At 45.3% G+C, this 1,153,433-nt stretch overlaps 1 protein-coding gene across 1 annotated transcript; it reads right to left on the reverse strand.

Moving 5' to 3' along the window:
• Window positions 1-5,207: 5,207 nt before the first annotated feature.
• LOC138300838 (rap1 GTPase-GDP dissociation stimulator 1-like) lies at window positions 5,208-528,155 on the reverse strand. The gene is made up of 14 exons (XM_069240650.1): window positions 527,949-528,155; window positions 394,891-394,995; window positions 185,282-185,404; window positions 119,164-119,289; window positions 117,944-118,072; window positions 111,091-111,216; window positions 87,878-88,021; window positions 67,741-67,872; window positions 35,348-35,482; window positions 30,640-30,765; window positions 28,326-28,465; window positions 18,430-18,556; window positions 14,255-14,383; window positions 5,208-7,275 (listed from the first exon to the last, which is right to left on the reverse strand). Exons 1-14 carry the CDS (start codon window positions 527,950-527,952, stop codon window positions 7,124-7,126), a joined length of 1,698 nt encoding a protein of 565 aa, XP_069096751.1. The 5' UTR covers window positions 527,953-528,155; the 3' UTR covers window positions 5,208-7,123.
• Between the last annotated feature and the right edge of the window lie 625,278 nt (window positions 528,156-1,153,433).

Consider the following 1,153,433-nt stretch of genomic DNA (forward strand, 5'->3'; position numbering starts at 1 on the left):
GCCTCCACTGAACCGGAGTGAGTTGATAGTTCCACCATGTCTGAACTCTTCTCACCGTTTTCACATCTCCGGGGCAAGCTGTGAGGTTTTTTCATGCATGCCCGAGTTATGGTGTGTGACCAGGACCATTCCAGGGATCCAGTGGTAGCCACAAGCTCCTTCCCTTTGAGTACATTGGCTCGCCCGGACACCTGAAGGACATGAGATCTCATGCAAACTGCCTGTAGAACACGGTGACGTTCCAGAAAACAAAACACACAAACATTCCCCTGATGCCCAGTAGTCCGGACACGCAATTGTTCTTTATGTTTTGTATTTCAAAGTTGTGATTGTTAGCAGACCTTAACTCCATGCTTTCTTACCTCGACGACACTATGCTTTGTCGAGGTAAGAAAGCTGGTAGTGGGATTCACAGACAAGCAGAAGGCAACCTACATCCGGTTCGTTAATGCTATGTTTGAAAGACTGAATTTATAGGTCAACTTTGTGTCCCATGCAGAGAGTTGATGCTGGACACTGGAGGCGCAGCAGGCATGCAAGGACCGATTTTCAACCACCTCACGCCCCAGCAGCCAAAACAGAATGTTTCCAGCTGGAGCCTTCCCCCTACACTGAAAGCAACCATTGACAACGCCAATAAGTTTGACATCTGTATTATGTACGGAAAGAGACACATAACACACACAATCACATACTGATATAGATGATACACGCAAGCAGATTATATATATATATATATATATATAGAGAGAGAGAGAGAGAGAGAGAGAGCAAGCGACCTACAGATATCCATGTCCAAGCAGACAGAGACATCTCCAGGTATCCAGTAATGTAAACTAGCAGACAATAGTATGCATAGACCATTCAATATAGATTCACTCTCACATAGACTGAGAGACATGTTATCCTGTGTTAGTTGCTTTTATGCACATTATGCTTCTCTAAGGTCATCTCAAAATGCTAGATATGACGAGTGCCCAGGCCGAAACAAGAAAAAAGGGAGCAAGTAAGGAACCTTATCAATTGAATGCTCTTCCCTAAAACGGAGAAATGGGCAACAGTCTAATACATCTATTATTTAATTAGGAATCAAGCAATGGAAACAGGATTCAAGAAAAGGAGAGAAGACATAAATGAAGGGACGCTGTTTAAATATGACACTCTAAATGCAATGTGATGCACAGATGTGGGTCCAATGCTCACTGTGCTGTGAGATCAAAAGTGTACCTTACTGATGAGGGTGCAGTAAGGCTGAAATCTGTCTGGGGTTGCTTGTCTTGCTGTTGAGAGTAGACATATCTGGTGGTTCAGACTGGGCTCTTCCTATGGGAGTATTACCAAGACTGATTTCCATACGGCTGCTCCCCATCTGAAGTGGCGCACTGGGCAAAATGATGATCTGAAATGCGGCCCAGATATTGTCCATGGCTGAGAGTCTTGTAAGCATTTCACCTAATATGTTTTGTTCTTTTACTGTTCTGGCATGAGTATATCCGTTCAAGAGGAGGGAATAAAAGTTTAAAATCTGTTTATCAACTCACTCTGAGTAAATGCTGTGTTGAATACTTGTTGAACTAACAATAATCAAGGCCACTTAATTAGGCATCGGATATTCTCTGTGCTCTTTCATCAGTGGACAAAACATCTTACGTTCCAGCATGGGGCATTTACCAATGAATTGACCCTTGGCCCTGACTTGCACCAAAACACACCCTCAGTGGGTGTGACTGTTAAAAAGCAGGAATGTGTGACGATTAAAAAAAATGCCTGATGTAAAGTGCAAATTGGAAAGGTAAAGTGGTGTTTCAGTCACTAATGTGTGTGGGAGGGGAGGCACTACCCCACGCATTGATGTCGGCATGTTTAAAGGGGTTGCAGTGATGTGCTGCAGCCGCACTTGTAAAAGCCTTCTGTGCCCTCCTTCCATCAGGACTCAGACTGCATGGACCTCATGTGGAGACATTGAAAACATAATTCCTGTCTTTGCTTGTTCGCCCCAGCCTTCCATTGAAGGGATGTTTGGAACACCCACATGAAAGGCATAGGCCCCCTCATTACGACTTTGGCGGTCTTTTCACAAGACTCCCAAAGCCGCAGGCGCCGGAAGACCCTAGTGCTGGCTGTCTTCCATCACCATATTACGAGTACTGCAGGATTCCTGCTACATTTTGGTGGGAAATCCTGCAGTAGTCGTGCTGGTGGTCGGAGGCACCTGGGCGGTTGCACCACTGGTCCCGCACCTCCAAAAGGACTCCACTAGCCGTATTAAAACCTGTAATACAGCCTCGGGAGGTGGGGGTGCTGTTCTGGTAGGGGGAAGGGGGTGCTGTTCTGGTGGGGCGAGGGGGGTGCTGTTCTGGTGAAACGAGGGGGGATGCTGTTCTGGTAGGGGGTGCCTTTCTGGTGGGGGGTGCTGTTCTGGTAGTGGGGTGGGGGTACTGGTATGGAGGGGGATTTTGGGCTTGCAGGGGGAGGTGGGGGAGTCATCTGCTGGTGAAAGGATAGGTAGTTCCTGCCACCGGTAGCCCTTCCGCTAGGGTTTTCGTGTTTGTGCTACCGCCGCAGAAACCCTGGTGGAAAGCTGATTCCTAATGCCACCCGCGGTCTTTATTGCATGTCTGAATGTTGAATGAATGCATGTGTGAATGCGTATATGAATGTTGAAGTGAGTGCATGTATGGATGCATGGATGTGAATGCGTGTATAGATGAATGTGAGTGAATGCGTGTATGTCAGTGTTGGTGAATGAGTGTCTGCGGGGTGTTTGTGGGTATTTGTGCGAGTATGCGGGGAAGGGGTGGAGGTGCTGTTCTGGTAAGGGGGTTGGGGCGGGGGTGCTGTTCTCCTACGGGTATGACCCAGTTAACCAATTTTTCCCCCCTCACAGGTACTCTGATTGGGAATTTTCTTGCTAATATCAAATCGGGTTCTCCCTTGGATCCGGCCCCTCCTTCTATTCTTTTGAAGGCAGCAGATATTGTTGTTGGTCCTTTGACAGAAATACTTAATAATTCCTTGTCCGCTGGTATTCTTCCCAGTTCCCTCAAACATGCAATCATAAAGCCTCTCTTAAAAAAACCTAAGCTGGATCCCTCTGTCTTGGATAATTATCGACCCATTGCCCTTCTTCCTATATTGGCAAAAATCCTGGAGAAGCATGTGAACCTGCAATTGACCAGGCATCTTGAGAGCCACGATCATTTACATCCTTCTCAAATGGGTTTCAGAACCCATCACAGTACAGAATCAGCACTCCTTACTGTAACTGAATCTGCTCAGCAACTTCTAGATCAAGGTGGTTATGCTGCTATTATCCTCCTTGATCTTAGTGCAGCATTTGACACTGTCGATCATACTCTTCTCCTTGATAGACTTTCCAAGATAGGGTTAGGAGGTCCAGCCCTTGCCTGGCTCTCCTCCTTCCTCACGGGAAGATCCTTTCAAGTCTTGGATCGCTCTTTTTTGTCTGACGTCAGGTCTCTATCTTGTGGAGTCCCGCAGGGTTCATCTTTAAGCCCCACCTTGTTTAACATCTATCTGTCATCCTTGGCCACAGTAGTCGCTCCTTATAACCTCTCTATGGTCACTTATGCTGATGATACGCAATTGGTGGTTTCCCTCTCTAGTAGTAGGGACTCCCCCTCTGCCAACCTGGCCGACTGCATGAAAGATATTGGAGACTGGATGACCCTGTCGAAACTGAAATTTAATGACAGCAAATCAGAGGTAATGATTATAGGTAATGGCGCCCCTACCGCCCCTCTGGCTATGTACTCTGAGGCTTTTAACAGCCTGCCTCCTCCAATAACACAAGTAAAAAGCCTCGGCTTTCTGCTTGACCCATGCTTAACTATGGAGCTACAAGCTAAAAGAATCTCCTCGATCTGCTTCGGCTTAATTAGAAGTGTCAGGAAGATTCTTGGACTTCTGCCATTCGCTGCCAGAAGAATTCTTGTACAAGCCCTAGTTCTCTCCCGCCTGGACTACGGGAACTCTCTATATCTTAGTTCTCCAGATTATGTAATAAAGAGGCTGCAGGTTACGCAGAACGCGCCAGCTAGACTTCTCATGTATACCCCAAGGCATCTTTCCGCTAAACCAGCACTTGCAGCTCTTCATTGGCTCCCGATTAAGCAGCGCATTCAGTTTAAAGCTCTGTGTCTTATTCACAGAGCCTTACACAAAAAGGGTCTTCTTTCCCTTAGAAAACAGATCTTTCTTTACTCGCCCCTTAGACCTTTTAGATCTCGTTCTTCTCAACACGTTTACATCCCTTCGGTCAAGAGATCATGGGGAGGTAATTCGTTCTCCATCAGGGTTGCTCGGCTCTGGAATGCCCTGCCCTTTGAATGCCGTCAGGAATCCTCTGAACTTCTCTTTAGGAGGAAGTTGAAAACCATTCTCTTTCCCAGTTAATCTGCTTTCCCTGGCTCTTCCGACATTCATGGTGTACTTTAGAGCTGGGATACCCCCGGGTAGCCATGCGCTCTACAAATCTATAAACTAAACTAAACTAAACTTCTGATAGGGGCGGTGGGGGTTCTCGTATAGAGGGGGGTATTGGGATTGTAGGGGGGGGGGAGTCATCTACCGGTGACAGGAAAGATATTTCCTGTCACCGCTAGCATTTCTGCCAGGGTTTTCGTGTTGGTGCTACTGCTGCGGAAACCGTGGTGGAAAGCCAACTCCTAATACCGCCGGCGGTCTTCATTGAACCGCTGGATCGGAGATGCGAAGGTGTATGGGTGAAGGTGTTATCACATTTGCAGGGGTCATGCCCTGTACAACTGAGGAAATGCTCACATTGCACTGAGTAGGTGCTAATCCAGAGCCCATTTTTCAGTGCTACATGTAACATTATGAAACAGTTTTTTCGCTGTTCTTAGCTTAAGTCTGCTGGAGCTACGGGAAGCAGAAGATGTTGTAAAACCCTAGTACTATTTATCTTTGGGCAGCCATCTCGGTCACGGGTCCTTCATTGCTGCAATGTTAATTTGTTTATCGTTATGATAAAGCAGTCATTTGCATTCTTAGGTGACGAAACTGGTAATGCGAAGGAAACTGTTTAAAGTTTATAACATGATGTCATTCATTTGAAACACCAGCATGTGACATCACGTACACAGCTAGGTCATTGATCAGGCCTTGTTAAAGTAAAGCATGGATGCCGTCCGATGACAAGGTATTTCAGATTGAAGCAATTTGTTCGAAAATTAGGAGATAGTTTTTTATTGAAAAATATTATAACATGCACCTTAATGACTACAGTGGTTCGTAAGATCACGAAATAAATATCAGAGGGGAGATTAGGGTTGAACAAATTTGCATCAGGTAGTCAGCTGCATCTACAAAGTATTTGCCATGTGATAAAAAAACATTGCATGCTTTCCTGACGAATTGCGTAACAAAGATATGGGGGTGATGGGTAATAAACTGCTATTTGTGGTTTTGGGGTAACAAGAACACTTTTTATTCGGAGATAATAAGATCCCTCCAATTTGTTTTGGTATAGAGCCTGTAACCGAGCCTTTAATAGCATTGACTAATAAGCATAAAAATACATATTTTTTCAATCACAAGTTGATATGAGTTGGCCCATGAGATGAGGTCACAGAGTGAGTGAGTTAGTTGGTTTTGTTAATTATTACTCGAGCAGTTTTTACATTATATAGGAAATTCATTTGTTGGGCAAACAGATATGAAACAGCACTGTTTTCATTTAGGATGTCTGCCAAATAGTCACCCTTCTCTGTCTAGTGTGTGAAGATATCACATATTTGATGAGAAAGCAAAATTCGACACTATGGTACACAAAATCTTTAGTCCCCCATCCTCAAATAGATAAATTCAACACCCTTCCAGACACCTCGTACAGTGTTCAAGGTTTGGAAACACTTTGGACCTGATTTTATATACTTCATGAAGAAGGGATTGAATGGAGTTCATAGTGACTATTTACTAAAAAGAATATTGTTTTCGGACCAGACCATCCAACAGTGCACCACTGCTCATCGCACAATATCAGTTCTTTTGCCATTGTTGCCAGGTGAACAGTCAATATCATACAGTGAAAGAAGGTGAGCTCGAAATCCCTACGTAGAGTTTTCAGCTCGGTTTTGTGGAGTCTTCACCTGTTACAGTTGTTTTCCTACACGAGACATAGGTGGCTGCATTTTAAATCTGTATTTGTCTGGAGAGGGTAAGAGAGGCTACTCAATCCATGATGGGCTCTAAGGCCAGCCCCCTCTCTGTGGCCCCGCCCCTCCGTGGCCTTTCAGACAGAAAGAACTCAAAGCTTCACTCCCCTCTTAGCCCAACCACCTCTTTCCTGGTGAAAAATGTTTCAAGGTCTGCTTGACTGTTTCATTGTTAATTATCTTGACATTTGGCCAGGGGCGCCTTCTCCATTAGGGCGGAGGAGCGCCACCCCCTGCCAGCAGCAGCAGTCAAACTTCTACAATACAACGATAATAAACTATGTTTATTATTGCTGTAATGTAGAAGGAGCGGGCCACAGGCCGTGACGAGCACAGAGTACGCATTTATGTTTGGCCATCCATCTCAGGCCGGCCAAACATACATGCCCACTAAGCTCTGTCCAACCCGGCAACTCAATCTGCCTGTGAGCACCTTGGCTGGGCTCTGCAACCAATCTGAACGCTGCTTTCATGCTGCCAGCAGCATGACAGCAGCGCTCAGATTGGCCGCAGGGCAGGCTGGGAGCCTGTGCCTGTGGCGAAAGAAAGGAGAGCTGAGCGGTGGTGGTGGCGGCATTCAGGTAGTTTTTTTTATTTTTTATTATTCATTCTTCTTCACCCTCCCTCCCTCCCCCCCGTGACCCCCTGCCATGCGCCGCGAGCCGCTCCTGCCTTTGGCCCATCATTAGTGTCTATGGATTAAGGACAAATACTTAGCAAGAAAACTTACTGACAGCCTAATGGAAATCACCAGTTTTTCTGACTTTTATGAATTGTACACCAAAACATTTTTTGACAACTGACTAAGGTGCAGGTATGTTCTACTTTGTAGAGAAATTAGTTCTGTGGTTTCTTTGTGGATAATTTCAGATTTTTCATTTGAAAGACTGCAAGTATATAATAAAAAGGAGTCAGAGTTGAGCTAACTATCCAAAAAAGTGACTGCGGTGCTGGTTCTCATCACTGAGTATTTCTAGAGCTGTCACTGCCTGCTTGACCACGTTGGCATTACTGTGTCTACAGAGTCTCTCCAGGGTTTCCCTCATGTTGGATTCATCCACTTGCCGCCTTAGCTCCTCTGTGGGAAAAGAAAGAGAGAACTTTAGTCGAGCAAAGCCAAAACCTCTTAATAACAAAGTTCAATTATTCCTCAGTAGGTTGGTTAACAGGTTGGTCAGGTGAACAAATATTAACATTTTCTCTTCAATTTCTGTTGCATTCCTAAAATGAGCAGGACATCATGAGAATTTTGGGGGCCCTGGGCCAAATGGATTTTGGAGTCCTCTGCTCAAAGCAGCTATGAATTTATGATCTAATTTCATCTCTTTCCTGCTCTCTTTGGCCAGGTCACTGACAGTGCATAAGCACATGTTCCAATTTTTAAATGTTTTTACATCTAATATTCAGGGATAGTGACGTGTGTTTTCAATATTGCAACACAGCATCAGGTCACTTATATTATTGCAAGTACTCTGTGACGTGGTCCCATTTCTTATGTGTAAGGTCCTGTTTTGATCTAAAAGAAACTTTTTATGGATGTTGCATGAAACACACACCTTTCTCTGAAAAATGTCTGTAATAGACACACACCACCCACATTAAAAATAAATTAAAGGAAAACGGTATGTAAAACAATTTGTTAACAATTATGCAAGACCCTCTGTAGAACAGAGCTAGCTCTATAATGGGGCCCTCTGAAAGGCTGGGGCCCTGTGCCAGAGCTCACTTTGCCCCAAGCCTTAAATCGTCTCTGACTACGAGGTAAAGCCTTAAGGTAGACTGAACTCAGATGGGGTCACCCTAATTATGCACTAATGATACCTTGTACTCTTAACACTGCTCATAGAGATCCCAATCAGCACCATATCAACAGTAAAACTACTGCTAACCATAGTAAAAGTCCACTAGCAAGCAAAGTAAATCCTTCTTACAAGGCAAAAAATGATTTCATTGTACCCATCCACCCCATCAATCTCAACATTCCATTATCGCAATGACGTGCAGCAGTTTCATCACTATGTAGTTGGTTGTAAGGCAAAATATAAAATATGGTTAGAGAGAAACCTTCTGTGTGCAGTGATAAAACTCGTCAGGATGATGTACAACATCATGGCAGAAATTCTAGAACAGATATACATGTTCCACACACATACAGAATCCAACACACCCTCCTCTGTTTCAGATGCACATAACCTCTAAAACCCTCATGTATCTATCTGCAGTTCAATAAAGAAGGACTCTTCATGCACCTAGACCTTGATAGTTTCCTTTTTTATCTTCAGTCAGCATCTTATCCAGGGGTATGATCTGATAGAAACTCTTCTGTGGACAGGAGACTGGATGCCTCCCTCTTCTTCATTCCCCTGGTCCTGGCCAGGCTCAGAGGGTGGGGAGGTCCTTTTTTGTGACATCTTGAAAGGTATTTTTGAAAGGATGAGAAGAGACCTGCATTGGCCAAGAACCACTTACTTATGCATGCTGATATATGAACTCACCTGTGCTACTTTATTTTTTTCTAATTTACCCTCCAACCTTGTGTTTGCGCAAATACGGAGGATGAAGGAGTAAGGCCCATACTTAAACTTTTTGGTGTAAAACTACACTAACGTAGTTTTGCACCAAAATGTTTAACGCCAGCTTGCACCATTCCTGAGCACCAGCCGGGCACCATATTAATGGAATGGTGCAAGCTAGCGCTAAGCTTGGGCTAGCGTCAACTAAAATTATGCTAGCCGGGTGGGGGTAGCGGGAGAGGAGATGGAGGTTGAGCGTCAAAAAAAATGACGCTAGGCTGGTTAGAGGCATCAAAATGCCTCAAACCAGCCCATCGTCATTTGCTGACACACAACCATCCATAACACATGACTCCTGTCTTAGAAAAGACAGGAGTCATGCCCACCACCCTGATGGCCAGCACAGGGGACCCAGTGCCATGCAAGGGCCCCCAAGTTAGGGCTCCCGATGGCACTTAAAAATAAAAAATACTCAACAGGGATGGGGTCCCCCATCCTCTGGTGTCCCTCTGGTGTGGGTGGGGGCTTGGTGTTTAACCATGGAAATGGGTCCACAGGTCCCCTAACGCCTGGTCTGACCCAGGTGTTAAATAATGGTGCAAAGCAAGCTTTGACCCCCCTCCTCCCACCTGTGCATCATTTTAGCACGGGGATAAATACAGGGCTATGGGGATAGCACAATTTTTTTAATGGGAAGCCCTACCTTGCATCTCATTGACGCAAGGTAGGTGCATGCATCCAAAAAAATGGTACATGCTCCAAATTTTTGACGCTAGACGTGTCTAGCGTCAAAATATAAATATGGAGTTAAGATTGCACTGAATTTGCGTAAAAAAATAAATGACACAAATTCGGTGCATAGTATGTATATATATATATATATATCAAAACGAAGTTGTCCTCATGTGAATTCGCACTCCCAACAGGTTTAAATAAACGGGAAGAGAAAGCAAAGCCAGCAACTCACAGTGAATTCTTTAAGCAGTTTCATTATTCCAGGCCTTAAGTAATAAAATCATCTCCAGCACTGGCTGCACCTACGAGGGTGAAACACTTTTATATTTTTCTCTGCTGAAGAAAGGACTGACCTTGAAACACGTGTCCAGAGATGATTTTATTACTTAAGGCCTGGAATAATGAAACTGCTTAAAGAATTCACTGTGAGTTGCTGGCTTTGCTTTCTCTTCCCGTTTATATAACCTGTTGGGAGTGCGCTTTCACATGAGGACAACTTCGTTTTGATAATTAACCGGCATGTCCAGCCGGGAAGGCAGCACCACTGCACATCGAAGCAGGTCTGTGAGACTAAAAATGCATTGTCTCATATATACCCCTAAGTGTCTACAATGCATGCACCCAAGGGGCAAATGCACATTTTTTAAATTAATTGTTTGGAATGGGTTAACCATATTTTTTATTGAGACATCTGGAACAACAAAAACATATAGATATATATATATATATGGTGAATGGGCATTAGACATTCAGATTTTGCTTTATACGTCAGGAATATTCACCAAACCCAAAAAGCCATCAAATGATGGAAACGTTTGCTGTGCAAATAAAATGTGATTGCCTAAATTAGGCAAGTGAAAACCCATGGGGAAACTCGTGTGTACCCACATTTAAGAGAACCAACACACTGGTGGTGAGGGGATGGCAAACACAGCGCCCACGCTCTCTCATTTTACTCATTACCTTTGGGTAAGGTGCGGGGGTTAATTCCCCCTGAACATGCCAAACGGAGGGGAGGGGATAGGACGATAATGGCAGGGGTCAGCTACCCTGAGCAACATATTTGCCACCTCCACACCCTTTTGCAAAGTGGGGGAGTATTGGCCTTCCTCCTGGCCCATTGGCAAGGCGCTGGAGGGGGCTGCACCTCAGCCGATGATGGTCAGTACCATTGCTCAGGCTACTTGGCAAGCTGGTGTTTTTTAGGTTTTTTGCTTCCCCAGGCTAGAAAGACCAAGGTGTATTTTTTACGCCCTTGCCCCAGCCAGATGAGAGGGATATGGTGGTGAAAGTTTATTTTTGTTTGATCTCTCCTCTCATATGACAGGACAGACAAAAATATGCGTAAGTGGGTGGGCCAATACCCTTCCACTCTTGCATAATAAAGCTTTGTGTCGCTCTCTCTTTGTGCTGCTGTTTTTTTAAATGTCTTTTTCTCCTACTGTCCGTGAACATTGGAAGGAAGCAAATATCTATTGTGCATGAGTCCTTTGGGCCATTGCCAATTTTATCTATTGTTCGTAAAGAGTTTGCAATAATGTTCTAAAGACTGCAAACATGTACAGATATATACAGGGAGTGCAGAATTATTAGGCAAGTTGTATTTTTGAGGACTAATTTTATTATTGAACAACAACCATGTTCTCAATGAACCCAAAAAACTCATTAATATCAAAGCTGAATATTTTTGGAAGTTGTTTTTAGTTTGTTTTTAGTTTTAGCTATGTTAGGGGGATATCTGTGTGTGCAGGTGACTATTACTGTGCATAATTATTAGGCAACTTAACAAAAAAAATATATATACCCATTTCAATTATTTATTATTACCAGTGAAACCAATATAACATCTCAACATTCACAAATATACATTTCTGACATTCAAAAACAAAACAAAAAGAAATCAGTGACCAACATAGCCACCTTTCTTTGCAAGGACACTCAAAAGCCTGCCATCCATGGATTCTGTCAGTGTTTTGATCTGTTCACCATCAACATTGCGTGCAGCAGCAACCACAGCCTCCCAGACACTGTTCAGAGAGGTGTACTGTTTTCCCTCCTTGTAAATCTCACATTTGATGATGGACCACAGGTTCTCAATGGGGTTCAGATCAGGTGAACAAGCAGGCCATGTCATTAGATTTCCTTCTTTTATACCCTTTCTTGCCAGCCACGCTGTGGAGTACTTGGACGCGTGTGATGGAGCATTGTCCTGCATGAAAATCATGTTTTTCTTGAAGGATGCAGACTTCTTCCTGTACCACTGCTTGAAGAAGGTGTCTTCCAGGAACTGGCAGTAGGACTGGGTGTTGAGCTTGACTCCATCCTCAACCCGAAAAGGCCCCACAAGCTCATCTTTGATGATACCAGCCCAAACCAGTACTCCACCTCCACCTTGCTGGCGTCTGAGTCGGACTGGAGCTCTCTGCCCTTTACCAATCCAGCCACGGGCCCATCCATCTGGCCCATCAAGACTCACTCTCATTTCATCAGTCCATAAAACCTTTGAAAAATCAGTCTTGAGATATTTATTGGCCCAGTCTTGACGTTTCAGCTTGTGTGTCTTGTTCAGTGGTGGTCGTCTTTCAGCCTTTCTTACCTTGGCCATGTCTCTGAGTATTGCACACCTTGTGCTTTTGGGCACTCCAGTGATGTTGCAGCTCTGAAATATGGCCAAACTGGTGGCAAGTGGCATCGTGGCAGCTGCACGCTTGACTTTTCTCAGTTCATGGGCAGTTATTTTGCGCCTTGGTTTTTCCACATGCTTCTTGCGACCCTGTTGACTATTTTGAATGAAACGCTTGATTGTTCGATGATCACGCTTGAGAAGCTTTGCAATTTTAAGAGTGCTGCATCCCTCTGCAAGATATCTCACTATTTTTGACTTTTCGGAGCCTGTCAAGTCCTTCTTTTGACCCATTTTGCCAAAGGAAAGGAAGTTGCCTAATAATTATGAACACCTGATATAGGGTGCTGATGTCATTAGACCACACCCCTTCTCATTACAGAGATGCACATCACCTAATATGCTTAATTGGTAGTAGGCTTTCGAGCCTATACAGCTTGGAGTAAGACAACATGCATAAAGAGGATGATGTGGTCAAAATACTCATTTGCCTAATAATTCTGCACTCCCTGTACAGTCAGAGCTTGCAAACTGAACTTTCACATTTTGATTATACATTTAAGACCTAAAGAGAAACGTTCACCAATCAAAGTAAAGGCATGAATGATAGAAAGGCCTACGTGACAAACATTTCTTCAATTTTCGAATAGTGGTTTCATAGTTCTGGTTGGATAACATTTTCTCTGAAAATACCATTATATCACCAAGTTTTGGGGCCCACATAACATTTCATTTATTTCATCAAGGTGTCCCAAATTTGACATGCTCAAAGGCAGCCCACAAGATTGTCGGTTCTTCAAGGTTTGGTGCAAATTGATCAAAACGGCGCAAATGTATTTGGACCAAAGAAGTGTATTTCCGATTAAGTTAGGTGTCACTGTTATGTTGATATCTATACCTACATCTACATCTGTACATACACACATATATATATATATATATATATATATATATATATATATATATATATATATATATACATATATATATATATATACATATATATATATATATATATATATATACATATATATATGTATATATTAATAATATGTTGTTCATTAATATTGCCTACTGCGAAGCAGTGCTTCACTCACAACACAAGAGAAGTCTCGAGTGGCTCATGAGGCCACTTCCCTCTTGTCAACAATGGACATAAATAAAAAATCATAATCGTCTCATCTGTATATATAGTTTGTTGCTTGCTGTGGTTTCACTGCTGATAATGTAGAACAAAGATATACAATTAAAGCCAAGGCACAAGAATAAATCCATGCAGTGAATCAGAATAAAAAGGCATTTTAAGCATTAGCTACGTTTTTATCCAATACACAGTGTGTTTGTGACGAACTAAACATTGGTCCTCACATTAGTTAGTTTGTGTTAAGATAATAACACATAATTTTACCTTTGCATTATAACACACCCATTATCTATTGGTGGCTAATGAAATGCAATAGTGCTGTAGCGTAGTATATGTGTAGGACTGCAAGGAGTGTGCGTGCACGAGGCTGCAAGGGAGGAATCTAGGTTACCTGGGATACCTAAACAGGAAGGACTCTTTTCCATCTGGAATGTTGGTCGGTCTTTGGCTTTGCTATTTTCAGCTTATGCACCACACTAGGTTTGCAGGCCTGATCTCTGGTACTGCACACAACTACATGTATTTGCTTGGTTCACTTCACTAGCACACTTCACATGTGCCTCGCTTTTAACAACATCCACGCTGCTTCATTACCTGAGGGAACTCTAACCTTCTATTTCTACTGCCCACAAGGACTAGGATTATATGAAAGATCATCTCACACGGTGCAATGTTTATTACAGGCAACATTTTTGGTTTTCTCAGTGATTTTGATTGTGCTGGATAGATGGTCTTCAACCTTGGTTTTTCCATGATTTTACAGGTTGGACAGAGATTTTACAGAGTGAACGTTTGTCTCTTTTGTTTGGCCATTCACACAGAAGACCCGTATGAATAAGTAAAAAATTCAGTGTGCAGATTTAGGCCGGGTAAGTCATGTTTGTTTCGCATGAGTAGTCAATAGCAGCTGAATTGGTCCTGGCAACTCTTATCCATTTCAAATTGTCAGTTTTTGTTTAATTACAAGGACAGTGATAAACAATATGAGAAGGGGAAATGCAATAGTGCTCATGATCGTGCATTTGAGGTATAGGCTAATTACCTGAATTCAGAAGGCTGCAAAGTAGTCCCATGCAGTTGTATTTCACCTCTGGACCCATGCTGTCATCATCAAGGACCTTCTGTAGGACTGGAATGAGCCCTGCGTCCATGAATGACTCTTCTACAACATCTTGGAGCAAATGAAATAGTTGAATTAGTGATGCTGTGGAATAAAGACTATAGATTTTGGGCAATCCGTTTTGTTTAACTGCGTCCATACTTTTCTTCTCTGGGCATCCATCATTATTCATTGGGGTGTAAGTACCTAGTTACACCTCTCTACTGATGCTCTCTGTACTGCAGACGTACTGCACATATATATATATGTATTGCATATGTGGCTACCATTGAGACTACAAAAACTTGTTTTTTAAACTTTGCATATATTTTCAACTTCCTATTTTGTAACTTTTCTGATGATACTAATCTCAAAATACATTATTTCACTTCATAATTTCAAGGACATTGCATGTGTTTATCCCTTAAAGAGCCACTTACCGTTGAGTGGTGCCAAAGCATGTAATGCAAAAACTAATTCCATTGGGGACCTGTTTTATATTTTGTACGTTGCCTAGGGCAGGACATTTTCCACTGACATTTCGTGTCCTGTATTGCCATTTAATACATGGCCGGGCAGGAGAGGGGGAAAAAAGCGATTGAAGTACAGGAAGGAGTATTTCCTGTGCTATAGTTTTTTAATTGCCACAAGTAGTTAGATCTCTAGCATGTTTATGAATAGATCCAAACACAGGAAACACTGTTCTTCCAAAGTGCCAGGATCCACAGCAGCGAGAGGTTGCCTACCGTAGTGCAGTGCAGAGCTAATGTTATTGCAATGTTTAATTAGGCAGCGAGATGCAAAGAATGGCATCAACAATTAATTTCCAGACAGCTCACATCCTAAGACCAGCAAATAAAATGGACCAGGTTGGTACTAGACATGCGCATTTGTGCTTGGCAATGCAGCCCAGGATACAATAGAAAGTTGTCCCTTGACTTTGGTACTTTTTAGCAGGTGCAGATATCCTTAAGGGGACCATTGGTCCACTCTCAGGACAGGAGGTGCTCGGTGGAGAGGGGTGAGCACAGCAATGTAAAATCATCATTCACTTTTCTCTCGGAAAAGAACACTGACTGTAATAAGCAAGGTGCTGCAACATTCACAAGGTCGGTGGTTCCTACCAAGTGGGCTGCAGGGGTCCTCTTCATCCAGTGATAGCACTAGGCCCAGCAGTCATCAAACAGCGCTGTGTACATCATGGATCCAGGGACATACTGCAGGGGTAGATGCTGCAGCTACAGAGGGCAGAGGTCGACAAAAGTGTGTCTATGTAGTGAGCAAGGTAGGTTCCTCTTCATCCAGTGATAGCACCAGGTCCAGGAGTCATCATACAGTGCTGTGCACATCATGGAATCAGGGACAACCTGTATCGATAGATGCTGCAGCAACACGGGGCATACTCTGAGAAAAGTCTGTCTTTGTAGTGGGCAAGGTGGTTGCTATTCAGCATCCCAAACGTCATAGCACTTTTTGTTTACTTTTAGCTATACTATATAGGAGTTACACTGCTGCACCACATGGCTAAAACAGTGCAAAAGTAAATTCCTCACCTGGGTGAGACTTGTTGTCTTTGCCAATGCTTGTCTAACGATGTTAGGAAATCTCTGTTTGCCTCAGTACCAAAAGTGGCAACCTAGGCAATGCAGGATCCAGATTTAAGAGGAAGGGAATTCAATAGGTAGGAAGGAAATGGTTAACATGTTACAGATCTAAGATCTTTCATGCACCTGAAGTGTACTGGTGTCTTAAAGAACACACAAGGGGAACACTTAGTGATGTGACTGTCTAGATGCCAGAGGGTACTGTCATTTTGTGAGAAGTTGAGTCCTAATTACAAGCCGAGGATCCATAACCCTTATATTTCACCTATCACTGTTTTATGCATTGTTCTGGCAGACATCAGTGCATGGTGCAGCAACTGTTAGTCATGATAGTGGTAAAGCTGTTACTCAGTTCACTGGTTAGCCTCATTGTTAGAAAGGGACAGTTCAAATGGGCTTTGAAACATTATTGGTGATCAAATCAAATAAGGCCAGTATTGCCAATTACTTGACCTTATTAATGTGTTTTCTGGACAAACAGGGGATACAATTAAATACATTTCCATCAAGTGTAGAACGGATTGTTTTAGTAGGTAAAACTCGGGTAGTGATCATAGGGCAGGGCAGGGCAGCTTTGTCAGATTACTGTGATTATTGAGTACACACTCAGATCAACTGACCTGAAGAATACCCTAGCAACCTTTCATCTGTGAACCAAGCAGCGTCTGAGCTGAAACCACTTGCAGGGAAGAACTAAACCACATCATGCTATGTTATTTAAGCTCTTAAAGTGCACTGACACTCAAGGTGCCCTGCCCTGAATAACAACTAATCATCAAATCGTTATCCCTAAAAGGGTACCTCAGAAAGTTAGAAAGATCAGGCAGGCAGGACTCTCTGCTAAATCGTCGAAGTGTCAATTTCCAAGGGCCACGTCACTTATCCTTAGTTAATGATAGGTCAAAATGATATGTTAAAGTTGAGGGAAGCTTGGTTTGGCTTTTCCAGGATTTAAAAGCTTACTAAACTCACAGAGAGAAACCAGAAGTGTCAAAGAAGGCGCTAATCGTGACCACTGGTAGATACGGGGGACGATGAGAGGTTATCCTGAGGTCCCTCAGAATAAATATGGGGTTTATTTTACGTTATAGTCAACAGCTCCCATTATTTCATTGCTTAAATAGAACATACTATGATATCCCTAATGTAATCTTCAGGGCCAGAAACTCCTCTACGGTTAGGGTGTGCTGCACCTATAATTATCATTTTGAACTCCTTTGCAGGCAATACTGGAAAGTTTCTTTGATGGTCCATCGCCCTCGATGGGACGCGCTGATTTTTAAGCACACACCAGGAATGGGAAATGCAATTTGACTGGTCAGTTTTGTGTGCTGACTACAGCTCAGCAAAACAGTTTATCTGTAGGGTTACAGCCTGACAGAATACCCAACTTGGGCAAAGACCTCAGTAAGGCAGACTCACAGGTTGGTGGATTTGTGTTTTTTTCTCAACTTGGGTTCCTTATTCGATACGTAGACATATTCATACCCTTATTTTGCCTATCATCGGAAGAGTTAATGGATGTGGATATTGAGGGGGCTGGAGAGAGAGAGAGAGAGAGAGAGAGAGAGAGAGAGAGAGAGAGAGAGAGAGAGAGAGAGAGAGAGAGAGAGAGAGATTGCGTGTGTGTGTCTGTGTCTGTGTAAACTTTCAACCCAGTTAAGATTTAGACCATAGAGTCTTCTCTTAATATGGGTTATTTAGCGGTGGGTGAACATAACACTGTTTCAAATAGTTACCCAATGCACCGGAGATGGCATGGGTAGCTGAAGCAGTTGCACTCAGACATATTCTCTTTAATCCCATCAATAACTAATGTTTCTCTATTCGAGGCCATAGATTGGGAAGTGACTAACTTATAAGATAAGTCATTTGAGAAGGAGTTATACACTGGCTGTATTTCTTGCTTTCCTGCTCTACATTAAAAAAGCAGGTCATTCTTTGATGGTGCTCTGATTTCAACCCCTGCACTAGATGCTTTCTCTGAGACATCGCCTTGGACAATGTGAACAATCTGAGACAATGAAACTGCATAACTCATCTGTTGTTAAGAGTATGGAACTATATTAGAAATGAATTATGCATTTTGTAGACCTGGAATTATTCGAAATTTTGTAAATAAATACAAATATTTTTTATAACTATCTAAGGTGTGTTTATTGTTTGGCTTCCAGTATTGATTTTTATCTATCCCAGAAAATGTACCTGGGTGTTAGCGTTTATAGCCCAGGGATATCTGCTCATGGGACAGCTTGTCACACTACCAGATGACTCTGTGTCAGAGCTCTCATCCACCGGAATTAAAGTTGGTCTTTTGCCATAATGTGAGTCTGCAACATATTTATTAGCATTAATCAATAAACTGCATGTGGCACACAACAGATGAAAGCAGATGAAACCATGGATTGCCCAAATATACTTTGGCTCTTCCATGCCTCAGTAGAATCGGGCATCAGACTGGCAACTAGAACCCCTCAACACAAAGTAGCCAATTGTCAAGATAGCCAAGGTTACCTAGACTAATAGCTGATGCAATGGCCAGAGCTATGAGGGCTTCGTTCTGCATAATGACGTGTGCGCTTGTTGTCATGGAGACCAGATGTTTGACGCCGTGTGCTTCCTGTACAGCTTTCACCACTTCCTGTAAACACCAAAACACAATAGCACATACATGAATAGAGAGCTCAAGGAATTATTTGAAAAGAGATGCCAGTGATGATTACAAAAACTTATATCTGCAGAATTAAGTTATAATAAAGATGAAAATGGTGACAGCAGCACCCTTTCCCAATTCTCTATTTGATATCAGGCTCCATCTAAAGGAAAAGATACGCAGAAAAGAATCAATTAAAATCCTTTCAGTTGAAACAGTATGAACCAATATGGAGTCTGCCATTTATTGCAAGTGTTGGAATAGAAAAGGGCCCTGCATGGTGACGGGCGTGCACCCCTGCCCTAACTGTCAAGATACATGGTTATCTGGATCCTGGTAGTAATTTTTGGTCAAAGGTGAACAAGGACCTAGGTCTGTCTCGGGATAATGTGGTCTTGTTAGATCTGGAGGGGCACACGAAGTGCTACCCCTGTAGTGGTAGAGGGGTATGGCCCTTGGAGGTGTTAAGTGACATGAGTAAAATAGTGGCAGTATAGCTATTTTGTGATTAGTAATAATCAGTGGTGTGAACATGCCTTTATATCTGTGTCATGGGAGTGATGCCCACAGACTACTCATGTCAAGTTTCGCTACAGGGTACTTAACCCATCCTTGGCCTACATGGTGAATGTGTGCAGCGCTGACAATGTGTGACACTTAGGTGTCTGTGACCAGATGTATGTGCACCTGATACATATCATGGAGGTCTGTAGGTTTCATTTTTTAAGCCCCAGGGCCTGGAAAAGTTAGGGGAGGAGAAGACTGCAACCTCCAGAGAGATGTTGACATTCCTTAGGGAACACATACTGAAGGAGGGGAAGCAGACAGTCTTTTGTGCATATACATATTATGGAGGCCTGTAGGTTTAATTTTTGAAGCCCTGGGGCTGGAAAAGTTAGTGGAGGTGAAGACTGCAACCCCCAAACAGATGCTGACATTCCTTAGGGAACACATACTGAAGGAAGGGAAGCAGATAATCTTTTGTGCACATCAAAGACCTCTTTGATTCCAAAAAGAGTTTCTGATTGGTGGGGCTGGGCTCATTGAGTGGGAGATGGTGGGTCTGATAAAGCTGGCATTGTAGGTGCAGGGAATATTTATATAGAGGAAAGCTTAGGCCTTTGAACCTTTGTGAGGCATATTTTAGTGGAGGCTGACAGTCAAGTGTGACCCCATGTCACTCTCTTGACTGTGTTGTAGGTCATTGAGAACTATATACATCCCAACATTTTAGAACAGCTAAGTGGGAAATTTTGAAAACTAAATCAGGAGAATGGATTTTCACCATTGATTAGTACTAAAAGAGAGGAAATTTCCTGCGTGAGACAGCTAAACTGAAGCCATTTTGGGCTTATCAGGGGTCTCCCATCTGAATTGAATCTACTTGCATGTATGGCATTGGAGCCACTACTGTTAAAGCAAAGTATCCCTTTGACAAAGGGCAGTGCAGAGGAAATAGCACTTCAAAATTCTGACATCCACAGCCTGAATTTCAAAAGACCAGACAATAAATCACATTTGTGTTTGGATTTGGACTATAAAGAAGGGAACTTGAGTGCCACAAGTTGTTCATCACCACTGTCCTACAGCAGGGATCCACAGCTCTGTCCCTCGGCATAAAGACAAGCTCGCTAAGACTTCTAGCTGCTTAAACCAGGACTAGTGAACCCTTTGTGCTAGTTTCTAATCTGGTGAAGAGGCTATCGCCCAGGAAATCAAGAACACATGCCTGTGACTGGAACATCAGTCTTCTGCCTGCCTGTTGAGTGCAGTGTGCTGTGTGAGGGGGTAGAAAGAATCTGGAGGGAGCAAGGCACAGAAGGGGTCCTAGTGAATGAATCCTGGTGAGCAGAGTGTAAGGTGCCTGGTCCAGTTAGGACCGCCGCTGTTGCCAGAGAGACGTCCACCATGTTATGGAAGTCTGTAACTCCCATGGGTCTGCTGTGAAGTTGCAGGCTGTCAACCAGTACAACAGTTGTGGCTCGCTGACCTGTAGAGGGGTGGAGCAGATGCAGTGCGCAGGGGGCGTGGGGTAACATTTAACAACAACAAAAAAAACGTACCTCCTCCGTTCGCGCGCTGCTCATCGCTCCCTCGTCATCACTCCAGGCTGCAGGCAATCCTGATGCTGCTCAGAGCAGCATAAGGATTGGCTGGGAGTGCCCAGGCAGACTGGGAGCTTTTGCAGGCTCTCTCCAGCCTGGCAACACAGTGCCGGTCTGTAGGGAGCACACTGCGCATGTATGTTTGGCCAACACAAGACGGCCGGCCATACACACAAATGCACTCTGAGGGAACTGCACAGTGCACTCCCCTCACTACCCATCACCTCCATGCCCCCCCTTTCAGCGTGAAAGGATAATAAACATAGTTTATTATCCCTTCATAGTGAAATGTTTGCAGCTTCTGCTGCTGGTAGGGGGGTGATGCTCTTCCGTCCTAATGGAGAGCCACCCCTGCAGTACTACTGGCATCTTTGAGGCCGTAACCCATGTCTGTGACTCCTGTATGTCTGGAGGAGGCCACTTGGACGGATGGAGCTGTTACCTGGTACAAATGACAATATTGGATCCATTCTCCAAATCCTCGGCCACTGTATGCCAGGAGGGCTGCCACTACAACTGTTGGGGCTGTTGCCCAGTACAACCAACCTTGTTGGGAAAGTCACTTGAGCCTGTGATCCTCGTATGCCAGGAGGGGGCTACTAGGACAGTTGTGGCTGTTGCCTGTGTCAGAAGAGTCACTGCAACTCGCATAAGGACTCGGGATAAAGGTGAGAAGCCACCCTGCAGCACCGCTGCTGATTCCTTACCTTACTAGCAAGAATTTGAAAGTCGTCACTTCAGCGTGGGGCCTCGCCAATCACTGAAAATGTAGTGCAGCTTGCTTGTAGCTGGAGCTCCAGAAGATGCACCAGGCTCCTGAACATTTTCCCAGTCCACAGTCAGGTGGGACTGGAGCATAACTGGTAGACCCTTTTAAGACTTGCACAAGCTCAGCAAATTAGTTCCATAGTCAGCTCAACACCTAAGGTTATGCCAGACTTTGTTGCACATTGCCAATGAGCGTAGCACCCGCATGGTCACCTCCAGAGACCTGCCATTGATACGGTGGTTAGCATGGAGGAGGGAAGGAGAGGATGCACAGAAGACATTGCCTAGACTGGCGCTAGTTTGCTAGCTTTGACAGATATTTTGTTCTATTATTTAGTGTGCTGTGTTTTTTGTGCGTAATAAATATTGCTTTTCTTACTAAAGGTAAGTAATGAACTGGACAGTTAAACTATTGCGGTCACTGTAGGTATTTTGAGACAAGCTTTCTCATACCTTGCACCTATCCCACCCTGAAGTGCCTCAGATTGTTTGACTCTCGCCACCACTCTCAAGTGATGAAGGGGTAGTATTTGGCCTAGTTGCTCAGCACCCATAATAGGGCAGACCAGGGACAGCAGGAGTAAAAGGCCACAACCCCCGTGTTTGGCTCAGTAACCCTTGCTTGCCGCATGGACCTTTAGAAGGGGTCCTGAAAGATAGTACAGGTTTGTCTGTTTAGTTAACCCCTACTGTGCCCAGGACGAGGTGATCTCGTCCAAGGCGCCGGTTCCCCGGTGCCTTGGACGAGATCACCTCGTCCTGCTATGGGCCCCCGATGGCCAGGCACACCCCTCCCTTAGGCAGGGATGGAAAGGAAATTGCTTCCCCTTCCACCCCTGCCCCCCGTTACCCACCAGTGGCATCTGATGACGTCAGCGTGCATTCGTGCGCTGACCTCATCAGACGCCTTCCCTCCGGCCAGCGCCCGATCAGAGGAGAAATGCAAAGCATTTCTCCTCCGATCACCTGGAGGGGGCAGAGAAGCCTGAAAGGAGAGGAAAGGCCTTTCCTCTCCGTTCAGGCTTCGCTGAGCATTTCTGCTGCCCGATCGCGATGCGATCGGGCAGCAGAAATGCCACTAGACACCAGGGATTTTTTTTTATTTTTATTTACTTGAATAAGGAGAGCGGCCCTTTGGGCAAGGGCCGCTCTCCAGGGGGGCAATTTGTTTTTTGGCTGTTTCTGCCCCCCCCCAAGGGCAGATCGGGCATCTGCCCCCGGGGGGGGCAGAGACCCCCTAGACACCAGGTATTTTTTTTTTTGTTCGTTATATGTGGGGAGTGACCCCTTAGGCAAGGGTCGCACCCTGGGGGCAAAATTAATTGCTCAGCCTATTTTTATTAGGCTAATCTGCCCCCAATGTGGGCAGAAAACACTAGACACCAGGGATTTTTTTTTGTCAGTTTCTCTTGAAGGGAGCGACCCCTTAGGCAAGGGTCGCTCTCCTGGGGGGGGGGGCAAATTTGTTTTAGGCCATTTCTGACCCCCTTGGAGACAGACTGGCCTATTGTATTTAGGCTGATCTGCCCCCGGGGGGGGGGGGGGGCAGAAACCTCTAGGCACCAGGGATTTTTTTTTTTGGTTTTGTTTTATTTTTTTATATGTGGGGAGCGACCCCTTAGGCAAGGGTCGCTCCCCTGGGGGCAAAATTATCTTTGGGCCATTTCTCCCCCTCTTGGGGGCAGATCGGCTTATTTTTATTAGGCCAATCTACCCTCAGGGGGCAGAAGCCACTAGACACCAGGGATTTTAATTTTTTGGCGAAAATTTCACGCAAGGGGAGCGACTTCTTATGCCTGGGTCGTTCCCCTGGGGAAGCAAATTTATTTTAGGTCATTTCTGCTCCTCTTGGGGGCAGATCGGCCCATTTCTATTAGGCCGATCTGCCTCCGGGGGGGCAGAAACCACTTAGGCACCAGGGATTGGTGTGTGTGTTTTGTTTGGGGGGCCAGCCCCTTGGGCAAGGGTCACTCCCCATGGGGGCACATTACTGTTGGCCATATCTGCTTATTTTTGGAAGGCCCATCTGCCCCCAAGGGGGGCAGAAATCCCACCAGAGACCAGGGAAGATTTTTTTTTCAAAATAAGAGGGTGGGGGTATGGCCATACCCCCACCGCAAATAAATGGGGCCCAAGTTGTTCTGCCCACAAGTGGGCAGATGGGGCAATTACCCCTGATTCACACCCCGGGGGGCAGGAAGTCTACTAAATGCCAGGGAATTAAAAAAAAAAAAATAGTGGGGTGGTGGCTTCCAACCAGTATGGGCATGGTTATGCCCCTACCCCAACTGAAGGGGGTAACAGTCTTTTAGCTCTCCCCTACACACTAAAACATCTTATCCCATGGCAAGCAAGTGGACATTTGATTATTTGGGGTTTTGGTTTTACATTTGGGCCATGAGAACTTGGCTAACTCTCAAAATCGTACCACTTGGAATGGTGAGGGCTGCACTTTTTGAACTTTGGGACGCTGCATTGTAGAAAAATCCACAAGACCTAGACACATCTGAAAACGAAACATCTGGGTGAGTCCAGGGTGGTGTGCTTCAAATGCACCCCGCACCATTTTCTTACCCACAATGCCCTGAAAACCTACAACTTTGCTGGAAATCACACATTTTTCCCACATTTTTGTGATGGAACCTACCGGAATCTGCAGGAATCCACAAAATTCCTACCACCCAGCATTGTCTCATCTATACCGATAGAAATTCTGCCCCACTTGTCAGCCTAAAATTTTTTTTTTCCAAACTGCCCTTTTGGACCCGCTTTGGTTCCCCCTTAATTTTGACATGTTTTTGGCTCTTCCCTGTCACAGGCACTTGGCGCACCTACACAAGTGAGGTATCATTTTTACCACAAGACTGAGGGGAAAGTTGGGTGGTAGGAAATTTTTCCCGGTGCGGTGATCCTACACAGAAATGTGGGAAAAATTTGATTTTATAGCTAAATTTGATGTTTGCTGATGATTCTGGGTAAGAAAACACTGGGGTATCCACGCAAGTCACACCTCCCTGGACTCCCTCGGGTGTCTAGTTTTCAGAAATGTCTGGGTTTGGTAGGTTTCCCTGTATAGCTGCTGAGCCCACGACCAACAATGCAGGTGCCCCGCGCAAAAACAGGTAGTTTTGTATTTGATAATTTTGATGTGTACATGTTGTGTTTTGGAGCATTTCCTGCCGCAGGCGTTATGCCTACCCACACAAGTGAGGTACCATTTTTATCGGGAGACTTGGGGGAACGCTGGGTGGAAGGAACTTTGTGGCTCCTCTCAGATTCCAGAACTCTCTGTCACCGAAATGTGAGGAAAAGGTGTTTTTTTAGCCAAATGTTGAGGTTTGCAAAGGATTCTGGGTAACAGAACCTGGTGAGAGCCCCACAAGTCACCCCGTCTTGGATTCCCCTAAGTCTCTAGTTTTCAAAAATACACAGGTTTGGTAGGTTTCCCTAGGTGCCGGCTGAGCTATAGGCCAAAATCCACATGTAGGCACTTTGCAAAAAACACCTCTGTTTTCTTTGGAAAAACGTGATGTGTCCACGTTGTGTTTTGGGGCACTTCCTGTCGCGGGCACTAGGCCTACCCACACAAGTGAGGTACCATTTTTATCGGGAGACTTGGGGGGACATAGAATTGCAAAACAAGTGTTATTGCCCCTTGTCTTTCTCTACATTTTTCCCTCAAAATATAAGACAGTGTGTAAAAAAGACGTCTATTTGAGAAATGCCCTGTAATTCACATACTAGTATGGGCACCCCAGAATTCAGAGATATGCAAATAACCACTGCTCCTCAACACCTTATCTTGTGCCCATTTTGGAAATACAAAGGTTTTCTTGATACCTATTTTTGACTCTTTATATTTTAGCAAAAGAATTACTGTATACCCGGTATAGAATGAAAACCCACTGCAAGGTGCAGCTCATTTATTGGCTCTGGGTACCTAGGGTTCTTGATGAACCTACAAGCCCTATATAACCCCGCAACCAGAAGAGTCCAGCGGACGTAACAGTATATTGCTTTCAAGAATCTGACATTGCAGGAAAAAGTTACAGAGTAAAACGTAGAGAAAAATGGCTGTTTTTTCACCTCAATTTCAATATTTTTTTATTTCAGTTGTTATTTTCTGCAGGAAACCCTTTAGGATCTACACAAATTACCCATTGCTAAATTCAGAATTTTGTCTACTTTTCAGATATGTTTAGATTTCGGGGATCCAGCCTTGGTTTCACACCCTTTTCTGTCACTGACTGGAAGGAGGCTGAAAGCACAAAAAATCGTACAAATGGGGTATGTCCCAGTAAAATGCCAAAATTGGGTTGAAAAATTGGGTTTTCTGATATAAGTCTGCCTGTTCCTGAAAGCTGGGAAGCTGGTGATTTTAGCACCGCAAACCCTTTGTTGATGCAATTTTCAGGGAAAAAAACACAAGCCTTCTTCTGCAGCCTATTTTTCCCATTTGTTTTAAAAAACGAAATTTTCACTGTATTTTGGCTAATTTCTTGGCCTCCTTCAGAGGACCCCACAAAGTCTGGGTACCTCTTGAATCCCTAGGATGTTGGAAAAAAAGGACGCAAATTTGGTTTGGGTAACTTATGTGGACAAAAAGTTATGAGGGCCTAAGCGAGAACTATTCCAAATAGGCAAAAAAATGCCTGCCACAGGAGGGGGAAAAGGCCTGGCAGCAAAGGGGTTAAGGTCAGTGTCAAGGCCTAATACTATATTATTTGTGGTAACATGGAGATATTGTCGCTCCCGTTCTCCAGCACTGCACGAAATAGACAGACTATTATTGTGTCATTATATGCTAGTGACTGATAGTGGCTACAGAAAGAATGTTCAGAGAAAAGGAACAATGGTCATTGCAGAGGTTTGCTAAAATGAAGCTTTTTATAGACATTTGCCAGGAGTTACTTTGCTACATTGGCATCAAAGAATGTATTCAATCCAACATGTGAAGGGTATGTAGAGCATTCCCCCACACTTTACTCTATCTTTCATTCCAACGGCATATCTGATAACAACCCCCTTAAATACAACTCTTATTTAGAATGAAGCCATCAACGTAGGTGGTGTTACTTTAAACACGAAAACAAAGACAGTAAGCTCTCATATCCTTCAGACATGTTTGCCTTGGTCTGGAATATTTGGCAAAACACTCCGAGTGATGCAAATGGTTATTTCATATAGTACCATTTTCAATAAGAACTATGTTATAAAAAAAACACAAAATCTAATTTGATTTCAAAGTTATAGAACACTATTGTTTATGTTTTAATGTTTTTAATACTTAAGGCACTAAAATTGTTTGCACTCTTCAAGGAATATCAATGGGGTGTTTTCAGAAAGTAAAGAGGGTCAAGAGGTGCTAATTCAACACAATTTCAAAGCTGTAATGGGTTTGAAAAGTCTATATTTTTTTTACTTTCATTTGCTGCAGAAAGCCCTGTACATTGATGTCTTTAGCCCTCAAAATCAGGAGCAGACATTATGTTTTGACCTGGCCTGGAATAAGCTTTAGTTGTTTCACCAGCCTCATATAATAAAAAGCCTTAACTGGAGTTTCTTGCCACATAAATTGAAAATGAAAAGTAAAACAGTTGACATAAGCAAGTCATACAAACCACCAAGTCTGCCATGAGCATCAGCACGAAGGAGACACAAAAAAAAAAAGAGATTTGCTCACAATCAAACGTATCTGGAATCGTGCAATTATCCATGTAACAGGGGCAGTTTGCAAGGCAGTAACAAAACCACCCCCAAGGCTGGACAAACATAAAACACTTAGCAATGATGATAAAGGATTTTTGAAAGGCAAGCCCACGAACAAGTGAGTGATGGGTGTGCGATGGGCGCAGTTAAAAGCCCACAATACTTACAACAGGTCAAAGCGCTTGCGCGCTCCACCTAAAAGCAACTTACAGGGCGGATCATCACAGATACTTACACTGACGTCCCTAGTTCATTGCGGCTTTGGTGTAATGTTTCTGCACTGAAGTCGGGGGGTAGCGAGGGGCTAAACATAATTGTTTACCCAGCTCAAAACAGAGGTGGCAGACTTTTGGTGGACAGCGTACTTAGCCATGTTTGGAGTGTAAAGAGTACTCTGTATGTCAAACTCTAAATAAGGCCCCATGTCTTAATGTGATGTGCATTAAAACTAAAAAGGGGTCTTGCTAGGAAGCACTGATACTGTTGTAATTGAATTGTATGCAGTGTTTTTTTAATTTAATATTTTCATACAAGCACACTGTTTTCCTTTTTTCTTCTCTTTCTTTTGTGGTATATTTTGCTTGCAGTAAAAAAAATGAAAAACAAAGTATTAATATCACCAGCTTGCCAAGGCTATACCTATTGGCTTTGCTACTGCTTGGTTTATTTTTGGTTACTGGAACAGTACTAAGGTGTCAATTTGCCACAATAAAAGATGGTGTGATTTTCATAAGATTTACATTTATGAACGATGAGTCACTTTTTCTCACTTTATGTTTTTTTTGTACAAGTCAAGTAGTTATTAGCAGCGAAATGGCTAACTTTCATGAAAATTGTGTGCATGGTACTTGGGTGAAACGGTTACTGTTAATATTCTTAAGCAGAATACAAAGTTAACTTAGCATCTGCCTTTTTTCACTTTGCTCAAGACGCTCAAATTTATTAATATCTTAGGTTTTGGAAGCGGTACAAGATGCCTTTTTGCGCCCAGGGTTTCTTCAAATTACAAATTTGAATGACTTGAATATTCTTCCAAACGATTATCTGCATTTTGCGACCTAAGGGAAAACAATACGTCTCTGCACCATACCACGAGCTGAAGTGCCCACATTTGGTAAAACCTAAAGGCGCTGTTTGAGTGGTGCGAGCATTTCTAGAAAGCGTGTGTCTCTCACCTGGGATTTACTGTGACGCAAGAGGGATGCCAGTAGACGATTAGCTTCTCCCCGCACACCCGCGTGATCCTTGGCTTCACACCACTGCACAAGCCTTCTCAGGAGAGTGCGGTCCTGTCCCAGTATCCTCGCTGCGTCAGCTTTTTGGTACAAATAGATATTTGAAGAGAAAGATTACACACTTCCCTTTCATTATATGTAACCAGGCTGAATCTATCTGTGTAGGATTCAAGAGGCAGTTAGGCTTTCGGTGATAATGGTCAAGTTGCTTCAATCAAATAACATAGTTGTTTGAGTATTTACTGCAAAGATCTGTCTGTAGCCTGCCTATCACTAGTCTGAAACACAAAAGGGCTGAAATTGACTCTTCCAGTGTCAACACATTTAGCACAATTGCATTAAAACGTTAGTTAACACATTACCAGTACCAAAATATCACCTGGGCCACAACAGCCTGCTTGCTGAGCCTTGAGCTGTAATATGTCATTATCGTCTCTTTTGGTTTGTATATTTTGCGAGGCTTCTCTTTACACCAGGGCGTGAGTCATTACAAGGCCCATGGCCATAATATACATGCACTAAATTGCCTTCAATTGGAGAACCCCACATTTTTTCAGGAGGAATGTATCAGTAGCAGCATCAGGGCAGGGTCAGTGACAGTCAGCCGGTATGTACTCCACCGATACATACATCATATTTTTACATACTCCGGCCTAAAGAAATTAAAACGTCGAAATGGTCTTGTAAAACTGTGGTAGCTTAGTGTAGTGATCACAAACCGGACGCATTTAACAAAAGTCCACTTTTCTTTCACTTCATTTGTTCAAATTGTGTTAAAACAAACTCGGTCATGTTTTGATAGAAACACTTACGGCATAGCAACAACAGATTGTCAAACTTGGTTGCTGTATTCAGAAGAAGGTTTGATGGAAACTAAAGGGCAAACCTGGCTACATTACTGTGGAGCTCTATCACGCAACCCACCTCCAAAGGACACCCTTGAATTTCGACTTTGGAAATTTAAAATATCCTGCATTATACTTAACAATTAGCCTAATGGTGGGGTAGCTTTTCCTAACTTCTACACAAATAAATAGCCACAATGGTTTTAATCACGAGTCTTAATTGAATTGGTATCCGTTATTAGCCTTCTTATACTATTCTAATAAGTGTATCTCTGCTTGTCTGTGGCTTGGAGTCAATTTATAATCCCAATCCTACACCACAAATAATCGTTGTGACAAATCATAGTCGATAAAGAGCATTTTTCATACTCGAGGCCTATTGCAAGAATAGGCTTTGTTGAGCCAAAAACAAAATCTACATATTTTCCTCAAGACTTGTATTTAGCTGTGAGGTGGCTTCTTTGCCAAACAGCATAATCGAACTGGTATAATTTTACTTGTGCCCAACTCCAGGATTCGAATGGTGGATCAGTATTATAATTCTTCAAGGGAATTTTGACTCTTGACTTTGACTTTCTGACGAGAGGTGTGTGACCATGATCATAGGCAGATCGTTGTGTCACCACTTCCAAATGGACATTTTATGAAGTGACCTACTAGTACGTAGATTACGCGGCAAAATAAATGGCAGGTTTCAAAAAGTAGATGCACAATTAGCAGGCTCTATTTGTGACCTCCCTCTTCTAACATCGGGCCTTATGTTTTTTTTAGAATGAATCTGTAATATTTATTAACTTTTTTTTGGAACAATTCTTTAAATAAACTTCCTGAGTCTTTCCCTTAAAATCAATTTTACTTTCGGTAACAATTTCGAAAATCAAAAGGCAAACTACAGGGTTGACTGCAGTTGTAGGTAAGGAGGGCGGGGGGCGGACCTGTGCTTTCAACGCAGAAGAAAAGCGCAAGGTGACAAGGCAAAGAAAAATAGCCGTTCACCTGAAAAATACAATTTAACAAATGTGGAATAAAGCAAGTATGGGCTGTTCTTCGTCAGTCCCCTAAACGCGAGAGGAAAAACAAATCTACTTTGTCTCTTGCTACCACCCAAAAATGTTTTTTGCAATTTTGATTAAAAAAAATAATAATCTAAAGTACATTCTTGTATTTCAAGTGATATCACAGCCTAGAAACATCAGACAAGTGGTCAAGATGGAACTAAAATTACAGAAATCCAGTCACAAATAAGAAAGCTTATCCACAAAAGCCCGTCTTCTTTTATTTACTTTCCTTTCAATTCTTTTGCAAGTTAGAATTGTTCAGATATTCAGTCGGATCGCTTTTAGAACACTTAAGATTAGCATTCAAAACTTCAAACTTCCATCCGGCCTGTTCCAGTTAATCATACTTACCTTGGCCATCGGTCAACATGCGCAATGTTCCCAGTAGTTTGAACTGCACTGGAGGCATCTCAGACCTGAGCAGCATCTGGATCCGGTCTGCCACGCCCTGCTCCAGCATCCTAACCTTGTTCATGACTGCAGCAGGAAAGATAAAGAGACACCTTTTACACAGGGAGAGCTAACCAAAGGCATGTTGAGCAACGGAGCAAAGATGGAGAGAAAGGGAGACATACCTACAGGCCAATTCAGATATTACCTTATGGGCCTGTGTCTTTGAGATGCCGGGATAGATGTTAAACAAACTAATCAGGCCTGGTACATTTAAGCCTCTCAACCCTGCACCACAGGCCTATCAGGAAAACACTTAGCGACTGGATTTGCTAAGATTTTGTGTCAGGGTTGCATCACTTTTTTGGCACATCACATTTCAAAATTATTTTGAGATTTACAAAGCCACTCAAATCCTGATTTGCATGGCTCTGAGATAAAAAAAAAAGTAATGCAGCAAATAGTGCTGCCTTGTGTTACCTTGCATCAAGTAGGCTTTACAAGTGTGGTGCATGGGCGTTTTGTGTATCCATCCATGTATTTTAACACACACCCATTTGTACAAAGACTTGTAAACATTGGTTTGTGCTAAAATTGTGTGCCTTCTGAGGCTGGCGTTAATGAGGAAAAATACATTTATGTTTCCTGTTTTTATCCTCTTTGGATGTTTGCTGCAGAGGGAATAGCCTGAAAGGATAGTTTTTATGCAGGAAGGTATTCTTTCCTGCATAAAAGTATCCTGACCGCAACACAGACACCCTTGTGACATGATGCAAGTGTGCCTGTGTTGGCACTAGGCAGCAACAAATACACCAGCATGGGGAGAGAGCAGAACTGAGCTGTATCTTTGAAAATATGCAACTTCACTTACTGCTCTGCGTTGCTTGAAATGTTCCTGGTTGTATGGTGTTACACAATACACCTGACAAGACCCAAAATCCACATGATTTGTAAAGTAAGCTTGAGCAATTATTTTTTGTGTTTGAGGAGTACATTAATTTAACAACTGTGGTTTGTGGAATTTATCTTCCACAAAACAGAGCAAAAACGCACCAAAAGAAATGTCATGAACATGAAAATTTGTGAACGTTTTGTTGTTTTGTTGTGGTTTGTGAACCTCACGAACAACTATGAAACAAAAAGCCCCAAAACAACAAAATGTCCGAATTCTGCTGAAATTTGAGAGGTGTGACATCAACCAAGAATCCCTTTGTGAATCACTTCCATGCACACAATTACTTTCAGGGGGATTTTGCACTTTTTGAATTTCGGAGAACGTTTCGCCCAAAACTATTTCAAAGCTTAATGCGAAGATCTCAAGTCTGCTTAAAATTCAGTGCTAAGTAACAAATGTCAACCAGAAGGAGCAAAATTTTAATGGTGGCAATAAGCCATTGATGACACCTTCTTTGTAATTTTAGGTCACACTCCCTGGTCAAAATCTTGAATCTTGTATAGCCCATCTGTTTCATTGCAAGTCACTCAATTTGTGTAACTCTAACCCAACGGATTTGCTGTATAGGGCATACTAGTCACTTACCAGCTGGTTACATGCGACAATAGATGTGTTGTGGTGTGTTTGGACCTCATGCAAGAAATAGACCTATGGGGAGGTTATACGCACTCGGAGATTCTGTAATCTGATGAGCACTCCTCTATTATGAAGACTTTTAGAATATAGAGATACAAAGAGAAGATTACTCTTAAAAAAGTCATTTTACAAAACAGACTCAAATAGAAAACCAAAACAACATATTCCTCGTGAGGGTATGTGCACTCGAGATGCTGTAGCCTGATGAACACTCCTATATTGTCAAGATTTAAAAGATACAGAAACAAGAAGAAAATTACTTTTACAATTCATATTCACAAAATACACACAAGCAGAAGATAAAAACAAAACAGTAACAATTGGGTCATTGGTAAAAACCTCCTCTAGCTAGACCTTTTCTATTTTCTGTCGTGAACACCAACAATACTGGAGTAGTGCAATTTTGGCTGCTCCCCTACACATTACAGAAGTAACACAACAATGTATTCAACAACAAATATTCTGTGTGATTTAACCTATTAATGTAAAGTAAAGCATTCAACCTTGTTACTAAAAGCACACTCACTGTAGAAACTAGAGTTTTCATTGATATGTGTGAGCTCTAATATTTGCAAATTTGTAGTTCTCATTCCCATTTACGCTCGTAGTTTGAAATGTTACATTTATTGAAAAGTACATTGCATATGTAATCATGAATTCATTGGTTGTGTCTTGCATTTATTCTGGTATTATGTTTGCAAATATAATCGACTGTTTAAAAATATACATTAACAGTGATTTACTAAGTTAGCACGAGTACACCTTCATTTTAATGTGTGGAATGTATTTTCTGTGCATTGCATGTTTTTCTTTCAGGTGCACATGATTTCTTATTCAGTGAAAAGATTATTGTGTATTGGAGATAGGAAGGCCTGAGGAAGGAGATCTTTTGATGATTTAATGAGCAGAAGAAGCCTCCTGTTCATTGTCTATCTGAAGAGAAGAAACTCAAGGCTATCATGGTCGTTAGTGTTCCATGGGATGGGATAATTACCCCATATTGCGAGTGAGCTCTGTGAGAAAGGGAAATTATTGGGTTTCTGGTGGCATGTTCAGAAGACACAGATGCTCCTGGAACTTTCCATTTCAAGTTACTGTTCACATTGATAGACTTTCAACAGAATCTTGTAGACTTGGAGAGGTACAGACTTCTCAGACCCTTTGGCCCTTACAGGGCATAGCTTCATGCTAACATGGGATTCTTTATTTATGAAGAATCCTACTGGAGTCTTTGCGATGCGGCCTTGCTCTAACCCATACTGTCCTATTTAGTTTAGATCTAACTAGATGTCTTTAATTTTCTTTTTGCTGAGGAGGAAAAATCCAAATTTCTTTGAGGAATATCAATTCCTACTTCTTAGTTTCTGTATTGCTGTGACTATATTTACTGTATGCCATATGCTGAGGAGACTGAACTTATTTCAGTGTTTCAGATTGCAGGTTCTGATTCTGTACCCTTGTAATCTGATTGATTCTTATTCCTCTTTGTGTGGCTAAATTGGCTTCATGACTGAAAATTGTAAAGTTGTTACTAACTCACTTGCTTTCCAGGACACCTCAAGAATCATCGCACAGAGACTAACAACCATTTCTGTATGCATCGCTTCACTACTAAGCCCAGGTAGATGAAATAAAAGTAATCACTTGGGACCTCTGAGCGTTCATTCTGCACAAGGGAGCCACATTTCAAAGGCTGCACGCCAAAGTGTTATGGGTTAAGAGTTTAATAAAACCAGCTAGTGAAACTTCCTGCCTTAAACATTGAGGGGCATATTTATGAGCCACATGGTACAAGAGGGACACAACTTATAAAAGAGATTTATGAAACCACGTAAGGCCACTTTGCATTGCCCTGAGTGGCTCCATAAATCTGGAGTAAGGCAATACAGCGCAAATTACTGCATTGCTTTACTCTACCCTGAGAAAGCATTCCAGGGGTGTTGCATTGGTGTTCTCACGCAACTCCCATGGTTTTTGACGCATTCACAGATTTACCAGAAGTTGTAGACCTGGGAATGCACCAAAAAGATACGCCTTTTCAAGTGTGGTGTAAATAGGAGAAATTTCTTTGTTTATCCTCATTAGTTCCTCTTTCTATGTGTACTGCATTCTACAGCACACATGGGAAGAGGAATATGCCTTTCAGGATTGCTTTTGTGCAGGAATATGCGCCTGTGCACCAGGGTGCAAGGATGCCTGCGTTAGCGCTAGGCATTCAGTTGTGCGACTGGATAGAGGAAGGGCAGGAATGTGCTGTATTGCCTTAAACACAGCATATTTCTGCCTGTTCATTGTGACACAGTGTAGTGAAGCAAGGTGATGTGCTGCACTGCATCACATTCTCATCAATAGGCCCCTGAGATTGTGCCCATAAAGGCACCTGATGGTGGTTCACTTGAGAGGACCTACAACACCACTTAATAGGCACAAAATAAACAAAGCGAGGAGGTCTGGCGTTGCTTGCGAGCTTTTTGGCCTTGTCAATGCCTGTTTTCTTTTGACATGGTTTTTGTAACACTTTACTGCTATGTGGACCTACTATGCCCTCTCCAATGTACAACAAAAGACATTGTCTACAAGCAAAACAAAAAGCACACATTACCTTTGTAGCCCTGACACTGAAGGGTATTACTGTGCTCCTTATGAAAATGAAGAATGCTTTCACTCATATTAAAGTTAGCTAGTGGGAGAAGTGGCGCAACCCACTGCCTCATGGTTTATGCTGCAGTGGGTAGAATTAAAATGTGAATGACACAACTACTAATCACTATTTGAAAAAGGCTTGTTGAAAGCCTCTGGATGAATATTATATATACAATTTTAGTTAAATTAAAAAGTATTGTCTAACACCAGACCAAAAATTGAGTGGCATAGTGAAATAATCGAGTTTGGAGCAGAAAGAAAATCCAGAGGCAGAGGTAGAGTTTTCTAACACACACTTAAAAGCCTCAGTACCCCCTTCAGTTGGCAAGGCCAAACAAGTTGGAGGTGAGTCCATTGAAAGGAATTTATTTCCCAGTGCGCTAAACACCACCTTTTAGCATCTGCTTAACGTTCATTGGTCACAGGTGCGCGTACCTGGGATGGCGAGGTTCCGTAGTGCACTCAGTGCAGCATGCTGTACCGAGACATCTCCATTTTCCACATGCTGCTCCAGCAAGTCCAAGAGTTGATGCACCACTCCAAGTTCCACCATTCGGGCACAGTTGCTGTCTGTAGAAAGGGAACAGAAAATTAGAATGGAAGACATGCAGTCCTATCAAGGCATGCCTACATAGCCTTGAGAGAAACGTTGCCTCTAGCTTTGCATGCTGACTTCCAAGGTCAGGAAAGCCAAAAGTACATCAGTGCAGGGGAAAAGGCAGGAATGAGCAGTATTGACAATTATTGAACATTCCTGCCCTTTTCCTGTCACGCAGTTTCCCACTTGGTTTGTGTGCTATTCAGTACCGGACACAGGAAAAGTCTTCTTGATGGGAAATGGCCACCGCCAGCTGTGCTGTGAGGAAGCCTGATCCAATGGAGCATTTATAGTGGTCAGCCTACTGAGAATCATGGTGCAGTCATCCTCAGTGCTTAATCTGTTTAAAACATAAGGTCCGGGTCCCAAAACTTTGGTCAGAAGCCAGCAGCTGACACTACAAATACAGGGGGTGTTGAATTGCAAAACGTCATAGCTTAATTCCACTTTATGCCTCCTTCATACACCAACACAAAGCCCTGCTCTTTTTCTCACTCTTGCTGGTTCCTTTTCATCCCTGCTTTCTCCCTTTGTCACTGTTTTTCCATCTTTCTCATCCCCCGTTTATGTTTTTCTTTCTCTTACTCTGGGTCATAGTCTAATGAAGGAAAATAAGTGATGGCCCCCAAAAATGAGTGCAGGTGCTTCCTGGTGCCCCTTCCTATGCAAAAACAATCCTGCTTACAATGCAGGCACCCTTCCACTAAGATGCAAGGGTGCCTATATTTGGCCTATGCAGCACATTGTGCGTCAGTGCAGGGAAAAGACAGGAATGCACCTTACAATGTTAAGTATGGCACATTCATGCCTTTTTTCCTATGATGCAGTACAACCAGGTGACTTGTTACACTGTGTGAATTTTTGATAAATATGCCACTGGGTTTCTCCAAAGTAGCACAGGAGAAAGATTCCTACTGTAAATAAGGAAATGTACAATTAGACCAAATTTAAGGGAAGAATTGTCAACACTTTGGGGGTCATTATGACCCTGGCGGTTAGAGGTAATGTGGCGGTAGTACCGCCAACAGGCTGGCGGTACTTACCGCCACATTATGACATTGCCAAACCGCTAATGTACCACACCGACTGCCACTGTGGAAATGACCGCTGGGCTGGAGACTTCACTCTCCAGCCCGGCAGCCGTCACTTGCGCTTGTGCAGGGTTATGACCCCGCCTACCGCCATGGTTTTCGTGGCTCCCTTACCGCCACGAAAACCATGGTGGTAGGCACTATCAGTGACAGGGAATACCTTCCCTGTCACTGATAGGGTCTTCACCACCCCCTCTCCCCCTCCACAGATTCCCACCCACCCCCACTTCCTCTCCAGACCCGCCCATTACATACACACACCTTACTTCATACAGAAACACACGCATTCACACTCTCATTCCCACATTCATCCACGCATGCATACATCCATTCACACACACATCCACACACACTGACATACATACAAGCACACACGCATTCACACTACACAACATACATGCACTCACACATCCATACATGCACACACATGCACCATGCAACACACACCTGCATACACGCACTCACAGACATACACACACACACACCACACACACACACAACATCCTCCACCCCCCTCCGTTGTTGGAGCACCCGACTTACCTGTTGTCAGGGGTCCTCCAGCAGGAGACAGGATGGGGTGCTGCTGCCAGCACCAGCGTCCGCCAGCAGAACACCGCCAGGCCGTATCATGGGTCATGATATGGTCTACGGCGGTCTACTGGTGTGGTGCTCCTGTTGGCAGCAGCGCCACCTGACCTCCATCCGCAGGCATGACCACAGCTGGATTGCCGCCATCCTTCTGGCGGAAATCCGTCTGTGGTCATAATAGGGCGGACGGCTGGTAGCCGTGGCGATGATCTTTTGGCGGCCGGCGCCGCGGCGGTAGGTGGTTTTTACAGCCGGGGTCGTAATGTGTCCCATTGTGTCAATTAAAGTCACCAAAAGTGACACAAACTGGCGCAAATTGTTAAGTTGCTATTTACTTTCTAGCACAATTTTGGAAATTTGCCTAAAAGTAACACAAAGTAGTAGCTTGTGTTATTGTGCATTCCTTTGAGTCAAGGGTGTCCTGTGTAGTACATGTGGGTTCCGCATGCTACAACACATGTTTTTGATGCAAAATTGAATATACTAACCTTTGTAGACAGGACTTTACACCAAAATGAACACCTCCTCAACTCAAACCTTAACTTGGAGAAATGTTTTTATTTCTCTAAACTTTAAATGTGTGTTGCACTGTCCAGCTCATATACAATTTTTGAGAAATTTTAAAGTACTCGTTAGCATATTTTTTGTAATGAAAGTATACCCTTACAATACAAAACCTATGCTAGCAATCACACATACACATTTTCTCTATGAATACAAGGAATGTGTGTGGCGCTAGGCAGCCTTTATAAGTGTCAGCAGAGGAGCTGAAAGCAGCAGTGCCGAGTCTTTGAAGATTTGGGGCCTCATTTACAAGGTCCTAGTCATTTTTTTGATGCTCCAGTGGCGCAGTGTGCCAGCCCATATTTGCAAGGCCACACAAAGCCACCCTGTGTGGCTTTTCATGGCCTTGTAATTATGGACCCCTTTCACGCATAACACTGTGTGATAGGGCATTCCATGGGTGTTGCTTGGTGTGTTCCCACACAACACCCATGGAACCCGAAGGAATCTTATGCATTCTCAGATTTACAAGTCTGGGAATGCAACAGATTCCTATGCCACTTCAGGAGTGGTGTAAGAGTGATAGAACGGGGAGAAATATCTTTATTTCTCCCTGTTTTTTCCTCTTGTTATTATTTTTGTACCGGAAAGTGTCCTTTACTGCAGAAAAACAATCATCCCCACTACGCAGGCACACTTGCACCATGGTGTAAGGGTGCCTACGTTGGTGCATTGCAGCAATTTGTGTGCCAACACAGGGGGAGAGGACAGAAATGCACCGTATCTTGTAGATATGGCACATTTCTGCCCTTTACCGGTGGTGCAGGGTGGCGTAGCAAGGCACGTGCTGTGCCGCCTTGTGCCATGGGCCTTGTAAATGAGGCCCTTGGCTATGTGTTTTTCACCTTGCAAAACATAGCATTGGCAAACTTTCAATAAACCTTTTCCATAGTGTCATAGTCAACAATTTGAAAACAGCCTCTTTCACATGTGTAGTGGGCATGAAACTGGGGTACTCACTATGATTTGTTCTCTTTTGCGTGAGCACAAAACAGCCTACCCATTTGGAGAAGACATTTGTTTCAGCTCTATTGCTAAGGGACAAAGGGCCATATGTACGAACACTTTTTCCTATAGACACAGAATGGGTATAAACCTTTGCTACATCTGGCCCAAAGAAACATAACTGATTCTATTTTTGGGCAATTTACTCTTTTACCTGTTGCTGGGAATCCCAATGGCAGGATGTGGAACTAGAGTGAGCTGTGGCCATAAAACGATTTTTTCACAAAGGGTTTCTTCTTGTTTGTAGTTCACTACTGAAACAAGAGACCTTTTGAAATAAGTTTTAAGACTCTCTTCACAGCCAAAATAGGTGTCTGACTTCTTCCCAGTAGCATGCCTGCTAAGTGATATTTCTCACACTGTTCAGTGGATTCTCCTACATGAAAGATCTAACCAGTGGTGGCTGGAGTCAGGGCAAAGTGGTGGGGCGGGGGGGCACAAAACAAAAACGACAAGCAAAAAAAGAACAAAAAAAGCTTGCCTGCCACATCATCACCAGTTCGCCGCTCTTCTGGGTCCCTCGCTGAAGACACAGGCTCCCAGCCTGCTCTGTGGCCAATCTCAACGCATCTCTCATGCTGCTAGCAGCATGAGAGCAGCATCAGGATTGGCATGAGCACTCTTGATTTGAGCTCCCAAGCATACAGAGAGCCTGTGCCTGCTCTCTCCAACCCGGCAACACAGTGTCGAATTGGAGAGAGCTCAGTGAGCATGTGTATTTGGCCGTCCTGAGACGGCCGGCCAAACACACATGCACTCTGAGGGAAGTGCACCTAGCACTCCCCCCCTGGTTCCTGTCATACCCATGGCCCCACCCTGAAAAATAAAATGATAATAAACATAATTTATTCTTGTTTTATTTTTCAAGTTCGCAGCTGCTGCTGCTGCTGGCAGTGGGGTGACGCTCCTCCACCATACCGGAAGAGGCGTGCTGGTTCTGACCATGCTTCAGCTTCTATTAATACTCTCTAGCAGGCAATCAAGCTGTCCCCAACAGAGGCAGACACAAACATTCCTTTGGTTGAATATCAGGGCCCTACACTAGAGCAAGGTTCAACTGGAAGGCACACTCCTATAGGGATTCACTCAGAAGCAAGCAGTGAATCACCTTGCAGTTCCAGCCATATTCTGAAGGTCCAGTGTGCTGAGCAAGGATACCAAGATTGTAAATCAGCATGCCTTTGATAGCTGCCCTAAACTAAAACCTTACTATTTTCCACAGGTATCCATAGATCCTATTCCTGCTTTTTTGATAGTTGGAAGGTTTCCTATGTTGCATCAGGAAGAATTCTCCTGAGTCCTCAGCTGGCAAAATACAGCATGGCAGAAGGTTTATTGATCAGGGCAAAGATCATAACAACTTCTTAATCTGATTCTTGGTAAAAACAAAAACTTGTCTTCTTGATGACAAAAACATTCCAGATCTGATATCCCATCGCCAAATATTCAAAACAGAATGAAGTCAGAGAGTCTGAAAGGGACGTGATTGAATATCTGTTCAGGTCTGTGAGCATGAGACCACATATGACAGGTTAAGTGTCACGTAATAAAGTAGTGACATATACTACATTAAGAGGTCCACTCAAATCTTTAGACCCGGACAGGAGTAAGAGAACATCCAAACAAAAAATATAAGCCAGAAAACATCAAATATATCATCCAATAATCAAAATATTATATTTAGAGACAGTAAATTAAACACACCATGACCTATGTGGCCATGAATCACCACAACATTTTAGTAAAGTTTAAACATTTATTGCCTGCAGATTAACAATGCGAAAGTCATGTAAGTCAGGTACAAAACCAAATGATAGAGATATAAAAACAACACAGGCTGACCAAAATGTCAAAAGAATTTCAATCTAGCTAAAGCATTTATCATTAGACATTCCAGAATAACAATGCAGAATAGTAACAATAGTAAGTAAAAAATAGAAAAAGTATACACTTAGTTTATGCAGATTAATTAATCACAATCAATTAATAAACAATCAAATTTGGACCAACCATCTCTATTACTTTAATTCGATAATCATGTTTGTACTTCATGCAAAAATAAAAATAACACAAACATTTATTTGGAAAACATCTAGCTATGGCAGTAACCACAATAAGGGGTTGGATTTTCTAAAAGAGAAAAAGCCACATGAAAGACAAATGCACATTGATTATACATCTCCTTAATGAGACAGCAGACAGCAGGATCTTGATCAACAGAGCACAGGAGCATCATGTCCTCATTAGGCAGCATCAGAAACTAAGAGCATGGGGCAACAGTTCAGTGAAGTTGAGCCTACTATATTTGAACGGATAGAATCATAGGCAAAAGTTTAATAACAGAAACACATCTAACTCATAATACTAGAATTGAAGAGCTGACTTACATAATCTAAAACTTGGCTATATTAAAGTCCTAAAAATAACTAACTAAGCTTCTATTGGACAAGGCTGTAGGATGAGAGTGTTAATAGCCAATCAGGTTTAACTTGCATCTCCAAAGTATCTTTTCTTCATACAGAGTAATTCGGATTGGTTTACATTGTCACTTTCCCCTAATTATGATTAGTCAAAATATATTTTCATTAGACATTATTATTTCATATAATGCACTTTGTGGTGGACACCATGGCAGTCACTTCAAAGCTGCATGTTTATTCTTCTAACACACTTTTTTTTAGTTAGGCCTTTAAAATACACGTTGTTTCACATTGTGTTTTAGTGATTCATTTTTATTACTAATGTTTGCTGTCAACAGGACCACTCCCACCTAGCTGTGAGAACAAACATGTCCAGCCTAATTGGATTTCTCTCCAGTCTAGAAGATTTTATTAGCTCAATGTTCTCTAAAATACTGCAACAAGACTTGTCCTCATCCTACCATGCCACACTGACATCACTCCACACCTCCAGGAACTTCACTAGTTTCCCATCTACAAACACTCTCAGTTCAAACTCCTCACACACACATACAAAACACTACATAACATATGTCCTGTCTACCTCAACAGCTGCATACACTTCCTGCAAGCTTTCAGGCACCTCCACTCAGCCGGACTTTCAACAGCACATGTATCTGCGATACAAAAACAGAGCAGGAGGTCACACCTTCTCATACATCTTACCCAAGGCATGGAACAACCTCGCACAGCACATCAGAGCCTCTTCATCGCTTCCTGAGTTCCGCAGGAATTTGACAACCTGGCTTTCAAATAAATTCTCCTTGGGAGACCTTAGCCTACCCACCTGTGGAGCACATGCATACACTTACGGGTGATTAGAGTGCTATACAAATATGCATAACAAAATAACAAAATGTAATAACATAACATAGCATAACATTACATAACACAAATTAATTAACTCACCTGCCTAGAAAACTTGAAATATGTTCTATTTTTTACATATGTCATACGACTAAAAGAAGTTATTTAATTCATAGATTTTATATTTTTAGGCCAAATTAAATAAATGCAGGATACACAATTTTAAAGGAGTATGGGGGTGGTTCTAACCCTGGCGGTCGGTGATAAAGTGGCGGCCAAACCGCCAACAGGCCGGCGGTTGAAAAAATGGAATTCTGACCCTGGCGGCAACCGCCAACACAGCCCGCCACATTAACACTCCGACCGCCACGGCGGTACAGACAAACAGCGCGGCGGTCACCGCCAACAGGCAGGCGGCAGACAATGTACCGCCCACACTATCATAACTCACCAATCCGCCACCTTTTCCAGGGCGGGAGCCCCGCCGATAAAAACACGGCGGAAACAGACTACGAACGGGAAAACGCTCACCAAAACACACTCCACGAGTACGGAGGACAGCATGGAACCCGAATTAAACATCCTACCTGCTCTCGTCTACCTGCTCATCTACCACGAGTACGAACGCCGGCGCAGACGACAACGGTGAGTACTGCACCTACGACACACGGGAGGGGGGAGGAGGGAAGCTTACGGCACACACATATGCGACCCCCACCCCCCCAAACAATGTACACACTGATGCAGAGCAACAATGCACAGTGACACCACCCAAACCCCCCTGAAAAATGCAAAGACATAATTAAATTGTGAAGAAAAATTTATATAAAAAATAGACTCTGATAAATATAGGTCAACTATGCAAAATATCCATACCAAAATAATACTATATACACTGCCATGGAGAACCGAGGCAATTAGTCCTCTACATCAAAATTAAATAGAACAGTCCGTGGGCCACAGTGTAGCGACACAAGGGCAAAGCCCACACAGGAGACCTGAGTCCTTTGGAGAGAACACTGCAGGGGCATCTGATGAAAAAACTACAGGCACCTCAGGGGGAAGGGAAGGGGGGGGCACCACAGCCACATGAGTCCACGACGGCAGATCCACGAAGGGGCCACCATGCCCATTGATGTATCCTGGGGAGTGCAAAGCCACAGTCTCTCAAGTCTCTACAGTGGGTGGGTTGCCCACAGTGCCATCCTGGGGAGTGCAAAGCCACAGTCTCTCAAGTCTCTACAGTGGGTGGGTTGCCCACAGTGCCATCCTGGGGAGTGCAAAGCCACAGTCTCTCAAGTCTCTACAGTGGGTGGATTGCCCACGGTGCCATCCTGGGGAGTGCAAAGCCACAGTCTCTCAAGTCTCTACAGTGGGTGGGTTGCCCACTGTGCCATCCTGGGGAGTGCAAAGCCACAGTCTCTCAAGTCTCTACAGTGGGTGGGTTGCCCACAGTGCCATCCTGGGGAGTGCAAAGCCACAGTCTCTCAAGTCTCTACAGTGGGTGGATTGCCCACAGTGCCATCCTGGGGAGTGCCAAGCCACAGTCTCTCAAGTCTCTACAGTGGGTGGGTTGCCCACTGTGCCATCCTGGGGAGTGCCAAGCCACAGTCTCTCAAGTCTCTACAGTGGGTGGGCTGCCCACTGTGCCATCCTGGGGAGTGCAAAGCCACAGTCCATCAGGTGGATGACAGTCTCCACTGGTCAAGGAGGAGGCATGGTGGGCACAGTGAACCATAAACAGTGCTTGACAGGAAGGGCCCAGCGGAGCGGTGCTTGAGACGGCGGTGCCCAGCGGAGCGGTGCTTGAGACGGCGGGGCCCAGCGGAGCGGTGCTTGACAGGAAGGGCCCAGCGGAGCGGTGCTTGACAGGAAGGGCCCAGCGGAGCGGTGCTTGAGACGGCGGGGCCCAGCGGAGCGGTGCTTGACAGGAAGGGCCCAGCGGAGCGGTGCTTGACAGGAAGGGCCCAGCGGAGCGGTGCTTGAGACGGCGGGGCCCAGCGGAGCGGTGCTTGAGATGGTGGTGCCCAGCGGAGCGGTGCTTGACAGGAATGGCCCAGCGGAGCGGTGCTTGAGACGGCGGTGCCAAGCGGAGCGGTGCTTGAGACGGCGGGGCCCAGCGGAGCGGTGCTTGACAGGAAGGGCCCAGCGGAGCGGTGCTTGAGACGGCGGTGCCCAGCGGAGCGGTGCTTGAGACGGCGGTGCCCAGCGGAGCGGTGCTTGACAGGAAGGGCCCAGCGGAGCGGTGCTTGAGACGGCGGGGCCCAGCGGAGCGGTGCTTGACAGGAAGGGCCCAGCGGAGCGGTGCTTGACAGGAAGGGCCCAGCGGAGCGGTGCTTGAGATGGCGGGGCCCAGCGGAGCGGTGCTTGACAGGAAGGGCCCAGCGGAGCGGTGCTTGAGACGGCGGTGCCCAGCGGAGCGGTGCTTGACAGGAAGGGCCCAGCGGAGCGGTGCTTGAGACGGCGGTGCCCAGCGGAGCGGTGCTTGACAGGAAGGGCCCAGCGGAGCGGTGCTTGACAAGAAGGGCCCAGCGGAGCGGTGCTTGAGACGTCGGGGCCCAGCGGAGCGGTGCTTGACAAGAAGGGCCCAGCGTAGCGGTGCTTGAGACGGCGGGGCCCAGTGGAGCGGTGCTTGACAGGAAGGGCCCAGCGGAGCGGTGCTTGAGACGGCGGGGCCCAGCGGAGCGGTGCTTGACAGGAAGGGCCCAGCAGAGCGGTGCTTGAGACGGCGGGCCCAGCAGAGCGGTGCTTGAGATGGCGGTGCCCAGCGGAGCGGTGCTTGACAGGAAGGGCCCAGCGGAGCGGTGCTTGAGACGGCGGTGCCCAGCGGAGCGGTGCTTGAGACGGCGGGGCCCAGCGGAGCGGTGCTTGACAGGAAGGGCCCAGCGGAGCGGTGCTTGAGACGGTGGTGCCCAGCGGAGCGGTGCTTGACAGGAAGGGCCCAGCGGAGCGGTGCTTGACAGGAAGGGCCCAGCGGAGCGGTGCTTGAGACGGCGGGGCCCAGCGGAGCGGTGCTTGACAGGAAGGGCCCAGCGGAGCGGTGCTTGACAGGAAGGGCCCAGCGGAGCGGTGCTTGAGATGGCGGGGCCCAGCGGAGCGGTGCTTGACAGGAAGGGCCCAGCGGAGCGGTGCTTGAGACGGCGGGGCCCAGCGGAGCGGTGCTTGACAAGAAGGGCCCAACGGAGCGGTGCTTGAGACGGCGGGGCCCAGCGGAGCGGTGCTTGACAGGAAGGGCCCAGCGGAGCGGTGCTTGACAGGAAGGGCCCAGCGGAGCGGTGCTTGAGACGGCGGGGCGCAGCGGAGCGGTGCTTGACAGGAAGGGCCCAGCGGAGCGGTGCTTGACAGGAAGGGCCCAGCGGAGCGGGGTTTGAGACGGCGGGGCCCAGCGGAGCGGTGCTTGAGACGGCGGTGCCCAGCGGAGCGGTGCTTGACAGGAAGGGCCCAGCGGAGCGGTGCTTGAGACGGCGGTGCCCAGCGGAGCGGTGCTTGACAGGAAGGGCCCAGCGGAGCGGTGCTTGACAGGAAGGGCCCAGTGGAGCGGTGCTTGAGACGGCGGGGCCCAGCGGAGAGGTTCTTGACAGGAAGGGCCCAGCGGAGCGGTGCTTGAGACGGCGGGGCCCAGCGGAGCGGTGCTTGACAGGAAGGGCCCAGCGGAGCGGTGCTTGAGACGCCGGGGCCCAGCGGAGCGGTGCTTGACAGGAAGGGCCCAGCGGAGCCGTGCTTGAGACGGCGGGGCCCAGTGGAGCGGTGCTTGAGACGGCGGGGCCCTGTTCAGCGGTGCTCTTCTGCACGGCGGGCCCCCTTCAGCGGTGCCTATCTTCACGGCGGTGCCCTGTTCAGCGGTGCTCTTCTGCACGGCGGAGCCCTGTTCAGCGGTGCTCTTCTGCACGGCGGGGCCCTGTTCAGCGGTGCTCTTCTGCACGGTGGGGCCCTGTTCAGCGGTGCTCTTCTGCACGGCGGGGCCCTGTTCAGCGGTGCTCTTCTGCACGGCGGGGCCCTGTTCAGCGGTGCTCTTCTGCACGGCGGGCCCTCTTCAGCGGTGCCTATCTTCACGGCGGGGCCCTGTTCAGCGGTGCTCTTCTGCACGGCAGGCCCTCTTCAGCGGTGCACATCCAGTAGGTCAAGGGAGCCAGACCTGGGCTGGACTCCCTGCTCAGTCGCCCTCCGACCGTGATGTTTCTGGACCCTTCGGTGACGGAGTCCTGGGCCCTTTGGTGTCCTCCTTTACAGCTGGGATGTGGCATGTGGGGCCCACCTGCTTCGCGCTCCTGCTGGCTGACTTCTCCGCCCTGCTGCCCTTTCGCTCCTTAGATGGGGCTCTCGGGCCCTTGCCTCCCCTAGATGTTGTGGCTGGTGAAGTGGGCGAACTTTGCTCCTTGGGGGCAGCCGTGTCAGTCCTCGCACGGCGGCCCTTTTGTTTCCTGGTCCTCTTGCCGGGGGTGGGCTGGATGTGTCCTTGCTGCTGATTGAGGTGTCACTGCTGGCAAAGGGTGGACTCCAGAACCCATGCACAACAGTGACACTCGAAGCTGGGCTGGTGGTGGCTGTGGTGCTCTTGGGACTCTTTGCAGATGGAGGAGGTAGGTCATCGGAGGCAAAGAGGTTAAGATTAGCCAGGAAAAGTTTTTTAGGGCCAAGGTAAAGGGTAGGAGAAGTGGTGATGGGAGTGGAGGAAGAGGATGTGGTTGTAGGAGAGTCAGGTGTGCTGTCATTGGGTGAAGGTGCTGGTGCTGTAGGCTGTCGTGAGGTGGATGTCTGTTGGGTGGGTGGCTGCCTGCGTTTGTGTGTCTTGGAAGAGGAGGTGACAGACACAGTGGGAGAGGACACAGGGGACGTGGAAATGGCAGTGGGGGTGGTGACTGCACGCGTGCGGACTGTACAGGAGGGTGTGGTGGTGATGGAAGCACTGGCTGATGTTGGTGTGCATGCAGGTGTGAGTGTAGACGTCACAGGGAGGGAGGAGGGAGACGAGGAGGAGGGGGACACAGGGGTGGTAGTGACTGTTGGAATGTCTGCATCTGGGTGTTGCTTGGGTGAGTATTTGTGGGATCTGTGGTGCTTGTGTCTGGATGAGCTGCCCTTGGGTGTTGAGGTGTGTGCAGGCTGGTCAGATGGTGTGGATGGGATAGGCTGAGGAACAGGAGACAGAGACAGGGTGGAGGCAGTCAGAAGAGAGAGGCTGGAAACAGGGACTATGGCTGCCGTCAGTGCTGAGGCCAGAGCAGAGAACGATCGTTGATGGGCAGCCTGACCCGAATGAATGCCCTCCAGGTAGGCATTGCTCCGATGCACCTCCCTTTCTACCCCCTGGATGGCATTCAAAAGGGTAGTCTGCCCAACAATGAGCGTCCTCACAAGGTCAATGAGCTCCGCACTGAGGGCAGCAGGGGTGACAGGGGCAGGGGCTGAGGTGCCTGGGGCGAAGGAGACGCCCGCCTTCCTGGGCGAGCGGGCACGGAGCGTAGGCTGAGGGGCTGCAGGGAGGGCGGGGCTGGTGCGCTGGGTGGCGGCTGTACCTGTAGAGGCGGGGGGCACGGATGTTGCCGCCACCGCTAGGGAGCACCCATCCGAGGACCTGTCTGTGTCGCTGGTCTCACCACCGGTCCCCGTTGTGGTGCTCCCCTCACCCTCCGGATCACTGGTGCCCTCGGTGTCTGTTCCTGGGCCCACCGGGGCCTTGTGACTTGCAGCTCCCTCGTGCTCCGATGCCAAATCTCCTCCGCCTGATGATGCTAATGCACACATGCACAAGAAGATGAAGAAGAAGGGTGGGGGGAGAAAAAAGAAGACCAGGTTGAGTGCATGCAATGACAACACCGTTGGCGGAGAGGACAGACACAGGAGCCTCATGCACTAAGCCGCGCATTCGGGGTACACTACTCAGTACTTCTGACTAGGACAACAGGTCAAGAGACGACAAACGCGCACATGTGTGAGGCTGGACCATCAATAGCTGTACTTGTCACCCTACAGAGGTGGGGGCCGGGAGCACAGGGCCATGCCTAAGGGAGAGGACTACACTACAGAAAGCGCCCTGGCCTAATGTCACCCACAACCCTCCTCCCCCCCCAGACGCCTCCACTGCGCAGAAAGATAGCAGAATGTGCTGATACTCACCCCCTTGTGTCTGCTGTGATGCTCTCAAGCGCTCATCCAAATCAGGGTAGGCCACCGCCAGGATCCGGGACATCAGGGGGGTCAGGGTACGACTGGCACCCCTCCTAGGTTGGGAGGCCATCCCCAGCAGTGACTCGGCGGTCTTCCTGGTCCCGCGGCGGATGTCCTCCCACCTCTTGCAGCAGTGGGTGCCCCGTCTGACGTGGACCCCCAGGGCCTGGACTTCCTTGGCGATGGCACGCCAAATCTCGACTTTCTGATGGGCGCTGACCTATGTGACATGTACAGGGTGGGAAGGAAACATTCATCAACTTACTGCATGTTAGATGTGATTGGCCCCCCCTCCCCAACCTTGCCATATGGCACATGCTCTCATCTGTCGTGCGTTGCACTCCTCATTCGCCCCCCACCCCACCAACTTACATCCACCCCACTCCACACAGGCATCGCCCATTCCATGTGCACCCGGTGTACTTACCTGTTGGTCTGGAGGACCGTAGAGTAACGCATACTGGGGGAGGACCCCATCCACGAGCTTCTCCAACTCTTCAGACGTGAAGGCAGGGGCCCTTTCCCCAGTCGCAGCAGCCATTGTCACTTCCAGACCGAGGTCACAGCAGCACTTGCAGTATAGGTCCTCTCCTGTGGATGATCAGGTCTCGAGTGATTAAGCAGATAGAAAATGGCGGTCACGCCCGCGGCGGTGCGTACCGCGGCGGTGCGTACCGATACCGCCGGCGCACATCGTCATTGGCTCCTGAAACCCATAGGCTTCAATGTTAACCAATGCTGCTTCGTATAGCGGTCTTCGACCGCCTACCGCCATGGTGTGCTCCGCCAGCGCATTGACCTCACATCCCATTGTCCCACTTCACAGGTCAGGCAGCCGCCATTTCAAGGGCCCACATGGCATAATTTCTACTGCGACACACAGGCCTAGGCCTTGCATTGCCACACATACACGCCTTTCAATACATAGATAACCGTGTGCTATGCAAGCTGTGGTGAACGTACCAGTGATTAGCTTGACTCTGTGCTCCATGTTGTCATTCCTAGGCACCGTCCGCTGGGACTTGCGAGGAGAAGGATGAATCCTCGCGTGTACCGACCGCTGGTGGACCTGTCGACAATGGAAGAACGCCACATCATACTACGATACCGACTTGACCGTGCCACTATCCATGAACTGTGTGCCCAGCTGGAGCCAGCCCTGATGTCCCCCATCCGCCAACCCACAGGAATTCCCCCTCTGGTGCAGGTGCTGTCAGTCCTCCATTTTCTTGCAAGTGGCTCATTCCAGACAACAGTGGCCATGTCATCTGGAATGTCTCAGCCCATGTTTTCAAAAGTTTTGTCTAGAGTGTTGTCTGCCCTGACGAAACACATGCAGAGTTACATTATATTCCCTGAGGAGGTTGATTTGGCCACTGTGAAGGGTGATTTTTATGCCCTTGGACATATTCCCAACATAATTGGTGCCATTGATGGGACCCATGTGGCCTTAGTCCCCCCAAAAGACGATGAGCAGGTGTACAGAAACAGGAAAAGTTACCATTCTATGAACGTCCAGGTGGTCTGTTTGGCTGACCAGTACATCTCCCATGTGAATGCCATGTTCTCTGGTTCAGTGCATGACGCGTATGTGATGCGTAATAGCAGCATCCCTTATGTGATGGAACAGCTACAGAGACAACGTGTCTGGCTAATAGGTGACTCTGGTTACCCCAACCTGCCTTGGCTATTGACCCCAGTGAGGAATCCCCAGACCAGGGCAGAGGAACGGTACAATGAGGCCCATGGGCGAACTAGGAGGATCATAGAAAGGACCTTTGGCCTCCTGAAGGCCAGGTTTAGGTGCCTGCATATGACAGGGGGATCCCTGATGTACTCACCAAAGAAGGTGTGCCAGATCATCGTGGCCTGCTGTATGCTTCACAATCTGGCATTGCGACGTCAGGTGCCTTTCCTGCAGGAGGATGGTCCAGATGGTGGTGTTGAAGCAGCTGTGGAGCCTGCGGAGAGTGAAGAGGAGGAAGACTCAGAGGATGACACAGACAACAGGGACAGAGTTATCCAACAGTATTTTCAGTAGCACACAGGTAAGAATCACCCACGCCATTTTACTTTTCCTGAAAGCCTCCTGCTTCTCAACTTTGTCTATGACCCCCCAGTTCTTTAAAACTGATGTTTGATTTTCCCTTCCCTTTTCAGTGCTGTATGACCCACTGCGTGACTTCTGCTTGGTTAGCCCATGGACTAATGCTTATTGATCTCGGTATGTGTTCAGCACAAAGTTAACAGAACATAATTGATCTGTAATGTGTTATACATTTGTAAATAATACAGGCTGACTCCTGATTGATTTCAGTGCATTGAGTGATTTATTTTTTGTGCTAGATAATGGTACATGATATTAACACGGTGATGGGTGGGGGTGGAGTAATGTCCATGGCAGAGTCCAGTTCTCAGTCTCACAGGTGCATTGTCCATATGCCTGTGGAAGGATGGAGCAGGGGCAGTTCAAGGTTGGACAGGGTGGCAATGTGGGACAGTGGGATGACTTCAGGGGGTATCTCATGCTGGCGGGGGTCTTGACATCCTACTCTGTCTATTTTTTTGATCTCAGGCTCCTCTTGCGGGTGGTTGTTCTTCAGCAGGAGGTGGGGTTCTGGTGGCCTGTCGTTGTGGTGGGGGCTCCTGTCCACTAGCGCCGGCGGAGGTGGTAGGCTGTTCCTGGTCCGGGCTAGTGACAGGGGCCCTGTGTGGTGCCACATGGTCCCGCAACGTGTCTTATATCCGGTTGAGGGCCTGGACTATGCTCCCCATAGCGGTAGAGATGTTGGTGAGTTGATTGGTGAACCCCATGTAGCGTTCCTCCTGCTGTGCCTGGATCTCCTGGAACCTGGCCAGTACCGTCGCCATCGTCTCTTGGGAGTGGTGGTAGGCTGCCATGATGGTGGTGAGGGCCTCTTGGAGAGTGGGTTCCCTGGGCCTCTCCTCCCCCCCCGTCGCACAGCAGCCCTCCGAGTTGCCCGGTTTCCCCCGGCCTCTGTCCCCTGGACGGTGTGCCCACTACCACTGCCCCCAGGTCCCTGTTGTTGTTGGGGTGGTGGGTTAGCCTGGGTGCCCTGTAGTGGCAGACACACCGCTGATTGACCTGTCCTAGAGACAGAGGCATGGGCCCGCTGGGTGGGAGCTGTGCTGTTGTTCCCAGAGGGGGTTGGGTCTGCTGTGGCCTTTGTGTGGGGAACCGACTGTCCAGAGGTCCCCGATGGTCCGGGCTGGTCATCAGGTTCCAGGTCGACAGAGCTGCTGTCATTACTGGGGGCCTCTTCCGGGGGGGATGGACATTTCTGGACCCTCATGGCCGGTGTGTTGGCGTTCGGGTCCTGCATGGGGTAAGAGAGTATGGTTATTGTTTCTGTGTGTGCTATTGCGTGCGATTTATGGGTGCCCTTGTCCCCCAGTGCTGTCATTCCCTTGGGGGAGGTGTTGTGGGGGTGTTTGGGGGGGGGTATGTGCAGTGGTCATGCTTAGGTGATGAGTGTCCATAGTTTGTGGTGGCATGCAGGGGTTGTGTTGGGTGGGTTGTGCTGGAGAGACATTCTCAGGGAGGATGTGTGATGGGGGTTGGGGGTGAGGGTGGTGGTGGGGGTTAGCATGCTGGGGGGGTGAAGTAGTTGAGATTGTACTTACCAGAGTCCATTCCTCCGTGTACTCCAGCGAGGCCATCAGGATGCAGGATGTTTAGTACCTCTTGCTCCCATGCTGTGAATTCGGGTGGAGTGGGTGGGGGTCCCCCGCCAGTCTTCTGCACTGCGATGTTGTGTCGCGAGACCATCGAGCGCACCTTTCCCCGTAAGTCTTTGCAGCGTTTGCGGATGTCGTCTCGATTTCTGGGATGCTGTCCCACCGCGTTGACCCTGTCCACGATCCGCTGCCATAGCTCCGCCTTCCTGGCTATAGTGGTGTGTTGCACCTGTGAGCCGAAGAGCTGGGGTTCAACTCTTATAATTTCCTCCACCATGACCCGGAGTTCTAGGTCCGAAAAGCGTGGGTGCCTTTGGGGTGCCATGGGGTGGTGTGGATGAGGTGTGGGGTGGTGTATATGGTGATGAGTGTGTTGGTGTGTGGTGCTTTGTGCTTCTATGTGGTGTGTGTGATGGTGTAGTGTGCCTCTGTGTGATGTAGCTCTCTATTCTGTGATGTGTCTCTCTCTCCTTCGTCTCTGATCTTCGGTCGTAGGGGTTTGTGGGTGATGTGGGTGTGTGTTTTATAGTTGATTGGATGTGTGGGAGTGTTGTTTGTATGTGTGTCAGGTGTGTGTATTTCAAATTGTCCAATGTGGCTGTGTTTTGGAGCTGTGTGTGTATTTTGAGCGCAGCGGTGTGTACCGCCAATGGAATACCGCGGTTGAAAGACCGCTGCGTGGATTCGTGGGTCAGAATGGCATGGGCGTGTTTGTGTTGGCGTTGCGGTGGGGGTTTGGTCATCCCCAGTTTTCCGCGGCCCGCTGATGAGGTGGCCTTCCTTGGATGTCGGGTTTTTGGCGGTTTCACAGTTGGTGGTCAGAATGACCGTGGCGGTTTACCGCGGCCGCGGCGGTAGTATGGCGGAGTTCTGACCGGCGGTATAGGCCTTTTACCGCCGAGGTCAGAATGACCCCCTATATGTTTCTGAGGCAGCGAAGAAGGTCCCAGCCCACAACTGAGGTCAGTGCTTCAGAAGTATAAAAACAAGGAATCAGGGGAAAAACCAAGACGGATGGGATTTCTTCCACCTGCACTGGAAGAATTTGAGCAAACCATCTGTATCTAGGAACTACTCTAATGCCTCTGGTCCACAAAATAAACAAATACAAATCAAGGTAATCATCTTGTGGAAAAACGCAGAAGCAACAGTGAGCGACATACTTTATAATTCTAGGATGAATGTATTCATTAAGAACTGCATTGCATGTGGCATACCTTTCAGTGCTTCTGGATGCCTTAAAATGGCTATTGAATGTCCTTCAAAAAACTTGGTATACTATTCTTAAGAAACAAATGACTTAGTATGACCACATCTTTAAAGCTTTGGCCAATACAATTTCACCCTGTTGTTAGAAATGGAGTCTTTGGTTGGCAGTCAGGTTACCTCCTGTCCAAGCAAGGACCCTCACTCTAGTCAGGGTAAGTCACACACAATCAAAATTATCCTGTGCCCACCCTCTGGTAGCTTGGCACTGAGCAGTCAGGCTTAACTTAGAAGGCAATGTGTAAAGTATTTGTGCAATACATCATACAATACCCCATATAGCACCACAAAAATACCCCACACAGTGTTTAGAAAAATATATAATATTTATCTGATAAGATGCAGGTCAAAAACGATTACAATGCAATAAGTATTTGTCCAGCTATCACTGTAAAGTGATGTAAAGTGCCTTAAGTCTTTTAGAAGCATACAAAGTCTCTTTCAAGCACACAGTACATGGTTCACATGAAAAATCTCTGCAAAGAGCCAAAGAGGAGGAGATGCGTGGAAACAAAGTGATGTGCGTCGATTTCTCGGGCCGCACATGGCGATGCGTCGTTTAGTTTTCACATGGGGACGGCTGTGCATCGATTTCCGGTGCTCGTTGTGGATCCTCTTTGGGTTGCGGGGTTTCCAGATGCCCCGGTGACGATGTGTGGATTTCCTGCGCTGGCAGGATGAAGTCACAGGAGCTGCATCAATTTGGTGGGCGTTGCTCGAATTTTCTACCGCATGGCTGCGTCGATTCCTCTCTGGAAGTCGGACTACGTCGTTCCGGTTCGGCTGTGCGTAGTTCCGGGGGGGGGGTGAGTTGAATTTCCGGTCGCTACGCTGGTGCTGCGTCGATCTTCTGATTGAGAAGTCAGGCTGCGTCGTTCCGGATCGGCGTGAGGTGCATCGTTTCTGGCAGGCTGTGCACAAATTCGGCTGCACAAGGAGTCCTTCTTGTAGAGATTTAGGGGGAACATTACAACATTGGCGAAGCTGTAATCGCCATGCGACCGCCAATGCGGCCGCACTCCTGCGGTGCCCATTACAACATCCCCGCTGGGCCGGCGGGCGCAAACCTAGTTTACGTCCGCCGGCCCAGCGGGGATGCGGCCGCAACATAGGAGCCGGCTCCTAATGGAGCCGGCGGTGTTGCAGCCGTGCGACGGGTGCAGTTGCACCCGTCGCGCTTTTCACTGTCTGCTATGAAGACAGTGAAAAGCTGCACGGGGCCCTGTTAGGGGGTCCCTGCACTGCCAATGCCAGTGGCATGGGCAGTGCAGGGGCCCCAGCGGGCCCCAGGACTCCCCTTACCGCCAGCCTCTTCCTGGCGGTGCAAACCATCAGAAACAGGCTGGCGGTAGGGAAGTCATAATCCCCAGGGCAGCGCTGCCCTGGCGGATTATCACCGCCGGGGCTAAAACGGCGGGAGACTGCCGGCCCCGGCGGTGCGACTGCAGTGCTACCGCCGCGGTCGAAATACGGGTCTCCGTACCGCCAGCCTGTTGGCGGTACGGACGCCACTTTAGCCCTGGCGGTCTCAGACCGCCAGGGTCGTAATGACCCCCTAAGTCTTTTTGGTCCTGAGAGTTCAGGGAACAGGAGGCAAGATCTATCCAAGCCCTTTGAGAGCACTTCTTCACCACAACCAGAGAGCAGCAAGGCAGCAAGGCAGCAAGGCAGCAGGGCAACAGCAAGGCAGCAGTCCTTCACAGAAAGCAGACAGGTGAGTCCTTTGGAAAGCCAGGCAGTTCTTCTTGGCAAGATGCAGGTTCTGGTTCCAGTTTTCTTCTCCAGGAAGTGTCTGAGTTGGTAGGAGCAGAGGCCCTGTTTATATACCCAAATGTGTCTTTGAAGTGGGGGAGACTTCAAAGTGTGGCTTAGAAGTGCATCAGATCCCCTTTCAGTTCAATCCTGTCTGCCAGGGTCCCAGTAGGGGGTGTGGCAGTCCTTTGTGTGAGGGCAGGCCCTACACCCTCCCACCCCAGGAAGACCCATTCAAAATGCAGATGTAAGCAAGTGAGGCTAAGTATCCTGTGTTTGGGGTGCGTCTGAGTGAATGCACAAGGTGCTGTCAACTAAACCCGGCCAGACGTGGATTGTAAGGCACAGAAAGATTTAAGTGCAGAGAAATGCTCACTTTCTAAAAGTGGCATTTCTAAAATAGTAATATTAAATCCAACTTCACCAGTCAGCTGGATTTTGTATCACCATTCTGGACATACTAAATATGACTTTCCTACTCCTTTTCAGATCAGCAGCTACTACTCAAACAATGCATGAGGGCAGCCCTAATGTTAGCCTATGACGGGAGCAGACCTCACAGCAGTGTAAAAACAAATTTAGGAGTTTTAAACTATCAGGAAATGTAACCTACATAGGTACATGTTCCTGCCTTTTGCCTACACAGCTCCCTGTCCTATGGGTTACCTAGGGCATACCTTAGGGTGTCCTATATGTAGAAAAAGGGGCGTTTTAGGCTTGGCAAGTACTTTTAAATGCCAAGGTGAATTGGCAGTGAAACTGCAATGGCAGGCCTGAGACAAGGTTAAGGGGCTACTCAAGTGGGTGGCACCATCAGTGCTGCAGGCCCACTAGTAGCATTTAATCTACAGGCCCTTGGCACACATAGTGCACTCTACTAGGGACCAATAAGTAGATTAAATAGTCCAATTGGGTAAGAACCAATGTTTCCATGTTTAAAGGGAGAGAACAAATGCACTTTAGCACTGGTTAGCAGTGGTAAAGTGCGCAGAGTCTAAAAACCACCAAAAACAGTATCCAAAAAGTGGAGGGAGGCAGGCAAAAAGTTAGGGGTGACCACCGTAACGCTGTCAGGTCTAACACCTGTCTATAAGTCAATGCTCTTCCATCAAACTGAAGTAGCTAAACCTTTCAAAATCAAGATCTTGTGAAGTGAGACACAACAGTGGCAGGACATTTGCAACTGCTGTTCTGTAAAATATTATTGTTAGTAACTAGGGATTCATAGTAGGATTACAATTAAAAAAGAAAGTAGTTTTAGTAATTATTGGTCTCACTTCAGTAATTTTCTAGATTACTTACTAAAAATGCTCCATACGCTGATTCATCTCTCCATCACTTCATTCCTTACTATGCAGTGAATCTGTCGTGATTCAGGACCTAGATATTAACAAATCACAAACCAAACCCAGAATCTTCCTCTAATTGGTAGGACATGCACAGCCTCTCTCCTTTCCCAATGATCCTATTTTCACCAAGCAGTGTACCACAGGAAAATCTGGTAGACACGCTGCCAGGTTGAGAAAGGGACAAGATCTGTTAGGAGGAAGCTCAAAATGCCACCCAGCCATATACACATTTTCTCCCTCCAACAGTAATAGTCTTGCCTGATCTACTTACCCAGGTCTTCTCTGAACCAGAACACAGCAACTCCAAACCCGTTTTGTGCTACTTGGGGCTTTCCAGTCAGATTCCGCTAAATTTCCAGTGTATGCCCAGACATGGGTTCCTGTGCTCACTGTGAAATTAGAACCAAGCTGCATCCACCTGAAGAGCGGAATCCCCTACCCTTATCTGTCTTGTGAATGAGACACAACCACCACTTTTGTCATCAAGTTACAGATCCCTTTGAGAGGGACTTTGATTTATTGGATCTTTTAAGAGTGCATTCTCTTTCTCTTTTTGGGCAGTGGGGTGGGAGATGAGAATTCTATTGTATTGTCCCTTCCCCACCACCTCTAGGAACCCAAGGCTGGAAACACGTTCTGCTCATACTTCAGAGAACCACTGGATTTGACCTCCAAGGTGGGAACTTTCTAGCTAGTCTGCATCTTTGTGAAGCAAGTTACTAGTCTGAATACTGAGGAGGTTGTATTCGAGCAAGTACTGGATGCTCCACTCCTGTACAAGGTTCCAGAACCACATAATCTTTCTCTAACTGAGGTGTGGTCTCTTGAACAGGCACATGATGTGATGAGCTGCATGAGTTCAAACTCATAACCATTCCCAGGCTCTGTCTTGTACAATGAGTGTCCACCAATTTCATTTCTTCAGCTTTCTGTTTTACCCTTTCAAACAGCTGGGAGCCAAATAGCTTCTATAATAAGAAATCATGATGGAGAATAGATAATGTTTGTATTAGGTACCTCTGTAGTGAACAAAAACAAAGTAGCCTCTTGGATCCCAAAGCTGAAGGCCCTTGAAAATCCTCCGAGAAATACTAAGTGGAACAAACGTCTTACCTTTGAAATTTCATGTAACTATTCAATGAAATGTAAGTGTGCATGAAAAATGCTTTGCATCTTCTTTTAATATGATGCCCTGCCATAATATTTCCTACCACTTAAGTGTTGCCTGTCAGAATAGGAGTAAAGAATTCACCCTTTCATTGGTGGAAAGTCTCCTTTGAACCTTACGAATGAGTCCTTTCTTATCTGTGTTTTAAATCAGTCAGGCCACTCTGGATTGTGTCACTTACTGATACCTGAATCAATAGCTTTAGTGTGAATACAATCTGAAAATGTCAAAATCTGATAGTTTAGGATTTTGAAGATTGTTCAACCTCAAATTATAGGCTACAATGAAGTGTGTTAGAACCTTTTTCATTAGTTCATCATCAATCAATTTCTTTTCAGTTCAAGGAGATTCTATTGTGTTTTTTTCACTGGCTCCAGGCATTCCACATACTTACTAAAGGCAGCAGCAACTACCTGGTCCACCATTTTACTTTGGTGTGAGGCTGCAAATCCCTCCACAGAGTCTTAAGGTAGGCTTCCGCTCTGTGGCATTGATCCTTTGGAAGAAATGGGAACAAAGATGGAGGAGGAGCGGCAGAGAGAGGGTGCAGAAATGGGCAGTGGTGGCAGAATGGGAAAGCTCATGTCTACGTTTATTACAATGTTTTATCCTATGCATAAACGTTTGCAGGACATGACCAAATTCGATAATGGTGATACTTTGCCTTTGTTATAAGTTTTGCATTAATGTGACATTAATGCATAAACATGGAATTGCTATTTGTACCAGAGAAAGTATGTTTAATTACGTTTAGATTGACCATAGTTAATGTAGGCCTGAATTTCAAAATGGCTACTATAGTTTGCCATCTTGCTTTGTGACACATGAACTTTTTATTTCTTGGTGAAGCTGAGTCCTACTTATAGAATGCAAGGTTCTTTAGCTCTTTCTTTGTGAAGAACTGTTTTATTTTATTTGTGCTAATCACAGAATATTTACTGAGAAGCACATTCATGAAGACATATAAAGAGGACATAATTGTATCATCTTGGTTTAATCTGATTGGATAGCCTTATGAGAACGGTGCTTAGGTGTGAAAACCATTAGAGTTGTGCTTTAAATATAATGTAGATTTGAAATGAGCAGTGTAAGAAACTAGGGTACTAGTTTAGGGGGTAAAATCCTTCTCAAGTAGCAACCACATTTCCTTTCAGGGTGAGTCACAAGCAAAACCTAAATTAACCTGTGCTCAGCCGTCAGGTCGCTTGGCACAGAACAGTCAGATTTAACCCAGAGGCAGTGTGTAAAGTATCTGTTCAACACTTCAAACACTAACACAGTGCAAACACACCATGCAAACCCACCATGAAAAGAGCCCACAACAGAGTTAGAAAAACAGTGATTTTTATTCAATAAAACAAAAATAAAACAACACATATCCAGTAGAACTGGAGATATTCAGTTTTAAATATTTTAGTAAAAATAGTGCCAAAAGGCATAAAGCACAAATAGTGGATACCTGGTCACACAGGACCAGAACAGGACAAAGTCACAAGTTCAGGCCGACTGTGACGGAGCACAGACCGGCTACAGAGACCCAGTTGGGTCAGCTGAACAAAGTACCTTCAATCCTGGTATGTGGAGCATTGCGAGGATCTGCATTGAAGACGTGTTGTGCGGCCAAAGCGATGCATCAGTTCTGAGATGTGGCAAGGCTCAGTGTGTGATCATGTTGTGTCATTGTCAAAGATACCCTGAACGAGGACTTGCAACGCGAAGTCCGGTGTTGGGGCTGCAAAGAGCAGTCTGGGCAATGCATTGATTCTGAGGAGCTGCCTGGCTGTGGTGCGTAGTCTGCCATCTTTGTTAAGGTAGCCGTTGATGAGGGTCTGCACTGAGCGTGCATCACGCAGCAGCGGTTCCGATGCAGTGATGGGCTGTGATGCAATGTTGGTTTTTGTGGAGGTTCTGATCTACGCAGTAGTGGTGATGTGTCGGTTGAGCTTGAGGGTTCCAGAGGAGAAGCGTCCATTCCTCTGGATCCACAGAGGCTTGTTGAGCACCTTAGGCCCACTTCCAAGGGTCCAGGACTGAGGTGACACCACTTGGCAGGGTAGAATCACAGATGGCAGAGTTCAGGTACAGGTGCAAGGTCCTTGGAACCCTGTTATGACCCTGGGGCTTCAGATCAGGAGGCCAGCCAACTAGCCCAAGAGTCACTCTGAGTTCTAGTTCATAGATGCAGGTCAAAACCTTTGCACCCAGTCAAGAGGGCTGCAGGTAGCACATCATTACAGCAAGGCAGCAGCATGCCAAGGCAGCAGTCTAGCAGGGCAGCATTCTGGCAGAGTAGCAGTCCTTCAGCAGTCCTTCTCTCAGAAAAGTACTGAAGAGTTGGTGCCTGAGGTCTGATAATTATACCTAGTACCCTTCCTCTGGAAGAAGGAGGAATCTTTTAGAATTTTCCTTTTAGGTCCCCAGGCACCATGCATATCCTGTCTGCCCCCAGACTAACCACAGGGATGGTATGCTGCCATTTGTGTGGAGGCAGGTCACTGCCTATTCATGTATATGTGGGGCTGTGCCCAGCTCCTCCCTCCCGTCCTGCAAGTGATGGGCCCTCCAGGCCGAATGCACAAAGCCCAATTCTTAGCTACACCAAGTGATGTGACAGAGACAGGCTACAAACACTAAGGCCCATATTTATACTTTTTTAGCGCCGCATTTGTGTCATTTTTTGACGCAAAAGCGGCACAAACTTGCAAAATACAATTGTAGTTTGTAAGTTTGCGCCGTTTTTGCGTCAAAAAGCAGTGCAAATGCGGCGCTAAAAAAGTATAAATATGAGCCTAACTGACTAAGACATAAAAAATGCCAACTTTCTAAAAGTGGCATTTTCAAAATTGTAATTTAAATTCCGACTTCACTATAGGTTAGGAATTGTTATTAAAACTCCAAAAACACCAAACATGAAGGGGCTACCAGTTCCCATTTTAAAATTACAGTTTACTAAATGTAATATAACTCTAATGTTATCCTGTGGGAGAGGTAGGCCTTGCAGTAGTGAAAATGAGTTAAAGAGTTTTTCATTGCCAGGACATGTAAAAGAAAAATACATCTAACTTTTTAAATAAAACTCACCCTGGCCTCTGGGCTGTCTAGGGCCTACGCTGGCCTATACTTATATGTATTAAAAAGGTAGGTTTGAGCCAGGCAAAAAAATTTTTTTTGCCAGGTGGAAATGGCAATTTAAAACTGCATACACATGCCAGGGATGGCAGGCCTGAGACATTTTTGAAGGCCTTCTTAAGTGGGCTCAAAGTCAGATTAGGTTGATTTGTGTGGCTTTGTCTAGTTTAGGGCATAGCACTGCCTTGTGTTACTTTGCGTCATATAAGCATTACATGGGATTTCCATGCCTCCGCCCATATATTGTGATGCAAACCCAAATTTACAAAGACTTGCAATGCTAGGTTTGCACCAAAATGGTGTGCCTTCCAGACATAGGCATAATCATTACCACACATAGGCATAGCAAGGAGAAATACATTTACTTGTCCTTGTTTCTTCCTTCTTCCGTGCAGTGGTGACTGGTGAACTCTGAAAGTGGTGGGGCACAAATCCATACTCCACATTGCAAGTAGAAAGCAAATGTAGTGAAAAAGCATGCCCACCATGCCCCCTCCCCCAAGTTATTAGAGAAACCTTATCTTTTCATGTTTTCAATAATACACAGACAGTGCATTTTTCATTGAATGTTCCCTGCAAAACAACCCAATTTATGGTTTAGACAAGCAAGTCTTAACCTCTATAGTAGTGTGGTCACTTGACAGTGAGATAGGGCAGAGTGGAGAGGGTACAATGGGACAGATATAGTTGAGGGATCAGAGAATGATATAGGAAAAGGGCAGAGCAGAGACAGGAAAAAAAGTACGGAGCAGGATATTAATAAGAGAACCACAGAGAGGAATCTCCAGACAATAGTATAAGGACAACACAAAAAGAAACACTGGAGAGTGACACATAGGGGCATATTTATACTCTGTTTGCACCGAATTAGCGTATTTTTTTTTTACTCTAATTCGGTGCAAAATTAACTCCATATTTATACTTTGGTGCTAGACCCGTCTAGCGCCAAATTTATGGAGTTAAAGTCATTTTCTGGAAGTGGAGACCTACCTTGCCTTAATGAGATGCAAGGTAGGCGTTCCCTTGCAAAAAATGACTCTATGGCCTTAACGCCATATTTAGGGGCATATTTATACTCTGCAGCATATTTATACTCTGTTTGCACCGAATTAGTGTCATTTTTTTAACTCTAATTCGGTGCAAAACTAACTCCATATTTATACTTTGGTGCTAGACCCGTTTAGCACCAAGGCCCTGATTTATACTTTTTTTGCGCCACATTAACGTCATTTTTTGATGCAAAAGTGGTGCAAACTTACAAATATTGGCCCTTATTTATACTTTTTGCTGCAAAAATGCACTAACTCAGTTTTGCACCAAAAGGGTTACCACCGGCTTGCACCATTTCAGTGCACCAGCCGGGCACCATATTTATGGAATGGTGCAAGCCGGTGCAAAGGGTAGGCTAGAGTAAACAAAAATGACTTTTATCGGGTGGGGCTGGCAGTATAGAAGAAGAGGGTTTAGCACCAAAAAATGACTTTAGGCAAGTTAGAGTAAAAAATAAAATACTCTAATCAGATTAGCGTCATTTTATGGTGGTAAACCTACCATGCCAAATGACTCCTGCTTTAGAAAAGGCAGGAGTCACGCCCACCACCCAATGGCCAGCACAGAGGACAAGGGTCCCCTGGGCATGGCCATTGCACCCTGTGCCATATGGCACTTTCAAAAATAACTTGCAATCTTACCTGTACTTACCTGGGATGGGGTCCCCCATCCTCTGCAGTCCCTCTGGTGTAGGTGGGGGTGCCCCTGGGGACTGGGGAGGGCACCTGTGGGCTTATTCCATGGTGTTCCACCATGGAAATAGGCCCACAGGTCCCTTAAGACCTGCCCTGACCCAGGCTTTAAAAAATGGGGCAAAGCAAGCTTTGCCCTATTTTTTGACCCCTCCTCCCTCCCTTAGTGTCATTTTTTTTTACTCTAATTCGATGCAAAACTAACTCCATATTTATACTTTGGTGCTATACCCCTCTAGCGCCAAATTTATGGAGTTAAAGTCATTTTTTGAAAGTGGAGACCTACCTTGCCTTAATGAGATGCAAGGTAGGCGTTCACGTGCAAAAAATGACTCTATGGCCTTAACGCCATATTTAGGGGCATATTTATACTCTGCGGCATATTTATACTCTGTTTGCACCGAATTAGCGTTTTATTTTTTTACTCTAATTCGTGCAAATCTAACTCCATAATTATACTTTGGTGCTAGACCCGTCTAGCACCAAGGCCCTGATTTATACTTTTTTTGCGCCACATTAACGTCATTTTTTGACGCAAAAGTGGCGCAAACTTACAAAATATTGCCCCTTATTTATACTTTTTGCTGCAAAACTGCACTAACTCCGTTTTGCACAAGGAAGTTTAGCACCGGCTTGCACCATTTCTGTGCACCAGCCGGGCACCATATTCATAAATGGTGCAAGCCGGTGCAAAGGGTAGGCTAGAGTAAAAAAAATGACATTAGACGGGTGGGGTTGGCAGTATAGAAGAAGAGGGTTTAGCACCAAAAAATGACTTTAGGCAGGTTAGAGTAAAAAAAAATGACTCTAACCAGATTAGCGTCATTTTATGGTGCTAAACCTACCATGCCACATGACTCCTGCCTTAGAAAAGGCAGGAGTCATGCCCACCACCCCAATGGCCAGCACAGAGGACAGGGGTCCCCTGGACAAGGCAACTGCACCCTGTGCCATGTGTGGGGGCCCAGTTCAGGGCCCCCTATGGCACTTTAAAAAATAAATAACTTAATGCAATCTTACCTGTACTAACCTGGGATGGGGTCCCCCATCCTCGGCAGTCCCTCTGGTGTGGGTGGGGGTGCCCCTGGGGCCTGGGGAGGGCACCTGTGGGCTTATTCAATGGTGTTCCACCATGGAAATAGGCCCACATGTCCCCTAATGCCTGCCCTGACCCAGGCTTAAGAAAATGGGGCAAAGCAAGCTTTGCCCCATTTTTTGACCCCTCCTACCTCCCTTGCACCACTTTTGCATGGGAGTATAAATATGGCGTTGAGGCCATAGAGTCATTTTTTGCACTGGAACGCCTACCTTGCATCTCATTAAGGCAAGGTAGGTTTCCACTTCCAAAAAATGACTTTAACTCCATAAATTTGGCAATAGACGGGTCTAGCACCAAAGTATAAATATGGAGTTAGTTTTGCACTGAATTAGAGTTTTAAAAAAATGATCTAATTCAGAGCAAACAGAGTATAAATATGCCCCTTAGTGTCAGAAAATTATGCTAATCTGGTCAGAATCATTTATTTTGATTCAAACCTGCCTAATGTCATTTTTTTTAAGCTAGCCTACCCTTTGCACCGGCTTGCACCATTCCATAAATATGGTGCCCAGCTGGTGCTAAACAATGGTGCACGCCGGTGCAGTTTTGCACCAAAAAGTATAAATAAGGCCCTACATTTTTCAAGAAACTGAGAATGAAAATACTACAGGATACAGCTAAAGCCTGGTACAAGTTGCGGCAAGTGGCAAAAATAGAGTATTATAGTTAATGGTCTCCGGTTTGGGACTCCCCGGAAACCCCGAGTGCTTAACAGATGTATTGGTCTTGCCCCTTAAGAGAGTGGGGATTGAATTTTGGGTGAAGCAAGTTAGGGATGGTTCTCTATTATCCTGGGAAGAATGTACGGAGCGGACAAGAGGAAATCTCTCTATGCTGAAGTAAATTCAATTTAGGAATTGGACTCAGAGGGCTACAGTTAGGTTGGGGTCTGCAAATCAGCAAGAAGATGACAATTAAAAATCATTGGATGTTTAAGAAGGTTTTGAGTTGGTATTGGGGGTTGTTGGATATGTTGGATGGTGATTTTAAGTTGCCTGACTCCTTTTGGGGGAAGTGATGCCCTCGGATCAACTACAAGTATGGTGGGAAACATCATTGCGCACAGCATTTAAGGTAGTCAAACCTGCATCATTAAGGAGGAATCATCTTTTCACCCTGCATAGGGCTTTCTTCTCCCCTTGTAAGCTCCCTAAGATGAGAGGAAGAGAGGCATTCAATTGCGCAAAATGTGGCTTACTGAGTGCATCTGATATACATATGTTTTTTAAATGTCCAGCGGTACATAGTTTTTGGGAGAAGGTATGCAAGCGATTTCAAGTATTGTGAAGCAACATATCATATTGAGTCTCCGCTTTGTCATTTTCAGTAAACTGTAAGCGGGGGAAGTAAGCAGCAGAGAGATGAAGACAGTATTGTTTTATGCAATACTTCTGGCCAGGAAGGAAATCTATCAGACATGGGCATCTGTTTCTCCCCCTTCATATACAGACTGGCTTGATGGTCTTATTGGTATTTCAAAGTTGGACATGGCAAATAAATTAAATGTGGAAAAAAAAGTAGAAATATGGTCACGGTTGCTGGAATGGTGATTCACAGGTAAGTAATATATGACAGAGTTGCACAATTAAGTTTGTGTTTTATGATTAGGGGCCAGATCAGTCTCTATCCTTGAAGGCACACTCCTGAGTTAAGGTTCAAGTGAGAGAGATCCGGGTTCTCTGGCATTAGTCATCTCCTTATATGAGAGGTTTCTGATCAGGCAATATGGAGTAGAATAGGAGCCAGAGGTGGATGAGGCAAAAAAAAAAAAGTTACAGATTTGCAGATTGGGCTATGTACATCAAAAATAGCATTTTTGCGGTCACAAAAGCCCCAATTCGCAGAATCGGGCCGTCTGTGAATGCAAAAATGCTTCGTGCTTCTAGCCAAAAGTTCCCTTATAAGTGTTTTCAAAATTCAAGAGTTTGGGGATCAGGCAACACAACATATATGCTCCCCATTGCGAACAAAGTCGATCAAATAGCTCTAAGCTTTTGGCAAGATCAACATTTGTTTATTTATTGATCAGCCTCATTTTTAGTTGCATGGGTCAGCTGCCCAGTGTTGAACGTCCCTTGCAGTCTAGAGTTTCCTGCCTGTTCTGGGAATTTTTGTTAACAATGTGTCCATCATCATGTCAGAAGAACTTTGAATACAGAAACATTGACTGCCAACCTGTGATGCTGAGGCAGCATGGCCAACTGGTCGACATTTTTTTTCCAAAGACAGACCCATTATTCAGGGGATTTTCTTTGAGGAAACAAAAAACAATGTCGTTGATATGCAGACAGTTTTCTTCCTTCATGTGCGGTACATTTGAGTATTTTTCAAGTTCATGTCCGCGATGATGCATCCATCGAACCATTCATCTCCAACTCTAAATAAGGCCAATACTGATTAAACTCCTGTGTTACTCATAATGCAGTACAAAAGTAACAAAATTAATGGAAGTGGTGTAAAGTCTCAAGATAAAAACACAGACAGCATGGAGCTAAGTGCGTCGGCTGTGAGGTTATTAACAATAATATTGCGAAAATGCCCAACAAAAATAAAAACAAGGCCTTAATGGTTGACTATTTGGAGATATTTGTCTGGCAAAACTATTCAAGTGTAAGTGTGACGAGCACGTGCGAGCCCTCATGCCTTTACACTTACTTTGTCAGTTTTCACAAATAACATGCATTTCAGTGGTCTCCATCAGGACAGAACGATCAGCCTCATTCAGTAAATGGTCACCAAAATATATTAATATATATGAATATATGCATATAAGTAAAATACTTTTCAGATCATTTTTTTTAATTTAAGACCTTCAATAAAACATGAAAGCATTTTCCCACTTTGAGTACAAAGTATAAGGCTTCAGTGCAGTGCTCTACATAGGAGTTTGCGATATATAGATGGGAGTTTTTATATAAACAACACGAATCAAAATTTACTTCGGCCTTCATTACAATTGCCTCTGTAATGGACAATGTATTTTCGGCACTCGGTAAATATTACTTCCCTACTTTGCAGTACTTACTACGTGCAGTAAGTACCTTCTGTTGCAAATTTGCATCGGAAATGTCGAATTACATTTAGAATTGGAGTTTACCTCAGAGATCCCAGCATGCATCAGACTTTTCCTGCAGGTTTACCTCTAATAGATATTTCCTGGTTTGATCAATCAAACTCTATCAGCAAAAATTGCATTTTTTACTGCTAAAACGAAACACTGATCTCTCTCACAAACTCCCGCTTGTTGTACCGCTTTGTTATACCCATAGAGAAAAATCTGTTACACAGATGCACATTACTAGAAAAATCGGTATAATGCTTACATAGTATTAGAAGTCAATTTCAAAATTCTGTATTTAGGTTTTTAAGAAGAAAGTCTCCCTTTGATATAAGATGGTAGCTAAAGCCACATCCAGATGTGAGCTAGTGAGCTTTTAAAGTCGAAAATAACAGCTGGGGCGACAGTGCATCAACCCATTTGTCATGGACTTGAAATCAGTTCAGACCCACCTGTGCATTAGAAGGAATCACAGAGCCAATGTAGTATTTTTGATGAGCTCACGTTGATACCCAAATGCCACATTGATAGATGCAGCTACCACCCAGCTCAATTAGATTGAGGTGTGGATTTAGAAGTTGTCAGAAGAGGGTCATCCACCAAAAAGTAGCAGTTGTTGTGTCCCCACTATTTAGAGTGCACTGATGTCTGAACACTCTAAAAAGTGCGGATGGGACATCCTCTGTATTTGGTGTATGTCCCACATCCACCAAGTTCTAAAAACGTGATGAGTCTAATCCGACAGGATTCGAAGTGATGAAAGCACACAAACTACATTTATCTGATGTGTGTCTGTGTGTACTGGTTCAATGTGCAGCACGTTACCGGCTGCATGTATATGTGTTTGGGAAGTATGTTCTGGGTCTACCTGCTTTGGTATGCACTTGTTATGTGTGCCTATTTTAGGATTTTTAAGATTTCTGACTTGTGTGTCCTATATGTGAGTTTGCACTCATTTCTAATATAAAGATTCTGGAGTTCCTCTTTGTACTTGCCCAGTCTCCATCAGATGTATGTGTTGGCTGCACATGATGCACGTACATAGAATGATATGTCAATTCGTGTTGGATACGTTTGCCTTTTATACCGTGTACAGTCTATAGTTCTTCTCTGTGATATTTGACTTGATACACTTTGAGTGTTAAATTTATGTAAGATGTGTATTTGTGTGTGTGAACGAAAAAGTATAACGATACAGAGACTCAGATTTGTAACAAAAGTAATCAAAACAGGGACACACTCTTTCATTGACACAGTCATTCGTTCCTTTTGACAGGCAAACTCACCATTTCTTGCAAAATTTGCAATGGCCAGAGCTCCTGTCATCTGCAGTACGGTGTGCCTGGAAGAAAGCCAGGCTGGAATATGCTTGTAGACTGTACCACAACCATTGTCAAACAACTTTTGCATGGAATCATCTGGTGTAGAAAGGAAATGGAGAACATACTTTATCTTATGGTAATATTTGTAGCTCATAACTACTGCATGCGGCCTCTCTTCAAAGGGACACAGCAATCTTAAGTTATATTATTACTTTGTTAAGCACATATTCACTGCAGGTAGCCTCTCGTCAATGGAATTTAACAATCTTATGTTATTTTACTGCATTGGTAAGTGCATAGCCACTGCATGGAGACTGTCAGCAATGCGACATAAGAATTATGTTATATTATTCTTTTTTAAAGCACATTACATATTGCATGCAAGAAAACACAGTGTAGCTACAGTTCTGGCTGTGGACTGCTTCCCCAGAGGTGTGCTCGCCCAGCATGGACAGACATGTCCAGATCCAGAAAAGAAGGGAAGGACTTGGTAGGTTGAGTAGAGCAAGCGCAGAGGAAGGATTGTGGCATTTCAGGCGGAAGTGACACAAAACACAAGCACTCTTGACCTACTGCCTAGCAATGTAGTAGAAGCTAGATTTCTGGTGGACTGAAGTTAGACCCCTTCTCTCAAAGTAGCAGAGCACTCTTGGAGCGGCATTACAACTTCAAAATATCGATCAGTCACAGACAATCCATGTGTTTACATCATAATTTTTTAAAAAAAAAACAACTGAATTAATTAACAACAATAGCATTTTGAACGTAATCAATGTAAATCAAATATGTGCATCGAATTTGAATTTAATAATGTTACATTGAATATAAACAACGTTTGCACTGCTACAATAATACATAGGTATCACAAAACTTCAAAATGCAAAACTGTTTTTGTTCAATAGTAATGTTCATGAAATGGTAAAAACACAGAAAAAGTAGATGTTTCAGTTAGTACAGCAGTTATACTTCGAATTCAAGGTTGTAGCCCACCTATAAGATGGCCTCCACGTTAGTATAGAACAAGCCCATTTCCGCAGTCCTTTAAATACACTCTTTGACAAAGAGGGCAGGAGGAATGAGAGGGGGTAAAATAAATAGTACCTCCATCACAGCAGATGGGCACTAATGAAGAGGAAATAATATGTACCTGGTCGATGCTCCTCAGCTAAGAATGGAAGTGACGTATAGGCAGTTCGGAGGCGGCAAAGAACAGCGACACTGGAGTCAACCTATGGTAAACAGCGGAGGGAATCTAGGTCCTTTTACTGAATACAGCAGGTCTTGCTGACAGCGCATGTGCGCTGCATAGGCTCGACCTAAATGTTTTATTTCTATAGGCTTAGTACCCTTCATAAGGTGTTAAAATAGTTAAAATGCATCCTTTGAATTTAAATAGAACTGGCACAATCATATAATGTCAACATTTAAGTGTTGGGTCATCGTTTTAGAATCCAAAAATATATTCAAGACATTTATAGACAGGCACCATGGTCAGATAGATTTTGGAAAACTGTGCCAGGTTTATTTAGTCTTCAGTAGTAAATACCCAAATTCATCACTATGGCACCCTCAGTGTTAAAAATGTAAAAACATACAGACAAGCATTTTTGGTCACCTTCCACTGAACACTAAGGGCCATATCTACAAGGCTGTAGCTCCTCTGAGCTCCACACTAGCATAATTTGTTTAACGCTAATGTGGCGTTAAGGAGGCCATTCTCCTTTGCCATTATTACAAAGTGGTGCAATGCTTGCATTGCGCTACTTTGAAACCTCTTGCGCTACATTATACCCGCACCAGGCATAATGTATATTAAGGGGCATTTTGGTGGCGGGATGCCTGTAAAAATGGCGCAGTGAAATTTACAATATTTCACTTTGCCATTTATAGCTTCATTTTTAATGCCTGCTCAGACCAGGCATTAAAATGACGCGCCCATTACTTTCAATAGGCCTCTCGTTTCTTTGCAGGATTAGCACCTTTATTTCGGGCGCTAATCCTGTAAAGTGCAACAATAGAATCATAAATTATGACACTATTATCCAAACATGTGCCATGGTGCACCATATTGTAAATTCAGCGCTGTCATCGTGTCGTAAGGTGCCGATAGGGAGGGTGCAATAAAAGTGGCGCCTCACAGCTGATGCACCACTTTCTTGTAAATCTGACCCTAAATTACTTATTTTTTGTGTGCTTTTTATTTGTGACCTGCTACCAACATTCATAAAATGAGCTAGGCACAGTCTACAAACAAGGATGTAGGATCTATACTTGTTTTATGTAAAGCAGAAGGACTTTTTTTCAGCCGAGTAGTTAGTCATATTTTAACTAGTATGGTCTCAGTGCCACGTGAACATAAGGTGGCTCATTTCTGCAAACCCAGGCTTTGTGATGTATGTGTGTGTGTACATTCAGTTTATGATTAAAAACTCCTGACAATAAATTGTCAGCTGTTGGGAGAAGTACTGTGATACCAGGCCTCTTGCGCCTCCAGCTTCCACCTCCCGCAGTCAAAATTGCTACAAGGATGCTTACTGCGGGGGAGGAGAGAGAAAGGGGAGGAACCTTGGAGATGATGCCAATGAGGAAGGGACATACATTCTGTGTATATGAGAAACTAGACAAGCACAATGGCTGCCATCCCTTAATATCCCAATGGTTCAACTCCTAGTGTGCGAGGCACAGCCATGAGGCTTAATACTGCAATCAACTCATCAAACATAAGCGATTTGTGGCTGAAGTTCAAAGCATGTTTTCTCTTCTCCAAGTCACACTGAGTTGATACATGAAAGGTGAGCATGTGGATCAGAGCCCGTGCAATAACGGATTGGGAAAAACATACTCAGAATATTATCCTACACATTTCCACTCTGAATAAATGGACAATGCAAGGGACGCCATTTGGGTTGTAAACTGCTGCAATTGAGTGTAGTGAGAAAGGCATGCGTTTTCGAGTAACAATTTGAAAAAAATAGTACCTCGATCACTTCAGGGGCAGTGAACGGGACCTGAACTAAGTTACACCAATCCGTGCCTGGTCCTTGCTCCACACAGACAAACAGAAATTATGCCAGGCATGCCTTAACTTACAAGGCTGTAAAGAAGAGTGCCACACAAATCAACAAATGGTAAGTGACAGGCGGGCTCCAAGCCCTTTACAGTACACAACAGAGTTTTGCAAGCGAGATGCATGTGCTGGCGCATTCACTCGCAGGCTTGTCCCTAAAAATTGACATTTGTGAATGGGACAGCAGGGATGGACATATGGGCCCACATTACGACCCTGGCGGATGGTGCAAAGGCGGATGGTGCAAAAAGGATGATAAGACCGCCAACAGGCCGGCGGTCATTACTGCCCCATTATGACATTGGCTGTTTGGCATATGCCAAACCGCCAATGTCCCTCACTGTCCGCCATAGCGGTAATGATCACCAGGCTGGAGACAACGGTCTCCAGGCCGGCAGCCGTCACTAGTCTGCTGCCGGTATCAGGACCCCGCATACCGCCATGGATTTCGTGGGGTTTTCAACCACCACGAAATCCATGGCAGTATGCACTATCAGTGCCAGGGAATTCGTTCCCTGGCACTGATTGGTGTCTCCCCTTCCCCCCTCCCCTGAATCCACCCCCAACATCCACGACCCCCCTACCACCCCCCAAAGGTAGTAGGACCCCCTCCCACCCCTACCCCCACCCCCATAGACCCCCCAAATATACCACCCACATCCCCTTCACGCACACTCACACCACTCACACACATAGACGCGCACATACATGCACACATGCACACATACATACCCATAACATTACTCCTAAACACATTACACCCCCCACATACATACACGCACTCCCACACCCCCTCTACATGCTGACACGCACACCTCCATGCACGCACACACCACACAACACCCCCTACCCCCCTCCCCTAACGGACGATCACCTTACCTGTTTCGGTGATCCTCTGGGAGGGAACGGGATCCATAGGGGCTGCTCCGCCGCCAGCACCCCGTCACCAGAACACTGCCACGCCGATTACTGAGTCGTATTTAGGTGGGAGGTGTTCTGATGACGTGGAGGTGACGTTGGAGCAGCCTCCACTACACCGCGACTGCCAGTATGGCTGCTGGCGGCTCTCCGTCCAAAAAAGGGCAGAGGGTCACCGGGAGTCATAATATGGTTGGCGGAACCTTGGCCAAGGTTGAAATGAGGGCCTTGGTGTCCCCCTGCATTTTAGCCATTGGAAGGGAGTCAAAAAATGACACCCACATCATAAATAGTAATGAGGCGAGAGGTCTTGCAAGTTCCTGTGAATGGGCATTTTGCTGAGCCACTGACATTAGCTGAAGTGCAAAAAGTATCATGGGATAACTAACAACTGGCATGCAAAAATCACTGCTTGGCCATCCACTTTAGTGCATTGGGGTCCAGGTGTCTGATGTATGTATTAATAATACTTACAGCCAGTTCTGCACTTTAACTTTAAGCAATATTATCCTAAGTGTTTGGAGAATAACATTGCTTCTGGTGAACATTATTGCAAATCTCCCCTTGGTAGCAATAGACTGGCAACTCCAGTTATATTCCTGAAACTTAAAAGGAGGTATTCAAAACTACTTTCAGGACTCCGTGTAATAGTTAGAAATATTTTTAATGCTCTGGAGTGGAGCAATACCTTAAGATATTTTCACATCTGTGGGGCAATACTTGAAGCCTGACAAAAAATTCCCTGGCTCATCATTTGCTCATGAGAACAAGGCAAATTTTGTGGCCCCTCGTTTAAACCAATTTTGAGATTATTACAGATTTTCAGATGAAGCCCTCATGATATCAAACTTTATAGAATTATATGTTTTTTTGACAAACAATTTTTATTGAGTTCTGAATGAGGTATACAAAAGGAAAGCCACAACAGTCCCCAACACCAATCCCTCCATATACCCACATTTTTCTGTATAACCACCTGATCAATCACAGCCATGTCAAAACAATAGGCAAATTCAAAAAATTTGTTTGAGCCCCGTAGAAGTACATGATAGCTGACCCAACCATTTCTCCCACAGCCCTGCCTGTTTACAAGGACACTGTTGTGCTTCATAGACTGGTCTTTCCTGCTGTGCACACCAATCCACCCCTCGTCTCTACTTCGAGAGGGGTGGTGGACTTGAAGATTTCCCATTAGCTGCAATGTCTCTTTTCACCATCATGAAGGCCAACCCTATAAAAATACATTCTGGTCGTGGACAATCCATGCCTTCCATTACCCCTAAGAGGACAAACAATGGGGACAGTGTAACCTCCTACCCCACTTTATCAATGAGTTCCCTCAGAATCTCTGTCTAGTACCGTGCAATGAGTGGACATGACCACATCATATGGTAGACATTTGCGGATGGTGCCGAACATCTAGGGCATTTGAAGTCAGGGAGGAGCCTCGCTCAATACATTCTATTGGGCGAGAGGTAGAACCCATATAAGACATATAATTGCAGCAATTGGAACATGGAAGGCATAGTTATCACCCTCGGTGCCATCAAGGCATCTTGCCAATCTTCTTTCTCAAGGGGGCCCATCCAGAGCTCCCATCGAGCTTTAACATGAGCCAGATCACCTAGCGTATGGTTAATCATGTTATACACACCTCTCCTTCCCCCATAAGCAATTTGGCCTTAAGCAGACTGTACTCGGGGAGAAAGTCATGGTGGGGCAGATGTGCATGGAGGGGTGGCGTAGTTGCAAATATTTGTAACATTGAGTGTGGGAAAGTTGACAGGTAGCTTGCAGGTCTTGGAAGGATCTCATGGATGTATCAGCCCATAGTTCCCCAAGTTGAGAAATCCCCAGTAAATCTCATTTACAAAGCCTTGCAAGGCTGCTGACTCTCAACCAGTTTCCCTGCCAAAGGGGTGTCTGTTGGGTCAGAGGGTTCATCCATTGAGTATGCCGCAGGGCCGCACGCCAGGCAAGCAGTACTAATCTCGTCACTGAAGCCATAGTTGTGGGGAGTTGTAAAGCAGACCTAGAATCCATGGGAAGCTGACAGAGGCGAGCTCCAGCTGATACACCAGGCCCTCCCATCCCGAAGTTAACCAGTCATGGATGACCAGGAGCTGGATTGCTAAATAGTACAAGTATGGGTTAGTCATACCCATTCCTCCATCATAGGTGACTCTTTGACAGTAGTACAAACTCGATTCGATGCGTAGCTCCCCACCAGAGAAATGAGAATGCATTTCTTTACAAAGCCTGGAACCAGAAGCGCGGGACCAGGAGTTAAACGTTTTGAAAAATATATATGAGTTGGGGTAGAATCATAATTTTGTAGGGCGCCACACTGCCCATCTCATCTCATCAGATCCAAGTTGGCCTGAAGTGCCAAAGGTGCAATATTTAGGGACCATGTCTGTTCAGGAAGAAGCGCCACCCAGCCACCCAACTACTAAAAGCTCAGCATGCGGATAGGCACTTCATCTTGCCAGGCGTAACACTCATGGTTTGGCACCTGTGGTACCAACACTGATTTAGGGGGGTTTATGCGAAACCAAGACGTCTCTTCAAAGTAGCATAGTAAATGCAGACTCTGCGGGCTGGTATCAACAGGATTCACCATGTAAAGTAGGACATCGCCAGCATAAAATGCAATATGATCTTCAGGAGCCTGGCCCCAGTGCCACCCCTGATAGAGAGGGTCCTTTCTAAATAGTTGTACCAATGGCTCAATTGCCAGGGCAAAGAGAAGGAGAGATAAAGGGCAGTCCTAAAATGCCCCTTACAGATCAGAAACGTAAGGAAAAAACGCTGTTAAGCTGGTCTCAGGCTACTGGTTCACAAAAAGGGCATTGACTAGTCTACAAAAAATGGGTCCCATACCAGTTCGCTGGAGGACAAGTCACAAATACTCCCAATCCACTGTATCGAACACCATTTCAAAATAGACAAAAAGGAGTGCCAGACCGAAAGGTAATCAGTAGCGCTGAGCCAGTAAAACATGAAGGAGGCGTACACAGTGTCTCGTGCTCTAATTAGCCATAACACCACATTGGTCCAAATGGATCAAAAGTGGTAGGACCTTCTTAAGGTGAGTCACCAGAATAGTGGCGTATACTTTCACATCACTATTGATGAGCGGAATCGGTCTGCATTCAGTACAGGACATTGATGGCGGGTGTGTTTTGGAACCATAATTGTGGGCGTATCCATTCCCTCCTGGAAAAAAACTATTTTATCCACCTCATTGTAAAAAAGCCAGAAATTGGGGCATCCAATTGTCTTGAAACACTTTATAGTGTTCAGACGGGAAGCCGTCTGCACCCAGTGTTTTACCAGAGGCCCTGGAGAAGATTGTTTCATTTACCTCCTCACTCGAGATGGGTTCATCTAAGATCTCTGCGTCTAGCCTAGGTAACCTGGAAAGAGGGTCATCTGTCAAAAAGTGGGGTGCTTATTCCGGCTCTATAGTTGACGATGGTCCATTCAGCCCACTGTTATAATTCACAAAGACTTCCATCACCTCCTGTAGTTTGGTTAATGTATTTCCTTGTGTATCCCTCATTTCACGACAATTCTCGATTGATGGTGGAGGGAGACCAACCAATAATGTAGGTTTCCATTTTTATTGCCCCACCCATAGACCAGGACAGTTGATGCCTGCCACAAATGTTTAGCAGCCTCCATTGAGTGGTCTCGGATTTCGTCTCTTATTAACGAAAGTTGGTGGGCTCCTGTGCCATTGGGTGTGATGTCTGGGATACTTCCAATCGGAGGGCATGAGCCTCAAGTTATATGATGTGCTGGGACTTGTTTAGCTCATAATCTCAAATATATCCCTTTGCCATCACTCAGACCACTGCCTTACTGGCCTCCCAAAGGGTGCTTGCTGTCGTGACCGATCCCTCATTGAATTCAAAGTCATTTTGGATTTCTTGCCATAAATGTTGGCCACATGCTTTCTGTTGTAGGTACCATGCATTTATCCGCCACATTGGATGAGTCTCATCTCCCCTAGATCTAATAATGCATTGGAGTGGGACATGATCAGAAAAATACCCCGAGGAAGGATCTCTGTGTGAGTAAGGTGACAGCAGTCCAATGTCGGCAAGAGAAGGAGATCTATCCTTGAGTGAGTGTGGTGTGCCGCTGATGTTTGAGTATATTGACAATGCTGCGGGTGCCACGTCCGTCAGGCATCACAAAGCCCTAGGGAGGTCAACCAGCTCACAAAAGTATCGGCTGTGGTACTTCTATGAGCTGAGGGTATAATTGAGGTGTCCAATCGAAGGTCTGGGATCACATTAAAATGTGATTCATTGAGGTAAATCTGATAGTATATTAGCCAGGTCAATTTAGAATGCAAAGGTCCAAGGGGCGTATACGCTTACCAAGTTGATTGTACATCCCTCTTTAGACCCTGTGAGGGCCAAGAAACGGCTTTGTTTATCTCTTTTCACCTGGTGACCAACATAGGGATGGAACGACGTAGAAGGATAGCTATCCCCTTGACCGCTGGACAAAACCAGTGTGATAGACCCTATTGAATCCTTTGTGGTCCAGAAACGGACAGTGGTCTCCCATAAGGTGTATCTCCTAGAACAGCAGCAAATCAGGGTCATGACGCTGTTTTTTAAAGCTAGCACTGCAGTGCGCTTTATCTTATCCAGGAGACCATTAACATTCCAGGAAATAATTTGTATGGGCCTTACCATGTATCAGTGTAAAGATTCTAATTAGTTGCCATTAGGGTTCTTCCACCACCCTATCCTCCTAGGATCGGGTCAGGGGATCCAAGATTGTCATGTGTATAACTATAATGGTGCAGTGCCTGTTGCGGTATGTGCCTACATTTGTAGAGGACTGAGAAAATGGGAAAAGAAAAATAACAAAGTGCAGTGCAAAACAACAACTGTAGCATATCAAACAGTATGCTTGCCCAGCCCTCAAGTCTCACCCCACCCCACCCCACCCCACCCCACCCCATACTTCTCCCAGAAGCATCTGTGACCCCTATACAACATCTATCTCAGAAAGTTATAACCTCAAAACTAACAAGCAGTGGCAGATCCCCCCATAAGCTAAGATTATGAATATCCAAAAGTCATTGCATTGAAGAAAAGGACAGAAATACAAATACAAGCTATTGCAGTCTAGTAATTACTTGCTGTTTTTCCAGATATGTTCATGTAGAGCTATCAAAGCACTGGGCTCCGGGACAAGTCTGTTCCACTCAGGGCCCCTACATTATGAGGGGGAGGCCCCTCGGGCAATGCCCCTCCAGCAGAACACCGGTTTTCAGCTTCCATTGGCCCTCCGTTCAGTCCAGAGACGGAGGCTCCATCCTGGGACCAAAGCGACGGAGGCCAGAACCCCGACCGTCAGCGTGACCTCCTTTGCCGGGAGTGAGTGCATTTCCTCTGAGTCTTGGGAGCCCTGACTAATGCTCCATTCCCAGCACCTCTCTGCCTTGATGGGAGCTGTGGTCGGAGGAGGCCAATGGGTGTTTCTCTGTCAGCTAGGTCCAGGAAGCTGCAGGATTGTCAAAAGATGTGACTTGTTGGTGTAGATCTGTCTCAGCCGGGCTGGGAAGAGCAGGCAATATAGCACTCCCATCTCCCTGAGCTTATGTGTTATATCCACATAGGCCTTGCCCTTTTGCTGAACCTCCCAGGTGTAATCATCGAACAGAAGGACTTTGGTGTCTCTGCAGTGTAGTTCACTCCGGGAGCGGGCCTCCTGCAATGTCACATCTCTGTCTCAATAGTTAAAAAGCCTGATTATCACTGACCTCGGTGATGAACCGGGAGGAGGTTTTTTTGTAAGAGCATGGTGTGTTCGCTCAATGGCAAACCATGGGGAGAGGTGGTCGGACGGCATCCATACCCTAATCCATTTCTCGAGAAAAGGGACAAGAGTATGGACATCCATAGTTTCAGGGAGGCCGATTATTTGTACATTGTTATGCTGGGATCGATTTTCAGCATCCTCAGCTCTACAATACAGTTCTGAAGCTCATACCAGGAGTTTAGAGACCTGGGATTTAAGGGTCTGCATTTCATCCTTCATCTTGGAGATCCTGGTCCCAGTTACAATTATTCTGGCTGCTGCACTGTGGAGATCTTGGTGTATTAGGGCCACATTAACTCTGACTTCTCCAATTTGTGTCTCTACTGCCACCTGAGACGATTAAAGTGCTTGGAGAATAGTGGCCAGATCTCCAGCGGGGAGATTTGTGGACCCTGACTCTGATTCTCCATTCAGAGCAGATACTAGGCCTGTTGTAAATTGGTCCATACGTGTTTGTGCTGTCACAGATCAAGCTGTCTTATCTTTACCCATCATGGGTCACACCTCCCAACACAGTTGCGGTTGGTAAACTGAACCCCCTCAAAGAATAATTGTCAGAACGCTGTGCTTCTCCTGTGATTTCCAGGTTCCTCAACAGCTAGCACGAAAGAGAAGGGGACCAATTTGCATCTAGGAAATCAATTCAGTGTGTCCCAGAAATACTCGCCATATTGCTGCCCCACCAGGCACAACTGTAGTTCTGCCAACACTGCGTAGTCTTTGCAGGGCTTTTTTAAAATATAAATATTGGTTGGCCCCTTGGATGGCCTTAGGTCTTCCTTTCATTCCCTGGGTCCTTCATTGTGGGCAATAGGCTCCCGTAGCCACTCTCACAAGGGACCAAGCTGTCAGCAGCCACTTGCAAGTCTATTCGTGCCCCCTGGCTGCAATGCTCCCAGTATTATAAGTTAAATATTGAGAACCGGGGTCCTGCAAAAACAGTAAAAACACCAAACTACCTATCATCCACCAATCAAATAGCATTAGTGAAGCCAATTTTCTGGGCTTGGATATGAATAATTTTGTCCAGCATCCATAACATTTAAATAGATTTCAGAAAGCCAAGAGTGAATTGGTGAATGCTCAGTAGGCTAGTACATAATATTAAAATAACACATAGACAAAGAGCTTTTGAAATTGTAAATTTAATTGCCAGATATTCGTAATCAAAAAACGTTTTCATTCCCAATTGTCATTCTCAATGTGAAAGGGAAAATCAAATACTCTCTGAAAGGTCCTTCCGCCCCTCTTTCTATGTATCTCCACTCCTTTGCTAGACAGTGACCTGTGACTCTGCATTGTAAAATAAATGGGTAGGGGTAGGGGAATGAAGAAGGCAGACACATAAAGAGAATGGTCTCTCATGGGAGATGAAGTAGATGGAACAGGAAGACGAGGTGAAGTAGAAAGACAGGTGAGGTAAAGAGAGATGTAAGATAAACAGAAAAAAGTGACGTTGCCAGATAGAAACATACATAGAGTTAGAACGAGCGAAAATGCAGGTTAAAAAAGAGCATTGTAAAGATATGTAGGCACTTATTTAATGGGTTTTGGCATAGGGCAGCACCACAAGTCAGCTTGTTGCGCTGCCCTACGCTGAAGTGAAAGGTCAGGCATGCACCGTATTTATGCAATACAGTGCATTCCTGTCCTTTCCCTCTGTGCTGGTGCCATGTTGGCAACCTAGCACCAATGCACGCACCCTTGCATCACGGTGCAATAGTGCCTGTGCTGCATGCAGTGTTTTTTTTGTGCAGGAAGGGACAGCTTTCTGCAGAGAAACAATCCCGAGAGGCATTTTCCCCTTTCTATGTGTGCTGCAGAAAACAGCCCTCGTAGGAATTGGAAAAATGGGAGAAATAAAAAATGTTCTCCTCGTTATGCCTCACATCGGGAGGGTAAGGTTTTGATGCTTCCCCAGGTTTACGTGATTAAGTAAATCTGGGCATCGGTCAAAATCCAGGGGTGTTGCATGGGAAAGCAGACAGCAAAGCCCATGAAACTCCTCCCCAGCGCAGAGTAAAGCATTGTATAGACTTGCACTGCTTTGTTTTGCTCAATATCTCTGAGGCTATTCAAAGCCACGCAAAGACACAATTGAGAGATTTGTGCCACCAGGGTTTCACAAAAAGTGATGGTCTGGTGACGCAACCCTCTCCTAAATAAGCCCCGTAGTGCCTTAGAGTGAGGTAAAGAGAGCTAGGACAAGAAAAAAAGAAACATAGAGTAAGGAACAGCACTGAAGTTCTTGGAGGTGAGGAAGCATGAGAGATAATGTAACAAAAGAGGTTAGGTAGAAAGAGGTAGTAGCAGAGAGATGAAGAGACAGACAGGTGGAAGTATTGAAGGAAGTTTGGAGAGAAGCAGGATATAGAGAGTGTAATGAGGGAAGGAGAGTGAGAAAATGACAAGAAGTATAGAGTGCTAAGATGCTGAGAAAGATGGTGGAGTTTGCAAAATTGTGAACTCGAAACATTGTTGCTCATATATTCCTGATAATAGCAAAACAATTAGAAGCTTACTTAGTAATCTGACTAATGATAGGGCTGATTTGAAAGAGCTTAAAGAACCAGGAGTTTGGGATCAATTTGGCAAAGGATTTGCTTCCGTGGGGAATTGGTTTGGCAATCTAGGAAAAGGGATAATATTGAAAATAATACAAAGGATATTGATTATTTTAATTTGCATAATTGAAGCAAGGGGAATATGTAAATTGCATCATGTGCTTAAATTGAACAAAATGAAAAATGATCAGAGGAGAGGGGAAAAAAAAATAAGGGAAACGTTTCAGGGAATAATTGAAATGGGAACAAAGAATTATAAGAGATAGGGAGGACAAATTTTAGTGGAGCAAAAATGTGTGTGGGAAGATGTAGGTGTGATGATATATTTAGTCATTAGAGGAGGGATTGTTAACACTGAATTTTTACAAACAAAGATTCATGCATACTGAATGTTGAATCTGCATAGAAAATGACTTAATATACAAAATAATGCGTATCTTGTGCCTATTTGAGTGGCCGTCAGTAATCACAAAGTGTCCTTATTAATTGCTTATTAATATGAAATGACGTGCTCATGTTTAGAGAAATGTAGTACTATGTTATATTAATGATTTTGTATTATGTATTTGCTTTCTTAATTCTAGGCCTTAAGTTAGCGAGGACTTGGGCCTAGTTGCACAGCCTCATGTTAAACTGTACTGAAAAGTTAATGCTGTGAGAAAATGTTTGCTTGAAGAAATTAATATGTGAATTGTTCTTTTCCACTGCGTTGACCAAACACTAGTAAATGCTTTCTTTTCCATGAGAACTGCTTGCTAGAAAATGTTGTATTAGCTATCAATACATTGTAGAGTTTAGAGTGTGGGAAAGCGATGTTCCCAGGAGCTAGCAATGGATGCATTGACTGGAGGACAGAGAGATACAAAATTGTTACTTGATGAGTCCAACGATGGGAACAGGAGAAGAGGAGCCAATCATCAACATGTGAAAGACAGTTTATTTATATCTTAGATTTGAAGTTCTACTTTCATTGGACTGGATATAACATGTGATTCTTAGACCAATAGCAATGTGGAAAGAGTCCTAGAGAATTTAACTTAGTCCGACTGCACAGAGAGAAGAGAGCTCATTTTCTTTTTAGTCCTTTGTGGAGAAGCACCATTCCGATTATCTCCATTCCTTGAGACATTTTCCCATTTTCCTTCTTCATCGATGGGGTGTACTAGCTTTGATTCTTTACTTAGAAAATTCTATCTAAAACTTTATTGCTTAGATTTATGCTGAATGCTGATCCCTAGACTATGCCTTACCGATGGTTCAGATAGTTAGAGTCCCCTGGACTGGACCATTCTCTTGTATGGTCTGATGCTGATGGTGACTGAACAGATGTCCAATTGACGAAGACAGTCGCAGTTTTCTGATCCATACCGAGGAGAGGTACTAGCCAAATGTTATTGTTGATGTCATTTGTCTTTTGTTTCTAGGAACCAACCACTAATTTTGATAGAGACAAAGGTAGATGTGTTTCCAAATTTGTGTTTACTAAATTGTTTTGCATGAAGCACAAACATGCTATTCTAATCAGGAGGCTAGTTAGAAGACTCATAGAGGGTGTTTGCTAAATTATTAACAACAGTTGATGACATTTCTTTGCTGAATCGAAATGGATGCTATTTCTATTGGGCAGTTATTCTTGCTATTGATTTGTATTGTAATCCTGGAATGCGTAACCGTACATGCTTTGATTAAATTGAGATTCTTTAGAAGATTTGATCAATCAGTGTTGTTTCTGTATGTTTATCATTTGATTTTGAGACTGAGTTACGTGATATTAGCATTGTTAATATAGGGAAATGAACATCATAACTTTTACATAAAGGTGTGGTTATTCATGGCCAAAGGGGTCATTGTGCGTGGAAATTACTGACTCCCAAGATTGATTCTATTGATTTATATTGTTATTGATTGCTATTGAAATTGAGTCCTATGGTGTGATTTCCTCTAAGCACAGTCAAAAGGCCCATCAAACCTCGAACGCGTTCCCTTATAAATTAAAGATAAGAAAGAAAATAAGGTCAGACGCGCTAACAAGAGTGAATTGAGGGAGAACTAGGGAGAGACGAGGTACAGAGAGATGAAGAGTGGTGGAGAAAATAAAGAGATGCATAGATGGAGGATGGCAGTGCTGAGTTGTGCCACATCTTTGTAACTATACCCATAATAGTATTAGAGGGAGACATAGCAGGAGGTTATATAGAAAATGGTGCATTGAGAAAGAGGTGAGGTAGGCAAAGGTGAGTGCAGCGAGACAGAAAGGTGAAACAGAGAAAGAAGGGGTAGATACAATGTATAATGATGAAGGGATAGGTACAAAGAGAAAGAGGTAAACAAAGAAAAGTCAAGTAGAAGATGTGAAGTAAATTAAGATAAAAAAACATGAGAATTATTTTTCAATGTATTTGCCACCAACTGCCTGAGATCGCAGACAGCCACACTCTGTTTCTGTGAAGTACATGTTAATTGTCAAATGAAAAAAGAATCGTTATTATGAACACAATTAATACTACAAGACTTCTGATTGCTCATGCAATTCACCAGGGGACCCTGGACCCTCGGAAGGTTGGACAGTGGCAAATCACTACATTGCCAATTAATTAAAATAGCTCTACTCCTGGTTAATAGGCCAGTGTCTGAAACCACTGAGTCACTGGATGCAACTCCACCATCTCAAGTTCAACTTATCAAAAATAGATAATCTGCTGCACAGCAAAGTAAAACCGCACCTTCTTGTGCCCTCAGGAACTTGGTCATCCACCAATCACCTGGCCAGAAGCGAGGAAACAGGAAGTGGCCACGAACTCCATTCTTTTTTTTTCACCATGAGAAAATTAGCAGCAGACTCACATCAAGAATAAAGATTGATCACTATCACCTTAGGGTGATATAGAGCCAGTTATTACCAAACTATATCGAGCATGCAGAGGTCAAATTAGTGGATAATGGTATTTAGACATATATTACACTTCTCTGATGTACACTATGTGCAAGTGTAGGCACAAGATTACCACAACCTCATAGGAGCCCCTGATGAATCTCATGCATAACACTAACACTTTCCATGTGGCTCAGGTCACAGATCGACATTCTATCAACCTTGTACACTATTCAGAATAACCTCTTACCAAACCACCTACAATATGAAAAGCATATGAAAACACAACTCAATCCCTCTTACATCACTGCTTTCACTCTGTCAGCCCAAAACAACGGTTTTCCGCAACAAAATTGGAACGTTTGTGGTAAATACATAGATTTACACCCAGCAGTTTACCAACCATACACAACAATTTGGTTAGCCTCTTACCCAACCACTTAATAACGCAGATATATTCATCAGAAATTATTAGTAACATTTTTAAGTAGTTTGAGTGATTAACAAAGAGAAATAATGTGTACGTTTGAAAATGTGACCTCGAAGAGTGTCTGCCATAATTCAAGAATTATACTAAAGAGTGACTAAAATATGTGAAATGTTGAAAATGCATAATAACAATGTAGTAATATATATAACGTAAGTTTTGCATTATATTGTAGAGTTAACTTAGCCGAAGTTGTGGCCTAGTTTTGTCAGGCTTTGTGCAGTGGCCGTGTATTAACGCGCAATGTAGAAAAGGCTGATGTGCTGGACTGACCATGAACCGCTCATTGTTTAATACAATCTGCTCAGCTAAAAACCTATGTGTGAACCGATGGACAGGAGAAGAGGGATTAATAAGGACTGTGCAAAGTATACTGGATGTACTTTCTCAGGGCTCGAACAATGGAGACACTGACTGGAGAAGAAGATGCAACATTTTTGATACCTGACGAGCCAGATGATGAGGACATCGTACAGTGAACCAATTGACATCCTGAGAACTGTGCAATATTAGACTTCATAGATTTGGAAAATTAAGATTATTGGATAAAGTCATAACTGGTGATTAACTGACCAATTAGGAATTGGGGGATAGTCTGGGCGACTTTGATATAGTGCTGTGACAAAGGGGAAAAACGTAAGAACAGATGAGAACAGATGGTGATGAGAAGGATAGAGAGAGGTGCCAAGGTGACTCGAGATTCTATCACTGGGCTCATGCTCCTGAGAGCCTGATGCAATGCTGTTCGATTGATGACCTGAAGACGAAGACTGGCTTTGTTGCTGATCCATACCGTGGATAGGTAGCTATGACAATGTGACTGAATTAACTTTTGTGCCTTTTTTTTCTAGGTACCAACTGCGCTGTTTTTATACGTTTTCTCTTAGCTAGATGTTTTCCAAATTGTTGTTCCAAATTGTTTTTCGCATGAAGTCCCAAAAGCTAACGCTAATCTGGGTTAGGTGAGGTTCCTACCTTATGACAATGACAAGATAGTGACAATTGATTGACGGACTGATTTGCTGAACTCTGCTACTCATGCTGATGTACTCACCTTTGATTCATACGTTGACTTGTGCTTTAGAATGTACTCTGTCGCAAATTTTAATTGGATTATGTTATTGGTGGTTACTAATGAATTAATGGTGAATTGATTGAATAAAGTTTGAAATTAATCTCTTGAATTAGTATTGTAACTAATAGAGAAATAAAGTTGCTAAAACATATATTGAGTTGTGGTTGTTCAAGAATTGTTTGACGCTATTAACTGTTGGTTAGTGAGTTGCTTAATGATTATTGATTCATGTATTGATTATTGATGGACATTGGTTACTATATAGCTAGGATACTCCATATGAATCAGAAGGTTCATCGACCTATACGCGTCCCCTTGCAAGTTTACTTATTAAGGATGGGGGCGCTTGCACACTCAAAAGTACTTTAGAGTCCCATCAGAGAAAGGAAGTGCTATACAAATTCTATAATGCAATTACCTCATCTGCAAAAAAAATGGGTTACATTGTTCCAAAGATTTTAAGAAGTTTGGGGCTGTGAAGGTTGGCACAGAGATTGCCAAATACTGAATGACTTTTTTGATCAGGAAGGGACACCTTCCTGCACATAAAGAATAAATAAAAAATTACGATTTGGTACTTTCTATATGTGCCTTAGAATTTCCAAATCGCCATTGTAGATTGTTTATGTGCACGTAAACAATCAATCCCCTCAATGCAGACACAATTGCACTTTTGGTGCAAGGATGCGTGCGTTAGCGCTGGCAGCTACATTTAGTGTTGGCCCAGGGGGAAACACAAGGATACACAGAATTTCAGCAAATACGGTGCATCCCTGAATTTCTAAAATGGCGCAGCGCTAAAAAATTTGGCTCAGCACCACACTCGCCACTTTTCAGTAAATCTGGCCCTTAGCTTCTTGCCCTTTGCTCATGGTCTCCAAGCGAGGAGGCCACCCAGCCTATTTATAAACAGGTCATCAATCCATGTCATCTTTGTCCTTGGTGCCCATACTTTCCCTATCTGCCAGTTTTGCTTGCTGTAAAAGATACTGACACACGGGGGCTCATATAACGCTAGGCCTTGCGTTTGAGGGCATTAGGTGTCCTTAAGCCAAACCAGCATTTTTGGCGCTGGTCCCCATCCACGTCTGTTAGCAACCCTTTGCTTGATCAGCATCACAAGGATTGCAGTCAGTTTCCTGTAGGGAGAAGAGACAGGCTTAACACTGCCCAACAGAGTCAGGAGTGGGGTAAACCCTGGCTGCACACCCATCATGTCTGACACACCCGTGCCCACTGTTCTCTAATAATCTTGTATAGTGGACAGTCCCAAGCCAGATGCAGGAAATATGCTTCCGTTGCCTCACATCTATCACATTGCCATGTGTTCCTGAGGGCCATGTCGAATGACTTCCTAGATGTAAGGTAATTCCTGGGTACAAATTTGTGGAGTATGAGCTTCAATTTGTATCTATGGGATAGCTCATCTGTCTGAGCACAACAGTACTCCCATGTGTCTGTGAATGTTATTTGCAGCTCCTTCTCCCATTTTCTAACTCGTGTTTGGCCGGAAGGTCGGGCCTTCACTCTGGATCTATCAATATATACAAGAAGTTAGCTTCTTGGAAGAAGAGGACCTCAAAACATGGTCCAGTGTGTGAAATGTTTGTGGCGGTGTAGGAAAACTAGTGTTGGGTCTTTGACAGGCTTCCCCAACATTGGAATACAGAAAATTATCGGGTGCACTGTGTCTGCCTCACTCCTGGATGGCGTTGAGCGGTATGAATTTCATGTCTGGATACAGATCTACAAGCAGGCAGGATGGAGCAGTTGTTTGCTTACTTTTGGCTCGCATGTCATGAATAGGCTTGGGTTGAATGCTAAGAGCATACTAGGGGCTACATGACCTTCAATGAGACATGGACTATAAACCCATGGCAGGCTCACACCGTGCAGCCTGCAGTGTTGATTTCCTTTGCCGGTCATTTATGTCAGGTGCGAATGAGGGTGTGGAGTCTCGTCTGTGCTTTGTTGTCTGTTTCAATCACCAGGTTTGGCTGAAACCGTGTGGGTAACATTGAGAAATGTGCATAAATGTCCCTGACGCTAAGCTAATACAAACAAAATTGGGTGCATTGAAGCAACCTTGCTTATAGGTGAAGGTCAGTATCTCCAATTCAGTCGAGGCTGTTTTCCTGCCTACGCGAGAGGTACCAAGTTTGAACGCACTCTTGAGAAGAATGCCAGGGTAAGGGGGACAGATATGTAATTGAACAGATATGAATATGTTAGCAATAGTACCATCTTAGCGAGCACCAGGCATCCAGCCAGAGACAGTGGCAGCTTTATCAATTTGCAAGTATATATTGCTTGATTTTTTCCAAAACTGTTCCATAGTTTTCTGAAATTATGTTGGTTAAGTTCCTGCTAATTCGAATGCCTAAATATCTCAGGGGTATGTCTTCCTACTGTAGTTGATATCCATTTCACATCGTTGTGTGCTGGCTGTCAGTGACATTATGGTGGACTTTAAGCAATTTATATTAATTCTGGGATTTTAGTAAATCTCAGTATTTCCTTGATTAATGTTGCCATATTGATTTCCGGCCAACTCACATACAAAGTGACATCATCTTCATACAGCAAAGTGATTATATGCTTAGAGGTCGTCTTGAGCTCCCTTTCGGTAAGATGTTTTGGTGCAGTCTACCTGCCAACGGCTCGATCACTGGGGCAAACAGGATGGGCGAGAGGGGGCAACTCCCTCACTTCTAAGACTCATCTAACCTAGCCACTTCTTATGTCCTTATTTTGGGAGTGTTCCAAGAGAGTAATCCCTGTCTCAGGACTCAATACATCAAGAACATTTATCTATAACAAAGAGATCCAACCAGCTGCCAACTTTGACTAGCTAAATCCCATATTTAGGACAATCGGTCTGCCTCGCTTTCTTAACCTACATCAGAAAACTATCAACTCAACTCTGATTCTGATTTATCAGCCCCACTACATAAAAGTGAATCTGTCTTCTTTCCTTCACATGATTCGTTGTCCCCTGTTGTCATTCATGAAAAACTGGAAACAAAGCTCCCAAGGTGGAACTAAGGTATAGACCCTTGATTGTGGAATATTACTGTCCATCTATCAAAGCTTTCTTGCAGAAATTACATATCCATGATGTCCTGGTCTTGAAGAACATGGTGTTGAGTAGAGCCTTCAAGGAGTACAAAAATTAAATGCATGAGAGAAGATTTGGATTGCCACAAAATGTTAAACATAGCCATAGTAATTTAAATATCTCATGACTGCAGCAGCCCTGGGTCCTTACCTCCCAGAAGCAATGATACCATAAGATCAGAAGAGGCCTTCATGCTGCACATATCGCTTGTCTGCGTGCTGTCCTGAAGCCGTGTAAGGATCTCACAGAGGTTCTCCTGCACTCCTTCTTCAACTAGCTGAAGCTTTAGCGCATCTAGTGAGATCCAAAATATTTACAAGTCAATTAAATACAGCCAATAGGAATCACCTAAACATTAAACATTATAGCTGGAGATTGCCATAGAAGAATCTCACCATTCATTTTCCAAATTGTCCAATAGACTAAACGTTAACAGTTCCAGGAAATTTCTATGCAAATATATCTCCAACAGACCTATTGGTCAATTCACGTTATAAGGATATTACCATATTGATAGTACTTTAAGGGAGTGAGGTAGAAAGAGACACAATATGGTTGTCTACTCCGTATGACTCGAGTTTAAAGCCTGTGTGGTTAGCTTTAGTCTGCCCATCTCTCACTTATGATATGTACTTAGTTTGTGAAAAAACAAAACTGAAGGGGTCCAAAAAAATTCTTAGGAGCCCACCTCCAGCACAGCCTAATGCCAGAGTTCCTGCATACCAATGCTGCCTAATCTTGATTCCACCTCATGCTTTTTTCACACACCATCCTACACATCCTGTACCTTTATCTCACTCTAGAGGCTTTTTTTTATCCCAGCTTTCTCCCTTTCTACCTCTGTTTCTATATTTCTCTTCCGCCTTATTTTTCCCTGTCAGTCTCTTTTTCTCTGAGTCAGTCTAATGATGAGAAATAAGTGCAACTCTCCAAAAATGATTTTGAGTGCTGAGCATACTGATGATTTCTTGGAAATTGCCAAACATCCAGCTCAGTGACCAGTGCTTTTGCCTGTGACTATACCCTCAAGGATGAAGGTTGAGGTTGCCAACCTGGATAACTACACTGTGGTTAAGCTTAAATAGTTCTGCAAGAATATAGGACATCCAGCCAAGGGGAATACCAGGAAGCTGCAGCTCCAGAAAACTCTGAAATCCTGGGTGCAAGTTGATCAATCACTTGCAACAACAGTGGAACAGGAGGAGGATGGTGTTGAGGAGCAAAAAGAGGACCTGGGTGAAGGTTTGTGGACTGCAGCCCACAGGAGAGGGAAATAACTTGTCTCCTGGCATGGAACTCCCTCTTAGAGCAGAAAGCATTATATCCTCCCAAGGCCTATCCCCAGAGGAGCTGACAAATAGGAAGGCTGATTGGAGTTTAGGCTGTAGATGACCAGACTCAAGATCGAGGAAAAGAAACTGGCCATTGAGGCTGAGCAAAACAAGGCTGATGAAGTCATGACAAAGGAGAAACTGGTCATAGAAGAAAAGAGAATGGCCGAGAGCTAAGTCTCAGAGAGCTGGACATCAGCGCAAAGCAGACAGAATCCAGCAGTAATGTTGACAGCAATACCACGGTGTCCTATGGAGATAAAAATGTCCACATTCCTAAAGACCTAGGACCTCATTTACGAGCTTTTGCTGCAGGGCAGTGTGGCAAGTCACTTTGCTGTGCTGTGCTGCCCTGCGTCAAAAGTGCATTCCTGTCCATTCTGCCAGCGCACAAATGTTGTGTCTAGTGCCAATGCAGGCACCCTTGCACCATAGTGCAAGTGTCTGCATTGTTGGCATGATTATTTGTGCGCAGTAAGGGTCACAATGGAAGCATTTTCTTCTTTCTATATATGCGGTACAATGTCGTACATGTGGAAAGAGGAAAAAACAAGGGAAATAAAGTTATTTCTCCTTATCATGCTTCCCTTGGGGAGGTGCACAGTTTTGATACATTCCTGGGTTTACAGGTCCTTGTAAATCTGAGACTGTGTCAAAACCCATGGGTGCTGAGTAGGAAAACCACCTGCAACACCCATTGAATGCCTCCCTGGTTAAGAGTAAGGTAACGCAGGACTTTGCACTGCCTTGCCTTACTCCATATCTATGAGTCCATGCAAAGCCAGGCTGTGTGGCTTTGCGTGCTTCATAGATATGATTGAGAGTCCAGCACCACAGGAGCATTATAAAAAGTCACTCTCCAGTGGCACAGGCCTCTTGTAAATGAGGCCCCTGGTGCCTAGCTATATGATGGAGGATGATATCGACAAGTCATTCTCAGCCTATGAAGTAGATCTAAGGATGTACAGAGTCTCAAAGGAATATTGAGGGGTAAGTCTCTAGAAGCATATGCAACTGTGGGGAAGAATATCCTGCTCACAATAGAGATAAGAGACCAGATGATGTATACCCCCATGAAAGCCATCCTGTCGCCAAGTTTGGACTCACTCCAAAGAAGTATTGCGGAAGATTTATGGATAGTCAGAAACTGCCAAACCAATCTTTGGTGGATTTCCTTGATTAATCCAATAAGGCACTGAGTGGTTGGGTGTGGGACAGCAAAGTGAATGATTTTACTGGATTGTACAACCTTGTTTTGAGAGAGCACATGCTTAGTACCTGTTTTGTGAAGCTGAGCCAGCACCTGGTTGACAGCAAGCTTACTGACCCCAGACAGCTTGCAAAGATGGTGGACTTGTGAGTCAGCAAAACAGTGTCCAAGAAAGTATCTGGGGGATCACAAAAAGGAAGGACAGGGTACCCACCAGAAAAAGCAGGGAGAGACAAAAATAAAACAAGGAGTTCTTGAAAGGTCCCCAATCCCCTCCTGAGTAGAAGGAAAGGTTCCCTGAATATAAGTACTCAGGGACGTTCAACCCCAAGGGCTATGAATATCATCAGGTCGGGTTCTTCAATGGTGATGTCCCAAGAGGGCACAGATCCCCACTGGTGGGAAGACACCAGAGATAGCTAGCATAGCACTAGGAGAGGAAATTGCCCAAGTTAGTATGGGGGGAAGAGCAGAGGGTCCCTAGTATCCATGGATGCAGGAGAGATGGTACTAAGGGCCCACATGCCTAGCACCAAAAAAAAGTACATGTAGTGAGTCACCATCAACGAGCAGCAGGTGGATACTCTGAGAGAAACAGAAGCCAGCATGCCTACAGTCATATGTCATCGGATGTACTCAAAGCAGGTTACAGTAGCTGACAACCAGAGAGTCACTACTCTGTGGCTCTGGTTCACTTTCAATAAGGGGGTCTCAGGTTCCTTGAGTGTCCATGCAAGTCCATCCATGCCTGTGGATTGTTCGCTCGGTAACAACATGTAGCACACCATCTGGAAAGAGGTGGATCTCGGGTCCCACCTGGAGACGTTTGTGTTGCCTGAGTGAGTGTGCTTGGCCACATGTTCCATGGCAGCCCAAGAGGTTAGTCAGGAAGACCTGGATCCTGGAAAAATGGCCCGGGTATTGCCAAAAAGCAGAAGGGCAAGGGGTGTGGAAAACTTACTCCAGAAACTCCCATGATATGGGAGGAGGGTGAGTTTGAGGACCCTACACAGGAGGGTACTGCACCCCGGGAAAACTACCCGAACTGGTCAGCTGGCAGAAGGAAGGAGGCCCCACAAGGAGGAGTTCTTCAGAGCACAGAAAGAGTGCCCTACTTTGCAGGGCCTATTGTGGCATGCTGAGACCAGACAGTTGGCGACACCGGGGAGAATGGTGTTCTGGACAGAGAGCCTAAGGTTCCTTAGCCTAGTACAACCCATGTGTTAGTGGTTCCCCAGTGATACAGGGCCTTCTTTCCAGAATTGCCTCACAATGTTCCCCTGCCAGAATATCTGGCAGGCTTGCCACCCACTTTTACTGGCCTCAGATGAAGGTGTTTTCTACAAGTCATGTCTCACCTGCCAGGCCAGTGGGAAGTCAGGAGGAAAGCAGAAGACTCTCCTAGCTCCCCTTTCAGTCCCTGGCACCCACAGTGGCCATGGCATTGGTGGGGATCTTTACCAGTGTGAGGTCCCTAAGGAGGTAGTATCTGACTGAGGTACTAACTTCATGTCAGCATACACAAAGCCCATGTGGGATAAGTGTGGCCAAAACCACATGTTCTCCACACTCTATCATCCCCAGATCAATTGGCTTGTTGGATGGTTCAAAAATACCCTCAAAGGCATGATCATAGGCCTGTCAGAGTCCTTAAGGAGGAAGTTGGACGTCCTCTTGCCACGTCTGTTGTTTGCTTACAAGGATGTACCATAGAAGAGTGTTGAATTCAGTCCCTTTGAACTTCTATACAGTCACCCTATCAGAGGGCCTCACTGCCTGGTAAAGGAGGATTGGGAGTAAGCTCCCAAGAAAGCCCCCCAGTATGTTGTCAGCTACATGCTGTCACTCCACACCCAGATTAAGCGCTTCTAGAGGAAATTAAGAAGAACCTGGAAGCCAGCCAGGATGTTCTGAAACTTTAGTATGATCAGAAGGCCACTCTGGTTGGGTTTCAGCCTGGCCAAAAACTGTGGGTGATGGGCCCCATGGAGTTCCTGGCCCACTAAGGCCAGTGATCCGGGCCCTAAGAAGTGAAACAGTGCAAGGTGGGGGTCACTTATCTGGTGGACCTCAAGACCCTCAAACATTCCTTGCAGTTCTTGCATGTCAATCACTTTAAATCCTACTTTGAGATGTCTCAGGTCATCATGCTCCTGATCAAGGATGATGGAGTGGTGGAGGAAAGTGAATCTCTCTCCGACCTCCTTTTTTCAAAGGGGCAGCATGGGTCAGTGGAGGGTGTCAAACTTTCCCCTACCTTGACCACAGAGAAACAGAGGGACTAGCTTCAAGTGTTGGGGCAGTTTGTATCTCTTTTCTCCCTAACCCCAGGGCTCACTACATGGTCGACCCACAATATTGACACTGAGAATAGTATGCCCGTGAACAATAAGATCTATAAACCTATCTGATAAGGTGAGAGTCTCCAAAATGCAGGAGTTAATTGAGCTCTCAATAAGCCCTTGTTCCAGCTCAGTGGTACTGGTTCCTAAGGCTGTCACTCGAGGCACCACCACTGAACTCTGGTTCTGTATGGATTACTGGGGGCTCAATGCAGTTACTAAGATTGACACACTCCCTCTTCCCCCAAGCTGATAAGCTCATTGAGTAGTTGAGGGCTGTCAAGTTCTACAGTATATTTCATCTGATGTCTGGGTAGTAGCAGATTGCCTTGAATGAGGAGGCTAAAGAGAAGTCTGCATTTACTACCTCAGAGGGCCAATTCCAATTTTGGGCGATGACCTTCAGGTTGAAGAATGCCTCTGCCACATTCCAGAGGTGGGTCAATCAGGTTATAGCAGGGTTGCCGCACTTCAGTGCTGCCTACATAGATGGCATTGCTGTCTTCAGCTCCAGCTAGGAGGACCTTCAGGGACGTGCTTCAGGCTCTGAAAAAGGCCAGGCCTGACTATCAAGATCAGTAAGTGCCAGACAGGGAAAGGTTCAGTGGTCTGCCTGTGACAGTAGGTTTGAAGGGTGAAGGTGCAGCTCCTCCGGGACAAAAGTCAAACCATTCTGGCTTGGGGACCCCGCAAGACCTAGACAGAGGTGGGGGCCTTCCTGGGCCTCACTGGGTACTACAGGAAATGTTTCAAGGTGTGTGGCGTCATTGTTGCTCCCTTAACAGAGCTGACTTCTAAGAAGCAGCTGTGACAGGTGGTCTGAATGGAGGCATGCCAGAACACTTTTGACATCCAGGAGAAGTCCATGTGCATGACACTCATAGTCAAAGCCACTGATGTCTCCCAGGATTTTATTGTACAGACATATCCCTAAGAGAATGGCATAGGGGTTGTGCTCTCACAGCTAAACAAAGAGGGCCTAGATCAACCAGTACCCTTAATCAACAGGAGGTCACTTCCCAGGGAACAGAGGTGGAATGCAATAGAAAGGGAAGAATTTGTAATGGTCTGGACACTGAAGAAGCTGAGACCACACTGTTTGGGGCTCAGATAGACCACAGAACCCTAAGTTGGCTAATGCAGACGAGAGTTGAGAATCCCAAACTGTTGAAGTGGTTCATACCCCTATGGAGCATTGCCCTGGAAATGACCAATCCAATGCTGATTGTCTCTCCAGGGTCTTCTGCCTTAGCAATAAGAGCTCACACGAGGGTGGGCAGTTCTCTCTGCTTTCAACTTCACATGTTGGACCTGATATCCTTGGCATGGTTTTTACCCAACTCTTTGCCTTCAATCCTCCTGTTTTTACTGACTTTGTTTTAGCTTGCCTTAGGACTCTGCACAACTTACCATAAAAACTGTGCATGCACAGATTAAAACAATTTGACATGTTACCAGTAGCAATTCCAAACCAAAGTCAATTATCACTGAAATAATTTTACAGTACAATGCAGTTGCTTTTGCTTTAGTTAAGACCCAATAAAAATGCATATACAGTTTCACCACCTTAAAAGGCTAAACCTAATACAGTGCATACACAAGCAATCACTCTTTCTTAAAAGTACAATCAAAATAAGACCATAAATTAGTATAATCAAAACAATTTAAAAGTACAAACCCATTTTTTTCTCCATAGAAATCCTACTGCCAATACATATCTACTCATACCAAAAACTACATATTGAGTTGAATCATATTTTAAAACTGTTAGGGGCATATTTATATTCTGTTTGTGCCAAATTTGCATGTTTTTGTTTTTACACAAATTCGGCACACACCTAACTTCATATTTATATTTTGATGTTAGACATGTCTAACATCAAAATATAGGAGTTTGCACCATTTTTGGATGTATGTACCTACCTTGCATCAATGAAATGCAAGGTAGGCATTCCCATCTAAAAAATGGTGCTATCCCCATAGCCTCATAATTATCCCGTGCTAAAATGACACATGACTGGGAGGAGGGGCCAAATAATGGTGCCATTACTTAATGCCTGGGTCAGACAAGACATTAGGGGACCTGTGGACCCATTTCCATGGTTAAACACCATAGAATGGGTCCACAGGTGACCTCCCCAAGCCCCAGGAACAACCCCACCCCCATCAGAGGTACACCGGAGGATGGGGGACCCCATCCCAGGTAAGTCTGGGTAAGTAATTTTTTTTTGTCATTGCGGGCCCTAACTTGAGGCTCCCTGAATGGCACAGGGTGCAATGGCCATGGCCAGGTGACACGTCCCCTGTGCTAGCCATTGGGGTGGTGGGCATGACTCCTGTCTTTTCTAAGACAGGAGTCATGTTTTTAGTGGTTGTGTGCCAGGAAATGGCGCTAGTCTGGTTAGAGGCATTTTTGTTTTGCCTCTAACCAGGCTATTGTCATTTTTTGATGCACAACCCCCTCCTTCCCTTCCACCACCCAACCTGGCTAGTGTCTTCTTTTAAGACCCTGGCCCAACTTTAGTGCCAGCTTGCTCCATTCCTTTAATATGGCGCTCAGCTGGCACTGTGGAATGACGCAAGCACAAACGCAGTTTTGCGGCTAAAAAGTATAAATCAGGCCCTAATGCTTCTGAAGAAGTATATTCAGAACATTTCTGGGCTTACTAAGGATTTGAAGAAGTTGGAGGCAACAGGTGCCTGGGATACTATTGAAGATGGATTTGCTGCTCTAGGCAGCTGGTTTGGAAAATTAGGAAGTGGAGATGTAGGTTTTGTTTTATAGCTGTTGTTGGTTATTGTCCTCTGTGTAATAATTCTGATTGTGGGGTTTAAAATCTATCGTAGGATGAAGGATGAACGGGCAAGGAAGAGAAAGAGAGCAGATGTTGAGTTGGAGGAAAATCAATGTAAATATTATGATGATATAATGTGTCTGGAGGAATCTAAATGGAAACTGATGAAAACGACGTTTTAGCCAGTTTCATTTGAGGGATTTAGCATGACTGTGACGACTTTATTCCTCATCAAAGGGGGGATTGAGAATGTTTAAATTGGCTGTGCCATTATGCACTGCAGGAGGGACACCAAAAGCGTAATCAACAAAACATATATTTTGCGCTTTAAGGTAGCTAATGTCAAATGGTGCATCAGTCATATTTTTCAAGGTACACTCACAAGTAGAAAGGTAATAATATCACGTGTGTTTTAATAGTGACTTTATACGGTTGAAATATAACACATGTATGCATTTATATTCATGTATCTAGACGGTGGTATTATCATTGAAAGTAATATAATCTGTTATTCATAATTATGTTAAATTTATGACAATGGGGGTCATTACAAACCTGGCGGTTGGTGATAATGTGGCGGTACATTTGAATGTGCATTTAGTCTTTTACTAAGTTAACTCAAGTGAAAGCCTGAAACGTTTTTCCATGCTTAACTTTCAACATGGAGTTTTGCTTGCGTTGTATTATTCTTTACTTGCAGGTGCGTCTACATGAGTCTACAGTTAATGAAAGGCATGTTGTGTATTTGAGATAGTGGGGTATGGGAGGATGTGTTGGCAAGGACAAGGAGCACTAATGAACTGGGAAAAGAAAGATGCTGCTGTGTGCAACAGGATCTGGGAGAAGCCCAAGGCCGTCTCCATGGTTGGTTTGTGGAATGAAAGTCTGGTGGTAGTTGCAACTTCCAATTGAGCGCGGAAGACGGAAAACTACTCTCGAAGGTTCTACAAGGTCTAAATTGGTATCCATTTAGTTAGACAAGAGCAGACCCTTTTTAACCCTTTGACCAGAGCAGATTCCCGAGACTAAGAGAAGTACAGACCTCTCTATTCTTTTTTTAAAATGTCATTTATTTAGTCATTTAGCAGACAATACTTTTCACTGGCCACATCATGGTTTCATATCAATAACCCATACATATAAGCAGTTTTTCACTAAATATGTAATGTATATTTTAGCTGTACACTAACTTTAAACCATTAAGTGGTACAGTCATTTCACAGCCCTGTTTCCATCATCCTGTTAGTGAAACAGAACCATTCACAGTCCTTCCTGTAATTCCTCCCCTCCCGGGGGAAGGAGGGTTCCCTTCAGTATTTTCAGTTCAGTCTCTGCTGACCAACAGTGCACAGATGTATGTCTCCCCACCTGCTCCTCCCATGCATTTCCCTCATGTTATTCCTCCTAACCTCCCTGCATGGTGGCATTGATCCCTGCCACTCCTGCACTCTCCATGTCTTACCTTTGGGTGTCAGGCAATTCTGAATCTTGTGTGGGCTCCATCTGCTCCCCGTCCCATTCCCAACACAAAAGCAGGTTCACCATCAATGCAGCCGAAGTTCCGAAACCCTCCTCTAGTTTGTCATCCCTACGAGCATTTTCTATGTTTACATTTTCCATAACGGCCCATTCTGCCACATCCTTGTGCCACACCTTGATGGTGGGTTCCCTGGTGCTCAACCACCCAATGGCCACCCTTCTTCTTGCCAATGCCAATTACAAATTGAAGGAACGTCAATTGTATCTTACCTCTCTTGGGTTTCTTAATTACTCACAACAAACACACCTGTAGGGGTGCCTCACCGATAAGTGCTGTCACCTATCCTAGTTGCACTGTCACCCTCTGCCAATAATGGTGTATGTTCAGGCAATCCCATATAGGATGTACAAATGAGGCCCTGTCTACGCCACACCTAGGAAATGTCGCCCCTCTGCCCACATACATCATGATGAGTTTGATCATTGTTAAATATGTTATGTGTTGGTAGTGAAAGTGTGCTAATTTAAACTCAGTGTTGCAGGATACCGGACATAACCAGCTCGCACATTGCTTCCCAGTCTGAATCAGTGAGTGGTATCACCAATTGTTTCCCTCAGACCCATCTAGCAAGTGGCTCCTTCCACACCCTGTCCTTGTGCAATGTCCTATACAGATGTGACACCATGTGTCTCATCGTTCCAGCCATTAGCAACAATTGCAGGGTGTTCGTCACCCGTGGGGCGTTCGGGAAGTTCAGCCACATTTCTTGTGCAGTATTCATCAGTTTAGCATATTAGAGAAACTGTCTCTACTCCAAATGCTTTCTGTGCCTCCGCAAATGACAGGAATACCTCCCCGGATACAGGTCACCCAGCGGTTCACAACTCCCCTCCCTCCATCTCACCATGGACATGTCCTCATCGTAGTGTCCAGGAGTCCAGCTCCCTAGCAAACAGTGGTCTTTTGAACACCTTTGTGATCACTCATTTGCATATTTGCCCCAACTGTTGAACTAAATAGAGGGTATCTGTTGTAACACACACCCTGTGCATAATCAACTCCATCAATGAGCACTCTCCGTGGGTGCCATGGAGGAATCACGTCTCCCAGTTTTTGTCCTCCACGGCCCAGTGAGCAACATATTGTAATTTGGATACATAATGACACAACTCCAGATCTGGGAGGGCCGGTCCCTCCTTTGGCAGATCTCACTTGAGTTGGAGTAGCTCTACTCAGATTTTCTTCCCAGCCCACACCAGTAAAGTCATAAATCTGTCCAGTGTCCAAAACAGACTGCAAGGCAATGTGTAAAGAACATCCTAGAGAATGTAAAAACACCATTTCCCTCCCCATTGTAGAAAGCAGCAGTGTGCTCCAGAACCATACTGATCTAGTTAGTTCAGCCACCAATGGGTCTATACAGAATTGTCGCTGGTCCTTTAAACTATGTCTCACCATGATACCAAGGTTCCTAAATGATATCCTTTCCCAATGAAGCCCCAGTGGAGCCAAGTCCATCTCGGGTACATCCTCCAATTCCCCCAAAGGGAACACCAGTGACTTCCGTTTATTAACAGATAGACCCACTACTTCCCCAAACTTATCCAGCTGCTGTACCAACTGTGGCACTGTCTCTGTTGGATGCTGTAAATAGAACAATACATTATCGGCATATAAGGATATCAAGTGTGTTAATTCTCTCAGTCGCACGCTTGTGTCCCCCATATCTCTCCCACTGCGCAACCTGGCTCTAGGTGACATGTACAATATCTTTACTGATTGACAGAAGCGCAAACCAAACTCCATGTTCTGCAGCACCAGCTGCAAGCAGCTCCACTCCACTGAGTCAAACACCTTTGGTATATCTATGGAGATTAGTGCCAAAACTCTATCACTAACCCTTGTGTTGTATATGTGCAAGCCTGCGCAGGTTGAGAGCAGTGACCCACCTTGGTATAAAACCACATTGGTCCTCATACACCAGGGTTTCAACTACAGCTGTCAATTTTTCCCCAAGAGCTTGCATAACACCTTCACATCCACAATAAACATAGTTTGTGGCTTGTACGAGGACGGGTCAGTTGTGTCACCCCGTGATTGGTCACCATACATACAACCCCTTCCCTGAAAGTCTGGGCAACTCACCAGGCCACATTGCCTCATTGTAAACCTCTAACAATGGACCCGCTAACTGCATTGTGTAAGCCTGATAAAACTACTGGGAAGCTGCCGTCTCCTGGGGTCTCTGCCCTATTTAGTTTTGCTATCGCCTCCTTGACCTCCTTCAGGGTGATGTCTGTGTCCAGTTTTTTCCTGGTGAGTTGGGCGGCAGCCTAGGGAGAGCTACTCATTCCAGATACTTGGAGATCACAGATGCATCCGCGGGCTCACCCCCTGTGTATAGTTCCTGTAAGTGCTCCCTCAGCGTGCCGTTTATCAATCCTCGGGTGATGGCTTCAGTCTGATCTCGATGATGCAACGTTACTATGGTGGTTCTATCAGTCTCCTGTCTAAGCAGCCAAGCTAGCATTCTGCTGGGCCTATCCCCCTCTCTGCATAACCTTTGTTGATAGTCCAATCGCATGACTTTGTCCAGCCTATCCCTGGTGACCCGCAATTACCTGATGATGTCAACCATAGAGCCCTCCTCTTGCAGTTCCCTAAACACCCTCCTTTAGCCCTCTGCCAAATCATACTCCAGTTCTCCAAGCTCTGATTGCAACTGTTGATGTATACCCCATACCTTGTACATATATTTCCCTCTGATGACAGCCATCAGTGCTTCCCAATCTGTGCCCCTGCTGTTCACTGTGTCCCAGTTATCCTCCATGTATTCTGCAATTTTCTCACACAGAGCTTGCTTGAACAGGTTTTCCAGTAAAGAGTCTGTCTGCATGCGCCAGCACCTCCCAACATTCATAGCCTGGTGTTCTCGCCACTAAATCATTAGAGGGGAGTGATCCGAGATAAATCTACCCACGTAGACTACCTTTAAATTTCTGCCCTCACACTTGCTGTGCCCAGAGCATAATCCAACCTGCTATAGGTATCATGCATGGCCGAGTAATAGGAATACTCTTGGTGTGTCGGGTAACGTTCTCGCCACACATCCCTGCAACCTAAATGATGCATAGTTTTAGTCAGTGAGCCCACCATTCCTATTTTGGTTGTGGGCCAGGGAGGTTGTCTGTCCATTTTGGGTCCAGCACGCAATTGAAATCCCCTACACATAGCAGGTGGTCCACCATATTATCCATCAGTAAGGATTGCATTTTGGGGGGAAAATCTTTATCATAAACATTGGGTACTTATGTATTGAGATATACTGCCTCTGTGGTTCCACCTCCAAGTAGATCATCTGGAATGGTACCCCTGGTGTCACACACACTGCTACCCCCAGGCATAGGAAGAGAAAGTGGATGTGTACAATTACCCTCTCCATTTTCTTTTTAGTTTTTCTGCTTCACCCTCTGTGAGTTGTGTCTCCTGAAGGCATGCAATGCTCACCCCAGTGCATTGTAATTATGAATGTACCCTATACTGTTTACATAGCTGCCTAGACCTCTGACATTCCATGATATAAACTTATTGTGTTGCACTATTCCAATGGTCAGTGTCCCTCAGCCCCCCCCATTGTGGAGGCATACTCTTCCCTCCTACATAAATGTGTCCATGCACTCATTTTTCAAGCAGGTGTGGCATGATCTGTACCAGAACAATATTGAAAACAAACACTACAAACCCCTCCTCCCCTTCTCACCCCCTACAACCTTACAATAACAATAACCATAACAAGTGTGATCGCTCACCATCGTGAGTACAAAAAACCCAAGTGAACCCTCCCTTTACCATACTGTGCTCCAACTGAACGTTCTCCTCTTTCTGCCTACAGTCTCCAATACTCGCACAGCAAAACTATACAACTTTCTCCAATGTGCAGAGGCAGGTAATGCCAGTGCTTTCCCCACCCTGTAAGGGCTAGAGGTCCAAGCCGGGTCTCGCCCCAGCTGCCCTATCTAATCCCTAGAGCGGTGCCCCAGCATGAGGCAATAAGTCCCAGCACATTTTATCATTCACATCTGTTGTCTAATAACATGTGCATCCACATCTCTTTACGTATGTTCATTTCCCCTCCCCATATTCTCATATACCATGACTGCAGTCAAAAAGATACTATCAAGAATATAGTGGCTTCATCAGCAAGTGCCTGAGATCGCTGGTCCAGATGGAGTTGGGACAGTGCTTTTCTCTCCTCTACTGCTGTCATTGATCAGATCACTTTCCTCCATCTGTACCTCTGCAATCCCACCATCCTCCTGGAGCTCAATCTGTAAAGCAGCAGCTGCCCCCGCCGTTGACTATCCTGTTGACATGCTACAATTAGCAGCTCTTCTTCTCACTCCCTGTGCTCTTGGGCCAGTTCAAAGAGATCCTCGTCCCCCCGTGGCACTTTGCCTCATTGTTCCAGCCATACCCAAACATCTTCCAGGCGGTCAAATAAATTGGTTCTTCCCTGTGCTACTACTTTTAGGCCGAAGCAGCAAAATTGCTTTGTTCTCTCCATATTGCAAAGGACTCAGCAACCCTACTAGACAGTCCATGTGTTTTCAGGGCCACTCACCATACCACCAGGGTCCCAAGAGGTCTTTTCATCTGAGCCACTGCCCCTCTTTACGGAGTTCAATGCAGCAATCTCTGAAGGAGTAAAGGAGTATGTTTGCTCCCAAGAGTGTACAATAATGCAATGGCATTCTCTTCAGCGAGTTTTCAGGCTCCTCCTCCAAGGAAGGGCCCAGAAGTCCCCAGATTGTTGTTTCCAGGTGGGAACAAGTTCCTACCCCTTTTTCTTCTATGGGAGCTCTGCTCCCAGCCTTCTCAGTCCTGGGCCTCTTCAGCTCCCACATGGCCTTTCACACCCTCGTGTTGCATGTTCCACAGACTGCTCTCCCACCTCCGGCCATCGCTGACTACTCCCTCTCTGCTCCGCACAATCCAACTGGGAGTGCACCACCCGCCACATCATGCTTGCTGCCGGGATCTACCCTGCCGCAGCCACAACCCTCCAGAACTAGGATTATTCCCCTGAGGAACTCCGCTCATCTCTCTTCTGGATCATGCCAGGACCTTCGCAGCTGTGTCGGGGCAGAGGCTGCCTCTCGGGCAGCCTCCGATAATGGCAGTGTCAGCTGTGCTGATTCCCAGCTGTGCAGACCCTCCGACCACAAGCACCCGCAGTATGCACACAACAAGCTTTCAGCCAGCCTCTCATCACCCGCTCACAGTTGCCACCTGGCCAGCAGCCAAGGTAAGGCCTGAAGCCGCTGCCTCGCCTCTCAGTATCTGCAACCTGAAAGCTGCAGCCACATCAGTCTTCGATATGGCCCGCCATCCACGCAGGGGCTCAAAACTTCAGAGGCAAAAATCGTTGTGATCTGTTGCAGAGTCCCCTGTTGGAGGAGATCAGGATGTAGTGCTCAGACACCAGGAGACCCATTTGTGTTGCATTTCAGCGCTCATGCTTGGAGGATTAATCAGGATATTTTCCTGGGGCAACAGAGCTCATGGTTAAAGCTTCAGAGAGGCCATCTTGCCAGTCCATGCCCGACCTCTCTGTTCTTAAACTGGTTGAGTGGCTTTATCCTCCGCACACCTCTCTAGCAGAACTTCTACTGAGGTTTCTGTTATGCTGACACTTTCTGATCATTTCCATTTCTTTCCCTATATTTCCTTAGGATTTCCCTTAAAGCCCAGTTAGGATATTTTTATTAAATTAGTTGTCAAATGATTAGACAAAAGGATAGTGAGTTGTATACTGACCCTCAGATTCTGTTTCTCATCTTTTGTATTGCTGCTACTGAGATTCTTGTATGCCTTTTGATTGTTCGATTTAATCTGATTGGACACCTGTGGTGATTCTGTACCTAAACAGCATGTCCGTGGACTCATATACATACATCTGGTCTTCAATTTGTTATAAACCTTTAAACTTAAATTTCTGATTCTGAGATTTAATGTGTGCCCAAATAGGTTACACTGTTAATCAACAAAAAGTGTTAATTTGGACTCCCTTTACCCCTCGGAACACCTAGAAAGGTCCATCGGAAGGAAAGAAATTAGAAAATGGTTAGAAGCTTTCTCACTTCTAGGTGTTTCCTAAATCCTATTTTGTGGCAGATTAGGTGAATCCACTTCCTTCTGAATTTATCATATGCATACAAAAGGGTAAAATATGTGCAAGGTTTTTGATAGTACCAAGAGGGCATAAAATGCAAATTGAATCCTCATCAGCATTATTGGATGGCTTGCACCTTTCAGTATAGGCTCTGATTTGAATAGTTTTGAAGCAAAATTTCGTATATTATTATTATTTTCACCAAATGGGGTTGGACAGTATTTAGATACTCCTGGAAGCTTGGCTTTGGCTTACCAATAATGAATTGTGTGGTCAGCCTACCTAATCTGGAATTTTGGTGGAAGGTGTTTAAGACATTCTCCCAATATATGTTTCAGTTGTTTTTTGAACGTGATGTTAGTGTTTGGGGATCACTCCAGTAAGAAAATAGACCAGCTTTGCCAAGTCAGGCCTCGATATGTTGCAACCAGGGGAAGGTTGTGGACCTATCAAGTTCCAATAATTCCTGGAGTCCCTCTGTATAACCTTTCAGTTCCTGCATTGCCCATAATCTTTTCCAATAAAGAACAGGTCTCAAAGTTGCTATATGCTCTATTTGTTTAATACTTAGGTCCTGCTGCATAGGTAATAATGGTGTAGGCATAGGGATGCCCAAAAGCCCTCTTATGAACTTTTTTAATTAACATAAGCTGGTTGGAACTGTCTATGCCCCAAAGGCCAGCCCCATTTGGGGCTGCTTGGGCCTTGTGTTCATAAAGCTCAAGAGCTAGAGTGATCATTTTAGATATAGATGCTTGATGTTTTTAATGATAGCCATTGAGCTGTGGAAGAGGACTGCATTTGCTTCATTTATATGCCAGAGTCAAGATAGCCTAGAGTCAAGTGTTACACCCAAAGAACTGAAATGTGTTACATGCTCTAGTTTTTGCTTCTGAACTGTAACATTTCTCGTAAAGGTCTTATGAAGTGTAATAGCTATGTCTTTAGCCCAGGTAGAGTTAATTTCTAGGCCCTTTGCAGCATAATATACATCAAAGTTAGCAAGTACCTTTTGGAGACCCTTTAATAACGGTGACACTAAAATGGTGTCATTTGCAAAAAGTAATGCTGGAATAGAGGCCCCACAGAGCTTTGGGAATCATGGCTACATTTCTTAAGATGATCAATGACATCATTAATGTAGAGTGAAAGCAGAGTGGATGCTAGCACACATCCGTGCCTCACTCCCCTTTTGATAGAGATGGATTCAGTAAGTTTGCCACACGGTCCCAATAGGACCTTGGCGTAGTTATTGTGGTGCAGCCTGGTTATCTGGGTTAGAAGGTCATCAGGTACACTTTGACTCTAATGTGGCCCAGAGAAGGCTTCTCATGACGAGGTCAAAGGCTGCCCCTAGGGCAACAAATGCAACATACTTGTGCCCACCCCTCAATTCAATATATTTCTACAGGATGCATAAGAGCCTAAAGACCTGGTCAATTGTAGTCATATTAGTTCTGAACCCTGATTGACAGACTGTCAAGGTGTTGTTTCATCCATCCACTTGTTCAGTTTATTCAAGACCTGCCTAGTGTATAGTTTTTGCTATGTGTCTGTGAGGCTGATTGGCCTATATTTGGCAGGTTCCTGTTTGCTTCCTTTTTTATAAATCAGAACTATGTCGGACCCTCTGCCTGCTGTGAGTCCTTACCTCCAGTTGGTGCCATTGGAAGCAGGCTTCAAGGTGCTCTGCCAGCCCAGCTGTGGTCTTAGTAGAGCAGATGCAACGTACTGCAGACCCTTGGCCCCTAAGAACAACTCCTGCATTACTCATCTTCTAAGCAGGACCTCGCATTGCAGCCCGCTGTTCCTCAGAACCAGCCCTGCGCGACCCATCCTTTACACAGGACCTTGCATTGCAGTCCCGAAGCTCCTCTGGACCATGCAATGATCTGCAACGGGGATTGTTCAGCTTGCCTAACTTGGTCCCTGTATCTGGCCTGGGCTCAATCACGGTCAGCCTGAACTTGTGACTTTGTGCAGGCTCAGCGCGACCAGATAACCACAGTTGGTGGTTTGTGCTTTTAAGTACTATTTCCACTCAACTCTTTACAACAAAATGCCACTGGTTTCACTGATTTGATTTTTTTTGTTTTGGTGTCAAATAATGTATTACATTTTCCTCTATTTTTCTAAATTGATATGGTATTTTTCTTGTGTTTTCACTTCATCACTGTGTGTGTGTGCTACATAAATACTTTACACATTGCCTCTAAGTTAAGCCTCACTGCTTTTATGCCAAGTTACCAGAGGGTTAAGCACAGATTAATTTGGAGTTTGCTTGTGTTTTACCCTTACAAGAATTGTGGTTGTTGCTTGAGTAGGACATCCCTCCCCCAAACAGTAACCCAATTTCCGACAACTGGGCACTATGGTGGTCATTCCGACCTAGGCGGGCGGCGGTTGCCGCCCGCCCGTCGGAATCCGCCTGAATACCGCCCCGCGGTCAATTGACCGCGAGGGGTATTCTGACTTTCCCGCTGGGCCGGCAGGCGATCTGATTCAGATCGCCCGCCGGCCCAGCGGGGAAAGCGCCTTCCACAAGGAAGCCGGCTCAGAATCGAGCCGGCGGAGTGGAAGGCGTGCGACGGGTGCAGCAGCACCCGTCGCGCTTTTCAGTGTCTGCATCGCAGACACTGAAAGGCCTAGTTGGGCCCTGTTAGGGGGCCCCTGCCGTGCCCATGCCATGGGCATGGGCACGGCAGGGGCCCCCAGGGGCCCCGCGACCCCCCCTACCGCCATCCTGTTCATGGCAGCTTTCCCGCCATGAACAGGATGGCGGTAGGGGGGGTCAGAATCCCCTCGGCGGCGCAGCGAGTTGCGCCGCCTTGGAGGATTCTAAGGGTCAGTGGAAAACCGGCAGGAGACCGCCGGTTTTCCCGTTCTGACCGCGGCCAAAGCGCCGCGGTCAGAATGACCAAGGGAGCACCGCCGGCCTGTCGGCGGTGCTCCCGCCCCCGTTGGCCCTGGCGGTAGGGAACCGCCAGGGTCAGAATGAGGGCCTATGTCTGTAATATGGCCCCTAGTGCCTAGTTTGAGTAATACCACCAGGTCATTGGTTCAGATGCCGAACAGTGACTAGTCAGATATTCATCATTTGGAAATGAGTAGGAAGGACTACATTGTAGTGATGCCTCACAGAACATTATGAAACTCCAAGGCTATGTTAGAACTTTTTTTTAAAGTAATTAATGTTGTTTTAACCAAGGTTTTAACATATTAATGTAGACTGAATCACAATTATTTCCGTGATGTGGGTCAGTCCACATCAAAAATGTTGACGCTATTGTGCTAATGACCACCATGGTGCGCCGTATTATAAATACGCGACAACCATGGTGTCCTATGTTGCTGGTAGGGAGGCACAGAAAAAGTGGCGCATCAGCTCTGATGCACCTCTTTTTCTTAAATATGGGCCTTAGTTTCCCTTCCCCACGCACTCCCCACCCTTCACTTCCTCCAATCCCACCCTGCACAGAGGCTGCAGCCTACACCACTTCACCACAGGGAATAAATGTATGCATTAAACCCCTTGGACCTGAGTGTTTCGGTAATCCTCCCTTTCATGGGGTTTAACTCGTAACTACGTGGTACTGTTGTAGTGTTACTGCCCAGTGAAATACATTTTGAGTGCGACTTTACCACTCTGCCAGTACCAAGCAGCTTGTCATTAGGCTCCTTGAGTCATATATGTATCAGTTTTGATCGGCTGAGGAGAAGGGCTTAGGAGACAGTGACAGCTAGGCCCTTCTTACTGTTGTTATAATCAAGCAAACCCTTCCAAATCAAGTTCTGTTTCCTCAGGTGCAGTGTTCCACAAAACTCCCCTTGTCCCTGGTGGTTTTCAGGGTTTATATGAACCCCTTCAACAGCTGCCAGATTTCCAGAGTGTAGGTTCACGAACATGTTGGTGCTACCCAATAGATGCTTCTATTCAGTGCTTTCATTGAGCTGGACTATGAAAAGTTTAAATCCGATAATGGAAAAAATCAGAACAAATTACTTGCCCTGCACACTGAGAAGAGAAAACTAATATTGTTTTGATCTTGGCTTAACTGGAGACTGGAGAATAGCAGCTGGGGTCCCGCTGAGTTCAGGTAGCTAAAAAGATAGGGATTAAAGGCGCCTGATGCAGTGTTCCCTGTGTGTCCAGCAGTTTTCAGTCAACAATTAAAATGTCTAGCTAATTCTGGTGATTAATGTTCCTACTGGAGAGAGATCGGAGTTTTTTCTAACAGCAGTGTTGACTCTTCCTAACGTAGCACATAAAGTTAATTTGCCTTATGCAAAAAGCTTGTTGAATACATATCATAGAACTCTTTTTTATGTGGATAGCTGAGTTGGTTGCTGCTTTTGTCACAGAGATCGTTTTGTTACTAGCAGTTCATAAGTTACCACCCTAATACAGCACGGTATGAACTCTCATCAAAGAGCTGCATAGAAACTGCATGGTTTAGGTTAGAATGTGTTTCCCTGTGTATTTCATTAGCCTAATGTTGCTAAAAAGGTTTTGTTTGAGTAGAAATACATTCTTATTAGTAAAGCCAACCACTGTGGCACATTTTAAATCCTGTGTCTGTGGTTCTCCAGATCATTCACTCCTAAAATATACTGCTTACTGGAGTGGATGGCGTGACTCCTACACCTTGCATTCCTCATTGTTTTATGTAACATTTCCTATAAGCTGATTTATTACACACGTATGAATCATTCAACCTGGTGGTACAAGCACTAAAGCCAGCCCCAATAGTCAAAACCATTGCTGGTGTACAGATTCAATACTCAAATAAAAAGCACCAGTGGATGGGAATGAACCTGTGTAAAGGTAAACAAGCATTTGCAATGCAATGGGTCTCACATTTGCTCGAGTTAGAGCTATTAGCAGGTTATATGTTGAAACAACGAGTGCTTCAACCACCCATGCCTCAACAACGAGGTCGGAACAACTAATGCCTTTACCATGAATGCCTTAACAACGATTTGTCGTTGTAAAGGCATTCCTGGTAAAGGCATTAGTGATCAGCATGCACGGTTCCAGCATGCGTCCCCCCTGTTCCCCCACCCCTAAAAATTACCACGACCCCCCCACCCCCACAACCACCCCAACCCCCACCCACAAATTTATCACAACTCCAACCCCCTCCCCTAAAACCTAAAGCACCCCAATCCCCAACTCACCTCTAAAACCTAAACCCTGACCCCCCTCCCTGCCCCTAAACCCTAATCACCCTGAGCCCCCACCCCAAAAACTAAAAATACCCCGAACCCCCACCCCATCCCCTAAAACCTAAAGCACCCCAACCCACCCCTAAAAACTAAGGGGCATATTTATACTCTGTTTGCGCAGAATGTGCGTAAAAAATTTTGACGCACAATTGGCGCAAACCCTGCCCCATATTTATACTTTGACGTCCGACCCCGCGGGCGTAAAAATTCCACCATGTGTGTAATTTTTTGGAAGGGGGAACCAGCCTTGCGTTAATTATATGTAAGGTAGGCGTTCCCTTCCAAAAAATGACTTTAAGGCCTGTGCCCCTTATTTATACTCTGACGTCATTTTAACGCACAGGAGGGGGCAGGCCTTAAAAAACGGCGCACAGCCTGATGGGCGCCGTTTTTTAACGCCTGGGTCAGGGCAGGCGTTAAGGGACCTGTGGGCTCAGAAGGAGCCCAAAGGTGCCCTCCCCTGCCCCCAGGGACACCCCCTGCCACCCTTGCCAACCCCAGGAGGACCCCCAAGGATGGAGGGATCCATCCCAGGGAAGTTGAGGTAAGTTGAGGTAAGTATTTTTTTTCGTTTTTTTTAAGTGTCATAGGGGGGGCAGATTTGGGCCCCCCTACATGCCACTATGCCCAATGGCCATGCCCAGGGTACAAAAGTCCCCTGGGCATGGCCATTGGGCAAGGGGGCATGACTCCTGTCTTTGCTATGACAGGAGTCATGTCAATGGAGGTTGGGCGTAAAAAAAAATGGCGCAAATCCGGTTTGTGGCCTGAATTTTGCCTCAGACCTGACTTGCCCCGTTTTTTGACGCACAACCCCCATTTTCCCATACGCCGGCGCTGCCTGGTGTGAGTCATTTTTTTTGACGCACACCAGTCCGCAGCGCCGGCTAACGTAATTCCATTAATAAGGCGCCCGCATGGCGTGTTGTAATGGCGTTAGCCGGCGGTAAAATCTTTGACGCACAACTGCGTTGGCGCAGTTGTGCGTCAAAAAGTATAAATATGGACCTAAAGCTTGACCCCCCTCCCCTGCCCCGAAACTCTAATCACCCCGAGCCCCCCACCCCCAAAAAACAGCCCCAGTCCAACTTACCTCCTCCTTGACCGCGTCGACTCCCTTCTTCTGTGCCTTAGCCACGCATGTACGTAGTTCGCACATGCATGGTTAAGGCCCTAAAACACTTTCGTTTTCCACGACTTCGTGGTTCAGGACTCGTTGTTCTGGGTGTTTCCCCTATTAGCATTGTAAATTCCTAAATGGACTTTTCTTGCCACATAAATTGAAAATGAAAAGTAAAACAGTTAACATAAGCGAGCCGATTCAAAGCGCCACGGCCATCATGAGCAGGAGCGCGAAGGAGAGACACAAAAAGGAAAAAGAAGTTTGCTTGCAGTCAAACGTGTCTGCAATTGTGTGATTATCCATGTAACAGAGTAGGGCCCTCATTGTGAGTCTGGCAGCCATTGGACATCCAGACTCACGGCTGCCAGATTACGACTTTGGCAAAGTCAAACTGCTGAAACGCCACCCATACTGCCAGGGCGGTCGGACTGCCGGGCCAGAAGTGAGCACCTCTGGCCCAGCGGTATCAGTAATACTGCCATCTGTATTACGACTCAGCGGACCGCCAGCATTTTCATGGCAGTCGCACCACCACAAAAATGCTGGCAGTCATGCACCCGGCGACATAAATCTCCATTTCTGTCACTGGCAGACAGCCCCCACACGACTACACGCCTACATTCACGCACCCCTACTCACCCATGTATTTGCTAACATACACCCATACACGGACACCCAAACACGCAGTCAGATATGCCCATTCACTCGCACACACGAACACACCCATTCATTCTCACACACGCACTCAGACACATACACTCATATGCACGCACTCAAACAGACACTTACACTCACATGCATGCACTCAGATACATACACTTGCATGAATGCATTCAAACTGACACATACACTCTCATGCACACATTCATACTTACATCACCTTCCACCCTCCGCTTTCACACAAACATACAAGCACTCACACACACACACACACACACAACACCACGCTCCCCCCTCGGCAAACACGCACTCACACTGAAACACAAACACCCCCTCATTCATACACACACCCAGACACCACACACATTCAGACAACACCCATCCACCCTCCTACCTCCCCTCTTTCAGAGGATCAACTTACCTACTTTGGCGAGGTGGCCATCCAGGAGGGGATGGGTCCATGCACATTCCACCGCAGGCACCATTGTGCCGTGCAGGGAACTGCTATGCCAGATTATGGATCGTAATATGGCGAGAGGTGTCTTGTAGGCATGGCAGTGCCAGCGGTTGAAACCGCCTCTATTACAACATTGGCAAGGCCGACGGTGTTGGATTTCCTCCTAAAATTGGGCGGAAATTGGCACGACGTCCTAATATGGCGGTCTTTTGGCTCCCACGGCTTCGGAGGTCTTTCGAAAAGACCGCTGAAGCCGTAATGAGCACCTATGTGTCCAAGGCGGTAAAAAAAAGATCCAAGGAGGGACAAACGTAAAGCATTTACAAATGATAACAAAGGATTTTTGAAAGGCAAGCCCATGAAAGAGTGATAGTGATGGGTGTGCGGTGGGCGTGGTTAAAAGCCCACAGATAAATTACAACAGGTCAAAGTGCCTCTGCTCTCGAACTAAAAACTGATGAAAAGCACCAACCTACATTGAATTGTTACACTATCCAACCATTAGGTCTTCATAATGCATGTGGGTCTTCCCACACACAGACATATGAAACACTTAAGACACTTTACCATTCTCTGCCAACATCTGAAGCACCTCGATGATGGTTTCTAGCCGCTCGTGGCTCCCCGCTCTCTTCAGCTGCTTTACCAGCTGCTCACACACCTTGGTCCTGCTTAGAGCCTCCTTCGCTGTCTCTGCATGATAAAAGTAATGGCTATGAATTTAGGATTATCAAAATTGGGAATAGCACAGTGCATAACCAATTTCCCTTTCTTGATCAGAGGTAAGTAAAGTATAATGCATAATGTTGTCATCTTTTTTTTACACTTTTTGGTATTTGGTTGCATTGGAAAACAGACTAAAAGATACATATGTGTTCTTCAGTTCTCTCCTTCAGATAATTTTGGTCCAGATCATGAGTCATCTAGACTCATTACAGGAGCCTGAGAACTCCCACTGAATCATGATCAGATTCTTCGGGACCACCATTGAGTAATTACTGGGACCCTAATCGAAGCACTTTTCATAACGTGAAACACAAAACAATACCAAAAGTATAGAAAAGCAAGTATTCATCAAACAAATATACAAATGATGAAATATTTTATTTAATTCGCATTATAAAAATATCCAATTTTTTATTTTAATGAGAAGGTTGGAGCTTTTCCAAATTCAACTGTGGCAGGGTCTCCTGATTGAGGTTATGTGCCCATCATCTATTCTTGTCATTTATACCATATTCTGTTTTATGCAATTGCACTGTTCCCATGAATCAATCTTAGGATACTAACTTAATTTTTAGCCTCCAGTTTGAAGGTCCTTCATATTTATATAATTTTAAAATTTTCAGTGCTACATTTTGATTCTTTATTTATACACACTTTATTTATTTGTTATTAATATTTAATTTTCTAGGCAGTCACGGATCCCATGAATAGGCGTGGATGACCACAAGGTGTCCAGGTAATTTTTAAATATTCAGTTCTTCATTTTGCTTATCTATTTATACATACTTTATTCATTTGTGAATATTATTTAATTTTCTAGGCAGTCACTGACCCCTTAAATAGACATCAAGGACCACTAGGGGTCCCCGGACCACATGTTAAGAACAACTGATCTAGAGAATTAGGCGCTAGTTATCTCACCTGATAAAATACAACTCCCCAGGGGTTGGAATGTATCAGAAGTGATTAAGCAAGTCTGTAACCTTATGCACCATCTTGGGTGACGTTCTGGTGGTGCTCATTGCTTGTGTTGTGTTAAGTGGTAAATTACTTGTGGGGATGGACCTTTTTGCAGGGTTATCCATCCACGTATTTTATGCCCTCTGTCTAAAATGTATTGGTGATTGACTTCTCCATGATTGGAATATTTGATTTACTAGTAAGTCCCTAGTACAGTGCACCGTGTGTACCCAGGGCCCGTAAGTCAAATGCTACTAGTGGACCTGCAGCACTGATTGTGCCACCCACATGAGTAACATGTCTGAGGCCTGCCATTGCAGTACCTGTATGTGCAGTTTCAAACTGCCATGTCGACCTGGCAAGTGCACCACTTGCCAGGTCCACATCTTCCCTTTTACTGTATGTAAGTCACCCCTAAAGTAGGCCCAACACAGCCACAAGGCAAGGGTGCTGCGTATTTATAAGATAGGACATGTACTGATAAGATGGAGATTTCCTAGATTTTTACTGTATTGTAATTGCATTTATATAGCGCTTGTTACCCTTGACAAGGCGTCAAAGTGCTTTTCGGTGAGTAGCATGCTACTCCAGAACCCAAAAGGATTAGTTGTGAATTAGTATAGGGAAACATGAGTACTGTATTAGCATAGGGAGGTATGAGTTAATTTGAGCGGAGGATATGTAAGTCTGTTAGTTGGATTGCATAGAATAATGGAGGGGTAGAGGAGGGAAGAATCCAGACGTGTTAGTTGGGAGATCAAAGTAGTAAGATGAGGTTTGGGGTGAGTAAAGGAGAGGTGGAGGATAGAAGAGTCTGTAGCAAGGGATCAGGGAGATCATAGTAGTTAAATGGGGGCTGGGATGAGTCAAAAGAGAGATAAATGAGGGAGGATTTAGTAGGGTTGTTTGGGAGATCATAGTTATAAACTGAGGTTTGGTGTGATCCACGAGGGGCAGAGGAGGGGAGAGTCTGGGAAGGGTTATATTGGAGATCACAGTATTAGAATTGGCTTGGGATGAGTCAGAGTGGAGATGGAGGATAGATAGGGTGATGGTCAGACAGAGTAAAGCTTTCGAGAGAGTAAAATGTTTTTTGTCTTTCACAGTAGGATTAGAGTAGTAAATGTATAGATGCATGATTATATAATCAGGGAAGAGATGTAAAGTTGTATTGTATAAAACAGGCTTTCAAGGGTTACAGTATTTGAATTTAATTAATTTGTGTACTTTTATAACATTATTTTATCTTCCCTCAATAGTTCAGTAGTGAAATGCTTGTAGATAAATACTTAAGGTATTATTTACCTATTGTGATAAATAATAAATCCTTGAAGTCAGAAATTAAAGATTGAATGGTATAGATACAGCACTCACAAGTGTGCACTAGCATGGCCTTTCTTTAATCCAGAGGCAATCCTTTTGTCAGCCTGATTCTAGAGAATGCTAACATCCTTCATAAAAGTGTTGACCACCAGGCTAGCAACCAAAGAGTCCACAGCAACAGACTTACCCATACAGTCAAATGGGCATGAAGTTCGGCACACTGATATTAGCAGGGTCCTGATTTTTTCAGGCTCCTTTTCTTGCATAATTATATCTTAGACATGCTGATGAATGAGTAACTGTGGAGAAAGTGTACACTGAAGTGGTCTCAGAGGCTCTGATGCAGTGGAAGGCAACTCCTCCAGAGGATATTCCATATTATGACATACTGCGTTCAAAATCTCTAGAAATAATAGCTTTTCAATACATCTTATACCCGATCTTATAGAGGAATTTCCATCTACTCTTTCCTAGAAACAGGACCAGAAAATGTGATATCATATTGCATCTGAATTCACATTTAGAGGAGATTTAACCCTATGTTTTCCAATAATTCTCGATACTGGTTTCAAAGTCATCTGAGAATAGTAACAGGTCCTTTAGTGATTTTTCTATGGGGCAAGGAGAACTATAATAGAGAACCTTAATACAATGATAATCTGCTTGGCATGAATCCACATAATGTCAATGCAACTTGGTTTTCCGCCAAAATGTAACCAGACTTCAAAAGAACGTCTTCTTTATTAAAAGAAGCATGTGCATATAATCTGAAAATGCTTGCATGCACAGAACAACCAGCCAGTCTACGTGCATACGCAAGAATTCCTCTTTGAATCATATGCATACGTTCAAGTGTTGTATCTGCAACTGTACCCATCTGTGTGAACTCGCTTCACATGAGTGGAAGACACACGTTCTCATCTAACAGTGTGTTTTCTACCATATATTTAAAAAACACAGCTTAATGTGTACTCTGTATAGGAGAGAGTATCCAGGATCGTCTGCCACTACACCAACATCAGTGTTACTCAATCAACACAAAAGACAGCCAGCTCCTCTGGTGAGGTGAAAACATCCTCCCATTCCTAAACAGGGGCCACACAGTCCTCTTCATTGCACCTGGCACAGAAGAGCCCCCATGTGACATCCCTTTTAAGTGTCATTTCCCATTGAGAGCAGATAGAGATGTGGAGTTTGGGGTTTCTGAACTCACAATTCGAAAATACGTAGTTTGGTGAAGTTGGCTTTTGAATTGTAAGTTTGAAAGTGCCACTTTTAGAAAGTGGGCATTTTCTTGCTTAACCATTCTTTGACTCTTCCTGTTTGCAGAATACACATCTGGGTCAGGATGACAGGTGGGCTGTTCACTGTAGACAGTCACACAAAGGAAGCTGAGTAGTGTCCTGCATATCTTGATAACCTATCGCCAGGCGGTTGGGTTTTCCTGAGCTAGAGTGGTGGGAGGATCTGATACTTGCCCCTGAATAGGGTTGTGCTTATCCTCACACAAAGCAGTCTCCAAACACCTGGAGTGTATCTGCGGCCAGGGCAGGAAAGGCAGGGTCTTTTGCACTACAGAGACTTCTCTTTGAAATTTTTCTACTTCAAAGACAGAAATGGGTATAAATACTGGACCTCTGATACACCAGAGTTGGAATCCTTCTGGACCGAGGAACTTCTGGCAGGAAGAAGAGCCGGATGCTGTAGGAGGGACTGCCACTCTGCGTGTTGCTTTGTTGTGCTGGCCTGCTGTTTGCTGCTTCTGTCCTGGGAGTGAAAGGACTCGACTTGGCTTTCTATATCCTGCTTCCAAAGGTTCTTGAAGGGCTTGGACTGAGCCTGCCTCCTGTTAGGAAGTCTCAAGGCCTTCAAAGACTTCATCTGCCATTGCCTGGGCTCTTCTGCTGAGAATCCTAACTTGCCATGTGGTGCCAACTCCAGTCCCTAGGCCATCGGAAGTGCAAGCTGGAGATCTGCAGGAGAAAATCCATGCATCAACGCACCACACAGGAAGAATTGACAGAGTGCCTGTCTAGGGCCTGAATAATTGACGCAGTGCCTGCCGTGTGGCTGGCAAATCGACTCAGCACCTGTCTTGTGGCTTCAGTATCGACACAGCCCCTTTTCACTAAGGTCTCATCAACATAGAGCATCTGGATTTTCTCACATCGTCACTGGGCGCCAACATTTCATCAACCCTGCACCGCAGTAATGAGCCAATGCCGCATGTCTGGAAATCTTCTCATTGCCTTTCCTGCAAGGAAAGAATCAACACATCACCTCCCCTTCCAGTAAGGAACCTATGCATCATCTCACCTGCAATAAAAAAATCGATGCTTCACCTTCCCCACGCAGTAAGGAACCAATGCATTGCTTTGCTTTTCCATTGCCTCACCTCCCTAGTAGCCTGCATTGTCTTTTTTTTACGCATACCTAGTACTTTTTGATAAAGAGATACATCCATTGATTCCTGTGGATTAAGAATTGCTTAAACTTTTAAACAGAGATATTTTTCTAAACTGGTGTGGAGTACTTTTGTAGTGTTTTCACTGCATTACTGTGTGTGTGTAAATACTTTACACATTGAATCTGTGATGAGCCAGGCTACTCGTGCCAAACTACCAACGGGAGCAGCAGGGGTTATCTAAGCTCTGTTCCCCATTACCCTGTCTAGAGTGAGGGTCCCTACTTGGACATGGTGCAAACTACTGCCAACTAGAAACCCCATTTCTAACAGTTACTCTCCAAACCCTCTGTTGACTCAAATCCACCTGTCACCTGTATATGCAATAAGGTTGTTCACTGTAAAAAGTGGAATTAGGGTACGCTGCAGTAGATTATCTAACTGTTTCAGAGTGGTTTTATGTGTAGTAAACATTGCTGACTGCTGATGGTGGCACAAGCATTCATATTTGGGTACCAGGACTTATTTTTCATCTGGGACTTTGATTCGGATCAAGAAAGAAAAAGATACAAAAGGCAAATAGAAAGAGGAAGAGGTAAATAGGGAGACAGTGACAACGAGAGAAAGCAAGGATGACAATGAACTTACAAAAAGGAGAAGGATGGTGGGAAAAAGGTCAAAACTGGAATTAAAACTAGACAGCTCTGGTTTTCAGTAACCTCACCATTCAACAGTACAGGTGGTAGGCTCCTAAGACAATATTTTCATTGCATACACTTAATTTTTGTACAGATGTTGCACTGGCTAAGAACTAGGAGCTGAATAAAGGGGAAGTTGTTACATGATGCAAAGTACTTAGATGGGGATTTCCCAGTGTATGTGATTCCACTGAGCATGTAATTATTTAAAAAATCCCAGCAAGCTAGACAGTATAACCAGAAATGAATGACTTGCTCTGTGCTTATCCTGTGTATTATTTTGTAATCTCAATTCATATATAACCTTTCAGTCCCTCATTAACACTAATATAAAAGCACATAGCAGCCAGGCAGCCAATTTTAGTTGAAAAGTCTCCAAAGTAAATCCCTTACCACTTGACTCTCTTACACTCACGTAAGACAGAACCTATTTGTCTCATGTCCATCGCCATTTACTGTACCAGTCACCAATAATAATCCAACCATCATCAACTGGTCAGGCATGGAGTACCTGGAGAGATCTGCTGCCTACCTCTGGCCAATAGAGAAACACTTTCTTGGTCCTTCATCATAGAGAAACAAGAAGCATGGTATATTCGTTGAGTCAATTAGAGGAAAAACACACAGGCTAAAAATGTTGAGCAAGGAAAAATGTAGCACTCCCTCTCTTTGCCATGCAAGAACATAGGTCCCTTCATTCCTGTGACTGGACTTCAACACATACTTTTAATAGCAGCTAAATAAAGCTTGCCTCTGAAATGTTTTATTTTGTGTTTTAAAGTTTTTGTTGAAATATTTGAAAGTATGAAATATATTCTTCTTGACAATGAGCAAAACATGGTTAACACTTTATTAAAAAGCACTACTATTACTAAACCATATATTAGTAATGAGATAACTATGTTAATGATAGATAGTAGAATGGAAAATGCAGATACGAATAGAGTAAATAAATAAGTAGTAACAAACTGCATTCCATTTAAGTGTAATAAGGCAGTTGAATGGTCATGTTATGTAGGTGCTCCTACTAATTTCTTTAGCTCCATATAAGCCCCATTCAAAGCCAAACCAAGAATACCCACATGATTGTCATGCAAATGGCACTGAATCAACTGATTGACCTTTGTTGGCAAATATTATGATATCCATATCAGCTTCCGCTCCTTATGACTAAAGTTCTGGGAACATGTGCTGCAAAGGTCTAGGCACACAATCTTGAAACGCCTCACCTCATTAGTTGGAAATTTGCCTTTGCCCTTTTTTCACGTCATAGTCAGAGTTCGGAATGCAGTAGAGAGACCCTACTCACCTAGGTCTGCAAGATTGGACAGAGCTACCAATCCCACGCTCACCAAGATGTCATTCTCCGGGAAGTCTGTGAATATCTGAACAAGGGAAGCAACTGCTCCAGCCTCTACCAGCTGCTCCTGAAGTTTACCTAAAAGTGAAGGAGCGAAAACATGGTCCATACTGGAGACACTTACCAAGGAGGCATGGAATACTGACAGGTGTGAGCAAATCAGAAGCAAAAATTACAGAGCATCATTTTCACAGTTGGACCTTTGAAGGGAATCATACCTAGCAGATAGAGAGGCCTTTTTGATTGCCCAGAAGTTCCAGTTCATGTTGTACATATTTGTATGTAATCTAAAGTGATATATTTGAATGGCAGCACAGTCAGTTCACTACCATTAAGTAAAATAACAAAATCATATATTATTTAAGGGTAGAGGCAATTTGTTGTGATGTGTAAATGGTCAACTTTACCTGCTTCTTTACAGTTGTAGGGCAGTTTTGTTGCCTTAATGTCATCTCTTCTGATATAATCCCTGCTAATGATTGGAAAAAGCCTCAGTATGTTGAGTGTATTGAGTGATATGAGTGACATGGCATGATTTATACAGCACTCTTCAAGCAGCATGGCCAGCGTCATTAGTGGATGATGTCCAGCACAATCGCTTAGCTGCTTGACAGCCAATACGAAGTAAGGTGGTTACCACTCAGTCTCACCTTGGATGGCTGATTCAGCAGCGTGGTGGAAAGTTGAAAGAATATGGAACCCGAATGACACTCTCTGGAACCACAGATAATACCTAGATTGAAGGGAGGGGGTCACATCCGCTGCACTGTGTGGGGGAAACTAGCCATCATTTGTTTCTATTCCACAAACAAGAGATTTGATGTTTTATGTGATTAATGTGGAATCATTTTTTAGCACCATCCCACATCTTATTTCATAGTTGATTATTGACAGTGGATTATTGACCATTGAGAAGGATCAGTATAATGAAATGAGAGGTCACTGCCCACTTTACAGTGTAATGGTTGCCACAGAATAACTACATGGATTATACTAGAACCTGCTCAATCCCCAATTGAAGACTTCACCTGGGAGGCTAGTGGTACTCAACGACAAAGGGAAATAAACTAATAAATACTTTCTGTGGTCTGAACTCAAGCATTCAGTAGAGAGTAGGAAAGCAAAATTGCCCTAGAATGCCCACCTCACAGCACAGTCTGGATACTTACAATTTTCATAGCAGAGACGACCAATGGCCCTACCAGCATGGAGAAGAAGCTCTTGGTCCGAACTCTGCAAGAGGGAAACCAGTTCCAGAATCAGGCCTGCATCAATACAAGGCTTGTGCATTTCTTCTGCAAGAGAGAGAAAGATGAAAAGATCAATCACCAGGAGGAAGAAAGAGGGATGAATAAGTATATACGTCAGCAGTTGGGAAGTCGACTGTAGTTCATACAGCTGCATAATAATGTCCTTATACTGTTGGAAACTCTCACAAAAGTAACACAAGCTACTGTGTGTCTTATTCATCACCCAGTACTCTATCAGTCAACAGCAATAAACCACCTATCACAAACTAAACAGGCATGGAAAAACTGAAGAGATCTGTCAAATGCTTCTTGCCAATGGAGGACTTTAATTTAGTTCACCACTGTGGGTCTCAACTAGTTACATGCCTTAACCGCCATATGAGCGAAAAATGAAACCAGCGGAAGAGAAGTAAAGAAGGAGAATGGAAGCAAATAGTGGGAAATGGTTGAAAGAAAAAACAAAGAGAGAGAGAAGAGATGAAAGAGAGAATGCTAACTTTTGGTGGAAACTTTTTTTTGAAAAAAGAAAAATATTTTCCCCAACCGATGGCTTTCACTAGGAAGTTGCACTAAAACCAATCCACACCAAACAGAAGTTAGTGTCGAACTCACCTGCTCCTTTACAACGGTAATTGTCCGGTCCTCACACCAACGACCATTAATTAATTTACATCCTGTTAGTTATCAGTGTTTGTGTCATGAGTGTCTTACCCTTTTAATACATAGTTTTGATTCTTTTTCCAAAATTATCCATCATAATACGTATTACTTTTCACTGTTTGATGATTTATCATCACTTTATTTGTACTGAAGGTCTCAAGAATACAAACATTCAGTTTAGTTTTAAAGCATCTCTCTGCAAATTCTTTTAACTCAGGATTGATCAGCATCCAATCATTGTATCTCGGAAATTCTAAGTTTGCTCCTGCTGCCTACAAATCCTTATCTACACCATGGCAGGCAGAGGACTCCTCATTACTTACTGAGATGAAGGAGAGCTCCCTTGTTCCAGGTCTTAGAAGAACAACTTAATGACTTGTCTGTACCTTCCCTTCTCTCTCCTGAGTGTTTACTCATGGCAGAAGTTAGGGCCTCGCCTTGTGTGACGAGGCTCATTCTGTACAGCATTGTTCAACCCATGAAGGCAATCTTGATAATTGCTTTGGCCTTTCTCATGGGTGCCAAGGTGATGCATAATTTTGGTTGTACCATCATGTGTTATAGGAGTGACATAATCATGTTATCGACAATACATATATTGTGTGCCTAACGTTACTAATGTGAAGTGGAGTAGAAAATTAGTAGTTCATGTACATGTGTGTTCTAATGTTTGATTTTAACATGCTGAATTGTAGTTCTCATGCACATTTATATTTACGTATTCTGATTTTGGTATAATGGTGAAATCTCACATAATCACATTTCATTTACAAATCCTGTTTTCCTACATAATTGCAAGTTGCACTCATAATCATGTATTCTGAATGTGCATTGAATGTTTTATTAAGTTAGCATAGCCAAAGCCCTAAAATGTTTGGGGCATCATTTACAAGAAAATGTCGGAGCTGTGCCAAATTTGGCAGCACTGCGTTCTGACATTTAAAAAATGCAGGGATGTGCCGTATTTACAACAATACGGTGCACCCCGTGTTTTCCCTAGCGCTGGCGCAAAAATGAGCAAACTAGCACTAACTCAGCCACCCTTGCACCATAGTTCAAGGGTGCATGAGTTGCACGGAATGATTGTTTATGTGCAGGAAGGTGTATCTTCCTGCACATGAACAATCAATAATGGCAAATTTTTACTTCTATGTGTGCTGCAAAATGCAGCACACATAGAAATAGCAAATCGGCGTTATTTATTGATTGTTTATGTGCAGGAAGGGACACCTTCCTGCAAATAAACAATCATTAATGGTGTGTTGCATCTTCTATGTGTGCTGCAGAATACAGCACACATAGAATGTGCAAAAACGAGGAGAAATAAAAGTATTTATTCTTGTTGCGCCACTCTAATGCCCCCCACTGGGGTGGCGTTAGTTTTTGGTGCTGCCTTCGGTTTATGATTTCTCGTATATCTGGGGCAGTGTCAAAAGCAATGGATGTTGCGTGGGAAACTGCCACATCAACACTCATTGCACACCCCTCTGCCGATGAAAACTTCATTGGGGGCCCATATTTACAAGGCAGCGTTTGGCCACTCAAAGTGGCTTAGTGCCATCTCGTAAATATGGAAAAGGGCACAGCGCCACCAGAGCATGCTAAAAGTAGTGCTTCGGTGGCGTCAGGAGCTTATAAATGAGCCCCTTGGTCTCTTGTGGTTAACCTTCAACATGGAGTTTTGCTCTTGTTGCAATGTTCTTGCTTTGCAGGTGTGTTCATGTGTTTCTCCAGTTAATGAAAGGCATGTTGCATATTAGAGCTAGTGGGATCCTGGAGGATACTTTGGCAACAACAAGGAGCGCTAACGAACAGAGAAGAAAAGACTCCTGTTTGTGTACAAGACACCAGGAAGAATTCAAGATTGTCCTGATGTTTAATTTGTGGGATGAGAACTTGAGAGGGGTCACCAATTTAAACTGTGCAAGAAAGATGGAAAACTACTGCTATAAATGATGTGACTTTCTCAAAGGTTCTGTATGTTTTATCAGTATCCACCTAGTTGGACGAGAGCAGATTCCCGTGGAGATTTAGAGGGGTACAGACCTCTCTATTCTATTCCTTTAGTGTGGCTTTGTGCCATGCAACACCTCTCTATTAGAACTTCTACTGAGGCTTGTTTTATGCTTACACTTTCCTATTATTTCTGAGACTTAATTAGGATTTCCCTTTAGTTTAGTTTAGGGAGGATATTTAGAGTAAATTGGTTTTCACAATGATCAGGCAAGAAGACTGAAATTTCTATACAGATCAACAAAATTCTGTTTAGAATTTTTTGTGTTGACTCACCTGAAATTCTCGTAAGCCTTATGCTTATACGATTTAACTTTGTTCGATGCTTTACTTCTCCTTTGATGATTTTGTACTTATATAGCATGTTGATATTCATTTTCATCAGTTTAGCCGTTAATTTGTAATACAATTTTGACCTTTATCCTCCATCTACTGGATTCAATGTGTGACCAAGTAGGTTACACTCGCAATTGAATTGAAAGTTTGATTTTAACTCTCCTTTACCTCTCAAGAATCCTACAAAGGTCCATCGGAAGAAAGGAAGTAGGAAGAGTGACCCAGAGCATCATCACCTCTGTATCAAGGGTGATTGAGAATGTATAGTCACAACATGGCAGCATGTCTGAAGCACTTGGATAGTCACGCAGACCTACAATATCCTGAGGGGCTGGGAGAGTTTATGTCTTTCCCAGCAAGGATTAGAGAATTGTTCCCAAATTATGAGTGAGCAGTCTTCCGAATCTGTGACATGTCCTCCTCATTTTCTATTCTGTTTGAATGCCCGTGCATTTGCTGACTTTTTACTAATGTAGTAATTGTTTTGGAAATTTGGTAATATACGTATCTTTTGCACAATGCGGCATTATTGTGCAAAAGATAGTACATTTAGGCCATAATTCCACCATCTTGCTGAAAGACATCTTAGAGCAGTGTAGAACATTGTTAATCTCCAGGAAGGACTGAAATTGATGAGTCACAGCTTTTTCATGTTCCGTTATATAGGGAAGGAATTGGAGATTTGTTGGAAGTGTAGAGGTTTTCTTGGAAAATGACACAACACACTGAAGAAGAAAGGGGCAACGGCTAACTTCTTAAATTGAATTGGGACAATGCCAGAGGACAAACACAATAATTAGATGACAAACCTCTAGCTCTGCGGTCTCCAAATTTTTTTCTATATCTGGATAGGACTGGGTTCATCAAGGGAACAAGGATCCCATCACGGCAGCTAAAAGAGCAAAAGCTGATGTGCTCCTTTTGGAGTTCATGTCAAAAACATTTTCTTTTATTACAAATGTGTTGGGTGATGGCCTAAGGAACAATTCAGCCTGGGAGTCAGGATTGTCTCACCCTGCCCTATTATGTGGCCATTTGTTTTACATTGTGTATTTATTAGTAAAGTTGTGCTAAATAAGATGTTTTACGGCAATGGCATAAATTGATATTATTCATTAGCAGTCAGCACTGTGTAGATATGGTTCAGGCACACTTTCCATCGAAAGGGCATATATTATTTTGCCTACATTTTGCTGACTTTTACATCTCATAGGATTTTTTGCTCACGCTTACAGCAAAATTTGCTGAATGGATATATGCCAAACTTGGCTGGAAAACTTAAACTTACTCAGAAGCCTTCTTTTGCCATTTGGTGAAAATCTGTTCAGTACTTTTTGAGAAATAAACTTTTGGAAAAGGTGGCAGGTGGTCTTGAAAGGATGAACACTTTTATAAATTTCTGCCATTTAAATTTACCCATTGAGTAATTCACGAATAATGAAAAACATATTTTATTTTTTTAGATAAATGTGATTGGCTGGTAAAAATGTGTAAAGATTTTTTTTTTTGCCATCTTGCAATTCACAAAGTGATTGTGGAAAAATCTTCCCAAAGGAAAGCAGAGGCACTATAACAAGTGTCTGACCTCAGTGTGGTGGATGTTGAGACCTAGAGGCAAGAGGCTTTGGAAACTCAAGTAATAGACCAGGAACAAATGAGAAAAGTGACCATGTTTCGCAACTCAAAACATGATTGTAATAGCTTCCATTTTATGCAGCAGATTTGTCTGCCATTTGATGCAAAAAGATTGTAACTTTCACAAACTATTAAAAAAGACAGGAGGTGTGAGAGGGAGAGATTAGTGAATGAGAGAGGAGGATAAAACATGACAGAGAGAGACAAAGCAAAAGGCGGGTTGTGTGCAGATGGGATTGAGTACCTGTGGTAGACAGACAGTCCAGGCCCTGTGATCAAAGTCCACTGCATATGTCCAAAGGCTTTGCAGAGTAGAGGCTTGGGGCCTAAAGTGAGTTGGGCACAGTGTCTCCCTGCAGGCTGGCCCGAGGGCCAATACCTACAACAAATGGCTAAAGACTGCACACAGCAGGATTTGTCTGCCTGCTGCTGGTTGGGTGCAGAGGTTCACCAACCACAGGTTGGTTTGATGTGTCTGGCAACCAACCGGCCATATGGCTTCCCTAAGCTACACATGGCCAAAGGCCTGTGTACAGAGGAGTTTGGGTTCTTACGGACTGTTGTGCACTGGTGTTGCCTAAATGTATCAGGTTGGCTGCAGGGGTTGGCATCAGGCCAGGTGCTTCAAGCAATTCACTCTGCGCATTGCCAATTGCGGGTAGGAGTTTGGAATCAACTGTATTATAAAAAACATAGGATGTCACGAAAAAAATCACAATTAAAAACTGAAATGTGGTTCTGGTTCACACATGCAAAACCACTGAAATTCACCAGCTATGGTAAGGAATCCACGCAAAGTAGGCTGTTAGACCTAGTATCTTTGTTGTGGTGTTCCCCTAAACTTTTTCGCCTTCAGACCTCTGTTTATGCTGACTTCCGATTTGCTGGCCTTAGGACTTTGCGCTAACCAGTGCTAAAATGCTGTGGTCTCTTTAAAAAAAATGTTAGATTGGCTTTTACCCAATTGACATTCTTAATTCACTTGTAAGACCTGGTAAAGTGGTACTACATGTACTCAGGGCCTGTAAATTAAATGCTACTAGTGGGCCTTCAGCCCTCATTGTGCTACCCACTTAGGTAGAAATTTAAACATGTCTTCGGCTTGCTATTGCAGCCTGTGTGGGCAGTTTCAAACTGCCATTTCGACCTGGCAAAATAAACCTTTGCCAGGCCAATCTGTCCTTTTTAATATATATGTCACCCCAGGGCAGGCCTTGGGGTCTCTGAACTGGTTTTTAAATCCTAACTTATGGTGAAATCAGATTTTAAATTACAATTTTGTAAATGCCACTTTTAAAAAGTTGGCATTGTCTTGCCTTAACCATTTGGTGTCGGAGGCCTGTTTCTGGGTAACATGATGGGGTGTAGCTGACAGTTGGGCTTTGTGCATTCCTCTTAGACAGCCACACACATTGGGGAGCATAGGTGTGACAGGATGGGCCATCACTGGTAGAATGGGAGGAAGGAGCTGGGCCCAACCCCAATTACATGATACCTGTCTCCACACAAAGTGCTACATTCTCCCTGTAGTTAGTTTAGAGCCAGAGCTACAAAGGTAGGGCACCTGTGCACTTCAAAGGCATGTCTCCCACTTCCTAGACACAACTGGATATATATATACAATACCTCAGACACCAACTCTTTGGTACACTTCTGGACCTGTGGATATTCTGATAACAAGAAGGGCTGCTATGCTACTGAAAGGACAGCCATTCTACTGGACTGCTAGATCTGCAGCCCTGCTATGCTGACCTGCTGCTCTCTTGCCTGGGTGAGAAGGACTGGACCTGAATCTCTTGACCACAGAATCCAGAGTGGCTCCAAGGGCTAGTTGGCTGGCCTCCTGATCTGAAGCCTCATGGATATAGCAGGCTTCCAACAACCTTGCATCTTCAATTGAACTATGCCATCTGTGAGTATACTCTGCCAAGTGGTGCCACCCCTGTCCTGGACCCTTGGAAGTGGGCTTACGATGCTCTGCCATAATGTGGATCTAGCGGACCCAACACATCTACTCTGCTGCATTGTGGAATCCCCAAGAATAACTTTTGCTTTCCCGCCACTGCGTCGATTGGACTCGCACCCCCGCATTGCTTTTGCAACCTCTTTGGAGCTGCTGTTGCACAAAGCATCATCATCGCAAGCCCTCACATTTCTCATCGACTGCAGTCTCGAAGACGACACCAGACTCTGCATCACAGCCTTGCTGTATCTCTGAACCGATGCATTGCTTTGGCTGTGTGACACATCTTTAACGTTGATCCTTGCATTGCTCCACAAACCAGGATTTAAGGTTTTTGGTTTAGAGGGCCTAATTGGGTTCCGGTAGCCATCCCGCGCTCCAGAAGTGTCGGCCGGAACTTGTGACTTTGTCCTGGTCCTGTGTGACCAGATACCAACAGTTGGCACTTTGGGGGTTATTCTAACTTTGGAGGAGGTGTTAATCCGTCCCAAAAGTGACGGAAAAGTGACGGATTTACCACCAGCCGTATTACGAGTCCATTATATCCTATGGAACTCGTAATACGGCTGGTGGTATATCCGTCACTTTACCGTCACTTTTAGGACGGATTAACACTCCTCCAAAGTTAGAATAACCCCCTTTGTGTTTTTTGGAGCTATTTTCTCTCAATTCTTTAAAATTGTAGGGTTCGCCTGAGCGGATTTTGGTTTGCTGGTGGTATTTTCTTTATTAAAGGAAAGTCTTTTATCTCTACTTGGTGTGGGATCCATTTTGTGTGGTGTTTTCACTTTCTTATTGTTTGAAGCGTTGCACAAATGCCTTAAGCATTACCTCTAAGTTAAGCCTGACTCATCTGTAACAAACTACCAGAGAGGTGTGCACATGTTAATTTAGGGTTGGCTTGGGCCTCACCCTCACAAGGATTGTGGTTTCTGCTTAACCAGGCCTCACACCCCACGCAGCCAACAACCCAATTTCTCACGCATGTCATAATCCACATCGCTCGCCATAAAAAAAACACCAATTTGTAAATAGTACTTGAAAAAAGGTTAGCAAACACGATTTAAACATGGCGGGAGAGGCCAATTATTGATTGAACTGGATGCTTGCTTACCATAGCTAGTAAATTTCACTTGGTTTGCATGTTTGAGCCATAACCACAACTGAGTTTTTAACAGTGGCTGTTTCCAAATGAACCTTTAGGATACATAACAGATAACTGTATAATATGGTCATCAGAATCTCGAGGACCATAGTACACACTACCGTTAGATATTTTTAATAATACATGTTATTTTCCAGTAGTTAGCTTGGTTTTTCTCAGAACCTTTAAATGAATGTCTTTAGCTAATAGTACCTCTTGTCTTTTTGCTCCCGTAATCACCCCCTCTAGCACTCGAGGTGACACTGTAGGCTGACTCCCCTAAGCGACAGCACAGCATGGCTTTGGGGCTCAAATGTCCATGAGCTGGCTTTGTTGTACACAGTAGGGGTGATCAAAAAACAGTGGTGTACTTTAATTTCCCCTTGCATGGGTTTTCGCCCTGGGAGGGCACCACTTCAAATCAGGCCCACTAATTCCATAATAATCAAACCTGTCTCCCTTTTCTACCCTTATGCTGCCAATTTGGAGCACGGATTTCGAAAAGTGACAAGAGAAATTAATTCTCATTATTTTGATTTCGTTATGCACTTGACCATGACAGGAACAATAATTAATAAACCCAGTGGGCATTCGTACCTAGATATTTCAGTCAAGGATGGTGTTACTGATTTATCTGAAATTAATAATCTAGCTGCGAGTGTGGAACTGTGGGATAATCTTAATGCAATGCACAAGGGGGTTTCTTAATGTCATTCAACAAAAGTCAGTAGTAGGGGCGCCACCATCTTCTCTTGTGTAGGCTTGAGTAACTAGCCCCAGTTTCAGATTTGAACTCCACATGGGCATTTGTCAAGACCTTACCCTTATTAAAGCAGTCGTGGATACACATCAGAGGAACTGTGGAAACGTTTTCCCAATCGTGCCCAGCAGTGAATTGGTGTATGGTTCTCGGTGTCGTTTTTTAATACCTTTCTTGTTGGCTAGTATAAAAAAAAGCAGATTTATCAGAGGAAGGGGTCTGTTGGTCCAGTACGAATCACAGCTGCTGGGTTGCATCAGGGCATAGCCCAGGAGAGTTGGGTCTGCAAAAAATAATTCAATCCACACGTAAACAGGTCTAGGGATTTTATTCAGCTTCTGCACGTCTTCGACTAAAGCGAAAAGTGGTACTGTTCCTAGAGGACCAGCACATTCACATTTCACGTCAGTAATCATAGGTTCTATATATAGTGTGTCGCATGTAACTCCTAGAAATACTTTCTCCCCGTCATCGGAGTCGATAGAGCTATCCAGAAGTGTTGCATGCACAAACAGAAAAATTCTGAACCAATTTCTAAATATCCTCTCAATCCTTAACGCTGTTGTTTTTAACATGGTACCCCATCATACCTTAAATAGGCATTTTATTTCTTTTAGTTGCTTAACTGATCAACTACTTGTAATTCCTTGATTACTTTTGGCTTCCTTCAAGTGAACCAGCCAGAATATATTCTTGATTCCACTTATCTTCCCACAGCTACAGTAATTTTCCTTTGTCCTGATCTCCAAGCGTAGCATGCCAGGGCGTTAGACTATATCCTTCCATTTACAAATTAAAAGACAGAGGGGCAGATTTAAGAGCCCCTAGCACTACCTTAGCACCGTCATAGCATAATTTTTGTGATGCAAATGCGGCTCCAATGTGTCTTTTTTGCCATGCCATATTTACAAAGTGGCTCAATGCATGCATTGCGCCACTTTGTAAACCCTTGCCTCACATTATGCCTGCGCCAGGCATAATGTATGCAAAGGGTCGTTCCGGCTCTAGGAGGCCCGCAAAAATGGCGCAGTGAAATTTAAAAGATTTCACTGCACCATTTTTTGGCATCATTTTCAACACCTACTCAGGGCAGGCGTTAAAATGATGCTCCCATAGTAACTATGGGCCTCCTTGCAGTTTGCTGCACTAGCGTCAACATTTTTGATGCTTGTGTAGCAAAGCGCCACAATAGTTGAAAATATTTTGACGCTACTGTGCTAATGACTGCCATGGTGAGCTGTTTGATAAATACGGCCCAACCATGGTGTCATTAGTTGCCGGTAGGGGGGCACAAGAAAAGTGGAGCTTTATAGCTGATGAGACGCTTTTTCTTAAATATGGGCCAGAAGTGTTTATGATTCCAAATGTAAAATTCTTATCTTCCTGTTCAGTCTTGCTCTCAGAACTGGTAGCTCAGCCCCGCTAAAGTCCCTTCGACTTTGTGAGTCCCGAGTGCTGTATCACTGATGTCCGTGACACCCGACTCCACCGCAGCACCGGAAGCCCGCGTGGCATGACAGCGACCCCAGAGAGGTCACCCACCGCATCTTGACCCACCGGATTTGTCGACTGCGCCGAAGCGTGAGAAACTGATACTTCGCACCAACGCTGCATCACCTCCCATGCTTCTCAGTAAGGAACCGACCCTGCACCAGATCTAGCGATGCCTCACCTCCCCGACTCCATGCACCAGCTTGTTTCTTCATTATCAAAGGTACCTTACCTGGGGTTCCGTGCGACTCTGTGACCGGCATCAGATTGTTTGGAACGACTCTGTCATGATGCCGGGATACCACCAAATTGACACATTTTGAAGCTTAATCTCTGAAAATTCATAACTTTGCTTATGAATGTTGGATTTGTGTTGTTTTGTTCTTGTTTTACTCAGATAAATATTGACTATTATTCTAAACTGGCGCTGAGTGATTTTGTGGTGTTTTCACTCTGTTACTGTGTGTGTTTGTACAAATACTTTACACATTGCCTCTTAGAGAAGCCTGACTGCTTGTGCCAAACTACCTAGGGGGGTGACCAGGGGTTATCTGCCCTGTGCATCTCCCTTACCCTGACTAGAGTGAGGGTCTCTGCTTGGACAGAGTGCAAATAGACTGCCAACCAGAGACCCTATTTCTAACAGTGGTGGCAGAGATGGGATAGGACTTGTATTTGTACTTGATGTACATTGACCTATACAGTGCCTCAGCTCAAAAGGTTCTGCAGAGAGTTTAATTGTCCCATTAAAAACCTCACTAAAAGGTGGAGCTGCAAAAGGCGCTGAGGGCCTGGCTGGGAGCAAAGGAGGCTGATGTGTCGACAAGGGAGGAGAATGCTACTGTGGATGTAGAGATGCAGAGTATCCATGATGCTTTGTTCGATAACCACAGCCTGCCTGGACGGGGGGGCCTCCTGGGCAGGCAGCAGTGTTTCTTCCAAAGGCCTGACCCAGGAGAAACTGGAGGACAGCTGGGAAACCAGGATATATTAATTGAAAACAGAGAAGCTCAAGCTGCAGCATGAAAGGGAGCTGGAGCTGGCTAAGATGAGAAGGGAGAAAGAGAAAGACATAATTGCTATGGAAAAAGAGAAAATGATTATGGAGAAGGAGAAAATGCATTTAGCTCAGGAGCTGAGCTTGAAGGAGCTGAATTGCAGGAGGGGGTCAGGCAGAGATGGTGGCAGTGTTTCTTCAGTGCAATTTGAGTGGAGAGTGCACCTTCTCAAGAGTGTAGAGAAAGAGTACACTAAGGAGGATGACATCCACAGGTGGTTTCAGGGCTATGAGGCCGCTCTCCACCAGCATGGGTTTCCTTAGAGAAATTGGGGGGGGGGGGGGGGGGGGGGTTGCGGAACTAAATTACAGCAGAGGGGAGGGACACCTTGTTAGCACTAGGGGCAGTTAGAGAGCTCACCTACTCTAACATAAAGGATGCCCTCATCACTAGGTATGGCCTGACAGCAGAAATGTACAGGATGAAGTATAAGGAGAGTAGGAAACTTAATTCCCAGACCTAGCTTGAATGTGTGGAATCGTTTTTCAGACCACTGGATGGTTGGGTGGAGGGCAGTGAAGTAACAGATTACCAGGGGCTTTACAATTTGTTTGTACGGGAGTACATGTCTAGTCTGTGTTTTTCAGAGCTGCGCCAGCATTTGATTGACAGCAGGCTTACTGAACCCAGGAAGCTTGCTCAGGAGGTGGACTTTTGAGTGAGTACTAGGGTCCACAACAAGTTGTATGAGGGAGACTCTGCCAAGGGTGGGCAGGGTCCCCGATGAAAGAAGGAGGGTGACAAGGATAAAAGTAGGGAGTTCTCTACAGGGCCCCAAACTAGTTTCCAGAGTAAAGATTCCCAGCCCTTTGTTGAGAAAAAGAGTTGGTTCCCTTTAGGAAAGCCTGCAGGGAATGGACCCATCTAATGCTTTGCTTGGGGTCAGGAAGAGCACATCAGAGGGAGTCCCAAGTGTCCTAAGTGGACACAGCCCCCCACCGGTGGGCAGACAAATGGAGTGGCCAGGGTAGTGCTTGTGCTTGGGGAGGAGTTGGCCCCAGTTAGTGGTAACTAAGTTAACACTAGTCCCCCTGGGTGAGGTGGTCCAGAGAACCCTCATGCCTGATAATACAATGAAGTACCGGCAGTGGGTGACCATCAATGGGAGGGGGCTCTTAGAGACACAGTAGCCAGTATGACAACAGGCCGCTGTCATCTGGTGTCTCAAGAGTAGGTAATCTCTATTGTGGTCCACCAAGTTGTAGCAGTAGACAACAATGAACGCCAATGCTTGGTAGCTCAGGTTCCCCTTGAATTGGTGGGGGTGGGGGGTGGTCTCAGGTTCCTTGAGGGTAGCTGTGAGTCCATCCAGAAGTTCAGGTTTCTGCTACTCCCCTATATTCCTGTCAGGTCTCTAAGATCTGCCTCAGGATGCCAAATGAATATGCCCAGACTTCATAGATCTAGATGGGGAGGAACACCTTTTGCGTATCTAGCACCAAACTGTGAAATGCACTTCCCTTTGAACTGAGATGCCTTGACAGTGAGTCCCGCTTTAGGAAACTGGCTAAAGCCTGGCTCTTTCCCCATTAATACTACTGGCACCATTTCTCAGCTGTCTTTTGCTCACTTATAGCGCTGGGAAGCCTTTAGGCAGCCATACACTTTGTAAATTCATTAATCTAATCTAATCTAATCTAATCTGCTCTAATCTAATATAAGTGAATCTAATCTTATCTAATAGCCTCTGGCAAGCCACAGACTGACCCACTCTTAGCCAAGGTTTCACACATGTTGAACCGGACATAAATGTAACACTGAGTCCTCTCCCCAAAAGATCATGGTGAGGGGGGAGTATTCAGCAGACTGGTGGAAAAGGAAGTATCTCTCAGGTGCAGAAAACTCTCTAGGAAGCCAACCACCACCCCAGTGCAACTATGGTAACAGTAACACGAGGTCCCACATCCAAAAGAACATATGGGTGGGAGAGAAGCTTCAGTGAACTGATGGCAGCTGAAAGATCTGCTCCTGGTAATGGGCCTTGCTGGCAGCACAGTATTTCTACAGTTATAAATTTAGTCGCAGGCCAGACCTCCAGCAGGCCAAAAGGATGGGGGACCTGTGTTGGCAGCCAAGTAGCAAGTGATGGATCTGTAAGGTATAAGGAGCTGTTCCAGCAGCAGACCACCACTCCACCCCCGCTTCAGCTAGATATGTAGGACCTGTCTGTGTACCCTACACGTCATAAGCACTGGGCAGCAACATGGACAGGTGAACGACAAGGAAAGGATTTCTTAGATCTAATGGACTTTCCTGGACTGGATCGTACATATATTAACTGATCACTACTCAAAGTGGCCAAAGGTGTATTTCACAAGCAGCGTTTATTGACAATTTAATGGATGCATGGATTTCCATATGTAATTTCTATAAACAAAGGAGTTCAGTTTGCCTCTGCAGAGATTGAAATGTGTTTTGGAAATAAATAGGATAGGATACAGGATGTGAAAAGCAAAATTAATATATATATATATATATATATATATATATATATATATACGTTTCTTGAGCATTCACAGCCCCCTTCCCCACCAGCATTACAAGTTCCCATATCCTTTTGGTATTGTTCTCAGATGACACCTCCCTCAGTTCTTCCCATACTGCCTTTTGAATAAATTATTTCTTAGCATTTATCAAACACTTGTACTCACTTCTACATTTTCTGAATATCAATTCACTCTGAACAGTGCAGTGATGCAGTGTCAGGGCACATGAGACAACCCTCTCGATTCTGGCACATTCATTGTCATACCAGCTATTCACTGCTGTATGCCTCCCACCATTCGGACCTGCTGTTTTAGACTTAGCAGGCTTGGACCACAGGGCCTTCAACTCACTTGCCATTCCATAGTATGTGGCTAAAATCTTGCCCCTATCATTAGTCAGAGTATTCATAATTAAGGCTCCATACTTACCTGCAATAAATTCTAGCTTCAGGAGTTTGAGTAGATACTTCTTGCTACTCCGTCTTATTCCCCTCCAGCTATTCAATTGGAAGAACTCATGCACATAGCTCCCCTCACATTAGACATTCGCACTAGCACACCTCGTGGAGCACAACTTCAGGCATAAGACCAAAGGGTTGTGAACGCTCTCTACTCCAATGACAACAGCCATACCATACACACTCCCAGGCCTCTATATTGACAATTATATAATCAAACAATGATAAGCTTCTCCCATTGTCAAAGGTTGCCATAGGCTGTATGACCACTGAAACAATGTAGCTGTTAGTTCATCAGGAAGTCAGAAAAAGTCTCAGCCTTCTTGACTGATTTAAAACAGTTCATAGTTGTTTCGGAGATACCCAAACAGTGATATTCCATTAAGATCTCACTATTGTTAATGGCATCAGAGGGTTGTGAGTTAAAATCTCAACAGATCAGTATCAAATGCTTCCCTTGTTTCCTCTCCCTGTTGGCCTGCGATCAGTCACATCCTCTCTAACATTTTCAATATAAGAAGTAAAATTCCCCCTGATCGCCTGGGCCCCTGGAGTACACCGAGGTAGAATGCACACATTCAGAATATCACTCACCCTTCCAAAGCCTCACATGCTGCACATTGGATGACAGGGATGGTGGCCCTACTTGGCCTAACTTGCAATTTAGTTTGCAGGGCACCCCTACTGAAAGCCCTTCTGAAGGCCACTCCTTCCTAGAGCGGGTAGCCAGGAAACCTATATCCAAGAACCCATATGCACAGATTTGATCAAGGGCCCAGGTTTCTTGGCAACAACATATATCATATTGGTCAATTAATTCTAGCCAGTCCTCGTCCTCAGTTTTACTAGCCAGGCCCACAACATTCCATGATATAATATGCAAAAGTTTGCCACTAGGGCAACCCAGTGTGGTGGCTTTAGATGGACCTTTTGTAATTGCAGTAGCAAATTGGGAGGATGGACCCATCCATTCTCCATCTGGCTACCCTCTAGGGGGTGCTCTAGAACCATTGGCCAATGGTGCCACTATCCAAGACCAGTCTTTACAGTCATTCTCAGTCTCCTTTCTGCGGGGTTAAAGAACCCGATTGACCTGACACTTTTAATCATGGTGATGGATAGATTCTAATGGACTGCTCTGCCATCAGACGGAAGGGCCCTCACTGCCACCTTTACCACTGGTCTGAGACTAGAAAGGCATTCAGTTCTGGAGGGCGCACATGCTGTCTGTACCACCTTTTTAGGACTACTACTTCTCGACTGAAATTTGAGGAGGATAAAACATCAACCTCAATAATATGAAATTAATCTATGTGGCTGAGCACCACTCTGATGATGCCAGGCAATGTGAACTCAACTTTAGAAGAAATAGGAGGAGAAGAGGAAATGGAGGGATGGGCACTAGTCCACCCCAATCCTGGCCCCAGCTGCTGGTTCACTAATTTCACTATCTTCATGTCACCAGACGAAACCACTGTTCGCTCAGGGACTGCATCAAAAAGTATTGATTTAGGGGATCTGGAGCAATTTATGGAATTCGCGGAGCCAGTGTCTGGGAAAAGATCAATAAATTCCAGACAGCCATCAGCTGTTTTTCGGTTGGGTGAAATGATGGTAGTCCAGGTGCAGAACCTTTGTTTATGTTGTGGTCTCCCACACTGTCACCTGAACTAACAAATATCGGAGCAAATATTAAGGCTGGGTGGTAGCTCAGGTTCCCTGGTGTTACTCACACCCACGCTCTTAGGCTGGGCTACACTTGTGCCCTGCTCAGGAGGCATTACACCATGTGGCTAGATTACCATGACTGCCCACACCACTTTAACAGCTCTTTTCCTGGGACCACTTTTCTTTTTGGGGTTTCTTTTCCTTTTAGGCAGCAATGGATTCACTTTCTCTCCATTCAGGTTAGCTAAGCTTTGACAGACCTCATGCTGCAAAGGTAAATCAATCCTGGGAAGCCATGCGTTGTTTATGTTGCTTGCATCATTTAAATACATAACAGGAATGTGGGAAATAGGATCAGCACAATCAAGACACATTAAGGAGCTGTTACTGAGATAATCACTTACTGGACTGTCATCTCTCTACTGGCCGCTCAGCACTACAGGGTCTTGATTTGCACAGCCCCGGATCAGACACTTTGCCTTCTTGGTAATGTGTTCACTTTCTCTTGTTAATATCCTTGTGTTTTGCCAAATGGCAGGTTTATTACATGCTTGGGTTCTTGTGCCAAGTCTGTTTGGTCGACTTGAATGACTGGTATCTATGACAGTTTCCATTTTGCAAGCAGTCACTTCTAGGCTTTCTCTACCAATTACACCCATGCTATGATGAGCTGATCCGTTTTTGGGTAGTGCTGTACCCACTGCGCCCAAAGGCTCTGTCATAGCACTTGACCAGATGGCCTCCGGTGTCACTGCATCATTGTCCGGCATCACCGGACTTGGTCCTTGCTGATCCTCTGATAAAAGCTGGTTATAAATCTAGAGGTGAGTCTAGAAGCAGCCTTGTTCTCAGTACCAGCATAACTGGCATTACGGGTATTGCTAGGGGTCATTTAAGTGACGGGAGAGGAAAACGGGGCCCCTGCAGATTTAAGTCCGTGCTGGGGTTGAGGTGCATACACAGTTGCCATGGTGATTCTGTTTCCTCTGACCAGTCCCCCTTCCCTTGGGGTATGTCTCAAGCAGTTTGTTATATACTCTCAGCGAGCACCTTGGAACTGCCTGCTTCCCATTATTGTTGTGTACTCATCAGGGTCATGATGTAGAGTTCCTGCTGTTGCCTAGCTGTCCAGTTGCAACAGGTGGGCTAACGCCACTATCACGCCTTGACTTTGCAATCACTGTTAGACAAAACACTTGTAATCACAGGGGAAGTAGCATGAGCATGCTACAGCGGCAATGCTAGCTTTAGTCTTAGCCACAGTCACAACCACAGGAAGCAACTAGCCTGCACCCCTCAAACACCTACTGCTACTGCTAGTAGCGAACAATATCCCCCAGCAGGTGGTAGTCAAGTAGCAGGCAACAGCCACTGTTTAATGTTGATCATTTGTATTAGAGGTTATTACTGTTAGCGCCTGTGTTCCACCTTCCAGTTGTCTAAAGTGTGCGATATGTGTCCTCCATGGTCCTCATACTGACTTCACGCATCAAAGCAAAAGTGAAAATGGTAGCAAAGTCAGCTAAATACAGCTGCAGGCAGGCAGACAAATATGTTAACGTGATAACTAATAGAATGGGGCACTCAGTCCATGTACTCAGTCCATGACACCATGCCACAAGGAGAAGGTATGGGTTGGTGAGTAACAGTTAAAGGGCAGAGTGCTAGGGGGCTGGTGCTCACCCCTGGACGCAGACTACACCCACCCTAGTCGTGCCACTTCTGCAACCATATGGCCCAACCTATTACAGTGGCTCTACTGTCACTGCTATGCCCTGCACTCCTCCACTGCTGTCCCTATCAATGTCTGGTACCCTACCTTCCTGTCAGCACTGCTCACATGCCAACACCCCCAGGCGATAACACCCAGCTCACCCTTTGCTGCTGCACTGTACAATGTCTTCAAGCTCCAGGCGATCTCCAGCCAGCTTTTAAACAGCCTCCACAGCCAATGAAGCTCAGGGGTGGAGACCTCAGTCAGACCTCAGTGAGGTCTCAGTCAGGTTTTAAAGAGAAGCAGTAGCAACATTGTTGGGCCTCTGGGCAGAGTAAGCAGCTGGCCCACAAGAACTGGAGTCCACTGCGAGTGGACTCTGCCACAAGATGTCGAAACCCAGGTAAGGGGCTAATCTCTTGAGGCCCCGCGGCCCTGAGACCAAAACCCCAGAGTGCAGAAGGCACAGCAGCAGACTCAAGTCACGACGCATGTCACGTGTTCTTATGTCTTATTTCTCTGCCTCCTCCGCCTTTTAAATTATAATTTTAATTCCACACATAGAACCCATTTGGTCCTACAAAAACAACAGATAAGGAAGTCTTAAACTACGAGGGTGCTATTTCCAGAATGTAGTCATACACAAATCAATTAAAAAACATGTGAAAGTCAATTAATCAACAAATCAGAGTGCACGCCCAAACTACAGGAAATAAATAAGAACTCAGCAAAGTTCAGATAAAAAAGTACAGAGTACAAAGTGGGTGACATGGATTCGCCTCCTATAGTCAGTGAAAGGGGGCGTCTTCTTAATTATGCAAAAGAGCACACTTTTATAGGGTCGTTGTTAGAAGTGGGGTCTTTGGTTGGCAGTCAGGTTACCCCCTGTCCAAGCAAGGACCCTCACTCTAGCCAGGGTAATAGAGAAACACACTTAGATAAGCACTGCTTACCCCTTTGGTAACTTGGCACACGCAGTCAGGATTATCTCAGAAGAAATGTGTAAAGTATTTGTAGCAACATACTCAGAAATACAGTGATAACACTACTAAATTGACACCACACCACTTTAGAAAAATAGGCAATATTTATCTAAATCAAACAAGACCAAAATGACAAAAATCCAACATACAAAAGTTAAAATATGAATTTTCAAAAGAGTAAGAAAACAATGGAAACATTGATTTTGTACGAAGTACCTTTTTAGCGTCACAAATAAAGCTGCACAAGTGAGCGTGCGTCGGAAAACGCAGTGATGCATCGCTTCCTTCCTTGCAAGGGAGGCATCGCGTAGTTTCTTCTCCGGTCGGGTCAGCGATGCGTTGTTTTTCTCCCTCACAAGAGAGCGATGTGTTGATTTCCGGTCGTGGCACCTCGGATCCCTTTGACGCCCGGGACGATGCGTGGAAAACCCAGTTGCCCGGTGTTAGAAATCCATGCTGAAGGGGGTTTGTATCATTATCAGCATCCGCAAGTGGGTGTTGCACACCGATTTTAGCTGCGAGGCTGGTGGTGTGTTATCAGCTGGGTTGCAGATGGTGCGTCGAATATTTCTCCGCACGCCGTTCTGATCATGGATTTTCAGCACTTGTCTGCCAACTTCACCTTTCAATGCCCAGTGACGGCATATGGCACCACTTGGCAGGGCAGGAGCCTCATCAGACAGTCCAGGTGCTGGCAGAGGAAGTCCTTGATGGCCCAGAGACTTCAAATTAGGAGCCAAGCTCAATTCAAGCCCTTGGAGATTCTTCTCAGGCAGAAATGCACAACAAAGTCCAGTCTTTGTCCCTTTCACAGGCAGAAGCAGCAACTGCAGGATAGCACAACAAAGCACAGTCACAGGCAGGGGAAGCACTTCTCCTCAGCTCTTCAGCTCTTCTGCTTGGTAGAGGTTCCTCTTGGTTCCAGAAGTGGTCTGATCTTCAGGGGTTTTTGGTCCAATACTTATACCCCTTTCTGACTTAGAAGTAGGCCAAGTTCAAAGGAAAGTCTGTGTTGTTCACAAGATCCTGCCTTACCCAGGCCAGGCTCCAGACACACACCAGGGAGTTGGAGACTGCATTGTGAGAGGGCAGACACAGCCCTTTCAGGAGTGAGTGACTACTCCTCCCTCTCCTCCTAGCACAGATGGCTCATCATGATACGCAGGCTACATCCCAGCTCCCTTTGTGTCTCCTGTCTAGAGGAGAGGTGCAAACAGTCCGACTGTCAAACTGACCCAGACAGGGAATCCACAAACAGGCAGAGTCGCAGAATGCTTTAAGCAAGAAAATGTTTACTTTCTGAAGTGGCATGTGGAAATTAACAATCTAAAAATCAACTTCACTAAAATATCTATTTTTATATTTTGAGAGACCCCAAACTCCCAATTTCTATCTGCTCTCAAAGGGCATCTACCCTTTAATAATATTTAAAGGCAGCCCCCCATGTTAACCTATGAGAAAGATAGGCCTTCCAAAAGTGAAAAACTAATTTGGCAGTATTTCACTGTTAGGACATGTAAAACACATAAGTACATGCCCCACCTTTAACATACACTGCACCCTGCCCATGGGGCTACCTAGGGCCTACCTTAGGGGTGCATTACATGTCTAAAAATAAATGGAAGGTTTAGGCCTGGCAAGTGGTTATACTTGCCAAGTTGAATCAGCAGTTTAAAGCTGCACACACAGACACTGCAGGGGCAGGTCTGAGCCATGTTTACAGGGCTACTAATGTGGGTGGCACAACCAATGCTGCGGGCCCACTAGTAACATTTGAATTACAGATCCTGGGCAGCTCTAGTGCACTCTACTAAGGACTTACTAGTAAATCCAGTATGTCAATCATGGATAGCCAAATATACATTTACCTAACAAAGGAGCACCTGCACTTTAGCACTGGTTAGCAGTGGTAAAGTGCCCAGAGTACCAAAAACAGTAAAAGTCCAGCACACATCAACAACGTGGGAAACAGAGTCAAAATGTTAGGGGGAGACCACACCAAGGATTCCAATTGTAACAGTCATAAACAAAGGATTCCAAACATTTACTATATTTGTGCCTTGTTCTCAAAGTCTAAACCACTCAAGGATAAGCAAAGAGCAACAGTTGCAATTAAATACATTGGGGAGGTCTCTCCTAATTCTACATTATGGATCTTCTCACGGACACTATTCTTATTGGAACATATTATCACATTGTGTGTGATTCTGCAAAAGCAGCTGGTTGCAACCTTAAATTAGTACAAATATAATTTAATGTGTTACGGTTACTGTCCTCGCCCATTAGGCATATTAAAGATTTATTCTACTAGACATAAAATTAACAAACTTATCCAAGCAGTGCTGTGCAATTCATAACAATAATGAGTATGAGGCCTAAAGCCTCTACGTTAGCCAGAAGAGTTTTCATTTGTGAAAAGCATTACATTTCAGAAAAACAGTCATCAGTTGCTCTGATATCCTTGATTCAGTGGTGCATTGTAGAGAGCACATCTAACACAAGTCCTTCTGTTGCTGTTCCAGACTTTAGTTAACGCTTGCCCCTGATGCTCTGTTCCCTCATTCCTATGAACATTCCAAATGGACACTCAGTAAATCCTGGAGCATCACTTTCGTTGCATCATTACAGATATTGGTATAGTCTTGCTGGTTCCTATGTAGCCATGGAAATTGTGTAGTTCATCATTGTTAAATTTGGATATTATCTAAGTAATTGTGAAAGGGGCAATAAAGGCATGAAACACATGGCGTGGTCTGAAATAGTGACAAGCAAGAGCCATATAAAAGACATCACTGAAAATACTGTTGCTATTACTGCCTTTCTAAGGCCCCAATTCATTGCAGCTTTTTAAGAACTCAGTACTGTACATGAATGTTGCTCTACTTCAGACTAAGAGGAAACAATGTCAAAGAATGAAGTACTCTTAGTATGAGTAATTAATTTACTAAGGCACTTCCCAGATATCAAATAAAAGCACATGAATATTCGATTATATGAAAATAAGGATTTAAGTCAAATGAAATGAAACACATGCCTATGCCAGAATAATCACAGCAGTTAAATGATCAAAGGCAAAAATTTGCAATACATCAACAGTGAATATATATTTATATAAGCTAAATAATTAAGAATTAAAATGCATCACCATGGGGGTAAAATCCATCAACCTTGCCAGCGCTAAGCTGTAGAACCCTCAAACAGCTGAGGCAGCCGATCTTCCCCAAATGGGATTTCCTGAGCAGTGCGTCCACTCTACAGGTGGGTATCTACTGCTGCACCAAGTTTCCTCTTTTTTGTACCCTAAATTAACTCAAGAGGAAGATTCTAGTAACCCCCTCCCTTCGGTTATGAAATTTCAATGCTGGCTGTACTAGGTCTGTGACAAAAACACGCAAAGGAACAGGCCAGGCCCCAATGCGCATTCCAGAAACAGAGCTGTACCTTTCCCTGATGAAAACATTCCCAGCCCGAGACTCTCTTATCATGTAGGCATCGCCTATATTATGTTCCAACATGGTATGACTCTGTTCTGGTGAGAAAAGCAAAAACACATTCTGTGTGGAAAACATACTCAGTGTGGCAAAACCCTGCTCCGTCACTGTGACGGAGCCTGGAGCTAAGCACAAAATAGAGTCAATGGTCAGGATGGAGTTAGTGGTCAAATACACATAGCATTACACTCCACCCTTTGACCAGTGACTCTTATAACATACTGGTCTAAAAGTAACCCTTTTTGGTTCAGACACGGTGATCAGATTAGGTATGCATTGTATACAGAAACATAGCATTATTATAATACAAATTACTATGAGTATTCCACCTAAAATAGAACAAAGTTGACCAAAGTCTGGGAGCCATTTGAAAAGTCAAAGCCACCATCCTTTGTCCACATCTTTCTTCACCCCCTTCACAAATTCATGCAAGGCTTCAATGTGAGACTGGATAGATTTAGAATGGTCTGACAGGTTAAAACAACACATTTCTTCACATTCTGAGCAACCATGGTGATGTTTCAACAGTAAGTAAACAATAACTGGACTGTTTTGCAAAACATCTTTTCTAGTGCCTTGTATATCTAGTAATAGCTCTGCTAAAGCAATAGATGTATTGTTGATATTTTTACCCATCAAACATGCTAGCTTGTTAATAATTCTAGTATTATAAACAGCTAATCCTGGAACTCCTACTATAGAAAGACTTAGGCTTACATATTCTAATGTGGATAATAACTGAACTTCAGAATCACAATCTTCAGTTAGTTGAATTGTTTCTCTATTGTTTCGAGTATGTAATAGAGTGTGTATTAGAAACATAAATCCCATCCGTGTGAAAGCATACGGTCCTCTAGTTATATTTGCAGGAATGTAAGTATACGTGATTTATCCACAAGAAAATAACCATCCAACACTTAATTTGACATGCTTGATGTGACCAGCAGCAGACACCATGGCCCATATTTAAACTTTTTAACGCAAACCTTTGTTAGCGCAGGTTTGGGTCAAAAAGTATAGAGCCAGCTAGCGCCCTTCCAAGATGCCGGCAGGGCGCCATGTTTATGGAATGGAGCTAGCCGGCGTTAATGCCCTGTTAGCGTCCTTGGAAAGGATGCTAACAAGGCTGTGGAGGCGTAGGGGGAACTGGGGCTTAGGCGCCAAATTATGGCGCTACACTGTTTAGAGCTAAAAACATTGCCTTTAAGCAGTGTAGCGCGCTTTTCTGGCGAACAACCCCCATGGACATGGCTCCTGTCTTCGTAAAGACAGGAGCCATGCCCACCACCCCAATGGCAATGCCCAGGGGACAAATGTCCCCTGGGCATTGCCATTGGTGACAGCGCCGCGCAGGGCCCCCGAGCGGTGTTGGGGTTAAAAAAAAATAAAAAATACTCGCCCAGGCTTACCTGGGATGGGTCCCCCATCCTTAGGTGTCATCCTGGTGTAGATGGGGGTTGGTTGGGGGTGTCCCTTACGCCTGCCCGACCTTGGAAATCTGCCTACAGCTCCCCTTACGCCTGCCCAGACTGAGGCGTTAAATAATGGCGCTAAGCACAGGGGGATAAATATGGCTCAATCGTCGTTTTCTGGACGGGAACTCTTACCTTGCAAAAGTATAAATATGGAGTTAGCTTTGCCCTGAATTAGCGTTAAAAAAAAATGATGCTAATTTAGTGCAAACCGAGTATAAATATGGGCATATATTCTTGCAAGACATGCTACTATTTACATTTTTACATATTTTATCGCTTAATCTTTGACATAGTACTCGTTGGTCCCACGGGATCTCTAGGGGAGACCCCATTGTTGCTTTAAGATGCATGTGAGCACGCTTTCCGATTTTGTAGGTGTCGCATGTTAAGTTATAGCAGACATCACCAGCAGTAATATTATAAGTAATCACTTGTGTCAGGTTGTCCCATTTTTCTTCCGTCGTCTATTGGCAAAACCGGCAGTATTTGTAAGGTGTGAAATGAGTCAGCACATCACTCTCTTCCACTGCTCCATCCCTAATGGTGGCATTAAATATTTATAGCAAAATGCTGAAAGAATTCTGTATCAAAACTAAGCTAGTAGAAATCACATCAATAGTGCTTTTCATATTCGTCAAGCAAAAATCTGATCTGACCACTCAGAGCAATCACCACAAAGACACCTCATAATATGATCTGTAAAAGAGACAAGTATGATAATTCTCACAAATAACATTTATCTGCTGGTACTTTGGCCATTTCTTGTGCCCTGGTTTCATTACTAACAAAATAATGTCTTTGCCCTTTGCTATGATTTCTTCTGGTTCAGGAGGACGATTTGGGGATTCTACCTGCATCTTAGCACAGGGATTTTTGTCAGTTGAGCCAAAGCCTCCCTCCCCCTGCTCTGTAAGAAGGGCTGGGGCAGGCCCCTTTTTAACTATTCCTTTAGTTCTATTATTTAACATTTGGCGGGCCTCATTTAAATGATCTTTCCAATTCCTCAAAGCTCCATTGTCAAGCTTACATAACTGGGCTTTTAGCAAGCCATTCATTCCCTCAATCAATCCAGCAGCTTGTGGGTAGTATGGAATATGATAAATCAACTTTAGATTGTGTTGTGAATGATAGCCTTGCACCAATTTACCTTTAAAATGTGATGCATTGTAACTCTGGACCTGCAGTGGGACTCCATAGTATAACATTAAGAAGTCCAGCATTTTTAGAGTGTGGAACTGAGTAGCACGTTTGCATGGGAATGCAATCAGATATCCAGAATAAGTATCCACCACTGCGCAGGTGTATTGACACCTGCGACTATTCGGTAGTGGCCCAATGTAACCAATGTGCCATATCTGCCCTCGCAATTTTTCTCTCCCTAACTGACCTCTGACAGTCCGCGGAACAGATCTCTGTTGCGTGTGTTGAAAAATAGTCAACAAATAGTGATCATGGTTTTTATCAAGTCTAGGGGAATGTGCATCCCTCTCTCCCAGGTGTCCACAGAGGGCATCTACATGATATACAGTAACAGTACTTTGCTCTAACATTTCCCAAATTTCCTACAACAACTCTTTACCTCACATCTCCTTCGGATGTATTTGCCAGATTTGTGCGTGCCACGTGGGAAACCAGGTGGCCAACCCCTTGGTAGTAGACCAAGAATCAGTATAAATGTGACATTTTCCAGGTAATTCTTGGTTTAAAGCTTGACATATATAGCGTACAATTCTGTGTATTGACTATTCTTTCCTTCTCCTGTAGTGGAAAGCAGCTTCTTGGTTACAGGATTATATGACATTGCCTTCCAATGTCTCTTGGCCCCCACATACTTGGCTGAACCATCAGTGAACCACACATGCTTACTATCCTCAGGAGACAAGGATTCAAATGGCTCACCCGACCTCACGGGTGACTCTTTGACCTCTGGAACCTCTTGTAACATCTCTTCATCCTGCATGGGGGTCTGTGCTACCTGTTCATGCAGGGCCGTGGTTCCTGCTGGTCCCACTTGAGCCCAGTCCTGTATGTACCATTTCCACTTAAACATGCTTGCTTCTTGTGCATGTCGTATTCGGTGAGTTTTGGGTGAACGCATCACCCCCTGCATTATTGGGATATCGGTTACAGAATCACATTATGCTCTATGGTCATTTGCTCAGTATCCACTAGAGCCCAGTAACACACTAGTAACTGCTTCTCAAAAGGAGTATATCTCTGTCCTGTGTCTGGTAAATTTTTGGTCCAGAAACCCAGGGGCACTCTCTTTTCCCCTGTTTTTTCCATACTCCAACTTGCATATTGCCCCTGAACATTTACATGTAACTCAATGTCTCCCTCTTGTACTGGCCAGAAGTCTAACTCATGTTGAATCTCCTTCTTTGCCAATTCAAATGCACACTGCTGCTGCTCTTCCCATTCAAACTCATGTCTCTTTCGATTCACCTTGTACAAAGGGGCCAAAATCTGACTCAAGTGAGGGTTATGCTGTCTCCAAAAGCCAAACAATCTTATGCTGTCTCCAAAAGCCAAACAATCCAATAAATCGCTGAGCTTCCTGCTTATTATAGGGTGTAGCAAATTCCAGTATATTTTGTCTTACCTGTGGCAATACCTCCCTTTGTACCTGATTCCACTGAATTCCTAGAAATGACACATTTTGAGAGGGTCCTTGCGTCTTATCTGGATTGGTCATCTAGCCTTTACTTTGCAAAAGTTCTACAACCCTGTCCAACTGAGTCCGCACCTGTTCTTGTGTTTTTCCCTGAATAATCACTTCATCGATATAATGAGACAACTGCACCCCTTTGTCCAGGTGTTCTGCCACCAGCTGGTGACAGATGGTGGGGCTGTGTAGATACCCCATAGGCAAACATAACAGCTTAAATTGTCTTTCAAGGTGCAAAAAAGCAAATTGCTCCTGGCTCTCAGGGGCCAAAGGTATAGATGAAAAAGCTTTAGAAATATCAGTTGTCACATATGAGGTCCCTTTGTGTTTTTGTATCCTTTCAATCAAAGTGATGGCATCGAGGACTGTAGCAAAGAGGGTGTATATTTGTTCAATTCTTGATAATCAATGGTGATTCTGTAGCTCCCATACAGTTCGCGCATGATCCACAAAAGATTGTTCTACACAGTGGTTTGCTTTCCACCCAAACCTGTGATGGTGTAGTGCTGACCTGTGAACTTTCTTGGATTTTCATATGTTAAAGAGGCCTCAGCTCCGGTGTCCACCGATGCCCAAACAGTTTGAACATTTTTATTTTTCCAATGAATTCCTAAATCAATATGGGGTCTATTATCTTTCCAAGCCTATCCCTGTACCTGAGTTTGGCCTACTTCTTAATCTAATTTAAACCTGTTGACTTTTGCCTAATTCTAGTCCTGATATATGCTCTCATATATGCAAGGGGATTCCTCTCCTTCTCTGTTTTCCTCAGTCAACCAGTCAGTATTCAAATCTTCCTCCTCCAACCCCCTTTGAGAACCATTTTTCTCCCTCTCTTTTTCTTCCTCCTGCATCTGTGACTTGCCCTGATTCACATGTTTGTTATCCTGCTTATTCACCTTTCTTCTCCCCTCCTTTCTATCCAGCTCTCATTTGTGATACATCTCCCACAGACTATTGGTATCCATCCCATCTATCTGTTCTTTGTTGACACCATCCTTCAGTAATGCCATAAACATACCTCTCCTAGATACTCTGTTATTATCTGTACGGCCCTCAGAAGTCGAGGCTCTCTCAAGTTACATCCATTCTCCCAGCTCTCCAAACTCACGGACAGCCTCCAATACTGTACATCCTTTAAGGGATTACCTTTCTGATTGATTAATAGGGTCATTATCACATGTCTGTAGGCTGGGGGAGTGAAGCAAATTATTTTGTTTAGCACTGACATGGTCAGCGGACCATCCAACAGACTGTGAACATCACACAGAAAAAAAGGCAGTTTTCATACCCTCTTCCTTAATTCTCTGCATTGCATCTCTTAATGTATACCAGCTCATATCATGTTGTGGCCAATCTGACTCTGTAGGATACTTATGATTACACCCTTTGACTGCTAACTGGAGTAAGGTGATTTGTTGCTTACCCTGATAACCCCTAGGCTGCCCCTGTAAAGTGGTATCAGTGCTAAGTATACAAAACTTTGGGGAATCTCCCAAATCTAGCATCTCTCTAGATGCTCCTGTATCAAATAATCGCACCATCTATGTAAGCAATGTTTCCCCAGAATCTCTGCCTTAATCGGTCTATAATGTCATTGATTTTCTGTTGAGTATAATTCTCTACAGATCCATGGCTTCCACCCTTAGGGTACTGTGGTCCATGTTGTATCTTTCATCTGTGTATGGGCTCTGCACAAATCACTTTCTGTCTGCCTTGCACTGACCACCACTATTTTAAAAAGACTCTTTGCCAGAGTCAGAAAAATCAGAGGAATCCCAAATAATAGCATCCCAATTATCTGGATTCCAGTCTAGCCCTGCTTTAGCAATGACTAAATTAACTTTTTTTTAATCAACTCTTGATCTGGATCTGAGATGGCGGGTGGGGGTGTGGAAGTTTATTCTATCGTTGAGGTAGGATGGACCGGTGTTGTGGAGGGATTTGTGTGTGTGGACGGGGATTTTAAATTTGATCCTTTTGTCTATGGGGAGCCAGTGGAGGGATTTGAGGTGTGGTGAGATGTGTTTGTGGCGGGGGAGGTTCATGATGAGGCGTGCAGCTGTGTTCTGGACTCTCTGGAGTTTGCGCTTGATTTTGAGTGTGGTGCTGGCGTATAAGGTGTTGCCGTAGTCTAGCCTGCTACTGATTAGTGCGTGAGTGACGGTTTTCCTGGTCTCTGTGGGGATCCATTTGAAGGTTTTTTCAGCATGCGCAGTGTGTTGAAGCAGGAGGAGGTGACGGCGTTGATTTGCTGGGTCATGGTGAGGGAGGAGTCAAGGATGATGCCAAGGTTGTGAGAGAGCGTAGTTTTATATTACATATTATAGACGTGAAATGCTTATGATTAACAATGTTGCATTAAATAAAATATTCATTGAAATATATTCATTAACATAAAGGATTTTATGTGTGTAAACTAATGTCAACTATAAGAAATAATCGTTCATAGATTGCTAAAACTGTGCACATTAAAACGCATAAAACTGCATTCATTAGAACTCGTATATTTTAAGTTAGCGTGAGTCAAGCAAAGCTGTGTAGCTCTCATATTAAAGCGTATTTTTCTGTCTCTTCAGTATGCTGACTTGCAAAAGACCATGACCCAGCGATTGTTCTTTTTCCTTCAATAGTTCGCAACAAAGCCAGATTTTCTCATCCGCATGCTAGCAGCTTTTAGTATAAAGTTATGTGCTTCGAAACATTAATGGACACTTCCAAGGACGATGGAGCGAGAAGAAGAGAACTTTTGACCTGATACGTGCAAAAACAATGAAGTAACCCCGGATGAGCCACCTACGAAAATACGTCAATTATGATGACCAATTAGAACATGAAGATTTATCAAAAATGACAAAATGCATTACTTAATGTATAATTTGATAGGTTAACAATGGTGGGGTGTATTGACTGACCAATAGAATTTTGGGGGAATGAATCACGAAAAAGGGATAAAAACCCATGACACAGGAAACAAACATCATTAGGTAGGGAATGATATCGATTGCATCTCGAAACTCTGTCACTCTATTTGGTGACCTGAGACTTAGAGAAAACCATCCTTGCCCATAGACTGCCCCTTACACTTTTTCCTTATGAGGAGAGTGTCTTTGCCTTTTAACTTAGATAGACTGATGGCGATCTAACTGATGTCCTGAAGACGAAGACTGATCCTGAATGCTGACCTAATCAGAGGAGGGTAATTATAATGTTGCTAATGAAAATTCATTTATTTGCCTTTTCTTTCTAGGTACCAACTGCTGTATGTTTTGATTAGAGACCTTAGTTAGATGTTTTCCAAATTGGTGTTCAAATTGTTTTGCATGAAGCCCAACATGTTAATGCTAATTAGAGGTTAGACGAGGTATTCATTTGACTGACAAACCGACGTGACTGACGTGATGCTATGCTGAACTAGTATCTTAGAACATTCGATGTATTATGATCTGCTTATATCCATCTGATTGTCTATGCTACTGATCTTTGCATTATTGAAAGCTTATTATGGTTGTCATCTTGTGACTATGCTTATATGCTTCCTGGCTTTGAGATTGATGCATTTGCTACTAGATTGTAATCAATATGGAATAAAACTCATAAAACTTCATTTAGGTGTGGTTATTCATGACTGAAAGGTCATGATTGCGTCGAATGTTTATTAAATGTCTAAAGTGAGAGATATTTTGGTGTTAAATATTGGCAATGTTATTGACATATTGATTGATATTTTGATCAGTTATCTTGTCCTACGGTGTCTTACCACTGGGCCCAAAGATTCATTGGCCTAAAACGAGTTCTGATGTGTATAAATTAAACATAGACGGACGCGTTAACAGTTCTGGTAGCAGAGTACGGTTTGGCCCTTGGGGGCCCTAGGACGGAGTTTCATTGTTTAATTTGTTTTCTTGTGATAATGCAATTTGGAGAGATGATGAGTTGCTAGATTCGCCATGGCTTTCCCGGGATCTCGGAGCCTGCCTAAATGAGTTGGGAATGTTCTCGGTGCCATAGTATGTGTGGTTAGGGTCTTTTGCGCTTATTAAATCTTATGCACTTTGCAGGTGATTGTGAATATTTGAGTGCGATTAGGCCAAATTAAGTGTTGTTTAGAAGGAGTGGGCGTACTCCACAGTATGAGAGTAGGGAAGTCGGCGTACTTCATGTGAATGCAGCGCTTGTTGCTCAAAATTATCCACGTGGTTGGTTGTTGTATACGGGCCTATTGAGGTCTAAGACTCCGGAGTATGATGTTAAAATGGTTTATGTTGTAATCTGTGCGGTTTAGTAGGTCAATCGGGCGTGGTTGACAAGTCGAGTTTCGAGTTATGATGCATGTGTGAAACCTTCGATGGAGATTTGACAAGTTCTAAAGTGCACTAGAAGGAGTCATTGACAAGTCGAGAGTAGGATTTGCAGGTCGAATTCTGCTTGCGTATGAGGGAACTGAGAAGGAGAGAGTAGCGGCCGAGGCTTCAAGTGAAATCTCTGTAAAGTTCTGAAGTGAATGTGTTACCCTTCCTGTAGTAAACCGGCAGATTTGTGTTGTCATTCAAGTGCTAGCAATAATTTGCATTAGTTTGTATGAGTTGTAAGGAGTTAGCGAGGTGTGGACAAGCCGCAAGACTTTGTCAGCTGCAGTGTGTGTGAGTGTGACGTCAGTGGTGCCGCACTGAGAAAGGTCAGATGCCGAGAGGGGTCGCGCACGGATTGGCTGCCGTCCGTGAGAGGCAATAGGTTGAGCAAAGGGTAGGTGAAGAGTGTCCTGGGAACTAAGCCGTTTTTCTGATTAAATATAAAATAAAATGAATTTTGTTAAGGCATTCAAAAGCGCTTTGAAAGGAGATGTGTATATTGTTGCAATTGATGGGGAACCTACACCACCTGAGGGTACACCAGCTTACACGGTTATGGAGGAAAAGGGTGTTGCACCGTGTTTATGGATAAAACAATGGCGCAAATTAACAGAGAAAGAGGGGTGTCTAGCGTTTCCGGAACATGGAATTTAATCAAAAGGTGTTAGAAAATTTGAGGTGGATGTTAAGTACGCAGAAACCACCTCCAAGACCGGCACAATATGAGGCTTTGGCAATTTGGGACCTGATGGCTCTTAAACATAGACAAGAAAGATTTCACAGAAGATTGACAAGGGCAGAAAAATCCTATGCAGAGGCTAGGTGGGATAATGAGAACAAAATGTGGAGACGAGGAATAGTGGATGGGTTAAAGCTGTTTCCGGCAATAACACAGGGAGAGGAGACACAGGGAAAGAAAGCTTCTTGCAAAACTGACAAAGATTTAGGCAAACTCAAAGAGAATAAAAGGTCCTGGGAAGAAGAGGATGATTCAGATGATGAGGCGTTTATGGATAGATTGTTACATGATCGTCCGCCACCATACGCGGTGAACAACAGTGCTCCAAGTACTAGCTTGGATCCTGGGAACCAGACGAAGGAGAAGGGTGTTACTGATAAAGTGCAGACTAGCGATACAGCTTTGATACAGAATGGTGTCAGTGTACCCACTGCACCAGACTCGCCGATACAGTTACAGCCTCCACCACAGATAAAAAGAATTTACCCCGATGTCCCAGTACTCGAGACTACTACGAACTTGGTGGTACCGCCAGAACCGATATATACAAAGCCAAGGTTAATACAGATTGATTCAACTCCACAGTTAGTGTCACAACCGCCACAACTGATACCTGGGTATAACCCAGTAGCGGGTCCTTTGAAAGAACCTGCACCAGGATTATTAGAGCAGACCTATGGTGTCGCTGCTCCAAGAAGCTTGGGATCAGGCCAGACACCTGCCGCTATATCACTACCTATTACTGTTGGTCCCCCAGTACCGTTATATGCACAGGAGAAAACAGGGACATGCGAACAGGGGGTTATGACTCATGAAACGATAAGAGGAGGGCCTATTAGAACTCCACAAATAATGGCCCAGGGAGGACAGGTTTGCGAACAATCAAGACCCTTAATGGACCTCAGTCCAATAGGGGCACCTCTTGAGGCAATGCGACAAGCAGGGTTGGGAGTCCTGACTCCCCAAACTATGAGTACAAATACCTCATACACTCCAATGATACATGCAGGGAACATTTCACTGCAGGGTTTTTACAGTACAACAGTTAAATGAGTGGTTAGAGAAAACTTGCACATCACAAAAGACTACAGCGACTACAATCGAACCTGAAAAAGAAAAACAAAATGAATACCTAAATCTAGTACGACTAGGAGCAGAAGCTGCTGAATTGGTGGATGGAACAATGGGAGTAAATAGGTTGGAGTCTTACACTGAGGCAGAATTAAGGTACTTATGCCCTAAAATTACCAAAGAGGTAGGCAAAGTACACCAGAAATTAACGAATTTGGCAGACAAATACAATATTGACATTGGAAACACGAAACATTTGAAACGGAGTTACAGATTAGATTTTGACACGAAAGATTTTGAACACATGAGATCTGCAGGCATGAAGACACATCTGAAAGAGTTGCTGCAAAGCGCACAAATTTGGGGAGCACTAGAGAAATGGGAAGGCCGATGGGTAAAGAAAAGAGATAAGGGAAAAAGAGATAGTCCAGGATCTAATGAAACAACAGTCACACCTAATTTAGACACAGTGAAAATCCTACCCATGAGAGAAACAGCTGGTGGTGTTTTAGTGCATGTGCCTTGGTCCAGGGGAGACATTTTGTCTTTTACGAATGATTATCCTAGGTTAAGAGAAAAACCGATTGAGTGGTATCAACAGACAGATAGATTTGTGAAGCTTGCAAAATGTCTCTGGGAAGACTTAAATACATTGGTTGAGATTATTGTTCCGCCAGACTTGTGGCTCGACTGTAAGAGAGGGGTAGATTGGCCCACAAAGGAACCAGCAAGGGATAAAGTGACTGGAGCACCTTCTGAAGAGGTGATGAAATATTATCATAAAGTAATTGAGTTTTTGAAACAAAAAGTGTCGCCGAAGGTGACTGATTGGCAGAAAATCGACCGGACCTCTCAAGAGGTTAAAGAGTCAATACATGCATATTATGAAAGGTTGTTGAAGGCATTCAAACATTACAGTGGTACTGAAACAATTGAACCGAAGGACATAAATCATCTTGTGTTCAGATTCGTCGAAGGGCTGAGACCGGAGGTCAGCCAAATGATTAAAAATCATTTGATTTGTTGGCAAGCTAAACCGATTGATGAAGTATTACAGTACGCGAAATCCTGTAGTGACGAAATTGAGTTGAAGCAGAAAAAGTTGAAGGAGAAAGTGATGGTGATGCAGATAAGGGCTGCACAGGCTGGAATACAGGGAAATGGTGTTCAGCAAATGATACAGCAACAACCGCAATTGAATGGTGTGTTTCAGGCACAGCCAAGAGGTAGAGGTCGAGGGTTTGTGAACCGTGGTTCGGACATGAATAATGTTGTTATTCAAAATGATGGTCAAGGAGTGGAAAAGATGTCACCATGTCATGCGTGCGGGGGCGTGGGACATTGGAAACGGGATTGTCCGAATATAATGCAGGATGGTACGGTTCAGCAGAGTATTAATGCTGGTACACTACAAAATTCACGAGGTCCAAGAATGAGACACCAGAATCAGAACTATCAAAATAATTTGGTGCAAATGTCAGGGGTGCAACCTATGCAGCAAATGCAAATGCCGCGTTTCCAAACAGTTTGAGTACAACCAATACAACAGCAGATCCCTATGGTGCCTAGACAGCAAATGCAGTTACCCCTAGCTCCGATGGGACAGCAACAGGTGATGCTTCCTCAGCAGGCCACAGGTCAGGTAACAAACCAAAACAACACTGTACAACAATTCCCATTACGAGGTGAAAATGATATGAATGAGGATTGGTCAGATGACAGCTCAGACAGTGAAGAGTGCAGACTCGCAGCATCCCTAGAGGTAGACCAGAGAGGCCCATATGTGGAGGGAAAAGTAATGGGCTACAAAGTCTCATTTTTAGTCGATACGGGAGCCACACGATCTACGGTTCGCAGTGCAGAGGTACCAAGATTACCTCTCTCAGGGCGCACCATACGAGTGGTTGGTGTGGCTAACCAGTACCTGACAAATCCAATCACTGACCCAGTGCAGGTTGAAATCGGAAATTTTCAGGGCCTGCATAGATTTGTTGTATTGCGACTCAAGCCCAGTATCCTTATTAGGAAGAGACTTATTGTGCAAAACCAAATGTTCGATTACCTGTTCCAATGGTGGAATAGAGGTACAGACAAACAGTGATGATGAGGGAGATGAGGGTCAACTCATAGAAGAAGGAGGAGAGATGAATGAAGATTACCCTCTAATTACTCTATTCCCAGTGTTTACCTTGATCGATCTACCTGCTGATCTGCAAGGATCGGTAACAGAGAAGGTGTGGGATTTGACTGGAAAGGAGGTTGGATTAATCAAGGGAGTAGGTCCAGTCAAAGTGCAGATAAAGCCGAATGCAGTGTTTCCACAAGTACCACAATATCACATGACTCAGGATGTCCTTATTGAAGTGACACAGATAATTGCGGATTTTCTCAGACAGGGAGTTTTGAAAGAGTCCTGAGCAGTCCGTGTAACTCTCCTATTATGGGTTTGAGAAAGCCCTGTGGAAAAGTTCAAATTGTGCAGGATTTGAGAAAAATAAACGAAATTGTGATAAAATGCTGCCCTGTGGTTCCCAACCCAGCGGTAATAATGTTCCAGGTTCCTTGTGATGCTGAATGGTTTACCGTAGTAGACCTATCACAAGCGTTTTTCTCGATACCACTTCACGAAGACAGCCAGTTTTTGTTCAGTTTCAAATTCCTGGATAAGGTATACAGTTGGTGCAGAATTCCTCAGGGGTTTTCTGAGTCACCATCCATCTTCAATCAGATATTGAAGAAGGATCTGGAACCTGTCGTGCTGCCTTACAATTCGACTCTTGTACAGTACATTGATGATTTGTTGATTGCATCCAAAACCAGAGACAGCTGCAAATATGATACCATTGCATTATTGAATCATTTAGGGAAAAACTGACATAAGGTGTCACCTAAAAAGCTGCAGTACTGTCAAAAAGAGGTGAAGTATTTGGGGCATCTGATTGAGAAAGGGTCCCGAAGAATATCAAAGGAGAGAATAACAGCTGTTTTACAAATAAATCCCCCAACAACAAAGAGAGATGTCAGGATGTTCTTGGGAATGGTGGGCTACTGTCGCCAGTGGATACCCAACTTCTCGATTATTTCAAAACCATTAATAAAACTGACAGGAAAAGAAGTTAAGGATGAACCATACACAATCACATTGACAAAAGAAGAGCGTGAGTCATTTTTAGAGCTGAAAGAGTGCATGTGCAGGGCTCCAGCATTAGGAATGCCTGATTATGAGAAACCATTTCTGTTGTTCTGTCATGAACGTGATGCTTGTTCTTTGTCTGTTTTAACACAGGTCCATGGAGATGCAAATCGCCCTGTAGCATATTTTTCAGCTACTTTGGACCCTGTCGCAGCAGCCTTACCGGGTTGTTTGCGAGCAGTCGCAGCAGTTGATCAAAGCCTTTCACAATGTGAGGGCATAGTCATGGGATACCCTTTGACAGTATTGGTTCCACATTCTGTTGAAATTCTGCTGACACAAACTGAAACACAACACATGACAAATGCATGACTTACCAAATATGAGACAATTATTCTGGGTTCACCCAATGTTACATTGAAAAGGTGCACTGTGCTGAACCCGGCAACTCTACTTCCCAATGAGAAAACAGAAATAAAAGATGGGGAAGAGTTTGAGCATGATTGTCTGGAGGTGACTGAGCTCAGTACCAAACCTCGCTCAGATATACAGGATACCCAGTTAAAGGAAAACGATTGCATTATGTTCGTTGATGGATCCTGCCTAAGAGATTCAACAGGAACATTGAGAGCTGGTTATGCAGTATGTACCATATCTGGCATAGTCAAGGCCTCCTGGCTCGAGAAAGTGTTTTCTGCACAGGTGGCAGAATTAATAGCTCTTACAAAAGCCTGCCATGCTGCTGTAAATTTGAAAGTCACAATCTATACAGACAGCAGATACGGATTTGGAATTGTACACGATTTTGGTCAACTCTGGTCACAGAGAGGGTTCATGACATCCTCTGGTTCACCAGTGAAAAATGGAGAACAAATAAGAGATTTGTTACATGCGATTCAGTTGCCTCTTGAAATTGCCGTGGTGAAGTGCAGTGCTCACACCAGATCACAAGACTTTGTGTCAATGGGGAATGGTTATGCAGTCCAAGTTGCCAGATTTTGTGCATTAAACTGTATATCTTTTAAGGAGCAGTGGGAACTGTTACCACAACCTGAGAATGACACAACCTTAAGCCTAGCATTACAAGTGGTTGATACCTTAGACGAATTAAAGACATTACAAAGCCACGTTAGTAAAGAAGAAAAACGTTCCTGACAGAAAATGCAGTGTGTACAAAGAGCAGAAGATATTTGGGTGTCAGAAGAGGGAAAACTGGTTTTACCAAACAGTCTTCTGTCGCAATTTGCCCGACTGTATCATGGGCAGGCACATTTAGGAAGAGATGCCATGATCAGATCCTTTAAGATTGATTGGTTCAATCCAAAATTCAGACATGCCGCAGAAATTACTTGTCACAGGTGCGTCATCTGTCAACAGATGAACGCTGGAAAAGGAACCGTGGTAACTTTGAGCCACATTGGGAGAGCTGGTGGTCCATTTAATAAAATACAAATGGATTTCATTGAAATGCCTGTTTGCGGAGGTTTGAGGTACGTGTTGGTGATTGTGTGTGTTTTTTGCCATTGGATCGAGGCATATCCCACACGTAGGAATGACAGTCTTACGGTTGCAAAACTACTACTCAGAGAATTAATACCCAGGTTCGGGTTTCCGGTTTCTATAGAATCAGATAGGGGAAGACACTTCGACAATGAGGTGATTAAACTTCTGTGTGCCGCACTCAACATTGAACAAAAGCTGCATTGTAGCTATCGCCCTGAAGCCTCAGGACTAGTTGAGCAGATGAATGGTACTTTGAAATCAAGAATAGCAAAAATGTGTGCAGCAACAAACATGAAGTGGCCAGATGCATTACCTCTAGTGCTGAGGTCTATGAGAAACACGCCAGATAAGAAAACGGGATTGTCCCCACATGAAATCCTCATGGGCAGAGCAATGAGGTTACCGGCGGTACCTGCAAATGCCTAGTGAATATTACAGATGATATGGTGTTGGATTACTGCAAAAGTTTGGCTGACGTGATTCGCTCTTTCTCTCACCAGGTGGAAGCTAACACGTTACCACCAATCGGCGAACCAGGACACTCTCTGCAAGCTGGAGATTGGGTGGTAGTCAAGAAGCACGTGAGGAAATCGTGTCTTGAGCCGCGTTGGAAGGGGCCATATCAAGTAATACTAACAACCACTACTGCTGTGAAGTGTGCCGGGGTTCCCAACTGGATACATGCCAGCCATACAAAAAGGGTAACGTGTCCTGTTGAAGAGGAACTTGAAAATTCCGGTACAGCAACTTCAAGAGGAGAAGTCTCAGAGTCAGAGATCAGTCAAGAAAGATCTGAGACTACAGGAGAGCCCGCTGAGAACAGCCGTGTCCCTCAAACTATCAGTGAGTTCGAGAGAGGTGACGGAGTGCCAATCTCAGTGGAGGCAGCAGGAGAACAAAGACAAGGAGAGGTTCTCCCAGAAGCAGACGAATACAATTCAGAGCCTGAATACAGTGTCGAACAGGAAAGAGAGAGAGACGGAGAAGTGGTAAATTTAAATCAGAACGAATCAGAATCTCCTGAACAATTTCCAAGCCTATCAGGAGAAAACACCATATCACAAGAGGAGGGTGCTGTCCAAGGTACTGAAGGGAAACGGCGAAACAAGACGAACAGAGGTGACAATTGGCCAGACAAATCACACCTTAGAATAAGAGAAATAGCAAACAAGACAATAATAGAGGGAAGCAATACCTCACAAGCTGATGATCTGAGTGAAGGAGAACAACAAGGAGAACGAAAATTAAAAAGAAAGAGAATAGCAAACAGAAGATATACAGGTCCTGAATGGGCATATGCTACAACCTCTGAATGGCAACAAGAATTCTTAGCATTCTGTTTTGATCGAGAAATACCAGGCCAGTACTACGGTACCTGAAGAATATACAACAAGAAAACTGAGATAAAAATTGAAATTGTGAAAGCTGAAAAAATAATAATAAAGAGTCTTAAGAATAAGAAAAAAAAAAAACTACCGGAAAGTGACATTAAACCTGGATTTGACTTATAGAAAATTGATTACGACAAGCTGCTAACCTGAATTGACGAAAAGGGTCCTGGAGTGAGTGAAGACGCTGTAAAATACGCAGAAAGAGTTTGTTGCTCAGAGTTGATTGTTGATCTGCTATTCTGATTCTATACAAACATGGCTTATAGTAACAAAGGAAGTAAAGTGTGTGGTTGGTTAGGACTTATGATAGGTGTTGTATGCGCAATAATGGTTGTGGGAGTGATTGTGGGAATGCCATGGAGAGAGAGTGAAACTATTAATGCAACTTTAAAACCTGAGACTACTACTACAACTAATAAACTATCACCATGGGAGAAATTTGAGCAAGACGCAAGACATCTGCATGAGGGAACTAATACAAAAGGGGAACTTTCTACTAATGTTTTCTATCGCTTACTAAATGAGTATGTGGAAACTATGGATGCGAAAGACTGTTATGTATGTACTAAAATTCCTTCATCTGTGCAGGAGGGAGTTACTTATCATAGCCTCCCTCTTACGTATGGGATCAGCTGTAGCTTGCTACTAACAAGATTTTATGATCAAGAGCATGTGCAATATTTTTATTCAAATTTAGATGTTATGTTTTCTTTTGTGCCTGTTATTGAATTCTTAAATAAGCTAGCTAAAGAGCATGATATAAAATTAGTTAGAGGATTCTTTGAGCCAACACTAACATTTGGAACTGCTTATGCACATCGCAATAATTTAACATGCTTACTGTCTCCTGTGGAGAAAAGCTTTTTAAATCATACAGATGATAGACGCAAAGCATTAAAAGAAAGATTAGAAAAAGGTTTAGAAAAACGCACTTATGCAAATGATTACGCTTATACTGCAATTAAAACACAAGGCAAGTTAGCTATAGATGCATTACACGTAGGTAGGCTCTGTATATATAGACCGAAATCGGATCAAGATAATTTGTTTGTGGGAACGAGTGAATGTAGGCATGTGTTTCTGTTTCAGAGCAAATGGACCTTTATGTTAAATGGACAAGACCCAGCGATTCCTTGAATCTATTACATCTGTGGGTTAAATGCATATTACCGTCTCCCTAAGGGAAGGTATGGGACATGTTATTTGGGAATAGTATTCCCAAAGATTTACCAGATTGATGACTTAAAACAAATACCTAAAACGTCTGAATTACAACGTACCAGACAAAGACGAGAATCAGTGGCGGCTGTCATTGGTGACATATTTGGAGCTATAATCCCTTCAGTAGGGGTTATCCTAAATTCTATGAAAATTCAAAAGTTGTCTACTATTGTGGATAACATGCTGACAAATTTTACAGGAGCTATACTTCTGATGGATACTGAACTTGCTGCAGAAAGAGCTATGACTCTTCAAAACCGGCTTGCTTTAGACATTCTTTTAGCAAAGAGTGGAGGTGTGTGCAAAATGCTTAATGAACGTCATTGCTGCTCATATATACCTGATAACAGTAAGAAAATTAGAAGCATGCTTACTAACCTGACTAGAGATAGTACAGATTTGAAGGATCTAAAAGAACCTGGTGTTTGGGAGAAATTTGGAAAAGGAATTGCCCGAGTGGGAAGCTGGTTTACCAACATTTGGAATGGGGTACTTGCAAAAATTATGATGAGATTATTAATTGTTCTGATTTGTTTATTGGGATTTTGGGGAATATGCAAAATTAATGATAAAGTGAAAAGAAATTGGACTAAAAGAACCAAAAGAAACGAAGAAAGTGAAAGAGAGAAAATGTTCAATGAAATATGGGAAAGCTCACATAAAGGGAAAGATGTTGAAATGCGTATTATGCGCAAGGTGAAAAATTAAGACCAAAAGATTTGTGATGACGAGCGTCATCAGAGGAGGGACTGAGAGAGCGTTGTTTTATATTACATATTATAGACGTGAAATGCTTATGATTAACAATGTTGCATTAAATAAAATATTCATTGAAATATATTCATTAACATAAAGGATTTTATGTGTGTAAACTAATGTCAACTATAAGAAATAATCGTTCATAGATTGCTAAAACTGTGCACATTAAAACGCATAAAACTGCATTCATTAGAACTAATATATATTTTAAGTTAGCGTGAGTCAAGCAAAGCTGTGTAGCTCTCATATTAAAGCGTATTTTTCTGTCTCTTCAGTGTGCTGACTTGCAAAAGACCATGACCCAGCGATTGTTCTTTTTCCTTCAATAGTTCGCAACAAAGCCAGATTTTCTCATCCGCATGCTAGCAGCTTTTAGTATAACGTTATGTGCTTCGAAACATTAATGGACACTTCCAAGGACGATGGAGCAAGAAGAAGAGAACTTTTGACCTGATACGTGCAAAAACAATGAAGTAACCCCGGATGAGCCACCTACGAAAATACGTCAATTATGATGACCAATTAGAACATGAAGATTTATCAAAAATGACAAAATGCATTACTTAATGTATAATTTGATAGGTTAACAATGGTGGGGTGTATTGACTGACCAATAGAATTTTGGGGGAATGAATCACGAAAAAGGGATAAAAACCCATGACACAGGAAACAAACATCATTAGTTAGGGAATGATATCGATTGCATCTCGAAACTCTGTCACTCTATTTGGTGACCTGAGACTTAGAGAAAACCATCCTTGCCCATAGACTGCCCCTTACACTTTTCTCCTTATGAGGAGAGTGTCTTTGCCTTTTAACTTAGATAGACTGACGGCGATCTAACTGATGTCCTGAAGACGAAGACTGATCCTGAATGCTGACCTAATCAGAGGAGGGTAATTATAATGTTGCTAATGAAAATTCATTTATTTGCCTTTTCTTTCTAGGTACCAACTGCTGTATGTTTTGATTAGAGACTTTAGTTAGATGTTTTCCAAATTGGTGTTCAAATTGTTTTGCATGAAGCCCAACATGCTAATGCTAATTAGAGGTTAGACGAGGTATTCTTTTGACTGACAAACCGACGTGACTGACGTGATGCTATGCTGAACTAGTATCTTAGAACATTCGATGTATTATGATCTGCTTATATCCATCTGATTGTCTATGCTACTGATCTTTGCATTATTGAAAGCTTATTATGGTTGTCATCTTGTGACTATGCTTATATGCTTCCTGGCTTTGAGATTGATGCATTTGCTACTAGATTGTAATCAATAGGGAATAAAACTCATAAAACTTCATTTAGGTGTGGTTATTCATGACTGAAAGGTCATGATTGCGTCAAATGTTTATTAAATGTCTAAAGTCAGAGATATTTTGGTGTTAAATATTGGCAATGTTATTGACATATTGATTGATATTTTGATCAGTTATCTCGTCCTACGATGTCTTACCACTGGGCCCAAAGATTCATTGGCCTAAAACGAGTCCTGATGTGTATAAATTAAACATAGACGGACGCGTTAACAGTTGCGTGCGTGGGGTGCTGCGGTAGGTGCGGGGCCTAGCTTCCACTCTAATTGCTCATGTTCCTGTTCTAAATGAACATATTTCTCAATCATTTTCCTAAAGGCAGATAAAAGGATCCAGCGCGTCTGCCTAATATAGATAATTCTCTTCTCTACCTGCACTTTTTGAAAACAACTTAATACCTTTGCTGGTTCAGCATCTATCACGCATGGGTCCCAATTCTCACTCAATCCAGCACTGCAAGTCCACTCATTTGCAACTGTATCATAAGTTGCTTTTTACCACCTTGGAATTTCATTTGACATCTGGGAAACTGCCATTGATTTTTTACCAAACATTTTAACTTTTTAATCTTTTATTTCAAATCTTGCTTGTGACACAAGTTGTGTTGCTTTTGTTCAAACTAAAATTAAACAATGCCAAAGAATGCAGCACCCTTAGTGTGAGTAATGAATTTATTTAGTCACTTCCCAGATATCAAATAAAAGCACACAAAGATATGAAAATAAGTATTTAACTCGAATGAAGTGAAACACTTGCATATGCCAGAATAATCACAGCAGTTTATCAATCACTTGCAAAAATGTGCAATACATCAACAGTGAATACATATATATATATATAAACCTTTCCCTGATTAAAACATTCCCAGCCTGAAACTCTCCTATTCCCCCATCCCCCATATTATGTTCCAGCACGATATGACCCTGTTCTGGTAAGAAAAGCAAAAACACGTTCTGTGTAGAAAACAAACCCTGCGCCGCTGCTGCGATGGCACACGAAGCTAAGCACAAAATGGAGTCAATGGTCAAGATGGAGTGGGTTGTCAAATACACATAGCATTACAACATGCCACTACAAAAACTATTAATATTACCATTGCTTGTACACCCTTTATAATACCCAATTCCATTACCAATTACAGCTTTTAGGTTCCTAGTCCTAGACATGCCACTGAAAACACTATTACTATCACAGTCTTTTCAATGTCCCAGTCCAGTGCAGCTTTTTTTAAGGTCCCAATCCTAGATGCACTACTGGAATTACTATTACTATTATACCATTTTGTAAGGTTTCAAACAATTGCATATTTTTACAGACAACAAAAGAATGTCAATCAGGACATGGAAGCAATGATGAGCTTGGGGAACCAAACCAGAGGGAACATGTGAGTGAGGGAGAATCAGCACACACTTAGGAGAGAGAAAGTAAGTTAGTAGAGCTCACTCTTGAAGCACTGAAACAAAAAGAAAAAAGTTATTCCCTGATATGGAACCACAGAAGTACAAAAATCATCCAGTCAAAGGGGATGTAAATATCCTTTTCTACAGAGTAGGTACAATACACGAGAAGGGATGGGAAGCTATGGAATAAGAAGTAATCAAATGATATTGAAAAGAAATACATCAGCCTGTGGTAAACAGTGGTTGTCTGAAAACTCTCTCTAGCCACTAGTGTTGTGCACAACATGTCTACAACAGAGGTAAGCCTAAAAAGAGCAATACCCGCATCACATTTAAGGAAACACACACTGGTCCACTTTTTCCTAACACAGAACTTACGGGTGATACAATGGTAGGCCAGAACTCTTATAGAGTGGGGGACCCACTTATTACATCAGGTAAAAACCACAATATTATAATATTGTATTTAAAAGGATCTTACAAGTCACCTCAGAGTTGCAAGCCTGTAATATTATTCCTCTGTTTGGGCATGGAACTCCTTGGAGAATTTGGGCCTGACTTAGAACTTGGCAGGCGGATTATTCCATCACAATGGAAGATCAAGGGGAACGCTGGGTGTTAGGAAATTTGTGGTTTATTTTTATTTCTCGAAGACTATGACACAGAAGAACAAGGATAAGTTTAATTTTAATCACATTCTGAGGTTTGCAGGGAATTGTTGGTAAGAAAATGGTGTGGGACGGATGTGAGGCACACCACCCTGGACTAGTTTTCAGAATTGTCTGAGTCTTGTAGGTTTCTTCAGGTGGCAGCCTACCCACGCCTAGAAAGTGCAGCTGTTTACCATTTCAAGAGGGATGAAACTAGGAGTTAGCCAAACTCTCCTGGTCTTATTTGTAAAAACAACACCCAACAAAATCATATATTCTCTTGCTTGCTATTGTGGTTAAATTGGTTTAGTCCGCAATGGAGCAGAAAAACTGTTTGCCCATTTTTGAGAGGCGGGGTGGGGGCATGGCCGTGCCTCTGCTGCGCAGCCCCCACCCATAAAAGAAAAAGTAATCCCTGGTGTCTAGTGAGCTTTCTGCCTCACCACGGGGATGGGGGTTGGATGGGTTAATTGCCCTATCTGTGCCTGCTGGTGGGCAGAAAGACTGTTTCCATGTTTTGGAGGGGGGGTGGCTATGCCCATGCTGGGCAGCCCCCACCGATACAAATAAAATAAAAAATAATCCCTAGTGTCCAGTGGGCTTTCTACCCCCACCCCGTTGGGGAGGATGAGGGTAATTGCCCCCCATCTACACCCAGGGGGCAGAAAGACTGTTCCCATTTGTTTCTGGGGGTGGGGGCATTGGCATGCCCCTTTTTTATAAATAGAAATCCCTGGTGTCTAGTGGGATTTCTGCCCCCACTGGGGGGCTAATTGGGGGTAGTAACAGGGGGGGCAGAAAGAGTGTTTGTGTCTGGGGAGGGGTGAGGGGTGAGGGTTTTGGCATGCCCATTTTGGGCAGTCCCCGCCCCAATAAATTAAAAAAAGAAAAACATAATCTCTGGTGCCAAGTAGGCTTTCTAACCCACTGAGGGGGGCAAATCAGGCCTATTGCCCCCGTCTAACCCCTGTGGGGGCAGAAAAATTGAACTGGCCAAAATAATACAGGGGAATAAAAGCACTTGCCCAAGATCCCTGTTTCCTAATGCAGTGAATCCCTGCTTGGAGATCACCCTCCTGCGGTGATCCCCAAGAAGGGGATCCACTAAATTCTTGCCTTTCCAATGATATCTGCTTCGGTGCTTGGGGGGGAGGTGGCGCTGAGATGCCCCCCTGAACACCGAGGGAGTGAAAGTGAATTGAGCCAATTAGCCCATTTCATTTTCATTTTCAGTGAAAAGACTTCAGCGTGCAGTGCACACTACTCATCATTTCATCAAAAACAGCCTTAGGAGTAGGGAAACCTCTTTTCCAGCTCCTTAGGCTGTTTTTACAAAAAGCATATCCATCTGCTGTAAACAGCAGAGGGATTTGAGCTTGTGTAATGAGGACGGTATTGCTCCATCCTCTGCACACGAGCATTGGTCTGCATGACGAACCCATTCCATCATGCACACCGAAGGAGTTAAAGTAAGTCAGGGTCTGGCCTTCCTGCCTTACGTTAGATACCTCTGCTGTAGAATAAAAGTTATTGACAAACAACTGAAAACAAATGTTATAATATGATCACTACAAGACAAAACAATGTAGGATACACATGCATAGAGAGCACTTTATTTCAAGTAAGTAGGTGTTTGGAAATTTCTGTAAAATCTTAGGAATTTGATGAAATGAAGTGTATTCTATCTCATATTAATATACATTAACACAGTACATGTTCTAGTGAACTACATTTAGGGGGTGATTCTAACCCTGACGGGCTGCGGAGGCCGCCCGCCAGAGTTCCCCCCTCCAGAACACCGCTCCGCGGTCATAAGACCGCTGCGGTGATTCTGGGTTTTCCACTGGGCTGGCGGGTGACCGCCAAAAGGCTGCCCGCCAGCCCAGTGGAAACAACCTTCCCACGAGGACGCCGGCTCTGAATGGAGCCGGCGGAGTGGGAAGGTGCGACGGGTGCAGTTGCACCCGTCGCGAATTTCACTGTCTGCAATGCAGACAGTGAAATTCAAAGTGGGGCCCTCTTACGGGGGCCCCTGCAGTGCCCATGCCATTGGCATGGGCACTGCACCCCAGGGGCCCCACGACACCCCATACCGCCATCTGCCGCCAGGAACAGGATGGTGGTATGGGGTGTCAGAATCCCCATGGCGGCGCAGCGAGCTGCACCGCCATGGAGGATTCTTTTGGGCAGCGGAAAACCGGCGGGAGACCGCCGGTTTTCCTCTTCTGACGCGGCCAAACCGCCGCGGTCAGAATGCCCTGCGGGGCACCGCCAGCCTGTTGGCGGTGCTCCCGCCAACCCTGGCCCCGGCGTCAGAATGACCCCCTTAATGTTTAATAGGTATATCATGTAAATGATTACATATATAATTTAACGTAGAGTGAGTTTTTGTATTTTCTATGAAATTTGTATACATTTTTAAACATTATGCTATTTTAATTTGGAAATTCAAATAAAATATTTATTACGATGCCATTTCATATACAATAGCTCATTTAAGATGCTCCTATGGACATACAACTTGGGCTAGATTTACTATAAATTGCACAACGCAGAGTACTCATGAAAGTTGCTGCTTTGTGCTTGGGGCGAGGGCAGCGCAGAACAATATTGAACAAAGATGACCTGCTGCTTTCTTCCCCTGCTTTGGCACACAAACGTGACCTAGAACCATACAAACACATTTGCACCATAATGTAAAGGTGTGTGTGTTAGATGTCTAGCGTAGGTTGTGTACTGCCTGGTACTTCAAGGCTGAAATACCTAGACATTTTTTAATCAGTTCACAGACGTAGGGCCAGATCTATACTTTTTGACGCAAAACTGCGCTAGTGCAGTTTTGCATCAAAAAATTTAATGCGGGCTTACACCATTTTTTTCCGCCACCAGTGCGTCAAATTCATACTTTGACACATGGTGGCGCTAACAACAGGTTAGAGTCATTTTTTTTTTACACTAACCATTGCGCCGTGTCGTAAAGCAAAATGACATTAACACAGGAAAAATGTCTCTAATCCGGTTTGCGACACGCAAACTGGAAATGCGCCATTTTTCACTAGAATAGTGTCAAAAAGCGACACAAACGCAGCAAACAGTACTAAGGAGCCCCAAAATGGATCCCAGAAGCCAGGAAAGACCCCAGGGAGACCTCAATCTACCAGGAACCAGCCAGGAGGACACAGACAAGACCCAGGGGAGAGACAAGAAGAAAAGGAAGTGTTGTTTCAGGGCAGAGGAACATAAAATACAGGTCAGAGAAGTGACGGAGCACCAGCATCAAGTTGTCAATTGGGAGGAGAGAGGCAATTTGGCAAAAAATTGTGGACAAGATTAACAGTGTGCCAGAGGTCAGGAGAGCTGTCACTGAGTGTAAAAAATGCTGGCATCACTGCAAGTGCAGGACAAAGGAGAAAATGGCAAGGAACAGGAAAGCAACACTGCAGGCTGGAGGTGGGAGTCCAGCACCGCAGGAGGCCCTGGAAGAGATGGTTGCAGCCGTTATCCTGGAGAAGATCGTCACAGGAATTGTAGGACAGCGCAGACTTCCAGGAAACAACAAATATGCAGGGTAAGTTCCATGGGGGTCCAAAATGCCTAAATGTCAAGTGCAAGAAGGGGGAGGTACATGCCTACTACACAATGCATGTCAGCCATGGAAATAAGGCAGTGGAAAGGGCAAAGGGACACGGCATGGGTGCATGGGCTGTGCAGGGGCATCCGGGGGTACAGCCCAACACAACACAAACAACCATTGCATGGGGTTACACCACCATGCCAAGGCTGCTGCAAATGAGAAAGCAGACCAGGAGGGAAGAACGTAAAACTGGGCTGCTGTCACAGGACTGCTGGTATCGTCAGAATGTAAACTAAAGGACAATGCCCAGTGTCAGGCCATTGCCTCAAGTGGCATTTACCATTGACAACATTTGCCACTACTACTTGTGCTGTGTGTGCTGGTTAATTAGGAAATTACAGTTAGGTGCCCATGGCACAATCACTCTCAAAATGAGGATTCAGTATGGCTACGTGATCAATCCCCTTCAATTCGTATCCAAGTGCAACTCCTGTCAACTGGTCATGTCCATAGACTTAATAAACATCAGGCACTGTCACTTACATTATGAAGTACACAGCATTAATCTCATACCCATGCTGCCCATTCCAGATTCTACCCCGAGCCTGTGTCACAATTGCTGCAATGCCACCATGCAACATCTCAAGTGTCATAGTGCTAAGACAACAGCACTGAGAGGGAGGACATATGTGTGAAGCTAGTGAAACACACCCGCACAGTCATAAGAGGGAATGGTACTCTGCCAGGCCCATCAGTGCAATGCAATGTAGAACACATTCGCACACATCAATATGAGAAACTACCAATGCTGACACCTGCATAGTGTCATGCCACTGCAATACATGGTATTGTGCTAGGTCTCAGCACCGTATAGGTGTATGTGAAAAATGATAGACTGGGTCAGGGCCATATTGTTATGTGTGGTGCATGTGGCATCAGAACACCAACAAGCATTGCAAGGCCTCACCATGCTAATGGCAGTAGAGGGAGGGTTGAGTAGGACAAGAAGGTGGCAAGACACAATTTGAACAGAACCTACACCTAGAGGATGTGACGCAGACAAACTTCCCACACTACATGTGACATGCAAGTGGGGCATAGGCCTGAGAGAATGCAAATATTAATGACAGGAACAATGAACGGGAACCCAGATTACAATGTTCCACCAATATGAAGTCAGGGACATCACATAACAACTGCCACAACAAAGACACACTAATTGTACAATATCTCATTGCAGAGGACGATGTCTCTTCTGTGGATCTGCCTGTCCTCGACTACCGTGATGACATGGATGATGAGCTGACAACCATCAACCAGGAAACCCTCTATGATGTCCTGGGAACCCTCCGGACACCACCTCCAGTCGCAAGGAGGAGCACACATGCAGCAGCCATCCCAGAGGACCCACCCACCACTCCAATAGTACGACCTGCCAGCTCCAACATAGCTGAGGACTCTGATGACACTGGGACCACCTTTGAGAGGACAGTTGTGGGAGTACAGCGGGAGCTGGCCAGGGAGGTGCGGTAGGGATGCAAACTATGGCAGCCAGCCTTGAGGGGATGCACATGTTCATGATGACATTCTCAGAACAGTCAGCAGCCATGCAAGGCCAACAATCACTACTGCATGGACTCCAACAGTGTGTGAGGGACCTCACCACTGCAGTGAGGGAGTTGCCACAACACCTGGCCTCCCAAACGTTTTGCTGTATGCATGACAACAATCAGGACTCCCTCAGGGCAGACATGGCTGCCTACCACAGGGATGTTGCTGCCATTCAATAACCAGCAGCTCCTCCTTGCTGCAGTTATGCCCTTAAGAGTTCCACAGTTGGCAGCTATCGGGAATTCAGAGTCCACTTCTCCAAACACTGAGGTGTGTATCGCCTGTCAAACCCACCACCATCAAGGGCAGAGGAGACGAGACACACATCAGAGGATGAAGACATGGAACAGATCACCTTCACCTGTAGGAGTACCTGGTAGCACCATCCTATGACACGTGGGCACTGTTTTTCTTTGCCCTTTGCTTGACAACATGCCAGTCTTGCTACAGTTGGTGACATACACTCTTCTCTGACACACTGTTAACCTTACCACTATGGACTACAGTCGTCTGTCACTACAAAATTGGCAATTCATGTTCCTCTGCACTGAATGACACTCCATCGCAGCATGTCCAATGACATGTCCCTCAACATTACACTTGTGTTGCGTCACAATATAATGCTTCACACTAATGGAATCACAAACCTGCACTATGTAAATATTGCACTACAGCACTTTAAAGGAAACAGCACCTCCACAACCACTTTGTCTCTGTGTAATGTGACACATCTACTTTGCTGGAGATTTGTGATGCATGTAACATGTCAATGGTCACAGAATGCCAATACAAGAGCGTAGACATAATGTGGGCTGATATCTATGCACAAGGATCTGGATTTTAAAATCATCTGTGCTGCTTGTGGCTCATTTCTGAAGTAAAAGCACCACTAACTCACAAAATATAATTACAATTTGTAAGTTTGTGCTGCTGTTGTGTTACAAAAATGAGTCAAATGCTGTGTAAAAATTGTATATGTCAGGCCCAAGGTATCTACAAGATTAAACTCAATGCTGGCCACATCCCCTACAAGACAATCATTGTGTATGTCACATTTGACTCAAAACATAAATGCATCAACCACAACATACAGCAGGAATGGCTGTGTAAGAGTGTTTGTCCAATAACATCACTCGGAAGTACAATTTAAACCCATAGGCGTGAATTTTGTATACTTAACCTCATAAGAAATCAACACCACTCAGTTTATCAGGGTTCACATGAACATCAGGCTGCAGGCAGATGTCCCACAGTGCCCAAGATTCCAACACAGAACCCAAACGATGACAGCTTAAAAATCACACCTACCTGTCCAACACATGGGAACCATAGTCACATTGTGTGGTGGGTACAATGGATGGCAGATGCATGGAGAAGTAGCTTTGTTGTAGCTGCCAATGTGACAGCTCAGTTGGAAGTGGGAATAAACATGTCAAGAATGGGATGTGGATGCAGGACGGAATACACAGGCCAACACAAATTTCCCTCTGTACACTCTTGCAAAGGCCCAGATCCCCAAGCATATGACACATACCATAAAGGAGCACCTAATACTGTATTAACTATTTCTAAAAGAAAACTTGAGACTATGTCACACACCTATAGTAACCTAACCTATTCTAACTATACATTACCCACAACTGGCCCTAACTACCCTTTGCTAAACTTACTTACCACATGTAACTAAACACTCCTTAAACATTAACCCCCACACCTCTTATATGACAGGACACATGTAGGACAACATATACTAACCTAAACAGATACTAACTAATACTAAACAAATATATATGTTTTTGTATTTTTCAAATATATTTTTTTATGATAGAATACACAAAAGCCCCAACATCAACCCCTATCCACCCACCCACCCACAAACGAACATGTAATAATATAACCTCCCCACCCCCAACCTACTTATCCTATCTAAACTAATAGCCTACTCTAACCTATCACTAAACACCCTAAACCCACTAATAAACATGATAAGGAAAGAGGAGGGAGGGGACAGAATTAGAGGTGAGGCAATGCAGGACTTTTCAGAGTTTTCTGAATTGATTTGAGCCTCTGGCTATAACGATCAACGTCCTGCTGGAGACTGACCATTTTCTTCAGGACCTTCCGCATGTCCCTCTGTAGCTGCCTCAATGCAGCCTTGTCCAAAGCAGCTGCTGATGTGGTCTGTGTCGCTGATGTTGTAGCAACTGCTGGAATTGGTGGTGGTGGAATTGATGGTGCAGCAGGTGTTGTGGCTGTAGCTCCCGAGGTTGAGGGTGCAGCAGGTGTGGCTGAGATACTGGTGCCCACTGTGCCACTGCCTGCAGTCGGGTGGTGGCGACACCTGTTGTGGCCAATGCCAGGGCCACTTGGCTAAAAGCCTGCCATGCTCCAGTGGCTCTCTCCCGACGATAGCGTCTTGCCATCATTCGAAAGCCACTCCACATCAAGGATATGCCTGTATTGCACTGCCTTCCTCTGGAACTCTCTGATCTCTGCGGCATTAATGTTGGCAGCTGTAAAAAAAGAGACAGGAAAACATCATTGTCATTATTGTGTGATGCATGTACAGTTGATAATCTAACACTCTCCCTCAAATTGCACATGCGTTCCAAATCACAGTACAGGCTATAGATTGTCCCTGAGGAATGACATGGCAACGTGGCCTACCCATCAAGTATTTAACAGCACAGCAAAGCACAACAAGGTGTGTACCAAATTAAGTGATTTATGTAGTGCAATGTGTCACAATGCAAATGCAGCAAGTACTCAACATGTGCCAGGCCGACTAATCCCTATCATCTGGATCAACTTCAAGGCGCATAAGACCTGTGATTAGTATATGTAATTGGCAGGATGTTATGCACTTGCTATCATAAGGGGTCATTGTTGTTTGGGACACATGCATGCTTGAATTAGATGTCTGCCATCTACACTGTGACCATCACACCTAGCTATATATATTTTCTCCCCCTACCCCTGTGCCTCAGGGGTGATGGGCATGCAATACATCATCTCAACCGTCAAGGACAACCACGAAGCCTTGTACAGCTGTACATGGATTTAGTGAGCGGAACACATGTAAGGAGGCCTGCCAACTATCCATTGATCACTCACATCTACAATCATGTTTCCATTTGCGGACAACCATCAACATCAGATCTCACTGACACATTTCCTAAATCACCCACATTGATGCAAACACACATCTGGCCTTGACCTGCATGCACGCCTATAACATACCATTTAAGTGCCACGTAAATGGAGTACAACATTTGGGGCTAGATGCTGGGGGACATCACCCATACAGTCCTACATGTACATTACAATACAGGGATACACAATTTAGTGTGGAAAACTGATGCATCACTGTCTTGTGTAAATTAGGGTATGACTTGCTGTCAATATTCAGACACTGGACCGCTTCCAACTCAAATGTGGGCCTACATGTGGCTTCCAATCACCTTGTTCACCTGCTGCTGCCTATTGCGCAGCACAAAAATCCTAATATATGACTCTCTGCCAGTGAATGTCTAACCCTTGCATGGAAAACTATGTCAACTTCCAGTAAAGTCATATATCAGATCACATGCCAGCTCATCATATCTTGCAATGACCCCAACACACAAGAATCAATCACACAACAGCTGCAATCACAACCCAGGACAGACATTTTCACACTTACTGGATAAGTCTGGGTCCTCGAATTGAGCCACTTCCCCGATGGTATAGGGGGCCGGTCCACCTGTAAGACCTGGAAAGTAGATGTATGCTCAATGTCTGATCACTGTACAAACGTGGGAACAACATATCACAGTGTGTGACATTTTATATGATTGAGCTGCACATCAGGCATGTAGACACTCCATCAAACATACCACTGCAAACCTGCATTGAAACTGACACTCCAGTGAGTGATAGGCGCACATATGCACACATGCACTGGCCCTAACAATAATGTGGTGCTAAACTTGACTAACACTTTTGTTGCAAATGCATTTCAGATGGTACTCCATTTCATAAATTGTTATTTGGTGACAACTGCAATGGCACTTCCCTGGTGCATTGCAATAGAAGTGACTCAGTTACTGTGTGATGGACATGTGGGTCGATTTTCAGTCAGCAAATTATTGTGCTTTCAGTGATCCATAACAGATGTGGCACAGCTGTATGTAGGTAACAAATGCCCCATTGGCAGTATCCCCTAAGCCGTATATGCCCCCTATGACAACATGATGGCAGGGACTGTGTGTGTGTGTGTAATTATGACAATGGAGGGCTAAACATGGATTGTCCACTTTGCTGTCCCAAAACTGCAAAAAATAGTATGCTGACAGTGTCTTAGCTGATCATCATTGACAGAATGCATGGGCACAGGTGTAGTCATTGCGCCTGAAATGTGTCACTCAGGGCCATATGTACCTATATCAGGTATTGTGATCCACACTTTGCGAGGCTTAGGAACTAGCAATTAGCAAGTTGGATTATCAGAGTTAGAACCTTCAAAATGACAATATTTGCAAATCACAAATGGGGTAGCAAACGACCTACCTTTTAAATCATGATGAGGTAGGTCTCATTTTGCAAACCCCTTGGGAATGGCGGAATTCACAGGGATGCTGGCCTGCTGAGCTCAGCAGACCACCATGTCTCTGACTGCTTTCATATTGAGATGTAAATATTTGTTGAAATGCAACAATATTTCAGCAGGGGTGAACAGAAAGTATTTCAACCTATTTCATTACTAAAAGAGATTTTTGGAAGCAGTCAGTAGTCCGTGGCACAACTTCATGTTCAGAAAAAGTTTTTGACCATGCATTCACAAGGAGCAAGGGATTCCATGGGGACCCCTCCCCTTTTGAAAATGGGTTAGCACCAAGTTGAAACCGATGGTAGCTGCAATAGCTTAAAACTGGCATTTGTGCCCAAGAATAAAAGAAATAGCCACCTGCGACTCAATGATAGGATTTGAACGCCTAATCCTAAATGCCACTAGAAAACCCTGTTTTGTGATTGTGCAATCTGATAGCAGAATGGAAGATTTTGGTTTGTGCATTTGAATGAATATTTGTCCTGATGGAAACACAAAAATTCAGTAAACTTAGCCATTATTGAAAGTTATAAATAACTTGGTTCATATGGCCACGACTAATAGTCGGACATGGCTCAACGAAACTCTGGACTGCATTGTTACCATGTATTAACAAATAATGTGTAATACATCTCATTACTGGTACACTAACAGTTTGTTCAACTTGCATTCCACATGGCCACAAACATTGCATGCAGCACGTCATGAAATCTGCTACTGTCACTCAGGAGCATTCTACTGTACACATTTGTCAATGTGATACTCCCCAACAGGGCCACCGATCACCACACCCAGGTGGTCCAGCAGGTCCTGTTCTCTGACCACCAGGTCAGCCCAGTGATGCTTCAGCTGGTGCTAGTTCTGGGAGGTGTTGAATATTCTTTTTAAGGAAGAGCACCTTCACCCAATGCAGCCTTCTTGCCTCCATGTGATACCCCTGTATCTCATGGCCCCCTGCCTCCAGCATCATTGGAAGGAAGTAGCACACCAGCCACACAAATGCACCAAGCTCCTCCTCACCCACGCGCACCAGCCTCGCCCTTCCCGAAATGGTACAGTAAAGTATGTTGACAATGAAATGAAACATAAAGGACAAGAAAGTAGAAAAAAGGAAACTTCCAAACCCAAATGACAGACCCCCAACTAATCTAACCCACGGACACCCGACAGTACAAATACAATTCTGACAACAATAAAAGACACTTACACAGGTACAAAATACAATAAGGATACACCAAAAGACAAAAGATAGACCACACAAGAGACAATATACACAATCCACAAGAGAGCAAGATCAACACACAGCCACACAGTCAAGAAAAATCACAGACTGCAAAGTGAAAGTGAAAGTGAAAGTATACCCACTGTACCATGTCTGTAAACAGGATTTCCTATTACATCACTTCCTGTCCCCTTTGCGCCCTGTTTTCCGTCTTGCATGTACATTTTTTTACGCTTACCTAGTTTGCATGAATATTTTTGACACATAAGCTACATGTGCGTCAACATCCCACGCACTACCGGGAAACTAGTATTTTATGGATATCCGCATGCGTGGGGTGCGCTGGTGGAATTAACGCTAGGGTCCCATTGATGTTTAGTGTTCATTTGTGTCATTTTTTGATGCATTTGCGTAAACATTTTTGACTCAAACTGTGTTTGCGTGATTTTTCATTATTTAACATGCATGCAGTCTATATCTAGAAGAAGATAGGATGGTGTGGCCCGCAGTGTGTGTTCTAGTGTTTGGCCACATGTGGTAGACCATGCAACTGCGCCCCACATTTCTACTATCTTTGTGCAGGATTCGCTTTTTTTTACTGACGCAAAAGCAGCTCAAAGTTAGGAAATTCGAATGGAATTTGTAAGTTTGTACAGATTTTGCGTCAATAAATGACGGCAAGGCTGTGCTACAAAAATATAAATCATGGCCTGTGTTTTTTGTGTGTGAATTTACTGTTACCACTATTTGTGTGCTTCTGTTGGAATGACATGCAATACATTAGGCGTGATATTCATGTATGAATGTGTTACAAATGGGTATCAACATCAGATGGCAATCAATGAGGTACAACAGTCATGATATGTGTTTGTAATATGTGTCGACTCATTTGCTGTCTGTAGTTGTTTGACTTTGGGGACAATACATTTCCCACGACAAACAATACACAGGGAAGATCGAGGATGACTGATGAGGGCTAAGTCGGATATGTTACCCTCACATGTCATAAATTGTTGCCTACCACTTCATGGTGACTTGTGTGTAAACCACCCATAAGTTAGGCATTTGAACATGTTTGGTAGGTACAGTGTTTGAGACACGGAACTTCAATTCCAATCATAATATTGTCATCTACACGTCACTTTGACTAATGTAAATTACCTATGTTCCTCCTGTGACTGTGGTGGACCAGCAACCCAGGCTGCATGTGTTCACATATTTTCAGAGGTGCATTGCACAAAAGTGTCCAGGTGAAGTGTATGGGCATGTGTACCCTGTGCCAGTATTGGGCTCCATGGTGTTACGGTTTTGATCAGGTCTAGTCAGGAATCTGTTGGGCAACCCTTGATTTCACGGAGTATCTTTCAAAGCAGATTTGTCCTAAATCCGAAGATCAGCTAAAGGCATACAAGTGGATAGGGCAGCTATGGTACCGCAGATAATACAGAAGAGTGAAGTGTGTAACAGAACAGAACTGGACAAACATGCAGGGCTCATCACTACGTTTGTACACAGGGTAGGGCTCTGAACTTCCCACAGCAACAGGGAACGTCAGTGCCTCTGTGCAGATTAATCTCACAGCTAGTCATCACGCAAGCCCCATCGAAAGGTGGCGGCAGAAATTAATCTGTCTGGACCCTCAGGGCACAAGCATGGATTGTCCTTACATACACAAGACTAGCCCTTGTTTGTTGGGCTGGAGGCACAGTAACAAATCCAGGAATACAGCCATAGCACACTGTCACTGTTTGGCACTAATGAATACATGCAAAACCAGACAAAGGATAGGGGCTGGATTAGCCAACTGGAAACCATGTGCCAGTACAAATACAAAATTAAACAATTCTAACCAGTTGAGGACTGATCATACACTTACCAGACACAATACCCAAAGAGGAAACGGAGGGCAAGGGAACCAACTAGGAGGCAAATCAGGCACAGGGAACAGGTTCTGGTTGACGCAAAGACTGGAACCGGTCTGGCTAACAGGCACAGGCCCTGTTAGGATCCAACATGAACAAGGCTGAAAAACAGGGAGCAGAGTCTGACTGGAACAAGCAGGAGCAACACTGTGGAAACAAAGAGCAGTTTCAGGGGTACTAAGAACCGTAACACAATCCAACAAGGGCTCTGGTACAAAAATTAATTGTACTCCAATGCATGATGAGGAGCTTCAGGGAATGGTAGCTTCTAAGCAGTTCCAGGCAGCAGCAAGGCCAGGGCAGAGTCAAATGGCTGGGCAGCATGGGAGAGCTCACAGGTTTGTGCAGCTTCAGTCTCTTACAAGTCCTGGAGGAGACAATCTAGTATAAGGGGCCAACCAGACATTTCCCAATGGAAGCCATGGACAGAAGATTACAGGTCTTACCGATTAATAGGCAGTGCATTATAGGACCTGAAGTCCATGCAGGCTAATGTAGTTGTACTACAGCATGCCATATAGAAAAGCGAAGCAAACAGGAGTCAGAATGGGAGTCTGGTGAGTGTTGATGATTATTCCAAGGGTACAGATAGACCTTTACAGCATCCCCCAAGAGAAGGGAGGGCAGAGACTTAAAACATGGCTGTGGCAGGACTTATTACCAGGGATGGACTGTGCAGGCCATGTCTTGTGAGCATTGCTCGTCATACCTGGGACACTTGTGCTATCCATTTTTAGGACTGATGCACCTCTTGTCACACAAGCTCCTCACAGGTGTGTGCAGCTTCAGTCTCTCACAAGTCCTGGAGGAGAGAATCCAGAATAAGGGGCCAACTGGACTTTTCCCATGGGAAGCTCTGGACAGAGGATTACATGTCTTACCAACTACCAGGCAGTGCACTATGGGACTTGAAGTCCATGCAAGCTAATGCAGTTGTACTATGGCATGCCATATAGAAAAGGGAAGCAAACAGGAGTCAGAATGGGAGTCTGGGTGAGTGTTGATGATGATTCCCAGGGTACAGGTAGTCCATTTACAGCACTCCCTAGAGAAGGAAGGGCAGAGACTTAAAACATGGCTGTGGCAGGACTTATTATCAGGGATTGGGCTGTGCAGGGCATGTCTTGTGAGCATTGCTTGTCATACCTGAGACACTTGTGCTTTCCATTTTCAGGATTGATGCACCTCTTGTCACACAAGCTCCTTGCAGAGATAGCTAATGTCACACTTATTAATATCAAGGGTTTGTTCATACATTCCTGTTACCAATGCTATTTCACATCCACTACCTCATGTATGATGCGCTCATTTACATTATGATTGAAGATGTCATAGTTGGGTGTCATGTGCTACAGTAGCCCATGTTGGCAACATGGATGTCTGTCATAGCTGTGGTCCTATGATTTTGCCCTTCATAGGTGAAATAGAAAAGATGTTTTTTATACAAACTGTGTGTGATGTTTGCTGTACAATCATATGCATCAAATGTGATGTGGCATCAGAAGTAGTCAGATGTGTCTTTGTGACATGCTCCCTGAGGTAATACTCGGATTCCTAAAGAACATGTGATGCATAAATAATTACCCAGAGCAGGATGCAGTGATAAAGTGAGGTGTTTAATTCCATATGATAACAATGTGTTTATAGTGACTATTGCTGAAAAACGATTTGAAATATCTGATGTCTGCGATGCATTCCTGCAGCTGTGTTTGGATATCCCCCCTCATTTTCCCTGGCACCATCCGCCTCCTCCTCCTCTTCAGGCAGTTCTTGTTCAGGGTCATATAGGGGGATGTTCCTCCTAACACAAATGTTGTGCAGGATGGCACAAGTCAATATGATCTTGCAGACCATTTCTGGGGAATATAGGAGGCTGACTCCGGTGATGTCCAGGGACCTGAATCTGGACTTCAGGATGCCAAAGGTCCGTTCAACAATGGTGCGTGTCCTCTGAGGTGCCTCATTATAGGCACGCTCTGCTGCTGTGCTTGGGTTGGGAAATGGGGTCATGATCCACGGCTGGATCCCGTAACCCTGATCAGCTGAAAGAGAAAATAGGAGTAAGTATTTTGTTGTTGCTTGCACCAGGATTGTCATGTAGCATGGCAGTTGGTATCTTGTGTCGTTTTTGACTCATATGTGTTTGTGACATTGTGTGGGATCCTGGGCTTCTGTGAGGTTCTTTCTGCATTGGGTTATTTGACTGGAGAACTTGTGTTTGGCTCATTGACCTGATATCTTTGGTTTAGTTTCCAAATTGCAGTTCAGTGTGTATCTCCTATGCGTTGTGTAGTGAGCAAGATCTTTTAGTGGGCGTTCACTGGAGGGGACATGATACTTCCACACACACAATAGATTCCAATGTGGTGGTAACATGCTTGCACTACATGGCCTGGACATCCCATCCACTTGGACATATATTAATTGCAGAAGAAAATCAGAGGTGAGGTCATTTGATTGGGCTTGGTGGCAATGCCCAACACATCTCCCTAAGTTGGCAGCACGAAGGTGTTCAGTATTGACAGTGCACAATTGTCCCGTGTGTGACTTGGTTCTATGTAGACCTTTGTGGTTCCCTCTGCCAGTGGCTCAGGTGCAACCGTGCACCGACACTACTGAACTTGCTCCAGGTAAGCTGGCTAACTGGCTTGTGGAGGTGGATGTATCTGTGCAGGAAAGGCCATTTCCCTGTACATCTGTTATTTGGATGGAGAATTGGCTCGTTCAGTATGTGCAGCTGTGTGCAGTTTGCACTAGTGTCACATCAATATGTGTTCATAGCACCGTAAACTTCCTTATTGCTATCTGGCAACGTCACCCCAGGAGTGATGTGTGATGTTGGTTCTGCCTCAGTATTTCCATGTCACCTACATGTGAGCCAGCATTATCATGCTATGTGTCTCATGGTGTTTGACCTGCAGCAACACACATTGCACAGCCCTTCCACAGTACTTATTGCTTGGGAGGGTGTGGGCTTGACTATGTGGCCTTATGTAATAGTAAATCGTTCATCTTCCAAGTTGTACTTCCAGTGAAGGCCATGTTATTGTCACTGTGTGGTTTGAAATTGGTCCCTTGCAGCTCTAGAGTGGCATCTATTGTTATTGGCAGCCGTCATTTGTCCATAGGTGTATATCCCATTGTGTCAGGGTGTCAAACATAACTACCTGTGTCACTTCTCAGTGTCTTCCTGGCCACGTATCAATGTAGTGGTGTATGTATTGTGTGTCCTACAGGGTTGACGTGCTGTATGTATATTGCTAGGTTTATGGACTTACCGACAAGAAGGCCATTGCCATATCGTCCATCCTGGAAGTGCTGATTAATGGTGCTGTGGCGAAAGATGAAGGAATCAAGTACACTACCAGGATACTTTGCCAAGATGTTGGTGAACATTCCCTGGTGATCAACAATGGCCTTCACATTTATGGAGTGGGTGTGCTTTCTGTTGCGGTATAGATGCTCGGTTGCAGCAGGTGGTACAATCCGGACATTGGTGCAGTCAATAGCACCAAGCACATGCAGGAAGACATGTATTTGGTAAAACCCCTGTTTGGTCTCCTGCTGCTTCTGCTGTGTGTTGGGGTGTGAGGGAGATGATGGCATCCAGGACCTTGGGAAGGAAGGCGGAGAATGAGGGCTGTGATACCCCAGCCACCAGGGCACCCGTAGTTTGGATGGAGCCACTTGCCAACATGTGCAGGACAGCTAGCAGCTTGGTCTCTGGTGGAATATTGTGTGGTGTCTGCAGGCTGGCTGTTATCTGTGGCTCAATTTGGCACAGCAGCTGCTGGATGGCTTGCCAGTTGAGTCTATACCTCCGGATGATATCCTGTTCCCTAAGGCCCTGGAGGGTTGTCCTGTCCCTGAAGAGCCTCTCCTGCCTTCTGCGTTGCCTTTGGGGTCCACACTGGTGTGGTGGTAGTTGCTGCTGTTGGTCCTGTGCTCTGCTTTGTATGGCATGCTGCATGAGTAGCACCTCCTTGTTGTCCTTCTTGAACAATGATGTTGCTTGTGTGTGTTTTTCTTAAGTAGTGGTGTGTTTGCCCGATTTTAAAGCCTGCCCTGATCCAGGTGTTAAAATTTGACGCAAATCGGGCTTTGCCTAATTTTTCTTCCCAGCCGTGCGTCATTTTTACCCGGATGGATAAATATGGCGCATGGGTGTTTGAGTCATTTTTTGCATCTCATTGACTCAAGGCAGTTTCATGCATCCAGAAAATGATGCTAACTCAGATATTTTGATGCTAGACGGGTCTAGCGTCAAAATATAAATATGGTGTTAAGTTTGCACCGGATTTGCGTAAAAAAATGACTCTAATCCGGCGCAAACAGAGTATAAATATGGGCCTCAATGTGTCCTGTAGCACTCAGCACACATGAAACGTTTGAAATGTAAGGAGAAATAGAATCACCGCTCCCACTCTAAGCCTGCATCAGTGAGGTAGTATTTTTTTTCGCAGAGCTTTGTCCAACAATTTTAGTAGATATGGTTTTGGGTTACAAAAATATGTACGGTTGCCTTGGAACATCCAAGTACCACCCATGGGATGCTCCATTAAGCCAAATTAGTCCATAGTAGGACAAAGCGCTATTTGTGCTATTTTAACAACACTTTTTGAATGCAAAAAATATTTGTGTTGGAATGTACGTGCCATATCAAGACTTTGTGCAGCTTTGCGTCACTTTGTGTGACTCTGGCAGTGCAAAGTCTTGATAATTCACTGTATATGCGAAGTCATTCAATGTATTTGTAGGGTACAGATCTACAATGAGATCCACTTTATAGAGCCAGTGATTACAAAATCAATATGCATCTAAAAAACATTTTAAAAAAGGTAAACATTTTCAAACACATTATTTCATTACTGGTATAAATAAAATTTGCAGAGCGAATTTCACTGAGTGGACTCCAAATTTCAAGAACAATAGTCTTGCTATACAGTTATTATACAATGACAGGTTCACAAAAAGGATATGCTCAAATGTTTGTACCCATTCCAGAACAATTCCTATCCATGCACTGGTAGTAGCATTTATTGGCAAAATATTTAATTGAAACAATAAGCATTTTAAATATGGTTGGGGTTAAACCGCAAAGCAAGTAGAAACAATTACCTTCAACTTCCTTTTTTTCTCTACAGGCAAGCATATCCGGCAAGCATATCTAAATCCCTTGAAGTGATCTTAATGCTGTATTTTTAAAAAAAACACATTGGGGGTTATTACAACTTTGGAGGAGGTGTTAATCCGTCCCAAAAGTGACAGTAAAGTGTCGGATATACCACCAGCCGTATTACGAGTCCATTATATCCTATGGAACTCGTAATACGGCTGGTGTTAGATCTGTCACTTTACCGTCACTTTTGGGACTGATTAACACCTCCTCCAAAGTTGTAATAACCCCCATTACGTGCTGGCCGAGCCATTGCCATAAACTCAGACTACTCCATGTTAAAGTGCTTTACTAAAATTCTTATAAAACCTGTTAGAAGTCCTACATTGATCAAACACTTCTGCATAAAGTAGGTGACTGATACATAGTAGTGTAAATGTGAAATACTTCGCGTTAGTAAATAGCAACTATTACTATCACTAAACTCAGTTTGAAATTGTGAACTTCAGGTTAAGCCTCCTTTGCATCCATACTAATCCCTGGATCAGTTTGCCAAACAAAAAGCACTTACTTTAACTCCCTACTAAAAGGCTAACTAACTTCTAATTAACTGATCGTAATAGAGGGTGTATTTCCAATCGAAGTTGGTGAGGTAAATATCTCGTGGATGATGCATAACATGCAGAATCACTGTTTCTTGCATCAAATTGCTCATGTTTTGCGTTTGTTTCTTCTTCTTTTCCCTGATCGTTTTTGCCAGGTTTCTGTTAGCAGAGTCAGTCAGGAAAAAACTGTTGTGGCACATTCATTACTGCTAAAATGAGAATACAGATACCTGTGTTAACCCACGTTTACACAGGAATTGGCATTTATCGGCTATTCAAAATCTGGGCCTAAGTCTGCTCTGAGTATCTCAATAACCTGATTGCAACACATGTTGTAAGAAGCTCTCCTAAGGACCGCCTCTGTGCGTGTGCTGACCCAACCGTAGATGCACCGGCAGGGGTAGGATGGTTGCAAGGGGCGTACCTTATGCCAAGCTCTTCTGTTTCTCTGATGCAAATTCCCTGTACTATCTTGGCAGCTGGTAAAATATGTAATTGACTTCATGCGTTTCCACTTTTCAGTAGTGGACTGTGGTGTGATTCTGATTTTGCCTTTTCCCTGAACAAGATGCTTGGATCTGATGCCAGGACTCCTAAGCAAGCACTGCTCCTAAGCATTGGCTTTTATTGACTCACCATAGGTCTGACGAAAGCTCTCTGTAGCTGAGATCCCGTCTGAGAAATTACCTTAATACTCTTGCTTGGATCTTCCTAAATCAGTTTAGGTGTGCAAGGCACACTCTAAGCTATTAATGGAGTCCAGTGGAAATCACAAGTCTTGCATGCAAGCTTTGCCATCCCAAACAGCCATTGATATCCGACAACCATTTTCACCCGAATGGTCTCTCACTCATAAAAAATCTACTTACATATGTACCTTAGCGTTTAATGAAGACGTAGTCCAGTTTTGACTTACTCAGACATTTAAGTGTGGCTGTTCATGTTGTGGTCCTCCTGCTATTAAAGATTACTTTTTCTTTTGGGTGATAAAATGGTATAAGCAGACTTCGAGTGTACGCTACTGAGGGCACACCAGAGGTCACTACAAATTTATTGGTTTTGTTTCTGAGTTTCTGTGTACAGTCGCGGCTCGCAGGGGGGAGGGTCGGCCTATGACAGTGGGAGGGTGAACGGACAAACAAAAATAATAATTAAAAAAAACGTACCTTTCTCACTGCCTCGCCGCTTCTCGGTCCTCACATCAGGCACAGGCTCCCAGCCTGCCCCGGGCCAATCCTAACACTGCTTTCATACTGTTGGCAGCATGAAAGCAGTGTTAGGATTGGCTGGAGCGCACTGGCTTGGCCCTCCAAGGCAGAGTGGGATTTTCTGCCTGCTATCTCCAACCTTGCAACACATTGCTGGGGGGAGGGTGGGGGGAGAGAGCCCAGTGCGCATGTGTGTTTGGCCAGCCCGAGTTGGCCGCACAAACATACATTCACACCGAGGGGAGAGCTGTGCACTTCCCCTCCATCCCTGTCACGCCCCATGGCCTGCCCCTTTTACAATAAAACGATAATAAACATAGTTTACTATTGTTTTATGGTAAAAGGTTTGCAGCTGCTGCTGGTGGGGGGCAACGTTCCTCAGCCATAGCAGAGGAACCTTGGCTGTATGTGTAGTCACAAAAATGCAAACTGTTCTCAAGTACAACAACCCTCTCAACTGTAGTACCCTAAAGAATTTGAATATTTGGCCAGAGTAATGCATCTGACAGGTAGAGCAGTTCAATATACAGGAGGTGCACTTAAAAGGCCTGGGAACTAGAAAAAGTAGTCAGTGGGAAAATGCCTTGGGAAAAGTAGTCTTCTGCGACACTCTCAAAATTCACTTTTACTACCCTACTCAAATTCTAACATTCATGACCCCTTACTCTGACTGAACATACACTTACTTCTTCAGCCTTGGTTTTCTGAACGTTGACGACCCTTTTCGCACATTGGTTGGTCCCCTAATGCGTTTCTAATCTCTAACATGGATATTATGCCCAGGGTGGATCTCACAACCAGGCACTCCAACCACATGCTGGGCACATTTCAAATGCTGGTAGTCAACCTCTTATAATTTCAAAAGACGTCTTTCCCGTAACACCATTTGGAACTGAACAATGAGAAAATAACATACTGTCCACAGAAGTGTTTACGTCCACTTTGTTTTTAACTGCCCATTGCACACACTTGACGAATGTACAATTAATTGTTTCCACCAAACCATTTGCTTGGGGATGACACAAAGCAACCCTTTTATGGGTGAAAGTACACTTTGTCAAGACCTCTTTCATCTTCTTTGATACAAATTGGACACCGTTGTCAGCCACCAACTCTTTAGGAAAACCTTCTCCAAGTAAAATCTTGTTAAAAATTTGATCACCACATTAGTAGTTTATTACGTCCAGTCCTAAGCAGCAACAGGCACCAACTGCTGCTGTACTCAGACAATACATTCTATAGCAGAATATAGAACATTCAAGGACCCCAGCATTACACACACACACACCTACTGTCTTCTGGTGCAATATAACAAATTTAACATAACCCACAGATCCTCATTTAGAGTTGTGTGCTGAATTTGCATTAATACGCAGAAGTGGTAATTATATTAAAAAGATTCATTCAGTTGAAAGAACAAAGTTTGTCTTATAACCAAGTGTTTAGTAATCAACATTCACTAAAAATAAGAATTCAGGAATGTCCCTTCGTTTGATGACGTCTGACTGGGTTGTAACACCAATTGAGACACCATTCACTGGATAGCCAGTTTAGCACATTCAAGATGTGCTGTTTTGTATTTAGAATGTTGTAAACTTGAATGGGAAGTATAATGCAGATTACTTCTTTGTGCAGAGTTACAATTAGCTTTGTAATGGTGATAAGGAGCCTTGTTATTTCTCTGCTGTGATACTGTAAGGCCCCATAGGGAATGCAATAAAAGCACATTCCATTTGTGATAACAACACTTCATTGTAAGTCAGTAGACTATAACAAATTCATTATTATCTCATTACTGCATATTTGTCACATTTTTCAGCCATTCTAAATTCGGACTAGTGTCATTATCTATGGATGTTGGTTTCTACACCCTGAGATCCCCATGTTTTTTGGGGGTCAGTACAAACCATAGCCTTTAGTAAGGTGCAGGTGCATGAAGCTGTACTCTGGAATCTATAGTAGAGCCCTTGGGCAGCCTAGAAACTGAGGTGAATATTTAAGGAAAAGACACACAGTGCACCACAGCAAATCATAGTGCTTCGCTGCACTGTGAGACAGGGAAGGGGAAGGTATGTGCCGTATTTAAGTCAATATAGTGCATTCCTGAATTCTTCCCTGCGCTGGTGCCCATATGGCTTCCTAGCGCCAATGCAGGCACCCTTGCACCATGGTTCAAGGGTGCCTCCATTGCATGCAACAATGTTTTTGTGCAGGAAGGGAAAAAAGAAATGAGGAGAAATAAATATATTCCTCCTTGTTACGCCACCCTTGGGAAGGTGTAGCATCTGGGTGCATTCCGGGGTTTATCAGTTCTGGTAAATCTACGAATGCATCAAAATCCATGGGAGTTTCATGGGAACACCCACACAATATCCATAGAATGCCTTCCCAGTGCAGAGTAAAGCAATGCAGCAATTTGAGCTGCATTACTTTACTCCAGATTTATGAAGCCATTTAGGGCAATGCAAAGTGGCCTTGCGTGGCTTCATAATTTGCATTTGGATTTTGTGTGGCGCATGCACCACACTGAGTGGTGCAAATGCGACGCAAACCCCCTCATAAATATATCCCTGTATTTAGTACAAATAAACGCGTCTCACTTAGCATGCAGTAGATAAAATAGAAAAGATAAAGTGCAATATTCAAATTTACCATTCTTGGCTAGCTCTGCCAGTACTTGAGCTGCTTTCTGAGCCCTCCTTGCATCCCCCTTCAGGAGCCTTGCCAAAGCCGGAAGAATGCCTTTGTCCGTTAGAAGGGTGGCACAGCGCTGCTCTGTAAAGATAATGGCTTTTAAGTATTTGCATCAATGCCTTTCCACAACATATGTAATTAAGACACATACATTTTTCATATTAAGCTAAATTCATTTTCAGGATTTTTTATACATATTACCCTGCTATCCTCTTTCCAAAGAAACTGCCATGAAATGACTGACTGTACAGAGGTGTTCTAAAGAAAAATATCATCATAGCCAAATATTCACTAGCAGACTACTTTGTATAAATAGTTAACTCTAATAACGATAAATAAGTATGTATTTGTATACTAGACTTTACATATTTATACTTTGATGATATAGATGTTTTAATATTGTAGATATGGAGAACAGTACCCTTATAGTAACTATATACTCTCTCCTTCATAATAATGTAGTAGCCATAGTCTTGCCACAAACACTTTTTGCAGGACAGTATTTTACCCTATATTCTGACTTTTACAAGGCGACATGAGTTACAAACAAACTCAGGCCCATATTTATACTATCGGTGGACCGTCCGGCCGTCAAATTTATACTTTGACGCCCGGCGGCGCAAACCACAGGTGTAAGTCATTTTTTTTTACACACACCGCAGCTTCAAGTCGTAAAGCAAAACAACGTTGACGTGGCAGAAATGACTGTGGGTCGATTTACGACACCGCACACCGGATATGCGGCGTTTTTTTACGTCAAAATTCCCCGCAAACACAGCCATTTCAGCAGAGGAGAGCCAAAATGGATCCCAGATGCCTGTACAGACCCCAGGAAGATGACAACAGACCAGGAACCAGCCAGGAGGACCCACACAAGACCCAGGACAGTTTTAGGAAGAAAATAGAGTGTCGCTTCAGTGCAGAGGAACAGGAAATTCTGGTTAAAGAGGTGACGGAACACCAGCACCAACTGTTTGTCACCTCAAAGTTGCCAATCAGTAGGAGAGGGGCAATATGGCAACACATTTTTGACAAGATTAACAGTGTGGCAGAAGTACGCAGAACAGTCATCGAGTGCAAGAAACGCTGGCATGACTGCAAGCGCAGGACCAAGGAAAAGATGGCCAGGAACAGGAAGGCAGCACTGCAGACTGGAGGTGGGAGTCCAGCACACCAGGAGGCCCTGGACCACATGGAGGAGATGGTCACAGCCGTCATCCCTGAGGAGATCGTCACAGGGATTCAAGGACAGGACAGCGCAGACTACCAGGAGACAACGCACATGCAGGGTAAGTCGCATAAGGAATTATAATGCACTAATGTCAACTGTAAGCAGGGGTGGGGATACCGACCACAAAATGCATGGAAGTCATCATATACATGGAGTGGCATGGGTAAAGGGGTATGGCATGGGGGCATGGCCTGTACAGAGAGAAGCTGAGGCACACCATTACACTACACCAACAACAGTCCCATGGGGGCATGCTGCCATGCCAATGATGGAGCAAAGGTAAAGGCACGCCAGGCGGGAAGGGCACAACGTCAAACTGACATCCCGGCACACATCAGCCACTATCACCCCCCAATTAATCAGGGCCCAATTAACAACCTCTAGCCATACCGACAGCTGGAATGTAACAGTGACAACAGTTGCCACTACCACCTCCCCTCTGTGTGCAGCTCAAGTTGCCAATGGCAGTAACGTCCCCATGGATCATACACCCTAAATGAGTGGGTTGAGGATGACAACTTTAACAATCCCCTGAAACAAGACAAAGGTTCCAGTCCTGTCAAATGTGAATGCCCATAGTTGCCGCAAACATCAGCCAATGTCATCAACAGTAGGAGCTACACAGCACTAAGGACACACCCATGCTGCATATGCCAGGATCCTGTGCCTGGGTCACAATGCAACATCCCAAATGTCATACTGCTCAGACAACAGCATTGAGGGGGAGGACACATGTAACTGGTCACTGACATACACCTGCACAGTGAGAGGAGGAAATAGGACACTGCTACGACTAACAGGGCAATCCAATGTACCACACATTCCCCTACATCAGCTGTACACATTACCAATGCTAACATCCATGTCGTGCCATAACAATGCTATGCATAGGATACGCTACATGTCAACTACATATAAGTGGATGTGAAAGATCAGAGACTGGTGCAGGTCCAGATTGTTAAGTGTGCTGCTAGTGCCATCAGAACACCCACAGCCAGTGAAAGGCCTCTCCATTAGAATGGATGTAGACGGAGGCTTGAGTAGGACAAGAAGGTGTCAATTCACTATTTGGCCTAAAACAACACTAGAGGAGATGATGCCGACAAGTCTAATAACTTAATACAATACATGTGACATGCAGGTGGGCCATAGGCCTGGGAGAATGCCCATCTGAAAGACTGGAGCAATGAACAGGAAACAAGATCACAATGTGAAAACATCACAAGGCAGGCATGTCACATCACCAATGCCACAACACAGACACACTAATTGTACCCTATTTCATTGCAGAGGATGATGGATCTCCTGCGCATATGCCTGTCCAGGAATACCCTGATGACATGGATGACGAGCTGACAAACATCAGCCACCAGACCCTCCAAGATGTCCTTGGAACCCTCCAGACCCCCCCTTCTGTCACAAGGAGGAGCTCAGAACAAGCAGCTATCACAGAGGACCCAACCACAACACCAATTGTAAGACCTGCCAGCTCCAATACAGCTGAGGACTCAGACGACACAGGCACCAGCTTTGAGAGAACTGTAGTCGGAGTACAGCGGGAGCTGGCCAAGGAGGTACGGGTGGGAATGCAAACTATGGCAGCCAGCCTAGAGGGGGTGCGTTCGTGCATGATGTCATCTGCAGATCAGGCAGCAGCCATGCAAGCCCTAACATCCATTCTACAAGGATTACAACAAACTGTCAAGGAATTCACCACTGCAGTAAGGGAGTTGCCACAACAACTCGCACCCCAAACCTTCCACTGCATGCACGAATGCAATCATGACCCCCTCAGGGTCGACCTGGCTGCTTACCATCGTGATGTGGCTGCTATTCTTAAGAATCAGCAGATTCTCCTTGCAGCAGTACTGCCCTTAAGACCTTCACAGGTAGCAGTGGCCGGGATGTCTGACTCCACATCTTCTAACACTGAGGTGTGTGTTGCCCCTTCACAACCACCACCACCAAGGACAAAGGAGGCAACACACACATCAGAAGAAGAAGACATGGAACAGATCACCTTCACACGGAAAAGTACCCAGAAGCTCTAGTCCCTGCCACATGGCCAACTATTACCAAGGTCCAGCGCTTTGTAACATGCCAGTCTTACAACAACTGTACTGAATGACTGTTCTGCAAACCACTGTTTATCTTGTCATTGTGAGAAACTGGGGCTGATTGCAGAGGCCCCATAACTTTTTGCCCCCATTTTCCACTTTATGCTGGTGTTTTCCTGACTCTGATGGTGCCCTGGGTACTGCTAACCAGTCCCAGGGCCTGTGCTCTGTGTAAAATGGATATGCAAATTAGGCTAATTATAATTGGCTAAGTAAACCTACCTATAAGTCCCTAGTATATGGTAGGGCATGTAGGTTTAGGGACCACAGCATAGGTGGTGCACACCTAGGTGCATTGCTGAGGTGCCCAGTGTCATTTTAAAAGCAAGCCTGCCTTGCTGGCTGCTTTTAAATTAAAGTTATATGCAAATTCGACTTTGGAATTAAAGGTACTTCCAAAGTCTTAAACTACCTTATTTTTACATATAAGTCACCCGTAAGGTGTGCCCTATGTGCCCCTAGGGCTGGGTGCCATGTAACTATAAGCAGGGACTTTATAAAAATAGATTTATAAGCCCTGGTGAGGTAAAAACAGCCAAATTCGTTTTTCCCTCATTGAAGTAAATGGCCTTCATAGGCTAGAATGGGCAGACTTTATTTAAAATTTTAAAGTCTCCTTAAGTGTTACATACCAAGAATTTGGTATCAAATTGATTGTTATAATAAATCCCACAACTTCCAGTTGTTGGATTTAATATAACTAGTGCAGGTGAAAAGTTTAGACTTTACCTAAAAAGTTGCCAATTTCAGCTCTGCATTGTTTTTGCTGCTGTGCTCTGATTGGCCAGCCTGCAGCAGCTTCTGCCAGGCTACTTTAATGAGGTGTGAAGTGGCCTGACTTCACACAAAGGAATGTGCTTGGGGGAGAGAATCTCCCCTCAGCAGATGGGGAAGCAGGAAGGGGGAGGGCTGCCAAACTGGTCTTCAAAGGCAAAGAAGGACATCTGGAGCACCCAGCAACACCCCCACATCCTGCAACCCCAGACAGCTAGGTGCCCCCTTGATTAGATTAGGAGAGGGCAGGAGAGGGGTGTGTTTATGATTTTTAGCCACACCAGTGGGTGGGTTCAGCCAGATCTCTCCTCCAAAAATCAGATTCATCCATTTTGGATTTTTGGAGACTGTTGCCTTCTGGGATGGATTTTTCGCCACACTTCCCAGGAAGTGGTCATCACAGGGGGACGACCCTGTCCCTGATTGGAGAACCAGGGCCCCCCTGCTTTTCACCCAGGAGCAAGGATAAAACTGGCAGACCTGCACCCACGCCTCAGATCCCCACCAAATTTCAAGAAGAAAGAACTACAAGAAGAAGAAGGACTGCCCTGCTGGACCCCTAGCCTGCACCTGGACCCTGCACTCAGAAAGACTGCACCAGCTGCACACTTGGGCTTCACCACAAGAAGGACTTTGCCTGGCTTCCACTGGTTCAAGGAGGGACTCCCTGTTTGCTACAGGTGAAAAATTGCTAACCAGAGTCCCCTGCACCAACTCCTGAAAAAGTGACCAGCTGACCACTGTCCAGTGGCCAAAAAGGAGTTTGCGCCAGGTGCATTCTGGGAGTTGAAGTCCGCACTTCCCAAGGACCATCACAGAACTTCTGAACCCTTGAGGTGAGCTGTGGACCCCAAAAGAACCTTAAAAGAACATCTGGGTGAAGCCCCAGAAGTTTGGAAAAGATTGGAGAAATTTTGGAAAAAAGCTCCATAAAGTGACCGTCCCGACGCGGAAATTCTAGCCGGCTTGCCTCAACCGCGACCCGGCCTGACTTCGTGGTTCGTCCCGGTAAAGAAAAACATCCAAAAAAGAGACTAAGTCCGAACGTAAAAAGTTGACCGGGACCTTCCAGCCATCGTATCCGAGAAGGGCTCCACGGACGTCGGATCAAGATCCAGGTTTACCCCGGTCGAAGGATTTTCATCTCGAAAAAACGACTAAGTCCGAAGGTAAAAATCACCACCGAGGAAACCGACTTCGCGTATCCGGACAAGGGCTCCAGGAGGTCGGATCCAACTGGCAGGTTCGTCCCGGTGAAGAAAAACTTCAAAATAAAGACTAAGTCAGAAGGTAACTTTTTAACCGAGGCTTCCCGCGACCTGTAGCCGAGCAGGGCTCCATCGCGGTCGGCCTGAAAGTTTGACTTTGTCCCGGTCCTGGTGCAACCAGATGACCCGATTGGCGCTTTTTGTTTCTATGCGCTAGAAAATAATAATACTTTAAAAATTCATATCTCCGGTTCCCCTGAACCGATTTTAATCGTTTTTGTGTCATTTTAAAGATAAAAATATAAGCTATTTTTATAAATTGGTTTTGGATTTTTAAACTGTTTCCTGTGTTTTATTTAATTACTGTTGTGTGATATTTGAATGCTTTACACTTTGTCTCCTAAGTTAAGCCTTGACGCTCGATGCCAAGCTACCAAGGGTAGAGCTGGGATTAATTTACTGAGACCTAACTGTACTTTTGTGGAGGTTTGTGGCTTGTTGCTAGGTGTAGGTACCTACCTGCCCTACCAATAACCCATTTTCCAACATAATTGGAAGCAGCGACGGGATCCTGTACTTGTGTTCAATATCACGTTACAGTTTTAGATAAAACAAATTAAAAATCCTTTAAATTGTCCTAGTGCAAAAATTGTTTTTAATTTTTAATTTTTTTAAAAAAATTAATTTGGATTAATTTCAATTATTGAATTTTTGTAATTTTTCTAAATTCTTGTTTCCAATTTTTGCAAAAAGTTTTTGTTGACACAAAACTAGGGAACCATGGAGCTTGATCTGGCTAGCCTACCCACACTGACAGTAGTCCAGCTTAGGGGGTTGTGTATTGAGAGGGGGTTGCCTGCAACCACTAATCTCAGGAAGGAAATCCTGATTAAATCCCTGACAGCATGGGCTGAGGCCCAAGAGGTAGAGACAGAGGAAGCTCCAGAGGAGGAACCAAAAGAGGATGATGCTAACTCTACCCACTCAGGGGAGGAAAGGCATCAGACCCCAAGTGAGGAAGAGGAGGAACGGTCCTCACTGGACACAGTCACTAGGGGCAGACCCAAAGCTAGTGGTAGGAAGAGGGTCCTTTCAGGAGGAGAGAACCCATCCATCAGGGAAAGAGAGCTGGAAGCCCAGCTAGCCTACATAGCTTTGGAAGCAGAGAAGCTGGCCCTAGAAAAGAAAAAGTGGGCATACAAAGAGAAAAGAGATGGAAGCAGCGATAAAGAAGCTGAGGTGTCCATGGGTGGGGGAGTTTGCCCCAGATTACCCAAGGGGGTGGTTCCTGCTTATGTAGAGGGGGATGACATAGATAAGTGGCTAGGGGCCTTTGAGAGGGCACTCCAAATGAGAAGGGTTAGGCCTCAATACTGGGGTTCCCTTTTGTGGGAGTTGGTCCCCAACTCAGGGAGGGATAGGCTTCTGACCTTAAGGGGGGAGGAGGCAGATTCATACCCTAGTATGAAGAGGTGCTTAGTCAAGAAGTTTGGTCTGACCCCAGAGCAATATAGAATGAAGTTCAGGGACACCCAGAAGGTCAGTACCCAGTCTTGGGTTGACTTTGTGGACACCTCACTAAAGGCACTAGAGGGCTGGATTATTGGCAACAAAGTAAATACTTATGAGGGGTTATACAATCTGATCATGAGAGAGCACATCTTGACCAATTGTATCCAAGAAAGGTTACGCCAGCATCTAGTGGACTCTAAGCTGACCAACCCTAGAGAGCTAGGGGAGGCAGCTGATGAGTGGTTGAGAACCAGGGTGGTTGTCAAGTCCCAGGGGGGAGACTCCAAGAAGGGGGGGACAGGTCCCCAAAAACCTAAGGAGGGAGGTGGTAAGCCCACCACAGAGACTCCCTCTGTACCCCAGAACCCTAAGAAGGAGGAGAGTAAATCCCACTCCCACTCTGACATGCAGAGACAGGGAGACCCAGGGTTAAAAAAGCTCTTGGACAGTAGGGCTTGCTTTGACTGTCAGCAGACAGGTCACTTCAGAGGAGATGCAGCCTGTCCAAAGAAGGTGGTTAGCACTGGGCTGTCCAGTGTAGCCATAGAGGAGGATTCCTCAGATGATGAAGTCCTCCTAGCATTGTGCTGGGAGACAGGACCAGATGGTAAGCTGGTGATCCCTGAGGGTGGGAGTAGGCACTTCCACCACATTCAAGTGAATGGGATCCCTACCACTGGCCTGAGAGACACCTGTGCCAGTCACACTGTAGTGAGTGACCGGTTAGTGACCCCAGACATGTATGTCCCAGGAAAGACAAAGAAAGTCAGGATAGCCACAGGGGAGGTCACCTCCAAACCTGTAGCCATAGTGCCCCTAGAGAGGGAGGGTATCCTTGACTGGATTAGGGTGGTAGTCAGTGCTGACCTTCCCCTAGATTGTATCCTGGGCAATGACCTCCCAGAGGTGAGTCTGGTCACAGATGGGGTGGTCGCCCAGGGCGCCCCCCCAACCCAAAGTCCTGGGGAGTCAGTCCCTACAGTTAGGAGACAGGGGTCCCCAAGAAAAGGAAAGAAGAAAAGGAAGGGTAGGCCACTCTTAAAGAGAGTTCCAGGGAGCCAAAGGCCTTCTGCCCCAGTAGGGGGGGAGCCCAGAGTTGGCACTGGTGAGGCCTCACCTGACCCCAAGGAAGTCCTGAGTAGTCAGGCAGCTGTCCAGATGCAAGGTGTTGCCCCTGCACTGACAGAAGGGAGAGTGGAAGGAGGGTGTCTGCCACAGGAGGTGGTAGCCCCCCACTCTAGACAGCAAGAGGGGTGCCAGGACCCCAAAGATGCCCCTAAAGCAGCTCAGCCACCTGTCAGTGGAGAGCTTAGGGTGTGGTTCTGGGTACTGACAGCTGTCAGTAGCCTCTGCTGGGTGCTAGCCTTCCTGGCAGCACTGTACTTGGCCTGGGAGGCAGACCCCAGAGCCAATAGCAAAGTAGGCCCCCTGACCCTATTGGTCATGGTGGGGTTGCTCAAGTGTTGGGTGACCTCTTTGGGTAAGCTAGGTGTTGCCCTAGCAAAGTTTGGAGTAGGGGAGGTGGGCACCTCACTACCCAAGTTGGCAGAGAGAGAGGAGGAAGACCCCCCTAGAGGGAAGTTTCAGTTTGAGTTGGGTCCTTTTACTGTTGGGATGGCTTCACTACCCAGAGGGAGTGACCCTGACAGGGGGATGTAAGGCAGAGTAGGCCCTGCAAAGGGACAGCCAGTTTTCTTCACTGTCTTCCTCGCCTAACAAGCCAGGAAGACTCTCCCAGGGTTGGGCTGAGTCTCCTGGGCGTGTGGGCTGGGGGGGGGGGTTGTGTGAGAAACTGGGGCTGATTGCAGAGGCCCCATAACTTTTTGCCCCCATTTTCCACTTTATGCTGGTGTTTTCCTGACTCTGATGGTGCCCTGGGTACTGCTAACCAGTCCCAGGGCCTGTGCTCTGTGTAAAATGGATATGCAAATTAGGCTAATTATAATTGGCTAAGTAAACCTACCTATAAGTCCCTAGTATATGGTAGGGCATGTAGGTTTAGGGACCACAGCATAGGTGGTGCACACCTAGGTGCATTGCTGAGGTGCCCAGTGTCATTTTAAAAGCAAGCCTGCCTTGCTGGCTGCTTTTAAATTAAAGTTATATGCAAATTCGACTTTGGAATTAAAGGTACTTCCAAAGTCTTAAACTACCTTATTTTTACATATAAGTCACCCGTAAGGTGTGCCCTATGTGCCCCTAGGGCTGGGTGCCATGTAACTATAAGCAGGGACTTTATAAAAATAGATTTATAAGCCCTGGTGAGGTAAAAACAGCCAAATTCGTTTTTCCCTCATTGAAGTAAATGGCCTTCATAGGCTAGAATGGGCAGACTTTATTTAAAATTTTAAAGTCTCCTTAAGTGTTACATACCAAGAATTTGGTATCAAATTGATTGTTATAATAAATCCCACAACTTCCAGTTGTTGGATTTAATATAACTAGTGCAGGTGAAAAGTTTAGACTTTACCTAAAAAGTTGCCAATTTCAGCTCTGCATTGTTTTTGCTGCTGTGCTCTGATTGGCCAGCCTGCAGCAGCTTCTGCCAGGCTACTTTAATGAGGTGTGAAGTGGCCTGACTTCACACAAAGGAATGTGCTTGGGGGAGAGAATCTCCCCTCAGCAGATGGGGAAGCAGGAAGGGGGAGGGCTGCCAAACTGGTCTTCAAAGGCAAAGAAGGACATCTGGAGCACCCAGCAACACCCCCACATCCTGCAACCCCAGACAGCTAGGTGCCCCCTTGATTAGATTAGGAGAGGGCAGGAGAGGGGTGTGTTTATGATTTTTAGCCACACCAGTGGGTGGGTTCAGCCAGATCTCTCCTCCAAAAATCAGATTCATCCATTTTGGATTTTTGGAGACTGTTGCCTTCTGGGATGGATTTTTTGCCACACTTCCCAGGAAGTGGTCATCACAGGGGGACGACCCTGTCCCTGATTGGAGAACCAGGGCCCCCCTGCTTTTCACCCAGGAGCAAGGATAAAACTGGCAGACCTGCACCCACGCCTCAGATCCCCACCAAATTTCAAGAAGAAAGAACTACAAGAAGAAGAAGGACTGCCCTGCTGGACCCCTAGCCTGCACCTGGACCCTGCACTCAGAAAGACTGCACCAGCTGCACACTTGGGCTTCACCACAAGAAGGACTTTGCCTGGCTTCCACTGGTTCAAGGAGGGACTCCCTGTTTGCTACAGGTGAAAAATTGCTAACCAGAGTCCCCTGCACCAACTCCTGAAAAAGTGACCAGCTGACCACTGTCCAGTGGCCAAAAAGGAGTTTGCGCCAGGTGCATTCTGGGAGTTGAAGTCCGCACTTCCCAAGGACCATCACAGAACTTCTGGACCCTTGAGGTGAGCTGTGGACCCCAAAAGAACCTTAAAAGAACATCTGGGTGAAGCCCCAGAAGTTTGGAAAAGATTGGAGAAATTTTGGAAAAAAGCTCCATAAAGTGACCGTCCCGACGCGGAAATTCTAGCCGGCTTGCCTCAACCGCGACCCGGCCTGACTTCGTGGTTCGTCCCGGTAAAGAAAAACATCCAAAAAAGAGACTAAGTCCGAACGTAAAAAGTTGACCGGGACCTTCCAGCCATCGTATCCGAGAAGGGCTCCACGGACGTCGGATCAAGATCCAGGTTTACCCCGGTCGAAGGATTTTCATCTCGAAAAAACGACTAAGTCCGAAGGTAAAAATCACCACCGAGGAAACCGACTTCGCGTATCCGGACAAGGGCTCCAGGAGGTCAGATCCAACTGGCAGGTTCGTCCCGGTGAAGAAAAACTTCAAAATAAAGACTAAGTCAGAAGGTAACTTTTTAACCGAGGCTTCCCGCGACCTGTAGCCGAGCAGGGCTCCATCGCGGTCGGCCTGAAAGTTTGACTTTGTCCCGGTCCTGGTGCAACCAGATGACCCGATTGGCGCTTTTTGTTTCTATGCGCTAGAAAATAATAATACTTTAAAAATTCATATCTCCGGTTCCCCTGAACCGATTTTAATCGTTTTTGTGTCATTTTAAAGATAAAAATATAAGCTATTTTTATAAATTGGTTTTGGATTTTTAAACTGTTTCCTGTGTTTTATTTAATTACTGTTGTGTGATATTTGAATGCTTTACACTTTGTCTCCTAAGTTAAGCCTTGACGCTCGATGCCAAGCTACCAAGGGTAGAGCTGGGATTAATTTACTGAGACCTAACTGTACTTTTGTGGAGGTTTGTGGCTTGTTGCTAGGTGTAGGTACCTACCTGCCCTACCAATAACCCATTTTCCAACAGTCATCCTGCCCAGTGATTGTCTCTCCCTTACTCATTGGCAAATCCTGTCCCTCTGCACTGTCTGACACATCACCCCAGCATGTCAAATGCATTTTCCTGTACCACTTGTGTAGGATCACAATGGAAGATGTTACTATAATGGACTCACAATCATGGACAATGTACACATACCACTACAGCACGTTTCAATAAATAGCACTTACACAACCACCTTGTCTCTGTGTAATGTGGCACATCAACTGTGCAGTAGATAACTGAAATGTGCCTACTGTCAAATTATGTAGCTTGTCAATACAACTGTCTTGAAATTATGTAGTCTGATAACTATGCACAGTGGCCTGGATTGCACCATACTCTGCCCTTCCTGAGGGTAATATCTGATGAAAAGAGAAACCATACACCATCATGCTGTGTTGGACAGAATAATGCTTCCTCAAGGGATAACTAAGCCATCAAATAGTGGCAGCAAAATGTTGTCACCATGCAATACTAACACATATAACAGTGCCCACAAATCTAAGCAAACAGTCAACAAACTGCATGAATGAATGAAGGTGTCTTAGTTACCATCCAAATAAGTGATCATGCTGAACAGTGTCACAAATGATGTCTGTGAGTCATGAAGACGATACTACAAGAGTGCTTACGACCACTCACCTTATAAGGGTTTCCTTGAACTTCACACTGCAGTCAGACATAAAACAGTTTCCCCAATACCAAATCTGGAAGCACTGTTTGTGACTTTGAAAACATATGCAATGAAAAAAACACATTGGGATCCATAGTAACTGTGATTGGTGGTTGCAATTAATGGTGGAATCTTTGCAAGGTAGCTCTGGGGTAGCTGCCAATCTTACAGCTCAGTTGGGATTTGTTCGTAGCATAGGACACAAATGTAATAGAACAAAATTAATTGACACTTATGCCAAGGCCCTGATCAACAAGCATTTAACACATACTGTTAAGGGTTCACTATATATTATTAAACATTAATAACAGAAGAGGAAACTCAGGGATAAGTCTTACCTACCCTAATCTACCCTAACTACTCATTACCCACAACTGTCCCTAACTAACCTAAGCTAAACTTACTTATCACATGTAATGAAACATTCTAAACATCAACCCCCCCACCCCCACTTATGAGACGGGACACATGGAGGACAACAGATACTAATCTAAACACATACTATCCTATACTAAACAAATACATTTTTGTTTTTGTTTTTTGTTGTTTCAAAAAAGATTTTTCTAAACACACAAGAACCCCAACATAGCCCCCCACCCACCCACCCACACACTCAAAAAGAAAAAATAGAAATAATGAGGACCCCCCATCCCCCACCCACTAATACTAACTAAACTAACAGCCTATACTAACCTAACACTAAGCCCCCTAAGCCCACTAAGTATAAGAACAAGGAAAGAGGAGGGAGGCGAGCACACACGCCTGTTCATATGGCGAACATCCCAGGTCAGGTGACTAATTTTACGGAGGACACGGTCCATTTTGCGCTGCATGTCCTGAAAAGCTGCAGGCTCAATTGTAGCAGCTGGGGCGGTCTGGGTACCAGCTGAGGACTTGTGTGGGCGTGTATTGTCAATGCCTGTGGGATGCCCTGAAGGTGGTCCACTGCAAAGGCCTGGAGCACTTGCAGACGTTGTTGGGACAACAGTCCCGGCTGTGGTTGGTGCCCCCTGGGTGGGAGTGGTGGTCGTGCTGGTGGTGGCTGTGGTGGACAAAGTAGGGCCACCCTGTGGGAAAGCCCTCCAGGCTCCGGAGGCACATTCGGTCCTGTATCTTCGGGCCATCCGTCTGTACCCCGACTCTACCAGCAGGATATGCTGGTAATGCATTGCCCGCCTCTGGAACTCACGGACCTGGATGGGTGTCATGTTAGCAGCTGTGAAGACAAAAGCAAACAATTACATTAGGAACTGCATTGTGTGAAATGGCACAAGAAGTAAATCAGACAGTACATCTACTGTACTTGTAACAGCTCCTATCATCATACAGATCATTGAATGTCCCTGAGGAAGTACATGGCAGGCCAGCCTACAAAGGTCGTATCACACATAGAACATCCAAACCCTACAAGATGGGTAACAACTGGCATTAATTTGGCATCAGAGTTCTGACAGTTGTCAGCTAACAATCATGCAGCACATCCTCCGCCAATGCCAGGGCTACAAATGTCAGTGTACGGGATGGAAATCTAGGGCCACATGATCTGCAAGTTGTAAATGGACTTGCTAGTATAGTACTCATGTGCTATACCTGAGTGTGTATACTAGGTTCCGGACAAAGATTCACTGATTTACATGTCTGTGTAACATACTTGTATCATCAGTCCTAGGTACACTATTCACAAACCCATGCCTGTGTTTGAGGGTGGGGAGGTGGAGAAACAACTAACAATTTCAAACAACATGGACACCCAGGAAACTTAGGAAAGCTGGACATGTGTTTGGCTCTCCACACACCCCACAGGCAAGGTGTATCTACAAATAGGAGACAGCAAACCCTTGACCAATCCCAGCGCCACACATGTCTGGAAATGCAGACCTTTGTCCACATCATATACTTCCAGTAAGGCATGACTTACAACAGACACAGAGTTGCAAGAACACCCCTGGCCATGATTTGCATGCACACCTAGGCCATTGCACTCAAGTGCCACATACTTGTAGCACTACATGTGGAGCTATATGCTGCTAGGAAGTTCACCCTACAATTTCATAAGTACATTAGTGAATAGGGAAGCAGAAGTCTGTGGGTAAGCATTTTGCAGCCCCATTCTGGGAGAATGTGGGTCTGACAGGCAGACTAAATCTGAGATTAGGTCCAGTGCGACTCTTGTTGATACAAGTGTTATCCACATGACTCACCCCAGTTCACATTGCGGGGCCTATAGGAATGACCTAGAATCCCTAGATAAGACAATAGGTTAAGCATTGGTAAACTCCAAAATGCTTAGAAAATGAAATCCCACTCATGGAACAAGACAAATGATGGGCCAGCGCATCACACCTTGCTATGTGTTCAACACACAAGAGTCCATCACACTTCACCAGCAAACACAACACATAACAGACATATCAACACTTACTGGAGTTGTCGGGTCCTCAAATGAAGCCACCTCGCCCACAGTGTAGGGTGCCGGTCCACCTGTAAGGCATGGAAGGAAGAAATGTGCTCAAAATCTGTGCACTGACCAACAATTCCAAAGACAAAAACTATGTGTAAGATGACATAAGTAAGTAAAGCCACTCAGACATGATGATACTGCATCCGATATAGCACGGCTAACATGTACATAGCATGGGTCTCCTGTGACAATTACACACATATCTGCACACATGCAGTGGCCCTAACTATCATGTGGTGGCAAACATGCTCCTTCATTAGTGAGCAGACATAATAATGGCGTGTATTCGTCTCATCATGTGCATCCAAGAGAGACATCCAAAGCCTGTTTACTTGAGGAGTGCATTACCAGTCAAACAGCCATTGTGGCCATGACACATTTATGACACATAGGTACAATGTACAGAGGGGCAAGGACATTTGTAAGCCCTCATGTTGTTACAGTTTCTTCATTTGATGTGGCCCAGCTTTGGTGATTTGCACCAACCATAGAGATATGAACCCATGTGCATACCTTTGGCCTGCCATCCCTAAACGAAAGGTGGAACACCAAACACCAAATACCAGTGTAAGATGTTAGCTTACACTTTTTCCCTATGTTTCCAAATCCAGATCTGACATGTATCCAAAATGATGAAGGACCACAATAATCCCTAACATTCATAGAACTTCCGTGAACGCTTTCCTTACACACTCACAAGACACACATGAGACATATGTCTGGGCCACATTGCTATCATCAATTGACGTGAAACCTGCACTCAATTTCTGCATCATGTAGTGTTTCTAAAGTCAGTCTAGCTGTTGCGTCAACAAAGGTTGCCAATATTTTGGAAAATCTATACTTCACTGGCAAATGTGACCTATATAGAAATGATTGGCTCCTAATTTGTGTTGCTGTCTGACACAAAGGTGGCACCGAATTACATTAAGCAAAAGTATTCAGTAAGTTTGCAGAGCACTTGCTTCCTGACAGCTAGCAATTGTGGTCCTTCACATAGTCCATCAATGACCCTGTATGTTTCTGAAGCATTCCACACACTCAACAACTTAGCCAGCAGATATTGTACAAATCATCTAATGTCACTACAGAGCTTTTAATTGTGCCCATTTACATGATTTGTACTCACCAACAGGGCCACCTATCACTATTCCCAGGTGGTCCAGCAGATCTTGCTCCCTGGTGATGAGGTCAGCCCAGCGGTGCTTCAGCTGGTGGTCATTTCTCTGGCTCCGATACACATGCTGCAAGTGATGCAGGACCTTTCCCCACCGGATTCGACGTGCCTCAGTGTGATACCCCTGTATCACCCTGCACCCTGCCTCAATCATCAGTGGGAGGAAATGGCACACCAGCCATATAAACACCCCAAGCTCCTCCTCACCCATCTTGCCAAGACGTGGCCTACCCAACATCTTAGCACCGAAAAGGGGAATAGGGGATAAAGAAGAACAAAGGAGAAAAGGGGGAAAGTAGAATGACAAAAAAGTAAACTTAACAACTAAAAGAGCCCAACTATCCCCAAACTAGCACTACCCACAACAGACTCCCACAAAAAACAAAGGCAATACAATACTGGACAATAGTACACAATAAACACTCAGACAGTATACACCAATAATTTTAAATAACGAACTAACAAGCACACAGGAGACAAAAGCACAATTTCACTGGACAAAACTCAGAACACAGCCACACAGTCTTGAAGAATCACAGACTGCAAAGTGAAAGTGAAAGTACCCCCACTGTACATATTCTGTAAACAGGATATCCTATCACATCACTTCCTGGATAAAATGGCCCCGTTTTTATCGGTATGCGTCATAATTTTTGACGCATACAGTATGTGTGTCATTTTTTTTTATGCACAGGAGTAAAAATTAGGCCGCATTCATATATTTGGAAATAGTCTTAAGAGTTAACCAATTTTAAGGGCATAATGCGTCGTTTTTCGGGCATGAGCGTCATTTTTTGACGCTTGTGTGTCATTTTTTGACGCATATGCATAAAAATTTCTGGGCAGTAACTGGGTTTGGGTAATTTTGCCTTTTTAATGTAATGTTACATTTGTGACACAACTGAGATAGGCTGATTGCACCCACTTTGATGTTGACGGTGTATGTTCACATTTGAGACATCATACTGCTGAGGACCATGATCCGCTTCTTCCTTTACATGATTCTAACGCTTGGCTGACGCACTAGATGGCCATATGTGTGGCCTACATATATGTATTGCACAAATTGGGCATGTTTGGTGTCAGGAGAGGATAGGAAGGTGACGCACATAAGTACAATACCTCAATGCCTATGGCTCAATGTGTGTGCATTGGCTACTAATGTAGTTGTTTTTTTAGGGGTGTATGTTGTCACAGTTACGTCCAGGTCTCATCATGAGTCGGTTGCGCCTATTCCTGTATCTACTGAGTAGCCTTCTGAAATCAATGGAAGTAAAGTCGATGAGGATATACGAACCTACATGGGGATGGCCCCACCCTGTCACTGCAGACGTGTCATGAGACTGTCAGTAGGGCAACCTTGGTGTGCTGAGTGAGATCACATGTCAGGAGTCATGTTCTGGCAGGTGTCATCACAACATTTGTACACAGGTTGGCCTGTAAACTTCCCACTACATCTGGGAACATCATAGCCTCTGTGTTGATTAATCTTGCAGCTATTCACCATGCACAGCCCATCAATATGTTGTGAGCAATGTGATTCTGTATGTGAACTGTTGGGGTCCTAACATGTGTGGACTTTTCATGCACATTATCTGAGGTTGCTGGTTCTGCTGGAGGCATCATACCCAATCCCTGCATACAGCCCTGGTATTCTGTCACACCTTGTCATTCATGAATACATGAGACCCAGACAAGGGATAGGCCATGATGTTGGTATTCAAAGACAATTTTACTAATATGGTACAATTAAAAAGCAGATGATGCTACACAATGTATTTGGGTGTGCAATGAGGAAGCACCTGACAAAATACCCCCTGAGGAATGTGAGGTTTGGTAACGCAAGTGTGGTACATATGCAGCCACAAGGGACCTTTAGGGTAACGCACAGACAGGTGCCAGTCAGGCTGACAGGATGCAGGGTCAATCAGGATTCTGCAATTTCACAAGGTACATACTCAGTGGTCTGACTAAGAATGGTCGGAGGAAGCACAAGACAGTTGACAAGGAAAACTGTGTTTTTTCCTGTGTTTTTGAAGGTGACACATAAACCCAAGGGCTTTGTTACACGGCTTAAATACTAGCAATGCATAACAGTGTATTTGACAAAATGGCAAATTCTATGCTGTTCCAATCATCTGCATGGGCAGTGCATGTTGAAATTGGTGGTGTGCATGGAGGTGATCACAGGTGTGTGCTGCATCAGTTTATCACAAGTCCTGTAGGTGAGATCTGAATTCAAATGGCCAACAGTACCTTTCACACGGGAAGCAATCTACAGGTTATAACAGGGCATAGAAACTACAAGCCAGTGTATTAATTGACCTGACGTCCATGCAGTCAGGTGTACTATGACAATGGCATAACATAGGAAAGGGTGTAGCACTGGATGACTATTGTTAGTCTGTGTGTGTAGAGGAGGGAATATTGGGGTACACATATTACCAATCCAGGGACCTCTTCAGACAGGTGGGTTGAGACCAGGGGCATGGGTGTGTCAGGAGTTAGGAAATGGGCTGACATGTACATGGAATGTCATGTGCGCAATGCTTGTCATAGGTGTGGCACTTGTGCTGTCTATGTTCTGCTTCTATGGAACTCTAGTCACAGATAGTCCTTGCAAAGATAGGTGCTGTATGACTTACTGTTGTGAAGGGTCTGGTCATACATTCCTGTTACCGATGCAATAGCACATCCACTGCGTCATGTATGAGGCATTTTTTCCCTTAGTGACTGATGGTGTCTTAGTTGTGTGCCATATGCTGCGATGAACCATGTTGCCAACATGTATGTGTGAAATAGGTGTGGTCCTCTGCTATTGCCCTTCAAAGTTGAAACGTACAGGATATATATCATTTACATTGTGTGTATATGTGACTGTTGTATGATACGCATCACAATTGCTCAGGAAATTTCTGTGTCATGATCGGTATATCAGCAATGCTCCATGAGGCTACACTATTATTCTGATAGTTAGAGATAAAGATGAGCAAAAATGATTACCCAGACCATGATATGGTGATTATTATCGGTGTTTATTTACATTAGTTAATACAGTGGTGATGGTGAGTTGGTTTAAAAGAAATTGTTCACAATATGTTGGCGCCTACGCACTCCAGCAGCTGTGTTTTGTTGTTCCCCCTCATGTTGCAGGCCAGCATCCTCCTCTTCCTCCTCTTCAGGCATGTGTGGCTCTGGTTCTAAGAGGGGAATGTTCCTTCGTATGCAAATGTTGTGCAGGATGGCACATGTTAGAATGATCTTACAGACCAGTTCTGGGGAATATAGGAGGCTGCCACCAGGGATGTCGAGGCACCTGAATCTCGACTTGAGGATGTCGAAGGTCCTTTCGACTATGCTGCGTGTCCTCCTATGTGCGTCATTGTAGGCACACTCTGCTGCAGTGCTTGGGTTGCCAAATGGTGTCATAATCCATGGCTGCATCCCATACCCCTGATCAGCTGAAAAAGAAAATGAATGGGATCATGTTGATGTAGCTTGCCCCATTGATATCAGCTTGCATGGCAGTAGTTGTCTTGTGTTGTCTGTGACTCTTGTGTTATTGTTTTGCTTCCTAGGCTTCTAGGATGTACCATCTGCATTGGGTTGTTTCCTTGGCTGAACAAGTGTTTGCCTGCTGACCGGCTGTCAGCAGTATGTTTTGGGATTTGCAGTACAGTGTGCACTCCCTAGCATTGTGACTTGTGATACAGGTGTCCCTGTGTCTTCACTGGGGGTGAGATGATAGTTCCATACACAGATTCAAATTGACAGTGGAGGTAACACGTTAGCATCTATGTACCCTGGACATCCCATACCTTTAGACTTATGCAATGGATTAATTTAAACATCTGTGAGCCGCTTACATTTTGCAAGGTGGCAATTGGCCAAACCTCTCCATACGTTGTGATCATTGACGTCTTACTAATTTCAGATGTGTGACAGGTTCACTTCAGACCTATGAAACATGGCTAGTGATGTCACGACCTCAGTGTGTTCCTGTCCACATGTTGCTGTCGTGGTGTATGTGTTGTGTGTCCTAGAGGGTTGCTGTGCAGTGTGTATATAAGTAGGTTTTTGTACTTACCAACAAGTAGTCCATTGCCATATCGTCCATCCTGGAAGTGTTGATTGATGGTACAGTGACGGAAGATGAATGAGTCATGTACACTCCCAGGATACTTTGCCACGATGTTGGTGAACAATCCTTGGTGATCGACAATGGCCTGCACATTGATGAAATGTGTGTGCTTCCTGTTGCGGTAGAGGTGTTCAGTTGCAGCAGGTGGCACAAGGCGTACATGTGTGCAGTCAATGGCACCAAGGACGCGTGGGAAGACACTAATGAGGTAAAACCCCTGTTTTGTCTCCTGCTGGTTCTGCAGTGTGTTTGGGAAGCAGATGTGGCGGAGTGTGAGTCCAATGATGGCATCCAGTACTTTGGGCAAGAAGGCAGAAAATGATGGCTGTGATATTCCGGCAACCAGGGCACCAGTGCTTTGAAAGGAGCCACTTGCCAGCATGTGAAGTGCAGCTAGCAGCTTGGTTTCTGTTGGGATGGTGTGGTGTGTCAGCAAGGTGGGTGCCAACTGTGGATCTATGTTGCGCAGCGGCTGCTGAATGGCCTGCCATGTCAACCTGTACCTCTGGATGATGTCATGTTCCCTGAGGCCATGAAGGTTTGTTCTGGTGCGGAATATTCTCTCCTGCCTTCTGCGCTGCCTTTGGGGTCCCTGCTGGTGTTGTGGTAGCTGCTGTTGTTGTTGCTGGTCTCTGCGTCTGCGTGCACGCTGGATGAGAAACACCTCCATGTCTCCATTTTGCTGCTCTGCTGTTGCTTCTGTGTGCTCTGATTAAATACAGGTGTGTTTGCCCCATTTTAACACCTGCCCTGACCCAGGTGTTAATTTTTGATGGAAATCGTTTGTCATTCTTTGGACGGGAACGCCTACCTTGCATATGATTAACGCAAGGCGGGTTCCCGCATCAAAAAAATGGCTCACACGGCGGGATTTTGACGTCTGCGGCCTCGGGTGTCAAAGTTTAAATATGGGGTAAGGTTTGCGCTGAATGTGCGTCAAACTTTTTGACGCACATTCGGCGCAGACAGAGTATAAATATGCCCCTCAGTCTCTCTCTCTCTCTCCTCTCTCTTCCTCTGCCTCTCCCTCTTTCTCTTCCAGTCCCCCTCCCTCTCTCTCTCGCACCACTCTGACTGCAGATTATTAACTCATCCCTAAAAATACCAATATTAAAATCCTTAAAAACTGCTGTGTTTTACACAACACAGTAAACTTCTTCTCCATCACAGGGCTACTTTTGTAGCTAAACTATAAGAAAATTGTGTACTAGTCAGTTGAAAAACTTTCTCTAATCCAATAACCTGTTCGGCGAGCATCATTCCATCTTGCGTTCAGGTCATGGCACAGACATTGTTGCACTGAAATTAGTGGCCCACATGATAAATGAAAACAAACTGTCTTCTAACATTGTTGGATCTGTCATCACATTTAAAACAGCCAACCATCATACCCTCATACAGATATTAAAAGAAAGAAAGAACCTCACGGTTTGGATTTTTTTATCTGTGAAACAGGATGTAGTATGTAAGAATATATTAGTGATTTTCACGAAAAACCTACTAGAATGTGGGGTTCCTCAGGGATCAACACTGGCACTCCTGCTGTTGAATATCTATGTTAGCCTCTAAAGGAATTAATTGAAGAGCCGGGCTTAAACTTCATATGGATGATACCCACCTAGAGATTAAATTCAGTCAAGACTAAGGGCCTGATTACGAGTTTGACAGACAGGAACACCCGCCAGCCAAACCTCTGAGAGGGTGCCTGCCACTGTAGTGGCGATCTCCCCACCTCCCCCATTATGACTTTACCTTTGGGCTGACCTTGGTTTCAGCCGGTCAGCCCAGCACGAAACTGGCCACAGCATTGTCGCTGGCTCGTAATCAAGCCGGCAGCAATGTTGCTGTCCACAGGGGGCACAAGTACCATCGTAATGCGCACTCTCTGCACAGCAGAGAGTGCGCATTATGAGGGTGCTGGGCAGGGTGACTCTTGCACTGCTCATGCCCCAGGAGTGGGCATTGCAGGAGCCCCACTGAGGCACTCTGCACCTGTTCTCCACCAGCCTTTTCATGGCAGTAAAAGTGCCATGAAAAGGCTGGCGTAGGACCAGGTTGTAATCAGCAGGGCGGCACTGCGCGCAGCGCCACCCTGGCGGATTGCAACGTGCACCTGCCGTCAGCCCGTTGGGATCACCGATCCTGGCGTAGATGGCAGTACCCTGGTGGTATTGTGGCAGTCTGACCGCCACAGCAGCGGTAGTCCAGACCGCCACCGCGAGTCTGGTGGTCTAGTGACAGCCAGACTTGTAACTAGGCCCTAAAACACTGCACTTTCGTTTAAATGCTTTCTCAAAATTCACAACTGGTGGAAGGGTAGACACCATAGATAAATTATTCCAAAGTAGAATTCCTCTTCCTTTTCCCAAACAAAGACAATGACAAATGATGTAATGGCTGCAACAATGTGACCCTAATGTCAGTGCCGTCTTGATGATTTTTGAGGCACTGGGCAAGCCATAGTTTCAGGCCCCACGTTAGGAATAGGTGTGAATATATTACTCATTTTCAGCTAATTCAAGCCCTTGTGAATATGGAATTCTACATTAAGCATTCAGAAATGGGGGCACCCAAAAAGAGCTGAAAGCTCAAGCTGCCTGGCATCAGTCAGACAAATACTATGAAAAGAAAGCTTGAACAATCATTTAAAAGCAATTTCTTTTTGCAAAACCAGTATTTTTATGTGGAAATCTGTGTCTTAGCAGCCTGCTCTTGTTGGAAAGATATGGTAAGGGTGACATAGTAGATGTTTAGCTGAATAGTGTATTTTAAAAAAAATGTATTGATTTTTGTAAGATGTGTATATAGCATAACAACACAGGTTGGCAATAGTACATTTTTGTAGAAAATCTTAATACACAACAGATATTTCCTCTGGCATTATGCTGCAATATGAACAAGAGAGGTATATCAACCAACAATTTGAAACATACAATTTTCTTGGAGGTTTGTACACACCACATGAACATGGTCCACTAGTTTTCAAACATGAGTACTCTACAGTGTGGGTTTTCTATGAGAGTGTCCATTAGTATAGAGATCAATTGTAGACCAACTTTGTCATTTCAGTAAGTGACCATCTAATCTCTACATCATCTTTCCAGTTTTCCTATACTTCACAGCTTGCTTGCCTGCCACTGTAACAACAGCTTTTAAACCTACTTGTAAATACTATTCAAGGTGGGCTGAAGCTGAGCTACAATGTACTATAGCTCAAATAGTACTGGGTCTCACACATTGAAACTGCCATTTTCTCTGGCCATCTCACATGAGCAGCCGACTGCCCCAGTATTGTGCATTCAACTTCAGTCCACTTTTGTGTTTTGCTCAACCGGGCATTCCTGGTGGTTGCTATTGGGGACAGCTGTTTCAGAGCTATGGGTGTGCAAATTGTGTAATTGTGTCTGATGAACTTTCCTAATATTTCATGAACATTTCATGAAACTGCACACATTCCCGTTTCGTGGAAAAATGTTATTTAATGGAATCTCACATGACTATTTTTTAAGCAAGCACATCTTAGGTAGAAAATAATTTTGAAAGTTACCAGCATGGAGACTGATTTGTACAAAAAATGTCTCTCAGTGAGAAATCTGTGTAAAGTGGTCTCCCACTGGCATGTTGCAAGATTGTTTTATGCAAATTCACATCAAAATGTGAAACTGGGCAGTGTGAAATTGTGAGAAACTTACAAATGTTGTCAGTGTAATCAATATTTTGCCCTGGCCTAGTCACATCTATCCAACATTTTGTAAATAACAAGGCTAAAATTAGTTAACTTGCATTTGAATTATGCTATCTTGTATCTGGGTGTTAAAACTAATAAGGACAGATTGGTGGGTGTACCGAGTGAGAGCAACAGATAAATCCTTACACACTTACAGTACTCCTTTCTCTCCAGTTCAATTTCACATGAGACCTTGAGAAAAGTTAGGCATGGATTTCACTGTGCTTATGTATTCACTCAGGGAGAATTTGAAATATGCTCAGTAATAGTTGATTCTCATTCCAAATGGGTGTATCATAAGTTTTGAAAAGAGTCTAACATAAACGTGGTGATGGAAATACTGGAGAAGTTGTTTCATATGGAAGGGATATCCAATTTTTTTGTCACAGATAATGGTATACAATTAAAGTCTGAAATCATGGAATCTTTTCTTGCCTTGCTTGGTGTTAGACATTGAAAGGTTTCACTGTATTATTCAAATGACAATGTCATCAAGATAGTATGTTCAGTCTATGGTTGACAAGAGATTGTGAAGAGACCATAGCAGTAGTTACACATGTGTCTTGTTGAAAGGCAAACATTGTTTGAATGAATTATTTCTTGCATGGGTACTGAATGGGTACTGGATTAGACTAGAGCTAGTTTGAGGGTGCCCAATGTTCAACAGTAAGGCAAAGAGAGGTAGATTTTCAAAATAAAAGGAAGGAAAGGCTTGATGATAATAATGTAAAAACGTTAAAGTAGTTAATTTTAATGCTGGCGATCATGTGAGAGATAGGTGTGCATGATCTAGAAATGTGGTTGATCTAAATGTTATCCTAAATCCGCAGTTATTCAGGTTTGTAAGTAATCTGTATATAATGGTAGCCATTCTTAGATCTAAAATGCTAATTCCATTGCATTGCTACTTCATGTTTATATCACAGCCTTAGCCAGAAAGACTTCGCATCAGCAAGATAATTAGAACATATATTTTCCCTGCTTCGACTACTCCTATTTTTGACTTCCTTTTGTTTCTTCGGACTAATGTTTCCCTTTTCTGGCCTTTGATACATGCGTAAAGGAGAGGTTTGTATTCTCTTTCACCACTTCCCAGGGAAAGGTGATACCGCCTTTCAGCAGTCACATAATATGGTGTCTGATGCATGCTTAAAGGTTGAAGAGTTTTATAAGAGGCCAAAACAGACCCACAGCTCACAGCACTATTGCTCGGCAGCAGAAGGCTCAAAAATAATTAATGCAAAGATAATGTCACTGTGAACTCCGCAGATCCCAGATGTAGGATTAGTGTGCATGGGAGCTCTAGATGTGCTTGTGCGCAACAAGAGGATATTGCAAATGGCGGCCCACTTTGTGGAATATTTTATTCAACTAGGATCGGTGTAGAGAAACTTTGTGGAACCTTTCATTCGACTACAATCAGGGTAGAGCAACTAGGCATTTAGTGGTTGTTGCGATTGTACATGATGGTTTACGAGTTAGCATTTGACATTTTTTCCCCTCATAACTACCTTGTCTTTTTTGGGGGTGTTGGAAAATGGGTTATTGGTAGGGCAGGTAGGTACCTACACCTAGCAACAAGCCACAAACCTCCACAAAAGTACAGTTAGGTCTCAGTAAATTAATCCCAGCTCTACCCTTGGTAGCTTAGCATCGAGCGTCAAGGCTTAACTTAGGAGACAAAGTGTAAAGCATTCAAGTATCACAAAACAGTAATTAAATAAAACACAGGAAACAGTTTAAAAATCCAAAACCAATTTATAAAAATAGCTTATATTTTTATCTTTAAAATGACACAAAAACGATTAAAATCGGTTCAGGGGAACCGGAGATATGAATTTTTAAAGTATTATTATTTTCTAGCGCATAGAAACAAAAAGCGCCAATCGGGTCATCTGGTTGCACCAGGACCGGGACAAAGTCAAACTTTCAGGCCGACCGCGATGGAGCCCTGCTCGGATACAGGTCGCGGGAAGCCTCGGTTAAAAAGTTACCTTCTGACTTAGTCTTTATTTTGAAGTTTTTCTTCACCGGGACGAACCTGCCAGTTGGATCCGACCTCCTGGAGCCCTTGTCCGGATACGCGAAGTCGGTTTCCTCGGTGGTGATTTCTACCTTCGGACTTAGTCGTTTTTTCGAGATGAAAATCCTTCGACCGGGGTAAACCTGGATCTTGATCCGACGTCCGTGGAGCCCTTTTCGGATACGATGGCTGGAAGGTCCCGGTCAACTTTTTACGTTCGGACTTAGTCTTTTTTTCGGATGTTTTTCTTGACCGGGACGAACCACGAAGTCAGGCCGGGTCGCGGTTGAGGCAAGCCGGCTAGAATTTCCGCGTCGAGTCGGTCACTTTATGGAGCTTTTTTCTAAAATTTCTCCAATCTTTTCCAAACTTCTGGGGCTTCACCCAGATGTTCTTTTAAGGTTCTTTTGGGGTCCACAGCTCACCCCAAGGGTCCAGAAGTTCTGTGATGGTCCTTGGGAAGTGCGGACTTCAACTCCCAGAGTGCACCTGGCGCAAACTCCTTTTTGGCCACTGGGCAGTGGTCAGCTAGTCACTTTTTCAGGAGTTGGTGCAGGGGACTCTGGTTAGCAATTTTTCACCTGTAGCAAACAGGGAGTCCCTCCTTGAACCAGTGGAAGCCAGGCAAAGTCCTTCTTGTGGTGAAGCCCAAGTGTGCAGCTGGTGCAGTCTTTCTGAGTGCAGGGTCCAGGTGCAGGCCAGGGGTCCAGCAGGGCAGTCCTTCTTCTTCTTTAGTTCCTTTCTTGTTGAATTCTGGAGGGGATCTGAGGCGTGGGTGCAGGTCTGCCAGTTTTATCCTTGCTCCTGGGTGAAGAGCAGGGGGGCCCTGGTCCTCCAATCAGGGACAGGGTCGTCCCCCTGTGATGACAACTTCCTGGGAAGTGTGGCAAAAATCCATCCCAGAAGGCAACAGTCTCTAAAAATCCAAAATGGATGAATCTGATTTTTGGAGGAGAGATCTGGCTGAGCCCACCCACTGGTGTGGCTAAAAATCATAAACACACCCCTCTCCTGCCCTCTCCTAATCTAATCAAGGGGGCACCTAGCTGTCTGGGGTTGCAGGATGTGGGGGTGTTGCTGGGTGCTCCAGATGTCCTTCTCTGCCTTTGAAGACCAGTTTGGCAGCCCTCCCCTTTCCTGCCTCACCATCTGCTGAGGGGAGATTCTCTCCCCCAAGCACATTCCTTTGTGTGAAGTCAGGCCACTTCACACCTCATTAAAGTAGCCTGGCAGAAGCTGCTGCAGGCTGGCCAATCAGAGCACAGCAGCAAAAACAATGCAGAGCTGAAATTGGCAACTTTTTAGGTAAAGTCTAAACTTTTTACCTGCACTAGTTATATTAAATCCAACAACTGGAAGCTGTGGGATTTATTATAACAATCAATTTGATACCAAATTCTTGATATGTAACATTTAAGGAGACTTTAAAATTTAAAATAAAGTCTGCCCATTCTAGCCTATGAAGGCCATTTACTTCAATGAGGGAAAAACGAATTTGGCTGTTTTTACCTCACCAGGGCTTATAAATCTATTTTTATAAAGTCCCTGCTTATAGTTACATGGCACCCAGCCCTAGGGGCACATAGGGCACACCTTAGGGGTGACTTATATGTAAAAATAAGGTAGTTTAAAACTTTGGAAGTACCTTTAATTCCAAAGTCGAATTTGCATATAACTTTAATTTAAAAGCAGCCAGCAAGGCAGGCTTGCTTTTAAAATGACACTGGGCACCTCAGCAATGCACCTAGGTGTGCACCACCTATGCTGTGGTCCCTAAACCTACATGCCCTACCATATACTAGGGACTTATAGGTAGGTTAACTTAGCCAATTATAATTAGCCTAATTTGCATATCCATTTTACACAGAGCACAGGCCCTGGGACTGGTTAGCAGTACCCAGGGCACCATCAGAGTCAGGAAAACACCAGCATAAAGTGGAAAATGGGGGCAAAAAGTTAGGGGGCCTCTGCAATCAGCCCCAGTTTCTCACACAACCCCCCCCCAGCCCACACGCCCAGGAGACTCAGCCCAACCCTGGGAGAGTCTTCCTGGCTTGTTAGGCGAGGAAGACAGTGAAGAAAACTGGCTGTCCCTTTGCAGGGCCTACTCTGCCTTATATCGTCCTGTCAGGGTCACTCCCTCTGGGTAGTGAAGCCATCCCAACAGTAAAAGGACCCAACCCAAACTGAAACTTCCCTCTAGGGGGGTCTTCCTCCTCTCTCTCTGCCAACTTGGGTAGTGAGGTGCCTACCTCCCCTACTCCTAACTTTGCTAGGGCAAGACCTAGCTTACCCAAAGAGGTCACCCAACACTTGAGCAACCCCACCATGACCAACAGGGTCAGGGGGCCTACTTTGCTATTGGCCTTGGGCTCTGCCTCCCAGGCCAAGTACAGTGCTGCCAGGAAGGCTAGCACCCAGCAGAGGCTACTGACAGCTGTCAGTACCCAGAACCACACCCTAAGCTCTCCACTGACAGGTGGCTGAGCTGCTTTAGGGGCATCTTTGGGGTCCTGGCACCCCTCTTGCTGTCTAGAGTGGGGGGCTACCACCTCCTGTGGCAGACACCCTCCTTCCACTCTCCCTTCTGTCAGTGCAGGGGCAACACCTTGCATCTGGACAGCTGCCTGACTACTCAGGACTTCCTTGGGGTCAGGTGAGGCCTCACCAGTGCCAACTCTGGGCTCCCCCCCTACTGGGGCAGAAGGCCTTTGGCTCCCTGGAACTCTCTTTAAGAGTGGCCTACCCTTCCTTTTCTTCTTTCCTTTTCTTGGGGACCCCTGTCTCCTAACTGTAGGGACTGACTCCCCAGGACTTTGGGTTGGGGGGGCGCCCTGGGCGACCACCCCATCTGTGACCAGACTCACCTCTGGGAGGTCATTGCCCAGGATACAATCTAGGGGAAGGTCAGCACTGACTACCACCCTAATCCAGTCAAGGATACCCTCCCTCTCTAGGGGCACTATGGCTACAGGTTTGGAGGTGACCTCCCCTGTGGCTATCCTGACTTTCTTTGTCTTTCCTGGGACATACATGTCTGGGGTCACTAACCGGTCACTCACTATAGTGTGACTGGCACCAGTGTCTCTCAGGCCAGTGGTAGGGATCCCATTCACTTGAATGTGGTGGAAGTGCCTACTCCCACCCTCAGGGATCACCAGCTTACCATCTGGTCCTGTCTCCCAGCACAATGCTAGGAGGACTTCATCATCTGAGGAGTCCTCCTCTATGGCTACACTGGACAGCCCAGTGCTAACCACCTTCTTTGGACAGGCTGCATCTCCTCTGAAGTGACCTGTCTGCTGACAGTCAAAGCAAGCCCTACTGTCCAAGAGCTTTTTTAACCCTGGGTCTCCCTGTCTCTGCATGTCAGATTGGGAGTGGGATTTACTCTCCTCCTTCTTAGGGTTCTGGGGTACAGAGGGAGTCTCTGTGGTGGGCTTACCACCTCCCTCCTTAGGTTTTTGGGGACCTGTCCCCCCCTTCTTGGAGTCTCCCCCCTGGGACTTGACAACCACCCTGGTTCTCAACCACTCATCAGCTGCCTCCCCTAGCTCTCTAGGGTTGGTCAGCTTAGAGTCCACTAGATGCTGGCGTAACCTTTCTTGGATACAATTGGTCAAGATGTGCTCTCTCATGATCAGATTGTATAACCCCTCATAAGTATTAACTTTGTTGCCAATAATCCAGCCCTCCAGTGCTTTTAGTGAGGTGTCTACAAAGTCAACCCAAGACTGGGTACTGACCTTCTGGGTGTCCCTGAACTTCATTCTATATTGCTCTGGGGTCAGACCAAACTTCTTGGCTAAGCACCTTTTCATACTAGGGTATGAATCTGCCTCCTCCCCCCTTAAGGTCAGAAGCCTATCCCTCCCTGAGTTGGGGACCAACTCCCACAAAAGGGAACCCCAGTATTGAGGCCTAACCCTTCTCATTTGGAGTGCCCTCTCAAAGGCCTCCAGCCACTTATCTATGTCATCCCCCTCTACATAAGCAGGAACCACCCCCTTGGGTAATCTGGGGCAAACTCCCCCACCCATGGACACCTCAGCTTCTTTATCGCTGCTTCCATCTCTTTTTTCTTTGTATGCCCACTTTTTCTTTTCTAGGGCCAGCTTCTCTGCTTCCAAAGCTATGTAGGCTAGCTGGGCTTCCAGCTCTCTTTCCCTGATGGATGGGTTCTCTCCTCCTGAAAGGACCCTCTTCCTACCACTAGCTTTGGGTCTGCCCCTAGTGACTGTATCCATTGAGGACCGTTCCTCCTCTTCCTCACTTGGGGTCTGATGCCTTCCCTCCCCTGAGTGGTTAGAGTTAGCATCTTCCTCTTTTTCTTCCTCCTCTGGAGCTTCCTCTGTCTCTACCTCTTGGGCCTCAGCCCATGCTGTCAGGGATTTAATCAGGATTTGCATCCTGAGATCAGGGGTTGCAGGCAACCCCCTCTCAATACACAACCCCCTAAGCTGGACTACTGTCAGTGTGGGTAGGCTAGCCAGATCAAGCTCCATGGTTCCCTAGTTTTGTGTCAACAAAAACTTTTTGCAAAAATTGGAAACAAGAATTTAGAAAAATTACAAAAATTCAATAATTGAAATTAATCCAAATTAATTTTAAAAAAAATTTAAAATTAAAAATTAAAAACAATTTTTGCACTAGGACAATTTAAAGGATTTTTAATTTGTTTTATCTAAAACTGTAACGTGATATTGAACACAAGTACAGGATCCCGTCGCTGCTTCCAATTATGTTGGAAAATGGGTTATTGGTAGGGCAGGTAGGTACCTACACCTAGCAACAAGCCACAAACCTCCACAAAAGTACAGTTAGGTCTCAGTAAATTAATCCCAGCTCTACCCTTGGTAGCTTAGCCTCGAGCGTCAAGGCTTAACTTAGGAGACAAAGTGTAAAGCATTCAAGTATCACAAAACAGTAATTAAATAAAACACAGGAAACAGTTTAAAAATCCAAAACCAATTTATAAAAATAGCTTATATTTTTATCTTTAAAATGACACAAAAACGATTAAAATCGGTTCAGGGGAACCGGAGATATGAATTTTTAAAGTATTATTATTTTCTAGCGCATAGAAACAAAAAGCGCCAATCGGGTCATCTGGTTGCACCAGGACCGGGACAAAGTCAAACTTTCAGGCCGACCGCGATGGAGCCCTGCTCGGATACAGGTCGCGGGAAGCCTCGGTTAAAAAGTTACCTTCTGACTTAGTCTTTATTTTGAAGTTTTTCTTCACCGGGACGAACCTGCCAGTTGGATCCGACCTCCTGGAGCCCTTGTCCGGATACGCGAAGTCGGTTTCCTCGGTGGTGATTTCTACCTTCGGACTTAGTCGTTTTTTCGAGATGAAAATCCTTCGACCGGGGTAAACCTGGATCTTGATCCGACGTCCGTGGAGCCCTTCTCGGATACGATGGCTGGAAGGTCCCGGTCAACTTTTTACGTTCGGACTTAGTCTTTTTTTCGGATGTTTTTCTTGACCGGGACGAACCACGAAGTCAGGCCGGGTCGCGGTTGAGGCAAGCCGGCTAGAATTTCCGCGTCGAGTCGGTCACTTTATGGAGCTTTTTTCTAAAATTTCTCCAATCTTTTCCAAACTTCTGGGGCTTCACCCAGATGTTCTTTTAAGGTTCTTTTGGGGTCCACAGCTCACCCCAAGGGTCCAGAAGTTCTGTGATGGTCCTTGGGAAGTGCGGACTTCAACTCCCAGAGTGCACCTGGCGCAAACTCCTTTTTGGCCACTGGGCAGTGGTCAGCTAGTCACTTTTTCAGGAGTTGGTGCAGGGGACTCTGGTTAGCAATTTTTCACCTGTAGCAAACAGGGAGTCCCTCCTTGAACCAGTGGAAGCCAGGCAAAGTCCTTCTTGTGGTGAAGCCCAAGTGTGCAGCTGGTGCAGTCTTTCTGAGTGCAGGGTCCAGGTGCAGGCCAGGGGTCCAGCAGGGCAGTCCTTCTTCTTCTTTAGTTCCTTTCTTGTTGAATTCTGGAGGGGATCTGAGGCGTGGGTCCAGGTCTGCCAGTTTTATCCTTGCTCCTGGGTGAAAAGCAGGGGGGCCCTGGTCCTCCAATCAGGGACAGGGTCGTCCCCCTGTGATGACAACTTCCTGGGAAGTGTGGCAAAAATCCATCCCAGAAGGCAACAGTCTCTAAAAATCCAAAATGGATGAATCTGATTTTTGGAGGAGAGATCTGGCTGAGCCCACCCACTGGTGTGGCTAAAAATCATAAACACACCCCTCTCCTGCCCTCTCCTAATCTAATCAAGGGGGCACCTAGCTGTCTGGGGTTGCAGGATGTGGGGGTGTTGCTGGGTGCTCCAGATGTCCTTCTCTGCCTTTGAAGACCAGTTTGGCAGCCCTCCCCTTTCCTGCCTCACCATCTGCTGAGGGGAGATTCTCTCCCCCAAGCACATTCCTTTGTGTGAAGTCAGGCCACTTCACACCTCATTAAAGTAGCCTGGCAGAAGCTGCTGCAGGCTGGCCAATCAGAGCACAGCAGCAAAAACAATGCAGAGCTGAAATTGGCAACTTTTTAGGTAAAGTCTAAACTTTTTACCTGCACTAGTTATATTAAATCCAACAACTGGAAGCTGTGGGATTTATTATAACAATCAATTTGATACCAAATTCTTGATATGTAACATTTAAGGAGACTTTAAAATTTAAAATAAAGTCTGCCCATTCTAGCCTATGAAGGCCATTTACTTCAATGAGGGAAAAACGAATTTGGCTGTTTTTACCTCACCAGGGCTTATAAATCTATTTTTATAAAGTCCCTGCTTATAGTTACATGGCACCCAGCCCTAGGGGCACATAGGGCACACCTTAGGGGTGACTTATATGTAAAAATAAGGTAGTTTAAAACTTTGGAAGTACCTTTAATTCCAAAGTCGAATTTGCATATAACTTTAATTTAAAAGCAGCCAGCAAGGCAGGCTTGCTTTTAAAATGACACTGGGCACCTCAGCAATGCACCTAGGTGTGCACCACCTATGCTGTGGTCCCTAAACCTACATGCCCTACCATATACTAGGGACTTATAGGTAGGTTAACTTAGCCAATTATAATTAGCCTAATTTGCATATCCATTTTACACAGAGCACAGGCCCTGGGACTGGTTAGCAGTACCCAGGGCACCATCAGAGTCAGGAAAACACCAGCATAAAGTGGAAAATGGGGGCAAAAAGTTAGGGGGCCTCTGCAATCAGCCCCAGTTTCTCACAGGGGGAGTGAATCCAATGACTGATTGATAGAGGTGGAAAGGCAGTAAAATCTTTTAAAACTGCAGACTCTTTTCAATATTGTTGTTAATCTGCCGCTGAGAGGATTTCATGTCGCCCCCAGAGCATCTGATGGCTGATAAGAGCCCTGTTGACCTGGAAGGTTGAGTTCTTGAGGTTGTTTTTCCAATGGCATTCAGTGATAGATGGAGAAGAGTTCCTGTAAGTCTTTGTTCAGGTCCCTTCACATTCGGTCTTGTTTTTCCACCCATCATTATCCGAGTGGGCCTCTGCCGGTTCTCTGTGGTTTTTTGGCCTCTAACAGAGATGCGTGTCAACCAGCTTGTTGCTGCTTGTTTAACAGTGGACCAGAACTCTGTCTTTCTGAAAGGTAAGAAATGTGCAAGTAATGTCTGAATTCAAAAAGGCCCCGGACAGAGCAGCGCAGGAGGCTCACATGAGTCAGTTGGGCATTATGAGAGATGGAGAAATGGGCTGACCTAGATGTGCCTGACCGTATCTATCATCAGTATCTATGTAGGGCCCACATTACCATCCGAGTACCTCAGTAGTGTCTCCACCGTGGGCCTGAATTATTTATGATCTGTCACCACTAACCCTCTAATTAAGGGCACGAGTGTGAGAGTCTCTGAAATGTACATTGGTTCAAGGTTTTTAGTCCGCATGTTTACAGTCATTTTATAGTCCACCATTACTCCCAAAACAAGTACAAAACAGCTGTATTTGAAGCAAGGTGTTAAATGGCGAAGCACGTTTCACTATACCATTCAAAGGCACAATTTACTGGGCTGCAGGTAACTTAATGGACCAATGTCACCAGAATTTTCTCTCAGGGAAACTATGAGAACGTGAGGACTTTTGACAAATAAAAGGGGTCTCCCACACCGCATCAACAGTACATATCTATACCGTTTCCATCTTAAACACAAACCTAACATTTTTCTGTAATGTGGATGTTGACAATTAATCTTATTAATCTTGCGAATCAGCTAATCTTTTCAACGTAAAACTGTAACACTAGAAGCATCCTTCAGGATATTTTGCAGTATAACTGGTGTGAGCAATTGAAAAAGCAAACCAAATGGTCATATGTTCATGTTTGACTAAATTAAACACATGTAGCATTAAATTGCACTTTGAACAAGGACAGTGTTTATATGTTAAAAGAATGAAAAGTCTTGTAAGCATTTTTGCCCCGCATTTCAACAAAGCTCTAATGAAATTAGCAGAGCAGCCAAAGAAGATTTATGGCCCCAATAAGGATAAGCAATGCCCTGTGCAATGTCATGAGTGCTGGCAGGGAGGGGCACTGGAGAGAGAGACTCTCTGCGGTGGGATGCAGGGCATATGTTATTTGTTTCGTAAAATAAGCTTATTTTAGGAGCTATGTTTGTTTAGTAAAATAAGCTTATTTTAGGAGCTGGGTAAACAGCACTGGAGTAAAGCCTAAAACAAATGTCAGCAAAGAGGTGGGAGAAACGGAATGCTGCAATAAAACACAGGCAGCTACCAGCCTAAAACAAGCAGACGCACAGTAAGAGGGAGCACCAAAGAAATGTAAAAAAATAGTCCGTCAAGCAACAGATAAGGCAACCAAAGTGGAACAACACAGTAGTTGGTCACCACTCTGCAACAGAAAAATGAGGGAGAAAAAGGCAGAACTGACCACTAGTAAGCAAGATTTTTTAAAGGACATTGCAACCAGCAAATCCCTTTAACCCACAGTATAAGTATGCTTAAGTATGCACCAGGTCGAATGTTTACGCTAAACCTAAAAATGAGATAGAAACATGAAAAAAGATAAAGAAAGGGTGGCAAAGAGAGAGTGAAAGGGTTGACAATGTGAGGTGATTTAAGGAGAGAGATAAAGTTTTTTCTTAATTTAACTACCATCATGTGCCATCATGTCCCTTAGAGAACAAAGTTTAAGTTTATCTGGCTGGGTATCACACTAAGCTCCTGTGAAACATGACCAGCTATCAAAATTTAAAAAACATTATTTTTTTTATGCGCACTGCTATTATGACCCGTTACGAAGGGGGGCTTGGAAGTTGCTCACTTTGCAAAGTCATTAAAACGCTCTGCACAAGAAAGAGAAGCATTCTATTCAATTGGCCTCATACCTGATAAAAAGACTTCAGAAAAAAAGTGACAGCAACACTAAAACCACTTCTACATGCATCTCTGCTCAACCACAAACAAGTGCAAATTCAAAAAAATTCTCTCCTGCTAAATTTATCCCCTGGGAAGCAAGCTACTCTTTTGAAATGGCATGCTGGACCTACAAAACAGTGTCCTTAAGTTCTGAAAAATGATTAGCGAAAACAATAAGGGGCATATTTATAGGCCCCCAGCGCCACCTTGCACCACATTAACGTAATTTATTTTGACGTTAATATGGCCCAACGAGGCCAAAATCCCCGCACCTTATTTACAGAGTGGTGCAATGCATGCATTGCACCACTCTGTAACCCTTTGCGCTACATTATGCCTGCACCAGGCATAATGTATGCAAAGGGGTCGTTCCCCCATCAGGGGAGCCAGAAAAATAGTGTAAGGAAATCTATGAGATTTCTTACTGCACTTTAAATGCCTGCTCAAGAGCAGGCGTTAAAAGGGAGCTTCCATTCTCTAGAATGGAGCCCTATGTACACTGCAGGAGTAGCACCAATATTTTGATGCTACTCCTGCAGAGTACATCAACAGCGTCATAAAAAATTACACTATTGTCCCCTACCCTGCGCCATGGTGCGCACACATGGTGGCAGTAGGGTGTGCTAAGGGGCGCAGGGAAAGTGGCTCTGCTCTCTGTGCAGCTCCACTTTCCATAAATCTGGCCCTAACTATTTCTGGTGGCACTATAAAATGTATTTACCTTTTAAAAGAAAAAAACACACACGTGACAGAGCCATCTCACGGATCACTCCTACAGCCTAGAACGAAATGCCAACATAAATAGGAGAGTTTCCATTTCTCTTTTAATGAAAACATTAAAAAAAATCTACTAACCAAAAATATGAGTGAAGGCATAACCTACAAACCTCTCTCTAAAGTTTTCCTCATATCTACTACCTTCGCCATGATCTATGTCACCAACACAAGATAAATTATATAGGTATGGGAATCTTTTTAGAATCCCAAGGTAGACAGGTGTTACAGGGCTCAGATGATGATTTCAGAGCCTTTTACTACTGGTAACCTGAGACTTTAACTTACTGTTGAACCAAAAGATGAGCACCAAGTAAACTCCTTTAGCCCTTGACCTCCAACGGCGTCAAGCAGTCTAAGGATTACTCAGGGACTGGTTTGGGAGACTTTATCCATCTAAAAGCAATAAAATCATTGAGTTCCAGAAGGTGCTTTTACTTAGCAGGAAAAGTGTTTTACTTTATCACACACACAAACAACTCCAAACTGCAAATAAGATTCATAAGGGCACGGCACGTTTGTTATACTGGGGCACCTAGGGACATCACCTCTGCTGTTTCCTGCCAGAGTTCTCATGGAGATTTCACAATGCTATCTTCAGGTTCCCTTTGAAGGGTGTTCCCTGGGAAACAATCTGTTCCTTTGTGTGGGTCTCCCATTCCTCCTACCCCTTACTTCTCCTAGTATAAGTTGACACTTCCCAGTGTTCCCCAGGTTTCTTATAGTGAACCTGGCAGTAGTTACTCCAACCTTGGAGCTAAGGAGAATGTTTTGGGCATCAGAAGGTTTCTGCCCCATTGTTGGACCTGGCCCTTTTTGCAGGTGCCTCCTTCCTCCTATTTGTTCTGACCAGTTTTTGTTGGTTTGGGGAATCTTGGCACTTTACCTCTGACAACCAGTGCTAAAGTGCAATGTTCTCTGTCTAAATAGTATTGGTGATTGGTTTATCCATGATTGGCATATTTGATTTACCAGTAAGACCCTAGGAAAGTGCATTAGAGGTGTGCATGGCCTGTAAATCAAATGCTATTAGTGGGCCTGCAGCACTGATCGTGCCACCCACATGAGTAGCCCTGTAAACATGTCTCAGACCTGCCACTGCAGTGTCTGTGTGTACAGTCTTGCACTGCCACTTCGACCTGGCAAGTGTACCCACTTGCCAGATGTAAACCTTACAGGTTTCTACATGTAGGTCACCCCCAAAGTAGGCCCTAGGTAGCCCTATGGGCAGGGTGCAATATCTTTAAAAGGTAGGGCATGTACTGATGTGTTTTACATGTCCTGATAGTACTGCCAAATTCGGTATTCACTATTGCAAGGCCTATCCCTCCCATAGGTTAACATGGAGACTGCCTTTAAAAAAATATCTTTTAAGTGTAGTTTCCCATTGGGAACAGAGGAGTTTGGTGTCTCTGAACTCACAATTTAAAAATACATGTTATGGTAAAGTTGTTTTTTAGATAATCTGTTTGAAAATGCCACTTGTAGGAAGTGGCCATGTTCTTGCTTACCCATTCTGTGCCTCTGCCTGCCTGTGGAATCCACGCCTGGGTCAGACTGACAGGTGGGCTGTTTGTGAATTCCCTCTAGACAGTGACACAACGGGAGCTGAGGAGTGCCTGCATATCCTCAAGAGTCTCCCTGGCTAGAGTGGGGAGGGAGGAGCTACACCTGCACCTGAAAGGGCAGTGCCTGTCCTCACACAATGCAGTCTCCGATCCCCTGTGGTGCATCTAGAGCCAGGCCTGGGCAAGGCAGGATCTTGTAAACAACAGAGACTTTCCTTTGAAATTTGCCTACTTCAAAGGCAGAAGTGAGTATAAGTAGTGGACCCAAAACTCCAGACTTTTAGGTTACTGCTGGAACAAGAGGAACCTCTACCAAGGAGAAAGGCTTGATGCTTGAAGAGGATCAGCCACACAGAGGGAAAGGACTGGACTCTGCTTTCTGCAATCCTGCTTGTGAAGTGCCTCCAAGGGCTTGGACTGAGCTTGCCTCCTGTGAGGAAGTCTCTGGGACAGCAAAGACTTCACCTATCAACCTTTAAGTCTACTTGCTGTGGATCGTAGCTCACCAGGTGGTGCCTACTCCAGTCTCTGGGCCCCTGGGAGTGAAAGCTGATTGAAAAACAAGGAAAAACCAGTTGCACCGACTCCGGACGATTCCCGGACCAACGTCGCTACCTGACCCCGCCACACTGCCTGCAACTGAAGCTGTGGTCCCCATGAGAGTGCGATGAACCCGCTGACATTGCAGGTCTGACGCTGCCGCAGGCCTGCTGACGTCCCATGACTTTGTGAGTCCCGAGTGCCATGATACCGACTTCCGTGACACGTGCTGCGCCGCCTGCAGCCCCGTGGCATGACCGCGACCCCTTGAGGTCGTCCCACCACGTCTTGACCTGCAGGACATCGACTCTTCTGGAGCACAAGAAACCAACATTTTGTACCAACACCACATCATGTCCTCTGCTCCGCAGTAAGGAACCAAAGCCGCACTGATCCAGCTCCGCCGCCCCCTCCTGACTCTGTGCACTGGCTTGTTTCTTCGTTATCAAAGGTTCGGTACCTGGGGGTCCTTGCAACTCTGTGACCGGTGCCATTGGAGTCAGATTGTTGGTAATTACTCTTTCACAGCACCGTGGTAACACCAGATTGAAGCATTTGTGTTTCTAAGCGCTATATTGAAGTTTAATCTTTGAAAATTCATAACTTTGCTTGTGTTTTTGGGTTTTTGCCGTTTTGTCGTTTTGGTCTTGTTTTACTGAGATAAATATTGGCTATTTTTCTAAACTGGTGTTGAGTAATTTTGTGGTGTTTTCACTGTGTTACTGTGTGTGGTTGTACAAATACTTTACTCACTGCCTCTGAGATAAGCCTGCCTGCTTGTGACAAGCTACCTAGGGGGTGAGCAGGGGTTATCTGAGCTGTGCATCTCCCTTACCCTGACTAGAGTGAGGGTCTCTGCTTGGACAGAGTGCAAACTGATTGCCAATCAGAGACCCCATTTCTAACATCCATCTTTCTACTGAAGTGGCAGACAATTGTTTTCTATTCCAACAGTCAGAGACCAGTTCTAGGCAGTTCTGCCCTTTACTTATTCCACTCATGCTGGTCCTGTCAAGGTGTGCCACAAAGTGTGAGCAGGACAATGTCTCCAAGGAGGCAAAACAGAAATAAACGACCCAAAGTCAAAGTATCAGCCCCAATTAACTACTTGGTAACCTGCTGGGGGTGGCAGTAAGCCTTTGGGAGAACAATAGCTCAGTACAGAAGCTCTGTAGTTTTAGGTACCAACATCAACACTTGTCAGTGTTACCCACCATAAAGGATCCCTGGAGTTTTCTAGAAGAGCCCCGCAATTCACATCTGATGTCTGGTCTCTCCTCCAACTCTCTATCTTATGTACCGCAAGAATATAGCAAAGACACAGTGGATCCTAGCACAGCTGTAGTCACATTTGTTAGGTGCGCTGCACATGCCTCCCTATAAACAGATAGTTAAAGCACACATAACATCCTTTTTCCACAAGAATGGGTAAAGCACTTGTTTGCAGGGACTGCTGGACTACATTTAAAACACAGAAGAGGTTTGTAGGCTATTCTCCCTAGCATGCAGCAGGCAAAGGCCTGCCCTGCTTCTAAAATCATATTGCTGATGCCACTTCTAGCCCTCCACTGCCTGTTGAGCTGACAGTGGTCATGTTCATCAAATGTAAAGTGCACATGGAGCTCCCTTCTTACTACTAAGCCCAGCTTTTGGTCTCAATCCAAGCAGCAAAAGTGTCTCCAGTGCACATGCGTAATCATTATGGGGGTCATTCTGACCCTGGCGTTCACAGACCGCGAGGGCCAATGACCGCGGAAGCACCGCCAACAGGCTGGCGGTGCTTCCTGGGCCATTCTGACTGCGGCGGTAAAGCTGCGGTCAGAAAAGGGGAACCGGCGGTTTCCCGCCGGTTTACCCCTGGCCCAGGGAATCCTCCATGGCAGTGCTGCTTGCAGCGCCGCCATGGGGATTCCGACCCCCTTCCCGCCATCCTGTTCCTGGCGGTTTTTACCGCCAGAAACAGGATGGCGGGAACGGGTGTCGTGGGGCCCCTGGGGGCCCCTGCACTGCCCACTGCCATGCACTGGCATGGGCAGTGCAGGGGCCCCCTAACAGGGCCCCACAAAGATTTTCAGTGTCTGCATTGCAGACACTGAAAATCGTGACGGGTGCCACTGCACCCATCGCACCCCTGCAAATCCGCCGGCTCCATTCGGAGCCGGCTTCCTCTTTGCAGGGGCTTTCCCGCTGGGCCGGCGGGCGATCTTTTGGAGATCGCCTGCCGGCCCAGCAGGAAAGTTAGAATGACCGCCGCGGTCATTTGACCGCGGTGCGGTCTTTTGGCGGTCTCTGCCCGGCGGGCGGCACCCGCCACCCGCCGGGGTCGGAATGACCCCCTATATGTGCTGAAGTAGGTTTCAAAAAGTTACATCTTGGAATGGTGAATTCTAAGCAGGGGCACACATTCCACAGATTCATGCAGGGGGCTTTCAGAATCCCAGCAATAGGCATCCATCTTTCCCTATGATTATGTGTTGTGTGTAAGCTTTTTTGGACTCTGTAGGAGAAGAATGTTGTTGCATCTGCTCCTTTTGTTGTTCAGTTTTTCCTCTGTGTTTCAAAAACACTAAAGAATGATCTGGCATCCTGTCGGGGACAGAGGGGATTAGTCTTCTACATACAAACTCCTTTGAATAAATGAAAATTAATATATAATATAAATAAATTGCGAACCCTCGTCTAATTCAGAGTCCCCTGAGAGGGTCTGCACACGACTTGGGGAGAAGATACAGGGAAAATCAAGGACTTAAAGATTAAGACTGTCATGCGCAAATTCTTCACCTGGGGAGCATGTGTACCACGCTATCTAAGCTTGTATGAGGGAACAACAACTGGAATCTCTGGGGACCCCAAATCCCAGAAGATCTACAAACATGACAGAGCACCATGATATTCTTTTGGATAACTTGCGACTGGCACACATTTTGCTTTATTTCTGTGAGCTAAATGTAATCATTAATTTATTTTTCAACCGTATTTCTCCTTGATGTGTTGGTTCCTTGAATTGCTGAAAAACATCTTGAAACCAAGGTTTAACCTAGGCTCTATAGTGTTGTGAGTATAAAGGATGGAACACTGTTGGCTCCTAAAGGACTCCGTAGAGCTGTGACGTTAAGTGCCAGGACTTGGTGAAGTGAATGGAGATTCAGAATGTTGAATTTGCAGTCAAAGGCAGACAAATAAAGAAGTGTAATACATAGCTTAGCGTGTGGCACATTCATTGCTCATTACCCAGGCTGGGGAGGATTCTACAACTTGTGACAAGATAGGAGATAAGTAACCTGAAGATCCACAGTGCTCTCCCAGAGAGTTTGCTGTTGCCCAAGGAAACTGTTTGTGCATGCCAAGTGTGCCTTTATCGAAGTGGAGACTCGACATTTGGCGTAGGTTGAGTTAAAGAGCAGCTCCAGTGGGTGTGAAGCAGTTGAAGATAAGGGAAGATTCATTGAGAAGTCTATGCATGATTGGCAAAGAAACTACTAGCAAGGTCATACAGAGAGGTACCGCACTACTACACAATATAAAGCTATACAGTACATGGAACGCTGCTGCTGAAGGCGGATACAACCAGGTTTTTAAAGTGCAGCAAATTACATGATAACATTGCGATCAGAAGTGCTGTGATGCAGAGATCTACCAGGTATCAAGAAGCACAAAAGAACACCTGAAAATGAAATGCAGCAATTCAGATGCAAGGAAAGGTCATTTACTTACCAGAACTGATTAACGATAGTCATCATACTGCAGCACTGGGGAGTGGCCCAAGAGAAGTGCCTAGGGTTGTGCTTCCAATGCAGTTCATCCCTGAAGCGGTGAGAGGCACAGTAAAAGGCTGTACTTCCAATGGAGACCAAGAAAGAGGCCACAGTTCCCAGAGTTCTAAAAGATGACCCCCAAGGTCAGCACGTCACAGGGTCTGGCTGATGGTATGAATGGAACAGGTTCTGATGGACGGCAGATGAAGCTGGAGAGACCTCTGATATCGATGTCAGTAAGTCACACAAATGGTTATAATGCTGCTGCCTTCCTGAAACCACCACCACTATTTGACATCACCAAAAAGCAAAATATAAGCAATAGATGGACTGCTTTGATAGTGACATTTGATGATTTCATTGATGCACTAGAAGAAACAGATAGCAAAAAGATTATCAAATAGCTCAAGAATCTTGCTGGTGATGGTGTAAAAGAAGTCATAAAGAAAATCCAGCAAGCTAATGAAGCTGTACACTGTCAAATTGAAGAAGCCTTGAATTCCAAGTTCAAACCAATGCCAGATGTAGATTACAAAAGGTACATTTTCAGTAAAGAATGATAAAGAGTTTGTGAAACCATTGACAAATTTGTTGAGAGCCTGGATATGCTCATCAAACACTGTAGATTCTATTAATTTAATGATGAAGAAGCAATACGCCTCGGAGTTATTGACAGATGGCTGTCAGATTAATTGAGGTAATGAATGCTGAAGGAAACTCTTATTCTGGAGAAAGTTCTCATGGCTGCCAGAGCAGAAGAGAATGTTGATCGACAAGCTGCTGACATGAAGGCCGGATGTGCCCAAAGTGAGTCAGTCATGAACATGAAAAGCAAGCAGAAACACAAAACTGAAGGACACAAGGTGATGTCTCCAAGGAAAAAAACTTGTGTTTCAGGTGCAGATTGTTGGTTCCACATGAAGAGTCTTGCCATTGGACAATTCTGTGGTAAGAAGAACCATTTGGAAACAGTTTGCAAGGCGAAGGAAAGACGAAAGTGTGTCAAGGCGTGTCCACAACGCCAAGCAACAACATTAGTTGAGATAAATCAACACCAAACAAAGTCAATCATCTTCCAAATCACAGTCAATACGTTTGTCGGTATCAATATGAAGTGAAAGTGAAGAAGACGACTGTGCAATGTCAATGTTTACCAATCAATCAAGCTGTATTTACACAGCGTGGTTTATCACCCGCAAGGGTATTCAGGTGCTCTGATGCGAGTCTCATTTGAAGAGCCAGGTCTTCAAACCCTTCCTTGAAATCAGTCAGTGAGGTGTGGAGGTGGAGGGTGCTCCAGGCTTTGGCGGCGAGATGTGAGAAGGAGCGTCCTCGGGTGTGGCAGTGGTGTATGTTGGGAATATGTGCAAGGGCAAGGTGTGTGGAGCAGAACTTCCTAAAGGGATCGTGGAAGTTTAGCCGGTGGTTCAGGTAGGCAGGTCCCTGGTCATGGAGGGTTTTGTACGGCATGGGTTAAGAGCATGAATTGGTATCTTTTCTGGACTGGGAGCCACTGGAGGTCATTCAAGTGCTTGGTGTTGAGGTCTCTCTTGGATAGGTTGAGGATCAATCTGGCGGCTGCATTCTGGACAGACTACACTCTTTGCATGGGTTTGTTGGAGGTATGTGCATAAAGTGCTTTGCCATAGTCCAGTTGGCTGGTGATGAGGGCATGTGTCAATGTCTTCCTGGTGTCGATGGGGAGCCCCTTAGAGATTTTGTAGAGCATGTGGAGGGTGTGGAAGCAGGCTCAGAAAAACGCGCACATATTCGACTGGCTGCATGTGAAGAAAATACCAGTCAAAGAAATGTCAGCATGAAGAATCACCGAAATCATTCAAACATTATCCAAAGATTACACTGAAAACAGATGGTTATTTCATTCCTTTCCTCATCAACAGTGGTACGTCAGTAAATAAAATGCTGAGGAGGAATATAATAAACTATCTCCATTTCCAAGACTGATTCCATCGAAAACTAAAGTGTATGTGTAGGGAAACAGGCTTTTTTGCAGTTTTCCCCCCACTTTTTTGCCCCCATTTGAACTATTAGCTGCTGGTTTTTGACTCTGAGAGAGCTCTGAATACTGCTAACCAGACCTCAGTGCTAGTGTTTTAATCCCATACAAATTGTATGACATTTTGGATTCATTTAATTGGCAAGGCCTGGTAAATCACTAGTCTGTGGTAACAGGGCATGTAAGGCAGAGTGTCCACTCAGGGTTTCAGCACTGTTTGTGCCACCCTTCATGGGACAAGATACAAAATGACCTCCAGCCTGCCACTGTAGACTGTAAGGGCAGAGTATTTACTGCGAGTTTAACTTTGCCATTTAAATCTATGGCAAAGCCACCCTATGCCTTAATATTAGATTTCTCTTCGCTAAGGATGGCCTACCGAGTCTTATGGAAGGGAGCTGTATTTTGTTAAGAAAGGAATATGTTTTACAGTATGTCTTAGCAGCAACACTTCCATACTGTCGTTTTGCAGTCTGCAAAGTTGGTAGCCCCATTGGCTAATACACAATTACCAGGTGGCATCCCAGCCTTTAACAGGGACTACCAAAGTGGGTCACAGAGGGTATCAAATTAATCATGGGATTAAATGTGACGATGGCCAAGTCAAAATTAAAGTCACTTTAAAGATAAGCAGCTTTTACTAAGTTGCCGCTCTGTGTCTGAGCTATTCCAGTGGCCTCACAGAGGAACTAGCACACAGACAGCTGTCTTTCTGACTGCCTGGAATGACTCCAAGGGTAGGAACAAAGGCTCTTGCCACACTTGAATGTGTGACCTCCTCCCACAGGACGGCTGCCCGGGGTGTTAGCCCAAAAGGCGAGCTTCAATGGTGAAGCGGCCTTTGAAGGACTGCTGTGACAACACTGTTGGGCTGCATGCCTTTTGTTTCCTGCACACAGAGTAAGGACAAAGGAAGGAAAACCAGTTCACAAACCAGTTTTCCAGGGGCATGTAGCCCTGTGGTAGCCACATATCTGGTAATTGGATACCAAGGACCCTACAGTCAAGGAAGGATTCTGCCATGTTAGTTGTGCAAGACTGTTGCACTCTCGGATAGCCAGATGCCACACATCGCCGAAACTGTGTCACCAGAGAGGAGTGCACAACGTAGACCATTGGTGCATGACCACGTTGTCCCCTCAGGGCACTTTGCTGGGGTGTAATAGGCACCCCTGGCATGCAATCTTCAGAACCTGCTGGACCTGGAAACCGGACAAGAAAAAGACCACTGCATTTGTTGAAAAAGTGCAATGAGAGGCTGCAACACTAGAGGGACTGCACCTGCTTCATCTTGCACTAGTGCAGTTTGGACCCTATTCTGCATGCCTAGCTCAGGGAAAAGCTAATCCCCAGCCCCAGTGCAAAGCAGAGACTCCAATGGTCAGTTGGCTGGTCCCCCAGAACGGCACTGTGAACATCAAAGCTGAAGGAACTCAAGTTGCACCTGTGTTAGTCACAGCAGAAGTATTGCCGCTACCGGACACTGGGTACCCTGAAGGACAATTTGGAGATAGCCAAAAGGTGCATCTGTGTCTGCTGGACTTGTGAGTGTTGATTGTGACCACTGTGTTCAAAAGTTGCACGGTCTGCCTCGGCAGCCCTTGGAACCCTGCAAACAGACTTGGTAGGGCCCTGAAATCCGCGGCCACAGTCACCGCCACGCACCTGTGGTCCAAGGACAAGACCAGACTTCACCCCTGGGGACTGCACAGCATCCGGAGCATCCTTAAGAATCTTTGAGCCTGCATCTCTCAGCATCAGGACCACTCTTTATCATCTATGGTGGTCATCTTGTAAACTCTGGATCTTGTTCTAAAAACACTCTGGTGGCCAGGTAACTGTCTAAAGTATCCTATCTGACCCCCTGAACCTTTTTTCTGCAATATTTGGTTGCCCAAATTGGGCTGGAGTTGCCGAACTAACTCTTCAAAACTTTTCAAAAGTTTCTAAAGTTTTTGTTGACCAATGCTTGTTTGCAGTTGATGCTAAAGTTATTTATTTCTTTAAAATTCCATATCTCCGGAATCCTCCAGTGAATCATAATTATAAAGGTCTTTAAAGATTCATAAAAATCCAATCTATATTTATAACCTGGTGTCTTCTTTCTTTCATGTCATATACATTTTATTCTGCTGTTTGGTGCTGTTAAATGCTTACACATTGTTCCTTTGCTAAGCCTTACTGCTCGCAGCCAGTGCTACCCAGAGTTGAGCTTAAGGTTAAATAAACATACCTGACTGGACCCAAGATGGGATTTGTGAGTATACTGCACCGTAGAGCTACCCAGCCAGACCGTATAGTACCCTGCCACATTTTCACAGTACACATGGGCTGCATTGACACCCTTCAAAAGTAAAGGTTAATTCATAGGGACAATGAAACACAAGAAAACAAAAGTGCAAGCACCTATTCACGTGCTTTAAGGTATGACGTCAAGTGCCTGTTTACTCAGTTTCAGCACATGGTGCACAGGTGCCTCCCAAGGCTCGTCAGTCGTGGCTCAAGGGAGCCATCAAAAGACAGTTTCAAAGAGAGGGAGCACACTGCCTGCACTCCAGCAACAATGTATAACTCCAAAGCATCATGGTAAATGCATTTGATTCGTAGTCGGTTCAAAAAGTAAAAAGAGTCTTTCAACCCCGTAGGTGCAGCAAGTGTTGTATATCCCTGTACACATGTTTCTGGGTTTAGCCAGTCATCAGCAGGGAACAGCATGGACTAGGGGCTTGCTTAGCATGCCGCCAAATGTCTTCTCAGGTTTAAGTACCGCTCGTGGTGCACAGGTGCCTCCCAAGGCTCGTCAGCCGTGGCTCAAGGGAACCGTCAAAAGACCGTTTCAAAGAGAGAGACCACTCTGCCTGCACTCCAGCAACAAAGTATAACCCCAAAGCATCATGGTAAATGCAGTCGATTCATAGTCCATTCAAAAAGTAAAAAGAGTCTTTCACCGCCGTAGGTGCAAGTCCCTAGTCCACGCTGCTCCCTTCTGATGATGGGCTAAACCCAGAAACACGTGTACAGGGATACACAACACTGCACTTACTTAAGCATGATATAATTGAGCATTCTACTGTTCGGACACCATGGGTTTCCCCCATAGTGGTAGTGCCCAGAAATGAGAGTGAAGGAGCTGTATGCATAAGTGTGGTTATGCATCAAGCAAACAAGGTAATTGAAAGAGAATCACATCCAGGTCCACAAGTTGCTGACATGATAACACAATTGAATGCTGTGAAGATCTTCTCTTTCCTTGATTTAAATAAAGGATATCATCAGTTGGAACTCAAGGAGAATTGGAGGTACATAACAATCTTTTCTACACATATTGGTCTGTTTCGATACAAAAGACTCAGTTTTGATGTGTCATCGGCTGCAGAGATTTTTGAAAATGTCATTAGACTTATCATACAGCCTGTCATGAGTGCTTTCAACTAGAATAATGACATATTAGCTTTTGGAGCTGCACAGAAAGAGCACAATAAAGCTCCCAAGCAAGTGTGTTGTTTACTTGTTGATGCAGGTTTAAAGCAGAATGCTGAGAAATGTGAATTCACTAAGACAAAGCTAAACGTTTCTGGCCACATCTTTTCTAACGGTATCATGACAGCAGATTCAGCTAAATTGCAAGTGTTGTTAATTGCCAGTCCCCTACAAGATGTTTCCATGATACACTCATTCCTTGGCATGGCTAGCTACTGTTCCATATACATACAAGACTTTGCCACTGTGAGTGCTCCATTGAGAGAGTTGACGAAAAATAATGTTTCATCTCACTGGCCACATGAATGCAAGCAAAGTTTTCAGAGAATCAAACAACCTATTGAAAATACTACCGAAATGGGATATTTTGATCCAAAGCTCTATACAGTAATTGTTGTTGACGCTAGCCCGGTCAGATTAGGTGCAATTCTTGCATAGCACAATGGCTGTCCAAATGCTCAAAGACATATTGTAGCATATGCAAGCAAACGTTTGTCCCAGACTGAAAGTTATTCACACCCTGGAAAAAGAGAGCTGTGCAGCATTGTGGCCTTCTGAAAATGTCTACACGTTCCTATACAGAAAACCTGTGACAGATCATCAAGCATTGCTCACCATCAATGGCAATCCAAAGGCCAAGATACCTCCTCCACAAATTGAACATTGGGATCTACAATTACAAGAGTACAACTACATAATTGTACAATGGCCACGGAAAGATCAAAACCCTCCTGACTACTTCTCCAGAGTGCCTACATAGAGTCAAGGTCCCACTTCTACATAAACTTAATTGTGAAATCAAACACACCAGCTGCCTTTTTGTTGAAACAAATTGTCACTCCCATGAGTCAAGATAGTGACATGGTAAAACTGAAAGACATTATTACACATCTGTCATGGAACCAACATGCTCGACCTCTTACCAGTGACAGTGAATACCAAAAGTTAAAAAATGTCAAAGATGAACTGTTCATGACACAAGAAGGGATTATCCTGAGGGGTCCGAGAATTGTCATTCCAGAGAGTCTGCAACAACAAATAATTGAAGTGGCCCCTGGAAAACATCATAGAATCGTTGCCACAAAACGAGCATTCCAAGAACGAGTCTGGTTTCCTCATCTCGATGAAAGAGTTGAAAGAGAGTTAAAGACTTGTCATCTATGCAACTTTCTGCCATCGAAATCCACTCAACAGCCCGGAAGTATGTCAGAGTTGCCAAAGCGTGCATGGGAAAGAATGCTGTTGACTTTTTCGGTCCACTTGACAATGGACATCACCTAATGGTGATTGTGGATGAATACTCCCATTTTCCATTAGTGGAAGCTCTCTCATCTATTACTCAGGAAAGAGTCATTGAGAGATTAAATAGCATATTTGCAACTTGGGGCATTCCTGCAATTTTAATCTCTGGCAATGCCCCCCCTTTTCAATAGTCAAGAATTCAGAGACTTTCTCAATGTACCTAATTTGAGGCATTAGAAGAGCAAAACTCTTTTACCACAGGCTAATGGCCTTGTTGATGTTTCATGAGTATGTTAAAGAAAGCTGTTCAGTGTGCTGCATTGGAAAAGCTCAACCTCAAGACTGTCCTGAATTCTACCCTATAAGCTTACCGTTTTACTTCTCACTTGACCATAGGTGAAGGCCCTGCAACATTAATGTTTTGGAGAGCAATGATGACTAAGTTACCTCAATGGGCCAACACAAGATCAAGAAATGAGGAAGAAACTAGTATAGAAGAGTTGGATTGTAAAAAGAAAATAAAGGCCTAGGCAGGGAAGAGACAACATGCAAAAGACATTATCTTCACAAGAGGCGATCGAGTGCTTATCCATCAGCTGAGAAAATGTAAGTCTGTTGCTTAATTTGATGCTGAACCACTCTGTGTCGTAACCAGCAAAGGCCATATGGTGACTGCCCATTACATGCGATTCCTTGCATTTCAGACATGTGGCTCATCACTTGTCAAATACTGATGTCAACGTAGAGACTGGTTCAGAAAAGACAATTAGAAAACCCCAGACTGCCATTGCTCCTACATCGCCAACGCAGATCATGGACATTCCTGTTGCTGATTTCCAGTTTCCTAAGACAAGACCCAGAAGAGTAATCAAAGTGCCAAGAAGGCTTATCGAAGAGATATGATTGTGTAAATGTTTGTCATTTTTTATTTCACAGAGGGTGGTGTGCAGTGTAGTGCAAGTATGAATGACGGCACCCGTTTGGCTCCTGAGGGACTCCGCGGAGCTGTGATGTAAGTGTTAGAACATGGTGAAGTGAATACAGGTTTAGAACGTTGCGTTTGCAATCACATACATATGAATAAAGATGTATAATACGAAGCTGTGTGGGTGGCATATTCATTGGCAGGTACCCAGGCTGGGGAGGACTCTACAGGCTCCATGACAACCATACTTTTGCGCAATGTTCGGCTTGCCTCTGAAAGGTACAGTTACCAGAATGTTGTGGAACAAGAGCAACAGCACAATTAGGTTGTTTAATCGCATCAGCCCAGTGGTTCATTTGAGCCAGTGGTTTCCAGTTCTTGGCGTCGGCACGTAATTGTCAGCACCTGCTTTAAGGACAGTCCACCACATAGTGGCCCTCTTTGTCTAATTTTGAGATGAGCACAACAATAGTGTTTAATATTATACAATAAAAATGAATAATACCTGCCACTCACGCTATTAGTATAGCTTTGAGTGGTCTGGGGTAGTCTGAAATGTCAAACTGGTATGAGTGCTATGGTGAATAGTTGTGTTGGTACTGTCATTGGGAGTGATAGCAGGAGCAATGTGTGGTGCAGGCCACAGTGGCCTCCCGAGAAGGGCCCTGGCATTTAAATCTTTTTTTTTTTTTTTTACAGATCAAGCACTGCATCAATCTTATCTAACCAAAGAGATTTACCCTAACAGAAGACATTTTAAAACAAGCTTTTACAAAGCAATAGGTCTTGTGTTTGCTCGAGTTAGAGCTATTAGCATTGTAAATTCCTAACTGGCCTTTTCTTGCCACATATATTGAAAATGATAAGTAAAACAGTTGACATAAGTGAGCCGATTCAAAGTGCCACGGCCACCATGATCATGAGTGCAAAGGAGAGACACAAAAGGAAAAAGAAGTTAGCTTGCGGTGAAACCTATCGGCAGATGTGCAATTATCCAGAAAACGGGGTCGATGGCCAAGGCGAAAACAAAACTGCGCCACGGAGGGTCAAACATAAAGCACTTACCAATAATAACAAAGAATTTTTGAAAGGCAAGCCCATGAACGAGTGATAGTGATGGGCGTGCGGTGAGGCATGGTTAAAAGCCCACAGATAGATTGCAATAGCCCACAGCGCTTGCGCGCTCGACCGAAAAAGAAAAAAAGCATCACTGCTATTGGAGGACACACATCAAATATCTCCTAAAAGTCAGAAAAAGAAAGACATATACATTAACGAGCACTCGTTACCTTCACATACGTTAGCATGAATGGTTTACACTGATTAATGTGATACATGTGAGTATTAGTTATGCGAAACCACACACATCTCATTAACCACTAATGCAAATGAACCCTTATGAGCTACTCGGTTGTTATCTGGATGACTAGCTTCTCGAGTGTCTTGTGTGTTCATCAAAATACACAGATAGTATTGTGTTTTTAAATTACATTTTAAATGAGGCCGTTGCATAGAGAAAGGGGTGCATGGGGAGGCTGGTACCAAGCCTTTACTGCTTTTTAATGGTATGTTTGTTCGATTCGCAAGGGCATAGAAGAAACTAATTTCCTATTGTCTCAAAGGGGAAGTTTCCCATTCTGTGTCTACCTGAAAAAGTATTAGTATATATGGGCCCAAATACTTGGGAAAGACAGGGATAGCCCTTGAGAGAAACGATCCAGCCGTGAAAAAGATGATAAAGGTTTTAAAACGACACACATTTATTTAACATTTCTGTGTTTCAAGTAAGTACATAAGGTTACATCACTGAATTGAGTGACATTTATTGAACATAATGGCCCATATTTATACTTTTTGACGCAAAACTGCGCCAACGCAGTTTTGCGCCAAAAAAATTTGCGCCGGCAAACGCCATTCTGAAGCGACATGCGGGCGCTGTATTTATTGAATGACGTTAGCCGGCGTTAGCCGCCGGTGCCGTCTGGTGTGCGTTAAAAAAAACGACGTACACCAGGCAGCGCCGGCGTAGGGGGATATGGGGCTTGGGCGTCAAGAAATGGGGCAAGTCAGGTTGAGGCAATTTTTTCGCCTCAACCCGATTTGCGACATTTTTTTTCACTCCCAACCCCCATAGAAATGACTCCTGTCTTAGCAAAGACAGGAGTCATGCCCCCTTGCCCAATGGCCATGCCCAGGGGACTTCTGTCCCCTGGGCATGGTCATTGGGCATAGTGGCATGTAGGGGGGCACAAATCAGGCCCCCCTATGCCACAAAAAAGAAAAAAAAAAACACTTACCTGAACTTACCTTAATGTCCCTGGGATGGGTCCCTCCAGCCTTGGGTGTCCTCCTGAGGCGGGCAAGGGTGACAGGGGGTGTCCCTGGGGGCATGGGAGGGCACCTCTGGGCTCCTTCAGAGCCCACAGGTCCCTTAACGCCTGCCTTTTGCAGGCGCTGAAAAACGGCGCAAAAGCGGCCGTACGTCATTTTTTTGGACCCGCCCACTCCCGGGCGTGAATTTTGCCCGGGAGTATAAATCCGACGCACATGCCTCGGAGTCGATTTTTTAGACGGGAACGCCTACCTTGCATATAATTAACGCAAAGTAGGTGTCCACGCTAAAAAATGACGCTAACTCCATGGACTTTGGCGCTAGACGCGTCTAACGCCAAAGTATAAATATGGAGTTAGTTTTGCGTCGCAATTTCGGCGCAAACGGAGTATAAATATGCCCCAATATCTTTTAAAACATGAAACATTAACGAATTCCCCCATGCCCTGACGACATTGCCGTGAGGTACACAAAAAGTGTCAATTTATCATGTTCGCTATTTATATAACTTATATTGTTACTAAATATGATTATTTAGGGGGTCATTCTGACCCCGGCCGGCGGTGGAAGCCGCCGGCCTGGCTGGGCCCGCCAGAATACCGCTGCGCGGTCAAAAGACCGCCGCGGGTATTCTGGGTTTCCCGCTGGGCTGGCGGGCGACCGCCAGAAGGCCGCCCGCCAGCCCAGCGGGAAACACCCTTCCATGAGGATGCCGGCTCCGAATGGAGACGGCGGAGTGGAAGGGGTGCGACGGGTGCAGTTGCACCCGTCGCGATTTTCAGTGTTTGCATGGCAGACACTGAAAATCTTGGTGGGGCCCTGTTACGGGGGCCCCTGCAGTGCCCATGCCATTGGCATGGGCACTGCAGGGGCCCCCAGGGGCCCCACGACACCCCATACCGCCATCCTGTGCCTGGCGGCCAAAACCGCCAGGAACAGGATGGCGGTATGGGGGTCGGAATCCCCATGGCGGCGCAGCAAGCTGCGCCGCCATGGAGGATTCCCCAGGGCAGCGGAAAACCGGCGGTACACCGCCGGTTTTCCGTTTCTGACCGCGGCTGTACCGCTGCAGTCAGAATGCCCAAGGGAGCACCGCCAGCCTGTTGGCGGTGCTCCCGCGGTCGTTGGCCCTGGCGGATTTTACCGCCAGGGTCAGAATGACCCCCTTTATGTTAACACCATTTACGTATTGACAAAGGCATCCTCCCATTCCACATTCTGTGTGGCTTAATCCTCTCTGTTTCTCCACAGTTAAAACGCCCTTGTCCCTTCCTCCACAAAGTTGAAAACTGATCTATTTCAGTAGGCAGAAAAATACTTTTTAAGAAAATATAAATGAAATTACACCAACGTACACACATGCAAACACATGTGCAGAACATACACACCACGTATTCTTTGCAGATTCCACTAGATTAAGAAGCTTTGCCAAAGTTAGTAGGTCTAGCCTTAGTAACCTATTAGCAATGCTTTTTTGGCCATCTAATGTATTGATGCGCTGGTTAAAAGCAGCACAGAGTGCACATAGGTTGGAGGGGTGGCTGTTTTGGGGAAAACAGCACCCTAAAGCGAGAACAAGAAAACACATGGGAACCCATGGAGTGCTAAAAGAAAAGGAAACAGTAGTTCATTCAATGTGAGCAATAGAAGTATACAAGTCATCCATTCAAAAGAATGGTGAAAACTTATGCTCCAGGGCAGGGACAAAAACAGGTTAGGAAAGACATTAATTGGATAAGAAGCAGGAAACATAAACTGACAAGTAAATTAACCAACGTTAAGCAATGAATTGGCCCAAAGCCCCCTCTAAGTTTTGGTATTGTCAAAGATTGATCCTTATGACAACAGACAGGTGAAGGCGGTCTGTAGGTAAGACCTAATAAAAACTCAACTATTGTAGCACTTTTGTAATGTTGCTTTACAAAGAACATTTTAAAGTACTGCATTGTTATTGCCCAAATGAAATTTGCGCTCAGTGTATTGATTTTAGAAAGATTAAATGCAGAATCACTTTGAAGAGCACATGGATATACCTATAACCCTGGACATTCCCTCCCGAAAATCCCTAAACTTGGAAACACAAGCACACACTCTGGGACACACAGGCATATGATTCTTCGTAATCATATGCTTGTCCACAGAACTGGGGCACAATCTGTCAAAAAACAAAAACCACCATTATACAATGCTATGTTGTGGCCACCTGTTGAATAACAATAATACAAATAAACTCAGTAGACCCAGTGAATACATGCAGATTCAACATTATTATGCAGCATCCACGCCTAGCATGTTTTCATTTAGAATTGATGGGGGTAATGTTAAACCTGGCATCCTTGGTGTGGTTTCCCCGCCTTTTTGCATCTGCTTCCTATGTTTTGACTGTGTGCTGGACTTTTGTTTTGCTAGTTTTTGGTACTCTGGGCACTTTATCACTGCCCAATCACAGGATGTATGACAAAGTATATACCCTCCCAGTATCATTGCGTAGCCTGTCAATCACTGTAAACTGGCGTAGAGAGAAGTGACGTAATGTGATGGGATGTGGTGTGTGAACTGCAAACTGCAGAATGGGAAGGCGCTGCACGGACTGCACGGACCGCCAACCGCTGCACGATCTGCTGTACGGTCGGCGGATTGTCTCTGAGCTGGGAGTCGGGTGCGGGGGCTGGTGCGGTCCTAAGCACTCGCCGCACTCGTCGGGCCAGGCACCGGCCCGGAGGTCGCTCATGGCCCGTGGCTGCTGTCGGGCCTCTTTGACCACAGGTCACACAGGAGGTTGCCATCCGGGCCCCCTTTTCGGATTGCGACCCAAAGTCTCTTGGCCCCGCCCCTTTGACCCTCTGTCCCTCTTGTACCTTCCGCCCTCTTGGGAGGCCTCCGAGCCGAGGGGTCTTGGGAGGGGCCTTAAGACGGGTCAGTGGGGGCACAGAGTGCCCTCCCACTTCCAGCGTCTCAGCCACCACCGGCGCTGGGAGTGTTGGTCTATCCTTTTGCCTTCTGGTGGTCTGTGTGTGGGTCCCCGGCCGGCAACAAGAGTGAAGCACCTACAGACCGCCAACGACACTGACCACTAACGACTGCTGTGGAGAGGACGATCACAAACCCACAAGCCTACAACTTCACAAATTCGCACAGAGGCAATAAGCAAGTCCAGCAGGCCCAGGTAGGCGCAGTGGCAGGGTGGAGTCCGGTCCTGGCGCAGGCGCGGTCATTGTTCTCCAGGGAGGTTGGCTCCTTGTCAGATACAGCTACGGCCTAAGCCATAGCCTTAGCCACAGCTTCCCCATAAGCAAGATATTAAGAGCATTTGGGGACGTGAGAAGGGTGAAACAAGCCTGCTCGTGCCCCCCCTTGGCCTGAGGAAGTATCGACAAAGTATGGTGGAGGAGAGCAAGAGCAAGTGCTGTAACAAGCAACAGTAAGTGGCTGGGGGTGTGGGGGCGCTTAGTTTCTTTCTTCTTGTGGCTTTTGAACATTGCTTTTGCTTTCGCTGATATAGACATAGCCACAGACTCCCTAAAGCAAAAGAGTTGAGTACCTGTAGACCTGAGAATGAAGAAGTAAGCATGCTTGTGTCCCCCCTGGCCTAAGGAAGCTGTAATAAAGCAAGGCGGAGCGACAGCAAGTGGCAGGGACACTGCACTGCACAATGTAACTAGCACTCAAACAAGACTCAAAGCAACCAGTATCAGCATCCTATTAGCGACCAGGACCTGAGGCTCTATGATAACATTAGACCAGGCCCAGTTGTAGGGATAGGAGGTAGGGCGGCCTCAAGTACTTACCCCTTCCCTACCTCCTTCTCAAGCATCTGCAACAGGCTCCTTAGTAGCACCAAATAGATCGTTTTCTGCGCTTATCCCCCAGGACATTGAGGGCAAAATCTGAGTCACAAACATTAAAAAAGGAGCAAAGGCCACAGATTAAGCTAGTAAAGCAGTCAAAGGAGGCCAAGTACAAGGGCCGGAAAGAGCTGAGGGTCCACAGGATCTTTTGTGATAATTGGAATCTGGCACATAGAATTATTTTTACATAAAAGGAACCTAGCAAACCAATGTGGCAGAGAAGATCGTCTAAGGCAACAGAACACCCCAAGGTTTTGGGCCTGAGCAATAAACCTATTATACCTAAAAAAGCAACTAAAAGGCTCTGTTGTCATAATAGCCCGAGCCTGATTGGTCTGTCATGCCCATGGGGCTTCATGTCACGGAAGAAGGAGCCCCCAGAACCAGTGAATCCTATAGAATTCATAGCTTCCACAGATTTGGCAGCTGTGAGGAGCATGATAACGATCTGACCTGGGATAAAAATGCTAATTCCCAGGAGCACCAGAAGGGCTCAATGCTGAGCCTGAAGCAAAAGGCTTGAGATATTCACCAACCATACATACATAACTATTTCACAAGAATTAGGAACGATCTATGCATTGCGGGGAAAAGAGTTGAATCCACCTCTCAAAAGGGCAACCAAGGCCTATGGACCGACATTGCCCTGCATAATCAGTCACTCAATACAGAAAGTAAGTCAACAAAATCAGAACAAGCACAAAATAAGCCTGGTGGCGATGCAGGCACATAGACAGCAGTCTTGATGCCGCATTCATTGTGGAGCTGATAGAGCTGGCGGATACCGCAATAGAAGGTGGTACGGTCATACATAACAAGAATCAGCAGTATGGTACCCCTGGATCTATTATTGGAAATAATATCAACACCCCTCAAACTTACCAAGTTAATGCAAAGAGACTAATTTTGACGCCTGAACATCCATGTAGTGGGTTGGCTGTGCATATAAGGGATAGCCGATGGCAATCATTCACTGAGACTCACCAGACAGCACCATCCCAATCGGTGGGTCGGCTGGCTCAAGAGCCGATAGACACTTGTTGGACCGCATCCTCCCCTGAACGGGGTTTTAAGGGGGTCCGCAGGTTTCACAAAGTCCATTGACTCAGGAATGGTGGTGCCTGCAAGCCCCGAAGAACAAGACCGTGAGGAGGATCTTGGATGAGATCCTGGGGAGAAAATAAAAGAAATCATGCACCCAATGTGGATTGGGAGGTAGGGGAAAGCACTGACTGAATCATAAACATCATCAATAACTCCCTGCTGGCGGCAGTCAAGGCGCTTACATGGCAATCCCATAAGATGGAGATTCAACTAGAGTTAATCCACATGATGGCTCAGAATGTTCTCCCATTAGACAATAAATTGTACGCGTTAATGGGGAAGTTAGAAGGGTGGGACCAGAGTGGACTAACGGGGTAGGGAGAGGATGGGACTCATATAGCAATTTTAGATAAACTTTCAATATTGCCAGAGCTTCTAACTAGTTTAATTCAATGTTGCAAACCAGCAGGGGCACAGAAAAAAAAATGTGTTGCATATCACTTGGAGGCAAGAAGCAGGGCATCTGCAAAGGGATTCACCCCGCATTCAAGCCCGAGGGGTCGGCTAGCAAGGAGCATGGTGTAAGAAACGAGTGCCCACCCATGGCGCCCCTACTATTCCCCATAATTATCGTGGCAAAAAACAGACTAGAATGGCCAAATCTGGAGACAGCTGCAGATCCGCCACAAAAAGTCCCCCCTCTCATGGTGTTCCCACTTTCCCCCTATGCCACAGTGGAAAAACAATAGTTTAGAAGAGCCAAGTCCTGTGATAGTCCCAAATGAGTCCCAAAATGAGCCTCCTTGACAGTCCTGCCACTATCCCCTACAATCATTGTGGGAAAAATCAGTCTAGAAGGGCAAACTGTAAAGACAGTTTCGAACTAGTTGCACAAGTCGAGCATTGGGCATGCTCAACTGCCATCGTTGTGAAGAGGACAGAAGAAGAGACTGAAAAAAAACCACGCAAAGCCATAAAACAAATCATTAGATGGAATCACATTGGGAGAACACTCAATGAAACCAGTAACTCCCCAGATACATTGGAGATTTATCCTATGTTTAAGCAGAGACCAGCAACTAAATCCACAATTAGCACTCGCCCAGCGGGGGAACATCTCTCATCCAACGTCAAGCCTAAACTTCAAATCAACGACAATAAGGTTGCTTCAGCTCACAAAGAAGATCATAACCCTCAGCCTATCAACCCTGGGATGGAGGATTACAACACAGAATTTAGTCAAGTACCATCCACAGTAGGTGTTAGGCCTGACAGAATTGCAGTTCCAAGGTTAACAAAGGAGCTGTCACAAGTTGGAGGTGCCTATGATGGAACAAGAGTTTACGGGGAGCACGGAAACAGCACAAGGGCCTAGCTACACCCCTGTGCCTTATTCACTGGGCATGAAGGATAGGAGCAGCATCACTGAAGGTGATCTAGATAGAGAGCCAAATAATATGCCATTTGTCATCAACGGGGGCCTATGTTTGGGGGCTTGGGGCAGTGAGAATAGATGTCAACCTCGAATAGAATTTAGCCCTGCGCCAGATCATGAATACACTAGGGTATTAAATATAAAGCCCGCAACCCATCAGGAAATCACAGATCAGCAGACCATAATCTTCACCCCATTATATGCTTCGCAGGGGCCAAGGGATATTCTCAGCAGATCAAATATCCTACGATTATTAGATCATATATCGGTGTTTGAAAACTTAATGTCGGAAGATCTAATGGTGGCGAATTTCAGCACTCTCACATGTATTAGTCAGAACAAATCCACATTGACCATATGGTCTGCACAAAGTAATATTGATAGAATCTTTAAATATGAAGGCCTCCTGGAAAATTGGGGTTTAAAAATTACCAAAGAAGTCAGAGAATGGTACCCACGAGTCTTAGCTGCTGGAAACCAAGCATCACATCTGGTGGAGGAAAATTCCAGTGCCTTGAGATGAACTCCGGTCATGAAACCACTATTCTTAGGGGAAAAAATAACCATAAATCTGATAAGGAAAACTGGTGAGCCCAACCAGGATGGGCTTAGGAATATAGGTATGTTTCACTCTGAATGGCTAAATGACTGTCATGATATCGCAAGGGGGCAAGGATGGGATTGGCTCCCTGCAGCTCTGTCTACTAAAACGAAGAAGTGTATTTAGCTCTGAATGGCCTCCCATAAAATCTAAACGTTTTATAAAAAAAATCTGTTTATTAGTTTTTTAACAACGCTTACATTTCGCTGAGTATATCTCCACATTGTGCGACAGTTTATCATTACATTTAACGTATCATTGCGATTTACGTATTGTGTCGGTAGATCATTCAATGTGCAATCAATTGACAAATAAAGCAGAGAAATTTAAAAGAAATGAAACAATCAAAAGAAAACCCAGTGTAGAACTTATTAACAGTTAACGCCATGTATTAGTTGTCTTTGTTTGTGTGTGATACCTATTTATGTCCGGTATTTTGTGGAGGAATAGTCCGGTGGAGGGGGGGGAAGGGTCATTTCGATTTTGTATTTGTTAGTGCCAAGTTCCATTGTTTTGTGAGTAGAGGTGTATGTAGCGCCGTCCCCCATCTGTTTTTTGCTTGAGTTTGGGCCTCCTCTGGGTGATTCTGTAGTGTACGGTATATCCAGGATATATCTGTTTGTGTGCCTATCCCTGTCAATAATTCATGAAGTATTGGTGCGGTGTTAGGCTCATTGCTGCCATTGTCCCATGTTCTGCGCACCACTTGTTGTAGTGCCCTATATGTGAGAAATTCACCCTTACCCAGGTTGAACCTGTCCGTCAGTACTTCATATGGTATGAAATGTCCTTCTTCAAATATGTGTTATTACCTTTATCTACCCAATTTGTTAATTTGAATCGTTGTATTATATTGTTTAGCGCCGGGGTAGCTAGTAATGGGATTTTGGGTGAATATGGTGGTTTGCGCCCTATTATCATTACATATCGGCGCCATATCCAGTCCGCCATTCCCAGTAGTATATTGTCGGTATACGTTGGTTTGTCCCGACTAATGAGCCAGTGTATCATGTCCGTTTGTCCTGTTATGGTGTTTATCATTTGTCCTTCCGAGCCGTTTGGGTTACATGCCCAGTCCATGATCCAATGTATTTGTGCCGCTGCGTAGTATAGTTCAAATTGGGGTGCTCCCATCCCTCCCTTCTCTAATGGCAAGTATGTCTTAACTAGGGTTACTCAGCGGCGACCTGTGTTCCATATCAAGTCCGTTAGTAAGCTGGATAGAGGCGCGAAGTAGCTCTTGGGGAGCTTAAGTGGTAGTGCCGAGAACTAATATAAAATACGTGGTAATATGATCATTTTGGCTATGGCTACTCTCCCCATGGATGAGAGTGGAAGTGAACACCAGAAGGGCATTGAGTTTCTTCTCGCCCTGATCGCTTGATCTAGGTTGCCTTCTCTGAGGTCTTGTTCGTTGTGGTAGATTTGTACCCCTAAGTACTTGAAAGTGGTGTAACACCACTGTAGCTTATGTGTGGAGATTGTTTCTCTGTGGGGGTCTGGGATTAATTGCATCGGGAACAGGCATGAATTTCCCCAATTCACCTGTAGACCCCATATGTCCCCGAATGTGTTTAGCAGGTGCAATATGTCTGATAGTGATTCCGAGCGATTGAGCAGATATATCAGCGCGTCATCTGCATATAGAGAGATGATCTTATGTGCCCCTCTGTCAGGGATGCCCCATTTTGGAGCATCCTGTCGTAGGCGCGCTGCTAATGGTTCTATTGCTATTGCGAATAGCAGCGGCGACAGAGGGCATCCCTGTCTGGTGCCTCTACCTATTACGAATTTCTCCGATATGATTTTGCCTGTCTTCACTCTTGCTTTCGGATCTGCATATAGTATTTTTATCCATCTTATGAATGTACTGCCGAAGGCCATATGTTTTAGGGATCTCAGCAGGTGTGGCCAGCCCAATGTATCAAATACCTTTTCTATATCTAATGATACCGCCGTCCTTGTGTAATCTAACTCTTTGGTTTCAGTTATAAGACGTAGTAGGCATCTGATATTTGTATGTGTGCTGCGACCAGGTATGAAACCAGATTGGTCCGGGTGGATTAATGTTGGCATTGATTGGAGAAGGCGGTTTGCTAGTACCTTCCCTAATAATTTGCAGTCAGAATTTAATAATGACAGTGGTCTATAGGACCGGACATCTAATGGGTCGCGTCCTTTCTTGTGGAGGACCACTATAGTTGCCTCGCGCTGCGACTCTGGGAGGTGTCCTTTTTCGAATGCTTCTTGTAGCATTACTAAATATGGCACCATTGTTTGCTTTGCAAAGATCTGGTAGTACTCCGCTGGGAGTCCATCTCCACCTGGGGCTTTATTATGTGCCATTTGCAGCAGCGCCTGTTGGATCTCGTCCAATTCAATGGGTTTTTCTAGTTCTGCCAGTTGTTCTTCTGACATTTTAGTTAATTGGAGTGTCTGGAAGAATTCACTTATTTGTCGTTCGGACGGGGGGGCTTGCTTTGTATAATGTTGCATAGTATTGTTTAAAAGTCTCATTGATTTCTATCTGTGTATTGACTATGTTGCCCTCCTTCGTATGGATGGCATTTATGGTGGAATGTTGTTGTTCGCCGTTTAGTAACCAGGACACCAGATTGTTTTTTCAGTTCGATCATATTTCCTGCGCCCTCCCCATTTTGTCCCATTATTTTCTCCTCCTCCCTCATTGCCCCCTCAATATCACACAATTCCTTCTGTAGTGTCTTACGGACTCCTCCCGATGTGGTCATGCACAAGCCTCTTATCACCACCTTGTGGTTGTCCCATTCTATTGCTCTTGACAATGCCTTGTTTGTGTTTGCTTAAAAGTATGGGTGTATGCCCTCTGCTAGTTCCTCTCGGAAGGGGGGGGTCGCGTAATAAGGACGGCTGTAAGCGCCAGGTGGGCGTGTTCATGTATGTTCTGCCCCAATGTATCATAGACACTGGGGGGCAGTGGTCTGATATTGTTTTAGCCAGGTAGGTTGCTTTGATTAGCAATTTTGTGAGTTCGATCGCGCATAATTGCAAGTCTATACGGGTATGTAGTTGGTGTACCGGGGAGAAATATGAGTACTCTCTGTCCGTGGGATGTAGGCACTGCCATGCATCGTGTAATCTTCTATCTGACATCCAGTTCTGCAGCGTTTATGACAGTCTTCTGCTTGGGGCACCTTCTAGTGGGGGGTGTGATCTATCCATGTTAGTATCTGGTGCGCAGTTGAAATCTCTTCCCCATATGCTAGGGATCAGTGGGTCCCATGTTAATGCTGCATAAGTGGACTGCAGGAAATCTATCTGCTTAGTATTGGGTGCGTATATACCTGTGATGCTCAGTTGTTTACCGTCCAGCTCCCCTCTTAAGTGAACCTATCTGCCGTCTTTGTCTATTTGTGTGTGTTCCACTTTGTAGGGGACATTGGGGGCTATCCATATCAGTACGCCTCTTGTGTATGTCGATGTGTTAGTGCTGTATATCTTTCCTGACCATTTCCTGACTAATTTATTTAGGTCTTCAGTTGTTAGGTGTGTCTCCTGCAATGTTGCTATATGCATTTTATGGCGTTTGAGGTAGTCATAGATTCTATTGCATTTGTTTATATTGGCCATCCCCCTAACATTCCAGGTTAAAATACCGTATGTAGCCATAGTGTTAGTTTTGTATCGCTCGGTAGTTTCACTGCAGTAATTATAGATCCTTTAAAATTTAGCATCCTCCCTCTGAGTCCCCTCCCCCTGGGCATATCTTCTGTGACCACAGTTGGGATATACGTATTGGCGTATTATCATTAACAAAAACCCAAACCATAACCATAACAAACTGTGCGGCACAACCGGTGCCGTGCTTTACATTCCTGAACTTCAGGTCCATACGGTGACCCTGCTGGGTGTGGGGACGCGGTCAATGGGGATCCGGGCCAACTACCGACCTTGGCCCACATGGATGATTTTGTATCCCTGCACGTCTCGATCGTCTGGATTTGTAACTTTTTCCTGCGCTTGAAGCTAGTTTATACGTATCGGCTTTCCTGGGTGTCCAACTGCTGTGCACATTCTCGGAGGGATATAGGGGGTGATTCTGACCCCGGCGGTCTTAGACCGCCGGGGCCAGGGTCGGCGGGAGCACCGCCGATAGACCAGCGGTGCCCCGCAGGGCATTCTGACCGCGGCGCTTTGGCCGCGGTCAGTGCAGGAAAACCGGCGGTCTCCCGCCGGTTTTCCGCTGCCCGTCAGAATCCTCCAAGGCAGCGCAGCATGCTGCGCCGCCTTGGGGATTCTGACACCCCCTACCGCCATCCTGTTCCTGGCGGTTCGCCCGCCAGGAACAGGATGGCGGTAGGGGGTGTCGCGGGGCCCCTGGGGGCCCCTGCAGTGCCCATGCCAATGGCATGGGCACTGCAGGGGCCCCCGTAAGAGGGCCCCGCTTGTATTTCACTGTCTGCATAGCAGACAGTGAAATACGCGACGGGTGCAGTAGCACCCGTCGCACCTTCCCACTCCGCCGGCTCGATTACGAGCCGGCTTCATGGTGGGAAGGTCGTTTTCCCCTGGGCTGGCGGGCGGCCTTTTGGAGGCCGCCCGCCAGCCCAGGGGAAAACTCAAAATACCCGCCGCGGTCTTCCGACCGCGGTACGGTATTTTGGCGGCTCCCGCCGGGCGCGCGGTGACCGCGCCCGGCGGGAGTCAGAATGACCCCCATAATCTGTCCTGTATATGTTGGTTTATGTATCGTTCCCGATCTGCCCTAGGTCGATTGTGTCTGCTGTTATTCTGGTATGACGCTTGCTTATATAGTGGCTTAGTTTTTCCTATCTTGTTTGTGCGGTTTCATATGTCATCTGCTGTGCGTGGGGTCAGAGTGGGACCAGGCATGAGTGGTGAAGAAGGGGGACTTGGGTAATCTTGTGAGGAGTTTGAGTCCGAGTCTCTATTTTCAGCTCTGGGTGATGGTTGCGCAGATGTGAATGTAGTTGCCACTTTAAGGACCTGTGCCTGTGCATCTGCAGCCTGTGATTTTGTTGGCCTGGCTTGGGCCCTAGTGATGGTTTTTTTCTTTCTTCTGGGGCGCTGCTCCAGCCACTCATTGCGTCCGTCCGGTTCCGTCACTGGGTCTACCAGGCCCTTGGCATGTAGCCATGTCCACGTGTCTTCTGTTTATGGAAAGAAGAGAGTCCTGTCACCATATATTACTCTCAGTCTAGCCGGGAAGAGGAGGGAGTAGGCAATATTCTTGTCACGGAGAATCTGCTTCACTCTTGTGAAAGTAGCACGTTTGCGTTGGACTTCCATTGTGTAGTCAGGGTATGCTGTTATCTCGGCGTTCTCAATTCGTACAGGGCTTTTGTTTCGGAAGCTTTGCAGTACTTGGTCTCGGTCCCTAAAGTTTAAGAACCTCCCTATCAGCGGGCGGGGCGGAGCGCCCGGTCGGGACGGTCCACCCGGGACTCTGTGTGTGCGTTCTATTACTAATGTCTGTGACATGGTTTGAGGTAGTACTGTATCTTTGAGCCATCGCTCCAGGTAGTGCTCAGCGTTCGGGAGTTCTAGTTGCTCCGGGACCCCTAGGAACCTTACATTATTCCTACATGAGCGGCTCTCAGCATCCTCAGCTTTGCGTTGTAGTGATGCTATGTCGTTTTCCATACGTTGAATTAGAGCTTTCATCTCGGTTATTGCTGGTTGGGCCCTTTTGAGTGCCGTCTCAGTGGTGATGACTCTCTCCGCCAGCTTCCGTTGATCGGTGCGGAGAAGAATGACTTCCAGTACCACTGAATCTATTTTTCCCTCTAATGAGGTCTTCGTGTCTAATACCGCTTGCAGCACTTTGGTGAATTGTGTAGAGTGAGCGGCCAAAGTTTCAGACATCTTTCGTAAGGCGTCAGTTCGAATGCCCATTTCTCCTTCGAGGGGGGTTGTCTCAGTCTCTGTGTTTGGATGTGTTTTCAGGAGTTTTGATTTGCCCATATTTATTCACGCCGTGGTAACGTTGTTTATTGTGCGAATCGACGGTTGTCCTGGTACTGCCGTGTGTTGTATGTGGTTTGCGTGGCGTGGTACACCACTGAGTTTGCTTCAGCTTTGTCTTGTTTCTTTTGTTGCTCTTCCTCCCTCCGCACCTGTCCTCTGGATTTCTGCGTATTAAGCTGTGGTGTTAAAGTTTAGATGGAGCCTGGGACGTTGTGTGGTCACAATTCGTTTACGGTTTCTGTGGGAATTTGCTGGGTTTGTTCACAAGGCCCTTCTATTTTCTCTGTCTTTTTTTTTTTTCCCCTTTTTCTTCTATTTTCCTGGCTAATCTCTCTTTTCCTACTTCCTCGTGTCTTCTTTCTTCCTTCTTTCTCTTATCTTCCTTTCTTCTTTATGTTCCTCCAGTACTCTTCTTTCCTCCGCCCCCGTAGCCGGCACAGCACGGGGGAAAATGTCAGAGGGGCCCCCCCTCCGCCTTCTTATCTCGCCGCTCTGATCGCGGCTTGCAGCTAAGCCGCTATTGTATTCGTGTCCTCCTCCGGTTACCACATCCGGAGGGCAGCACCGGCTTTGTCCTTGATGGGAGGGCTGCGCTCGCGCCGCAGTGGATCGCGTCGTCGTCTTGGTTCGGTGTCTCGTGTGACACGTGACCCGACTGTTGCTCTAAGTGCGCCCCCCGTCCTCGCGCGGGGGCCACCGTCGATGCGCCCTGGCCCCTAGAGGGAAAAGTCGTACATGCTTCCGGGGGGGGGGGTGTCGTCCCGCCTCACCTCTCTCCGCGGCTCGGTGCGGTCCTCCGGAGATCCGGTGCCACCCAAGCCGCTAGGCCACGTCGGGCGAAGGCAAGGCCTCTCCCCGCTCGTCCAGGCTCGCACGGGGGGCTGCGCAGCGCCGTCCCCTTGAGTCGCCTCTGTTCTTATTTCGGGCGGTGATCCTTGCCAGAGACTCGTGCTGTCCCCGCGCAGCCGATTTTAGTCGCTGATGGCTGCAGGGACACCAGTATTTCGACGATTAATGGTGGGCCGTGAGCTCAGATCACACGTCCGCTCCCGCCGCCATGTTAGCCACGCCCCCCCATAAAATCTAAACTTAACGCAATTAAAATAATTAGCTGGAACATGGCCGGTTTGGCTTCACTAATAACTGACGCTAGCACTAAGAGCTTTGTAACTGAGGCAGATATTATGGGGGGATTCTGAGCTTGGCGGGTGGTGGAAGCCGCCCGCCAAGCGGGAACCGCCAGAAGACCGCGGCGGTCATTCTGGGTTTCCCACTGGGCTGGCGGGCGACCGCCAAAAGGCCGCCCGCCAGCCCAGCGGGAAACACCCTTCCACGAGGAAGCCGGCTCCAAATGGAGCCGGCGGAGTGGAAGGGGTGCGACGGGTGCAGTAGCACCCGTCGCAAATTTCAGTGTCTGCTAAGCAGACACTGAAATTCTAAGTGGGGCCCTCTTACGGGGGCCCCTGCAATGCCCATGCCATTGGCATGGGCACTGCAGGGGCCCCCAGGGGCCCCACAACACCCCATACCGCCATCCTGTTCCTGGCTGCCCAGACCGCCAGGAACAGGATGGCGGTATGGGGGTCGGAATCCCCTGCTGCGCCGCCATGGAGGATTCCCCTGGGCAGTTTTACATTAAATCTGGCCATTAAATTAGCAATGTGGGAGAAATCTACAAGCAACATGCTATTGTTAACAATACATGGCTTAGCCTTATGTAAAAAAAGCACCCCGGTAACAGTGATAAACATATACATGAACTCCCACCAAGGAAAGAAACAGATGATGGCTAAATCTATACTGGTCCTTCTGAAGTAGTTTGTCTACGAACATCCAGCCATGAATATGTGTTGGCAGGCGATTTTAATGTTCGCCAGCTTGGCCAGGAAGAGTGTCTTTGCCGAGATCCAGTGAGATTGGCCATAGAATTTTTCCTCACTGAACATGACCTAAAAACGACAGATCGCAACAACCTTGTAGCAGGCACATGCATCCCTACTTTCAGAAAAATATCCACAATAGATGATATTTTTCTAAGCCCAGCACTCCTGAGCAGGTGCTTAAGCCACAAGGTGGTTCATAGAACTGAAAGTGACCATAACCCGGTAGTAACAAAAGTTGATCTAGGGGCTATGTGACATGACCTGTATAAAGCGAGTGGCAGTCAACTCACCGAAGGCCCCTCAAAAAAACGCATTAAATGGTCTGCTGTTTGCAAAATAACATATGAGGCATGGAAGCAGGGAAATAGCCCAATAAACTTCCTTCAGGGGGTTGGTCAAATAACTGATCAATGGAGGCTGGTGCTCAAAAAACTCCAAGCTCATCTTTGCAACAGAGCGCTTCCCGGTAAAACTCGGGGCAAAAAGAAAAAGGCGGATAAGCAGCTAGTATCCAAGGAATGGTTATAGCATAAAAAGAGATATTGGCAGGTAGAAGGGTGCTATAAGAGGATCAAAACTCCGGCCTCAGATGCATGAAGGAAGTCGGCACGGAAAGACTATAAAAGAGCACTATGGATAATGAAGGTTAAAGAGACGGAAGAATGCTGGAAACACCCGGTAACACTGCTGCCGTCTAATAAGAGCAGAGCATTTTGGGATTACATCAGCACATTGCTCTATGATTCTGAAACAAGTACTAACTTGATCTCTGCCAGTGACTGGGAAAGGCATGTGGGAAATCTCCATGTGGACTCAAAATATGCAGGGGATAAAGTTCTTAATGCTGGTCTCAATGAATTGGATGGGCTAGACAATAAAACTTCTCCTATTACCACTAAAACTGTGCAAACGATCCTTGGCAAAATGAGGCGGGATGGGGCTCCTGGTCCATTGCCTACCAGGGAGTATCTTTAGAGAAGATCAAGCTTACTGGGATGTTCCCCCTGGCCGCTCTATTTATTGATTGCTTACACTTTTTGGTGGTTCCGGTGGCTTAGAAGGTCTCACTACTTCAACCCATTTATAAAAAAGGGAGTACTACCTGCCCTGAAAACTATAGGCTTATAGCCTTATTGGACATAGATGGCAAAGCATATGCAAGGGTATTGTTACAAGAGTTAGAAGAATGGATCTCAGCAAATGGCATCATCCCACCATATCAAACAGGCTTGAGACCTAGCTCCTCTATGTTAGACAGTGTCCTGGCACTCTCATATCTTGGGCAACAAGCACTAAAACCAACGTCTCCTCCGCTCTTTGCATGTTTTAGTGATTATAGCGCGACTTTCGATGGGGTGGTGCGGCACATCCTTTGGAAGGAATCAGCGTCCTGGGGGATTCCAAGGAAATTGCTATCTTCAGTAATGACCCTATACTCCGACACTTGGGTGAGAATAAAAATTACAAAAACATGTGTGACCAGGAAGACTTTTACCAACAAAGGCCTAAAACAGGGCTGTGTTATCGACGCCACACTCTTCAACTTATTCGCAGCTGATCTGGGTGCCGAGTTGCTCAGAGGAAATATTTTTCCTCCGAGGTTGCGGCAATTGGTGCTCCCCATAATACAATATGCGGACAATATGGTCTTGCTCGCCCAAGCCCGGATTGGGCACAAAACGGGTCTTGATATACTGCATGACCACAATTAAAGAAATGCCTTAAAAGCAAATGCAGAAAAAACTAAAGTCCAGGTCTTCAGCCGTCAGACAAAATATCTCCGTCGAATTTGAAAACTTGGACCTTTATTCACAGAGATGGAAGATAAATATCACTACTTGGGGTTTGGCTAGCAAATACGGGAAGAACAACACACCAGGCAGTGGCACTGACTTCCAAAGCAGTGAAAATCTCCTATGCATTAGCAAAACTCCATCAACGGCTTAAGGCACCTACATTTGAGCCATTAGGGTGATAAGTGCAAAATTGCTACCCGCAATTACCTACGGCCATTTGGCATTTCTGGGCAAATTGACAGCCACACTAGAGAATGCCCAGATGAGAGCCAAAGGATTCTCAAGATCCCAGGACCAACAAGGCATGCAGAGATACGTCTGGAATTAGACATAATAAGTATGGACTTAATGTGCAAAATGGATAGGATAAAGCTTTATCAAAGTGTCTGGAGGGCAGAGACATGCAGCGTCAGGGGGGCCTGGAAAGTAATTTTCAAAAATAAAACAAGTAGTTGGGCCATCTATTTGACACAGGCTGAGGAACAGTTCAATCTGGCCCATCCTATTCCACAGTCCCTGCCATTACAAAGGTGGTACTGAAGAAAAAACTGATTGGCGTGCAAGACTCTAAAGACAAAGATATCTCAACAGTTAGGGACAACCGTGGAGCCGATGGCTTGCTTGAATCTTGTATAACCGCCAAAGGCCAGCCCTATCTAAAAGCACCTTTAGGAGAGGGAGTGTTCCAGAACATTCTGCAGATGCGCCTTTTAACTTTACCTGCCTGGGAATATCAATGGAAGTGGAATATCGCACAAGGGCACCTGCACGAATGCACGCTTTATAAATACTATACTGAATCGATAATACATCTTGTATGCTGTTGCCCATGCTTGGCGTCTGAAAGGCACCTACTGCTAAAACCTCTGTTCTTGAAACATGGGGTGAGAACATGTAAAAAAAGCTTTAAGACTCATTTTCACTGCATTGGTCCCCATGGAACTATCCTCTTTCGGATTTTTTTTTTACAAGCTGTGTCTAGCCTTACGTCAGGCAAGGACCCAAACTAGCATAGGCATTCGCGGAAAGAGGGGGGCCTATAAAGAAACTGCTCTGACAAAATGGCTCCTGCCACCTAAGCTATCCCTCACTCCCACTTAACGGCCCTGAATGATGAGCTGAGAGAGGTAATCTATGCATAGCAGCTTCCTGGCTGGTATACATCTTGTTGAGTTGGTCACAGGGAACGTCGGATATGGTACTCGGTCAACAAGTGAACAATTAGTTGGTGCCCACAGAAGGAGGCATAATGGGTACTCATTTTGAGTAACAGCTGGTGTTTTGGGGACCCCAGGGTGGGACACTCTCTTCTGGGTTTTTATTGTATTTTACTGTACTTAGATAGAAGGTGCTATGATCAGGCATCCTTACAGGTGCTAGGCGGGAGTATGCTGCTCAAGAGCTTTGGCATTTGAAGGGTGTTTCTTGCCGTTTCCTTTTATTTTTCCTTTTTATTTATTTTAATATGTAACGATTTTAATTAATCATGCAATAAAGATTCACTCACTGCTGACCAGTGCTAAAGTGCAAGTGCTCTCTGTAAACTGTGGCCCTGATTTATATTTTTTCTGTGCCACATTAGCATCATTTTTTGACACAAAAGCGGCGCAAACGTACACAATATAATTGTATTTAGTAAGTTTGCACCGCTTTTGCTTCAGAAAATTACGCTAATGCAGCTAAAAAAAAAGTATAAATCAGGGCCTGTATGTGTAATTAGCTTTTCCATGATTGGCATATTTAATCTACTAGTAAGTCCCTAGTAAAGTGCACTGAAAGTGCCCTGGGCCTGTAAGTCAAATGCTACTAGTGGACCTGCAGCACTGATTGTGCCACCCACATGAGTAGCCCTGTAAACTTGGCTCAGACCTGCCACTGCAGTGTCTTGGTGTGCAGTTTTAAACTTCTAATTCGACCTGGCAAGTGTACCCACTTGCCAGGGCATGCCTTCCCTTTTTGTACATGTAAGGCATCCCCTAAGGGAGGCCTTAGGTAGCCCCATGGGCAGGGTTCGGTATATGTTAAAGGTAGGACATGTACTGGTGTGTTTTACATGTCCTGACAGTGAAATACTGCCAAATTCAGTTTTCACTGTTGCAAGGCCTATCTCGCTCATAGGTTAACATGGGAACTGCCTTTAAATATCTTTTAAGTGCAGTTTCCCATTGGGAGCAGATGGAGATATGAAGATTGGGGTGTCTGAACTCACAATTTAAAAATACACCTTTTGGTAAAGTTGGTTTTTAGATTGTCAGTTTGAAAATGCCACTTTTAGAAAGTGGGAATTTTCTAGCTTATCGTAACACAAAATAGAGAGTGGGCAACATGTGGCAACTACAGACGAGAGATTTGAAAAAAGTAATCTTTCTATACAGGATATACAAGATACTGCAATATTATTATGTATTGCTGATTACGAGGATCTCCTGAATATGACTACAAGGGTGCTCAGAGATCTGAGCATAGTACCAGATGTACATGAAACGAGCGGTCTGAAGACCAAATCTAAATGGATACCAAGTATGAGTAGTGATACCAACATTGAAATGTTTTTTAAATTAGTATGTAAAGACTTAGATAAACATATGTATAAAAAGATCAATATTCAGGCAAGGAGCAATTTAACGAGTGGTGAATGGCAAGCTCTAAAATTATTACAGAAAGATGAAGATACTGTTATCAAACAAGCAGACAAAGGTGGAAACATTGTGATATTGAATAAACATGATTATGAAAATGAAGTGTTTAGACAACTTAATGATGGGGACTGTTATGAGGCCCTCACATGGAATCCCATTAAGGATTTGTCGAACAAGATCAATAATCGTTTAAAAGAATGGTATTTGCAAGGTCTATTAGATGATGAAGAGTATGTTTATCTTAAGGTTGTATGGACCTAGATTTCCATGCCTAAACATGCTTCTGAAAATACATAAGAGCCTAGACTCTCCCTCAGGCAGACCAATAGTTTCTGGGATAGGAGGACCGACAGAAAAGTTATCAGACTTTGTTGACACTTTCTTACAACCTCTGGTGAATAACTTATCATCGTTTATCAAAGATACGAAACACATATTGAGTCTTCTATCTGACATACAATGGGAACATGGCATGATCTTGGTTACACTTGATGTGGTAGCTCTGTATACCAGTATTGAACATACAGTAGGCACACAAGCCCTGAAACATATGTTGTACAGAAGATCAGCAAGTTTAATGAAACATACAGACATGATTTTAGAGATGATAGAATAAATTTTGATTATTCAAGAATAAATGGTACAGACAAAAGCAAGGGGTAGCTATGGGCTCCAGAATCTCTCCCTTGTACGCAAATCTCTTTATGGGATGGTTCGAGGAGAGGTGGGTCTGGGGTCCAGGAGCTACAGAATAGCAGACCTACATTTTGTACTGGGGAAGGTACATAGATGATTGTCTCATGATATGGACGGGAACTCCATTACAACACGAGGCATTTTGTAACTATCTTAACAATAATGATGCTCATATCAAATTCATGTATCATTAAGTAAGTAAGGAGAAAATTGAGTTTTGGGATATTGAACTATTTATTTCAGAGAACAGAATTCAGAGTAAACTATATAGAAAACCCACCTCATGCAATGCTATACTCCGTGCTACGAGTGCACATCCCAAACACCAGATAAATGCCATCCCATATGGCGAAATGTTAAGGGCGAGACGCAATTGCAGTCGAACAGAGAATTTTGAAACATGTATACAGGATATGAGGCAACATTTTATTCAAAGAGGCTACCATACAAGGGTGATTCAAAATGCCACACGAAAGGTTAGCAAAATCAGCAGAGATATGACACTGCAATCACGGAGAAATAAGGACAAACATAGAGATAGAGTTGCTACATTTATGGACTATTCAATGTCCTCTAACATATTGAGGAAGTCCTTGATGACAAGCAAATAAAGATAACTGGCTAACAGGAAGGAGTAGGGGATTTTACAAATGTGGCCAATGTGGGGTATGTAATTGGGCTTGGCATGCCAAGAAGGAGTTTACAGATCATGATGGTCATCAGTTTAACATTTTATCCAATATTACTTGCTTGACATCATATATTATTTATATAATATTATGCAATTGTGAACAGATGTATATGGGAAGTACTATTCGTCCCTTAAAAGTTAGAATCGGAGAACATCTGAGGGCCATCAGACAGGAGGATGTAAGATATCCTATAGTGCAGCATTGACAGTTATGTGACAAATCTAATGTGAAGAAAAATTTCAAATTCCCAGGTGTGGAAACAGAGAATTACAATTGAGGAGAAGGGAAGCAATGTGGATTATGAAATTACGGGCGCTTGAAAAGGGCCTTAACACTGACCCAGAACTGGAATATTTTTTAGGTACCTAATTATATCAGTGTTCATAAATTAATTTATGATTACCATTTATTCTTTAAACATTGCAATAGTTATTGATTGTATTATAATGTGTGAATGTTCCTCAGCACCAATGTGCAAGTATACATGTCTATAAACCTTTATTGTTTATTTAGATGGTAAACATTTGGTTAACTCAGCATGAGGAAATAATGTAATTTCATTTAACTTTCATTATAGCAGTTTTTCATAATGATAATCTTGATTATTTCTGATTCCAACCATTCTTAACACTTAATTACACTTGAGAAGCAAATGCATTAGGCACAAAATTATACTATAAGGAGTTTGGGTCCATATGTAGCTATATCACTGTTAAAACACAACTTTTCAGTAAATGCAGTACCTTCAAAATGGCCGACATAAAATAAGGCCGAATTGTTTAGTCCTATCTTTATCTCCATAGTTATGAAAGGAGATTTATAGGGGGAATAGAAAACGGACTAAAGAACAACAAGACGAGCGCACTCGCGAAGGATAGGAGTTGCGGTAAAGTGATAAGTTTGTTGAGTTCGATAATCAGTCTTACAAAGGGCGCATTTGTTAGTTATTAAGTGCCTAGATAAGAGAAAAGCCTACTATTCTTTCTAAGAATGCTAAATATATTGAGCCGCATATATCGACAGAGTAGTGTCCCGTCAATACGCTTGCGGCGAAAGCCGCAATGCATTAATAAGTTGTTTGCAGCAGGTGTAATATGGATAGAAATTGGCCAAATAATCTGTTGGTCATTATCTTAGGCACGACACGCTGTGCTCATTGTTTTTTCGAACTACTTTTAAAATATGATATTACATTTATAACTTACCAGTGGTGTCTTACGGTTAGAGTGTGAATTTGAATAACCACGGACATTAGTTATACCTTCTGGGCAATAGTTACATAGTGGGACTTGGCATAAATGGTGGTTGGAACTCTAATAGAGTATTGTTGAGATAGGATTTGGGTCATTTAGTGATAGTAGAACTAGGTGTATGTCCTGTACCCTTAATTATTATATCTATATTTATTTCTCAAGATATCTGTTGACATTACTTTCACTGGTCTCATTACAGGAGCCAATACTAATTACATTTCAATAATAAGGAAGTCTTCAAAGTCCATATTAAGAGCAGACAGGTACCTTCTGTTAGGTGGAGGGTTTACTTTTATTTTTACTCAGTTTCTCTTTTTGATCTTATTTTTACATTTATTTATATCACTTCCTACTATTATTTCTATAGTTAATTAAGGGCATGGTTACAAATATGTATGCTTGCACATTGGTGCTGTGTATGATTCTTCTTTTTTCACATATTTGGATCACCGCAAATGAATAATTCATAGTAATGTTGAATTGTTTAGTTTCCTAATTGTGATTGTTCTTCTCTTCACTTGTTTCTTATGTGCATGATTTTTTATCTCCACAAATAATCATTGTATATAATAGTTAGAAAGCAAAATTTCACTTTATTTCACTTATTATGGTAACTGGCACTTAACATTTACACAGTATGATCCCTCTCTTTGTATGAGAAATGTATTAAAAAAAAAAAATTATGGAATATTTTTACGTTTATAAGTACTGTAAAGACAACATGCCATATATATACCATTACAGCCCTGATGAAGTCTTGGGGTACACCCCTGACAAAACACGTGCTGGCGAGTTCTTATGGCAACGGACAATCAACAGCTGGAAAATTGAAGAACTGAAGAACTTAGATGTGAATATTCGTTTCTGAAATTTGGAGAATAAAGACATGAACATTGATTCATAACGGACTTTGTATTGGATGTGTGCCTTATACAAATTAAAATTGTTATCAGTGACCCATCACTGAGTGTAAGGAGTTTAGGATGACCTCCTTTTAAGTGCACCATCAGAACTAATTGGAACATAACGATTCCTGACAAGTAGCGCCATACACTCCCTTTTGGTCATCCATTATTATTATATGGAGAGTGGGGGGGAGTTTGGCTCAGGAAAAGAACCAGGACCCCATACTGTCTCCCCACATTCAGAACCATATACACAAGAAGTATGGGGTGTGATTTGGGGACCAATGGCAAAGAAATTGCCTTGGACCCTTAAATCTCAGACTTTGAGACTTGATAGTGTGTCAAAAGTAGCTGTGCAGGGGGAAATGAATTTTCCTTTATGGACTAGGTGGTCTCACACACTATATAGTGTCTTGCTTCATCATGTGACCACCTAGCCACATCCGGGTAGGGCAATGCCACCTGGACGGACTCAACCTCACCGTTAAAAGTACTCGGAGGGAGTACAGAGATTAGAGTTATCTGGATAAACAAGGGATCCAGTTGTGCTACAGAAAGTATAAAAACACCTAGTCAGTCACCTGTGTGATAGTACACCTTTATTTGTGGTGACTGCAGGTGTGACTAAAAACAAGTGATGGGACACCTACTGAGAGTAATGGCTCGAAGGGTCACCTATTTGTTGATTAATGGGCAATATGTTTCTGCCCACTACTGAGAGCCAAAGGAGATCTGGGGGCATTCATCAGTACCTAAGATCCCTAAGTATATGCACTAAGTATGCAAGTGTAGAGGGAAGATGTGTTGTAGGGCTGCCTCGTTAGGAGTTGCTCTAGTGATAAAAGAAGAGAGCCTACCTGTGGGAAGCTAAACCACGGCAGTCCTATTCCTGCTGGGCTATTTGCCCCTGGTCTATGGGAGGGGGGGGAGTCCCCTTATAGTCACACATACTCCGAAGTGCTTAGCCATTGTGTGCCTCTGCCTGCCTTTGGAATCCACATCTGGGTCAGACTGACAGTTGAGCTTTTTGTGAATTCCCTCTAGACAGTGACACAAGGGGAGCTGGGTATCTGGGCTGTGTAGACTGCATATCCTGATGAGTCTCCTGGGTGAGAGTGGGGAGGGAGGAGCTGACACACCTGAAAGGGCTGTGCCTGTCCTCACACAATGCAGTTACCAAACCCCTGCTGTGTGTCAGGGACCAGACATGGGCAAGGCAGAATCTTGTGAAAAACAGAGTCTTTCGTTTGAAGTTTTCCTACTTCAAAGGCAGAAAGGGGTATTAGTAGTGGACCCAAAACCCCATACTTTTAGATTACTTCGGGATCATTAGGAACGTCCACCAAGGAGAAGAGCTGCAGAGCTGGAGGAGGAGTACTGCCCCTTTGCCTGTGAGTGTGCTTTGCTGGGTTGGCCTGCTGTTGATGCCTCTTCCTTTGGGGGGGCAATGACTGGACTTTGCTGTGTTTTCCTGCTTGTGGAGAGTCTACAAGTGCTTGGACTGAGCTTGCCCCCTGTTCTGAAGTATCAGGACAATCAAAGGCTTCCCCTGCCAGTACCTGGACTCTCTTGCTGAGATTCCTACCCTGCCAACTGGTGCCAATCCAGTCCCTGCGGCCTTGAAAGGATAAGTTGGTGGAACCAAGACTGAAATCCATACACAGGAGCCTTGCTGGAGAAAAGTGGATGCAGCACCTGCTTTGCGGCTGAAACATCGATGCACCACCTGCATCGCAGCTGGAAAATCAATGCAACACCTGCTTGCGGCTACCAAAATCGATGCATCACCCGCGCAGCATGGCTCTTCACCACCATGCGCAGGAATTTTGCACGTATCGTCCCTGGGCGTCAAAACCAAAGTGAACCTGCTCGGATCTGAGGTTGCCCTTCAGAAATCGATGTATTGCTCTTCTGTGGGAGAGAAAAACAACGCATCATCTACCCGACCGGAGAAGAAATGAAGCATAGCTTGTCGGAAAGTACCATCTTGCCTGGCATGTTACCCTCATTTTACTTGTGTGTCAGTTTGTTTTTGCCTGTGTCACTGGGATCCTGCTAGCCAGGACCCCAGTGCTCATAGTTTGTGGCCTATATGTGTTCCCTGTGTGGTGCCTAACTGTATCACTGAGGCTCTGCTAACCAGAACCTCAGTGTTTATGCTCTCTCTGCTCTTAAAATTGTCACTGCAGGCGAGTGACTATTTTCACCAATTCTGATTGGCACACTGGAGCACCCTTATAATTCCCTAGTATATGGTACCTAGGTACCCAGGGTCCTGGGGTGGGGTATCTTGGACACTCTTAGTGTTTTCTTACACTCTCAGTGACCCTCTACACACTACACTAGGTCTGGGGTCCATTTGTTGTTCGCATTCCACTTTTAGAGTATATGATTTGTGTTGCCCCTAAGCCTATTGTGTCCTATTGCATTCTATTGTGTTCTACAGTGTTTGCACTACTTTTCTGTTTACATACCTGATTTTGGTTTGTGTGTATATTTTGTGTATTTTACTTACCTCCTAAGGGAGTATATCCTATGAGATACTTTTGGCATATTGTCACTAAAATAAAGTACCTTTATTTTTTGTAACTCTGATCATTGTGTTTCTTATGATATAGTGCTATATGATATAAGTGGTATAGTAGGAGGTTTGCATGTCTCCTAGTTCAGCCTAAGCTGCTCTGCTATAGCTACCTCCATCAGCCTAAGCTGCTAGAACACTACTAATCTACTAATAAGGGATAACTGGAACTGGCACAAGGTGTAAGTACCACAAGGTACCCACTATAAGCCAGGCCAGCCTCCTTCATAGCTTACTTGCAAGTAAGAAGAAGACTCTTCACTCACTTTTCTGATGCATGCTCACGCTGCTTTATTTTTTACACAAACCAGATACTTTGTGTAAAAACAATGCATCCATTGATTTCTATGAATTAAGACTTTTTAATTTAAAAAAGTCATAACTTTGCTTGTGTATGTTGGATTTTTGTTGTTTTGGTCTTGTTTGATTTAGATAAATATTGTCTATTTTTCTAAACTGGTGTTGTATCCCTTTTGTACAGTTTTCACAGTATTACTGTGTGTTTGGTTCAAATACTTTACACTTTGCCTTTGAGATAAGCCTGACTGCTTTTGCCAAGCTACCAAGGGGGTGAGCAGGGTTTGCCTTACCCTGACTAGAGTGAGGGTCCCTGCTTGGACAGAGTGTAAACGGACTGCCAACCAATTTGTAACAGGTATATAAACTTAATTTTTGAAGAAGTAGAATCGGACCTCAGTTTAAAATGGTAACTGGAAAGCTGTGTTGGAAAGTTAGCAGGGATGCTGGTTGAATTTCGAAAGCATAAAAACTACATAATGTGTACTATACAAAAGTCTCTTCGTCAGTAGGGCAAGAACACCACAGATCCTGGTCCAAACAAGGTAAATAGTGTCTTTGACTGCTGTTGGGGTAGTAACATTTAGCAAATTTCGGTGATAATGGGTCTCTGTGCAACTGTACCTCCTGCACCAACGGTAGTTACGCCCCTTCCCACAGTATTTGCTTCTCACAATTGGAAAGTAGCAAAGGCTGATGTAGGGGAAGTGGAAACATTGTTTTGTCTTTGAGTAACACGTTAACGGAGTATGATTTGCGGTTTTATTTAAAGCACTGTCAGAAATTATCAGGCTGTGCTCAAATAAGGCGAGTGAGGTTGTGTTGCCATGGCAACAGGGCGAATCTCTGGTTTGGGATTTAATAAGGCTCTCACTTCTGTCCCCTATGTACTGACAGGTAAAATAACCGGCTGTCACCTCGAAACAAAACATACATGAATCTGCAATTAGCAGCCCATAATTAGCACTGTCAGAAAAGCCTTTGGTGTGAAATCTAAGAAAATGTAGATTTGAGTATTTGTGTTTTTTTATAGGGGATCCCTGAACTCTAGGAGTAAGTTCGCCTAGGCTGTCCCACACGGTTACTTATGTTGACCCGTATCACTGGCTGCAGGCCCTCATTGGCAAATGTTTGAACCCCAGCCTCTCTTAAAACACGTCTCCTCACACAATATAGGGAATTAGTAGATTATAGAGAAAAAATACTGTATAACGATAGGGGAATAGAAGTAAAAAATAAATATAGGGTCGATTTTATTTTTTATTAAGGTAAATGTACAGAAGGGACCGAAGCGCGCACGTAGGCATACACAAGCACAATTTATTCGCCGCTGAAAATGACTTGAGTGATAATATGATCTAGGCTTCTAGGAGATGTATATAATAACCCCAACGTTTTTTCTAGCGCTTTATACCGCACTTTTCTCGTTTTGAAGTGCTGTAATTACAATTTCATCATACTTAATTTACCCGCGTCGGGATGGAAGACCAGGCTTTCTGAGAATCAGAATTGTCCCTTGCAGCTCAGTACTTCAATCACCGAGGAGTGTTTAAATCACTCTGACATTTTCAAAACAGACACGAGTTATTTACCGAATTTACCATTTTTTTGCACCATCCTAAGGTTTTTAGTAGGTGCAAATAACTTTATGAGGAGAGGTCCGCAAGTCACATCCGCACCAGAGGTGACAAATGAGCATTCCGATGCTTGGTTTCCTTTGGAAATTTGGAATCACCCACAAACATGAATGTTTGCAAACTGTGCTGCAAAACCTTCCCACCCTGGAAATGGGCAGAGATTTACACCAGGCAAGGTCTAGAGTAACCCTGCTTCCGGGACCGGAAAATGCTAGGATCCCCTCCACATGGGGAAAAAAGTTTTTCTTGTAGGGAAGAAAATTAAATTGAGATTTCTATAGAGAACACCACACTTGGGAAATAGGACCTGGTGGAAAGAGTCACTGGACATTTACAGTATGCCTTGAAACCTGTGCTTCGTGCGTGCTTCAGGCAGTCTATTGGGAATACTGGTGATTACCAAAAAGTAGAAAACCTGCACTTACGTGTAGATTTAAGTATATGGAGGCAGAGTTTCATTAGGCTGTTGTTTGCAAAATAATGCATACATTCTGCTCTCTGTATCTTGTGTGTGTCCAGGGAGCCATGTAATCATGGATGCTTCTATTCGCAAAGGTCAACGTGGTGATGCGCGGCTCCACGATGCCCAGCTTTGCACATTCTCTTGAGGCTCACGGCCAAAGCGAGATGTCTTGTCCTGCTCAGGAAAAGTGTGCATGGGGTACGGTGCTTAATTGTGGGGTCCACTTGCACTCATTTTTTGAGGACTGCCATTTAATTTTCCTCATCAAACTTTCATCCAGAGCATGGGAGAGGGAAGAGAAAATCTAAAACAGAGACAAGGGAAGAAAGCAAAGATAACAAAGCACCTGCAAGACTGAGTTAAAGGGGTAGCGGGTTTCTGATGGTGAATGAAAGAGGAAATAGGTGGAATCAAGACCGCAAAGGCATGGGCATTGGCACCAACTGCGGGCATCTGACCGAAAATGTAAGCACCAACACGTATTATTTTACAAATTAAACACTGGTGAAGCTGTTCCCGCCATTTAAATGACACTCCAGTGCATAGTGATGGTTCAGGAACATGCTTCTTCATTTACCAGGGAGCTTTATCAGCAACCTGTGACTTTGTGATCATTTTTCCTTCGTAGGGCCCCCACTTGGAGGCTGATGAAGGCTTCACTAGCCTTAGACATGCAAACCTCAAAAAGAGGTTGCATTCAGCCTGTCTCTGCTCTCATCCACGATACCATATCAGGAAGTGGGTAATTTTGTTCTACCCTTTCCAAGATAGCCACCGCAGGGTCACTTGTGCAGCCATCACTCCTACACTTTTGTCTATAATTCCCTGTTTCCTCCTACATAAAGAGCTTTAGCCCACAGTATGACGCCTTGCAAACTCTGAAGTAAGTAGTTGTTAACAGGAACTTAACCACTCAGAGCTACTGAGTTTTGTCCCTGTTTTATGCTCCTGGTTTCTTCCCTTTTCTTCTAGGAATCTTTCTTCTGCCTGCGAATTCATCTGTTCGATCTGTCTCTTCCATGCCCTGATCTGTAGGACAGCCTGAGTATGTGACACCTCTGCTATCCTGGTCTTTGCTAAATCTCCTTGCTTGTGTTTTTGCACCCTAGCCTATGGGGGATTTTATGCTACTAGAGTGCGTTCTTCCTTATAGTGACCCTTCATGGAGACATGTGATGCTCCAGGGGATGGAGGGGGTAGTTGAGTTGAGTAGTGCTGTGGTTGAAGGAAGGAGTCAACATCTCCTGTGAAAAGCAAGGTAAAAGAAAAAGTGTTACTGTTACATTCAGCCACTGACTGGGCAGAAGAGCTGGATATCTCTAGATGGAAAGGATCTGTGTGATGCATACTGGAAAACTGACCCTCCGCTGCAGTCTGCTGCACTGGAAATATTGGTTGAGAAGCTGTGACAGCTGTCAATTGTCTCTGCTGCCGGAAGCATGATACTTTTCGGGAAAGAGTCACCTGTCAGCACAAGGGCTCACCTGGTTTAGCTCCCTGATCCTTGCTCGATTGCCGAATGTAAAGGGTCATAATAGGATGTTGGCGCAGACAACCCACTCCAACTGGTAAAGGCTCATGACTTTTGACCAGGCCCAATACTTTGATCACTTTGCTCCTTTGTCCCGGTTCTGCTCTAAACATCTTTTACCACAGATGAAAGCAATGAATACTGTTCTTTTTGATGTTGGGTCTGGCAGTCAGCCAGGGCCTGTCTTTCAGTCCGAAATGTCACAGCCCTCATACAAGCTTCTATGATGTTATTGACAATATTCGTGATATTATCTGTGACATTCTGACTGAACACATGGCCAGTAAACTGAGGAGTAACATTCAATTGCTTCCCCTAACTCGTTAATTTCTATGGTTTTTGAGACTTGTATTGAAAGAACACCCATTAAACTGATGTTTTTAGCAGAAATGTAATATTTTTAGAACAAGCGAAATGTCTCTTCTGAGTAAAGAAACATAACGTCCATTTAACAAAGTTGTTCTGGTGAATTTGTTGGTTTTACAGTTACTTCATTTGGCCCCTGATAAAAACAAGGATTAGGTGCATAACGCCTTAATGCATGTACAGCATATTTGGGCACAGGGTGTGGCCATGTCTAGTGTCAAAAGTACCCACTGTACATAGCCTCTGGCCAAGGCTGGCTTTAGAGCGGTGTGACTAGCGCATGTGCAGGTGACGCTGATTTTGGTGGGGTAGCAGTGTTTAAAAATAAGCCATGGGTTTAAAAGCAAGTGAACCTTCTTGTGTCCAGAAGTTTTCAGGTAACAATAAAAATGTCATGATAACTCTAGTGATTAATGTCCCTGCTGGTGAAACATCAGAATGTTGTGTAGTCACAGTTTTGACTCATCATAGTTGTGCAAAGGGTTTATGTGCCTGTTGCAAAGAACTGAGTGTGTGTGAACTATGAGAAGTGCTATAAAAAATGAACTGTATGCCAGAGAGGGGCTTTGGAGAGATGTGGGGCACTGCTAGAGGGTAGTAGTGAGGGAATACTGGGAAGAGTTCATGGGGGGCACCAAAAACACTGTTGCACTGGGCACCAGCAGTTATAAAGCCAGCCCTGCCTCAGACTGGCCAGTGAACAGCAGGGTCAAGAAGCTTTTCGTGTCGGTCCGGTGGTGCTATGCCCTGCGCCGTATTCACAAGGTGGCGTTAAGCCATGTTTTGTGGTTTAACGCCACCTTGGAAATACAACCCTTTCACATGCAGCCCTTTGCTTGGAAGGGTCGTGCAATGGGAGTTGCTGCGGGCGTGCCACAGCAACACCCATTGCATTTTGACACTGCCTCAGATTTACGAGTTTTCGTAAACCTGAAACAGCACCCAAATCTAATGCCACCACAGGGGTGGCATTAGCAACGCGCAATGAGGAGGAATACTTTTATTCCTCCTAGTTTTTTGCTTTTTTTATGTGTGCTGCATTCTGTTCTTCCAGACATGATTGTTTATGTGTGGGAAGGTGTCCCTTCCTGCACATAAACAATAATTTCAAAATGACACGGTGGCACTTCTGTGTGTGCTGCATTTTGCAGCACACACAGAAGTGCCAAATCGCCATCAGTGATAGTTTATGTGCAGGAAGGGACACCTTCCTACACATAAACAATCAAACCCTACAATGCAGACACGATGGTGCAACTAAATTTAGCACCAGCGCAGGGGACAACACAGGAGTACACCATATTCAATTAAATATGGTGCATCCCTGCATTATGAAAATGACATAGCGCGGTTCTACCAAATTCTGCGCAGCATCCGTTCCGTCATTTTTCTTTAAATATGGGCCTAAGTTGTTTGGTGTATGGAATGGGCACCAAATATTTTACCTCATCTAGCTTTTCTTTGCAGGTACAATCTACTGGTGTTGGGGGAGGGGGCTTTCAATCTCCTAATATATTTCTGCTGTGTTTGCTCGGTATAGGCCCTATAGCCCATACATTCATTCATCAACCTCCCATTGTATGTGCGGTTCTCATGTTTCCCTACTCTCCAGTTCTCATTTGTTGCTTCCATTTTGTGTTGGGCTCAGCCTCTTGCAGGTTCCTTGACTGAAGGTTTTTTCTCTTTTGCTTTCTTACTCACCTTCTCATTTTGTATTTTATTTCTTCATTCCAACCCCTTTACAGCCCTCTTTTCTGCCTATTCTGTGGGTTCTTCGTGGCCGCGCTTAGACTAGTGACTTGAGCAGTTGTTGAACGCTGTTGGGTGTTACAGAGGTACTGGGGCGTTTACTAGTGTGTGACTCTTTTTATTATGTTATATTCATACATGCTGTAATGTAATCAGTGATCTACATTAGACAGACCTTCCTCTATCTTTTCACCTGTTTGACTATGTTTCCCAGAAACAGTTTTGGGTTTTGCTAACAGTTCTTATTATATATAAAAAAGAATGCAGATTATTTGTTCACGTTGCAATTATTTTTTTTTTTATCAGACAGTGTGAGATCTGTTGTTTCTAATTTAAGGGAAGACTGTGATCTTATTTGTTGAAACGTTATGACAAAATCGGTGCCTGCTGCCCTCTGTGATGGCTCCTGCGCCTGGAACGACCTATTCGAAAACCTTTGCTCCAAAACTTCAGGGGGCATAAATAAGAAAAGTGGGGCTGCACACAGTGCACCCCCACTTTTCTTGTGCTCCTTAGTGCCCCCTCCCACTGCCAAAATGTGTTTGTTGTGCTTAAAATACAGCACACCATAGCACAGGGGAGTGGGCAATAACGTAATTTTTTTATGCTTTTGATGTACTCTGCAGGAGTAGCACGAAAATTGTGGCGCTACTCCTGCAGAATACATGGGGGCCCATTGTATTCAAATGCAAGATCCCTTTTAACGCCTGCCCTGAGCTGGTGTTAAAAGTGCAGAAAAAAATGATGTAAGGAAATCTATAAGATTTCCTTGCGTCTTTTTTTCGGCCCCGCTAATGGGGGGAATTCCCATTTACATACATTATGCCTGGCGCAGGCATAATGTAGCGCAAAGAGTTACAAAGTGGTGCAATTCGTACATTGCGCCACTTTGTAAATATGGCTCGATTAATTTATCCTCCTAATGTCACATTAGCGTAAAGAAAAATACGCTAATGCAGCATTAGAATGGCGGTATGGGCTCTTAAATATGCCTCCAGATCTTTGCAAGCAAGCAACAAGTCTACATATTCGCTAGGTATCCCACGCCTTCCACAACCTACTGTAGCTCCTTAAACAGTCCTAAGGTGTTTTTGGCGCTACCCGAAAGCTGTAGGACAATAAATAGTTAAATATCAAGCAGTTTGCTACCTACAGAGTTTAGAGTAGCGACTGGGACAAAAATAAATTATTTGTATGAAAGCAAAGGTGCTACTTTTAACCCCAACTGGCAAATGCTTTTCTCTGTGAGGTATTAAACAGTGCTTAATTGAGCTGGTGGTTGCAGATGGGGCTCACCCACACTCATTTTCAGGGACTAGCACATATTTTTCCTTAGAAGACTGACCGAGAGCAAAAGAGAGAAAAACGCAAAAGGTGGAAAAGAAGGATGAAGAGAAAGATGCAAAAACATTGACAAAGAAAGAAAGCAGGGACAAAAAAGTTGCAAGAGTGAAATAAAAGGGCACGGGGTGTCTGATGGTGGATGCAATCAAGACTTCACAGTCTGGATAGACAGCATCCTCGACATACGATTGCACCAGTAGCTGGCTCCTGATCAAACCTATGGACCTTGGCCCTCATACTTTTGCAAATTAAACATTGGTTATACTTAAAGATCATAGTGGGGCATCAAATCCCGCAGGTTATCTTTAGAGATGTATTTAGCTAAAAGGTTAAAACAGTGCCTGGTAAACTTGTAAGCCAGAAACTACTGAATATCTTAAGGCCAAGAATTAAGTTGTATGTTCTTTGGTGACCTTGTAAAGGAGCTCTTGGTCATAATTTTGCATTGTTCATCGACTCAAAGGTGACCCAGCCCCTCCTCTTTTGCATCCCCAAAAAACATTGCTCTTGTTGTTATGCAGAGAAACATCTTACTTCCTCTTTACTAATTCTGTCATTAAGATGCCAAACTGGCAGAAAATTGGATTATTAACCCTGGCTCAGTTAGTTATCGGTTAGTTATCGGTACTACATGGTGAAAACAGAAGGTGATGTTTGCCTTTCTGAGAAATGAGGGGCTTATTTACAAGTGACGTGCTGCTGGTGTGTTACTTTTTGTGATGCGCCGACAGCGCAGGCTGCTGACCCATATCTACAAAGACATGCAAAGACACTATCCAAGGCTTTTCATGGCCATGTAGATATGGAGTAAGGCAATGGAGCGCAAGTCAGTGTTTAAAATTACATAAAGACTCTTTTTGGTTTTTAATTGATAACTTGAATATGCATGTTGGATTTTTGTCATTTTGGTTTTGTTTTCCTTAGATAAATATTTTCTATTTTTCTAAACCTGTGTTGTGTCATTTTGTAGTGTTTTCATTAAGTTACTGTGTGTGTTGGTACAAGGGGGTGAGCGGGGGTTAGCTGAGGGTGATTCTCTTTTACCCTGACTAGAGTGAGGGTCCCTGCTTGGACAGGGGGTAACCTGACTGCCAACCAAAGACCCCATTTCTAACAAGCTGTCATGAGTGCTGGGGTAGTTAGCAGTGCATGATGAAGGCTCGAGTTATAGTCACCTTAGGCCGAGATTTATAGTTCCTTGAATTAACTCTAACGGCTGAATTTCTCTGTTTTTGGTGCGCGTAAGTTCAGAACCTAACTACAACGGCCCTGTAACCTTTGGTTTTTTGAGTGAATTTCTTTGGGTTTTTTAAATTCTACTTCCTACCTATAACGTTCCTATAACTTTGTTTTTTCAGTGAATTTCTTTGCTTTTTCCATGCTTTTCCAGGTAAATTAGAAAGGTCACTGGTCAGCTCTTTGTATTCCCGCATTCTTTGCAGTTTTGCCACTGCCACTGTTTCCTGAAACAGGGCAACTTCCCTATCAGCATGTTCAATTTTGTTCAGTCATGATGAACTTCTTTGGCGGAAAACTGGAACCATTCTTCACCACATTTCTAGGTCTTTCCTTGTTTGAGTTTTGTTATCTGTCCACTCTGTAGGTTCATTTAGTTCCAATGAGGAAGTCCACATCAACTCTCAAGGTTCCTCTGAACAACCCTGCAACACAATCTGTCATTTTGTTACCCTCTGCTCCTTCTTTCGGATTTCTATTGTGCATGTTCTCTTGAAGAGATCTATTTTCTAGATCTTCACATTTTGGCAGCAGCCGCTTGGCTTGGGATTAAAGATGAGAGTGGTTGTAACCAGTTGCTTAGTACATGTATGTATATACTACCTACTGGTGGTCTCCAGTAGATAGTTATAATTACTTGAGATAACTCTGACTATAACTGGTGAATTTATTTGGTTTCATATGTTTAAAATGTGAGCCTAACTATAATGTAAGTGAATTTCTATGCTTTTTAAACTCTATTTCCTAACTATAGTGATCCTGTAACCTTTGATGTTTTCAGTGAATTTCTACGGTTTATTTAGCGTATAGTAATTTTAATTACTATACGTCAATACAACCCCCGCAGTGCATGGCCTTTGGCATGGCTGGGGTTATTTTCCCCAGGGCCTGGCCTGAGGCCAAGCTCTGCAGCCTGGCCCTTTGGCCAACCCCTATATCACCCATTTCCACGCTGCGCATGGCCTTTGGCCGTTTTGCAGTGGGGGTTGTCGGCAGGGCCTGGCCTGCAGCCAGCCCCTGCGTTTAACCCCTATAACCACCCAACCATGCACTGTGCATGGCCTTCAGCCGTGCACACTGGAGGATAGCTGCAAAGCCCGGCCTGTGGCCAGTCCCTGCGGCCAACCCCTATAACAACCCAACCCTGGGAACCCATACCCTTGGGCCCAGCATAAATATTTAATTTTTTGGGGAGAGGAGGCTGTATAGCCCCCTTCCTCTGGCTGCTATTGGCCCTAGGGACTCCATCGCCTGGGGGCCCATCGTAAAAATATTTTTTTGGGGGGGCTGTGTGCCCCCTGAGGCTGACCTCATCCTAGGGGATCCCGTCTCCTGGGCCTTGGCCTAAACATTTAAAAATGTTTTTGTCCATTCTTGGCCCTAGGGACCCAGTCCCCTGGGGGCCCACCTTAATTAGTTATGTTTTTGGGGGGAAGGAGGTGGCGCAGCCACCCAGGCTGATTTTGGCCCGAGAGACCCCATCCCACAGGGCCCAGCCTAATTGTTTTTTTGTGGGAGGGGACCCTTGTGGAACCCCTCCCCAGGGCCAATCTCAGCCCGAGGCCCCCATCCCCATGCCTTAGGGCCCGGCCATGTGACCTGGGTGCCCCCATGTTGGTTGGGCACTGCCATTAGGTAATATATATATATATATATATATATATATATATATATATATATATATATATATATATATATATATATATATATATATATATATATATATATGTATATTGTGGCACTTGCCACTAGTTATGCCCTAGTTTCCATTGGAAAAGCATTTTTTGTTTTGCTAATAACTTTGGCATCGTTCGGTGGATCTTCATAAACTTTTCAAAGGTAACATGACGCTCACTTCAGCATCTGTCTCGAAAGTTTTGGGGTGATCCGTCAAGCGACGGCCGAGAAAAAGTGGGGGGTCCCAAAACACGTTTTCTCCATTAATTTTTCCATAGGGATTTTGAACAGCGCTAGCGCCCGAACCACTGGATGGCATATGTTAAAGAACACAAAGGCAGTGTGAGGGAAAAGGTGCATTAATTGAACAAATGTATCCTTCATTAGGATTTCAAATCCTAACCCTGTTGGTGGCCTCAGGTCATTACCACCACAGTGCACAATCATGAGGTGAGGTGGTTGGCAATCTCTAATGCTTTCAACCAATGGAAGCAATTGGTGCCACATTAACCCTCTCTGGCCAACCCAAGTAATATCCACATTAGGCAAACCCAGGTCCCTGTCAATGCCACTCTTTTTAACATAATCACTACCCCAAAAAACATAGCTGTGACCTACAATCAAAACATTTTGAAGGGCAGGAGCAGTTGCACACAGGAGAAAGCTGCAGTCGAATGGAGCTTCTCTTATATTTTGAGTTGGTTAAAATGGAGGGAGCAACTGATTTTAAAAAAACACATATTTGATTGGTTGTTGTAAATACAGTGGTAGATAAAAATAGGTTGTGATTAAAAACATTGTCAGTCAATTTGTGATTGAGTCTTATTTTTTCTTAAAGAAGTAATCCTATTTTGTATATGTTTACATTTCATAATAGTCAACCACACCTGCTATAGTACACGTTAACGATAGTCTGCTCCTAACAAAAAATGCTATGAACTTTTGAACTACTGGTACAGTAGAATGTTCGAGACGAGATTGGTATGGCAGCTGTGGAGAAAGAGTGTGGGGGGAAGGGCATCTCTTAAAGCAGATATACATTTTCCATAAAAGACACCTTATGGAGGACAAGGAACTGAAAAAAAATGATTTTTCCAATTCAATATTATTCCTGAATTTACAATGTAGATGAAACTATACAAACAAGTAATGGGAAATATATTTGTAAACCCCCGACTAGAGTCGCAACTGTGTCGTGAAGTTACATAGGGGGGGCTGTGCTGGGCCTCATGACTGAGTCGGGACTCCAGCAGCACACAGTAGGAAATTTGGCTTATTAACAAAAATACAAGAATGGGTTAATAGCCACTAATCATTCAGTTGTGGGATAACATATATAAAACATGAAACACAGTTTGTGATTTGATAAGCAGGACTGTATCACTGAGGGCAAAGTTGAACATATTGCCATTACTGGTTGCTTGGACTAAGAGTGGTAAGAGAAGCAGAACATTTCTTAAAACTATGGGGAATATTTATATGGGACTGGAGCAGTGCTGCACCTAAATTGGTATCAGTTTTGAAACACAGGGATGTGCCATATTTACAAAATTATAGCACACCTCTGTGTTTCCCCCAGCGCTGGCACTAAAATTAGCTGCCAGTGCCGATGCAGGAACCCTTGTATCATAGTGCAACGGAGTCTGCATTGAAGGTAATGATTGTTTATGTGCAGAAAGGTGTCCCTTCCTGCACATAAACAATCTACAATGGCGATTTGGCACATCTATGTGTGCTGCAGAATGCAGCACAGATAGAAGAAGCAAATTGTCATTATTGAATGATTGTTTATGTGCAGATTAATCCAGTACTTTTGCATGCTAAACTAGGAGAAGTAGAAAAGCTTTGTGAGGATGTGCAATTTTGTTTTTTTAGTTCTGATGAGGATTGTAGGGAGAGTAAGGAATTAGTAGGAAGAGAGCATAGGCATTGCTTCTGAAATTTTTGAACAAGAGATCATAACGTTTAACACAGCTTGTTCAGAAAAACCAAACTATATTTGCATTTGTTGTAGATGCACTCATTACAAAAGTCAAACACAAAATGTAGATGTATTTTTCAAATCTGAAGGGGAAAATAGAGAGAAGTGGCAAGATTTTGCTGCTTGCTTATTTATAGAGAAGCATTTTAACTTGTCCATGCAGCAGGTTATATGTAAGTACTGCTATGATAAGTTAGGAGGACCAGAAAACACCAGCTAGAGTGGTACATAATAGGTTGGAAATTGTGACTATTCTAGAACAACTACGAGACCTAAATGTATTGAATCTATCCTTAAACAAACTATTCATCCATTACAAGCAATTAGACGATTGGACACAAAAACAAGTACATTGCATCCGACAGAGTTATTGAAAGGCCTTACAGGAAGAGTAGTGTATTTGCCATTAGACTTTAAAAAAATGTTGAAACTGTAGGGATAGACAAAGACAATGAAGATACACTTATTATCCTGAAAACTATTAAATGGAGTACCAACTAAGAATACAACAAGTTTGGCAAGAGTTAGATGATGTTAACAAAGTTAATCAAGCAACATTATACCTAGTACAAAATAATATTTATTATAAAAATGTTGATGTGGAACCTGATGTACCAAATGTTGATGATGACAGTTTTGTCAGGAAGTGGACAAATAGAATAAGTGGGTCCATCCCTATTAGAACACATTTATGAACACTACAGCATACATCTGTTACATTCCAAAGAAGGCATTGGTGATGCTATTAACCTTTTTCAAATGAAGCAGGCTAAAGGAGTTCTCATGAGTGTGTGTGGGAAAAAAGTTTAGAGGCTCGCTGTTTCTCCAACTTGTTTCCCACTGGAGTAGAAGGTTGGTATGATGACCAGCCCATACAAATACCAGCAGTTGAATATCGATGAACACGATTATATTTAGAGGATCCAAAATTAAGACAATGTATCCCATACATTCTTCACCTTCTATTTGAGAGTGACTGCCTGGACTTTAGTATGCAGTAAATTACATTCTAAAAACAGGACTTAATCTTCAAAATATGTCTGCCAGAGATTTTGTTAACAAAGTTCAAGAAAAGGATGAAAACTTAGAATACAACTTGATTAATTTATTTGCATGCCAAAATGGCACCAACGAATATTGGTTCCGTCATCATGGAGAACTGAAGTGTATACTGAGAAATCTGGGATCACCAACGTGGTTTTTGACATTGAGTTGTGCAGAGTATGTGTGGGATGACCTGATTCAATTCTTAAGAGTAGCAAACTCTAACCCAAAAGATATCAATTTAAAGACAGCTGGAGAACTTTGCTCATTAGATCCTGCTAATGTTTGCAGATATTTTAACCACAAGTACCAAGCTAAGCTTGCTTTTATCTACAACAAAAGTAATCCTCCTCTTGGAGAAATAAGTGATTTCTTTTGGCGGAAAGAGTACCGGGCAAGAGGTGACCCTCACATTCACAAGCTACTATAGATAAAAGACACACCCAAATTTGGAGCAGAAAGTGATGAGTCTGTGTTTTCTTTTATAGACAGTATGTCACATGTACCATACCAAAACAAACTGGTGAAAAATGTCTCAGAGAACAGTTTTGCATTTCCAAACAAATAGTTGTGGGAAGTACTGTTGTCGTACATACAGGTTTTTACAGTAGATGTCGATTTGGATTTCCATGACCTGTCATTTCAAAAGGAAGAGTAAACAGTTTTTGGTTTTCAGTCAGACATACACTGACATGGAAATCACCGAAGAACACATATAACTTAAAGAGAACTGAAGATTCCAAATATTTCAATGACTACAATCCTGTGATTTAAAAAATGTGGAATGCTAACATGGACATACAATTTGTTGCAGACAACTCCATCACTGTTGCTCAGTATATCACATTATGCATCACGAAATCTGAAAAAACTGAGATGAAGGAGATATGGGAGGAGATTTCTGCTGAGAAAACTCATAGCAAGAAATTGTATTCCTTCAGATTGAAAATGCTTCCCCATAGAAAAATGGTGGTCTGTGAATCCTTGAGTTTGGCAAGTTTGTTCTCAAAATCAAAAGCAATTGTCTGGATAAGTCTTGTTCTAGCTAGTATAAGAAACAGAGTGTTAACGTTTTTTTTCCTGAAATTCAGTACCTAGCAGAGTTTAAACCAGAAAGTATGACATTGTAAAATCAAATATGTTGGATACATTGTATTGAAGAAGAAGTCCACATTTAGAAGACAAGTGCCTTTATGAAAGTCTTCAAAACTATACATACAGAAGTAATGTAAGTGAAAACATAGAATAAAGGAAAAATGCAGTACATGGATGTTAAGTGAAACATGGAAAGGAAAACCTAATTAACCACTGAAAACTTACCTTCCAAACTCCTGAAGAAAGAGAATTGTTCTGTTTAGCACGTATTCAACTATTCAAACGATGGCATACTGAAATGGAATTACTTGAAGATTATGGTGGTCATTCTGACATCGGCGGTAAAAACCGCCTACCGCCGCGGTGATGGTTGCCAAAATACTGCCTCCGCGGCTACCATCCGTCCGCCATACTATGAGTACTGCCAGACTTCCGCCACAAGAAGGGCGGAAATCCAGCAGTGTTCATGGTGGTGGATAGTGGTAAGGTGGCGCTGCTACCACCAGCACCGCCACGCCAGTAGAACGCCGCCAGCCGTATTATGACAATTCATATGGCCTGGTGGTGTTCTGCTAGTGGGTTGCTGCTGGCGGCAGCAGCGCCCCTTCCCATTCCCTGCTGGAAGACCTCCTTGCTCAAGGTAAGTCAGGCTTCCGACAGGGGAGGGGGGTGGGAGGGTTGAGTGTTTTGTGTGTGTGTGTGTCTGAGTGTGTGTATGAATGTGTGAGTGAGTGTGTGAATGCGTCTGTGTGTGTTGTGTTGTTTGCATGATTGTATGCATGTGAGTGAATGCATGTAGGAATGGTGAAGTGAGTGCGTGTCTGCATGTCAGTGTGATCGTTGTAAGAATGTGTGTGAGCATGTCTGGATGTATGCATGTATGAATGCGTTATGCCAGTGTGTGTATGAATGCGTGTGTGCCAGTGTGAGTTAATGGGTGTAAGCGTGGTGCGTGTCTGCGGCTGTGTGTGTGTATGAGGGATAGGAGGGGGGGTGAAGATCGGAGGGGGTGGGGGTGCGAGGATCGGAGGGGTGGAGGTGTGTATGAGGATCAGAAGGGGGTATCTGTGAGGATCGGAGGGGGTGGGGGTGTTTGGATGGAGGAGGGTGCGGGTGTCAGGTGAGTGTTGGGGGGTCGGGGAGCCGCCTACCAGTGACAGGGAAGGAATTCCCAGTCACCGGAAGGGCCTACCGCCATGGTTTTCATGGCGTTCTTAACGCCACAAAAACCATGGTGGTAGGCAGGCTCATAATGTCACCGCCGGTACTATGATAGCCGCCGGGCTGGAGATATATATCTCCAGCCCGGCGTCTCACACTGCAATGGCAGTATGAGTGGAGAAGTGCCGGTTTGGCTGCAGCCAACCCACCAATCTCATAATGTGGCGATATGTACTGCCAGCCTGTTGGCGGTCATACACCACATTAACACTCACCGCCGGGGTCATAATGACCCCCTATGTCTGCTATGAAGATTGTTTTAATGCTGTCAAAGATAGTATTCAGTGTCTTGTGTTCAAAAGCTACTTACAAATGTGAAATGCTAAGATACAACAGGAAGAAATGATTCCTGCTGAGGTAGCTAAGGACAGTTCTCAAAGCAGACAAAGTTTGGCACCTTTACATCAGCATTCTCTTGGAAAACCTATTATTGAAAATGAAGCTGCAGTCACCATGACTGATGTGGCAACTGCCATGGAACAAGCAAGGCAGGAATCTGAAGATCGGGAACAGTTAGTAGGGCAATGCAACAACAAACAGAAAGAGATTTATATTGAAGTAAAAGACAAAGTAGAACACGGATTACGACATGACAATAAGGAATGCAATTGCTCATCATTCAAGCCAATACTATTACATATTTGTGGTAGGCTGGTACTGGAAAAAGCTTTTTAATCAAAGTTATCTCTACCTATAAATACGGCCCAAAGTTTATTTGATGCCTACACTTCAAGAGTGTGCTGTATTTATTGAAGAATTACTAAAACTTGAGAATGAAGACATTTTGGATATTACTGCTTTTGACAAAATGGAACACCAAGGAGTAACTGTGCTTCTGAGTGAAAAATTACAAGATAAATTGAACTCTATGGATAAATCTGTATCCAGGACTGCTGGACTAGAGAAATGTCTACATGTCTGCAAAAACTACAGAGTAAGTTTGATGTAATTTAAATGTTGAAGAAGGATTGTTAAATAGTGCCATGGGTAAAGTTGTTGATTTCAATGATTTTCGCATCCGTAATGAGTTTGAATTCTTAGCTATAAAGATTGATTAGGTTGATGGCATGAAGCAAATTGGACGATGTGTTGTAAGCTTTTTGCTTGTAAAAGATTTGTACATCTGAAGAAAACCGTTTCCAGTTTGTCTTGCGAATACTGTAACTATCCACAAGTCTCAAGGCTTAAGTGTTGATGCTGCATTTATTAATATCGGAAGTACAGTTTTTAAAGAAGGAATGTCATATGTAGAATAGTCACGAGTTAGAACATTATCTGGTTTGTTTCTGGTTGATTCTGATGAGAAGAAGCTTAGTGCAGATACAAATTGTGTGAGAGAGTACAACACATTAAGAAGTAAATATACTCCTCATTCAGAACAGTATCCTGTTTATGGGAAATGGGTATTAAGTCCTAAGTGAAACTGACAAAGCAATCAAAAAAGATTATAGAAAAGACAGAAAGGAAAGCTAAGAAGACGGTGTGAAGAAAACAAAACTGGAAAAGGATTAAGATATTGTAGGTTAACAGTTGGATAATGCTAGTGGTGTTAACTGCTATGCTAATATTATTCTCAATGTTCTCTTCCGTCTTTCACATGTTGTAAATGCAATCCAAGGAAAACCACAGAAAACATCGTGCACACCACTATTTCATTGCCTTTAACGATTATCTTGTGACAGAACTGTAATACATTCAGCTTCAGGTATTCGACAACAAGTAGACAAACATAGTGGATCTGTAGTATTTACTCTAAATGTGCAACAAGACACACAGGAATTTATTATGGTGATCCTTGGAGTTTTAGAAGAAGAAGATGTATATATTAATTAATGATATATTTGGACTGAGTTGTACATGAAACCATGAGTGTAAAGATCGCTTTTTCTCATCTATAACTGAAATCCAGTCTGAGTGATTTCTGTACTTATCTGTGCTGGAAACTAAAAGTGTTTCATTTGCTAAGATAATTTAAAAAGTGACCAAAGTATGACATGACTGAACTGTTCACTAACTCAACTATACAGTCACTCATGCACCCATTCCTTCACTCAATCCTTCACTCATGCACCCACTGAGTCATTCATACACCCAGTAATACACCTACTGACACACTTATTAGCTACTTATACACCTACTCACTCACACACACAGGAACTTGTTCATCCTCTCTCTCAGCCATGCTCCCACTTATCCACTCAGTCACACACCTATTCAGCCACTCATACACCTAGTCATGCCACATACACCACTGATGTACCCTATCACTCATCCATTCACCTACTTATGAATCCACTCTTCAATACAGCCACTCATGCAACCAGTCACTCACCCATGCTGCCATTCATGCACCTATTCAATCACCCACATAGCCACTCATGTACCCTATCAGTCATCCATGCAGCCACTCACATATCCACTCACTCGCCCATACAACCACTCATGCACCCAGTCAGTCACCCATGGAGTAACTATTCCACCAATTCACTCAACCAAACAACCACTCATGCGCCCTATCAGTTATCCAAAATCTACTCATGCACACACTCACTCACCCATAGAAGCACTCATACATGCACTGAGTTACCTATACAGCCACTCAAGGACCGATTCACTCACCCACACACCAACTTATGCACCCAGTCACTTACCCATATAGTCACTCATGCACCCATTCACTCACCCATACAGCTACTCATACACCCAGTCACTCACCTATTTGGTCACTCATACACACATTCCCTCACCCATGCAGCCAGTCACGCACCCAGAAACATACCCATACAACCAATTATGCACACTGTCATTCAACCATACAGACACTAATGCATCCATACACTCACCCATAAAGCCCCTCATACACCCATTCAGTCACTCATAAAACCACTGATGCACCTACTCACTCATCCATACAGCCACTTATGCATTCATTCTCTCACCCATACAGATACATATGGCACCACTCACTCAGCCATACAGCCAAGTATGCATCCACTCACTCACCCATACAGCAACTCATGCATCCTATCACTCATCAATACAGGAACTAATGAATCTTCTCACTGACATATACAGACACTCAAGCACCCATTCACTTACTCATACAGTCACTCATGCACCCATTCACTCACCTATACCTATACATTAATTCAAGCACCCATTCACTCCTCCTTCAAGACTTATGGACCCATTCACTCACCCATACAGCCACTCATGCACCCTATCAGTCAGCCATACAGCCACTCATACACCCACTCACTGACCCACACAACCACATATGCATCCGTACAACCAGTCATGCATTCATTCACTCACCCATATACCTACTCAGGCAGCAATTCTCTCAGCCCATGCAGTTACTCATGCACCCACTCACACATACAGTCACTCATGCACCCATTCACACACACATACAGCCACTCACGTACCCACTTACCCACACAACCAATTGCACACCCAGTCACTCACCCATACAGGCAGTTATGCACCCTATCAGTCATCCATGCAGCCACTCATGCACCCACTCACTCGCCCATACAACACTTGTACACCCATTCTGTCACACATACAGTCACTTACACATTCATTCACTCACCTATACACTTACTAAGACACCAATTCCCTCGCCCATACAGTCACTCATGCTCCCACTCACTTGCCCGTAAAGCCACTCATGCATCCTATCACTCACCCATACAGTTACTAATTCACCTATACAGCCACTTTGGCATCCACTCACCCATACAACCAATTATGCACCTAGTCATTCACCCGTACATGCACTCATGCATCCATTCAGTTGCCCATACAGTCCCTCATACACCCATCCACTCAATCTTTCACGCACTCAGTCACCCATTCACTCACCCATACAGACACACATGCACTCATTCACTCAGCCAGACAGACAATTATGCACCCACTCTTTCACTAGCAATTTCATGCATCCTGTCACTCATCCATACAGTAACTCATGCATCCTATCACTCACCTATACTCACTCACCTATACGGCCACTCATGCATCCATTCACTTACCCATACAGACACTCATGCACCTATTCACTCGCCTATACAGTCACTCATGCACACATTCATTTACCCATACAGTCGCTCATACACCCATCCACTCAATCTTTCAGGCACTCAGTCACCCATTCACTCACCCATACAGCCACACATGCACTCATTCACTCAGCCAGACAGACAATTATGCACCCACTCTTTCACTAGCAGTTTCATGCATCCTGTCACTCATCCATACAGAAACTCATGCATCCTATCACTCACCTATACTCACTCACCTATACGGCCACTCATGCATCCATTCACTTACACATACAGCAACCCATGCACCCATTCACTCAGGCACACAGCTACTCTTGCACCCAGTCACTCACCCATTCAGTCTCTCAAGTACCCATTCACTCACACATAAAGGCACTCATGCACCTATCAGTCAATAGTATAACAGACATACATAAAACATAGAACATTTATTTCTTTAGCCATAGTCACTGGTTCTAAAAAGAACCTTTTTTTTCCTTTTCTAAGACATTTTTTAGGTTTTATTTTTAAACTATTTTGATTTTTTTTGGTTTCTTTACTAAAAAGGCAATGTCTTTTGAAACTACAAGCAATAAAAACAACAAACTCTGCTTGTTTTCAACAACAAATAATTTAACAATGGTATGCATTTATTATCTGCACAAGTGTAGGGACTGCTTGTTTTCCTACACGCAGAGCAGCACCGCATTCTGGGCAACATATTCCAACCTTTGCAGATTCTGGAATGGTAGATGACACATTATAAACACGGGCAGTGCTGGATGATGTTCCTGGCTCATTTCTAGAAGATACCATCCATCTTTCTTCTGTTTCCAGCCTCTTAATTTCTGCTCTTGCCGATCGAGTAGAATGGATTGTATTTAGGTGTTTGTACATACTGGCTGCACCAAAACTGTATTTTTTGTCACTGCTCTTGAAAGCACCTTTTGGCATACAGTATATTGCAGGTTACCTTTCAGGCACTCACCTTTTTTTGCCCTCTGGGATACTGAAGAACTCCAAATAATGCTTTCTCTTTTTTTCTGTGGAGCCACTTCTTCTTCCATTAAGATGCTGTCCTCTTCCTCGTGCACATTTTCAGCAGCAGATGCCATTTTTTTGAGTAAAGAGAAATCCAAAAGGACACCAGGCCAAATCCAAACTGCAACTCTCCTGGTAAAAGTGTTCAGATCTGCAGCTACTCCCAAAATGATGGACAAAGGGGGTGGAACCATCCTGTATTTAGGATAGAAGGGTGTTCCACCCACCAGAACCATTTTTTACTATGTCACATGGGATGTGTGACCCCTATATGGGTCCGTCGTGCAGAGGTTGCGGCTCCGTAAAGTATATGAAAATGACTTTACACATAAATAATGTTGTTACCTATAGTATTTTTTTATCATTATTAATAAACATATTTACTTAAAATAAACTTTAGAAGTGTGTTTCATGCTAGTTTGATTTTTTTTTTAAATCGCCAGAGTTACGTACCCGCAACGACTCCAGAAACAAGTGCTGGCAAAATACATGGTGGCGACTCCTAACTTTCTTCTAAAACTATCAAAATCCCCCTATGTTTCTAGTACCTCAATATATTTATGAGCTTGTTAGAAAACCTCTTGTCTAAAAGGAAATGTTCAAACGATCTATACATGTTTTTTATAGTACTAAAATTACATCAGAGTTGTGTACCCACCACGTAAGTTCAACACTGGTGAGCGACTAAAAAAAGAAAAAAAAATTTAAAGCCTCATTATTCCATAATGTAAATATAAACACCATATAATGAGGATTTGAAACGCTTTAGCTCTTCCCAGTATTCACAAGTAGTTGTAAAAAGGAGAATCCGCAATTGCTGTCTTTCACTATTTCTGTTTTTCATCTCACTATAAAAGAGATGACAAAAATGTTCTTCCTTACTACTAGTACCCTCTCCTGACTTATATAAATTTGTACAATATTATTTCTCACACCAGACAAAATATTAAAAGTGTAAAATGTTTTCAAATATTACTTAAAGAAAATCAGGCTTTTTAAATTACTTAACACCACTAAAAGTTAGTAAAAAACAAATATCTATGGCCTATGGCTTCTTTAACAAGTAATTGTACTTGTTCTCTTACATTGTATGTGTATATATATATATATATACTTATTTAAACAAACAGAAAAAAACCGTTACTTGGTGCACTATGCTACAAAACAAGGGTTCCTGTACTGCTAAAATAACTATTCTGAGCCTGGTGGGCCAAAATTTGACTGCTAATGTTTCATTGATATTTTTAATGATATTATGAAAGTTCATGAGTGCTGTAATATCTAGGGTAATAAGCAGTGCATGGCAATGGCGCAAGTTATAGATACCGTATTGCAATGGTATATGTATATATTTATATTCACCTAAAAAACAAAGGTTACGGGGAGGTTATAGTCAGGCTCACATTTAAATGTACAAAACCACAGAAATTCAGCTATTATAGTTAGAGTTATTTCAGGTAACTTAAACTCGTGCCCTAAGGTAACTATAACCAGCGACATCGCCATGCACAGTAGTTTTCTCATCAATAATTTTATTGCAAATGTTACAGAGACATTATCAATGGTGTTATACAATGTTTCATGAGCACTGAAAATCTGGGTTAAATAGCAGTGCACGGCGACGGCACAAGTTATGTTCACCTTAGAGCATGAATTATGGTTACTTGAAATAACTACAACTATAACAGCTGAATTTCTGAGGTTTTGTATATTTAGAATGTGAGCCTAACTATAACATCCCTGTAATCTTGGGCTTTTTAAGTGAATTTCTTTGTTTGAAAAAAAAACCAAAATCTCGAACTCTAACGTCTCTGTAACTTTTGTTTTTCTTCAGTGAAGTTCTATGTTTCTTTAACGTAAAGTGATTTTAATTACTATTAATTTATCCAAATACCACCACACACGGACTTTGTCCATGCGCGGTGGGGGTTGCCTGCGGGGCCTGCAGCCAATCACCTATATTCACACCAACCCTGCGCCATGCATTGCCTTTGGCCGTGCTCAGTGGGAGTTGGCCACAGGACCTGGCCACAGGCTGGGCTCGGTGGTCAACCCTCTTTAAGCTCTAAGCCCAACTCCATGCACAGCCTGTGGCCAAATTATTACTTTAAAGTGGGAGGGGGCCAAGGGCCCCTCCTCCATAGACCGATTTCAACCCTGGGAACTGCATCACCAGGGCCTAGCCACCTCTGGTTCTGTGTATGTGTGGGGTTTTGGCGAGTAGGAGTCCTGTGAAGCGGAGGTGTCTTAATGGTTGATGGAAGGAGATAGGACAGTTCAGGTAGGTGGGGCCTGAGTTGTGAAGTCTATCCACCTTCTTCCCCCATTGTGTGCTAAAACACTGTTTCCATTAATCTGGTATTTTGCATTTTGACCTCTAAAATGGCTGAGTCCTGTAGTTCCTATATACATACAGTGGTTTCCTCTAAGTTTCTCTTTGTAACTCTCTGGTTATAGGTTTGGCCAGATGTGGATTTGGTACTCCCTGAGCCATAGGTTCTGTACCACACTGGTGAGGACAGAAACAACCGAAACACATACACCCTTCCAGTAGCAGCTCAAGGACCGTGGAAGAGACGGGGCCGGGAGGCGCGAGAGGGGGAGGAGGCGGGAGGGAATAAACATCAAATGTAATTAAAAAAAACTCCTCTGTCCCTCAACACTCCTCTGCCCCTGCAGGCACAGGCTCCCTGCCTGCCCTGCACCAATCATGCTCAGAGCAGCGTCTGGATTGGCTCGGAGCACCAAGCCAGTGCGCTCCAAAGAAGACTGAGAGACTGTGCAGAGTCTCTCCTGTCCAGCATCTGTGTTGCTGGACTGGAGAGAGCCTACAGCACATGAGTGTTTGACCGGCCCAAGATGGCCGGCCAAACACACATGTGCTGTGAAGGGGAGTTATGAGCACTCCCCGTCAGTGCACGTCACACCTGTGGCCCCGCCCCTTTTAAAGAAAACGATAATAAACATGGTTTATTATTGTTTTCTTTAAAAGGTTTTGCAGCTGCCGCTGCTGGCGGGGCTGGGGGGAGAGCGACGCTCCTCCGCCCAAACAGAGGAGCCGCCACTGCATCTTTCATAGGTGACACTCAATAATAGATAACCACTGGATTAACCTTTAACCCTGGGTTCTGTAATAGGGGGGTACTTGCCATAATGCGCTCCAACCTCTCATCAAGGGTAGTATGTGCTTTAAAAATTTACTTACAATACAATAGCGCCTAGAAGTTAGGGCTGGGCTTTCTTTTCGGGATAGAACCAATACTGATTTGCAAGTAGCTGGGAGCTGTTTGTAATGCGTAGAGGAGCTTCAAACAAAGGAACAGAATGAGCTATAAGGCGTCAGCTGTACAGCTTTCAAACATCACCGCCCATCACTAATGTACGGTTCTATCTTTTGTAAGCCGGGATGGCAGCCCTGCAGTTTCCATTATAAGCACACCGATCTTCAAAATGTTTCCGGTCCATCGGCGGCGCAGAGCATTGGTGCAGAAATATTCCTCTGTGCTTCTGGCATACTTGGTTGCATCACATGGCTGTGCCCCCGTTCTTTTGATTTTTTCCCGAGCCCACTCCAGATGGCTCTCAGTGCTGCTCGTTCTGCTGGTAGGATCTGCCCAGAAGGAATGTGCCTTTTTACGACTTTAATGGCCGCTCTGCTTCCCAGAATGTCACGTTTCAAGCGCGCTATGACACGATCTGTCAATGTCAAATTAAATTTGAAGCTCTGCCAACTGCAGGAATGCACCAGTCTAAGAGAGCTGCGCGCTGTCAGTCTTTCTCTACGTTTTGAAGTCGGCCTTTGCAATGTGTGACGTGCGGTGAGATGCCACTGAGATAGGACTACCGTCAAAGGATTACATCCATCAAAGACGTCAGCTAGTGATCTGCTGAGGCATCGCGCCCCTTTGAAAAATGGGAAAGAAAGCACCAGTCCTTCATTCCCACTTTCCCATGTTTTATAAGACCAAGAATAACCTTATATAGGGCTTGCACACTGCTGATTATATGCGATTCTGGATCAGTATATTAGTTATAGTTATATATAGGGATCGAAGTCCATTAAAAGTAAGGCTTCTGTCTTCCTGAGCAGTGCTTAATTTGTGTTGGTGGTTTCCGGTGCTTAGTATGGCACTTATTTAACAGGGTCGGGGCTACTGAATTTTAATTCCTTGTGCGATGGGCCCAGTACATATTAAAAATATATGTACTTACCTGTCCTGCCCTCCTCCTTCAGTTCATTTACCTGTTCTGCAACCCACAGCATTGTCTGCATTTCATGGTGCGTTCAGAACACTTTAAGTTTGCTGTGTCCCCTTTGTCTGGCAGTGTATTAAAGTGCCCTGAGGTGGATTTAAGACCAAGCAGCGAGTTCCTCGTGGCGCCGGTGCTGCTGCCGGTTTCTCAGCAGCACTTTGAGCACCAGCACTTATTATTGTACAAATTAAGCACTGATCCAGAGTCAGATGATGGCGGGGTCACCAAGCATGAGAGGCAGGATCAAAAGTGTGGCTAAAAAGAACAAACTATTCTGTAACTGTTTTGTTGGATTTTCACCCCAAGTAACTGTATGTAGTTAACACACATCTTAAAAAAAAATAATTGCAAGTTAAACTAATCAATGAAAAGGCTGGCAGAAAAGGAAGTTGTGATCAGCATGGCCGTGACTGACCACGACTTTAACCTCTGTCAACCCGTCAGGATCCCTGATCCCAGCAGAGGCGGCGGTCTCCTGGTGGTCCAACACCCAGGATCATAATCTGGCGGTTGGATCGCCAGGAGTGCGATGGTCTGACTACCACCGTGAGTTTAGGGGTCTCAAGACCGCCAAGCTTGTAATTAGGCCCTTAGTGCAAATTCTGATAGGTAATACCTCCATCGTTTGTACAACTAAAGCAGTACTCAGAAGGGTTTACAGTGAGGTAGTACCAGTCACAAAGACCATTACCACAACTTATTCTACATTGCACAGCAGAAAAAATATAATGATGTGCAAAAACCACCCACATACTGTGCGTCAGCAGTGTATACTTCTAATATTTTTTGCATCAGATTTTTATGAGTTTATGATGATGAAAATGTCTGGAAAGCAGAATTGTCTCTGCCCCTTGTCAAGCATATGATCTTCTGTTTATAAAATGTTCTCTAATGCCCGGGTGGGCAACCTTCAGTATATCAAAAGAGCTTCCTGCCAGGAGGGGCCTACACACCCCAGGTTATGTTACATTCCCTGTCTTCCCCATCTCCTCTTTAGGCCAGGCTCATAGGCAGAAGGGGCATTCTGTACACAGCTGGTCAGATACGGTCAACTCTGATGCTACAGGTTTTGGCTTCCTAGGCGTAACATTTTGCAGCTTTCATGATATGTCTTGGAGCCCATATGTATGCCTAGCTGCACTTCCTTGCTGGTGGTGCTGGAGGTGGGTGACTTGTTTTGTCTATCAGTAAGATCACACTGTTAAGGTTACTATGTTGTGTTTCTGTTGCTACCTAGAGTTGTGATGAAGGCTACAACCAATATAACCATTAAAACCGTGCCTGCCTAAAACAGTTACAGAGTAGTACGTCCTGCCTGCTAGTTTTTAGACTACTGCTGGCTGAGTTGAACTGAATGCATCTCAGTCCAATAACTTGCATTCATCATTTTTACATTTTCTCTTGGTGAAGGCAAGCATTCAGTTCAAGATCTCTTCTTAGATGCTTCAGTCCATGCTCAGCTGTGCAGTGCATATGTTTTAGTTGCTATCCCACAAGCATCATCTTTGGCATTGAGTAGTTTCCTTATATCGATGAATATTGCTGTGTATCATACAGCTAATAGGTAATGTAGATTCCAATGGAAGGGACGTTTTGGCCAGTGGGCCATTTTTTCTTTTTTACAAACATCAAAGTTCAAGTGATCCATCAAGGATTTGGCCTCTAAGGTTTGCAAGAAGAAAGCAGTGGATTATTACTGGTTCTGTTCAAGTATGGCCATAAAGGGTCCACAGTAGAAAATAAGTAGAGCCACTGGGGCCAACATGGTTCAAGAATACTAATCATGATAGCTTTGGGGAACAGCTGTGTAATCCGTGTGCCCTTCCACTTCCCTTGAGCCTGCAAGATGGGACCCTGGTATGGTTTAAGCAAATCAATTCTATTGATCTGAGGAAACTTGGATATTACCATAGTAAATCATCTTTAACACCTGTCTATAAATCCCACCCTTAGAGGGAAGAGAGAAGACAGCTAATGAAATTGATTTTTCAATACTTAAGATGATTATTTAGTGTTGAAATTAGATGATGCAATGCTGTGCTACCTTAAGAATCTCAAATAACCAAGTGCATTTTCTGAATCTAGCACCAAGATACCCTTGGCGATTTGTGTACCTCCGAAAAATAAAATAGCATAACTACCTTTGTTTGGGACTAGGTAAGCTAAACCATTACTACTTTGAGAATGTGAATCATGAACGCCCCTTGAACCATGTTAAAACAGAAAATAACATACAAGATCATATTGGGCAATTCAAAGACTAAAATATTAAAGGTTATAAGGTGACTACAGACGGGAACTCATTGCTCATTGTTCTGCGGTTGTGAGATTATTTGAAAAATGTATCAGATAGACATGCAAAAATGCACTTTCAATTAAGTAATTTGGGGACATATTTATTATTATTTCACAAAACGCTGCCCAGCAAGGGAACTGCGTGAAAGAGTGAGAGCAGAGATATGGAGCATTTCTGCTCTTTCCTTACACTGGTGCACTGTGTGCTGCTGATTGCCAATGAAGGCATCCTTGCACCATTATGCAAGAGTACCTTTGTTACAGGGAGGTTTGGTTTTGTGCAGTAAAGGACACCTTCCAGTCCAAAACAATCCTTAGAGGCGTATTCCGCTTTCTATGTGTGTTGCAGAAGAGACAGTAGAGAGTATAACTAAAGATATTCCTCCGTATGCCTTTGTTGGGCAAGTACACCATTTTAGCATAAACCCAGGTTTGCAAGTCTTTGTAAATCTTGGTTTGCTTCGAAAAACATGGACGGATGCATTGGAATGTCCAAGCTCCACCCAGGTAACGCCTACCCAACCCAAAGTGGCTTTGAGAGGTTTAGCAAATGCTTAAAATAATTTTGCTTCGGGACTGCACCACAAATGTAATGCAGACCTGACGCAAAATCATAGTCATTCTGGGCCTGAATTTTTAAATATATTGAATTCTGTCATTCTGGAAATGTAGTAGTGTTCTACTTTCTTGGACCCATGTCTCAGAATGTGGATTCACAGCCTTTTTAAGTTGGGGATTAGATAGTGAAGTAGGCTTCTGAAGACCTTTACAGGCCGATAATTCAAAAGGGAATATGGCAATATCTTTCCACCTACATGTATGCATTCAGTGACACAGCACAACATTATAGAACCCCATGCAGATTGTCCCGAGGGGCTACTGAGACACCCATAGTTCATAAATATTCAATGGCCTTTAGCTGAATGGGGAGGGGGGTCCCCTGGAGGATTAGTAGGCTTTGGGGGTCCCCTATGCCATAGGGGCTGCAGGGGCCTGCATTACATACCTGGATGCATTAGATCCTTAGAAGTTCTGCACTGCAGAAAATGCACAAAATACATTCGTTATAGATTATTATCAGATGAGTGACTCACAAAGAACACACAAGGAAACGGGCATTCACCCATTCACACAAGGAGCAATAATCCGCCCATCCTCAACTGCGATTCACACTCAAGGTGCACTGCAAACCTTCCTTTTCCCTCTGTAATTCTACTTGCGGTTTTGTCATCCCTTTTGGTCTATATTAATCCAGCTCACTGTAACTGCTCCCCCATGTGCTACTTTGTGCTGCCTCTAACGGCTCCAGCAGAACACATATTTATTGTCACTATGTACATTGCTATGTTTCCCCTCCTACGATTGGTTTATGGTCTGTAAATAATCTTAAACAACTCGATTAAAATAACTTTAGCATCAGATTGTCTGTCAAACCTATGCACAAAGTCTAGAAGCTGGACCCATGTAATTTGCTGTTCTTGACAGGTGTGAATAAATAAATAAATAAATAAATAAATAAATAGGATGGTTTATTGGTCTGCCAGTCAGAATCCTTGAGATCCCAGATATGTCTGCTAGGAGACTGCAAAACACTGAAAAAAAGTGTATGGGTTAGTATAACTGTCCCACCTAGACCATTGTGGTAAAGCACTCTTGATAGAGTTGGGAATTTATTAGTTCATTCACACCTCTTAGGAAATTGTTGGAATAGTGTGCCTGTTTATGTTTAGCTCCGTGCATAAATTAATTAGTACATTAGAAGCAACAAGGACACACTTTTGTTTATGTTCGAGTCTGAGGTCCATGAGTAGAACTGTGCAAGGCAAGCTGTTGTATAATCCACCATTGAAGGGCCATTGTACTAAGACCTGTTTAAGAAAATGTTAAGTGCCTTCAGGTATTTTCCGTCTAACAGCACGTACATGGAAAAGAGCGTGTTCGATACTGCTTAGAGAGATGAGCAGAGTGACGCTCTAATGAGGAATGCCACAAAAGTGATAGGGCTAGCGTGGCCATTTGGAGTGCTTCCAAAGAGTATATTTAGTCAGATCTTTGAGTATTTTCCAGAAAGAAATTTACATTGACTTACTTTGTTAGTGAGTAAATTTGCACCAAGGTAACGTAATATTTACAGATCTAGTCAAGGAAACAGCCTTGGGATAAAGTATTTCAAGGTTAGGACAGTGGGGACTGATCCATGAGTCAGGAGGTGGCTGGGGCTGCACAAGTGGGATATGCTCATGTGCGGCCGTATGTAGACGTGTTGGTCCAAGTGCTCCTTAGTGGGATGATTTAGTCTATGACTCCCCTCAAAGGGCATTGCGGCCAGCAACACACAGTCATTTAGTGAAGGATAAATCTTCCAACTTATGACAGTGCACTTGACTGCAGATACACTCTTAGTTAATGTATGCACATGCGCAGTAGACAGAGGCTTTAAGTTTTTGCATGGAAAGTGTCTCCGGTCTAGGCATGATAATAATGATGAGCTCAAATTCAAGCTAGAGACTTGAGCTATTTTCTGTAAAGAGACACTCAAAGCCCTAACTTTCATTCCAAAATAGTACTCAATGTTCTCCCTCCAATTCTATTTTATAACTGGGCAATATTATACGTAGGGTGCACTGTGCCAGTTTGCACCCCAGTGCACCATTCAAAAGGTGTGCCTGACACAGTGTATCCTATTATCATGAATACACTGCCCCCAGGGCCGTTGCAAACTCACGTCTGCCCTAGGAGCCAGAGCATTCAGGAAAAGACAAAGCAGCTATTTACAAATCACTCCATGTTTCACAGGGCAGGCTGCTTTCACTTGCACTTCAACCAGGGGACAGAGAGCCTCTGCATGTGAGTGTAGTGAGTGACTACACTCACCTGCAGGGGAGTTGTTTAGGGGGGTCTGTGGGACTCCCTTTCTCACCTATAGATAGCTGCCCCCAAGGGCTGCATCCCTTTCTGTAATACCATAGCGCCCAGGGTGCACAAAGTGGGAGCACACCCCCGGTGTGTTTCCAGGGCACTATTTGTAACACGGTCCTGGGGTTCTACTTTCATACCATAATACCTCATGTCTGACCATTATAGCATATCCTGGTTTCCTACCTTCTAATCTAGACATTACCTAGTGTCAATCCTCCGAGTTGAAAGGCTATCTGGGCTCATGTTATACATAGGATGCATTGTGTTCGTTTGCGTCATGGTGGACCGTTCAAATGTGCAACTGGCTCAGACCAGGGTAGTGCACCCTATTATCAGGAATTTGGCCCAAGCCAGCCGCAGACTCGAGTCTGTCCCAAGGGCACCTCATCGGTGAAATACGGAGCAGCTGTTTGATTCAGATGCTCCGTCTTTTATTGCACGTGCAGCAGCTGCCTGCACTTTAAAGAGGGGACAGAGATCCCACTGCAGGCAGGTGCACTTGCCTGCAGGGGGGTGTTTGGGTGGGTCTATGAAACCCTTCTTTTCCCACTTCATAGGGCTTCCTTCAAGGGACGCAATGACAGTGTTTCACTTCTTAGTGGCACACTGCCAGTGCACCTCCAAAAGGGCCTGATGGCTCCTGCACCGCATTTGTCATAGGGTGTTGGCGCAGAGGCAAAGTGATTCACTTATAAGCATGGGGCCACACCCCATACAAATGAGGGACATTCCTCTAACGATAGCACTGGTGCTCTATATGCACCAGCACCATCTGTATAACAGAAGAGGGCATACAAGTGTCTGAGGCTCCCTCTGTAATACTACAGTGCCTGGTGGTGCAAAAAACAAACTCACATGCTTGTTGCACCATTGGAGTACTGTATGTAAAGCAGCCCCTCATGGCCTACCATCCATTCTAAAGCACATCAAGCTTGAAATCTTTCAAAATATTCCTGCTTTTGACCTCACATTTCATAATAAACCTGAAGCCCGTCCCTACTTTTCAAAACCTACCTGATATCCAACCTACAATTCCAAAAATATCTTTGTGTCTTGCCCGTTACAAAACATTCCAAATTTTCAACCACCCATTTGAAAATAATGTGGTATCTAATTCCAAATGATATCTGATATTCCTCCTCCCATTTTTATGTCTAAAACCATAGCTTTGTTAATGATAAATAATGCTACTTGAAAGTCTCCTCTGCTTCAGATATCCAATACCTCATAGACTACTTGCACTTCGTTCAGAATTGCATGTCCTGGGCCTACCTGAAGCTCAACCCAACCCAACCAAGACAGAATTCCTGTTATTTGATGGAAACAATAAATAAGAAACAGCAAAAACCTGGCTTAATGACATGAACTTTGACAGGCTGAATTCCAACTATCACCAAATGTCAAGTCTCTTGGATTCACCCTGAGCACCAGCCTCACCCACAAGGAACAAATTGCCAAAAAACAAAGATAGCCTGGAACCAGCTTCTGCTTCAAAAGAAAGTCACATAGGGGCATAGTTATACTCCGTTTGCGCCGAAATTGCGTCGTTTTTTTTGACGCAATTTCGACGCAAAACTAACTCCATATTTATACTTTGACGTTAGACGCGTCTAGCGCCAAAGTTCATGGAGTTAGCGTCATTTTTTTGCGTGAACAGCTTCCTTGCGTTAATGAGATGCAAGGTAGGCGTTCCCGTCTTAAAAAATGACTCCCAGGCATGTGCGTGGTATTTATACTCCCGGGCAAAAATGACGCCCGGGAGTGGGCGGGGCAAAAAACCCCGCATTTGCGCCTCTTTTTAACGCCTGGGTCAGGGCAGGCGTTAAGGGACCTGTGGGCTCAGAATGAGCCCAGAGGTGCCCTCCCCTGCCCCCAGGGACACCTCCTGCCACCCTTGCCCACCCCAGGAGGACACCCAAGGATGGAGGGACCCATCCCAGGGAAGAAAAGGTAAGTTGTGGTAAGTATTTTAAAAAAAAAAAAATTGTGGCATAGGGGGGCCTGATTTGTGTCCCCCTACATGCCACTATGCCCAATGACCATGCCCAGGGGACAGAAGTCCCCTGGGCATGGCCATTGGGCAAGGGGGCATGACTCCTGTCTTTGCTAAGACAGGAGTCATGTTAATGGCGTCTGGGCGCCCCAAAAAAATGGCGCAAATCGGGTTAAGACGATTTTTTTGACTCAGCCTGACTTGCCCCATTTTTGGACGCCCAAACGCCATTTTTGCCTACGCCGGCGCTGCCTGGTGTACGTCGTTTTTTTTCACGCACACCAGGCAGCGCCGGTCGGCTAACGCCGGCTAACGCCATTCAATAAATACGGCGCCCGCATGGTGCTTCAGAATGGCGTTAGCCGGCGCAAATTTTTTTCGTGCAAAACTGCGTTGGCGCAGTTTTGCGTCAAAAAGTATAAATATGGCCCACAGTGTCTTTCAGAGAAGATTCTTCATAACTGCTATTCAAGTCTTCATATTCTTGTATCTGGATGGTACCTACTCCATGCTTTTCCAAAGTCAACACAGGACCCCTTAGGGACATGCTACATGCCACAGCACGTCCAGGGCCTAAAGAACTATGATCACTTTCCCACCACCCTGATGAAACTCTGTTGGTTCTTACTGCCATGCACCATCTTCAAATCCAGCTGCATCATTTACAAAGCCATCATGACCAACACCTCTGCTTATCCTACAGAGAAATTCACCTTTGATAGTGCTCAACAAACCTGCAGCCAGGGCACCACCACACTGCATATTAAGAAGGGTACATATTACAGAAAAACAAGAAAGCAGGCTATCTATGAACCACTGATCTGGGACAACATCATTTGCATCCTTCAGGACTGCTCCAGTCCTGTCCCAAATTTAAAAAGTTGAAAACTCACCTATTTAAAGAACAGTACATCACAAAGCATTAACCATTCACAACCCAGATATGTCTGCTATTACTCATTGACTCTATGCTTGTCTTTGACAATGTACAGTGCATGTCTATAGCTAGGTTTGCTCAATAGAAATGCCATATACATACATACATACATACATACATACATACATATTATTTCATAATACCCTCAGAATAAGAGTTTCAGTTCCAAAATGTTATCTAACATTGTACTTTCCATTCCAAATGATACATGATGTCAAACCTCCCACTACCAATCATATCTAGTATCCTACCATATCTCCTAAATCAAACTTCATGTATGACCTCTTTCAAAACATCCCTGGTTTCCCGACTCCCATTCCAAATCAAACCTCATACCTGACCTCTTCCAAAACATTCCTGATTTCCTACTTCTCAGCCCGGAACGTATGACTCCTCATTCATGTCTGGCATGTCCCCTTCCCTTACAAAACAAACCGTGGGGCAGATTTACTATTTCACATTAAAGCAATGCAGCAAGGCAGCTTACTGCATTGGGTGGCATGAAAGGGAGAGAGCATAGAATCTACGATATGTGCACTTCTGTTCTCTCCAAGTGCTGGCGCATTGTGAGCTGCATAGCGCCAAAGTAGGCAACCTTGTGTCAGGCTGCAAGGGTACCTATATTACAGGCAGGATTGTTTTTGTGCAGAAAGGCATACCTTCCTTCACACAAAGCACCCAAGAGTAATTTCCTTTTTCTATGTGTGATGCAAATGAGGAAGTAACAAAGAGAAATAAAGATTTTTACTTTTGTTATGCATCCCTGAGGTAGGAGCACCCTTTTAGCACAATCCAAGGTTACTCCCTTTAGTAACTTTAGGATTGCATCAAATTCCATGGGTGGATGCGCAGGAATGCCCATGCCCCACCCGGAAAAGCCTACCACATTGAAATGTAAAGCAAAGTATTACAAGGTGCAGAGTGTTGTTATATTTCTTGACAAAGTCAGTCTTGGTAGCATGAATAGCTCCTTACATAGCTTTGTAAATCCCATTTAAGGGCTTGTATTGCGTTGCAGCGACTTGTGTGATGCATAGGCAATGCAAGCCCTTTGTAAGTCTATCCCCCAGTGTTTTACCACTCCATAACATTCATAGTTGTGTACCTTCTATTTGAGAATATCTCTGGGGCTGATTTATGGAAAGCGCACACTTTACCTGTTTGCACACAGTACACCTATAACAAGTGCAATGGGTGTAAACAGGGAATATGCGCCCTATTACAACATACACGCTGTCATCAGAGCAGCCGCAAATTTACGATGCTCTGGGTACAGCTCATTCAGTGAAATACAGAGCAGCAGCTTCAAAGGCACTTTATGTTTCACAGTGCAGGCGGCATGCTGCCAGCACTTTAAGAAGGGAGAGAGATCCCCTGGCAGGCGAGTGCACTGAGGTGACTGCACCCGCTTGTCGGGATATGTTTTGGGGGTAAATGGGACCCCTCCCTTCCTCCAGAAAGCTTCCTTCAGGAGGCATACTGGACAGTGTTCCACCTTTTTGTGGCACTGTTATTGTGCCTCCTAAGACCCTGTTTGCAACTGTGACCACGTCTATAGTAGAGCGCGGGCACAAAAGCAAAGAGATTCCCTCAGTTGAATGGGAATAAGCCACATGGAAATGAGGGAACACCTTCTCATGATAGCGGTGGTGCTACATGTGCACCACTGCTATTGATATTATAGAAGAAGATACACAAGCCTCTGTGGCCCCTTCAGCAATACCCTTGTGCTCTGAGGGCGCACAAAGCAAGTGGCACAATTTATGATATGGCCCTTGGGGTCCATACTTTGATTTCAAAGTGTATCTCACACTGGCCTAGATTTACTAATAGTTGATAGGTGCTTGTGCAGGATAGTGCTATGTCATGCTGCATCTGAGGGCTTTTAAAATGGTTAGTTAATCACGGAAATGCTTTGTGCCACACAATTGCTCATGTAATACCTTAGCAATTAATTCCCTTAGTCTTTCTACTTCAAAACCTTTTTCTGTTTCCAACTGCTCAGTTCAGACATCATTGTTTCTAAGTCAGGGCCTTGAGCCATTATTTTCAACCAAGACATTGGGTCACAGACTTCCATTGAAAAGAATACTACCATTCCAAAACTGGCATGGTGTTTTTCTACCAGTTCTAAAAGACAACTCGAGGCAGCTTTATAAACATTTTGCATTGCTGTAGTGTTATTTTGTGGTGCAACCCTGATGCAAAATTATTTTTGTTATTTACTAAACCATGCAAAGCCGCTTTACATGGTTTAGTAAATACACAATAGCGCAATGCAGACATAAGCCCTGCCTTTGTTGTACCCTGCATTGGCAATGTGTTCATGGGCAGAGCATGAACGTTTCAATGCATCCACCCAATGCACCCCCATATTTACAAAGACTTGCAAACTTGGGGATCCGTCAAAATGCTACATCTTCCCCAGTGAAGCACAATGAAAAGAAATATCTTTATTATTCTCATTATCTTCGTTTTTCATGTGTGCTACACTTTGCAGCACACATAGAAAGGGGAAAACACCGTTATGTATTGTTTTTGTGTAGAAAGTTTGTCCCTTCCTACACAAAACAATCCTGCCTGTAATTCATGCACTCTTGCACAGTGGTGAGGAGATGCCTGCGTTGATGCTAGGCACCAGCGCTAGGAGGCAGCAGAAATGCCCCATATCTTAGTTAATATGTCACATTTCTGCCGTCTTCCTTTCACGCAAAGCAGCACAGCAACTTTGGCTGATCTCCTGTGTTGCGTGAAAAATTAGTAAATCTTCCCCTCATGTACCACCTTCTGCTCCAAAAATTGGTGTTCCATACCATCTCTGATGTTCATTCTCACATTTCAAAGTACTTGAATGTTCTATCTCACATTCCAAACTTACCTGAAGCATCCTTCTAGATCATGCCATATGTCCCCCACAGGGGCGTAGCTATAAATGATGCATCAGTTTCAGTAGCACCAGGGTCCAGAAGCCCGAGGCACCCACTAACTGATTATTGCTGCACTTTACTACCCAGCTGGCGGTCAGAGCACCCGCAGTCCCTAACTGCACTGAGCCCCATGGCAACAATGCAACGCTATTGCTCCCCCTATCCAAAGCATGCCTGTATCCTTCAGTACCCCGCTTCTCAAAACATACATAGCTCAAAACCATAATTGATGACATCCCACCGGTTTCCACGAATTAAAACGGAACTCCGAAAGTAAAGCTTGTGTTGCACGTGCTACTGAAATGTGCCTCAAAGTTTTTTGAAGTATTTTTTTTTAAACAATTAACCTTTGAACTTTTTGGAAAGCAAAGAGTCGGGAGCGTGTGATGAAGCAGAAAATGAAGGTTTCGATTTATTAACGCTTAAACGTAGTGCTGAAATAATCATGTGTGACATTAACCGAACTAATAAAGATTGTACGGGGACAAAATGTGCCCTCAGAGTAGTTTGCCATCATTTATATGTGTGCTTTATATAACGTGGTGTATTAGAATTGCAATAATCCGACATAATCATAAACGTGTGCTACGATTTGCTTGTTTGAAATGTTTAGCTTAGCATTACTTTAGCGGAGGCTTTGGCCTAGTTGCCTGGTCTCACGGTTTAGATGCTCGTATTTTTCCACTGTGCTAATAAACGTGTATTTTTGCTTGAAGCTGTACTTTTCCACAGAAGCTGTTCACATGCTTCTCTTAAAGTTAGTGCCAGCCTGGCATATTTTCTCTTTAATTCAAGGTCGACTTGCAGGTGCGGACAATGGAGGCTCTGAAAGTGAGCTAATTGGGAGACAATGTTGCGATTTGCGTACCCATCTCCAAGGATAATGTATGCTTAAGTAAAAGCTTGAGAACTGTCGTTTTTGATTGGTCAATTTGAAGCTAACCTATGAACCCTCCAATGGAGACCCTACTGGACTTGAACTGTTGTCTATAAAAACCAGGTGCACGAGAGGAAAGCTGGCTCTCTATCATCGGACATCCCGCCATTTCGCAGACTTCGTAGCTATTATGGCCCACTTTGCTGCGACGCCATTTTGAGAGACTTTGATGCTTTCTCTAGTCGAGAGAAAGAGACTTTAATGATTCTTGCCCTAGAGACTTTAACTTTGATTTGTCCCTTTGCATGAAGTAATAGTTTTACCTTGCCGCCGTGAGGCAATTGCCCCGTTCACCCCTGCCCCTTATGCCCTGTCCTATGCTGATCGAAACGGTACCCATGCTGACCGAAGAACGGTACCTGTGAGACGAAGACTTCCTTGTATGCTGATCGTAATTGGTAAATATGAAAGGAAAATTGTAAAATTGCATTGTGTTTCTTTTAGGTAACCAACTGCTGATTTTGATAAGGGCCCTAGCTAGGAGTTTTCTAAATTAATGTTGCTAAATTGTTTTTGCATGAAGTCCCACATGCCGATGCTAATTTGGGAATAGATGAGGATTCCATATGTCGCACGATGCAATTTGAGGTCTTGTTATGCTGACTAAATGTACGCAATTAGCCCATTACAGATTATCGTATTAGTGCTTTGCATTGCCATTATCGAATGCCTTGTGATTCAAATGCTACATAGATTACACTTGTTTCGACGTTATGGACAGCTATTAATGTTCATATATGTTTATCATTTGGTGTTGAGACACATTTATATTGTGCTAGCTTTGTTAATATAGGGAAATAAATTCACTAACTTTGCAATAAACTGGTGTGGTTATTCCTGGCTGAAAGGTCAGGGTTCGCCGAAATGTATTCTGGATTAATTGTAAAGTGTTATGTTGTTCAAGGTGTTGCTTATGTTCGTTATTGATTATTGATTTGATACGACCGATCGATATAAGAGTACAGAGAGTTCCCACTTAGTCAAAAGATTCATCGGCCTAAAGAGCGTCCGAACACAGGTAAATTGTTACCCCGGTTCGCTCTATCAGTAGATGGTAGCAGAGGACGGTTACGTCTTTTGGGACCCTGTACTATTAAAATACATGGTGTTGAATTAACGATTACGCATTTTGAGGCCTCATTCGAGAAGTTGAATTAGATTTTTCTTGGATAAAATAGATTGACAGAATGATGATGGGCTAGGTCCACCGCGACTTTCCCGGGATCTCGGAGCTTGCGAATGGAGAGAACGGAGGTGTGGAATCAGCGTTGGCGGTACTAGTGATGGTGTGAGTGAAGTTAGGGTTTTGCGCTTGCACAGCTTATTGCCGCAGGGTGTGTGAAAAGGTTGTGAGGATTTTTCTTTTTGAGGATAGCGGAGGTGCGACTCCGAGTGTAGAAGTAGTGAAGTCGTCGAACTTCATAGAGATATCGGAGGTGCGGCTCCGAGTCTGAGAGTAGGGAAGTCGTCGAACTTCATGTGCGTGTGGCGCTTTGTGCATAAAAAGGTCCACGTGGTTGTTGTTGTTGAGACGGGCCCTGCGAGGTCAAGAGACTCCGGAGTATGTTGATCCATGTTGTGGTCTGGGCGGTTTAGTAGGTTGATCGGGCGTGGTCAACAAGTCAGTACGTGTGTTAGGGAGCGAAAGGAACTTCGACTTCGGAGTTTGACAAGATTCTAAGTGCACTAGAACAGATCATTGACAAGTTGAGAGTAGGTCTGCGGGTCAGATTTGCTTGCGAATGTGGGGACTGAGAAAGACGGAATAGCGGCCAGAGGCTAGTGAAAAGTCCCGAGGCTAGTGAAAGGTCCCTAAGGTCCTGAAGCGATTGTGTTACCCTTCCTGTAGTAAACCGACAGATCTGTTTTATTTTTTGGTAGCTCGCAATATATGCAAGAAGTTGTTACGAGAGGAGGTGAGTGAAGGAAGACTAGCCGCGAGGCTTTGTCAGCCGCAGTGTGTGTGAGTGTGACGTCACTAAGAGCCGCGCTGGGATAGGTTGGTTGCAGAGAAGGGTCGCGCACGGATTGGACGCAGTCCGTGGGACTCGATTGGAAGGGGAAAGGCAGGTGAAGAGTATTCCGGGAATTAAAGTCACCTATTGATTACAAATTTTGTGGAATTAAAGTCACCTATTGATTATAAACTTTGTGAAATAAAAGACGAGAAAAATGAAATTCTTTAAAGCATTCAGGAGCGCGATGAAGGGGGAGTCTTACATTAAAGCGAGCATAGGAGAGGAGACGCCGCCCGAGGGCACACCAGCTTACATTGTAATGGAGGAAAAGGGGGTAGCTCCGTGCCTTTGGCTAAAGCAATGGCACAAACTGACAGAGAAACATGGGAGCGTAGCATTCCCGATACATGGGACATTCAATATAAGGATCCTAGAGAATTTGAGATTCACGATGTATGACATGAAGGTGCCTCCAAGGCCAGCCCAGTTTGAGGCTCTAGCAATCTGGGAATTAATGGCTAGACAGCAACAGAAAAATAAGTTTGAAACAAGGATGAGGAAGGTAGAAAAGACACTAGTGGATGCTAGGTGGGATAATGCACAGAAGGTGTGGAGGTCAGATGTATTGCAGGGGATAAAACTGTTTCCAGCAATTACTAAGGAAGGAGAGGAGACAGGGAAGAAAGCTACCTGTAAGACAGACAGGAAGTGTTCCAAGGATAGAGAGGATGAGGAAAAGTTGAGAAGAGAAGAGGAGTTAGAGGATGAGGAGTTGATAATGCAATTGCTGAACGACCGTCCACCGCCTTATGCGGAGAATGGACAAGGTCCAAGTACCAGTTCTGCCCCTCCGGCATCGGTACAGAACAGTGAACACCAGAGTTCAGGAGAGTCATCGGGATCTAAGGACCCGAGTCTGCTATTCACCCCGCAGATACCGCAGGTCAGGAGAATATATCCAGATGTGCCCGTGTTGAAATCAGCAGAAAATTATCAGCCGCAGATGCCAGGGTATTACAACAGTGATAACAGTGCAGGAATGATTCTAGGTCCAACCGTAAGGGGCGTACAGAATGGTCACAACCCAATAATGACACAAGCTGAATCAACTCAGTTTTTGATGCCTCAAAAGCAGATGCAGGGAGGAAACGCACATGCTCAGATGACGGGGAGTCAGATGGGCATGCCGGCAATGATGACTCATAATATGGGGATGAACATGCCTCAGAATATGGGAAATGGACAGAATCCAGACGCGATATCACTACCCATTACTGTAGGTCCACCGGTACCTCTGTATAGTCAGCCTAACTTGGGTCTGAGCAGTCAGGGATCAATGCTGCAGAATGGGACAGAGAGGAGGTGCATAGAAAACACCCCAGGGATAACTCCGATAGCGACTCAGCCAAATGGGTCTGGATCCTTGATGGAGTTTAGTCCCATATGTGCTCAGTCTACACTGGTGAGGTCGAGCCCCCCACTGATAATACCTTTAACATCGAATACTGAAAAGTTGCCACAACCATCAATGGCAGTCAATGTGAATGCTACACTGATGGGGGTAAATGCGCAACAGCTGACCCAGTGGTTCAACAGTCTAAATTCCACACAAAGTTCAGACAGTGGGAAAGGAGAAGATTACTTGAATAGGATGAGGCTGAACATGGAAGCACAAGAATTGGTGGAAGGGAATATGGGTGTGAATAGGTTAGAGTCCTACACGGAAGAAGAGCTGAGGTATCTATGTCCAAAGATCACGAAAGAAGTGAACAAGGTACATAAAAGTTTGCAGGAAGTAGCGGACAGAAATGGGATTGACATAGGCAAGACGAAACACTTGGGCAGGAGCTATAGGTTGGATTTTGGGACCACAGATTTTGAACACATGAGGTCAGCAGGCATGAAGGCACACCTTAGAGAATTGTTGCAGAGTGCACAAGTGTGGAGGTGCTTAGACAAATGGGAAAGCAGGTGGGTAAAGAGGAAGGAAAAGAGGAGGGACAGTGCTACAGAGCACAATGAGAAAAGACCACAGAGTAGTGATACAGTAACAATGTTACCAATGAGGGAGACAGCAGGGGGAAAATTAGTACATGTACCATGGCACAGAAGCGACATTCAGTCATTTACGGATGATTTTCCCAAACTGAGAGAGAAGCCGATTGAATGGTATCAACAGACTGATAGGTTTGTGAAGCTTGCAAAGTGTCTCTGGGAAGACCTGAATACTCTGTTTGAGATTGTGGTTCCGGCAGATTTGTGGGAGGATTGCAAAAGAGCTGTAGGTTGGCCGACAAGTGAACCAGAGAGAGATAGAGAGACGGGTGCACCATCACCTATGGTGATGAGCTTGTACTATAAGGTGATTGAGCATTTGAAGACGAAGGTTGCCGCGAAAAATGTGGATTGGCAGAAGATTGATCGAACTGCCCAAGAGGCTAAAGAATCGATTCATAGTTACTATGAGAGGTTGTTGAAGGCGTTCAAGAATTACAGTGGCACGGAAACAATTGAGGCGAAGGACATGCTTCATTTTGTGTTCAGATTTGTGGAAGGGCTGAGACCAGAGATAAGTCAGATGATAAAGTCGCATTTGATTTGCTGGCAGTCGAAACCGATTGATGAGGTCTTGACTTATGCGAAATACTGTAGCGACGAAATTGAAGTGAAACAGAAAAAGCTGAAAGAGAAGGTGATGATGATGCAGCTTAAGGCAGCTCAGACAGGTTTGCAAGGTCTGCAAGGTTTGCAAGGGATGCAAGGGTTCCAACAGCAGGTACCGCAACAGCGGCCGCAGTTACAGGGAAACATGGCGTTTCAGCCACAGGCCAGAGGCAGAGGCAGAGGAGGTTTTGTGAATAATGGTCCGGATTTGAACACTGTTGTGACGGGTGTGCAGGCAATGAAGAAGGTGATACCGTGTCACGTGTGCGGAATGGTAGGTCATTGGAAACGCGAGTGCCCGATGGTGGTGCAGGAAGGTGCAGGTGCAGGTGCAGGTGTTGGTCAGCAAAACAATGATGTCAATGCATTTCAGTCAATGAGAGGACCGAAAATGAGAGGTCCAAACCCATTTTTTCAGACCATAAATCAATTGCAGGGATTACAACCTATGCAGCCGCAGCAGATGCAGATGCCTCGTATGCAGATGACGCAAATGCAGCCGATGCAACAGCAGTTACCTATGGTACCTAATCAGCAAATGCAAATACCTTTGGCACCAATGAGTCAGCAGCAAGTGATGGTTCCTCCGCAGGTAACGGGTCAGGTAATGAGTACGAATGGCACCGTACAACAGTTCCCATTACACAGTGAGAGTGGAATAAACAATGTATGGGAGAGTGAAAGTTCAGGAGAAGAAGGAGATTGTGTGCTTGCAGCATCCTTAGAAGTTGATCAAAGGGGTCCGTACGTAGAGGGAAGAGTAATGGGTCATCGTGTCTCATTTTTGGTTGACACGGGAGCCACACGTTCAACAGTTAAGAGCAGTGAAGTACCAAATTTGCCACTCTCAGGGAGGACAGTTCAAGTGGTGGGGGTAGCAAACAGACACCTGACGAACCCAATTACAAATCCGGTTCCAGTCTGCATCGGTAACTATCAAGGGGTACATCAGTTTGTGGTATGTGACTCAAGCCCGATAGCACTGTTAGGGAGAGACCTGTTGTGCAAATTGGGTTGTTCGATTATGTGTTCAAACGAAGGGATAACAATACAGACGAGTAGTGATGGGGAAGAAGAGGACAGTGTAGAGGGGGATGAAATGGAAACGGTAGATGAAGAGTATCCTCTGATTTGTCTTTTCCCGATGATAACTGAAGAAGATATCCCAGCAGAATTATGAGAAACAGTCGGAAAGGAAGTGTGGGACATGACAGGGAAAGAGGTGGGATTGATGAAAGGAGTGGAACCAGTGAAAGTGGCTGTAAAGCCCAATGCAATCTTTCCCCAGACCCCACAATACCACATGCCACAAGATACTCTCATGAAAGTTGCTCAACTCATTGACGAATTCGTAAAGCAGGGAGTACTGAAAGAAGTGTTAAGTAGTCCATGTAATTCACCAATAATGGGACTAATAAAGCCGAGTGGAAAGGTCCGACTCGTGCAGGACTTGAGGAAAATAAATGACATCATAGTCAAATGCTGCCCTGTTGTACCGAATCCAGCTGTGATAATGTTTCAAATTCCTTGCGATGCTGAATGGTTCTCAGTCATCGATTTGTCACAGGCATTCTTCTCGGTGCCTCTTCATGAGGACAGCCAATTCCTCTTTTGTTTCAGATTCCTAGACAGAGTGTACAGTTGGTGTCGAATTCCTCAAGGGTTTTCTGAGTCACCGTCAATATTCAATCAGATTCTAAAGAAGGATTTGGAAGAGTTAGAGTTGCCATTCGAGTCAACCCTAGTACAGTACATTGATGACTTACTAGTTGCATCAAAGACAGAAAGTGGCTGCACAGCCGATACCATTGCCCTGTTGAACCATTTGGGAAGGAATGGACACAAGGTGTCTCCTTCCAAATTGCAGTTCTGTCAGAAGAAAGTGAAATACTTGGGTCACCAAATAGAGAAAGGGTCACGGAGAATAATGAAGGAAAGAATTACAAGTATACTCCAAATGAGTCCACCAAAGACAAGGAAGGAGGTGAGGAAGTTTTTGGGAATGGTGGGCTACTGTCGCCAGTGGATCCCCAACTTCTCGACTCTAGCGAAGCCTTTACTGAAACTGACCCAGAAGGATGCTTTGGATCAAATTGAGCTGAAAGGAGATGAGATGGATGCTTTTGTTGAATTGAAAGAGTGCATGTGCAGGGCTCCAGCTTTAGGTATGCCTGATTACACAAAGCCTTTCACATTGTTTTGCCATGAACGTGATGCATGTTCTTTGTCTGTCTTAACTCAAGCCCATGGTGGCGTAAACAGACCAGTAGCGTATTTTTCAGCTACTTTGGATCCGGTCGCAGCAGCACTCCCAGGGTGTTTGCGCGCCGTAGCAGCAGTTGGTATCAGCCTCACTCAGAGTGAAGGAATAGTGATGGGACACCCAGTAACAGTCATGGTCATGGTCCCTCACTCAGTTGAGATACTTTTGACCCGCTCCCGAACGCAGCACATGACAGGAGCAAGACTCACAAGGTATGAAACGATTATTCTGGGCTCACCGAATGTGCAGCTGAAAAGGTGCACTACGTTGAATCCAGCAACCTTGCTTCCTGGAGAAAATGCCAAAATTGAGAACGCTGAAGACGTCGAGCATGACTGCCTTCAGGTGAGTGAATTTTGCACAAAACCTCGACCGGACATCAAGGATACCAAGCTTGATGAAAATGACCAAATTCTTTTTGTTGATGGTTCATGTCTAAGAGATGGGATGGGGATTTTGAAAGCAGGATATGCTGTATGTACTGTAACAGGGGTCTTGGAAGCGGGATGGCTCCAAGGAGTCTATTCTGCACAAGTAGCAGAACTTGTAGCCCTTACCAGAGCATGTCAACTGTCTGCATTGATGAAAGTCACCATTTACACTGATAGCCAATAGGGGTTTGGGATTGTGCATGACTTTGGACAACTATGGTCACAGAGAGGTTTCCTGACTTCTTCAGGATCCCCAGTGAAAAACGGGGAAAGAATAAGGGAATTGTTACATGCCATTCAAGTGCCAGCCGAAGTTGCAGTGGTAAAGTGCAGTGCTCATACGAAAGGACAGGACTATGTTTCTCTGGGAAATGCATATGCAGATCAAGTCGCAAGATTTTGTGCCTTGAACTGTATATTACTGAGAGATGAATGGAACTCAATAAGTGAACCAGAACTCGAACCGGCTGAAGCATTTGCTTTGAAGGTCGTAGATACAATAGAGGAACTAAAAGCATTACAGAATAATGTCAGGGAGGATGAAAGAGATTCCTGGATCAAATCACAATGTATAAAGAGACAAGACGAGTTATGGGTTTCACATGAAGGAAAATATGTTTTACCAAATAGTCTCTTATCACAGCTTGCGCGGTTCTATCATGGGCAGGCTCACCTAGGGAGAGATGCCATGATAAGATTGTTCAAAACTGATTGGTTTAACCCCAGATTTCGTCAAGCTGCAGAAGCAGTTTGCCATCGATGTGTCACTTGCCAGCAGATGAACCCAGGAAAGGGAACGGTTGTGAACGCGAGTCACATTGGTAGGGCAAGCGGTCCTTTTAGTCGGATGCAGATGGACTTCATTGAGATGCCTGTGCATGGGGGTCTGAAATATGTGTTGGTGATTGTGTGTATTTTTAGTCACTGGATTGAGGCATACCCTACACGTAGAAATGACAGCCTTACAGTTGCCAAGCTATTGTTGAGGGAGTTGATACCACGTTTCGGATTCCCGATCTCTTTAGAATCAGATAGGGGAAGTCACTTCAACAACGAGGTGATAAAGTTACTCTGCGAAGCACTGAACATTGAGCAAAAGCTGCATTGTAGCTATCGCCCTGAAGCATCAGGACTGGTGGAACAGATGAATGGTACGCTGAAATCGAGAATGGCAAAAATATGTGCATCGACAAATTTGAAATGGCCTGACGCATTGCCCTTAGTGCTAATGTCAATGAGAAACACTCCTGATAGAAAAACTGGATTGTCTCCACACGAAATTCTCATGGGCAGGGCTATGAGACTTCCTGCCGTTCCCGCAAACATGCTCTTGAATATTACAGATTATATGGTGTTAGACTACTGCAAAGGTCTGGCTGACGTGGTTCGCTATTTCTCTCACCAGGTGGAAGCAACCACCTTGCCACCGATCCAAGGTCCAGGACACGCACTGAAAGCAGGTGACTGGGTCGTGGTAAAGAAGCACGTGAGAAAATCGTGTCTGGAACCCCGTTGGAAAGGCCCTTTCCAAGTGATCCTGACGACAACTACCGCTGTGAAGTGTGCGGGGGTTCCCAACTGGATTCACGCCAGTCACACAAAGAAGGTGTTGTGTCCCACCGATGAGGAAGTTGAAGCGCTGAAATTGCCAGTGCCTGATGTGCTGAGACAGAACAAAACCGAACTGAAGGCGAGCAGGCAGAAACGGGAGAGAAAGAGATATTCTCTGACGACGAAGACACCAACTCACTTGGGGAAGACCAAGGAGAAAGTTCAGACAGCGACGAAGAAGCTGCAGGTGACAAAGAGCCTGAAGCAGCTGAGGGTAGCAAAAAGCCTGAAGCAGCTGAAGGTGACAAGGAGCCTGAAGCAGCTGAAAGTGATACCGAGCCTGACGAAAGTAACGGTGACGAAGGGCTCGAAAAAGGTGAAAAAGCAGGAGAGCCTGATCAGAGGAGGGCTTTCCCAGAAGCAGACGATACAGAAAAAGAAAAAGAGAACGTGATTGATTCCCCAGAAGGAGGGAACGAGGCAGAACAGAACGAAAAAGTCCAAGCTTCCACAGAAAAGACAGCAGGTCCATCAAACGGACACGGTGCAAAAAGGAGATTAAGTATCTCACCAGTAAAAGAAAAGGGTAAAGAAAGTTTGAACGAGGGAGGAAGGCCAAAAGTGAAAGAGAAAAGAAAGGAAGTGACTGTCCTGGAACAATCGTCAAGTGAAGAAAAAGACTTGGCGAAGGAGGAAAGTGCCAGCGAAGCAGAGTCGAAAAGAGAAGCGAAATTGAAAAGGAAAAGGATACCAAACAGGAGGTATTCTGGTCCTGAATGGGCATATGCAGTCAATGACGATTGGACTGACGAGTTTGTATCTCTAAGCATCGAGAACGAAGAAGAAGAAGAGATACCAATAGAAAAGAAAAGTTTCATAGACTCTGTTGATTGAAAGAATAGTAAATGATATTGCTTGCTACAATCTAACGTGAAATAAACAACCAGCTGAGACATTGCTAAACCGGATGAGACATTTGCTAAACTGATAAAGACTGAGTTATTGCCGAATTGAGACAAATGCTGCTAACCGATAAGTGACTGGCCTTTTGAAGAAGACGGTGTGAACATTGTGCTCGTTCAGCTTTGTAACTGAATTGCTAAGTAGTTTCATTTATAGGTGCTTCTAGCTCTCTGATTCTATACAGATCATGACTAGGTACGCTACGCAAAATAATAGAAAGAAATATTGTAAATATGTGTGTATAGGCTTGGTAATTACATGTGTACTAATAATAATGGCAATTGTGTTTGGAATGCATGGAAAGGGTGAGAGTGAGAATATTGAGGCTTCTACTTTTGTTCCTGTTACTGTCACTGAACTAACGCCATTGAAAAGACTAGCATTGGATGAGAGGCTCTTGCACGATAAGAAGGAGCTTTCGTATAACGTTTTCTATCGCTTACTAACAGAGTATGTTGAGACTATGGATGCGAAAGATTGTTATGTGTGTACACAGATACCGACATCAGTAAAGGAAGGGGTGACTTATCACCACATGCCTCTTACATATGGGATTACATGTAGTATAGTGATGTCTAGGTTTTATGGTCAAACTAACATACAGTATTTTTACTCGAATTATGATGTTACCTTTGCTTATGTTCCTATAATAGCGCAGCTAAGCCAGACTGCTAAAGATTGGGATGCTAAAATTATGAGGGAATTTTTCGAGCCAATGCTACCTTTTGAAACGGCTCATGCTCATAGGGAGAACCTTACTTGCTCAGTCTCTGCTCTAGAAATAAGCTTTTTAGATCGCACAGATGATAGAAGGGCACAAATGAAGGCGAAATTAGAAAAGGAGCTACTTAAGAGGACTTCAGTAGATAACTATGATTTTGCTGCTATAAAGACACAAGGGAAAATAGCTTTAGATGCTTGGCATGTAGGGAAATTTTGTATATACCGAGGTGAATCTTATTATGACAACATTTTTGTAGGAGCGAGTGAGTGTAAACATCCGTTTATTTTTAAGGCCAAATGGACATTCATGATGAACGAACTTGACCCTGTCATTCCAGGGGTATATTACATTTGTGGGCATAATGCCTATTATCGTCTTCCAAAGGGATGGTGGGGAAGATGTTATTTGGGTATAGTGTTCCCAAAGGTTTATCAACTGGATGACGTATCGATGATTCAAAAGACATCTGGATCCCATCGTATCCAGAAAAGAGAGACCGCAGCTGCTGTGGTAGGTGATATATTTGGAGCCATGATTCCTTCATTGGGAGTTGTGCTGAATTCCATCAAAATAAGAAAGTTGTCTACTATAGTGGATAACATGCTGACAAAGTTTTCAGGTGCTATAATCCTGATAGATGCTGAGCTTGCAGCGGAAAAAGCTATGACTCTTCAAAATAGGCTTGCTTTAGACATTCTTTTAGCAAAGGATGGAGGCGTTTGCAAAATGATTGGTGCAAGACACTGTTGTACCTATATACCTGATAATAGTGTGAAAATTAAAACTATGCTTGCTAATCTAACAAAAGAAAGTGCAGATTTGAAGGAACTGAAAGAACCAGGAGTGTGGGAGAAGGTTGGAAAGGGACTTGCTTCAGTGGGACATTGGATTGGGGGAATTTGGAATGGAATATTATTGAAAATAATAGAAGGAATATTAATAGTAATAATTTGTGTATTTGGAATTTGGGGAATAAAAAGGGGAATAATAATGATTATGGAAAGAATTAAAAGAAGAAAAGAAGAGAAAATTATGAAAAGAATGGCAGAAGAATACAAAGCGCAAACTAGGGGAACTAAAAGGAAAAGGGAACTGACAGACTTTTAATGGAATAAAATTTGTGGGCTAAATTTGTGTGATGACAAGTAGTCATCAGAGGAGGGATTGATGAAGCAGAAAATGAAGGTTTCGATTTATTAACGCTTAAAAGTACGTTTGCTGAAATAATCATGTGTGACATTAACCGAACTAATAAAGATTGTACGGGGACAAAATGTGCCCTCAGAGTAGTTTGCCATCATTTATATGCGTGCTTTATATAACGTGGTGTATTAGAATTGCAATAATCCGACATAATCATAAACGTGTGCTACGATTTGCTTGTTTGAAATGTTTAGCTTAGCATTACTTTAGCGGAGGCTTTGGCCTAGTTGCCTGGTCTCACGGTTTAGATGCTCGTATTTTTCCACTGTGCTAATAAACGTGTATTTTTGCTTGAAGCTGTACTTTTCCACAGAAGCTCTTCACATGCTTCTCTTAAAGTTAGTGCCAGCCTGGCATATTTTCTCTTTAATTCAAGGTCGACTTGCAGGTGCGGACAATGGAGGCTCTGAAAGTGAGCTAATTGGGAGACAATGTTGCGATTTGCGTACCCATCTCCAAGGATAATGTATGCTTAAGTAAAAGCTTGAGAACTGTCGTTTTTGATTGGTCAATTTGAAGCTAACCTATGAACCCTCCAATGGAGACCCTACTGGACTTGAACTGTTGTCTATAAAAACCAGGTGCACGAGAGGAAAGCTGGCTCTCTATCATCGGACATCCCGCCATTTCGCAGACTTCGTAGCTATTATGGCCCACTTTGCTGCGACGCCATTTTGAGAGACTTTGATGCTTTCTCTAGTCGAGAGAAAGAGACTTTAATGATTCTTGCCCTAGAGACTTTAACTTTGATTTGTCCCTTTGCATGAAGTAATAGTTTTACCTTGCCGCCGTGAGGCAATTGCCCCGTTCACCCCTGCCCCTTATGCCCTGTCCTATGCTGATCGAAACGGTACCCATGCTGACCGAAGAACGGTACCTGTGAGACGAAGACTTCCTTGTATGCTGATCGTAATTGGTAAATATGAAAGGAAAATTGTAAAATTGCATTGTGTTTCTTTTAGGTAACCAACTGCTGATTTTGATAAGGGCCCTAGCTAGGAGTTTTCTAAATTAATGTTGCTAAATTGTTTTTGCATGAAGTCCCACATGCCGATGCTAATTTGGGAATAGATGAGGATTCCATATGTCGCACGATGCAATTTGAGGTCTTGTTATGCTGACTAAATGTACGCAATTAGCCCATTACAGATTATCGTATTAGTGCTTTGCATTGCCATTATCGAATGCCTTGTGATTCAAATGCTACATAGATTACACTTGTTTCGACGTTATGGACAGCTATTAATGTTCATATATGTTTATCATTTGGTGTTGAGACACATTTATATTGTGCTAGCTTTGTTAATATAGGGAAATAAATTCACTAACTTTGCAATAAACTGGTGTGGTTATTCCTGGCTGAAAGGTCAGGGTTCGCCGAAATGTATTCTGGATTAATTGTAAAGTGTTATGTTGTTCAAGGTGTTGCTTATGTTCGTTATTGATTATTGATTTGATACGACCGATCGATATAAGAGTACAGAGAGTTCCCACTTAGTCAAAAGATTCATCGGCCTAAAGAGCGTCCGAACACAGGTAAATTGTTACCCCGGTTCGCTCTATCACGTGAAAGGTGTTTTTTTGTCGGGGGCTGTGGACTTGCTTGTGTTAATAAAATGCATAAAAAGCCAGTTCAATGGAGAGAACTACAGGTCCAAAATTAATTTTACCCCAGTGGTTGGTTTATTTTGTTACTAAAAAGAAAGTGCTCCAGGCTGTTGCAGCCAAGGTCGCAGCTGAACCCGGCTGGTTTCGTCCGAGAAATGCAGAACTAAGAACTTCCATTAGATGTTCTTATTTTTTTTAGACACGATGTGACATTTTTTTAATCAGCTCCACCTTTGTTCTGGGGTTTCCAGTTAATGGGGCTCTGAATTATGTTGGTGTGGTTTAGGTAAGAGAATTGGCTAATGTTAAAAGTTAATACTTTTACTGTATTTTCCTGTGGTTTCATATATATTTTCTCACCAGTGTCGTAATCCACAGGCTGTTCCGACTTTTGGGCACATTATTTATTTAATTAGCTCTTTTTTTTTTTGTAGCAGCGTGGACATGGACCCGGAGCGCTAGAGCGCTTTACAGTAAATCCGTTGTTTACAGAAAAGAATTTAGCAAATACAAAAGGACAAAGAAAATTATAGAAATAGAGAACAAGGGGCCAGATGTACGAAAAAGGCAATTTGCGACTTTCAAATTGCGAGTCCCTGCGACTCGCAATTTGCAAGTCGCAAATTGCTATGCAGTACGGTGTCTCAGACACCGACTGCAACTCGCAATGGGGTCGCAATGACCCACCTCATGAATATTCATGAGGTGGGTCGCAAATTGCGGCCCCATTGCGAGTATGGGAACTCGCTAACATGGAGGCCTGATGACGTCAGCAGGCCTCCATGTTAGCGACCTGCTTGTCAATAAAGCAGGTTTTTTTTTTTTTGAAGTGTAGCCCGTTTTCCCTAAGGGAAAACGAGCTGCACTACAAAAAAAAACGAAACCTTTAGTTTCGGATTTTTGCCCTGAAAAAATATTTTTGGGTGCAATCACAAACTGGAAGGGGTCCCATGGGGACCCCTTCCAATTTGCGATTGGGTTACCATCCACTTGAAGTGGATGGTAACTGCGATGCCATTTGCGACCGCATATGCGGTCGCAAATGGTATTGCATCCCAATGCGACTCGCAAATAGGAAGGGAACACCCCTTCCCATTTGTGAGTCTGAAATGCATTTTGCGAGTCGGTAACGTCTCGCAAAATGCATTTCTGCATTGGGATTCGCGTTTTGCGACTCGCAAACGGCAAATTTTGCCGTTTGCGAGTCGCAAAACGTTTTGTTCATCTGGCCCAAGGTTATCTGAGCGAAGTGAATTTAGTAACAAAGATAAATCAAAATCAGAGAGTTAATTGCTCAACTAAACTTGAATTGTCAGGAAAATATAGTGAAACAACCTTTATTCAAGGTGGAAGGGTAGATGAGAAGATGCGTATAAAGTAAGGGAAGAAGAGAAGACACAGTGAGGAAGACTCAAAGAGTGACTAGAGCAAAAGAATGGCGAGTAGAAACATGAAAGCAAGAAAAGCAAAGCAGACATCAAATTCAGAAGGTACAGTGCAAATACGTGGGGAAACAAAGGAAGATAGGATGTGAACGCTGGAAAAATTATTTTGTGACCTTAGTCAAAATGCTTTCGAAAGAGGAGGCTTTTCAACTCCTTTTTGAATGTCAAAAAAGTGAGTGGAGTGTAGAGTTTATTGAAATGCATTCCAAAGTCTTGTTGTGCTGGTGCATTGTGACATTGACCAAACCACATTTTTTTTGGGAAAACTGAGGCTTCAGGAGAAGAGAATCAGAACTGCGCACAGGGGTGAGCAGAACTCGTGAAGTTTTACTCCAAGGAATCCCGCGGAGCTATTTAAGAACTCTGCCAGATTCCGCGGAGTTCTGCGAGTGGTTGAGTTCCAGTCGTCGAACAGTGCACTTCTGTGAGTGAGACTGGGCGCGCCCTAATCATCGTCTCACACTCCTGTAGCAGAGTTGCGCACTCACGGGAGGGCGTATTTACCGAAATAAAACAGAGTTCTTGCTATGAGCAGTGCTTTAAATGGGCCGGTACTGTTCGGTACTGAGTACCGGCACTTTTTTTTTTTTTGAGAGGGAGAGTACCTGCACTTCTCAAGGAAAACGTAATACTTTTAATTGGAGAGTACCGGCACTTCTGGGAAACAAGCAGGTACTCTGGTTCTATTTTTCCATTTCAAGCACTGTCTATGAGCATGTCATGTAATACTTTTGGCATTGTTTTCACTGGCACGTCCTCCGTAATGTAGCGGACCTCGTTGGATTACAGAGGAGGGAAGAGTTATTATCATCAGCCTGCGCCACAGAGAGCTGCAGCAGCAGGACAGCGGCGCCAGAATCCCCGGAGAAAGTCCAGCTCAGCCATCTTGCGCTGTCCTGAGGGCCCGGAAGGGGGTGAAGTGCCCCTGGGCGGGGGGTCTGCTGGGGGAGGGCAGACAGAGTACGAGGACATGGCTGAGATACAGCAGGGCATGGGACGGTGGAAAGTGAGGGGGAGCTCCCGAGGGGGGACCAGGAGCAGTGCGAGCTGAAGCGGCTTTAGGCCGCTCGGCAGCACCGTTGAGCAGCTGGTGTGAAAAAAGTCACATCACTTAGAGAATGCTGCTGCTGGGTTAGGTGGGAGCACATGTGAAAAGGAGAAGAGAGAGGTGTGGGCAGTGCTGCTGAGCACCACGCACCAGTAGCACGATAAGCAATAAGGCATGTGGGTAGAGGGCATGCCACGAATGCAGGCGGGCACATGGCAGAGATCCCCACAAGGAAAGGGATGCCCAGCTGAGGCTGGCCCTTCTTGGCAACTGCATTTTTGAGTAGTATGGAAGGTGCTCCCCAGGAAAGGGGCACCTTACTGCCTAAGAAAATGGATGCAGGTGGTGGCGCTACATCAAGCTCCCACGGCCCCAGGGAGCCACCTCCGCTGCCCCCTGTGGGGCTCCCCGGTGATGCCCCAGGTTGCGGTGCTATACATGGTGCAATTGTGGGTGCACAGCACGCACAATGGACGCCAGTTGCCCGGAAAGCGCTGCATGAGGGTGGGGGACAGTGATGTGTGCAGGAAGATCAGAGAGCGGCCAGGGAGGCAGTAACTGGGTGTGAAGGAGATTGGGGCAGGCACAGTTTGTATGGGAGTAAGCCTCCGAAGCTAGGCTCCCACCAAAATTGCTAAATCCTCTTGCATCATAAATGTCTGCACGGTTTAAGAAGGAAAACCCTTTTTCTATTTATCCAAACATGCTAACATGTCGTAACTTTTGTGATCACCTTTTCGTATGGAAATTAGGGGTGGGTGGTAAACTCCGCCATGTGGTGACTGGCAGGGCTTTTGCCAAACTCCACACTCTAAGCGGAGCACGGAGTGGGCAAAACTCTCCAAACTCTACTGGCGGAGCGAATTCATCACCCACCCCTATGCACAATAGATGTTGGCTACTAGAAATACACATTTTTCTGTCAAATAAATGGGAGTTGCAATTTGCAGGGTTTTAGAGATGATACAATCCACGTTAAACCGAAGTCTAGCTTCAACAGGACACCACAGGAGCATTAGAAGTACAAGAGTAATGTGGTCATTTTTTTGGCATCCAGAAATAAAGCGAGGTGCCGCATGCAACACTGCCTTAGGGGCTGTGGGACAGAGTTTTGATAAGCCAGTTAGGAGTGAGTTATTATCTAGTCTAAATAGGACATGGGCTTGTACTAATGTCTTAAAGATCTTGTTTCATTGCAAACCGCCTGATGCCCTGGAGCAACCTCATTTAATAACATACCTCCTTGGCCATAGTACTGATTTGAGATTGAAACTTAAATTTATTTGTAATGAATGAATGCTAACGATTTAGCATTGCCCACAGTGGTGGGTTAACAGTCTAAGATCTGACAAGATTCAAACCATGATTGAAAAAGCTATTTGGGATCGTGGCAGTGGTGAGAAGAAACTCAATTTAAAAGGGGTTGAATTTCAAGTGGTGACTAGTCATATCATATTTGAACAGTTTTCCAAGGTTTTGGACAGTAGTTTTTTTTTTAGTCCTCATATATGACAAAAGGCGGGAGGTGTGATTCGCAAGCCATCTGACAAGACAATGAAACCACTAAGAGCCTGATTTAAGAGGCCCTAGCACCAATTTACCACCACCATAGCGTCATTTAAAAAAAAACTTTAGCTAAGGTGGCGCTAAAGTGGCTCTATACATGCGCCATATTTACAAAGCGGCGCAATGCATGCATTTCGCCACTTTGTAAACCCTTGCGCCACATTATGCCTGTGCCAGGCATAATGTATGCAAGGGGGCATTACCCCGTTAGGGGGGGGGCTGGTAAAATGGCACAAGGAAATCTAAGAGATTACCTTGCCCCTGTTTTGTGGCACTTTTAATGCCTGCTCAGAGCAGGCGTGTCAGAACCATGCAATTAAATACAGTGGGCCCCTATGTGCTCTGCAAGAGTAGCACCAAAATGTAGGCACTACTCCTGCAGAGTACATCAACAGCATCAGGAATTCTGATGCTATTGCTCCCTACCCTGCACCATGGTGCACTGTATTTTAAATATGGGGCGCACATGGTGGCGATAGGGGGCATTAAGGGGTGCAAGGAAAGTGGCGATGCACTGGGTGCAGCTCTACTTTTCTTAAATCATCCCCTACAGGTTTAACCGGTTCTGTGCCGAGGAGTTATGGTTACGTCCTGCGGCACAGTGCTGCTGTGCCCAGGACGTAACCATTACATCCTGAGCACCCAGCCAAGAGGGAGCGCTAGCGCTCCCTCTGTGGGGTTCCCCCCTAACCCCCCAAGTCAGGGATGGAAGGGGAAGCCCTTCCCCTTCCACCCCAAACCCCTCCACCCCCTCTGTGACGTCAGCGCGCGAGCGCACGCTGATTGTCACAATGCCTCCTCCTTCGCGCTGGAAGCTCAGCTTTTCTCTTCCGATCATGTGGAGGAGGCAGAGAGGCTTCAAAGGGAAGGAAATGTATTTCCTTCCCTTTGAAGTCTCTCTCTGCGTTTTGGCTGCTGGATTGAAGCAATCCGGCTGTCAAAACGCCCACTAGACACCAGGGATGTCTTTTTCAAAATGGTAACTGGCACAAGGGAGCTACCCCTTGGGCAAGGGTCGCTCCCAGTGGGGGCATTTTTTTAAGGCCTTTTCTGCCCCCCTATTATTAGGCCGATCTACCCCCAGGGGGGTCAGAAACCTCTAGGCACCAGGGATAATTTTTTTGTTTTTGTTTTGCTTTTGTTTATTTTTTTGTTTTAGGTGTGGGGAGAGACCCCTTAGGCAAGGGTCGCTCCCATAGGGGGAAATTATATTTAGGCCATTTCTGCCCCCCTTGGGGGCAGATTGGCCTATTTTTATGAGGCCAATCTGCCCCCCTTGGGTCAGAAACCACTAGACACCAGGGAGTTTTTTTTTTGTTCGTGAATTTCACGTAAGGGGAGCGACCCCTTAGGCAAGGGTCGTTACCCTGGGGGGCAATTTTATTTTAGGCCATTTCTGCCCCCCAGGGGGGCAGATCAGCCTATTTTAATTAGGCCGATCTGCCCCCAATGGGGGAAGAAACCACTAGGCACCGGGGATTTTTGTTGTTGTTGTTGTTTTACAGATGGGGAGCGACCCCTTAGGCAAGGGTCGCTCCCCTGGAGGAGCAAATTGTATTTAGACCATTCTGCTCTGGGGGGGGGGGGTAAATTTTATTTTAGGCCATTTCTGCCCCCCCTGGGACCGGCTGAGCTAGAGGCCAAAATCTACAGGTAGGCACTTTGCAAAAAACACCTCTGTTTTCTGTAAAAAAAAAATGGGATGTGCCCACGTTGTGTTTTGGCCCATTTCCTTTTGTGGGCACTAGGCCTACCCACACAAGTGAGGTACCATTTTTATCGGGAGACTTGGGGGAACGCTGGGTGGAAGGAAATTTGTGGCTCCTCTCAGATTCCAGAACTTTCTGTCACCGAAATGTGAGGAAAATGTGTTTTTTTAGTCAAAGTTTGAGGTTTGCAAAGGATTCTGGGTAACAGAACCTGGTCAGAGCCCCACAAGTCACCCCATCTTGGATTCCCCTAGGTCTCTAGTTTTAAAAAATGCACAGGTTTATTAGGTTTCCCTAGGTGCCGGCTGAGCTAGGGGCCAAAATCTACAGGTAGGCCCTTTGCAAAAAACACCTCTGTTTTCTGTAAAAAAATGGGATGTGTCCACGTTGTGTTTTGGGCCATTTCCTTTCGTGGGCGCTAGGCCTACCCACACAAGTGAGGTACCATTTTTATCGGGAGACTTGGGGGAATGCTGGGTGGAAGGAAATTTGTGCCTCCTCTCAGATTCCAGAACTTTCTGTCACCCGAAATGTGAGGAAAATGTGTTTTTTTAGCCAAATTTTGAGGTTTGCAAAGGATTCTGGGTAACAGAACCTGGTCAGAGCCCCACAAGTCACCCCATCTTGGATTCCCCTAGGTCTCTAGTTTTCAAAAATGTGCTGGTTTGGTAGGTTTCCCTAGGTGCCGGCTGAGCTAGGGGCCAAAATCTACAGGTAGGCACTTTGCAAAAAACACCCCTGTTTTCTGTAAAAAAAATAAAATGGGATGTGCCCACGTTGTGTTTTGGGCCATTTCCTTTTGTGGGCATGAGGCCTACCCACACAAGTGAGGTACCACTTTTTATCGGGAGACTTGGGGGAACGCTGGGTGGAAGGAAATTTGTGGCTCCTCTCAGATTCCAGAACTTTCTGTCACCGAAATGTGAGGAAAATGTGTTTTTTTAGCCAAAGTTTGAGGTTCGCAAAGGATTCTGGGTAACAGAACCTGGTCAGAGCCCCACAAGTCACCCCATCTTGGATTCCCCTAGGTCTCTAGTTTAAAAAAATGTGCTGGTTTAGTAGGTTTCCCTAGGTGCCGGCTGAGCTAGGGGCCAAAATCTACAGGTAGGCACTTTGCAAAAAACACCTCTGTTTTCTGTAAAAAAATGGGATGTGTCCACGTTGTGTTTTGGGCCATTTCCTTTCATGGGCGCTAGGCCTACCTACACAAGTGAGGTACCAATTTTATCAGGAGACTTGGGGGAATGCTGGGTGGAAGGAAATTTGTGGCTCCTCTCAGATTGCAGAACTTGCTTTCACCCAAAATGTGAGGAAAATGTGTTTTTTAGCCAAATTCTGAGGTTTGCAAAGGATTCTGGGTAACAGAACCTGGTCAGAGCCCCACAAGTCACCCCATCTTGGATTCCCCTAGGTCTCTAGTTTTCAAAAATGCACAGGTTTGGTAGGTTTCCCTAGGTGCCGGCTGAGCTAGAGGCCAAAATCTACAGGTAGGCACTTTGCAAAAAACACCTCTGTTTTCTGTAAAAAAATGGGATGTGTCCACGTTGTGTTTTGGGCCATTTCCTTTTGTGGGCGCTAGGCCTACCCACACAAGTGAGGTAGCATTTTTTAGGGGAGACTTGGGGGAACGCTGGGTGGAAGGAAATTTGTGGCTCCTCTCAGATTCCAGAACTTTCTGTCACCGAAATGTGAGGAAAATGTGTTTTATTAGCCAAATTTTGAGGTTTGCAAAGGATTTGGGTAACAGAACCTGTTCAGAGCCCCACAAGTCACCCCATCTTGGATTCCCCTAGGTCTCTAGTTTTCAAAAATGTGCTGGTTTGGTAGGTTTCCCTAGGTGCAGGCTGAGCTAGGGGCCAAAATCTACAGGTAGGCACTTTGCAAAAAACACCTATGTTTTCTGTAAAACAATGGGATGTGTCCAAGTTGTGTTTTGGGCCATTTCCTTTCGTGGGCACTAGGCCTACCCACACAAGTGAGTTACCATTTTTATCGGGAGACTTGGGGGAACTCTGAGTGGAAGGAAATTTGAGGCTCCTCTCAGATTCCAGAACTTTCTGTCACCTAAATGTGAGGAAAATGTGTTTTTTTAGCCAAATTTTGAGGTTTGCAAAGGATTCTGGGTTGCAGAACCTGGTCAGAGCCCCACAAGTCACCTCATCTTGGATTCCCCTAGGTCTTTAGTTTTCAGAAATGCACAGGTTTGGTTGGTTTCCCTTGGTGCCGGCTGAGCTAGAGGCCAAAATCTACAGGTAGGAACTTTGCAAAAAACACCTCTGTTTTCTGTGAAAAAATGGGATGTGTCCACATTGTGTTTTGGGGCATTTCCTGTCGCGGGCGCTAGGCCTACCCACACAAGTGAGGTATAATTTTTATCGGGAGACTTGGGGAACATAGAATAGCAAAACAAGTGTTATTGCCCCTTGTCTTTCTCTACATTTTATCCTTCCAAATATAAGAGAGTGTGTAAAAAAGATGTCTATTTGAGATATGCCCTGTAATTCACATGCTAGTATGGGCACCCCAGAATTCAGAGATGTGCAACTAACCACTGCTCCTCAACACCTTATCTTGTGCCCATTTTGGAAATACAAAGGTTTTCTTGATAGCTATTTTTTACTCTTTATATTTCAGCAAATTAATTGCCGCAACCAGAAGAGTCCAGCAGACGTAACAGTATATTGCTTTCAAAAATCTGACATTGCAGGAAAAAGTTACAGAGTAAAACGTAGAGAAAAAGTGCAGATTTTTTCACCTCAATTTAATTTTTTCTTTTTTCAGTTGTTATTTTCTGTAGGAAACCCTTGTGGGATCTACACAAATTACCCCTTTCTGAATTCAGAATTTTGTCTACTTTTCAGAAATGTTGTGGTTTCTGGGATCCAGCATTGGTTTCATGCCCATTTCTGTCACTGACTGGAAGGAGGCTGAAAGCACAAAAAAACGTAAAAAATGGGGTATGTCCCGGTAAAATGCCAGAATTGTGTTGAAAAATTGGGTTTTCTGATTCAAGTCTGCCTGTTCCTGAAAGCTGGGAAGCTTGTGATTTTAGCACCGCAAACCCTTTGTTGATGCCATTTCCAGGGAAAAAACCACAAGCCTTCTTCTGCAGCCCCTTTTTCCAATTATTTTGAAAAAACACAATTTTCACTGTATTTTGGCTAATTTCTTAGCCTCCTTCTGGGGAACCCACAAAGTCTGGGACCTCTAGAATCCCTAGGATGTTGGGAAAAAAGGACGCAATTTTGGTGTGGGTAGCTTATTTGAACAAGAAGTTATGAGGACCTAAGCGCGAACTGCCCCAAATAGCCAAAAAAAGGCTCGGCACAGGAGGGGGAAAAGGCCTGGCAGCGAAGGGGTTAACCTCCTTCATTGAGCCTCCTTCAAACGAATGTTAGAGTAGTTTTGTGGCAACCACCGCTGTACTCCTCCACTGTTTAAATTTGTCTTAATTGTTGGACTGCCATGGGTAGAAATTAAGCCAATACAATTGTGTACTGTTTTCCATCCCTGCTGTGAGCACCATTATCCTAAGAAAGAAGGGGTTCCCACGTTTTCCTTCTCTTAGCTGAACCATTTAAACAATCCAGCCTGCTGATATGTTTCACAGAATCCACCCAATCTGACCAGGAGGATAATATATAGGGGGATAATATGTTGGAAACCCATTTATACATATTCCTCTGCATGCTATAATTATTAACATGAAAACCAGCTGAGCTTGATCTTCCTCAATTTTTGAGCAAACCCTCCACCTTCTATAATACCAAAAATAACCAAAGGGAGGTTTACCTCTATATATTTTGCTCCAGAATTCCTATTCCTGTTAGCACCTTACCCACTTCTTGCCAGAACAGCAGGGTGATCTAGACACTGCCAGAGGTAGTGGATGTAATCTGCATTTTCCAAGGCACATTTTGTGCAGCATCTCTTCTTCAGTCCTTCCAACTTTGAGAGTTTTGTTGGAGGCCAGTATGCCCTGTTCATGGTAAATAAATGGTTTCTCCTTAGAGGTGCAGATCCCAGGATTACCCATAGTGTAGCCATAGATACTTGCCATAGGTGTAGAATTTCTGATGTCAGCAGGTCCACCTTCCATAACTCCTCTTGCAGTGTGGGAGGGCCATCTTCACCTTGTACCAAAGTCCAGTACCACTTGGACTCTTCCTTTCTATGTATCTGAACAATCTGTAGTTCTTACTCCCATTTTATTCTAACCTCTATGTTAAATTGTTCTCAAGACCATCTTACAAGTTGATAGTATTTGAAACTAGAAAGTTTGTTGTTCGTCTCTTTTAATAAGGAATCCCACAAAATCAGAGATCCTTCTTGAAATAACTGGCCACATCTTACTATGCCTGCACTCAGCCATGGAATAGCTAGAACATCTTGCAGGCATGGGGGGAGGGGTGTCCCCAGAGATTTCCATATTGGAGCCAAGCAGAGGTTTTTGACAATAGTGTAATATATTTGGAGGTAGAGACCTTGAGATAAATATGCTTATAGGGTATTGGTGATGCTGGATATCTGATGATCCTGGATGGTTCTAGTTAGAGATTGGAAGGTGTAAGAAAAAGAATGGAACCTCATGAACTCCTCGTTGAATGTTCGGGCGACTAGAAAGTGAGTGTGGCCAGATGGTCAAATAGTACATTACCTATGTGCCCATGTGATTGTTAAGAATATTGGTGAAGGCATTATGATGGACTGTGTCAAAAGTAGTGGACAGGTCGAGAAGCACCAATCTCCATGAACATCACATGTTGAGGAAGCAAAGTGCATCATCCGTAAGCTGTAGAAGAGCAGGCTTTGTGCTGCAGCTCTGTGTTATTTCAGGTTGGAAATTATAACGTAGGTACTTGAACAAAATATACTGCGATATCGAATTAGCTACACAGCTTTCAATTACCTCCCTTAGGGACGGTAAGCCGAATACAGGGTAAACATTATTATGATCACTGATATCCTGTGAATGTTTTTTCAGAATGAGAGAGAATACACCTTGAGCCAGGGATGAAATAACAAAAGTGGTCCAGTATGGTATGATATGTCTAGCCAAATATTTAACAATGTGTGCAGGAACAGCATTGGTGAAGTGGTTCAATGGTTTCACATTGACAACAGTGTTGAGAAAATCACTCTTGGATATTTCACTACAGAGCTTTACAATGCAATTTGGGGCCATCTTGTAGGGCCGATGAGGGTAAAGAATGTTTGACAGATTTTACTTTCTCATAACAGAACTGCACAAAATCTTCACATTTTGGGCCAGATGTATGATTCTGGCCCATTGCGATTCGGTGATTGCGATTTCTTAAAAATCGCAAATGCAATTACCGAATCGCAAATTGCGATACTGGCCCCATTCGCAGCTATGGGCCTGTTGGGCCATAGCTGCGAATTTTTTGCATTTCCTAAATTGCGATTTCTGAACCAGAAATCGCAATTTGGGAAATGCAAAAGGCCAGAGTGCTGGGGGCCTAAGGGCCCCTCTCCTGCACCCCATTTTTTTTTTTTACCATGTAAAGTACACACATGCCAAAAGGGCATGTGTGCTTTACAGATTAAATTTAAAAATGCAGTTTTACTGCATTTTTAAATTTTGCACCAGGTTACCACCTGGTTGCAGACAATGGTATTTTGCATGTGCAAAATACCATTCTGCGAAAAATCGCAATTTGTGATTTTTTGCAGAATTGCCTTGCGACCTGGATTTTGTGAATCGCAAATTGAGATTAGCAAAATCCAGGTCGCAACGCAGAAAATCAAAATTTTTGCGATTTTCATTTTGTGGTCTGCGAATGCCTTTGATGCATTGCAGACCACGATTTTGCACTCGCAAACGGCCGATTTCGCCGTTTGCGAGTGCAAAATATTTTGATACATCTGGCCCTTTGATTCTGATGGAATGTTAGACATGTTGGAAATGTCTAACAAAGATTTGATGTTGCTGGCCTTTGCTGTGCTAATAAGTTTTTAGGGTCGAGCCTGCATCACATGCGCTTGCGCATGCGTTTCTCTAGCGAGTCGCTTTAGGAATTAAAAAGGTCTCGGAGCCCAGTCTACGTCACGTCAGTGTCTTTCATTGGTTTGTGGGCTTGCCTGTTAGAATCAGCTTGATTTAATTAGCGGAAGGCAAGCATACGTCATGCCTTTTCCGGTGGTTAACCCTCCTCAAGTGCATCGACCAAGTACAGAAAGCATGCTAGGTTCGCTGTTTTCCGTCCGGTTCATGGACTACTTTTTCTCTATTTTCGCAGCGCGATCTCGCTTGGCAGAAGTCGAGCGCTTTGCATAATATCGACCCTGTTACGCAGTTAATTCCACTTTACGTACATGGTTTATGTGGCAAGAAAAGTCAGGTTAGGAGTTTACAACGCTATTAGCTCTAACACGAGCAAACACGACACCCCTTGTATTGCAAATGCATGTCTTGTATTGCCACCTTTTAGACTGTGGCAACTTTATTATTATTATTTTTAACTGCGCATTCATGGACTCGTGTTACTTTATTTGTTTTTTGCTGATACAGACTGACTCCTCTGTCCTCATGTAGTTAGGTCACCTAGACGGTTTCATACACAGCGTCTACTAACTGGTTATACCACTTTTCTGAACTGCGCATTCTTGCACACTTGTCATTTAACTTTATTTTTTGTCAATATGACGCACTCAATCGCCCCTTATTTAGGTCAGCTCACTTTCCTGTTTGAACATGTAGTGCCTACTCAGGAGCATTAACAAACTATCCAGTGCATTGATGTGCCCACATAACTTAGAGAAATGCCTGCACCTCCTCATCACCGAGACATTTTCAGTTTAGCAGGGCTGTTCACTTTTCATTATGATACATGCAGTGCAACTCGGAAAGCGCTCTCGGTCCTCTTTACTGAGAAGTGTAATTTGCCTTCATTTTTCATCTTGTCAAATGCCACATTTTGCGCTGTGGTAATTTTAAAACGTGTTTTCCGATTAACACAATAGCGTGTGTGCGCGTTTTTGATTTTTGTTTCCTAATGATAAGCCATATATTTAAGTGACTGCAAGATTTTTTAATGTGAAAAGTAGTGTGTGCTTCCAAGCTTTGATGCAGGAAGCGTCTGTGCGCGTTTTATAAATATTTCTTTCTTTGCTTGTAATACAGGAAGTATTACAAGGAAAGAAAGAAATCTTCATAGGGCGCACAGATGCTTTGCAATCCTACTTGGGAGCATATAAAGTAGTTGCTTGCATAAGCAACCACCACTTTATTCAATAAATCAAAATTGCTTTACGAATTACAAACAAACTATTATATGCGTTTGATTTTTGGCAGAAAGGTTAATATATTTTAAAAACAAAGAATACTTACGTTTCGGTTCGAGACAGCAAATAAAGATCTCAAATCTGTACACAGACACACATTTGGCTGAGAGAATAGTGATTTATGTTAATAATTTACTCCTTTTGTTTGTGTCTGCAAAGAAACCAAATGCCACTTGTGAGCACGATAACAGTCTTTCCAGCCATGCTAGGTATTGCCAACTATATTCAAGCAGGCCCCTTTGGGAACAAAGCCTGAAAGGATTCTTCCTCCTTAAGTCACCTCTGACGTCATACTTGTGCCACAAATACACCTGCTCACGTTATACAAAATCTATCTATCATAAATTCTGAAAGCTTGGGTTGTTTTTCATCGGAACACTTTTTACTACCTGACTAGCTTATTTTTAACTTTTTAATTGAGCGCCTTTGTTGCTCTGGCAAGGCAGCGTGCATCTTCTTTTTTAAGTAATGTATGTGTTATGTAGGGAAAAGAGCTTTTATAGTCAGCGTTTAAAAAATTTGAATGAGGGTAACCTGTGGTGAATGATCAAACTAGCTGAGTCACTTAAAATGTAAAGCAGTTTGCTACGTAAGTTAAATAACTTTTCCAAAACAAAGGTTTCATGTAGCTATCATATTTCATGTAGCTATCATATGGAGCTTGTTTTGTTTTACACTTATGTTTGCTCAGTAGTAATAATAACGACGTTTGTGTGGGACTTCTTAGCGCACGTCCATGAGTTTTAGCTGTTTCTTTAGAAGGTGAAAAATCCCACTCAGTGGTTTGTCTTTGCGGTTTTACATAGATTGAACTCGTCCCTAAAGCATTGCAGCATTTTACATGACAACCAGTTACATTACACAAGGACACATTAAATTTTTTCCTTTAAGGCACAGGTCAATTTGCACAGAATAACAGGATGTTGAGCTGCTAAAGTAGCACAATCCTTATTTAAAAAAAAACTACTTTTGGTTATATACATACAAAATATGCTTTTAGCTCAACATGTTTCCGTAGAAAGTTAAATTATATCAGTGGGCCGCCATGTATGGCACTACCTCATGCTACCTCCTGCTGGTTATGGTTGAGCGCAAAGCGCTCTGCCCCTGCTGTAATCTCTCTATGGGCTTGTAAGCACAACCACCGCAAGCCCATGAGTTTGGTTGGTTTGTAGGCTTGCCTTTTAAATTTGCTTGCTTTCATTAGTGGAAGGCATGCATAAGTCATGCCTTTTCTGGTGTTTAGCCCTCCTCAAGTGCACCAGCCAACTACAGAAAACATAAGAGGCTCTGTGTTTTCCGTATGGTTTCTGGACTACTTTTTTTCTATTTATTTCCTATGCAGCACGATTTTCCTGGGCAGTAGTCGAGCGCTTTACATCACATCAACCCTGTTACATTGATAATGCGTTTGAATGGAGTGAACTTTTGTTTTACTTCTTATTTTCAATTTATGTGGCAAGAAATATACAGTTTGGAATTTACAACGCAAATAGCTCTCACTCGAGCAAATGCGAGACCCATTGCATTGCAAATGCTTGTTTATAAGTACTGCTAACTGCCCTGATTTCAGTCTAATTCAAAGGCGAATTTGTTTGTCTCCCCATGTTTTTCAGCACTCTAAGGAATTTCTGTTCTTAAATAGGTCTTTGAAAAATTACGCTGGTGAGGGTTTCAGACCCTTTTTTTTTAGGTCTCGGGTAAGACAGCACTTTTTGTTGCAAAACATGTTGTTAGCTTTAAGTGGGCTTAGAGCACACCCATTGTTTACCATTCGTTGGCTTCAATGCTATTCTTATGTGCTTCCTTCTTATTGGTCATTTTCCATTAGCTTTCCTTTATTTTCTTATGTTTATCTACCCCATGGAGCATGAACGTATTACTTGTGTCTTTACAGCGCTTATTTTTCAGGCACTGATTTTTTCTTTTTGTTTAAGCACTCTCCAATAGTGAATGTGTTTTTCTCTTGTCTTTTTAATATACTTCTTTCCACTTTGCGTTCCCCTTTTTCACCGTCTTCAACTGCTGTCCTTGCTCCAACCCCTCCCACCCACCTTCCCTTGCAGTTCTTGCTCCCCCACCACCCCAGTGTGCATTTGCCCCACAGTTTTGCCCACTGACCCTACATTGCCCATTTTGTCCCCCAGTCCTGCCCACATACTCTCACATCTGTGTGTTTCCCCAGCCCCTCTTGTTTATCTTCCTTTGGCCATGTGTTTCACCATCCCCTCCCGCCCACCCTCCATAGTCTGTCTGTTTCCCCATTTCCTTTTCTAACCATCCTTGATTGCATGTACTGTCCCGGCTTCACCCTCCCACCCTCAACTGTCAGCTTGCTTCCCTAATCCGTCCCACTTGCCCTCCGCTTGTCAGCTTGGTAGCTGAGCCTCTTGTGCCTGCCTCCATTGTCAGCACACACAGAAAGAGCAAATCGCCATTTAAGATTCTTTTTGTGCAGAAAGGTGTTCCTTTCTGCACAAAAACAATCTCCACCTTAATGCAGTCAATCTTGCACTATGGTGCAAGGGTTGCTGCATTGGCGCATGGCAGCATATTTAGCAACGGATTTAGCAACGGAGCAGGAGGAAATACAGGGGTGAGCCGTATTCTAGTAAATACAGCGCATCCCTGTGTTTTGAAAATTATGGTGCGCGACGCTAACAAATTTGGCGCAGCGACGAGCACCGGCATTTTCTCTTAAATCTGGCCCACTTTAAGGGCATGTTGCACCCCAAAGGTGGCCATGCGAAGCAACTACATGTTATTTGTCTGGCAAAAAGATAATTATTTTAAAGGTTAAAATACCTATAATATTTGAAAAATTCCCTAACCACAAACTTAACCAACAGAAATTGTATTCTGAAAATGCAGCTAGAAATTCAATGACAATTCAAAGAATACTCATTCAAAGTAAGGTGCATAGTCTAAAAAAATATTGGTCCTAAATAAATGTCAAAAGATAAAGCTGCGATCATCGTCCTTGCTCAAGAGCGTAAAACATGGAGAATTTATTTTGTTAAGATCCCGTTTAATGACTGAGGCCCTCATTACGAGGCTGGCGGTCATCAGACTTCCAGCCTCGCTGTGGCGGTTTTACCGCCGTGGACCCGGTGGTAAAGACCGCCACATTACAAGTTGTGGGCTTTGGCAGAAGCCCCATTCCTGTCACCGGCACACACATGTACACATGTCCCCACACCTCCATGCACCCCTCCACACATCCACACACATCCATGCACCCCGGTCCACACACTTGCACACAACCCCCCAACCAACTGCACATATCCATACAAACACCCCCACCGGCTCTCACACTAATATACACCCCCCCACTTGCACTCACACATACACCCCTCTCCCCAATCATTCATATCCCACCCCCTCCGCATTCATGAACACCCCCAGCCCCTCCACGCATGCATAAATTCACACACTCCCCCTGCGCATACGCACACTTACACACACACACCCCTCTTCCGCACACTTGCACAAAGACACCCCACTCACTCGCAGACTTCCACACAGACACCCCCACTCACTCACAGACTTGCACACATGCATCCCAATAGACACACCTACTCACTCGCACCCAACACCCCCCTCCACATACCTGTAGACACACCCCCCAACCGCACACATACATCCAGACAACCCCACTCGCTTGCTCACAAACACGCACTCTGACACCCCCATTTGCACACATACACGCACTCGGACATCCCCATTCGCACACATCTACGCACACACATGCACCCAACTATCCCCTCCCCCTTTTTGGACAATCAACTTAGCTCTTCTGGCAAGCTGGTCATCCGGGGGAGGATGGGTCCTGGCAGTTTTGCACCGCCAGCACAACCACGCAAGCAAGACTCCACCAAGCCGTATTATAGCTCGTAATAAGGCAGGCAAAGTCTTGCTGGTGTGATGGTGCTGGTGATGCAACCACCTCTTCAGCTCCATCGGTCAGGCCGAAGGAGTTGGACTTCCGCCCACAAATGGGCAGAAGTCCAACCACTCCTAATATGGCGGTCTGTTGGCTGCAGCAGCCTTAAGTTGTAATGAGGGCCTGAGTCCTTATAATTCAATAGATGTATTTTAAGGCACTGCTCAATTGTGCTAATGGCAGCCCTAAAACCATATTGCAGGTCGGAAATGATATGATTATCATTGGCCCAGTTGATCAACCTGCCCATAACAATTGTAACTGAACATTTTAGAAATCAAGCAGGGAAATTGACCTAAAACATCAGGAATCTACGTTACCAACCTTTAAAAAAAAAAAAAAAAAGAACAATAATTGACTTTGACCACAACAGGGAAAATACAGATGCTGCTGTATTTAGAACGTAATTAATACCCGGTGCACAGAAATTAATGTTATTTGTATAGAAAATTAATAAGCACCCCATCGAGCCCAGGTGCCTTCCTATTAGTAATTATCATGATTGCCATTACAACCTGCTCAACAGAAAAACAGTGTGAGGGAAACAAAGCAATCAATGATTTAGATCAGTGTCTGGCACAGTGTTTTGTGCAGAATAAGTTTCACTAAAATGGGTAACCCCACATCGGCCTGAATGGACACTTCTAAAATAGGATAACGACTGTCAGCAAAAGAGGATACTTCAGCGCCTTCCAGAAATCACCACAATCCTTTAGAGTTAGTATCTCGTAACTTACTCCAAGCTTCCTCCCTTGTCAACAGTGAACTGCAGTAGGCACTTCTACAGTTCAGAACCTCAGCCTTGTAGCAATGTATTTTTTAGGGGTGGGTCACACAAGAGATTACTATGGGTCATCATGTGCAGCATGTCAAACCGTTTCTAAATTGTTACCTCTTTACATTTAACGGAAATGGGAAGAGACCTTTTCACCACGTTGCAATTCGAATTGAAGGAAGTTCATATTGAAACAGGATCGGCATTATCATAAAGTCATCATACCATCTCCTTGAAAGTTGCAGCTACCAGTTCTCTAATAAATATAGAGTGGTTTACCGAAGCCCATCTGAGTCCAACACCTTTATCGTGAATGATTTCTGTCCCAGGGTAAGTGGATGCAATCTGCTATTTATAAGTATTCAAGGCCAAAGAGGCATCTACATGAATGTGGTCACAGAAACTGGCAACAAATATTTTGAAAATGGTTGTCATTGGAATAAAAATGAAGTCAATTGTGCTGCTCAGTCCTTTACCAGTAAAGCTGGGAAAGTTAGGAGTCTCACATTCGTCATCCTACTCGATACTGTTCAGGTTGAAATCTGAGATCAAATAATTAAAAACCTCCCCTTCATGTATAAAGTGTAATGCGAACCTTGAGGCAGCTAAGAGGTTGGAAACATTGTAGATCTTAATAAAGCAGTGTGATGGAATAAAAAGGTATCAAAGGGCTTAATAAAAGTGACCCTCTTCAATATTATTCTGTTTTTATTATATGCCTGCCACGTTGTATTAAAATATATTCAAATTGTTTGGAGGGACTTAGGCAGGTGAGAAGTAAGAAGGTTTGGAGTTCACAAGAGCAGGATCACAGAACACCGCTTCTGGGTTCGAAGAGAGTAGTCAATCATTGCTATCCAGATACTTCAAAGATATAAAAGTATTATGTGCGGGGATTGTTAGAAATGGGGTCTTTGGTTGACAGTCAGGTTACCCCCTGTTCAAGCAAGGACCCTCACTCTAGTCAGGGTAAAAGAGAATCACCCTCAGCTAACCCCTGCTTACCCCCTTGGTAGCTTGGCAGAGCAGTAGGCTTAACTTCAGAGTGCTAGGTGTAAAGCATTTGTACCAACACACACAGTAACTTAATGAAAACACTACAAAATGAAACAACACCAGTTTAGAAAATTAGGAAATATTTATCTAAACAAATCAAGACCAAAACGACAAAAATCCACAATACAGGGAGTGCAGAATTATTAGGCAAATGAGTATTTTGACCACATCATCCTCTTTATGCATGTTGTCTTACTCCAAGCTGTATAGGCTCGAAAGACTACTACCAATTAAGCATATTAGGTGATGTGCATCTCTGTAATGAGAAGGGGTGTGGTCTAATGACATCAACACCCTATATCAGGTGTGCATAATTATTAGGCAACTTCCTTTCCTTTGGCAAAATGGGTCAAAAGAAGGACTTGACAGGCTCAGAAAAGTCAAAAATAGTGAGATATCTTGCAGAGGGATGCAGCACTCTTAAAATTGCAAAGCTTCTGAAGCGTGATCATCGAACAATCAAGCGTTTCATTCAAAATAGTCAACAGGGTCGCAAGAAGCGTGTGGAAAAACCAAGGCGCAAAATAACTGCCCATGAACTGAGAAAAGTCAAGCGTGCAGCTGCCACGATGCCACTTGCCACCAGTTTGGCCATATTTCAGAGCTGCAACATCACTGGAGTGCCCAAAAGCACAAGGTGTGCAATACTCAGAGACATGGCCAAGGTAAGAAAGGCTGAAAGACGACCACCACTGAACAAGACACACAAGCTGAAACGTCAAGACTGGGCCAAGAAATATCTCAAGACTGATTTTTCTAAGGTTTTATGGACTGATGAAATGAGAGTGAGTCTTGATGGGCCAGATGGATGGGCCGGTGGCTGGATTGGTAAAGGGCAGAGAGCTCCAGTCCGACTCAGACGCCAGCAAGGTGGAGGTGGAGTACTGGTTTGGGCTGGTATCATCAAAGATGAGCTTGTGGGGCCTTTTCGGGTTGAGGATGGAGTCAAGCTCAACTCCCAGTCCTACTGCCAGTTCCTGGAAGACACCTTCTTCAAGCAGTGGTACAGGAAGAAGTCTGCATCCTTCAAGAAAAACATGATTTTCATGCAGGACAATGCTCCATCACACGCGTCCAAGTACTCCACAACGTGGCTGGCAAGAAAGGGTATAAAAGAAGGAAATCTAATGACATGGCCTCCTTGTTCACCTGATCTGAACCCCATTGAGAACCTGTGGTCCATCATCAAATGTGAGATTTACAAGGAGGGAAAACAGTACACCTCTCTGAACAGTGTCTGGGAGGCTGTGGTTGCTGCTGCACGCAATGTTGATGGTGAACAGATCAAAACACTGACAGAATCCATGGATGGCAGGCTTTTGAGTGTCCTTGCAAAGAAAGGTGGCTATATTGGTCACTGATTTGTTTTTGTTTTGTTTTTGAATGTCAGAAATGTATATTTGTGAATGTTGAGATGTTATATTGGTTTCACTGGTAATAATAAATAATTGAAATGGGTATATATTTGTTTTTTGTTAAGTTGCCTAATAATTATGCACAGTAATAGTCACCTGCACACACAGATATCCCCCTAACATAGCTAAAACTAAAAACAAACTAAAAACTACTTCCAAAAATATTCAGCTTTGATATTAATGAGTTTTTTGGGTTCATTGAGAACATGGTTGTTGTTCAATAATAAAATTAATCCTCAAAAATACAACTTGCCTAATAATTCTGCACTCCCTGTACAGAAGTCAAGTTATCAATAAAAATGCAAAAAGAGTCTTTAGTTTTAAACCCACACTAATGCTGTCAACATGAAAAAGTAAGTTGGGCGCATCAAAAATAACCCTGCATGGGAGAGTGCACGTCAAAAAGGGCTTGCGATGCGTTGATTACACTCACGCGCGGGACCGTGCATCGTTTCTCCTTTCGCTGGGTCGGTGGTGCGTCGTTTCTTCTCTCCGCAGGAGAGCGATGCGTCAATCCGGTCAGGGCTCTCGGGTCCGGGCAGGCCTTGTATTGTTTTTCCATGCACAGCGGTACTTGAGTCAGAAATCCAGCCGCACGATGATCCGAAAACCCCACAGAGCGGGTTGTGCTCTCCCAGCCTGTGTCAGCGATGCTGCGCGTTGTTTCTCCTGCTCAGTGCGTTGATTCTTCGGTCGCATTTCCTGCAAGCGTTGTTTCTCAGCTGCAGAGCCGGCAGCGCGTCGTTTCTTCAGCGGCAGATCGAAGTTGCAACGATCTTTTCCCCGCACAGTGCTCTGCGCATGGATTTCCTTGCCAGCCTCCTTTCAGGGTCCCAGGGACTGGATGGCACCACACGGCAGAGTAGGAGCCTCTCTAGAGACTCCAGGTGCTGGCAGAGAGAAGTCTTTACCGACCCTGAGACTTCAAACAACAGGAGGAAAGCTCTAAATCAAGCCATTGGAGATTTCTTCTCAAGATGGAAGGCACACAAAGTCCAGTCTTTGCCCTCTTACTCTGGCAGAAGCAGCAACTGCAGGATAGCTCCACAAAGCACAGCCACAGTCAGGGCGGGGAAGCTCTTCTTCCTCAGTTCTTCAGTTCTTCTTCAGGCAGAGGTTCCTCTTGTTTCCAGAAGTGTTTCTAAAGTCTGTGGTTTTGGGTGCCCTTCTTATACCCAATTTCTCCTTTGAAGTAGGCCTACTTCAAAGTAAAGACTCTTTTGAATGTGAAATCCTGCCTTGCCCAGGCCAGGCCCCAGACACTCACCAGGGGGTCGGAGACTGCATTGTGTGAGGACAGGCACAGCCCTTTCAGGTTTAAGTGACCACTCCTCCCCTCCCTCCTAGCACAGATGTCTCATCAGGAAATGCAGACTACACCCCAGGTCCCTTTGTGTCACTGTCTAGTGTGAAGTGCAACTGACCCAGACTGGGAATCCACAAACAGGCAGAGTCACAGAAATGGTATAAGCAAGAAAATGCTCACTTTCTAAAAGTGGCATTTTCAAACACACAATCTTAAAACCAACTTTAAGAAAAGATGGATTTTTAAATTGTGAGCTCAGAGACCCCAAACTCCACTTGTCCATCCACTCCCAAAGGGAATCTACACTTAAATCAGATTTAAAGGTAGCCCCCCATGTTAACCTATGAGAGGGACAGGCCTTGCAACAGTGAAAAACGAATTTAGCAATATTTCACAGTCAGGACATATAAAACACATTACTATATGTCCTACCTTAACCATACACTGCACCCTGCCCTTGGGGCTACCAAGGGCCTACCTTCGCGGTGTCTGACATGTAAGAAAATGGAAGGTGTAGGCCTGGCAAGTGGGTACACTTGCCAAGTCCAATTTACAGTTAAAACTGCACACACAGGCACTGCAGTGGCAGGCCTGAGACATGATTACAGAGCTTCTTATGTGGGTGGAACAACCAGTGCTGCATTTGATTTACAGGCCCTGGGCACCTCTAGTGCACTGTACTAGGGACCTACTAATAAATTAAATAGCAGTGGTAAAGTGCCCAGAGTAACAAAAACAGGAAAATCAGAGTCCAGCACACATCAACAACCTGGGGAACAGAGGCAAAAAGTTAAGGGAGACCACGCCAAGGATGAATAGTCTAATACGTGTCCCCCCCAGCTGAAAGTGGGGAGCAACTACCCAACCTCATGGGAGTTCTCATCACTAAGGCAGAAGAACTGGACAGACCATCAGCATTGGCGTGCTCTGTACCAGGACGGTGTTCCACCTTAAAGTCCATCCCCTGTAGGGAAATTTGGATTCTCACCTCTCATCTGCATTAACCATCTGAGGGACCTGTGGTCGGTCTGAACTCGGACGTGAGTCCCAAACAAGTAGGGTCTTAGCTTCTTCAGTGCCCAGACCACAGCAAACGCTTCACGTTCTATGGCACTCCACCTACGTTCCCTGGGTAGTAACCTCCTGCTAATGAAGGCTACGGGTTGATCTAGGCCCTCTTCATTAAGCTGCAAGAGTACTGCTCCAATACCATGCTCTGAGGCGTCTGTTTGCACAACAAACTCCTTGGAGTAGTCAGGTGCCTTCAGCACAGGTGCTGTGCACATGGCAGCCTTCAGGGCATCAAAAGCGTTCTGGCAAGCAAAGATCACTTTCCTGGGTTGCTTCTTATAAGTCAACTCAGTTAAGGGGGTAACAATGGTACCATATCCCTTAACAAACCTCCTGTAGTATCCTGTGAGACCTAAAAAGGCTCTCACTTCAGTCTGGGTCTTGGGAGGTTTCCAAGCCAGAATCGTGTCAATCTTAGGCTGTAGGGTTGCCACCTGGCCACTCCCCACCTGGTGTCCTAAGTACACCACAGAACCCCGCCCTATTTGGCACTTGCCTGCCTTAATAGTGAGGCCTGCCTTCTGCAGGGCCTCTAACACTCTCCAGAGGTGTTGCAGGTGTTCCTCCCATGTGGAACTAAACATAGCAATGTCATCCAGGTAGGCGGCACTGAACTCATCCAGTCCTGCCAACACCTGGTTGACAAACATCTGAAAGGTGGCAGGGGCATTCTTCATCCCAAATGGCATCACTTTAAATTGAAAGTGCCCATCTGGGGTAGAGAATGCTGACCTCTCCTTGGCCCCCTCAGTTAAGGCAATCTGCCAGTACCCAGATGTTAAGTCAAACGCACTGAGGTACTTGGCAGCCCCTAACCGGTCAATGAGCTCATCATCCCAGGGGATGGGGTGTGCGTCAGTCTTGCTGACCGCATTGATTCCCCGGTAGTTCACACAGAACCTAAGTTCTGGAGTGGCACCAGGTGCAGCAGCCTTTGGTACCAATACCACTGGGCTGGCCCAAGGACTGCTGGAGTGCTCAATAACCCCTAAGGCAAGCATTTTGGATAGCTCATCCTTAATGCATGCCCTGACCCAGTCAGTCACCCTGTAAACCGACTGTTTAATGGGTGTACTGTCCCCAGTGTCCACATCATGTGTGCACAAGTGTGTGACTCCTGGGATCAGGGAAAACAGTGAGGAAAACTGTACCAACATGTGGCGGCAGTCACCTTGCTGCTCTCAGACAGGGAGGGGGAGAGGATCACTTCCTCCACTGACCGATCTTTTTCTCCTGCAGACAGGAGGTCAGGAAGAGGCTCACTCTCCTCCTCTACCCCATCATCTGTCGCAAGGAGCATGGACAATTCCGTCTGCTCAAAGTGAGGTTTGAGGTGGTTGACATCCAGGACCCTTAAAGGGTTCCTCGGAGACCGCAAGTCCATCAGATAGGTGACTTCACTCTTGCGCTCCACCACCTCAAATGGCCCAGTTTACTTATCCTGGAGCGCCCTAGGCTCCACTGGTGCCATCACCCACACTTTTTGTCCAGGTTGAAACTGACCAGAGTAGCATTCTGGTCATACCAGCGTTTCATGTCCTCCTGGCTTTCTTCCAGGTTCTCCTGAGCGAGAGTCCTGAAGCGGGCAGTGTGGTTTCTCAGAGCCAGCATGTAACTGAATACATCCTGGGGGGTTTACCAGGAGCTTTCTCCAAAGCTTCCTTAACCAGACTCAAAGGTCCCCTTACAGGGTGGCCATAAATCAGCTCAAAGGGACTAAACCCATGTCCCTTTTGAGGCACCTCTCTGTAGGCGAACAAAAGGCATGACAAGAGGACATCCCACTTCCGCCTCAAGGGCTCTGACAGGCCCATGATCATGCCTTTTAAGATGCGGTTGAATCTCTCAACCAGACCATTACTTTGGGGGTGGTAAGGGGTTGTGAACTTGTAGGTTACACCACACTCCTTCCACAGAGACTTTATATACATGGATATGAAGTTGGTACCCCTATCAGATACCACTTCCTTGGGGAAGTGATTGATCTCAAAGGAATGGCTTCTGGGTACCGGGTGGCATGGTCTACCTCGCCCAGGATAAACCTGTTGCCCATGGCTGTCTTGGGATCCAGAGGCCCCACAATGTCAATGCCTACCCTCTCAAAGGGAGTACTGACTACAGGCAAAGGCTGGAGGGGAGCCTTACGTTTCCTCCCACTCTTGCCACTTACCTGACAGGTCTGACAAGACCTGCAATGTGCATCTGAGTGCCTGCACATTAGGGGTCAGTAAAAGTGGGTGACAAGCCTCTCAAAGGTCTTGTCCTGCCCAAATGTCCAGCTAACAGCACATCATGAGCCAACCCCAGTAGGAAAGTCCTGAAGCACTGGGGTACCACCAGCACACGGGCTGACCCAGGCTCAGGAACCTTAGGCTCGCCATACAGGAGGTCATCCTCCCAATATATCAGGTGTGATCCTGGCTCCATGCCAGCCGCCTGGTCTGCAGCCTGCTGCCGTAAACCCTCCAAAGTAGGGCATGTCTTCTGTGCTGCACAGAATGCTTCCCTGGTGGGCCCCCCTTCCTGCTGCCAGTGCGACAGATCAGGGACCTCCCCCAGTTCAGCCACCTGTTCCCCTGTAGGCTCCGGGGCGTCACCCTCAGGCTCCGCCTCCTCCCGGACCATGGGAACTTCTAGGGCCGGTTTCCCACACCCCTGCCTTTCCTCTTCTTGGTGGTCCCCTGGGCCACTGTTTCAGGCTCCAGGGTCTCTTGATTACCCTGACGGGCTGCCATTGACCGGGTGGATACGCATACCCACCCAGGCAGACCCAACATCTCTAAGTGAGACCTGTGTTCCACCTCCTTCCAAGGGGAATCCTCCAGGTCATTGCCTAGCAAACAATCAACAGGCATGGTTGGACTCACAGCTACCTTCAAGGAACCTGAGACCCCCCCCATTCAAAGGGAACCTGCACCACTCTGCACAGGCACTCTGAGTTGTCCACTGCAACTACTTGGTGAGGTACCTGGGGATCTATCTGCTCTTCAGACACCAGCTGAGTCCTCACTGTAGTCACGCTGGCTCCTGTGTCTTTCAGAGCCTCCACCCTCTGTCCATTAATGGTCACCCACTGCCTGTACTTCTTAGTGTTTTCAGGCCCTAGGGTTCTCTGGACCATCTCACTGCCCCCTAGTGAGACAAGGGTCATCTCAGCTGGTTCCCACCCACCTGAAACCAACTCCTCCCCAAGCGCTACACTGGCCAAACCCTGGGATGGCGCACCAGTGGGTGCCGGTGTACTTTTGGGGCATTTGGGGTCCCCCCTCACATGACCCACCTGGTCACATGCGTAGCACTTACGTGGGGGACCACCTGCCACTGGCTTCCCTTGGGAGAACCATGGCTTCTTTTCACTGGGGGGTTGGGAATCCTTACCCTGAGAATCAGTTTGTGGCCCTTTAGAGAACTCCTCCTGTTTACCCTTACCACCCTTTCATCTGAGAGGGACCCTGTCCACCCCTGGCGTGGTCTCCCCCATACTTCTTCTGGACCCTGGTGCTCTCCCAGCGGTCCGCTTCCTGCACAAGCTTCCAGGGGTCAGTCAGCTTGATGCCAATGAGGTGCTGGCACAGCTCTGGAAAACATAAACTGTACAAGTGCTCCCAAGCAAACAGATTGTAAAGCCCCTCATATGTAGTTACCTTACTGCCCTTCACCCATCCATCCAGTGACCTGCAATAAGAATCAACACATTCTAACCATGTTTGGGATTCCTTCTTCTTGTAGGATCTAAACTTATCCTTGTACTGCTCAGGGGTAAGACCATAACTTGTAAGCAATGCATCCTTCATGCGAGAGTAGGTGAGATTCTGTGCATCCCCTAGGGCTGTCAGTGTATCCCTCCCCTCTACCTCAAAGTGCTCGCACAGACCTACCCCCAATGAGCTTCAGGGACCAGATCCATATGGAGAGCAGACTCATACCCCTTAAACCACAAGTATATGCCGTCCTCCCTTTTATAATCCTTCACAAGATCTTTAGGAATGTGCACCCTCCTTTCAGGCTGCACTGTGATGTGGCTGCCACCATCCCTACTAGACTAGCTCCTCTGATCCAGCTCTATCAAGCTACACTCATGAGCCAACAAAAGCTTCTTTTCTTCTAGGGCCATCCTCATTTTCCCCAACTGGCCCTCCCACAATACCATTGTGTATGGATTGCACTTCCTCCTCCTCATCTTCCTCATCCTCTGTGTGCCCTCCAGTGCTCTTGGCTGTCACCCAGACCCTTAGCGCCTTTTGCGGATCCTCCTTCTTGGATGAGCTCTTAATGGGACAGTTAAAGCTTTTACAGAACTCTTTTAACTGTACCTTGGTATAGCTATCCAATTTCTCCAGGTCAAAAGCAGCTCCAACTGATGCATCTCCAGATTGAGACATGATGAAAAGTCAACAAAAGTGCAAAGTTCCAAAAAGCAGAAAAGTTCCCAACTGAAGTTCAGAAGTCAATCAAGGATGGCCACAAAAATGGATGTAGGGAGAAATCCAAGCAAAAGAGAAAAATCAAAGATCACCAAACAAGTAGTATTTGGTCCCATAGTGGTCTGCACTCAAAATAGTAGTGTACACTTAATTACTGTATGTCAAGTACAAATACAAGTCCAAATCACAAGCGCTGATCAACAATGTTAGAAATGGGGTCTTTGGTTGACAGTCAGGTTACCCCCTGTTCAAGCAAGGACCCTCACTCTAGTCAGGGTAAAAGAGAATCACCTTCAGCTAACCCCTGCTTACCCCCTTGGTAGCTTGGCAAAGCAGTAGGCTTAACTTCAGAATGCTAGGTGTAAAGTACACGTACCAACACACACAGTAACTTAATAAAAACACTACAAAATGACACAGCACCAGTTTAGAAAAATAGGAAATATGTATCTAAACAAAACAAGACCAAAACGACAAAAATCCACAATACAGAATTCAAGTTATCAATAAAAAAGCAAAAAGAGTCTTTATGTAGTTTTAAACACACACTAACGCTGTCAGCGTGAAAAAGTACCTTGGGCGCATCAAAAATAACTCCGCATGGGCGAGTGCGTGTTAAAAAGGGCTTGCGATGCATTGAGTCCACTCAGAAGCGGGACTGTACGTCGTTTCTCCTTTCATCGGGTCGTGAGCGCGTCGTTTCTTCTCTCCGCAGGAGAGTGATGCGTCAATCCGGTCAGCGCTACTGGGTCCGGGCAGGCCTTGCGTTGTTTTTCCACGCACATCGATACTTGAGTCGGAAATCCAGCCGCACGATGATCTGAAAACCCCACAGCGCGGGTTGTGATCTCCCAGCCTCCGTCAGCGATGCTGCGCATCGTTTCTCCTGCTCCGTGCATCGATTCTTCAGTCACGTTTCCTGCGATCGTTGTTTCTCAGCTGAGGAGCCGGCGGCGCGCCGTTTCTTCAGCCGCAGATCGGAGTCGCGTCAATCTTTTCCCCGCACAGCGCTCTGTACGTGGATTTCCTTCTCCTTAGGCTGCCAGCTTCTCCTTTCAGGGTCCCAGGAACTGGATGGGCACCACAGGGCAGAGTAGGTGTCTCTCCAGAGACTCCAGGTGCTGGCAGAGAGAAGTGTTTACTGTCCCTGAGACTTCAAACAACGGGAGGCAAGCTCTAAATCAAGCCCTTGGAGATTTCTTCTCAAGATGGAAGGCATACAAAGTCCAGTCTTTGCCCTCTTACTCTGGCAGAAGCAGCAACTGCAGAATAGCTCCACAAAGCACAGTCACAGGCAGGGCAGCTCTTCTTCCTCAGCTCTTCAACTCTTCTCTAGGCAGAGGTTCCTCTTGTTTCCAGGAGTGTTTCTAAAGTCTGTGGTTTTGGGTGCCCTTCTTATACCCAATTTCTCCTTTGAAGTAGGCCTACTTCAAAGTAAAGTCTCTTTTGAATGTGAAATCCTGCCTTGCCCAGGCCAGGCCCCAGACACTCACCAGGGGGTCAGAGACTCCATTGTGTGAGGACTGGCACAGGCCTTTCAGGTGTGAGTGACCACTCCTCTCCTCCCTCCTAGCACAGATGGCTCATCAGGAAATGCAGACTACACCCCAGCTCCCTTTGTGTCACTGTCTAGTGTGAGGTGTAACCAGCCCAACTGTCAAACTGACTCAGACAGGGAATCCACAAACAGGCAGAGTCACAGAAATGATATAAGCAAGAAAATGCTCACTTTCTAAAAGTGGCATTTTCAAACACACAGTCTTAAAATCAACTTTACTAAAAGATGTATTTTTAAATTGTGAACTCAGAGACCCAAAACTCCACATGTCCATCCACTCCCAAAGGGAATCTACACTTTAATCAGATTTAAAGGTAGCCCCCATGTTAACCTATGAGAGGGACAGGCCCTGCAACAGTGAAAAACGAATTTAGCAATATTTCACTGTCAGAACATATAAAACACATTACTATAGGGGTTATTCTAACTTTGGAGGAGGTGTTAATCCGTCCCAAAAGTGACGGAAAAGTGACGGATTTACCACCAGCCGTATTACGAGTCCATTATATCCTATGGAACTCGTAATACGGCTGGTGGTATATCCGTCACTTTACCGTCACTTTTGGGACGGATTAACACTCCTCCAAAGTTAGAATAACCCCCTATATGTCCTACCTTAACCATACACTGCACCCTGCCCTTGGGGCCACCTAGGGCCTACCGTAGGGGTGTCTGCCGTGAAAAAAGGGAAGGTTTAGGCCTGGCAAGTGGGTACACTTGCCAAGTCCAATTTACATTTATAACTGTACACACAGACACTGCAGTGGCAGGTCTGAGACATGATTACAAAGCTACTTATGTGGGTGGAACAACCAGTGCTGCAGGCCCACTAGTGGCATTTGATTTACAGGCCCTGGGCACCTCTAGTGCACTGTAGTAGGGACTTACTAATAAATCAAATATGCCAATCATGGATAGGCCTATTACATATACATTTTGTAAAGGAGCACTTGCACTTTAGCACTGGTTAGCAAAACAGCACAGTTGGTACCTAGAAAGAAAAGGCACAAAAAGTCAATCAGTCACATTGTCATAGCTACCTAACCACGGTATGGACCAGCAGCAAAGTCAGTCTTCGTCTTCAGGTCATCAATCGATCAACATTGCATCAGGCTCTCAAGACCATGAGGCCAATGACAGAATCTCGGATCTCTTCGAAAGTCCACGTCTAGCCTGTAACATCTATTCTCTCCAAAGGTGCTCTTTCTGGCATCTGAAGTTTTCTCCCTTTGTCGCAACATTATATTAAAATTACCCAGCCTGTCCCCCAAATCCTAATTGGTCAATTAGTCACCATATATGATGCTGTCCAATAACTTTTATTTTACAAATCTATACTACGCCGTTCTCAGGGTATCGATTGGTTCACTGTACGATGTCCTCATCATCTGGCTCATCAGGTATCGAAAATGTTGCATCTTCTTCTCCAGTCAGTGTCTCTATTGTTCGAGTCCTGGGAAAGTACATCTTGTCTGCTTTACACTGAATTGGTTACATACTCTAGTCGCTCATCTCCTCTCCGTTGGTTCATTGCAGAATATTATAGCTAATCAAATTTTATTAACACAAGTAGTTATGGGTCAGTTCAACGTATCAGCTTTTCTACATTGCATGATTATTCAGCTTCTGCATGAAGCCTGGCAAAACTAGGCCACAACTTCGGCTAAGTTAGCTCTATAATATTATGCAAAACATATGTTATATAGCTCAATATCACATATTACTACAATATTGTTAAACATTTTTAACATTTTCACATATTTTTTGTCATTTTAGTATAATTCGTGAATTTTGGTAGCCACTCTCTTTGAGCACATTTTCAAAAGTGCACATTATTTTTCTACATTAATTTTCTTCTACAATTTGTTATTAATATTCAAAATGCATAAACACTTGTTAATAATTTTAATTAACAAAACTGCTTCAGCAATCCCTCCTCTGATGACTACGTATGTCATCACACTACTTTTACCAACATGATTTTCATAAGTCACTCTCCTCAGTATTTTGTCTTCTTCTCAAATCTTCCCTATAAATTATTTTCCTGTCTTGCTCTCCCCTCCTCTAATTATTTTTCAACCTTTTCTATTTAATCTTTTGACACAATTTACATAAACCCCATAATCCTAATATGCAAGCAATCACAATTAATATTCCCTGAATGATTTTTAATAATACCCCATTCTACATGTTACTAAGGCATTTTCCCACTGAAGCAAATCCTTTTCAAACCTTTTCTCAAACACCTGGCTCCTACAATTCTTTCAAATCCTTACTTATGTTAGTCAGGTTAGTAAGCAAGTCTCTTATCTCCTTACTATTGTAAGGGATATACAAACAACAATTCCTAGAGTTAATCATTTTACAGACTCCGCCGTCCTTCGCTAGAAGGATGTCTAAAGCAAGGCGATTCGGAAGCATCATAGCTCTAACCGCTGCTAATTCTGTATCTATCAGGAATATTGCCCCTGTAAAATTTGTCAGCATGTTATCCACAATAGTAGACAACTTTCGTATCTTGATTGAATTTAGGTGACTCCCAGTGAAGGAATCACTGCACCAAATATATCTCCCACAATAACAGAAGAGGTTTCTCTCCTCTGTTGCTTTTGATGTAATTCAGTAAATTTCGGAAACTTCTTTAAGTCATCTATCTGATAAATCTTTGGGAAAACTATTCCCAAATAACATGTCCAATACGGTAATAAGCATTAAGTCCACATATATAATAGATACCAGGAATCGCAGGGTCCTGACCTTCAACATAAAAGTCCATTTACTCTGAAACAAAAACACATGCCTACGTTTTGGCCTATATATACAAAGCATCCCTGCATAAAAAATGCATCTAATGCTAATTTACTTTGCGTTTTAATTGCAGTGTAAGAATAATCATTCTTGTAAGTCCTTTTCTCTAAGCCTTTTTCAAATGTTTCTTTTAATGCCTTCCCCCTTTCATCAGTATGCCCTATGAAGCTCTTTTCTAAAGGTGTAAGCAAGCAGGTAAGATTATTCCTAAGCGCATATGTGGTTCCAAATGTTAGTGTAGGCTCAAAGAATCCTCTCACTAGTACTATCTCATGATCCTTAGCTATTCTACTCAGATATCTAACAATAGGAACAAATGGAAACACTACATTGTAATTAGAGTAAAAATACTGTATATACACTCTTGATTATAGAACCTTGTTAGTAGTAAACTACAGCTTATTCCGTATGTTAATTGTAAGCTATGGTACGTAACCCATTCTTCTACTGATGAAGGAATTTGCGTACACACAAGACAATCCCTTGCATTCATTGTCTCAACATACTCACTAAACAAGCGATAGAAAATGTTAGGAGAAAGCTCTCCCTGAGCATTAGTATATTCATGCAAATACTCTCATCTAACTTACACCTCTCTAAAGCTGTTAGTGTAGTAGTTTCAGGAGCAGAAGTATGATTGGCTCCTTTCACATCAAGAACAGACATTCCCACAATCACTACTATAAACAAAATCCCACACATAATCGCCAATCAAATCCTTATATATTTACAGCGCCTAGCATTCCTAACTTCATTATTTAACTCAGCCATGATCTGTAAAGAATCAGAAAGCAGAAGAAACTCTTATATAAGGTGCAGTAAGAATCAAAAATAAGGAAAAATTATTCTCTCACAGTTCAGTTTCACATCCAGAAACCCTTTTTCCTTTGTCAAAATCGTTTATCAGCTTGTCACATCCGGTTTTGTGTCAATCAGATTATCAATGTCTCTTTCGGTTTATTTTCAACAGCCTCCTTAAGGTATTTATATTTGTTGAACAATTCAGCTTCTTGTTCACCTTCAGGTTACATCAAAGTACTGACTCGGACCCTCTCTATCAAAACGAAAGGACATAAACTTGTGTTGCCATTCATTAGTAATTGCATACGCCCATTCAGGACCTCCGTAACGCTGACTTGTTATTCTCTTTCTTTTCAACTTTCGATCACCACTTATTTCTCCCTCACTCAATTCTTCTCTTCTCGTGGTACTCTCTTCCTCTATTGTTTCATTTATGACCAATTCCTTTCTTTTCCCTACTTGCGACTCAGGCCAATTATCTCCTTTTCTCAATCCTTCTGATAAAATTCTTCTCAGGATTGGACCCTTTCCCTTCTCTTTCTCTATGGTGTTTTCTCTTGATGGACCTGCAAAGGGCTCAGGAATAGTCGGATAACCTTGACTCTGATCCGTCTCAACTCTTTCCTCCTCTTGGTCTGGCACTTGCTCTGTCTGCCTTTCAACACCGTCTGCTTCTGGGAGAACCCCTGCTGTGCTAGGCTCTCCTGCTGTATCCGTTGAGATTGATTCTTCTGCACCCTCCTGTAATTCTTTACCTTCATCTCTTACAGGGGTAATAGAACCATCTTTCATAAGCTCTTGTTCGATTTCAGGCTCTCTTTTTCGTTTTCTGGGTCAGGTGCAGCAACTTGTTTCACTGTTTTTGGTGCTCTCAACTACACTTCTTCATGATCCTGTGGACACTTTCTTCGCATGACTCGCGTGTATCCAGTTCGGGAGTCCTGCACACTTCACAGCTGTCGTAGTTGTTAAGACCACCTGGTAAGGCCCTCTCCAGTGGGGCTCTAAACACGTCTTGTGAACATGTTTTTGGACAACGATCCGGCTCTCAGATTGTGCCCTGGATCATGGATGGGTGGCAGGGTGGTGGCCTGCACCTGCTGAGAGAAAGAGCGAACCACATCAGCCAGACCCTTGCAGTAGTCCAACACCATATCATCTGCAATATTTACAAGTGCATTGGCTCGAACTGCTGGTAACCTCATTGCTCTACCCATGAGGAACTCATGGAGCAACAGCCCTTTCTTCCTGTCAGGTGTATTTCTCATCGACATCAACACCAAAGGCAATGCATCTGGCCATTTCAGATTCATAGCTGCACACATCTTTGCAATTCTTGATTTCAAAGTTCCATTCATCTGTTCCACTAGTCCTGATACGTCAGGGCGGTAGCTACAATGCAACTTCTGTTCAATGTTTAGTGCTGCACATAAGAGTTTAATCACCTCGTTGTTGAAGTGAGTTCCCCTATCTGATTCTAAAGAGGTTGGAAACCCAAATCGTGGTATCAACTCCCTGAGCAACAACTTTGCTACTGTGAGACTGTCATTCCTTCTTGTGGGGTATGCTTCAATCCAGTGACTAAAAATGCACACAATCACCAACACGTACTTCAAACCTCCACACACAGTCATCTCAATAAAATCTAATTGCATTCTGCTGAATGGACCTCCTGCTCTTCCAACGTGGCTCAAATTCACCACTGTCCCTTTTCCCACATTTAGCTGCTGACAAATTATACTGCAATGACATACTGCCTCTGCTGCCTGCCTAAACCTAGGATTGAACCAGTCGATCTTGAACAATCAAATCATGGCATCCCTCCCAATGTGTGCCTGTCCATGATAATATCTGACCATTTGAGATAATAAACTATTTGGTAGAACCATCCGACCCTCCTCAGAAACACAAATTTCATGAGGTCTTTGGACACATTTTAGTGTGGACCAAAGTCATTTCTCTTCCTTGTCAATATTATTTTGTAGTGTTTTCAACTCTTCCAAAGTATCAATCACTTTCAATGCAAAACTTGTACTAGTGTTGTCTTCTTCTGACATTAGTTCCAACTTATCTTTGAACGATATACAGTCCAATGCACAAAATCTTGTGACTTAATCCGCTTATCCATTTCCTAGTGAGATGTAGTCCTGTGTTTTTTTTCTGTGCACTGCATTTCACTACGGCAATATCTTCAGGTAACTGTATTGCATACAGCAATTCCTTTATTCTGTGGCCATTTCTTACTGGTGAACCAGTAGAGGTCAGGAAACCTCTTTGCGACCACAATTGACCAAAATCATGAACAATTCCAAATCCGTACTGGCTATCTATGTAGATGGTAACTCTCAACCTTGCAGATATGTGGCACGCTCTAGTAAGAGCTACCGATTCTGCTACTTATGCAAAATACACACCTCAAAGCCAATAAGCTTCTAAAGTACCTGGAATCATGCACATAGCATATCCTGCTCTCAATGTTCCTGTATCATCTCTGAGACATGAGCCATCAGAAAGACAATTTGGTCATTTTCTTCCAATCTGGTATCTCTGATATCTGGTCTGGGTTTTGTGCAACATTCAGTTACCTCAAGACAATCATGCTCAATGTCTTCTTCCTTTACAGTCTCAACAGGATCACTTGGAAGCAATGTTGCCGGGTTCAGCACTGTACATCTTTTCAATGTTACATTTGGAGCACCTAGAATGCTCGTCTCATACCTTCTGAGTCTGTCACCAGTCAAATACTGTGTTTTCGTCCTTGTCAGTAAGATCTCAACAGAGTGAGGTACCATACCGTCAAAGGGTATCCCATCGCCACTCCCTCACACTGTGAAAGGCTTTGACCAACTGCTGCAACCGCGTGCAAACAGCCTGGTAAGGCTGCTGTGACTGGGTCCAAGGTAGCTGAAAAATAGGCTACTGGGTGATAAGCACCTCCATGGACCTGTGTCAAGACAGGCAAAGGACAAGCATCATGTTCATGACAAAACAATATGAATGGTTTCGTGTAATCAGGCCTTCCCAACGCTGGAGCGCTGCACAAACTCTCTCCCAACTCAGTGAATGGCTTCATCTGATCCTGATTTAAGGTAATGGGATCTGTAACCTTTTTATGAGTCAGCTGCTGCAATGGTTTTGTCAATCTCAGCAAAATTCGGAATCCACTGACGACAACAACCTACCATTCCCAGGAACATTCTGACATCTCTCTGTGAAGTCGGGGGACTTCGCTGCAATATCATTGTAATCCTTTCTCTGGAAATTCTCCTTGACCCTTTCTCAATTTGATGTCCCAGATATTTTACTGACTTCTGACAATACTGCAATTTCAATGGTGACACTTTGGCCCTCATTATGAACATGGCGGTCTGTTCTGCTCTGCCAGCGGTGGGGGTAGAAACCGCCAACAGAGGGGCGGGCCGGACCGCCAAATAATGAACCAAACCAAAGTCAGGCATCCCGCGAACCACCCACTGCTAGCAGAGGAGTGCCGCCGACGACGGCAGAGACTGCCTACAGGCCGTCGGAAAGGCCCAACCCGCCCATCAAATTATGAACCACCATTCCGCTGCCAGTTCCGGGGTGGGAAAGGCCAACACACAAAACCAGACAGAAATGAACCAAATATAAGGAAACACTCACCGGAGTCCTGCAGAACGCGCCGCGGCAGACATGGATAGACAGCTGCAGATCATGCCAGCCCTACTCTTTCCCATATGCCTCCACGACCAAGATCACTGATGAAGACGATGACGGTAAGTACTGCAACCTTCTGAACAAGGGAAGAAAGGGCACAGTCACATACCCACCCACTCCACCCACCATGCAACACCCCCCAACCCTTCAAAGCAGCCAACCCATAGCCCCCAAAGCAAGAGGTACTTACCCAACACAAGGCTAATCCAACATGACCATAGTACATCCAAACGCCCCACACCCATAACAAATGAAACAAAAGACCAGGGTTCAACGGCGTGCAGCCCAAACACTGGTCACACAGAAACTTTAATATGAAGCTCACAGAGCCAAACAGTCTAAACAGGGCCAATGGCCAGTCCGATTGGCGCCAATTGCCATGGGCCACAACGGCCCCAACCTGGCTCCCATAAGTGCATGGTACTCCACGTAATGGGGCACCATATGGGCACCCAGACACCTCACGGAAGGGGGCCAGGGGGTGGTGTGGATTTTTGACAGGGGTAGGCCTTTGACTTTTGTTTGGAAGGTGGAGGGGGGGTGGGCTTGTCCTTTGAAGGGGGTGGGGGCTGTTTGCATTGGGTGGAGCTAGATGGCCTAGGCTCAGTCCGGGCCTTTTTCTCATCGGGGGAAGGGGCACGGGAATGTGAAGGGCAGACAGGGGTGGGCTGTGATGTGGAAGGAGCGGGAAGGGCAAGGAGGTGAGCACGTTTGGGGACAAGACGGGGTGGGCCAGTGGGTTGGAAGAGGTCAGCACTGGAGAGGAAAAATTTCTTTGGAGCAATTGGGGTGGGCGTGGATGAGGGCGTGGGAGTGGAGGCAGAGGGTGTGGATGTATTTGGTGTAGGGGTGCGTGTAGTGGATGCAGGTGACTGCTCGGGATGCTGTGGTGTGGTGGATGTCTGATGGGCGGGTGTCTTGGTGCGTTTGTGTGTTTTGGGGTGGACACAGTGGGAGAAGACAGACAGCTAGTGTGGATGTATGTTGTGTGGGTGTCTGTAAGTCTGGTGAGTGTGCTGCATGTGTCAACTACAGTAGTGGTGGTGAGTGCAGGTGTGGTGTATGGGGTGCCTGTATGGATGTCTGCTATTGTGGTGAGTGCAGGAAGAGGAGCAGCAACAGTGAGTGAAGGTGCAGTGCATGAGGTGTGGATGTAGAGGGGACAGACAGGGAGGCGGAAGAGGTGGGCACACTGTGGGAAGTGGACGTTCTTGTGTGTGCAGGTGTCTGTTGGCTGTGTGAATGCTTGTGGTGGGAGGTGTGGTGCTTGTGTTTTGAAGTGGGTTTCTTGTGTGTTGATGTGCTTGACTGGGTATCTGAATGTGTGCCTTGGACGGGTGAAGGGTTATGGGGTGCTGGAAGGGGTAGAGGAGGTTGGAGGGAGGACAGAATGGCCAGGGAAACTGGCTGCCGTCCGAGAGGAGGCCAGAGCCTGAAAAGATTTCTGTAGGGCAGACATGGCACTGTGAATGCCATCCAGATAGGCATTAGTCTGCTGCACCTCTGATGCTAGCCCCTGGATGACATTGACGATGGTTGTCTGCCCTACAGAGATGGTTCTCAGCAGGTCAATAGCCTCCTCTGTGAGGGCAGCAGGGCTGTCTAGGGCAGGGGAGGAGGTGCCTGGGGCGAAGGAGACTCCCACCTTTCTGGGTGGGCGGGCATGGGAAACTCTGTTGGGAGCAGAAGGGAGGGCGGTGATGGAATGGGGGTGGCGGAAGATGTCACGGTAGTGGTATGTACACTAGGGTCCGCCACCACCGGGGAGCCCCCATCGGAGGTGGTCTCGGAGTCACTCTCCTCGCCCTCCCACCACTGGTTCCCTGGGCGTCGGTTGTCTCTGCCTTGGAGGATCCGTGGGCCACTGCCTCCCCACTTGCTGGTGCCTCAGCTCCCTCGCCTGATGTTGATGCTGTACCAAACCAATACAAGCGAACAGGGATGGGGAGACAAAACAGGAGAGACACTTGTATATAGCTGAATGCAGGTACATAATGGCCAGACTTACACCCACCCAGAAGACACACCCAACAGGCAGCACCATTCACTATGCCCATGGCCATGACCCTGACTACTGACCAGAATACTGCTCTACACCCATCCCCTGAAGCCTGACAGAGACACCCCTACACCCTTTGGGGACCATACAGTAGATGGACACCAGTCAAAGTCCCTGCCTCTAAGCAGCATGAACCATCATGCACACCCAGATATCCTTCCAGACTGAAGTATGTGAAATGAGTACTCACACCCTTGTGACTGCTGTGCAGCCTTCAAGCACCCATCAAGGTCTGGGGACGCCACCGCCAGGATCTGTCGTATGAGGGGTGGTCAGTGCCCGACGGGCACCCCTTCCACGTTGGGAGGACTTCCCCAGCTGGGCTGCTCTGATCTTTTGCGCTCAGCGCCGCAGGTCCTCCCACCTCTTTCTACAGTGGGTGCTCTGCCGGTTGTAGACCCACAATGTCCGCACCTCCTTGGCGATGGCATGCCAATGTGCCCTCTTCTGGTGGGCGCTGACCTAAAAGAGCGACACAGAAATGGAACACAGAGGTCAGTCACTTGCACAATAGGAAAAGCTGGCTAATCGTCCACTATAGGACGGACAGTACTCTCAGACTTACAGGACAGTTGCATGCAGCATGCCATGCACCATGGCTCATGCAGGCTCAGAGGTGCACACATATGTGCAATCAACACCATCCATTACACACACACACACACAGTGCCCCCCGAACCCAGACTCACCTGTACCTCTGGCTGTCCGAAAAGTTTCACGTACAGGGCAGGACCCCGTCAACTAGCTTCTCCATTTCCTCCTGGATGAACGCTGGGGCCCTTTCCCCTGCAACAGTTGGCACATCCATAGTCAGAGGCAGGCCACAGCAGTACACGAAGTGGAGTATCTGTCCGCACGAGATCAGGGAGTCAAGTGATCAAACAATGATGAACTTGTGTATGTTCCATGGCGGTAGGCACCATCACCGCCGGTGGCGATCATGATACGCCAGGATTCCCCATTGGCATCCATGTTAACCAACGAGGGTGCGAACATCGGTAAACACCGCCTTACGCTGTGATGTCAACCGCTAGCGGTATGAGGTCACTACCACAACGAAAGGGCACATCTTCAGTGGGCAGACATTTTGCCATCACCTACGCATCTAGAATTAATTACTAATCACAATGCAGGCCCTACTAGCCACTTGAAGCGCCTAGGCCTCTGTCCATTCAGTATTGTAGCACACAGGAAATACTCTGTTCCCTCCTTGTGATGTACATGTATATCTGTCAGGTAACCATTATTGTAGAGACACTACAATGAACAATGCAGTGCACAAATGATGACAAGTGTGCCTATGTATGTGTCTTCATCACTCCTTTTTGTAACTCCTCGTAGGTACCGACCCTTGTGGCGAGGAAGGACACCATCGGTGTACAGACCACTTGTGGATATGGGGACCATGGTGGAGCGTCAGATCATAATTACTTACAGACTCACACAAGCAACTATTCAGGACCTTTGTGGATTACTGGATCCTGCACTAACTCCGGGAAATCGTAATCAGCATGTCATTCCAACCGAAGTGCAGGTGCTCTCCGCACTCCATTTCCTGGCCACGGGCTCGTTTAAAGTGACAGTGGGCATGGGTACTGGTTTTCTCAGCCAATGTTCAGCCAGGTACTGACAAGATTTCTGAATGCATTTGTACGACATCTGCAGTCCTATGTGAGGTTTCCCCAAAGTACTGACCTACCTGCCATCAAGTCAGAATTCTATGCCTTTGCCAACATACCCCATGTCATAGGTGCCATCGATGGCACCCACATACTGATCATGCCCCCAAGAGTGAGTGAACAGGTGTACAGAAACAGAAAGAACTTTCACTCCATGAACATCCAATGGGTATGTACTGCAGACCAGTACATTTCACATGTGAATGCCATGTTTTTCAGGTTCAGTCCATGATTCCTTTGTGTTGAGGAACAGTAGTGTGCCACAGAAGATGGAACAACTACAAGAGGACAGAAGGTGGATCATAGGTAAGTGTTCCTGTCAGTAATTGACACATTGCAGAAAACCAGCCTGTCTGACTAAGGGTCCTACCAATGACGAGTCTGTATTGCACCATTTTCTAGGTGATTCTGGCTATCCAAACTTGCGTTGGCTACTGACACCAGTGAGGAATCCCAGGACGGATGCAGAGAGGAATTACAATGAGGCCCTTGTACGTACTAGGAGGGTAATAGAGCGTACTATAGGACTCCTGAAGGCTGGATTCTGGTGTCTACATATCTCTGGAGGTTTCCTGGCCTATGGGCTTGATAAGGTGTGTAGAATAGTGGTGGCCTGCTGCATACTGCACAACGTGGCAGTGAGACATTTTATCCCCCTCTTGGAGGTGGAGGGTGCTATAGGTCCTGATCAGCTACCTTAGAGAGGTGAGGAGAATGATGGTGATGATGAGGCAGAGGAAGATGTCAATTCCAGGAACCAACTGATTCAATTCTACTCCCAGTAACTGTGTGGGACTTAGGCCTGTCATTGGGGTTAGTGACTAATACTGTCAGTGTGCTCTGTCATATGGGGGGGGGTTGGTAATGATAGGCGAAACATGGCCCACTTCTGCATGGGACTGACTGAAAATATACGCATTTCGTCCTTGCCACTATTTGGGCACACAGGACTCCCATTATGCACAAATTCGACAATAAAGTTGTTCTCTGCCAGTTGCATCCATTCTCAACTTTGTTCACAATTTAACACAGGGGACAGTGTTACAGGTGTGAAAACTGTTTTATTGGTTGAAGTGAGTGAATTGTGCAATTTACAGTGATGGGAAGTCGTAAGGGTGGTGGGTCCTCAAGACCAACATGGTGGCAGCCTTGTTGGTAGTATTGATGGGTCTATCTTGTCTAACAGTACTTCATATTGCCTCTTAGCAATGTGTGGTTGGTGATTAAGTGTCAGGGTTGCTTTGCATTTGTAGCAGAGTTAATTGTTGGAGGGGGCCTTGTTCTTAGCTGGGGTTCCAGTGCCATATCTTGGCCTGAGGGTCCGTTTGGGCGCCTGATTTTGAGCTTCATGGGATGACATGGTAGGCCCTTGTGTTTCCTGTCAGGGTAGTTCCTGGGATGTTTCTGCTGCTGGGGTCATCTGATGCTGGTTGTCCGGTGCTGTTGTTGGGGCCTCTTGTCCAGGGTGGGTGTCAGACTGGTTTTTGACCAGCTGCAGCAGTGCTCTTGCTATGGTGGCCATTGTGACATTGTGCTCTTTCCACTGCTCCATGGCCTGTTGGTGGTGTTCCTGCTGCATCCTCTGACTGTGCTCCAGGGTGGACACAATCTGTGCCAACCTGTCATGGGTATGTTGGTAGGCCCCCAATACCTCTGATATCACGTCATGGGCTGCAGCATCCATCCTGTGACCTCCCCCCGGCCCACTGCGACCCTTGCACTTGCCCTAGCCCCCTGTGCCTGTGTCCCCTCCACAGGTCTGGCAGTACCACTTGTACTGGGGCCCTCGCCTTCCTGCATGTTGTGAGTGGGAGACTGTGGCCTCTGGACCTGTGTTCCACCAGTCTGTGCCCCGGGTACACTGGTGTGAGAGCGCCTGACTTGGGCTGCTGGTCTTGACTGGGTGGTAGGGGTGACAGTGGTTTCCTGGGTGGGGCTGCTGCATGGTGAGAGTCCAGGACTGTGTGAGGGGCCTGCCTGCTCATCAGCGTCCAGGGATCCTTCACCAGTGTCCTGTGAGGTGCCTCTGTCTCCCTGGGGGGCACTGGCACTCCTTGTCCCGTCCGTTAGGGTTGCATGGGTGGTGGTGCCTGTTGGGGGACATAGACATGTCTGTTACATCTGCATGAATGTTTAAGGTGAACAGGACTGGGGTATTTTGTGCTGGTGTTACTTTCAGTGGCCTTCCAGGGTGCCTTTGTGAGGTTGACATTGCATTTAGCGCCAGTGTGGGGTTGCATTGTGGTGGGTGGTGTCGTTCCAATGTGGGTACGTGCAGGGGTGGGTGACTGTGCACAGCGGGAGGGATGTGGGCCTGTTAGTGGGTTTGTGGTCATGCGAATGGGTGGATTTAGTGGCTCTGGGGTAATTGTAGATCACTTACCCAGGTCCATTCCTCCAGTGAGTCCAGTGAGTCCCTCTGGGTACAGGATGGCCAGTACCTTTCCCTCCCAGTATGTGTAGTCGGTGCTGTTGGTGGTGGTCCTCCCCCAGTCTTTTGCACTGCAATGTGGTGCCTTGATGCCATGTCCTGGACCTTCCGCAATAGGTCGTTCCATCTCTTCCGGATGTCGTCCCTGGTGCGTGGATGGTGTCCCACTGCATTGACCCTGTTCACAATGGTCTGCCACAGGTCCATTTTCCTTGCGATGGATGTGTGCTGCACCTCGGCCACGAATATTTGTGGCTCCACCTTCAAGATCTCGTCCACTATGGTCCTTAACTCCCTTTCGGTGAAGCGTGGATGTTTGGGGGGGGGCTTGGTGAGTGTGGTGAATGGTGTCGGGCTGGGAACAAGGTAAGGGTGCTTCTGTGGGTCGGTGTGCGTGTCCTTTATGCTGGTGTTCGCTGTCTGCCTCTGGTGCTCTCCATCTTCTTGTCCTGCTTTTGTTGAAATGGATTGTGGGGTGTGTCTGGGGTGTTTTATGGGGTTCTGGATATGTGTCAGGTGTGTGGGTCATACACCTATCCAATGTGTGCACTTCTTGCTGTTGAGTCCACTTGCCACCCGTGGCGGTCGCAGCCACCAATGGTCATCTGGCCTCCACTGTCCGCTGAGGTGATTTGTGCTTCATGATTTGCTTGGCGGTGGCGGGTGGGGAGGTCCGGGATTCCCGCCGAAAGAATCATGGCGGGGAGTGGTGACCTGGTGATTTTTGGCGGGGTTGGGATTTCCATTCATTATATGGCAGGTTTCCATTCACCGCCAACGGTGGGATCCTGTTCACCGCAGCCACGGAGGTCGGCGGTCTTGCCCGCCGTATTCAAAATGACTGCCTTTATGTCTGAACTTTCCCAGGTGATTCAACAGGGCAATCGAGTCGTACTTACACTCGTCCCTCGTTTTGGATGCAACCAGTAAGTCATCAATGTACTGCATCAGAGTCGATTGGTACGGTAGTTCCAATGACTCCAGATTCTTTTTCAAAATCTGATTGAACAGAGACGGTGACTCCGTGTACCCTTGAGTGTACCTGCACCAGCTGTAGACTCTGTCTAGGAATTTGAAACTAAAAAGAAACTGACTATCTTCATGGAGAAGCACAGAAAAGAAAGCTTGTGACAAATCAACCACTGTGAACCACTCTGCATTGTATGGATACTGTGGAAGATGAAGAAACAGTACATTCGGCTTCAATGTGATCTTAATAGACTCCACTCCCTTTATCAAACCCTCTTTTTTACCTGTCAGGTCCCACACATTTTCATGTACTGTTCCCTGTAAGTCTGCATGTAATTATTTCACAGTAAACATTGGGAAAACTCAATCAACGGGTACTCTTCATTAATGGTTTCATCCTCAGTTTCCGGAGCATGTTTTTCTAAATCATCACTATTCGTCTGAACTTCTATTCTAGTAGTTGAGCAACTAATCGAACATCTGGTCTTGTACAACAAGTTCCTTCCCAGTAGAGATACTGTACTTGAGTCACAGACTTAAAACTTATGCAATCCCTGGAAGTTGCCATTCTCAACCTGTACTGGATCTGTGATCAGATTTCTCAACTGTCTGTTCGCTACCCCTACAACCTGAACTGTCCTGCCTGGAAGAGGTAAGTTTGGAACCTCTGCACTTCTTACTGTAGAGTGCGTAGCTCCTGTGTTTATTAGAAATTAGACCCTATAACCCATCACCTTTCCTTTCACAAAAGGTCCTCTCTGATCTACCTCTAGGGACACTGCAAGCATACATGGCTCCTTATCCGATCTCTCACACATCCATTCGTCATTTATTTAATTCTCTCTATGTAATGGGAATTGGTGAACTGTGTCATTACTTCTGTCTTGTCCCTGACCTGTGACCTGCTGAGTAAGCATCATCTGCTGCTGTTCCATTGGGGCTTGAGGTATCTGCATTTGCTGTCTAGGTACTATAGGAACCTGCTGCTGCATTGGTTGCAACTGTGTCATTTGTGCACGTGGCATTTGCATCTGCTGCATGGGTTGAAAATTCTGCACTTGATTCATGTTACTCTGAAAATTCTGATTAAGTCCTCTCGTTCTAGGGACTTTCACAGTTTGAAATGAATTGACATTACCACTTTGCTGAATAACATCATCCTGCACCATCATCGGACACTCCCGCTTCCAGTGTCCCATGTTTCCGCAAAGATGACACAGCAACATCTTTTTCATCCCTTGCATCATTCTGAACCACTACAGTACTCAAATCCAGACCACGATTCATATTGATTCCACGACCCCTACCTCTCGCTCGGGTTGGAACATGACAGTTCCCTGCTGTTGCGGAATCTGTTGCACTAAAGTTCCCTGCACTCCATTTTGAGCTGCCTTAATCTGCATCACCATCGCCTTCTTCAGCTTTTTCTGCTTCAACTCAATCTCATTACTACAGTATTTTGCATACTGTAATACCTCACCAATCGGTTTTGCTTTCCAAAAAATCAAATGACTCTTAATCATCTGACCTATTTCAGGTCTCAATCCTTCTACCAACCTGAACACAAAGTGCAGCATGTCTTTCTGCTCAATCGCTTCCTTGCCACTGTACTCCTTGAACGCCTTCAACAATCTTTCACAGTAAGTATGTATTGACTCCTTTACTTCCTGCACTGTCCTGTCAATTCTCTGCCAATCAATATTTTTAGGCAAGATTCTCGTCTTCAGGAACTCAATCACCTTATAATAATGTTTCATCACTTCAGGTGATGGTGCACCTGTAATTCTGTCCCTTTCTGGTTCACTCGTCGGTCAATCTACTGCTCTCTTGCACTCAACCCACAAATCGGCCGGAATTACTATCTCCAACAGAGTATTCAAGTTTTCCCACAGACATTTTTAAAGCGTCACAAATCTATCTGCCTGCTGGTACCACTCAACCGGTTTCTCTCTCAGTTTTGGATAATCATTTGTGAATGACAGAATATCACTCCTGTGCCAAGGAACGTGAACAAATTGTCCTTCTGGTATTTCCCTCATTGGTAATATTTTTACTGGTCTTTTTCTTTCTGAACGCTTTCAGACCCTTCTTGTGAATCTTGTTTCCGTTTATCCTTCTTCTATGCCCATCTGCCTTCCCACTTCTCTAATGCTCCCCAAATCTGAGCACTCTGCAATAATTCTTTGAGATGCGCTTTCATCCCAGCTGACTTCATGTGCTCAAAATCCGTTGCCTCAAAATCTAACCTGTAGCTTTGTTTCAAGTGCTTTGTTTTCTCAATTTCTATGTCATTTTTATCTGCCAGATCTGCCAGTTTCTGATGTATCTTGCCCACTTCTCTCGTAATTCTTGGACACAAATATCTCAGCTCTTCCTCTGTGTAGGATTCCAACCTATTCACTCCCATCGATCCCTCGACTAGTTCAGTTATTTCTGTAGCCAGTCTTACACAATCAGTCTGCTCTTCACTCTTAGATGTATTTCGAGGAGAATTCAGACTAACCACTCATTCAACTGCTGTGCTGTTAATCCCTGTAATGAAATATTACTCGCGTTCGGCAATGGCACCTGTTGTACCACTGCACCTGGAGTTTGTGGTGTCAAAAGCTTCAAGCGCTGACTTACACTTGGACCATTTTCGGCATCTGGAAGCAAAACAAGTGGACTAAGGTCCATTAATGGTCTGGATCCATCAAAGGTCTGACCGATAGATGAAACCACATGCTCTCTCACCTCCTCTCCTCACGAGGCTTTGTGACATCTCACCCTGTTCTCCTGCAATCGGCTTCTTTTGTGCAAACAATGGTATCGCTGGACCAACAGTAATCGGCAGCGATATTGCATCTGGTGCTGCTCTGACACCCGCATTTTGTGGAAGGACTACTCCCATACTCTGATTCATTACTGGTGTCACATCTGACTGTGTCCCTGTCATTGGTGTGAACTTCAGAAAACCCTGTGGCTGTGCCTGAGTCAACAACATTGGAGTCGGTTCAGTCTGAACTAGCATCGGCCTCGGAACCACTTGCTCCGTAGGCACCACTAGGTTCGAGGTTGTCTCGAGTATCGGTATCTCTGGATTAATTCTCTGTACCGGTGGTGTGTGTATCTGCGCTTGGACTACCGAAGTAGTCACTGCATTCGGAGTACTCTGCACTACCCCTTGTGCCTGTCCACTATCTGTCTGTACTGGTCTCCCTGTTCCTGACAATTGAGCTGGGGCAGTTGGAGCAGAACTAGTACTTGGACCCCTTCATGTATCTCATATGGTGGAGGTCGGTCCCTCAACACCTGAGTAATAAGATCCTCAGCATCTGAATCTTCTTCTTCCACATAAGTCCTTTTCTTCTTCTTACCCCCTGATGAACTCTTATCACTCTTGCTAGTATCCTCTTTCTCTTCTGACTCATCTTCCTCTGTAATAGCAGGAAATAACTTAACACCCTGAATGTCTCAGTTCTCCACTTCTTCTGTTCCCAATCCCATCTTGCCTCTGCTACCTTCCTTATTCTCCTCTGGAATTTCATTTCTTGCTGCTGTCTTGCGATGAGCTTCCCAAACCCCTAATGCCTCAAACTGTGTTGATCTTGGAAGTGGCTTAGTCTCCTATAATGTCATTCGCAACTCATCCAAAATTCTCAAATTAAACGTTCCATGCTTTGGAAATGCTAAAGCTCCCTGTTTCTCTGTCAATTTACACCACTGCTTTAACCACAGACATGGCGCAACACCTTGCTCCTCTATCACAATAAATGCCGGGGAATTTTCCAGTGGGGACGGCTCCCCCACTGTCACCTTAAAGTATGTATCGCCCTTCATGGCACTCCTCAATGCTTTGAAAAACTTCATATTTCTCTGTTGTATTTATTCGATTCAATAAGGAAATGACTTTTACTCCCAGGATTCCCTTCACCTGCCTTCTCAACCGATTGCCTCTTACGGACGGCTGCCAATCCGCTCGCGACTTTTCTCACTAACCAACCGATCCCAGCGCGGCTCACCCTGATATCATACTCACGCTCTGCGGCTGACAAAGTCTTTCAGCTCGTCCTACTAATCTTCAACTCACACAAAACTAATGCAAAAATATTGCGAGCACTAACTAAAAACCAATAACCAAAAAACGAACCTGCTGGTTTACTACAGGAAGGTACACAATTGCTTCAGAGACGTTACGGATTTTCACTGATGGCCCTTTCGCTCATGCAGCTATTCCTCTTTCTCAGTCTCCCACATTCACAAGTCAAATTTGACCTGCAAAATTTGACTCTCAACTGATCAAACGGTCTGTCCTAGTGCACATGGGACTCGCCAAATCTCAGTCGGAATTTTCTCTTACTCACTTAACTCACACACCAACTTGTTGACCACGCCCGATCAACCTACTAAACCAGACAGATTACAACATATCACCAAGTGTCTCCTACACTTGTCAATATACTCCGGAGTCTTAGACCACGCAGGGTCTGTCCATGACCAACAACCATGTGGACAATTTTTTAGCACAAAGCGCCACGCACACATGAAGTTCGATGACTTCCCTACTTTCATACTGCGGAGTACGCACACTCCTACTAAACCTCAACTGGAGTACGCAGACCCCCTACTTTTCCTTGCATACGTCACAATTCACCTACGGTTTACTAAGCCTCTGCAAGCGCAACCTAGCACTTTCACACTATCACCAGAACACCAAGAACATACCCAACTTTACTAGCAGGATCCAGGATCTGGGAAAGTCATTTCTGGGCTTAAGGGGACATCATCTTTGCTACAATTGCTATTTCAGAAAACAAAAATTCAAACCTCATAAAAATGAATAACTAACCCTAATTTAAACTTCCACCATAACCATTGGTCCCCACACAACTAGTTCTCCTAGGAAACTAACCATTAAGCTGCTGCCAAAAACTGCTAGCGCGCCTGGTCCTTAGTAAGTAAACTTACAAGGGCACGCGTATAGGTCGATGAACCTTTTGATTCGCATGGAGTATCCTAGCTATGTAGTAATCGATGACCATCAATAATCAATACACAATCAATAAGCAATAATCAAAAACGTTATTCATCAGTGAAGAAAGTCAGCATCTCATGAATAACCACAACTCAATTATAGGTTTTATCAATTTTATTTCCCTATCTGTTAAAATACTAAAGTCATAAGGTTAATTCAAACTTTAATTAATTCACTCAAGATTAATTTGTTAGTGACCACCAATAACATAACCTAATCAGAACTTCAGAAAACATGCGTTCTATTGCCTCAACATAAGCCAATAAAGAAGAATGTGTTAACATGAATAACAGAGTTCAGCAAATCAGTCCATCATTCATTTGTCACCGTATATGTCAACGTTTCAGAATCAGAACACTATCTAACACAGATTAGCATTAGCATGTGGGACTTCATGCGAAAATAATTTGAAACATGATTTTGGAAAAACATCTAGCTAGGAGAAAAACTATAAAAACAGCGCAGTTGTTACCTAGAAAGAAAAGACACAAAAAGTCAATCAGTCACATTGTCATAGCTACCTATCCACGGTATGGATCAGCAACAAAGTCAGTCTTCATCTTCAGGTCATCAATCGATCAGCATCATATCCGGCTCTCAAGAGCATGAGGCCAATGACAGAATCTCGTATCTCTTTGAACGTCCACTCCTAGCCTCCAACATCTATTCTCTCCAACGGTTCTCTTTCTAGCGCCTGAAGTTTTCTCCCTTTGTCACAACATTATATTAAAGTTACCCAGCCTATTCCCCAAATCCTAATTGGTCAATTAGTCACCATATATGACGCTGCCCAATAACTTTTATTTTACAAATCTATGAATTCAAATATTACGCCGTTCTCAGGGTGTCGATCAGTTCACTGTACAATGTCCTCATCATCCGGCTCATCAGGTATTAAAAATGTTGCATCTTCTTCTCCAGTCAGTGTCTCTATTGTTTGAGTCCTGGGAAACTACATCTTGTCTGCTTTACACTGAATCGGTTACATACTCTAGTCCCTCATCTCTTGTCCATCGGTTCATTGCAGAATATTCTAGCTCAGCAAATTTTATTAACAATAGTACTTCAGGGTCAGTTCAATGCATCAGCTTTTCTACATTGCATGTTTATTCAGCTTCTGCATGAGGCCTGGCAAAACTAGGCCACAACTTCGGCTAAGTTAGCTCTACAATATAATGCAAAACATAAGTTATATAGCTCAATATGACATATTCCTGCATTATTATTACTACACATTTTCAACATTTTCACATATTTTTTGTCATTTTAGTATAATTCGTGAATCTTGGTAGCCACTCTCCATGGGCACATTTTCAAACGTGCACATTATTTGTCTACATTAATTTTCTTCTACAATTAATTATTAATATTCAAAATGCATAAACACTAGCTAATAATTGTAATTAACATATCTGCTTCAGCACCTGCATAGCAAAATTACCCTTAACTATGGGACCAAACTACTTACTATGTTATACCACCACAGTATTCAAACCCTAGCATTTAGTTGTGATTATCACTGTAAGAAATTAGTTATTGGTTCGGTGGGTGGAAACCCCACTCAGGCAACATCCATGACCCTTGTCAGGGTAAACCACAACAGTCACTAAATGAACCTGTGCTTAACCCATGGATAGCTTGGCACAAAGCAGTCAGGCTTAGCTTAGAGGCAATATGCAAAGTATTTACGCAGCACACGCTCAGTAAAATGGTGAACACCTATCCTAAAAAGAATCCTAAACCAATTTAGAAAATAGAGGACAATTTAATGGATAAAACAATGTCATAGCAACAAAAAATGTAATCAGTAGAACCAGAGATATTCAATTTTAAACTTCCTAGTGAAAATAGATCCTTAAATCTCAAAGCGCCACTCGCGGTCATATGTTCATGCTCGACCAGGAGAATGTCTCAAGTTAAAGTCGACCATGATGGGGCATGAGTCAGATAAAGGAACCAGGTTAGTCCCTCTGAAAAGTTACCTTCTAAGTCTGGCACAAAGAATTCCATTCATGGTTGAGGTGGCTGTGCAAAGCAGGCTGAGAGTCACAGACCGTTGTCACTGTATTGTGAAGAGCAGGCTGGGCATTGAATATGGTTATCATTGTAGCATGAAGAGCCGATCAGATGTAGTGGATGGTCATTGCTGTAACTTCACATTGGCAGTTGTTGCAGGCTGTCATTCTAGGAGCGCAAATTGGCAGACCAGCGTTGCTAGTCATAGCTGATGATCGCTGTTGACGCAAAGGTCAGGTTTCACCAGAGCTTCATGTTGATGGCCGTCAAGGGCAGCGGAGTCTTGTCACAAATGGGCCAATTTGCAGTCACAAGGAGCTCAAACTTCAGGAGTTTCACTTTTTCCTGTACACTATGATGCCATCCAAGGGTCCAGGACCTGAGGAGGCACCTCTTCAGGATCAAGGACTCACTTCAGCAGAGGCCACCAGGGTTGAAGCTGGTCCAGTTGCAGATCCAGACAGGTCTAGTTGCAACAGCCCAGCTGGGCAGTTGCAGGGAGCCTCTGGAGCTTGTTGTGTCCCTGTAGGTCACACAGGAAGTCAGTCAACAGATCTTGGAGTCACTCTGGTTAGTCTGGGATGAAGGTCCCATCTTCCTCTTCCAAGGCAGTCCCCTGGCAGTAGGGTAGCCCTTCTTCTGTAGTTTCCACAGGTCCAAGAGTGTTTAGATGAGCGGGTCTGGAGGTGCATTATGTATACCTTGTGCCAGCCTTTGTGTGGGTGGACTTCCTGTCCTTTACTCACATATGGTTCTGGAATATTCTTCCCTTTCCGCTGCCAAGGCTCCAAACTGTCTGGCTTGACAAAAGACAGGGCAGGCCTGGTGTCAGATTCTTTTGTGTGTGCAGGAGGCAAAGCCTTTTGAAGTGTAAGTGGGCTGGGTACACCCCCTTCTGGTCGTCCAGCCAGGATGGCCCATCCTGTCCCCATCTAAGCCCCTTTTGTATTAATTTTGGGAAGCAATACAGAAACCTCAACAGCAGAGCCATTCAGTCATGTGACCCAGGTCACTGGCAGAAGGTACACATGGCACAAACTGTTGGCACAAGAAAATGGCAACTTTCTAAGAGGTGGCATGGTGGGCAAAAAAAAGATAGATTGGGATGCAATCCACCCTAAGTGTGACAGGTATGCCCAGGTGTGGGTCCCGTGCTCACTGTGCCACTGGAATCAAGGTATACCCAGCTGATGAGCCCTTATCTGGGCGAACCCGGTCCTAGGTTGCTTGTATTCAGCTTCAGAGAGGATGGCATGTCAGTTCGGACTGGACTGTTCCTATGAGGAGCAGGGTAAATGCTGATTTGCATCATGTTGCTGTTGATATTGATGTCCTAATTGTGACAGGTGCTCACAGGGCCACTGGAATCAAGCTAAACCTGGCTGATGAGTTTGAGGGTGAAACTGGTCCTAGGCAGTTTTTTTTAGGTTTACAGAGGTAGGCTTGGTAGTTCGGCTGGACTGTTCCCATGAGGAGCAGGGTCAATGCTGATTTGTATATGGCTGAGTCCAAACCGAGGTGGCCACCCCTAAGGTGAAAAACGAATGATTAGGATGCAGCTCGAACAATTGTAATTCGACCATTACATCAACCACCTTGTTATTGTTGCAACTTTCTCAAGGTGGCATTTTTCGAACTGTAACTTAAAATCTGACTTCACCATTAAAGAGGATTTTAAATCAGAATTAATTTCAGTGTTAACAGCATATCGCTATGTGCTCCCAATGCAAATGTAGTTTTATTAGATATAATAAGTTAACCCAGTGTTAGTAGGAGAGACAGGCCTTACTATGGTGAAAAACAATGTTAGGAGCTTTTCACTTTCAGGACATGCAAAACAGCACATGGATTGGGATGCAGCCCCGTGCAATTGCCAGTGGCTGAGATTAGTACTGGCATTTCATCCATCACCTTGTTGTTGTTGTAACTTTCAAAAGGTCTCATTTTTAGAATTGTAACTTAAAATCGGACTTCACAATTAAAGAGGTTTTTAATTTACAATTCATAAGGTGATCAAGTGTTAGTCAATGGGTGAAATAGGCCTTACTACGGTGAACAACTTTTTTAGGTGTTTTTCACTGCCAGCACATGCAAAACATTAGTGCACATTGTAGGAAGTTGGCTCTGTATATACTATACCAAAATGAGGTGTGGTGTGCACAGGGTCCAGGGGTTCCACAGAAGCTTACCAGAGGCTAAAGTAAATAATACTAATGCTCTCTTTTGTGTTAGTGTGGTTGAGCAGTTAGGCTTATCAGAGGGCAGTGCAAAGCATTTGTTGTACACACACAGTCAAGAAATGAGGCACAGACTCAATGTTTAATATCAAGGCCAATGTTTTATATAGCTCAAAAATATATTTTGTTACTTTATTACTAGAACCAAGAGGTCTTTGTTGCAGGTAAGTACAATTGTAAGTAGGTATCAAGTATATGTATCAATTGTACTTTACTTAGGTTTTGCAGATAAAACAGTTTACAAGTAAGTAACACTTCTCAAATTTAAAATTTGACAAAGCGCAATTCATCATAGGAAACAATGCAGTCCTAGGGGAGTAAAAGTGTTACCACAGTTAAAAGGTAAGTACTCGACTTACAATCCCAGTTTTCGGTGGTTAGGATGTCAACAGATCAAAGTTCAAGTTGACCCCAAAAGCGCACCACCAGCATCACTGTCCGGGTGCAGAGGTCAAAGTTGGTGTTGGGTTTTCAATGGAATCCTATGAGGACTGGGGACACTCAGAAGAACACAGGTTGCAGGTAAGTACCCGTGATTTCAGGACACAGGCCTGGGGGGTTTAGGTCAGCACCAAACATATACCCTCAGTGGCACAGGGACGGCCCAGTGAAGGGTGCAAACACAGCATTGGGAGCCCAATGCATTTGAATCGGGGAACCCTGAGGGACACGAAGATGCTGCAGGCTGGATCCAGGGGGTCGGTTGCAAAAAACTAAAGGTTGGACAAGTGTGAGAGGTGCCCGCTGGATGTTGGTGGACCATCGGTCAGATTCCCCAAGGCTAGGGGGCTGCAGGTGTGGGAATACCTTTGGGCGTCGGAAACCTTCTTCGGACCCGGGCGCGGTCAGGGGGGTCCACTGTATTTAGACTGCAGGTGTTGTTGTGTTGGCCAGGAGGGGTCAACCCAGGATGGACTCAAGTTCAGAATCACCTGGGGGCCTTTTCTGGACCAGTGGGCCACCTGGACATGGGCCGTGGGCGCCGGGTGCAGAGTATACAGGGCTTGGGGATCTGGGGGCAGTTCTGGAGTCTTTTTGGAGGGTTTCTTCTGGACAGGGCCAATATCATTGGGAGTTCTTGAAACTCTTATAGGCAGGCAGGCCTCTGGGGGGTTTTGGAGGTCACTGCTCCTGCAGGATGTGCTGCCTTTTTGTAGCAGGAGTCTTGAGGCTGGTAGGGCTGGACCTAAGTTAGTTGTCATCTGAAGTCTTCACCGCTGGGGCCGGCTCTTCAGTCCTTCTTCTTTTTTTTTTCTTGAGGTTGCCAGGAATCTAAAGAGCAAGATTCAGGGGTGCCCCTAAATCCTGGATTTAGGGGCGTTATAGGGGTCAGAGGGCAGTAGCCAATGGCTACTGTCCCTGGGGGTGGCTATACCCTTCCTGTGCCCACTCCCTTTGGGGAGGGGGCATATTTCTACCCCTATCAGTCCCTCTCCTCCAAAACATGATGGAGGATTCTGCAGGGAGGAGGTCACTTCTGCTCTGGACACCTTAGGGGTGGTTTTTCCTAAATTTTCCGCTGGACCTGCTGCCAGAAGTGAGGCTTTGCCGGGGTGGGATGTCTCCACTAGCCGGAGTGCACTGGGGCACTTTAACAGGAGGCCTGGGCCTTTTAGGCTCACCACCAAGTGTTGCAGTTCCTGCGGGGAGGAGGTGTAAAGCATCTTCACCCAGAGCAGGCTTTGTTCCTGTTGGACCTGCCCTTTTTGCAGGGATGTCCCCATTCTTTTTGCCTCCTTCCTCCTATTTTTTCTGACCTGTTTTTGTTGTCTTTAGGACTCTGGGCACTTTACCACTGCTAACCAGTACTAAAGTGCATATGCTCTCTGTGTAAATTGTATTGTTGATTGGCTTTCCATGATTGGCATATTTGATTTACTAGTAAGTTCCTAGTAAAGTGCACTAGAGGTGCCCTGGGCCTGTAAATCAAATGCTACTCGTGGGCCGGTAGCACTGGTTGTGAAACCCACATCAGTAGCCCTGTAAACATGGCTCAGACCTGCCACTGTAGTGTCTGAGTGTGCAGTTTTAAACTGCCAATTCGACCTGGCATGTGTACCTACTTGCCAGGCCTAAACCTTCCCTTTTTATACATGTAAGGCACCCCTATGGTAGGTCCTAGGTAGCCCCATGGGCACGGTGCAGTGTATGTTAAAAGTGGGACATGTACTTCTGTGTTTTACATGTCCTGACAGTGAAATACTGCCAAATTCGTTTTTCACGGTTGCAAAGCCTATCTCTCTCATAGGTTGACATCCGGCTCACAGATTCCCTTTGGGAGCAGATAGACATGAGGAGTTTGGGGATTCTCAAACTCACAATTTAAAAATACATCTTTTAGTAAGGTTTTTTTTATTTTGTGTGTTTGAAAATGCCACTTTTAGAAAGTAGGCATTTTCTTGCTTAAACCATTCTGTGACTTTGCTTGTTTGTGGATTCCCGGTATGGGTCAGTTTGACAGTTGGGCTGTTTGCACCTCTCCTCTAGACAGTGACAGAGAGGGAGCTGGGGTGTAGCCTGCATATCCTAATGGGCCATCCGGGCTGAGGGGAGAGGTGGCCACTTACACCTGAAAGGGTTGTGCCTGCCCTCACACAATGCAGTCTTCAACCAACCCCCTGGTGTGTGTCTGGGGCTTAGCCTGGGCAAGGCAGGATTTTGAAAACAACAGAGACGTCTCTTTGAAGTAGGCCCACTTCAAAGGTAGAAAGGGGTATAGAAGAAAACCCACAACCCCTGAAAATTGGATCACTTCTGGAATCAAGAGGAACCTGTGCCAAGGAGAAGAGCTGAGGAGAAGTGCTGCCCCTACCTGTGACTGTGCTTTGTTGGGCTATCCTGCAGTTGCTGCTTCTGACTATGAAAGGGGACAAAGACTGGACTTTGTTGTGCCTTCCTGTTTGAGAAGAATCTCCAAGGGCTTGAACTGTTGTTGAAGTCTCAGGACCATCAAAGACTTCCCCTGCCTGCACCTGGCTCTCTGCTGAGACTCTTGCCCTGCCAAGTGGTGCCCTATCCAGTTCTTGGGCCCTTGAAAGGTGAAGTTGGTGGACAAGAACTGAAAATCCATGAGCAGACCGCCGTGCAGGGAAACGTTGGACGCACCCTTCGTGATGCGGATGATAAACGACGTGCCGCCGGCTTCATGGCTGAAATCAACGCTCCACCTGCATCGTGGCTGGAAGATTGATGCAACGCAGCTGGAGAAACAACGCACAACCCCAACTATTGGAGGCTGATAATGATGCAAACCCCACGCAGCACGGTTTTCTGATACAGTGCGACCAGATTTTCAACGCAACATCGCTGGGTGCATAAAATCAACACAATGCCTGCACGGACTCAAGGTGCTCATCCAGATCGAAGCATCGCTCTCTTGCGGGCGAGAAGAAGTGACGCATGCCGACCCAACCGTAGGAGGAATGGCACATGTTCTTGCTTGGGGGTGACAAATCGACTCATCGCTGGCCTTTTTCGATGCACACTTGCCCATGCCGCTTTATTTTGACGCTACCCAGGTACTTTGTGAAATGACAGCATTTTCACTGTTTTCAAAGGATTAAGGCGGTCATTCTGACTTTGGCGGGCGGCGGAGGCCGCCCGCCAAAGTCCCGCCGTCAGAATACCGCTGCGCGGTCAGAAGACCGCTGCGGTAATTCTGAGTTTCCCGCTGGGCTGGCGGGCGACCGCCAGAAGGCCGCCCGCCAGCCCAGCGGGAAACCCCCTTCCATGAGGATGCCGGCTCCGAATGGAGCCGGCGGAGTGGAAGGGGTGCGACGGGTGCAGTTGCACCCGTCGCGATTTTCAGTGTCTGCTTGGCAGACACTGAAAATCTTGGTGGGGCCCTGTTAGGGGGCCCCTGCAGTGCCCATGCCATTGGCATGGGCACTGCAGGGGCCCCAAGGGGCCCCACGACACCCGTTACCGCCAGCCAGGTTCTGGCGGTCAAAACCACCAGAACCAGGCTGGCGGTAAGGGGGTCGGTATCCCCATGGCGGCGCTGCCTGCAGCGCCGCCATGGAGGATTCCCTTGGGCAGCGGGAAACCGGCAGGACACCGCCGGTTTCCCGTTTCTGACCGCGGCTGTACTGCCGCGGTCAGAATGCCCATGGATGCACCGCCAGCCTGTTGGCGGTGCATCCGCGGTCCCCGGCCCTGGCGGTAGGCAACCGCCAGGGTCGGAATGACCCCCTAAGACTCCTATTCTTTTGAAAATTCAAATCTTGAATTGTGTATGTTGGATTTTTGTCATTTTGGTCTTCTTTTGTTTAGATAAATATTATCTATTTTTCATAACCTGTGTTGTGTCATTTTGTAGTGTTTTCACTGAGTTACTGTGTGTGTTGGTACAAATACTTTACACATTGCTTCTGAAGTTAAGTCTGCCTGCTCATGCCAAGCTACCAAGGGGGTGAACGGGGGTTTAACCAAGGGTGATTCTCAGTTTCCCTGACTAGAGTAAGGGTCCTTGCTTGGACAAGGGGTAACCTAACTGCCAATCAAAGACCCCATTTCTAATAGTTCCTGACCCAAGAGAGCATGAAGGCTCTCACCCCATGGGGTCAGAAACTTCTCTGTTAGCGGCAGGCTGGCACAGACTAGTCAGCCCCACATTAGATGGTTGAGTAACATACAGGGGGCATCTCTAAAATGCTCTTGGTGTGCATTTTACAATACATTCAACATTGGCATCAGTGTGTGTTTATTGTGCTGAGAAGTTTGATACCAAACATCCCAGTCTTCAGCAAAGCCATCATGGAGCTGTGAAATTCACAATGCAAACTCCTAGCCTATGTACTTAATATGGCCACACTGCACTCACAATGTCTATGAATGGACTTAGACACTGTAGGGGCATATTGCTCATGCAGCTATCCCTCACCTGTGGTATAGTGCACCTGCCATAGGGCTGTAAGGCCTGCTAGAGGGGTGACTTACCTATGCCACAGGCAGTGGTTTGTGGGCATGGCACCCTGTGTGTGATGCCATGTCGACTTTACCTTTTTCTCTCCACCAACATACCCAATCTGCAATGGTAGTGTGCATGTGATTGGTGAGGTGTCCCTCAGGGTGGCACGACACACGCTGCAGCCCTTAGGGACCCTGCTCGGTCACAGAGCCTTTGGTACCACTGGTACTTTTTACAAGGTACATAGCTGTGTGCCAGGGGTGTGCCACTTGTGAAAACAATGGTACAGTTTAGGGAAAGAACATTAGTGCTGGGGCCTGGTTAGCAGGATCCTGGCACACTCTCAGTCAAGTTAGCATCAATATTAGGCACAAAGGTGGGGGTAACCATGCCAAAAGGGACTCTTTCCTACACACATGTCATGCATGTTCTCCTTGCTACAATGCACCCTGCCTTATGAGCCTTTATGGCCACCTTAGGGGTGACCTATAATATTCAAAAGGAACGTTTAGGCTAGGCATACGGTTTGTTTTGTCAGATCGAACTGGAAGTTTGAAACTACATTATATGGCATGTTTTAAAAGGCTACTTTAGTGGGTGGCACAAGGAAAGCTGCTGCCTTCTAGTAACATTTAATTACAGGCCCGGGGTACATGTAGTAGAAATTGCTAGAGAACTACAAGTAAATTAAATTTATGAATCAGGTAGATGTCATTTGTACCATGTTTAAGGGAGAGAACACAAGCACTTTAGCACTGGTTAGCCTCTGGTAAAGTGTACAGAGTCCTAAACCCACAAAAACAGTTTTAGCAATAGAATGCAAAAATCTGGGGATGACCCTTGAAAAAGGACCAGGTCCAACATTCATCATCAGATAGGACTGTCATTCATCTATATTAACACTGTTTCAGTTTTCTTTGCACACTTTTGGTGTCTCACAGAGTGACGTTTGAAGTGAGTAAAAAATGTAAAACAAATTAAATATTTGACAAATATATTGCTTTAAACCTACACTATTGTATGCACTGACATGTCCTCATACCATTCTTGAAAAAGCATCAGGCTTGCGCACCGGAGTCGACCTTAGCACTGGTGGTGTCCTGTGCAACAGTGTTTTTTGGTACCCCTGAATTACCACCTCCACAATGAATTCCCTCAGTACCACCCTTTAACAGTGGTCCTCAAGTGTCGATAGCCAATCTCTCTCAGATGCATTTAATTAGTTTTATAGTGCCACCCACACCAGTGTAGGGTGTCAGAGCACTTTACATTGCACACTCAATACATACAGACAATCAATCATAGGTGTGTAAATCAGTGTATAAGATATGTGACAAAAGACAGTGGAATACAATTTGTAGGAGTCTGTAGGCTGTAAACTTTAAGAGTACTTTGTCTGGAGAACCAGAAACTCAGAATTTAAAATGTAACACCATGGTTCTGGATACTCTTTAATAATAAGAATTGATTTCTGCCCAAATTAACCCTTTTTACAACATTAGGCCAATGGGCAACTGGCGAAAAACCATAACGCTCTAATCTACACCTTGCAGTAAACATGCAGTTCTTTGATGACAGTTAATAGATCCCTGTTCCTTATTAGGATTTTAACTGAAAAACTGCAAGTAACAAAAGGACATTTCTGCACAAAAGTAGTAACCTAGGGCCAGATGTAGCAAAGTTGGGAATTGCGACATGCAATTTGCGAGTCGGAGCGACTCTCAAATTGCAAGTCGCAATTTCCAATGCAGAACGGTGTCTCAGACACCGTCTGCGACTCGCTATGGGGTCGCAATGACCCACCTCATTAATATTCATGAGGTGGGTCGCAAATTGCGGCCCCATAGCGAGTCTAGGCACGCGCAAACATGTAGGCCTGATGTAGTCAGCAGACCTCCATGTTCGTGACTGCTTTTAAATAAAGCAGTTTTTTTTTATTTAAGTGTAGCCAGTTTTCCTTAAAGGAAAATGAGCTGCACTTTAAAAAAAATCCGAAACCTTTAGTTTTGGTTTTTTTTCAGGGCAGGTAGTGGTCCCTTGGACCACTACCTACCCTGAAAAAATATTTGTGGGTCCATTCACAAAGTGGAAGGGGTCCCATGGGGACCCCTTCCAATTTGCGAGTGGGTTACCATCCACTTGAAGTGGATGGTAACTGAGACACCATTTGCGACCGCATATGCGGTCGCAAATGGTATTGCATACCACTCCGAATCGCAAATAGGAAGGGAACACCCCTTCCTATTTGCGATTCTGAAATGCATATTGCGAGTCGGTACCGATTCGCAATATGCATTGCTGCATAGGGAAACGCGATTAGCGAGTCGCAAACGGCAATTTTTGCCGTTTGCAAGTCAGTATCCGTTTCCTGCATCTGGCCCCTACTGACCTATTTGTGATCTGCACAGTACACGTTCTTTGCAGCAGGCATATTAACCCTCTGCACTACCTTATAATTGTCACTAGAGACAACTCAGTTCTCTCTCCAGGCAGGACATTAATCAAAATTGCTGGAAGCAAAGAACACCATACCAGCTGCTTTTAAAACCATAATGTACCCGCAAAAAAGGCACCCCCACCCGAAGACAGCACCTGGTGAAGTGGCACTGGTCAAACCGCCCTAGAGCCGGATCTGTTGCCTGCCATAAGGGGTCGAAAGATGTTTGCTGTACATCACAAGAAATTGACCGGATCAATTGAAAGAGAAAAAATAAATTTCTCTCTCCACTCCACTGTATCTTTACTTGCTCTTGCGCTGACTCTCAAAGTCTGGTCATAACGCAAGAATGTATATGTAGTAATGTTGGGATTCCGGAAACTTTGTAAACAGTGGATCTTATTGGTCTTTGATCGGGATTGTTTTAGGGATCTGAACTGTCGAACATCAATACATGTATTGTTGTTCATTTCTATTACTTGATAATAGTGCAAAGTGAAATAAGGGCAACAGGGTTGCTTGCTATGAAGACATTTTAATTAATATTGTAAAAATACAATCTTACTTGTTACTTTGGGGCTCATGTACAAGGGGTATAATTCCAATTATTTATCCTGTACTGCTCAATTGTTTGAGACCCACCGTTATCATATGGTATTGCCACTGTGTCTATGTGCCAGAGAGCTATAGTGGTTGGGTACTTCACAGGAGGTGTCACCTTTCTGCTCAATCAGCTCTTTTAGAGGCCCTTAGAGGTTCTTTGCTTCCGTCAGACCACAGGAGTCAGTGGTATCTTTTCCCTGTCAGTATGTACTGTAGACTTCTGAAGGACAGCCTCTTGAGGACTAATTTGCAGAGTCTTTTGTGACAAATAAATGTACGTTTGTCATCTTCTCAAGAACATTCGGACAGAACATTTATTTGTGTCAGCATGTCTGCCAGAGATTGCTTTGAAAAAGCAGCAGAAATGTTTTGCAGCTTGTTACTAGAAAGATGGAAGCAGCCTGCGCTTCTCACAAAGGGTATTTCTCAAACTGTGCGCATACAACTTTGGAAAAAACAATTCATCTAGCCCTGAGTGAAATTGTAATCATGCTGAGACAATTCTTTTAATTCTTCTGCAAAATTCTTGAAATATCTCAACATTAGTTATTACACAAGTTTACGTATTTTTGTACTACAGCATGCATCGCACAGAAAAAAAGATACCATTAAATCACATTTTGAGTCAAACACGTAATTTTGTGTAGTTTCATATATTTAATGTAAATTAAAGTGAAAGAAATTGCACAATTTTGCCTAATCCTGCTTTTCACAAGGGTACATTTTTAAAAAGATACTTGCACATGCACAAACTGTAATACATATGCTTAAAATAGGCTTCTTGAAAAGATGTGCAGACTGCACAAAACTAGATATTGGGTTAGGGCAGTCCTTAATTTTAGCCAGTGGCTGCTGACGAGGGTCATCGGAACTCATTTTTTAGGACCAGCACTTATATTTCCTCATTAGACATTTCCCGAAGCAAGAGAGGAAAAACACACAATCAGGAAAGAAGGAGGAAGAGAAAGAAGGAAAAACTATCACCAAGAGGAAAATAAGGGGGTAGGCAGTGTTTGGCAGTGAATTTAAGAGGCCTGAAAAATAGTTAAGTCTAAGCAGCCTTGGCTTTCAGTGTGCTGGCATTTAAAAGGGCCGGCCGGGCTTCTGAGCAGCGCTTTGGGCACTGGCACTCATCATTTTACACATTGAGCATTAGGTTAGGGGTAATGGGTAGGTTTTAATTTCACCCCAATCACAAGGATGGAAATGAAAACATTTACATTCATTACAGAGGGTCTTTAGTACTCGTGCAGGTGTGTGTTCGATACTTTGTAATCATGGTGTGCTGGCCCAGGAAAGGCAGCTTCAGGTCTAATGCAAGACTATGGTTTAGTGATTTGAGCTCATAGGCTGTTGGTTGTGACAGTAGCTAAAGGTTAGACCACTGTAATCATTTTAGCACTGTATTCATTGCCTTTGGTACAATGCACACTTTAAAGGCATAACAACTAACACAGCAAAGAGCGGATTATATGTAAACACAGATGGTTAGTGTAACTCAAAATACTCCGTTTGACTCAGAAACTTGTTTTTAGGACTTTCGTAAGAGTTTGGTGGATTAGGTACACCGTTACAAATGTAGCAGGTGTCTCGTCCATTTTACTGTAAGTGTATTATACCCTGTGACACCTGTAATATGGTAAATAGGATGCCTACCACGTTTTTATGGAGTATTCCAAATATCTAACTCTAAATAAGGTCTTTAGTCTATACACATTTGACCTACTTAAACTGCAGTGGGCAGGACTTATGCAGAACACAGCTGATCAAAATGTGAGACTTGTAAATTGTTCGAGAACTTCACAATTATCTTCCAAAATACACAAATGCTTACAGTTGAGGTCCATAACGTTCTGCATCCCAATGCTGTCCAAGCCACTGAATTGTGCTTCCTAAGAAGCTCTGTCAGCCCAAATGCTTAATGATATTTATCATTTTGAACTCCGGACATGGCCTGAGGTGCCTGGCTTACATTTGTCACTTGTATATTTACAGATCTGTCAGACTGGGAACTATCTTCATTGTGTACGGTGTGAGCATTAAATGGGACCTGGGGATGGAACCCTGGAAAAGGTGGGGGATTATGGAAAATGGGCAGGACTGTGGACCATCTCCTCCCTGAAAAACATCAATCTAGGCAAAATTCCGACATCAATGTCAAACCACCATCTAAACTTTAACTCTGCTAAAAAAAGATTCCTCTTAATCACTTCGAAAAACCCCAGCCTACACGTTGAAGCTTGAATCAACTCACCATCTCCCTTAGATTTGAAACGGGCTATGGTTGATCACAACAAGTCCCTAGACTTTACTCACAACAACCAGCTAAACCTACAAAAGCAAATTTATTCTAGGGTCAAGAGTGCACACTACTAATTCAGAATACTTTGGGGCATCAGGCAGTTCGCCAATGATCATACTTAATTCAGTCCTCCAGGCGCAAGTTCTATCCAGACTGGATTACATGAACTCATGTACGTCATTTCATGAATATGTCAGGGGTAGCAGAAGTGACATCACACATCTTTTGACTGTCACTTTCCCTTACATATGTTCACGCATACACACAAATTCACATATGTACACACTTTTCGCACATAAACTTTTTACACACCTCAGCTGCCAGGGAAAGTCATAAACCAGTTAATTGTACTCCATTTTTGTTATTGCACTAATAGTGAATAATGTAATACCTTTCACTATTAGTGTAATGAAAAATTGGCGAAAAATAAGGAGATGGAGCCTCGACCCAGCAGTCTCTTGTTTCAGGCACATACTGTTTCACCTGTGAGGTAAGATGTCGCAAAGGAAGTGGCAGGAGTTGCAGGGGGAAGCCAAGGGTCACAACTGCGATCCCTAAAGAATGTCCATGCAATAACTCACTGATCGCAGGACTTCCAAAGGTTAATCTGATCCCCATTATAGCTATGCCCCAGGAAGTGTCCCATTTTGATTTTGGTTAAAATAAATTTGATCAGTCTCTCCTGAGCTTCCATCCCTTCAATGTCTCTCCACTGACTTAAGAGCACAATTTTAGACTTATTGCATAATGCAACTTTATAGCTGCTTAACTCAATTAGAAAATAAAAATCTCCTGCACTCAATGGGGGTTGAGAAATGCAGAATCCCTCCTCTTGGAGCCCACCATGTTCAAGCAAGAGCAGAGTATGAAGCTGCGAATGCTTTGCTTGGCTGTGCCATAATGCGCTGCAAGAGTGTGATTTAAAGTGCAATCAACAAACATACATCGTAGGCTTAAATATTACTAATGTCAAGTAATACATTGTAATCATAAAATTCAAGGTGCATTTACAAGTAGAAAGGTCAGAATTGTATGCGCGTGCTTTAATATATAACAAGTGTATGCATGAATATTCATGTAGTTGGATTGTGGCATTATAATTGAGAGATGTATAATCACAGTTATTCATAATTATGTTATATCTATGAAGAGAAGTACATGTATAAATATCTATCTCGAATATGTATTTAAACGTTTACTAAAGTAGCTCAAGTGAAGGCCTGAAATGCCATTGTTCTATACTTAACCTTCAACATGGAGTTTGCTCACATTGTATTAATCTCTATTTGCAGGTGCATTGCACGAGTCTACAGTTAATGAAAGGAATGTTCTGTATTTGAGATAGTGGAGTACAGGAGCATATTTGCAATGGCAAAGAGCGCTAACAAACTTCGGAAAAGAAAGACTTGCCTGGATGCACCAGGATCTGGGAGACACCCAAGGTCCTCTCAATGCTTGTTTTGTGGGATGAAAGACTGATGGGAGTTGCAAATTCCAATTGAGCATGGAAGAAGGAAAACTACTGGTGTTGATGACTTGGATTCTTGAAGGTTCTACAGGGTCTAAATTGGTGTCTAGATAGTTAAATGGCAGCAGACCCCTTTTACCTTTTGATTAAAGCTGATTCCCCTGAGATTTAGATGGGTACAGACCTCTCTATTCTTAATCTGTTGATTGGCATTATGCTGCCCACACCTCCCTTTCATAACTTCTACTGAAGTTTCTGTAAAGCTGACACTTTCCAATTATTTCAATTTACCTCCATATTTCCTGAAAGGTAATTAGGATTTCCTCTGCAGCTTAGTTAGGATGTGTAGATTGGATTAGCTTTCAAACGATTAGACAAGAAGACTGTGACTTGTATACTGACCATCAGATTCTGTTACTCTTCTTTTGCATTGCTTCTACTGAGGTTCTTGTATGCCTTATGCTTGTGTGATGTATTCTGATTCACTGCTTTAAATCACCATTTGCGATTCTGTACTTATATGGTATCTTTTTGAGACTCATTTACATACTTTCATCTTACATATGTAAAAACTTTGAACTTTAATTTCTGACTTCGTGATTTAATGTGTGACAAAATAAGTTACACTGCTATGTCATTTGAAATGTTGATTTTAACCCCTTTTATCCCTTGAGACTTCTAGAAAGGTCTGTGAAGTGAAGAGAGAAAAAGGAAAGTGGAGAAGAAACTTTCTCAAAACAGTCCTTCACTTGCACTGGAACAGGATCAGGAATTTCTTCCACCAGCTTTAGCTACGACCCCATCTTCTATCTTTAAAAAGGAACACAAAATCCTTCTATTCTAACTGCACTTTAGTTAATGATTATTCCAAGTTTTATCACCTAAATATTCATTGCTGCTACTTGATTGCATTGGTTTGCTGCTCACTGTTTTAACTGACTCATTTTAATTTGTCCCTAACTACAGTGAATACTCTTTAGTAGACGATTATGTGAAGACAACCGATCCCAGGTGATACAAGGTGGCACCGTATGAGTTGACAAGCTTCTATTTATCTGTTTATTTATGGTTTTTTCATTTAGTACATTCTTCACTTGAATCAGGTATCAGTGAGCTATATGACAACCATACCTTGACATAATGACAGAACAGTCTGCAGCTAATAAACATTAAAAGAAGTAGTTAAAAGAAGTGTTGGACCTGACCCTTTTTGCAGGTTCATCCCCAGAGTTTTTGGCTCCTTACTCCTAATTTTTCTGCCCTATTGTTGTTTGCTCTATCACTATGAGCACTTGTGTTCTGAGTGCAGGTGTTCTTCCCTTTAAAGTTGGAATGATTGGCTTACACCTAATTGGCATATTTAATTTACCTGTTAGTTCCTTGTACAGTGGTATCCCTGTACTCAGGGCCTGTAAATGAAATGCTACTAATGGGCCTGCAGCACTGCTTGTGTCACCCACAGAAGTAGCCTTTCAAACCTGCCTCAGGCTTGCTAACCCAGGGCCTGCGTGCACAGTTTGCTGCAACAGGGACCTGGCATCTAAATTTACTTGTCAGGCCCAGAACTCCCCTTTTAGTACATGTAAGCCACCCCTAAGGTAGTCCCTAGCTAGCCCTACAGGGTGCTATGTATGTAGAAGGCAGGACATGTGCCTGGTTGCGTGGCCTGTCCTGGATGTGACAAACAGCCTATTTGGTTTCTCACTGCTGTGAGTGCTGCCTTCTCATAGGATTGCATTGGAAATGCCCTGCCTTATGTCTAGGGGGGGGGGCTGTCTGATTAATGAGGGGTAGCATAGGCATGTTTGGTATGGTTGTATTGGTAGTGAGAAATGGTGCTTACTGGTGTAGGCAGATTTTTTATTATCATTACAGAAATCACACTTCTAGAAAGTGAGCATTTCTCTGTGCTTATGACTCTGGTGTTTTGCAGCTTGACTCCAATCCACGTCTGGGCAGAGTGACAGTTGGGCTTTGTGCATACGTTTCAGACAGCCTGTACACAGGGAGGGTGGAGGTGTCGCTGAGGTGCATCTGCATTTGGAATGGTCTTCCTGGGCTGAGAGAAGGGTGAGGCGGGCACACATGAATCTGTAATGGCTGTGCCCTGGCTTCACACAAAGGGCTCATTACCCCCAGCTAATGTTTGGAGCCTGTGCTGGAGGAGAGAGGGGGCACTCCCAGAATCAGTTGTAACTTGTTTTAGCCTCCTCTCCCATTCTTTGTTAAACCGTTGCAAAATTAAGTATAAGTATTGGGGAGCTTTCCCCAAAATTTAGGTGTACTGAAACATATTTGGGACTGGACACAGAATGCTGCTGGAGGGACTCACCAGGAACCACCTTGGTCTGCTGCTGACCTGTGACCTGCTGGGTCACTTGGAGGAACTGGAACTGACTTCAACCCGTGGTGCTGGCTTGTTGCAGGGCCCTGCTGCCCTGTGCTCCATCCTTTTGTGTCCCCAGCGGCTGGGTGCTGTGGCCCCTGCCCCCCCTGCAGTTGCCTGTGGGAAGTGCATAAGGAGCGCTTCATTTGTTTATCCCATAGCGCCTAGAGAGCACTTTCCTACGATGCAGTTTTAGCACCTTGAAAGTGCCTGTGGAGCCCCTGGAGAGCCCAGGAGGCCCACAGAGGTTGTAGGTGCCCAGTTAGAGTGCAAGCCCCAGGAGGGGCCCAATATAACATGTGGAGGGTGTGTGTGTCACCCCCTCCCCAAAATCACTGAACGGCTCCTGTTTGAGCGCAGGAGCGCGCCGGGCCCCCCTTGTCTTTCTTCATGGCACTGGAGGTGCCTCCACCATAAAAAAAAACAGGTACTTTTGAAAGGACATACACTTTTCTAATGTTCCTTTTATGGGCATGCTGGGACTGGTACGTTAACCTGTTACTTTTATGGTATGACAGATATTGGCTAATATTCCTTTCATGGGTATTCTTTGCTAATTTGTTTTCATGACTTGCCATATGTATTCTAATGTTCCTGGGATGGGCATTTATGATACTTTCATGACAAGTTCATTTCTATAGTAATATTTTCCTGACTACTGCTTATGTTGCAGAATAATAAGTAACCTGTGTGTTATATGTAACAACTTCTGATTTCCTGCAGAGTAACAGTATTGTGCAATGTTCTGACAACTGCTTGGGTAGCTGGGTATTACTGTCACTTTGTGTTTGGTCTAATGATAATGTGTACAATACAGTTTATTTTTATATAACTTGGTGTTGTAATTCCTTTGTGGCTTCACACATTGCCTCTGGGATAGGCCTGATTGCTCGTGCCAAGCTGCCAAGGGGGTAAGCAGGGGTTATCTTGGATGTGTAACTCCCTTGCCTGAACTCCAGTGAGTGGGTTCTGCCTGGCTTAGGTGCATACCCTAGCCAACCAGAAACCCTATTTCTAACAAGAAGACAGCAATGGTGTAATGGTATGATAGAGAAGAGAAAGAGGAAGTTACACCACAGGCGAGGTGATTAGGAAGAAACAAGAAAGCAAATTAAACTTAGATGTATAGAAGCATGGTGAGGCTTAGCTCTGAGTTTCAGAAAGGATATATTGATTGGATCCAAGGTAAAGAGATCAAAATCACATTTTAGGAGTCACTTATTCTGTTGACAGGAGTATTATGTGCAGTGCTTAATTTGCAAATAAAAACATTCCTGTGTCCAAAGCTCTCTTTTGAAACACATGGCTGCTCCAATTGAACGTGCAAGCGTAGATTATGGAGGCAGCGTAATCCTAAAGCCATCTCGGGCCTCTTTAATTTTTATGCAGGCACTCCCAGGCCCTTCAGCTCACCCTTGTAGCTTTCTGTTTTCTCCCTTTGTAAAACTTTTTAACCTTTCTCTTCTTCCATCTTTCCCATATGTGTCTTTTCTTGCACTTGCAGCAAATGCCTAACCCTGAAAAATAGGTGCCAGCCCTCAAAAATAAGTGCTGGTGCCATGCACCAGAAACCAAGGGCTCAAATTAACTACTGAGTATATGATCCAATGGCATCTACATGGGTATCAGAGAGCTGTCTGTAGCAAGACAAGAAGTTCTGTTGGATATATTTTCAAGGTTGAAGAATTTAGAGGGAGTCCATAATCCTTTCACAAGTCCAACACTTTGTTTTAAAGGGATTCACATATGTACATTGTTGGAGCTCAAACATCATTGATAAAAATGTGCTACTAAAACGAAATGAAATAACGTGTTGAAAATGTGTATTGCTGAAATGGTGTGTTTTGGAATAATGTGTGCTTTAGAAAACATGAGCAATCAGATGGCAGCTATAAATCTAGTTTGTCAATAATAATAAATAACTGTCTAATGACATATATTTTGGGTGCTTAATTAAATGTACAGAAAAACAATTATTAATATGTACTAAAAGAATTAATGGTTTGAAAATTATTAAATGTTTTGCTGCATAATTTAGAATTAGTTTTAAAAAGGTCTGATTTCAAATATTTTTCTGAGCTCACTGTGGAAAGTTATATTTCAGAGCTGCAACATATTGTCTGGCTTTCTGAAGATAAAGTACTCATGAACAAAAGCTTACTGACTTTATGAATAGGCTTGTGTGCAATCTGCAACATTTCTATTTTGCTGCGGAAACTGGTGACAGCATGGAGAAAGAATGAACCAATGGTGAATGCAGAAAATGAAGAAAGGTTGCAGCTGTGAACGTGGAGATGAGCTACTAGGCTTTGACCTAACCAACCCTGTAGACTGACCAAGGAGTTTAATATAACAGAATTAGGTGATGGAAAGACAGTCAGTTCTGCTCAGATCCTTGCTGTGTTACATTGTGCTCTTTATTTTGCTAGTATAATAATGTACTGTGTTTTTAGCTTTCTGCCACTGACAGTTTAGATGTATTAAGGCCAAACATTGCTGAGCTGTTCCCTATTATGTCACTGTCCAATGAAGAAGACCAGAAGATGCTCCACTGATGAAGATATCGATGCCTGCTGATCCATTTAGGAGAGGGATAACCAAATGTGCATTTGTCTTTCTTACTGATTTTTATGTTTTCTCTTTTTTAAACTCAAAAGCTATTTTTGGTTAGTGCCATAGTTAGATGTTTTCCATATTAATTTTTGTCTTCTTTTTCTTTTTGCATGAAGCTCAAACATGCTTATCTGATTAGGGCATACTAAGTATGCCACATTCTATATTTGACTATTTCATAAACATTGATTGTAAACAATTCAACAACAATACCTAAATGTATTCTGTGTCTATCATCCATTTGCTATGTTGTTATTTTGTATGGTGGTTCTTGAATGCTTAATGATAAATATTTTGTCTAGACCGAGACAGATTGTGTTATTTATGTAGTTTTATCATTTGGTCTTGCGTTTGGTTTACATGATCTTAGAATTGTTAATCTAAAAGGGCAATAAATGTTTGAACTTTACTAAATTGGTGTGGTGACTCATGGCCACATGGGCCAGGGTGCATATAAGTTACTCGCTCCAACATGAAAAGTGATGTTTATTGATTTGATTTCATTGTTGTTAACCATATCACTCCTATTTGAATCCAAACATCCATGTCGACCTCTAAGGGTATGTGATGGTTACCCTGTACGTGTCACCTTAGAAATAAATTATGCAAATAAATATAAGGCTAGACACGCCCACATATTTGGTAGCAACAGAGGATGATTGTGTCCCAATAGGGGGGGTGGTTTTGGTTATGTCTTAATAGGGAGATTGGTTACTCAATAGGAGGGTCATATGTCATTGAGAAAGAATTTGGAGAGTTAGTTTTACCAATGCTTGATGAAAATGTAAAATTTGGTTTTGCCAATGTTTGTTTGAAGATATTCCCAGTGTTCCTAGTGTGATTTATGATTGTGGATCCGTGTCAGGCTCACTCCTAATGGTGTATCATGTGCATGCTAAAAAGCGCTTAATAATAGATGCATAAAACCTCGCAACATTTTTTGGACATTAGACTGTACTTACACTTGGGGTGTGTTGTATTTGTATTCTTTTGCTTATGTGTTACTCCACCTTACCTTTTCTTAACTCTTTCAGGAGGCCCCTCATTTGAGGTTTTTATAGATTGCATGCTTTTACGCATGTTTCACTTCACCCTTTGGTGGTTGCCTTGTGTATTTTAGGTATTGGGCCCAGCGAGTCTGGACAGTTTAAACTTTTGCCTTATTGCACGTGTGGTTTTATGCATCTATTATTTAGCGCTTTTTAGCATGCACATGATACACCATTAGGAGTGTGCCTGACACGGTTTTTGTTTTGGAAACTCACAATAACTAGATTCCCTGTTTATCATTCCGTGATTTGATTGTATTAATTTCTTGTGTGTCCACTTTACAGCCTTGAGAAAGTCTTGTTGACAAAACACGTGTTGGATGTTGTATCTCTGGATTCATGATGTGTTGGATGAATAAAAACCTTTAACAAACACTTACATGTAGTTTGAAGAGTGATTTCTACATCACAAACAAGGAATGGACTTTTATGACTATTGTTGTGTGCCTTGGTACAACAATATTTGATCTCTAAGTGTTGATTGATCCTTCAACCGACACAACTGCACAAGGTGGTTGGGTGCTTTCCAGTTTGGCACCATCGCAGAACTATTTGTGACATATGGACATTGTTTTCTCTATTATACTATACTCATATATAGGAGGAGCCACTTTGTTTTTGTTTTTTTACTATTACAAAGTGATTGTTTTTTTTTAAATGAGAATTTCCCCTAAGAGTATGGATTGGCAGAGAATAGTTAGGACAGCACAAGAAGCAAAAGAGCCAATACATGCTTACTATGAGAGATTGCTGTAAACATTCAAACATTACAGTGGTACTGAAACTATTGAGCCCAAAGACATGTTCAGATTTGTTGAAGATTGAGACATGAAATTGGTCAGATGCTTAAGAGTCATTTGACTTGCTGGCAAGCAAAACCGGTGGATGAAGTATTACAGTTTAGAAAATACTGTAGTGATGAGAGTGAAATGAGGCAGAAGAAATTGAAGGAAAAGGCAATGGTGATGCAAATTAAAGCGGAACAATCAGGAATGCACTGAAGTTTTCCACAGCATCAGGGAATATTTCCAGAGCAGTACGGAAATATGCAGGTATTTCAAAATCAGGGACAGGCAAGAGGTAGAGGTTGTGGTAGTAATGGAAAAGGAAATTGTGGTGTCGATTTGAATACTGTGTTAATTCAAGTGATATACAGATAATTAAGAGGATGTTACCCTGTCATGGTTGCAGGTGCCTAGGGCACTGGAAACGGGAGTGTCCAATGATGATACAGGGGGGACATTGTTACGCAGATGAATGAAACAATCTTTTTCCAAATTTGAATGAACCGAGAATGAGGGGTTCTAATTTAAACACCCAGAATAATGTTAATCAGATGCAGATTCTTCAGCAAATGCAAAGTCCCCAACCAATGAAATAAATACATGTGCTACGTTTTCATGTGCCACAGACACAGCAATTACAGCCCCAAGTGCAATAGATACCAAAGCAACAAATGCAGATACCTCAAGCTCCAGTGGCGCAGCAGCAGATGATGCTTCCTCAGCAGAACACCGGTCAAAAGTTAAATCAAAGTAATCATATGGTGCAACAGTTTACACCCCATTGTGAGGATGAATCGAGCGATGAAGTAATGAATGATGAAATGATGGCTTAGAGTTTGTATAAAGAAGATTGTGTGCTAGCAGCTTCATTAGAAGTAGATCAAAAGGGTGCTTATGCAAATGGAAAAGTAATGGGTCATGATGTCTCATTCCTAGTTGATACAGGAGCTACATGCTCTACCATGAGAACTGTAGAAGTTCCTAATGCCACTTTCTGGGAAAACAGTGCAGATTGTAGGAGTTGCAAATCAATTTCTGACAAACCCAATTACTGAACTAGTTCCTGTTAAAGTTTGTAATTTTGAAGGTTTGCATAGCTTTGTAGTCTGTGACTCAAGTCGAGTTTCCCTACTGGGGAGAGATCTGTTGTGCAAAACAAAATGTTAGATTACTTGTACAAATGATGGACTTGCTATTCAGACAAATAGTGATGATGATGAGGATTCATCTGTGCAAATTGAATGTGATTCAGTTAATAATGAATTTCCACTGATTAGTTTCTATCCAGCATTTACACTACAAGACCTGCCAACTGACTTACAGAGTACATTTATTTTAAAAGATCCCAACTTGACCTTCCAGGGAAAGATATTGGTCCTATTAAAGGAGTCGAACCAGTTAAAGTCATAGTCAAGCTTAATGTAGTTATTTCGCAAATGTTGCGATATCTTATGGCACCAGATGTAACTGAAGGAGCTGCTCCTAAAATTGCAGATTTTGTGAAGTAGGGAGTTCTAAAAGAAGTGCTGAGCAGTCCATATAATTCTATTTGCTAATGAATCCTCCAGTCACACAAAGAGATGTCAGGATTTTTCTGGGAGTTATAAGTTATTGTTGCCAATTGATTCCCAATTTTTCTGTTATTTCAAAGACATTGCAGAAATTGACCCACCAAGATGTTTCAGACCCTATGCCCTTTGATGAAGCTTGTATGAAAGCTTTTATTGAGCTGAGAGAGAGTTTGTGCAGAGCACCATCTTTGGGAATGCCTGACTACAAAAAAACATTTATGTTGTTTTGTCATGAACGTGATCTTTGTGCTCTTTCTTTCCTTACCCATGTACATGGTGGTGTAAATCGCCCTGTAGCATATTTTTCTGCTACTTGGGATCCAGTCGAAGCAGCTTTACCTGGCTGTTTGCGAGCTGTAGCAGTGGTTGGTTTGTCACTAGTTCAATGTGAGAGTATTGTAATGAGACATTCTTTAATTGTTTTGGTCCCGCACTCACACTAGAAATCAAATGATTTTGTTTCAGTAACAAATGCTTATGCAGATCAAGTTATAAGCTTTTGAGCATTGAACTGCATTTCTTTTAATAAAAAATGTAAAGAAATAAAAGATTGTGAAATAAATGCAAATTACATGTTACCAAAATTTAGAGAGTTTGCTGAAGCAATTTGTCACAGACGTGTTACCTGCCAACAAATAAATGTGGGGAAAAGAACAGCTGTCAATTTGAGTCACATTGGAAGAGAAGGAGGTCCATTGAACAGGATGCAGATGAATAATATTGAGATGCCTGTGTGTGGTGGTCTGAGATACGTGTTGGTGATTGTCTGTATTTTTAGTCACTGGATTGAAGCTTACCCTACACGCAGAAATGGTAGGCTCACAGTAGCAAAGCTTTTATTTAGGGAGTTAATACCTTGATTTGGATTCCCACCCTCTTTAGAATCAGACAGGGGAAGTCACTTCAATAACAAATTGATAGAATTACTATTAAACATTGAGCAGAAGTTGCATTGTAGCTATCGGCCTGAAGCATCTGGATTAGTCAAGCAAATGATTGGTACTTTGAAGGCACGACTTACAAAAATGTGTGCATCTATGAACCTGAAATGGCCAGATGCAATGCCGTTGGTTTTGATAAGCATGAGCAACACACCTGATAGAAAGACTGGGCTATCTCCTCATGAAATCCTCATGGGTAGAGCAATGAGATTGGCAGCTGTTCCTGCAAATGCTCTTGTGAATATAACAGATGAGATGGTGCTGGATTACTAAAAGAGTCTGGCTGATGTGGTTCACTCTTTCTCTCACCAGAGGGAAGCTACAAGCGTGCAGCCATCCCAAGACCAGTGTCATAGTCTGTGAGCTGGTGACTGAGTGGTGGTCAAGAAACACATGAGGAACACTTGTCTGAAAGCTTGGGGGAAGGGCCTGTTCTAGGTGGTACTGGTAACTACAACTGCTGTGGAGTGCACTGGGATTCTGAACTGGAATCATGCCAGCCACACTCGAAAGGTGCCCTATCCTCTGGAAGAAGAAGAAGAAGAAGAAGAGTTGTTGAGAGTCCCAGCAACCATTGTACACTCTCAAGGAGCAAGAAGAGAGACTGTGGAAACCTAAACAGAGACAGAGAAAACTGGTGAAGATCAAGGTACTCCTCTAAGAGACAAAGCAAACACACCTCTGAGAGATGAAATAAAGGTACCCGTGGTTGCTGAAGCATCAGCAAATGTAGCAGGAGAGTTGAGTCAGAGGAGGACTCTCTCTGAAGTAGACGTTTGGGAAGATCAGTTGAAACAAATCACTTTTCCTGAAGCAGCTAGGAGGGTGTTGAGTTGAATCAAAGTCATGCAGATTTGACTCCTCCTGAATTAGCTAATAGTGCAGGTACATCATGTCAAAGTCAAAATCCTGCCAAATCAAGAAGAGTTGTAAGTCCAGTTACATGAAGATATGAGTGAAGAAGTAAGTGCAAATCGGAGATCAAAGAGAAAGAGAGTTGCAAGTTGAAGATAGTCAGGCCCTGAATGGGCGTATTTGGCAACGGATGAGTGGTAACGTGAATTTTTGTCTTTTTGTTTTGATCGTGAAATCCCAGATCAATATTTTGGAACCTGAAATTGCTTTTGAACTGAAATTGGAAACTATATTGCCATCTGAACAAGAGAGACATTACACGCTACAAGTGATAATCACTGTCTAATAGACTATGATCTGCTGAAAGAGACCTTGAAAACTGATTGTTAAACCAATTTTTGACAAAGTTCTGGAGAAAAGTCTAAATGCTCCTGTAAATACCTGCAGAGAAGACTGAAGATTATTATTTTTTTTTTTTTTTTGGCTGCATAGTTAAATAGTTTTAATTTTCTTCTACTTTCTGATTCTTTATAGATCATGGATAGCAATCACAATAGAATTAGAAAACAATATGTATTGCAAGTGTATGTGTATTGGTTTGGGAATTGTGTGTGTGCTAGTATGTTTGTTGTTGGTAGTGAGTATGAATATTGATCATATACCTGAAAATAGTTATATTAGTTCTTTAGAGACTACTACACTTTTGAATTTAGAAACGTTTAACAGGGGTGAGAAATATCTACACTTAGACAACTCAATAGGAGATCTCTCTTCTGACGTTTTCTATCACTTGATGTATGAAAATGTTGAGACGATGAATGTGAGAGAATGGTATGTTTTATGCAGATTCCTTCACCAGTGCAAGAAGGAGTTACTTACCACTGCTTGCCATTAACATATGGAATTAATTGAAGTATTTTACTAACAAGCCTCTCTAACTACGAGTGCATGCAATATTTCTACTCTGATTTAGATTTGTGTTTTCTTTTGTTCTGATTAACCAACATTTGTGTAACATGGCTAAAGAGAGAAATATTGACATTGTAGGAGGTTTCTTTGAGCCTACACCAACATTTGGCACTGTTTATGCTCACCGTAATAATCTAACATGCTAGATTTCGCCAGTAGCAAAGTCCTTTCTAGATCAGACTGATGACTGGAGAAAAGCATTGAAGGAGAAAAATAGAGAAAGGGTTAGTGACAAGGACATGTAAACATGACTATGCATTTAGTGAAACTAAAACACAGGGGAAGTTAGCCATAGATTATCAACATGTAGGAAAACTGTGTGTGAATAGACCTATATCCAGAACTGATACTAACTTTGTGGGAACGAGTGAGTGTTGACATGTATTTCTTTTTAGGAATACATGGGACTTTATGTTAAATGATCAGGACCCTGTGATTCCTAGGATATATTACATCTGTGGGAGAAATGCTTATCATTGTCTCCAGGGGTGGTATGGGACTGGACATTTGGAAGTTGTATTCCTGAAGATTTCCCATTTCAATAGCACAGATGACACAAATAACTCAAATGAATTGCAGAGACCAATTGCAAAAAGAGAAACTTATTCTGAAATAATTGGGGGTATATTTGGAGCAATGATTCCTTCTGTAGGAGGTGTTCTGAATGCTTTGAAAATTAGAAAGTTGTCTAATATTGTGGGCAACATGTTAACTGATTTTCCTAGAGCTGGGATTCTAATGGATACTGAAATGGCTGCAGTCCTTTCAATGGTTCGACATCCTTTTAGTAAAGGAGGGCAGAGTATGCCGGGTGCTGAAAGTGAAACATTGTTGCACTTATACTTGAGACAATAGTGAAGGAATTAGGAATGTTATTAAGATCCTGACAGAATCAAATTCAGATTTAAAAGACCTGAAAGAATTGGGGGTATGAGAAAATGTTGGCAATGGTATTACAAAAGTGAAAAATTGGCTGGGTAATCTTGGTAACGGTAATGTGGGAAAAAATATTGAAACCATTATTATTAATTGTAGCTGTATGTGTCATCTGTATGATTGGATTTTACAAATTGTACCCACTGATTAAAAGACAAAAGATGAAAAATGAACAAAGGAGGGAAGAAATTAAACAAGAGAAAATGAGCAGATATTTTCATGATTTGAGACAAACTGAAAACTGGAGAAAATCGAAAAACACTAGAAACTGTAGACAGACTAGACTCTGAACTGACATAAGTATTAATACAAGAATTAATAAGTATTTTTTGTGACAACACATATAGGCCCTCGTTATGACCCTGGCGGTCGGCGGTAATATGGTGGAAAGTACTGCCAACAGCCTGGCGGTACTTTCCACCATATTATGACATTGGCGGTTTGGCCGAAGCCAAACCGCCAATGTGCCACAACGACCGCCACGCAGTAATAGTCACCGGGCTGGAGATATCAATCTCCAGCCCGGCGGCCATCACTATACCGCCTGCTGGATAATGACGCGGTCTACTGACATGGTTTCCGTCGCTCCCTTACCGCCACGAAAACCATGGCAGTAGGCACTATCAGTGAAAGGGAATCCCTTCCCTGTCACTGCTAGAGGTCTTTCCCACCCCCCTCTCCAGATACCCCTCACACCCTCTTCCTCTCCAAACCCTCCTACATTCACGCCCCCTTCACACACACACACACACACACACACCCATTCCCACATGCATCCATCTATTCACAGACACATCCACACACAGTTTCATACATACACACAGAGATGCATTCACAGAACACAACAAATATGCACAAACACCTCCATACATGCACACACATTCAACACGGAACACACATCCACATACACACACACACACAAACATTCACACACACACCCACACACAACACCCCCATGCCCCTCCCCTGTTGGAGCTCCCACTTACCTGTGTTCAGGGGGTCCTCTGGCAGGAGACGGGACAGGGCACTGCTGCCAACAGCAGCGTCTGCCAGCAGAACACCGCCAGGCCATTTTATGGGCCACAATACAGCTGGAGGCGGTCTACTGGTGTGGTGCTGCTGATGGCAGCAACGCCACCTTACCGCCATTTGCCGGCATGGCCACAGCTGGATTTCTGCCATTGTTCTGGCAGAAATCCAGATGTGGTCATAATACGGCGGATGGCTGGCAGCCGCGGCGATGGTCTTTTGTCAGTTGTCGCCGTGGCGGTAGGTGGCTTTACCGCCAATATCATAATGTGGGCCATAGTCCTCAGAGAAGGGATTTTTGGAGTGCAAACATCATTGATAAAAATGTGCTACTAAAACAAAATGAATAACGTGTTTAAAATGCGTAATACTGAAAATGTGTGTTTTGGAAAAATGTGTGCTTTAGAAAAAATGAACACTGTGGTGGCAGCCATACATCTAGTTTGACAATAGTAATAAATAACAATCTAATGAAATATATTTTGTGTGTGCATAATTAAATGTACAGAAAAACTATTATTAATATGTACTAAAAGAATTAATGGTTTGAAAATTATGAAATGTTTTGCTGCATAATTTAGAATTTGTTTTAAAAGGGCCTCATGTTAGAAATGCAGCTGCAATGATTAAAATATTAACAATGTGAAATTATTTTTCTACGCTCAGTGTGGAAAGTTCTGTTCCAGAGCTGCAACATTTTATCTGACTTCCTGAAGATAACATGTACTCATGAACAAAAGCTTACTGGCTTTATGAATAGGCTTGTGTGCAATCTCCAACATTTCTGTTTTTCTGCAGAAACTGGTGACAGCATTGATAAAGGATGAACCAATGGGGAATGCAGAAAATAAAGAAAGGTTGCAGCTGTGAATGCAGAGAAGAGCTAATAGGCTTTGACCTAAACCACCCCATAGACTGACCAATAGAGTTTTAGCTAGTTGCTTTCTAGGAGTTTATTATAACAGAATTAGATAATGCAAAGGGAGTCTGTTCTGCTCAAATCCTTGCTGTGTTTAGTTGTGTTCTTTATTTTGCTAGGGTAATAATGTGCTGTGTTTTTAGCTTTCCACCACTGACAGTTCAGATGCATTAAGGCCAAACAAGCTGAACTGTTCCCTATTATGTCACTGTCCAATGAAGAAGACCAGAAGATCAGAAGATGCTTCACTGATGAAGACATAGCTGTTTGCTGGTCCATTTAGGAGAGTTATAAACAAAATGTGCATTTGCCTTTCTTTTCAGATTTGTATGCTTTCTGTTTGAGAAACCCAACCACTATTTTTGGTTAGTGCCTTAGATGGATAGATTTTTCTTTTTGCATGAAGCCCAAACATGCTTATCTGAGTAGGGTAATAGCTAAGGATGCCACATTCTATATTTGACTGTTTCTAAAAATTGATTGTAAACAATTCATCTGCGATAAATAAATGTATTATGTGCCCATCATTCATTTGCTATTGTTGTTATTTTGTTTGGAGGTTCTTGAATGTGTAATGATTAAATCATTTGTATAGCCTGCGATTCTTCCAAAGGTTTGGTCAGATTTTGTTATTCATGTACTTTTATCATTTAGTCTTGCGTTTGGTTTTTGTGATGTTAGCATTGTTAATCTAAAAGGGTAATAAATGTCTGAACTTTACTAAATTGGTGTGGTGATTCATGGCTACCTGGGTCATGATGTGTATATGTTACTCATTCCAATATGAAAAGTGATGTTTATTGATTTGATTTCATTCTTGTTAACCATCTCACTCCTATTTGAGTCCAAAGATCTGTGTTGACCTCTAAGGGTAGTTGAAGGTTACCCCAGAAATCACCTCATAAATAAATTATCAAACACACCCACACATAAACAGTTGAATTATTGTTTCCGTTTTAAAGAGAGATATTGTCTTACAATAGTTAATTCCACAAAGAAGCAAAATACCTCAACAGGGTGCTCCATGCACAGTGTATAAAGTGCTCATGAAATAAAGAAGTCTGTGTGAATAAATATATCCAATATTGCTAAGATTTGATTATTCAGTCAGTGTTCAAATGTACCTTTGAGTGGACAGACTGAATACACAAAATAATGGTCAATCAAAACTGATTTGACCATTATTGTATATATTTATTCACATGCAGTTCTTTATTGCATGAAACCTCTGTTGAGCTTGTACAAGGATTGTACATTACGGACTTCCTGTAAATTCTTACATTTTGAAAATATTTCCGAGAGAACCACACTGTTATCTATATATTGCAACTAACCCAGGTTCTGAGGAACACAAGTTAACCTCATTCCTTGCTCTGCCTGTAGCAAGACATGGGCATAAAGTGAGGTTAGTGTGTTACGAGTGGGGAGGCTACGATTTCAAGTTGTATTTTTTATACACTGATGTCAAACATTTAACAAGACGAATAAAAAGGTGTAATAGAGTAATGGTTAAAACAAATCATGGAAAGAAAATGACTTATAATTCGAAATGGAGTACAGTGCAAGGCAACTCTGTACAGAAAGGCTATCTAAATAATGGATGTGACGTATTCAAAATAGAATCTGCAATATGAGCACATTTAGAGTAGGAGCTATGAAAGGGAACTCAGTACTGGGATTGAGAAAGGAAGGGTGACATAGTGAGAGGAGAGTGGGTAGGCAGAAGATGTAGTAAAATAAGATGCTGAAAATTGACACAATGTTTTTGATGCTTCCATTAATGGGGTAAAAGAGCAAGAGATCACCGGAAAGTAAAGAAATGAAGCAGGAGGAGGCATTTCTCCAGGAGTGATTTCTTTAGGTGGGATAAAGACCGGTGACAAATGTGCATTTGTGATGTTAGGGGCAAAGCGTTCACAGTTTGAGGTACATTTCTCAAGAAGGATCTGCAAGGTCTAGTGTAGAGAATGGGAGAAAGATCTTTTGCCTTGGACTGCAGGATACAAGCACCTTCAAATATAGCGAACTTTTGAGTGAGAGTTCCTGGCTTTGTAGGTGAGGCGAGGGCCTTCTACCTCTAAAGTTGTCTATGAAAAATACTGTCCAGAACGATGTTTGTGTCTGTACTCAATTGGTCTCCAGAAACATCATATATTTAAAAGGCTGAAAAAGGCAACATACATTGATGGTGGTGGGTTCAAAATGATAAAACAATTTACTATTTTCCATAAGAGGAGTACTGCCGATCGTCTAGGAGACTGGTAAAAACTGAGGCCTTCCACGTGACAAAGGATAATGGCAACTGAGAAGCACATACTAGATTTAAGCTGCTGTACATCCAGTACAATGAAGGTATAGTGCTCTGAGCAAGCCCCACAGGCTCATATTGCTTTGAGTTAACAAATCTTTATAATCCAAGTCACTTGGCCTAGACATGAGCCGAACAGAAGTTGCTAGGATATTTGAGATTAGAACAGGCATCTCGAACGAGTAGCTTGTGAGCTGCTGGTAGTTCTTCAGCTACACATAAGTAGCTCCCCTGCCTAGAGTTCAGCGTAAAAAATTTAAGGCTTTCACTTGCCTGAATAAATGTATGCATGTATGTCAAAATTGAAAGATGTGTATTCAAGACGAAAATGTATGTATTTTCGACCTCAAGAGCAGGTGTTTAGGGCGACTTATTACACATATTCACTTGGTGCCTGGGGCATTGCAGCTTTGGCTGTTACATATTACCAATGTAGAGTCATTTCACATTATCACAATATTGTTTACATCAGTGCTGGGAATGGTGCCTAATGCACTGAGGTGATCACTGCTGGAAATCTTGCATATGGTGGGGGCTAATGTAGTCTGTATTAAAATGATGTAGTCAGTACTAAAACTCTAAAAATATTAGTAGCTCTGGATGATTTTCACTGAACAGGAGCAGCTCATGACCGTTGATTTAGGGCATTTAAGGACCATTCACATAATTATATTCACATTGGAATCAGTACAGATCAAGAATATGTCCCCACCTTCTTACAGCAGATAAGGGTGTCACATATGTCCCACCATTACACATTGACCACTTGTGTAAGTGCATATGTGGGAACAAGTGTGGCATCCTGCATTCTGAGAGAGTGTTTGTTGTCTTATTGTTGGGTATAATAGTTTCTACTTTTGTTGCCTGTTTCTATAGGAGTAAGGTAGATCCTTTTCCCCTGTGTGGGCCTGTGCACGAGAGTGTGCAGAGTGGTAGAGGGAGAGATGAGTGCCTAATATAGCTTCTGAAAGAGTCTTGCTCCTTGCTCATGCCAGTGTGGATGTTCTATGGTGGGATGTGCAACCTCCAAGGAGGCTGCTGAGTGGAAATTGTCAGTTATCTGAAGAAGGCTGTGGTGGCGCTGACACAGCTCCTGGTGGGCAACTCTTTACCTACCTCTACTGTTGTCCTATATCAAGAATCGCTCTGTGTTGTTCTTAGGTGGTGCCCTGCCTAACCTATTTACAAGGACTACTACATACGTCCTCTAGAATTCCTTTCTTAGCTGTTGACCATATTCATTCTTCCCTGTTAGAGGGTATATGTTTCGTTGTATGTATGCTATATTGTTTTCATTGCACTATATAAAAATCGTTTTTCTTCTTTATGGCTGATTTCCTAGTGTGATTTTTGAATCTGCGGTGTCTTCGGTGTACTGTTTATATGCTTAATTCACACCATAATTTGCATCTCTCTTTCCTTCTTAGTCTAGGAAGGAAATGGGGCAGGGGAGAATAACATGCACTTTCAGAAAAAAAGAGCCTCACCCAAGCCAGTAGAGAAAAGTAATGAAACGATTATGCCGTCCACACAAGCAGAACAGATGGGTTTTGGTACACATTATTTCCTACTTCTTTCCATTTGTAGATCTCGAAAAAGATAGAACATTATTTTAGAAAGGATGACACGCGTATAAATAAAATAAAATTTCACAAAAGGTTGATACCCAGTTTTGGGACTTACTGTAGTCTAATGAATAAAAGGACCGACCTCCCTCCACCAGGTTCATACAGCATTTTGACCCCGATCAGGTGACCGTGCCTCCGATCACCAGTGAGTGAACATGCCAAATGTACACGGATATAGGGACACTTACACAGCACAGAGATATCAGATGGCTGAAAACAGCAGGTACATGTTAGCCACTCATTTCCTCGACCGCAGAAAGCGGAATCTGCCTCAGCTTTATTATAATCGCTAACACAAAGCTCCCACACATTTCTCTGCCTTCCCAGCAGTATTCCACTGCGCAATGTTACTGCTTTTTCACATTGACAATTTATTGTAAAATTAGGTATTTTAGGGGTAGTTATTTGTGAGACACGTTTACTTGCATTGTTACTGAATGGAGCAGAAATGTCTAGAGAAAAACGTACTGTCTTCATCAAGCGCCAGAAGGACCATATTCAAGCTTTCCAGGACGTGCTCCTCTGGTTCCGTCTCAGATAGCTTCAGACACTCCAAGTGGCGACTCAGGGACTCTATGGGAGCAAAATAAACAAGGTAAATGTCATTTTTGATAACAGCGCCCAAGGGCAAAAACAAAAGAAAACATGAGAAGAAACTGAGAGGATGCGACTTGGCAAAATAACAGAAAGTTAGCTTTAAAAAATGAAACTTTACAGTTTTGTGCCTGCTTGGCACCTTTTTGTCAGTCACAAGCCTTCTGTTTGCGGGGCACACAAAGTTAAAAACAACAAATAGTTTATCGATCATGTTGGTGGACAGGCACTAATTAAGTTGCATCAATTAGTGCTTGATCCCTGCTCCACACAGAGAAATGGAAGTGATGCCAGGCGTGCCTTGATGAATTACCAGGCAGTAAAGAAGAGTGCCATGCAAACCAACAAATAGTGAGAAAAAGGTGGTCTCCAAGCCTTTTAGGGAACATAATAGAGTTTTGGAAGCAAGAAGCATGCGCTAGCGCATTCACTTGTAGCCTCGACCCTAAAAATACAACTATTTCAGGGCACAGAAAAAGCTCTTGAGTGTTACTATTTAAGTGGTTCCCACTATCTTTATTTTTTGGCCCATGATAAAATATGTTTAAAAGACCTTCTTGTTGGACTTGCAAAATATGAACACCTCTCAGTTGAAAACCCTTCAGGTAGACATGCCCCTTTATCACAGATCCAGTGATTCTCTTTATGCGGTAAATCTTTCATTTCACAAATGTGATTGACACTGTTTACAATTAGGCGATTCACTTGTGCCCCAAATGAACTATGAAGCATCGGGTCTAGTTTCCACCAGCATATACCTAACTGACCGTGCCAGTTTGCTCTTCAGAGTTTCACTCAATATAATGTCTGGTAGAATGACCTTTACCTGTCTTGCAATGGTTATTACACCTATAAAGAGAGGGGGCAAAATATCTGTTTCCATCAGCTGTTGGTTTTGAATGTAGCTTTCACACATTGACCAGCACACATTTCAACAATCAATGGTTGATTGTAACTGGCATTCTTGACTTTGGACTGTTATTTGTGCTTCTGTTACTTCACTGCACAGTCGGTAAATCACGTAGGAAGAAGACTGCAGTTTTACTTTTGATACGTACCCAGGATGATCAGCGTTCTGGAATTTCCCTGGAAAGCCCCTTATTTCAGATTAAAACCTGTTGCCCATTATTACTCAGTTAACAGTTGTCTTCTGTTAAATAATTAGGGGACCAGAGCCAGATCTCACGCACTCGATGCTTGCTTGAGTCACATAGGTGGAATCGCACTGACTTAGCTGTGGAAAAGAGTGATGACCTTGGATTGCTTAGGGAAACGTTCTTCATAAGATGAATAGCTACATAAGTTCGAATGTGGTCTGTTGTTCCTGTGTTAGCTCCAATAGTGCCCTACTTCTCCAAGAACCCCAAAGCCTCTGTGTTCTAGAACAAGAAGAATCCTGTTTCCAAATTAATATGTGTGTGTGCATTAGTGAGGAGGAAGAAAGCTGTTGCGGCCCCTCAACTATGACGGAGGAGCGTCGCCACACTAACGAAAAGAAGAAAAATAAAACGATAATACAAGTATTTTATTATCCCTTTATTTTTCTGCCTTCGTTGGGTGGGGGGGCAGCCTCCTCCTCGTCAAGTGGAGGAGAAGTGGTATGTGCACTTCTAAGTGCGCATGTCAGTTTAGTTGGTTGTCTGAGGCCAGCTAAACTGACGTGCACTTAGAAGTCTCCTCCCAGCTGTGTTTAACAGCTGCATAGAGACCAAGCACAGTGCCCCACTTCCTCCATGAGGGGCAGTTCTGCTCACTCAGGCCAATTGCTGCACTTCTTTCAAGCTCTGTACCAGCATGAGAGAAGTGTCAAGATTGGTTGGGGAAGGAAGCACACAAGATGAGGTGGCTCGTGGAAGAGGCGGATCGTGGAGGGGCAGGTAAGTCTATTTACTTATTTTTTTAACTGCCCCCTGCATCCTATGCTCACACGCTATCCTCTCACCCCCCACCCCTTCCTGACAGCATCCGTGACTGGATGAAAGGGAGAGCGAAACAGGAAGAATTATAAGTGTGGATGGTGCGTGTATTCTCAGTTTGGTAGTATCCTACACATTGGACACTGCCATAACACCTGTATCAGACCACACATGGCATGTGTTATAATCATCATTTATTGGTCCAACTCGATAAGAGGGTCCTTATGATGGTGATGACTTTTGGCATAATGGTGTGAAATTTGACATTATGTGAAGTGCAAACACCTGACACAGAGGCGAATTCTGGATAGTCCCTGTAAAGGTTCAGGACAAAGGGTCAAAGTTCAGGACAAACATTAAGGACAGAAGGTTAATTTTACTGACACATCTGAGGAGGGCAAGCATTAATATAAAGGAAAACAATTAGACAGCATGTACAGGTCAAAATAGGTTTATTGTGTAATAGATAGCAGTATAGAGAAAAAATGACGGGCCAGGACTACATTTTTGTAAGGTTAACAAAGTACCCATCCAGGCACTCTGAACCAGAGCATTAGCTCACCATCTCTGGAGAGTTGCATCAAATTAATTGTGTTTTATCTGCTTTCCTTTTGACACCGGGCCCAAACCTTCCACCAGAGGCCTGAACGAGTCACCATTGAAATTGAAAAATAAAATGCAGTTTTTTTTGCAGTTTAGTGATGACCAGTATGTGCAGTGGGACAGGGGAGACACGAGGACACTACACTCAATACAGTGCTGAAGTAAATATCACTTTTTCATCTTGCAAAATCTGTCCTCATCATTGCTGAACTGAGTGATGTCCTCCATGCATTGCTGTGGGTGCATTGCTTAACAATGAGGTTCACTACTTACAGGACTTTAGTGAGTGCATGCATTACTTTTTGTACCACTGCGGGATGTTTGAAAAATGAACTATAAGTCCCAGAATGCAAGTGCCTGCTATTGGCTACAAAAAAAGTGGTATTTGTAGGCATTAACCTGAGAAGGTGGTTGCAGGTGGGGCCCACCGGCACTAATATTTGAGGACTAACATTTATTTTACCTCATGAGCATGGACATCATTTAGGGGTCACCAGGGGTCGCAAGTTCGACACCTGGCTTGCCTCTGTGACCCCTGGCACTGCCTTTGCGACCCCTGGCCTCAGAGTTGGCAAATTCACTGTCAGGATCACAGTGGCAGATGGTCCTCATGGACGTCAGTTGAAGCTCCACTCTTTGGGACATATTTACACAGAAGTGGCGCAGTGCAGTGCTGTGCCAAAGCTGGCTGCGCCGCGCCGCATCACTTCTGAAAGGTAGGGATGCATTATTTACAAAAATACTGCACTCCTCTGTGTTTCCCCTAGTGCTGGTGCTAAAATTAGCTGCTTTACGCCAATGCAGGCATCCTTGTGCCATAGTGCAATGTGCCTGCCTTGCAGGGAATGATTGTTTATGTCCCTTCCTGCACATAAACAATCAATTGTGGTGATATGTTATGTGTGCCGCAGTATTTAATGATTGTTTATGTGCAGGAAGGCACATCTTCCTGCACATAAACAATCATGATGCCATTTTGATCTTTCTATGTGTGCTGCATTCTGCAAAGCAAAAACGAGGAGAAATAAAAGTATTTCTCCTCATTGCACCATGCTATGCCCTGGGGTGGTGTAAGTTTTTGGTGCTGCCACAGATTTATTAATTCTTGTAAATATGGGGCATCATCAAAAGCAATGGGTGTTGCAGTGGAAAACCCACAGCAACACCCATTGCATGCCCTTGTAAATACTGTGCAGTGCACAGCGCCATTGAAGCATCACAAAAAGTGATGCTCCGATGGCACTATGGACATGTAAATATGCCGCTTTGTTTTCTGTCAATTTTGTATTACACCAACAGTGACGAGTAATATTTTATTCACTGTTAGTATAATTAAAATGGAGTACAATTAGAAGGAATATGCCCTTCACTGACAGTGGAGGTAAATTGAAATGCTTTTAAATGTATTTTGTGTACGTGTTTGTGGGAGAGAATGTGTTTATGTGAGCAAGAGGGAGAGTGTATGTAAGTGCAAGTTTGTGTGTACGTCTAAGTATATATGTGTGAATGAAAATGGATGTCAAAGGGCCTGTGATGTCACATCTGCTACCCCTGGCATTTTGGTCAATTTACGTCTATGGTCATGAGACTTCAACCAAACAAGAGAGAGAAAAACACAAAAGATAAAGTTAGAGGGAAAGAAATACGGAAAAACATTCACAGAAGGAGAAAGTTGGGGTGAAAAAGGACCTGCAAGACCGAAATAATGGGGCAAAGAGCGCGTGAAGGTGGGTGAAAGAAACATCAAACGGAATCAGGAATACCAGTCTTAGTAGCAGCCCTGTCATTTGGCAGTGACACTTTTCTTATCCAAAGTAAGACCTGGTTGTGGGCATAACACATATATAGGGCTCATTGAGTGATTTGTTTATGGCGTATTTAGTCACTGTGACACTTCTTTAGCAGTGGCACATATTATTGCTAATCTGGGATTGCAGTTTAGAATGTCAGTGTGCAGTAAAAAAGAAAAAGTGTTCATGTTGGCGTTATGTTCACTCAATGTAAGATAGGACTGTTTGAGACAATTGCTGTTACAGCAGTACGCAAAGTTGAACTTTTCATGCAGGACCCAGTCTAGAGTACAAATTAGAATGTTAGTAATCTGAGTAAAACCACCTACCAGTGCTAGCGCAGGTGTATTAATAACAATTATTAATGCATGTTTATGTATTCTGAATACTACGTTTGTGTAGAAAATAAAATAACGTAGAAAAATTATGCACACATTTGAAAATGTGATCACGAAGAATGGCCACCAATGTTAACGAAATGTACTAATTAATGATTTAATAATATGAATGTTGAATATATGTTTGACTAATGTGGTAATATGTCATATTAAGGGTTATGCAGTAAGCTTTAGCTTTATTAATTGTAGGCCTTAACTTAGCGAATGTCTTGGTCTAGTTTGCCAGGCCTCATGTAAAAGCTGTATTTCTTAACATTTAATAAAATGGCTGTCCTTGAGAGTCAAACTGTGATTTCTATTGTATTGTTTAAATGTGCTCATAACGGAAGCTTTCTCATGAGAACCGAATGCTAGAAAATGATGTTCCTGTTAATGTAACATTTTGTATGTAAGGTGTGTGAGACTGGCTTTCTCAGGAGAATAACAATGGAGATACTGACTAGAGTGGAAGCTGCAACAATATTGTTACCTGACAAGCCGGATGATGATGACCTTGCAAGACAAACCAATCAATGACATGTGAACTAAGTAATAGTAGATTTCATAGATTTGGAATTTTTGTTTTATTGGACTAAGTGTGAACATGCGATTAACTGACCAATAGGGATTTGGGAAGTAGTTTTAGCAGTTTTGACTTAACTGGACTACACTGAGAAGAGACAGACATACTGCCCTTGCATTTTGCCATTGCTCATTGTCCATTTTCTTGCTGGCCGAAAGGTTAATATTCCGTATGCGTCTTGTCAAGAGACGTGCTTCACTTTAATGCTTAGAGACTTATGAACTTTGATGCTGAATCCTGATGCCTTGCTGATCGACTGATGTCCTGAGGAACAAGACCGGCTCTTCTTGCTGGTCCATACTGAGGATAGGTATTATGACCCAGACTGTTCATTATCATGCATTTGCCTTTTATTTCTAGGTACCAACTGCATTGTTTCGATAGAGCCATAGTTAAATGTTTTTCCAAATTTGTGTTACTAAATTGTTTTGCATGTAGCCCAACATGCAGATGCTAATCTGATATTAGTTAAGGATCCTTACTAATGAAATCATGTTAACAGGGATTAATGCTTGATGGATTTCTCTGCTAAACTTAATGTATGAAATTACTTCGACCCAGTTGACTTTGTAATTGATTGCACCATAACTTTAGAATGTGTTGTAGTTCAAGCTTTGATTAGATTACATTTCTTCCACCACTTTGGACAGCCAGTATAGTTTCTGTATGTGTTTAATTTGATTCTGAGATTAATCTACATGACCTAAGCACTGTTATTACAGGGAAATAAATATTCTAACGTTTACTAAAAGGTGTGGTTATTCATGACTGAAAGGTCATGGTGCGTGACAATTACTAACTCCATTGATTATTGATGTTATTGATTGATGTTGATTATTGAATATTGTGCTGGCCCACTTGGATGTATGCTTCATAGCAGCAATAACCTGGTTTTGACATCCGAGCTGTGTTCTGTTATCCAGTGACACAGCTGGGTGCTTTAGCTGCAGAATTTATACCTCACATTGAAGTAAAAGATCATTGTTACTGTGTTTATGCGCAAAACAAACCTGTTTCATATAAAAGGGACAATGGTGATTATGTTGGTATCACTAATATTTTTTTATTACGCCACATCCTACATATATCCAGGGGAGGGCAAGGTCCTCTTCTCAAATTTGAACTTGATGCTACTCAATGCAAATCGCTTTACTTCAGGCTGTTAAAACTGAGATCACCTTAAAAAATTTACCATGGAAAGTTCTCACTCATATGGTTTAATCGGGCAATTCCAGTGAATGATGCCACCTAGAATCTCAAAATTCAAGTCAGGGACATCATCAAACAAAGCATCATTGTAGAATGTCAAAAGCCTGCAGAGACTGCAAGAGATCTTTTTCCATCCCAACACTATCCCACAATTATTTCTTTGTTTTACATAAACAAACTCACACAGAGTAGTTTTTTTGTGAAACAACATCACTTATCCTGAGTGCAGGAAATATTCACCATACCGCATGGCTGACATGGGCCTTCTGATGCATAAATGTCAGCTACCTGTGGCATATGGCACCCATGATTAACTGCTGGCACAGCTGGGTGGGCAATCAATGGCTCCCCCTCTAAATGCCTGATTCACAAAAGTAACTTACACTTTTCAGTAATGTACACTTCTGAGTAAATGGACTACTTTTTTCTTATTCAGAAAATCCAAATGTATGTTACTAGTAACAAAAATATAGTAGTAAGTTCAGCACCTCACATGGCCGGCCACTGGTGCTACATCACCCAGCCACAGAAAATAATGGAGGTAGGGAATTAAAATATGTAAACTAGTTAACATTAGAAATAAACATTGTTTATTGATAAATAAATATATCAAAATAATATGTTTTCATTATTTAACTATAGAAGATTTAAATATCCTATTTTGAATTTAAGAATGAATGCAACAACATTTCTATTAAATTAAAGATAAATTAATGTTGATTATTTCTTTACATCACTTTCATTGATTGGTAATGCTTAATAACATTTTTTCTTTCGGAGGGAATTTTTTTTTAATTTAAATTTAAGAATAATAATTGTTATTTTAATTTAATGTAAAATATTTTTAATATCTATTTACTATTTTTTTTTAATTGTTTTACATTTTACTTTACCATGCAGAGATCTGCAGTCCAACTGTGGGTCTCCATACTGAGTGTTTGGGTGTGATGTTGTATGTCTCTGTCCTGCTCAGTGTTATTTTATGTTGTGTCGTGATGTGCTATGCTGCATTATATTACGTGTAATATTGTACTGTGCAATGTTAACGGTGTGTTGTATTGTGCTTTGCTATTCTGTATAATTTTGTATAATTTTATATGATGTTTTGTCATTCAGTACCATGTTACGTTATGATATGTTGTGTTTAGTTGTGTAATGCAGTTCTAATATATTGTGCTGTGCTGTGCTGTATTACGATATGGTGGGGTATATTATGTGTACAGTACAGGGATATGCCATGTTATGTTATGATGTATTGTGTTGTGAAGTTGGGATGTGTATTATTAAGATGTGTTGTACAGGGTCACACAGTGCTCTTCTGTGGTTCAGTGCTATGCTGTGTTATGTTTAATATTTTATTTGGGGTCACGATGTGCTATTCAGTGTTACTTGCATTCTGTCATGCTGTGATATGCTGTGTCACATTAGGGTATTATGCTGTGCTATGCTAAGGTGTGCTATGCTGTGTCATGCTATGCTTGATGTGTTATAGTAGATTCTTGTATGTTGTAACACTATGTAAGCCAAATAAGTACATCAAAGAACAAACAGTGGTTCTCCATTACAAGATACACATCATGTCACATTTGCTATCTAAGCAAAGCAATTCTTACTATCTCATCAAAAATCCTAATTTAAACCCAAATGTGACAATGTTAACATCTTCTAAATGCCAATGGGCTTGCTGGATAGTCGATCCATGCATGGCTAAACATAAAAACAACATGGAAGGCAAAGGCTGATGGGGCTGACCCAAAGCACATACTCTCTTAATACTACTACTTATACTACTTTTTTAAAGAATTGCTGACATAAGATTCTCCAACCAGCAAAAGCTGTCCGAAGCAAGACCTAAAAAGTGATCTAAAATGTGCTATAAGTCAGAGAACAAAGGCGCAACCCAAACACTTGAAGAAGGTGAAGGGTTTTGTCCCTGAAAGAAGTGGCTCCCTCATTGACTTTAAGCAGTTGTGGCATAAGAGGGTGGTCTCTGTTTGTATCCAGAAGACCCACCTGAAGAGTCCATGATGATTGTAGGTGCACAGGTTGGAAAGGAAATTGACCCAGTGGGAACAGAGTGTAGACTGAGATTCATTTAGTTTCCTTGGCTGGGCTAGCAGTTGAATTGGCAGTAAATATAATTCCCAACAGAGCTTAAGAGCACGGAGTGGCTGTTAATCAACGTGACCCAAGTCAGAGTGCTAAAAGCCATGGGAGCCACTGTAGCCACAGTAAGATGCAAAGTGGTATCTGTAGAGAAAACTATCCCATATTTTTTCCATCATTTGGTCAATGCAGGCAGTGAGGTAAAGTGCCACCCCATAGTGATGGTTACTGCAGAACGGCTGGTCACTGGCTCTAAAAAGGCTGTGCCTAATTCTTAAAGGTAAAATTAGAGCAAAATTCTAAGTTTAGACCAAAAGTCTATGTTTAGACTTAAAGTCTAACTTTACTTTTAGTAAAGTTAGACTTTTGGTCTACGTTTAGACTTTTGGTCTAAATTTAGACCAAAAGTCTAAACTTTAACCAAAAGTCCAACTTTACTCGTAGTAAAGTTAGACATTTGTTCTAAGTTTAGACGTTTGGTCTAAACTGAGACCAAAGGTCTAACTGTACTTGTAGTAAAGTTAGACTTTTGGTCTAAGTTTAGACTTTAGGTCTATGTTTACCCTTATGAATTGTACCCATGGATGTTAATCTTGTCGTTCCTGTGAAAGGTCTGCTAGATATTGACATGCTTGACCAGAGGTTAAGAAAATCCAAGCAGCTGTGATGGGACTGCTTGGATGGGTGCTTATGACCACTAGGTCGCAAAGTGCCAGTGAAGAAAGTAGAGTGGGGAGCCTTGAACAATGGCTCAGTCACTCTATAGAAAGAGAGAGGACAAGAGGTATAGGAACCTTCCCCTGAGCTTCTGAAAGTCCAGAGGGAATCTATGCTGGTTGTGAAAAGCCTTAACGTTAGGAGAAATACTTGTCAGCCCTGGAGGGCATGCAACAATTGGAAGATTTGAAAGCTCCAAGAGGCCCACCGAGGTCAATGTTGGTATGAGGCAGAGGGGGTGCCTACTGTTGCCAAATTGCAGTTCAAGGCTAAGTTACAAAAGAATGAAGAGAGATATTGTGTACAAACTATGTTAGAAGATTAATGGTCCCCCAGGGCTAAATAGCTCTTCTGCTGGATTTGGCACACAGCAACCCGATGGCCAGACATCTTGGTAAGATCAAAGCCCATTAAAGATGGTAAAGTCCCGTCCATTTATGAAATGTGGAGACAGTGCATGACCTGACTTTCCCATTCTACTGGCAGTGGTGGGGATGCCTTTTGAGAAGGTGGGGACGGATATTGTCAGAACCCAGACAATAAGAATTCTGGGAACAGGTGTATGTATTTATTTTTGTTCTTCATATGGTGCATTAATACTGTGATCACAAGACGACAGAATGCTTTACAATCACAATAACGTAATGTAAGGCAGCAGTAGATATAAAGTAATTTGCACGTAATTTGCAACATTGTAATAACAGTGAGTGAGACATTCAGTATGCATGTGTGGATTGTCAAAATGTAGGTGATAAATACAGTTCATGTAAGGTTTCGAAGGAAATGCTGTTTCCAATACTTTTTGATGGTGACAGCAGACAGAGCCTGTTGTATGTGTACTTGTACTGAATTCCATGTCTTTGGTGACTTTCCAGGACAGAATTATGTTAGAGTGGATGTTTTCCTAAATATGCCAGTGACCAGCTTGAGCACAGCATTAAGATTCTGCCGTGGTGGAAATCAGAAGGCTTTTTCTGTCAAGTATTCAAGTTTGTTCAGATGGCTTTGCCAGTTAGTAATGCATTGAGTCCTATATGCTTTATGTTTTTCCAGTGGAAGCCATCCCAGTGATGTAGGAGAGATGTTATGTGCTTAAATTGTTCTGAATTTGAGACCACCTGAGCTTTCACACGAGTAGACTGAGGTCTCATTGAGCAAGACAGTCAGTTAGAACACCTGGATTTTGAATTACCATAGTCTATTTGTGGAATGACTAAGGCCTCAACACTCACCTCCAGGACTTGTTTTGGAAAAAGATTCCTGAGACTATGGAGATGTTTTAACTAAAATCTCGCATTTCTGGTCATTTCTCTGATGTGGAGATTCATCTGGAGTAGCTGTCCAGTTCGATGCCACAGGATTCTGTTGATGAGGTGATTGTTTTAAGGACAAGGATCATGTCCTTAAATTATTAGTCCAGTGAGAGGGAGGGTCCTCACAGGGATTTCTGTACCTACAGTACATCTCTCACTGCAGCTCATAATCTGTTGGCAATAGATGACTGTTGAGCGGGCACAAAGTTTTTTGACCTGATTGGCATTTTATTTTGCTTATCAGAAACAAATCCCCAAAGTGAGGTAATTGCATTTTGTTTTAATTCACTTATGTCCCTGAGGCAGAGAACTGTGATAGCTTATGTCTGGCTGTCCTTTTCTAATTTTCAAACAGGGCAGCGGGACAGATAGGTGCTCTTGTGGTCTACCTCCACCCTCATTTTTCTAACTGTAGAGATCACAGTTGTCAGGAAGAACAAAGAGGGGGGTTTACATTTTAACCCCACTGCCCTTAGGCAATGCTGGTGTGTTAGAATGTCCCCAAACTTGGTCAATCTAATGAGGGGAGAAAACATTTAGCACATTGGGCATGGCGACGAGCACATGCAAATCACCCCCTGCCCCCCTTCTTGGATATAGAAATGTGTTTTAAGTTCATAGGACAGTAGTAACCTGACCCATACATTTAATTTTTATCACTCTAGATCTAGGTGGGAGGGGCAGGGCATTACTGATTATCTTTGGCACATAGGCAAGAACAGGAAGAAATTAAGATAATGAACTCTTCATATAGGGGCAAGACAAGTGAATGTTTATTAACGTTATTAATGGTGGGGTGAATATTTCTCCCCAGGCTCTCTGCAAGGGGGACAAGAGTTTATTGTTGTGCAGCCTGGTCTTGTTATGCCGGCGTTTATGTATGTATCTCCCTGCTGTGCAGACCAAGCCACTGAACATGTTTGTGATAGCATATTTAGGTCTCACTTAAGGCAGGGCATATACTGTCTGTGAGATAACAGGGCTGATTGCAGAGGACTCCCTAACTTTTTGCCCCCATTTTCCACTTTTTCCTGGTGTTTTCCTGACTCTGATGGTGCCCTGGGTACTGCTAACCAGTCCCAGGGTCTGTGTTCTGTGTAAAATCAGTATACAAATGAGGCTAATTATAATTGGCTAAGTCAACCTACCTATAAGTCCCTAGTATATGGTAGGGCATGTAGGGACTGGGGCCCCAGCATAGGTAGTGCACTGCTGAGGTACCTAGTGTCATTTTAAAGGCAGGCCTGTCTTGCTGGCTGCTTTTAAATTAAAGTTACATGCAAATTCGACTTTGGAATTAAAAGTAGTTAAACTACATTATTTTTACATATAAATCACCCCTAAGGTCTGCCCTATGTGCCCCTAGGGCTGGGTGCCATGTAACTATAATCAGGGACCTTATAAAAATAGTTTTATAAGCCCTGGTGAGGTAAAACAGCCAAATTCGTTTTTCCCTCATTGTAGTGAATGGCCCCCATAGGCTAGAATGGGGAGACTTTATTTTAATTTTAAAAGTCCCCTTAAGTAACAGATACCAGAAGTTTGGTATCAAATTAATTGTTATAATAAATCCCACAACTTCCAGTTGTTGGATTTAATATAACTTGTTCAGGTAAAGAGTTTTAAACTTTCCCTGAAAAGTTGCCAACTTCAGCCCTGCAGTGTTTTTGCTGATGTGCTCAGATTGGCCAGCCTCTGGCAGCCTGGCCAGACTGCCTTGATGAGGTGTGAAGTGGCCTGGCTGCACGCAAAGAGATGTGCCTGGGGGAGGAGATCTCCCCTCAGCAGATGGTGAAGCAAGAAGAGGGAGGGCTGCCAAACTGGTCTGCAAAGGCAGAGAGGGACATTTGGAGCAACCCAGCAACACCCTCACATTCTGCAAACCCAGACAATTAGGTGCCCCTTGATTAGAGTAGGAGAGGGGTGTTTAGGATTTTTAGCCACACCAGTGGGTGGGCTCAGCCATACGTAACCTCCAAAAATCACTTTCAGCCATGATGGATATTTGAGGAATGTTGCTCCCTGGGACTGATTTTTGCCACACTTCCCAGGAAGTGGTCATCACAGGGGGAAGGACCCTGCACCTGATTGGAGAAAGAGGACCCCCCTGTTTTTCACCCAGGAGCAGGGATAAACCTGGCAGACCTGCACCCACACCTGAGATCCCTATCAGATCCCAACAAGGAAGAACTACAGGAGAAAAAGGACTGCCCTGCTGGACCCCTGACCTGCACCTGGACACTGCGCTCTCGAGGACTGCACCAACTGCACACTTGGGCTTCACCACTAAACGGACTTTACCTGTCTTCTACTGCTTCAAGAAGGGACTCCTTGTTTGCTATAGGTACAAAGGAGCTGACCAGAGTCCCCTGCATCAAGTCCTGCAAGCTGAGCCCAGCGGACCAGCATCCAGGGGCCATTTGAGGATTCTGACCAGGTGCATTCTGGGAATTGTAGTCCCAACTCCCAAGGAGCAACTCAGAGCTTCTGGAACCTTGGATCAAGTTGTGGACACATCAAGGACACAAAAAGGACCTCTGGAAGAAGATCCAGAAGTTTGGAGACGTTTGGAGCAACTCCATAAGTTAAAAAGGTGCATTGTGGGAGTTGTAGTTGCAGACCCCAAGAGGCACACCAGAGCCTCTGAACCCTTGGCTGGTGCTGTGGTCCACTTTCCTGAATCAAACACTTCTGAAAGTAAGTGTGACAGTGTTACCTCGTGGGTGGCCTGAACTCTGGACTTTGTTCCTTTCCAGTGTGACCTTTTTTTAACATTTTGAGCGCTAGTTGCTTCTATGCGCTAGAAAGCATTCATTCTTTACAAATTAATATCTCCGGTTTCCCTTATCCGATTTTATTTGTTTTGGTGTCATTTTAAAGATAAAAATATAATCTATTTTTGTCAATTGATTTTGGATTTTTAAACTGTTTCCTGTGTTTTATTTAATTACTGTTTTGTGATAATTAAATCCTTTACGCTTTGTCTCCTAAATTAATCCTTATCGCTCGTTGCCAAGCTACCAAGGGTTGAGCTAGGTTTAATTTACTGAGACCTAACTTGACCTAAGTGGAGGTTAGTGGCCTATTGCTAAGTGTAGGTACTTACCTGCCCCTACTAATAACCCATTTTCCAACACTGTCTATCACAAAACATATTGTTATCCTACAATGGACTTAGATATCGGCCATTGCTTATCATTAGTTGGCTTCATTTTCACTCTCATTCGTTTGCTTCTTCTTCGTGGGCTGCGTGGGCTATGCTTCCTCTTCTTGACTTTGCCACACCCTTGGAGAATAGAAGCAGTACTATGCCCTTCCAAAGCCTTGCTTTTTCAGGTGCATTATTTTTCTTTTTGGATAAGAACCATAGCAGAGTACGTGATTTTTCCTGCTGTCTCCATCACATGCTTCTCTCCCTCACCACACTCCATGTTTCTCTCTCATTCTTGTGCTTCTTCCCCACTCTACTTTATTACCTTTCCCCTGTCAACTCAACACTGGTCTCTTTCACCTATTTGATACCCTCACCCTCGCTCCCATGTTGCTTACGATCTCTCTGTTGCTTCCCTCACCCGCTCTAAAACTCATCCCAAACTGCACCCCAAATTACTCCTTTTCTTGTCCCTCTCAATGCTTCTGACCCCACCTGTGTTCACTGCGTACCATCTCCCCACTCGCTTTTAAAATGAAATACCACTTTTGAATGTTTATTCTTCTTTTCAGGTATCAATGCAATTCTGAACAATAACTAAAAAAAGAAAAAAACAAAACTCTTTGGTGCATGCGCCTACAAAATTACATGACCATCCATGTCAAAAGCTTTTTTCAATTCTTTAGCCATGTAATACAGCACTGTGCGTTTTGAGAGAGCTTTTCTGCGTTCAATTTAAAATGTGTATTAATATCACTTGCTCTGCACCAAATTTCACATGTGCATACTGATATAGAGCTATTTTAATTGAAACAAAATCATTGGAATGTATTAAATTGTGTTTTTCTAACTTAAATCTTACTTGACCTCAGTTAGGCCTCAATGCCATCTTGTTCAAAATGAATGCTGTGTCACAATATTCATCATGTGTTTATATTTCTTGCCTGATACTACATGCAGTAAGATGTGGAATGTTGATTTCTGTATGACACTGTTTCAAAGGAGCTTCTTTGTGGAAACCCTTTTGCTACATTCTTCTAGGTACTTCCTGCTTAGACAGGGTACTGCATTCACTCACAATGGTTCTCTGTGGTATATGTAACTACTTTATCCTAACAATTCCGAATGGCATTATTTCAGAAAGGGCGAATCAGTATTTATGTATTGAGTTGGTGCTAAAGTAATAGGGTTATGTGGCATTTTAAAATGTGTATTTGTTGGAACAATGATCATATCATGATGCCTTTGCAGTTCCTGTAAAAGTATATGCAAGAAAACTGTATAAAATCTGCCTCATATCTTCAATCCAGGGGAGAGCTACGATTATTTTGGTCTCTACTAAGGATGCTGTACAATTTCTCATTGACCTGCTGCACACTTTAGACTTAGCATTTCTCTCATTTTTGACCTTCAGATTATTCTGGACTTGACAGATGCCATGGCAAATAACTTCTATGTAATTCAATGAGTTTACTCATATGTCTGTGTCAGAACCTCCTTCATAGGGCCACTAGGCATGTAGGGTTGTTTGAACCCTACCATGGGGGTTGAGGCCTTTTACTCCTGATGTCCCGGAGCCCAACCTACAATGGATCCTGGGCAACTGGGGGAAGTACCCCTTCTAAACTTGACTCTCAGTGAATGAGCAGTCTAAGGCTCCCTCGGGGGAGGAGGTGGTGATACAGTTTACCGAACATGGCTCATAACTCAAAAAGCGCATAGCAGCAGCAATAAATCAATGTCCAGCCAAATGCTACTTTTATAACTAAAAGAAGCATTTTATTTCTAATTCTACTCATTCAAAGGAAGTTTACAGCATTTACAGACAACAACATATTTCCCTCTAGTGTTTTTACTGGCACATCCCTCACCCACCCGTTCCTCACAATGTGATTGTGGTTATATCCCATTCACTGATTGCTGCATCCAGAGAATGCTCTCTAACAAGCTTTATCGCAAGAGTCCACTGTAACTCTTTGAATGCAATCAAAAGTGTCTTAGTACTGCAGTGTTTTTCAACAGTGAGTCCTCCAGGGCACAGTAGGCCTTTAACAAGTCTTTCCCACTCCGGCCAGGAGAAAGCCTGCAGCAACTTGAAGGGTGGCCCGTCCATGGGCACTCTCAACAGCTCTGGTTGCTCAGGCAGGTTGGCTGTACATGGACTTAGTGGCAGCACTGGGCAAGCACAAGCTCTCTCCTTAGCCTACTCAGTCATGCTCCAGCAGCAATCAGAGGTATTTCTGCGCTCTTTCCACTTTCCCCAAAGTGCTAGCTTACGGGGTTGCCACTACGGTGTCACAGAGACATTGGCCCTGATCCTAAGGTGGTCTTTTCCATTGTGGCCCCTCCTAATTCATGGGGGTCACTTCAAAGGTGCCACACAGGCTTTCCGCCCTTACTGCAGGGCAATCTGTTTACATGACTATCTTCACCGCGGCCCTCCCCTCTCACACGGGGGTCATCGACTCAGTCTTCCACACAGACAATTACCCGATCAGTGCAGCAGCCATCTCCTCACACCTCGTACTGGGAGTCCAAACGACATGGCTTCCTACTGGACCACGCTCCCTCCAATGCTCTCCTCTTCCGCACAGGGCACACTGGTCTTGGCAAGCAGGTAGGGACTGGTGCTCCAGGCTCCAGAGTGGGTGGTCTTAGTTTTCCAGACAGGGAGAATAGCAGCCATTTGCCCCTAGTCCTGTTCACAGAACTTCAACTCCTCACACAGCCCATCTGGCTGTTTGGCAGATGACTATTTTTGGGGTTCCAAACTCCCCTCCTTATAGTCCATTCACTGACATGTATAGTGATTTTGAGTCTTCCAAGTTTTATGTTGAGGTTCTGCTTCTTTTGAAGTATATACTTCTTCTCTCCCTCTTCCTCTTGAAATGTTATCTGTCATAGTAGGAAAGACACCGCAGCCCCACAAACAGAGGCCATGAGAGTGACCAGAGTTCACACCTGGATTCCTGCAATAGTGATATGTATATCAAAAGCTTAATCTTGGACTCCCAGCCCTATTCTTTATGATTCCCTTATCAGCCTCATCTCCTTCCAGAGATGTGTCCAAGCCCCTTCTTTGTAATCTCTCAATGAAACAAAGAGAACCCTTTAAAGTGCATAGAGGGAGCCTCTCTATCTCTTATCCATTGTGACTCACCTGTCTCACAGGAAAACTGCAACACACAAATCTTTCTGGGGGATTCCTTTACTGCCTCATATCTTCACCAGAAAGGAATGGGTCTCCCAAAATGGAACCCAGAGTTCTCTATTTAATGTATCATTAGAGGCACACTTTCACTCAGTGTATGTTTACAGCACGCCCACTGTCCAACACTTATACCTCCAGGCATTGTGCCACCACAGGCATGCATGCACCCAGAACACAGATTCACTCCGCATGCACTGCTTAGTACTGTGGCCTTTCTGTATTGCGCTACTTGCAGACTCACTTACAGCCAGCGCACACATTCACCATATGCGCTCAGCACAACACTCCACCCTTCATGTACAGTATTCCTCGCTGGTATGCATACAACCAGTACACGCACTCATCATGCATGCACTGCACAGAACTTCATCTTACATTTACTGCGCTCCTCACAGTTACACATACACCCAGTATGTGTACTCACCATGCATGCACTTCACAGCACTGCTCTATCTCTATATTGTACCCTTCCTGGGCACACATATAACCAGTGCAGAGTCACCACCCCAGCACTAAACAGCACTTCACATCTAACTGATGTAGCTCAAAAGGTGAATTAAGTACACAGTACCAGAACTTTTAAAAGTGAGTGAGCCTGTAACCCTCACTCCAGTGACACAGATTAAAAAGCACCTGTTTTCTAATACTGATTACTTAATGGTATGCTGCTGCCACCATACTCACGCTCCAAAATTCCTGAAGAATGCAGTAATTTTCCACCACTATGAGGGTATCACCTTGGGTGTCCCTCTTGTTCAACAAAACTGCAATTCACAAGACAGGCCTATGTCATGGTGCATACACATGATCCGTGTTTACCTGTGACAACAAAAATCAACTTCAGGGATTCAGACAACAGTACAGTTGGGCACTCAGAACAGGAGTACACATCCATTACTATGCAGAGGGCTTCTCTGTCCCAACCATCTGCATTTTACTATTTCTGTACTGAACCTTTGAATTTGAATTTTTGTAATAAACCTTCATGACTTTCTAATTTCTAAACTCTAACTCCCTTTTTGAGACAGTCTATTATTATTTACATGTATTTTGAAATGTCATTTTGAATCTTGTCTCTAGGGACCCATCATCTCATAGACTTTAAAGTTAACACTATCCAGGTTCCACCCAATGTTTGAGTGTGACACTGTTATGCAGATATCCTATGGCCCTGAGCACCCACATTTGCATAGCTAAATCTATTGTCAAAGCTAATGGGTCCTAAAGGCACGACCTATTGGCTTTGCCAGTGCTTGTTTCTTTTTTTCTCCCACAATGTATGGCAGGCTAAGGTATTTGAGGTACAGTTGGACAAACATGTATCAGTCCAAAAAAAGGCACATAATGACGAAAAGGCCACTGTGCTAATAGAATTTGGTGACGTTTTGGAGTTCGGCAGGGATACAATCTGTTACATAGAAAGAGACACGTTTTGTAATACGTCTTATATCTTTTTGTTTTGTTTGATCCATCTGCATCACCTCAGACATGATCAGAGTTTGAGTTGGCACAGCTCAGTTGGGTGAACCACATCCAGTGCAATTTGTTTAAGAAAGGCAACGTTATTAAAGTACAAAATGAAATGTAACCTGGACTGAGATAGTAACCTTAGTTAAGTCTGTAATATCAACTATTGCAATAAGGTATGGGCTGGTGTAAAAGTATTAGACTCGTTTTTTTTGTTCTCCAACCCAATTCCTTTTTTGATATTTACTGAGAACCAGTGTTTGGTGCATTTGTAACACATTGAATTCGAAACAGATGGGCACATTTCCATGACTTTCACTGTGTCGTTGGGGATCTGGTGCCTTCTTCTGAGTAGTCCCAGCAGAAAATACAACACACCTTCACTTGGAAGTGAGTCAATCAGATGTTATATAATTTACCCCATCTCATGTGATTTGAGATCTTTAGATCGTGTTAGGTTAGCAGAAATTCTGGAGTTCAATGGTTTAAAAACAAGACTGTCCATCCCAGTGTTCGGCACACAAGCACCATACGTGGAGTTTCACCACTGCACACATTTTCATTGGAAACTCTCAGTTTCATTTTTAGTGTTGATTCCAAGCAAAAATGCAGAACAATGTAATAATATACTATCTATATCACTTTAAGCAAACCTTTGTGAGCCAAAGTCAGCCAACTTTCAAAACGATGCTACTAGTTGCACGCATGTCATGTGCATCACCTAGGGGTAGCGACGGCTAGCAGTTGTTGTCTCTACCTTTCCTACCTTTAGTCTCAGAGATGCAGAAGGCAGTGACAGAAACAGGAACAGACAGTACTCATGAATTTTTTTACGACACTTGTTTCCTGTCTGTAGTTTCCAAACCTCCCTCCCCCTTTCACCTCACAACGGTGCATACGTGGTCATTCACGAGAGAAAGGTGGGATAAGAAGCGTTGTGATGTCCTTGGGGGGTCAAAGTGTGTATGACATCATCTCCTCTTCCGTGATGTTTCATCACGTTCTGGGGTTCATCAGTTATATTACTTACTTCACTCCACAACATTAGAATTCCAGGACCTGCTCTACAGTGGTTCTCATCATATCTCTTAGACCAAACTTTACTAAAAGCACCTCATTTAAAGCTGTTTAACCTATCTAAAATGTTTTTATTATTAGGGCAACTCACCCCAGATACCACATGTTGAGGTATGTGTAATTTGCGTTGCCTAGCATAGTTTGTTGGCTGAGACTGGAAGTCAGTGGTTCACGTGGTTGTGTTGTCCTGACTCTTCTTCTATTCGGTAATCTAGCTGAGTAACAGATCAGTCAAAACAAATGAATGTGACTGGTGTTTGTTCAGCAAGAGTACGCCATATGCTTTCAGTTTACGCCTGGATCAAGGGTGACCTGTGGCCAGCGTTGGAGCCTTGGCTCAAAGTAAATATGCTGTGTGAGGTTCCTCTAGTAATCTACCCATGGCATGCCACCTTCCTACGTAAAAGATCACTTACTTCAATATACAACATTTAATTCTGAGGCCTGCTGCTGAAAGAAAACCGCCTATTCCTAATTGACAACATGCTATGTTGAGGAATGGTATAAATATCTTGCAGCAAGGCAGCTTTTTCCTAATCCTTATTATTTAAGGAGGGGCATTAAAATTTTACATTGAGGACTATTTTTGGTAAGTTGAGATCGTTAGCGGACCTGTGGCTTTTCAAGGGTATTTCTTAGGGGCTCAAAACGCGATACACAAAACCAGCAGTTCCGGTACACCTTAAGGCTTGCCAGGTTTTCCCTCCACACTCCGATAGTTGCTGACACATTTAGGTGATGATATTTTGAGGAATGGAATGCAGGCAGTTATGAATATTAGGGCTGCAGCTTTCTGGGGTTCACACACTTAGAGGGGTGAATCGAGAACAGTTGGGAGTTGAAGGGGGCACATATGCACAGAAATCGTGGCTTGCCATGCTCATGGTAACTATTCATCTGTACAACTTTGAGTAATATTGTTGTGAAAGGTTTCTTAGAATGCAGTGAGGGTAATTTTAGGTGTAGTGGCAGGGCAACAAAGCTCACACGCGTTGTTTGGGCCATACAAAGACCCAAACCCTTCTCTTCTCCATGTGGCACTAATAAAAATACACAAGGGTTGGAACTGTTTTCTGAAACTCTGCAGATTTCCAGGGCATAACATTTTATGGTGGCTTTAGGAGAGTTGGGAGACACTCGAAGAACGAATATGCATTTCTTCCCTGAGCAAATGAATGCTGTTTCTCTGTGACCCGAATCTGGTAGCAGACTTGTTCGTAGGTCCAATGTTTCTGATTCCCTCTCAGTTTCTCATGCTGTTGGTCACTGTGCCATTACACTGACCCGCATGCTGAGAGACTGTGAGTTGAACGTTTACTGCTGACATCTAGGTGTAATGTGTAACCACTCTTAAGACCTCTTGTGCGGTTGACTCAACCGTCTGCCCTCTTAAGTGAATAAATTGAGTACCTTTGAAGTGGGTTAGAATGAGACCTATTTTTAAAAGACACTTTGAAGTGGTTAAACCACCAAACATCCAGATATCTCTCCTAGAGTCTATTCCTGTTTGGAGGTTCTTGTGTTGTACATTGCAATAATAGACGATCACTCTCTACTCCCCTTTTGAAGAAGAAGATCGTGCTTCACAAAGCCTTCTCGAGCAATGCTCATAGAATCTGGAATACTCTTCCTCTTTTCTTCGAAAATGCTCCCTCTTTTAACATTTTTAAATCACTTCCTAAAACTTGCTCCCAAGCGAACATCTGCGTCTTCCTTTAACTTATGATTCCTGTGTACCACTTCAATGTAGCTCTTTGTGCTCTGACTCCCAGCGGTGCCTAGTCTCTGGATAAAACCCTCTCCCTCCAAACATCACGTCCTCATTCTTATTTGTATTCATGTAAAGATGAAAGGTCTATCTCTCCGCTCTTCAACATGACACTTTTTGATTGTGCTTTCCATAGCTTGTCCCGTCCTAGATTTTTTGTCTTTCTTCTAGAATCTCGTCCTTATCCCCTTTACTTTCCAACACTGAAGGCTTCCCACAAAATGTTCTATTTTGACTGTATGTTTTTGTTATGCACTATGAGATTGTTAGTTTCGTTGTCTTGTACCTAGCATTGTTGAGTTTGTGTACTATACACTAAACTTGTCAGAAGGTCGATCAGTATGGTAATTTTTCTGGCCTTACTGCAAAGTGCCTTGTAACCATTATACTCTTGCAGCTAAATACAACTAAATGAGACCTTTGGCCTGATTTACTAAGCATGGGTCACAAACCAGACAGTCTTTTTTGCGCACACTGGTTTGATACATGGGCTTCATTTTCCTGTTTGTAGCTATATAGCATTTTCTCTCTATTAACATGGTTAATCTAAAAGTAGTAACACTAAGGCCCATATTTATACTTTTTTAAAGCCACATTTGCACCGCTTTTTGACGCAAAAACAGCGCAAACTTACAAAATACTATTGTGTTTTGCAAGTTTGCGCCGCGTTTGCGTCACAAAATTACGCAAATGCGGCGCTATAAAAGTATAAATATGGGCCTAAATATCAAAAGTTTCAATAATCCCATGAAGAAGGTCTTAGATGGCATAAGAAGACTTCTATGTGATGTAGCTCCAGACCAACAGACAAACACAGGCTGTGTCAAATGACAAACCGTCATACACACTGAGTGTATGATGTATTAGCATCAGGTGCCACCAACAAAAGAAATGTCTATCAAGTAAGGCTTATCTTAGTAAAACATTGTAGGAGTCTGATCCTGGCATAAGGTGGCTCATTGCCCATCTTAATAAAAATAATGTTGATGGGTGGATTGTGATTGAAGACAGTATAACTAATGATGTCCCGCAATTGTGAAGATTATTGGAAGGAAAATTAGTACTAACTCCTGTGGACTCTTCACATTTAGATGGAGGTAACTTTAATTACCCTATTGACCTAACTCTGAATAGACAATCTGTCAAAAAGTACATCCAGCTCAAAGCACTTGAATCTGTTCACTCCTTTAGCAACAATCTAAATCTGTCTGACATTTGATGCATCCACAGCCCTACCAGTGAAGACTATACTTTATTTTTCTTTTGATATCGTTTCTATTCAAAGATAGTTCTAAAATTGTGTCCTAGTAGGGAAGAACTGAGGTAACTAAATTATAACTGCCCTCATAATCAACGTTGTATTACAAATGTTCTCTTTGTACATGTCCGAGCTGTTCTTTCACAGCATTGATAACGCAATATCTGACTTTAGATGCAATAAAAACAAATCCTCGGCTTTATAAACGGTTGTGAACCGGACAGACATTAGAAAATATTAAAATGCATTCATGGAATGTCTGTGAGTACAGTCAGTCAAAAATTTTTTTTATTTGGCATAAGCCTTAAAAGTATAAAAACAATAAAATTTACAATTACATATTACATTAACATTCAGAGTTCTTAGATCATTCTAATTAACCAACTCTAGTTACATAATTAATTTGATTAAAATTCAAATTCTTACAATTCCTGAAAGTGCAGCGTGCCAACTTAGATTTTCCCACATACAGTTCTGATTAGACTCTGGTCCTTGCGATCTCCTAAGTGCAATTTCCAATTTAGAATGCTCCACGTTTTATTTCTTGCCTTGTTATGCGTAGCAAGGTTATCTAGAATACCATCAACCAATGCAATTTTAGAATAATCAAGCTCTTCTTTCCTTTTACTTCCTACATAATTCAAGTTCTTACAATTTCATAAAGTGCAACATGCCAACCAATTTATCCCATATACAGCTCTGAAAGGGCTCAATTCCTTACTTTATCATAAAGTGCTAATTTCAATATAAAGTGCTCTCCATTTTATTTCTTGCCTTCTTCTACCATGGCAAACTTTCTAAAATACGATCAACCAATATAATAATAATCAATTATAATATTTAAAACTCTACATTCTGCATTAAACCCTACCTTCTATCAACCCCTATAAGTCTGAATATTTCCCTTCATAAGTCATTTAAAAATAGGCCCACTGCACAGGTTACATTTAAAAATCTCATATCAATAAGTAACCTAAGCACTTGGTCCCAATTAGTAATATTGTATTCCTTAAAAATTGGTTTTAGAAACTTCTTGCATGCTCCTAAAACCATTGACAATCCACAAGTAAGTGTTGCATGGTATATTTCTGTTGTAAGCCACATGTACATAGATCCTGGCTATCCTTGAGAAATGCTTTTGCTTTGGGATCCATATATCCCGGGTTCAGCCCAATTCGGAACTGTAACACTAAATTTCTTAATCCTGAATTAGGTAGAGCCTCTATATACGGGAAATTTTCTGGATTCCTCCATCCAGCGACCATAGCCTGAGTTGATATTTTACTTTCTAAGTACTTCAGGTCTAATTCTCTTGCTCTTTCCTTCACAATTATTCTTAAATTATGTTTCGAGATTTGCGCTCCACACTATTGGTTATCGGGTAAACCTAGGAGGACGCAGATCTTTTTTAACCGTCCTCTCACTTGTGATGCCCAATGTAACTCACTTATTATTATTTCTTTCTTACACAATCTTGCGATCTTACAGAACCCTTCATCTGTTATGCTTAACCAGAACTTCAGTGCAGCTCCTAGGCCTAGATAAGTCCACGCCGTCATTTGACATTCTGCTCTTATGGCTTGTAGCATACTCAAGGGGGGCAATGAGAGCATGCGCTTTACGCAAATACTTTCTTCTATTTCCCAGTTTAGCTTCCCAGAGAAAGTTAAAACTTCCACCCCATATTGAAATTGGGGATGAACCATAGCATTAAAAGCAGAGATAACCAGCTGGAGAGAAGGACCTCCATATTTACTATTAAATTATTTGAATCCCCAAACTGAAGATAAGGCTTTATTTTTTAAGGTTCCAGTGTGAACTTTCCATCTTAAATGTGAGTCGAACCATATGCCAAGATATTTATACTCTTTTACCTTCTCTATTTTTTCTCCCCTTAGAGTGTAATTAAATGCGCTTTTCTCTTTCCCTATAGACATTTGTTTTGTTTTCTCCATATTTACTACAATTTTTTTTCCTTTGACGGTAGGTATAGAACACCTCTAATTTCCTTTGTAGCCCTAACTCTGTCATATCCATAATCACTAAATCATCAGCATATAGTAGGCAGGAAACATGCATACCATCCATTTTTGGGCTTAGCCCATTAGCCTTCCGTAACAACCCTGGCAGATCTGACAAGAATAATGAAAATAAAATTGGGGGCAACACACAACCTTGACAAAGACCATTCTTTATGGGGATCCTTTTTGAAAGTGAGCTACTCATATCTAAAATTACTTGGGCCCAATTTTGTGAACGCAGGCCTTGGAGAAGAAATAGTGTATCCAAGTCAATTCCTAGCTGTTTTAACAAATCCCGTAGCAATTTCCTGTCTACCAAATCAAATGCAGCACGTAAATCGACAAATCAGCAAAATAAACTTCCTCGTAGTTCAACTGATTTTTTTGCTAAGGCCCACAGACTGAAGCAGTGGTCAATTGACACATGCCCTTCCTTAAAACCACCTTGCTCTACTGGTATCAAATCTTGTTCATCTGCCCATTCTTTGACTAACCCCAGCAATAGCTTTGTGAAAATCTTTTCCCCTACGTCTAATAAACATATCAGCTGATAGTTTTTTGGATGAGTTGGGTCCTCCTTTTTGTAAATCGGTCTTATCATGCCACCCTTCCAAATCTCTGGAAAACCGCCATAATCAAGGATTTTACAAAACGTAACATAAAAGAATTTTGTCCACCAATCAATTTTCCTTTTTATTATTATTGCTGGGAGATTGTCTGGGCCTGCTGCTTTAGTTAATTTCAAAGCTGCAATAGTTTCTTTTATTTTCTGTGGGACAAAAGCTAATCTTATCTTCTCACCAAGCTTCCTGGGAATACCATAACCTTCTTCATCCTCGGTACCTTTATATACAGAAGACAAATATTTATACCAGTCTTCTTCTCCGACCAAACACCGCATAGCTCCTACCCTTTACCGCTCCCTTACCAACTGCCAAAACCCCTAATATTCTGTGTTTTTATCACCTCCATCATTGCATCCCAATTTTTATTAATGTATTCTCGTTTCCTCTGTCTTATCAGCATTTTATAATCCTGTTTTACTTGACAAAGGCTCTCTTCTTTAACAACGGAGGGTCTTTTCTTATAATCCCTTAGTAATCTTCGCATCATTTGCTTTCTACACTAACATTCCTGATTAAACCATATTTTACTATTATTCATTATATATGGTTCTCACTTCCTCTTTCCCTCTTGAGGTATTTTTAATTTACTTTTGAGGCAATTGACCATTAACGCAATACCCTTATTATAGCCTTTGAATATATCTTTTGGGTCTTCTTCCATATTGAGGATGGGATAGTTAACAATCAAATTATTACGTACTTCTAGACTGCTATCTGTTAGTCGGGTCGTTATCCTATGGGGATACTCAACCAGGCTATCAGTGCCTTTTCTCTTTCTTTTTGAATTTTATTGGCTGAGCGTATTGTTATTTGGAGCGGCCAGTGATCACTGCCCTCTGTATGCCCAACCTCAAAATTTTGCACTTCTCCAAAGAACCAGGTGTTTACAAAAGCATAGCCAATAGGGCATTCCTGATTACCTGTTCGAAAGGTCTTTTTGGCCGGAAGATCGTTCTTTATACGCCCATTTAGGCAAAACATGCCTAAGGATCCTAATGTTCTTACTAAGGACAAATCACGAGCGGAACATTCTACGTTTGGAAAGATACTTCTAGGAATTTGTGCTGCTGCCAGTAGCTCCTCATATAAATTGTCACTGCCATTAGGATCAAGTTTATGATTAAAGTCTCCCAACATTAAAGTCAGACAGCCAGCGTTACCAGTGCATAATAGTTCCAGATCTTCCTCAAACAGCCCACGCTGTATATTATAATCAAACACGTTCCCCGGTTGTATATAAACATTGAGTATCAAAAGCTGTTTAGCACCACCTATTACATTGTAGAGATCTACCTGGCCTGCCAATAGCCAACGACATTTAGTTTTTATTTCTGTGAACTTATTCGCTATTCTGGTAGAGGCTAGGGTTATTAGTCCCCCTGATGGGCGTCCTGATCCTTGCCGAATTGCTCCCCTAAACAGCCCCATGAAACCATCCACTGGTTCCGGATCAGCGCACAGCAAAGTTTCTTGAAAACACATTACATCATACTCTTCAAACTCTCCTTTAAACCGCTCTTGTTTTAAATGTTTATTATAGCCTCCCAGATTCCAGGATAAAACCAAATCGCTGTGCGCGGGGCATAATTACTAGTCCACATCACTCAACTCACCCCTACTATACTCATCACGGGGATTTACAAAGGGTTCAAAACAATTCCTCCATTGTGGGTCGTTACATTCTGAAACTATGGTTACACTTAAACTACCATTGTTTCCATCCACCCGCCTACTGCGATTTTTATTATATGACAGATTACACTGGACTGGATTTGGGTCATACCTGCATGGCACCTAAGGGCACGCCTATCGTGTATCACGTACTTTGTTGCGTTTCCCTGCACTACTCTTATACCCTCTTTCATCAACTCCACCTCTGCTTGTAATACCAATCGCCTGATGTAGTCAGAGTAAAAAAGTGCTTTAGTCACCTCTTCCCCCTCCGGGCTTAATATAAATCCTATTTTTTTATATCATCTGACTCAATCTCACATAGGCTTGGGCACGAGGCCATAACTTCTAAAAGACGGGAACGATTTAATGGTTTTAACTTCGTTAGGCAATTCCTCCCAATTGCTGTTCTCCAAGGTGCCAAATATATCCACCTTCCTTTACTCCAACCAAAACTTCCCTGCTCTTTCTTATTCTCAATGCCTGTAGACGAAAATAAGACCCAGCTCTTCACTGGGCAAGTTGTGTGAACTACTTCTCTGCACCCCCTCCTTCTTTCTGATCTCTTAATAATATTCCCTCCCCCAGAACCACTGCTTATCTCTCTTACTTCTAATTCTTCTACTACTTCCATTTCCACTTCCACACCTTGTCTACCCTTCTATCTTTACCCTCGCCAGCTATCTTATTTGTTGGGTATACTAGGCACTATTTGTAGCGTGGCCCCTTGCTTTGCGGATGCGGCTTCATGACCTTGATTGCGACTTGGCCTTACCAGGCCTAGCCTTGAGAAGTTGTCCTGATCTGCCTGCACTAACTTCCCCTTTCTCCTTTCTGCTGTTTTACACCCAGCATTTCCTTGCTTACTTTGCTTCCTATATTTCAGTTGATAGGGTAGCCTATACAGACCATTACCCTTTCTTCTCCATCTATGATTCCTCTTAATCACTAGCATTGGATGTTTGGAAACATATACTGAAGGGTCATTTAATGTCAGTAATGTCTGCAATATGGCTATTTCCCCTCCTTTGTTATTTTGTTCGGGGGTATCAAGGGTATCTGTTTCTTGATCCCTCTTTTCCAAAATAGGTCGTACTAAAGCAGGCATACTACCATTAATACATTTCAACTCCTCGGTAATCCCTTGTAATTGATTCTTGTGGGATTTCCCCAAACTATTATTTGCCGTCAGTACCTCTAGTATCACTTGCAGGGTCTTTTGCATTAGGAACATTACATCTAATAGTGACTCATCGGGTATGGTGGTGGTATCTAACGCAAATACAGACTGCCTACCCAGGGGTAAAGACGGCAAAAATACATCCAGTATACTCCCCTCTCCGACAGGCCCCCCCCAACCTCTTAAGTGATCCTCCCTCTCATCCATTCTCTCAAAGTCAATGCTGGTGCTGGACGTGAGTCCCTCTTCTAATCTTATTCTATCCATAGCAAGCGGCAGGGGGCATGGGGACGAGGCTTGCCTGGGCTCCAGTGAGACCTTACGCCCATCTACATCCTCAAACCCCTCCCCCAGGAACAAGTCCTCTATCTGCAATGAGTCTGAAACTTGAAAGTCATTTCTCATAGGACAGCCTATTTCACTCTGGTTGGAATCCAGCATACCCTCTGACGCTTGTGACATATGGTGCGTATTTTTAAAGTACTTCCCAACAAACTCTCTGATTGATACCCCCAGAGGGGTCCCTGAGGGTTTTTCACCACTGTCCCCATTGTCTCTAAAATGGTCCTCCTGGTCCAGCAACTGTGGTATATTTCCTCCGCTGCCTCCAGAGCCTTCTTCACAATTTCCATATGGTGCCTCCGAATGCTGGTGTTCCCCCAATGTTTCCTTTGTTTTAAAACCTGACTTTGGTCCCTTCTTTGCGCCACGTACTCGGGTTTTGCTCACTGGCATTCTGAGCACTAAGTACTATACTCTGTGTCCAGAAAATAGTAAATAAATAAATTTCCACAATAATCCACAATAATCCACACTATTCCACACTGTAATAACACGAGGTTCCACTTCCGCTTCCACTCTACTCCCCTGCGACAACTTCAGCAGCTTGTAAAATCGTAAGGTCCGTCGAGCGGAGGAGTAGAAGGGTGAGACAAAGGGTGAGTGAAGAAGAGACTGGCGGCTTTCCTTGAACAAAAGCCGCACCGGCCTCTACACGGGGGTAGCTTACACCAAATACGTACGCACTTAAACACTCTCCCCACTCTCACTCCCACCTGATTCTGGGCCTAGACCAAAGGGAAGAAAAGACTGTTGCGGGGGCTATCGAGATGGTGGCAAGGGCACTTGAATCACACCCTCTCCCACCTTTCCCACCCACCAGCGCAGCAGTTACCTTCTACAGTGGTTCTAGATCGAGTTCAGTTCAAGTTCAGTTCTGCTTGACTGCTGCAGCCTGCGATCTACAACTGCACTGCCACTGTGCTCCACTTCCGGGTGTTTGAGGTGTAGAACAGTACTTCTCTGTTATTTAATATATTTTTTTTCCTGGCGGTATCCTTGGGTGTCCTTGGCTCCTTAGCTCTGGCTCTCTCCCTCCTCGGCGGGGACGCTCCCTCTGTCCTCTCCCCCATGACAGGGGAGAGATTTGGTGCCAAGAGGGGTTGCAGGGGTTCCAAGCGGGGGGCTGGGTGCGGGGGTGTGCAGCACTTGGGGGCCGAGAGGACGCTCCCGGGTCCGGGTGAAGGACACAGCAGCTCCTGCAGGAAGCTGCGCCTCAGGCCCGGAACTTAGTACCTCGCTGCCGGGTGTAGGGGAGGTCTCCGGGTGCCTCTAGATGCCTCTTAGAGGGGCTCCGTACCTCAGGGCCTCAGGCTTGCCTCTCTCCTCTCTCTGCCCTCTCCGTCCTCTCCGCAGCCACCACTCCCCCAACTCTGCAGTACATCTGCAGTACGTTACTTCCGTCTCCAAAACAAGCCGCCGTCCTGGGTGAGTACAGTGTTACTCCGACTCCTTTCACAGCAATGGCCAGATACTGGCTCTTGCCACATTCTCCTGATGAACAGAAACTTAAACAACTAGTTGCTTTAAGAGGAGCAAGCCCCCATGAGCACTCCTCTATGACCAATAACATAATTTGTCAAGATATTGACATCTAGATCTACCATATTCAGAGACGCCTGACACCAACTTACGGAGGAAATCTCTAAAGCAATATTCATATCACTCTGGAACAATGAGAAATTGAAAACCGAATTAAAAAAGCATTGCCTGGAATAAGTAGGAAAAACAGGAATTTTTCTTATACAGTAACAATTCGTAATCCCTTCTTTCAAATTCAATCAGCATTTTTAAACTTATGTCCACCTTTAGTAAAAACAGAACACCAGTGGATACCACAACAGAATAAACTTTTTATGCAACTTCAATCTATTAGATAAAACTGCAATTAGGATGTGTCACCCCCTTAAAAAGCACACTTCCAAGAAGATCAATATGCTGCACCCTTAAATGTGATAACTCCTTAAAGTGTCCTGGCTTGGGCCCATACCTTTGGAAAACAGGGCATAAATATGGGACTTCCATTAAGATGCAAAATCACTGCTAGGTTAACTCACTCATGATTTATGATCGTACACAGGGGCATATGGATACTAGAAAGGATGCACAAACTGGACCTGCTTCCAACACCCACATGCTGCCACTATGAGGCATCACCGTGGCACCTTCTACATACGTTATGTGAGAGCTAATTCTTATGGCTATATTGGAAGGATATATGGGGCTCTCTTAACATCATTGCAACAACACACACACACACACACACACACATCTATTTTGCCACTGCTGTGAGCTGTTTAGGCATTAGGGCCTTTCAGTTGATCCTTCCACTCTTCAACAGTGATGAATTGCTTCTTGATCCCCTCGCTGCTTTGACAAAAACATCCTTGTCCACTGGACATCAGCACAGAACCTTTTGGTGCAAACTGGGCATGCTTGAGCTACTCACATATGTAAATGCAAGAATAGAATGCTGGGTTAATGATGACCTTGTCTCTTGTGCTAACTTCTATTGGACTAGATGACTGCTTGGAGCCTATTGAACCTTCCTGGGTGTTGCACCATCAGATAACTTACTATGAATGTTGTTAAGCGAGATATGAACTACAGCCTTATAGACTTCCTCACACTGACATGACAAAAACTTTAATGTCATCACGATCCTCCTCCTGGCAGGACAGTTATATGATCCTTACTCTGCTTTACCTTCCCCTCTCCTTTCCTTCTGTATGATTAGTTCCTCAACTTGGTCACAGACGAATAGCATCTCAAATTATAACATGTTTTTCTGTTGCAGCCCTGTCTTCCTTTAGTGTGGACCGGCACTCATGCATAGATATGTGTGGTTCTCACACCAATGATAATTGTTAATTTGTGTTCCTCAATGACAAGGTGCCTAAAGCTACCTCTTTTTGTTTTAATCGTGTAATTTACATTAATTTTTAATGATTTTTAATGTTTTCACAAACAATTCAGATAAAGTTGTTGAGCCTAAAACCAATACTCCCACAGTGTGCGATTTGTGATCACTTAAAAGGGTTGTAGCATGTATCAAGCCTAAATTTGAGAGTCTGTAAACTGTTACCGACTCGCAAAATTGGGTTTGCAAGTTGCTATTAGGAAGGGGAGTTCCAGGGGCATCCCTTCCTAATAGCGAGTTGCAGGGGAAAGTACAATTGGTTTGCAACCGGAATGCAGTCGCAAAACAATTGCAGTTTACTGTCTACTTCAAGTAGGCGGTAGGCCAGTTGCAAATGGGAAGGGGTCCGGAGGGGAACCCCCCCTTTGTGATTGGGAGTGAAAATGTTTTTTAAGAGCAGGCAGTGATCCCACGGACCACAGCCTAGTCTTAAAAACATGAAACCTAAAAACTTCATTTTTATTTTTGAAATGCAACCCGTTTTCCTTTAAGGAAAATAGACTGCATTTAAAAACAAGCATTTGCAATGCAATGGGTCTCGAGTTTGCTTGAGTTAGAGCTATTAGTGTTGAAAACTCCTAACCAGACTTTTCTTGCAACATAAACTGAAAATGAAAAGTAATACAATTTCACATAAGGGAGCTGATTTAAAGCGCCACGCCATGAGCGTGAAGGTGACTAATCAGAACAAAAACACTGGTCCGGTTTCACCTTTGCATAGTAATAAAAAAATAAAACGAGCGTGTAAAACCTTGAATTCGCGAAAGAGCGCTAGAATAAACAATGGAATTAAGCTGGAAGTCATGAAAAGTGCTCGACTACTGCCCAGCGAGATCCCGCTGCATACAAAATAAAGAGAAAAAGTAGTCTAGAAACTATACGGAAAACATGGAGCCTCAAATGTTTTCCGTAGTTGGCCGCTGCTCACGAGGAGGGCTAAACACCGGAAAAGGCATGATATATGCATGTCTTTCACTAATGAAATCAAGCGAATTTAAAAAGGCAAGCCCATGAACCAGCAAAAGTGATTGCCGTGATGTGACAGGGACAGAACCCTTGCGAGCTCAACCCTCAAAACTGCTTTATTTAAAAAGCAGTCACAGACATGATGGTCTACTGACCCCAGCAGGCCATCATCCCTGTGAGTGCTGGCCATTCCCAATGGTTCGCAAGGTGCGACTGGTCTCATGAATATTAATAAGGCAGATCCTGTGCAGCCCATTTAGGTAAAGCAAACCGGGTCTGAGACTTTATTGTACATCAGCTTTTGTGACTCCCAAGTTGTGAGTCACTAAAAATCGCAATTTGTGAGTTGCAAAAGTTGACCGTCGTATAGCTGGCCCCAAGGGCCTGATTCAGATTTCTGTGGACAGGGTACTCCATCACAACAGTGACAGATATCCCGTCTGCGGGAATATAAATTCCATTATTTTGTGACAGAGTAACCCAAACACCAAAACCCAAGTCAGGCGCTAAGTCAAAAAGTGAGAGGGGCTGGGAATTGTCAGAATTTCTTTACATTACCAAGCTGCTATGATGAAAGTAATGAAGTCATAGATTACAGGGATTACCATCATTACATCATCCACGGTGGTCATTAAAAGTAGTGAGCCCAAAGGATATGTAAATTTGGTCATCTTAATTATCTGAAATGAAGGTCTTCTGTGACCAAAAAATCAGGACTCTGACATTTATTTGATACAGCGCAGAACTCCATTGCCCATAGACAACCAAATATGAAAGAAAAATATTCGTGATGAAATGGTATTCCAGAGTTATTTATCAAAGAACTATAATTTGTGAAAGGGACAATACAGAAGATAACACGGTTAGTGAAATTAAGAAGTTTGATGGCAAATTCGATGGAGCAGTGGAAGAAAGTGTTTATATAGATGAATGGATAAATCAAACATTTAGCAAAGCTTCACATCTATTACTTTGCATGTATTCGGTGAATTGCACCACCGAGAAAATTTTTTAATTCCGGTAATGGGAAAACGGGAACACTTTATTAGCTGAATGTTTATGTTTGCATTTGTGTTGGTCAGCAAGTAGGCTGCATCTAAACTCTTTGTTCAACCACAGAGGCATTTTTGACTACAAAGCTATGTTTGTGGCTGGAAATGTCGTAATTTACACCTGTCAGGAACTCAGAGGAGGACTCCCGACAACGTGTATGCTTTTACTACTGTTTAATCCTACACCACATGTGTGTATAATTACACAGTAGTAGACCCCACACAAGGGTTTGGGAATGAGTAGAACAAGGTGTATTTAGCCATGTGAGTTTGCAAGTGTCTACAATCTTGTACATTAGTGGGTGTAAGAAATTGGGTTGTTGGTTGACCGGGTGACTGGGATGTGAGCTCTGGTCAAGCAGAAACTACGATCCTTGTTGGAGTGAGACATAAGCCACCCTAAATTATAGGGGGGCTCAGCCCCCTGGTAGCCTGGCACAGAGCAGTCAGGCTTAGCTTAGAGGCAGTGCATAAAGTATTTGTGCAACGCTTCAAACAGTAATAAAGTGAGAACATCACTCGAAAAGGATCCCACACCAATTTAGAATAATAGAAGTTTCTTTATTAAATAAAACCAGACAAAAATAACAAAAATCCAATCAGCAGAACTAGAGATATGCATTGTCAAAGGTTTGAGTGAAAATGGCGCCCAAAAACACAAATTCCCAGCTGTGGGTATCTGTTTCCTCTGAACCGGAACAAAGTCACAAGGTCAGGCCAGAGGATGGGTCAGCTGCAGGTACCTACTTAGGGCAGCTGAACAAAGTACCTTAAATCCTAGTTTGCAGAGCATTGTGGGCATCCTAGTCAAAGAAGCATTGAGCAGCCAAAGCGATGCATTGGTTCTGAGATGAGCTGAGGCTGCGAACCAAGGATGTGCATTGTCATCGAGGATGCTGTCAATAGGGCTGGCAATTTGAAGTCCGGCGACGAAGACAAGGCGCGTAGTCGGGGCATTGCATTGGTTCCATGGAGTTGCACGACTGCGATGCAGCGTCTGGCGTCTTGGTTGAGGCTACTGTAGATGAGGGATGCAGGGGCCTGCACCGAGGATGCATCACACAGCTTTGGTTCTGATGGGACTGCAAAGGTGATACAAGTTTTTGCAATGAGTCAAATCCATGAGCAGCAGCATTAAATTGGTTCTGCTCAGGTTTGTGCCAAGCAGCGGAGGAGATGCACTAGTTCTGCTGGATCTACAGAGGCTGGCAGCACACCTTAAGCTCACTTCCAAGGGTCCTGGACTGGGGTGGCACCACTTGGCAAGCTAGACTCACAGATGGCATAGTCCAGGTGCATGTGCAAGGTTGTCGGAAGCCTGTTGTGTCCGTGAGACTTCAGACCAGGAGGCCAGCCAATTAACCATTGAAGTTATTCTTCATTCTGCGTTCAGGATATGCAGGTCTGCTCCTGCTCACCCAGGCAACAGGCAGCATACTGCAGGTCACCACAGCAGGGCAGCAGTCCTTCAGAGCAGCAGTCCAGTAGAGCAGCAATCCTTTAAGGAGCACTGCGGTCCTTCCTGGCAGAGTATCCACAAGTCCAGAAGCGCACTGGGGAGTTGGTGTCTGAGGTTCAGTATTCATAACCAGTTGTGCCTCTGAAATGGAGAGAAGCTTCTAGAGGCAGGACTTTGAAGTACACAGGTGCCCTGTCTTCCTTGCTCCAGACTAACTATGGGGGGTATGCAGCCCCTTGTGTGGAGATAGGACACAGCCTATTCAAGTGTAGGTGGGGCTGAGCCCTGCTCCTCACTCCCATCCTGCTAGTGATGGCCCATCCAGTCACTCCAAAGCTCCTCATTGCGTATGGCTGTCTAGGAGGAATACACAAAGCATAACTGTAATATATACCCAGGCATGTGACCCAGGGACAGGCTGCAGGTACTAAATGGCTAAGGCAGAATAAAACCAACTTTCGAAAAGTGGCATTTTGCAAAATTATGATTTTAAGTCCGACTGCACCATAGGTTAGGATTTTTCATTACAAATCCAAAAAACACCAAACATGGTTACCAGCTCTCATTTTGAAATTACACTTATTAAATGGAATAAGGTAACCCCAGTGTTAACCTCTGGGAGAGGTAGGTCTCGCAGTAGTGAAAAAACAAATTTAAGAGTTGCTCATTACCAAGACATGTTACACTTAAAAGTACATGTCATGGCCTACTTTTTAAATTCATTGCACCCTGCCCTTTGGGTTGTTGAGGGCCTACCCTGGGGTGACTTATATATATTAAAAAGAAAAATTTGGTCCTGGCAAAAGTTTTAAAACTGCACATACACAGGCTGCAAATGGCAAGTCTGAGACATTTTGAAGTGCTACTTAAGTGGATAAGACAATCAGTGCTGCAGGTCTACCAGTAACATTCAATGTACAGGCCCAGTGCAAGGATAGTTCCATTTTAATAGGGGCTTAAAGGTAAATTAAATATGCTAATTGAGTATAAGCCAATCTAACCTTTTTACAGAGAAAGCAATTTAGGACTGGTTAGTTGTGGTAAAGTGCACAGAGCCCTAAGGCCAGCCAAAGCAAGCTCAGCTAAATCAGGAGTTCTGAAGGCAAAAAGTTAGGGGAAAATCACTTCAAGGATGTCAGGTCTACTGGTCTAACAGTGGGTCTAACAGTGGGCATTTGCAAACTCTGATCAGTTTATTCACAACGCACGCTTGAATAACTTCCTTTTCAATGTGGAAGGCAATAGGATCACCTCCAAATTTTGACAAGATGTTTGGGAAGGCCATGCAAATATATTTTCCCTGTGGAGAAAAAAACTGTACCTTTGCAGATGTGTGTCCATTTGCCAAAGGCATAATTGTAGGTTATATACTACTACACAGGTCGGACATTGGATCCCAGTGAATATGTCACATGAGATTCCTAGTAGTACACATGGAAAACTGTCCTTCCTAAGAAAAATGGAATGTTGAGAGGTTCATTAAAGACAATGGCGTTTCAGGGCCAATAATGGATGGTATGGTCGTTTTGCTACAGCACTGAAATATCTGTTGTTCTGTTTCTTGCTTTTTAACTTAGAACATCCCACCCTCAGTGTTTGGAATGATGTTATAGCTTCATAGCTCTTCTACCTCAGGCTCTACTGGTTGATAAAGGTGTTCACCTGCGGCTCTAACCTATAACTCGGGTTTCAGGCCCTGTAACTCCTGGTACAGCCTTTGGCAGCGGGCTATTAGGATACAGCAAAACACGTCAATAAGTGATTGAACTAAACAACAAAGAGAAGATTTTAATGTATCTTGTGAATAGCAAGGTTCCTAGACAAGCCAGACACTTCCATACACTCGATGAGCCGGGACGTGTCACTGAACAGCTGTAATCTGAGAGCTGAGTGCAGTGAAAGTGTGTGGCTTTATTGACAATGTCTAAACAAACCCCCAGTAGAGCTGGGCCATGGCTATGGATCAGTAATTATTTTGATATTCCAAAAGGGAACTTCAGGCATAAAAACTTGATTTCATAAATCCCAAACTGCTGGAAAGAAACAACATATAAAAGATACATGACAACACAGGGCAGGATTTACCTCCATGGGCAGCAAAGGCTTTGAGCGACCAATAGCGATGGTGTAGGAGGCTGGACTGGCTTGTAGTGAGTACCTAGGGGTACTTGCACCTTGCACCAGGCCCAGTTATCCCTTATTAGTGTATAGGGTGTCTAGCAGCTTAGGCTGATAGATAATGGTAGCTTAGCAGAGCAGCTTAGGCTGAACTAGGAGACGTGTGAAGCTACTACAGTACCACTTAGTGTCATAGGCACAATATCATAAGAAAACACAATACACAGTTATACTAAAAATAAAGGTACTTTATTTTTATGACAATATGCCAAAGTATCTCAGAGTGTACCCTCAGTGAGAGGATAGGAAATATACACAAGATATATATACACAATACCAGAAATATGCAGTATAGTCTTAGAAAACAGTGCAAACAATGTATAGTTACAATAGGATGCAATGGGGACACATAGGGATAGGGGCAACACAAACCATATACTCCAAAAGTGGAATGCGAACCACGAATGGACCCCAAACCTATGTGACCTCGTAGAGGGTCGCTGGGACTATTAGAAAATAGTGAGGGTTAGAAAAATAGCCCACCCCAAGACCCTGAAAAGTGAGTGCAAAGTGCACTAAAGTTCCCCAAAGGACAAAGAAGTCGTGATAGGGGAATAAGGCAGGAAAGACACAAACCAACAATGCAAAAATGCTGGATTTCCAATCTGGGGTACCTGTGGAACAAGGGGACCAAGTCCAAAAGTCACAAGCAAGTCGGAGATGGGCAGATGCCCAGGAAATGCCAGCTGCGGGTGCAAAGAAGCTTCTACTGGACTGAAGAAGCTGCGGTTTCTGCAAGAACGCAAAGAGCTAGAGACTTTCCCTTTGGAGGACGGATCCCGCTTGCCTTGTAGAGTTGTGCAGAAGTGTTTTCCCGCCGAAAGAACGCCAACAAGCCTTGCTAGCTGCAAATCGTGCGGTTAGCGTTTTTGGACGCTGCTGTGGCCCAGGAGGGACCAGGAGGTCGCAAATTGTACCAGGAGGTAGAGGGGACGTCGAGCAAGACAAGGAGCCCTCTTAGCAGCAGATAGCACCCGGAGAAGTGCCAGAAACAGGCACTACGAGGATGCGTGAAATGGTGCTTACCCGAAGTTACACAAAGGAGTCCCACGTCGCCGGAGACCAACTTAGAAAGTCGTGCAATGCAGGTTAGAGTGCCGTGGACCCAGGCTTGGCTGTGCACAAAGGATTTCCGCCGGAAGTGCACAGGGGCCGGAGTAGCTGCAAAAGTCGTGGTTCCCAGCAATGCAGTCTAGCGAGGTGAGGTAAGGACTTACCTCCACCAAACTTGGACTGAAGAGTCACTGGACTGTGGGAGTCACTTGGACAGAGTTGCTGGATTCGAGGGACCTCGCTCGTCGTGCTGAGAGGAGACCCAAGGGACTGGTAATGCAGCTTTTTGGTGCCTGCGGTTGCAGGGGGAAGATTCCGTCGACCCACGGGAGATTTCTTCGGAGCTTCTAGTGCAGAGAGGAGGCAGACTACCCCCACAGCATGCACCACCAGGAAAACAGTCGAGAAGGCGGCAGGATCAGCATTACAGAGTTGCAGTAGTCGTCTTTGCTACTATGTTGCAGTTTTGCAGGCTTCCAGCGCGGTCAGCAGTCGATTCCTTGGCAGAAGGTGAAGAGAGAGATGCAGAGGAACTCGGATGAGCTCTTGCATTCGTTATCTCAGGAATCCCAAGAGACAGAGACCCTAAATAGCCAGAAAAGAGGGTTTGGCTACCTAGGAGAGAGGATAGGCTAGCAACACCTGAAGGAGCCTATCACAAGGAGTCTCTGACGTCACCTGGTGGCACTGGCCACTCAGAGCAGTCCAGTGTGCCAGCAGCACCTCTGTTTCCAAGATGGCAGAGGTCTGGAGCACACTGGAGGAGCTCGGGGCACCTCCCAGGTGAGGTACAGGTCAGGGGAGTGGTCACTCCCCTTTCCTTTGTCCAGTTTCGCGCCAGAGCAGGGCTAAGGGGTCCCCTGAACCGGTGTAGACTGGCTTATGCAGAATTGGGCACATCTGTGCCCAAGAAAGCATTTCCAGAGGCTGGGGGAGGATACTCCTCCCCTGCCTTCACACCATTTTCCAAAGGGAGAGGGTGTAACACCCTCTCTCAGAGGAAGTTCTTTGTTCTGCCATCCTGGGCCAGGCCTGGCTGGACCCCAGGAGGGCAGATGCCTGTCTGAGGGGTTGGCAGCAGCAGCAGCTGCAGTGAAACCCCGGGAAAGGCAGTTTGGCAGTACCAGGGTCTGTGCTACAGACCACTGGGATCATGGGATTGTGCCAACTATGCCAGGATGGTATAGAGGGGGCAATTCCATGATCATAGACATATTACATGGCCATATTCGGAGTTACCATTGTGAAGCTACATATAGGTAGTGACCTATATGTAGTGCACGCGTGTAATGGTGTCCCCGCACTCACAAAGTCCGGGGAATTGGCCCTGAACAATATGGGAGCACCTTGGCAAGTGCCAGGGTGCCCACACACTAAGTAACTTAGCACCCAACCTTTACTAGGTAAAGGTTAGACATATAGGTGACTTATAAGTTACTTAAGTGCAGTGAAAAATGGCTGTGAAATAACGTGGACGTTATTTCACTCAGGCTGCAGTGGCAGGCCTGCGTAAGATTTGTCAGAGCTCCCTATGGGTGGCAAAAGAAATGCTGCAGCCCATAGGGATCTCCTGGAACCCCAATACCCTGGGTACCTCAGTACCATATACTAGGGAATTATAAGGGTGTTCCAGTAAGCCCATGTAAATTGGTAAAATTGGTCACTAGCCTGTCAGTGATAATTTGAAAGAAATGAGAGAGCATAACCACTGAGGTTCTGATTAGCAGAGCCTCAGTGAGACAGTTAGTCACTACACAGGTAACACATTCAGGCACACTTATGAGCACTGGGGCCCTGGAGAACAGGGTCCCAGTGACACAGACAACTAAAGCAACATATATACAGTGAAAAAATGGGGGTAACATGCCAGGCAAGATGGTACTTTCCTACACAACCCCCCCCCCCCCAAACGAAGGACAATAAGACTAGCCATGACCTGATAAGTCTTCATTGTCTAAGTGGAAATATCTGGAGAGTCCATCTGCATTGGAGTGGCTACCACCAGGTCTATGTTCCACTGTATAGTCCATTCCCTGTAGGGATATGGACCACCTCAACAATTTAGGATTTTCACCTTTCATTTGTTTTAGCCAAAGTAGAGGTTTGTGGTCTGTCTGAACAATGAAGTGAGTGCCAAACAGGTATGGCCTCAACTTCTTCAGAGCCCAGACCACAGCAAAGTCCTCTCTCTCTCAATGGCAGACCAACGCTTTTCTCTAGGGGTCAACCTCCTACTAATAAAAGCAACAGGTTGATCCTGGCCCTCAGAATTAAGTTGTGATAGGACTGCCCCTACTCCTAATTCAGATGCATCAGTTTGGACATCGAATTTTTTAGAGTAACAAGGGCTTTTCAAGACAGGTGCAGAGCACATGGCCTGCTTCAGCTCCTCAAAAGCTTTCTGACAGTTTGCTGTCCATAATACCTTTTTAGGCATTTTCTTGGATGTGAGGTCATTAAGAGGGGCTGCAATGGAGATATAGTTCTTAATGAACCTCCTGTAATACCCAGTGAGGCCTAGGAAGGCTCTCACCTGAGTCTGAGTGGTAGGGGGAACCCAATCAATAATTGTTTGGATTTTCCCCTGTAGTGGTGCAATCTGTTCCCCACCAACAAGGTGTCCCAGATAAACCACCTTACCCTGCCCTATCTGGCACTTTGAAGCCTTGATAGTGAGGCCTGCCTTTTGCAGGGCCTCCAAAACTTTCCATAGGTGGACCAGGTGATCATCCCAGCTGGAGCTAAATACAGCTATATCGTCCAAATATGCTGCACTGAAAGCTTCCAGCCCTTGCAGGACTGTATTCACCAACCTCTGAAAAGTGGCAGGTGCATTTTTCAAACCAAAAGGCATTACAGTAAACTGGTAATGGCCTCCAATGGTTGAAAATGCAGTTTTAGGTTTAGCATCTTCTGACAATTTGATCTGCCAAAACCCTGCAGTCAAATCAAAAGTGCTTAGATACTTGGCAGATGCCAGTGTATCTATGAGCTCATCTGCCCTGGGTATAGGGTGAGCATCAGTTTTGGTTACCAAGTTGAGACCTCTATAGTCTACACAAAACCGCATTTCCTTCTTTCCATCTTTGGAATGGGGTTTTGGTACAAGTACCACAGGAGAAGCCCATGGACTTTCAGAGTGCTCAACCACTCCCAGCTCTAACATTTTCTGCACCTCTTGCTTTATGCAGTCCCTGACATGGTCAGGCTGCCTATAGATCTTACTTTTGACAGGTAAACTGTCTCCAGTATCTATAGTGTACTCACACCAAGAAGTGGTACCTGGCACAGTAGAGAAGAGTTCAGAGAATTGATCTAGGAGGTTTATGCAATGGTCTTTCTGCTCAGCAGTAAGACAATCAGCCAAAACTACACCTTCCACAAGAGCATCTTGTTCTGTGGAAGAGAAGAGATCAGGTAGAGGATCACTGTCTTCTTCCTGTCCCTCATCAGTTGCCATGAGCAGGGTGAGATCAGCCCTGTCATAGTAGGGTTTCAGGCGATTGACATGGAGCACCCTAAGGGGACTCCTGGCAGTGCCTAAGTCAACTAAGTAGGTGACTTCACCCTTCTTTTCAACAATTATGTGGGGTCCACTCCACTTATCTTGGAGTGCTCTTGGGGCCACAGGCTTCAAGACCCACACTTTCTGCCCTGGTTGGTACTGAACCAAAACAGCCTTCTGATCATGCCATTGCTTCTGGAGCTCTTGGCTGGCCTGAAGGTTTTTCTGGCCTTTTTCATATACTCAGCCATCCTTGATCTGAGGCCAAGTACATAATCCACAATATCTTGTTTAGGAGCTTTTAAAGGTTGTTCCCAACCCTCCTTTACAAGTGTGAGTGGACCCCTAACAGGGTGTCCAAAAAGAAGTTCAAAGGGGCTGAAGCCCACTCCTTTCTGGGGTACCTCCCTGTAGGCAAAAAGGAGGCATGGTAACAGGATATCCCATCTCCTGCGGAGTTTTTCAGGGAGACCCATAATCATGCCTTTGAGAGTTTTGTTAAATCTCTCCATCAGTCCATTTGTTTGTGGATGATAGGGTGTAGTGAACTTGTAAGTTACACCACACTCCTTCCACATGGCCTTTAAGTATGCAGACATGAAATTGCTTCCCCTGTCTGATACTACTTCCTTTGGGAAGCCCACCCTGGAAAATATTCCCAGGAGGGCCTTTGCCACTGCAGGAGCTGTAGTGGTCCTTAAAGGAATAGCTTCAGGATATCTTGTGGCATGGTCCACTACCACCAAGATGAATCTATTGCCTGAAGCAGTAGGAGGGTCAAGGGGGCCAACTATGTCAACCCCTACCCTTTCAAAGGGAACCCCAACCACAGGCAGTGGAATAAGGGGTGCCTTTGGAGTGCCATCTGTCTTGCTACTGGCTTGACAGGTTTCACAGGACTTACAAAAATCTTTTGTGTCCTCAGACATTCTAGGCCAATGAAACAAGGGAACAAGTCTGTCCCAAGTTTTAATTTGTCCCAGATGCCCAGCTAGGGGAATGTCGTGGGCAAGAGTTAGGAGGAACTTTCTGTACTCCTGAGGAATCACTAATCTCCTGGCAGCTCCAGGTTTAGAATCCCTATGCTCAGTGTACAAGAGGTTGTCCTCCCAGTAAACTCTGTGAGAGTCACTGACATCCCCATTAGCCTGTTTGACAGCTTGCTGTCTTAGACCCTCTAATGTGGGACAGGTTTGCTGTGCCACACTCAGCTCCTCCCTGGCAGGCCCCCCTTCACCCAAAAGCTCAGCAGTGTCTGCTTGAAGCTCCTCTGGTGTAGGTTCTGCACAGGGAGGGAATTCCTCTTCCTCAGAAGTAGAATCCACTGTAGAGGGAGGGATAGTAGGAAGTGGTTTGCTTCTACTAGCCCTAGCTTTAGGGAGCACTTGGTCCATTGTTCCAGGATCTAAGCTTCCCTGTCCTTTTTGCTTTTTGGCCTGAGCCCTTGTCAAAGCAAAAATATGCCCTGGGATGCCCAGCATTGCTGCATGGGCCTCCAACTCCACATCTAACCAAGCTGATGTCTCCAAATCATTCCCTAATAGACAGTCTACAGGTAAATCTGAAGCTACCACAACTTTCTTTGGACCAGTAACCCCCCCCCCCCCAGTTGATGTTTACAACAGCCATGGGGTGGCTAAGTGTGTTGTTGTGAGCATCGGTTACTTGGTACTGGTGACCAAGTAGGTGTTGTTCAGGGTGGACCAGTTTCTCTATGACCATAGTCACACTGGCTCCAGTGTCCCTGTAGGCCTGAACCTCAACACCATTTATTAGGGGTAGCTGCTTGTACTTATCCATATTAAGGGGACAAGCAACTAAGGTGGCTAAATCAATAGCCCCCTCAGAGACTAACACAGCCTCTGTGGTCTCCCTAACAAGACCAACCCCAACTAAGTTACCAATAGTGAGCCCAGCTACTCCCTTGGATTGGCTATTAGTAGGTTTGCTCCCACCACCACTGCTATTAGTAGGGACACTAGGTGTAGCAGTAGGGGTTGTAGTGGTAGGAGGTTTGGTGCTTTTCTTTGGACAACTGGGATCTGTTGTCCAATGGCCTTTTATTTTACATAAATAGCACCATGGTTTCTTTTCCTTGTTTTGATTAGAAGAGGATTTGGGCCCACCACCCCCACCAGAGTGTTTTTGTGGGCCTGATGAAGACTCATTTTTAGATTTGTCCCCACCCTTGTCAGAAGACTTGCCATCCTTCTTCTTGTTGCCATCTTTGTCACCCCCTGTATGAACTTTTCTGTTCACCCTTGTTCTGACCCATTTGTCTGCCTTCTTTCCCAATTCTTGGGGAGAGGTCAGATCAGAGTCCACCAAGTACTGGTGCAACAAATCAGACACACAATTATTAAGAATATGCTCTCTCAGGATCAAGTTATACAGGCTGTCATAATCAGTAACTTTACTGCCATGTAACCACCCCTCCAAGGCCTTCACTGAATGGTCAATTAAATCAACCCAGTCTTGTGAAGACTCCTTTTTGGTCTCTCTGAACTTTATCCTGTATTGTTCAGTGGTTAAGCCATAACCATCCAGGAGTGCATTCTTAAGAACTTTGTAATCATTAGCTTCATTTTCTTTTACAGTAAGGAGTCTATCCCTACCTTTTCCACTAAATGATAGCCATAGGATAGCAGCCCTCTGCCTTTGAGGGACATCCTGTACAGCACAGGCCCTCTCAAGTGCAGCAAACCACTTGTTAATGTCATCCCCCTCCTTATAAGGGGGAACTATCTTGTGCAGATTCCTGGAATCATGCTCTTTTGCAGGATGACTATGGGGAATACTGCTGCTGCCACCATGGGTTTCTAAACCCAGTTTCTGTCTCTCCTTCTCTACTTCTAAAGTCTGTCTATCCAAATCCAGCTGTTGCTTCTTGAGCTTCAGTCTGGTTTGTTCCACTCTCAATCTATTGAGTTCCCTTTCTAACAATCTGTCATCAGGGTGGGTGGGAGGGACATGCCTTGAAACAGAAGTATGGTGAGAATGGACAGAAGGAGACCTGTCCCTTACAGAGGGCACCCTAACAGCTTGGCTAACAGAAACATCAGTACCACTGTGGTGAGAATAAATGCTTTTGCTATGATGTGAGACAACACTATTTGTATGGTGTGACTCAACATCATTACCAACTATGCAAGACTGTCTAGTAATGGGCAGGCTAGGAAGTTTCTTTCCTGAATCTTTTCCTGGGGGAGTCCCTGGATCAGATTGGGAACCATTAGCTACTTTTTCAACAGATGGGGCACTTCTTGCCTTATCTTGTTCTCTAAGCATGTTAAGTAACAATTCCAAGGAAGGATTCTTCCCTACACTCAAACCTCTCTCTATGCAGAGACTCCTTGCTCCTTTCCAGCTAAGGTGGTCATATGCAAGTTTGGACAGATCAACATTTTGGCCTGTGCCAGACATTTTTAGAGAGAGTTAAAGTGATAGAAAAAGAGAAAAAAGTTTGTCAGAGCTTTTAGAAAGACAGAGAAAAAAACTTTTACAACTTTTTAGAACTTTTTAGAAAGTTAGAAGTACTTTTCAGCACTTAGAAAAGAGTGAAAAGAGGAAATGCAAAACTTTTTGGCAATGTGTATATACACTGAACTTGTTTTGTATATTTTTCTCTTATGAAAAGTACAATGACAAGAGTGGTAAGTAGTCTCAAAGCACTTATCCCACCGCTGCACAACCAATGTAGGAGGCTGGACTGGCTTGTAGTGAGTACCTAGGGGTACTTGCACCTTGCACCAGGCCCAGTTATCCCTTATTAGTGTATAGGGTGTCTAGCAGCTTAGGCTGATAGATAATGGTAGCTTAGCAGAGCAGCTTAGGCTGAACTAGGAGACGTGTGAAGCTACTACAGTACCACTTAGTGTCATAGGCACAATATCATAAGAAAACACAATACACAGTTATACTAAAAATAAAGGTACTTTATTTTTATGACAATATGCCAAAGTATCTCAGAGTGTACCCTCAGTGAGAGGATAGGAAATATACACAAGATATATATACACAATACCAGAAATATGCAGTATAGTCTTAGAAAACAGTGCAAACAATGTATAGTTACAATAGGATGCAATGGGGACACATAGGGATAGGGGCAACACAAACCATATACTCCAAAAGTGGAATGCGAACCACGAATGGACCCCAAACCTATGTGACCTCGTAGAGGGTCGCTGGGACTATTAGAAAATAGTGAGGGTTAGAAAAATAGCCCACCCCAAGACCCTGAAAAGTGAGTGCAAAGTGCACTAAAGTTCCCCAAAGGACAAAGAAGTCGTGATAGGGGAATAAGGCAGGAAAGACACAAACCAACAATGCAACAACGCTGGATTTCCAATCTGGGGTACCTGTGGAACAAGGGGACCAAGTACAAAAGTCACAAGCAAGTCGGAGATGGGCAGATGCCCAGGAAAATGCCAGCTGCGGGTGCAAAGAAGCTTCTACTGGACTGAAGAAGCTGCGGTTTCTGCAGGAACGCAAAGGGCTAGAGACTTCCCCTTTGGAGGACGGATCCCTCTCGCCTTGTAGAGTCGTGCAGAAGTACTTTCCCGCCGAAAGAACGCCAACAAGCCTTGCTAGCTGCAAATTGTGCGGTTAGCGTTTTTGGACGCTGCTGTGGCCCAGGAGGGACCAGGAGGTCGCAAATTGGACCAGGAGGTAGAGGAGACGTCGAGCAAGACAAGGAGCCCTCTTAGCAGCAGGTAGCACCCGGAGAAGTGCCAGAAACAGGCACTACGAGGATGCATGAAACAGTGCTCACCCGAAGTTACACAAAGGAGTCCCACGTCGCCGGAGACCAACTTAGAAAGTCGTGCAATGCAGGTTAGAGTGCCGTGGACCCAGGCTTGGCTGTGCACAAAGGATTTCCGCCGGAAGTGCACAGGGGCCGGAGTAGCTGCAAAAGTCGTGGTTCCCAGCAATGCAGTCTAGCGAGGTGAGGCAAGGACTTACCTCCACCAAACTTGGACTGAGGGAGTCAGTTGGACAGAGTTGCTGGATTAGAGGGACCTCGCTCGTCGTGCTGAGAGGAGACCCAAGGGACCGGTAATGCAGCTTTTTGGTGCCTGCGGTTGCAGGGGGAAGATTCCGTCGACCCACGGGAGATTTCTTCGGAGCTTCTAGTGCAGAGAGGAGGCATACTACCCCCACAGCATGCACCACCAGGAAAACAGTCGAGAAGGTGGCAGGATCAGCGTTACAGAGTTGCAGTAGTCGTCTTTGCTACTATGTTGCAGTTTTGCAGGCTTCCAGCGCGGTCAGCAGTCGATTCCTTGGCAGAAGGTGAAGAGAGAGATGCAGAGGAACTCGGATGAGCTCTTGCATTCGTTATCTCAGGAATCCCAAGAGACAGAGACCCTAAATAGCCAGAAAAGAGGGTTTGGCTACCTAGGAGAGAGGATAGGCTAGCAACACCTGAAGGAGCCTATCACAAGGAGTCTCTGACGTCACCTGGTGGCACTGGCCACTCAGAGCAGTCCAGTGTGCCAGCAGCACCTCTGTTTCCAAGATGGCAGAGGTCTGGAGCACACTGGAGGAGCTCTGGGCACCTCCCAGGGGAGGTACAGGTCAGGGGAGTGGTCACTCCCCTTTCCTTTGTCCAGTTTCGCGCCAGAGCAGGGCTAAGGGGTCCCCTGAACCGGTGTAGACTGGCTTATGCAGAATTGGGCACATCTGTGCCCAAGAAAGCATTTCCAGAGGCTGGGGGAGGATACTCCTCCCCTGCCTTCACACCATTTTCCAAAGGGAGAGGGTGTAACACCCTCTCTCAGAGGAAGTTCTTTGTTCTGCCATCCTGGGCCAGGCCTGGCTGGACCCCAGGAGGGCAGATGCCTGTCTGAGGGGTTGGCAGCAGCAGCAGCTGCAGTGAAACCCCAGGAAAGGCAGTTTGGCAGTACCAGGGTCTGTGCTACAGACCACTGGGATCATGGGATTGTGCCAACTATGCCAGGATGGTATAGAGGGGGCAATTCCATGATCATAGACATATTACATGGCCATATTCGGAGTTACCATTGTGAAGCTACATATAGGTAGTGACCTATATGTAGTGCACGTGTGTAATGGTGTCCCCGCACTCACAAAGTCCGGGGAATTGGCCCTGAACAATATGGGGGCACCTTGGCAAGTGCCAGGGTGCCCACACACTAAGTAACTTAGCACCCAACCTTTACTAGGTAAAGGTTAGACATATAGGTGACTTATAAGTTACTTAAGTGCAGTGAAAAATGGCTGTGAAATAACGTGGACGTTATTTCACTCAGGCTGCAGTGGCAGGCCTGCGTAAGATTTGTCAGAGCTCCCTATGGGTGGCAAAAGAAATGCTGCAGCCCATAGGGATCTCCTGGAACCCCAATACCCTGGGTACCTCAGTACCATATACTAGGGAATTATAAGGGTGTTCCAGTAAGCCAATGTAAATTGGTAAAATTGGTCACTAGCCTGTCAGTGACAATTTGAAAGAAATGAGAGAGCATAACCACTGAGGTTCTGATTAGCAGAGCCTCAGTGAGACAGTTAGTCACTACACAGGTAACACATTCAGGCACACTTATGAGCACTGGGGCCCTGGAGAACAGGGTCCCAGTGACACAAACAACTAAAACAACATATATACAGTGAAAAAATGGGGGTAACATGCCAGGCAAGATGGTACTTTCCTACACAACCCCCCCCCCAAATGAAGGACAATAAGACTAGCCATGACCTGATAAGTCTTCATTGTCTAAGTGGAAATATCTGGAGAGTCCATCTGCATTGGAGTGGCTACTCCCAGGTCTATGTTCCACTGTATAGTCCATTCCCTGTAGGGATATGGACCACCTCAACAATTTAGGATTTTCACCTTTCATTTGTTTTAGCCAAAGTAGAGGTTTGTGGTCTGTCTGAACAATGAAGTGAGTGCCAAACAGGTATGGCCTCAACTTCTTCAGAGCCCAGACCACAGCAAAGTCCTCCCTCTCAATGGCAGACCAACGCTTTTCTCTAGGGGTCAACCTCCTACTAATAAAAGCAACAGGTTGATCCTGGCCCTCAGAATTAAGTTGTGATAGGACTGCCCCTACTCCTAATTCAGATGCATCAGTTTGGACATCGAATTTTTTAGAGTAACAAGGGCTTTTCAGGACAAGTGCAGAGCACATGGCCTGCTTCAGCTCCTCAAAAGCTTTCTGACAGTTTGCTGTCCATAATACCTTTTTAGGCATTTTCTTGGATGTGAGGTCATTAAGAGGGGCTGCAATGGAGATATAGTTCTTAATGAACCTCCTGTAATACCCAGTGAGGCCTAGGAAGGCTCTCACCTGAGTCTGAGTGGTAGGGGGAACCCAATCAATAATTGTTTGGAATTTCCCCTGTAGTGGTGCAATCTGTTCCCCACCAACAAGGTGTCCCAGATAAACCACCTTACCCTGCCCTATCTGGCACTTTGAAGCCTTGATAGTGAGGCCTGCCTTTTGCAGGGCCTCCAAAACTTTCCATAGGTGGACCAGGTGATCATCCCAGCTGGAGCTAAATACAGCTATATCGTCCAAATATGCTGCACTGAAAGCTTCCAGCCCTTGCAGGACTGTATTCACCAACCTCTGAAAAGTGGCAGGTGCATTTTTCAAACCAAAAGGCATTACAGTAAACTGGTAATGGCCTCCAATGGTTGAAAATGCAGTTTTAGGTTTAGCATCTTCTGACAATTTGATCTGCCAATACCCTGCAGTCAAATCAAAAGTGCTTAGATACTTGGCAGATGCCAGTGTATCTATGAGCTCATCTGCCCTGGGTATAGGGTGAGCATCAGTTTTGGTTACCAAGTTGAGACCTCTATAATCTACACAAAACCGCATTTCCTTCTTTCCATCTTTGGAATGGGGTTTTGGTACAAATACCACAGGAGAAGCCCATGGACTTTCAGAGTGCTCAACCACTCCCAGCTCTAACATTTTCTGCACCTCTTGCTTTATGCAGTCCCTGACATGGTCAGGCTGCCTATAGATCTTACTTTTGACAGGTAAACTGTCTCCAGTATCTATAGTGTGCTCACACCAAGAAGTGGTACCTGGCACAGTAGAGAAGAGTTCAGGGAATTGATCTAGGAGGTTTATGCAATGGTCTTTCTGCTCAGCAGTAAGACAATCAGCCAAAACTACACCTTCCACAAGAGCATCTTGTTCTGTGGAAGAGAAGAGATCAGGTAGAGGATCACTGTCTTCTTCCTGTCCCTCATCAGTTGCCATGAGCAGGGTGAGATCAGCCCTGTCATAGTAGGGTTTCAGGCGATTGACATGGAGCACCCTAAGGGGACTCCTGGCAGTGCCTAAGTCAACTAAGTAGGTGACTTCACCCTTCTTTTCAACAATTATGTGGGGTCCACTCCACTTATCTTGGAGTGCTCTTGGGGCCACAGGCTCCAAGACCCACACTTTCTGCCCTGGTTGGTACTGAACCAAAACAGCCTTCTGATCATGCCATTGCTTCTGGAGCTCTTGGCTGGCCTGAAGGTTTTTACTGGCCTTTTTCATATACTCAGCCATCCTTGATCTGAGGCCAAGTACATAATCCACAATATCTTGTTTAGGAGCTTTTAAAGGTTGTTCCCAACCCTCCTTTACAAGTGTGAGTGGACCCCTAACAGGGTGTCCAAAAAGAAGTTCAAAGGGGCTGAAGCCCACTCCTTTCTGGGGTACCTCCCTGTAGGCAAAAAGGAGGCATGGTAACAGGATATCCCATCTCCTGCGGAGTTTTTCAGGGAGACCCATAATCATGCCTTTGAGAGTTTTGTTAAATCTCTCCACCAGTCCATTTGTTTGTGGATGATAGGGTGTAGTGAACTTGTAAGTTACACCACACTCCTTCCACATGGCCTTTAAGTATGCAGACATGAAATTGCTTCCCCTGTCTGATACTACTTCCTTTGGGAAGCCCACCCTGGAAAATATTCCCAGGAGGGCCTTTGCCACTGCAGGAGCTGTAGTGGTCCTTAAAGGAATAGCTTCAGGATATCTTGTGGCATGGTCCACTACCACCAAGATGAATCTATTGCCTGAAGCAGTAGGAGGGTCAAGGGGGCCAACTATGTCAACCCCTACCCTTTCAAAGGGAACCCCAAGCACAGGCAGTGGAATAAGGGGTGCCTTTGGAGTGCCATCTGTCTTTCTACTGGCTTGACAGGTTTCACAGGACTTACAAAAATCTTTTGTGTCCTCAGACATTCTAGGCCAATGAAACAAGGGAACAAGTCTGTCCCAAGTTTTCATTTGTCCCAGATGCCCAGCTAGGGGAATGTCGTATGCAAGAGTTAGGAGGAACTTTCTGTACTCCTGAGGAATCACTAATCTCCTGGCAGCTCCAGGTTTAGGATCCCTATGCTCAGTGTACAAGAGGTTGTCCTCCCAGTAAACTCTGTGAGAGTCACTGACATCCCCATTAGCCTGTTTGACAGCTTGCTGTCTTAGACCCTCTAATGTGGGACAGGTTTGCTGTGCCACACTCAGCTCCTCCCTGGCAGGCCCCCCTTCACCCAAAAGCTCAGCAGTGTCTGCTTGAAGCTCCTCTGGTGTAGGTTCTGCACAGGGAGGGAATTCCTCTTCCTCAGAAGTAGAATCCACTGTAGAGGGAGGGATAGTAGGAAGTGGTTTGCTTCTACTAGCCCTAGCTTTAGGGAGCACTTGGTCCATTGTTCCAGGATCCAAGCTTCCCTGTCCTTTTTGCTTTTTGGCCTGAGCCCTTGTCAAAGCAAAAATATGCCCTGGGATGCCCAGCATTGCTGCATGGGCCTCCAACTCCACATCTAACCAAGCTGATGTCTCCAAATCATTCCCTAATAGACAGTCTACAGGTAAATCTGAAGCTACCACAACTTTCTTTGGACCAGTAACCCCCCCCCAGTTGATGTTTACAACAGCCATGGGGTGGCTAAGTGTGTTGTTGTGAGCATCGGTTACTTGGTACTGGTGACCAAGTAGGTGTTGTTCAGGGTGGACCAGTTTCTCTATGACCATAGTCACACTGGCTCCAGTGTCCCTGTAGGCCTGAACCTCAACACCATTTATTAGGGGTAGCTGCTTGTACTTATCCATATTAAGGGGACAAGCAACTAAGGTGGCTAAATCAATAGCCCCCTCAGAGACTAACACAGCCTCTGTGGTCTCCCTAACAAGACCAACCCCAACTAAGTTACCAATAGTGAGCCCAGCTACTCCCTTGGATTGGCTATTAGTAGGTTTGCTCCCACCACCACTGCTATTAGTAGGGACACTAGGTGTAGCAGTAGGGGTTGTAGTGGTAGGAGGTTTGGTGCTTTTCTTTGGACAACTGGGATCTGTTGTCCAATGGCCTTTTATTTTACATAAATAGCACCATGGTTTCTTTTCCTTGTTTTGATTAGAAGAGGATTTGGGCCCACCACCCCCACCAGAGTGTTTTTGTGGGCCTGATGAAGACTCATTTTTAGATTTGTCCCCACCCTTGTCAGAAGACTTACCATCCTTCTTGTTGTTGCCATCTTTGTCACCCCCTGTATGAACTTTTCTGTTCACCCTTGTTCTGACCCATTTGTCTGCCTTCTTTCCCAATTCTTGGGGAGAGGTCAGATCAGAGACCACCAAGTACTGGTGCAACAAATCAGACACACAATTATTAAGAATATGCTCTCTCAGGATCAAGTTATACAGGCTGTCATAATCAGTAACTTTACTGCCATGTAACCACCCCTCCAAGGCCTTCACTGAATGGTCAATTAAATCAACCCAGTCTTGTGAAGACTCCTTTTTGGTCTCTCTGAACTTTATCCTGTATTGTTCAGTGGTTAAGCCATAACCATCCAGGAGTGCATTCTTAAGAACTTTGTAATCATTAGCTTCATTTTCTTTTACAGTAAGGAGTCTATCCCTACCTTTTCCACTAAATGATAGCCATAGGATAGCAGCCCTCTGCCTTTGAGAGACATCCTGTACAGCACAGGCCCTCTCAAGTGCAGCAAACCACTTGTTAATGTCATCCCCCTCCTTATAAGGGGGAACTATCTTGTGCAGATTCCTGGAATCATGCTCTTTTGCAGGATGACTATGGGGAATACTGCTGCTGCCACCATGGGTTTCTAAACCCAGTTTCTGTCTCTCCTTCTCTACTTCTAAAGTCTGTCTATCCAAATCCAGCTGTTGCTTCTTGAGCTTCAGTCTGGTTTGTTCCACTCTCAATCTATTGAGTTCCCTTTCTAACAATCTGTCATCAGGGTGGGTGGGAGGGACATGCCTTGAAACAGAAGTATGGTGAGAATGGACAGAAGGAGACCTGTCCCTTACAGAGGGCACCCTAACAGCTTGGCTAACAGAAACATCAGTACCACTGTGGTGAGAATAAATGCTTTTGCTATGATGTGAGACAACACTATTTGTATGGTGTGACTCAACATCATTACCAACTATGCAAGACTGTCTAGTAATGGGCAGGCTAGGAAGTTTCTTTCCTGAATCTTTTCCTGGGGGAGTCCCTGGATCAGATTGGGAACCATTAGCTACTTTTTCAACAGATGGGGCACTTCTTGCCTTATCTTGTTCTCTAAGCATGTTAAGTAACAATTCCAAGGAAGGATTCTTCCCTACACTCAAACCTCTCTCTATGCAGAGACTCCTTGCTCCTTTCCAGCTAAGGTGGTCATATGCAAGTTTGGACAGATCAACATTTTGGCCTGTGCCAGACATTTTTAGAGAGAGTTAAAGTGATAGAAAAAGAGAAAAAAGTTTGTCAGAGCTTTTAGAAAGACAGAGAAAAAAACTTTTAAAACTTTTTAGAACTTTTTAGAAAGTTAGAAGTACTTTTCAGCACTTAGAAAAGAGTGAAAAGAGGAAATGCAAAACTTTTTGGCAATGTGTATATACACTGAACTTGTTTTGTATATTTTTCTCTTATGAAAAGTACAATGACAAGAGTGGTAAGTAGTCTCAAAGCACTTATCCCACCGCTGCACAACCAATGTAGGAGGCTGGACTGGCTTGTAGTGAGTACCTAGGGGTACTTGCACCTTGCACCAGGCACAGTTATCCCTTATTAGTGTATAGGGTGTCTAGCAGCTTAGGCTGATAGATAATGGTAGCTTAGCAGAGCAGCTTAGGCTGAACTAGGAGACGTGTGAAGCTACTACAGTACCACTTAGTGTCATAGGCACAATATCATAAGAAAACACAATACACAGTTATACTAAAAATAAAGGTACTTTATTTTTATGACAATATGCCAAAGTATCTCAGAGTGTACTCTCAGTGAGAGGATAGGAAATATACACAAGATATATATACACAATACCAGAAATATGCAGTATAGTCTTAGAAAACAGTGCAAACAATGTATAGTTACAATAGGATGCAATGGGGACACATAGGGATAGGGGCAACACAAACCATATACTCCAAAAGTGGAATGCGAACCACGAATGGACCCCAAACCTATGTGACCTCGTAGAGGGTCGCTGGGACTATTAGAAAATAGTGAGGGTTAGAAAAATAGCCCACCCCAAGACCCTGAAAAGTGAGTGCAAAGTGCACTAAAGTTCCCCAAAGGACAAAGAAGTCGTGATAGGGGAATAAGGCAGGAAAGACACAAACCAACAATGCAACAACGCTGGATTTCCAATCTGGGGTACCTGTGGAACAAGGGGACCAAGTACAAAAGTCACAAGCAAGTCGGAGATGGGCAGATGCCCAGGAAAATGCCAGCTGCGGGTGCAAAGAAGCTTCTACTGGACTGAAGAAGCTGCGGTTTCTGCAGGAACGCAAAGGGCTAGAGACTTCCCCTTTGGAGGACGGATCCCTCTCGCCTTGTAGAGTCGTGCAGAAGTATTTTCCCGCCAAAAGATCGCCAACAAGCCTTGCTAGCTGCAAATTGTGCGGTTAGCGTTTTTGGACACTGCTGTGGCCCAGGAGGGACCAGGAGGTCGCAAATTGGACCAGGAGGTAGAGGAGACGTCGAGCAAGACAAGGAGCCCTCTTAGCAGCAGGTAGCACCCGGAGAAGTGCCAGAAACAGGCACTACGAGGATGCATGAAACAGTGCTCACCCGAAGTTACACAAAGGAGTCCCACGTCGCTGGAGACCAACTTAAAAAGTCGTGCAATGCAGGTTAGAGTGCCGTGGACCCAGGCTTGGCTGTGCACAAAGGATTTCCGCCGGAATTGCACAGGGGCCGGAGTAGCTGCAAAAGTCGTGGTTCCCAGCAATGCAGTCTAGCGAGGTGAGGCAAGGACTTACCTCCACCAAACTTGGACTGAAGAGTCACTGGACTGTGGGAGTCACTTGGACAGAGTTGCTGGATTCGAGGGACCTCGCTCGTCGTGCTGAGAGGAGACCCAAGGGACCAGTAATGCAGCTTTTTGGTGCCTGCGGTTGCAGGGGGAAGATTCCGTCGACCCACAGGAGATTTCTTCGGAGCTTCTAGTGCAGAGAGGAGGCAGACTACCCCCACAGCATGCACCACCAGGAAAACAGTCGAGAAGGCGGCAGGATCAGCGTTACAGAGTTGCAGTAGTCGTCTTTGCTACTATGTTGCAGTTTTGCAGGCTTCCAGCGCGGTCAGCAGTCGATTCCTTGGCAGAAGGTGAAGAGAGAGATGCAGAGGAACTCGGATGAGCTCTTGCATTCGTTATCTCAGGAATCCCAAGAGACAGAGACCCTAAATAGCCAGAAAAGAGGGTTTGGCTACCTAGGAGAGAGGATAGGCTAGCAACACCTGAAGGAGCCTATCACAAGGAGTCTCTGACGTCACCTGGTGGCACTGGCCACTCAGAGCAGTCCAGTGTGCCAGCAGCACCTCTGTTTCCAAGATGGCAGAGGTCTGGAGCACACTGGAAGAGCTCTGGGCACCTCCCAGGGGAGGTACAGGTCAGGGGAGTGGTCACTCCCCTTTCCTTTGTCCAGTTTCGCGCCAGAGCAGGGCTAAGGGGTCCCCTGAACCGGTGTAGACTGGCTTATGCAGAATTGGGCACATCTGTGCCCAAGAAAGCATTTCCAGAGGCTGGGGGAGGCTACTCCTCCCCTGCCTTCACACCATTTTCCAAAGGGAGAGGGTGTAACACCCTCTCTCAGAGGAAGTTCTTTGTTCTGCCATCCTGGGCCAGGCCTGGCTGAACCCCAGGAGGGCAGATGCCTGTCTGAGGGGTTGGCAGCAGCTGCAGTGAAACCCCGGGAAAGGCAGTTTGGCAGTACCAGGGTCTGTGCTACAGACCACTGGGATCATGGGATTGTGCCAACTATGCCAGGATGGTATGGAGGGGGCAATTCCATGATCATAGACATATTACATGGCCATATTCGGAGTTACCATTGTGAAGCTACATATAGGTAGCGACCTATATGTAGTGCACGCGTGTAATGGTGTCCCCGCACTCACAAAGTCCGGGGAATTTTCCCTGAACAATGTGGGGGCACCTTGGCTAGTGCCAGGGTGCCCACACACTAAGTAACTTAGCACCCAACCTTTACTAGGTAAAGGTTAGACATATAGGTGACTTATAAGTTACTTAAGTGCAGTGAAAAATGGCTGTGAAATAACGTGGACGTTATTTCACTCAGGCTGCAGTGGCAGGCCTGTGTAAGATTTGTCAGAGCTCCCTATGGGTGGCAAAAGAAATGCTGCAGCCCATAGGGATCTCCTGGAACCCCAATACCCTGGGTACCTCAGTACCATATACTAGGGAATTATAAGGGTGTTCCAGTAAGCCAATGTAAATTGGTAAAATTGGTCACTAGCCTGTCAGTGACAATTTGAAAGAAATGAGAGAGCATAACCACTGAGGTTCTGATTAGCAGAGCCTCAGTGAGACAGTTAGTCACTACACAGGTAACACATTCAGGCACACTTATGAGCACTGGGGCCCTGGAGAACAGGGTCCCAGTGACACATACAACTAAAACAACATATATACAGTGAAAAAATGGGGATAACATGCCAGGCAAGATGGTACTTTCCTACAGATGGAACTTGGGGTGCCGAGGGCGCTGCAGCGCCCCCATATACCATTGAAGATGATCAAACGCGCAACAAGCAATGAAGAGGACTTTTATTTTCTTGCAGCATTGACTATGTTATAAAAGTATAAAAGTCACAGTTCAGGCAGTTTCTCTGATAAACAGCCTCCATTTGTGCCAACACAGGGATCTGTTTACTTGTCCAACTTCTAACTGTATAATGCGGGCCAACCCTAACTTTCAACTAGTGGAAGACTTCTCGGGGTATATGAGAGTGTGAAAGAATAAGAATACACTATGTTATGAGTTTTCCAGCACATGTAAATAAAAACATTTTATTACCTTCCAAAGTAAATATGTGCAAATTTATGAGCATCAGGGCAGTACAAATGAAGTGTGTTGTCGCTTAATTAAGAAGTGTAATGGGAACAAAACCTTTAGTTGGGTCGATACAGACCAACACACAGTAATTCTACTTTGCATGATGCCTACGAGGTTGAAGCGACTCTGATGTATGCCCTGTTTTAATTTAACTAGGTACCATTCAAACCTTAGAATGACTATATTTTGTATCTTCGGAAGCAAACTTCAGGTTTTGGCACCAGATGTCATGTACTTTCAAAATGGCACATTGGTAATCATTTACAGTGCTGCGAAATGGTAATTATCTAGGTATTCGCAATTAATCTCCATATTACCATTTGCACCCCTTTGATTTTGATTATGAACAGCTATAAAATTGCTTGTGTCATACAGCTTTAAGAAAATCATTCGCAAAGTATGAAGGCCCTGTCCTAATACCTCCAACATGATGCCACAGCATTTTTACTCAAAATAAAATATTCAAACACAGTCGAAACATTATTTCAGCTTTCGGGCTTTACGTCTTACAGTACGTTTTCAAGAAATTTCCAAATACTCCAAAATTTCTAAGGAAGTTGGACATTTTGTATTACACAGCCTTGCCCTCTTAACACCACATATTGTCATTGGTAGCAGTGTAGCGTTCAGAAGGTCACCACTGTCACCAACAGGGAGTCAAGTCATCTCAGAAGGAGATGAAATCTATCTTTGAAGCAAAACGAAGGAAGCCATGCCTTCACTTTTAGTGGCAGAGTTAAGAAAAGTGGCACTGCACCCAATGCAGCGCCACTTTTCTCGTACCCCTTAGCGACCCTCTGCTGCCACCATATGTGCGCTGTATTTAAAATTTAAAATACGGCGCACCATGGCGCAGGATAGGGGGCAACAGCATTGGAATTTATGACGCTATTGATGTACTGTTCAGGATTAGCGCCAAAATATTAGAGCTAACCCTGAACAGTACTTAGCGGCCTACTATAAATAATGGTGTGCCCCTTTTAACGCCTGCTCTGAGCAAGTGTTAAAAATGCTGCAAATAAATCTTTTAGATTTCTTTGTGTCATTTTTCCAACCCCTATAATGGGGGAATGCCCCCTTGCATACATTATGCCTGATGCAGGCATAATGTTGCGCAAGAGGTGACAAAGTGGCGCAATGCATGCATTGCACCACTTAGTAAATCTGACGCTGCAATTTTGGCCTCGTTGGGCCACATTATTGTAAAAAAAAAAATAATAATAATGTGGCTCAAGGAGGTGCTATGCTCTCTTAAATCTGGACCTTAGAGTCAATAGTTTAGAAGTACTTCACAACATTTTAAATTTCAATTGTGAGTATGTTCTTTCTTTGCCATTTGCACATTTTCCTCACTAGAAACATCGGTCCTGTTCACACAATGAGGATAAACTTCAGTCATAAGATGTTCAACACATTATTTTTAAGTCAATGTGATTGTTCTGTTCATTTAACTATGAAAAAGGTCACAAAGAGCAGATTTAAAAACATACACAATACATTAAAATATTCTACAAAATTAACATCACATCTGTGAGTTGGAAAGACAATAAGACCACATTAAAACAGCAGACTGATCCAATAACGAGTCATTGATTAAAAACAGCCTTACATCTGCACATACTTCCATAAAGGGAAGCATAAGTAAGTATAGCAAGGAGGGCCTGCAGTTACCAACCCCCATCTTCTTTATAATTAGAAAAATATATCTCCTAAAAAAGGCATGTAAAACTTACAAAACAACATAAAATGAGGTAAGGCTTGTGGAGATAGTTCATCACAGGGACAAAGGCAAATAGATTACCTACTAAATTGTCTCAGCAGGAAACATAGGGGGTCATTCTAATGACCGCCAAGGTCAACGACCGCGAGAGCACCGCCAACAGGCTGGCGGTGCTCTCAAGGGCATTCTGAGCACGGCGGTTTGGCCGCGGTCAGAAAGGGAAAACCGGCGGTCTCCCGCCGGTTTTCCGCTGCCCTTAGGAATCCTCCATGGCTGCGCAGCTTGCTGCGCCGCCATCGGGATTCCGACACCCCATACCGCCATCCTGTTCCTGGCGGTTCGGCCGCCAGGAACAGGATGGCGGTATGGGGTGTTGTGGGGCCCCTGGGGGCCCTGCAGTGCCCATGCCAATGGCATGGGCACTGCAGGGGCCCCCGTAAGAGGGCCCCACAAAGAATTTCAGTGTCTGCTTAGCAGACACTGAAATTCGCGACGGGTGCATCTGCACCCGTCGCACCCTTCCCACGCCGCCGGCTCCATTCGGAGCCGGCTTCCTCGTGGGAAGGGGTTTCCCGCTGGGCTGGCGGGCGGCCTCCTGGCGGTCGCCCACCAGCCCAGCGGGAAACACAGAATCACCGCGGCGGTCTTCGGACCGCGGAGAGGTGTTCTGGAGGGGGAACTCTGGTGGGCGGCCTCCGCCGCCCGCCAGAGTTAGAATGACCCCCATAGTTGCCAGGTAATTCAGCTATTTCTGAACCTTGTCAGGAGCATATGCTCCCAAGAGTGGTTAAAAAACTCGAGATAGGGCTCAAGACCTAAGGTCCTCTGTACCAAAATATAATTCTTAACAGATATATTTAATTAACCCTCCTCCCGTTCACCTGTCTGATATTCATAAAATTACGAATAGCCCAGATTTGCCCAAACTCTCAGCAGAAATTTTAGTGTACTGACCAAAGCCACAAGAGAGACAATTATATATGATATCCTTGTTCAATACTGCAAATTTGTTGCACCATATGGAGATCCACAGTTAAAAAGGTGCCAGTTTAATACTATCCTCTATAAAGCCTAGCCCCAATTCTTCATGCATTTGTAACTAGAAGAGCTCGGTGGAAGACCCAAAATACGCTGGCAGGCAGATTTTCCTCAGTTAGTAATGAGCTAACATAGCAGTACCCTAAATTCCAGTCTGAAACATTACTATGGCTAGGCACTCGCCTTCATGAATTTCCAAATGGGGGATAATTTTCTTTTTTCTTAGGTTAGTTGCCAGGGAAAATAAAGTACCCAGCTCATGAGCAAAATAACTCTTTACTAGCAAGAGGACAGAGACCCCAAGTTCAATTATGCAAAAGCACACATAGAAAGAGGAAACACCATGAATGATTGTTTATGTGGAGGAAGGTGTTCTTTCCTGCACATAAACAATCATTCAATAACGATGATTTGCTACTTCTATTTGACCAATCGCCATTGTAGATTCCTGCACATAAACAATAATTTCTTTCAGCGCAGACACCTTTGCACTGTGGTGCATCGATCCCTGCATTGGCAGCTAAATTTAGAACCAGTGCTAGGGGAAACACAGGGGTGTGCCATATTTGTGTAAATATGGCACATCCCTGCATTTCTAAAGTGACGCAGCACGGCGCTGCCCATTTTTGAGCCACGCTCCACCACTTTTGTGTAAATATGCCCCTTACTTTCAAACAACCCCCCCACACACACACAACATTACAGTTGACTAATTAGAGTTTATGAGTTCTTGATAACACAGGGATTCAGTAGAAATACGGACTTGACTGTTATTTGTAGGCAATGTAGAAAGCGAGCAAGACAAATGGACTGGATGTGGGTACACGGGCTATGTACTCCTCAGGTGCTGATGGACCCTTTTGAGAGCATTTGTCTAGGGGAAAAACAGATTGCATTTGGAGCCAAATTCAGATGTCTATAAATATAGCCCAAAGATAACAGTTTGATGCTCGAGAAAGACAGTAGGCCAGATTTGGCAAAATCTAGCAGCCAGCAGCCAGACTCAGCCTCCTAAAGTTAATAATGACAGTCACCTTCAAATTCCTTAGGCAACAGGACAACCCCTGTTGAACTCTGCACCATTAGAATATCTCTATATTTGAAGCCGTTCCACTTTCCATTTTGCGTTAGCCAATGACAAACTTTAGTTTTCAGTTGCTCCGTGGGCTCACTTGATTTCGGGGCTAAAGGAGGTGCATTGGTTAAGATAATAAAATAGGGACATGCATCAGGCTGAAGATGAACAAACAGGGTACAACACAAGATGACCCTATCTCAATGACTGGCTCACTGCTCAAGGCCTGATTCCCACGTATGGTGCATAAAGACTCCCTATAGTGGCAACGAAAGTTCAAACTTCTCCTGCTGTCCAGAACCAGGAAGATACTGAGGAGGTAACTGCAGGCACAGGTTGAGTTCCTCAAGTGTAGAAATACCATAGAGGCCGAGCGTCCTGCTCAGAACCTGGTCCCCTTGTTTTACAAGCAGAGTATCGATCGCCTCCAACCATTTAAGCAGGGGTTTAAGTCTATTATCCAATAAAGATTTAAGTTTACCATATAAGAAATCAGTACAAATATTTATGTCAAAAAGTGGAGATAACGAGGCAGCCTCTTTGGACTCTGTACAAGAACCAAGATGCTTTCTACCACATGCTTTCATTTGTTCCTTGAGGGCTTGGCAGCTGGACCCACAATGGACTTATGTGACCTAGCAGGCTAGTAAGGACTATCGGGCAGTTGAATTGCAAGGCATGCAATGAACTTGTGCTTTTACTGAAATTGTGTTCTGCGGGGAAAGGGCACCAGACGTGGCTTGAGAGACAATGGGTGCTTCGTGGGATAAAGACAAGCTTTTTTCAGCAATTTATATTTCTTTTGTGATTACCCCTCTTGAGCAATTAAAAAAAAACTCAATCGTTGTAGTGTGTCTTACCTCGGTAGCTTGACATTTGGGTAAGTTATGCTTGCTCAATCTCCTCTGTGAAAAAATAAGAAGATGGGCCTAAGGCGCTTGACCCAGCTCAGTCTTGTTCCGAAGTTAACAGGCATTGTCAGAGTATGAATCTCTCAAAATGTGCTCAACTAGTCTTTTCCTCCTGCCTCCTGGTCGGAGGGGTGTTGTAGTCAATGTAGTTTGGCCCAGAGTCACCAGCATAAGCTTCTGCATCACGCATTGTGGGAGAGTGAAGTACTCTAAATAATTTCAAGTATTTTCTTTTCTGCAATATTGTATGAAAAGCAATTTATGTGTTCACTTTATATATTTACAGAGAGTACACATCTTCAGTACATTCCACATGCACATGAAAAGTGCAACACTTGAAGGCAAGCAGCAAACATTCATATTTATAGGCAGGTCGGCCACCACACTACTGATGAACCAGACCAAATGGTGTCTTTCTGTCTGTGATGTAGGCATCAACTAGTGACTCCTCTCATAGGCCTTAACCTGCAACCTGTACTTCACTGGATACTAGATAAAAAGGTAACCATGTCTACTTTGTTGTTCTTCATATGCCACCTGCCTGACCCAGGTATGCAGTACTTTTTCACCCGAGCAAAAGAGAAATTGCACTGTCCCCTCATTCGACCATCATAGCCCAACCCAATTTCAAATTCATCACTTCTCTTTCTGGGAGGTCTTGTAACCATAGCAAGTATGGTAGAGACCCCCTTGCCCCCAGATTTCACAGGGGCAGGTATGCCATATTTCTTCTGCCATAGAGATCAGGCCCTATTTACATCCATTCCGTACAGATGCCCTGCCCATGCACTAGGCAACTACAGCCTGGTACAGCCACTGACTTAATGACCAATGGGTTGTAAAGACAGAACTTTATTTATTTGTGTTTTTTTTTATTGGAACAGAGATTTGAGCTTTTGATCAGAAATTGATAGGTCTTATGAAGAAGTACATTTAGGGCAATTGGGGTGTTTTATATTCCTTAAAAAGAAAGAGAAGAACATGCATACATTTGTGGAGTTGTGTAGGAGGCTGGCCTGGTTTGCAGTGGGTACCACAGTTACTCACACCATATATCAGATCCAGTTATACCTCATTAATGAAATGTAGTCAGTGTCTAGAAGCCAGGCTGTCTATAGGTAGCTGTAGGCAGAGCAGCCAAGGGTGAACTAGGAGACATGCATAGCTCTTGCAATACGACTGTAGTTACTCAGCACTCACACATAAAAAAGACAATACTCAGTGTTACCAAAAATAAAGGCACTTTTTTTAGTGACACAAGGCCAAAAATATCATAGAAGTTATACTCCCTTAGGAGGTAAGTATTATACATAAAATATACACTAGTAACCAAAATCAGGTACGTAAACAGTCATAAAATAGTGCAAATAGTGAAAAGCACCATAGGTTACAACCAGCCTAGGGGGAACGCAAACCATATACTGAAAAAGTGGAATGCAAATGTCGGTTTCCCCCCTAGGCAAGAGTAGTGTGTAGAGGGGCGCTGGGAGGGTAAGAAAACACCAAAGGTAAGTAAAGTAACCCACCCTAGAGCCCAGGAAAGCAGGAGTAAAGTACAGCAAGTTTACTTGGAACACACTAGAAGTTGTGATAAAGAATTATGCAAAAACCAAGCAAGACTGCAAGACACCAACAATGGATTCCTGAACCTGGAGACCAGCGGAGAGAGGAGACCACGTCCAAGGGTCGCTGAGGAGTCCAGAAGTAACAGGAGCCCCCGCAAACCCGCGAAGGTGCAAAAGTGAATTCTCCAGTTAGAAGAAAAAGTCAGAAATGCACCAAAGAAGACAGCTGCAGGTTCCTGCTTGGTGCAAGAGATGTCCCACGTCGAGTAGATGTATGCAGGCTGGTTATCATCATTGGATTCAGCCAACAAACCTTCGCTCATGCAAAAGACACGTTTGGCGGGAAAAGGTGCCACCTGGGCCTAGGAGGCACCTGGGGGTCTCAACTCAGACTGAGGAGACAGCCGGGGCTCTCAGCATATCAGAGAGCCCTCAGAAGACCAGGCAGCATCCTAAGAAATCCCAGGACACAGGGACAAAGGAGATGCAAATCGCGGTCATTGCAGCACTACACGAAGGGATCCACCGTCCCCGGAGAACAACTCAGGGAGCTGAGCATTGCAGGATAGAGAGCTGGGGAATTGGGTACGCTGTGCATGAAGGATTCCTTGGAGAAGCACACAGAAACCCTAGAAGCTGCAAAACACACAGTGCACAGGGGTACTGTCTAGCACGGGGAGGCAAGATACGACCTCCACCAAATTTGGACAGTTGTGTCGCGAGCTGAGCGTTCAGGTCAGGGCGTGGCCGCAGTTCATGTTTTTGGCGGCCGGTCGTGCCGCACCCCTTCTGTTTTATATTTCCTTGCACGAGGCCCCAAAGTGGGCATGGGGCCTCGGCGAGTTCTGGGTGTGGCGCGCCCTCGACATTAGGAATGGGCACCCTGTCCCCCGATCCCTCACTTACCTGGTGCAGCCTGTTCCTTTCTTCTTTTCTTCTTTTTCTCCTCTCCTCTCCTCCCTCTTTTCTTTCTCCTTTTCTTCTTTTGTTTCCTTGTTTTTACACTTAGCAGCCATTTTCTTCTTTATCCCAGCATGACTTTCTTTTCCCCTGCATGCTTTAGGACCCTTTTCCAAAATGGCACCTTTCTCTATATTTTCCTATGGTTCTTTCCTAATCCAATATGGTGTCTTTTTTCTTCCTGTTGGTCATTTCTAGTTTTAGGGTGTATAAGGAGTGTGATTCTTGTTCTCCTTGCCCTGCAACGCTTCCTTTGGTGGTGATCTTCGCTCCAGTTGTTTTTTCTCCAGTTTTCTCCCTCAATAGTTCCAGTTTCTTCCCATATTGTTTTCATGTTGGAGGACATGTCTTTTTGCTTATTTTTGTTCCAGGGAGTTCCTGCTATAGAGGTTTTTCCATTTTTTTTTTTTTCTCCCTCTGGGACTCTTTCTGGAGGGCATGAACTGCCTTTAATGTTCCATCATCAGCAGCTCTGTGGCTACCAGAAAGGGCGCGCCCTTGTCTTGGTCAAGCCATAACCTACAAGGATCAAGAACACTCTGCAGTTCCAGTTGGCCAGAGTCATAAACAACGAGTAACCTGTGACAAGTTGGACCTTTGGACAGTGAAGGTCCCTTCGGTCTACCACCTGTGTTCCAGGATCCATGCTCGTCGTCAGGAGAGGGGACCCAGAGTACCGGTCGTCGTTGCAGAGAGGTACCTGCTGAAGCAGGGAAGTGACTCTGTCACTCCATGGGAGATTCCTTCGGTCCTTCTGGTACAGAATGAAGACAAGCAGTCCTCAGAGCATGCATGACTGTTGCAGTTGCTGGCAGGAGCTGAAGTTACAGAGTTGCAGTAGCCTTCTTGGATACTTTGTTGCAATTCTAGAGTTCCTGGAGCAGTTCTTTGGTTGATCCGACGGTAGAAGGTGAAGTAGAGGTTGCAGAGAATTCCTGCTGGAGTCTTACTATCCGAATCTGAGGAAACATCCAAAAGAGAAACCCTAAATAGCCCTGAGAGGGGGATTGGTCATCTAACCAGATAGGCACCTATCAGGAGGTGTCTTTGACGTCACCTGCTGGCACTGGCCACTCAGATGCTCCCAGAGTTCCCCAACCATCCTGAAAACAAGATTGCAGAACCCAGGGACACTCTGGAGGAGCTCTGGGCACCACCTCTGGGGTGGTGATGGACAGGGGAGTAGTCACTCCCCAATCCTTTGTCCAGTTTTGTGACAGAGCAGGGACTGGGGTCCCTGAACTGCTGTAGACTGGATTATGCAAGGAGGGCATCATCTGGGAGGCTCTGGGAGGATACCCCTCCCATGCCTGTAACACCTATTTCCAAAGGAGAGGGTGTAACACCACCTTTCCTAAAATAAATGCATTGTTTTGCCTTCCTGGGATTGAGCTGCTCAAGCCCCAGGAGGGCAGAAGCATGTAGGTGAGGTAGCAGCAGCTGTGGTGGCAGTGAAAACCTCAGAAGACTGGTGTGGCAGTACTGTGGGTCCATGGTGGAGCTCCCAGGGTGCATGGAACTGGACCACCAATACCAGAATCAGTATTGGGGTACAATTCTCAGCCCTTACACACCTTACATGGCCATATTCAGAGTTACCATTGTGAAGCTACATATATGTATTGACCTATGTGTAGTGCACACTTATAATGGAATCCCTGCAATCACGAAGTCTGGGAAAACGGGCCTGGACGACGTGGGGGCACCTCTGCTAATGCAGGGGTGCCCTCACACACAGCTACTATGCACCTAACCTTCAGGGTCTGAAGATTAGACATATAGGTGACTTATAAGTGATCTGGTGCAATGAAAATGGCTGTGAAATAGTGCTTACACTAGTTCATTCAGTGTGCAATGGCAGTCCTGAAGAAGTGTTTTATGAGCTCCTTATGGGTTTCAAAAGAAATGCTGCTGTCCAGAAGGATCTCCTGGAACCCCAAAGCCCTGGGTACCTACGTACCATATACTAGAGACTTATAAGGGGGGTCCAGAATGCCAATTTGGAGTGGAATACTGGGTTACCTATATGTAAGTACAAATTTGGAACCAGAGATAGCATACGCACTGGAGTTCTGATTAGCAGGACTTCAGTGACACAGTCAAGCATACTGACAAAAACAGTGAAACATACTGACATGTAGGGCACAAACTATAAGCACTGGGGTCCTGACCAGCAGGATCCTAGTGACCCAGTCAAAACACACTGACAAACAGGACAAAAATGGGGGTAACCATGCTAGAAATAGACTACTTTATTACAGGTTGCTATTGTAAAATAGCATTTAGGTAGAATATAGGATTCCAGTGTTGGACTTTTGGGGCAAAAGGGGGAAGGTGCAAAAAGGACTCTGCGTCACCTGACAAAAGTGTGATTGAAGTTATTGAGGAAAAGAAGAGTTGTGCAGGTGTGAGAGAATGATGTGGAGTGTATGGAAGTACCATAGGAGAGAATTGTGGCTGATTTTGGGCCACATTATAAGTGTGGCGTTTGTACGACTGCCACACTCACGTTAGCAGTCTGGACCACCTCTTATGTGGGGCCACATAACAACCCTGGCGGTCCAACTGCCAGGGAACTGCCAGCTCCACCAGGATCTTGGATCCCAGCAGTCTGGCGGTGGCCGAGATCCTAATCTGCCAGGGCAGCGCTACATGCAGCCCTGACGATTACGACCTCATTCTCTGCCAGCCTTTTCATGACTGTAACACCGCCATGAAAAGGCTGATGGATAACAGGTGCAGGGGGCGACAGGGGGGCCCTGCACTCCCATGCAGTTGGCATGGGCAGTGCAAGGGCCCCCTTGCCTAGCAATATTCACGGTCAGCTAAGTGACGACAACCCTGTTAGGGGTTTGGAGGAGAGGCTTTACCATCTGCCAAACTCATAATGACCCCCTTTGTGTTTAGCATTGAGACAGCTAGGAGCACATGAGTACTGTACAGGAGAGGCTTTCAGAGTAAAACAGAAAAGTGCATGAACTGAAGATGAAAGGTTAAAGGCTATGATGGGGAAGAACTGGGCGTTGCAGATAAGCAGAGGATCAAGATGGTTACCATGTGAGTAGATGGTGCTAGAGTTGTGAGTGTTAGTCAATGGTTGGAGAACAATTGCAAGAACGGTGCTCTTTGCATTTGGATTTTCACATACAGGGTCAGGTCTCCAGGTAGAACAAAAGGGTAGCATTGTTTATGTTTCTCTGTGAACATCATCTAAGACACTTACAGGACGTGCTATCAACTCCAAAATTTGATTTGTCTGTAATATTGAAGATAAGATATCAACATTGCCAACTATTGTCTGGCCAGAAAAGCCCTGATTACGAGTACGGCAGTCCATAGGAATGCCGTACCCGCTGTGGCGGTCAGACTGCTGCATCCCTGGCAGTCCGACCGCTGCATCGCTGGCGGTCTGCCCACCAGATTTCGATGCTGGCGGTCGAAGCGCTACACTGCCACCACCACTGCTGGAATCTGAGAGCCCAACAAGTTTCCGGTGGTGAAAATCATGGTCAGCAACAGTGGTGCCGAGTTCGGAACCACTGTACTGATCACAACTTTCCTTTCCACCAGCCTTTTCATGTTGGGGTCCCTGCCATGAAAAGGCTGGCAGAAAGGCAAAGTTGAAGCCACTGAGGGTCCTCTGTACTGCCCACGACCATGGCATGGGCTGTGCAGGGGCCTCCCGGGCAGCACACTCTGAATGCATATTATCTGCCATTGCAGACAGCACCCATTCCGAGAGTGCTGTGTGCAGAGGCATTGGTTTTGACTCTCTCTGAGAGCCGAGGCCAATGCCGTCGCATTGTTTCTGCCGGTCACCCCAGGGGAAAGATCGTAATATGGAGGTGGGGAGGCCGCAGTCTTGGTGGCAGCCTCCACACCACCATATTGGAATTCTGGCAGTCCGATCGTGGAACTCATAGTTAGGCCCTAAGTATATCATTATTTTCTTTATCAATAGTTTCAATATATCAAATATGGTATACAAAATATTGTTGGATAAACTATTGCTTTATGAATTTTGCTATGTATATATTCATTTACTACATTTTACTTATATTTGTAAAATTATTGGTATGTATTTTTACATTTATATATGTTTGGGATTGTTGTGTTATTGGGGAATTGGTTGGAACATATGTTCATTTTATACATTGCCTATTTTGTATTTCACTTCTGTTTTATAATAATATTTAGTTTAAATGTTAAAAAAGTATTTTTGATTATTTTTTATAATACATATTTTTTTAATTTTGATATTTTCTTTTTTGAGTTTGGGATTTACTGGGAGGTTGGGTGGGTAAAGTTTTCCCTTAATAATAATAATAATTATAATAATTAACTTTGCTTTAATTTATATTGTAATTATCTAATTTATCTACATTAACAAAAAATGTAAAAAAACTTTTCTTTACTTTCTGAAACATTTTTTTGTTTTGGAAGATTCATTTACATACATTATGGGGGTTGTAAATAATACTAATGTATTCACTTTTATTGTTTAAATAAATAATAAAGATTATTTTTAAGTAAAAACTTGGGTTTCAAATTTTACCTTCAGATACAAATTTAAAGAGAAGTTGTATTTAAAATATATTTGGGTAATTTGTTATGCATTTATAATTGTTACCTATTTTTTCAAATTAAAATACACATTTTAGATATGTGATGAAATTCAGTTATGATGTACAATACAATAATGTTTAGAAACAAAATAAAAATATTGTTTGGTGTAATAAAATACAATATTTTATTAAAAATGTATTTGATTGATGATATGAAGAATATTTATTTTAACCACTATATATTCAGTTTTATTAAATTCTGATTATTTACAATTAGAGCATTAAACAGGGTTCACCCCAACCATTTTAACTATATATTATTTTCCCAGTGTTTTGTCGGACTAGAGCTAGGATAGTAAATCTACCTCTGCCCCCAAAATACATGCACACCTCCCAATGTGTGTTGGGCCTGAGTTAGTAGTCTGATTCAACAACAATATGTGCACTTTCCAAATGTAGTGGAGGTTGAAGTTAGAATAGTAAATCTCACCTCCTTCAATGTATGCACTTTACCAATGTATGATGCACTTGAGTTAAACTACTAAAGCTAATCCAACCCCACCAATGAATGAAGTTTGCATATTTTTTATCAGATGGTTTACTTATGTAACATTCTACATGAAATAAAAGGAACAATATTAAATTGACTTATGTGTTAGTGGTCTTTTATAATCTCAATGTATTCAAATTGTTATCACTGAATGTATTGCAAAGACCTATTTTTTATTTCTTCTTGCATGGGACATTAAAGACAATCACAGCCGGACCCTGGTTCATTAGAAAAGGAGACTACTATAAATGTTAATATATATTGAACTGAAATGTTGGGTGGGTGTGGATTAGTGTTAAGCAGTGTCACTGTGCACTTTTGGGTATAAGTATTTACTTGTGCGTATATTAATTTATTGTAGTGTGTCACTGGGGTTGTAAGTTATTAAGAAGTGTATTGTACAATTTTAGACTGTTTGCTTTTGTGTGAGTGTAATTATTTAATGTATTGTAAGGGTTGCTATGTTTTGCTAAGGGGTGGAAATTCTTTACAAAGCAGGTGAACTTGAAGTCTTTTTTCGAGTTTGCTTTCCTTTTTTGGGGTTTGTCTTAAAATGAAGATGTAAATATAATATTTGAACATTATTTTAACATTATGGGCCTTATTACGAGTTTGGCCGTCTTGAGAACACCAAACTCACGATGGCTGTCGGACTGCCGCACTCCTGGCAGTCTGACCCCAAGATTACAACCCTGGCAGTGGGACCGCCAGGGGACCGCCGCCGCGTCAGTATCACGGATCCCGATGGGGTGGCGGTGGTCAGAGTCATGGCCAGCCCCAGCTGCGATGAGTTTGGCACCGCAGTGATGCTCACAAGTCCACTTTCTGCCAGCTTTTTCATGGCTGGATCCCAGTCATGAAAATGCCGGTGGAAAGGCAGTGCTGGAGCCCCCCCGGCCCATCACCCTTAGGAAGAGCACAGACAGTGTGCATTTCGAAGGTGGTGGGGGCACCCTCTGTGTGATGCCATTGAGCTTAGCCCCCACAGGAGCAGAGGCCAATTCTGCTGCACTGTTTCTACCGGGCTGACCATCGGAAACCTCCTAATCCTGAGGTTCCTGCCGGTCAGCCCGGTGGGAACATTGTAATAGGGCTGGGGGGGAGGATATCCAGCTTAGCGGTGGTCTCCTCCCTATTGGTCTGGCGGGCAGATGGTCAGTATGCCAAACTCGTAATAAAGCATTCTGTTTCGTTTATTTTTCATTTTGCTGAGCTTTTTCATTACAGTTTTCAGGTTCTAAAGGTATTCCTTACTTTTGAGATGTCACCATAATCATGTGGATTGTAATTTTTTATTTTTGAGCTCTGGCATCAATGATATCACTTTACATTTCATGAGTGGTGCAATATGTGAGGTTTTAATCAGAGCACAGTGAATTTGGGGTGTTTTCTTGTTTTTAAAACATTAGTTTTTATCTTATTTCAGCAACTAACTATAACTTCCCTTTAACCATTGTTTTTTTCAGTGCATTTCTAGGGCTTCTTTAAATGTAAGCTAAGATCTTATTACCATACCTAACTATAATGTCACTTTAACCTTAGGTTTTTTTCAGTGAATTTCTTTATTTTTTTTTACGTCAGCAAAGATCTTATCTTGCTGACTGGCAAGAACATCATATTATGACATTCCCGCCAGTCAGCCCAGCAGGAACAGTGCAATGGTTTTGGTCTCAGCTCCCTTAAGGGAGCCAAGGCCAATACCGTAGCACACCAGCACACTCGGAATGTGCACTGTTTGTAAAGCAGACAGTGAGCATTCCGAGGGTGCTGGGCAGGGGGGGCCCTGCACTGTCACTGATGTTGGCATAGGCAGTGCAGGGGCCCCTCTGTGGCCCCCTGCATTATGTTTATGTCTAGCTTTTCATGGCAGGGTACCTGCCATGAAAAGGCTGGGCGGAAACTGGACTTGTGATCAGTGCAGTGGCATGGAACTTAGCGTTGCCGTGGCTGACCACAACTCCGACCACGTCAGCCTGTCGGGAACCATGTTCCTGGCAGGCACGTCAGTCCCTTGGCAGTCTGACTGCCAGGATTGTAATGTGGCAGTCAGACTCCCTGGAGTGCGTCTGTTCAACCACCACCCGAGTCTGGCAGTCCTTTGACTGACAAACTTGTAATGAGGACCATAGTTTCCATATACATAGCATTTTATTCTTTTTCTAATAACTTTGAGGCCATTTGACCAATCTTCATGAAATCTTCAAAACTAGTTTGCTGCTCATTTCAGCTGCTGTCTTGAAAGTTTTGGGGTGATTTTTCCGGCGAATGCAGAGAACCGTGTTTTTTCCATGCAATTTCCCTTAGGTATTTTAGACATGACTACAGCCCTAACCGCTGAACGGAATTCCACAGCTTAGACAGAAATCCACATCTTTGCCAGAATGTTTTTTTTTATTATTAGGTGCAAATCTGTTCAGTAGTTTTTGAGTTATTAAAAAAAAAAGATGTATGTATATATAGGGACGCAGAGGGTCCATCGGTCCGACAAATCTCATAGTGGGATCTGATTGGCTGTTGGCGCTTCAAACAGGAAGTGTTAACACCCATCTTGTGTCATTCCAAGTCCCAAAGAAAACCCCTCCCAAAGAAACAGAAAAGGGCAGGGTGGGAATAAAAGACCTCCTAGGCCTGGTGGTGGGGTTAGACAGGGACCACACCAGGGACCAAAAATGTATTTTTAAAATAATTTTTGCCTCAAATTCATGGATGATCTGTGAATCTGTGGCAAAAGATTAAAAAAAAACAAGCACAGTCTCCCCCACTAGTTTATTAATTGCACCCCTGTGTGGGCCAGGTCCCAGAGTGAATTTTTATTCCCTCCCTGGGAAAATTTTGGCCCCAGGAATCCCATCGCCTGGTGCCCATCCTCTTGATATATTGAGAGTGGTCATGCTGTCCCGCACTGGGTCGATTCGATTTTTTGCCCCAGGGACTGCCACCCCCCAGGGCCCAGCCATCTCTTAATATGTTGAAAGGAGGCCACACAGCACCTCTCCTCAAGCAATTAATGGCCCTGGGGAACCCCATCACCCAGGATCAGCTCCAACTATGTCCCAGGATGCTTACCCCCGCAACATAGCTGTATCCCTGGACGCACTGGTGCAGGCAGGGAAATCTATGTTTGCTCTTGCTCGGTGGGACCAATCTCAAAGCTTCCGCCAAGCGAGAATAAACACTTAGGACCTGATTTAGATCTTGGTGAATGGGTTACTCTGAATAACCATCACAAACGTGATGGTTCTTCCATCCACTGTATTACAATTCCCATAGGATATAATGGAATTGTAACACGGCGGACAGGATATCCGTCACATTTGTGACAGAGTAACCCTGCCCACCAAGATTTAAATCAGGCCCAAAGTCTACTCCCAGGGGCCAGGAACATGAAAAATTATTTTCATCTGTTTCCCAAAACAGCATTTTTAGCTGTTCCCCGCGGGTGGGAGCAATGCCAGCTACCACTAGAGGCAGAAAGCTGGAGGTGGGGAGCTGGCTGGGTGCACCAGGGGCATTGGGTTTCCCCCCACAGCCTCTAACAAAGAGGAAGTGGGTGCCCTGGGTGAGCACCAGTGCACTCACAATTTACTTGCTGGGCCCCGGGGATGGGGTCCCCAGGGCCAATATTGGCCCATAGACGGGGGCTGTGTGACTCCCCTCCTCAATTATTAAAAGATTAGGCCCCGGAGGATGGGGTCCCTCGGGCCAATATTGGTCCGGGGAGAGGAGTTACATGCCCTCTCCACCTTATAAGTATGGCTGGGTCCCCGGAAATAGGGTCCACCTGGCTGGAGATTGGCCTGCGGTGCTTCTTGACCCCTCCTTATTTACAATAAGGCCGTGCTCCAAGAGATGGGGTCTCTGGCTCTGAAATACAGCTCAGGGAGGGGTTGGGCCGTTTCCCCTCCTTCAAAATATGGCCGGGTCCAAGAAATAGGGTCCCCAAGGACCTACATAGATTAAAAAAGGGTGCCAGTGAGCTTTATTCATCTAAAATCAAATATCCAGATATTATATAAATAAATATTATTCCTACCGAAGATTATTTATCAGATACTTTGAGAATAATTTTCTGATTTATAAATCTTTCGGCTCCAATGCAAATACTACCTAAAATCATGTCTTAAAAGGAACGCTGTACTCTTTAACTGATTTAATTGCCCAGATCGTTAGCAACAGTGGGCTGTTCCTTTTTTTCCACATCAATATATATTGAAGGAAGCCAAAGCTGCCCTGAAGATCACGTAATGTAAGCCTTAAAGTACATTACTTGCCCACTGGGAGTAAATAGGTAATTATTAGAGCAGTCTAAAAGTAAGACAGCAAATAGTTAAAATTCCAAGGTAGAAGAAATGTTCAGGATCAAGTACGGAAGAATACCCTCCCAGCACTTCAGCCACTTGAGCACTTGAGGCGAGAAGTAGGAATATTATTTTGAAAACGCTCAACTAGAATAAACAGATGGCAGCACCCTGGCCCCGAATTTTCCAAAGTGAGTTTAGCATCAAATAAAGAATAGAAAGCTTAAGACACAGTCGGAAGATGCTTGAGCAAGAAAAGAGTCCAACTCTGCATTGGTTGGGGACAGAGAAGAAATTAGAAGTCTAGATATTCAATGGACCTGTGATGATTCCTACCTTCATTTTGTCAAGAGTTTAATTTACAGTATCTTCCAACATCAAATACGCAGTAACTAGTGTACAAATGCAATACCTTAAGCGGTCAGCAGAGACATCCAGGTTATCATTATATGTGAATATGCTCTGCCCGTCTACAGTGTAACTGTAGAATGCAAAGCAGTAAGAGCAGATCAATCTGGCCAGAAAGGAAGGGGGTGAGTCCAAGACTGGCACCCTGTGCAAAAACCCCAAGTAAGAGATCTCAGGAAAGAAAAGAGGGGCACTCACTTCCATTTTTTTCATTGTAGCTTTTCTGATTCCAGATCCTTGTGTGGCCAGGCCATACCAAATATTTTGAAAGACAAAGGGGCTCATTATAAACACGGTGGGAAACCCCACTGTGTTCATGCTGGCAGTCTTTTCATAGACCGCCAGCCCCCTTGAGACCCTGCCGGCCGAATTACAAACATTCTGCTGGGCCGAGACATTGCCGACGGCTCCACATGGAGCCATCGTCAACGCCTCAGTGTGGCGGGTGCAGCAGCACCCGTCGGCAGATCACTGCCCGTAAATAGGGCAGTGACCTGTGTGACGGGGCACTGCACGGGGCCCATGCACTGCCCATGCCAAGTGCATGGGCAGTGCAGGGGCCCTAAGGTGGGCCCCGGAACACCACTTCCACCAGCCCTGTCAGGGAAAGGCTGGATGAAACAGGTTCATAATCCGGAGGGCGGCACTGCTTGCAGCGCTGCCCTGTCGGATAATGATATCCGCCATCGTCAGACTTCCTGTCGGCGGTAGCCTGGTGGTGGCGGAGGGCCGCCCCAGGCGGCCCTCCCTGTGTTCATATTATGGCAGTTCAGACTGCTATGCTGGTGGCGATATTTACCGCCGCCGCCGGCATGGCGGTCTGAACTGCGGTGATCATAATGAGGGCCAAAATGTCCTTCATTTTAGCAACATGTCATCATTAACAAGCAAATGTATTATTACCTCTCATATCCTTTGGACGGGAACAGACGCTGTCCCTGTGCCATCTTTGAGATTTTTAGGGCCCTGGGCAAGGCATATTATGGGAGCCTCTCCTCAGACAAACTTTTCAATTTTTAACAATGTTCAGCCAATTCAAGCCCTTTGGATGCCCAACAATACTAAATTACACATTGACCTTTCAGGAAATGGGGCACACAAAAACAACCGAAGGCTTAAGCTGCACAGTGTCCCACAGCCAAATAATACTACAAGAAAACATTCTTAAACTTTCATAAAAGCTTTTCTTCTCCCTCTCCATGTAATTATTTTCTCTTGCCACAACAATTTTTATGCATAATTCACTATCTAAACAAATCTCTTTTTTCCATTGTGGAAAATATATGGAATGTGTAACTTCATAAACTTGATGATTCTTTAATGGATGGTGCTTAATATTAAACGAAAACAAATTGTAGCTGGAATTGTCAGAAATCCATAATCACAGAAAGCCCTCCTCATCAACTGGCATTCTTGATACATTATTGAAAGTAAAGCACTGCACTAAGGTTATACATCCTCTATTCTTTCTAGACAGTGTTAACTCAGGCTTTGCTGAGGAAAAGAAACATGAACACATGAGAATTGTGTAGCAGTAATGAGAACAACATAATCAGGTCTGGTGTCTTACTGGGCTAATACTTCTACTGTAGGGGGTTTTGTTTGATCTCATGGTCGCAGGTTCAAATCTTGGTGGGTGCACTCAGCCTTTCATCCTTCTGAAGTCCATAAAATGAGTGCCCTTGGGTAAGAATAAACATCTGCTATTCAGCGTCAAGATGCCCTTCTGAATGCTTTACAAATACGCATTATGTTATGAGAGTGCAGAAAGAAGGTAGTGATAACAAGGTTTACATGCCCACCAGTTACCATGTCTGTAGGATTACTCATCGTGATTGTATTTCTTTATTTAAGAGGGAACGGTTGCATTGGAAATTCTGTACATTAGAAAAGGTTCTCATTTCAGTTCATATGACAATGGATGGATTTAAAAGCATTACAAAGTGAATGTGGTTATAAATGGTATGTGTTAAATAATCTCTTGTATGAATTTAAGAACAGCAAGGACAAACGTGAACCTCAATACAGTACAGAGCAAAGCATAAACAATAGATAAACACGGTGGACATATATCTCCTATCTTGAAATTTGTGTATAAAATGTATCTATTTATAATTTTTGGTCTCTGTGGGAATAGTTAGTCCATAGCCCTCAAGTTTTAAGAGGTGGATTTTTAGTGGTGCTTTTAATCCCTGTAGTGTTGGGCTGGTTGTAATATTCAATGGGAGAGTGTTCCAGTGTGTGGGTCTAAGAAGGTGAAGAACAGGGAACTGGGCAATGTGTACATGGTAGTTTAGGTGGAGCTAAGCAGTGCGAAGTGGTTCAACCTAAGCTGCATGAGACTAGACTTTGTCATAAGGTGCCTGAAAGGTAACCTGGAAATGTCTCATGAATAGCTTTGTAGGCAAGAATTGACGTTTACAAAGAGACATATTCGTGGGTGGCTCCTCCTACCCTTTATAGTCCTACAGTCTGATCACCTGTTGAAACAAAGTTATTCTAATAAATGATGATACCAGAATTCACGGGCACAGAGGAGTGGTTTGCTAATTACCCACTGGATGTAGGTCACACTATCAAGTAGCACAATATCAGTCTATCGCGATATCGCATTCAGAATATAAGCTTTCATAATATTGTGAAAGTCAATATACATAGAATACATAGACATTTATTATATTTTGGGAGTTGACACTGTGGACACGACATTCTGACAGAATTATATTTAAAACTCGATATTGCTGGAGAACACCGTACCCATCTGTCTTTACACTTGTTTTTGCATTGCCCATGCTGGTTTCCCTGGCAGTATCTCTCCTACTGAATTGAATAATATACATATTGTGTTGTGCTTTCTCGTGTTTTCTCCCAGTGTACAATGGGACGTTGTGTGTGCACAATGTAGGTATGAGTAAACCTTTGGGTCTGTTAAGATTTCTAAATCTCTTACCTATGAAAGGGAGTAAAATGGGTTTTATTGACAGCGTATTGTACCAGAGATCTTTTAATTTTGAACTCACTACCTTTGGTGACACATAAGGAAACTTTTTTAGAGTGGCTTAGGGATGTGGCGGATGCACATGGCTGATCAGTACCGCAAAGAACCTATGTATTTTATGATGTAATTCCACTTGGCTTTGGTTTCTGTTTGATACTCTGACAAATATATCACATACCCTCCTGTTTAACAGCACGGTGGAGACACTTTGCAGGTTTGTTCTCGTTTCAATAGGATGATCATTACTGGGGTAACAGCCATCCTCATTATCCCTCAAGGGCCATGCCACCTACCTACGCGGTTAAAAATTGCCTCCTTTTTATTGTAACATAAAGGTAAAACACTTAGAAACCTGAACTGTGTCATGTTAGCATAATAACTCTGTCCAGCATCCATAGCAGTAGCAATATGCAAATAATGCCTCGATATAGGATGCCTCGGTTCTGATGCAAGGGGTGGAAAAAAGACTCATGCTTCATTCTCACACTGAACTAAACCAGCTCTGTACTGAAGACATATTTATAAGGGGGGTTTGAAAGCCATAACTATTTTTAATGTTACATAACTATTGAAATATCTGCATATTAAAATGCAACAAACGTCAATTATTGAATGAATAACAATAGGCAGGTACAGACATGTAACAGCTGTATCTGTCTTAAAGGTAAGAAGATGTTGTGATTCCTCTCTTTGGATCTCCACCTAAACTGTGCCCTGAGCATATATATACATATATCGTTGGTTGGCAAACCTCCTCCTTAACATGATGAGAACCCCCCAGACCGGGGTGATGCTGGTAACCGCTGCAGTTCAAAATATGCATTGGTGCCAAGAAGTGACAGATTGGTACCACCTGCTGCTTTAGGTTGGGGCAAATATAACACACTTGAATCTTAAGCTCTTAGATTGTTGGGTGGTGGGTTTCACCTTGCAAGCCTGCAACCTGAAAGACAGGGTTACTGGCATTCCCTCCGTAGATAGGCTGCCTGGTTAGAACAGACCAGGTAGGGGTGTCATTGCATGACGTCCAGAACGCAGGCCTTCAATGCGGCCACCATTTTCACAAATAGTGAAGGGGTGGCCCACTTCCTGGATCGTTAACCCCCCTCCCCCCGTGGCCCCCTGCACAGCGTCCTCTATGGATGTAGAACACACCCGGGGGCACATTCGTAAATGGTAAAATATAATGGCCGAATGCACTCAAAATCATATTTTTTACAGCTGTTGTGTTATTGACAGAAAACGGTCTTGATGATTTAGATGGCCTGCAGTTATGGAAAGGTGACGTCTGTGTCTTCGTCGCCAATAAAAGGTGGTTGTAAATCAAGCGAAGGCCTTACCATCTCTGCTCCCTAAGTTGTGTCTAAAATAGCTCCTGTCGCTGGAAGAAAACCCAATTACAGTTCACAAGGGAGGAAGCACTAATTTCATTTGGCTGACATCTCTTGCTAGGAGCTTTGTTCATTCAAGCAGAAGAGCCTCGGTGACCAGGAAATACGCAGACACACAAGGAGCCCCCTAAGCACTATCAGATGCAAGCAGTAAACAGAAAAGCAGATGCACCCATTCTGTGCATACTGCAAGCAATTCCGAAACACTTGAGCATACGTTTAAATCTATTTTGCCGGTAGGTTTAATAATAGAAATTCTAGAAATCAAGGGCCAGATGTACAAAGCCCTTTAGCGATTTCCAACCGTGTGAATCACAGAAGTCTTTACGAGTCCGAAAATTATTTTCTACTCATGCAAGGGCTTGAGATCCTTTCCGAATCACGAATGGGAGGGTGTGTGTGAAAGAGGTGTCCTCCTCCTAGTTCTGATTAGAAAATGAACGTATCAATGGTTTACAAGTACAACTGGGATCGCAAACCATATATGAGTTACAGACCTCTAAGTTGGAGTGGAAACTGTTTCGCAAAGGGGTCCCTTAGGACTACCTCTCCTTTGGGAATCGTATTGGCAGCCTTGGAGGGAGTAGATAGTGGTTGAGGTAACCACAGCCTGCACATATGGAAGGTTTCCGCAACGGAACACTTTTTTTTAGCAGCACTGTTTGCTTAGCTGCTTTTTGCTTAATTAGGGATGATTCCTTAGCTCCTTAGGGATGGTAGTCTACTGTCCCTTGCAAGCGACCATCCATCTGACAGGGGTAGCAAATTGTGAGCTGCCTAATGAATATTTATTAGGCAGGTCATTAACTGATCCCATGAAGATTCTACCACTTTTTGCAAATGGAATGGTTGTATATCAGGCCCCAAGTACTAACTTTCCAAAAAAAATGAATCTTAGTCTTTCATGGCTTCCAAAGCCAAGTTAAGTCATTTTTAGAAATAACTAGACGTTTGTTTCTCACTAACAAAAGTTTATAAGTCAGGAAATAAGGAATAGTAAGGGGCAGGTCTCCATTCAGTGCCCTTCCATTTACTGATAACATCATCCTAGATCTTGTCAAGGACTGCAGCAAACTAAGGTGCAACAATGCCACCAGGAATCAATGTCCCTCCTTTTGAACTACCTATGCAGACATTCATACAGATACAGAAAAATTGGGAGATCCCTGCACTCATTTCCACATGTATACTTCCTACTATTGCACTGGGAAGTCACTTTGGGAGGGTGTGAAATATTGGGTTATTGGCTGGGGAAAGCAAAACCCTACACAAGCAACAGCCCTTGTCAGGACTGAGTGCACAAAGTCAGTAAATTAACCTGTGCTTAACCCTCTGGTAGTTTGGTTCATAAGCAGTCAGGCTTAACTTAGAGGCACCGTATTAAGTATTTATGCAGAACACAAACAGTACTAAAGTGAAAACACAACAAAATAGAAATCCCAAACAAATGTAGAAAAATAGATTAAAATGTAATACATAAAATGAGAGCAAAACGACAAATAACCAAACAGTAGAACAGAAGATATGCAAATTTTAAACGTTTAAGTAAACATAGTGCCAAAAAGCAGAAATTGCTAATGATGGTCATCTGTTCGCATTAGACTGGGACAAAGTCACAAGTGCAGTCTGACTGTGACGAAGTGAAGGACAGATTCAAAGACCAGGCTAGTCCCACTGAAAAAGTTACCTTCCCAAAGTCTGATGCGCAGAGTTGGGAACTTCAGGATTTCAAAGGAGAATCTCAACAGATCCGAGTCAAGGGTCAAAGCCCGGGAAGGCTCCTCTTAGTGTCAGGAACTCACTCCAGCAGACAAGTTGCAGGTCCAGTTGTAAGTCCCAGCAGGACCAGTTGCAGCAGGTCAGCTGTGCAGATACAGGGAGGTTTCTGAAGCTTGTTATGTCCCTATGCCTCAGAACAAGAGGTCCACCAACTGACCCTTGGAGACACTCTGGTAGTCTTGGGTTCAAGACGATGGTCCTCTCTCCTTCAAGCTGCATCACAGGCCTAAAGCAGCAATGTAGTCCTTTGAAGAGCAAGGCAGGCCTCAATGATTGGGGATGAGGGCTTCACTGCAACCACTAGCTTAAAAGAAGTACTGAGTTCATCTTGCAGATTAAAGCAACTAGATATGGACAGAGTTGTCTTAAACATCTTGGTCATAAGCCCCATTGTGCAGCCCTACATGCTGTGAACATGAGTTATGTATTATGCCTATGAACTGCCAACATTTGTTTACATGGGAGGCTGATTGGGAGATGATGTAGATCTTTAGGGTACATTTTGATCATTATGATAGTAATAAGGAGAAATGTAAACACATGCTGAGATTCTGTCACAACATGCAAGGAACTGGTTTCAAAGAATTCAATGTAGCCAACAACTGATTATTAGTCCAGTACATTTAATGGCCAGTCTACTTCTTGTAGCAGTACAATCTTGTAGTAGTAAAATAAATGGTATTTTAAGGTTACATTATCATTTTCCATAGGGAGTGCTGAACTGTAAATATTTTTACTGGGTCCTTTCTGCAATTTTGTAGAACTGCAAATGGACTGAACCTGCAGTGACATAATGTTTTTCAGTCATGCCTAAAATTTGAGATTCATGTCCAGCTTGGCTAGCTTTGAACTACAATTGTCCCCAACCAGGACAGAACCTAGACAACAGAAATAAATGATTGTAAAAAAAGTGAAGCATTACTGGCATGATAAATAAGAATCCTCTAAATGCTGCAGGCTGCAGATCTACATTTGAAGAGTCCTGAACGTAACATTCACCTGGAGATGCAAGGTGGATAAGAAACAGACACAGATGAGACTGAGGACCTTCTTTAGACTTTGGAGGGCAGGATACTCCATCATAATGTGACAAATATCCTGTCCACTTTATTTGAAGTGCTATAGTCTATAACACATTTGTAATACAGTAGACAGGACATCCACCATGTTTGTGACAGAGTATCCTATGCACCAGACTTTAGACAAGGCCCTTGGTCTCCAGTACAAAGTGCCCTATGTGACCTAAACCAAAACACACTGTCATAAGACAAAAGGTGTTGCAGTGGGACCTTGCACACCCTCATTGCAAGATGAGTGGGTAAAACAGGAGAGGAGGCATTATCTTCTCAGATCTTGTCATATCAGCAGCCCAGAGGCTTGGTAGCTTCACATATGGCAGTGATGCTCCTCTGCCCTCGAAGATATGTGTTTCATGGTCTATTGATTTTTTTTAAATATTTTTTTCTAGATCTTTCTTATGACCATTAACTTTGAAGTGCACTAAATACAGGCAACACATCCGTGTGTATATTTATTTACTAATACTGAAGAGGAAAGGTAGATAAGTAAGTAACTTTGTATTGAATTTATTACTGTTATCTATGTTGTTCATGTCTTAACTAATGACAACAGTATAATCAAAAAAATGCAGATCCCCACCCAGTTTTACACAATGTAGGCGTCAGTCATTATCCACCCACATATTTCTCATGTCTCCTCAGGTACCTGTGTTCTACAGTATTAATACAATGCTCAAAGCTCAGCTGTAACATTCTATTTAGTCGGTTTAGAAGAGCAGTAACATGATATTGGACCCACCAACTCACGCCTCTGTCTCATCCAATATTGTTCACTCTTCCACATCCATCAAGAATGTGATCACTTGTTCCGTAGGTCTGCTATGAAACTTTTACAGATGCCAGGGCACCCCTCTGCTCGCATAGCAACTCTCTCTGCTAGGGACCACTTTTCTATTACTGCTTTCCACCTGCTTTTCGGGGACCCCTATAGGAATCTGCTGTGTTGCGGATTAGCTCTGAGGACGATAACTAGGACCAATTCAAATACTCTATTAGCCACTATCTTTTCCCTTTTGCGCGGTTATCATCCCAGTAGGCACACTTACATTGATTGCAATTCCCTCCTGTCTAGTGTGTGCTCCGCGTTCACTATAACCCCAGTCTAGAACTGTGTTATAAGGGGCCAGCTCCACTCCATGTGTACATAATCAGCATGGAGCAAAGCTCATTGAGGGCAACACATGTAGTCTACCTTCCCCATGGCATATAATCTATGTGGGGTGAGATACATAGTGAGTGTGCATAGCCAGTGTTCATGAAGATCCTATGAACATGCTCCAGGGCCTGTTACCACTCGTTCCACCTGAATGCTTGCCCAGCGCTTCCTCCCATTCAGATCGGAGCTCACCAAATGTAATTGACAAAAGCACTTTGTATAGCAATAAAACCAGTCTACGTCAATTACCAAAAGTCAACATAATCTGCAAAAAGTTGTGCATTTGCAGTTGTGCAGAATTTGGACCCCATAGCTGCTATAGGGACCACATTAATGCATGGGACCGCATTAATGCAGGATAAGTCAAAAACAGGGTCCATGGCAAACTGTTTTCTTTAACAATGTCATCCAGGGAGTAAAAGGTCCCCTCAATGTGGCAGTTTCCTATAGTATCAGTCCCCAAGGACCTTCCCGCAACTGCCTTTCTGTGTAGAATCCCTCTCCAGGTGTGGGCAGCCCCACCAGAGGCAAAGCAAGCAGTGGCTATCTCATAACAACCTGATGATGGCTTGCCTCAAATCATGGTGGCGCCCACTCCCAGAAACCTCTTTAAGAATATCAGAAACTGACTCTCCCATAACTCCCCGTTCTTCCAGCCCTCTATGAAACTCTGGCCATCATAGTTAGGCCTATTGGTCAGCAAAGCCTTTGCCTGCAGTTAAATCTATTCATCAGTCAAAGGGAGCAGCAATGTCCACCATATGTGCAGTCTTCTTGGGTGAAGTTCAGCGAACACAGGTGAACGGAATGAGCAGTCACCCATCTAGAGACAAGTGCAATGGCCAACATGTCCACTTGGCATCAAGAGCTGAACTATCCTTTAAACAGCCAACTTATTCCTTAGTCGTTGCATAGAGCAGAGCCACCTCTCCCTCGACACATAGAGCAAAAGTACCTCTCACTTGAAACATCCGGCACACCAACAATTCACTTGTCACAGACAGTCGAGTTATCCATCACATTTGGGCAAATAAACCCGGGACTGATACTTCACTCATTACATTCAGCAGAGCTATCTTTTGTCTCTCCCAGTCAGCAGAAGAAACCCTTACTTTTCATAATCAGCACATCCATTCTCTCCATTGCTACTGACAGCAGAGCCATTCATCACTGATGGCAGAGCATTCACTTGTCCTTTAGCTGATATTTTGCTCAGTGCACACAGCAGAGTAATCTGTCTGTCGTAAGACACAGCATAACTATGCTTCATTTGCCACCATCTGCGCATCTACCCGTCATTGCAGACAAATAGCAGAGCTATCAATCACATTTGGCCGGTCAACCCCTTTCTCGGCTGGCTGATAACCTACTTTTTGCAGGCAGCGGAGCTGTCTCTCAACTGTTGCAGAGAGTAGACCTGTCCTGTATTACTGATGGAGGGCAAAGCTATGATGTGCTCCGATAAGCGATCCCCAGATAATTACATACCTCCCTGATGAGTCTCTGTCGATGTGTCTCTTTGTCTAACTTCATCTTTCTACATGTATCCATCTACCCATTAAGCCAGTGATTCTGGGACGTATATTCTCAAGGCCAAGTCTCTCGAAAGAAAGATAAAAAGATAAAAAAAGGGCCTTGGGTATGAAAGCTACAGAGATGAATTTAGTGGAGGAAGAAATCCTCAGAGATGACGGTATTAGGAGAGGGAAAACAGGGGGGCAGTGATAAACGGATACTGCAGACCCGCGGACAAAGGTATGCTAACACCTGAGCCACTTTGGGCTGATTGTTATGGTGCCTAGTGACATCAAGTTTCTGGGGAATTCTGAGGATTCCAGAACACAGGGATGACATCTGCCCTTTTGTCCCTGTGGAGTAGGCTGGAGCATGCTGGGTGGTAATCGAGATTAGGCCTGGGCACAGGCCACCAACACCCAGTACTGACTGATGCCAATGATTTGGAATCTTTATGGTTACCGATGGGGAAGGAGAATATGGTAGCCTTTCCTTCATCATTCCTCTAGCCAACAATGAATGTCATTTACAGTGTATTGTTCAGCTGTAAAGTTCATCTTAGTCAGCTTACTGCTGGTTGGGGGGTGCCAGCTACATTTTAGCTACTCCAAAGTAAAATACATTCCTCTTACATCAATCTTGCTTGTGCTCCATGAAGTGACTGTTACGGCAAGACTGCCTAAACAATTAGAGGAATTAGAGGCTAGTCTAGCATGCCCTATTGTGGGTGTCTCGGTGGAGCATCTTTGGATGGTTTCAGTCAGTGAGTAACACAGTACTCAATACATCAATAGGTCTGGTGCGGCACTCTCAAGATATATTCTTTGTGTGACTTTATGTCCCATTTTCTTGGGTTATAACTGGTGCGACTGGGCGCTGTAACAGAATTCCACACCTTAGCATCAATTCTTCCTTTAGTGTCTGCATTTCTGTAGGTGCCTGTATCAATTGTCCTGAGGATACCTTCCAGCATCTCTTCATGCAATAAGGCTCTGGCTTCATGGAGTACACTGGGTGACTGTTTCTGTGAGAGGAGAACTGCGTCTGGCCGTGGCACTCAGATGAAGTGAGAATTAAAGACATAGTGGTCTTTTTTTCGTTGTGCCACTGAAGGAGGCTGCTTTGTAACCTTTTGTTCACAATATTCATAGTTTATTGGTGCAGTTAATTTCAAGTAATATATTGGAAGTTTACTTTTCTTTGGAACCAGGCCTTTTTGCAATCAGTATTGTCACCCTAATTTTTCTCATTACCTTAAGCCAGTCCACCTCTGTTATGGAAAAGGTGGGTAGGGATTTTTAATAATGATATTGAGGCTTTAGTACCAACCCTTGAAACGTGGAAGACAAAATCCCCTTTATTTGGATGCTTTGGGTTCGTAGGCTACCACATATTTAGTCTGGTTAGGCAGCTCAGCTGTCAGTAAAATCTACTGTTACCAATGGTTTAAAATACACATTGAATGGGCTTTGCTGTACCCAAAGGAGTATTACTATTTCACTGCATGCTATTGGCTGTGTGGTGGATTATTCCACCTCCTATGGAGTGTGCGCATTTCAGTGCATGAGGGACTATTTTATATTTAAAAAGTACAACGAATCATCAAATTATAATAATTGTCTCATAGATGCATTGTACACTGAAAGTAATTGTTTTTTGTTTTGGTTGTTTTCACTTCAACAGAATGTTATGAATGTTTTAACTATTGACCTTGCTTATGCTTGTTTCTTTGTTTGCCTATTTCGTTCAGTGATGAAAGAGCTGCCATTAGATGTTAAAGGAACACATTTTGCGAAGTCAGTGAATACTGTAGTGAGGGGACATATATTTTAAATCAACTATGAATCAGTTTTTATCAAGGCAGAGGGACTCTGCCTTGAAATATGAAATTGGACACCTGGATGATCAAGTAATTTTGAAACAATTGATTGTACAATGTTTTAACAAGAAGACTTAGAAAATGTTTTGGGCTGGTAGGAATCTATCTTGGCCGGAAAGGATTGCAAAACTGTTGGAGCTGTCTCCTAGACGTAAGGAACAGTTGAAAAGAAAGAAATGAGAGCTAAATGCGGTGAAAAGCACAAATACCATGACCTATTAAGGACACAGAAGGAGGTGGGAGAGAGAGAGAGAATGTGAGTAGCGTTGGTGTCAGGGAAGCAGCTGCGTCGCAGCAGAAGTGACAGCTTGGTGTGCCATGGGGAAGGACTGATATAGGTTGGGTAGAAAGGGATATTTTGTCTGGATGTGTAAAGAAGGTGCCACATAAGTTCGGACAGATGAAGGTAATGAAGGAGGTAAAGATTTGATGTGTGTGGGAACCAAAGAAGGTGAAATTGCTGAATTATAACAAAATGCTGAATCCATGAACACCAAAGTGAGAAATGCATTTTGTTGTGAGAAAGGAAATATTGAAAGTATTGGAGGAGATGGTGATGGAAGGAGCGTTCAACCTATACAGTCTTCTAAGTTTCTTCCAGCAGCTGAAATCCCAAAAAAGGTGGTGGGTCACTTGAGATTCTGGGCTGGGTGGATTTAAGGAAAATACACCAATGTGTTTTATAAGATAGCCTTCGTCTGCCTAACATTATTGAAATTGTGATACTGCTCAACAGGACAAGGTACTTCACAAAAACTGCGTTAGAAGGCTGCATATTACCAAACATAATCAAACTCAAATCATTTGCCATTTACCACCAAGGAAGGGGCATTTTAGTTCACCAAACCTCTTTTTGATTTGGCTTTTTTGGCCTTTGCGTTTACGCTGATGACGAATTTTCAACAATATATCTCATTCTGTGGTGTCTGTGAGGAATAACACCAGCCTACGATCCCCATTGAAGGTTTTATTTCATACAGGCCTGAGGTTAAAGAAACATGAACGTTTCTGTTGCTGTAAATACCTCAGTTACACAATATCTGATGAGAGGTTCAAACCGCATAAGGAACGTTTGAGGTTGACAATGGGGGTTCCCAGTGAAAACAATACTGTAAAGATCAACTGAGATACTTTATGGAGATGACAGAGTATTACACAGAATTCATGAAATATGTTTCAGAGAAATCTGAATTGTTTAGTCTTTTTTAATGAGGGGGCATTTATGTGGTGAAAACATCAGGAAAGTAAATTTAGAAAGTGAAAAGAGACATTATGAGTGCAGCGCACCCCAACCAATTAGGGCAGAGGAGCGACGCCCCCTTGCTGCCAGTGCAGAAACGTGAAAAATAAAATGGCGATAAAATGGATTACCATTTTTCATTGCTCCAAGCCCAAGGAGTGTTTGGGGGCAGGGCACTGCTGCTGACTGGCAGCAGGGGAGTGGTGCTCACTCCACCAGTTTACACAGTGCATATCAGTTTGGTCGGCTGTCTAGTGACGGCCAGCCTGACATGCATAGTGTAAGCCTCTCCACCTGGTTGTCTTAGACAGCTGAGTGGAGAGCAGGCACAGGTTCCCTGTGCCTGCTGGAGCAATGAGGCATCTCACTCCAGCCAGTCCTGGTGCTGCTCTAAGCCGCTCATCTGCAGCATGAAAGCATGTCTGAATTTGTAGAGAGGAGCTGGCTGAGGCTCCATGAGGTGCTGACTCTACAAAGACGAGGAGAGTAAGTTCATTTTTCTTAATATTTTTATCTTTTGGCCCACTGACAGGCACTGGGAGAATCTTGCATTTTGTTCTGCTAGATTGACTGGGGAGGCTGCATGGATAATGGTACAAAATGAAATATCTACAAAAAGTGATTTGTGATTTTATTATTTGTTTGATATTTTGCCTACAAGGCATAACAAACATTACACAAAACACTTTACATATGAAAACAACAATACAATTTCTAAAAACAAATGCCTTCCTTACTTTATAGTTACATTACAATAACCACCCCTCCTGATAATTGAACCATACGTACCGTTCATATCTTTAGGATAAACCACTGATAAGAAATAAAGAAGAAATGACACACAGTACATTCAGAAAGACCAAATAGTGAATAAAAAGAGACCATAACATGATGCTAATCTTGGTTAAACATATGAAATATTTGTATACACGACATTATACTTAGATCAAACTGATTCCCTGGGACCGATTACCTATGCATCACAGTGCCGGAACCGCATCTCTTCCTCTGGTTCCCAATGTCTTAATTATATATGAAAAAAAGACAAGCATCTTCAGATCTACCTTTCAAAATACAGAGTGTTATACTTAGTATAACTAAAAACTTGGTAAAATATCAAGAATATGTAATTAAAAATATGATATAATATTTTAGCTGTGAAATATGTTAATTAGGGTGTAAATACCAACTGTCTATAATATTGCATGTTTTAGTCACACTTTCACAGAATGTACCCAAACTGTAACATAACAAAAAGCATAAATTCCTATAAACATCTAGTCTGTAGTTTTCTATAAACTGACAATAACAAACTATTTCACTCAAATAAAAAGCCATGCAAAATTCTAGTAGCTGTGAAGACGAGCAGGATTTGCATTAGGGGCAAATGATCATGTCTATGCCCTCCTTTCTTTTATCTTTATCATTCAACTTCCATTTTATAAAAGCTGGCACTTGGCCCAGTCTTAATTTCGGCATCCACCTTCTTATGTGTGTTGTTTTTATATCTTCTAGATACTATTGTGGTTTACCTCCAAAATCAGTGTTCAGCAGATGTGCCAATTGGATTATTTTTTACGACAGCACTCTGGATAATGTTTTATCACTGTATATTAAGCCAAACCTTTTATCGTTTGTTGACTGAGTGTCACCAAGCCTTCTTCCCGAAGGCATGTTATCAATATTCCCTATCATTATAGCATGGAGATCAATAATTCATGGGGCTTGGAAATTAAACTGAAAATGGCATTTAGTTAGATGATGCAGTAATCCTTTTATTTATTGCATTTCTTTTTCTTAGATTTTTGTTCTGAGTATTGTTTTTTACAGTACACCATTATTTTTGTATTGGGCACATCTATGGTCTGATAGTTGGCACTACAATAAGTGGCAAAATCATCGAATTGCCTATGTAGGTCTACTGATTTCAGATCCATTAAAATTCTGTCATCCACGTAAAATATTGATGAAACAAGTTCTTCTAATTTTGGTGGAAAAGAGTGAACTGTCCTAAAGTAATTGGGGTATCTGCTATATTTACTGAAAGAATCAGCCTGGCTGAAATACACCCTTGAGGGGGGTTCATTTTGTGTACTTCTTTTCAGGGGTAAGGCACCATCACTACCTAATTCAATCCTGGTCCACGACCCTTCATGAAGTTGTATTATTCATTTCAAAAGGCTTGGTGGGATCTTCTAATTTAACAATCTTACCCTGCAACAATCACAATTCATATTGTCAAACACTGTGGATATTGCTATGAATGACACATAGAGATTCTGATTTATTTTAAACATATGTCCCTCTGCCAGTAATTTCAGGATGAGACAGCCATCCATGGTTGAATTGCCCCCTCTTGAACTTAAGTTGATCCTTTGGAAAGACCTCCTCTTTTTTCGACCCATTCCTTCAAGGCTTCAGGAGGTGTTTTGCATATATTTTTATCTAGCAATGTTATCATACAATAACTCTTCCTTCCTTTCTGTATGTGGGCCCTCTGTATGAACTGGGACCCTTATGCTCACTTTCTAAGATTTTGAGAATTCATTACCTCTAATTACTGCTGCAAACTCTGGTGTTAGGACTTGGGCCACAAACTAGAATTTAATTTTAATATGTACGTTTAGAGCCCATCTAGGCCTTCCCGATCGATCTTCTACGTTTTACTATGATTTCCTCAATGTTATTGACCGTTGGCATTAAATCATGGAGATCAAATGAAAGTTGTTCCCATTTTAGATCTTTTGGAGACCACAGAAATGCACCTTTTGTTTTATTTCCTTCGTTAATATACTGCTTTGATATATACATAATCCATTCCGACTCATCAACTGGTAATGCTTCTGGTTTCTTAAACCCCCTCTAGATTTTACCAAACCTCCCAGTCCCTACACCACGCTCTACATACCTCTCTCCAAAACCATCTCCCGAGGACTCACTGGCAGTCAAAGATACCACAATGTCCTTCCAACAGGCTGTCAGATGCAATGGGGTGCATGCAGCTTGGTCAGGATTTGGGGCAGGACTGGGGCCCAACCAAGGCACTAGTCAGGGTGGTGCGTCACGAGCACCCAGCCGCCTCCACTAATATGGTTATCACAATGGTTCCTGAGGCACGGCTAATATTCTGCTGACTTACTGGAAGGTGCCTCTCCAGCTCAGTGCTGCAACCGATATCACAAGTTTCACCTGGGCCCTCTGTCAACAACAATCCTGGACCACACTACCTAATCGCCAAACAATGCTGGAGCCATGAGACCCAGTAAGCCTCCAGGCTCCCAAACTCTATCACTTACACAACACTGTTTGAACCCCCCTCGAGGGGCCTAGGCACTCCTACTGGATGCCAAATGCACTGGCAAGCTGGGGACCACTGGGCGCAACTGGATTGTTGGTGGTCGCAGCAGAGTGAGGTGGAGCGGAGGGGAGCAGCATAACTGAAATAGATAAATGTGAAGTGCGAAGTAAAATGTTGGTGATGATATTGGAGTCAAGAGCATGGTGAGTGAAGAAGAATAAATGGAAGTTGCTCATAAAGCTGTAACTTATTGAAAGGTAATGCATATGTTTACCAAAGGATGGAGAAGAGAAAGCTTCCAGAGTTATGCAGTTAAAATGTCTTCAAAGTTCAGCTGTTGTTTGTGAATTGTGTGATTGTGCATTATGTGAATTCTGATTCTCCTTTCGGTGTCATACGAAAGTTAGTCAAGGCACCACATGAAGCTCAATCCGGTTAGACGTTAGCACAGCGTATGTTAAGAAGGAGTTCTCTGTGGCCTTTGATGGATAAGGAGACAGGAGATTGGGTAGAAATTAGATACAGATATTTGTATGTCTTAAAAATCGCATCATGCTTCTCCAAGGCTTTTTACCTACACACTATTTCCCACCCATATTCAGAGCTAATTTCAGTGGCAAACTTATAGAATTGGTTTATATCCAGCCAAATGATGTCTGTCAAAAACACGTTTCCAGGGGATTTCAATCTCTGTTTTGGCAAAACTAATGGACATATTTAAGAGCCCCTAGCGCCATTCCAACGCCACATTAGCGTTAATTGTTTGATGCTAATATGGCTTTAGAAGGCCAAAAATGCTGCACCATATTTACAAAGTGGTGCAATGCATGCGTTGCTCCACTTTGTAACCCTCTGCGCTACACTATGCCTGCTCCAGGCAACATATATGCAAAGGGGGCATTCCACCATTATGGGGGTCAAAAAACAGCGCAAGGAAATCTAAGAAATTACCTAGCACCATTTTTTTCAGGACTTTCACCACCTGTTCAAAGCAGGCATTAAAAGGAGGCTTCCATTGGTTACAATGGGCCTCTGGGTGCATTGCAGGATTTACGTTAGAATTGTTGACGTTAATCTTGCAAAGCTCCGAACTAGCATCAACAATTCTGACGCTAGTCCCCTTACTACCACCATGGAGTGCTCTATTTTAAATAAGACGCATACATAGTGGCATTAGCAGGGCGCTTAGGGGCACAAAAAAGAGGTAGTGCACTGTGTGCAGCGCTAATTGTCTTAAATATGCCCCTAAATGCTAATGTTATGCCATCCTACAGAACCTAGCACAGCTTCATAGTGTCTTTGATCATTCCTCCTGGGATAATACATGCATCAAATACCACTTACTCAAACTTATTTTTGCCGAAACTGACATCATGAAGTCCTTTAATCCTATGTCAACTGACTGGTGAGACAATTGCTTCATTTGCTGACACATGCTTGCCAAACTTTAAACTGTGTCCAACAATACTCCTGCAACAAAAGATGATTTCACCTGGTTTGAGAAATAGCATCTTTTGTACTTCTCATCACTCCTAAAGTGAAGCAACTATATAGGCTAACATCAATCACAATAACTGCTACAATACCATCGATCAGGTGCTAATCAACTTATTGGCTTATTGCCAGATAACTTAAACACGCAAACGACTGAACCAATCAAGATTTTCTAAAGGTCTTCATAAATAGATGGACAGCAATATGGAGAATGAATATGGAAAATGAATTTACTGTGCTTTACAACAAACGAAAGAGGGTGATAACAGAGTATAAAAAGTTGATCGTATCAATTAAAGCCAGCTTTATTCAAGGACAAATTAACACCTGAGACAGTTTTACATGATCCCTCCACTGGCATCTCTGATCCAACACCACCATGACTGATTTCCAGCTCTAGACATGAGGAATTCCTCCAATGCTTAACTAACCACATATGGTTAAACAGAAACAAAATCATGTCTGACCCCACAATGAATGACACTCTTTCATCAAAAAATCACAAACGTGAGACTTTTTCCTCCCCATCAGAAAATATGATGTACTTTCCATCGTTAAGTAGCTCACACTGATCACTGATACAAGAAAATGGGATGACATTAACACCATACTTTGTGATTTCCATGGACTATAGAAACAAAAAGGATAATATTACAAATGTGGCTTAATATATTGCAAAGTCGTTCCCCATAATAATCTCCCTTACTTACTGCACTGCCTTTCAGGTAGATAAAGAGACTTCAGAAGCTGAAATGCCAGAAAACTTGTGGTAATAGTTTTCAAAACAACACATACCCAGAAGCACCTGTCCACTGGTGCTGCGGCCACAGCTGGAACTCTCTGCCTCTTGATATCAGAAAAACATCAACGCTACTCACTTTCAGAATTAAAAAAAACTCACATTTTAATACTTTTCACCACATGCCCTTTCCCCTTCTGAAAACGTAAATTTGGTTTACTTCCATGTTATTCATGGGAGGAAAGATGAAATATGGTGTAGTTTAGAAGTGTGAGAATTAATGTAAATCTTTTTGTGAAATTTAACCAGATTTCATGGAAATATTGCGAAATTACTCTTTCAGGGAGCAATGTTGTTTCCCAGTTTAACAAGTGACTTTTACACAAGTGCAAACCTTGCATAATAAAAAATTAGGAGATACAGGAACGAGACTAGTTTGAGCAGAATATTTCTCTCAGTTTGCCGTTTTCTGACTCCACCAGTCTCTCGTGGTCAACCAATATTCACAGTGTCAAGTAATACAACATTCAGGACGCTGGTGAATTTTACTGGAGTAATTTACATTTTGCCATGGCTTGTGGATGTCAGCAGGTACTACACTCAATAAGTGTGGCCAAGACGCAAACTCCAGCCCAAGGTTTGAATATGGTAGAACCTTCCAATAGTGAATTAACGTGGACATGGCAAGATGAAAGCAATGTTTTTCTAAAAGGAATAATGGTGAACTGTATTTCAAATAACACTCTAAATAAAGGCTTATATAACTAAGTACAGTACCTTAAGATGCACCCACTTTGTTACAAGTATCTAGTGAACGCCTAGCAAGAGGTGAAGACCTAGCAAGATTTTGCAGGAGAATCCAACCTGCATTGGATTCTGTAACCCAGGTGGGATTCTACTACAGACGTCTTTGCAGAGTTCCGCTCAATCTCCATCAAGAGAATAAGAATCTTAGCACTTCACATGAGAATAATATGGGATTGCTTACACCCAAGTAGTAGGCAAGAGGCAGCTATTGATTCTGTTACCCAGATTCTGAACAACTTGAACAGCATAAACCTGAAAAGAACGGTACACCATGTAAACGGACGACAGGGCTTCAGAGTTGTGCACTGCTCCTTGACCATAATTTACGTTTTTTCTAGGTTTTAATTATAATAATGGCTGGATATCCAATCATATGCCTCTACCAAAAAATTGGGAAAATATGTGCAATGTATGAAGAGATTTCAAATATAACAGAAAACAGAGCTAGTACCTTAGGTTTTACTACAGAGGAGGTGCAGCGTATATATTCATTGGTTAAAGAAGCAGAAGCCATTATCACCACCAGTGCTGGAATGATAGAAAGCAATATGAAAAAATATTGTATCTCGTGAAACAAGCAATCAATCAACATTTACACCCAACAACCCTCATCAAATATCACAAAGCACAGAGAATACCCGAGGATTACACATTTCATTTAAACCAACAGTGGAAAAATAATCAGAAATTTACTGAACGAAGGTACTCTATATGAAACAAGTGTTCTCTGGATTTAATTTTATTCATCATTGAAGAATTATCCAGAATGTTGGATGAGTTCCCACAAGAGATTATCCAACTCAAACATGAATTTATGAGCAAAACCGAAATGGAGAACTGGTAAACAATTATAAGTGACATTAACATCCAGCTTGACAGATACACCATTGAAATCTATGAGAGAAAGATTAAGAAATGTAAATGGGATACCAAAGATTACAAGTTAAGTGAAGTTTAAAACTGGTCTGAAATATATGCAAAGAAGCGACAAGCTAGGAATCTATCTCAAACATCAGAAGGAGAAACGTCAACATATGATAAGGACAATGAGAACAGACAAATACAGAGAGATACAGTCGAAGAACATGAGAAGATTACATCCAAAGAGAAAAATGGGAAACAAGGAGCTTCAACTTCGTCTAGTCCTAGGTCCAGTGTTTTTTACATTCCAGTCCTGCCGCTAACAAAAGACCAGAAGAAGTCATGGTTCCAAAAGACACAAGGGTACAAACAAGGAGCCAGAATTTTTTTTTAACAGTAAACAGTGTGTTAGTCAACATATCACAAGGATGATTAAACTCCTTGTAATTTACAATTGGACTGCATCTAAGCTGATACTCTGTGTCGGGGTGGTCCATGGGGTCCAATGCGGCTGGCAGATCCAACAAGACTAAAGCATTGCCACTGCTGCCATCAAAGACCAACTTTGTGCACGTGAGCACTGCCACAACATTCTCAGTGTCAAGCAAGCAGCGGAAGGTAAACTGATGGCTTTCCCAACACTAAATTCCAGGCAAACAAAGAACTAGTTTGAAACATAATTGCCAGAAACCAATTACGAAACAGGGCACAGGTGAATAAACCAGCATTCATTATTCAGTATTCATTCCTCAGAATGTTCCCAAGCCATACACCAGAAGGAGAGTCAGATTTGAGAGTGAAAATCATCAAAATGGATTGTTGTTCATTGGCAGCAATAGAAGAGGAAGACTTGGAGCAAGGGGACAAGGACTCAGATAGTACAGGAGATACAGATTGTACTTCAATTACCACAGGTATATTATTATGTTAATCCTAATAACACAAAGATAATTTGGCATAGAGGCCAAATGAGTACCCCAGCACACATCCACACCAGTACTTAATTTGAGCCGGGGCAACCGGCACTTATTTTTGGAGACCGGCACTTGTTTTTCCTCAATGTATATTTCCTGACATTAAGAGAGGCACACATTATAAAGACAGAGGACAAGAAATTAAAGATTAAAGAGACACGAGGTGGATTTAGGACTACCAACCTTGGTATTCAGAGCTGCAATGTTTAATTGCACTGGCTGCAGGCCTGAACAGGGCTCCACTCTTTCTTTTACAAAATAAGCATTGATTTACATACTTCGGATATACCCAGAGTCCTTCTGTCCACACGCTTCCACCCTTCGGCTTTGATTCGCAAAAGACTTGGAATCCGAATACTGTTTTATTTATTGCTATTTTGTTTCATTATCTGTTTTTGTTATGCATTAACACCCCCTTACATCAGCATTAGCATGCTTGAGGTTGGAAATAGGGAGGAAATTAGAGAGGGAGTGAGATTTTAGAGACCACTCTAAACAGCACTACACAGGAAATAGTAGTGTAGTGGGAAGAACGAATCTGGCAGTAGGATCTTTCTTCTGTTTTATTATTCTTGCTTTAATACGAACATTATCTGACTGTATAGTGTTGGTCCTGCTAGGACTTTGCAAAGACCCAGGTACAGATATAAGACCCATGTCCCTGGACAACTCACTAAGTGAATGCAAATCCACTCTGTAAGTATCACCAAAATAGGAACTGTTAAGGAACTCAGAGCCTAGACAAGTGTTGGAAACATGTGAAATTGTACTGAAGCATAATTACTGAAAGAACAGTTGACAATCTTATCTCCAAAGAGGGTTCCAACATACATGGATTATGGCCTCTTGCAGACAAGGCTCTTTCTATGTGGGACACTGCTACAAAGAAGGACTCCTGCTCTTTGCAACCACAAACAGTATGAGAGGATTTATCCAGCAGACATGGAATGCACCAGGTGCGTCTATAGGTCCTATTTCAATAACCTGCCTACAAAGGTACAGAACAAATACGGGTGTAATATTATTATTCTACTAATATATCATCAATTAGAAAAATAGTTTTATTTGATGAAACAAATAAGTGTTATCCTATATATCAATACAAAGCCCTTAAGAATTCAATAAAAAGCCTTTAGTTGAAAACGGAGCACAGTCCATCGAAAACTGCTAAATTCTCTGCAAAACTTTAAAATTCCCTGCAGGCCCCATTTATGTTATCTGTGCAACCTAAGATCTCCATATACTGCTCCTGACCTCATGTGACAGCAGTAACTTGCTGATGTTGTCAGGTTGGCACTCCTCTTGCCTGGGAAACTTGTCAACGGGGTGTTTCATCTTTTTCTCAGTATGATTTCACTTCACAAGTGCATTGAAATCACAGGTTCTGGGCTTATTGGGCTTTTAGGGTTCAGGGATTGATTATTTCTACATAGGTTTCCCCTTTATTGAAAGCCTTTCTGACTTGGGATACTACACTTCCTAAATTCGCTGATGAAATGCTCCTTCTGGCTTTAAATTCTGAGGTTGAGAAATGAGGAGGGTGGTGTGTATCTGTGTATGTGGTTGTGCTGGGTTCTGTCTAATTTGTTCCTGCTTTTGCAGCTTATGTCATTTTGAAACTTGACAGAGTTACACAAACAAGTGTGCTCTTGTTGCGATGAATGAAGAAACCTACAGCCTAATACATGTGTCCTGCAGCTTCAGCAAGATCTGGTTCCTCAGTGAATTCGTGCATCCACTGTAGAAGTCTGTGTTTAACCTCATAGTCACAGGTTCGGATTACGGTGGATCCTCTCTGTATTTCATCTTTTTGAGGTTGATAAAATTCGTACCAATGAGCTGGGCAACAATAAACATCCGTTATTCAATGCGAAGTTCCCCCATGGTGTAATTGTGCACTTTACGGAAAAAAGTTATATACATAAACAAATATTCCTGTTTGCACCTATTTAAGCCTTTAGGGCCCATATTTATACTTTTTTGGTGCCGCATTTGCGCCGCTTTTTGACGCAAAAACGGCGCAAACTTGCAAAATACAGTTGCAGTTTGCAGATGTAGCAAGATCAGAATTTGCGATTCTGAAATTACGAGTCAGTGCGACTCGCAATTTCAGAATCGCAAATCCTGATGCAGAACGGTGTCTCAGACACCGTCTGCGACTCGCTATGGGGTCGCAAAGACCCACCTCATAAATATTAATGAGGTGGGTCGCATTTTGCGACCCCATAGCGAGTCCCTGCACTCATAGGGATTGTGGCCTGCTGAAGTCAGCAGACCTCCATGTCTGTGACTGCTTTTTAAATAAAGCAGTTTTTTTTTTTTTTTTGCAGCCCGTTTTCCTTAAAGGAAAACGAGTTGCAAAATAAAAAAAATAACTAAACCATTTGGTTTCGTTTTTTCAGAGTAGGCAGTGGTCCATTGGACCACTGCCTGCTCTGAAAAAACCTTTTGGGCAACATTCACAAAGGGGAAGGGGTCCCCATGGGGACCCCTTCCCTTTTGCGAATGAGTTACCACCAGTGTGACACTGGTGGTAACGGCGAATTGCTTTGCGACCGCATTCGCGGTCACAAAGCAATTCTGCATTGCGATGCGAGTCGCAATTAGGAAGGGAACACCCCTTCTGATCTTTACAACAGTTAGTTAGTTGATCAGGCCTGCTCACTCTAAGGAGGTTGTGAGTTAGCTCAATTGACCCACACTTTATTTCCAATACTCTCAACCTGCCATCTCTGTACAATTCTTATCAAAATCATTTGGCTCTCCCCTAGTGCTACTATGGACTTCCTCATGCAACACATAGCACAACAGCCTCCCACACATGCACTGGGGAGTGTCCTCTAACCTCTCATTTCAACTTAAAAAGTTGTAAGGCCTTTATTGACTTGCAAAACTCAGGTCCTGATTAGGAGTAACCCACTGAGTGTGGTACCTATTTCATCTGATAAACTCCAACACTGAGGTGTTCCAAGTGGATTGGATGCAATAATTATCACCTATTCCAACTTTTTGAGGAACGACCTGATTAATTTGGTGCTTACCAAACCCAAATCTGCATGTTCCGGTAAATGCTGTCTCTCTGATAGGTAGGACTGCGATTATAGAGCCATAGGCACTGCTTATTTCTGGAGTGCCTTAAGCGCACAAGCACTACATAATACCTACAAGAGGCTTATGAGAGCATGTATAACACTCCTTAATTCAACTCATCACCTATTGACTTGTTTTAGACTTTTTCTGGACTGAGATGCAGCAAATTTCCTGTTGGCCAGTGCATATACAACTGCCTTATTGCAACCATTCCCCAGGTCACTGTCTGTCCTGATGCAACCATAACACTCAATACAAAAGTTGAAATGTAATCAACACCAATAAAACAGATCTTTTGTTTCCTTCATTCCATAGAGGAACTTCCCTATGGATGTATTCGTATAAAACTATATGGAGGCTGTCTGGAGGGTCAAATATTATCACACTAATGAATGTTAAAAGACAGTGAAGTTCTTTGTGGTATTTGTTCACTTGAGGAGGACTTTGTAGCTCTATGGGCTTCATTACGACCCTGGTAGAAGGCGTTATTTTGGAGAAAAGTACTGTCAACAGGCTGGCGGTACTCCTTCCCAAAATATGACATTGGTGGTTTGGCTCAAGCCAAACCGTCAATGTACAACTCGGTCCGCCAGGGCGGTAACAGCCACGGGAATATGACCCCGCCTACCGCAATGGTTTTCGTGGCTTCCTTACCACCACGAAAGCCATGGCAGTGGGCACTATCAGTGACAGGGAATCCCTTCCCTCTCACTGATAGTGGTCTCCCTCACCCTCCTCCCCCTCCCTAGAGTTTTCCCCCACCCTCCCCTCCCACTCCAGACCCCCATGACAGACACGCACATTCATGCACCATCATACACACGCATACACACACTCATACCCACATTCACTCAAGCATGCATACATCCATTCACACACACATCCACACACACTTACATACATACAAACACCCACGCATTCACAGAACACAACATACACGCACACTCACAACCATGCATGCACACACACATTCCACATGCCACACACCTGCATGCACGCACACACAATCATACACTCACACCCCCCCACACACACAACAACCCCCTCCCCTGTCGTACCACCCGACTTACCTGATTGCAGGGGGTGATCCTGCAGGCGACAGGATGGGGCACTGCTGCCAGCAGCAGCGTCCACCAGCAGAACACCGCCATGCCGTATCATGGGTCATGATACGGTCTGCAGCGGTCTACTGCCGTGGGGCTGCTGCTGGCAGCAGTGCCACCTTACTGCAGTCCGCCCCCATGGCCGCAGCTGGAATTCCGCCATCCTTCTGGTGGAATTCCGGGTACGGTCATAATATGGTGGACGGTAGGTAGCTGCAGCGATGGTATTTTGGCGGCCTTGGCCATGGCGGTAGGCTGTCAATACGCTGTTGTCATAATGAGGGCCTATGTGTTAATTGTCCTTTGAAAAATATTCTGTCTAATGCTTATGGTGAATTATAATAAATGTTTTTCCTGCATTGGGGTACTGGTGCATAAACATTTATGATAAACTTGACAGAAGAGTAACTGTCTAAAAGAAAAGTGTAGATTTGATGATTAATTCAGTTGCTGGAATTCCTACGCTAATGTTTAATAATTTTTAATGAGTTTCACCTAAATATGTGCTCTTTTCCGGTAAATACCTAGGGTCAGATTTAGAGATAGGCGAGTGGGGTTACTCCATCACAAATATGACAGATAGCCCGTCTGCAGTATTATGATCCTTTTGAATCGTAATACACCGGATGGGATATCTGTCACATTTGTGACAGAGTAACCTGCCCGCCAAACTCTAATTCAAGCCCCAAGTCTTTTACCCTTGATACATTCTGGTAGGTTCGAACTGCTGAATTTTTTTAAAGTGAACTTTATCACAGTCATTAGTAGGTGCAATGAACATTGAACCACTTCAAATTGCAAACCTTGTGCAAACAGGTGTTTGCACTGCAATCCCAATTTTATGAGCCAATTGTAATGAGGCTATTGGTTGACAATGCCATGTATGAAAATCCTACATATATAAAAAAAATCTTTCAGCCCTGCCATTTTAAAGTCTTCCATCAAATGAGAATTTTGGCCAACCTCCAGCTCGAACTCATGGCACAATTTGCATTTCACTTATTTGTGGCAACTAGGCTGGGTTTCCCATTGATTGACAGCCAATGGTGAGTAACCCTTGATGAAGCAGAAAATGAAAGTTTTGATTTATTGACGCATAAACATAGTGTGAAATAATCGTGTGTGACTTTAACCGAACTAATAAAGATTGTACGGGAACAACAGGTGCCCTCAAAGTAGTTTGCCTACATTATACGCGTGCTTTATATATAACGTGGTGTATCAGAATTGCACTAATCTGACATAATCATAAACGTATGCTACGATTTGCTTGTTTGAAATGCTTTAGCTTAGCATTACTTTAGCGGAGGCTTTGGCCTAGTGGCCTGGTCTCACGGTTTAGATGCTCGTATTTTTCCACTGTGCTAATAAACGTGTATTTTTGCTTGAAGCTGTACTTTTCCACAGAAACTGTTCACATGCTTATCTTAAAGTTTCGTGCCAGCATGGCATATTTTCTCTTTAATTCAAGGTCGACTTGCAGGTGCGGACAATGGAGGCTCTGAAAGTGAGCTAATTGGTAGACAATGTTGCGATTTGCGTACCCATCTCCAAGGATAATGTATGCTTAAGTAAAAGCTTGAGAACTGTCGTTTTTGATTGGTCAATTTGAAGCTAACCTATGAACCCTCCAATGGAGACCCTACTGGATTCGAACTGTTGCCTATAAAACCCAGGTGCACGAGAAGAAAGTAGCCATTACCAGCTCGATACCCGCCATTTTGCAGACTTCGTAGCTATTATGGCCCACTTTGCTGCGACGCCATTTTGAGAGACTTTGATGCTTTCTCTAGTCGAGAGAAAGAGACTTTAATGATTCTTGCCCTAGAGACTTTAACTTTGATTTGATCCCTTTGCATGAAGTAGTAGTTTTACCTTGCCGCCGTGAGGCAATCGCCCCGTCCACTCTTGCCCCTTAGTCCCGTCCCATGCCGATCGAAACGGTACCCATGATGACCGAAGAACGGTACCTGTGAGACGAAGACTTCCTTGTAAGCTGATCGTAATTGGTAAATATGAAAGGAAAATTGTAAAATTGCATTGTGTTTCCTTTAGGTAACCAACTGCTGATTTTGATAAGGGCCCTAGCTAGGAGTTTTTTTTCTAAATTAATGTTGCTAAATTGGTTTTGCATGAAGTCCCACATGCTGATGCTAATTTGAAGTTAGATGAGGATTCCACATGTTGCACGATGCAATCTGAGATCTTGTTATGCTGACTAAATGTACGCAATTAGTTCATTACAGATTATCGTATTAGTGCTTTGCATTGCCATTATCGAATGCCTTGTGATTCAAATGCTACATAGATTACACTTGTTTCGACGTTATGGACAGCTATTAATGTTCATTTATGTTTATCATTTGGTGTTGAGACACATATATATTGTGCTAGCTTTGTTAATATAGGGAAATAAATTCACTAACTTTGAACAAATTGGTGTGGTTATTCCTGACTGAAAGGTCAGGGTTCGCCGAAATGTATTCTGGATTAATTGTTAAGTGTTATGTTGTTCAAGGTGTTGCTTATGTTCGTTATTGATTATCGATTTGATGAGATTGATCGATTAAGAGTACAGAGAGTTCCCACTTAGTCAAAAGATCCATCGGCCTAAAGAGCGTCCGAACACAGGTAAATTGTTACCACGGATCGCTCTATCAGTAGATGGTAGCAGAGGACGGTTTCGTCTTTTGGGACCCTGTACTATTAAAATACATGGTGTTGAATTAACGGTTACGCATCTTGAGACCCCATTCGAGAAGTTGAATTAGATTTTTGGGATAAAACGGATTGACAAGATGATGATGGGCTAGGTCCACCGCGACTTTCCCGGGATCTCGGAGCTTGCGAATGGAGGTGTGGAATCAGCGTTGGCGGTACTAGTGATGGTATGAGTGAAGTTAGGGTTTTGCGCTCGCACAGCTTATTGCCGCAGGGTGTGTGAAAAGGTTGCGAGGATTTTTCTTTTAAAGGATAGCGGAGGTGCGACTCCGAGTGTAGAAGTAGAGAAGTCGTCGAACTTCATAGAAATAGCGGAGGTGCGGCTCCGAGTGTGAGAGTAGGGAAGTCGTCGAACTTCATGTGCGTGTGACGCTTTGTGCATAAAAAGGTCCACGTAGTTGTTGTTGTTGAGACGGGCCCTGCGAGGTCAAGAGACTCCGGAGTATGTTGATCCATGTTGTGGTCTGGGCGGTTTAGTAGGTTGATCGGGCGTGGTCAACAAGTCGGTACGTGTGTTAGGGAGCGAAAAAAACTTCGACTTCGGGCTTTGACAAGATTCTAAGTGCACTAGAACAGATCATTGACAAGTTGAGAGTAGGTCTGCGGGTCAGATTTGCTTGCGAATGTGGGGACTGAGAAAGACGGAATAGCGGCTGAGGCTAGTGAAAGGTTCCGAGGCTGGTGAAAGGTCCCTAAGGTCCTGAAGCGATTGTGTTACCCTTCCTGTAGTAAACCGACAGATCTGTTTTATTTTTGGTAGCTCGCAATATATGCAAGAAGTTGTTACGAGAGGAGGTGAGTGAAGGAGGACTAGCCGCGAGGCTTTGTCAGCCGCAGTGTGTGTGAGTGTGACGTCACTGAGAGCCGCGCTGGGATAGGTTGGTTGCAGAGAAGGGTCGCGCACGGATTGGACGCAGTCCGTGGGACTCGATTGGAAGGGGAAAGGCAGGTGAAGAGTATTCCGGGAATTAAAGTCACCTATTGATTACAAATTTTGTGGAATTAAAGTCACCCATTGATTACAAACGTTGTGAAATAAAAGACGCGAAAAATGAAATTCTTTAAAGCATTCAGGAGTGCGATGAAGGGGGAGTCTTACATTAAAGCGAGTGTAGGAGAGGAGACGCCGCACAAGGGCACACCAGCTTACATTGTAATGGAGGAGAAGGGGGTAGCTCCGTGTCTTTGGCTAAAGCAATGGCACAAACTGACAGAGAAACATGGGAGCGTAGCGTTCCCGATATATGGGACATTCAATATAAAAATTCTAGAGAATTTGAGATTCACAATGTATGACATGAAGGTGCCTCCAAGGCCAGCCCAGTTTGAGGCTCTAGCAATATGGGAACTCATGGCCAGACAGCAACAGCAGAAGAAGTTTGAGACCAGGATGAGAAAGGTAGAAAAGACACTAGCGGATGCTAGGTGGGATAATGCACAGAAGGTATGGAGGTCAGATGTACTACAGGGGATAAAATTGTTTCCAGCCATTACTAAGGAAGGAGAGGAGACAGGTAAGAAAGCTACCTGTAAGACAGACAGGAAGTGTTCCAAGGATAGAGAGGACGAGGAAAAAGTGAGAAGAGAAGAGGAGTTAGAGGATGAGGAGTTAATAATGCAATTGCTGAACGACCGTCCACCACCTTACGCGGAGAATGGACAAGGTCCAAGTACCAGTTCTGCCCCTCCGGCATCGGTACAGAACAGTGAAACCCAGAGTTCAGGAGCGCCATCGGGATCTAAGGACCCGAGTCTGCTGTTCACCCCGCAGATACCGCAGGTTAGGAGAATATATCCAGATGTGCCCGTGTTGAAACCAGCAGAAAATTATCAGCCGCAGATGCCAGGGTACTACAGCAGTGACAACAGTGGAGGAATGGTTCTAGAGCAGACCGTAAGGGGAGGACCGAATGGCTACAACCCAACAATGGCACAAGCTGAATCAACTCAGTTTTTGATGCCTCAAAAGCAGATGCAGGGAGGAAACGCACATGCTCAAATGACGGGGAGCCAGATGGGCATGCCGGCAATGATGACCCATGGTGTGGGAATGAACATGCCTCAGAACATGGGAAATGGACAGAACCCAGATGCGATATCACTACCCATTACTGTAGGTCCACCGGTACCTTTGTATAGTCAGCCTAACTTAGGTATGAGCGGTCAGGGACCAATGCTGCAGAGTGGGACAGAAAGAAGGTGCATAGAAAACACTCCAGGGATAACTCCGATAGCGACTCAGCCAACTGGGTCTGGGTCCTTGATTGAGTTTAGTCCCATATGTGCTCAGTCAACACTGGTGAGGTCGAGCCCCCCACTGATAATACCCCTAACATCGAACACGGAAAAGTTGCCGCAACCATCGATGGCCGTCGATGTGAACGCCACGCTGATGGGGGTGAATGCGCAACAGCTGACACAGTGGTTCAACAGTCTGAATTCCACACAAAATTCAGCTAGTGGGAAAGGAGAAGACTATATGAATAGGGTTAGGTTGAACATGGAAGCACAAGAATTGGTGGAAGGGACTATGGGTGTGAACAGGTTAGAGTCCTACACGGAAGAAGAGCTGAGTTATCTATGTCCCAGGATTACGAAGGAAGTGAACAAGATACATAAGAGTCTGCAAGAAGCAGCTGATAGAAACGGGGTTGACATAGACAAGATGAAACACTTGAGCAGGAGCTACAGGTTAGATTTTGGGACCACAGATTTTGAACACATGAGGTCAGCAGGCATGAAGACACACCTTAGAGAATTGCTGCAGAGTGCACAAGTGTGGAGGTGCTTAGACAAGTGGGAAAGCAGATGGGTAAAGAGGAAGGAAAAGAGGAGGGACAGTGCTACAGAGCACAATGAGAAAAGACCGTAGAGTAGTGATACAGTAACTATGTTACCAATGAGGGAGACAGCAGGGGGAAAATTAGTACATGTACCATGGCACAGAAGCGACATTCAGTCCTTTACGGACGATTTTCCCAAGCTAAGAGAGAAACCGATTGAATGGTATCAGCAGACTGACAGGTTTGTGAAGCTTGCAAAATGTCTCTGGGAAGATCTGAACACTCTCTTTGAGATTGTGGTTCCGGCAGATTTGTGGGAGGATTGCAAAAGAGCTGTAGGTTGGCCGACAAGTGAACCAGAGAGAGACAGGGAGACGGGCGCACCAACACCTATGGTGATGAGCTTGTACTATAAGGTGATTGAGCATTTGAAAACGAAGGTACCCGCGAAAAACGTGGATTGGCAGAAGATTGATCGAACTGCCCAAGAGGCTAAAGAATCGATTCATAGTTACTATGAAAGGTTGTTGAAGGCGTTCAAGAATTACAGTGGCACGGAAACAATTGAGGCGAAGGACATGCTCCATTTTGTGTTCAGATTTGTGGAAGGGCTGAGACCAGAAATAAGTCAAATGATAAAGTCACATTTGATTTGTTGGCAGTCTAAACCGATTGACGAAGTCTTGACTTATGCGAAATACTGTAGCGACGAAATTGAAGTGAAACAGAAAAGGCTGAAAGAGAAGGTGATGATGATGCAGCTTAAGGCAGCTCAGACAGGTTTGCAAGGTCTGCAAGGTTTGCAAGGGATGCAAGGGTTCCAACAGCAGGTACCGCAACCGTAGCCGCAGTTGCAGGGAAACATGGCGTTTCAACCACAGGCCAGAGGCAGAGGCAGAGGAGGTTTTGTGAATAATGGTCCGGATTTGAACACTGTTGTGACGGGTGTGCAGGCAATGAAGAAGGTGATGCCGTGTCACGTGTGCGGAATAGTCGGTCATTGGAAACGCGAGTGCCCGATGGTGGTGCAGGAAGGTGCAGGTGCAGGTGCAGGTGCAGGTGTTGGTCAGCAAAACAGTGATGTCAATGCATTTCAGACAATGAGGGGACCGAAAATGAGAGATCCAAGCCCAAATTTCCAGACCATAAATCAATTGCAGGGATTACAACCGATGCAGCCGCAGCAGATGCAGATGCCTCGTATGCAGATGACGCAAATGCAGCCGATGCAACAGCAGTTACCTATGGTACCTAATCAGCAAATGCAAATACCCTTGGCACCAATGAGTCAGCAGCAAGGGATGGTTCCTCCACAGGTAACGGGTCAGGTAATGAGTACAAACGGCACAGTACAACAGTTCCCATTACACAGTGAGAGTGGAATAAACAACGTATGGGAGAGTGAAAGTTCAGGAGAAGAAGGAGATTGCATGCTTGCGGCATCCTTGGAAGTTGATCAAAGGGGTCCGTACGTAGAGGGAAGAGTAATGGGTCATCGTGTTTCATTCTTGGTTGACACGGGAGCCACACGTTCAACAGTTAAGAGCAGTGAAGTACCAAATTTGCCACTCTCAGGGAGGACAGTTCAAGTGGTGGGAGTAGCAAACAGACATCTGACGAACCCAATGACAGATCCGGTACCAGTCAGCATCGGTAACTATCAAGGGGTACATCAGTTTGTGGTATGTGACTCAAGCCCGATAGCGCTGTTAGGAAGAGACCTATTGTGCAAATTGGGTTGTTCGATCATGTGTTCGAACGAGGGAATAACAATACAGACGAGCAGTGATGGGGAAGAAGAGGACAGTGTAGAGGGGGATGAAATGGAAACGGTCGATGAAGAGTATCCTCTGATTTGTCTTTTCCCGATGATAACTGAAGAAGATATTCCAGCCGAATTACGGGAGACAGTCGGAAAGGAAGTGTGGGACATGACAGGGAAAGAGGTGGGATTGATGAAAGGAGTGGAACCAGTGAAAGTGACGGTAAAGCCCAATGCGATCTTTCCCCAGACCCCACAATACCACATGCCACAAGATACCCTCATGAAAGTTGCCCAACTCATTGACGAATTTGTGAAACAGGGGGTACTGAAAGAAGTGTTAAGCAGTCCCTGTAATTCACCGATAATGGGACTAATAAAGCCAAGTGGAAAGGTCCGACTCGTGCAGGACTTGAGGAAAATAAATGACATCATAGTCAAATGCTGCCCTGTTGTACCGAATCCAGCTGTGATAATGTTTCAGATCCCTTGCGATGCTGAGTGGTTCTCAGTCATCGATTTGTCACAAGCATTCTTTTCTGTGCCTCTTCATGAGGACAGCCAATTTCTCTTTTGTTTCAAATTCCTAGACAGAGTGTACAGTTGGTGTCGAATTCCTCAAGGGTTTTCTGAGTCACCGTCGATATTCAATCAGGTTCTAAAGAAAGACTTGGAAGAGTTAGAGTTGCCATTCGAGTCAACCCTAGTACAGTACATTGACAACTTACTGGTTGCATCAAAGACAGAAAGTGGCTGCACAGCCGATACCATTGCCCTGTTGAACCATTTGGGAAGAAACGGACACAAGGTGTCTCCTTCCAAATTGCAGTTCTGTCAGAAGAAAGTGAAATACTTGGGTCACCAGATAGAGAAAGGATCACGGAGAATAATGAAGGAAAGAATTACAAGCGTACTTCAAATGAGTCCACCAAAGACAAGGAAGGAGGTGAGGAAGTTTTTGGGAATGGTGGGTTATTGTCGCCAGTGGATTCCCAACTTCTCGACTCTAGCGAAGCCTTTGCTGAAATTGACCCAGAAGGATGCCTTGGATCAGATCGAACTGAAAGGGGATGAGATGGATGCTTTTGTTGAATTGAAAGAGTGCATGTGCAGGGCTCCAGCTTTAGGTATGCCTGATTACACGAAGCCTTTCACATTGTTTTGTCATGAACGTGATGCATGTTATTTGTCTGTCTTGACTCAAGCTCATGGTGGTGTAAACAGACCAGTAGCATATTTTTCAGCTACTTTGGATCCGGTTGCAGCAGCACTCCCAGGGTGTTTGCGCGCCGTAGCAGCAGTTGGTATCAGCCTCACTCAGAGTGAAGGAATAGTGATGGGACACCCAGTAACGGTCATGGTCCCTCACTCAGTCGAGATACTTTTGACCCGCTCCCGAACGCAGCACATGACAGGAGCAAGACTTACAAGGTATGAAACGATTATTTTGGGCTCACCGAATGTGCAGCTGAAAAGGTGCACTACGTTGAATCCAGCAACCTTGCTTCCTGGAGAAAATGCCGAAATTGAGAACGCTGAAGACATCGAGCATGACTGCCTTCAGGTGACTGAATTTTGCACAAAACCTCGACCGGACATCAAGGATACTAAGCTTGATGAAAATGACCAAATTCTTTTTGTTGATGGTTCCTGTCTAAGAGATGGGATGGGGATTTTGAAAGCGGGATATGCTGTCTGTACTGTAACAGGGGTCTTGGAAGCGGGATGGCTCCAAGGAGTTTATTCTGCACAAGTAGCAGAACTTGTAGCCCTTACTAGAGCATGTCAATTGTCTGCATTGATGAAAGTCACCATTTATACTGATAGTCAATACGGGTTTGGGATTGTGCATGACTTTGGACAACTATGGTCACAGAGAGGTTTCCTGACTTCTTCAGGATCCCCAGTGAAAAACGGGGAAAGAATAAGGGAATTGTTACATGCCATTCAAGTACCAGCTGAAGTTGCAGTGGTAAAGTGCAGTGCTCACACGAAAGGACAGGACTATGTTTCTCTGGGAAATGCATATGCGGATCAAGTCGCAAGATTTTGTGCCTTGAACTGTATATTACTCAGAGATGAATGGAATTCGATAAGTGAGCCAGAACTCGAACCAGCTGAAGCATTTGCCTTGAAGGTCGTAGATACAATAGAGGAACTAAAAGCATTACAAAATAATGTCAGGGAGGATGAAAGAGATTCCTGGATCAAATCACAATGTATAAAGAGACAAGACGAGTTATGGGTTTCACATGAGGGAAAATTTGTTTTGCCAAATAGTCTCTTATCACAGCTTGCGCGGTTCTATCATGGGCAAGCTCACCTAGGGAGAGATGCCATGATAAGATTGTTCAAAACTGATTGGTTTAACCCCAGATTTCGTCAAGCTGCAGAAGCAGTTTGCCATCAATGTGTCACTTGCCAGCAGATGAACCCAGGAAAGGGAACAGTTGTGAACGCGAGTCACATTGGTAGGGCAAGCGGGCCTTTTAGTCGAATGCAGATGGACTTCATTGAGATGCCTGTGCATGGGGGTCTGAAATATGTGTTGGTGATTGTGTGCATTTTTAGTCACTGGATTGAGGCATACCCCACACGTAGAAATGACAGCCTTACAGTTGCAAAGCTATTATTGAGAGAGTTGATACCACGTTTCGGATTCCCGATCTCTTTAGAATCAGATAGGGGAAGTCACTTCAACAACGAGGTGATAAAGTTACTCTGCGAAGCACTGAACATTGAGCAAAAACTGCATTGTAGCTATCGCCCTGAAGCATCAGGACTGGTGGAGCAGATGAATGGTACACTGAAATCAAGAATGGCGAAAATATGTGCATCAACAAATTTGAAATGGCCTGACGCATTGCCCTTAGTGCTAATGTCAATGAGAAACACTCCTGATAGAAAAACTGGATTGTCTCCGCATGAAATTCTCATGGGCAGGGCTATGAGACTTCCTGCAGTTCCCGCAAACGCGCTTTTGAATATTACAGATGATATGGTGTTAGACTACTGCAAAGGACTGGCTGACGTGGTTCGCTCTTTCTCTCACCAGGTGGAAGCAACCACCTTGCCACCGATCCAAGGTCCAGGACACGCACTGAAAGCAGGTGACTGGGTCGTGGTGAAGAAGCACGTGAGGAAGTCGTGCCTGGAACCCCGTTGGAAAGGCCCTTTCCAAGTGATCCTGACGACAACTACCGCTGTGAAGTGTGCGGGGGTTCCCAACTGGATTCACGCCAGTCACACAAAGAAGGTGCTGTGTCCCACAGATGAGGAAGTTGAAGCGCTGAAATTGCCAGTGCCTGATAAAACAGTGCCGAGTGCTGAGACAGAACAGAAGCGAACTGAAAGCGAACAGGCAGAAGCAGGAGAGAAAGAGATATTATTGGAGGGCGAAGAGTCTGACTCACTTGGGAAAGGCCAAGGAGAAAGTTCAGACAGCGACGAAGAAGCTGCAGGTGACAAAGAGCCTGAAGCAGCTGAGGGTAGCAAAAAGCCTGAAGCAGCTGAAGGTGACAAAGAACCTGAAGCAGCTGAAAGTGATACAGAGCCTGACGAAAGTAACGGTGACGAAGGGCTCGAAAAAGGTGAAAAAGCAGGAGAGCCTGATCAGAGGAGGGCTTTCCCAGAAACAGACGATACAGAAAAGGAAAAAGAGAACGTGATTGATTCCCCAGAAGGAGGGAACGAGGCAGAACAAAAGGGAAAAGTTCAAGATTCCACAGAAAAGATCGCAGGTCCATCAAACGGACACGGTGCAAAGAGAAGACTAAGGGCCTCATTATGACCCTGGCGGGCGGCGGAGGCCGCCCGCCAGGATCCCGCCCTCCAAATTACCGCGCCGCGGTCAAAAGACCGCGGCGGGTATTACGAGTTTTCCCCTGGGCTGGCGGGCGGTTCCAGTTAAACCGCCCGCCAGCCCAGGGGAAAACGACCTTCCCACGAGGATGCTGGCTCGTAATCGAGCCGGCGGAGTGGGAAGGTGCGACGGGTGCTACTGCACCCGTCGCGTATTTCACTGTCTGCAAGGCAGACAGTGAAATACATTTTGGGGCCCTCTTACGGGGGCCCCTGCCGTGCCCATGCCATTGGCATGGGCACGGCAGGGGCCCCCAGGGGCCCCGCGACCCCCCCTACCGCCATCCTGTTCATGGCGGCTTTCCCGCCATGAACTGGATGGCGGTAGGGGGGGTCAGAATCCTCATGGCTGCGGAGCGCGCTCCGCAGCCATGGAGGATTCCAATGAGCAGCGGAAAGTCAGCGGGAGACCGCTGACTTTCCGCTTCTGACCGCGGCTGAACCGCCGCGGTCAGAATGCTCATTGGAGCACCGCCAGCCTGGCCGCCAGGGTCAGAATGACCCTCTAAGTATCTCACCAATAAAAGAAAAGGGTAAAGAAAGTTTGGGCGATGGAGGAAGGCCAAAAGTGAAAGAGAAAAGAAAGGAAGTGACTGTCGTGGAACAATCGTCAAGTGAGGAAAAGGACTTGACAAAAGAGGAAAGTGCCAGCGAAGCAGAGTCGAAAAGAGAAGCAAAATTGAAAAGGAAAAGGATACCAAACAGGAGATATTCCGGTTCTGAATGGGCATATGCAGTCAATGACGATTGGACTGACGAGTTTGTATCTCTAATCATCGAGAACGAAGAAGAAGAAGAGATACCAATAGAAAAGAAAAGTTTCATAGACTCTGTTGATTGAAAGAGTAATAAATGATATTGCTCGCTACAATCTAACGTGAAATAAACAACCAGCTGAGACATTGCTAAACCGGATGAGACATTTGCTAAACCGATAAAGACTGAGTTATTGCCGAATTGAGACAAATGCTGCTAACCGATAAGTGACTTGGCCTTTGGAGAAGACGGTGTGGACGTTGCGCTCGCTCAGCTTTGTAACTGAATTGCTAAATAAGTTTCATTTACAAGTGCTTCTAACTCTCTGATTCTATACAGATCATGACGCAAAACAATAGAAAGAAATATCGTAAATATGTGTGTATAGGCTTGGTAGTTACATGTGTACTAATAATAATGGCGATTGTTCTTGGAATACATGGAAAGGGTGAAAATGAGACTATTGCTGCTTCTACTTTTGCTCCTGTTACTGCCACTGAACTAACACCATTGAAAAGACTAGCATTGGATGAGAGGCTCTTGCACGATAAGAAAGAGCTTTCGTATAACGTTTTCTATCGCTTGCTAACAGAGTATGTTGAAACTATGGATGCGAAAGATTGTTATGTGTGTACACAGATACCGACATCAGTAAAGGAAGGGGTAACTTATCACCACATGCCTCTTACATATGGGATTACATGTAGTATAGTAATGTCTAGGTTTTATGGTCAAACTAACATACAGTATTTTTACTCGAATTATGATGTTACCTTTGCTTATGTTCCTATAATAGCACAGCTAAGCCAGATTGCTAAAGATTGGGATGCTAAAATAATGAGGGAATTTTTCGAGCCAATGCTACCTTTTGAAACGGCTCATGCTCATAGGGAGAACCTTACTTGCTCAGTCTCTGCTGTAGAAATAAGCTTTTTAGATCGCACAGATGATAGAAGGGCACAAATGAAGGCGAAATTAGAAAAAGAGCTACATAAGAGGACGTCAGTAGATAATTATGATTTTGCTGCTATAAAGACACAAGGGAAAATAGCTTTAGATGCTTGGCATGTAGGGAAATTTTGTATATACCGAGGTGAATCTTATTATGACAACATTTTTGTAGGAGCAAGTGAATGCAAACATACGTTTATTTTTAAGGCCAAATGGACATTCATGATGAACGGACTTGACCCTGTCATTCCAGGGGTATATTACATTTGTGGGCATAATGCCTATTATCGTCTTCCAAAGGGATGGTGGGGGAGATGTTATTTGGGTATAGTATTCCTAAAGGTTTATCAACTGGATGACGTATCGATGATTCAAAAGACATCTGGATCCCATTGTATCCAGAAAAGAGAGACCGCAGCTGCTGTGGTAGGTGATATATTTGGAGCCATGATTCCTTCATTGGGAGTTGTGCTGAATTCCATCAAAATAAGAAAGTTGTCTACTATAGTGCATAACATGCTGACAAAGTTTTCAGGTGCTATAATCCTGATAGATGCTGAACTTGCAGCGGAAAGAGCCATGACTCTTCAAAATAGGCTTGCTTTAGACATTCTTTTAGCAAAGGATGGAGGCGTTTGCAAAATGATTGGTGCCCGACACTGTTGTACCTATATACCCGATAATAGTGTGAAAATTAAAACTAAGCTTGCTAATCTAACAAAAGAAAGTGCAGATTTGAAGGAACTGAAAGAACCAGGAGTGTGGGAGAAGGTTGGAAAAGGACTTGCTTCAGTGGGACATTGGATAGGGGGAATTTGGAATGGAATATTGCTAAAAATAATAGAGGGAATTTTAATAGTGATAATTTGTGTAATTGGAATTTGGGGAATAAAAAGGGGAATAATAATGATTATGGAAAGAATTAAAAGAAGAAAGGAGGAGAAAATTATGAAAAGAATGGCAGAAGAATACAAAGCACAAACTAGGGGAAGTAAAAGGAAAAGGGAACTGACAGAATTTTAATGGAATAAAATTTGTGGGATAAATTTGTGTGATGACAAGTAGTCATCAGAGGAGGGATTGATGAAGCAGAAAATGAAAGTTTTGATTTATTAACGCATAAACGTAGTGTGAAATAATCATGTGTGACTTTAACCGAACTAATAAAGATTGTACGGGGACAAAAGGTGCCCTCAGAGTAGTTTGCCGACATTATACGCGTGCTTTATATATAACGTGGTGTATCAGAATTGCACTAATCTGACATAATCATAAACGTATGCTACGATTTGCTTGTTTGAAATGCTTTAGCTTAGCATTACTTTAGCGGAGGCTTTGGCCTAGTGGCCTGGTCTCACGGTTTAGATGCTCGTATTTTTCCACTGTGCTAATAAACGTGTATTTTTGCTTGAAGCTGTACTTTTCCACAGAAACTGTTCACATGCTTATCTTAAAGTTTCGTGCCAGCATGGCATATTTTCTCTTTAATTCAAGTTCGACTTGCAGGTGCGGACAATGGAGGCTCTGAAAGTGAGCTAATTGGTAGACAATGTTGCGATTTGCGTACCCATCTCCAAGGATAATGTATGCTTAAGTAAAAGCTTGAGAACTGTCGTTTTTGATTGGTCAATTTGAAGCTAACCTATGAACCCTCCAATGGAGACCCTACTGGATTCGAACTGTTGCCTATAAAACCCAGGTGCACGAGAAGAAAGTAGCCATTACCAGCTCGATACCCGCCATTTTGCAGACTTCGTAGCTATTATGGCCCACTTTGCTGCGACGCCATTTTGAGAGACTTTGATGCTTTCTCTAGTCGAGAGAAAGAGACTTTAATGATTCTTGCCCTAGAGACTTTAACTTTGATTTGATCCCTTTGCATGAAGTAGTAGTTTTACCTTGCCGCCGTGAGGCAATCGCCCCGTCCACTCTTGCCCCTTAGTCCCGTCCCATGCCGATCGAAACGGTACCCATGATGACCGAAGAACGGTACCTGTGAGACGAAGACTTCCTTGTAAGCTGATCGTAATTGGTAAATATGAAAGGAAAATTGTAAAATTGCATTGTGTTTCCTTTAGGTAACCAACTGCTGATTTTGATAAGGGCCCTAGCTAGGAGTTTTTTTTCTAAATTAATGTTGCTAAATTGTTTTTGCATGAAGTCCCACATGCTGATGCTAATTTGAAGTTAGATGAGGATTCCACATGTTGCACGATGCAATCTGAGATCTTGTTATGCTGACTAAATGTACGCAATTAGTTCATTACAGATTATCGTATTAGTGCTTTGCATTGCCATTATCGAATGCCTTGTGATTCAAATGCTACATAGATTACACTTGTTTCGACGTTATGGACAGCTATTAATGTTCATTTATGTTTATCATTTGGTGTTGAGACACATATATATTGTGCTAGCTTTGTTAATATAGGGAAATAAATTCACTAACTTTGAACAAATTGGTGTGGTTATTCCTGACTGAAAGGTCAGGGTTCGCCGAAATGTATTCTGGATTAATTGTTAAGTGTTATGTTGTTCAAGGTGTTGCTTATGTTCGTTATTGATTATCGATTTGATGAGATTGATCGATTAAGAGTACAGAGAGTTCCCACTTAGTCAAAAGATCCATCGGCCTAAAGAGCGTCCGAACACAGGTAAATTGTTACCACGGATCGCTCTATCACCCTTCAGGATACCAAATGGCTACTGTCTATGTTCAGGATCTATAACCCTCTTGTTGTTGTGGTGAGGATACACACTGCTGTAGAGATCTTTAGCTAGAGGCATACACCATTGACATCTGTTAACATCTTGGAGGCAGAGCTGTTCTATGAATTGAAGTATTGCTAAGTGAATGACGACAAGGGTGTGCTACTGATTATTGTGCCTGGCCTTCAGTGCTTCACCTGGCAGGTCCAGGCCGATGCCCTTACTATAATTCGTACAGGAGTTTGCTCTGCATAGTCCGAGGGAGTATTTGGAACTGGGCTAAACAACAGGGGCACATACCACGACCATTGTATGGCACCAGTGTTTACTGATTGTGAATAATCCCTTAAAACATGTTTATCAATCAAACTGAACACAAGTCTATATAAAAGCATTCTCTTACCATTCACGCACTACATCAAAATGATTCCCATATAGGTTGCCTTGCAATTCAACACTTCCAGCCAAGCATGCCACTTATGATGTAGCATCCTACCAATCCTCTGATGTGGATCAACATCTCATAATGGGTATGAAGAGCAATATAAATGCAACTACACTACAACACGATACAATTTGAATTATTATATCAATTTCCCTATTGGCCACACTGTAGGAAATGTCATACTGCGCCCCTCTGCCTCCGTTCTTTCATTGATTAACCAGCTTCGCAAAATTCCACTGAGTTTTTTTTTTCAACTCCACGGGATTCTGCGAAGCCAGACTCCGTTCACTCCGCCCAGGCCTATTTTCAACTGCAGAGACTCCGCAGTCAAGGTGGAGAACTCTGTATATTAAAAGATAGGAAATACCTACCTTTTATGTATGGATTTGTCTGCCCCAATTGCGAAGTTTCCGCAGTTGTAAATGTATTTTAACTTGTAGTTTTTGAATCCCAAAGAACAACAGGTAAACTTACACAGAAGTGTAAGTTTACCTTTGTGAATCAGACCCCGATAGTCCTAGATGTGGCCAGTACCTCTTGCTGTTAATAGCTAGTGTTTCGTTCCAGTCCAAGTAATACATGTATCTGAGCTTTAAGCCTTTTCCACCTCCAGCACAAGATAAATTCAACAATTGTAGTGTTTCAAAGGTCAGGAAATAAATATATGCATTAACCCGTCGCTTTGTCTTCTCGCATTAGACCAGAGCATATTCTTGTGTTTGCTTCGTTGTTACCCTGAGTGAATTATTAAAGAATGTCGTGCCTGGCAGACACCATTCGGTTTTCAATATACTTTGAATCGTTTTTTCTCACTGGGAATTGTAGTATCCATGATATTTTGTCCAGGGGTGAAAATGCATCTGATAGGCTGGATGTGTAACAGACAGTTTGTTTTTTTGATGAGTCATCCACATTTGAAGGACACTGGCAATAACATTTTAAAACAGCTTAAGTAGTTTGAAGATAAGCCCAAACGAGGTAACCCTTTGGATGGGCTCGTCATCATTTTTGCAGATTCTAGTTATTTATCTCTCCAAATGCCAGTTGTAAACCTCACACCATGCCAGGCTCCTTGAAAGAGTGGCAAGTTTTCTCAGATTCTTTTACCCAACAAGCTCCCCCTCTGATTGGATGGATGAAGGAGGATCAAAGTTGATGTGCTGGGTAGCCATTAAATTTGGTGGGCCTTCCAGTCTTTCAAGAAATGTATCCAACACAGTTAAAGGTTGAAGGCAGACAAAGAAGAAGACATCAGTAATATTCTATACCCCCAGGGTTGCATTCACAGAAAATAAGACTATTGTTTTCATAAAACTGCATTTTTCGTTCCACTATACACCCACAGGCTACTAACAAAAACAAACAAAATCTGAACATTTGCACATATATACCTATTGGCGTTAACATAAAATGATGAATTCCCCCTTCAAACTGTGAAGATGGCCCCTGAGTTTCTCACACGTCACAGATATTCATTGGCCTTGGGGAGGCTTAGGACCACCAGAAGGAAGGAAGGGGGCCCCTGAAGGGTTGGGAGTACCCCTGCGCTTCTGGAGCTGTAGGGGGCTACCTAGTACCCTGCTCAGTCCAATGCTACCCCCTTCTCTCTCATATGAACGTTGATCTATGAAAGACACTTTCTCTGACGGGGTTGCAGACTCTGTCTGAAAGAGAAACAAATTAACTATTTTGTTTCTCTTTAGTCCTGGGTCTGCATGGTGTCAGCACAGAGCATGCTTTCTGTACCGCAGACTATGGGCCTGCTGTACTTCAGGGGCTGCTGGAGTGTCCGTTACACCTCTGTGCCCACCTTCCTGTAAACTGGCTTGGTCTACAGTTCTGCTAGAATCAGATTAACAGTTTGGATAAGGGGCAATGTGCAAGGTGTATAGACTATGTTTCTGTCAGATTGAAAATGTGTATTAACTTATTTTTCATCTTTTCTAAAGATGAAACATTTTAGCATATGAAAAATGGTGAAGTTTTAAGGCATGGACAAAATGGGCAATTGCCCAGGGCCTTTCAAAGGGGCGTCCTCCAAAAGTGAACTTTCTTTCTATTTCGTCTCTGCCTGGTCCATTTCTCTATTTAATCTCCTTCACCCTGTGCCTAACTCTGCGGCTTCTCGGTTATGGCAGAGGAGCATCACCCCACTAATGAAAATGTCCCCAGATGAAGAATAAAACTTCGCAAACCCCCGTACGGAGCCAAATGTAACGATGTGGCTTACTGAGTCACGTGGCAGCAGCAGGGAGGAGTGATGGGCTGCCTGTGCACTTTTTTAAAGTGTGCATGTCTCTTTGGCCGGCTATGACAGTCAGCCAGAGAGCTGGGTTGAGAGCAAGCACAGGCCCCTAGTGCCCTTTGGAGCGCTGAGGAAGCCTGCTCCATCCAATCCTGGCACTGCTCTCATGCTATGAGAGCAATGCAAGGATTGGTTAGGGGAGTTGGCTGTGCCCAGGCTGGAGGAGAGAACACTGGGACCAAGCGAGGACGTGCAGCATGGTATGTTACTTTTATTATCCTTTTTTAAATGTATATTATATTTGTTTATATTTTGTTCATTTGCCCTTAATCGCCCGCATGCATTGCATTACTGTTTTAAAGTGAAACATTTTAACTTTAACACAATGATGTAATGCCTGTCAGCATGAATGTAGTTAACATCATTTTATAGTGCATCCACCCTCCACCCATTTGCCCGCACCACCATTCACCACACGTGGAAGCCACCACTGCTAACTGAATTTGTCTCTTTTTACTTAGTGCCATCATAAAGTTTTTTTTAGGGGCCACATACTTTTTTAGGGCAGATGTATTTCAACAGTTTCTGTTTGACCAAGTGTTAGAATTGGGGTAGTTGGTTGGCAGTCAGGTTACCCCCTGTCCAAGCAAGGACCCTCACTCTAGTCAGGGTAAAAGAAAATCACCCTCAGCTAACCACCGCTCACCCCCTTAGTAGGAGGGCACAAGCAGTAGGCTTAACTTCAGAGTGCTAGGTGTAAATTATTTGTACCAACACACACAGTAATTCAATGAAAACACTACAAAATGACACAACACAGGTTTAGAAAAACAGAAAATATTTATCTAAACAAAACAAGACGAAAACGACAAAAAGCCACAATACACAAGTCATCAATTAAAAACCAAAAAAGAGTCTTCACGCAGTTTTAAACACAACGCTAATGCTGTTAGCATGAAAATGTACCTTGGGTGAATCAAAAATAACCCCGCACGGGCGAGTGGGCCTCAAAAAGGGCTTGCAATACGTCTACTTCATTCACGAGCGAGACCTTGCGTTGTTTCTCCTTCAGTCAGGTCGACGTGTGTCGTTTCTTATCTCCGCAGGAGAGCGATGCGTCGATCTGGTCAGCACTCTCGGGTCCGGGTAGGCCTTGCATTGTTTTTTCATGCCCAGCGGTGTTTGCATCAGAAATTCACCCGCACCATGGTCCGCAAACCACGCAGTGCGGGTTGCGATCTCACCGGTCTCCATCAGCGATGCTGCACATCGTTTCTCCAGCCGTAGGCGTTGATCTTCCGGTCGCGTTGCAGGTGAGTGTCAATTTTCAGCCACGAAGCCTGCGGCGCCTCGATTTTTCAGCCACAGATCGGAGTTGCGTCGATATTTTCCCCGCACGGCGGTCAGTGCGGGGATTTCTCCCTCTTGGGCTGCCAGCTTCTCTTTTCAGGGCCACAGGAACTGGATGGGCACCACTTGGCAGAGTAGGAGTCTCTCCAGAGGCTCAAGATGCTGGCAGAGAGAAGTCTTTGCTGTCACTGAGACATCAAACAACAGGAGGCAAGCTTTAAATCAAGCCCTTGGAGATCTTCACAAGACGGACGGCAACACAAAGTCCAGTTTTTTTCCTCTAGCACAGGCAGAAGCAGCAACTGCAGGATTGCTCCACAAAGCACAGTCACAGGCAGGACAGCTCTTCTTCTTCAGCTCTTCTGCTCTTCTCCAGGCAGAGGTTCCTCTTTGTTTCTAGAAGTGTTCTAAAGTCTGTGGTTTTGGGTGCCCTTCTTATACCCATTTTGCCCTTTGAAATAGGCCTACTTCAAAGGAAAGTTTCTCTTGTTTGTGAAATCCTGCCTTGCCCTGACAAGGCCCCAGACACATAACAGCGGGTTGGAGACTACACTGTGTGAGGGCAGGCACAGCCCTTTCAGGTGTGAGTGACCACTCCTCCCCTTCTTTCTAGCACAGATGGATCATCAGGAAACGCAGACAACACCCCAGATCCCTTTGTGTCACTGTCTAGTGAGAGGTGCAACCAGCCCAACTGTAAACTGACCCAGACAGGTAATCTACAAACAGGCAGAGTCACAGAAATGGTTTAAGTAAGAAAATGCTCACTTTCTAAAAGTGGCATTTTGAAACACACAATCTTAAAGTCAACTTTACTAAAAGATGTATTTTTAAATTGTGAGCTCAGAGACCCCAAACTTCACATGTCTATCCGCTCCCAAAGGTAATTTACACTTTAATCATATTTAAAGGTAGCCCCCATGTTAATCTACGAGAGGGACAGGCCTTGCAACAGTGAAAAACGAATTTAGCAGTATTTCACTTTTAGGACATGTAAAACACATTACTATGAGGGTCATTCTGACCCTGGCGGCCGCCACCGGCCACGGGAGCACCGCCAACAGGCTGGCGGTGCTCCAACGAGCATTCTGACCGCGGCGGTTCAGCCGCGGTCAGAAGCGGAAAGTCAGCGGTCTCCCGCTGACTTTCCGCTGCTCGTGTGAATCCTCCATGGCTGCGGAGCGCGCTCCGCAGCCATGAGGATTCCGACCCCCCCTACCGCCATCCTGTTCATGGCGGGAAAGCCGCCATGAACAGGATGGCGGTAGGGGGGGTCGCGGGGCCCCTGGGGGCCCCTGCCGTGCCCATGCCAATGGCATGGGCACGGCAGGGGCCCCCGTAAGAGGGCCCCGCAAAGTATTTCAGTGTCTGCCTTGCAGACACTGAAATACGCGACGGGTGCCACTGCACCCGTCGCACCTTCCCACTCCGCCGGCTCGATTACGAGCCGGCATCCTCGTGGGAAGGTCGTTTTCCCCTGGGCTGGCGGGCGGTTTTTCAGCAACCGCCCGCCAGCCCAGGGGAAAACTTGTAATACCCGCCGCGGTCTTTTGACCGCGGCGCGGTATTTTGGAGGGCGGCATCCTGGCGGGCGGCCTCCGCCGCCCGCCAGGGTCATAATGAGGCCCTATATGTCCTACCTTATCCATACACTGCACCCTGCCCTTGGGGCTATTTAGTGTCTACCTTAGGGGTGTCTTACATGGAAGAAAAGGGAAGGTTTAGGCCTGGCAAGTGGGTACACTTGCCAAGTCAAATTTACAGTTTAAAACTTCACACACAGACACTGCAGTGGCAGGTCTGAGCCATGTTTACAGAGCTACTAATGTGGGTGGCACAACCAGTGCTGCAGGCCCACTAGTAGCATTTGATTTACAGGCCCTGGGCACCTCTAGTGCACTGTACTAGGGACTCACTACTAAATCAAATATGCCAATTTTGGATGAACCAATTACATACACATTTTGTATAAGAGCACTTGCACTTTAGCACTGGTTAGGAGAGGTAAAGAGCCCAGAGTAACAAAAACAGTAAAAACATAGTCCAGCACACATCAACAACCTGGGAATCAGAGGCAAAACATTAAGGGAGACTACGACAACGATGACAAGTCTAACACCAAGTTTCTGAGCAAATAATTTAGTATTATTGGCATGTTAACAGGCAATAGAATTCATAGTTATTCCGTTCAGGGCCCCTCAAAATGTTTCCTGACCAAGGAATCAAAATTGTTAAGATGACACTGTATGGAGATTGCCTTCCTCAGCACTCTTCATAACATGTCGGCGATTTAAGCATTTTCATACTCTCTTTACACACTTTGAGCAACTGTTTTACAACTCATCACATTTCCAATGGTCATCAGATGCATTTCTCCAGGGATCATTTGTTTTCCGACAGCTCAACATAAACTTAAGACTCTGGGAACTTAGCAATATTTGCAATTTTTGTGGTCTGTAAAAAATATATGAATGTAGGCTTAAAAATCAATCATGAAGGGATGTACTTCTGACTGTGAGATAGTCTCATTCTATAAGCCAATGTGAGTACTTAAATGGACTTTCAATAATCTTTCAGTCGGTTCCCAAACCCAGTGACATGTTGTGAATAATTCATTAGTTTCAGATGGGTAAGGAGTAAGACCTTTAGTTCAACATACAGCTGTCTGTTCTGGTATGAAGCTAGATGTTCAAACATATTCTACTAAAAAGGGGGAGAATTAGGTAAATGTAATCATAATTCAATGTCGATACACATAAAATTATGCCAAATCAGATGTGCAGATAAAGAGAAAAATCGTAATATTTAACAAGTACCCACAGAAAAGACTTAATGGGGCCAGGGAATTATGAGTAAACCAACGTAGGATACAAGCAAAGGTACAAGCAAATACTTCTAGTGCATTACTAATGAATCATAACATACAAGGGAGAGTCTCAACAGGTACCAGGAGCTTTCTAACAAGGATGGCTAAAACTTCACCTTGCCTGCAACCCAACAAAACAGGATTCAAGTGAAGCTGGAAAGTCAAAATGGAATGCTTTCACACTCTCCTCAGACGCAAACATCCATTCCCTTGGTGCTGTGCCCACTTTCATACAAATTGTTATGTTATATTGATTTGTATAGCGCACTAATCACCCAAGATGGTATCCAGGCACTTGGGCAGGTGTGTAGGTTTGAGGTCCCCAAGGTGCTTCTACAAAGAGCCAAGTCTTTATCTTCTTGCGGAACTCAACAAGTGAGGAGGAGGCTCTGATGTGTGGAGGGAGGTCATTCCATGTCTTTGGTATGATGTAGGAGAATGAGCGACTCCAGTTTTGCTTTTGCGAGGAAGGAGCAAGTGAGAATGAGGCAGAGCAGAGGTGTCTAGTGGGTTGGTGAAAGTGTATGCAGCCATTCAGGCATACTGATCCTGTGTTGTGAAGGGCTTTATATGTGTGCGTGATAAGCTAGAATTGGCTGCACTTGTGAATGGGGAGCCAGTGAAGCTTCTGCTGGGAACTCAAGTATGAGTCTTGCAGCATTTCTAGATGGTCTGGAGTGTGTGTAGGCGTTGTTTGGAGATTTTGGCATAGACAGCGCGGCCATAGTCCACCTTGCTGGTGAAGAGTGCTTGCATCTGGTGTTCTGAGGTAACCATTTGGAGATTTTTCATAGCATGCATAGGACGTGAAAGCAGGAGGAGCACACTGCATTGATTTGAGCCATCATGTTGAGTTTGTCATCTCAGATGATCCCTAGATTTCTTGCAAGTTCTGTGGATGTGGGTATTGGTCCTAGCTCAGACGACCACCAGATGGAGTCCCATGGGGGGGTCGTGTTGCCGAAAACCAGTATTTCCGTCTTGTGGGAATTGAGCCGCAAACATTTTGTTCACATCCAGTCTGTTACAATGGTCATGGAGTTGGTGAACTTGGTTCTGGCAGTGGTTATTTTGTCCATCATGGGAGAATGGGAGTATGTCGAATCCCAACCATTAGACATAAATGGTTTTCACTTGTGGTAAAACTGACATTAAACCATGGTAAAACGCTTGCTAAAATTATAATCATCTCACACAAAATAATTTAGTGCCAAATTGATTCTTTAATCTTACAGTAGTGATTATACTCAATGGGACCATTCACACAAGATCAGGATACAATAAATGGGGAAGCTACCTAACCCTGCTTTACAGATTTCTATACTACAATTCCCAAAAGCTGTAGAATCATTGGTCTGTAAAAGCAGAACAATAACGGAAACAACAGCTGCTCACATCTGAAAGTACACTCAAAACAACTAAGCATATATTTATAATAATACATGTAGTGCTCAAATGTTCATTTGTCTTTACTTAACGTACCGGTGATGACAATAGGAGGAAACTCCTATAAAATATGTATGCAGCACCTCTCACCTTGTAAAGCTACATAAAACAATGTATAGTGCTATGATGTTGTTTGTCATCTGCTATGAATCCCATCCTAAACATAGCTGCTATTTTTGGAGGCTCCTCTGTCCCTGAATGCATTTAATAAATCATTTCTGATTCTGAAACATTATTGTCTTAATGGCTGTACAACATGCTCCATCTTCATTGTTTCTTTCTGTCCTGCCCCCTGGTGTTAAGGTATGGCTCGAATATACTGGGTTTTTCTGAAGACATCTAGCAATTGCAACAAGTCTTGATCATTTAAGATGAAATCTTAATTTGTAGTCCTACACCATGATCACTAAACTATTGACACAAGGGGAAAGATTTATTTTTCTGATGCTAATGTGGCAGTAGGTTGGCAAAAATGCCATACCATATTTACAAAGTGGTGCAATGCACACATTGCACCACTTTGAAAACCCTTGTGCCATATTATGTTTGTGCCAGGCATAATGCATGCAAGAGGGGTGTTCCGGCTTTAGGAGGCCCAGAAAAATGGCCCTGTGGAATCTATGAGATTCCACTGCACCATTTTTGGCATCATTTTTAACGCCTGCCTAAGGCAGGCATTAAGGCTACCGTAGTATTCAATGGGCCTCCTTTCACTTTGCAGGATTAGTGTCTACGTTTTTGGCGCTAATCCTATAAAGTCCCAAACTAGCATCAAAAATGTTTACGCTAGTTCTCTAAACGTGTGCATTGTGTAAATACACACATAGTTGCCTTAAGGGTGGAGCAATGGGGCGCAAGAAAGTGGCACATCATGACATGATGCACCACTTCACATAAATCTGGCCCAAAGTTTCTCTAAGGTGCAAGTGTGCCAATATCAGTCCTTGTTATCGCTTCTATAATTTACACACTGTAGTTTTGTAAACTTGCAACCAGTGTTCTTCAGCCCTGGGCGACTTGTGAGAAGTCTGCAACAAGTGTTAATTTGCATCCCTCTTTACATTTTTAGTTTAATTCCATTATGTTGGTGTTTTCGATTTCTGTGTTTGCATCATACATTTTGCAGGTTACATCATAGGAGAGATGCCTTTGGAGATGAATTCGTCAAATCATTTGTGGATGGAGAGGAGCAAGGAGGAGCACTTCAGTTCTCTGTGGATTTACTGTAACGTGATGCCATCGCACTTATTGTTCAATTTCCTTAAGCGCTATTTTAATAGGTAGGACGTTTGTTTTTCCTTAAAAGGGACTGATTTAAAGCTGGTATTGTTGTGCATTAGGAGGCCCAATTCCTTCAATTACTCTGCCATGCAACTTCATATATAAATTAAAAGGATTGATGAAAGTAAATATCTAGGCCAATTGTAAGTTATCCAAGGGTGGCATCATCTTTGAAGTTGCTATTCCCATAACCGTAAATTGTAGTTTGTCTTTTTGATAGGGGACATACCTGTTTAATAATTGGTCCTGGGGGCTCCATTTTAACTAGAGGTGTTTTAGAGAGCAGTTCAACGCTGGTGATGCTCAAAGCTACTGCAAAAAAGATACCAGATAAACCTCATTGCCCAAGACACACAATATGTCACTTAAGATTTCAATATTTGCTGTCTACGTGCGACATAACTGCCTGAACCCAGACAGATGTTTGTACTGTCGTGTGTCAACTATGTTAAGACACATCTTTTGGGTGTTTGAGCTAAAAAAGCCAGGCTGGAAATAGGACGGTAATATTAAGGCTCATTAGAGTCTAAATAGTAACTTGACCCTTTTGAGATAATGAGGAAGACGCTGTGATAGGGAGTTGTTTATCATGTAACCACAATAGTGGCTGAGATGAGGGTGTTCCTTAAGTTACCAGACTGGCATGGAACTGATTTAGTAAAATGAGGGCCTGAATAATGTATAAAAGTAGAAGGCTGCATGAAAAGGGAGAGTGATCTGAAACTAATCTAGCTAAATCAATCTATGAAGGTGGCAGTATATTAAACTTGCAACCACATGAACAGGTAGAAGCTGGTATGTAACAATATATTGTGCAGGGCTCAACAGTATAGGTTCCTTTTTTAATAAGAAATTATTTTCTCCATGGATCAAATAACTCACATACATTAAATAAAGACTAAGGCCCTCATCATGACATTGGCGGTATATCCCACTTAGCAGTGCGGTGACGGACGCCAACATACTGCTGCGGATGCAAACATCTGTTCACCAAATTATGACCCACACACCAATCCTGCAGAATACTACACAAATCCGCCAGCCCAAAGGTCGGTGCTAAAGTGATAGTACCATCACAACGCCCACCACATTATGACCCACTAATTATCACGGCGGACATTCAATAATGGTAAACCATTGGCGGTACACACCTGTGCGCTCAAAATGGACACCCAAATACTAAACTACACTTTGGCCAATACCAATAACACACACCTGACACTCATACACACACCACATCCACCCACCCACAGCACTATAAAACACACACCCACATTACCCACAACCCTTTACGAATACAAAATATTGCCACCAGACTGACACCAAGATCACTGCGACAACTAGACACACACACACCACATACACCCATAGATCCCTCTCCCACCCCACTTCACACACACAAACACAGTACCAAACACCCACACACTTACACACACCACACAACACCCATGTCCCCACAAAGGCACCCCCATTTCACAGATGAGGAGTTGCGGGTCATGGTGGAGGAAATAGTCAGGGTAGAGCCACAGCTGGTTGGAGCACAGGTACAGCAAATATCCTTTGCCAGGAAGATGGAGCTATGGTGGAGAATCGTGGACAGGGTGAATGCCGTGGGACAGCATCCAAGAACAAGGGATGTCATCAGGAAGAGGTGGAATGACTTACGGGGAAGGTACGTTCCGTGGCAGCAAGGCACCAGCTCGCCATACAGAGGACTGCCGGTGGACCCCCCACCTCCTCCACAACATCTCACAGCATGGGAGGAGAAAGTCCTGGCAATACTGCATCCTGAGGGACTCACTAGAGTTGCCGGAGGACTGGACACTGAGGGTCAACATTTACTACTTATCACCCCCATACCTGCATGCCATCTCACCCTCTCACCCTCACTCCCACCACTCCACTCCATCCTACACAATGCACCTACACATATGACCAACCCCGATGCCAAGCCCTGCATGCTATACCAATGCATGGACAGCCCTCCCAGCCCTGCATGAACACCCATCACAAAAGCGTGCACAGCATAGGGGAAGTAAAAATCCCACAATACATCACCATACACAAACAAAAGTGGCAGGGCAACAGCAATGATAGAGGGAAGCTAGGGATGTACAATATGTCATAGACATGAAGCATAATACACCACTTCCATCCCCACAGGTGCCCCAGCAAATGTCAGCGGAGAGGAGGTGCCACGACAAACCAGTCCCCCAATAGAAGATGCTCCCAGTGATGACAGTAACTCTGGAATTCTGGATCTGGAGGAACTACCTGGCTCATCAGGGACCACTGGTCAGTCGGTCACCCCAGCCCACTCCCAGTCAATCAGAGAGCCTCCCCCATCAGTATCCAACACCACAGCACCCACCCACCGTCCCCACACCTCTATCCCCAGGACACGTCAATCAGCAGTGTGCCTACCTGTACAGGGATCCAAGTCCACACCTCGCCCCCAAGACAATCAGGGACCTGGGGTCAGTGGCACTGGGCACACCTTTCAGGGGACACAGGCACAGGGCAACAGGGACACTGGGAGGACTGATGTCTGCCAGGGGGAGAACAGGCCCAAGGAACAATGCTGCCCTCACTTCCAGCAGAGGCTGCCCAGGGGACACCTCCCCCAGCAAAGACAAAGCAGCCCTCATCCCCAGCAGAGGCTGCCCTGGAGACATCTGTCCCAGCAGAGACAAAGCAGGCATCACCTCCAGTAGAGGCTGCCCAGGAGACACCTCCCCCAGAAGAGACAATGCAGCCCTCACCTCCAGCAGAGGGCATGTAGGCCACCCTCCAGGGGCTGTTGAACAAGGAGCCCCCTCCAAAAGCAGTGGGCATGTTCCCCTCCTCAGCGGCTGTGACCTTACACTCCCCAGCATTGGGAAATAGGCATGGAGCCCCCTCCAGAAGCAGTGGGCATTTTCCCCACCTGAGAGACTGTGACCTTGCTCTCCCCAGCATTGGAAAATGGGCATGGAGGCCCCTCCAGAAGCAGTGGGCTAGTTACCGACTTCAGCTGAGGTGCCCCCACCCCCTATCCCCCTGAGGTGCCTGTCTACTTCTGAGGTGTTGCCCCTGCACAGTTTTGTGCGGAGTTAGTCAGGATCAAGTTGGGGCTTGGACTGTGCCCTGTGGCCATGTGGGCCTTATGTACTTTGGACTGGGCATTGGCCCTTTCTGGACAATTGTTCATGTATCTTTGTTCTAAAATTAGTTCATATGGTGGCTGTTGCCTTGACATTACAATTTCAGTACTGCCGACCTGTAATCCTTGTATTATTGAGCCGTGTGTCCTGTACCTTTGGTTTATGTCTGCAGCTGCTTGTGTGCATGGTATGTGTGTGAAGGGTGTGTGTTGTGCGTGTGTCTGTCACTCTCCTTTTCCTCCCTCCCTCCCTTGTGTGCTAGGCGACTCTACTCACCGTCGTCGTCGGCGTTGGTGTTCCAGGTGGAGCATCGGGAAGACATGCAGTTCCGGTTCCACGGCTGCGTTGATCTTCTCTGTGTCTCTGTTGGTGAGTCTTTGGTCTTCTGTGATGTGTTTCTGCCAGGCTTTTGATGGTGTTGGTACCACCCCAGAAATCGTGGCAGTTCTCAGTGTCATAATATGGTGGGAGGTACCTTGTCTTCCGCCTGGCTCTTGATGGCTACCGCTGTGATCAGTGGTGTTAACGCCCTGGAGCATGGTGTGGTGCATTGGCTGTCTATGGGAGTTATCACCGCCATGGTCTTAATTTGGCGGTAATTACAACTAGCTTGTTGGCGGTATTACTGCCACTTTAACTGTCACCGCCAATGTCACAATGACTACCTAAATGTTTCTCTCTACAGGAATCTAATTAATCTTTTTTTCAGTATTTTTGTGGAGAAAGCAATCACATCCTAATAAGATAAATAATATAATAATATATATATAAAAGCAATTTAAATTGTTTTTTCAGGATAAAACTGAAGAGGATGTCACATTTATTGAGATGAAAATCAATACATTTACTGATGATGATGTAAAATGCATAATAGCAGTATTATTAGGGGAAAAGCAGAAAACAGCAATGGAAGAGTTAGAAAAATCCATCACAATATTGAAGGGTATAATATCAAACTCTATGACCAAATATTTTTAAGAAATAAGAAAAATAAATGTGCTTAAAAATTTGAACTCGTTCCACTACATAACGGTTAACTTGCAATAACCCATTTTCTTCCAACCTTGCTTTGGTCATAAAGATAGGCAAAAAATGACATAGAGATTAGGACAATTGAAAGGATACTGAATCATATAATAGGGTTTGAAAGGTAGCATGTCGTACAAATGAATTTATCACTCTGACTAAGGAAATTTCAAATAACATATAAAAGAGAAGGCATAGATCCAAGTTATTACACGAGGCATTTCACAAAGGGAAATATTTATGATTTCCTCTCGCCTTAAATAACAGGCTATTTGGCAAAGAAAACAACTTTAGAAGAAAAAAAGTTGGTTATTGATTCTCTTAATGAAATTCAGGGACCTGGCAACTATTCACTAGATGCCTAGTTTTTTTAAATCTAATTCGTTAAACAGTGTTAACGCCTTCTTCTCCAGGTGGCATGCAACAATCTGCCTGTATTATTTTTAATCCAATCCAAAACTGTAATAATTCCTGAGAACTAAGGGCATGGTCAGCCACAGTTCCAACACATTTATTACATTAATCAATTTAGAAAATAAAATGCTTGCTAAGATCCCATCCAAAAGATTAAAATAATTATTGTCATTTCTGTTTCACAGAATCAAAATGGCTTTGTGTTTTTCTTGAACTTTTGATAGTATTTCTCGGATTTATGAAATAATTAATGGGAAATTGATGCGAGGCAGGCAAAATAACCTGTTAATAATATTGCTGAGCCATGTGCTAGGCTACAATGGAATTTTTCAACAGTAAATCTGTCTGAATTTCATATGGGTGATCAATTCAAATTGTAGTAAAAACATTATACAACCAACCAAAAATAAGGATTTGAATAACTGAGAATAACAGGACATGAATGGACATTCAAAGTTACATATATCAAGGATACCACCCATCTCTAATGATTTGCTTCTTAGAAAAGTTACTAATCACTATTTTTGTAGGAGAAACTAAAAGAGGAGGTGGCAATATGTCCAGAGCAGCGGACTTTGGAGCTGTGGAATCAGGTTCGAGTCTCTCCGGTCAGCTCAACATCCTGTGATTCTGGGCAAATCACTTAGGGGGTCATTCTGACCCTGGCGGTCCGACCACGGGAGCACCGCCAACAGGCTGGCGGTGCTCCCGAGGGCATTCTGACCGCGGCGGTTCAGCCGCGGTCAGAAAGGGTAAACCGGCGGTCTCCCGCCGGTTTACCACTGCCCTACAGAATCCTCCATGGCTGCGGAGCGCGCTCCGCAGCCATGGGGATTCTGACACCCCCTACCGCCATCCTGTTCCTGGCGGGTCTCCCGCCAGGAACAGAATGGCGGTAGGGGGTGCCGCGGGGCCCCTGGGGGCCCCTGCAGTGCCCATGCCCATGGCATGGGCACTGCAGGGGCCCCTGTAAGAGGGCCCTGCAAAGTATTTCAGTGTCTGCAAAGCAGACACTGAAATACGCGACGGGTGCAACTGCACCCGTCGCACCCCTGCAACAACGCCGGCTCGAATCTGAGCCGGCGTCCTCGTTGCAGGGGCATTTCCTCTGGGCCGGCGGGCGCTCTTTTGGAGAGCGCCCGCCGGCCCAGAGGAAATGTCTGAATGGCCGCCGCGGTCTTCTGACCGCGGTGCGGTCATTTGGCGGCGGTACCTTGGCGGACGGCCTCCGCCGTCCGCCAAGGTCATAATCAGGGCCTTAATGTCCCTGTGCCTACTACAAATGAATGTGTTCATGTGTAACATAACTGGTGCTAGTGTAAAGCACTCCAATACCTTTGGGTTGAGTTCATGTTATATAAAACGGAAACAAAAAGTGAATGGCCCTATCAATGGCATACAATATGTTTTATTGCTTTCATTTCTAGATTACTCAGATTAAAGGTATCACAAAAATAGCAATTGCAGTTGGGAGCGTTTGCAATATAAAAGAAACTATCTCAGCCAAACCAGATTTTTTGCATAATGCTTTGCGCAGAATCACTTGCTATTTCCCCCATAGAGCCATGCCCCCTCAACATGTTCCCCACCTATTGCCCCAGCTCTTTAGTACATTTGAAAACCCAAGAGAACCTCTGGGTAGACTCAATACATTTGCAGTGATAACTGAACACCAGATCAACATTTTCCTCTCCACAACAGCACTATTTCCACTGAAGTGCCAGAAGGAGTTGCCCCGGTCCTGGTAGAGAGAACACCAAACTTGTACTACTGTAATGCCTAATTCAAGAGTCACCAAGTGAAAGCTGTTGCAAACTCAAAAGGCCTAGAAACAGGCAATTTGAATCATCCACAAGCTGTATTATTCAGATTATATCACTGCAACACAGCGAGTTCTATACTGCCTTCTGATACTGGAAGATCACAACCTGTCCACACGTGTCTACCTAGAAAGGTTCTCAAACATCTCAGATGATGAGCACCCTCCAACATTTGCCATCCATCCAACTAAAACAAGTAGTTTGTGTGGAAAAGGCACACACAGAGGCATACATTCATGCAAATACTCACACGCAGGCATACTTGTGTACACACAGGCACTCTCCCACCGTCTGAGACTCAAAGATGCATTTCTATGGGTCTGCATTGAGCTGAAATTCTATGGGGCATATTTCAGAGCGCCTAGTGGTTCCTTGTGCCACATTAGCATCATTTTTTTTAAGCTAATGTGGGCAAACGAGGACAAAATCGCTGTGCAAAATTTACAAAGTGGCGCAATGCATGCATTTTGCCACTTTATATTCCCTTGCGCCACATTATGCCTGTGCCAGGCATAATGTATGCAAGTGGGGCATTCCCCCATTAGAGGAGCCAAAAAACATGGCGAAAAGAATCCTAAAAGATTTCTTTCTGTCATTTGTTTATGCATTTTAACACCTGCTCAGAGCAGATGTTAAAAGGGAGCATGCCATTGTTTTCAATGGCCCCTATGTACTGTTCAGGGTACTAACCCGGAACAGCACATCAATAGTGTCCGAAATTCTGACGCTATTGCCCCCTAACGAGTCCCATGGTGCACTGTATTTTAACAACGTCGCACACATGGTGGCGGTAGGTGGGTGCACAGGGCCGCAAGAAAAGTGGCGCTACATGTAACGTAGTGCCACTTTTGTTTATTCTGGCCCAATGTGTTTCTGGCAACCCATGGAAATGAGTAAGCTAAACGCCCCCTTCAGGTCATGGTCTGGCAGGGCTGTTCAGTTTGACTTCTGAAAATCTTAGCGCCCAAGGGCTCAGAGTAGACAAACAAGATGTCCACATTCATATGCAGAAGGACTCTGAAAAGGGTGACAAGCTGCATAGGCGCCATGCAACTCATCCTCACTCCCCTCTACAAATTCGTTGGAGCACTGGGGAAAACAGGGTGCTTGAATGCTCAAGATGTCGTATTAAATTGAACCATTATCTCTGGATCCAGCCCTATAGTAGAAGTAAATGTTTGTGTGCAGCCTAGTTGCTAAAATATGCTATATTTCTACGTATGAGTGAATTTTGAACGTATCCCATAGTTTACATTGACTTTTTACCACTATACGGACTTTCGTAGTTAAATGTGTGCCTCAATAAACAAGGCAGAGTATATATTTTGCCAATGACGTGATCAAGCTTCAATTAATTTCTTGCAATGCTTCATTTTTTCTCTTAAAATGTCAACATCCTCTTTATCTGTGTTGCAGTTCTTTTCATCTTCACTATCCTCACACATTGATTTCCCTGTCAATTAATTTCGATGGAAATAATTTCATCACATCATTACTCTGACGCGCTGTCACGAGACACTTGACAGCAATGATGGGTCAGTCACGGGAAACCAAAAAACACACTGAAAATAAATCGTCTTTTGAAAAATACAGGAAAGTAGTGTGATCATATGGGAATAGTAATGCATGCATTGTACATATCTATCAACATATCTAAAACGAGAAAAAGTTCTACACAGTGCCTTTAAATGTGTAAACCAATACAGTGTATAATGTGTAAGCCATAAATTGACAACGGACGCAAAATTGTACTCATCACTTCTCTTTCTCTAACTCCTTTCTGTATTCTCCCCTCCCCTTCTTATCCACGCGTGCAGGGTGTTAATTCTGAGAGTAAAAATCTGCCGCCCTTCCTCATTTAAATAACTCCAACCCTCTTTTACGGGGGCAAGCGAAAAAATCCCCCAAAAGGATTCTGCGTCAACGAGTGCTCAGGAAGTTTGAGGGTGCGTAGAGCCTCCCCGATTGCTGGTGCAGCGTGCTAGGAGGGGGGTACTCACCCATCTTCTGGCAGGCGCGGAAATAACTCTTTCAAACAGAAATGCCGTGTAAGGAGCAGTGCAGGCGGTGCGTGTCGTGTGAGGCGCTGTCCCTTACAGCCACCGAGCCGTGAGCAGAGGAATATCCGCACATCTATCTCATGCAGCCATCTCTCTCTCTCGCTCTATTTCTCGTGCCGTCTTTCTCCTGCTCTCTTTTTCATGCGCGCCTTCTCTCGCTCTCTCTCTCCCTCCCTCTCTCTCTCACTCTCTCCCGTCCCCTCCTCCCTCTCCCCCGCCTCCCCACCCCAATGGACTCCCAATCTGTGCTTCGGCAAATCTGTAGAGTTCTGCAAAGGGAACTGAATGACCCAATGTCACCGTTAGGACGTTGGGGGCCCAGGCAAGAAATATTTTGATGGCCTCTTATTAGCAGCAACTGAATTTTATTACCCATTTTATGTTCATTTTTTGCCAGTGCTTAATTTGTGCTTGTTGTTTCCAGTGAGGAGCACCGGCACTTATTTTGAAGACCGGCACTTATTATTCTGCCTCATGCATTTACTGCAAGCAAAAGACACATATGAAAGAGACGGAGGAAGACAAAAACGAAAAAGCGTCACTAAGGGGGAAAGGAGAAAGCTGAAGGGGCGGGGAGTGTCTGTAAATGGATTGAAGAGGCCGAGATGGCTTCGAAATTACGCTGACTCAGTATTCTGTGTTAGCCCACTTATCTGCAGCAACCGCTTGTTTAAGAGGAGGGCTTTGGGCACTGGCACGTTTTTATTCACAAATTAAGCACTGATTTCTGCCCACTTGGTGCTACACAATATTGAATTGTTATTAACCTTTTATACATGAGGTCACAGAAAAAAAAGTCCAGTTACGTTTTCCCTGCGGTCCCAAAAACCCTTACACTGACATAGTAGAGAGAGAAAGGTGAGAGGTAGAGGTAACAAGGGAGAAAGGTCGAGATAAATACAGTGGAATGATCTAGAGACATGAAGATCACCTTTCCTGGGGCCCCGTTGGAGTGTGGAGACACAGGACAATTGCCCATGCGTTACAACGTCTCTGGAATGACCACCGGACTGTGCCTGTCGCTTTTTTTTACTTCTTCCTTTTCTCCCTAATCCTATTTTTACTCTATGTGTCCGATAATGTAACCCTAGCCATTCATCTTTCCGTCCGTCCCTCTGTGTCTCTGTCGTCTATTAATTTATCGTTTAGTTCTCAGCAGTGTAGAAAGTGCAGTTGAAGCGGCCCAAAGGGTCTGGGTTTCCCACTGCCCCAGAATTGTTGCTTGTACTCCCCGACCAAGTTATGGAGCCCCAGTGTTCCTTACTTGCATTAAGATCAATGGCACTCTTGCTGCGCCACTGCTCTCCTTGTCACTCCCACTCTCCGTTTCTGTCGTTTACTCTCCTTCTCTATGGATTCCGTTTTTGCCTAGGTCTCTTTGTCTAGCTCGGTTTGTGTTTCTCTCTGGATTCAAAACTCTTCCATTCTTCGTTTTTTTCCTGCGTCTCTTTCATCCTCACACCTTCCTAATTGGCTCTGCCTCTATCTAGCGTCTTTTTCTTCATCTAATATTTCTCCATGCCACCCTATCTCTATCTTTATCTAAAATTAGCTTTCTACGTGTCTTCCTCCCGACTATATGTTTGTTAAACAGACAATATTAAATAATGTCCCGTTAATTTCTCCAAGCACCTTTAATCTGTATTTACAATTTATTTACCAAAAACCCGCCTTTCTCTATCTCCATATGTTCACGCTCCCTTCTCCTTTTCTACCCGGTCTTCCTCCCTGTTTTCTTTCCCCCTAGGCTCCCTCCTTCCTTTGGTACTCTAATGACCCAGTTTCCAGTGTCATTAATGCCCTGTAATTGCTTAATCCCGAGACAGAGTCTGGGCTCTCGGATGTCGTCCCTGCGTGCACGTGCGAACTCTTTTAGAAATGTCATCTCTGTGCAGGGCCTGCCGTTGCCGTCGGCAGGGGGGCTTTATTCGAGGCCTGACACACATTCAGAGGATTTCCTACTGTACTCCTTTCACGGGACTATTTATAGACCCTTTTCATACAGCAGAGGGAAAAAAGCGTCTCTAGCTGCAATAACTGGAAGCATTGCAAAAGTATGACCGTTCCCTCCTCTCTGGATGACCTTACCCCTTTAATCCAGTAAACTGGGCATTGCACGGTTTTAAAACTGGTAATCCTTCCTGAGCCACGCTGAAGGGAAATGTTAGGATTAGTCTGTTAAATGAAAAAAAGAATGTTCAGAAAGACTATAGCGACCCATCTCAGTCTGCTGTGACAATTGAAAAGCGTGCCCGTGCTCGGCTACCGTGCTTGAACGAAACGACCCACCGCCAGAGGCTTCCGTGTAGTCTAAAGTGCTGTTCTAGGTACATAGGGCTAAATAGTTCAAAGACTATGAGCTATGCCACTGGTTCTTAACCTTATGACTTCTGTGAACCCCAACTTTATCATTAACAGAACCCGGGGATTGTAGGAGGCTGGACTGGCTTGTAGTGAGTACCAAGGGGTACTTGCACCTTGCACCAGGCCCAGTTATCCCTTATTAGTGTATAGGGTGTCTAGCAGCATAGGCTGATAGATAATGGTAGCTTAGCAGAGCAGTTTAGGCTGAACTAGGAGACGAGTGAAGCTCCTACAGTACCACTAGTGTCACTTGCACAATATCATAAGAAAACACAATACACAGATATACTAAAAATAAAGGTACTTTATTTTTATGACAATATGCCAAAGTATCTCAGAGTGTACCCTCAGTGAGAGGATAGGAAATATACACAAGATATATGTACACAATACCAAAAATATGCAGTATAGTCTTAGAAAACAGTGCAAACAATGTATAGTTACAATAGGATGCAATGGGGACACATAGGGATAGGGGCAACACAAACCATATACTCCAAAAGTGGAATGCGAACCACAAATGGACCCCAAACCTATGTGACCTTGTAGAGGGTCGCTGGGACTATTAGAAAATAGTAAGGGTTAGAAAAATAGCCCACCCCAAGACCCTGAAAAGTGAGTGCAAAGTGCACTAAAGTTCCCCAAAGGACATAGAAGTCGTGATAGGGGAATTCTGCAGGAAAGACACAAACCAGCAATGCAACAATGATGGATTTCCAGTCGAGGGTACCTGTGGAACAAGGGGACCAAGTCCAAAAGTCACAAGCAAGTCGGAGATGGGCAGATGCCCAGGAAATGCCAGCTGTGGGTGCAAAGAAGCTTCTACTGGACAGGAGAAGCTAAGGTTTCTGCAGGAACGACAAGGGCTAGAGACTTTCCCTTTGGAGGACGGATCTATCACGCTACGGAGAATTGTGCAGAAGTGTTTTCCCGCCGAAAGACTGCCAACAAGCCTTGCTAGCTGCAAATTGTGCGGTTAGTGTTTTTGGACGCTGCTGTGGCCCAGGAGGGATCAGGATGTCGCAAATTGCGCCAGGAGACAGACGAGATGTCGAGCAAGACAAGGAGCTCTCTCAACAGCAGGTATCACCCGGAGAAGTGCCAGAAACAGGCACTACGAGGATGCGTGAAACGGTGCTCACCCGAAGTTGCACAAAGGAGTCCCACGTCGCCGGAGACCAACTTAGAAAGTCGTGCAATGCAGGTTAGAGTGCCGTGGACCCAGGCTTGGCTGTGCACAAAGGATTTCTGCCGGAAGTGCACAGGGGCCGGAGTAGCTGCAAAAGTCGCGGTTCCCAGCAATGCAGACTGGCGTGGGGAGGCAAGGACTTACCTCCACCAAACTTGGACTGAAGAGTCTCTGGACTGTGGGGGTCACTTGGACACAGTTGCTGGATTCGAGGGACCTCGCTCGTCGTGTTGAGAGGAGACCCAAGGGACCAGTGATGCAGTTCTTTGGTGCCTGCGGTTGCAGGGGGACGATTCCGTCGACCCATGGGAGATTTCTTCGGAGCTTCTAGTGCAGAGAGGAGGCAGACTACCCCCACAGCATGCACCACCAGGAAAACAGTAGAGAAGGCGGCAGGATCAGCATTACAGAGTTGCAGTAGTCGTCTTTGCTACTATGTTGCAGTTTTGCATGCTTCCAGCGCGGTCAGCAGTCGATTCCTTGGCAGAAGGTGAAGAGAGAGATGCAGAGGAACTCGGATGAGCTCTTGCATTCGTTATCTAAAGTTTCCCCAGAGACAGAGACCCTAAATAGCCAGAAAAGAGGGTTTGGCTACCTAGGAGAGAGGATAGGCTAGCAACACCTGAAGGAGCCTATCAGGAGGAGTCTCTGACGTCACCTGGTGGCACTGCCCACTCAGAGCAGTCCAGTGTGCCAGCAGCACCTCTGTTTCCAAGATGGCAGAGGTCTGGAGCACACTGGAGGAGCTCTGGACACCTCCCAGGGGAGGTGCAGGTCAGGGGAGTGGTCACTCCCCTTTCCTTTGTCCAGTTTCGCGCCAGAGCAGGGCTAAGGGGTCTCTGAACCAGTTTAGACTGGCTTATGCAGAAATGGGCACCAAAAGTGCCCATGAAAGCATTTCCAAAGGCTGGGGGAGGCTACTCCTCCCCTGCCTTCACACCATTTTCCAAAGGGAGAGGGTGTAACACCCTCTCTCAGAGGAAGTCCTTTGTTCTGCCATCCTGGGACAAGCCTGGCTTGACCCCAGGAGGGCAGAAACCTGTCTGAGGGGTTGGCAGCAGCAGCAGCTGCAGTGAAACCCCAGGAAAGGCAGTTTGGCAGTACCAGGGTCTGTGCTACAGACCACTGGGATCATGGGATTGTGCCAACTATGCCAGGATGGCATAGAGGGGGCAATTCCATGATCATAGACATGTTACATGGCCATATTCGGAGTTACCATTGTGAAGCTACATATAGGTAGTGAGCTATATGTAGTGCACGCGTGTAATGGTGTCCCCGCACTCACAAAGTCCGGGGAATTGGCCCTGAACAATGTGGGGGCTCCTTGGCTAGTGCCAGGGTGCCCTCACACTAAGTAACTTTGCACCTAACCTTTACCAGGTAAAGGTTAGACATATAGGTGACTTATAAGTTACTTAAGTGCAGTGTAAAATGGCTTTGAAATAACGTGGACGTTATTTCACTCAGGCTGCAGTGGCAGGCCTGTGTAAGAATTGTCAGAGCTCCCTATGGGTGGCAAAAGAAATGCTGCATCCCATAGGGATCTCCTGGAACCCCAATACCCTGGGTACCTCAGTACCATATACTATGGAATTATAAGGGTGTTCCAGTAAGCCAATGTAAATTGGTAAAATTGGTCACTAGCCTGTTAGTGACAATTTGTAAGAAATGAGAGAGCATAACCACTGAGGTTCTGGTTAGCAGAGCCTCAGTGAGACAGTTAGGCACCACTCAGGGAACACATACATATAGGCCACAAACTTATGAGCACTGGGGTCCTGACTAGCAGGGTCCCAGTGACAAATAACAAACATACTGAAAACATAGGGTTTTCACTATGAGCACTGGGCCCTGGCTAGCAGGATCCCAGTGGGACAGTGAAAAACACCCTGACATACACTCACAAACAGGCCAAAAGTGGGGGTAACAAAGCTAGAAAGAGGCTACTTTCTCACCCCCCCCCCCAAAGAAGGACAATAAGGCTAACCTTGGCCAGTTGAGACTTTATTGTCTAAGTGGTGATAAGTAGAGAGTAGCTCTGCAATAGATTGGTTACTCCCTTTATCATCCACTATATGGTTACTTCCCTTTGGGGATGTAAACCACCCTGTTTGAAGTTTTTTAGCTAAGCAACAATGTGAAGATGTATTTTCAGAGTTTCTATCAGTAAGTTTTAGTTTAGAGCAGTGGGAATTGTCCACTGAACCTATTTGTAGTGATGGAAATGCCAGACAGGGATGCTGTCTCAGAAAAGCCATAGCTGGGCAAAAACTTTGTCCATATGGCTGGAAGAGAGAACAGGGATGCTGTTTCTCTTGAGTTGGAGCAGGGCAGGGATGCTGTCCTATGAGCTCCACACTGGGGCAGGGATGCTGTCCTAAGTGTTGTGAGGCAGTGCAGGGTTTCTGCACTAAAGTTTCTCTGGGAGGGTTGGAGGGATGCTCCATATTAACTAAAATGGTGCTCTTTTTCTCACCAATGTTAGTTATCCCACAGAGAGGTACTTCTACCTCAGGGAGTCCAGCTTTGCCAGCTGATGATTCCCTTGGAACAGGTGCCACACCAGGAGAGGTTTCTCCCACCACAGGAATGGTATCCTGAATGGTAGGGTGGTTAGGGGACACTGTGATACCCTTTTTACCTGTTGATGGAGAGGGATCCTGAGTTTTCAGGCCTTCTCTCCTTTGCTTTTTCATTTCAGTAGAAATGAGAGGGAACAATTCCTCTGGGATGCCCAGCATGGCTGCATGGGCATAAAACTCTACATCAGCCCAACCTGAGGCCTCTAGGTCATTACCTAAGAGACAGTCTACAGGTAAGCTAGGTGATATCACCACCTGCTTAGGGCCAGTAACTCCACCCCAACTAAACTGAATTATAGCTAAGGGAAGAAACTTAGTGGAGTTATGGACATCAATAATTTTATACTGTTGTCCAATGATGTATTGTTCAGGAGCCACTAGGTTTTCAGTCACCAAAGTGATACTGGCACCTGTGTCCCTGTAGGCCAAGGCCTCAACACCATTTATTGAAACTGTCTGCCTGTACTTATCCATTGTAGGGGGACAAGCAGCCAGTGTGGCAAGGCCAATGCCACTAGGTGTGACAGAAACTGTCTTGGGACTGACTACCCCAGTTTCTATGATGGACCCATAAGTGAACCCAACTACACCCTTAACTTGACTGTTGCCAGCAGTCCCACCACTAGTACCACTACTGCTAGGGGCACTAGAGCTTGATGTATTAGTGGTGGTAGGCTCAGGGGGTTTACCTGGACAGGACTTATCCCCCTGGCCTATGGCCTCTGTTTTTACACACAAAGCACCAAGGCTTTTTAAATTGTGTAGGTTGAGAAGAAGAGGAAGAATTTGTTTTATCCCCACCCCCTGAAGAGTGTTTAAGATTTGAAGTGGGATCTTTGGTTTTACCCTTATCCCCATGCTTATCTTGAGATTTTTCACCATCTTTCTTCTTATTGTTCTCTTTGTCACCCCCTGTATGAACTTTTCTGTTCACCCTTGTTCTGACCCATTTGTCTGCCTTCTTTCCCGATTCTTGGGGAGAGGTCAGATCAGAGTCCACCAAGTACTGGTGCAACAAATCAGACACACAATTATTAAGAATATGCTCTCTCAGGATCAAGTTATACAGGCTGTCATAATCAGTAACTTTACTGCCATGTAACCACCCCTCCAAGGCCTTCACTGAATGGTCAATGAAATCAACCCGGTCTTGTGAAGACTCCTTTTTGGTCTCTCTGAACTTTATCCTGTATTGTTCAGTGGTTAAGCCATAACCATCCAGGAGTGCATTCTTAAGAACTTTGTAATCATTGGCTTCACTTTCTTTCACAGTAAGGAGCCTATCCCTACCTTTTCCACTAAATGATAGCCATAGGATAGCAGCCCACTGCATTTGAGGGACATCCTGTACAACACAGGCCCTCTCAAGTGCAGCAAACCACTTGTTAATGTCATCCCCCTCCTTATAAGGGGGAACTATCTTATGCAGATTCCTGGAATCATGCTCTTTTGCAGGATGACTATGGGGAATACTGCTGCTGCCACCATGGGTTTCAAAACCCAACTTCTGTCTTTCCTTCTCTAGTTCTAAAGACTGTCTATCCAAATCCAGCTGTTGCTTTTTAAGCTTCAGTCTGGTTTGTTCCACCCTCAACTTATTGAGTTCCCTTTCTAACAATCTGTCATCAGGGTTGGTGGGAGGGACATTCCTAGACACAGAAGTATGATGAGAATGAACAGAAGGAGACCTGTCACTTACAGAGGGCACCCTAACAGCTTGACTGACAGTGTAATGTGAGAGCACATCATCTGTATGATGTGACTCCACCTCAGTACCAACTATGCTAGACTGTCTAGTGATGGGCAGGCTAAGAAGTTTCTTTCCTGAATCTTTTCCTGGGGGAGTCCCTGGATCAGATTGGGAACCATTAGCTACTTTTTCAACAGATGGGGCACTTTTAGCCTTATCTTGTTCTCGAAGCATGTTAAGTAACAATTCCAAGGAAGGATTCTTCCCTACACTCAGACCTCTCTCTATGCAGAGACTCCTTGCTCCTTTCCAGCTAAGGTGATCATATGCAAGTTTGTACAGATCAACATTTTGGCCTGTGCCAGACATTTTTAGAGAGAGTTGAAGTGATAGAAAAAGAGAAAAAGTTTTCAGAACTTTTAGAAAGACAGAAAAAAACTTTGTAAACTTTTTAGAACTTTTTAGAAAGTTTAGAAGTACTTTTCAGCACTTAGAAAAGAGTGAAAAGAGGAAATGCAAAACATTTTGGTTATGTGTATATACACTGAACTTGCTTTGTATATTTTTCTCTTATGAAAAGTACAATGACAAGAGTGGTAAGTAGTCTCAAAGCACTTATCCCACCACTGCACAACCAATGTAGGAGGCTGGACTGGCTTGTAGTGAGTACCAAGGGGTACTTGCACCTTGCACCAGGCCCAGTTATCCCTTATTAGTGTATAGGGTGTCTAGCAGCATAGGCTGATAGATAATGGTAGCTTAGCAGTGCAGTTTAGGCTGAACTAGGAGACGAGTGAAGCTCCTACAGTACCACTAGTGTCACTTGCACAATATCATAAGAAAACACAATACACAGATATACTAAAAATAAAGGTACTTTATTTTTATGACAATATGCCAAAGTATCTCAGAGTGTACCCTCAGTGAGAGGATAGGAAATATACACAAGATATATGTACACCAGTGGCGGTTTCTCTTCAAGGGCGTCGGGGCTCCGCCCCCTTTACATTCTCGGTGAAAAATAATGCATGGAAGCAAAGCTGAAACTGCTTCCTTAAAACAATTTGTGAACACAGTGTATATACATGTTAAATTATCTTTCTAAGGCTGCTCTACACTACGAACTGTACTCCTTGCAGTGATGACAGTGGAGTAATGCTTTCCTGGGCAGGCACAAAGTCTAGAGAATTTTGCTGGGCTGACAATCTCGCATCCCAGAGGCCTGTGAGGTCACAACTCGGCAAAGACACTGCATCAAGGTTCAGTCTCCACCCCCTGATGACGTGGAGGTAGAGTTAGCTCTGGGCGTTTCAGATTCAAGCCCTCGAGCTCTCGGCCTCCACGTCAATCAGTGAGAGAAGACCATTGTCACCACACCCTTTTCCAACTCGTCACAGGGTGGGGTGGTACCAGACCCTGTGACGAGTGGGGTAGAGACTACAAGCAGGAAGCCACGAAATCGAGTGTGCGCAGTGTGTGAGCTGGACTTTTGAAGACACACTGCGCAGACTCGAGGTGCTGCTTCCCACGCTGCAGTTTATGCTGGATGCCTTTTGAGCTCCGGTATGCCTTAGATTTACTGCCAGCAAGCAGACTCGTGGGGACAGTGAAGCAAAGAGCAAGGTGTTGCACATTGCATGTGCGTGTGTTTATTTTAACTAGTCAGTCCCGACTCGCCTGGCTTGAAGCTTCCCTCCATGTCACCAGGTGAGGCAACAAAAATGTCAGCTGGGGGTCATAAATAATGTGAAAGGGTGAATGGGTGTATGTGTGAGTGAATGGATGGATGGCTGATGGATGGATGTGTGAGTGAAAGGGTGGGTGGATGGATGTATGAGTGAAAGGGTGGATAGATGGGTGAGTAAACAGTTGGAGGGTAAAAGTGAAAGGATGGATGTAGGATGGATGAGTAAAAGAATGGATGGATGAGTGAAAGAGAGGATGGATGGATGGATGGGTAAAAGGGCGAATGGATGATTAAGTTCAAGAATGGATGATGGATGGATGAATGAAAGAGAGGGTGAAAGGGTAGGAGCATGGATGAGTGAAAGTGTGGATTGATGATGAGAGAAATTATGGATGCTTGAGTGAGTGAAAGTATGGATGGTTGAGTGAAAAGTCAGATGGATGGATGTGTGAGTGAAAGGGAGGATGGATGGATGTATGAATGAAAGGGTGGATGGATGGGTGAGTAAAAGGGTGGGTGGGTATATGAGTGAAAGGATGGATGTAGGATGGATGAGTAAAAGAATGGATTGGTGAGTAAAGAAAGGATGGATGAGTGAAAGAGAGGGTGGATGGGTGGATGGATGGATAAAATGGTGTATGGATGAATACATGAAAAAATGGATGGATGAATGAAAGAGAGGGTGAAAGGGTAAATGTATGGATGGGTGGATGAGTGAAAGGGTGGATGGATGATGAGAGAAGGTATGGATGGTTGAGTGATGGTATGGATGGATGGAGTGAAAGTGTGGATAGATGGATGAACGAAGGTATGCACAGATGAGTGAAAGGATGGATGAGTAGAAGAAGGAATTGATGAGTGAAAGTGGGTTGATGCATAGATTAAAGGGCGGATGAGTGAAAAAATGGATAGATGAGTGAAAGGGAGGGTAGATAGATGGATTAAAGAGTGTATTGTTGGGTGAGTTAAAGGTGGATGGATAGGTGGATAATGGATGGATGGATGGAAAGATTATGAGAGATAAAATGATGGATGGATGAGTGAAAGGATGGCTGAGTGAAAGTATGGATGGATGAGTGAAAGGGAAGGTGGATTGATAAATGGATTAAAGGGTGGATAGATGGATGAGGGAAATAACGGATGGATGAGTGAAAGGTAGGGTCGATGGATTGATGAAAGGGTGGATGGATGAATGAGTGAGTGACTGAAAAGATGGATGTGTGAAAGGATGGATGAATGATAGGTGCATGGATGGATAGGTTTGATGGCTACATATTGAGATGAATGGATAGACTGGAAATGTATGGGTGTTCGGACAAAATGGTGAAAGACTGAATGATGGATGAAAGAATGAATGAATGACAGAATGAAATGGTGGATATCAGCAGGCGAATGGAAGGAGGAAATGGGGAATGGATACAATTAAAACAGGAGCGCTCTTTTGGGAAGGGATGTGATGACTTGCTTTGTTTGCTTGGTGCCATATAGTAAGAATTTTTGTTCAAAGTGTTTGGTGTTTCAATTTTCTGGCTTCTCCCTTGAACCAGCCACAGAGCAGATATAGTGAACGCTGGGCCAGAAGTCCCCAAAGGGCATGCAAACCCATTAAAACTCCTGCACGGCAAGGTGCCAAGTGTGCGCACAGTTGTGGCCGAAAAAACATGCTAAACACGGTATATGTTGAAACTGCCCATTAACATGTTTAGGGGGCAGTGATGGATTCATCCATTAGTGCAAACATGTTGTGTGGCCAGGGAGACAGATTCTCTCCAGACACCATCTTAGTGTTGGTGTAAAAACAGACAGTACAATTAACATGATATATGTGATTTAAAACCATGCTAACCAATGTAGTGCACATAATACTCTATAGGATAACATGTAGTGGGTGTACTAAAGTAATCACGTAATATTGCAAAGGAAAGCTGATTCTTCACTAGCCCCCATCCGCTGATCAGTGTTAAGTAGCCCACAATAATGTGGAAATAACATGGATTGTACTTAGAAAAATGGGTTGGTGCCAAATTGAAAACACTGAAATGGTGACTAGCATCCCAAAAATTGCCATGCTCCTCACCCCCCACAATGTGAACCTCTTCCTCCCCCCACCCCGGGCCAAGCCCAGCCCCACCACTCTCAAACTTCACCAACCGCCACTGATGTACACAATACCAAAAATATGCAGTATAGTCTTAGAAAACAGTGCAAACAATGTATAGTTACAATAGGATGCAATGGGGACACATAGGGATAGGGGCAACACAAACCATACACTCCAAAAGTGGAATGCGAACCACGAATGGACCCCAAACCTATGTGACCTTGTAGAGGGTCGCTGGGACTATTAGAAAATAGTAAGGGTTAGAAAAATAGCCCACCCCAAGACCCTGAAAAGTGAGTGCAAAGTGCACTAAAGTTCCCCAAAGGACATAGAAGTCGTGATAGGGGAATTCTGCAGGAAAGACACAAACCAGCAATGCAACAATGATGGATTTCCAGTCGAGGGTACCTGTGGAACAAGGGGACCAAGTCCAAAAGTCACAAGCAAGTCAGAGATGGGCAGATGCCCAGGAAATGCCAGCTGTGGGTGCAAAGAAGCTTCTACTGGACAGGAGAAGCTAAGGTTTCTGCAAGAATGACAAGGGCTAGAGACTTCCCCTTTGGAGGACAGATCCCTCATGCCGTGGAGAGTCGTGCAGAAGTGTTTTCCCGCCGAAAGACCGCCAACCAGCCTTGGTAGCTGCAAATTGTGTGGTTAGTGTTTTTGGATGCTGCTGTGGCCCAGAAGGGACCAGGATGTCGCAAATTGCGCCAGGAGACAGAGGGGACATCGAGCAAGACAAGGAGCCCTCTCAGCAGCAGGTAGCACCCGGAGAAGTGCCAGAAACAGGCACTACGAGGATGCGTGAAACGGTGCTCACCGGAAGTTGCACAAAGGAGTCCCACGTCGCCGGAGACCAACTTAGAAAGTCGTGCAATGCAGGTTAGAGTGCCGTGGACCCAGGCTTGGCTGTGCACAAAGGATTTCTGCCGGAAGTGCACAGGGGCCGGAGTAGCTGCAAAAGTCGCGGTTCCCAGCAATGCAGTCAGGCGTGGGGAGGCAAGGACTTACCTCCACCAAACTTGGACTGAAGAGTCACTGGACTCTGGGGGTCACTTGGACACAGTTGCTGGATTCGAGGGACCTCGCTCGTCGTGCTGAGAGGAGACCCAAGGGACCAGTGATGCAGTTCTTTGGTGCCTGCGGTTGCAGGGGGATGATTCCGTCGACCCACAGGAGATTTCTTCGGAGCTTCTAGTGCAGAGAGGAGGCAGACTACCCCCACAGCATGCACCACCAGGAAAACAGTAGAGAAGGCGGCAGGATCAGCGTTACAGAGTTGCAGTAGTCGTCTTTGCTACTATGTTGCAGTTTTGCAGGCTTCCAGCGCGGTCAGCAGTCGATTCCTTGGCAGAAGGTGAAGAGAGAGATGCAGAGGAACTCGGATGAGCTCTTGCATTAGTTATCTAAAGTTTCCCCAGAGACAGAGACCCTAAATAGCCAGAAAAGAGGGTTTGGCTACCTAGGAGAGAGGATAGGCTAGCAACACCTGAAGGAGCCTATCAGGAGGAGTCTCTGACGTCACCTGGTGGCACTGGCCACTCAGAGCAGTCCAGTGTGCCAGCAGCACCTCTGTTTCCAAGATGGCAGAGGTCTGGAGCACACTGGAGGAGCTCTGGACACCTCCCAGGGGAGGTGCAGGTCAGGGGAGTGGTCACTCCCCTTTCCTTTGTCCAGTTTCGCGCCAGAGCAGGGCTAAGGGGTCCCTGAACCGGTGTAGACTGGCTTATGCAGAAATGAGCACCAAAAGTGCCCATGAAAGCATTTCCAGAGGCTGGGGGAGGCTACTCCTCCCCTGCCTTCACACCATTTTCCAAAGGGAGAGGGTGTAACACCCTCTCTCAGAGGAAGTCCTTTGTTCTGCCATCCTGGGACAAGCCTGGCTTGACCCCATGAGGGCAGAAACCTGTCTGAGGGGTTGGCAGCAGCTGCAGTGAAACCCCAGGAAAGGCAGTTTGGCAGTACCAGGGTCTGTGCTACAGACCACTGGGATCATGGGATTGTGCCAATTATGCCAGGATGGCATAGAGGGGGCAATTCCATGATCATAGACATGTTACATGGCCATATTCGGAGTTACCATTGTGAAGCTACATATAGGTAGTGAGCTATATGTAGTGCACGCATGTAATGGTGTCCCCGCACTCACAAAGTCCAGGGAATTGGCCCTGAACAATGTGGGGGCACCTTGGCTAGTGCCAGGGTGCCCTCACACTAAGTAACTTTGCACCTAACCTTTACCAGGTAAAGGTTAGACATATAGGTGACTTATTAGTTACTTAAGTGCAGTGTAAAATGGCTGTGAAATAACGTGGACGTTATTTCACTCAGGCTGCAGTGGCAGGCCTGTGTAAGAATTGTCAGAGCTCCCTATGGGTGGCAAAAGAAATTCTGCAACCCAGAGGGATCTCCTGGAACCCCAACACCCTGGGTACCTCAGTACCATATACTATGGAATTATAAGGGTGTTCCAGTAAGCCAATGTAAATTGGTAAAATTGGTCACTAGCCTGTTAGTGACAATTTGTAAGAAATGAGAGAGCATAACCACTGAGGTTCTGGTTAGCAGAGCCTCAGTGAGACAGTTAGGCACCACACAGGGAACACATACATATAGGCCACAAACTTATGAGCACTGGGGTCCTGACTAGCAGGGTCCCAGTGACACATAACAAACATACTGAAAACATAGGGTTTTCACTATGAGCACTGGGCCCTGGCTAGCAGGATCCCAGTGGGACAGTGAAAAACACCCTGACATACACTCACAAACAGGCCAAAAGTGGGGGTAACAAGGCTAGAAAGAGGCTACTTTCTCACAGGGATCTCACTGAATCATTACTGGAATCCGGTGACCCTCCACTGTGTCATCACTGGAAGCTGGGACCCTGGCCTAAACACTGTGGATGATTTGAACAAAGAGGTACACAAAAAATACAGAAACAAGCTTTACAAGAACTACACAAACGATAAAACATTTGATTTAATTTGCAAACAAATATAAAAAAATACACACTTTAATAAGAAGGTTGGAGCTTAATAATTGCAGCAACACTCCGTCCATACTATATTCAGTTTGATGCATCTGATTGCTCCTACTAATCAATCTGAGAGTTTCAAATTATTTGACTTTTACAGTACCTTTTAAAATGTCAGAGTATACATTTACCCACTTTGTTTATTTATTAATGTGTTAATATTATTTCATTTTCTAAGCAGTCACGCACACCAGGAGGAGGCTTCACAGACTCCGAGAGGTCCTAGAACCAAAGTTTGGGAACCACTGTGCTACGCTGCACTGCATAGCCTGAACAGTCAGAAATTGAGCAGCATTGTTTTCAGGATATCATATGGCGATGACATCATCAGCTAGGCATGCACAAATTACACTATGCTTGCTTAGTGCTAAATGACATTTATTGCTGCGTAGGGTGCTAGGGCTACCAAACAGAATACTGCATGACGTTTGGGTTCAACTGCAGGCAACACCCATAATTAAATTGTGTAATCTATGCATTTTCTGGATTATTACACACATTGCACATGGAACAATCACACAATGTTGGCAGTCTCAACTTTTGCCCATTTTATACATTTGACATTGGTATTCCATGCAGCACCATTTTGCTCAAGTTTGCGTGACTTTTACTAGTCGTGTTTATGTTGACTCCTAGACACTGTTATGGTCTTATAAAAACCCACATTTATGCGTTTTACATCACTAGAGTGCCTGCACAAAACTCTTGTACAACTGTGCCCTACATTTCGCCTGCATGCACATTAATCGTCCTGTTATCTAAGGCTTTGGCCTGCACTGGAAAGAGAGCCTCTTTTTCAAATGTTCCCTTTCTCCAGAGGCTTAATGTGGAGTTCTCGTTCCATGATCACGATCGATGAGTGACTAGGGCTCAGATTTATGAACACGTTACACAAGTACAAAGTCACAAAAGTCATGCAAACTGTTGCAGTGTTCATAAAGCACTGGGGGGCATATTTATAACTAGGGTTGCATTGCTCTTGCTCCAAGCAAAGTGGTGCATGTGCGATGCAAGTCCAAAATGCGATTTATAAAGTCCACACAAGGCCACCTTGCTTGGCCCTGAGTAGCTTCATAAATCTGGAGTAATGCAATGCAGCACAAATTGCTGGGTTATGTTACTATGCACCAGGCAGGTGTTCCATGGGTGTTTTATGGGTATTCCTACACAAAACCCATGGATCTTAAAGCATTCCTAGATTTACCAGAAGTGATAGACCTGTGAATGCACCAAATAGCTATGCCTTCCTAGGAGTGGCATAATAAGACGAAAAATGTTTATTTCTCATTGTTACTTCCTCTTTCTATGTGTGCTTTCTGCGGCTCATAAAAATAGGAAAACCCCTCAGGGGACAGTTTTTGTGCAGGAAGGTGCACCTTCCTGCGCAAAAAATCCACCTTACAGCGAAGGCACCATGGTGCAAGGGTTCTTGCATTGGTGATAGGCAGCCAAAATGGCACCGATGCAGGGACAAAAATAGGAATGTGCCAAATTATTTTAAATATAGCACATTCCTGCCCTTTCTATGTGACGTGGTGCAGAACATCAAGGTGACTTGCTGTACTGCACCACAATTTTATAAATATGCCCCTTGTTTTCTAGTGCAAAACTTTTTTCCGCTGGAAAACAGCCTTAAAAAAGCAAATAGCTCTTGCACTAGCTTGTGTTACTTTGAGTCAAGGGTGGGCCACATGTGTGTTACATGGGCATTCTCACGGTTCCACCCTTGGATTTTGATGCAAAGTCCTGTCTACTAACAATGGTAGTCAGGGCTTTGAGCCTCGAGGCAGGTGCAAGAAATTAGAATTTTCTTTTTTTCTCCTCATTTTGCACCTATTGCATGTGTGCTGCACTGTACCGCACACATATAAGGTAGGACAAGTTTTAAAATATGCCTAAGCATTGTATTACCAAAACCTATGTGTTAGAAATTGGATCTCCAGTTTGCAGAGGTATGCACCCGGTCCAAGATGTGGCCACAATAAACGTCAGGCTAAGTCAGATACACCATCTAAATCAATCTGTGCTCACCTGCTGGTAGTATGGCACAGAGCACGCAGGTCTAACCTAAGAGGCACTGTGTGAAATATTTATGCAACACTTCATTACAGTAACACAGTGAAAGACACCACAAAACGTTTCCACACCAGTTTAGAAAAACAGAAAATGTTTATCTGAGTAAAAAAAGACCAAAACAACAAATATCCAATAAGTACAAGTTGAGATATGACTTTTGTAATATTAGATGTGAACACAGTGCGTAGAAGTGACTAGCAGTCAAAAGGTTACTTGGGGTCACGAGGGACAGGTACAAATTTAAAATCCAGGCCTACAGCGATGGAGGGTGGGACGGCTACAGAACCCAAGCAGGGCCTGATAAAACAGTACCTTTAATGTAGCAAATCTTTGATATCGAGGGCACAATGCGTCAATATTTTCCATGAAGTGGGGCCATTGCATCGATGTCAGGCTCTTTCTGAAGTCAATGCGTCATCATCGGGCCGTGCAGTGTCGTCATAGAGCTACGCAGGCTGTGAATCCGATGTCATCAGGCAGCTGTTACATCGAGGGAGTGGTGTGTGAGAATTTTTCCCGCATTTGAGGAGATGCAATAGTTTTTGTAGAAATCAGCGGCAGAATCTGCTTCTGAGGCCTAGGACTTGAGGGGAGGCAAATCAAGCAAGGGTGGGCCCAACAGATGCCAGAGTCCAGCAGCACCAGGAGAGTTGCAGGCACTCTGTGATGTCTCTGAGACTGCAGGAGAACAGAGGGCAAGCCAACTTGCTGTTGGAGAATCTTGGGTCCAAGGATGTAGAGACAAGCCCAGTCCTTCTAACTGCAGGCATGAAGCAGCAGGTCAACAGAGCAAAGCAAGTAGCAAAGCGTCAGTCCCTCCTAAAACACAGCACACAGCAATCAGTAGACCAACATAACAATGCAGTTGCAGAGTGACAGTCCCTCCTGGCAGCAAAACAATCCTTCTTACTGGTAGAGTGTCCCTGGTTCCAGTAGAGTTCTGATTTGTGGGGTTTGGGGTCCAGTACTTATACCCAAATGTGCAAGATCCCTGACCTTCTTTCCCTCGCTCCAGACACTCTATAGAGGGTTATGCACCCCTTTGTGTGGGGAGAGGGACAGCCCTATTCAGGTGTAAGTGAGGCAGTGCTAATCTCACCCCCCATAAAGCCAGTGAATGGCCCATTGAGGCCCATTAAGTCACACTTATGTTCCCATTTTGTGTGACTGTCTAGAGAGAAAGCACAAAGCCCAGTTGTCACAAACCCCAGACGTGTATTCAGAGACAGGCTGAAGCACAGTATGGTTTAAGTAAGAAAATGCCAACTTTCTAAAAGTGCCATTTTCAGACTTACAATTTAAAGTCCAACTTCACCATAAACTGAGTTCTTAAATTGTGAGTCCAGAGACATCAAACTCCAAAATTCTTACTAATCCTAATTGGAAGTTACAACTAAAGGCTGCTTCAGGGTAACCCCAATGTTAACCTTTGGGAAAGATAGGCCTTGCAGTAGTGAAAAATTAATTTAATAGTTTTCAACTACCAGGACATTTGAAACGTAAAGGTACATGTCCAACTTTTTAAGTACACTGCACCCTGCCATTGGGGCTAACTAGGACTTATCTTGGGGGTGGCTTATGTGTAAGAAAAAGGAAGGTTTGGGCCTGGCAATTGGGTGTACTTGCCAGGTCACATGACAGTTTAAACCTCACATACAGGCTCTTCAATGGCAGGCCTGAGAGATGTTTGTAAGGCTAATGTAGCGGGAGGTGCAATCAGTGCTGAAGGCCCACTAGTAGCATTTAATTCATCGGCTCTGGGCATATACAGTGCACTTTACTAGGGGCTTACAAGTAAATTAAATGTGCCAATTGTGGAGGAGCTAAGGTTGCCATGTTTAGAGTACAGAGCACCTGCACCTTAGCACTGATCTGCAGTGGTAACAAATTCAGCAAAAGTGGGGGAAAAGGCAGAAAGTCTGGGGATGACCCTCCAAACAGGAACATTTTCAACACTATACTAGATATCACACACATACCTTTGCACCATGGTATAAAAGTATGTGCACATGGCAGAAGAGAGCATGACAGAGCCCCACCTCTGGGGCAGAGAGTAGCAGCGCCATATCTTTGTACATATGGTGATACCTTGCTTTCTCTTCTTAGAACAACAACTTTGGTTGCTGCACTCTGTTGTGATAAGTTAGTAAATCTACCTTCAGATATTCTGTGCTTACACATTAATGCTTAGTGTTAGGTGGAAGGATAGGAAAGGAAACCTCATGTACCACATCTGTCTGTGTATGCTTTGAGAACCACAGAAGAATTTCTAAAATTATAGCATCTATAAATTGATAGCAGAGGTCAAGCAGTTGGGGCGCTACCCGAGCTAGGGCATGCTACCTTGTATACAATCACATACATAGTCAGAAACCAATCTTACTAACCAAAAGCATCAGGTCAGCATCACAAAACTTCAAATTCCATTGCATCACTCTCCACTCTGTGGTAGAACAGCCAAAGTTTTCCTTCAAATACATCATTAATTAGACACCACACCAAAATGTTGCTATGGATTTCTGGGTACAACTGAAAAGTGCCAACACAGTCCCAAATCCTTACCCTACCAGCTCCAAAAGTTAGTTAATGATGGCACTGCTTCCAGACTAGCATGAATAATAATTGGTTCTGACTTTGTAACCCCTACATAACTACTATCAAAACCTTATATGGGAAACCTATCAAGTTGGACAGCCCTCTGATGAAATTCAGCTATCACCAACACCTAGGTGCTAGACCACTTCTGAACAGAACCAGTACTGTGGTACTATGCAATCTGTCCCTGAGGGGAAACCTAAAAAGAGATACATTGGGTACAACACTGTTCTTCTTTTGGTGCATTTGTGCATGGACACTGTGGTAAAACCCACTGGGGCTAACTTCCTAGACACAATAAATTACTTTTGAGGATTCAACCTAAAATGAACTCACAAATGCCCATACCGTGCTAGCCTGTTGTGAATTAACCCAAAGGTTGTATTTAGGTGACATCTGGCACAGCATTGATCCAGTGAGACCGTAGAACAGATACACTGCCTAAAAAATGATCTTTCTGCTGATGACTTTTGCAACTCTTAGGTTCAAGTGACAACTTTCCATATAATTTAACTGACCACTGATCTTTGTGCACTTGCATCTTCCACTAGTCCCATTCAACCTGACAAACAATGGCCCCTCTCCGCCAATGGAAAACACTGCTATCAAAGAACACCATTGACAGGCTATTTCTTGCATACTGCGAGAGACCTTTTTCTGGCAGATGCTTCCTATTGCCTCTTCTTCCTCTGTAACCAGGGATCTGTTTTGCAAACAAGTAGACCGAGGGGCTTGATTTAGAGTAGGCTGGTGACAATTTGTAAACAAAACAACACAGATAAGGCTGGCCTGTCATCCTTGGCTTGCCGCTGTCCTCATTTGACAGTGGCGGAAGGCAGCTTTAATTATAGCAGAGCTTCTACTAGTTCCTTCATTGGGAATGACATTTAATTGGTGCCAATGCTATCACAAATTGTGCTATACCAGCCTCTTATTTCAGAATAGGTGGTCTGTTATCATTTTTGCCACCTAGTTCTACTGAAAGCCCATTGGTTGTAAATAGCTTGATGGGAGAAAACGTTCAGCACACCAATCACATCTGAATTCCAGACATTGCTTCTCTGCTCCTATTTTAGGGTTACATTTCAATACACACTTTTAGTGGTGGCGGCAATTCCACTGTGCTGCACAAGGATGGTGACACAGTTATGTGACAGTTTTAGTTCTGAGAACTCATATTCTGATCCACAATCTCTGATGCAGAACATCTTATGACTGACGATCTAAAGGGACAGTGCTGTGGCTCGGCCAAGAACTGGATAAAGTGGAGGGAGCCTTCGCAATGTTGGGAACTCAAGCAGAGGAGTATTAGCCAGACTGAAAAAAAAGGAAGATTTACCCTTTGAAAAAGGGGTTGGGAAGAACAAGGGGTTGGAGGAGTAGATGGAGGACAGCAGACTGCTTGACAAAATAGAAAGTGCCAGACCAACTTTCCAGCAAGCCGACCTAGGAGAAGGAGTGACTGTAAAGGATCTGAATTGGACTCCACACCAGTGAAGCAAAGCTGATTTGCAGAAATGATAAGCCAGCCGCTTCAAGGACAACCCTGATGAGCTTAAAACGACAATAGTAGTCCTAGACATTCTGCAAATGGGCAGAACAATATGCTCACAGTCCATGAAAGATTCCACCAGCTGGAGTAAGAAACAAAGTCCTTAAAACCACAACCCAGGGGAAAGGGTCACAATTGAAAGTAAGTTCAACAAATAGAACAGTGAATCAACTAATAGTAACAGCCTATAGCAAACGAAAAAAAGAGTGAAAAAAACTTTGGAGCGTCTCCATTGATATGTTCAGGCTGGTAAAGTAAAAAAAAGTCTGTTAAGTCCACAGTCCTCTGTAGTCTGCTAAATTAAGGTGATATATGTCTCCAAGGTCATCAATTTACGAATGAAGTATTAAGTATAAGGCACCTCTCACAAGGCATTCCAAGGGAGTATCAGGAACCTTGTTTATTTTCCTCTCCTAGCTTGTTACAAGCTTTGTCCCAGATCCACATTTGTAATTTTCTCCATGTTTATCACAATCAACATTTTAGTCCTTCAATTCTGATGAAAGTGAAGTTTCAGCCCTTGGGAACAGAATTACTCCAGCGGGTATACATATAAGAGAAGGCAAGGACCCTTTAAGCAACAGACTGGGGTCAGTGGAGTACTGCACTCAGAAACTCATCATTTTTCACAAACAATTGAGACTGCATCTGTATCTTCATCACCCTTCTTAGAAGTAATGCTTCCATTGGAACAGACTCTTTATGGTAGGCTCAAAGCAATCATAGTTAATAATAATGAAATGAAAACTCAGACTATGGGCCTAGTTAGGGCTTTGGTGGTCCGACCATCGGACCGCCAATATGGCGATAGAGAGGTGGCCGCTGGCGGCCACCCCGTTGCCGTGTTATGACTTCCCCGCTGGGCTGACCAGCACCGACAGTGCAGCGCATTGGCCTTGGCTTGACCTGAGAGCCAAGGCTAATGCTGCTGCACTGTCGGTTCTGGCATCGCAACAAGAATACGCACTGTCTGCCATGGAAGACAGTGCACATTCTGGGTGTGCTGACAGTGGGTCTTGCACTGTCCACAACATGGTCATGGGCAGTGCAGGGGCCCCCTTCTAGTCCGTTCCTGCCTCTCTGACAGTCTTTTCATTGCAGTGACCCCGCCATAAAAAGGCTGGTGGAAAGGCAGGTTGTCATCAGCACGGCACTGCCAACATCCGCACCACCTTACTTAACCACAACTTGCACTGCAGCCATTCCATCGGGAGCCATGATACTGATGGAGATGGCTGTCTCTTAGCTATCCAACTGCCACAAACAGAACCTGGTGGTCAGACTGCCAAGATTATGGCGGTCAGACCACCATCACAAGTACAGCAGTCATAAGACCGATGTACTCATAATAAGGCCCTATGTTTTAAAAATCTATGGCCAAGAATATGTGTACAATAAATTCATGTATGCTAACTTTGGTAAGACCTCCAGCTCCCCCGAAAAGGAGGATGGGGCATCAATGGTAGGGGGAAAAAGGGCTCCACAAAAAAGCATACTTCTTATATACTTCTAGAATTCCAATGCCCTTTAAGAGAAGGGTTGACCCAATAGTTTAGCAGAGGTGCACCATGTATGGTGGTAGATACCCCAAAGTCAATAAGAATAGTAGATTGGTATTGAATTGTAAGAAAAATGGAGCTCGAGAAATAAATGAAAATAGGAGTCTAAAGATAAATACTCAGTAAAAAAGTTGAAGATTGCAAACCACTGGGATAGTAGGGTAGTGCTGATCAAGAAAGATACTGCAAAAGTGAGTTGGGAAGGAAAGCTCCTGTGGCCTCCTCACCAAATGCTCAATCTAAAAAGCCTGTGCATGTAAGGATGATGGAATACGATTGCACAGATACACAAGAGTCAGTAGATCAGCTAGTATCTGAGAAGGTTATGATTTTGAAACTAGAACCATTTTCAGAAATGGAGTGTATACAACAGAAAATCAAAATGGATGAAAGTGATCTCCACTTGTATTACAATATATTACACACGAGTAAGAAAAACAGTTGAATATATCTTTACTCCTTCAGGCTTCTAAAAAATGTGCTTCCATACTGAGAATATCCTCCAATGATTTGAAACAGGTAGCTTTTTTAATACTACAGCAGCAAACAACGTGTTTAAAGTAACCTGTAACTCGATGGTGATTGAAAATCTGATATTGGGTTCAGGGAGGGGATTAAACCTCCTGGGTCTTAGAACAGTGCAGAAGGTGGGAATAGGGAGAAGCATGGAAAATGTATTTTTAAGCAATCATGAGGACTGTGTGGCACTCAAATACATTACTTGCTAGTGGATGGCCCTGGAGAGGGACAAATTGGGGTCTGTGGGTTTCTGTAGAGGAAACTTAAAAGTTAATGTCCCTCTTGATTGTAATACCAAGTTAGGATGTGACCTCAGTGACTCAAGGGAAAGCAACAGATTCTCCCGGCTAAGTATCCGATTACAACTTAACAAATAATGGTCCCTTTTGTAGTACCCAAAGGGAAGGTTTGACTGGCAGGAACATCTGTTTTGAATCAGCCGTCTAGAAGGAAAAGCCACCATCAGCTAAGTTCTGTTGCATCTCACATGCAATTCTCCGTAAAGCACTTTTCAGAAAGGCTCACAAGTTACAGATGTCTTCCCTGAACCATGATACCTGCTCCTTTATTTGATTGCTTATCAACAAGGTTAACGCATACAATAACCACTGTCATTGCTTCACTTGTACAGTGATTGGATATAGTTATATAACACAACATGTAACCATTCACATTTCGTATTTGCCTGAGTTATCCCATTTGCAATTTTGGTTGAAACTAGAGTCAATAAGTCCCCACTCGGGCACTGAGTTATGGTCCTTTGACCTGTGTGAGAATTTCCAGTTTCTGAAAATTAGAGACAGTGAACATTGGGCATTATATATGACTTTAAAATTGGGGATCCTGGCAAGGGAGTGTGTTCTTCTCCAGCAAACTGATGTAGGGGGCTGATCCTGGTTTGTAGTGGGTACCTTGGGTACTTACACCCTATGCCAGGTCCACTTATCCCTTATTAGTGAAATGTAGGAGTGTTCTAGCAGCTTAGGCTGATAGAGGTAGCTATAACAGAGCAGCTTAGGCTGAACTAGGAGACATGCAAAGCTCCTGCAATACCACTTATAGTAACACAGTACTTATACACAGATAAAGACAATACTCATTGTTACCAAAAATAAAGGTAGTTTATTTGGGCGACACAGTACCAAAAATATCTTAGAGGCAATACTCCTTCTGGAGGTAAGTATTATACACAATATATACACTAGACACCAAAATAAGGTAAGTAATTAGACATAGGATAGTGCAAACAATAGGAAATGCCATAGAAGGCAAAGGGAAAAAGTAGGTCTACGGGCAACACAAACTGTTTAGTAAGAAAGTGGAATGCGAATCATGAATTCCCCCCTCGACAAGTGTAGTGTGTGCAGAATCACTGGGAGAGTAAGAATACAGTAAAGGTAAACAAATTACCCCACCCCAGAGCCCAGAAAAGCAGGAGTAAAGTACTGCAAGTTTCCTTAGGACACACTACAAGTCGTGATTAGAGTTATTGCAAGAACCAACGAAGTCTGCAAACAACAACTGGTGAATTCCTGGACCTGAAGACCTGAAAAGGAAGGAGACCAAGTCCAGAAGTCGAAAGAATTTCCAGAAAGGACAGGATCCCCTGCCAACCAAGAAGAGTGTGCAAAAGAAGAGTCCCTGGTTGGAGGAAGACAGCAGAAATACACCCTAGGAAGATGTTAGCGGGATCCTGCATGATACACTGGATGTCCCACGGAGAGAAGTTAGATTCAGGCGAGTTTTGGCACTGGATTCCTCCAACAAGCCTTGGTTCCGGCAAAGTCTAATTTTGTGTCAAGTAGGCACTATCTGGACCCAGGAGAGACCGTGGGGGGGCTCAACTCTGTGTGAGGAGGAAGAGGGAGCTCTCTGCACTTTTGTGAGCCCTCAGAGCACCATATAGCACTCACGGAAGTCCCAGGACATGGGGATAAAGGAGGTGCAAAATGCGGTTGGTGCAGCACTAGAAAGGAAGGTCCCATGCCACCGGAGAACAACTCTGCGAGTTGAGCGTCACAGGATAGAGTCTTGGGGACCTGGGCCAGGCTGTGCATGAAGGAATTTTGCAAATAGTTCACAGAGGCCTCAGGAGGTGATGAAGACGTGGTGCACAGGGGTACTGTCGTTCTCAGGGAAGGCAAGGTCTTACCTCTTCCAAATTGGGACAGCAGGACCTCAGGACAGTCTGTGTCGATGGGGTCCACCCTCTGTGTTCAAAGGGGCAAGCTCGTTGCCAGAAGAGGAGTCCAAGAGAACCAGTCATTGACTTAGAAGGTGCCTGCTTCAGCAGGGGAGTGACCCCGTCAAGCCTGGGAGATTTCTTCGGTCCTTCTGGTGCAGGGTGAAGACAGAGAGTCCTCACAGGGTGCACACCATTTAAACTGTTACAGTTGCTGTCTGGAGCTGAAGTTGCAGAGGAAAAGTACCCCTTCTGGATACTTTGTTGCTGTTACAGTGGTTCCTGGAGCCGGCTGCAGTTGATCTGAGGTCAGAGGATGAAGTAGTAGTTGCAGAGGATTCCTGCTGGAAACTTGCAAGTGGAATCTGAAGAGAACCCACAGGAGAGATCCTAAATAGCCCTGAGAAGGGCATAGGGTACCTTAACAGGTATGGACCTATCAGGAGGGGTCTCTGACGTAATCTGCTGGCACTGGCCACTCAGAGTCCTCCAGAGTGTCCACACACCTTGCAAAACAAGATGGCTGAAGTCTGGGACACGCTGTAGGAGCTCTGGACATTACCACTAGGGTGGTGATGGAAAGGGGAGTGATCATTTCCCTTTCCTTTGTCCAGTTTCGTGCCAGAACAGGGACAAGGGGTCCCTGAACCGGTGTAGACTGGCTTATGTGACGATGGCACCATCTGTGCCCTTCAAAGCATTTCCAGAGGCTGGTGGAGGCTACCCCTCCCCAGCATGTAACACCTATTTCCAAATAGAGAGGGTGTAACACCTTGCCCCCAAAGGAAATGCTTTGTTCTGCCTTCCTGGGACTGAGCTGCTCAGACTCCAGGAGGGCAGAACCCTGTCTGTGAGGTGGCAGAAGCTGTAGCTGCATTGCAAGCCTCAGATAGCTGGTTTGGCAGGACTAGGGGTCCATCATAGAGCCCCCAGGATGCACAGAATTGGCTCCCCCATACCAGATTTCGAATGGGGGGGACAATTCCATGATCTTAGACACCTTACATGACCATATTCGGGGTTGCCATTGTGAAGCTACATATAGCTATATATAGGTATTGTCCTATATGTAGTGCACATGTGTAATGGCGTCACAAAGTTCCAGGAATAGGCCCTGAACTATGTGGGTGCACCTTTTCTAGTGCAACAGTGCCCTCACACTTAGTAACTATGCACCTAGCCTTCATTAAATGAAGGTTAGATATATAGGTGACTTATAAGTTACTTAAGTGCAGTGAAAATGGCTGTGAAATAATGTGTGCACTATTTCACGCAGGCTGCAATGGCAGTCCTGTGAAAGGGTTTGCCTGAGCTCCTTATGGGTGGCAAAAGAAATGCTGCAGCCCATAAGGATCTCCTGGAACCCCAATGCCCTGGGTACCTAGGTACCATATACTAGGGACTTATAAGGGGAGTCCAGTGTGCCAATTGAAATTGGTAAATGAAGTCACTAGCATATAGCGACAAATTTAAAAGCAGAGAAAGCATAAGCACTGAGGTTCCGGTTAGCAGAGCCTCAATGACACAGTTAAGCACTATACAAACTCACATATTAGGCCATAAACTATGAACACTGGGGTCCTGACCAGCAGGATCCCACTGAGACAGGCAAAAACATACTGACATACAGGCAAAAAGGGGGTAATATGACAAAAAAGATGGTACTTTCCTACAACTGATTTCCCCAGATGATTGACTATTGGCTCAAACAGAAACAACTGAAGCATATAAGCTAAGAGGGAGAGAAACAACTCGCCCTCTGAGGTCACCTGCTATTGTCTGCAGATCTTGAATGCAGTATGGGTGACCAAAGAAGCTAATAGCTTGGTGTGACGGGATGGTAAACAGCTTGATTGCTTGGCGGTGTCGCTTAAGAAAAATGTAAACGCCCCATTAAGCAAAATGCAAAGTCCCACCAGCCCTGTTTGGTTTAACTGACATGCCAAGGCTTAAACATAAAGCTGAGAAAACTCAGACAAAATAAAGGTTCTGTGTTAAAGGATGAAAAACATTGAGAAACCAAAGCAAAACATAGCTTTAATTAGGAGAAATAAGTTAGCTTATTGTCAAGTGATTTGGGACTTAATGATAACAGTGTTAGCCTCAAAGTACACCAAGAAATTTCAGAAACTGGTCTAGAAAGGGTTGAAGTAGTATAGCAGTGACCCAAATTTTATGATCCAAAAAGACAGATGAATTTCATTCTTATCGCAATTGTATATGACTAAAAACATGCTTTCTCCTTGTGACTGGACAAGTGAAGAACTATTATCCTCCTTGTCCAAACCAGCAACAAAAAACACTATTGCACCTATAAACCCTACTAAGGTTGTAGGTCCCGATAATTTACCCACAATTACTGTTAAATCTAACAGATTGGTCGACTAGTTTTTCCTATTTAGCTCATAATGCATTTATAAACTCTAGAAGTTTTATCAATTGGATCGTAATAATCACCACAATAGTTTAATTGATGGAAGGGCTAAAAAATATTCAAAATGTATCGTCCAGTATTTGAAGGATTGGACCAATACAAGTAGGTTAATACCCATTCAGTAAGAGGGGGTTTAAATAGGAGCACTCAACTATCGATTATTGCTTCAGCCTTTGGGCAATGGGAGATTGAGCAATAAATGGAACCTCGTTTGTTGTTTCTGCAATTTTTGATCGGTGTTCCAGCTAGTCAATGAGAGATTTTGTGGGAAAGATTAAGTGGCATAAACATTGTATATGACTTGGATCAGGACGGCATTACAGATCTTTGGAAGATTTTGATTGCTTCTCCAAACTAGAGGCCTTTTCCCATAGTGGGATAGAGGGAGAGATCCCACTAAGATTCCCCTCTGTGCTCACAATGTTGTGGAACTAATTGAACCACAAATCATAACTACATTTGGTGATTACTTGAAAGCTGCAGGTAATCTAATTAACAATAAGTCCTGATGAAAGTCATGGACCCTGAGTTGCCATGTCAGGCTGAAAGATGTCGACCTTAGTTTTAGTTGTATAGGATTCATTGGTGATCCTCACAATATCACCTGTTTTGAACCTTACGCTTACCCATTTTATGGACACAAATGAATAGGAATTTAGGATATGAGGTGATTTTAAATCACATTGTTTCACTCACCTTCTCACTGAGATATCCTTCAGTTCATTTGGATAATGGGATACTGAAGTGAATGGAGACCAGGTGATGATGCTACCCACTAAATCACTCCACTGTGGTACCATTCACTGTTGAGGGTAGAATACATGGTTGAGGGTCTTTTGAGAAAAATCTCAGAGCACCTGGAATTACATGGTAAGAGGATTCACTTCTTCTGATTATTAGTTCATGAACATTGTGGGCAGCTTATTTGCTGCTTTTAAGGAACTTCATCGAGAGAATTTGGGCAAGTTGAGTTAGAAATAAATGGTACTCTGTCAAGAAAAAATCCAACTAAAAGTGACTTGAGACAGGAATGTTTTCTTGCTTCTATTCTCTTTGCACTTTATCCAGACGACTTTCTAGGATTTTTACAGGATGCTCATTATTTCTCCGCTAAGATGGGGGATCGCTGCATACCCTAATAATCATATGCAGATGACCTGTTATTCTAGATGTGACTCAAGTGGGGCTCTCAGGAAATTGCATGCTTTTAACACTTATTGTAAAGCAAATGATTTAACAATAAATATAGAAAGCAAATATATTGGTGATAGGGAAAAAAGCAAACCTTTCAAATGGTCCTTCAGGAATACGATTATAGAAGAAAGTCAGTGTTAAATATGGTATGGTATGCTGCTTGATACAAATATTAAACTAGAAAATATTCTTGAACGGCTTAAGCTCAGGAGCACTAACATCCATTGGAGGCCTAAAGAAGTTTAAAAGGGATTTTGGTGGCCTGCCCAATAACTTAGGTTATAAGGCTATGTTCCCTCCAAAAATGCTATATGCTACGGAGATCATAAGCTTGGGTTTGAGGCAAAATTGGGAGAAAGTGGAGAGTAATTATCTTAAAACTCTATTAGGCCTTCCTCCATCCACCATGGTAAAAGCAATCAGAGTAGATATTGGCCTAAGTTACTGGAACACTATAGTAGCAAATTGTGGCACAAACTGCAAATGTATATGAAAGTAAAAGTATCAAAACTTAATGGGAAGGAAATTTGTCAGAGTGAGTTGTGCTGGGCAAGAGATGTTAGGGTCCGTATCATCGGCTTAGCCATTCTTCTTAGTACAGAAAATGGTAAAAGTGATGTTCCTATACGTTTAGCAAAAAAGGAGCTAGTCAAAGAATTTGTTTTAAACATTTTATTTATACTTCTTATTGTGAACAGATGCCAAAAGCAGAGTACAGAACTAAATCCAACTAAAAGAGGAACCAGGCCACACACTGAGCTACTGCCCGGATACAGATACAAACAAAGAGCACATTTATACATCCAAATATCACAGGACATATCAGCACAGTATACAGCACATCAGGAATCTGACAACCACCAGCTTGTGTTATGCCAGCTCGTAGTCGTGCTGAATACCCCTCTTTGAAGGCCAAAAGCCCACTCTAGAGAACAGGGACATAACTCCTGTCGGGCATAGCCCAGGTTATCATGGGACATTATCCTGAGAATTAACATGCTTATCACTCAGTGCTGCGTTCCGCTGCGACATCAGATAGGCCACCAGCGAGCCCAAATGTCCTTCTGTCTGGAGCATACAGGCAACAGCCCCCAGTAGGTGTCCAGTTGCTCTTGGCAATATGCAGCATCACGCAGTCAGCAGGCCAATTGAGGCACAGGACACCTGCCCCAATGAATGGCTACTCTACGCTAGGCCAACAATAGCATGATAGGAGTGAGTTTGCGCACTCTGAGGGGGTGTCATTTACATATCCAAGCAAAGCTACTATCAGCATCTGCTTGGGGATATAATCTGTAATCCACACAATGCTGTCAAAGAACTCAAACCAAACGCATGCAACCTCGGTTGGGGCACTCCCATGACAGTTGTAAGAAATTAACAGTAGGACTGCACACCGCAAACAACCCGTGTCATGAACTAGACCCATTCCGTGTAACTGGAAGGGTGTCCGATATACCCTATGTAGGCATTTGAAATGAAATTAGCAAAATCTGTTTACCTGGGGGAGATGGCCTTGGATTGAGTGCAACAGTAGCACCACTGTTCCTAACTAATAGGGGTATTCAAGTTTATGGACCAGGTGAATCATGCAGTGGGTGTGTGAATCGGGGTACTATCCTGCATCATGGTATTAACCCCTTCGCTGCCAGGCCTTTTCCCCCTCAGGCGCCAGGCCTTTTTTTGGCTAATTGGGGCAGTTCCGCTGAGGCACCCATAACATTTTGTCCAAATAAGCAGCCTACGCCAAATTTGCGTCCTTTTTTTCCAACACCCTAGGGATTCTAGAGGTGCCCAGGGTTTGTGGGTTCCCCTAAAGGAGACCAAGAAATTGGCCACAATACAGCAAAAATTTAGTTTTTTTGAAAAAAAAGGGCTGCAGAAGGCGGCTCGTGTTTATTTTCCCTGAAAACGGCACCAACAAAGGCTTTACAGTACTAAAATCACCATCTTCCCAGCTTTCAGGAACAGGCAGACCTGAATCAGAAAACCCAATTTTTCAACACAATTTTGGCATTTTAATGGGACATCCCCCATTTTTATGATTTTTTGTGCTTTCAGCCTCCTTCCAGTTAGTGACAGAAATGGGTGTGAAACCTTTGCTGGATCCAAGACAGCTAAACATTTCTGAAAACTAAACTAAATTCTGAATTCAGAAAGGGGTAATTTGTGTAGATCCTACAAGGGTTTCCTACAGAAAATAACAACTGAAATGAAAAAATATTGAAATCGAGGTGAGAAAAACAGCCACTTTTTTCCACATTTTACGCTGTAACTTTTTCCTGCAATGTCAGATTTTTTAAAGCAATATACTGTTACGTTTGTTGGACTCTTCTGGTTGCATGGATTTATAGGGCTGGTAGGTTCACCAAAAACCCTAGGTACCCAGAGCCAATAAATGAGCTGCACCTTGCAGTGGGTTTTCATTCTATACCAGGTATACAGCAATTCATTTGCTGAAATATAAAGAGTGAAAAATAGGTATCATGAAAACCTTTGTATTTCCAAAATGGGCACAAGATAAACTGTTGAGAAGCAGTGGTCATTTGCACATCTCTGAATTCCTGAGTGCCCATACTAGGAAGTGAATTGCAGGCCATTTTTCAAATAGACGTCTTTTTTACACACTGTCTTACATTTGGAAGGAAAAAACGTAGAGAAAGACAAGGGGCAATAACACTTGTTTTGCTATTCTGTGTTCCCCCAAGTCTCCTGATAAAAATGGTACCTCACTTGCGTGGGTAGGCCTAATGCTCGCGACAGGAAACGCAACATGCACACATAACATTTTTACATTTAAATCTGACATGTTTTTTGCAAAGTGCCCAGCTGTAGATTTTGGCCTCTAGCTCAGCCGGCACCTGGGGAAACCTACCAAACCTGCACATTTTTGAAAACTAGACACCTAGGGGAATCCAAGATGGGGTGACTTGTGGGGCTCTCACCAGCTTCTGTTACCCAGAATCCTTTGTAAACCTCAAAATTTGGCCAAAAATACACCTTTTCCTCACATTTCGATGACAGAAAGTTGTGGAATCTGAGAGGAGCCACACATTTCCTTCCACCCAGCATTCCCCCAAGTCTCCCGATAAAAAAGTACCTCACTTATGTGGGTAGGCCTAGCCCCTGTGACAGGATATGCCCCAAAACACAACGTGGACACATCACATTTTCCCAAAGAAAACAGAACTGTTTGCTGCAAAGTGCCTTGCTGTGGATTTTGGCCTCTAGCTCAGCCAGCACCTCCGGAAACCTACAAAACCTGCACATTTTTTAAAACTATACACCTAGGGGAATCCAAGATTGGGTGACTTGTGGGGCTCTCACTTGTGTGGATAGGCCTGGTGCTCGTGACAGGAAATGCCCCAAAACACTATCTGGACACATCAAAATTATCAACTACAAAACAACCTGTTTTTGCAGGGGGCACATGCGTGTTTGGTCCTGGGCTCAGCAGCTATCTAGGGAAAACTACCAAACCCAGACATTTCTGAAAACTAGACATCCGAGGGAGTCCAGGGAGGTGTGACTTGCATGGATCCCCCAATGTTTTCTTACCCAGAATACTCAAATTTAGCTAAAAAATATTATTTTTCCCCATATTTCTGTGTGGGATGACCGCACCGGGAGAAATTTCCTACCACCCAACGTTCCCTCAGTCTCCTGGTAAAAATGATCCCTCACTTGTGCAGGTGGGCCAAATGCCTGTGACAGGGAAGAGTCAAAAACATGTCAAAATTGAGGGGGAACCAAAGAGGGTCCAAAAGGGCAGTTTAAAAAAAAAAAATTTAGGCTGACAAGTGCAGCAGAACTTTGATCGGTATAGATGAAATAATGTTGGGTGGTGGGAATTTTGTGGATTCCTGCAGATTCCAGAAGGTTCCATCACAAAAGTTGGAGGTTTAAAGGGCATTTTGGGTAAGAAAATGGTCTGGGGTGCATGTGAAGCACACCACCCTGGAATCATCCAATTGTTTAGTTTTCAGATGTGTCTAGGTCTTGTGGAGTTTTCTACATGACACCGTCCCAAAGTCCAAAAAATGCAGCCCTCACCATTCCAAGTTGGACTATTTTGAGAGTTACCAAGCTCTCATGGCCCAAATGTAAAACCAAAACCCAAAATAAACAAATGTCTTCTTGCCTGCCGTGGGGTAAGATGTTTTAGTGTGCGGGGAGAGCTGAAAGACTGTTACTCCCTTCAGTTGGGGTGGGGGCATAACCAGGCATAAATACTACTGCAGAACATAGGAATATGTGATTTGATTTGGTTTCCACACTTGCATGGGGAACTCAGGCAAGAAAAATCTGTCATAGTATCCCCATCTTATAGGCTGGAGCTCCTGCAACTGTGAACCGGCTGTCCTGGATGGAGGGGTTACTGAGTCAATGGGTATCACTAACAGAAACATTGTGGTTCTCCCCACAGCTTAACAGTGGGGTGGGGCAATCATCTGTTCTTTGTGGTGGATGTGCTATTAACTTATAATGGTACTCTCACTCAGACAAACTTTAAATCACCCTAATAAATGCTTGGAATTACTGTCCTTAGCCAAGCCCAGACAACAGCCTAGGGCTCGGTGCATGAAGATCAAAACTCTGTCCACTCCAAGCCTTTTCATCATTTCAAGAAAGCAAATTCGCCTTTGGTGTGCAATCCAATAGTGAGAAGCCTTGGGACTAGGTATCAATGTACGTTTTATTCTAGATCGACCCCAGGAGTAAGTCATACTCTGTTTTATAATTTTGAAAAGTGGCAGCTCATCACCAAGGAGTGCTTCAAATCATTTCAATCATGTTGCATCTGGCCTGCAATCCATCTTGTATTTTTTTAATTTTTAGCCTTTGTTGTTAAACGTAGTGACGGTTTTGTTATTACAAATGAAAAAAACAAACAGTTTAAATAGTTTTCTTACTTAACTATTTGAATTATAAAGGTTTAAACTTAATGCAATGTCCACTTGCTCCTCTATATCCCTTTGCCCGAATTACAAATCCATACAATCTTTGTGCTCAGCAGGCCTGAAAATCCATCTTGTTGTTTCTTAATTTGTAGTCTTCTTTGTTAAGTAGAGTGAACTTCTTCATTATCAAAAATAAAAAGAGCAGTTTAGCTTCTTTTGTTACTTGGCCATTTGAATTCTAATGGTTTAATCTTGATGCAATATCTACTTGCTCCTTTACCTCCCACTTCCCATATAATGGTTAAATACAGCCTTTGCACTCAACAGGCTAATAAAGTATTGAGTACTGGTTAATGGAGGAGGTTCCTTTACTCTCTTTTTGGTGCAACTAGCATAGGTTTGTTGGAGCCATTTCTTAGTTAGAACCCATTAATTCCCCAAAAAGGTCTTACCTCGGCTGAGGGAAGGTTAGTTATAGGTGGAACTTAGGCTGCCAGGAAGCAGCTTTTCCAGATGGAAAAAGTCCTTGATGTTGTCAAAAGTAAGAGTGAAGATATTGAGGCGAGCCTTTGTGGCAATAACCTGCGCATTCTTGGTATCCCTGAATCATTGGCAATAAACTGAATGTCGACATGTTGAACCTTTCGTCAGGTCGCTCTTTGGGGGCGATCTTACCCCCATGTTCACCGTGGAACAGGCTATCTGCTCTTTAGGCCCCCGCCACCCGCTTGAGCTCCAACATGCCTGACAATTGCGCATCTTGTGAACTACAGAGACAGGGACACTTCACTGTGGGTCACAAGAGAATGCTGGTCCCTTCACTACAGAGACAGGGACACTTCACTGTGGGTCACAAGAGAATGCTGGTCCCTTCAATATCAAGGGAACAGCATCTCATTATCCATGCACTTTACATTGGCAGTGCAGGCTGTGCACTGTGAATTCCTACCAGTTAAGTGTACACTGAAGAAAGCTGGCACTTCGTGTTCCTTGATCTAACCAGCCAAACTTTGTGTTGTCCATATTGGGAACCCCTATCATTTCACAGACTGCAAGGCTGCAACTAAGTTTGTTAGTGACCTGGACCCCCCTGCTGCCAAGTCTGCATCCTTCCCAGGTGGCTGAAGTTGAAGCTGCTTAATTGATACTGACTAATCGCCACCTGATACTTGCACTCTCTCTCCACTATCATGGCAGTGGACCAAAGGGGACCCTGCCTGCTGGCGCTGAATGAGTGACCTGCCGATTGAGTGGCAATCGCCTCTTGGTCTAAGACAGACCATCCTTAGTATCATTATATTTTTCATGTAATATATTATTTGTGGCTTGGTGGATTTTTAGGGGGTAGGTGTGAAGTTAAGGAAGTGATAATTGAATATTAATTAGACAACAATTTAGCATTAATTCCTTAATTATTATTAAATATGTTAATTTTGTAGCTATTATATTTTTTATTTTATATTTTAGGTGTGGGTTGCTTGGTTTGTAGATGTATAGGGTGGGAAGTTAATTAAGGGATCAATAATTACTAATTAATCATTAACTTTCATTAAAATATGTAATTGAACTACACATGTACATTTTCAATATTTATATTTTTAATGTTATACATTAGTTGTAGATTGTTGTATTTGTAGTTATTTAAGTAATAATTATCATTGAATTACTCATTTATTAATAAATACTGTTTTTATTGATTAGGTTAATTTTGTTCAACTTTTTAATTTCAATTATATTATAATTTTGGGCTGCTATGTTTGTGGGAATATAGTGTAGGAAATATATTAATTAATCAATTAATAACATTTGTTTTATTGATTTTTTAAATCAAATAATTATGTAAACTTTGTAATTCTTGATATATATATTTTATATATATATATATATATATATATATATATATAATTTCTATATTATAATATTTATATTTTTGGTGAATTAATAGTTATTAAATGATGTTATGTGTTTTAAGTGGACCATATTCTTCTTTCCAATGCTTTCCCTGCTGTTGAATGGACTGGAGTGAGAATAGCAAAACAAAAGGATGATGGACGGAGTGCTGACAATGCAAACACTCACCCCCAGTCACAGATCTGGGTTTAATCCATCGTTTTTTTGGTGCCCATGCCATTCCAGTTCGGACCCAGCCATATGCAAATCAGTCTTGACCCTGTTCCCTATGGGAACGGTCCAGCCCGAACTGCCAGGCCAGGTCTTCCCTGGACTGGAAACAAGCATCCTGGGACCAGTTTCGGGGTTTCACCCCTCATCAGCCAGGCTAGCTTGAATCCAGTGGCATGGGAAGCACAGGACCCACGTCTGGGCATACCCTTCCCACTTAGGGCAACATTAGAAAAACAAAAGGATGATGGACGGAGTGCTGACAATGCAAACACTCACCCACAATCACAGATCTGGGTTTAATCCATCGTTTTTTTGCTGCCCATGCCATTCCAGTTTGGACCCAGCCATATGCAAATCAGTCTTGACCCTGTTCCCTATGGGAACAGTCCAGCCCGAACTGCCAGGCCAGGTCTTCCCTGGACTGGAAACAAGCATCCTGGGTCCGGTTTCGGGGTTTCACCCCTCATCAGACAGGCTAGCTTGAATCCAGTGGCATGGGAAGCACGGCACCCACGTCTGGGCATACCCTTCCCACTTAGGGCAACATTAGCAAAACAAAAGGATGATGGACGGAGAGCTGACAATGCAAACACTCACCCCCAGTCACAGATCTGGGTTTAATCCATCGTTTTTTTGCTGCCCATGCCATTCCAGTTTGGACCCAGCCATATGCAAATCAGTCTTGACCCTGTTCCCTATGGGAACAGTCCAGCCCGAACTGGAGTGGGAATAGTACATTTTAACCTACCGGAGTCCAACAATTTCCCTACTGTTGCACTGACTGGAGTGGGAATAGTAAATGTTAACCTACCAGAGTCCAACACTTTCCCTACTGTTGCACTGACTGGAGTTGAAATAGTAAATGTTACCCCTTCAGAGTCCAACACTTTCCCTACTGTTGCACATATTGGAGTGGTAATAGCAAATTTTATATCTTTGAAGTATAATGCAATTATTTCCAAAGTTTATTATATTTTTTTATATTTTCTTTACATTTCTGCAATATGATTATTTCATTACTTTTTTGATTTTAGGAATTAGCTGCACTCCAGTTAGGGATTGCACTTTTTATATTTATTTTACTGAAGGTATCTCAACATAAACATCAAATGAAGAGTAATTCTTGTTCTTTTTTCTTCTTCTGGGTTCCAAGGAGGAGGTCCGTTTGCTGTTCCCTCGAGAGAAGCCCCAAAATTAGTAATAAGTATTTGGTTCACCTTCTTAGTCTAATACCATCACCAGAAACACCATGAGTGTGCACTGAAAGTTCAAAGGGGTGGGTAGTGGGTGGAAAGAAAAGTTTTTTTCCCTTTTGGTCTGGAAGGAAAATGAAAAATATAAAAAAATGTATATGGTGCCCAAATAGGGTAGCAAATCTTATGTTCAGCCTTTCCCCAACATGCAAGACAGAGCCCCCCTTCTACCTTGTGGTTTTTGTAGTTTTGTTAGAACTACTGGGGCACTTGGATAGCTGAAAGTGCTTTCGTAGTCCCCACACTGGGACACACACCTGACAGAGCCACTCTCCTCCTGAAGTGTGGCAGGAAGATGCAGTTCCACAGCAAGCAGCCTCCTGAGTTGTCTCCTGGTGTGCTTCGGGCTACTTCGCTTCTGTCGTCTCCTGCTCTGGGTTAGAGAGAAGGGGGCAGTTCCTGCTGCTGTCTTTAGCTTCAGACAGCCCTCGAAGATGTTGGTGCATCTGTTCCTCTTCTGGTCACTCGGCAATGTTCTCTCCTGGCTCCACCTCCAGTTGCCACTGCAAATACGCTGTCTCCAAGTCTGACCCCTTTTTTCTTCCTGACATCAGGGTCAGCACCTTGAAGCTAACCTCCAGTTCCTCCTCCTCTTCAGAATGTACACTTCAGTTACAGTGATGGTATTAGTCCTCCAGAGATGAAAAGGGACATGCTGAGATTTCGCTTTCCTGGCAATTGTGCAGTCGCTGACACATCTCCCTCGCAAAAGTTTCCTGATCAAGGAAAAGCGGATACTAGGAAATAAAGTTACCATTGTCCTGCTCCTTGCCTTTCTGATGCAGAACGTCAAAACTAAAAGGTTGTAATGCCAAAAACCAACAAAATATTCTATTGTTCTGTCCTTTGTGCCTATGAAGCCTGGTTAAGGGAGCATTGTCTGTACTGTATTGAGAAGAAAATGTCTCCCTTCCAGGTAATACTGTAGTTTCTCCACAGCCTATTTCAGGGCACAGCATACCTTCTCAATAGTGGAGTACTTTTGTTCCCAAGGGAACAACTTACAACTAATGAATACAATGGGATGTCTCTTTTATCATCCTTTTGAGTTAATATAGCCCCTAATCCTACGTGTTAAGCATCCGTCTGCACTGTGAATGTTTGTCAACGTTAGAGGACAACAGATTTTGTAGTTGGAGCTTTCTTTCGATTGTCCAAGGCCTCTCTTGTTATTGCTTAGGGATGGTTAAAAACACGTGGTCAAACTGACTTTTTCATGAGGTCTGTCAAGGGGGCGAATATCTCGGAATACTGTGGTATAAAATGGCGATAATATCCAATCAATCCTGGGAATGCCCTCATGACCTTCTTATTGGTAGGGAAGGGAGTTTCAAGGACTGCCTTCACTTTTTCATTTTGTGGTTCTATGCAAACAAGCAAATAACCTAAGTACTTAACTTTAGTGTATGCAAATCTGGACTTCTTTGTGTTGATATGTAAATGGGCATTATGTAGCTCAGAAAGAATTCGAGAGAGGTGTTGCAAATGTTTGTCCTAGGTTTTGCTGAACAGTACCATATCGTCCAAATAGGCCGAGGAGTATGCGAATGATTATGTAGTACGGTGTTCAATAGTCTTTGAAAGGTTGCAGGAGCACTGTGTAGGCCAAAGGGAGGAAGAGTAAATTGGCACAGACCAGATGGAGAGGCAAAAGCATTTTATTCTTGCCCTGAGGGCTCAATGGCACCTGCCAATACCCTTTGGTCAAATCAATGGTGATTATGAACTTAGCTCCCTTACTTTCTCGATTAGCTTGTCCACCCTCAGCAAAGGGTACCCATCCATTTTAGCTACTTTATTGATGGCTTGAAAGTCAATACAAAATCTCATACTGCCATCAGGTATTTGAACAAAAATGATGGGAGAACAGCAGTTACTGGTAGATGGTACTATAACTCCCATTCATAATATGTTGTCAATCTCTATTTGGAGGGGCTTGTGACAAGCTTTGGGAATTCTATGGGGTTTTTGTTTGATAATCACTCCGTCTGGGGTTGGGATGGTATGTTCGGTTCTGTGGGGTTTTCAAGGAAGGTCAGTAAATATGTCTGTGAAGACTTTTAGGTTTTTCATTAGGTGTGTTTGCATGTTGGGGGTCAAGTCTTCATTGGTGTGGGTTTCCCCAAAAGTGTTGGTGTCATGCCGCGGGCTCTCGCGACGTCCCCTGCTCGGGCTGCGGTCCATCAATCAGGTTGCGGAGCTTGACGCAGCCTTCCTCCTCGGCTGCAGTATAATTTATTGCCCACGGCGAGGTTGAGGCCCAGGGTTGGGCGTCAGGCCTCACTGCGTTCAATGCGCGGCATGGATGTTCAAAGCAGGGTGTCTGCGCCCCCCCTCATGGCCCTTCACTTACCCGATGCCCTGATCTGGGTATCTTCCTTTCTTTTTTGTCCTCGTGGGGCCATGTTTTCTTCTCCCCAGCATTCTAATTTTGTTTCCCTGCATGCATTTGTTTCCTTTTCTAAAATGGTGCCTTTTTTAGCTTTATTCTATATCTCCTTTCCCAATCCTAGATGGCGTTCTTGCTTCTTCCTGCATGTCACTTCCTGTTAAGTGGTATATAAGGGGTCAGATTCTTGTTCTCTTTGCGTTGCAACACTTCCCTTTGTGGTGATCACGCTTTTTTTTTTCCTCTGGGACTCCTTCTGGCCATTGTGGCGTACCAGTGTCAGCAGCACCGTGGCTACCAGAAGGGGTTGCCCTTACCTCGGCCAGAGCAGGACCTGCAAGAACCGAGGTTGCACCTCAAGTCCATCTGACCAGGGTGGTAAGAGGAAGGTATACCATGACAGTTGGAGGCAGGTAAACTACACACATTTTTAGGGTGTGGACCTAACCATTTTTAAGAGGTTGATATGGTATATTTGTTTTTTTTTCTGAGACAGTTACAACCAGTAGGTCACTTTCCTGACCTTTCTGACTATTCTAAAAGGTCCTTGCCACTCGGTTTTCAGTTTGTTAGCTGATAAAGGTAAGAGTACCAGGACCCATTCCCCTATACAATAGGTCCTCTACTTCTTTCCTTTGTCATATATACCTTTCTGTTTTTGTTGATGTTTCTCTAAATTCTTCTGTGCCAATGCAATCCAGGTGATACTTTAACTGAGTGGCATATTCTAAAAGGGTCTATGCATGTTTGCCGTCATCTTTCTCCCATGCCTCTTTCATGATTACCAAAAGGGTGTGTGGCTGTCGTCTGAAGAGTAATTCAAAGGCCTGTTTTGTTTTTGACTCCGTAGAGCAAAGAGGGTCAAAGGAAGCAACTGATCTCAGTTGTTCCCATCCTCAGACAAACCTTTTTTTAGGGTTAACTTCAGGGAACTGTTATATCTTTCCACCAGACCATCTGTTTGTGGACGATAAGCTGATGTCCTTAATTGTTTTCTACCCAGTTGCCGACAACTTGCTTCATTAGGTTGGAGGCACAAGGGGTACCCAGGTTTCTAAGTATTTCCCAGGGGAATCCCATCCGGGAGAATAATTCCAACAAATGTTGGGCTATAGTTTTTGTATTAACAGTCCTTAAGGGAATGGCTTCTGTGTATCTGGTTGTATAATCAACCAAGACTAATACATGTTGATACCCACGGGGGTTATGAGGAAGGGGACAGATGAGATCCATTCCAATTCTTTCAAAGGGTTTCACTGTTATGGGCATGAGTTTTAATGGCACAGGTGTGAGTTAGTTTGGGTTCTTCCTCTGGTAAATCTCACCCTGTTGGCAATAGCGTTTGAGGTCAGAATAAACACAAGGCCAATAGAAGCATTTTAGAATAGAATCACTAGTCTTTTCTATCCCTTTGTGTCCATCCAACAAGTGTAAATGATAACAAAACAGAATCTGTTTTCGGACGTTCAAAGGGACTAGGAGTTTTGTCTCACCCTGAGGTCCTGTTACTCTGTACAGTAGTCTTTTCTTCATAACAACATTGGGAAAAGGTGGATCTGTCTTTCCATGAGTCACCTCTGTATTTTGCCAAGCATTTTGTAATGTGTTGCCGTTTACTTGGGCAAAGCGGAACCATTTGTCTAAGACCCATGGTTCTGGTTGAAGATAGGCTGCCTGTTTTCTTTCTGTACATTTTCGATTTCCTTGGGCCTGCTCAAGTTTTTGCTCCAATAGTTCTAGGAAGCAAGGATTCTCAGTCCCTAGGATCAGGACTTCCAGTAAGAAGGACATAACCCCACCTCAACCCTATGGGCTTGTCTGGTAGGGCTGGTCAGTTCTAGGTGTGCCATTAGTGCCAGTAGGTTAGTCTTGGTATCCCCATGTATACAGCATATGGCTACCGTACGGTTAGAAAGAATTTGTGAGGGAAGGACTGGGTCTGTTCTAACCACAGACTGCCAACACCCTGAGTCTGAAGGAGAAGGGCCCCACTTATGATTGACTAATAGTATTTCGTAGTTGTCAACATCAGGACAGTGCGCGATCTACGGGCGACAAAAATTCAAAAACCCAGTCTTTATGCAAGAGCATAATTCATGCATTGTGTTTATATGCAGTATGTTAACCTTTTGCATTGCAGAGTTTAACCTTGAAAAACACTATTAATGTTGTTTGCAATAACTGTTCCTTTGCAAGGTATTGCTGCAGGCTTACTGAGTGTGTTAGGGTGTGGTCCCTTTCTAGGACCTTCTAGAAGCTTTCCCTGCAGCATGACTGAGTGTGGTTTGTGGGCTGGGCCAGACTCTATAGAAGGGAGCCAGCCCAGCTCCACGTGCTCACTATTCAGAGGTCCCAGTGCAGAGCAGCATTAACTTCCTGAGCTCCTGTTCTGGAGGCCTACCTTGATGTTCCATGCCTGCCCCACATTATATTGGTGATCCTTGAGCAGGGCGGTAAGGCGGAGGTCGGTCTGGGCCCCCGATCCCGTTCTCAAAGACTCTCGAGTTTTGGGCCTACTTGTGGAACTTTCAGAGTGCACAATTCATTGCTCTCATGTAAACCTTGGCATTCAGATTGGCAACAGTCTGCGCGATCATTTCATGGCATTTGCATATTCTTGTTCGAATCGGCAGTGTGCGCGATTCATTTCCAGCATGTAAAACTTGATGTTCAGATCGGCAACAGTGTGCGCGATTATTTCATGGCATTTGCACATTCTTGTTCGAATCGACAGTGTGCGCAATTCATTTCCGGCATGTAAAACTCGATGTTCAGATTGGCAACAGTATGCGCAATCATTTCATGGCATTTGCATATTCTTGTTCAAATCGGCAGTGTGCACGATTCATTTCCAGCATGTAAAACTTGATGTTCAGATCGGCAACAGTGTGCGCGATCATTTCATGGCATTTGCAAATTCTTGTTCGAATCAGCAGTGTGCGCGATTCATTTCCAGCATGTAAAACTTGATGTTCAGATCGGCAACAGTCTGCGCTGTCATTTCATGGCATTTGCATATTCTTGTTTGAATCGGCAGTGTGCACGATTAATTTCCAGCATGTAAAACTTGACGTTCAGATCGGTAACAGTGTGCATGATCATTTCATGGCAATGAAAACTTTCGTGTGTTGTGTTTGTTGAGGTGCACACATTTACCCCGAGCTTTTGGATTTTCTGTGAAGATGCTAAATTCTAAATGTGACATTCTTTGTGCATATTAAGTCTCTAGTACAATTCTTATTGTTTTCCAGGGAATGTTTCAGATAGCCTTTTGTCCTCATGTAAAAATGCAATGTTTGATCTGAAACATTATTCTAGAAGGTTCTTGTATTTCTAGACAGCATGTGATATTTAATGAAAAGCTCATATGAAACATTGTATTAACCCATTCTTGATTTTTTTCAGGTACCTAGATTTCTTGAGGTCTAGTTATAGTCACTTCTTAGGTTATCAAGGACTCTTAGAACCATAGTCTATTGAAAGTCAATGTGATTATATCTTGATATTGTGTTATTTAACCTTTTGCTTCCTACAGGTTTCCTTCCCAGCTGTTCCCTACCTAATCCACTTTTCCCCCACTTGGACTCTCTCAGGCTCTGTGATATTTCTCTCGGAGCTTTGGAGCTGTCTAGTGGTGGACATGTTGGGAACGTGCGCAGGCCCTGAGGATCTGATCTCCCTGACAATATGTCCGGTTTCTTGACTAAATAAGATGGAATGGGGAGCATAACTGACATCCATTGGTTGTTCTTCTTCTTCTTGCTTTTCCAGACTCTTCTTACAAAATCTAGCTTTGTGGCCCCATTCCCCACATTCAAAATGTTGCAATTCAGTGGCAGGATGTTGTTTCGGATTTGGTACCTCTTATTTTTGGGACTTCAGCTATAGGTTTGGTAGAAGTCTTTCAGGTGACTTTTGTTTGCAAGGAGGTGACAGGTTTTTCGTTTTCTACCATTCAATTGGTGGACCCTGAGAGCAAACTCGAGCAAAGGTTGTGGCCATATCCACGGCTTGTTCTACCGTGAGAGCAGGATGTTGTTTATGCTACCTTTGGGTTGGATAGGGCATGGCCTTTAGATATTGTTCTAAGTATATCTTTCTCATGATCACCTCTTTAGTAGCTTTGAGAGCTTAGGCCATGTGTCAGCAGCATCCTATATTTAAAAAAAATTAATCTGGGGGGTACCGCCTGGTAGGCCTTGTGCTCTTCTGAACTTTAACGTATAAGTCTTGTTGTCCACGCCTAAATGGTGAAGTATTGCCTTCCTGAGATCAGTATATGCAGATGTCCCATCCGCTTTGGTGACCAGCCATCTTGGTCATATTCTCCCCTTTGGAACGAATAGCATTTGTGATGACCATTCTGTCTATTTCTGCTAGGTCCATGTGTTTTTCTAGCACCCATTGCAGCCATCTCTGTCTTTCCTGTAGCTGTTGTACAATGCTTTCCATCGTGTATCAGTTGGCAGCTGCCCGCATTCTCCACCATTTATGAGGTTTTGGCAGTGCTACTCAGAAATTAGTCACACTCTAGTTAGGGATTGCACATTTATTTTTTATTTTTCTCAAGGTATCTCAACATAAACATCATATGAAGATTAATGCTTGTTCTTTTTGTGTTCTTTTTTCTAGGTTCCAAGGAGTTGGTCCATTTGCCGTTCCATTGAGTGAAGCACAGTAAGTAGAAATTAGTATATTGTTCTCCTTCTTAGCTTAATACTATCACCAGAAACACCATGAGTGTACACTGAAGGCTCAAAGGGGTGGATTGGGGGGGAGGGGGGTAGAAAAGTTTGTTTCCTTTTTAGGTCTAGGAGGAAAAAGAAAAATATAAAAAAATGTATACGTTGCCACAATACGGTAGGAAGATTTATGCTCAGCCCTTCTTAAACATGCAAGAAAGAAAGAAACCCCTTTCCACCTTGTGATTTTTTTTCTCTTTGTTAGACCTACTGGAGCAGTCGGATAGCCGCAAGCATCTTTTCCAGTCCCCACACCCAGCCACACACCTGAAGGAGCCACGCTCCTCCTGAAGCATGGTGGGAAGATGCAGCTCCATGGCAAACAGCCTCCTGAGTCATCTCCTGGTCTGCTTCGGGTTGCTTCCCTTCCGTCGTCTCCTGCTCTGGGTCAAAGCGGAGGGGGCATTTCCCACTATCTTCTTCAGCGCCAGTCACCCCTCGAAGATGGCAGAGCATCTGTTCCTCTTCCACTCACTCAGATCTGTTCTCTCCTGGCTCCGCCTCCGGTAGCCATTGCGAAGACCCGTCTCCAAGTCTGATCCCTTTTTTCTTCCTGACATCAGGATCAGCACCCAGAAGTTATCCTCTAGCCGCTCCTCCTCTTCAGAATGTAAACTTCCCTAACAGTTGTGGTATTCGTCCTGCAGGGGACAAAAGGGACGTGCTGAGATCTCGTTCTGAAGGTGACTGGGCAGTCTCTGACATATATATATTCCAACAGCCACAAACGTAACTAAAAGACATGCACTTAGGCATTTAGGCCGACATTATAACTTTGGTGGTAAATACCCCAGATCGCGGCGGCAAAGGCCGCCAAAAGACCGTCGCCGCAGCTAACATCCGTCTCCCATAATATGACCACAGCTGGATTTCCACCCCAAAAAAAGTGGAAATCTGGCTGTGGCCATGCTGGCGGACGGTGTTAACGTGGTGCTGCTACCCCCAGCAGGGCCACACCACTAGACTCTTGCCAGCCGTATTATGACAAATAATACGGCCTGGTGGCGTTCTGCTGGCAGACCCTGCTGGTAGTAGCAGCACCCCACCCCCTGCTGGAAGACCCCCGGATTCAGGTAAGTCGGGTTTCTGACAGGGGAGGGGGTGGGGGTGTTGTGTGTGTGAGGGGGGGTATCTATGAATGTGTGAGTGTGTGCGTGCATGTGAATGATTGCGTAATGTTGCTTGCATGTGTGTGTGCATGTGTGAGAATGCTTGAATGAATGGAAATGTGAATGCATGTCTTCGTGTAAGTTTGGATGAGTGTACGGATGCGTGAGTGAATGAATGGATGCATGTATGTATGAGTGCATGTATTCCTGTGTGAGTGAGTGTGTGAATGTGTGGTGTGTGCCTGCGAGTGTGCGTGCATGGGGGGAGGTTTGGAAGGGGGGAGTGTGGATGGAGGGGTGGTGGGGTTTGTCTGGGGAGTGTTAGGGGGGTGGGTGAGCCTCCTACCAGTGACATGGAAGGAATAATGGGATGGAAGAGAGAGAGAGAGAGATTGTCATTGTAATGCCCTCGCCATACAATGGCTTCATAGAGTCAGACTAGCAAGATATTTGGTACAAATGTTATAAATACTCTTGGAACAGAGACACTTCTGGCCTAATGGTCAAGGCCTTGTGCTGTAACTCAGTAGGCCGAAGGTCAAACTCCTAGTATCACTTGGCAGTATGTTTGTTTATTCACTAGTTTTTTTTACTGTTAAACCTTCCTGTGACTGTTAAAACTTCCTGGTTAAAGAATATTCATGTTTCTTTCCTATCACATGCATCGGTTGAATGTCATAGTTATGTCTGGAAAGCACAGCACAAGGAGAGACCTGTAGGGTAATGGTTATGATTGCAGACTCTTTCACAGAAGGTTGATGGTTCTACTCCAAGTGTGTCTGCTGTTTTTTCTTTTCTTTGATTTCTTGTAAACTTCAAAAGTTAAAGATTCATATTGAAAGGTGATCTCACTCATTTTAAGTGACAAGTACACTTTTCTTTTTAATTTGTCCTAAAATATCTCATTCTACGTATATCATTCATCAAAGCTTAAAAATCTTCTCTTCATGTCAGACTAGCAAGATGTTTGGTACACATCTTTTAGTTACGTTTGGAGGAAAAGCTGACCAGAGTCACTTCTGGCTTATTAGGCAAGGTCTTATGCTATTACTTAGTTAGCTGACGGTTCAGATCCTAGTATCGCTTGGAAGAATGGCTGTGTGTTTTCACTATTAAACATTCCTAGTGATGGAACATTAATTTATTTTTCCTCTCAAAATGTGTGGGTTGAATGTATGAAGCCTGGACACTGCACAGTAAGGAGTCACCTATGTCCTAGTGGTTAAGATCACAGACAAGCACATTGAAGATAAAGGGAATCTTGTGAGTCTGTGGTCTTTTTCTTCTTTAGTTCCTTTTAAAATATAAATATTTATGTTACATACTGAAAAGTAATCTCACTCTTTTTAATTGACAAAAAGATTTTTATTTTCAATTTGTCTGGAAATATCTCATTCTAAGTATATCGTTCATCAAAGCCTAAAGTGCTCTCTCCCCCTTAATCTCTCTTTTTTTTGCTCTCTCTCAGAGTTGGGTAGTTGGAGGGTTTTCTGCAAGTCCTGTGGCCAACCAACCGCGCATGGCCTTCGGGCCGCACACAGCACAAGGTTGGGTGGTTATAGGGGGTTGGCCACACCGCCGTCACACACAGGTGAAGGCTGTTCGCACCGATGGTTGGATTGACGAATAGTAATGGAAATTACTTTACTTCAAAAGAACATAGAAATTCACTGAAATAAACCCAAAGGTTTCGCGGCCGTTATTGTTAAGAAATAGAATTTTAAAAAACATAGAAATTCACTTGAAAAACCAAAGGTTACAGGGACATTAAAACTATAACTATAACTATAATTATAACTATAACTATAACTATAACTCGCCCTATGGTAACTATAACTCGTGCCCTTACCATGCACAGCTAATTACACCAGATATTACAGCACTCATTACATCTTTCATAACGTCATTGATAATATCACTGTAAAATTTGATGTTAAATTATTCAAGAAAAAACTGTGCATGGCAGGGGCGGGAGTTATAGTTACCGTAGGGAACGAGTAATAGTTACTTGAAATAACTGTAACTGTAGCTGGAGAACTTCTAAGGTTTTGTCAAAGTAAATTCAGAACCTAACTAAAACGTCCTTATAACCTTTTTAAAGTGAATATATATATATATATATATATATATATATATATATATATATGCAAAAAAGAACTCTGGATAGTTCCCAAGTTTAGGTGGAGAGCAGCTCTAGTAAGGAGCACCCTGCAACACCAGTGGCATTCTAGATTTGCTCACCTCAAATGTATGTTTATGTAGCAAACTTTTTAAGCATTGGATCAGCACAGTGCTATCCACGCCGAGCTAGATAGTGACTAATGCGGTCATTACAACATTGGCGGCAAAAGCCGCTTACCGCCGTACAGAAGACCGCCAACACACCGCCGCGGAATTCCACCACAGCTATTATGACCCACAGCACGGAATCCGCCAATATTCAGACACCCACACAAGTCCGCCACACCAAAGGTCAGTGATAAACTGGCGAAAACAAAACCTCCAGCGTCACGCCAACAGAAATGCGCCCACACTATCATGACCCACGAATCCACGCGGCAGTCTTTCAACTGCGGTATTCCATTGGCAGTACACACAGCCGCGCTCAAAATACAAACTCACTTACAAACCACAGCCACATTGGACAATTCGAAATACACACACCTGATACACATACACACACCACTCCCACACACCCAAAACAATATAAAACACTCACCCACATCACCCACAAACCCCTACGACCACAATTGAGAAAGAAGCACAGAGAGAGACACCACCATCAACAATACTAGCATCCACAGGCACACAACACCATCACCCACATAACTTCCACGCACCTCAGACAACACCCCACTACATATCAGCACACTTATCACCACACACAACACCACCCCACACATCACCCACACCATCCCATGGCACGGCAAAGACACCCCAGGTTCTCAGAGGAGAATCTAAGGATCAGGGTGGAGGAAATCGTCTGGGTAGAGCCACAGCTATTCGGATCACAGGTGCAGCACACCTCCATTGACAGGAAGATGGAGCTATGGCGAAGAATAGTGGACAGGGTCAACGCAGTGGGACAGCACCCAAGAAATCGGGATGACATCAGGAAGAGGTGGAACGACCTACGGGGAAGGTGCTTTCGGTGGTCTCAAGACACCACCTTGCGGTTCAGCGGACTGACAGCGGACCCCCACCTCCTCCCCCACAACTAACAACATGGGAGGAGCAGGTCTTGGCGATTCTGCATACTGAGTGCCTCTCAGGAGTAGGTGGAGGAATGGTCTCTGGTAAGTCAAATCTTAACTATTACATCCCCCACCCTACCTGCATGCCATCACATACCCCCACCCTCACCCTCACCCCATCACTCCTACTCCTCACAAATGTCCAACATCACAAACCACACATCCTAACATCAAGCCCTGCATGCAACAACAAAGCATGGACACCCATCACTAAAGCATGTCCACTGCACATACCCATACACCCCCCTAAACCATCATCACACAAGGTCCCACAGAGAAATGCAAGCACTGGGGTACACAGTCACCCACCCATTGCACACCATGGCACACACAGATGTAATAAACATCCTTTTATATCCCTGCAGGACCCCTACCCAACGTCACCGCACTGGAGGGTCCACACATGTCCACACCACCAACAGAAGAGGCCCAAAGTGATGACAGCACCTCTGTCCAACTGGATCTAGATGACCAGCCCGGCCCATCGGGGACCTCTGGACAGTCGGTTCCCATCACACAGTCACAGGCCACTACAGAGCTTCCCCCCTCTGGAAACACCAGCACAACACCCACCCAGCGGGCCCATACCTCCGTCCCCAGGACACGTCAATCAGCAGTGTGTCCACCACTACAGGGAACCCAGGATAACCCACCACCCCAACAACAACAGGGACCTGGGGGCAGTGGCAGTGGGCACACGGTCCAGGGGACGGAGGCCCAGGAACACAGGGGAACTGGGAGGGCTGCTGTGCGACAGGGGGAGGACAGGCCAAGGGAACCCACTCTCCACGAGGCCCTCTCCAACATCATGGGAGTCTACCACAACTCCCAGGAGACGATGGCAACGGTACTGGCCAAGTTTCAGGAGACCCAGCGCCTGCAGGAGGAACAGTATTTGGGCTTCTGGGAGGAACTCAGAGCCATCAATTCTACCCTGGGCACCATCGTAGGGGTGCTGAAGGAAGTACTCAACACCAGGAGGGACACTGTGGCACAACAAGGGGCCCCTGACACTAGCATGGACGAGGAACTGCCCACCACCTCCGCCGGCGCTAGTGGACAGGAGGCACCGCCACAGGACCACCACACCAGCACTCTACCCCCTGCAGAGGGAGAACCACCCCGCAAACGGTTCCTGAGATCCAGGACAAAGACAGAGAACAATGCCAAGACCCCCGCCAAGAAATGAGACCACCCTGAATGTCATCCTTCTGTCCCACTTTGTCACCCTGTCCATCCTTAAACTGCCACAGCTCCACTTCCTGTGCCCATTTGGGCAATGCACCTGTGAGACTAATAGACTGGACTCTGCCACAGACATTCCTCTACCATCACCCCTCACCATTTTGCAACCCCCTCCAATATTGAGCACTTAAATAAACACCCTTGAAGCACAAAACAATCTGGAGTCAGTCTGTGATTTTGGAATAGTATATTAGCAATTACTGTGGCAAAAAGCTCTTTCAATTGTAATGTCAACATACCTATGTCACACAGCTCTAGTCCATGAGGAATAAAAGCAGATGTCACACTGTGGGACCCACATCTGTGAAATCGTAAGGAAAAGTGACAACTCAGTGACCATACACTGGGTGAAAACGACAGACAGTAGAGAGGTAGTAGTGTTAAAGTACATGAAGTAGGCAGGTTTGTATTCTTACCTGTGTCTCACTGGAAATATGGCAGGATCAGTGAGTCCCTGTTGTCCATGTCCTCTTCTTCTGCTTCCTCGTCTTCACTGTCCACAGCCTCCACAGCTGCAACAACACCGCCATCTGGACCATCCTCCTGCAGAAAAGGCACCTGTCGTCGCAAAGCTAAGTTGTGAAGCATACAGCAGGCCACGATGATCTGGCACACCTTCTTTGGTGAGTAGAATAGGGCTCCACCTGTCATATGGCGGCACCTGAACCTGGCCTTCAGGAGGCCGAAGGACCGCTGGATTATCCGCTGTGTTCGCCCATGGGCCTCATTGTTGTGTTCCTCTGCCCTTTTCCTGGGATTCCTCACTGGGGTCAGTAGCCATGACAGGTTGGGGTAACCAGAGTCACCTGCAAATGGCGAGGGACAACTTTTAGACACACACTAACCTGTAGGGATAACCCCAGACCCAGATAACCATTCCCACTGTCTTGCTTCCAGGTGCTCACCTAATAGCCACACACAGTGCCTCTGGAGTTGACCCATCACATAAGGGATGCTGCTATTCCGCAGGATGTAGGCGTCATGCACTGAGCCAGGGAACTTGGCATTAACATGGGAGATGTACTGGTCTGCCAAACATGCCATCTGTACATTCATGGAATGGTAACTCTTCCGGTTTCTGTACACCTGTTCACTCCTGTGGGGGAGGGGACCAAAGCCACATGGGTCCCATCAATGGCACTGATGATGTTGGGGATATGTCAAAGGGCATAGAAATCACCTTTCACTGTAGGCAAATCCTCCACCTGAGGGAAAACGATGTAACTCCGCATGTGTTTCAGTAGGGCAGACAAAACTCTGGACAACACGTTGGAAAACATAGGATGGGATATCCCTGATGCTATGGCCACAGTTGTTTGAAATGACCCACTTGCAAGGAAATGGAGCACGGAAAGGCACCTGCACTTGAAGGGGGGATTCCTGTGGGATGGCGGATAGCTGACATCAGGTCTGGCTCCAGCTGGGTACACAGTTACTGGATTGTGGCACGGTCAAGCCTGTAGGTGATGTTCACGTGTCTTTCCTCCATTGTCGACAGGTCCACCAACGGTCGGTACACCGGAGGATGCTGCCATCTCCTCACATGTCCCAGCGGACGGTGCCTATGAAGGACAACAGCGAGCACAGAGTCAACCAACTCAGAGGTACACACCCAAAGCTTACACAGAACACGAATCATAATCCAAAAAGTGGCCTGTATGTGTGTTGAGTCTAGGCCTAGGTATGTGTGACGCAGTTAAAAATGAAGCCATGTGGGCCCCTGAAATGGCGGCTGCCTGACCTCTAAAGTGGGACAATGGGATGTGAGGTAACTGCGCTGGCGTTGTACACCGTCGCGGTAGGCGGTCGAAGACCACGGCGCAATGCTGCATTGGTTAACATTGGACCCTATGGGTACCAGGAGCCAATTACGATGTACGCCGGCGGTGACGGTACACACCGCCGCGGACGTGACCACCATTTTCTATCTGTTCAATCACTCGATACCTGATCTTCGACAGGAGAGGACCTACACTGCAAGTGCTCCTGTGACCTCGGTCTGGAAGAGAAAATGGCTCAAGTGCCTGGGGAAAGGACCCCTGCCTTCACATCGGAGGAGTTGGAGAAACTCGTGGACGGGGTCCTCCCCCAGTACACGCTACTCTACGGTCCTCCAGACAAACAGGTAAGTAAAGTACCCTGGGAGCATGCTGTATGGGCTATGCCTGTGTGGAGTGGGGTGGATGTAAGAAGGGGGGCAGATTGCGGCGTGCATGAAACGACGGTGAGTGCATGTGCCACATGGCAAGAGTAGGGATGGGGGCCAATGACTGAGACAGTGCTGTTAGTAATAAGTTTCTCTTCCCCCTGTACAATTCATGTAGGTCAGCGCCCACCATAAAAAATATATTTGGCGTGCCATCGTCAAGGACGTCCGGACCCTGGGGGTCTACCACAGACGGAGCACCCACTGCCAGAAAAGATGGGAGGACGTACGTGGATGGCCTCCCAACGTGGGAGGGGTGCCCGTCGCACCATGACCCCCCTAATGTTCAGGATCCTGGCGGTGGCGTACTCGGAGTTGGATGGGCGCTTGAGGGCATCACAGCAGCCACAAAGGGGTGAGTACACTGTCATCCTGCTGATTTTGTGCACAGTGGAGGTGTCTGGGTGGGGGAGGTGGGCTGTGGGTTTCCCGAGGCCAGGGCGAGTTTTGTAGGCAAGGTCCCTCCGTAAGGCAGGCCATGTGGCACCCCACCCCATCTCTGTAGAGTGCCAAGTACACCTAGTCATGCCCCTGTGTCATCCATGTGTGCAGATGTCGTCCATAGCCTAGTAGGCCATTTCCCAGGGATTGAACAGTGGAGCCCAAGAGCGCAGCGTAGTGCAGGGGGCTTCTGTGTCTGTTGTGTCCGCCAACTGTAGCGGTAATGCATGCACTCAACATGTCTTTCTTCTGTCGTCCCCCCCCTTTTTGTGGTCTCCCTGTTCTTGTGTGCATTAGGGCTGCATCCCACATGGCCATGGAGGGCCACACTACGGACTCGGACTTCACCAGTGGGACAGAGGGCGAGGGCAGCTCCACGGCAGGGACAGGAGCTGAGACCAGCGACACGGACTCATCCTGTGATGGGAGCTCCCTTGTGGTGGAGGCAACATCTGTGCCCCCCCCCCATTGACAGGTACAGCTGCCACCCCCCTACCAGCTCCGCCCTCCCAGCATCCCCTCAGCCTTTGCCCCGTGCCCGCTCACCCGGGAGGGTGGGCATCACCTTCGCCCCAGGCACCTCAGGCCCTGCCCCAGTCACCCCTGCTGCCCTCAGTGAGGAGGCCATTAACCTCCTCAGGTTGCCATCCAGGGTGTAGAAAGGCAGTTGCAACAAACAAATGCATTCCTGGAGGGCATTCATTCTGGTCAGGCAGCCCTTCAGCGAGCTTTTCAGACTCTGGCCTAGGCACTGATGCCAGCCATTGTCCCTGTCTCTAGCCTCCCCACTCCAACTTCCTCCACCCAGACCCAATCCCCTATACCCCAGCCTATCACAAGCACCCCTCAGACCAGCATGCACACATGTCAATACACAAGGGAAGCTCTGGCAAACATAAGCACCACACATCCCACAGGCACTCACGCAAGCCTCACACACATGCAGACACACCAACATCCACTGCCTCCACTGTGTCACCCTCCTCCTCGGCTCCCTCCTCCTCGGCTCCCTCCTCCCTCCCAATCTCGTCTATACTCACACCTGTATGCACTACATCTACAGCCACTACCGCCATCACCAGCACACCCACCACCACATCCCGCTCACGTGCAGTCACCACCCCCACTACCATTCACACATCCCCTGTGTCCTCTCCCAGTGTGTCTGTGATGCCACCTCCCAAGATACCCAAACGCAGGCACACACCCACCCAACAGCCATCCACCTCCAGCCCATGCACCTTCACCCAAAGTCAGCAAACGAACACCTCCTACAACCACAACCTCTTCCTCCACTCCCAAACCCCCTACGGCTACCTGTCCCAGTGTCTCCAAAAAACGTTTCCTGTCCAACCTTGACCTCTTTCCCACACCTTCCCCACCCCGTCCGTCTCCTAGGTCCCGAACTAGCACCTCAGCCACAACATCTTCGGGACCAGTGGTGCCTGTAGTCACTGGAATCTGGAGTGCACCGGCCACCAGGGCAGCCAGTGTGGCACGGAGCCACAGCATGGACAGTCCCCCACCTGTGAAGCATCAAAAGTTGGCCAGTGCCCGGTGGGACAGGGGGAGGACTCCAGCCACCAAAGCCACTCCCAGGGGTCCCGGTGGGAGTGTGGAGTCAGCTGCGACACCTTCCAAGGTGGGGAAGGGCCACAAGAAACCAGGAAGTCTGGGAAGAGCAGCACGGCAGAGGAGACCGCCATCATCCCCGCTGCCCAGGAGGCCACAGCCATCATCCCTGCTGGCCAGGAGGCCACAGCCATCATCCCAGCTTGCCAGGAGGCCACCGCCATCGTCCCCGCTGGGACAGAGAGGACCGCCAGCACAAGCCCTGCTGGGCTAGAGAGGACAGCCAGCACAAGCCACGATGGGACAGAGAGGACCGCCAGCACAAGCCCTGCTGGGCTGGAGAGGGCCGCCAGCACAAGCCCCGCTGGGCTAGAGAGGACCGCCAGCACAAGCCCCGCTGGGACAGAGAGGACCGCCAGCACAAGCTACGCTGGGACAGAGAGGACCGCCAGCACAAGCCCCGCTGGGCTAGGGAGGACCGCCAGCACAAGCCCCGCTGGGACAGAGAGGACCGCCAGCACCAGCCCCGCTGGGACAGAGAGGACCACCGGCAGCGAGTCACTGCAAAGGAGCCCACCGCCTCAAGCACCGCTGAACAGGGCACCGCCACCTCAAGCACCGCTGAACAGGGCACCGCCGCCTCAAGCACCGCTGAACATGGCACCGCTGCTCCAAGTACTGCTGAACAGGGCACCGCCACCTCAAGCACCGCTGGCCCATGAGCGCCAAGGGCACTGACGCTACTGAGTCCGTCACTAGCAGGATGAAGCACTCTGGGCACCATGCCCCCTCCAGAACCAGTGGAGAGATACATCCACTGCCTCTGTCCTTCACAGGATGAAGCACTCTGGGCACCATGCCCCCTCCAGAACCAGTGGAGAGGTACATCCACTACCTCTGTCCTTAGCAGGATGAAGCACTCTGGGCACAGAGCCCCCTCCAGAACCAGTGGAGACTGTCATCCGCTTGAGAGACTGTGGCTTTGCACTCCCCAGGATGGAACAGTGGGCAACCCACCCACTGTATAGACTTGAGAGACTGTGGCTTTGCACTCCCCAGGATGGAACAGTGGGCAACCCACCCACTGTAGAGACTTGAGAGACTGTGGCTTTGCACTCCCCAGGATTGAACAGTGGGCAACCCACCCACTGTATAGACTTGAGAGACAGTGGCTTTGCACTCCCCAGGATGGAACAGTGGACACCCCACCCACTGTAGAGACTTGAGGGACTGTGGCTTTGAACTCCCCAGGAAGTATAAGTGGGCATGTGGCCCTCTCATGGATTTGGCTTGGGCACTCAACCGGCCGAGGTGCCCCCCCTTCCCTCCCCCTGAGATGCCTGTTTTCTTGCTCTCTGATGCCCCTGCAGTGTTCTCTCCGTCATGGTCGCGGATCCTGTGTGGGCCGCGCCCATACCGTGTGGGCCCAGTGTTCCAAGGACTTTATTGGAGCACTACCCGGACTACTAAGCTTGGTGTATATTTTGTTTATGGTGTATATATATATTTTTGCCTACTTGATTTTAATATATTACAATGGTTACACTCATTTTCATTTGTCTTTGCATTCTTCCGGGGGGTTGGGTGGTGTAACTATCATGTATAAATATGTATTAGTGTGTGTGTTGTAGTGGGTGAGGGTGGGGGTGCTGCGTGTGTGTGTCCCTGTTTTTTCCCTCCCCCCTCCCCTGTGTCGTAGGTGCTGTACTCACTGTGGTCTTCGCCGCCGGCGTTCGTATCGCAGGGAGAATTTGGAGTTCCGGCTCCATGGTGTCCTGGTTCCTCGTGGGGTGTGTGGAGGTGAGCGTTTTCCCTTCAAAATCCTGTTTCCGCCGTGTTTTTATCCGCAGTGAATCTGCCCCGGAAAAGGTGGCGGATTGGAAGGTTGTGATACTGAGGGCGTTACTTTGTCTTCTGCCTGTCTGTTGGCGGTGACCGCCAAGCTGTTTGTCTGTACTGCCGTGGCGGTCGGAGTGTTAAAGTGGCTGTCTTTGTTGGCAGTTTCCACCACAATCATAATTGCAATTTTTTTACCGCCGGCCTGTGGCGGTCTTACCGCCGCTTTAACACTGACCGCCAGGGTTGTAATGACCACCAAAGTCTTTTGACATTTGTACAGCAAAGTCTTTAAGCATAGGTTTGACACAGTGTCAACCTTGCCAAGCCGTAAAATGACAAAAGCCATTTACCATTCCAGGCACAGTATTACAGCTTTGGACTGGTAAAATACCGTCCAAGCCAACCTGGAATGAGTAAAAGCAACCCCTGACACGTGTTTCGCTCTCATTAGAGCTCATCAGAGAGTTTTATCTTTGTCCAGACATAAGGGAGCACCCAGTATAAGTCAAAACAAATCCCTTTCAGGGTTAGAGTGACACATAAATGATGCAAAAAAGAATAGAGAACTCTGGGTAGTTCCCAAGTTCAGGTGGAGAGCAGCTCTAGTAAGGAGCACCCTGCAACACCAGAGACACTCTAGGGGCCAGATGTAGCAAGCGTTTTGCATGGTGCAAACAGCGAATTTCCCTGTTTGCGCCATGCAAAATGAACATTGCGATGCTCATTCCCATTTTGCGAGTAGGTAACCTGGTTACCAACTCGCAAAATGGGAATGTGACTCGCAAATAGGAAGGGGTGTTCCTATTTGCAATTCGCATCGCAATGTAGAATTGCTTTGTGACCGCGAACGCAGTCGCAAAGCAATTCGCAGTTCGCACCCATTTCAAATCGGTGCTGACCCATTCGCAAAAGGGAAGGAGTGCCATGGGACCCCTTCCCCTTTGTGAATGGCTCTGAAAAAATGAAACAAAAACGTTTCATTTTTTGGTGTGTATTGCAACTTGTTTTCCTTTAACCACTTCTGTGCCCAGGACGTAATGGTTACGTCCTGAGGCACAGTGCTGCTGTGCCCAGGACGTAACCATTACGTCCTGTGCACAGAGCCCAGAGGGAGAGCTAGCGCTCCCTCTGTGGGGTTCCCCCCTACCCCCCCAAGTCAGGGATGGAAGGGGAAGCCCTTCCCCTTCCATCCCCGACCCCCCCCAAGCCCCCCTGTGACGTCAGCGCGCGAGCGCGCGCTGATTAGTCACAGGGTCTCCCCCATCGCGCTGGAAGCAGAGCTTCCAGCGCGATTGAAAAAGAAATGCTTTTGCATTTCTTTTTCAATCCCATGGGGGAGGCCCTGAGAGGCTACAAAGGGAAGGAAATGTATTTCCTTCCCTTTGAAGTCTCTCACAGGTTTCAAAAGCCGGATTGCTTGCAATCCGGCTTTTGAATCCCCACTAGACACCAGGGATTTTTTTTTTTTCCTTGAAATTGGCAAAAGGGAGCGACCCCTTGGGCAAGGGTCGCTCCCAGGGGGGCATTTTTTTAGGAAGGCCTTTTCTGCCCCCCCTGGGGGCAGATTGGCCTATTATTAGGCCGATCTGCCCCCAGGGGGGGCAGAAACCTCTAGGCACCAGGGACCTTTTTTTTTGTGATGATTTCTTTTTTTTAGGTGGGGAGCGATCCCTTAGGCAAGGGTCGCTCCCCTATGGGGCAATATATATTTAGGCCATTTCTGCCCCCCTTGGGGGCAGATTGGCCTATTTTGATGAGGCCAATCTGCCCCCAAGGGGGGCAGAAACCATTAGACACCAGGGAGTTTGTTTTTGCGCGCGAATGTCACGCAACGAAGCGACCCCTTTGGCAAGGGTCGCTCCCAGGGGGGGCATTTTTTTGGGAAGGCCTTTTCTGCCCCCCCTGGGGACAGATCGGCCTATTATTAGGCCGATCTGCCCCCAGGAGGGGCAGAAACCTCTAGGCACCAGGGATCTTTTTTTTTTTTTTTTTCTTTTTGTTATGTTTTCTTTTTTTTTTAGGTGGGGAGCGACCCCTTAGGCAAGGGTCGCTCCCCTAGGGGGCAAATTATATTTAGGCCATTTCTGCCCCCCTTGGGGGCAGATTGGCCTATTTTGATGAGAAACCATTAGACACCAGGGAGTTTTTTTTTTGCGTGAATTTCACGCAAGGGGAGCGACCCCTTAGGCAAGGGTCGCTCCCTGGGGGGGGGGGGGATTATTTTACGCCATTTCTGCCCCCCTGGGGGGGTAGATCAGCCTATTTTGATTCGGCTGATCTGCCCCCAAGGGGGGCAGAAACCACTAGGCACCAGGGATTTTTTGTTTTTCTGTTTTACAGATGGGGAGCGACCCCCTTGGACAAGGGTCGCTCCCCTGGAGGGGCAAAATGTATTTAGGCCATTTCTGCCCGCTTTGGGGGCAGATCGGCCGATTTTAGGTCAATCTGCCCCCAAGGGGGGCAGAAACCACTAGGCACCAGGGATCTTTTTTTTGCGCCGTCACACAAGGGGAGCGACCTTGTAGTCAAGGGTCGCTCCCCGGGGGGGGTGGGGGTGGGGGGGGCAAAATTATTTTAGGCCATCTCTGCCCCCCCTGGGGGCAGATCGGCCTATTGGTATTAGGCCGATCTACCCCCAGGGGGGGGCAGAAACCTCTAGGCGCCAGGGCAAAAAAAAAATTTGTGTTTTTTTTATTGGTTTTTTTTTTTTTTTAGAGATGGGGAGCGACCCATCAGGCAAGGGTCGCTCCCCTGGGGGGCAAATTGTATTTAGACCATTTCTGCCCCCCTTGGGGGCAGATTGGTCGATTTTAGGTCAATCTGCCCCAAGGGGGCAGAAACCAGTAGGCACCGGGGATTTGTTTTTTGGCGCCAATGTCACGCAGGGGGAGCGACCCCGTAGGCAAGGGTCGCTCCGGGGGGTGGGGGGGTGGATGTTCGGGGGCAAATTTATTTTAGGCCATTTCTGCCCCCCCTGGGGGCAGATCAGCCTATTATTAGGCCGATCTGCCCCCAGAGGGGGCAGAAACCTGTAGGCGCCAGGGCAAATGTTTTGTTTTTTTGTTTTTTTAGAGATGGGGAGCAACCCATCAGACAAGGGTCGCTCCCCTGGGGGGCAAATTGTGTTTAGACCATTTCTGCCCCCCTTGGGGGCAGATTGGTAGATTTTAGGTCAATCTGCCCCAAGGGGGCAGAAACCACTAGGCACCGGGGATTTGTTTTTTGGCGCCAATGTCACGCAGGGGGAGCGACCCCATAGGCAATGGTCGCTCCGGGGGGGGGGGGTGGGTGTTCAGGGGGCAAATTTATTTTAGGCCATTTCTGCCCCCCCTGGGGGCAGATCGGCCTATCATTAGGCCGATCTGCCCCCAGGGGGGGCAGAAACCTCTTGTTGCCAGGGCAAATTTTTTTTTTGTGTTTTTTTTTTTTTTTTTTTTTTTTTTTTAGAGATGGGGAGCGACCCATCAGGCAAGGGTCGCTCCCCTGGGGGGCAAATTGTGTTTAGACCATTTCTGCCCCCCTTGGGGGCTGTTGGAAAATGGGTTATTGGTAGGGCAGGTAGGTACCTACACCTAGCAACAAGCCACTAACCTCCACATAGGTACAGTTAGGTCTCAGTAAATTAATCCCAGCTCTACCCTTGGTAGCTTGGCATCGAGCGTCAAGGCTTAACTTAGGAGACAAAGTGTAAAGCATTCAAATATCACAAAACAGTAATTAAATAAAACACAGGAAACAGTTTAAAAATCCAAAACCAATTTATAAAAATAGTTTATATTTTTATCTTTAAAATGACACAAAAACGATTAAAATCGGTTCAGGGGAACAGGAGATATGAATTTTTAAAGTATTATTATTTTTCTAGCGCTTAGAAACAAAAAGCGCCAATCGGGTCATCTGGTTGCACCAGGACCGGGACAAAGTCAAAGTTTCAGGCCGACCGCGATGGAGCCCTACTCAGCTACAAGTCGCGGGAGGCCTCGGTTGAAAAGTTACCTTCTGACTTAGTCTTTATTTTGACGTTTTTTCTTCACCGGGACGAACCTGCCAGTTGAATCCGACCTCCTGGAGCCCTTGTCCGGATACGCGATGTGGGTTTCCTCGGTGGAGACTTTTACCTTCGGACTTAGTCGTTTTTTCGAGATGAAAATCCTTCGACCGGGGTAAACCTGGATCTTGATCCGACGTCCATGGAGCCCTTCTCGGATACGATGGCTGGGAGGTCCCGGTCAACTTTTTACGTTCGGACTTAGTCTCTTTTTTGGATGTTTTTCTTTACCGGGATGAACCACGAAGTCAGGCCGGGTCGCGGTTGAGGCAAGCCGGCTAGAATTTCCGCGGCGGGTCGGTCCCTCTCTGGAGCTTTTTTCCAAAAATTCTCAAATCTTTTCCAAACTTCTGGGGCTTCACCCAGATGTTCTTTTAAGGTTCTTTTGGGGTCCACAGCTCACCCCAAGGGTCCAGAAGTTCTGTGATGGTCCTTGGGGGGTGCGGACTTCAACTCCCAGAATGCACCTGGTGCAAACTCCTTTTTGGCCACTGGACAGTGGTCAGCTGGTCGCTTTCTTCAGGAGTTGGTGCAGGGGTTTCTGGTTTAGCAATTTTTCACCTGTAGCAAACAGGGAGTCCCTCCTTGAACCAGTTGAAGCCAGGCAAAGTCCTTCTTGTGGTGAAGCCCAAGTGTGCAGCTGGTGCAGTCCTTCTGAGTGCAGGGTCCAGGTGCAGGCCAGGGGTCCAGCAGGGCAGTCCTTCTTCTTCTTTAGTTCCTTTCTTGTTGAATTCTGGAGGGGATCTGAGGCGTGGGTGCAGGTCTGCCAGTTTTATCCTTGCTCCTGGGTGAAAAGCAGGGGGGCCCTGGTTCTCCAATCAGGGACAGGGTCGTCCCCCTGTGATGACCACTTCCTGGGAAGTGTGGCAAAAATCCATCCCAGAAGGCAACAGTCTCTAAAAATCCAACATGGATGAATCTGATTTTTGGAGGTTACATCTGGCTGAGCCCACCCACTGGTGTGGCTAAAAATCATAAACACACCCCTCTCCTGCCCTCTCCTAATCTAATCAAGGGGGCACCTAATTGTCTGGGGTTGCAGGATGTGGGGGTGTTGCTGGGTGCTCCAAATGTCCTTCTCTGCCTTTGAAGACCAGTTTGGCAGCCCTCCCCCTTCCTGCCTCACCATCTGATGAGGGGAGATTCTCTCCCCAAGCACATTCCTTTGTGTGAAGTCAGGCCACTTCTCACCTCATCAAGGTAGCCTGGCAGAAGCTGCTGCAGGCTGGCCAATCAGAGCACAGCAGCAAAAACACTGCAGAGCTGAAATTGGCAACTTTTTAGGTAAAGTCTAAACTTTTTACCTGCACTAGTTATATTAAATCCCACAACTGGAAGTTGTGGGATTTATTACAACAATCAATTTGATACCAAATTCTTGGTATGTAACATTTAAGGAGACTTTAAAATTTAAAATAGAGTCTGCCCATTCTAGCCTATGAAGGCCATTTACTTCAATGAGGGAAAAACGAATTTGGCTGTTTTTACCTCACCAGGGCTTATAAATCTATTTTTATAAAATCCCTGCTTATAGTTACATGGCACCCAGCCCTAGGGGCACATAGGGCACACCTTAGGGGTGACTTATATGTAAAAATAAGGTAGTTTAAGACTTTGGAAGTACCTTTAATTCCAAAGTCGAATTTGCATATAACTTTAATTTAAAAGCAGCCAGCAAGGCAGGCTTGCTTTTAAAATGACACTGGGCACCTCAGCAATGCACCTAGGTGTGCACCACCTATGCTGTGGTCCCTAAACCTACATGCCCTACCATATACTAGGGACTTATAGGTAGGTTAACTTAGCCAATTATAATTAGCCTAATTTGCATATCCATTTTACACAGAGCACAGGCCCTGGGACTGGTTAGCAGTACCCAGGGCACCATCAGAGTCAGAAAACACCAGCATAAAGTGGAAAATGGGGGCAAAAAGTTATGGGGCCTCTGCAATCAGCCCTAGTTTCTCACAGGGGCAGATTGGTAGATTTTAGGTCAATCTGCCCCAAGGGGGCAGAAACCACTAGGCACCGGGGATTTGTTTTTTGGCGCCAATGTCACGCAGGGTGAGCGACCCCATAGGCAAGGGTCGCTCCGGGGGCGGGGGATGGATGTTTGGGGGGCAAATTTATTTTAGGCCATTTCTGCCCCCCCTGGGGGCAGAAACCTCTTGTTGCCAGGGCAAATTTTTTTTTTGTGTTTTTTTTTGTTTGTTTGGTTTTTTTTAGAGATGGGGAGCGACCCATCAGGCACAGGTCTCTCCCCTGGGGGGCAAATTGTGTTTAGACCATTTCTGCCCCCCTTGGGGGCAGATTGGTCGATTTTAGGTCAATCTGCCCCAAGGGGGCAGAAACCACTAGGCACCGGGGATTTGTTTTTTGGCGCCAATGTCACGCAGGGGGAGCGACCCCATAGGCAAGGGTCGCTCCGGGGGCGGGGGGTAGATGTTCGGGGGGCAAATTTATTTTAGGCCATTTCTGCCCCCCCTGGGGGCAGAAACCTCTTGTTGCCAGGGCAAATTTTTTTTTTGTGTTTTTTTTTTTTTGTTTGGTTTTTTTTAGAGATGGGGAGCGACCCATCAGGCAAGGGTCGCTTCCCTGGGGGGCAAACTGTATTTAGAGCATTTCGATTTTAGGTCAATCTGCCCCCAAGGGGGCAGAAACCACTAGGCACCGGGAATTTGTTTTTTGGCGCCAATGTCACGCAGGGGTAGCGACCCCGTAGGCAAGGGTCGCACCTGGGCAGGGGGGGTTTGGGGGGGTGGGGGGGTCAAATTTATTTTAGGGCATTTCCCCCCACCCCCCCCGGGCCGGCTGAGCTAGAGGCCAAAATCCACAGGTAGGCACTTTGCAAAAAACACCTCTGTTTTCTGTGAAAAAATATGTTGTGTCCACGTTGTGTTTTGGGCCATTTCCTTTTGTGGGCGCTAGGCCTACCCACACAAGTGAGGTACCATTTTTATGGAGAGACTTAGGGGAACGCTGGGTGGAAGGAAATTTGTGGCTCCTCTCAGATTCCAGAACTTTCTGTCACCGAAATGAGAGGAAAAATGGGTTTTTTAGCCAGATTTTGATATTTGCAAAGGATTCTGGGTAACAGAACCTGGTCAGAGCCCCGCAAATCACCCCATCTTGGATTCCCCTAGGTCTCTAGTTTTCAAAAATGCGCTGGTTTGCTAGGTTTCCCCAGGTGCCGGCTGAGCTAGAGGCCAAAATCCACACGTAGGCACTGTTTTCTATGAAAAAATGTGATGTGTCCACGTTGTGTTTTCGGCCATTTCCTGTCGCGAGCGCTAGGCCTACCCACACAAGTGAGGTATCATTTTTATCGGGAGACGTGGGGGAACGCTGGGTGGAAGGAAATTTGTGGCTCCTCTCAGATTCCAGAACTTTCTGCCACAGAAATGTGAGGAACATGTGTTTTTTTAGCCAAATTTTGAGGTTTGCAAAGGATTCTGGGTAACAGAACCTGGTCCCAGCCACACAAGTCACCCATCTTGGATTCCCCCAGGTCTCTAGTTTTCAGAAATGCACAGGTTTGGTAGGTTTCTCTAGGTGGCGGCTGAGCTAGAGGCCAAAATCTACAGGTAGGCACTTTGCTAAAAACAGGTCTATTTTCTGTGATGTGTCCACGTTGCGCTAATGGGGCATTTCCTGTCGCGGGCGCTAGGCCTACCCACACAAGTGAGGTATCATTTTTATCGGGAGACGTGGGGGAACACTGGGTGGAAGGACATTTGTGGCTCCTCTCAGATTCTAGAACTTTCTGCCACAGAAATGTGAGGAACATGTGTTTTATTAGCCAAATTTTGAGGTTTGCGAAGGATTCTGGGTAACAGAACCGGGTCCCAGCCACACAAGTCACCCCTCCTTGGATTCCCCTAGGTCTCTAGGTTTCAGAAATGCACAGGTTTGGAAGGTTTCCCTAGGTGCCGGCTGAGCTAGAGGCCAAAATCTACAGGTAGGCACATCGCAAAAAACACCTCTGTTTTTTTCCAAAATTTAGGATGTGTCCACGTTGCGCTTTGGGGTGTTTCCTGTCGCCGGCGCTAGGCCTACCCAGGCAAGTGAGGTATCATTTTTATCGGGAGACTTGGGGGACCGCTGGGTGGAAGGAAATTTGTAGCTCCTCTCACATTCCAGAACTTTCTGCCACAGAAATGTGAGGGACATGTGTTTTTGTAGCCAAATGTTGAGGTTTGCAAAGAATTCTGGGTAACAGAACCTGGTCCGAGCCCCGCAAGTCACCCCTCCTTGGATTCCCCTAGGTCTCTAGTTTTCAGAAATGCACAGGTTTGGTAGGTTTCCCTAGGTGCCGGCTGAGCTAGAGGCCAAAATCTACAGGTAGGCACTTCGCAAAAAACACCTCTGTTTTTTTCCAAAATTTAGGATGTGTCCACGTTGCGCTTTGGGGTGTTTCCTGTCGCCGGCGCTAGGCCTAACCACGCAAGTGAGGTATCATTTTTATCGGGAGACTTGGGGGAACGCTGGGTGGAAGGAAATTTGTAGCTCCTCTCAGATTCCAGAACTTTCTGCCACGAAAATGTGAGGGACATGTGTTTTTGTAGCCAAATTTTGAGGTTTGCAAAGGATTCTGGGTAACAGAACCTGGTCCGAGCCCCGCAAGTCACCCCTCCTTGGATTCCCCTAGGTCTCTAGTTTTCAGAAATGCACATGTTTGGTAGGTTTCCCTAGGTGCCGGCTGAGCTAGAGGCCAAAATCTACAGGTAGGCACTTCGCAAAAAACACCTCTGTTTTTTTCCAAAATTTAGGATGTGTCCACGTTGCGCTTTGGGGTGTTTCCTGTCGCCGGCGCTAGGCCTACCCACGCAAGTGAGGTATCATTTTTATCGGGAGACTTGGGGGAATGCTGGGTGGAAGGAAATTTGTAGCTCCTCTCAGATTCCAGAACTTTCTGCCACAAAAATGTGAGGAACATGTGTTTTTTTAGCCAAATTTTGAGGTTTGCAAAGGATTCTGGGTAACAGAACCTGGTCCGAGCCCCGCAAGTCACCCCTCCTTGGATTCCCCTAGGTCTCTAGTTTTCAGAAATGCACAGGTTTGGTAGGTTTCCCTAGGTGCCGGCTGAGCTAGAGGCCAAAATCTACAGGTAGGCACTTCGCAAAAAACACCTCTGTTTTTTTCCAAAATTTAGGATGTGTCCACGTTGCGCTTTGGGGTGTTTCCTGTCGCCGGCGCTAGGCCTACCCACGCAAGTGAGGTATCATTTTTATCGGGAGACTTGGGGGAACGCTGGGTGGAAGGAAATTTGTAGCTCCTCTCAGATTCCAGAACTTTCTGCCACAGAAATGTGAGGGACATGTGTTTTTTTAGCCAAATTTTGAGGTTTGCAAAGGATTCTGGGTAACAGAACCTGGTCCGAGCCCCGTAAGTCACCCCTCCTTGGATTCCCCTAGGTCTCTAGTTTTCAGAAATGCACAGGTTTGGTAGGTTTCCCTAGGTGCCGGCTGAGCTAGAGGCCAAAATCTACAGGTAGGCACTTCGCAAAAAACACCTCTGTTTTTTTCCAAAATGTAGGATGTGTCCACGTTGCGCTTTGGGGTGTTTCCTGTCGCCGGCGCTAGGCCTACCCACGCAAGTGAGGTATCATTTTTATCGGGAGACTTGGGGGAACGCTGGGTGGAAGGAAATTTGTAGCTCCTCTCAGATTCCAGAACTTTCTGCCACAGAAATGTGAGGGACATGTGTTTTTTTAGCCAAATTTTGAGGTTTGCAAAGGATTCTGGGTAACAGAACCTGGTCCGAGCCCCGTAAGTCACCCCTCCTTGGATTCCCCTAGGTCTCTAGTTTTCAGAAATGCACAGGTTTGGTAGGTTTCCCTAGGTGCCGGCTGAGCTAGAGGCCAAAATCTACAGGTAGGCACTTCGCAAAAAACACCTCTGTTTTTTTCCAAAATTTAGGATGTGTCCACGTTGCGCTTTGGGGTGTTTCCTGTCGCCGGCGCTAGGCCTACCCACGCAAGTGAGGTATCATTTTTATCGGGAGACTTGGGGGAACGCTGGGTGGAAGGAAATTTGTAGCTCCTCTCAGATTCCAGAACTTTCTGCCACAAAAATGTGAGGGACATGTGTTTTTTTAACCAAATTTTGAGGTTTGCAAAGGATTCTGGGTAACAAACCTGGTCCGAGCCCCGCAAGTCACCCCTCCTTGGATTCCCCTAGGTCTCTAGTTTTCAGAAATGCACAGGTTTGGTAGGTTTCCCTAGGTGCCGGCTGAGCTAGAGGCCAAAATCTACAGGTAGGCACTTCGCAAAAAACACCTCTGTTTTTTTCCAAAATTTAGGATGTGTCCACGTTGCGTTTTGGGGTGTTTCCTGTCGCCGGCGCTAGGCCTACCCACGCAAGTGAGGTATCATTTTTATCGGGAGACTTGGGGGAACGCTGGGTGGAAGGAAATTTGTAGCTCCTCTCAGATTCCAGAACTTTCTGCCACAAAAATGTGAGGGACATGTGTTTTTTTAGCCAAATTTTGAGGTTTGCAAAGGATTCTGGGTAACAAACCTGGTCCGAGCCCCGCAAGTCACCCCTCCTTGGATTCCCCTAGGTCTCTAGTTTTCAGAAATGCACAGGTTTGGTAGGTTTCCCTAGGTGCCGGCTGAGCTAGAGGCCAAAATCTACAGGTAGGCACTTCGCAAAAAACACCTCTGTTTTCTTCCAAAAATTTGGATGTGTCCACGTTGCGCTTTGGGGCGTTTCCTGTCGCGGGCGCTAGGCCTACCCACACAAGTGAGGTATCTTTTTTATGGGGAGACTTGGGGGAACATAGATTAGCAAAACAAGTGTTATTGCCCCTTGTCTTTCTCTACATATTTTCCTTCCAAATATAGGAGAGTGTGTAAAAAAGACATCTATTTGAGAAATGCCCTGTAATTCACATGCTAGTTTGGTCACCCCGGAATTCAGATATGTGCAAATAACCACTGCTCCTCAACACCTTATCTTGTGCCCTTTTTGGAAATACAAAGGTTTTCTTGATAGCAATTTTTTACTCTTTGTATTTCAGCAAATGAATTGCTTTATACCCGGTATAGAATGAAAACGCACGTCAGGGTGCAGCTCATTTATTGGCTCTGGGTTCCTTGGTTTCTTGATGAACCTACAAGCCCTATATATCCCCGCAACCAGAGGAGTCCAGCAGACGTAACGGTATATTGCTTTCGATAATCTGACATTGCAGGGAAAAGTTACAGAGTAAAACGTAGAGAAACATTTATGTTTTTTTCACCTCAATTTCAATATTTTTCTTTTTCAGTTGTTATTTTCTGTAGGAAACCCTTGTAGGATCTACACAAATGACCCCTTGCTGAATTCAGAATTTTGTCTACTTTTCAGAAATGTTTAGGTTTCTGGAATCCAGCATTGGTTTCATGCCCATTTCTGTCACTGACTGGAAGGAGGCTGAAAGCACAAAAAACTGTAAAAATGGGGTATGTCCCAGTAAAATGCCAAAATTGTGTTGAAAAATTGGGTTTTCTGATTCAAGTCTGCCTGTTCCTGAAAGCTGGGAAGCTGCTGAGTTTAGCACCGCAAACTCTTTGTTGATGCCATTTTCAGGGGAAAAACCACAAGCCTTTTTCTGCAGCCACTTTTTCCAATTTTTTGAAAAAAACGAAATTTTCACTGTATTTTGGCCAATTTCTTGGCCTCCTTCAAGGGAATCCACAAAGTCTGGGTACCTCTAGAATCCCTAGGATGTTGGAAAAAAAGGACGCAAATTTGGCTTGGTTAGCTTATGTGGACAAAAAGTTATGAGGGCCTAAGCGCGAACTGCCCCAAATAGGCAAAAAAAGGCCTGGCACAGGAGGGGGAAAAGGCCTGGCAGCGAAGGGGTTAAGGAAAACGGGCTGCAATACAAAAAACAAAACTGCTTTATTAAAAAGCAGTCACAGACATGGTGGTCTGCTGTCTCCTCTTTTTGCATAATTTATGCGTCACTCTAACCCTGAAAGGGATTTGTTTTGATATATTTATATATATATATATATATATATATATATATATATATATTTATATATATATATATATATATATATATATATATATATATATATATATATATATATGTGTGTGTATATATATATAGATAGATAGATATAGATAGATATAGCATTTATTTATTTTATTATTCTGTTAAGCAATTTAGGGGGTCATTCCTACCCTACAGGGTAGGGGACCGCGGATGCACCGCCATCAGGCTGGCGGTGCATCCAGGGCACTTCTGACCGCGGCGGTACAGCCGCAGTCAGAAACGGGAAACTGGCGGTGTCCCGCCGGTTTCCCGCTGCCCTAGGGAATCCTCCATGGCGGCGCCGGTTTCCCGCTGCCCTAGGGAATCCCCCATGGCGGCGCTGCTTGCAGCGCCGCCATGGGGATTCCGACCACCTTACCGCCAGCCTGTTCCTGGCGGAAGAGGCTGGCGGTAACGGGCGTCGTGGGGCCCCTGGGGGCCCCTGCAGTGCCCATGCCACTGGCATGGGCACTGCAGGGGCCCCCGTAAGAGGGCCCCACTAAGATTTTCAGTGTCTGCCAAGCAGACACTGAAAATCGCGACGGGTGCTACTGCACCCGTCGCACGCCTTCAACTCCGCCGGCTCCAGTCGGAGCCGGCTTCCTCGTTGAAGGCGCTTTCCCGCTGGGCTGGCGGGCGGCCTTCTGGCGGTCGCCCGCCAGCCCAGCGGGAAAGCCAGAATCACTGTGGCGGTCTTCTGACCGCGCAGCGGTGTTCTGGCGGGGATACTTTGGCGGGCGGCCTCTGCCGCCCGCCAAAGTAGGAATCACCCCCTCAATGTCTTATATTTGGTTTTGATGCATTTTGTATACTTTATATATTTATATTTCTATACATACACATTTAAGTTTTTATGCTAACGAACTGGAAAATGTTACGAAACAATTACTATAATGTAATGTAGATTTTTAAAATAATTGTGGTATTATATTCATATATACATATATATATACATATATTATATATAAACATATATATGTGTATGTATATATGTGTGTATGTTCATAGAAGTAAATATTTATCTTTAATAATAAATATTAATTACATTTATTGAATATACATTATAATCATGTTATATTTTAAAATATTTAACATTTACTAATTTAAACTGTCTAATGAAAATCAAAATGTTTTACGTATTTTTTACCATATTAGTGTTAATGGATACTTTTTCTGATATTTATGTATTTTCCATCATATGTATAGGGAAAAGATATTTGTCTTAATCATATTTTTGACACAAAATATGTGCCTCCTGATATTTGTGGACTCAATATTATTGCACTGATTCAAAGCAATCCAAAGCAATAGGTGTGCTTTTGTACAGGGATAATATAATACCAAATGTTAGGGGTCAGTTGATGACAATCTGCATTGGATGGCAGACTAAGAAGCTGGCTAAACTAGTGATCATCACAAATCATTGTGTATCCTTGCAAGAGAAAAAGAAAGAACATTCTTAATCAAAATTAATGTATTTAACATTGCAAAATAAGCAGAACACAGTTAAGGGGTGGGATACAGAGCCCACTCAAAGGAAAGGACAGGGAGGAAGGAAAGTTGGAAGAGGGAACAGAAGGACTGTGGGAGGCCAAGGAGTGGATGATTCTTTTTTTGCTTGTGGTTGTCCGGGACATTTCAAAGAAAACTGTCCTATTACTGTGCTAAACACTTAGGCCCATATTTATACTTTTTTGTGCCGCATTTGCATCATTTTATTTATACAACTAAAGCACAAAGCTAACTCTATATATATAGTTTGATGTTAGACATGTCTAAAGTCAAAATATAGAAGTTTGCACCATTTTTTGGATGAGTGAGCCTACCTTGCGTCAATGAGATGCACGATAGGCATTCCCATCCAAAAAAATGGTGCTATCCCCATAGCCCAATATTTACCCCGTGCTAAAAAGACACAAGGGTGGGAGGAGGGTATAAATAAGGGTGCTAAGCTTGCTTACCACCATTAAAAAATGCTGGGATCAGACCGGGCGTTAGGGGACCTGTGGACCCATTTCCATGGCTAAGCACCATGGAATGGGTCGATGGGTGCCCTCCCCAATCTCCAGGAATACCCCCACCCCCACCAGAAGGACACCGGAGGATGGGGGACACCATCCCAGGTAAGTCCAGGTAAGTATTTTTCTCTATATTTGTGTTTGCCATCGTGGGCCCTAACACTTGGGGCCCCCTGCAAGGCACAGAGTGCAATGGCCTTTCCCAGGGGACACTGTTTACCTGTGCTGGCCATTGGGGTGGTGGGCTTGACTCCTGTCTTTCCTAAGACAGGAGTCTTGTTTTTGGTGGTTGTGCACCAGGAAATTGCGCTAGTCTGGTAAGAGGCATTTTATTTGTCTTTTACCAGGCTAGTGTCATTTTCTGACACACAACCTACTCCTTCCTTACCACCACCTCCACCGGGCTAGTGTTTTTTCTAAAGACGCTAGCCTAAGTTTAGTGCTGGCTTGCCCCATTTAAAAAATATGGCACCCGGTGTTGTGAAATGACGCAAGCCGTCGCTAAACTTTTTGCCACAAAACTGTGTTAGCGCAGTTTTGTGGCAAATAGTATAAATATGGACCTTAATGCTCCAGCACTCCCCCATCAGTCCGGCATCCACCAAGTGCCCCAACATCTTTACTGTGAAATTTAGGGTATCCCAATAGGTTCTGACTGAGTTAGGTAGACCCCAATTGCAGTAGATCAGAAGGTTCCTTTTGCAAATTGGGTCATTGATGGTAAAAGTAATGCTGTCTAAATTACATTGGTGCCAGATGCTCTAAGGTGCGCTGATTCAGCATTTCCACCCAGTGAGCGACCCATTATATTCCTGATCCTGTATCTGTTTTAGTGGGATCCATTAGTGATAACCATTCTTTTTTGTGTAGTCCAACCTCTAAACACATTTGTTAGGCAGGATTATCTTATGTAAGCCCAACTGCACTGCATTTTGTTTCCCAGAATGGGTATTATTAAAGATATCTCACCAACCATAAAGCTGTTGTGTAGCCATTTTAGTTATAGCTCCATGCACATTAGTTAAGCATACTAGGCCTGCCGCTGTGCACTTTAACCTAGATATATTTTATTCAGCTTCATTTATTATTTCAACAATAGCCACTTTTGCGGTCTTGTTTTATTTCCCTCTGTCTAGCTGTTTTTGACTAGGCCACCTCTACGTCCTCAAACAAGACATTCATACCCAAAAAATCAGACATAATGGCCATAAGCCATTTTTGGGACAAAGGGGAGGCCACGTATCTGCGACACTCAGATATGTTACTTGCTCTTATACGTCTAGTCATGAATAACAACGTCTTCCTACATGAAGGTGCATGGTATCAACAGACACAAGGAGTGGCAATGGGGGCTAAATTTTCACCCTCATTTGCCAACCTTTACATGGGATACTATGAGCAACAACACATTTGGCGCAATTGCGCACCGGAAATCACACAACACATAATCTACTGGGCACGATACATAGATGACGTCTTACTGTTCTGGTCCGGAGATCATGCAACATTGGATCAGTTCATTAGTCATCTCAACGCTAACGATTTCAATATACAATTCACCAGTCAATACAGCCCAGTCAGTATAGACTTTCTAGATCTTACTATCTATGTACAGAATGACATCCTTTGCAGTAAACTGTTTAGAAAACCCACAGCGACCAATTCCATTCTACATGCCTCTAGTGCCCATCCGTCTTCCCAAATAAGAGCCATCCCCTATTGCTATGATGAACATGAATTTACCAACCAACTTGACTTACTAAAACAGCGATTTCTAAACAGGGGCTATTCGGAAAAGCTATGGGACAAAACAGATAGAAGAATTTGCACTATAGATAGAACTCACCCGGCTGCAGCAAACCTAATGGTAGCAGAAGTCCGTCGCTTATATGCTAAGCTGAAGACAATATACAGCTGATTAGTACAGTTCGAAATGCAAACATTAAACACAAACCCAGCACGTGCTGCTCCGGCTTACATGCAGTAACGCCAGGTATTAATCCTGCGACTGTACATCATCATGGGTAAAGTACCCACCAAACGAGAAGAAACTCCATTTTGGTAGGCTCAAAAAATAAATGTGCTGGAAGCAGATTTTGCCCATACGGGACCTTATAATAAACACAGAATAATAACAATGTGCTTGCCATTTGGAATGGTTCCCACAATAGAGAACTACAATACATGGGATATGGTATTTGCTGCACACAGTACACCAACACTTGCCAAATTACCGTAAGTTTTGAAACAAATTCAAGATAAATACAGGGCTGCCCCAACCCTGGACTTAGGGATGCAATTAATAGACAACTTTGCCACAGCATCCTCAATTATTTTAAGTAACCTTAAAGAGGAAGCAGTAGCACTAGCAGTGCGTATCCGTCTCTGGGACGTTCCTCCACAGGATCAAGAACGTGAGCTGCATACGATTATCGCAGGGACCTACTCTAGCATTGGTCAGAATAGTCTGCGGGCCAGACCAACAAAACCACAATTCCAGGGTAAATCTAATAAAGATGTTACCAAGCAAGCTCCTGAGGGTAACAAGAAACACTGGGATAAAAAAGAAAGGGGAGAGTCTCTGTGCACGATACAATCTTAGAAATAGAGATAATATAAAAATGGCTGACAGATATCAATATACTGATACACGCCAATCTCGTTCCTTTCAGGACTCATCGGAAAAACGCAGTGAGAGAGGTAGGCGGTCAGAGCGAAGAGCTGAGTACATGAATTCAAGACAGGAATCACAACGCTCAACAAAGGTTTCTGTTAAAAATGAAGAGAAACCTCCTCAACAATAACCCCAATTTAAAAAGAAAAAAGTGGCAGCAATTGCGGTTCGACATTCCAATGAAGAAGAGGGTTCTCTTGAATAACAAGGAGTGGGCACTAGCCCTACTAGACAGCGTGGCAGAGGTCATAATAGTTTGCCAGAATCTTCTAGAACATCTGGAGGTGAAAGCAACTGATGACTTCTTACAAGTAGAAACTGCGGACAAAGTAAGGTTACAGTCAGATGGAGACATTGACCGCAGAATAGACTCAATCTTTCGGGATCGCGTGGTACACATATATGATAGTTTGTTGGCCGAACAAAGATTCCCCCTACCATGTAATTCCTATTAAAAAACAACCCCATCCTCAACCCCAGTATCCTATGAAACATGATGCTAAAGCGCCCGTGAGGGAAATCCTCACACAACTGGAGTACCAGGGCGTAATTGAGCCTTGCTTCTCCCCAATGACTATTTATTCCCAGCAGCTAAATTTGACCATTCATACAGAATAGATTTAGGTTACATACACTTAAACAGGCATACTTGCACATATGCTATACAAAACTCACATTGCACAGCACTCATGAGCAACATAGTGCACAAAAAATACAAAACAACACTGGACATTTCCAATGGTTTCTTCTTCCAAAATATAGCACCTGAGAATAGAGACCTTACAAGTTTCAGCGCACTAGGCTCCCAGAACAAATTTTGTTGTTTACCCCAAGGGTACAAGAACAGCCCAGGACTGTTCACAGCTTGTGTAACATCAAAATTGACCCTGAAGCATTGTTCTATGTAGATGATATCTATCTTACAGATGATAATGTGCTGCAACATTTAAGACGGGTAGCCCACATTGTTGTGGGAATTACGGAGTTTGACTACAAATTCAATAAAAAAAAAAAAATAGCCTTCCTTAGTGTCCTGTTTCTGGGTTATGAGATATCGAGTGAAGGAAAGAGCCTAGTGGCACAATTCTAAAAAAAAAAGGCGCACAATTACAACGTCCGAACTCAATTAAAAAACTCCAATCTTTATTGAGTTTCCAAAATTTTGGCAGAACTTACATTCCGGATTATGCATCACGCATGAAACCATTATATGACTTAATACATCCTGACCTTTCAAGTAAATTTTGGACAGTCAAACACACATGCATTCTCAGAGACCTGCAGAAAGACATGCTTGCAGTGCAACACTTGCACACAAGGGACAACAAAACACACTTGGTCATCTGAGTAATTGCTGGTGCCATTGATTTCACCTATGTAACTTTCAGTGAGAGTGAGACAGTCCAAATTGTGTATAAATCGCATTTTTACTCAGCAGCAGAACAACGCTTTGCTCCCACTGAGAAAATACTCACTGTTGTACAGAAGGCTGTCATTAAAGAAAGACCTCTGGCCCAAGGCAAATGCATTATTACCATCTCTCCAATTCCAGCCCTTGAGGCTGTTACCAAAGCTAGCGCTCCTAAAGCTACAGCATTACATCCAAATTCGGACTCAATGGGCAACGTCTTTGACAGCCACTGATGTAGACTACATTTCAGACCCAAAGTTACAAACTCAAGAATTTTTGCAATATGAACTAGAATATCGAGTTCCAGCAAACACATTGCCTATTGATCAGTATCAAAGAGTCATGTACACCGATGGCTCAGCACAATCTGCAATTGGCACAAAGCATTAATACTCCGCTGCTTGCGCAGTCGTAAGTGGCTACATGGAGGATAATAAATAATGTCCCCAGCACCATACACGCAAACCCTAGGGGATTGCACAGCACAGTTAGCGAAGCTTAAGGCTCTGGTAATGGCATTGGGACACATGGATCCTGCACAGCTAACACTGATTGTTTGTGATTCGTACTACTGTGTCCAGTCCTTCAATACAGACCTGCATTACTGGCACCAGAATGGGTTCAGAGATTCTAAAGGCAACACCATTAAACACAGACTTCTGTGGGGGAAAGTAGCGGACATGAAGGAAATGCTACCAAATGTCCATGTTGTACATACACTTGGACACCAGCGCGTTGGAATACACATTGCTGGGAATACACTGACTGATGAAGCTGCAAAGTCAGCAGTGGCCATGGCCACTGTTGCTGCAGTAACCCGCTTAGGTGCGAAACTGGATGAGGATATATGGGTTGCTGTGAAAGCTACTGCTGAAGGTACCCCATATCCAAAATCAATTCCTGCTAAATATTCTACCGAATGGGAGGCTGCTTGAACACTGAGGTTAAGATACCAGACGCAGGGGTTCGAGAAATTCCTAACAAAGATATAAGACCAGAGTTGATTAAAGCAGCGCATGAGAGGGCAGCATCTGCCCATGCTTATGTGGCAACTACAATATCATTATTGCAAGCCCGTGTTTGGTGGCCAGGTCTGTACAAAGAGACCAAGCAGCATGTCCTTTGTTGTGACATCTGCCAACAAATTAAAGTGTCCACTGCTAAATGCCCACCGCAGACACCCCTCTTTATTTCAAACAAACCATTACAATGCGTGTACTTGGACCATTGTGGTCCCCTAACACCAGAAAGTGCCTACAAATACATTTTAGTCACTGTTGACTCCTGCTCCAGATTTCTGTGTGTGTGGCCACAATGCTCGGCTGACTCTTGGACTGTTATTAAAGATTTGCGAGTCTTTATCGGTACATATGCAGTTGCGGCTTTCCATTTGGACCAGGGCACTGCTTTCGCCTCAAGGGAATTCAGGGACTCCATGGCTTCCTTAGGGGTCCAACTCCAGTACTCGTCTCCATTTCATCCCGAGGGAAATAGTGTTGTGGAACGATTAAACCGTGACTTAAAGCAGTCCTTAACAACCAGTCTTAGGTACGGGTCATTGTTGGCTTAACCACCTCTATGGAGTCCAGAGAGCACTTAACAATCTGCCTAGAAGGTCCCTGGGAGTCGTTCATCTGAGTGCCTGTTCGGAACTCGAATGTTTGTTCCAGATCTTTATGGTTCTGGCGTTGCGGTGGTGTTTACATTCTTATGTGAGAGCTTAGGTTGCAAAGGTGAAGTGTGTAAGGTTGTTATGTCCCCTGGTTTAACTGAATTGCTTTCATGGGTATTGTCCCCATTGTGGTCCAAAAGGGCAAACAATGTGAGATAAATTTTTTCAATTGAACCTGTAAAGGTAAAAGTCATCCCACAGGAAAAGCTACTCAGATACTCCATTGCCAAATAAACATATAGGGGGGAAGGAATCTGCCCTTCTACAGATGATTTGCTTAAGTAAAGGGTTTTAGTAGCAATTGTCAGTAGATGTAATACCGTGATTCTTCTGGAATGCAGGACGGGGAAAGCCAAAGTGTACAGATTTCTACAGGACCCTTAGGACTATTCATAATGTGGTGTCTTCCCTGTTGCCCCCAACCGTGCCACCATCCTTTCATGTATTCCCAGAAATTACCAATGGTTCACTATAGTTGCCCATGGTTTCATTTTGTTCTCCATCCCCATACATGAGGAGAGTCAGTATCTCCTCTTGGTCACATTCTGAAGGGCTCAGCTTTCATTGACCTGACTCGCTCAAGGATTTACTGAGTCCCTCTCTCAGTCTTTTCACAGACCTAGAAGAAGGATCTAGACATTCTAGATTTCCTCTGTGGTTCTACTTTAATTCAACAAGTAGATGCCTTTATTTTGGAATCTGTTACTCTTCATCAGTGCAAGGAAGACTCCAGCTACCTCCTCAGGGTATTGGCTAACCAAGAGCACATGGTTTCTAACAAGAAATTACAGGTCTGTGTTCCACCAGTAAGATACCTTATCTCTGCTAGCAAACACCACCTGCCCCCTGAATGAGTTGAAGCTGTTTGTCAGTTACCTTGCCTGTAACAGTCTCCCAGAGAAGCATATTTTAGGGAATGTCAGCGTACTGTAGTTAGTATATTCTGTGCATAAGAAGTTGAAGCTTTTGCAAGAGTATGTCCAAAGGGATACCTCTGAACCCTTGCAGTGGTGAGATTGCTTCTGTGTCATTTCTGGGTCATTAACACACTGTTCTGTTTGTCATGCGTAAAGGCGACTGGACAGAATTACTGTGTTTTGGGAGAATAAATCTGACATACATCATGTTCAACACATAATCCTGGCCAGCCATTGAGGGATAGGGTGGTTTGGCACTCAGTGATTGAAACAGCGGGATGTGTACATCTTGAAAATATTGGTTGTGGTAGGTTTCCATTTATCCCACACATGATTCATGACACTGAAAAACAGGTACCTAAAATATGCATTTTAACCTCAGTGTTTTTTTAAATTTCCCAAATGCACTGCACCTAGTTTATCGACTGTGGGTACCACAAAACTATATAAAAATCATATATGTGTGATATCCTCACATTCATGCCTTAAGTCTGGTCTATTTTGTTATGAGAAGTTATTTAAAAGGCAGTAACCCTGACTTATTTATTTTTAAACATATATTGCAAAGCCAATAGGCCTCTAATAGTTGGTTGTTATAATATTTTACAGGCTGTAAACAGTTATTTGGTTACAAGTGATTTGATACATGACTTTAGTAGTCAAGGGTTTTGGTCACTCACTATTAAAAAAATATCTGGTAGAGAGGCATACAAAGATCAGGGCAGTGAAATGGTTAAAGCTCAGATGTTACAACCAACTGTTTACAGTTGCGAACAGAGTAGTGTGATCCTGCCAGATGGGAGGTGAAATGGAATGCAGACCAGTGTTTGGTATTCCTCTTCCAGCTGACAATATGGAGGCTTCTTTTTTAGGTCTGCCCTGACAGTGCAGTTGACGCAGACTTAATGTGAGTCATCTAAAAAGGAGCTTCCAGAAATACTTTGGCTACAACCACATATTGATAGTCTGGTATACATGTTTTAATTGAGCCAGGAGCTGTATGTCTGACATAGGGGCCCCATTACGAGTGTGGTGGTCCTAGGATCGCCACACTCATGGTGACGGTCAGACAGCCGCATTCCAGACAGTCCGACTGCCAGATTACAACCCTGGTGGGTGGACCCACCTACAGACCGCCGTCCCTGCCAGGAACATGGTTCCTGACGTGGTGATGGTGGTCGGAGTTATTCTCAGGCAAGGAGGAAAACTTATTTATACTCAGCCAGGGAGGTGCTGCACTCAGCGCCGCCTGGCTGATTACAACTCAGTTTTCCGTCAGCCTTTCCTTGGCGGAGACCCTGCCATGGAAAGGCTGGTAGAAAGTCAGTGCTGGGGACCAATGGGACATCCCTGCATTACCCATGCCAATGGCATGGGGAGTGCGGGGCCCCCCCGCCCAGCACTGTCGGAATGTGCACTGTCTGCTTTGCAGACAGTGTGCATTGCGAAGTTGCTGGAGTACCACAATATTGGCCTCAGCTCCCTTATGGGAACCAAGACCAATATCATTGCATTGTTCCCACCAGGTAGCCTGGCGGGAACCACATACTACAATGTTCCTGCCAGTCAGCATGTCAGGAACATTGCAATACGCCTAGGGGGAATGTCACCCCATGACGATTGCATCCTCGTTGAGAGTTTGGCAGTCCTGTGGTGGGACCGCCAAACTCATAATGAGGCCCTTAGTTGAAACTTCCGGAGAAACACACATGACATTGTAATGCTGAAAAAGTGTCTTGGATAACTAGATAATTTACAGTGTTTGTTTTTTTCTCTGCCAGTAACAGAGGTGGGAGGAGGGCAGTGATGAAGAAAGCATTGCAGTCCCAGGCCCCTCCCCTCATTAACTTTAGATATTTGTTTTAAAGCAGCACGGGCTGCCCAGGGCTACACTAATCTACCTGGATTTTTAGGTTGGCATTACAGTTCATCTCTTGTCTTTCCTTATGAGATCAACACAAAATAGCTTTCAAAACATTAATTAGAGTGTGGCATAGGGATCATGCAATGGGTTGATCTCTCTGTGTACAGGATTTGATTGGGCTGAATTTGCATTATTTTCCTAAAAAGACTCCTTGTATTGTGCTTTCTGATATGTTACAAAGCTTATATTCTATACACCAGGACTGAGTCGGTTACAGTGGTAAGCCAATGATCATAGCTTTAGGATTGATCTGTTATTATGAAATATGAAATAGGCACTAGGCCTGATATATTTATTGTGAAAAGTATATGTTAAAATCAATTGGCATTTGAATGCAGATTGCTCTCTAAATTAAAGCCTTCAGATTGATATTTTGTGACATGGAATTTTACATATTACTGTAGTAGGCAGGATTTTCTTTGTTAGTCACCTCATGTGACAGACCATGGATATAGACGTTTTGTACTATGAGAATCATTGTTGGGCCCTCTTCAGAGACAGTGAGTGTGTCTAATTGTTGCCGTGTGGTTATGCTCAAAACTGTAGGACTGCTGGGGTGTGGCCTGCAGCCTAGCATTGAGGATGAGCTTCTGTAGAGCTCCCTAAGAAGCCCCCTCTAACCCGACACAATCCTGGTTGTGACACCTGCGAATTACCAGGGTCCATGACAATTGTCCCCTGCACTGAAGGAGTGGCCGAGGGAGCTCTCCATATCTCAAGTGGTTCTCATATCTCGTTTGCTTTGTAGTAGAAGCAGCAGTCCGGCCTGATTGGATGGAAGACAGGAGCCAGGGAGCTGGAACAGTGCTGTCTATCTTGGGGTGACCTGGAGTGGAGCCCCCCACTAGAGTTGACCCGGACTTTGCACGGAAGCACCTTCTGGCCCAGATGTGATGAGACTGGTACTCGGACTACTCACAGAGCAGCCTACTGAAGTCCATGGTCGTGGGGTTGTGTGGGCTCTCAAAGGTGGGAGAAAGTGCGGAGCCTCCAGACTGACCCGCTGTGGGTCAGGTTCCACCTTCCCCCTGTTGGGCACAAAGACTGCGGGTGGCCTTTAGCTGCAGGACATAGAGAATTGCGGAGGAGGTGATGCTCGGGGCCAGCAGTCTGCGGGGGTGGCTGCCTTCCCTTGGCTGTATATGCTCCCTCTCGCTTGTTCTATTCTGAGAGAGGGCAAGGCTAGCTGACGGGGGAGATGGTGAGGAATACTCCTATTACTCTCCTGGAGGCAGAGACCCCTGTGGGTATATGATGCCGCGGGATCCTGACGCATTGTGGTCCCCCATGGAGAATCAGTTCAGAAATACACAACCTAACATTTGCAAAAATCCTGTTGAGCTGGAGGCACATGCTGGGCTACATATGTTGGGATGACCATTGGTAATTTTGGATGTCTTGTGGCAGTTGGCACTCAGTGATTGAAACAGTGGGATGTGGACATGTTGAAAATATTGGTTGTCGTAGGTTTCCATTTATCCCACACATGATGCATGAGATTAAAAAACAGGTACCTAAAACATGCATTTTAGTTTCAGTGTTTTTAAATTTTCCAAATACACTGCACCCAGTTTATCGACTGTGGGCACCACAAAACCAAAGTAAAATCATACATGTCTGATATCCTCACACTCATGCCATAAGTCTGATCTGTTTTGTTATGAGAAGTTATTTCAAAGGCAGTAACCCTGACTTATGTATTGTTAAACATATATTGCAAAGCAAATAGGCCTCTAACAGTTGGTTGTTTTATTATTTTACAGGCTGTAAACAGTTATTTGGTTACAAGTAATTTCATACATGACCATAGTGGGCAAGGGTTTTGGTCACTGACTATTAAAAAAATCTCTGGTAGAGAGGCATACAAAGATCAGGGCAGTGAAATGGTTAAATCTCAGATGTTACAACCAGCTGTTTACTGTTGTTAACAGAGAAGTGTGATCCTGCCAGCTGGGAGGTGAGATGGAATGCAGACCAGTGTTTGGTATTCCTCTTCCAGCTGACAATATGGAGGCTTCTTTTTAGGTCTGCCCTGACAGTGCAGTTGACGCAGACTTAATGTGAGTCATCTAAAAAAGAGCTTCCAGGAATACTTTGGCTACCACCACATATTGATAGTCTGGTACACATGTTTTAATTGAGCCAGGAGCTGTATGTCTGACATAGGGGCCCCATTACGAGTGTGGTGGTCCTAGGATCAGCACACTTGCGGTGACGGTCAGACAGCCGCATTCCAGGCAGTCAGACTGCCACATTACAACCCTGGTGGGTGGACCCGCCTTAAGACCGCTGTCTCTGACAGGAACATGGTTCCCGAAGTGGTGACGGTGACCTGAGTTATACTTAGCCAGAGAGGCGCTGCACTCAGCGCTGCTTGGCTGATTACAACTCAGTTTTCCGTCAGCCTTTCCATGGCGGAGACCCCGCTATGGAAAGGCTGGTAGAAAGTCAGTGATGGGGGCCAATCAGAGACCCTTGCACTGCTCATTCCAATGGCATGGGCAGTGCAGTTGCCCCCCTGCCCAGGACTTGCGGAACGTGCACTGTCTGCTTTGCAGACAGTGTGTGCATTGCGATGGTGCTGGAGTACCTCAATATTGGCCTCAGCTCCCTTATGGGAGCCAAGACCAATATCATAGCACTGTTCCCACCAGGTAGCCTGGCGGGAACCACGTACTAAAATGTTCCTGCCGGTCAACACATCAGGAACATTGTAATACCCTTAGTGGGGATATCTCGCCCATGACGATTACATCCTCGTTGCGAGTTTGGCAGTCCTGCGGTGGGACCACCAAACTCATAATGAGGCCCTTAGTTTAAACTTACGGAGAAACAAACATGGCCTTGTAATGCTGAAAAAGTGTCTTAGATAACTAGATAATTTACAGTGTTTGTTTTTTTCTCTGCTGTAACACAGGTGGGAGGAGGGCTGTGCTGATGAAAGCATTGCAGCCCCAGGCCCCTCCCCTCATTAACTTTAGATGTTTGTTTAAAAGCAGCACGGGCTGCCCAGGGCTACACAAATCTACCTGATTTTTTAGGTTGCATTACAGTTCATCTCTTGCCTTTCCTTATGAGATCAACACAAAATAGCTTTCAAAACATTAATTAGAGTGTGGTTTAGGGATCATGCAATGGGTTGATCTCTCTGAGTACAGGATTTGATTGGGCTGAATTTGCATTATTTTCCTAAAAAGACTCCTTGTATTGTGCTTTTTTTATTTGTTACAAAGCTTATGTTCCATACACCGGGACTGAATTGGCTACAGTGGTAAGCCAATGATCATAACTGTAGGCCTGATCTGTTATTATGAAATATGAAAAAGGCACTAGGCCTGAGATATTTATTGTGAAAAGTATATGTTAAAGTCAATTGGCATTTGAGTGCAGATCGCTATTTCTCTAAATTAAAGCCTTCAGACTGATATTTTTTTACATGAATCTTACATTTTACTTTAGCAGGCAAGGTTTTTTTTGTTAGTCTCCTCATGTGACAGACCATGGATATAGACGTTTTGTGCTATGACAATTATTGTTAGGCCCTCTTCAAGACAGTGAGGGTGTCTAATTGATGCCTTGTGGTTATGCTTACAACTGTAGGACTGCGGGGGTGTGGCCTGCAGCCGAGCATTGAGGATGAGCTTCTGTAGAGCTCCCTAAGAATCCCCCTCTAACGCAACACAATCCTGGTTGTGATACCCGCTGAATTACCGGGGCGCATGACAATTGTCCCCTGCACTGAAGGAGTGGCCGAGGTAGCTCCTCATATCTCGGGTGGTTCTCCTATCTCTGGTGGTTTGCTCAATGAAACACTCAATGAACGTCAAAACAGAAAAGCAGCAAACATCAAGGACAACGTGGAAACTTAGTGGTTTCCTGTAGACCTGTGGGGGCCCTGAAATTTGCAAGGGCTCTCGCCTTGGCCGGTCGGTGGCTGAAAGGGCAAGGCGGACTCTGCGGCTGCTGCTCCTTCCCACCTCAGTTCAGGGACGGAAGTAGCCATGTTGGGGCTTGGAGCCTGGATATGGTGCTTGTTTTTGAACCTCACCTGCAGGAGCTTTGAATCTGTGGACCTTTTGCTTGCTACTGGTCCTCTACTTGCTGGCCTTGCCTCAGTTGCAGCCTCCCCAACACTTCTAGAGACTCCAAAGCATTAGCGCTCTACCATGGAGGTGGTGCAGTCCATGGGTCAACAGAACTCCACGGACAAATATGCAAAGTCTTTATTGACTGAGGGACACAAACACCAGGTATACGGGGGCAATACACCCCCTCAATGTGAATGAACCATCAACTGTGGCCATGCTTAAAAGTGTTAGGGACTCTTGGGAGGCCCTCAAGGGCAGGATTAACTGGGTGGTAATAGAGGTCTCCCTCATTTGCAATGACCTGTGTAAGGTGTCAAAACAGAGGACAGAATTGGATGCAAGGGTATCCTCGGTGGAGGATGACCTCAAGGCCCTCAAAACTGACTTAAAAAAATGACACAATGTGGCCCTTCAATTAGACCATCATGCGAACGACATGGAGAGCGGACCCTGATGGAATAATATCCAATTGGTTGGGGTTGAGGGAGAACTGGAAGGCTTTCATCCTGAACAGTTCTTTACAAATTGGATTTGCTCCTGGATCCTGGGCAACAAATTATTTCTTTGCTTCATCATTGAGTGGGCATAGTGGTTGTATGCCCAGTGTGCCTCACCTGTGTGCCCCCCAAAGACCAGAGATTTTCAAATTACTTAAATATATCAATATAGATGCCATCCTGGCAGCAGCTAGAGTCTCTCAAAGGCAATGCTGGAATATGGTAATGTAAATATATAATTGAATATACCCGTAGAGTGCAGAAACAGGGACATACTTTTACAGCTGTGAAGGCTACACTCAGAGTGATGCAGATTAAATGTATTTTCTTTTTCCCAGCCAAATTGAAAGTCAACTTCTTCAGTTGGACCTGGTCCTTTTTGCTGGGTGATTCCAAAATATTTTGCCTTCTTCTTCCTATTTTTTTATTTACTTGTTTTTGTTGGCTTTAGGACTCTGGACACTTTACCACAGCTAACAAGTGCTAAAGTGCATATGCTTTCTGTCTAAAATTGTATTGGTGATTGGTTAATCCATGATTGATGTATTTGAATTGCCAGTAAGTCCTTAGTACAGTGCACCGTGTGTGCCCAGGGCTTGTAAATCAAATGTTACTAGTGGACCTGCAGCACTAATTGTGCCACCCACATGAGTAGCCCTGTAAATATGTCTCAGGCCTGCCACTGCAGTGTCTGTGGGTGCAGTTTTAAACTGACATTTTAACCTGGCCAGTGCACTAACTTGCCAGGCCCAAACCTTGCCTTTTATTATCTGTACGTTACCCCTAAGGTAGGCCCAAGGGCAGGGTACAGGGTATTAAAAGGGTAGAACATGTACTGTTGTGTTCTACATGTCCTAATAGTAAAATGCTGCTAAGTTCGGTTTTCATTATTGCAGGGCCAATCTATCCTATAGGTAACACGGGGATTTCCTTGAAATATATTTTAAGTGTAATTTCCCACTGGGAGCGGATAAAGATGTGGTGCTTGAGGTTTCTGAACTCACAATTTAAAAATACATCTTTCGGTGAAGTTGTTTCTTGAATTGTTAGTTAAAAATGCCACATTAGAAAGTGGTCATTTTTTTGCTTAACCATTCTGTGCCTCTGCCTGCCTGCTGAATACACGTCTGGGTCGGGATGATAATTGGGCTGTTTGTGCATTCACTCTAGACAATCAAACAAAGGGAGCTGAGGTGTGCCCTTCATATCCTGATGGTCCATCAGGCAGATGGGTCTTCCTGAGCTAAAGGTGTTGGAGGAGCTGACATAGGGCAGTGCCTGTCCTCACACAAAGCAATCTCCAACTCCCTAGAGTGTTTCTGGGGCCAGGGTTGGGAAAGGCACGGTCTTGTGCACTACAATGACTTTTCTTTTGAGTTTGCCTACTTCAATTACAGAAATGGATATAAGTACTGCACCTCTGACACCACATAGTTAGAGGTCTTCTGGACTGAGGGATTTCTGCCAGGAAGAGCTGGATGCTGTAAGAGACACTGCCACTCTGACTGTTGCCTTGTTGTGCTGGCCTGCTGATTGCTGCTTCTGTCCCGGGAGTGAAAGGACTGGACTTGGCTTTCTACATCCTGATTCCAGAGGTTCTCCAAGGGCTTGAACTGAGTTTGCCTAAAAAAATACATAAGATATATATCATAATTGTTAGTAGAAAAGAATACAGATCATGGGTGCAAAGAACTCGATAAAGTTCAATGTAAAAATTTAGCATAGATTCACCTTATAAAGGTGGGGAGTGGGGTTCCTGTTTACAGAGGGAAGTGTGTCCCTTTACAGGACTTTAGGCAAAGAATTTCATACATTACTACAGAGGTACATAATTCTGAGGACATGCACCAATAAGGAACAAGCAAGAAGAAACATTGTGCTACAGAATACATTTGAAGACTGTGTCCCCCAGCACTAGCTTTCCACCAGCCTTTCCTTGACGATGCAACCGCCATGGAAAGGCTCGCAGAAAGTGGAGTCGAGATCAGCATGGAGGTGACAAACTCGGCACTGCTGTGGCTGACTGCGACTCCGTCCATTGCTAATCCATCGGGATCTATGATCCTGGCAGTGGCAGTAGTCTCCTGGTGGTCCAACCGCAACTGTGGGTCCGCCAAACTTGTAATCAGCCCCTTAGTTTGTCTAACTTTTGCTACTGAATATTGATATATGGTGTTTTTGTTGGTGTAGTATGTGTTGTTTAGTTTACAGTATTGTGACAGGCCTTATTATAAAATGTAATGTAGACATGTATGCTTTTTCTGTTTAACATTTTTTTTAAAGTTTTTGGTTAGGTTTTATTTTTTTCCTTTCAAGGTCATTATTTTATGACATTTGTCTTTTTATTTTAAACTGAATGCATTTTTAATTTTCTTTCAAGGAAAAAATGTTGGCTATTTTTTGAAACACATTTTTTGCTTACCTTTTTCTTGATTTTTTGGTTTACTCACAGGTTTTATTTTTTTCTGAAGTTTTCAAGTTTTGGATTGATACCATGTATTATTGAAGTCGAAATAGATGTCTTTTTCCTCTGTTTTATTTTTGATTTTTTTTTTAGCAATTCTATTGTGATTGTATTTTTGGATCGCCATATCACCAAACATGACCCGTTACAAAACAATCAGCTATTTAACTTATAATTTGATTTGGTGGGCAATTTATTTAACTTTTATATACCTTTGATATTTTGAGGTGTCAGCATGTTTTATAGGTAATAGAAAAATGTTTGTTTATTTGAAAAACGTTTATTTGGTATTGTATATTTCTTATTTCTAAATAATTATTATTGTAAAATGTAATTAGCTGTCTGAATTTTTGTCTTCTGAATTATTTCTATTCAGATTTATATTTTACACTTGTTTTAATAATGTTTAAAAATACATTATAATATAGTATAAGGTTTGTGTTTTAGCGAGGTTAAAAGATGATTTGGTTTAGTGTTTTTTAACTCAGTTTCTTCATAATAAGTATAGATCTAGTGGCCTTAAGTTGGTAGTATTCAGTCTTACTTTGAATGTTAGAAATTCGTGCATTTGTTTAGTCGTTTTGGAGACTTCTTGTTGAATTTTAATTATGGATTGTTCCATCCTAACCTCCTGGTAGCTTTGTTCATTTTAAAGTATTTTGAGAAATTGGTGAATTGTAGGATGTTTTCTTCTACATGCATGTTACTTGAAAAGAGTTGTGCCAGCCTTCCAGTGGTGTAACAAAACTTGAGCCCCCCCCTGCAAAGTTCCTGGATGGGGCCCCCTTCCAAGTGGACCTAGTTAGCAGCCTGACGCCCATGCACAGTGTCCTGTGCTGAGGGGGCCCCCTGGAGTTCTGGGCCCCCTTGGTGGGGGCTGCAGGAACCTTTGTTACACCAATGCAGCCATCCTCTTCCTTATCTGTCTTTGCTTCTTAGACATGGTGCTGTCAAAGACATTTTGCCATAGACTGTGATACCTCGGTTGACATCTGTGGTGTGATAGGTGCTGGTGACCACAGCAAGTACCCTTTAAATAATCCATTAGCGGGCTAGGTTTGTTTCATGTTGTTGGTAATAAGTGGTTTTCATTATGTTATGTTAACTGTTATGTTAATTGAACTTATAAAGCGCCTAACTACCAGAAGGCCTTGCAGCGCTAAAAGGACAACAACACAAGCCATGGGTGGGGACAATAATGCCTAAAAAAGCCAGGTTTTGATTGCCTTTCGGGAATCAAGTTCATGGCTAATTAGTCGGATGCTGAGGGGAAGGGAATTCTACAGTTTAGCCCCCAAGTATCCCATCGTAGCGCCGCCCCATCTGGCTTTTTTAATTTTAGGTAGTATAGTCAAGGCTGATGTGGCGGATCTAAGGACTCTATTGGGCTTATAAAAAGTAGCTAGGGTTTTAACAAATGAGGACCCCTATTGTGTAGTGATCTATGAATGAAGCATAACGTTTTTAATTTTGTACATTTCTCCACAGGAAACCAGTGGAGAGAGGCCAAGGCCGGTTTTGCCGAGCTATGCCTTGGAATGTCTAGTGAGAGGCGTGCCATGGCATTCTGGACTACCTGTAATTTCCTAATCACAGATTTCGGGGAACCAAGGAACAGACTATTGCCATAGTCAAATTTTGACATGATAATTGCCTGAACAGTGAGCCTTTTCGCGAGAGGAGGGAGTATTCCTAAAACCTTTCTTAATAGTCTTAGTGATCCAAAACAGTCACCTGAGATTTTCTTGCCGTGATGTTCTAGGGTGAGATGGGGATCTAACCATATTCCTAGACTTTTGAGTTACTTCTTAGGGGGAGGCAGTTCCTCAAAAAAGGGAAGGAAGTAGAGGAATGTTAACTGGATCTGAGTGGTGGCCTAGGATCATTATTTCTGTTTTGTCCCCATTGAGTTGAAGCATACTCTTTGTCATCCAACCTTATACTGCCCGTAGACATGAAGACAGAGAAGATCCTATTGACCCTCCATTCGTGGAGAATGAAGCCACTAGCTGGGTGTCATCTGCATAGGAGACCAGTGAAAGTCCAAAGGACTCCACCAGGGCGGCCATGTATATGATAAATAGCGTAGGGCTAAGTGACGATCCCTTTGGTACCCCGCAGCTCCAGTTGAACCTATCAGAAAAATATGATCGGTTCAGCACCTGGAATGTCCTGTCCTCAAGAAACGAAGTGAGCTAACTAAGTGCTGAACCTTTAATTCTAATATCCCTCATCCTATGGGTAAGCAGGTGGTGATCCACTGTGTCAAACGCAGCACTCAAGTCAAGGAGTATCACAGCTGTCATCTGACCCTGATTCATCTGCTTCCTTGCATCTTCCATAATGGCTATCAGTGCTGACTCTGTACTGCAGAGAGGCCTGAACCCCATCTGGGTGGGATGGAGGATATTGTTACTTTCCAAGAACATGGATAATTGGGAGTTGATGTATTTATCCAATAACTTAGCCATTATGGGAAGTAATGATGTGGGTCTATAGTTTTTGAGATCCATCGTGTCCAGGTTGGGTTTCTTCAACAAGGGATTAACTATGGCATGTTTCCACTGTTCAGGGACAATCCCTCTGGCAAGTGAGGAGTTCAGTAACTCCGTTAGAACCAGGGCAAAAGCCGGAGCCCCAAGCGATAATATGGAAAAGGGGGGCTGGATCAAGAGGGGAACCTGACTTCAATGCAGCAAGGAGAGAGACAGTCTGGTCCTGAGAAAGAGGGGGAAATGAGACATGATAGCTTTACAGTTCTGAGACTGTTTAGCCTGGGCCTCTAGCTTGGCCTTCTCCTTTGAGAGATTTGAGTGGATGACACACATTTTTTGTTGAAGGAACCTGGCTAGATTTTTACTGTGCTCTTCTGAAGCTTCAACTAGAATACTCTCTAAAGAGGGGAGAAGGATTTCTTTAAGCACCTGAAAAACCTCTTTAGGAGAGCCAGAGGCCTGTATGATTCTACTGGAGTAGTAAGCACCTTGTGCTGATCTTATCTCTGCGTGATAAAATCTGATTGACTTCCTGTATTCCTCCCTAGTCACTGGGTCCAAAACTTTCCTCCACTTTCTTTTAAGACCTCTACATTTTCTTTTGCGCGATAAGAAATCAGGGGTAAACCACTTGACCGCCAACTTTCTGACATGACCCAGTTACTGTCCTGTGTAGGAGAAGGGTGTCTAGACAGTCGGTAATCCATTTATTGAAAGGATTGGTATCTATCTCGTTTTCCTTGAAAAAGAAGGTTTTCCGGCTATCCAGTAGCCTGATCCTTTCCCCTGTAATTAGGATGTGATAATGTTTAGTGGCGTCGCTACATGGATATATGCTAAATCTATTAACTTTTTTGTCAACATTCTTGTTAGTTCCATATTTTATACTCAGGTTGGACGTTTGTAGGTGCCTTCAAATGCTCTTGTTAAACTGATAAAAGCACAGTTGAATTCCAGCACACAGGTGGTTTTAAAAGTATGGTCAAAATCATTGCCTGTTCAAAATCTAGTTCCTTTTGTGTTTTACTTAATATGTGGTAGCATTTCACAGTAAATTACACTTTGCTAAGTATCAGTGCATATAATAATGGGATGCTTGTATTTTGATACTGGCCATGTATGGTGCATATTTGACTAAATGGAAGTAGGCACAACTCAAATTTGTCATCCATCATCTATGTATTACAGTGTGTTAAGGTTCGCAACTTGGCTTTGGTAGCATAAATGAGAATTATTTAGTTGTTATTGATGTTGTCATGTAGTAAAAAGGTGCTATACGTTTTGGGGTACGCTATACCCTCATATTTTTTTTACATACTACTGGTGTTTCCCTGGCTGCAGTGGCAATTAGTCTTTTAGGGTTGATATGTCATGGGATTTGGCCTGTTGCTCGCTTGGGAACATTTGGTACAATTCCTACTGGTCCTAACAAGGTCATGCTGGCCCCTTTTAGGTCCTGTAAAATATCTCTGACTTCTAGTTCAGTAATATTAGGAGAATGGTAAGTACCCTGATGATTTAATCTGTTTCATTTTTAGTGGTAGCACAGCCTTAGCACATATTTGAATAATAATTGGTGTATTTCCTTTGTGTTTAGAGCACTGGTCGTACTCTCCTTAGTATAAGTATGTCATCTTTAATTTATTAACAGTTATATTTTTTGGGAGTTGATATGCTTTGCTGTTTCTGACATTTTATCTGTGGGTTTTACAATATAGAAAACATATATATTTATTAACAAAAAATAACATGCAATGTTATATTTAATTTAACAAATTTACATTGCAGTTACACATTTTAACTTACATCTTCCATATTTGTCTGCATAGTATTTGTAGATTTTTGCTTTGCATATCTTTCGTGTTTTTTTACGCACAGTTTACTTTTTATGCTGTCTATTAAGAGGAAGACATTTGTTAGTTATGTTGTATTTTAATTTAAAAAGTACGGTCTTGTTTATATGTTGGCAGAGAGGGAACTCTTTTGGAATGGCAATGGTAATCTTACCCCGCCACCATAGTTGTCCACACCACCAATATAAATACAGGGACCATACTTTGGCCATGGCAGTGACTACTCCTTCACTGTTTTAGCTTTTGTGCCATCAGAGAATTGGCTGTATAGTTCCATCCACCCAATTAGTATGAGGGGACATATAGCCATTTTCTACTGTCCGTCACCATAAGGGGCAATAAAATCACTAAATACACCCCCCTTGCCATGAGAAATTACTCTCATGGCAAGGGGGGATTATCTTTTTGAAAACAAAAAAGAGAATAGTTTGGAGCATGGCTCTGTAATGTTAATGAAGCCCTGCACCAAATTGTAAAAAACATTGACAGGAACCACCATTACGGCAGTCACTGGGAACGCTTTAGAAATGACCGTCTTCTTGGTGGTTATTTCTAAATTTTGTAGGTGGCATCTCTGTTAGGGCGACGGAGTAATTTACTCCATTGCCAATGTGGAAAAATTGCCCGTGTGCCAACAATTAAATTAGATCCTTAGTTAAGAGTCTGTTAGTTTTAATTTACTGTTTTATTTGGTGTCCATATCTTTCTTTTCTTTTTCTTCCAGTAGTTTTTATTTCTTATAGAGGACATTACTGTAAGTTGGTAAAATTAACATGTAGCATACTATTAATTATTTGCTATCTCAATTTAGTGTTGCTTGTTTATTACTTTTGTTGTGTTTCATTTACTGTCATGCTTAATTTGTTTGTAGTGTTTAGTGGTTTACAGACGTGTTCAAGTATTCTATGATAGGCTTGCAAGCCAGCAGAGTGATCCTGTCTTGCTGTAATACTTTTTAGGAAGTATTTGCTGTGCTTTTTTATAAACTGTTTCTTAATTGGAAAAACACTTCTATTTGTTAACTGTTTTTAAGTCTAATATGATACATTGGTTGGAGACTAGTTTGTGTTTTTGTGCAATTAATGGAAAATGCTAATTAGGGTTTTCATAATGTTTTAAATGTATATTAATGTTATTTTGACTTACTCTTATACATGTCTATATATATATTAAATTAAGTGTCATTGGTTTTATTTATAATGTTGTTGATTTTCCATTTTCGATAATATGTTTTTTGTGATTGGTGTTATGTTTCCTCAGTTTTAATGTGTAGGTGATAGTAGTCATTTCTTTATTTATGTTTCTGATATTGTTAGATTTTAGATATTTTTCGGTGATATATTTGTCAGGTATATTTGTGTGTTTACTGTTTTAGTAAAGGGCTGCAGTTATGTTTTCAATCTTTTTGGGCGATACGTGTGTATTTCAATATTGTTTTCTCAATATATCATCATAAAATTGATCTGCCACTATCCTGAAGTCAAGTCAAGTGGTATTCTGGGACTGAGCAGCTAGTCATATGCAAGACTCTTAAAGTTTTCTTCAGGGGCCTCAGAACAACAAGCTATGTCACTTCACTCTTTTTCTCTTTGAGCACATAGGGTCAGTGCATCTGTCTTGGAGTGCCTGGGCTCCACTAGTTATATGTCCCAAACTTTTTGGCCACGCTGGTAGTCTATGAGAGTCACCTTTTTCTGTAAGTGCTGTTTGATCGTTTACTGTGTTACATTCTTTCGATTTTCTAGTGTCACAGAGATTTGTTTTCTAGGCCCCGCGGGCAGTAAGGACTGAATCTATGTGCCAACCTGAATCTGAAATACAGTTGAATTGCAATCCATACATAACCCACTGAGAAATGTTTGCATAAGATGTGCTTTGTGGAATGATCAGTTGCATGAAACATGGCATCAACCGCTAATTGTACACAAATCTTCTTTCATAAATGAATAACAAACTCAAAGATCAATAGAAAATGGAATACACATATTAAAATATTTATTTTAAAACTAAAATCGTAATGGCAATAAAGATAAACATTAAGGCAGCAAAAAAGTTTATGAGCAGTGCAAACAGCAAAATCACTTCAACATTATTTCTATGTATTTTACAGCACTAACACCCCCATTTAATATTTCTAAATGCTATCATAGTTCTTCCACATCAGTAAATAAAACCCCTCTTCTGAAGCTCTCACCCACATACCTTATGTTAGAATAATACATTATTTTCTTGGCTCTGAAAGGCAGCAATATGTACACGATGGTGAAGGCCAGTATTTTGTGCAACTTCTCTTTGCTGGGTGCAGAAAACATCAGGACAGCTATTCTTCAGTCCTTTCTCCAGTGTATATATGATCTGAAGTCTGGGTGCTGGAGGTGCCACATTTTTACCCTTTTTGAGTTCTCAGAGAAATGGGGACTATTAGCCAAGGGGCTACCAGGTTTCCTCCCACTTAGTTATGGCTTCCTCCAAACATGGCAAAGGTATGGCTACCTGGCCGCTACATGTTCACAGTAAAAATGGTTAGGCAACATCTTCTCCCTCTCTGTCTGAAATTCCAGCCAGTCTGCTAAAACAAAAGAGCAACCACTCTCATGTGGGTCCACCATTTGCCGTTCAAAAGCTTCTTGGAAGCTTGCCTTAGGGGCTCACTCTCAAACTGGCCATCCCCCAGATTGGATCACACCCCTATTCTTTACAGATATTTTGTGTTCCTTCCTGAGAGTCACTCACACCCCTCTCCAGGAGGGCAGGATGCAGTCTTGTTGACAACAGATTGTGTGCAACCACAGACAACTACTGGAAACTTTGGGCAAAAAGCGGCAAATTTCTAAACTCGCCATTTGAGTAAGAGTTGCATTAAATTCAACTTGACAAACAAGCTGGGTTTAATGCAATGATTCTTTTGAAGTGCCATGTTTAGCAGTCCCATTCAGAAGTTAGCACTGCTGAGTTATCAGCATATGACTCCATACTTACTGGGTTTTTACTGCCAGATCATGTAAAGTTGATAAATTACATGTCCATCTTTGAAAAATAAAGCACCATTTCTTTAGGATGTAGTAGGCCTGCCTTATGAACATTAAAAATGAAGGTTTAGGCTTTGCAATTGGTTTAAATGGCAGAGTAGAGTTAGCAGTATTAAACTGCTCTGTCAGCCTACAGTGGCGGGCTGAGGGTCATTATTCCCTTTGTCACTCTTGTGATGGCAACTGGGTGCTTTAGGCCACAAGGTACACTTAAATTGCAGACCTTGGGTGCCTCTGGTAGCATATAATAGAGACATATCAATAAATTAACTTATGGCAGTTGTAGTTAGACTAAGTAGATGAATACCTTTTAGAAATCAGAGCAGTGGCACAGAGGCCTGTTTGGCTCAGTACACTTCCAGAGTTGAAAAACCAGCAGAATAGCCCAGCAGAACACATCCAAACTTTAGGGGGTGATCGTGCAAAAATAGGTATTTCCTTTTAGCAACCATGTCCATCTGCCTATGATAGAATGCCCGAGCTGTAACAACAAAATAGAATGACGTCATTATATAACATTTAACTTTATTTCATTTGGTGCAGGTAACAATGGCTGTCACACACAGCCCCTTCAGTACGTTTATTGGTCATTAGATGACACTGGTGAGGGATGAAAAGTGTCCTCTGGTTCTTGCACCAGAGGATTCCTTTATTAAAAGTAAAGGGTGGGGGGGATACAGAATCACTTCTGTGACAGCCCCTATCACCCTCCCACCTATCTGGAATATCTGCACACTACAAGGCATACTGAAATCAAAGATTCCCCACCAGATTGGTGAAAGGAGTAAGTAAGAGCTCCCTCCTGCTCCTGTATGGATACAATGCCTAAAAAGGCCTCCCTGGGTTTCAGGGAGGCCTCATTGGAAAGGGGAGACTCTCCTGCTTCAAAGGAGGCCTTCCTGAAACAGTTTCCTGGCTGTGGATTGCAGTTGCATCACAATCCACAAACAGGAAGCCAACTAGGCCACCTGGGATTTTGTAAGGGAGTTGGCCCTTGTGGCAATGGGCCAAACCCCCACCAGAGGTGACTTTTTTTTAATGATTTTTTCCCCCGGGGGGGGGACGGGGGGACAATCACGCCCCCCTAGAGAAATATAACTCAATTCATTTTTTTAAGTGGAGTTTGTCAGGGGTCAGCCCTCCTAGCATAGGGTTGGGGGTTTCATGTGAAAGCGCATGTCTGCTTGGGCAAGACACACACATTCCTCTGTATGAACATAGATTATGGAATGTTGGGGAAAGTCAGTTGAGACAGATGGGCAGACTGGCTGGGGTGTTTTATAATAAAAGCTTACCTTGAGATCAATATCGGTGCATTACTCAACTTCACATCTGATGATGAACCGATACATTCACCACCCGTAAGACAACCCAACTGCTGTGATTTGTGGAGATCTGCTGTTCCTGAGGCTTGCACAGTCCTGTAGGGGGGCTGGCATTTTGGAGTGTCAGCAGCAAAGATAGGACGAGGGACGTTGAAACCAAAGTGAGACCACTAAAGCTGTGTGAGCCAAAAATAACTGAAAAGAAAGTAAGCCTTGCGCATGCACGTGGGGGCAACTTTGTGAAAGTACTAGAGCATAGCTGAACAAAAAATGAGGGGGGCACAGCTATTTTATGAGAGGAGAGGAAGAAGCACATTCTACAGGACGCAAGATGACTGTATGTGTGATGTCTCTACTGCGCTCTGCACCCATCTTACGAGGAAAGAGTGGAAACAAATAGTTTGATTTAATGGTAATGTAACTGCTGCAGCCATCTTTAAAAGCATCAGTGCTTGCACGGTGACAAGCACACTGACAGGAATTAATCCAATTGCATCTGACAGTGCCTGCATAATAGTGATTAGCACACCAGTGTCAATAGTGTTAGGAAACCTACCCCAGGAAAAACTGAACTAACAGTGACAGGTGCACCGATTGTTGAATTAAAAAAAAAAAACGTAAGAGGGTCAAAGTAAACAAGAGGATAATTTCAGTGAGGGGCATATCTGTTTAGACTGTCATGGTACTGTGTGCCCCTAAGAATATATCTGTTGGTGATAGGAAGTCACTGAGTTAGAAGATTCACTTTGACAGTAATATTGCTTGTTAAATCCTAATATTAAAATGCAGAATGTTACACCACCTCAGTTTTTCCTAAACATTCCACGTAATCGTCCCTTCAAATGGAAAAAATGAAAAACATTTTTGTACATTACACAAGAGTGTATGGAACCGATCTGAGTGCGCAACAAAAGTGCTCCTTGTTATTACACTACTTGGGGTGTGAAGGTCAGGATGTATCAGAGAATCTTCCAAACCTAAGTGTGAATGAAGAAAGAAACTTGAACAAGTGTGAAATATGTATAGAGAAATTAGAGCGGCGCAATAATGGAAAGATACCATTTTTGCATGCGGGAACAAGGCAGCACAGAAACTATAAAAGAGTATGTAACCAGTCTGAGAAAGATGGTTGTCACACGTAAATTTGGAGGTCCAATAGATGATTGAGTTAGGGATCAATTGGTCTTAAAATGTAGCAGTAACAAGATTAGAGAAGAGTTGTGGCTAAAAGATGAGCAACCCTGTGAAGAAGTCATATTCATAGTTAAGTGAGTTGAGCACATGTTAAAATGCATAAAAGAGTTGACTCATCCAGCACAAGAAGGGGTGAGTATGAAAGCTGAAAAGTCTGTATTTGTGGTAAATGAAAACAATAATAACAAAAAGTGTAACCAATGTAAGTTTAAAGGTTAATGTTTTAGATGTGGCAAACAAGGTCAGAAAACCAGTGATAGTGACTGTCCTGCCATAAAGGTCACATGTCACTGTATGGTACAAGAGGACATTTAGGGAAATGTTGTAGAACCAAAGGAAAAAGTTGACAAAGGGAGAGTCGTGCACGTAGTACAATGTAAGATGAAGGGTTGGCGGAAAGACGAATACTCAGTGAACATACCATCAAGTGTCGAAATGCACAGGTGGTTTATTCAGTAGACAAGAGTTCAGCACAAAGCCCTTCGCCAACCAACGACCTTTCCGCTTCAGGAACCGTTGCCCCTGTTTTCCCACTTCTACACCGTTCTCCACCCGCATTCACCCAACGTTCTCTCACAACATTCTCACTCGTGCTAAGAACGCCCTTCCACTTCGCTAGGATACCACACCACCTTCCCCATATCAATTTTTACGCTAAAACATAACTCCACTAAATATTGCTCTACATAGTTCTAAACATATCATATCGCATAAATATCACTTTACATAGTCTTTAAGCCACAACGGTCTTGTTACATTTCTTTTTTGCCGAGTCTCCACTGGATCTCACATCTTAGGAACACATGGAATGATGTGAGTGTCTTGAGCAACAACCTTCGGTGGAATGGTTTTAGTGTCTTGAGCAACCACACTGGGTCCAAAACACTTGGCTACCCTATTCAGGTTCCATATCCGGCGGTCATCTGTTTTCACAGCATTCTTAAACAATTTTATGACCTTAAAAGGACCCTTGAACTTGGATGGTTTTCCTTCCTTTCTTGGAGATCTAATTTTGACATAACACCCTTCATGCAGCACAGTTTTTTTTACAGCCTTTCACGCGTCATATCTCAATTTCCTTTTATTTTTAACTTCTCTTTCTCTCTCTCTCCAACCTTCAATGTCATCAACCTGATCATCAATCTCTTTCCGTTTCTCCATTACCCACCTGGGTTCAATCTCGCTGAATTGTGCCCTACCTTTGAACAGTTGGAAAGGAGTCACCCCTGCGGTGGAATACGATGTTAATCGATATTCACAAACTTTCTTTCTCACTTCACTTTCCCACTCAACCCCATTAACATGTGCCAACTGCATGCACTCTTTCAGTACCTTTACGAAGCGTTCAACAACCCCATTAGATTCTGGGTGATAGAGAGCTATTCTTTTATGTCTAATGTTCCTTTCTTTCAAGAAAGACTCTGTTGGTTCAGAGACAAACTGCACCCCATTATCAGTCAGTAAAGTAGAAGGGAAACCCTCTCTCTCAAACAAGACGTCAAGAAAATTAATTATATCTCTCAACTCAACTGAGTTCACAAATTTGATTTCAAGTTAATGCGAGTACATATCAATGCAGACCAAAACCTATCGGTCAACAGATTTAGTCTGATTGGGCCTAATATGTCCAAAGCAATGGGTCAAGATGGCCACAGCACACAGAATAAATAGTTCAACAGTGTGGCAAGGATAGGAGATCCCTGATAGTGTGTTGTCGGTTGAAGGAAGTAAGAGGTTGAAAAAAGTCTTAAGGCTTAGTTGTAGATGGTGTCTTTATTTGTAGGTGCTAGAAATCATAGTGCCTTCATCAAGATACAGCCAACACGTGTTTCGTCACACAGGTGACTTCATCAAGGCTGGAACCGTCCGGCCAGAATGGTAAGTAAAATGGGTGCCCGGTGATCAGCTAAGTGGGCTATAGGAAATGAAATAGATCTAATCAAATACGTAGATCTGTAAGTAATATAGCTGCCCATGCAGCAACAGGTGAGTATGGTAATGAGCAAGTGTGGTGTGACAGGTATAGGAGACCCTGATAAGCCTGGAATCAAAACCTGTGAGAACCGGTGTGGACAAGTGTAGCGCGCGGTGTCCGGAGCGTGTTATGTCCAAAGCAATGTCAACCCAGGGACCAGAATCCTCCTCTCTTGTGACCATAAGTTGAGTTCTATGTTTTAACACTTTATCAGAACGCGCACACATATGGCAATTCCTCACTTCCCTTTCCACCATCATATCTATGGCAGGCCACTAGTAGGCATTCCTTAATCTCTCCTTCGTTTTGGAGATGCCATATGGCTTGAGTGGGCTTGATCAACGAGATTCTTTCTCAAGGTTACAGGTGGGACTAACTTGCTGCCCCTCATCAGCAGCCCATCCACCACTGACAATTCATTTCTGACCTGCCAATAACCCGACATTTCCTCAACTTGTTCTTCCCTCACTCCCCAACCATTCTTGATCTTGTTTTGTACTTCTTGCAAAATGGTGTCTTTTGACAATTCTTCCTCCAACACCAACTCTGAAATCATTCCTCCAGTAACAATACAGACCTTTAATTCTTCATCAGTCACGATGTCTGCAAAACAACCTCCTTCGTGCAGAAGACCGCCAACACACTGCCTCCCCCGCGGAAATCCGCCACAGCTATTATGAACCACAGCACGGAATCTGCCAAAATTCAGACACCCACACAAGTCCGTCACACCAAAGGTCAGTGATAAACTGGCAAAAACAAAACCTCCACCGTCACGCCAACAGAAATAAGCCCATACTATCACGACACACGAATCCACGCGGCTGTCTTTCAACCGCGGTATTCCATTGGCGGTACACATCGACGCTCTCAAAATACACACACACATACAAAACACAGCCACATTGGACAATTCAAAATACACACACCTGATACACATACACACACCACTCCCACACACCCAATACAATATAAAACACACACCCACATCACCCACAAACCCCTACGACCACAATTGAGAAAGAAGCACAGAGAGAGACACCACCATCAACAATACTAGCATCCACAGACATACCAGACCATCATTCACATAACTTCCACGAGGATCACACAACACCCCACTACATATCAGCACACTTATCACCACACACACCACCCCACACATCACCCCATGGCACGGCAAAGACACCCCAGGTTCTCAGAGGATGAGCTCAGGGTCATGGTGGAGGAAATTGTCCGGGTAGAGCCACAGCTATTCGGATCACAGGTGCAGCACACCTCCATTGCAAGGAAGATGGAGCTATGGCGAAGAATAGTGGACAGGGTCAACGCAGTGGGACAGCACCCAAGAAATTGGGATGACATTAGGAAGAGGTGGAACGTCCTACGGGGGTAGGTGCGTTCCGTGGTCTCAAGACACCACCTTGCAGTTCAGCGGACTGGCGGCGGACTCCCACCTCCTCCCCCACAACTAACAACATGGGAGGAGCAGGTCTTGGCGATTCTGCATCCTGAGGGCTTCGAAGGAGTAGATGGAGGAATGGACTCTGGTAAGTCAAATTTTAACTATTACATCCCCCACCCTACCTGCATGCCATCACATACCCCCACCCTCACACCCATCACTCCAACTCCTCACAACTGTCCCAACATCACAAACCACACATCCCAACACCAAGCCCTGCATGCAACACCAAAGCATGGACACCCATCACCAAAGCATGCCCACTGCACAAACCCATACACCCCCCTAAACAATCATCAAACAAGGTCCCACACAGGAATGCAAGCACTGGGGTACACGGTCACCCACCCTTTGCACACCATGGCACACACAGATGTAATAAACATCCTTTTATACCCCTGCAGGACCCCTACCCAACGTCACCGGAGGGTCCACACATGTTCACACCACCAACAGAAGAGGCCCACTGTGATGAGAGCAGCTCTGTCCAACTGGATCTAGATGACCTGCCCGGCCCATCATGGACCTCGGGACAGTTGGTTCCCATAACACAGTCACAGGCCACTACAGAGCTTCCTCCCTCTGGAAACACCAGCACAGCACCCACCCAGCGGGCCCATACCTCTGTCCCCAGGACACATCAATCAGCAGTGTGTCCACCACTACAGGGAACCCAGGCTAACCCACCACCCCAACAACAACAGGGACCTGGGGGCAGTGGGCACACAGTCCAGGGGACGGAGGCCCATGAACACAGGGTAACTGGGAGGGCTGCTGTGCGACAGGTGGAGGACAGGCTAAGGGAACCCACTCTCCACGAGGCCCTCTCCAACATCATGGGAGCTTACCACTACTCCCAGGAGACGATGGAAACGGTACTGGCCAAGTTTCAGGAGACCCAGCGCCTGCAGGCAGCCCCTTTCACTGTAGGCAAATCCTCAACCTGAGGGAAACGATGTAGCTCTGCATGTGTTTCAGCAGGGCAGACAACACTGTGGACAACACGTTGGAAAACATAGGCTGGGACATCCCTGATGCTATGGCCACTGTTGTTTGCACTTGCAAGGAAATGGAGCACTTACAGCACCTGCACTTGAGGGGGGATTCCTGTGGGATGGCGGATAGCTGACATCAGGTCTGGCTCCAGCTGGGTACACAGTTCCTGGATTGTGGCACGGCCTGTAGGTGATGATCACATGTCTTTCCTCAATTGTTGACAGGTCCACCAGCGGTCTGTACACCGGAGGATGCCGCCATCTCCTCACATGTCCCAGCGGACGGTGCCTATGAAGGTCAACAGCGAGCACAGAGTCAACTAACTCAGAGGTACGTACCCACAGTTTACACAGAACACAAATCATAATCCGAAAAATGGCCTGTATGTGTGTTGGGTCTAGGCCTAGGTATGTGTGACGCAGGTAAAAATGAAGCCATGTGGCCCCCTGAAATGGCGGCTGTCTGACCTCTAAAGTGGGACAATGGGATGTGAGGTAACTGCGCTGGCGTTGTACACCGTCGCGGTAGGCGGTCGAAGACCGCGGCACAATGCTGCATTGGTTAACATTGGACCCTATGGGTCCCAGGAGCCAATGACGATGTACGCCGGCGGTGACGGTAAACACCACCGCGGACGTGACTGCCATTTTGTATCTGTTCAATCACTCGATACCTGATCTTCGACAGGAGAGGACCTACACTGCAAGTGCTGCTGTGACCCTGGTCTGGAAGAGACAATGGCTCGAGTGTCTGGGGAAAGGGCCCCTGCCTTCACATCGGAGGAGTTGGAGAAATTTGTCGACGGGGTCCTCCCCCAGTACATGCTACTCTACGGTCCTCCAGACAAACAGGTAAGTACACTGGGAGCATGCTGTATGGGCTATGCCTGTGTGGAGCGGGGTGGATGTAAGAAGGGGGGGGGGATTTCGGCGTGCATGAAACAATGGTGAGTGCATGTGCCACATGGCAAGGGTAGGGATGGGGGCCAATGACTGTGACGGTGCAGTTGGTAATAAGTTTCTCTTGACCCTGTACAATTCATGTAGGTCAGCGCCCACCAGAAAGAAGATATTTGGCGTGCCATCGCCAAGGACGTCCAGACCCTGGGGGTCTACCACAGACGGAGCACCCACTGTCGGAAAAGATGAGATGACATTCGCCGCTGGAACAAGAAGACGGCGGAGGCTCAGCTGGGGATGGCCTCCCAACGTGGGAGGGGTGCCCGTCGCACCATGACCCCCCTGATGTTCAGGATCCTGGCGGTGGCGTACCCGGAGTTGGATGGACGCTTGAGGGCATCACAGCAGCCACAAGGGGGTGAGTACACTCTCATCCTGCTGATTTAGCGTGCAGTGGAGGGGTCTGGGTGGTGGGGGAAGTGGGCTGTGGGTTTCCCTAGGCCAGGGCGAGTTTAGTAGGGAAGGTCCCTCCGTAAGGCAGGCCATGTGGCACCCCACCCCACCTCTGAAGAGTGCCAAGTACACCTAGTCATGCCCCTGTATCATCCATGTGTGCAGATGTCCATAGCCTAGTAGGCCATTTCCCAGGGATTGAACAGTGGAGCCCAAGAGCGCGGCGTAGTGCAGTGGGCTTCTGTGTCTGTCTTGTCCGCCAATGTTAGCGGAAATGCATGCACTGAACATGTTTTTCTTCTGTCGCCCCCCCCCTTTTTGTGGTCTCCCTGGTCTTGTGTGCATTAGCATCATCAGGCGGAGGAGCAGTGGCACCAGAGCATGAGGGACCTGCATCCCACATGGCCATGGACGGCGACACTACGGACTCGGAGTTCACGAGTGGGACAGAGGGCGAGGGGAGCTCCACGGCGGGGACAGGAGCTGAGACTAGCGACACAAACTCGTCCTCTGATGGGAGCTCCCTTGTGGTGGTGGCAACATCGGTGCCCCCGCATCTACAGGTACAGCCACCACCCCCCCTACCAGCACTGCCCTCCCAGCAGCCCCTCAGCCTTTGCCCTGTGCCCCCTCACCCAGGAGGGTGGGCATCACCTTCGCCCCAGGCACCTCAGCCCCTGCCCCTGTCACCCCTGCAACCCTCAGTGAGGAGGCCATTGACCTCCTCAGGTCCCTCACTGTTGGGCAGTCTACCATTTTGAATGCCATCCAGGGTGTCGAAAGGCAGTTGCAACAAACAAATGCATTCCTGACGGGAATTCATTCTGGTCAGGTGGCCCTTCAGCGAGCTTTTCAGACTCTGGCCTCAGCACTGATGGCAGCCATTGTCCCTGCCCCCCTCCAACTTCCTCCACCCAGACCCAATCCCCTGTACCCCAGCCTATCCCAAGCACACCTTCAGACCATCATGCACACACGTCAACACACAAGGGAAGCTCTGGCAAACATAAGCACCACACATCCCACAGGCACTCACGCAAGCATCACATGCAGACACACCAACATCCACTGCCTCCACTGTGTCCCCCTCCTCCTCGTCTCCCCCCTCCCTCCCAGTCTCGTCTACACTCACACCTGCATGCACTACATCTACAGCCACTACTACCATCCCCAGCACACCTACCACCACACCCCACTCACGTGCCGTCACCACCCCCACTACCATTCACACGTCCCCTGTGTCCTCTCCCAGTGTGTCTGTGACGCCACCTCCCAAGATACACAAACGCAGGCACACACCCACCAACAGCCATCCACCTCACGACAGCCTCCAGCATATGCACCTTCTCCCAAAGTCACCAAACGAACACCTCCTACAACCACAACCTCTTCCTCCACTCCCAAACCCTCTCCAGCTACCCATCCCAGTGTCTCCAAAAAACATTTCCTGTCCAACCTTTCCCACACCTCCCCCACCTAGTCCGTCTCCTAGTGCCCAACTCTCCATGTCCCAACCTAGCACCTCAGCCACAACATCTCCTGGACCAGTGGTGCCTGTGGTCACCGGAATCTGGAGTGCACTGGCCACCAGGGCAGCCAGTGTGGCATGGAGCCACAGCACGGACAGTCCCCCACCTGTCAAGCATCAGAAATTGGCCAGTGTCCGGCGGGAGAGGGGGAAGACTCCAGCCACCAAAGCCGCTCCCAGGGGTCCCGGTGGGAGTGTGGAGTCAGCTGCGACACCTTCCAAGGTGGGGAAAGGCCACAAGAAACCTGGAAAGTCTGGGAAGGGCAGCACGGCGGAGGAGACCGCCATCATCTTCACTGCCCAGGAGGCCACCGCCATCATCCCCGCTGCCCAGGCGGCCACCGCCATCATCCCCTCTGCCCTGGAGGCCACCGCCATCATCCCCACTGGGACAAAGAGGACCGCCAGCACAAACCCCGCTGGGATAGAGAGGACCACCAGCACAAGCCCCGCTGGGACAGAGAGGACCGCCAGCACAAGCCTCGCTGGGACAGAGAGGACCGCCAGCAGCTGAGTCACTGCAAAGGAGCCCGCCGCCTCAAGCACCGCGGAACAGGGCACCGTTGCTCCAAGCACCGCTGAACAGGGCACCGCCGCCACAAGCACCGCTGGCCCATGAGCGCCAAGGGCACTGACACTGAGTCCGTCACAAGCAGGATGAAGCACTCTGGGCACAGATCCCCTTCCAGAACAAGTGGGGACTGTCATCCACTACCTCTGTCCTTAGCAGGATGAAGCATTCTGGGCCCCATGCCCCCTCCAGAACCAGTGGAGAGATACATCCACTACCCCTGTCCTTAGCAGGATGAAGCACTCTGGGCACCATGCCCCCTCCAGAACCAGTAGAGAGATACATCCACTACCTCTGTCCTTAGTAGGATGAAGCACTCTGGACACCATGCCCCCTCCAGAACCAGTGGAGAGATACATCCACTACCTCTGTCCTTAGCAGGATGAAGCACTCTGGGTACAAGGCCCCCTCCAGAACCAGTGGAGAAAGGCATCCACTTGAGAGACTGTGGCTTTGCACTCCCCAGGATGGAACAGTGGGCAACCCACCCACTGTAGAGACTTGAAACACTGTGGCTTTGCACTCCCCAGGATGGAACAGTGGGCAACCCACCCACTGTAGAGACTTGAGAGACTGTGGCTTTGCACTCCCCAGGATGGAACACTGGGCAAAGCACCCACTGTAGAGACTTGAGAGACTGTGGCTTTGCACTCCCCAGGATGGAACAGTGGGCAACCCACCCACTGTAGAGACTTGAGAGACTGTGGCTTTGCACTCCCCAGGATTGAACAGTGGGCATGTGGCCCCCTCGTGGATTTGGCGTATGGAACTGAACCGGCTGAGGTGCCATCCCTTTTCCTCCCCCTGAGGTGCCTGTTTTCTTGCTCTCTGAGGCCCCTGCAGTGTTCTCTCCGCCATGGTCGGGGATCTTGTGTGGCCTTGCCCATACCGTGTGGGCCAAGTGTTCCACGGACTTCATTGGAGCACTACCTGGACTACTAAGCCTGGTGTATATTTTGTTTATGGTGTATATACATATTTTTGCGTACTTGATTTTATATTACAATGGTTACACTAATTTCCTTTTGTCTTTGCATTCTTCAGGGGGGGTTGGGGGGTTGTAACTATAATGTATAAATATGAATTAGTGTGTGTGTGTTGTAGTGGGTGAGGGTGAGGGTGTTGCGTGTTGAGTGTGTGTGTCCCTGTTTTATCACTCCCCCATCCCCTGTGTCGTAGGTGCAGTACTCTCTGTGGTCTTCGCCGTCGGCGTTCGTGCTCCTTGTAGAGGAGCAAGAAGATGAGGGCTGGCAGGATGTCCAGCTCTGGTTCCATGGCATCCGGATTCCTCGTGGGGTGTGTAGAGGTGAGCGTTTTCCCTTCGAAGTCCTGTTTCCGCTGTGTTTTTGTCCACGGTGAATCCACCCCGGAAATGGTGGCGGATTGGTAGGTTGTGATACTGTGGGCGGTACTTTGTCTTCCGCCTGTCTGTTGGCGGTGACCGCCAAGCTGTTTGTCTGTACCGCCGTGGCGGTCGGAGTGTTAAAGTGGCTGTCTTTGTTGGCGGTTTCCGCCACGGTCATAATTCCAATTATTTTACCGCCGGCCTGTTGCCCCTTTAACACTGTCCGCAAGGGTTGTAATGACCACCATAGTCTTGAAAGGCAATCAGCCTGAACATTTAACGTCCTGGGCATGTATGAAATTACGTACTCAAATTCTTGCAATGCCGCTACCCACTTCCTGATTCTATGTGAGATCATATCAATCCCCTTTTTCGTATATACCTCTATGAGAGGTTTATGGTCAGTCACTATCTGAAATTTGTGTCCCCACAAAAACGTCCTCAATTTTCTCACAGCCCAAAATACACTAAGAGCCTCTTTTTCGACCACTGAGTAATTGAATTCTGCCCCTTTCAAACACCTGCGAAACACATGCGAAAAGTATTGTCCTAGTCTGACCTTGTTTCTTTTGTGATAGGACCGCCCCAAGTCCCTTGGAGCTGGCATCTGTCATCAAGATAATTTCATCATGTGCATCAAAACTCCCTAAATCCACTGCCTGATCCAGGTTGACCTTGATATCCTGATACTCCTTTTCACATACCTGATCCCACTTGAACTTAGCCCCTTTTTTAATAACTGTCTCATACAATATGGTCTTTCTGCAAAACGTGGAACAAATTTATTGTAGAACTCCGCCATCCTGAGAAACTTTACAAGTTATTTTTTATTTTGTGGGCTGGGTAGATTTTTGATAGTGCCAACTAGACTCGCCTTGGTACGAATCCCTTTCGCTGAAACTTCATGACCCAAATAGTCTATATAGGGAATGTTGATCTTACACTTCTCAGCCTTTAGCGTTAGGCCATTGTTATGTAGTCTCTCTAAAACTAGTCTTAGTCTCTCATTGTGTTCTACTAAGCTGGTCCCTGTGATTAGGAGATCGTCCTGATACACTTTCACCCCTTCCGTACCTTTTAAAATCCTTTCCATGGCCCTCTGAAATACCAACACCGCTGAAATTAATCCAAACGGCATCCTAAGAAACTTAAAAGTGCCAAAAGGCGTTATAAAGGTGGGCAGATCCAGGGAAGAACTATGCAGCTTTATCTGGTGGAAGGCAGAAGTCAATTCTAGAGTTGAGAAATGCTTTGCCCCACCAAGGGAACACAACAACTCTGTTATGTTTGGGAGTGGATAGTGATCTATTATGACTGACTTGTTTAAGTCTCAGAGATCTACGCAGAGCCTGGCGTCCCCATTGGCCTTCTTTGCCATAACTACTGGCGCCACCCATTCCGAAGCTTCAACTTCTTGAATGATCCCATTCATGACAAGTTTATCAATTTCAGCTATTATTTTGTCCCTTACCAACAAGGGGACATTCCTCACCTTTGCTGTCTTGGGCAATGCTCCAGGTTTAAGCCTGCTCTGATGTACATAGTTCTTAAGACAGCCTAAATTCTCGCTGAACACATCTGGAAATGTGTTCATCCATATGCACACATCCTCAGAGACAGATTGAACTGAAGTGTTGTCTTTAAGCCTAACAGGAGGGTTTTCATTAGGATCTAGCAGAATTCGTAGATCACGTTGGTGGAACCAACTGATTAAGGAGTCACCTTTTATGGAGATATACACTTTTGCTGGTATGAGGTGTCCCTTAAATTCTATACTCCCCCAAAAGTATATCTGATTGGCTCACCTCCATAACCTTTAGGTCTCACATCCTGTTTTAATAAGACAACCGTTCCCTTTAGATACTGGTCATAGAATGCTTTCGGTACTAAAGTTATCTTTGTTTCTGAATCAAAGAGGATTTTGACCGGTTTACCATTGACTAAAATGAACTCCACAGGACCATCAGAAGACCCAACTTTTGTTTGTAAAACCTGCACAACATTCACTGCCTCGGCATCACTTGCATCACTATCACACCATACCTCTCTTATTTTCCCTTTGTTATTCTTTAACCTGCAACATTTTGCAAGGTGTCTGGTCTTACCACAGCTTTTACAGACAATTCTCCAAGCAGGACACTCTTTGTTATTTGCCATGTGGCCCATACCCCCACATCTAAAACATTTCCCAGAAAATGTTTTCTTTAACTTTACAGATTCTGCTCCATATCTATTGTCAATATGGCTACACTGTATTGATTTCACAGTGGCTCCTTCTTCCTTCGTTGTGTCAGCTAAAGCAGTGTCCTTACGAAGAACTTCAACACATTTCCTGGAGTGTTCACAGGTTTTGGCTATAACTAAGACTTCATCCAGGGATGGGTTGTCCTTTTGCCACATGCACTCTTTTGCCTTCTCTAGGGAACAGCCCAGCATGAATCGGTCCCTTAAACGTTCCTCGTAGGAGTTACAAAACACACAAGTAGAAGCAAGTCTTTTGAGTTCCGTGATATATTGTTTCGTTGTCGCACCTTGGCATAGCATCCTTTTATGATATCATTCGAGAACAGTACTTACTTTCGGTAAGAAATGGAAGTCCAGCTTCTTTACACAAATATCAAATTCATTGAGGCTGGTACAGTCACTATCCAAAAGATCCGGGAGATTTTCAAAGACTTCCTAGCCCTCAGTGCCTAAGCAGTGCATTAATAAAGATGTCTTCCTTTCCGCGCTCAAAGAAGTTCCACACACCCTAGCATAGTTGTTAAAAACTTTTTTCCACTTTTGCCATGGAATGGGCGGATCACCAGGAGAAGACAGAAAGAATGGTGCGGCTGGTACATTCTGCATGTTACCAAGAGTAAAAAGTACCTTGCATGGTCAAAACCACTGCTTTGTTAATAACAGGATGTGTTAACCAGCTGGGAAGAAGTAATTTTAAGGCTCAGGGTGTGCAATCCGTAAAGAGTTCAATTCTCCCTCACAGCTGATGGCAGACAGAAGCACGGTCCTTTAACTTTCCACATGCAGCAAAGTGTAATTCTCTTCAATAGCGCTTAACTTTTCTTTACTCGCGCGGCAACGGAACACCGCGATGAGAAAAGGAAAGGATTGTTGCCGGGCCTTGAATAAGTGTTCAGTAGTGTCTCAGTTGCCAGGGAGACAAAGCGAAGGAGACGCATTCAATCGCTTTTCCCTTGGGAAAAGACGAGTACGGGCAAATGCGTTGTTGGTAACAGTTGCTAAGCGCGCGTGTGCACCTTTGATCCTTTCGTGATAGAGCTTGCGCGCAACCAAGCCCGAGTAATATGGATTTGACAATAAAAACAAGTACCTTGAAGCTTCTATAGAGGTACCTCCTTTATATATATATATATACCATAAATCAGGCTGGGCTTGTCGTGTTGTTAGTGCTCAGCTGATCAGAGTCAGGTTCCTTCAGTGCCGCCTCCTCCGCCTGCACGTCGTCAATGTTAAGATGAAGGGTTGGCAGAAAGATGAATGTTCAGTGAACACACCATCAAGTGTAGAAATGCACAGGTGGTTTATTCAGTAGACAAGAGTTCAGCACAAAGCCCTTCGCCAACCAACGACCTTTCCGCTTCAGGAACCGTTGCCCCGTTTTCCCACTTCTACACCGTTCTCCGCCCGCATTCACCCAACGTTCTCTCACAACATTCTCACTTGTGCTAAGAACGCCCTTCCACATCGCTAGGATACCACAAGGACATTTAGGGAAATGTTGTAGAACCAAAGGAAAAAGTTGACAAAGGGAGAGTCGTGCACGTAGTACAAGATATTGTGTTTCAAATTAAAAGAACTAATGGCCTCATTATGAGTGCGGGGATCCAAGGATCACCACACTAGCTGTGACAGTCGGACTGCCGCACTCCAGGTGGTCCGACCGCCACATTACAATCCTGGCGGGAGGTCCTGTGAGGGGACCGCCGTCACCGCCAGTAACATCGATCCTGACAGGTTGACAGAGGTCTGAGTTGTACTCAGCCACGCCGGCAGTGAGCTCAGCACCACCATGTTGATTACAGCTCAGCTTTCCGCCTTTTCCATGGCGGTCACCCTGCCATGAAAAGGCTGGTGGAAAGCCAGTGCCGGGGCCACAGCCGGCCCATGCACTGACCAGCACCTTCAGAATTTTCAGACAGTGCGCATTCCGAAGGTGCTAGTGTGCTATGGTATTGACCTCAGCTCCCTTAATGCAGCCAAGACTAATACCATAGCACTGTTCCCACCAGTCAGACCGGCGGGAATAGTGTAAAACAATGTTCCCACTGGTCAGCCCGTGAGTTTGGCAGTCAGTTCATCCAACCACCAAACTCATAGTGAGGACCTAAGTTTTAATGTAAAAAATGGGAACACTAAACATGATCATCCTTCAGCTCTTGTCAATGCTAACCATGTTGAGTTCCTGATGAAGTTTGATTCTTGGTCTCATTTGACAATTGTTTTAAAAATAGTATTTGATGAAAATGTTAATCACTGTGTACATTTATCTGAGATGGATATGAGTCCAGGTGGTTATGGTGGGTCACCATAGAAATCTTAAGTTGTTTCAGAGCTAACATGGAATTTAAGGGGCATACCTATGAAGGGATAGTTTATGTATCACTAAAAGGTGATCATTTAATTGGTCAGTCTCATCAAAATTTGTTGAGGGTCATGTTAGATCCCAACTTGCTACCTTAAGTGATTGTTCAAGACATTCAACAGCTCACCTCAGAGTGAAAGAATTAAAGAGTTTCCACAACTATTTCAAGAAAAAAATGTTGCCTCCAAGTAAATAAACATCACATAAAACTCAAAAAGGATGTGGTGCCTATTGTAGCTAAACTAAGACACATTTGTTTGAGTATGCAAGGGAGTGTGAGGGATACATTGTAGACATTTGTTGATCAGGTTGTGATAAAATCAATTAAAGACACAGAGTGATTGGCTTCTATTGTAGCTCAAAAAACAAAACAGAGACTTTTGTCTTTGTGTCGCCTTGAGGGCAATCAATCATGAAGTTGTAGTAGATGCATTTCCCCTTCAGAATATTTAAGAGTTGATGGCAACTTTATGTAGGGCGAATGTATTTACCACGCTTAATATGACTTTCGCTTATCATCAGGTTGGATGGGATCAGGCCTCACCAGACCTAATAGCGTTTATAACACAGATGGGTGTATACAGGTTCAAAAGGTTGCCTTTTGGTTTTGTTTCCTCAGCTTTGGTTTTCCAGGAGGCAATTTCAGAAGCGTTGAAAGGTCTTGCTTATATTTTAAAAGAACATGATGCAAGGGCATTGTGGTGTTGGAAAAATTTATGAAGTCAGGTCTGACTTTAAAGGAAAAGAAATGTAATTTTGGTTTGAGTGAGGTAAACTACCTAGGTCATCTCATCACAGGTTCTGGAATCTTGCTAAATAAAATATTGGTTGAGATCATTATGAATTTTGAGGAGGCAAGAAATAGAAATGAGTTGGTCTCCTTTTCAGGGGTGAAGGAATGCTACAAGACCTTTGTCCCAAAATATGCACAGAATACTGTGTGTTTAAAATCACTCTAAGGGAGGAAAGTTGAATTGTATGGCATGAAGAGTGCAAGAAGGAATTTGAAGAGGTGAAGAAAAATGCACTGTGTTTAAAGGGGTGTTTAAAGGAGACACACACCGCTAATCTTACAACCTATTCTGCTGCTGCTGAGAGTTTTGGAGGATTCCTTAATGTTTTATAAAGCTTTTACTGACTTTAAGAATTGTGTTCAGTGCGGGGCCAGGGGCTGTATTTATCTTGTGTAGCTGATTACTGTGGCCCTGTTTAGAGCCACTTCCTCATTTGTCGCTTCTATTGACCAGAGGCCTCATTTAAGGTTAGCGGTCTACTTGTTAGTGCTCTTCAATCCATCCCTCTACGTAAGCCACTCCGGGGCACAGACGAGGGAAGACACAGGCTGATAATCTTATCACCTGCTCTGCTGCTATCAACAGTTTCAAGTGATTCCTAAATATTTATTAAAGCTTTTATTGACTTTTAGAATTGTGTAGAGGGCAGCAGCTGTTTTTATCTTGTGTATCTGTTTACTGTGGCCATATTTAGAGTCACTTCCTCACTTCCTGCCAGTCATCCCTGTCAGTTTTCTGGCATGCGTTGGGTAGAATCAGAGATCTTTAATTGCTTAACTATGCACTTAATATCAAATGCCTAAACTGCTTTAACCACTTATGTTCCCTTATGTTTGTGAAGCCCGCAATGTTGGTTTATGACACAGTGTCCCTCAACTCAGTAATAAGGAACCACCAACAAATATTCAGGGTACTGATAATGCTCATATGCTTCTACTTGACTGCAGATCTCTTCCTAACCATAGCTTTGGGATATATGTCCTCTCAGAAGACAAGAGGCCGATTGCCCTGTTTCTCGCTGAAACTTGGCTTAACAATGATTCAACCCCAGACATCGTCATGTCCCTTCCCCTAGGGTATTCCATCGCAAGGCTTGATAGAAAAGTTAGAAGGGGTGGCGGGCTAGCCATAATCTTCAAAGACAATCTTAAGTATACCTGGGCTCCCATTGAGATTGAGGACAGTGAAAGTCCTTTATTCTCTCTTGAGCTGTCACCTACCTTCACATTCTCTGCTATCCTCATTTATTGTCCCCCCTGTTTGCTGTGGTACTGCCTGAAACAGTTGCGGAATGGAGCCTGACTAAAGTTATCTTTACCTTGGTAGGAGACCTCAACCTATATTTCAAGGGTGACAGCGATGCAACTGTGACTAGATTGGTATATGATCTTGCAGCACTACAGTCAAAGCATTTACTTAAAACTCCGTCACACTGCTGTGGCCACTTTTTAGATCCTGTTTTCTCCAACATTATGAACCTATCCATGGAAGACACAATTCCTGTTTTATGGTCAGACCATGATATTGTTCCTTTGGAGCTAGATTTTCCCAAAACAAAAAACTAAAATATGAATAGTGGTCACCGCCGTCTGATAAATTAATTCAAATAACTAGGACCATTATTTTGCCCTACTTATTTATCTTTGAAATAACTGAGGAAGTTTTACTTTTTAGAGAACCTTGCAGCAAGCTTAAGGAAATAGCAGTTGCTGTAGAAAAATGTATCTAAGTTTTGTGAAAATTAAACTGTTGTCAATTACAAGACAAGGGAGTGGCTGGGCTGTGTGGACACTGTAAATCAGTGGTTCCCAACCTTTTCACTTCTGTGGACCCCCACTTTATCATTACTGGAGCCCGGGGACCCCCACTGAGTCTTTATTGGGATCAGGGGACCCCCACTGAGTTATTACTGGAAGTGGGGGGCCTAATCTGTTAATATTATTTAATTTTCTTAGCAGTCGTAGACCCCCTGAGGAGGCTTTGTGGACCCCCAGGTGTCCCCGGACCAAGGTTGGGAACCACTGATGTAAATGTATTTGTACACGTCAGGGCTGCTGCTTTGAAACCAACTGTGGCAGGTGAAGTTAAATGTCGGTGCACTGAAACTCGCCGCTCGTGCACTGTGCCTAAGGGGGGCCCCCAGGGGGTTGCCCCCCCCCTCAACTTCCACAGCACAGGGGTTGTTATGCCACTGTCTTTCTCCTTCTTCTTTCACCGATTTAAATTACTCCTTCTGTTTCGCCCTCCTCTCTCTCCTCTTTCTATTCCTTTTTTAGCTTCACAAGAGATTCTCTCTGCCATCCCTTCCACTTTCTCCCTCAGCTCCTTTTTCTGACTCATACTTCTTCCTCTGCATACAAATTATCTTCCTGCCTCCCCTCTCAAGCTCCCCCTCCTCTCCTCGCATTCATCTCACACTACTTCATCTGCCTCTCCTCTTCACCTGCACTTCTATCTGCTTATCCTTCTCTGTGCGCCCCCTGTTCTCTCCACCCCTTAGCCCTCTGCCTAACCTTTGTCTCTTTGCCGCCCCGTCAGCACATTGCCTCCTCTCTCTGACCTCATACTCCTCTTTCCCTAAATCCATTCCTCTCCCCACTTAATTCTCCACTGACGTCATTGTCCTCCTCGATGTGCCCTCCTGTCATCGCACACCACCAGACAATAACATCAAACGTTAACAAATCACAAACAACATAGGAAGCTTATATGCACCACGGCTCCATTTGCTAAAACATGGGAAGCTGGCATATACTACTGCTCCATTTGATAAAATATGGGAAGTTTGCAAGTGGTACTGCTCCATTTGCTAAAACATGGTACACTTGTATGCACTACTGCTCCATTTGTTAAAAAATGGGAAGCTTGCATGAACTACTGCTCCATTTGCTAAAACATGGGAAGCTTGCATGCACCACATTTGTTAAAACATGGGAAGCTTGCATGCACCACTGCTCCATTGGTTAAAACATGGGAAGCTTGCATAAACTACTGCTCCATTTGTTAAAACATGGGAATCTTGCATTAACTACTGCTCCATTTGCTAAAACATGGGAAGCTTGCATTAACTACTGCTCCATTTTCTAAAACATGGGAAGCTTGCGTGCACCACTGCTCCATTTGTTAAAACATGGGAAGCTTGCATGCACTTCAGCTCCATTTGCTAAACAAGTTCTGTGTCTGTGTGGTAGGAAGCATGCTCAGATGCTCCCTGAGTTTTAATAGTGTTTGAGTCTTCCCCCACTGTTGACGCCAACTGCCTTGTACCAGTTATTTGTGTCAGTGAAGCTTGCAGAGCTCTTGCTCTATCTGAGTAAAACATTTACAGTATCCAAGAACCGAATCAAATGGCATTGCAATTGCTTGTTAATGGTCGTTGTGGGGTGTGCGGGGTGAATGTACACCACAGCGATCGTTTTAAATGTCATTTACTCAAAAGCTGCGGTCCTCCTGCTTGTCACTGGTTCCCGTAGACATCCTTGTCATCATGTCAGCCATTTCCCATCTGACGCGTATAGCCTGATGGCAAGGGTAAAGTCTTGGTTATGCATGAGTTACAGGGAGGCTCGTTAATGTCGTGGAGCAGGCCAGTGAACGTGCACAGCATACACACTCTCGTTCCCGCTGCACTTTCTTACCTTTGGAAACTAAATGACACATCCTGTCATGGAAGAGGCATTTCAAAACTGCAGCTCGTAAAACTCCCTGCCAGCTTTTTTAAAGACAGGCTTACTGCATTTTCCTTTATAATGTATTCCTCCTGTCAGTCTCTTCTTTGCCTTGTCCAGATATAGTGCATGCCTTTTTAATTCAGAGGAGCGTTGAGGGGCAGATATAGGATATTTTCACACAAAAAATGGTTGTAAATTTTGCACTGACCTTTTGTGAACAGAAAATAATTGCATGAACTGACCTATGTATTAATAAGTCAGTCCACAACATTTTGAATCCAAGTGGGTTGCACTCCAGCATAATCAATACTCATGAAGTAGGTTGCAAATTGTGACTCACTATATTTGGAAGCTATCACAGGGGCAGTGACGTGCTGAGGTCAGTAAACCACCATGTATCTGATCTTCTAAATAAACTGTTTTTTAATGCTGCTTGTTTTCCTTAAAGGAAAGTTGGACGCATTTAGAAAGAAAAGTTCATTATTTTTTAAAAGTTTGTATGAACCTTGGCTGTTGTCCCATGTACAATTGCCTACCCGCCCAATAAATGTTTTTCATTGTACTCATAAAGAGGAAGTAGTTCCAAGGGGACTCCTTCCATTCTGTGAATGTGTTATCACCCTAACTCAGAATGTAACTTTTCAATGTTTTATGACCAAATCACATTTGGAAAATATTGACATACACCATAAAGAATTGATATTTTCAAGAGATGCCCTAATATTCCTCTTCTAAACAGCGATTCATTATGACTTTAAAAAAAAAAACATTTTGCAATTTAGTACCTTTGCCGCATAACAAAATGGGTTTAGTAGATATAAAAAATCAGTCTTAGAAGTCGCAGGCTGAGCAACTGCAAAATAGCTTTGTTTATCAGGTTTTAGATGGTTTTTTTTCATGTCCCTCCATGGAGTTTCTCTCTTGTCATCACTTTAGTCACTTTTCTTTAACCATGGTTCTCACTTCAAGATAGCTCAATTAGCCAGGGAAGTAGTATCTGCTATAGAAATCTGTGTGCAGTTTTCAGATTAAACACTAGAAGCCAATATTGTGGGTCAAACACTGAGACACTTTCAATGAGCATGCTGAAGCAATCTCCTTCTATATTTTATCGAATAGTATCTCATTTCATTTGGAGCTTTTGCAAAGCGTTTCAAACTACCTTGATGTGGCCTTAGGACAAAGGGTGGGCATAACTCGTGCAATTTGAAAATTACAGCAAAGCTATGTGAGATTACGCAGAATTATGGGAAGACCATTCCCAGCATTTACAGTTATTTTTTGGTGAAAATGTATCTTGCATCAAAAGTGGATCTGAGGGCGCATTTGGCACTAAGAAAACAGCGCTGAATGCAATAGATCATCAACAGCAGGAACTAGCAGCCACTCTAGCCTGCTAACTTATTTGTTCCTATGCTCGTGTGGTTGGATTTTGGTGCCAAATTACTCATAATTATGGGAACAGGTGTAATCATGTAATTGTTTTGCAATTTTAAATCAATAAAGTAACTCAAAATTACTCTGATTCCTCCAGCATAAATGACATTTAATCCAATCACCTAACTGGAAAAGATATGTCCACAAGGTGATAGGAAATTCTTGTGGGGAATGAAAGTCCTGAAAGCAAAGATGAAGGTAGAGTAGCAAGGCCGGACTGACCAAAACGGGCATCAGGCATTACCCAGGGAGGCTTGAAGAGTGGGGGCCGCTTTTGTTACTATGGGGCTGGTTTTGTAGCAGTACAGCAGTTTTAAAAGCACTGCATAGTTACTTGCATATCCAACAGTTTTCAGGCAATGATAAAAGTGCCAAGATCACTCTGGTGAATAAAGTACCTGTTAGAGAGAAATTTCAATTTTGTCTAGTTGCAGTTTTGACTCATCTGTGGTGGAGCAGAGGGTTAATATGCCTGCTGCAAAGAACATGTACTATGCAGATCACAGAACAGTATTTTATGTGCAATGCTCAATGAGTTGTTGCTTTTGTCAAAGATATCCTTTTGTTACTTTGCAATTCATAAACTACATTCATAATCTAGCACAGTGAGTTATGAACTGGAATCAAAGACCTGCATGCAAACTGCTTTGTAGAGGTTAGAAAGTTAGGTTTTTCCCAGTCTTTGATTATCCTAATTTTGCTTAAAGAGGGTTTGTTTGTGTAGAAATAATTTGTTAATAAAGTCATCCCTAACCACCACGTTATGATTTGAATTCTGAGTTTGTTTCCCCAGACCCAGCACTTTAAAAAAATGCCTACCAGCATGATGACATGTGAATTCAACACTGTGTAATTTTCTTTGTCTTATGTAACGTTTTCTACACACTGATTTACACATGTATGATTCATCATCTATGTAGGTGTGTGTGATGCAATATGTCACTATACCCTACACTGGTTACAATGGTGCTTTAAATCAAATTAAATATATGTGAGAGAAGGGCTATTGAGAGATGAGAGGCACTGTTAGCGGGTGTTGGTGAGAAAATCATTGAAGAGTCCCAATAAAGACTGCCTTATCCCGGTGCACTAAAAGGTCATCATTTACTATGCTTTAAAAAACGAATACAATTGAATATATCATGAAAATTGTATTGAAAATGTACAGTTTTTGCCATTTTTCCTGACATTTTCTTGGGAGGGGGGTAATCATCCGAAGCCCCATTTTAGTAGTCACTCTTACTCACTATGCACCTTTTGGGGGCTGGTCTGAACAAATTTGCCAGGGTTGCTTCCGGGTTCCCAGTCTGCCCCTGGAAAGTAGCCGGACTTTGGTGTCTGACTGGGCAAGTTTAGTTCAACTGGAAAAATCTACAATGAAGGTAGTTAATCAAATGCCCAGGTACAAAGTTGGGTCTTTAAGGGTCTTTTGCATTTGGGATATTGATTTCCATATCTTAGGGCCTGAGTTAGAGTTTGGCGTAGGGGAATACTCTGTTACGAATGTGACGGATATCCCTCCGCTGTATTACAATCCCATTATAGTTTATGGAGATCGTAATACAGCAGACGGAATTTCCGTCATGTTTGTGATGGAGTAACCCATGTGCCAAACTATAAATCAAGCTTTTAGTTGAAATGGAATGCTATTCCATAGAGAGGAGTCCTAGGCCTAAAGAGATTGATATTCGTATTTCATAAAGTTTGCATTAAAAATAGGTCTATATTGGTCAACCTTAGGCTCATATCATAGGGGACAGACAGTATAACAAAATACCTGGAAAAATGGGCCTTTAGTACCTTCTATGTGAGGCATAGTGTTTTCATGGGTGGTCTTACTTCTACTGGAAGCAAGGGGAGGGCTTCCAGGGTCAGTCTAAAATGATTGTGTTGTTTCAGCCCAAACAATAGGTGGACTTCTGAATCTTGGACTCTGGAATTGTGAGAGCAATATACCAGGGAAACTCCTATAATACAGAAATCCATTCAGTACATGCCCACTAGGAGCAGCAGGGAGTTTTTTCTCAAGTTGTGGAGTGTCATCTTTACACCTTTTTGCAGATGCAATTGTTGGAATGCTCAATTTACGGGGTAAGTGATAGATTACAGTCAAAGAGCATTCCTATGTAGCTTGCTTGTTCCACTGGCATACGAAGGTGCCCAGTTCCTTGAGCCAGGGTAGAGGAAGAAGGCAGGTTGGCAAGGCCTAGGACTAGACGTTTACTTTTATTACTGTCTAGATATAGCCAATTGTTTAGCATCCCCTGATGCACTTATGAAAGAAACAGTGAAATGGTTGCCTGACTTATCTTCAACCTTGAGGTCACGCTGCCTGTCATCCACATAGGTACAGTTGGAAAATTATCCTCTCTGAAGGGTCTCCCGAAACTTTATGCCTTCCACCTCCTTTTTTTCTGACCCTATTTTTGTTGGCTGTAGGACTCTGAGCACTTTACCACTGCTAACCAGTGCTAAAGTACATGAGCTCTATTCTCTAATCATGTTAGCATTGGTTTAATCCCAATTGCCATTTTTAATTTACTTGTACGTCCCCAGTAAATTCCACCACATGTGCCCAGGGCCTGTAAATTAAATACTAGTAGTGGACCTGCAGCACTGATTGTGGCACCCACTTAAGTAGCCATCTAGCCATGTTTCAAACCTGGCATTGCAGAGCCTGTGTGTGCAGTTTTACACTGCCATGTCGACCTGGCAAAATAACCCTTTTGCCAGGCCCGAACTTTCCCTTTCTTATACATAACAGTCCCCCCTGAGGTAGGCCTTGGACAACCCAGACGGCAGGGTGCAATGTATTTTAAAGGCAGGACATGCACTTTTAAGTTTTACATGTCCTGGAAGTGAAAAACTCCCAAAGTCATTTGTCACTACAGCAAGGTCTATCTTTCCCATAGGATAATACTGGGATTTCCTCATTACATCTTATAAATGTAATTCATAATCTGGAAGAGATAAGTTTGTCATGCTTGGTGTCTCTGGACTCACAATTTAAAATCACAGCTTACGGTGAAGTAGGATTTTAAATTACAGTTCTGAAAATGCCACTTATAGAAAGTTGGCATTTTTTTACATAGCCATTTGGTGCCCACTGCCTGTCACTAATACATATTTGGGTTTGGGGTGACTGCCGGACTTGTGCATTCTGTCTAGACAGACACACACAAAGAGAGCTTAGGCCTGACTGATGAGCAATGTACAGGCTGATGGGCCATCCAGGGCAGGATGGGAGGGGGGGGTTGACATTTACACTTGAATAGGAAGTGCCCGTTATCACACAAAGGGCTGCATACCCCCTTGTAGTGAATCTGGAACCAGGCAGGAAGGAAGTTCCTCTATGCACTTCCCCACTTCAAAGGCACAACTGGGTATAAGTACTGGACCGCTGACATCACCAACACAGTACACTTGTGGACTTGTGGGTACTCTGCCAGGAAGAAGGACTGCTGCACAGCTATAAGGGCTCTGCTGAGCTGCCACCATGCTGGACTCCTGCTTTGTTGAGCATACCTGCAGCCTTCTGCCCTCTTGCCTTGGAGTGAGAAGGACTGGACCTGCATCTCTGCAGTTCAGAACCAAAGTGGGCTCCAAGGGCTTGCTGCCTTGCCTCCTGTTTTCTGAAGTCACAGTGACATAAAATACTTCCAACTCACCTGCTACAGCTACTGGACCTGTCTTCAACCAGCTCCTAACCCCCAAGAGGCGCCTTTCCTGTTCTGGGCCTTTGGAACTGTTATTTGGCTCCTGAAATCAAGCGTTTGGCCTCTTCGAGATCTTGAGCAGGGCCTGCTTGCACTGGATCTGCCCTGCTTGCCTGAAGGATTAATGCAAGCCACTGCAAATTTGTCTCTACGCACAGCAAGTATTGCTGCTCGCGACCGTAACGCTCCAGCCAGACCGTCCGCGATGCCCGGCCGACTCCTTATGCCCGTGGACCATTGTAAGCGACGACTTCCTTCATCCTGGTGAACGTCTTTCCCATGAACTGGACTCTTGCCCCAATTCTTGAGAAGGTAACACCTCAGTGGGACTTACCTGGAACTGTATCCGACTGGTGCTCCATTGTGCTTGGCTTGAACCTTTGAATTGTTTCTGTTTAAAATGTGTTATTGACTTTAAAAACAAAATAACATTACAGTTCATGAACCTGTTCCATCCTCCTGCACCTCATCAACTAAACAGGGAGAGAGATGTGAGTCACACCGTGTGCAAATAAATATAAATCCATACATAACATTAATCACTTTACCAGCATAACTGGTACTATCACATCAAATTACAGCAGAGCAGCATTACAGATATATCGAAAGAGTATTGATCAGCTGTCCCCTCCACATCTTGTCCCAGTTCATGATCTCCCATTTTCTGCTGTATCTGGACATCTACTAAGTCTCATTCCATCCTTCTTCCCTGGTCCACTCCACTGCAAACCAACCTGTGGCATACACCACATTCAGCTCGTACCCACCTCGCAAATTCCCATAACCATTGCTTTTGTGTGGGCAGTTGTTTGGACACTGATGTTAGTGCTATACACTTATTTTCTACAGAGAGACGTAGTTCCAATATCTTCTCCAGATAGTTAGTGTGATTATTACAAGTGATTACTCCCAGTAAGCACATCTCTATCATTGGCTGTATTTGCAATTCCGTTAGTATTCCTAAAGTCTGAATTACTTCACCCCAAAAAACACCCACACCCAGACATGTCCGCAGGATGTGAGTATAGGATTCCTCTATTATTCTTCATTTGGGGCACAGTTCTGATCTGGAGAAATCTAGTCTGTGCACCACTGTGGCATGATGCAGTCTCTATGTACACATTTATAATGTATACGTTTCAATCTTGCATTACATGTAACTCTCCTGCAGTTACCCAGTATAGATGTCTAGTCCCCTTACCTTAACTCCATGCACATATCACCTTCCAACTATGTCTTCATTGTAGTTAAACGGATAGTGGCACGTGGTTTCAACACTGAGTACATTTAAGTGATGAGTTTGCCCTCACCTCCCATGTCTGGGAGCGTATGGTTTAACACATATTTTTCTGGTTCTTGTGGAAAGCCTGCCAGGCCTTGTGAAGAGCTGCATCAAACCAGCATATATCAGAAAACATCCAACAGCTATCCCACATTTATCTAAAAAATCCACGTAGCCTACCATTCGGCCATCCTCAAACAGGTCTCCTATGACATGTGGGGTGTCACTCTCACCTCAGTGTGTCAGGAAAGGTGGTATCATTGAATTTATCCCTTTCTAGTGTGACCAGATATCCCCTTTTGCCACTTTTTTGCATTGAAGTGCTACATTGCATTTTAATCTGTAAAAATTCATATCTCGACTTCTACCTATTGGACTTTTGTCATTTTGATCTTGTTTTGTTCATTAAATTCAGCTCTATTTTCTTAACCAGGTGTGAATTATTTTTGTGTTGTGTTTTCACTGCTTTACTGGTCGAAGTGTTGTTCAAATACTTTGCACATTGGGTCTTGAGTTGAGCTTGACTGCTCTGTGCCAAGCTACCAGACGGTGAGCTCAGGTTAACCTAGAGAGTGTTTGTGACTTACCCTGACTAGGATTGTGGTCCCTCCTTGGACAGGGTGCATACATCTGCCAGCCAGAAACCCAATTTCTAACAGATGCAATATCCAATTTTGTATTAGTCAAAGATGTTATGAAGGGGATATTTTAAATGTTAAAGAGTTTTGCTGACAGGACCGAGCAGTGAGGGAGACCTCTTTTAGTGTCAGCTGGACTTGAGAGGAATGCAATCAATTTCATTTGATGGCTATGTGCTTTTTAGAACTGGGGAATACTGTAGGGACGCAGTGAGGCAGAGGAAGAGGCAAAAATGAAAGAGATAGCCGACAGGACATTAGAAATTAAACTTGGAACATAAAACTACATTTCCCAGAAACAGAGTTGAAGCCCCAGTCACTCGAGGACCAGCACACAAGACATGCTTTCAGGTAATTAGTGCCAGTAAGAGTATTTAGGCCCAACTCACACTGAGCTCACTCAGTTGACAACAGTGGTTATTGTTGCTCCTCGCATTCATTCGCACCTGGCTTGACTCGCTCCATGAAAGTGTTGTTTTTTCCCCCATTGAGTTCCCTCTCCTTTAGTTCCTTGTAGCCTATCTATGATCATTTTATTAAGTTGTTTTTCCCTTTCCAGTCTCCTTTTTTCTAGTGCTGCAGTGGTCTTCATCTTTGGCTTCAGGGCTGGTATTGTAGTACACCTGGGGCTACTTACTGCGTACCATCTGTTTGTACTGGGCAAGTCCCAGTCTGCGGTGTCTGTCTTTTGTACTCCTCTTATATGTATAGACCTCCTAGTAAATGGTGTTCTCTCACCCACAGTAAGAGACCTAACCTTGATAAGTTTACCCTCTCTCTCTCTTGCTCTGTATCTCTCTTTTTCTTGCTCTCTCTCACACACACACACACATTGACACACATATGTGCACGCACACTTGCATACACACACACACACACACATTCCTACTCACACATACTTTCTCTCTCTTCTCTCACCCTTTTCCACTTTGTGGAATGCTGTGCATACCCCTTGTCACCCTTGCATACTCTGAAGTAATCACTACAGAGTATGTAATGACACTGAGGGGTATTTGGTATTTGCCACTGCTGTGCATATCCCTCTGCAATGTGCCCTTAAATACTGTTCACTAAATAAGCCTTTTATACTCTGAGTACCTAAGGACCCTGAGGGGTATGCACAGCAGTGCAGTAAATGGTTTTTAAACATGGTCAGAAGAGGAAGCTGTCCCTCTATGTTTAAAAATCACTGCAGATTAAGGTTTACTCTTCAGGAAATTATTCAACATAGAGGGATTGCTCCCTCTTCGAGCCCTGTTTAAAAAACAAACACTGCAGATTAATTCCACTGGCAGAGCAGCGGAATTTCTTAGTAATTTTGCATTACAAAAGTAATGCGGAATTATAAAATTCCTTTAATTCCACAGGCAGAATTAAAAATTACACCCACACCTTTTTTGTACATCATTTTAAAATATTATTAATAATTAATAATTGTTTTACTTAAGTGGGAAATGTATTTTTAATCTAAATGAGCAAAATAATTCTGATGCCGTTTAATATATTTCAATTAATTAAATATGTTTTAGAAATATATTTACAATGTTTTTATTAGTGCTGTAGTACTATTTGTATCAGGACAACTGGATATTTCTTCTGCCAGCTACAGCAAAACTTTCCTGTGCGTGGTGAATGCATATTGTCCTGGGGATTATGAAGTTTATGCTTCCTATGAAAAATACCCAGAACAAAATGAGAAAAGAAATGACATTGTGGACTAGAATTAAAGTCGTGATGCACCATCCCACAACTTGAAACCATTGACTGGTCTCTGAGGAAACATTCACAAAGATTTGAAGGCTCTGTACATCATCACAACAAAGTTACGGAATTTTTTGATCAGGGTGAATTTATGAAACAAACACCTTGACTGTGGCCTGTCTGTCTCATAGTGTAACAATCATATTTTCTGATAGGCTAGGGTCCTTATTACATAAAGTGCCCGGGGATTGGAACGGCGCCAGTGCCTGTTTCTGAGCCCTTGCAGCTCTTTTGCATTACAAAGGCTGCAGATGCTTGTACAGCCCATTCTTTAATACAAATAGCGCCAGCACTATCCCCTCAGAACTCCATGCAAATGAGGGAAACTATTTGTCTCTGCAACCAAATCATATTATTGCTGTGTGTACAGAGGCAAAGAGGCCACCACGACCCACTATGGAACACTAAGAGATGGCCCACAGTCAGTGAGCACCTGAGGTCTCTCTCTGAAAGGGTAGGAAGGGGGTCCCAAGGACTTCTCAGACTTCACCCTTTGCGGGGTCTAGTCACTCACTGCACCAGTCTGCAAGTGGATCTCTGGTCCCCTTGAAAGTGTAGGCCAGGAGCCACTTGCTCTGATAGAGACAGGACAGTGTTACACTAGTCCCTCAAGGCAGCCTAAGTTTGACGCTGCACTGGGGTCATAAGGCAAAACACCCTTGGTTGCACCCAGGGCACCTAGTTAAAAGTGCAAAGAGGGTCAGTGCTCCCGAAGTGTAATACAGCTCCTGATCTCCAGTGCTGCCAAGTGGCCACATGTGACTTATGGAGCCAGTACTGACTAGCCAATAGCATTTTGCATTCTGAGGCTATTTTTTAGTTGATAATTTCTTCTGATGTACCTAAGAGCCGACTTAACCCGACGTGCATAAGGTGTTGTTGATCCACGTGCTGGATGTTGAAATCTCAGGATGAAGTACTAGGTAAAAACATGCAGAAATCAACACACAAAACTGTTTCCTGCGTGTCATTCTTCAAATAAATGGGGTACACATGAATTCCCACTGGAATCACCAGCTCCCGCAATTTTGGTAATTTTAATGGGGGGAAAGAAAAAACGGGTCAAATTATAGACCACTCCTAATGAGTGTCTATGTGTTTATCTAAGATTTGTGTCCTTTGAAATTACTGAGTACTTTTGCAAAAAAAATATCAACTAATTGTGCTCCTCCCTCTTTTCAACGTTACTGCGGTTATGTGTTTGCCGGTTTGTTTTCCTATGTTTGTCAGGCTTGTAAAACCTTCAGTTTTCCAGTGATAGAATACTACATATAAATGAACATCTTCGAATAAAAAAATCACTTGATGACTAACAAGTGTGTTTATTATTTGTAGGTATTTCTTACTTTCATCTGGTGATGTTCCGATTGCCTAAGAAGTGTATTCTTTTGCATAGTGTAGGAGCTAATGTGTCAACTACCGCTTTCTGTTTTTAATGCATTATCATGCAAGCTGCAGGATTTTTAACCGTTGCACCACTGTTAGTAGAAAGGCATTGTTATAATATCATTTTGTAATCCCGTATTCATAACATATTATAAATCTCTCTCCCTTCTGTTACTATTTGCTGTACTCTGAACTACTTTGGAATTGTTTATTAAATTGCAGCAATGAAACAGTCTGAAAATGAGTAGTCTTACAGAAGCAGACTGGGCAGTATTTTTGTACTTTGGCGTAGCCTCTTTTGGTAAGTCATTGTGCCAACGCTTTTAGCAGTAAAGATTTGGAGTAATACCTGTAGAATGTGATTAAAGAATTTATTTATTTTGACCGTCAAATAAAGAGTGAATTATACTGCATGTCACGTAGTTGCAAACATAATTTGGTTTTATGTTTGACTGCAGAATCATATTGCCCCCGATGACGGTCTGGTTTACTCGCCAGAATTAAATATTTGTGCCTTTCCTTTAATACTGTGTCAGCAGCCAATAACATATAAAGTAAATTATAGTCTTTTGCACAACTGTTGAGGTTCAAACCGATTGTTAAAATTCTTATAACATGGTCTGTCACAAAAATATTCTAATGCATAATTTGGTTACATACTTGGACTACCATCAATACAAGTGTAAAAGTGTCGCAAGATATTGAGGCCCGTATTTATACTTTTTGACGCTAAACTGCGCTAACGCAGTTTAGGGTCAAAAAGTTTAGCGCCGGCTAACGCCATTCTGAAGCGCCATGCGGGCGCCGTATTTATTGAATGGCGTTAGCCGGCGCTAGCAGACCGGCGCTGCCTGGTGTGCGTGGAGAAAAACCACGTACACCAGGCAGCGCCGGCGTTGGGGAAAATGGTGTTAGGGCGTCTTAAAATGGTGCAAGTCAGGTTGACGCCAAAAAATCGCCTCCACCCGATTTGCGCCATTTTTAACGACACCCAGACGCCATTTACATGACTCCTGTCTTAGTAAAGACAGGAGTCATGCCCCCTTGCCCAATGGCCATGCCCAGGGGATGGTCATTGGGCATTGAGGCATGTAGGGGGGCACAAATCAGGCCCCCCTATGCCAATTTTTTTTTTTTTAATAAAAAATTATACTTACCTGAACTTACCTGAATGTCCCTGGGATGGGTCCCTCCATCCTTGGGTGTCCTCCTGGGGTGGGCAAGGGTGGCAGGGGGTGTCCCTGGGGGCATGGGAGGGCAGCTGTGGGCTCATTTTGAGCCCACAGGTCCCTTAACGCCTGCCCTGACCCAGGCGTTAAAATCCGGCGCAAATGCGGGGTTTTTTGCCCCGCCCACTCCCGGGCGTGATTTTTGCCCGGGAGTATAAATACGATGCATTTGCGTCGCAGTCATTTTTTTAGACGGGAATGCCTACCTTGCATCTCATTAACGCAAGGAAGGCGTTCACGCAAAAAATTGACGCTCTTTCCTCATACTTTGGCGCTAGACGCGTCTAACGCCAAAGTATAAATATAGCGTTAGTTTTGCGCCGAATTTGCGTCGAAAAAAACGACGCAAATTCGGCGCAAACGGAGTATAAATATGCCCCTGAGAATCAAGGATCATGTTTTGTCCCATAATTATGGAGGACAATGTAGTTCAACCTGAGGGCTGTTTCAGGTTTCTCTGACGGTGGTCATCCATTAATTAATGCTGTCCTCCAGGACTGCCACTATCTGACTGAGATCCTGCTCAGCCAGCGGGTGGCATTTCCGTGGTGCACCAGTGATACATACCCGTTATGTAGATAGCTATCTTTGTAATGCAAGCGCCATGCCCTTCTTCCTTCTTTCAAATGTGACTGCCATATCCACATACCAGTTCCCAAACATCTTCCTGTACTTGACACACTTGCCTTATGAGTCTTGGGGCATATTTATAATGCCCTAGTGCCACCTTGCGCCACATTAACATCATTATTTTTTACGTTAATGTGGCCCAACGATGCCAAAATCCCTGCGCCGTATCACCGGGTGGGCCAATGCATGCATTGCACAACTCTGTAACCCTTTGCGCTACATTAGGCCTATACCAGGCATAATGTATGCAAAGGGGATGTTCCCTCGTTATTGGAGCCAGAAAATGGCGAAAGGAAATTTATGAGATTTGCTTGCGCCATTTTTTATGGCACTTTTAACACCTGCTCAAGAGCAGGCATTAAAAGGGGACTTCCATTCTTTAGAATGGGGCCTTATGTAATCTGCAGGTGTAGCACCAATATTTTGGCGCTACTCCTGCAGAGTACATCAATAGCGTCATGAGAAATGACACTATTACCCCTTGACCTGCGCCATGGTGTGCCATATTTTAAATACGGCACACACATGGTGGCTGTAGGGATGTGCTGAGGTGCGCAGAGAAAGTCATGTTGCACTCGGTGCAGCGCCACTTTCCATAAATCTGCCCCTTGATTTCTTCTTTTGCTGAGCTTTTCTGCGCATATAGGTTCTGGCAGTACCCATGGACGTCATTTAGGGGTAACCAATTGAGACCACAAGCTTGCCTCTTAGGAATGCTAGCACTGATTTTGCGAACCCTAGCCTTAGAAGTGGCAAAAGCTGTACCAAGCACAGAATGTAAATAGTGTTCAGATTAACTTTCTGCAGATCCCACTGGGAGATTACAGTTTAAGTTACAAATAAATGCATTCACAATTAGAATACACACTTGTTATAATACAAAATAAAATTGCATCAAAAATACAAATTTTTCACAATTGTTGGCACAGTCCATTAGTGTGAATATGTGAAAAAATGTGTCTTGAACATACCGTCACTTCTGTGCTTCGCAGCTGTGATACTTATTTACAAACGATGATGTCAAAACTTATTACCACTAAAAAAGGGTAAATCAAGCCAGCTAAGTAGTTCATAAGTGATATGTATGCACATATTTATGAGAAAGTGGTGCATCGGTCCAGATGCACCAATTCTCTTGTGTGACCCTTGCCCCACCTAATGACACCATGGTTGCACCGTATTTACAATAGGGTGCACCATGGCAGTCATTACCACAACAACGTCACGATTTTTTATGCAACAAAGCACAGAGAGGTTCATTGATTTTAATGGATGCATCATTTTAACACCTGCCTTGAGCAGGTGCTAAAAATGCTGAAAAAAATGGAGCAGTGAAAACTAGTAAATTTCACTGCACCATTGTTTTTAGCCTCCCTGTGTTGGGACGCCCGCTTGCATACATTATGGCTGACTCAGTCATAATATGGCAGAATGGATTGCAAAGTAGCACAATTAATGCATTACGCCCCTTTGTAAATCGGGCGCAGGGGAAAGGCCACCTTAGTGTAAAAAAATGACACTACTGCAGCGCTAAGGTGGCACAAGGGGCTTGTAAATATGCCCCATAGTCCCTATAAACAAGTACGAGTGGGCTTGAACACTACTGTTTTTTAATCTCTTTTTGTGCGTCTCTCTCTGATTTAGCTGTACGTTTTCCCGTTGAGGTGTACAGGCTACTGTGATTTTATAAGGTAAAAGGCCATGTGGCATAATTTATAGGGATGCAATGTCAAAGGTTGTTAGAAATGGAGGGGAGGTGATATAACATGTCTTTAAGTCCTTTTAAAGCAAACAAAGGCTCTCATTACAACCCTGGCGGTTGGTGGTAAAGCGGCAGTAAAACCGCCAACAGGCCAGTGGTAAAAAAAATGGAATTATGACCATGGCGGAAACCGCTAACATAGATAGCCACTTTAACACTCCGACCACCACGGCGGTACAAACAAACAGCATGGTGGTCACCGCTATCAGACAGGCGGAAGACAATGTACCACCCACACTATTATGAGAGGTCAATCCGCCACCTTTTCCGGTGCGGATTCAACGTGAACAAACACACTGCGGAAACAGGACTTGGAAGGGGAAACACTCACCTCTAAATAACCCACGAGGAACCAGGACTCCATGGAGCCTGAACTCCAAATACTCCCTGCGATTGTCTTCCTGCTCCTCTACCAGGAGCACGAACGACGGCAGCGACGACCACAGTAAGTACTGCACCTACAACACAGGGGAGGGGGGAGGGAAAAGAGAGCAACACACACACACAACACGCAACACCCCCACCCACAACAACATACACACCAATACATGCTGCAACATTAGATTTACACCCCCCAACACCCCCTGGAAGAACGCAAGGAAAAAAGGAAATGATTGTAACCATTGTAATCAAGATTTATCCATTAGTCAAAAATGTGTATACACTATAAACAATTATGTACACCAAGAATTCAACTCCAGGTACTGCACCTATATAGTCCGTGGACCACTGGGACCAAAATGCATGGGTGAGGCCCACACTCGATACCCGATCGAAACGGAGAAAACACTGCAGGGGCATCAGATCGAAATAAAACAGGCACCTCAGGGGGAAGGGAAGTGGGGGGCACCTCAGCCGGATGAGTGCACGATGCCAGCTCCACGAGGGGGCTTCATGCCCATTGATGTATCCTGGGGAGTTCAAAGCCACAGTCTCTCAAGTCTCTCCAGTGGGTGGTTTTCCCACTGCTTTATCCTGGGGAGTGCAAAGCCATAGTCTCTCAAGTCTCTCCAGTGGGTGGGTTGCCCAATGCTTTATCTTTATCCTGGGGAGTGCAAAGCCACATTCTCTCAAGTCTTTCCAGTGGGTGGTTTGCCCACTGCTTTATCCTGGGGAGTGCAAAGCCACAGGCTCTCAAGTCTCTCCAGTGGGTGGGTTGCCCACTGCTTTATCCTGGGGAGTGCAAAGCCACAGCCTCTCAAGTCTCTCCAGTGGGTGGGTTGCCCACTGCTTTATCGTGGGGAGTTCAAAGCCACAGTCTCTCAAGTGGATAACATTCTCCACTGGTTCTGGAGGGGGCTTCATCCTGCCAAGGACTGAGGTAGTGGATGTGATACTCCACTGGTTCTGGAGGGGCTTTGTGCCCAGAGTGCTTCATCCTGCCAAGGACTGAGGTAGTGGATGTGATACTCCACTGGTTCTGGAGGGGGCTTTCTGCCCAGAGTGCTTCATCCTGCCAAGGACTGAGGTAGTGGATGTCTTTCTCCACTGGTTCTGGAGGGGGCTTTGTGCCCAGAGTGCTTCATCCTGCCAAGGACTGAGGTAGTGGATGTGATACTCCACTGGTTCTGGAGGGGGCTTTGTGCCCAGAGTGCTTCATCCTGCCAAGGAATGAGGTAGTGGATGTCTTTCTCCACTGGTTCTGGAGGGCGCTTTATGCTCAGAGTGCTTCATCCTGCCAAGGACACGGGTAGTGGATGTGATACTCCACTGGTTCTGGAGGGGGCTTTGTGCCCAGAGTACTGTATCCTGCTAAGGACAGATGTAGTGGATGTGATACTCCACTGGTTCTGGAGGGGGCTTTGTGCCCAGAGTGCTTCATCCTGCCAAGGACTGAGGTAGTGGATGTGAATCTCCACTGACGGTGGTGCAACATGCAAGCTGCCCAGGGACCTGGAACTGACCACCAGCCTCGTACGAATGACCACTGGGGATGGCAGCCATGTCTGCGGTGGTGCCACTGGCTCAGGATGTCACGGGGCCGCTGGCGGTGCTGGCGGCGGGGTCAGTAGCAGCGGTGCTTGTGGTGGTCATTGTTGCAGAGGTGCTTGCGGCGGTCATTGTTGCAGAGGTGCTTGCGGCGGTCATTGTTGCGGCGGTGCTGGTGGCGGTCATTGTTGCAGCGGTGCTGGTGGCTGGCTCACTGACTGCCGTGCTGGCAGCAGTGTCAGTAGCGGCGGTGCTGGTGGGAGGCTCACTGACTGCGGTGCTGGCGGTGGTGTCAGTAGTGGCGGTGCTGGTGGCGGGCTCACTGACTGTGGTGCTGCTGAAGGGCAGTGTCTGCAGTGCTGGTGAAGGGCTCAGTATCTGGGGTGCTGGCGGCGGTGTCCGTGGCGGCGGTGCATGGGATGGTGCCGGTGGCGGTCTTGTCCACCGTGCAGGGTGGCGGCGATGTTGACCTGCCTTTCATTTTTAGGCCCTTCCCCACCTTGGATGGTGGCACAGCTGTCGTGCCACTTCCAACAATTGTCTTGCCTGAGCCCTTGGTGGCAGGTGTTTTGGCCTTCTCCCTCCGGATGTGGGCAACTTTTTCTGTATAGGAGGTGGGGGAATGTCATTGGCCTCGCTCCTTGGGACACTGGCAGACCTGTTGCTTGGTGCACTCCAAAATCCGGCTATAGCTGGCACCACTGTGCCCAGTGATGCGGTGGCTGAGGTGCTGGGTTGGGACCTGGAAAGGTGGGCCCTAGGGGACGGACGGGGTGGGGGAGGTGAAGGGAAGAGGTCAAGGTTTGACAGGAAAAGATTTTTAGACACACTGGGACGGGTTGATGGAGGGGGTTTGGGAGTGGAGGAAGAGGTATTGGTTGTAGGAGGTGTTCGTTTGCTGACTTTGGGTGAAGGTGCATGGGCTGGAGGCTGTCATGAGGTGGATGGCTGTTGGGTGGGTGTGTGCCTGCGTTTGTGTACTTTGGGAGGAGGGCTAGCAGACACACTGGGAGAGGACACAGGGGATGTGTGAATGGTAGTGGGGGTGGTGAGTGCACTTGAGCGGTGTGTTGTGATGGGTGTGCTGGTGATGGAGGTAGTGGCTGAAGATGTAGTGCATGCAGGTGTGAGTGGAGACGTGACAGGGAGGGAGGAGGGAGATGTGGACAAGGGGGACACAGTGGAGGCAGTGGATGTTGGTATGTCTGCATGGGTATGATGCTTGTGTGAGTGCCTGTGGGATGTGTGGTGCTTATGTTTGCCAGAGCCACCCTTGTGTGTTGAGGTGTGTGCATGCTGGTCTGATGGTGTGCTTGGGATAGGCTGAGGTACAGGGCATTGGGTCTGGGTGTAAGAAATTGGAAGGAGGAGGCTGGACACAGGGACAATGGCTGCCATCAGTGCTGAGGGCAGAGCCTGAAATGCTCACTGTTGGGCTGCCTGACCAGAATGAATGCCCTCCAGGTATGCATTTGTCTGTTGAAACTGCCTCTCTACACCCTGGATGGCATTCAGAATGGTAGACGGCCCAACAGTGAGGGATCTCAGGAAGTCAATGGCCTCCTCACTAAGGGCAGCAGGGCTGACTGGGGCACAGCCTGGGGTGCCTGGGGCGAAGGAGATGCCCATCCTCCTGGGTGAGCGGCCACAGGACACATGCTGAGGGGCTGCTGGGAGGGCGGTGCTGGTAGGGGGGGTGGCGGCTGTACCTGTAGATGCGATGGGCACAGAGGGGCCCGCCACCACAAGGGAGCTCCCACCAGAAGAGGAGTCGGTGTAGCTGGTCTCTGCTCCTGTCCCCGCCGTGGAGCTCCCATCGCCCTCCGTCCCACTGGTGACTTCTGACTCTGTTGTCTCGTCCTCCAGGACCATGTGGGATGCAGCTCCCTCCTGCTCCGGTGGCACTGCTCCTCCGCCTTATGATGCTAATGCACACAAGAACAGGGAGACCACAAAAAGGGGGGGGGAGAAAGAAGAAAGACATTCTCAGTGCATGCAATACTGCTACCATTGGCGGACACTACAGACACAGCAGCCCTCTGCACTATGCCATGCACTTAGAGTTCCCTAATTCATCACAGGGACATGGGGTACAAGGCTTATGCCCAATTGCTGCACACATGGAGGTCACATGAGCCTGACAAGGTGTAGTTGTCTCTTACCACTGGTGGGGTTGGGGTGCCACTTAGCCTGCCTCACAAAGGGTCCTTGCATACAAAGATCGCCCTAGCCTAGGGGAACCCACTGCCCACCTCCCCCACCCAGACACCTCCAATGCACGCAGAGCCAAATGGATGTGACGGTACTCACACCCTTGTGGCTGCTGTGATGCCCTCAAGCGCCCATCCAATTCCGGATACGCCACCGCTAGGATCCGGAACATCAGGGGGGTCATGGTGCGACGGGCACCCCTCCCACGTTGGGAGGCCATCCCCAGCTGGGCCTCCGACGTCTTCTTGCTCCAGCGGCGAATGTCCTCCCATCTTTTACAGCAGTGGGTGCTCCGTCTATGGTGGACCTGCAGGGTCCGGACGTCCTTGGCGATGGCACGCCAAATATCCTTCTTCTGGTGGGCGGTGACCTACAGGAATAGTACAGGGGAAAAGGAAAATCTTTAACCGTCCGGACCGTCACAGTCATTGTCCCTCGTTCCCACCATTGCCCTAATGCACATACACACACCGTGTGATCATGCAGGCCTCATCCCGGCGTATCTTCCATCCACACCACTCCAAACAGGCATTGCCCATACAGTATGCTCACAGTGTACTCACCTGTTTGTCTGGAGGACTGTAGAGTAGCGTGTACTGGGGGAAGACCCCATCCACTAGTTTCTCCAACTCCTCTGATGTGAAGGCAGGGGCCCTTTCCCCAGACACATGAGCCATCATTGCTTCTAGACTGAGGTCACAGCAGCACTTGCAGTGTAGGTCCTCTCCTGTCCAAGATCAGTTATCAAGTGAGTGAACAGACAGAAAATGGCAGTCACGTCCGCAGCGGTGCGTACCGTCACTGCAGGCGTACATAGTCATTGGCTCCTGGGACCCATAGGGTCCAATGTTAACCAATGCAGGATTGCGCTGCGGTCTTCGACCACCTACCGCGATGGTGTACAATGCCAGCGCAGTTACCTCATATCCCCTTGTCCCACATTACAGGTCAGGCAGTTGCCATTTCACGGGGCCACATGGCATTACTTTTAAATGTGTCACACATATCTAGGCCTTGCATACACACAAAGACAGGCACATAGCGTATTGACAAATGTGTGCAATTCAATTCTTTTTTTACTACCTCAGTGTTGGCTGACTCTGTGCTCGCTGTTCTCATCTATAGGGCACGTCTGCTGGGGCAGGTAAGGAGATGGCGGCATCCTCCGTTGTACAGACCGCTGGTGGACCTGTCGACAATGGAAGAGATACATGTAATAGTCACCCTCAGACGTGACTGTGTCACAATCCAGGAACTGTGTGCCCAGTTGGAGCCAGACATGATGTCAGCTATCTGCCATCCCATAGGAATCCCCCCTCTAATGCAGGTCCTGTCAGTACTCCATTTCCTAGCAAGTGGGTCTTTTCAAACAACAGTGGCCATAGCATCAGGGATGCCCCAGCCTATGTTCTCAAACGTGTTGTCCAGAGTGTGGTCTGCCCTGCTGAAACACATGCGCAGCTACCTCGTGTTCCCTCAGGTGAAGGATTTGCCTACAGTGAAAGGTGACTTCTATGCCCTGGGATATATCCCCAACATCATAGGTGCCATTGATGGGACACATGTGGCCTTCGCCCCCCCGCAGGAGTGAACAGGTGTACAGAAACCGGAAGAGATATAATTCAATGAATGTGCAGATGGTGTGTTTGGCCGACCAGTACATCTCCCATGTGAACGCCAAGTTTTCTGGATCAGTGCATGATGCTTACATTCTGAGGAATAGCAGCATCCCTTATGTGACGGGGCAACTCCAGAGGCACAGTGTGTGGCTACTAGGTGAAGACAAGGACCCTGTACCCTGTGAATAGTTGTCTGGGTCTGGGGTTGTCCCTAAAGGTTAGTGTGTGTCTAACAGTGTCCCTCAACATTTGCAGGTGACTCTGGGTACCCCAACCTGTCATGGCTACTGACCCCAATGAGAAATCACAGGACAAAGGCAGAGGAACACTACAATGAGGCACATGGGAGAGTGATAGAAAGGACCTTCGGCCTCTTGAAGGCCAGGTTCCGGTGCCTCCATATGAAAGGTGGTTCTCTGTATTACTCACCAAAGAAGGTGTGCCAGATCATCGTGGCCTGCTGAATGCTGCACAACTTGGCTTTGCGACGACAGGTGCCTTTTCTGGAGGAGGATGGTCCAGAAGGAGGTCTTGTGGCAGCTATGGAGCCTGTGGACAGTGAAGAAGAGGAGGCAGAAGAAGAGGATATCGACAACAGAAACAACGTGATCCAGCAATACTTCCAGTTAGACACAGGTAAGAAGACATCACTGCCTCCTGATAAAATTGTTAGATCTATCATATGTCTGTCACTTTCACCCAGTGTATGGACCTTGACCTGTCACTTTACCTTTCCATTTCACAGATGTGCGTCCCACTGTGTGACCTCTGCTATGTTACCTCTTGGACTAGATCTGTGTGACATAGGTATGTTGACAATACAAAGGGCATTGCTATTTTCCTTTGTTATTGCAAATACACATTAGTGAAAGCACAGACTGACTCCAGATTGTTTTGTGATTCAAGGGTGTTTATTTAAGTGGAAAATAGTGGAGGGGGTTGTACAATGGTCAGGGGTGATGGTGGAGGAATGTCCATGCCAGAGTCCAGTTATTAATCTCACAGGTGCATTGTCCAAAAGGGCATAGGAAGTGGAGCTAGGGCAGTTTAAGGATGGACAGGCTGACAAAGTGGAACAGAAGGATGACATTCAGGGTGGTCTCATTTATGGGCGCGGGTCTTGGCATTGCTCTCTGTCTTTGTCCTGGATCTCAGGGACCGTTTGCTGGGTGGTTCTCCATCTGCAGGGGGTGGGGTGCTGGTGTCATGGTCCTGTGGCGGAGCCTCCAGTCCACTAGCGCCGGCGGAGGTGGTGGGCAGTTCATCATCCAGGCTAGTGTCAGGGGCCCCTTGTTGTGCCACAGTGTCCCTCCTGGTGTTCACAAGGTCCTTCAGCATCCCTACAATGGTGACCAGAGTGGTGTTGATGGACTTGAGTTCCTCCCTGATCCCCAAATACTGTCCCTCCTGCAGCCGCTGGGTCTCCTGAATCTTGGCCAGTACTGTTGCCATTGTCTCCTGGGAATGATGATACGCTCCCATGATGTTGGAGAGGGCCTCGTGGAGAGTGGGTTCCCTGGGCCTGGCCTCCCCCTGTCTCACAGCAGACCTCCCAGTTCCCTGGTTTTCCTGTGCCTCTGTCCCCTGAACTGTGTGCCCACTGCCACTGACCCCAGGTCCCTGCTGTTCTTGGGGTGGTGGGTTTGCCTGGTTTGCCTGGGTTCCCTGTAGTGGTGGACACACTGCTGCTTGAAGTGTCCTAGGGGACAGGGGTACGGGCCCGCTGGGTGGGTGCTGTGCTGGTGTTTCCTGAGGGGGGAGGCTCTGTGGTGGCTTGTGCCAGTGTGGGGGAACCGACTGACCCGAGGTCCCAGATGGGTGCGGGCAGGTCATCTAGATCCAGTTGGACAGTGCTGCTGTCATCACTGTGGGCCTCTTCTGTGGGGGGGGGATGGACATGTCTGGAACATCCTTTCCAGTAACGTTGGGTAGGGGTCCTGCAGGGGAGTAAAGGCATGATTATTGCATCTGTGTGTGCCATTGTGTGCAATGGGTGGGTGACCCTGTACCCCAGTCTTACATTCTTGTGTAGGACCTTGTGTGATAATTGTTTTGGGGTCTGTGTGGGTATCTGTGGTGGACATGCTTTGGTGATGGGTGTCCATGCTTTGTTGTTGCATGCAGGGCTTGGCGTTGGGATGGGTGGTTTGTGATAGTGGGACATATGTGAGGTGTTGGAGTGATGGGGGTGAGGGTGAGGTTGGGGGTATGTGATAGTGTTGGAAAATGGGTTATTGGTAGGGCAGGTAGGTACCTACACCTAGCAACAAGCCACAAACCTCCACATAAGTACAGTTAGGTCTCAGTAAATTAATCCCAGCTCTACCCTTGGTAGCTTGGCATCGAGCGTCAAGGCTTAACTTAGGAGACAAAGTGTAAAGCATTCAAATATCACAAAACAGTAATTAAATAAAACACAGGAAACAGTTTAAAAATCCAAAACCAATTTATAAAAATAGCTTATATTTTTATCTTTAAAATGACACAAAAACTATTAAAATCGGTTCAGGGGAACCGGAGATATGAATTTTTAAAGTATTATTATTTTCTAGCGCTTAGAAACAAAAAGCGCCAATCGGGTCATCTGGTTGCACCCGGACCGGGGCAAAGTCAAACTTTCAGGCCGACCGCGATGGAGCCCTGCTCGGCTACAAGTCGCGGGAGGCCTCGGTTAAAAAGTTACCTTCTGACTTAGTCTCTTTTTTGATGTTTTTCTTCCCCGGGACGAACCTGCCAGTTGGATCCGACCTCCTGGAGCCCTTGTCCGGATACGCGAAGTCGGTTTCCTCGGTGGTGATTTTTACCTTCGGACTTAGTCGTTTTTTCGAGATGAAAATCCTTCGACCGGGGTAAACCTGGATCTTGATCCGACGTCCGTGGAGCCCTTCTCGGATACGATGGCTGGAAGGTCCCGGTCAACTTTTTACGTTCGGACTTAGTCTCTTTTTTGGATGTTTTTCTTTACCGGGACAAACCACGAAGTCAGGCCGGGTCGCGGTTGAGGCAAGCCGGCTAGAATTTCCGCGTCGGGTCGGTCACTTTATGGAGCTTTTTTTCAAAAATTCTCCAATCTTTTCCAAACTTCTGGGGCTTCACCCAGATGTTCTTTTAAGGTTCTTTTGGGGTCCACAGCTCACCCCAAGGGTCCAGAAGTTCTGTGATGGTCCTTGGGAAGTGCGGACTTCAACTCCCAGAATGCACCTGGCGCAAACTCCTTTTTGGCCACTGGACAGTGGTCAGCTGGTCACTTTTTCAGGAGTTGGTGCAGGGGACTCTGGATAGCAATTTTTCACCTGTAGCAAACAGGGAGTCCCTCCTTGAACCAGTGGAAGCCAGGCAAAGTCCTTCTTGTGGTGAAGCCCAAGTGTGCAGCTGGTGCAGTCTTTCTGAGTGCAGGGTCCAGGTGCAGGCCAGGGGTCCAGCAGGGCAGTCCTTCTTCTCCTTGTAGTTCTTTCTTCTTGAAATTTGGTGGGGATCTGAGGAGTGGGTGCAGGTCTGCCAGTTTTATCCTTGCTCCTGGGTGAAAAGCAGGGGGGCCCTGGTTCTCCAATCAGGGACAGGGTCGTCCCCCTGTGATGACCACTTCCTGGGAAGTGTGGCAAAAATCCATCCCAGAAGACAACAGTCTCTAAAAATCCAAAATGGTTGAATCTGATTTTTGGAGGAGAGATCTGGCTGAGCCCACCCACTGGTGTGGCTAAAAATCATAAACACACCCCTCTCCTGCCCTCTCCTAATCTAATCAAGGGGGCACCTAGCTGTCTGGGGTTGCAGGATGTGGGGGTGTTGCTGGGTGCTCCAGATGTCCTTCTCTGCCTTTGAAGACCAGTTTGGCAGCCCTCCCCCTTCCTGCCTCACCATCTGCTGAGGGGAGATTCTCTCCCCCAAGCACATTCCTTTGTGTGAAGCCAGGCCACTTCACACCTCATTAAAGTGGCCTGGCAGAAGCTGCTGCAGGCTGGCCAATCAGAGCACAGCAGCAAAAACAATGCAGAGCTGAAATTGGCAACTTTTTAGGTAAAGTCTAAACTTTTTACCTGCACTAGTTATATTAAATCCAACAACTGGAAGTTGTGGGATTTATTATAACAATCAATTTGATACCAAATTCTTGGTATGTAACATTTAAGGAGACTTTAAAATTTAAAATAAAGTCTGCCCATTCTAGCCTATGAAGGCCATTTACTTCAATGAGGGAAAAACGAATTTGGCTGTTTTTACCTCACCAGGGCTTATAAATCTATTTTTATACAGTCCCTGCTTATAGTTACATGGCACCCAGCCCTAGGGGCACATAGGGCACACCTTAGGGGTGACTTATATGTAAAAATAAGGTAGTTTAAAACTTTGGAAGTACCTTTAATTCCAAAGTCGAATTTGCATATAACTTTAATTTAAAAGCAGCCAGCAAGGCAGGCTTGCTTTTAAAATGACACTGGGCACCTCAGCAATGCACCTAGTTGTGCACCACCTATGCTGTGGTCCCTAAACCTACATGCCCTACCATATACTAGGGACTTATAGGTAGGTTAACTTAGCCAATTATAATTAGCCTAATTTGCATATCCATTTTACACAGAGCACTGGCCCTGGGACTGGTAAGCAGTACCCAGGGCACAGCCAAGAGTCAGTAACCACCAGTACCTATCCAGAAAGAGTGGGGGTGATCAGGCAAAAAAAAAGGACTTTCCTACAGATAGCATGCAGGTAGGGTGGGGGATATGGTATTTAAGAATTGATTTCCCAGAGTCCATTCCTCCAGATACTCCTGCGAGGCCCTCAGGATGCAGTATAGCAAAGACCTGCTCCTCCCATGTTGTTAGTTGTGGGGGAGGAGGTGGGGGTCTGCCACCAGTCCTCTGTACTGCAATCTGGTGTCTTGAGAGCACGGAACGCACCTTTCCCCGTAGGTCGTTCCACCTCTTCCTGATGTCATCCCGTGATCTTGGATGCTGTCCCACTGCGTTGACCCTGTGTACGATTCTGCGCTATAGCTCCATCTTCCTAGCTATGGAGGTGTGCTGCACCTGTGATCCGAATAGTTGTGGCTCTACCCGGATGATTTACTCTACCATGACCCTGAGCTCCTCCTCAGAAAACCTGGGGTGTCTTTGCCGTGCCATGGGGTGGTGTGGGTGATGTGTGAGGTGGTGTGTGTTGTGATGTGTGAGGGGATGTGTTTGTGTGTGTTGTGTGAGGTGCGTGGATGTTGTGTGAGTGATGGTGTTGATTGCCTGTGGATGCTAGTTTCTTGATGGTGGTGTCTCTCTCTCTGGTTTTCTGCCGCAATTCTGGTCATAAGGGTTTGTGGGTGCTGTGGGTGTGTGTTTTATATTGTATTGGGTGTGTGGGAGTGGTGTGTGTATGTGTATCAGGTGTGTGTATTTGGAATTGTACAATGTGGTTGTGTTTTGTAAATGTGTGTGTATTTTGAGCGCGGTGGTGTGTACCTCCAATGGAATACCGCGGTTGAAAGACCGCCACGTGGATTCGTGGGTCATGATAGTGTGGGCGTATTCCTGTTGGCGTGATGGTGGAGATTTTGTTATCGCCAGTTTATCACTGACCTTTGGTGTGGCGGACTTGTGTGGGTGTCTAGATTTTGGCAGATTCTGAGCTGTGGGTCGTAATAGCTGTAGCGGAATTTCTCCGCCGTTGCGGTGTGTTGGCAGTCTTCTGCATGGCGATAAGCGGGAGTTACCGCCAATGTTGTAATGAAGACCAAAGTCTCTTTCAAGCACAAATTACCTGATTTGCATAAAAAATCTCTGCAAAGGGCCACAGAGGAGGAGAAGAGTGGAAACAAACAAGTGTGCGTCAATTTCTCTGGCTGCACACGGAGATGCGTTGTTTAGTTTCCACGCAGGGACGGCTGTGTGTTGATTTCTGGTGTTCTGTCATGGATCCTCTATGGGTTAAGGGGTTTTCAGACGCCCTGGGGACAGTGCGTCGATTTCCTGTGCTGACAGGACAAAGTCACAGGAGCTGCGTTGATCCAGTGGGCATTGCGTCTAATTTTCTACTGCACGGCAGGTGCTGCATTGATTCCTCTCTGGAAGTCAGGCTGTGTCGTTCTGGCTTGGCTATGCGTCGATCCAGTGGGCCGTGCATTGAATTTCCGATTGCTATGCTGGTGCTGCGTTGTTCCGGTTGCAAAGTCGGGCTACGTCATTCCGGTTCGGTGTGCTGTGAAATTGTCACTGCGATGCAGGCTGTGCATCATTTCTGGCAGGATGTGTTGAAGTTCACCACACAAGGAGTCCTTCTTGAAGAGATGAAGTCTTTTTGGTCCTGAGACTTCAGGGAACAGGAGGCAAGCTCTATCCAAGCCCTTGGAGAACACATTCTTCACCTCAGCCAGAGAGCAGCAAGGCAGCAGGGCAACAGCAAGGCAGCAGTCCTTCACAGAAAGCAGTCTGGTGAGTCCTTTGGGCAGCCAGGCAGTTCTTCTTGGCAGGACGCAGGTTCTGGTTACAAGTTTCTTCTCCAGGAAGTGTCTGAGTTGGCAGGGGCAAAGGCCCTGTTTATATATCCAAATGTGCCTTTGAAGTGGGGGAGACTTCGAAGAGTGGCTTAGAAGTGCACCAGGTCCCCTTTGAGTTCAATCCTGTCTGCCAGGGTCCCAGTAGGGGGATGTGGCAGTCCTTTATGTGAGAGCAGGCCCTCCACCCTCCCAGCCCAGGAAGACCTCTTAAAAATGCAGATGTACACATGTGAGGCTGAGTATCCTGTGTTTGGGGTGTGCCTGAGTGAATGCACAAGGAGCTGTCAACTAAACCCAGCCAGGCGTGGATTGTAAGGCACAGAAAGATTTAAGTGCAAAGAATTGCTCACTTTCTAAAAGTGGCATTTCTAAAATAGTGATATTAAATTCAACTTCACCAGTCAGCAGGATTTCATATCACCATTCTGGCCGTACTAAATATGACCTTCCTACTCCTTTCAGATCAGCAGCTACCACTCAAACAATGTATGAGGGCAGCCACAATGTTAGCCTATGAAGGGAGCAGGCCTCACAGCAGTGTAAAAGCAAATTGAGGAGTTTTACACTACCAGGACATGTAAACTACATTGGTACATATCCTGTCTTTTGCCTACACAGCACCCTGCCCTATGTGTTACCTAGGACATACCTTAGGGGTGTCTTAAATGTAGAAAAAGGGGAGTTTTAGGCTTGGCAAGTACTTTTAAATGCCAAGTCAAATTGGCAGTGAAACTGCACACACAGGCCTTACAATGGCAGGCCTGAGACAAAGTTAAGGGGCACAATCAGTACTGCAGGCCCACTAGTAGCATTTAATCTACAGGCCCTGGGCACACATAGTGCACTGTACTAGGGACTTATAAGTAAATTAAATAATCAAATTGGGTATGATCCAATGTTACCATGTTTAAAGGGAGAGAGCATATGCACTTTAGCACAGGTTAGCAGTGGTAAAGTGCACAGAGTCTTAAAACCAGCAAAAAAAGTGTCTAAAAAGTAGTGGGAGGCAGGCAAAAAGTGACCACCCTAAGGCTGTCAGGTCTAACAAAGGTCATATGATGTCACTTCCTGTGGAGTCATTGAGTTAAAAAAGAGTATGTTGGGTCATATCTGCTTCCTCTGGCATTTTGGTGATTCAACTTTCACTACAGTACCTAAAAAAGAGAGCTGATGGATTGCACACCAGCAACTAATTGTCCTCTCTCATCACAAACCACCAACATAATATTTCTATTAAAATTTTCTCCAATTTTGGTAGCCATTACTCTCCTGATATGTTGACTGTACGCATATGCAGTAGCCCTAAACTTCATTGCCATCTGAGCTACTTTATCCATATAGCCCTGAATCATACTGGGGCAAACCAAAATAAGATGATGAGAAATGTCTCCCCCTACCAGTTGATTATTTAGGATTGGGTGACAGTGATGGATTTCTAGCTGTAATACCTTCTTAGCCATCGAGTTATGTCCTCTCAGTGCTGAGCATTCTTAGGTTTTGCATATATTCAAGGCAGTGCTTAATTTATGAACTTTCTCACCCTTCCCCTGTATTTGAGATCCTCTTGAAGATTGCAATAAGAAACCCAAAGGCAGATTTAAAAGCCCCTAGCTTCATCTTAGCGCTGGCATAGCATCATTTTTTTTATGGTAAGGTGGCGCGAAAGTGGAATATTCCTCATGCCGTATTTACAAAGTGACCCAATGAATGCACTGCACCACTTTGTAAGCCCTTGTGCCAGGCATAATGTATGCAAGGGGGGGACGTTTCAGCTTTAGGGGGGCCGAAAAAATGGAGCAAGGAAATCAAAAAGATTTCCTTGCACTGTTTTTTACAGCACTTTTAGTGCCCCTGCTCAGAGCAGTCTTTAAAAAGGTAGCTTCCATTATTTATAATGAGTCCCCAACATTTTGGCGCTACTCCTGCAGAGTACATCAATAGCATAAAAAAAAAAAATGCTCTTGCCTCCTACCCTGCACCATGGTGCGGCGTATTTTAAATACGGCACACAGATGGTGGTGGTAGGGGGGTTGCTAAGGGGCGCAAGGAAAGTGGTGCTGCACTAGGTGCAGCGCCACTTTTCTTAAATCTACCCCCAAGTGTCTGTTCTTGACGTTGCTTTGTATGTAATAACGACATCTATGTGAGCCATCATGTCCTTGGAGCATAGAAACACGTCAATATAGGATTTTGGCATTTGGCATAAAAATAAATGGTGTAGTCAGGATTGTTTCCATTTAGGATGGGCCAGCAGCCCTAATGGCCACAGGGTAGCATGTAGGTACCAGGAATCAGATTTAATTAGATTTTGCATCAAAGGTTGCATGACTTATATGGCATAACCCTGACGCATTATCATTAGCATTTACTAAGCCACATAATGATAATTTGCATGGCTTTGCATGGATTAGAAAACAGAAAGTGACGCTATACAGCACATAACATTGCCTTGCATTAATTTGTGTCAGTTAGAAGTTACATGGGTGGAGCGGAGTGTTCCTCTCCATCCACCCATGTATTATGAGGCAAAGACTTGTAAAAATGGGTTTGCACCAAAATGGTGCACCTACATGAAAGAGGTGTAATGAGAAGAATTATGCATATTTTACCCTGTTACCTCCTTTCGCCTAAATATTGTTTGTACCCGTGAAGGCATCACTTCCTGCACAAGAATAATCATGCCAGAACACAAGCACCCTTAGGTGCAAGGGTGTCTGTGTTGCCAGTATGCATCACACAGTGCACCTATTTTGAGAGAGAGCAAAAGTGCACAGTGTCTTAGTAGATATGGCACATTTCTCTTCTTTCCATACCCACAGCGAAGAGCTGCGAGTTACCTTCCTGAGTTGCGTTACTTGAAAAAAAAGTAAATCTGGCCCTAAGTGTCTCCTTAGTCATGGATCACTCAAAGTCCACTGCATCCCACTCACAATTAGACATCTGGATCTTTAGACCAGAGGGCCCTTCTCTCTGTTTTGTCCATATGTTGTAAACAGGAGAACAACCAGATGACCCTTTGGAGAAGAGCTCCTTTTCCTAGGTGTCATTAAAATCCATACATTTTTCACTATTCCTTCCCCAGTCAAAAGGTTGGATATTTTTCTTTTTTCAGATGACTGTTGAGAAGTCCTACAGTCTCAGAGGAGTGAAAGAGATGAGGGAGCAGGGCGTGTGTGGAGCCAGGAGCAGGCTGAGGCGAGCTCAGGAGGCACTGGTGGGGAAAGTACACTGGCTTGTTCATTGTGTTGCTGGAAGTAAGGGGTTCAGCTGCCTGTCTGTCCACCACACTGCACTGCATATTGCCACACCAGTCACCCAACAGCCTCCTCGCTAATCTTGACAATCCCACAAGCTCCCCAGCCCATCCATCAGCCTGCTTGCCCATCGACCCGTGTGCCCAACAGCATCAACTGCTCACTGGGCCTGTGCTGAGCCAGCAGGCTCCACAACTTGGCCACCGCAAAGGCATAGGCCATTACTGGCCATTACCAGAGTGGCTACATCTGAGGAATTGGAGAAATTAGGATCCTAGGCCACCTGAGCTGTACAAAAGACCAGGCACCAAACAAGGGGCATTTAAAAGTGGCATTGAACAAACAAAAATACAGAGGAATCCCAAAGAAAAAAGGAAAATAAGCATGCCCCACGTTTTCAGGGACAAGCGACACCTTTGGGAGCGGCCAAGACCCCTAAAGGTCTCTGACTGAGGTTTGAAGGCTCACGTGCAAAGAGCAGGAACAATGAACTTGTGACTGCATAGTAATACATAGTGATAATCAAGTGGAGCTAAAAAACGTTGAAGAGTCGCAGGTGTGAGATTCAGAGTCTGAGGTGAGCGTGGTTGTGGTGTTAGAGCTGACACCCTAAGGTTGAGCTGGAGTGGTGCGGAGGTGGCCAGGTTAGGCCTCAGTGTGGCTTGTAACATTCTACGTGCTCCCTGTGCCGCTTTCCCCGTAGTGTTCATCTCAACAATGACAGTCTCAGCCTCAACAGTGGAAATATCCTTACAATAGCCACAGAAGCCTCTATTGATACTTTCTAAGTCATGACTATCTGTGCAGAATCAACTAATACTATGAAAACATTGCTGAAGATCCTAGGAGTGAACAAATCAAAACCTTTTTTGATCACAATGAGGTCAGTGCAAAAGGAAGGGCCTAAAGGTCCCTGGCTCAGATTCTCAAATGACCAAATCTAAGCAAAGTTCTCCATCTACTATGGTTGCCATTTTTGTTTCACTGCTTATTCCACCCTTTCTCAACATGTTTGCCTCATGGCCCAGACTCCAAAATAAGCCATCAAAATTCTCCTTAAAAAAAGATGACGGGCAGCCTTATATCCATCCACTGAGGAGGTCAATTGAGTGCTCTCAACACTACAGCCTCAGCTAACTCTTTTAACTGAATCACATGATAAGGGCCTAGCCATCGATCTACAAGCACATCAAAGGAATTTGATAGACAAGCATACTATTCTTAATTTAACCAATACAATATCAAATTCTTTCTCTGAGTAGCAAACAGATTCAATTATCTATGTTCTACCAACACAAAATAGAATAGTCAACATGATATCTCGCCTACACAACCACAACTGTATTCGATATCAAATCTGGCCTCGCTGAATGCCACAATTAACAATATACTCTATGGCATATTTGATATCATTGCTCTTTTGCAATAACAAGCATTACCTTCTGAGCAAGGAACCTCATTAAAAGTTTTTGGCTCTACCACAGTTGGTGAGCCAGCAGAGAACAATGGATTGGGATGGGGCTTCCTGCATATTTCCTCATTTGCCAAAATCAGCGTCAACAACTCAGATATACTTGACTCGATGTTCACTGGTAATTTTCAAGCTCTTTCACATGTTTATGATGCCTTACTAAGCCCTCTTTGGACATCAGGACTTGGCAACAATTAATCAACACACCATTACAACCAAAGCTTTGGAACATCAGTATACCAAATTTGACATCCATAGTTCCTGACTAAAGACGCTGGATCAATATACATCAATCACTGAATCTCGCTTTGAATGCCTCAATGCTACCATTAGCAGTTTACTCCTAAAGGTGTTTAATCCATCTGCTTCATCTGTTTTTGAGTGTGCTTGAAAGATCTTTATGGACAAGCTGGTTTCCCTATCCTCCATAGTAGGTGATTTAGTTAGGAAGTAAAAACGGTTGGCAAAGCACAGTCTTCAAACCCCAATCCCCAGATTACTTTGTTGTGTAGAGCTCCTCCATGTACCATTGAGCAGGCACAATCCACGAGCGCTTAAGCGAAGTTTCTTAACAAATTGCTGATACCAAATAACATTGTGGATCTTCGTGTGGAAACACAACCCATTCCTTGCAATCTTGAACCATTAGATAATAATGAAACAATAATAATAAAAGTGAAGCATACCATGCTATCTAACATCATAATAAATTTATCAACAACTCCTGGCAATGCAGTAATCCTCACATGTAACACTTTGTTGACTCAACCATGAAGACTCAAGAGAAAGTGGCTCAGAATATTTAACAAAAACATGATAAGATCTTGAGAGCCACAGGACAGACCATCGCGACTGAAAACCTTTTTCAAACTGTCAAAAGAAACTCCAACAGTGCCAGATGCTGTACACAACTCGGACAATCCGGAAATGGATCTTAGTGAACCTCTTCAATATCCAAGCACTCTTTCCTGTCACAAAACATAATTAGAGCACAACACATCACATATATAGGCATTGAGAAAGTGTTAGAAATTGAGAGGCATATTTATACTCTGTTTGCGCCGGATTTGCGTAATTTGTTTTACGCAAATCCGGCGCAAACTTAACTCCATATTTATATTTTGATGCTAGAGCCGTCTAGCGTCAAAATATTGGAGTTAATGTAATTTGTTACAGTGAAAACCTACCTTGAGTTAATGAGATGCAAGGTAGGCGTTCCCAGACAAAAAATGACTCTAAGGCCTTAGCGCCTTATTTATCCCCTGTGCAAAAATCATGCACAGGAGGAGGAGGGCCTTAAATAAGCCTGTTTAGCGCCATTATTTAATGCCTGGGTCAGGGCAGGCGTTAGTGGAACTGTGGGCTCATTTCCTTGGTCAGAGACCATGCAAGCAGTCGACAGGTGCCCTTCCCTGCCCCCAGGGATACTCCCAGCCACCCCTACCCACACCTGGAGGACACCTAAGGATGGGGGGACCTATCCCAGGTAAGTGCAGGTAAGTTTTAGTTTTCTTTTTTTAAGTGCCATAGGGGGTCCTAACTCGGGCCCCCGTACATGGCACTGTGACCAATGGCCATGCCCAGGGGACATAAGTCCCCTGGGCATGGCCATTGGGCAGGGCGGGCATGACTCCTGTCTTTAATAAGACAGGGGTCATGTCCATGGGGGTTGTGCATCAAAAAATGACGCTAGTCAGGTTAGAGTCATTTTTTTTACTCTAACCTGACTAGCGCCATTCTTTGACACACAACCTCCTGTTTCCCCTACGCCTCCCCCACCCGGTTAGCATCAATTATTTTGACGCTAACCGGGCCTTACCGCTGGCTAGCATCATTCCTTAAATATGATGCCTAGCTGGCGTCGAGGAATGGCGCTAGCCGGCGGTAATCTTTTTGACGCAAACCTGAGCTAACGCAGGTTTGCGTCAAAAAGTATGAATCAGAGTCTGGGTCTCTTGTTTGCAGAGGTATGCACCCTGTCTAAGCAGGGACCACAATCTTAGTCAGGGTATGTAACAAGACAACCTAAATTATCCTGTGCTTAACCTCTGGTAGCTTGGCACAGAGCAGGCAGGCTTAACTTAGAAGGCAATATGTAAAGAATTTGTGCAACTCATACAGTAACAGAGCGAAAACACCACAAAAAGTGCTTCACACTAGTTTAGAAAATAGATAATATTCATCTGACTAAAATAAGACCAAAACAGTAAAAATCCAACATTTACAAGTGACAGTATACATTTCTAAAAATTAAAAGCAGTGTAGCTGTTAGAAACACTGTAGATCCAACTGTGGACCACGACATCGTGATGGAGTTGCTTCCAACAGTCTGACACCACTTGCGGGGAAGTGAGGGCCAGCTATGGAGTCGCACAGACTCTGAGTACAGTACCTTGGAAATGATGAGGGAAACATAGATGTTGCACGGAGTCGCAGAGGTAAGACGTCGCTGGAGCCCATGTGGCATCATTATTGCATCATTATTGCTACTGGGGAAGGTGAGGCATCAGTTCCTTGCTGCTAGGCAGGGAAGGTGAGGCATTGGTTCCTTACAGTTGCAGAGGAGTCAATGTAATGTCAGTTGCAAGGCGTCAGTTCCTTACGACACAGCAAGGTCGATGGGTCCAGCAGGTATAGACGTGAGGTGCCTCATTTGCTGTGTTGCGATCACACCACAGAGCCACAGGTGCAGCAGTGGAGTCACAGTTGGGTACCACGGACGTTGGTGACATGGCGCTCTGGACTCACACTGTGGCAGAGCTTCAGAGGCGCTGTGGCGGTGTTGGGTCTGAAGTGGAGATCACAAGTTTGCAGGGAACACAGCTCCGTTGCAGGCAGCGGCGCGGCATCAAAGTGCGGTGCCGGTCTAGAAGTTAATCTGGGCATTGGTACAATGGTTTCTGCTTTGTTTCACCAGAACTCACTCCCAAGGGCCAAGGTGCTGGCAGATGAAGTCTTTGGTATCCATGAGACTTCTCAACAGAAGGCAAGCTCAGCCAAGCCCTTGGAGATCACTTGTGGGGGAAGGTAAAGTTCTTCCAGGAGAGTCAGGGTGCAGCAGTCAGCAGGGCAAGATGCAGAAGAGCAGTCCTTCCATAAAAGCAGTCCAGTTGAGTCCTTTGGGCGGCACTGCAGTCCTTCTGACAGAATCCAGTTGCAGGTCCAGAAGTGTCTGATCTAAGGGGGACTCACAGACCGAGTATGATATACCCAAATATGTCTTGAAGTGGAGGAGACTTCAAAGAGTGGTTTTGAAGTGCATCAGTTCCTCGTTCAATCAGTCCTGACTGGCAGGAGGTCTGTGGGGGGGTTATCAGTCTTTTGTGTGAGGTCAGGCCACTAGCCTTTGAAGTGTGAGGGCCCCTCCACCCTTCCTACCCAGGAAGGCCCATCAGTGTGCAGTGTTTCCTTCGTTTATGGCTGTCTTGGTTGAATGCACAAGGGTAACTGTCAACCAGAACACAACAGACGTGGATTGGAGACAGGCTGTAAGGCACAGAGAGCAGTAAGTGCAGAGTAATGCCTATTTTCTAAAAGTGGCATTTCTACAACAGCAATGTAAATCCAACTTCACCAGTAAGCAGGATTTTTTACTACCATTCCAAACATACCAAACATGACAATGCCACTCCTTTCAGATCAGAAATTACCACTTAAAAAAGTATAAAACAAAATTTCCAATGCTGGCCTATTAAAGGAGCAGGTCTCACACTAATAAAAACGACTTTGGGAGTTTTTCACAACTAGGACATGTAACACTTATGAGTACATGTCCTGTATTTTACTTACACAGCACCCTGCCACATGTGCTACATAGGGCCTACCTTAGAGGTGACCTATGTATCATAAAAGTGAGTTTAAGTCTTGGCAAGCAGTTTAAATGCCAAGTGAAAGTGGCAGTGAAATTGCACACACAGGCCGAGCAATGGCAGGCCTGAGACATGGTTAAGGGGCTTCTTATGTTGGTGGCACAATCAGTGATACAGACCCACCTGCATCATGTAATTTACAGCCCAGGGCACACCTAGTGCACTTTATTAGGGACTTAAGAGTAAAAAATAAGTATTCCAGTTGGGGTTAAGTCAATGTGTCCATGTTTGAGATAGTGAGCATAAGCACTTTAGCATTGGTTAGCAGTGGTAAAGTGCAGAGAGACCTAAAACCAGCAAAACAAGGTCAGAAAAATGGAGGGAGGCAGGCAAAAAGTTTGGGAAAGACCCCCCTAAGGCTGTCAGGTCTAACAGAAAGTAAATTAAATCATGGCACCACTGTCAGCTACACCAGATGCACAACCTAAATCAAAACATAACTCCCGATGATGAAGTGGCAACCATTGGGATTTTGCTGTTTCCTAGTACTCCACTGGTCATAAAGACTTTTTATGCGTCAAGACCAAAAATTGGATTTACAATTCTACGAAGGGTAATTTATTTTTGTTAAACATGTACATTCACACAGCATCTTCAGGCGAAAATCCAAAGGTAAAGGAGGTGGCACAGTTAACTTTAGACATCACGGGCACCCATGTTAATTGTCATCTCCACTTGACCGGAGACTTTAATGTAAATCTGCTCCATGTCCCTTCCGTAGCATCACAGAACAAATGGTGGACTCTCTGTGGCTGATTCAATTGCAGGCAATAACGGCACAACGAGCAGACTCACTTGGTTGCACTCTCTTAGCTCTCAAAGAGAGTCTATGGTTGCGCGCCCTGAGTGGGCCTGTTTTGGAAAACCAGCCCTCCCATCATACCCATTTCTCACCGAACAGACTTGCTGTTTTAGACTACACATTTAGTCCAATGTCACTTTTAAGTAACTTAAACTTAGTGCCATGAATTCATTTCCACCATTCAACATTGTGAAAATGACCATATGCCCAGGAGACTGGTTTAAAAAAAACTCCATCATAGCACATACTATTTTAAGATCTGTAGGATCAAACGATGCTCACAACAACTGAAAACTGGGCAAATGGAGCTCAGAAGTTGCCACAAAATATACTACGTGGAAAGCAGGACTTCTCAATCAGAGTAGCTCCTCGTTCCATAAAATTATCGACTGGGAACTTTCTTATTTGGGTAGTAGTTCACGCTCAGCCTCATCAATAAGATCCCCTATGCACCCTTAGTTGACAAAATACCTCAGGACTCAGAAAAGAACTCTTAACAAGAACATAAGATCACTTAAATCAGGGTCAAATCTATCATTGCTTGTGCACATAAACACTCTATGCCGATTGTATAGAAAACAAATCTGGCAAGCAAAACAAAAGTATGAGGAAACACTTCGGATTGAACTTTTTTGGCTTGTCGTAATAGTAACACAGAGGTGTTTTGGATCATCATTATCCGACTTCGTAGGGGGTCAGAAACAGTCAATGTGAATGGGAACAACTTTAGTCCTGAGGACTGGATGAAGCATAGCAGATCTTTGTACAGTGGCTGAACAAAATGTCTTAATCAAAAACACAGCAATAGCAAGCAAAACTCTGAGCATAGAAGATATTATCTTCTATGCTCAGGACGTAAAAGTGCAAATCTTTCAATATGCATCAACTTTCATGACTACAAGACTTGCAAAACTGATTCATAAAAGCAGGGCCGACGGAGCTTCCAGCCCCAGTGGCATTCCTGCATCAGTTTACAAACAGGATACCGAGGTTTGGTCCACAGCTTTGAAAAAGCTCTTTAAAACGTATGCATATATGACCACTGAATACATTCCATCATTCTGGCAATGCTCGATTTTGCACCCTATTCATAAGAAGGGCCCCATTGTGGCCCCCAATAGCTATCATCTTTTTGCCCTTTTGGATGTTAAGGCCAAATATTTTTCCTCTCTCCTTTTGAAAGACCTAGAAGCATAGGCAAATTCAAGGAATTTAGGGCCATATTTATACTTTTTGACGCAAAACTGCGCTAACGCAGTTTTGCGTCAAAAAAAATTCCGCCGTCTAACGCCATTTTGAAGCGCCATGCGGGCGTCAAATTTATACTCTGACGTACGGCGGCGCAACCAACAGGTGGGAGTCATAATTTCGTGACGCACACAGCGTCGGTCTGTCGTAAAGGAAAACAACGTAAATGCGACGCACATCACTGTGGGTCGATTTACGACAGCGCAATCGTGAAAACGTTGTTTTTTTTCACGCTATTGCGTTACATTTTTGCGCAAAAACTGCCCTTTCAGCAGAGGAGAGCCAAAATGGATCGTAGATGCCCCAACAGACCCCAGGAGGATGAGAGCAGGCCAGGAACCAGCCAGGAGGATCCATACAGGAACCAGGACCTTTAAAAAAAAAAAAACAAGTGTCGCTTCAGTGAAGAGGAGCAGGAAATCCTGGTGAAAGAGGTGACGGAACACCAGCACCAACTTTTCATCTCCTCTAAATTGCCACTCAGTAGGAGAGAGGCCATCTGGAAACAAATTGTGGACAAGATTAACAGTGTGGCTGAAGAACGCCGGACAGTCACCGAGTGTAAGAAACGCTGGCATGACTGCAAATGTAGGACCAAAGAGAAAATGGCCAGGAACCGGAAGGCAGCAATGCAGACTGGAGGGGGGAGTCCAGCACAACAGGAGGCCCTGGACCACATGGAGGAGATGGTCGCAGCCGTCATCCCGGAGGAGATCGTCACAGGGATTCAAGGACTGGACAGCGCAGACTACCACGACACAACGCACATGCAGGGTAAGTCGCATGGGGAATTGAAATGCAATAATGGGGACTGTAAGCGGGGGGATACCTACTACACAATGCATGTAACTTAGCACATATATGAAGTGGCATGGGGAAAGGGGCACGGCAGGGGGGCATGCCCAGTACTGACCGAAGCTGGGGCATGACAAAATACAGCAACAACAACAGTCCCATGGGGACATCCTGTAATTACAACAAGAGAGCCAAGGGAAAGCAGTGACAGGTGGGAAGGCCACTACCTCAAATCCACATCCAGGCACTTATATTGCAAAATCTATTCTACATCAACTAGGTCCCTACCTGTAATGCAGTAGCAAAAACAACAACTGCAAAGTAACTGCCACAACAGTTGACAATAACACCTCTCATCTCTGTGCAGCTATAGTACCAAATGGCAGGAACCCCACCCTGGAACATACATACCTAAATTAGGGGGTGAGGATGACATGCGCAACTACTCCTAGAAATAAGACAAAGGTACCAGTACACTCAAATGCCGAATGTCCATACCTGACACATACATAAGCCTAAGTAAACAGCAATAGGAGCCACACAGCACTAACGACACACACATGCTGCATACGTCAGGGTCCCTCACGTGCCTGGCTAACAAGGCTACATCACTAATGTCATACTGCTCAGACAACAACATTGAGGAGGGGACACAGGCAACTGGTCACTGAAACACACCTGCACAGTCTGACAAACAAATAGGACATTCATACGATAAACAGGCCAATCCAGTAAGACACACATGATCCCACATCATATTCAAACATCAACAATGTTTACATCCATACCACATCCTAACATTGACATGCATAGGTAATGCCACGTAACATGTACAGTTCATGCAATGTGAATAAAAAGTGTATGGGGCAGGGCCTGAGAGGCAAGTGTGCTAGACGGGCAGTCACAACACCCACAGTCAGTCAAAGTGTATTGTGGCAAGTGAAACGTATACTTTGCGCATTAGCCTCAGGCTGGAGGCCTTTGTGCATCTTACCCTGAATGTACTTATACTCATTTGCTCACATCTAAGAGCCTCAGAGCACTTTGCACTAAATGATTCTCATTGCCCTTCCAATCAGTTAATGTAGCAAATAGTCAGTCCTAAGGTGTTGTCAATTAGTCAAATCACACTGTTTTGCCTACTTCTGCACTGGAGTTTGCCAGAACATATTCACTTTGTGCCCCAGTCAAGGATACCGTCTGGTACGTTGCTGATAGATGTGGTAGGGGTTAAGGTTTGGCATTCCTGCGTAGGGAAACTTTGTCATCACCATGACATATGACTTTTAAATTCACTTCCTTGTCCCAAGACACGCAAGAGGGAGTTTCCAAACAGAAAATCACAACTAGATGCTGCCTGCCTTGCTGCTGATGCACAACCAGATCCCAGCCCATTCCTCTGATATGAGGGATGATGTCTCCCCTGTGATTCAGACAGGCAAGCTCCAAACTTAACATGCTGTGCTATACATAGAACAAGCAGAGGGAGAGTAGAAACTGTTAGGCACCATGATAGCTGTGTACTAATGTATTACTCTCCTGCGGACTATTTCAATTCTAACAGTGTGTATTGTTTGGGTTATTGGGGCTCACACCTAAATTTCTACAAGACAGTTGTACACTGAAACTTCATATTAAACAAATACTGTCTTTGTCATTTGTGTATGGGAACATACTGGAAAAGATAGAATTGTGTAGGATCTGAGTGACCACCACTTCCCTGAGAATTTCCAAAGATGTCATGCGCTCGGATGTCTAAACATTCCTTTGATGTGGGAGACCAGAGGCACTGCTAGTCAGTCTGAGCAAAATGAAATATCTGGGTGACAGAGTTATTTACAAGTGGGTCAAACTTAGTCCCCCACACCATTAGCTATCCTGCTGCCTAGAAAGCCAAGAATCACATGTAGGATAATGAGAGCCCACCCAACAAAATGTCCCTCCATAACAATAGTTGAACACCGAGGGAGGAGTAGGACGAAAAAACGCCTATTCCTAAATAATTACAAAGCAACACCTAGAGGCGACCTGGCAGACATGTCTGATAGCTCCATATCATACATGTGACACACAGGTGGGCCATAGGCCTACAACAATGCCCTATGACGGACAGAAGATACCAAGACAAACACAGAGTACAAAGTTAAGGCATCCAAAGGCTTGTATCTTAGTGCAAAATTGTCACAACACAGACACACTAATTGTACCCTGTTTCATTGCAGAGGAACACGGATCTCCTGCCGATATGCCTGTCCATGAGTTCCCTGATGACATGGATGACGAGACCATCAACCTCCCACAAGAGACCATTGACATGGTCCTTGAAAGCCTCCAAACCCCACCTTCAGTCACAAGGAGGAGCACAGAAGAAGCAGCCACCACAGGAGAACCACCCGCCACCCCAATTGTAAGACCTGCCAGCTCCAACACAGCTGAGGACTCTGACGACACTGGCACCAGCTTTGAAAGAACAGTCGTTGGGGTCCAGCGGGAGCTGGCCATGGAGGTGCGGGTGGGGATGCAAACCATGGCAGCCAGCCTTGAGGGGGTGCGTTCGTGCATGTTGTCAACTGAAGATCAGGCAGCTGCAATGCAAGCCAGAACATCGCTCTTGGAGGAACTTTTAAAAACACAGAAGGAAATCTGCACAGCTGTCATCCAGTTGACACAACAACTCCAACTGCAAGCCAGTCAACGTGTGCACGAATGCAACATAGAACCCCTCAGGGCCGACCTGGCTGCCTACCATCGGGATGTGGCTACCATTCTGAAAAACCAGCAGGCCCTCCTTGCTGCAGTACTGCCCTTCATTACTCGACAGGGATCAGCCCCCAGGATGTCTGCCTCCATGTCTTCTAACACTGAGGTGTGTGTTGCCCCTTCACAACCAACAACAGCAAGGATACACCAGGCAACACACACATCAGAAGAAGAAGACATGGAACAGATAACATTCACACGCAAGAGTACCCGGAAGCCCTAGTCCCTGCACCATGGCCTACTCTGACCAAGGTCCTACGTTTTGACACATGCCAGTCTCACTACAACTACCCTTGGCAATTCCTGTTCCTCTGCACTGTCTGTGACATCACCCCAGCATGTCAGGAGCATCATCCACACCCCGTCTGTAGGATCACCATGTAAGAATGCACCAGAACGGACTCAGCTAACATTGTGAATGGACATTTTGCACTACACCACCTAAAAATAAATATCACTTGCACACCTATTGTGTCTCTGTGTTATTTCACACTTCAACTGTGCAGTACCTAACTCCAAAGTGGCTGTGTGGCAACCATGTCGATTCTCTATACTACTGTCCTGATTTCATGTATACTGAAACATCTGTGCAGTGGCCAGGATTGCATCATAGCTTTACTATACTGAGGAAAATAACTGATGAAGGGACTAAGCACACACAATCATGCTGTGTTGGACAGAATGATGCACCATCTATAGCTATTCTAGACAACTAATGGTGGCTGAGAAATGTAGGCACCATGCAATACTAAAATTAGAAATAATGCTGTAAAATGAAAGGAATCATAAACAAATTACACTGCATCAATCACCCTTACGGCGTATACTTCCATGAAGGAAAGTCATGCTGAATCAGTACACACATGATGTAGGTCAGCAATGACAGCAACAAGACAAGAGTGTGAACAAATCCTCATCTACAAAGATCTCCCTGAACTTCACACTGCTGTCCGACCTATCTATTTACCTACAATAACAAGTCTGGAAGCACTCTTTGTGAAGTAGGATACATGCCAACCCCAAACCTTGATGATCAATGCACACTACCAATGGTGGCTCTCCCACATGGTGGATACTTACCAAGTTAGCACACGGGTAGCTGGCATGTTAAACCTCAATAGCCTGGGGATAGCGAGCATAGGACACAAATATCATACTAAAACTTTCTGCTACACTGATGTCAAGGCCATGAAAAGGTAGCACCTAACGCATCATGTAAAGGGTTAACAAAATTTGTATTTCAAAGAAGTAATAAAAGAGGCAACTAAGGGAAAGGTAAACCTACACTAATCTAACCTGACTACTACTAACCCACAACTGTCCCTAACTAACCTAAGCTAAACTTACTCTACACATGTAACGAAACGATCTAAACATCAACCCCCCACCCACCATTATGAGACAAGACACATGCAGGACAACACTTACTAACCTACACACATACTATACTATCCTAAACAAACATATATTTTTTTGGTATTTTTTTTTAGAATTTTTGATTTCTTTTTATTTTTTTTATTTTTTAAACAGGAATCCCAACATTGCCAATCACCCACCCACCCACACAAAAATATAAGATAGAAAGAATAAGGACCCCCCACCCTCTTACCTAACACTAACTAAGCTAATTACCTATACTTATCCTATAACTAACCCCCCAAACCCAACTAACAGTATAAAATAGGAAAGAGGTGAGAGGGGAGGGGTAAAAGTTCAGGAGGGCAAAAGTCCTACAGATTTGCCCTCCGTAGTGTGTGCCGGATGGAGCGCACCTTCTTTTTGACCTCATTCATGACCTCCGTCAGGTTGTCAACCTTTCTAATCAACCTGTCCAATTTTAGGGACAATGCCTGGAAGGCCGCTGGGTCGATAGGAGGGTCAGTGCTGGTTTGCGTGCCGGTGGAGGTGGATGTTGTTGCTGGAGTTGTGTGGCCACGGGACAGCCCTGCTCCCACCACACGGCTGGGTCCAGGTCTGGAGGAAGATGCTTGGTCCTTTGCTGGGTCCACTTGGGCAGACCTGGTGGATGTAGTGGCGGTGGTTGTTGGTGGCACCGTTGGGGGAGCCTGTGGTGTGGCCCACCACGCCCCGGAGGCCCGATCCGAATGATATTTGCGGGCCATCCTCCGATACCCACACTGCACCTGCAGGATGTGCCTGTACCTCATCGCACGGCGCTCGAAATGGTTGCGATCTGCGGCACTCAGGTTTGCAGCTGTGAAGAGAAAAGGCAAATATTTAGCATTGGATTTGCAGTGGGTGGAATACCACAATGGGTCATTTGTCCATTACTAGAAATGTATTGGTTGCAGCAATTGTTACAACATAGTTCACGGAAAGGCTCAGAGGAAGTACATGTGAAGCATGCATACATAAGGCCATATCACACCTAGCATATCCATGTCTCTACATGATGGATGACATCACCCTAAACTACTCATCCAAATCATACCTAAGGCATTAGACATTATGGCACCAGCTCTTCCGCATACTGACTTCACTACATATGTCATTCTATGTGATAACAATCACACTCCTCACTCAATGGCATTTGGAATTAGTTGTGTGCTAAGATTGAACCCCTGGCCCAGAATCATATGTCCACACTAGGGGCCAGATGTAGGAATTTTGAAAATGCAACAAGCAATTTGCAATGCAGAACGGTGTCTCTGACACCGTCTGCGAGTCGCTATGGGGTCCCTTAAACCCACCTCATGAACATCAATGATGTGGGTTCCAAGTTGCCCCACCTTAGCGACTATGGGCACTCACGGGGATGGAGGCCTGCTGGGAACAGCAGAACTCCATAGACGTGACTGCTTTTAAATAAAGCAAGTTATTTTTCCCCAAGTGTAGGCCGTTTACCTGAAAGGAAAATGAGCTGCAATTAGTTAAAAATCACAACAATTTCAACTTGGATCATTTCACGGTAATTAGTGGTCCCTTAGACCACTGGCTGTTTTGCGCAGGATTATTTTGGTCCACTCACAAAGGTGAAGGTTTACAATGGGGACCCCTTCCAGTCAGCAAGTGGGTTACCATCCACTTCAAGTGGATGATAACAGCGACTCACTTTGCAACCACGTATTCGGTTGCAAATGGGATTGCCTACCACTGTGAGTAGCAAGTAGGTCTGGTAAACCCCTTAATATTTTGCAATTTGAAAAGCATTTTGCTAATATGTTCATGAGCACCAAATACAATTTGGAATAGGAAACAGACGTTTGCAAATCACAAACAGAAAATTATGCCATTTGCAACGTGTAGACATTTTGCTACATCTGGCCCTAGGTACTCACTCAAGTCACAAAAGGTGTAAAGTACATGTAACATACTGGTTGCTACAGTCCTAGGTACCCTGTTTCACAGTAACATCCCAGTCTTTGTGGGTGGTGTGGGAAGAACAACCAACAATCCCATGTTCAATGCACACCCAGGAGTGTATAGAAAGTTCCACAAGTATGTGCCTTCACACACAACACCTATGACGGGCTAGCAACACGTTGTAGTCAGCGAAACATTGTCACATCCCAGGTCCACACATGTCAAAATGATATACTATCAGTGAGGCATGTTTTACAGCACACACAGAGGAGGTAGAACACCCATTCTGATGATTCCACAGAACACCTAGGCCATTGCACTCAAGTCACACACACTTCTAGTTCACCTTGTGGAAGTACATGCCCCCGGAAGATCCGACCTACAGTGTACACAGTCCCTCCTCAACTAGTAAGAAGCACTTGTCATCAAAGCCATGTGCCTAAGCTATCTGGGAGACTGTCAGTCTGATATGCAGACTCAGTTCATGGCAAGTCCCTGACCAAGTCTAACATTGACCAGTGTATTCCAAATGAGTCATACCATTCCCCATTGGCGCCCAACTGGAATGACCTACAGCCCCTCAAACTGAGAGATGGCTAGTTATTGCTTTACAGGAACAGAAGTCCTATCTGATATCACACTAAAACAACAATGCCAAAGAACGGCCAGCGCATCAAATCATGAATCCTCTTGAACACACAGTAATCCATCATGCTTCATTACCAAACAATGAAAATGGCACTCAGGCGACACTCACTGTAGGTATCGGGGTCGTCAAAATGTGCCACCTCTCCCACGGTGTACGGGGCTGGTCCACCTGTAAAGCATGAAAGGAAGATTATACTCAGACTGGGTGAACTGACAAATTATTTCAGTAACAATGACACTGTGTGAATATGACATGGTAATGATAGACTTTCAGACATGCTCATACTGCATGGATGACTTTGTATTCAACATTATCATTGGATGAGTCTCCTGCTACAGTGACACACCCTACTACACACATGCTGTGGCCAGGACAGTCATTTGTCGGCCAAGTTAATCCTCCATTAGTATGGCCCACCAATAATGTTATCCATACATCTCAGCATGTGCATCCCAGAGAGACATTCCAAAACTGGTTCCATGAGGACTGCATGACCCCTCACAATCAAACAGGCTAGGTGGACATGTTCAACACACAGCAACCACACACACATGTGACATATGTGTGGACAACATATCTAACTTCATGTGACGTGAAGCCAACACACATGTATAGCATCATCATGTGTATCTAATTTTCTGACTAGCTATGGCGTCTACATATGTAGGTATGTTGTTTCTACATGACGTACTCACTGGCCATTATGACCAGTAGAATACAAATAGAGCCGTTCACGTGTTGCTTTTCTGACACAAATGCAACACTACATTACATGCAGCTACAGGCATCTGGTATGTGTTGCAAAAATGAGCCATCGGACTGGTAGCATTGGTCTTCATACACATTCTGCAACAAATACACATTAGGACACATATGTATACCTTTGTAGCGCAGCATTTGCATCATTTTGTGACGCAGAGAGGGGGCTACTTAGCAAAATACAAATAGATGTTGGAATTTACTGCTGTTATTGCGTGTACATGTGTTGCAAAAATGGGGATTTATGTGTATAACCATGGGCCTAGGTTTCCCTAGCATTACACACAGTCAGCTACTTATTTTGCAGATTGGCTAACAATCATCACATATTCCCACACAGATTTCTATTATTCCCATGTAATTGATTTGTACTCACCAACATGGCCACCAATCCGGAGTCCCAGGTGGTCCAGCAGGTCCTGTTCCCTGGTGATCAGATCTGCCCAGCGGTGCTTCAGTTGATGGACATTTCGCAGGCTCCCGTAGACCCGGACCAGGTGATGGCGCACCTTCTCCCACCGGATTTTCCTGGCCTCCGTGTGATACCCCTGTATCACACGGCCCCCAGCCTCCAGCATCAGTGGGAGGAAATGGCTTACTAGCCATATGAACCCCCCCAATTCGTCTTCACCCATCCTGCACAGGCAAGGCCTACCTGACATATTGAGAGCTCTAAAAATTGACAAATGAAATATGAAAGTAAAAGTGGGAAATGGGGAAAGGTAGAGGTGTGAAAGAAAAAGAAGAAGGAGAAAAATAGCCCAACTAACCCCCCAAACTATGCTACCCACAACAGACTCCCACAGACAATACAAACTACCACAGGAATAGACAAAACAAGACTAAACAGACTGAGACAATGTTATACAACAATAATAGATAGACACTAAGACAAAATACAAGGTACACAGGACACTAAAGCAGTAAAACACAGGACAACACCTTTCACACAACCACACAGTCTAGATAAATCTGAGACTGCAAAGTGAAAGTGAAAGTTAACTCCCAGTACAGATTTGGTAAACAGGATATCCTATTACATCACTTCCTGCATAAAATGGCCGCCGTTTTTATTTTCCCGTTATGCGTCATATTTTCACGCATACACAGTTGTGCGTCATTTTTTTTTGACGCATTACATTGCACATGATGCCGAGTCAAAAAATATGATATGAATATTAATAATTTTGAATGTACATGAGATGACCAACATATTGTCCATGTAGCGTCAATTTTACCACGCATACATCATGGGCGTAATTTTTTTTCCACGTACAGTAGTGCACATGATGCGGAGTAAAAAAATATGATATGAATATTAATAATTTTTAATGTACATGAGATGACCAACATATTGTCCATGTAGCGTCAATTTTACCACGCCTACATCATGGGCGTAATTTTTTTTCCACGTACAGTAGTGCACATGATGCGGAGTCAAAAAATATGATATGAATATTAATAATTTTTAATGTACATGAGATGACCAACATATTGTCCATGTAGCGTCAATTTTACCACACATACATCATGGGCGTAATTTTTTTTCCACGTACAGTAGTGCACATGATGCAGAGTCAAAAAAATTGATGATGTAAATTATACTTTGAAGGCGAAATATTAAGACACTTTTGGATACATTTGTATTTGACTCTGCATTGTGTGCACTCATGTACGTGAAAAAATTATGACGCCCATGCTGTATGCGTAGAATATGGAGCAAATTTTTCCTTATGTCTTCATGTTTTTACCTTTGGAAAGGTGATTTGTCATGGTCAAACGGTGCGATGTGATACACATTTGTGTTTGGATATGACACATGTCCGTTGTTTTATGTATAGAAGGCATTCACACTGTAATGTTTGGGATACGTTAACTAACGTATTGACCATATTTGACGACATATTTGGTTTAATTGCTGATGGCTATTTTGAAATGATGGATGGGATACCATGATGTATTCCTTCTCCAAAATGTGTCCACATTTATGATGGTGATGCTTTTATCTGTAGTCCTAACAGGGAGTGGAAGAGTCACTTACAGTTTTTATGGGGCTAACCATGTCCCAATTTGATTTTGTGTTTCAGATTTGTGTTGGACTTATGACATGTAGGCCACACATGTGCCTTATGCATGTGTTTAGTTCACAAGTACATGATTCTTGTATGTTTTGGGGGCGGTAGAGGTGGACATAGGCCCCCAGCACCCTAGGATTTGACCATCCAGAATAGCTACTGTATCCATGGAGTATATTTATTATATCATGGCAAACCTGCAGCAGCAGGCTAATGAAAGGCCATATGGTATGAATGACTGTTGACCATTCATTCATCTCATTAGCCCATTTGACGTTTGCAGTATTGATGAATTGGAGCAAACTTGCATACCATTTTCCTATGACTATGTTTGCAAGACTCTCAGCGTTCCCGATGTGATAATGAGAATAATTTTGTTGTTGTCTGTGTCCCTTTCTGCATAAACTGGTTTAGTGGCATGTTACAAGCTTCCTGCTAGGTTCAAACTGGGACACAACTGTGATGGTCTACTTTCAAATATTAGGTTGATTGTATGACATATGTGTACATGTGTGTGGGAATGTGGATCCACTATCACCTTTCTGGGTGTATGTTGTCACTGTAACTTCAAGGTCTCCTCCTGAGTTAGTGGCAGCTGATGTTGTACCAATTGTGTATTGCTCATATCACACACTTGAGAGAAGCCATTGATGACATGGTCACGTACACATGGATGGTCCCACCCTGTCTCTGAACACGTGTGATGTGACTTTCAAATGATCTCCAATTTTGGGCTGGATGAGAGACTGTTTCAGTTGTTTGGATCCGGCATGTGTAATTGCCACATTTGTACTCCTGTTGGGCTCTGTGTATGGTAATGTATCATGTCACATCCTACCCTCTGTGCATACATTTGTGATGTTTTTTTTTGGTGTGATGAATGTTATAGCATTCTTGCTCAATGAGACGACATTCATCTTCAGTAATTTCAAAATAAAGGTGGTCAGAAATGAATAGGCCAAAGCATGATGTGGTGTCTCTTATCTGTGTTTATTTACAAGTGTGGAATACAAGTGATTATAATAAATTAAGTAAAAAAATTGTTGACAAGCTGTTGGCGCCTACGCACTCCTGCTGCCGTGTTAGGTTGTTCCCCCTCCTTTTGCAGGCCAGCATCCTCCTCTTCGTCATCCTCAGGCATGTCTGTGTCCGGTTCAAGGAGGGGAATGTTCCTTTTCACACAAATATTGTGTAATATGGCACAAGTGAGTATGATCTTACAGACCATCTCTGGGGAATAGAGTAGGCTACCGCCAGTGATGTCAAGGCAGCGGAACCTTGACTTTAGGATCCCAAAGGTCCGCTCCACAATGCTGCGTGTCCTCTTGTGGGCGTCATTGTATGCCCGCTCAGCAGCAGTATTTGGGTTCCCATATGGTGTCATTATCCAAGGCTGGATGCCATACCCCTGATCAGCTGAAACAGAAACACAGAATGGTATCAATTAGATGTAGGAGGCACTGTTGTACGTATCTTTGATGGCAGTAGTTGTGTTGTGTTGTCTGTGACTATTTTGTGTACTAATGTGACAACCTATGGTTGTTGGTGAAAACTTTGGCATTGTTTTTTTTCCTTGGCTGAGCAAGTGTTTGTTGGCTAACTGTTTGTCAGCAGGATGTATTGGTTTCTCAAGTACAGTGTGCCCTCCCTTGCATTGTGACTTGTGATACAGGTGTCCGTGTGTCCTCACTGGGGGTGTGATGATAGTTCCATGCAGAGTTGAAACATGAAAGTGTATTAGAAACGTTCATATGAACATACCCAAGCCATCCCATCCCTTTAAACTTATTCATTGTATTAGTGTACAGGTTATTGTGAGCCTTCCAATTTGCAAGGTGACATTTAGGCAACCACAGTCATTAATGACTTCACACTAAGCTGTAGAGTAAATTCCAATGTGTGAGAGGGTCAATGGTGACTTGTGAAACATGGCTAGTGATGTGAGTACCTCAGTGTGTTCCTGTCTAGGTGTTGCTATTGTGGTGTATGTGTTGTTTATCCTAGAGGGTTTCTGTGCAGTGTGTATATGAGTTAGATTTTTGTCCTTACCAACAAGTAGTCCATTGCCATACCGTCCATCCTGGAAGTGTTGGTTGATGGTGCAGTGACGGAAGATGAATGCGTCATGTACACTCCCAGGATATTTAGCCACAATGTTGCTGATCAGTCCTTGGTGATCGACTATGGCCTGCACGTTGATTGAATGTGTGTGCTTCCTGTTGCGGTAGAGGTGTTCAGTCACAGCAGGTGGCACAAGGCGTACGTGTGTGCAGTCGATTGCACCAAGGACGTGCGGAAAGCCACTGATGGCGTAGAACCCCTGTTTAGTTTCCTGCTGCTTCTGCACTGTGTTAGGGAAGCAGATGTGGCGGGGTGTCAGGCGAATGATGGCATCCAGTACTTTGGGTAAAAAGGCGGAGAATGATGGTTGTGATATTCCACCAACCAGGGCACCAGTTGTCTGAAAGGAGCCACTTGCCAGCATGTGAAGTACGGCAAGCAGCTTTGTTTCTGTTTGGATAGTGCGTGGAGTCACTAAAGTGGGGGCCAATTGCTGTTCAATATTTGTCAGCAGCTGCTGAATGGCCTGCCAGTTCAACCGGTACCTCTGGATGATGTCCCGTTCCCTGAGGCCATGCAGGGTTGTTCTTGGGCGGAATATCCTCTCCTGCCTTCTGCGCTCTCTTTGGGGTCCCTGCTGTTGTTGTTGTAGCTGCTGTTGTTGCCGCAGGGCTCTGCGTCTACGTGCACGCTGAAGAAAAAGCACCTCCATGTCTCCCTGTTGCTGCTCTGCTGCTCTGCTGCTCTGCTGCTCTGTTGTTTGTTCTGTGTGTTCTGATTAAGTACAGGTGTGCTTGCCCCATTTTAACGCCTGCCCTGACCCAGGCGTTAAAATTTCACGATATTCGTGCTTTGCGTGATTTTTTTGCGCCGCCTGCTGCGCGGGAGTGATTTTTGCCCTGAAGCATAAATACCGCTGTGTGCGTCGGTTTTTGGACGGGAACGCCTACCCTGCATGTCATTAACGCAGGGCGGGGTGCCGCTTCCAAAAACTGGCGCACATAGCGCCATTTTCCTTGTGCGCCGGCTCGGGCGTCAGGGTTTAAATATGGGGCAACGTTTGCGCTGAAAGTGCGGCAAAAAATTTTACGCACATTCGGCGCAAACGGAGTATAAATATGACCCTTCAACCAAACCAGCTTTAGACCTTTTTCAGGTTCTACTGATAACATAATGGTCATTATGATACTTGTCGCAAAACCAAGAGGGGAAAAATTAGCTTCTCTACTATTGTTTCATAGATTATAGCAGCCCTTTTGAGCGCGTTAATCACCAGTTGCTCTGGTCTAAACTTCAAGCCTGGCAAATTCCAGATGCACTTCTTTGTGGCATTCAATTACTTTACTCTGATATGTGGGCTAGAGTAAAACTGGGAAATAAAACAGCAATCTCTAGCAGGATACAGACTGAAAAAGATGTCAAACAAGGGTGTATATTAGCCCTGGCGCTTATTAATTTGCTCATGTGTGACCTGGTACCAGCACTGAACTTGGTTGTTAGCTATGCACCCAAACTAGTGAATCAGTTTATAACCACACTTCTTTATGCAGATGATGTAGTCCTTTTCAACCAAATACGATTAGGCTACAAAGATTGATTAATGCTCTACTTAAACATTGAATTTGAAATTAAATGACAATAAACTTTCAAAAACCCAACATCGTAATATTCGGTAGGAAAAAGGAAACCACTTGATTTTTGGTTCCTGAACAACTATAATTTGATTAAATCAAAGACATTTAAATATCTTGGATGCTGGCTGGATGACAAAGGAGGCCACCCAACACATCCTTACATATTAAAGTCAAAATCTGCCTCACTTCACTTTGCTTTTCAAAGTATAGTTAAGACCATAAAACAGCTCACTCTGGTTGGAATTCAAGTTGCATGGCTACCATCTTGCACAGAAAGCTAGTTTTTCAAGTTTATGCTATCCGCACGAGCTTCTAAAAAGGATCTCGAAAGAATCTAATATGGTTGGAAATTGCATCCGCAAGTAGCCTTTTGTCCTAAGCTATTTGGCCAATACCCTCACAGAGCCCCTGGAGCTAAAAGGCGCAGCCACGCTGTGGAACATTGATCTGCCTCACCAACAGTTTAAAGCAGCTCTAAATGAAGAGGTTCAGATATCTTCCCTCATGACTGATTGGTGGAACCTCATGAAAAGAAACAATGCTGATTTCGTCATCAACAGTTATGTTCAAAGAGTGGCCCAGAGGTATATTAACGATTCATTCTCAGCATATTGCAAAATAAAATTTTGTCAACTACGCATGGGATGCTTCTCATTGTTACATCTCCAACCTCTCTGGGCCATTCACAAGGGCCGTTTATGTGGCTTGTTTCAGGAGACTCTGCCACATCTTTTCTGCATTTTTCCAGCTTTAATCGATGTACGCAGGAGGTTTCTTTGATGTTTCCTGATTAACCAAGGGACACGGTTGAAGCCGATCCTCACGGCAGTCTTATGAAATCCATGAACAGAGTGGATAAAACGTTAAGGGACTTAGCCACATCCTCAACTTCCTCAAAGATCTAGCCTTGCATGAACATTATCTGAACAACAAATGACCATGTATGAACTAAATGGTCAGGCTGCTGGAATATGGTTGTCCTTTTCACCCAGACTTTTCCTGAGATCATCAATGGATAGTTATAACATTACAACCTGTCCTATCCTTCCACCATCAGGGATTTAACCTTTAGCGATTGTTCATTGCATGATTATTAGCTTGATGTAGATTTATACTCACCCACGAACACAAAGCCCTCCACAACACAGGCCTGGCCTACCTCAATGACAGACTCACATTCCACACCCCGCCCGCCAGCTCTGCTCCGCCAGCCTCGCCTTTGCCTCCGTCCCCCGCATTCAACGCACCACCACCGGAGGAAGATCCTTCTCTTACCTCGCCGCTAAGACCTGGAATTCCCTACCGCTCCAACTACAGCAGGCCCAAGACCACCTGGCCTTCAGAAAACACCTCAAGACATGGCTTTTCGTCCAATAGCAACCCCCCCAGCGCCTGGAGACCCTAACGGTGAGTAGCGCGCTTTATAAATTGTTTGATTGATTGACTGATGTCACCATAGCAGGTCAGAACCAGTTCTGAGATCCTGTGCTTGTCGCTTAACATCCGCAGTCCAGATAACCTTTTGTTTCCTGTGCAGATATAACCTGAAGAACATTGGCTTATACATGAACAATGTGGGACGGCTGCTAAGTGAAGGCTATCACTCTTATATGGACTTTATTTGAGACTACTGTTGGTCTTTCTCCATTTTTTACAAACCTCACCTACCCTGCCAATTCAAGAATACAATGATTAGATTCTGTTGATGATATAACTTCTAGCTTATTTCCAGTTAACTCACCAGTGAAACACACAATTGTACTTTCAAGTTCGTACAAGGTTCAGTTTTTCATTTTTAGAACACAGCATTTTACTTTTTATTCTAGCTGGTGTACATTACTCAGCACATCAAAAATAATCTCAGGTCCTGAATTAACCTGTTTTTTATCCTGGAAATGCGGCCAGATGTAATTCAATATTTTTATTTTAGTTCCAGTAAGTCGTAGTTTAAGCCGTGACATGCATGTCCAAGGTGAAAGTTAACTGCATCTTATACCTGTATACAAAGCGAGGCCTGACTTGACTCTAGCATCAGGTGAAACGGATGCCACTCATCATTAACCCAGTATCAGAATTAATGCTCTATTCTATTAGAGAACAGCACTTTGGTATGTCACAGCATTAGTTTAAATTGTTGGACCTAGCCACATCTGTTTGAATCATTTTTTAGTTTGGAAATGCTGAAAAGATAATATGCCTAATTCACTCTAGTAATTTGGGTCTAAACGACTCTTTGGGTAAATAAGTTTATGTTAACCACAGTTTTACTCTAAAGCTAACACTCACTTGCACTTTAAAGTAGTAGGCTATGAGCCTCATTGGCTTTCTTTAACACATTTCAACGAAATGTCTGGGATGTATAATGAGACTTCACGTACCTGATCACTATATTTTAATTGTTTTATACTTGTATATTTTATTATATTATGTTGTTGGCACTTTAATAGACTTGGATGTCTAAATAAAGTATTTTTAATCAATCAATCTAAGTCCAGGAATGTTCTGAGGACGTAGTAAAGAGGTGTCATTCTTATCTTTTGTACTAGCTAGTGACTGAAAAATTCTCTACACTCAATCATAACAATGTTTTAGAGTGCATACTTGTAGGAGGCTGGCCTGGTTTTTAGTGGGTACCTTGGGTACTTACACTTTACACCAGGTCCAGTTATCCCTTGTTAGTGAATGTAGTAGTGTTCTAGCAGTTTAGGCTGATAGAGGTAGCAATAGCAGAGCAGCTTAGGCTGAACTAGGAGACATGCAAAGCTCATGCAATACCACTTATAGTTACACAGTACTTACACACAAGTAAAGACAATACTCAGTGTAACCAAAAATAAAGGTATTTATTTGGGTGACACACTACCAAAAATATCTTAAAGACAATACTCCTTCTGGAGGTAAGTATTATACACAATATATACACTAGACACGAAAATTAGACAAGTAAATAGTCATAGAACAATGCAAACAGTAGGACATCGTATAGAATGCAATGGGAGAAAATAGGTCAAGGGGCAATACAAACCATACACTAACAAATGGAATGTGAATCACGAATTCACCCCTAGACAAGTGTAGTGTGTGCAGAATTGCTGGGAGAGTAAGAATACAGTAAAGGTGAGAAAATTACCCCATCCCAGAGCCCAGAAAAGCAGGAGTAAAGTACTGAAAGTTTCCTTAGGACACACTACACCTTGTTTTTGAGATTTTGCAGCAGCCAACCAAGTCTGCAAAGAACAACTGCTGGATTATTGGACCTGAAGACCTGCAAAGGAAGGGGACTAAGTCCAGAAGTCGAAAGAAGTTCCAGGAAGGACAGGTGCCCCTGCCAACCCAGAAGAGGGTGCAAAAGAAGAGTCCCTGGTTAGTTGAAGACTGCAGAAATGCACCCTAGGAAGGTGCCAGCAGGTTCCTGCATGATGCAAATAATATCCCATGGCTTGAAGATTGTTGCAGATGAGATTTCGTGTTGGAAGGCACCAACAAGCCTTGGCTACGACTAAAGTATGTTTTTCATCAAAATGGCACTGGATGGACCCAGGAGGGACCTGGGGGCCTCAACTCTGTGTGAGGAGGAAGAGGAGGCTCTCGGCACTTTAGAGAGCCCTCAGGATGCCAGCCACCACCCCCAAAAGCCACAGGATCTGGGTTCAAAGGAGGTGCAAAATGCAGTTAATGCAGCACAACAAAAGAAGGTCCCACACCGCTGGAGAACAACTCAGCGAGTTGAGCGTTGCAGGGTGGAGTGCTGGGGACCTGGGCCAGGCTGTGCACAAAGGAATTTTGGAAAGAGTGCACAGAGGCCTCAAGAGGTGAAGAAGACACAGCACACAGGGGTACCATCATTTTCGGGGAAGACAAGGTCTTACCTCCTCCAAATTGCGTCAGTAGGACCTCAGGACAGTCTATGTCAAATATGTCCACCCTCTGTGTCCTTAGGAGCATGCTCGTCATTGTTAGAGGAGTCCCAGGGTACCGGTCGTCGTCTTGGAAGGTGCCTGCTTGGAGCAGGGGAGTGAAACCATGGAAACTGTTGCAGTTGATGACTTGGAGCTGAGGTTGCTGAAGAAAAGTGTCTCTTGTGGACACTTTGTTGCAGTTACAGCATTTCGTGGAGCAGGCTGCAGTTGATCCGAGGTCAGAAGAGTCTGAAGTTGTTGCAGAGGATTCCTGAAGGAAACTTGCAAGCAGAATCTAAAGAGAACCCACAGGAGAGACCCTAAATAGCCCTGAGAGGGGGGATTGGCTACCTTATCAGGTATGACCTATGAGGAGGGGTCTCTGATGTCATCTGCTGGCACTGGCCACTCAGAGCCCTCCAGAGTGTCCCCACAACCTGCAAAGCAAGATGGCTGAAGTCTGGGACACACTGAAGAAGCTCTGGGCACCACTCCTGGGGTGGTGATGGACAGGGGAGTGGTCCCTTCCCTTTCCTTTGTCCATTTTCCCACCAGAGCAGGGGAGAAGGAGTCCCTGAACCGGTGTAGACTGGTTTATGCAAGGAGGGCACCATCTGTGCCCTTCAAAGCATTTCCAGAGGCTGGGGGAGGCTACCCCTCCCCAGCCTGTAACGCCTATTTCCAAAGGGAGACGGTGTAACACCCTGCTCCCAGAGGAAATGCTTAGTTCTGCCTTCCTGGGACTGGGCTACCCAGACCCCAGGAGGGCAGAACCCAGTCTGTGAGGTGGCAGCAGCTGTAGCTGCAGTGCAAGCCTCAGAGAGCTGGTTTGGCAGTACTGAGGGTCTATGGTGGAGCCCCCAGGATGCGTTAAATTGGCTCCCCAATACCAGATTTGGAATGGGGAGACAATTCCATGATCTTAGACATGTTACATGGACATATTCGGAGTTACCATTGTGAAGCTACATATAGGTATTGACCTATATGTAGTGCACACGTGTATTGGTGTCCCCACACTCACAAAGTCCGGGGAAATGGCTCTGAACTATGTGGGGGCACCTTTGCTAGAGCAAGGGTGCCCTCACACTTAGTAACTTTGCACTTAACCTTCAGCAAGTGAAAGTTAGACATATAGGTGACTTATATGTTACTTAAGTGCAGTGAAAATGGCTCTGAAATAGTGTGTGCACTATTTCATGCTGGCTGCAGTGGTAGTCCTGTGTAAGGGTTTGTCTGGGCTCCCTATGGGTGACAAAAAAAATGCTGCAGCCCTTATGGATCTCCTGGAACCCCAGTGCCCTGGGTACCTAGGTACCATGTACTAGGGACTTATAAGGGGGGTCCATTATGCCAATTGAAATTGGTAAATTAAGTCACTGGCCTACAGTGACAAATTTGAAAGCAGAGAGAGCATAAGCACTGAGGGTCTGATTAGCAGAGCCTCAGTGACACAGTCAGGCACTAAACAGGCATACACATGAGGCCACAAACTATGAGCACTGGGGTCCTGGCTAGCAGGATCCCAGTGAGACAGGCAAAACACACTGACATATAGGTTTTTATCTAAGAGCACTGGGGTCCTGGCTAGCAGGATCCCAGTGACACAGTAAAAAGACACTGATACACACTCACAAACAGGCCAAAAGTGGGGTAACCTTGCTAGAAAGAGGCTATTTTCCTGCAATACTGAATACTGACCCCATAATATCGATGGGATACATTTAAGAGGACAAAATATTGAAATAGTATCATAAAGTAACTACCCCTGCTTTTTCTGTACCTGACTCCACATATATGTACCTTTGTGGTACATTTATCTTCTTGGTATGTAGATGTCAGAGTAGAGTAAATCTATACTTCCGGTTATCGACTTACCTTTTGATATGTTGTCCCTTGATTTTCTAACCTCGATATTCTGGTATCACAATATTCTATGGGTTCATATATAGGTGTACAATTGCAACTTTTCCAATCTCTTATTGCACGATTTCCTCTATATCTTTACTGTAAACCTTCCGAGAGTACTGCTTTCAAGATGGCCCTATCCTTCCGTTTGCAGGAGTCTTGTATTCTCTTTCAAGTCCACCCCTATGGAAATGAGGGAAGAGCTGATCACCCTGTGCTGTATCCAATAATCTGTGACACAGACAAACGTCTGAAAGAGCTTTGGGTTGAATAGTTTTCTTTTCCTGGGATCCCAATTGAGGTTGAATAGTTTTCTTTTCCTGGGATCCCAATTGAGATTTCCTTTTGAAGTTAAGGGCTGCTGGTTTTTCATAGGACTGACTTCACTCATCCTTTCTAAGTGCCTGCTTCCAGAAGGAGCTGTGTTGTTCTGTTGGAGGCCAGTTGTTCTCACTAAATCTTGGATGTTACTTAGATGTGCTTGGATGGATGGATGTTAATTAGATGTGCTGCTCTGCAGGGCGCAGTTGTTGTTCTTACTTTTATTGTGGAGCATTTTTTATGTCCTATAATCATTTGGTGTTCATTTCTATGCTGAGACGTCTGCTAAGATCTATGCTGAAATTTTAAACTTTTTAAACCTGCCCATGAAGGAGGAAGGGTGGGGAATCACAGAGTATCCCTTGACCCCACTGACCATAGATTAGCTGGAAGGTCGACACACTAGTGGTTATACGCTTATTGCATTTAATGCCGACTGGTGTGCAGGCACGCAGGTGAGAGTGCTGCTCCGTGGGGCACATCTGTTTCTCTTACTTTTATTGTGGAGCATTTTTTAAAGTCTTTTTAACATTTGGTGTTCATTTTTAGGCTGAGCTTTTTGCTAAGATTTACTTTGAAATTTTAAACTTTTAAAATCTGCTTGCAAAGGAGTGAGCGAGAAATCATAGAGTATACCTTGACCCCAATAACCATGAAGATACCAAATGGTTAAATGCCTTTTGCATTCATTTGCAGCTGGGGCATGGGTGCGTTTCTGGTACATCAAATGCGCATCAGGGGCAAACCCGTCTTTGCCTGAATGGGTCCAGGGGCCAGAAACCCTGCCCAACCTGCCATACACCTGGTAAGATATTCCGATCAACAACTCCTTTCAATTAGGCCATTACCTAGGACTGAGTCATGCACAACTATTCATGTGGACAGCAGTGAAACTCATTGTCCTGCTCGCAGCTACTTATGGAAAGTTTAGGAAAGGCCCAATGAGGCAATTGCACGACCATTAAAGGGGAGGTATTTAAGGAAGATGGGCCTAGGTTACTGCAGGTCTTCACCATGCCATAAAACTGAAATTAGACTGCTGTTAGAGGTTGAACAATTGGATGCTGTGTTCCACACTGAAACATGGCTCCAGGAGAGTGCAGGACCTGACATTTTAATGACTCTACCACCAGGTTACCACATTTTTAGACATGATCTTATTGGCAGATCAGGTGGCAGAATTGCAATAATTCTTAAAGATAAATATAGATGTCTAACCACTCCTTTACCAATCGCTGAGTGTGAAAATTTCCAGTTTGTTATCACACGATCTCCTATCGTCACCTTCAGTGGTGTTCTAATTTACAGACCGTCGGGCTAATGAACTAAATTTACAGAGGCTTTGCCAGATGCTTTAGCTAGCCTTAACCTCTTACAATCTTAGAAGACTTTAATATCCACTTAGATGAGATTAATAACTCTGAAACCCCAAGATTCATACAGGACCTGGTGGCCATTCAGCTACTACAAAAAGTAGATGCCCCTGCACATGAGAAAGGACACCTGGATCCAATCTTCAGCAACTACCCAAAGATTCAGATAGATATGGCATCTCCTTTACCACAGAAAGATCCATTTTTTATCCCTTTTATGTTGGAGAACTCTTTGGTTAGAGAAGCAGCTTCTTCTTTCTTGAGATTGCAGAGCAGATGGGCTAATCTATCACCCAACGATTGGATTGCGGCTTTACAAGCCACACTACTAATACTTGAGGATAATCCAGATGATGCCTACAAATGCTGGGAAGAGTGGATAGTGCAAGCTCTAGATGCCTGCATTTAAAAATATAAGATAACCTGTAAAGCAAATTCATATCTGCTCCATGGTTCAATAGCCACCTTGACTTGAAAAATTGCAAGTGACTAAAGAATAGGTGGAGAACTCATATGAACCACAACTAAAAAATTATTATAAATTTGCTATCAGGCACCATCACAGTGAAATTAAAAGGGCTAAAAGGGCACAGGCCTCTTACTATGAGGCAAAAATAAATCAGGCCTCAAACTCCCCAAAGGAACTGTTCAGGATTGTCAAATCACTCATCAGTGTTGATCAGGGCAGTCATCTTCCACCATCCACTGAGGTCCGCTGTAACTAGCAGGCAGCCTTTTTTTCAGGAAAAGGTCACTGACATCTACGATTCATTATTAGATAGTCTAGCCAAACCCTCTCTTCAAACAGTCAACTCTTCATCTATTGCTGTCTCAGTACAACTGGTTCTATCCCAGTGGTCAATAAGGAGAAGGTCCGTGCATCTTTGCATAAGGTTAAATTGGGCATGCCTTTAGACCCAGCCCAGCTACATATTTTGGCCAAAGGTCTGCAAGTGCTACTTCCAACCATAATGTAAGTACTTAACCTTTCACTTGAAACAGGGATAGTTCCAAAGAAATAGAAGCATGCAATAATTAGAACCCTCTTGAAAAAAACTCATTTAGATGAATTAGCCTTGGGCAACTATCGACCAATTTCACTCCTGTCTGCTATGGGAAACTTCCTAGATAAACATATTAATCAAACACTGTTGAGTTATCTATAAGATTACCAGTGCCTACATCCTACACAAAAGGGCTTTCGAGCACAGCATAGCATGGCGTCAGCTCTTTCAGCTGTGACAGAAGAGCTTAAATGCATACTTGTTCAGAGAGGTACAGTCACAATTTATTTTATTGGACTTAAGTGTGGCATTCAACACAGTAGGTCACAAGATTCTGACTGAGAGACTTAAAGAAGTTGGTGTTCAAGACAAGGCACTGGAATGGCTTACTTCCTTTATAATGGGTAGAAATTTCCAAATGATGAAAAATTCATGTTTCTCAGATATCTTGCCCTCCAAGTAGAAGGTATCACAGGGTTCGGCTCTTAGCCCCAATCTTTTTTATAGCCATATGCAAACTTTAATGGATATCTTCTAAGATGTGGGATGTCTATAATATCCCATGCAGACGATACGCACCTAGTAGTATCTTTTGCTGAGGGTCCGAATCTGGAACCCCATCAACTTGCCCCTTACTTGAAAAAAGTTCCCAGATGTATGGAAAACTGTTACCTAAAACTAAATGGTGACAAAACAGAACTAATGATCTTGGGGGATAACCCATTCCGTATGCCAGGGATTAACTGGCCAGACTGTGTAGGGATCCCTCCTGTTCCCAACTCTCCTATGAGAAATTTGGAAATGTGGCTAGACAAACCCTTAGTCATGGACGCCCAAGCAAACAAAACTTGCTGCCACTTGATTTAGCTTAGTAAGAACCATTGCAAGATGCTAGACCTCATTCCATAGTATTGTAGAAGAATTGTGATACATTCCCTGATGGTATCCCACTTGGATTACGGTAATTCCCTCTACCATGGTTCACCAAAATATTTGATGAAAAAACGACAGGTAGTTCAAAATGTGGCTGCAGAATTCTCACATAGGAATCAGTGAAGAGGCTAAGAGAAAACTACATTGGCCTATAGAAGTGAAAATTAAATTTAAATCACAATGGGCCTGATTACGGGTCTGGCATTCACTAGACTGCCACAGCAGCCCCGGTCAGGACCACCGCTGCGGTGGCAGTCCGACCCCCACCTTACGACTCTAGCGGTCAGAACACCAGGGTACCACCGTCTCCACCGGGATGGGTGATTTCAAAGGGTTGACGGCAGGTGCAGGTTCTAATTAGCCAGGGCAGCGCTGCATGCAGTACTAGCCTACTGATTATGACCTGAAATGAAAAGGCTGGTGGAGAACAGATGCAGGGGGGGCCACGGAGGGGCCCCTGCACTGCCCATGCACTTGGCATGGGCAGTGCAGGGGGCCCCCTGCCCAGCACTCTCGCAATTCTCACTGTCTGCTTTGCTTTGCAGACAGTGAGCATTGCGAGGGTGCTAGTGCACCCTGTGGGTGGCAGCATTGCCGCCGGTTCAATTATGGGGAGGTAGATAATTTGTGTAGCTGACTCCCAAACTCTAGAACTCAATGCCCCACGAGTTACGGCATTTGGATGAGGAACCAAAGTTCAGGAAAATGCTCAAAGCTTGGCTTTTTTCCCAACGAATTCCACAACATCATCCTAGCATTGCTCCATGATGTATAATTTACTCTCTCACCTAGCTGCAGGAAGTCCCAGTGTAGCCATACACTTTTTAAATACATAAACATTCACTGGAGAAAAGGCAGACAAATTGGCTTCACTTCCAGTTTGCTCTCAGAACAATGCACACTTTATTTCAAATGTTATATTGTTAATATCCTTCTTAAAAGATTCACGTTCTCCTTGAATTAGATTGGTGTCAAAAGTGGGAAGTTAAATAAGCCAATTGGGTGTAATCAACTTCACAGCATTTTTTAGGGAAAAAAAAACACTCACTTTGAGACTGAATGGCAGCACCACAGTGCAGTTATAACATCAGCAAAAAATAAGTTCATAAAACGGGGAATAAACTAAACTAAAGTATGTATGTATATGTATGGTATTTGTACAGTAGAAAGATAGCCAAAGGCAGAGGAGCACTGTTCATGGTCAAAGACAAGCACAACATTAATGAATAATAGGAAAGAAAGCTGGATCATGGGTTGTTAATGCATGTAGTGTTCTTTAGAGAGGTGAGTCTTCAACTCATTCTTATATTGGAGCTGCTTTAGAGTGGTCTTGATGGATATTTGGATGATGAGATCTCTTTTCTTCAGGCTTAGGATGAGATGTGCTGAGGCATGTAATATGCCCTTAAGGGGTGCCAATATGGTGTCTTGGAGGCATGGACAAAGGCATTGCCACATTCAGATGTGAGAATACGAGGGCTTAACCAGCAGTTTTGAAATCCCTTTCTGGAAGGAATCATTATACTTTCTTACGAAGAGCGATCTGGTACCAGGTCAACAGGAATTCTGTCTTGGTTTGGTCGAACTTCAGGAAGGCACTGGGCATCCAGCCCCAGATGAGATTCAAGCAGTGTTTTAGGCATTGAAGCAGAGGAGATGTTCAAGTAGAGTTGTGTGTTATCAGAATTTTGGTGATTTGGTTGACTGGGTTGAAGGCAGCTGAGAAGTCCAGCAATATCAGGAGGCAGGGGGATTTTCATCTGTGGTCAGGAGCGCATCTTCAACAACTTGTTATGTAGTAGTGTGCATGCTTCAGTGTGAACTGAAGCCAGACTAGTCACTGTCCAGGAGATCTTTAGTAGCATTAACATGTTCTTGGAGTTGAACTTAGACTTTATTTTTAATGATTTTGTTGATGAATGGTAGGTGAGTGATGCACTGGTAGTTGACAAGGTCATCAAGGTCTAGGCTAGGTTTTTTAGGAGTGGGAAGATCTGGCATGTCTTGAAAGCTTCTGAGAAAATTACTTCAGTGAGGGAGGAATTGACAATGGAAGTGGTTAGTAGAGCATCTCTAGAGAGAACTTTGATGAAGGATGATAGAAAGACATTATCTTCAAAAGAAGTGGCTTTTAGGGAATTCATGGACGTCAATTCCCCTGAATGCCGGAGGTAGTCAAAGTGACACCACACCCTCTTTGACCTTACCAACAACATAGCAAGTGACATCATATGATATTTGACCCTGAATTGTTTCAGAAAGTGAGATCACAGAACCTTAATAACGGCATGACAATAATTGTCATCACTGAAGTGCCTCAATATCTTCATGATTAATACAACAAAATACAGAAATTGGATCTGGCCTTTTCTACATGATCACCCCCAAAGGTTTTGTCTTCACCCCTCCTGTTTTTTTAATTCACTTTTGTTGGCCTTAGGATTCTGTGCATTTTACCAATACTAACCAGTGCTCTTTCCCTAAAACATGATAAAATTGGCCTCTACCCGATTGGCACATTTAATTTACTTATAAGTCCCTAGTATACGTCATTACATTTTCCCAGACAGGTACATTAAATTCTACTAGTGGGCCTGCAGCACTCATCGTGCCACCCACTAAAGTAGCCCCTTAATACATATCTTTGCCATTGCAGCATGTAGTGCAGTTTTAACAGTTCATTTGAACCTGGCAAAATCTTTTGCTAGGCCTAAATCTTCCTTTTTCTGTCAACGCTACGGTAGGACCTAAACACCCCATAGGGCAAGGAGCATTATAATTAAAAAGTAGGGCATGTGTTCTTAAATTTTGCATGACTTGGTAGTTCAAATTTCCTGAATCCGTTTTTCACTTCCGTAAGGCCTATTTCTCCCATTGGATAACATTACATAACCTTATTACATTTAATAAGTGCTAAACCCTACTGTTAGAAGGTAGAAATGTCATGTTTGGACTGCAATGACTTGTAATTTAAAATCCTCTTTAATGTTGGATTTTAGATTAAATTTCTACAACTTTTAGAAAGTTGTCATTTACCTGTCCAAATGCTTGTAACGCCTTCAAGGAGTTTAGCTGTCAGAACTGTTAATGATTTCCCCATTAAGAATGCATTTTGGGCTCTGACAGTAAACAATAGGTGACTAGCTGTGGACAAGATGGGCCATCCTGCCAGGATGGTTTGGGGCAGAGCTGTTCCCTACCCCACTTATATTTCAAAGGGCTTGCCTCCAGCTGACAAAAAGAAACCTATCACTAGTCTTTTGTGATCCCAGACTTTTTTATCCTTGTCAGTGGAAGTGAAGAACTTTCCAGAACCAGATGTAGGGGTAGCCTTGAAACTTCCTCCACTTCAAAGGATGGCACCAGGTATGAATATTGGTCCTCTGAAGCCACTTTTTAGTGCACTACTGGACATGCAGACATTACAGATGAACTGCCTTGTTCCCCAGAGAACTGCCCCACTGATTGAGGCCTATCATTTTCCCCAAAGGACTGACCTTACATGAGGCTTGCCTAGTTCTACATAGGACTGCCCTGCTGCTTCAAGAGGACTGCCCTGCTGCTTAAGGCTTGTATTGCTTCCAAAGAAGACTGTCCTGCTGCGAGAGGCTGCCTAATTTCCAGAGGACGGCACTGCTACTTGAGGCCTGCCCTGCTCTGTGAGAAAGAATACTACATCTGCTCCCCTCATCCCAGGCTAAGCTGAGTGACTACAGGTGTCAGTTGGCTGACCTCCTGTTCTGAGCTACAGAGACACAACAACCTCCAGAGGCCTCTCTGCAACTGCCCAGCTGATCTGCTGCAATTGGTCCTATCTGGATCTGTAACTGGCTCAGCCTGTGCCTGCAACTGGAACTGTCTGAGCCCTGCCTGCCTCTGCGGCAGTGAATTTCTGATTCTCAAAATTTGCCTCCCAGGTCCTGAAACCTTCGCTGGCATTACTTGATCTCCTCCAGTGAAATCCTGAAATTTTGAACTCTTTGCATTGGACTTTTAGAAGGTAACGTTTTTCAACAGGACTAACCTGGTACCTGTATTTGAGTTGAATTGAATTGAATTCTTTATTTTTAAGACACAAGATGAAAGCATATTTTTCTGGGCATATGGCTTGCTAAAAACAGGTAGACACCCCCCTCCCCCCCAAAGTGCACAAAGTGGATAAAGTACTATCTCAACTGCTACATGATGGATCCCAATCACATGTATCAAGCCTCACTAAGGAAACTTAGCTCCCCAAAGTCCACAAAAATAAATGGACTATCCTGACTCCATCACATTTGGCCTGAACTTGTGACTTCCCCTTTCTGGCTTGACCAGATAACCACGACTGAAGCTTAGCACTTGTAGGCGCTATACTTACCTAAAACTTTGAAATTGCATATCATTGGTTCTACTGATTGAATTTGTGTCATTTTATTTATTAAAATGTATCCCATTTTTCTAAACTGATATATGGGATTTTTCTTGTGTTGTGTTTTTACTTTATTACCGTTTGTGTGCTGCATCAATACTTTATACATTGCCTCCAATTTAAGATTGACTCCTTTTGTGTTAGCTACCAAAAGGTTAAGGATGAGATAATTTAGTGACTTTGTGGTTCTCCCTGTCAAGGATTGTGGTTTTTGCTTGAGAAGTGTTTCACCCTCTCAACCAATAACCCATTTTTTTACAGCAGACAAATGTCTGTTTGAGACACCACCAATATTTAGGTGCTGGTATGATGGGGCAAAGAACTTGCACTGAACTGTAGTGAGTGAATGACACGAGTAAGCCTGATCTTTTCTGTGGCATTCAGGAGGGGTTCCCCACAGAGACATTTGGGGTCAAATAATTCATTTCAAAACGCAATTTGCACACATTTGCTACAATGTCAAAGGCTCTCATTAAACATTCAACTTCTTTATGGTGTGCTAAACCAATGAAACCTTATGATCCCCATTAGTTCGACACAGTTGCCCTCATATGTCAAGATTTACCTTCATTGTGCCATTTGTCCAGAGAGTGCCCATGCCAAAAATGACATACAACATACCGGTGTTTGGACAAAATATTGGATAAAAAACATCACAATACAAAAATATTGTGTCAAGAATATCAAGACTCCAAAAATAGTGTGGACAGGAATTTTGAAGGTAAAAAGATAGGCGGTCATTATGAACATGGCGGGAAAGACCGCCGAACGCCGTGGCGGCGTTGAACAGAATCCTGCCGGCGGCAGCTAATGGAAACCCGCCATATAATGAACAAAAAACCAAACACTGCCAAACATTCCCACACCACCACTCCCCGCATGGACACTGTCGGCGGGGATCCCGGCCCACCCCACCCCGTCACCGCCAAGCACACCCACATCCCACCATCCAAATAATGATGCACAAATCACCTCAGCGGACAGTGGAGGCCGGACGACCATTGGCGGCTGCGACCACCACGGGCAGCAAGTGGGCCCAACAGCAACCAGCGCACACATTGGCTAGGCTTAGCACCCACACATCTGACACACATCCCGAACACCATAAAACACCCCCAGACACACCCCACAATCCCTTGCAAGGAAACCAGGACCAGAAGACGGAGAGCACCAGAGCCAGACAGAGAACGCCAGCAGACAGGACACACATAGCGACCCACACAGGAGCACCCAAACACCGTCCCCAGTCCCGACGCCATCGACCACCCTCACCATGTCCCCCCCAAAAAATCCACGCTTCACCAAAAGGAAGCTAAGGAACATGGCGGACGAGATCCTAAAAGTGGAGCCACAAATATTCAGGTCCGAGGTGCAGCACACACCGATTGCCCGGAAAATGGAGCTGTGGCAGACCATTGTCAATAGGGTGAATGCAATGGGACACCATCCACACACTAGGGACGACATCCCCGAAAGTTGGAACAACCTACGGGGGAAGGTCCGGGCCATGGCATCCAGGAACCACATCACAGTGCAGAAGACTGGGGGAGGACCGCCACCCACACCACCTGATTACACCGACTGGGAGGAGAAGGTGCTCGCCATCCTGCACTCAGAGGGACTCACTGGACTCACTGGAGGAATGAACTCGGGTAAGCTATCTACAATTACCCCATATACACCATACCTGTAATGCATGCACCATCCCACCCCACCCACCCCCACCTAGACCCACACCCCTCCCAGCCATTACCCACCACATCCACCACCCTGCTTCACCCACAACTCACTACCAGGCCCACATCACTCCCGCTGTGCGCAGCCACCCTCCCCTGCATGTATGCTCAATGGAATAATAATCCCCACCACAATGTAACACCACCACTGCCGCTAAATGCAATGTCCACCTCACAAAGGCACCCCTGAAGGCCACTGAAAGGCACACCAGCACTAAATTGCACAGTACAGTCCACCTCTAAGCCTCATGCATATGTAACAAACATTTCTATGTCCCCAACAGGCACCACCTCCCATGCAACCCTAATGGAGGGGACAAGGAGTGCCACAGCATTCCAAGGAGACAGAGGCACATCACAGGACACTGGTGAAGGATCCCTGGAGACTGATGAGCAGGCAGGCCCCTCACACAGTCCTGGATGCTCACCATGCAGCAGCCCCACCCAGGAAAACACTGTCACCCCTAACACCCAGACAAGTGGAACACAGTAACAGATGCCACAGTCTCCCACCCTCAATATGCAGGAAGACGAGGGGCCCAGTACTAGTGGCACGTCAAGCCCCCGTAGGGGACACAGGCATAGGGGGCCAGGGCAAGGTCAAGTGCCCCAGTGGGTCAGGGGGTAGGGCACCGGATAGATGCAGCAGCCCAGGACGTCATTGCAGAGGTATTGAGGGCATACCAACAGACCTAAGACAGGTTGGCACAGATTGTAACCAACCTGGAGCAAAGTCAGTGGATGCAGCTGGAACACCACCAACAGGCCATGGAGCAGTGGAAAGAACACAATGCCACAATGGCCACCATTGCTGGAGCACTGCTGCAGTTGGTCAACAAACCCTCAGACCCCCACACCGGACAAGAGGACCCCACAACAGCCCTGGACAACCATCAACAGTTGTCCCAAGCAGCTGAAATACCCTCCCAGGAATCACAAGGGTCAACCATGTCACTCCAAGTAGCTCCACAGCAGGCGCCCAAACGTAGTCTCAGGCCAAGATATGGCACTGGAAACACAGCTAAGAACAAGCCTCCTTCCAACAATTGACACTGCTACTACTGCCAAGCAATCATCCCACCCATTCACCAACTGCACTTAGCTGAGGGCTAAATAAAGTACCAAACTACAAATAGGAACCACCTATGATATCAAACAGGCCTGCCACCAAGTCGGTTTTGAGGACACCCAACCATTACGACTTTCATCACTGTACATAGCACATTTCACTGTATTCCACCAATAAACAATATATCTCACCTGTAACACTGTCCCCAGTCTTCAATGTTGGACAAAGTGGAGTAATGAAACAACAGGCAGGGATGAACTTTATTGTCAAATTGTGCATGGTGGTGGTACAGTGTGTTTCAAAATAGTCAAGAAGGGAATGCATATATTGTCTGTCTGTACCATGCTGAAGACGTCCGTGACTCGCATATCATGACCAATTCCCCCTAGTTGATATGGCACACTTACAGTATCAGTCACTAACCACATATACAGGCTGAAGTCCCAGACAGTTATTGCAAGTAGAGTTGTATCAGTTGGTTTCTAGAATTGACATCTTCCTCGTCCTCACCATCACTCTCCTCACCTCTCTGAGGTAACAGATCAGGACCTATAGCACCCTCCACCTCCAAAAGGGGGACTGAATGTCTCACTGCCACGTTGTGCAGCATCCAGCACGCCATGACTATCCTACACACCTTATCAGGCCCAAAGGCCAGGGAACCCCCAGAGATATGTAGGCACCGGAATCTAGCCTTCAGGCTGTTTTTCTACAATGTGTCAGTTAGTGACAGGCACACTTACCTATGATCCACTCTCTGTCCTCTTGGAGTTGTTCCATCTTTTGTGGCACACTACTGTTCCTCAAAATAAATGAATCATGGCCTGAACCGGGAAACATGGCATTCACATGGGATATGTACTGGTCTGCAGTACATACCAATTGGATGTTCATGTAGTGAAAGTTCTTCCTGTTTCTGTACACCTGTTCACTCACTCTTGGGGGGATGATCGGTATGTGGGTTCCATCAATGGCACCAATAACATGGGGAATGTTTGCAAAGGCATAGAAGTCTGACTTGATGGCAGGGAGCTCAGCACTTTGGGGGAATCACACACAGGATTGCAGATGTTGTACAAATGCATTCAGAAATCTTGTCAGTACCTGGCTGAACATTGGCTGTGAGAAACCAGCACTCATGCCCACTGTCGCTTGAAAAGAGCCTGTGACAGGAAATGTAGTGCGGAGAGCACCTGCACCTCAGTTTGAATGGCATGCTGATTACGATTTCCGGAAGTCAGTGCAGGATCCAGTAATGCACATAGGTCCTGAATAGTTGCACGTGTGAGTCTGTAAGTGATAATGATCTGACGCTCCACCATGGTCCCCACATCCACAAGTGGTCTGTACACAGATGGTGCCCTCCCTCGCCACAAGGGTTGGTACCTGTGAGGGGTAAGAACAAGGAGTCATGTGCACACATACACTGGCATATTTGCTAAACAGATTCACTGCATTCTTCATAGTAGTGTCTGTACAATAACTGCGACCTGACAGATGTACATTAACATCACTAAGAGGGAACGGAGTAAATCATGTGTGATTAAATACTCTATGGATAGAGACATAGGTGCTTCATATGGCTAGTAGGCCCAGCATTGTGAGTAATTTGAATTTCAAGATGCGTAGGTGATGGCAAAATGTCTGCCCAATGTAGTTCTGCCCCTTTGTTGTGGAAGTGACCTAAGACCGCTAGCGGTTGACGTCACAGCGTACAGCGGTGTTGACCGCTGTTCGCACCCTCATTGGCTAACATGGATACCAATGGGGAATCCTGGCGTATCATGATCGCCGCCGGCGGTGACGGTGCATGCCGCCGCGGAACGTATGCGCATTTGTCATTGTGTGATCACTTGACTCCCTGATCCTGTGCGGACAAGTACTCCACTCTGTGTACTGCTGTGGCCTGCCTCTGGCTATGGATGTTCCACGTGGTGCAGGGGAAAGGACCCCGGCCTTCACCAAGGAAGAACTGGGGAAACTGGTGGAAGGGGTCCTGCTCCTGTACAGCAGACTCTACGGCCGGCCACAGGTACAAGTGAGTCTGGGTTTGGGGGGCACTGTGTGTGTAATGGATGGAGTGGATTTCTCAGATGTGCGCTCCTGTGAGCCAGGATGGGGCTTGGTGCATGAAATGATGTTTGCCACTGTCCTGCATGTCTGGGAGTACTGTCTGTCCTATGTCTAACAATCAGCCAGCTATTGCCATCGTGCAGGTGCCTGACCTCTGTGTTTCCCTACCAGGTCAGCGCCCACCAGAAGAGGGCACATTGGCATGCCATCGCCAAGGAGGTACGGACCCTGGGGGTCTACAACCGGCAGAGCACCCACTGTCGTAAGAGGTGGGAGGACCTGCAGGGCTGGGCGCGGATGATCAGTGAGGCCCAGCTGGGGAAGTCCTCCCAACGTAGTAAGGGTGCCCGTCGGGCACTGACCCCCCTCATGCGAAGGATCCTGGAGGTGGCATACCCAGACCTGGATGGGTGCTTGTAGGCTGCACAGCAGTCACAAGGGGGTGAGTACTCACAGCCCATACTTCAGCCTGGAAGGAAGAGTGTGTGTGCGATAGGGCTCATGGTGCTTAGAGCAGGGTTTTTGACTGGTGTCCAGCTACTGTCTGCTCCCCAAAGGGTGTAGGGGTGTCCCTGTCAGGTTTCACCTACCTCAGCTTCAATGCAATGACAGGATATGGGTGTAGTTCAGTATACTGCTCTGTAGTCAGGGCCATGGTCATGGGCCTACTGCACGGTGCTGCCTGTTGGGTGTGTCTGCTGGGTAGGTGTATGTCTGGCCATTGTGTATCAGCATTCAGCTACGTACAAGTGTCTCTCCTGTTTTGCCTCCCCATCCCTGTTCTCTTTTGTGTGTCTGGTACAGCACCAACATCAGGCGAGGGAGCTGAGGCACCGGCTAGTGGGGAGACAGCGGGCCACGGATCCTCTGAGGCAGAGACAATGGACGCCCAGGGGACCAGTGGGTGGGAGGGCAAGGGGACTTCCACGGGGGAGGCTACTACCACAGGGGGTAGTGACTCTGAAACCTCCTCCTCCGATGGGGGTCCTCCGGCGGTGGCAGACACTAGTGGACAAATCACGAACGTGAGATCTTTCTCCACCACCCATACAATCAGCGCCCTCCCTTCTGCTCCCAACGAGTTGCCCGTGCCCGCACACCCATAAAGGTGGGCATCTCACTCGCCCAGGCATCTCCTCCCCTGCCCCAGTCAGCCCTGCTGCCCTCAAAGAGGACGCTATTGACCTCCTGAGAACCATCTCTGTAGGGCAGACAACCATTGTCAATGCCATCCAGGGGGTAGCATCACAGGTGCAGCAGACTAATGCCTATCTGGATGACATTCACGGAGTCGCTTCTGCCCTACAGAGATCTTTTCAGGCTCTGGCCTCCTCTTGGACGGCAGGCAGTTTCCCTGGCCATTCCGTCCCCCTCAAACCTCCTCTACCCATTCCAGCACCCCACTTCCTTCACCCGTCCAAGGCACACATTCAGACACGCATTCAAGCACGTCAACACACAAGAAACACACTTCCAAACACAAGCACCACACATCCCACCACAAGCATTCACACAACCAACAGACACCTGCACACACAACAACGTCCACTTCCTCCAGTGTGCCCGCCTCTTCCGCATCCCTGTCTGTCCCCTCGCCATGCACACCCTCATGCACTGCACCTTCACTCACTGTTACTGCTCCTCTTCCTGCACTCACTACACTAGCAGACAACCATACGTGCACCCCATACACCACACCTGCACTCACCACCTCCACTATAGTTGACACATGCAGCACGCTCACCCGACTTGCAGACACCCACCCAACATACATCCATACTAGCTGTCTGTCTTCTCCCACTGTGTCCACCCCCACCTCCCAAAACAGTCAAACACACCAAGACACCCACCATCAGACATCCACCACACCACAGCATACTGAGCAGTCACCAGCACCCACTACACGCACACCTACACCCCATACGTCAACTCCCTCTGCCTCCACTCCCACACCCTCATCCACACCCACCCCAATTGCTCCAAAAAACATTTCCTCTCCTGTGTATACCTGTTTGAACCCACTGGCCCACCTCGTATTGTCCTGAAACGTGGACACCTCTTTGCCCTTTCCACTCCTTCCATATCGCAGCCCACCCCGGTATGGCCTTCCCATTCCCGCGCCCCTTCTCCAGTTAAGAAGAAGGCCCACTCAGAGCCTAAGGCATCCTGCTCTGCCCGAGCCAAACAGCCCCCACCCCCTTCAAAGGAGAAGCCCACCCCTCCAACCTCCTCACGCAAGTCTAAGTCCCACCCCCGTCGTAAATCCCCACCGCCACCCTCCACCCCCATTCCGTGAGGTGCCTGGACCCCCTATGGTGCCCTGTTGAGTGGAGTACCCAGCACTTGTGGGAGTCAGGTGTGGCCAGTTGTGGCCAAGGACAATTGACTGTTTATGGACTGACCATTGGCCCTGTTTGCATCATTTAGATCACTGAGTTAATGAATAACGTTTCTGTGTGGCCTGTGTTAGGGCTGCACGCAGTTCCACCCTGGTGTTTGTTTAAATAATTTATGACTGTGGTGCTATTATATGTCCTATGGCCAAGTTGCAGTGGCCTTCGGTCGGGTATGTCCATCTTGGTGTGGGGTGTCTGACTATTGCTGCTGCGAAGGGTTGGGGGGCTTTGCGGGGTGGGTGGAGTGATTGGGTATGTAACTTTGCCCTTTCCTCCCTTGTTTTGTAGGTTGCAGTACTTACTGTCATCGTCTTTGTTGGCGGTCTTGATCGTGTAGATATATGGCAAGGAGCAAGGCTGGCATGATCTGCAGCTCTCTGTCCATGGCTACCACTGCACGTTTTGTTGACCACCGGTGGGTGTTCCCTTCTATTTGTTTCTTTTCCACCTGGCTTTGTGTGGTAGTGGTTCCCGCCCCGGAACTGGCGGCGGAATGGTGGTTCATAATTCGATGGGCGGGGTGGGCCTCTCCGACGGTCTGTGGGCGGTCTCTGCCGTCGTCTGCGGGACTCCTTTCCTGGCGGTGAGTGGTGCGCGGGGTGCGTGTGTTTCATTTGGTTCATTATTTGGGGGTCCGGACCGCTCCTCTGTTGGCGGTTCCTACCACCACCTCCAGCGGTGTGGAATGGACCGCCATGTTCATAATGAGGGCCATAATTTTTTAGTGTTGTCTGTAATATCATTGTTAGAATTATCGGTGTAAAAATATTGTTGCATGTAATACCATTTTTAAGTGTTAATTAAAATGTAATGTATTGTAGTGTTTTTGAATGAATGTGTTTATTATTTTTCTTTTTTGTGTTTTTAGTAAGATTTTTGTATTTCTGAAATTGCTTACTTTAGTATTTTTAGCTGTATAAATGTATACAGTTAATTGTGTTTTTTTTTTGAGACAGGATATTTGGGTTTTAGGGGAAAAGAATGGGGAAAGATTTAAAAAATGTGTGTTGAATTTAAATTGTAAGGTTGAAACTTTGGTGATATGCAAATTGATTGCATAATGTTTAAATTTATTTTATAAATATATAAATATATTAAACTTAAGATATTCATTAACGTAACTGTGTTTTAATCAGGAAAGTTGAAATATTATCAAAAATTAAAAATACATTACATATTTTTTTAAGTAGAATATTTTGAAATATTTATATGTTATAATTATAAATTATTATATTTATATATTTATTTTGTAACAGTTGAATTGTAAGTTACTTTTGTAATTTTATTAACTATAAAATGAACTTACTTTTTTTAAAGTATGATAATTAATTCTGTATTATAATTTTTTTTAAATTCATTTTATAAAGGTTATGAATGTTAGTAAATATTTTGATTAATATAGTATTTTATTAGTTATTAAGATGAGTAATTTTATAATGTAGAATAGATTAGTGCGTTTTTAGATAAAATGCTAGTTGATTTTATATAAGAAATTGTGAGAAGATGGAGTATTGAATGTGTATGTAATATTTTAATTTGTAATATGTTATGTAAAATATTTTATTTTGAGGTGGATATTGTAACTGTTAACTATGTGGGGCCATATTTATGCCAGGTTAGGGCCGTATTTATGGGCTGGGTTGTGTCGCTCATGCACCATGCAATGTGGTGTAAGAGCGACTCAAACCTTAAGTGAGATTTATAAAGCCACACAAGGCCACTGCGTTACAATGCTCTGCGCCAGGGAGGCATTCCCATGGGTGTTGCATTGGTGTTCCCATGCAACATCGATGGATTTTTACACATTCCCAGATTTACAAGAACATGCAAACCTGGGAATGCTCCAAAAACATACACTACAACAGGAGGGGAGTGATGAGGAGAAATATGTTTATTTCTACTTGTGTTTTTGTGTCCCTTCTAGCACAAAAACACTCCTGTAAGCAATGCATGCATCCTTGCACCATGGGTGCAAGGGTGCCTGCGTTGGCGCTATCTTCGCCAAAGGGCACCAGTGCAGGAGTTGATTGAACTCTGGGAAATGAAGCAGCTTCAGAGGGTCATAATAGAAAAAATGGATGCCCATAATGACAATATGGGCACCCTAACAGCCCTGAGCAGGGCTTTCACCCCACCATCTACCTCTTTTTGTGTGGCAACAACATCACTGCCAAGTACATCTGTGGCAACCATGGGAAGAGAGGCCCTGGCAGAGGCACAATCACCCATAGACACCCTTGCCTTTGCAAAAGCTGATCCCCCCTCGCAAGCGGGGACATCCAGCAAAGAATCCAGGAGGTGCAGATGGCAAGACACCCGCCACTGCTAGCAATAATCCTCTTCCTTAATGTCCTCCTTTGTGTATCATACATACACTCTGTGGACTGATCCTGAACAACATCCCATTTCCATGACTCTAGACTTTTGACTTCCAATGATGTGGCATATACTCCAATGATTTCATTCACCCTGACTGAACCCTTCACTTTACTTTTTTGTTTCTTTCTGTCACAAATAGTTTTTTATGTAGTAGTATTGCAATACATTCACTTGTCACAAACTCATTGTCTGCTGTCTTAAATGTCACATTTAGCCATGTAGATATTTCAGACCATGTGAACAAACAATGATGGTCCAAGGTAGTTGTGCAAGCAGGGATATACTGCATGTGCACAGTGTCAAGCTCAGGATTACAACCATTCCACATATACATTCAAGTGTCTTGCCAAAGAAAACATTTTATTACAATGTTCAGCGCATAGGCTGTCAATATGCCTGAAACACAACAGATTTACACTTACCGACCTGCAGACCATGGATGCAAGGGATTTTTCAGACATTGTCCTGTAGAATAGGCAAACAATAAAGTGGTTCATGCCATCAGCTGGAGCTACATCACCTACCTCACAAAAGTAATTCAACATCACATAATGCAAGACTCAGACAGATGCAGTACAACAGTTTTTGATCACAGGGTCATTAAAATCCAGTGCTTCTGCATCTGGTGGTATGACACAAACAGATGTCAGTGATGTGGCACCGGCACTTTGACCTACAATGATGAAACACATCAATAGCTACATACAGTTCACACAAAACGAGTGTGCAGCCAATGTGAAGGAAGACTAACATGAATTTGGGCTAGGACTACATATTGTCTGATCACATAATGACACACATGATGCATCAGGGCCACCAAAGGACAAGGAACAAGTCCAATGAGTCTTCTGCACTTCCATCCTGTCACTGTGCAAGTTGTCTTGGCACAGGCCTACTACACCCAAAGTCCGTGACCTGTATTCCCAGGAACATCCATGTCCACTTTGTATGTCCGAACAACATCATATACCTGCCAATGTCACAACTCTGAAATGCCCACGTGAAGATGTCTTGGTGCAAGGACCTGTACAAAGAACAAAACAAGGAGTATAGGTATGAAACCATACATATGGCACAGGTCACAAACAATCATCTGGAGGATAAAGTACATTACAATAAATCTGACACAAACAAAGCAACATCATCAAGATGTGGATGTTTTAAAAGCTACCTCATCAAACACTTTTTGGCAGATTTTGCCTGAGCATCAGCTCCCTAACTATTACCAAGTTTCAACTCCACACATTATCACAACTGCAGTTCATTGTGCAACCAAAGACATGACATCTCATGATATAGTTGCACTGATGAGATGAAGCTGTTGATGAGATCTTGTTGCACGTCCGCTCCTTCCTCTACACCACTAGTATCTTCATTTGGCATTGCAGGATCCACGCAAGTCACACCTCACTGGACTCCCTTGGGTGTCGAGTTTTCAGAAATGTCTGGGTTTGGTAGGTTTCCCTAGAAGGCTGCTGAGCCCAGGACCAAAAACACAGGTGCCCCCCTGCAAAAACAGGTAGTTTTGTATTTTATAATTTTGATGTGTCCACGTTGTGGTTTGAGCCATTTCCTTTCGTGGGCGCTAGGCCTACCCATACAAGTGAGGTACCATTTTTATTGGGAGACTTGGGGAAACACTGGGTAGAAGGAAATTTGTGGCTCCTCTCTGATTCCAGAACTTTCTGTCACCAAAATGAGAGGGAAAAGTGTTTTTTTGGCCAAATTTTGAGGTCTGCAAAGGATTCTGGGTAACAGAACCTGGTTAGAGCCCCACAAGTCACCCCATCTTGGATTTCCCTAGGTGTCTAGTTTTCAAAAATGCGCTGGTTTGCTAGGTTTCCCCAGGTGCCGGCTGACCTAGAGGCCAAAATCCACAGGTAGGCACTTTGTGAAAAACACATCTGTTTTCTGTGAAAAAATATGATGTGTCCACGTTGTGTTTTGGGCCATTTCCTTTCGTGGGTGCTAGGCCTACCCACACAAGTGAGGTACCATTTTTATCGGGGGACTTGGGGGAATGCTGGGTGGAAGGAAATTTGTGGCTCCTCTCAGATTCCAGAACTTTCTGTCACCGAAATGAGAGGAAAAAGTGTTTTTTTGGTAAAATTTTGAGGTTTGCAAAGGATTCTGGGTAACAGAACCTGGTCAGAGCCCCACAAGTCACCCCATCTTAGATTCCCCTAGGTGTCTAGATTTCATAAATGCGCTGGTTTGCTAGGTTTCCCCAGGTGCCGGCTGAGCTAGAGGCCAAAATCCACATGTAGGCATTTTGTGAAAAACACCTCTGTTTTCTGTGAAAAAATGTGATGTGTCCACGTTGTGTTTTGGGCCATTTCTTTTCGTGGGCACTAGGCCTACCCACACAAGTGAGGTACCATTTTTATCGGGAGACTTGGTGGAACGCTGGGTGGAAGGAAATTTGTGGCTCCTCTCAGATTCCAGAACTTTCTGTCAGCCAAATGAAAGGAAAAGGTGTTTTTTTGGTCAAAGTTTGAGGTTTGCAAAGGATTCTGGGTAACAGAACCTGGTCAGAGCCCCACAAGTCACCCCATCTTGGATTCCCCTAGGTGTCTAGTTTTAAAAAATGCGCTGGTTTGCTAGGTTTCCCCAGGTGCCGGCTGAGCTACAGGCCAAAATCCACAGGTAGGCACTTTGTAAAAAACACCTCTGTTTTCTGGGAACAAATGTGATGTGTCCACGTTGTGTTTTTATATTTCAGCAAATAAATTGCTATATACCCGGTATAGAATAAAAACTCATTGCAAGGAGCAGCTCATTTATTGGCTCTGGGTACCTAGAGTTTTTGATGAACCTACAAGCTCTGTATATCCCCGCAGCCAGAAGAGTCCATCTGACGTAACAGTATATTGCTTTCAAAAATCTGACTTCGCAGGAAAAACTTAGAGTAAAACGTGGAGAAAAATGGCTGTTTTTTTCAACTCAATTTCAATATTTGTTTTATTTCAGCTGTTATTTTCTGTAGGAAACACTTGTAGGATCTACACAAATGACCCCTTGCTGAATTCAAAATGTTGTCTACTTTTCAGACATGTTTAGCTTATTGGGATCCAGCATTGGTTTCTCACCCATGTTGGTCACTAACTGGAAGGAGGCTGAAAGCACAAAAAAATTGTAAAAATGGGGTATGTCCCAGTAAAATGTCAAAATTGTATTGAAAGATGGGGTTTTCCATTTCAAGTCTGCCTGTTCCTGAAAGCTGGGAAGATGGTGATCTTGCCACGGCAAACCCTTTGTTGATGCCATTTTCAGGGAAAAAACCACAAGCTGCCTTCTGCAGCCCTTTTTTCCAATTTTTTAAAAAAAACTACTAAATTTACACTGTATTTTGGCTAATTTCTTGGTCTCCTTCAGGGGAACCCACAAAGTCTGGATACCTCTAGTATCCCTAGGATGTTGAAAAAAAGGACGCAAATTTGGGGTGGGTAGCTTATGTGAACATAAAGTTTTGAGGGCCTAAGCGCGAACTGCCCCAAATAGCCAAAAAAAGGCTTGCCACAGGAGGGGGAAAAGGCCTGGCAGCGAATGGGTTCAAATGAATTTCTCATTATTTAGGTTGTCATTTAAAAGGAAAGGTTCCTAATTTTGTGTAATGTTTAAATGTTGTGTCTATGTCTTGATATCTTAAAAGGGCAGTAGAAATATTGCTGGTGGCTTTTTTATTTTGTTCTTCTAAATGTTTTAATGTGGGGATACATGGTAGTTGCCCTGTTATGTGTTCGGGGACTCCTGGTAGTATATCTTTCATGATTTTTCTTTTGGGTTCTTGAGAGCAAGTGCTTGCCTTTCTTACATCCTGCAATATTTCTCTAACTTCTATTTCGGTAACATTTGGGGGTTGGTTGTGCTCTCTTACATTAATTACAGCATCAGCTTGTGTAGTTGTCCTGACATAGCATGCATTAGAGTAAAATGTTGTACATTTTCAGTTTATAGTTTCTGTTGATGTACTTTCTTGGCTGTAGGTGCAGCCCATGTAAATTAATAACTGCCTGCCTTTCATTAAGTGTTAAAATTGGCACCCTCTGTCATTGTATCTGTGAGTAGTGTAATGGTATAAATATATATTATATTTTTACTGTTGCACTTTTTTTAGTAAGATGTTAAAAATGCTATTTATTTTGTATACTTACATGTATTTTCTGTTGAGATATTTTGCACGGATTTTGCAGATTTTCCACGGAGGGTGTTCTAATGTGGAGCAGTGCTTTCTTACCTTTTGAATGAAAAAAAGTAAGTTTCAGTTTAAATGGTACTTTGCTGGCAGTTTGTAGAGGTTGAGTTTCAATGTTTATTTTTGCTTGCTAGTTTATACCATGTTATTTATTTATGTATACATATGTTCTTATATGTTTTTTTTGGTTTGTGATAGTTGTTAGTTCCTGGCAGTTAATTCAGTTTTCAAGTTGTAGATTTTTTGTTTTTGGAAGTCTAAGTAAAAAAAAAAAAGTTGGAGAGTGTGTTAGTATTTATTAGCTATTTATTTAAGCTCAATAACAGCTACATTTTAATTTAGATATAATTATTACGTACTTAGGGGCAGATTATGAGTTTGGCAGACGTGAAGACCTGTCTGCTGAAGTTCCGATGGGGAGATTGCCGTCTTACTGGTGATCTCCCTGCCGGCCCCATTATGACTTTCTCGCTGGGTTCCGCCGGTCAGCCCAGCCAAAAAATGGTGGCAGCATTGTCACAGGCTCGTAATCGAGCCGGCGGCAATGCTGCTACCCGTAGGGGTTACCAGCACCCTAGTAATGCGTACTGCATGCACAGCAAACATTGCGCATACCAGGGTGCTGAGCAGAGGGATCCCTGTACTGCCCATGTCATGGGCAGTGCAAGGTCCCCTTTTTTTCCCCCGCACCTGCTCTCCGCCAGCCTTTTCATGGCGAAGATTCCAACCTGCATTACTGTCAGCCCATCGGGAACATTGTTCACGGTAGAGACGGCGGTCGTTTGGTGGTCAGGCCAGCAAACTCTTCATTTGGCGGTTGGACCGCCAAATCAGCAGTGGTCATAACTGCCACAGTGAGTCTGGTGGTCTGTTGACCACCAGACTCGTAATAAGGCCCTTAGTTATGTAGTTGTTGAGATTTTTTTTCCCTCAATGGTTTGTTGAAAGAATCTGACAGAGTTTCTTCGTTTTGCAGCATTTGTCATTTTTGAAGTATATAATTGATTTTATTGGTTAAAGTTGTCTGTAATTTTAGTTTATTGGTTGTTGGTTAGTATAATTTGATTTTTTTAATCTGTTGAGTCCCTATGGTAAATGGTAAATTAGGTTTTATTTTTGATGTGTAATAAAATAATAAAATTACATTTAAGTTGGTTAGGTTCGTTAGGTTGGTGTTCAAATGTTTGTAGTTAATGCTAATTGTTTTGAGTGCTTTAATTGATATATTTTAGATAATATTTGTTTATCTGTGGGATGGTATTGTAGTCGATGCTGTGGGAATCAATATTTTGACATATTATATGCTTATTCAAAGATAACAATATTTTTGTTTCTGATAAGTTTGTTTTCGATATATATAAAAATCAATATTTTAACCACAATATTTGTGTTCTCGATATTTATGTTTTTTTTATAGTTAACTATACAGAGTCAATATTTTTGTAATCAATATTTAATTTCTGATAATATTGTGTTCTGATATGGTATGAATCAATATTACATCAGATATCCAACAAAGCAGTGGTAGAATTTTTCCATTAAGGCCATCCATGTATCATGGGTGATCCTTTTTTTAATAAATTGCTCCAATATATCAGGGACAGCATTTTGTCATGGCTGCCCCTGCCCATATGTTGCAGTTGTGCTTATACCACGAATTACTTACAACGTGCTAGCACCATGATTTTCCATTGGTGCCTTATATTCCAAGCATTACCCTTGAAATGCCAGTGCCAGTGTTATACAATTATTGTATATTATACCTAGAATTACATCGACTATCCTAGTATTAGAATTTTCTCACTGATGCCAGCCCTGCTAAAATTGCCTCTAGCATGCCAGTGCCAATAGTAGTAAATATGTTTAGTTTGTAGAATTCCCCTAAACCTCAGTGCACTACAAACGAATAAATAGGCTAGTATTACAAGAATAATTTCTAAACAACAGAAATCCATAGAAATAAATTTACATTGAAAAGCTACAATCTTCCTTGAAACAATGGTTAAAAAAGTGTTGTACAAATTAATCCATTTTTATGGTGCTCAGATTTACATGTTTAAAGATCAAACTGAGGAGAGAAATCTTGACAAAGCAAACACAATTAATTCAGATTATGGCCCTCATTTTGACTTTGGGGATCAATTTGCTTGACCGCCAAACCCGCCACTAGACTGCCATGTGTTGGCGGTCTGCAGACTGCCATAATACGACTGCTGGCAGCTTTCTGCCGTCCTTGTCCTTGTGTCTGTGTATGTGTCTGTGTGGATTAATGCAAGTGAGTGGGGGTGTCTGTCAGGATGAATGCGAGTGAGTGGGAGTATCTGAGTGCATGTATGTGTATGCTAAATGGGTGTGTATGTGAATGCATGCATGCGTGAAGGGGTGGGGGTTGTTTGTGAGTGTGTGGAGGGTGGGAGGGGATGTATGTATGTGTGGGGACATGTGTGTGCCGGTGACAGGAATGGAGATTCCTGTTGCCCGGTGCCTGACTGCCAGGGTTTTCGTGGAGTGGTGACCACCACAAAAAGCCTGGCTGTTTGCAGCCATAAGGTCTGCCGCCGGGATGGAGGTACTCACCGCCGGCCGCTAGGGTGCGACCTCGCCGGCAGGCCAGGCGGGCTTGTGGAGGTTTGGCGTCTTCCAAGCCCCACAACTCTTAATGTGGTGGTCCTTATCGCAGCAGGACCGCCACTGCGAGGCTGGAGGTCTCATGACCACCAGCCTCGTAATGAGGGCCTATGTGATTTACATTTAATCAGTGTGTGCCAATAATGTCTCAATCCCATCAACTGCCATAATGGAATAAACTATTTCTTCCTGGGCAAGCAATACACAGGACAAAAAAGAAAAAAATATTCCTTTTTCCTTTACATGCTTACAAACAAGACAACAATTGCTTTGTGGTAAGACCAGGGGCCATTTAGAAGTAAAAGTATTTAATGGAAGAAAACCAATTCTGAATCGTATATGCAAATTCTTGGTCATATATGGGTAAAATAATATTTCAAATTTAGAGATCTGCACTTGCAGATCTCTATTCCGTACAGAGCTCACCCAAGTGCTTTTGCTATGTGGACTTTAAGGGCTGGAGAGCTAGTTCTTGAGGAGGGAGGAGATTTCAATATTTTTATGAGTGAAGTTGATCTGTACCTCAAGATCATCCGCCTTATATTTATCTGGGAAGCCCACAGTAGAGTGTCACCTAGTTTTGCACCCAAATAATCAAAATGTTCCACCCTCTCAATGGACATCTCATGAACAATCACCTTTCCCTTTTAAGTGCGGTGGGAATTAAAGCCATAAATTTAGGTTTCTATGAGTTAATCTAAGGGCCAAAGTGTGACCAGAAATGGCAACATTTATTTTGCAGTTCATGTAGGCCGACAGGCCTTGTTGAGATCAATATAGTATCATTGGCAAATGTTAAAGCTGGGATTTTAACACTTGCTGACTGAGGTGCATCATTCTAGCACATCACCAACAAATCTATGACCCCATTAATAAACAAGGGAACAATGTTTGTACCAAACCACATGCCTGCCTTGCACCTCTAACAATGGGAATCCTCCTTGTAAGTTCCGCCTGGGATCCTTATCTTATTTATGCATAGGTGTTGCATCGGCAGCATCATAGGATTGTTATAAGATGTTTGAGAATGGCACATTTCCTCAGTACCTCCCACAAGAAGCTTCTGGGTACTAGGACGAATGCAGACCTCATGTAAACAAATTGGAAATGTTGTATGGGAAATATATTTCCAACACAGATTTTGAAGGCAGAAAATCTGACCTAAAGTGCCGATCCTCGTGCAAAAGCCTTTGTGCAGGTCTGTCAGGATGCAATTTTCATCAACCTTATCCTGCAATTTAGGTGACACTTGTCTGTAGAACATCTGATTCAAATTATTGCGAGGCTTATAGGCCTGTAGTTTCCTGGGTTGTCTTGACTTCCTTTCGTAGGTATGGGGAATATTTCTGCTCCCTTCTAGGAGTCAGCATATCTGGCCTTCAGCAATAGCATCTCACAGGTTATAGACACAATGGTTGAATACAAACAAAGAAGGGCTAATATGTCAGGAGTGTTTAGAGAAAAGTTGGTCCTGTGTACAGTACTCCCATCATAATACCAAAAAAACAAAAGTACACAGTTCCAGCCAATAGACTAGTACAAATGTAAACAGTAAGTATTAGAGTCTATGAGTCTGCTCTTATTAGAACAAGAGCCCTCACTCAACAAATGGTGACATGCTTCATCATCTGGCTTTTGCTCCTTGTCAGGCCGGCACTGCAATGCCTGACGGGCCCATCGTGGGGGCTCTTTGCCGGAGATCTTTTGAGTATAGAGAATGCCGGTAGCTGAGTGCTAGTATGTGGGATTGGTATATGGGTATGTGAAAATAAAAATGGCTAGAGGTCTGGAAATATTGTATTTAATCAACCCAGACCCCTGTCATGATTAAAAGCAGAGTGTTGTTAAGGATTAGAAGTAAGGTCTAGTCCACCATCAGAAACAAAAAAACTGTCAGTCCCTGAATTAGGGGAATGTGGAGAGTTAGAGTACAGAACTAACTATTCTTCTATCGTCGGGGTCAACATGTTTCTCACAAAAAATGTCTGTTAAGATCGGTGCGATTCGTCAGGACCAAAAAACGTACCTAATCCCCATGTTATAACCCAATACGGGATTTCTTCGTAACACAAAAACCCTCCTTGTATTAAAGGTGGGGCCCTGAAATTAAACTGACTGGATAAATTACAGGGATCCAGATGGGGTGGAGATAAAATTACCATACATGTCACCAGTTGCTACTAGTTAGTTTTTAATGTGGGTGCATGTTGGTAAGGTTAAGAACAGGGGAGAAGGCTCACTTGAGAGTAATGTCTCTTAGAGTCTAAAAAGAAATACGTATGACCAACATGTTTCTGCCCTCACAAAGTGCTGGTGAGTCAGGGGCATTCGTCAGGGTCTAGGATCCCGGAGCACTAACAATAGGTGAAGTGCTCAAAGTGAATCATGAAGGGCCTTCCTGAACAGATGGCTCATGGTGTGGTAGGGCTGTAATGTTCCGGAGTCGGGGCGGGTGGCATCTGGTCTGGCTAATGACGGGGGGGGGGTATTCCCTTGTAGTCACACTCACTTCAAAGGGATTACCGAGGAGAGTACCTACATGCCGGTGCCAGGCCACTCTGGTCAATGAACTGGTGTCACTTCCTGTGCAGATGGATGATGAGAAATATATATCAATACATCTCTTAGCCTGTGATCATCAAAGTGCAAAAACTCAGTGGCTATTTATGGTGCCCTAGCGCCACCTTGCCCGACATTAACGTCATTGTTTTTTACGTTAATGTGGCCCAAAGAGGCCAAAATCTCTGCGCCTTATTTACAGAGTGGCAAAATGCATGCAGGCATAATGTGTGCAAAGGGGGCGTTCCCCTGTTAGTGGAGCTGGAAAAATGGTGTGAGGATTTCAATGAGATTTCCTTACGTAATTTTTTACAACACTTTTAACGCTTGCTCTTGGGGGCTTCCATTCTTTAGAATGGGGCCCTATGTATTCTGCAGGAGTAGCGCCAATATTGTGGTGCTACTTCTGCAGAGTACATCAATAGCGTCATGAAACATGATGCTATTGCCCTCTACCCTGCGCCATGGTGCGCCGTATTTTAAATACGCCGCACACATGGTGGCAGTAGTGGGGCTGCTAAGGAGTGCAAGGAAAGTGGCGCTGCACTTGGTGCAGCAACACTTTCCATAAATCTGCCCTTCTGTGATGTGTTTTGCTTATCATTGGTATTGGAGGGAAACTTAGAATTCATTTTATGAAGAGATCAAACATTGAACATACCACCTAACTAAGACAAGCTATCATGTATTAACAGAATCCTACACTATCAAACATTTTAAAGAAAACCTGCATTTCCAGGAAACATCTTAAGCACTGATAATGAAAGTGAGATACATCCTTATTAACGTTTTTATATAACACTACTACACCCATTGGAACAACACAAGTCTATCTGAAGTGCATACCATGCTAAAATGGCCATTCGAAGAACAGAGCTGAGGACTAGCGACAGCAAGCTTTGAAACCAGTGCAGGAAGCACAATGCTTTTAATGATTTATATATCAACTATCCTTATCCTGTTTCTTAGCACCTCAATCTATGGCAGCATCGGCTATTGAGGCTTAATGGCAAATTGCAATTTGCCCACAATTAAACATTTTTTATTTCAACTGGCGAAGCCTACGGATTAGCAGCTATCTCAAAATGTCCTCCACTGAGGGCTACATTATAAGTAAAAGATCTGTGAATGCCATTGTCTGCGAGTGTTTTTTTTTTGTTGCTTCGGAAGTTGGCCAGGGCACTGGTGTCTTGGCTCAGACAGAACGAATAAATGTCAGCGAGGCAGCGACGAAGACAAACGACTGCTCTCTTGGCAGATCTCGCAGTTCATCTTCGCCTCTGGTATATAGTTTGCACAAAACTGAACTTAGATAGGTCAGATGAAGAACAAAGGAAATTGAGCAGTTTTTTTTGCAGTGTCAGATTTTTATATTATTGTCCTTGTTGTCAGAAGCAAAGACCCCAAGCTGACCCTCAGATGACTCAACATTTTCTGAAGCGCAGGCAAAGCTCGTGAGAATGTAGAGTGTGCTAATGCTTTTACAGCAGAAGAGCTAGGGCAAGTAAATTGTTCAGCGTGTACACACGTCAAAAACACGCATTTGTCTTGCATTGGGGCATGATTTGTTGTGCATTGCTCCTCAGCAGGAAATGAGAGATGTGAACATCCGGTGCCAGGTTTAACAAACCAAAAATAGTGCCATGCTGTGTTTCCATGAAAGGTACCTGTGTGATCAAATTATTAACTTATTTGTTAACTTACTTAATGGCATTTATAAAATATTATATATGCATGTATTAAATATTACATTTAAAATGCCAACTGTAATGACAACTCACACTTAGAGAGGTTTTAAAGTCACTACTTTATGGTCTGGAATATCAGGTTACACAAGGGACATCTCCTCAGACCTCCCTACAGTTCCTCTGACAACAGCATTCTCCCTTTCATTGGAATGTTCCTGGCATTGTTAGTGCGTCTGACCTTTGGGACATAAATACTCGACACCCTTCTCCATCTACTGCCCACACTAGCAAGCTGCCCTAACCCTGGCATACAAAACAATCCCTAACCCTCTCCCCAACCCAAGTTCCTCCTTATCACTCACGCACTCTCACCCTTGCTGTCCTCCTGCAGGGTGGGTGGGTGTCCAATCTTTTACGCAGCATGACAAGCTGCGAAGAGGTCGATCCCTGACCCCGCCCCTTCCTTTTTTCCCTACCTGACCCTCCTCCCCTTCCCCCCCCAGCCTATCCTGCCCCAGGCCATCTCCTTCCGGCAGGAAGCTTTTCCTGGAGAGACTGGACTGCGTCCATCTCTCCACAGGGCCCTCCATTAGGACATAAACACTCTACACCCTTCTCCATAGTGTAAAAGGCCATTTATTAGGACAGGCTTTCTTTTTTAACATAAAAATTAACATAACCATAACCTGATTCAACACTTCAAACTTTTCACTTTAAACTCACGTCTTCCAATCTCACTTCTTTCCCCACTTTTCTGTTCACCCAGCATCCCCTTCCATTCTGACATGCATCACCCTTTGCATGCGTCCCCTGCCTGAAAGCAGGCGTCCCACTCTGTCATCCTTCACCTGCTTCCTTTTCCCCTGTTTAAGGGTGCAGCCCGCATCTGATCCTCCACCCTCCCCATCTACTGCCACCCAGCACAAACTCTCTAGGCGTTTTGATGCCCCACCAGCGAACCCACTGCAACACGAAGTCAGACAGGCTTGCTACTCCATAGCTTCTCCCCCCAAACGTTAGTCAGCAAAAAACGCAATTCCATCATGTAATGAGCATTCCCCATGTTCGACAAATGGACTCCATCATCTCTAAAAAGTCCCTTTTCACTCTCTTTAATCCCTTCGTTTGTCAGCACTTTTATGTCCTGCGTAGCACAGAACATCTGCATAGCCCGATTGAGCTTTCTTCTGGCCCGCTCAATGGCCCCATGCTTCAAAGCACCTCTCCACTTCCTTCTGGGCACAAACTCTGTCCATACAACACAAGTCCCATGCATATTGTGCTTTAGTAGTGGCAGATCCCCCTGCATGTGGTGCAGAAGGGTGAGCCCTGATAATCAAACCAAATCATTTTCCCCTAGGTGCAATACTAGAACATCCGGATAACCCCATGTCGGCAACATTACAGTTATAAAAGGAAGAAAATTGCCCCACCTCATGCCGCTCTTCCCCCACCACAACACCTCATGTCTGCTACTCGTAATTCCCAGTGATCGTCCATAAACTTGCTTCTCAGCATATTTTGCTGCCCAGTGAATAAATGAATGTCCAAGCAGCCATGTCACCGCTTTTGCTTTCTCTGGGCCATGCACACAACCTAGAAAGCTAAACATATATCAATGTATGACAAATATTCCCCCACCCCCCCAGTCTGTAAAATTGTCTTATCCCTGACAATACCCCCTCTCAAGCCCTGACATATCTCTCGCAAAACTTTGACATCCATCTGCCAATGCCTGGATTAGTTCCCAATCCCAGGCTAAATGAGCCCCCTCAGTAACAGCACCAATCCGGAAAGAATGAATTCCAAAGTTACCCGGCTGCCTTCCAACCCTCCTCAAAGCCATTCTCATCACAGCCAACAACTGGAAAGCCGTAAGCTTCTTCCCGTTCATGTGACAAAAAACATCCCTTGCCTGCTCAGAAACGTGTGCCTGAAACGAGTCCCATTCCTGCACAGGACATGCATCCCCTATCCCTCTTTATTCAACCATATCCACCTTCCCCTCCCCAAGTGGTCTGTCTTCAAGCGTCTCAAACAAATGCCCAAACGTGCTCCCTCCTATTGCACATCCTCCTTCCAAATGCCACCATCTTTACCCACTCCCAGCAATTCAGACTCTCGGAATGCTCCAAAAAACATCCATTTCATATACAACCAAAAAAGTGCTAATTTATATGCATCCACACAACAAAAAGGCAACACATGTAACAGTTAAACCAATAGCTCGAACATAATAACCTCACACACCATCCTTCCTGACCTTGATCGTGCTTTACCCCACCCTTTCAACATTTTTGGTAAACTGTCATCCTTTGCTGGGTCCGTGCCAAAAAACAACTTCTGATAAAAAGACACACCCGCCAGCTTACCCCCAATCGTCGCTGGCAACAAACCCTTGTGAATCAGAGATAACACAAAGGGCACCACAAACGCTTCATGCACACCCTTCCCTTGCCACCAGAAACGGTTCCCATTTGCCTCAAAATCCTGAAATTCTAACCATGCTAAACGGTAACTCCTCAGCGTGGATTCAGTCAATGACATCTCCACCAGTTTCATGACCATCACGCCCCTCCACTCCTAAATGGCTGCTGGAACCGCAGTCTTGGGCTCCTCTGCGCCCGGTGCCATTGCGCGGAAATGCTGCCACTGTGAATGAGACAGGAAATCTGCGATAGAATTATTGACCCCAGGAATGTGTGCAGCCTTAAATATGATGTTCAAAGACAAGCAGCGCAGCATGAATCTTCGCAAAAGGCACAACACCCTAAGATCCTTTGCCCTCTGTCTGTTCACCAAATTGACCATTATCAAATTGTCAACATGAAACATTACAGTCCTGTTTGTCAGCTCATCACCCCACATCACCAAAGCCAGCAACAGTGGGAAGAATTCCAAAAACGCAATGCTCCTACCCTGGTTAAACCAATATGCTGGCCAAGGCTCCGCGCACCAACGTCCATCCATAAAAAGGCTAAAACCAGAGGCGCCTGCTGCGTCCGAAATTATTTGCACCTGCCACACTGTGTCCTCTTCCCGAAAAGCCATGGAAACCCCATTAAACTGTGTCAGGAAAAGCTCCCATGCCTTGATGTTTTCTCTCAAACCTACCATCAACCCGAATCCTGTGAAGAGGAAGGGATGCTCCAGACATCACTAGCCCCATTCGTCTACAAAATGTCCTTCCTCACCGTACCACCCGACATGCAAAATTAAGGCAGCCCAGGAGCTGTTGCGCCACACGCAGCTCTATCCTCTGTCTCACGAATCGTGTGAGGGCCCGCTGTTCAACGTACGCATGCGCATGGAGGTCCGCGGCTGTTCGAAATCCTCTGCCCTATGATGGAGATACCCCAACCATGTTGCTAGCGTGGGTACCCTGTAGGTGACAGCAAGAGCGGTGAAAGCTTTACCGCTAACTCCAGGCCACTGCGGAAGTAACAGCAGAGGTTCGAGGTTCTGCAGCAATGCAGCACACAAGGCGACACAACCAGGAACTGGACTGGACTGGAGTGTGAGCTGCATTCAGGGTCACTGCACAGGATATTTTGCTGTATTACGACTTTTACTGTTGACTAATGATTTGGCCGTCTGAACCAATTACAAATTGAATTGCCTTGAGAAAGCCCTGGCTTACGTGCCTATGGGGCGAAACACGTGTTGGCTGGCCTAAACTCATATACTTTTGGATCTCTGCGTGTGTTATCAATTTCAGTGAGAATTCAAATATTTTCCTATAGTAAACTTGGATTTGGAACAATCATGAAATCTCCCTTAGTCTTGAGATAAATGCAACACGTTTTCAGACTTTTGGATATCAAGAAAAATATAATTACCTTTAAAAAGTGGGACCTCACTTCTTCTTTCTTCTATCCTCTGTCTCAACCTGACCTGGCTCAGAAAATGTAACATTTCAGCAACCTTATCTGCCGGCAAATGCGCCATGAATGCCACTGTGTCCAGCTCAATGCCTAAAAATGAGAACACGCAACTAGGCCCTTCTGTCTTTTCCAGTGCCAGAGGCACCCCAAACTCCTGCACCAAGTTCTCGAAACATCGCAATGCCTTCCCACACGCTTCTGAATGTGGAACCCCCACAAAAAGAAAATCATCCAAATAGTGTGACACCATCTGAAGCCCACTCAGTTGCACAAAGACCCACTGCAAGAAGGTACTGAAGGTATCAAACAATGCGCAAGAAATTGCGCACCCCATAGGTAGCACCCTGTCCATGTACATAGCCCCTCCCAACTGCATCCCCAGCAGAGAGAAAGCCTCAGGGTGGATGGGAAGCAGTCTTGATGTCACACTTGGCCAACTGTGCACCCTTACCGTCTCCTCATATGAGCCGTACAGCATCATCTACAGAGGCATATACCACCTTGGTATTCTCAGGTGAAATAAAATCATTTACTGATGTCCCTTATGGCCATGACAAATGGTGTATCAGACGAAACTCCCTCTTTGCCTTCTCGGGGACCACACCCAAAGGTGAGACCATAAGATCCTCCATGGGCCACCCATAAAAGGGGCCCGCAATTCTGCCCTCTGCCACCTCCTTGTCCAGTTTTGTCGCTACCACGTCAGGCATGGCCAATGCTGACTGCAAATTCTCTGCCCATCTCCTCACCCGTGGCCCCTGGTACCCTACTCGAAAACCCTGTCTAAAACCCATTCCAATTTGCGCACCATGTCCGTATCTGGGTACATGCGCAACCAGGGCAGTAACCTATCCTATTTAATTGGAACAGGCACCCTTTGGCTCAGGAGTGCCTTGGCCTTCTCTGCCCCTGGAAGATCTCCACTGCTCCACCGGACTAGCCAATGAAAAACATTGTGTAACTGGATGTCTCCCCCCCACATTTGGAACATTCATGCTTGAATTTGCAAGGATGCCTAGAGCAAAACCCCTTGTTGAAATTCCAACACGCTCCTGACTTAGGTAATGATGCTCTTGGAACCTGACCCACCCCCACCGGAGCGGGATGCTGTTGAAAGGGCCTATAGACCACAGGAAGACCACTAATTGTATGAGTGGACCCAGCAGACTGCAAAGAAGCCATCCACTGCATCCACAGTTCCAGGTCCACTTCCCCCCACGGTTTGTCAGGGTTAACGCTCACTCTAACCCGAAACTCGTCATCATAGCTTAACCATGCAAAACCACCAAAATGCATTCGGGCTTTGCGAATAATATCCCTGTATTTAAACATGGCGATGGCTCTGTCTGCATATTTTTTGCAGTAAATACTAGCATGTATCTAGGAATACCACGGTCCAATTATCCAAGGTGATAGGCACCCTAGGCCTACGCGCCAGTTCCCACTCTTCCTCTTTTGAACATTCCTTTGCCTGAATGTCTCTATGCAAGAGCCTAAATATGTCCACATACTCATGCTTCCATATCCGAGCCTTCATCTTCTCCGCCACGTGGGACCCCAGCGGCATCGCTAAACCCATGTAGGGTAGCTGTTTCTCACGGCTATCCCCATCTTTAGCATCACTTTCTTTGTCCCCCGTCACCATAGCATTCCCCTTTTCGCCCTGTGGTGTCGCAAACTTCCCTACCTCTTGCTCCTTCACACTCACTGATACTGCACTGGTATCCAATGTGGCATGTACTGAATCATTCCCCACTCCAATAGACTTATATTGGGCCGCACCAGCCTCCACTCACCCCAGGGGGACCACCAGTCTCCCTTACCTTGTACTCCCTGAGCCTGAGTACTCTCCTCCAAAAAGGCCTTGGGCCCGCCATCACCCAGGCACGACATCTCCCGCATTCCAGCGCCATTCTTTGATGTCTGGAAAATAGGAAAAGAAGAGGGGGTTGCGCCACTCCTGCGCCCCTCTCCCCTCTCTTGCTCCCCACTCATCTTCTTGTCGCGTATCTCCCTGTCTTCCCATTCATCTAATCCCTTGTCATAGTCTAAATCAACCACATCTTCCTCGTCCATACCCCACTTATCATTGTCACCCTCAGCATCCACTGCATCACGTACGCCGCCAATCCCGTGACCCCCATGGCCTTTGTCATCTGCTCCTTTAGTGCAGTACCGCGATGTAGAGAAGGCAGCTGAAGACCCTCTATTGCTTCAGGCCAATCTCCAGAGGGCGTAATGCACCCCACTGGCTTTGCCACCTTTCTGCCAACCTCTGCTGCTGGTATTGACTCTCTGCGCCGCACATGGTCGTGTGCGCCATGTGTACTTGTCGCGCTGCCCACACCACAGGCTGCATCAGCCTCCTGCTCCCTTCCTTGCTCCTCATCAGGGACCCACACCCTATTTCCGCACCCCAAGCTATGCCTCCTGGGTACCTCACTGGGCCCCCGACTTTCTCTTAGCCTGCCTGGCACGGCCCTCTGCCTCACCCCTTTCTTTACATAGGCGCGCCCACCGCTCCTCTTTCTCCGTCACTAGTTTCCTCTGCTCCTGTATCCTGGCCTCAATGTCCACTGCTGACCAGTCAGTGGTGGGCTTTTGCTGGCAAACCTCCTCCCCGGACCCTCTCCACTTGACTCCCCCAGCTTCATAGTGGGCCCCATACCCGTCAGCCCCGCCCTACACTCACTAACACCCACCTGGGCCCTACTCTGACACCTGGGCTTTCTTGATTCTGGCCTTTCCTTTGCCCCACTCATGCCCCCCGTCAAACCTTTCCTGCCAGCCATGCCAGACTGGCTGGCCACTGACAGATCCAGGGGCATCTCCATGCCCTCAGGCCCACTAGGCCTCAAACTTACACTGGGGCTGTCCAGCCCTGTAAGCAGGCCCTAGGCACTGGGCCCAGGCGCCTCATTAGCTGCCTCACGAGTCTGCCCCTCCCCCACCAGTACTGGCTGCACCTCAGACTCCCCCACTGCTCCAGTCTCAATTTTTAGGACCTTGGGGGTGGACTTACAATGTCCTTGCTCCCCCTTTCCTTTCCTACTCCCCCTTGTAATAGGCGAGCGGCAGGCAGCAACCGCTGCCGCCACGCCATAAGTAGCAGCGGGCGTAGCGCGCTGCATACCTACCCAGGCCTAGTCTAATACATCAGGCCTGAGCAGGTCACTGCAGCTGGCATCGCCCAACACAGGAATCAGGGACCGCACAGCCGCCGCGCCATGTGCTGCGGCCATTCTATGTGTAATTACAACTACCCCTGGGGATCGGTTCCAATCTTTCCCGCAGCGTGACATGCTGCAAAGAGGCCAATCTCTGACCCCGTCCCTTCCTTTATTCCCTACCTGAACTCCCTCCCCTTCCTCCTCCCAGCCTATCCTGCCCCAGGACATCTCCTTCCGGCCCGAAGCTTCCTGTGGAGAGACTGGACTGCATCCATCTCTCCACGTGGCCCTCCATAATAGGTAAACTTACAAGGGGACGCGAATGGGTTGATGAACCTTCTGACTCGCAACTAAGATGTTGTTGCCACAGTTCCGGTACATGCAAAACAATAATCAATAACCAAAACACAATATCAAAAATAACCAATAATCAATAACATTAATAATCAAGAGTCAGTAATTGTTACACACCATGCCCTTTCAGCCAGAATTAATCACACCTTTTAGTAAAGTTAGAATATTTATTTCCCTATAATAACAATGCTAAGGTCATGTAGATTAATCTCAAAATCAATTGAAACACATACAGAAACAATACTGGCTGTCCAAAGCAGCGGAAAAAATGTAATCTAATCAGAGCTTGAACTACAACACATTCTAAGGTTATGGTGCAAATTATTAACAAAGTCAACTGCATCAGAGTGATTACATAAATTGGAGTTCAGCAGAGAAATTCATCAAGTATTTTTCCCTATTAGCACAATATCATTAGTGAGGATCCTTAACTAACATCAGATTAGCATTGGCATGTTGGGCTTCATGCAAAACAATTTAATAACATGAATTTGGAAAAACATCTAACTAGGGTTCTATCAAAACAGTGCAGTTGGTACCTACAAAGAAAGAACAAATATGCGTGATAATCAATAATCTAAATCATAATACCAATCCTCAATGTGGATCAGCAAGCAGAGTCAGTCTTGAACCTCATGACATCCGTCGATTAGCAAGGCATCAGGATTCAGCATCAAAGTTCAGAAAACACAAAGGGGGTCATTACGACCCTGGCGGTCTGAGACCGCCAGGGCTAAAGTGGCGTCTGTACCGCCAACAGGCTGGCAGTACGGAGACCCATATTATGACCGCGGCGGTAGCGTAGCGGTCGCACCGCCGGGGCCGGCGGTTTCCTGCCGTTTTAGCCCCGGCGGTGATAATCTGCCAGAGCAGCGCTGCAAGCAGCACTGCCCTGGGGATTATGACTCCCCTACCGCCAGCCTGTTTCTGGCGTATTGCACCACCAGGAAGAGGCTGGCGGTAAGGGGAGTCCTGGGGCCACTGGCATGGGCAGTGCAGGGGCCCCCTAACAGGGCCCGTGCAGCTTTTCACTGTCTGCATAGCAGATAGTGAAAAGCGCGACGGGTGCTACTGCACCCGTCGCACGGCCGCAACACCACCGGCTCCATTAGGAGCCGGCTCAGAGGGGATGTTGTAATGGGGATCGCAGGAGTGTGGCCGCATTGGCGGCCGCACAGCGGTTTCAAGCTTGTAATGACCCCCAAAGTCTTTAAGCATTAATGTCTCAAATCCCTATTGGTCAAAGAATCGCATGTTCTCCTTTTGTCCAATAAAACTAAAATTCCAAATCTTTGAATTCTACTATTACTCAGTTCACATGTCGTTGATTAGTTGTCCTGCAACGTCCTCATCATCGGGCTTGTCAGGTAACAATATTGTTGCAGCTTCTACTTCAGTCAGTGTCTCCATTGTTCTCCTCCTGAGAAAGTCAGTCTCACACACATTACACACAAAATGTTAAATTAGCAAGAACAGCATCTTCTAGCAGTCGGTTTTCATGAGAAAACCTCTCAGCTCTGAGCACATTTAAAGAATGCAAATGGAAATCACAGTTCAACTCTCTAGGGCGGCCATTTATTAAACGTTAAGAAATACAGCTTGACATGAGGCCTGACAAGTAGGCCAAGAACCTCGCTAAGTTAAGGCCTACAATTAATAAAGCTAATACATAATGCATATCCCTTATTATTATGACATATTACTACATTAGTCAAACATATATTCAACATTTCATAGTATTAGAATATTAATAAGGACACTTCATGAACGTTGGCGACCACTCGTCGTAATCACATTTTCAAATGCGTGCATTATTTTTCTACCTTATTAAATTTTCTACACAAAACTATTATTCAGAATACGTGAAGACTCATTTAATAATTTTTATTAAAACACCTGCGCTAGCAATCCCTCCTCTGATGACTAAATGTGTCATCACACTAACTACCACCCACAAATGTTTGTATCAGCTAAATGTCTGTCAATTCAATCCCTTCATACTTTTGTTCCCCTTTTTGAATTTTCTCTCTACAATTTTTCCCTTTTCTTTTCTTCCCTCCTCTGATTATTCATTGACAGTTTCAATCAAATTCTTTTGCATAATTTACACAGTTCCCATATTCCTATTAGGCAAACCACAATAAATATTATCCCCTGCAAGATTTTCAATAGAATCCTATTCCAAATGTTGCTGAGTCAATTTCCCACTGAAGCAAAACCTTTGCCAATCTTTTCCCAAACACTTGGTTCTTTCAATTCTTTCAAATTAGCACATTCATTAGTCAAATTAGTAATTAAGCCTCTAATTTCTTTACTATTATTAGGAATATACGAACAACAATGCCTAGAATTAATCATTCTACAGACTGCGCCATCCTTCGCTAAAAGAATGTCTAAAGAATGTCTAAAGCAAGACTATTCTGAAGAGTCATAGCTCTATCAGCAGCTAACTCAGGAGTATGGCTCCTGAAACATTTGTCAGCATGTTATTCACAATAGTAGACAACTTTTGAATCTTTATCAAATTCAGAATGACTCCCACTGAAGGAATCATAGCTCCAAATATATCTCCCACTATACCAGAAGAGGACTCCCTCTTCTGTCTCATATGATGTAATTCACTCACTTTCTGAAACTTCTTCAAATCATCCATTTGATAAAATCTTTTGGAAAACTATCCCTAAATAACATGTCCCATACCATCCTCTTGGAAGAAGGTAAAAAGTATTAAGACCACAGATTTAATAAATTCCGGGAGTCACAGGGTCCTGTCCATTCAACATAAACGTCCATTTACTCTGAAACAGAAACACATGCTTACATTCACTCGTTCCCATAAATATAGTACTAGTGCATGATTTAGGCCTATATATACAAAGTTTCCCTGTGTGTTGCACATCTAAAGCCAATTTCCCTTGCGTTTTAATTGCACTATAAGCATAATCATTCTTGTAAGTCCTTTTCTCTAAGCCTTTTTCCAACTTCTCCTTCAATGCCTTTATCCTGTCATCTGTGTGATCTAAGAAGCTTTTCTCTAAAGGTGTAAGCAAGCATGTATGATTATCCCTGTGAGCCTAAGATGTGCCAAACGTCAACGTAGGTTCGAAGAAACCTCTAACTATTACTATGTCATTATTCCTAGCTACTCTACTCCAATACCTGATTATAGGGACTAACAAAAATACCATGTCATAATTTGAATAAAAGTACTGAATGTACTCCTGGTTATAAAATCTTGTTAGTAGCAGACTACAACTTATTCCATATGTTAAGGGAAAACTATGATATGTAACTTCTTCCTCAACTGATGAAGGAATCTCCACACACATAACAATTCCTCCATCCATCGTCTCAACATACTCACTCAATAAGCGATAGAAGACATTAGAAGAAAGTTCTCCTTGCGCATTAGTATCCCCATGAAAGTACTTCTCGTCTAACCTAAAACTCGCTATTGCCGTTAGTGCAGTAGTTGTCTCAAAAGCAGAAGTATGGTTGGCTTCACTCTTATCAAGAACAGACATACCCGCAATCAACACCACAAACACTATCCCACATATAATCGCCAAACCAATACTCATATATTTACAGCGCCTAGAATTTCTATCCTCCTGGCTAATGTTACTCATGATCTGTAAAGAATCAGAAAGCAGAGTCAAATTTTAGAAAAACAACTCTTCTTTCAGCAGTTTTTTACAACTTCCAGTCTCACTTCCAGGATCCCTTGTCAAAATCGGTAAGCAGCTGACCCGGAATGTCTCTATCAAAACAAAAAGACAAAAAAATCTTTCTGCCATTCACTTGTAGTTGCATACGCCGATTCAGGACCTGCGTATCTTCGACTTGCTATTCTCTTTCTTTTCAACTTTCAATCACCATTCAATTCTCCTTCACTCAGATCTTCTCTCCTTGTTGTATCTAGTTCTTCCTCGATTGTTGCCTCAATAACCACTTCCTTTTCTCCTTCTACTTGCGACTCCGGCCACTTATCTCCTTTAAGTGGACCTTTTGTCAGTGTTCTCTTCAGAGTCAAACTTGAACCTTCTTGCTCTGCGGTGTTTTCTCTTGACGGACCTGTAATTGGTTCAGGAGGAGTCAGATCACAGTGATTTTGATCAACCTCAAATCCTTTCCCCTATGAGTCTGGCAATTGCTGTGTTTGTCTCTCAAGATCATCTGCTTCTGGGAAAGCCCTCCGCTGACTAGGCTGTCCTGCTGCCTCAATTGAGATAGGCTCTCTGTCACCCGCCTGGAGGTCCTCTCATTCATCTCTCACAGGAGTGACTGAACCGTCCTCCACAGGCTCAGATCCGGTCTCAGTTCCTCTTTGTTCTCTTTCCAGCCCTGAGACTTGTTGCACTGTTCTTCATACTCTCCACAACTCTTCTTCTTCATGATCCAGTGGACATGCCACTTTATTCATGTAACTGGCATGGATCCAATTCGGAATTTCAGTGCACTTAACAGTTGTGGTAGTTGTCAGAACTACCTGGAAAGGTCCTTTCCAATGAGGCTCCAAACACGTTTTCCTCACATGTTTCTGGACCACAACCCAGTCTTCAGCTCTCAGGTTGTGCCCTGGGTCATGGATCGGTGGCAGTGTGGTGGCTTCCACTTGCTGAGAGAAAGAGCAAACTACATCAGCCAGACCTTTGCAGTAGTCCAACACCATATCATCTGTAATGTTGACAAATGCATTTGCAGGCACCGCTGGAAACCTCATTGCTCAGCCCATACGGATCTCATTTGGCGACAATCCTTTCTTCCTGTCGGGTGTGTTTCTCATTGACATCAATACTAAAAGGAATGAGTTAGGCCATTTCAAATTCGAGGACACACACATCTTTGCAACTCTTGACTTCAAGGTACCATTCATCTGTTCCACTAACCCTGATGCTTCAGGGCGGTAACTACAATGCAACTTCTGCTCAATGTTCAATGCAGAACACAGTAATTTAATTACTTCATTGTTGAAGTGACTTCTCCTATCTGATTCTAAAGAGATCGGAAACCCAAAACGTGTTATTAGTTCCCTAAGCAGTAGTTTTGCTACAGTGAGACTATCATTTCTTCTTTGTGTAGGGTAAGCTTCAGTCCAATGACTAAAAATACAAACAATCACCAACACATATCTCAAACCTCCACACACAGGCATCTCAATAAAATCCATCTGCATTCTGCTGAATGGACCTTCCACTCTTCCAATGTGGCTCAAATTAACCACTGTCCCTTCCCCCACGTTCAATTGTTGGCAAATGACACAACAATGGCAAACTGCTTCAGCAACCTGTCTAAGCCTGGGGTTGAACCAATCATGTTTGAACAAACGAATCATGGCATCCCTCCCAATATGTGCTTCACCATGATAGTACCTAGCTATTTGAGACAACATACTATTTGGCAAAACCAATTGACCTTCTTCTGAAACCCACTATTCTTCTTGTCTTTGTACACATTTCATCTTGCTCCATGAACGTTTTTCTTCCCTGTCAACATTATTCTGTAACATTTTCAATTCACCCAAGGTGTCAATTACTTTCAGTGCAAAACATGGACAAGTTTCACCTTCTTCAAGTAACAGTTCCCACTTATCTTTGAAAGATATACAGTTCAATGCGGAAAACCTTGCGACTTGATCTGCATATCCATTTCCCAATGATACAAAGTCCTGCGACTTCAGATGTGTACTGCATTTTTACCACAGCAATCTTTTCAGGCAGTTGAATAGCATGTAACAGTTCTTTAATCTTTTCACCATTTCTCACTGGTGAGCTCGAAGAGGTCATGAAACCTCTCTGTGACCACAACTGGGCAAAATCATAGACTATTCCAAATCCATACTGGCTATCTGTATAGATTGTAACTTTCAGAGCAGAAACATGGCTCTCTGTAGTAAGGGCTACCAGTTCCTCTACTTGAGCAGAATACACTCCTTGAAGCCAAGAAGCTTCTAAAATACCAGTAATTGTGCACACAGCATATCCTGCTCTCAGTGTCCCTGCACTGTCCCTCAGATAGGAACCATCAACAAAGATAATTTGGTCATTTTCTTCCAATTAAGTATCTCTATTGTCAGGTCTTGGCTTTGTGCACAAGTCAGTTACTTCAAGAAAATCATGCTCAACAACTTCCACTTGCTCAATTTCAATATTTCATTTGGGAGTAAGGGTTAAGCACTGTACATCTCTCTAATGGCACATTTGGTGAATATCGAAGACTCGTTTCATATCTGGTCAACCTCGCACCAGTCAAATATTGGGTTTTCGTCCTTCTGAGTAGAATCTAAATACAATGAGGGACCTTTACATGCAGGGGATGTCCCATCACAATGCAACCACATTGTGTAAGGCTTTGATCAACTGCTGCAACTGCACGCAAACAACCTGGTAAGGCTCAGATACAGAAAGTCAATGGTCCATCTCTCCCGTCCTCGAAAATGCCCAGTGTAGCTGTTAGGAAGTGGGTAATCACTAGGGGTATGGACCAGTTTACCCCAAGTCCAAAATGAAAATCTGAGAAAATAGAGAACCCACTTTAAAGATATCGGAGTTATTATGGTACCTCAGTTCATATTCAAGAAATAATGAATCAGATTTGCAGGTTCAGTTTTGGTGCATTTATTAATTTCGTGCATTGAAGATTTCATAAGGGATACAAGAAGAGACAGCCAACACGTGTTTCGCCCCCTAGTGGTGAGTTCACCTCCGGCTTTTTCAAGGCTGCAAATGACAAATTAAAATCAACTTAGGGTAATGATACTATCTAAATTGACAGATTGAAAAGTAAGTGAAGAAGTTAAAAAAGTGCCACCCTTTAATTCAAAGTGGTGAATCTATGAAAGAGAAAAGATATTAGATGGTGATTGGATCCAAGTAGTAGTCCCGTAGCCAAGTCCAAAGCGGTGAAGAGGATTAAAGATAAATATTCGTAACTGGTAATCTCTAAGATTCATGCTTATTAAGGTTGTGGCAGTGGTCAAAAATAAAAAGCTAAAATTACAATGAGCACTAATAGTGAAGTTGGTGCTGGCACTGAAAATTAAAGTTGCTATCACCTTGGTGTTTTGTGTGTTGATGAGAGTTAGTTAGTAATATCTGCAAGTGTTTATGGTAGAAAGGCATCATACCAAAACGTTGTTCATCAAAGGGAGTCCATTTTTAAATCAAATAGTCTAAATTGAAAAAGGAGTATCATAAATACACATTGGTCTGATTGTTGGTGAAGTATACATATAGACAATGAATGAGACAGAACCCACTAGCCAGTGAGATTAAATTTGCTTGTTCTCAAACATTATCATAAGAATGTACAGTTTTATCCAGACTAACAAGAGAGAAAACACATGAGTATATTGAGGTAAGTTAAATCCTATAGTGGAAACTCAGAAGAAGGCTGATATGATCAGATGAAGTATAACAACTAAATGAGGCATTCATTTTCCTATAATTTACAAGGCAGTCAAGAGAAAGTACATTGTACATCAAAAGGCAGAATAGTAAGACTGCTGCAACTAGGTCCAAAGTAGCTGAAAAATATCCTACTGACCGGTTTACACCTCCATGGACCTGCGTCAAGACAGACAAAGAATATGCATCACGCTCGTGACAAAACAATGTGAAAGGCTTCATGTAGTCAGGCATACCCAAAGCTGGGGCCTCGCACAGACTCTCTCTCAATTCAGTGAATGTTTTCATTCCAGCCTGGTCTAACACTATAGGATCAGTGACTTCCTCATGTGTCAACTTCTGCAATGGTCTCGAAATTACTGAAAAATTTAGAATCCATTGGTGGCAGTAGCCTACCATCCCTAAAAACATCCTGACATCTCTCTGTGTGTTCGAAGAATTTATCTGCAATTTAGCTGTAATCCTTTCTCTGGATAACTTTCTGGATCCCTTCTCAATCTGGTGACCCAAGTATTTCACAACTTTCTGACAGTTTTGCAATTTAAGTGGAGACACTTTGCGGCCGTTCTTTCCCAAATGGTTCAACAGGGCAATTGCATAATACTTGCACTCATCCCTTGTTTTGGATGCAGTCAGCAAGTCATCAATGTACTGCACCAAGGTCGATTGGAAAGGCAATTCCAGCGACTCCAAATTCTTCTTCAAGAATATGGAAGGTGACTCTGAAAACCCTTGTGGAATTCTGCACCAACAGTAAACTCGATCCAGAAATTTGAAACAAAAGGGAAACTGGCTATCTTCATGAAGAGGCACAGAAAAGAAGGCTTGCGACAAATCAATGACAGTGAACCACTCAGCATCACATGAAATCTGAAACATTACACATCTGGATTTGGCACCACGGGACAACATTTGACCACAATCTCATTTATTTTTTTCAAATCCTGGACAATTTGACCTTTCCCACAGGGCTTTTGCAAACCCATAATCGGTGAATTAAATGGACTGCTCAATACTTCCTTCAAAACCCCTTGCTTTACAAAGTCTGCAATTACCTGGGTAACTTTCATAAGGACATCTTGCAGCATGTGGTACTGCGGAAGTTGAGGAAAAACTGCATTCAACTTTATAGTAACTTTAACTGGCTCAACTCCCTTTATCAGACTTACTTCTTTTCCTGACAGATCCCACACTTTCTCCTTAACCATCCCTGCAAATCAGGATGAAGCTCTTTCACAGTGAACTTCGGGAAAAATTAAATCAGAGGGTACTCCGCATTTGTAGTTTCAATTTCTAACTCTGGGGCTTTGTCAGCCTCGTCATTACTATTTGCCTGAATCTTAATTCCATCATTTGAACAAGTAATCAAATATTTTGTTTTACACAGCAAGTCTCTCCTCCATAGGGATATCGGACTTGAATCGCAGACTAAAAATTTGTGCAATCCCTGGAAGTTGCCAATTTAAACCTGAACTGGTTCTGTAATGGGGTTGGTCAAAAATTGGTTTGCCACTCCTACAATCTGAACTGTTCTGCCTGAATGGGGCAAATTTGGAACTTCTGCACTTCTGACTGTAGAGCGTGTAGCTCCCGAGTCAACCAAGAATGACATTTTGTGACCCATAACTTTCCCCTTCACATAGAGACCTCTCTGATCTACTTCTAAGGAAGTTGCAATCACACATGGCTCCTCATCTGAACTGTCTCTCATTCAATCACCATTTCTTCCATTCTCACGGTGTAACAGGAATTGGTGCACTGTGTTATTACTTTGGTTAAGCCTCTGACCTGTGACCTGTTGAGAAAGCATCATCTGTTGCTGCTCCATTGGGACTTGAGGTATTTGAATTTGCTGTATAGGTACCATGGGAACCTGCTGTTGCATTGGCTGCAACTGTGTCATTTGTACATGTGGCATTTACACCTGCTGCATGGGCTGAAATTCTGCACTTGATTCACATTATTTTGGAAATTTGGATTAGGACCTCTCACACTCAGCCCTCTCATGTTCTGGAACAAATTGATATCATTACTTTGCTGAGCTACACCTTTCTGCACATCATTGTACACTCCCGTTTCCAATGTCCTCCCACAGGCACTTCACAAGTTTCACAAACCGATCTGTCTGCTGATACCACTCTACTGGCTTCTTTCTCAGTCTTGGATAATCATTTGTAAATGATAGAATGTCACTTCTGCTCCAAGGGACATTTACAAAGTTTCCCCCTGAAATCTCTCTCTCTGGTAAACGTTTTACTGGATCTTTATTCTGCTGCACATTTGCAGTCAGCTCCACAGAATCTCTTTTCCTCTTGTCTCTTTTCTTTATCCATTTGCCTTCCCACTTGTCTAAAGCTCCCCAAGTCTGGGTACTTTGAAGCAATTCCTTAAGGTGTGCCTTCATTCCGGCAGATCTCATGTGTTCAAAATCTTTAGCCTCAAAATCTAATCTGTAACTTCTTTTCAAATAGTTTGTTTTCTCTATTTCTAAGCTGTACTTCTCTGCCAGGTCTGCTAGTCTCTGATGCAGATTGCTCACTTCCCTTGTAATCTTCGGGCACAAATATCTCAACTCTGCCTTTGTGTAGGATTCTAACCTGTTCACACCCATAGTTCCCTCAATGAGTTCACCCGCTTCTATGCTTAGCCTGGCATAATTCAAACACTCCTCCCCCTTAGGGGCACTCTGTGGGGTGTTCAGCTTGTCTAACCATTCAGTCAACTGCTGAGTTGTCAATCCTTGCAATTAAATGTTACTTGCTTGGACTGGTGGCACCTGCTGTGCAACTGCATTCGGGGTCTGCGGTGCCAACAATTTTAGAATCTGGCTAACGTTCGACCTCACCATAGTATCTGGAAGCGCTACAAATGGACTGAGGTCTAACAATGATCTTCATCCATCAAAAGTCTGTCCTACAGGAGAGACTACTCGAGCATTTTCACTATGCCCACCCTCATTATATTCTATGCACAAATCAGGAGTGGTAAAGATGGCGATTTAACAGATCCAGTTGCCATTGAAAGAGGAGTCAGACAGGGTTGTGTCCTAGCCCCTACCCTTTTCCTCCTATATATAAACAATTGCATCAACTACCTAGCAAACTGTACCAATGACTCCCCTAAGTTGGCCGGGAATAAAGTGCCATGTCTGCTTTATGCGGATGACAATATCCTGCTGGCCAAAACTTCCATGGGAATTCAAAATTTGGTCAATCAGTTTTGTGTATTTTGCAGAGATTACAGTCTGGATATCAATGCTAAGAAAACAAAATTTATGATATATAGCACCCCGAATAAGAAAACAAAAGCAAATATAGTGATGAATTCAGTCCTTTTGGAGAGGGTAATGGAGTACGATTATTTGGGTATCAGATTATCGGATAAGGGCAGTTGGGATGCAGCCATAAGAAAAGTGGCACTTATTATCTGCCAAAGAGGTGGAGTGCTAGAACGAAAGGCTAACACCATAGTAAGCCCCCCTCTGATCCCTATTTCCGAAATGTATAAAGTCCAAACCCGTGCTGCTGCTTTGTACGGAGCGGAACTCTGGGGTTCATATAGACAATTGGATACCCTCCAAACCAAAGAAAATAATTTTTTCAGACACATATTTAGGCTTGGGAAGGGCACGCCGATGATTCCCCTAAGATTAGACCTGGGTATAAATAGTATTAAAGAAACAGCAAGCTTAAGGCCACTCCTATATTGGGTCCGACTATGGAAAACGGAAGAACTCGAGCCCTTTAGGTCAGCAATTAAAGACCTTATACCACCTTTCCAGGGATGGGAAAAAGTTTGTTGGTTGAGGGAGATGAAATCAGCTTGGGTTAAGCTGGGCTTCTCCCAGTATTGGGAGAATCCAGAGATGATTCCTGCTAATGCTAGATTGTTGATCAAAGAGCGATATTGGGGAAAAATTTACGATGAGTCATTTCATTGCAAAGGGCCAGGGCGGCTGACAGCAGAGTTTCTGCTGGTCAAACACGAACCCCGGCCTGAGAATTTCCTGGATCTCCCCATACCAGCACGTGCCCGAGCCTTATACCTTCAGCTCAGATACGGAACATTACAGTTAATAGCTTTACGGCCCGTTGGTCGACCAACAGTCCCATGTCCGATAAATGCATAAACTGCCATTTATGTAAAGAAACTCCTGAGCATGTTTTATTTTTCTGCCCCTTGTATAAATGTCCTAGAGGAAAGTGGATTATTCCCTTGTGCAAGATATTGCTATTGCATGATCGAACTAGTGCTTATAGATTATGCAAATATGATACTTCCACGCTGATAGTAAGCTCAGTTTCCAAATATCTGTCAGCAGCATGGTCAATTCGTAGTAGGACTATTTTAGACCCTAGTCTACTGGCTGAAGAGAGGTCCAGCAGCTACTGGACGAGGATTTCAGACGGTTAGGGAACTTAAATACGATTATCTGAGTTGTCTCACCTACGATATTAGATTTTACTCTTGTCTGTGTTTTTTATTGGGTTTTCTCATTTAATTGACTTATAGTATCGCAGTATATAGCATTTTGCAAATGGCAAGAGTTAATTCTTATGAATAATTTATCCAAGAAATGTGTTTAACCCTATGGTACCCTTTTTTAATGTTCGGTTTTTAATTATTGTAACCACGAATTATTTTACGAAGTACCACAAATCACTTTTTATGTATAATTTGCATTAGAGCAGTTTCTATAACATCAGAAAAGATTTAGTAAATTATCAGTTTTCCTTTTAAACTGTTTTGGTAAATGGTATCCAATAAGCCAGGAGGTATCAACTAAGGAGTATCATTTAACATTTGGTCTGTTGGACAAGGAGTGTATTAAATTGTATTGTTTTTTTTTCTTTTTTTTCTTCTTTGTGATGGTTATGATCCATGTTTTATCTTGTATGTATGGTTCGTTTTTATCTTTTTTAATGGCCTAATTTTAGACCGAATAAACTAATATATATTCTAGGACATGACACCCTGTTCACCTATAGTAGGTTTCTTCTGTGCAAATAAGGGTACGGCTGGACCAACAGTAACAGGTAGTGATATAGCATCTGGGGTTGGTCTGGCACTTACACTCTGTGGGAGAGTAACTCCCATATTCTGATTCATCATCGGAGTCATATATGACTGTGTCCCTGTTACTGGAGTGAATCTTGGCATTACCTGTGGCTGGACTTGGAGCAGTAAAAGTGGAGTTGGTTCAGTCAGAACCAACTTTGGTCTCGGGTAAATCTGTTCCGTAGTCATCATTAAGTTCGAAGTTGGTTCCATAATGGGCACATCAGGGTAAATTCTCTGAACCCGTGGCGGTTGCATCTGATTTTGCACTACAGGAGTAGTAGGCACATTAAGACCACTCTGCATTGCATTCTGTGTCAGGCTAGCATTAACCTGCATCAGACTCATTGTGCCATTAACCTGTGTCGGAGCAGTTGGATCAGCGCTGGTACTTGGGCCACTCTCATGTTCTGTATATGGTGGTGGGCGACTTCTCAATAACTGTAAAATAAACTCATCATCATCTGATTCCTCCTCCTCTGTTGAAGGCTTTCTAGTCTCCCTACCTTCGGACGGACTTCTGTTAGTCTTCCTAGTAGCTTTCCTTCCTTCCTTCTCATTGTCCCGTGTAATTGCCAGAAACAACTTAATTCCGTGCAAAATCTCCATCCCCAAACTCTCTGATCACTGTCCCACCTAGCCTCTGCTAAAGTCTTTTTTGCCTTTCTCTTCCTCCTCTCGAATTTCTGTTGCTGTTGCTGTCTGGCTAATAGCTTCCAAATCGCTTATGCCTCAAACTGTGCTGGTCTCGGAAGGGTCTTCGATTCATATATCACCATCCTTAAATGCTCCAAAACTCTCAAATTGAACATCCCATTTGTAGGAAATGCTAAGTTCCCATCCTTCTCTGTCACTTTGCACCATTTCTTTAGCCAAAGACATGGCTCGACACCCTTCTCTTCCATTACAATGTAAGCTGAAACACCGTCTGGCGGTGTAGCCTCACCTATACTTGTTGTAATATACGTAGTTCCCCTTAAAGCACTCTTTAAAGCTTTGAAAAATACAATCTTTTCTACCTTTTTATTATCCAAAATCAAATCAGGAAGTGACTTTTAATCCCAGAATTCCTTTCACCTACTCTCTCAACCAATTGCCTCTCACGGACAGCTGCCAATCCGTGTGTGACTCTTCTCACTAACCGACCTATCCCTGTGCGGCTCCAATGATTTCACACTCACATGGACTGCGGCGGACAAAGTTTTTCGGCTTGTCCTCCCAAACTCCGATTCACACAAACTAATGCAAAAATTGGGAGCACAAATCAAAAACCAAATCTGATGGTTTACTACAGGAAAGGTAACACAGTCACTTCAGAAACCTTACAGATTTTTCACTGACCGCTCTTCCCGCACTTACAGATACTCCTTCTTTCTCAGTCTCCCCAGATTCACAAGCAAAATTCGACCCGCAAATTTTACTCTCAACTGTTCAGTGGGTCTGTCGTGGTGCACATTGGACTCACCTCATCTCAGTCGAAATTTTCTTTCACTCCCTTTGACTCACAGTCTGACTTGTTGACCACACCCGATCGACCTACTAAACCAGACAGATTACAACATAAAACCCCAGTGTCTCATACACTTTCAATATACTCCTGAGTCTTAGACCATGCAGGGTCTTTACATCAACAACCATGTGGACAATTTTTTTAGCACAAAGCACCACACACATATGAAGTTCGACAACTTCCCTACTCTCACACTGCGGAGTACGCACACTCTTTCTCCAATTTCATTTGGAGTACGCAAACTCCCTAAACCCTCACAAGCCTCACAATTCACCTTTGATTTGCCAAAGATGTGCAAGCGCAACCTACTCCATTCACACTGTCACTAGAACGTCAAGAACATCCTCAAACAACCATTGGCAGGATCCGAGATTCTTGGAAAGTCATTTTTGGACTTTAGGGAAACATTTTCTCTCCAAATAGCATCACTGAAAAATAAAATCCAAATTTCAGTAAAAATGAATCCTCAAAGGGCCAAATCATCAAGCTACTATAGATGGTGGTACCTCTGTTACTATCTCTTGGGCATCTATGATGGGCTCTTAAGGAGACAAACCTTCACCTCTATTACTATCTCTGGTAACACCTGTTACTCCGTACCAGACATCTATGATGAGCTCTTAAGGAGACTAACCATTACCTTTGATCCCATCTCTGTTAGCGCGTCTGACCTTAATAAGTAAACTTACAAGGGGATGCGAATAGGTCGATGAACCTTTTGACTCGCAATTAAGATGTTCTTACCATAACTCCGGTACATGCAAAACAATAATCAATCACCAATACACAATATCAGTAATCACCAATAATCAATAACATCAATAATCAATAGAGTCAGGAATTGTCACACACCATGGCCTTTCAGCCATGAATAACCACACCTTTTAGTAAACGTTAGAATATTTGTTTCCTTATATTAACAATGCTAATGTCATGTAGATTAATCCCAAAATCAAATGAAACACATACAGAAACAATACTGGCTGTCCAAAGCGGCGAACGAAACGTAAGCTAATCAAAGCTTGAACTACAACACATTCTAAGGTTATGGTGCAAATTATTAACAAAGTCATCTGCCTCAGAGTGATTACATACATTCGAGTTCAGCAGAGAAATTCATCAAGTATTATTCCCTATTAGCACAATTTCATTAGTGATGATCCTTAACTAACATCGATTAGCATTGGCATGTTGGGCCTCATGCAAAACAATTTAATAACATGAATTTGGAAAAACATCTAACTTTGGCTCTATCAAAACAGTGTAGTTGGTACCTAGAAAGAAAGAACAAATATGCACAATAATCAATAATCTAATAATTTATAATACCTATCCTCTGTGTGGATCAGCAAGCAGAGTCAGTCTTCGACCTCATGACATCAGTCGATCAGCAAGGCATCAGGATTCAGCATCAAAGTTCAGAAAATGCAAAGTCTTTAAGCATTAAAGTTAAGCACATCTCTTGTCAAGACGCACAAGAAAATATTGACCTTTCGGCCAGCAAGAAAATGAGCAATGCAGGTCTTCTCCTGGTGCAGTCTTGTTAAATCAAAACTACTAAAACTATGTCTCAAATCCCTGGTGGTCAAAGACTCACATTTTCACCTTTTGTCCAATATAACTAAAATTCCAAATCTATGAATTCTACTTTTACTCCGTTCACATGTCGCTGATTGGTTGTCCTGCAATGTCCTCATCTTCTGGCTTGTCAGGTAACAATATTGTTGCAGCTTCTACTTCAGTCAGTGTCTCCATTGTTCTCCTCCTGAGAAAGTCAGTCTCACACACATTACACACAAAATGTTACATTAGCAAGAACAGCATCTTCTAGCAGTCGGTTCTCATGAGAAAACTTTTCAGCTATGAGCACATTTAAACAATGCAAGTGGAAATCACAGTTTAACTCTCTAGCACAGCCATTTATTAAACGTTAAGAAATACAGTTTGACATGAGGCCTGACAAGTAGACCAAGAACCTTGCAAAGTTAAGGCCTACAATTAATAAAGCTAATACATAATGCATAACCCGTAACATTACATTTTACTACACTAATCAAACATATATTCAACATTACATAGTATTAGAATACTAATAAGTACACTTCATGAACATTGGCGGCCACACATCGTAATCACATTTTCAAATGCGTACATTATTTTTCTACGTTATTACATTTTCTACACAAACTCATTATTCAGAATACATGAACACTCATTTAATATTTTGTATTAAAACACCTGCGCTATCAGCATCACTGCAGTAAAAATCTGAGCATCGGAATGTCAACAAGCCCACCACACATCCGCTCTTTTATAACAAAAATGAAATCATTTGAAATCTTAACATTATGGATGATTGACCACAATAGAACAAAAATGTATACTGGTTGGTAATATAATAATTTAAACTCAAATGTCTTTTAACCATTTGGGTGGCCTCCTGGGGGTTATTACAACTTTGGAGGAGGTGTTAATCCGTCCCAGAAGTGACGGTAAAGTGAGGGATATACCACCAGCTGTATTACGAGTCCATTATATCCTATGGAACTCGTAATACGGCTGGTGGTATATCCGACACATTTGGGACGGATTAACACATCCTCCAAAGTTGTAATAACCCCCCCTGTCTCTTTTATTACCAAACATCACTCGTACATTCAACCCCACCATCCACAAAATGTCTGTAGGTGCCAATTCTTCCGCACTCAACTCTGCTTTCACAGTTTGAATAGCATCATCAACACAACTAAGCTCCACGTTCACTTTCACATGTGCCAAGTTTAGGTTCCACACCCAAATTTCTATCCACAGATGACATAGATTCAGTAACCACATCACCCCATCCTTTACCACACCAGCACCTTCAATCCACCTATAGGAACACAACTGAGCCATAGTCTCATCATGTTCCAACCAACAAGATGCACCCTCTGGTGAAACTCAGCAAAATGTCCTCAATGTTTCCTTTCCCCCTCAAAGCCAAGTTTCAGATTCTACATGTTCCCATCACAAAGGCGAACTGCATTGTGTTATGAGTCCACCACCTTTTCTTGTTGTAATACATTAAACTTTTTTGATGATTTTGATTCGTATTCTTTCTTACTGACTCAATAGACCAAATCTCAACACTGGAACTAAACACCCAACCTGGATGGTTCTTAGTACTTGGATTTCTTCCTCTCATAATAAGTATTGATTATTGTTTTGCATGTACCGGAGTTATGGTAAGAACATCTTAATTGCGAGTCAAAAGGTTCATCGACCTATTCTCATCCCCTTGTAAGTTTACTTATTAAGGTCAGACGCGCTAACAGAGATGGGATCAAAGGTAATGGTTAGTCTCCTTAAGAGCTCATCATAGATGTCTGGTACGGAGTAACAGGTGTTACCAGAGATAGTAACAGAGGTGAAGGTTTGTCTCCTTAAGAGCCCATCATAGATGCCCAAGAGATAGTAACAGAGGTACCCCCATCTCGAGTAGCTTGATGATTTGGCCCTTTGAGGATTCATAATAAGTAATCAAGAGGCACCTGTTGTTCATTATTCGTAACTCTGTAACCCCAAAATGCTTTTTCCATTCCTGGAGATCAATCCAAGTCATTGGCAGTTGCTGATTGAATTATACCTTTATTTACTCTGTTAAATCCTTCAACTATACCATTACCACTGGATTGTACAAATATATAGTTCTAAGCTTTTTTTTAAATATGTCACTGAGATGTTACACTTAAACTGTAAACCTTTGTCACTTAACATAGTAGATGGTATGCGCTAAAGCAAATTTAATTGCTGAAAAATGCTTTTATAAGATAATGTGTAAAAGCTCACATTAAAAATAAAACTGAATACAAATGCAAGTTGTGTTAGGTAACCCTATTCAGACTGTTGAGCTTTTCGAAATGGAAGAGAAATATTAATGTATAGTTAACAAAACTGAATGTGTCATATAACATGGTGAATAATGAGTTAGTATAAAAAGGCCTATAAAATAGAGAGAAACTGTTGTTTAAAGCTGATCGACTGTACAAATGCAGTAATAGTGGAAATTAACCACAATCATTTGAACGACCAGTTTCACATTGAATAGTTGCTTTTGCAAGGTGTTTTTCTTCTCTTTACTACAGATGTTGCCATTTTGTGAGATACAGTTTGCTAATGAGTTGAAGTTGTTTTGTGTTAGACAACTGATAGTGAGGTTCACACATGGAGGAGGTGGAAACCACAAGAAGAGGAATCATGAAAAAGAAGACTGACCTGATACAAAATGACAATGTTATGAAAATAAAAACAGAGCACTGAAAGATTACTGTGTGGCTGTGAGAAGATGGGGATTAAACCTGTTAACACAAGTGTGCTTAACTCTTATTGGTAAACATGGTGAAGAAAGAATAGAAATGTTTCAACTTAGAACTTGTGTGTTTATATTAGAGCATGTTCCTACAGTAGAGTAGAACATTTTCCCTAGATATACGCAGAGGCAGATGAAAGGACTTCCTTTGACTTCTCTGACCTGAGACTCAGCCTTTGAGTTTTTGATGCTTTTCTTTGTGAGTGAGAGGCATGCTTCCTTAGATTTTCCTCAATGGTTTACTATGATTTTGGGTTGAGGATATTGTCAAGCATTTATGCTAAACCTTCATGCATATGCATTGATTTTCTCTCATCAAAGGGATCTGAACGGACACCTTTTCCGTCTTAAACTTAACTTTGTTTAACTTAAAATAGGGAGTTCCTTTATGGAGCATGTTTGTTGCATCATTACTGCAAAAACTGCATTGATAATTATATTGACTTACGTCATTATCAAATACAAATTGATTGATCATATTAACTTTTAATGATGATATTTGGAGATTAATACTTTAATAAAAGATGAATAATGTAAAATGTTTTAATACAACCTTTTAACTCACACTAAACTCTCTTTTTTGACTGAAAAGTGATCTAATAATTGCTATTGATTTTGTATTGATTACAACTCCCTACTTCTCTGGTCGACAACAAAGATCCGTCGACCTGTGAATGTAGGGTTCTGAATAATGGTTGAGGTGTAGGGGTAAAACCGTGATCCTGCAGTGGAAGCGAGAGGACTGTGTATGTCTCTAGAAAGTTGTTATAATTATTTGCCCATTTTAGAAATGCTATGTCCTTAAGCCAAAGGCCTAAACTTGAAGACTGATGGGGTTTTGGTTTCAATGGCGGTTGCAAGTGCTGGAGTTGTGACTGTCAATAGTGTTATGCGTTGCAATTGTCTTTGTTAAGATTTTAATTTCATGCTGAGATTATGTTTTATGTGTTGACAATAGTAGTGTTTAAGAGGTGAATGCTGAGCTATTGAAGTTGTTATTGGACTCAAGGTAGTATAAGATGGGAAACACCCGGAACAACGACTCCTAAACCACGAAGTTGTGGAAAACGAAAACTAAACAACGGTTTCGTTTTCCACGACTTCCTGGTTTTTGTACCTTAACCATGCATGTCTGAACCACGTACATGCGTGGTTAAGGCACAGAAGAAGGGAGTCGACGCGGTGAAGGAGGAGGTAAGTTGGTCTGGGACTGGGGCTGTTTTTTTGGGGTGGGTGGGGTGAGGGGCTCGGGGTGATTAGGGTTTAGGGGGAGGGTGTCAGGGTTTAGGTTTTAGGGGTGGGTTGGGGTGCTTAGGTTTTTGGGGCGGGTTGGGGGCTTGGGGTAATTAGGGTTTTGGCAGGAGGTGAGTTCAGGGTTTAGGTTTAAGGGGTGGGTTGGGGTGGTTTAGGTTTTAGGGGAGGGGGGTTGGGGTTGTGGTAATTTTGGGGGTGGGGGTTAGGGTGGTAGTGAGGTTGGTGGGGTCGCGGTAATTTTTGGGGTTGGGGGGAAGCATGCTGGAGCCGTGCATGCTGATCACTAATGCCTTTACCAGGAATGCATTCATAACGAAAAATCATTGTAAAGGCATTCATGTTAAAGGCATTAGTGATACCAACAAGTTTGTTGTTCCAAACTTGTTGTTGAGCCATGGGTACTTGAAGCACTAGTTTCGATATATAACCGTATAAGATCCCTTGATAGATAAGTTGAATTTATGTTGTTCCTTGTCTGCTAAGGTTTGTGGTGCAGATCGTGAGCTAACGTCAACTGCACAATTGAGAAAGGGACTGTAACCATTTGTTTTGATTGTACAAGAAGGAGAAGCTGTATCAATCAGAGTGATTTCCCATTGGTCGATGTTTGCATGTGTAAGTATGTGTCTATTTGAAAGGTATAATTGGAGAAGTGTTAAAACTTTTAATTCTTTACAGGAGCAGATAAAAGTTATTTGTTTATTGTGCTTGCTTATAGTTGTAGAGTTGCGTATGAGAAAGTTGTGAAGGACGGTAAACTGCTGCAAGGTGTGAGGAGTTGCGTCAGAGTGTTTCATGCTGGGATTGGTTGGTTGGTGTGAAGAACCGTGCTGAGATTAGTTGTCGAATCATGAAGAGTAAACTGTGATAGGTTGTGAAAGAAATGGCTGACATAGACGGAATTACAAGCTGAATCAAAAATATTGAATTTTGAACTTGATTAGTGCACATTTGTTGTTGACTCTTCTGAAATCAAGAAATGTTTTAAGAGATTTTATGAGGGGTGAATTAAGAGTCCCAGTTCAGGAGGGTGAAGAGGCACCCCTGGAAAGTGCACCCCCTCATTATTTGGCGACAAATGTAGGTCTCCATTCATGTATATCTGCAAGATCACTGAAGATGAAGGTCCATGTGCATTTCCACAGTATGGTACATTTGACTTAAAGGTAATCAAACACTTGACCGAGAAATTATTTGAGATGAAACCACCTCCTAGATCCACAATATGAAGCATTAAATTATTGGGAATGAGCAGCACATGCTAAGGAGAATGAAAAATTCAGAATGGGGTGAAAAAGCTGTCCGGAATTACGCAGATGGTTAATGGGATGAAGGACAGCTAAGGTGGAGAAAATGTATCGTCAACGGAGGTAGAATGTACCCAGATATGGCTACAGAGAAGACTAAAAAGAATCTGAAACAGGGAGATGATGAAGAGTGAGCTGCAAAGAAGACGGACATTGATAGTGACTCAGAGGGTGATATTCTTGGTGCTTTATTGACTTTAAGTCCACCAGAATATGTGGACCCTACAATTAATACTAATAATGATACAACTTCTAGTGCTAGAGTAGCTCCAGCCCCCATTAATCTGAATGGTGCTCAGTATGAAAGACCACTTCTAGTACTCAAAAATGCACTTGTTGAAGCAGCATATATTGTAATGACTTCAGGTGTTATTGCTTCATTTGTGACTGTTCCTGACCCAGTGCATCAACATGGACATTGTCAGTGCCTGCTGTGACAGTACCAATAAATAGTGCCCAAATGCTGTAGCTCAAGGTGCGGTAGGGAGGAGTAGATGTGACATAGTTGAGCCTGACATCACAAAATTCACAGATTGTGCCTGGATGCCAACACAAAGAGCCTCATTATGAGTCTCGCAGTCACTTGACCACCAGACTTGCGGATGGCGGTCGGACAGCCACCCGTGCAGTGGTCCAAGCAGCATATTAGGACCATGGCGGTCGTGTTGCAGTGGGATTGCCAGCTCCACCAGGATCGGAGATCCCAGTGGTTGTGGTGGTCCTTATCTGCCAGGGCAGCGCTGTAAGCAGCGCTGTCCTGGGGATTATGACCTCATTCTCCACCAGCCTTTTCATGGCAGCAGCACCGCCATGAAAAGGCTGGCAGAGAATGGGTGCAAGGGGCTCCAGGGGTGTCCCTGCACTGCTTATGCGCTTGGCATGGGCAGTGTAGGGAACCCCCGGCCAGCACGTCACAATTTTCACTGTCTGCTTTGCAGACAGTAAACATTGCGAGGGTGCTGGTGCACCTTGCATCCTACAGCATTGTTACTATATTACGAGCCAGAGACAATGCTGTAGTATGTTTCCAGCTGACCTAGTGGGAAACTCTTAGTGGGCCAGACAGGAAGGCAGCCACTATGGCAGCAACCTCTCCATCTGAAGCTCAGCAGATGGCCTAAAGTGTCCGCCGAACTTGTAATGAGGCCTAAAATGTTCATGCACTAAGAGAAAGGGGGAGAATTAACTTTACAACACACGTTGTGCAAGGAGAGACAAGACCATTTGAGGATGAGATTTTCCCCCATGGTTTGATGAAAGGTCAGATGATAAAAGGACAAGAGATGCAGAAAGACCATCTACTAGTCAAGGAAAGGAGAGACCCTTAGATGTCCTAAAATGAAACATAAAATTGGAAGAAATTATCAAAGGATGTTTAGAAATTTCACATTTGGATCATTAACAGGAAAATGAACTGATATATTTGAGTAAAGAAATAACGACACATACAGCTGCTGCACTTGACAAATGAACTGAATTGGTAGGAAAATATGAAGTGGATCTTTTAAAGCGTGCTCTCCTACAGAGAAGCTTCAGGGAACAATTAGATGATGAGGATATTGTGACAATGCATTCTGCTTGAAAAAGGTTACACATTGTGGAATTGAATTGGTAAAATATGTCCACAAATGCAGTGATTTTCACAGATTAGAAAGTAAATTGCCAAAGAAACAGAAACAGAAAAATAAAAATAAACTAACCGATGCAGCAGAAGCAAATGGTAAACCACCAACAGGTCCACCAGATGAAAATTATGTTTTAGCTTCCCAATGCAAGAGATATCACGTGGAGGATATGTTCATATAGCATGGAGTAAAGGTGATCTTGCAACATTTACAAATTATTTTCTGAAATTGAGAAAGACTCCTGCACAGTGCTTTACACAAGTTGACAGATTTGTTAAAATTTCGAAGGTTCTGAAGACAGATTTGAATTCCTTCTTTGATATCATAGTACCTAGTGATTTGTGGGCTGAGCGTAAAATAGCTGTACAGTGGCCATCTTTGGAACTTCCAAGAGATGCACATACTTATGCACCCTCACTTGCAGTACGATGAAGGATAAAGTGGTGAAAAGAAAAGTTCCAAGGGGAGTTATTGATTGAAATTTAACTGAAATACTCAGGAAGCAAAATAGTCAGTGGATGCTTTCTATGAATGATTGTTAGAGGTGTTTAAACAACACAGTGGACAAGAAAATCCTGAGAAACGTGATACTGGGAGATTTGTGTCACAGTTTGTTATTGGGCTATTACCAGAGATCAGGAAGCACATAGAGCAGAATGTGATTTCCTGGAAGACGAAACCTGGAGATAGGATCCTGAGGTATGTAAAATATTTTAGTGATGAGCAAGAAGTGAATCAGAAAAGTCTTAAGGAAAATATTATGCTTGCACAGACAAAGCTGGTTCAGAATCAATTGTTTGGAGGAAACACGAGAGGAATGCAACGTGTTGGTTTACAAGCTGGTCAGGTTGCTCAAGGAGAAGTTAGTGTTTCACAGGATAGAGGTAGTTTGATTCTGATTCATCCGAATTCTGGCATAGACATTGCAGCGTTGAAAAGATCAACTTCTTGTCACTATTGTAAAAAGCCCGGGCACTGGAAAAGGGAAGGTAGACAGAATACGATTTGAGTAAGTGGTGATGGGCAAATGCAAGGAGTAAATCAGATGCAAATGCATAATTTTCCAGTTCATGTACCTGCCCAATGAATGCATATACTAATACAGTAGCATGTTCCTGTGAGACAGGTCCCTGGATGGTGTTGAGTTTCAAGTGCATAATGAAGATGTTGAATTTAAAATGGCCCAACAAGGAACAGCAGTAGGATTTTTTACTGTGGGAACAGTCGAAGCTTTACCTCCTCATGCGAGAGATAGAGTAAATCGAGACGTATAGGATTTTTCAGGAAAAGATATCAGACTAATCAAAAGTGCAGAACCTGTCAGAATTACCATAAAACCCAATGTGGTCTTCCCAAGAATACCATCTGATAATTTAACACCTCAGACAGTGGCTGGAATAACATCTGTGATTTGAAGACATGTTAAGAAAGGACTGAAAGCAAACAAGAACAACATATGCTGAATGGACTGTGCCTAAAAGTAAAAAAGTAAAGAAACTGAAGTAAATGAAACTGACAGTAATGAAGGAAATAATGATAAAATAAGAACAAAACACATTAAAAATGATTCCCTAGGGCCAAGGGTGCAGCGGAAGAATAGGGATAATGCATTTAGAAGATGGAGTAGGGATGACTCATGAAGATTATTGTACATAAACTGAATGAAAAAATTGCAAGAACACCTTCATATGTTTTGCTTATTTTGCACAAGCAGAAGTTAACCTGGAATATTGATTCTGCCTGTTGTTATATTGTACTCAAGGTCTGACTGTAAACAAAATACATTTCCTTTCCAAGGCTAAATGTAGAATCATTGTAGGCTGTATTCCTATAATAGTAATAACAGTTTCAGGGGGAATTAATTTCACAGCAGAGATAGAGATAGCTGCAACTACACACACATCTATAACTTCTGCACAATCACTAGATGTAATAAAACTGAAGGATTCATTTGAAGACTATGCAAAAGAGTTTTTGACAAATGTTTAAGGTAGACTACTTCAGAAATACACTCAAGCTTAAGAAGGTAAAGACTGTTATGCATGCACATATTTATCTTCTAAAGCATAGAACTGACTTACCACCACATCCCACTGTCATATGCAATTAAATGTAGTTTTTTGCTGAGGTTATTGTGTAGACAGCCACATGCTGAATATTATTTTTACAATTATGACATGATTCTTTCAAAAGTCCTACTTCATACTAGCATGAATGCTCATCCGCAGGCAAAAGAAATGGATACCGTTTTGTACTTCTTTAAATCACCAACAGTAATAGATACAATTAGGGCTTGTGAACAGAATTCAACTTCCTTAACCCCTTCGCTGCCAGGCCTTTTCCCCCTCAGATGCCAAGCCTTTTTTTTGGCTGTTTAGGGCAGTTCGCGCTTAGGCCCTCATAACTTTTTGTCCACATAAGCTACCCACGCCAAATTTGCATCCTTTTTTTCCACCATCCTAGGGATTCTAGAGGTACCCGGACTTTGTGGGTTCCCCTGAAGGAGACCAAGAAATTAGCCAAAATACAGTGAAAATTTCTTGTTTTTTTTTAAATGGGAAAAAAGGGCTGCAGCAGGCTTGTGTTTATTTCCCCTGAAAATGGCATCAACAAAGGGTTTGCGGTGCTAAAATCACCATCTTCCTAGCTTTCAGGAAAAGGCAAATTTGAATTTGAAAACCCAATTTTTCAACACAATTTTGGCATTTTACAGGGACATACCCCATTTTTACTATTTTTTGTGCTTTCAGCCTCCTTCCATTTAGTGACAGAAATGGGTGTGAAACCAATGCTGGATCCAGGGAAGCTAAACATTTCTAAAAAGTAGACAAAATTATGAATTCAGAACGGGGTAATTTGTGTAGATCCTACAAGGTTTTCCTACAGAAAATAACAGCTGAAATAAACAAAAAATTAAATTTGAGGTGAAAAAAACAGCCATTTTTCTCCACGTTTTCCTCAGTAACCTTTTCCTGCAATGTCAGATTTTTTAAAGCAATATACGGTTACATCTGCTGGACTCCTCTGGTTGGGGGATATATAGGGCTTGTAGGTTCATCAAGAAGCCAAGGTACACACAGCCAATAAATGAGCTGCACCTTGCAATGGGTTTACAATCTATACCGGGTATACAGCTATTCATTTGTTGAAATATAAAGAGTGAAAAATAGGTATCAAGAAAACCTTTCTATTTCCAAAATGGGCACGAGATAAGGTATTGAGAAGCAGTGGTTATTTGCACATCTCTGAATTCCGGGGTGCCCATAATAGCATGTGAATTATAGGGCATTTCTCAAATAGATGTCTTTTTTACACACTGTCTTACATGTGGAAAGAAAAAGTGTCCAGAAAGACAAGGGGCAATAACACTTGTTTTGCTATTCTGTGTTCCCCCAAGTCTCCCGATAAAAATGGTACCTCACTTGCGTGGGTAAGCCTAATGCTGGCGACAGGAAACGCAACATGGACACATCACATTTTTACATTGAAATCTGAGGTGTTTTTTGCAAAGTCCCTAGCTGTAGATTTTGGCCTCTAGCTTAGCCGACACTTAGGGAAACCTACAAAACCTGTGCATGTTTGAAAACTAGACACCTAGGGGAATCAAGGATGGGGTGACTTGTGGGGCACTCACCAGGTTTTGTTACTCAGTATCCTTTGCAAATCTCAAAATATGGCCAAAAAACACTTTTTCCTCACATTTTGTTGACAGAAAGTTCTGGAATGTGAGAAGAGCCACAAATCTCCTCCTACCCACGTTACCCCAAGTCTCCGATGAAAATGGTACCTCACTTGTGTGGGTAGGCCAAGCGCCCACAACAAGAAATGCCCCAAAACACAACGTGGACACATCACATTTTCCCAAAGAAAACAGAGATGTTTTTTGGAAAGTGGCTAGTTGTGGATTTTGGCCTCCAGCTCAGCCGGTACATAGGAAAACTTAGCAAACCTGCATTTTTTTAAACTAGACACCTAGGGTAATCCTAGATGGTGTGACTTGTGGGGCTCTCACCAGGTTCTGTTACCCAGAATCCTTCGCAAACCTCAAAATTTGGCGAACAAAAACACTTTTTCCTCACATTTTGGTGACAGAAAGTTCTGGAAGCCGAGGGGAGCCACAAATTTCCTTCCACCCAGCATTTCCCCAAGTCTCCCGATAAAAATTGTACCTCACTTGCGTGGGTAGGCCTATTGCTCACAACAGGAAATGCCCAAAAACACAACATGGACACATCACACTTTCCCAAAGGAAACAGAGCTGTTTTTTGCAAAGTGCCAAGCTGTGGATTTTGGCCCCTAGCTCAGTCGCACATAAGGAAACCTGGGCAGTTTTGAAAACTACACACCTAGGGGAATCCAGGATAGGGTGACTTGTGGGGCTCTCACCAGGTTCTATTACCCAGAATCCTTTGCAAACCACAGAATTTGGCCAAAAAAAAAACACTTTTTCCTCACATTTTGGTGACAGAAAGTTCTAGAATGTAAGACGAGCTACACATTTCCTTCCACCCAGCGTTTCCCCAAGTCTCCCGATAAAAAATGGCACCTCACTTTTGTGGATAGGCCTGGTGTCCGCGAAAGGAAATGCCCCAAAACTCTATCTGGACATCTCAAAACAATCAAATACAAAACTACCTGTTTTTGCGGGGGCACCTGCATTTTTGGTCCTAGACTCAGCAGCCATCTAGGGAAACCTACCAAACCCAGACATTTCTGAAAACTAGCCACCCGAGGGAGTCCAGGGAGGTGTGACTTGCGTGGATCCCCGAGTGTTTTCTTACCCAGAATCATCAGCAAACCTCAAATTTAGCTAAAAAATCTAATTTTCCTACATTTCTGTGTTGGATCACCGCACCGGGGCAAATTTCCTACCACCCAACGTTCCCCTCAGTCTTCCGGTAAAAATGATACCTCACTTGTTTAGGTTGGCCAAGTGCCTGTGACAAGGAAGACCCAAAAACATGTCAAAATTGAGGAGGAACCAAAGCAGGTCCAAAAGGGTAGTTTGAAAAAAAACATTTTTAGGCTGACAAGTGGGGCAGAATTGTTATTGGTATAGATGAGACAATGCTGGGTGGTAGGATTTTTGTGGATTCCTCCAGATTCCATAAGGTTCTATCACAAAAATGTGGAAAAAATGTGTGATTTCCAGCAAAGTTGGAGGTTTGCAGGGCATTTTGGGTAAGAAAATGGTGCGGGGTGCATGTGAAGCACACCACCGTGGACTCACCCAGATGTTTAGCTTTCAGATGTGTCTAGGTCTTGAGGATTTTTCTACATGGCAGCGTTCCAAAGTCCAAAAAGTACAGCCTTCACCATTCTAAGAGGGACGATTTTGAGAGTTAGCCAAGCTCTCATGGCCCAAATGTAAAGCCAAAGCCCAAAATAATCAAATGTCTTCCTACTTGCCGTGGGATAAGATGTGTTAGTGTGTGGGGGGAGAGCTGAAAGACTGTTACCCCCTTCAATTGGAGTGGGGGCATAGCAATGCCCATACTGGTTGGTAGCCTCCACCACACTATTTTTTTTTAAATTCCCTGGCATCTGTTAGACTTTCTGCCCCCACCGGTGTGGGTTGGGGGTAATTGCCCCATCTGCCTACTGGTGGGCAGAACAACTTTGGCCCCATTTATTTGGGGTGGGGTATGGCCAAACCCCCACCCTCTTATTTTGAAAAAATAATATTCCCTGTTCTCTGGTGGGCTTTGCCTTCCAAAATAAGCCGATCTGCCCCCAAGGGGGGCAGATATGTCCAACAGTAATGTGCCCCCGTCTGGGGTGACCCTTGCCCAAGGGGCTGCCCCCCAAACAAAACACACACATACACACACACCAATCCCTGGTGCCTAAGTGGTTTCTGCACCCCCCCGGGGCATATCGGCCTAATAAAAATAGGCCAAACTGCCCCCAAGGGGAGTGGAAATGGCCCAAAATAAATGTATCCCCCTCAGGGGAGCGACCCTTGCCTAGTAGGTTGCTCCCCTTGCGTGAAATTGGCACAGAAAAACAATCCCTGGTACCTAGTTGTTTCTGTCCCCCTTGCTGGCAAATTGACCTAATGAAAAAAGAAAAAAGGCTGATCTACTCCCAAAGGGGGGGGGGGGGGGGGGCCTCCCCTAGGGGAACAACCCAATATGTAAAAAAATAAAGTGAAAAAAAAAATATATCCCTTGTGTCTAGGGGTTTCTGCCCCCCCCCCTAGGGCAGATCAGCCTAATTGTAATAGGCCGATCTGCCCCTGGGGGGCAGAAAAGGCCTAAAAATGTTTTGTCCCCCGGGGGAGCGGCCCTTGCCCAAGGGGCCGCTCCCCTCATTAAATAATAAAAAAAAAACACTGGTGTCTAGTGGTTTCGGTCTAAGAAAAACAGGCCGATCTGCCCCCCAAGGGGAGTAGAAATGGCCTAAAAGTAATTTACCCCCTGGGGAGCGACCCTTGCTGAAGGGGTCGTTCCCCAGATATTAATTTTTTTTTAAAAACAATTGTCCCTGGTGTCGGTTTCTGCCCCCCACCGGTGGCAGATTGGCCTAATTATAATAGGCCGATCTGACCCATGGGGGGCAGAAATGGGCTAAAAATTATTTGTCCCCCTGGGGAGGGGCCCTTGCCAAAGGGACCACTCCCCTTATGCGTAAATTAAAAACCCTGGTGTCTAGTGGGTATTTCTGCTGCCCGATCACATCGCAATCGGGCAGCTGAAATGCTGAGAAAGACATCAAAGGAAAGGAAAGGCATTTCCTTTGATTCCTCTCTCGGCCCCTCCACATGATCGAAGGAGAAAGGTCAGCGAACAATCACGCGCTGACGTCATCAGACGCGACATGGGGCTCAGGGGGGTGGGGGTGGAAAGGGAAGCAATTCTCCTTCCATCCCTGCATTGGGGGTGCCGAGGCGAGGCTCATGGGGGGAGCAAGCCAGTCAAGGATGTAACGGTTACGTCCTTGGCACCTCAGCGCCACAGCCAAGGACATAACCATTATGTCCTTGGCTGCGAAGGGGTTAATGAGACCATTAGAGAAAACATTCGGTATGATATTAGAGGAGAGAAGGATACACATTTTACACATTAAAAACAAAGAGGACATTTTTTTATAGAATGTTAGGAAAAAGAAGATGAAATTAGAAAGATGATTTTGCCAAAATTTAAATTAGATAGACAACAAAAAGAGGATTCATGCATTTATAAAAGAAGAAATCAGTTTAGGAAAATACCATAGGAATTAGATTTGGGAACACACATGTGAAGTTTTAGGAGGATCATGGCAAATCATTGCAAGAAGAAGCAGTCATTCCAGGAATTAATTTTGTTGTGGACAAGATGCTTACTTCCAGTTACCTGCAGACTGGGAGAGTTTTTGTTATTTAACTTTGTTGTTGCCTAAAATGTACCATGTGAATAGCATAGATGCTTTGACAATGACGCAATCACACTGACATGTATGTAATATTTAAGATGGGACACAATTAGTTAGAGACATATTTGGAGCACTCATACCACATGTAAGAGTAGCTTTGAATGACTACAATTAGCAAATTATCAACAGTAGTGGATAAATTGGCAACTGGTACATCTGGTGCTTGCAGACTGTTAAAACAGAATTAATGGGTATTAGATTAAAGGTTTTACAAGCTCAATTAGCATTGGATATTTTGTTGGCAAAGAAAGGAGGAGTCTGCAAGATGATCAAAGCTCAACAGTGCTGTTCATATATTCCGGATAAGAGGAAAAAGAGTAATTTGCAACCTATCTGACCTAAGACCTGAATTAGAACCTTTAGAAACTAGTAGTGTTTTAGAAAATGTAGAAAAATTAGCTTCTGCCATTGATAACTGGTTTGCAACAGTCGGAGGATGATTTTTGGAGTCATTTTGAAACCTACACTAATCATAAGCGTTTGTTTAATAACTTTATATGTTTTATATAGAGGATACAGATATTACTTGGCAAAGAGAAAGAATGCCCTAGAGCAAGTTATACATTCTTGGACATGTCGCTCTTCTTCCATATCAGCTCCTGGCCTCCAAAACATCTTGACTCCAGATGTTGTTCTAACAAAGCCACAATAACCTTCATGACAAAATTCTATGAGCACACCATGTAGACTACTCGGAGAAACTTTTCTGTCCCCTCTCAAGATCACACCATTATCTAATGAAAGTTCTGATCTCACTTTCCACAATGGTCTCAATGCTTAATCTCAAAACTCCTTCATCGCCCATTTGTCAATTATGAACTCAACACACACTCTTCAAAAATCCATCTTTATGATACTAGTTTTCATTTTTCTGTTTTCAGCACAGGCATGCCATGATCATGCACCAAGGTTACTTGCAATTAATTTCACATCTCACCTTCACATTCTTATGCTGGCATTCTGTATACAAGATCTGCTACCACATTGTCTCTTTCAGGTACGGACACAATTTTGTACAAATAGTCTTGCATAAACAGTCTAGAAAATGTCGCTTAAGTGTTGGCAGTACCCTGACTCGTCAGCAGTTTCACAAGTGGCCTATGGTCACAACATTCTTTTCCCACACAATTGCTCAGAAGTGATAAACTGCCCAAAGGCAAGGTAATGCTTTCTTTTCTACCGCAAGATATTTTTCTTCTGTAGGAAACTGGGGCCTTGAAGCAAAGGCTATTGTATATTTTTTCACTGGCAAGATAGGGATCTCCCCGCCCCTCCCCAGAGTCCTCCTCCACCCTCCCCCTCCCTATCCTGCCCCGCAAATGTACACACCAACACTTGCACCCAAATACACACATGCATACCCACCACCAACCACGCATGCACACACATATACCCACACACATCAACACACACAAACATACCTTGTCACACACATGCATTCACAACACACAACACTCACAATCACTCATTCACACATGCATCTGACGGGACTCACACCCGCTTGCGTGCATACCAAAACATATACACCCCCTCCCCCCACATACACACAAGACCCCTCAAACCCCTCTCCGGTAGGAGAACCCGACTTACCTGCTTGCAGGGGGTCCTCCGGCTGGAGACGGTCCGCGGTGCTGCTGTCAGCAGCAGCGTCCGCCTGCAAAAACACCGCCACGCCGTATCATTGGTCATGATACGGTCAGTGGTGTTTTGCTGGCGGAAGCTGCTGCTGACAGCAGCATGACCTTACCGCCGTCTGCCGCCATGACCGTCGGCGGTGTTCCACCAGCATTCTAGCGGGATACCGTCGGTGGTCATGATACACGCAGGCGGCTGGTAGCCACGGCAACAGTATGTTGGTGGCCGATGTTGTAATGAGGGCCATAATCTTAATTTACCATTGTGTTGTCATGCCACAACTAATGGTGAAATCCATTCAGTTGCTTCTATAATCAATAATGTTTGAAGAGACCATTTTTTCCAACTCTTACCAACATTTTTCCTTAAAGTCATCAGAATTGTTCTTGATTTGTGCAATTTTTTTCACAGGATTTTATGTTTGATTCCTATTAAATTACCTAATCATTAGCTGAACACCTCAGGAAATGTTATCAACATTGAGTTTGCAGCAGTCATACCTTCATCAACAATTATAACTTTCTTCCTGCTATTTGGATCTAGTCTAAAATGTTTAAATCTTCTGATTGAGACAACAAAGAATTGAAGATATTTTTTTAGCTATGTACAGTTTCCCTTGTGTGTACTTATGTTTGAATTTGAAAGTAATCTATCTGAAGATAGCAAATCAATTTTTCTTCACTATATCCCTAAGGGTGTATATCCTGTTCAATCAAAATGTGCCCAAACTTCTTCAAAACAATTTCCTTCCAAACATCTTCATTTATATAGTGTAAAGTGACCCAGAATCCACATAGATGTTTACTAACACCCAAATAATCATCACCCAGCACTCTGGCTTGCCCTTACAATGGTAATCATTTATGTTCAAAACCAACCCGTCATTTAACTCTCATAACCCCTTTCATGGGGCATGGCTATGAGAGCCAGCTTGATGGACACTTAAGTGTGCAGCTCCACTCTTGCCCAACAATATCCTGCTTGTACCAGGGGCCTAGGGCACACATTAACACCCCTGCTGCCCTACCTGGTCTCAGGCACCTCCCAGCCCAAAGGATCAGTGTTACCGGAGAGGTAGTGAGGAGTCGTGGGAGTCAGCAGGAGCATACCTGCCTCACAATATTGAATGGGCCTAGGCATAATATGAAAGCCTGTGGCCTGGCAGAGGGCCAACATTGACAGAGGCTCAGGCGAGTGGACCTGCTGTTGAACGTTGGCCCCTGGGCCCACAGGGACACAGGAAGGCCTGAAGGAGTGCTGGACGGCAGGTGAGTACTCAGATGCCACTGGGCCCAAACTTTGGCCCTGTTACCAGTAGTGGCAAGAGTGTGGACTCTACCTGCTACTGGATGAGCTGGCAAGACCAGGCAGAAATCTTGAGAGCCCCCTGAGAGAGCTGGGATTCATTCCAGGAGGTGTGATGGCTCAGTGTAATGACGGTTTTCAGGGACCAAGGTGGCAGTGGTGAGCGGGCCGGGGAGATGGCCTGGTTGGGGGCTGATGAGGATGCAGGACCTGCAGATGTGAGAGCCTGAAATATTTCATGGAGGTGCCCTGTGCAGAGATGAGTTGTATGTAGGGGTTGGACTTTTACACCCCTTCTCACCATCCTGAAATTCAGTGTACAATTCGGCACACGTGCCCTTTTAGAGACTGGACTCTTAGCTGCAGAGAACCCAGCGCTGCTGCTCCCCCCAGAGATTGCAGTGGGGCATTAAAGCCCAGTGTCAGCACTGAGGACTAAAATGGCTGAGCCAGCCCTGGGGAACCTGGTAGAGTTGAGCCATTTGGAAGTCATGTTGGTGCTCTACGTCAGCACATACAGAGGCAGGAAATGGCCAGACTCCACTGCCCCCCATGCTTCCTCCCTGAATCGTGGTGGCAGTTTCAACCCTTCTCTGAAAATGTTGTAGTGCATCAGTGGGCTGGCCTGAGTACATAGCTAGGACAGCTTTACAGCATAGGAGTGTTAACCGGTGCTCAATGGTGACCCTTGGCTTGAGCATTACTGCTGTGAACTAGAAGAGACCAGGCTGAAAGGAGATCAGAGATACTATTGGGAATCACTGGCACCTGTCAATTGACGTAGTACAATATTCAGCATATCGACCTTTCACTCTCTCTGACCACAGTCCCCCACTATTGGGATTCCAACCGATTGACATTCAGCACATTGACCTTTCACATTCATGCAGCGGGGGGTACTGGGAGACCTGATTAAGCCTCTGAACAAACCTGCCACCACTTTGGAACACTTCTGCGTGGTGTTATGCCTACTGGGTGCTACTCTGACACCCATACCACAAACTGCTTCAACCAGCAGAGTGCCTGATGGACATGGGGAAGCCCTGGGTCAGATAATTCAATGCCCAGTCAGGCGCATCTGAACTGGCCAAAACTGCACTCGGAGAAGCTGAGGGGTTCGAAGCCATGGCACCTCCCATGCATCTGCAATATAACAAGATATTAGCGGCTGTAGCAGATACTAAGGGTCACACTTCAACAGGAAATTAGTGCCGTCTCGGTGGGGCTAGATCTGCTGAGAGCAGAACACCATAAACAAGCAGATAGGGTGAAGAAAGTTGAATCGGGGTCTGCAGAAATGTGCACTGTACATTTGGGTCTGGCTCAACAGGTCCCAGTGCTGACTAATAAAGTACTTATGTTGGAACACTGAGCTGAAGATGCAGAGGGATGCAATCAAAGGAATAACATTCGTATAGTGGGCCTCCCCGAGGACACAGAAGGAAGTGATACGGTGTTCTATCTTGAATGCGGACAGAGGTTGCCTGAATCAATTTCCGCACTTTTTCACTCTAGAACGTGCACACACACTCATAGTGCCCACCCGACCACAGGCTCCTCGTGTTCACCTCACCCAGTGGTGGTTCGGCTCCTCCTCTTCAAAGACAATGATGCACTACTACAGAAGGCTCAAATGAATGGCCCATGCCTCATTGGAAGTGGGAAGGATTCTCTGTTTCCAGGCTAGATAGCTGCAGTGCAAGATAAGAGAGCCTCCTTTGTAGAAATCAATAAAGCACTGAGATAGGAAGGCCTGCAAATATGTCCTGATGTGTGCTGCCAAACTGAAGATTCTCTTAGTCAGCAAATCCCACTTTTGTGAAGAACCCCAAAAAGTCGGGAATTGGCTGGATGTTTGTAGGGCAGGATTGATACTGGTGGAGCCACAGCGAGAGACAACAGAAAATAAGCAATACTCAGGAAATGACTTTGAAGGGCTAGGAGCAGAGGGATACCGAAGAAACCGATTAAGACACTGGCTGAACAGGAAAGAACGGCAGCACTTCAGGCGGGGCTGAAATTGCAACACAGGCTGTATCAGAATCAGAGCTCAGCTCTCCATCAGAAAGGCAATCAGCAGATTCAGAATCTGAAGAATCTGTTTTGGATAGCAGGGGTCTCCCTGTGGTGACTCCATAATCTGTTAACAAACAGGTCTGACACTGAGATACCATGCATAGTGTGTTAAACTGTCCTTTGTCTTCTGTCCTTTTGCTGAGGGATTGCAGGTGGGGCACATGAATCATCTGCCACCAACTCCTGCTACCTAAGGGAGCTCTATACATATCCCATGAGAGGTGAGATAACTGTCTAATTCTGAGTCTCCTAAATGGATAAACTATGCCTCTGCTGTAGACCCTGATAGTGGACTGGATTTACCCTCAGTGAGCTCTCCACATGTGGGCCAGAGTGCATGAATAAGTAGATGCCTGCATTTGCCAGCACCCCACCACTTGCCCCCTTCAGGGAGTCTAGTGGGGCCTAGATTATGGCTGTTTCTTGGGTAATATAAGTTTGGGTGGCCGGTCATTGCTGTTCTGTGTTCGAGGTTGGGGTACTATTATTGTTTTTTTCGAGGGGACTCTACCTGGGTAACTTGTAAGTGTGGCTTTGGAGTTTGCTGGGGTGTGATTGGCTGTCATTAATGTCAACTGGCTAATAGGAACCATGGACTTATTTGTATGACCTGGAATGGTTGGGGCTTCGGTTCTGCAGCTAACCAACACAACATTCATAGCTATTTTAGGTACAGTTGAGTTCATATTGCCATGCTGCAGGAGACCCATCTCCCAGGGGTAGAGGTGGAGTGTTTACATCGCAGATGGCATGGACAACTATATGCCTCCTCAAACTCTGCCTATGCATGGGGACATTGGTACAGGTCAGGGCTGGGACCCTTTTCGAGCTTATACAATCATCTATTGATAAGCAGGGGTGATATGTAGTGGTGAAGAGCAGTTACTGGGGAAAGAAGTGACACTGGGGAGGATCCATGGACTCAATCAGGACCTATTGGCTTTCCTCCCCTCACTATCAGAGCCTCTGGGGCAATTGACGGATGGGGACCTCCTGGCAGGAATGGACTTAAATTATGTCACTGATATGCTTCTGGACTGCTCTATGCCCCATTGTCCTGAGCACCAGCCCATAAGATAACAACAGGCTTCAGGGGTAGACATGTCACGGGGAACTAACAGACATGTGGCACACTCAACACAGTACGGAAAGAGACTACTCTTCCAATTTCCACATTTATGCCCTTTGCACTAGGTTAGACAAATTCCTGTGCTCAGAGAGACTGAGCCAATATCCAACATTCACTGAATATTTGGGATGCCCCCGCTTTGACCACAACCTCCTATCCCTGTGGGTTCTGACCGATTGATAATAGGTGATCTCCAAGTGGCGCATTCAACCTTCGGCACTTCAAGACACTTGCTATAGGGACTCACTACACAATGCCATTACAGAGTATTTTGATAAGAATCAAGGTTCGGTGTTGTCTGCCATTATAGAATGGGAAGCCTTCAAAGTCGTAGTCCGCAGCCACTGCATGGGGAAATCAGTGGGAATTCGTAGAAAACTAAATGAAGAACTGCACAAATTAGTTGCCACTGTTCATACATTAGACAATAGCCTTGGAATGGACCCTGTCACTCGTTGGAAACTATTAGACACAAACGAACGCTATAATACTATCCTAGAATGGTTGAGATGCCATGGTTATACTAACTACAAAGCTAGAGCCCACTATGAAGAGGGCAAATCAGGGAGACAAGTAGCATTGGCTCATCTGCCCTGAAGTACGTGACACACCATTGACACACCTCTCATTAGCTAAAGGGGTATATCTACTCCCTTGGAGCCATCAATGATGAGTTTTGAAATTACTACAAGGCACTGTATTGTCACCCGGAGGCACTCCCTCCACACACTGCCACATAAGGAGCAGGAATCTATTAGGGGGTCCGGTGACAGTGCAAGAAATACAGCATGCCATTAAGGAAATGGCCACCAGCAAAATCCCAGTACCAAATGAATTCCAATAGGCGTTTTACTGGCCTATTGCACCCCAAGGCTAGAGGCACTTTCTGCCAAGTTTTTAAAGACAGGCTATATTCCCAACACAACAAGAAGTCTGACTGTCCCAAAAACCAAGACCTTGGTTTCCCCGACCTTGCCATTTCGCCCACTGTCAATGCTTAACATGGACTTCAAGATCCTGAGTAAAGTACCAACATGCAGATTGCTCCCCTGCATGTGGGCCTTGGTCAGAGAGACCAGAATGGTTTCATACCGAACTGTAGTACCTCCTTCAGTCTCAGGAGGCTGTACCATGTTCTCTATCGTCCTGAGCTGCAGGCCTCACCTGGGGCAATGCTCATGTCAGTAGACCTTGAGAAGGGCCTTTACTCTGTGCAATGGGACTTCCTACTGAAAGTCAGGTGCTGAATGGGGGTGGGGGAGGACTGGATCAAATAGGTCATCCTACTTTATTCAAGATCAATGGCACGAGATAAGACAGGCTCTATGATTTCTACCATGTACAACATATTCCGAGGTACAAGACAGTGCTGCTCCTTATCCCCCCCGATATTTGCCCTAGCCATGGAACCCCTGGTGGAGTTATTTAGGAAGGAGGGTTGAGGTGCCGGCTTGGTGTGGATGGCCAAGAACAAATCATCTCCCTCTACACAGATTACCTCCTTCTGTATCTATCTCATGGTCCTACTGGGGCGCAGACTGCGATCTGTCACCTGCAGGAATTTGGAAAACTATCTGGCCTGGTAACCCTTAACCTTCAAATACCTAAGTATTCAGCTAAATCATTAACTGGACTACCTACATGAGGGTAACCTGGCAGCAGCACTCTGCTCTCTTACGCCCTGCATTGCTTTCTAGAGCTTCCTGAGATTTCCACTCATAGCCAATATATCATTATCCAAAATAGAGATGCTCCCTTGTTTATTACATTTTTTCACAAATGCTCCGGTTAAGATACTCGTTGCATGGTTCAAACAACTAGATGTCCTGCTCTGTGAACTAATATGGGATGAAAGTGTTGTAGGGTTCCAAATTGTAGTAAGAAGACTGCTGGATTCTGGGTGACAGCACCACCAAGAATCAGGGTCTGATCCCACACCGTGTGACAGCTGTCAGCCTTACCCTTCCAGGTGGCCAGCAGCACCTCACCAGTAACAGAGGTAAAAGTGATTTGTGGCAGCCTATCGCATGACACTCTAAGACTCCGCAAGGCAGCTATGGTAGAACTGATGGTACCTCCTTCTCTCGTTAGACAAGTCTCATGCATGTAAAGGCAAAACAGAATTAGGATCTTGGTTCAATAGGTTTTATTGTAAGAACTGTGTTCTATGTAAAAAGGCATGAGTTGCAATTATGAGAATAATGAAACACAACACTATTACCAGGACCAGGAAAGTGAAACTCAGGAGGAGTCCCAACATATAGAAACAATAGCGTGTCTAACATCTCTACCTACTTTACTAAGTTTGTACATGAGAGCAAATAGCAGTGGTAGCCCTAATCCCCCCTTCTGGTTCCAGGAAGGAAGACCATTCCCCATATCTGTGTTCAGAGGTAAAGAAGAGGTCTGTTAGTCTGCTGAGAGTCCTCCCACGCATGCGAAGAGGAAACGTGGAGCCTCAACAGAAACTGCGACGACGTGCAGCATGAGATGGCAGGCTGGCGAGAAAGTTCCGTCTCAGTTGGTGGGGGCTGCATGTTGTTTTATAATAAAACATCTTGTTCTGAGAACTGCCCTGACTCAAAACACATATTTTCTGTCTAGAGTAGACATTGTACTCCCTGGATCGACAATACCGGGTAAACTGTTGTTACAGCCTTAGAACGAGCAAAGGATGAAATGTTGTGCAAAGAAATGAATGAGAAATTCTGCATGGAAGGTCAACTGATAAAAATAGTAAACCATCTCCACTAAAATGAAGCCTTGCTAAAATAATAAGAGGAAGCTAAAATAAATATGCCTACACATATGCTAAAATAACTTCATGACAGAAGCCTCCATAGAGTGTCCCTGGATGGAGACGTATTGTGTAGAGGAGGGCACCTCCAGAGACGTCTTTTGACCTCCGGGGTTAATGTGGCTGTATTACCACCAACAGACTGGCGGTGCATCTCTGTCCCAGCGGTCCAAACATGGCCAACAGAGGTATTATGTGCCGGCCTATCGCCATGCTTTCCGCGACGGTACCACAAAAACCATGGTGGAAGGGCTACCGGTGACAGGGAATTACTTCCATGTCACCAGTAGAAGGCTCCCCCACCACCCTAGCAATCCCCTAACTTCCCCATCCCCCAGAATCACAGCAGCCCCCAACCCCAGACACCACACACTCACACACAACACCCCTTACACCTCTCCCCTGTTGGATGCCTGACTTACCTTGTCTGGTGAGGAAGTCATCCGGCAGCGAAGGGGCGCTGCTACCGCCAACAGCGCCCCTCCAGCAGGACACCGCCAGGCCATCTGTATGGTGAAAATATGGCTGGCGATGTCCTACTGGCGGGGCGGTGCAGGTGGTAGCACCACCTAGACGCTTCGTCCGCCAGCATGGCTACCGGCCGGATTTCCGCTCTAAATGTGGTGGAAATCTGGCAGTGACCATATTATGGTGGGCAGAAGACCACCAGCACTGGCAGTCTTCTGGTGCCCATTGCTTTGCCAGTCTCGTTTTGAGACCGCAAAGTCAGAATGAGGGCCAAAGTGTGGAAAGCATTTAAAGATCAGAAAACAGTAATAAAATAAAACACAATAAACAATTTAAAAATCCAAAACCAATTTATAAAAATAGATTACATTTTATCTTTAATTTGACACTAAAATGAATAAAATCAGAAAAGGGAACCATAGATATGAATTTTTAAAGAATTACTGGTCGCACATGGACAGGGGCTAGATTGTGGAGCATACAGCACGCAAATATGATCTGCCATACCTTTTGAGGAGTGTAGAGGAGGGCACCTCCAGAGACGTCTAGGCACCTGAATCTCACCTTCAGTAGGCCAAATGTCCTTTCAATTACACGCCTCGTCCTGCCGTGGGCCTCATTGAAATGGTGTTCCCCTTCTGTGGCACTGGTGCCAACAGCCTGGGAAGGTGAGGATGGCTAGAGTCACCTGTGTGCACAGAGGACAGGGTTGCAATAGAGGTACAGTCACTGGGTAGATAGTGATGACAGGTTTCATAGCAGAAAAACACACATCCAAATGCATACATAACAATGAGCCAAGCCCTCTCTCTCTGTAATCGTGCCATCATATGGGGGACATTGCTGTTCCTCAGGATGTAGGAGTCATGCACAGATCCTGGAAAATCGGGTGTCACTTGGGAGATGTAGTGGTCTGCCACACACACCACCTGAACATTGATGGAGTGGTAGTTTTTCCTGTTCCTATACACCTGTTCATAGGCACTGGGAGGGACCAAAGAAATATGGATGCCACCTATGGCCCCTATCACATGAGGGATGCGTCCCATATCATAGAAGTCTGCCTTCACATAGGCCAAATACAGACGTTGAGGGAATCTGATGTAGCTTTCCAGGTAGTTCAAGAAAGCAGATAGTGCATCCTTCAACACAAGACTGAACATGAGCTGTGACATCCCTGCTGCCAAGCCCACTGTATTGTGAAAGGAGCCTGTGGCAAGAAAGTGTAGCACTGATAGGACTTGTACTGCGGGAGGGATGGCATAGGGATTACGTACGGCAGGCACAGAACTGGCTCTAACTGGGTACATAGATCCGTAATGGTCAGACGATTCAGCCAATAGATCATGATAATATGCCTGTCCATGCATGATAGCAAGGTCGACTAGCGGATGGTACACTGGTGCATGTCTCAATCTCCTCATGACAGGGTATCTAGGATAGAGAGGAGAGAATGTACAATGTGACAAGCACTCCACACATGTTAGCTGAACATGTCCTTATCATACACACCTAACATTCTAGACATGCCTCGCACTGCTGACACATACGATATTGGGCATGCTGAAGCAGCATGGACACCATCCTTGCTACACATTGCTGACCTTGAGCAATAGTTTGTAGCACACATCACATGTGTAATGTTCCATATGTGGTACATAGGCCTGTCATGCACTGATCATGTATGTAGTCATCCTATATACCTACATGGTTACAACGCCTATGAGGATCCAAGTATCTGGACATTCACTTCATCAGACAACCGGCCATGTAACGTTAATGTGCCATGCATGTCACATGTGTAAGCCTAACCATGATGGCATAAAATAGGTCTGCTCCACATTCTGGAGAAAAAACGTGTATGGGGCACTATTTTGCTGCAGCAAGGCATGATATGTGCAGAAAATGGCAGCCGCCTTTCCTGCATGCACTGGACAGATGGAAGTGACCTAAGTCTGCTGCTGAATGTCATCATGGTGGCAGGCGGTCGCAATCGCCGTTCAACTTCTCATTGGTTAATATTGCTGCTAATAGGGGACAGGGGCCAATGGCGGTGATGGTCCTGTAAGCGCCAGCTGTGACCAACATCTTCTGCAGCCTTGCTCACTTGACACCTGACACTCTTGCAATCAAGACCTCCAAGATGTGAGCTGCTGTGTACTGTCTCTGGGAGCCATCTTGCATGTCCTTCAGGTGATAGGGCCCCAGCCTTCGCCCACAAAGAGCGGGAGAAGCTGGTGGAAGCAGTCCTACCCCTGTATGGACAGATGTATGGGGCACCAGAGGAGCAGGTGAGCCCAATGCCATTATCATGTGTGATAAGAGTGTGTGAGAGGATGAATGGCATAAGTGTATTAGTCAAGAAGTACATGCAAACAGGGGCAAGGAGTTAAGGTGTGTGAACCGTGATGATGGGCATTTGTGGACATTTGGGGAGTCTAATGTTCATACTCCACTGCTGTTGGTATGTTGCCAGTCCACATGACTTTCTCATTCTGTCTGTGTCACCCATGCAGGTAAACGCCCATCAGAAGAAGGGAATATGGCATGCCATCACCAAGCAAGTGTGGATCCTGGGGATCCATAGCCAGTGGAGCACCCATTTTTGCAAGCAGTCAGGGGACCTGGGATGCTGGGCCCGGAAGACTGCAGAGGCCCAGCTGGGGATATCCTCCCAATGAGGGAGGGGTGCTTGTTGGATCCTGACCCCCTATGGCCCGTATTTTGGCTGTGGCTTACCCTGAGGTGGATGGCATTCGACGGCAGCACAGCAGCCACAGGCGGTGAGTACTGACTGTATCCAAGGACTTGGCAGGCCTTAAATGGGATTGGGTACCTCACTGCAGGCAATGTGTCATTGTTGTTTATGCTACATGTTTCTCTACAACTGGAAATGGTTATTAGGCACCCTGGCAGAGTATCTGTTGTAGATGTGTGTCCATGCTTTACTGTCAGTGGAAATACATCTCCTATTTCCACACCTCTCCATGTCTGTAATTTCGAGATGCACTAATGAAATAGGCACATCTGTAACTCCATCCTGGCCATACAATGGATGTGATTGTTTGGATCACCCGAAGCATTGTGTATAACCATCTCCATCCATCTGCATTAATGGCTCTGAGGCATCGGTCCATTCCCATCTGAGTTGTCGACCTGTATATGCTGGTGTGTGACTCGCCTTTTATCACTGGGACTATATAAATCATGTACTGTAACTGATATTGGAAGATTGTGGGGCTGACATTACAGTTCCCCCACATGAATGGTCTTCATGGGAAAGGAGTATTGGCCTGATGGCATTTTAAGGTGATCGGCTGACTGTAGGGTATGGTAGTTAGCCACACTGGGATACTGATACATGTGGATGTTATGATGCCTGATTGTACAGATGATGCATTCCTAGGAGCTATACTTGTGGGGATGTGGCCTTTAAACACATGGGATGGTATTAGAGGTGGCAAGTGCCCTGGGAGATCCCTAAATTGACACCATGGTATGTTTATGGCATGTATGACAAATCTCTAGCAGTTTCTATGCTGCAATGCTGAGTACCTGCCTACATCATGTCATAATGGCAATGTGTGGCCGCATATGATGGCTTATGACTATTACAGCTTGACTTGGGTAATAGGTAGGGGCAGATTAGGAATGGTTTTGGCATAGAATGACCCATGGAATGTAGATGTGATTCACATTTTGTATTCAGTCTCCTCAGGCTGCCTTATATGGTAATGGGGTATGTAATTGGTGTACAGCCAGTGGTGTTTGTCCATGTGTGCCTCATGAATGCAAATTGTCTGGGCTCAGTAACAGGTTTTTGTGTGGGAGGCTGGAGTTATCATGGTGTGTAGTACAACTGGTGTACCTGCATGTGTGGTGGCATTGGTAGTGGTCCATGATGTGATATGTGTGTTCCAGAGGTACAACTGTTGTGACACTGCACTCAGTGGATGTGTGATATGTGTTACATGACCCATTGTAGATGCACTTAGCTGAGTAGTGATATACATGTTGGGTGTCAGCTGATCTAGCTGTGTGATAGCTTCTGACTAATCACATGGCTATATCACAGATTCACATAGTACATATCAGATGTGAACTGCCTGGGTGTCTGACTTGTATTGGCTAAATCTGAGTTTTCCATAATGGCATCACTGTACTGAGTGGGCAGTCACGTAATATGACAGATTGGTGCTGTGTGGTCTGTGAGTGGAGTTGTCTTCACTGTAATAGACATATTGCAGAGGAAATGGACCAATCCGTTGTTGTTACTGTAGAGGCCTGAAGTGTCATGTTTAGTCAGCTGCACATCCAATGCGTGAAAGGGGTATGTTGAGGTAGGATGTGCATTCAGGCATACTATTCATACAGCATCCAGGGTATGCTGTGCCAGCTAAAATAAAATGGCTGTGGTTGGCATCATGGGGATGGTTCTAGTAGTGCAGCCCTACTTAGGTATTTATGTAGGTGTGAGGGCTGGCATATAGGTGTGGGTAGTAGTGGCATGTAATGACATGATGTAGGTAAAATGTATTGGCAAATGCAATTGCCTAGCAATGATATGTATTGTCACAGATAAACATGTTTTACTGTGCCTATGGGAGGGATATGTAAAGCTTTCCCCCCATCTGTCTCTCTCTCTTTCCCCTCTGTCTCTCTCTCTCCCCCTTTGTGTGCATCAGCATTGTCTGGTGAAGGAGAAAGGGCACAGGCGAGTGCCACGGAGGAGACTGGATCTACCACGTCTTCTTTGGAATCCTCCTCTAGTGGACACTCCCTGCCAGTGGCGGACCCATCTGAGACAACCCCAGCACCATCTTTGTCCAACACCCCCATTACTAGCACCACCCTCCCTGTTGCTCCCCACCCAGTTACCCATGCCCGCTCACCCACGAGGGTGGGCATCTCATTCGGCTTAAGCACCTTTGCCCCTGCCCCAGTCAGCCCTGCTGCCCTCATTGATCTCCTGAGGTCTATCTCTGTGGATCAGTCCACCATTGTGAATGCCATCCAGGGACTGGCAGCTCAAGTACAATAGAGCAATGCGTTCATGGAGGGCATTCACAGTGCTATGTCTAGCCTACAGAGTTCCTTTCAGGCTCTGGCATCCACTCTGATGGCAGCCAGTGTTCCTTTGTCTCCCCTCCCCCCTCCACCTACCTCTTCCCAATCCCATACCCCTCTCCCCATACCCATCCAAAGCAAACCTACACACAGGCATGGATCCACCTCAACAGTCAAGGGTAGCTCAGACAAACAAATGCAACACAAGACCCACCGGCATGCACATAAGCAACATCCACCTGCAGACACATCAACATCCATTACCGGCAATGACTCCTCCGCCTCCTCCTTCTTCAAAGACCCTACACCAGACACATCTGCACCCACCACACCATCATTCATGGATCCAGCCACCAGTCCTATCCTATCCGCAGTCAGCACAAAAGCAGACCCATAGACATCCACCCCAGTCACTACATCCGCAGCCACTACAACCACCAGCACCACCACATGCAGTACATGTACCATACCTGCAAACACCACCCCAACAGACAGTCGTCCATCCACCACGGCATCTCCCAGCACCTCCTCCCGCTTCCTCCCAAAATACCTAAACGCCAACACTCACCCACCTAACAGACACCCAGCACCCACAAGCATACCATGCACGCACTTGCACCCAAGACATCCAAGAAGACACATCTTACAACCACTCCCTGTTCCTCCACTCCCAAACCCTTTTGCCATGACCGGCCCTGTGTGTCTAAGAAGCATTTCCTCCTGGAGTTTTCCCTGTTCCCTACCCCTCTCCCATCCCATGATACCCCCAAAGCACACTGTTTCCCTCCCAAGTCCAGCCATTCCACCTCCAAGTCCTCCCCTGCCCCCGGTATTGCCCCTGCCCCTGCCAAGAAGTCTACCCCTCACAAGCCCAGGCCCAAGGACACCCTCCCCAAGGACCCCCCTCCCACACCCAGACCCAAGACCAAGGACATCCTTCCCGAGCACAACCCCGCCACCCACCCCTCAGTCACCCCTGAGGTGCCTGCCTGCTCCTTGATGCCCCTATCCTGTGGAGGTCATTTTGCAGTCAGGAGTCAAGTAGGGGAACATTGAAGTGCAATTTGTGCCTTTGGAAGCATGTACATTGGACTGGTAAATGGCCTTATGGTTATAAATATATATTTTTTTTTTTTACAATTTGACCTTCTTAATACATCTGGGACAACCTGGTGTTGGATTCAATGGTAACATACTTGTCCTGCCTTTCTTTCTACATGGATGTTTAGTGTTTGTGGGCTTTGGTTTGTGTGTGTGTGTTGGTTGTGCTTGCTGTCATTCCTGGGCTGCATATGTGTGTGTGTGTGTGGCCCATCCATTAGTCCTGCTGTCATTGCTGTGTATTGTGTGTAGATATATTTGTGTTTGGTAAATGCATGTGTGTAGCTAAATTTTGTATTGTTTCTGTTGCCATGTGTGGTTGTTGTGTGTGTGTGTGTGTGTGTGTGGTGATGGCTATGTCATATGTGTTGTGTGGGCGTGGTGTGACATATGGAATGTTTTATGGCAGTGTGATAGTGTTGACTGGTTGTGTGGTGTTGTTTCGTGTTGTTGTCAGTATGTGTTGTCATGTGTTGGTGTGCAGTGACATTGTTTGCTGCAGCATTTGTGTACTTGGGGTTGTGATGTTCTTGTGTGACTTGGTGGTGTTGTGTATGATTGTGTTAGACAGTGGCAGTGATGTGTGTGTGCGGGCTGGTGTGTGTATGGCACATGTGTTTTGGCTGTGGTGTGTGTAGTTTGGGTGTGCATGTGTGTAGTATGTGTGTGTATGTAGGTGTGTGAGTTCATATAGGTGTGTGGTTACGTGTGTGTGTGGATGTCGCAAGCCATCCCGGCTGTGTGTATTGTGTGTGCGTGTGTACTAATGCCTTTCAGGGAGTCCCTCCTCGAAGCTGTAGAAGACAGGCAAAGTATTTTTTGTGGTGAAGCCCAAGTGTGCAGATGGTACAGTCCTTCGGGGTGCAGTGTCCATGTACACGTCAGGGATCCAGCAGGGCAGTCCTTCTTCTTCTTGTCTTGTTCATTGTAGGCATCTGAATTGTGGGTGCAGTTCTGCCATATTTATCCTTGCTCCTGGGGTGGAAAGCACGGGAGGCAACTGTCCAATCACAGTCAGGCCACCACCCACCTGGATGACCACATCCTGGGAAGTATGGGAAAAATCAATCCCAGGGAGCAACATTCCTCAAAAATCTAAAATGGCAGGAATTAAATCGCAGAGGTTAGGTCTGGCTGAGACTGGTGTGGCTAAGATTCCCTAACACACCTCTTTGCAGCCCTCTCCTAATCTAATTAGGGGGCATCTGGTTGTTTTGCAGGAAATGGGGGAGGTCCCCTTGCTGGCCCAAATGTCCTTCCCTCCTTTGAAGTACCATTAGGCTGCTCTGCCCCATCCTGTTTCACCATCTGCTGTGCTCATTCTCCTCCCCCTGACACTTCCTTTGTGTTCAGCCCAGGCCACTTCACACCTCATCAAGGCAGCCAGACCAGGCTGCCGGAGGCTGGCCAATCAGAGAAGGGCACTAAAGAACAGAAACTGGCAACTTTTGAGGTAGAGTTATAAAAATCTTTCCCTGAGTTAGGTATATTAAATTCAACAATGGCAAGTTGTTGGATTTATTATAACAATAAGTTTGATAGTAAACTTGAAATGTCTAGCTCCTTTTGAGACTTTATTAATAAAAAGATAAAGTCTATCCATGTTAGCCTACATAGCCCATTCACTACAATGAGGGAAAACAAACTTTTGCTTTTTTTCCCTCACCAGGGCTTATAAAACATGTCTTATAATGTCTTATAAATTCACTGCTTATAGTTACACTGCACCCAACCATGGAAGTACCTAAGGCACACCTTTCTGATGATGTATATTTAAAAATAAGGTAGTTTAAGGCTTTGGAAGTACTTTTGAACCCAACGTCGAATTTAGGGTTAACTTTATTTAAAAAGCAGTCAGCAGGGAAGGCCTGCATTTACTATGACACTGGGCACCTTAGCAGTGCACTACCTATGCTGAGTCCCTAAACCCACATGCCCTAGCATATACTAGGGACTTATAGGCAGGTTGATACAGCCAATTATCATTAGCTTAATATTCATAATACATTTTACACAGACCACTCGCCCTGGGACTGGTTAGCAGTACCTAGGGCACAGCCAAGAGTCAGTAACTACTAGTATCTGTTCAAAAGATTTGGGGGTGACAAGGGTAAAAAGGAGGACTTTCCTGCAACATCTTTTGATGGAGTTGGTTTTTGAATTGTAAGTTTGAAAATGTTTCTTTTAGAAAGTGGGTATTTTCTTTGTTAACCATTCTATGCATCTGCCTCTCTGCTGAAAACACGTCTGGGTAAGGATAACAGTTGGGCTGAGTAGGAATTCACTCTAGACAGTCACCAAAAGGGAGCTGAGATGTCCCCCACATTTCCTGATAGGCCCCCCTGACCTAGAATGAGGGAGGAGCTGACACTTGTACCTGAATAGGGCTGGGCCTGTCCTCACACAAAGCAGTCTCCAACCCCCCGGAGCGTGTCTGGGGCCAGGGCAGGAAAGGCAGGGTCTTGTTCACTAAAAATACTTCTTTTTCAAGTTTGCCTACTTCAAAGACAGAAAAGGTTATAAGTACTGGACCTCTGACAACATATAGCTAGAATCCTTCTGAACTGAGGATATTCTGCCAGTAAGCAGAGCTGGAAGGTGTAGGAGAAGCTGCCACGTGGCCCCATGGTATAATTGTGATACTGCAAAGTTGATGACTCGCTTCTTGCTGGATTTCTCAACCCTGCCGTGTTGTAAAGAACTGCCGCCTCACCACTGATGCCGCATCACCTCCCGTGCAACTGCAAGGAACCAACGCCTCACTGCCCCTGCCTAGCAGTAAGAATCCAACCCCACACCTCCCTGGCAGCAGTAACGAACTAATGCTGCACTGGCTCCAGCAACGCTTCCCCTCCCTGACTCAGTGCAATGTTTTTTTTTCCTCATTTTTCCTCATTGTTTTCCAAGGTTCTGTACCCAGGGTACGCGTGACTCCATGCCCGGCCCCCACTCTCTCACGAGCGGAGTCAGACTTTTGAAAGCAACTCTATCAAGACCTTGTCATAGCTCCAGTTGGAGATATTGGTGGTCATTCTGACCTCGGCGGTAAAAGGTGCTTACCGCCGGTCAGAAGACCGCCATAACACCGCCGCGGTCGCGGTAAACCGCCACAGTCATTCTGACCCGCAACTGGCAAACCGCCAAAAACCTGACATCAACAAAAGTCCGCCACAGCAACGGCCAGCGAAAAACTGGCGATGACCAAACCTCCACCGTCACGCCAACAGAAATACGCCCATGCCATTCCGACCCATAAATCCCCGCAGCGGTCTTTCAACCGCGGTATTCCATTGGCGGTACACACCGCCGCGGTCAAAATACACTCACCTTTACAAAACACTACCACATTGGACAATTCAAAATACACACACCTGAGACACATACACACACCACTCCCACACACCCAATTAAATATAAAACACACACCCACATCACCCACAAACCCTTACGACCACAATTGCGACTGAAGGAAAGAGAGAGACAGCACAGCATAGAGTAGACCATCACACAGAGGCAAATAACAACATCACCCACACAATTTCCACGCACAAAACACCACACACCACCACACTCACCACACTCTACAACACATACACCACCCCTCACCTCATCCACACCACCGCATGGCACCCCAAAGACACCCCAGGTTCTCTAACGCAGAACTCAGGGTCATGGTGGAGGAAAAAGTTTGTGTAGAGCCCCAGCTCTTCGGGGCACAGGTGCAGCACACCACCATTGCCAGGAAGATGGAGCTATGGAGCAGAATAGTGGACAGGGTCAACGCTGTGGGACAGCATCCACGAAATCGGGACGACATCAGGAAGCGGTGGAACGACCTACGGGGGAAGGTGCGTTCCATGGTATCAAGGCACAACATCGCGGTACAGCGGACTGGCAGCGGACCCCCACCTACTCCCCCAGAATTCACAGCATGGGAGGAGGAAGTCTTGCACATCCTGCATCCTGAGGGCCTCGCAGGAGTAGGCGGAGTAATGGACTCTGGTAAGTCAAATCTTCACTACTTCATTCCCCCCACCCCACCTGCATGCCAAATCATACCCCCACCCTCACCCCCACCCCATCACATCAACTCCTTGCAAATGGCTCACCATCACAACCCACCCACCCCAAAACCTAGCCCTGCATGCCTCCCCTCGCATGGACACCCATCACCAAAGCATGCCCACTGCCCATACCCATCTCCCCCACAAGCCACCGTCACAAAAGCCCCCACAAGGGAATGCCAGCACTGGGGTACACGGCCACCCACCCATTACACGAAATGGCACACGCAGAAGCAATAACCATACTCTTATACCCCTGTAGGACCCGAACGCCACCACACCGCCCAGGAGGGTCCAGAGATGTCCATCCCACCCCCAGAAGAGGCCCCCAGTGATGACAGCAGCTCTGTCTCCCTGGACCCAGATGACCAGCCCGGCCCATCGGGGACCTCGGGACAGTCGGTTCCCCACAGACAGCCACAGGCTACAGCAGACCTAACCCCCTCTGGGAACACCAGCACAGCTCCCACCCAGCGGGCCCATGCCTCTGTCTCCAGGACACGTCAATCAGCGGTGTGTCCACCACTACAGGGCACCCAGGTTGACCCACCACCCCAACAACAACAGGGACCTGGGGGCAGTGGTAGTGGGCACACGGTCCAGGGGACAGAGGCCCAGAGAAACAGGGGAACTGGGAGGGCTGCTCTGCGACAGGGGGGAACAGGCCCAGGGAACCCACTCTCCAAGAGGCCCTCTCCTCCATCATGGGAGCCTACCACCGCTCCCAGGAGACGATGGCTACGGTACTGGCCAGGTTCCAGGAGATCCAGGTAAGGCAGGAGGAACAGTACATGGGGTTCAGGGAGGAACTGAGAAACATTAGTTCCGCAATGGGGACCATCGTCGTGGCCCTTAGCCAGATAGTCACCACATTGCGGGACCATGTGGCACCACAAAGGGCCCCTGTCACTAGCCTGGACCAGGAACAGCCTACCACCTCCGCCGGCGCTAGTGGACAGGAGGCCCCCACACAACGACAGGCCACCAGAACCCCACCTCCTGCAGAAGATGAACCACCCCGCAAGCGGTACCTGAGATCTCACAAGAAGACAGAGTAGGATGCCAAGACCCCCGCCAGCAAACGATACCCCCTGATGTCATCCCACTGTCCCACATTGTCACCCTGTCCAAACTTAAACTGCCCCTGCTCCATACTTCCACAGGCATATGGACAATGCACCTGTGAGACTGAAAACTGGACTCTGCCATGGACATTACTCCACCATCACCCATCACTGTTTTACAATCATGTCCCTAAATTTAGCACTTTAATAAAATCACTTATTGCACTTAAAAAATCTGGAGTCTGCTTGTATTTTGAACAAATGTATTAGACATAACGGTGCCAAAATGTTCAGTTACATTGTGATGACAACATACCACTGTCACACAGCTGTAGTCCATGGGCAAACAAAGCAAAGGTCACGCAGTGGGGCCCACAGCTCTGAAAACAGAAGGGAAAGTCACAACTCAGTTAACAGGAACTGGGGGGAAACACAGACAGTAGAGAGACAGGAGACTTTAAGTAAATGTAAAATGGCGGGGTTGATTCGTACCTGTGTGCTACTGAAAATACTGTTGTATCACTGTGTCCCTGTTGTCTGTGTCGTCCCCGTCGTCTTCCTCCTCTTCACTCTCCACAGGCTCCACAGCTGCTACAACACCACCATCTGGACCATCCTCCTGCAGGAAAGGCACCTGGCGTCGCAAAGCCAGGTTGTGAAGCATACAGCAGGCCACGATGATATGGCACACCTTATTTGGTGAGTACATTAGGGATCCACCTGTCATATGCAGGCACCTAAACCTGGCTTTCAGGAGGCCGAAGGTCCGCTCTATCACCCTCCTAGTACGCCCATGGGCCTCATTGTACCGTTCCTCTGCCCTTGTCCTGGGATTCCTCACTGGGGTCAGTAGCCACGACAGGTTGGGGTAACCAGAGTCACCAATTAGCCACACACGGTGTCTCTGTAGCTGTTCCATCACGTAAGGGATGCTGCTATTTCGCATGATGTACGCGTCATGCACTGACCCAGGGAACTTTGCATTTACATGGGAGATGTACTGGTCAGCCAAACAGACCACCTGGACATTCATCAAATTATAACTTTTTCTGTTCTTGTACACCTGCTCACTTTCACTGGGGGGAACCAAAGCCACATGGGTCCCATCAATGGCACCAATGATGTTGGGGATGTGGCCAAGGGCATAGAAATCACCCTTCACTGTAGCCAAATCGCCCTCCTCAGGGAAAACAATGTATCTCCGCATGTATTTCATCAGGGCAGACAACACTCTGGACAAAACCTTAGAAAACATAGGCTGAGACATCCCTGATGATATGGCCACTGTTGTTTGGAATGTTCCACTTGCCAAAAAATTGAGTACTGACAGAACCTGCACCAGAGGGGGAATCCCTGTGGGTTGGCGAATGGGGGACATCAGGTCTGGCTCCAGCTGGGCACACAGTTCCTGTATAGTGGCTCGGTCAAGTCTGTATGTCAGTATGACATGTCTTTCTTCCATTGTCGACAGGTCCACCAGCAGTCTGTACACGGGAACATTCCTCCATCTCCTCGCAAGTCCCAGCGGACGGTGCCTAGGAAGGACAACATGGGGCACAGAGTCAAGCAACCCACAGGTACGTAACCACAGCTTGCACAGAACACGATTCGCTATTCATTGAATGGCTTGTATGAGTGGCAATGCAAGGCCTAGGCCTGTGTGACGCAGTAGAAATTAAGCCATGTGGGCCCTTGAAATGGCGGCTGCCTGACCTGTGAAGTGTGACAATGGGATGTGAGGTCAATGCGCTGGCGTGGCACACTGTGGCGGTAGGCAGTCGAAGACCACGGCGCAAAGCAGCATTGGTTAACATTGAACCCTATGGGTCTCAGGAGCCAATGACGATGTGCGCCGGCGGTCGCGGTACGCACCGCCGCGGTACGCACCGCCGCGGGCGTGACCGCCATCTTCTATCTGCTTAATCACTCGAGACCTGATCATCCACATGAGAGGACCTATACTGCAAGTGCTGCTGTGACCTCGGTCTGGAAGATACAATGGCTGCTGCGACTGGGGAAAGGGCCCCTGCCTTCACATCTGAGGAATTGGAGAAACTTATTGATGGGGTCCTCCCCCAGTATGCGCTACTCTACGGTCCTCCAGACCAACAGGTAAGTACACTGGGACCATGCTTTGTGGGCAATGCCTGTGTTGAGTGGGGTGGATGAGCGAATGAGGCATGCATCGCACGACAGATGAGAGCATGTGCCATATGGCAAGGTTGGGGAGGGGGGGCCACTCACATCGACCATGCAGAAAATTATGATATTTATTTTCCCACCCTGTCCATGTCACATAGGTCAGCGCCCATCAGAAGATTGACATTTGGCGTGCCATCGCCAAGGACGTCCGGACCCTGGGGGTCCACAACAGACGGGGCACCCACTGCCGCAAGAGGTGGGAGGACATCTGCCGCGGGAGCAGGAAGACCGCGGAGGCTCTGCTGGGGATGGCCTCCCAACGTAGGAGGGGTGGCTCCCGTCAATTGACCCCCCTGATGTCCCGGATCCTGGCGGTGGCCTACCCCGATTTGGATGGGTGCGTGAGGACATCACAGCAGACACAAGGGGGTGAGTACCAGCACATTCTGCTATGTTAGCGCACAGTGGAGGTGTCTGGGTGGGGGAGGAGGGCTGTGGGTATCTCTAGGCCAGGTGACTTCTGTAGGCTGGTCCCCTCCGTAAGGCATGGGCCTGTGCCCCCGCCCCCCACCTCTGTAGGGTGCTAAGTGCAGCTATCCATGGCCCTGGGTCACCTATGTGTGCAGTTGTCGTCCATAGGCTTGTAGGCCAAGTCACAATAAATGAGTAGTGTACACCGAGTGCGCGGCGTAGTGCAGGGGGCTTCTGTGTCTGTCCTCTCCGCCAACTGTGTCGCCAATGCATGCACTCAACATGTCATTTTTTCTCCCCCCCCCCCCTTTTTTGTGGTCTTCCTGTTCATGTGTGCATTAGCATCATCACGCGGAGGAGAAGTGGCATCGGAGCACGAGGGAGCTGCATCTCACATGGCCCCGGAGGGCCATGCAACCGACTCCGAGTTCACCAGTGAGACGGAGGGCGAGGGGAGCTCCACAACGGGGACCCGTGGAGACGTCAGCGACACAGACACGTCCTCGGAAGGGAGCTCCCTTGTGGTGGAGGCAACATCCGTGCCCACCGCTACAACAGGTACAGCCGCCACCCCGTGCACCAGCTCCGCCCTCCAAGCAGCCCCTCAGCATTCGCCCCGTGCCCGCTCGGCCAGGAAGGCGGGCATCTCCTTCGCCCCAGGCACCTCAGGCCCTGCCCCAGTTACCCCTGCTGCCCTCAGTGAGGAGATCATTGACCTCCTCCAGACGCTCATTGTTGGGCAGTCTACCCTTCTGAATGCCATCCAGGGTGTAGAAAGGGAGGTGCACCGGGGCAATGCATACCTGGAGGGCATTCATTGGGTCAGGCTGCCCATCAGCGATCGTTCAACGCTCTGGCCTCAGCACTGACGGCAGCCATTGTCCCTGTCTCCTGCCTCCCCCCTCCAATTTCCTCATCCCAGTCCCACTCCCCTGTTCCTCTGCCTATCCCAGCCACACCTACAGACCAGCCTGCACACACCTCAACACCCAAGGGCAGCTCATCCAGACATAGGCACCACAGATCACACAAACATTCACACATGCAACATCCATATGCAGACATGCCAACACCCACTGCCTCCTCTGTGTCCCCCTCCTCCTCGTCTCCCTCCTCCCTCCCTGTGACGTCTCCACTCACACCTGCATGCACAACACCATCAGCCAGTACGTCCATCACCAGCACACCCACCAGAACACTCCGCACACGTGCAGTCACCACCCCCACTGCCATTTACACGTCCCCTGTGTCCTCTCCCAGTGTGTCTGTCACCCCCTCTTCCAAACCACACAAACACAGGCAGCCACCCACCCAACAGCCATCCACCTCACGACAGCCTCCGTCACCAGCACCTGCACCCAAAGACAGCACACTTGACTCCTCTTCCTCCACTCCCATACCCACTGCACCTACCCTTCCCACTGCTCCTAAAAAGTTTTTCCTCTCCAAAATCAACCTCTTTGCATCACCTGACCCACCCCCTCCATCTCGTAAGAGTCCAAACAGCACCTCAGCCACCACAAGCCCTGCACCTACAAGGACCATAGTCCAGGGCTATTGGAGTCCACCAGCCTCTAGGGCAGCAACATCGGCCAGCAGCAAGGGGACAGCCAGCCCACCCCCTGGGAAAAAAACTAAAAAAGGGAAGGGCCGGCGCGAGAGGCCAGAGACGGCAGCCCCCAAAGGCAATACCCTGGCACCGTCACCTGGCACATCCACAAAGGGAGGCAAGGGCCCCAGAGAATTGGCGAAGGAGGGCAAGGGCAGCAGGGCGGACATTTCCGGCAGCAGGCGAGCTGCCCAGGAGGGCCCCACCAGCCCCATTTCGGGTGTGAAGGAGGACACCCACGGGCCCAGGACTCCGGCACAGGAGGGCCCCGCAAGCGAAAGGTCGGATGGCGACTGAGCGGAAAATATTGGCCCGATCTGGTTCCCTGGGAACACATGTCAAGCACCGCTGAACAGGGCCCCGGCGTGACAAGCACCGCTGAACAGGGTCCCGCCGTGACAAGCACCGCTGAACAGGGCCCTGCCGTGACAAGCACCGCTGAACAGGGCCCCGCTGTGACAAGCACCGCTGAACAGGGTCCCGCCGTGACAAGCACCGCTGAACAGGGCCCCGCCGTGACAAGCACCGCTCCGCTGTGCCCTTCCTGTCAAGCACTGCTCCGCTGTGCCCTTCCTCTCAAGCACCGCTCCGCTGGGCCCTTCCTCTCAAGCACGGCTCCGCTGGGCCCTTCCTGTCAAGCACCGCTCTGCTGGGCCCTTCCTGTCAAGCACCGCTCCGCTGGGCCCTTCATCTTAAGCACCGCTCCGCTGGGCCCTTCATCTCAAGCACCGCTCCGCTGGGCCCTTCCTGTCAAGCACCGCTCTGCTGGGCCCTTCATCTCAAGCACCGCTCCGCTGGGCCCTTCCTCTCAAGCACCGCTCCGCTGGGCCCTTCCTCTCAAGCACCGCTCCGCTGGGCCCTTCATCTCAAGCACCGCTCCGCTGGGCCCTTCATCTCAAGCACCGCTCCGCTGGGCCCTTCATCTCAAGCACCGCTGGCCCATTGGCAGGGCCGGATCTGTGTCGGCCAGGGCTTCACGAAGCACTCTGGGCACCATGCCTCCTCCAGAACCAGTGGAGTCTGTAATCCACTTGATGGACTGTGGCTTTGCACTCCCCAGGATGGTACAGTGGGCAACCCACCCACTGTAGAGACTTGTGAGACTGTGGCTTTGCACTCCCCAGCATGGTACAGTGGGCATGGAGGCCCCTCGTGGATCTGGCGTCGTGGACTGAACTGGCTGAGGTGCCCCCCTTCCCTTCCCCCTGAGGTGCCTGTCGTTTTACTATCTGATGCCCCTGCAGTGTTCTCTCCAATGGAATCGGGTCTTGTGTGTGGGCTTTGCCCATGTGTTTAGGCCCATTGGCCCACGAACAATGGATGATAGCCAATATGGGCCGGACTTTTGACCTATGTATATATTGTTCATGATGTAATATATTTTATTTATATTTTCATATTTCACTGAACTTCAATTATGCTATAATATACTTCATTTTTAATGATCATTTTATTTTGTCTTTGCATTCTTCCGGGGGGTTTGGGGGGTGTCACTCAGACTTGTTGCTCTGCATTGATGTGTGTGTTGTAGTGGGTGAGGGTGGGGGTGGGTGTGTGGCGTATGTGTGTCCCCGTAATTTTTTCCTCCCCACTTCCCTGTGTCGTAGGTGCAGTACTCACCGTTGTCTTCTGCGGCGGCGTTCGTGCTCCTGGTAGAGGAGCAGATAGACAATAGCTGGTAGGATGTGTAGTTCGGGTTCCATGCTGTCCAGATTCCTCGTGGGGTGTATGGAGGTGAGCGTTTTCCCGTTCGAAATCTGTTTCCGCCGTGTTTTTATCGGCGGGGCTCCCGCCCCGGAAAAGGTGGCGGATTGGTGAGTTGTGATAGGGTGGGCGGTACATTGTCTGCCGCCTGTCTGTTGGCAGTGACCGCCGCGCTGCTTGTCTGTACCGCCGTGGCGGTCGGAGTGGTAAAGTGGCGGGTTGAGTTGGTGGTTCCCGCCAGGGTCGGAATTCCATTTTTTTGGCCGCCTGGCTGTTTGCGGGTTGGCCGCCGCTTTAACACGGACCGCCAGGGTTGGAATGACCCCCATTGTGTTTCTTAGCTCTATATTAAGATTGAATCTTTAAAAATGTGTAGCTTTACTTGTGTATGTTAGATGTTTGCCATTTTGGTCTTGTTTTACTCAGATAAATATTGGCTATTTTTCTTAACTGGTGTGGAGTGCTTTTGTGGTGTTGTCACTGTGTTGCTGTGTGTGCGCAGCCTCTGAGATACCCCTAATTGCCTGAGCAAAGCTACCAAGGAGGTGGCCAGGGGTTATCTGAGCTGTGTGACTCCATATACTCCCATACTGTTAAAAAAGAAACGCGATGCCATGTAGTACGGAAACCATGTTAGCTGGGTACCTTTTAGTTATACATAATGGTATCTGTGTGACTTGCTTCTAACATGTCTCCTCTCTGTGAATTTCTTTATGTTGCTATATTTGTATGAAAAAAGTCTGGTAAACCTTAGTAAAACCATGTTAGTTTCTGATCTAGGCGTCCAATTTAGTTATTTGTAAGATAAAATTATCTGCAAAATGTTGCATGCATTTATTAAAGCACACTTCTTTTTTGAATTGTTAATATGGGGATTTCTTTCACCATTAATGAAGGAGTTGCCCACATATGCCTTTGCTTTGCTGTGTGTTGCCCCAACATGAGGAGGGTGTATATTCAGTATTAAAATGGTAATGTGTCAGGAAGGACTAGAGGAAAAATTGCAGGAGTACCTTCTCTGACAATTAATTAGTAATATCCTACAGAGCAAAATTCTGAAAGGTTCACTTCTTATCTTATTACCTAAGTCGAATATAGCTTTAGTTCTAAAAAAAATATCAAGGAGTCCAAAAACATTCGAAATTAAAAATATGAGAATCACAAAAATAGGGTATGAAGAGTCAAGGTAAACGGAAAAAGAATGTAGAAATCAAACAGGAGAACAAAGAGAAAAAATTTATGGAAGGGCTTGGGGAGAACTTACCGCAGTAAAAAAACTTAAAGGGAGAGAAGAAAATAAAAATAAAAGCAATAGAAACACAAACTAGACATTGATGGGAAACATGGCCAAAAAGATGCAAAGTAAAAAGAAACAAGCATTTGCAATGGAATAGGCCTCCTATGTGTGAGAGTTCGAGCGATTGGTGTTGTAAATGACAATGTATTCCATGTGTTTTAGTTTGGAGTGGACCTTAGAACTAGAACACTGCATTTAAAAGGTAGCGCTTTTAACCACAAGCAATACATTTATGAAGGTTGTGTACAAGTTGGGTAAGCATTTTCCCAGTTTTGGTGCATGGGGATTTTGTGCATCAGGAAAATAATGATTTTGGAGGAAAACCATGGCAAACATACATGTAGTCGGATACTGGATAGCAGAAAGTTATTTTTCTTTTCAAATACTTTCTAGCTATATTCAAAACAAATTAATACTTATTGGTTTGTGTGTAGTGGTGACCTCAGGTTAAATAAAGCCAGATAACATTTCAGCACATTTAAAATATTAAGAAAAACAAGCCACATTTTATCCTACACTGAAACGTGAAAACTACTTTTAAGCTACGTAACTAATGTAAATTACATCGATATTTTTCACATATCATGGAGTTGACCTCAAATGACATTGTAAAGCTGGTGTAACACTTGTTTTGATGCATTTAAAGAAGTTAGTTTTAGAACCATTAAAGTAAATGTTCTCCTGTTGATGTTACAATGCTTGGGTGTTAAAGTTATGAGAAATGAGAGATGGCTTTGAAATCAGGTCTACTATATCTCTCACACACCCTATTGTAGTCCCCTTTAGAGATACTGGGGGTTATTACAACATTGGCGGTAAAAGCCGCTTACCGCCGTGCAGAAGAACGCCAATACACCGCCGCCGCGGCGGGAGACCTCCACAGCTATTATGACACACATCACGGAATCCGCCGAAATTCCGACACCCACACAAGTCCGCCACACCAAAGGTCAGCGATAAATATGCGGAAACAAATCCTCCACCTCCACGCCAACAGAAACACGCCCATGCTATTACGACCCACGAATCCAAGCAGCGGTCTTTCAACCGCGGTATTCCATTGGTGGTACACACCGCCGCGCTCAAAATACACACACAGCTCCAAAACACCGCCACATTGGGCAATTCCAAATACACACACCTGACACACATACACACACCACTCCCACACATCCAATACAATATAAAACACACACTCACATCACCCACAAACCCCTACGACCACAAATTAGAGACGAAGGCCAGAGAGAGACAGCACAGAATAGATAACACCATCACACAGAGGCACACTACACCATCACCCACACAACATCCACGCACAAAACACCACATACCACTACACTCACCACACTCATCAACACATACACCACCCCACACATCACACACACCACCCCATGTCACGCCAAGGACACCCCCGCTTCTCCGAGGAGGAGCTCAGGGTCATGGTGGAGGAAATCATCAGGGTAGAGCCACAGCTATTTGGCTCACAGGTACAGTGCACATCCATAGCCAGGAAGATGGAGCTATGGCAAAGAATAGTCGACAGGGTCAACGCTGTGGGACAGCGCCCAAGAAATAGGGAGGACATCAGGAAGAGGTGGAACGACCTACGGGGGAAGGTGCATTCCACGGTATCCAGGCACCACATAGCGGTACAGCGGACTGGCGGCGGACCCCCACCTCCTCCCCCACAACTAACAACATGGGAGGAGCAAGTCTTGTCCATCTTGCATCCTGAGGGCCTCGCAGGAGTCGTTGGAGGAACGGACACTGGTAAGTCTAATCCTCACACCCTCCCCTATCACCCTAACTCCTCACTAATCTACCCATAACACCAACCACCCATCCCAACCCCAAGACCTGCATGACACAACTAAGCATGGACACCCATCACTAATATTAAGGAATTTCGGATAATTACCAACTTCCTGCATTGAATTGTCTTGTGTGAGTGTCTGAGCATTACCTCAATTTTCACTCCCTTGCCATTTTTTTAATCTTGGCCATTTTCCAACATCAAAGAATAAATCACTTAGTGAGGGTCCTGAGCCAATCTTATCCTTTATTCTTGTACTTTCCTTCCCCACGGACCCATACTTGGCTCCGCGGCATCATCGGCAAAAACAAAAGATCTCCGGCAAAGAGCCCCCCCTTTTTAGGGGGGAGCCCGTCAGACATTGCAGCGCCGGTCTGACGAGGAGCTGTCCGATGATGAAGCATGACACCAAGTACGGTGTGTGAGGACTCTTGCTCCTGATGATCAGGACTCCTTTACTCCCTCTCCCTATTCTTTTGGAACAGTGTATCATATTCTATTATCAGGTTCTTTGGAGGATATACACTGGACCATAAATCCTCCCATCCCCTCCTTTTTTTGAAGCACCCATCACTAAAGCATGCCCACTGCACAGACCCACAACACCCCCCAACCATCACCACACAAGCCCCCACACAGGAATGCCTGCACTGGGGTTCACGCACACCCAACCATTGCACACCATTACAAACACACATGCAATAATCATGTTCTCATACCCCTGCAGGAACCCAAAGGAACGTTACCACACCAGAGGGTCCAGACAACACCACTCCACCCCCAGAAGAGGCCCACAGTGACGACAGCAGCTCTGCCCTACTGGATCTTGATGACCAGCCGGACCATCGTGGGCCTCAGGACAGTAGGTTCCCCTTGCTCAGCCACAGCCCAACACCGACCTTCCACCCTCTGGTAACACCAGCACAGCACCCACCCAGCGGGCCCAAACCTCCCTACCCAGGACAGGTCAATCAGCGGTGTGTCCACCACTACAGGGCACCCAGGGCAACCCACCACCCCAACAACAACAGGGACCTGGGGGCAGTGGTAGTGGGCACACGGTCCAGGGGACGGAGGCACAGGAACACAGGGGAACTGGGAGGGCTGCTGTGTGACAGAGGGAGGACAGGCCAAGGGAACCCACTCTCCACGAGGCCCTATCCTCCATCATGGGAGCATACCACCACTCCCAGGAAACGATGGCAACGGTCCTGGACAAGTTGCAGGAGACCCTGCGTCTGCAGGAGGAGCAGTATTTGGGGTCCAGGGAGGAGCTCAGGACCATCGCCTCCGCCCTGGGCACCATCGTAGGGGTGCTGACGGACATTCAAAAGACCTTGAGGGACACCGTGGCACTCCAAGGGGCCCCTGACACTAGCCAGGACGATGAAATGCCCACCACCTCCGCCGGCGCTAGTGGACAGGACACCCCGCCACAGGACCACCACACCAGCACCCCACCCCCTGCAGACGGACAACCACCACGAAAGCGGGCCCTGAGATCCAGGAACAGGACAGAGCAAGATGGCAAGACCCCCGCCAGGAAATAAGACTACCCTGATTGTCCCCCCACTGTCCCACTTTGTTACCCTGTCCAGATTGGAACTGCCCCAGCTCCACTTCCAATGGCCAGATGTGCAATGCACCTGTGAGACTAATAGACTGGACATTCTTCCACCATGACCTCTCCCCATTTCACAACCCCCCTACATTATTATGCACTTCAATAAACACCCTTGAAACCTTAATAATATTGGAGTCAGTCAATGATTGTGAACTTTGTATTGTCAATTACAGTGTTAAAAAAGGTTACCCATTGGAAGGTCAACATACCAATGTCACACATCACAAGCCTTTCAAGGGTGCAAGCTGTTGACACGTAGGTTACCACATTAGTGAAACTGAAATGGAAGGGGACAACTCAATTAACATATAGGGAGTGAAATGTAGGTACAGGATAGAGGTAGACATGTGAAATGTAATATAATGTTAAACATCAAATTGTACTCACCTGTGTCTCATTGAAAATATTGCTGTATGACTGACTCCCTGATGTCGTTTTCATCTTCCTCAGCTTCCTCCTCATCACTGTCCACAGGCTCCACAGGCTCACCCGCTGCAACAACACCGTCATCTGGATCATCCTCCTGCAGAAAAGGCACCTGGCGTCGCAATGCCAAGTTATAGAGCATGGAGCAGGCGATGATGATGTCGCACACCTTCTTCGGTGAGTAGAATAGGGACCCACCTGTCATATGGAGGCACCTGAACCTGGCCTTCAGGAGGCCGAAGGTCCGCTCTATCACCCTCCTAGTCCGCCCATGGGCCTCATTGTAGCGTTCCTCTGCCCTGGTCCTGGGATTCCTCACTGGGGTCAGTAGCCAGGACAGGTTGGGGTAACCAGAGTCCCCCAATAGCCATACACGGTGCCTCTGGAGTTCACCCATCATATCAGGGATGCTGCTATTCCGCAGGATGTAGGCGTCATGCACTGAGCCAGGGAACATAGCATTTAACTGCGAGATGTACTGGTCTGCCAAACAGACCATCTGGACATTCATCGAATGATAACTCTTCCTGTTCCTGTACACCTGTTCATTCCAGCGGGGGGACCAGAGCTACATGGGTCCCATCAATGGCACCTATGACGTTGGGGATATGTCCGAGGTCATAGAAGTCACCTTTCACTGTAGGCAAATCCGCCACCTCAGGGAAAATGATGTATCTCCTTACGTGTTTCAGCAGGGCAGACAACACTCTGGACAACACGTTGGAAAACATAGGCTGGGATATCCCTGATGCCATGGCCACTGTTGTCTGAAAAGACCCACTTGCAAAGAAATGGAGCACTGACAGCACCTGCACGTCAGGGGGTATTCCAGTCGGATGGCGGATTGGTGACATCAGGTCTGGCTCCAACTGGGTACATAGTTCCCTGATTGTGGCACTGTCAAACCGGTAGGTCACGATGACATGTCGCTCTTCCATTGTCAACAGGTCCACCAGCGGTCGGTACACCGGTGGATTCCGCCGTCTTCCAATATGTCCCAACTGACGGTGCCTAAGAAGGACAACAGCGAAAAAACTGTCAGCATTCCTACAGGTAGGTACCCACAGTCACACACAAGACCACACCAGACAATTAACCCATCCGGGAAAGGTTTTGAGTGTAGGCCTCGGTATGTGTGACGCAGTAGTAAATGAAGCCATGTGGGCCCCTGAAATGGCGGCTGCCTGACCTCTAAAATGGGACAATGGAATTGTGGGGTAACTGCGCTGCCGTTGGACACCGTCGCGGTAGGCGGTCGTAGAGCGCGGCGCAATGCTGCATTGGTTAACATTGCACCCTATGGATCCCAGGAGCCAATGAACAGGTGCGCTGGCGGTGATGATGCGCACTGCGCGCAGACTTCACCGCCGCGGACGTCACCACCATTTTCTATCTCTTCAATCACTAGATACCTGACCTTCGACAGGAGAGGACCTACACTGCTAGTGCTGCTGTGACCTCGGTCTGGAAGCGACGATGGCTGCTGCGTCTGGGGAAAGGGCACCTGCCTTCACTGCACAGGAGTTGGAGAAACTTGTGGATGGGGTCCTCCCCCAGTATACGCTACTCTACGGTCCTCCAGACCAACAGGTTAGTACACAGGGAGCACGTTGTATAGGCTAGGCCTGGGTGGAGAGAGCTGGGTGGATGAGGGAAGGGGGCAGAGTACATAGAACAGTCATGCATGGGGATGAATGGGCCACAGGGATAGAGTTGGGAGGGGGCCAATTACAACGACGGTGCAGTAGGTAATGACTGTTCCTCTTTCCTTGTGCATGTCATGTAGGTCAGCACCCACCAGAAGAGGGACATTTGGCGTGCCATCGCCAAGGAAGTCCGGACACTGGGGGCCCACCATAGACGGGGCACCCACTGCCGGAAGAGATGGGAGGACATTCGCCGCTGCAGCAAGAAGACGGCGGAGGCTCAGTTGGGGATGGCCTCCCAACGTGGGAGGGGTGCCCGTCGCACAATGACCCCCCTGATATTCCGGATCCTGGCGGTGGCATCAACGGAGTTGGATGGGCGCTTGAGGACATCACAGCAGACACAAGGGGGTGAGTACAACCTCATCCAATGGACTTTGCGTGCTGTGGAGCTGTCTGGGTGGGGGTGGTGGGCTGTGGGTGTCCCTAGGCCACGGCGAGTTAGGGAGGCAAGGCCCCTCCGTTATGTAGGACATGTGGCACTCTACCCCAGCTAAAAAAAAAGGCAAATTGATGTATAGTTGCCCCTTTGCCATCCATGTGGGCAGATGTCTACCATTGCCATGTAGGCCATTTCCCAGATATAGCATGTGCACAGGGCAGGAGCACGGCGTAATGCAGGGGGCTGCTGCGTTTGTCTTGTCCGCCAACGGTTGCGGTATGCCATGCACTAAAACTCTCTTTCTTCTGTCTCCACCCTTTTTCTGCTCTCCCTGTCCTTCTGTACATCAGCATCAACAGGCGGAGGTACAGTCGCACCAGAGCACGAGGGAGCTGCATCCCACATGGCCATGGAGGGCCACACCACAGACTCTGAATTCACCAGTGGGACGGAGGGCGAGGGGAGCTTCACGTCGGCCACAGGATCACCAAACAGCAAAAAGGACTCGTCCGCCGATGGGAGCTCCCCTGTGGTGGCGGCACCATCTGTGCTCCCCACTTCTACAGGTATAGCCGCCACCTCCCCTACCAGCACCGCCCTCCCAGCAGCCCCTCAGCGTTCGTCCCATGCCCGCTCACCCAGGAGGGTGGGCATCACCTTCGCCCCAGGCACCTCAGGCCCTGCCCCAGTCACCCCTGCTGCCCTCAGTGAGGAGGCCATTGACCTCCTCAGGTCACTCACTGTTGGGCAGTCTACAATTGTGAATGCCATCCAGGGTGTAGAACGAGAGTTGAAACACGGTAATGCATTCCTGGAAGGCATTCATTCTGGTCAGGCTGTCCTTCAGCGAACCCTGCAATCTCTGGCCTCAGCACTGATGGCAGCCATTGTCCCTGTGTCCAGCCTCCCCCCTCCAACTTCCTCCACCCAGACCCAATCCCCTGTACCCCTGCCCATCCCAAGCACACCTACAGACCAGCATGCACACAAGTCAACACCCAAAAGTAGCTCAAGCAAACATAGGCACCACGCACACCATGGGCACTCACACAAGCATCAGACCCACACAGACACAGCAACATCCACCGTCTCCACTGTGTCCCCCTCCTCCTCTTCTCCCTCCTCCCTCCCAGTCTCGTCTACACACACACCTGCATGCACCACATCTACAGGCACTAGGACTCGCACCAGGACACCCAGCACCACAAGCCGCTCACCTGCACTCACCACCTCCACTGCCATATACACGTCCCCTGTGTCCTCTCCCAGTGTATCTGTGACGCCCCCTCCCAAAGTACACAAACGCCGGCAATCACTCACCCAATATCCATCCACCTCACGACAGCCTCCAGTACCTACACCTGCACACAAAACACCTAAAGTGACACCTCCTACAACCACCTCCTCTTCCTCCACTCCCAGAGCCCCTCCAGCTACCCATCCCAGTGTACGTCAGAAACTGTCCGTATGTCAAATTGACCTTTTTGCCCCCACCCCCCCTCCAATTCATCAGTCCCGTCGTAGTGCCTCAGCCAAAAAGCCTCCAGTACCAGTGGTGCGTGTTCCAGGTTTTTGGAGTGCCCCGTCCACCAGGGCAGGCAGTAGGACCAGGAGCCAAGGCACTGTCAGCCCACCCCCTGTAAAGGCTCCGAAATTGGAGAGTGGACGACGGGACGGGACTCCTGGTGGTACAAACAGTGAAATGGGATCCAATGCGATTGGTGAGTCATCTGTAACTCAAAAGAAGGTGGGGAAGGTCCCGAGGAAGTCTCCCCAAACTGTTGTGAGTGTCACGGCGGAGAAGTGCGCCATCATTTCCGGCGGTCCAGACACAACCGCCAGCACCGTCGTTACTGGTCAGGAGACCACCGCCAGAGTCATAGCCCAGGAGGGCCCAAGTATCGTCACTGGTCCAGAGACCACCGCCGGAGTCACAGCCCAGGAGGGCCCAAGTATCGTCACTGGTCCAGAGACCACCGCCGGAGTCACAGCACAGAAGGGCCCAAGTATCGTCACTGGTCCAGAGACCACCGCCGGAGTCACAGCCCAGGAGGGCCCAAGTATCGTCACTGGTCCAGAGACCACCGCCAGAGTCATAGCCCAGGAGGGCTCAAGTATCGTTACTGGTCAGGAGACCACCGCCACCGCCGGAGTCACAGCCCAGGAGGGCTCAAGTATCGTTACTGGTCAGGAGACCACCGCCACCGCCGGAGTCACAGCCCAGGAGGGTCCAGAATCCCACAGCCCCGCTGGGCAACGATGGAACGTCAAGCCACACACCAACGTCCAGTGTGGAGTTCGTCATGCCACACACCAACGTCCACTGTGGAGTTCGTCATGCCACACACCAACGTCCAGTGTTGAGTTCATCATGCCACACACCAACGTCCAGTGTGGAGTTCGTCATGCCACACACCAACGTCCAGTGTGGAGTTCGTCATGCCACACACCAATGTCCAGTGTGGAGATCGTCATGCCACACACCAATATCCGTACCAGAACCGCCATGGCAAAGCACCGCTGAACAAAGCCAAGACCGCCATGTGAAGACCGCTGAACAGGGCAAAGACCGCCATGGAAAAGCACCGCTGAACAGGCCAAAGACTGCCATGGCAGAGCACCGCTGAACAAGGCCAAGACCGCCATGGTGAAGACCGCTGAACAGGGCAAAGACCGCCATGGCAAAGCACTGCTGAACAGTCCATAGCCAGCCAAGGCAAAGCACTGCTGAACAAGGCCAAGACCGCCATGGTGAAGACCGCTGAACAGGGCAAAGACCGTGTGGGTATGAATAGTCCAGCACATCAGGCATCGTTCTCCCATGTGCAGCTGGGACTGTGACAGGACATGTACTTTCACGGGGAGACTCATCCAGTCTGGGCACCAGTCCCACCCAGTACCAGTTGAGCACTGCATCTACTTGCGAAGATGTGTCTTTGCACTCCCCAGGATTGAACAGTGGGCAACCCACCCACTGTAGAGACTTGAGAGACTGTGGCTTTGCACTCCCCAGGATGTAACAGTGGGCAACCCACCCACTATATAGACTTGAGAGACTGTGGCTTTGCACTCCCCAGGATATGGCAGTGGGCAACCCACCCACTGTAGAGACTTGAGAGACTGTGGCTTTGCACTCCCCAGGATACATCAATGGGCATGGAGCCCCGTCGTGGATCTGGCTTCGCATTCATGTGGCTGAGGTGCCCCCCCTTCCCTTCCCCCTGAGGTGCCTGTAGTGTTTCTATCTGATGCCCCGGCAGTGTCCTCTTGGATTTTGGTCAGGTATCTATTGTGGGCGTCGCCCATGCATTTTTGGACTGTTGGTGCACGGACATTGTTGTGTACATATCTGCACTACTTCTTGTGTTGTACATTTATTTTTGACAGATTTCGTGATGTATATCCGTATATTTTTTAATGAGTAGTATATTGGCACAATACAAAGTTTGACCGCTATTCGCTTTGTCTTTGCATTCTTCCGGGGGGATTGTGGGTTGTTCATGTGATTTTTGTGAATGCATTGGTGTGTATGTTGTAATATGCGAGGGTGGGGGTGTTTGGTGGGTGTCCCTGTAACCTTTGCCTCCCTTTCCCCGTGTCGTAGGTGCAGTACTCACCGGTATGCCCCTCGTGGGATGTGTTCAGGTGAGCGTTTTCCCATTGCAAAAGCTGTTTCCGCTGTGTTTTTATCCACAGTGAATCCGCCCCGGAAAAGGTGGCGGATTGGTGTGTTGTGATAGTGTGGGCGGTACTTTGTCTTCCGCCTGTCTGTTGGCGGTGACCGCCGCGCTGTTTGTCTGTACCGCCGTGGCGGGCGATGTGTTAAAGTGGCTGTCTTTGTTGGCGGTTTCCGCCAGGGTCGTAATTCCCTTTTTTTGTCCGCCGGCCTGTTTGCGGTATTACCGCAGCTTTAACTCCGTCCGCCAGGGTTGTAATGACCACCACTGAGTTTTCTGTCACAGCTTGTCTTTCTGAAAGAATAGATGCGGTCCTTCAAACCATGTCCTGGCCCAACCTTGTGGCACTTATAAGTTTATGGTGGGGCCCACACCCATCAAGATATTGTAACCTGACCAATATTTCGCAGACAGAAACAGGCAGACATATTGACAGATACATTACAGATGCCCACACACATACACTTTCCCATACACAGACTTCACGTCACAGTCGTGTAAACTAGCAGATTGACACATCCAGACATATTCAGAGATATATCAAGTCACAGGTGCATACGCAGAAACACACAGACCGACGGACAGCCACAGACAGACATAAATGCACACACAGCTATCAAGTGACAGGCAGTGCAAACATACGCACAAATGCAGACAGTCAGATATCATGTCCCAGCCACACACATCTAGATGGGCATGCACAGACATTCCTGGTCACATATCAAGTTACAGATGCGCACACAGGTGGAACAGATGGTCGCGGATATGTTCAGCAATACTACGCTATAGACGTCCACATGGCCTAAAAGCCCCACATACACAGAGGAAGAGAGACACACAGGAAGAGACGCACACATACTGAGAGACATCTTTACAGATGCACAAGAAGACAGACGGACACGTGCAGATAGAGATAAGAGGTCACACATGTCCACACATGCAAGGAGTCAGACAAATGGTCACATGCAGAGATACCACTTCATAGAAGCACACTCAGCCAGGTGCTTGCGCACACACACACACACACACACACACACACACACACAGACACACACACTACCTGATGACGGATGCATGCAGATAGACGCAGAGACATAGAAATACAAGGTTACAGATGCCCACACACTGAGGCAGACAGACAGATGGACTCATGCAGAGATAGCAGGGCAGAGGTCCCGTTAAGGAGGGTGGCAGAAGCACAGAATGGAGCTCCAGGCGGCTAAGGGGTCAGTTGGCGCAGTGCGCTAGGGACCTCAAAGTGAACAATTAGGCCGGTGAGGCTGGCGATGGAACTTAGGGGCATATTTATACTTGTTTTGCACCGAATTTGCATATTTTCTTTTGCAAATTCGGTGCAAAACTAGCTCCATATTTGTACTTTGGCGCTAGACCCGACTAGCACCAAATGTATGGAGTTAAAGTAATTTATTGGACATGGAAACCTACTTTGAGATGCAAAGTAGGCATTCCCTTGCAAAAAATGACTCTATGGCCTTCGCGCCACATTTATCCCACGTGCTAAAATCACGCACAGGAGGGAGGAGGGGCCAAAAAAAAGCTTCCTTTGCACCATTTTTTAACGCCTGGGTCAGGGCAGGTGTTAGGGGACCTGTGGGCCTATTTCCATGGTGGAACACCATGGAATAAGCCCACAGGTACCCTCACCAGGCCCCAGGGACACCCCCACCCACACCAGAGGGACAGCGGAGGTCATGTAAATATAGGTAAGTTTTTTGGTTTTTTTAAGTGCCATTGGGGGCCCTGAAATGGGCTCCCTTACATGGCACTGGGTGCAATGGCCATGTCCAGGGGTCCCTGGTCCCCTGTGCTGGCCAATGGGGTGGTGGGCATGACTCCTGTCTTTTCTAAGACAGGAGTCATATGGTATGAATGGTTTTGCGTCTGAAAATATCTCTAGGCAGGTTAGAGTCATTTTTATTTACTCTAACCTGCCTAACGTCATTTTTTGGTGCAAAGCCCCCTTACCACGCTCAAAAAACTACAAAACAAGAGATTGGCCCAACAACAGATGAAGCATACAAGAGGAAGGAACTGTAGTTGGGCGCTGCTCCTCTCCGAAAAACAGAAGTGACGTATCGCTGCGTAAACCACTTAGGAAGCAGCAAAGAAGAGCGACACTAGACTAAACCAATGGTAGGAGCAAAGTCCTTTATTCCAAAACCACAGGTCTTCCAGACAGTGAATGCGTGCTGCCTAGGCTCGACCTAAAAAAGGGATGCGTGGCTACTTACTTAAGAAACAAACAAAGCAAAAGAAGACAGAAAAAATAAAAGGGCTAAGGAAAACAGAACACCAGGGAGGATCATCTCGATGTGTTCACAAACACATTAAACACTGTAAAATGTTAAATTACATGCCCAGGCATAAGAGGTCATTGAGTACTGGACAGCATACTTTCAAACTTAGGCCCATATTTATACTTTCGTTGCGCTGCATTTGCGTCTTTTTTGACACAAAAACGGCTCAAACTTGCAAAATACAATTGTATTTTGTAAGTTTGCGCCGTTTTTGCGTCAAAAAACGGTGCAAATGCGGCGCTAAAAAAGTATAAATATGGGCCTTAATATCTGAGTTTATGGATTTTGATATCACTTTACTGTAATTATTCATTGTACACTCGTTACTCTCTAGGAAAAGCTCAGAAAAAAATTGAAAACAATAAAACTGTTTCATCATTCCTCTTTTCAATGCCTGCAGCTCAGTTGCTAATATGAGCTACAACATTTACAATGTGAGGGTCTTGTGTATACATAGCCTATATGCACCCTTTTCTTACTGCGCAAGGTGTCATGTCCTACTAGTTGCTTAGGGGCATGAGAGAGCATGAGAAAAGAGAGAGAGTTAAGACTTTGAAGACCCTAGTGTGCTTCTCGGAGCTGCTAACGCTGATTTTGCTATTGAAACTACGAATGAATATTAATGTATTTTAGTGTTGGATTTCCAGAGAAATTTGTAATAATCTAGAGGAATATAATGGACACATTTGAAAGTGAGACCACGTGAGTGGCCACCAATATTCACAAAGAGTACTTATTAATGGCTTATTAATAATACATGTTGAGCTTTTGTCTGACCAATGTAGTAATATGTGATATTGAGGGTTATGCATTATGTATTAGCTTTATTAATTATAGGCCTTAACTTAGTGGAGGTATTGGCCTAATTGCAGGGCCTCATGTCAAGCCGCATTTCTTAGGTTTAATAAAATATCTGCTTAGAGGATTAAATTGTGATTTTCCACTGTGCTGACCTAGTGTGCACGTAGCTAAAAGTCTTTCTCATGAGAACTGCTTGCTAGAAGATGCTGATCTTGCTAATGCAACATTGTAAATGTAATGTGTATGAGACTGACTTTCCCAGGAGACAACAATGAAGACACTGACTGGAGTATAAGCTGCAAAAATATTGATACTTGATGAGCCAAATGACGAGAGCGGGAGAAGAGGAACCAATCATTGACATGTGACCAATGCACTAGTGGAAATGTAGATTTTAAGTTTTAGTTTTATTGGACAAGGTGCGAACATGCGATCCCTTGACCAACAGGGACTTGGGAAGTAGTTTTAGGAAATCTAACTTAGCCTGACTTCACAGAGGGGAGACATCCCATTCTTGCCCATTTTCCATCTTCAGAAGAGATGTGCTTAACTTAAATGCTTAAAGACTTTGCCTTTTCTGAACTTTGATGATGAATCCTGATGCCTTACTGACCAGACTGATCTCATGATGACGAAGATGGTCACAGCTTGCTGATCCAAACTGAGAATAGGTATATTGACTATGATGTTGTTTGCTATGTCTATTTGATTTTCCTTCTAGGTACAATCTGTGCTGTTTTGATAGAGCCATATTTAGATGTTTTTCCAAATTTGTGTTGACTAAAATGTTTTGTATGAAGCCCAACATGCTACTCTAATCTAATGTTAGTTAGGGAGCTCACTGATGAAGTTCGTCACATGTAATAACAACTGATGTCTTTTCTTTGCTGAATCTAAATGTGTGTGATATCATTTGCACAGTTATTTTTGTTATTAATTTGCACTGTAACCTTAGAATGTATAGTAGCTCAAGCTTTAATTAGATTGCAAGTCTTTCACCGCTTTGGAAAGCCAGCATTGTTTCTGTATGTTTATCATTTGATTTTGAGATTATCTTATGGGATCTTAGCATTGTTACTATAAGGATATAAGTATTCAAATTTTACATAAAGGTGTGGTTATTCATGACTGCAAAGTCATAGTGAGTGGGAATTACTGACTCCCATTGATTACTAATGATATTGATTGTTTTTAGTTATTGATCTGTGTATGTACGGGATATATGGTGGGAAAACCTCAAAGCAAGTAAAAAGGTTCAATGCCTATTTGCGTCCTCTTGTAAGTTTTCTTATTAAGGTCAGATGCGCCAACAGAGATGGTAGCAGAGATTGATGGTTTGTCTCCTTGAGAGCCCATCATAGATGCCCGGTACAGGTTTGTCTCCCTAAGAGCCCATCATAGATGCCCAGTACAGGTTTGTCTCCTTAAGAGCCCATCACAGGGTCCAGAAAGAGAGGTAGTAGAGTATTTGGTCCTGGAGCTAGTAACAGAGAAATAACAGGCGTCCCCAGAAATGGTAATGGCTAGATGATCTTGTCGTTTGAGAGCTCATCAGCACCAAGATTTTGATTTATTTTTTCAATGATACACATTGGAGAGAAAATGTGCCTCTAAGTCCTGAAATGACTTTCCCAGACTCTTGGAGCTTGCCAATGGTTGTTTGAGGATGTTCTTGGCATTCTAGTGACAGTGTAAATGAAGTAGGTTTTGCGCTTGTACAGCTTATGCAAATCACAGGTGAATTGTGATGTTTGTGAGGTTTAGGGAGTTTGCGTACTCCAAATTAAGTTTTGAAATGTAGAAGGAGTGTGAGTACTCCGAAGTGTGAGAGTAGGGAAGTCGTCGAACTTCACATGTGTGTGGCGCTTTGTGCTAAAAACAATTGCCCACGTGGTTGTTGATGTACGGACCCTGTATGGTCCAAGACTCTTGAGTTTATTGAAAAGTGTTTGAGACACTTGGGTTTTGTAATTTGTCTAGTTTAATAGGTCGATCGGGCATGGTCGACAAATAAGAGTGTGAGTCAAAGCAAGTGAAATAATTTTTCAACTGAGATCTGGCGAGTCCAATGTGCACCAGGACAGACCCACTGATCAGTTGAGAGTGAAATTTGCAAGTCAAACTTTGCTTGCGAATCAGGGAAACTGAGAAAGAAGGAGTAGCTGTTAGAGCGAAACACCATCATTGAAAAATTCGTAAAGTTTCTGAAGCGATTGTTTTACCCAACCTGTGGCAAACTGGCAAATTGGGTTTTGATTTTGTTTAGTGCTCTCAATAACTTTGCATTAGTTCTGTGTGAATCTGAGTTTGGAAGGTTAAGTCACAAGACTTTGTCAGCTGCAGTACGTGTCAGTGTGACATCATTGGAGCAGGGCTGGGATAGGTTGGCAAGTGAGAAGGGTCGCTCACGGATTGGCAGCCGTCCATGAGGCACAATTGGTTGAGAAGGTGGGTGAAGAGAATTCTGGGAGTAAAAGTCACTTCCTGATTTGATTTTGAATAACATAGAGGTTGGGAAGATGACATTTTTCAAGGCTTTGAAGAGTGCGTTAAGGGGAGATACAAACATTAGAATGAGTATAGGGGATATTGCATCGCCAGAAGGTACACCAGCTTACATTGTAATCGAAGAGAAGGGTGTCGCGCCATGTCTTTTGCTAACGCAGTGGTGCAAAGTGATAGAGAAGGATGGGAGCTTAGCATTTCCTGCTAATGGAACATTCAATTTGAGGAGTTTAGAAAATCTGAGGCAGGTGCTGTATGATCTGAAGTCCCCACCGAGACCAGAACAGTTCGAGGCATTTGCGATCTAGGAGTTAGAAGCCAGACAACAACAGCAACAGAAATTTGAAAGAAGAATGAGAAAGGTAGCCAGTATGGATTTGGGATAGTCCATGACTTTGGCCAGGTGTGGTCACAGAGAGGTTTCATGATCTCTTCTGGTTCAATAGTGAGGAATGGTGAGAGGATTCAAGAAGTGTTGCATGCTATCCAAATGCATGAAAAGATTACCGTGGTAAAATGCAGTGCATATCGGAAATCACAACACTTTGTGTCAATGGAAAACGGATATGCAGATCAAGTCGCAAGGTTTTGCGCATTGAACTGTATATCATTCAAAGATAAGTAGGAATTGTTACCTGAAGAAGATGAAACATGTCCAAGTTACTCACTGAAAGTAATTGATACCTTGGAAGAATTGAAAATGTTGCAGAATAATGTTGGCAGGGAGGAAAAACGTTCATGGAGTAAAATTAAATGTGTACAGCGACAGGATTAATTTATGAAGAGAGTCAATTGGTATTGCCAAATAGTCTGTTTTCTCAAATGGCTAGGTATTACCATGGCCAAGCATATGTTGGGAGTGATGCCATGATTTGTTTGTTCAAGCATAATTGGTTCAACCCAAGGTTTAAACAAGTTGCTGAAGCAGTTTGCCATTGTCGCGTCATTTGCCAACAAATGAACGCGGGGAAAGCGACAGTCATTAACATGAGCCGCACTGGAAGAGCAGGAGGTCCACTCAGCAGAATGCAAATGGATATTATTGAGATGCCTGTGTGTGGAGGTTTGAGATATGTGTTGGAAACTGTCTGCATCTTTAGTCACTGGATTGAAGCGTACCCTACACAAATAAATTACAGCCTCACAGTAGCAAAACTGCTGCTTAGGGAACTGATTCAACGTTTTGGGATTCCGATCTCTTTAGAATTAGATAAGGGAAGTCACTTCAACAATGAAGTAATTAAATTACTGTGTGCAGCATTGAACACTGAGCAGACGTTGCATTGTAGTTACCGCCCTTAAACATCAGGACTAGTGGAACAAATGAATGGTACCTTGATGTCAAGAGTTGCAAAGATGTGTGCGTCGACGAATTTGAAATGGCCTGACACACTGCTTTTAGTTCTGATGACAATGACAAACCTACCCGACAGGAAGACAGGATTGTCGCCGCATGAGATCCTCATGGGCCGAGCCATGAGGTTGCCAGAGTTGCCTGAAAAAGCACTTGTCAACATTACAGATGATGTGGTGTTGGACTACTGCAAGGGTCTGGCTGATGTGGTCCGCTCTTTCTCTCAGCAGGTGGAGGCCACAACACTGCCACCGATCCATGACCCAGGGCACAATCTGAGAGCCGGTGACTGGGGAGTGATCCAGAAACACGTAAGGAAAACGTGTTTGGAGCCTTGTTGGAAGGATCCATTCTGGGTAGTTCTGACAACTGGATCCACACCAGCCACACAAAGAAAGTGGCATGTCCTTTGGACAATAAACAAGAGTTGTTGAGAGTACCAACAATGGCAAAACAAGTCTCAGAGCCGGAAGGAGAAGAAAGAGGACTGAGACCAGATATGAGCCCATTGAGGATGCTTCAGTCACTCCAGGGAGAGACGAAGGAGAAGTCCTCCAGGAGGGTGACAATGAGCCTATCTCAATTGAGGCAGCAGGGGAGCCTAGTCAGAGGAGGGCTTTCCCAGAAGTAGACGATTTTGAGAGACAAACAGAGCAGTTGCTAGACCCCGAGGGGGAAGGAGCTGAGGCGGATCAAAGCCTATGTGATCTGACTCCTCCAGAACCAGTTGCAGGTCCATCAACAGAAAAAAACACAGAGCAAGAAGAAGTTACAAGTTCAACACAGAAAAGAGTGCTGACCAAGGATCCACTGAAAGTAGATAAGTGGCTAGAGTCACAAGTGAAGAGAAAGGAAGCAGTTGTTGAAACAACAATTGAGGAAGAGGTAGATATGACAAGGAGAGAAGATCTAAGTGAAGGAGAATTGAGTAGAGATCAAAAGGTAAAAAGAAAGAGAATAGCAAGTCAAAGGTACTTGGGTCCTGAATGGGTATATTGCCACTAGCAGTGAATGGCAGAAAGAATGTTTGTCTTTTGTTTTGATCGAGACATTCCAGGTCAATATTTTGGCACTTTAAGGAAGGTAATGAACTGAACTGCTGAAACAATCTGAGAAAGGTGTAAAGAGAAAGAGACTGTTGAAAGTTACAAGATAAGACTTTGAAACCTGATTTTGACTAGCTGCTAACCCAATTTTGATAAGCTGCTAAACCGATTTTTGGCAAAAGATCCTGGAAGTGAGACTGAGAGCTGTAAATAACTGCTGAAAGAAGATTTTTGTTTTTGATTTTCGCTGCATTTTCAAAATTTCCTCTTCTACTTTCTGATTCTTTACAGATCATGAGTAACATTAGTCAACAGGTAGGAAGAAAAGGTGCTGTAAATATATGAGCATTGGTTTGACAATTGTGTGTGGGATACTGTTTGTGATATTGATCATGGGAATGTCTGTTCTTGACGATGGGTAAAGTCAACCATACTGCAGCTTTAGAGACAACTACTGCATTAGCAGCTGTAGAGAAGTTTAGGTTAGATGAGAAGTATCTGTACGAGGTTACTAATGCACGAGGGGAACTTTCTTCTAATGTCTTCTATCGTTTATTGGGTGAGTATTTTGAGATGAAGGATCCGAATAATTATTTTGTGTGCACGCAACTTCCTTCATCAGTCGAAGGAGTTACCTATCATAGTTTGCCTCTAACTTATGGGATAAGTTGTAGCCTTTTACTAACACGATTCTATAACAAGGAGTATATTCCGTATTTCTACTCTAACCACAATTTGGTGTTTCGTTTTTCCCCATAATTAGGTATCTGAGTAGAGTAGCTAAGGATAATGCCATAGTATTAGTTAGAGGTTTCTTTGAGCATACATTAAGCTTTGGCATAGCTTACGTGCACAGAAATAACCTAACATGCTTGCTTACACCTTTAGAGAGGAGCTTCTTAGATTACACAGAAATAATCTAAGATGCTTGCTTACACCTTTAGAGAAGAGCTTCTTAGATTACACAGATGACAGGAGAAAAGCATTAAAGGAGAAGTTAGAAAAAGGCTTAGAGAAAAGAGCTTACACAAATCATTATGCTTATAGAGCAATATAAACACAAGGGAAATTAGCTCTGGATGCGCAACACGTGGGGTAGCTTTGTGTATATAGGCCTAAAACTCGCACTGACACTTTATTTGTGGGAACGAGTGAATGTAGACATGTGTTTTTGTTTCAGAGTAAATGGACATTTATGTTGAATGGACAGGATACAGCGATTCCTGGGATATATTACATCTGTGGTCCTAATGCTTATTACCTTCTTCCAAGAGGATGGTATGGGACTTGTTATTTGGGAATAGTTTTCCCAAAGATTTTTCAACTTGACGACTTAAAGAAATTCCCGAAAGTGATTGAATTACATTATATTAGACAGAGGAGAGAGTCTACTTCTGGTATGGTGGGAGATATATTTGGAGCAATAATTCCTTCAGTGGGAATTGTTCTGAATTTGATGAAGATTCAAAAGTTGTCTGCTATTGTGGATAACATGATGACAAATGTTTCAGGAGATAAAGGGCCTGATTCTAACTTTGGAGGACAGTGTTAAACCGTCCCAAAAGTGGCAGATATACCACCTACCGTATTACGAGTTCCATAGGATATAATAGACTCGTAATACGGTAGGTGGTATATCCGCCACTTTTGGGACGGTTTAACACCGTCCTCCAAAGTTAGAATCAGGCCCATACTCCTGATAGATACTGAATTAGCTGCTGAAAGAGCTATGACTCTTCAGAACCACCTTGCGTTAGACATGCTTTTAGCAAAGGATGGCGGACTTTGTAAAATGCTTAATTCTAGGCATTGCTGTTCGTTCATTCCTGGCAATAGTAAATAAATTAGAAGCTTACTTACTAATCTTACTAATGAGAGTGCTGATTTCAAAGTATTGAAGGGACCAGGTGTTTGGGAAAAGGTTGGCAAGGGATTTGCTTCAGTGGGAAATTGTCTCAGCAACATTGGGAAAGGGATATTGTTGAAAATAATACAGGGGATATTGATTATCGTTGTTTGTTTAATTGGAATATGGGGAATAGGCAAATTGTGTAAAAGAATACCATTGAAGAATACAAAGAATAATCAGAGGAGGGAAGAAAAGAAATGGGAAAATTGTTTAGGGAAAATTCGAAAAGGGAACAAAAGTTTGAAGGGATTGAAATGTAAGAATTTTAGCTGATGCAAAATTTGTGAGAGAAAGTTTAGTGTGATGACACATCTAGTCATTAGAGGAGGGATTGCAAACGCCAATTTTATCACGGAAACTACTAATGAATATTAATGTATTTGAGTGTTTGATTTGTGTAGAAATTTTTACTAATCTAGAGGAAAATAATGCATGCATTTGAAAGTGTAACCACATGAGTGGCCGCCAATATTCCCAAAGAATACTTATTAATTGCTTAATATGAAATGTTGAGCTTTTGTCTGATTAATGTAGTAATATGTCATATTGAGGGTTATGCATTATGTGTTAGCTTTAATAATTGTAGGCCTTAACATAGCGTAGGTCTTGGCCTAGTTGCAGGGCCTCATGTCAAGCTGTATTTCTTAGGTTTAATAAAATATCTGCTTAGAGAATTAAATTGTGATTTTCCACTGTGCTGACCTAATATGCTCGTAGCTAAAAGTATTTCACATGAGAACTGCTTGCTAGAAGATGCTGTTCTTGCTAAAGCAACATTGTAAATGTAATGTGTGTAAGTCTGACTTTCCCAGGAGAGTACAATGAAGACACTGAATGGCGTACAAGCTGCAACAATATTGATACCTGACGAGCCAAATGACGAGAGCCAGAAAAGAGGAACCAATCATCGACATGTGAACCATGTACTAGTAGAAATGTAGATTTTAAGTTTTAGTTTTATTGGACAAAGTGTGAACATGCGATCCCTTGACCAATAGGGACTTGGGAAGTAGTTTTAGGAAATCTAACTTAGCCAGACTGCACAGAGGGGAGACAGCCCATTCTTGCCCATTTTCCATCTTGAGACGAGACATGCTTAACTTAAATGCTTAAAGAATTTTCCTTTTCTGTACTTTGATGCTAATTCCTGATGCCTTGCTGACCAGACTGATGTCCTGATGATGAAGATGGTCACAGCTTGCTGATCCAAACTGAGGATAGGTATATTGAGTGTGATGTTGTTTGCTATGTCTATTTGGTTTCCTTTCTAGGTACCAACCGCGCTGTTTTGATAGAGCCATAGTTAGATGTTTTTCCAAATCTATGTTGACTAAAATGTTTTGCATGAAGCCCAACATGCTGTTCTTTTCTGATGTTAGTTAGGGAGCTCTCTGATGAAGTTTGTCATATGTAATAACAACAGATGTCTTTTCTTTGCTGAATCTAAATGTATGTGATATCGTTTGTGCAGTTATTCTTGTTATTCATTTGCATTGAAACCTTAGAATCTATAGTAGCTCAAGCTTTGTTTAGATTGCGATTCTTTCGCTGTTTTGGACAGCTGGTACAGTTTCTGTATGTTTATCATTTGATTTCGAGATTATTTTACGTAACATTACCATTGTTAATCTAGGGAAATACATATTCTTACTTTTACATAAAGGTGTGGTTATTCATGACTGCAAGGTCATGGTGAGTGGAAATTACTGACTCCTATTGATTACTAATGATATTGATTGTTACTAGTTATTGATCTGTGTATGTACGGGATATATGCTGGGAAAACCTCAAAGCGAGTCAAAAGGTTCATCGTGTCCTCTTGTAAATATGCTTATTACGGTCAGTTGCACCAAGAGAGCCAAGGAGGAATTGAAGAGGACATTTAAAAGGATGGTAAGGTGGTTGAAGGAAGTAGGTAACATTATGTTGTCATGCTGGCTGTTTTATAGCTCTTATATTACCCTCTCAGCCCTTCATAAATTCATAACTCTATAGAAGAAACAAGGGGGCGAGAGGGAAGGACGAGACAAGAGCCAGGGATGAATGTTTAGAGATGTAATGAGCACCATATTATGACATGTTGGTTGGTTTTCTAGTTCTTTTGACACCACAAGGCCACTTCTCAGGGTTGAGGTGGAACGCAAGGGGGAGGAAAACAAGTGCTTAAGCAAGATCTCTTCTTGATTTCCTAAACCGCTGTATGAATCTGGGACACTGCGCTACTTCTGTCTCCATGTGCACCTAGCTATACCGTGCGTATCTGCGCCCGGCTTCATGAACAATGCTTTAGAGAAAAAGATGCAAGGCCTCAATGCAACCGGGCGGTTGCTTCCTTAACTGCTACACATAATGAGCCCTGCACACTTTCTAACTCTTTTCAGGGCCAGATCACGGCCAGCTAACAAGGAGGGCAGCAAGTCAGTGATTTATAAAGTAATACAGTCGTTTTCAGATTTATTGTACTAAAGTAGCTGTACATCACCATGACGCACACCGCCCACATTAAAAAGTTTTAATTATTTTTTTTAAGGTGAACGTGCGTTACATAACGTGAGGCTGTGTTCTTTCATATGGAGCATGCAGGAAAGAACCTTCTTGGGCCAGATGTAGCAACCCTTTTGCGAGTCGCAAACGGCGAAAATCGCCGTTTGCGACTCGCAAACGTGGGTTTGCAATTCACAAATGCATATTGCGAGTCGTTATCGACTCGCAATATGCATTTGCGACTCGCAAATAGGAAGGGGTGTTCCCTTCCTATTTGCGAGTCGGAGTGGTATGCAACTCCATTTGCGACCGCAAATGGAGTCGCAGTTACCATCCACTTGAAGTGGATGGTAACCCACTCGCAAACGGGAAGGGGTCCCCATGGGACCCCTTCCCCTTTGTGACTGGACCCCATATTATTTTTTCAGGGCAGGGAGTGGTCCAAGGGACCACTCCCTGCCCTGAAAAATCCGAAACTAAAGGTTTCGGTTTTTTTTTGTAGTGCAACTCGTTTTCCCTTAGGGAAAACGGGCTACACTTCAAAAAAAAAAAAACTGCTTTATTGAACAGCAGGTCGCTAACATGGAGGCCTGCTGACATCAGCAGGCCTCCATGTTAGCGAGTGCCTATACTCGCAATGGGGCCGCAATTTGCGACCCACCTCATGAATATTCATGAGGTGGGTCATTGCGACCCCATTGCGAGTTGCAGTCGGTGTCTGAGACACCGTACTGCATAGCAATTTGCGACTTGCAAATTGCGAATCGCAGGGACTCGCAATTTGCAAGTCGCAAATTGCATTTTTGCTACATCTGGCCCCTTGAATGCACGTTTGCTAGGGGCCAGATGAGAGCGCCGGGCTGTGTCTGAACCCCTGCGCTCTTGATTGAGGGTGTGGCAGATAAAGACATGCAGAGCTGGCATCTGCCACCTGCTTCGTAAAATTCCTGACTGGCTCTGTTGGTATGGCACCCATAGACTGACAGCCTCCCTTAAGTTCAGTATCAACATCGTTTCCAGTCGTAGCTTTATATGTGATAGCGTAATGAATTCTGGGTGTTATGTCCTTGTTTTGCTTCAATTGACCTAACCTGATTTCGAAAGAATGATTGGTAGTTGAACAGTGTAGGGTGGGAGAAAGTGTCCATAATGAGGTGGTCATTTTAGAACCCTACATCCAAAATAGTTGCTGTGTTAGTGAAGATTTAAACAAAAAAATAACAAACTGCTAAAAAAAGCCTCTCCCCTTCATCAAGGGCAAAAGGCAGCAGAAAAAATGCTAAACCAAATCGGAAAAAGTCCAGGTTCTATAAAATTTTGTGACATCCTCTAATGCTGCACCAGAAAATTAGTGTAATATGTTTGTATGTATGTAGAATTAATTTTGCTCAGGGCAGGCATTAAAGTGGCGCACCCATAATAATCTATGGGCCTCCCTGTGTTTTGCTGCACTAGCGTCAACATTTTTAATGTTAGTGCAGCAAAACGCCACAAGGGCATCAAAAATGTTGAGGCTATTGTGGTAACAACCACCATTATGCACCGAATTGTAAATACAGCATAACCATGATCCGAGTCCCGTCGTAGCGCCTCAGCCAAAAAGCCTCCAGTACCAGTGGTGCGTGTTCCAGGTTTTTGGAGTGCCCCGTCCACCAGGGCAGGCAGTAGGACCAGGAGCCAAGGCACTGTCAGCCCACCCCCTGTAAAGGCTCCGAAATTGGAGAGTGGACGACGGGACGGGACTCCTGGTGGTACAAACAGTGAAATGGGATCCAATGAGATTGGTGAGTCATCTGTAACTCAAAAGAAGGTGGGGAAGGTCCCGAGGAAGTCTCCCCAAACTGTTGTGAGTGTCACGGCGGAGAAGTGCGCCATCATTTCCGGCGGTCCAGACACAACCGCCAGCACCGTCGTTACTGGTCAGGAGACCACCGCCAGAGTCATAGCCCAGGAGGGCCCAAGTATCGTCACCGGTCCAGAGACCACCGCCGGAGGCACAGCCCAGGAGGGCCCAAGTATCGTCACTGGTCCAGAGACCACCGCCGGAGTCACAGCACAGAAGGGCCCAAGTATCGTCACTGGTCCAGAGACCACCGCCGGAGTCACAGCCCAGGAGGGCCCAAGTATCGTCACTGGTCCAGAGACCACCGCCAGAGTCATAGCCGAGGAGGGCTCAAGTATCGTTACTGGTCAGGAGACCACCGCCACCGCCGGAGTCACAGCCCAGGAGGGCTCAAGTATCGTTACTGGTCAGGAGACCACCGCCACCGCCGGAGTCACAGCCCAGGAGGGTCCAGAATCCCACAGCCCCGCTGGGCAATGATGGAACGTCAAGCCACACACCAACGTCCAGTGTGGAGTTCGTCATGCCACACACCAACGTCCACTGTGGAGTTCGTCATGCCACACACCAACGTCCAGTGTTGAGTTCATCATGCCACACACCAACGTCCAGTGTGGAGTTCGTCATGCCACACACCAACGTCCAGTGTGGAGTTCGTCATGCCACACACCAATGTCCAGTGTGGAGATCGTCATGCCACACACCAATATCTGTACCAGAACCGCCATGGCAAAGCACCGCTGAACAAAGCCAAGACCGCCATGTGAAGACCGCTGAACAGGGCAAAGACTGCCATGGCAAAGCACCGCTGAACAGGCCAAAGACTGCCATGGCAGAGCACCGCTGAACAAGGCCAAGACCGCCATGGTGAAGACCGCTGAACAGGGCAAAGACCGCCATGGCAAAGCACTGCTGAACAGTCCATAGCCAGCCAAGGCAAAGCACTGCTGAACAAGGCCAAGACCGCCATGGTGAAGACCGCTGAACAGGGCAAAGACCGTGTGGGTATGAATAGTCCAGCACATCAGGCATCGTTCTCCCATGTGCAGCTGGGACTGTGACAGGACATGTACTTTCACGGGGAGACTCATCCAGTCTGGGCACCAGTCCCACCCAGTACCAGTTGAGCACTGCATCTACTTGCGAAGATGTGTCTTTGCACTCCCCAGGATTGAACAGTGGGCAACCCACCCACTGTAGAGACTTGAGAGACTGTGGCTTTGCACTCCCCAGGATGTAACAGTGGGCAACCCACCCACTGTATAGACTTGAGAGACTGTGGCTTTGCACTCCCCAGGATATGGCAGTGGGCAACCCACCCACTGTAGAGACTTGAGAGACTGTGGCTTTGCACTCCCCAGGATACATCAATGGGCATGGAGCCCCGTCGTGGATCTGGCTTCGCATTCATGTGGCTGAGGTGCCCCCCCTTCCCTTCCCCCTGAGGTGCCTGTAGTGTTTCTATCTGATGCCCCGGCAGTGTCCTCTCGGATTTTGGTCAGGTATCTATTGTGGGCGTCGCCCATGCATTTTTGGACTGTTGGTGCACGGACATTGTTGTGTACATATCTGCACTACTTCTTGTGTTGTACATTTATTTTTGACAGATTTCGTGATATATATCCGTATATTTTTTAATGAGTAGTATATTGGCACAATACAAAGTTTGACCGCTATTCGCTTTGTCTTTGCATTCTTCCGGGGGGATTGTGGGTTGTTCATGTGATTTTTGTGAATGCATTGGTGTGTATGTTGTAATATGCGAGGGTGGGGGTGTTTGGTGGGTGTCCCTGTAACCTTTGCCTCCCTTTCCCCGTGTCGTAGGTGCAGTACTCACCGGTATGCCCCTCGTGGGATGTGTTCAGGTGAGCGTTTTCCCATTGCAAAAGCTGTTTCCGCTGTGTTTTTATCCACGGTGAATCCGCCCCGGAAAAGGTGGCGGATTGGTGTGTTGTGATAGTGTGGGCGGTACTTTGTCTTCCGCCTGTCTGTTGGCGGTGACCGCCGCGCTGTTTGTCTGTACCGCCGTGGCGGGCGATGTGTTAAAGTGGCTGTCTTTGTTGGCGGTTTCCGCCAGGGTCGTAATTCCCTTTTTTTGTCCGCCGGCCTGTTTGCGGTATTACCGCAGCTTTAACTCCGTCCGCCAGGGTTGTAATGACCACCACTGAGTTTTCTGTCACAGCTTGTCTTTCTGAAAGAATAGATGCGGTCCTTCAAACCATGTCCTGGCCCAACCTTGTGGCACTTATAAGTTTATGGTGGGGCCCACACCCATCAAGATATTGTAACCTGACCAATATTTCGCAGACAGAAACAGGCAGACATATTGACAGATACATTACAGATGCCCACACACATACACTTTCCCATACACAGACTTCACGTCACAGTCGTGTAAACTAGCAGATTGACACATCCAGACATATTCAGAGATATATCAAGTCACAGGTGCATACGCAGAAACACACAGACCGACGGACAGCCACAGACAGACATAAATGCACACACAGCTATCAAGTGACAGGCAGTGCAAACATACGCACAAATGCAGACAGTCAGATATCATGTCCCAGCCACACACATCTAGATGGGCATGCACAGACATTCCTGGTCACATATCAAGTTACAGATGCGCACACAGGTGGAACAGATGGTCGCGGATATGTTCAGCAATACTACGCTATAGACGTCCACATGGCCTAAAAGCCCCACATACACAGAGGAAGAGAGACACACAGGAAGAGACGCACACATACTGAGAGACATCTTTACAGATGCACAAGAAGACAGACGGACACGTGCAGATAGAGATAAGAGGTCACACATGTCCACACATGCAAGGAGTCAGACAAATGGTCACATGCAGAGATACCACTTCATAGAAGCACACTCAGCCAGGTGCTTGCACACACACACACACACACACACACACACACAGACACACACACTACCTGGTGTCGGATGCATGCAGATAGACGCAGAGACATAGAAATACAAGGTTACAGATGCCCACACACTGAGGCAGACAGACAGATGGACTCATGCAGAGATAGCAGGGCAGAGGTCCCGTTAAGGAGGGTGGCAGAAGCACAGAATGGAGCTCCAGGCGGCTAAGGGGTCAGTTGGCGCAGTGCGCTAGGGACCTCAAAGTGAACAATTAGGCCGGTGAGGCTGGCGATGGAACTTAGGGGCATATTTATACTTGTTTTGCGCCGAATTTGCATATTTTCTTTTGCAAATTCGGTGCAAAACTAGCTCCATATTTGTACTTTGGCGCTAGACCCGACTAGCACCAAATGTATGGAGTTAAAGTAATTTATTGGACATGGAAACCTACTTTGAGATGCAAAGTAGGCATTCCCTTGCAAAAAATGACTCTATGGCCTTCGCGCCACATTTATCCCACGTGCTAAAATCACGCACAGGAGGGAGGAGGGGCCAAAAAAAAGCTTCCTTTGCACCATTTGTTAACGCCTGGGTCAGGGCAGGTGTTAGGGGACCTGTGGGCCTATTTCCATGGTGGAACACCATGGAATAAGCCCACAGGTACCCTCACCAGGCCCCAGGGACACCCCCACCCACACCAGAGGGACAGCGGAGGTCATGTAAATATAGGTAAGTTTTTTGGTTTTTTTAAGTGCCATTGGGGGCCCTGAAATGGGCTCCCTTACATGGCACTGGGTGCAATGGCCATGTCCAGGGGTCCCTGGTCCCCTGTGCTGGCCAATGGGGTGGTGGGCATGACTCCTGTCTTTTCTAAGACAGGAGTCATATGGTATGAATGGTTTTGCGTCTGAAAATATCTCTAGGCAGGTTAGAGTCATTTTTATTTACTCTAACCTGCCTAACGTCATTTTTTGGTGCAAAGCCCCCTTACCACGCTCAAAAAACTACAAAACAAGAGATTGGCCCAACAACAGATGAAGCATACAAGAGGAAGGAACTGTAGTTGGGCGCTGCTCCTCTCCGAAAAACAGAAGTGACGTATCGCTGCGTAAACCACTTAGGAAGCAGCAAAGAAGAGCGACACTAGACTAAACCAATGGTAGGAGCAAAGTCCTTTATTCCAAAACCACAGGTCTTCCAGACAGTGAATGCGTGCTGCCTAGGCTCGACCTAAAAAAGGGATGCGTGGCTACTTACTTAAGAAACAAACAAAGCAAAAGAAGACAGAAAAAATAAAAGGGCTAAGGAAAACAGAACACCAGGGAGGATCATCTCGATGTGTTCACAAACACATTAAACACTGTAAAATGTTAAATTACATGCCCAGGCATAAGAGGTCATTGAGTAACTGGACAGCATACTTTCAAACTTAGGCCCATATTTATACTTTCGTTGCGCTGCATTTGCGTCTTTTTTGACACAAAAACGGCTCAAACTTGCAAAATACAATTGTATTTTGTAAGTTTGCGCCGTTTTTGCGTCAAAAAACGGTGCAAATGCGGCGCTAAAAAAGTATAAATATGGGCCTTAATATCTGAGTTTATGGATTTTGATATCACTTTACTGTAATTATTCATTGTACACTCGTTACTCTCTAGGAAAAGCTCAGAAAAAAATTGAAAACAATAAAACTGTTTCATCATTCCTCTTTTCAATGCCTGCAGCTCAGTTGCTAATATGAGCTACAACATTTACAATGTGAGGGTCTTGTGTATACATAGCCTATATGCACCCTTTTCTTACTGCGCAAGGTGTCATGTCCTACTAGTTGCTTAGGGGCATGAGAGAGCATGAGAAAAGAGAGAGAGTTAAGACTTTGAAGACCCTAGTGTGCTTCTCGGAGCTGCTAACGCTGATTTTGCTATTGAAACTACGAATTAATATTAATGTATTTTAGTGTTGGATTTCCAGAGAAATTTGTAATAATCTAGAGGAATATAATGGACACATTTGAAAGTGAGACCACGTGAGTGGCCACCAATATTCACAAAGAGTACTTATTAATGGCTTATTAATAATACATGTTGAGCTTTTGTCTGACCAATGTAGTAATATGTGATATTGAGGGTTATGCATTATGTATTAGCTTTATTAATTATAGGCCTTAACTTAGTGGAGGTATTGGCCTAATTGCAGGGCCTCATGTCAAGCCGCATTTCTTAGGTTTAATAAAATATCTGCTTAGAGGATTAAATTGTGATTTTCCACTGTGCTGACCTAGTGTGCACGTAGCTAAAAGTCTTTCTCATGAGAACTGCTTGCTAGAAGATGCTGATCTTGCTGATGCAACATTGTAAATGTAATGTGTATGAGACTGACTTTCCCAGGAGACAACAATGAAGACACTGACTGGAGTATAAGCTGCAAAAATATTGATACTTGATGAGCCAAATGACGAGAGCGGGAGAAGAGGAACCAATCATTGACATGTGACCAATGCACTAGTGGAAATGTAGATTTTAAGTTTTAGTTTTATTGGACAAGGTGCGAACATGCGATCCCTTGACCAACAGGGACTTGGGAAATAGTTTTAGGAAATCTAACTTAGCCGGACTTCACAGAGGGGAGACATCCCATTCTTGCCCATTTTCCATCTTCAGAAGAGATGTGCTTAACTTAAATGCTTAAAGACTTTGCCTTTTCTGAACTTTGATGATGAATCCTGATGCCTTACTGACCAGACTGATCTCATGATGACGAAGATGGTCACAGCTTGCTGATCCAAACTGAGAATAGGTATATTGACTATGATGTTGTTTGCTATGTCTATTTGATTTTCCTTCTAGGTACCATCTGTGTTGTTTTGATAGAGCCATATTTAGATGTTTTTCCAAATTTGTGTTGACTAAAATGTTTTGTATGAAGCCCAACATGCTACTCTAATCTAATGTTAGTTAGGGAGCTCACTGATGAAGTTCGTCACATGTAATAACAACTGATGTCTTTTCTTTGCTGAATCTAAATGTGTGTGATATCATTTGCACAGTTATTTTTGTTATTAATTTGCACTGTAACCTTAGAATGTATAGTAGCTCAAGCTTTAATTAGATTGCAAGTCTTTCACCGCTTTGGAAAGCCAGCATTGTTTCTGTATGTTTATCATTTGATTTTGAGATTATCTTATGGGATCTTAGCATTGTTACTATAAGGATATAAGTATTCAAATTTTACATAAAGGTGTGGTTATTCATGACTGCAAAGTCATAGTGAGTGGGAATTACTGACTCCCATTGATTACTAATGATATTGATTGTTTTTAGTTATTGATCTGTGTATGTACGGGATATATGGTGGGAAAACCTCAAAGCAAGTAAAAAGGTTCAATGCCTATTTGCGTCCTCTTGTAAGTTTTCTTATTAAGGTCAGATGCGCCAACAGAGATGGTAGCAGAGATTGATGGTTTGTCTCCTTGAGAGCCCATCATAGATGCCCGGTACAGGTTTGTCTCCCTAAGAGCCCATCATAGATGCCCAGTACAGGTTTGTCTCCTTAAGAGCCCATCATAGGGTCCAGAAAGAGAGGTAGTAGAGTATTTGGTCCTGGAGCTAGTAACAGAGAAATAACAGGCGTCCCCAGAAATGGTAATGGCTAGATGATCTTGTCTTTTGAGAGCTCATCAGCACCAAGATTTTGATTTATTTTTTCAATGATACACATTGGAGAGAAAATGTGCCTCTAAGTCCTGAAATGACTTTCCCAGACTCTTGGAGCTTGCCAATGGTTGTTTGAGGATGTTCTTGGCATTCTAGTGACAGTGTAAATGAAGTAGGTTTTGCGCTTGTACAGCTTATGCAAATCACAGGTGAATTGTGATGTTTGTGAGGTTTAGGGAGTTTGCGTACTCCAAATTAAGTTTTGAAATGTAGAAGGAGTGTGAGTACTCCGAAGTGTGAGAGTAGGGAAGTCGTCGAACTTCACATGTGTGTGGCGCTTTGTGCTAAAAACAATTGCCCACGTGGTTGTTGATGTACGGACCCTGTATGGTCCAAGACTCTTGAGTTTATTGAAAAGTGTTTGAGACACTTGGGTTTTGTAATTTGTCTAGTTTAATAGGTCGATCGGGCATGGTCGACAAATAAGAGTGTGAGTCAAAGCAAGTGAAATAATTTTTCAACTGAGATCTGGCGAGTCCAATGTGCACCAGGACAGACCCACTGATCAGTTGAGAGTGAAATTTGCAAGTCAAACTTTGCTTGCGAATCAGGGAAACTGAGAAAGAAGGAGTAGCTGTTAGAGCGAAACACCATCATTGAAAAATTCGTAAAGTTTCTGAAGCGATTGTTTTACCCAACCTGTGGCAAACTGGCAAATTGGGTTTTGATTTTGTTTAGTGCTCTCAATAACTTTGCATTAGTTCTGTGTGAATCTGAGTTTGGGAGGTTAAGTCACAAGACTTTGTCAGCTGCAGTACGTGTCAGTGTGACATCATTGGAGCAGGGCTGGGATAGGTTGGCAAGTGAGAAGGGTCGCTCACGGATTGGCAGCCGTCCATGAGGCACAATTGGTTGAGAAGGTGGGTGAAGAGAATTCTGGGAGTAAAAGTCACTTCCTGATTTGATTTTGAATAACATAGAGGTTGGGAAGATGACATTTTTCAAGGCTTTGAAGAGTGCGTTAAGGGGAGATACAAACATTAGAATGAGTATAGGGGATATTGCATCGCCAGAAGGTACACCAGCTTACATTGTAATCGAAGAGAAGGGTGTCGCGCCATGTCTTTTGCTAACGCAGTGGTGCAAAGTGATAGAGAAGGATGGGAGCTTAGCATTTCCTGCTAATGGAACATTCAATTTGAGGAGTTTAGAAAATCTGAGGCGGGTGCTGAATGATCTGAAGTCCCCACCGAGACCAGAACAGTTCGAGGCATTTGCGATCTAGGAGTTAGAAGCCAGACAACAACAGCAACAGAAATTTGAAAGAAGAATGAGAAAGGTAGCCAGTATGGATTTGGGATAGTCCATGACTTTGGCCAGGTGTGGTCACAGAGAGGTTTCATGATCTCTTCTGGTTCAATAGTGAGGAATGGTGAGAGGATTCAAGAAGTGTTGCATGCTATCCAAATGCATGAAAAGATTACCGTGGTAAAATGCAGTGCATATCGGAAATCACAACACTTTGTGTCAATGGAAAACGGATATGCAGATCAAGTCGCAAGGTTTTGCGCATTGAACTGTATATCATTCAAAGATAAGTAGGAATTGTTACCTGAAGAAGATGAAACATGTCCAAGTTACGCACTGAAAGTAATTGATACATTGGAAGAATTGAAAATGTTGCAGAATAATGTTGGCAGGGAGGAAAAACGTTCATGGAGTAAAATTAAATGTGTACAGCGACAGGATTAATTTATGAAGAGAGTCAATTGGTATTGCCAAATAGTCTGTTTTCTCAAATGGCTAGGTATTACCATGGCCAAGCATATGTTGGGAGTGATGCCATGATTTGTTTGTTCAAGCATAATTGGTTCAACCCAAGGTTTAAACAAGTTGCTGAAGCCGTTTGCCATTGTCGCGTCATTTGCCAACAAATGAACGCGGGGAAAGCGACAGTCATTAACATGAGCCGCACTGGAAGAGCAGGAGGTCCACTCAGCAGAATGCAAATGGATATTATTGAGATGCCTGTGTGTGGAGGTTTGAGATATGTGTTGGAAACTGTCTGCATCTTTAGTCACTGGATTGAAGCGTACCCTACACAAATAAATTACAGCCTCACAGTAGCAAAACTGCTGCTTAGGGAACTGATTCAACGTTTTGGGATTCCGATCTCTTTAGAATTAGATAAGGGAAGTCACTTCAACAATGAAGTAATTAAATTACTGTGTGCAGCATTGAACACTGAGCAGACGTTGCATTGTAGTTACCGCCCTTAAACATCAGGACTAGTGGAACAAATGAATGGTACCTTGATGTCAAGAGTTGCAAAGATGTGTGCGTCGACGAATTTGAAATGGCCTGACACACTGCTTTTAGTTCTGATGACAATGACAAACCTACCCGACAGGAAGACAGGATTGTCGCCGCATGAGATCCTCATGGGCCGAGCCATGAGGTTGCCAGAGTTGCCTGAAAAAGCACTTGTCAACATTACAGATGATGTGGTGTTGGACTACTGCAAGGGTCTGGCTGATGTGGTCCGCTCTTTCTCTCAGCAGGTGGAGGCCACAACACTGCCACCGATCCATGACCCAGGGCACAATCTGAGAGCCGGTGACTGGGGAGTGATCCAGAAACACGTAAGGAAAACGTGTTTGGAGCCTTGTTGGAAGGATCCATTCTGGGTAGTTCTGACAACTGGATCCACACCAGCCACACAAAGAAAGTGGCATGTTCTTTGGACAATAAACAAGAGTTGTTGAGAGTACCAACAATGGCAAAACAAGTCTCAGAGCCGGAAGGAGAAGAAAGAGGACTGAGACCAGATATGAGCCCATTGAGGATGCTTCAGTCACTCCAGGGAGAGACGAAGGAGAAGTCCTCCAGGAGGGTGACAATGAGCCTATCTCAATTGAGGCAGCAGGGGAGCCTAGTCAGAGGAGGGCTTTCTCAGAAGTAGACGATTTTGAGAGACAAACAGAGCAGTTGCTAGACCCCGAGGGGGAAGGAGCTGAGGCGGATCAAAGCCTATGTGATCTGACTCCTCCAGAACCAGTTGCAGGTCCATCAACAGAAAAAAACACAGAGCAAGAAGAAGTTACAAGTTCAACACAGAAAAGAGTGCTGACCAAGGATCCACTGAAAGTAGATAAGTGGCTTGAGTCACAAGTGAAGAGAAAGGAAGCAGTTGTTGAAACAACAATTGAGGAAGAGGTAGATATGACAAGGAGAGAAGATCTAAGTGAAGGAGAATTGAGTAGAGATCAAAAGGTAAAAAGAAAGAGAATAGCAAGTCAAAGGTACTTGGGTCCTGAATGGGTATATTGCCACTAGCAGTGAATGGCAGAAAGAATGTTTGTCTTTTGTTTTGATCGAGACATTCCAGGTCAATATTTTGGCACTTTAAGGAAGGTAATGAACTGAACTGCTGAAACAATCTGAGAAAGGTGTAAAGAGAAAGAGACTGTTGAAAGTTACAAGATAAGACTTTGAAACCTGATTTTGACTAGCTGCTAACCCAATTTTGATAAGCTGCTAAACCGATTTTTGGCAAAAGATCCTGGAAGTGAGACTGAGAGCTGTAAATAACTGCTGAAAGAAGATTTTTGTTTTTTATTTTTGCTGCATTTTCAAAATTTCCTCTTCTATTTTCTGATTCTTTACAGATCATGAGTAACATTAGTCAACAGGTAGGAAGAAAAGGTGCTGTAAATATATGAGCATTGGTTTGACAATTGTGTGTGGGATACTGTTTGTGATATTGATCATGGGAATGTCTGTTCTTGACGATGGGTAAAGTCAACCATACTGCAGCTTTAGAGACAACTACTGCATTAGCAGCTGTAGAGAAGTTTAGGTTAGATGAGAAGTATCTGTACGAGGTTACTAATGCACGAGGGGAACTTTCTTCTAATGTCTTCTATCGTTTATTGGGTGAGTATTTTGAGATGAAAGATCCGAATAATTATTTTGTGTGCACGCAACTTCCTTCATCAGTCGAAGGAGTTACCTATCATAGTTTGCCTCTAACTTATGGGATAAGTTGTAGCCTTTTACTAACACGATTCTATAACAAGGAGTATATTCCGTATTTCTACTCTAACCACAATTTGGTGTTTCGTTTTTCCCCATAATTAGGTATCTGAGTAGAGTAGCTAAGGATAATGCCATAGTATTAGTTAGAGGTTTCTTTGAGCATACATTAAGCTTTGGCATAGCTTACGTGCACAGAAATAACCTAACATGCTTGCTTACACCTTTAGAGAGGAGCTTCTTAGATTACACAGAAATAATCTAAGATGCTTGCTTACACCTTTAGAGAAGAGCTTCTTAGATTACACAGATGACAGGAGAAAAGCATTAAAGGAGAAGTTAGAAAAAGGCTTAGAGAAAAGAGCTTACACAAATCATTATGCTTATAGAGCAATATAAACACAAGGGAAATTAGCTCTGGATGCGCAACACGTGGGGTAGCTTTGTGTATATAGGCCTAAAACTCGCACTGACACTTTATTTGTGGGAACGAGTGAATGTAGACATGTGTTTTTGTTTCAGAGTAAATGGACATTTATGTTGAATGGACAGGATACAGCGATTCCTGGGATATATTACATCTGTGGTCCTAATGCTTATTACCTTCTTCCAAGAGGATGGTATGGGACTTGTTATTTGGGAATAGTTTTCCCAAAGATTTTTCAACTTGACGACTTAAAGAAATTCTCGAAAGTGATTGAATTACATTATATTAGACAGAGGAGAGAGTCTACTTCTGGTATGGTGGGAGATATATTTGGAGCAATAATTCCTTCAGTGGGAATTGTTCTGAATTTGATGAAGATTCAAAAGTTGTCTGCTATTGTGGATAACATGATGACAAATGTTTCAGGAGATATACTCCTGATAGATACTGAATTAGCTGCTGAAAGAGCTATGACTCTTCAGAACCACCTTGCGTTAGACATGCTTTTAGCAAAGGATGGCGGACTTTGTAAAATGCTTAATTCTAGGCATTGCTGTTCGTTCATTCCTGGCAATAGTAAATAAATTAGAAGCTTACTTACTAATCTTACTAATGAGAGTGCTGATTTCAAAGTATTGAAGGGACCAGGTGTTTGGGGAAAGGTTGGCAAGGGATTTGCTTCAGTGGGAAATTGTCTCAGCAACATTGGGAAAGGGATATTGTTGAAAATAATACAGGGGATATTGATTATCGTTGTTTGTTTAATTGGAATATGGGGAATAGGCAAATTGTGTAAAAGAATACCATTGAAGAATACAAAGAATAATCAGAGGAGGGAAGAAAAGAAATGGGAAAATTGTGAAAATTCGAAAAGGGAACAAAAGTTTGAAGGGATTGAAATGTAAGAATTTTAGCTGATGCAAAATTTGTGAGAGAAAGTTTAGTGTGATGACACATCTAGTCATTAGAGGAGGGATTGCAAACGCCAATTTTATCACGGAAACTACTAATGAATATTAATGTATTTGAGTGTTGGATTTGTGTAGAAATTTTTACTAATCTAGAGGAAAATAATGCATGCATTTGAAAGTGTAACCACATGAGTGGCCGCCAATATTCCCAAAGAATACTTATTAATTGCTTAATATGAAATGTTGAGCTTTTGTCTGATTAATGTAGTAATATGTCATATTGAGGGTTATGCATTATGTGTTAGCTTTAATAATTGTAGGCCTTAACATAGCGTAGGTCTTGGCCTAGTTGCAGGGCCTCATGTCAAGCTGTATTTCTTAGGTTTAATAAAATATCTGCTTAGAGAATTAAATTGTGATTTTCCACTGTGCTGACCTAATATGCTCGTAGCTAAAAGTATTTCACATGAGAACTGCTTGCTAGAAGATGCTGTTCTTGCTAAAGCAACATTGTAAATGTAATGTGTGTAAGTCTGACTTTCCCAGGAGAGTACAATGAAGACACTGAATGGCGTACAAGCTGCAACAATATTGATACCTGACGAGCCAAATGACGAGAGCCAGAAAAGAGGAACCAATCATCGACATGTGAACCATGTACTAGTTGAAATGTAGATTTTAAGTTTTAGTTTTATTGGACAAAGTGTGAACATGCGATCCCTTGACCAATAGGGACTTGGGAAATAGTTTTAGGAAATCTAACTTAGCCAGACTGCACAGAGGGGAGACAGCCCATTCTTGCCCATTATCCATCTTGAGACGAGACATGCTTAACTTAAATGCTTAAAGACTTTTCCTTTTCTGTACTTTGATGCTAATTCCTGATGCCTTGCTGACCAGACTGATGTCCTGATGATGAAGATGGTCACAGCTTGCTGATCCAAACTGAGGATAGGTATATTGAGTGTGATGTTGTTTGCTATGTCTATTTGGTTTCCTTTCTAGGTACCAACCGCGCTGTTTTGATAGAGCCATAGTTAGATGTTTTTCCAAATCTATGTTGACTAAAATGTTTTGCATGAAGCCCAACATGCTGTTCTTTTCTGATGTTAGTTAGGGAGCTCTCTGATGAAGTTTGTCATATGTAATAACAACAGATGTCTTTTCTTTGCTGAATCTAAATGTATGTGATATCGTTTGTGCAGTTATTCTTGTTATTCATTTGCATTGAAACCTTAGAATCTATAGTAGCTCAAGCTTTGTTTAGATTGCGATTCTTTCGCTGTTTTGGACAGCTGGTACAGTTTATGTATGTTTATCATTTGATTTTGAGATTATTTTACGTAACATTACCATTGTTAATCTAGGGAAATACATATTCTTACTTTTACATAAAGGTGTGGTTATTCATGACTGCAAGGTCATGGTGAGTAGAAATTACTGACTCCTATTGATTACTAATGATATTGATTGTTACTAGTTATTGATCTGTGTATGTACGGGATATATGCTGGGAAAACCTCAAAGCGAGTCAAAAGGTTCATCGTGTCCTCTTGTAAATATGCTTATTACGGTCAGTTGCACCAAGAGAGCCAAGGAGGAATTGAAGAGGACATTTAAAAGGATGGTAAGGTGGTTGGAGGAAGTAGGTAACATTATGTTGTCATGCTGGCTGTTTTATAGCTCTTATATTACCCTCTCAGCCCTTCATAAATTCATAACTCTATAGAAGAAACAAGGGGGCGAGAGGGAAGGACGAGACAAGAGCCAGGGATGAATGTTTAGAGATGTAATGAGCACCATATTATGACATGTTGGTTGGTTTTCTAGTTCTTTTGACACCACAAGGCCACTTCTCAGGGTTGAGGTGGAACGCAAGGGGGAGGAAAACAAGTGCTTAAGCAAGATCTCTTCTTGATTTCCTAAACCGCTGTATGAATCTGGGACACTGCGCTACTTCTGTCTCCATGTGCACCTAGCTATACCGTGCGTATCTGCGCCCGGCTTCATGAACAATGCTTTAGAGAAAAAGATGCAAGGCCTCAATGCAACCGGGCGGTTGCTTCCTTAACTGCTACACATAATGAGCCCTGCACACTTTCTAACTCTTTTCAGGGCCAGATCACGGCCAGCTAACAAGGAGGGCAGCAAGTCAGTGATTTATAAAGTAATACAGTCGTTTTCAGATTTATTGTACTAAAGTAGCTGTACATCACCATGACGCACACCGCCCACATTAAAAAGTTTTAATTATTTTTTTTAAGGTGAACGTGCGTTACATAACCTGAGGCTGTGTTCTTTCATATGGAGCATGCAGGAAAGAACCTTCTTGGGCCAGATGCAGCAACCCTTTTGCGAGTCGCAAACGGCGAAAATCGCCGTTTGCGACTCGCAAACGTGGGTTTGCAATTCACAAATGCATATTGCGAGTCGTTACCGACTCGCAATATGCATTTGCGACTCGCAAATAGGAAGGGGTGTTCCCTTCCTATTTGCGAGTCGGAGTGGTATGCAACTCCATTTGCGACCGCGTACGCGGTCGCAAATGGAGTCGCAGTTACCATCCACTTGAAGTGGATGGTAACCCACTCGCAAACGGGAAGGGGTCCCCATGGGACCCCTTCCCCTTTGTGACTGGACCCCATATTATTTTTTCAGGGCAGGGAGTGGTCCAAGGGACCACTCCCTGCCCTGAAAAATCCGAAACTAAAGGTTTCGGTTTTTTTTTGTAGTGCAACTCGTTTTCCCTTAGGGAAAACGGGCTACACTTAAAAAAAAGAAAAAACTGCTTTATTGAACAGCAGGTCGCTAACATGGAGGCCTGCTGACGTCAGCAGGCCTCCATGTTAGCGAGTGCCTATACTCGCAATGGGGCCGCAATTTGCGACCCACCTCATGAATATTCATGAGGTGGGTCATTGCGACCCCATTGCGAGTTGCAGTCGGTGTCTGAGACACCGTACTGCATAGCAATTTGCGACTTGCAAATTGCGAGTCGCAGGGACTCGCAATTTGCAAGTCGCAAATTGCATTTTTGCTACATCTGGCCCCTTGAATGCACGTTTGCTAGGGGCCAGATGAGAGCGCCGGGCTGTGTCTGAACCCCTGCGCTCTTGATTGAGGGTGTGGCAGATAAAGACATGCAGAGCTGGCATCTGCCACCTGCTTCGTAAAATTCCTGACTGGCTCTGTTGGTATGGCACCCATAGACTGACAGCCTCCCTTAAGTTCAGTATCAACATCGTTTCCAGTCGTAGCTTTATATGTGATAGCGTAATGAATTCTGGGTGTTATGTCCTTGTTTTGCTTCAATTGACCTAACCTGATTTCGAAAGAATGATTGGTAGTTGAACAGTGTAGGGTGGGAGAAAGTGTCCATAATGAGGTGGTCATTTTAGAACCCTACATCCAAAATAGTTGCTGTGTTAGTGAAGATTTAAACAAAAAAATAACAAACTGCTAAAAAAAGCCTCTCCCCTTCATCAAGGGCAAAAGGCAGCAGAAAAAATGCTAAACCAAATCGGAAAAAGTCCAGGTTCTATAAAATTTTGTGACATCCTCTAATGCTGCACCAGAAAATTAGTGTAATATGTTTGTATGTATGTAGAATTAATTTTGCTCAGGGCAGGGATTAAAGTGGCGCACCCATAATAATCTATGGGCCTCCCTGTGTTTTGCTGCACTAGCGTCAACATTTTTAATGTTAGTGCAGCAAAACGCCACAAGGGCATCAAAAATGTTGAGGCTATTGTGGTAACAACCACCATTATGCACCGAATTGTAAATACAGCATAACCATGATGTTGTTGGGGGGGCAAGAGGGGTGCAAGAAAAGTGGCGCATCGGGACCGATGTTCCACTTTTTTTTATAAATCTGCACAATAGTGCCCAATACTATTTCTATTGGGCAAAGCATTCAAGGGGTTTAATTTATTGTGTGTTTAAATGCTGGTTAGCCAGACTATTTGACAGCACATGGAATTTCAGTTGGCTGCATGTGCATTAGCCACAAGCTGTGTCAGCCCTACGATAGCACGGATTTTAATTAAGGTGAACGTGCGTTACATAACGCAAGGCTGTGTTCTTTCATATGGAGCATGCAGGAAAGAACCTTGAATACACAGTGCAAGACTGTGGGGGTCATTCTGACCCTGGCGGCCGGTGACCGCCAGGGTCATCGACCACGGGAGCACCGCCAACAGGCTGGCGGTGCTCCCGAGGGCATTCTGACCGCGGCGGTTCAGCCGCGGTCAGAAAGGGTAAACCGGCGGCCTCCCGCCGGTTTACCGCTGCCCCATTGAATCCTCCATGGCGGCGGAGCGCGCTCCGCCGCCATGGGGATTCAGACACCCCCTACCGCCATACTGTTCATGGCGGGAAACCCGCCATGAACAGGATGGCGGTAGGGGGTGCCGCGGGGCCCCTGGGGGCCCCTGCAGTGCCCATGCCAATGGCATGGGCACTGCAGGGGCCCCCGTAAGAGGGCCCCGCAAAGTATTTCAGTGTCTGCTTTGCAGACACTGAAATACGCGACGGGTGCAACTGCACCCGTCGCACCCCTGCAACTACGCCGGCTCAATTCTGAGCCGGCGTCCTCGTTGCAGGGGCATTTCTGCTGGGCCGGCGGGCGCTCTTTCGGAGAGCGCCCGCCGGCCCAGCGGAAATGTTTAAATGGCCGCCGCGGTCTTTTGACCGCCGTGCGGTCATTTCACGGCGGTACTTTGGCGGACGGCCTCCGCCGTCCGCCAAGGTTAAAATCACCCCCTGTGTTCTGTTGTAAGGTGCTCACTTAGGAGAGAACGTGCTACACACAGCACGAGGCAGTATTCTATTGTACTGCACACGCTGAGAAGAACATTCTTACACATAATGAGGCTGTTTATTATGCCGGCAAAAAGTGTTCAGGGTGCACAGAGTACGCAACATTTATACGTGAGGCCTTATTCACTGGAACCCAATGTACTGAAAACGTGCTTTGTTGTAAACGTGCTCCATCACTTCAAGAAATGTGTTTATATCTGCTGCTTGAAGGATCATTTTGGCGGTGTCTGCTACAGAGCATTTTAAGGAGAACACAAATACTACAAGTAAGTGGTATTTTCATAAAAATAATCCTGCAGCAACTTACTTCATTCAAAGTCATCGCCGTTTCTTATACTGATTTTGGGCTTGAGTTTTGAGCTACAGCTGGGCTACCTAAATGTTATTGGAGGACTGTTTTAGTTAAACAAACTACTAGAATGCTAACTTACATTATGACAGTTTCAAACATTGCACATGCCCAACACATTAATCAACCTGAGGTATTTTTACAAATGCCAGTGAAACACATGTTAAAATGGATAAATTGGAACGTTTTGGAAGCTATTTAGTAGCTTTCAATGGTAAATGATTCAGTGCAGAGAGAAAGAAGGTCTTAATGTTTGGATTACTGAAAGCTGCTGGGCAAGAGGTTTTTGACAATTTACCTGAAGTGGATCCACTGTATGGACAACTTGTTTATTGGAGTGATCATACAAAAGCAGTTAAGAGAATGGCGAAACAGTACACTGAAGAACCAAGTATAATGGTGGAGAGGCACACATTTTTTTGAGAAAACATGGAGACAATAAAAGCATTGAGGCCCATATTTATACTTTTTGACGCTAAACTGCGCTAACGCAGTTTAGCGTCAAAAAATTTAGCGCCGTCTAACGCCATTCTGAAGCGCCATGCGGGCGCCGTATTTATGGAATGGCGTTAGCCGGCGCAAGCAGACCGGCGCTGCCTGGTGTGCGTGGAAAAAAACCACGTAGACCAGGCAGCGCCGGCGTAGGGGGAAAATGGCGTTAGGGCGTCTTAAAATGGGGCAAGTCAGGTTGAGGCAAAAAAATCGCCTCAACCCGATTTGCGCCATTATTTTCGACGCCCAGACGCCATTTAAATGACTCCTGTCTTAGTAAAGACAGGAGTCATGCCCCCTTGCACAATGGCCATGCCCAGGGGACTTATGTCCCCTGGGCATGGTCATTGGGCATAGTGGCATGTAGGGGGGCACAAATAAGGCCCCCCTATGCCACACAAAAAAAATTAAAAAATATAAAAAATTATACTTACCTGAACTTACCTGAATGTCCCTGGGGTGGGTCCCTCCATCCTTGGGTGTCCTCCTGGGGTGGGCAGGGGTGGCAGGGGGGGTCCCTGGGGGCAGGGGAGGGCACCTGTGGGCTCATTTTGAGCCCACAGGCCCCTTAACGCCTACCCTGACCCAGGCGTTAAATAGTGGCGCAAATGCGGGGTTTTCTGACCCGCCACCTCCCGGGCGTGATTTTTGCCCGGGAGTATAAATACGACGCATTTGCGTCGCCGTCATTTTTTTAGACGGGAACGCCTTCCTTGCATCTCATTAACGCAAGGAAGGCGTTCACGCAAAAAAATGACGCTCTTTACTCATACTTTGGCGCAAGACGCGTCTAACGCCAAAGTATAAATATGCCGTTAGTTTTGCGCCGAATTTGCGTCGAAAAAAACGACGCTAATTCGGCGCAAACGGAGTATAAATATGCCCCTGAGTACATCGCAACATTACGTATGTTGGCTTCCACATTTTAACTTGAGATATTAGTGACACTTAAATTAGGGACCAATTTCATTAACACAGTTATTCTAAAAAACTGCAAGAAAGTTTACAAGCATGTAGAGCCCCAGGTTTACCAGAAGTAGTGGGCATTACTAAGGGGGCTGAAAGATCCATGATCTCTGCCTACGTATTATAGTCAGATAACTCCGAAACATCCACTGTTTATAAGGTAAATGATAAAAAATATGCATTTAAAAATGCTTTATTCAGGTTGCAGTAGTGAAACATTTAAAGGTGGTAAGTTCAATTCAAAGAAACAAACAGTGTGTAATAGATGTGGTGCGAAATCACATTTGGGTAATGTTGGAAAATGGGTTATTGGTAGGGCAGGTAGGTACCTACACCTAGCAACAAGCCACTAACCTCCACATAGGTACAGTTAGGTCTCAGTAAATTAATCCCAGCTCTACCCTTGGTAGCTTGGCATCGAGCGTCAAGGCTTAACTTAGGAGACAAAGTGTAAAGCATTCAAATATCACAAAACAGTAATTAAATAAAACACAGGAAACAGTTTAAAAATCCAAAACCAATTTATAAAAATAGCTTATATTTTTATCTTTAAAATGACACAAAAACGATTAAAATCGGTTCAGGGGAACCGGAGATATGAATTTTGAAAGTATTATTATTTTCTAGCGCTTAGAAACAAAAAGCGCCAATCGGGTCATCTGGTTGCACCAGGACCGGGGCAAAGTCAAACTTTCAGGCCGACCGCGATGGAGCCCTGCTCGGCTACAAGTCGCGGGAGGCCTCGGTTAAAAAGTTACCTTCTGACTTAGTCTCTTTTTTGATGTTTTTCTTCCCCGGGACGAACCTGCCAGTTGAATCCGACCTCCTGGAGCCCTTGTCCGGATACGCGAAGTCGGTTTCCTCGGTGGTGATTTTTACCTTCGGACTTAGTCGTTTTTTCGAGATGAAAATCCTTCGACCGGGGTAAACCTGGATCTTGATCCGACGTCCATGGAGCCCTTCTCGGATACGATGGCTGGGAGGTCCCGGTCAACTTTTTACGTTCGGACTTAGTCTCTTTTTTGGATGTTTTTCTTTACCGGGACGAACCACGAAGTCAGGCCGGGTCGCGGTTGAGGCAAGCCGGCTAGAATTTCCGCGGCGGGTCGGTCCCTCTCTGGAGCTTTTTTCCCAAAATTCTCAAATCTTTTCCAAACTTCTGGGGCTTCACCCAGATGTTCTTTTAAGGTTCTTTTGGGGTCCACGGCTCACCCCAAGGGTCCAGAAGTTCTGTGATGGTCCTTGGGGGTGCGGACTTCAACTCCCAGAATGCACCTGGCGCAAACTCCTTTTTGGCCACTGGACAGTGGTCAGCTGGTCGCTTTCTTCAGGAGTTGGTGCAGGGGACTCTGGTTAGCAATTTTTCACCTGTAGCAAACAGGGAGTCCCTCCTTGAACCAGTTGAAGCCAGGCAAAGTCCTTCTTGTGGTGAAGCCCAAGTGTGCAGCTGGTGCAGTCCTTCTGAGTGCAGGTTCCAGGTGCAGGCCAGGGGTCCAGCAGGGCAGTCCTTCTTCTTCTTTAGTTCCTTTCTTGTTGAATTCTGGAGGGGATCTGAGGCGTGGGTGCAGGTCTGCCAGTTTTATCCTTGCTCCTGGGTGAAAAGCAGGGGGGCCCTGGTTCTCCAATCAGGGACAGGGTCGTCCCCCTGTGATGACCACTTCCTGGGAAGTGTGGCAAAAATCCATCCCAGAAGGCAACAGTCTCTAAAAATCCAAAATGGATGAATCTGATTTTTGGAGGAGAGATCTGGCTGAGCCCACCCACTGGTGTGGCTAAAAATCATAAACACACCCCACTCCTGCCCTCTCCTAATCTAATCAAGGGGGCACCTAATTGTCTGGGGTTGCAGGATGTGGGGGTGTTGCTGGGTGCTGCAAATGTCCTTCTCTGCCTTTGAAGACCAGTTTGGCAGCCCTCCCCCTTCCTGCCTCACCATCTGCTGAGGGGAGATTCTCTCCCCCAAGCACATTCCTTTGTGTGAAGCCTGGCCACTTCACACCTCATCAAGGCAGCCTGGCAGAAGCTGCTGCAGGCTGGCCAATCAGAGCACAGCAGCAAAAACAATGCAGAGCTGAAATTGGCAACTTTTTAGGTAAAGTCTAAACTTTTTACCTGGACAAGTTATATTAAATCCCACAACTGGAAGTTGTGGGATTTATTACAACAATCAATTTGATACCAAATTCTTGGTATGTAACATTTAAGGAGACTTTAAAATTTAAAATAAAGTCTGCCCATTCTAGCCTATGAAGGCCATTTACTTCAATGAGGGAAAAACGAATGTGGCTGTTTTTACCTCACCAGGGCTTATAAATCTATTTTTATAAAGTCCCTGCTTATAGTTACATGGCACCCAGCCCTAGGGGCACATAGGGCACACCTTAGGGGTGACTTATATGTAAAAATAAGGTAGTTTAAGACTTTGGAAGTACCTTTAATTCCAAAGTCGAATTTGCATATAACTTTAATTTAAAAGCAGCCAGCAAAGCAGGCCTGCCTTTAAAATGACACTGGGCACCTCAGCAGTGCACCTAGGTGTGCACCACCTATGCTGTGGTCCCTAAACCTACATGCCCTACCATATACTAGGGACTTATAGGTAGGTTAACTTAGCCAATTATAATTAGCCTAATTTGCATATCCATTTTACACAGAGCACAGGCCCTGGGACTGGTTAGCAGTACCCAGGGCACCATCAGAGTCAGGAAAACACCAGCATAAAGTGGAAAATGGGGGCAAAAAGTTATGGGGCCTCTGCAATCAGCCCTAGTTTCTCACACAACCCCCCCCCCCCAGCCCACACACCCAGGAGACTCAGCCCAACCCTGGGAGAGTCTTCCTGGCTTGTTAGGCGAGGAAGACAGTGAAGAAAACTGGCTGTCCCTTTGCAGGGCCTACTCTGCCTTATATCCTCCTGTCAGGGTCACTCCCTCTGGGTAGTGAAGCCATCCCAACAGTAAAAGGACCCAACTCAAACTGAAACTTCCCTCTAGGGGGGTCTTCCTCCTCTCTCTCTGCCAACTTGGGTAGTGAGGTGCCCACCTCCCCTACTCCAAACTTTGCTAGGGCAACACCTAGCTTACCCAAAGAGGTCACCCAACACTTGAGCAACCCCACCATGACCAATAGGGTCAGGGGGCCTACTTTGCTATTGGCCCTGGGGTCTGCCTCCCAGGCCAAGTACAGTGCTGCCAGGAAGGCTAGCACCCAGCAGAGGCTACTGACAGCTGTCAGTACCCAGAACCACACCCTAAGCTCTCCACTGACAGGTGGCTGAGCTGCTTTAGGGGCATCTTTGGGGTCCTGGCACCCCTCTTGCTGTCTAGAGTGGGGGGCTACCACCTCCTGTGGCAGACACCCTCCTTCCACTCTCCCTTCTGTCAGTGCAGGGGCAACACCTTGCATCTGGACAGCTGCCTGACTACTCAGGACTTCCTTAGGGTCAGGGGAGGCCTCACCAGTGCCAACTCTGGGCTTCCCCCCTACTGGGGCAGAGGGCCCTTGGCTCCCTGGAACTCTCTTTAAGAGTGGCCTACCCTTCCTTTTCTTCTTTCCTTTTCTTGGGGACCCCTGTCTCCTAACTGTAGGGACTGACTCCCCAGGACTTTGGGTTGGGGGGGCGCACTGGGCGACCACCCCATCTGTGACCAGACTCACCTCTGGGAGGTCATTGCCCAGGATACAATCTAGGGGAAGGTCAGCACTGACTACCACCCTAATCCAGTCAAGGATACCCTCCCTCTCTAGGGGCACTATGGCTACAGGTTTGGAGGTGACCTCCCCTGTGGCTATCCTGACTTTCCTTGTCTCTCCTGGGACATACATGTTTGGGGTCACTAACCGGTCACTCACTATAGTGTGACTGGCACAGGTGTCCCTCAGGCCAGTGGTAGGGATCCCATTCACTTGAATGTGGTGGAAGTGCCTACTCCCACCCTCAGGGATCACCAGCTTACCATCTGGTCCTGTCTCCCAGCACAATGCTAGGAGGACTTCATCATCTGAGGAATCCTCCTCTATGGCTACACTGGACAGCCCAGTGCTAACCACCTTCCTTGGACAGGCTGCATCTCCTCTGAAGTGACCTGTCTGCTGACAGTCAAAGCAAGCCCTACTGTCCAAGAGTTTTTTTAACCCTGGGTCTCCCTGTCTCTGCTTGTCAGAGTGGGAGTGGGATTTACTCTCCTCCTTCTTAGGGTTCTGGGGTACAGAGGGAGTCTCTGTGGTGGGCTTACCACCTCCCTCCTTAGGTTTTTGGGGACCTGTCCCCCCCTTCTTGGAGTCTCCCCCCTGGGACTTGACAACCACCCTGGTTCTCAACCACTCATCAGCTGCCTCCCCTAGCTCTCTAGGGTTGGTCTGCTTAGAGTCCACTAGATGCTGGCGTAACCTTTCTTGGATACAATTGGTCAAGATGTGCTCTCTCATGATCAGATTGTATAACCCCTCATAAGTATTTACTTTGTTGCCAATAATCCAGCCCTCTAGTGCCTTTAGTGAGTTGTTTACAAAGTCAACCCAAGACTGGGTTCTGACCTTCTGGGTGTCCCTGAACTTCATTCTATATTGCTCTGGGGTCAGACCAAACTTCTTGGCTAAGCACCTCTTCATACTAGGGTATGAATCTGCCTCCTCCCCCCTTAAGGTCAGAAGCCTATCCCTCCCTGAGTTGGGGACCAACTCCCACAAAAGGGAACCCCAGTATTGAGGCCTAACCCTTCTCATTTGGAGTGCCCTCTCAAAGGCCCCCAGCCACTTATCTATGTCATCCCCCTCTACATAGGCAGGAACCACCCCTTTGGGTAATCTGGGGCAAACTCCCCCACCCATGGACACCTCAGCTTCTTTATCGCTGCTTCCATCTCTTTTTTCTTGGTATGCCCACTTTTGCTTTTCTAGGGCCAGCTTCTCTGCTTCCAAAGCTATGTATGCTAGCTGGGCCTCCAGCTCTCTTTCTCTGATGGATGGGTTCTCTCCTCCTGAAAGGACCCCCTTCCTACCACTAGCTTTGGGTCTGCCCCTAGTGACTGTATCTACTGAGGACCGTTCTTCCTCATCCTCACTTGGGCTCAGATGCCTTCCCTCCCCTGAGAGGTTAGAGTTAGCATCTTCCCCTTTTTCTTCCTCCTCTGGAGCTTCCTCTGTGCCTAGCTCTTGGGCCTCAGCCCATGCTGTCAGGGATGTGATCAGGATTTGCTTCCTGAGGTCTGTGGTTGCAGGCAACCCTCTTTCAGTACACAACCCCCTAAGCTGGACTACTGTCAGTGTGGGTAGGCTAGCCAGATCAAGCTCCATGGTTCCCTAGTTTTGAGTCAACAAAAACTTTTTGCAAAAATTGGAAACAAGAATTTAGAAAAATTACAAAAATTCAATAATTGAAATTAATCCAAATTAAAAATTAAAAACAATTTTTGCACTAGGACAATTTAAAGGATTTTTAATTTGTTTTACCTAAAACTGTAACGTGATATTAAACACAAGTACAGGATCCCGTCGCTGCTTCCAATTACTGTTGGAAAATGGGTTATTGGTAGGGCAGGTAGGTACCTACACCTAGCAACAAGCCACTAACCTCCACATAGGTACAGTTAGGTCTCAGTAAATTAATCCCAGCTCTACCCTTGGTAGCTTGGCATCGAGCGTCAAGGCTTAACTTAGGAGACAAAGTGTAAAGCATTCAAATATCACAAAACAGTAATTAAATAAAACACAGGAAACAGTTTAAAAATCCAAAACCAATTTATAAAAATAGCTTATATTTTTATCTTTAAAATGACACAAAAACGATTAAAATCGGTTCAGGGGAACCGGAGATATGAATTTTGAAAGTATTATTATTTTCTAGCGCTTAGAAACAAAAAGCACCAATCGGGTCATCTGGTTGCACCAGGACCGGGGCAAAGTCATACTTTCAGGCCGACCGCGATGGAGCCCTGCTCGGCTACAAGTCGCGGGAGGCCTCGGTTAAAAAGTTACCTTCTGACTTAGGTGGTCATTCTGACCCTGGCGGTCTTTGACCGCCAGGGCGGAGGACCGCGGGAGCACCGCCGACAGGCCGGCGGTGCTCCAATGGGGATTCCGACCGCGGCGGTAAAGCCGCGGTCGGACCGGCACCACTGGCGGGCTCCCGCCAGTGTACCGCCGCCCCATAGAATCCTCCACGGCGGCGCAGCTTGCTGCACCGCCTCGGGGATTCTGACCCCCCCTACCGCCATCCAGATCCCGGCGGTCCGACCGCCGGGATCCGGATGGCGGTAGGGGGGGCCGCGGGGCCCCTGGGGGCCCCTGCAGTGCCCATGCCACTGGCATGGGCATTGCAGGGGCCCCCGTAAGAGGGCCCCTACATGTATTTCACTGTCTGCCGCGCAGACAGTGAAATACGCGACGGGTGCAACTGCACCCGTCGCACAGCTTCCACTCCGCCGGCTCGATTCCGAGCCGGCTTCATCGTGGAAGCCTCTTTCCCGCTGGGCTGGCGGGTGGTCTGAAGGCGACCGCCCGCCAGCCCAGCGGGAAAGTCAGAATTACCGCCGCGGTCTTTCGACCGCGGAACGGTAACCTGACGGCGGGACTTTGGAGGGCGGCCTCTGCCGCCCGCCAAGGTCAGAATGAGGGCCTTAGTCTCTTTTTTGATGTTTTTCTTCCCCGGGACGAACCTGCCAGTTGAATCCGACCTCCTGGAGCCCTTGTCCGGATACGCGAAGTCGGTTTCCTCGGTGGTGATTTTTACCTTCGGACTTCGTCGTTTTTTCGAGATGAAAATCCTTCGACCGGGGTAAACCTGGATCTTGATCCGACGTCCATGGAGCCCTTCTCGGATACAATGGCTGGGAGGTCCCGGTCAACTTTTTACGTTCGGACTTAGTCTCTTTTTTGGATGTTTTTCTTTACCGGGACGAACCACGAAGTCAGGCCGGGTCGCGGTTGAGGCAAGCCGGCTAGAATTTCCGCGGCGGGTCGGTCCCTCTCTGGAGCTTTTTTCAAAAAATTCTCAAATCTTTTCCAAACTTCTGGGGCTTCACCCAGATGTTCTTTTAAGGTTCTTTTGGGGTCCACAGCTCACCCCAAGGGTCCAGAAGTTCTGTGATGGTCCTTGGGGGTGCGGACTTCAACTCCCAGAATGCACCTGGCGCAAACTCCTTTTTGGCCACTGGACAGTGGTCAGCTGGTCGCTTTCTTCAGGAGTTGGTGCAGGGGACTCTGGTTAGCAATTTTTCACCTGTAGCAAACAGGGAGTCCCTCCTTGAACCAGTTGAAGCCAGGCAAAGTCCTTCTTGTGGTGAAGCCCAAGTGTGCAGCTGGTGCAGTCCTTCTGAGTGCAGGTTCCAGGTGCAGGCCAGGGGTCCAGCAGGGCAGTCCTTCTTCTTCTTTAGTTCCTTTCTTGTTTAATTCTGGAGGGGATCTGAGGCGTGGGTGCAGGTCTGCCAGTTTTATCCTTGCTCCTGGGTGAAAAGCAGGGGGGCCCTGGTTCTCCAATCAGGGACAGGGTCGTCCCCCTGTGATGACCACTTCCTGGGAAGTGTGGCAAAAATCCATCCCAGAAGGCAACAGTCTCTAAAAATCCAAAATGGATTAATCTGATTTTTGGAGGAGAGATCTGGCTGAGCCCACCCACTGGTGTGGCTAAAAATCATAAACACACCCCTCTCCTGCCCTCTCTTAATCTAATCAAGGGGGCACCTAATTGTCTGGGGTTGCAGGATGTGGGGGTGTTGCTGGGTGCTGCAAATGTCCTTCTCTGCCTTTGAAGACCAGTTTGGCAGCCCTCCCCCTTCCTGCCTCACCATCTGCTGAGGGGAGATTCTCTCCCCCAAGCACATTCCTTTGTGTGAAGCCTGGCCACTTCACACCTCATCAAGGCAGCCTGGCAGAAGCTGCTGCAGGTTGGCCAATCAGAGCATAGCAGCAAAAACAATGCAGAGCTGAAATTGGCAACTTTTTAGGTAAAGTCTAAACTTTTTACCTGGACAAGTTATATTAAATCCAACAACTGGAAGTTGTGGGATTTATTGCAACAATCAATTTGATACCAAATTCTTGGTATGTAACATTTAAGGAGACTTTAAAATTTAAAATAAAGTCTGCCCATTCTAGCCTATGAAGGCCATTTACTTCAATGAGGGAAAAACGAATTTGGCTGTTTTTACCTCTCCAGGGCTTATAAATCTATTTTTATAAAGTCCCTGCTTATAGTTACATGGCACCCAGCCCTAGGGGCACATAGGGCACACCTTAGGGGTGACTTATATGTAAAAATAAGGTAGTTTAAGACTTTGGAAGTACCTTTAATTCCGAAGTCGAATTTGCATATAACTTTAATTTAAAAGCAGCCAGCAAAGCAGGCCTGCCTTTAAAATGACACAGGGCACCTCAGCAGTGCACCTAGGTGTGCACCACCTATGCTGTGGTCCCTAAACCTACATGCCCTAACATATACTAGGGACTTATAGGTAGGTTAACTTAGCCAATTATAATTAGCCTAATTTGCATATCCATTTTACACAGAGCACAGGCCCTGGGACTGGTTAGCAGTACCCAGGGCACCATCAGAGTCAGGAAAACACCAGCATAAAGTGGAAAATGGGGGCAAAAAGTTATGGGGCCTCTGCAATCAGCCCTAGTTTCTCACAGGTAACAATCCAAATTGTACTGTTTCTTGAAAAAAATGTCTCAAATGTTGAAAAATTTGACATTTTGGCGACAGTCTGTAAAAGACCAAAACCTAACTTTAGAGTTAATACTGTAAAGGAGTTTGACACAGGCACCTGTGTAAACATGGACCTTACCATTGAAACTAACAGCAGGAAGTTGGGGGCATTGTGTCTGGTTCACATTGGTGGAGTAGAGCTTAATATTATGGAGGATTCAGGATCGCCTGTTACTATTTTGCCTGAGGATATCTTAAACAAGTTGTGGGAGAATGTGCCATTGTACAAAAAAGATATTAAACCCAAAGCCCTTGGGGAGTTTGACATCACTATGTTGGGCTACTTTGAAGATGACCTTGAATTTAAAGGACGGTCTGTTAGAACAAAAATGTATTTTGCCAAGAATGGTAGGAATGTTGAAGGGCAGGAGTTAGGCAAGTTGGGAATCTGGCTCAAACCTGGATCAGAAAATCCCACTGTGTTAGGAGACATGGCAATTTTGAATGTGCAGGAAAATAAAGAAAAGTTACACATTAACAGGATATTAGAAAAATATGATAATGTATTTTCACCAGACATTGGTTGTGTCAAGGATTTTGAACATAAAATACAATTGAAAAGTGAAGCTGTTCTGCTGAGACACAAGGTACGTCTTGGACCATTATCTGTTAGGAATGATCTGAAGAAATCATTAAATGAATTGTGCAGAAATGGTATAACTGAGCCTAATGACTCATCGGAATGGGTTTTGGCAATTGTAATTACCAAAACAAAACTAGAATATATTAGGCTCTGTGCTGATCTAAAGTCACTATGCAAAAATATTGTAGTTGATTGCCCTCTCCTATCAAAAATTAATGAAATGTTGGCAGCCATTAGTGGATCATCCTATCTTATTATGATTTATCTTAAATCAGCCTATCATCAGGTCAAGTTATCTGAAGATTCAAAGGATTTTACAACTTTTGTGACATTCTTTAGGGCATTCAGATACTTGTGTATGCCAGTTGGACTAGCATCTGCCGCTAGTGTCTTTCAAAAGCTGATGGACCTATTATTTGGGCAAGTACATGGAGTACAAACATTTCAATATGACATTATGATATATGCCAAAAGTATTGACAAACAAAACAGAATATTAGATCAGGTGTTGGGATTATTATGAGAAAAAGGAATAACATTTAGCAAAAGTAAATGTAACTTTTCAAACCAAGGTAGATTATCTAGGTCACACAGTATCTGCTAAAGAAATATTACCAAAGCTTGACATTGTTAAAGCAGTTCATGAAACACCCGAAACAGCTAACAGAGACATATTGAGATTATTTCTTGGTTTAAGTAAACATCATTCTTGCTTTGTTGAAAACTATGCATTTCTTGTTGAACTGCTGAGATCATTTTTACGAAAAAGATTACACTTGATTGGGGTCAGTAACAACAAGAAGCACTTGGAAAGGTTAAAAATATTGTGATGAATGCATCATCTCTAAAAGCAAATGATCTAGATACTGAAAATGTGGTATGCTTACACCAATGAGCTTGGTCTAGATCCAATCTTCACTCAAATGTCAAAGGGTAAAGAACAGATTGTGGCATCTATTTCACGCACTTTGAAAGATTCTAAGGTACATTATAGTACCAAAGAAAAGGAGGTATTTGCATTTGCTTGGTCAGTTGAGACGTTAAAGGCATATTTGTGGGGTAAGAAATTCACATTAGTAACTGATCACAAACTGTTAATCCATATGATGAGTGGATCAGGACATGGAAATTCAAACGCATAAGATTGGTTTGACTAATGTCTAAGTTACAAGAAAATAATTTTCAAAATAAACGTTTATCAGGTGGCTTAAACATTAGGGCTGCTTGTTTATCCAGATAATAAGATGAGGTTACCAACAATGTTATGGAGGAAGACCGTATTTTTGCTATGATTGAGATCATTCAAATGGCTAAGAGCATAATCACAGAAGAGGAGTAGATGGAAGCGCTAAAGAGATATGTAGTTTTGAAGACAGTTATAGTCCATGTGACCAAAGATTGGCCACCCATAGGAAATCTAGACAGAGCTCTAAAATATTTTTGTCAAGTTGGAATGAATTGACTATAGAAGGAAGTTTGCTAAGAAAGACTGAATTGTTTATTCCACTGTCAAATCTCAGGAAGAAACTAAGGCCCAGATTTAAGAGGGCCTAGCGCCTCCTTGCGCCACATTAGCATCTATTTTTATGCAAAAGTGGCCCAACAAGGCAAAAATCTCTGTGCCGGATTTACAAAGTGGCGCAATGTGTGCATTGCGCCACTTTGTAACCCCTTATGCCACATTATGACTCTGCCAGGCATAACGTATGCAAGGGGGCGTTCCACCATTAGGGTGGGGTGAAAAAATGCCACAAAGAAATCTAAAAGATTTCTTTGAGCTATTTTGGGGGCATTTTTATATCTAGACAGAGCTCTAAAATATTTTTGTTAAGGTGGGATGAATTGACTATAGAAGGAAGTTTTCTTAGAAAGACTGAATTGTTTATTCCACTGTCAAATCTCAGGAAGAAACTAAGGCGCAGATTTAATAGGGCCTAGCGCCTCCTTGCGCCACATTAGCATCTATTTTTATGCAAATGTGGCCCAACAAGGCCAAAATCTCTGTGCCGGATCTACAAAGTGGCGCAATACATGCATTGAGCCACTTTGTAACCCCTTGGGTCACATTACGACTCTGCCAGGCATAACGGATTAGGGGGGGGTGAAAAAATGCCACAAAGAAATCTAAAATATTTCTTTGTGCTATTTTGGGGGCATTTTTAATGTCTGCACAGAGCAGATTAAAAGCAGGCATTAAAAGTAGGCACAATGGGGGTGATTATAACCTTGGCGGACGGCGGAGGCCGTCCGCCAAGGTACCGCCGCCAAATGACCGCACCGCGGTCAAAAGACCGCGGCGGCCATTCAAACATTTCCTCTGGGCCGGCGGGCGCTCTCCAAAAGAGCGCCCGCCGGCCCAGAGGAAATGCCCCTGCAACGAGGACGCCGGCTCAGAATTGAGCCGGCGTAGTTGCAGGGGTGCGACGGGTGCAGTTGCACCCGTCGCGTATTTCAGTGTCTGCAAAGCAGACACTGAAATACTTTTTGGGGCCCTCTTATGGGGGCCCCGCGGCACCCCCTACCGCCATCCTGTTCATGGCGGGTTTCCCGCCATGAACAGGATGGCGGTAGGGGGTGTCAGAATCCCCATGGCGGCGGAGCGCGCTCCGCCGCCATGGAGGATTCCCCCGAGCAGCGGAAAGTCGGCGGGGGACCGCCGACTTTCCGCTTCTGACCGCGGCTGAACCGCCGCGGTCAGAATGCTCGTGGGAGCACCGCCAGCCTGTTGGCGGTGCTCCCGTGGTCGGTGGCCAGGATTAGCTCCCACATTTTTTATGCTAAACCTTCAACACACCGAACTTCCTTAAAAAATGTTGACGCTAGTTCCCTAACTACTGCCATGGTGCGACGTATCTTTAATATGGCACAGACATGGTGGCGTTAGGGGGAGCGCTAAGGGGTGCAAGAAAAGTGTTGCTGCATTGGATGCTGCACCACTTTTCTTAAATCTGCCTCTAATTAAATTAGCCCAAGAGAGTCACAGTCTCACAGGTTCACAGTCACAAAATATTGCTAAGAAAGTATTATTGTTGGGCTGAGCACATATTCCGATGTAGATATGTATGTGGATAATTGCTTAGAATGTCTCAGATCGAATAGACATTGGAAATGTTTAATAGAGGAGATGCATGTTGTGGAAATTCTGAATAGAACATGGTCAAAGTTGCCCACTGATTGTCTTGGCCCATATGTTTGTCTGTGTCATGAAATAGATATACACCGAATTTGTTGATATCATCACTACTAAAAGATTTATAGATTTTTTTAACGAAATCTTTTCTAAAGAAGGTTATCCCGATATAGCATCTGATAATGGAAAACAACTAGTCTCCCAAAAGATTGTGTTATTCCTAGAAAAACGTAGTACTAAACAACAGAAAACTCCATTTTACAATCCAGCTCTCAATGATCTTGTGGAGGGAGTGAATAGGTTTATAGAAGATGGGCTAGAGACTGCTATTGCATCAGAAGTGAGGTGTTCACTTTCAGCAACACTACACATTCCGTGACTGGTTACACACCACTTTATTTGCTGAGAGGTAGGTTACATAGCACAACACTAACAAAACCATCTTTCAGACATAAAGAATTTGTTACACACAACATTAATTATAATACTTTACATGTTAGAGACATGATCATGGAGAACCAAAAAAAAGATTAAAAAATATGATGAAGTTAACAGAGGTAGAGCAAAGAAACTTGTTGCTGGTGATTGGGTTATTATGAAAAAACCTATTAAAACACAGAAAGGGGAAACAACGTATACTGATCCAGTTTGTGTTTTGAAAGTGTCAAGCAGTGCAGTTTTATTGGAGGGCAAAGGATGGTGAAAATAAGGTAGTGTTGTTTTACTCAAACCTGGACAAGAGAAAATTATTTCTGACAATATGGAATAGGATGGAACAAATTAAGACAATTTCATAGGTGATGATGAACTTCCCGGTACATCAATTGGCATTAGCAATGCTTAATGTTGTGAAAATAGCGTGGAGCAACAATCTGAAAATTGTATTGAACAGCAATCTGAAATATCTGACTCTGACGTGCACTGTTCAGAATGCAGTGGAAGGAGAATTTTCTTATCAGCAAAATGTACTATGTAATGTATTGATTATTCTTCTAGTGCAAAATTAATGTGAATGTATTTTAGTTATAGTATTTATCATGTATCTGCTCACTAAGATTTAGTTTATATATACATATATTTTTTCTTATTTTTTCTAAAGGAAAAGAGATGTTGTACCAGAACATTAGTGTAAGTTGGGTGTAGAATTACGTATTTTGATAAACATTCCTTCAGTTTCTGGTTAGTGAGGATCACCTCCCTCTTCTTTTCTCTATTAGTTGTACCATGCTGCAGCACAATTTGTAAGGTTTGGTGACGTCTTCTTCAGCTCTGCTCTTCTGGCAAAATCTGCAAGTGTTCCTGTGATGTATGCGAGGTTATCAGCTGCCACTGGGCACTGCTGTCCTATTAGCAGGTACCTTCGTTCATTTTGACAGATTACAGGGTAGTTGTGCATGACCTTTGATGATGGTAGTGGAACATTTTACTCTTATGTTTAAGCCAATGACAATTTAATACATTTTCCTCCTAACGCCTATGTGGTAGATGGCAGCAGAGTGCTGTTGCAAGAAAATTAGAGCTGTAGACTATATGCCTGATGTAGATCTTGGCAGAGGAAATACTCTGTCACAAATGTGACAGATTTCCTGTCCGCTGTATTACGATCTCTCTAGGATATAATGGGATTGCAATACGGCGGACAGGATATCCGTCACGTTTCTGATTGAGTATTCACCTCCACTCAGAGCTAAGCCTTATGGGCAGTCAGAGTGTGCTGGCTGGATACAATCCCTTGCACGCACACGAGAGAAACATTAGAGGACGCTGTGTGTCTTATTTAGTTGTTGCGAGAAGGTCATTGATAGTGGAACTACTTTTTCAATGGCCATAGCAACAAGCATGGGTAAGGCCAAAGGTCCAGTGTTTGTAAAAGTGCAATTTTTTAATTCTTTATTTTAAAAAAAGCAGACGTATTGGACATTAGTAGTGTAAACGTACTAAAAGGTGAAAATACTGTCGTCTAACGGCGACATGCGTATGTTTGGAAAAAAAATAAAAACTGACACCATACGAATCAATCATTCAATGAAAGTAGAAATGGAAGCAGACATGGACCTACCTACCAGTCTTGGCTCTGAAGAGGGGCACAAATGCAAGAGCAAAATGCTGTCCCACACAATGAAGAACCACTGGCTGAAGTGAGCCAAGCCATCATCCCATTCTGTAGGCTGTGGTGGGTAAAATATTAATGTGAATGACACTTGAAAACCAATGGCTGAATAGAGCTAACCGAAAGCCCCTCGATATATGTCTGTAGGTATTTTTATTAGGATGTTTTTAAACATGAACCTGGCTAGTCAGCTAAAGCTGTCTTGCAACGCCTAAAAATACATCTTTATGAACAAAGCCTTCTAGAACTCGAAAAGACACAAACTGTGCTCTTCCTTTGTCCAGCAAGAATAACCTCGGAAAAAAATCACTCTCACAGCAAAAGCTCTTCTCCTCTTTTATAACTGAGCTAAAAATACACAGAAGATTATTTGGTATTCACATGCTGATCCCCGCTGCAGCAAGACAGTAAATCACACTTTGCATTTCACAGTTTGTGTGTGTGAAAGCTATCTCCTCCTCAATTATCTGCTTGTAAGATATACACAGAACTGCATTTTCTCCACTTAGGACGGACGGAAAGTAAGGAAGGTTTTAACACCATAAAGCTTTCTGAGCAGCAAGGCCTTACTGGTCATTCGGTATGGTGTCAATGTTTTTAAATACTGTCTTAGTGTTTCAGTAGCTTGCTGGTTAGAGGCACAAGATATCCATCCGGAAATATCGACTTACCTCAATATCGTTGCTAAAATATTGAGCACAAAATATTGGCATTCAGGTATCTATAGGTAAGTATAGATGTACTATACTTAGCTTCACGTATATGTACCTGGATGCTATATATATATATATATATATATATATATATATATATATATATATAAGGTCCGTAGTTGTGGAAATTTAAATGTTAAATCTATACCATTCTATATGCACTTACTTCTTTGATATTTTGGTCCTCGATATTTTGACCATGATATTCTGGTAAATCTTGGGGGCATATTTATAATCCATTTATGCTGAATTTGCGTCATTTTTTTAAAGCAAATTCAGCACAAAACTAACTCCATATTTATACTTTGACACGAGACATGTCTAACGTCAAAATATTGAAGTTTGCACCATTTTCTAAATGTGTGAACCCACCTTGCACCAATGTGCTAAACCCATAGCCCCATATTTATCCCCCCATGCTAAAATGATGCACGGGTGGGAGGAGGGACTAAATAATGGTCCAAAGCTTGCTTTGCACCATTATTTAACGCCTGGATCAGACCATGCGTTCGGGGACCTGGGGACCCATTTCATGGTTGAACACCATGGAATAGGTCCATAGGTGGCCTCCTCAAGCCCCATGAACACCCCCACCCACAGCAGAGGGACACCGGAGGATGGGGGATCCCATCCCAGGCAATTAGACTAAGTATAGGTAAGTATTTTATTTTTTAAATTTAAGTGCAATTAGGTCCCAACTTGGGCCCCCCTGCATGGTACATTGTGAAATGGCCATGCCCAGGGGACCATGGTCCCTGTGCTGGGCAGTGGGGTGGTGGGCATGACTCCTGTCTTTTCTAAGACAAGAGTCATGTGGTATGGATGGTTTTGCATCAGAAAATTATGCTAGGCTGGTTAGAGGCATTTTTTGTGTGCCTCTAACCATCCTAATGTCATTTTTTGTTGCAAAACCATCTTCTCCCTTACCGCCACCCCGACCTGGCTAATGTTGTTTTTTTTACACTAGCTCACCCTTTGCGCCGGCTTGCAGCATTCCATAAATTTGGCACCAGCTGGCGCTCTGGGATAAAGCAGGCCGGCGCTATACTTTTTGACGCAAAACTGCGTTTGCATAGTTTTGCGTCAAAAGTTATAGATATGGATTTTCCGAATTAAAACGCATGCTGGTGTCAGAGATCAAAGGCTAGGCAAGCCTTTAATAAATTTATAATAATTCAGAAGCCCATGTGTCATTTAACTACACAGTGGTTGTGCCTACGAATGGCTGGGAATTTCTGTGTGTGATATCCAAATTTGTGCAAGGATGTCTCAGCCATTTGTCATTAGTAGATGGTTAAAAGGAAAGGCATTGGATGAATAAATGAACGGAATTTGTAAAGTGATAACACAGTGACGTCAGCGAGGAATACTTGGCCTAAGGTGGGTATTATTAACTCATGTTGTGTACAGTAATATTAAGCTGGCAGGCAAAAGGTACAAGTGTGATAAAAAACAAGGTATTAAATTCAGGACAATACTATTGGCATTGCTTTTGATCTTCCTCTGATAATGCCCTTCTGTCTCAAAATTATGATTTCGTTTGACTAGCTTGATGAACATGGGAACCCCAGAATGACAATGTTAACTTGCCAATGATAATCTGGGACTCCTTCAGCTTCATTTCATTTCATCACTACAATACCTCGAATACCTCAAGATGTCATCAACTAATTTGTTCTGCCTACAAATCAAATGCTGCTGAATCATCATGCTAGTTCCAGGTCTCAATCCTGCCATGAACTTTGACACACAATGTCCCATATTCTTTATATCAAGTGTCTCCATTCCGTTACACTGTTGAAAGCCTGCAACATTCTCTCATAGTAAGCATGAATTGATTCTTTGGATCCCTGTGTTGTTCTATCAATTTTTATCCAATCAATATCTTGGGGTGGCACCTTTGACTTAAAAAATGTTATCACCTGTTGACCATCAGTTTTAAAAGTTTTCATCTACTCATCTATTTAATTTGTGTTAAGACTTCGAGTTACTACAGGGATTTTAGAGATAGTTACATCTCCATGAGCACCTCTACTCAAATTTAAAGGCTGCTCCTATCTGGCTGTTCCAGTAGTTGCCATTCTCTGGTATGTGCCTATGGAACTACACCATGAAAGATTTCAGGTCAAATCTGTACTCATGACACATGGGGAACTTATATGTTTTGGAACTAAAGGAACAAAATCCCTCCCATTAGGACTCATGAAACATTATCTGATCCACCTACTACACCTCAGGCAGCCAAATCGTAAGTCGCATTTTCTAGCTTGTAAATAGGGATCACAAGACCAACAGTACCTGGGACAGTAGGAGTGTTGACAGTATTTGGGGTAGGATCAGTTAGACCATGAATTCCTGAACCCTTTGCCCTTCGATCATAATGTACATTCGCAGGAGTGATCCACACAGAACCAGGAGTCACATTTACCCGGACAGTAGCTAATCAACAATTCCACCACTATATTCACCATTTCCACCCTCTTCTCAGGTATCATTATAAGGTAATGGCCGTTCTGACAAAAGCACATCTAAAAGGCTATCTCCAGAATCACTGTCACTAACCTCACTCATATCATCTGGTTTCTTTCGCTTTCCCTCTTTTTGTTTCTTATCTCTTTCCTTTTCCTTCTCACCCTCAAATGTTTCACTTGTCAACGTTGGGCACAATCTAACTCCCTCTATCATATCAGTCCACCATCCTTCCTGTTCAGCATCCCATCTAGCATAGGTGTGCACTGCTCTTCATGCTCTTTGCAGAAATTTTCACTTTTTGTCTAGCATGAGCAGCACGCCCCCTAGCATTGAATGCCTCATTCTGTGCAGGTCTTCGGAGTGGTTTCATCTGGTATAACACTCTCCTCAAAGTTTTCAACATTTCTCAAATTGAATGTGCCATATAGTGGACACTTTAATGCACCTTTGTTTTCAGTGATTTGGTGCCATTGACCAAGCCATATACATGTATGGAGTCCTACATTCATCCCCATGTAATGACCTCGGGTTTCTTCTGGAGGTGCCTCTTCTCCCTCTTTACTAGGTATAAACACATCTCCACAGGCCTCCAAAAGGGAAAACACAACACAGGCCTCCAAAAGGGAATGCCGAAGAATGGACAAGACCTGGTGCCTTGTACCTACTGAATCCAACCACATCGCCCTCAAGACTGCCACCCGCAAACATCACCAGCTGATCCGCACCACCAAAGAACCTACTACAAAATCCGCATAGACACCAACGCTCACAACAACAGAGAGCTCTTTCCGCATCATCAAAGAACTCTCCAACCCCAGTCCCTGCTCCTACGAACCCCCGTCATCACAGGAGCTCTGCAACTCCCTTGCCACTTACTTCCATCGAAAGATTGAAGACATCCACAACAGCTTCAAACCCCAGACCCACCAGCCAACCACAGACAGCCATGAACCCAACGCACCAATCAACATCAACCCTCTATGCGCCTGGACCCACGACAACAATGAAGACACCATCAACACCATGGCCTCCATTCACTCTGGCTCCCCCTTGGACCCCTGCCCTCACCAGATTTTCAACAAAGCCAGCGACATCATCGCCCCCACCTCCGCGCCATCATCAACAGCTCCTTCGAGACAGCCACCTTCCCGGAGAGCTGGAAACACGCCGATGTCAACACGCTGGTGAAGAAACCCAAGGCGGAACCAGATGACCCCAAAAACTACCGGCCCATCTCCCTCCTCCCCTTCCCAGCGAAGGCCATTGAGAAAATCGTGAACAGACAACTATCCTGCTTCCTGGAAGTCAGCAAAGCGCTTGATACCTCCAAATCCGGATTTCGCAAGAACCACAGCACTGAGAAAGCACTCATTGCTGCCACAGATGACATCAGGACCATGCTCGACGAAGGCGAAACCGCACTGCTCATCCTCCTGGACCTCTCTGCAGCCTTTGACACCGTTTGTCACCACACCCTTCTAACACACCTCCACAATGCTGGGATCCATGGCAAGGCCCATGGACTGGATCTCTTCATTCCTCTCCGGCAGAATCCAGAGAGTCCGCATTCCGCCTTACCTGTCCAAATCCTCCAAAACCATCTGTAGCGTCCCCCAGGGATCCTCTCTCAGCCCAACACTTTTCAACGTTTACATGGCTCCTCTCGCCAACATCGCACGATCCCACCACATCAACATAGTATCCTACGCAGACGACACCCAGCTGATCATCTCCCTCACGAAAGACCCTGCAACCGCAAGAAACAACCTCCACAATGGACTTCACGCCATCGTCAACTGGATGGAATCAAGCCGCCTCAAGTTAAACACAGACAAAACAGAGATCCTCATCTTCGGCAGCAACCCCTCCGCTTGGAACGACTCCTGGTGGCCTACCTCCCTAGGAGCAGCACCCAAACCCACCACCCAAATACGAAACCTGGGAATCATCTTGGACTCAGCACTCAGCATGACTCAGCAGGTCAACGCAGTCTCCTCTTCCTGCTACAACACCATTCGCATGCTTCGCAAGATTTTTAAGTGGATTCCCATCAAAACCAGAAAGACAGTCACCCACGCACTGGTCAGCAGCAAACTGGACTACGGCAACGCACTCCATGCAGGAACCACGGCCAAACTACAAACGAAAATGCAATGTATCCAAAACGCCTCCGCCTCAAACTACTCACCCACGCACACAAAGCCCTCCACAACACAGGTCCGGCCTACCTCAATGACAGACTCACCTTCCACACTCCCGTCCGCCAGCTCCGCTCTGCCAGCCTCGCCCTTGCCTCCGTCCCCCGCATTCGCCGCATCACCACCGGAGGAAGATCCTTCTCTCACTTCGCCGCCAAGACCTGGAACACCCTACCGCTCCACCTACGCCAGACACAGGACATCCTGACTTTCAGGAAATGCCTCAAGACATGGCTATTCGACCAGTAGTTCCCCCCCAGTGCATTGAGACCCTGACGGGTGAGTAGCACGCTTTATAAATTACGTGATTGATTGATTGATTTCCTCCGAACAAGTCTCATATAACTTTATAACATTGCATTTTTACCAATAAACTATCAATAATCACAGTAAAATATAGTTTTGAATCAGGAAATAACACTGTATCCAAAATCCCTTGTTCAGTAGTAACAATCAATCGCAGCACAACTCCTTCTGACATCCACAACCAATAGAAGTGCGGCAACACCCTAACTGACCTATACCAGCACGGCACACTGTGACGTCAAGCTCGCTCCTTGCCCTGGCTCACCTTCCTTTACAATCTGCACACATGCACTCTCTTTAACATCACTCTCATATAACACGATACAATACAATAAACTTTGTCTGCCCCCTAAAGAATCAACAATATTCAGTCACACAAGAGCATCAAGCACTTTGAATGAAACCTATACCTGTGGGGTATCATCCAAATCAGTATAGGTTCACCATGTGCATTAAAATCCACTATAGCAATCATCTCACATTCACACAAAGGTAAAGTCCCTATCTCAATTGTGCCATCAACAAGGCCCCATGACATGCACCACCAAACTTAGCAGACAATTACAATATGGTGTCTTCTACACTTTTAATATTATCGCAAGATTTTAGGTCATGTCAGTCCTGATAACAACTTTACAAAACACCACACTCACACAACACTCAAAACATCTCCGCAAGACACCATGCAAATTCGCAAACACCACAAGCTACACATGACTACTGCAGTTTGCAACTCTAGTGATACTCATTCCTCCACTGCTGGTACGACTCTCTCCCGAATCTCCAACTCTCTGCAGATCCTCAAAAAGTGTGGACATGGGCACTAGGGACTGGGCTCTAGGAACTAAGGGGCACATATACAAGGAAGTGGGGCAGGGCAGCGCAGCAAGTGACCTTGCTGCACTGCCTTGCACCACAGGGAAAGGGCAGAAATGCACTGTATTTACAAGATATGATGCACTTCTGTCCATCCTCCTGCGCTGCGCACAAGCTGCTGCCTAGTGCAAAAAAGGCACTCTTGCACCATGGTTGAAGGGTGCCTGTGTTGTCAGCTGGATTGTTTTTGTGCAGGAAGGGACGCCTTCCTGCACAAACACAATCCAGAGAGGCGTTTTCCACTTTCTATGTGTCCTGCAAAATGCAGCCCACGTGGAAAGAGGTAACAACAACGAGAAATAAAGTTATTTCTCCTCATTGTGCCTGCCCTGGTGAGGCATACAGTTTTGATGCATTCCCAGGTTTACAGATTCTTGTAAATCTGGGGATGCCTTAAAACCTATTGGTGTTGCATGGGAACTCAAACTGCAATGCCCATGGTATGCCGCCCAGACGTAGACATTTTTAGGAGTTCCAAGAGATAAGGAGAATCAAATCCACATTATTGAATGACAGTGCAACCCATTTGTTCACACATTAAATCTTGGAGGCAGAAGTTTGAATTAAAAGAATTATTACAAGTTCAAGGCTAGACTTAAATAAATGAGTCTCTGAAACATACTACACAAATATAAAAATACCAAGATTGAAGGAAAACATCTAATCAGATTAAATCATGCAAACATAAGGCACACAAGTATTTCAGGGTAAAGGTAAGTCTTTAAAATTTACATTTCCCATGTATTTAATAGAAACCCAACTTTACTGTTAAATTTGATTTTTTATAACATAAAAATCTGTCTTTGAATGGAGTCAGTAGCCGGTAGAGGTCAAATGTTATAGATTAAAGTGTATAAGCTATGCAAACTCCCTTGTAGGCAGAAAGGTGTGCTTAAGGTTACTTATTTAATATTGAAAATCATTTTTTTGAACATATTATAAGGTTACTTTTGACAGGTCTGTACACCTGGATTCAAGTTGTTGCTGTCAGATTGTACATGGTAGTTCTGAAGTCATATTTTCACTTCTCACACTAGAGGATAGCACAATAAGGCACATATTTATACGTTTTGAAGCAAACCTGCATTAGGACAGGTTTGTGTCAAAAAGTATAGCGCCGGCTAGCGCCATTCCTGGACGCCAGCAGGGTGTCATATTTAAGCTATGACGCTAGCCGGTGCTAAGGTCCGGTTAGCATCAAAAGTATTGATGCTAACCGGGTAGGGGAGGCATAGGGAAAACTGGAGGTTGTGCGGGAAAGAATGGCACTAGTCAGGTTAGAGTTAAAAAAATGACTCTAAACTGACTAGCGTCATTGTTTTGACACACAACCCCCATGGACATGACTCCTGTCTTAGTAAAGGCAGGAGTCATGCCCCCCAGCCCAATGGCCATGCCCAGGGGACTTATGTCCCCTGGGCATGGCCATTGGGCACAGTGCCATGTAGTGGGGCTCAAGTTGAAACCCCCTATGGCACTTTAAAAAATAAATTGAAAATACTTACCTCGACTTACCTGGGATGGGTCCCCCCAACCTTAGGTGTTCTCCAGGTGCGGGTGCGGGTGGGTAGGGGTGTCCCTGGGGGCAAGGAAGGGCACTTGTGGGCTGTTTCCATGGTCTCTGACCATGGCAATTAGCCCAAAGGTCCCCTAACGCCTGCCCCGACCCAGGCGTTAAATAATGGTGCTAAGCAGGCTTAGCGACATTATTTAAGGCCCTCCTCCTCCTGTGCATGATTTTTGCACGCGAGGATAAATAAGGCACTAGGACCTTTGAGTAATTTTTTGCCCGGGAACTACTACCTTGCATCTCATTGATGCAAGGTAGGTTTTCACGGTAAAAAAATTGCGCTGAGTCCATAACTTTGGCGCTAGACGGGACTAGCGCCAAAGTATAAATATGGAGTAGGTTTGCATCGAATTAGAGTAAAAAAAATAACGCTAATTCTATGCAAACAGAGTATAAATATGGGCCTAAGTGCTACAGTCCACAGGAAACATTTAACATTCAATGCAATGGGGTTTGTTTCTGTAACATATAATATTGCTTTACGGGATATTTAAGTATGCAAATCTGGGATTTGCCAATACTTATATGTTTTAGGTATCATAGCACATATGATGGGGCAGTGGGCTGCAGTGCCCCAGTGTGCAGAGTTGAAAAAGCAGCTATAAAAGTAAGCAAAACAATGGAAGTGATCATGCAAGAAGGGTCATGTACTCCCAATAGTGAAAAAAGTAAACATCAAAACTGCCAAAAACTAATTTACTTCCCATGTTGCATTTCTTTGAAGATATCTGGTTGATCTGTCAAAAACAACCTTCATAACAAATAATTAATCTCACATTCTCCTCCCCTCCAGTTGACAGCGAACAGAGAAGTATGGATTGAGTTTAAGGAGTCTGCTTCACACTATTCTCCACACTGAGCATCCTATTTACTCCCACAGTCATTGCTCTAGCCATAGTGAAGGCACTGTAGGCTTCCCCTCAAAAGATGTACCATAAATCTACATGAACTCCATTATCTCTTCTATGGAACACACCTCATTAACAGATATTCCCCCTTTTCATGTGCATTTAGTTGTCTCTGTCCAACCATCTTAAGGCTTTCCCATCTTTCTGCGAGGACCTCAAGGACCTTTCTTTGCCTCCACAGATTATCTCATAATGCTTCATCCCCAGCAAGATGCATCGCTTGCATCCATTATGCATACACCACTTTCATACCCTCTCTTTGAACAACAAACATCTCTAGCTTAAACACACTAATAACCTTTAAACTCCTCTATCTACCTACCTATCTCACTCTCCTACTGTTAACCATCTAACCTAACACACCTTCATATACTCCTCTGAGACAACCCCTTACTAGCAATCATAATCCTCATCACTATATGTGGGCACTCAATTGACTATATCCTTATGCTTCAATCAAATACATGCAGTTCTTGTATCACTCCTTAACTCTACAGTAATTGATTCAATAACACCCTGTTTCAGCATTCAAGTTCCACAAGCCATCTCCCCGAATTTTCACACCAGTTCCCCTCTGCCCCTGCCCTCCAACTTAGGAGCCTCTGGCTGTTATACTCTAAATCCGTCCCTATAGTCTCTCACAGGGAGAAGAGAGTAAGCAAACTAAGCTTGAGGGCTGGGAAGCTGAAGAACCTAGAAAGAACCTCTTATAATACTGAATATCAGTACATACATGTATGTATGTGTGGGTAAGATACAGGAAAAAAGTTTGTTCTCTTATTTACCTGTACCATTTCTGTAGTTATTGTATGAGACAATGTCACATATGTAAACAAATTGAGTCAAAATACATTGGGGGTCATTACAACATTGGCGGTAAAAGCCGCTTACCGCCGTGCAGAAGACCGCCAACACACCACCACGGCCGTGGAAATCTGCCACAGCCATTGTGGCCCACAGCTCGGAATGTGCCAAAATTCAGACACCCACTCAAGTCCGTCACACCAAAGGTCAGTGGTAAACTGGCGAAAACAAAACCTCCACCGTCACGCCAACAGAAATACGCCCACACTATCACAACCCACGAATACACGTGGCGTTCTTTCAACCATGGTATTCCATTGGCGGTACACACTGCCGCGCTCAAAATACACACACTCTTACAAAACACAGCCACATTGGACAATTCCAAATACACACACCTGATACATATACACACACCACTCCCACACACACAATCCAATATAAAACACTCACCCACATCACCCACAAACCCTTACGACCACAATTGCGACAGAAGGCCAGAGAGAGACACCACAATCTATAACCAGGCATCCACAGGCACACAACACCATCACCCACATAACATCCACGCACCCCACACAACACACCACTAAATATCACCCCACATATCACAACACACACCACCCCACACATCACCCACACCACCCCATGGCACGGCAAAGACACCCCAGGTTCTCTGAGGAGGAGCTCAGGGTCATGGTGGAAGAAATCATCCGGGTAGAGCCACAGCTATTCGGATCACAGGTGCAGCACACCTCCATAGCTAGGAAGATGGAGCTATGTCGAAGAATAGTGAACAGGGTCAACGCAGTGGGACAGCACCCAAGAAATAGGGATGACATCAGGAAGAGGTGGAATGACCTACGGGGGAAGGTGTGTTCCGTGGTATTCAGATACCACGTTGCGGTACAGAGGACTGGCGGCAGACCCCCACCTCCTCCCCCACAACTAACAACATGGGAGGAGCAAGTCTTGGCGATTCTGCATCATGAGGGCCTTGAAGGAGTAGCTGGAGGAATGGACTCTGGTAAGTCAAACCTTAACTACTACAACCCCCACCCTATCTGCATACCATCACAAACCCCCACCCTCGCCCTCACCCCATCACTCCAACTCCTCACACATGTCCCACTATCACAAACCACACATCCCAACACAAAGCCCTGCATGCAACACCAAAGCATGGACACCCATCACCAATGCATGGCTACGGGACATACCCATACACTCCCCAAACCATCATCACACAAGGTCCCACACAGGAATGCAAGCAATGGGGTACATGGTCACCCACCCATTGCACACCCTGGTACACCCAGATGCAATAATCATGCTTTCACACCCCTGAAGTACCCCTACCCAACAGCACCGCACAGGAGGGTCCACACATGTCCACACCACCAACAGAAGAGGCCCACAGTGATGACAGCAGCTGTGTCCACTGGATCGAGATGACCAGCCCGGCCCATCTGGGACCTCGGGACAGTCGGTTCCCCTCACACAGTCACAGGCCACCACAGAGCTTCCCCCCTCTGGAAACACCAGCACAGCACCCACTCAGCGGGCCCATACCTCTGTCCCCAGGACACGTCAATCAACAGTGTGTCCACCACTACAGGGAACCCAGACTAACCCACCACCCCCACAACACCAGGGACCTGGGGGCAGTGGTAGTCGTTACACCGTTCAGGGGACAGAGGGCCAGGAACACAGGGGAACTGGGAGGGCTCCTGTGCGACAGGGGGAGGACAGGCCCAGGGAACCCACTCTCCACGAGGCCCTCTCCAACATCATGGGAGCTTACCATCATTCCCAGGATACAATGGCAACGGTACTGGCCAAGTTTCAGGAGACCCAGCGGCTGCAGGAGGAACAGTATTTGGGCTTCAGGGAGGGACTCAGATCCATCAATTCCACCCTGGGCACCATCGTAGGGGTGCTGAAGGAAGTCCTCAACACCAGGAGGGACACTGTGGTACAAAAAGGGGCCCCTGACACTAGCCTGGACGATGAACTGCCCACCATCTCCGCCGGAGCTAGTGGACAGGAGGCACCGCCACAGGACCACCACACCAGCACCCCACCCCCTGCAGATGGAGATCCACCCCGCAAACGGTCCCTGAGATACAGGACAAAGACAGAGAACAATGCCAAGACCCCCGCCAAGAAATGAGACCGACCTGAATGTCATCCTTTTGTCCCACCTTGTCACCCTGTCCATCCTCAAACTGCCCCAGCTCCATTTCCTATGCCCCTTTGGGCAATGCAGCTGTGAGACTAATAGACTGGACTCTGCCATGGACATTCCTCCACCATCACCCCTCCCCATTTTACAGCACCCTCCAATATTGAGCACTTAAATAAACACCCTTAAGGCACAAAACAATTTGGAGTCTGTCTGTGATTTTGAAATAGTGTATTAGCAATTACAGTGACAAAATGCTCTTACAATTGTAATGTCAACATACCTATGTCACACAGCTCTAGTCCATGAGGAAACAAAGCAGATGTCACACAGTGGGACCCACATCTGTGAAATCATAAGGGAAAGTGAAAACTCAGTGACCATACACTGGGTGAAAAGGACAGACAGTAGAGAGGTAGTAGTGTTACATTACATGTAGTAGGCAGGTTTGTCTTCTTACCTGTGTCTCACTGGAAGTATTGCAGGATAACCGAGTTCCTGTTGTTGATGTCCTCTTCTTCTACTTCCTCGTCTTCACTGTCCACAGGCTCCACAGCTGCCACAACACCTCCATCTGGACCATCCTCCTGCAGAAAAGGCACCTGTCGTCACAAAGCTAAGTTGTGAAGCATACAGCAGGCCACGATGATCTGGCACACCTTCTTTGGTGAGTAGAATAGGGAACCACCTGTCATATGGAGGCACCTGAACCTTGCCTTTTGGAGGCCGAAGGTTCGCTCTATAATCCTCCTAGTTCACCCATAGGCTTCATTGTACCGTTCCTCTGCCCTTGCCCTGGGATTCCTCACTGGGGTCAGTAGCCATGACAGGTTGGGGTAACCAGAGTCACCTGAAAAAGGCGAGGGACAACTGTTAGACACACACTAACTCTTAGGGATATCCCCAGACCCAGACAACTATTCCCACTGATTTGGTTCTAGATGCTCACCTAATAGCCACACCCGGTGCCTCTGGAGTTGCCCCTTCACATAAGGAATGCTGCTATTCCGCAGGATGTAAGAGTCATGCACTGAGCCAGGGAATTTGGCATTCACATGGGAGATGTACTGGTCTGCCAAACACACCATCTTCACATTCATCGGATGATAACTCTTCCGGTTTCTGTACACCTGTTCACTCCTGCGGGGGGGGGGCAAGGCCACATGTGTCCCATCAATGGCACCTATGATGTTGGGGATATGTCCCAGGGCATAGAAGTCACCTTTCACGGTAGGCAAATCCTCCACCTGAGGGAAAACGTTGTAGCTCCGCATGTGTTTCAGCAGGGCAGACAACACTCTGGACAACACGTTGGAAAACATAGCTCAGACATCCCTGATGCTATGGCCACTGTTGTTTGAAATGACCCACTAGCAAGGAAATGGAGTACTGACAGCACCTGCACTTGAGGGGGGATGGCAGATAGCTGACATCAGGTCTGGCTCCAACTGGGCACGCAGTTCCAGGATCGTGGCACGATCTAGCCTGTATGTGATGATTACATGTCTTTCCTCCATTGTCGACAGGTCCACCAGCGGTCTGTACACCGGAGGATGCCGCCATCTCCTCACATGTCCCAGCGGACGGTGCCTATGAAGGACAACAGCGAGCACAGAGTCAACCAACTCAGAGGTACGTTCACACAGCTTACACTGAACACGATTCATAATCCAAAATAAGCATGTATGAGTGTTGAGGCAAGGCCTAGTTATGTGTGACGCAGTTAAAAATAGAGCCATGTGTGCCCCTGAAATGGCAGCTGCCTGACCTGTAAAGTGGGATAATGGGATATGAGGTAACTGCGCTGGCGTTGCACACCGTCGCGGTAGGCGGTTGGAGACCGCAGCGGAATTCTGCATTGGTTAACATTGGACCATATGGGTCCCAGGAGCCAATGATGATTTACGACGGCGGTGACAGTACGCACCGCCGCAGACGTGACCGCCATTGTCTATCTGTTCAATCACTCGATACCTGCTCTTCGACAGAAGAGGACCTACACTGCAAGTGCTGCTGTGACCTCAGTCTGAAAGAGACAATGGCTCGTGCGTCTGGGGAAAGGGCTCCTGCCTTGACATCGGAGGAGTTGGAGAAACTCGTGGATGGGGTCCTCCCCCAGTACACACTACTCTACGGTCCTCCAGACAAACAGGTAAGTAAAATTGGAGCATGCTGTATAGGCTATGCCTGTGTGGAGTGGGGTGGATGAAAGGGGGGGGGAGAAAGAGGCGTTCATGAAACGACGGTGAGTGCATGTGCCACATGGCAAGGGTAGGGATGCGGGCCAATGACTATGACGGTGCAGTTGGAAATAACTTCTCTTTTTCCCCTGTACAATTCCTGTAGGTCAGCGCCCACCAGAAGAAGGATATCTGGCGTGCCATCGCCAAGGACGTACGGACCCTGTGGGTCTATCACAGATGGAGCACCCACTGCCGTAAGAGATGGGAGGACATGCGCTGCTGGAGCAAGAAGACGGCGGAGGCCCAGCTGGGGATGGCCTCCCAACGTGGGAGGGGTGCCCATCGCACCATGACCCCCCTGATGTTCAGGATCCTGGCGGTGGCATACCCGGAGTTGGATGGGCGCTTGAGGGCATCACAGCAGCAACAAGGTGGTGAGTACACTCTCATTCTGCTGATTCAGCGTGCAGTGGAGGTGTCTGGGTGGGGGAGGTGGGCTGTGGGTTCCCCTAGGCCAGGGCGAGTGTGCTAGTTAGGTCTCCTTTTTCAGGCAGGCCCTGTGGCACCCCACCCCACCTGGGTACAGTGCCAACTACACCTAGTCACGCTCCTGTGACATCCATATGTGCAGATGTCGGCCATAGCCTTGTAGGCCATGTCCCAGGGATTGAATAGTGGACCCCAAGTGCGCAGCGTAGTGCAGGGGGCTTCTGTGTCTGTCGTGTCCGCCAACTGTAGCGGTAATGTATGCACTCAACATGTCTTTCTTCTGTCATCCCCCCCTTTTCTTGTGTGCATTAGCATCATCAGGCGGAGGAGCAGTGCCACTAGAGCAGGAGGGAGCTGCATCCCACATGGCCCTGGAGGGCGACACTACGGAGTTGGATTTCACCAGTGGGATGGAGGGCGAGTGGAGCTCCACGGCGGGGACAGGAGCTGAGACCAGTGATACGGACTCGTCCTCTGATGGGAGCTCCCTTGTGGTGGCGGGCCCATCTGTGCCCCCCCCATCTACAGGTACAGCCGCCACCCCCCCTCCAGCACCGCCTTCCAAGCAGCCCCTCAGCCTTTGCTCCGTGCCCGCTCACCCAGGAGGGTGGGCATCACCTTCCCCCCAGGCACCTCAGGCCTGCCCCAGTCACCCCTGCTGCCCTTAGTGAGGAGGCCATTGACCTCCTCAGGTCCCTCACTGTTGGGCATTCTACCATTTTGAATGCCATCCAGGGTGTAGAGAGGCAGTTGCAACAGACAAATGCATTCCTGGAGGGCATTCATTCTGGTCAGGCAGCCCTTCAGAAAGCTTTTCAGACTCTGGCCTCAGCATTGATGGCAGCCATTGTCCCTGTCTCTAGCCTCCCCCCTCCAACTTCCTCTACCCAGACCCACAAACCCTGTACCTCAGCCTACCCCAAGCATACCATCAGACCAGCATGCACACACCCCAACACATAAAGGAAGCTCAGGCAAACATAACCACCACACATCCCACAGGTACTCATGCAAACATCACACACATGCAGACATAGCAACATCCACTGCCTCCACTGTGTCCCCCTCCTCCTCGTCTCCCTCCTCCCTCCCAATCTTGTCTCCACTCACACCTGCATGCACTACATCTACAGCCACTGCTTCCATCACCACCACACCCCGCTCACGTGTAGTCACCACCCCCACTGCAATTCACACATTCCCTGTGTCCACTCCCAGTGTGTCTGTGACGCTACCTCCCTAGGTATACAAACGCAGGCACACACCCACCCAACCGCCATCCACCTCACGACAGCTTCCAGCACATGCACCTTCACCCAAAGTCACCAAACATCCACCTCCTACAACCACAACCTCTTCCTCCACTCCCAAACCCCCTCTAGCTACCCGTCCCAGTGTTCCCAATAAACTTTTCCTGTCCACCCTTGACCTCTTTCCCTCACCTCCCCCACCCCGTCAGTCCCCTAGGGCCCGACTCTCCAGGTCCCAACCTAGCACCTCAGCCACGACATCCGTGGGATCAGTGGTGCCAGTAGTCACCGGATTCTGGAGTGCACCAGGCAGCAGGGCAGCCAGTGTGGCAAGGAGCCACAGCACGGACAGTCCCCCACCTGCCAAGCATCAAAAGTTGGGCAGTGCCCGGTGGGAGAGGGGGAAGACACCAGCCACCAAAGCCGCTCCCAGGGATACAGGTGGGAGTGTGGAGTCAGCTGCGACACCTTCCAAGGTGGGGAAGGGGCACAAGAAATCCGGCAAGTCTGAGAAGATCGGCACGGCGGAGAAGACCGCCATCAGCCCCGCTTCCCAGGAGGTGACCGCCATCAGCCCCGCTGCCCAGGAGGCAACCGCCATCAGCCCCGCTGCCCAGGGGGTGACCGCCAGCACCAGCCCCGCTGGCCCAGACAGGACTGCCAGCACCAGCTCCGCTGGCCAGGATCCGACCGCCAGCACCAGCCCCACTGGCCCAGACAGGACCGCCAGCACCAGCTCCACTGGCCAGGATGCGACCGCCAGCAGCAGCCCCGCTGGCCAAGACAGGACTGCCAGCACCAGCCCACAGGCCCTGACAGGACCACCAGCAGCTGAGTCGCTGCCAAGGACACCGCCACCACAAGCACCGCTGCAATGGACACCGCCGCCACAAGCACCGCTGCAATGGACAGCGGCGCCACAAGCACTGCTGCCAAGGACACCGCCGCCACAAGCACCGCTGCAATGGACACCCACGCCACAAGCACCACTGGCCCATGAGTGCCAAGAGCACTAACGTTACTAAGTCCACCACGAGCAGGATGAAGCACTATGGGCACAAAGCCCCCTCCAGAACCAGTGGAGATTTACATCCACTATCTCTGTCCTTGGCAGGATGAAGCACTCTGGGCACAAAGCCCCCTCCAGAACAGTGGAGACAGGCATCCACTTCCTCTGTCCTTGGCAGGATGAAGCACTCTGGGCACAAAGCCCCCTCCAGAACCAGTGGAGATTTACATCCACTACCTCTGTTCTTGGCAGGATGAAGCACTCTGGGCACAAAGCCCCCTCCAGAACCAGTGGAGACAGGCATCCACTACCTCTGTCCTTGGCAGGATGAAGCACTCTGGGCACAAAGCCCCCTCCAGAACCAGTGGAGTATCACATCCACTACCTCTCTCCTTGGCAGGATGAAGAACTCTGGGAACAAAGCCCCCTCCAGAACCAGTGGAGATTTACATCCACTACCTCTGTCCTTGGTAGGATGAAGAACTCCGGGCACAAAGCACCCTCCAGACCCAGTGGAGACAGACATCCACTACCTCTGTCCTTGGCAGGATGAAGCCTCTGGGCACAAAGCCCCCTCCAGAACCAGTGGAGACTGTTATCCACTTGAGAGACTGTGGCTTTGCACTCCCCAGGATTGAACAGTGGGCAAACCACCCACTGTAGAGACTTGAGAGACTGTGGCTTTGCACTCCCCAGGACTGAACAGTGGGCAAACCACCCACTGTAGAGACTTGAGAGACTGTGGCTTTGCACTCCTCAGGATTGAACAGTGGGCAAACCACCCACTGTAGAGACTTGAGAGACTGTGGCTTTGCACTCCCCAGGATTGAACAGTGGGCAACCCACCCACTGTAGAGACTTGAGAGACTGTTGCTTTGCACTCCCCAGGATTGAAAAGTGGGCAACCCACCCACTGTAGAGACTTGGGAGACTTTGGCTTTGCACTCCCCAGGATTGAAAAGTGGGCATGTGGCCCCCTTGTAGATTTGGCTTTGTGCACTCATCTGGCTGAGGTGCCCCCCCCTTTCCCTTCCCCCTGAGGTGCCAGTTTTAGTTTTATCTGATGCCCCTGCAGTGTTCTCTCTGTCAAGGTACATGTTCAGGTACCTTTTGTGGGCCTCGCCCATGCAGTGTGGGCCCAGTGTTCCACGGACTTAAATGGAGAAATACCTGGACCTCTATTCTTGGTGTATATATTTGTTGATAGTGTATATATATTTTTGCGTACTGAATTTGAATAGATTACAATGGTTACACTCCTTTCCTTTTGTATTTGCATTCTTCCGAGGGATTTGGGGGGTGTAACTGTGATGTATTGATATGTATTAGTGTGTGTGTTGTCGTGGATGAGGGTGGGGTTGGGGGTGTTGCGTGTGTGTGTCCCTGTTTTTTCCCTCCCCCCTCCCCTGTGTCGTAGGTGCAGTACTCACCGTGGTCTTCGCCGCCGGCGTTCGTGCTCCTGATAGAGGAGCAAGAAGATGAAAGCTGGGAAAATGTGAAGCTCTGGTTCCATGGCGTCCTGGTTCCTCGTGGGGTGTGTAGAGGTGAGCGTTTTCCCTTCGAAGTCCTGTTTCCGCCGTGTTTTTGTTCACAGTGAATCCGCCCCGGAAAAGGTGGCGGATTGGTAGGTTGTGATACTGTGGGCAGTACATTGTCTTCCGCCTGTCTGTTGGTGGTGACCGCTGCGCTGTTTGTTTGTACCGCCGTGGCGGTCGGAGTGTTAAAGTGGCTGTCTATGTTGGCCGTTTCCGCCACGGTCGTAATTCCATTTTTTTTACCGCCGGCCTGTTGGCGGTCTTACCGCCGGCCTGTTGGCGGTCTTACCGCCGCTTTAACACCGACCGCCAGGGTTGCAATGACCACCATTGTGCTTTGGGTGCCCACTATCCTGGTGTTCTACTACTGCTTCTGCTAGTGCTTTAATTATCCCAATGATCCAGAATGCAGTTTCAGGCCCAGGCCCTCATTACAAGTGTCATGTAAGTGCAGATGTGGGGGAAACAGGAGCATCCAACAAAACCAGTATTTGGAAACATGAGTAAAACCAACATCTTTCATTTTTTGTCTCTGAAAAGCCGGGAAAATATATTGTGTAAAAGTGACAGATATGAGTGCACAAATACTGATTTCTGAAGTAATTCCTCATGGTTCGAAACCCGTAATTGTGCAGTAATACTTCACCGGAAAATTACAGTACCACACACTACCAGTGCAGTATTATAACATGTTATCCTCATCAGCTTGTAAAGAGCGACTACGTTGTGTTAGTTCTCTACAATATAAATACAAGATACAATATTTTCTTTTCTCAGGCACTTATATTTTAAGGCCCTGGTTTAACCTGGCCCTTTCTGCAGGGTCATCCCTATATTTTTTGACTTCCTTCTCCTCTTTTTCTGAGCTTGTTTTTGTTGGCTTTAGGGCTCTGGGCACTTTACCACTGCTAACCAGTGCTAAGGTGCATGTGTTTTCTGCTGAAAACATGGTAACATTGGTATACCCACAAATGGCATAGTTAACTTACTTATAGGTCACTAGTAAAGTGCACTACATGTTCCCAGGGCCTGTAAATTAAATGCAACTAGTGGGCCTTCAGCACTGATTGTGGCACCCACTTTAGCAGCCCTTTAAACATTTCTCAGGTCTGGCACTGCAGAGCCTGTGGGTGCAGTTTTAAACTGCCATGAGGAACTGGCAATTGAATACTCCTGCCTTTCTAATAAATGTCACTCCTACGGTAGGTCATGGGCAGTCCTAAGGGCGGGGTGCAGTGTATTTACAAAGTTGGACATGTACTGTTTAGTTTTACATGTTCAGGTAGTGAAATACTTTTAAATTCATGTTTCACTACTGCAAGGCCCATCTCTCTCATAGGTTAACATCAAGATTAATTTATTACATAATGTAAGTGTAATTTTAGTGTCTCTAGAATCATAATGTAAAATTCCAACTAATGTTGAAGTCGGATTTCAAATTGCTATTTGGAAGATGCCTCTTTTAGAAAGTTGGCATTTTCTCACTTCAACCATTTTGTGCCTTCTGCCTGTCTCTGAATACACATCTGTGTGGGTGACAGCTGGGCTCTTGTGCATTCCCTTCAAACAGCCACACACAAAGGGAGCTTAGGTGTGACTGAGTAGCCATCTGCATGTTGATGGGCCATCATGGGCAGGGTGGGAGGGAGGAGCTGACACTTACACCTGAGTGGGCTGTGTCCTGATCCCACACAAAGGGCTGTATAACCCCCTGTAGTGATTCTGAAGCCAGGGCAGAAAGGGCAGGGTCTCTGTGTACTCCAAAGGCTTTTATTTGAATTCTGCCCTACTTCAAAGGCCCAACTGGGTATAAATAGGGGGCGTGGCCTGGAGTCCATGGAGTAGCATGCTTAGAGCGAGGCTCCCGGTTGCCGCAGGACATCCACCAGGATCCTGAGTCCCCTGCTGATCCAAACTCCTCCCAGACCTCTGGAACCCAGAGCAGTTGTACTCTGGGTCTTACCAGCACCGATTACCTAACTGGAACTTCCGCGTTGGACCCGCGCTGACTGAGCGCGGCCTGTGGCCGTCAGCCACAATGGCAGTGCATGGGAGATCCAAGAGTGAGTGTTGAGTGCGATGATGGCTTGACTGCATTATACATAAAGATGGACCGTTCCCCAGCGTACTCGAGGGCAGAGTGGGCTGCAGAGTCTGGTCGGGGACTGGGAGACGAGGGCCTGCAAGAAGACACAGCACCCCCGGACTGGCTGGAGGGCCTGCGAGGGTGCAGCCGGGAGCGGACAGAGAGTACCAAGCAGTCAGAGGCGCAGAGCAGGAGAGCCAGAGTAGCTGGGGCTGTGGGCTGTCTGGCGAAGCTGCCTGCTGACTACTAGACGCCAGTGGAGTGAACAGCGCTGGACTTCTGGTGAGTGGGGCAGGTGGTGGAGCCATGGTACAGACAGTGGGAGCATGTCCCATATGAACTGGACTGCTGGTGGGCCGCCGCGGCACTTCACGATCCCGGGGATGATGCAAGGACTTTAGCGGTGTCCTGAGAAGACGGAATTGAAGGCGGGCCCCCCGGACATTTGGGACGAGAGTGAGGCGGGGGCAGATTCTGGGTTGGACCCTCTAGAAATACATACACCATTGGACTGTGACACATGGTGAACAACCCGACTCCACAGAACTGAAACTTCAAGGAGTGGAGGCCTAACCCTGAGTCTCAGTTCAAAGGACAAACAAGGCCTGGGACAAGTCCTGTTGAGGCCAGAATAGGGTGCCATGACCTCCTGAATTCTCCTGCAGTGCCACACATCAAATGTAACTGCCAGGAAACGCAGAAACCACAGCAACAATTATTGAAGTCCCCTCCCCCCCTAAAAAATGGCCCTCGCATGCACCTGGACACAGTGATTCCCAAACATTGTGCAAAATGGGCAAAATGAAAAATAGGAAGGGAACGGACTGAGGTGCTGCACTGGGCACATTTGACGAGAGTAGAGGCACTGGACCAGCAGCTCCAATCCGGGACATGTCTCCCAAAACATCCCTTGACACTATTCTCCAGGGGGTAGCAGCGTCCCGTGAGGTTCTCAAGCAGAAAATAGACACTATCGCCATTGACCTGAACCTCCTGAGGGATGATCATCATTGGCTCTCGGACAGAGTCACCGCTAATGAAAGGTCCCTGTAAAAACTTACCCCAGATTGCCATCAGCTGAGCACTGACATGACCAAAATGGAAGCTTGCATCAAAACACTGGAAACACAAGCGGAAGATGTAAAAAACAGGATGCGAAAAAGCAATTTACGACTAGAGGGTCTACCAGAAAACAAAGAGGAGAAAGCAGCAAATATGAATGCATTCCTGGAACAATGGATACGCAACAAAGTTGCCCCTGAAGGACTCTCCCCCTACTTTGCGATCAAGCGAGCCCATCGAGTGCCGTCCCAGCCCCCACCCCCGGGTGTAAGATCCCGGCCAGTAGTCGCTAAGTTGCTCTACTTTAAAGACCAAGATCACATCCTCACTCAGGCCAGATTGAAGGGAGAGATAAAAATAGAGGGCATCTTGATAATGATCTTCCCAGACTTCACAAGAGACACTCAAAGGCAAAGAGCATCATTCGCTAAGGCCAAACAACAGCTCAGAGACTTTAGAATTCAGTCTGCTATGCTGTTCCCGGCCAAGTTCTGGATCAATAATAACAACAATGTACTTTTCTTCACCTCCCCCAAAAGGTATGGGAATAGCTGGATTCAAATTTTCCTGCCATGGTGAACGAACTGAAATTCAACCAAGGCCCACACGAGGGTTGAAGGATGAAACCTAGATGAAAAACGACTGCAGTGGTGCCACTACATTCACAGGCATTGTTGGAGATGCAAGAGGCAGTGGAGATAGCGGCATCCCTTAACAGACAGGGGCCGGGCTCGTCTCACTCCACAGACATTTTGTTGGACCAGGACTCATTGCCTGGCAGTGCCTCTGTCTCCTCCCAGGACACATCTGACCCATCACCAAATATAACACCTGACACATCAGATGAGATAATATAAAGGTGTCGTAATCTGAATCACATCAGTTGGTCAACCCATCAACAGAGACTAAGGGAGAACTGTTCAATATTACAGGAGAAGCTTTTGATCCAGAAAAGTCATCCTCTACACTCTTGGGCGGAGGTCCTTACACTGTCCTCAACTATGGGAAGAACGGGACAATACCTGTGCCCCCTGGGCGGCACAATCAGCTCTGGGACTGCACGGGGTCAATTATCACAACGGCTGGGGGACAAAGAACTATCCTGATTATTCAGATGGCAAGGGGCATGCTTGCCAGAGTCTGCTTCGGGTTTCCTTGTACTATCCCCCCTATCTGAACTATTATAAACATTCTTGAAAGTTTGGACGGGGATGGTTGTGATACCGGTCCTGGCGAAGGGGAGTTGGGATGTTTGGTTCCCTGTTTTGTTATTTACATGTTTGAACAAAGGGTTTGCATCTGGTCAAACACTTCCGTACATATACATGAGTGTCACACCTGAAACTTCCAGAATTAGGTCACAGGTGCGGAGGGACAAACACTCTTCAGCTGTGAACAACACATGGTGTCCCCACTAACTTACAATTTCCTGACGTTGAATGTCTGGGGATTGAACAGCATGGCTAAACATTTCAAAGTCTACTCCCAAGTTAAGAGACGAGGTATACATATGGCAGTTATCCAGGAAACACATCTTACAGGTCCAGAGGCCAAGGCTATCGCCAAGAGCTGGCGTGGGCAGGTATATGCTACCTCATACTCAGCATTCACCAGAGGGGTCCTAATATGGATTCGGCCCGGGGTCCCCTTTCAAATTTGTTTCTTAAAGGTTAGAGAGAAGAGACATCACAATAGGGTGGGGTTACGCACCTAACAATGAACAGGGATCCTTTTTGGCATCACTTTCACATACACTAGGGCCTCAGCTAACACAAGCAACTATTATTGGAAACTTCAATTGTGTCTCAAACACGGAACTCGATAGATCACACCCCCAGCTGCCGTGCTCCCCTATACTCTGATCGGCCAAAGCTTTCACTGATTGGCAACACTGGGACCTCATAGATTCATGGAGATATCTCCATCTCATGGAATGGGATTAGTTAATCTATTCAAGTCTACATGACCTCCATGTCAGACTGGATGCTTTTTTAGCATCCCCCGAGGTCAACAGCACTGCCCGCGCTGCAGAATACCTCTGACGCATGATTTCAGATCACAATCCTTCACTGCTTACAATAGTGGGGCATAGAGGGCGCCCTAGAATACCGGACTGGTGACTCAGGGGGGAAACATTGGAAGATAGGGCCTTCCGGAAATCGATTTGTGAGACTATTCAAACCTATTTTGTGGAGAATGAGGCAACTGCGACCTCTGGCGTGGTGGAATGGGAAGCCTTTAAAACGGTGGTCAGGGGTAAATGCATGGTCAACATAGTGGGGGTTAAGAGAAGCCTTAAGAAGGAAATTGAGGACAGTGAAGATAGACTTAGAACGCTAGATTGTGAGAGACCAGGAGCTCTGTAACTGTCCCCATTACTTGTGGAGGCTAGGGAAAAAGTTGCAGTAGCACTTGAATGACTAAGGGGTTTCGATCATAAAAATTATATAACTTGGATGCATTCAGAGGGGGACAAATCGGGTGCTCTCCTGGCATGGCTGTTGAACCCTTCCTGACAAAACTCACTAGTGATGGAGATTGAGGACGGAAAGAGTGCCCGGCTATTCAGGCAAGAGGAGATAAATGCCAGATTTACTGATAAATATATCTTGCTCTGTGCCTCTCCGGTTGGGGACATATCCTCGCTCATCTACGAAGCCTGGAAAAACTACAACTTCCACAGCTGAGCCGAGGCAGAACACCACGCCTTAGGAGGTGCTATTTCTCCCCTAGAAATTAGCACAGCCTTAAAAGCAATGGCTAGGGGTAAGGCGCCGGGGGCGGACAGGCTACCAGCGGAATTTTATGGGGCATATAATGATTTACTAGCTCCTTGACTTAGGGCATTCTATTCGGAGGTATTGAAGATGGGAACTCTGCCCCCTTCCATAAAGGAAGCCATACATATACCACTTCTAAGGCCAGGGTGCCCTGCTGAGGATGTGCAATCATACCGCCCACTATACATGATGAACATGGATTACAAAATATTTAGTAAGATAATAGCCACATACCTTTTACCATATATGACCAGATTGATTCATCCGGATCAGACCGGATTCATTCCTTGTCGTAACACGGGCATCAATATCAGGTGCTTCATTTCCATCCTTCAACATCATTCCCCAGACTCGAAGAGGCAGTGATACTATTGGTTGATATAGAGAAAGCCTTCAATAGTCCCTGATGGGAATACTTCTACCACATGATGGAAAAGATGGGATTTGGACAGGGATTAATCAGGTGGACAAAACTGCTGTCCAGACTAGTCGCACGATATCAGAGCCATATTCAGTGGACAGAGGCACCAGACATTGCTGTCCCCTATCACCCCTATTATTTGCCATATCGATAGAGCCTCTGGCACGGGCTGCGAGAGTGGGCGGCTACTACAGGGGGTTAAGCATTGAGGGCCGAAAGCACAGAATCACACTATACGCAGATCATATGGTTCTCTTCCTACACAATGCTGACCAGGAATTGGAGAGGGCGATAGAGCTGTTTGAAAAATTCGGAGACCTCTCTGGACTTCGCATTAGCTGGCAGGAATTCCATATATTTCCACTGCTGAAGGCGCTCCCCTGGTAGAGGTCTTGTGTGGTCTCTTTTGGGTAGCATCCACTTATCGCTACCTCAGAGTCCAAATATACCATGAGCCCGATGATCTACTAGAGGGCAATGTGGGGCGGGTGATTCAGAAATTAAAATCGGATGCCCCGTTTTGGAAATCGCTTCTATTATCAGTAGCAGGTGGATTGCCCTGAATAAAATAGTTGCCCTACCTAGACAAACATATTACTTTGCTAGTTTCCCAATATTTATTTCTTGCTCCCTATTTCGGGAGATTAACTCAATAATGGTCAGACTAATCTGGGGCTCAGGCAGATCCAGAGTGGCCCTAACTAAACTCCAGCATTCCAACGATGATGGAGGGTTGGCAGTGCCTGATGTGGAACTTTATTATTTGGCGGCCCAGTTACAATCGCTTGCACAATGAATGCATACAGAGACTCCACTTCATGGAGTGGGACAATAAACAGAAACTTCTGATTATAGACTGCTTCGGCTCCTGCTAAACCCTAGAGAGCGACACCCTGTGAGCCCACCGGAAATGCAAATAATGTGAAACTGATGGCTACGCAGGCTTACAGCTCACTAGGACCGCTGTGCCTCATGCACCTGAAATGCCCATCTCTGGACTCTCCACACGTCCGGGAGGCAAGGCTCTTGCGGGTGTATTGCAACTGACGGAGAAATGGGAAGCTGTTATCTTTTGACGCTCTCGCAAACAGTTTCGGTCTTCCCACGGGTTGTTTCTACTGCACAGGTCACTCATAACCATCATACAGTGACACTGAAAAAAGGGGGCGCAGAACCACCAACATATGCGGGATGTCAGGCTACATGCACTATAACTGGTGAAGTGAGGGCCATATCCACTTTGTATTGAGTGCTAAGGAAAGACACAATGCTGCTACTAGACAAACTGTGGCTAGCATGGGGAGGGGTCATCGGGCACCCATACATGGGAACCAATGGGCCAGAATCACATCACTCATATACAAAGTCTCAAGAAATGTTCGCTTCAAATTGATTAGCTTCTACGTGTTCCATAGGGCATATCTCACGCCCAAAAATATATCCAAGATGTTTGACGCAGTAAATAGTGGATGCCCCCTTTGCACAGAGCAGGAGACAGACCTCGTACATATGCTATGGACATGCCTGCAACTTAATGACTATTGGGAGGGAGTGTTTCAAAGCATTGCAAAGGTAGTGGAACGTGGATTGCCTATCTCTCCACTGGTAGATCTGCTGGGGAAAATTGCCCCACCCCAACACCCACAAGGTAACAAATAAACACATGGACCTAGCCTTGATTCTAGCAAACCGAGAAATCACCCTACATTGGAAGACTCAATGGGGCCCAACCCTGGGAAGATGGAGGGACACACTGAGAAGATAGGAGGAAGCAGAGGGAAGGGCTCTACATCTAGAGGCAGTGAGGGGCTGTAACCCAATAGAGACTGCCAGAACTTGGGACCACTTATTAGATTGCTTAAAAGAGACGGAATCTAGATCCCTGAATTCATTCACTACATCCTTAGTGCTCAACGACGAAGGGGATCAGGAGCAAAATTAAACTGCTGAGCACGACACATGGGTTCACAACAGGGTCACTGAAGCTGCAATCCCTTGAAAACAGGGAATAACAGAGTGAGCAGATGTGGGTGAGGAGGGGTGGGGTGGGGAGAGTCCCCTTGAATGTACCAGCTCACTAACAACAGCGGACACATAATTTGGGTAACACCTATAATTTGAATATGTACTACACGCACACTGTTGGTGCCAAGAGGTTTATCTTTGGTTGCATGTGTTTATGTCAAAATACCAATAAAAATATGTTTTAAAAAATGGGTATAAGTATTGGACCTCAGACACCACCTCTTCAGTACACTTCTGGACCTGAGTACATTCTGCTAGGAGGAAGGACTGCTGTGCTGCTGAAGGGACTGCCACTATGTTGAACTCTGCAGGACTTTGCTGGACCCCTAATGCCTGCTGCACTCTTTACCTGTGAGTGAGAAGGACTGGACCTGCATCGTTACATCCCCAGAACTAAAGTGGCTCCAAGGGCTTGCTGGCTTTCCTCATGTTCTGAAGTCTCAGGGATATCAAAGATTTCACTTCATCTTGCAACAGCACCTGGACTTTGTTTGCTACAAATCGTGCCCTGTCAAGTGGTGCCAATCCAGTCCTGGGCCCGTGGAAGCTGGCATAAAGTGCTGCAGCAGTGGTAAAATTCATGCATCACCATCATTGCTCTGGTCGGAACTGGCACATCTACTTCGATGCTGGAGACTGCACAGCTCGACAACGGTTCATTGCTTACATGTAAGGGGTTAGGCAGAGATTCATTCCTTGATTGTGCCGTTCTGAAGCAACCCATCACCAACTTTTCGAAGAACCACGATGAAGCATCCACTCCACTGTTCCTCACATCCTCCCTTGATGCAGACAAAACTCTGAACCAAAGTACTGATTTCAGCAGGCCAAGGCTGGTCCGTGTAACCGACCTGTACTCCATAGTGGTTGGCCTGACTTCTCAGATTTGACCAGGTCTATCTTGACCAGCTAACCTCGGTTGGAGCTTTATATTTCTAAGCACTACAGTTCAATTTATTCTTTTAAAAATCCTGTCTCAACTTCTGCATATTTGATTTTTGTAATTTTGATCTTGTTTTGTTCATTAAATTAGGCTCTATGTTTCTAACCAGGTATGGTATCACTTTGTGTGGTGTTTTCACTGTTTTACTGTTTTAAGTGTTGCACAAATAATTTACACATTGCCTCCTAAGTTAAACCTGCATGCGCTGTGCCAAGCTACCAGGATTTGAGCAGAGGTTAATTTATGGTGTGTAACAGACTTACCCTGACTAGGACTGTGATTTTGACTTGGACTGGTTGCATACCTCTGCCAATTAGAGACCCAATTTCTTAAAACCCTTTAGGCCCTCTGGCAGGAACTCATTGCTGTCTGTTCTGAAATCCTGGTAACCTCTATCACAAGGCATAAGCAACTTTGCATTGATGCATCCTCCTAGTCCATTTTGGTTTCTAGGATCCTGGAGTCTGTCTCTTGTAAATGTTGGTGCTACCTCATCAAGGCTGTGTATGAATCTTTTCCCGATGAGAGCCCTATATTTAATATAATATTTTCCCAGAAGACAAAAGAAGTCAAATACAGTCCAGCACGAGGTAAATGAGAATCAAGAAGCATTCGTCATCAGGACTGCTCAGAAATGAGGAGAGAAAGAATAGGAAACATTTTCTAAATATTTAATTAAATACGACTTTGGTGTGAAGCCTGCCTTAATGGGATTCAGTAAAAAGTACTAGTTTATTCTCCAAACTGGTGGACCTTTATACATTTCTAGACAAAGAAAACACTCAGGCCCGTATTTATACTCCGTTTGCGCCGAATTAACGTTGTTGTTTTCTACGCAAATTCGGCGCAAAACTAACGCCATATTTATACTTTGGCGTTAGACGCGTCTAGCGCCAAAGTATGGGCAAAGAGCGTCATTTTTTAGCGTGAACGCCTTCCTTGCGTTAATGAGATGCAAGGAAGGCGTTCCCGTCTAAAAAAATGACGGCGACGCAAATGCGTCGTATTTATACTCCCGGGCAAAAATCACACCCGGGAGGTGGCGGGTCAAAAAACCCCGCATTTGCGCCACTTTTTAACGCCTGGGTCAGGGTAGGCGTTAAGGGGCCTGTGGGCTCAAAATGAGCCCACAGGTGCCCTCCCCTGCCCCCAGGGACCCCCCCTGCCACCCCTGCCCACCCCAGGAGGACACCCAAGGATGGAGGGACCCACCCCAGGGACATTCAGGTAAGTTCACGTAAGTATAATTTTTTATATTTTTCAATTTTTTTTGGGTGGCATAGGGGGGCCTTATTTGTGCCCCCCTACATGCCACTATGCCCAATGACCATGCCCAGGGGACATAAGTCCCCTGGGCATGGCCATTGGGCAAGGGGGCATGACTCCTGTCTTTACTAAGACAGGAGTCATTTAAATGGCGTCTGGGCGTCGAAAAAATGGCGCAAATCGGGTTAAGACGATTTTTTAGCGTCAACCCGACTTGCGCCATTTTAAGACGCCCTAGCGCCATTTTCCCCCTACGCCGGCGCTGCCTGGTGTACGTGGTTTTTTTCCACGCACACCAGGCAGCGCCGGTCTGCTTGCGCCGGCTAACGCCATTCCATAAATACGGCGCCCGCATGGCGATTCGGAATGGCGTTAGACGGCGCTAAATTTTTTGACGCTAAACTGCGTTAGCGCAGTTTAGCGTCAAAAAGTATAAATATGGGCCTCAATCTCTGTGCTGTGACAAAGAAAATTACAAATCATAACCAATAGGTAAATAGAAAATAAATAACATGGTAATATTGACATTTACCCTGATTTTAATAAATATGGTCTACCATATCGTACATAGAAAACAATAAAACACTCAGAATATAAACACCATCTCCGTTCCTCGAAGAAGTGAGGAAGTGCCCTTCAATTTGCATGAAGTTGTAAATGTCTGTTATGTTCAGGAACATCTGGAGCTCAGAACATTATATTTCATAAATTTTAGTACAAGGAGACCCTTGAGTTGACTGAATCTCATATTATTAAATAAACAGGGGTGGCTACTCCATAAGGGCGGAGGAGCGTTGCCCCCGCCACCAGCGACAGCTGCAAAACCTTTCAAAGAAAAGGCTAATAAACCAAGTTTTTTATCCTTTTCTGTGAAAGGGGCGGGGCCACGGGGTGACGTGCACTGAGGGCAGCACAACCCCTCACTGCGCATCTATGTTTGGCCGGCCGTCTCGGGCCGGCCAAACATACAGGCAGTAGGCTCTCTCAAGCCCCGGCAACACAGTTGCTAGGCTTCATTCAGAGAGCCTGGACAGGCTCCCAGTCTGCCAGGGAGCGCCCTGGCTGGGCGCTCCCAGCCAATACAGATGCTGCTCTGAGCAGTGTCAGGATTGACACAGGTCAGGCTGTGCCTGGAGCAATGACGGGGGAGAGAGAAGCAGCGCGCAGTGGAGAAGGTAAGGTTTTTTGTATTTTTATTTAATAATTTTGAATACATTAATGCCCCCCTCTTGGCGCGCCCCCATCCCTCCCCCAGGATACCCGCAAGCCGCTACCGTAAATAAACAGTGAAGGTCAGAATTTAAACTCTGTGGTGTATATGCAATGATGGGAAAGAGGGGTTTGTCAAATGTTATTAACCATAAGTATTAAACTGTGATAATTGAAAACAGGAGTGGGCATAGAGCCTCATTCATGCCAATCTAAACATTTGTGTTTCATAAAACACAGCAGAAACATTACATTTGCGATGACTAGAGCGGCCTACATCACATAAACGACATTCCTCTTTCAATGGACCTAGAAGTGTAGTTGAAAATGAAGGGAGTTATTCAGTAAACAATTTAGGGCCATATTTATACTTTTTGACGCAAAACTGTGCTAACGCAGTTTAGTGTCAAAAAAATTAGCGCCGGCTAACGCCATTCTGAAGCGCCATGCGGGCGCTGTATTTAATCAATGACGTTAGCCGGCGTTAGCCGGCGGCGCTGCCTGGTGTGCGTGGAAAAAAACGACGTACACCAGGCAGCGCCGGCGTAGGGGGATATGGAGCTTGGGCGCCAAAAAATGGGGCAAGTCAGGCTGAGGCAAATTTTTCGCCTCAACCCGATTTGCGCCATTTTTTACGACTCCCAACCCCTATAGAAATGACTCCTGTCTTAGCAAAGACAGGAGTCATGCCCCCTTGCCCAATGGCCATGCCCAGGGGACTTCTGTCCCCTGGGCATGGTCATTGGGCATAGTGGCATGTAGGGGGGCACAAATCAGGCCCCCCTATGCCACAAAAAAAAAAAAAAAATGACTTATCTCAACTTACCTTAATGTCCCTGGGATGGGTCCCTCCAGCCTTGGGTGTCCTCCTGGGGTGGGCAAGGGTGACAGGGGGTGTCCCTGGGGGCATGGGAGGGCACCTCTGGGCTCCTTCAGAGCCCACAGGTCCCTTAACGCCTGCCTTTTCCAGGCGCTAAAAAACGGCGCAAAAGCGGCCGGACGTCATTTTTTTTGACCCGCCCACTCCCAGGCGTGAATTTTGCCTGGGAGTGTAAATACGGCGCACATGCCTCGGAGTCAATTTTTTAGACGGGAACGCCTACCTTGCATCTCATTAACGCAAAGTAGGTGTCCACGCTAAAAAATGACGCAAACTCCATGGACTTTGGCGCTAGACGCGTCTAACGGCAAAGTATAAATATGGAGTTAGTTTTGCGTCGGAATTGCGTAAAAAAAAATGACGCAATTCCGGCGCAAACGGAGTATAAATATGCCCCTTAGCATTCAGCTCCTGACGCCCACTCGACCTCACAAAAGGGACCAGAAACCATTATCTAAATTCAAAGATTTATTAACCAAATGAATTCAGACAATCAATATGCATGCCAGAAAAATATAGGTAAAGATACAAAATAATAAATGGCAAGCTGAGACGTAAATTCTATATCAACGAGACATACAACAGAATAATCACAATTACAGAAATACAAAGGCTGAGGATCAGAAAATACATTTCCATAGAGGATCACAAATATACTCTTCTAAATATCAGAGTTCTAAGGTTCTAAAAAGAAGTCTAATCTAAAAAGGATGTTTGGGGCAAAAAGTTCAGAAATGTGAGAACGTGTTAGCAAGATGAAGTCCTCGTCTTAGGGCTTCCAGGAAAAGTGTTTAGCATAAAGATTCACACTCTGGGGAAAACACTCTGGGGAAAAAGCATCGAGAGGTCTCTACCCCCTAAAGCAAATGCTCTTCTCAAAGGATAAAGTGAATCTGCTAAACTTCTATCAGTGATAACATTAACTAAAGAAACTGAGGCCCATATTTATACTTTTTGACGCTAAACTGCGCTAACGCAGTTTAGCGTCAAAAAGTTTTGCGCCGTCTAACGCCATTCTGAAGCGCCATGCGGGCGCCGTATTTATGGAATGGCGTTAGACGGCGCAATCAGACCGGCGCTGCCTGGTTTGCGTGGGAAAAAACCACGTAGACCAGACAGCGCCGGCGTAGGGGGAAAATGGCGCATGGGCGTCTTAAAATGGGGCAAGTCAGGTTACGTCGAAAAAATCGTCGTAACCCGACTTGCGCCATTTATTTTCGACGCCCATCCCCCATCAACATGACTCCTATCATTGTAAAGATAGGAGTCATGCCCCCTTGCCCAATGGCCATGCCCAGGGGACTTCTGTCCCCTGGGCATGGTCATTGGGCATAGTGGCATGTAGGGGGGCACAAATCAGGCCCCCCTATGCCAAAAAATATTATTAAAAAAAAAAAAAAAAAAACTTACCTGAACTTACCTGAATGTCCCTGGGGTGGGTCCCTCCAGCCTTGGGTGTCCTCCTGGGGTGGGCAAGGGTGGCAGGGGGGGTCCCTGGGGGCAGGGGAGGGCACTCTGGGCTCATTTTGAGCCCACTTGTCCCTTAACGCCATGCCTGACCCAGGCGTTAAAAAGCGGCGCAAATGCGCCGTTTTTAGCCACGCCCACTCCCGGGCGTCACTTTTGCCCGGGAGTATAAATACCACGTAAAGGCCTGGGAGTCATTTTTTAGACGGGAACGCCTCCCTTGCATATCATTAACGCAAGGAAGGGGTTCACGCTAAAAAATTACGCACATTCCGGGAACTTTGGCGCTATTCGCCTCTAACGCCATAGTATAAATATGGCGTTAGTTGGCGTTAGTTTAGCGTCGAATTTGCGTCGAAAAAAACGACGCAAATTCGGCGCAAACGGAGTATAAATACGGCCCTGAGTCTTCAGGGACACTCATCTCTCTGTCCACGTCTTCAGTAGCCAATTCAAGCACCAAGCCTTGTTTCAACTGTAACGTCTACCAGTCTTTTCACCCCACAGTAGCGCAGGCGGACAGCTCAACCTTGAACATCTCCAGTGTCTGATACCAATGAATAACGGTCTTCATGTGCTTGATGGGGCCTTACAAATTCTTGTCAATATTCCCTTTCTCTGGCCTCACTATCAACAAACTATCATTAAAACAATACTCCTTTCTGTAACGAACAAACTCATGAGAATGTACCTGCAAAGGAAAATTACCATGCAAACGAAAGACATTTAGATGCAAGTCAAAGACTGAAGGCCTGAATTTAGTTACACTAGCCTAACTCGAATACAATTAATAAGCAAATACATGAGCTAATACTAGTGCACTTTTAACTTTCAATATTATGCACATCTACTGACGACCTACACTCAAAATATAAATGAAGAATGTGAATAATGATTACATTTTGAAATTTTATTGACTTCGATGATTACATTAACACAGTTAAAATGTTTTTAATAATTAAATTTATATATAATATTTAATGTTAATAACTAGAGCACACAGTATATATGTCAAATATAATTATATAAAAGCACATTTTGTAAAGGGTGAAGCCTAAATTGAGTGTCGGCATGACTCTTTAGAGTTAATTAAATAGGCAGAAATATTAAGGCCCTCATTACAACCTTGGCGGTAAATGCGGCCTACCGCCTTGCTGACGGCCGGCAACATACCGTGACTGCGGCGGTATACCGCTACAGGTATTATGACCCACACAGAGAAATCCACCACTATACAGATACCCACACAAGTCTGCCAGACCAAAGGTCAGTGATAAACTGGCGGTACCAAAACCCACACAGGTGCAGCAGACATCCATTGCAAGGAAGATGGAGCTATGGCGGAGAGTCGTGGACGGGGTCAACGCCGTGGGACAGCACCCCAGAACAAGGGATGACATCAGGAAGAGGTGGAACGACCTAGGGGGGAAGGTGTGTTCCATGGTTGCAAGACACCAGGTAACAGTACAGAGGACTGGCGGTGGACTCCCACCTCCTCCCTCACAACTAACAACATGGGAGGAGCAAGTCTTGACAATAATGCATTCTAAGGGCCTCACAGGAATAGCAGGAGGACTGGACTCTGGTAAGTCAAACCTTTATTACTGTATCCCCCCCACCATACCTGCATGCCATCACAAACTCCTGCCCCTACCCTCACCCCCATCACTCCACCAACTCACAATTACCCCAAGATCACAACCTACCCACCCCAATACCATGCCCTGCATGCAACACCCATGCATGGACACCCATCACGGACCTGTATGGACACCCATCACCAAAGCATGCCCATTAGAGAGAATCACCATGCACACAAGGCAAAGCTGACAGGGCTATTACAACCCTACAGGGAAACACACCCATGCATAAGATGACACACACAGATACAATAACACTGCATTTACATCCCCACAGGACCCACACTCAACGTCACCGGAGAGGAGGTGCCAACAACCTCCAGTCCCCCCACAGAAGAGTCTCACAGTGATGACAGCAGCACTGCATGCCTGGATCACAATGACCAACCTGGCCCATCAGGGACCTCTAGACAGTCAGGTACCCAGGCACAGTCCCAACCCACCACAGATCCTCTCCCCTCAGGAAACACCAGCACAGCACCCACCCAGGGGGCCCATACCACTGTCCCCAGGAAACGTCAATCAGCCTTGTGTCCACCACTACAGGGACCCCAGGGAACCCCTGCAAACTCAAGACAATCAGGGACCTGGGGTCAGTGGCAGTGGGCACACAGTTCAGGAGACAGAGGCACAGGACAACAGGGAAGCGGGGAGGACTGCTGTGCGACGGGGGAGGACATGCCCAGGGAACTCACTCTCCATGAGGCACTTGCAGGGATCCTGGGAGCATACCAACATTCCCAGGGGACCTTGGGCCAGATAGTGGCCAAGTTGCAGGCGACCCAGCGGCTGCAGGAGGAACAGTACCTGGGGATCAGGGATGACCTTAAACACATCCACACCATCCTGGTCACCATTGCAGGGGTGCTGGCTGACAAGGCCAACACCATGAGGGAGGCAGTGGCACAACGGGCCCCTCACACTAGCCACAGCAATGAACAGCCTTCCACCTCCGCCGGCGTTAGTGGACAGTAGCCCCTGCTACTAGAATAACAGGCCACCAGCGCTCCAACCCCTGCAGAAGGAGAACCACCCCGCAAACGGTCCCTGCGATGCACCTGTGATACCAAGAGACTGGACTTTAACTGGACATTTCTTCACCATCAGCTGAGCCCAATGCACATCCCCCTCTACTTATTAGCACTTAAATAAATACCCTTGGAACAAATACAAATCTGGAGTCTGTCAAATGCTTGGAATATGTATTAATTCAACAATCTGAAAACATTTCAATTCATATGTACAGTTATATATACATTGGTATGACCTGTACAGGGCAGCAGTAAACACACCAGGAGCCAGAGTGGGGCATAGAGATCTGAAAATAGAGATGCCAAATGGTACAGTAAGTGGCCATAAACATAGGGAAATCATGCTGCCATGTCCAATGTCCAACAGAAAACTGAAATGATAAGTGAAGTTACAGTATCTTACCTGTGTGTCAATGGAAATACTGCTGTATGATAGTACTTCTGTTGTCAACATCTTCATCCTCTGCCTCCTCTTCCTCACTGTCCACAGGCTCCACCGTTGCCACAAGACCATCTCCAGGCTCATCCTCCTGCAGAAAAGGCACCTGGCGTCTCAAGGCCAGGTTGTGCAACATGCAACATGCAACAATGATCTGGCACACCTTCTTGGGTGAGTAGTACAGGGATCCACCTGTCAGATGGAGGAACCGGAACCAGGCCTTCAGGAGGCCAAAGGTTCTTTCAATTATCCTCCATTTACGCCCATGTGCCTCATTGTAACGTTCCTCTGCCCTTGTCCTGGCATTCCTCACTGGGGTCAGTAGCTATGAGATGTTGGGGTAACCAGAGTCACCTGCAAATATCGAGGGATACCTGTTAGACACACATCAACCCTTAGGGACAACCCCATACCCAGACACCAACATATACTGGGTGGGGACCTTGGGCTCACCTATTAGCCACACCCGGTGCCTCTGGAGTTCGCCTATCACATATGAGATGCTGCTATTCCTCAAGATAAAGGCATCATGCACAGAGCTAGGATACTTGGCATTCACATGGGAGATGTACTGGTCCGCCAAACACACCAACTGCACATTCAGAAAGTGATAGCTTTTTCTATTCCTGAACATTTGTTCATTTCTCCGGGGGGGGGGGGGTACACAAATGCTACATGTGTACCATCAATGGCACCAATGATGTTGGGGATATGTCCCAGGGCATAAAAGTCAGCTTTCACTGTGGCCAAATTCTCCACCCGTGGGAATACAATGTAGCAGCGCATGTGTTTCAGCAGTGCTGGCAACACTCTGGTCAACACGTTGGAGAACATTGGCTGAGACATCCCTGATGCCATGGCCACTGTTATTTAGAAGGAACCAATTGCCAGGAAATGGAGCACTGACAGGACCTGCACTAGAGAGGGGATACCTGTGGGCTGGCGGATAGCTGACATCAGTTCTGGCTCCAATTGGGCACACAGTTCTTGGATTGTGGCCCGATCAAGTCTGTATATTAGTATAATATGTCTGTCTGCCATTGTCGCAAGGTCCACAAGGGGTCTGTACACTGGAGGATTTCTCCATCTTATATTCATCCTCAGCGGTTGAAGCCTATGGAGGAAAACGGTGAGCAGAGGGTCATAATCACACATCTATTGCAATAATGATGCATTTCTTCATTTACAGAACCAGTATGTGAATCAGTTGCTGTGCCAATGTCTGCTGTGATTCTATTATAAAACGTGAGTGAACAACTAGAAAATTGGGTTTTGTTGGGGTATGTTTGATTTTTTTTCCACTTTGCAGTTGTTCAGTGCCTCCCAATGCACGCAGATGCCCACTAGCTGAACTTTAGGGAGAGTGCCATGGGCTGTGCCCCCCTGAAATGGCGGCTGCCTGACCTGTGAGGAGGGACAAGTGGAAATGAGGTAATTCCGCTGGCGTTGAGCGCTGTTGCGCTAGGCGGTCGATGACCACTGCGCAACTTTGCATTGGTTATCATTGGGCCCTATGGGTTCCAGGAGCCAATAGCGATGTACGCTGGCGGTGATGGTACGCACCGCCGTGGACGTGACCACCATTTTCTATCTATTCACTCACTTGCTACCTGACCTTCAACAGGAGAGGACCTACACTGCAAGTGCTGCTGTGACCTGTGTCTGGAAGCGACAATGGCTCACATGTCTGGGGAGAGGGCCTCTGCCTTCACTGCGGAGGAGTTGGAGAGACTGGTGGATGTGGTCCTACCCCTTTACACTTTACTCTATGGTCCTCCAGACAAACAGGTGAGTACACTGTGAGCATGAGGCGTGGGCCATGAATATATGGAGTGCTGTATGTGTAAGCCACATGTAGGGGGGGTTGAGGCGTCCTGGCCAGAGTGCTGCATGTATGGTGGTCAATGTATGTGCGTCAGAGGATGGCGGGCCATGAGTGTGATGGTCCGGACGGTTAAGTAATTCCTTTTTATGCTGTCTTTTTCCTGCAGGTCAGCACCCATCAGAAAAAGGATATTTGGCGTGCCATCGCCAAGGAGGTGCAGACCCTGGGGTCTTTGATAGGCAGAGCACCCACTGACGCAAACAGTGGGAGGACCTGCGCCGCTGGGCAAGGAAGACGGCGGAGGACCAGCTGGGGCTGGCCTCCCAATGGAGGAAGGGCTGCCTGTCGTACCCTGACCCCTCTGATGTTCTGCATCACGGTGGTGGCCTAGCCGGAGATGGATGGGTGCTTGAGGGCATCACAGCAGCCACAAGTAGGTAACTACAAATTCTGATGCATTACTTTGCATGTGTTAAGGTTTTACCTGGGTGGGGATGTGGACTGTGGGTGCCCCTAGGCCAGGGCGAACATGCCAGGGTAGGTTCCTTGTTGGGAAGGCTCTGAAGCAATCCAACCCCAATAGTGTTAGTGGGCATCTACTACTGGTCAGGGCCCTGTTTGTTTCAGGTGTGCAGCTGATGGTGTTAGGCATTGTACCCCATGGGATGGTGACTAGCATTATAACTGGTAGTGCATGGAATAGTGCAAGGGCTGTTCCCTGTGAGTTGTGTACACCAACGGTAGTGTTGTTGCTGGCACTGACAACGTGTATCCTCTGTCTCTCCTCCCCCTTTTTGTTTTGTCACCCTGTCCTTGTGTGCATTAGCATCATCTGGTGGAGGAGCAGAGGCACCGGTATCGGAGTGAGCTGCATCCCACATTGGCCTGGAGGTCGAATCCATCGACGGTGAGGGCACCATTGGGCGAAGGGCGAGGGGAGCACCACGACGGGGACAGGAGGGGACACCACAGACAGCGACTCCTCCTCTGATGGAAGCTCACTGGCAGAAGTGGACACCTCTGTGCCCACCCCAACAACAGGTATAGCTGCCACCCACCCTACCAGCACTGCCCTCCCATCAGCCCCTCAGCGTGTTTCCTGTGCCCGCTCACACAGGAGGGTGGGCATCTCCTTCGCCCTAGGCACCTCAGGCCCTGCCCGAGTCAGCCCTGCTGCCCTCAGTGAGGAGGCTATTGACCTCCTGAGATCCCTCACTGTTGGGCAGTCAACCATTCTGAATGCCATCCAGGATGTCAAGAGGCAATTGCAACAAACAAATGCATACCTGGAGGGCATTCACTCTGGCCTGGCAGCCCAACAGAGAGCATTTCAGGCTCTGGCCTCCTCACTGATGGCAGCCATTGTCCCTGTCTCTAGCCTCCCCCCCCATCTTCCTCTACCCAGTCCCAATCCAATCAACCCCAGCCTATCCCAAGCACTCCTTCAGACCAGCAGTCACCGAAATCAACACACAGAAGTAGCTCAGGCAAACACAAGCACCACACTTCATCTCACTGGCACTCACACAAGCACCATCCCCATGCAGACACACCAACATCCACTGCCTCCACTGTGTTCCCCTCCTCCTCCTCGTCCACCTCCCTCCCAGTAGCGTCTCCACTCACACCTGCATGCACTACATCCTCATCCACTACCTCTATAACCAGCACGCCTATCACCACATGCCCCTAACTGGCAGTCACCACCTCCAAATCCATGCACACGTCCCCTGTGTCCTCTCCCACTGTGTCTGTGACCTCTCCTCCCAAAGTACACAAACGCAAGCACACACCCACCCAACAGCCATCCACCTTACAACAGCATCCAGCCCATGCACCTGTACCCAAACTCAGCAGACAGACACCTCCTACGACCGCTCCCTCTTCCTCCACTCCCAAACTTCTCCCTCTTCCCACTCCAGTGTCCCTAAGAAGCTTTTCCACTCCACGATTGACCTCTTCCCAACCCCTACCCCCGTCCTTCACCTTCTGAGAGGGTGGCCAAATCCCAGCCCCGCACCTCAGCCACCAAGTCCACGTCCACTGTGGTTCCTGCAGCTGTCAGAGGCTCAAAGGGGGCAGCCATCAGCCCAGTCAGTGTACCACCAACCCCTGCCAAGGCAAAGACCATTCCACCACCTGGCAAGGTGAAGAAGGGGACAGCATCCAGCAAGGGGAAGGAGCCACAACCACCCAGCAAGGCCACCTCAAAGACTCCAGCTGCCAGACCCAAGGTGACACCACCATCTGCCAAGGTCAGGAAGCCAAGGCACTTCAGCTGTCTGAGCCTGCAGGTGAAGGCCTGGTGGCTACCAGCACCTCCACCTGCACCACGGCCAGCACCACCAGCAGCCCTGCCGCTAGCACTGCCGCAAGCAATGCCACCTGCACCGCCTCCCGCACCGCCGCAAGCACCACTACTGCCAGAAGGTAGCAGCCCCAGTGGGCAACCGTCCGAGGCTGCAGGAGAAGGGCTGGAGCCTCCCCCTACCACTGGTAGCACCAGCACCTGCACCTGCACCGTGGCAAGCACAGCCACCTGCACCGCCGCAAGCACCGCCACAAGCACCCCCACAAGCACCGCCGCAAGCACCGCTGCAAGCCCCGCTGCAAGCCCCGCTGCAAGCACCCCCACCTGCACCGCTGACAGTAGCACCACTGCCAGCAGTGTCTGCCCCAGTGGTCAGCCGTCCGAGGCTGCAGGAGAAGGGCAAGAGCCTCCCCCCACCACAGGCAGCACCTGCACCACGGCCAGCACCGCCACCCGCACCGCTGCAAGCCCCGCCGCAAGCACCGCCACCTGCACCGCTGACAGTAGCACCACTGCCAGCAGCAGCAGCCCCGGTGGGCAGCCGCCCGAGGCTCCAGGAGAGGGGCTGGAGCCTCCCTCCACAACTGGCAGCATCCCCACCAGCACCAGCACTACCACCACTGTGCAGCCGTAGCTGCCAACGGATGGACTCTAGCCCTGCCTCCATGGACTATCATGCATCCTGGTCACTGCACATCTCGTGGCTCAGACACCCAGGTGAGGGACTGTGAACTGCCACCCCCCAAGTGTTACATCACTGGGCACAAAGCCCCCTCCAGAACCAGTGGAAGAAGGCATCCACTCACCCAATCCTTGGCAGGATGAAGCACACTGGGCACAAAGCCCCTCCAGCACCAGTGGTGAAAAGCATCCACTCACCTTATCCTTGGCAGGATGAAGCACACTGGGCACTAAGCCCCCTCCAGAACCAGTGGAGAAAGGCATTCACTCACCCTATCCTTGGCAGGATGAAGCACACTGGGCACAAAGCCCCCTCCAGAACCAGTGAGAAAGGCATCCACTCACCATATCCTTGGCAGGATGAAGCAGGCTGGGCACAAAGCCCCCTCTAGAACCAGTGGAGAAAGGCATCCACTCACCCTATCCTTGGCAGGATGAAGCACACTGGGCACAAAGCCCCCTCCAGAAACAGTGGAGAAATGCATCCACTCACCCTATCCTTGGCAGGATGAGCACACTGGGCACAAAGCCCCCTCCAAAACCACTGAGAAGCCATCCACTAGAGAGACTGTGGTCTTGTACTCCCGAGGACCAAGCAGTGGGCAAACCACCCACTAGAGAGACTGTGGCTTTTCACTTCCAGGACCAAGCAGTGGGCAAACCACCCACTTGAGAGACTGTGGCTTTGCACTCCCCAGGACCAAGCAGTGGACAAACCACCCATTTGAGAGACTGTGGCTTTGCACTCCCCAGGACCAAGCTGTGGGCAAACCACCCACTAGAGAGACTGTGGATTTGCACTCCCCAGGACCAAGCAGTGGGAATGGAGCCACCTCCAGGAGCAGTGGCGTTGTCCCATCTTCTGGCTGAGGTGGCACCCTTCCCCGTCCCACTGAGGTGCCTGTGTGTTTTTGACCTGATGCCCCTGCAGTGTTCTCTCCGTATTGAGGCAGGAGTCAAGTGTGGGCTTGGCCTATGAGTTTTGGCCCAGTGGGCCACGGGCATTTTGAGTGGACAATGTACTGCCTTATGTACATATTGTATATTTTGTAAATACTGTTTTTTAATTTATAACGTATATATGACAATTTCTAATATAACACTCATTTGACTCCATTCCTTTTGTCCTTGTGTTCTTCCAGAGGTGTATATGTAATGTTGATGCATGTGTTTGTGTGATGGTGTTGGGGGTGAGGGTGGGGTAGGGGTGTTGCGTGTTGAGTGTGTCTCTCTCTTTTTCCTCTCCTGTGTGGTAGGTTCAGTACTCACTGTGGTCGTCGCCGCCGCCGTTGGAACTCCTGGTAGATGAAAAGATACACCAGCATGGTTAACACCTGTAGTTCGGGCTCCATGGCATCCTGGTTCTTCCTTGGGTGTTGAGAGGTGAGTGGTTTCCCTTCTGTGTACTGCTCTGCCGTGCTTTTGATGGCGTTGGTACCGCCCCAGAAAAGCTGGCAGATGGGTGGGTTGTAATGGGGTGTGCAGTACATTGTCTTCCACCTGTCTGTTGGCGGTTACCGCAGCGGTGTTTGTTGCTACCGCCGTGGCGGTCGGGGTGTTAAAGTGGCTGTATGTGTTGACGGTTTCCGCCGTGGTCCTGATTCCATTTTTGTTACCGCCAGCCTGTTGGTGGTATTACCGCCGCTTTAACACCGACCCCCAGGGTTGTAATGAGGGCCTAAGTATAGAACCTGCACCTAAACATTGTCTTCAAAATGGGTGCCTCTGACTCGCCGTAATTGATTTGAGAAGACTTCAGCTAATCTTTTAACTTTCAAGCAAGTGCCTACCTGGGATTTTCCTCTGGGGGCTGGGTTCTCTGCAGAACACAACTCGGGGTAGAGAATCCTTGGTGTCCTGCACAGTTGGCAGTCAGTTTCCAACTGGCATTCTCGCTATCAAGTAGCTTGCCCTTCCTGAACAGTCCAATGGACATCACAGCAATCTGCATGTCGATCTGATGTCATAGGATCAGAGGAGCTTTATGTAAGTGTACACACCTGTCCAGTACTGTTCAGTATATAAAGTAGACCTGTGAAAGTGCCTGGGTATCAAAAATGAATTGTCATCAATATAACCAACAGAGATATGTCTTCCACAGCCTCTTGTCCAGTATCTATCCAAGTCTACTATCCACCACTGACCTGCCTCCCTTCTGACAGGAAGCGCTATTCTTATTGGAGAGTACGGAGGGGAGGGAGGTATCAATTACCATCTTATCTTCGAGGTAAGCAGCTGCAGAATAGAGAGTAAAACTTATGTTTATGGTGTGAAATAAACATAACTTAAAATCAGAAAAACATAGGGCCATATTTATAATTTTTGATGCAAAACTTTGTGAACGCAGTTTTGCGTCAAAAACTTTAACGCCATTTTTTTGCCCCACCCGGCCGACAAATTTATACTTTTTGACGAACCGTGGCACAAAGCATTGGGTCGAGTCTTTTTTTTTTACTCTAACCATTGCGCCACATTGTAAAGCATAATGACGTTAATGCAGAGAAAATTACTCTAATCCGGTTTACAGCGTCGCAAACCGGATACGTGCCATTTTTCCCCGCAATAGCATCAAAAAGCAGCGCAAATGCAGCAAACAGTGCTAAGGAGCCAAAAACTGGACCCTAGAATCCAGGAGAGACCCCAGTGAGACCCCAATCAACCAGGAACCAGCCAGGAGGACACAGACAAGACCCAGGAGAGGGAGAAGAAGAAAAGAAAGTGTCGTTTCAGTGCAGAGGAGCAGGAAATACTAGTCAGAGAGGTGACGGAACACCAGCATCAACTTTTTGTCACCTGAAAATTGCCAATTGGGAGGAGAAAGGCAGTTTGGCAACAAACTGTCGACAAGATCAGCAGTGTGACAGAGGTCCGTAGAACAGTCACGGAGTGCAAGAAATGCTGGTATGACTGCAAGCGCAGGACCAAGGAAAAAATGGCAAGGAACAGGAAGGCAGCACTGCAGACTGGAGGTGGGAGTCCAGCACCGCAGGAGGCCCTGGACCAGATGGAGGAGATGGTGGCAGCCATCATCCTAGAGGAGATCGTCAAAGAAATTGAAGGACAGGACAGTGCAGACTACCAGGAAACAACACAGATGCAGGGTAAGTTGCATGGGGGACAAAAATGCCTAAATGTTAACTGCAAGCAGTGGGGGTACAATCCTACTACACAATGCATGCCAGCCATGGAAATCAGGCAGTGGAAAGGGCAAAGAGGCAAGGGATGGGTGCATGGACTGTGTAGCTATAGCAGAGCAGCTTAGGCTGAACTAGGAGACTTGAAAAGCTCCTAGTATACCTCTTAAATCATATAGGTACTATATCATAAGAAAGACAATACTCGGAGTTACTAAAAATAAAGGTACTTTATTTTAGTGACAATGTGCTAAAAATATCTCAGAGGATATACTCCCTTAGGAGGTAAGTAAAATACACAAAATATACACAGAAAACCAAATCAGGTAAGTAACACAGTCAGAAAGTAGTGCAAACACTGTAGAATACAATAGGATGCAATAGGCCTAGGGACAACATAGACCATATACTAAGAAAGTAGAATGCGAACCACGAATGGACCCCTAGGCTAGTGTAGTGTGTAGAGCAGTGGTTCCCAACCTTTTGACTTCTGTGGACCCCCATTTTATCAATACTGGAGCCCGGGGACCCCCAATGAATAATTATTGGAACACGGGGACCCCGAGGAGTCATTACTGATAGCTGGGACCTAATATTATTAAATGTTTTAAGCAGCCGCGGACCCCCTGAGGAGGCTTCGCGGACCCCCAGGGGTCACCGGCCCACAGGTTGGGAATCACTGGTGTAGAGGGTCACTGGGAGTGTAAGAAAACACTAAGGGTGTCCAAGATACCCCACCCCAAGACCCTGGAAAGTAGGAGTAATGTACTACTATTTCCCCATAAACACACTAAAGCCGTGATAAGGGATTTTGCAAAGACCACAACAGACTGCAAAGCACTGAAGATGGATTCCTGGACCTGAGGACCTGCAAAGAAAGGGGACAAAGTCCAAGAGTAACAAAAGTATCCGGTTGGGACAGGAGCACACTAAACCACAGATGAAGGTGGAAAATGGCTGCCTCTGAATGGAAGAAGCTGAAGATTCTGCAACAACGAAAGGTCCTAGGAACTTCTACTTTGTGAAAAAGGTGTCCCACAGCGTGCTGGAGGATTCAGAGTTGTTTCCTTGGCAAAATACTACAAACAAGCCTTGCTAGCTGCAATAGTTGCAGTTGAAGAAAAAAGATGCTTCCCGGGCCCAGGAAGGACCAGGATGTTCGCACTTGGGAGAGGAGACAGAGGGGGGCCTCAGCAATGTAGAGAGCCCACGCACAAGAAGGTAGCACCCGCAGAAGTCCTTGAACATGGGTTCAAGAAGTCTCAACGTGGCAAATGTCTCAACACTGCAAAGGAGGGTCCCATAACACTGGAGATCAACTCAGGGAGCTGGACAGAGTGCTGGGGACATAGGCTTGGCTGTGCATACAGGATTTTATGGAAATGTGCACAGAAGCCCTTGTAGTTGCAGTTCACACGGTGCACAGGATTACTGTCTGGAGAGGGGAGGCAAGGTCTTACCTCCTCCAAATTTGGACTGTTGGACCACTGGACTGTCTGGGTCATTTGGGTCCACCACCTGTGTTCCAGGGGCCACGATGGTCAGTATGAGAGGGGTCCCAGAGTACCAGTGACGCTGAAGTTTGGTGCCTGCTGGAGCAGGGGGAAGATTCCGTCGACCCACGGGAGATTTCTTTGTGGCTTCCAGTGCAGGAAAAGGCAGGCAGCCCCCACCAAAGCATGCACCACCAGAAAACAGTTGAGAAAGCCGGCAGGATTCTGAGGTTCTGGTTAGCAGAGCCTCAGTGACACAGTTAGTCACTACACAGGTATACACATTCAGGCCAACAAACTATGAGCACTGGGGTCCTGGCTAGCAGGATCCTAGTGAGACAGGCAAAAACAAACTGACATACATGTAAAAATGGGGGTAACATGCCAGGCAAGATGGTAATTTCGTACACCCCCCCCCAAATGAGGGACAATAAGGCTAACCTTGCCCAGATGAGTCTTCATTGTCTAAGTGGAAATATCTGGAGAGTCCATCTGCATTGGAGTGGGTACTCCTAGGTCTGTTTTCCACTGTATAGTCCATTCCCTGTAGGGAGATGGACCACCTCAACACTTTAAGGTTTTCACCTTTCATTTGTTGAAGCCATAATAGAGGTTTGTGGTCTGTTTGAACAATAAAGTGAGTACCAAAGAGGTATGCTCTCAACTTTTTCAAGGCCCAGACGACAGCAAAGACCTCCCTCTCTATGGCAGACCAACACTTTTCTCTATGGGTCAACCTCCTGCTGATAAAAGCAACAGGTTGATCCTGGCCCTCAGTGTTAAGCTGTGATAGAACTGCCCCTACCCCTAATTCAGAAGCATCAGTTTGAACTATTAATTTTTTGGAGTAACAAGGGCTTTTTAGAACAGGTGCAGAGCACATGGCCTGTTTGAGCTCATAAAAAGCCTTTTGACAGCTGGCTGTCCATAATACCTTTTTAGGCATCTTCTTTGATGTGCGGTCAATAAGAGGGACAGCTATAGTGCCATACTTGATGAACCTCCTCTAGTACCCAGTGAGGCCTAGGAAGGCTATCACTTTCTGCTATAGGGGAGCCTATTCCATAATGGTTTGGATCTTCCTCTGCAAGCAGTGGTACAGTCTGTTCCTCACCAACCAGGTGGCCCAGATAAACCACTTTCTCCTGCCCTATCTGGCACTTTGAAGCCTTGATAGTGAGGCCTGACTTTTGCTGGTCCTCCAAAATTTTCAAGTTTGATCAGGTGATCATCACAGGTGGAGCTAAAGACAGATATATCATCTAGATATGCTGCACTAAAGGCTTCCAATCCTTGAGGAACTGTATTCACCAACCTCCTAAAAGTGGCAGGTGCATTTTTCAATCCAAAGGGCATAACAGTAAACTGATAGTGCCCTCCAATGGTTGAAAATGCTGTTTTAGGTTTAGCATCTTCTGACAACTTAATCTGCCAATACCCTGCAGTTAAGTCAAAAGTGCTTAGATACTTGGCAGAAGCCAGTGTATCTATCAACTCATCTGCCCTGGGTATAGGGTTCCCTGAACCGGTGTAGACAGGCTTATGCAAGGAGGGCGCCATCTGTGCCCTTCAAAGCATTTCCAGAGGCTGGGAGAGGCTACCCCTCCCCAGCCTTTAAAACCTATTTCCAAAGGGAGAGGGTGTAACACCCTCTCTCACAGGAAATTCTTTGTTCTGCCTTCCTGGGACTGGGCTGCCCAGACCCCAGGAATGCAGAACCCTGTCTATGGGGTGGCAGCAGCAGTAGCTGCAGAGAAAACCCCAGAGAGATGGTTTGGCAGCACCCGGGGTCCATAGTGGAGCCCTGGGGATGCATGGAATTGATTCCCCAATACCAGATTTGGAATGGGGGGACAATTCCATGATCTTAGACATGTTACAAGGCCATATTCGGAGTTACCATTGTGAAGCTACATGTAGGTATTGACCTATATGTAGTGCACACGTGTAATGGTGTCCCCGCACTCACAAAGTCCGGGTAAATGGCCCTGAACTATGTGGGGGCACCTTTGCTAGTGCAAGGGTGCCCTCACACTTAGTAGCTTTGCACCTTACCTTCAGCAAGTAAAGGTTAGACATATAGGTGACTTATAAGTTACTTAAGTGCAGTGAAAATGGCTGTGAAATAACGTGTGCGTTATTTCACTCTGGCTGCAGTGGCAGTCCTGTGTAAAGGTTTGTCTGAGCTCCCTATGGGTGGCAAAAGAAATACTGCAGCCCTTAGGGTTCCCCCGGAAACCCAATACCCTGGGTACCAAGGTACCATATACTGGGGGAAATATAAGGGTTTTCCAGTGTCCCAATTAAAATTGGTAAAAGTGGTCACTAGCCTATAGTGACACATTTAAATGCAGAGAGAGCATAAGCACTGAGGTTCTGGTTAGCAGAGCCACAGTGACACAGTTAGTCACTACATAGGTATACACATTCAGGCCGCAAAATATGAGCACTGGGGTCCTGGCTAGCAGGATCCTGGTGAGACTGGCAAAAACAAACTGACACACATGCAAAAATGGGGGTAACAATGCAGGCAAGATGGTACTTTCCTACATATAGGCACAATAAATAACATGAATTGTTACATTATGAAGTACACAGCAGTAATGTCATACCCACGCTGCCCATTCCAGCCTGTGCCTGTGTTACATTAGTTGCAATGCCACCTTCCAACATCCCAACTGTTATACTGCTAAGACAACAGCATTGAGGGGGAGGACATATGTGTCTAGCTAGTGAAACACACCCGCACAGTCATAAGAGGAAATGGAACACTGCCAGGCCCATCAGTGCAATGCAATGTAGCACACATTGGCAAACATCACCATGACACACTACAAATGCTGACACCTGTATCGTGCCATGCCAATGATATACATAGTATGTGCTTGGTCTCAGCAACGTAGAGACCGGGCCAGTTCCATATTGTTAAGTGTGGTGGAAGTGGCATCAGAACGCCCACAGCCATTGCAAGACCTCACCATGCTAATGGAAGTAGAGGGAGGGTTGGGTAGGACAAGAAGGTGGCAACACACAATTTGGACAGAACCTACACCTAGAGGATGTGATGCAGACAATTCCCCAAACTGCCCACTGTAGGAAATTCCTCCTTTTTGCCCTGGTCACCACCACACTTTTTGGACAGGTACTGGTGGTTACTGACTCTTGGCTGTGCCCTGGGTACTGCTTACCAGTCCCAGGGCCAGTGCTCTGTGTAAAATGGATATGCAAATTAGGCTAATTATAATTGGCTAAGTTAACCTACCTATACATCCCTAGTATATGGTAGGGCATGTAGGTTTAGGGACCACAGTATAGGTAGTGCACCCATAGGTGCACTGCTGAGGTGCCCAGTGTCATTTTAAAGGCAGGCCTGCCTTGCTGGCTGCTTTCAAATTAAAGTTATATGCAAATTCGACTTTGGAATTAAAAGTAGTTCCAAAGTCTTAAACTACCTTACTTTTACATATAAGTCACCTCTAAGGTGTGCCCTATGTGCCCCTAGGGCTGGGTGCCATGTAACTATAAGCAGGGACCTTATAAAAATAGTTTTATAAGCCTTGGCGAGGTAAAAACAGCCAAAATTCGTTTTTCCCTCATTGTCGTAAATGGCCTTCATAGGCTAGAATGGGGAGACTTTATTTTAATTTTTAAAGTCCCCTTAAATGATGTATACCAAGAGTTTGGTATCAAATTAATTGTTATGATAAATCCCACAACTTCCAGTTGTTGGATTTAATATAACTTGTTCAGGTAAAGAGTTTTAAACTTTACCTGAAAAGTTGCCAATTTCAGCCCTGCATTGTTTTTGCTGCTGTGCTCTGATTGGCCAGCCTCTAGCAGCCTGGCCAGGCTGCTTTGATGAGGTGTGAAGTAGCCTGGCTTCCCACAAAGGAATGTGCCTGTGGGAGGGAATCTCCCCTCCGCAGATGGTGAGGCAGGAAGGGGGAGGGCTGCCAAACTGGTCTTCAAAGGCAGAGAAGGACATTTGGAGCAACCAGCAACAACCCCACATCCTGCAACCCCAGACAACTAGGTGCCCCCTTGATTAGATTAGGAGAGGGCAGGAGAGGGGTGTGTTTATGATTTTTAGCCACACCAGTGGGTGGGTTAAGCCAGATGTAACCTCCAAAAATCAGATTCAGCCATGATGGATTTTTGGAGAATGTTGCCTCCTGGGATTGATTTTTGCCACACTTCTCAGGAAGTGGTCATCACAGGGGGAAGGACCCTGCACCTGATTGGAGAACCAGGACCCCCCTGCTTTTCACCCAGGAGCAAGGATAAAACTGGCAGACCTGCACCCACACCTCAGATCCCCATCAGATTCCACCAAGGAAGAACCAAAGGAGAAGAAAGACTGCCCTGCTGGACCCCTGGCCTGCACCTGGAACCTGCACTCAGAAGGACTGCACCAGCTGCACACTTGGGCTTCACCACAAGAAGGACTTTGCCTGGCTTCACCTGGTTCAAGGAGAGACTCCCTGTTTGCTACAGGTGAAAAATTACTAACCAGAGTCCCCTGCACCAACTCCTGAAGAAATCAACCAGCTGACCACTGCCCAGTTGCCAAAAAGGAGTTTGTGCCAGGTGCATTCTGGGAGTTGTAGTCTGCAACCCCAAAGGACCATCTAAGAACTTCTGGACCCTTGGGGTGAGCTGTGGACCTCAAAAGAACCTTAAAAGGACATCTGGGAGAAGCCCCAGAAGTTTGGAGAAATTTGAAAAAAAGCTCCATAGAGGGACCGACCCGACGTGGCAACTCTAGCCGGCTTGCCTCAACCGCGACCCGGCCTGTTTTGCTGGTTCGTCCCGGTAAAGAAAATCTCAGAAAAAGAGACTAAGTCCGAAGGTAAAAAGTTGACCTGGACCTCCCAGCCAGCGTATCCGAGGAAGGCTCCAGGGACGTCGGATCAAGATCCAGGTTTACCCCGGTCAAAATATTTTCACCTCGAAAAAATTACTAAGTCAGAAGTAAAAATCTCCACGGAGGATTCCCGCAACGCGTATCCGGAGAAGGGCTCCAGGAAATCGGATTGGACTGGCAGTTTCGTCCCGCTGAAGAAAATCTTCGAAAAAGGCCCGTATTTATACTTTTTGGCGCACAACTGCAAGTTTTGCGGCGAAATTGCGTCATAAAAAACAACGCAATTCCGGCGCAAACGGAGTATAAATATGCCCCAATGTGTGGCCGCAGGCCCAGCACATAATCTAGCACATTCTCCTTGGACTCTCTGCGAGGCTTTTCCCAAGACTCTGTCACCAAGCGCAGTGGGCCTCTTACAGGGTGCCCAAACAGTAACTCAAAGGGGCTGAATCCAACCCCCTTCTGTGGCACCTCTCTGTAGGCAAACAGCAGGCCTGGGAGGAGAACATCCCATCTCCTCCTGAGTTTGTCAGACAAACCCATGATCATGCCCTTCAGGCTCTTATTAATCTTTCCACCAGACCATTGGTCTGTGGATGATAGGGTGTGGTGAACTTATAAGTAACACCACACTCATCCCACATGGCTTTCAGATAGGCAGACACATTTGTGCCACTATCTGAGACCACCTCCTTTGGGAACCCCACTCTGGTGAACACACCAAGTAGGGCCCTAGCCACTGTGGGAGCAGTGACTGTCTGGAGGGGTATTGCCTCAGGGTACCTGGTGGCATGGTCCACAACCACCAAAATGTACCTGTTACCTGAGGCAGTTGGTGGGCCTAGAGGACCAACAGTGTCAATCCCCACCCGCTCAAAGGGAGTCCCAACCACTGGCAGTGGAATCAAGGGAGCCTTTGGCTTGCCCCCTGTCTTGCCACTGGCTTGGCAGGTGACACAGGAGATGCAAAACTCTTTGACTTTTTCTGACATTTAGGGCCAATAAAAATGGTTGACCAGCCTGTTCCAGGTCTTGGTCTGTCCCAAATGTCCAGCTAAGGGATATCATGGCTTAAGGTAAGGAGGAATTCTCTATACTTCTGGGGGACCACTACTCTCCTGGTGGCCCCTGGTTTGAGGGCCCTTGCCTCAGTGTAGAGAACTCCATCCTCCCAGTAAACCTTGTGGATCCCACTGGTATCCCCTTGTTCTTGCCTGGCGCCAGTCTCCCCCAGGCCCTCAAGAGTGGGACACTCTCTTTGTCCCTGGCACAACTCTTCTCTGGTGGGCCCACCTGCCCCTTGCAGTTCTGCCAAGTCAGGCAGAGCTTGCAGGGGAAGTGTCCCTCCCTCAGAGGTCAGATCCTCCCCCTCAGGTTTGGATTCCTCCTGATCCTCTGTACTTGTAGGGGCTGGCAAGCCAGACCCAGTGCCCTTTCTCTTCCTCTTGGAGGCTTGGCCCATTGTTCCAGGGTCCAAGTGTCCAGCACTTCCCTGTTGTGCTGCCTGTGATCTAGTCACAGCACACACCCATTCAGGCAGGTCTAGCATCTGTGCATGGACCCTTCTCTCCACTTCTGACCATTCAGATGCTTCAATATCATTTCCCAGCAGACACTCTACTGGAAGGGCAGGAGCTAGAGCTACCTTCTTAGGGCCAGTCACACCTCCCCATTCCAGGCTCACCATGGCCATGGGATGGAGTTTGGTTGTGCTATCTGCATAAGTCACTTAGTGGAAGACACCAGGTAAGGCCTGTTCTGGAGAAACCAGCTTCTCTGTGACCATTGTCACACTGGCTCCTGTATCTCTCAGAGCTTCCACCTCAGTCCCATTGACTTTAGGCCTCTGCCTCTACCTCTCCATGCTGGGAGATAAGGTGGCCATAGTTGCAATGTCCACCCCACCCACGGATACTAAGGTGACCTCTGTGTACCCTGATCCCAGCCCTGGGCCAACTTCCACCCCCAAACCTACACTAGTAATCCCCCGGGATTGCCCCCCAATGGGGGGCTTCTTGGAGCAGATAGCATCTCCTCTTTTGTGTCCAGGTTGATGACACTAAAAACACTTGCCGGCCTTAGCAAGCTCCTGAAACTTTCCTGCTTTAGCAGGATCATAATTCTTTCCCTGATACCCTTTTCCCTTCGAAGTGGAATGGCTCGGGGCTACCCCACCCTGAGAAGTTTTTGGGGACTCTTGCGAGTCCCCCTTGGGCTTTTTATCATCTTTCCCTTCGTTCTTCCCCTGAGAAGAACCATGTCCTCCCTTTTTCTGATCACCCTCTGGGGGTTTCTGGTTAACCCTAGTTCTTAACCAGTCATCTACTGCCTCCCCCAGCTCTCTGGGGTTGGCCAACTTAGAGTCAACTAGATACTGGCAGAGCTTCTCTTGAACACAATTGGTTAGAAGGTGCTCCCTCATAATCAAATTGTATAGCCCCTCAAAGGTACTTACCTTGCTGCCCTGTATCCAGCCCTCCAGTGCCCTTACTGAAATGTCCACAAAGTCCACCCAGGACTGGGTGCTTGTCTTTTGGGTGTCCCTAAACTTAAGCCTATACTGCTCTGGGGTCAGACCAAACTTTTTAGTCAGGCATCTCTTCATACTGGGGTATTAGTCTGCCTTCTCCCCCCTCAAGGTTAGGAGCCTATCCCTCCCAGAGTTGGGAACCAACTCCCAAAGAAGTGAATCCCAGTACAGAGGCTTGACTCTCCTCATCTGGAGGGCCCTCTCAAAGGCCCCCAGCCACTTATCTATATCACCCCCCTCTACATAGGCAGGAACCACCCCCTTGGGTAATCTGGGGCAAAACCCCCCACCCATGGACACCTCAGCTTCTTTGTCGCTGCCACTATCTCTTTTCCCTTGCCCACTTTTTCTTTTCTAGGGCCAGCTTTTCTCCCTCCAAAGCTATGAATGCTAGCTGAGCCCCCAGCTCTCTTTCCCTGAGGGACAGGTTCTCTCCTCCGAAAGGGATCCCCTTCCCCCAGCTAGCTTTGGGTCTGCCCCTAGTGACTGTATGTAATGAGGACCGGTCTTCCTCATCCTCACTTTGGCTTAGATGCCCTCCCTCGCCTGAGTGGTTGGAGCTACCATCCTCCCCTACTTCTTCCTCCTCTGGAGCTTCTTCTGAGTCTACCTCTTGTGCCTCAGCCCATGCTGTCAGGGATTTGATCAGGACATGCTTCCTGAGGTCAGTGGTTGCAGGCAACCCTCTTTCAGTACACAACCACCTAAGCTGAACTACTGTCAGTGTGGGTAGCCTAGCCAGATCAAGCTCCATGGTTCCCTAGTTTTGTGTCAACAAAAACGTTTTGCAAAAATTGGAAACAAGAATTTAGAAAAATCACAAAAATGCAATAATTGAAATTAATCCAAATTAAAAATTAAAAACAATTTTTGCACTAGGACAATTTAAAGGATTTTTTATTTGTTTACTTAAACTGTAATGTGATACTGAACACAAGCACAGGATCCCACCACTGCTCACCAAAAAAATGATGGAAAATGCGTTATTGGTAAGGGCAGGTAGGTACCTACACTTAGCAATAGGCCACTAACCTCCACTAAGGTCCAGTTAGGTCTCAGTAAATTAAACCCAGCTCACGCCTTGGTAGCTTGGCAACGAGTGTCAAGGCTTAACTTAGGAGATAGAGTGGAAAGCATTCAAATATCACAAAACAGTAAATAAATAAAACAGAGGAAACTGTTTAAAAATCCAAAACCAATTTATAGAAATAGATTATATTTTTATCTTTAAAATGACACAAAAACGAATAAAATCGGATAAGGGGAACCGGAGATATGAATTTTTAAAGAATTATTGTTTTTTAGCGCCTAGAAACAAAAAGCGCCAATCGGGTCATCTGGTTGCACCTCGACCGGGGCAAAGTCAAAATTTAAGGCCAACCGCGATGGAGCCCTGCTCGGCTACAGGCCGCGGGAGGCCGCGGTTAAAGGTTTACCTTCACACTTAGGGGCATATTTATACTCTGTATGTGCCGGAATTGCGTCGTTTTTTTTTACGCAAATCCGACGCAAAACTAACTCCATATTTATACTTTGGCGTTAGACCCGTCTAGCGCCAAAGATCTTGGAGTTTGCGTCATTTTTTTGCGTGGACACCTTCCTTGCGTTAATGATATGCAAGGTAGGCGTTCCCGTCTAAAAAATTACTCCGAGGCATGTGCGCCGTATTTATACTCCCGGGCAAAAATGACGCCCAGGAGTGGGCGGGTCAAAAAAAATGACGTCCAGACGATTTAGCGTAATTTTTTAACGCCTGGTCAGGGCAGGCGTTAAGGGACCTGTGGGCACTGAAGGAGCCAGAGGTGCCCTCCCATGCCCCCAGGGACCCCCCTTGTCACCCTTGCCCACCCCAGGAGGACACCCAAGGCTGGAGGGACCCATCCCAGGGACATTAAGGTAAGTTCAGGTAAGTTTTAAAAACACATTTTTTTGTGGCATAGGGGGGCCTGATTTGTGCCCCCCTACATGCCACTATGCCCAATGACCATGCCCAGGGGACAGAAGTCCCCTGGGCATGGCCATTGGGCAAGGGGGCATGACTCCTGTCTTTGCTAAGACAGGAGTCATTTCTATGGGGGTTGGTAGTGAAAAAAAAAATGGCGCAAATCGGGTTGAGGCGCAAAAATTGCCTCAACCTGACTTGCCCCATTTCTTGACGCCCAAGCTCCATTTTCCCCTACGCCGGCGCTGCCTGGTGTACGTCATTTTTTTTAACGCACACCAGACGGCGCCGGCGGCTAACGCCGGCTAACGTCATTCAATAAATACGGCGCCCGCATGGCGCTTCAGAATGGCGTTAGCCGGCGCTAATTTTTTTGACGCAAAACTGCGTTAGCGCAGTTTTGCGTCAAAAAGTATAAATATGGGCCATTGTTTTTGCTGCTGTGCTCTGATTGGCCAGCCTCTAGCAGCCTGGCCAGGCTGCATTGATGAGGTGTGAGGTAGCCTGGCTTCACACAAAGGAATGTGTCTGTGGGAGGGAATCTCCCCTCAGCAGATGGTGAGGCAGGAAGGGGGAGGGCTGCCAAACTGGTCTTCAAAGGCAGAGAAGGACATTTGGAGCAACCAGCAACACCCCCACATCCTGCAACCCAGACAACTAGGTGCCCCCTTGATTAGATTAGGAGAGGGCAGGAGAGGGGTGTGTTTATAATTTTTAGCCACACCAGTGGGTGGGCTCAGTCAGATGTAACCTCCAAAAATCAGATTCAGCCATGATGGATTTTTGGAGAATGTTGCCTCCTGGGATTCATTTTTGCCACACTTTCCAGGAAGTGGTCATCACAGGGGGAAGGACCCTGCACCTCCTTGGAGAACCAGGACCCCCCTGCTTTTCACCCAGGAGCAAGGATAAAACTGGCAGACTTGCACCCACACCTCAGATCCCCATCAGATTCCAACAAGGAAGAACCAAAGGAGAAGAAGGACTGCCCTGCTGGACCCCTGGCCTGCACCTGGAACCTGCACTCAGAAGGACTGCACCAGCTGCACACTTGGGCTTCACCACAAGAAGGACTTTGCCTGGCTTCAACTGGTTCAAGGAGGGCCTCCCTGTTTGCTACACGTGAAAAATTGCTAACCAGAGTCTCCTGCGCCAACTCCTGAAGAAATCAACCAGCTGACCACTGCCCAGTGGCCAAAAAGGAGTTTGCGCCAGGTGCATTCTGGGAGTTGTAGTCCGCACCCCCAAGGACCATCTCAGAACTTCTGGACCCTTGGGATGAGCTGTGGACCTCAAAAGAACCTTAAAAGGACATCTGGGATATAGTTTGGAGAACTTTTGAAAAAAAGCTCCATAGAGGGACCGACCCGCCGCGGCAACTCTAGCCGGCTTGCCTCAACCGCGACCCAGCCTGATTTGCTGGTTCGTCCCGGTAAAGAAAATCTCCGAAAAAGAGACTAAGGGGGTCATTCTGACCCCGGCGGGCGGCTGGTGCCGCCCACCGGGCGGAAACCGCCCAAACACCGGCCCGCGTTCAAATGACCGCGGGGAGCATTCTAACTTTCCCGCTGGGCCTGCGGGCGATCTTCAAAAGATCACCCGCCGGCCCAGCGGGAAAGCCCCAGCAAAGATGAAGCCGGCTCCGAATGGAGCTGGCGGATTTGCTGGGGTGCGACGGGTGCAGTTGCACCCGTTGCGATTTTCAGTGTCTGCTTTGCAGACACTGAAAATCTTAATGGGGCCCTGTTAGGGGGCCCGCAGTGCCCATGCCAGAGGCATGGGCACTGCAGGGGCCCCCAGGGGCCCCACGGCACCCGTTCCTGCCAGCCTCTTCCTGGCGGTGTAAACCGCCAGGAACAGGCTGGCGGGAAGGGGGTCGGAATCCCCATGGCGGCGCTGCATGGAGGATTCCCTGGGGCAGGGGAAAACCGACGGGAAACCGCCGGTTCCCCTTTTCTGACCGCGGCTTTACCGCCGCGGTCAGAATTGCCACGGAAGCACCGCCAGCCTGTTGGCGGTGCTTCCTCTGCCCTCATGAGGGCCTAAGTCCGAAGGTAAAAAGTTGAACGGGACCTCCCAGCCAGCGTATCCGAGGAGGGCTCCAGGGACGTCGGAACAAGATTCAGGTTTACCCCGGTCAAAGGATTTTCACCTCGAAAAAATGACTAAGTCCGAAGGTAAAAATCTCCACCGAGGATTCCTGCGACGTGTATCCGGAGAAGGGCTCCAGGAGGTCGGATTGGACTGGCAGGTTCGTCCCGCTGAAGAAAATCTTCAAAAAAGAGACTAAGGGGGTCATTATGACCCTGGCGGAAGGCGGAGAATCGGCAGTAAGACCGCCAACAGGCTGGCGGTCTTCCCTTGTGGAATTCATCCGCCGGTTCTCCTTCAGCCCGCCAGGGCGGAGACTACCGCCGGGCTGGAGACCTGGGTCTCCAGCCCGGCGGCCGTCACTATACCGCCAGCGGTATTTGGACCCGGCTTACCGCTGTGGATTTCCAGCGGTTTGAACCGCCATGAAATCCATGGCAGTAAGCACTATCAGTGCCAGGGAATTCTTTCCCTGGCACTGATAGGGGTCTCCCCCACCCCTCACTCCCACCCCGACTCCCTCCCCTACACCCCGCACTACCCCTGCCACCCCCCAAAAGTGGCAGGGCCCCCACCCCACCCGACCCCCAACATCACATAACTCACACACACCCGACACGCATGCAGGCACCACCAACACACACACGCACACACCCCGACATACATGCCAACATCCACACACACACAGTCAGACACGCACACCCACATTCAAACATACATGCACACATCCATACAGACATACATGCACTCATTCCCAAACACGCATCACCCCCACAAGCATACATGCACTCACACACCCCCTCTACATACTCAGACACACACCCCCATGCACGCACACAACACACAACACCCCCCCCCACCCCCCTCCCCTAATGGACAATCGACTTACCTGGTCCGTCGATCCTCTGGGAGGGGACGGGAGCCATGGGGGCAGCTCCGCCGACACCACACCGCCAACAGAACACCGCCAAGGCAAATCACAGGACGTGATTCGCTGGGCGGTGTTCCATTGGCGTGGCAGTGGACACTTCCCGCCTCCCGCCAGTAGGGCTGTTTGCGGCTCTCTGTCCGTAAAGGGACGGAGAGCTGCCAACGGTCATAATAGGCCGAGCGGCAAACCGCCTGCACAGACGGTCTTCCACACGGCGGTCCCTCGGCGGTCTTGAAAAAAGACCGCCGAGGTCAAAATGACCCCCTAAGTGTGAAGGTAAACTTTTAACCGCGGCCTCTCGCGGCCTGTAGCCGAGCAGGGCTCCATCGCGGTCGGCCTTAAACTTTGTCTTTGCCCTGGTCGAGGTGCAACCAGATGACCCGATTGGCGCTTTTTGTTTCTAGGCGCTAAAAAACTTTAATTCTTTAAAAATTCATATCTCCGGTTCCCCTTATCCGATTTGATTTGTTTTTGTGTCATTTTAAAGATAAAAATATAATCTATTTTGATAAATTGGTTTTGGATTTTTAAACTGTTTCCTGTGTTTTATTTATGTACTGTTTTGTGTTATTTGAATGCTTTACACTCTGGCCCTCATTCTGACCTTGGCGGTCGGCGGAGAGGCGGCGGTCGGACCGCGAACAGACCGGCGGTATTAAAAATGGCATTCTGACCGCGGCGGTCACCGCCGCGACCGACCGCCACTTCCCCACTCCGACAGCCACGGCGGTCATGACCGACGGGCTGGAGTCTGCGCACTCCGGTCCGGCGGTCGACCCAAGACCGCCAACGGTATCATGACCCTGCTTACCGCCGCGGTTTCTGGCGGTCGGGAACCGCCATGCGAACCATGGCGGTAGGCACTATCGGGGCCAGGGAATTCCTTCCCTGGCACTGATAGGGGTCTCTCCCACCCCCCACTGCCCCCCCGAGTCCTCCCCCCACACCCTCCACCCCCCTGCCACCCCCCAGAGGTGGTACGAACCCCCTCCCCACCCCCACCCCGACATGCACATACACGCACCCCGACATTCACACACCCCCAACATGCACATATACACACCCCCTACACACACACATACACAACGGGGACACATACCCACACACATACATGCCGACATGCGCACCCGCCGAACTACACACATTGCCCATAGGCACAGCAGCACTCCCCGCCCGCATGCACGCACTCACACACCCCCTCTACACACTCACACGCACACCCCCATGCACGCACACATCACACAACACCCCCCCCACCCCCTCCCCTCACGGACGATCAACTTACCTTGTGCGTTGGTCCTCCGGGAGGTGACAGGAGCCATGGGGAGGTGACCGCCAACAGAAGACCGCCAACAGAAGACCGCCACACAGAAATGTGGGTCGTAATTCTGTGGGCGGTGTTCTGCTGGCGTGGCGGTGGAGGTTGACCAGTCTCCACTTTCCCGCCGACCGCCAGTGTGGCTGCTGGCGGTTCTCCGGCGGAACGCTCCCAGCGGTCAGAATGCGCACAGCGGCATACCGCCGCGGTCGGCGGTCTTCACCGCGGCGGTAACTCGGCGGTCTTGCGAAAAGACCGCCAAGGTCAGAATGACCCCCTCTGTCTCCTAAGTTAAGCCATGACGCTCGGTGCCAAGCTACCAAGAGGTGAGCTGGGTTTAATTTACTGAGACCTAACTGGACCTTAGTGGAGGTTAGTGGCCTATTGCTAAGTGTGGGTACCTACCTGCCTTTACCAATAACCCATTTTCCAACACCCACACTACATGTGACATGCAGGTGGGGCATATGCCTGTGAGAATGCCTATATTAATGACAGGAACAATGAAGAGGAACCAAGATTACAATGTCTCACTAATAGGAAGTCAGTGATGTCACTTTACAACTGCCACAACACAGACACACTAATTGTACAATATTTCATTGTAGAGGACGATGGCTCTCCTGTGCATATGCCTGTCCTGGACTTCCCTGATGACATGGATGACGAACTGACAACCATTAGCCAGCAAACCCTCTAAGATGTCCTTGGAACCCTCCAGACCCCACCTTCAGTCGCAAGGAAGAGCACAGATGGAGCAGCCATAATTGAGGACCCACCCACCACCCCAATAGTACAACCTGCCAGCTCCAACCCAGCTGAGGACTCTGATGACACTGGTACCACCTTTGAGAGGACAGTAGTTGGAGTACAGCGGGAGCTGGCCAAGGATGTGCGGGTGGGGATGCAAAATATGGCAGCCAGCCTTGAGGGGATGTGCATGTGCATGGTGTCATCTGCAGAACAGTCAGCAGCCATGCAAGTGCAACAATCCCTACTGCAAGGACTACAACAGTGTGTGAGGGATTACACCACAGCAGTTTGGGAGTTGCCACAACACCTGGCATTCCAAACATTTCACTGCATGCACGACTGCAATCATGACCCCCACAGGGCCGACCTGGTTGCCTACCACAGTGACGTAGCAGCTATACTCAAGAACCAGCAGCTCCTCCTTGCTGCAGTAATGCCCTTAATAGCCCCACAGTTGGCAGCTACCGGGAATTCTGAGGCCACTTCTTCAAACACTGAAGTGTGTGTTGCCCCTTCAAATCCACCACCACCAAGGGCAGAGGAGACGACACACACATCAGAAAATGAAGACGTGGAACAGATCACCTTCACCCGTAGGAGTACCCGGTAGCACCAGTCCATGCCACATGGGCACTGATTTTCTGTGTCCTGTGCTTGTTAACATGCCAGTCTTGCTACAGTTGGTAACATGCACTGTTCTCTAGCACACTGTTTACCTTACCACTATGCACTGCAATTGTCTCTCACTACCTCATTGGCAATTCATGTTCCTCTGCATTGAATGACACGTCACTACAGCATGTCCAATGACATGTCACTCACCATTGCACTTGTGTTCCATCACAATAGAAGGCGTCACACTAATTGACTTACAATCCTGGACTATGTAAATATTGCACTACATCACTTTAAAATTAATAGCAATTACACAACCACTTTGTCGCTGTGTAATGTGACACATCAACTGTGTAGGAGATTTGTGACGCATGTAACATGTCAACGACCCCAGAATGTCAATACAACAATATAGAAAGAATGTGGGCTGATAACTATGCACAAGGCTCTGGATTTTATCATCATCTGTGCTTCCTTAGTCTTATTTCTGAAGTTAAAAATAGTATAATAATGTGTAGAACTGAATATGTCAAGTCCAAAGTATGTACAAGATGAAAATCAATGTGGCCCACATTCCCTTCAAGACAATCATTATGTATGTGACATCTGACTCTAAACTTGAATCCACAAACACACCATACAGCAGGAATGGATGTGTACGAGCGTATGGACAATTATGTAACCTGGGAGTACAATGTAAGAAATCATAGGTGTGAGTTATGTATACAGAACTTCATAAGATTATGACATCACTCAGCTTATCAGGGTTTACATGAACATCAGGCTGCAGGCGGACGTTCCACAGGGCTCAAGATTCCAACATAGGACTCAAACGATGACAGATTTAAAATCACACCAACCTTTACAACACATTTAGAACCATAGTTACCTTGAGTGGTGGGTGCAATGGATGGCAGGTGCACAGAGAAGTAGCTTTGTTGTAGCTGCCAATGTGACAGCTCATTTGGAAGTGGGAATAACCATGTCAAAAATGGGATTTGGATGCAGGATGGAACACAAATGCAAATACAAAATTGACACTGTACACTCATGCAAATGCCCTGATCCCCAAGCATATGACATATACTGTAAAGGAGTACATACAACTTTATTATATCAGTATGAAAGGAAACTTAAACTATGGGAAACACCTAAACTAACTTAACCTATCCTAATTATACATTACCCACAACTAGCCCTAACTACCCTAAGCTAAACTTACTTACCACATTTAACTAAACACTCTAAACATCAACCCCCCCACCCCCTTATATGACGGGACACGTGTAGGGCAACATATACTAACCTAAACACATACTAACTTATCCTGAACAAATATAATTTTTTTTGTATTTTTTATTTTTTTGTATTTCTTTTTTATACACAGAAATGCCAACATCATCCATCACCCACCCACCCACAAACAAACTTGTAATAATATAACTCCCGCCCCCAACCCACTTATCCTAACTAAACTAACAGCCTACTCTAACCTAACACTAAACTCCCTAAACCCACTAAAGAAAAGAACGAGGAAAGAGGAGGGAGGGGACGGAATTGTGGGTGAGGATCAACAAGTCACAAATTGGCCCTCGTCAGGATCTTCTTAATACCCCGCAGTCTCCTTCTATTGCAGGCCACCTCCTGCTGCAGCCTGTCCATCCGGCGCAGCATACGTTGCATGTCACGCTGTAGTGTCCTTAATTCAGTCATGTCCAATACTGCAGGCGGGGTTGTCTGGGTAGCAGTTGTTGAAGCTGGTGCTGGTTCTGGTGCCGTGGTTGGAGGGGGAGGTGAAGAAGGTGCTGCCTGTGGGCCTTGGGCTGACGAGGTCGAGGGACCTGCTGGAGAGGCGGTCATCCCTGGGGCCACAGTGGTCTGAGCTGTGGTGGTCGTGGCAGTTGTGGGCAAGGCTGGCCCCCCCTTGGCTAAATGCCCTCCATACCCCTCTGGCTCTCTCATGATGATATCTCCTTGCTATATGGCAGAACCCAGCCTCCACATCGAGTATATGGTGGTACCGAACTGCCCACCTCTGAAATTTCCATATCTCCTGGGCATTCATGTTGGCAGCTGTAAAACTAGAGACAGGCAAACATTAGTGACATCATTGTGTGATACATGTACAGATGATATTCTAACACTTCATCAAAAATAGCACATGCAGTCCAAATCACAGTACAGATGATAGAATGTCCCTGAGGAATAACATGCCAACGCAGCCTACCCATCAACTATCTAACAGCACAGCAGTGCACAACAAGGTGTGTACTTAATTAAATGATCTGTGCATATTTGTACTGCTATTAGTCACATAACAAATACTGCAAGCACTCAACATGTGCCAGGCCGACTAATCACTATCCTCTGGATCAAATTCAAGGTACACAAGACCTGTGATTTGTATATGGAACTGCCAGGACGGTATGCAGTTGGAAATCATGAGGGGACATTGTTGTTTGGAACACATGAATGCTTGAATTACATGTCTGTCATCTACACTGTGACCATCACACCTAGCTACACATATTTTCTACCTCTAACTCTGTGCCTCGGGGGGATGGAAATGCAACACATACTTTCAAACCTCAAGGATAACCACAAAGCTTTGGATAGCTGTCCATGGGTTTAGTCAGTCCACCACAGGTAAGGAGGCCTGCCAACTAGGATTGAGTCAACCATTTCAACCATTGGACAATCGCATATACATTCATTTTTCTATTTGCTGACAATTGTCAACATCATTAGATCTCACTGACACATTTCCAAAATCAAGCACATTAATGCAAGCACCCATCTGGCCTTGACCTGTATGCACGCCTATGACATTTCACTCAAGCGCCACGTAAATGGAGTGCAACATGTGGAGATAGATGCTGCGGGACAGTCACCCATACAGTCCTACATGTTCATTACTTAACAGGGATGCACAAGTCTGTGTGTAAAACTGATGCATCACTGTTCTGTGTGAATTAGGGTATGACTTGCTGACTAAATTATGACACTGGCCACCTCCAAATCAATTTTTGGCATACATGTAGCAACAAATCCCCTTGTTCACCTGCCCATGCCTATTGCGCAGCACTCGACTCCCAATATATGACTCTCCGCCGCTGAATGTCTAACTCTTCCATGGAACAATATGTCAACCTCCAGTCAAGTCACATATCAGATCACGTGCCAGCACATCATATCTTGCAATGAGTCCAACACACAGGAGTCAATCACACAACAGCTGCAAACACAACACAGGACAAATATATTAACACTTACTGGATACATCTGGGTCTGCAAATCGAGCCACTTCACCTATTGTGTAGGGGGCTGGTCCACCTGTAAAACATGAAAGGGTGATGTGTGCTCAATGTCTGCTCACTGTACAAATGTTGGAACAACAAATCACTGTGTGTGACATTTTATATGATAGAGCTGCACATCAGGCATATAGACACCCCAACAGATATACCACTGCAAACATGCATGGACACTGTCACTCCAGTGAGCGATAGACACACATATGCACACATGCACTGGCCCTAACAATCATGTGATGCCAAACATGAATACTCAATGTTGTGATTAATTCATTCCAGAGGATACTCCATTTCATCATTTGTAATTGGGAGACACATGCAATGCCACATTCCTGGTGCACTGCAATACCAGTGGCTCAGGTACTGTGGCTTGTGCATCAAGGGACAATGAGTAACTGTGTGATGCTCATGTGAGTTGATTTGTTTTCATTAATTATTGTGCTTTCAGTGGTCCATAATAGGTGTGTCAGTGGTGTATGTAGGTTACATATGCCACATTGGCAGTGTACCCTGAGCCGCATATGTCCTCATGACAACATAATGGCAGGGATCCTGTGTGTTACTTGATGACAATGTTTTACTCTAAACATGGATTGGCCAAAACAACAAAACAACAAAAAGATGTATGCTTACAGTGTCTTAGTTGATCATCCTTGACAGAATGCATGGACACAGGCGTAGTCATTGCACCTGAAATGTGTTACTCTGGGCCCTGTGTACCTATATCAGGTATTGTAAATCACACTTTGCCAGAATCAGCAACTTAGAATTGCCAAGTTGGGTGATCAGTGGTAGTTCAACCGAACTGGCAGTGTCCGCTAATAAAAACATGGGTTAGAAAATGTCCTACTTCTGCAATCATGATGAGGTAGGGCCTCTTTTTGAAAGCACCTTGGGAATGGCGGCACTCACAGGAATGTTGGCCTGCTGGTCTTAGCATACCACCATGTCTGTGACAGCCTTCATAATGAGAAGTTAACATTTGTACAAATGGTGCACTATATCAGCTGGGGTGTACCAAAAGTAAAATAACAACCTATGTTGTCACTAAAATAGTATAATGGAAGCAGTCAGTGGTCCCTTGCACAACATTATGTTAAAAAATAGATTGTGACCATGCATTCACAAAGAGCAGGCATCAAAGATGACCCATTCACTTTACAAAATAGTTTGACACTAAAGTGACACAGATGGTAACTGCACTAGCTCAGTACCAGCAATTGCGCCCAAGCCAAAACTGTTGATGGGCCCTGCTACTCAATGACAGGATTTAAACGCATAATCTGAAAAGCCACGAGATGAACCTGTTTTGTGCTACTGCAATCTGGTAGCATCCTGGCACATTTGGGTTTGGCCATGTGAAAGAATATCTGTCCAGATGTAAACACACAGAAACAGTGAACTTAGGGCCAGATGTGTCATTTTTTTGTTTTGCATTTGCATCATTTGTTTACGCTACAGCTATGGAAAATAGCAAAATAAATTTGATTGTAGCAAGTGTGTGTTAGACCTGACAGCCTTAGGGTAGTTACCCCTAACTTTTTGCCTGCCTCCCTCCACTTTTTGAATACTGTTTTCGCTGGCTTTTAGACTCTTCGCACTTTACCACTGCTAACCAGTGCTAAAGTGCATATGCTCTCTCCCTTTAAACATGGTAACCTTGGATCATACCTGATTGGACTATTTAATCTACTTATAAGTCTCTAGTAATGTGTACTATATGTGCCCAGGGCCTGCAGCACTGGTTGTGCCACCCACTTAAGTAGCCCCTTTACCTTGTCTCAGGCCTACCATTGCAAGGCCTGTGTGTGCAGTTTCACTGTCACCTCGACTTGGCATTTAAAAGTACTTGCCAAGCCTAAACCTCCCCTTTCTCTACATATAAGTCACCTCTAATGTGTGCCCTAGGTAACCCCTAGAGCAAGGTGCAGTGTGGGTGAAAGGCAGGACATGTACCTGTGTAGTTTACATGTCCTGGTAGTGTAAAACTCCTAAATTCATTGTTACACTACTGTGAGGCCTGCTCCCTTCATAGGCTAACATTGGGGCTGCCCTCATACAGTATTGAAGTGGTAGCTGCTGATCTGAAAGGAGTAGGAAGGTCATATTTAATATGGCCAGAATGGTAATAGTTCCAAGTTAGCTTTATTTCAGTAAAAATAAATACCATAAAAGCACACCACAAGTTCACAATTTTACAAGAAAACAGGCTATATGTAAAAATCCTCAAATATAAAACATTAAACTATATGTAAAAATCCTCGAATATAAAACATTCCCCCTATAAAAAACATACCATATTATAAAATCGTGCAAAAATTCAAAGTTTTTCGTGATAAATATCATAGATCAAGTATATATACCTAACTAAAAACAATGAATAGGATAAAAATAAAAGACGTTTCCATTTAAGACATATAAGAATATAAAATATGGAAAATTCATTAGACGGTAGAGAATTGGTGTATGCATATATTAAAGTTCACAAGTCAGTTCATCAATGACCACTCCCATCATCTGTTGTTGGATTTTTTGCTGTTTTTTTAACATATTCAGTCTGCAGTGCCAAATAGATTCTAAAAATTTTGCCAAACAACAAGCCACTAAAACAGATGGATCAGACTTAAAAACTCTCAGAGACGATGGGCAATTCCTAAAACCCATTTTTTTACATAATGGAATAATCCAAGAAGCCCTCTGTTTATGGTATGCAAAACACTGGAAGAGGACGTGGGTTATGAATTCTTACCTGGAGCAAACCCATTGGGCACATCTTAGAGATACAGCTTGCATTAGACCATTTGTAAGTTAGGGTGCGCAAAGGAAGAGAGCCTATCCTATATCTGATATACAATGCACGTGCGTGTGGGGAAAGTAATGTGTCCATGTATTGCTCAGGTTCATAATGGCATTTGGTTTGTAGAAAGCTGCCAGTCATGGATGATGATGAGACTGCAGTCAATTGTGTAAGTTGAGCATTAAGCCAAAATGCATCCTTCAGAATCTGCATTGCGTTTTTTGGAATAGATAACGGATCCTTCCAGTATGTCCCCAAGCCAAGTGATACAAAGGTCCATTCCACATAAGCACACCACTTAATTTTTGAGCTGGTGTTGGTGTCCATCAGGTTAGTTAGCCCGCATATATAGGGAATAAGAGAATCTAGTGACCATAGGCGAATCCAAAACAACATAGGCCTAAGAGCGGCGATCTGATTGATTGGAGGCAAATTTAAATCCATTCGAAAAGGAAGTGTTGGGGTACTGGAAGGAACTCTTAAAAACATCTTTAAGAAAGAGTTTTCCGCCCTTACCAGATCATCTAAATTGCAATGACCCCACAATTCAGCTCCATATAGAGCCCCCCCCTTGCTTGCGATTTATATATTTCTATGGCGGGCGTCGTGGCAAAACTGGGGGATCTAGCTGCAAATCTTACAATGCCACTTGCCCGTTGTTTCAAGCGCAAGGTTGCTTTCTGGAGATGGGAGTGCCATTTTTGCATATCTTCTAATTTCATACCTAAATAGTCGAAGCCACCGACTCTTTCCAGTGTGGCACCCTCTAGATAGATGGGTCTCCTCTTCCTGCCTTTTTTGTCCCCAAACACCATGCATTTAGTTTTTAATCGGTTGATTTCCAGGCCATGGTCATTACAAAAGTCCTTAAACCTCGAGAGCAGTGTTGAAAGACCTGTGGCTGTTTGGGATATCAACAAAGTGTCATCAGCGAATGGGAGGCAAGGAATCTTTTGCCCTCCTATTTTAAGGGCATCATTGGAACACTCCATGAGATTGGGGATACATGCGTTTATGAATAGGAGGAATAATGTGGGGCGAGTACACAACCTTGTCTCACACCGCGGGCAGTGGGAAACTCTTCAGTTAGTTCACCTTGCGGCCCCCATCTTATTCTGGCAAAATTGCCAGTATAAAGGTCTCTAATGATATTTAAGATAGAACAAGGAACTCCCAGTTTGTTCAAGACCTCCCACAATTTATAGCGGGGTACTAGATCAAAAGCGGATTTTAAATCAACAAATGCTACAAATAGGTGGCCTAAATCCACGTCAACAATTTTCCATTTGATGGAAATAAAACGGAAAATCTGATCTATTGTGCTGACTTTTTCCCTAAAACCCGCTTGGAGGTGACTTAAAATTTGGTTTTCCACTATCCATTCCCTCAACCTGCTCAACAGTTGGTGGCAAAATATTTTTTGGAGATTATCAAGGAGACTGATAGGTCTGTAATTTCCCGGGGAATTTCTCTCTCCTTTCTTGTAAATGGGCACGATAATTGCTTCTTTCCATGAGTCGGGATAGGATCTAGTAGTCAGAATAGCGTTGGAAAGCCTATTAATGTACGGGCTCCAGTTGTTCTGATCCGCTTTAAACATATCTGAGGGGATCCCGTCTGACCCTGGAGCCTTCCCTGTTTTTTGGGCAGTGATGGCCAACACAGTTTCTTTTAGTGTGAAGAGAGGAATGGTAATACAAAATCCTGCTGACTGGTGAAGTTGGATTTAATATTACTATTCTAGAAATGCCACTTTTAGAAAGTGAGCATTTCTTTGCACTTAAATCTTTCTGTGCCTTAAAATCCACATCTGGCTGGGTTTAGTTGACAGCTCCTTGTGCATTCACTCAGACACACCCCAAACACAGGGTACTCAGCCTCACTTGCATAAATCTGCATTTTGAATGGGTCTTCCTGGGCTGGGGGGGTGGAGGACCTGCTCTCACACAAAGAACTGCCACACCCCCTACTGAGACCCTGGCAAACAGGATTGAACTGAAAGGGGACCTGGTGTACTTCTTAGCCACTCTTTGAAGTCTCCCCCACTTCAAAGGCACATTTGGGTATCAAACAGGGCCTCTGCCCTACCTCATCAGACACTTGCTGGAGAAGAAACCTGAACCAGAACCTGCATCTAGCCAAGAAGAACTGCCTGGCTGCCTAAAGGACTCACCTGACTGCTTTCTACAAAGGACTGCTGCCTTGCTGAACTCTTGCCTTGCTGCTGAAGTGCTCTCCAAGGGCTTGGATAGAGCTTGCCTCCTGTTCCCTAAAGTCTCAGGACCAAAAAGACTTCTCTTTTTCATTTGGATGCCTTGTGTGCTGAAAAATTCAATGCACAGCTTGCTCCGCGGAGAAAAATTCACTGCACGCCGATCCGGAAAGACGCCGCTCGACTTGACGCCTGCGGTACGACCGGATCTTCGACGCACGGCCTCGCTTGGACAACGCCGCCTGACTTCAGAAAGGAAATCGACACGACGCCTGCCGTGAGGTAGAAGATTCCACGCACAGCCCACGGGAGCGACACGCAGCCAGAAAACAAGCCTAGGATTCCACGCACAGACCCCGGGACATCTGGTAATCCCGCGAACCACAGAAGGAGACTGTCCGCGCGCCCGAAAACAATACACGACTTCCCCGCATGAAAAATAACGACGCAAGTCCGTGTGTGAAGGGGCGAAACCGACAGCAACAGCGACTTGCTATATGTTAGTGTAGTTCAAGTGTGGGTATATTCAGGGATCTAGAAACCAATCACCCCTTTATATATGTCCCAATGAAACACATTCACAAGTTTGGTGTGTGCAATACTCATCATTTACTCACATCAACAGTAGTGTAAAAAAAAAAGAAACATCACTACTGCTCTTCAGAAAATCCGGGTTATCCGTAGTATAGCAAAACCATCTAATCAATCATGCTATTCATTCACACTATGCCTTGCACAGTGGCTCAGATGCACTAGCACTATCACTCAAATATATGAGTAATTTACCCTGCTTCCACTACTCCTTTTCAAACAGAATCATGTTAACCCAGCCTAGCAAAGGCTGATTTTATTTGCCGCCAAAATTTATCTACGCTTATCCTGGGTAGTGAATTGCAAACAGAGAAAGCACAACTTTTCTTGTGAGCAGATGTGGGAATAGGGTCCTCTACGGATCTTCTTGGGTCCATCTGACACCAGTAGCCTCCTTCAGAGAATGCAAAAAGAAGAGTTAGTGGTTGTGTCTTTGCATGAAGGCACGGTGCCCATCAGAAAATAAGGGGCATATTTATACTCTGTTTGCACCGAATTAGTGTAATTTTTTTTAAATTCTAATTCTGTGCAAAACTAACTCCATATTTATACTTTGGTGCTATACCCCTCTAGCACCAAATTTATGTATTAAAGTCATTTTTTGAAAGTGGAGACCTGCCTTGCCTTAATGAGATGCAAGGTAGGTGTTCCCGTGCAAAAAATGACTCTATGGCCTTACCGCCATATTTAGGGGCATATTTATACTCTGCGGCATATTTATACTCTGTTTGCACCGAATTAGCGTCATTTTTTTTACTCTAATTCGGTGCAAATCTAACTCCATATTTATACTTTGGTGCTAGACCCGTCTAGCACCAAGGCCCTGTTTTATACTTTTTTTGTGCCGCAATAACGTCATTTTTTGACGCAAAAGTGGCGCAAACTTACAAAATATTGGCCCTTATTTATATTTTTTGCTGCAAAACTGCACTAACTCAGTTTTGCACCAAAAAGTTTAGCACCGGCTTGCACCATTTTTGTGCACCAGCGGGCACCATATTTATGGAATGGTGCAAGCCAGTGCAAAGGGTAGGCTAGAGTTAAAAAAAAATGACTTTAGTCGGGTGGGACTGGCAGTATAGAAGAAGAGGGTTTAGCACCAAAAAATGGCTTTAGGCAGGTTAGAGTAAAAAAAATGACTCTAACCAGATTAGCGTCATTTTATGGTGCTAACCTACCATGCCACATGACTCCTGCCTTAGAAAAGGCAGGAGTCATGCCCACCACCACAATGGCCAGCACAGAAGACAGGGGTCCCCTGGGCATGGCCATTGCACCCTGTGCCATGTGTGGGGGCTCATTTTAGGGCCCCCCATGGCACTTTCAAAAATAAAATGCAATCTTACCTGTACTTACCTGGGATGGGGTCCCCCATCCTCGCAGTCCCTCTAGTGTGGGCGGGGGTGCCCCTGGGCCTGGGGAGGGCACCTGTGGGCTTATTCCATGGTGTTCCACCATGGAAGTAGGCCCACAGGTCCCCTAACGCCTGCCCTGACCCAGGTCTTTAAAAATGGGGCAAAGCAAGCTTTGCCCCATCTTGCTTTGCCCCATTTTTTGACCCCCTCCTCCCTCCCTTGCACCATTTTTGCATGGGAGTATAAATATGGCGTTAAGGCCATAGAGTCATTTTTTGCACGGAAACGCCTACCTTGCATCTCATTAAGGCAAGGTAGGTTTCCACTTCCAAAAAATTACTTTAACTCCATAAATTTGGCTCTAGATGGATCTAGCACCAAAGTATAAATATGGAGTTAGTTTTGCAGTGAATTAGAGTAAAAAAGAAAATGACGCTAATTCTGTGCCAACAGAGTATAAATATGCCCCTTAGCATAAAAAAATGATGCTAATCTGGTCAGAATCATTTATTTTGACTCAAACCTGCCTAACGTCATTTTTTTTCAAGCTAGCCTACCCTTTGCACCGGCTTGCACCATTCCATAAATATGGTGCCCAGCTGGTGCTAAAAAATGGTACAAGCCGGTGCAAAACGTTTTGGTGCAAAACTGCGTTAGTGCAGTTTTGCACCAATAAGTATAAAAAAGGCCCTAAGGGGCATATTTATACTCCGTTTGCGCCGAATTAGCGTCGTTTTTTTCGACGCAAATTCGGCGCAAAACTAACGCCATATTTATACTTTGGCGTTAGACGCGTCTAGCGCCAAAGTAGTAGTAAAGAGCGTCATTTTTTTGCGTGAACGCCTTCCTTGCGTTAATGAGATGCAAGGTAGGCGTTCCCGTCCAAAAAAATGTCTGCGACGCAAATGCGTCGTATTTATACTCCCGGGCAAAAATCACGCCCGGGAGTGGTCGGGTCAAAAAACCCCGCATTTGCGCCTCTTTTTAACGCCTGGGTCAGGGCAGGCGTTAATGGACCTGTGGGCTCAAAATGAGCCCACAGCTGCCCTCCCATGCCCCCAGGGACCCCCCCTGCCACCCTTGCCCATCCCAGGAGGACACCCAAGGATGGAGGGACCCACCCCAGGGACATTCAGGTAAGTTCAGGTAAGTATAAAAAAAAAAAAAAATTTTTTTTTTTTTGGGCATAGGGGGGCCTGATTTGTACCCCCCTACATGCCACAATGCCCAATGACCATGCCCAGGGGACATAAGTCCCCTGGGCATGGCCATTGGGCAAGGGGGCATGACTCCTGTCTTTACTAAGACAGGAGTCGTGTAAATGGCGTCTGGGTGTCGTTTAAAATGGCGCAAATCGGGTTAAGAAGATTTTTTTAGCGTCAACCTGACTTGCGCCATTTTTAAGACGCCCTAACGCCATTTTTCCCTATGCCGGCGCTGCCTGGTGTACGTGGTTTTTTTCCACGCACACCAGGCAGCGCCGGTCTGCTTGCGCCGGCTAACACCATTCAATAAATACGGCGCCCGCATGGCGCTTCAGAATGGCGTTAGCCGGCGCAAAATGTTTTGACGCTTTAGCGCAGTTTAGGGTCAAAAAGTATAAATACTGGCCTAAGTGCTCCCACCTATTGACCTGCAACAATCTGCCCACTTACTGCCCACCAAGGAAATTTGGGTTCGGCAGTTCCTTACCTTTTCCTATTCCTCCATGGCTGGTGAAGAAGGGCGTCAAGAAAAAGAGAGCTTATGTCGGATATGCCCGCCAGAGCCTTGATCAGGGTTGGTGCATTGACTTCTTAGCAAGCGAGAGGCGTAGACTAACAAGACTGTCGCCCTTTCATGGATGCTGTCAGGTTCATAGCGCACATGCTAGGGAAGTCAATGCAGAGGGCCCACAGGCAGCACAAGCGAGCGTCACTCCACTCTCCACAGCAGCCAGCTGCAACTAACTGTAAACTAATGCTTTAAGGCTACCAAATTTACAAACGTGTGGTCAGCCAATCAAATCACTGCTCAACACACAGGAGCAGAGCTATAACCGCGCCAATTCTTTAACCATCCTCCCTTACTGATGTACTGCATGCATCTTCGTCGCATCCCAAACGAGTGCCTTGCCTGGTGATGCAGTCCCCTGTCACTAGCACATTTCAATACACACATGTAGAGAAATAGTTTTCCAGAGAGATCAACATAAGATAAATGCTTGAGGTTTACCGGAAGCACAATTAGTTGTGCTTTCTCCTACTAATGGCTTCAAAATGTTTTGGCTGTAAAAAACAGACGTTAGAGAATATAATAACTGCCCCACGGACTCCACCATAGCTGTTAACATTTCTGTAGCTAATAAACTGGGAGGCTTTAGCACAGAAATGCGTATAAAAAGATAGAGCTACCGTTGACAGGAAATGATTTATAGAGATGGATTGCGTCCCATTTAGTATTAAGTTGAAAACTGGCAGGCGCCCAAGCCCCAGAGATACTTATGACCCAGCGTGGATAAGCAGCGGGTCCTAATTATGCACAATTGCTCTGACAGATAGGCATGCAGTGCTCAATGTTTTGGCAGAAGATATGACTGTTTTTTGGCTCCAATCTACTCTGTTAGGAGGAGCACCCAAGCAATTTCTTGGGACATCCTGGGTCACAATCTGTATATATATGTATATATATGTATATATGAAAAACCAAAGGTTACAGATACATTACAATTAGGTTCTGAAATTACTCCTTCAGAACCATAGAAATTCAGCAGTTATAGTTAGAGTTCTTTTAAATAACTATAACTTGCGCACTTGCCATCCACCATTTTCTTATAAATAGTTCTATTGCGAATGTTGCAGTGATAATATCAAAGATGCCATACAAGATTTCATCAATGATAAAATATGCAGAGTAATTAGCTATGCATGGCGAAGTCGTGAGTTATAGTTACTTTAGGGTGCGAATTATAGTTACTTAAAAGAACTTTAACTATAACTGCTGAATTTCAATGGTTTTGTACCAATCAATTCGGAACCTAACTATAACGTCCCTGTAACCTTTGGTTTTATCAGTAAATTTCAATGGTTTTTTAACGTAAAGCAATTTTAATTACCATAAGTTATTCCAAACACAGCTGTGCACAGCCTTTGGACTTTTGCAGTGGGAATTGGTAGAAAGTCCTGGCCTACACCCAGGATTTGCAGCCAAGCCCTTATAACCATCCAACCCCATGCCACTCGTCCTTTGGCTGTGGGCAGTGCAGGTTGGTCACAGGGCCTGTCTCTGTCAGTGGATCTGTAAGTGGGTGTGTGAGTGTTTGAGAGAGTCTGAAAGTGGGTGTGTGAGTCAGAGTGGGTGAGAGGGAGGCATGAGTGTCTGAGTGGGTGTGGAAGTGGACGCATGAGTCTCTGAATGCATGTATGAGTAAATTAATTAGTGTATGAATAAGACTGTGGTTTTTCTTTCACATTTTTCAATTTTCACGAATAATTTGCAAAATGTTGCTAATTTTGGCAAATATTGCACATTGCGACAGAAAAATATTCTAAACCTATCATTTTCACCTAAAACACACCTATATCACATCCCGGGAGTCAGGGTACCTTCACCCTGAAACCTTTATGCCACTTTCAATTTGGATTTCCACACCCAAGGACCGTGTCCCGTTAAATAAAATGGCTGCCACAACTTTGTAGTCAGGTTGCAGTCAGCAATTGCAACACTTCTTTTCACATGTGTATTTGTGAAAAACTTGCAAATTTTGCAAATTATTTGCGGCCAGCAATATACAAATTTATTTTCCCTTTATTATTTCTAAAACTTCTCAACAGATTCACGCCAAATAAGCGAAAGTGAATGTGATAGCTTTCTGCCAAATTTGGTGTAATTCCATCCAGTAGTTCAGCCTGTAGTCTTGTCTAAAGAATCCTATAGGTATTAACATGGGAAATGTAATGTTTTTTTGGCCCCCTTTCTCTCTGCCCCTGCTTAACGGATCACCCTGAAAGTTTCCATGCACAACAAGAATCACTGCAGCACTTTTTGGGAAAGTTTTGTGAAGATTCATCAAACGGTGCCAAAGATATAGGCAAGTCAAAAACGCTTTTTCTATGGAAACATGGGCCTAAGTATAACTACCTAGTGGTGACTGCCACTAGGTAATATATATATATATATATATATATATATATATATATATATATATATATATATATATATATATATGTACATATATACATATATACATATATATATATATATATATATTAAAGATATACATGTGTGGATATCTATATCTATATATGTATATATATATATATATATATATATATATATATATATATATATATATAGATATACATGCCAGACAGTTTTTAAAAATAAATGAGGATGGTGGAGGGCAAAAGCCCAAGGGCCTCCCCTCGCCGAGGGAATTCAAGGCCCTTAGAGAATATTCTTTAAATATATGTGAAATAATCACCTTCGGGCTTCACATTTCATGGGACACATTCCATTTATTCACCATAACAAAAATTGTTATTATAGAGTGCTAATTTCTGTAAGGTAACAAGGATACGTATTTCATTAAACTGGAAGTTGAACATTTGGGAATCAAAGGAGCACTGGCTTGAAGGTATCAAGGGGAGTTTTCCTTTTCCATAAAGTTACTTAAAGATCACAGGGTTTCACTATTACATGTATTAAAATCTTGTCTTCTTGAAGATTTAGAGGGCGGGAGTTCACTCTGGGTGATGCTGGGATGATTTTTGTTTGTAGGAGGCTGGCCTGGTTTGTAGTGGGTACCAAAGGTACTCACACCTTATACCTTGTCCAGTTATCCATCATTAGTGAAATGTAGTCAGTGTCTAGAAGCCAGGATGTGTTGAGGTAGCTGTAGGCAGAACAGCCAAGGATGAACTAGGAGACATGCAAAGCTCTTGCAATAAAACTGTAGTCACACAGTACTCACACACATGAAAGACAATACTCAATGTTACAAAAATAAAAGTACTTTATTTTAGTGACACAATGCCAAAAATACTTTGGAGACTGTACTCCCTTAGGAGGTAAGTAGATTACACAATATATACACTAGTAACCAAAAACAGGTAAGTACATAGTATGAAAACAGTGCAAACAGTGAAAATCACAATAGGTTGCAAAGGGCCTAGGGGAAACACAAACCATAAACTAACATAGTGGAATGCAAAAGTCAGTTTCCCACCTAGGCAAGTGTAGTGTGCAGACGGGCAATTGGAGTGTAAGAAAACACCAAAGGTACGTAAAATACCCCCCCCCCCAGAACCCGGGAAAACAGGAGTAAAACACAGCACATTTCCTACAACACACTAGAAGTCGTGATAGAAGATAATGCAAGAACCAGAAGAGACTGCAAGACACCAACAATGGTTTCCTGGATCTGAAGATCTGGGGAAGAAGGGGACCAAGTCCAAAAATCACTGAAGAGTCCAGGGAGAACAGGAGCCCATGCTAACCCAGACAAAGGTGAAAAAGAAGAACCACTGGTGAGAAGACAAAGTCAGTATTGCACCAAAGCAGACAGATGCGGGTTCCTGGTTGGTTCAGAAGATGTCCCACGCCAGATGGATGAATGCAGTCTGGTTTGCGTCGCTGGATTTCCCCAACAAGCTTTGACACACACAAAGCTTGGGGTTAGCGGAAAATGGTGCTGCCTGGGATCAGGAGGAACCTGGCGGCCTCTACCCAGGAGGGGGAGGCAGAGGGGACTCTCAGCAACTCAGAGAGCCCTCAGAAGACCAGGCAGTGCAGATAGGAGTCCCACAGCCCGGGGACAAAGGAGGTGCAAATGGAGGCCCACGCAGCATGACACAAAGGATTCCCACGCTGACGTAGAACCACTCAGGAAGCTGTGCGTCACAGGATAGAGTGCTGGGGGCCTAAACTGAGCTGTGCATGAAGCACTTCTTGGAAGGTCGCATACAAGCCTTGGCAACTGCAAATCACATGATGCATGAAGGTACTATCTTGCGTGGGGAGGCAAGCTCTTACCTCCACCAAAGTTGCACAGCTGGACGTTGGGACTGCCGGAGTCACTTTAGTCCACCACCTGTGTTGCTGGATCCACGCCTGTCATCTGGAGAGGGGACCCAAGCCACCAGTCGTCACTGCAGAGAGGTGCCTGCTAAAGCAAGGAAGTGACTCTGTCACTCCACTGGAGATTCCTTCTGTTCTTCTGGTGTAGGATGAAGACAGGCAGTCCTCTGGAAAAAGTCTGGGAAAATGGGCCTGGACGACGTGGGGGCACCTCTGCTAGTTCAGGTACTTGGCACCTAGCCTTCAGGGTCTGAAGGCCTGACATATAGGTGACTTATAAATGACCTGGTGCAGTGAAAATGCCTGTGAAAAAATGCATGCACTATTTCACACAGGCTCCAATGACAGTCCTGTAGAAGCCTATGCACGGGCTCCCTATGGGTGGCAAAATAAATTCTGCAGAACATAGGGATCCCCTGGAATCCCAATGCCCTGGGTACCTAGGTACCATATACTACGGACTTATAAGGGGGGTCCAGTATGACAATTTGGAGTGAAATACTGGGTTACCAGTATGTAAGGACAAATTTGGAACCAGAGAGAGCATAAGCACTGGGATCCTAGTTATCAGGATCCCAGTGACACAGTAGAGCATACTGACAAAAACAGTGAAACATACTGACAAGTAGGCCACAAACCATAAGCACTGGGGTCCTGACTAGCAGGATCGCAGTGACACAGTCAAACACACTTACAAACAAGCCACAAATTGGGGTAATCATGCTAGAAAGAGGCTACTTTCTCACAATTTGTGATGGGTAATTTTTTAAACTTCACCCTCCGAGATGGGCAGATTTGAGTAAACACACTCTGCGCGCAGTTTGTCAAGTTTCACAACTTCTTCAAATTTCACTTGCATGAGAAGTGTTCCATGCACAAAAACGATGTCAGCAGTTTTGACACAGAGTTCTGCCACAGAAAATGTTTTTTTATTGCTTTTTTCCTCATACCTACTTTAGTGGGAAATTGTCCCTGATATGTGTTTTTCTTAATCATTCAATCTTTGCCCAGTTTACAGATAGTGCACTAAACATAAAACTTACTAGCGAAAAACTTTTGGAACTCTGCATACCATCAGTCTCTGCAAAAGCTTTTGCAACAGCACGCAACACCGATGGATGTGACACATTCCCAGATTTACAGGGTTTTGTAAACCTAGGAAAGCTTCTAAAACCTATGCCACCCAGGGTTGGCGTATGAGTGATGCAACAGGGATAAATATTTTTATTTCTCCCTGTTTTTTCCTCTTTCAATGTGTTCTGCATTCTGCATTCACAGTCCCTCCCGCATACGAACCTTAGACAAGTGAGCATTCTTTTGTCATGGGATAAAGGATAACGCCAGTGAAGGATGTATGCAAGTCAGGAGGAATACACATTAAAACAAGCAGATGACGGATTTTCACATGCATTTTTAAGAAAAGTGGCGATACACCCAGTGCAGCTCCAGTTTCCTTGCACCCCTTAGCGCCCCTCTACGCCACCATGTGTGCGCCATATTTAAAATACGATGCACCATGGAGCAGGGGAGGGGCAACTGTGTCAGAATTTTTGACGCTATTTATGCACTGTTGAGGGTTAGCGCCTAAATTTTGTCGCTAACGATGAACAGTACATATGGGCCCACTGTAACCAATGATGTGTCCCCTTTTAAAGCCTGCCCTGTGCAGGCATTAAAAATGCCGACTATGGCACGGTGAGTTTGGGCTCACTGGCCCACATTAGCATTTAAAAAAATTATGCTAAAGTGGCGCATGGAAGCGCTAGGCTCTCTTAAATCAGGGCCGTACTTTTCTAAAAACGTTTTATAGACAGGTATCAAATCCATGCCTTACCGCTGTTAATGGAGTCTTAGCCATTACCACACCCATCTATTAACTTCACCCGTGAAGAAATGGCCCAGGAATGTAATGTTCTTTTAGGGTGACAGACTCCTTGCAAGTCATTCCAGACACTGTTTACAATTGTTTACTTTTGTTTAATACCGTAATGCATTCTGGTTGTTGTAGCCCTGTTTTACTCTGACTCAACGAATTAGAGGAACTCACCTGAAATCAATGGATTATAGGTGAAAATTTTAGAACTGGAGGCAGTGTCTATATGACCTGGAGTGACGTTTACACCATATTTGGTAAAGGCTGTGTTTTGGGAACGATGCAAATAAATTGTATACATGTGTTGTTTAGTATAGTCAGTCATTGTTCAACAAGTTTAAGAGGGCGTGGTTTTTCATGATCTTAGGCTAAATATTAACTGAACTCAATACCTAAATATCTGGAGAGTGCACGGCTGCCAAGTGCCCCAGTGTCATGTGTGTCTTCATCTACTAGTTCTAGCATTTTAATCAGCAGCACTTTCTTATGCTAATACTTGAAGTCTGTACTCATACTGAGGTACGTAAAACAGCAAGGGGCACATTTACATGCCCCTTGCGTCACTTTAGCTTCTCCATAGTGCTGCGGATGTGTCTTTTTTTTTACGCTAAACATCGCTAGGGTGGCCTTTCCTCCACACTGGACTTACAAAATCACGCAATGCATTCATTGCACCACTCTGCAACTTCTTGCGCCACATTATTCCTGGGTCAGGCATAATGTATACAAGGGGATGTTCCCACGCAGGTAAGCCCTCAAAAATGATGCAGTGAAATTTACTGGTTTTCACTGTGCCATTTTTTCCATAATTTTTAACACCTGCTCAAGGCAGGAGTTAAATTGCCAAACCCATTAAAATCAATGGGCCTCCCTTTGCTTTGCTGCACTAGTGTCAACATTTTTGATGCTAGTGCAGCAAAGTGTCACAACAACGTCAGAAATTATGGTGCACAGTATTGTAAATACGGCGCAATCATGGTGTCATCAGGTGGGGCAAGGGCAATGCAAGAGCAGTGGTGCTTCGGGACTGATGTGCCACTTTCTCACAAATATATGCCCAAATCTCATAGTGAAAATGGTTGTTGCTAAACCTGTACTGTCTGAAGTTATCAAACACTACAAGGAAACATTGGCTTATATGGATATTGCTGTCCATTCAAACAGAAATTTGGGTCTCTCATACTTCAAAACGGTCACCATATTCCGTGAACGTCAGTTCACTATACTGCCAAGGGTAGAAGCGGGTGTGATACCACACGACATTGCTCCTTTATTTTTACTCACACATGCATGCCTACACTTACACTCACTCTCACTTAAACACACTCTCCTCTGCAAGCAGGCACACAACAAACATTTTAAAAAAATGTTTAGGTACCTCAGCTGCCAGGGAGGGTCATATTCCACCAAATTGTAATTCATTTCTTTATTGCACTATTACTGAATCATAAATATAATTAATTATTAGTGTAATAAAAAACTTGACAGAAAACAAAGTGGAGCTGCGGTTGCGTTCATGGCACTGGTTTTGCCCCCGCTGACGTCAGGGGTCGCAAAGGCAGGGCAGGTGTCGCAAGGGGCAAGCCATAGGTCAGCGGCGATCGTTGGCGACCGCTATGTGACGTCCATGCCACATTCCTGCATTACTGAAGTGCATTTTTAACACGCAAGTTCAAGTTCTATCTCTTCCTGGTGAAATTGCAGCATGTTCTTTCACTAAACAGAAAATATAACCTATTAGTACTTTAGATGCAGTTATGAATATAGCCACACGATGGCAGCATTGGATAAAACACGCCTCTTGCACTAAACGAAAAAATAACGCAGATCCCGTGTTATCGTTACTCGTGATCTACGACCATTCTGTCGTTTTCGTCCATCAACACAACCATTTAAATAATCCACACATAGGCTGAGCCTCAGGTAACCATTCACACAAGCCTCCCAACGGCAATCTATCAATAGCAAGTCAGCAGGTTGGGAGATGTGAAGGGAAACTTACTAACGTTTGACGCAGCGCAGTAACCAAAGTTGCTGCTCTGAGTTGCCGCAAAGGGAGAGTGAAAAACAGTGCCATAGGTCCTAAGATATGGACGTCATATCTGCCAAGATATGGCTCTGGGTCCTTTGTACCAGCAAGGTGTACTTTAGGCTGCTATGAGACAACGAACACATCCTCCCACCATAGCGCAAGCAGGTATGTGCGTTCAGTCATGCATAGGTATTGTAAAGGAAGAGGATCTTTCCAATACAAAAACTATAGCCCTGATTTATGCCAAAGTGGCCTAGTGAGGTGCTGGCCAAAAATAGCAGCCTGCACCACTTTTGAAATACAGGGATTCACCGTATTTACAGGAATACGGCGTACCCCTGCTTTTCCACTTGCGTTGGCGCTGAATTAAGCTGCCTGCACCAACGCAGGCATCCTTGCACCATAGTGCAAGGGTGTCTGCACTGAGGGGATAGATTGTTTAAGGAAGGTGTCCCTTCCTGCATATAAACAATCTATAATGGTGATTTGGCACTTCTATGTGTGCTGCAAAAAGCAGCACGAATAGAAGTACCAAAGTGTCATTTTGAAATAATTGTTGTTGAAAGAGTCACCTTCCTTCACATAAACAATCATCCATGGCATTTTGCCTCTTCTATGTGTGCTGCAGAATGCAGCACACATAGAAAAAGCAAAATACGAGGAGGATTAAAAGCATTCCTCTTTGTTTTACCATGCCAATGCCACCCCTAGATTACTCGTAAATCACGGGCAGAGTCAAAAGCAATGGGTGTTGCAGTGGAACGCCCTCTACAACACCCATTGCAAGCCTCTCTGATGTAGAAAATTGCGTCAGATGGGCCCATATACACAGGAGTTTAACGGCATGAAAGTGGCGTTATACCTCCTTGTAAATATAGAGCAGTGGTTAGCACCCCTATGCTTTAATACTTTTTCCACTTTGCACATGTGCTGTACAATGTAGCCTTAATGCTATATAGTGCATAGCTATAATTTGAGTTTAGCTGGCCAAATTTGCAATATGAATGATTTGTGTTGGAAAGTAGACACCACCACAATGATTTGTTTTGGATTTATGTTACAAAAAAAAACACAAACAAGGCACATAGTCATAGTGATAGTGAAACTGGGCAGAAGTTTAAGGCCCCGATTTAAGAGGGCCTAGAGCCATCCTAACAACACATTAGTGTATTTTTTTTTTACGCTAATATAGCGTTAGATGGCCAAAAACACCGCGCCATATTTACAAAGTGGTGCAATGCTGGCATTGTGCCACTTTGTAACCCTTTGCGCCACATTATGCCTCAGCCAGGCATAATTTATGCAAAGGGAGCATTCCCCCGTTAGGGGGGGGGCTGAAAAAATGGTGCAAAGAAATTGAAGAAATTTTTAACGCCTGCTCAGAGCAGGCATTAAAAGGAGGCTCCGCTAATCCTTCAAAGTGCCAAAATAGAATAAAAAATGATGATGCTAGTTCCCTAACTACCGCCATGGGGCGCTTTATCTCAAATGTGGCGTACACATGGTGGCATTAGCGGGGTGCTAAGGGGCACAAGAAAAGTGGCGCTGCACTAGGTGCAGCGCCACTTTTCATAAATCTGGCCCTAAGTTCTCCTGTCACATGCACAAGTCTACATTTCCCAGGATGCAAAATGATCCCTGCTGAAAAAAACAGCACTGGCTGCACTCACACCTATCTCATGCAGATACACCTCCTTAAGTTGCAAGAACAGTGTGGTTGGGCGCAATCACATCACTGCCCTTTGTCTTTTTGCTAAAATGAGAAAGACTCAAAATGATTGTAGGACGTCCCCTCAAACATATTTCACATCTTACCAATGTTCAGAGGTACTCATCAGTTTATTTGGCTAGAATGCTTCAAACAACTAAGATTAAGAAGCAAAGATGCGTTATTTAGGCAGCATATCATCGGTCAGATGCCAACAGGAAAAAACAAACTCATGGACGTATGAGGCACCAGTTGTTCACTGTGTTTTCTTCACCTTGACCATTTTTAAGGTGCGTGGCAGAAAGAAGTATAAAACAATACATGGCACCACTGCTTCAATAGTTAATATTTATAAGGGAAACACAGAGAAGAGGTATCTGTTTTAACGTTTGAATGTTGTATTGCAGCTTTAATACAAGGAGGGTCCCGAGTCGTGTGTCATAATTTACAATTGTTATTATTACAGTATCTGAATGTACTCCTCGAATGATCTGATTTTCTCTCAGAGTGAGTAGCTCTCGGTTCAACAATGGAGAAAAAAACTTAAGGCACAATCACACACATTATGAGGCATGAGCAACGTTGTATTTCCTTTGCAGAAATGATGTGAAATGCTAATGATTATACAAAAATACACAAATATGCCGGATTCAACGTTTTGCTCTTAAAATAGCTCATTTCACGCTACAAATAGCAAAACTGAGCAGGATGTGAAGAGCAACTGCTGGATTTGATTCAGTCACCTTCTTCTCTTGCTCTCACATTAACCCCTTCGTTGCCAGGCCTTTTCCCCTCCTGTTCGTTGCCGAGCCTTTTTTTGGCTATTTGGGGCAGTTCGCGCTTAGGCCCTCATAACTTTTTGTTCACATAAGCTAGCCAAGCCAAATTTGGTTCCTTTTTTTCCAACATCGTAGGGATTCTAGAGGTACCCAGACTTTGTGGGTTCCCCTGAAGGAGACCAAGAAATTAGCCAAAATACAGCAAAAATTTTGTTTAAAAAAAAATAATAATGGGAAAAAGGGCTGCAGAAGAAGGCTCGTGTTTTTTTTCCCTTAAAATGGCATCAACAAAGGGTTTGCGGGGGTAAAATCACCATCTTCCCAGCTTTCAGGAACAGGCAGACTTGAATTAGAAAACCCCATTTTTCAACACAATTTTGACATTTTACTGGGACATACCCAATTTTTACTATTTTTTGTGCTTTTAGCCTCCTTCCATTTAGTGACCGAAATGGGTGAAAAACCATTGCTGGATCCAGAAAGCTAAACATTTCTGAAAAGTAGACAAAATGCTGATTTCAGCAAGGGGTCATTTGTGTAGATCCTACAAGTGTTTCCTACAGAAAATAACAGCTGAACTAAAAGAATATTGAAACTGAGGTGAAAAAAACAGCCATTTTTCTCCACGTTTTACTCTGTAACTTTTTCCTGTGATGTCAGATTTTTAAAAGCAATATACCGTTACGTCAGCTGGACTCTTACAGTTGCGGGGATATATAGGGCTTGTAGGTTCATCAAGAACCCTAGGTACCCAGAGCCAATAAATGAGCTGCACCTTGCAATGGGTTTTCATTCTATACCGGGTATACAGCAATTCATTTGCTGAAATATAAAAAATGAAAAATAGGTATCAAGAAAACCTTTGTATTTCCAAAATGGCCACAAGATAAGGTGTTGAGAAGCAGTGGTTATTTGCACATCTCTGAATTCCGGGGTGCCCATACTAGCATGTGAATTACAGGGCATTTCTCAATAGACGTCTTTTTTACACACTGTCTTATATTTGGAAGGAATAAATGTAGCGAAAGACAAGGGGCAATAACACTTGTTTTGCTATTCTGTTTTCCCCCATGTCTGCTGATAACAATGGTACCTCACTTGCATGGGTAGGCCTAATGCCCGCGACAGGAAAAGCCCCAAAACACAACGTGGACACATCACATTTTCACAAAGAAAACAGAGCTGTTTTTTGCAAAGTGCCTAGCTGTGGATTTTGGCCTCTAGCTCTGCCGGCACCTAGGGAAACCTAGCAAACCTGCGCAGTTTTGAAAACTAGACACATAGGGGAATCCAAGATGGGGTGACTTGTGGGGCTCTGACCAGGTTCTGTTACCCAGAATCCTTTGCAAACTTCAAAATTTGGCCAAAAAAACATCTTTTCCTCTCATTTCGGTGACAGAAAGTTCTGGAATCAGAGAGGAGCCACAAATTTCTTTCCACCCAGCGTTCCCCCAGGTCTCCTGATAAAAACACTATCTGGACACATCAAAATTATCAAATACAAAACTACCTGTTTTTGCAGGGGGGGCACCTGCGTTTTTGGTCCTGGGCTCAGCAGCCTTCTAGGGAAACCTACGAAACTGAGACATTTCTGAAAACTAGACACCTGAGGGAGTCCAGTGAGGTGTGACTTGGGTGGATCCCCCAATGTTTTCTTACCCAGAATCCTCAGCAAACCTCAAATTTAGCTAAAAAATCAAATTATTTCACCGCACTGGGACAAAGTTCATACCACCTAATTTTCCCCTCAGTCTCCCGGTAAAAATTATACCTCATTTGTGTAGGTGGGCCAAGTGCCTGTGAAAGGGAAGAGCCAAAAACATGCCGATATTGAGGGGGAACCAAAGGGGATCCAAAAGGGCAGTTTGCAAAAAAACATTTTTAGGCTGACAAGTGCAGCAGAATTTTTATCGGTATAGATGAGACAATGCTGGGTGGTAGGAATTTTGTGGATTCCTGCAGATTCCGGAAAGTTCCATCACAAAAACTTGGGAACAATGTGTGATTTTCAGCAAAGTTGGAGGTTTGCAGGGGATTGTGGGTACAAAAATGGTGCGGGGTGCATGTGAAACACACCACCCTGGAATCACCAAGATGTTTAGTTTTCAGATGTGTCTAGGTCTTGTGGATTTGTCTACATGGCAGCGTCCCAAAGTCCATAAAGTGCAGCCCTCACCATTCCAAGTGGGACGATTTTGAGAGTTAGCCAAGCTCTCATGGCCCAAATGTAAAACTAAAACCCAAAATAATCAAATGTCTTCTTGCTTTCTGTGGGATAAGATGTTTTAGAGTGCGGGGAGAGCTGAAAGACTGTTACCCCCTTCAGTTGGGGTGGGGGCATAACCAGGCCCATACTGGTTGGTAGCCACCACCCCAATATTATTTGTTTTTTTTTAAATTCCCTGGCATCTAGTAGACTTTCTGCCCCCGGGGTGTGGATCAGGGGTAATTGCCCCATCTGCCCACTGGTGGGCAGAACAACTTTGGCCCCATTTATTTGGGGTGGGGGTATGGCCATACCCCCACCCTCTTATTTTTGAAAAAAAAAGTTCCCTGGCCCCTGGTGGGCTTTCTGCCCCCCCTTGGGTGCAGATGGGCCTTCCAAAAATAGGCCCATCTGCCCCCAAAGGGGGGAGATATGGCCAACAGTAATGTGCCCCCATGGGGAGCGACCCTTACCCAAAGGGCTGCCCCACTAAAGAAAACACACGCATACACACAAACCAATCCCTGGTGCCTAAGTGGTTTCCGCCCCCTTGGGGGCAGATTGGCCTAACAAAAAAAATCGGCCGATCTGCCCCCAAGGGGGGGGGGGGGGGGGCAGAAATGATCTAAATACAATTTGCCCCCCAGGGGAGCGACCCTTGACTAAGGGGTTGCTCCCCACCTCTAAAAAGCTAAATAAAAAAAGAAAAAAAACATTTTTTTTTTATCCCTGGCGCCTAGAGGTTTCTTCCACACAATAACAATAGGCCGATCTGCCCCCGGGGGGGCAGAAAAGGCATAAAATAAATTTTCTCCCCCCTCCCCCGGGGAGCGGCCCTTGCCTAAGGGGTTGCTCCCCTTGCGTGAAACTGGCGCAAAAAAAAAAGATCCCCCGTGCCTAGTTGTTTCTGCCCCCCTTGAGGGCAGATGGCCTAACAAAAATTGTCCGATCTGCCCCTAAGGGGGGCTGAAATGGTCTAAATACAATGTGCCCCCCAGGGGAGCGACCCTTGCCTAAGGGGTCGCTCTCCACCTCTAAAAAAACAAGAAGAAAAAAAAGAAAAACCCTGGTGCCTAGAGGTTTCAGCCCCCCCGGGGGCAGATTGGCCTAATAACAATAGGTCGATCTGCCCCCGGGAGGGGCAGAAATGGCCTAAAATAAATGTGTCCCCCCCCCCAGGGAGCGACTCTTGCCTAAGGGGTAGCTCCCCTTGCATGAATTTGGCACAAAAAAAAGATCCCCGGTGCCTAGTGGTTTCTGCCCCCCTTGTGGGCAGAGTGGCATAACAAAAATCGGCCGATCTGCCCCCAAAGGGGGCAGAAATGTTCCAAATACAATGTGCCCCCCAGGGGAGCGACCCTTGGCTAAGGGATCGCTCCTCACCTCTAAAAAACAAAAAAAAAATGTATCCCTGGTGCCTAGAGGTTTCTGCCCCCCCGGGGGCAGATAGGCCTAATAACAATAGGCCAATCTGTCCCCAGGTGGGGCAGAAATGGCCGGCCTAAAATAAATTTGCCCCCCAGGGAAGTGATACTTGCCTAACGGGTCGCTCCTCTTCCTTGACATTGGTGCAAAAAAAAAGATCCCCGGTGCCTAGTGGTTTCTTCCCCCCTTGGGGGCAGATTGACTTTAAAAAAATCGGCCGATCTGCCCCCAAGGGGGGCAGAAATGGTCTAAATACAATTTGCCCCCCAGGGGAGCGACCTTTGCCTAAGGGGGCACTCCCCATCTCTAAAAAAAACAAAAAAAAAAAAACACACAAAAAAAATTAATTTGCCCTGGTGTCTAGTGGTTTCTGCCCCCCTTGGGGGCAGACTGGCCTCATAAAAATAGGCCAATCTGCCCCCAAGGTGGGGCAGAAATGGCCTAAATATAATTTGCTCTTTAGGGAGCGACCCTTGCCTAAGGGGTCGCTGCCTAACTAAAAAACAAAAAAAAAAAAAAACAAGCAAAAAAATGATCCCTGGCGCCTAGTGGATTCTGCCCCCCGGGGGCAGAAAGGGCCTTGAAAAATATTGCCTCCCTGGGTAGCGACCCTTGCCCAAGGGGTCGCTCCCCTAATGCCAGATGCCATAGAAAAATAAATCCCTGGTGTCTAGTGGGCATTTCAAAAGACGGATCGCTTTCCTTCCCTTTGAAGCCTCTCACGCCCCCATCACATGATCGGAAGAGAAATGCATTGCATTTCTCTTCCGATCAGGTCCGCGCGCAAATGCGCGCTGATGTCATCAGACGTCACTGGGGAGGGTCAGGGGGGGTTGGGGTGTAAGGGGAAGGGCTTCCCCTTCCATCCCTGCCTTGCGGGGTGGGAGGGAAGCCCACGGAGGGAGCGCTAGCACTCCCCCCGAGCTCCAGGCCGAGGACGTAATGGTTACGTCCTCGGCACAGGAGCACTGTGCCGTGCAACGTAACCATTACATTTGCGGCACACACGGGGTTAAGGGAAAAATGTATCAACATTTTGCATCGCCCTTGCGCCATGCAAGGTGACGCAGGGTGACACAAAAGCTAGAATTATATTTACCAATATTTATGATGTTTACTATGCCATAGAAGGCCACTTTGCGTGGCTCTGCTTGTCATGGTATATCTGGAGAAACATAATGCAGCGCAAGCATTACTTTGCCCCAGGGAAGGTGTTTCATCAGTGGAGCGTGGGTGTTTTCACGCATCCACCTATGGACTTTGGCACATTCCCAGATTTACAAAGACAGGTAAACCTTGGAATGTGTCAAAATGCTATTTCTTCCCAGGAGAGGTGCAAAGAGGAGAATTATCTTTATTTCTCCTCCTTCTTTACTCTTTCTAAATGTGCTGCATTCTGCAGCATACTTAGAGGAAAATACCTTTGAAGACTGTTTTCGTGCAGGAAGGTGCCTCTTCCTGCAGAAGAACAATCCTTTCTACAACCAGACACCCTTGCACCACAGTGAAAGGGTGCATGCAGTGGTACAAGACAACACATTGTACGTCAGCACAAGGAGAGGACAGAAATGCACCATATAATGCTAAAGATGGTGCACTCCGGCCTCTCCCTTTCACATAACGTAGTGTAGCAAGGTGTCTCGCTGCGTTGTATAGCATGAAAGTGTGATAAATCTGGCCCTATATTTCTTGCTCAAATGTAGTTTTAATTAAGCAACTTGGCACAATAGTGTAGTCTCAGGCATTTCCCTTAACATCTGTAATAAGAAATTGTGAAATTGACATGAGGTCGCACGCCTCACCTGCAGGATCTACAACAGGTAAACACTGCATCGACTTTTCCCATGTGGGGATAGCAGTGCATAATTCGGGTAAATATTGATGGCTACTGTGAGAGCCTTGTGAATGTCTTAAATCTGGCATATCAGTGCACACTATCGATCCATACAGAGGTGCCATGAGAGAGCTGTGTGAGACGTGCAATGGGATATCAAGGGTATTGTAAGAGTTTGGCGGATGTTTCTATACTGAGCTATAGGAGCGAACGGAGGTGAGTTATGAGAGATAGGCGGATGTTCCAGGACTTTAATGCCAGTACACTGGGAAGGTCAGAATACAGATGCTTTGGAAGACTTTTGTAGATGTCTCTGCCTGGACCTAGAGGTTTTGACAGGTCCAGATTCAGTCTGATGGTTAAAGGTTTCAGGATGTCTTGAGTCTGTGGTAACAGTGAGTGGGTGGGTAAGGGCCTGTGAATGTCTGAGTACTGGGGCAACAGTGCAGGGCTCTCATCTGAGTATCAGTGCATTCTGGGCATCACGAGAACTGTTTTGGTGTACAAGTGATGCATTAACAGACAATGCATGACACAGCACAGAGAAGATGTGTGTTAGAGAGCCTTGAGGATGCCTCAGTACTGTCATATGGATGCACAAAGCAAGCCAAAATAGAGTCGCCATTAATTAATATAATAGTGTTAAATTATATAATAACAAATGTTTGTATACACGATCTGCGGCAGGTGTACTGTGTTTTCAATTTCATTATTCTTCATTTATGAAGTACAAAAAATACAACTTTAAAGCTTTTTGCATAATACAGCACAATCTGAATTAGTAGCGTTTTTAGAACTGGCTCACATTAAACTGCTTAAAATATTTATAATCCCTATTAACACCGTGTAGATTCTACATTTATTTTGCTCATCTGCAGTTATACTTTCATTTTCATATGGAAAAGAACCAGGACAAGGATCTAAGTGGTTTGGGAGAAGAGTATTGGTATGAACTAAATGGAATAAAGTACCATCTGCTGCACGTGAAAAGGATATTATAAGTTACCATAGTGTTCTAGGACCTTATAAGGGAACTCAGGCCCTGAAGAGTAAAAAGATTTACTGTGCATTCCTTAGCCCCATCTGTGTGCCATATTTAAAAAGCGATGCACCATGGCGCTTTTCATAGCGTAAACAAAATGACACTAACCATTGCGACATGCCAGAAAGAAAAATGATGCTAATGCTGTAAAAGTGGCGTTAAAACATTTTGCAGCATGTTTTTTACGCTAAACGTGTTAACGCCATATTTAACAACATTATCGTAAAAAAAAAAACATGCTATCAAGAAAAAAAAAAGGAAGACAAGATGGAGAATGAAAGTCAGGAGAGACCTCCAGTGAGATCCCAATGAGCCCAGTACAAGTCCCAGGAGAAGGAGAAGAGGAAGCGAAAGAGCAAAAGTGTCGCTTTTGTGAGGAGAAGAATAACATCTTGGTCAGAGAGATGAGGGAGCACCAACACCATCTCTTTGTCACCTCCAAATTGTCAATAGGTAGGAGAGATGCTATATGGCAGGCAATAGTAGATAAAGTCAACAGCATGACAGAGGTGAAGAGGACAGTCACCGATTGTAAGAAGCGCTGGCACGACTGCAAGGGAAGAACTAAGGAGAAATTGGCCAGGATCCGAAAGGCAGCACTGCAGACTATAGGTGGAAGTCCTGTACCCCAGGAGGACCAGGATGACCTGGAGGAGATGGTGGCAGCGGTCATCCCGGAGGAGCTGCTTACTCGAATCGCAGGACAGAACAGCGCAGATTACAAAGATCTACCAGAAATGCATGGTAAGTTGCAGGGGGAGGACTATCTGGTATTTTACAAATGGCAGAAGTTGGAGGCAGATAGGACACACTGAAAAAATGCAAAAGGGTCGCAGAATCAAAACATGCAAAAGAGAGCCAGTATCAAAAGGCTCCACCTCCACTGGAGCCTCACTTTTAGTGCCGCTCTGGTGGCGCTATGCACTCCGACCGAAGCTCAATATGGTGTTAAGCCACTTACTGTGGCTTAACACCACCTTGTAAATATGGCCCCTACACTAGCAGCACTTTGCCCGGATGGAGTGTGCAATCAGTGTGGCTGTGGCCCTGCCACAACAACACAGATTGCATGTTGTTGTTGCCCCAGATTCAAGACTACATGTTAAAAACCTGAGGCTGTGAGTAAATCCAACACCACCCTAGGCGTGGTGCTAGGATGGCTCAACAAGGCATAATTCTTTCCTTCCTCCTCGTGTCAGTGCCCTGTATGTGTGCTGCATCCTGCAGCACACATAGAAGTGCCAAATCACCATAATAGATTGTTTATGTACATATTTACATAAACAATCTATCCCCTCAACGCAGGCTCCCTTGCACTATGGTGAAGGATGCCTGCGTTGGTGCAGGGAGCTTAAATGTGCACCGGCGCAGGGGCAAACGTGGGGGTGCACCGTATTCCTGTAAATACACATCCCTCCAATTCAATAGTGGAGCAGGGCAGTGCTGCTATTTTTGGCGCAGCACCGACCTGCACCACTTTTGAATAAATCAGGGCCTCAGTGTGCAACATGTCCTATGCTAGTTGCACAGGGTGGCCCAACAACAACTCTCACACACCTCCATACACCGTTTGGGAATGAGCACAAGAGTGAACATATACAACATATGGGGCATGTCTGTGATCATCATTTGTGCTGCTGTGCAAGTAGCTTCAATTTCACCATGTAACAAGGTTGCCTGTGTGGTGGGAATGGCTGGAGTTGTGCACAAAGGGACACCTTCACGCACAAGAACAGCCACAAGTGGCATCAATGTTGCACCACGGGCCCAATGTCAGTTGCCCCTAATGCAACAGAACCATCATACAAATAGCTGCCAATGTGGATCCAAGCTGCCAATTCCCCTTGTGCCACATTAACAAAGTCACAAAATGCATGCATTGATCCACATTGTAGATCCTTACACCAACAAATGCCTATGGCAGATATTCTGTGTGCAAGGAAATGCCCCTTATGCAGGGAGGGATAAGCTAATGGGGCTCAAAATCCATAAAGCTTGCACTGTGCCATCTAATTACCACACGTGTGGGGCCTGCTAAGGGCAGATGACAAAGTGACACAAGCATTGTAGGCAATGGACCTCCCTGTGCTTTGCTACACTAGTGCCAACATTTGTGGTTCCAATGCAGTAAAGCACAAAAATAGTGACAACACTCATTAGACTACTGTGGGAATGTCCACTATGGTGAACAGGGATGTAAATGACGTGCTACCATGGTGGTCAGTGGCTAGGGCAAGGGGCCTATGATGAATATGGTGGTGTGGGATCAATGCAGCAAATACCTTGAAAACTTGCCCTATGTGAGATGCACAATGCAACACATAATAAGTAGATTCAACCTGGGGTCTGTAACATGTCATTGAGCCACCACTAGCAAGTAAATGATGAACCGTGCCAACAGCCACTACAGTCAAAGATTGACATTTCACTACCCCATTGCAGAGGAGGATGCCTTACCTCCTGCTGACCTGCCTGTCCTGGATTTTACAAATGACATGGATGACCAGCTGCCGACCATCAATGAAGAGACTCTCCAGGATGTCCTAAGTTCCTTTCAGACACCACCTCCAGTCGCAGGGAGGACACACAGCATTGCAGGGTCTCTACATGAACCAACCAACTACCAATATACAGCACCAACCAGTCTTGTCACAGCCCTGGGTTCTGAGGACCCAGGCATCACCTTTCAGAGGACAGTTTTAGGAGTCCAGCTGGAGCTGGCACAGAAGTTGAAGGTGGAGATGGAGACCATGGCATGGAGCCTAGAGGGAGTGCAGAGGTGCCTCAGTCAAACAAGGGCAACTCAGCTGTCATCAGAGGCACCCACTCCCCGCTCCAGCAGTCCTTGGCCGACATAGCTGCAGTCATGAGGCAGAGGTTTGAACAATTGCTCTCCTAAGGTGGCAGCAGTATGATAGGTTAAGGGCTAGGGGCTACACAAAATGCCCTGGAGTCTATAGAGCGGAAAGTGGCCTTCCTCAGGGAAAACATGGCTGCCTACCACCATGAAGTAGCTGTGGTGTTAAGAAATCAGCATTTCCTCCTTGCTGCAGTGATACCTTATGTGTTCCCACAAATGGCAGCTGCCAGGACCTTTGATTCCACATCTCTATCCCCTGTTGAGAGTGTGACCCCCTCAACATCAACAAGAGCACCACCTATGGCACAGGAGGCACCACACACTTCAGCGGATGAAGATTTGGAAGGAACAACATTCACACGTTAAACCACCTGGTAGCACCAGTCTGTGCCACATGGACAGTATCTCCTTAGTTCTGTGCTTAAGATTATACCAGTTTTGTGATAGCTGGCAATGTGCCCCTTTACTCAACCACTGTTGACTTATCTTCTATGGACTGTCATTGTATTTATTCCTACCTATTGTCAAGTTAGACACCTCCTCACTAATGCACACTTGTAGGAGGCTGGCCTGGTTTGTAGTGGGTACCTTGGGTACTTACATCTAATACCAGGTCCAGTTCTCCCTTATTAGTGAAATGTAGTAGTGTTCTAGCAGCTTAGTCTGATAGAGGTAGCTATAGTAGAGCAGCTTAGGCTGAACTAGGAGACATGCAAAGCTCATGCAATACCACTTATAGTTACACAGTACTTATACACAAATAAAGACAATACTCAGTGTTACCAAAACTAAAGGTATTTATTTGGGTGACACAGTACCAAAAATATCCTAGAGACAATACTCCTGGAGGTAAGTATTATACACAATATATACACTGGACACCAAAATTAGTCAAGTATATAGTCATAGAACAATGCAAACAATAGGAAATGCTATAGATTGCAATGGGAGAAAATAGGTCTAGGGGCAACACAAACCATATAATAAGAAAGTGGAATGCGAATCACGAATTCCCCCCTAGACAAGTGTAGTGTGTGCAGAATCGCTAGGAGAGTAAGAATACAGTAAAGATAAGTAAATTACCCCACCCTAGAGCCTAGAAAAGCAGGAGTAAAGTGCTGCAAGTTTCCTTAGGACACACTACACATTGTGATTGGGATTTTGCAGTAACAAACCAAGTCTGCAAACAAAAACTGCTGGATTCCTGGACCTGAAGACCTACAAAAGAAGGGGACCAAGAGCCAGATGTAGCACGCCGTTTGCATGGCCCAAACTGTGAAAAACGCAGTTTGCGCCATGCAAACAGCCTCACGCGATGCACATTCCCAAATTGCGAGTCGGTACCGACTCGCAATTTGGGAATGCGACTCGCAAATAGGAAGGGGTGTTGCCTTCCTATTTGCGACTTGCATCGCAATTCCAAGTTGCTTTGTGACCGCGAATGCGGTCGCAAACCAACTTGCAGTTACCACCAGTGTCACATTGGTGGTAACACATTCGCAAAAAGGAAGGGGTCCCCAAGGGACCCCTTCCCCTTTGTGAATGTCACCATAAATACTTTTTCAGAGCAGGCAGAAATGCGACCCACCTCATGAATATTGATGAGGTGGGTCTTTGCGACCCCATAGCGAGTCGCAGAAGGTGTCTGAGACACCGTTCTGCATCCTGAATTGCGACTTGCAAATTGCAAGTCTCTCTGACTCGCAATTTGTGAGTCGCAATTCATGGATTTCCTACATCTGGCCCCAAGTCCAGAAGTCGAAATAAGTTCCAGGAAGGACAGCAGCCCCTGCCAACCCAGAAGAGGGTGCAAAAGAAGAGTCCCTGGTTAGTCAAAGACAACAGAAATGCACCCTAGGAAGAGCCAGTGGGTTCCTGCATGATGCATAGGTTGTCCCACAACGTGAAGATGGATGCAGATGTGATTTCGTGTTGAAATTCGCCAACAAGCCTTGGTTACGACTAAAGTACATTTTGCGTCAAAATGGCACTAGCTTGACCCAGGAGGGATTTGGGGTCCTCAACTCTGTGTGAGGAGGAAGAGGGGGCTCTTAGCACTTTAGAGAACCCTCAGGATGCCAGGCATCACCCACAGGAGTCCCGGGACATAGGGACAAAGGAGGTGCAACATGCAGTTGGTGCAGCACAACAAAGGAAGGTCCTACGCCACCGGAGAACAGCTCAGCGAGTTGAGCATCACAGGATGGAGTGCTGGGGACCTGTGGCAGGCTGTGCATGAAGGAATTTTGCAAATAGTGCACAGAGGCCTCAGGATGCAAAGAAGACGCAGTACACAGGGGTACCATCGCTCTAAGGGAAGGCAAGGTCTTACCTCCTCCAAATTGCATCAGCAGGACCTCAGGACAGTCTATGTGAATGGGGTCCAACCTCTGTGTCCTTAGGAGCACGCTCGTTGCTGTGAGAGGAGTCCAAGGGCACCAGTCGTCATCTTAGAAGGTGCCTGCTTGAGCAGGGGAGTGACTCCGTCACCCCACGGGAGATTTCTTCGGTCCTTCTGGTGGAGGGTGAAGACAGGAAGTCCACAGAGCGTGCACACCATGGAAACTGTTGCAGTGGTTGGCTGGAGCTGAAGTTGCAGAGGAAAAGTATCCCTTGTGCTGTTACAGTGGTTCCTGGAGCAGGCTGCAGTTGATACGAGATCAGAGGATGATGAAGTAGTTGCAGAAGATTCCTGAAGGAAATTTGCAAGCAGAATCTGAAGAGAACCCACAGAAAAGACCCTAAATACCCCTGAAAGGGGGATTGGCTACCTTATCAGGTATCAGGAGGGGTCTCTGATGTCACGTGTTGGCACTGGCCACTCAGAGCCCTCCAGAGTGCCCCAACACCTTGCAAAGCAAGATGGCTGAAGTGGGACACACCGGAAGGGCTCTGGGCACCACTCCTAGGGTGGGGATGGACAGGGGAGTGGTCACTCACCTTTTCTTTGTCCAGTTTCATGCCAGAGGAGGGGACATGGCGTCCCTGAACCGGTGTAGGCTGCCTTATGCAAGGATGACACCATCTGTGCCCTTCAAAGCATTTCCTGACGCTGGGGAAGGCTACCCCTCCCAAGCCTGTAATACCTATTTCCAAAGGGAGAGGGTGTAACACCCTGCTCTTAGAGGAAATGCTTTGTTCTGCCTTCCTGGGACTGTGCTGCACAGACCCCAGGAGGGCAGAACCCTGTCAGTGAGGTGGTAGCAGCTGCAGCTGCAGTGCTAGCCTCAGAGAGCTGGTTTGGCAGTACTGGGGGTCCATAGTGGAGCCCCCAGGATGCATGGAATTGGCTCCCCAATACCAGATTTGGAATGGGGGTGGCAATTCCATGATCTTAGACATGTTACATGGCCATATTCGGAGGTACCATTGTGAAGCTACATATAGGTATTGACCTGTATGTAGTGCACGCGTGTAATGGCATCCCTGCACTCACAAAGTCCCGGGAAATGGCCCTGAACTATGTGGGGGCACCTTTGCTAGTGCAAGGGTGCCCTCACACTTAATAACTTTGCACCTAACCTTCGGCAAGTGAAGGTTAGACATATAGGTGACTTACAAATTACTTAAGTGCAGTGAAAATGGCTGTGAAATACCATGTGTGTTATTTCACGCAGGCTGCCAATGGTAGGCCTGTGGAAGGGTTTGTCTGAGCTCCCTATGGGTAGAAAAAGAAATGCTGCAGCCCATATGGATCTCCTGGAACCCCAATGCCCTGGGTACCTAGGTACCTTATATTAGGGACTTATTAGAGGGGTCGAGTGTGCCAATTGAAATTGGTAAATGAAGTCACTTGCCTACAGTGACAAATTTAAAATCAGAGAGAGCATAAGCACTGAGGTTCTGGCCTAATTTGGGCCCCCCTACATGCCACTATGCCCAATGACCATGCCCAGGGGACATAAGTCCCCTGGCCATGGCCATTGGGCAAGGGGGCATGACTCTTGTCTTTCCTAACACAGGAGTCATGTCAATGGAGGTTGGGAGTCAAAGAAAATGGCGCAAATCCGGTTTGAGGCCTGAATTTTGCCTCAGACCTGACTTGCACCACTTTTTGACGCACAACCCCCATTTTCCCATACGCCGGCGCTGCCTGGTGTGAGTCATTTTTTTTTACGCACACTAGTCCGCAGCCCCGGCTAACATCATTCCATTAATAAGGCGCCCGCATGGCGCGTTGGAATGGCGTTAGCCGGGCGTAAAACTTTTGACGCACAGCTGCGTTGGCGCAGTTGTGCGTCAAAAAGTATAAATATGGGCCTTAGTGAATTTCTGTTTCTGGGCTGGAGTCATTGTGGCAGCTAAAATATGAGGAGAACATGTCATCAGTAACTGTAATGGGTAGAGGAAGAGCAAGCATACATTGTAAACAGCATTTTCTGATGACACATTTTGTCAAGCAGTAAGCCAACAACAAGGGCAAGACCCAAGTCCATACAAATCTACCTAGCAAGCATCTACTGTATCTTGTACATGTCACAGGAATAATGGCTCTCCAAAGTAAGTTGCACACTAGGACCAAGATGAGAGAGGGTCTAGGGCCTCCTTCCACCATATTAGCACCATAAGCAATATGATGCTAATGAGCCGAAACAAGGCCAAATGGTCAGCAGAAGCTCAACAAAGTGGTGCAATACCTGTATTGTGCCACTTTGTCACCCCTTGCCCCACACTAGGCGTGTGTCAGGCATGATGTATGCAAGGGTTCTGTTACCCTTGTAGGGTGACTGCCAAAATGGTGCACTGCAATCTAAGAGATTTAGCTGCCTCATGTTCTTTCCTAGTTTTAATGCCAGCTCAGAGCTGGAATTAAAAGGGGGTACACCATTGATCACAATGGGCCACTAGATACAGTCCAGGGTTAGCATTAGATTATCTTGCACTAACCATGAATAGTACATCATGTCCATCAAGATGTTAACCACAATTGGCACATACCCAGTGCCATGGTGCACTGTACATCATACACAGCACCCACATGGTGGCGCATAGGAAGGAGCTAATGACCGCAAGAGAAGTGGTGCAGCACTGGGTGCAGCACATGTTTACTTGTATCTGCCACGCTCTGTGCACAAACTTGATATACCTCCTAACCACCAGGTACATACTTACCATGCACATTTCATACACACATGATGTGATCATGCTTGCTCACAACTATCATGATGGCTAAAACCTGTTGTTTCATCTACTCACATCTTATTTGCTACAATCAATACACTTGTCCCACATCTATCTTGAGAAGAGCGCAAATCTCAACGTGTACTCTACTGACTGTTGTCCTTCTCAACAGAGCTCCTTGTACTTTCAGTGCCTCACTTCATTATTGAAGAGCAGTGAAACACCAGGGTTGCAAATGTCTCCTTGTGAAAGGCCCTTGGAGAGCTCTACCCAGGTACATATATTGTACCATGTGCTGACTAAATTTGTGCAATGTGTGGCACACAGTGCTGGAACGAGTGCTTTGAAAACATATGTTTGCTACATCCATTCATTGCAGAGAGACAGCACCTCTGACACATATCGTGACTGACATCAGTGTGTTTGTGGCTATATATAACATTTCCTGAGACCTACTAATCCATGGCAACACACTTTGGCACCTGTGCAACATTCTATATATTCTACAAACTCAGCAACAGACATGATGTCGATACCCAAGGATAGATGATGGTGTAGAAATTGACACACATGCCATTTGTGCATGACTTAATACACATCACAAGCTCTCGGACACAACACTATATGCACATATGTGACATACAAGGTAACACTTACTGATTGCACTGGGGTCTTCAAAAGTGGAAACCTCTTCTGTGGTGTAGTTTGGTGGTCCACTTGCAAGACATGACAGGAAAACATAGCTTTATGATTTGTGAACAAAGATTAGCATTGACAACTGTTACACATTGCACTTGTTTAGCTAAGTGACCTAGTCAACTTAGGCCCATACTTTTTTTGCTCAGCATTTGTGTTATTTTGTGACGCAAAAGCAGCGCAAACTTACAAAAATAATTGTATTTTGTAAGTTTGCGCCACTTTTGCGTAAAAAATGACGCAAATGCGGCCCCAAAAAAAGTAGAAATATGGACCTTAGTGTTGGAAATGACCCACTGCCATCTACAACATGTCAGCCACACAGACATAGGTAGCAGCCAAAAACATATATAGCTGTCGCGTAGGCTTTCCTTATTCTAATGAGACCACTGGATTTGAGCGTCAGAATCACCTGTACTGTGGGGGACTGAGTCTAAGGCCCTCATTATGAAATTGGTGGTAAATCCCACTGTTAGACTTTTCATCCTTGGCGTGGTCTCCCTTAACTTTTTGCCTCTGTTCCCCAGGTTGTTGATGTGTGCTGGACTCTGATTTTGCTGTTTTTGTTACTCTGGGCACTTTACCACTGCTAACCAGTGCTAAAGTGCAAGTGCTCCTGTTTAAATTATATGTAAGTGGTTCATCCATGATTGGCATATTTGAATTACTAGTAAGTCCCTAGTAATGTGCACTAGAGGTGCCAGGGCCTGTAAATCAAATGCTACTAGTGGGCCTGCAGCACTGGTTGTGCCACCCACATAAGTAGCTCTGTAATCATGTCTCAGACCTGCCACTGCAGTGTCTGTGTGTGTATTCTTACACTGTAAATTCGACTTGGCAAGTGTACCCACTTGCCAGGCCTAAACCTTCCCTTTCCTTACATGTAAGGCACCCCTAAGGTAGGCCCTAGGTAGCCCCAAGGGCAGGGTGCAGTGTATGGATAAGGTAGGACATATAGTAATGTGGTTTATATGTCCTGACAGTGAAATACTGCCAATTTCGTTTTCACTGTTGCAAGGTCTGTCTCTCTCTCATAGGATAATATGGGGGCTACCTTTAAATATGATTAAAGTGTAGATTCCCCTAGAGAGTAGATGGACATGTGGAGTTTGGGATCCCTGAACTCACAATTTAAAAATACATCTTTTAGTAAAGTTGATTTTAAGATTGTGAGTTTGGAAATGCCACTTTTAGAAAGTGAGCATTTTCTTGCTTAAACCATTCTGTGACTCTGCCTTGTTTGTGGATTCCCTGTCTGGGTCAGTTTGACAGTTGGGTTGTTTTTCACCTCACACCAGACAGTGACACAAAGGGAGCTGGGGTGTGATCTGCATTTCCTGATTAGCCATCTCTGCTAGGAGGGAGGGGTGGAGTGGTCACTCTCATCTGAAAGGACTGTGCCTGCCTCTGACAATGCTGTCTCCAGCCCCCTGGTGTGTGTCTGATGCCTTGCCTGGGCAAGGCAGGATGTCACAAGAAGGTGTGAGTCCCCTTTGAAGGAAGGTGACTTCAAAGACTAAAATGGGTATAAGAAGGGCACCCAAACTTACAAACTTTAGAAACACTTCTGGAATCAAGGGGAACCTCTGCCTGGAGAAGAGCTGATCGCTGAGGAACAAGTGCTGCCCTGCCTGTGACTGTGCTTTGTGGAGCTTTCCTGCAGTGCTGCTTCTGCCAGAGTAAGAGGGCAAAGACTGGACTTTGTGTGCCTTCCATCTTGAAGAAGAAATCTCCAAGGGCTTGATGTAGAGCTTGCCTCCTGTTATTGAAGTCTCAGGGATAGCAAAGACTTCTTCCTGCCAGCACCTGGAGTCTCTGGAGAGACCCCTACTCTGCTCTGTGGTGCCCTTCCAGTTCCTGGGACCCTGAAAGGAGAGGCTGGCAGCCTAAGGACAAAAATACACGCACCGAGCACCGTGCGGAGAAAAGATCGACGCGAATCCGATCGCGGCTGAGAAAACGACGCGACGCCGGCTCCGCAACTGAGAAACGACGCCGCTGGAAACGCGACCGGAGAATCGACGCCCGGAGCAGGAGAAACGACGCGCAGCATCGCTGACGAAGGCTGAGAGATCGCAACCAGCGCCGCGGGACTTCGGACCGTCGCGTGGCTGGCTTTTTCGACGCGACTCGCCGAGCCGAGCTGTTTTCGACGCATATACCCGTGCCGGGTTATTTTCGACGCACACCGCCCGTGCGGGGTTATTTTTGCCGCAAACCAGGTACATTTTCACGCTAGCAGCGCTAGTGTGGTGTTACAACTACCTAAAGACTCTTTTTATTTTAAACCTTTAAAAAATCATAACTTGACTTGTGTATGTTGGATTTTTGTCGTTTTGGTCTTGTTTTGTCTAGATAAATATTTCCTATTTTTCTAAACTGGTGTTGTGTCATTTTGTAGTGTTTTCATTAAGTTACTGTGTGTGTTGGTACAAATACTTTACGCCCAGCACTCTGAGGTTAAGCCTACTGCTCTGCCAAGCTACCAAGGGGGGTAAGCAGGGGTTAGCTGAGGGTGATTCTCTTTTATCCTAACTAGAGTGAGGGTCCTTGCTTGAACAGGGGGTAACCTGACTGTTAACCAAAGACCCCATTTCTAACATTGGTGACCAGCGGTCGGGATTTGGACTTGTATTTGTACTTGACATACAGTAATTAAGTGTACACTACTGTTTTGATCTCAGACCACTACGTGACCACATACTACTAGTCTTGTGATTTTTGTTTTTTACTTGGACTGTTTTTCTCTGCATTCAGTTTCTTTTTTTTCGCTGATCCCGGGATTGACTTTGCTGAAACTTCATTTGAGAACTTGCTTTTCTGTTTTTGGAACTGTGCATATTTTTTTTTTTAACCTCTCATCATGTCTCAGTCTGGAGATGCCCTAGCTGAAGCTGCTTTTGACTTGGAGAAATTGGAGAGCTACAAGGTGGCTCAGTTGAAGCAGTTTTGTAGTAATGTTGGCTGTCCCATTAAGAGCTCATCCAAGAAGGATGAGCTGCAAAAGGCGCTGAGGGCCTGGGTGACAGCCAAAGCAGCTGAGGGGCACACAGATGAGGAGCCAGAGGGGGAAGAGGAGTTGCAAGTCACTCACACTGATGTAGTGGGTGGGCCTGCTATGTCTCAGGGGAGAATCTCTAGGGCAAGTAGCAGTGTATCCTCCAAGGGTCTGACACCTGAAGAGTTACAGGACAGACAGGCAGAAAGGGAGTACCAATTGGAGCAGAGAAGGCTAGCCCTTGAGGAGAAGAAGATAACAATGGCTCATGAGCTTAGCTTGAAAGAGATAGATCATAGAAGCCAGTCCAGTAGGGATGGTGGCAGCAATTCTACAGTGCAGCCTGAGAGAAGGGTACACATCCCAAAAGACCTTGTGAGGGATTATAAGAGGGAGGATGATATCTACTTGTGGTTCAAGGGTTATGAGTCAGCTCTCCACATGAACCTGGTCCCTGAAGCTCATTGGGGGGCAGCCCTGTGGAAGCATTTTGAGGCAGAGGGGAGGGACACACTGACGGCCTTAGGGGATGCTCAGAGTCTCACCTACCCTGCCATGAAGGAGGCCTTACTTACCAGGTATGGTCTCACCCCTGAGCAGTACAAAGAGAAGTTTAGATCCTACAAGAGAAAGGAATCCCAAACATGGTTGGAATGTGTTGATTCTTGTTGCAGGTCACTGGATGGTTGGGTGAAGGGCAGTAAGGTAAACACGTATGAGGGGCTTTACAATTTAATTGCTTGGGAGCACTTGTACAGTTTATGTTTTCCAGAGCTGCGCCAGCACCTCATTGACAGCAAGCTGACTGACCCCAGGAAGCTTGCACAGGAAGCGGACCGCTGGGAGAGCACCAGGGTCCAAAAGAGGTATGGGGGAGACCACGCCAAGGGTGGGCAGGGTCCCTCTCAGAAGAAAGGGGGGGGTAAGGGCAAACAGGATGAGTTCTCTAAAGGGCCCCAAACTGATTCCCAGGGTAAGGATTCCCAACCCCCCAGTGAAAAGAAGACATGGTTCTCCAAAGGGAAGCCAATGGCAGGTGGTCCCCTACGTAAGTGCTATTCATGTGACCAGGTGGGTCATGTGAGGGGGGACCCCAAATGCCCCAAAAGTACACCGGCACCCACTGGTGCACCGTCCCAGGGTTTGGCCAGTGTAGCGCTTGGGGAGGAGTTGGTTTCAGGTGGGTGGGAACCAGCAGAAATGACCCTTGTCTCACTAGGGGACAGTGAGATGGTCCAGAGAAACCTAGTGCCTGATAACACTAAGAAGTACAGGCAATGGGTGACCATCAATGGACAGAGGGTGGAGGCTCTAAGGGACACTGGAGCCAGTGTGACTACAGTGAGGAGTCACCTGGTGTCTGAAGAGCAGATTGATCCCCGGGTACTTCACCAAGTAGTTGCAGTAGACAATTCTGAGCGCCTCTGCAGAGTGGCGCAGGTTCCCTTTGAATGGGGGGGGGTCTCAGGTTCCTGGAAAGTAGCTGTGAGTCCAACCATGCCTGTTGATTGTTTGCTAGGCAACGACCTGGAAGATTCCCCTTGGAAGGAGGTGGAACACAGGTCTCACTTGGAGATGTTGGGTCTGCCTGGGTGGGTATGCGTATCCACCCGGTCTATGGCAGCCAATCAGGGTAGTCAAGAGCCCCTGGAGCCTGAAACAGTGGCCCAGGGGACCGCCAAGAAGAGGAAAGGCAGGAGGCGCGGGAAACCCGCCCCAGAAGTTCCCACGGTCCGGGAGGAGGCAGAGCCTGAGGGTGATGCCCCGGAACCTACAGGGGAACAGGTGGCTGAACTGGGGGAGGTCCCTGAGCTGTCGCAGTGGCAGCAGGAAGGGGGACCCACCAGGGAAGTATTCTGCACAGCGCAGAAGGAATGCCCTACTCTTGAGGGACTGCGGCAGCAGGCTGCAGCCCAGGCGGCTGGCGGGGCGCCAGGTACTCACCTGATTTATTGGGAGGATGGCCTCCTGTATAGTGAGCCTAAGGTTCCTGAGCCGGGGTCAGCTCGTATGCTGGTGGTACCCCAGGGCTTCAGGACCTTCCTACTGGGTTTGGCTCATGATGTGCCTTTGGCAGGACATCTAGGGCAGGACAAGACCTATAAGAGGCTTGTCTCCCACTTTTACTGGCCCTTGATGAACAAGCAGTCAGCTGCTTATTGTAGATCTTGTCAGACTTGTCAGGCAAGTGGCAAGAGTGGGGGGAAATGCAAAGCTCCCCTCCAACCTTTACCGGTAGTCAGTACTCCCTTTGAAAGGGTAGGAATTGACATTGTGGGGCCTCTGGATCCCAAGACAGCCATGGGCAACAGGTTCATCCTGGTCTTGGTGGACCATGCCACACGGTACCCAGAAGCTATTCCTCTAAGGACGGTCACCGCCCCCGTGGTGGGACGTGCCTTAATGGGGGTTTTTACCCGCATGGGGTTCCCCAAGGAGGTAGTATCTGATAGGGGTACAAACTTCATATCCACTTATATGAAGTCTCTGTGGAAGGTGTGTGGGGTAACCTACAAGTTCACCACCCCTTACCACCCCCAAAGTAATGGTCTGGTTGAGAGATTCAACCGCACCTTGAAAGGCATGATTCAGGGCCTGTCAGAGCCCTTGAGGCGTAAGTGGGACGTCCTCTTGCCATGCCTTCTGTTCGCTTACAGGGAGGTGCCTCAAAAGGGACTTGGCTTTAGCCCCTTTGAGCTCATCTATGGCCACCCTGTGAGGGGACCGCTCAGTCTGGTGAAGGAGGCTTTGGAGAAAGCTCCTAGTAAACCACCCCAGGATGTATTTAGCTACATGCTGGCACTAAGAAACCAGACTGCCCGCTTCAGGAGTCTCGCTCAGGAGAACCTGGAAGCAAGCCAGGAGGACATGAAACGGTGGTACGACCAGAATGCCACTCTGGTTGAGTTTCAGCCTGGACAAAAAGTGTGGGTCATGGCACCAGTGGAGCCTAGGGCTCTCCAAGATAAGTGGACTGGGCCTTTTGAGGTGGTGGAAAGAAAGAGCGAGGTCACCTATCTGGTAGACTTGCAATCCCCCAGGAACCCCTTGAGGGTCCTACATGTCAACCGCCTCAAACCACACTTTGAGCGAACTGAGCTATCCATGCTCCTAGCGACAGATGACGGGGTGGAGGAAGAGAGTGAGCCTCTTCCTGACCTCCTGTCTGCAGGAGAGAAAGATGGGTCTGTGGAGGGAGTGATCCTCTCCCCCTCCCTGACTGAGGAACAGCAGAGGGACTGTCGCCACGTGCTGGGACAGTTCGCCTCACTGTTTTCCCTGATCCCAGGAGTCACACACCTGTGCACACATGATGTGGACACTGGGGACAGTACACCTGTTAAACATAAGGTTTACAGGGTGACTGACAGGGTGAGGGCTTGCATTAAGGAGGAAGTCTCCAAAATGTTAACCCTAAGGGTTATTGAGCACTCCAGCAGTCCTTGGGCCAGCCCAGTGGTCTTGGTCCCAAAGGCTACTGCTCCTGGTGCCACTCCAGAACTTAGGTTCTGTGTGGACTACCGGGGTCTCAATGCGGTCAGCAAGACTGACGCACACCCCATCCCCCGAGCTGATGAGCTCATTGATCGGTTAGGAGCTGCCAAGTACCTCAGTACGTTTGATTTAACATCTGGGTACTGGCAGATTGCCTTAACTGAAGGGGCAAAGGAGAGGTCAGCCTTCTCTACCCCCGATGGGCACTTCCACTTCAATGTGATGCCCTTTGGGATGAAGAATGCCCCTGCCACCTTTCAGAGGTTGGTCAACCAGGTGTTGGCAGGACTGGATGAGTTCAGTGCCGCCTACCTGGATGACATTGCTGTGTTTAGTTCCACATGGGAGGAACACCTGCAACACCTCTGGAGAGTGTTAGAGGCCCTGCAGAAGGCAGGCCTCACTATTAAGGCGAGCAAGTGCCAAATAGGGCAGGGTTCTGTTGTGTACTTAGGACACCAGGTGGGGAGTGGCCAGGTGGCACCCCTACAGCCTAAGATTGACACGATTCTGGCTTGGGAGCCTCCCAAGACCCAGACGGAAGTGAGAGCCTTTTTAGGTCTCACAGGATACTATCGGAGGTTCGTTAAGGGATATGGTACCATTGTTACCCCCTTAACTGAGTTGACTTCTAAGAAGCAACCCAAGAAAGTGATCTGGACAGAGGCTTGCCAGAACGCTTTTGATGCCCTGAAGGCTGCCATGTGCACAGCACCGGTGCTGAAGGCACCTGACTACTCCACGGAGTTTGTTGTACAGACAGACGCCTCAGAGCATGGTATTGGAGCAGTACTCTCACAGCTGAATGAAGAGGGCCTAGATCAACCCGTAGCCTTCATTAGCAGAAGGTTACTACCCAGGGAACGTAGGTGGAGTGCCATAGAACGTGAAGCGTTTGCTGTGGTCTGGGCACTGAAGAAGCTAAGACCCTACTTGTTTGGGACTCACTTCCGAGTTCAGACCGACCACAGACCCCTCAGATGGTTAATGCAGATGAGGGGTGAGAACCCAAAACTGTTGAGGTGGTCCATTTCCCTACAGGGGATGGACTTTACGGTGGAACATCGACCCGGTACAGAGCACGCCAATGCTGATGGTCTGTCCAGGTTCTTCCGCCTTAGTGATGAGAACTCCCATGAGGTTGGGTAGTTGCTCCCCACTTTTAGCTGGGGGGGACACGTGTTAGACTTTTCATCCTTGGCGTGGTCTCCCTTAACTTTTTGCCTCTGTTCCCCAGGTTGTTGATGTGTGCTGGACTCTGATTTTGCTGTTTTTGTTACTCTGGGCACTTTACCACTGCTAACCAGTGCTAAAGTGCAAGTGCTCCTGTTTAAATTATATGTAAGTGGTTCATCCATGATTGGCATATTTGAATTACTAGTAAGTCCCTAGTAATGTGCACTAGAGGTGCCAGGGCCTGTAAATCAAATGCTACTAGTGGGCCTGCAGCACTGGTTGTGCCACCCACATAAGTAGCTCTGTAATCATGTCTCAGACCTGCCACTGCAGTGTCTGTGTGTGTATTCTTACACTGTAAATTCGACTTGGCAAGTGTACCCACTTGCCAGGCCTAAACCTTCCCTTTCCTTACATGTAAGGCACCCCTAAGGTAGGCCCTAGGTAGCCCCAAGGGCAGGGTGCAGTGTATGGATAAGGTAGGACATATAGTAATGTGGTTTATATGTCCTGACAGTGAAATACTGCCAATTTCGTTTTCACTGTTGCAAGGTCTGTCTCTCTCTCATAGGATAATATGGGGGCTACCTTTAAATATGATTAAAGTGTAGATTCCCCTAGAGAGTAGATGGACATGTGGAGTTTGGGATCCCTGAACTCACAATTTAAAAATACATCTTTTAGTAAAGTTGATTTTAAGATTGTGAGTTTGGAAATGCCACTTTTAGAAAGTGAGCATTTTCTTGCTTAAACCATTCTGTGACTCTGCCTTGTTTGTGGATTCCCTGTCTGGGTCAGTTTGACAGTTGGGTTGTTTTTCACCTCACACCAGACAGTGACACAAAGGGAGCTGGGGTGTGATCTGCATTTCCTGATTAGCCATCTCTGCTAGGAGGGAGGGGTGGAGTGGTCACTCTCATCTGAAAGGACTGTGCCTGCCTCTGACAATGCTGTCTCCAGCCCCCTGGTGTGTGTCTGATGCCTTGCCTGGGCAAGGCAGGATGTCACAAGAAGGTGTGAGTCCCCTTTGAAGGAAGGTGACTTCAAAGACTAAAATGGGTATAAGAAGGGCACCCAAACTTACAAACTTTAGAAACACTTCTGGAATCAAGGGGAACCTCTGCCTGGAGAAGAGCTGATCGCTGAGGAACAAGTGCTGCCCTGCCTGTGACTGTGCTTTGTGGAGCTTTCCTGCAGTGCTGCTTCTGCCAGAGTAAGAGGGCAAAGACTGGACTTTGTGTGCCTTCCATCTTGAAGAAGAAATCTCCAAGGGCTTGATGTAGAGCTTGCCTCCTGTTATTGAAGTCTCAGGGATAGCAAAGACTTCTTCCTGCCAGCACCTGGAGTCTCTGGAGAGACCCCTACTCTGCTCTGTGGTGCCCTTCCAGTTCCTGGGACCCTGAAAGGAGAGGCTGGCAGCCTAAGGACAAAAATACACGCACCGAGCACCGTGCGGAGAAAAGATCGACGCGAATCCGATCGCGGCTGAGAAAACGACGCGACGCCGGCTCCGCAACTGAGAAACGACGCCGCTGGAAACGCGACCGGAGAATCGACGCCCGGAGCAGGAGAAACGACGCGCAGCATCGCTGACGAAGGCTGAGAGATCGCAACCAGCGCCGCGGGACTTCGGACCGTCGCGTGGCTGGCTTTTTCGACGCGACTCGCCGAGCCGAGCTGTTTTCGACGCATATACCCGTGCCGGGTTATTTTCGACGCACACCGCCCGTGCGGGGTTATTTTTGCCGCAAACCAGGTACATTTTCACGCTAGCAGCGCTAGTGTGGTGTTACAACTACCTAAAGACTCTTTTTATTTTAAACCTTTAAAAAATCATAACTTGACTTGTGTATGTTGGATTTTTGTCGTTTTGGTCTTGTTTTGTCTAGATAAATATTTCCTATTTTTCTAAACTGGTGTTGTGTCATTTTGTAGTGTTTTCATTAAGTTACTGTGTGTGTTGGTACAAATACTTTACGCCCAGCACTCTGAGGTTAAGCCTACTGCTCTGCCAAGCTACCAAGGGGGGTAAGCAGGGGTTAGCTGAGGGTGATTCTCTTTTATCCTAACTAGAGTGAGGGTCCTTGCTTGAACAGGGGGTAACCTGACTGTCAACCAAAGACCCCATTTCTAACACCCACTTACTGCCATGCTAACTTCCACCAACATACCGTGGCGGCGGATATCCATTCACCATATTATGACACATACACACCAATCAGTCACTATACAGCCACAGACACAACTCCGCCACACCAAAGGTCAGTGATAAACTGGTGGTATCAAAACCACCACCATTACGCCAACAGAGCTACGCCCACCACATTATGGCCCACAAATCACCAGGGCGGACATTCAATGGTGGTATACTATTGGCGGTACATACCACCACGCTCAAAATACACACACACATACAAAACAACACCACATTGGACAATTCAAACTACACACACCTGACACCCATACACACACCACACCCACACACCCACACCACTATAAAACACACACCCACATTACCTACAACCCTTTACCATTACAAACTACTGGCATGAAACAGACACCACGACCAGAGAAAAGGCCAGAGCCACACACCACCATCACCAATACACCACCCACACACCTCACGACACACACCCCAACACATCACCCTATACTCCCTCACTCACACTACTCACACAACACCCATGGCACCAGAACGATACCCCAGATTCTCTGAGGAGGAGCTAAAGGTCATGGTGGAGGAAATCATCCGGGAAGAGCCACAGCTACTAGGAGAACAGGTGCAGCAGATATCCACTGCTAGGAAGATGGAGCTATGGCGGAGGATCATGGACAGGGGCAATGCCGTGGGACAGCACCCCAGAACAAGGGATGACATTAGGAAGAGGTGGAACGACCTACGGGGAAAGGTGGGTTCCATTGCAGCAAGACACCAACTAGCTGTACAGAGGACTGGCGGTGGACGCCGACCTCCTCCCCCACAACTAACAACATGGGAGGAGCAGGTGTTGGCAATCATGCATCCTGAGGGCCTAGCAGGAGTAGCAGGAGGACTGGACTCTGGTAAGTGAACTCTTTCCTACTATCACCCCCCTACATGCATTCCATCACATACCCCTGACCTCACTCCTATCACTCCACTCCACCCCACACACCCCACCATCACAGCTCACTCATCCCAATGCCAAGCCCTGCATGCACCACCAATGCATGGACACCACTCACAGCCCTGCATGGACAACTATCACTAAAGCATGCACACTGGAGAGAATCAGCTAGCCCACCACATACCAACTCACACAAGTTAAAGCTGCCAGGGCAAATATAACCAAAGAAGGAAACCCACCCATGCACAAAATATCACACACGGAAACAATAACACTGCATTTATCTTCCCACAGGTATCCCAGCCAATGTCACAGGAGAAGAGGTGCCAGCAATAGCCAGTCCCCCCACAGAAGAGGCCCACAGTGATGACAGAGACTCTGCTCGCCTGGATCTGGATGACCAACCTGGCCCATCAGAGACCTCCGGACAGTCGGTTACCCAGGCACAGTCATACACCACCACAGAGCCTCCGCCATCTGGAAACACCACCACAGCACCCACCCAGTGTACCCATGTTTCTGTCCCTAGGACGTGTCAATCAGCAGTGTGTCCACCACTACAGGGACCCCAGAGCATACCTCAACCCCAAGACAATCAGGGACCTGGGGTCAGTGGCAATGGGCACGTGGTTCGGGGACAGAGGCACAGGACAACAGGGAAGCTGGGAGGACTGCTGTGTGCTAGGGGGAGGACAAACCCAGGGATCCGACTCTCCAGGAGGCACTCACTGAGATCCTGGGAGCATACCAACATTCCCAGGATACGCTGGGCCAGATCCTGGACACCGTGTAGGAGAACAGCCGGCTGCAGGAGGGACAGTTCCAGGGTATCAGGGAGGACTTGAAGGCCATTAACACCACCCTGGTCTCCATTGCAGTGTGTCCACCACTATAGGGACCCCAGGGTACACCTCGACCCCAAAACAATCAGGGACTTGGAGGCAGTGGCAGTGGGCACACGGTTTGGGGACAGAGGCACAGGACAACAGGGAAGCTGGGAGGACTGCTGTGCGCCAGGGGGAGGACAAGCCCAGGGATCCGACTCTCCAGCAGGCACTCACTGAGATCCTGGGAGCATACCAACATTCCCAGGATACGCTGGGCCAGATCCTGGACAACGTGCAGGAGAACAGGCGGCTGCAGGAGGGACAGTTCCAGGGGATCAGGGAAGAATTGAAGGCCATTAACACCACCCTGGTCTCCATTGCAGGGGTGCCGGCAGACATGGCCAACATTATGAGGGAGGCAATCTTACAACAGCGGGCCCCTGCCACTAGCCAGACATCTGAACAACCTTCCACTGCCGCTAGTGGACAGGAGGTCCCACCACAGGACCAACAGGCCACCAGCACCCCTCCCCTTGCAGAAGGAGAGCCACTTCTCAAATGTTCCCTGCGATCCAGGCAGAAGTCAAAGACTATTGCCAGGAAATTAGACTCTCCTGATTGTCACCCTTGTGTCCCACTCTGTCACCCTTTCCACCTTGAACTCCCATTGCTCCCTTTCCATTTGCCCCACTTGGACAATGCACCTGTGCTACAAATAGACTGGAACAATACCCTGGACTTTTCTCCATCATCACCCCAGCCCATTGCACTACCCCCTTTTCTTCTTAGCACTGCAATAAGCACACATTGAAAAAATACAAGTATGAGGTATGTCAAATGATTTGAGTATGTATTTGTTTGACAAGGTTCAAACATTGCTAATCAACTGTCCAGTAATGTGCACATAGGATAGACCTGTAGTTGGCTGCAGTGAACACACCAAGAGTGATAGTGGGGCACCAACATCTGCAAAAAGAGTTTCGAAAGGGTACAGTGAGTGGGAATGGAAGTAGGAAATAACAGCCTGCCAGTGACAATGTTAAACAAAAAAATGACAATGAAATGTGAAGTACCACTGTCTCACCTGTGTGTCATTGGAAATGTTGTTGAATCACTGCAGTTCTGGTATCCTCACCCTCATCCTCTGCCTCCTCCTCTTCACTGTCCACAGGGTCGACTGCTGCCACACGGCCATCTCCAGCCTCCTCCTAGTGCAGAAAAAGCACATGGCGTCTCAAGGCAGGGTTATGCAACATGCAGCATGCCATGATTATCTGGCAGACCTTCTTGGGTGAGTAGTACAGGGATCCACCTGTTAGATGGAGGCACCGAAACCTGGCCTTCAGGAGGCCAAAGATACGTTCAATGATCCTTCTTGTTCGCCCATGTGCTTCATTGTAACATTCCTCTGCCCTTGTCCTGGGATTCCTCACAGGGGTCAGTAGCCATGATAGGTTGGGGTAACCAGAGTCACCTTCAAATATTAAGGGACAACATTTAGCCACACACTATACCTTATGGCCCACACCATACCCATACACCAACATCCACTGGGTGGGAACCAGGGCTCACCTATTAGCCACACCCTGTGCATCTGTAGTTGGGCCATCACATTTGGGATGCTGCTATTCCTCAGTATAAAGGCATCATGCACAGACCCAGGATACTTCGAATTGACGAGGGAGATGTACTGGTCCTCCAGGCACACCATCCGGACATTCATGGAATTAAAAACTCTTTGAAGACCTGTTCATTTTGCTGGGGGTGGGGACAAATGCAATATGTGTTCCATCAGTCACCCCACATATGTTGGGGATATGTCCCATTGCATAGAAGTCAGCCTTCACTGTGGCCAAATCCTCCACCTGGGGTAAAACAATGTAGCTGCACATGTGCTTAATCAGGGCGACAACACTCTGGTCAGCACTATTGAGAACACTGGCTGTGACATTCCTGCTGCCAAGCCCACTGTCACTTGAAAAGAACCAGTTGCCAGGAAATGGAGCACTGATAGCACTTGCACAAGAGGGGGGAGGATCCCAGTGGGGTGACAGCAGCTATCAGGTCAGGCTTCAGTTGGGCACACAGCTCCGTGATTGTGGCCCTGTCAAGTCTGTAGGTGAGGATAATGTGTCTGCCCTCCATTGTTGCCAAGTCTACCAGGGATCTGTACACAGGGGTATGTCTCCATCTCCTATTCGTCCACAGCGGTTGCAATCCATGGGGCAAAAGTGTGAGGAGCCGGTCATAAACTGTACATTGTAGCCACAACAGTACAATGCATGATGTCATTTTGAAATGTATATGTGGCATTTGTCCTGTATGTACAATTGTGAACTGTGACGCAGTTATAATCCAGGGCCTGCTCCCCCCCCTGAAATTGCGTCCGCCTGTCCTGTGTGGATGGCAGGTGAAAGTGAGGTAATTAAGCTGACGTTGTGCGCCGTTGTGGGAGGCGGTCGGGAACTTTTGTGCGACGCCTCATTGAATAATATTGGGCCCTATGGAGTACAGTGGCCAATGGTGATGTACGCCGGTGGTGACAGTATGCATCGCCGTGGACGTCATCGTCATTTTCTATCTGTTCACTCACTTGCTACCTGACCTGTGTCTGTGTCTGGAACCTACCATGTACCATGGCTCGTGTGACTGGGGAAAAGGCTCCTGCCTTCACCTCGGTGGAGTTGGAGCGACTGGTGGATGGGGTCCTACCCCAGTACGGACTGCTGTATGGGCCTCCAGACCAACAGGTGAGTACACTGTGAGCACGATGCATGGGGCATGAATAGTAGAGTGTGTGAAGGCCTCTTTTAGGGGGGGTTGGTGGATGTTCCCTGGGTGACGTTCAGCTTGTGTGCTGGATCATGTCTATGCAAATGGGGATGGGAAGGGATTTGGTGGGCATGAGAGTAACAGGCAGGACTAATACCTTTCCCTGTGTGTATTTCCTCTGCAGGTCAGCGCCCATGAGGGTCTACGGCAGGCGGAGCACCCACTGTCGGAAACGTTGGGAGGACCTGAGACGCTGGGCACCGAAGACGGCGGAGGCCCAGCTGGGGATGGCCTCCCAAAGAGGAAGGGGTGCCCGTCGAACCCTGACCCCCCTGATGGCCCGCATACTGGCAGTGGCCTATCCGGAGCTGAATGGGTGCTTGAGGGCATTACAGCAGCCACAAGGGGGTGAGTACAGTTCCGTTCATTACAACTTACGCATGGTAGGGTGGTATCCAGGTGAGGGATGTGTGTCTGTCGGTGTTACTAGGCCAGGCCTAACATCGCTGAGTATGTCCCATGTTGGGCAGGGTTCTGATGTGATATTCCTCCTACTGTGCTGGTAGGCATCCACTACTGGGCAGGGCTGAGTGGGTCCCAGGTATGCTGCAGTTGGTGGTATGTGTCCCTCCCCATGCCCTGGTGACTAGCATTTTTACTGGTAGTGACTGCATAGTGCGTAGGGCTGTTCACTGTGGGTGAGGGTGCTATGTACACCAACGGTGGTGTTGGTGCAGTCACTGACCAAGTGTATCCTTTATCTCTACCCCCCTTTTTGTTTTGTCATCCTGTCCTTATGTGCATTAGCATCATCTGGTGGAGGAGCAGAGGCACCAGCGACAGAGGGAGCTGCATACCACAGGACCCAGGAGGCAGAGTCCACCGACGGTGAAGGCACCAGTGGGATGGAGGGCGAGGGGATTACCACGGCGGAGACTGGAGGGGACAGTTCGGACACAGATACCTCCTCCAATGGAAGCTCCCTGGTGGTGGTGGACACCTCTGTGCCCGCCCCAGCTACAGGGACAGCCACCATCCCCCGTATCAGCACCGCCCTCCGAAGAGCCCCTCAACGAGTTGCCCGTGCCCACTCAACCAGGAGGGTGGGCATCTCCTTCGCCCCAGGCACCTCAGGCCCTGCTTCAGTTAGCCCTGCTGCCCTGAATGAGGAGGCTATTGACCTCCTGAGATCGATCTCTGTTGGGCAGTCAACCATTGTGAATGCCATACAGGGGCTGGCAGCCCAAATGCAACAAACTAATACATTTCTGGAGGGCATTCACACTGGCTTGGCAGCTCAACAGAGATCAATCCAGGCTCTGGCCTCCTCTCTGATGGCAACCATTGTCCCTGTTTCCACCCTCCCCCCCTCCAACGTCCTCTACCCAATCCCATTCCCCTCAACCCCAACCTATCCCACGCACACAGGCAGACCAGCATGCACACAAAAAAAACCACAAGAGTTGTTCAGCCAAACACAAGCACCACACTTCATCCCACAGGCACTCACACAAAAACCATCCAGATGCAGACATACCAACATCCGCTGCCTCCACTGTGTCACGCTCCTCCTCCTCCTCCTCCTCCTCCCTCCCAGTTGCGTCTACACTCACACCTGCATGCACTACATCCTCATCCACTACCGCCATCACCAGCACACCTATCAGAACACACACCTCACTGGCAGACACCACCCCAACAGCCATGCACACGTCCCCTGTGTCCTCTCCCACTGTGTCTGTGCTCCACCTCCCAAGGTACACAAGGTACACAAACTCAAGCACTCAGACACCCAACAGCCATCCACTCACAACAGCATCCAGCCCATGCACCTGCACCCAAACACGGCAGAGAGACACCTCCTACAACCACTCCCTCTACTTCCACTCCCAAACCTTCTCCCTTTTCCCACCCCAATGTCCCAAATAAGTTATTCCTCTCCACCATTGACCTCTTCCCTACCCCTCCCCCCATCCTTCACGTCTGGCCAGGGTGGCAAAGATCCAGGCAAGCACTACAGCCACCCAGTCCACGGGCCCAGTAGTGTCCACAGCAACTCGTGGTGGGAAAGGATCCAGGGCACCAGGCAGCCTCACGGAAAAGGTGCCTACCCCAAGTGCTGCCCAGAAGGGCAAGGAGCCATCCCCAGCTGCTGCCAGGAAGGGCAAGGGGCCTGCACCAGCTGCTGCCATGAAGAGCAAGGAGCCATCCCCAGCTGCTGCCATGAAGGGCAAGGGGCCAGCACCAGCTGCTGCCATGAAGAGCAAGGAGCCATCCCTAGCTGAGCCAGGAAGGGTAAGGGGCCTGCACCAGCAGGCAGAAAGGACAAGAGGCCTGGTGCAGGGACTCAGTCAGAGCCCCCACCACTAACCATGGTTGTGCAGCCATCCAAGGCTGCAGGGGATGAGCTGGAGCTTCCCCACTCCACCACCAGCAGCAGCAGCACCGCCACTAGCAGAGGGCAGCTGTCCGAGGCTGCAGGGGATGGCCTGGAGCTTCTGCCCACCACCACCAGCAGCATCAGCAGCAGCACCAGTGGGCAGCCGTCCAAGACTGCAGGGGATGGGCTGGAGCTTCCCCCCCACCACCACCAGCAGCAGCAGCAGCAGCACCAGTAAGCAGCCGTCCAAGGCTGCAGGGGATGGGCGGAGCTTCCCCCCACCACCACCACCAGCAGGAGCGGCACCGCCACCACCAGTGGGCAGCCGTCCGAGGCTGCAGGGGATGGGCTGGAGCTTCTCCCCACCACCACCAGCAGCAGCACCAGCACCCGTGAGCAGCCATCTGAAGCTGCAGGGATGGGCTGGAGCTTCTCCCACCACCACTTCCGGCAGCAGCACCAGATGGCAGCCATCCAAAGCTGCTGGGGATGGGCTGGAGCTTCTCCCCACCACCAGCAGCAGCAGCACTGCCACCAGCAGTGGGCAGCCATCTGAGGCTGCAAGGGATGGGCTGGAGCTTCCCCCCACAACCACCAACAGCACCAGTAGCAGCACTACTGCCACCACTGAGCAGCCGTTACCACCGGTGGACATTCTGTAGTCCTGCCTCCATGGGCTGTTGTGCGGCCTGCCCCCTGCAAATCCTGTGGGTATGACACCCAGCTGAGAGACTGTGACCTTGCACTCCCCAGGATCAGAAGCACAGGGCACAATGCCCCCTCCAGAACCAGTGGAGAAGCCACCCACTCACCCCGTCTTCCCCAGGACGAAGATCACAGGGCACATTGCCCACTCCAGAACCAGTGGGTATGACACACACTCACCCCATCGTCCCCAGGAAAAAGATCACAGGGCACAATGCCCCCTCCAGAACCAGTGAGGAAGGCACCCACTCACCCCATCCTCCCCAGGATGAAGATCACAGGGCACGATGCCCCCTCCAGAACCAGAGGGCATGGCACCCACTCACCCCATCCTACCCAGGATGAAGATCACAGGGCACGATGTCCTCTCCAGAACCAGTGGGTATGACACCCACTCACCCCATCCTCCCCAGGATGAAGATCACAGGGCACAGTGCCCCCTCCAGAGCATGTGGGCAAGTCACCCACTTGAGGGACTGTGGCTTTGCACTCCCCAAGACCAAGCACAGAGCATGTTGCCCCCTCTAGGGCATGTGGGCAAGTCACCCACTTGAGAGACTGTGGCTTTGCACTCCCTAGGACCAAGCACAGGGCATGTTGCCCCCTCCAGAGCATGTGGGCAAGTCACCCACTTGAGAGACTGCGGCCTTACACTCCCCAGGACCAAGCACAGTGCATGTTGCCCCCTGCAGGGCATGTAGGAAAATCCCCCACTTGAGAGACTGTGGCTTTGCACTCCACAGGACCAAGCACAGGGCATGTTGCCCCCTCCAGAGCATGTGGGCAAGTCACCCACTTAAGAGACTGTGGCTTTGCACTCCCCAAGACCAAGCACAAGGCATGTCCCCTCCAGAGCATGTGGGCAAGTCACCCACTTGATAGACTGTGGCCTTGCACTCCCCAGGACCAAGCACAGGGCACGTTGTCCCCTCTAGGACCAGTGGTGCTGTTCCATCTGCCGGTTGAGGTGCCCCCGTTCCCTGTCCCCCTGAGGTGCCAGCCTATTTTCGAACAGTGTTCTCTCCGTGTTGTTGCAGGAGACAAGTGGGGCCTTGGACTTTGTAATGTGGCCCTGTGGCCCACGCACTTTGAGGACTGGGCAGTGTCCCTTGATTTGTACATATGTATATACTTTTAGACTGGATGTACGTATTTTTGATGTATTCATATTATTACACTCACTTTCATCTATTTGTGTTGTCCTTGCATTATTCCTGAGGGGTATGGGGTATGTATGTTTTCTTACTGCATCTAATTGTGCTTATGGTGCTGGTGGTGGTGGGGGTGTGTTGTGCATGTGTGTGTCACTCTCTTCCCCCCCTCCCCTGTGTGCTAAGCGGCTGTGCTCACCAAGGTCGTCTTCGCTGTTGTTGGTGTTCGTGGTGGAGCAGGGTGTAGAAGATCATTGGAAAAATCTGCAGCTTGGGTTCCATGGCGGCGTGATTGTTCCCTGTGCCTCCAAAGGGGAGTCATTTCCCTTCTGTGCAGTGTTTCCGCCACACTTTTGATGTTGTTGGTACAACCCCGGAAAAGGTGGAGGATTGGATTGTCATTATACGGTGGGCGGAATATTGTCTTCTGCCTGGCTGTAAGCTGCTACGGCTGTGGTGGCTGTTGTTTCCCCCCGGCGGTCGGTGTGGTAACGTGGCTGTCTATCTGAGCTCTTTCTGCCATGGTCATAATTTAGCGGTATTCACCGCCAGCCTGTTGGCCACTTTTTCACCGACCGCCCGGGTTGTAATGAGGGCCTAACCCACTACAGGTGACACCTGTCGGCCCAATCTGGGTTTTGCTCCGGCTAACTAGCAGTGCCTCATCTCTACCCAAGAGCAGGGATGACTGGGCAGCTGAACGCATGACACAATTGACTCCTCAGGGAAATCGGGGGTCACTCAGATTGCATCCGTTTCTCTCAGTTACATTAGTCTCACATATACAAGGACAATCAGAGACAGCATATGTTTCAATAAGGTTTTAATGAAGCAGCTACAGCTTAGATAATAAAGCACGTACTGCATTAACCAGACCGATGCAGAATGACAGGATTAAATTTGAGAGGAGAGTGAAGCATAAAAATAACGCTACTATATTGTCACAAGAATCATTAGACTAATTCCTACCTAGGCTATATTAGAGCACAGCATGTTAATCTCTAGTTTTCCCCTTCAGGTTCCCTTGGGAAGACATCATCCCTCATACCTGAGCAAGAGACCTGAAGTCTGCATAAGCAGCTGTAGCGAAGCGTTCAGCAATCAGCATACAGTTGTGGTAATCTGGCTGGAATTTCCCTCTATCGTGTATGGGACAAAAAAGTGTTTTTATAATAAAACAGCTGATGTGCTGAGAAAATGTCCCTACGTAAAGATGTGTATCTTTCTAAGAATACCAGAGACAAAGCTTTACCCCGTTTACCGGTAACCTATCTTACTGCAGCCTTGAGAAAAGCACAGAGTGAAAAAAAATTCTTGTTTAAGAACGCCTTGCTGGCCTAGGCAAAGAACAGCTAGATAAAGAGAAATAAAACAAGACCGCAAATGTGGCTATTTTAAAAAAAATAAACGAAGCTGAATAAAATATATCTAGGTTAAAGTGCACAGCGGCAGGTCTAGTTTGTTTATATAACGTGCATGGAGCTATAACTAAAATGGCTACACAACACAGCAATACGACTCACCCATACATACATGTCTATGATCCATACGTCACACGCACTGGGGGACAGGACAGTGTTAATTGTGCAAAGCCTAGGTTCAGATAATAGGGAAGTGTTGCTGCATCTAGTGCAACGCTACTTTCCTTGCTCCTCTTAGCACCTCCCTACTGCCACCATGTGTGCGACGTATCTAAGATGATGCACACTATGGCACAGGGTAGGGGGCAATGGCGTAATAATTGTTGACGGTATTGATGTACAGTTCAGTGTTGTGCTGAACAATGCATAGGCGCCCCTCATAATTTATGGTGTGCCCCCTTTTGATGCCTGGCCTTGAGCAGGCATAAAAAATGCTAGAATGATTAACACAAATATTTTTCTTTGTGCCTTTCATTTTTTGCCCCCCCTAACAGGGGAATGGCCCCCTATATTACATCATGCATGGCGTAGACATCATGTTGCCCATAGGACCACAAAATTGCACAATGCATGCATTATGCAACCTTATCACCCTTTCCACTAAATCATGCCTGCACCAGCCATTATGTATGCAAAGTGGGTGTTTCCCTGTTTGCGGTGCTGAAGAAATGAGAAATTGAAACCTAAAGGTACATGTAGCTTCATTTTGTTTTGTACATTTTAACGCCTGCTAAAAGCGTGTGTTAAAAAGGGGGCAAACCATTATATGTTGATGGCCCAATATGTAGTGATGAGGGTTTTAGGGTAATTAATAGGAATAACCTAGAACAGTACATCAATAGCATCATAAATTATTACACAAATGCCCCCTAACTTGTCCCATGGTGTGTCGTATCTTAGATACAGCACACACAAGGTGATGGTACAGGGGTGCTAAGGGGTGCAAGGAAAGTGGCACTGCACTGGGTACAATGCCACTTTCCTTAAATCTGCCCCTTGATGTCCTCACCTTTCTCATGATATGCCACAATCTCTGTTGTCCCTACTGCCATGCACATGCAAAGGAGGATGTAGCAATGTTACAGGTTAATTTACCAATAGGTTTGCAACCCTGAACCACCAGCTGATCCAGTAGTTTGCATTCCCTAGAAAGGAGGTCTGCCGACCGGTACTTGATCTGGTGGTCTGTGCGGTCCACCTTGAAGATCATACACAGCTGGAACAGGACCTTCCCCAAGCTCAGCTTCCTTGCCTCTGTAGGGTAGCCCATGATTACAGAGCCACCTGTTCTCAACATACTGGGTAGGTAGTGGCATACTAACCAAATGAACCCCCTCCAGTTCATCTGGACTCATGCTCTGTGGCCTTCCCTTGCCAGACATCCTTTTGTCTCCCTCCATAGCAACCAATGACCCAAAAAAAACTATAATAAGCCCACCTAACACCAAATACCTCAACAAACTACACTACCCCAAGACTAACACCCAGCAATACAAATACAGCGACAAGACAGTTATACTACACAAAACTTACACATACAAAAACATGGACTGAACAGCAGTAGAACACAGCACAAAGCTCTCAGCAACCAACACTCCTCAACCAGCACCAGCTCCACACAACCTCTCTTAACCACAGACAGAATAGACTGTAAAGTAAAATTGAAAGTAAATTCACTTTACCATGTGTGCAGCAAGGAAGTCCTGTTGCATCACTTCTTGGGCATATGCGTCACATTTCATGATATGCGTTGTTTTTTTTATGCATGACGGCTACATTGGATTTCTTCCATTAAGGCTGATAAGGCCTGTAGACTTGCAATTGACGCACAGAGGCCAGGCGTAATTTTTGGAATTTGTGATGTTTGTAGGACAATGGTATTCGTCAAGCTTTTTTACACATACCCAGCATGCGTGGATTTTTTAGGGAAGGCTGAAACAGGAAGACAATTCAGACGAGCATAGTGCCAGGAATCATTTTAGTAATTTGCACTGTATGGAGATGTACCATATGCATCAAAATGTTTGACACAGAACATCCATGCGGGGATTTTGGTGGAAAGTCTGACAGTGCACCCACATTCACATTCCTTGTTACAGGGGCTATGCTTCTATGTAGTTTGCATGATATGGCTATATGTGTGTGCATGTGCATTTTATTGTGCACCGGTAACATAGGAATGTGTTATCATATGTATATATGTGTGTGTGATCCATGTGAGTACTGATACAGTTTGCAAATGTGCATGTATATGAAGACTTAACCCTTAGCCACACACATTTTACACATGTGTACTGAGGGTACATATGGGATGCTACTCATGTTGTGGGTGTACCACAATGTCACATCAGAATTGCGACTGTTCGTTACTATACACAACATGAGATGAGAAGACCAATGTGCACTACATGTTCAGGCATATCATACCCTTAACAAATCTTAAGCAAAGGATGCTGTTGACTAAGGCACGGTATAAGATCCTGTCAGCCATTTAAATGTGAGTGCACGTATGTGCACACTCTGGTGTGTTGTAAGGAGCAGAGTTAATGATGCAGAGAAACACATGTATTGTATGGTCCCCCATGTACACAAAATGTTGGAGATGGTGTGCTGACATGTGTCACTGTAAGTGCTAGAAATGTTGTCTTTGGTTGGCAGTCAGGTTACGCCCTGTCCAAGCAAGGGCCCTCACTCTAGTCAGGGTAAAAGAGAATCACCCTCAGTTAACCCCCGCTCACCCGCTTGGTAGCTTGGCACGAGCAGTAGGCTTAACTTCAGAGTGCTAGGTGTAAAGTATTTGTGCCAACACACAGGGTAACTTAATGAAAACACTACAAAATGACACAACACAGGTTTAGAGAAATAGAAAATATTTATCAAAACAAAACAAGACCAAAACGACAAAAATCCACAACACTCAAGTCAAGTTATCATTAAAAATGCAAAAAGAGTCTTCATGTAATTTTAAACACAATGCTAACCCTGTAAGTGAGAAAATGTACCTTGGGTGCATCAATACTAACTCTGCACGGGTGAATGTGCATCAAACAGGGCTTGCGATGCGTCGATTTCACTCATGAGCGAGACCTTGCGTCATTTCTCCTTTAGTCGGGTCGGCGTGTGTTGTTTCTTCTCTCCACAGGAGAGCGATGTGTCGATTCGGTCAGCACTCTAGGGTCCGGGCAGGCCTTGCGTTGTTTTTTTACACCCAGCGGTGTATGCGTCAGAAATTCAGCCGTACGATGATCCAAAAACCACACAGCACGGGTTGCTATCTAACCAGCCTCCGTCAGCGATGCTGCGCATCATTTCTCCATCCGCGGCCGTCAATCTTCCGGTTGCATTGCAGGTGAGCTTCGATTTTCAGCCACAAAGCCGGAGGCGCGTCGATTTTTCAGCCGCAGATCGGAGTCATGTCGATCTTTTCCCCGCACAACGCTCTGTGCGTGGATTTCTCACTCTTGGGCTGCCAGCTTCTCTTCTCAGGGCCCCAGGAACTGGATTGGCACCACTTAGCAAAGTAGGAGTCTCTCCAGAGAGAAGTCTTTGCTGTCCCTGAGACTTCAATCAACCGGAGGCAAGCTCTAAATCAAGCCCTTGGGGATCTTCACAAGAAGGAAGGCAACACAAAGTCCAGTCTTTTGTCCTCTAGCACATGCAGAAGCAGCAACTGCAGGATAGCTCCACAAAGCACAGTCACAGGCAGGGAAGCTCATCTTCCTCAGCTCCTCAGCTCTTCTCCAGGCAGAGGTTCCTCCCGGTTTCCAGAAGTGTTGTAAATGTTGTGGATTTGGGTGCCCTTCTTTTACCCAGTTTGCCCTTTGAGGTAGGCTTACTTTAAATGAAAGTCTCTCTTGTTTGTGAAATCCTGCCTTGCCCAGGCCAGGCACAAGACACACACCAGGGGTTTGGAGACTGCATTGTATGAGGGCAGGCACAGCCCTTTCAGGTGTGAGTGACCACTCCTCCCCTCCCTCCTAGCACAGATGGATCATCAAGAAATGCAGCCCAGCTCCCTTTGTGTCACTGTCTAGTGAGAAATGCAACCAGCACAACTGTCAAACTGACCCAGAAGGGGAATCCACAAACAGACAGAGTCACAGAAATGGTTTAAGGAAGAAAAGGCCCACATTCTAAAAGTGGCATTTTCCAACAGACAGTCTTAAAATCAACTTTACTAAAAGATGTATTTTTAAATTGTGAGCTCAGAGACCCCAAACTCCACATTTCTATCCGCTCCCAAAGGGAATCTACACTTTAATCGTATTTAAAGGTAGCCCCTATGTTAACCTATGAGAGGGACAGTTCTTGCAAAAGTGAAAAGCAAATTTAGCAATATTTCACTGTTAGGACATATGAAACACATTACTATGGCCCTCATTTTAACTTTGGCGGTAACTGCCGCCTACCCCCACGGCGACTGCCATCAACATGTCACCACTGTGGCTACCAGCCGTCTACGCGTATTATGACCGCCGACGGTATTCCGCCAGAATGCTGGTGGAATTCCGCCGACGGTCATGGCGGCGGAGGGCGGTAAGGCGGCACTGCTGACAGCAGCACCGACACGCCAGCAAAACACCGCCGACCGTATCATGACCAATGATACGGCCTGGCGGTGTTTTGCTGGCGGACGCTGCTGCTGACAGCAGCGTCACGGACTGTCTCCAGCTAGAGGACCCTCTGCAAGCAGGTAAGTCGGGTTCACCGACAGGAGAGGGGGCTTGGGGGTGTTGTGTGTATGTGGGGGGGGTGTATGTTTTGGTATGCATGCATGCGGGTGTGAGTCACGGTGAATGAGTGCATGAACGACTGAATGTGAGTGTATGTTGTGTGTTGTGCATGCATGAGTGCGACAAGGTATGTTGGTGTGTTGCGGTGTGTGGGTATGTATGTGTGCATGTGTGGTTGGTGGTGGGTATGAGTGTGTGCATGTGTGTATATGGGTACGTGTGTGGGTGTGTACATGTGCGGGGGTGGCAGGAGAGGGAGGGGGATGGTGGGGGAGGACTCTGGGGACGAGGAGGGAGCACGGGAGACCCTATCAGTGCCAGGGAAGGCATTCCCTGACACTGTTAGTGCCCACCGCCATGGTTTGCAAGGTGGTAAGATTGGCACATAAACCATTGCGGTAGGCCGGGTCGTAATTCCGAGGGTTGGATTGTGACAGCCACCGGGGTGGAGACTGAAGTCGCCAGCCCAGTGGCTGTTACCAACCTGGCGGTCGGTGTGTTAAAGGGGCTGTCTGTGATGGCGGTTACCCCCAGGGTCAAAATCCCATTTTTTTTACCCCTGGCCTGTTGGCGGTATTAACGCCGCTTTAACACCGACCGCCAGGGTCGTAATGAGGGCCAATATGTCCTACCTTAACTATACACTGCACCCTGCCCTTGGGGCTACCTAGGGCCTACCTTAGGGGTTCCTTACATGTAAGAAAAGGGAAGGTTTAGGCCTGGCAAGTGGGTACACTTGCCAAGTCGAATTTACAGTTAAAAACTGCACACACAGACACTGCAGTTGAAAGTCTGAGACATGATTACAGAGCTACTACTGTGGGTGGCACAACCAGTGGTGCAGGCTCATTAGAAGCATTTGATTTACAGGCCCTGTGCCCCTCTAGTGCACTGTACTAGGGACTTACTAGTTAATCAAATATGCCAATCATGGATGAACCAATTACATACACATTTTGTATAGGAGCACTTGCACTTTAGCACTGGCTAGCAGTGGTAAAGTGCCCAGAGTAACAAAAACAGCAAGAACAGTGTCCAGCACACATCGAAACCTGGGAAACAGAGGCAAAACGTTAAGGGAGACCACGTCAAGGATGAAAAGTCTAACAGTAAGGATATAGGTGACATGTATTTTGAGTGATAATATATGTATTATATTTGATAAGAGCTGCATTATACAGTGGTGTGTTTAGGGATTGGACACATACTAAATCACAAATACAGCTATCTTATATGGAGGCCATTGTTCAAAAGCTCTGTACTCATAACTGTAAGACATGTTTCCCAACAGGGGGACATTTGTTCTGGTCATGACCACTGGCTCAGACTTATATAGGTCCCCCGGTATCTTGTCTGGACCTGGGGCATTGGAGGGTTTCAGGGAATTAATTGCAGCTAGTGTTTCCTCCAGGGTGAAGACAATATAGTCATCCTGTTTACACACATCTGTACCCAAATCACCAGATGGTGAACTCACTTCAGCTAACTGTTGAAAGTCAGGGCTACAAGGGGAGGGATTACAGGGCATAGGGTAAAGATTAGAAAAATGATCAACCCAACTCTCAGGCTGGATATGGGTAGGAATTATATTCTTGCCCTCTCTCTTACTACCAGACAGCACATCCCAAAATGACCTATTGTTATTAGATCGGGCAGCAACCAACAGGTCTACCAGATTAAATCATCCCGGCTTTTCTTTGCTATGTTATTGGCAGACAGATTAAATAGAATAAGATCTGTATTGCAGGGGTGTTCTCACGCAGTGATAGCACCTTAGTCATCAGTGCTCTTGTTGCAATTTGAATGGCCATACAGGGCCATTGTTGCATGTATGAACATTGGTTGACTGGGGTTGCCTCAGCTCAATTCACTGTGCACAATCAGCAGACCCCTGACTGTGTCAAGGGTCAATGTAGCCCACTCAGGAGTTTGAGGGGGCATTGGTTGGTGATCCCCCATCCTCATGATGGATCATCTGCACTGCAATGCACAGTCCCCTGTAGACATGCACCTGCACATTTGTGATCTCATGGCCAAGTATGTGTAGTTGCCTTTGAGGTACTTGATGTCATGCTTGCCCTATCACATACTGGGGAATAGCAGCTTGTTTGTGTAGGACACGTCTCATCAGTTCCCATTGTTTCACATGATTTGCCAAGAATTGGTGTGGTTATTCCTTGTATGCTTAGTTCATTGATATTTTTTGGAACTGGGTCTTGTCCGTAGACGCAGGGTACAGCTACAGTCCTTCCTTGGCTTCCCTTTGTTGTGGATGACCACTATGGAAGCTTGACACTGGTCTAACAGGAGAACTCACCCCTTCTGGCTCTTCTCATACATCTGCTTCACATGTGAGGCAAGTTACGTGGCTGCCAACTTATAGAGTTGCATTGTTACTTCATTGGGTCCTGATGCTTTGACGGACTTCACATCCCTGAGTGTTCTTACAATTTGCTCCAGGGAAAGTGCATCTTCTAAGGCTTACCTATCCTCTGTAGTGAGGCTAAGGTGTGGGATGTCACACAGGAGCTCACCTGCTTTGTTTTTTGTGGCAAAATAACTTACATAATTAATTTTTCCACAGTAGTGGCCAGACATTTGGGCTATGGTTTGTCCACTACTAGCAAGTTCCCCTGACTCCTTCTGGATCCCAGGTCTCCATCTATCAACTGCTTCATACCTGTCCAGCCAGGCCAATGTTTTTCCTGTTGTGTTCCACATTACATTGATGTTGTGCTGTGTTGTCATATGGTGCATATTCGCAGCTCCTGGGCCACCTCTCAGTATTGATTTTGCTTCAGGGCTAGGATATGGGTTCCCTCTGATCCCTCTTATCAGGTAAGCTGGCTTCAAAGGCCAAAACTCATATTCAAGAGCCTTCAATTTGCACCTTTTCAGTTGTTTCCCTTGCGCCATCATGGTGAGACCCACCCCCTTGACTACCGTCTCATAGGCCACCCAAAAACGTGAGTGGAGTCTCAACTGATGTGCTGTTTTCCTGAAAATAACGGTCTTTTGTGGCTAACATCCATTCTCTATGTTTTAGCTCGGGTATCAAGGGCACAATATCATGCAAGTAGTGTTAGTCTTCTCAGCCCAACCACACACCAGCCATAGTGGAGTATAGTAATAAATACGCCTGGTTAAGTTAATGGCCTCATTGACTTTTGACTGCTGGTGAGTCGCCATGAGAAAGTGATGAGTTCAGTAGAGACTATCATGACCCCCCCTCCCAAGTAAAAGAATAAAGTGCTGGCTTGCTGGGTTAAGGGTATACCATACATATGCAAGTCACTGGGCAGTGAGGAAGTCTGCTAATGGTCCTCTGACTGAGTCCAGGGGTCTGGGGGGATGTCGGTGAATGCTATCACTCAGCGTTGCATTGAGGTCCCCTCACATGATCACTTCCCCATCTGGAAGACTGGGTAGCAAAGTGGTCAGGGCTGGTAGTACGGAGTTGTGAAGTCATGCTGTGACAGCTACTGAAGGTATGTTTAAGATGTCCCCATCCCAGGTCTCAGAGAGCACCACATAGGGACCCAGCAGATCGGGCCATATTTGCCAAATGACCAGGGGCAATGTTCTCCTCACAAACATTACTACTCCTCTAGAGGAGGTAGTATGGCCCATATTTGCAGCCTTTTTATTTCCCCAATGGTGAAGGGCATTAGACCTACAACCTAGGAGGTGAGTCTCTTGTAGGAGAACCATCTCAGGGTAATCTGGTTTGATGTAATGGGGCACCACTCCCTGTTTGACTTTGTCGAGTAGGCCATTGACATTCCAGGATACTACCCTTAGGGTTTAAGTACTAAGGCCCTCATTATGAACATGGCGGTCCAGACAGCCATGCCGGCGGTGTCAGAAATTACCACCACTGGCATGGCAGTCTAGACCGCCATCAATCAACCAATCAATCAATCATTGCATTTGTAGAGAGTGCTACTCACCCGTGAGGGTCTCAAGGCGCTGGGGGTGGAAGCTGCTACTGCTCTAACAGCCAGGTCTTGAGGAGTCTCCTGAAGGTCAGTAGGTCCTTGGTGTGATGTAGGTGGATAGGGAGGGTGTTCCAGGTATTGGCAGCGAGGTAGGAGAATGATCTGCTGCCGGTTGTTGACCTGTGGATGCGTGGAACTGTGGCGAGGGCAAGGTCGGCGGAACAAAGCCGATGGTTCAGGGTGTAGAAGGTGAGTTATCATTGAAGTATGCTGGTCCGGCGTTTTGGAGTGCTTTGTAGGCGTGGGTTAGGAGTTTGAAAGTGATCCTTTTGTTGACGGGGAGCCAGTGTAGGTCTCTCAGGTGGGCTGTGATGTGACTGTGGCGGGGATGTTGAGGATGAGGCATGCAGAGGCGTTCTGTATCGGTTGCAGTCTTTTCTGGAGAACGGCCGTGGTTCCCACATAGAGAGCATTGCTGTAGTCTAGTCTGCTGCTGATGAGGGCCTGGGTGACTGTCCTTCTGGTTTCGATAGGGATCCACCTGTAGATTTTGCGGAGCATGCAGGGGGGTGTTGAAGCAGGAGGCTGAGACGGCATTGACTTATTGGGTCATGGAGAGCAATGAGTCAAGGATGAAGCTCAGGTTGCGTGCATGGTTTGTGGGCATTGGTGCTGCTCCCAGCGTGGACGGCCACCAGGAGGTGTCCCAGGCGGAGGAGGTGGGGCCATGGATGAGGACCTCTGTCTTATCTGAGTTCAATTTTAGGCGACTGTTCTTCATCCAGTTGGAGATGGCCTTCATACCTTCATGGAGGTTGGTTTTGGCGGTGGCGGGGTCCTTGGTGAGGGAGAAGATCAGCTGGGTGTCGTCAGCGTATGATACCATGTTGAGGTTGTGAGATCAGACGATGTTGGCGAGCGTTGCCATGTAGATGTTGAAGAGTGTCGGGCTGAGGGAGGAGCCCTGCGGTACGCCGCAGATGGTCTTGGTGGCTTCAGATCAGAGTGGAGGGAGGCGGACTCTCTGGGTTCTGTCAGAGAGGAAGAAGGTGATCCAGTCCAGGGCTTTGTCGTGGATCCCTGCATCATGGAGGCGTGTGCGCAGGGTGTAATGGCAGGCGGTGTCAAAGGCGGCTGAGAGGTCAAGGAGGATGAGGGCTGCGGTTTTGCCTTTGTCCAGGAAGGTCCTGATGTCATTGATGGCAGCGATGAGGGTGGTCTTGGTGCTGTGATTGCTGTGAAAGCCGGATTGGGAGGGGTCCAGAGTGTTGTTTTCCTCAAGGTGGTGAGTCAGTTGCCTGTTGACAATCTTCTCGATATCCTTCACTGGGAACGGAAGCAGGGAGATGGGCCCGTAGTTTTGGAGGTCCTTAGGGTCCGCCTTAGGTTATTTGAGTAAGGCGTTGATCTCAACATGCTTTCAGCTTTCCTGGAAGGTGGCGTCTCAAAGGAGCTGTTGATGATCATACGGAGTTGTGGGGCGATGGTGGAGCTCACTCTGTTGTAGATGTAGTGCAGGCAGGGGTCAGATGGAGAGCCGGAATGAATGGTGTTCATTACTTTGGTGGTGTCAGTGTTGTTGACGTGTGTCCAGGAGAGCAGGAGGTTGGTGTGGTTGGGGGGCTGTGAGTCAGAGGTGTTGACGACTGCCGGCTAAGTCTTGGTGTTGAAGCTGTCGTGGATGTCTGCGATCCTGCGGTTCAAGAAGGTGGCGAGGGAGTCACAGAGGTCTTAAGAAGGTGGGATGTCGTTGGTGCTGGAGCTTGGGTTGGAGAGTTCCTTCACAATGTTGAAGAGCTCTTTGCTATTGTGCTTATTGTTATCGATACGTTCCTTGAAGGAGGATCTCTTGGTGGTCCGGATGAGCTGGTGGTGCTTGCGGATGGCGTTCTTGAGGGCCGTGTGGGTGGCTGGTGTCTGTTCCTGGGGCCACTTCCTTTCGAGTTTTCGGCAGGCCTGTTTGGAGGTCCGGAAGTCGGTGGGTAACCAGGTGGCTTTTCTGACGGCACGGTTGTAGGGAGGTTTCTTGATGGGGCAAGAGCATTGGAGCAGTCGTCGATCCTTTGCCTGAGATTGCGGATGGCTGTGTCGGCATCAGTGGTGTCGGCTGGTGGGGCTCGGGCGAGGGTGGAGATCAGCCGGTCGTTGGTGACCTTGTTCCAGCTGCGGCGGGGGATTGGTTGTGGGTGGTGGTGAGTGGTGGGTTTATCGAAGGTGAAGTGGATGCAGTGGTGGTCGGTCCAGTGGAGTTCGGTGGTGTGGCTGAAGGCGATGTGGCTGCTGGCGGAGAACATGGTGTCAAGCGTGTGTCCGGTGGAGTGGGTGGGAGATGATGAGCTGTTTGAGTCCAAGGTTGGCGAGGGTGTCGAGCAGGGCAGTGGAGTTGCGTTCATTGGTGTTTTCGACTTGGAAGTTCAGGTCTCCGAGGAGGATGTAGTCTGTAGAAGCAGGGCTTGAGTGCTGATGACATTGGCAATGGAGTCACTGAACTGAGGTCTGGTGTTGGTTGAGATTTTGATGGTGATCTTGTGGACGATGGTGATCCCTCCTCCCGGTCTGCTGATGCGGTCTCTGCGGGTGATCTTGTAACCTCCTGGGATAGCTATGGCGATGTCGGGTGCTGAGCATGTGTTCATCCAGGTCTCCGTCAGGAAGACAATGTTTGGGGGGAGGAGGAGTTGAGAAGGTCCCAGAGTTTGATGGCATGCTTGTGGTCTGAGGGGGTGTTGAGAAGGATGCATCTGAGCTGGTTGCGTCCGGTTCTGGTGGGAGAGGTGGTGGCTGGGGGGTGATGAAGCTGCAGCTCCAGCAGGAAAAGGGTCCGTAGGGTGAGCTTTGGTGAGGCCTGGAAGCAGGTGGTAGATTGGCCGGTGTTGAGGGCGTGGAGGTTGTTGGCCTCGCAGTGGGGTCGGGTGATGAGGGGTCACGGGGCCAGAGGGTATGGCGCTGGGTGCGGTCCAAGTGTGGACAGACGTAGACGGGCTTGCCTCTGGCATGCCGGCGCCGTGCACGCTGTGTGCACCTGCATAGCGCCCGCCATTAAGAGGGGAAGGTGGGAGGGAGGAGCAGCTGGGAGGCGGGAGGGAAGCGCGAATGGGTGTGCGAGAGGGGCGGGGCTGCAAGGGCCGCAGCGGTGGGAAACCACAGAGGAGAAGCTGAAAAAAAGGCAGGAAAACTCAGCGAAACAGAGAGAAAGCTGAAAAAGGCACAAAAATACACAGAGAACAAAAGAGAACAACAGAGAAACAGAGAAAGTAAAACAGGGAAAACAGACACAAAGGCAAACAGACAGACAGTACTTACGGCTCATCACTGACCACCAGGGATGAGGCACAGGGGGGAGCCTCTGGGTGGAGGGGGGCCCCGAACTCGCAGCAGCAGCTGCGAGGGCAGGGAGAAGGACACAGGCACAACAGGTAGACCTGTGCGGCGTGGGGAGCTTCTCCTGACCTCAATAGCAGGTCAAGGTTGCTCCATATAATATACATGGCGAGACTGCCACAGGCGGAACTCCACCACCGCCAGGCTACCGCCGCCAGGCAGCCTGATGATGGCAGAGTTCCTCCCTGGAGACCCTGCACTGCCCATGCACTTGGCATGGGCAGTGCAGGGGCCCCCGTGCACAGCCCGTTCACGCATGTCACTGCTCGATTTACGGGCAGTAATATGTGCGACGGGTGCTGCTGCACCTGCCGCACTACTACCTTGACGACAGCTCCATGTGGAGCCGTCGGCAATGTACAGGCCCAGCATTCCGCTGGGCCGGCTGGTGGAAACACTGTTTCTGCCCCCTGGCCCAGCAAAATGTTATTTGGCCGGCAGGGTCTTCAACGTGCTGGTGATCGATGTTTTGACCGCCAGCACCAAATTCGGTGGGTTTTCCCACCGAGTTCATAATGAGGGCCAAAGTTTGGACATCCCACTCTGTGGTTAAAGGACCACACACTGTGGGTGCGGGCCCTAAGCTGGTTGGGGTTCAGACTGTGAGAGTGAATATCCTGCGTGCCTCAGCAATGTTGTATCTTACTTGAACATTAACTACAACAACTATCCAATTAACCCTGTGCAATCATCACTCCCCCTCCCTGCTACACTGCGCGACAGATTCCGAACTGCCCACCTCCCCAACTGTGCATAGCAACTGTTGCCCCAACCAAATATATTGCTATCTAGAATACCTCCCTACTGCCTTCTGGCCCCCACCCAGCCCCTTACTGGAATTTCTTTACCAAGTTGGTGTCATAGCCTCTGCCTAAATCTTGCTCCCAATTACCGATTTAGGACCATCGCAGCCTCCTCCAGGCCCACCCACAAGACGCTCTGAGTGCATATCCAGTGCCACATTTACAATCCCACGAGCCCCTCCCATCTCCCCATGGGTCCCAAAAACTGTTTGGGTGATCTGGCCGATGCTCCAGGCTAGGCATTACATGTTTTGACCCACTTCTCCACTTCAAGTGTTTCACTGTACTCCTTTGCCATGCCGCCACACCAACGCCTGGTTGCAGTGTCATGACCCTCCTGCCACCTGACATTCAAACCAGTCAATCATGACCAGCTTCTAGGCTTGCTAAAAACTGGGTTTTACATGCTGAGACTAATCACAGCTGTGCCAGATAAGTCATTGTTTACTTGTGAACCCGTTCCTTCAGTGCCTTCATCACCTAGAGGACACTGTGATGCAGCCTTTGGACCCAAAGACAGAAATTGTGGATGAAGGTAACCCAATCTTAACCAATATGCAATGGAGTGGCAGCGCGAGCTGCTTGGTGACTCACATTCTGTTATCGGACGTTGATGAGTCTTGCTATGAAGGGCCAAGGGTGTGCTGCAGGCTTTCATGGTGCACCGAGGATATGGTGGGCTCCCTCCACCTAAAAGATTTTTGGAAGTCCACATGCTTGCAGCTGTTTCAGGATGAGATCATTCACAAACAGGCCCATGGCTGGACCCTTGGTATTTTAAGATATCACTAGTATCCATAGATCATTTCAGAAGGACCAGCCCTCCAATCCTTCCAACTTCTCGCACAACTGTCCTACTCTGGCTTCACATCATTTTGCATACATGGCCAAATGCTCACATTTGCTTTCCACAATCTATGAAACATTCCCATTGAGTGTATTTTGGTACTGTGATTATTCATGTAAGCTATGAGTTGAGGGAATTACACAATCAAGCTTTCTATGTCATTCTTCACACATACAATTTGTCAAAGGTCTGTGCCTTGTTAGTACACTGCTTGACTTACATGTACATTCCGAGTTGATTGGGTGTAATACACCAACACTTTTGTGTGTAGTAGTCCCTGTATGTCACTATCTTGCTAATACATGTACGTGGCATTGAGAAGTGTGTTCTCAGTACTCACATGTGATATTGTCAATCAGACTTAGCTAGTTTACCTAGTAGACACAAACCTGCCATTGTTGGTGCTTGCTAGCCTTTTCCTGGATTGCTACAGGGATATGTCAAGCCAACACATTTGTGTCATGTGTGTGTGACAATGTAAATTGTATTAGCTAGAGATAATGCCTACATTCCACCAACACATTTATGTGATAGTGGATTATTTAGGAGATGTTTATTGTTCCTGACTATGAGGCAGATTAAAGTAAAGTGGTGCAGAAGCCAGTGCAGGGCTACCTTTCTATCCCCCCTAAGCAACCCCCCACCACAACATGTATACAGCATATTTTACAGACTCCATACCATGGGATAGGTAGGGGGCAATAGCATATGAGGTATTTGAGGCAATTGATGTACTGTTCAGGATCCGAGCTAAGATTTAGGCACTTACCATGAACAGTACTCAGGGTCCCATTGGTACCAATGGTGTTCTCCCTTTAAACAACTGCTCTGAGCAGGTTTCAAAAGTAGCAGCAAGATATAGCTCAGTTGTTTTTGTTAGATTTCACTGCACCATTTTTGCTCCCCCCCACCAGCTATACAACCTCCCTTGCATACTTAATGCCTGTGGCAGGCATTTTGTGGCGCAATGTGTTAGAAAGTGACAATATGCCTGACTTGCACCACTATGAGTTTCTGCTGCATGCTGTCTGAGATATGGGCATGTTAGAATTGGTATGTGATGGTGTAAAAGAGTATGCCATGAACATATTGAGTTTTATTTAATTTACATGGTGATTCTTGGAGTACAGTTCTATGTGAACAGGTTTTGTACTATTTGTTCTCTTCTTCGTACTCAAGCAGCAGTAGTTTGTTGTTCCTCCTCTTCCAGTTGTACACCATTTTTGTCATCCTCCTCATTGGAACATCTACTTTGTCACCCTAGTATACAAATGTTGTGCAAAATGGCACACACAAGGATACCTTTGCAGAAAAGGGGTGGTGCTTATAACTGTCCTCCTCCTGTAAGGCATAGGCACTTGAGGCTTGATTTAAGGAGGCCAAATGTACGCTCCACAACATTTCTGTCCCTTATGTGGGCTTCATTGTAGGCACACTGTGCATTTGTTGTAGGATTTCCAAAAGGTGTCCTGGCCCATGGCTGGATGCTGTAACCTTCGTCAGCTGCAAAGGAATGTGAAAACATGTGTCAATCATGCACAATAATTAATTGCTAGGTGCCAACGCCCATATTTGTTTAAAATGGAGTGGTGTATCAGACTTACATCTGGTATGGTGTCTGTTCCTGTTTGGATGTACGGTTGCATTGGTCTGTGGTGGTGGGCTTTCCAAACATGAGTTCTGGCTTAGGTACATGCCAAATGTGTGCGGTGTTCTCTATATTTGAGCCAGGGGACCACATTCACAAGGCCGTAGATCCTCCTTGAACCATTTTAGCCTCATTTTTGTGGACACTATTGTGGGTCAACTAGGCGAAGAGTCCTAGGAACATGTTTTGAAAGTGCCACTACCCTTGCTGTGCAACACTTAGGCCCTCATTACAACCCTGGCGGTTGGTGATAAGGCGGCGGTAATACTGCCAACAGGCCGGCGTTAACAAATATGAAATTATGACCACGGCGGAAAACGCTCAGACAGACAGCCACTTTAACACACCGACCGCCAGGAGGAAATCAACAGGCACCACAGCAGTAACCGCCAACAGCCAAGCGGAAGACAATGTACCACCCACTGTATAATGGCAGTCCAATCCGCCACCTTATTCCAGGGTGGTACCAACGACATCAAAACCCGGGTGGAAACACTGCACAGAAGGGAAATGACTCACCTCTGGACACTCAAGGAAGAACCACGCTGCCATGGAGCCCGAGTTGCATGTCTTCCCCATGCTCTTCTAACTTCTGCTCCACCACGAAAACCAACACCAGCGAAGACGACTATGGTGAGTACAGCCGCCTAGCATACAGGGGAGGGGGAGAGGAAAAGGAGAGTGACACACACGCGCAACACCCCCACCCCCAACACCATACACACAAGCAGATACACTAACAGTACATATTCACCTCGTAACACTCAGGAATAATGCAAGGATAACTACTGTAGTGCAAAAAGGCTGTAATCAGATAAATATAGGAGAAATCTGTGCATCCAAATAAAAAAGTATTTACAGTTCAAGGGGCACTGCCCAGTCCTCAATGTCCGTGGGCCACAGGGCCACATCACAAAGTCCAAGACCCAAACTCACTCCTGCAACAACACGGAAAGAACACTGCAGGGGCATCAGGTCAAAAATAGACAGGCACCTCAGGGGGATGGGGAATGGGGGGGACACCTCAGCCGGAAGATGGAACCCCACTGGTCCTGGAGGGGGCAGCATGCCCTGTACTTGAGCGTGGTGAGTGCAAGGCCACAGTCTCTCAAATGGGTGATTTGCCCACATGCTCTGGTGGGGGCAACATGCCCTGTGCTTGGTCCTGGGGAGTGCAAAGCCACAGTCTCTCAAGTGGGGGATTTTCCTACATGCCCTGCAGGGGGCAACATGCCCAGTGCTTGGTCCTGGGTTGTGCAAGGCCACAGTCTATCTAGTGGGTAATTTGCCCACATTCTCTGGAGGGGGAAACATGCCCTGTGCTTGTTCCTGGGGAGTGCAAGGCCACAATCTCTCTAGTGGGTGATTTGCCCACATGCTCTGGAGGGGGCAGCATGCCCTGTGCTTGGTCCTTGGGAGGGCAAGGCCACAGTCTCTCAGTCTCTCTAGTGGGTGATTTGCCCACATGCTCTGGAGGGGGCAACATGCCCTGTGCTTGGTCCTGGGGAGTGCAAGGCCACAGTCTCTCAAGTCTGTGATTTGCCCACTGACTTGCCCTAGGGAGTGCAAGGCCACAGTCTCTCAAGTGGGAGCCCACATTCTCTGGAGGGGGCATTGTGCCTAGTGAGCTTCATCCCGTGGAGGATGGGGTGAGTGGATGGCTTTTTCCACTGGTTCTGGAGGGGGCATTGTGCCCAGCGAGCTTTATCCTGGGAAGGTTGGGGTGAGTGGATGGCTTCTCCACTGGTTCTGGAGGGGGCATTGTGCCCAGTGAGCTTCATCCTGGGGAGGATGGGGTGAGTGGATGGCTTCTTCCACTGGTTCTGGAGGGAGCATTGCGCCCAGTGAGCTTCATCCTGGGAAGGATGGGGTGAGTGGATGACTTCTCCACTGGTTCTGGAGGGGGCATTGTGCCCAGTGAGCTTCATCCAGTGGAGGATGGGTGAGTAGATGGCTTCTTCCACTGGTTCTGGAGGGGGCGTTGTGCCCAGTGAGCTTCATTCTGGGACGGATGGGGTGAGTGGATGGCTTCTCCAGTGGTTCCGGAGGGGGCATAGTGCCCAGTGAGCTTCATCCTGTGGAGGATGGAGTGAGTGGATAGCTTCTCCACTGGTTCTGGAGGGGGCATTGTGCCCAATGAGCTTCATCCTGGGAAGGATGGGGTGAGTGGATGGCTTCTTCAACTGGTTCTGGAGGGGGCATTATGCCCTGTGAATCAGATCTTTGGGAGTGCGATGTCACAGTCTCTCACCTGGGTGTCAGACCCACAGGATTTGTAGGGCCAGGCCGCACAACAGCCCAAGGATGCAGGACTACACACTATCCACCGGTGGTGATGGCTGCTCAGTGGTGGCAGTGGCGGTGCTAGTGTCGGTGCTGGCAGTGGTGGGGGGAGGCTCCAGTCCTTCCCCTGCAGCCTGGGATGGCTGCCCACAGGGGCTGCTGCTGCTGGCAGTGGTGCTGGTGGCGATGCTGGCAACAACACCACTGTTGGCGTACACGACACTCACACACACACACACACACACACACACACGGAACAGCCCTACGCACTAAGCTATGCACTAACAGTCACAATGCTAGTCACCAGGCCATGGATAGGGACACATAACACCAATTGCAGCATACCTAAGACACACAGACCCCTGCCCAGTAGTGGATGCCTACTAACTTGGTTGGAGGTATTTTACATCAGAACCCTGCCCAACATGGGACCTACTCTGCAATGTCAGGCCTGGCCTAGGGGCACCCACAGGCCCACATCCCCCACCCAGATACCACCCCCACCAGGTTGTATATTAGGGCACTGTACTCACCCCCTTGTTGCTGCTGTGATGCCCCCAAGTGCCCATCCAGCTCCGGATAGGCCACCGCCAGTATGCAGGCCATCGGGGGGTCAGGGTTCAATGGGCACCCCTTCCTCGTTGGGAGGCCATCCCCAGCTGGGCCTCTGTTGTCTTCCGTGCCCAGCGTCTCAGGTCCTCCCACCGTTTGCGACAGTGGGTTCTCTACCTGCCATAGACCCCCAGGGTCCGCATGTCCTTGGCGATGGCATGCCATATTCCCTTTTTCTGATGGGCGTTGACCTGCAGGTAAATGGACACAGGGAAAGGTATTAGTCCGACAGCCCTGCCTGTCCTACACTCATGGCTCACCATGCCCCTTCCCATCCCCATTAGCACCGACATGGCCCACCATACATGCAGCACGCTACCCAGGGCCCATCCACAAACCCCCCCCACAAGAGGCCTTCACACACAGTACTCCATGCATTCACGCCACATGCATCTTACTCACGGTGTACCCACCTGTTGGTCTGGAGGCCCATACAGCATTCGTTACTGGGGTAGGACCCCATCCACCAGTCGCTCCAACTCTGCCGAGGTGAAGGCAGGGGCCCTTTCCCCATTGAAATGAGCCATGGTCAGTTTGAGACACAGGTCACAGCAGCACTTCAAGTGTAGGTCCTCACCTGTTGAAGGTCAGGTAGCAAGTGAGTTAACAAATAGAAAATAGTGGTGACGTCTTTGGCGGTGCATACCGTCACCGCCAGCTTACATCACCATTGGACACTGTACCCCATGGGGCCCAATGTTAACCAATAAGGAGTTGCACTGCGGTTTTCGACTGCCTCCCGCAATGGCGCACAACATCAGCGGAATTACCTAATTTCCACCTGTCCCTCCACATAGGACAGGCGGATGCCATTTCAGGGGGGTGCAGGCCATGGCTCCTAACTGCATCACAGTACACATATGCAGCATTTGGACCTCTCCAAAACAATACTGTTACAATCACGACATGCATTGAAGTGTAGTGGTTGGAAATATGAGATACTGACCAGCTGCTCACCATTTTGCCCCATAGATTTCAACCGCTGCAGATGAATAGGAGCTGGAGACATCCCCCTGTGTACAGACCCGTGGTGGACTTGGCAACAATGGAGGACAGGCACATTATCCTCTCCTATAGACTGGACAAGGCCACAATCACAGAGCTGTGTGCCCAACTGGAGCCTGACCTAATCTCTGCTATCCGTCACCCCACCGGGATCCCTCCTCTTGTGCAAGTGCTATCAGTGCTCCATTTCCTGGCAACTGGCTCCTTCCAAGTGACAGTGGACTTGACAGCAGGAATGTCTCAGCCAATGTTCTCAATAGTGCTGACCAGAGTGTTTTCTGTCCTGATTAAACACATGCGCAGCTATATTGTTTCCCCCAGGTGGAGTATTTGGCCAAAGTGAAAGCTGATTTCTATGCAATTGGACATATCCCCAACATTATTGGGGCTATTGATTGTACACATATAGCTTTTGTCCCCCCCACGGCGAAAAGAACAGGTGTTCAGAAATCGAAAGAGCTTTCACTCGATAAATGTGCAGATGGATGTGCCTGGCGGACCAGTATCTCTCCCACATCAATGCAAAATATCCTGGGTCTGTGTATGATGCCTTTCTCATGAGGAATAGCAGCATCCCATATGTGATGGTTCAACTTCAGAGGCACAGGGTGTGGCTGATAGGTGAGCCCTGGTTCCCACCCAGTGGATGTTGGTGTATGGGTATGGTGTGGGCGCTAAGGGTTAGTGTGTGGCTAATAGTTGTCCCTCGATATTTGCAGGTGACACTGGTTGCCTCAACCTCTCATGGCTACTGACCCCTGTGAGGAATCCCAGGACAAGGACAGAGGAACGTTACAATGAGGCACATGGGCGAACAAGAAGGATTATAGAGAGGACCTTTGGCCTCCTGAAGGCCAGGTTTTGTCGGCTCCATCTAACAGGTGGATCCCTGTACTACTCACCCAAGAAGGTCTACCAGATCATCGTGGCATGCTGTATGTTGCACAACCTTGCCTTACGTCGCCAGGTGCCTTTTCTGCAGGAGGATGAGGCTGGAGATGGCTGTGTGGCAGCAGTGGACCCTGTGGACAGTGAAGATGAGGAGGCAGAGGATGAGGACAACAGAAGTGCAATAATTTGTCAATACTTCCAGTGGCACACAGGTAAGACAGTGTTACTTCACATTTAAATTACATTTTTGTGTTTGACATTGTCACTGGCAGGCTGATTTTCCCACTTCTATGGCCACTCACTGTAGCCTTTGGCATCTCTATTTGCAGATAATTGTGCCCCACTATCGCTCCTGGTGTGTTGAGAGCAGCCAACTACAAGTCATTCCTATGTATACATTTCTGTACAGTTGATTTCCAATGTTTCAACCTTGTCAAACAAATACATACTCAAATCATTAGATATACTCCATCCTTGTATTTTTTCAAAGGGTGTTTGTTTCAGTGCTAAGAGGTAGAGGGGTATGTGCAATGGGCTGGGGGGATGATGGAGGAAAGTCCAGTTTGGAGTCCAGTCTATTTGTTTCCAAGGGGGCATAGGAAGGGGAGCAATGGCAGTTCAAGGTGGACAGGGTGACAGAGTGGGACACAATGGTGACAATCAGGAGAGTCTTATTTCCTGGGGGGGGTGGGGTCTTGGCAATAGTCTCTGGCTTCTGCCTGGATCGCATGGAACATTTGCAGGGTGGTTCTCTTTCTGCAGAGTTGCTGGTGGCCTGTGAGTCCTGTGGCAGGTTCTCCTATCCACTAGCAGCAGCAGAGGTGGAAGGCAGTTCAGGTGTCTGACTAGTGGCAGTGGCCCGCTGTTATGAGACTGCCACCCTCATGTTGGCCATGTCTGCCAGCACCCCTGCTATGGAGACCAGGGTGGTGTTGATGGCCTGCAAGTCCTCCCTGATCCCCTGATACTGTCTCTCCTGCAGCTGCCTGTTCTCCTGCACATTGTCCAGGATCTGACCCATCGTGTCCTGGGAATGTTGATATGCTCCCAGGATCTCAGTGAGTGCCTCCTGGAGAGTCGGTGCCCTGGGCCTGTCCTCCCCCTGGCATACAGCAGTCCTCCCAGTTTCCCTGTTGTCCTGTGCATCTGTCCCCTGAACCGTATGCCCACTGCCACTAACCCCAGGTCCCTGATTGTCTTTGGTATGAGGTGTGGCCTTGGGTCCCTGTAGAGGTGGACACACTGCTGATTGACGTGTCCTGGGGACAGAGGTATGGGTACACTGGGTGGGTGCTGTGGTGGTGTTTCCATATGGGGGAGGCTCTGTGGTGGTGTGTCTCTGGCTTCTGCCTGGATCACAGGGAGTTGTAGGATGGTTCACCTTCTGCAGGGGGAGGGGTGCTGGTGGCCTGTTGGTCCAGTGGCAGGGCCTCATGTCCACTAGCGGCAGCAGAAGTGGAGGGCTGTTCATCTGTTTGGCTAGTGGCAGAGGCCCGGTGGGGTGCCACTGCCTCCCTCACCGTGTTGGCCATGTCTGCCAGCACCCCTGCAATGGAGACCAGGGTGGTGTTGATGTCCTTCAAGTCCTCCTGAATCCCCAGATACTGTCCCTCCTGCAGCTGCATGTTCTCCTGCAACTTGTCCAGTATCTTGCCCATTGTCTCCTGGGAATGGTGGTATGCTCCCAGGATCACAGTGAGTGCCTCCTGGAGAGTCGGTTCCCTGGGCCTGTCCTCCCCCTGTCGCCCAGCAGTCCTCCCAGCTTCCCTGTTGTCCTGTGCCTCTGTCCCCTGAACTGTGTGCCCACTGCCACTGACCCCAGGTCCCTGATCTTCCTGTGTTTGTGGGTGGCATGGGGTCCCTGTAGTGGTGGACACACTGGTGATTGACGTGTCCTGGGAACAGAGGTATGGGCCCGCTGGGTGGGTGCTGTGGTGGTGTTTTCCTGAGGGGGAGGCTCTGTGGTGATGTGGGAGTGTGCCTAGGTAACCGACTGTCCGGAGATCCCTGATGGGCCAGGTTGGTCATCCCGATCTAGGCGAGCAGAGCTGCTGCCATCACTGTGGGCCTCTTCTGGGGGGGGACTGGATGTTGCTGGCACCTTTTCTCCAGTGACATTGGCTGGGGGACCTGTGGGGATGTAAATGCAGTGTTATTGTTTCTGTGTGTGACATCATGTGCATGGGTGTGTTGCCCTCTATGGTTGTTGTTGCCCTGGCAGATTTGCCTTTGGGTGAGTAGCTATTAGGGGGGCTAGGTGATTCTCTCCAGTGTGCATACAGTGGTGATAGGTGATCATGCAGGTCTTTGAGGGGTGTCCATGCATTGGTGTTACATGCAGGGCTTGGCATTGGGATGAGTGGGTTGTGATGGTGGGGTATGTGGGAGGTGGTGAAGTGATGGGAGTGAGGGTACGGGTGGGGGTTTGTGATGGCATGCTGGTAGGTGGGGTGCTAGTAAAAGAGATTTGACTTACCAGAGTCCAGTCCTCCTCCTACTCCTGCCAGGCCCTCAGGATGCATCATGCCAAGACTTGCTTCTCCCATGTTGTTAGTTGTGAGGGAGGAAGTGGGGGTCCACCGTCAGTTCTCTGTACAGCTAGTTGGTGTCTTGCTGCTGTGGAACGTACCTTCCCCCGTAGGTCGGTCCACCTCTTCTTGATGTTGTCCCTTGTTCTGGGGTGCTGTACCACAGTGTAGACCCTGTCCACAATTCTCTGTCGTAGCTCCATTTCGCTAGCAATTGATGTCTGCTGCACCTGTGATCCAAATAGCTGTGGCTCTACCTGGATGATTTCCTCCACCATGACCCTCAGCTCCTCCTCTGGTGGCAATTCTTTCTAGTCGTAAATGGTTGTGGGTAGTGTGGGTGTGTGTTTTATAGTGGTGTGTGTATGGGTGTCAGGTGTGTGTAGTTTGAATTGACCAATATAGTGTTGTTTTGTTTGTATGTGTGTATTTTGAGTGCAGCAGTATGAACCACCAATGGTTTACCGCCATTGAATTTGTGGGTTATAATGCTGTGGGCGTAGTTCTGTTGGCGTAAGAGTGTGGGTTTTGCTACTGCCAGTTTATCGCTGACCTTTGGGCTGGTGGACTTGTGTGTGTGACTGTAAAGTGATGGATTGGTATGTGTGTGTCATAATATGGTTGGTGGTTATCCGCTGAGGTGGTGTTATGTTGGCGGCAGTCGGCATGGTGGTAAGCGGGATTTACCGCCAATGTCATAATGAGGGCCTTAGTGTACCTTAGCAACACTTTATGCCTGTGCAAAGCATCATGTATGTACAGCGTGTGTTCCCCCATGGGGCTAGAGCTAAACTGATGCAGAGGTATAGAAGAGTTTCTAGATCTTTTATTTTATCTGGTACTTTGGAAGCCTGGACAGAGCAGGCATAAAAATGGGGCACACCATTGCTTTAAATGTTGGCCTATGTACTCTGCATGATTTGTACCATATATTTGGCATTTATCCTAGACAGTCCATCAATGGCATCTATCATGATGACACTATTACACCTACTATGCGCTATGGTATGCCATATATTGATTATGACACAAATAAGTTGAGTGTAGGGGGAACGCTAAGGTGCCCAAGTGAAGTAGCACTGGCAGGCTGATTTTCCCACTTCTATGGCCACTCACTGTAGCCTTTGGCATCTCTATTTGCAGATAATTGTGCCCCACTATCGCTCCTGGTGTGTTGAGAGCAGCCAACTACAAGTCATTCCTATGTATACATTTCTGTACAGTTGATTTCCAATGTTTCAACCTTGTCAAACAAATACATACTCAAATCATTAGATATACTCCATCCTTTTATTTTTTCAAAGGGTGTTTATTTCAGTGCTAAGAGGTAGAGGGGTATGTGCAATGGACTGGGGGGATGATGGAGGAAAGTCCAGTTTGGAGTCCAGTCTATTTGTTTCCAAGGGGGCATAGGAAGGGGAGCAATGGCAGTTCAAGGTGGACAGGGTGACAGAGTGGGACACAATGGTGACAATCAGGAGAGTCTTATTTCCTGGTGGGGTGGGGTCTTGGCAATAGTCTCTGGCTTCTGCCTGGATCGCATGGAACATTTGCAGGGTGGTTCTCTTTCTGCAGAGTTGCTGGTGGCCTGTGAGTCCTGTGGCAGGTTCTCCTATCCACTAGCAGCAGCAGAGGTGGAAGGCAGTTCAGGTGTCTGACTAGTGGCAGTGGCCCGCTGTTATGAGACTGCCACCCTCATGTTGGCCATGTCTGCCAGCAACCCTGCTATGGAGACCAGGGTGGTGTTGATGGCCTGCAAGTCCTCCCTGATCCCCTGATACTGTCTCTCCTGCAGCTGCCTGTTCTCCTGCACATTGTCCAGAATCTGACCCATCGTGTCCTGGGAATGTTGATATGCTCCCAGGATCTCAGTGAGTGCCTCCTGGAGAGTCGGTGCCCTGGGCCTGTCCTCCCCCTGGCATACAGCAGTCCTCCCAGTTTCCCTGTTGTCCTGTGCATCTGTCCCCTGAACCGTATGCCCACTGCCACTAACGCCAGGTCCCTGATTGTCTTTGGTATGAGGTGTGGCCTTGGGTCCCTGTAGAGGTGGACACACTGCTGATTGACGTGTCCTGGGGACAGAGGTATGGGTACACTGGGTGGGTGCTGTGGTGGTGTTTCCATATGGGGGAGGTTCTGTGGTGGTGTGTCTCTGGCTTCTAGCTGGATCACAGGGAGTTGTAGGATGGTTCACCTTCTGCAGGGGGAGGGGTGCTGGTGGCCTGTTGGTCCAGTGGCAGGGCCTCATGTCCACTAGCGGCAGCAGAAGTGGAGGGCTGTTCATCTGTTTGGCTAGTGGCAGAGGCCCGGTGGGGTGCCACTGCCTCCCTCACCGTGTTGGCCATGTCTGCCAGCACCACTGCAATGGAGACCAGGGTGGTGTTGATGTCCTTCAAGTCCTCCTGAATCCCCAGATACTGTCCCTCCTGCAGCTGCATGTTCTCCTGCAACTTGTCCAGTATCTTGCCCATTGTCTCCTGTGAATGGTGGTATGCTCCCAGGATCACAGTGAGTGCCTCCTGGAGAGTCGGTTCCCTGGGCCTGTCTTCCCCCTGTCGCCCAGCAGTCCTCCCAGCTTCCCTGTTGTCCTGTGCCTCTGTCCCCTGAACTGTGTGCCCACTGCCACTGACCCCAGGTCCCTGATCTTCCTGTGTTTGTGGGTGGCATGGGGTCCCTGTAGTGGTGGACACACTGGTGATTGACGTGTCCTGGGAACAGAGGTATGGGCCCGCTGGGTGGGTGCTGTGGTGGTGTTTTCCTGAGGGGGAGGCTCTGTGGTGATGTGGGAGTGTGCCTAGGTAACCGACTGTCCGGAGATCCCTGATGGGCCAGGTTGGTCATCCCGATCTAGGCGAGCAGAGCTGCTGCCATCACTGTGGGCCTCTTCTGGGGGGGGACTGGATGTTGCTGGCACCTTTTCTCCAGTGACATTGGCTGGGGGACCTGTGGGGATGTAAATGCAGTGTTATTGTTTCTGTGTGTGACATCATGTGCATGGGTGTGTTGCCCTCTATGGTTGTTGTTGCCCTGGCAGATTTGCCTTTGGGTGAGTAGCTATTAGGGGGGCTAGGTGATTCTCTCCAGTGTGCATACAGTGGTGATAGGTGATCATGCAGGTCTTTGAGGGGTGTCCATGCATTGGTGTTACATGCAGGGCTTGGCATTGGGATGAGTGGGTTGTGATGGTGGGGTATGTGGGAGGTGGTGAAGTGATGGGAGTGAGGGTACGGGTGGGGGTTTGTGATGGCATGCTGGTAGGTGGGGTGCTAGTAAAAGAGATTTGACTTACCAGAGTCCAGTCCTCCTCCTACTCCTGCCAGGCCCTCAGGATGCATCATGCCAAGACTTGCTTCTCCCATGTTGTTAGTTGTGAGGGAGGAAGTGGGGGTCCACCGTCAGTTCTCTGTACAGCTAGTTGGTGTCTTGCTGCTGTGGAACGTACCTTCCCCCGTAGGTCGGTCCACCTCTTCTTGATGTTGTCCCTTGTTCTGGGGTGCTGTACCACAGTGTAGACCCTGTCCACAATTCTCTGTCGTAGCTCCATTTCGCTAGCAATTGATGTCTGCTGCACCTGTGATCCAAATAGCTGTGGCTCTACCTGGATGATTTCCTCCACCATGACCCTCAGCTCCTCCTCTGGTGGCAATTCTTTCTAGTCGTAAATGGTTGTGGGTAGTGTGGGTGTGTGTTTTATAGTGGTGTGTGTATGGGTGTCAGGTGTGTGTAGTTTGAATTGACCAATATAGTGTTGTTTTGTTTGTATGTGTGTATTTTGAGTGCAGCAGTATGAACCACCAATGGTTTACCGCCATTGAATTTGTGGGTTATAATGCTGTGGGCGTAGTTCTGTTGGCGTAAGAGTGTGGGTTTTGCTACTGCCAGTTTATCGCTGACCTTTGGGCTGGTGGACTTGTGTGTGTGACTGTAAAGTGATGGATTGGTATGTGTGTGTCATAATATGGTTGGTGGTTATCCGCTGAGGTGGTGTTATGTTGGCGGCAGTCGGCATGGTGGTAAGCGGGATTTACCGCCAATGTCATAATGAGGGCCTTAGTGTACCTTAGCAACACTTTATGCCTGTGCAAAGCATCATGTATGTACAGCGTGTGTTCCCCCATGGGGCTAGAGCTAAACTGATGCAGAGGTATAGAAGAGTTTCTAGATCTTTTATTTTATCTGGCACTTTGGAAGCCTGGACAGAGCAGGCATAAAAATGGGGCACACCATTGCTTTAAATGTTGGCCTATGTACTCTGCATGATTTGTACCATATATTTGGCATTTATCCTAGACAGTCCTTCAATGGCATCTATCATGATGACACTATTACACCTACTATGCGCTATGGTATGCCATATATTGATTATGACACAAATAAGTTGAGTGTAGGGGGAACGCTAAGGTGCCCAAGTGAAGTAGCACTGGCAGGCTGATTTTCCCACTTCTATGGCCACTCACTGTAGCCTTTGGCATCTCTATTTGCAGATAATTGTGCCCCACTATCGCTCCTGGTGTGTTGAGAGCAGCCAACTACAAGTCATTCCTATGTATACATTTCTGTACAGTTGATTTCCAATGTTTCAACCTTGTCAAACAAATACATACTCAAATCATTAGATATACTCCATCCTTTTATTTTTTCAAAGGGTGTTTATTTCAGTGCTAAGAGGTAGAGGGGTATGTGCAATGGACTGGGGGGATGATGGAGGAAAGTCCAGTTTGGAGTCCAGTCTATTTGTTTCCAAGGGGGCATAGGAAGGGGAGCAATGGCAGTTCAAGGTGGACAGGGTGACAGAGTGGGACACAATGGTGACAATCAGGAGAGTCTTATTTCCTGGTGGGGTGGGGTCTTGGCAATAGTCTCTGGCTTCTGCCTGGATCGCATGGAACATTTGCAGGGTGGTTCTCTTTCTGCAGAGTTGCTGGTGGCCTGTGAGTCCTGTGGCAGGTTCTCCTATCCACTAGCAGCAGCAGAGGTGGAAGGCAGTTCAGGTGTCTGACTAGTGGCAGTGGCCCGCTGTTATGAGACTGCCACCCTCATGTTGGCCATGTCTGCCAGCAACCCTGCTATGGAGACCAGGGTGGTGTTGATGGCCTGCAAGTCCTCCCTGATCCCCTGATACTGTCTCTCCTGCAGCTGCCTGTTCTCCTGCACATTGTCCAGAATCTGACCCATCGTGTCCTGGGAATGTTGATATGCTCCCAGGATCTCAGTGAGTGCCTCCTGGAGAGTCGGTGCCCTGGGCCTGTCCTCCCCCTGGCATACAGCAGTCCTCCCAGTTTCCCTGTTGTCCTGTGCATCTGTCCCCTGAACCGTATGCCCACTGCCACTAACGCCAGGTCCCTGATTGTCTTTGGTATGAGGTGTGGCCTTGGGTCCCTGTAGAGGTGGACACACTGCTGATTGACGTGTCCTGGGGACAGAGGTATGGGTACACTGGGTGGGTGCTGTGGTGGTGTTTCCATATGGGGGAGGTTCTGTGGTGGTGTGTCTCTGGCTTCTAGCTGGATCACAGGGAGTTGTAGGATGGTTCACCTTCTGCAGGGGGAGGGGTGCTGGTGGCCTGTTGGTCCAGTGGCAGGGCCTCATGTCCACTAGCGGCAGCAGAAGTGGAGGGCTGTTCATCTGTTTGGCTAGTGGCAGAGGCCCGGTGGGGTGCCACTGCCTCCCTCACCGTGTTGGCCATGTCTGCCAGCACCACTGCAATGGAGACCAGGGTGGTGTTGATGTCCTTCAAGTCCTCCTGAATCCCCAGATACTGTCCCTCCTGCAGCTGCATGTTCTCCTGCAACTTGTCCAGTATCTTGCCCATTGTCTCCTGTGAATGGTGGTATGCTCCCAGGATCACAGTGAGTGCCTCCTGGAGAGTCGGTTCCCTGGGCCTGTCTTCCCCCTGTCGCCCAGCAGTCCTCCCAGCTTCCCTGTTGTCCTGTGCCTCTGTCCCCTGAACCGTGTGCCCACTGCCACTGACCCCAGGTCCCTGATCTTCCTGTGTTTGTGGGTGGCATGGGGTCCCTGTAGTGGTGGACACACTGGTGATTGACGTGTCCTGGGAACAGAGGTATGGGCCCGCTGGGTGGGTGCTGTGGTGGTGTTTTCCTGAGGGGGAGGCTCTGTGGTGATGTGGGAGTGTGCCTGGGTAACCTCCTGTCCGGAGATCCCTGATGGGCCAGGTTGGTCATCCCGATCTAGGCGAGCAGAGCTGCTGCCATCACTGTGGGCCTCTTCTGGGGGGGGACTGGATGTTGCTGGCACCTTTTCTCCAGTGACATTGGCTGGGGGACCTGTGGGGATGTAAATGCAGTGTTATTGTTTCTGTGTGTGACATCATGTGCATGGGTGTGTTGCCCTCTATGGTTGTTGTTGCCCTGGCAGATTTGCCTTTGGGTGAGTAGCTATTAGGGGGGCTAGGTGATTCTCTCCAGTGTGAATACAGTGGTGATAGGTGATCATGCAGGTCTTTGAGGGGTGTCCATGCATTGGTGTTACATGCAGGGCTTGGCATTGGGATGAGTGGGTTGTGATGGTGGGGTATGTGGGAGGTGGTGAAGTGATGGGAGTGAGGGTACGGGTGGGGGTTTGTGATGGCATGCTGGTAGGTGGGGTGCTAGTAAAAGAGATTTGACTTACCAGAGTCCAGTCCTCCTCCTACTCCTGCCAGGCCCTCAGGATGCATCATGCCAAGACTTGCTTCTCCCATGTTGTTAGTTGTGAGGGAGGAAGTGGGGGTCCACCGTCAGTCCTCTGTACAGCTAGTTGGTGTCTTGCTGCTGTGGAACGTACCTTCCCCCGTAGGTCATTCCACCTCTTCTTGATGTTGTCCCTTGTTCTGGGGTGCTGTACCACGGTGTAGACCCTGTCCACAATTCTCTGTCGTAGCTCCATTTCGCTAGCAATTGATGTCTGCTGCACCTGTGATCCAAATAGCTGTGGCTCTACCTGGATGATTTCCTCCACCATGACCCTCAGCTCCTCCTCTGGTGGCAATTCTTTCTAGTCGTAAATGGTTGTGGGTAGTGTGGGTGTGTGTTTTATAGTGGTGTGTGTATGGGTGTCAGGTGTGTGTAGTTTGAATTGACCAATATAGTGTTGTTTTGTTTGTATGTGTGTATTTTGAGTGCAGCAGTATGAACCACCAATGGTTTACCGCCATTGAATTTGTGGGTCATAATGCTGTGGGCGTAGTTCTGTTGGCGTAAGAGTGTGGGTTTTGCTACTGCCAGTTTATCGCTGACCTTTGGGCTGGTGGACTTGTGTGTGTGACTGTAAAGTGATGGATTGGTATGTGTGTGTCATAATATGGTTGGTGGTTATCCGCTGAGGTGGTGTTATGTTGGCGGCAGTCGGCATGGTGATAAGCGGGATTTACCGCCAATGTCATAATGAGGGCCTTAGTGTACCTTAGCAACACTTTATGCCTGTGCAAAGCATCATGTATGTACAGCGTGTGTTCCCCCATGGGGCTAGAGCTAAACTGATGCAGAGGTATAGAAGAGTTTCTAGATCTTTTATTTTATCTGGTACTTTGGAAGCCTCGACAGAGCAGGCATAAAAATGGGGCACACCATTGCTTTAAATGTTGGCCTATGTACACTGCATGATTTGTACCATATATTTGGCATTTATCCTAGACAGTTCATCAATGGCATCTATCATGATGACACTATTACACCTACTATGCGCTATGGTATGCCATATATTGATTATGGCACAAATAAGTTGAGTGTAGGGGGAACGCTAAGGTGCCCAAGTGAAGTAGCACTGGCAGGCTGATTTTCCCACTTCTATGGCCACTCACTGTAGCCTTTGGCATCTCTATTTGCAGATAATTGTGCCCCACTATCGCTCCTGGTGTGTTGAGAGCAGCCAACTACAAGTCATTCCTATGTATACATTTCTGTACAGTTGATTTTCAATGTTTCAACCCTGTCAAACAAATACATACTCAAATCATTAGATATACTCCATCCTTGTATTTTTTCAAAGGGTGTTTATTTCAGTGCTAAGAGGTAGAGGTGTATGTGCAATGGGCTGGGGGGATGATGGAGGAAAGTCCAGGTTGGAGTCCAGTCTATTTGTTTCACAGGAGCATTGTCCAAGGGGGCATAGGAAGGGGAGCAATGGCAGTTCAAGGTGGACAGGGTGACAGAGTGGGACACAATGGTGACAATCAGGAGAGTCTTATTTCCTGGGGGGTGGGGTCTTGGCAATAGTCTCTGGCTTCTGCCTGGATCGCATGGAACATTTGCAGGGTGGTTCTCTTTCTGCAGAGTTGCTGGTGGCCTGTGAGTCCTATGGCAGGGTCTCCTATCCACTAGCAGCAGCAGAGGTGGAAGGCAGTTCAGGTGTCTGACTAGTGGCAGTGGCCCGCTGTTATGAGACTGCCACCCTCATGTTGGCCATGTCTGCCAGCACCCCTGCTATGGAGACCAGGGTGGTGTTGATGGCCTGCAAGTCCTCCCTGATCCCCTGATACTGTCTCTCCTGCAGCTGCCTGTTCTCCTGCACATTGTCCAGGATCTGACCCATCGTGTCCTGGGAATGTTGATATGCTCCCAGGATCTCAGTGAGTGCCTCCTGGAGAGTCGGTGCCCTGGGCCTGTCCTCCCCCTGGCGTACAGCATTCCTCCCAGTTTCCCTGTTGTCCTGTGGATCTGTCCCCTGAACCGTATGCCCACTGCCACTAACCCCAGGTCCCTGATTGTCTTTGGTATGAGGTGTGGCCTTGGGTCCCTGTAGAGGTGGACACACTGCTGATTGACGTGTCCTTGGGACAGAGGTATGGGTACACTGGGTGGGTGCTGTGGTGGTGTTTCCAGATGGGGGAGGCTCTGTGGTGGTGTGTCTCTGGCTTCTGCCTGGATCACAGGGAGTTGTGGGATGGTTCACCTTCTGCAGGGGGAGGGGTGCTGGTGGCCTGTTGGTCCAGTGGCGGGGCCTCATGTCCACTAGCGGCAGCAGAAGTGGAGGGCTGTTCATCTGTTTGGCTAGTGGCACAGGCCCGGTGAGGTGCCACTGCCTCCCTCACCGTGTTGGCCATGTCTGCCAGCACCCCTGCAATGGAGACCAGGGTGGTGTTGATGTCCTTCAAGTCCTCCCTGATCCCCAGACACTGTACCTCCTGCAGCTGCATGTTCTCCTGCAACTTGTCCAGTATCTTGCCCATTGTCTCCTGGGAATGGTGGTATGCTCCCAGGATCACAGTGAGTGCCTCCTGGAGAGTCGGTTCCCTGGGCCTGTCCTCCCCCTGTCGCCCAGCAGTCCTCCCAGCTTCCCTGTTGTCCTGTGCCTCTGTCCCCTGAACCGTGTGCCCACTGCCACTGACCCCAGGTCCCTGATCTTCCTGTGTTTGTGGGTGGCATGGGGTCCCTGTAGTGGTGGACACACTGGTGATTGATGTATCCTGGGAACAGAGGTATGGGCCCGCTGGGTGGGTGCTGTGGTGGTGTTTTCCTGAGGGGGAGGCTCTGTGGTGATGTGGGAGTATGCCTGGGTAACCGACTGTCCGGAGATCCCTGATGGGCCTGGTTGGTCATCCCGATCTAGGCGAGCAGAGCTGCTGCCATCACTGTGGGCCTCTTCTGGGGGGGGGACTGGATGTTGCTGGCACCTCTTCTCCAGTGACATTGGCTGGGGGACCTGTGGGGATGTAAATGCAGTGTTAATGTTTCTGTGTGTGACATCATGTGCATGGGTGTGTTGCCCTCTATGGTTGTTGTTGCCCTGGCAGATTTGCCTTTGGGTGAATAGCTATTTGGGGGGCTAGATGATTCTCTCCAGTGTGCATACAGTGGTGATAGGTGATCATGCAGGTCTTTGAGGGGTGTCCATGCATTGGTGTTACATGCAGGGCTTGGCATTGGGATGAGTGGGTTGTGATGGTGGGGTATGTGGGAGGTGGTGAAGTGATGGGAGTGAGGGTACGGGTGGGGGTTTGTGATGGCATGCTGGTAGGTGGGGTGCTAGTAAAAGAGATTTGACTTACCAGAGTCCAGTCCTCCTTCTACTCCTGCCAGGCCCGCAGGATGCATCATGCCAAGACTTGCTCCTCCCATGTTGTTAGTTGTGAGGGAGGAAGTGGGGGTCCACCGTCAGTCCTCTGTACAGCTAGTTGGTGTCTTGCTGCTGTGGAACATACCTTCCCCCGTAGGTCGTTCCACCTCTTCCTGATGTTGTCCCTTGTTCTGGGGTGCTGTCCCACGGTGTAGACCCTGTCCACAATTCTCTGCCGTAGCTCCATTTTGCTAGCAATTGATGTCTGCTGCACCTGTGATCCAAATAGCTGTGGCTCTACCTGGCTGATTTCCTCCACCATGACCCTCAGCTCCTCCTCTGGTGGCAATTCTTTCTAGTCGTAAATGGTTGTGGGTAGTGTGGGTGTGTGTTTTATAGTGGTGTGTGTATGGGTGTCAGGTGTGTGTAGTTTGAATTGACCAATATAGTGTTGTTTTGTTTGTATGTGTGTATTTTGAGTGCAGCAGTATGAACCACCAATGGTTTACCGCCATTGAATTTGTGGGTCATAATGCTGTGGGCGTAGTTCTGTTGGCGTAAGAGTGTGGGTTTTGCTACTGCCAGTTTATCGCTGACCTTTGGGCTGGTGGACTTGTGTGTGTGACTGTAAAGTGATGGATTGGTATGTGTGTGTCATAATATGGTTGGTGGTTATCTGCTGAGGTGGTGTTATGTTGGTGGCAGTCGGCATGGTGGTAAGCGGGATTTACCGCCAATGTCATAATGAGGGCCTTAGTGTACCTTAGCAACACTTTATGTCTGTGCAAAACATCATGTATGTACAGCGTGTGTTCCCCCATGGGGCTAGAGCTAAACTGATACAGAGGTATAGAAGAGTTTCTAGATCTTATATTTTATCTGGTACTTTGGAAGCCTAGACAGAGCAGGCATAAAAATGGGGCACACCATTGCTTTAAATGTTGGCCTATGTACTCTGCATGATTTGTACCATATATTTGGCATTTATCCTAGACAGTCCATCAATGGCATCCATCATGATGACACTATTACACCTACTATGCGCCATGGTATGCCATATATTGATTATGGCACAAATAAGTTGAGTGTAGGGGGAACGCTAAGGTGCCCAAGTGAAGTGGCACTAGCAGGCTGATTTTCCCACTTCTATGGCCACTCACTGTAGCCTTTGGCATCTCTATTTGCAGATAATTGTGCCCCACTATCGCTCCTGGTGTGCTGAGAGCAGCCAACTACAAGTCGCTCCTGGTGTGCTGAGAGCAGCCAACTACAAGTCATTCCTATGTATACATTTCTGTACAGTTGATTTCCAATGTTTCAACCTTGTCAAACAAATACATACTCAAATCATTAGATATACTCCATCCTTGTATTTTTTCAAAGGGTGTTTATTTCAGTGCTAAGAGGTAGAGGGGTATGTGCAATGGGCTGGGGGGATGATGGAGGAAAGTCCAGGTTGGAGTCCAGTCTATTTGTTTCACAGGAGCATTGTCCAAGGGGGCATAGGAAGGGGAGCAATGGCAGTTCAAGGTGGACAGGGTGACAGAGTGGGACACAATGGTGACAATCAGGAGAGTCTTATTTCCTGGGGGGGTGGGGTCTTGGAAATAGTCTCTGGCTTCTGCCTGGATCGCATGGAACATTTGCAGGGTGGTTCTCTTTCTGCAGAGTTGCTGGTGGCCTGTGAGTCCTGTGGCAGGGTCTCCTATCCACTAGCAGCAGCAGAGGTGGAAGGCAGTTCAGGTGTCTGACTAGTGGCAGTGGCCCACTGTTATGAGACTGCCACCCTCATGTTGGCCATGTCTGCCAGCACCCCTGCTATGGAGACCAGGGTGGTGTTGATGGCCTGCAAGTCCTCCCTGATCCACTGATACTGTCTCTCCTGCAGCTGCCTGTTCTCCTGCACATTGTCCAGGATCTGACCCATCGTGCCCTGGGAATGTTGATATGCTCCCAGGATCTCAGTGAGTGCCTCCTGGAGAGTCGGTGCCCTGGGCCTGTCCTCCCCCTGGCGTACAGCATTCCTCCCAGTTTCCCTGTTGTTCTGTGCATCTGTCCCCTGAACCGTATGCCCACTGCCACTAACCCCAGGTCCCTGATTGTCTTTGGTATGAGGTGTGGCCTTGGGTCCCTGTAGAGGTGGACACACTGCTGATTGAATTGTCCTGGGGACAGAGGTATGGGTACACTGGGTGGGTGCTGTGGTGGTGTTTCCAGATGGGGGAGGCTCTTTGGTGGTGTGTCTCTGGCTTCTGCCTGGATCACAGGGAGTTGTGGGATGGTTCACCTTCTGCAGGGGGAGGGGTGCTGGTGGCCTGTTGGTCCAGTGGCGGGGCCACATGTCCACTAGCGGCAGCAGAAGTGGAGGGCTGTTCATCTGTTTGGCTAGTGGCAGAGGCCCGGTGGGGTGCCATTGCCTCCCTCACTGTGTTGGCCATGTCTGCCAGCACCCCTGCAATGGAGACCAGGGTGGTGTTGATGTCCTTCAAGTCCTCCCTGATCCCCAGATACTGTCCCTCCTGCAGCTGCATGTTCTCCTGCAACTTGTCCAGTATCTTGCCCATTGTCTCCTGGGAATGGTGGTATGCTCCCAGGATCACAGTGAGTGCCTCCTGGAGAGTCGGTTCCCTGGGCCTGTCCTCCCCCTGTCGCCCAGCAGTCCTCCCAGCTTCCCTGTTGTCCTGTGCCTCTGTCCCCTGAACCGTGTGCCCACTGCCACTGACCCCAGGTCCCTGATCTTCCTGTGTTTGTGGGTGGCATGGGGTCCCTGTAGTGGTGGACACACTGGTGATTGACGTGTCCTGGGAACAGAGGTATGGGCCCGCTGGGTGGGTGCTGTGGTGGTGTTTTCCTGAGGGGGAGGCTCTGTGGTGATATGGGAGTGTGCCTGGGTAACCGACTGTCCGGAGATCCCTGATGGGCCAGGTTGGTCATCCCGATCTAGGCGAGCAGAGCTGCTGCCATCACTGTGGGCCTCTTCTGGGGGGGGGGGGACTGGATGTTGCTGGCACCTCTTCTCCAGTGAGATTGGCTGGGGGACCTGTGGGGATGTAAATGCAGTGTTATTGTTTCTGTGTGTGACATCATGTGCATGGGTGTTGCCCTCTATGGTTGTTGTTGCCCTGGCAGATTTGCCTTTGGGTGAGTAGCTATTTGGGGGGCTAGGTGATTCTCTCCAGTGTGCATACAGTGGTGATAGGTGATCATGCAGGTCTTTGAGGGGTGTCCATGCATTGGTGTTGCATGCAGGGCTTGGCATTGGGATGAGTGGGTTGTGATGGTGGGGTATGTGGGAGGTGGTGAAGTGATGGGAGTGAGGGTACGGGTGGGGGTTTGTGATGGCATGCAGGTAGGTGGGGTGCTAGTAAAAGAGATTTGACTTACCAGAGTCCAGTCCTCCTCCTACTCCTGCCAGGCCCTCAGGATGCATCATGCCAAGACTTGCTTCTCCCGTGTTGTTAGTTGTGAGGGAGGAAGTGGGGGTCCACCGTCAGTCCTCTGTACAGCTAGTTGGTGTCTTGCTGCTGTGGAACGTACCTTCCCCCGTAGGTCGTTCCACCTCTTCCTGATGTTGTCCCTTGTTCTGGGGTGCTGTCCCACGGTGTAGACCCTGTCCACAATTCTCTGCCGTAGCTCCATTTTGCTAGCAATTGATGTCTGCTGCACCTGTGATCCAAATAGCTGTGGCTCTACCTGGATGATTTCCTCCACCATGACCCTCAGCTCCTCCTCTGGTGGCAATTCTTTCTAGTCGTAAATGGTTGTGGGTAGTGTGGGTGTGTGTTTTATAGTGGTGTGTGTATGGGTGTCAGGTGTGTGTAGTTTGAATTGACCAATATAGTGTTGTTTTGTTTGTATGTGTGTATTTTGAGTGCAGCAGTATGAACCACCAATGGTTTACCGCCATTGAATTTGTGGGTCATAATGCTGTGGGCGTAGTTCTGTTGGAGTAAGAGTGTGGGTTTTGCTACTGCCAGTTTATCGCTGACCTTTGGGCTGGTGGACTTGTGTGTGTGACTGTAAAGTGATGGATTGGTATGTGTGTGTCATAATATGGTTGGTGGTTATCTGCTGAGGTGGTGTTATGTTGGCGGCAGTCGGCATGGTGGTAAGCGGGATTTACCGCCAATGTCATAATGAGGGCCTTAGTGTACCTTAGCAACACTTTATGCCTGTGCAAAGCATCATGTATGTACAGCGTGTGTTCCCCCATGGGGCTAGAGCTAAACTGATGCAGAGGTATAGAAGAGTTTCTAGATCTTATATTTTATCTGGTACTTTGGAAGCCTGGACAGAGCAGGCATAAAAATGGGGCACACCATTGCTTTAAATGTTGGCCTATGTACTCTGCATGATTTGTACCATATATTTGGCATTTATCCTAGACAGTCCATCAATGGCATCCATCATGATGACACTATTACACCTACTATGCGCCATGGTATGCCATATATTGATTATGGCACAAATAAGTTGAGTGTAGGGGGAACGCTAAGGTGCCCAAGTGAAGTAGCACTGTTTTAGATGCTGTCCAACTTTTCTGACATGTGGCCCTTAGTGCCTTCACTTTAGACCTGCAGCAGAGTGATGTAGTTAACATCTGTACCTATTATGTGTGTTGTGTGTCATGTAACAGGTCTAGGGCCCTGTGTGTTGATTGTGAATCCCAACCCTTTGCCCTAGAAATACCTCCCTTGCACAAAGTGTTGTTTTTGGCAATTGCTGGCTGGCATACATATATGGATGAGGTTCATATGCCCAGAGTGGGACAGTCATATGAGATGTATTGTGATGTATGCATAATTTTACAGACAGCTGTGGGACAGGACAGGGCATGCTGTGCTTTTCAACAGTGCCCTGCATCAGGAGTCCAGCCCTGCTAAGTTCCATGTATCCTCATTCATGTGCATTTCTGGCCTCTCCCTCTACATTGTCAGCAGAACATCTGGCACAGTGCATTGTTGGTATCCTTGTTTCATAGTATGGAGAAGTGGGATTTACCAGTATGCTTGTTGTTGTGCTGTGAGGTGTCCATTCCTGCACATGATCTTTCATTGATGGTGACGTTATATTTCATTGTGTTCTGTACTATGTACCACACAAGGGAAACTTGTACACAATGAGTATATCTATCATATTTAGGTAATATGTAGATGGTGATGGGACCACTCAGGTGGCAATAGATATCAGTGCTGTTTGAGACTTCTACAGCAAAGTACATGTGGGGCAGTGCCAATATGTGAGTTGTTTGACGTTTGAATGTCCAATGCAAATCACATAGGAGTGATTCCTTGGTAAGTGTTTTATGTGTACAGAATTAGTGTTTTGTTGTGAACCTGTGGACAAATGTATTTATTTGAGTCCAGCTTTTGTATTCATAGGGGACATTGCGCCACCTGTTCATCCAGTGATATGTCAGTCAGGTGGTGCCGGGGACTTGTAAATATGGGCCTCTGTGAGGGTGATGTGCATTGCATGCAGTGTAGTGTGACATGTGGCTTATGTGTTGTGAGTTACACATCTGTTTTTCCCTGTCCATGTATGTTTGATGTTGTGTTTGTATTGTTTGTACTACAAGTTTGTTATGTTGTGTGTGTTATGATTTGCATGGTATCCTACCTACAAGTAGGCCATTGCCATATTGTCCATCCTGGAATTGTTAGTTTATAGTGGAGTCCCAGAAGATGTAAGCATAATGGATGCTTCCGGGATATTTAGAAAGGATGTTTGTGATCATTCCCCGGTGGTCCACGATGGTCTGCACATTGTTGGAGTGAGTATGTTTGCGGTTCCTGTACAGGTGTTGGGTTGTTGCAGGAGGGACAAGTTGGACATGGGTGCAGTCCATTGCACCCAGCACATGTGGGCAACCAGCATTCTGGTATAAACCTTGCTTAGGCAACTGCTGCAGTTCCCAGGTATTGGGGAACCAGATGTGGTCAGGTGTGAGACTGATGATGGCCAAGTCAGAGAGGGATGGGAGTGAGATCCCACCTGCTTGTGCGGCAGTTGACCGCAATTAACCTGATGCCAGCAAGTGGAGGACAGCCAGGAGTTTTTGTCATGGGTGGAATTGCTGTGTGATTCCTCACTGTTGCTGTGATATCTGGTGCAATGTGGTGGAGCAGAAGTACAATGGACCCACGCCTCAGACGGTAGAGTCTGATCACCTCTTGTTCCCTGAGGGCCCGGATGCTTGTACGCTGGCAAGAGAGCCTCTTTCGTCCTCTACGTTGCATTTGTGGCTGTTGTGGTGGTGTTTGCGGTTGCTGCAGTGGCACTGGTAGCACTTGGTGTCATTGTTGTCATCTTCAACGGGTTCCAAGCTGTAAGATTAACACTTCCTTGGTGTCCTGTTGCTTTCCAATGCTCCTTCTGTATGTTTCCCTTATGTAGTAATGTGTGGGTCTCATTTTAACACCTGGTCTGACAAGGCTTTAAAACTTTGACTCTAATCAGACTTAGGGGGTCATTCCGACCCCGGCGGGCACCGCCCGCCAAAAGACCGCACCGCGGTCAAATGACCGCAGCGGTCATTCTGACTTTCCGCTGGGCCGGCGGGCGATCTCCAAAAGATCACCCGACGGCCCAGCGGGAAAGCCCCTGCAAAGAGGAAGCCGGCTCCGAATGGAGCTGGCGGATTTGCAGGGGTGCGAAGGGTGCAGTGGCACCCGTCGCGATTTTCAGTGTCTGCAAAGCAGACACTGAAAATCTTTGTGGGGCCCTGTTAGGGGGCCCCTGCACTGCCCATGCCAGTGGCATGGGCAGTGCAGGGGCCCCCAGGGGCCCCACGACACCCATTCCCGCCATCCTGTTCCTGGTGGTAAAAACCGCCAGGAACAGGATGGCGGGAAGGGGGTCGGAATCCCCATGGCGGCGCTGCAAGCAGCGCCGCCATGGAGGATTCCCTGGGCCAGGGGTAAACCGGCGGGAAACCGCCGGTTCCCCTTTTCTGACCGCGGCTTTACCGCCGCGGTCAGAATGGCCCAGGAAGCACCGCCAGCCTGTTGGCGGTGCTTCCGCGGTCGTTGGCCCTCATGACCCCCTTAGTGTCATTTTTTAGAGGCGGTCATTTGCGCGCATCATTTTTCTGTCCTCAGTCTTCGTCCATGTTTCTCTACATGGTCACAGAACTTCTTGCTGACTTTGACTATCGCTAAAATGTGAGGGAGGTTGTATATTAGCCGATGTGTTGTGCTGACCTTTTCACTGAAGCACTATAAAACGCACACCCACACACACACACCCACATATATATACATATATATATATAGCGAGATAGAGATAGAGAGAGAAATTCACTGAAAAAAGCAAAGGTTACAGGGAAGTTATAGTTAGGAAATAGAAGTAAAAAGAAAAACATAGAAATGTACTTAAAAACAAAGATTACATGGGCATTATAGTTAGGCTTACATTTTAAACGTACCAAACCATAGAAATTCACCACTTATAGTTAGAGTTATCACAAGTAACTATAACTTGTGCCCTAAGGCAACTACAGAGTGAGAGGGTGAGAGATAGACATTTTTTAGGCTTTGGTGAAAGATATACTTAGAATGAGATATTACTTGACAAATTAAAAATATAAATGTAATTGCCAATTAAAAAGAGTTAGATCACCTTTCATTATGAACCTTGAACTTTTCAAGATTGAAAACAAATTAAAGTAGGAGAATGACCACAGACACAACTTGAGTAAAACCCTCAACTATCAGTGTGAGAGTCTGGGACCTTAACCATTATACCACAACTGAGGCCTTATTTGGTGAAATTATTGCAGGGAAAGACCATTCCAGTGACTAACTCTAACATTTGCTTTTTCCAAAGACCCACATTTTTTCCATTCCTGATCTTAAAATGCAGTGAAAAGCCAAGTACAAAAAAGCTCTTAACATTTTTTTTATATCAAAGACATAGGCCCTCATTACGAGCCTGGCGGTCTGTGACCTCCAGGCTCGCGGTTGGCGGGAGCACCGCCGACAGCCCGGCGGTGCCCCGCAGGGCATTCTGACCGCGGCGCTTTGGCCGCGGTCAGTGCAGGAAAACCGGCGGTCTCCCGCCGGTTTTCCGCTGCCCGTTGGAATCCTCCAAGGCGGCGCAGCTTGCTGCGCCGCCTTGGGGATTCTGACACCCCCTACCGCCATCCTGTTCCTGGCGGTTCGCCCGCCAGGAACAGGATGGCGGTAGGGGGTGTCGCGGGGCCCCTGGGGGCCCCTGCAGTGCCCATGCCAATGGCATGGGCACTGCAGGGGCCCCCGTAAGAGGGCCCCGCTTGTATTTCACTGTCTGCATAGCAGACAGTGAAATACGCGACGGGTGCAGTAGCACCCGTCGCACCTTCCCACTCCGCCGGCTCGATTCCGAGCCGGCGTCCTCGTGGGAAGGTTGTTTCCCGCTGGGCTGGCGGGCGGCCTTAAGGCGGCCGCCCGCCCGCCCAGCGGGAAACTCAGAATGCCGGCCGCGGTCTTCAGACCGCAGTGCGGTATTCCTGCGGCGCAACTTTGGCGGGCGGCCTCCGCCGCCCGTCAAAGTTGTAATGAGGGCCATAATACTCATTACCACAGTGCAGCTCTGATAGCATCTTCAGCAGCCTTCTAAAATTAAGAACTGTGGCACCAGGAGCTAGGTCTCCAGGAAGCTCTCCCCTACTACAATTGTTCCTTTTCAGGAAATATTTTCCTAGGATCTGCTGTCTGTCATGGGAGCACGTAGTTGAACTCATTTGGGGACCCGGGGCTGCAGATTATTTAAAAGTCGTAATTGAATTGATAAGGTAGGTTGTCACACAGGAAGATGTGCTGGTGAAAAAAGCAAAAGCTGATAGAAAAAAGGCATGCTTAATTACTTTTCAAAAACATCTTTTACACTAACCTTCTGTTTTTTAGACCAAATTTACCATAGTATAGCACAAAAATGAAATTTAGTGTTAAATATTTGTTTGACATCACTGATTCAAAAGCTAGATTCACCAACTCTCGATAAAGAACATTTCGTGTAGTTTGGTGAGCTTTTTAATTTGTAATAACAATTCTTTACATTTTGAAAATGGAATTGAAAAATCAAAACAATGAAAGGATTGGCAAGGGACATATTTACAACAAATTGGCATAGGGCAGGACCTGCAAGTATTTCTGCTGTGCTGCACTACACCAATTATAAAGGGCATAAATGCATCATATGTATGAGAAACAGGGCATTTGTGCCCTTCCCCCTGCGTTGGCACAAAATGTGCTGCCTAGCGCAAGGGTGCCTGTGTTGCATGCAGGTTTGCACAAAAACAGTCCATGGAGGCGTTTTCCTCTTTCTATGTGTGCTGCACAAAATGAGGAGAAATAAGAATGTTTGCGGCTCACCTGGGCGGGCGTAAGATTTTGATGCATTTCCAGTTTTACATTGCCTTGTAAATCTGGGAATGCATCAAACCCCATGGCTATTGTCTGGGAAAACCCACCACAATGCCCATGGACTGCCCTTTAAAGCAGTGTAAGGCAATGAAGTGACTTGCGCTGTATTGTCTTACACCATATGTACAGGCCACGAAGAGCCATGCAAAGCAGCTTCACATGGCCTCGTAGCTATGGGTCTGCACTATATGCTGCTGGAGATTAAAAAAAGTGATGCGCTGGTGGTGCAAGAGGCTTGTATGTATGCTCCTAAGTCTTTAAAAGTTTGAAACAGGTGCGGCATGTCTACGAGACCCTTTGCATCGCTCTTGCACCATAAAACATGGTGCAAGAGCAACGGAAGCCCAAACCGAATTTATGAAGCCATCCAAGGTCACCTTGGGTGGCCCTGAGTGACTTCATAAATCTCAAGTAAAGCAATGCAGTGCCAATCACTGCATTGTCTTACTCAACCTTGGGGAGGCATTTCATTGATGTTCCATGGGTGTTCCCAAGCAACATCCATGTATTTTGATGCGTTCTGAAAATTAACAGAAGTGAGTTGAGGTGTAACAAGAAGAAATATATTTATTTCTCCTAGTTTCTTTCTCTTTCTATGTATGCAGAATTGTGCAGTACACAAAGAAAGAGTAAAAAGCCTCAGGGGATTATTTTTGTGCAAGAAGGTGCCCCTTCCTGCACATAAACAATCATATGTGCAACAGAGGTACCCTTGCACCATAGTGCAAGGGTGCCTGCGTTGGCACTAGGCAGCACATTGTGCACCAGGGCTGGGGAATGGACAGGAAGGCACCATATTGTTATAAATATGGTGTATTCCTGCCCTTTCCCTGTGAAGCAGCTCAGTGCAGCAAGGTGACTTGCTCATTTGCAGGGGTACCCCCACGAAGGCATGGGGAGGGGCACACACCGCCATATGCAGCACCCCTGGGACCCACTCAGCCATGACCACTAGTGGATGCCTACAAGCTAGGTAGCAGGATTATCCCTTCAGGACCCATGCCACCAGGGGACCTACTCTGCAATGTCAGGCCTGGCCTAGGGGCACCCACTGACATACAACCACACCTGGATGCCTCCCTACCATGCATAAGTTGTAATGATGGGCACTTTACTCACCCCCTTGTGGCTGCTGTGATGCCCTCAAGCACCCATCCAGCTCAGGATAGGCCACCGCCAGTATGCTGGCCATCTGGGGGGTCAGGGTTCGATGGGCACCCCTTCCTTATTGGGAGGGCATCTCCAGCTGGGCCTCCGCCGTATTCCGTGCCCAGTGTCTCAGGTCCTCCTACCGTTTCCGACAGTAGGTTCTCTGCCTGCCATAGACCCCCAGGGTCCGCGCCTCCTTGGAAATGGCACGCCATATACCCTTCTTTAGATGGGCGCTGACCTGCAGAGGGAAAACACACAGGAAAATAGTATAAGTCAAACAGTCCTGCATGTTATACTTATGGCCCACCATACCCCTTCACATCACCATTCACACACACACATGGCCCAGGGCACATCCACCCACCCCCCCTTACATGAGGCCTTCACACACCCCTCCGTGCATTCATGCCACTTGCATCATGCCCACAATTTACTCACCTGTTAGTCTGGAGGCCCATAAAGTTGTCCGTCCTGGGGTAGGACCCCATCCACCAGTCTCTCCAACTCCTCCAAGGTGAAGGCAGGGGCCCTTTCCTCAGTCACACGGGCCATGGTAGGTTCCAGACACAGGTCACAGCAGCACATGCAGTGTAGGTCCTCTCCTGTGGAAGGTCAGGTAGCAAGTGAGGAATCAGATAGAAAATGGCGGTCATGTCCGTGGCGGTGCATACCGTCACCGCCGGCGTACATCACTATTGGCCACTGTAAGCCATATGGCCCAATGTTAACCAGTGAGGAGTTACTCAGTGGTTCTCGACCGCTTCCCGCAATGGCGCACAACATCAGCGGAATTACCTCACACAGGACAGGCGGACGACATTTCAAGGGGGGGCAGGCCCAGGATAATTACTGCGTCACTGTTTAAATTTAGAAATACAAGACAATTCTCACTTACCCATTACAATTTGACAGCATGCATCGTATTGTTGTAACCCCATTGTTCAGTTTGTTACCGGCTCCTCACTCTTTTGTGCATTAGATTGCTACTGCTGCGGATGAATATGAGATGGAGACATACCCCTGTGTACAGACCCCTGGTGGACTTGGCAGCAATGGAGGACAGGCACATCATCCTCACCTATAGACTTGACAGGGCCACAATCACAGAGCTGTGTGCTCAATTGGAGCCTGACCTGATATCTGCTATCCGTCACCCCACTGGGATCGCCCCTCTTGTGCAAGATCCATCAGTGCTCCATTTCCTGGCAACTAGTTCTTTCCAAGTGACAGTGGGCTTGGCAGCAGGAATGTCACAGCCAATGTTCTCAATAGTGCTGACCAGAGTGTTGTCTGCGCTGATTAAACACATGTGCAGCTACATTGTATTTCCCTAGGTGGAGGATTTGGCCACAGTGAATAGCAGCATCCCAAATGTGATGGGCCAACTACAGAGGCACAGGGTGTGGCTAATAGGTGAGCCCTGGCCCCCACCCAGTATATGTTGGTGTATGGGTATGGTTTGGACCATATGGAATAGTGTGTGGCTAAATGGTGTCCCTCGATATTTGCAGGTGACTCTGGTTACCTCAACCTATCATGGTTACTGACCCCTTTGAGGAATCCCAGGACAAGGGCAGAAGAACGTTATAATGAGGCACATGGGTGAACCAGAAGGATCATAGAAAGAACCTTTGGCCTCCTGAAGGCCAGATTTTGGTGCCTCCATCTAACAGGTGGATCCCTGTGCTACTCATGCAAGAAGGTCTGCCTGATAATAGTGGCATGCTCCATGTTGCACAACCTTGCCCTGAGACGCCATGTGCCTTTTCTGCAGGAGGAGGAGGCTGGAGATGCACGTGTGGCAGCAGTGTACCCTGTGGACAGTGAGGATGAGGTGGCAGAAGATGAGGACAACAGAACTACAGTGATATGACAATATTTCCAATGACACACAGGTAAGACAGTCTTACTTCACATTTCATTGTCATTATTTTGAAATTCTGTGACACTGGCATGCTGTTATTTCCCACTTCTATGACCACTTACTGTACCCTTTGGCAATTCTTTTACATATGTTGGTGCCTCACAATAGCGCCTGGTGTGATCACTGCAGCCAGCTACAGGTCTTTCTTATGTGCTCATTTACTGTACAGTTGAATTGCAATGTTTTTACCTGGTTAAACGTATACATACTTGAAAAATGTGACATACTCTATACTTGTATTTTTTCCAAGGGTGTTTATTGAAGTGCTAATAAAAAGAGGGGCAAGTGCAATGGGATGGGGTGATGATGGAGGGAATTACAGGGTATAGTTCCAGTCTGTAGCACAGATGCATTGTCCTTGGGGACATAGGAAGGGGAGCAATGGCAGTTCAATGTGGACAAGGTGACAGAGTGGGACACAAGGGTGACAATCAGGAGAGTCTTGTTTCCTGGCGGGGGTCTTGGCAATAGTCTCTGGCTTCTGCCTGGATCGCAGGGAACATTTGTGGGGTGGTTCTCTTTCTGCAGAGTTGCTGGTGGCCTGTGAGTCCTGTGGCAGGACCTCCTGCCCACTAGCCAACGTGGAGGTGGAAGGCAGTTCAGATGTCTGACTAGTGGCTGGGGCCCGCTATTGTGAGACTGCCTCCCTCATAATGTTGGCCATGTCTGCCAGCACCTGTGCTATGGAGACCAGGGTGGTGTTGATGGCCTGCAAGTCCTCCCTGACCCCCTGGTACTGTCCCTCCTGCAGCCACCTGTCCTCCTCCACATTGTCCAGGATCTGACCCATTGTGTCCTGGGAATGTTGATATGCTCTAAGGATCTCAGTCAGTGTCTCCTGGAGAGTCTGTTCCCTGGGTCTGTCCTCTCCCTGGCGTACAGCAGTCCTCCCAGTTTCCCTGTTGTCCTGTGCATCTGTCCACTGAACCGTGTGTCCACTGCCACTGACCCCAGGCCCCTGATTGTCTTTGGTATGAGGTGTGGCCTGGGGTCCCTGTAGAGGTGGACACACTGCTGATTGACGTGTCCTGGGGACAGCGGTATGGGTACGCTGGGTGGGTGCTGTGGTGGTGTTTCCAGATGGGGGAGGCTCTGTTGTGGTGTGTGACAATGCTTGGGTAACCGACTGTCCAGAGGTCCCTGATGGGCTAGGATGGTCATCCAGATCCAGGGGACCTGAGTTCCTGTCATCACTGTGGGCCTCTTCAGTTGGAGGACTAGATATTGCTGGCACCTCCTCTCCGGTGACATTGGCTGGGATACCTGTGGGGATGTAAATGATGTGTTATTGTTTCTGTGTGTGACATATTGTGCATCAGTGGGTTGCCCTCTTTGATTGTATTTGCCCTGGCAGCTTTAACTTGTGTAAGTTGGTATGTGGGTGGCTAGCTGATTCTCTCAGGTGTGCATGCTTTGGTGATAGGTGTGCATGCAGGGCTGTGAGTGATGTCCATGCATTGGTAGAGCATGCAGGGCTTGGCATTGGGATGAGTGAGATGTGATGGTGGGGTGTGTGGGAGGTGATGGAGTGATGGGAATGAGGGTGAGTGTGAGGGTGGGGGTATGTGATGGCATGCAGGTAGGTGGGTGATAATAGTAAAGAGTTGACTTACCAGAGTCCAGTCCTCCTTCTACTCCGGCCAGGCCCTCAGGATGCCTGATTTCCAAGATTTGCTCCTCCCATGTTGTTAGTTGTGGGGGATGATATGGGGGACCACCGCCAGTCCTCTGTACAGCGAGTTGGTGTCTTGCTGCAGTGGAACGTACCTTCCCCCGTAGGTTGTTCCACCTCTTCCTGATGTTGTCCCTTGTTCTTGGGTGCTGTCTCACGTCGAGAACCCTGTCAACGATCTTCTGCCATAGCTCCATCTTCCTAGCTATCGATATCTGCTGCACCTGTGGTCCAAATAGCTGAGGCTCTACCCTGATGATTTCCACCACCATGACTCTTAGCTCCTCCTCTGAGAAACGGGGGTGTCTTTGTGGTGCAGTGGGTGTTGTGTGAGGTGTGTAGGTGTGGGTGTGTTAGGTAATGTGTTGGGGGGTGTGATGTGGGGTGTGTGGGTGGTGTATAGGTGTAGGTAGTGTGTGGCTCTGGTTTTGTCTGTGGTCGTGGTGTCTGTCTCGTTCCAATGGTTTTAGTAATAAAGGTTTGTGGGTAATGGGGTGTGTGTTTTATAGTGGTGTGGGTGTGGTGTGCATGTGAGTGTCAGGTGTGTGTTGTTTGAATTGTCCAATGCAATGTGGTGTTGTTTTGTTTGTGTGTGTGAATTTTGAGTGCGGCGGTATGTACCGTCAATGGTTTACCGCCATGGAATGTCTGCCATGGTGATCTGTGGGTCATAATGTGGTGGGTGTTGTTCTGTTGGCATAACGGTGTGGGTTTTGATGCTGCCAGTTTATCACTGACCTTTGGTGTGGCAGAATTGTATCTGTGGCTGAATAGTGACGGATTGGTGTGTGTGTGTCATAATATGGTGAACAGATATCCGCCGTAGCTGCAGTATGTTGGCTGCAGTCAGCATGGCGGTAAGTGGGATTTACTGCCAATGTCATAATGAGGCCAATATGCCTATATGTGGCCACAGTTAATTGAAGTAACACACATAATTGAAAATATGTTAAGGGGAGAATGAAATTTGTGAAAAGATGTTTTCAAAAAAATAGTACACTAAATGGAGAAACACTTCTCAAAAAAATGTTTTGGAAACATGTTTTTCCAAAATATTTAGAATCACGATTACCATTTGGATTGTATTAAACAAGCCTGTTGAAGGGAAATCAGGCATGTTCTATTATTTTAAGGAATTGGATTTGAGGTCTGATAGAACATGGTTCACCAGGTAGTGGAAAATGTCAGACACAGTCTTCAACCCAAAGGGCATTAATGTTTACTGTAATAAACCTTCAGGCATGGAAAATGCAATCTTCTCCTTTGCATTAGACACTAAAGCAATTTGTCAGTAGCCATAGGACAAATCAGAGGTGCTTAAATGTACTGCACTACCTATCTGTTCCAAAAGATCATCAGTTCTGTGGATTATATGTGCACCCGTCTCAGTGACGTTGATAAAGATCTTATAGCTCACCCAAAGCACGCCTGTGGAACCTTGTTTTGGGCCAAACACAACTGGGCTGGCCCAAGAACTATTGGATCACTCAATGACTCTCAAGCATCAAAATCTAGGCCACTTCATCCTTAATGCATTCCTGAATTTGTTCATACATGCAATAAGTCTTGCTTTTCACTGGTAGACTATTTCTCCTGTCAATGTAACTAACACAGACTGGCTTCAACCAAGCAGTCATTGAGAAGAGATGTGAAAAATGTTTCAGTGCCTTTCAACGCTCCTTCTGCTACTCAGGTGTCAACTCAGAGCAAGCTGCATACCTTTTAGGGATTCATCCTTCTTGTCAATATGCAGTAAGTCAGGAAGCAGCTCACTGCCTTCCTCTAGTTCATCTGCCATGACCATAATACTCAGAGTCTTATTTACAAGCCCCTTGTGTCATGGATGCATCACTTTCCCCCCCAAAAAAGTGACGCATCAGCGGTGCAAGGGGCATGTAAATAAGCCCCTCACTGTGTAATCTCTCCATTGATAAGCCTTAAACTAGTTCACATGGAATGTCCTCCTGTGTTCCCTTGTGACACTTAAATTGACATCAGAAACTCTGTGCACTACCTGATATGGCCCACGCCACTTATCCTCCATAGCTCTGGGTCAAACAAGCTTCAGCACAAACAGCTCTTGACCCTCCTGGTACCCGGCTAGCATCACTTTATGGTCATACTGCTCATTGATCAGCTCTTGACCTCCTTGAAGGTATTCAATGTATTGCATCAACAACGTCCTGAACCCAATTATATTGCCCACCACACCCTTCTTAAGTGACTCCAAAGTTAATTCTCTCCCTTCTATGGTCAATGCACTGGTTGTGCAAGCAGAAGATCAACTGGTCTCAAACCTATTCCCTTGTATGGAATTTAATTGTGAGTGAATAAGTGACATGGCAGGAGAAGAACCCACTTCCTCCTGAGATTCTCTCGATGAGTTCCCATCATGTTCCTAGGGGTCTTAATATTTAACCTTTCTAGCAACCTATTGTTTTGTGTGTGGCATCTGATTTATAAGTGGTAGGTTACACAGCTTTCTCTCACATCTTTCTCATGCTTGAGAAGATAAAGTTGCTTCCCTGGTAAGAAATTGCAATCTTTGGAAAGCCAGCCCTAGAAAAGATACTTAGTGGCATATTTATACTCTGTTTGCACCGAATTAGTGTTTTTTTCCCCTCTAATTCGGTGCAAAACAAACTCCATATTTATACTTTGGCGTTAGACCCGTCTAGCGCCAAATTGATGGAGTTAAAGTAATTTTTTGGAAGTGGAAACCTACCTTGCCTTAATGAGTTGCAAGGTAGGCGTTCCAGTGCAAAAAATGACTCTATGGCCTTAACACCATATTTATACTTCTGTGCAAAAATGGTACACGTGTGGGAGGAGGGTTCAAAAAATGGTGCAAAGCTTGCTTTGCCCTATTTTTTAACGCCTGGGTCAGGGCAGGCATTAGGGGACCTGTGGGCCTATTTCCATGGTGGAACACCATGGAATAAGCCCACAGGTGCCCTCCCCAGGACTCAGGGACACCCCCACCCACACCAGAGGGACAGCGGAGGATGGGGACCCCATCCCAGGTAAGTACAGGTAAGTATTTTATTTTATTTTTTAAAGTGCCATTGGGGGCCCTGACATGGGCCCCCATACATGGCACTGGGTGCAATGGCCATGCCGAGGGGACCCTGGTCCCCTGTCCTGGCCATTGGGGTGGTGGGCATGGCTCCTGTCTTTTCTAAGACAGGAGTCATGTGGTAGTGGTATGGATGGTTTTGCGTCAGAAAATGACTCTAGGCAGGTTAGAGTCATTTCTTTTTTTTACTCTAACCTGCCTAACGTCATTTTTTGGTGCAAAAAAACCTTTTTCCATACCGCCAGTCCCACCCGACTAAAGTCATTTTTTTTGCAGCTAGCCTACCCTTTGCACCAGCTTGCACCATTCTATAAATATGGTGCCCGGCTGGTGCACAGAAATGGTGCAAGCTGGTGCTAAACTTTTTGGTGCAAAACTGAGTTGGTGCAGTTTTGCACCAAAACGTGTAAATCAGGGCCTTAGAGCCCTAGTTACCAACTTCCACTTGTGCCCCTCATGGGTACAGCTTCTTGTGACTTGGTTCCAAGATTCAACACAAACAACATATACTTGCTTCTCGATGCAATGGAGGTGTCCAAATGGATCAACTATACCTATTTTCTCCAGCACAAATGCAACACCAATAACTGGTAGAAGCTCTAAAGGGGATTGGGTCTTACCTATTGACTTACCACTCAATTGGCAAGTGGGACATATTCGGGCGAATCTCTCTGTATTTCTGCACAACACTGTCAGTCAAAAAGAAGGGGCAACCTATCTTGGGGCTTTCTAGAGCCAAGTGTCCAGCTAAGGGCACTTTCATGGACCAGTCAAAACAAGAAAACATCTTCTATTAGTGGAACCATTAGTGTCTTGATAGCCACTTGCTCAGGATACACAGGCTCATTGTAAAGCGGTCCATACTCCCAGACAGAATAATATCCTCAGTCCACTCCCCTGCTGACCTTTCTGAAGTCTCTGCAGCTCTGGAAGTCTCTCAGCTTTCAACACTTGGTCCTCCTCAGAGGTCTAATTTTCCTCTACATCTGGATACCACTCCCAGTGCCTTCTAAGATCCTGTCCTAATCCATATATTACCCTGACCTTGTATTCACAAAACTGGGATGAGCCCAGTCTCCTCCTGAGTCCAGACGTGCAGGCTGTCCTCTGACACAGTTCAAGCCATACAAACTTCTCATGCTGGTAATAAGCCAGGGGAAATCAAATAATTCCCCAACATATATCCAGCACCAACCTTCTGTCTCATCCTTACATTAACCATGACTGGCATGCCATTGGTTTTTACTTAAACACAAGCAATTTATACTCAATTACCAATTTGGGTAATTAGTATTTTTCCCAAATGTCCATACCCAATATCAGAAGGACAGCAGGGCTATCTCTCTGGTCTTTTCACTCAGAGTCAACTCCCTCTTTATCATGGGTGCCGCTACAGTGTTTTTCACCTGAGAGTCTCTCATGGAATGCACCCTCCTTGCGACACCTATAACAAGTAATCATGTTGGGCTTAGAAGAATCTTTCTTGAACTATGTCCTTGTTCTGTTCATGACTTGGAAACCAATTCTCTTTCTGCTTGTGTCTTCCTTTGGAACCTTAGGAATTGCCCTGGCCCCAGCCCTCCAGATTGGGATCAGTCTCTTGGGAAGAATTCATCTCTCCCTTTTCCTTAGAGTTGTGATGCTTTAGCCCTTATTAACCCTGTAGGCTAATCACCTGTCAGGTAAAACTGCAAGTAGCACTGATTCTCTGGATCCTATTCTGTCATATCTGACAGGAACTGCCTAAACTGGGTGAAGAACTCCTCCTTGAACTGCTCTGTCACCATCAATTGGTTTAGGGCATGGCAATACTTGGCCATCATTCCTCTCACACACTAATTCCCAGAGTACTATGTATTTCGGTTTTAAATTGCACAGTATCTGCTCTTTTGCTATTTGAAGGTACTGAGCAGGTTTCAACCCAAACAGTCTGATCAGAGATTCCTTCATTGGCCCATAGTTCATTTGCACGACCAGGCAGTGATCCAAGTGACTGCTGTACCTTCTATTAGGAAGTGACTCATTGAAGAGATACAATTATACACAGCATTCAAGACTGTGCTCTTCAAGCAGACTCAAAGCTCAAAAACGAATTCAAAATATCTCATCCCTGTATGTACATGGGCACAAACTTTTTTGGAACTGTGGCAGGTACTCTGGTAGAGTTGGAAGTGGGATCACTTAGACCAGATGTTTAGTGTCTTCATTGCTATCAAGTTTCTCTTTTTTTCAAAGCTATCCTCTCTATCTTCAATTCTCCCTCAATTTTTCTGTTGTTACCCATTCCAGCTCCTCACGCTCCATTTTCTTTCATGGGTGTACTCTTTTTATCTCTCGCCTCTCCTTTCCTTCTGTTTCTGGCAAGCTTATCTCAGATCTTCGCTCTCAAATTCCCTGATCTTCTCTTCATCCTCAGTCTTAGCTATCTGATGATCGACAGCTGCAAGTGAAGGGTCTCAGCTAAACATAACCCATCCAAAGGGATAGCATGTAGAGTCTCTGAGAATGGTGCCCTGGAAATGGTGGCAATGATTGCATTGCCCATGGAAAACCTATGCTATGGGTCTAAGAGAACAGTAAAATCCTCCCTGTGTTCCTAACATAGCACCTTCCCTAGTGTCCATCACAGTTTCTTCCTTTCCCCTCCAGTCATCTAATTGGTCTCTTTCAAAATTAACAATGACCTTACGCCTTCTTGGGAGCCCTCCTCCCTTATCCAAACACATATCCTCAACTGATCTAAGGGCAGAAGCACAAGGTCTCTTCAACTAATCTTGAATCTGCCATATTGACATGCAGGTCATAATGTATACAAGTTCAACTTATTACTCTATTGCTGAAAGGGGAAATTGGCTTTTGCAGGACAACAAAATGCTTGCTGTAAATTTTAGACCCCATTCAGGGCCCCATGGCTTGGCCTCCACCACTGGGATATGGGTGGTTTGTCTCTGAAGTCCTGGGGGTCTATCCTGCTATGGCTCTGTAAACTGGCTCAAATATAACATGACGACACATGACTATGAGTGATAGCGATGGTAAGCATTCAAAAGCTTCTCAGTGGGGTAGTGTGGGGGTGTTTGAGATCAAATCTCTACCATCACAGAGGGGCATATTTATGAGAGCCTTTTGTCATGTTTGCACAAGGCAAAGTGGTACATGCGTGAGGCTTTGAGTGGCCTCATAAATCTTGAGTAAGGCAGTGCGAATCGCTGCGTCGCCTTCTTGCGCGCTAGGGAGGTGTTTCATGGGCGTTACGGTGGGTGTGGGGCACGCAACTCCCATGGGTTTTGATATATTCACAGATTTATAAGGACTTGTAAACCTGGGAATGCATCAACACCTTATGGCTCACGAGGGCAGGCATAACATGGAGAAATATATTAATTTCTCCTTGTCTTTTCCTCCTTCGATGTGTGCTGTATTCTGAAGGCACATGTAGTAAGAGGAAAACATCTCCATGGATTGTTTCTGTGCAGGAAGGTGTCCATTCCTGCACTTAAATTATCAAGTCAACAACACTGACACCCTTGCACAATGCAAGGGTGCCTGCATTGGTGCAAGGCTGTGGAAACAGCACAGCACAGGGGGAAAGGACAGGAATGCACAGTATTGGAAAAATACATTACATTCCTACCCTTTCTCTTTGACAAGGGGCAGCATAGCAAGGTAATTTGCTGTGCTGCCGGAATCCCATAAATGAGGGCAACAGTGTATAAACCACCTATGGTTCACTGAGGGATGAGGGAAGCAAACATTTTTCAGACAACAAAGAATCGTTAAATTGGAGAAACGGTTGACAATGCAATTTAGCATTGACAAACCCATAAAAAAAAAGAACAAATGAAATAAAAATGAAATAAAAACCTAACAACTACACTAATTCTTACCAATTTGTATATATTATTATCACTCAAAAGATGAAAGTCTTCTAGTGGTGCAGTGCTTTTTTTGTAACAGCACAGTACAAATTGTGATAGGTAAGGTGAAAGTACTTTTATATACAAGAGAAGGTTGAAACTTGAGCATCCACAGTAGGCTGCATTGATCATGTAATGTTACATCTGGTTACTATAGCTGAGCCATACAATGTTTACATTTGTTAACAGTGTTGTGAATGATGCAACCACACAACAGCACAATAAATAAATGTCCACCCCAGGGCTTGATGTTTAAGAAAGAAAAGGACTTTATTTTGCACTTGAAGGGAATTTTACACACAAATATGGTATTGTAGGAAAATGCCACTTTTTTACATGTTCACCCCCACTTTATGCTCCCTGATACTGATGTTGTTGATTGGAGATGCATGGGTCCCTGCTAACCAGGCCCTACTGCCAGTGCTCTTTCCCTAAAGCAGACAACTGCTCAATTGTAACCCAATTGGCAAGGCCTTTAGCACCCCTGTAAGTCTCTTGTAAATGGTACCCGGGGCATAGGTACTAAAGAGGGTGCCTAAGGGCGCGGCAGGTATTATGCCACTCTAAGGAACCTACACACACACTACAACAGACTGCCATTGCAGGATGCATAAAATCATGCAAACCATTCCATAAACATGACTTTTCGTACCCCGTGTACAATCCCCACTAACACAGCAGGTATTATATGTAAGTCACCCCTACAGCAGGCCTTAGAGCCCTAAGCCAGGGTACACTATAATACATCTGAGGGAACAACTGCATGAGCAAACAATGGATTTAGCCCCAGACCTCTGACTGGTGGTGAATGTTTGACACTGTTCAGCATTCATTACCTGTTCCTTTTACATTTGCCACCCTAACTGCATTGGGTATGCCTAGCTATGGGATTCAAGCTAGCCTGGCTGTTGAGGGGTGATACCTCAAAACCAGTCCCAGGATGCTTGTTTCCGGTCTGGGGAGGACCTAGCCTCGCAATTCGGGTTGGACTGTTCCCATGGGGAGCAGGGTGAAGACTGATTTGCACGTGGCTGGGTCCAAACTAGGGTGGCATGGTGGGCAAAAAAAAGATGGATTAGGATGTGGCCTGAGCAAATACCAGTGGCTAAGATTAATTCAAGCATTCCATCTATCACCTTGTTGTTTTTGTATTAGCCTGTAAGTGTGACATGCTTTCTGCATCCCACCTTTCTGCTGTCAAATAGGCCTCAGGGCAAGGAGTGGCTTTCCCCAGGTCAGGGAGAAGCCAGGGTTGCATATCAAAGGGCGGAAGTGGCTTGGAAGCCTCCAACCCAGATATGCTAATTTGGTAGCCCTCCTGCTAGAGGAGGTGATAACACCTTCTGCCAAGCAGGCATTGCTTCTGGCCTCTCAGAGTGTGGGTTCTCCCTTGCAGGGGATCAGGAACTGGTCTGTGGTGGCAGCCTGAACTCCACCAGGACACTAGACGGCTGATTTTGTTTCAGGGGGCACCTCTTATGGGCCCTCTGGGTGCCTGTCAGAATACATCTGATCAGTACAGATTTAATAACTGAGGTGGTTGATACCAAACACCACTATCTTCAGTATATTTCCGGGCCCTGCTGTTGTGTTTTTCTTCTGCTCTGCAGGTCATACCCAAGAAGTGTGAGAGCCTCCAATGCAAGGGACTAGTGACCTGTACAAACAGCTCTGCACCTGAGCCCCACAGCCCAGGTTCATGCCAACAACTGTGCCCCCTTGCTTTTAAAGTCCCTCATGAGTCGAGCCCCCCTTGGGGTTCCGCCAGCCTTGACCCAAAGTCCCCCTTTGCATCCTGTGTTCACAGGTGCCCATTGCTTTCTATGGTGTAGAGTTTGAGGCTACCAAATGGGCACGCGCCTCTGCACCCAGACACGCCAGGGCAGGTAAACCCAAACTGCTGGTGGTTCCTTGTACCTTGGCCCCCTAGCACCTTAACTTCCATAGGTCACCGCTGAACTCTATCTACAAATACCCTTATGCAGAAAATGCCTTTTCTCACATAGGAAACCATTACCGCATTCCAGGCGCATGTCTCCAAAACTGTTATTTGAGTATTTTTTATATTTTCTTGTAAAATTGAGAACTCTGAAAGTAGTTACCTGATTTTGATGATGTTGATGTCTAAAATCAGATAAAAATCAGTGTTATTTTTATAAATTGGTCTTGGATTTCTTTCTTAAGTGTGTGTACCATTTACTGACTCTGTGATTGTAATAAATGCTTAACACTTCCCTCTGATAAGCTTAGGCTGCTGGACAACACTAGCACAAGTAGAGCAGTTGGAATTATTAAAGTAAGCCCTGCAAAGCCAAATAGGGGTCGTGTGGACTTATTGCATGGTGTGTTCTTTCATTGGCCCTCTACATAAAAAGCCAGCTCCCTACAGATACCAAAACAAACTAGTAGCCTGGGCATGGTAGGCAGAACTGTTCATCTATGTGCTATCTAGCCTTGGTCCCCTCCTTCTGTTCTAGGCAGGTTTCCTCTCCTTCGGTAATTAGTATTGCTAACGAAAATGTCTTAATTAGAAATTATTAATGAATGACTATGTATTTTTGAATTATGAATTTGTACAAAATAATATAACGTAGAAAAATAATGTGCACATTTGAATTGCAACCTCGGAGAATGGCCACCAGTGTTCATGAAATGTACCAAATGAATGAAATGATTAACACATAAGAAATATTGAAAATATATTAGATTAATGTAGTAATATGTAATACTAAAGGATATGAATTATGCGTTAGCTTGTTAATTGTAGGCCTTAACTTAGCGAGTGTCTTGGCCTAGTTTTGCCAGGCCTCATGCAGAAGCTGTATTTCTTAGCGTTTAATAAAAAATGCAGACAGGATGAACTAACTGTGAAATGCTCATTGTTTTAATAAAATGCTTAGCAGAAGTTTTCCATGGAAACCAATGGACAGGAGATGAGACCTCTCACAAAGTAACAATTTATGTGTAATGTGCGCTAGATGTTCTTCCCCAGGACGCGTACAATGAAGAAACTGACTGGAGACGAAGATGCAACAAAATTGATACCTGATGAGCCGGATGATGAGAACATTGTAAAGCAGACCAATCAACGACGTGAACTGTGAAATATTAGAATTCATAGATTTAGTATAAGAGTAATAACGTACGATTAATTGACCAATTGGAAGTTGGGGGATAGTTTGGGGAACTTTAATATAACAACGTGACAGAGGGAAAAGAGAGCAGATCTTACCTCGTTACGAGATGCGATATTTGGAGAAGAGATTCAACATTCTGTCATTGGGCTCATACTCTCTGACTGAGAGCCTGATGTTTTGCTGATCGATTGATGACCTGAGGACGAAGACTGATTCTGCTTGCTGACCCATACCATGGATAGGTAGATATGACAATGACTGAATTGCATTTTTATGCCTTTTCTTTCTAGGTACCAATTGCGCTGTCTAAATATTTTCTTTAGGTAGATGTTTTTCCAAATTTGTGTTCTAAATTTGTTTTGCAGGAAGCCCCACATGCTGATGCTAATCTGTGTTAGTTGAAGTTACTCACATGACAACTGACGAATTACAGAGACAAATGATTGACGGACTATTTTGCAACTTGATGGATATCATAGTTTTGCTTAAATGGGTTTTACTAATGTCTTGTGTTGATGCGTTAGAATGTCTTTTGATTCAAGCTTTGATTAGATCACGTCTTCTGCGACTTGCCGATTAACAGCGTTATTAAAAATTTTTGGTTTGAGTTAATGATTAAGATTCATGACTTAATGTTGTTAACGAAAGGGAAATAAACTTACTAAACTTATACCTAAAGGTGTGGTTATTCATGGCTGAAGAGTCATGGTGTGAAAAATTACTGACTCCTTTCATTGTTGACTTGACTATTGGTTATTGATTATTGTGCATTGATTGTTGATTCTGTGTCGAAACTATGGTAAGAACACCCTATACGAATCAAAAGGTTCATCGACCTAAACGCGTCCCCTTGTAAGTTTACTTATAAAGGACCGATGCGCTAACAGTATCACTATGTCTTAGGTCTCGATCTCCAAATCATGTGGTTGCACTTAGTCATTCACAGTTCAGTTTTTACAATTTCCTACCAAACTCTGTGGAACATTCCTTTGGGCAGGCGGCCTGCTTTCTCTGAAGCATGTTTTCCCATTTCCAACTTCCGAGAGTTGGTGCCCTGGTACAAACTATCTGTGCATCCTCCCTGCTGGCTGCTGGGGCACTTGCCCGGCAGATGCAGATCTGGCACTTCTGCTTCACTGCAGTCCCCAATGGTCTTCTGTGGTTGTTGAGCAGATGAGAGTGACAATTCCAGGTGAAGGCTTGATCACGGTGAGAACAGTTGAGCCCCGCAAATGTTACTCTTCGTTTAAGGTTGGCACTGGCAGGCACTCTCCTTCCCTCAGCAGACAGACAGGCATCTAGGCACTTCAGATCATGTATACAGTTCCCCCAGTAAGTGTCGACTGAAGCAATATCCCCTCACCTCTGTGAGCCTGGCTGTCAGGCAGATACTAGTTCTGGTTGCACAGAAGTCATCTGAGTACTCTGTGGAGTTCTCCTTTCCTTGTCCATAGATGATTTGGGACTGGAACAACAAGTGGTGCAGTCAGGTACCACTTTTAAACAGCAAAATCAGGCAGGTGATGTATACCAACTGTTTGCACCATCAGAACCGGTTTGTTGTGGTTCTCCTTTTACGTGCTTTTGCAGGCAGCTCTCCAGGCACAGACTTTGTGTAAAGTGACATTTCTCAAAAGAGTGTAATCTCCAGCCTGAAGCCCTCAAAGGTTTCTATACTTGGCTGCCATCAGCCAAACCGAGAGTATGATCAGAGAAAGGCAAAAGACCTGGCCTTACCTAAAATGTAATCTTTGCTTTGCATAGAGGGTCTGAAATCTTACCCTTCACCCATGCCACCCCCGAATCAAAGTGTTCAGGAAGACTAATCAGCAGCTTCTTGCCAAGTGAAAGCCTTAATCGAATGTTAAAAGAGACTTTTCTCCTCTCCCATCACTCCAGTGTCTAAGGGCCAAATTTATCATTGGATTGCCTTGCCATTGCGTCAGGCATAGTGTTGCAAGGGCAATGCAATCCTTAGGTCAGGTTTACCATGCAACGCAAGGCCACCTTGCATGGCCCTGCACTGGTTGTTAAATCTAGAGTACCACAAGGCAACACAAGTTGCTGATTGTGTTACTCTGGTCTGGGGAGGCATTCTATGGGTGGAGTGTGGGTGCTCCCACGCATCCACCCATGGGTTCTGGCACATTCACAGGTTTACCAAGACAGGTAGACCTGGGAATAGGTAAAAATTATACACCTTTCTGACAGAATCACAACAAGAAGTAACTTTATTTCTCCTTGTTGTTTCCTATTTTATTTGTGCTGCATTCTGAAAGAGGGAAAGTATCTAATGATTGTTTTTGTGCAGTTAGGTGGTCAAAAGCAATCCTGCCTGCAACGTAGGCACCCTTACACCATGATGCAAGGGGGCCTGCATTGGCACAAGGATGAACTGAGGGCACCAGCACAAGGACACAGCAGGAATGCACGATATCTCAAAGAGATATCGTGCATTCCTGCCCTTGCCATTTAATGCAGTGCAGTGCAGCACAGCAAATTGTCTTGCTGCATTGTGATGCATCAACGTTTAATTAATTTGGCCCTAAGTATCTTCCCTCCAGTTTCAGCAATGTCTGTGAAAACAACATCACTGACATCTTGTGTAAAGGGCTGGGCCTAAAATATCCAATATGGATCCCATATGCCTCCGTAACTCTGACTCACTCATACACCATGCATGTACCAGAGGCTACACTCATAAATACACACATCAGACGCTTGAGATATTAGTGCTTGGAGTTGGAAAAGTGACCAGAAGTGGAACTCTACATGAGAGACAAGCAGGCCTTCATTTTAATGACACAGTTGAAAAGGTCTGGTCAAAACTATGGATTCACAAACATGGGAAACTTCCACCACTGCTCTCTGTGCTAAACCCATCACAGGGTCAATAGTCCACTTTCTGTCATGAGGGCATCCTTAGTATGTTAACAGGTAAACCTAGGACTCTGCACACATGCTAGATAGCATGACGCCAGAGCCAAAACTAAAACCAGTGATACCAGATGCATGCATTTGGGCACTCAGGGTAGAGGAGTTCAACTGTTCACCATAAAGAGGATATTCCGTCAATACACCTCTTTCAGACCTCTTCAAACCTGCATACCTGAATATCATTAGCATAGGGCATAAAGTCCAGGCCAAAAAATCTGAAATTAATCAAAGGCCTGCAATATTAGAGAAAATTGGTGATGATACCTAACGGCCTACAGACAGTACCGGGAAAACTTGGACTTCCTGATAAAGGTGTCATATATCCTGTTTCCCTTATTACAAGTGCCGTAGGATGTAAAGCGCTTGTAATAAGGTGGACTGGATATTCGTCAGATTTCTGATAGAGCAACCTGTCTGCCAAAAATCAAATTCAGACCCTAAGTGATGACAGGGAAAACTAATTGAATTGCTGGTGACTTAAGATACTAGTTTCAGACCCGGCACAACTATAAATCTGAGCAAGGCTGTTGTGTTTTGGCATCCACTACATGCACCAAACACAATAAAACAGACAAAAAAATTGTAAAGTTTTTGTTGATGGGGAATGCTCCAGCAGAAAATCATTATTTTAAATGGAACACTGAACATCCAACTGATCTCTATAATGTAATCGGATGCCTCTCATTAAATGTAGACTTAGATAAGTTTGTAAATATAGAAGGCTCTTCGGAAACAGGTGGCCAGATAATCATAGAAAGCAGATAACCACCTAGTTTCTTACTACTGATAGTTGTCATTGTAGTGAAAAATACTCACTCCCTTTGTGAAATAACAGGTTGAAAATGTGCTTTATTTTAGTTTGTGTTGAGGCAGCATTTTGGATATTGTTTTTCCACTTTGAAGCTTTTCAGGTATTGACAGAGGGGCACACTAGTATCCCAGGCTTCCCAGCGTGAAGCTATTTTGGGTCTGTCGTTAGATTAGTACATAACTGTCAGTGCTTCCATTCTTTTATTTTCAAGACAGCTTTTTAATTAACACGAAAAGGAATACATTTGAAATTCTTAAAGGAAAGTTGTTTAACTTGCTTTTTGAAGGCCTTCTTTGTTGATTTAATAGGACTTTGTACAATCATTGCCAGTCTTTGTATTTTCTATGGTATATATTTTTGGCCATGTTTAGAAAAAAGGTGGCATGTCTCAAGGAACAATCTACGTGTATTTATTGTAACAGGGTTGTCAGAAGAAATAGGTTAGCAGCACACACCTGAAGCAAATATAACAGAAATAGGGTAAAAGAGAAAGGATGATCATATATACACTCATAGTGATACTGAAACAATTTTCAGAGAGGGGGTGCTGCCATCAACTTTGTATCACTCATAATATTTGATAAGCCATAAAGACTGGGAAAAACCAAAGCTTCACACAAAGAAAAAGTGTGGTATATGTATTCAGTAAGAGAGTTATGAGGGTGCAGTATGTAGCTGTTAGTGTATTTTGGAGCACCCTGTCACAGATATATTTCTAAAGCATGATGTGGTAGTGTACTCTGATTCACAAACAGCATACATTCCATTGGAAGACCCATAACATTTAAACACACATACAGTTTTACCGATAAAATGATATAGCGCTCAAATGATGTGTGGAAGTAGACCTTCAGTGAATAGTTATCATTTGTGCATCACCAAGTAAAGTGTCTTGACTTGTTTTGATTCAATTAAAATCATTGGGCCTGATTAAAATCTTGGTGGTGTTACCGTCAAGTCGCGTCGGTGACAAACCTGAAAAGACCATTAAGACAACGGTGTTCCCCCAGCTGTATTTAGATTTTACAGCCCTGCAGGTGGTGGACTGGTATCGGACTGGTGATGGAAGGACATGTGGCAGGACGCAATGGATTTTGTAACCAGGGGCTATGGAATAGAGGTAAGTGACACACACACATCATCCCTTAGCCATCTGTGTACCCCTGCACTAAACACTAAACAACACAGCATGGAAACACCATCATCCATTACAGTTCCAACACAACTCGTACATGCCAAAAACACACATTGACATAATCTATGACACAGCAAACACACACCTTTGATACTGCACCCACACATGACACACAACCAATACAACTACTCACTCAGCTACACAAACAGACTCACACACAAGCACAACTATACACATCAGGACAACAGCTGCCGTACAACAACAACACTCAACTGAATGTGTCACACGGCACCACAACATACACAACATCAATCTTGATGCAAGTGACACATAGAGCTACAATCACACCACCCACTCCAGGTCCCTCCACCTCAACCAGCCAATCCACACACACACACACACACACACACACACACACACACACTCACACTGACTCACATACACAATAGATGCACAAACCTACCAGTACAGGTACCCTTGCAATGCGCACACATGGACACGGTTGACATGTGTGGATGTACCGTCATTGTGGTGCCAGCAATGAATATTGACACCACAAAGACATGTGTATATGCATGCCATATGCTTGTTGTGCCGGTGTGTCCCCAGTCATGTGTGACACAATTCTGTCCCTGAAATATGTATGTCACAGTGAGTACAAAAACAATATTGTGACTTGTAGATGTCTGCAGTGGTCTGGACCTCATGTGCACTGCCCACCCAATGTACTCTGGCAACGTGGCATCCCTATCTTTGAGTCCGGCGACGGGGGAGTCGTGTTTTCTTTATGGGTTGGTGGCAGCAGTGATGGCAGGTGTTGTCCAGTGGGGTCCAGTCAAAAACACTAGCGAAATGGGAAAAAAAGTGAGTTTTTAACCTTTCGCCTCCAATCATCCAACTCAGGAGTAGAGGTCAGACCTCCACTTTTTTCTTGGCAGTTCGAATGAGTGCTTTTGTCTATAGGACAGCCAAAATCTAAATACAGCAGACAGACTATCACAGCAGCGGACGGGTTTCAGTTGAAAAGTCAGCAGCGGGACTGTTATTGCCAGTATCTAAATCAGGCTCTTTGTTTCCATCACACTTCAGAATTACAAAAAATACTTTATTTTTGATTTCCTGACATATTCTGAAATATCTGTACACCTCATTTACCATATTTATATTTTCTTGTGTGTCACAAGATAATGACAACCTACAGTTTTTCCTTATGTGCTCCCTGTACCGCAGCACGGTGGTCACATAGCTCACTTTTCAAAATCCTCTGCCTGCCCTCTGCCAAGGGTAAACACCAATTTCAATGTTAAAAGACTAGGCAGCTTTTGTCAGAAGACATAGCTTGACATTTGACCAATAACTTTGAACACAAAGCAAATGTTGCATAATAAAAACTAAGGGGCATATTTATACTCCGTCAAAAATTTTGACGCACAATCAGCGCAAACGTTGCCCCGTATTTAAACTTTGACGCCCGCGGACGACAAAATTCCGCCGTGTGCGTCATTTTTTGGATGCGGCAACCCGCCTTGCGTTAATTATATGCAAGGTAGGCGTTCCCGTCCAAAAAATGGCTTAAAGGGCCGTGCGTCGTATTTATGCTTTTGGGCAAAAATGACGCACGGCCGGGAGGCGGAGCCAGAAAATGACGCACAGCCAGATTTGCGTAAAAAATTAACGCCTGGGTCAGGGCAGGCGTTAAAATGGGGCAAACACACCTGTATTTAATCAGATCACACAGAACAAACAGCAGAGCAGCAGAGCAGCAACAGTGATACTTATCCAGCGTGCATGCAGACGCAGAGCCCAGCAGCAACAACAGCAGCTACAACAACACCAGCAGGGACCCCAAAGGCAGCGCAGAAGACAGGAGAGGATATTCCCCCCAAGAACCACCCTTCAGGGCCTCAGGGAACACGACATCATCCAGAGGTACCGGTTAAACTGGCAGGCCATTCAGCAGCTGCTGCGCAACATTGAACAGCAGTTGGCCCCCACTTTGGTGACACCCCGCACCATCCACACAGAAACAAAGCTGCTTGCCGTACTTCATATGCTGGCAAGTGGCTCTTTCCAAACAACTGGTGCCCTGGTTGGTGGAATATCACAACCATCATTCTCCGCATTTTTGCCCAAAGTACTGGTTGCCATCATTCGACTGACACCTCGCCACATCTGCTTCCCTAACACACTGCAGAAGCAGCAGGAAACAAACCAGGGTTTCTACCTCATCAGTGGCTTCCCACACGTTCTTGGTGCAATCGACTGCACACATGTACGCCTTGTGCCACCTGCTGCAACTGAACACCTCTACCGCAACAGGAAGCACACACATTCCATCAACGTGCAGGCCATAGTCGATCACCAGGGACTGATCACCAACATCGTGGCTAAATATCCTGGGAGTGTACATGACTCATACATCTTCCGTCACTGCACCATCAACGAACACTTCCAGGATGGACGGTATGGCAATGGACTACTTGTTGGTAAGTACAAAAACCTACTTATATACACACTGCACAGCAACCCTCTAGGACACACAACACATACACCACAACAGCAACATGTCAACAGGAACACACTGAGGTCGTGACACCGCTAGCCATGTTACTTAGGTCACCATTGAACCTGTCACACATCGAAAATTACTGTACAGCCTAATGTTAAGACGTCAATGAGTGTGGTTGCCTAAATGTCACCTTGCAAATTGGAAGTGTCCCAATGACCTTTACATTAATCCATTGCATAAGTTTAAAGGTATGGGATGTCCAGGGTACATTGATATGAACGTGTTAACAACACTGTCAATTTTAACTGTGCATGGAACTATCATCTCACCCCCAGTGAAGACACACGGACACCTGTATCACAAGTCACAATGGTAGGGAGGGCAAACTGTACTGCAAATCTCAAAACATACTGCTGACAAACGGTTAGGAGACAAACACTCGTTCAGCCAAGGAAACAACACAATGCAGATGGTACATCCTACTAGCATAGGATGCCACATTAGTACACAAAAGAGTCACAGACAACACAAGACAACTACTGCCATGAAAGGTCTTTTCAATAGTGCCAGCTACATCAACATGATTCCAATCATTTTCTCTTGCAGCTGATCAGGGGTATGGCATCCAGCCATGGATCATAACACCATTTGGCAACCCAAGTACTGCTGCAGAGCGTGCCTACAATGACGCCCATAGGAGGACACGCAGCATTGTCGAGCGGACCTTTGGCATCCTCAAGTCAAGGTTCCGCTGCCTCGACATCACTGGTGGTAGCTTCCTATATTCCCCGGAGATGGTCTGTAGGATCATCCTCACATGTGCAATATTGCACAACATTTGTATCAAAAGAAACATTCCCCTCCTGGAACCAGAGCCACACATGCCTGAAGAGGAGGAAGAGGAGGATGCTGGCCTGCAACAGGAGGGGGATCTACAGAACACGGCCGCTGGTATACGCAGGCGGCAACAGATCGTAAATAATTTCTTTTGAATATGATCACCTTCACCACTGTAGTTAACGAATTTAAATAAACACCTATTCTAATCACCATATCATGGTCTGGCTATTCCTTTTTGCACACCTTCATCTCTACTAATCAGAATAAGAGTTTTGCCTCATGGAGCATTGCTGAGATACTGAGTAGGACACGGAACATCCCAGAGCTAATGTGATGCCTAACATACAATGGTCACATACACACACACTCTTAATGACATATATCATGTACATATCTCCTTTGAAGGCCAATAGCAGAGGACAACAACTATTTCACACATACATGTTGAAATCAAGGTCCAACGCAGCATATGGCACACAACTAAGACACCATCACTCAATAAGGGGAAAACAAGCCTCATACATGAGGCAGTCAATGTGCTTTGGCATCAGTAACAGGATTGCCTGACCAGACCCTTGACAGCAGTAAGTCCAACTGCATCCATTCTTTGCATGGAATATCTGTGACTAGAGTTCCCTAGAAGCAGAACATAGACAGCACAAGTGCCACACATATGACAAGCATTGCGCACATGACATTCCATGTACATGTCAGCCCATTTCCTAACACCTGACACACCCATGCACCTGGTCACAACCCACCTGTCGGAAGAGGTCCCTGGAATACTAAGATGTGTACCCTGATATTACGTCCTCTACACACACAGACCCACATTAGCAAACCAGTGTGCTACACCCTTTCTTATGGTATTCCATTGTCATAGAACATCTGACTACAAGGACGTCAGGTCAATTTATACACTGTCTTCTAGTTTCAAAGCACTTTTAGCACATGTAGATTGCTTCCCCTTGTGAAAATGTCTGTTGGCCCTTAGAATGCAAGTCTCACCTACAGGACTGGTGGGAAACAGATGCAGCCCACACCTGTGATCGCCTCCATGCACACCACCCATTTCAAAAAGCACTGCCCCTGATGACGCCTGGAACAGCATAGGAGTTGCCATTATGTCAAATACACCGTCAAGCATTGATACTAATTAAGCCGTGTAACACAGCCCTTGGGTTCATTTGTCATCTTCAAAAACACAGGACGTACAGAGTTTGACATGTCAACTGTCTAGTTTGTCCTCAAAACAGTCTCAGTCAGACCACTGATTACGTAACTTGTCAAGTAACTGGATCTTGAATCACCTTGCATTCTGGCAGCCTGACTGGCAACTGTCTGTGCGTCACACTAAAGTATCCCTGTGTCTACATATGTACCACACTTGCGTTAGCAAACCTCTCATTCATCAGGGGGCATTGGGCATGGGCTTCTTCCATGCATACCAAAATACATTGTATAGCATCATCTGCCTTTTAACTGTACCATTTGAGTTACATCCTCTTGGTAAAGCAAAATTCATGGCCCATCCCTTGTCTGGGTTGCATTTATGCATGAATGACAAAGTGTGACAATGTCCCAGGGCCGTAGGCAGGGATTGGGTACGGGGCTTTCAGCACAACCAGCAACCTCTGATAATGTCCATGAATAATACACAAATGTCATGACCCTGACAGTTCACACACAGCATCACAGTGCGCACAACATAGTGATGGGCCGTGTGTGGTGAATAGCTGCGAGAATAATCAGCACCGAGGCTATGATGTTCCCAGATGCAGTGGGAAGTGCAGAGGCCAACCTGTGTACAAATGTTGTAATGACACCTGCCGGAACATGACACCTGAGACATTATCTCACTCAGCACACCAAGGTTGCCCTGTTGACTGTCTCATTACACGTCTTTAGTGACAGGGTGGGACCATCCACATGTTGGTTCACATGTCCACATCTACTTTACTCACATTGATCAACCAAGGATACTCAGTAGATACAGGAATAGCTGCCACTGACTCATGATGAGTCCTGGACCGAACTGTGACAAATTACACCCCAAACAATCTACAGGATCATCATTGGACCACACACATGAACAAGACACCTATGTGCAATTGATCACTGGAAATAAGTGGACACGTGCTGTCTTGTATGCTGGTCCACCACAGCCACTTGATAGTTGGGGCTCACTTCTAGGGCCTCAACTGTGGTGTCATGATACATATGAGATTCACCCTTGTCTGTCTGTGCAAACAACATGGTACCCACTTCCTCAATGCATGTGTATGACTCACTGTGGGATTCTCCAAGTAGTGCCTAGGAAGCTCTTACCAATACTCTAGGACATAGGATGTAGAAAATGTGGACCATTGACATGAACAAGCGTCTGCCATCCATCTGGTGCATGCTATGTCACGTGTGGTGTCTACATGACCCTAAAACTTGGAAGTACACTTTACGGGTGTTGTTACATGTATGACTAACACATGCCCTCGCTCATTTCCAATATGACTTGCATCTAAGGACTGGACACATGGACGTCACATTCATACAACCATATGTACAATTATGCTTCATGTGATACACACACACTTGGTCAACCAACACATTAGTTGTCAAAGCACACAATTTGAGCCAAAGGCATTTAGGTATTGTACATATGTGCGTCACATTGCTACCCTCTCCTTATGCCAAACATGCCCAATTTGTGCAACACATATATGTAGGCCACACTTATGACCATCTATTGCGTCAGCCAACTGTAAAAATACTGTGAAGGGAGTAGTGGATCATGTTCCGCTGCAGTATGATGTCACACATGTGAACATACACCATCAACACCATACTGTCTTCAATTAGCCAATCTCTGATGTGTCCCAAATGTAAAATAACCAAAAAACAAGTAAAAATGCCCCAAACCAGTTAATGCACTGTAATTTTGACGTCCCTAGCGTTGTGCGTCATTTTTTGACAACCAAAACTGTATTTGCGTCATTTTTTTTGATGCACAGGAGTGAAATTTAGCCCGCATCCAGATATTTGTACAGTCCATGTATCATTATGTGGAGGCAGGTTAATATTCACGTCTGTGCGTCAAAAAAGATGACGCAAATACAGTTTTGGTAAACAAAAAATGACGCATAACGCGAACAAGGCGGGACTTTTTATATAGGAAGTGATGTAATAGGATATCCTGTTTACAGATCATGTACAGTGGGTGTACTTTCACTTTCACTTTGCAGTCTATGATCCTTCTAGACTGTGTGGCTGTGTAGAGAGTGTTGTCCTGAGATTTTGTGCTGTTTTTGTCCTGTGTGCTATCTATATTGTCAGTTTGTGAAAAAAATATTGTTGGTGTATACTGTACTAATGTGTTTTGTCTACATTTGTCCATTTATCTTGTGTTTTTCTTGTTTGTGGGAGTCTGTTGTGGGTAGTGTTAGTTTGGGGATAGTTGGGCTCTTTTAGTGTTTAGGTTTACTTTTTTTCTGTCTTTGTACCCCTACTTTCACCCTTTTCCCCTTTCTATTTATTTTACCCCTATTCCATTTCACTTATAAGTATGTCTGGTAGGCCACGTCTTGGCAGGATGGGGGAAGAGGAGTTAGGGGGGTTCATCTGGCTGGTGACGCATTTCTTGCCGCTCATGATCCAGGCAGGGGGCAGGGTGATACAGGGGTATCCGACAGAGGCGCGCAGAATCCGGTGGGGAAAGGTGCTGCATCACCTGCAGCGTGTGTATGCCAGCCAGAGGAGTGACCACCAGCTGAAGCCCCGGTGGGCTGACCTCATCACCAGGGAGCAGGATCTCTTGGACCACCTGGGAATCATGATTGGTGGCACTGTTGGTGAGTAAGAATTATGTTAATGTGCACGATTAAATGCTCTGTAGTGACATCAGGGGATTAGTACAATGTCTGCCAGCTAACTTGCTGACTGTGTGTAATGCTGGGGAAATATAAGGGGATCATTGATGCACTATGGCAAGGATCACAATTGCTAGCTGTCAGGTAGCACGTGCTCAGCAAACTTACAGGTTACTTTTCCATGAAGGAAATTGGTGCGGCTTTTTTGTCAGAACAGCTAACAAAATATGAGCAAATCATGTCTATATAGGGTACTATTGACAGAGAAGTACAGATGTACCAACATTTAGGCCAACTATGTTGACGCAATTGCTAGACTGACTTTAGAATCACTACATGATGCTGAAAATGAGTGCTGCCTTCACGTCAATTGATAATAGCAACGTGGCTCAGACATATGTCTCATGTGAGTCTGGTGAGTGTGGAAGGAAAGCGTTCACAGAAGTACTATGAATGTGTGAGATTATTGTGTTCCTTGATCTTTTTGGATACATGTCAGTTCTTGATTTGAAATCATCGTGAAAAGGTGTAAGGTGCCCTCAGCTAACATCTTAAGATGTTTGTTGGAATTAGTTGAGCCACAATCCAAATTTGGATGGCAGTCCAAGTGTATGCACATGGTCTCACATCTCCATGGTTGGTGCAAATCACCATAGCTGGGCCACATCAATTGACTATACTGTAACAACAGGATGGCTTACAAAAGTCCCTGCCCCTCCCTCTGTATATTGGGCCTATGTGCAATTAATGTGTCATGGCCACAAGGCATGTTTGACTGGTAATGCAGTCCTCAAGTAACCAGGCTTTGGATGTCTCTCTTGGATGCACATGATGAGACGATTACACTCCATATTTTTTAGTGCTCACCAATTATGGGGCATGTTTGCAACCACATGATAGTTAGGGCCAATGTATGTGTGCAGATATGTGTGTAACTGTCACAGGAGACCCATGCTATCTACAAGTTGGCCGTGATATATCGGATGCAGTACCATCATGTCTGAATGGCTGCCATTTCCTTATTCAGCCTACACATTGTAAATGTTTATGAAATTGTTGCACTGTGCACAGATTTTGAGCACATTTCTTCCTTCCATACCTTACAGGTGGACCGGCACCCTACACTGTGGGAGAGGTGGCGACATTTGAGGACCCCGACCACTCCAGTAAGTGTTGATATGTCTGTTATGTGTTGCGTTTGCTGGTTATGGACTCGTGTGAGTTGGACGCATAGCAACGTGTGATGCGTTGGGCAAGCTTTTCTCTTGTTCCATGAGTGGGAATGCAGTTCTCACATGTTATGAGTTTGCAATGCGTATCCAATGGTATCATATAGGGATTGTAGGACATCCCTGTAGGCCCCACTGTGAGTACAGGGGTTAGTCATGTGTATGACACTTGTATCACCAAGAGTCGCAATGGAAGTCAGCCCCAATTTAGTCAGCCTGTCAGACCCACATTCTCTAAGATTGGTACAACAAATAGCTTTCCAATAGACATCTGCTTCCCTATTTACCTACGTTATTTAGAAACAGTAGGTAGAACCTCCTAGCAGAATGTACTTCCACATGTAGTGCAACAAGTCTGTGGAACCTGAGTGCAATGGTCTAGGTGTGCATGCAATTCATGATCATGGGTGTTCCAGCAACTCTGTGTCTGATGTAAGTCAGGCCTCACTGGAAGTATATGTTGTGTACCAAGTTCTGCATTTCCTGACATGTGTGGGTTTGCTGACTCCTAATTGTAGATAGACCTTGCCTGTGGTGTGTCTGTAGAGACAAACATCTGTGGAGTTTCCTATACACTCCTCGGTGTACATGTTGTTGGCAAATTATAGTTGTGTATCCACCGCCCCCCCTCAAACACGACCATGGGTTTGTGAATGGGGTACCTAGTACTGATGCTACCTGTATGTTACACATACATGTGAATAAGTGACGGTTTGGTTGCATACTAGTATACACACTCAGGTTTGGCACTTGGTACTATACTGGCAAGTCCAGTTACAACTTGCAGACCATGTGGCTTTAGTTTTGCTTTCCGAACACTGACATTTGTAGCCCAGGTCTTAGCGGAGGATATACAGCATGATTCTTAGATGATAACTGGCAGAACTCAGATTGCAAGTCAAAGCCAGTTATTACCCATCTTGTAGGTTATGGATGTGCTTTGTGTGATGTGACCTTTGTAGTCTGGCCTGCCATATACTTCCTCAGGGACATTCAATGCTCTGTATTGTGATATGAGCTGTTACAAGTACAGTAGATGTAATGTCTGATTAACTTGCTGTGCCATTTCACACAATGCAGTTACTAATGTATAATATCTGCATTTGTCTTCACAGCTGCTAACATGACTCCAGACCAGGTCAGCGAATTTCACCGCCGGGCCATGCGATATCAGCACATCCTGCTGGTGGAGTCGGGGTTCCGGAGGATGGCCCGGCGATATCGCCATGAACGGGCCTCCGGGGCATGGAGAGCCTTCCCACAGGGGGGGCCTACTTTGCCCACCACAGCCACCACCAGCACAACCACCAATCAGAGCCAGGTGGCCCCACCCACAGCTGCCACTGTTGGTCCAACATCTGCTGGACTTCCTGGCCCCAGCATTGCCACCAGTGCAGGACAGCCCACTAGGCCTGGCACCACACCAACACAGACATCCTCCACTGGTACCCAGACTGCCACTGCTCCTTCTGTTGACCCTGCAGCCTTCAACCGAATGGAACATAAGATGGACAAAGTGCTGCGCAAGTTGAGCCACCTGAGCTGGGACATGCGGCACATTAACCAGCGGCTTAAGTCCATTAAGAGGACCCTCCGGAGGGCCAACCTCTAGACACTTTTTTGATGGACATGATTCCCTCCCCTTCCTCCTCTTTCCTTGTTCTTATAGTTAGTGGGCTTAGGGGGCTTAGTGTTGGATTAGTATAGGCTGTTAGTTTAGTGTTAGTGGGTTGGGGGTCCTCATTCTTTATATTTTTACTTATTAAGTGTGTGGGTGGGTGGGTGGGGGTCTATGTTGGGGTTCTTGTGTGTTAAAAAAAAAATAATACAAAAAAAAATACAAAACAAATATATATTTGTATAGGATAGTATAGTATGTGTTTAGGTTAGTATGTGTTGTCCTCCATGTGTCCCGTCTCATAAGGGGGTAGATGTTTAGAACGTTTCGTTACATGTGATAAGTAAGTGTAGCTTAGGTTAGTTAGGGACAGTTGTGGGTAATGAGTAGTCAGGGTAGATTAGGGCAGGTAAGATTTTTCCCTCCGTTTCCTCATCTGTGATTAGCATTTAATAAATATTTGGTTAACCCTTAATAGTATGTGTTGAATGGTACTTGATTGTGGGTTTGGATTCAGTGTTCATCAATTTGGTACTATAACATCTGTGTCCTATGCTACAAACAAATCCCAACTGAGCTGTACGATTTGCAGCTAGCCCAGAGCTACCTTGCAAAGTGTCGACCCTTCTTTGCAACCACCAATCACAGTTTATATGGATCCCAATGTGTTTCTGTTGATAAGTGTGTTTTCAAAGTCACTAACAGTGCTTCCAGACTTGATATTGGGGAAACAGTTTTAGGTCTGGCTGCAGTGTGATGATCATGCACACCCTTATAAGATGAGTTCTCATTGGCAATCTTGTATTCTTGTCTTCATGACCCTCATACATCATTTGTGACACAGTTCGGCATGATTACCTATTTGTATGTTAACTCAGACACCTTCATTTGTGCAGTTTTTTTAGTGTTTACTTAGATTAGTGTGGCATGTTTATTGTCTTATTTTTGCATGTTTACAACATTTAGCGGCCACTATTTGATGACTTAGTTACCCCTTGAGGAAGCATTCTTCTGTCCAACACAGCATGGTGGTGTATGGTTTCTCACTTCATCCGATTTGTCCCTCAGGAAGGGCAGAGTATGATGCAATCATGGGCACTGTGCAGAATTCTCTGACTACATATTATCAGGACAGTTGTATTAACAAGCTATGTAATTTGACAGTAGGCACATGTCAGTTATCTACTTCACAGTTGATGTATCACATTACCCAGAGACAGATTTGTTGTGTAAGTTCTATTTATTGAAACGTGCTGTAGTGCTATCTGTACATTGTCCATGATTGTGAGTCCCTTATAGTGACATTTTAAATTGTGATCCAACACAAGGGGTTATGGAAATGCTTTTGACATGCTGGGGTTGATGTTTCTGACAGTGCAGAGGGACAGGATTTGGCAATGAGTAGGAGAGAGACAATCACTGGGCTGGGTGACAAGATATACAGTGGTTTGCAGAACAGTGCTCGAGTAAAGTTGTTGCAAGACTGGCAAGTTACAATGCGCAGGACCTTGGTAAATGTGGGCCATGTGGCAGGGACTAGTGCTTCCGGGTACTTTTCCTTGTGAATGTGATCTGTTCCATGTCTTCTTCTTCTGATGTGTGTGTTGCCTGTGTTGTCCTTGTTGTTGGTTGTGAAGGGGCAACACACACCTCAGTGTTAGCAGACGTGGAGTCAGACATCCCGGTCGCTGCTCCCTGTGAATGTCTTAAGGGCAGTACTGCAGCAAGGAGGGCCTGCTGGTTCTTGAGAATAGCAGCAACATCACGATGGTAGGCAGCCAGGTCGGCCCTGATAGGAGTCATGATTGCATTCATGCATGCAGTGGAAGGTTTGGGGTGCGAGGTGTTGTGGCAACTCCCTTACTGCAGTGGTGAATTCCTTGACAGTTTCTTGTAGTCCTTGCAGTATGGATGTTAGGGCTTGCATTGCATAGCTGCTGCCTGATCTGCAGATGACATCATGCACAAACGCATCCCCTCAAGGCTGGCTGCCATATTTTACATCCCCACCAGCACCTCCTTGTCCAGCTCCTGCTGTACTCCAACTACAGTTCTCTCAAAGCTGGTGCCAGTGTCATCTGAGTCCTCAGCTGTTTTGGAGCTGGCAGGTCTTACAATTGGGGTGGTGGGTGGATCCTCTGCGATGGCTGCTTGTTCTGTGCTCCTCCTTGTGACTGAAGGTGGGGTCTGGAGGGTGTCAAGGACCTTTTAAATAGTCTCCTGGGGAATGTTTATTGGCTCGTCATCCATGTCATCAGGGAAATCTGGGACAGGCATAGCGGCAGGAGATCCAACTTCCTCTGAAATGAAACAGGGTACAATTAGTGTGTCTGTGTTGTGGCAATTTTGATGTGACCTGCCTGCCTTCTGATGAATTCACTTTGTGATCTTGTTTTGTGTTAATTTCTCCAGTCCTTCAGATGGGCATTCTTCCAGGCCTATTCCCGGCTTTTAGGAACAGGCAGACTTGAATCAGAAAACCCAATTTTTCAACACAATTGTGGCATTTTACTGGGACATACCCCATTTTAACGATTTTTTGTGCTTTCAGCCTCCTTCTAGTCAGTGACAGAAATGGGCATGAAACCAATGCTGGATCCCAGAAACCGCAACATTTCTGAAAAGTAGACAAAGTTCTGAATTCAGCAAGGGGTAATTTGTGTAGATCCTACAAGGTTTCCTACAGAAAATAACAACTGAAAAAGAAAAATATTGAAATTGAGGTGAAAAAAACATCAATTTTTCTCTACGTTTTACTCTGTAACTTTTTCCTGCAATGTCAGATTTTCAAAAGCAATATACCATTACGTCTGCTGGACTCCTCTGGTTGCGCGGATATATAGGGCTTGTAGGTTCATCAAGAACCCTAGGTACCCAGAGCCAATAAATGAGCTGCACCCTGCAGTGCGTTTTCATTGTATACCGGGTATACAGCAATTCATTTGCTGAAATATAAAGAGTGAAAAATAGCTATCATGAAAACCTTTGTATTTCCAAAAAGGGCACAATATAAGGTGTTAAGGAGCAGTGGTTATTTGCACATCTCTGAATTCCGGGGTGACCATACTAGCATGTGAATTACAGGGCATTTCTCAAATAGATGTCTTTTTTACACACACTCTTATATTTGGAAGGAAAAAATTTAGAGAAAGACAAGGGGCAATAACACTTGTTTTGCTAATCTATGTTCCTCCAAGTCTCCCGATAAAAATGATACCTCACTTGTGTGGGTAGACCTAGCGCCCGCGACAGGAAACGCCCCAAAACGCAACATGGACACATCACATTTTTTTAAAGAAAACAGAGGTGTTATTTGCAAAGTGCCTACCTGTAGATTTTGGCCTCTAGCTCAGCCGGCACCAAGGGAAACCTACGAAACCTGTGCATTTTTTAAAACTAGAGACCTAGAGAAATCCAAGATGGGGTGACTTGTGGGGCTCTGACCAGGTTCTGTTACCCAGAATCCTTTGCAAACCTCAAACTTTGGCTAAAAAAACACGTTTTCCTCACATTTTGGTGACAGATAGTTCTGGAATCAGAGAGGAGCCACAAATTTCCTTCCACCCAGCGTTCCCCTAAGTCTCCCGATAAAAATGATACCTCACTTGTGTGGGTAGGCCTAGCGCCCGCGACAGGAAATGCCCCAAAACGCAGCGTGGACACATCACATTTTTTTAAAGAAAACAGAGGTGTTTTTTGCAAAGTGCCTACCTGTAGATTTTGGCCTCTAGCTCAGCCGGCACCTAGGAAAACCTACAAAACCTGTGCATTTTTGAAAACTAGAGACCTAGGGGAATCCAAGATGGGGTGACTTGTGGGGCTCTGACCAGGTTCTGTTACCCAGAATCCTTTGCAAACCTCAAACTTTGGCTAAAAAAACACATTTTCCTCACATTTCGGTGACAGAAAGTTCTGGAATCTGAGGGGAGCCACAAATTTACATCCACCCAGCGTTCCCCCAAGTCTCCCGATAAAAATGATACCTCACTTGTGTGGGTAGGCCTAGCGCCCGCGACAGGAAATGGCCCAAAACACAACGTGGGCACATCACATTTTTTCATAGAAAACAGTGCCTACCTGTGGATTTTGGCCTCTAGCTCAGCCGGCACCTGGGGAAACCTAGCAAACCAGCGCATTTTTTAAAACTAGAAACCCAGGGGAATCCAAGGTGGGGTGACTTGTGGGGCTCTGACCAGGTTCTGTTTCCCAGAATCCTTTGCAAACCTCAAAATTTGGCTAAAAAAACACGTTTTCCTCACATTTCGGTGACAGAAAGTTCTGGAATCTGAGAGGAGACACAAATTTCCTTCCACCCAGCGTTCCCCCAAGTCTCCCGATAAAAATGATACCTCACTTGTGTGGGTAGGCCTAGTGCCCGCGACAGGAAATGGCCCAAAACACAACGTGGACACATCACATTTTTTCATAGAAAACAGTGCCTACCTGTGGATTTTGGCCTCTAGCTCAGCCGGCCCCAGGGGGGCAGAAATGGCCTAAAATAAATTTGTCCCCCAATCCTCCCCCCGGGAGCGACCCTTGCCTATGGGGTCGCTCCCCCTGCGTGACATTGGCACCAAAAAAAAAATCCCCGGTGCCTAGTGGTTTCTGCCCCCTTGGGGACAGATTGACCTAAAATCGGCCAATCAGCCCCCAAGGGGGGCAGAAATGGTCTAAATACAATTTGCCCCCCAGGGGAGCAACCCTTGCCTAATGGGTCGCTCCCCATCTCTAAAAAAACAAACAAAAACAAAAACACAAAAAAAAAATTTGCCCTGGCGCCTAGAGGTTTCGGCCTAATAACAATATTAGAAATAGCCTAAAATAAATTTACCCCCCCCAACCCCCCCCCCCCGGAGCGACCCTTGCCTACGGGGTCACTCCCCCTGCGTGACATTGGTGCCAAAAAAAAAAATCCCCTGTGCCTAGTGGTTTCTGCCCCTTTGGGGGAGATTGACCTACAATCGGCCAATCTGCCCCCAAGGGGGGCAGAAATGGACTAAATAGAGTTTGCCCCCCAGGGGAGCAACCCTTGCCTAATGGGTCGCTTCCCATCTCTAAAAAAACAAACAAACAAAAAAAAAAACACAAAAAAACAATTTGCCCTGGCGCCTAGAGGTTTCTGCCCTCCCTGGGGGCAGATCGGCCTAATCCCAATAGGCCGATCTGCCCACAGGGGGGGTAGAAATGGCCTAAAATAAATTTGCCCCCCCCGGGGCGCGACCCTTGCCTACAAGGTCGCTCCCCTTGCGTGACGGCGCAAAAAAAAGATCCCTGGTGCCTAGTGGTTTCTGCCCCCCTTGGGGGCAGATTGACCTACAATCGGCCAATCTGCAGAAATGGTCTAAATACAATTTGCCCCCCAGGGGAGCGACCCTTGCCTAATGGGTCGCTCCCCATCTCTAAAAAAACAAACAAAAAAATAACCCACAAAAAACAATTTGCCCTGGCGCCTAGAAGTTTCTGCCCCCCCTGGGGGCAGATCGGCCTAATACCAATAGGCCGATCTGCCCCCGGGGGGGGAGATGTGGACTAAAATAAATTCCCTCCCCCAAACCCCCCGGGGAGCGACCCTTGCCTACAAGGTCGCTCCCCTTGCGTGACGGCGCAAAAAAAAGATCCCTGGTGCCTAGTGGTTTCTGCCCCCCTTGGGGGCAGATTGACCTACAGTCGGCCAATCTGCCCCCAAAGCGGGCAGAAATGGCCTAAATACAATTTGCCCCCCAGGGGAGCGACCCTTGCCTAAGGGGACGCTCCCCATCTGTAAAACACAACAACAACAAAAATCCCTGGTGGCTAGTGGTTTCTGCCCCCCGTGGGGGCAGATCGGCCTAATAAAAATAGGTTGATCTGCCCCCATGGGGGGCAGAAATGGCCTAAAATAAATTTGCCCCCCAGGGGAACGACCCTTGCCTAAGGTGTCGCTTCCCTTACGTGAAAAACAAACAAACAAAAAAAACTCCCTGGTGTCTAGTGGTTTCTGCCCCCCTTGGGGACAGATTGGCCTCATAAAAATAGGCCAATCTGCCCCCAAGGGGGGCAGAAATGGCCTAAATATAATTTGCCCCCTAGGGGAGCGACCCTTGCCTAAGGGGGTCGCTCCCCACCTCAAAAAACAAAAACTAAACCAAAAAACAATTTTTTTTTTGATCCCTGGTGCCTAGAGGTTTCTGCCCCCCCTGGGGGCGAAAAGGCCTTAAAAAAAAATGCCCCCCCCTAGGAGTGACCCTTGCCCAAGGGGTCACTCCCTTTATGCCAGTTTCATTTTGTAACAGACATCCCTGGTGTCTAGTGGGCGTTTTGACAGCCGGATTGCTTTACAATCTGGCTGCCAAAACGCAGAGAGAGACTTCAAAGGGAAGGAAATACATTTCCTTCCCTTTGAAGCCTCTCTGCCTCCTCTCCGTGATCGGAAGAGAAATGCTTTGCATTTCTCTTCCGATCATCCTTCCAGCGCGATGGGAGGAGGCTCTGTGACAATCGGCACGCGCTCGCGCGCTGACGCCACAGGGGGGCTGGGGGGGTCGGGGTGGAAGGGGAAGGGCTTCCCCTTCCATCCCTGACTTGGGGGGTGGGGGGAACCCCACAGAGGGAGCGCTAGCGCTCCCTCTGGGCTGGGTGCCCAGGACGTAATGGTTACGTCCTGGGCACAGCTGCACTGTGCCGCAGGACGTAACCATTACGTCCTCGGCACAGAAATAAACGCATCCTGTTTTCCTTTAAGGAAAACGGGCTGCATTTAAAGAAAAAAAAAAGATTGCTTTATTAAAAACAGTCACATACATTGTGGTCTGCTGCGCCCAGCAGGCCATCATCCCTGTGATTGTAGACATTCGCAATGGGTCGCAAATTGCGACCTACCTCATGAATATTAATGAGGATGGTCCTGTGCGAGCCCTTGCTAATTACTATATGAAACTCCTGGAGTTTTATACATTCCAATAGCGATTGCTTAATTGCGATTTGCAAAAAATCACAATTTGGTAATCGCTGTTGGGAAACTTGATACATCTGGCCCCAAGTCATTTTGAAATAGTTTGCTGTCGTACAGAAAATTCGAATTAAGGGCCACATGTACAAATCATTTTTCTAGTCACAAAGGGAGACTAGAAAAATGCATTTTGGGATGTACAAAGCCCAAACTGCGATTCAGTAACTTGTTACCGAATTGCAATTTGGGTTTTGCGATTCGGTATTAGGAAGGGGCGTGTTTAGGGTGTCCCGTCCTAATACCGAATCTAAATGGTATGTATGATTGTTTTGTGACCGTAAAGGCGGTCGCAAAACGATCGCAGTTAGCATGAATTTCAAACTGATGCTAACCCATTCGCGAAGAGGAAGGGGTCCCCAAGGGACCCCTTCCCCTTTGTGAATGCAGGCGAAAATGTCTTTTAAGAGCAAATGAAACTGAAGTGTTTCATTTTTTTCTTTTTAAACGCAGCCTGTTTTCCTTTAAGGAAAACAGGCTGTGTTTTAAAAAAAGATTGCTTTATTTAAAAGTAATCACAGATATGGTGGCCTGCTGACGCCAGCAGGCCACCATCCCCGTGATTTTTGTGATTCCCAGTGGGTCGCAAACTGTGACCTACCTCATCAATATAAATGAGGCAGGTCTATTTACGACCCACCGGGAATCGCAAAAGAAACTCAATGAAGTTTCTTAAATTTGGAACTGAGATTCGCATGGAATAGCAATTAGGAAATCGCAATTCCAAATATTCATACATGTGTCCCTAAATTCTTTAGGAGCACTGAGGCCCATGTTAATAGATATACTGAGCCTGCTAGCATAATGTCATTAGAAATGCATAATACTCTATATATCTGACACGTTTTGACAAAACGGTGATTACACTTATGTCATTTGTCACTATATTTGAAAAACCTTCTCCTTATAATGCCCACCACCCCACCACGCACCGGACGACTCAAGTGCCCAGCAGCACTAGAAATGCCCCCCATCCCTACTCTGGCAACAGTGGTTACACCTCTTTGATCTCAGCTGCATTTCCGTGCATGAGGTTTAAAATATATTCTTTAGAAAATCTGATGAACTCTGCCACACGTGCTTACTGTACTAAAAATCACCAGCTTATACCCATGACCTCAAATTTAAGGCTTTCGCATTTGCTTCAGTGTTTCTAAAACCAACAAAGAGGTCATCAGCAGTGTGAGTGGAGGAACTAGGAGGTATATTTATGAGCTACTTGCGCCACCAAAGCGTCACTTTTTGTGACACCCTAGCAGCGCAAACCACAAAATCATATCTTTGAGGCCATACAAAGTCACTTTGCATTGATTTGAATGGCTTCATAGATAAGGCAAGGCAGCCCAAAACGCTGTGTCGCCTTTCTCTGCCTTCGGGGGAAGTTCCATGGGTGTTGCCATTCAACACCCATAGATTTTGATGCTTCCCCAGATTTACAAAACAATATAAACCTGGGAATGTGCCCGAATCTTATGCCTCCAGAGGTAAGGTATAACGAGGAGAAATAACTTTACTCCTCCTTTTTTCCTCTTTCCATGTTTTCTGCATTCTGCAGCACACATAGAGGAAAATGCCTAATCCTGCATGCAACACAGGCACCCTGGCACCATGGTGCAAGGATACCTTTGTTGGCGCTAGCCTGCCGAAACAGCACCAGCGAAGAGGCTGTCATAAGAGCTGGTGTTGACAATAAAGTTCCAGTGCTGAGCATCGGAAAACCCCAGCTCAACTTAAGCAAAGAGTGGAACAGAAACATCAGTACCCAAACACAAATAAACTCTTTTACTGGCCTTTGTCAGGGGTTTCAGTATGGAGTCAGGAAAATGATGGAACACACATTTTTGCATGTGAAAGGTCCTCTTTAAAACAGTAATATTTCCAGGGGCATATCATAGGCCCCTGAAGCCCCTGAAGAGCTGGCCCAGGAGTGTGTGGAGGAGGTTCAAACTCCCCAGGGGACTCCCAACTCTTCCAGAGGCCTCCATGAGCCTAAGGTCAATGAATATCTTTGAGATATGGAGACTCAGGGGCCCTGCTTCACATATTACAGTGGGCTCCATCATTTTGCGTTACTTCATTGAATGTTTCCAGTTGAATTAAAGCTCAGAATACATAATCTATAGCATAGTTATCTAAATTCATCTTTGTCAGCAAAGCCATCTCCTGCAGGTGTTCATTAATCACAAGCATGGTCAATGTTGTGTGAGTTCAATCCTGTGATATGGTACATAAGCTTTGAAAGTTGAGAAGTTCAGGTGCGGCTAATGCTAAACAGTTTCAATAAAAAATTGACTGAAAAAACAAGCATTGGCAAAGCTGATAGGTTTGGCGTTTACCATTGAAATTGCATAGTAGTTGACAGATTAAATTTGAGTGTGTGTGAGGGTGTGTGGGTGTCGTTGTGTAGATGGGTAAATCACAGGCTGCAGAGGTTATGTGAGCAAGTGAATGCAAGAAACTGTAAACTAATCAATGGGTGAATGAGAGAAAATTGTCCAACACTGCTGCACTACCAAATCAGTGGGAGCCACAGAAAAGACCATCCATTCAGTTACCCATCATCTTATCCATTGATCCATCCATACACGCATCTATTCATTCCCCTATCGGGCCATGTATTCACTCACCTATTTACTCCTCCTTTCACTCAGTCATCCCATCAAATATGCACTTATTATTCCTTGCAACTACTCACTAATTCATAAAAAAACCCACACTGAGGCCCTGATTTCAAGTTCAAGACAAAATTCTGATCCCTGTGCAAAAATGTGCATCAGCAGGGATCAGATTTACCAGATTGTTTGATAATCTTCACACCCTGGCTGTTTTTCCCTGTCAAACCTGCCAAAACTTATAATGCAAAATGATGACTTTGTTATTTTAAAACACTAAACAGCTCATTTCCAAGCCCTTAGCGCCCCCCGAGTGTCACTTTCAGCGATGCTCCGGAGGTGGTGTCCCCTCTGCATATTTACAGGGCGGCACTAAGCCACTTTGCGTGGCTTAACACCGCCTTGTAAATATGGGCCCAGCAACGCAGTTTTTTGCGGCAGAGGGGTGTGCAATGGGTTTTGCTTGTGGGTGTTTTCACTCAACACCCATTGCTTTTGGCACTGCCCCAGATTTATGAGGAATTGTAAACCTCTTGCAGCACCAAAAACTAATACCACTCCAGGGGTGGCGTTAGAATGGTGCAACGAGGAGAAATACTTTTATTTCTCCTTATTTTTGCTTTTTCTATGTCTGCTGCATTTTGCAGCACACATAAAAAGAGCAAAAGCCATTAATGATTGTTTATGTGCAGGAAGGCGTCCCTTCCTGCACATAAACAAACAATAATGTTGATTTATTACTTCTACTTCTACATTCTCTGCAATGCAGGCACCCTTACACTATGGTGCAAGGGTGCCAGCGTTGGCACTAGGCATCTAATTTTAGCACCATCGCTAGGGAAAACACAGGGGTGTGCCGTATTGTAACAAATACTGTGCAACTCTGCGTTTTTGAAGTGGCGCGGCGCTGACAAATTTGGTGCAGCGCTGCGCCCCTTTGTCATAAATGAGGCCCTAATTCTGCATATAATGGCAGATTTCCAAGTTAAGAAAGGATATAGGAGGTGTTTAACTCACCTGGTAAATACCTCACCCCAGGGTTATGGTATTCGGAAGGTGTGGCAAATATCCCACACTGTTCCACACAACTCATAATCACGCCTAAGATTTTCTGTTACATCCACCCTCTAACCAGTCCACTCAGTCACACTCAGAATAGCAACAGTCAATGAGGAAACACAATAATTTACAAAGTGAAAACCAGAACTTGTGTTTTTGTCTCTGATGTTTTAAAGATGGTTTATCTTTGTGGTTTGACAATATAGGATCAAACATAGTTTATTGTCCATGTTAGAATAGTGTGACGAGTGACTGCTGTATCTGATTAAACATAGCAGCTGGTTATGTTCCAGGCTCCCGAATGGAAGGCGTCCAAATAAAATAATGGTAGGCGAAGAAACGAGAGATGAGTGACCACATTTGTGACCACATTGCAATAGATGGCATGGAAACGTGAAAATAGACTGAGGGGCAATTCCTCCAGGTATCCAGGTCCTGCCAAGGTACAGAGCCACTTTCGGAGATTGAGAAAAATACATTAAGAAGTACTGTTTAAGGTGATGGTACATAAACTGAGAACTCAAACCGACTCTCAGTTTCCAGCATCCCAAAAGTATCACCTAGTTTTGTATCCATGATATGGCTGTGGAATAAAAACCACAACATGAATAGGATGCATGGCCTCAATTGTGCATATACAATAGGCCTATCTATTTATGTGCAGAGTTCTCCGATCCCAGGACATCTTAAGGATTTTGGAAGCCTGGGCCAAATGTATTTTCGGCCTCCTTGTTCGGAACAGCTTTGAATTTATGATCCAGTTCCAGCTCTTTCATGCCCTCTTTGGCCAGGTCACTGCCAGTGCACTGGTACACTTGTCCAAATTCTAAGAGCTAGATTTACAAGAAAGTAGCCCAGCATTTTGTGATTTGGTGTAAAACTGTCCAGCGATTTATGAAAAACTACCAACCAAGTAAAACAAATATCTTTGTCAAGGTTAGGTTTGTGCTCCAAAAGCCATTCTGAGCTGCCATAAGTAAACATCTGAGATTTTGAAAGGCAACTTTCATGTTGGCCATTACAGTTTTAGGACATGGTTTCATGAAAATAATCCTGGTGTTACATGACTGCACAATACGTCACGGAACCAAGGCACACCACAGAGAGAAAGAAGAAAATATAATCATTGATGCAGGCTGAAGAGCTGGTTCTTAAACATGAATTGAAAAAAAAACCTGGGGTAGTGGAGAGTCGGGTGACCACATTAACCCCCTAGGTGTACAGGGCATACCCAAAGGAAATTTAAAAAACATAACTATTGAATAAAATATTTGAAAGAAAAAAAAAAGAATTCACAACTCACAAATGACACATGAAATATATAGAAAATCTTACAGTTGTGCCTCTGATCCTGCATGCCCTGAAGCGAGTATCTGATATCAAAGTTTTGGGATTTTTGGGCCGAGGCCCTATAGTGATCCAGGTGAGACCTCAGTATAGTCGGAAGGACTAGCATCGCTCTCATGGGTTCACATGTGAAGCACAGTGGTGGCAGCACCCTGTGTTCTGAAGAAATTCTAATGTGACTAGGCCTTTTTAACAGTCTTATTTGAACGGTAACCTATTGGTCCCGTCATGCAAAGTTACACTGCTGATGGTGAACTGGGAATACTGGTGCTGAGATCATGTCCGCATGGGGGGTGCATGTACGTTAGAGAGTTGTGGTATACTGCATGAGTTCCTGAGCAAACAAGAGTGACCCAGGCCTGTGGTTCCATTTTGGATCTCAAACGGAGATGAGGGAAATGGACCACAGTCACTGAAGTGAAGAAACAAGAGACAGACTTTCCCTTAGTAATTCAATTACATCCTTTCTGCTACAGAGGGATGCTGATTAGTTTTCCTGAGATCGGTATTTGGTGGATGGTCAGGGTGAAGTGTGGGACTACAGTTTCTCTTGTCAGATTGTGAAGGCTCTTTGAGAAGGGGAGCAGTGCTTTGTCTCTCTCTCTCTTCCCGAGCACTGTCAAATGTGAGTGTTGATAGTCAGGTGCAGACTGGTCACACCACTTTGTTCCAGTGTGTGGGTGCTCTAGCCTGGAAATGACCCTGCTATGAAGAAGACAGCGATAGAAGAATACATGAAAAGAGAACCAAGCTAAAAATGATGTGAAAGAAGGAACGATAATCCACATCCCCTATGTGCTGTCCCTGTATAAGAGTGGGGCTAGGTGCTGCTGACTCAATTGTTGTTCCATTTCTATGTTCTCTGTGACCAAAAAAGGGCTGCATCATAGAACATTCAGAGGACTACTGCACAACCAGGGCTGGTGTCTGCCTGGCAGGCTGCTTCGCAGAGGCAAGAGGACATCACCTGGTGTCCAAACTGGAGGAAGAGCTACCTGATTTGTACTGGGAACCCAAGGAGCCCTTCCTGAGTCACAAGGAAGGAATGAGTCAATACTGCAGGTGTGAGCAGTTGACCCTCGGGCTGTGATTCATCCACAAGAGACTCAAAACCCATGTGACTGGTGTGATTGCTAATCCCTGAACTCCTCGGATGGACCGCATTACACCAGAAATGTGAGTGAGAAGTGTCTATTGTCATCCCCATTATCGCAGCAATGGCACTTGCCAAAATGGGCTCAATTGGCTTGCTCAACTGAAGCCAGCGTTATCATTCCTGCCCAATTATTCCACCCAGAAACTTTTGTTTTTGAATCCCCCTGTTTTGACTTTTTTAACTGTGAATGAGTCTCACTACTGGTGTCCACTCTAATGTCATGGTAAATGGATTGCACTTATTTATCAGTTGTGCCTGCAATTTAAGGTAAAGCTGCTGCAACAAAGCAAGGGTAAGGGGCATGTGGCTGGCTACACAGGAACACATTTGCACATAAGTGTACCCAGGTGTGAGACCTGTACATGTGAGACTACCATTGTGCGCATCCTGGTAATTATGCACAAGTAGCCTGGTGCAGATGGAACTCTGCAAGGTTAGATGGTGATCTAGGGCAGGCCTTTTAATATTATTCTAAAATCATGGGTAAAGTCAGTAGGGTTTACTGGTTTATCTGCAGGGTCATCACATTATACATACAACAGGAATTCTGCCTTAGAGGACATGTTTTGTCCTTAGGCCTACAAAGTCAAGTAAGGTATCAAACTGGGGTAAAACATGTATGCCAATTTGTAATATGCAAGTCTTAAGCAACTACTTGTACACCTTATGGGTTGTCCAGAATTATCATATTTCCCTGGTGTAGCTTAGGATCTGAGTACAGGCGTTTTGTCACCAAGCTGGGCCAAATACATTACACTGTTCCCCAGTAGAAGAAGCAAAGCCCCCCCACACACACATGAGTAATTAACATTGCTTCCCTCAGCTCTGAAGAGGAATGAGTGGGCAAGAAAATCTACATTCATTAATTAGCTTTCACATTGTACTAGGGTTGGGACACCCAGGCCCACTAAACAAAGGAGGAAGCCTAGACTTCTGGAACCAACACAGGAGGGGGCTCCCTTAGAAGTTTTTGTGGGAAAGTCCCCGGCAGAGCTGAGGCCCCCAGGAGAGATGTGAGCAGAGACAACTTGACTGCATCATCTTGAACAATCCCAGCATGCTGTGCAGGAGGGTTGGCATAGGGGTGGAGGGGTTATGTGCCCCAACCAAAACTGGGCAGGGATTCCTGGCTCCTAGAACTTTCAACCCCCACTTAAAAGGTTTTGCACACAGGAGAGACAGACGGTTGGACACTAGCATTGGACTGCAGCAACACCATGGACAACTGAAAGGACAAGCACTATTATGACATAATGGACTGAGGACTCTACCCACAGTTGACCCTAGGATCAATGTGTATTTCCAGGACCAGTGAGGCTCTTTCCACGCACCACCTAAGAGACACAGCGTAGGAGAGGAGGCTCAGAGATCAGGACAGGGAAAACAGCTAGAGAAGGGAGCCAATGGAACCATCTCCCTGAGCTCCCTTAGAGGCCAGGAGGTTTGTAGGAAAGCTCTGGGTGTTTAGGGCTCGCCACCAGGAGTAAAATGAGCCCAGGATTGTGGAAATTGGCCCAACGGGCCCCAAAATATCAAAGAGGAAAAAATATGATCTTTGACCCTCTCAGCTCGAGCGACTGATCATGCAGGGCTGTGCCACATATCTTCCAACTACCCCTAAGTGTGCCAGTGCCTGGGAGTTGATGCAAGATTTATTCATTTTTAGTTATCCTAGGAGGGAACATACCTAGAGCCTCCTTCCTAGAGCTCTGCGGGGTCTGGGACCCCATCCCACGGGCCGGCTTATGCAAGGAGTAGCCTAAAACCCCATTCCTATGTCTTCAATGAGATGGAAGGAGGGGTGCACAACACACACTTCCATAAAAAAAGAAAGGGGCCCGGTACCCCACCCCAGGGACTCCGAAGGAAAAAAGAGGATGGGGAGTGCCGGTGTGGTTCTCACTGTCAGAACCGCACCCTGCCTGTATGTAGCAGTTAGGGAGAATAGAGCTGCCGACTCCGGGCTGGCAGTGAAAGAAGCTGACCGGGTGGGAAGCCGACCAGGAAAGCTGAGGTGGGGGTCCTCACAGCCCCTCCCCAACAAAAGTAAAGAAAGGAAAAACATGGAAGAAGAACCGGACAGAAGGCCAGCACAGCAAAATAAACAGCGGCCTGAGCCACTCATTTGATGTGAAAGTACTGCGTGGGAGCTCCCCATGGTGCCTTGTAGGGCCTTCTGATTCTAAACGTTTGTCTGCTTGTGGTGGCCCCAGGATGGCAGGGACACCCCCAACTTTAGAAAGAAGAGCTGTGTGAGTTGCAGAAGTGCAGCAGCTCCCTCAACCCACCAAAATAATTTCAAAAGTGACACTTGGATTCCTTGGTCAAGTATGATGCGACACCCAAGTTTTCAGCCTAAAGGTTAAGCACTCCAAAGTCTGAAACGTTAGATCTATAGCCTGAGCGTGCAGTAATCTTTAGTGGTGTGTTTCATGGCTGCATATTTTGTGGCCTCAAGTGGTTGAAGAAAGACAGAGACATGTTATATTGTTTATAATGCTTTATTTGCAAAGTATTGCTGACAGTGAATTTTAATGAGCAATACAATGCTTCATTGATAAAATAGACTGCAAATGTCAGTGAAAGACAGATGGATTATAGCATTAGTCTGTTAGTGTGATAACCTTGACAAAACCAATAGGCCTGTTTTAATTAAAGTGACACCCTTCTATATCATATATGGTATGGGAGGGGCTAAAGTGATTTTTGAAGGTTATGACACTTTATGGGCCAAACGTGATGTCAAAGTGACACCAAGGTATTTCCAAATATCTTATGTGTATTTTTGTAGATTGCTGCATAGTATTTAGTGGTGTGTCTGTACTACATGTATTTTCCTTTTCTAAAGGAAAAGCACAGATTGGCCAATTATTTATTGAGTGTTACTGTTGTGTGCTAGTGAATGGTGATTACTAACCCACTTCACCTCCTCTAAGCAGGCCTTGGACTGCTCTGCTCTGCTACAGGTAGAAAGTCAAGCACTACATGAGGGTGCTTGATTCCTAGAGAGTAGGTAATTTTGGACCTTTAACTTGTTCAGGCCTCATATCCTGCACAAGTAATAGCACGGTTTCCCTAGAGCTAAACAATCACATTATTATGCTGCTGGGTGTATTATTGAGTTCTGAGCCTGCATACCCTCCACGTTAAGCTGCCTGAGAAGCTTTTAACTTCTTCCATCACTATCACTGATAGTCAAGTGTGGAACAGACTGTACCTGGCTCAGTTTGCGGAGCCATAGTAGGACTGGGGCTGGGTCACATAAGAGGCAAACGGCTCCACCTTCCAAGGCTGTTGCCTAGTAGCCCTTACCTGTCTATTGGGCCCTGAATGGGGTCTGACAATTACGGTAATTTGCAATCACTTATTAGTATGATTAACCAATTTATGATTGTAAAAATATAGCAACAAGATATTATAAAATTATTGGATCCCTACCCGGATCAAGGACTGTGTACCGAGGACAAGAAAAAGGTTTATTGTCCAGGCTCCCCAACCTGATTCAGGGACCAGAGGGAGCGTACTCCACAAAGTAGCGTCACAACATTCTTCCATTTCCCCAGCCTTGGTAGCGGGGCAAATGGGAGATACCCCACAGTTACCTGTGGGGTAACTCCCTACTTCCTAGACACCTTCCAACCAATCCACATAAGCCAAGCAGGGAGTAATGTGCCTGCAGTCTCTGCTTCACAAAAAAACCCTTGCTCTTCACATTCACCTAACCATAGACATGCATTGTCCACGGTGCATGGTGGGACACTGAATACCTGATGAAGGCAAGGCAGCTTATAAAGTAATGATTGCAGGTAATAATCTCAATACTGCATGAGGCCCTGGTGGAAGCATTTTACCTCCTGAGTTTCCAGGCATGCTTCTCCATGTGCCCCCAAAGGCTCCACTTCTCCTGCTTGAAAGGGAGCTTGTGAGTCTCCGTTTGAAAACAATAGCAGAACTGAGCAGCTGTTGGTTGACCATGCATTCTCTTTTACCCACACAATCAGAATGTATAAGAGGACGAAGAAGTTGCTGGCAGAAATTCCATCCTCCAATGTGAAAACAAACAATGCCCTTCTAAATAGTTGCCGCTCAACCATTTTTTTAGCCAGCCACATCTGTATTTTTAAATTCAGGCCAGTAAAAATATTGGGAAAAGCAGAAAAATCTGGTATTTTCCCCTTCTAAAACAAAACCTAAAGCAACAAACAAATAAAGACTTCAGTTGAAGAGTATTTGAGTAAGTACTTCAATCAGGGGAATAATTTCTATGTTACAAAAGAATCCTGACCATTATACACAAATTCCTTTTCACCTGTTACAACTCTACTTGTAAGGTAGAAGCAGTTAAAATGCTCTGCAAGTTCTCTTCTTCATGCAGAGAAGGAAATCAAATTGTTTTGTATTTCAAGAGTGATTTATTGGGATGTCATAAAATAGGAAAATTAAATAACATAAATGAAAAGAAACAATATATTGTATGGTACCATCAAATCATGTGGGAACAGTAGTTTAGTATACAGCATGAGGAGCGGGTCCACATTTTTAAAAGTTGAGGGTAGAGATAAGTGTATTTGTTTGCAATGGTGAGGTTAATCAGTGTATGTATTCTGACAGAGCAGTTTTTGATGCCGTGGTGAATGATTAAGGTAGATGAATGAGACAAAGTAAAAGGGAGGAGACAAGAGAAGAAGAAGGTGATGAGGATGAAAAGTAGGGAGTACATTAGGGAAAGGAGAGGTGGGAGAGTGGGGAGAGGAGGGGGAGGGAAGGAGTGAGTGAATGCATGAATGATTGAGTGATCAGATGATTGTGGTTACGTAGACGAGTGAGACATATAGTTGTCTAGTTTGCACCAGAATCTACCATTCTTCATTGGTGTTGTCTTCAAGTATACGTTTAGTGAGTTACAGACAGTTCTGGTGAATTGGGCCCATTCCTACCATGTGTGAGGGGATAGTTTGGAGAAGTCTTTCCATTCATTGAGGATAACTTTAAGGCCAGTTTTGGCTAGAATGTGCTATAGGAGATGGTCCTCTTTGTTTTATGCCTGTTTGATGTCAGTGGGGAGGATGAACCAGTGTAATAAAGGCTAAAGTAGGAGTTAATTTTGAATGAAGAATTTGAGATATTGTATTACTGATGTCCTGCCAGAACATTTGGGTGGAGGTGCACTCCTCTAACATGTGTTTTAAGGCTCATGTTTCCTTCTCACAGTTCCAGCATGTGTTGACGGATCTGATGCCTAGTTTATCAAATTTGGCCAGAGTCCAGTGGGCCACATTGGCAATTCAGTATCTGCTTTGTACTGGTGATGGAGTCAATATGTTGGAAGTGAGGTTACTCCAGGTAGATGGCCATTTCGGTGAGACCTTTGGAATGTTGTTGTAGTCCGATAGTAGAGTTTCCCACTTGTCTTGTGTTGGTTTATTTAGTGAGGTTTTGTGGGGGATAGGAGAGTGAACAGTTTGTAACCTGGTGAGCACCTTTGGTAAATTTGTATAATGTGTTGGGTAGGTCAGGGGTGTTGGAGGTTTATGTTTGGTAAAAAGTGATTTTATTTTAAGGAAATGGTAAAATCTAGGTTGTTTAGGTCACATTTGTTTTTAATTTGAGAGAATGGTATAGGTTCTGACGGGGTGCTGATATCTCTTACCAGGAGAATCTATTTTTCTGCCCATTTCTCTATCTACATTTTCTAGTTTTAAGTTTTCATTGTGCCATAGGGAGGCTAGATATGAGTGTTTAATTTTGTTGGGTAGTTTGTTGACAATTTTTCGGAGTGCCTGTGCTGTGCTAGATAGAATGTTTATAGAGTGCTGTGTTTCAATTGTTTTTGACTGTTAGAAATGAAGTGAGGGATAAGGGTTTAGCGGGGGCAATTTCAATAGCGAGCCACAGCGGTGAGGCGTAGGTGGTGGTTAGGATCAAGTGGCTCCCCTGTTGCGCTAGGAAGGCATGTTGGTGTCGCATGTTGTCCGATAAGTTTTTAGGAAGTCTCAGTTTCCTTAGGGCAAGTCTGGGCTTTTTAGACTTCCAGTTTTATTCAGTAAGTAACATGTCTATTTGAGCAAAAAAGGTGTCTGAGAGTTATCTGAGGGACATGCTGATTAAAAAGTTAATGAGGGGGTAACCATAATTTTGTAGATTCTATTGTATCCCACCAAGTAGTGAGCCTGGTTTACCGTTTGTCTAAGCTATCTTTGATGTTATGTAGTGTCTTTTTCTCGGTGAGATTGATTAAGTCTTTAAGGTTATGAGTGAAGTATATACCCAGGTATTTTATATTATCTGGGGGCCCATTTGAGTCCATAGGGGCTGATGTGTGCTGTTGCAATACACATTGAGAGGATGAACCACTGTCATTTCCTTGTGGAGGCAGTAGGTTGATATCTTAGAGTATTTGTAGATGGTGTATATGATGTGTGGCAAGGCTAAGTCTGCCTGGGTGGTAACATGGAAAATGTGATCCACGTAGGCAGCTATAGTTTTTGTGGTCCTGATAAGAAAGGGATACCAGGAATGAATGGATTTTCTCTGATCAATGTAAGTAGGGGTTCTAGAGTTAATAGAAATTTTAAGGGAGAGAGAGGGCTTCTTTGTCTGGTTCCTTGTTGGAGGAAAAAGGGTTTAGACAACTTTCCATTGATTGTTTATTCTAGATTTCGGTTCTTTGTATAGAACAAGGATAGTTTTTGAGAGAGCAGAGCCAAAGTTGAAGGAGGTGATTGACGCTTGAAGAAAGGGTCAAAATACCTTATCAAAGTCCTTCTCTGCATCTAATGCTTCCATGCAGGTTGGTTGGTGCAGGACTTTGCCTATTTCAATCGCTTGACTAAAAAGTCTGATATTTTCTGAGCTGAATCTCCCTTTAATAAATCAGGATTGAGAGAGGTGTATTATGTTTCTGAGAAATGGCTCTATTCTAAGGGCTAGGATCTTGTCCATTGGTTATAGAGGTTACTCTTGCCTGCTGATGGGTCTGTTTTAAATAAGACGCAAGTATTGTGACAGCTTTATTATGTTCACAGAAATTGATGCCTTTGTATTTTTGGACCATTAGGTGGGCTTGGTTACTCAGAATCTTGTTGTAGCCATACTTAAGTTTAATTAGATTGTTTCATTGAGTTTTTTCTTTGGTGCATTTGAGATATTTCTCTAATGCTTTTATTTTTAGTTCCAGTTGGTCTAAGGTTTTGTGGTCTACCTTGTTTTTCTTTGACGTAAATTCAATCATGTGCCCACGGTTAGTGCTTTTAAGGGCGTACCAGATGATTTGTGCATTTGGACCAGAAGATCTTTTGAGCTCTATGTATTCGTAGATCTCTTTTTTGGATTATTTCCTTGAAGGAGGGTTCCTTCCTGAGGAGGTCATACGTTCTCCATGTTTTTGTTCCTGATGTATTGAAAGCGATATCGTAAAGTCATGAAATACAGGCTTGGTCTGAGACTAGGATCGGTTCAATGGTTGGGGACGAGGTTGCTAGGACATGAGTTTAGTCAATTAAGATATAATCAGTGCAAGAGAATATATTGTGAGGATGGGAGAAAAATCTGTAATCTTTCCCTGTGTGATTGAATATTCTTCATATGTCTTTAAATTTAGGGGAGAATTGCACATGTTTAGCATTTGTTTGTAGGATTTGTTGGGTTTAAATTGACATGCAGAATTCCTGTCAAGGGTGGAGTCCCAGGGTAAATTGGAAATCTCCTCCTAGAATCATTCTGCAGTTGGGAGGTAAAGTTGAGAGGTTTTCTTTCAGTTTAGCCAAAAGGGAGGGTTGTCGTTACTGGGGGCATAGATGATCATGACTATAATTTCAGTGTTGTCCCTCCATAATTTAGTAAGAAGCCATCTAAATTTGGTGTCTGCTTCTGAGGACAAAATAGTGAGGCCAGAGGCTTTCGAGGTAAGGGTGATCAGCGCATTTTATTTTTTGGTCGTGGCTAGGGACCATGGTAAGTCCATGCGTTTTTTAGGAGGAGTGCCTGTTTCATGACCACCTTGGTTTCTTGAAGGAGAATGAGGTCTCCCTTAATTTTGTGTGTATAGTCTGGGATTTTCTGTCATTTGGTTGGGTGAGTTAGACCCTTTGACATTAAGGCAGTCTATTTTTATGTTCTGCATTTTTGTGGGAGGTGAGTTTTCTCGTCGATGTGACCAGCTAAATGCCAGTTATTGTTTGCCGGTGAGGTGGGGGTAGGAGTGGGGTGGGTGAGTGTATTTGAAAGGATGGCATAGGTGCGGGCAAACGGAATGGGTGAGTGAGGAAGGGAAGGGGTAGGGAAGAGGGAAAGAGATATTAGAGTAGCACAGCACAGGACAGGAGATAAGATATGAAAGGTAAAAATAAAATTGAGAAGAAAATGATAGTATAGTGATTGATTAAATGTTTGTGATGAGATCTAGATACCATGGAGAGGTATCCAACAAAATCTAACCGAGGAGAGGTGATGGAGGCCACGGGTGGTCAAGCCTAAACCCAGAGTGCAGTCTTGCAGTGCCCTTTATTGAATAGGGTTTGCATTAAGAGCCACAGCAGTGATTAAGCATGGTAGGTTTACCAATATTGCATGGTGGCTGGAGGGCCTGCCGTTGTTTCCATTCTGGTGCCTAGTGAGCTAGTTGCTGTTAAGTGTGAGTGGATAATGATGTGTATTCTGTGGTTTATATTAAGGTATTTGCAAGTATAGTACTTGTAGTATATATAGAAAGTATAATATTTGTAGTGAGTGAGGTGGCTATTTGTGGGAAGGATGTTAGTTGGTGACACGTGTCTATATTTCAGCTGAGTTGAGGTTTTATGTCAACAGTTAGGGTTGTGAAAAATGGTACCCGATGTATTTCATGATGGAGAAAAAAGCACAGTTTGCAGTAAATTCTCCACTTACCGTCATTATAGTGCTAACATAATATCAACATAGTGTCAATGTAGAGCCAACAGAGTTCCAACGAGTTATCAGTAAGGTGTCTACCTAGAACCAACATATTATCAACCTAGTACCAGCGTAATGTTCACATAGTGCCAGCATATTCTCAACATAGATTCAACACAAAAGAAAGTGAGTTGGTCAAGTGACCCCAGGTTACTGTATTGCAAGTAGTGCAGGCAAAATGCAGTTTCGAAAACAATTGAACAAAAAAAAGTACCCCTAGAAGGCACTAGATTTGTATGATATTATTATCAACGTGAGGCTGGAATCAATGTTAAATAATGTCAATATGAGATTTGATAAATCTAAATAATGTTGAAAGTGAGAAGATGAAACATTGCAATAAATCCATTATCGAGTTGAAGGCAATTATAAAACATCTGATTTAACCACAGCAGGTTGAATAGATAGAGATACAATATCAGTTATTGAAGAAGAGAAGAAAAATCATACCACTGGTTAGGGTTAACAGTACGTTGTTAGGTATATTGCTAGGTTATTAGTAGGTTAGTAGGTGCTAGGTAGTTAGTTTAGTTCAGGTTTTGTAGGTTGCTGACCACTTTATTTAGTCTTTCTCGGTTTGAAGAAGTAGAAGCAACTCAAACAAATATTTTAGCCTATTATAGTTATTATGGAAGAATGAGTTTGTATACCCATGTGTCAATCTCATGGATCGATCAGAGTTCTGCAGCATTATGGAACATAACTTGGATTTTGTTTACGCCGTTTGCGAGCAGACTTGATTATTGTATGTTACTAAGTGAGAAGAAAGTTACTAGGAAAGATTTGTGTTAAGTGTTAGCCATTCCTTCTGAATTTTTAAGAAGTCATTCTCAGGACTTGGACTTCTGCAATGTAGGAGTCCAGTTCCTTAGGGTCTTCAAAAATGACAGTTTTGTCATTGTAAGTTGTTTTTGTTTGTGCAGGACCAATAAGCAAAAATTGTATTGACAGAACTTTCAGAGTTTTCCTTTGGGAAAGGAATGCCTTTCATTTCTTGACAATGTCTTTGGAGCAATAATGAAAGATCCCAATGGAGGCACCTTGCGACTTAATTCCTTAATAAGCTTCTATTTTCTACTCATTCACTGGGTGATCATCAGAATATAATGCTTTATAGCGATGATAGAATGCCACATTAATTGTGAGTTGCATACAAACTTTCCTTAGTGTTGCATCTCAAATTGTGAGTATGGGAGTGCATTGCTGAGCAGGTTTAACAAGCCAAGCTAATAAGAATCCCACTCTGCATGGGAGCACTCTGCATAAGCTTTGTAGTCCAAACAGCAGAGGTGTGCTACTGGGGTCGCATGGTTATTCCTGACTTTTTTGCAACCTGTACCATGGCCGGGTCCCATATGGTGTTTCATCCGGCCTCCAAAGGGGAGGCCTCTGTTGAGTGTAAGTCAGAGAAAAGGGTGGAATGGGCTCCCAGAGTGACATAAAGCATGTTCCCCTGGCCACCACCTTAGAGGCCTCCCACTCCACTGTCTGGGAGAAAGGCATTCCCTTTTTGTCCTACAAATAATGTGTGATGGTATTAAGTAAGGTGTTTTGAGTAAATGGTTCTTCCACCCTTTGCGACTGGAGCCTCCAATTGGGGGATCAAATTGGGGATCCATCCTCATTTGATAGCTACCTCAGGGAGTTGTGATCCGATAATGTCCTCAATACATACAAAATACCTCCACCTGCATAGAGCAGGTGCCCTGTATGTAAACTAATCTGATATGCAGACCATGAGGGGGAGAGTTGAAAGACTAATTCATTACCCTTGGGTTCTTGCCCCGCCATAGGCCCACCAAACCCCATTCCAACACCCAGGACTTCAGGGCCCCAGCCATGAGGGTGGGCCCTCGGCAAGGGAGGGAAGGAGTGATCTAGTGAAACATCTAAGGCAGAGTTAAAATCTCAGGGGCCAGGGCAGGCTAGTCCAATCTGCCTATATACTGCCTAGCATGAGCAGGCCACCGTCAAGCCTGCCCTTGATCAGAAGGTAGCAACCTTCTGGATCAATACGGATGTCCTCTACTAGATATGGGACAGTCTGGTTCAGCCAAATGGCAGCCTCCCGCTCAAACGCCGAATAAGTAGTACAATAGCGTTGGTCTCTCCAACGGCAGTATACTGCACATCCCACCTACTTAGCAAGGTGAGTTTCCTGTAAGAATACTATTTGGGTTCCTTGTTGCCTCAAGTGGGTTAGGATTCTGCAACATTTCCTCAATACCCCTAACCCCCTAACCTTCCATGTTGTTAGCAAATAGTTACTTGTGTTAAGCATCAAGTATAGTGGAAATGGACAAGTTTGAGTTTTGTGAATGAGGGGGGTCTCCCCATGTAAGTCCATTTCCCACTCCCACTTTGAGTAGACCTGTTGCCAGAGTGCATCAGGATGCATGCGGACTTTCCAGGGTGCTGGTGAATTCCCTTATAACAACTTCCGGTCAGACTGTAGAACAGCATCTATTCAAAACTGAGAAGACTGAACAACCATAATTGCTGTGAGGTGCAATGCACAACTTCATAATGGGGGCACTTGATAGCTGTTGGGGGTCAGGGCTTTCATGTGGTGGAGAGTGGTGCGGTCATCCCTTAACCCATAATAGAACAGATTAAGTGTGAAGTTTGGATGTAATTTACAGAGGAACAACAGGGAGGAGAATTCAGCAGGGGGCAGCCACCAGAGCATCCCCAATGTGAGGGACGTGTCAACATCTCAGGTAAGGGGTTCAAAAGAAGTCCAGGCATATAATACCAGATAATTTGCTGTCTGCAGGATCACCACCTGGAGGGCTCAGGGGGCAACTCTAATATCAGAGCCTGACAGGCTTGCACTTGACTCCTCTGATTCTGGTTCTTCCAGCCTATCTTGGAATGCTGCAGCTGTGGCAACAGCTGAATTACAATGCAATCTTTGTGCATCTGCCACAGGAGGGGGCTCACTTGGGGACACGGCCTCTCCCCCTCAACCTCTAAGAGCATTGAGACAAGTCCTGGGATGCGCAGGCCAGATGGGTGCCCAGATGACACACTCCATTTCCATAGCCTGTCACCTGTTAATCTAGCCAAGTGCAGGCATCAGCAGAGGTGGTAAAGAAGTGAATTATCTGATCAACGATAATCTTCAGCTCTGGTGGAAAGAGAAGTGCATTTGTGATTCCCAATGCCCTCAAGCGCTTCTTGACCGAGAGAAAGGAGGTTCTTTGGTGCTGGACCACCAGCTTGAAGTTCAGGAGGATCATCACCCTTGAATTGTGCACCTGTATGGGGTCCCTAGTAAGGACACCATGAAGAATACAGACACAGTCTTGTTAATTCAGGATCTATGCTATGACTGGTCTAGGCAGCGCCCTAGGTGGGCGGGCCCTAGATAGGACTCTATAGGCTTGTTCTACTGTGAACATCAGGGAAAGAACTTGAGAGACCACCAGGGAACAAAGCCTTGTTTCAATATGCTGTGTAGCATTGGAGGCCCTCAATTTTTCAGGTAGGCTGACTATACAGAGATTGTCATGGCTCGACCTTCCCTAAGCATCTTACATGCGGTATTTAAGGATCTAAAGGCACTCAGTAAGGGTTTGAAGGTCCTTGATGAGGCCTTTTGTTTGAGGAGTTATTTCCTCTATTTCAGTTTCAATTTGCTGGATTCTTTCAGCTAATTTCTTCTGAATTTCACATATTAGATTGAATTCACATCCAGTATATCCACCTTGTGCTCCAGTGCTGCTCTAAATTACCCTATGACGTAAGTATTTGTGCTGTGTCACCTGACTTTGGTGAACGGTCAGAGGACTGTGAGGCTTCTGTTGATTCATCGAGATCCATTTGAGTCTCCCAGAGGGCTCCCAAGCCGGTCACAGGTTTTATACCTTTACTTTTCCCCATTGTGGTGCCCGCTGACCCCTGCACAGATGCACCATCCAGTCAGTTTCAAAACTGGCCTGTCTATCCCCCAAGGAAGAGATTAAGGATGAAGCAGCACCTCCACAGGGAGACACGTGCAGCCATCATACAAGTGCTTAATTATACAGTCTGTGGAGGGTGCCTGCAGTTTGGTTGCAAATTGGCCGCCATATTCCTGGGAATCCAGTACCTCCAGAGTGCATCTTTGGCCCAGAAGACCCCTGTGATCACAGGATCCAAGGATTCCCAGGGCAGCAGGTGCAGCCATCACCAGTATGTGTGACAACCCCCCAGTGGCGATCCCGAGCATCACCCCCCACTGTCTCAAAGCTGGGTGTGTGCTTTAGCCCGCTAGGTCCTGGGGTAGAGTCAACAAGGAGATAGAGGAGTCAAGTCCCCCTCAGGGCCAGGGTGCATCATGTCCCCAGGCATCTAAGTTGATGAAGTGTTCAGGGCACATCCCCAGTCTGGAGCCCTTAGAGAGTGTGCAACGGCCCGACAGTCCCTCAAACCACAAGAGGCTTGTCTCAGGGGCAGCAGGTGCAGCCGTAATGAACTCAAAGGCTGCAAGTCTCCTCAACTTCCTCGCACAGATGCCCAGGAACCCGACGGCAGATACTGCATGGCAGCCACGGAGCACATCCAAGACCAGTTCTAGCCACTGGTGGAGACAACAACACACCACCTGGCACCTCATGTGCACCAAGTACCTGAGCCAGAGATTGGGGAGGGAGCCTCTTCCTGGGCCCATTGCGGTCACCTCCTATGTCCCTGGCCCACAGCAGGCCAGGGTGCACCTCCGGCACCTCCCCGGACACCAAGGTGTCCCAGGTGGATCTGATCGCTGATCCTCAGAATCCAAGCAACATCTCTATGGCTTGTACCACCCCTTCAAAGTCACTGTGGAGGTGTTCCACACAAGATGAGAATTAATTTTGTGGACTGGATGGGAGTTCAGTTAAAAGCCATCTGCCATGTTGGATGGATAGCCCACCCCTCCCTCACCCTCGCTTCTCGGTCTGGTTGTGGATTAAACATGCCTGAGGTGGGTTCCGGAGTATGCAGCCATGATATTCGGTGATCTGCATTTAATAGCACCTATTAGGCTTCTAAACATCTCTTTGACATTGGCACTCATTATTTTACAAATTACAGTAATTTATATATCCTTACTGATTTTATGTAATTCATTGGTGTGCTATGTCTTGAAAAACCTAGAGGATTCGAAACAAAATACCCTCTTCATGTGGTAAATATACTATTCCCTCATACTGGAGAAGATTGTTGATATCAAGGGGCCTGATCTTTTAACATCGTTCGCAGATCTAGTGAATTCCTCTACCCCATTGGCTACACTACCAACAGTTTATTATAGTCATTTGCTCGGTCATGGCAGTATAGACTTTATTTGCACCCATAACTGTGATCAGAAAATCTGAACATTAACTAAATAGCTTTTCAAATTTAATGAAAAAATCCCCCTGTTTTTCTGTCGATTTTAGACTGTATTCAGTCTGTTCCAGGACCACATTGGGGCTCCAGGGGCTATGTCAAAGTGAGCATTGGGAGAGCTAAGTTAGGACAGTTTCTGCTACAATATGGGGCTGACTGGGGCCTGTTGAAGAGGAGAAGCAGGACTATTTTGCCACCTTGGATAGTGGTAAATGGTTGTTTGTCACAGAAACTTTCAAGGCATGTGCTGCTAGGGGCTTGAAATGTAGAAGCATTTGTCGATATGGCTAACATAAACAACAGACCATAACACAATAATATACGCAAAATGACATAATAATACAATTAAAACATATGGCCAATCACAACAAAATAGTCAAATCTGAATGCAGCACAACATTCACATACAACACAACAAACTCATGTTGCAATAATGCAGCACAGAAAAACAAGCAAACACATCACCACAACAACAAAATGCCACAAAACAAATGCACACGCATTCTTGTCTCACATTACCATCTTCAGAATTGTAATAAAAGGTGTTTAGATCAAGCATTGCCTTCACTTACCATCAAAGACATGAAACTGCACCACGCAGAAACGTTTTGTAATCAGGACCCATTTCTTCAAAAACGTGCTACAGGTGTCTCCTAAAGTTCCATTTGTGATGAAGATCAATCAGGCTTTCTGGACTTATAAAGATGTGAATACCCTGGTGATTTAATCAAATGAGCAATTACTTGGACTCAGAGGTGACAGCCACCCTGAAGCACTGATACTGCAAATCCGTTTGCGTCCTTTAAGATTTTATGCTACCTGTGTCGTACATGAATTAAACAGTATTTTTACAAGAGCAAAACATGGTTCAAATAGATTTCACATAATTCTGTGTTCCTTAGCAAGAATTTGAAAAACTAAGGGACTGATTAACTTACTTTTCATGCAGGTCAGCAACCAAAGTTGCAGTGCTGCATTGTGTGAAAGGGAGAGGGCAGAAGAGCATCATATCGACTAAGATATGGCTCTGTTACCTCTGTCTTTGCACTGGTTCACTTTAGGCTGTCATGTGCCAGCACACACACCCCTCTACCACAGTGAAAGGGTGTGTGCGTACTGTCAACAATAGATTTTATATTGGATAGGCACCCTTGCTTTAGCACTTTTTCCACTTTATATTGAGCTGTACAGTGACTTTTAAAAGTTGTTCAAGTGTTAAGCTTTCCTCCTGTAGGTGTACTTTCTGATGCAATTCTTGATAGATACAGATTTGTGTGAAAACAAAGACGTGGTTGATAGTACGCTCACAACATGCAAGTCTCTGTCCAATGAAATAACTTCCAAGGAGAGAGACAACTACGATTATAGTGGTTCAACCACGGCTTAGCCTTTTATTCACAAAGTATGAGTAAATTATTAGGGCAAAATGAGAACTATAGTTAAGCAGACATTGTTATGCAATGCAGAACTTAGGATAAGATCAGTGAAACAGCTCAAAGATTGCATGATTGCACACCCAATACAAATAGTTGTCTCCATTTTCATTACACTTTCCATTACAGCACAGCTATCCAGAATGCAAAGTGCCAGAAGGCTCCTTTTACTTATCCATTGCCCAGGCCCTCGACCAAGGGCATCTGGGAGATTACTGACAAGCATATCAAAGTGGCAACTTTCCCTCCTTCTCACAGAGGGATGGGCAATACCCACAATTCCATATCAAATCAAAACCAGGGCTCCGCATATAGCTCACCGCCCCTGCCCTGCTGTCTCCAGACAAATCCCCTAAAATGTTCAACTCCTGGCATCCCAGAGAAACAGATATATCCAGGACTACCAGCAGGTCAGTCTCCCCTCCAGCCTGCCCTTGCCCACACAAATCACCGCCCCATCAAGGGGTCAGTTCAGCAAAGCAGTCCAAATTTTCTGGGAATCCCGTTTTTTCTGCTGCTAGAAATTCCACCTCCTGAAGTGGGTGGATGTCTTTATCGGGTATGCTGGTGCACAGGTGGAGGGAGAGGTGGCTGATCCCTCACCACTCGATGCCTTAAATCCTCCTGCTCCGGGCGTCTCCCAATGATGTCACACCCTCCTTTGATGGAAAACAGACAAGGGACTCCCCACCATGGCTCCTGTCCGTGGAGTGACTAATGGCACCCTTCTGCTATTTGGAGAGGGCACCTGGCCAATAGTACGCCTTCTTGATGCAACATAGTGCACAACACTACTTTACATTACTTTAGGCAATTTTCTTACTTTATGAACTGGAGGCAAGAACTATTACTTACATTTCTATTACCTAAGTAGGACAGAGAGTACAAAACCAGTTTGCTCTTTTTTTATTTTTTTAAGGTGCAGTCATCTCCAAGAGGCTTCGTTGTGCTAGGACAGTTACCCAGAAAGAAAGAAAAGAGATTAGTGAACAAAGTACAACGCAGTGCATAAAGAAACAAGTTTCATTTTTTCAGAAAATGCAAGAAATTAGAAGTCAGGATCAATATAAGATCTAAAAGATATATCGATAGAGGCCCCTGATAGACATTCACATGAGGCTCAGATATTGTATTAATAGGTGGGCAAGAATGCTCAGAGGGTGCTGGCATCTCACTTGTATGGCTGCTTTAATTTCAATGTTAAATGTCTACTATGTATTACAAATCATGCCTAAGCATTAAAGACATTTCTAATTCTAGGGAATCGATCCACAATCTATTTTTTCTAGTCCGATATCCTTTCCATAAAAATAACTAGGATGGATTTTATTTGTTCCCCTCTGTACTTTACCATCAACTCAGTGGTGCTACAAAACTTAAAAGGGGCCACTGCAAAGGGCATATAAGTGTCCCCCTCCTGCCCAGTCAGTCCCTCTCAGGCTAGGGGTCTGCAACCCATGCACAGTGCCGGCTGTGCTGAAGGGGCTCCCTGAAACTTGGGGTCCCACGGGGCTAAGGGGGTTAATGGTGCACCACTGAAGCAGCTAGAGCATAATGTGTTTGTGTGTTTTACACAAGTGAAAAGTTTCATTGATGTGTCTTATAGAGGCATATCATGATTGCATTCTGTGCCTGTTCACGAGCACAGAAAGAGGCCATGTGCCTGCAGAACATACACTAACTGAGTAACTAAATGGGCCTTATCACATAAAGTGATCACTGGTTTCTAAGTTAAGTCCCAGTCTTTGCACAGTTTTGGGCTAACTAATTTGTTAATCAGTTGAAGAGCTGGAGCAATGCTATTTTACCACCGAAGACAGTGGAATTGGTTGTTTGTCAAAGGAGCTTTCAAGCAATATGTCACTTTTTAATGGAAATATAACAGCATTTCTTGACATTTCTTAACAAATTGCCGTAATGCAGCACAAAAACAAAGCAGCACAAAAAGCACAACAACACAGCACCACAACAACGTTCCACACAGTAAGTGTGCAGAAATGTTCTTGTCACACAGTATAGCCTAACTAATCCTGTTTTCACAATACAACATCAGGAGGTGTTTAGATCAAGCACTGAATAACTTAACGCCAAGGACAGCAATTAGCCCCCCAAAAAACGTTTTTTTCACTGACCCATAGAATTAATGCATGCACTGCAGCTAGTATAGTTCGCAAGCATAGAACAGATACTGAGCAGTGTGGGTGTATCTACTGCTCTGCTCTCTGCAGTTCCCATTATAGTGTACTTTATTTGACAACTTGTCCTGGGACCTAGCTTTCAATCGTGCAGCAGGTGCAGTAGCTCTGGGCTAATTAGCTTGAGGGGGCCATTGCATCCTGATTAAATACGTTTTACTGCAAACAAGAGCATAGTTAATTTTCCTTGGTGGCATTTTGCCACATGATGCACTTGCTATAGTAATACATAATTTCATTAACATTGGGCACAAGCCTGTATTAAAGCAAAGCACAACACATGCGAAAGCCCAAACGTCTAACATGCATTTAATGCAAAAATAGCAAGCAGAACAGTGAAAAACGAGGATACAATTATTTCAACCAATCAGAGTTCTTACCCAAAAAGATCCTTTGAAGTGTGCAATGCTAAAATGCATGCAATTTCCTACAGTTTTGAATTCACTTTTTCCTGTGTGCAAGTCTATGGTGCATAAACAAGTGACAGAGACGTGTTACTTCAGCGAAACTTACCGAAGGAGCTAATAGCAAGATCTGCTCAAGGAGAAAATCGCATGTCACCCCTGAAACCACAATACAAAAACATGAACACACTGCTGAAATAATTCATTTCTTATAACTACGCTTCTGGGGCTGTATTATGAATTGTGCTCAGGGGGCACAAACTGAGTGTGTACCCACTTTGTGTGCCCAGGGGACCATGGTATTACAGAGGTGACCGCAGACGCTTGGGCGGCCCTTCTGTAATACTGATAGTGCTAGAGCACCAGTGCTATCTTGAAAGGGCATTACCTCAATTGCATGGGGACATGGTCCCATGCAAAATAGGTAATCACCTTGCCTATGCGCCCACACCCTGTCAAGGCCTCAAAGGCAAACATGCCACTAAGAGGCGCACTGACAGTGCGCTACAAAAAGTGGAGTACTGACAGTGCACCCCCTGTGGGGAGCTCTCTAGAGGTGTGAACGGGGGAACCATGGACACTCCCAGACATCCCCCCTGAAGGCAGGTGCAGTCACTCACTGCACTTGCCTGCAGGGGGGATCTCTATTCCTCTGTCAGCTGCCACCTTACAGCAGTGGCGGTTTTCTCATTAGGGCTCCAGGGCTACAACACCCCTTGTTATACCAACAGTGAATAATAATCTTTTATTCACTCTTGGCATAATAAGAAAACTCTGCCTATCAGCAGCCTAAACCAGCTCTGCTAGAGAGGTCTGATGTCTGGCGCATGCACACAAAGGAGCCTGCACCAACCATGAGAGATTATCTAGGGCTGGTGAAACCCCCAGCCCTGGCATCGGGACCCTTGCACGACTGAGTGCCTCCCAATCTGTGATGTGCTAAAGCGCCACAGATAAAGTAGGGCACAGGCAATGAAAGCTTAAGACCTGGAGCGTGTGTGGCTACATACCAATCAGCCAGTCACCCCACCCTTTCCCCACTTGTCACATAGTTGGGAAAGGGTGAGCCAATGAGCAGAGACTAAAAACTCCAATTTACGACTGAGCAAATTTGGGGTTTCAGTTTTAAGTGCTGGAAGGTGAAAGAAGCAGCAGCACACGGGGCCTGCACAGACAACAAGGTACGTAAAAAATTGTTTAAATAGTGTGGGGTATATTTATGAGAAAAACAAACAGTGCAGCAAATCACCTTGGTGCTCTGTAGTGTGTACAAAGACAGTGCAGGAATATGCAATATTTAAGTCAATTTGATGCATTCCTGTCTTTCCCTCTGGACTGGCAGCTTTTTGGCTGCCTAGTGCCAACGCAGGCACCTTTGCATGTAGGATTTTTGTTCAGGAAAAACAATCACCTGAGGCAAATTCCTCTATGTGTGCTGCAGAATGCAGAATGCAGCACACATAGAAAGAGGAAGTAACAGGGAGAAATGAAGATATTTCCCCTTGTTATGCCTCCTCTGGGAAGGTGTAGCACTTTGGTGCATTCACAAGTTTACCAGCTCTGGTAAATCTGGAAATTCATTAAGATCCATGGAAGTTAAGTGGGAAAACCCAGCAACGCCCATGAAACACCTTCCCAGGACAGAGGAGGGCAACATAGAGATTTGTGCTGCATTGTTTTACTGCAGATTTATGAAGCCACGAAGGGCCAGCAAAGAGGTCTTGCTTGGCTTCATAAATCACATTTGGGGTTTGCCTCACACATATACCACATTCTGTGTTGAAAACACAACACAAACCCCTCATAAATATTCCCCAATGTATGTATGTGTGAGAGTGTTGTCTGTGAGAGTGTGTGTATATGTGAATATGTCTGTGTGTCTTTGTGTATGTGTACATGTGAGGGTAAGGGTGAGAGTGTCAGTGAAGGAGTGAGTCAAAGTGAGGACAATGAGGGATAAGAAGAGTGAGTACAAGTGAGAAGGAATGAGTCAGAGAGAATGACAGGGAGTGTAATTGGATGTTACTGTTTGTGAGACAGAGTGAGTCAAGTCTTAGTGAGTCAGAGAATGAGTGAGACAGAGTGGGTCAGTGTGAGTGAATGAGATGGATTGAGTCAGACTGGGTGAGAGTGAATATGTCTGAGTGAGTCTGTGTCAGAATGAGTGTGAATGAATGAGTGAGTCTAAGAGCATCAGATCGAACCAGAATGAGTATGACTAGGTGAATCAGTGTGAATGAGTGAGATTGAGAGATAATGACTGAGGTTGACTGTGAATGAGTAAGAAAAGACTGATTCCCAATGAGACTGAGTGAGTCAGAATAAGTCAGCCAGAATGGGACTGAGTGAGACTGATTGAGTATGAGTGAGGCACATAGGGATTGAATTAGAATAAGTAAGACTGAGTGAACTGGGGAGGATTAGTGAGTTATGGGGAGACCTAGTGAAGCTAGGTGATATTGAGTAAGACTGAGAGGTAATGAGTGGATCAGAGTGAGATAGAATGAAATTAAGTGAGTCGCAGTGAGACTGAGTGACTCAGAGTGACATTGTGTGATTCAGAATGAGTGTGACTGAGTGGGACTCAGTGAGAATGAGTGGAACAGATTGAGTATGAGTGAGTCACAGTGAAAGTGAAGTGAATGGGAATGAGTGGGACTGAGGGAATCAAGGGAGTCATGGGGAAAATCAAGGAAACTAGGTGAGAAGGAATGAGATTGAGCAGGAATGAGTGAGTCAGAGTGAGAGTGAGTCAAACTGAGTGAGACTAAGACAGACTGATGGCCTGATTTAGGTCTTGGCAGATTGAATTATTCTGTCACAAACATGGCGGAGAACCAATCCACCGTAATACGATACCATTATCTCCCATGGGGATCATAATATGGTGGACGGGATATCTGTCACATTTGTGACAGAGTATTCCCTCTGTCAAGACCTAAATCAGGCCCTAAGTGAGCTGAGTGAGATTGAGTCAATCAGAATGACTTAGAATGAGTGGGATTCAATTAAAGTAACTGAGAATGAGTGAGACTGAGTGAGTCACAGTGAGAATGAGTGAGACGTCATGAGTCAGTGAAACAAGTCAAAGTAAGGAAAAGGGACTGCAAGTGTGAATGACAGTAAATGACTAAGACATAGGGAGAATAAGTGTGAGAAGTAGATTGAATGTATGTGAGTATGAATGAACTCTCCCCTCTCAACCCCCCCAAATGCTCCAAGTAAGTGAGTCCATCTCGCTCACTGGACTTCAAGCCAAGGATTATGCTCCACCGCTTTTCACGGTTACCAGCCACCACTGCCTTAAAGTGATATGGAACAAGGAGCCACTTGTAACTAGCCTCTCTGTATTTTATTGAATGTGCTGCCCATAAAGCTGCCCTGAGGGCAGCGCACTGATTTCAAAAGGGTGCACTGTCCCTGTTTGTGCCCAGCGCACCTGCTTAAAGGTGGTTCAGGGCACAAACATGGCATTGCGCCCATGAATTTAACAGGCTGAGGATGCCAACATTGAAATCGAGGCTATGCTTTATTGCAAGATGCAGGAAACGTGCAAATGCACTACCTCGAATAAAATGGCCTTTAGGCCTACTATAGCCATGAAACGAAACATGCATATTGATGTATAACTAAAAGCAAAATCCACATTTGATTTTAAAGTCAATCAGAGTACGTTGTGATATATACATGCAGGGGGGCATTACCGGTAATGCAATACGGGCACATAACTGCATCATGTTGTGGCAGTTGTTTACTCCAAACAACGATAAAGGTAAAGCAAAGATTATTGTTCAACCACATCAGTTTTACAATTACAGACTCTGTTCCACATATTTTATGACGTTTCCTGGGGTGGCACACGCCAGGCATGCATTCTTTTTTAACCAACTGCTTCCTGCATTTCAGTGAGCCTCGCACAAGGAAAAACATTTTTCGTGCCTTAAGTGCTGAATAATATTTTGCGAAATACGGCAATTTCCACGGAATCAATCACTGCTAATTAAATGTCCTCCGTATGGGGCATCTATTCAACACCATAAAATTAGCAGGATCTATGACTAGTTGCCCAGAAGAAATAAAAGGTTTTGCTTTCGCCTGAAAATGAGGCTTGGACATAGTCACCGAAAACGACCTCTCCTCTTTGCGACATCCTGCCAGTTCAAACCCAGAGACAAGGTAGGTGATTGAATGAGATTCAGTTATGAACTTTGATGACTTTACAAGCTAACATTTATTTATGAATGTATTATGTATATACTAATTAAAAAATACGTCTCAGTCCACGTTATTCCTTTTTTACTTCCAAATTGCCGACTTATGTTTTCTACATATTACTACACAGAGCAATAATTGCTCCTGCTTGCTTTTGTCTGGCATTAAGATTTATAGCTTCGCTGTGACTCTACTTAGTTTTACTCATATTTTACTTTGTTAGCACATCATTAAGAGCCTCCCCAAACACGTCCTTCTTTTGAAAAATGCTTTTTTTTTTTTTTAGAGTTACTTAAAAGGACAAGATCAACAAGCATTTGCAACGCAATGGGTCTCGCATTTGCTCGAGTTAGAGCTATTACCGTTTTAAATTCCTAACTGGCCTTTCTTGCCACATAAATTGAAAATTGAAAGTAACACAGTTGACATAAGCAAGTCAATTCAAAGCGCCACAGCCGCCATGAGCCTGACCGCAAGAGTTATTGGCTCTCTGCGTGTATGTCTAGAAAGGATCGCGGCTGGGATGAAAGGCAAATCTAAACCGGAAGATGGGCCATCACACGCTGTAACAGGAGAAAGCAAGATGCAGTGTGATGGCCAACAAAAATGTTCACTTAGTGAAATCGCCTGGGAGGGAACTCAGCACACAAAGGAGGGACATTTCACAAAATGCACCTATAAAAAATGAAGCATTTAAGACAAGCACATCAAAAAATGAATAGCAGTAGTGGGTGTGGTTAAAAGCCATCAGAGAGATTACAACAGGCCAGAGCGCTTGCGCCCTCGACCCTGAAAAACAGAAGATGCAACGCTTATATCAGTCTCGGCCATTGGTAATTTACTGAGACACATTCCAAATCACGATTTGCTCACTGTGCCTCAAACGAAAGGAACAGTCTGTATGCTAATCAGCTGCATCAAAAAAGACATTACGGTTAGGCTGAATTCTCGCTCTGTGAGACTAAAAGCAGCCAAAAGCAGCCCAAAGCCCCTTTCATCCTTGCGTCTCATCAGTGACTTGCAACTCGGGTCCTGTGGTACAGAAATCTACTAGCTGATTGTTCTCAACATTTGCCTTTGTGTGGGCTGTTTCTGTTCCTGTTCTCAATTTGAAACCATGGCCTGAAATACAAGGCATTTTCAGTGAGTAGTTGTATCCTGTCTTGGGTTTGCATTATTACTGAATTTTCAGTCCTGGACGAGATTGCTTATGATTAGGTGGTCTTATTTCACATACATGTGTGATTTACTCATGATTTCAAAAAAGAAAGCCAAAAGAAAAGCCTAGCATAAGGAGGTATGGAGCGTCCGCATGCTTGTAAACTCTCAGGGAAAGTTCAAGCCACTGGCAAAGCCTCAAAAGGCACCAAACGTCATACTCATATAGTGACTCCATTGAAGTCAGGGCTTAAAAGTCCAGAAGCCGTATGCAGGCTACTATTGTAAATCCGCAGCTCTCAATTGAAAAGTCAAAAAGGATTGTGGTCTCTGGGCACGCAGCAGCACCAATGGTGGGCTCTAAAGTCCTAGGCATGAATCCCACCTGCCCATTGATCTCTGATTTCTTCCCTGATATTGTCACCTTGAGAAATGATAGACAAGAGAGGGCTGCAAGGTATGCCCCTGTGGATCAACAAGCATGAGCTGCAATAAGGCCTCCACAGAGTGCAAACTTTCAGCCCCTTACAGATGATTTGACCCCACACCATGTTTTCCTCTTCCATTTCTAATGGGAAGGTGAGGGAGAAGAAAGCTCTGCTATCTGGTCAGAGTAAGACTGCAGACCAGTGGGGGATGGCGGACAGCCTTGAATGCCCTAATGCCATATTTTAACCTCAAACACGTCTTCAAGTCCCCTGGAGGGAATAATTCTACAGAAAGCAGCTCAGCACCAATGCAGAGCAGATGAAGCCTCATCCACTCTCCTTAGCACAAGCCCACCATAGGGTCACCAGACAGCATTGGAGTCATTGAACATAACACCTCTGGTGCACCTCTCTCCAGTGCAGGAGGTCCTACGGCAGATATTAGGTGAAATCAGGAAGATTAAGGTCTCACAAGGGAAGGCCCTTTACTTGCATGAAACTTGACTGGTTCAACTCAAACCTACAGCAGCTTAGCTCACGAGTTTGGCAAGTGGAGCAGAGAGTTTCCAAACTTGAAGACTATAGGAATAAATATGACTCCACGACTCATAAATTCCAGTCAGAATTAGCCAATCTGAAGTCAATACTTGAAGACTTGGAAAATAGAGCTTGTTGTTCTAATCTGAATTTCCTCAGGATCCCTGAGGAATAAGAGAGTGGCTAGATCGCTGCAATATTTCTTACAGATCTGGTCAAGAAATATGTAATTCTATATTAAACTACACAGGCACACTGTGTTCATGCTTTTCAGCCCCCTCAGTCTAAAACATTCCTGTACCATTGTAGTTAATTTTGGAGACTTTCAAATGAAGGATAAAACCTTGACCAGTGTTATAAAAGAAAAAGTATTCCAAACCTAGAAAGACAACTCTTTTACAATCTTGTCTGATATGTCCCTATTTACAGAACACCAATTCAAAGAGTTCATGACATTGATCACCAGTTTCAAAGGACAAGGGGCATTAGCAGGATTGTCTAGCAATCCAAACTGAAAGTTTGTTATAAAGAATAATCACAGTGTTTTGCCGCAGTTGAACAAGACAATGATTTTCTACAATTTATTCATACATCTCATTTGGGAGGAGGGGAAGGAGGAGAGAATACGTAATATTAAGCAAGAGTATCACAAGAATGGTGATGAAGGGTATTCCTCCTTTTCTTCTCCTTTCTTTAATTTCTATTGTCCTCTCTCTTAGGTGTTTTAAGGGGCACACGGCAATCCAGAAGGCCCTGGCCTCTCAAGGATGCAAGTCTGAGAGCATGCTCTTATTGTGGATGATATCTGCTCCATCAATGAAGTATATGTGCTTATGATGCAATCAAGCAGAATAGTGGTGTTAGGGGGATTTTAATGTAATTCAGGATGTCAGACTAGATTGTTCATGAATAAGCAAGCAGCAAAGTAAGCCAAGATCACCTTGCTTCTTAGAAAAACTGAAAGGTGAATTTGCACTTGATGATCCTTGGTGGGCTGATCATCCTCAAGGGGTAGACTATAGCTCTATTTCAGATGGTACAGCTCTGCCTCTAGGATTGACTTCTTTTGATCTCTCAGAATTGGCATAGAAGTATAACTTGCATATTAGCTAACCCCTTTTTGGACCAGTTAACTCCATTCACAGACCTACAGGTGGTTGATCATGGTGCTTCCAACAGCCACTGGCACAGCTTCATCTTTTGCTGTCTGGGGTGCATTGAAAACCTTCATTTGGGAATAAGCGATCTCTGTTAAGGCACAAGCAAATAAGCAGAGGAAAGCATAAGCCAGGTCTTAACATTCCAAACTAGATTTGGCCATGCTAGAGTATTCCACACTTCTTACTCCCATAACTTGATTAAGGGCTTGTTACTCAGGCCCTAAATCTAGTAAAAGCCTTTTCAATATTTCAACGACCACTTCATGTACATAAAAACACGGGGCTTCAAATGATAGCTAATAAACCCATCCTTGAGAGCATAGAGGAATTTCTCCACCCAATACAGCTACCAGTTTTGACAAGCGATTTGCAAGCCGGTGCTGCTGTCCCTGTTATATTAGCTGAGATGAAGGAAGCAACAAAAACATCCCGAATGTGAGGGCCTGTGTAAGCGATAGTCTATCCGCTGAGTATGCAACCAGATTGAGAATCATGTGACCACATTTTTAGCGACTCTTTTTAATGAAATCTTAGAAGGCTGCAAACTAACAAGCTCATTTACTGAAGCTGTGATTATCAGCGTTCTCAAGAAGGACAAGTCTCCCAATAATCTGGGTTTATATTGTCCAATCAGTCTGGTGAACAGCAACTATAACATTTCCCCCAAAATTATTATGAACATACTGGTATCACTAGCACAGACAAAGTGATTTTTACCAACTAGGCTTATTTCTACTAACACCAATTTCTTGGTCCAGGGTATAGACTATTATTCAGCAAACAACATAAAGGCGGCCATTATTTTGTTAAATGCTGAAAAGGCCTTCAACATAGTTCAATGGGAGGTCCTGTTTACTACACTAACGCAATCTGGGTTCCCACAGCAATTGTTTCTCCTATTGCAAAAATTGTTTATTTATTGTTTATTCCAAATTATAACGCCAAATTATTCAGTAATTGGCAGATGGTAGGGCATGTCACCGTCAAACAGGGCGCAAGAAAAGGGTGTCCTATGTTATGTATTCTTTTTCCCCTACTTATCAAGCCTCTGGCCACAACGCTTAGGCAAGCCATGCACATCAGGGTCTGATTAATGATGCAGCAAAAATAAAACTCTTTGCGGATGATATGTTATTATATCTGGCCAATGAGGAACAAAACATTGTAAATGCACTCGCTAAGATTCAAGAATTTTCAAGTAGAAAATCAACTATTTCAAATCTGAAGCTCTGCTCTTCAACAGAACCCTTTCAGTGCTTCCCGTCGAAATGAGGACACACTATTACCACACTCGCCTCATAAGATATCTGAGGATCTATGTTGCAACCAATTTTTCAGACTTGTTTCGTCTCACTTATAACACCACCTTAAACAAGGTTCATGGGCTAGTACTCCAATAGTATTCACTGCCACTAACCATAATTGGGTAACATTAATCAAAATGGCTTTCATTCCACTATTTGTATTTAGCTTTTAAAATAATATGATTAAAGACCATCAATCATTTTTTAATGAGATTGATCAATTGATCTGCAATTTGTAATGGCAGAGAAGGAAAGCCAAGCCGATACCAGTCTGAATACTTTACAGGTAATTGTGAAAGATGGAGGTCCAGGCACTTCCACATGTTAACATTTATTAGCAGACTGCTTTTATTGACTGGCTTGTTTGAGCTGCAACCACTAAAACTCATGCTAACTGTTTTTACCCCCAGCTAGGCTGATACCAAGGTTCGTTTTTTTTAAAGATTCCAAGACTAGCAAAGCGTACTAGACACAAGCTATCTTTCATTCTGGCCTTCAGATTAGAGAAGATAAACCATGAGTTTGAGGTTCCCCTATATCATTCATCTCTATAGCTCAGAGACTGCTTTCGGCTAGGGATACAGTTAGAGATCTCAGCCATTCAGGGCTGGGAAAGTGTGGGTTATCACAAACTGAGTGACTGTATGTTGGCCGGAGAAGTAAAGTCATGGCAGCAGTTGGGTGCCAGTAATCCTGCGATCTCCTTTAAATTAGCATTTTCTTATTTATAAGTTAGTCACTTTTTTTACGAGAAAGAGTAGTGAACTAGCCTAGAATATCAGTAAAGCATATTTCGTGACCTGTCTCAAAGGAATCGGCAACTGGTACCGTGTACTCTACCAGAACTTGCAGAAAGAAGTGGTTCCTTAGGGCCGTATTTATACTCTGGTTGCGCCGAATTTGCGTCGTTTTTTTCGACGCAAATTCGACGCTAAACTAACGCCAACTAACGCCATATTTATACTATGGCGTTAGACGCTTCGGGCGCCAAAGTGCCCGGAGTGTGCGTCATTTTTTAGCGTGAACCCCTTCCTTGCGTTAATGATATGCAAGGGAGGCGTTCCCGTCTTAAAAAATGACTCCCAGGCCTTTACGTGGTATTTATACTCCCGGGCAAAAATGACGCCCGGGAGTGGGCGTGGCCAAAAACGGCGCATTTGCGCCGCTTTTTAACGCCTGGGTCAGGCATGGCGTTAAGGGACAAGTGGGCTCAAAATGAGCCCAGAGTGCCCTCCCCTGCCCCCAGGGACCCCCCCTGCCACCCTTGGCCACCCCAGGAGGACACCCAAGGACGGAGGGACCCATCCCATGGACATTAAGGTAAGTTCAGGTAAGTTTTTTTTTTTTTTTTTTTTGTGGCATAGGGGGGCCTGATTTGTGCCCCCCTACATGCCACTATGCCCAATGACCATGCCCAGGGGACAGAAGTCCCCTGGGCATGGCCATTGGGCAAGGGGGCATGACTCCTATCTTTACAATGATAGGAGTCATGTTGATGGGGGATGGGCGTCGAAAAAAAATGGCGCAAGTCGGGTTACGACGATTTTTTCGACGTAACCTGACTTGCCCCATTTTAAGACGCCCATACGCCATTTTCCCCCTACGCCGGCGCTGTCTGGTGTACGTGGCTTTTTTCCACGCAAACCAGGCAGCGCCGGTCAGCTTGCGCCGGCTAACGCCATTCCATAAATACGGCGCCCGCATGGCGCTTCAGAATGGCGTTAGACGGCGCTAAATTTTTTGACGCTAAACTGCGTTAGCGCAGTTTAGCGTCAAAAAGTATAAATATGGGCCTTAATTTCTTATTAAAGCCGCAGACTCATCCGTGAAGCTTCAAGTTGACCTACGTCCAGACTCTTGGGGAGCCCTATTTGGCATGACCCTTCCATCTAGGCAAATTACTGAATCGCAAGAGCAATTGTTTTCTTGCTTTGCTGATCACCAGGTCTTTAATTTTACAAAAATGGAAATCCACTGAGATACCTAATTTTATCTAATGGTTTAGCGAGATGAAATGGGTGAAACAGTTTAAAGATTTGTATGAGGCAAGTATTTGGGCTCGTAAGAACAGCAGGGAAATTTGAAATGTTTTGCCCGAATGAGTCGTTTTCTTTTTTGTCACGTCTGTGATGAATTTAGCTTCAGAAGGTGCCCGATTTTTGTCATTTCATGGTTTTTGGGGGCTTCTCCCTTGTTCCTCTCTTCTGCTGACTTGTATTTATATAGTTTTACCTATGTGATGGTAATCCTCAAATGCTTTGCACATACAAATCATGATGGATGTTTGTAATGACATTTTTCTACTTGCTTAATAAAAAAATCTTAAAGGGAAAACCAAGCACACACAGAACGTATGGATGGAATACCAATGGTGAAGAGGCATGCCTGATGTTGTACATCTAAGACTGGGTAATATTTCAATTACTGGGCCAAAATCAATCCATGACAGTCCCCAATTTAGTGTTACCTGAAATATGTGATGTTTTTAATGTTTTCATTACGCAATTTTAAGTAATTTTCACCCACAAGAAACTTGTTTGCACGGAGGATGTCTTGCTGGAAAATAATTTCCACTCAAAGCTATCTCTTGCGAGAATGTTGCATGACTTTTTTGCACGAGATATGTCATCAAGTAAAGAAAGTTGCACGAGAAGCTGTCCAACTACTTTTCATTCTAAAAACCTAATTTTGTGAATATTTCAGGATATGTTACAAGAAAAAAAATGCCTTTTTGTATGGGAAGCCATTCATGTCCAAATTACAGCTCCCTATATAGGACACCTCCTGGAATGCATGGCGCGTTGCAAAATAAATATGACATACACCAGAATGAATGTACTATGTGTCAAAATAAATATGATACCTGGCAGAGTGAATCTGACTTGAACCAAAACAAATATGAAACCAGGCAAAGTTTATATGCTACTTAGTGATTATTATGAATAACTCACACTCAGAATTGAAGAAGAGATATACTGAAATATATATCAATCATACTGAAATAAATTTGTCCCTCATTGTAAATAATAAAGCAATCACTGAAACACATACAATATTTATCAAAAAGAATGCGACATTTCTTGAAATGACTGACATATGCCAAGCAGAATATGACACACATTGGAATGAATATGACAGCTTGAAAAGAATATAAGGTACTGAAATGAAAATGCATTATTCTGAAAGGAATATAATGTGCAATGAACATTACATTTATACAAAAATGAATATGGTTTGCATTGAAAGTAATATGACACACATTGACATGATTATGATATCTGTTGCAATTGGTATGAGTCATCTTAAAATCAATAACATGAGTTAATATGAATGAGACATCTATTGAAAGGAATATGACAAATGCTAAGATGAATATGACATGAAATGAATATGAGCCCTTTTGAAATTAACTGAACATGCCTTAAACTGAATATGACCAATGCTGACATTAAAATTAAACTTGCCAAATGAATGTTATGCTTTGAAATCAATATGATACACATCGACATGGGAAATGAATTTGACCTATGTTTAAATGGATATGACGCATGCTAAAATTATAATGCCAGGTGTTAAGATGATTATGACATCCACTGACACGAATATACCATTCGTTTAACCCAATATGACACGTTAAGATTTATATGAACCATTTTCAAATGAATATGACATCTGATGAAGTTGATATGACCCATATCAAAATTAATATGACATTCATTAAAATTATTATGGCACTTATTAAAATGGATATGAAACTATATGAGATAAATATAGCATGCTTTGAAATGAATAAAGCACATATCGAAATGAACACAAGCCATGTGTAAATAAAAATGCTTTAACAACACAAAAGGATGATGAACGGAGTGCTGAACAATGCAAACACTCACATCCAGTCACATATCTGGGTTTAATCCATCGTTCTTTTGCTCACCATGCCACCCCAGTTTGGACCCAGCCATATGCAAATCAGTCTTGACCCTGCTCCCTCATGGGAACAGTCCAGCCCGAACTGCCAAGCCAGGTCCTCTCTGGACCGGAAACAAGCATCCTGGGACCGGTTTCAAGGTTTCATCCTTCATCAGCCAGGCTAGCTTGAATCCAGTGGCATAGTGAGCAAGGGACCCAGGTCTGGGCATACCCTTCCCTCTTAGGGCAACTTTAACAACACAAAAGGATGATGAACGGAGTGCTGAACAATGCAAACACTCACCCCCAGTCACAGATCTGGGTTTAATCCATCGTTCTTTTGCTCACCATGCCACCCCAGTTTGGACCCAGTCATATGCAAATCAGTCTTGACCCTGTTCCCTCATGGGAACAGTCCAGCCCGAACTGCCAAGCCAGGTCCTCCCTGGACCAGAAACAAGCCTCCTGGGACCGGTTTCAGGGTTTCACCCTTCATCAGCCAGGCTAGCTTGAATCCAGTGGCAGAGTCAGCAAGGGGCCCACGTCTGGCCATACCCTTCCCCCTTAGGGCAACTTTAACAACACAAAAGGATGATGAACGGAGTGCTGAACAATGCAAACACTCACCCCCAGTCACAGATCTGTGTTTAATCCATCGTTCTTTTGCTCACCATGCCACCCCAGTTTGGACCCAGCCATATGCAAATCAGTCTTGACCCTGTTCCCTCATGGGAACAGTCCAGCCCGAACAATCCATATGGCTGGCTCCAATGTGACGTGAGTATTTCCATGTCACCTTCTTCAGGATACTGTACTGCTGTCAGCAACATTGCAGGATTTGGAGCATCATTTCTTATTGTTGTGTTATTGCGTATGTGACAAATAGATGTCTGCATGGCCTTGAGTGGGATCTGTTTGAATGAATTTGGCATTGGCCTACTATTGAATGACAACAGGTAATAGGTATGCTCCATGAGGCAAAGCAATGAAAGTGATATGGTGTTCTACTCGTTCAATGGTTATTATGATTGCACAACTTCACCCATGCAATTGGAGAGCTGAGACCTGATTTTCCTGTGGGCAACTGTTGACAGTTCATATGACATACATGCATATGTATGATTCACGTAGGAGCCACCTTGAAGTAGTTTGTTGCTGGGGCCTACTTGACATCATGGTACTGTTTGTAAATCACAGCTTTTGTTCAGGTGTGATTAGGAACATGTGGAGACCCTTTTCCCCTTTGTATTTAGAGCATCATCCCAGGCAAGTGAAGGAGACAGGACGAAACCAAGCGGGGAAGCATCTGGCCACGGTACCTCCAGTCATGACACCACTGACACGGAGGGACCCAGTGGCCTGGAAGGTGAGGGGAGTGCCACCGAGGACACAGGATCAACCTTGTCATCTTTAGATTCTACCTCCAGTGGCCAATCCCTAGTGGTGGGGGATCCATCAGGAACTGCTCCTGCACCATCTTTGTCCGCCACCCCCAGTACTAGCACCACCCTTCCTCTTTGCTTCCCACCCAGTTGGCCATGCCTACTCACCTAAGAGGGTGCGCGTCTCCTTTGCCCTAGGTACCTCAGTGCCAGCCCCTGTTACTCCTGACCTCCTGAGTGAGAGGAGTATCAGGAGGTCAATAGCCTTCTGTGGGGCAGACTGCCATTGTGAATGCCATCTAGGGGTTGGTAAGCCAACTTCAGACAAATGCTTTCCTGGAAGACATTCATAGTGACATGTCAATCAATCAATCAATCAGGAATTTGTAAAGCGCACTACTCACCCGTGAGGATCTCAAGGCGCTGAGGAGGGGGGAAGAAAGAGGGGAGTGTTCCTACTGCTCAAACAGCTAGGTCTTGAGAAGTTTCCTGAAAGTAAAGAGGTCTTTGGTCTGGTGCAGGTGGGTGGGAAGAGTGTTCCATATTTTGGTGGCGAGGTGCGAGAATGATCTACCGCTGGTTGTAGTTCTGCAGATGCGTGGGACGGTTGCGAGGTCTGCGGAGCGGAGATGCCGGGTCGGGATGTAGAAGGAGAGCCACCTGTTGAGGTATTCTGGTCCGGTGTTGTGCAGTGCTTTGTGAGCGTGGGTGAGGAGTTTGAAGGTGATTCTTTTTTTGACTGGGAGCCAGTGCAGGTTTCTCAGGTGGTCTGTGATGTGGCAGTGGCGGGGGATGTCCAAGATGAGGCATGCAGAGGCGTTCTGGATGTGTTGCAGCCTCTTCTGGAGTTTGGCCGTGGTTCCTGCATAGAGAGCACTGCCGTTGTCCAGTTTGGTGCTTACGAGGGCTTGGGTGGCTGTTCTTCTGGTTTCGGTGTGTATCCATTTGTAGATCTTTTGGAGCATGCAGAGGGTGTTGAAGCAGGAGGAGGAGATGGCGTTGACTTGCTGGGTCATGGACAATTGGGAGTCCAAGATGAATCCTAGGTTGCGTGCGTGGTTGATGGGAGTCGGAGCGGCTCCGAGAGTGGCAGGCCACCAGGAGTCATCCAATGCGGAGGGGGTGGAGCTGAAGATGACGATTTATGTCTTGTCGGAATTGAGTTTGAGGCAGCTGCTCTTCATACATTCGGCGATGGCCTTCATTCCTTCGTGGAGGTTGGTCTTGGTGGAGTCCTTGGTAAGGGGAAGGATCAGCTGGGTGTCGTCAGCGTATGAGATGATGTTGAGGTTGTGGGATTGGGTGATGTTAGGAAGCAGGGCCATGTAGACGTTGAAGAGGGTCAGGCTGAGGGATGAACTCTGGGGTATTGCGCAGATGATTTTGGTGGCCTCCGAGCGGAATGGGGGAAGCAGACTGTCTGGATTCGCCTGGTGAGAAAGGAGGGGCCCCAGTCCTGGGCTCTGTCACGGATTCCTGAATTGCTGAGGCGTGAGCGTAGGGTGTGGTGGCAGACGGTGTCGAACGCGGCCGAGAGGTCCAGGAGGATGAGGGCCGCTGTTTCGCCGTTGTCCAGTATGATTCTGATGTCATTGGTGGCGGTGATGAGGGCGATTTCGGTACTGTGGTTGCTGCGGAATCTGGATTGGGAAGGGTCCAGGGTGCAGTTTTCCTCGAGGAAGCGGGTTAGTTGTCTGTTGACAGCCTTCTCAATGAATTTTGCTGGGAAGGGGAGCAGGGAGATAGGCCGGAGGTTCTTGAGGTCCTTTCGTCCGCCTTGTATTTTTTGAGGAGGGCGTTGATCTCGGCATGTTTCCAGCTCTCTGGGAAGGTGGCAGACTCAAAGGAGCTGTTGATGATGTTCCGTAGTTGGGGTGCGATGACAGAGCTTGCTTTGTTGAGGATGTGGTGAGTGCATGGGTCACATGGAGAGCCGGAGTGGACGGTGTTCATGATTTCGATGGTGGCTGGCCTACAGAGATCTTTTCACGCTTGGCCTCCTCAATGATGATAGCAATCCATCCCCAATTACAATAATCCCTCCCACCACCTCTCTCTTCCCTATCCAAATTTCCTATTCCCCTACTTGTCCTAAGCACACAGACACATCCGCATGCACCAACCTCAACACACACAAGCACCAAACAGCAACACAATCTCTACCAGGCACACCGGCATGCAAGCACTCAACATTCACCCACAGACACCACATCAGCCACCATTTCAACAGACACTCCCACCGACCCACACACCACATCCACCATTCCCACAGACACCACCACAACACCCAGTGACACATCGATCACACCCACCATATACCCAGAAAACCCTTGGGAGAAAGTAGCCTCTTTCTAGCATGGTTACACCCACTTTTGGCTTGTTTGTGAGTGATTGTCAGTGTATTTTTACTGTCTCACTGGGATCCTGCTAACCAGGACCCCAGTTCTCATAGTTTGTGGCCTACTGTGTGTGTTGTCAGTAGTGCTTAACTGTGTCACTGAAGTTCTGCTAACCAGAACTTCAGTGCTTATGCTCTCTCTGCTTCCAAATTAGTCACTATAGTTTAGTGACTTCATACACCAATTCCAATTGGCACACTGGTCCCCCCCTTATAAGTCCCTAGTATATGGTACCTAGGTACCCAGGGCATTGGGGTTCCAGGAGTTCCTTATGGGCAGCAGCATTTCTTCTGCCACCCATAAGGAACTCAGACAAACCCTTTCACAGGACTGTCACTGCAGCCTGAGTGAAATAGTGCACACACTATTTCACAGCCATTTTCACTGCACTTAAGTAACTTATAATTCACCTGTATGTCTAACCTTCATTTACTGAAGGCTAGGTGCAAAGTTACTAAGTGTGATGGCACCATTGCACTAGCAAAGGTGCCCCCACGCAGTCCAGGGCAAAATTCCTGAGCTTTGTGAGTGCGGGGACACCATTACATGCATGCACTACATATAGTTCAATACCTATATGTAGCTTTGCAATGGTAACTCCGAATATGGCCATGTAAGGTGTCTAGGATCATGGAATTGTCCCCCCATTCCAAATCTGGTATTGGGGGTCCAATCCCATGCAGCCTGTGGGCTCCACCATGGACCCCCAGTACTGCCAAACCAGCTCTCTGAGGCTTGCACTGCAGCTACACCTGCTGCCACCTCACAGACAGGGTTCTGCCCTCCTGGGGTCTGAGAAGCCCAGTCCCGAGAAGTCAGAACAAAGCATTTCCTTTGGGAGGAGGGTGTTACGCCCTCTCCCTTTGGAAATTGGTGTTACAGGCTTGGGAGGAGTAGCCTCCCAGCGCCTCTGGAAATGCTTTACAGGGCACAGATGGTGCCCTCCTTGCATAAGCCATTCTACACTGGTTCAGGGACCCCCTGTCCCTGCTCTGGCGCAAAACTGGACAAAGGGAAGGGGAGTGACCACTCCCCTGTCCATCACCACTCCAGGGGTGGTGCCCAGAGCTCCCGCATTGTGTCCCTGGTGTTAGCCATCTTGTTTTCCAAGGTGTGGGGACACTCTGGAGATCTCTGAGTGGCCAGTGCCAACAGGTGACGTCGGAGACCCCTCCTGATAGGTGCATACCTGGGTAGGTAGCCAATCATCCTCTCAGGGCTATTTACGGTCTCTCCTGTGGGTTCCTCTTCAGATTTGGCTTGCAAGTTTCCACCAGGAATCCTCTGCAACTCCTGCTTCATCCTCTGACCTTGGATCAACCGCAGACTGCTCCAGGAACCGCTGTAACTGCAACAAAGTATCCAGAAAGGATACTGCGACTCTGCAACTTCAGCTCCAGCCAGCAACTGCAACAGTATCCATGGTGTGCACACTCTGGGGACTCCCTGTCTTCACCCTGCACCAGAAGGACCGAAGAAATCTCCCGTGGAGTGACAGAGTCACTTCCCTGCTCTAGCAGGCATCTTCTAAGACGACGACTGGTTCTCTGGGACTCCTCTCCTGATAACGAGCGTGCTCCTTGGAACACAGATGGTGGACCCCTTTGACATAGACTGTCCTAAGGTCCAGCTGTCCAAATTTGGAGGAGGTAAGAGCTTGTCTTTCCCGTTTGTGACAGTACCCCTGTGCACCATGTCATCTTCACCTCCTGAGGCCTCTGAGCACTATTTGCAGGAATCCTTCATGCACAGCCTGGCCCAGGTCCCCAGCACTCTATCCTGTAACGCTCAACTCGCTGAGTTGTTCTACGGCGGCGTGGGACCTTCTTTTGTAGTGCTGCAGCAACCGGAATTTGCACCTTCTTTGTCCCCGTGTCCTGAGACCTCTGGGGTGCTGCCTGGTCATCTGTGGATTCCCTCCAGTGTTGGGAGCCCCCTCTGCCTCCTCAGTCCGAGTTGAGGCCTCCAGGTCCCTCCTGGGTCCAGGCAGCTCCATTTTGACACAATCCATGACATTGCTTTAACCAAGACATGTTGGACTAATCCAGCGCAACAACTCACCTGCATCCAACATCTCCATGTGGGACATCCTTTGCATCATGCAGGAACCCACAGCCATCTTCTTTGGTGCTCTTCTGCAGACTTCTTCCAACCGGAGAATCCACTTTTGCACCATCTTCTAGGTTGGCAGGGGCTCTTGTCGTTCCCGGAATCTTCTGCGACTTCTGGACTTGGTCTCTACTCTTTACAGGTCTTCAGGTCCAGGAACCCACCATTGGTTGCTTGCAGTCTTGCTTGGTTCTTGCATAATTCTTTATCACAATTTGTAGTGTATTCTGAGGAAACTTGCAGTACTTTACTCCTGCTTTCCTGGGCTCTGGAGTGGGGTACTTTTATTACCTTTGGTGTTTTCTTACACTCCCATCGCCCCTCTACACACCCTTTATATTTTTGGCCTTTATGTCACTAAAATAAAGTACCTTTTGTTTTTGGTAACACAGAGTATTGTCTTTTATTGTTTATAAGTACTGCGTGACTATTGTGGTATTGCAAGAGCTTTGCATGTCTCCTAGTTCAGCCTTGGCTGCTCTGCTACAGCTACCCCTAGTTAGCCAAAACTGCTAGACACTGCCTACATTTCACTAATAAGGGATACTCACTACAAACCAGGCCAGCCTCCTACATCCTCCCAAAGATGTTCTACGTTGTCTAGGAACTATCGCTTACCACTTCTATTTTTACATCTCAAAGGTAGAACTCTTTGCCCTTAATTCTATGCAAACACAGCAGAGACCACCACACGTGAGAGCTAGGTCAGGCACAGGTGCAGATCTGTGCTCATGTCTAAGTGAATTTCCCTTATCAATACACTAACTAATACAACAAGCATAATGACACATGCTCGTAAATGTATTTCTGAATTTTCTCCCTTATAAGTTTCCTCTTTAAGCAGGGGATAGCAGACATATCTCAGGGACGTGGTACAAGCCGCTGCAGTGCCTGTAGTGCAGGAGGCTCCCAACCTTTCACTGGGGCACCCAGTACTTGAGGAGGCCTCCATTCAACACAAGACCAATGAATTTTGTAGGGAGGATCCATCATTTTGCCTTTTGACACTGACTTATCTACTTTCTAGTTTCAAGGTCAGCAACTTATGAACTAAGTAATAAAGAGACAGGAAAAAACATATTAATTTAGGATTGAATATCCTGTATATTGATTATAGTCATTAAACTCCATTGAATTTGTACTGAATGCAGTGCTTTAGTTGATTCCACGTTAGGCTTATACACCCCTACCTCATGGATGTAATACTGAGCACTGTATATTTCTTCTAGAATCACAAATGTTCAGAATCATAAAAGGTTCAATTCTTCCAAGTCAAATACACTGTTGTTCAGTTCAGATCTAGTCAAGATACATATATTTTTGTATTTGAAATTATTTGCTTAAAATGGCTGATTCAAAGGGAACACCTATTTCAACACTGTTTATCAAATAGAGCCTAGGACTTTGACATGGCCATGAAGTAAATTATTGATGGAGAAGCCTCAGTGAATCAGTTACTTCAGGTAAAAAATAGGTGTTCACTGAAAACAATGAAATTTGGTCTTTTTGGTGCTATGCAAATATGATCCTCATAACTAATAATAGTTTGACATGTGACATTAAAGTGCTCTTGTGTAGTGTTTTCTACATTTCCTATCACTATAAATTGCATGTTTGTCTGGTACAGTGCTAACACATATGTAGTGCTCATACTAATAAACCTAATCATTTTGAAAGTATTATTGACACCACACATTAAATACCTGCGTTACTAATTGAATCTATTTGAAGATCACGTTGTTTTAGGTTTGTGATATCTAACATTCTCTAAAATGAATGTATGCAAATTAGCTTGGTATGTCCAACCCAGAGATAAGCAAAAGAACAGAGGTGTGGTAGAGTGAGAGATGTTCTTACCCAAATCTGGTCTCTTCAGGGTGCCCTTTTTAGGCCCATATTTATACTTTTTTAGCGCCGCATTGGTGTAATTCTTTTACACAAAATCGGCGCAAACTTCCAAAATACAACTGTATTTTGGAACTTTGCGCTACTTTTGCACCAAAACATGAAGCAAATGTGGCGCTAAAAAATTATAAATATGGGCCTAAGTCTGTATGCTGTTCTTCCATCTATGTCAAGCCTGGGTATGTGATCATAGAGTCAGCCTGTTACAATGCAAGTGTCATGCTTGCATATGGCACATTCCTAGCGATGTCGTGGGCCACAGTCTTATCACATGGAAAAACATACTGAGAGAGCGTAGTATAAATATCATATATAATAGATGTGAAACACTTACACTTGACACAGCAATATTAATAAATAATAAATAAAATGCATTATTAAACGTAAAGATGTACTCATTTATGAACACTAATGTTGAATAATAATAATAATAATAAGGTATATGTATTATTACAATCAAAACTGTATTCATTAAAACGTGTATGTCTTAAGTTAGCATGAGTTGCGAACTCGCCGTGTAACTCTCATTTAAAGCTTATTTTTCCTGTTTTCTGTGTGCGGACTCGCAAATGACTATGACCCAGCTATTGTTCTCTTCTGTATTAACTCGAAACATAGAGGAATCTTCCCATCCGCATGCTAACAGTTTTAGTATAAAAGATATGTGCTTCGAAACAGTAATGGACACTCTCAAGGATGATGAGACGAGGGGAAAAGAACTCCTGACCCGAGACGTGTGCCAAGATGGTGAAGTAACCCCGGACGTACCACCTACGAAAAATGCTGATTATGAAGACCAATTGAAAGACAATTCAATATCAAGAAATAACAAATGCATTACTTAATGAATAATTTTAATGGTTACCAATGATGGGGTGTAGTTAATAACCAATAGAATTAAGGGGATTGGACTTTGAGAAAAGGGATAAAAACTCATGACACAAGAGACGAAGAGCAGTTAGGGAGGGATGACATCAATTGCATCCAGAAACTCTGTCACTCTATTTGGTGATTTGAGACTTAGACAAAACTACCATAGCCTATAACCCGCCCTATTATACTTTCCTCCATATGAGGAGAGTGTCCCTTGATTCCATTTTAGATAGATTGACGGTGAACCATCTGATGTCCTGAAGACGAAGACTGATCTTGTATGCTGACTTAACTCGAGGAGGGTAATTATAAATGCTAACAGAATCTATATGCCTTTCTTTCTAGGTACCAACTGCTGTATATTTAATTAGGTATCTTAGTTAGATGTTTTCCAAATTGATGTTCTAAATTGTTTTAGCATGAAGCCCAACATGCTAATGCTAATCGGAGGTTAGATGAGGTATTCATTTGACGAACGGAACTGACGTGACTGACATGTAGCTATGCTGAAGTGATATTCTGTTGTTTATCATACACTATGGTCTATTCTATCCTAACATGCCTATCCTATGATTCTGATCATTGCATTGTTGAAAGTTCATTATAATTGCCACTTTGTGATTATGCTTCTTGGTTTGAGATTAATACGTTTACTATTAGATTGTAATCAATAGGGAATAAATTCACAAATCTTCCTTCAAGGTGTGGTTATTTGAGTCTAAGTGCGCCGAAGGTTCATTAATGGTTATTGTGAAATATTTGATGCATGGTAATCTCGTCTTACGGAGACTCACCACTGGGTCAAAAGGTTCATCGACCTAAAACGAGTCCTGATGTGTATAATTTAACATAGACGGACGCGTTAACAGTTCTGGTAGCAGAGTACGGTTTGGCCCTTGGGGGCCCTAGGACTGAGTTTTCATTGTTTATTTTGTTTTCTGTGATAATGAAATTTAGCAAAACGATGAGTGGCTAGGTTCACCATGGGCTTTCCTGGGATCTCGGAACCTGCCTAAGATGAGTTGGGAATGTTCTCGGCGCCATAGTATGTGTGGTTAGGGTTTTTGCGCTTGCTCAAAGCTTATACATCTTGCAGAAGATTGTGAAGATTTGTGTGTATTTAGGCCAAAATACATGTCGTTTAGCAGGAGTGGGCGTACTCCATAGTATGAGAGTAGGGAAGTCGGCGTACTTCATGTGAATGCAGCGCTTATTATTCAAAATTATCCACGTGGTTGGTAAAAGTACAGGCCTGTTGAGGTCTAAGACTCCGGAGTAGGATGAAAAATATGGTTTATGTTGTAATCTGTGCGATTTAATAGGTCAATCGGGCGTGGTTGACAAGTCAAGTTTGAGTCACAACGTATGTGTGAAACCTTCGATGGAGATTTGACAAGTTCTAAAGTGCACTAGAAGGAGTCATTGACAAGTCGAGAGTAGGATTTGCGGGTCAAATTCTGCTTGCGTATGAGGGAACTGAGAAGGAGAGAGTAGCGGCCGAGGCTTCAAGTGAAATCTCTGTAAAGTTCTGAAGCTAATGTGTTACCCTTCCTGTAGTAAATTGGCAGATTTGTATTGTCATTTAAGGTGTTTGCAATAAATCGCATTAGTTTGTATGAGTTGTAAGAAGTTAGTGAGGTGTGGACAAGCCGCAAGACTTTGTCAGCTGCAGTGTGTATGAGTGTGACGTCAGTGGTGCCGCGCTGGGATAGGTCAGATGTTGAGAGGGGTCGCGCACGGATTGGCTGCCGTTCGTGAGAGGCAATAGGGTGAGCAAAGGGCAGGTGAAGAGTGTCCTGGGAACTAAGCCGTTTCCTGATTAAATCTAAACTAAAATGAATTTTGTTAAAGCATTCAAAAGTGCTTTGAGGGGAGATGTGTATATCGTTGCAACAGATGGGGAATCTACACCGCCCAAGGGTACTCCAGCTTATACAGTTATGGAGGAAAAAGGTGTTGCACCTTGTTTGTGGTTAAAACAATGGCGCAAGTTGACAGAAAAAGAAGGGTGTCTAGCGTTTCCGGAACATGGGACGTTCAGTCAAAAGGTATTAGAAAACTTGAGGTGGATGTTAAGTACACAGAAACCACCTCCGAGACCGGCACAATACGAGGCTCTAGCGATCTGGGATCTCATGGTTCTTAAACATAGGCAGGAAAGGTTTCACAGGAGATTGACAAGAGCAGAGAAATCGTATGCAGAAGCAAGATGGGATAACGAGAATAAGATGTGGAGACGGGGAATCGTAGATGGGTTAAAGCTGTTTCCAGCGATAACACAGGGAGAAGAGACTCAGGGAAAGAAAGCTTCTTGCAAAACTAACAAAGGCTCAGACAAAGTTAAAGAACAAAAAAGGACCTGGGAAGAAGAGGATGATTCAGAGGATGAGGAGTTTATGGATAGGTTACTACATGACCGACCACCACCTTATGCGGTGAGTGACAATGTTCTGAGCACTAGCTTGGATCCTGGGAACCAGACACAGGAGAAGGGAGTTACTGATACGGTACAGACTAGCGATACAGCTTCGATACAGAATGGTGACAGTGTACCTACTGCACCAGACGTACCGATACAGTTACAACCTCCACCACAGATAAAAAGAATCTATCCCGATGTTCCAGTACTCGAGACTACTACGAACTTGGTGGTGCCGCCAGACCCGATATATACAAAACCAAGACTGGTTCAGATTGAGTCAACCCCACAGTTAGTGTCACAACCACCACAACTGATACCGGGGTATAACCCAGTAGCGGGTCCTTTGAAAGAACCTGCACCGGGATTATTAGAGCAGACCTATGGTGTTGAAGCTCCTAGAAGTCTGGGATCAGGTCAGACACCTGCCGCAATATCACTATCTATCACTGTTGGTCCCCCAGTACCGTTATATGCCCAAGAGAGAACAAGGACATGTGAACAGGGAATCATGACCCATGAAGCCATAAGAGGAGGGTCCATTAGAACTCCACAAATAATGGCCCAGGGAGGTCAGGTTTCTGAGCGATCAAGACCCTTAATGGACCTCAGTCCAATAGGGGCACCTCTTGAGGCAATGCGGCAAGCAGGTTTGGGAGTCTTGACTCCTCAAACCATGAGTACAAATACCTCATATACTCCAATGATACATACAGGGAACATTTCACTGCAGGGTTTTACAGTACAACAGTTAAATGAGTGGTTGGAGAAAACTTGTACATCACAAAAGGCTACAGCAACTACAGTAACCGAAGCAAATCCTGATAAAGAAAAACCAGATGAATACCTGAATCTGGTACGGTTAAGTGCAGAAGCTGCTGAGTTGGTGGAAGGAACAATGGGGGTGAATAGGTTAGAATCTTACACTGAGGCAGAACTGAGATACTTATTTCCTAAGATTACCAAAGAAGTGGGAAAAATACACCAGAGATTAACGAATCTGGCAGATAAGTATAACATCGATATTGGGAACACGAAACATTTGAAACGAAGCTACAGATTAGACTTCGACACAAAAGATTTTGAACACATGAGATCCGCAAGTATGAAGACACACCTGAAAGAATTGCTGCAGAGTGCGCAAATCTGGGGAGCTTTAGAGAAATGGGACAACAGGTGGGCAAAGAAAAAAGACAAAGGAAAGAGGGATAGCACAGAGTCTATCGAAACAGCGACCGCACCCAATCTGGATTCAGTAAAAATCCTGCCCATGAGAGAAACAGCTGGTGGTGTTTTAGTCCATGTGCCATGGTCCAGGGGAGACATTTTGTCCTTTACAAACGATTACACGAGGTTGAGAGAGAAACCGATCGAGTGGTATCAGCAGACAGATAGATTTGTGAAGCTTGCAAAATGTCTTTGGGAGGACTTGAATACTTTATTTGAGATTATTGTCCCACCAGATTTGGGGCTTGAGTGCAAAAGAGGGGTGGATTGGCCCACAAAGGAACCGGCAAGGGATAAAGCGACGGGAGCACCTTCTGAAGAGGTGGTGAAATATTATCATAAAGTGATTGAGTTTTTTAAACAAAAAGTGTCACCGAAGGTGACCGATTGGCAGAAAATCGACCGGACTTCGCAAGAGGTTAAGGAGTCAATACATGCCTATTATGAGAGATTGTTAAAAGCATTTAAACATTACAGTGGTACTGAAACGATCGAGCCGAAGGACATGAATCATCTTGTGTTCAGATTTGTTGAAGGGCTGAGACCAGAGGTTGGTCAGATGATTAAGAACCATTTGATTTGTTGGCAAGCTAAACCGATTGACGAGGTGTTGCAGTATGCGAAATACTGTAGTGATGAAATTGAGTTAAAACAGAAAAAGCTGAAAGAAAAGGTGATGGTGATGCAGATAAGAGCTGCACAGGCTGGAATTCAGGGAAATGGTGTTCAGCAAATGATGCATCAGCAACCGCAAATGAACGGTGGATTTCAGGTACAGCCGAGAGGTAGAGGTCGAGGCTTTGTGAGTCGTTTTATAGACATGAATAATGCTGCCATTCAAAATGATGGGCAGGTAGTGAAGAGGATGTCACCATGTCACACGTGCGGGGGCATGGGACATTGGAAGCGGGATTGTCCAAATATGGTGCATGATGGTACAGTTCAGCAGAGCATGAATGTTGGGGCACAACAGAATCCACGAGGTCCAAGAATGAGACAACAAAATCAGAATTATCAAAATAATTTGACGCAGATGTCAGGGGTACAACCCATGCAGCAAATGCAGATGCCACGGTTCCAAACTGTGTCAGTACAACCAATGCAACAGCAGATTCCTATGGTGCCTAGACAGCAAATGCAGTTACCTCTAACCCCGATGGGTCAGCAACAGGTGATGCTTCCTCAGCAGGTCACAGGTCAGGTGTCGAGTCAAAACAACACTGTGCAACAATTCCCATTGCGAGGTGAAAATGAGACGAATGACGAATGGTCAGATGACAGTTCAGACAGTGAAGAGTGCAGACTCGCAGCCTCATTAGAAGTAGATCAGAGAGGCCCATATGTAGAGGGAAAAGTAATGGGCTATAAGGTTTCATTTTTGGTTGACACTGGAGCTACACGCTCTACAGTCCGCAGTATGGAAGTACCAAGGTTACCTTTATCAGGACGCACAATACGAGTGGTTGGTGTGGCAAATCAGTATTTGACAAATCCAATTACTGATCCAGTACAGGTTGAAATTGGAAATTTCCAAGGCCTGCATAGGTTTGTCGTATGCAACTCAAGTCCAGTATCCCTGCTGGGAAGGGACTTACTATGCAAAACTAAATGTTCAATTACCTGTTCCAACGATGGAATAGAAGTTCAGACAAACAGTGATGATGAAGGTGATGAGGATCAGCTCATAGGAGGAGGGGAGACGAGTGAAGATTACCCTCTAATTACCTTATTCCCAGTGTTCACACTAATCGACTTACCTGCTGACCTACAAGGGTCCGTAACAGAGAGAGTGTGGGATTTGACAGGAAAAGAGGTTGGATTAATTAAAGGAGTTAATCCAGTTAAGGTGCAGATAAAACCAAATGCAGAATTCCCACAAGTACCACAATATCACATGACTCAAGACGTACTCATTGAAGTGACACAGATTATTGCAGATTTTCTCAGGCAAGGAGTTTTGAAAGAAGTTTTGAGCAGTCCATGTAACTCACCTATTATGGGTTTGAAAAAGCCCTGTGGGAAGATTCGGATTGTGCAGGATTTGAGAAAAATAAATGAAATTGTGATAAAATGCTGCCCTGTGGTTCCTAACCCAGCGGTAATAATGTTCCAAGTTCCTTGCGATGCTGAATGGTTTACCGTAGTAGACCTATCACAAGCATTTTTCTCGATACCATTGCATGAGGAAAGTCAATTTTTGTTCAGTTTCAAATTCCTGGATAAGGTGTACAGTTGGTGCAGAATCCCTCAAGGGTTTTCTGAATCACCATCTATCTTTAATCAGATCTTAAAGAAGGATTTGGAACCTCTTGTACTACCTTTTAATTCAACCCTTGTGCAGTACATTGATGACTTGTTGATTGCATCCAAAACCAGAGACAGTTGTAAATATGATACCATTGCGTTATTGAACCATTTGGGAAAAAACGGGCATAAGGTGTCACCTAAGAAACTGCAGTACTGCCAGAAAGAAGTAAAATATTTGGGGCATCTAAATTGAGAAGGGATCCCGAAGGATATCAAAAGAGAGAATAACAGCTGTCATACAAATGAACCCCCCAATAACAAAAAGAGATGTCAGGATGTTTTTGGGAATGGTGGGTTATTGCCGCCAATGGATACCAAATTTCTCAATCATTGCAAAACCCTTAATAAAACTGACAGGAAAAGATGTCAAAGATGAGCCATATACGATCACTTTGACAAAAGAAGAACTTGAGTCATTCCTTGAGCTGAAAGAATGCATGTGCAGGGCCCCAGTATTAGGCATGCCTGATTATGAAAAACCTTTTCTGTTGTTTTGTCATGAACGTGATGCTTGTTCTTTGTCTGTTTTAACACAGGTCCACGGAGATGCAAATCACCCTGTAGCATATTTTTCAGCTACTTTGGACCCTGTCGCAGCAGCCCTACCGGGTTGTTTGCGAGCAGTTGCAGCAGTTGGTCAAAGCATTTCCCAATGTGAGGGCATAGTAATGGGATATCCTATGACAGTTTTGGTTCCACATTCCGTTTATATCTTGTTAACAAGAACGAAAACACAGCACATGACAAATGCACGACTTACCAAATATGAGACGATTATTATGGGATCACCAAATGTTACACTAAAAAGATGCACAGTACTGAACCCGGCAACTTTACTTCCCAATGAAAATACAGAAATCAAAGAGGGGGAAGAATTTGAGCATGATTGTATCGAGGTGACTGACCTCTGTACCAAACCTCGCCCAGACATACAGGACACCCAATTAAAAGAAAATGATTGCATTATGTTCGTGGATGGGTCCTGTTTAAGAGATTCAACTGGAACATTAAGAGCTGGCTATGCAGTGTGTACAATGTCTGGCATAGTCGAAGCCTCCTGGCTTGAAAATGTATTTTCAGCACAAGTGGCAGAATTAATAGCTCTTACAAAGGCCTGCCATGCTGCTGTAAATTTGAAAGTTACAATTTATACTGACAGTAGGTATGGATTTGGAATTGTACATGATTTTGGTCAGATCTGGTTACAAAGGGGTTTCATGACCTCTTCCGGATCACCTGTGAAAAATGGAGAACAGATAAGAGATTTGTTACATGCAATTCAGTTACCTCTTGAAGTTGCCGTGGTAAAGTGCAGTGCTCACACCAGATCACAAGACTTTGGTGGTCATTCTGACCCTGGCGGTCTTTGACCGCCAGAGCGGAGGACCGCGGGAGCACCGCCGACAGGCCGGCGGTGCTCCAATGGGGATTCCGACTGCGGCGGTAAAGCCGCGGTCGGACCGGCACCACTGGCGGGGTCCCGCCAGTGTACCGCGGCTCCATTGAATCCTCCGCGGCGGCGCAGCTTGCTGCACCGCCGCGGGGATTCCGACCCCCCCTACCGCCATCCAGATCCCGGCGGTCGGACCGCCGAGATCCAGATGGCGGTAGGGGGGGTCGCGGGGCCCCTGGGGGCCCCTGCAGTGCCCATGCCACTGGCATGGGCATTGCAGGGGCCCCCGTAAGAGGGCCCCTACATGTATTTCACTGTCTGCTGCGCAGACAGTGAAATACGCGACGGGTGCAACTGCACCCGTCGCACAGCTTCCACTCCGCCGGCTCGATTCCGAGCCGGCTTCATCGTGGAAGCCTCTTTCCCGCTGGGCTGGCTGGCGGTCTGAAGGCGACCGCCCGCCAGCCCAGCGGGAAAGTCAGAATTACCGCCGCGGTCTTTCGACCGCGGAACGGTAACCTGACGGCGGGACTTTGGCGGGCGGCCTCCGCCGCCCGCCAAGGTCAGAATGAGGGCCTTTGTGTCAATGGGGAATGATTATGCAGATCAGGTAGCAAGATTTTGTGCCTTAAATTGTATATCATTCAAAGAACAGTGGGAGTTGTTACCTCAGCCTGAAAATGACATAACTTTGAATCTAGCACTACAAGTGGTTGATACTTTAGATGAGTTAAAGACACTACAAAACCGTGCTAACAAAGAAGAAAAACGCTCCTGGCAGAAAATGCAATGTACACAAAGAGCAGATGATATATGGGTCTCAGATGATGGAAAATTGGTCTTACCTAATAGTCTACTGTCACAATTAGCCCGAATATATCATGGGCAAGCACATTTAGGAAGAGACGCCATGATCAGATCTTTTAAAGTTGACTGGTTTAATCCAAAATTCAGACATGCCGCAGAAATTACTTGTCACAGGTGCATCATCTGTCAACAGATGAATGCTGGAAAAGGAACAGTGGTAAATTTGAGCCACATTGGAAGAGCTGGAGGTCCATTTAATAGGATGCAAATGGATTTCATTGAAATGCCTGTTTGTGGAGGATTGAAGTACGTGTTGGTGATTGTGTGTGTTTTCAGTCATTGGATTGAGGCATACCCTACACGTAGAAATGACAGTCTCACAGTTGCAAAACTATTGCTGAGGGAATTAATACCACGATTCGGGTTCCCGGTTTCTATAGAATCAGATAGGGGAAGACACTTCGACAATGAGGTGATCAAGCTTCTGTGTGCAGCACTCAACATCGAGCAGAAGTTACACTGTAGCTATCGCCCTGAAGCATCAGGACTAGTTGAACAGATGAATGATACCTTAAAATCAAGAATAGCGAAAATGTGTGCAGCAACAAACATGAAGTGGCCAGATGCATTACCGCTAGTACTGATGTCCATGAGAAACACACCAGATAAGAAAACAGGATTGTCCCCCCATGAAATCCTCATGGGTAGAGCAATGAGGCTACCAGCGGTACCTGCAAATGCACTAGTGAATATTACAGATTATATGGTGTTGGATTACTGCAAAAATTTAGCTGACGTGATACGCTCTTTCTCTCACCAGGTAGAAGCTAACACGTTACCACCAATCGGCGAACCAGGACACTCTCTGCAAGCTGGAGATTGGGTGGTTGTCAAGAAACACGTAAGAAAATCGTGTCTTGAGCCGCGTTGGAAAGGGTCATATCAAGTGATATTGACAACCACTACTGCTGTGAAGTGTGCCGGGGTTCCCAACTGGATACATGCCAGCCACACAAAGAAGGTAACGTGTCCTGTTGAAGAGGAACTTGAAAATTCCGGTACAGCAACTTCGAGAGAAGAAGTCTCAGAATCAGAGATCAGTCAAGAAGGATCTGAGACTACAGGAGAGCCCGCTGAGAACAGCCGCGTCCCTCACACTATCAGAGAGTTCGAGAGAGGTGACGGAGTGCCAATCTCAGTGGAGGCAGCAGGAGAACAAAGACAAGGAGAGGTTCTCCCAGAAGCAGACGAATACAATTCAGAACCAGAATACAGTATTGAACAAGAAGGAGAAAGAGACAGAATAGTGACAAATCCAAATCAAAACGAATCAGACTCTTCTGATCGAATTCCAAGCCTATCGAGAGAAAACACCATATCACAAGAGGAGGGTGCTGTCCAACGTCCTGAAGGAAATCACCGAAACAAGACACATAGAGGTGATACATGGCCAGAAAAGTCGCCTTTTAGAATAAGAAAATTAACGAACGAGACAATAATAGAAGAAAGCGATACCTCACAGGTGGATGATCTGAGTGAAGGGGAACAGCAAGGTGAACGAAGATTAAAAAGAAAGAGAATAGCAAACCGAAGGTATACAGGTCCTGAATGGGCATATGCTACGACCTCTGAGTGGCAACAAGAATTCTTGGCATTCTGTTTTGATCGAGAAGTACCTGGCCAATACCACGGTACCTGAAGGAAAACAACAGGAGAATTGTGCAAAAGAATATATCGAAAGAAAAGAGACTTTATAAGTTTACCGGAAAGAGACAATTAAAACCTGGATTTAACTTATAAGAAACCTGATTACGACAAGCTGCTATCCTGAATTGACAAAAAGGGTCCTAGAGTGAGAGAAGACGCTGTAAATACGCAGAAAGAGTTTGCCATCTTAAGTTGATTGTTGATCTGCTATTCTGATTCTATGCAAACATGGCTTATAGCAATAAAGGAAGTAAAGTGTGTGGTTGGTTAGGACTTATGATAGGTGTTGTATGCGCAATAATAATTGTGGGAGTGATTGTGGGAATGCCGTGGAGAGAGAGTGAAACAATTAATGCAACTTCAAAACCTGAGACTACCATTACAACTAATAAATTATCGCCGTGGGAGAAATTCGAACAAGATACTAAACATCTTCATGAGGGAACTAATACGAAGAGGGAACTTTCTACTAACGTCTTCTATCGCTTATTAAATGAGTATGTGGAAACTATGGATACGAAAGATTGTTATGTGTGTACTAAAATTCCTTCATCTGTGCAGGAGGGGGTTACTTATCATAGTCTCCTCTTACTTATGGAATTAGCTGCAGCCTGTTACTAACGAGATTCTATAATCAAGAGCATGTACAATACTTCTATTCAAATCTGGATGTTGTGTTTTCTTTTGTGCCTGTAATTGAATTCCTAAATAAGCTAGCTAAAGAGCATGGTATAAAATTAGTGAGAGGATTCTTTGAGCCAACACTAACATTTGGAACAGCTTATGCACACCGCAACAATTTAACATGCTTACTGTCTTCTGTAGAGAAAAGCTTTTTAGATTACACAGATGATAGACGCAAAGCACTAAAAGAGAAATTAGAAAAAGGTTTAGAAAAACGTACATATGCAAATGATTATGCCTTCACTGCCATTAAAACACAAGGCAAGTTAGCTATAGATGCATTACACGTAGGTAGGCTATGTATATACAGACCAAAATCTGATCAAGACAATTTGTTTGTGGGTACGAGTGAATGTAGGCATGTGTTTTTGTTTCAGAGTAAATGGACCTTCATGTTAAATGGACAAGACCCAGCGATTCCTGGAATCTATTACATCTGTGGGTTAAATGCATATTATCGTCTCCCAAAGGGATGGTATGGGACATGTTATTTGGGAATAGTTTTCCCAAAGATATACCAGATTGATGACTTAAAACAGATATCTAAATCTTCTGAAATACAACATTCTAGACAAAAACGAGAATCAGTGGCGGCTGTCATTGGTGACATATTTGGAGCAATAATCCCATCAGTTGGGGTTATCTTGAATTCTATGAAAATTCAAAAGTTGTCTACTATTGTGGATAACATGCTGACAAACTTTACAGGAGCAATATTATTAATGGATACTGAACTAGCTGCAGAAAGAGCTATGACTCTTCAAAATCGGCTTGCTTTAGACATTCTTTTAGCAAAGAATGGAGGTGTGTGCAAAATGCTTAATGAACGTCACTGCTGCTCTTACATACCTGATAATAGTAAGAAAATTAGAAACATGCTTACTAACCTGACTAGAGATAGTACAGATTTGAAGGAACTGAAAGAACCTGGAGTTTGGGAAAAATTTGGAAAAGGAATTGCCCAGGTAGGAAACTGGTTTACCAATATTTGGAATGGTGTTCTGGCAAAAATTATGTTGGGCCTACTGATTGTTTTAATTTGTCTATTAGGATTATGGGGAGCATGCAAAATTAATGACAAAATTAGAAGAAACTTATCAAAAAGAGTCAAACAGAATGAAGAAAGTGAAAGAGAGAAAATGTTCAATGAAATGTGGGAAAGTACACATAAAGGGCAAGATGTTGAAATGCGCATTATGCGCAGGGTGAAAAATTGAAAATGAAGAATTGTGTGATGACGTGCGTCATCAGAGGAGGGACTGAGAGAGCGTAGTATAAATATCATATATAATAGATGTGAAACACTTACATTTGACACAGTAATATTAATAAATAATAAATAAAATGCATTAATAAACGTAAAGATGTACTCATTTATGAACACTAATGTTGAATAATAATAATAATAATAAGGTATATGTATTATTACAATCAAAACTGTATTCATTAAAACCTGTATGTCTTAAGTTAGCATGAGTTGCGAACTCGCCGTGTAACTCTCATTTAAAGCTTATTTTTCCTGTTTTCTGTGTGCGGACTCGCAAATGACTATGACCCAGCTATTGTTCTCTTCTGTATTAACTCGAAACATAGAGGAATCTTCCCATCCGCATGCTAACAGTTTTAGTATAAAAGATATGTGCTTCGAAACAGTAATGGACACTCTCAAGGACGATGAGACGAGGGGAAAAGAACTCCTGACCCGAGACGTGTGCCAAGATGGTGAAGTAACCCCGGACGTACCACCTACGAAAAATGCTGATTATGAAGACCAATTGAAAGACAATTCAATATCAAGAAATAACAAATGCATACTTAATGAATAATTTGATTGGTTACCAATGATGGGGTGTAGTTAATAACCAATAGAATTAAGGGGATTGGACTTTGAGAAAAGGGATAAAAACTCATGACACAAGAGACGAAGAGCAGTTAGGGAGGGATGACATCAATTGCATCCAGAAACTTTGTCACTCTATTTGGTGATTTGAGACTGAGACAAAACTACCATAGCCTATAACCCGCCCTATTATACTTTCCTCCATATGAGGAGAGTGTCCCTTGATTCCATTTTAGATAGATTGACGGTGAACCATCTGATGTCCTGAAGACGAAGACTGATCTTGTATGCTGACTTAACTCGAGGAGGGTAATTATAAATGCTAACAGAATCTATATGCCTTTCTTTCTAGGTACAAACTGCTGTATATTTAATTAGGTATCTTAGTTAGATGTTTTCCAAATTGATGTTCTAAATTGTTTTTGCATGAAGCCCAACATGCTAATGCTAATCGGAGGTTAGATGAGGTATTCATTTGATGGACGGAACTGACGTGACTGACATGTAGCTATGCTGAACTGATATTCTGTTGTTTATCATACACTATGGTCTATTCTATCCTAACATGCCTATCCTATGATTCTGATCATTGCATTGTTGAAAGTTCATTATAATTGCCACTTTGTGATTATGCTTCTTGGTTTGAGATTAATACGTTTACTATTCGATTGTAATCAATAGGGAATAAATTCACAAATCTTCCTTCAAGGTGTGGTTATTTGAGTCTAAGTGCGCCGAAGGTTCATTAATGGTTATTGTGAAATATTTGATGCATGGTAATCTCGTCTTACGGAGACTCACCACTGGGTCAAAAGGTTCATCGACCTAAAACGAGTCCTGATGTGTATAATTTAACATAGACGGACGCGTTAACAAAACTATCCATAATTATATTGTCTTTAAAAAACAATTAAAAAAAAGTTAATATGATTTTTAGTAGCCTGTTTGTAAACAAACCTAAAGTGAAGTTAAGGTTGACAGGTGTTATCAAAAAACAAATCTTCATTGTTGCCTGTATTTAATGTTTGTGAACATCATATCGAGGGGTATATTTTTAAGGAGACAATGCACACTAATGTGTTGTGTTGAATTTGAAGTTCGCATACCTCTATTGACGTTTGGCTTGTGAATGTCTTGATTGCTCTTTTCAAACAGTGGAGTAATTTTTGTTTGAAAACACTGCATAAGTTTAGACTCTAACTCTGTGTGGCCGGTGTGACAATTGTGTGCAAAAGGGCAAATTATTCACTTACTCTGAGAATTTTGATATCTTTATGCGTCAATGTTTATTATTCGATGTTTGGAAGCAATTAAATATATTTGAATTTGGGACGCAATCTAGCTCGGAGTGTGTGTTTCACAGTGACTGTTTCGCACACACTATGTTTGTGAAGGTGTTACTTTACAAACATTGAGTTTGTTGATGGTATTAGCTTATATGTTCACAAATATTGTGACCTGTGCTATTTGGATTTCATAACTCTTCGGCTTGTGAGAGTGTTTGTGTGTGTGTGTTGTGTATTTGTGTGTTTTGTGTGTGTGTGAGTGTGTAGTAATAGGTCTGAAGTTTGAGTTGTCCAGAGTGTATTGATGTGCTGCCTTAGATGTTCACAAACATTGAGGCTTGTATTTTTGAGTTGGCAGGGCTGGGGTTTTGTAGTTATTTTGTCCTGATTTTGTTGTTGGTGAGCTGGAGTAATTCACAAATAATCCGAATAACTGTCTCAAACAATCATGTTTTCTGCTTCAGCCCCTCGTAATCCAGTTGGAAAAGTTCACCTGAATTTGTTATGATTTAACTATGGATATGCAAAACTATGGGAAGCCGTTCATGTCAAAATTACAGCTCCCCATATTGGACATCTCCTGAAATGCATAGTGTGCTGCAAAATAAATATGACACACACCAGAATGAATGTACTATGTGTCAAAATAATTATGATACCTGGCAGAGTGAATCTGAATTGAACCAATACAAATATGAAACCTGGCAGAATGAATATGCTACTTAGTGATTAATATGAATATCACACACACCAAATTGAATAAGAAATATATTGAAATATATATAAATCATACTGAAATTAATATGGCCCTCACTGTAAACAATAAAGCAATCACTGAAACAAATACAATATTCACCAAAAAGAATGGGCATTTCCTGAAATGATTGACTTATGCCATGCTAAATATGACATACATTGAAATTAATATAGCAGATTAAAAATAATATGAAGTATTGAAATGAATATTTTATATTCTGAAAAGAAAACAATGCACATTGAAACTAATACAATGTACGTTGAAATGAACATTAAACATGTTGTAATGAATTTGAATTGTGTTGAAATCAATATTACCGAGATGGCAATGAATATGAGACACACAAAAATGAATAGGAGGTGATTGAAAATGAATATGGCTTGTGTTGAAATTAATGCAATCCCATTGAATTGAAGTTGACATACCTTCAAATGAGTATGACCACTGCTGAAATTCACATGAGATTTGTTAAAATGAATATGGCACGCCTTGAAAATTAATGACACATATTCAAATTAATATGATACATATTCACATATTCAAATTAATATGATATATGTTAAAATTGATAAGTTGCATCTTAAACTTAATATGACAAGTGTTAATATGAATATGACATCCATTGAAATAAACTTAACATTGATTGAAAAGATGGGACATGATGGCCACAGCACACAGAATGTAATGTCCAACAGTATAGCAAGAATAGATATTCCTGGTGTTGTATTGCAGGTTGGAGGAAGTATGAAGTAGAAGAGAGTCTTGAGTCTTTTTTGCCGATGGTATCTTTATTTGTAGGTGTTAGAGATCACTGTGTCATCATTAAGATACAGCCAACACATGTTTCGTCACACAGGTGACTTCATCAAGGCTGCAAAACAGTAATGAAAGCAAAAATTGGGCATATATGTGTGTATGGAATCTAGTGTGTGCTAGTCAGGTGATCTAGTGGGGAAGATTCCAAATCCAAAAACCAGTATCCAGTGGTAAGAACTTTTGTAAGTAAGCATAGAGTGAACATGGCAAACAAAATAAGTGTATAGTAATTGGGACCCAAACTGTAAATCATGAAAATACCAAGTAAATCACCGTGGTCATGTGGATTATATAGAGAACCAAAATGTCGGAAAGCTTGTATCCAGAGTACTATGTAGATAGAAACGGCGTTGTCTAGCAACTGGTATACAAAAAAAAAAAAAAAAAGTAAATGGGATAGGTGGGAGAGTAGTGCAGGACTGAGAGAGGCCAGGAAGAGAAGGTGAGTAGTAGACATAGGATTGAAAAGAATATAACACATGTTAAAATGAATATGACATGAGTTGAAATGAATATGACCTTCATTGAAATGAATTTGACATGTTTTACAATTAATACGAGTAGCGTTAAAATGATCGTGACATTTATCACAATGAATATGGCTTGCATTGAAAGTGATATGATATACATTGACATGATTATGATATATGTTGCAATGGATATGATTCATGTTAAAAGTAAGATGTTTTAATATGAATGAAGCATCAATTGAAAGAAATATGACACATGCTAAGATGAATATGACATGCATTGAAACAGATATAAGCTCCACCGAAATGAATTCAACATGTCTTAAACTGAATATGACCAATGCTGAAATTAAAATGAAACTTGGCAAAATGAATATGTTTGGGTTTGGAAATTGATATGATACACAGCAAAATAAATACTGCATATATACTGAAATTAATATGACCTATGTTGAAATGGATATGACCTGTGTTAAAATTATTATGACAGGTTTTACGGTGAATATGACATCCATTGAAATGAATGACAGGAAAGGAATATGACACAGGTTAAGATGAATATGAGCCACTTTGAAATAAATATGACACCAGGTGAAATTAATATGGCCCACATCAAAAGTAATTTGACATTCTGTAACTTGAATATCACACTTTTTTAAATGAAAATGAAACTGTGAGATAAATATAACATGCTTTGAAATTAATTAGGAAACTATTGAAATGAACACAAGCCATGTTTAAATGAATATGACTGCTGTTTAAATGAATATGGCTTGCTCTGAACTTATGTTGATTTGCTTTAAAATTAATATTACATATTGAAATCAATGTTACATATTCTCAAAGGGTCACATTACGAGTTTGGCGGTTTGTGCACCACCATGGCGGCTGTGTGACCTCCATCTGCTTGGCAGTCAGACCACAGTATCACGATGCTGGGAGTCCCATAGAGAAAGACTGCCGCAGTCCCGCCATCACCACCAGGCAGCACAGACCACCGCGGTGGCGAGGCAGGGCAAAAAGGCCGACAGAGCCAGTGTTTTGATGGAAACAGTATGATGTTGCCTACCACCAGCATGACCGTGGAAGTCCAACCACCACACCCCAGCAGGTAGAAACGGAAAGCATAAAGGAAGCAACTCACCTGCAGGCAGTGCTACATGACCTGTGCCGCCATGGAGCCCATCACACACACATCTTGCCGCAGGTGCTTCTCATTGATGGACCCACACAGCACCCACATTGCAACACAATGGAAGGTCAATGAGATGCAGAATAGGTTGTGAAACAAATATCCCAAGCTCACAATGCAAACAATACCTGCATAATAGTGATGGCATCAGGAGCATTCATGGACACTCTTCACTTTGCACATGCCCCTAAAACAACATTTGCATAGGAACTGACCCTTCATGTATCTCAGGGACATACAATAATTGAGCCAAGTGATAAGCCTAGTTGCCAAATGTGTAAGCGCAAGTCAAGAAAGCACATACAACGGCAACAGCGTGGTCCAGACATCTAGATGATGTAGCTGTAAGGTACACACATCAAAGTGGACACATATTCAGTCAAATCCAAAGGAAGCTACCACAATTTAACACCTCCACACTCCATGTGTGGACAAACAAAACTCTTGCTCCTGCACATGAGACGAAAGTACAATCTATATCAGGGGACAAATCTACAACATACATGCTGACAGTGGCCAACAAAAGATGAAATACTTACCCTAGCAAGCATAACACAATGCAATGACACCCCAATTGGATCAACACCCACATATCCATACAGTGAACATCTACCCTTGTGTTGGGTGACCAACACTTCCCACAAAGTCAGATATTGAAAAACAACAGCAAATGTGGTGGATGTGTCTGTGGGTATTGTGGTGGTGTCTGGGGGTATGGTGACTTTGGTGTGTTGGGTTGTGGGGTGTGAGCTGTTGTAGTCCATGAAGAATCCAGGAAGAACAGGAGTCCCAGCCCACCTGGAAGAAGGCCCAAAAGTGGATTCTCCGGTTGGAAGAAACATACAGAAATGCACCAAATAAGATAGCTGCGGGTTCCTGCTTGGTGCAAGAAATGCCTCACGTTGAGTTGTTGAGTGCAGACTGTTTGCGTCACTGGATGCCAGCAATAAGCCTTGGTTCATGCAAGAACATGCTTTGCATTAAAGAGGAGCTGCTCCGACCCAAGAGGGACCTGGGGGTCTCAACTGAGACTGAGGAGACAGGGGGGGCTCCCAGCATTTCAGAGAGCCCTGAGAAGACCAGGTAGCACCCATGGGAGTCCCAGGACATGGGGACAAAGGAATGCAAAGTGTGATCATCGCAGCACTACACAGAAGGATCCCACGCCACCGGAGAACAACTCAGAGAGCTGTGCGTCGCAGGATAGAGTGCTGGGGACCTGGGCTAAGCTGTGCACGAAGGACTTTTGGAAGAAGTGCACAGAACCCCAAGGAGCTGCAGAGGATGCAGTGCACAGGGGTACTGTCTGCCAGGGGGAGGCAAGCTCTTACCTCCACCAAATTTGGACAGCTGGACATTTGGACAGCCAGGGTCACTTCGGTCTATCACCTGTGTTCCAGGGATCACGGTCGTCGAAAGGAGAGGAGTACCAGTACCAGTTGTCGTCGCATAGAGGTGCCTGCTGAAGCAGGGAAGTGACTCCGTCACTCCACGGGAGATTCCTTTGGTTCGTCTGTTGCAGGGTGAAGACCGGCAGTCCTTAGAGCGTGCACACCTTGGAAACTGTTGCAGGTGCTGGCTGGAGCTGAAGTTGCAGGTCACAGTAGCCTTCCTATATACATTGTTGCAGTTACAGCGGTTCCTGGAGCAGTCTGACTTTGATCCACTGGTCAGAAGCTGAAGCAGAGGATGCAGAAGAGTCCTGGTGGAGTCTTGCAAACTAAATCTGAGGTAACACCCAGAGGAGAGACACTAAAAAGCCAAATCTGAAGAGGAACCCACAGGAGAGACCGTAAATAGCCCTGAGAGGGAGATTGGCTACCTACCTAGGTATGCACCTATCAGGTTGGGTTTCTGACATCACCTGCTGGCACTGGCCACTCAGATGCTCCCAGAGGATCCCCACACCCTGGAATCCAGGATGGCTAACACCAGGGACACTCTGGAGGAGCTCTGGGCACCACCCATGGGGTAGTGATGGACAGGAGAGTGGTCACTCCCATTTACTTTGTCCAGTTTCATGCCAATGCAGGGACTGGGGGTCCCTGAACCGGTGTAGACTGGATTATGAAAAGAGGGCACTGTTTGTGCCCTTCAAAGAATTTCCAGGGGCTCTGGGAGGATACCCCTCCCTTGCCTGTAATACCTATTTCCAATGGGAGAGGGTGTAACACTCCTCTTCTAAAGGAAATGGATTGTTCTGCCTTCCTGGGATTGAGCTGCTCAGTCCCCAAGAGGGCAGAAACCTGTCTGTGAGGTGGCAGCAGCTGGGGATGCAGTGGAAACCTCACATAGAGCTGGTTTGGCAGTACTGGGGGCCTAGGGTGGATCCCCCAGGGTGCATGGAATTGCCCCCCATACCAGATTTGGATTCGGGGTTCACTTTTACAATCTTAGACACTTCACATGGCCATATTTGGAGTTGTCATTGTGAAGCTACATATATGTATTGACATATATGTAGTGCACACTTATAATGGTGTCACCGCACCCATGAAGTTCGGGATATTGGCCCAAGACAACATGGGGACACTTTTGCTAGTTCAAAGGTGCCCTCAAACCCAGTAACTTGGCACCTAGCCTTTAGTAACTGAAGGTTAGACATATAGGTGACTTATAAGTTACCTGGTGCAGTAGAAATGGCTGTGAAATAGCGTGTGCACTATTTCACTCAGGCTGCAGTGGCAGTCCCGAAGGAGTGTTTGTATGAGCTCCTTATGGGTGGCAAAAGAAATGCTGCAAGCCATAAGGATCTCCTGGAACCCCAATGCCCTGGGTACCTAGATACCATTTACTAGGGACTTATCAGGGGGGACCAGTGTGCCAATTAGAACTGGTATTTGGAGTCACTAAACTATAGAGGCAAATTTGGTACACAGAGAGGGCATAAGCACTGGAGTTCTGGTTAACAGAACTCCAGTAACACAGTCAAGCATACTGACAACACACACAGGCCACTAACTTTGAGCACTGGGGTCCTGGCTAGAAAGATCCCAGTGACACAGTAAAAACACACTGACACATAGGTCTCAAACTATGAGCACTGGGGTCCTAGCTAGCAGGATCCCAGTGAGACAGTAAAAACACACTGACAAACAGGCCAAAAATGGGGATAACCATGCTAGAAAGAGGCTACTTTATCACAGAGGGGGTAAGGGAAATTTGGAGTGGAGCCCAGCTAAAAACATAGAAATACAAAAACACACATATAAAAGGGTAACTCACTTTTAATTTACAAAAGGTAATCCCACAGCCACACAAATAGTACTACAGCCCAGTAAAGGATCAAATATACTCCAGCCAAGCCTTTTAGTAAGTCATAGACCACTGAGGACACTCACAGCTCCTGCAATGTAATCACACAGAAACCAATGGAGGCACAGAATTTCACTACTAGCACAAAGACTTACCCATAATAAAAATAACAATAACTGTGCACATAACAGATATTCATGCAAAACAGACGTAGAGAATATTAAAAAATATATAAATTGTCCAATATCTTTACATATTGCTGACACTAATGTAAGGAATATTCTAAAGATCACACATAACAGATACACTAACATAGGAAAATAAATGTATGCACATGCCGGTTCCCCAGGAGGTGGTAGAGATGACCTTCGTCTCAGACAGAAAGAGAAGATACGCAGAAGGAAGGGGAGCAGCAAAGAGCCAAAATAAAACATGTTGACAGGGGCGTAGCTCCAGTAAGTGTGTTTGGGGTGCCCCAGACCCCCAAATAACATATTCTTGAGTAAATAGTTGGGTGCAAGTGCTTTCAATCAGGTAATGGGAAGTGTCTGTGAGATTTCACCTGGGACTTTTACATGCCCACAATGACAATAACAGACACACATACTCTCTTGCCTATTGTAGGAAGTTGGCTCTGTATGCACTATTTCAAAGTGAGGAATAGTATGCACAGAGTCCAAGGGTTCCCCTTAGAGGAAAGATAGTGCAAAAAAGAGATAATTCTAATGCTCTATTTTGTGGTAGTGTGGTCGAGCAGTAGGCTTATCAGAGGGTAGTGTTAAGCATTTGTTGTACACACACAGGCAATAAATGAGGAACACACACTCAGAGACAATTACAGGCCAATAGGTGTTTGTATAGAAAAATATCTTTTCTTAGTTTATTTTAAGAACCACAGGTTCAAGATTTACAAACAATACTTTAAATGAAAGATATTTCAGGTAGGTACTTTAGGAACTTTGAATTAGCAAAATAGCATATACAGTTTTCACATAAATGACATATAGCTATGTTAAAACTAGACACTGCAATTTTCAACAGTTCCTGGGGGAGGTAAGTGTTTGTTAGTTTTTGCAGGTAAGTAAACCACCTGCAGGGTTCAAGTTTGAGTCCAAGGTAGCCCACCGTTGGGGGTTCAGGGCAACCCCAAAGTTACCACACCAGCAGCTCAGGGCCGGTCAGGTGCAGAGGTCAAAGTGGTGCCCAAAACGCATAGGCCTCAATGGAGAAGGAGGTGCCCCAGTTCCAGTCTGCCAGCAGGTAAGTACCCACGTCTTCGTAGGCCAGACCAGGGGGGTTTTGTAGGGCACTGGGGGGGACACAAGTCCACACAGAAAGTACACCCTCAGCGGCACGGGGCGGCTGGGTGCAGTGTGCAAACAAGCTTCGGGTTTTCAATAGAAAGTAATGGGAAACCAAGGGGTCTCTTCAATGATGCAGGCGTGCAAGGGGGGGGGCTCCTCGGGGTAGCTACCACCTGGGCAAGGGAGAGGGCCACCTGGGGGTCGCTCCTGCACTGGAGGTCGGATCCTTCACGTCCTGGGGGCTGCGGATGCAGTGCCTTTACCAGGTGTCGGGTCTTTGAAGTAGGCAGTCGCGGTCAGGGGGAGCCTCGGGATTCCCTCTGCAGGCGTCGCTGTGGGGGCTCAGGGGGGTCAACTCTGGCTACTCACAGTCTCGCAGTCACCGGGGAGTCCTCCCTGAAGTGATTGTTCTCCACAAGTCGAGCCGGGGGCGTCGGGTGCAGAGTGCCAAGTCTCACGCTTCCGGCGGGAAACAAGTGTTGTTTCAAAGTTGCTTCTTTGTTGCAAAGTTGCAGTCTTTGGTGAACAGAGCCGCTGTCCTCAGGAGTTCTTGGTCCTTCTAGATGCAGGGCAGTCCTCTGAGGCTTCAGAGGTCGCTGGTCCCTGTGGAACGCGTCGCTGGTGCAGTGTCTTTAGGAAGTGGGGAGACAGGCCGGTAGAGCTGGGGCCAAAGCAGTTGGTGTCTCCGTCTTCTCTGCAGGGTTTTTCAGTTCAGCAGTCCTCTTCTTCTTAGGTTGCAGGAATCTGAGTTCCTAGGTTCTGGGGAGCCCCTAAATACTGAATTTAGGGGTGTGTTTAGGTCTGGGGGGTTAGTAGCAAATGGCTACTAGCCCTGAGGGTGACTACACCCTCCTTGTGCCTCCTCCCTGAGAGGAGGTGGGCACATCCCTAATCCTATTGGGGAATCCTCCATATGCAAGATGGAGGATTTCTAAAAGTTAGAGTCACCTCAGCTCAGGACACCTTAGGGGCTGTCCTGACTGGCCAGTGACTCCTCCTTGTTTTTCTCATTATCTTCTCCGTCCTTGCCGCTAAAAGTGGGGCTGTGGCCGGAGGGGGTGGGCAACTCCACTAGCTGGAGTACCCTGGGGTGCTGTTACAAAGGGGGTGAGCCTTTGAGGCTCACCGCCAGGTGTTACAGTTCCTGCAGGGGGAGGTGATAAGCATCTCCACCCAGTACAGGCTTTGTTACTAGCCACAGAGTGACAAAGGCACTCTCCCCATGTGGCCAGCAACATGTCTGGTGTTTGGCAGGCTGCTAAAACCAGTCAGCCTACACGGGTAGTCGGTTAAGGTTTCAGGGGGCACCTCTAAGGTGCCCTCTGGGGTGTATGTTACAATAAAATGTACACTGGCATCAGTGTGCATTTATTGTGCTGAGAAGTTTGATACCAAACTTCCCAGTTTTCAGTGTAGCCATTATGGTGCTGTGGAGTTTGTGCATGACAGACTCCCAGACCATATACTCTTATGGCTACCCTGCACTTACAATGTCTAAGGTTTTGCTTAGACACTGTAGGGGCATAGTGCTCATGCACTTATGCCCTCATCTATGGTATAGTGCACCCTGCCTTAGGGCTGTAAGGGCTGCTAGAGGGGTGACTTATCTATACCTGTAGGCAGTGTGAGGTTGGCATGGCACCCTGAGGGGAGTGCCATGTCGACTTAGTCGTTTTATCCCCACTAGCACACACAAGCTGGCAGGCAGTGTGTCTGTGCTGAGTGAGGGGCCTCCAGGGTCGCATAAGACATGCTGCAGCCCTTAGAGACCTTCCTTGGCATCAGGGCCCTTGGTACCAGGGGTACCAGTTACAAGGGACTTACCTGGATGCCAGGGTGTGCCAATTGTGGAAACAAAAGTACAGGTTAGGGAAAGAACACTGGTGCTGGGGCCTGGTTAGCAGGCCTCAGCACACTTTCAAATCAAAACTTAGCATCAGCAAAGGCAAAAAGTCAGGGGGTAACCATGCCAAGGAGGCATTTCCTTACACAACCCCCCCCACCCCCCCCCAAACGAAAGAGGGTGAGACTAACCTTTCCCAAGAGAGTCTTCATTTTCTAAGTGGAAGAACCTGGAAAGGCCATCTGCATTGGCATGGGCAGTCCCAGGTCTGTGTTCCACTATAAAGTCCATTCCCTGTAGGGAGATGGACCACCTCAACAGTTTTGGATTTTCACCTTTCATTTGCATCAGCCATCTGAGAGGTATGTGGTCAGTTTGAAATACAAAGTGAGTACCAAAGAGGTATGGTCTCAGCTTCTTCAAGGACCAAACCACAGCAAAGGCCTCCCTCTCAATGGCACTCCAACGCTGCTCCCTGGGGAGTAACCTCCTGCTAATGAAAGCAACAGGCTGTTCAAGACCATCGTCATTTGTTTGGGACAAAACTGCACCTATCCCATGTTCAGAGGCATCAGTCTGCACAATGAACTGCTTGGAGTAATCTGGAGCTTTAAGAACTGGTGCTGTGCACATTGCTTGTTTCAGGGTGTTAAAGGCCTGTTGGCATTCTACAGTCCAGTTTACCTTCTTGGGCATTTTCTTGGAGGTAAGTTCTGTGAGGGCTGTCACTATGGATCCATATCCCTTCACAAACCTCCTGTAATACCCAGTCAAGCCTAGGAATGCCCTGACTTGAGTCTGGGTTTTTGGAGCTGCCCAGTTCAGAATAGTCTGGATCTTAGGCTGGAGTGGCTGAACTTGGCCTCCACCTACAAGGTGACCCAAGTAAACCACAGTTCCCTGCCCTATCTGGCATTTGGATGCCTTGATAGAGAGGCCTGCTGATTGCAGAGCCTTCAAAACCTTCTTCAGGTCTACCAGGTGATCCTGCCAGCTGGAGCTAAAGACAGCAATATCGTCAAGATAAGCTGCACTAAAGGACTCCACGCCAGCCAGGACTTGATTCACCAACCTTTGGAAGGTGGCAGGGGCATTTTTTAAACCAAAAGGCATAACAGTAAACTGATAATGCCCATCAGGTGTGGAGAATGCTTTCTTTTCTTTTGCTCCTGGTGCCATTTTGATTTGCCAGTACCCTGCTGTTAAGTCAAAGGTACTTAAGAATTTGGCAGCACCTAGTTTGTCAATGAGTTCATCTGCCCTTGGAATGGGATGGGCATCTGTCTTGGTGACAGAATTAAGGCCTCTGTAGTCCACACAAAACCTCATCTCTCTCTTCCCATCTTTGGTGTGAGGTTTGGGGACAAAGACCACTGGGCTAGCCCAGGGGCTGTCAGAGTGCTCAATGACTCCCAATTCCAGCATCTTGTGGACTTCCACTTTGATGCTTTCCTTAACTCGGTCAGACTGTCTGAATATTTTGTTTTTGACAGGCATGCTGTCTCCTGTGTCCACATCATGGGTACACAAGTGTGTCTGACCAGGGGTTAGGGAAAAGAGCTCAGCAAACTGTTGTAGGACCTTCCTACAGTCAGATTGCTGTTGGCCAGAGAGGGTGTCTGAATAGATCACTCCATCAACTGAGCCATCTTTAGGGTCTGTGGAGAGGAGATCAGGGAGAGGTTCACTCTCAGCTTCCTGGTCCTCATCTGTTACCATCAACAGATTCACATCTGCCCTGTCATGGAAGAGCTTAAGGCGGTTCACATGGATCACCCTCTTGGGGGTCCGGCTAGTGCCTAGGTCCACCAGGTAGGTGACCTCACTCTTCTTTTCTAGTACTGAGTAAGGGTCACTCCATCTGTCCTGAAGTGCCCTGGGAGCCACAGGTTCCAAAACCCAGACTTTCTGCCCTGGCTGAAATTCAACCATAACAGCCTTTTGGTCATATAAAAACTTCTGGAGCTGTTGGCTGGCCTCAAGGTTTTTGCTTGCCTTTTCCATGTACTCTGCCATCCTTGAACGTAGGCCTAGTACATAGTCCACTATATCTTGCTTAGGCTCATGAAGAGGTCTCTCCCAGCCTTCTTTCACAAGAGCTAGTGGTCCCCTTACAGGGTGGCCAAACAGAAGTTCAAAGGGGGAAAACCCTACTCCCTTCTGAGGCACCTCTCTGTAAGCGAAAAGCAGACATGGCAAGAGGACATCCCATCTCCTTTTGAGTTTTTCAGGGAGCCCCATGATCATGCCTTTCAATGTCTTGTTGAATCTCTCAACAAGGCCATTTGTTTGTGGATGGTATGGTGTGGTGAATTTGTAAGTCACCCCACACTCATTCCACATGTGTTTCAGGTATTGTCAAAGCCCAGCTCACCTGAGTTCTTGTTCAGTTCTGATGGAGGTTGAAGACAATCCGACCCCACCCTGAAACTGATTGTTCCAGCACACTAGTTTTTAAAACAGTGCACTAAGAACAGAAGCTCAAGGGAAGGGGGGAAGTGGATAAAATAAAAAAGAGAGACAACACCGTTCTTGCGTTTCCACTGTTGAAGTGCTGCACAAATCTGCGTCCCTTTCTGACTTCTGTAGAAACTGGTGCCTAATGAAACATAAACAAAGAACAGATAAGTGCAACCTATTCCTAAATGGGTTCCTGACTATCCCTTTATTTATTAGAAATTCTCTTCTAAAAGTACCTCTTGGATCCTGGTCTCTAGTTTCCAGGCTTGGTTGTGTTACTGCTCTGGATGTGTTTTCTATTACTGTAAAGCTTCTAAAACATTAAACAAATACCGTTATCAGAATTACCAATATCAAACATTCATCATAATATAACTAAAGCCTAAATTCCCAATAGCAGACTCACTTTTTCCATTTTTCCAGAATCTTTTATAAAACAAATACTGTACTTTTACATCAAAATACAGCATGTAATTTGTGCAAGTCCTTGATTTACTGTTTGCCTTGCTGTTAATGCTTTCCACTGTTCGATTCTTAAAAGTTCCATGAGAAAAAACAATGTTTGCTTCACAAAGTTCTGCAAAATATTCTTGTAACAAAGAGTTTGAATCACAATGTTCGTGGAAGGTATTTTGTTTCAAATTGTCTATACACGAATCCAGAAATTGTTGTCAAAGTTCTTTCAGGTAATAAAAGGTTTTGCACTTACTTGTTGCTGGCAAGAGATACGGATCAGTCTAACCTTGTCTTCTTTCTTTTTTGCAGGTTACTCATAGGAGAGAGGCTGAAGCAAGGAGGAACCGGAAACCGGAAGAAGGAAGAGCCAGAAGCTGCGCTCATTGAAGTCAATGAAAGTCTGTAAAGAGCAGGAGTGCCAGCGCCGAGGGATCTGTTCTCAGGTAAGCGGGAGGTAGACGAGCACAAGCACTGGGTGAGGCTCGGGGGATGCCTTTTATAGACAGGGCTGGGTGTGGTTTGAAGGGCTGGGTGTGGTCCTCACATGCTGCACATGTTCTTGAAGGTGTGCAGAGCTGGGTGTGGTTTGAAGAGCTGGGTGTGGTCCTCACATGCTGCACATGTTCTTGAAAGGTGTGCAGAGTTTCAGTTATTATACAAATGAGTTGGATTAACACATGGCCTAGGGAGGAGTATTTTAAAGAAGACTTGGTAAAAGCAAGGCCCAATGTGTAAACAAAACAGCACATTAAACAACATACACAGAAGCCTAGGGGGGGGGGAAGGTGAGATAACAAGAAAGGCTTTCAATAGTAAGTTTAAAAGGGAGCTATTACAGAACCCACTAGTGCAGTGAGAGGGGACATGCTCTTTGCTGTGTACAAACCCTAACAGGTATGCTGACATAAAGTTGGTACCTCTATCAGACACCACCTCCTTAGGAAAACCCACTCTGGTAAAAATACCAATGAGAGCTTTGGCTACTGCAGGGGCAGTAGTCGACCTAAGGGGAATTGCTTCAGGGTATCTAGTAGCATGATCCACTACTACTAGTATGTATTGGTTCCCTGAGGCTGTGGGAGGTTCACGTGGACCCACTATGTCCACACCCAGTCTTTCAAAGGGGACCCCCACCACTGGAAGTGGAATGAGGGGGGCCTTTGGGTGTCCACCTGTCTTACCACTGGCTTGACAGGTGGCACAGGAGACACAAAACTCCTTGACCTTCTGGGACATGTTTGGCCAATAGAAGTGGTTGACTAGTCTCTCCCACGTCTTGGTCTGTCCCAAATGCCCAGCAAGAGGAATATCATGGGCTAAGGTCAGGATGAACTCCCTAAACTCCTGAGGCACTACCACTCTCCTAGTGGCACCAGGTTTGGGATCTCTTGCCTCAGTGTAAAGGAGTCCATCTTCCCAATAGACCCTATGTGTTCCTGTTATCTTTCCAGTGGACTCTTCAGCAGCTTGCTGCCTAAGGCCTTCAAGAGGGGGACACGTTTCTTGCCCCTTACACAACTGCTCCCTTGAGGGTCCCCCTGGGCCTAGGAGCTCAACTTGATAAGGTTCTAACTCCATAGGCTCAGTTCCCTCAGAGGGCAGAACTTCTTCCTGAGAAGAGAGGTTCTCTTTTTCTTGTTGTGTTGCAACTGGTTCCCCAGTTGTCTTTCCTTTCCTCTTGGAGGGTTGGGCCCTTTTTCCAGGCTCCAACACCACTTTTTCACCCTGAGCCTTGCACTGTGCCCTTGTCTTGACACACACCAGTTCAGGGATACCCAGCATGTCTGCATGGGTTTTCAGTTCTACCTCAGCCCATGCTGAGTACTCCAGGTCATTTCCAAGCAAACAGTCTACAGGGATATTTGAGGAGACCACCACCTGTTTCAGGCCATTGACCCCTCCCCACTCTAAAGTTACCATAGCCATGGGATGTACTTTAGTCTGATTGTCAGCGTTGGTGACTGGATAACTTTGTCCAGCCAGGTATTGACCAGGGGAAACAAGTTTCTCTGTCACCATGGTGACACTGGCACCTATATCCCTCAGGCCTTCTACACTTGTCCCATTAATTAAGAGCTGCTGCCTGTATTTTTGCATGTTAGGGGGCCAGGCAGCCAGTGTGGCTAAATCCACCCTACCCTCAGAGTCTAATGTAGCTTCAGTGTGACACCTGATTTGCTCTGGGCACATTGTTGATCCCACTTGGAGACTAGCCATTCCAGTGTTAGCTGGAGTAGAGTTAGAAGTGGAACCTTTCTTGGGACAGGCCTTGTCTCCAGTTTGGTGTCCAGGCTGATTACAGATACGACACCAGGCCTTTTTGGGATCAAAGGTTTTACCCTTGTACCCAAAATTGGATTGTTAAGAGGCTCTGGGCCCACCCTCCTGAGCAGGTTTTTGGGGGCCTGTAGAAGACTGTTTACTATTTTTCCCTTTGGATGTCTCAACACTCTTCCCCTGGGGAGGCTTTGTGACCCATTTCTTTTGGTCACCCCCTGTGTAAGTCTTGGTCACCCTAGTCTTGACCCAATGGTACGCCTTCTTTCCCAATTCTTGGGGAGAAATTGGTCCTAGGTCTACCAGATGCTGATGCAGTTTATCATTTGAACAATTTCTTAGCAGGTGTTCTTTCACAAATAAATTGTACAGCCCATCATAATCATTTACACCACTGCCTTGAATCCAACCGTCCAGTGTTTTCACTGAGTAGTCAACAAAATCAACCCAGGTCTGGCTCGAGGATTTTTGAGCCCCCCTGAACCTAATTCTATACTCCTCAGTGGAGAATCCAAAGCCCTCAATCAGGTTAGCCTTCATGAGGTCATAGGATTCTGCATCCTTTCCAGAGAGTGTGAGGAATCTATCCCTACACTTTCCAGTGAACATTTCCAAAAGGAGAGCACCCCAGTGAGATCTGTTTACTTTTCTGGTTGTACAAGCCCTCTCAAAAGTTGTGAACCATTTGGTGATGTCATCACCATCTTCATATTTAGTTACAATCCCTTTTGGGATTTTCAACATGTCAGGAGAATCTCTGACCCTATTTATGTTGCTGCCACCATGGATGGGACCAAAACCCATCTCTTGTCTTACCTTTTCTATGGCTAAGAGCTGTCTCTCTAAAGCCAATCTTTTGACCATCCTGGCTAACAGTAGGTCATCTTCACTGAGGCTATCCTCAGTGATGCCAGAGGTGCTGGACCCTCCTGTGAGGGAAGCAGTATCTCTGACTATCACATCTGGAGTCAGGGTTTGAGGAGCCCTGTTCTCCCTAACTAGGACTGGAGGGGGGGAATTATCCTCCACATCATTAGCTTCCTCCTCTGGGAGGTCATCCTCAGAGGGGTTGTCTTTGGCAAACTCTGCCAACAGCTCCTGGAGCTGTAATTTGGTAGGGTTTAAACTAGCTTTAATATTTTTTAATTTGCAGAGAGACCTTAACTCTCTCATCCTAAGATGGAGGTAAGTGGTGATGTCGAGTTCCATCACATTCTCTTCTGCATTAGACATTATGGTGGTCATTACAACCCTGGCGGACGGTGTTAAAGCTGCGGTAATACCGCAAACAGGCCGGCGGACAAAAAAAGGGAATTACGACCCTGGTGGAAACCGCCAACAAAGACAGCCACTTTAACACATCGCCCGCCACGGCGGTACAAACAAACAGCGCGGCGGTCACCACCAACAGACAGGCGGAAGACAATGTACCGCCCACACTATCACAACACACCAATCCGCCACCTTTTCCGGGGCGGATTCACCGTGGAAAAAAACACGGCGGAAACAGCTTTTGCAATGGGAAAACGCTCACCTGAACACATCCCACTAGGAACGAGGACTCCATGGACCCGGAACTACAAATCTTACCTGCCCTTGCATTCCTGCTCATCTACGACCAACAGCGACGTAGGCGCAGAACATACCGGTGAGTACTGCACCTACGACACGGGGAGGCAAAAGTTACGGGGACACCCACCAAACACCCCCACCCTCGCATATTACAACATACACACCAATGCATTCACAAAAATCACATGAACAACCCACAATCCCCTTGGAAGAATGCAAAGACAAAGCGAATAGCGGTCAAACTTTGTATTGTGCCAATATACTACTCATTAAAAAATATACGGATGTATATCACGAAATCTGTCAAAAATAAATGTACAATACAAGAAGTAGTGCAGATATGTACACAACAATGTCCGTGCACCAACAGTCCAAAAATGCATGGGCGACGCCCACAATAGATACCTGACCAAAATCCGAGAGGGCACTGCCGGGGCATCAGATAGAAACACTACAGGCACCTCAGGGGGAAGGGAAGGGGGGGCACCTCAGCCACATGAATGCGAAGCCAGATCCACGACGGGGCTCCATGCCCATTGATGTATCCTGGGGAGTGCAATGCCACAGTCTCTCAAGTCTCTACAGTGGGTGGGTTGCCCACTGCCATATCCTGGGAGTGCAAAGCCACAGTCTCTCAAGTCTATACAGTGGGTGGGTTGCCCACTGTTACATCCTGGGGAGTGCAAAGCCACAGTCTCTCAAGTCTCTGCAGTGGGTGGGTTGCCCACTGTTCAATCCTGGGGAGTGCAAAGACACATCTTCGCAAGTAGATGCAGTGTTCAACTGGTACTGGGTGGGACTGGTGCCCAGACTGGATGAGTCTCCCCGTGAAAGTACATGTCCTGTCACAGTCCCAGCTGCACATGGGAGAACGATGCCTGATGTGCCGGACTATTCATACCCACACGGTCTTTGCCCTGTTCAGCGGTATTCACCATGGCGGTCTTGGCCTTGTTCAGCGGTGCTTTGCCATGGCTGGCTATGGACTGTTCAGCGGTGCTTTGCCATGGCGGTCTTTGCCCTGTTCAGCGGTCTTCACCATGGCGGTCTTGGCTTTGTTCAGTGGTGCTTTGCCATGGCGGTTCTGGTACGATCTCCACACTGGACATTGGTGTGTGGCATGACGAACTCCACACTGGACGTTGGTGTGTGGCATGACGAACTCCACACTGGACGTTGGTGTGCGGCATGACGAACTCCACACTGGACGTTGGTGTGCGGCATGACGAACTCCACACTGGACGTTGGTGTGCAGCATGACGAACTCCACACTGGACGTTGGTCTGCGGCATGACGAACTCCACACTGGACATTGGTGTGCGGCATGACGAACTCCACACTAAACGTTGGTGTGTGGCATGACGAACTCCACACTGGACGTTGGTGTGTGGCATGACGAACTCCACACTGGACGTTGGTGTGTGGCTTCACGTTCCATCATTTCCCAGCGGGGCTGTGGGATTCTGGACCCTCCTGGGCTGTGACTCCGGCGGTGGCGGTAGTTTCCTGACCAGTAACGATACTTGAGCCCTCCTGCGCAGTGACTCCAGCGGTGGCGGTGGTCTCCTGACCAGTAACGATATTTGAGCCCTCCTGGGCTGTGACTCCGGCGGTTGCGGTGGTCTCCTGACCAGTAACGATACTTGAGCCCTCCTGGGCTATGACTCTGGCGGTGGCGGTGGTCTCTGGACCAGTGACGATACTTGGGCCCTCCTGGGCTGTGACTCTGGCGGTGGTCTCTGGATTACGATACTTGGGCCCTCCTGGGCTGTGACTCTGGCGGTGGTCTCTGGACCAGTGATGATACTTGGGCCCTCCTGGGCTATGACTCTGGCGGTGGTCTCCTGACCAGTAACGACGGTCCTGGTCGGTTGTGTCTGGACCGCCAGAAATGATGGCGCACTTCTCCGCCGTGACACTCACAACAGTTTGGGGAGACTTCCTCGGGACCTTCCCCACCTTCTTTTGAGTTATAGATGACTCACCAATCGCATTGGATCCCATTTCACTGTTTGTACCACCAGGAGTCTTGACACGGTCCCGTCGTCCACTCTCCAATTTCGGAGTCTTTACAGGGGGTGGGCTGACAGTGCCTTGGCTCCGGGTCCTACTGCCTGCCCTGGTGGACGGGGCACTCCAAAAACCTGGAACAAGCAACACTGGTACTGGAGGCTTTTTGGCTGAGGCGCTACGACGGGACTGATGAATTGGAGGGGGGGTGGGGTCAAAAAGGTCAATTTAACATAGGGACAGTTTCTGACAGACACTGGGATGGGTAGCTGGAGGGGCTCTGGGAGTGGAGGAAGAGGAGGTGGTTGTAGGAGTTGTCACTTTAGGTGTTTTGGGTGCAGATGTAGGTACTGGAGGCTGTCGTGAGGTGGATGGATGTTGGGTGAGTGATTGCCGGCGTTTATGTACTTTGGGAGGGGGCGTCACAGACACACTGGGAGAGGACACAGGGGACGTGTATATGGCAGTGAAGGTGGTGAGTGCAGGTGAGCGGCTTGTGGTGCTGGGTGTCCTGGTGCGAGTCCTAGTGCCTGTAGATGTGGTGCATGCAGGTGTGTGTGTAGACGAGACTGGGAGGGAGGAGGGAGAAGAGGAGGAGGGGGACACAGTGGAGACAGTGGATGTTGCTGTGTCTGTATGGGTCTGATGCTTGTGTGAGTGCATGTGGTGTGTGTGGTGCTTATGTTTGCTTGAGCTACTTTTGGGTGTTGACTTGTGTGCATGCTGGTCTGTAGGTGTGCTTGGGACGGGCTGGGGTACAGGGGATTGGGTCTGGGTGGAGGAAGTTGGAGGGGGGAGGCTGGACACAGGGACAATGGCTGCCATCAGTGCTGAGGCCAGAGATTGCAGGGTTCGCTGAAGGACAGCCTGACCAGAATGAATGCCTTCCAGGAATGCATTACCGTGTTTCAACTCTTGTTCTACACCCTGGATGGCATTCACAATGGTAGACTGCCCAACAGTGAGTGACCTGAGGAGGTCAATGGCCTCCTCACTGAGGGCAGCAGGGGTGACTGGGGCAGGACCTGAGGTGCCTGGGGCGAAGGTGATGCCCACCCTCCTGGGTGAGCGGGCGCGGGGCGAACGCTAAGGGGCTGCTGGGAGGGCGGTGCTGGTAGGGGAGGTGGCGGCTGTACCTGTAGAAGTGGGGCGCACAGATGGTGCCGCCACCACAGGGGAGCTCCCATCGGCGGACGAGTCTGTGTCGCTGTTTGGTGATCCTGTGGCCGACGTGAAGCTCCCCTCGCCCTCCGTCCCACTGGTGAATTCAGAGTCTGTGGTGTGGCCCTCCATGGTCATGTGGGATGCAGCTCCCTCGTGCTCCGGTGCCACTGTACCTCCGCTTGTTGATGCTGATGTACAGAAGGACAGGGAGAGCAGAAAAAGGGTGGAGACAGAAGAAAGAGAGTTTTAGTGCATGGCATACCGCTACCGTAGGCGGACAAGACAAACGCAGCAGCCCCCTGCATTACGCCGTGCTCCTGCCCTCTGCACATGCTATATCTGGGAAATGGCAAAGGGGCAACTATGCATCAATTTGCCTTTTTTTTTTGCTGGGGTAGAGTGCCACATGTCCTACATAACGGAGGGGCCTTGCTTACCTAACTCGCACTGGCATAGGGACACCCACAGCCCACCACCCCCACCCAGACAGCTCACAGCATGCAAAGTCCATTGGATGAGGTTGTACTCACCCCCTTGTGTCTGCTGTGATGTCCTCAAGCGCCCATCCAACTCTGGGTAGGCCACCGCCAGGATCCGGAACATCAGGGGGGTCATGGTGCGGCGGGCACCCCTCCCACATTGGGAGGCCATCCCCAGCTGAGCCTCTGCCGTCTTCTTGCTGCAGCGGCGAATGTCCTCCCATCTCTTCCGGCAGTGGGTGCCCCGTCTATGGTGGGCCCCCAGGGTCCGGACTTCCTTGGCAATGGCACGCCAAATGTCCCTCTTCTGGTGGGCGCTGACCTATATGACATGCACAAGGAAAGAGGAACAGTCATTACCTACTGCACCGTTGTTGTAATTTGCCCCCTCCCAACTCTATCCCTATGGCCCATTCATCCCCATGCATGACTGTTCTATGTACTCTGCCCCCTTCCCTCATCCACCCAGCCCTCTCCACCCAGGCCTAGCCCATACAACGTGCTCCCTGTGTACTAACCTGTTGGTCTGGAGGACCGTAGAGTAGCGTATACTGGGGGATGACCCCATCCACAGGTTTCTCCAACTCCTGTGCAGTGAAGGCAGGGGCCCTTTCCCCAGACGCAGCAGCCATCGTCGCTTCCAGACCGAGGTCACAGCAGCACTAGCAGTGTAGGTCCTCTCCTGTCGAAGGTCAGGTATCTAGTGATTGAAGAGATAGAAAATGGTGGTGACGTCCGCGGCGGTGACGTCCGCGGCGGTGCACATCATCACCGCCAGCGCACCTGTTCATTGGCTCCTGGGACCCATAGGGTCCAATGTTAACCAATGCAGCATTGCGCCGCGCTCTACGACCGCCTACCGCGACGGTGTCCAACGGCAGCGCAGTTACCCCACAATTCCATTGTCCCATTTTAGAGGTCAGGCAGCCGCCATTTCAGGGGCCCACATGGCTTTATTTACTACTGCGTCACACATACCGATGCCTACACTCAAAACCTTTCCCGGATGGATTAATTGTCTGGTGTAGTCTTGTGTGTGACTGTGGGTACATACCTCGAGGAATGCTGACAGTTTTTTTCGCTGTTGTCCTTCTTAGGCACCGTCAGTTGGGACATATTAGAAGATGGCGGAATCCGCCGGTGTACCGACCGCTGGTGGACCGGTTGACAATGGAAGAGCGACATGTCATCGTGACCTACCGGTTTGACTGTGCCACAATCCGGGAACTATGTACACAGTTGGAGCCAGACCTGATGTCACCAATCCGCCATCCGACTGTAATACCCCCTGACGTGCAGGTGCTGTTAGTGCTCCATTTCTTTGCAAGTGGGTCTTTTCAGACAACAGTGGCCATGGCATCAGGGATGTCCCAGCCTATGTTTTCCTACGTCTTGTCCAAAGTGTTGTCTGCCCTGCTGAAACACATAAGGAGATACATCATTTTCCCTGAGGTGGCGGATTTGCCTACAGTGAAAGGTGACTTCTATGTCTTCGGACATATCCCCAACGTTATAGGTGCCATTGATGGGACCCATGTAGCTCTGGCCCCCCCGCAGGAATGAACAGGTGTACAGGAACAGGAAGAGTTATCATTTGATGAATGTACAGATGGTATGTTTGGCAGACCAGTACATCTCGCAGGTAAATGCTATGTTCCCTGGCTCAGTGCATGACGCCTACATCCTGCGGAATAGCAGCATCCCTGATATGATGGGTGAACTCCAGAGGCACCGTGTATGGCTATTGGGGGACTCTGGTTACCCCAACCTGTCCTGGCTACTGACCCCAGTGAGGAATCCCAGGACCAGTGCAGAGGAATGCTACAATGAGGCCCATGGGCGGACTAGGAGGGTAATCGAGCGGACCTTCGGCCTCCTGAAGGCCAGGTTCAGGTGCCTCAATATGACATTTGGGGCCCTATTCTACTCACCGAAGAAGGTGTGCGACATCATCATCTCTGCTCCATGCTCCATAACTTGGCATTGCGACACAAGGTGCCTTTTCTGCAGGAGGATGATCCAGATGACGGTGTTGTTGCAGCGGGTGAGCCTGTGGAGCATGTGGACAGTGATGAGGAGGAAGATGAGGAAGATGAAAACGACAACAGGGAGTCAGTCATACAGCAATATTTTCAATGAGACACAGGTGAGTACAATTTAATGTCTAACATTATATTACATTTCACACGTCTACCTCTATCCTGTACCTACATTTCACTCCCTATTTGTTAACTGAGTTGTCCCCTTCCATTTCAGTTTCACTAATGTGGTAACCTACGTGTCAACAGCTTGCACCCTTGAAAGGCTTGTGATGTGTGACATTGGAATGTTGACCTTCCAATGGGTAACCTTTTTTAACACTGTAATTGACAATACAAAGTTCACAATCATTGACTGACTCCAATATTATTAAGGTTTCAAGGGTGTTGATTGAAGTGCATAAAAATGTAGGGGGGTTGTGAAATGGGGAGAGGTCATGGTGGAAGAATGTCCATGGCAGAGTCCAGTCTATTAGTCTCACAGGTACATTGCACATCTGGCCATTGGAAGTGGAGCTGGGGCAGTTCCAATCTGGACAGGGTAACAAAGTGGGACAGTGGGGGGACAATCAGGGTAGTCTTATATCCTGGCGGGGGTCTTGCCATCTTGCTCTGTCCTGTTCCTGGATCTCAGGGCCCGCTTTCGTGGTGGTTGTCCGTCTGCAGGGGGTGGGGTGCTGGTGTGGTGGTCCTGTGGCGGGGCGTCCTGTCCACTAGCGCCGGCGGAGGTGGTGGGCATTTCATCGTCCTGGCTAGTGTCAGGGGCCCCTTGGAGTGCCACAGTGTCCCTCAAGATCTTTTGAATGTCCGTCGGCACCCCTACGATGGTGCCCAGGGCGGAGCCGATGGTCCTGATCTCCTCCCTGAACCCCAAATACTGCTCCTCCTGCAGACGCAGGGTCTCCTGCAACTTGTTCAGGACCGTTGCCATCGTCTCCTGGCAGTGGTGGTATGCTCCCATGATGGAGGATAGGGCCTCGTGGAGAGTGGGTCCCCTTGGCCTGTCCTCCCTCTGTCGCACAGCAGCCCTCCCAGTTCCCCTGTGTTCCTGTGCCTCCGTCCCCTGGACCGTGTGCCCACTACCACTGCCCCCAGGTCTCTGTTGTTGTTGGGGTGGTGGGTTAGCCTGGGTGCCCTGTAGTGGTGGACACACCGCTGATTGACCTGTCCTGGGTAGGGAGGTTTGGGCCCGCTGGGTGGGTGCTGTGCTGGTGTTACCAGAGGGTGGAAGGTCGGTGTTGGGCTGTGGCTGGGCAAGGGGAACCGACTGTCCTGAGGCCCACAATGGTCCGGGCTGTTCATCAAGATCCAGTAGGGCAGAGCTGCTGTTGTCACTGTGGGCCTCTTCTGGGGGTGGAGTGGTGTTATCTGGACCCTCTGGTGTGGTAACGTTCCTTCGGGTTCCTGCAGGGGTATGAGAACATGATTATTGCATGTGTGTGTGTAATGGTGTGCAATGGTTGGGTGCACTTGAACCCCAGTGCAGGCATTCCTGTGTGGGGGCTTGTGTGGTGATGGTTGGGGGGTGTTGTGGGTCTGTGCAGTGGGCATGCTTTAGTGATGGGTGTCCATGCTTAGTTGTGTCATGCAGGTCTTGGGGTTGGGATGGGTGGTTGGTGTTATGGGTAGATTAGTGAGGAGTTAGGGTGATAGGGGAGGGTGTGAGGGTGGGTGTGTGTGATAGCATGCAGGTAGGGTGGGGGATATGATAGTGAAGATTAAACTTACCAGTGTCCGTTCCTCCAACGACTCCTGCAAGGCCCTCAGGATGCAAGATGGACAAGACTTGCTCCTCCCATGTTGTTAGTTGTGGGGGAGGAGGTGGGGGTCCGCCGCCAGTCCGCTGTACCGCGATGTGGTGCCTGGATACCGTGGAATGCACCTTCCCCCGTAGGTCGTTCCACCTCTTCCTGATGTCCTCCCTACTTCTTGGGTGCTGTCCCACAGCGTTGACCCTGTCGACTATTCTTTGCCATAGCTCCATCTTCCTGGCTATGGATGTGTACTGTACCTGTGAGCCAAATAGCTGTGGCTCTACCCGGATGATTTCCTCCACCATGACCCTGAGCTCCTCCTCGGAGAAGCGGGGGTGTCTTTGGCGTGACATGGGGTGGTGTGTGTGATGTGTGGGGTGGTGTATGTGTTGATGAGTGTGGTGAGTGTAGTGGTATGTGGTGTTTTGTGCGTGGATGTTGTGTGGGTGATGGTGTAGTGTGCCTCTGTGTGATGGTGTTATCTATTCTGTGCTGTCTCTCTCTGGCCTTCGTCTCTAATTTGTGGTCGTAGGGGTTTGTGGGTGATGTGAGTGTGTGTTTTATATTGTATTGGATGTGTGGGAGTGGTGTGTGTATGTGTCTCAGGTGTGTGTATTTGGAATTGTCCAATGTGGCGGTGTTTTGGAGCTGTGTGTGTATTTTGAGCCAATGGAATACCGCAGTTGAAAGACCGCCGCGTGGATTTGTGGGTCGTAATAGCATGGGCGTGTTTCTGTTGGCGTGGAGGTGGAGGATTTGTTTCCGCATATTTATCGTTGACCTTTGGTGTGGCGGACTTGTGTGGGTGTCCCCCTATGTTTCTAAAAGTTGGAATACTTTTTAAGAATCTAAAACTATCTCTAGAACTTAATTCAAACTTTCACAAAACTTTTAAACTCTAAAAGAAATGCTAACAGGGACTAACACAAGGCCCTAGCAGGACTTTTAAAAATTTAGAAAAATAGCACAAATTTCAAAAATCATTTTCTAATGACAATTTTTGGAATTTAGTCGTGTGATCAGGTATTGGCTGACTGGTCCAGCAAATGCAAAGTCTTGTACCCCACTGCTGATCCACCAATGTAGGAAGTTGGCTCTGTATTCACTATTTCAAAGTGAGGAATAGTATGCACAGAGTCCAAGGGTTCCCCTTAGAGGTAACATAGTGGCAAAAAGAGATAATTCTAATGCTCTATTTTGTGGTAGTGTGGTCGAGCAGTAGGCTTATCAGAGGGTAGTGTTAAGCATTTGTTGTACACACACAGGCAATAAATGAGGAACACACACTCCAGGCAAATAGGTGTTTGTATAGAAAAATATATTTTCTTAGTTTATTTTAAGAACCACAGGTTCAAGATTTACAAACAATACTTTAAATGAAAGGTATTTCAGGTAGGTACTTTAGGAACTTTGAATTAGCAAAGTAGCATATACAGTTTTCACATAAATGACATATAGCTATTTTAAAACTAGACTGTGCAATTTTCAACAGTTCCTGGGGGAGGTAAGTGTTTGTTAGTTTTTGCAGGTAAGTAAACCACCTATGGGGTTCATGTTTGGGTCCAAGGTAGCCCACCATTGGGGGTTCAGGGCAACCCCAAAGTTACCACACCAGCAGCTCAGGGCCGGTCAGGTGCAGAGGTCAAAGTGGTGCACAAAACGCACAGGCTTCAATGGAGAAGGTGTGCCACGGTTCCAGTCTGCCAGCAGGTATGTACCCGTGTCTTCGGAGGGCAGACCAGTGGGGTTTTGTAGGGCACCGGGGGGACACAAGTCGACACAGAAAGTACACCCTCAGCGGCATGGGGGCGGCCGGGTGCAGTGTGCAAACAAGCGTCGGGTTTTCAATGGAAAGCAATGGGAGACCAAGAGGTCTCTTCAGCGATGCAGGCAGGCAAGAGGGGGCTCCTCGGGGTAGCCACCACCTGGGCAAGGGAGAGGGCCACCTGGGGGTCGCTCCTGCACCGGAGGTTGGATCCTTCAGGTCTTGGGGGCTGCGGATGCAGTGCCTTTACCAGGTGTCGGGTCTTTGAAGCAGGCAGTCACGGTCAGGGGGAGCCTCGGGATTCCCTCTGCAGGCGTCGCTGTGGGGGCTCAGGGGGGTCAACTCTGGCTACTCACGGTCTCGCAGTCGCCGGGGAGTCCTCCCTGAAGTGATTGTTCTCCACAAGTCGAGCCGGGGGCGTCAGGTGCAGAGTGCCAAGTCTCACGCTTCCAGCGGGAAACGCGCGTTCTTTCAAAGTTGCTTCTTTGTTGCAAAGTTGCAGTCTTTGGTGAACGGAGCCGCTGTCCTCGGGAGTTCTTGGTCCTTTCTTGATGCAGGGCAGTCCTCTGAGGCTTCAGAGGTCGCTGGTCCCTGTAGAACGCGGCGCTGGTGCAGTGTCTTTAGAAGTGGGGAGACAGGCCGGTAGAGCAGGGGCCAAAGCAGTTGGTGTCTCCGTCTTCTCTGCAGGGTTTTCAGTTCAGCAGTCCTCTTCTTCTTAGGTTGCAGGAATCTGAGTTCCTAGGTTCTGGGGAGCCCCTAAATACTGAATTTAGGGGTGTGTTTAGGTCTGGGGGGTTAGTAGCCAATGGCTACTAGCCCTGAGAGTGGCTACACCCTCTTTGTGCCTCCTCACTGAGGGTAGGGGGGCAAATCCCTAATCCTATTGGGGGAATCCTCCATCTGCAAGATGGAGGATTTCTAAAAGTTAGAGTCACCTCAGCTCAGGACACCTTAGGGGCTGTCCTGACTGGCCAGTGACTCCTCCTTGTTTTTCTTATTATCTCCTCTGGCCTTGCCGACAAAAGTGGGGCCGTGGCCGGAGGGGGTGGGCAACTCCACTAGCTGGAGTGCCCTGGGGTGCTGTAACAAAGGGGGTGAGCCTTTGAGGCTCACCGCCAGGTGTTACAGTTCCTGCAGGGAGAGGTGATAAGCATCTTGACCCAGTACAGGCTTTGTTACTAGCCACAGAGTGACAAAGGCACTCTCCCCATGTGGCCAGCAACATGTCTGGTGTGTGGCAGGCTGCTAAAACCAGTCAGCCTACACAGGTAGTCGGTTAAGGTTTCAGGGGGCACCTCTAAGCATCAGTGTGCATTTATTGTGCTGAGAAGTTTGATACCAAACATCCCAGTTTTCAGTGTAGCCATTATAGTGCTGTGGAGTTTGTGCATGACAGACTGCTAGAACATATACTCTTACGGCTACCCTGCACTTACAATGTCTAAGGTTTTGCTTAGACACTGTAGGGGCATACTGCTCCTGCACTTATGCCCTCACCTATGGTATAGTGCACCCTGCCATAGGGCTGTAAGGCCTGCTAGAGGGGTGACTTATCTATACCTGTAGGCAGTGTGAGGTTGGCATGGCACCCTGAGGGGAGTGCCATGTCGACTTAGTTGTCTTATCCCCACTAGCACACACAAGCTGGCAAGCAGTGTGTCTGTGCTGAGTGAGGGGCCTCCAGGGTGGCATAAGAAATGCTGCAGCCCTTAGAGACCTTCCCTGGCATCAGGGCCCTTGGTACCAGGGGTACCAGTTACAAAGGACTTACCTGGATGCCAGGGTGTGCCAATTGTGGAAACAAAAGTACAGGTTAGGGAAAGAACACTGGTGCTGGGGCCTGGTTAGCAGGCCTCAGCACACTTTCAAATCAAAACTTAGCATCAGCAAAGGCAAAATGTCAGGGGGTAACCATGCCAAGGAGGCATTTCCTTACACCTATGTTTTGAAGGCCTTGAAAAATGTTGATTAGTTTAAAAAATATTTCATTTTAAGTAACCCTAGCAATCCTAACTTCCGTTTCTTTCACAGCCCACTAACCCCCCTCCTGTCCGACTTCTCATATAATGTTTTAACAAGGTGTCCCAGTCTGATTGTTGGAATTTCTGTAACTCACACCCCTTAGTAACAGTGACCAAGCTATGCCCTTGCATGTTGGTGATTGTCCTGTGGAGAAAAGTTATAGAGTTCTATTAGACTTGGCTTCCTTGGCGTGGTCTCCACTAACTTTCTGCCTCTGTTTCCCAGGTTGTTGATCTGTTGCTGTTGGTTTTTGAACTCTGAGCACTTTACCGCTGCTAACCAGTGCTAAAGTGCATATGTTCTCTGTGTAAATTGTATTGTTAATTGGTTTATCCATGATTGGCATATTTGATTTACTAGTAAGTCCTTAGTACAGTGCACAAGAGGTGCCCAGGGCCTGTAAATCAAATGCTACTAATAAGCCACCTGCATAAGTAGCCCTGTAAGCATGGCTCATACCTGCCACTGCAGTGTCTGTGTGTGCAGTTTTAAACTGCCAATTCGACTTGGGAAGTGACCCACTTGCCAGGTCTAAAAAACCTTCCCTTTTTATACATGTAAGGCACCTCTAATGTAGGCCCTAGGTAGCCCCATGGGCAAGATGTAGTGTATGTTAAAGGGGGGATTTGTACTTATGTGTTTTACAAGTCCTTAGAGTGAAATATTGCCAAATTCGGTTTTCACTGTTGCAATGTCTATCCCTCTCATGGGATAACATGGGGGGTGTCTTTAACTATTGTTAAAGTGCAGATCCCCTTATGGAGCTGATAAAAAAATTTAGTTTAAGATCTCTGAGCTCACAATTGAAACATAAAACTTTTAGTGATGTTGGTTTTTAGAGTGTGTGTTTGAAAATGCCACCTTTAGAAAGGAGGCATTTTCTTGCTTCCACCATTCTGTGACTGCCTGTTTGTGGATTGCCTGTCTGGGTCAGTTTGACAGTTGGGCTGTTTGCACCTCTCTAGACAGTGACACAAAGGGAGCTGGGGTGTAGCCTGCATATCCTGATGAGCCATCCGTGCTGGGAGGGAGGTGCAGAGTGGTCACTCACACCTGAAAGGGCTGTGCTTACCCTCATACAATGCAGTCTCCAGCCCCCTGGTGTGTGTCTGGGGCCTGGGCAAGGAAGGATCTCACAAAGAAGAGAGACTTTCCTTTGAAGTAGGCCTACTTCAAAGGCAGAAAGGGGTAGAAGAAGAGCATTAGATCACTTCTGGAATCAAGAGGAACCTCTGCGAAGGAGAAGAGGTGAAGAGCTGAGGAGAAGTGCTGCCCCTGCCTGTGACTGTGCTTAGTTGGGCTATCCTGCAGTTGCTGCTTCTGCCAGTGAAAGGGGACAAAGACTGTACTTCATGGTATATTTCTGCTTCAGAAGAATCAACAAGGGCTCGGGCTGAGCTTGCTCCCTGTTCTGAAGTCTTAGGGTCATCAAAGACTTCCCCTACCAGCACCTGTACTGTCTGCTGAGGCTCCTGCCCTGACAAGTGGTGCCCTATCCGGTCCCTGGGCCCTTGAAAGGAGAAGCTGGTGAAAATCCAAGAATCGCGCACCGGCTTGTTCTCACATTTTACTAAGGTACTGTACCTGGGGGTCCGCGTGACTCCATACTCGATGCCGTTGGCGTCAGATTGTTGGGAACGACTCCGTCACGATGCTGTGTTATCACCTCATCAAAGCATTTTGTGTTTCTAAGCGCTATTTTTAAGTTTAATCTTTAAAAATTCTTGAGTACGTCGGAGTTTTATCATTTTGGTCTTGTTTTGTTTAGATAAATATTAGCTATTTTTCTAAACCTGTCATTTTGTGGTGTTTTTACTGTATTACTGTGTGTGTTGGTAAAAATACTTTACACCTTGTCTTTGAAGCTAAGCCTACACTAAAAAGTGCCCTGGAAGTCACTGCACCATGTCGTGACCACTGGATATCGACTCTGCCCGAAGTACGCAGATTCAACGCTTCGCACCAACACCGCCTCACCTCCACTGCTCCTCCGCTCCTCACGGACCCGACGCCTTTTCGCGATGCCTCCACTCCTTCGTCCCGCAGCACTGGAACCAACGCCGCCTTGGATTCAGCGATGCCGCAATCCCCGACTTCGCGCACCAGCTTGATCTCACATTTTACTAAGGTATTGAACCTGGGGGTCTGAGTGACTCCGTACCCGGTGCCGTTGGCTTTGGATTGTTGGGAACGACTCCGTCACCTCATCAAAGCATTTTGTGTTTCTAAGCGCTATTTTTGAGTTTAATCTTTAAAAATTCATAACTTGACTTGTGTATGTCGGATTTTTTTCATTTTGGTCTTGTTTTTCTTTAGATAAATTTGGACATTTTGTGGTGTTTTTACTGTATTACTGTGTGTGTTGTTACAAATACTTTACACCTTGTCTCTGAGGCTAAGCCTATCTGCTCGTGCCAAGCTATCAAGGGGGTGAGCGGGGGTTAACTGGGTGTGATTCTCCTTTACCCTGACTAGAGTGAGGGTCCTTGCTTGGAAAGGGGGGGGTAACCTGACTGCCAACCAAAGACCCCATTTCTAATAAGTTCTATTTATGACCCTCTACGTTAACTCTGTAGTGGAAGTGGGAGCAAGAGAACTTCCAGAGGTGGCTGGTGGCATCGCTGGTGATGATCTAGGTGTGGTATGGTTGTCTAAGACATTATCCATGTTCATTCAAACCAAACTTGACCTGTCTTACTTTAGGAGCCCTTGGCAGAAAATATTAGGAAATACCTATTTTTACATATGGAGGGTTCAGAGAAGGGGAACGTTGGGTTTTGAGATGTTCTCACTGTTATTTGGAAAAGAAGGTATTAAATTGTTCTGAAAAAAGGACTTCAGCTTGCCAGAGGAGGAGAGATTTCATTTTTTATGACAGAGCCGGTGTGTGTTAAGCTAGGTATTTAAATTGAGGTGTTAGGGCTCCCACTGCCTTTGGAAGTTAGATATTTGCACAGTAAGACATTCATGGAGTGGTTGCAAAGGCACTGAAGTTGAGAGAGGTTCAGTTACAAGGCTTCTTGTTTAAATATATGAAGTGGTGATACACATGGTACAGAGTGCAGAAATCCACCAGTAGTGAAAATATACCATCTACAATGGAGGAAGTACATAACAAGAATTCCCCTGGTTGTTGTGGAAAGTGTGCAATAGAATACCAGAATATCATTATCAGAATATAGTCTGACATAAACATTGTGTCCTAACTGCTGTTTAAAAAACTATTGCCCCATTGGAGCTAATAATAGAAAATCTACACCTAATAAGAAAGTATTTTTGTAAATGATGGTTAGGACACAATATTTACGTCAGACAATATTTCTGTAAATGGTATTCTGATGTAAAAACAAATATGCTGTTGTGTGAACTTTGGTGTAGGTCTTGAGGGGTTGCACCATGATAACTCCGTGAAGGAAACAATACTATATCGTGTTAGTAGGATAGTTTTGAGATATTTCCAGAGATCCCGTGGTGGATCTGGTGGGGGAACCAGTCTAGTGATTATACATCTAGAGCAAGCTTTTCTAAGTAGTAGTTCATGAGCTACCGTAGCTTTCTAGTACCCAAAAGTAGCTCTCCTGAGTGCAACTTTTCCTACTAAATAGGGAAAATTTGCTTGCTTTATTTAATATATGTATTCTAAAATGAAATGATTATATTTAAGATGAAAATGTGTGTATTTTCAGAAACTATAAACTGATGTTTTGAGAAAAATGGTTTAATTTTCTAAATCTGTTCAAAGCTGATATTTGAGTAGAAAATCATGCTACACTATTGAGTCTTATTGCCGATATTATTAACTCGGTGTCAGGGACCTTGCAACTGTGGCTGTTATGAATCTGAGGCATGCCACATTTACCAAAGCCTTTTTTATTCACATTGTTGCTAGCAACCATGCCTTATGAACTGAGATGATCAATGTTTGTAACCTTGCGTATGGTAACCAGTTCAGTGGCTTAACAAAATGTAATAGACCCCCTTGCAAAGTTTCTGTAGGGGGGGGGCCTTACCCCGTGGAACCAGTCAGGGGCTTGCCTCCGTACACAGTGTACTGTGTCCAGGGACTGCGGGGGCCTTTGTTATGCCACTAGGCCAGTTAAGTACTCCTGTCTGATCAGGCCACCACTACAACACTTAATAATAGCACAGGATGATGTTCATTCAACAGAAGTAGCTTTTATTACAAAAAAGGTTGGAAACCCCTGCTCTAGAGATTTGAAGGTCTTGGGTCATGGCGTTTTTTTAATAGCAGGAAGGATAACAATTACATCATTTTGGAATAAAAATATTCAATGATTTAGCTAGTATGGTTGAAGAAATCATGGATTGTGTCGGCTTGTAAAAGACTGATATGGCAGATAAAATAATTTTATGCAATGCCAGTTACATTTTGTTCAAAATTTGGAAATATATAGCTTGAACATCACATGATCACTGAAATTAAGATTTATAGGGATGCTCGAGATCTAGCTCCACTTTGAAACCGATCCATTTTCATAGAGTTCAGGTTGTATTATAAAGGTGAGCGACTACTATTTAATTACCTATAGACTGTAGTTCATTAAACTTACATAAAACACCAGGCTTTAGAAGTTAAGAAGGCACGAGGAAAGTAGGTAAAACGAAGAACTATTTGTTGTGGGATGAAACGTGGTAGTTGAAAACGATCTGTGTTTGTAAACTGTACTTTTTGCCTTTAAGCACTTTGGTATCCTTGATACCCTTGTAAAGATATATAAAAATGTATACAAATATACTTTGCAGAAGCAGTCAGTTCCTCATTATGAGATGTTAGGGAACTGCCCTCTATAAAAACGTATGGAGTAATTACTGTTACAGCACACAAGGTTAATAATGCATGACTAGTTATTAAATACTAAGGATATATTTTCAATAAAATGTATTATTTTCGTTTTTATTGCTTGTTTACTTGATGTTTGAAATTATTAAATTGGTGCTCACAAAGTGGGATCCCACGGGCTCAGTAAAACAAGCTAGAAATCTAATTTAAATGCGCATTGCAAACACTTTATCTGCGCAGGGTGTGCAGCTGTCTCACAGCAGGGGCTGGTGGTGGTTCAACCTTAAGTGACAGTGTTTCAGAAGCAAGCTATGTGTCAGCATGCAGAAACAGGCCCGGCAGGAATTTCAAATCGGGCCAGACAAGGCTTTTATCTTGCAAGGAAGTCTCTCTTTGAAGCCTGGGGGTTTAACTTGTATCTTGAAGGCTCTTGAGGAATTATTCCTCCGGAGTGGAAGAAAGGTAAAAGCAGCTCGAAGACACTTTGATATGCCTGATATTTTGTAAAGAGGGTTTACATGGATAGTGGGGAGCACTTAACGTGAGGATTAGGTCCTTATCAGTCTGTCAATAAGACACTGCTTATCATAGCGTCTCCAACAAGTCAACCGGCTTCAACAAGGAAAGGGATTGAAAAATGAAAAAATGAATTATGAGTACTCGCTAAAGCAGATTAAGGGGAATGTTAATGGTATCCAGCTGCACTTCAAAAGATATTGCCTCTCTTACTGTGGAATTTCCCTGGGTTGTTTTAGCTGAGTTTGTGTCGTCAGATAGTTTGAGTATGGGTGCACAAGAGAGAAGACAGAAAGGCCTCCGTTACAAATCAGTTAATCCCACACCATATTCTTCCTTCTTAAGTGCATGAGGTCATATTTACATGCCCCTAGAATCGCCGAAGTGCCACTTTCTGTGACGCTCCAGTAGCGCTGTGCACGGTGCCAGATTTACAAGGTGGCCAAGCCACTTTTGGTGGCTCAACTCTGCCTTGTTAATATTGGCCCCTCAGACACAGTATTCTGGGGCATTCTGAGGCTAAGGGATGTGCAATGGATGTTGCTGTGGGCGTTCCACTGCAACGCCCATTGCTTTTCATGGTGCCCCAGATTTACAAGAATTCGTAAATATTTTCATTTTGCCTTGTTTTTGCCTTTTCTATGTGTGCTGCATTCTTCTCACCTCCACATGTCCGAGGAGAGGGGGTGTGGGGAAGAAGGAGAAAGAGCGGGAGAGAAGGAAAAGAGACAGGAAGCAAGAATTAATAGGGATGTGGAGAAAGCATAAAAAAGAGCAATTAAAGTAGACCCACACCAGTAAGGGTCATGACCAGGTAGGATCTCAACGGCATTGCGAATATGGTGTAATTTAGCATCCAACCACCCTGTTTGGGGTAGGTACTCTCAGGGGGAGGTGTCCCAGAAGAAGGGTGCCCAGGTATGAAGAAAGGCCTCTGTCTTTCCAGGAGGTTGTAGATTACCCACATGTAGGAGGCTGTCTGGTACATCGTTGCAAACCATTCATCATGGGATGAGGGGATGGGTGAACACGAGTGCTGTGGAAAGCAAATCTTAGCCGTGGCGAGTGTTGTATGCAAGATACGGCCTTGTAGGTTGTAGAGATCTGGAAAGTCTGCAAGGTCATGTAAAAGGATCAGGGGTGAGACAGAGGAATCACAACCAGTAAAGTCTCACTCAGTGAAGTGCCAACCACCTCCCCAAAAGATTGTATCGAGGGGCAGTCACAGAGGACGTGCATCAGGTCACAGCCATCATGGGGGCTCTTTACCTTTCTTAAGTATGAGGGGAAATACCTCCTTCCTCTCTTTGCCCTTTGTTAAAGTAGGTTTTGCCGACAAACTACTTTGATTTGCTGAAGTCAAATGTGAGAGGAGGGAAGTTAACTACTCCACTTGCTTGCCGAGATGGCAAAGGAAAAGCTCAAAAGCAAGAGTGGATGAGCTGCCTCTTGGTTTCTCCTTCCAAGTGGCATGGGGATGCAGGGCATGTGGCAAATAATCAGTTTCTTTGATATGTTCCCAATTCAAAATAGGGCACAGGAGCCATAGGAGGGCAGATTGGTTGTCCATGCTCCTGAGCACTGCTCCCACCTGGGCAACAGTGTACAGCACAGGACAGCAGGTCATCCACCGTTCTTTTTTTCAAGCTCCCACTTGCCACTGGGCAAGAGAAAGGCATTTTGCCTTTAAGACGCCTCTCACCCATTGAGATAGGGAGTGGGTAGAGGCCTGTAATGCCCCTTATGGATATATTTTGAACCCATAGAATATTTTTAAAAGCTCCACATGCCATTTGCAAACTACAAGAGAGTTTATTTTAAATTTAGCACAGAGATACGCCTGTGTGAAAGAAATACCCCAAACATATTCAAACACTTTCACCATCATTTGCTAAAATACCTAATATCCACAATCAAAATCGTATTCAATACAACATCCATCATACGCAAACACAAATAATGTTATAGGCTGACACAGCCAACATCATAGGCCAACACACCCTTATCCTGCATTGACACACTTACATCATATGCCAGCACACCCACCATCATCTCCAAATGCACAATCATACATCCACAAAACCAATACCATACTTCAACACACACCAACGGAAGTCGAGATAACCAATATCTTATGCCAACACAGCCACCATAATATGTCTGCAAAACTAGCATCATATGTCAATAAACTCACATGGGAAGATGGGGTGATGAAGCACCTCACCTCTTTAATTTCATGACTTTTTGTTGTAATGTTGAAGTAACTGTTAATATATTATGCAACCTTGACTCCCTTTCATATTTGACTTTTGTTGGGGAATTTCAGAATTGGTGGGGGCGTACTTTAATGTGTTAACATATAATGTTGGCTGTGTTAATATGAGATGGGGGCATGTTTTTTATGAGGGAGGGGGATTTATGTATTACAGTGCTTGCATTGACGTTTGATAGTGGGTATTTTGGTTATGGGTTAGATGTGTTGGTATACCATGTTGATGTTTTGGAAGTTGTTTAGATGTCAGTTATTTAGACACCGTCTGCAAGTTGTTTGTAAGTGATTTAGATATTTGCATGTTGGTTGTTTAGACATTTAATAATTAGTGTATTGGCATTTGATTGTGGATAAGTTTGCATATGATATTGGCTGAGCTGTATTATGATATTGAGTGTGTTGGCATATGTTATTGGGTTTGTAAATGTATGATGCTGATTGTTGGACATATTGCAAGACTGAAATGGTGTGCTGGTGTATGAGATTGGTTATGCTGAGGTACAATGGAGGTTCTGTTGTTGTGTGATGACGGTTTGTTGACATATGGTAAATTTGTTTGGATAACAGAATCCGTTAGGTAGACATATGGTGGTGGCTCTATTATAGTGGCTGTGTTGGTGATGGTGGTGGTAATGGTAAGTATGACAATGGTGGTAGTCATAATGGTGGTAAAGATTGTGGAATTGGCACTGGCGTCAGTAATTGCTGTATTTATGGTGTTGGTAATGGTCATGATAATGACTGTGGGGTGGTAAATATGGAGGTGATGGTGGCAATAGTGGTTACAGCAATGGTGAACCTGGTAATGACGGGTTGTGGTAATTATGATGGTGTAAGCTGTGTTAACGGTTGAGGTGAAAGATGTGGTGTTGACAGTGGTGGCGAAAATGTTGGTGAGTGAATGGTGATTTGGCATTGGGGCTGACAGTGGTCATGCTAATAGAGGTTGTGGTGGTTGTACAATTGTGGTGGTAATAGTGGTGGTGATGTGGTGTTGGTGGGAATGTGATTGCAAGGCCGGTTGTAATGGTTGTGTTGATTGTGATAGCATTTGTGCTGCTAATGATGGCATTGATGGTGGTAATAATGGTGGTGATGGTAATCATGGCTGTTATGATGGTAATGGTGGTGGCCCACCCACCCTTGAGTGGGTAGGGGCGAACACCTATCTGAAATGCCAGCCCATTTGTTTAAATCTCTCCTGCTGTTTGCAATTCATAAACTGGAAGTAAAAATAAATGTGGTAGGCTTTATAGGTCTTCACTCCTCATGTCTTGGTTAAGGGCAATGGGTTCTTTAATAAATCACGCTTACCTTGAATTGGACAACTGCAGTTTGGAGTGTGTTCTGATCCCCCACCTTGTCCTGAAGTTTAGAGGTTCTAAAATTACCTAAACCTGCTTTGCCCTAGCATAGATGTAGTATACGCCCCCATGATCCCAAACAACTTGCCAGAGGAAGAAAGGTCTCTAAAATAAAAGAAGCAAAGCAAATGAGCTGTAACCCACTCATGGGTTTTGTTCCCAAATGGTAACAGGGCACAGGAGGGGCAAGTCAGGTATCCACTAACTTGTCCCTGCTCCCCCATAAAATTGAGTGGGTCAAAGAGTGGAAGGTCAGCTATCATCCATACTGCACTGTTCAGATATGGAATAAGGAAGAGGATTGGTTAGAAGCCTACCTGCACTTCTTTCTTTTTAAGCACTGTTCATTCTTGGCCAAAACGATGGGGGATTGACATGAGCCAATCCTTGCTTTTGAGCAAGATGAGGGATGCAGAGAGGATTTGCCTCTTTAACCTTTGACAAGGCAGGGTTTTTTTTTGCAAAAACTCCTACACCTCCGTGGGTGAGAAGCAGAGTGACATTTTCTTACCCTCTCATTAATTCTTTCAAAAACATACACACTTTGATATGCACTTGCAAACTCACATTTTGGCATATATCTTCAAAATTAAACAAACTGATTTTTACCAATCTAAGGAACAACGCAGAATAACAGTCCCTGTGAACTAAAAAAAAAATGAGTGAATATTTGTTTAATGGTTTCTCAGAGCTACATACAGAGAAAAAACCTCCTATACTAAATCCTATTTTCTAAACAAGTGAAAACATTTGTTGGAACTCCCTCATAACTTTTATTTACCCATATAAATATTTTATGTGTGCTACACAATGGCACTGTATGGCTATGACTCCGAAGAACTTTCCACTGAAAAGGCATTTTAACTCTGGAGTTCATGGCAGGATTAGCACTAAATTAGGCTTTGTATATGCAGATATTTCTCCATAATTTTGAGCTGTAATTCCATAAATCTGGCCAAAATAATGTTTTTTCCTCACTGCTACAGCAAACAATTCTGAACACATTTAAGACAAAAGTTTGGCAAGAGAACAAAACTTTGCTCAGAAAACATTCTTTTAATCTTTTAGTGGACATTTGTTGAGTAGTTTTTGGGATATTTAGGGCCATATGTATGAAAACTGGGGTTTGCGAATCGAAATAGCGATTTTTTAGAAATCGCTATTTCCGAGTCGCAAGTTGCCATGTAACAAACTTGCGATTCAGAATTAGCAATTTCTTAAAAATCGCTATTTGTGGTTTGCAAGTCCCATTTACCGAATCGCAAATTGCATTCTCGCAATTTGCGATTTTTTAGCGAATCGGTAAAAAATTGCAAATTGCGAGAAAGTTCGAGAATGCACACCTGGAGGAGCCTGATGACATCACCAGCAGAAAATGAGTCATCCCAGGCAGTTTCAGGTGCCACACCCAAAGCAGCATCCTGAGAGAGAGCAGCCCAGCCACATAGAGCAGCACTCAGCAGGAGCAGAAACACCTGAGGCAGGATGGAAACCCCAGGAACATCACAGGAGAAGCAGGAGAGGAAGCGTAAGCTCAAGTTTAGTGAACAGGAGCTGGAGGTACTGACTGAAGAGGTTGTGAGGAGCCATGACCGCCTGTTTGGGAAATCTTCACTCCAGGTTCCTGAGAGCGAAAAAAGAAGGTTATGGCTGGACATCCAGGGAAAAATCTGCGCCATTGGAGTGGCACAGCGCTCCATAGAGGAGATTAAGAAAAGGTGGTACGACCTGCGCTCCCGGGCAAAGGAGAGCGTGGCAAGGAGACTTGCAGAAGCCAGAGGTACAGGTGGCGGACCACCAACAGAAACAGCATCCACACCACTGGAGGACCTGGTGGAATCCACACTCCTACCTGAAGCTGTGACAGGGGTCACAGATATCGACACTTCCGGTCAACCAAGTACCAGCCAAGGTAAGTGCAATGTTGTTTGTGAACCCAATATGTGTATGCACAAAAGCCCCTTAGGAATTAGCAAGTAATGTGAAGTAGTGTGTGAAGTAGTCCAGTCCACATCTTAGAAGCAGCACAACTATGCATTATGGGAGTTGTGGTCCACAAACTAGTACAGACAGTAGCATAACAATGTAATGAAGCATAGTGACACCCAAGGTAACACAACACACACAACACCATGTAGAGCAGTACCTGTACCTAATTTAGCGGCGACTCAGATGTGCCGCAGGAGGGGCCAAGCACACCGTCTGCACCAGACAGGCGCAGCCAGATTCTGGAGGGCAGGGGTCAGCCAGCACAACGCAGGAGTGCCACAGTGTCCCAGCAGCAACCTCATGAGGCAGGTGAGGGTCCGTCCCTGTTCGGGGGGCCTTGAGGCTGCTATGTTGCATGCATGTTGTATGCTGCAAAACAAGCGCATACTTAGTTTGGATCAGAACCTGCAAGTCCACAATAAACACATGATGGGCCTGCATCGGCAACTGGACACACTGAACAGCAACATCACACAGCTGCGTGAGGGACAGGTGCATGCTTCTGAGGACACTAGGGAACTCACTAGTGCAGTGCGTGACCTCTGCGAGGAGCTGCGCCATGATAGGGTTAGCCGTCGCAGACAGGAACACTGATTCAGGACAATGTTTGTCAGCTACTGCAGGTCCTCCAACAGGATAGCGAACTCCACAGCACTCATCGCCCGTCGCGCTGTGGCGGCACAAGTGGAGGCTGCGCACACCAGCAGGGATGTGGTCCAGGGCCTTGTGCACATCACTAATGTGATTGAACATGTCATGGGACAGAGATCTGCCACTCCCAGTGAGGTAGACTTGGGGGACACTGAGGACAGTTCTAGCCTCAGTAGTGTGGCCACACCTGCAGCAGACACTAGACGGCGCAGTGCAGGCGCAGCACTGCCACTGAAGGAGACATTCAAGGTGCCAGTGACTTAACTGGGCACCCGAGTGGTGTGCGTGGGAGGAGAAAGTGACTCTTGCCGCAATTACACTGGTGTTGCCACTATGACGTAATAGTGCGTGACTCAGTTCTTTTGTTAATTTTAGTTTTTTACATCACCTGTTTACTTTATTTATCACTCATACATTACCTGACGTAAGGTAATACATTTCTATCACTACAGGTAGAGTTGTCAGTGGATTTTTGTAATTCATACTCAGGTCTGAAATGGTTGTGTGTGATGTCGGCACGCCTTTGCCTTCCCTCTGCTGCACTGGTCCTGTCTGCTGGCTGTAGAGGTGGTATGGGATCGTCATCCTCATCTGATTGAGTGTCACTGATTTCTATGGGTATGCCCCTGGTTGTAGCCATATTGTGCAAGATTGAACAAGTAGCCACTATTCTACATGTGGTTTCTGGACTGTACTGTAGTGACCCTCCACTTTTGTGGAGGCAACAGAAGCGACTCTTCAGCAGGCCAAATGTGCGCTCCACAACGTTGCGGGTTGCCCTGCGTGCTGCATTGCATCTCCGTTCTGCTGGTGTTGCAGGATTGAGGTAGGGCGTCATCATGTAGGTGCGCACTGTGTAGGCACTGTCTCCTGGAAGGGACAGAAGGTGTGATGAGTAACTCAGCCATCTGACATGGGTTTGTCATCTATGCACCAGTGTACAGAGTGACATTACCTAGTAGATATCTTTCACCAAACTCCCCAGCTAGTAGTCTTGTGTGAATGCCGCTGTGGCGAAAGATGTAAGAATCATGTGTGCTCCCTGGGTACCTGGCCACAAGATCAGTTATGATATAGGAGGCATTGCGTATAACCTGTATATTCATGGAATGTTGGTATTTACGGTTGCGGTACACATACTCTGTGACTGCTGGTGGACATATAGTCACATGTGTGCCATCTATGGCACCTAGGACATGGGGGAACTGTGCTATCTGGTAGAAATCAATTTTTGTCTGCTGTATTTCCTGTGGGGTGTGGGGGAATCTGATGTACTCTTTGGAGTTTACTTAGCATGGCGTTGATAAATGCATTGAAAAATCTGGAGAGGGTACTCTGTGACACCCCCTCAGCTGCTGCTATGACCCCTTGATAGCTCCCAGAGGCGAGTAGGTGTAGGGAGCATAATACCTGCACATGGGTGGGTATGCTGTGAGTCCTTAGTGTTATACGCTGCAGTATGGGTTGTAGCTCAGCTACAAGATCAAGTATCATGGCTGAGTTCAACCTATACCTCTCAAATATTTTCTCCTCTGTCAGGTCAAACAGTGTAATGCACACTCTGAAAATGCGCTCCTGTCTCCTCCTCCCTCTCCTCAAACCTGCCAAGATCCTCATCCTCCTCGCAATGACGTAGAGTGCAGCCATTGTGGAAAAGAGTCTGAGGCATACTGGGCCTCTTTATATAGGTTGCACCTGGTTACCACCTGGCTTCACTTAGTGGTATTTTGCATGTGCAAAATGCCATTCTGCGAAAAATCGCTAATTGCGATTTTTTGATGTATCTATTTGCGATTTGGATTTTGCGAACCACATTTTGCGCCTCGCAATTTCCTACTGGAAATACCGAATCGCAAAATGCGACACGCAAAACCAGGTCACACTGCAAAAAATCACAAATTTTGCGATTTCTTAATTTTGATCTGCGAATGCCTTTCATGCATCGCAGACCACGTTTTTGCACTCGCAAATGGCCGATTTTTGCGATTTGCACCGTTTGCGAGTGAAAAAACTTTTCATACATCTGTCCCCAAGTCACTAAAAGGTGTAGTGTGCACTTGAAACAGTTAACACTTTTATGTATGTTGTCTGTGGAGTACACAGATGGTTCACTAACCATGAAAAGAAAGAAATTCAAAAAAATAAAGGTTCCCCATTTGGCTATGGGAGTTTTTTGCTTTTGTCTTCCAACCAAAGCAGGGTCCACAAATCATAATGCTCAGATTGGCTAGCCACAACAGAGACATTACTGATTTGGCAGCCATTACTATACGTGGGGTGTGTCCTCACATCCAGATTAAAAAGGAACCATCATTTTTTAAAGGGAGTATTCCTTGGATCAAGGGCTCATTTGAGAGGCCCATGAAACTCTTTAATAGAATAAAGTTTTTAAAAACGTGCATTTGAATGCAGGTTTCACAAACACTGGGAGCTCATTTGTGGGCTGCACAACCAAAATATGGGTTTGCAATCTTCAATCAATGGTTGGCAAATCAACCCAAAAAGTAGAAAAAATGGAGATTGGGCACAGGGCCTGGCCGTAGGCCTAGCTTGAAACAAACATTGTAGGACTTGCTGAGGAAAGATGTCCACCCATAGAAATTGGGACATCTGTTTTCTCACGTTAGCTTACATTAAAATTTGGCTCGCTCTTACAGTAAAAGTGCTAGACCGATTGAAGCCAAACTTGAAATGAATGTAGACATTTACCAGTGATTTTCGAGATATTATTTGCATTTGCAGAGGGTGCTGGGTGACCCTGAAAGTGTTAACACTTTGTATTTGTGAACATCCTTGTTGCACCTGGTCAAAGTGCAGTGAGGCTTTATGCCTGTGGTGGGTTTGGTGCAGTGATTGATCATAGACAATCTCCTCTGACCAACCGCACCTATAGCAGGCATTAGCTGCCTGAAAGTTAGATGTGGAATATCATAAAAAAACAAATGTTCACAAAAAAACAGTTAAAGATTCAGTACGGTTCAGCAAACAAAAAAACAAAGACCACTTGAATTCACTGTTGTGATCCACACAGGGGCGGCTCTTCCATAAGGGCAGAGGAGTGTCGCCCCCCGCCAGCAGCAACTGCTGCAAAACCTTTCACGAGGAAGGGATAATAAACTCTGTTATCCCTCCTTGTGAAAGGGGCAGGGCACAGTGCACTCCCCTCAGAGCACATGTGTGTTTGGCTGGCCATCTCAGGCCGGACAAACACACATGCGCACAGGGCTCCCTCCAGCCCAGCAACACAGTTGCCGGGCTGGAGAGAGCCTGCACAGACTCCCTGGCTGCCTAGGGGCACCCTGGCTGGGCGCTCCCAGCCTATACTGACGCTGCTTTGAGCAGCGTCAGGATTGGCCACAGGGCTGGCTTGGAGCCTGTGCCTGCCTGCTGCCGACACAACGAGGGAGTGGAGCGGGAGTGGAGGTAATTTTTTTTTAAATTATGTAAAAAAAAAATTTTTATTAATTCCCCCCAACCCCTTGCGGCACCCCATCCCCAGGAATCACCGCAAACCGCGACTTGATACACAATAGACAACACATACTGTATCTTTTCATCACTGCCAGATTTTGCTCTTGGCAGACTTTTTCATATTACCTTGAGTAAAGTGGTGTACTCAGCATGGGGACATCATCATTTATGGTAAATGTTGTGCATTGCAGACCATATTGGAATATTTCAGTGATTTTCTCTTTTTGGTTCACAAAACGAGAGCTAACTTTTAACTGTGATTTTCTCAGTGACTGTATAAATGTAGTTGAAGAAAATGTATGGTTAAGTTTGGCCATAAAACAAAAACATATGTTTACAAAAATCCTCAGAAATTATTTTTAAAAATACAGTCAAAGTATAGTTGTGATTACTAGTGGGAAATGAAACCCTCTAAAAGTTGCCAGTTATGTTTACCTTCACAAACACAATTTCACACCTAACATGCAAATCATAACTCGTACACCAAACTGTACTGTGACTTGTTTATTGCAGAAGTGTTTTAAACATGTTTACATGTTATGACCAAACCCAAACACCACTCCTCACATGTCAGGAAATCATTGAAAAAAATATCATCTGACATATATAGTATGTCATGATTCTCAGTCACTCAATATAAATATATCTTCCCATTGGGTGTAGATGTTATATTATTAATTCCAATTAGGCAATATTTTTATAAATAATATTTATGACCTGATATTTTTGTTAGTCAATATTTAGTTCATAATATATTGCTACCATAGCACCGGGAATTACATGAATTCAGGTTTCTGAAAAAGCATGTCAGGAACTTTCGATACTGTTTGTGCCAATACTAGTCTGTGAAAGTGTGGCAAGGGTTTTTTGTTCCAAGGGTTTTACAAACCCTTTGTTTATGTTCAGAGTGTGGGCCCCGTAATGGCAACCAAAAGTTGTTGACCCCCAGGGTACTTCGGGCGGATTGACAGGGAGGGTCCTTGATGGTTAGTTTAGGGCATGGCGGAGTTTTGAGTGGCAGTTAGGTCCCTGTCACCTTAGTGACATCCCAGTTTGAGTGATGTGGTCCTGGTAGGTAGGCTAGTGGTTCTTTGTCATTTGGTAGGCCCGAATTTGTCTAGCTAGTAGGCCAGTGTTTGACTAGTTGCTTTTGCTGCTTTAGCTATTAGCCTAGTGGCAGAAGGATTTTAGTAATATTACTGTAATTGGTGTGCTAGTGGTAATAAAGTTGGTGATGGCTGAAAAATTGCAACATGTGTGGGCGTTGTGCGCGGTGGGGTGGGAGGACCTAATTAGGCCAGGTGTCCTGTCTCGGGTGAATATGGAGAAGCCCAAGCGGTCAGCGGCTAGTGGTGTTGCTGCCACTGTTCTGGCTTGCTCACTGCCTAAATCAAAATTGAAAATAAAGGAGGCAGTCTTGTGGGAACCCGTGTCGAATGGTGAATTACTAGAAAAAAACAGCAGAAAAGCAAGCCTACTTGTGGAGAGTGAAAGGAAGGAGGTGCAGGCGGACCTCGGGAGAGCGAGGATGCACACTGGCTGTTCTGAAAGATCTGCCAGTGCGTTACGGCAGCAGGAGAAGCAAGAGGCTCACGCAGAGAGGGCCCAAGCTGCAACGGCTCCTCCCCCGCGGAGTGCGGTGATGGAGGCTGACCACAAGGTGGCTCCAGAGTACTCGTGCACATCAGACAGTGCAAGTGCTCATGGGACATATGCAGACACAGATGCAGGACTGTCGTTGAGCGGGAGGAAACCACAACTCAGAGTGTGTGTAAAAAGGTAAAAAATGTGTATTAAAGCATGAAGGTACAAAGAAAGTGGATGAGGTTCAGGGAGCAGGTGGAGAGGAACAGTTTAATTCTGAAGGTCCTCATTTTCACGGACACATTTGAAAATCATATATCGAAAGTAAAGGATGTTTTGGGCATTTTCCACTCAAAAGGAATTACACTGAGAAGTGAAAAATATAAATTTGGTTGTTCTGAAATAACTTATTTGGATCATGTAATTTGTGCAGATGGTGTGAGGCCTAAAGAGGAGTTAGTGAAGTCTATTGCAACCCTGACAAGACCTGTGTGAGAAACTGGGGCTGATTGCAGAGGCCCCATAACTTTTTGCCCCCATTTTCCACTTTATGCTGGTGTTTTCCTGACTCTGATGGTGCCCTGGGTACTGCTAACCAGTCCCAGGGCCTGTGCTCTGTGTAAAATGGATATGCAAATTAGGCTAATTATAATTGGCTAAGTTAACCTACCTATAAGTCCCTAGTATATGGTAGGGCATGTAGGTTTAGGGACCACAGCATAGGTGGTGCACACCTAGGTGCATTGCTGAGGTGCCCAGTGTCATTTTAAAAGCAAGCCTGCCTTGCTGGCTGCTTTTAAATTAAAGTTATATGCAAATTCGACTTTGGAATTAATGGTACTTCCAAAGTCTTAAATTACCTTATTTTTACATATAAGTCACCCCTAAGGTGTGCCCTATGTGCCCCTAGGGCTGGGTGCCATGTAACTATAAGCAGGGACTTTATAAAAATAGATTTATAAGCCCTGGTGAGGTAAAAACAGCCAAATTCGTTTTTCCCTCATTGAAGTAAATGGCCTTCATAGGCTAGAATGGGCAGACTTTATTTTAAATTTTAAAGTCTCCTTAAATGTTACATACCAAGAATTTGGTATCAAATTGATTGTTATAATAAATCCCACAACTTCCAGTTGTTGGATTTAATATAACTAGTGCAGGTAAAAAGTTTAGACTTTACCTAAAAAGTTGCCAATTTCAGCTCTGCATTGTTTTTGCTGCTGTGCTCTGATTGGCCAGCCTGCAGCAGCTTCTGCCAGGCCACTTTAATGAGGTGTGAAGTGGCCTGGCTTCACACAAAGGAATGTGCTTGGGGGAGAGAATCTCCCCTCAGCAGATGGTGAGGCAGGAAGGGGGAGGGCTGCCAAACTGGTCTTCAAAGGCAGAGAAGGACATTTGCAGCACCCAGCAACACCCCCACATCCTGCAAACCCAGACAGCTAGGTGCCCCCTTGATTAGATTAGGAGAGGGCAGGAGAGGGGTGTGTTTATGATTTTTAGCCACACCAGTGGGTGGGCTCAGCCAGATCTCTCCTCCAAAAATCGGATTCATCCATTTTGGATATTTAGAGACTATTGCCTTCTGGGATGGATTTTTGCCACACTTCCCAGGAAGTGGTCATCACAGGGGGACGACCCTGTCCCTGATTGGAGGACCAGGGCCCCCCTGCTTTTCACCCAGGAGCAAGGATAAAACTGGCAGACCTGCACCCACGCCTCAGATCCCCACCAAATTTCAAGAAGAAAGAACTACAAGGAGAAGAAGGACTGCCCTGCTGGACCCCTGGCCTGCACCTGGACCCTGCACTCAGAAAGACTGCACCAGCTGCACACTTGGGCTTCACCACAAGAAGGACTTTGCCTGGCTTCCACTGGTTCAAGGAGGGACTCCCTGTTTGCTACAGGTGAAAAATTGCTAACCAGAGTCCCCTGCACCAACTCCTGAAAAAGTGACCAGCTGACCACTGCCCAGTGGCCAAAAAGGAGTTTGCGCCAGGTGTACTCTGGGAGTTGAAGTCCGCACTTCCCAAGGACCATCACAGAACTTCTGGACCCTTGGGGTGAGCTGTGGACCCCAAAAGAACCTTAAAAGAACATCTGGGTGAAGCCCCAGAAGTTTGGAAAAGATTGGAGAAATTTTGGAAAAAAGCTCCATAAAGTGACCGACCCGACGCGGAAATTCTAGCCGGCTTGCCTCAACCGCGACCCGGCCTGACTTTGTGGTTCGTCCCGGTAAAGAAAAACATCCGAAAAAAAGACTAAGTCCGAACGTAAAAAGTTGACCGGGACCTTCCAGCCATCGTATCCGAGAAGGGCTCCACGGACGTCGGATCAAGATCCAGGTTTACCCCGGTCGAAGGATTTTCATCTCGAAAAAACAACTAAGTCCGAAGGTAAAAATCACCACCGAGGAAACCGACTTCGCGTATCCGGACAAGGGCTCCAGGAGGTCGGATCCAACTGGCAGGTTCGTCCCGGTGAAGAAAAACTTCAAAATAAAGACTAAGTCAGAAGGTAACTTTTTAACCGAGGCTTCCCGCGACCTGTAGCCGAGCAGGGCTCCATCGCGGTCGGCCTGAAAGTTTGACTTTGTCCCGGTCCTGGTGCAACCAGATGACCCGATTGGCGCTTTTTGTTTCTATGCGCTAGAAAATAATAATACTTTAAAAATTCATATCTCCGGTTCCCCTGAACCGATTTTAATCGTTTTTGTGTCATTTTAAAGATAAAAATATAAGCTATTTTTATAAATTGGTTTTGGATTTTTAAACTGTTTCCTGTGTTTTATTTAATTACTGTTGTGTGATATTTGAATGCTTTACACTTTGTCTCCTAAGTTAAGCCTTGACGCTCGATGCCAAGCTACCAAGGGTAGAGCTGGGATTAATTTACTGAGACCTAACTGTACTTTTGTGGAGGTTTGTGGCTTGTTGCTAGGTGTAGGTACCTACCTGCCCTACCAATAACCCATTTTCCAACATAATTGGAAGCAGCGACGGGATCCTGTACTTGTGTTCAATATCACGTTACAGTTTTAGGTAAAACAAATTAAAAATCCTTTAAATTGTCCTAGTGCAAAAATTGTTTTTAATTTTTAATTTGGATTAATTTCAATTATTGAATTTTTGTAATTTTTCTAAATTCTTGTTTCCAATTTTTGCAAAAAGTTTTTGTTGACACAAAACTAGGGAACCATGGAGCTTGATCTGGCTAGC

This window comes from Pleurodeles waltl, chromosome 6 (assembly GCF_031143425.1).
Source record: "Pleurodeles waltl isolate 20211129_DDA chromosome 6, aPleWal1.hap1.20221129, whole genome shotgun sequence".
Classification (NCBI taxonomy): Eukaryota; Metazoa; Chordata; class Amphibia; order Caudata; family Salamandridae; genus Pleurodeles; species Pleurodeles waltl.

What these genes read in the sequence shown, in the direction of transcription:
- LOC138300838 (XM_069240650.1), bottom strand. An exon ending in GTCCAATCTTGCAGACCTAG is followed by an intron (nt 111,217 to 117,943) that starts GTGAGTAGGGTC and finishes TTTATCATGCAG; the next exon opens with AGACAGCGAAGGAGGCTCTA. An exon ending in GGTATCATTGCTTCTGGGAG is followed by an intron (nt 67,873 to 87,877) that starts GTAAGGACCCAG and finishes TTTCTACACCAG; the next exon opens with ATGATTCCATGCAAAAGTTG.